The sequence below is a fragment of the Schistocerca piceifrons genome, chromosome X (genome assembly GCF_021461385.2).
Source record: "Schistocerca piceifrons isolate TAMUIC-IGC-003096 chromosome X, iqSchPice1.1, whole genome shotgun sequence".
In the NCBI taxonomy this organism is placed as follows: Eukaryota; Metazoa; Arthropoda; class Insecta; order Orthoptera; family Acrididae; genus Schistocerca; species Schistocerca piceifrons.
Window position 1 is genome coordinate 766,709,691 of NC_060149.1, and position 1,116,193 is coordinate 767,825,883.

The following is a 1,116,193-nucleotide window of genomic DNA, read 5'->3' on the forward strand; positions in this document are numbered from 1 at the left end:
AGCAAATATCAAGTGACAGTGGAGCAACTTTAAGGAAAAACAAATTATCGCCTAATGTTGCGAACGGAGGATATTGCGTCCGACCTGCCGCCACGAAGTTACCTCGAGGACGCTGGACTGCAGTTCACATCAAATCCTCCAGAAACGCTTCCTTCCTAGTAGCACCTCGAGACAGAGCAAGCATACCCCCGAGAACATAATTTGCATCCCGACCTAACGGCTCCGTTTTAACTTTCTAGCGGAAGTGCAACATACTGCGGATGTTACCCAGTGCCATAGACAACTGACCAATGACAGCTTGTTGCATTCTGAGCGTAAAATGTCTGGGAACTACTCTGCGCAGATAGGTAAAGAAATGGATACAGGTAGGGTCAACTCAAGAAACGATTAAGTTTCTCACGGTGAAAATCTTATTAACACACACTGAACCGCTCGAATTCAGAACGTTGAAACAACGCATAACACCGTCCACTAATTATCATACCCCAGAAAATTTTGTAGGCTACTGTATACCATCTACAGCCCAATTTTGTCTCATCTTGGAATTTTTCTACATTTCCGAGAAACTAATTTCGCATGAGGAACTGGACTCTCAAAAAATTTGCACTAAGGAAGACATCCCAAACGATATTCTTAAGATCTTCTGCTACAAGATTGGAAACATTTTAAATTCATGAAACCCTGCTGGCCATGACAGTTTTCACAGCAGCATTGAAGAGTAAGAATTACACTAACTACATCACATAGCGAAACTTTCGTTTCATCCACTCCATGTTATATTTACTTTAATGAAAGAAAAAGTATTATCGACAGAATTAACAGGCCAATGAGAGTAATCAGAAAAGGGGTAGATTAGAATTTAACACAAATTCGACAGTGAGGTCATAGACGGAGCGTAAGTTTTAATCACAGAACGATGAGTAAAGGAAATCAGCCGTGCACTTTTCAAAGAAACGATCCCTGCGATTGCTTGGAGTGATTCAGGGAACTCTCGAACTCTCAGAGAACCTAAACCTGGATGAGGAGGCGGGAATTTGAACCGTCGTCCTTCCGAATGCAAGTCCGGTGTGCTAACCACTGCGCCACCTCGCTCGGAGGCAGTAACCCGTCTTCCACTTTCCGTTCATACTAAGAAAGGTACAGTTTATTTGTAAAGTAGTACGTAATTTGCACGTTATCAATTGACACTACCTTAATTTGGAAAAATATCCTAAGTAATTTTTACCTTTTAGTGACTTCACATTTAGTATATTAAATGGCGGAGAATGGCAAGGCAGGAAGGAAAAAGACGCGAGCGAAAGGAAGGGATGAAGGAGAGGAGACCATAGTTACAAAGTGGCTCATTGGTTACGTGCCAGGCGTTAAATCTAAAAGAGTAGGCTTCTAGTCAGAGTCCGTTCCGGTATATTCGTTACTTTTGGCTTCTTTCAATGTTCCACTTTCGTGAGTGTGCAAATTGAGAATCATCTGGAAATCATTACAAACTTATTCGTGAGATCAGCACTTTTTCTACATACAATTGCTGTTGAAAGCACCACGAAGGTGGCTTACTTTGCATATGTAATTGCACAATAGATTAATTATTTGCTGCAGTAATTCCATAATTAGATATTCATTGCATGGCATTACACTCATTACTTGATGCAAAGCCAGACACTTTTACATACCTATTTTATACAAATGGCCGAAGAACATACACACTTAAAAATGTATCAAAGAACAAGTCAGTTTGACAACCGCCGTGAAATATAGCACTACGGTCAAAAATAGCTCCACTAGGGCACAGATGAGTGCGTTACGCAATTGTGTGTGCCTTCTCCCTTGTGAATTTAAGATGCTGGTAATAAAAAATAGCTGTTCCTAGAAAACTCAAATTTGTATATTTCGCTTGTGGGTGTGATAGGTGTCCATTCGAAGCATAACTGCACTTTAATTGGATTCATACCGAACGTAAGTGCTCTTCAGTTAGGCAGTATACACTAAAGAAGTTTTCGAAAAGAATTCTTTGAGAACTACGTTTTATTGTACCATACAGTGAGTGGTAATGTGGTGCTCTGCGCTTTCCCAGCTGCCTGTGGGTTAGTATTCCGGTCGGCCATAAACTATTTTATGATCACCCGGTTATTCGCAACATTTATGTCTTCCAATTTTTTCCACGTGCTGTTCCACAGAAGAACAGTCGATAAAATCTCTAAGTGATTCTATAAAGTCCCTGTCAAACAGGTGAAAGCTACAGAGTAATCGTGTACATGTAAGGAAAGCGCGGTAAATGTGGCAGAAAAGATGCGCACTCGGCTCAAAAAAATTAAGTGCTGTTACTACTGAGTCATTTCATTCAGTGTTGTACAAAAAAAAAGATGAATACAGCACTCAAGTATTTGAAATAAGTTTTACAGTGCACCCAATCACAATGATTAAGATGACAATTCTTGTAATGGTAAGAGTTCAAAACCATGCAAAAACTTTTTACCGGTTATGCCAGGTGCTCACGTCACGAACTGCAGTGACGAAGTGGAAATTTGGAGCATAGTGCGAAAACACCCCTTCCGTGCTTACATCTTTTGGTACCTAAAGCGGCAAAATTTTGTCCCGAGTTTCAATAGCAGATGGAACATTACTTTGCAGGAGGTAAAAGATACGACACACAGCGTGCAATATTTTAGAAATAAGTAGATAATCTGCTGCAAATCTGTTTTTAGCATCTACCAACTGACTTGTCAAACACGAATTGTTTGAACTACGACTGATCAGATTTCTCCATGTTTCCTCAGTGTTCTCAAACCTGTGCCAGGGAAATCGCTCCATGATATGGCAGGTACTTCGCAAACCTTCCAGAATCTGCAGATTAAGAAAGGAATCTTCCCAATGGAAAATGTGGGAGCGATCATTGAGCACGATACTTTTACGATACAGGGACAAAGCTAACACTAACAGCAACAAACATTAGAACTGGTAACATTACCAGTAACGCAAAAATGAAATACAAGTGGGTATTAAGTGCCAAATGGCATACCTGATGAGCCATGTATAACCGAAGGTACACTAAGATTTAATGAACTAAGTGACTTCAGCTCGTTTCTCAATGAGTAAATATCACAGCTACTGCATAATACTGTATTTACTGGATTTGCATTTGAACTTTAGATCTTGGGCTACTGTACAGCGATCATCCAAACGAGCATTCGAATAATACATAGGGAAAATTAAGTGTGTTCTGTCCATCCTCTTTCAAACACTCGACAAGGATGTCTCAGGCAGACTATTTGAACTATTTTAAATTCTCGAGAGAAGACGTTATCACTGTCTATGGAGTAGCTAACATCCATTCCTTTCAGATTAAGGTCAGTTGACTTAACAAGGAAAAAACCAAGTGCTCAACTTATACTGACAGTATCGGCCATGTTTCCTCAACATTTCAACAGCATCACAGACTTCCGACTGTATTATAGCTGGTGTAAGAAGATTTCAATTGCCACTACTGAGCACTGGAACAGAAATAACATGCTATCTTTGTACAATCCCATGGAAATTTGTTAGTCTGGAAACTTACAGCCGGTTAATTCGCCAAGCAGAGGAAAACAGCTTTCGTTCCTTCCAGACTAGAATTGTTTAAATTTAATCTCCATTCTACGAGGATGGAAAGTCGCGACTCGGTAAACAAGCGAATGACTTGTGGATAGATAGGCGACCCGAAGATCTAAATGCTGGATTTACCCCATATTTTAGAGGAAGAAGGTTCAAATTCAGCCAATACGCTTTCTCCATAGATTCCATAAATAAATGCGTTTCAATCATGTTCGGCACGGCTGATTAAGAACACTTCCCAGGATAGCGGAGTTCTTCCTTTCCTCAACAATAAGAGAAAAAGAGTATAACGGGCCCAAAGCTGTTCGTCTTTGAAAATAATTCAAGAGTCACTGAATACATGACAACGCAGTATGCCACATACGGACTCCGATACCTGCCTACCGCAGTCTATTACTACACAACATGCTAAATGCGCTGGAATCGTTTCTTTCCCCAAGTTTATAACCAGTGTACAGAGTGACAGCAAGAAGCGGAATGTACGATGCACTGATTTATAGTACAATATGCAATTTCCATAATTCAGAAGAGGCATTACCAAAAAGAAACGTGCAAACTCGCTCTCTTTCTAGTTGCAACAAGTGGGCAGTACATGATTAAGCAGCAACCTTCCCGCAGTGCCTGAAAAATATATTTCTAATACCTATTATAATTCTCAGCCATCAAGCTAAGATTGAAAATCCATCTTTAAATTTATTGCAATTAGTGATACACTCGCCTTCTTCTAAGTCCAAATTTAGTGTACCCACAGGCGACAGACTTTTACCCAGATAAGGTGAATTTAAGGTATTTAAGATTTTCCATAATAGTTTCCACCAAGCGATAGATACAGGGTTGTAAATGAACGTATTTAAAAGTTAAAAATAATTCGCTCCACCATAAAGAAAAATATCTGCGACTTATTGAAGCATGAAGTTGATCACTGAAAATGACGCATAACTCAGGAAACAACATTACCTACAGGCCCTCTTACATTACACAGTACTTGCCAAACGTTGGATGCAGTATCCAGCACTGTTTTTGCATTAAACAACATTACACTCAATTCATACCACAGGGCGAACGTAACTTACCGCAAACAAGCAGCTACTTTTCGCCAACTGTCAACTGCTCCTAACGCTCCCTTACAAGCAACAGACAGGTTGTTGACAGCAAGAACGTATTGTCAAAGATTACTATCACCAGACACTCTGGAGGCAAAGTTTATAACTTGTCTCTTAAAGAGGTCCATGTAGTAGATCTGTTTATCTCAGTAAGCATGATACGATTCGTAATTATAAACAGAGCGACTGCGGAAATTTTACTTAAATCACTTCTTTTGTTTATTTTTAATGTTACACAGCAGACAATATTACCAGAACCGCACTGAAGTTTCGATTTCCTATTGCAACACTGTCGAAAGTTAGTGCGATTTTCAGAAATGGATACATAGCTTTAAATGCAACCAGAAACCATTTTTCAGCTAATTCACAGGGTCGGGAGAGGCATTATTTTAAGGTCTGTATTACACTATCGAAGTTCTTGGCTAGATCTTTTTTTAATGCTAGAATGACGCTCTAGTATTTATAAAAGATACGATGAAAGTATGCAGACTCCGTCACAGATTTTATAAAACGTATTTTACAGAAGATATTTGACGAAGTTGTTTTGACGGTGTAATACGGGCCTAAAGAAAAATAGCAGCCTCAGTAGCCGTAATGGCGAAATCACGATGAGGTTGAGCCTTCCGGTCCAGCAGTAACCGATATCAAAGGTCAAAGGAAAGAAGGTTACGGTTCAATTCCCGTCGACGACGAGGTTATTATAGACGGAGCACAATCTTATTTAGTACCGTTGAAGCATGTCTTTCGGTGACGCATCTGGTTAGAGATCGGTGCTCGTGATGAAGATATCCATAAAAATGGGGTATCTATTAACATGGAAGGCAGGAAGACGATATCTGGACATAAATGAAAGACAAACCTTTGATGTTGAGATGAACTGAGTTTGCCGGATCTGCACGTTTATGACAGTTGAATAAATATTAAATAAATAACTTGGCCATATTTACCTGTTGCACAACGGATAGCAGTAGGACGTAAAGTGGAAGCTTGCAAGGGAATTCGATAGCATGACTCTGGCAAAATATCACATTTATTCAAGAACAGCTGAACAAACTAGTACGCTAAGCACTAATAAATAGGTGATGGGTGCTGTTCTTCATAACATTCTCGGCTGAGTTACAAAATTACATTTTCAGCAGCGTGTTGGAGACCCTAGCACGATTTATCATTAATTATTAATTATGCAAGGGGCAGAGGAATCTTTCATTGGCGATATTTACACACAGATATACGGAATATAGAGATTCAGCACAGATATCAGAATAAAGAAAAATTTCACGTGGTTGGCAGACGGTCGTTCTCTTGGCTTGAGTGCACGAAGCAAGTAAACAAGAATTCATCGATAACAATAAGCTTTTAATACACTACTGGCCATTAAAATTGCTACACCAAGACGAAATGCAGATGATAAACGGGTATTCATTGGACAAATATATTATACTAGATCTGATATTAGATTACATTTTCACGCAGTTTGGGTGCATAGATCCTGAGAAATCTGTACCCAGAACAACCACCTCTGGCCGTAATAACGGCCTTGATACGGCCTTGAGTCAAACTGAGCTTGGATGCCGTGTACAGGTACAGCTGCCCATGCACCTTCATCATGATACCACAGTTCATCAAAAGTAGTGACTGGCGTATTGTGACGAGCCAGTTGCTCACCCACCATTGACCAGACGATTTCAGTTGGTGAGAAATCTGGAAAATGTGTTGGCCAGGGCAGCAGTCGAACATTTTCTGTATCTAGAAAGGCCCGTACAGGACCTGCAACATGCGGTCGTGCATTATCCTGCTGAAATGTAGGGTTTCGCAGGGATCGAATGAAGGGTAGAGCCACGGGTCGTAACACATCTTAAATGTAACGTCCACTGTTCAAAGTGCCGTCAATACGAACAAGAGGTGACCGAGACGTGTAACCAGTAGCACCCCATACCATCATGCCGGGTGATACGCCAGTATGGCGATGACGAATACACGCTTCCAATATGCGTTCACCGCGAGGTCGCCAAACACGGACGCGAGTATCATGATGCTGTAAACAGAACCCGGATTCATCCGAAAAAATGACGTTTTGCCATTCGTGCACCCAAGTTCGTCGTTGAGTACACCATCGCAGGCGCTCCTGTCTGTGATGCAGCGTCAACGGTAACCGGATCCACGGTCTCCTAGCTGATAGTCCATGCTGCTGCAAATGTCGTCGAACTGTTCGTGCAGATGGTTGTCGTCTTGCAAACGTCCCCATCTGTTGAGTCAGGGATCGAGACGTGGCTGCACGATCCGTTACAGCCATACGGATAAGATGCCTGTCATCTCGACTGCTAGTGATACGAGGCCGTTGGGATCCAGCACGGCGTTCCGTATTACCCTCCTGCACCCACCGATTCCATATTTCGCTAACAGTCATTGGATCTCGACCAACGCGAGCAGCAATGTCGCGATACGATAAACCGCAATCGCGATAGGCTAGAATCCGACCTTTATCAAAGTCGGAAACGTGATGGTACGCATTTCTCCTCCTTACACGAGGCATCACAACAGCGTTTCACCAGGCAACGCCGGTCATCTGCTGTTTGTGTATGAGAATTCGGTTGGAAACTTTCCTCATGTCAGCACGCTGTAGGAGTCGCCATCGGCGCCAATCTTATGTGAACGCTCTGAAAAGCTAATCATTTGCATATCACAGCATCTTCTACTTGTTTGTTAAATTTCGCGTCTGTAGCACGTTATCTTCGTGGTGTAGCAATTTTAATGGCCAGTATTGTAGTTGCTGCATAGATGAAGTTCTGAAACTAGTTTGGAAATTTTACCCTGAGAATCAGTAACTGTGACTTGTAACGGGAGGCGCGAGACAGGAGACACCGACCAAGTGTTAGTGTGCCTATTCATAGTTAATTAATCATCTTACTTTTGTAGATTTCAGCTCCAGTCAAAATTAACGCCTTGCTCTCTTCGCTCATTGCTCATTGAGTGGTATATTGGTTTTTTTCTGGTTATTTTCGGAACTTTATAACCAGTTGCACTCGGCCACGCATGCAAGCCATTGTTATGCTCTACCTCTGTTCAAACATGTGGACTCGTGATGTATCTTCTCAGTACAGACTGATTTAGTTCGTTGATGATCTCACGAGTGTAGTATAATTGAACAGATTCCTGAAACGACGCTAATTTCCATTTCAGTTCGGAATCTAGTTTCCACATGTCTTTGTTGTCTCAGCACGTGTTAAATACGCAGACTATGACTCACAGTGCTGTATCCTGTCCAGTTTGGTCAGTTATTCTGAATTTTACCACTCATTTTATGCAGAAATTTTGTTTGTGACGACCATATGTTCGCGGATCGTGAGAATCGTTACATGTCACAGATACTGATTCTCGTGGTAAAACTTCCAGATTAGTTTCAGAATTTATTCTATGCTACAACTATTAACAGCTTATTCTTATCTGTGAATCCTTGTTCTCTTGCTTCGTGCACTCAAACCAAGGGAACGATCGTTTGCCAACCACATGCTGGTGAAGTTTTTCTTTATTCTTATATTTGTCCAGAATATCTATTATACTAGGGTGTTTCAAAAAGAATCATCCGATCTGGCACGTCTATATTTCTGAAACTAATAAACATATACAATGAATTTTGTATTTTGATGAACGGGAAACTCTAGAAGTTTCTTTTCATACCTTTTTCATAGGTGTTCAATATGCCTTCATTGAGATGCACGACATATGTCAATGTGGTATTCAAATTGTTCCCACACAGCAGCGAGCGTGTCTTGAGTTACAGCTTCCTCAGCTGTTGCTATGCGATATCTCGCTTCATTCATTCGTTGTTGTTGGTAAAGGAGGCACATAAACAGAGTCTTTTGTTAACCCCCACAAGAAATAATTACATATAGTCAGGAACGCTGACCTTGGAGACCAGTAATGTAAGGTCCAGTGCGACCGATCCATCATTCAGTAATCCTTTGCTTTAAAAATTCCCGCACTTCCATATTCCAGTGTGGCGGTGCCCCATCCTGTTCGTTAATGACGTCGTTCGAATCAGTCTCCAACAGTAGGAGAAGAAAGTTCTCGAGCATATCGAGATATGTGCTGACTGTAGCAGTATTCTCGGCAAAGACACCTTTTCTCTCGAAACTGCACAAAACACATTAAATTGTGCAGAGTCCCTCTTATGTTGTACAACTTCATGTGGTTGTTTCGTACCCCATATTCTCACATTATGACGGATCACCTTTCATTTTAAATGGAATGTTGCCTCTTCACTATACACTAAGCGTGGAAGAAAACTGGCATCCTCCACCGTGCCACGAACGAAATTACAGAGCTCCACAAGTTGTTGTTTGTCACCTTCACGAAGAGCTTGGTTTCATGTGTAAACGTCGAGGCAACACACGCCAGACGGACATCGGGGGCATGTTGAGCCTTAGAGCTGCACGGCGAACTTATTTCTGCGGACTCCTTGTGAAGCTATGGTGGATGCGTTCGACGTCTGTGTTAGACACTTGGGGATGGCTCGGCGATATGCCTTTACACAAACAATCCGTTTCCCGGAATTGTGCATCCCATCGTCTAATGCTCTGTGCTGTAGGAGGATCGACACCATACCTAGTACGAAAGCAACGCTGAACAGTTATTACAGATCCGCACTGTGCGAAACGTAGAACACAAAACACTTTGTTGTCCCGACATTTTAACTAGAACTGAAGTGGGCGCACACTACTGCTACCTAGCGGGAACCGTGTAAAACTCGAGAGTTTGCTCTTCCCAAAAGCACGTTGTTCACACAGATATCTCAAATAACATAACAGTTATGACTTTTTTTTTCCTTTTAATCGGATGATTCTTTTTGATACACCCTGTATGTGTATACGTGCGTGAATGTCGCCATTGAAAGATTCCTCTGGCCCTTCCATGATTAATAATTAATGATAAATCGTGCTGGGGTCTCCAAGACGCTGTTGTAAATCCAATTTTGTAACTCAGCCGAGAGTGTTATGAAGAACAGCAACCGTCACCCATTTATTAGAGTTTAGCTTACTAGTTTGTTCAGCTATTCTTGAATAAACGTGATATTTTTACCAGAGCACATGCTTACGTATTCCCCTGCAAACTTCCATTTTACGTCCTACTGCTATCCGTTGTACAGCAGATAAATATTGCCTAATTATTTATTTAATATTTATTCAACTATCATAAATGTGCAGATCCGGCAACTCAGTTCATTTAAACATCTAACGTTTTTCTGTCATGTATATCGAGATACCGTCTTCCCACCTTCCATGTTAGTAAATATCTCATTTTTATGGAAATCTTTATCACGAGTACCAATCCCCAGACCCTTCACCAACAGGTACCCTTCACCGTCGTAAGAAACACTTTTAAACTGAGACGTGGCGTCGTTAGCCTTAATCGATTTAGGAAACCCTACAATAGTGAGAAGACTATGGCCTTACGGAACCCACTTCTCACGAAAGGGTGAACAGTGCCTTACCCGCTCTCCCTTCTCGTTGTGGAGAAGCCATTCGATTATTGGTGTGGAAGACAAGTATGTTCCCATAGTTGAGGGAGGTGAGGCAGGTGGACAAATCCAAATTTACATCTGTACTCAGCAAGCCACTGTTCACTGTGTGGAAGAGAGTATTTTCGATAGTTATTTGCCAATCTTTGTCCTATTCCGTCCAAGTACTGGATGTTTTCGTATGTCCTTATTCCCTATTATCTTATCATGATCCTTTTCCGGAACATTCGTTTGAGCATAGTGTACCGTTATTACCGGTTCTCTGTTTACCTGTCAAGTGTAACAGGATCAAAATCGACATTTTACCACGTATTCTCATTAAACTTACCTGAGCAACAGCGCTACACTTTCGTATGGATGACACAAAACTTTTAGGATCCTAGCTGCGCGTCTCTGAAGTCTTTCGATATCTTGTTGTTTTGCAGTTTCTTACAATAATCAAGAAACGGCACTTCCCTGCAGACAGCGACATAGTCAGAGGACGGTATGCGAGAGCTGTTGACTCCATCTTGGTTCAAATGGTTCTGAGCACTATGGGACTTAACATCTCAGGTCATCAGTCCCCTAGAACTTAGAACTACTTAAACCTAACTAACCTAAGGGCATCACACACATCCATGCCCGAGGCAGGATTCGAGCCTGCGACCGTAGCGGTCGCGCGGTTCCAGACTAAAGCGCTTAGAACCGCTCGGCCACCGACGGCCGGCTGACTCCATCTCATAATGCGTTTGTGTACCGGTTGTTCCAGATACGGTGTTTTTCTGTAACTCAGAAATATTTAGTGAAAGCAGTACTTATTTCTATAGGTAAGTGTAAAAGATGTTAAGTTTTGTACAAAGATATAAACATATCTTATGTAGTTATTTTCCAAAGAGATGCAGCAACGAGGTATAATATTTTAAATAGAACAGTATTCTTTTATATCATTTTGTGCATGTAAATCAATTCAGACATCAGTTTTACTTAGGGAACTAGAAACTTCCTACATTTTTGCAGTGGATACAACTAGCTGTATATAATTTGCAGAGTTTAGATGGCTGTCCTGTTGGCACAGAGAGTCTCCATTCCTTCCAAGCTAATTATCTAAGTGTAGACCAGATATGGCTCAAATTCAGAGACACAGTATCGACAACAACAGATAGATTCATACTGCATAAGTTAATAACAGACAGGACTGATCCGCCATGGTACAAAAAACGCGTCAGAACACTGTCGCAGAAGCAACGAAACAAGCATGCCAAATTCAGAAGAACGCAAAATCTCCAAGACTGGCTAAGTTTCACGGAAGCTCGAAATTTAGTGCGGACGTCAATGCGAGATGCTTTTAATAGTTTCCACAATGAAACATTGTTTCAAAATATGGTAGAAAACCCAAAGAGATTCTGATTGTATGTAAAGTACACCAGTGTCAAAAAACAGTCAATGCCGTCACTGTGTGATTGCGATGGAAATGTTATCGATGATGGTGCCACTAAAGCGGAGTTACTAAATACAAAAAAAAAAGATGTTCAAATGTGTGTGAAATCTTATGGGACTTAACTGCTAAGGTCATCAGTCCCTAATCTTACACACTACTTAAGCTAAATTATCCTAAGGGCAAACACACACAGCCATGCCCGAGGGAGGACTCGAACCTCCGCCGGGACCAGCCGCACAGTCCATGACTGCAGCGCCTTAGACCGCTCGTACTAAATGCAGTTTTCCGTAATTCCTTCACGAAAGCAGACGAAGTAAATATTTCAGAATTCGAAACCAGAACACCTGTCAGATTGAGTGACATAAACGTAGATATCTTAGGTGTTACGAAACAACTCAAATCACTTAAGAAAGGCAAGTCTTCCGGTCCAGATGGTATACCAATCAAGTTCCTTTCAGAGAATGCAGACACTATAGCGCCTTTCTTAGCAATCATATAGAACCGCTCACTTGACGAAAGGTCTGTTCCTAAATATTGGAAAGTAGCACAGATCACACAAATATTCAAGAAAGGTAATAGGAGTAACCCATTGAATTACAGACCCATATCACTGACCTCAATTTGCAGTAGGATTTTGGAACATATACTGTACTCGAACATTATGAATCACCTTGAAGAAAATGACTTATTGATACATAACCAACACGGATTCAGAAAATATCGTTCTTGTGCAACGCATGAAGTAATGAGTGCTGTCAACAAGAGACCTCAGATCGATTCCATATTCCTTGATTTCCAGAAGGCTTTTGAAACCGTTCCTCATAAGCGACTATTAATCAAGTTGCGTGCATGTGGAGTATCGTCTCAGTTGTGTGACTGGTTTCGTGAATTCCTCTCAGAGAGGTCATAGTTCGTAGTGATAGACGGTAAATCATCGAGTAGAACAGAAGTGATATCTGGCGTTCCGCATGGTAGTGTCATAGGCCCTCTGCTGTTCCTGATTTGCATAAATGATCTAGGTGATAATCTGAGCAGTCCCCTTAGATTGTTTGCAGATGACGCTGTAATTTACCGTCTAATAAAATCACCAGAGGATCAATTCCAATTACAAAATGATCTAGAGAGAATTTCTGTATGGTGCGAAAAGTGGCAATTGGCACTAAACAAAGAATCGTGCGAGGTCATCCACATGGGTACTAAAAGAAATCCAAAAACAATTTTGGGTGTACGATAAATCGCACAAATCTAAGGGCTGTCAGTTCGTCTAAATACCTAGGAATTACAATTAAGAGCAACTTAAATTGGAAAGACCACATAGATAATATCGTGGGGAAGGCGAAACAAAGACTGTGCTTTGTTGGTAGAACACTTAGAAGATGCGATTAACCCACTAAAGAGACAGCCTACGTTACGCTTGTCCGTCCTCTTCTGGAATACTGCTGCTCGATGTGGGATCCTTACCAGGTAGGATTGATGGAGGATATCGAAAAAGTGCAAAGAAGGGCAGTTCGTTTCGTGTTATGGCACAATAGGAGTGAGAGTGTCACTGATATGACGCGAGTTGGGGTGGCAGTCGCTGAAACAAAAGCGGTTTTCTTTGCGGCGAGATCTATTTACGAAATTTCAATCACCAACTTTCTCTTCCGAATGCGAAAATATTTTGTTGATACCCACCTACGTAGGGAGAAATGATCATCATAATAAAATAAGAGAAATCATAACTCGAACGCAAGGATTAGGTGTTCCTTTTTCCCACGCGCCATTCGAGAGTGGAATGGTAGAGAAGTAGTATGAAAATGGTTCGATGAACACTCTGCCAGGCACATAAGTGTGAATTGCAGAGTAACCATGTAGATGTAGATGTAGATGTAGATCTAAATGAGGTGTAATGCGTGCCCATTACATTATGAAAATAGGAAGATCTCGGAACAGATTTAAAACAAAATTATCAGTCTTGAAAGAAGTACATGGCTGAAGGTGCATGTTCAATCATTTATTTTCAACAATACCTGACAAGATGAATCAAAGCTGTAGTTGTACCGGCAAACACGCTGAAGTTTTGTTGACAGAGTGAGTTACGAGGGCATGCTGGAGAGTAATGTCTCCCAATTTTTAATGTGAAAAATAACATTCTTCATCTTTATTCTTCATGTCTACATATTTATTTCTCATCGTAACCACCCTGACGACGAACACGTTTCTCCCAACGAGAGACCAGTTTTTTGATGTCGTCCTGTAGAATGTTTCACTTTTGACAGAGCCACAACTCAATTTGTACTTGCAGGACTCCATCACTATGTAAGTGAAGTCCTCGAACATTTCCTTTGGTTTTTGAAAAGAGATGAAAATCAGGGTCGAGGCAGGGACAAGTCGTGAGTGTACGGAGGATGATTGAGGGCAGTGAACTCAAGGCATTACATTGTTGCAGACGTTGTAGCGTTCGTGTGTATTGTAGCCTTGTCATGCTGTAGAAGAGGGTACTCCAAGTTTGGACGAACTCTTTGAATTCGTGCTTCTAGTTTCCTGAGGGTCTCGCAGTAACTTGCAGAGTTTATGGTGTCTTTAGGCACCACACCTTGAAAATTCCATAGCCGGTCGCGGTGGCCAAGCGGTTCTAGGCGCTTCGTTCCGGAACTGCGCGACTGCTATGGTCGCAGGTTCGAATCCTGCCTCGGGCATGGATGTGTGTGATGTCCTTAGGATAGTTAGGTTTACGTAGTTCTAAGTTCTAGGGGACTGATGACTTCAGATGTTTAAGTCCCATAGTGCTCAGAGCCATTTGAACCATTTAGAACATTCCATAAAACTGTGAGCATGGTGATGGCATGTTCTTGAACTTCTTTGGCGTCGGTGATCCTAAGTGGCAGACCTCTATTGCTGCTCATTTGTTTTCGGGATCAAAATGGTGAACCCAGTTTTCATCACCTGTCACAATGTTGTTAAGGAATCCATCATCTTCACGCTCAAAACGTAAAAGCAATTATTGAAAAATGTCCAATCTCTCCTTTTTCATATCAAGAGTAAGCATTCGAAGCACCCACCATGCACACAGCTTTCTGTACCACAGTCTTGCGATGATGGAATGCACACGCTCTCGGGACATGCCACACTTACCTGTGAACTGTGTCTGTGTTATTTCACGATTTTCTTTGACGACTTCATCAAACCGTACTCGATGAGACTCTTCAGTTGGCGTATGCGGTCGTCCACTCAGCGCTCTCTCACACATGATGAGGTTGGCACCATCCTTTCCTTCGTTACGAGCACGAACAATCCAACGTCACCCATTACTGATGTCGGTACAATCACCACCATACACAACTTTCGTTCTTCCATGGATCTGAACGGAGGCACGTATTCAGCGTTTATCATCTTGATCCTGCACACTACTTCTCGCGCACCAACATACACACATATATATATTAAAAAAAAACTTTTGCATCACCTCGGTTCCGAGAGTTTCGGAACCTGTACAGAAAATTGGAATGAACATCATTTCCGCAATTTTTATTATTCATGAAAACCACGCATTGCATGGTCTATCATCATACAGCGAGACCTTCAGAGGCGGTGGTCCAGATTTCTGTACACACCGGCACCTCTGATACCCAGTAGCACGTCCTCTCGCATTGATGCATGCCTGTATTCGTCGAGGCGTAATATCCACAAGCTCATCAAGGCACTGTTGGTCCAGATTGTCCCACTCCTTAATTTCGATTCGGCATAGATCCCTCAGAGTGGTTGATGAATCAATTCGTCCATAAACAGCCCTTTTCAATCTATCCCAGACATCTTCGATAGGGTTCATGTCTGGAGAACATGCTGGCCACTCTAGTCGAGCGATGCCGTTATCCTGAAGGAAGTCATTCACAAGATGTGCACGATGGAAGAGCGAATTGTCGTCATGAAGACGAATGCCTCGCCAATATGCTGCCGATATGGTTGTACTGTCGGTCGGAGGATGTCATTCACGTATCGTACAGCCATTACGGCGTATTCCATGACCACCAGCGGCGTACGTCGGCCCCACATAATGCCACCCCAAAACATCAGAGAACCTCCACCTTGCTGCACTCTCTGGATAGTGTGTCTACGGCGTTCAACCTGACCGGGTTGCCTCTAAACACGACTCCGACGATTGTCTGATTGAAGGCATATGCGACACTCACCAGTGAAGAGAACGTGATGCCAGTCCTGAGCGGTCCATTCTGCATGTTGTTGTGCCCACCTGTACCGCGCTGGATGGTGTCGTGGTTGCAAAGATCGACCTCGCCATGGACGTCGGGAGTGAAGTTACACATCACGCAGTCTACTGCGCACAGTTTGAAATGTCATGTGGCTGTACGAAAAGCATTAATCAACATAGTGGCGTTGCTGTCATAATCTGTAGATAGCGGTAGTAGCCCTTGCGCAGCCTGAGCGAGGTATCTCATCGACAGTTCCTGTCTCTCTGTATCTCCTCCATGTCCGAACAACATCGCTTTGGTTCAGTCCGAGACGCCTGGACACTTCCTTTGTTGAGAGCCCTTCCTGTCGCAGAGTAACAATGCGGACGCGATCGAACCGCGATACTGACCGTCTAGGCATGGTTGAACTACAGACAACACGAGCCGTGTACCTTCTTCCTGGAGGAATGAAACTGATCGATGTCGGACGCCCTCCGTCTAATAGGCGCTGCTCAAAAATGGTTGTCTACATCTTTGGGCGGGTTTAGTGACATCTCTGAACAGTCAAAGGGACTGTGTCTGTGATACAATATCCACAGTCAACGTCTGTCTTCAGTTCTGGGAACCGGCGTGATTTGAGTAGCTCTGTGGTGTAGTGGTTCTGATACTAAACTGTTGCATGGAAGGTCGTGAGTTCAAACCTCACCTGGACTGTACAATTCTGCCGGCACGGTAGCTCAGCGTGCTCGGTCAGAGGGTTAGCTACCCTTTGTAATAAAAGACTGAGTGAACGGTCAACATAGAACCTGAACGGGTGTCATCATCGGACGTCCGCCCCGCCCCGAACAAGATCAACGAACAATATAGAACAAAATGAGATCTAAAAAAAAAGAAGAAGAAGAAGAAGAAGAAGAAGAGAGAAGAAAAGTGGCTAGCGTTGCTGCCTCTGAATCACGGGGTCCCGGGTTCGATTCCCGTCCAGGTCGGGTATTTTCTTTGCCTGGAGACTGGGTGTTTGTGTTGTCCTCATCATTCCATCATCATCATCATCATCATCATTATTCGTGACAGTGCCTAAATTGGATTGAGTAAAAAAATTGGACTGTGTGAAAAATTTGGACTTTGTATGGACGCAGATGACAGCGCAGTTGAGGGCCCAACGAAACCAAACATCATCGTCATCATTCTGAGTAATATAATTACGTGAGGAAATAGTCCTGTTAGCGTTTGAAGATTTCTGTAACCGACAGATATGAGCATGCCTCATTGGAAACGGCAACTGAAGACATTATCGTGTTTATAAATAGTCAGAAATGCAGAATTATCGTCTCATGCCTCTGTCATCTGGTATAAACTAAAATCGCCAGCCCTGCATGCCCTTCCGGCAGCCGCACTGTTAGCGGCGATTTTGCACCCATGTCGCCTCGTAGGAATTTAATGTACTTCTGTACGCATTTCACTGAAGTTGTGGTTCAAGGTATGGGACGGCCTTCACACAAGGTGTGGTCTGACTTTCAAGGAACTACGGCTTCCGTTAAGGGGGTCACATGCAGGGAGTCAGAAGCTTAAGTGCAATTGTCGTTTATAAAGAGCATCACAGCCGTGTTCACCTTCATGTACAGAATTTTACTGGATGGTTTATAATTAAAGTGCAGCTATTCACGGAAGTCTAGTGTGAACTGTAGTTATCGTAAGACAGCGAATCTCGGTAGATATGTTAATGCGTTACTGTGGAACCGATTTAGGCTGGGAAAGAATAGTTCCAGTATTGGCCACCAGGTGTAAATCTAGCACTCTACACAGTTTGAATGACAGTATGACATCTACGATGTCATTTGGCGAGCCATAACGTGAGTGAACAGATGGCTATCAAGAAGACGGATGGTGCATTTTTAGTGAAACTGTTTTATGTGAATGGCAGTAATTACAGGATTGTATTGAAAGAGCATCGCCGATTGAAAGGTATGACGAGAGACCCAATATCGCAAACGGTTTAAAGAAGATGCTAATGAAATTCGTATACAGGGTGGTCCATTGATAGTGAACAGGCCAAATATCTCACGAAATAGGAATCAAACGAAAAAACTACAAGAAACGAAACTCGTCTAGCTTGAAGGGGGAAACCAGAAGGCACTATGGTTGGCCCGCTAAATGGCGCTGCCATAGGTCAAACGGATATCAACTGCGTTTTTTTAAATGGAACCCCGTTTTTTATGACATATTCGTGAAGTACGTAAAGAAATATGAATGTTTTAGATGGACCACTTTTTTCGCTTTGTGATAGATGGCGCTGTAATAGTCACAAACGTATAAGTACATGGTACCACATAACATTCAGCCAGTGCGGACGGTATTTGCTTGGTGGTACATTAACCGTGTTAATATGGACCGTTTAGCAATTGCGGAAAAGGTCGATATCGTGTTGATGTATGGCTATTGTGATCAAAATGCCCAACGGGCGTGTGCTATGTATGCTGCTCGATATCCTGGACGACATCATCCAAATGTCCGGACCGTTCGCCGGATAGTTACGTTATTTAAGGAAACAGGAAGCGTTCAGCGACATGTGAAACGTCAACCACAACCTGCAACAAATGATGATGCCCAAGTAGGTGTTTTAGCTGCTGTCGCGGCTAATCCGCACATCAGTAGCAGACAAATCACGCGAGAATCGCGAATCTCAAAAACGTTGGTGTTGAGAATGCTTCATCAACATCGATTGCACCCATACCATATTTCTATGCACCAGGAATTGCATGGCGACGACTTTGAACGTTGTGTACAGTTCTGCCACTGGGCGCAAGAGAAATTACAGGACGATGACAAATTTTTTGCACGCGTTCTATTTAGCGACGAAGCGTCATTCACCAACAGCGGAAACGTAAACCGGCATAATATGCACTACTGGGCAACGGAAAATCCACGATGGCTGCGACAAGTGGAACATCAGCGACCTTGGCGGGTTAATGTATGGTGCGGCATTATGGAAGGAAGGATAATTGGCCCCCATTTTTTCGATGGCAATCTAAATGGTGCATTGTATGCTGATTTCCTACGTAATGTTCTACCGATGTTACTACAAGATGTTTCACTGCATGACAAAATTGCGATGTACTTAGACATGATGGATGTCCAGCACATAGCTCGCGTGCGGTTGAAGCGGTATTGAATAGCATATTTCATGACAGGTGGATTGGTCGTCGAAGCACCATACCATGGCCCGCACGTTCACCGGATCTGACGTCCCCGGGTTTCTTTCTGTGGGGAAAGTTGAAGGATATTTGCTATTGTCAGCGCAATGAATGCATGTGCGAACATTACGGAAGGCGAACTACTCGCTGTTGAGAGGAATGTCGTTACACGTATTGCCAAATGGATTGAGGTTGACGGACATCATTTTGAACATTTATTGCATTAATGTGGTATTTACAGGTAATCACGCTGTAACAGCATGCGTTCTCAGAAATGATAAGTTCACAAAGGTACATGTATCACATTGGAACAACCGAAATATAATAATCAAACGTACCTACGCTCTCTATTTTAATTTAAAAAACCACCCTGTTACCAACTGTTCGTCTAAAATTGTGAGCCATATGTTTGTGACTATTACAGCACCATCCATCACAAAACGAAAAAAGTGGTCTAACTAAAACATACGTATTTCTTTTCGTACTACACGAATATTTAATAAAAAATGGGGGTTCCTATTTAAAAAAAAAAAGCAGTTGATATCCGTTTGACCTATGGCAGCGCCATCTAGCGGGCCAGCCATAGCGCCATTTGTTTTGCCCCTTCAAGCTAGACAAGTTTAGTTCTTTGTAGTTTTTTCGTTTGACGCTTATTTCGTGAGATATTTGGCCCGTTCACGATCAATGGACCACCCCGTATACGGGTGAGCTTGGTGTGGCACTTGGAAGACGAAGGCGTCCTATCCCAGTAGAAGTTATTGACAAGCTTACAGTTGCTGTAACTGGTCAGGCAGTGCGTGCCCTGGATAGTGCCAGTGCTCGTGCAGTGTCAAGAGAATTGTCCATCACATGGTCAACAGTGCGGAAAGGTCTGTGGTGTAAGTAACACTGGTACCCAACAAGACCCAAATGGTGCAGCACCTGGAACCTCATGACCCGCAGCAACGTTCTAAATTTGTTCTTCAGTTTCTGGCACGGATCGAAGTTGATAAAATGTGGCTGAGCAATATTCTGTGGAGTGAAGAGGCGTATTTTACACTGTAGGCTGCAGTGGATACACAGAACTGGCGAATTTCTGATACTATTAAACAGCGAGTTGAACACAAAGCGCCATTTCACTCGTCGTATGTGAATGTTTGGTATGAATTCACAAGCACATTTACTCTCTGGCACTTCTTCTCTGAAGAGACTAAGCCCAGAGGGTCTCCACGAACGTGTTATCTCCAGAGGTTTTCTCGATAAATGACCTGCAAGGTAACCTGATATGAATACAAGTGACGTATGGCTCTGGACATATCTAAAAGGCCCCGTTTACCAGGGACACGTTCGGTTTCTATCTGATCTGAAGGCCAGTACCAGTATAAAAGAACACATTGCTCCGATTCCACAGGAACTGCTACAAGCAACCGTTGATCACGTCGTTTTACTGACGCAGTACCTCGTCGACGTCTCCAGTGTTCATATTGAACAAATTGTGAAAGCGGCAGTTAATAATAAAACCAACTTTATATCTTCCTCACTTGTTTGGCTTTTTTTTGCCCACGTCTCGTTCCTAATCCATTATATATATGGAAACATTTTTATACGACTCTTTTGCATTCACAGCGCCATATTTGCACCTGGGGCCAAAATTCCAACTATTTTTTGCCAGCATAAATCGGTTCCGCATTAAAGCATTACCATATCTACCAAGTTTCGCTGCCATACCATAACTACAGCCCAAACTGGTGTTCCATAAGTAGCTGCACTTTAATTATAGCCGACAGCTACATGGGTGAGCTAAGTGAGGCGAGTTGGGCATCTAAATCAGCAAGGATCTTCGTGTAGTCGGTGCATCTAAATCTGAAATGGTTGTTAATGGGACTTCATGCCATTCCTCGGAGAGGAACTGTGGCAATTCTTTGAGAGATTCTAGAGATTGTAAACTAAGCCTATTAAAGACAAGATGAAAAATTTTGGGCCTACTGTAGAGGTGGTGTTGATATCAATGCTTATTTTGTTGTAATGGTACGAGCGGCGAAATACCAAAAATCCACTGACAATTTGCGGGATAGCTTCGTTTATGTGTTTTTCTGAAGCAGATTAATAATGTTTTGTGTGTTTCGACGAAAAGAACAAAGTAGGATATCACACCATCAAGGTAGCCTTAATTTTATGCGCATTTATCGCCAACGGAAATCCATTAAACGTTGGTAAGAGTCGGTAGAGAGTCTGTTACCGCATTTAAGCACTTGTGAAACGGGTTATTCTATTGAAATGCAATTTTTAAGAACGTTCCTCGTGGGGAAACAGTAGTCTGGCTACATGCACTTTAAAAATGGATTACAAAACAGTTTCGCCCTCAAAAACATTTATTTCGATGGTAACCGGTTTCGGTCGGTGTATGACCATCCTTAGACCTTCGTACCATGATGGGTCTGAGGATGGTCAAACACTGACCGAAGCCGGTTATTATCGAAATAAATATTTTGTGGTCGACACTGTTTTTTAATCCATATTTAAATTATTGAAACGTGCTCGTACGTATCGTGATGATGATCCAAGTTAAGTATCTACCTAAACTGTAACAGCTAATGAAAACAACGAGAAAGGTTTCGATATAGTACTGAACGGACTGACTATGGAGGCTGTTGTACGATTAGATGTTATTACTGGTAGCAGCTTCATTCTTTGTGTATCACTTTTACAAGGCTGTTGGACATGTCTTAATATCACAGTTTAAGAACAAAAACATAATTCATAGATACTGGCATTTACGCGGTTATAGGTCTAGTCTGTCGTTTCTGAAACAGCTATCACAATAGGAGTATCAGATGAAAGTGTACCATATATTTTACCTGTAGAATACACTATGAGAATGAATGTGAGTGAGCTACATTTCAACAATGCTGACCAAAAGCAAATGCAAAATGAAATTTTTGCGATTATATGGCAGTTTTGGAAAGTGCCGAAGCTATTGTGTACTTGTATGGTACTGTGGATTAGATATGCATACAGCACATGATGCCAGACATGAAACAATCATCGCAGCAGTAGATGAAAGGCAGTGGCCCGGCACCACAAATGGCCAATTAGAATTCATTTACCAGAAAGAAAGGCCGGTATTTTCCGGGATGCAGAAGGGATTATTTATACTGATCATATCGCAAAGAATACCATAATAACTGACAGACACTACTCAAGTATGTCCACTGCCTCAAAATGTTATGTGAGATCAATACGAAAACATGAAACTTAGTGGCAGGTTAAAACTGTGTGCCGAACCGAGACTCAAACTCGGGACCTTTGGCTTCCGCGGGCAAGTGCTCTACCATCTGAGCTACCCAAGCACGACTCAGGCACCGTGCTCACAGCTTTACTTCTGCCAGTACCTCATCTCCTACCTTCCAAACTTAACAGAAGCTCTCCTGCGAACCTTGCAGAACTAGCACTCCTGAAAGAAAGGATATTGCGGAGACATGGCTTAGCCACAGCCTGGGGGATGTTTCCTGAATGAGATTTTCACTCTGCAGCGGAGTGTGCGCTGTTATGAAACTTCCTGGCGGATTAAAGCTGTGTGCCGGACCGAGACTCGAACTCGGTTCGCAGGAGAGCTTCTGTAAAGTTTGGAAGGTAGGATATGAGGTAGTGGCAGAAGTAAAGCTGTGAGGACGGGACGTGAGTCGTGCTTGGGTAGCTCAGATGGTAGAGCACATGCCCGCGAAAGGCAAAGGTCCCGAGTTCGAGTCTCGGTTCGGCACACAGTTTTAAACTGTCAGGAAGTTTCATATCAGCGCACACTCCGCTGTAGAGTGAAAGTCTCATTCTGAATACGAAATCATGATCATGACAACACTTCTTGTTACCTAATGGCACTGATATATATGGATTGTCTTTATTGCAACTGCCCTGTTGGGCTATTTTAACAAATTAAACGTACTCTGGATCGAAACTATTGTGGACTGGGGGCGTCCACTTCGATGAAAATCTTGCTGCCGTTGAAGAAGTGTAATATAGGTGTCCAACAAAAGTAATACAGAATAGTGCATAGTAAAATACAGGGTGGCGCACGAAATGTGTTCCCATTTTTTTTAAATATAAACTTTATTGTCAATACAATCTGAAAGGAACATATACTACAATGAAGAGCCGTCCATGGAGATTTGTTCTGACTCAGTAGATGCTCAATATGTCCACCATTTCGTTTCCTAACATCCTTCAAACGAACACTGCACTTAGTGATTACCCTATGGCACATGTCTTCCGTAATTTCACTGCTAGCTTGAAGAATAAGTCTTCTGAGCTCCATTAAATCACGTGCAAGTTTCGGGAAAAATTTTTCCTTTAGGTACCCCAAAAGGAAAAGGTCACATCGATTGAGGTCTGGACTATTGGGGGGGGGGGGGGGGGAGGGCAATTTTGTCCGTCATTGAAGCGACCTGGAAACCTGAGTGAAATGATCCGCATGTCGAAATGCTCGTGTAAAAACTCCAATAGTCCAGATCTCAATCCATGTGACTTTTTTCTTTGGGGGTACCTAAAGGAAAAAAGTTTTCCCTAAACGACCACGTGATTTAATGGAGCTCAGAAGACTTATTCTTCAAGCTTGCAGTGAAATTACGGAAGACATGTGCCTTAGGGTAATCACTAACTTCAGTGTTCGTTTGAAGGAAGTTAGGAAACGAAATGGTGGACATATTGAGCATGTGCTGAGTTAGAACGAATCTCCATGTACGGCTCTTCATTGTAGTATATGTTCCTTTCAGATTGTATTGACAATAAAGTTTATATTCAAAAACAAGATGGTAACACATTTCGTGCGCCACCCTGTATATTACTCAACTTCGGTAACGCTGGTTACAGTAATTGTAGAATGCAGGTTGAGCTGATAAAGTTGGAAGAAACCTAATCTTCTGTCTTGATGTTCTGTTCGAAAACCAGTTTCAAACTAACAGTACTTAGCTAAATCTCTAGGCCGGTGGCATCTGTCTATACACGCTAATTCTATTCACTGTTGTGTTCTACTGAAGACTAGCCACTGTCTATCTATCGAACACTGTTTTTGTCACACTCGACGACTTAAAGATTTGTAGACATGACGAACGTTCTGCAGGAACCTCTAAGCAAGATTCGGACTAACTAACAACTTGAACTGACAACTTCTATTCGTGCACGGTTGCTTAAGCCGCGTCTCTCTTCCTGGGTGGGCTGCCGCTCCGGGAGACGTGATTCTCGCGGGCAACGTGGTTGGTTTGCGCTCAGCGACGTTCCCGCTGCGGACGGACGTCCACGGCACTTGCGGTACTAAAGCCGTCGGCACACGGACCGTGCTGTCGAACGTTAACGTTGAGCGTGCCAAGTTCAACGTGCTGCTGAACGCTCAGGAACGATGCGACTTGTGCATACGGTACGTGGGCCCCAACGTGGTATACGCGATCGCAACGCAGTCCAGCGGCAGCTGCGGAATGTTTCTAGTTCGTAAATCACACTGTTTACTCAACGGGCGTGCGTAAAATTCCCACGTTAGCTCTATTAAAATGCACATTTTCTCCATCGTCCACGAAAAGGAAAGTACAATGTCCAATCAGTAAGGACACAGGCTTATAAAAGTTCGATTACAAACAGTGCGGGGCGAGCGGTTCTAGGCGCTTCAGTCGGGAACCGCGCGACCGCTACGGTCGCGGTTCGAATCCTGCCTCGGGCATGGATGTGTGTGATGCCCTTAGGTTCGTTAGGTTTAAGTAGTTCTAAGTTCTAGGGGACTGATGTCCTCAGATGTTAAGTCCCATAGTGCTCAGAGCCATTTGAACCACAAACAGTGCGGTACAAATTTGGAATACTTCTCCGCATGAGATAAACATTATTTCATCATTGCCACATTTTAGTAAAACGCCAAAGTCAGTCTTGCTTGATCACTGTTTCTACCCAGTAGCACAATCTTTGCAACATGTGAATTACGAAGCGTAAAAGAAAAAGGAGCAAAATATACAAGTAGCGCAAGCTGTCCTGTAGATTAAGCCAACCGAAGAAAGTCACCCTTCAAAAAAAGGTGAAGCTATATTTACATAACATCAAATATTGTAGCATATACTTATATTAAACTAATAATAAAGTATAATAAAAACGCGAATGTTAGAAAAAAAAGAATTGGAAGGGTCAAGACGCGAACCACCACCCCAACCAACAATTCTATACTGGACATTGTCGTTACTCATTACGCTAAACCAACGTCACATCTTTCATAACTAATCACGCCACGCTGAAAAGCTTAATGGTAGATATGTTACTGATTGAAATTTAATTATAACAAATTGTACCAAGAACAATGCGTTTTGCGTGGATCTTCAGTGCGTCGCTGCCTTCTAATAGCCTACTCTCATAATACGCAAGTTACTGTAATTCTTCTGCCACGAATATACTGTTTTTCATTATTTTATTGGAACGAATCACACACGTAACAACCGGTTTTGCAGTGATTCTCAATTTGCTGGTGCTCAGAAACGGCATATGTGCATATAGGCTTGAAATGAATGTCAATATGGCGCCTCGCAACTCTGGGCTGAAGGGAGACGGCGTGCGTGTGAAGTAGGTGGCGTTGTGCCATCTCGTTGGTCAACGCTCAGGCGCACGCTCGGAATATCTGACATGCCAGATACTGCTCTGCACGTTCGGAAAGACTCCCGAGCGTGATATTCCACGCTATGACGCCAGAAACTCGGCACGCTCAACGCTCAACGTTCGGATACACGGTCCGTGTGCCGACGGCTTAACTGTCGTAAACTCTTTTTGAGTGGTCTCTCAGTGCACCACAGAAACCACATCCCACTAACTCCAGAGTTCTCGGAGCTTATGTGGTGTCAACAATCTGATAGCTTGCAGAGCAGTTGCTGTGCTGTGTTTAACACATGACCAGAATGCTGTGATCTAGAATCTTTAAAGTACATAAGGACCCTTGGTAGCTACATCTGATCATTATTTTGTGGTATCGTGAAGTATCAACATTGCTTCCTCCATAGTGCTCAAGATCCCGCAGTTATTAGGTAAGAAGATGAGAGCAACTGACAATAACACAATTGTGGTTATTTTTAGAGAAACTGGACAGTTTTATCATTAACATTGGTCACATATGTTACACCAAAAATGACATGCTCCTTAGGAAAAATGATGTAAATGTGCTTATGACCTCTACACAACCGTTTTGCGATAACTGTATGATGGGTGAAATCTGTGTATTGCCAAGACACCTAGAGAATGTGATATCACAACAAATATACTTGTGTAAATTAGAGAAGGAGTTGTCTGTAATTTTAAAGAAGCAAATGTGTCGTTCATTTGATTGTTATCTACGTGATAAATTTTCCAGGTCCATCTCTGCGAGAAACAGTGTTAGCATGCAACTGCACTACTGGCCATTAAAATTGCTACACCACGAAGATGACGTGCTACAGACGCGAAATTTAACCGACAAGAAGAAGATGCTGTGATATGCAAATGATTAGCTTTTCAGAGCATTCACACAAGGTTGGCGCCGGTGGCGACACCTACAACGTGCTGACATGAGGAAACTTTCCAACCGATTTCTCATACACAAACAGCAGTTGACCGGCGTTGCCTGGTGAAACGTTGTTGTGATGCCTCGTGTAAGGAGGAGAAATGCGTACCATCACGTTTCAGATTTTGATAAAGGTCGGATTGTACCCTATCGCGATTGTGGTTTATCGTATCGCGACATTGCTGCTCGCGTTGGTAGAGATCCAATGACTGTTAACGGAATATGGAATCGGTGTGTTCAGGAGGGTAATACGGATCGCCGCGATGGATCCCAACGGCCTCATATCACTAGCAGTCGAGATGACAGGCATCTTATCCGCATGGCTGTAACGGATCGTGCAGCCACGTCTCGATCCCTGAGTCAACAGGTGGGGACGTTTGCTAGACAACAATCATCTGAACGAACAGTTCGACGACATTTGCAGCAGCATGGACTATCAGCTCGGAGACCATGGCTGCGGTTACCCTTGACGCTGCATCACTGACAGGGGCGCCTGCGATGGTGTTCTCAACGACGAACCTGGGTGTACGAATGGCAAAAGGTCACTTTTTCGGATGAGTCCAGGTTCTGTTTACAGCATCATGATGGTCGCAGCCTTGTTTGGCGACATCGCGGTGAACGCACATTGGAAGCATGTATTCGTCATCGCCATACTGGCGTATCACCCGGCATGATGGTATGGGGTGCCATTGGTTACACGTCTCGGTCACCTCTTGTTCGCATTGACGACACTTTTAACAGTGGACGTTACATTTCAGATGTGTTACGACCCGTGGCTCTACCCTACATTTCAGCAGGATGATGCACGACCGCATGTTGCAGGTCCTGTAGGGGCCTTTCTGGATACAGAAAATGTTCCACTGCTGCCCTGGCCAGCACATTCTCCACATCTCTCACCAATTGAAAACGTCTTGTCAATGGTGGCCGAGCAACTGTCTCGTCACAATACGCCAGTCACTACTTTTGATGAACTGTGGTATCGTGTTGAAGCTGCATGGGCAGCTGTACCTGTACACGCCATCCAACCTCTGTTTGACTCAATGCCCAGGCATATCAAGGCCGTTATTACGGCCAGAGGTGGTTTTTCTGGGTACTGATTTCCCAGGCTCTATGCACCCCAATTGCGTGAAAATGTAATCGTATGTCAGTTCTAGTATATTTGTCCAATTAATACTCGTTTATCATCTGCTTTTCTTCTTGGTGTAGCAATTTTAATGGTCAGTAGTCTACTAATTTTCCTATACGGGATGGACAGTGTGACAGTAAGAGGAATATTGTAAAAAATCGTTAAGGAAGCACTGTAAACCATTCAGGAAATATAGCAATCTTGTGGCTATACCATAATGTAAAGTGGAATTGTCTGTCGTTAAAATGGCTCTACTGACAGATGAACTGCCTGGGATATTGCAATAGCTCCGTGTAGACGACTGTTACGTTATGGATCTGGATATAACGCCAGGTTTTGCTGGGATTTTTAACAAAATGAGATATGTGATTACCTGACATCAGACCACGACTTCCGTGTGCAAGAAGCCTACCAAGAAAACAGCATCGCGATTTTGAATAACAATAAGACTGACTGATTATACAATTGAACGCGGATGATTGGTTCAAATGGCTCTGAGCACTATGCGACTTAACTTCTGAGGTCATCAGCCGCCTAGAACTTACAACTAATTAAACCTAACTAACCTAAGGACATCACACACATCCATGCCCGAGGCAGGATTCGAACCTGCGACCGTAGCGGTCGCTCGGTTCCAGACTGTAGCGCCTAGAACCACACGGCCACTCTGGCCGGCCGAACGCGGATGAGCTGCAACTGTAGAATAAAGATATATTATAAATTTATACGTCAAATCACAAGCCCAGGAGTGAACTAGTGTATTGGTAACCATTTTATCTATTTTATTAAGTGCCCTGATATGAGTCCACGGGAAAGTTTTATGTCTTCCGTGGCTAAAGAACAGGGTATAACCAAATTTGAAGCTACAATCTATAACTTGAGAACAGAGGGTGTGTTTGATCCTGTGGAAGATTGTCTAAAGTATTAAATGCCGAAAGACACTATTTACAATATGTCCCATTGTAATCTGTGGCAACTGCTTCTATGTGGCGCAAATTAACTGATAGTTTACAGATGAATTGCTGTGTGTTGTTTTACAGTTTGTCTCCTGGGGCAATAAGAATGCACAAAAGTTGACTGGTGTATAAATAGACCTTCCAGACAATCAGGTCCGAGAAAAGATTGCAAACTACACTCCTCCGCAAAACTTAAGGACTAGCTAAATAAAGTATCGCAACATACTAGCAATTCGGGTGAAGCGAATGAAAGTGTGGGTGCATTTTTCCGGAAGTCTCCTAGTCATGGGCAGAGAGCTGGGCGTCACAAGGCATGAGGTCAGCATGACTACAGCGCCAAATTAGCGTGTGTCAGTCTGCGAGCAGTTACGATACACTGTGAAGGTGTTCTTCATCACAACATGGCATGGAGACAACACCTGGTTGACTTCACATGGGAAAGAATTATCGGGAAACAGGAAGAGGGACAAGGTGAGGCAAGTATAGCCCAGCCGTTATCTGTTGCTCACAGCTTTGTTTCGCGTGCAGAGGGAGTGTTCCGAACCGCAGCACAACTGCGTAATGGAGAGGAGGTGATCGACGACGGTCAGCTACAGCAGCAGATGACCTCTGAATTGTGCAACAAGCAAGAAGAGACCCTTTCCGAACAGCAGGTACAATTGCGACCACATTTAACAGTACTGCAAGGCATGCAATCTCACACTCCATGGTGGCTCGGCGACTCCGTGTGATTGGGCTCTTTGCCGATTAGTCGGTGTGTTCTCTTCCGTTGACACTGACCTTTGGCAGTACCCTTTGCAATGGTGCCAAGAGCATAGGGACTAAACCAACGGGTATTGTGGTCACGTCCACCTTTGGATTAGAGCAGATTCAGTCTGTGTAGTCATTCTGGACATATCCTGGTATGGTGAGATGGGGAGATATACACCGAAGAGCCAAAGAAACTAGTACACTTGGGTAATATCGCAGAGGTGCCGCAACACGACGTGGCATGGACTCGACTAACGTCTGAAGTAGTGCTGGAGGGGATTGACAAGATGAACACTGTAGGGCTGTCCATAAATCCATATGAGTACGAGAGATCGAGATCTCTTCTGAACAGCACGTTGCAAGGATGCCCAGATATGCTCAATAATGTTCATGTCTGCGGAGTTTGGTGGCCAGCGGAAGTGTTTAAACTCAGAAGAGTGTTGCTGGAGCAACTCTTAGCAATTCTGGTCGTGTGGGGTGTCGCGTTGACCTGCTGGAATTGCCCAAGTCCGTCGGAATACACAATGGACATGAATGAAAGCAGGTGATCAGGCAGGATGCTTACGTACGTGTCACCTAACAGAGTCGTATTGTCGTATCAGGGGTCCCATATCACTCCCGCAGCACACGCCTCACACCATTACAGAGCCTCCACCAGCTTGAACAGTCCGCTGCCGACATGCAGGGTCCATAGCTTCATGAGGTTGTCTCCATACCTGTACACGTCCATCCGCTCGATACAACTTGAAATGATACTCGTCTGGCCAGGCAACATGTTTGCAGTCATCAACAGTCCAATGCCGGTGTTGACAGGTCCAGGTGAGGTGTAAAGCGTTGTGTCGCTCAGTCATCAAGGGTACACGAGTGGGCCTTCAGCTCCGAAAGCCCATATCGATGATGTTTCGTTGAATGGTTCACACACTGACACTTGATGGCCCAGCATTGAAATCTGCAGCAATTTGTGGAAGGGTTGCATTTCTTTCATGTTGAACGATTCTCTTTAGCTGTCGTTGTTCTCGTTCTTACAGAAAATTTTTCATGCCGCAGCGGTGTCGGAGATTTGATGTTTTGCCGGATTCCTGACATTCACCGTACACTCGTGAAATGGTCGTCATCGCTGCATCGGAGATGCTGTGTCCCATCGCTCGTGCACCGACTATAAAACATCTTCCAGACTTGCTTAAATCTTGATAACCTGCCATTGTAGCAGCAATAACCGATCTAACAACTGCGCCAGACATTTGTTGCCTTATATAGGCGTTGCCGACCGCAGCGCCGCATTCTGCCTGTTTACATATCTCTGCATTTGAATACGCATCCCTATACCGGTTTCTTGGGCGCTTCAGTATATGACGCAATCAGCAATATAGTCAAACGTGACCGTTTTGGTGGTCCGAGTGTTATGGTCTGGGAGGCGCATGGGTGTACTGATCTCCAATCTTTGAACACAGAACACTCACTGGTCAACATTGTTGTGACCCTGTACTCCTTCTGCGATGTGCGTTTTTTCAAGGGTGCATTTTCCTCTGCCTTCATTTTTATGGCTGACACTGCGCGACCGTACCGAACAGCGCAGGTAGAGGAGCTCTTGGAATCAGGATATTCGACAAATGGACTGGCTGCCTGTTCCATGGACTTAAATCCCGTTGCGCGCATGTGGTATGCGTTGGGAAGACGAATTACAGCACGTCCACACACACCAGTGACGATACAGTAAAGTGCGCGTCATTTACGTTGGCGGCCGAGTTTAGGTTCGTTCTGCGCATCTGACGTCACAAAACACAGTCAGCCAATGAACAGAGAACGACGTTGCCACATCCCGACTGCAGTGCAGAGCATGGACGAGTGTCTTCAGTTTTAGAAACGTTCAGTCATAAATAAAGTAATAGAACAAAAGCAATGCCTTGATAGCAGACATTCTTTTATAGAAAGTTTGGAAAAAGCATTCTTTATACCAATTGCTTCATATTCTATTAATTAATTAAACCAAACAAGTAATAAGACTCCTAATTCAGGCGATAGCAAAGAAAGGTGTTTATATCACTCTAACGAACCGCTTTTTCGCAATAAAGAACAGCGGTAATTGTTTATTTCCTATTGTACTTCGACGAAGCGTGAGTAATTCATAGTCATACCAACAGTGTTTGTCAGTATTTTGCGTGACGTGTTATAGTCCTCATGGCGTTACGTAGCCACACGAGCTGCGTTAGCGTAATGGTTAAGGTGTTGGTCTGCTACGTGAAAGATTGTGAGTTCTAACCTTGTGTGGTGCTTAATATTTTCATTATTTAAAAACAATATCGAAGTGCCTTACTTCACAAATTATATTCGTTTGAATGCAATTTTTTGAAATTTCTAGTGCTTTGTCTCTTCATTAACCCTTTCGCTGCTGCAGACACATGCTCCCCGCATTCCGCGCTGTGCGCGATTGTCATCACTGCACTGCTCGCCTGTGCAGACACATGGTGTTCCCACTGCTTTGACACACTTATCATTCGATTTCGCAAAAACTATTTGGCCCAAAAATTTGATTTTTACACGTCTTCTTGACTGATACCTTCTCCCCATAAATGACTTAATTTTGTTTCGATGTTCAACGCAGTTATTATGCAGCATTAAATGTAGTAAACCATTGCACGAAATTTTGAAGAGTTTGCAGAGGTAGAAGTCCATAGCGTATACTTTCCGTATGGTCGATTTTAGTTGCCACAATGTTGAGAATGAAATGTGGACAAGATACCTAAATTTTATATAAAATTTACTGTATAACAATATCTCATTTAATTTAAGTACGACATAGGTGTCGTATGTAATGTTGAGAAATATTCCGTCTTTCGCGACTGTAATAAAAGTATTATTTACACCGGACGCGTTTGGCTTTATTTTAAAGCACTTCAATCAAGAAAAGGTATGGCACATACACAATGGTACTCATGTTCTCTTTCTTGTTTTTGTTCCACAGTCGCAGTTTTACCAATGGTACTGAAATATATTCCTCTTCTGCAACTGTAATAAGGGACTTATTTAGACCAGACGCGTTTCTCTCTTTTGAAGCATCTTCAGTGGACAGTATTTTGTCTCCTCCATTGCAAAGTCACCTTTCGTAGTTTTGTGCTGCGGTAACACGATATTCAACGTTTGTGTTGGCAGATCAGTGTTTTAGCAAATAAATGATGTTTGTGTGTGCCACACACAAAAATTATATTTGACATAGCTCAGAGCACTTCACTGATGGACGGTATATTCAAGACCTAATGTTTTTGTAACTCCACAGTTTTGTTTAATGTATTTTGTCTACTTCCTTTTGATTGATTGAAGTGCTTTAAAATAAAGCCAAATGTGCTCAGTGTAAATAAAACATTTGTTACAGTCGCGAAAGACGGAATATTTCTCAATATTACACACGACACCTATGTGGTACTTAAATGAGCTATTGTTATACAGTAAATTTTATATGAAATTTAGGTATCTTGTCCACATTTCATTCTCAACATTGTGGCAACTAAAATCGACCATACGGAAAGTATACTCTATGGACTTTTACCTCTGCAAACTCTTCAAAATTTCGTGCAATGGTTTACTATATTTAATGCTACATAATAAGTGCGTTGAACATCGAAACAAAATTAAGTCATTTATGGGGGGAAGGTATCAGTCAAGAAGATGTGTAAAAACCTAATTTTTGGGCCAAATAGTTTTTGTGGAATCGATTGATAAGAGTGTCAAAGCAGTCGGAACACGATGTGTCTGCACAGGCGAGCAGTTCAGTGACAAAATCGCGCACAGCGCGGAATGCAGGGAGCACGTCTTTGTAGCAGCGAAAGGGTTAATGCGGCCGTGGTGGCTTTACTTCATGAACTGCGCGTCCCCCCCTACACTTAAGCTTGCGAACTATGCTATACTATGGCGCTGTTTCTATTGGCGCGTGCGTCGTGTGCAACTGGCAACGCAGCAATCTCCCGCGTCTGGGCGGGCATGCGCGAGCCGCTAAAATAAAAGAATTGAACTATAGTTGTGAATCATGCTGGTGGGCGAATGGCACCCACTCCCACGAGAACTCCTTACGAACCATGTGATCTGCATGGGAGCTCATTTCAGCGTATGCATAGCCGCCGTGATGATCATACACTGTATTAAGAACCACGTCCCTCCTATTGTAATGTCCAGTGGACCATCACAAATAGCTGTGACTTCAGTCCAATTATCATCTTTGGGAAAAAAATGTCAGTTCTGTTTCTCTCGCTGCATATTTTTGCAACTACGTCCTCTAGTACACTGTAGTAGTTCTTTGTATGTAAGGTCCAAGTTTCATTGAGCTATGTTATTTGACAGTGACACATCATGCAAAGTTACTTCGTCCTTAAGTTTTACATATCTACAAATACACTGTATGCCTACAGGTTTGTTATTTGCCTGTAAACCATGTGAAAATCGCCAACACAGACTTCGACAAAGACAATATAAATATTACACATAAATGTTACATTAAGGTTTGAGAAACATGATTTTTCGAAATTCGGGACATTGTTCTCCACAATATCGTGAAATACAGGCACTGGTGATTGAGGATTGGTTCTCAGACCATAAGAAAAAGAACCAACGAATCACACAAAAAATGGTTCAAATGGCTCTGAGCACTATGGGACTCAACTGCTGAGGTCATTAGTCCCCTAGAACTTAGAACCAATTAAACCTAACTAACCTTAGGACATCACAGACATCCATGCCCCAGGCAGGATTCGAACCTGCGACCGTAGCGGTCTCGCGGTTCGAGACTGCAGCGTCTAGAACCGCACGGCCACTTCGGCCGGCCGAATCACACAGACATAAACCATTTCACATTAAAAGGTTATTACTTCAACTATAGTTAATGCGTTATTTGTGTGAAAAAGAAAATTGTAAATCGAAGCGACCAAAGGCAAAAAACGGAAACTGAAGTATCTGATGGAAAAAAAATTGCCATGGAGGAATAGTATATACAGCTGTTGAAAAAAGGAGATGCTGCTGCACATGTGCAAGCAACAATTACAGATTCCTTTAAATGCAGTATATGGAAAAGCAGTATATGACTGTGGAGTACAAAATATCAGCATTCACTGTGAATGCGAATCAAGTATATTAAAGGATAAATATTAAATGTGTGAACAAATGTAAAAATATTTAATTAAGAAAAAAATTGTACAATTTAAACGCTGAGTATCCCTTGTCATAGATAGAATGCACATAAATGTGCACAGTTAACTAAGTATGCATCTAACTATCTTTGGAATGTAATCTTTTTTTTATAATTAATATTGGATCTAGAGTACGTTTCTTTGAGTTTTTCCTGTCCCATTCTCTTTGTAATATATTTCAAAGACAGAGATGAAATTTGCTGCTGATTAGGTCGTACGATACTTGACATAAACAGTAAGAAAGAGAGAGAGAGAGAGAGAGAGAGAGATGAACTATACTGATAATGAGATAGTGTAGTATCTGAGAAACATTATCTGAATGTGAAAACAGAGAGAGAGAGAGAGAGAGAGAGAGAGAGAGAGAGAGAGAGAGAGAGAGAGATATGAAATTTACTGATGAAGCCGATGTGACATAAAATTTACTGCCAAGACAGTACAGTGTGTGTGCCCATGTATGCGTTAACTGTGTGTTTTCGAACATGAGTTTTGGCAATAAAAATATACTGTGCTGTCATTGACTGTCAAAATTTTTCCTGCCACCGACATCTTGCACCTTGTTTTAAAATTTCCTGCCAACATGACGTAATTAAGAAGAGGGTCATGACTTGTGACATCATCGTCATGACGTGGCTTGTAATTGTAAAAAAAACTTTTGACTTGCAACAAAGTGTACCAGAGTCCTCACTGATATACTATCGAAAACCACTTTAGAAAAAAAGGAGAAAAAGCAGATAACAGCAGATATTTTCTTTCACTTGACAAAATATTTGATGGCATTGACTAAGTGATACAACTGCACTAGGTATAGCATTACAGAATACATGTAGAAGTTCCCTAACAGTCACTTTTGTATTTAAGAAACTGGAGGCTGAAGTCTGTCCTTCAATGTAAAAAAGAAAAAAGAGACTTAGAACAAATGTGAATGTGAGAGGAGTGCTATAAACTGGCGCAGGGTTCAGCATTATCTCCAGTGCTCATATACATAGTGTAAACGATAACTGTTTACAATATACCACAATGGTATAGATGAAGTCGAGACGGAGAAATTAGTGTAAGACACTTTTGATATGTCAAGCCAAGGAACAACCTCAAATTAACTTACCTAAGCCACCTGGGCTGCAGCACATCAGCGCCTCGTGAGATTTCTAATATCGGGTAAATGGAGATATATTCGTGATAAATTGGTTATTTTGCCATTTACTTCTGATGTTTATGACAATCTTTTATGAACACTTGCCTGTTAGGAATCTAACGTAATAAAACGGTTTTAGACTGTATTTCTTATTTAAATAGTACTACTGAATATACATTGCTTTATCTTCCAAACGATAAAAATTATGTAATTTCGTGACGGAGGTAGGTAATTTTGTGATATTAGTAATCTAATTTCGTGATAAATCGTAAGAAGGATAATTTCACAACAAATTTATTGGATTACTTCTTTTTTTTACATACTAACAAAACAAATGGTCATGTAGGTGAGAATAGTCTTCATTATTTTTATAACATACTGCTAGGCATTGTTGCTTACAATGTCTGAATCCTCGAACAGTAGTCGCAAATATAAACGTCCTCCTCTGCGCCGGAATGCTGGCAGAGCACATTGTATGGTGTTAAGCAAAACGAGCATTCGTTCCATTTAGCCCCATTCCTTTTGCGAACATCACTGGAGTAAAGCCTACACGCTATGATCACTTGAGTATGATTTATGGTATGTACCACGAAGCCAATCATCTTCTGTCTTGTCTTTCTTGCGTGTGGTTTTTTTCGTCTCTGATTTCGATGTAGAGGCTCTTAGTTGCAGTTCTTCATTGAGACACTTCGCTCCTGAATCTTTTTTAATTCTTTTCTGATTCACAATAGGCCTATTGGATTCTATCGCTGCTGTTGGCAGTATCAGCAGATCGTTTTCCATGTCTTGTGCCATAGGCCTATTTTGTGTAGGTTGAACAGGCTTATTTGTTAGCTGTGAAGGAGCAACAGCCTCTCCAGAAATAGCATTTTTGTTGAAGGGATAATTTCCAGCTTTTCTGAAGGCGTTTTTGGTATTCATCGCGCAAAAACTCTGAATAAATGCTGGTTTTAAATTTGTATGAAAGTTGCTACTATTCAGCTTACCAGCCGGATTTTCTTTTATGTATTGGTCCAGTCTTTTGACACAGTGAGCCTTCAGTGCTTTAGCACGTCGCTCCACCGAACTCCTTTGAATATAATCATAGGTGGAATCCACGTTCCATTGGCACAGAAGCAACCTAAAAATGTATGCGATTCTCCACGATCTGCGTAAGTTCTCATGTAAACGTATCGCTTTCCTACTGACGTAACGACTTTATTTGCTTTCACGGCATAGGACGAAACAGTTTCGTCGCAATTCCGTAATCGATCAGACATGTTCTGAATTTTTAAATCTTTCACCAATTTCTTTAATTTGGAAAAGAGGTGACGAATCATCTCTTCATTTGCTATAGAAGCCCTGTAAGCGGCAAGGTTGTTAGGAGGTCGCAAAGTAAGATAGTACCTCGTCTTGTAGCTCAACCACCACCATTCCTTTCGGAGTTCCACGACCAGTTCGTTCCGCTAATTCGTATGCCACTTTTCTCACCATCATAACTCAATCCGAAACCCAGTTCTTGCCTCTTTATAATGTAGGTGTATAGTTATATCTCAAGATCTGGTGTTACAGCAAATGATCTTCCTAATTTGGGAGGGTCTTGGCTGTCTTTCACATTTCTGTTGAGGTAGTGCCCGCCGGAAAATCCATCTGCTTTGAAGCTTGGTATACAGATACATTATTAACTTTCGCTGATTCATCAGCGGCTAGAAGTTGCTGAATAGTAGGCCTATACATGTGGTATTTTGAATGCTCCTTGGCACTTTGTACGTGACCTGCAATAAAGTAGGTAATTTCGTGACATGTCAAAACATAAATTCATAAGTACAGACGTGTAGAACACACTATTAGTAATAACTTTGCTTTAGTACACTAAGCTGATATCTAACTTACAATTCATGCAAGTGAGCAAAATACGAGAGCATGCAAAGTCACCATTCTGTTGAGTGGAATTTGCTAATAAATTCACTGTTCCCCTTAAGCATTATCACGCGTAACTTACGCCGCACGAGTAATTACAATGGATTTTTATGTTCACTAAATCACTGACTATAACACACCATAAAATAAATCGTTTACACACAATAGTTTCCACTCAGTATCAAAAATACACAGACGATGCAATAACCACCACAGTATTTCACGAAACGGCAAGTAGAATGAGAAAAAGTCTTGTATAGTTGACTTTAAACTTGGTGGAACAGAAACAGACATATGGTGCCCTCTAGTGGGAAGCACGGAACTGCCGCAACACGAGACAACCTTCTCCTTGCATAAGGATGTCACGAAATTACTGATCTAGTACCACGAAAATATCTCACTTTAACCTCCTCTTGCCCATTGTACCAGCAGCTTAGTTATGCGATTAGAAATGGTAAAACTGATGTTTGTGTAAGTTTTACCTCACAATTTTGTAAATTTTAGCAACATGAAAGTAACAATTAAATCGCTTTATTTCGCTTGCCTCCTTACTACGATACTGTGTTTGTAAGCGTTAAGTTTAGATGGAACTGGAAATGTAATTACTTTTTGCGCAATGTGTTGAAAACCCTTTTCCTTTCATTATCCTCACAAGAATGGTTAACTTACTAATGTTAAGGAAAGCCTATGGCATAAGGTGGAGTGTACATTAAAAATCTCGTGTGGAGTGCATGTTCCTTTTTTTAGGCCAGATTTAAGGTTTTTCCCGGCTTGATAGACGATAAATGTCATCTGAAAGCATTGGTTTGTTTCCAGATACAATCAAAGTGACTTTTTAAAGGGGAATTTTACGAGCATGTTCGATAAGGGGGTACCAAATTACTACAGAACTAAATTAGTTTTATCGATATTCGTTAACAGAATAATCGGTAATCTAGACGCAGTACTTACGAGAGCTAACGGCTAACGTCATGCAGCAGTGCTACTCAACCACTGCTGGGATGGGGGTTGTAAGAGGAGTTGTGAGAAACCCTAAACATACCAAGTGGTCAAAATAGAACTGGCTCAGATAATATTTATAAGAATCCCGCGGAACTGACCGTTGTTAATGAACAGGAGAACTACCCGTAACCGGGACTGCTGCAAAACTTGATTTCAAAGCACCGCTCGGTTGCTGTCACGTATATCCCGCATACTCTGTCCCAAGTACTTCACTGTGTTTGAGTGACTGAATGAGATGAGGAGAAGTGTTAAGTGACTAGTTGAATGTAATACAAAATGTTACCTACCGTAAAACAGCACATGTTCATTGTCGGAGCGCAATACATGGAACACTTGTGCAGAACTGTTTGCGCAAGAGTTTAAGAAGTGGTTAGGCAAAACCTGCAGCAGAGTCTGGAATGCAAATCTTAGCAGCAAAGGCGCGCGGGATTAGCCGAGCGGTCTTAAGTGCTGCAGTCATAGGCTGTGCGGCTGGTCCCGGCGGAGGTTCGAGTCCTCCCTCGGGCTTGAGTGGGTGTGTTTGTCCTTAGGATGATTTAGGTTAAGTAGTGTGTAAGCTTAGGGGCTGATGACCTTAGCAGTTAAGTCCCATAAGATTTCACACACACATTAGCAGCAAAATGGCGGAAACGGGTCTCTGTAGTGAACGAAAAACGTAACTTTTCGAAAAAGTTCGAACACGAGGAAATGTTGCTACACTATGTGATCAAAAGTATCCGGACACCTGGCTGAAAATGACTTACAAGTTCGTGGCGCCCTCCATTGGTAATGCTGGATTTCAATATGGTGTTGGCCCACCCTTAGCCTTGATGACAGCTTCCACTCACGCAGGCATACGTTGGATCAGGTGCTGGAAGATTTCTTGGAGAATGACAGCCCATTCTCCACAGGTATCGATGTCGGTGGGTGAGGCCTGGCACGAAGTCAGCGTTCCAAACCATCTCAAAGTCGTGGGATTCACGTCAGGACTCTGTGCAGGCCAGTCCATTACAGGGATGTTATTGTCGTGTAACCACACCGCCAAAGGCCGTGCATTATAAACAGGTACTCGATCGTGTTGAAAGATGCAATCGCCATCTCCGAATTGCTCTTCAACAGTGGGAAGCAAGAAGGTGTTTAAAACATCAATGTAGGCCTTTGCTGTGATAGTGCCAACCAAAACGACAAGGGGTGCAAGTCCCCTACATGAAAAACACGGCCACATCATAACACCACCACCTCCGAACTTTACTGTTGGCACTACACACGCTGGCAGATGACGTTCACCGGGCATTTGCCATACCCACGCACTGCCATCGGATTTCCACATTGTGTACCGTGATTCGTCATTCCACACAACGTTCTTCCATTGTCCAATCATCCAATGTTTACGATTCTTACACAAAGTGAAGCGTCGTTTGTCATTTACCGCGTGATGTGTGGCTTATGAGCAGCTGCTCGACCATGAAATCCAAGATTTCTCATCTCCCGCCTAACTGTCATGGTACTTGCAGTGGATCCTATTGCGGTTTGGAATTCCTGAGTGATTGTCTGGGTAGATGTCTGCCTGTTACGTAGTGCGACCCTCTTCAACTGACGGCGGTCTCTTTCAGTCAACTGTCGAGGTCGGCCTGTACGCCATTGTGCTGTACGTGCCCTTAACGTTTCCACTTCACTATAAAATCGGAAACCGTGGACCTGGGAATGTTTAGGACTATAGAAATCTCGCGTACAGACGTATGATACAAGTGACACCCAATCACCTGACCACGTTCGGAGTCAAGTCCGTGAGCTCCGCGGAGGGCCCCATTCTGCTCTCTCACGATGTCTAATGATTACTGAGGTCGCTGATATGGAGTACCTGGCAGTAGGTGGCAGCCCAATGCACCAAATATGAAAAATGTATGTTTTTGAGGGTGTCCGGATGCTTTTGATCACATAGTGTAGAATAAAGGGAAGGTTGGAACAGATTGCGATGAAGTATCGGTGCCGCTTACGTCTGCAAGCTGTGCTGAAACATTATCACAATGTATCTGCATTTGTATTCTTAAACGTTTACTGTCGTGCGTGGCTTAAAGCGACCAACCACCTTTCGAGTGTTGAGTTCTGCAGGTGGTTTCTGAGTGAGGTGTAATCAGGACCTTTCGATACTAAAATTTTCATTTCTTCATATGAGTCCTGGCTTAACCTGTCAGGGTACGTGAGCTCACGGAACATGCGCCATTATGCGTAAGAAAATCCCCATCAGCGTTGTATAATCTCAAGATTGATGTTTGGCGTGTAATATCTCATGTTAGCATCGCAACACAATTCTCTCACGAGATTGTTAATCCCGTCTAGTATGTCTAGAAACTGTTATCCCATATGTGCATCAACCCACAGCAGGGCAAAGATTGTATTGACATTCCCAGCACACGGGGTAACAGCATACACCGCCTTGACAACTTTGTCGCGAGTGCATGGGGTTCGGCGAGGAGACGGCATTCAGCTGAGGCAGTGCATCTGCTAACCATCTCGATAGCTTCTACATCTACATCTACATCCATACTCGGCAAGCCACCTGACGGTGTATGGCGGAGTGCACCTTGAGTACCTCTATCAGTTCTCCCTTCTATTCCAGTCTCGTATTGTTCGTGAAAAGAAGGATTGTCGGTATGCCTCTGTGTGGGCTCTAATCTCTCTGATTTTATCCTCATGGTCTCTTTGCAAGATATAAGTAGGAGGGAGCAATATACTGCTTGACTCCTCGTTGAAGGTATGTTCTCGAAACTTCAACAAAAGCCCGTACCGAGCTACTGAGCGTCTCTCCTGCAGAGTCTTCCACTGGAATTCATCTGTTATCTCCGTAACGCTTTCGCGGTTACTAAATGATCCTGTAACGAAGCGCGCTGCTCTCCGTTGAATCTTCTCTATCTCTTCTATCAACCCTATCTGGTACGGATCGCACACTGCTGAGCGGTATTCAAGCAGTGGGCGAACAAGCGTACTGTAAACTACTTCCTTTGTTTTCGGATTGCATTTCCTTAGGATTCTTCCAATGAATCTCAGTCTTGCATCTGCTTTACCGACGATCAACTTTATATGATCATTCCATTTTAAATCACTCCTAATGCCTACTCCCAGATAATTTATGGAATTAACTGCTTCCAGTTGCTGACCTGCTATATTGTAGCTAAATGATAAGGGATCTTTCTTTCTATGTATTCACAGCACATTACACTTGTCTACATTGAGCTTCAATTGCCATTCCCTGCACCATGCGTCAATCCGCTGCAGATCCTCCTGCATTTCAGTACAATTTTCCATTGTTACAACCTCTCGATATACCACAGCATCATCCACAAAAAGCCTCAGTGAACTTCCGATGTCATCCACAAGGTCATTTATGAATAATGTGAATAGCAACGGTCCTACGACACTCCCCTGCGGCACACCTGAAATCACTCTTACTTCGGAAGACTTCTCTCCATTGAGAATGACATGCTGCGTTCTGTTATCTAGGAACTCTTCAATCCAATCACACAATTGGTCTGATAGTCCATATGCTCTTACTTTGTTCATTAAACGACTGTGGGGAACTGTATCGAACGCCTTGCGAAAGTCAAGAAACACGGCATCTACCTGGGAACCCGTGTCTATGGCCCACTGAGTCTCGTGGACGAATAGCGCGAGCTGGGTTTCACACGATCGTCTTTTTCGAAACCCATGCTGATTCCTACAGAGTAGATTTTTTAGTCTCCAGAAAAGTCATTATACTCGAACATAATACGTGTTCCAAAATTCGACAACTGATCGACGTTAGAGATATAGGTCTATAGTTCTGCACATCTGTCCGACGTCCCTTCTTGGAAACGGGGATGACCAGTGCCCTTTTCCAATCCTTTGGAACGCTACGCTCTTCTAGAGACCTACGGTACACCGCTGCAAGAAGGGGAGCAAGTTCCTTCACGTACTTTGTGTAAAATCGAGCTGGTATCCCATCAGGTTCAGCGGCCTTTCCTCTTTTAAGCGATTTTAATTGTTTCTCTATCCCTCTGTCGTCTATTTCGATATCTACCATTTTGTCATCTGTGCGACAATCTAGAGAAGGAACTACAGTGCAGTCTTCCTCTGTGAAACAGCTTTGGAAAAAGACATTTAGTATTTCGGCCTTTAGTCTGTCACCCTCTGTTTCAGTACCATTTTGGTCACAGAGTGTCTGGACATTTTGTTTTGATCCACCTACCGCTTTGACATAAGACCAAAATATCTTAGGATTTTCTGCCAAGTCAGTACATAGAACTTTACTTTCGAATTCATTGAACGCCTCTCGCATAGCCCTCCTGACATTACATTTCGCTTCGCGTAATTTTTGTTTGTCTGCAAGGCTTTGGCTATGTTTATGTTTGCTGTGAAGTTCCCTTTGCTTCCGCCGCAGTTTTCTAACTCGGTTGTTGTGCCACGGTGGCTCTTTTCCATCTCTTACGATCTTGCTTGGAACATACTCATCTCTCTTCCAGTGATTTTTACCTGTGGGACAAACTGGGGTTCAGGTATCCTCTAATAATCCTACAACAGTGACGGGGTTACAGCTGAACGCTGAAAATGCCATCGCTGCTATCCCTCAGGCAGAGTTGCTACGTGTGTGTCACAGTTTGCTAGATCGTGTACAGCGCTGCATCGACGTCAGTGGTGGCCATTTCCAGCATCTTCTGTGATGTTCATTAATCAGGGTCAGTCTTGAGTCAGCCTAATTGTAAATGTTTTTCGAACTAGATTTGTAGACTCTGCCCCTGAATATGACAGATGATTCAAAAGTTTACGATTGGCAGATGACGGGAGTGTGGTGATAAATGATGTGGAATGTAATGCAGGTGACTAAGCGTTTGGATTTTGGTCACTTGATTACATCTGGTCGTGCCTCGCGATGTCTTCATCGTCATTAAGTTGTAAAAAGATATCGCAAGTTTCTGATGCGGAACTCCTGTAAAAATGAAGCTTTACATTCACAAGTTGATCAAATAAACAGTGAAGTCATACGTACATTTTTAATTCCTAGCATCCACGCTCTCTATTCAAGTTCATTCAGTGGGAAATATATTCAGACATTCAGATTTTTCTGATTTGTATCTCGGTTAGGGGTAGGTTACTGTATTAACAAGAACATGCTCTGCTGATTGTAGATGCTGAAATTTTTCTTTTGCGTAGGCAAATAAAACATTGTGTCAAAATAAAATAAAAATTAAGGCAGCGATCATTTTCGCGAACAGAATTTCAATTATAGGCCTAATCATTTCAGGGAGCCTAACATCTGTTGAATTCTGCACTATACTTCAAATAACAGATACATTATCGAATCAGTTAACATAGAGGAAGGTATCAGTGATCATAAGGCTGTGACAGGATCTATGACGACGGGTCCTACAAGGAATGTTAAGAAAGGTAGGAAGATATATTTGCTGAGCAAGGGTTTCAGGATAAAAATTTCAGAATACCTTAGCAGTCAGTATCAAATATTCGGTAATGAGGACGAAGGTGTGGAGTACAAATGGAAAAAAAAACGAAGGCATCGCTCAATATGCCCTAGACAAGTATGTTCCGAGTAAGGTTTTAAGGAATGGGAAAGATCCATCATGGTTTAACAGCCATGTTAAAAAAGCACTACGTACACAAAGAGCACTTAATCTCAGATTCAAGAGAAGTAAAAACCTAGCTGATAAACAAAAGCTGAAATAAGTGAAAACGAGCGGAAGGAGAACAATGCGAGAAGCGTTCAACGATTTTGTAAGTAAAATGTTTTCAACCAACCTGAGTAAGAACCCTAAGAGATTTTGGTCGTATGTAAAATCAGTAAGTGGGTCGAAATCATCTATTCATTCTTTTAGTCGACCACACCGTCACCGAAACGGAAGATAACATAGATAAGGTCGAAATACTGAATTCAGTCTTCCGAAGTTGTTTCACGCGGTAGATCGCAACACTGTCCCGCCTTTCAATCGTCGTGCGAACGTCGAAATGGCAGATAATGAGACAACCGATCGCGGAAATGAAAAGCAGCTACAATCGCTTAGTAGTGGAGAGGCGTCAGGACCAGATGAGATACCTATAAGATTCTACAAAGATTATGCGAAAGAACTTGCTCCCCTTTTAGCTGTAATTTATCTCAGATCGCTTGACCAATGAAAGATATCTAGCGACTGGAAAAAAGCGCAGGTCATTACCGTTTTTAAGAAAGGCCGTAAGACAGATCCCAGAATTATAGACGTCAATCTGTTGTAGAATTATGGAACATGTTTTGTGCTCAAGAATTATGACGTTTTTGGAAAATGAACATCTCCTCTATAAAAATCAACATGGATTCCGCAAACAGAGATCCTGCGAAACTCAGCTCGCACTGTTCCTCCATGAGATCCACAGCGCAGTGGAAAACGGCGCCCCAGTTTGATACTGTGTTCCTTGATTTCAGTAAGGCGTTTGACACTGTCCGACATTCCCGTTTACTGAAAAAAATACGAGCTTACGGAGTATCGGAGCTGACTTGCGATTTGACTCAAGACTTACTTGCAGATAGAACTCAACACGTCGCTCCTAACGGTACTAAATCGACAGATGTGAAGGTAATCTCCGAGGTACCACAGGAAAGTGTGATAAGACCGTTGCTGTTAACAATATATATAAATGATATAGCAGAAGTCGTCGGATGCTCTTTAGGGCTATTCACAGATGATGCAGTTGTCTATACCAAAGTTGCACTGCCAGAAGATAGTAAGAATTTGAAGAACAACCTGCAGAGTTGATGATTGGTGCAGGCTCTGGCAGTTGACCCTGAAGGTAAATAAATGTAACATATTGCGCATACATAGGAAAAGAAATCCACTACTGTAGAGCTACACTATTGATGACAAACAGCGGGAGACAGCGTCTGCCGTAAAATATCTAGGCGTAACTATCCAGAGCGACCTTAAGTGGAGTGACCATATAAAACAGATAGTGGAAAAAGCAGACACCAGACTCAGATCCATCGGAAGAATCTTGAGGAAATGTAACTCATCCACGAAAGAAGTGGCTTATAAGGCGCTTGTTCGCCCGATTCTTGAGTATTGTTCATCTACCTGGGATTCCTATCATGTAGGACTGATAGAGGAGATAGAGAAGATCCAACGAAGAGCGGCGCGTTTCGTCACGGAATCGTTTAGCTGACGAGAGAGCGTTACGGAGATGCTAAACTAACCCCACTGGCAGACGTTACATGAGAGGCATCGTGCATCACAGAGAGAGTTACTTTTTAAACTTCGGGGCAGCACTTTTCAGGAGGAGTCGGACAACATATTACTTCCCCCCACTTACATCTCGCGTATTGACCACGAGGAGAAAATTCGAAAACTTAGATCCAATACAGAGCTTTACCGACAATCATATATTTCCCACGCACTATTCGCAAGTGGAACATGGTTGGAGGGATCAGATAGTGGTACCGAAAGTACCCTCCACCACACTCCATTAGGTGGCTTGCGGAGTATAATGTAGATGTATATTCCAATTTACAACATAGTACTTGTAAAGAACAGCCAGAACATGCTACCAAACCTTCAATTCCTCGACAATAGAAATCCGCTCCTTAGTCACGAAGTCACTTGAGAACCGACGTGTGAACGTTCTCGTTGTAGGAAAATCTGTGATTGCTGCGACTCAGTTCCTCTATGCCTCGACATTGTCGTCTGTGGATGATGTGGATGGCTCTCCTTCCTATTTGGCATTATCCAAGTCCGTCCGTCGTTATTCCAATAGTTGGCATCATTTCACTGTGGTTGCACGCGAAGCAGCATTTGGTCCATATACCATCAAAATTTCACGAAGAATCTGTGGGCAGTTTATATGTTTTGTTTTTGTGCCGTGTAATTTAACTTTGGACTACGTTTCCGAGAATCTGTCCTCTCTTCCAATAATGCGCCACTCCTGTTGCGCAGTTGTCTTAGAGTAAATCGACGTCTATAACTAACTTTGAGTATCCCCTCATAGAAGCGCAAAAAGTTTTATTGTTTGGTTCCTGTGGTCGAATTCTCGTGTCTGCATCGGTTGAAAGTATGTGGAAACTTGGGATAAGTTCTCTAGCACGAAGGAAAATTGACACTGATTGTTGCATAGAGATTAATTACTGCGACAGTATCAGCACACAGAAAAGACTTGCAAATCTGAAATGGCAATTTTTGTTAAAAAGACATGGAAGGTCTTCCTTATTGACCAAATGGTCAGTGCGTCCAAATCTCATGCTGAGGACCCCTGGTTGAGTTCCTGGTATGGCCTTGGTGCCTGCCCGGTTAGTCGTGCAGTCTTAACGCATCGCTTTCCGGACGTGAAGGCGTGCCGATCCGCGGCACGAATCCACCTGGCGGATTAGTGTCGAGGTCCGGTATGCCGGCCAGTCTGTGGATGGTCTTTAAGGCGGTTTTCCATCTGTCTCGGCGAATGCGGGCTGGTTCCCCTTATTCCGCCTCAGTTACGCAATGTCGGCGATTGCTGCGCAAACACTTTCTCCACTTACACGTACACCATAATTACTCTACCACGCAAACACTGGGGTTACACTCGTCTGGTGTGAGGCGTTCCCGGGTGGGTCCACTGGGGGCCGAACCGCACAATAACCTTCGGTTCGGTGTGGGGCGGCGGTGGGGTGAGTCGACTCCTGTAGCCTGTTGTGAGGTTGGGAACCACTGAGGGCCCAGCCGGGGACAAAGCCACTCTGTCGTTTCTAGGTCCCCTGTTCCATACAATACAATGCAATACAATACAACAGCCTTGGTTGTTAAGTGGACTGGAACTAGATACTCTCTGCCTCGCGATACCAAATGACGAGCTACTAGAAATAGAAGTATTGGCTCCAAGGTCTGAAAAGTCGACACGGTTGGGAGGGAGCTGTGCTGAACCCACCGCCTTCCATGTCGCATCCGCATGACGCAACATGGATGAGGATTAAACGGCCGCCGGCCGACACCGTATGGTCTTCAGGGTCTGACATCATGGAATTTTGGTTTTTAGACACAAGAGACTAATTAAAAGAAAAGACAGCGTACGTTACGTTGCAGTAACCGCTATCGAGAGCAGATGCCGCTTCTCTTCCGTGCATGTGCTCTTTGAGAGCACTTATTTATTGATTCTTTTAGTTAAAAGTCTCCACTGCCAACATTTTGCCCGAAGCGGCTACAAGTGGGTTCCTTATATCACTTTTGTTTGCAATACGACTGATTTTAGTGTTGGAACGTCAGATAATCCACAAATATTCAACACGTGATTCCTATCTTCAGCTTTTCTGGAGTGTTTACAGTAACCAGATATAATTTGTGGTACTGTTCTTAGTACCACAGTCCTTTAAAAAGATAAAATTGTTGTTGTTTACATATATACTCGGTAAGGTTCAAATGGCTCTGAGCACTATGGGACATAACATCTGAGGTCATCAGTCCCCTAGAACTTAAAACTACTTAAACTTAACTAACCTAAGGACATCACACACATCCATGCCCGAGACAGGATTCGAACCTGCGACCGTAGCGGTCGCGCGGTTCCAGACTGTAGCGCCTAGAGCCGCTCGGCCACGCCGGCCGGCCATACTTGGTAAGACACCTTTTGGTTACTCCACATACTATTGTTTCCATTCCCAATAGTTTTACCAGCTTTCGCGCACGTTTGCTTTCAGCATATTGATTCATCATGTTTCCCATTCTTCCTTCAGTGGAGTGTAAATCTCCAATACTATCCAACTCACTGCGCAGTCCATACAGGCAGTGACTTACCTTAGTGTCTTATGGTTTAAACTGTTGTTCGATTTTGGGCTGTAGCTTTGGATGTGCTAGGTGTTACGTTCCAACTATGAAGGAAGTCGGTGATATAAATAAAATCGTCGATATATGAAAAAATTTAATGTTTTCATTGGGAGCAGAATAAACTGTTACTGAATTATTTCGTTCTGAACAGCACGAAAAACTGTTCAGCATTGTGTTTTGTTTAACTTAACTTTGGATACAACGTTTAGAACAAATTCTTATTCGGAACGGGATAAAAAACACTATTTGATGGAAAACAAAATTCATTTGTTGCTGAATACCTCCGCAGCTGTGTTGTTTTTTCATTCCTCCTAGAAAAAGAAGATATTTTCACATTAACTTAGAGCAGATGTTCCTCGGATCAACCAAAAATATGTTTACGGACGTTTAAACTTCGTATGGAAACGCGCAGATGGCGCGAGTGACTGCGCTTAGCGTGCGTAATAACCGCGTCTGAAGATGCGACAACCGCGCCTATGCGACAAGTGGATTAATTAAAGAATTGATCAGAGCTTTAGAGGTAACAGGATGGCCGCACTCCTACTGAATACTTGTTACCCTAATAGCCCGTCGATTTGCTTGCTCTGTCGACAGAGAGCAGCACAGTTAAACATACTGGCGACCGAAATAAATTCCCATACGTATCTCTGATTTATCTAGTGCCGATTTAACGTCCATATCAAGATCAAGATTGGAAATTAGTATTGTATAATACGCGCGTCCTCTCGCTGACGTATCCGTGTACGGCGTAGCTCACTCAATCACACGATTCCGTTCCACATAAAGTAATTACGTAACTGTGAGAGTGCAAAAGCACTCAAAGAGAGGAAGGTGTACATGGTCAAGCGTACTACTGTGATGCAGCCTGCCAAGAATAAAATTTGACTAGGGCTTCATTTGATTTCCTTACAGAATGACATGTTACTAAACCATTAGTTCCCTGACCGCAGAATGGATCCCTCTACATTTTATGTATTTCTGGGTCTTCAGTATTGAACCTTATGCGTTTGTAAATTCTATTTGTCTGCGTGGTGGATGATGAATTGAAACTGCTTTGAAATAACTGAAGCCTAAGAAAATAAAACGACCATTATTATTAAATTACACGAGGGCGCTATACTTACAGTTGTCAAAAATTATTTTCATATTTGTTTATTGACATTACAATACTGCTTAGTACTCAGTTAGCAGGCAGATTACCACGTATCAGTAGAAACAACGGTTCACCAAAAGAAGCATGTGTTCTACACAAAACACCAAACGCCGTGTGTGAGCAGTACAGACTTCGAGTTTCTGGTGTCCTACTTGTAACAGATGCTCCGTTTTGTGAACCACTGAATGTGCTGATATGTGGTGTGCTTCCAGCCGTCTGCTGAGGGCTAATTGAAGTGCTCTGTTTCAATAAAATAAACTAAATATGTGTCTGAACAGCTGTAAAGTAAACGACCATGTTTAATAACTACATAAAAGCTACAGACACACGTCTCATTACACTACTTACTATTTAAGCTACTAAGATACTTTACCAAACCACGTCAAGAGACGCTTGCGTCATTTTATGTACCTTGTTTTTAGAAGCAGTGATTATTCTAAACTGAAGTATTAGGAACAAAGTGATCATTAAAAAAAAAGTTATGTTTCATGTTTGCTAGTCAGAATTGTAGTACCAGTAAGAACACAGGTCACTGACCTACGTTAATGTCAGTAACAGAACTTTCGAAGACTTATTAGTCCACTATTGCTGATTTTCGTACTACAGAGATTTTTTACACTATGGAAGTAAAGTTTCTAATAACCTTTATTGTGTTTCTGTACTGTATCGAGGACCGATGACCGTAGCAGTCTGGTCCCTTTAATCCCACAAACCAAGGTACTGTATTGAGACATACATCATGTGAACACCCATCCATGCACTATCCGATGGTAATCTACGCCTTCCTTTGGACCTTTTTTTACTAATGTTACTTATTGTGTAAGGATTTTTTCCAACTGGCTTTTGTTACACTATGCGCAAGGTGGTCAGAAACAGCCCGAAAATCTTGTAAGGGTAGGTTGTGCTGAGAAATAACTTAAAACAATTCGATACGTTGCGTCATTACTGAGTTAATTAGCACTGAAATTAGCCAATCAGGCCGTTGCACGCCCAAATTCGAGCGGCCCGCCAGACACAATTGACGCCAATTCTCACAGCGTAGATGATAGTGGACGAAACTGTTCAGCCTTTGGCTCGGGGTCGTTCCTTACCATCGCCCATGTCCAGTTTTTGTATTGCTCTCTTGTTCGGTTTTAGGTAACCAAAGGGAAGAACACATTTGGCGGCACCGTTTCTGGCGGGCCGCGTGAATTTGAGCGCTCAACGAGCTCACTGGCTTAATTCAATGCTAATTAACTCTGGAACGGAGCAACGTTAGAAATTTTTTTCTTGACAGTTCTTCAGAATAACCTTCCCTGCAGCACGCTTCGAAAGTTTTCATACTGCTTATGACATTCTTGTGTATGTAGCCGAGCACCATTGAATAGATACACATTAAAGATTCTAAGATAGCGGTGGTGTACACGTGAGCAATTTAGAGAGACCTGCTTTGTTTCAGATGGTGTCCCTTTAGCACCACGGTGAACAGAATTGTTTGGCATGTCACGTGACTCACCTGCCATGGACACTGACTGGACAGCAGGCACTGCCTGGGCTACACGTGACGGCATCAGTCTGACAGTTGCCAAAGGTGAGATACTCCATATTCGATATCGAGAAGACAGGGGAACGTCTTAGTTGCCACTGAGTCTATGACGTACACGGGGAAAGCCGCTGCCGTAAGAATCAAGAGATCTGGACAGTTTTGTTCCCAGAGGTCGTCGCCAACTGTAAGACTGCAATAGCAGGTGGGCGAACAACACAGCAACTCGCCTTTCGCTAGTTCATTGCTGTGCAACCGCCGTGCTGCCAAACCATCCAAATCCGTCTATGACAGGGGTGAGCCGATAGCGACCACCGGCCCACATGCGGCCCGCCAAGATAGTCAGAAAAATCCGCCTTAAACCACAATTTCCGTCCCGAATGTGACCAAAGTTTTCTACTAGAACGCCCACGCCATTACCAATGCACTATGTAGATACTGATCACGCAGAAAAAGTTGACATTTGGCGCGAGGTTGAGGGTAACAACCGGAACTACATTTCCCAGTTACCCTCTCTCCCATCAACTATGGTGCTGAATGTCAACTTGCCTTGCGCATATACTACGATGCGGACAGTTTTTCTGGTTGTTCTGGTTTATACTTGTGTAGTAGGTGAATGAGGTTTCCAGCTCAAAACACATTTCCAAGTCAATTTCCAGGATATCGTTCAAGAATCTAACTTCTCAGTTTCCCCCAAACAAAAAATCTCATATCACTGTATCGAAAAACTATATTTCTATTTTCTCATTTAAAAATTTACAAATCTAATAAATTTTAATCTCTATAAATAAGAACCATCAAAACTCGTTTGCCTGTACTGAAGAAAAACAAATAAAATTTTATCATTTACAAATTTCCATATCTAATAAATTTAATTCTTTCTAAATAAGAACCATAAATATAAAAGGTACATTATAACAGTAAACGATTTTTAAAAAAATTAAAAAAATCAAATTTCACAATCTACTAATACAATGAAGAAATATGACAAACAAAGCTGAGCTATTTGAGAGCTTGGTAAAGTTTCGTTACTCAAATATAACTAGAGAAGATTTGTGGGAATTTATTGATTATTTTAATGTGAAAGAAATGGATAAAGAAATAAAGAAGACAGAAGTAAAACATAAAACCTTAAAAGAATTTCGTTCAGTTGTTAAAACAGAATACTTGAAGAATTATTAAAGACTTAATATTCAAAAATTAATTGATCTTATTTTAAATCCTGTTGAAAATGTTAGTAACAATCATAACGAAAATAAATTGAATAAAAAATCTGTAATAGAACTTAAACAAATATGTAAAACCAAAAAAAAAACAATTATTCTAAATATAAAAAAGGTCAATTAATTGATGTTATCAAAGTTAAAATTAATAATGATAACGATTTGAGTAAAAAATCTTTAAGTGAACTTCGTAAAATCTCTATAACAAAAACTTTGAAAGGTTATTCTTACAATAAAAAATATCTATTATCGATCTTATAAATAGATCTGACAGTAAAATTATTAATATCGATAGTAAAAATTATTTTCAAAAACATCTAGTAGAATATAAAAAAATCAAACAAAAAAGTTATCAGATAAATTTAAGAGGTTTCCATTATCTAGATGATGAGGATTTTTTCAAACAACAATACAAATCGATAGAAAAGCTTTTGATTTCGAATCAAGAATAATAACTTATAGATTTAATAATACAGATAACATTAAAGAACCAACAATTTTTTAATCAAATTAAAGAAGATATAGTCACCCGATTATAGAATATTTTAATTCAGAGACGAACAATTTAAGTTAATATGAAATTTCATTGTAATTTTAAAACTCAAAATAAAAACCAAAAATTTAATTTTAAAACATCTAATCAAGGTTTATTAAGAACAGAAGAGTAAGTAGACTATTGTCCAAAGTCAATGAATAAACTATTAACTGAAATAGAAGAAATGTGAAGCAAGAAATTGTTGGTCTTTATTATATATGGATAATTTAGGATTATGTGTTAATAGACATAATCAAATTTTTGCTTCTTCTTATATCGATTTACCAAAAGTAATACAAGATAAAAAAGCTGTATTTAATGTGAAAAAACATAGGACAAATAAATTTTCTTTGGGGAATAAAATCCGCATTATACCCTCTTGATAAAAAATCGAAACATTTAATAATTATACAAGCATTGGATTGGAATCAGATAAAATTTTTTATAAACAAAATATTAATTTTCTTGTTCAGTTAGTAGATATTCCAAAATTTGAAAAGAAATAAAAATTTTTAATTAGTGTTTCAATCACAAACAACTAAACACAAAACGTTAATTTATCTTTGTATTAGATGTTTAAGATATTTTTATTCACATGAGAAATTAAATATGCATGAAAATGATTGTGAAGAACATAAAGAAGTAAAAATAAACATGCCTTTTAAAGGCAAAAAAATTTAATTTAAAAATTATAATCATTCTTTGAGGGTACCTTTTTTAATTTATGCAGATTTCGAATGTTTATTAAAAGATATTCAAACTTGTCTGGCATATCCTGAAAAATCTTATATTAACAAATATCAAACACATTTACCAATATCATTCAGGTACTATTCGTTGAAATGTTACAAGATGAATCAAGAGAAATTGCTAGAAAATATGAACAAAATGTTCGAATGAAACTGACTATCAAAATCTAATCAATTATAACAATTCTGAATTTCGCCATAATTGTGAAAAAGAATTTCAAATTGAATAAAATAAAGTAAGAGATTGTTGTCATTTAACCGGAAAATATCAAGGAGCTGCACGACAAGATTGCATTCTTTATTACAAAAATCCTAATTTTATACCAGTTCTTATCCATAATTTAACAAATTAAGGACTAGAAATAGATAATAAAGATATTGATACAATTCCAAATAAGGAACAATATTATCCTTTTTTTAGTAAACATGTTGAAAATGTAGTAACTTTACGATTTTTAGACACATATAAATTTATGGCTTCAAGTATTGATAAATTACCTTCTGACCTTACTAAAGAAAAATTTAGAGAAACAGTAAAATTTTTTGAAGGTGAAAAATTTAGATTTAATAACGACAAATGGAGTTTACCTATACAAATATATGAATTGTGAATAATAATTACAAGAAACTAAATTACCCAAAAGAGAACGTTTTTAATAAAGATAATATTTTTGATGAAACTTATAAAAGAGCAATTACAGCATGGAAAAAATTCGATATGAACAATTTAGATGAATATAAAAAATTATATTCTAAATCTGTACTCATAATGTTATCAGATACTTTCGAAAATATTTACTGTACCAAGTTTCTTGGGATTGTATGTTAACAATGACAAGACTTGAATTACAATTATTACATGATTATGATACGATTTTACTTATTTCTTCAGAAAGGAATTCGAGGTGGAATTTCACAAAGTATTAAAAAATATACAAAAGTAAATAATAAATTTCTGAAAAATTTTGAACAAAAAAACAGTCAAATTATGCTGCATATTAGATGAAAATAATTTAATGGCTGGGAAATGTCTCAAAATTTATGATTTAAAAAATTCAAATTGATGGATGGATAATATTTTAATGCTGAAAATATGCTTAAAATTCCAGATGATTGTAAATATGGTTATATTTTCGAAGTTGATTTATAATATCCAAGAAAACTATATGATAAACACAAAAGATTTACCTTTAGCACCAGAAGAAGGAAACAAACTATTAATACCTTTAAACAATCAAGAAACATGTTTTCTGTTATAGAAATCTTAAACAATGTTTACATCTTGGGTTAAAATTAAAGAAAATTCATAGAGTCTTATCATTTGAACAAATACAATGATTTTAATGCAGAAATGATACAGAAGGTAGCTAACAGGTTTGAAAAATATTTCTACAAATTGACGAATTTGCTCTTGGATAAAAATGGAAAATATAAGAAACAGACAAAATATTAAAATCGTAACAGATTCAGGAAAACATACTCATTATATTTCAAAACCAATTTAGGAACATATTACAATATTTTCAGAAACCTTAGCAGTAGTTTATATGAATAAAATAATAATAATGTTCACCAAACCAATTTATATTGGAGTGAGTATTCAGGATGTTTCGAAAATAAAAATGTGTGGATTTTATTATAATGTTATGAAACCAAAATATGGTGAAAATGTTGATTTATGTTTTATGGCTACTGATTCTTCAATTCACAATAAAAGAAATGAAGATTTCTATAAAGATATGAAATCAATGTTTGGTCTTTGATACAACCGAGTCTCCAAAAGATAATACTTATGAACTTCCACAAATAAATAAGAAAAATTTGGAAAAAAATGAAGATAGATGAAAATAGTGGAAAAATTATGTTAGAACATTAGTTTAAGATTGAAAATGTCTGCTTATAAAGTTGGAGAAAAGGAGAAATATCTAAAGCAGTTAAGTCATCAGTTGTGTAAATGAAATTGCTTTCGATGATTATAAAAAATTTTAGGTGACAAAATTAAACAATATTGAAAAAGAAACTGAATTAGATCATTTAAACGTGAATTATATACATGTGAATGTAAAAGTGATTAAGTTCTGATGATAAATGTGTTGTATTACAAAATGGAATTAATAAATGTTACTTTATAAATAATATCCAAATAAAGCAAAAGATTATGAAAATGATTTATTAAAGGAATTAAACAGTTGGACAGAATATTAAAAAAATATAAACATTATTTAGTTCTTAATATTTTTCCAGATATTCTAATTTTTTATGTGTTTCCAAATAATATTTACACACAAATTTTCCACAAAAGTATTCAAATTTTTAAAATCTCTATCTTTACATTTCTGATAAATTAATTTTATTTCTCATCTTTTCAATTATCACAGTTATGAATATATTTGGAAGCATTTTTCAATATCCTTTCACATTTTTCACAATTAAAAAGTTTTATTATGCCAGATAAGAACAAGTTCTCTTTGTTTCTTTCTTATACAAACTTTACAACCAGATTTTGAAGGCAAATTATGTCTTGTTTTTTTAATTTAATTATGATATTCCTTTACTTGATTTCAGAGTGAACAAATCAATTTATTTCCCCTTTCCATTTATAAGTAAAGATATATAATAAAATAAAAAATGTTAAATTTTTTCATATACAAATGATGTCCCTTGTTGATCTAAAAAATAATATACTTCTTTATAATAATAAAATATTTTAATAATTATTGATGCAGGAAATAATGTTTGGTTTAAAGCAAAAGATGTGGGTATAGTTTTAGAAAATAGTCACACACATAAAGCATTTAAATGTATTGATGAAAATGAAAAAATTTAAAAAAATTCAAACAAGTTGAATATGAAGACGTCAAAAGGCAAAGAAAAATCAACTATTTATAGGATGGAATTTAGAAAATGGGTTACTCATGAAGCTATACCATCAGTTTGAAAACATAGAGAGTATATAATCAGAAAAGAAATGGTATAGAAGAATCAAATAAAATATTTATGTAATATAAGTACATTGGATGAGAAATGAGTAGCAAATATAAAGATTCAGTTAACTTATCTTTAGATGTAATAAACACAAAAAGGAAAAAGTAATTACATCATTAACACATGTTGTTCCTCATTACATAATGACTACTTTCGTATTGTAAGATAAAATAATTTTAGTTGTTGTTATTATGTTATTAGGGCACAATGTAAAAAGCAGATAGATATTATAGGAAATATACATAAAAAAAGCGAAGAATTTTTAAGAATTAATTATGTAGTGCATTCGATAAATTTATGTCATTTTTCAAAATTGTTTGCTATTGAAATTATTTCAATATCTTAGTTAATTAGTCACAAGAGCAATTGCATGAAGATACAAATACACTAACAAACATTACTTAGAATATAAAACTATAATTCCAATTACCTTATTCATAATCAGACTGTCACTAGTATTTTTATATACATCTAATAAACAAAACTTACTAACTACTGCATTTGACCCTATCAAATCAATTTAAAATCTTCAAACGATTTTGACATTAAATTCTTTCTGTTAACCCTTATTTCAATATCAAAATAATTTCCATCTTATTTAATAAAACAATAAACATTATGAATGTTATATTCAATAACACACATTTTTAAAATTTCGTTAACTATCTCCATTTACATCTAAAATTATTTATCAATATATTTACAAATTACTTTTAATTTATTTACCCAAGTATTGTGTGAATAGTTAAAGCCTAGTCATCTAACATATGCTTTGTTTGCTTTCTCATTTAAAACCCTTTCAACAAAATAAACATCTGGAAAATTCGTTTTCAATAGTTCTTGTTCATAAAAATTGACTTTTATTTGTTTGCCATTTACATCTTTCAATTTATATGTGACTGGATTACAATGAACAACATCTTCATATTCGAAAATTTCAGTTGATCAATTTGCTGTATATCCTTTTCCAAAAATTCTTTTTTTTTAATATTCAATTTCTTTCTCTACTTCTTTTGGCACCATATTTACTATTGAATGGTTTCTGTTACTACACTCCTGGAAATTGAAATAAGAACACCGTGAATTCATTGTCCCAGGAAGGGGAAACTTTATTGACACATTCCAGGGGTCAGATACATCACATGATCACACTGACAGAACCACAGGCACATAGACACAGGCAACAGAGCATGCAAAATGTCGGCACTACTACAGTGTATATCCACCTTTCGCAGCAATGCAGGCTGCTATTCTCCCATCGACACGATCGTAGAGATGCTGGATGTAGTCCTGTGGAAAGGCTTGCCATGCCATTTCCACCTGACGCCTCAGTTGGACCAGCGTTCGTGCTGGACGTGCAGACCGTGTGAGACGACGCTTCATCCAGTCCCAAACATGCTCAATGGGGGACAGATCCGGAGATCTTGCTGGCCAGGGTAGTTGACTTACACCTTCTAGAGCACGTTGGGTGGCACGGGATACATGCGGACGTGCATTGTCCTGTTGGAACAGCAAGTTCCCTTGCCGGTCTAGGAATCGTAGAACGATCAGTTCGATGACGGTTTGGATGTACCGTGCACTATTTAGTGTCCCCTCGACGATCACCGGTGGTGTACGGCCAGTGTAGGAGATTGCTCCCCACACCATGATGCCGGGTGTTGGCCCTGTGTGCCTCGGTCGTATGCAGTCCTGATTGTGGCGCTCACCTGCACGGCGCCAAACACGCATACGACCATCATTGGCACCAAGGCAGAAGCGACTCTCATCGCTGAAGACGACACGTCTCCATTCGTCCCTCCATTCACGCCTGTCGCGACACCACTGGAGGCGGGCTGCACGATGTTGGGGCGTGAGCGGAAGACGGCCTAACGGTGTGCGGGACCGTAGCCCAGCTTCATGGAGAAGGTTGCGAATGGTCCTCGCCGATACCCCAGGAGCAACAGTGTCCCTAATTTGCTGGGAAGTGGTGGTGCGGTCCCCTACGGCACTGCGTAGGATCCTACGGTCTTGGCGTGGATCCGTGCATCGCTGCGGTCTGGTCCCAGGTTGACGGGCACGTGCACCTTCCGCCGACCACTGGCGACAACATCGATGTACTGTGGAGACCTCACGCCCCACGTGTTGAGCAATTCGGCGGTACGTCCACCCGGCCTCCCGCATGCCCACTATACGCCCTCGCTCAAAGTCCGTCAACTGCACATACGGTTCACGTCCACGCTGTCGCGGCATGCTACCAGTGTTAAAGACTGCGATGGAGCTCCGTATGCCACGGCAAACTGGCTGACACTGACGGCGGCGGTGCACAAATGCTGCGCAGCTAGCGCCATTCGATGGCCAACACCGCGGTTCCTGGTGTGTCCGCTGTGCCGTGCGTGTGATCATTGCTTGTACAGCCCTCTCGCAGTGTCCGGAGCAAGTATGGTGGGTCTGACACACCGGTGTCAATGTGTTCTTTTTTCCATTTCCAGGAGTGTATATTCATCAATTAATTCCGAAACTAATTCAACCCATTTGCAATTTCCTTGAAGAGTGTATTTCTGCAACATTTTTTCTTTGAGTGTTCTATTAAATCTTTCAACAACAGATGTTTTTAATTCGCTAGAAGTTGAATAGTGATTAATGTTAAACTTTTCATTAATTCTTTAAAATCTTTACTATGTTACTATTTTCCATTATCTGTTGCAATTTTTTTGTTTTCTAGCAATGAGTATTTTTTTGCAATCCTCAACTATATTCTTTCCTGTTTCATTTTTAAATGGAATATTCCAAGCAAATTTTGAAAAAAGTATCAATAATAGTTAGTAAATATTTATATCCTTTATTAATTTTCGAAACTACTTTCGACTTTGTAGAATCCAGCTTGTCATAAATCATGTGTTCCAAAAGAAACTATATTTCTTCTTTCAAAATTCATTTGTAATTTGTTCACGGATATTAAGACCTTCACCTACAAAACTTTTTTATCGAATTTTCTCTTATTAGTTTCACAAATTGAAAAAATTCCCTCAATTCTTTGTATACAACTTTAGTTGTATTTCAAAAAGTAAATGTAATTATGATTCTCCATTTATATAGAATAAAAAGTAATTAAATTATTCCACCTAAGATAATTAGCTTTACATCTACTGGAACAGTTTTAACGGAATCTTTTACCCTCAGAGCTAGAAAATTTGATATGTGAACTACTTTTATTGCTGCTCTTTTACAAGCTGTTTTATCAACCTTTTTCCACAACACTCATCGAAATATAAAAGGTATAAAATGTTAAATTCCTGGTTCAAATGGCTCTGAGCAGTATGGGATTTAACATTTTTTTTAAATGTTAAGAATAATAAGTTGCCATCTCTTCATCTAAGAATAGATGATGAATGCAGCTAGCGGCTAACTTTGTGTAAATTCTTGTCTGTATAGACATGTATCTGTTGCCTTTAAGTTCCCTTCACCTACACACATAAATCTATACAGTAAAGTAAGGGCCTCCCATTTGTTGGATGACTTGCTGTAAGAGATCTTTACATTTATTATTACTGTTAAACACTGTATTCAGTCGGGAGAATCAACCGTGTGGACAATTCGTTCCTTTTACGAAAGATTGCGAATTCCAGATGTGTACAAAGTCTTTTTGGACGATTTAACACAGACTCAGTGATTGCAGACTCTCTTCGACACAGCTGAAACTTCCCCACTAATTACAGGGCCAACGTGATCATCAAATGATTCAGAAAAAAACTCATTCGTTCATTCACTCCAGAACATTAAGTCACAAACCTTACTTACGAAGGAAGTTATGCATTCAATCCATCTCCATTACATGTCCAGATCTCCGGTGATTCGACGTCTTAATTATTTTCCGTTTACAGTCTCTTTCTCTTCAAACAACCGCTAGCGGCACAAATGTTAATTGGCTCGCTTTAGCGAGAAGAAAAGCAGAATATGTATCTCTCAGAAACTCGTCAGCCCCTCAACAGATACTCCAGAAGCTGTCCTAGTTACCACTCTACAACCATGGAGAATGCATATATGCATTTCTATTGTTTCAAAGAATAAACGCACCAGAAAATACTTTGGCGTCGTCGAGCTGTCGCCGCATATGTTACGAGAAAATCAGATCAGATAACTTTTCCAAAGTGAATGAATGTGGATGGTTTGATTGACAATGATTAATTGGTGCGTGGTAGAGGGTATTTTCTGTGGGGACATTACAATGCCCCTCGCAGCGAGCGAAGTTTGTGAGCCTAATTTTTATTTACTGAACACACTTATTCATTGAAAGTGTACTTTTTTTTTGCTCACCTCCAGTCATAAAAGTAAACTCAATAATTTCTATATCATTTACTTTATAATCAATTTTTTTAATTTAGGTATGGAGTTAAATTTATTTCTGAAACAACATTTTAGATCTCCTTTCTTGTATAGTAATTACTTAGTTCTTGTTTAATAAGATAGTTGTTTTACTATTTTAAAATATTTTTATATTCAGGTTACGCATCAAGGTTCTCTAATTCCTTTTCTAAGTATTATTTGTTCACTACATTCTTTTAGATCGCTTACATTTGCTAATCACATACCTTTAAAATCAATAACATGTTTAATACCTTCAAAAATGGCACGCAATTCTTTATTAAACTAAAGATTAAATTTTCTACTTTTGAATCAGTTATTGATTCTACACAAACGTACACAAATAAATTCATCAAAGTTTTGTATCCTTAACTATTTGTTTTGGAATATTCCTCCATATGAATCAAACATTAATTTTATGCCTTTATTTTTGTAATAAAAAATCGAATGATTTCGAACATGATCCGAAATATCCAAATTTACTATTCGACACTCAAAAGTTTTGGTTTATCAGGTTTTTCATCAGTCATAATAACACAATGAAAATAATTAATTTTTAACTGTATAACTAATTCTCTCATGTGAAATTTAGATAAAGAGTATTCAATTTTTTTACTCCTTTCCTTACTCTTTTTTACTCCTTTTTTTTACTCCTTTCCCTTTCTTTTCAGTTGCTAAATTATGTCTTTTTTGTTCAGCTAATATTTTAACCTCTTTTTCCTTATTTGTAAATGCATTTGCAATTGCTGCGGTTCCACCAGCAAGTGAATCAGTTGCTGCTAAATAGGGCAATGTAGCTAATAATAGTGGTATAAATTCACATTCATCTTGTGTTAGGCCTTTGCCTTCTTTCGTTTATGTGCGATATTCAACAATCTTTCCACCATTTTTTGTCTTTTTTCTTTTTCGAACATTTATTAAAAATGATTTAGTACTATTTAATTGTTCATTATTCAATTTAATTTAAATTGAATTTGTTTTATTTTTGCCCCTAGGTAACAAAGTGTAACAATTGAAATTATTCTCTTACACAGATTAAAAAATAACAATGAAATATTATATACCAAATCTATTATCATCTACATATATACCAATTCCTAACTTTCTTTTTCCATAAATTATTCCTGTAACTGCCGTTTCAGCAATTTTTTCTCCTAAAGAAGCATCACTAGCATGTATTCTTTCTTTTGCAAAGAACTGAAGTTGTTTGTGTGTTTCATGTCTTTTTTCTAAATGTTTACTATCTGTTTAAGCAATTTCATGTTCTACACATTTTTCATCTGAGGATTAATTCCTTGATTTCCTCTAGCTAATGTTTCATCTAGTTTTGTCCCCAGACTACAAAATCAATATACGTTTCTACTGCTACTACTACGTGATCAGGCCCAGTGGGCCGCACGTATCTACAAGTTTCTTCCTCCACTGTATTCTGTCCATTGCTGCTACCCACCATCGATTCACATCTATTGATACTTGGTTTAAATCTTCTCGGAGTCCATCCCTCCAACGCTTCCTGCGTCTCCCTGGAGGTCTCTTTCCTGTAGATGTGAAATCCAGGAGCTTTTGAGGCCATCTGTGATCCTCCATCTGGGCCACAGGGATCGCCCAATGCATTCGTTTGGCTTTAACAGGTCCTGCTATTTTGGGCTGCTGGTATAGTTCCTCAAGCTCTTGGTAGTATCTGATCCTCCATTCCCCTGTATCTGCATCCAGAACCAGACCGAAGATCTTCCGACGCACTTTTCTCTCAAAAACAAGGAGCTTATTGAAGTCTTGTTTCCGGATACTCCACGTCTCACTTTTCCAAAATGTACATGGTAAATTATTTAAAAATCTGATTAAATAAGTAATTCCTTTTGGAACATTAATAATAAAATCACTAACTTTATTAGTTAACATTTGTGTTATTTCATAATTTTCATTATGATAATTTTTATTTCCCGCTAATTCACTCCATGAATTACTGCTCATCTATCTATTACCTCTCAAACAACATTCATCCAAATATATTCCATATGTTTTTTCAATATTTTTAAATTAAACCTCCAAGAATTTTTTCAAATGTATCATTAAGATTTATTTCTGAAAAATCTTCAACAATTGTTTTAATCAAATTATTATATTTATTTCCCCTGCTTGATTTTATTTTATTTGGATTATTTTCATAATATACAGCATTTTACTCAAATAAAGTTCTAGCGTAATTTTGTAAATCAAGAGAATCAAATTTAACCAAAATCATCCATAGTTACTCGTATTCTAGTTACAAGTTTCATTAATCCATCAGTTCTTGCATATTGTTTTTGCCAATTTTTAATTCATCAACAATGAATTCTATTGGAAATTTACCAACAAATTTTAATGTGCGAATAGGACTAAACCCAAAAGCATTTGCTTTACTATTAGTAACAAATTCTAACATTCCTTCACGCAAATTTATTATTTAACATCTTTGACTCTTAATCTTTTCCTTTCTTCTTTATAATTCTGTAACAAATTGATGATTTCTGATTCTCTTCATGTATAATCTTTTTTATGACTATCGTATTTTCTAACTGATGGAACATCATTAAATTATTCTACATAGTTTCGATTATACGGAACAATTCTTTTCTACTTCTCTATTTTCTTCAATTGCTTTTCAAACCTTTTTCCCGTAATCCTTCAATTCCTTGTTTAACTTTTTCAGCTGTATCGATAACTGGTTGATCTTCTTTTTTTAAATTTTTCATTATCAGTCTCTGGATCGTATTTTGCAAACATTTATTAAGGACAGAAGAACAATAACCGTTTTTATTTTGCGTTCAATGTTTATGTTAACCATTTAATTACAATGTTTATGTTTACATTTGTGTTCAATGTTGTGTTTACATTTTTGTTCAATGTTTATGTTCATGTCTATTTTCAACATTTATGTCTATTTTCAACATGTATGTCCAATGTTTAAGAAAATTCTTAATATTTTCTCTATATTTACTGTCATTAATTTATCTTGCCATATCTATTTTAACAAAACCAAATTTACCTTTATTCCAATACTTACTACATATTTCCTTAAAATCATCAAAACTTCATTTCACCACCAGCAAATTCGTGATAAATATGATGTAACTATGTATCATGTGGTCCAAAGGTATTTAAAAAAAATTTAGGTTAACTCTGACTAATTGTTTTGGTATTTTTGAATATGTTAGACTTAAATAAAGACAATTTATTCCCTTATGTCTTCCTCTACTAAAATATTCTCTAACTACTTCCTGATTTTCAAGAATGAAACCATCAAAAACTACAACAGAATTATTTTCATATTCATCTAATGGAATAATTTAATCATCATTTCGAATAAAAGTAGCAATCTTTTCCTTATTTTCATCTTCAATTTTTTCACACCTTTGTATAAATTCTTAGTATTTTGACTGATCTAAATTTTTTGAATAAACATACAAATGATTGATTTTATTCCAGTCGAACCAGCCAGGTGCTAGAATATAACTGTCAATCATTAATGTTGTTTCTCCAGAAGCACTTGGTGCTATTATTGAACAATGAATAGAATTTGGTAAAAGTTTACCATGTTTACTTTTTAATTCCTTTTCTGGAATTCTTATTTTTTGTTTCCAATCTGCGATTTATTTACATAATTTTTACTAATATAATGAGTTGATTATTTCAATTGAGTGATAATTCACCTGTTCTGAAAAATGATTAACTGCTCCAACAAGAGATAACTTTAAAACTGTTTGACCAAGTGATTTTTGATCAACATTATTAACTACAAATATTACATCGAAAAATAATAAACTTTACTGTGATAGAGAAACTATAGCAATTCCTGTTGGTCAACATAGTCTGAAAACTTTAGAAAAATTTGTTCAATCGAAAATCCAAATATTCACAATAAAACAGATGAAATTTTAAATAGAATTGTAATCGAAAGTGATAAAAAATTATACATGCATATTAAAGAAAATAATGTTGCAAGTGTTTTAGGATTTAATAATCAAATTGTTGAACCTAATCAAAGTACTGTTGCTGAAGATATTCCTAAAATCATTCCATTTGAATTAATTAATATAAATTTTAATTTGTGGAATGTTTGTTAAACATAATGATCATTTCCATTGAGAAACTGGTATTATTCCTTCATTTTAACCTAATTTGGAATTCGGTGGCCCAATAATTTATGAACCAAGTCATGCAATAAAAATTCCAATTTTTGATACTACTCAAAATTTAGAAATAACTATAACTGAAGAAAATGATAATTTGATTGACTTTAATTGTGCGTATGTAACAGTAATTTTATATATGAATTAATAAATTTTTCACCTTATAAATCATGAACAAATTTGAGAATTTTCAGTTTTACTCATTTCCTGTTAATGAGGAAACAAAAAATAATTTAAATCTTTATAACAATGAAACAGAAATTAATATTAATGTTGGGATTTTTATATTCATCCTAATTTTTGGCAGCTTTATATGACTTTTGATGTTATTCATATAGGTGGAACTGATTTTTCTCTATATGATGGACTATCAAATATTAAAGTAATTGATAATTATGTCTTAAAGTTGTTTGATGTTATGACAAGAAAGGAAAACATATTTTATCTAGAATCAAACACCATTTTATTTCTTTCCAACACTTATTCGATTAACTTCTTCACTATCAAATGAAATAAATATGGAAGGACATATTCTTAGCAATGGTAAAATTCAAACCAAACAAAATGAAGTTCTTTATCCATTAGAATTATTTGGTGGTTTCTTTAAAGATTATAAGGAAATTATAAGGAATGAAACTTAAATGTAATTTTCACATGAAGAATAAGAAAAGATCAATAAAAATTTTATTCTTCGTTGGATTACTGAAAATAATAATTCTACACTTCCAAAAGACGATAAAATTGTTGTTTAAAATATGAAAATGTGTGTTCCTGTTGTTAATTTGAACCAGAATATTCTCCTGGAATTGAAAGACTTTAAAATCCTAAAATTCCAATTTCTTTCTTCAAACCCCAAGCAGTTGAATTTGCTGGTTTACAGAGAAAAATAAATGTTAAACTAGACATTAACAATCGCTATAATTCTTCTGAATCTGATATACCTTATTTTGTTAGCGTTGTTTTCCAAACTAATCGAAAAAAATGATCAGTTAAATGACTCTTCTTTATTCAATTATGTTAAATTACAATATATATATATATATATATATATATATAGAACTTAGAACTACTTAAACCTAACTAACCTAAGGACATCACACACACCCATGCCCGAGGCAGGATTCGAACCTACGACCGTAGCAGTCCCGCGATTCCGGACTGCAGCACCAGAACCGCTAGACCACCGCGGCCGGCTACATCATTATTTTATTGTGTTATTCTTTTGAAATCTTTAAAAGAATTGTAAGCTTTTACAAATTTATTTGGAAGTTCAACATTCCATAGAATTATGGAATGTTGAATTTTATATATATATATATATATATATATATATATATAAAATTGAAAAAACTCAGGTTTCCTCAAGAATTATGGAATGTTGAACTTCCAAATAAATTTGTAAAAGCTTACAATTCTTTTAAAGATTTTATATATATATATATATATATATATATATATATATATATATATATATATATATATCAGTTAAATGACTCTTCTTTATTCAATTATGTTAAATTACAATATATATATATATATATATATATATATATATATAAAATTGAAAAAACTCAGGTTTCCTCAAGAATTATGGAATGTTGAACTTCCAAATAAATTTGTAAAAGCTTAGAATTCTTTTAAAGATTTCAAAAGAATAACACAATAAAATAGTGATGTAGCCGGCCGCAGTGGTCTAGCGGTTCTGGTGCTGCAGTCCGGAACCGCGGGACTGCTACGGTCGCAGGTTCGAATCCTGCCTCGGGCATGGGTGTGTTTGATGTCCTTAGGTTAGTTAGGTTTAAGTAGTTCTAAGTTCTAGGGGACTTATGACCTAAAATGTTGAGTCCCATAGTGCTCAGAGCCATTTTTTAATGATGTAAATGTAATTCCATTAAATTTTATTCTAAATTATCCTACATATGCAATTAATATGACTAGAAGAAGAAATGTTATAACTACTCAAAAAACAACAATAAAATTATGTGCATTCTTCAGTGAAAATATTCCGAATGGTACAACTGCATGTGTTATTAACCATAGGAAAAAGAATTTAACTTATTATTCACAACATATAATGTTACCTGAAAATATTTAATTAAGTAAATGAATGAAAAATTAGAAAGAATTTAAAATCTTTTAACTTCTTGTTTTCAGTTCAAAGCAGAACAACTGTTTGTTTTTCTGGACTGAACTATAATATAGCCAAATGCCTAGGTTAGGATCAAAGGCAAGAGTTTCATTGTGAATTGGGAAAACCAATGAATTTGAATGCTCAAAAACTGATTATGTTGTCGGAATGACATTCAACATAGCTCGATGTTTAGGTTATGTTGTGCGGTAACAGTTTGATTGTGAGCTGGCGTAGTGTGGAATGTGAAAGCAGATAAACTGGTTGTGGTATCAGACTGACATGTAGCATAACCCAAGGCCAAGATTATGCTGGGAAGCAAGAGTTTGGTTGTAAGTTAGTGAAGCCAATGAATGTGAAAACACATTAATTGGTTGTGGTGACAGACTGATCCACAGTGTAGCCCAAATCCTAGGTTAGGTTGGAAAGCTGCAGTTTCATTCTGAGTTCTTGAAGCCATCAAATGTGAAAGCAAGGAAACTGGTTGTGGTGACACAGTGACCGGCAGCACAGCTCAAAGCCTGCGTTAGGTTGCAAGGTAACAGTTTGGTTGTAAGTTGGCGAAACCAGCGAAATTAAAGACTAAAATATGATTGTGTTGACAGTCTCACCTGTAGCATATCCTGAAGCATGAGTTACGTTAGAAAGCAAGAGTTTGCTTGTGAGTTGGTGAAGGCAACAAATCTGTATGCAGAAAAACTGGTTGTGGTGACAGTCGTAGCCACAGTACAGCCCAGTCTCTAGATTATGTTGTAACACAATAGTTTTGTTGTGGGTTAGGAAAGCAAACGAATGTAAAAGAAGAGGAACTGGTTGTGTCGATAGACTGACAAGTAGTGCAGCCTGCAGCTACCTGTTCAGGAACATGTTAAGCCCCATTGCTGATGACAAACCACTGGTAACTCTCTTTGGGCCACACTATTGGCTTACACAGCAGACGGCATGGTGGCTTCAGTGTTGGTCACTTTTCCTCAGCTGTTATCATTTTAACATTAAATACAAGCCCATGGCCCTACACACAAATGTTGATGCCTTCTCTCCTCTGCCTACGTGACGTGATCTGTCATCTGGTTCACAGGAAATCATATTGACATGGAATGGCAACAGATGTTTGATGTGTCTCCCATCACAGCTACTCACAGCACTGCAGACACGTGCTGTTACTCTGTCCTACAGAGCTTTCTAGCTTTCTGCACTCTGTTTTTCATAGGTGGCCCTCTTATTTTTTGAGATCTGCCAATCCAAACTCCGGGCCTGGGCTTGTCTTTCACAGCATCTGTCAATCATCTCCAGAGATCTCCTTCTGAACATGGAGGTAGATACTCATATTGTCATCCTGTCTACCATGCACCCTCAAGTTCTGCGGCATCTCCATTGTGGGAATTGGGATGTGTTGCAAATGAAAGCTCTTGCAAGGAGACATGCTTATTTACCAGAACTACACAAACACATGGAGGCCATGGTGTGCAGCTGCCCCACATTTGTGTGGAACCAGGCTGCTCCTCCACAACCGCTTCCCAGCCCTTACTGTAATTATCCATATGTGGGGCATGAACTGCCATCACTAACACCACCCTTCATTCACTTGTCCATATGTTAGTCATCTAAGGGCTTTTGCACACCATCATGTTGTACAATGGGCCCCAATTCACAGTGGCAGCATTTGAACAGTACTGCACCTTCAGCTGCATCACGTACCTGTTTAGTCCACTGTCCAATGTCCATTCCTCACAGCCCCAGGACCCCATCCCCAACACCACCAGCCCCAATCAGCATGACAGGTGTTCCCTGCCAGGCTCAGCGATATGGGCATGCTTGTATGGGGTGAAACCCTTGTAGCTACCAGCTACAGTTGTTGCTACCCACGTGCAGCACCCTATGACAGTTGACACTCTGAGGGGCTTGGAACACTGTCATACCAATAAACTCCATCCAGATCTACCAACAGCATTACTGTTAATGGCTGTCAGATCAGGAATGCCCACCCCTGCCAAATCCCAACATGCACGGGTACAACTTCCACCCTAGGGCACCAGTGGTATTTCTCATCAATGCAGGCAGGGAAGTGGACCCTCATTGCAGTTTCCATCCTATCGGAGATAATCACCCATGCTACCATGCCCCAGAGCATTACCTGATGCCCCAGGTTCTCGGGCTTCAGTACTGGGACTCCTAACATGCCAACAGTTTTCCTTCCCCATCACTGCCCTGGGCACTTCTGGCCCTGTGTGCCCATTTCAGAAGGGAGATATCTGATATCCCGGCCAAGCTGCTAGGGCTTGGTTGGTTGGTTGGTTTAAAGGAGGGGGGGGGGGGCAGGAAGGGACCAAACTGCGAGGTCATTGGTCCCTTGTTCCTGGTAAAATAATTACACAAGGGATAGAAGAAAAGAAAGGAGACATACAGCACAATAATAGGAGAATGGAAGAATCAGAAGAACGGCAGAAGGACAACCAACACTACTATGGACAAAACAGGAAAAGAAAACCACAGAGAGAAGCACGAAACAGGTAGAAAGGATAAAAACAAGAGAGCAGATGACTATGGCTGGCCTACCACGAGAATAAAAAGTTAAAGCCAGCCTCTCTGCAACACATTTAAACATCCAGCCTAAAAGCATTAGAGTGGAGAACACAAAGAGACAAAGGACCTGTGCGAAAACTTAGATCAAATGATAAAACCCACCCTCACGAATAAAACGTAAAACTAAAGCTGCTGTTGAGGCATTGTCACCCAACACTGAAAGAGGGTGCTGGGAAAGTTAAAAGTCCTCTGCAGAGTGGCTAAAAGTGGGCAGTCCAGCAAGAGATGGATGACCGTCACTATGTGTGCCACAGGGACACACCCTAGCAATGGAGGAGGTAACCATGTGTTATCCACATATGGCCAATGCAGAGCTGGCAGAGGACAACTGATTCTCTGCAAGAGGCCCACGTGGAAGACTTCCACACATTCATAGTCTCCTTAATGACACCAAGTTTGTTGTGCATACTGTTATGCCACTCTGTCTCCCAAAAAAGACAAAAAACCCTGCAGCATAAGACAGAAAGTATGGCAAGTTCAGAGAAACTGATCTCCATAAGCCAGAAAGCACAGCGCCACCCCACAAGTGGTTATGGGCGTTAAAATGTCCTAAAAGTAGGAAAGGTTTAGGGAGTTGATCTATCAGTGCAGCTAATACAGTCAGGGGTACTGCACCATCTGGAGGAAAATATGCATTACAGATAGTTACTTCCTGTGTCGTCCTTATTCTGACAGCCACAGCTTCAGGAGGGTTTGAAGTTGCACAGTTCCACTACAGACTGAGTTTAGGACATAAACACAAACTCCACCTGACACTCGATTATAGTCGCTACGGTTCCTGTAATATCCCTTATATCCCCGGAGGGCAGGGGTCCATATTGCTAGGAACCAGGTTTCCTAGAGGGCAGTACAGAAAGCAGGTGTAAAGCTTAACAGTTGCCATAGCTCAGCCAGGCAGTGGATAAAACCGCCTCAATTCCACTGGAGGATGACGTCAGCGTGAGACTGGGAAGGTATGGAATGTCCAATTAGGCAGTTTATGCCTAGGGGTCATCTGCTGCCACCAACATATTGCCTGAGCAGTCTATATCCATTGTGTCTGAGGGTCTGGCGAGATCTAGGTCCTCAGTGGATGCCAGAATCTCCACCTCATCCACAGACGCAGGGCTTGTAGGTAATGGTGGTGTTGGTACCACCACAATTCCCTTGGTCTTGGGGATCTTCTTTTTGGATTTCTCTCGCTGTTCCTTGGGTTTCCCTGGCTGGAAGGACTTCACTGATTCAGTCTCCAGGACTGAGTATCGGCATGAAGCCCTAAGACCAGCCGCTTTGGGACTGTTCGGCCATTGGCGGATGTCATCTTTCCCACTAGCAGAAACCTGGGAAGGGAGTGACCCAAGGGACTCCTTCCTAGCAAGAGGAGCCAAAGAAGACTTACGCTTCTCCAGCGCAGAAATGGGGACTGATATCCCTGATGGTTGGGGGGGGGGGGGGGTGTTGCTTCCGAAGCAGGAGGTGCAGGAGCAACAGGGATGGAAGTACCCCCCTCCCTACCATCAAGGGCAGGTGTAGTCTTCCAACTCTGAGAGGTGACTGCGGTTGACGGAGCTGGTGGGGCTAGAACTGTTGTAGCAGCTGTGTAGGACGATGTCATACGTACAGGATGTAGGCGTTAAAATTTCCTCTTAGCCTTAGTGTGGGTCAGTCAGTCCAGAGTCTTGTGATTTTTCTTTCTTTCTGGAGAATCCTACAGTCACGTGTGCAAAGCAAATGGTGCTCTCTGCAGTTGATATAGATGGTAGGCAGGGTACATGGAGTATTGGTATGTGATGGGCGTCCATAATCTTGACATGTGACGCTGGAAGTACATCGGGAAGACATATGGCTGAACTTATGGCATTTAAAGCATCACATTGGAGGAGTGATTTAGGGCTTTACATCACAATGGTAGACCATCACCTTGAGCTTCTCAGTTAATGTATCACACTTGAAGGCCAAGATTAAGGCACCAGTGGCAACCTGATTACCCCTCGGGCCCTGTTGGAGACACCGAACAAAATGAACACCTTGCCGCTCGAAATTGGCATGCAGCTCATCGTCAGACTGCAAAAGGAGGTCCATGTCAAACATTTATTTTTAAAATTTGACTTTGAGTGCTCTTGAAGTGCATTTTATGTAGCATTAACTTAGAAAACCAGATGATGGGAGCTTGACTCGTGAAACACATTGCATTGCTTATATTCCTAATACTAGCTGGGGCACTCGGCTTTGCTCAGATTATGTGGTAGTTGAAATAAAAGGATACACTTTAAAGCATAAGAGGTAAAAAATTTTCTTGAAAACATATTCTAACTATTTACAATTTTTTTTATTGAAAACATAGTCTTATTACAATTCTTGTATAAAAACATTTTTCATTTTGTTGTCTGGGGTACATATGTACAGTTTTTTTGAATTTTCTACCCAAGGGCAAGCTACATGTAGTTCACCATGAGAGAAGCAGGAGTCTTTGAGATTGATGCCATAATATTTTCAAGTTTGTCCTTGCACTTTTTTAATTGTAAAACTGTAGGCTAATTTGATTGGAAATTGCAGTCCTTTAAATTTGAATGGGTGTTCAGTAGACACCAGGGGTATTCTGGGGATAAATATTTTTTGGATTTGATGATATTATTCGATTGCTGTTTTATGACAGTTTTGGTGAGTTGAGATTTCTGAGTAACATGATCAGAGTTCCAATTTTAAGTCGAAGGCAGTGTAATGGCATTCCTGTTACTAGCAAAGAGCTTAGAAATCCCATAGGAAAGCTCACACTTTCTTCAATGTTTACCATTGTGTCGACTGATTTATATATTTTTCTTTTTAATAGTATTTTTAGTTCCCAAAATTGCCCTTTCAAATATCCACTGATGTTCGAATCCCTTGATGGGTCTTGCATTATATACCCTTACCAATGGGTAGTCCCCTCAGTGGTGAATTCCATAACATACCAAAAGTCTTCGAATGGTCCACAATATTCCAGAACATCTCTCAACATTCGAGAGTGTTCTGGAATGTTCCACAATGATTGGGTATGTTCAAGGATGTTCCTAAACATTCTGAAATGTTCCCAAATATTCCAGACTATTCCCAAATATTCCTGAACATCCCGGAAAATTGTGGAACATTCTGGAAAGTTGTGGAATGCTCTTGAATGTTCTTGAATACTCTCAAATGCTTTGGAATATTCTATAGATTTCTAGAGGGCAAAACTTCCCAGCCCTTATATCTTCAAAATCCTGACCTTCAGGTAAAAGTGGGAACTTTCTTCATGGATGTGAGACAGAAAGCTACCACACCGTACAACTCCTTTGATCATACTGGCACTCACATTTCCTTTACTTTATGTCTATGCTCACAAACTTTTTGTCAACAGATTACTGGTTTTTGTCTATAATGACCAACTTCAGATTTTTTTTTTATAAAACAGATCTGAAGATGATAATTGTAAATTGAAACCAGTAATCTGTTGACAAAAAGTTTGTGACCATACACGTAAAGAAAATTTATTCTATATTCGGGTCACTGTTTTATTCGGGACAATGTCATAGCTTGTGAATACTGGGAATCATTTCAGAGTTGGAGTGGCATGCACATTGTAAACTTACTTTTGTAATATATATTGATTAGTGGATGTGTGCTAAAATATTTATCATTACCTTAACAGCTACCTCTTCCAGTGCTTAAAATGGACAGTATTAGAAATCTTCACAACTGTATAACTTCTTATACCTCATTGCACAGTTTTTCAGTCTCTTCCTTGACAGAGCTAGAAGACATATGTATTTGCACTAATGTTGTGGATCATGATGTGTCTATTTTGATCATAACAATTTTTTCACTGCACTGTAGGAGTAGTTTATCTGCCTTCCTATCTTGTGTTCTATTACTAGGCCTACTCCCTCATTAACCCTGTTAGATTTTTCATTGAACACTTTGTAATCACCTGACCAGAAATGTTTTTCCTCTTGCCAGCACAAATCACTAGTTCTGACTATGTCTAATGTCAACCTATCCATTCCTCTTTCCAAGATTTCTAATCAACCTGCACAATTAAAGGATCTAAAATTTCACCCTCTGCTCTATAGAATGCAGATTTTTATATTAATTTCTTCTTAGAACAGTTTGCTGAATAATCCGTTCCCAGTCATCGAAATGGGTGACTATTTTACCTTTGGAATGTTTCACCAGAAGTATATCATAATCATTAAAGTATACAATGGGGCTGGATGCCATTAAGAAATATAATGGCAGTAGTTTCCACTTACTTTCAGCTTTTCTGGGGTTCTAATATAGCATAGCCACCTTGGCTGATGTTACAATGCCAGATCAGCTTATCACTCTCACTGTTGTGCCTGTAGTTACTGAAAAGGCTGCTGCCCCTGTTCCTCTTACCTCTTCAGAAATGTATGTTAGTCTTGCCTATCTGTAAATATGCTTCTGATGTGGCTGCATCTACAATACAACCCATCTGCATGTTGATACATTCAAGCCACCAAACCTTGGTGCAATCTATAATGCATTAGGGAAGAATAGGAGGGGGTGAGGGTGGCCTGCTATGGGAAGTAGGAGGGAGGGGAGAGATTACTGTCACTATAAAACTCATATTTCAGAAAATATTTTGATTCAGACCTAGTGACCTATGTGGAACAACGTGATGTCCTCCATGGATTATGAAAAACATCACTGATGCAAAATCAAATTAACACTCTTTCCACATGATGTACAAAGGACCATTTTAGAAGTAACCTGATGGATTTGATGTTTCTAGAATTTCAAAACCTTTCAGTTCAGTACTATACTGTACTGAGCATATTAAAAATATTATGTTTGTACATTCTGTCCAGCACGGTTTTCAAACTTTTTGACATGTAATATGCAGTGTGTTACATCAGATGAAAAAATCAATAATATTATCAGAAGTAAGTGTGATAATGATATTATTTGTAATATTGAAAAGTTGTGGGGTGTTAGTTGCAACCTCAAACTTTTTGTATGTACCAAGGATTATGTGATCATAATTTAGTAATACTGAGTAATTTTTGGAAAACATATTATTGTAATGCAAACAATGCCCACAAGCTTCGAATTTATAGAAATATTAAGGTATGTATCTTATGTCAGTAAAAACATACTAGCATTTGACAACAACTCGCCACAACTTAGTCAATCATGCAACACAAATACAGGGAGAAGCAATGTGTTGCAATATTGGTAATATACTAGGAAACTTAAGTTTGTCTATAAAAGGAAATGTTTACAAAACTAAAATATATCCTACACTGGAATTCTGTTCAAGTGTGTTGGGCTCATAGCCAATCACACTCATTGAGGACACTGAGCATACACAAGAAGGGCAGTGTGAATATTGACAGGGCTGTGTTTTGCATAAGAAACTGTAACAGATATATTTAAGAATCTCAACTTATAACCACTTGAAAAGAGAAACTATCAAACTTGGAAAATTCCAAGAACTACCGTTTCAGGGCAGATTTTGTGAATATTTTTCAGCCTTATACTACTACCTTAGAATCATTAAAATAAAATAACATATAAGTGTGCATGTGTGTATGAGGACTATTGTCCATACATTCCATCTGACGATGAAACAGGAAAAAACACTAACTTATGGTACAAAAGTGACCTATGACAGAATATTTACAGTGTTTCACAGAACATGGACATTATTTAGATTTCTAAATATATTATAGGTTGGTCAGGTTATAATGACTGTACTACATCTCTTTCATGTCTAGCTTCTGATATTGCTATACAGAAGTGGACACTTTGTCCATGAGCACAGTGGATAAATTTAGTTCACTAAAATGGACTAGGCGAGATTAGCTTGGCCATGAGTTAACATCATTAATAAGCATTTACACAGTCTCTTTTGTGCTCTGGTTTGCAATTTCTTCTGATAATGTCTCACACAGTCAGTGGTGCTATCAGGCTGATGAAGTCTGGCTTCTGACAGGATTATGTGTAGCTATCATTGTTAAATGAAAAACTGTAATGCCACCATGGTGCATTTATTGCAATTAAACATAATGACAATTACAATAATACACTTCTGATGTGAATAAATATAACTAACTTGAAAATGAATTATGTTAACACACCTTGCCAACATAGAGGACATGGCTAGATCATATCTGAACACTAACTAGTTTACTTGGTGTTATAGAAAATCAACTATATGAGTTTGTATCACTTTGTTACTTGCCATATATTCTTGAGGGGAGACTGTTCTCATAAGTTGTTTATCAAAATTTTAAGTTTACTGCATCCAAACGGTGCCAGAATTATGGCAAATAATGGAAAGACTTACCAACATTTTCCATATAAAAATAATATTTATAATGAAAGTTATGACTGTTTGTTGTCCATTTTCCAGGCTATGCTTGATGTATTTGTCTGTGTGCATGATACTGTGTCACGTAGTGAGCCACTCCTCCCACAATTGATCCATTATAAGCACCATGTGGCACACTGTATTTGCTGCTCTAAGTCTCCAGCCATGGAAACAGTTTCCACCTACAGTTTTCCAGCTCTATAAGCCTCAATAAAAAATCTTAATCTCCATAACACTTACGATAAAAGTAAAGATAATGCTCTCATAAACATAATAGTCTGTTTCAGAACCACTCTGCTTTACTATGCATTGTTCTAACTGAGGTGTTACGTCTTGTCTTGATCCAGATTATCCAGTCAGTTATATGGTGACTTACATCTCAAAATATGGGTTCTGAACTATGGTGCAACTTGGAATTTTTCACATTAACAGACACTGCCAGAATTAAAAGACATGATAAATGAAAGATACAAATACTAGCACTGACCAGGCATTGAACCCCACCCCCTTTGGGTTCATTTTTTGGCATTTACCCACTGAGGGCTTAATTATGAGAATGTGTATCATGACTGAATCACTTATTAATCAACCATTGATCAGTTACACGATATGGGTTCCATCATTGGTATGCACATTTTTGGGTACATATATAGGATTTTGTAGGTTCCTACATACACAGACTTTCACATATGAAACATAATACACATTGAGTCACCTAATATTACCACTGGAAACACCTCCCAAACCACAACAAACATTGAATAAACAAGGCTGAGGGGGGCTGTTGTAATTGGTTAATACAACCCATTGAGAAATACATGGAAGTCTGATTTTCAACACATAGCTATTTTTTTATGGTAACCCGTTATTATTTTTAGCACAAATGAAAATAGAAACAAAATATTTAATCAATGCCATTTGTTACATTGTAAAATGTTAAGTACATCCAGAGTAACTTGTAACATAAAGTTGATGCCTGAAACCTCATCTGTTGAGATATGTTTACGAATACTACAATGTTTCCATGTTTGGCTGTCTCCATGCCTGCATGTAGCACTTGCTGAATTAGTCCTTGTACTCAGAATAACTGTAGTACACTGTGTTACCGTATGCCGGTGATAGTGTACTGTACACATGTATGAAGAGAAGTACACACAGTAGGAACGTGAGAAGGTCGCAAGTTCAACAGCACGTACAAAGTTGTAAGAACTGTGAAATTGATTTATTCTAACTCTGAAAAGGCAGAGATGATACTCATGTATGGTGAGTGTAATAAAATGCAGCTGCAGCCTGCAGTTTGTATGCAGAAAGGTACCTGGACAGAGATCATCCAGTGCACTATACATTTGGGAACATCTACAAACAATTGTATACAACAGGTACTGTCGTAACACACAAACGGGTCCATAACAGACTCATCACAGGAGAAGCAACTGCAGTTGGTGTGTTAGCTGCTGTTGCCATGAATCATACTTCCATGCATTTCTCAATGGTTTGTGTTAACCAATTACACCAGCCCCTCTCCTCACTTTCAGTCTGCGGAATTGGTTATTCCTTGTTTGTTGTGGTTTGGGAGGTGTTTCCAGTGGCAATGTTTGGTGACTCACCCTGTATATAATGTACAAATAATCTGCTAAAAGTGAATGAACTCATATGTTGATGAAAGAGTTATACTGCAATTTACAAGATGAACACACACATCAAAACTACAAATTACAATGACTGAAAAATATGGTCATCTGATCATCACAAACGACCTTATTATTTATACATAAATTATGTATATATGAATTTCATATTCTTCAATGAGTAGAAGCAATTGTGTAATAATATTCTTTCATTTTGGCTTTCATTTCCATTACTGATTTGATTTCTTTGGGTTCTGGTGGAAGATGGCTACATATTATGGTCCCCACTGCACTGTTTTCATGCAATTTTGTATTGTGTGGTATAAACCAAAAGTGAGTTTTCTTTCTTGTATGATAGGAGTGGTGACTGAGGTTTTGTTCAGGAACTCAATGCTGATGAGTAACCTACTCTGATGAGCTCTCTGGATTAAATGTAGTTATTACTCAGCACAGCACCCAGACAGTACATTCTTTTAAACTAATGCTATACCTATTCCAACCTTCTCATCTTCCATAAAGCCACTAATATATGCTAGTTTCATAATGCTCAATGTACAAATAACAAGTTTGAATCATTGTGGTGAAAAAAATTGTCAAGTCTTCTCATGGTGTCTTACGGAGAGGGCATATGTGACAGAGTGCATGGTGATTTGTCCAGTGCATGGAGGTATTATGCCTGACAACTCTGTAGGTGCTATTAAAGAGATGCAGCATTAGGTTCAAAACTCTTGCTCCACTGCATTTACAAAATCATCTATAACAACACATTTATCCAGACACAGTGCTATGAAGTATGTGTTACAGTCTTCTAGACTGTTGGTTGCCTTGAGGTGAATGAAAGTGTCAACAACATAGTGAGTGCATTGGAAATGGAAATAGTATGAGCACCTCTCCTAAAGAAAATGGTTATTACCAGAGGAACAGGTGTGCATATGCAACATGGGACTACAAAAAGAGAGTACACAAAGTTGGTGAATGGATCAGTTTGTGAAAAGGAACAAGACTGCTATACTTTCATATATTACTTCAGACCTTGTTAGTGCATCATGTACTCATACTTTGGCAGAATCATTATATGGAAACTTCAAACTGTCAGGTCGTATACTCTAATGTCTATGTGGTACATTCCAGTAACACATACTCACTGTCAAACAAATTCACAGTGTTGTATTGAACATCATAATGGGAAGCAATACCAGTGGACCTGAGTAATACATTAAGATGAATTTTGGCTAAATGTAATGAGCAATTCTGTACACCATCTTGTATGGAAAGGACATGGAACACTTTATAATGTCCAACACACAAGTGACATGGCATCACAAGAGCAAAGCTATTTGCATATTTATTTTATTTTATTTATTTATTTTATTTATTGAGTTATAGATAATAAATACTGTATGGATGTTGACCAAATGTACATGTTAATTTATGGGAAACCATTTCATGGAAATGGTGCATACAAATATGTAAATAAAAAAATACAGACAAAACATGTATGTATTAAGACAGAACAACGCAAGATCACGCAATATATATTAACACAAAATACGAAGTGCATTCAAGTTCTAAGGCCTCCAATTTTATTTCTAATTAACTACTCATCCGAAATCGATGAAACTGGCGTTACTTCTCAACGTAATCGCCCTGCAGACGTACACATTGTTCACAATGCTGACGCCATGATTCCATGGCAGCGGTGAAGGCTTCTTTAGGAGTCTGTTTTGACCACTGGAAAATCGCTGAGGCAATAGCAGCACGGCTGGTGAATGTGCGGCCACGGAGAGTGTCTTTCATTGTTGGAAGAAGCCAAAAGTCACTAGGAGCCAGGTCAGGTGAGTAGGGAGCATGAGGAATCACTTCAAAGTTGTTATCACAAAGAAACTGTTGTGTAATGTTAGCGCGATGTGCGGGTGCGTTGTCTTGGTGAAACAGCACACGCGCAGCCCTTCCCGGACATTTCTGTTGCACTGCAGGAATGAATTTGTTCTTCAAAACATTTTTGTAGGATGCACCTGTTACCGTAGTGCCCTTTGGAATGCAATGGGTAAGGATTACGCCCTCGCTGTCCCAGAACATGGACACCATCATTTTTTCAGCACTGGCGGTTACCCAAAATGTTTTTGGTGGTGGTGAATCTGTGCGCTTCCATTGAGCTGACTGGCGCTTTGTTTCTGGATTGAAAATTGGCATCCACGTCTCATCCATTGTCACAACCGACGAAAAGAGTCCCATTCATGCTGTCATTGCGCGTCAACATTGCTTGGCAACATGCCACACGGGCAGCCATGTGGTCGTCTGTCAGCATTCGTGGCACCCACCTGGATGACACTTTTCGCATTTTCAGGTCGTCATGCAGGATTGTGTGCACAGAACCCACAGAAATGCCAACTCTGGAGGTGATCTGTTGAACAGTCATTCGGCGATCCCCCAAAACAATTCTCTCCACTTTCTCGATCATGTCGTCAGACTGGCTTGTGCGAGCCCGAGGTTGTTTTGGTTTGTTGTCACACGATTTTTTGCCTTCATTAAACTGTCACACCCACGAACGCACTTTCGACACATCCATAACTCCATCACCACATGTCTCCTTCAACTGTCGATGAATTTCAATTGGTTTCACACCACGCAAATTCAGAAAACAAATGATTGCACGCTCTTCAAGTAAGGAAAACGTAACCATTTTAAGTATTTAAAACAGTTCTCATTCTCGCCACTGGCGGTAAAATTCCATCTGCCGTACGGTGCTGCCATCTCTGAGACGCATTTTGAAACAATGCGCATGTTTCTATCTCTTTCCAGTCCGGAGAAAAAAAATCGGAGGCCTTAGAACTTGAATGCACCTCGTAATACATAATCATAAAATTAATAGTAAAGTAACTTTATATACATGTATGCTTGTGGTATTATAGCTGCATAACCTGTTTCCCATAGGGCTTTGCTTTGTCCTCTGTAGAAAGTAAGTCCTTTTATACACTGCATTAACTAAGTATTATCACATAGCCACACGGAGTGGCCACGGGGCTTAAGGCACCTTGTCACAGATTGCCCTGCCCCTCCCACCAGAGGTTCAAGCCCTCCCTCGAGCATGTGTGTGTGTATTGTTCTTAGGATAAGTTAGTGTAAGTTAGTTTAGGTAGTGAGTAACTCTAGGGACAGATGACCTCAGCAGTTTGGTCCCTTAGGAATTCACACACATTTAAACATTCTTTTCATCACACAACACCTGTCTGTTACATACGCATATGTTTTTTGTTTTACCTTAATATAAACATTCAGAAAATGTTTATTGGACTAAATAGCCATTTACCAAGTAGAAACATTGATCAAGTAGAATTTTTTTAAAATTCTGCTTTAACTTTGTTTTCATCTTCAAACTTTCTTATGTTGACTGGCAGTCTCTTGTAAATTTTTGTACCAAAGTGGCTCACATACCTCTTGTTTATTCTTTTTTTCTGAGTATGGATTGCCAAGCTATTTGAGGTATTGTAATTATGGAAGTCGGCATTTGTTTGGAAATCTGTAAGGTGGGTCCTGACATAAAACACATTGGTATGTACATAAGGAGGTACTGTTAGTATATTAAGCTTTTTGAATATGGGTTTGCAGTGACCCTGCAAGTGACTGTTAGTTATTATTCATATAGTCCTCTTCTGTAACAAAAAAATTTTTTTAGGCGGCAAGTGCTGGAACCCCAAAATATCATTTCATATGTTGCAATGAATTAAACTTCTCTGAAAGTTTCATTACATGACCATTAAAATTTAAGTTTTTCATCAACATGTGTCCCCAGCAGTTTTGTAAATGTCACTCTGTCTACGATTTTGTCACCCAACACCAGATCAAGATTTACATTTATGCTTACCCCGTCAAACAGCATATAATTTGTTTTATTTGCATTTAGTGCCAACCTGTTTACATTCAACCAAGAGAGGACAGTCTTTAGGACTTGATCAGCAACTGTTTGAAGCAACTGCTTTGGTACACTTATTACCACACTAGTATCATGTGCAAATAGTATAGCATTTTCTACACCATCTGATGTGTGGATGTCATTTATAAAGACAAGAAACAATATGGGAGCTCGAGTACTGCCTTGTGGTATTCCTATTTCCACTTTATTTACATATGAATTAAATTTATTTTGTGGCTGGAGCAAGCTGACGTCAGTTCTTCAATCTGTGTTCTGTTTTGTTGGTATGATTCAAGCCACTTTTTCCCTGTTCCTTGAATACGTAATGCATCCAACTTTTCTAAAAGAAATGTTTCAGGGAGATCTAAATTTACTCCTACTGAGCTATAGTCTTTTTCTAGATTTTTTTATTATTTGTTTGGTATAGCACAATACTTCTGTTTCTATATTTTTACCTCCCCAGAAGCCATGCTGATTACTGTTTATCAATTGATTGTGATTTAGATATTTGTTGATTCTGTGTTTCATCAACTTTTTTAATATTTTGGAAAATGCTGGAAGGAGTGATATTGGCCAACAGTTTTCTAACCTATTCACCATTTTTAAATAATGGCTTCATATTTGAGATTTTCAGACTTTCTGGAGACACTCCTTCACTATGGCTTGGCTATGTGCGTCAAGAACCTTGTAACCTGTGGGCTGTCCTTGTTATGATAGACACTGGCATCTCATCTATTCCTGCTGACACTTTAGGTTTCAAGCATTTTATCACTTTTAACACTTCATGTTCGTTTTTTGGCTCTATCCTCACGCTACAAGCAGGCATTCAAAATTTCTGGTTTTTCTTGGTTTGTAAATTTATATTTATGAAATAATTCTTTATGTAATTTGAAAAGTCTTGTTTTTTAATATAGACATTTTTGAGAATGATGTCCAGGTCTTCACATCTCTTCTCTGTTTCAGCTTTCACGATACCTCATAGAGCTTTTGATATGTTTTCAGATTGTCTTATTAAGTTATCATTACTTGTAAATTTAGCCTTGCAATTACTTTTCAATATACCTTGTTGTAATTCCTAACATATTCTACAAACTGTGAGTCTGTAGACGCTTTTATTTTAGGGCTAAGTATCTTTCAAGTTACACAGGATGTTTTGATGCCACCAGCTGTGATCTGATCCAAGAACTTGCCTCTGTGGAATCCTTTTAATATACATATCACTACATGCTGTGCTGCATGCAACATGGCGTATCAGTTAATTCCCCTTGCTGACATGCTGTGGGTCACCAGATCAGACACAACCATCAGCAATTACTTGCTATCCAGTAATTATAAATTCTGGAAAGTTTTGAAATTTCTCACGTTTGTAATTTGTATGTATTGTGGAATAATTGATGTGTGTATAAACTGCGTCATGCTCAGTCCAGGAGTTCAGTTCTGTGCTGGCTGTATACTGTTGTTCATAATGAATGTGCTTTCAGTGTTTAAGTGTTTATTTTATTGATGACCCTCCTAATGGATTTTAACTTGACTGTGATTATGACATGATATTATTTTGGTGGTGATGTAAGGTAGTTCAAACATATGTATCATCTTGGCTACAATTAGGCTATATAAAAGCTATCACCTACATGCACAAGAACAGCAATAAAAGCAGTACATCATTCACAAGATCTTTACATCCAGAAATTAAATGGATTCCAAAACCACAAGTCAGTTACAATTCAGGCATCATTCAGTGTTTTTTGCGCGTGCTTTTCAAAACCTAGTGAAATGGCTAAAAGGATCCAACTGAGTTACCAAATATTACAGGTGGATGTGAAATGATGTGTGTGTCAAATGTGTACTTTTACTTAGACAGCATAGCCCAACAGTAGATTAACAACAATGAAGAGAAGCTCAATAGCTAGGACAACATCCAGACAGAACTGAAGAAGACATTTGGTGATGATTAGCAACAACTCCACTTAGCAGAAGAACAGCTAAAGAAACAGGGCCTAATTTCACAGGGAAATGGCACAGTCATATATGCATAATGTCTGAATCCAATGTCACATTGTAATCCAAATATGATGGAAGTGACAAAACTTCACACTTGATGAAAGAGTCACAGGAGACATGTATCAGTCTCTTCTGATAAAGAAAGTTCCAACAAACAATGAATTTATCAGGTTTGACAGCACATCAAGAGGAAAATCAATTGAGACAGATGAAAAAAGTATGACTGACTCACAGAATGTTGTGGCAATGAGAACTGTTGGACAAGTAAGCTAGATACAGCATCCATGAATGTCAACCCAGTACATCCAGAGATAATAAGAATGCTGAAGAAGCACTAATCTCCCCCCCCCCCCCACCCCCCCCCCCCCCCCCCCCCCCCCCCCCCCTAGTTGAACATGCCGTGAAGACTGGACCTGGACAATTGGACTTATACCACAGCAGTTGAATGGCAACCAAGAACCTGACAGAAGCAGATATAACTAGTTCCTTTACCAAGTGTAGACCCCATAGATGAACACACATTTAGAAGAACAGAGGACAACATGCTGGTGTGTTTCCATTGTGGGGTGCCCTGGACACGTTTTATGCTACTGCAGAGAGGTGAGTTTTGGATTACTAACATGCTGCCAGATGTTAAAAAAAGGTTGGCAGCTCTTGTAGGTTTTTTTTTTGGGGGGGGGGGGGGAGGGGGGTAACAGTAAAGAGTCAGTAACAGAAATGTTGCAGTCAGCGGGCTGGATCATTTGTTGGGTGAGCAAGTGTCTGAGGCATTCCTGTTGCTTCTGAAGAAGCTGGCATTTGTGTAAGTGGCATTTGAGCAATGTAGTAAAGTGGATGCAAATGTGATCAAGTGGCCCTGACATGTAGTGTCCATGATAATTTTGTCATCAGATAGCTGGTAGAAGCAAGGATGGATCTGGTTAAATGTTCTAGGAGTCTCTGGAAGGTTGCTGGAGCAGAGGAGATCCAAAGGGCAAGCAAAAGGGAATGTTGACGACCATAATGCATTGAAATTCTTCATCCAGTGGAATCTGCAAACACACATAAGGACAGTCTATCTTAGAAAAATATTCACCTTGTACAAGCTTCATGAGGAGATCATCTTGACGTGAAATGAGAGCCACTGGGCTTCTTGACCACCTCTGGGGTGTTAATAAAGCAATGGTTTTAACAGGTCCAATCAGCCCAGCTTCATGGAGGCAACCCAAGTTTGTGCCTAACAGCCATACACAAGGAGACAGAAAAGGGACACATGCAGCAGAAATAGGGTAATGCATCTGAACATACGAAGATACGATATGAGCCCAAAAATCTGTGGTACACTCAAGGCCAGGCAGAATAGAGGTACAAATTTGGCACAGAGGTCATCGAGCTCTGGAAGGGATCCAAGTCGGAGATGAGCTGAACCTCATTAGTGAGGGAAACCCCCAAACAGCAAGAAGGCATCAAGACTGAAAATAATACCAAGTGAGTAACTATTGACAAAAAACAGTGTTATCATCCATGCAACTGTTTTATCTGCAGCAAGGATTGTGAACTGATCCTGGAGAGGAACTGAACTATCATCATATGTGACCAACATATGGAAGGATGGAGCCAAGATGAACCCAGATGAGCATATGTTTGGTGTTTAATCAAAAAATTGTAGCTTCTGTGTTCACCTGAAACTGTACACCCTGGTTAATGATTGTGAGAATGATATACTACTTAATGGTAGAAGGAAAGTCTTGAGGAACCAACTGCCTGAAGTTCATGCTCCATTCTGTGATGCATGTTGGGAGTGAGAGCCAACTGTCCTGACAGTTTGCCACCAGGCAGATCAGAGATGCCCATTTATCCCACAATGGATGCAGTGTGCCCAGTGACCCTGACAGTCCACACGCAAGTGTGCTGAGAAGCAGTCAGGACATGATGGGAGACACAGCTGCTCATGCCGATGAAATGTGACCTGACAATTCAGAGGCCACTAACACATCTGAAATTGACGAATTGTGATGCTTTTAAGAAAAGAATTAAGAGTAATTTGCAAGGTAAGGTGGTAGCTGGACCACTGCCACTTGTTTTTCAAGCCATGAGGAGTTCATTTTCTGCCTGTGTGAACTCAAAAGAACATGAAATTTTCAAATATCATCAAAGGAAGGGCTGTCTAGTTTGAGAGCTGTTGTGCATACTTCTAGATCAGAAGCCAGTTGGACCTATATATTGTTGATCAAATAATCTGCATAAGAATTTTGACAAGCCAGGTTTGTACAAGTGAAATCGTAAAGTTGCCCCAATCCTTGCATGTCCCATCACCACATGAGCAGTAAGACTAATCAGGTTGCTTGTGATATTGAAACTCTATATGCAATACTATCATATGGAACTGTTATAAATAACAACTTAATAACAATGAACACATCTCCTTGAACATGTGTTCAACAGGATTCAGGAGTGGAGGCAATTTCTTTAATAAGAAAATGTCTATGGGGAAGCTCAAGAAAGGAAGAGTGACCATTGGAGAGTGTTGTGAGAAATCCAAAAAGCAGTGAAACACTACTTCAGCTGCTGCAAATATGTGCCTCAGTCTTCCTTCGCATCGTTAAATGGTCGAAACGTGGGTGGAAGGTTCTCCACTGGAAAGTGACCCACAGCTTGGATGGGATGGTGGGGACTCTGAAACTGCAGTTGATCTGTCAAAAGTCGAATTTGTTTCTGCTGTTGTTGACATTTTTGTTGGAACTGCTGTTTGAAACTGCTGCTGCAACAGCTGCTGCAGGAGCAGCTGTTGCACTTGCTGTTCATAATTTGCACTGTCTTTGTATCCATGGGGTGCTGCTAACTTTTTATCTCATCACCAGTTATAATGACTACAATCTTACAAGAGTAGGAATGACTCAAGAATTTTCAGAGACTGGCTGATGGGCCAAGGGTGTCAGAACAGTGAGTCACTGAAAGGTAAATAGTTGGACAACTACAAGAGAAAGGCAAACAGTGGAGATGGCATGATGTAATAACAAGTCCAGTGAGTAATCCAATACCAGAAACCTAAATTGAAGTGATTTAGAATCAAAACAACTATGTGTAGTTCGGCAAAAAGTGCTTATCCATCCTCGAAAATAATAATTAGTGGCATTGTAAAATAGGAGGTTGGTAAGCGAAAAGTACATTTTCAAATAAACAGTGGTGTGAAGGGGCAGTGCAACAGACTTGGAGCAATATTCATCGATCCTAACAAATTTTTAAATGACAAACTGCCTATTGGCTTCTGTCTCGGGTTCTTCGGCCGACGTTCATATAATGATTTTTCTGACGTTTCGCCAGCACGAGTGGCTGGCATTGTCAAAGCTTCACCCTCCATTGCCGGTGGTGAACTGGAGCCGAGCTCGCGGACGCAGACTATATGTACCTGGCGCGCCATCGTCCGAGGGCTTCTCTGCGGTCATTTCCGGTGGCGGTTCTCCTCTTGCTACCTGCGACGGTCGTTCGCTGCAGTACGGGAAGCCAGGATCCCGTTTACCTTAAGGCTTTCCTCTTTCTTGTTCAAACTGTTCGCGTGTTTTTGTATTTCTACAGCTTCTCTGAACAAGCGCGTGTGATAGTGCTTCTCTACAGCCAGAACTTCGTCGTGTCGGCGAATTTTATTATGTGGTCGGTCTCATTCAGTGCGTCCTCTGCCACGGCCGATTTCTCCGCCTGCCCCAAACTGCAATGTCGCGTATGCTCTTTGATCCTGGTGTTGATGGATCGTCCAGTCATTCCGACATAAACTTTTCCGCATGTGCACGGTATACGGTATATTCCCGACATTGCAAGTGGGTCTCTTTTCTCCTTCGCCGATCTAAGACACTCTTTGATCTTCCTAGTCGGTTTGAAAATCGTCTCTACGCCATGTTTGCGCAATATACGGCCGATTCTGTCCGTCACTCTGGGAATGTATGGCAGAAAGGCCGTACCCGACATTTCTTTTTCTGGTTCCTTACTTTCGCCGAGTGTTTGGCTCTGTTACACTTCTCAGGACATTTTCCAGGTGTTGCATTTCTCGTTTGAGGTGTTGCGGCTCACATATTCGTCCTGCTCTCATTACGAGCGTACTATCATGCCTCTTTTCTGGCTCGGGTGGTGGTTTGACAGTTTGTGCAGGTATCGGTCCGTGTGTGTCGGGTTTTCGATACACGCTGTGTCCCAGCTTTTCGCCGTCCCTTGTGACTAGCACATCTAGAAATGGCAGTTTCTTGTCCTTTTCTACTTCCATGGTAAATGTTATGTCGGCATGGAGGCTGTTCAAGTGTCTCAGGAATTCACCGAGCTGTTCTTCACTCTGGCTTCACACCACGAAAGTATCATCGACGTACCTGTACCACACCTTAGAAGAGGCGTCACTGAGTGGCACTTTCGTAAATAACGAAACAACATCAACGTGCAGAAAATGTTGCAGATAAATGGAATAACTTTTATAACACTTTCTTTGCCCATTTCAATGTAACATGTCCAGTTACTTTCAAAAAGAAACATACTCAAAACCGCATAAGACTTCCTTCAGAAGTAAAACAGTTGAAGAAGGTTTGCAAGTCGCCGAGTCCAGTGCCTGTGCTTCGAATTGTTCCATGAAGAAGTTGGCCACCACTGGACTGACCAGGATGTCGTTTGGCGCAAGTTTCAGCGTATATCGAAAACCGACACACACGGACCGATACCTGCACAAACTGTCAAACCACCACGCGAGCCAGAAAAAAGAGGCATGATTAGTACGCTCGTAACGAGAGCAGGACGAATATGTGAGCCGCAACACCTCAAACGAGAAATGCAACACCTGGAAACTGTTCTGAGGAGAAATGGGTACTCCACAAATTACATTAGAAGTGTAACAGAGCCAAACACTCGGCGAAGTAAGGAACCAGAAAAAGAAATGTCGGGTACGGCCTTTCTGCCGTACATTCCCGGAGTGACGGACAGAATCGGCCGTATATTGTGCAAAGCAGACATTGTGTAGCTTGTGTCTGTGTATGTGCGGATGGATATGTGTGTGTGTGCGAGTGTATACCTGTCATTTACCCCCTAAGGTAAGTCTTTCCGCTCCCGGGATTGGAATGACTTCTTACCCTCTCCCTTAAAACCCACATCCTTTCGTCTTTCCCTCTCCTTCCCTCTTTCCTGATGAAGCAACCGTTGGTTGCGAAAGCTTGAATTTTGTGTGTATGTTTGTGTGTCTATCGACCTGCGAGGGCTTTTGTTTGGTAAGTCACATCATCTTTGTTTTTAAATATATTTTTCCCATGTGGAATGTATCCCTCTATATATTCCTTCCACTAAAGACCACCTTAGCAATCTCCAATTGTTTTCTGTTTTACAGTTTATGGACCTCAAGTGCAATCTTGCCAAATCTCAATTTTTTCAGTTGTCAATTGAGTACCTAGGTTTTGAGATTTCTTGCACCATGTTGATGCAATTATGACTTTATTATGACCAAGCTCCATTAAGGAACTGCAAGCGTTTCTAGGTAAAGCTGCATACTATCATAGGTTTTTATTAGATCCATCCACTGTTGCTCAGCCCCTGCATGCACTTTTGCATAAAAATATGCCTTTTTTTCTGGTCCACAGCTTATGATTGAGCATTCGCTTTGCTTAAATCTAAGCTTCAATCTGTCTCCTGTCTGGCCACTTTTCAGGTGGGTCAGTATCTTGTGTTGGCTACAAATGACTCTCAACATGGTCTTGGTGCAGTGTTGGCACACAAACACATAGACAGGTCTGAATAACCCATTGCTTAATCTTCTAAACTTTAACTCTTGCTCAGCATCAGTATTCTTGGATTGAAAAGGAGTCTTTAGTGATTGTGTTTGCCCTCAAGAAATTTCACGTCTTCTTGGATGGTTGTAAGTTATATTTAATAATGGATCATGAGCCATTGGTGGCTCTTGTTAACCCTTTGGCTTCCATGCCAGATGATGTAGCATATTGCAGAATGAGATTTTCACTTTGCAGCAGAGTGTGCACTGTTATGAAACTTCCTGGCAGATTAAAACTTTGCACCAGACCGAGACTCAAACTCAGGACCTTTTCCTTTCTCCTGTGAACCTGGCAGAACTAGCACTCCTGAAAGAAAGGATATTGCAGAGACATGGCTTAGCCACAGCCTGGGGAATGTTTCCAGAATGAGATTTTCACTCTGCAGTGGAGTGTGAGCTGATATGAAACTCCCTGGCAGATTAAAACTGTGTGCCGTGCCAAGACTCGAACCTGGGACCTTTGCCTTTTGTGGGCAAGTGCTCTATCATCTCAACTACCCAAGCACGACTCACAACCTGTCCTCACAGCTTTACTTCTGCCATTACTTCATCTCCTATCTTCCAAACTTTACAGAAGCTCTCCTGCAAACCTTGCAGAACTAGCACTTCTGAAAGAAAGGATATTGCAGAGACATGGCTAAGCCACAGCTTGGGGGATGTTTCCGGAATGAGATTTTCACTCTTCAGTGGAGTGTGCACTGATATGAAACTTCCTGGCAGGTTAAAACTATGTGCCAGACCAAGACTTGAACTTGTGACCAGTTCTAAATTTGAGTCTCAGTCCGGTACACAGTTTTAATCTGTCAGGAAGTTTCAGATTAATGCTTAACTGTAACAAAATGCAACAGTTTTGGACACAGACCTCTTGAAAAAGTGAAATTTTATTGTCTGTAGGTGGACAAACAGTGAGTGAAGTTGATTACTTTAAATTCTTAGGGCTCGGGGTAGATGGAAGGCTTTGGTGGAAGTACATTGTATCACGTTCAAAAACTTTTGCAGACACTGAATGCTGCTATCTTCACTATAAGAATTATCTCCACTATCTATGAGACTGAAACATGAAGACTTGTCTACTTTTCACACTTTCACATTATTATCTTGTATGGTGTTATGTTTTGGGGCAACTCTGTGCACTAACAGACAATATTCTTAGCCCAGAAAAGCTGAGGCACACTGATCTGTGATGTCAGTTGATGAACTTTGTGAAAGTCATTGTTCAGATGTCTCAGAATTCTAACTCTACTGTCCCTAAACATATATGCCATTATGAGATTAGTTTTTGAAAATGTTCAACACGTTAACCCTTTCGGTCATGGTGTCCTCATATAAGGACATACCAAATAAGTGCTTAGTATATTAAAATTTGTTAAATTTTACCATTTGTGATCATTTTCCTCATATTGTCACAAGCATGGAGCTTATTTGAGAACACTGTCAACATCTCCTGTCAATCTGTGGTACCACAAAACAAAACTGAATGTGCACAATCACACAGATTCTCCCCAGTAATCTTTGTACCTTCCATCAGCTGGTTAATATCTTGTGAGTTTAGGTAAAAAAATTCATCTGTGCATAGAAAGGTGCATTCTTGAAGGTGAAAATTAAAGGTGTCTTTCAGAACGAAAGGTAAGTGACATATTTATAACTTTATACATGTCTCCAAATGAGGACATTGCGATTGAAAGGTTGTAATAGCGTAGAAATTTAGGACATTATTTTGCTGTCTTTTTAGCCATCTTACAGTGATTTCACGCAAGTCTGAGATAGACAAAGGCCACTTACAGAAGAAGAAGTTACAGAGCTCCTTAATTCATCTGAAATTGACGGTCTGTCCGATGATCCTGGCGATAATTTTGAACAATAGGACAATGATGGAAGTAATGTTAGATGTTTTATACCATATGGTGTACTTTATGCTGAGTAGTCTAGATGCAAAGCCTGCTAACTGCACGATAAGTGACACTGAGATAATCACAAAACACTCTTCCCACCCAAACGACAATGCATTGGCAGTGAGAATGTTATTGTTGCGTACAAATTTGTTGCAACTCATTTGGAGACATGTTGTATCCCCCCTTGGGGGGCACCTCAGAATGTTTTATAAATCTGGAAAAAAACATAAATTAATTCGAAGAACTGGATAGCAAAGCCATGATTTTTTTTTTCCAGGAAAAAAATAATTCGTGACTGAAAGGGTTAAGAAGAAACTGCAACATTTATTCTGTGAACATTAGACAGAAAAAAATGATAAACACATGGATAATAATTCCTTAAGCATTGTAAGAAATGTGTACATTATTCAGTAGGTTGCATTTACAATAGGTCTCCAGCAGAAGTGAAAAAACTGAGTGATGTACCTTAAGTATTGAAATCTAGGCTGAAACACTGTACAAGAGTTTCTCACAGTCATTGAGAACTACCCTCTTCAATTTGTAATTTATTTCTGTACTCCCTTTTTCATGTTTTATTAATTATTTAATTCCTTGTTTATAAATTTTGTAATCAGCATTATGTAGACTATGCACTGACTTGTTCCATGACCAAGTTGCTTTGGATCACAGAATAAATGTCTATGTTACAGCAAGAATAAACACAATGTATGGAACATAGTACTTTATAGAACCACATAAGATACAATGAAGTACAGACTGCAAGTAGCACTGAACACACTGAATGGACCACAGAAATGCAGGGCCCAAATGTCTCAGCTCAAACCAGCTTACGAAACAATAATGTGTGTCTCAGTTGTCTCAGCTTATATGTGTTTTTTTTTTATTGTTTCCAGTTTGATTTTGTCTCCTTTCTTCTGGCAGGGGAAGAGGCAAGAGAGAGGAGCTGGTGACTGTGCTGTGCCGAATGGCACAGCTATTTTCCTTACACCACGTTACACTTGTTTAAACATGGCTGAAAACTGATACCATGAGTGTTCATCTTGAGAATACTGCTCAGTTTGGAATAAACATTGTTTGTTCCTGCCCTCTTGTACCCATCAAAATTGGTATTACAGTTATCTACACAAAATGTGGCAATCTTGTCAACTACATTTAATTTTCTTTAAAACATCCAAAATATAGTTAGGTAATAATTCTACCAGTTCTCCACCAGTGTTCTGAAGACAGATAGTGTTACCCTGAACACCTATGGTAGGAATGAAGTACCTAGTTGGAACTGACATTAGCTTTAAGATTTTGTGATTTGAGGCATCATCTGTCACTGACATATACTTACCATTCTTAAATTCTGACTGAACTTCATACATTACATATGGCAATAAAATTTTCACTAAAATTGACTTACTTTTTGTCCTTGAACATGCAAAGTTCTTCTCAAACAGGTCTCTGATGAGAAGAGCCATGCAGTCCATTGAATGGAAATAATGATTGTGTTTTGTTGTATGGAATGCAAACAACCCTTTTTCTGCAATGGTATGTTTATCTTCCTCTGTGTGCAGTTTATTAATACTTACAATGGAAGTTATGCTGCTAGAAGTTCTCACAGAAACTGCCAACAAGTGCTTCTTTTCCTTTATGCACTGTGTTATATCAGCACATCCTCCATGTTCAATGGAAAAAACTGATTGACAAATGTACATTCTACCTTTGTACTCATGGTTTCCTACAAGAAACAGAACGCTTCTTGCATGGTTTTCAAGAAAGAACACTTTCTCTTCCCCACATTAATGGGCACAAGTTAGTTTCACACACCCAAATTGGTTTTGAAACTGCTGCCTACTTCTCATTGTTGTCTGTAACAACCTGAAGACATTGTGTTAGTTGCATCTACTGCAAATTTATGTCATCTAACAGTGAGTAGCTAATTTGTAACTACAAATACAACTGAATATTGATAGCCCTATAACATTCTTTAATGAAAACTTGTTACATGCATGTGTCATTTATGCAGTAGAAAATAATTGATACGAATTGCGAAGCTTATGCGTAAGTCACTGTTACTGAGCATTATGATGCAAAATCTTCTGTTCACATCCCTCCTCATCCCATGACCATAATAATGCTTCTTTATTCTATCTTTGCCTTCAAGAAAAAGCAAGACTCAAGAAAATGTTAAAAAATTATATATATGTGACACTAAATTGACGTAAGAAGAAAATAAAAAAAACTAGATAAAGTTACTGCTGACTATGAAAAAATGGACCATTTCATGACCTGTTGAATGTTTTATGGGACAATGGAACACAGAATGAAAATATAGGACAGTCTTGTTAAAAACGGCGCATCTGGTCACCCTAGTTTAGGAGGAACCTAAGGGGTTTATTGGTGACAAACTTCTACTCCAATGATTAATTTCTAATTAGTACCAACTTCTGTGTAAATGTTACTAATAATATTAAATAATTTGGCCAATAGTACTTCTGCACAAATTCAGAACAATTATGTGATCACTGTAAATAAATATTTAAAATGACTATTTGATGATGCTCAGCTGTGTATAACTGAACATTTACATGTTTTGTGATAAGTTATTTATTACCTTTTAAATTAAAATGTGTTTAAGAGTTCTTGACTTCTTTCACATCCATGAGGACCATTTCACTTGTGATCTGTGGAAGATACCTCAGTGTATTTGTTTTTCATTGTAAATATTTACTGTGTATTCCTGTTTTTCTGACATGTGCTACATACTGGAAGATCTCTTCACTATGGATCTATTGGCACAAAAAGCACATCCAATCTAATCAGTAATTTTTAAAGTAGAGCAATTGTAATCTTCTTATTCATATTTTTTGTTGTAAAATTAAATTGGATGAGTGTTTTATATGTCTCAGTTATCATTAATTTCAACATTTTTGTGTAATATGTCAATGATTGTCAATGTTGCACTACTGTTCATTTTACATTGGATTATTGAGTCAGATATTTTTTGTACCTTTCTGTAGAATCCATGGCAGGTTGATAAAACCTACTAAAGTGGAAGTAGCTCAGTTTGCAACTATTCTACTACATTAGATAACTAATTTTACTTCTTTTAAATTGCTATCTTAGCAGCATTTTCTAAAAATTCATCATTCACTAGATTATTTGAGTGGTGCCAGTTCCAATGATAAATTTAGTTTTACACAAAACCCCTTCTTTTAAGAGTAATTGGTAATTTACTATGCTCCCATGCAACAAAATCACAAAAATGTAGTGATTTAATAACTGTTTGTTCATGAAAATGCTTAGCAAAAATTCATGTTGTTGTTGTTGTGGTCTTCAGTCCTGAGACTGGTTTGATGCAGTACGTGTTCCAGTGTTTCTACGGAATCCAAACTGATCTTCCCCGAGGTTGGCTTCTACTAGTTTTTCCATTCGTCTGTAAAGAATTCATTAAGTAAGAAATTATTCATAAGTAAAATTTTGACCCAATTGAAGTCACTTCAGTTATTTGAACTTCTACACTTATTTAATTCCCATGTGTTATACTTTTGTCACCTAATTTTTGTGACCCTAATAGTACATCTGATTGTCCAAATAAGTCACTAATTAAGAAATTGAATAAGTCAGGGAAATGACGAACTTGAAACTTTCACATGAAATTCAGTAAACCACTGAATAGGTATATCAGTCAATTAGTCCATCACATTTTGCTACTTTTGCATTTAAACAAAACAGTTAAACCAAATTACAGCGTCATTCAATAGGATTGTATCACTACAAAATTTGAACCTTACATTATTATAAAGTAAAGTGTAATTACTGATTTCTTTAATTATTCATGCATCTGTCTTTATACACAACCACCAGACAATAGTTAGGCAGCCAGTGTCTACATGTCACCTAGGTAACATCTCTATGTCAGTTTGTGTAGTCACCAAACATCAGTCATTTATTTGGTGTATCTGAGACAAATGTTTTGGCTGAAGTCACTTGATTAGCATATCAGTACCAAACTCAGTACCTTAATACAAAAGTTTGTCAGAGTAATAGTTTGCGTTTAGCTGCCAACTCCCAAACATCTATGAGTAAACATCTTTCGTGAAATACTTTTGAGTATGCCATCAGTATCCATGTGACTTAAAGATGGGATTATGTTTTGGACAAATTGACACTGTTTAAACCCACTATGACTGCTAACTAAATTAGGTTAGTAGCATTACTGTGACAGAAAGTGGACAGGTCAGAGCAGATTTAATAATTGCATTCTTACTGGTGAACTATCAACAGTATGATGAGATTGATTGTGAACTGGTAATCAACAAAATGTGTTAATATAATTGAAAGTGAAATGACCTCAAACTTAAATCAGTGTGGTTGTTAGTGAACTGAGAGACCGCCAATTAAAGCAATGTCAAGGTATGAAACTTCAGATCATAGTGTGCCCCCAAGGACTTGTAACAACACAACCAGGTTAGTACCATTCCTATACACAAAACCGAGATTATGTAAGAGTTCTTCATAGCACTCCATCTTCAGGCCATGAGTGGCCTACCAGGACCATCCGACTGCCGTGTCATCCTCAGAGGAGCATGCAGATGGGAGGGGCGTGGGGTCAGCACACCGCTCTCCCGGTCGTTATGGTGGTATTCTTGACCGAAGCCGCTACTATTCGGTCGAGTAGCTCCTCAATTGGCATCATGAGGTTGAGTGCACCCCGAAAAATGGCAACAGTGCATGGCGGTTGGATGGTCACCCATCCAAGTTCCGGCCACGCCCAATAGCGCTTAACTTCGGTGATCTCACGGGAACCTGTGTATCCACTGCGGCAAGGCCTTGCCTTAAGAGTTCTTCATAGACACAAGTTAATTAAACTGATTGTCATTTAACTGTGAACGTTTTGAAATAACAAAAGAACAATAAATTTTGTTAAAAATAATTTTATTTCAAAATTAGTAAAAGAAAGAAAATTGCAAATTTCTGGAGTTTCAAATAGCAATTTAAAACTAACTGAAATGACAAAAAAAATCATATTACAACACTAAAACGGTTATTACAAAAAATTTATATTTTTGATATAACTGATGCCTCAATTAGGAAATTAAAAAGGTGTAATTTTCTAAAATGTTCTTGCATATATAGGGAGGTTTCATTAAGGAATAAATATATTGGGAAGCAGTAGTTAGTATCCCCAGTTCCATAAACAGGCTTCTGCAGGATGTTCTTGAGTTTACACCACACATAACTCTTATTGAATGTTTTTGTGCCCAGAAAACTTTAGTGTGGCTTGATGAATTACCTCAAAAAATAATCCCATATGACATTATGGAATGAAAGTAAACATAGTATGCAAGCTTTTTCATTTTTATATTCCCTATGTCTGACACAATTCGCATTGCAAATAGAGATTTGTTAAGACACTTCGGCAGTTCTGTGGTGTGCTCCTCCCAGTTAAAAATGTAAATGCCATGTGAGTAGGGCCTCCCGTTGGGTAGACCATTCGCTGGGTGCAAGTCTTTTGATTTGACACCACTTCAGCAACTTGCGGGTTGGTGGGGGTGAAATGATGTTGATCAGGACAACACAAGACCCAGTCTCTGAGCAGAGAAAATCTCCTACCCAGCCAGAAATTGAGCCTGGGCTCTTAGGATTGACATTCTGTCATGCTGACCACTCAGACTTCTAAGACTACACTTGATTTGCTATTTATTGCAATGTTTGTATCACCAGCAAACAAAACGAACTTGGCATCTGGTAATGTTACTGATGAAAGGTCATTGATATACACAAGAAAAAGTAAGGGCCCTAAGATGCAACCTTGTGTAACCCCACATGTAATTAGTTCCCAGTTGGATGATGCCTGATAGCTTAATACATGTCTCTTTCCTAATAACACTCTTTGTTTCCTACCAGAGATATAAGATCTGAACCATTTCGCAGCATTTCCTTTTTGCATCACAATATTCTAATTTACTTAAAAGGATATTGTGATTTACACAGTCAAATGCCTTTGACAGATCACAAAATATACCAGTTGTCTGCAATTTTTTGTCTAATGAAATAAGTACACTTTCACTGTAAGTGTAGATAGCCTTCTCAATATCAGAACCCCTTATAAATCAAAACTGTGACTTTGACAGTATATTATTTGTATTAAGATTGTTATAAAGCCAGTTATACATTACTTTTTCTAAAATTTTTGAGAATGCCAGCTAAAGTGAAATTGGATGGAAATTTGATGCTATTTCTTTATCTCCCTTCTTAAACAGTGACTTAACTTCAGCATATTTCAACCATTCAGGAAATATTCCACTGATAAACAAATGGTTACACAGATAGCTTAATATGTTACATAACTCAGATTCACGTTCTTTAATTAACTTTGTTGATATTTCATCATACCCACTGGATGTTTTTGATTTTAAAGATTTTATGATGGACATTACTTCTGTTGGGGTAGTGAGGGTCAAATTCATATTATGGAAGTTACTTGAAATGTCTGGTCTGAGGTATTCCACAGCAGCATCTACGGAATCTGACAACCTCATCTTTTCAGTAACAGTTATAAAATATTTGCTAAAAAGTTCAGCAACACTATACACATCTGTCACCAATGTATCATTTGTCCCTCTTCCTGTTTGGTTCTACTGGTCTCCTCCTTCACTATATCCCATTTTGTCTTTATTTTGTTATCTTATATGACTATCTTTTCCTTATAATATATTTTCTTTGATGCCCATATTACAGTCTTTAATATTTTGCAGTACTTCTTGTAAGGTGCTATAGCATCAACATCACTACTGTTTCAGATTGACAGATAAAGTTTTCTTTTTGTTTTACAAGATAGCTCTATTCATTGAGTAATCCATGGCTTCTTTGTAGACTTTGCTCTATTCTTGGTTAGTTTTGGGGGAAAACAGTGTTCAAATAAGGTAAGCACTTTATTAGCGAAAGTGTTATATTTTTCTTTCATGCCATGAGCATTGTAAACATCACTCCAGGTCCTAAAATAATCAATTTTTGTCTTATTGACTACCCTCTTGAGCTTAGATTTAACAGATTTTATATCTTGTTCAGTATTAACATTTAACAGAAGGAACTGCATGTCATGGTCTGAGAGGCCATTGACTATTTGTTTTGTAATATAATGTTGTTCATTGGACTCTTCTATAAAGATGTTATCAATGGCTGTTTGTGAGCAATTGACTACCCTAGTGGGGAACTTTATAGTGGGAATTAAGTTGAATGATAGTGTTACTAACTCGAATAAGTTCTTATTGGGAGAGTCTTTAAGGAAATCTACATTGAAGTCACCAGCAACCACTATTTCTTTGTTTCTGGTTGTTAAATGGGCCAGTACAGCTTCGAGGTGGTTCAGGAACAGATTAAAGTTACCTGTAGATGCTCGATATACACTTAATATTATGAAGCATTTTTTGTGAAATTCTACTTCTGCTGCACATGCTTCCATATGCTGTTCTAGGCAAAATTTATGAATGTCTGTGTTCTTAAATTTATGACAGTACCTGATGAATGCGGCAACTCCTCCTTTCTCCATTTCTGCTCTACAAAAGGGAGATGCTAACCTAAATCATGTAACACTTAAAAGTTCAGTAACAGTGGTCACATGATGTGCAGAGAGGTAGATTATGTCAGCTGGGTTTGAGGACTAATTCATCTATGCAGATAATTAATTCATTAATTTTATTTCTCAGTCCTCGAATATTTTGATGCAATAAAGATAGTTGACATTTCACATTGACCGAGTTAAAATTGGGTAGAGTTGAAATTTCTGCTGATTGTTAAAAATTCTTAACCAACAGCTGTTTATGCTGATGTAATAAGCTAGAATTATGTTTTTTGGTTTCTTTCTCAAACTGAAAGTTTGTCTCAATCCTAAACTCTCTTAAAACTTGCTTTCTTTCTGTCCTCTCTACCCTAAAAAAGGCTCTTTTCTGAACCCTATAACCACTGGTATTTTATCAATCATAATAGTGCCTCCCCCCTTTAACTTTCCTGCTGCTTTCCCAGCCAGTTTATCCTTGCCTTTCCTGTTGAGGTGAAGGCCATTCCTAGTATAATCCCACCTACTGAGAGGATCAACAGGAACCACACCAATGTGTGACCATGCACCCGGCATAAGCAGTCATTCCAACTCCAAATTAACTCTCTTGACAGAAGAGTTCAAATGAGGTTGGTCGTGGCACCCAAGAACAGGTACAAACTCAACACTAGTATGCTTTGATGCTGATGCAGTCTTTCCAGGTCACACTCTATACTGTACCCAGGACCTCTGTCAATACTATTACCCGGCCCACCCACTATAACCACTTTTGTTAAAGTAAGATATGTTACAATTGTTTCTTGGGACAAGTATTTTCAAGAAGAAGACTTAAGAAGAGCTTCAAAGACAATTAATATCAAACAGTCAAAGAAGTAGTAAGTGTTCCAATCATAATTGAAGCAAACTTGCCTCACTAGACAACAACTCCTATAGTTATCTGCAGATTATCAACAAGACAACATGTTCAGATAAGTCCACATATGTATTATTTCCCACCATGCAAAGCTGGCTCTTAAATAAGTAAATAATTCACCTATAAGTCATGTTGGATTTAATGCTATTTGGCTACATGACAATATGTGGAGCCCTTTGCAGAATGAAACATTATGATTTAAGTAGCTAAGCTGGGAATAAGTATTACAACTCATATCTCTAAATCTTTTGTTGATTACTCTGGGACATGACTCTGTCTTGATTCCTTTCAGTTTTGTTATTGTGCATCATGATCTTATAGTCCATACTAATTTTTCTCTCTTTGTACCCATCAACTAAAGAATAATCTATGAAGATATTGTCTGTGATCATGCTGCTGTTTCCCTTAAATCTAGTTGGCAAGTATACTGTATGTACCAGGTTGTAACGTTTTAGTAAATCCTTGAAGATTCTTTTTTTCTGGAGAATCAGTCTGAAGGTTTACATTCAAATTCCCACGCAAAATCAACCACAGGCCTTTTTGTAAGAATTCAGCTGAGTGCAGTGTCAGGTCTGAAGATCAAAGCTCTGTAGTTTGAACTGGGGTATCTGTAGAGCCCTATAATGAAATGATTTTTCCCTGAAAACTTATAATCTTCTGCATAGTATTCAAATCTTTGACTTTTAAAATGCTTTGGTGTTAGTATTTCTTCACTGCATAAATAATGCTCTAAGATAAAAATAATGTCTTGGTCAAGATCTGATAGCAGTTCATCTACTTTACCTTTAGTTCCTCCAAGATTTTGATGAAATATGCCTACTGCACTGACTGATCTGCATTTCCCATTTACTGAACTATCTTCCAGCACCAAAGAAGCCTTCTTCAAGGTCTAGCCCTTTACATGTTTTCACTGGAATTTGGCCTCTAGTGAGGCGAGATCTACCTATTGTATTGTCACCAACCATCCCTTCCCAGTCCTGTTTTGATGTAAACCATGTCTAGTATACTTGGCCTATGTGTGCTCTCAACTGGCACTACCAAAATATGTGACTCATCAGCAGTCATCAACAGTCATCAGCATCCTCCCAAGTCCCGTATTAATTCACCTCACAGCACTGTGAAGATGAAGTTGATCATACAACTGGAGCAGCTACACAAAGAAAAATTTAGTGGTCTGAATTGGAAGCTACTGAAGCTACTGCTACACAGTGCCTCTGTCACCAAATTGAGCCCAGTACTCCGTTTAAGAAAGCTGGGGACTGGTTACCTAACATCTCCTGAAACGGTAGACCTACACCACACCCATGACTACTACCTAGCAGCAGAATCCTCCTCTTATTAGCATTTTCCGATTTAACTTTTTCATCCTAACAATGTTAGGTGTGTATTGTATATTACCTACTCCTACAACTACTGGAAGCTACTCTGCACATGACTGACAGCTAGCTAAACATTCAAAAAGAAACTATTGGAACATGTTTTCTTCTTAATGACCTTACTGCCAGTTCCCACTTTTCCATCCTCTCGACTGAAGCCTCTCCTATTCCTATCTAACCTTCTCTAACCGTGCCTGAAAGGTACTCTTTTTATAAATGTGTGTTGGTCTCTGACATTTGTCTACGTGCAAACACATCATATTCCATCATTTTCCTAGGGGAAACTAGGACAGATCAAATGTCAAGTACCATCCTTATGGTGTAGCAAGTATTCATGAATTAGAGAAAATCTGCTTTCATTTCGAAGTATCTCACTGCAGTATTACAGGACAGACAGTTCTGGGAAGCTGGTTGCTCAGATTCACAAGGCCAGTTGTAAAGATGCTTGAATAAGTACTGCTGTTATTAGTCACATACCATAAGTAATGTTATCACAGAACCAAACTAAGCCATTACTGAACTAAAAACCAGTTAGCCAAAATAGGTTACAGAAGTAATTCTTGTAATAAAAGTGATGATAATGGTCAGAAATGCTTTTTTAAAAGGCTAAATTTGTTATGTATATCATGTTCATCATCAGTATGTCAACTCCATACATGTGTACATATTCTGTGTACTAAGGAGAACAATTCATAGAATATAATGCTTAGCTTATGTAACAAAATTATGTAAAACAGGCTCATGAATTTAATTGGTCACATCTGCACTGTATTGGTAGGATTATCACATAGTGCTCTTTCAAATATTTAGATATTGTTCTATAATCGATCTTGATAACTGGAATGATATTGAGTGAATGAAAACAAACATTAGAAAACTCATTATCAAAAGAGTTTATTGATTATACACAGCACTTGGAACTAAAAAAATGCCTTTAGCAATTAGTACCAATTTTTACTATGGTAATAGCCATTGTGGGAGCACTATTGTTGCAGGACCAGTACTCTAGAAAATTAATACTGTCACCTAAGAATCCGTATGTATCACAACATTGCCTTTTGGTGTGATTATGAAACTTTCCAACAATGATCTGAAGCAGTTTTGAAACATCCAGGGACTTTGCATTTTAGTTGCAGTTTGGAATCAGAATTTTAGGGATACCTGTGGTAACTGGTACAATCAGCATTTTGCGACATAAGGTTGTGAACAATCTGTGTAGATTCGTATATATTGCCTCCACAGTATGCAGAGAACTCAGTATGTCCCTCCATCTGAGTTGATTTACACCTTTAGGCTGTATTATAATTTACAGAAAATTTTAGAATTAAGATAAAAGTTTTCAAATAAAGTTTTACAAGGAAGAAAAACCACCGGAAAGGATGACTCCCACCAAAGTGTGGTCAAGAACAAGGCTGACCACCTAGCAGTACAACATCCAGCTGAGTACAACAAACTTGACTCCAATGTCTACCTCACAACCTGTGCCATCTGGATCCTTCCCTCCACCACCACCTTTTCTGAACTAGTTTGTAAACTGTTTGTGTGCAGCTGTAGTTAAAGTACACTATGTATGGCAAAATGGCACTATCCAAAGCAGGTGCTGAGACAAGTGTGGTGTGCTATGGACAATAAATGACAGAGGCAACCGACAGCTGTGGAGATGTGTATGGGTGAATAAACATGCAACTATTGCACAACTGACCACCCAGATGAGCCATGGGGCTGACAATAGCGTATCCCCAATGGCCATTCAATGACTGTTGCTGCATATGGGCCTCCACAGCAGGCACCTGGTTCTTGCACACGTGCTGACTGCTATTAATTGGCGACAAAGGTTGGAATTTGCATGCCAGTACTGCATCTGGATGTCCACCAAGTGGCAACAGGTGCCTTTATAGATGAATCACATTTTACGTGGAATGAGACAGATGGCTGTTGGTATATACAGCTTGCAACAATCGCCCTAGGGTTCCCACGAGAGGACGGGGTGCTATGGTCTGGGCAATGTTTCCATGACATTCCCTGGGTGATCTTGTTATTGTGGGAGGCCCATACACAGCAGCAGTCATTGAATGGTCATTGAGGAGGCACTGTTGGCAGCCACATGGCTCATCTGGGTGGTCAGTTGTGCAGTAGTTGCATGTTTATTCACCCATACACTTTCTATGAAAGTACAAAGAGACAGGTTTCCTAATTACAGAACCGACATTGAAAGTTAAATTTTCTACCACCAGTGCATAATTTTTTCTGAGCACATCTTCTGCATTCAAATTTCTGATTTTTCACATATTTTTAATCGGAATTAGAATATAGTGTGGTAGCTACAAATTCAAAAAATATTTATAAATGTATCTACAATTTTCATAACACTTAATTACAATAATTTCATAGGAAGAAAACAGTTTAAAGCACACTTGCATGACATGTCATTGCTAAGATTGTGCTTTAAATTTCACACTCATTTTGCAGTGAAATCTTTCCTGCAATTTTATTGTAGTCTACATTTTCCTTCATACTGATACAAGTTCTAAACAACACGTTACTGGACATTGCTTTATTAAGAAAAATGTTTAATTTCATGTTCTCTATTATTTCAGAAAACTACAAATATTTATTACAATATACCTTGTATAATGTACTATTACAGACAAAACCATTTGGAATGGAGTGAAACAAAAAATAGTCATAATCTATGTCTGCAATTTCCCACTGTGGTTTTGAAAGAACACACCAATCAGATGAATCATGAATGAGTGTGCAAAGGTTAAATACAAGTATATCGAGAAATAATACCAGCACCATGATGCTTCCATGAAGTAAGAGACTCAAAGGATAGTAATAAATATTGGTTTCAAAAGTAGTGATGGAGACAGTTATCAGGAACACAAGACAACCAAAGCTATAGAACTAGATAATAGCTCTACTGAGACCTTCATGGCAAGAGAGAGAAAAAAATATGAATGATGAACTTGACAAGTTTGACTTCAGATGCTACTCAATAATGAATTATTTTAAAATGTAGGTATGCTCTATTTAATTTTTAAGTGGGTTTATTTTGCTTTAACTTCACTTTAAAACAAAAGGCTAAGCATTATACTGCTTTGAATATCAACAAATCGTCTGCTCCTAATGACGTTGCAATTGGAGTGTTCTGGCATGCCCACACATTTCTGTAAACAGACATCAGTGTACTTGCATGTAAACTGCAATGTGTAGCATACTATAATTTACTTGCCTGTTAACACTGTGAAGGGTGCTTTGTGAGTCTTTCATTCAGCAACTGTTTGAATCACAGCATAAACCCTAACTGTCATGTCAAAATATATTCAGTTGCCAAGATCCCAAAATCTGTGAGCCATTGATGCATAGTTGATCTGACACAGTTTTTGAAAAGAACCAGTGTTGAATGACCTTTCTGTTTCAGGCACAGCCACAGAAGTGTATAAAAGATATGCATAGCTAATTGTTTCAAAGTGGTGTATACATAGTTAGAAGCATGAATAGTTTTCAAATATTTAATTTCTTCTTCTAAATCCATCATGAACATTATGGTATTCATTGATAAATAGCTTGCCTGCCTCAGAGACCTGATCATCAGTCACCTTTGTGTATTTCCATAAAAACTAATGTGTTTCATCAGTGTTTCAGATCAGGTTTTCAAGTTGGACACTATATTGTCAGTTATGACATAAAAACATGTATTCTGAATAAGTCCTCTGAATTTATATCTGTCACTTCATATGTGGTTTCATCATGAAATGATTTCCTCTTCTTACTGCACACCTCTGGAAATTCAGGATTGGTGTTAATTTTACTGGAAACAACTTTAGATCCAGGGATAATGGTGTTCCACCTTTTGTGAATATATTTTAAGTTATTTAACAAGCTCTCACAAGATGTCTTACCTCAATATGAATGGCAGTATTTCAAGCTTGTAGTGATCTGATTCTGTAGTCTGTTGGTACAAACAACTTTAGCCAAATTAATGTCATGACTCTTACCTTTGTCCATGCATTCACTGATGTGATCTGAGTGTTTCACAATTATTGATGAATTAAATGTAGAACAGCAACTCATTTTCTGATAACAATATATGAATTATGAAGCCATTCATTTATTTCTTGTTTATACTCCTAAATTTCTTCATTGAAATAAATATAATGCCAGATGAGTGTTGCCTGTTCAACATCATTTGAATCAGGAGCTGCATTAACGATAATTGTGTAATACTTCTCATTTCCTGCTGTTATAAGGTGGTACTCCTGATGTAATGGACACAACTAGAAATAAATTCCTTCAGAGTATCACTTGACAGTTAATGCACTTTAAACATTTACCTGCTTTTTGTCAGTCTCTGACATGCTAATATGTTTTTCGATAACTGGATCATAGTGACTCAAGAGCTCTAATATTCTTAGGAAATTTGTGTTATTTGGATTCCCTGTTTTCTGATGTTAACATCTGAAATTCAAGCTTCTTTGACCAAGAAATAATGTCACATCAAGCAACATGAGGTTTCCCATGCGAGTTGGCTATTCTATGTACAAAAAAAGAATATTACCTCTTTATGTAAGTGAACAGGCTTTTTTGGCCATCGTCACTGAAGTTGAAATCTTCTGTATTGTTAGGCCACATAATATTTCTTCAAATTATTGACATTTTTACCCCTCAGCTGGGAACATCTTCAGGATCTTGTGGTGTCCACTGTAGATTGGACAATGTCCAAGGCCATTGTCATCTTCTCTTATAAAGAGGAGTTTTCCTATGCTTGAGCTGGAGAAGTGAGATTAATGGGTAAAAATCTTGTGGCTACCATCGTCATTGGATAGTAAGAGAAGTACTCCTGCACTAATGCTGAGGAAGGGGTTACTGCCAAAAACTCATGTGGCTACCAATAGTTGGCCAACATCATTAGTTAGAATGGGACTTTTCCTGCACTTATTCTGGAGATGAGTTATTGATTAAATTTCCTCCTGCTGATATCAGTCGACCAACAGAATTTGCTTGAAGCAAAATGGGCAGAGCAAGAGAGGGAGAATGCTTATCCAAAATATTATTCCCCACAGAGGTGGCTTCCAGAGTGTTGTTAATATTGCTTGCACACCATGTCTTGATGACAGACAGCCACAATGCTGGAAGCCAATTCCCCATCCTCTCCATTGAAGTTACATGCATTCTTAGACATTCTGATCTCTTCCTAGACTTTTCTCCTATAAATATTGATTTCCTTAGCCGACACTTGTACATTATTGAAATCAGTGTTAAGATCACAGCAGTCATGATTCTCTGCTACCACAGATTTTATACTTTGTTTAAGGTACATGTATTGGTGTTCCTTAATACTTTCTTTAATAGTTCTTCCTGTTTTGCCTATATACACTTTGCCGCAGCCACGGATTTTACAGATGCTCTCAGTGTGGAGGTAATCAGATGCATCCGTTTTCCATAGGAAAAAGTATTTTATTTGTTTTGACAGAAGAATGTCATCTGAATACCAGTTTTCTTCAGAATTCTGATTATGTAGTCAGTGAACCCAGAAGCAAATGGTAATTTAACAGAGTGAGAAGGCAATTACTCACCTTTCTTAGTAACAGAATTAATACAAAGGTCATCCACAAAGTAAGTTCTATTTCTATTTCTATCTGCGGCAGCATGACGATCACAGTTCCAAGCATGCGCAGCAGTTACTCTGACTCAACAAGAAGACATGTAAGCCATTTTCAGATCACTGCCACTGACTTGTGCTTTGTAGTGCTTCTTTACAATGTCAGCCATAATCGAAAATGCCACATGTGAAATCAGATCTGTGATTCGTTTTCTAAATGCAAAGAAAGTTAAACCAAAGGAAATTCATTGGCAAATCTGTGAGGTTTAAGGACAAAATGCTGTGAGTGATTCAATAGTTAGAAGATGGGTCAGATTGTTCAATGAAGGATGTGATCAAGTGCACAATGAACAACGAAGTGGACACCTGTCTGTGGTTACTGATGAACTGGTTCACACAATTGAAGAGAATATTAAGCACAAACGTAAGTTTACACGTAGTGCCCTTGCTATGGAAGTTCCACAAATGTATGGTCACTAATTCATGAAATTATTACTGAAAAACTGAAATTTCAATTCTTACTGAACAGCACAAAAAACAATGGATGGGCAGTGCACTTCAGTTTTTGCACACTACAATGAAGAAGGTGATGGTTTTCTTTCTCAGATAGTCACAGGGGATGGAACAAAATGGCAATCAATGGAATGAAGGCACACTTCGTCCCCAACAAAGGTTAAGCCTAAGCAAATCTTGACACTTCGAAAAGTCATGTGCACAGTTTTTTTGGACGGAAAAGGCATTTTGCTGATTGATTTCCTACCACAAGGCCAAATAATTAATGCACATAGTTATTGCGAGACCATTAAGAAATTGCACCATGCAATACAGAACAAGTGCCAAGGATTACTTTCAAAAGGGTTGTTTTTTTTTCTGGATAATGCCCGACCTCACACGGCAAATGTAACCAAAGAACTGTAGTTTAACAGTTGTAGATTTTTGTACAATAATTATTTTTTCTGTATCTGTACACTTTTGTTTTATATAACCAAATGGAACTTAGTTTGTTGACATGTCTCATATTTTGTTTAAAAGCCCTTTCTACGGACTTCTCTTACTATCCAATGTTGATGGTAGCCACAAGATTTTTACCCAATAATCCCACTTCTCCAGCATAAGTGCAGGAAAATTTCCTTTTATAAGAGAAGGCGACAATGGTCTCTGACACTTCCTAATCTACAGGGTGCACCGCAAGATCCTGAAGAAGTTCTGGGCACAGAAATGAAATGTTGATCATTTGAAGAAATACAATATGGCCTAACAACTTAGACAAGTTTAATTTCATTATCTTTCTACTTCTGAGCATTAGCATGGCCAATGCACCTCTCATGTCATTTCATTTCTTCACTTTTATGATTTTTCCAGGGAAACTACGTACATATAGATATAATTTATTTTGTATTTACTCGTGAGTGCAAAATATTTTCTGCAGATTTCATGTAAAATCACCATGTGATGAAATCAGAAGTACCTTAACATTGGAATTTACTGGAAATTCTACGAAATTATAACAAAATTTCACAGCACTTGCCAATGGCCTTGCCACAGTGGTAACACTGGTTTCCGGCAGATCAGCAAAGTTAAGCGTTGTTGGGTCGGGCTGGCAGTTGGATGGGTGACCCTCTGGTCTACTGAGTGTTTTGGCATGCGAGGTGCCCTCAGCCTTTGTGAGGCAAACTGAGGAGCTACTTGATTTAGAAGTAGCAGCTCCAGTCCCATAAACTGGCATCCGGCTGGGAGAGCGGTGTGCTGACCACATGCCCCTCCATATCCGCATCCAGTGATGCCTGTGGGATGAGAATGACACGGCAGTCGGTTGGTACTGTTGGACCTTCCAACGCCTGTTCAGATGGAGTTTAGTTTAGTTTCACAACTTTTGCTGAGTACATTATGTGTTGTGGGAATGTTTAACTAGGTTTTCCAACAAGGTTTAAAGAAAGCACAGTTTAGACGCCATCATAAGGTGGCTTTAATGCACAATGTCTAAAGAAAATGTTGTGCATTCAAGATTAAGCACCAAACAGAACTATATGCAACTGACCTACAAGAATCAAAGTGAAAAGCAGGGGCTAGGCTAGCTATGCTGGTGCTGGGGTAACGTTCTTTTATTTATTATATGATACAAAATTTATTTTACAATAGCAATCTGATATTTGCCAACTGAGCACCCTGTGTGATTAGAACCCTTGAGAGGCTTAGACCCAGGGGACTTAGCCACCCACCCCCCCCCACCTCTCTCATTTGGCCTGCATCTATCCTTGGCAATGATGTCCACTTCTACATGCGGTTTGTATTTCCTCAGCATGATGGCATCTACCAGCAGGACAGTGCAATGTGCAACACATCTCGCAGCATACATGTGCAGTTCAAAGAGTACCAGGATGTGCTTACCATACTCCACCAAACTCCCCAGATTTAAACCCAACAGAGAATCTGTAGGAATGTCTCAGTCTGGCTGTTCATGCTATAGATCCTCAACAGAGAAATTTGGTGTAGCTGGCCATAGCATTGGAGTTGGTATGGTTCCACATCCCTGTTGATACCTTCCGGAACCTCACTGACACTTTTCTTGCATATTGGCACTATGGAAGCTAGTTCTTCAAGGCTTTGGCTGGTGGTCATGTTAATGTGATTGGACGGTGTATATTTTCTGAGTACATGAATATGCTGCATGGGATGTTATTGTAAAGTGGGAAGTCTTGTTGTTTACATGAAAATCATGATATTTCCATTAATAATGAGTTAATAAATCTCTTGTACAGTAAATTGCAAAGTTATTTCTTCCTCATTCAGGGTAAATAAAAATACATAGTTCTAAGGCACTATTACCTCAGTGGTAGATTCTATACAGAACAGATACCTTTAATCCCATTTGCAGCATCTTCAAGTATGCTTCATTATGATATCAATTTCAGTCCTTTGTAACCCATGCACACATGGAGTAAAAGGGAAAATATCTATTTCAAAATATATAAACACAAATACATATTTATTTAAAAAAGTTAACTTCCATACAAAAATGGGAATTTATTAATAAAATCACACATGTCACAATAAAAGAAACAACATACATGGTATGAGGCCTTGCTAAGAAGTCCATAGTTGCTACTGATGTTACATTTGTGAATATGTTCAAGACGCATCATGTTTAAAGCTTTAGTCTTCCCAATTTACTCAAGCTAAGAAACACACTTATTTACATAACTGTTACATTTAAGTGAATTACAAGAGCAAAAGCTGACTCCATAAGAAAACTACAATTTAAATCCTCATTATATATTCACTATACATTATCTGAGACATAAATGCTATTCCATGGTATTATGAACTTGAAGTGTATAAAACATCAATGTGTCATCAGTTTGGAATTTGCTCAGCAGTACAAGATACAAGCAAATATTCCACAAAAAATTACTGGTTTTCAAATATATATTAAAGTAATGCTTCTGTAACATAGATGTCCATTGACAAATAACTTATTTTCTCCTTTTTCCTCATTTCAGAGCTTATACACAGAAAACGTCTTTTCCTTTGGTGAACAGAAGTTACTGGTGTCACAAGTTGACTCTGCTGAGAGTTTGTTCATCTCTCATGGCTTCTTGTGACATTATTTTTCACCCTGAAAGGCAGGCAATTCTGATTCACTTACAAGCATTACAAAGATAGAAAAGAAATTTACATTATTATGAAACTACTTGTTTGCTATTTATGTTAAAAGTGATTTGAACTTAATGAAAATTCTTTCATTTCACCATACATTACTGTGACTGATATTCGCAAAACCTTTTACTGCAATCACTTTCAGTATCCTCAGTAAATATAATGAGTAACAAAGTGTGTGCAGTTGCTCATAGCCATCTATTTTACCAGTAAGGTGATATGGTAATGAAGCATAAAGCGCAAATAAAAAATTTTTGATTTAATGACTGAGATCTGAAGCAAGTACCACTTTACATTCTTCTTTCTATCTGAATGAAGTAATTTTACAGATACCATATTTATCATACTGTTTGGATGACATACTACATAATAATGTGTATTATATTGTAGCTGCAATTATGCCAAAAGCTTTCTACTGCTAATAATTTATCACCTATGTACCCTGTTAATTTTCACAGAACAACAACTTCATTCTAATATTATTTTTAATTATCATTATTACTCGAGGAGCATTCCCTATATTAATGTAGCTTCCAAAAGAAAGACAAGAAAAATACAAGTATATGAAAAATTGTGTTTGTGAAAGGGAATTAAAAATCTAACAGCACAAGCATGGAATGATAGTAATTGTACAGGATGCAATGGCTGTTTAAGCCCTGTTCAACTATTAGGACAAAAATCTTAAAATCAGATACAGTTGAAGGCACACTTAGATCGCTATATAAGAGAAGGAAATGCTGGTGGACATACTGCAATTTTGTCCAGGAAACTGAAATATTCCAGTTATGAATATAGTGAAGTGTTTCCACATAATTTCTGTTTTAGTATCAACTTTAATTTTGTCCATTTAAGTATATTGCAACAGTATCTGTGTAATGAACATAGCTCATAGCTGGGGAGAACAAATATGAAGTTTCAAATTTGAACTTATTGTGTGGTTGTGTAAAAATAAAGATGAATTAGAAAGTTAACACTCTCCTATCAACAGATCTGTAAGTTATTGAAAGAGCTCATAATGAATCAATAATAATACTGATCTGCTGATAATAAATTAATGAGTAAGTAACCAATGTAAATAAAGAAATATTTAATGATGAATGAAGGAAGACTGCTTGAAATATTCAAGTTATCTAGTTATAGTCTATCACATGGCTGTTGTATGCCACTCAACCTCTTCTGGGCTAATTTTTCCATTCTGTGAATCAAGTTTGTCAGCATCAAGTATTGCTGGCATTGCCATTTTCTCAAGTTCCCTTTTGCTCAAGTGGTTCACAATTCCAGCTCCAAGTGAATCTCCCAAAACATTTATGGTTGTACGGAAGCGATCCCTGAAATAAGAGTTTGCATTTAGAAAAGGAAGCTTTCATAACATTTAAAGTAAGCATATACTTAGATATTTGAAGTACCTACATATTATTATTTAAATGTAATAGGTAATTCCTACCAGTAACAAATGTTTGTCATCATGTAGTTACCAAAAGTTGCATAAATAAACTATTTATTGCAATTTGATATTGCACATGAGGTAAAATATTTTTCACCCATCACTTTTACAGTGAAGCAACAATAAAGAAACAGTTGTAAAAATGTGCTCTGCATGATGGATAAATACATGATGCATGACCCAAAAATTTTTATAATGTTTAATAATAACCCATTACTTAGTTCAGTATGCGACCATCTGGTTCTCTCATTTGCTAGAATTCACTGGAACACTGACAGTTATATTTAGAAATCAACTGTTTTTGTGTCTCCATCATTCTGCCTGAAGGTTTGTGGGACTTCAGCTGTTCACTTATGTAATAAAATGAAACACTGGCAGCTATCCTTTGGATGTTATTTATTATGTTGCAACCAGTTTCGGTGACTCAATAAACCATCTTCAGGTCTAAACATATGCTGAGTGGGTGAACTCCATTATATACATGATTCCATCACTGGCCAATGCCTGTGAACTTGCTTCCGTAGAGTACTGTAACAGTGATGATAGGTCTGCTTGGTTGCAGACGCAACATCACTGTTACAGTTTTCTACGGGAGTCAGGAAAACATCAAAAGGATGGCTGCACATGTTTAATTGTATTACATAAAACCCACTGTTGTGCACTTCAGTTGATATATTGTATATGAACAGGAGGTGCCATAACAGTGATAAATATAATGCAGTTGGGGAAACATCTTCCCCACATCATTCACAAATCTATACCTCTTGTTTGTTCACAGGATAACTGTCTGCAGCTAGGAGCAAAGCAAAAATTCTGAAGATTTCATGGTCAATACATGAGACTAACAAGGATATGTCGGTTCAGCACAAAGTTTTCATCTGCCAGAAAGTTTCAAATCAGTGCCTACTCTATTTCAGAGTGAAAATTCATTCTGGAAGGGGATTCATTGTCTTCAGTTTTATTCAGTACAGTATTATAATTAACAAAATAACTGAAAATTTAAAAGGTATTAAAAGTGGCATAGGCTCTGCAACTGAAGAGAAAAAATTGGTGTTCTCACATATGCTGATAATATTACCCTATTAGATGACACTGGAAATGAACTACAAGCTCCTACAACACAAATATTAAATGTTATTAAAATCATAGGTTCTCAGTCAGAGAGAGATAAAACAGTATTTGGTACTTCATTTTTACTTCGCATAAAAACTAATGCACTGCAACTTAGGAATGAGAACATAGCTTTCAAGGATACCAATGAATTTAATTAGGAGGATGAGATTAGTGTCTAACGTCCCATTGACCATAAGATTATTATGAATTTAATTAATTTGGCACCCTAATAACCTCAAAAACATCTAAAAGCCAAATAAAACCAGGAATGCAAAAAAGTCAGACAGATATAACTATTATCACACAACTGTTTTCTGAAGCAGTTTAATTTATGGGAGATCTTAATTACACTCTCATAACTAATTAATTGCATCAGTTTCAATCTACAGATCTGACAGCGGTATTCTGCAAAAAAAGAATAAATAAAATTACGGATGTCTTAATCTTATGTCAAAATCTTATGAAAAATATTTGGACCACAAGTGATAGCAATACTAATGACTGTATAATACTATAAAATGTTGAACTCTGTAATTCATATGAAGAATCAAACATAGTTGCAGAGCTTAAAGCCAAAAGACTGCAATGTCATTAGAACACAACCAAACAGGACTATCAAGATCAGAACACTAGTGTTTCCCACTGAAAATCAACCTCTTTGACACACACATAAAAGAAACTGTAACGATATTAAAATTGGTATGGGAAAGTTAAGGCAGTGTAGAGACTGGGAAATAACTTACGAAGACAGAACTAAGAGGCTCAGTGTTGATCTTTATGGAGTGGAGAGCCATATGGCTTGCAAAACTTACCAACAACAATAAAAATAACAGCTCTACCCATGATCATGGATGAACTGTAAGATTTTTAACTTAAATTTTCCAAGGAAACAATAGATGAAAAATGGAAAAGAATGTTTTCACCATGGAATCAAATTGTACAATAAACTGCAAATCCACAATCAAGGGTTATTTATTTAACCCTTTAACTGCTCTGGATGTATTAACACACATGCCTTTGTACCTCTCCCTGTGTGCTCTGAACGTGTTTACACATGCCACCAGTCCTCCTAACTGGTACTCTGAACGTGTCTACATGGGAAAAAAATACAATTCAACAACAAAATCGATAATAAGGAACCAATGCATTTTCCCTGTTCTTACCAAGGCCTCTTTCCACATTAGGAAAACAAATTTCTTCCACATACCTATTTTAGAAAAATTTTCACTTGCTCTGTGCTGCTCATATAGAAGGCATGTGACTAGTTTAGTAATTATTACTTTCAGGGGAAAAGAGATTAAGAAATACAATAATAAACTTGCTGTCAGGCATATACTTACAGCAGCCAGTCGACAGCTATGATAAGTGTCACATCTTCTGGAGGTAAACCAACTGTGTCAAGAACCATTACCATAGTAACCAGACCAGCTTGTGGAATTCCTGCTGCACCAATACTAGCTGCTGTTGCTGTTATGCTACAATTGCAAAAAAGTATTCAAGCTTATTATATGTACACTTTATAAAAATAAACTATATTTACTTTGATGGACCCACATTAAACATCCTCATACAAAAAGACAATTTCAGTATAATTATAATGACTACTCAAGGGATATGTATGTGAAAATAACATTATCTGTATCACTAAAGAAGGAAATATAGAATTTTAACATGGTGTTAACCTGTTTTTATCAGTCTTCCTCATGCTTTCCTGTCATAACCCTCCTACTTTGTGTTCAACATTTTTATCCATATAGCCCACTCAGTAACAACATATCTAATTGCACAAACATTAGGATTACTTTGGTTTAATTTGCAATTCAGACTAAGATATTCACTCCTGTCCTCAACAGTAAGAGTTAGGAATGGTGCAGGCATTCTGCATCACTGTTCTCAGTAAGGTCCTAGTGGAAGGGATGTGCCTTCAGCTTCCTCTAACATCTTATGAAGTTGTAACTCTTCACGCTTTCCCGGCGATCTAATGACATCTTGGGTTGTCGGGTGTTCTGCCGGATATCAGCGTCGTACTTGCACGATATTTTGGTCACGTAGCTCGTGGCCTTCATCAGGTGCGACCTGAGACTGCTCCTCGAGTGCACCTGGTACAGTATTTATGCCTATGGCCTATGACCCCCCAGGAGCAGGTCTGGTGGGCGCGGACCGCAGAGGGAACACCTAGAACCACAGCGGACGGAAAACGGAGCAGCAACACTCCGGCAGGTCGCAGGGAATGGGCGCGGACCACAGAGGAAGCGCCTGCAGCCGTTGGTGGAGGGGGAGGCCATAGGCATAAATACTGGACCAGGTCCACTCAAGAAGCAGTCTCAGGTCGCACCTGATGGAGGCCACGAGCTACATGACCGAAATATCGTGCAAGTACGACACTGATATCCGGCAGAACACCCGACAACCCAAGATGTCTTATGAAGTTTCTAGTGTGTATCTGTGTTACATAGATGTTATATTTGTGTTGTATTGTTATGGACAGGTGTGGGGCACAAAAAAAGGAATAAGATGGACAATGACCAGCAGATAATCTACACAGTTTTAATAGAATTAAGAGGCAGCAGATTTTAACATCCCTCAATCATCCATCAAAATGCCATACACTCTCACATCATGATACACTGTGGAGAGGTTTGAGATACTATCAGGAACTTGGTATATAACACAGTAAAATTAAAAGTTTTGCCACTCCATTCCCCAGTGGACAAATACTGGGGAATAAAAATTCAAACAAGCTAACAGAATATTTACATTAGTTCAGGAATTTCTTCCATGATCTCTTATTGCTCTCTTAACTACCACATAAGTATCCTAGCTCCTACAATATTCTGCACAATTTGGTTTCCAGTTGAACGTCCTTACTGATGCATGTATGTGCTTGGGAACAAGGAAAGAAGGAAAACTACAGATTAACATCCCACTGATATCCAGGTCATTAGAGACTGAGCACAAGCTCTGTTTCAGGGATCGGGAAAGGAAAGTGTCCAAAGGAACCATCATGGCATTTACATGCAGGAATTTATGGAGATCACAGAAAAACTAAGGAAGCATAGCTGGACATGGATTTGAACTATTGTCCTTCTGAATGTGAGTCGAGTGTGCTAACCACTGTGCCACCTCATTCAGTTGCCAGTCTTGTAACAAGCTGCAATTAAAACTGACCAGAAGAATCTAGAATGGATGCTTCAGTAGTGCAATGGAATAATCTTTGTAGCTACTAGATTTTATAGCAACCAGGTGATTGTATTAAGTATAAAATTTGGGGACTTCATTCTGAGATATATTTTGTCCGGAAGGTGTATTCAGACTGAGAAGTGGTGATGGGAAGAAAATTCATATATGATTTTCCACTGCGTAGCATCTGTGAACACTGGTGACAATAGAGATATCAGTGGTGGGGAACATCCCTGTAAAATTGCACAGTGCTCATTGCTGAAAAAACTTATGTCTTGTTACAGTGTGACGCTCCCAACAGCTTGACATTTGCATCAGGTAGTAAAAGAGAGGCTTCATAGCCTATTGAGAGAAGGCTGTATGTTTTGTAACAGATGTGCTTTTTGCAGTTTACTTGACTACACTTATGATATTTTCCTGAGGCTGGAACATTTAATGGTGATTTCTTACACACAGAACAAAATAATGTCACTAACAACAAAAGATTTGTTTATGTGACACTATTGATCTAAAGAAATTAATAGTTAATATAATAGTTACATTTTCAGTGGGCACTGAAACATTGTGATTGGCATACAGACCAGTGGATATGAATTGCCTGGTAAAATGAATCGCATTTTATGACATATTTACAGCAGTGCAGTTCCACACATTCATCTGGGTATGCAGACACAGAATTTATGGTAGTATTATGCTATGGGAGATTTTTATTTGGCGCCATCTGGAATCTGTGGTTTGAAAGATGGCACAAAGAGACCTGTAATTATCTAAGTATTGCTGCAACATTAAGGATGTGGTCAAAACTTCAACCAGGAACTTAAAAATTGCATTAATTTATGTAATTTTATCAGTTAAATACAGGATTGGAGTTTTTATCCTCATACAGATTTAGAATGAATCACACTTAAGACCCGAACATAACCATTGTATTATAAATTTCGACCTTGATTTCTTATGCACTTAGTGCTTCCAAATAAAGAAATAAATTGTTGATACCTAGGTAATTAGAGACGTTGTATGTGAAATAGTGATAGGGAAATGTAGCAGCTCTGAGTAGTCAAGAACATGGCTGGGAATCAGTCATACCATTTTGAAGGAACTATACTCCCATATACTAAAAGGAATGTATGGAAAATATAAATCTGGAAGACCCCCAAAGGGACTTGAACCCTACTGTTCATGAGTACAAACTCAGTGTCTGAACCATTGTGCTATGTGCTTGGGTTGTGCTATATTTGGCATAATGTGTGCACTAAACTATTCTACAAGGAAAATTAAAAATGAACATCTTAAAAGATGTCAATGTCCACATACATAATCTGCACACTACTCTGAAATTTGTGACAAATGGTACCACATGTTAAGGTTTTTTTGTGTTCCTTGTATAGAGAATGCAGAAAAACTGATTGCTTAAATGCTTCTGTGCTTGCTGAAATTATTCTAACCTGGTCTTAACGGTCCCTATGGGTCCAATACTTTTGGGCATGACGAATATATTTAGTTCATTGATGTAATACAGTTTGTTGAAAGTAAGTAGGCTTTTGCAGAATAATTAGTATCTACATTCAAATGTGTGCCAGTTTGGGTTTTCCATCATTTCTGCAACACTTTCTTTTACTCAAACAAACCTATAGCCAATCATGCTACCATTCCTTGTGTACATTCATTATAGCCTTTTAGTCTAGTTAGGTGCTGGGACTCAGATACTTGAACAATATTTTAAGATGGGAAGCACAGATAATTTGTAAGCTGTCTCCTTTGTGGACTAACTCCATTTTTTCAGTATCCTACCAAAGAATCAAAATCTGCCACCAATCCTACCTACAACTGAGCTTATGTGACCATTGTTTCAAATGCCAACAAAATGTTACACTCAGTTATTGGCATGAGTTCACCAATTTCAACTTTGATGTTCAAGTCATAGGATACTAGTTTTCTGCATTTTGTGAAGTGCACAATTTTACATTTCTGAACATTTTTTAACAAGTTACTGATCTTCATACCACAATGGTATCTTAACAAGATTTGACTGAATATGAGGAACTCAGATTCAAAAGAGGCTTTGTCCACAAAATAAAAAAAAACAAAGAGTGAAGTACAGTTGTCAGCATATTAGATTCATCCTGTGGTCTCAGTACTTTGTTTGGCATCAAAAAATTTTTGTCACTGTCATATTGGTATCTGAAAGTTGACTGTTCATTAAGAAAGCAACTTTGACCACTGCTGTATTCATCAAAATGGTTCAAATGGTTCTGAGCACTATGGGACTTAACATCTGAGGTCATCAGTCCCCTAGAACTTAGAACTACTTAAACCTAACTAACCTAAGGACATCACACACAGCCATGCCCGAGGCAGGATTCGAAACTGCGACCGTAGCAGTCGCGCGGTTCTGGACTGAAGCGCCTAAAACCGCTCGGCCACCACGGCCGGCTGCTGTATTCATCAAAGAGTACTGTATCACCTACAGCCAATCTGACTACTACCATCATGCATTGCATCATCAGCTATAGTAGAATCAAGTAGAAGCAAATATTACAGGGTTATTATTCATGTGAACCTTATTAATATGGATTCTTGTGAACAGTAGTTATGTGGAGAATGCAGTAAAGGTACTAGAAAGACAATCAGTTTCATCAGCAAGATGAGCAGAAAAAAGAAAGAGGTAAGGAAAGGTTTTGGACAAACTGTTCATTCCTTTTACACAAAACAAAAAAAAATCACAAATGTTTTTGTGTAAACAGTTCAAACCTTCAGATTTTTCCTTTGTAAGGAAAAAGTATCATTCTCTGATAAAGTCTTTCAAGATAATTTTATTGCTTCCAAACTTATCATTGGATGAATTAATAGAAGATGACGTTGACAAACAGTAAATAAAGAACCACAAGCATACAATCTGAAATTTGTCTTATTAACAAAACTTGGAATGCCAGTGAATGCTTGCAAGAAATGTTTTATGTCTCTGCCTTTGGTATAACCAGAAGGACTAAGAAATATTGGACATAAGGTTAAATGTGGTGAACCTTTAACAGAGAAGTGAGGTGGTAACAGAATGTCTAGCAAGATTATACAGAAGAAGTAAAGTATGTATCATATGTGAAGAACCTTAAAGGCCATGAAAGTCATTACAGTATCCAAATGTTGAAGAGAATCGAGGATATACTTAGATTGTTCACTTAATACAAGCAAACTGTACAAAATGTGTATCAGAGATTCAGTTGTTGTACTTAAAGACAGCTTTGTAATATTTCACCAAATTTTTTTATTAGGATTCAACCTTGGTTTTAAAACACCAGCATCTAATATTTGTAACTATTGTGCAGAATTAACATTCTTTATCAAAACCACCGAAAATCCAGGAAAATCTAATTACATGATAGAAAAAAAGAACATTTTGAAATTACAAAAACAAGTCTTGCACACATAATATGTAAAAGAGGTCATAGGGAGCACTGTCGTCTTCTTTTTTCCAGACTCAGAATACTTACAACTATATATTAAGACATTTGTGTGTCTGCACCCTATATCAAAAATATTATTTCAGAATTTGCTGCCAGATGGGAGATACATGAACACAAAACCAGAGCTAAGGGTAATTTAGACATGCCACGCCACAGATTAGCAAGAACAGGAAATTTCCACGAAGTAAACCCACTCAAATGTTCAATGAACTGCCAATTCATTTCAGTATATGGATACTTTTTTTTAAAATTAAGTGGTACAGATGGCTGTCAGATCGTCCATTTTATGACATTAAAGAATTCTTTGAGATGCCTGAGGAGGATATTAGCATTTATAAGTTTTCTGTAGTTGAACATATTATTTTGTGGTTTGGTTAAGTCATGTGCAATTACATAGTGTGTACAATACAGAATACACTATATAAAGGGTATACTATACTATACTACACTTTACTATATTATAATATAGCTTACTGCATGAACTTTTAGAAACTATCCTGGTGTAATTTAGTACACTGTCATGCTTAAAATGTATACTATAATGTATTGACATTAGTTTATTTTATTATTGTGTACGTACTACTACATCCTGTATGATGAAGCCAATATAATTGTAAAATGATCTATGGTGAATAAAATTCTTGATTCAAGTAGTGACTTGGTGGATGTTGGTTTTCCATTTCTCCCTGTATGCAATATATATATATTCGACTTGGTGCGTCTTTAAACACGAAACACTTCATATCTCTTGCTTATGGAAGCATGCACTACACCAGTACCAACAACTTGCCCACTTTAGAATTCACCTAGCTGCGACAGTATGCACTCGCACCTACACATAACACTGTTCTGACCAGGACTGCCCACCAACTCTCCAAGCCAAGCAGAAATATATATATACACACACACATTTTTTTGATTATTTGAGATATTTGCCATTAATTTGAAGAAGCTCTACATCTTGGAAAGTATGGTAGCTGATATAGAACATTTTACCAGAATAAATTATAGGAAACTTAATGCAACGCATGTAAAGATCTAAGTCCATTTTGTCGTGGAATGCAAGGGCAACAGTAATAGACAGAACACTAAAATACTTGCAATTTATTTATTTTTTCACCTTAGTACAGGGTTCTAGATGTCGAAAACTTTGATTCTACACTACTGACCACGTGTATATAACATACAAAAGGTTCAGAAAATTCGGACTTTTGTGACCCTCTCCTCCACCTATCCCATCCCTTCCCCTTTTCGAATATCCGCCTACTGGACTATAAAGGCAGTAGGTATCAGCGCCGCGTTCCTTGACTTTCGGCATATTTTCGGTACAATTCCGCACTGCTACCTAATTAACGAAATTCGAGTATACAGGGCATTAGACCAGCTTTGTTATTAGGCTGTGGGGTTCCTAGGAAATAGAACACAAAATGCCATCCTCAACAGAGAGAAACCTTCAGACGTAAAAGTAGCTTCGGGCGTACCCCATGAGGGTGTTACAGGAACATTACCACTCTCAGTATATGTAAATGTCATATCTACATGTAAATGCATAACTCCACAACACATCACATGATGCTTGGCAGAAGATACCTTGAGCCACAGCTAGTCTTTTCCTTTCCTGTGCCAGTAGCAAATGGAGGGAGGGAAAAACGACTATTTACATGCCTCCATAAGTGCCCTATTTTCATACATTCTGCAGTCGTTTTCAAATACCGGTTCCACAAGTTTTCTCAATAGTGTTTCGCGAAAAGAACGTTGTCTTCACACCAATGATTTCCATTTGAGTTCACGAAGCATCTTCAGAATACAAGCGTGTTGTTCGAACAGACCGATAGCGTATCTAGCAGCCCGCCAGTGAACAGCTTCGATGTCTTCCTTTAATCCGACCTGGTGGGGATCCTAAACACTGGAACAATACTGAAGAATGGGTCGCACTAGTGTTCTATACGCAGTCTCCTTTACTTTCATAAAACTCACCCAAAAACCCGAAGTCGACCATTCGCCTTCCCTACTAATGTCCTTGTATGCTCAATACATTTCATATTTCTTTGCAACTTTACACCTAGACATTTAACCGACCCGACTGTGACAAGCGGCACATTACCGATGCTGTGTTGAAGCATTAAGAGATTGTTTACCTTGATTATCTGCATTAACTTACAAAAAAAATGGTTCAAATGGCTCTGAGCACTATGGGACTTAACATCTGAGGTCATCAGTCCCCTAGAACTTAGAACTACTTTAACCGAACTAACCTAAGGACATCACACACATCCATGCCCGAGGCAGGATTCGAACCTGCGACCGTAGCGGTCACGCGGTTCCAGACTGAAGCGCCTAGAACCGCACGGCCACACCGGCCGGCATTAACTTACATTTTTCTACATTTGGGGCAAGCTGCCGTTACAACTAGAAATTTTATTTTTACAGCTCGTATTCTCCTACAGTCACTCAACGACGACACCTTCCCATACACCATAGAACCATCACACAACCTCAGATTGCTGCTCACCCTGTCCGGAAGGTCATTTACATTTATGGGGAGCTTCCATGGGGCACTCCTGATGAAACGCTTGTCTCTGATGAACACTCGCAGTCGGGGACCACATACGGGGTTTTATTGGTAGCCTTCAAGCCAGTCACATATCTGGGAACCGTACATGTATACTCGTACCTTCGCCAACAGTCTGCGGTGGGGAACAGTGTCAAACACCTTCCGGAAATCTAGTAATGTGGAATCTGCCTGTTGTCGCTTGTCGCAGGCTAAGGTGTGAGACCCGGGAATAAGTGTATGGAGTGACTTAATGTGGAACGGCCATATTGTAGGAAAGACAGATGTTAGACTGACATTCGTTGAAAGAAATGAGGAAGTGTAGCCCATCCACGGAGGAGGTAGCGTACAAAACTCCTGTTCCACCGAAAGTTTGGTATTGCCATCAGTCTGGGAGACGCAAAACAAACAATTAATATAAGAAGTAGAGAAGATACAAAGAATAGTAGCTCGCTTCGCCACAGCGCTACAGGTTCGTTCAATAAGCGCGAAACAATCACGGAGATGCTCATTCAGCTGCCGTGTCAGACTTACAGGAAAGGCGTTGTGCATCAGTGTTAAAATTCCGCAATCGTACTTTCCCAGAATAATCAAACAACATATTTCTTCCTCTTACGTACTGGTGTATATCGCGAAACGATAATGAAGATAGAATTAGAGAGAATCGAGTTCACACGGATGCTTACCAACAATCGCTCTTCTGTCGCACCATTCGCGACTGGAAGAGGAAAGGGAAAAGTGCCAGTGCGACACAAAGCGTCCTGCACCACATACCGTAAGTAGGCTTGAGTAATATAGGCCTATGTATTGATGCAGAATCCGCATCATCGTTTGGGAAACCACAGCCTTTAACTGCCCTACAATTCTGTGTTTTTTTGGATCCCTGAACAATTTGTGATTCACTGATATCGTCATCATTGTTAGCCTTTCTTCGAAGTCAGGGGGTCATGATCTTCTAGCAGAAGGATGCCCACGCGCTCACTACTTGCGTTACTCAACGAATTTTTCAGGATGTTTATCAACTTCCCTCAGTTGCACGATCACCAGACCTGTCTGCCATTTAGGATGAGAGACGTCTCAGGAAGGCGATGTATTCCGGTGACATCTAGCCAATTACGACAACACGTGGAGGAAACGTTAAACACCATCACCTTAGAAGACATCAGGTACCTCTAATTGTGTCTGAGGACAAGGGAACCAAAACTTTGCAGCCAGAAGTGGTTTTACGGGATACGGAAATCATTGTCAAAGACAGTATGTCCACGAGTCTGTGACCATGGTATTACGAATATACTGCGTATAATCCGTACAATATGTAAACCAAAAGATATACAGGTGGGATCATCGGTACAGGGTATCATTTTACACAAGTGTGTTTGCTGCCACGTAATGTTAAATGTCAATGACAAACGTACCTCTGCCTGAATGAACATAGAGAGCAAGATACCATACTCATAAGGTTACAGTACTTTTTTCCTCACCAATCAACACCACCTTGATACCAGGCGTAAATTTGAGGATGGTTTCGCCGCGCGGGATTAGCCGAGCAGTCTAAAGCGCTGCAGTCATGGACTGTGCGGCTGGACCCGGCGGAGGTTCGAGTCCTCCCTCGGGCATGGGTGTGTGTGTTTGTCCTTAGGATAATTTGGGTTAAGTAGTGTGTAAGCTTAGGGACTGATGACCTTAGCAGTTAAGTCCCATAAGATTTCACACACATTTGAACATTTCTTTGAGGGTGGTTTCGTGCTTCTAAGTGGTACTGAGAATAATAGCGTAAATAGTACTGCTGTGTCCAAACTTGTTTCTATGGAGTCACGAAAAACCCATGAAAATAAATAATCAATTCAACCCTTACCGAGATAATCGTGGAAAATAGTCTCAAGTATTATTTCCTGCTAACATGTCAGACTTCAGAAAATTGCCCTGGCTGATCTCATATCATCAATCAAAGGATAACTCACATAATTAAAACTTTCAGCTACTCTAAGAAGTCATAATAATAACATCTACTCATCCACAGCTAAATTTAAATTGAAAGAAAAAGAAGCAACTTCCTCTCAAATTCGTTTCCGTCATTGCGGTGATGTACTTACCTCACTGCAATTAGCTGGCCAAGACTGAGTCCAACGTTTCGAACTTGTGAAATAAAAATGGCAGCAACTGCTTCATAAAGGGCCGTTCCGTCCATGTTTATTGTTGCTCCAATCGGCATAACGAAACGAGACACTCTAGTATCAACATCGTTCTTCGTCTCCAGTAATCGCATGGATACAGGAAGCGTTGCATTGCTGAAACGTTTTTTTGTGTAATTAATTATTATGGTTTACTTACTCACTTGGTACTAGATCAGAAAGTACTACAAACGCTATAGACTTCCAAACTAACATAAATGAATGTCATTTATCTCTGAAATTCCTCTGGTATTTCCTCTTACCTTGAAGCAGTACCAAATGCGGTGAACAATGCCTGGCTAAGGTTTGCAATAAATCGGAAAGGAAGCTTCCTAGTAGCAACAGTGTAGTAGATTGGCAAGATAATGAAACCATGGATAAACAGCCCAAGCATGACAGTCATGAAGTACATTCCCAGCTGCCCAACAATAACTTCAAAGCTTTCCATTTCCAATAGTTTTCCAGCAATCAAGAAAAATACACCAATCGGTGAGATCCTGGGAACATAAAAATTTTTCATTTGGCAATTTCACTAAGCAACATATAATTAGACCGTTAATAAAGGAAGATCTGTGAAACATACCAGATAACCCAGTTTGTTATGATCATCATGGCAGCTCCCAAGGAACAGAAGAAGTCAAGAAGGGGTTTTCCTGAGTCGCCCATCCTGCTAAGAGTTATTCCCATAACAACAGAGAACACAACGAGACCCATAAGATTTGGTTGTTCTTCAGACTTCTTTGTTATTTTCCAGTCGTACAACGTCAAGTTCCGACCTGTAAGTAACAAAATGTTTCTTTTATTAAGTTTTGAAAATCATTTTATAACCAGAGAATAATAAACAAGAAAAAACAATTTAACAGCAATTTTTGTAACAGTTGGGAATTTTGGCTCTGCATGTCACTGTGCTTACTACAACAGAAGTAATACTGAAAGAAGTAAAGGCCATGTAATTACATACGTGTATCATTAAATCTATTCATGTAAGATAAAATGAACTATAGGCAAACTGAAAAGTCAAGGGACTCAAAATGGTATAAAAATGTTCCATTTTTAATTATACACATCGCTAAGAAGTCGTCACAAAGGAGCAAGCAGGATTAGTAAGGAATTTGAATAAAATCCTATTTTGCCTTAGGCTGCGTTATTATGAAAACCTAATGACGCTGCCAAATACGATTTCATTCATATTGATAACGGACGTGGAAGCCTCCATACTTATAATAACGAACAGAGTTTTTGGATAAGGCGAGGAAATTCTCAGCGTAGTAAGCAGTAATGCGAAAGACGAAATTATGGAAGACCAAACGTTTAGTTACCCGGGAGAATAGAACTGGGTGTATCAGGAAAGTTGACACCGAAGACTTGGATCCGTAAGCTAGAGGAGGCGTACCAGTTGGCCAACAGCATCTGACCACTGACTTTGCTGACCAACAAAGTGAAACACTTCACAACAGACATCCGCCCAGAAGCTCTCCAACCCCTTGAACGTCTAACTTTGAACAGTAAAGGATTGGCAGAGTAAACTCCAGAAAGGGAAGATATTTAGGAATTTCCTGCAAGCAATCAGGAGCCAAGGGAGTATGGGAGACCACCCAACCACGGTTCTACACGTGCACCGAAAAATTAACGGACAGTACCAGGAAGAATCGTATAATAGTATTATTATTATTAGTAGTAGTAGTAGTAGTAGTAGTAGTAGTAGTAGTGGTGGTGTGGCTCAGTGGTTGAGTGCAAGTATTGCAACTGTGTGTCTATAACCTACTCCAGTTATCCAACCAGAAAACAAGGTGATCCAAACCACGTGACGTTCCTGGCGACTCCTTACATCGTTGATAGACGAAGGTTAGATGAAAATGAGACTGAAAATTCCAGTGGTCAGACCGGGATTCTATCCCGCGACATCTCTGTTTCCAGAGTCCGTTCCCTTAGCTGAGTGGTCAGGGTGTCTGCTTGTCTTGCAGGGGGCCGGGTTCGATTTCTGGCCAGATCGAAGATTATCCCCGCTCGGGGACTGGGTGTTGTGTTTTCTTCACTACCGTTTCATCATCATCATCATTATCAAATCATCATCATCATCATCATCATCATTATCATCATCATCATCGACGTGCAAGTGGCCGAATGTGGCGTCAACTGAAAAGACTTGCAACTCTGCGGCAGAACTTCGCCAGCTTGGGACTCCCGGCCCTCTACATCTATATAGTTACTCCGCAAGCCACCGTGTGGTGCGCGGCGGAGGATATCTTGTGCCACTACTTGTCACTTCCCCTCCTGTTCCACTCGCGAATAGAGCGAGGGAAAAACGACCGTCTGTACGCCTCCGTTTGAGCCCTAATTTCTCATATCGTATGTTCGTTGTCCTTACGCGCGATGTATGTTGGTGCCAAATGATGGTTCTCTAAATTTTCTCAATAGTGTTTCTCTTAAAGAAAGTCGCCTTCCCTCATGGGATTCCCATTAGAGTTCCAGAAGCGTCTCCGTAACACTTACGCGTTGTTCGAACCTACTGGTAACAAATCTAGCTGCCCGCCTCTGAATTGCTTCGATGTCTTCCTTCAGTCCGACCTGGTACGGGTACCAAATACTAGAGCAGTACTCAAGAATAGGTCGCACTAGTGTCCTATATGCGGTCCCCTTTACAAGTGAACCACTCTTTCGTAACATTCTCCCAATAAACCGAAGTTGACCATTTGCCTTCCCTACCAGTGTTTGCACACGCTCGTTCCATCTCATATCGCTTTGCAGATATTTAAACGACTTGACAGCGTCAAGCAGGACACCTGTAATACTGTATCCGAACATTACAGGTTTGTTCTTCCTACTCATCCGCATTAACTTACATTTTTCCACATTTGTGTGTGTGTGTGTGTGTGTGTGTGTGTGTGTGTGTGTGTGTGTGTGTGTGTGTGTGTGTGTGTGTGTGTGCCGACATTAGCGGAAGTTGGTTTAAGTTAGATTAAATAGTGTGTAAGCCTAGGGACCGATGACCTCAGCAGTTTGGTCCCATCAGACCTTACCACAAATTTCCAGTATCAATTACACCAACTGGAAATTTTGTCTAAGTCGTCTTGCATCTTCCTACAGTCACTCAACTTCGACACCTTACCGTACACCACGGCATCATCAGCAAACAATTGCAGATTTCCGCCCACTCCGTCCGCCAAATCATTTATGTGTATAGAAAACAACAGTGGTCCTATCACACTTCTCTGGGGAACTCCTGATAATACCGTTGTCTCTGATGAACACTCCCCGTCGAGGACAACAGAGTCGATTCTGTTATTTAAGAAGTATTCGAGTCACATATCTGTGAAATTATTTCATATGCTCGTACTTTCATTAACAGCCTGCAGTTGAGCACCGTGAAAGATGTTTTCCGGAAATTTAGAAATATGGGATCTGCATGTTGCCCTTCATCCGTAGTTTTCAGTATATCATACGAAAGAAAGGGCAGTGTCATACTATCATTTTTCTTTTTGTTTCCAGGCACGCGCTTTACGACTAGACTGCCAGGCCCGACAGAACAAGTTGAATGACGCTTTATGGACAGATCTGAAGGCTGAATCCCACCTACTAATCAAGGAGCTTCTCACTGACTGTAAGAATAAAAATATCAAAATACTACGATTAAGAAAACTGGCTAAAGGTACGTTCAAATTCTACATAACGGAAGGTTACATCAAAAACTGAATGCCACCATGAGAGTTCTCGGGAAGAGGAGGTTCCAGAACAAACTACACCGTAAGAAGACAGGCGCCCGCTGGACTCAGGAGAGAAATATACTACGTAGCTAGAGAATACGTGATTTCTGGGCACATATCGAAGCCCAGTGCTTGCAAAAACAGAGTGAAATGTCGCCATCGCTGAGACACTCTAGTTGAAAATAGGGGGAGCGAGGTTCAGATGTCCCTTTGTATATCCAAATTTTCTTATGCCGTTGTTTTTCATTAAATGGATTAAGGAAACTGACGACATAGTTTCCCCTTATCAAAACGAGGCCATTCTCCTTCCCCAAGCTTTTGAGTTTCATTTCACAAGGCCTCGTCGGAGAAGGAGCGTTATTTCCCTCCCTTCCTTATTTCCGAGCAAGAAACTTTAATATCATGAACCTTCGGATGATTACAAAATAATGAAATTAATAACTGGCTGACACAACGAGCTTCATAAAATGTCATGAAAGGAGTGCATTAAGGCTGGCTGCAACCAAAAATAAGGTTACCATCGTCGTTTTTCAGCTGGATTTAAAGCGAGCGATACACAAGAATCATAACCTGCGTGCTTTTAAATCGTCATAAATTTTCGTCACACCTGTTCCCAATAAAACTGGAGGAATCTTCAATATATGAGACCTTTCGTGAAGGAGACATTCATACTTTTATTACTTCCATGCAACAGGTACACAACGCAACAAAGTCTTTAATATAATTCTTACCTCTGTCATTCAACAACATAGCAATCTCATTAAATGCAACGTTTAAACACTTAAAGATACGCGATTTGACTATATAGACATGCTGAGTTGTAGATCCATTGATATTTTATATATCAGCGTTGTTCAATCCATTATCTCCTGAAGAGTCGCTATGATGATAAGATCGAGCACGAGCAACACAAAAAAATTGCCTACAAACAATTTTCAACTTAAGGAGCCCTTTTCAACAAAAGTACTTTTTATTGTCTTCCTCTTTGAAATTATGAATGCAACTGCGTTTTCGCTGGCTTCCAGCGCATTCCAAGCAATTTATCTAGAACATCTAAGACTCGACCCTCACCCCCTTCTCTTTTTTAAACGGGTGTTTGGTTGTTTGGTAACTTCTAGATCTCTGTGTGAGGTATAGAAACTTTGTTTTGTTTTAGCGATGTCGAAAGGGAATTACACACTTAGTTTTTAAATGGCGATTAATGAAACATGGATTGGAAAACGTATGAAAATTTACACTTTGTAGGTTTACTGGATCACAGTGCGGCAGAAACCAACGGCCAATATGAAAAGAAATATACGTACGGCTAGCTTCCTGTTAGTAACTTCGTCTCCATAGGTCACGGACGTTACGCTGCAGTAAGAGGAGGCACAACAACGACTTTCGTGTAGTGATATTCTTTTTAGCGACCGTCCCGGCTTCACACGAGTAGCACTAAATCCACTATGTGATCAAATGTATCCGGACATCTGGCGCCGGACATTTGGCGCCCTCCATTGGTAATGCTGGAATTCAATAAGGTGTTGGCCCCCCATAGCCTTGATGACAGCTTCCGCTCTCGCAGGCATACGTTCAGCCAGGAGCTGGAAGATTTCTTGAGGAATGGCAGCCCGTTCTTCACAGAATGCTGCACTGAGGAGAGGTATCTATGTTGGTCGGTGGGGGCTTGGCACAAAGTCGGCGTTCCGAAACATCCCAAAGGTGTTCTATAGGATTCAGGTCACGACTCTGTTCAGGCCAGTCCATTACAGGCATGTTACTGTTGTGTAACCACTCTGCCACAGGCCGTGCTTTATGAACAGGTGCTCGATTGTGCTGAAAGATGCAATCACCATCCCCGAATTGCTCTACATCAGTGGGAAGCAAGAAGGCGCTTAAAACATCATTGTAGGCCTGTGCTGTGATAGTCCTAAGTAAAACAATAAGGGGTGCAAGCCCCTTCCATGAAAAGCACGACCACAGCATTACACCACGGCCTCCGAATTTTACTGTTGGCACTACACACGCTGGCAGATGACTTTCACCGAGCATTCGCCGTACCCACACCCTGCCATCGGATCGACACATTGTGTACCGTGATTCGTCACTCCACACAACGTTTTTCCACTGTTCGGTCGTCCAATGTGTACGCTCCTTACAACAAGCGAGGCGACGTTTGGCATTTACCGGCGTAATGTGTGGCTTATGAATAGCCTCTCGACCATGAAATCCGTTTTCTCACCTCCCGCCTAAATGTCATAGTACATGCAGTCGATCCTGATGCAGTTTGGAACTCCTGTGTGATGGTGTGCATAGATGTCTGCCTATTACATATTACGACCCTCTTCAACTGTCGGCGGTTTCTGCCACTCAACAGACGAGGTAGGCCTGTACGCTTTTGTGCGGTACGTGTACATGTTTCTACTTGACTACCACATCTGAAACAGTGGACCAAGGGATGTTAAGGAGTGCGCAAATCTCGCGTACAGACGTATGACCCAAGGGACACCCAATCACTTGACTAAGTTCGAAGTCCGTGAATTCCGCGGAGCGCCCCATTCTGCTCTCTCACAGTGTCTCATGACTAATGAGGTCGCTGACATGGAGTACCTGGCAGTAGGAGGAAGCACAATGAACCTAATATTAAAAACTTATGTTTTTGGGGGTGTCTGGATACTTTTGATCATATAGTGTATCTCCCGGTCGTTATGATGGTATTATTGACCGAAGTCGCTACTATTCGGTCGAGTAGCTCCTCAGTTGGCATCACGAGGCGGAGTACACCCCGAAAAATGGCAACAGCGCATGGCGGCTGGTTGGTCACCCATCCGAGTGTCGGCCACGACCAACAGCGCTTAACTTCGGTGGTCTCACGGGAACCGGTGTATCCACTGCAGCAAGGCCGTGTCTATTAGTGACAGCCGTCTCAAAATCCCTACAGTAGTTCCTGAATAAGCCATCACACACAAGCAGAAATCGTGGCGGGGACTTTACACTGAGGTGACAACAACACTGAATACCTCCTAATATCACGTCGGACCTCCTTTCGCCCGGCGTGGCATTGACTCAACAAGCCGTTGCAAGTCCTCTGCGGAAATATGGACCCATGCTACCTCTACATATGTCCATAATTGCGAAAGTGTTGCCGGTGCAGGATTGTGCGCTCTAACAGACCTCCCGATAAGTCCCATAATGAGATTCCGGGCGATCTGGGTGGCAAATCCTTCGCCTGAATTGTCCAGAATATTCTTCAAACCAATTGCGAACAATTGTTGTTCGGCGCATGGTTATGCATGAAAATTCCATAGGTGCTTGGGAACATTAAGTCCATGAACGGCTGCAAATGGTCTCCAAGTAACCGAATATAATCAAGGACGCAATCCATTCCATGTGAACACAACCCACGCTATTACGGAGCCACCACCAGCGTACCTTGCTGACGACTTGGTCCATGGCTTCGTGGAGTCTGCTCCGCACTCAGACCGTACCGTCAGCTCTTACCAACTGAAATCGGGACGTCGTACGTCCTACGTTTATTTCTGGGGTTATTTCACGCATTGTTGCTTGCGTGTTACCATTGTCAACTCTACGCAAACGCCGCTGCTCACGGTCGTTAAGTGAAAGCCTGCGTTGCCCTTGGTAAGAGTTAATGCATGAAATATGGTACCCTGGCACACTCTTGACACTGTACACCTCGGAATAAGGAATTTCCTGACGATTTCCGAAATGAAATGCCCCATGCGTCTATATCTAACTACACTCATGGTCATAAATTAAGGATAATTGCAGAATGTGGTGCCACACAACGTGGCACTACACAAAACTGGCGCTAATAGTATAGGCACATAAGGAACACACACGACACAGATCTGTAAGTCCACAGTATTGGTGATACGTTGAGAAAACCGTCCCGAAACACATGTGCTACAAAACGCCACTGTTTCCTGCGCATGTATCCCGACATCAATATGGGATATGATCACCATGTACACGTACACAGGCCGCACAACGGGTTGGCATACACAGTATCCGGTGGTCGAGCAGCTGCTGGGGTATAGCCTCCCATTCTTGCACCAGTGCCTGTCGGAGCTCCTAAAGTGTTCTAGGGGTTTGAAGACGTGCAGCGATACGTCAACCGAGAGCATCCCAGACGTGCTCGATGGGGTTTACGTCTGGAGAACAGGCAGGCCGCTCCATTCGCCTGATATTTTCTGTTTCGAGGTACTCCTCCACGATGGCAGCTCGGTAGGGCCGTGCGTTATCATCCATCAGGAGGACGATGGGACCCACTGCACCCCTAAAAGGCGGACATACTGGTGCAAAATCACGACCCGATACACCTGACCTATTACAGTTCCTCTGTCAAAGACACGCAGGGGTGTACGTGCACCAATCAGAGTCCCACCCCACACCATGAAACCACAACCTCCATACAGGTCCCTTTCAAGGACATCAAGGGGTCAGTATCTGGTTCCCGGTTCACGCCAGATGAAAACCTGGCGAGAATCATTGTTCAGACTATACCTGGACTCGTCCGTGAGCATAACCTGCGACCACTGTTCCAATGACCATGTACTGTGTTCTTGACACCACGCTTTACTGGCTCTCCTGTGACCAGGGTTCAGTTGAATGCACCTTGCAGGTCTCTGGGCGAATGAAACATATCTGTTCAGTCATATGTAGACTGTGTACCTGGAGACAACTGCTCCAGTGGCTGCGGTAAGGTCCCGAGCAAGGCTACTTGCATTACTCCGTGGCCATCTGCGGGCACTGATGGTGAGATATCGTTGTTCTTGTGGTGTTGTACACTGTGGACATCGTGCACTGTAGCGCCTGGACACGTTTCCTGCCTGCTGGAATCGTTGCCATAATCTTGAAATCTGACTTTGTGGGACACGGAGGACCCGTGCTACGACCTGCTGTGTTTGACCAACCTCCAGTCGCTCCAGTATTGTACCCCTCATAACGTCACCAATAAGTGTTCTTTGAGCCATTTTCAACACACAGTCACCATTAGCACGTCTGAAAACATCTGCACACTTACTCGCTGCACCGTGCTCTGACATGCACCAACACACCTCTGCGTATGTGGACTGCTGGCAGCGTCAACGTGCGACGACCGCAGGTCAAATGCACCACATGGTCATACCCCGAGGTGATTTAAACCCGTAAACCGCCCACCAGAGCGTTGTTTCACCATGTATCAGCATTATCCTTAATTTATGGGCATGAGTGTACAATTCCGTGTTGAAAGTGTTTATTTCCATCTTGCGTGCATAATCGCGTCGGAAACCTTTTCACACGAATCACTGGAGTACAAATGACAGCTCCGTCAACGCACTGCCCTTTTATACTTCGTGCCCGCCATACCACCGCCATCTCTATATGTAAAAATCGCTATCCAATGACTTCCGTCACCTCATTGTAGTAATATGTACAGATGAACAGATATGTCGAAGTGTTCACTCACCCACATTACCTCTGCGTCACAGTCGCCGAGTCTGCGTCCAAGCAGAGCCAGTTCAGGCAAACTAGTCAGTCACCACAGCGTCAAAATTCGGCAGCCCAACACTTTTGATGCATATCCAGAAATTTTCACACAATGGGGTTTCTGGCCACTCATGCTGTCCGCAGTTTTGTACCCTGCCCGGAACGCTACTTAAAAAAACAGTATTACGGTTGGCATCTCTCAAACACCGAATGTATTTGACAATGAAGACACTGGCTCAACTTCAGTTCCGCTCTACTGTAAGAAGGCCTCAACTCTTACGGGGGACGAAAGATGATGACTTTAATTTGCGAATGGGCAGTTCCGGACATCCTGTATCCTTCCTTCCCTCCATTATATACGTATCCCGCCGTACATTGCTCTTCTGTATGACAAACATGAAGCATCTACAGTTCAGTCACGGAAATTTTGTTATTTTGTTTGCACGAAAGTGTGTTTGCAGTGTGGATGTGATAGGATTTCATTTTTGTGGTGAAAATTATGTAAGAATATCTCTCATTTTCTTAGTCATACATCTGTTAACTCATTATAGGTTGTGCGACAATACAATCATGTAGGTGGGCTTCTCTGCGAGAATTTTATGGAGAGGCAAGGAATCTTTTTATCAACTTGCATAATATTCCCATTTATTGGTCGACCAGCCAAAAACGCTTGAGTTTATGGGGGCGCCAGATCACGATATAAAATCCTCAAATGAGTGCCTGCGAGATTTCAAAATAAGAGTTTGGTACTGTGGTTGGATCACATATTACATAAAGAAATTAAACTTTCAAGATACAATGCAGTCTTTTCATTTATCTAACGTAGGTAAATCCTTTGTAAATACAAGGATTCCCAGCAAGAATGATCAACATTCAGGGATATGAGAAGAACGGTCATTCGAAACGAGGAAGTCTAGTACACACAGGCTCTGGAATGCATATCTTAGGAGCTCTGAGCACTACATCTTCAGTACTGTGAAACACATACCCTCTATGAACAAGTGCTCAAATCAATGTAGGTATGTATTTCAGAGCCCACGTTTACTAGCCTTTTGTGCCTCGAATGATCGTTTCTGTCAAATTCCTGAATATTGACCATTATTCCTGGGTCACCCAGTATATTTGTATGTATTTCAAATGAATAAATTTTAGGAAAAATCCTAAATTAGGAGACTCGTCGAACTGCAGTTATCAGACTTTTACAGCCATTAAATTTACAAAGAAACCAGGAATTCTGACGAGTTTGCAAACACATTCTTATGTCAGAGTTAAGTTGGAAACATGGGTATTTTATTAACTGACACTTTGTTAATTTGCTATTGTGCTGCTATTCCGTTTCCTTTTAAGAAAATCTTGTAGACTGCTACTAAAGTAACTTCTGAGTTTGAAGAAAAGACATTTTAACACAAAAGCTGCTGTTCATCTACTTTCCGACTAATTCCTCGTTTAGCCCATTTTCTCAAGCGACAGAGAACAAAATTTGTCGTGAGGGTACGTGTAGAATGTGGATAATAAAGGTACCAGTGACAAATTGGTTCATCTTGTTCTACGTAATAAGTGGCGTGTGAAAATGGGCTAAATGCGAAATTAGTCAGCAACTAAATAAACAGAAGCTTTGGTTCCAAAATGAATTTCCTTCTGTATTTCAGAGCTACAAGACGCGACGTTCTGGGAACGTTCTGACGTGTTACAAACGTTGTATTATCTATCTAAACAACAATGTAAGGTTTTGCTCTCGGTAAAGGTGAGGGAAAGCCGTAAGACGAGATAAACAAACGTTATTTACCATATCTGAAAAAAGAGGAAGCCAGAAATTTAAAAAAAGGAAAGTTGAAATTTAAAAAAAGGAAAGTTGAAATTTAAAAAAAGGAAAGTTGAAATTTAAAAAAAGGAAAGTTGAAATTTAAAAAAAGGAAAGTTGAAATTTAAAAAAAGGAAAGTTGAAATTTAAAAAAAGGAAAGTTGAAATTTAAAAAAAGGAAAGTTGAAATTTAAAGAAAAAGGAAAGTTGAAATTTAAAAAAAAAGGAAAGTTGAAATTTAAAAAAAAGGAAAGTTGAAATTTAAAAAAAAGGAAAGTTGAAATTTAAAAAAAAGGAAAGTTGAAATTTAAAAAAAAGGAAAGTTCAAATTTAAAAAAAAGGAAAGTTCAAATTTAAAAAAAGGAAAGTTGACATTTAAAAAAGGAAAGTTGAAATTTAAAAAAAGGAAAGTTGAAATTTAAAAAAAGGAAAGTTGAAATTTAAAAAAAGGAAAGTTGAAATTTAAAAAAAGGAAAGTTGAAATTTAAAAAAAGGAAAGTTGAAATTTAAAAAAAGGAAAGTTGAAATTTAAAAAAAGGAAAGTTGCAGCCTGTATGGTCTTAGAACAGGCCGTCCTGTCACATACTGCGATTGTGAATATGTATACATTTTATATTACAATAATTGCAATTGAAAAACAAAAAAGAAGTACACACAACGTCTCGTTGGTATCTTATAGTGTGAGGACAGCACAAACATTCAGTGTACTTCATTTTCTGTTTGTAGCAAAAACATGACACTTGTAGCAAATAATTAAACTACCGCACGAGGCTGCAGTTGGTTGATTTTTTTTTTGGGGGGGAGTGGACTAAACAGCGAGGTCATCAGTCCCATCGGATGAGGGAAGGATGGGGAAAGAAATCGGCCGTGCCCTGTCAAAGGAATCACCCCGGCACTTGCCTGAAACGATTTAGAGAAATCACGGAAAGCCTAGGTCAGGGTGGCCGGACGCGGGTATGAACCGTCGACCTCCTAAATGAGAGTCCAATGTGCTGACCACCGCACCACCTCACTCGGCGAAGCTGCATTATTTACAACAAAGTAATCGAACGGCATCAAATAAGACAATATCATCCGGCAATTTGTAACGTGTTTTCCCCCATGTTGCTTTGTTGCATGACAGAATTTTAGTGTTACGAATATTGCTGTTCTTACCTGAACTGGCTGCAATGGCAAGTTCCTCTTCAGTGGGAGGGATGAGAGCCGTTTGCGTCTGAAAAAAGAAATTTCAGTGATATTAGTACCATCAGAGATGGAAGCGCGAATGGCAAAAATTCTATAGTTGATACTAAAAACAACAAAAAATCTTGTTGACGGTACTATCGTGACACACGAAGGTGGCAATGTGGCATATCCAATGCTACGTGCACATGAATGAATAAGTCGAACCATGTGAAATAAACGCCAGCTTCCACATCTGCATGGGCTTAAACACCAGCAGAATACACATAAAATACACATATCAAAAAAAAGTTTTGCATCACCGCGGTTCCAAGAGTTCCGGAACCTGTACAGAAAACTGGAGTAGAGATCAATATAAACATCATTTCCACCCTCTTTATTGTTCATGAAAACCACACATTGCATGTTGTACTACCACAAAGCGAGACCTTCAGATTGCTCTTCACACCGGTACCTCTAAAACGCAGTAGCACGTCCTCTTTCATCGATGAACGCCTGTATTCGTCGTGGCATACTATCCACAAGTTCATCAAGGTACTGTTGGTCCAGATTGTCCCACCCCTCAACGGCGATTCGGCGTAGATCCCTCGGAGTGGTTGGGAGGGGGGGGGGGGCACGTCGTCCACAAACAGCCCTTTTCAATCTATCCCAGGCATGTTAAATTGGGTTCATGTCTGGAGAACATGCTGGCCTCCCTAGTCGAGCGATGTAATTATCCTGAAGGAAGCCATTCACAAGATGTGCATGATGGGGGCGCGAATTGTCGTCCATGAAGAAGAGTGCCTCGCCAATATGCTGCCGAAATGGTTGCACTATCGGTCGGAGGATGGCATTTACGTATCGTACAGCCAGTACGTCGGCCCCACATAATGCCACCCCAAAACAGCAGGAACCTCTGCCTTGTTGCACTCCCTGGACAGTGTGTCTAATGCGTTCAGCATATGCGACACTCATTGCCCACACTTTGAGTCGTAACACGAAGTCCTTTGGCTGCACAAAAAGCGTTATTCAACATGGTGGAGTTGCTGTCAGGGTTCCTCCGAGCCATAATCCGTAGGTAGCGGTCATCCACTGCAGTAGTAGACCTTGGGCGGCCTGAGCGAGGCATGCTATCGACAGTTCCTGTCTGTATCTCCTCCATGTCCGAACAACATCGCTTTGGTTCACTCCGAGACGCCTGGACACGTCCCTTGTTGAGAGCCCTTCCTAGCACAAAGTAACAATGCGGACGCGATCGAACCGCGGTATTGACCGTCTAAGCATGGTTGAACTACAGACAACACGAGCCGTGTACCTCCTTCCTGGTGGAATGACGAACTGATCGGCTGTCGGACCCCCTCAGTCTAATAGGCGTTGCTCATGCGTGGTTGTTTACATCCTTGGGCGGGTTTAGTGACGTATCTGAACAGCCAAAGGGACTGTGTCTCTGATACAATATCCACAGTCAACGTCTATCTTCAGGAGTTCTGGGAACCGGGGTGATGCAAAAGTTTTTTTGATGTGTGTATGTCTGTATATAGCAATGTATCCGTGTGAACGGAAAATTGCCAAGTGCTATAAATACGTTTCTTGTTATGATACTTACACAGCAGTAAGTGTGTGCACCGGTTGTAAATTACAATTTCAAATAAGTCAGATTGAACAGAGGAATATTGTAACCGTGTTATGTATTTTATTTATATATTTTCCACCTGTGAACAACTCTCTAAGCTTTAGATTACCTAGATATCTTATGAATGCAGGTCTTATGAAATCACAGTTTTCGTGTACGATACGTAAGCGCCATTCCTCCGTAACAGAATCTATGGTTTTCAACAACAATAAGCAACAATAAGCCAGGAGGTCAAGTCTGATTATTTGCACGCCTGCCTCCAGTACAGCCGGCCGGAGTGGCCGACCGGTTCTAGGCGCTACAGTCTGGAACTGCGTGACCGCGGTCGCAGGTTCGAATCCTGCCCCGGGCATGGATGTGTGTGATGTCCTTAGAACTACTTAAATCTAACTAACCTAAGTTCTAGGGGACTGATGACATCAGAAGTTAAGTCCCATAGTGCTCAGTGCCATTTGAACCGCCAGTACACTATCTGCTAAAAATTATCCAGACAACAGCATGTAATACGGAATTGACCACTAGATGACTAGAGGCCACGAGAAGCGGACATGCCATGTAAAAGGTGACAGCGAGTACTGTGTTGTCAGTCGAGAAGCAGTAATAGGAGAATGGGTCGGAGAGCTCAGTGACGTCAAATGTAGACTAGTCATTCGGTGTCATCTGAGTGTCCAAACTCATTAGGGACGTTTCAAGCGTATTAAAGCTAGACAAGTTAACTGTGATGGTGAAGTGCAAACGCGAAGAGGAAAACCGTAGCCAAGCCAAGACCAGGCAGACCGCACGTACTGACGGACAAGGACCGTAGACAATCGCTGTGGGTGTTTGAAAAAAATCGCACGAAACCAGCGAAAGGAATAATTCCTGTGTTCCGAAGTCCTACCAGTCGTCCAGCTAGCACAGTGACTTTGCGTAGGGAGTTAAAAGGAACGGGGAGCAATGGTCGAGCAATTTCTCATAAGCTACACATTTCTGAAGTCCATGTTAGGCGGTGCTTGAGGTGGTGTAAGAGTTTGGGACTAGCGAATTCCTGGATGATGTTACATGTGATCATGGGTACGGCCAATAGGGAAGTACAGAGAAGTTGATGTTACGGTATGGGGGTGCTTTTCGTGGTCGGAGTGTGGTTTCCTTATTGCGCTTAATAAAATGCTAAGCGCGGAAGGATAGGGACACATTTTATAGCACTGTGTACTGCCTAGAGCAGAGGAGTATCTCGGAGACGACGATTGACTGTATCAGAGTGAGACTGCACCCTGCCGTAAAGCAACACATGTGAGGCAATTGTGTGTGGACAGTTTCCTGAAGTGGACTGTCCTGCCCAAATTCCCAACTTGGATCCAATGGAACACCTTTAGGTTGAGTTAGAATGTCAACTTCGTTTCAGGCTCTAGGGTCCAACATGAATTCCTCCTCTGGTTACGGCTCTTGAGAAAGAATTGGCTGCCATTCCTCCGCAAATATTAAGACAACTCATTGAAAGTGTACTCAGCGGAGTTCAGGCCGTCGAAGGAGGAGGGTGGACACATCCAGTGTCTTGGTTTTCACCTTATCATACTTTCGATATGAAATGTGTGTTTTCTTTGATACATTATGTTACTTCTTAAATCTACTTTGAAATTTGCTTTTGTGCACGGTTATCGAGGACTGAAGTTTTCGACGTCGATGAATGGTTGGGACCATAAAATTGCGGGAAACTAGTGAATATGGTTCCAGTATGAGATCCTAAGAACATTCTAAGAATACAATTTCAGGTAGTAATATTCCTAAGACCCCTAAATATCGACTTCGTATCAGTCGTGAAGATGAAATTATACTATTGGTGCGTAAATTCGAAGCGTTTCTCCCTAAGTTTAATAGACACAACAGATACGCATAGCATAGACTCAGTATTTACAACAATCTGCCAACGCTGGGGTAACATTTCCATTCTTCGGCTGCAGAAATCACGTGGTTTTGAGGCCAAGAACTCGACGAGCCATAATCGCAGCGTATTTTCATCCGGAAAGGAAGCTCCTTGAAGGTTGTTGGACAGAGCGGAAGAGATGAAATTCTGAGGGTGCAAGATCAGGTGAACAAGGTGGCGTGGAATGACTTCCAAACCTAACTCCTGTATAGTGTTTTTTGTGAGTGTAGCAGAATGCGGGTGTCGTTTTCGTGGGGTAGCATCACTTCACTTAGTCTTCCTGGTCGTTGTTCTTGGGCTGCGTCTGCAAGACATCTCAGTTGTTGACAATAAATATTAGCAGTGATGGTTACACCTCGGTGAAGCAATTTGTGGTACACCACACTGTCACTCTTCCACCAGATGCATAATGTTATCTTTTGTGAATGCTAGCAGGTCTTCGTACGCAGGAATTGCTGCTTTGTTTGGGTTCAATCTACCCATACACCCGATTTCTGAACCTCCTCCATAGCATGCAAATGTCGCACGATGGTGGTTGATCACAGTTCATCACATGTGCCATTTTTCGAGTACATTTGCGTGGATCATTGTGGATTAATACGTTTAACAATCTTCCTGGACGTGGAGAGTCACTATTGTCAAAACGATCCACCTTAAAACAAGAAAATTTTCTTACCGTGCGCCGTCCAATGACATTATCCCCACACACGGCGAAAATGTTTAAGGTTGCCTCCGTTGCAGTCACCCCTTTATTGAACTCAAACAGAAGAATATGCCGGAAGCTTTCGATTTCTCCACTTGGCACTCAGTTTCCTAGCATCCATAGCTCCACTCACTATTTCCAAATAACAAAATGACAGTATTTACCTCTAAATGACAAAATGGCCGTATATAAACTCAAATAGCAATAGTGAACTACAGTTAAAAATGAAAATCGATAAATAAACCCATAGCAACCAGGTACCAACATCTAAAACAAAAAAGTTACGAATATTAGCTTCCAAAGAGGTGTACAAGCACTCATTCTGCCCACTTCCGTCCGTGAACTGGCCCTCAATATGTGGTACAAACAGAAGTAATCTATACTGCACACTTCACAGACCACAGGCGTAGAAAAGGATCTCATAAATTTATCGACAAAGCCATTTCAGTTTGCTTGCATAAATGTATTCTACTGATCATACAGAAAGTGCCAAGGTGTAATAAGAACGATACCTATATTTTGACATCCCATCGACGTCGTCAGTTACACAGCAGTAGCTTAGTTGATTAAAAACAGGAAGAAGAAATCGACACCGTGACCTTATTAAGAGTTCTATTACGGCAAATAACTGAACTGTTTGTGAGAAACTGAGGAAATGTTGCATATGAATATCCGGACGGAAGAGGAGTGGTTGTTTCATGTTCAACGTCCCACCGAAGACGATGTCGTTCAAGATGGACCACAAGCTCGGATTGGGGAAGGAAATGAAGTATGTCGTTTTTGAAGGAACTCTTCTGGGATGTGCCTTAGCGGTTTAGGGAAACCATAGTAAAATCTCAATCTTAACCGGCGTCTGTTTAAATGTGGGTCGAGTGTTTGACCACTGCGCCACCTCGATCAGTTGTCCTGAATGCGTTTCACCTCTGCTTTTGCGGACTACAGCTCCAGTCACTTAGCCAATGCATAATCTCACTTCAAATGCTCAAATTATAAAATAAATGGAAAAAAATCATGTAGATTATTATTTATCAATACATCTACATATAATGCTAAATTCAAGTTCGGCACCGTTCAAATGGTTCAAATGGCTCTGAGCACTATGGGACTTTACTTCTGAGGTCATCAGTGCCCTAGAACTTAGAACTACTTAAACCTAACTAACCCAAGGACAACACACACACATCCATACACACATCCATGCCCGAGGCAGGATTCGAACCTGCGACCGTAGCGGTCGCGCGGTTCGAGACTGAAGCGCCTAGAACCGCTCGACCACTCCGGCCGGCTTCGGCGCCATGTTTTTCTGTCTGTATGTAAACGCTAATATCATGAACTATTGTAGGGATTTTGATGTGGTTTTCGCTAATAGAGAGACTGAGGCACGGGAAAGATTGATGTGTATAATTTATTACCGCGACGTCAGACAAAACGTCCGGCAGTAGACACATTTATCTCATCAAAAGTATCTCGATACCCATTAGCGAACATTAATATGACGTCTGTCCATCCATTACCTTCATGACGGTTGAACTCTGTTGGGTACATTGTCAATGGGGTGTCAATGCCTTGGGAGGAATGACAGCCCTTTCCTACTCAAGAGCCGAAACCAGAGAAGGTAATGACTTCGGACGCTGGGATCTGGAGCGAAATCGACATTCTAACACATCCCAAAGGTGAACCATTGGTTTCAAGACGGGACTCTGGGCAGGCCAGTGCACTTTAGCAATGTTGTTGCTCGCAAACCATCGCGTCACAGATTCTACTTTACGACAGTTTGCACTGTCGTGGTGGTATAATCATCATCTCCGAACTATCGCTCTACCTTACGCATTACACAATGCTTTAAAATGTGTTCATATGCTTCCACGTTTGGCGTTTTCTTAAGCGCAATAAGTGGATCACACCCTAACCACAGTAAGCACCCCAGTACCGTAAGACTACCTCCTCCAAACTTCAATTTCAACAGTACCAATGATTGCATGTAGAGTTCTCTAGGCATTTGCTGAACCCAAATCCTTCAATAGGATTGCCAAAGATCATAGCGTGATTCATCACTCCAGATCACTCGTTCGAAGTCGTCCGTTGTCCAGTGCCGTCGCTCTTTACACCTTTAGCACTGACTTCAGAACGGTATAACTTATGAGGCGCTGTTCGACCATTTCCCCCCATTCTTTTTAACTCCCTACTCATAGTCATTGTGCTAGCTGGACTGCTGAAACCAATTTGGAGGTCACGGGGGATTTCTACCACTGATTTTATGCAACTTTTTACAAACACCCTACACAGTGCTCGAAGCTCCCTGTCCGTCAGTTTGATCACATAGTTGATAAACGTAAACGTGTTCCGTAGTAGGCCGTAATGTTATGTTTATTTACTCGTGCGATTAGCTAACTTCGACTAAGCGTCATTGTCAAGCACATTTGTAACATCAGTATTTCATGTCATTTTGAGATCACTCTTAATTTCAAGTGAAACGTAGCCATACTTAGAATTAAATTACATGTAACTGAGAGTGATTTGAAAATGATATGAAATACAAATGCTGAAAATGTCTTTGACAATGACGCTTGGTCGAAATTCGCTGCCACGCACGATTAACCGAGCGGTCTGAGGCGCTGCAGTCATGGACTGTGCGGCTGGTCCCGGCGGAGGTTCGAATCCTCCCTCGGGCATGGATGTGTGTGTTTGTCCTTCGGATAATTTAGGCTAAGTAGTGTGTAAGCTTAGGGACTGATGACCTTAGAAGTTATTCCCATAAGATTTCACACACATTTGAACATTTTTTGAAATTAGCTAATCGCAAGATTAAATAAACATCGCATTACAGCCTACTACGTACAATGTTTACGTTTATTAAGCATGTGCATCCATACGAATACAACATTTTGATCACATAGTGTACTTAGTGCTACCCTTGCGAAGACGGGGCGTGTCGCTAGTATGTAATAAAATGAAAGATGTCCCCGGCATACTGACCTAAGCCAAGAAATATTATAAAGAATTTTTGTTTTTACGTTGAACACCTTAGAGTTCGATATAAAACATCATACGGCCAAAATAATTATAGTGATCAGTCAACAAAACACTACAGCCCTCCCGAACAGGCTTCACCCCGTTAATAATAATTGTCTGAACTAACTCCGTGCCTTAGAATTATATTAATGCCTTCAACTGCTAACGGGCGTTAATATACAGGGTGAGTCACCTAACATTACCGCTGGATATATTTCGTAAACCACATCAAATACTGACGAATCGATTCCACAGACCGAACGTGAGGAGAGGGGCTAGTGTAATTGGTTAATACAAACCATAAAATAATGCACGGAAGTATGTTTTTTTAACACAAACCTACGTTTTTTAAAATGGTACCCTGTTAGTTTTGTTAGCACATCTGAATATATAAACAAATACGTAATCAGTACCGTTTATTGCATTGTAAAATGTTAATTACATCTGGAGATATTGTAACCTAAAGTTGACGCTTGAGTACCACTCCTCCGCTGTTCGATCGTGTGTATCGGAGAGCACCGAATTACGTAGGGAGCCAAAGAGAACGGTGATGGACCTTAGGTACAGAAGAGACTGGAACAGCACATTACGTCCACATGCCAACACCTTTTTATTGGTCTTTTTCACTGACGCACACGTACATTACCATGAGGGGTGAGGTACACGTACACACGTGGTTTCCGTTTTCAATTACGGAGTGGAATAGAGTGTGTCCCGACATGTTAGGTCAATAGATGTTCAATGTGGTGGCCATCATTTGCTGCACACAATTGCAATCTCTGACGTAATGAATGTCGTACACGCCGCAGTACATCTGGTGCAATGTCGCCGCAGGCTGCCACAATACGTTGTTTCATATCCTCTGGGGTTGTAGGCACATCACGGTACACACGGTACATGATGGCCACCACATTGAACATCTATTGGCCTGACATGTCGGGACACACACTATTCCACTCCGTAATTGAATACGGAAACCACGTGTGTACGTGTACCTCACCCCTCATGGTAATGTACATGTGCGTCAGTGAAAAAGACCAATAAAAAGGTGTTAGCATGTGGACGTAATGTGTTGTTCCAGTCTCTTCTGTACCTAAGGTCCATCACCGTTCCCTTTGGATCCCTACGTAATTCGGTGCTCTCCGATACACACGATCGAACAGCGGAGGAGTGGTACTCAAGCGTCAACTTTAGGTTACAATATCTCCGGATGTAATTAACATTTTGCAATGCAACAAACGACACTGATTACATATTTGTTTCTATGTTCAGATGTGCTAACAAAACTAACGTGGTTCCGTTTAAAAAAACGGAGGTTTGTGTTAAAAAGCATACTTCCGTGCATTTTTGGGTGGTTTGTATTAAACATTTACACTAGCCCCTCTCCTCACGTTCGGTCTGTGGAATCGGTTCGTCAGTATTTGATGTGGTTTACGAAATATATCCAGCGATAATGTTAGGTGACTCACCCTGTATATCAACGGGGACAGGTGAAAACGTGTGCCCCGACCGGGACCCGAATCCGGGATCTCCTGCTTACATGGCAGAAACTATCCTCCTGAGCCACCGAGGGCACAGAGGATAGCGCGACTGCATGGACTATCTCGCGCACGCCTCCCGCGAGACCCACATTCTCACCTTGTATGTCCACATACTACATTCGTAGTGTCCCATCCCAACACACTCATTACTCGTGGAAGACATTCTTTCCAAGTCCCGTAAGAGTTCGGGGAATATGTGTGCATCTGCACAGAAGGAAGAGGCACATGGTTGGTGTTGCCAGAAGTATATACTTAAATGGATATGGTGTCTGTTCTTTCGGACATGTCCGAAAGAACAGACATCATATCCGTATAAGTATAAACTCTGTACCTTCGTCCATTGTTATGAGAGACTATTTCGCAATCCGTGTAGCTTTCGCGGAGGGCTTTAATAAGAGCCAGACGCCTGGGTTGTCCATTCTTCGAGTCTGATGATGTTCTAAGGGCTAACGGTCTCTGGATGTACCGGTTTTGTACTTTTCTGAGACAGTAGTGGAGCTTCAGTACATCGGCAAAGTGTCATCGATGCTTACTAAGGTAGAAGTTTAAATTTTTTTTCAGAACCTGGACTAACTCGGGTACTGGGAAAGCCAATATTACCTTAGACGTTGCAGAATAAAATGGGTTGTCGTGTAAGTGATGTAAGCAGGGGTTGTCGTAGCGGAAAATTTACTAACCTACCACTCTTTTATTATCAAAGCCAATAATTATAGCCACTTTGTTACTAATAGTTGCTTACAGAACCTAATAGATGGGTAGACAGCGAATCAGCGAATGTTTTCGTGTCTGTTCCATCTACAGTGCGAAATTTAGTTCTCCCATATTAAGTTTGTAAACCTATTGTCCATTTCAAGTATCATCAGGCATACAGCTTTACACTATTGCAAGGGTCTACACGAATTTCTGTTGCGTGCTGATTCTTTTCCGCTTCGCTTACGCCTACGTCTCGTGTGTGACACATGCTCCTGACATAAATGTTTTCCAAAGCGACGTTACGTCAGGCTGAATCTCCTCCTCCTCCTAGCCCTCAAACATTGTAGTGATGACCTTGTATGACTAAGACTTTTTGTTGCGAGTAAACGTCGCGTGACGCTGCTAAGCGGAGTACTCGATGTGATGCATCTACAGTTCATCACGCGTCACAGTTGAGCCCAAGAAATAGTCATCTTTAATCTCGCCACGCTTACAGCTAGAAGCAGACGGTATTCATTGACTGTTTATTGTCCAAAACGTTCATTAGCAGCCCATATCACACACAAAGGACATTTACTACAGCGACGTGAAGTTCGACGGGTAACTGCTTATTTGCTCATCAGCACGGGTAGTAACAGCGGCGCTCGTCGTGGTTACGGTTTTCCGTACATTAGACGGCCACTCACAGCTTGCAAGATTAGAAGCAGCTCATTCACCGCCTTCTGATGATGTAAGCAGACCCGCTCAACGACGTGCAGTGTTTTTATATCTGGCCTTTATCCTGCAGTCGTTCTTCATACGTCGATGGACATCACAGATGTTGTCTTGTGACGGAAATGCAAGTGAATCCACTTTCTTTTACTGGAATTTCAATCCTCTTTTCTCCTAAGGGAGCTATAAAATGATAAATAAAAATGAGACATATGTAGGATGACTGAAAATGTACCGAAATCATTAATGTAAGCCGTTGGACATATAAGATGTATTTACGTCACATGTTGATTGTGAGCTAAAAATAATAAATGAAAAATGCAATCACATCAGAGTAAAAACCAAGAACTTCATGACACAGCATCGAGCTGTAGTAATAATTTCTCGAGTCTGATGTAAATCTACCAGGCTGTTTCAGTACCAGTCTGCATTTCACGGATAGTGACTCCTGGGGGCCAGTACCGGCTATTTGCCATGTATAAAGGCAACAAATAGGACGAGGAAGAACCGATATGCTGTGTTGCAAAGAAAAAATGGGTCAAATGGCTCTGAGCACTATAGGACTTAACATCTGAGGTCATCAGTCCCCTAGAACTTAGAACTACTTAAACCTAACTAATCTAAGGACATCACACACATCCATGCCCGAGGCAGGATTCGAACCTGCGACCGCAGGGGTCGTGCGGTTCCAGACTGTAGCGCCTAGAACCGCTCGGCCACCCCGGCCGGCATAACGGAAGTTAAATATTGAATAAAGTCATTCAGGATAACTATGAAAACTTAACATCACAATTCTAGAATGATTCTCGCCCCCTTCCGAATGAGAGTCCATTCCAGTAACTACTGTATCACATCCTCTCAGTAGTTCATAATGTTGATTTATAACAGTGGTTCCCAACCTTTCTTAGACCATTGTCCCTGAGTTTTTCACAGTTTTGCTCATAAGGGAAGGCCACGACATTGGGATCAAAGATTTACTTCAAATTTTGTAACCTTTAGTAGGCTATAACATGCAATTAGTAAGGAGCACTTCTATGGCAATTCCGAGAAAATCGCAAGAGAAGTTTTACGCGTCTATTATGTATCTGTGAATAGGTGCCGGACATTAGAGTTGATGGTGGTCCAGTGGAGCCGGCACGGTAGCCCAGTGTGTACGGCCAGAGCGTTAGATGCCCTCTTAAAAAAAAATTGAGTAAATGGATCTACGATGAATTTGAAGGGGTTTCATGGTACGTCTGCCCCGAACATATCCAACGAACAATAACGAACAGAAATGAGATTAAAAAAAAGTGGTTAGCGTTCGAGCTTCGTTAGATTAACGTGTATGACAAGAGGGTTCGACTCTTGCTCAAACTTAATTTTTAATCTATACTATCGGAACAAAGAGAAATTTTTCAAAATGCCAACGAGGTGTGTTTTCCCTTAGAAACTGTGAACACTCCCTTTAAATGCGGGACAACGGCATTCATTCGGTGTAGTAGATGCCGTTTCAATTTATGTTTTTCATGTCAGTGTGACAAATGCCACCCTGCAACGCGTGATGTCGTGAGCACATCCGACGAGTAATTGTACATTGCTCTTGTGGTCTGGCGCATTGTGACTTACTATATTACTGAATAACACCATTCGCATCGTTATTTACCGAAGTTTGACTTGGAATATACAAACCTGTCCCTCATCCTTGAAAATTTCTTTAAAAACAGTTATAAGATAAATAACGTATGAAATTCACTATAACTTAATGGAAATACAAGTGGGTTTTTTTCTTTCATTATATTACCTCTTCAATGTCGTATAAATTAAGTAATGTGACCAGTGATGAAAAAAAAAATATATTAAAGAATAACTTTAGCAGGATTCGAATCTTACCCTCATATACGACCCTCTTACTTTGTGGAATCGCTAACCACTTGACCACAAAGACTACTTACAGCCAGCACCTTCGCACAGATAGATCAGTTACATAATAGGCGCGTAAATTTCTTTTACGATTTTCTCGGAATTGCCATAGTAGTGCACCTTACTGCTAGCACATTATGATGTTTTAATGGCCTACTAAAGGTGTACAAAGTTTGAAGTAAATCCATGATCCCAACGTCGTGGTCTCGCCTTGTCAGTTGGTGTACATAATAAAGTATACTCCATACCCATACATTCATACATTTCTTGTTTTCGTTTCGATTGTGACCATAATCAAAAATCTTCTTTCACATCCCGAGGCAATTCCTGGAGCGTTGCGAGGGCTACCTGTAACGCCTCCTCAGATAAGGAAGCTAACTAACCACATTGAGGAAGAGACTTGTCACAAAAAATTCTTCCCCTACACCACACCTCTCTCTAGTGGCAGCCTACATCCCCATCTAACATCAACCAGACTGAAATGTGCCACTTTACTTACTGTTTGTAATTCACTTGATTGCTGCACACATTTTGTGTGCAGGACTACAGAAGCCCTTATGTAGTTACTGTCTTGTCGTGCAGTCAGTTTAGTTCATTTATTTGTTTCAAAGTAAACAAGCATTTATGGTCTACTGCAGGAACTATCCACGACTTGGAAAAGACATTTTCTTGAGATATTTAGCGTTTGTTGCGTATGCGTTTTACTTTTCTCAACATCACTGATGTGCGGCACAAAGTATGTGTGTAGTGGGTGGACTACGTGAGGAACCTGTAACGTCCACCACACAGTGTCACGTGTAATGTTGGTAATAGAGAAAAGTAATGGTTGATAATTTATATAATCAATATTAGAGTCTAAAAATGGTATACTACTAATGATCTTATAAAAATAATTTAGTTTCGTAGCACACGTGAAACATAATGAAACCTTTTCGGTTTTTACCCGACAGAAAATTTCCATGTACCCCTCAGGGGAGGGATTACCTCCAAGTTGGGAACCATTGCGTTAGATAATAGTGCAGATCTTAAGTCTTGAGCTAGATTCTGAGAAACTTCCGTTGCTGTTTTGTTTCTTCAATCTCAAAACCAGCTTCCTTGCTGTTGCATTTTATTTATTTTGAATGAAGACAATGAACACAACCTTAAATTGTTTAGTTAACGTGGTAAGGCACGGTGGAGAATTTACGTTTAGAGGGGACAATACGTAGAGCTCTCTTAGAGACTTGGAAATAGCCGTTGGCATTCTGAATCAGAATCTAAGATCTGTCAGTTCAGCTGAACTAGAGAATTTATTAGCATTAAATAATCCAGACAACATTATTTATAGATCGAATGATTTAAAAATTGTGTTGCAAATAACGCAACGAAGTGACCCTCCCAAGGCCCGCATTTTAGTCAGTTTCTTATGAAATACTGAAGTATAACCATCAGTCGTGTCTACTTTCAATAAATAGAGCCACGACGAAATTCTGAAAGGTATTTTTAGAGAATCTGCTCCACACCCTGTTTCCACACAACAAGGAGCTGAATTTAAAAGTGCACACGTGCTTCGAAACGCATGTAGTTGAATCGTATCCCAACAACGATGTCACTATTTGTTATGTACGATAACAGGTACAATAGGCAATACATGAACCGGGACGGAGTCTGGTTCTGTTGATATCAATCTGGACACAAAAAAATATCGATTGTCCCAGTCTTAACAAAAATCGTAAATGAGTTTTTAATACTAGGAAGAGTAACGTCCATGTGAAAGACAGTTGGCTGCCATAATCAAGAAAACTGCTAACAAATTCTATTGAGCCAAAGACTTCCTTAAAAATTGTCTGACAAAGGTCCAAGAGAACCTTTGGTACCGCCGTTTTCAAGCACACTGACAGCTCCTCGAACTTAGACAAACAAAAATTGGATTCGGAAAGGAATAGCTCTTTATAATGCCGACTCTCTCACAGGTGAAGTGGGTTATCGACGTTAACTGTAGCAGAGGCATTTGACAATTTGTGTTGCTCTTCTACTTTTCATATTGTTACATAGTCTTCGTTTCCTTTCTACCGCATATTATGGAGTTTCCGTTATTGCAGTGAACTTGTTGTTAAATGGAAAACATTTTCCAATGAAATGCTTCTCCTCAAGGTCCCATATCTGGACCTGTTTCATGGAACTTAGCCATTGGCAATTTGCTGGAAACCTTGGGGTTGGCAGGGCACTGTTGTTCAGGTAAATGACATTCGGCTGATTGTCTCTGGAGACTCCTAAGCAAAGATGGGAGTCGACGGGGGGGAGGGGGGGGGCAGGGGGGGGGGGGTCATTAGAAACGAAGCCAAATCTCTATTGGGACGAGGGTAAGTAACGAAATACACCGTGTCCATTACGAAGGAACCAGTACGGCACGCCTTTCGCCTTACTCGATTTACAAAAACCACGAGAAACGTAAATATTGATGACCGAGCGAGAATTTCAAGCCTTCTCCTCTTGAACGACAGTGCAATATGCTGACCTCTGTAACGGACACCTCGCTAGGTGTAAGCAGAAGATACAACTGCAGTGAAACTACAGAACCACGCAACAGTTTATAATACAGTTATTGTCAAAATATTTGCATAATATAGTACTATAAGTGATACAGAACATGTAAGACCACAGGACACACTTTGAAATACGAAGCGGAAGAACCGCATTGAAAGACAAAGAAATAAATGTTTCCAAATGTAGACGGAACGCTATATTTCACGAGGACAAGTTAGTTTTACAATCCTTGTACAATGCGCCTCCACAGATTCGCTGCAGAGGCAACAGCAGGCAATAAGCAGTGATCTTGGAACGCATAAACATTAGGCGTTGGCGTGGACTACAGCGGCTGAGATATTTTTTGTACGTAGTACTACTCATCGGTATAAACAGTCACATTAGGGAACACAGTGTTTCTGTATGCAGTACAGCAAGCTTCAGTATGTCGCTCTTATAGATGATGATTAGAATTGCACGACGAAAAATCCGTCAAGTAATTGTAATTTAATGACATATTGTCTGCAAGCCTACTTACCTAGGCAGGGCGAATGTTCAAAATGCACTTGCTTTTCAGCTTTAACTAGGCACATTTCATCTCTGTAGCGTGATTGTATGTGGTCTACAAAATATACATCTTCGACTGATAAAATCCTTTGGATGCTACGTGTTTCCCAGATTCATATTTCTTTAGTTGGGGTTAGAGATGTAAATCGGCAAATATCACATATGATGAAAAGATGGCTCTTCCGACAATTCGTAATTTAAATTCCTCACAATTTGAGTGCATTTTCGAGATGAAAAATGCTTTCTAGAGGTCTACACATCGTATTTTTTCACCCATTTGACAAAGAAGCTTGCGTGGTTCAAATGGCTCTGAGCACTATGGGACTTAACATCTGAGGCCGGCCGGAGTGGCCAAGCGGTTCTAGGCGCTACAGTCTGGAACCGCGCGACCGCTACGGTCGCAGGTTCGAATCCTGCCTCGGGCATGGATGTGTGTGATGTCTTTAGGTTAGTTAGGTTTAAGTAGTTCTAAGTTCTAGGGGACTGATGACCTTAGATTTTAAGTCCCATAGTACTCAGATCCATCTGAACCATTTTTGATCTTAACATCTGAGGTCATCAGTCCCCTAGAACTTACAAGGGAACCTCCCCATCGTACCCCCCTCAGATTTAGTTATAAGTTGGTACAGTGGATAGGCCTTGAAAAACTGAACACAGATCAATCGAGAAAACAGGAAGAAGTTGTGTGGAACTATGAAAAAATAAGCAAAATATACAAACCGAGTAGTCCATGTGGAAGATATGCAACGTCAAAGTGAGTATGAGCCAAAGAGCGCCGTGGCCCCGTGGTTAGCGTGTGCAGCTGCGGAACGAGAGGTCCTTGGTTCAAGTCTTCCCTCCGGTAAAAGTTAATTTTTTTATTTTCAGACAATTATCAAAGTTCACGCACTCACACATAATCAACTTTGCTCTCCAAAATTCCAGGACATGTTCAGATTTGCTTGGACATATGCAGGATTTGACGGTCTACACAAGGAAAAATTTGAAAAAGTTAAAAACTTTTGACAGAGCACAGGGAAAACTGTGCGACTGTGAAACTGTTGCATTCATTTGTTGCAGTTTATGTGACAAATTCTTATGTTTTCATCACTTTTTGGGAGTGATTATCACATCCACAAGAAAACCAAAATCGGGCAAGGTAGAAGAATCTCTTTACCCATTCGCCAAGGGTACAAGTTAGGTGGGTCGATAACATATTCCTGTCATGTGACGCATATGCCGTCACCAGTGTCGTATAGAATATATCAGACGTGTTTTCCTGTGGAGGAATCGGTTGACCTATGACCTTGCGATCAAATGTTTTCGGTTCCCATTGGAGAGGCACGTCCTTTCGGCTACTAATCGCACGGTTTTGCGGTGCGGTCGCAAAACACAGACATTAAACTTATTACAGTGAACAGAGACGTCAATGAACGAACGGACAGATCATAACTTTGCAAAAATAAAGAAAGTGAAATTTTCACTCGTGGGAAGACTTGAACCAAGGACCTCTCGTTCCGCAGTTGCTAACGCTAACCACGAGACCATGGCGCTCCTGAGCACGGATGATCCTAGATGTTGCCTATGTTGCACATGGACTACTCAATTTGTATATTTTGCTTATTTTTTTCATAGTTCCAGACAACTTCTTCTTGTTTTCTCGATTGATCTGTGTTCAGTTTTTCAAGGCCTATCCACTGTGCCAACTTATAACTAAATCTGAGGGGGGGAGGGCGATGGGGAGGTTCCCTTGTTAGAACTACTTAAACCTAACTAACCTAAGGACATCACACACATCCATGCCCGAGGCAGGATTTGAACCTGCGACCGTAGCAGTCGCGCGGTTCCAGATTGAAGCGCCTAGAACCGCTCGGCCACAGCGGCCGGCAACTTGCGTAGCGCTCGCCCGTTGTCGTTATGTCTTTTACAAGGTAATTGACAACATGAATCCTTTTGCAGCCCGGGAAACACTGACTATAAACACTCCAGCAGATAAAATAGACTAACCCGTTATTTGGTTCTGGGTACCGGGATTTAAGGTTTCCGATGATTGCTGTTTCGTTTGTAGCGTCAAGTAGTGGAGCCCTGACATACTAACACAAATCAGCACCGCAAAATCAATTGGATTCTTTTTAAAGAGCTCCAAATATTTCTGAAAATATGTTTTCACTTTTACTGTTGGTCAGTACTGAGCAACACGGCATAAATCTTGCACAAAGATTTCTCATACATATTTTTTTAAAAATTATAACTGACAGTACTCTTTCTTATGTACGTATGTTGTCATCTATTGTACACATCTTTAACCACGAATTGTCCAGTACCGCAACGCGCACTTTTTCGAGGTTTTCGTCTGTGGCTAAGGTTTTGGGATTGCCTTCTCATGGATCTTCCTCAAAATAAAGACATCCAAGTTTCAGTTCAGCAACCCATTTCTTAACTGTTGAAAATGAGTTTTTGTTAGCTCGGTACTGCTGTTTATACATTTGAATGAAACAACACAGATAGTTTAAAAAGCCACCTAAGTAAATCCATTACACAGACTACGTTAACGTTTAACTATTTTTTTTTGACAATATGTGGCAAGATATCAAAAAAAGTTCATGTATCCTAAACGTACTTGCAGTCAGGGCGGCTAGCAAACGTTACCAGCTGCACCTGTTACCGAACAGACTAACAGTGGGCGACGGAAAAGCGATGTACATCCACAACATGGCCAGTCATTGTCAGTGCCAACACCACCACCGAACAACAGAGGCGGCAACTGTCGCCGTGGAGACAAGTAATTATTATAATTATTACCTTTCTGGTAGTATACGGATCACCTCAACGTCAACCCATCCTGGGAGATGCAAGCAGCCTTATGCATCCGTCTACACATATTACTAAATTATAGCCCCAACACCGTGTTTTACTGTCTGTATGTAAAGGCTGATCTCAGAAATTAAACAAAACTAAGCTCCACCCGAACAGGCCATGAAGGCCCAACGGTACCGTTACCGACTGGCCGTCGTGTCATCCTCAGTCCACAGGCGTCAATGGATGCGGATATGGAGGGCATGTGGTCAGCACACCACTCTCCCTGCCGTATGTCAGTTTAGGAGACCGGAGCCGCTACTTCTCAGTCAAGTAGCTCCTCAGTTTGCCTCACAAGGGCTGAGTTCACCCCACTTGCCAACAGCGTTCGGCAGACCGGATTGTCACCCATGCAAGTGATAGCCCAGCCCGACAGCGCTTAATTTCGGTGATCTGACGGGAACCGGTGTTATCTCAGGAACTAGTGTAGGGATTTTGATACGGTTTTCCCTAATGGATAAACTGAGTCACAAAGAAGGATATAATTTACTAGCATTCCAGGCCATGCTTCATAGTTGGTAAATATGTATGGGAATAGGATATACATCCGGAACTCCTTCCCTCTTTCTCTCTGCCCTCCCTATCCCGTACTATCTCTCTCTTTGTCCATCTGCTGCTGCTGCTGCTCCTCCTCCTCCTCGACCTCCCCCCATCCCCCCGCCTTTCTATGTGCGTTCACCGCTCTGTCCATCTTCTCCCCCTCTCTATGTTTATTTCCTCCCCGCCTCCTCTCTCTGATCTTCAGCCTATTGGGGTACGAGAGAGACCGCTACAACCGCTGGATCTGTGAAGATAGTAGCTTGAATGACAGTATTTCTCATAGTTTTAATCTGCGGATAGATAGGATTACAAAGTTTCGGCCAATTCAGACTCTGTAGTACTATTTTTATCATAAGTCAATAACCCACAATTGCAACTTTGTTTTCTATAAAACCGACGACAAAGGGGAAAAAAATTGTTATTTGAAAATATACGTAAGTAGAACGAATAATTTGGGCGAAACAATTTGGCTAATGATTTCCGTGACGTTCTATCATAGCTGAAGCCGAGTGCGAGAGGGAAGTCGAAACCTCACATTCTCGTAACATAACGCATTTTCTCTCTCGCAGTTGGTTTTAACAGAAAACCCGTGCATCGTTGTTATGGCCTATGTCCGTCTGAATTTTCATTGGAGTTCTGTGTAAAAACTTAAAGTAAGTCGATCGAGTACTTTTTGAAATTTTTAATAACCACGTTAAACAACGATTTGTCTTTATACAGTAGTATAGATTCAATGTGTGTGAATTCCTAAAAGACCAAACTGCTGAGGTCATCGGTCTCTAGACTTACACACTACTTTAACTTAATGCTAAGGACAACACTCACACCCATGCCCGAGGGAGGACTCGAACCTCCGGCGGGAGGGGCCGGACGATTAGTGACATGGCGCCTCTAACCGCGCGGCCAGTATAGATTACTGCTGTGGCATCGGACCATATAATTAGTGCTACCCTTGCGAAGCCAGGACAGGTCACTAGTTAATTATGGTGGAAATTTGCCCTAGATGGTGACAGTGCGATCGCTATCAGTGGCCGTACTCTCCTTTGTGGAACTGAAAGATCACGCGGTCTCATTTGAGCACTAGACGAACCTACTGTGCATCCAACGAGAGGTGCGACATGGGCAAAATCAAAGACATCCCTGAATATCACTCAGCTGATGTTGTCCATGAAGTTTCATATGATCACACCCAAATAGTGCTCGCCTCGAATACACAACAAATTATCATTCCAGGACGCCTTCAGACTGGCTAGACTAACTGCGACGTATAAAACCAGGACTCATATGCGTCTAATTGTTCAGCTGCCAGCCGACATCAACACCAACGTCGATGAAGTCACCCATCACTTTATTCCTGCAAGTCAAGAAGCAGTGATAACTTCCATGTTATAGACATCACAGCAAAGAACCGAGAGACGTCATGCAGCATTACCTCTGAAGATCCTACAACTTATAAGAGAGAAAAACAGACTTAAAAAACAATGGCACCAAACAAGTAGAGGGCAACCAAAAATAAAGTAAGAATCATACGACTGCAGATCGAAGCAGCCTTTGTGTCGTACCGTAACACGAGATGGTCAGAAAAAAATCACCTCGTGGCGAGCATATGGACTGCCGTGGAACGCATGTGTTACTTCACTAAGAAGAAATCAAGACTGCCACCAGTTACTGGTCCTGGTTGCTTTTTATGCATTCCAGGTGAAGGAGATTATGCAGTAACATAGTTCTGAAAGCAATCTCCGAGTCACTGAAGACTCATCGATCCCCACTAAGTGCAACACGTGGGATATCGGTTCAGGGTGTAACCTCGCTGCTCAGGATTAAGATGACGAGGTGACAAGGATAACCGGAGAGGAACTGGAAAAATACATCATGAATGTAGCCATCAAGAAGGCTCCTCGGCATGACGAAGTCAGTACGAAGATGTTTAAATTGCTACCTGCGGATGCCGTCACATATACTACACGGGACTCAAAGCAGATACTCACCAGAGGACCTAACCTACGTTATTGCTGTACCGAAAGCAGTAAAAAACATAGTAGACCCTAAGAATTGCAACCCAGTCAGCTTTCTACGAATTATGAGCAAATTAATTGAACACTTCTTTTAAAGAGACTCAAACTGAAGACCGACACGGAACCAAAACTGCTCATCTGGTAAAATGACGTATTATCTGGTATATCTAAGACTGTACCAGCCAATAACAGTTTCTGAGGATGTAGCAATGAGTTCAGACATTAGACAACACCACGGCATGATCCTATTGTATGTTGCTCGGACCTTTGACAGCGTTTGGGACCACGAATTTCTTCACAACTCTTTCGTCAAGGAATACCAACTACTTAAGTGGGTGAACATTCGCAATGAGAATTGTAGAAAGTGAATTCTCTCACGGAGAGATTCGCGCAGGAATTCCCCATGGATTGGTGATACAGCTTAAAATTTTTTATTTTGGTTGGTTTCTCGGCAGTGTAAATTTATTCAGGGTTGGTAACGATTTATAAGCAGCCTATTCATCCATTTTCAACAGTTAATAAATGTACACCGGAGTGAGAATGTGATCACAGTTTCTCTCGAAGATTATAGGCGTGGTGGGTTCCCTTAATTGCAGCCACAGAGGAAAACATCGAGAACACAGGTATAATGTGGCATTGGACCATCAGCAGTTACTGACAGTTGAAATATGAGACCCCAGGAAAATCAGCAGAAAGAATACATGAATTAACTACGAGTAAGTTCAGTGCAAAACACACACACACACACACACACACACACACACACACACACACACACACACACACACACACACGCCAAATTCATCTATCTGAATGGCTATGCTCAATGTTTTGTGGCAAGAGAATGAGGTTATTCTGAACAACAGACGGGGGGGGGGGGGGGGAGGGTTATAGCTACAGTCTTGTGGATCAAGCAGATGAAAGTAGGAGGCCTTGCTGAAAAGTAAAGCCACCGAATTATTTTATTTGAAAGCTCTTATAGTTTTTTTAAATAAAACAAATGTTATTAACATTCTGCATCTTTATTATTCATGTCTACATATTTATTTCTCAACGTCTTTTGACGGAGCTGCAACCTCATCTCAGCTTGTATCACCTCATTACTATCAAAGTGAAGTCCTTGAAGGTCATCTTTAGGCTTAAAAACAGATGAAACTCGGATGGAACCAAGTCAGGACAGTATAGAGGATAATCGATGGCAATGAACCCAAGTCGTCGCATTGATGTAGATGTCGCTGCGCTAGTGTGCGGTCTGGCATTATCATGCTGAAGGAAAGGGTGCTTACAGCACGCTGCTTGTCACGCACCGACACAGTTACGTTACACACCGCCATGTTACACGCCGCAATTCGGAGCCCTCTAGCGGCAAAGAGCGGCAAATATGTAGACATAAAGAATAAAGGTGTAGAACGTTAATGAGGTTTTTTTTATTTAAAGGTTTTTAGAGTTTTCACATATAATATTCGGAGGTATTACTTTTTAGCACATCCTCGTACGTATGATCACAGGCCTGGTATAGAAAAGAAAAAGGTCAGTACAATAAACCTGTCCACAAAGGAGTTGGGGCAATCGGAAAGTTGAACTACTCTGAGTAGTATTTGTTAGACTATCGACCTATTTCATCTAGTTTAGCATCCTCAGACTTGCACATATTCCCACAGTTTATGAAATATATTGGATTGAAAGCGTTTCCGGTCCAGTGCAGAGGTTTTGTAGACCTGAAAGGTTTCCCCTCGATGGTTGGAACCTACTGTCTATGAAAACGATACACGAAGTATCTCATCCGAAAAATGGTTTACGCAAAAAAAGTGAATTTTTAGACTGAAATGCAGCCTTTCAAAGTCAGTATGATAGTGTTAACTTTTTCTTGCAGTACTTTATTTTACGTTGGATATAAAATTATTTACAATTTTATGCTGGAGACTATGTTAAGTCTCAGAAAGAAGTCTTTAGGTTGTCGGTTAGCCTTCAGTGTTACTATCAATGGGACAAAGACACGGCAATCATTTCAGGTGCGCGATATACTATGTCATGTGCCAGACAGTCAAAACTATAAATACAAATGCGTTTTACTGCGTTACTGAATCATCACCGGAAGCAGCGCTATACAATGAATCATCTTTCGCGGGCTGCTGTCACTTTGCGTAAGGGTATTGATTCGGTGCATCACAGTCACGTAAATTCATTAACTGAATCTTTTGCGGTGTTAATTTTATTAACATATCCCTGCCCTAGTCAGACACAGTCGAAATCGGAGGAGTAGATGTAGACTCTTTAAAACTGGGTATCACCATGTGTGCAAGAACATAGCCATCGAAAGTCATAACCATGACAAAAGACGAACTTGTGTACACACTGGTGCACGCCGAGGCTATGGTGCAACTGAGGAACCCGAACATCCATTAGTTCACACAGATATGAAGTATGTCCGACCTTCGCCTTTACGACGGACTGAATTCTGTTGGAGACAAAAATGCTTCCGAGCACTATGGGACTTAACTTCTGAGGTCATCAGTCCCCTAGAACTTAGAACTACTTAAACCTAACTAACCTAAGGACATCACACACATCCATGCCAGAGGCAGGATTCGAACCTGCGACCGTAGCGGTCACACGGTTCCAGACTGTAGCGCCTAGAACCGCTCGGCCAAACCAGCCGGCTGCTGGGGACACTTTCAATAATATTTCTGAATGTCTGTGAAGGAATGGCAGCTCATTCTTCCTCAAGAGCCGAAAAAGAGATGGTAGAGATGTTACATGGTGGGGTCTGGAGTGAAGTCGACGTTCTAACACGTCACATATGTATTTCATTAGATTCTGGTTGGGACTCTGCGCAGATTAGTTCATTTCTGGAATGTCACAGCCCACAAACAACTACCTCACAGGCGACGATTTATAACAGAGTGCATTCTTGTGCTGAAACCAACAATCGCCGTCTCCGAACTGTTCCACTATTGTACGCGGTACACAATGCTATAATGTATTCATATCCATCCGCTTCTGACTTTTTATTAAGCACAATAAGGCGACGATACCCAAACAACGAAAAACACCCCCTAACGTAACGCCACCTCCTCCATATTTCTTCGCTGTCACAGGGTATGACGTCATTCATCACTCCACATCACTCGTCTCCAGTCATCCACTACCCAGTGGCGTCCCTTTTTACACCATCTTAAGAGTCACTTAGAACTTACTTCAGAAATGTGAGGACCTGTTCGACCATTGTAACCCATTATTTTAACTCCCTACCTACAGTCATTGTTCTAGCTTCACGTCAAGCGTCGGCACGCCAGGCACGACGGTAGAGCAGAGAGGGCTGTGAAGAAGACGTCAGCCAATGGTACGCTGACCGACCCCTCATTACGACGACAACGAGGCGACAGCGGCATCTACACGAAGAGTACGTAAGCGCCGCGCCGCCTGGCAGCGGCCCAGTTGAAGACTGGTCGTTCTACGAGCTCTACAGCAGCGACTTAGGAACTGTATAATTTTACTTGTATTGTATTGTAGTGTATGTTAACTGGGGACCTAGAAACGACGGAGAGGCTCCGTCGCCGACGCAGCCGCAGTTGTCTACAACCCCACGACGACTACCGCAGTCCACTGCACCCCTTCGCCGCCCCACACCGAACCCAGGGTTATTGTGCGTTTCGCCCCCGGTGGACCCCCAGGGAACGTCTCACACCAGACGAGTGTAACCCTTATGTTTGCGTGGTAGAGTAACGGTGGTGTACGCGTACGTGGCGAACTTGTTTGCGCAACAATCGCCGACATAGTGTAGCTGAGGCGGAATAAGGGGAACCAGCCCGCATTCGCCGAGGCAGATGGAAAACCGCCTAAAAACCATCCACAGACTGGCCGGTTTACCGGACCTCGACACAAATCCACCGGGCGGATTCGTGCCGGGGACCAGGCGCTCCTTCCCGCCCGGAAAGCCGTGCGTAAGACCGCACGGCCAACCGGGCGGGCCTCACTTGTATTAGGCGTTGTCTATACTGATGAGATTTCTTATTTTGTCTGTCGCCCATTGCTTGCAACACAACACTGCAACTTCTCGAAGTACTGTCACTTATCTTACTGTAATAAAAGTTCATTAATACGATTTGCTTGAGCTGCTGTCTAGTGAACCGAGAAAGCACGTTTCCTAGGTACCCCATATTCGACGAGTAGGCAGGACACAACAGTCCTTGTGCTTGCATGACTACTGGTACCAATCTGGAACTCACCAGTGCTCCTTTCCGCTGATTTCATGTGATAGTACATAAGATCTGTCAGGTCGTGGTTTAGACGTGGTTGTTCCTTCGCGTTTCTACTTCACAATGACATCACCAACAATCGACCTGGACAGCTTCAGAAGTGTTGAAATGTCCCCGATTGATTTATTACTCATGTGACGTCAAATGACTAGTTCACATTCCAAGTCACTGTCCAATGCTGCTGTTACTGTTTCTCTGCTAACAACCCAATACACCCCGAATCCTTTTATCCTGGTGGGTCCGCCTCTAAGGGCACGCAGTTGTCAACTCCGCATTATATGTGAGCTTTCGGTAACTTTTGATCAGATAGCGTTAGTCGGAAACAGCCCGAGGCAGTGCTACCAATTCGGCAACGAGGCGCCGTTTGGGAAGATGTTGGACGTGTGGCGATATTCAAAAAATGGTTCAAATGGCTCTGAGCACTGTGGGAGGTCATCAGTCCCCTAGAACTTAGAACTACTTAAACCTAACTAACCTAAGGAAATCGCACACATCCATGCCCGAGGCAGGATTCGAACCTGCTACCGTAGCGGTCGCGAGGTTCCAGATTGAAACGCCTAGAACCGCTCGGCCACAACGGCAGGCTGTGGTGATATTCACAGGAGATGAAATGGGGTACGTGATAATTTGCCATTCTCTCTCATCAATCAGAGGTTAATGAAGAACCTGCTGTTCTGTCATGCACATCTATTTGTTCGATTATATATCCTCACAGGTGGCCTGTGCCATCAACAGGACAGTGCTCTCGAATGGTGTCGTAATGGGCTGAAGAATGTTCCACAAACAGGAATGTGTTTGTGTAATACCCCTCATCACCTTACTTCAGTCAGGTTGGGGGCATGTAAAATACCATCCAGATTGATTTGCGCGTGTTTGTCCTTGTTCCGATTAATCTGCGCGACTTGTTAGCAGCACTTGGGTGGTCATGGATATGCCACGCTTTCGGTGTCTTGCCGAGTTCATGGACACGACTCGTAGCCAGTATCATCACGTGTAAATGCATTGGGTTTCATAGGCGCTCAACAATGTGTTTATTAATTAAAATATCCACGGATGTGCTGCCGGTCTATAGTGTCCAACGGGCACAATATTTCGGCGATCATACATGTCGCCATCATCAGGTGAACTGACGGACTGAGCTCCTGTGAAAGTGCCGGCACGGAGATCCGTGCGCTATGGCTGCTCAGAGGGAACTGGGTTCGGTCGCGGCGGCGGCGGATTTAAATACCCTCCGCCCGCGGCGCGCTACCTCCGCCGTCCGCGCCCCGCGCCACGGTCGCGCGGTGGAACAGATTGCGACGGCGTCTGAGATGACGTCGGTGTGATGGCTCTGTCCGCCGTGGTCGTCACAACTATATGTTTGCTCCAGCGCGGAGGGAGAGCGCCGCGGGCGGAGGGTATTTAAATCTGCCGCCGCCGCGAGCGAACCCAGTTCCCCCTGAGCAGCCATAGCGTACGGATCTCTGTGCCGGCACGTTCACAGGAGCTCAGTCCGTCAGTTCACCTGATGATGGCGACATGTATGATCGCCGAAATATTGTGCCCGTTGGACACTATAGACCGGCAGCACACCCGTGGATATTTTGATTATCAAATACGCCGGGAGAAACTCAAGAATCACAATGTGTTTATTGGTTCGTTACTCCTTATAATCACCGAGTCAACAGGAGAATTTTACGAGTAATAGATGATGGTGGTGGTGGTGGTGGTGGTGGTGGCGGTATGTATAGGGCGCTCCACAGAGAGGTCATTAGCGCCCAGTGAGTAATAGACTTATGGAGAAGGGTGGACAGAGAAAATCAGTAAAAGGTGATGTATGCTCAGCACATCAGCACAGATGGAGGTACAGCACGAGTAAAAGGTTTGCCAGAACAAGAACTTGGGCAGAAGGTGTAACCCGCAACTCACTCTCACTCTCTCTCTCTGTATGATAAAGACAAATAGCACACAGAATTATCTGAAGTATAGGGAGATAAGATTTGGATTTTGTCTGCCCAGACGTTAATACCAATTTCTTACCTCCCTATACCTAAAATATATCTACGCGTTATTTGTCCTTAGCATCCATAACACATTGAATGACTTTTCCTTCTTGTGGTAACCTCTCCTGGTGTCAGTGCTGAGGGGAGAGACGAAGTCGTGGATTACATCTCCCATCACGGCAGTTCTGGGGGGGGATCTTTAGCAGCGCACTTGGCTGGGCAGAACAAGCGGCAGAGGGCATACCCTTCCCAACCCCAACCTATAAGTCGACTACCAAAATCAGTGCTTTAAATCATGTGGTAATATCCATTTCCCGTAGGAAGATGAACGAAGCTAAGGAGGATTCTACACATTATGTTATGTTATGTTACCCGGGGACCTAGAAACGACGGAGATGCTCCGTCCCCGCCGCAGCCGCAGTGGTCCACAACCCCACGACGACTACCGCAGTCCACTTTACCCCTCCGCCGCCCCACACCGAACCCAGGGTTACTGTGCAGTTCGGTCTCTGGTGGACCCCCCAGGAAAGTCTCAAACCAGACGAGTGTAACCCCTATGTTTGCGTGGTAGAGTAATGGAGGTGTACGCGTACGTGGAGAACTTGCTTGCGCAGCAATCGCCGACATAGTGTAGTTGAGGCGGAATAAGGGTAACCAGCCCGCATGCGCCGAGGCAGATGGAAAACCGCCTAGAAACCATCCACAGACTGGCCGGCTCACCGGACCTCGACACAAATCCACCGGGCGGATTCGTGCCGGGGACCAGGCGCTCCTTCCCGCCCGGAAAGACGTGCGTTAGACAGCACGGCCAACCGGGCGGGCATTCTGTGTAGATGTATGTCGCTGGCCTAGTCAAGTTCCAGCCACATCTAGAGAACGCACATGCAGAATGAAGCTGGGGAACAAATGCGTGTGTAACAGATCTACGATGGCCAGAGCCGAGAGGTTACTTAGTTTTGGTGTTCGTAAGGCATTAGTTATCCATCTCCTCATTCATATGTTTGTAAGTCGGTCTAATTGGGCTAAGAGCATACGAGGTACTCGTCGAAAATTCTGTTTTCATTCTTTCTCTCTCTTGCTCTAGAATCTGGAGTCGTGAACTGGAACTCTGGGGAATCGGGCATGTTTTCTGCACTGATTTTATGATTATGCACAATCCCGTTATGGTCATGTTGTCTGTCGAAGGACTGCGTGTCCAAATTGCGCGATTTTAGAAATTTCAGGAATTTTCCGTGGATTTCCTGGGCCTATTGTAATGTGTATCCTAGCTTTGAGCTCCTTTCAGGCTTACTTTCCGCTGGCTAGCCAGTTTGTAAGCCTAATGTCTGCAGGACACCTCTACTTCTGTCACCTGTCCTTTAACAAGGCTTTCTCAATAGTAGCTTCTCAATATGTTGTGGAAAAGCTCTACTAGAGATAGTAAACGAGACTGGTGTAGTTTCCATGTAACATTCTTTTGTGACATGAACAAAGTAAGAGCATATGGAGTATCAGACCAGTTGTGTGATTCTATTGAAGAGTTCCTAGATAACATAACGCAGCTTGTCATTCTCAATGGAGAGAAGTCTTCCGAAGTAAGAGTGATTTCAGGTGTGCCGCAGGGGAGTGTCGTAGGACCGTTGCTATTCACAATATACATAAATGACCTTGTGGATAACATCGGAAGTTCACGGAGGCTTTTTGTGGATGATGCTGTGGTATATCGAGAGGTTGTAACAGTGAATTGTACTGAAATGCAGGAGTATCTGCAACGAATTGACGCATGGTGCAGGGAATGGCAATTGAGTCTCAATGTAGACAAGTATAATGTGCTGCGAATACACAGAAAGAAAGATCCCTTATCATTTAGCTACAATAAAGCAGGTCAGCAACTGGAAACAGTTAATTCCATAAATTATCTGGGAGTAGGCATTAGGAGTGATTTAAAATGGAATGATCATATAAAGTTGATCGTCGGTAAAGCAGATGCCAGACTGAGATTAATTGGAAGAATCCTAAGGAAATGCAATCCGAAAGCAAAGGAAGTATGTTACAGTACACTTGCTCGCCCACTGCTTGAATATTGCTCACCAGTGTGGGATCCGTACCAGATAGAGTTGATAGAAGAGATATAAAAGATCCAACGGAGTGTAGCGCGCTTCGTTACAGGCTCATTTAGTAATCGCGAAACCGTTACGGAGATGATAGATAAACTCCAGTGGAAAACTCTGCGAGAGAGACGCTCAGTAGCTCGGTACGGGCTTTTGTTGAAGTTTCGAGAACATACCTTCACCGAGGAGTCAAGCAGTATATTGCTCCCTCCTACGTATATCTCGCGAAGAGACAATGAGGAAAAAAATCAGAGAGATTAGAGCCCACGCAGAGGCATACCGACAATCTTTCTTTCCACGACCAATGCGAGACTGGAATAGAAAGGAGAACCGATAGAGGTACTCAAAGTACCCTCCGCCATGTACCGTCAGTTGGCTTGCGGAGTATGGATGTAGATGTAGACATCAGTGGTACGCTAAACGGCCTTATTCATGTCATTCTTTGTGAAGAGTGGACGCACAGTGGAATGTTTTTCTGAGCCGTCAAGTTGAATCTGGTATGGTTTCTCTGTTTCGTCTACGTTTGTCGGTTGTCGTGGAGTCTTACTTCATCTACATCGACATCATTAGTCTTCAATTCACAATGAAGTACCTGGTAGAGGGTTCATCGAACCACATTTAAGCTACTTCTGTACCATTTCACTCTCTAACAGAGTGTGGGAATGATGAACACTTAAATATTTTCGTCCTACCTCTGATTTATTTTATTAGGGTGATCATTTCTCCTTATGTAGGTGGGCGCCAACAAAATGTTTTCACATTATGACGAGAAAGTTGGTAATTGAAACTTCATAAGAAGGTCCCGCCGCAGTGAAAAGAGCCTTTGTTATAATGACTGCCACACCAATACGTGTATCATATCCGTGGCACACTCTTCCCTATTTCGCGACAGTACAGAACGACCTGTGTCCTTCGTCAATCCTATCTGATACCCATCTCTCTCACTACATAAGAGGGCTGACAAGCGTGGCGTAAGCAGTCTGTTTAGTAAACCTGTCACATTTTTTAAGTGTTCTGCCAAAATATCGCAGTCTTTGGTTTGCTTTCCTCACAACATTATGCATCTGATCGTTCTATTTTAAGTTATTCGTAATTGCAATCCGTAAGAACTTAGTTGAGTTCTCAACCTTCAGATTTGTGTGATTTATTGCGTAACTTCAATTTAGCGGATTCTTTTTAGCGCCCGTGTGGATTACTTCACACTTTTCATGAGTTAGAGTCCATTTCTACTTTTGGTACTATGCAGATGTCTTGTCTAACTCATTCTGCTATTCGTTTTAATTTTCTGACGACATCACATGACGGCAGATGACAGCATCATCTGCAAACAATCTGAGAAAAATGCTCAGATTGTCTCCCAAATCGTTTACGTGGATCGAGAACAACAGAGTGCCTGTAACACTTCTTTGGCGAACACCAGATATTACTTCTGTTCTATTCAATGACTTTCCGTCAGCTATTACGAACTGTGACATTTCCGATAAGAAATCACGCATCTAGTCACAAAATTGACACGATCCACCATGGGCACACAATTCACTCAGAATTCGCTTGTAAGGAACTGTGTCAAAAGCCTTCGGGAATCTAAAAATACAGAATCAATTTGACGTCCCTTGTCGATAGCAATCATTACTTCGTGAGAATAAAGAGCTAGCTGTGTTTCACAAGAACGATATTTTCTGAATCCGTGTTGGCCGTTTGTAAATAAATCTTTTTCTTCGAGGTGATTTATAACCTTGGAGCACAATATATGTTTCAAAACCCTACTGCAAATCGACGTAAGTGATATGGGTCTGTAATTTAGCGGTTGACTCCTATTCTTGGGTATTGGTGTGACTTGTGCAACTTTTCAGTCTCTGAGTAGAGATCTTTCTACAAGCGAGCAGTTGTATATGATTGCTAAGTATGGAGCTATTGTATCAGCATATCCTGAAAGGTCCCTGACAGTTACACATTCCGCACTGGACTTTGTTTCATAGTCCTAGATTATTATTGTATTTCATTTGATCGAAGAGGTTTTTTTCGAACCTTTACAGAGTAAGAATATTTGAGAAAGGCATGCCCAAAATATTCGATCGACTCCTGGAGTTTAAAGGTAGTTTGTTGGCTGGAATTAAGATATAACTTGTGTCTAGATTTACATCTAGGAATGAGTGCAATACTTCCCCATTTGCATTTCTCGCTTTAATGTGACAAGGACGATATTTGGAATTGCAGTTTTACTGGTCATGTGAGTTTCAGTTATCGTTGCCTGTGCTGCGATGACTTGTTTAGAGCTAGTCTAAAAATGTTGGTTTGCTGCGGACAGTATTTTACATTCTATTTGGGATCCAGACACCGAACACATCCAATTTCATCGCTCGCAGTGTCAGAAGAAAATGAATTGCCAATCACCGAAACATTGTGCACAATCATTTTTAACCTGGCAGTAAATACTTAAATACATCTTTAAAACTGAGTAAGTATAGAAAGGAATAGTACGGCGTTTATAGGTGTCTGCACTAGACTATTTAACGGTGAAAGTAGCTAAAAATTTCGGCCAAATTTGGTTCCACTTCCCTTGACTGCTTTATCGTGTTATACCACACATACACTGCTTTATGTTCTGAGTGCTCACTAAGCATTGGCGTTTCGGTTGCTTCAGTTGCACATGAAAAAGGTTTGATGGAGATCGGCGTTGTGTGGGGAAACTCAAAGTCCTGTTACAAAATCCAGGCTTCCGCGTATTGAGAGGAAATCCTGCGCCGATAAAGAGCGTCTGAACTTAGTCACACGGCCCCAGTCGGCAGCAGCGCCCAGCATGAGGGGCTTCGTTCTCTTACTGGCTCTTCTCATACCAGGTAAAGCTCTTGATCAATTTATGCAAGTGAAAACATTAGTTTTAATCGCTGTCGACTTGCGAATACTCACTAAAATGTACCATTTCATGTGACTAATTTAAAAAACGGCAGGTCAGGGAACATCTGTGTTTTGTAAGAGCTTTGAAGTATTATTCAATATACAGTGACACACTGATTTGATGCTTCTACAAAGCAGGAAGTACTGATTAGCCACACGCAAACGAATGCACTAAGGGCACGGAAAACATTTCTCTGCGCACCAGTGACAGTGTTTATTAGGTCATAAGTGCATTTATTTTTAGGACGTAACTTCTTTTAAGTTGTTAACCTTTTCCAACCTTTTTCTGTGAGTGGATTTCAGCCCTGAAACACGATTGTGAGACATCTGTACAATATTCTTCTACGACTGCGATTTCCAGTCACAAATATCTTGAGACGTAAGAACGGATGGAAGTCAGAAGGTACCTTATCTGGCGGACAGGATAGATATTACTATAATTCGTATTTCAGATCACTGTTTCTCCACTGTCAAACCGCATTTGTGGGCATAAGCATTGTCGCGATGTCATCTTTTGTTCCTTTCTTTTTCAAGAACAGTATTTTCTCTCTTAATTTTTCGTCCAATTGGGCCAAAAAACGTACGTAGTATTCGTAATTTATTATTTTTTACAGTTTTTTCTGCCGTGCTATATCAAACCAACTGTTATACGACTTTCGCAAGACGGCATATTCACATTAAACGCTTACTGGGAAGAAACAATCGAATGCGTATGACACCAGTACAATTCAAAACGCAATCCATAAAATAATCTACATGGGATAAGTTGACACTGACTGACGGTTTGCTATTTGCGCATATATTTCCACAGTTGGTTTCCCTGCACAGTAGCACAATCACAAGGAAATTAATTTCCTAGCCGTTTCACAAACTGTATAATTAAAAAGTTGTTCTACTTGGATATCAAACCAACTGTGTACGTTTTAAATATGGTGTGTGTGTGTGTGTGTGTGTGTGTGTGTGTGTGTGTGTGTGTGTGTGTGTGTAATAGAAATGATCATGTATACGTGATGAATATAAATAAGACAAGGGTAATGCAACCTTAGAGCGTGAAGAATATATGTAAGTATGGTGTGACAAAGAAATACTGTATGGCCTCACTTATGAAACACGGTTAGAAAAATAATATAAAATAAAATGAAAAATAAATCATCAACCAGTAAGTTTCAGTTTACAATTTGTGGAGCAGGCCTGTATCAGACGACAGTTTCCCACGAGGCCAATTTTGGATGGCACTTCTCAGTTTGTGCCCACTCTGAGGAATAAGTGAGAGCACCAATTGTCAATCAGATCGGTCTGGATACTAGGGCTTCCCCTCCTTACTTCATCATGCACATTTATACGGACACATTTCAAGTCTCGACAACATTGTCTAGCTTTCCTTTCACTCTTTATTGTAGGCTCATAAATTAGGTATAACTTATAATGGATTTGAGCAGCTGTAGTTCCTCTGCCACAAAAAAATCTAATTACAGTAATCACTTGGCATCTGACTGGCGCAATATTTTCCGAAACCATTGTTGTCTGCTTTCACCCATATTGCAGTATCTACAGAATAAAAAAAATTAGTTGCATAGCTTCCTTAACAACCAACAGGTAATGATATATTTGTACAACTTTTTCTGAGCTTCCTACCTTTAAAGGTAAGAAATCTGCATTTAGTTTCCGAATGCGCTTCCTATATATATCTTCTTCGGATAACCAAGATTGCTCATTCCCTGAATATATGAATTCATTTTCTATCAGAGTATACCTTCGAATTCCGGGCGGGAAGGAGCGCCTCGTCCCCGGCACGAATCCGCCCGGTGGATTTGTGTCGAGGTCCGGTGAACCGGCCAGTCTGTGGATGGTTTTTAGGCGGTTTTCCATCTGTCTCGGCGAATGCAGGCTGGTGCCCCTTATTCCGCCTCAGCTACACTACGTCGGCGATTGCTGCGCAAACAAGTTCTCCACGTACGCGTGCACCACCATTACTCTACCACGCAAACATAGGGGTTACACTCGTCTGCTAAGAGACGTTCCCTAGGGGGTTCACCGGGGGCCGAACCGCACAATAACCCTGGGTTTGGTGCGGGGCGGCGGAGGGGTGAAGTGGACTGCGGTAGTCGTCGTGGGGTTGTGGACCACTGTGGCTGCGTCGGGGACGGAGCATCTCCGTCATTTCTAGGTCCCCAGTTAACAAAAAAAAAAATTGTTCAAGTGGCTCTGAGCACCATGGGACTTAACACCTGTGGTCATCAGTCCCCTAGAACTTAGAACTACTTAAACCTAACTAACCTAAGGACATCACACACATCCATGCCCGACGCAGGATTCGAACCTGCGACCGTAGCGGTCACGCGGTTCCAGACTGAAGCGCCTAGAACCGCACGGCCACAAAGACCGGCCCAGTTAACATACAATGCAATGCAATACAATACAATACAATACAATACAACACCTTCGAAATTGTCAAAGAAAATTCCGTGATTACATCCACCTTTCCATAACACAGCTGCCAAAAAACTTTTCTTTCTTTAATTGCTGCAGGGCATATTTTCTCATCTCTCATCAGAGGCAAACGTAATCGTCGACTCCCAGCTGGACAAGACATATGTGTCTCATAATTCACAGAGAAACATTCTGTTCTCTTCTACTTTTGATAACAACTGATTTAACCTGGAATCAATCCACATTGAGACAGAGGGAAACTGTTTAATTTGCGACACATGATAGCGCTGGAGGCCTGCACAGATGTTAGTAGAGTTATCACTAATGCCATTCCTTGCATCAAATTTTTTTCTGATATGAGGTGGGCTGTGGCAGAAACGCGTCAGTAGCGGCATGCATAACCCTTAAGAGCATTCTCAGTTACTAAAGGGACACGTTGCAGTTCACTGTTTGTCTATCATGACAAATTATGAGTCACAATTTCTGGTTTACCGTTATTACATTACATTTTAGGTGGCTACATTTAACAAATCTTCCCATTTGCCATTAACATTCTCTCCTCATTAATTATAACTAATTTTTTATTTTCACACCTGCGCATTCATAATGTAACTCCATTTTCAGTTTTTGCTACAAAACAAAAATGAACTTTACCGCCAAACTAAACTGTCTGACAAAACAAGTGAAGCCCTCAGAACAGAAGGAAGATTGGAAATGAAACTTCAGTAGTTTAGAGTGTATGTTGTTGTTGTTGTTGTTGTAGTCTTCAATCCTGCGACTGGTTTGATGCAGCTCTCTATGCTACCCTATCCTGTGCAAGCTTCTTCATCTCCCAGTACTTACTGCAACCTACATCCTTCTGAATCTGTTTAGTGTAATCATCTCTTGGTCCCCCTCAACGATTTTTACCCTCGACGCTGCCCTGCAATACTAAATTGGCGATCCCTTGATGCCTCAGAATATGCCCTACCAACCGATCCCTTCTTGTAGTCAAGTTGTGCCACAAACTCCTCTTCTCCCCAATTCCGTTCAATACCTCCTCATTTGTTATGTGATCTACCCATCTAATCTTCAGCATTCTTCTGTAGCACCACATTTCGAAAGCTTCTATTCTCTTCTTTTCCGAACTATTTATCGTCCATGTTTCACTTCCATACATGGCTACACTCCATACAAATACTTTCAGAAACGACTTCTTGACACTTAAATCTATACTCGATGTTAACAAATTTCTCTTCTTCAGAAATGCTTTCCTTGCCATTGCCAGTCTACATTTTATATCCTCTCTACTTCGACCATCATCAGTTATTTTGCTCCCCAAATAGCAAAACTCTTTTGCTACTTTAAGTGTCCCATTTCCTAATCTAATTCCCTTAGCATCACCCGACTTAATTCGACTACATTCCATTATCCTCGTTTTGCTTTTGTTGATGTTCATCTTATATCCTCCCTTCAAGACACTGTCCATTCCGTTCAACTGCTCTTCCAAGACCTTTGCTGTCTCTGACAGAATCACATTGTTATCGGCGAACCTTAAAGTTTTTATTTCTTCTCCATGGATTTTAATACCTACTTCAAATTTTTCTTTTGTTTCCTTTACTGCTTGCTCAGTATACCGATTGAATAACATCGGGGAGAGGATACAACCGTGTCTCACTCCCTTCCCAACCACTGCCTCCCTTTCATGCCCCTCGACTCTTACAACTGCCATCTGGTTTCTGTACAAATTGTAAATAGCCTTTCGCTCCCTGTATTTTACCGCTGCCACCTTCAGAATTTGAAAGAGTATTCCAGTCAACATTGTCAAAAGCTTTCTCTAAGTCTACAAATGCCAGAAACGTAGGTTTGCCTTTTCTTAATCTAGCTTCTAAGATAAGTCGTAGGGTCAGTATTGCCTCACGTGTTCCAATATTTCTGCGGAATCCAAACTGATCTTCCCCGAGGTCAGCGTCTACCAGTTTTTCCATTCATCTGTAAAGAATCTGCGCTAGTATTTTGCAGCCGTGACTTATCAAACTGATAGTTCGGTAATTTTCACATCTGTCAACACCTGCTTTCTTTGGGATAGGAGTTATTTTATTCTTCTTGAAGTCTGAGGGTATTTCGCCTGTCTCATACATTTTGCTCACCAGATGGTAGAGTTTTGTCAGGACTGGCTCTCCCAAGGGTGTCGGTAGTTCTAATGCAATGTTGTCTACTCCCGGGGCCTTGTTTCAACTTACGTCTTTCAGTGCTCTGTCAAACTCTTCACGCAGTATCATATCTCCCATTTCATCTTCATCTACATCCTCTTCCATTTCCATAATATTACCCTCAAGTACCTCGCCCTTTATATGATGTTATTTCGGGTATTACAAAATCTAGTCAAATGTACGAAGAACTGGACACTACGGATGCACTTATCAATACAATGTTGCACCGCGTCTGGCGTGAATGCATGCACTGTTTCGGTTGCGAAAGGTGTTAGAGAGCCATTATATGCTGCTAGGAGGAAAGCTGGACCTCAACTGCTGTAAACAGTCCTCGATATACTGGATACTGACACTGGTACGGATTTTACGTCCGTGCTGGTTCCACGTCTGTTCTATTGGGTAAGGATCTGGGCCTCATGTTGGCCAAAGGAGTACTTCAGTATCGTGCAGACAGCTCGGAGAGACAAGTTCCATATGAGAAAGTCTCCTGTCAAAAAATGACAACACGATACTGTCGCATCAGAGGTAAGATACGAGAACAAAAAAAATGGTTCAAATGGCTCTGAGCACTATGGGACTTAACAGCTATGGTCATCAGTCCCCTAGAACTTAGAACTACTTAAACGTAACTAACCTAAGGACATCACACAACACCCAGATACGAGAACGCAGAATATCCATTAGCTGCTGTGGTTCTATTCGATTTCCTTCAGTAATTACATGCTGTGACCTGAAATCATACCTGACATCTGTGCACACTGTGACACCAGGAGTGACATCGCTGTACCTTAGAAAAGCATTGGAATAATGAGATCTCTCCTAGGTCGCCGCCATACTCGCTGGCGATGGTCATCCGAGGTATAGTGCGCACACAATGCCATGGCCGCTAGATGCGCAGTTGGCTGGCGAAGTGTGGCAGTGGTGGGGGGTCGCTCAGAGCTCTGTTGGAGAAATGCTGAGCGCTTGAGGGGAAAGTGCCGATCCAAACTGAAGCCTACACTCACATTCTTCGTAAATATTAAGTGGGACCCCTACATGCCCACACTTGCTTGGTGACCATTCAAAAAGATCTACTGACACCTCTACTTTTGTTAGTATCTAAACAGAATTCCGCCTGGCTTGTTAGCCATTTGTAACTTTCAGAAAAGCACCATGAGTGGCGAATTTTGAATAAAACCTACTCATTTCTCTGGTTGCCATGTCAAAATTTGCTTCTTTTGCCAAAACACAGCGGAGATTACACTGTCTCACCTCACTAATATGTTGAGACACAACTACGAGAGAATTCTGCAACAGTGGTTTATTAAGTTTGTTTAAGTGAGGAACTGAGGAAAAGTGAAGTCAGCAGCTTCTGAAAAAGCACATCCTCGGTACAAAAAAACGTGTAATGACTGCACATACATTCCATAACCCACATCATTTCTCACTTAATCAGCTATCGACAGCCCTTAAAAAATTACATTCTTTGACCGAAAAAGCCTTTAGCTATTGGAATAATACGGTAGTTTTACACAATAACGATATGGTAAAATATTCTCCTCTTTGCGTGCAATCATTTGCCAAAATCTCATTTCGATGTACAAAACAGTTTATGACATATGAGGAATGTTGTGGATATTTCGCTCTGGCTTTATCGATGGCGCAGCGCGTTCGCCAATGAGTGTGTTACATCAGATCAATTTTCTCGAGATTGGTGTCTGGCAGACCTCTAACCAAGTCTAAAAAAAAATTTAATATGTTAGCTACATTTAGTATGCAACAACATATTATGTAATATTCACCAAATGCAAAAGCATAGCGATCTCTGCTTTTTATTGGACACTTTTCCGAATTTCGCGCAGTGTCTTACTTTCACGTGAACATTACAATAACTATGATCGTTAACGAAATGATGAGCAAATCATTATGAACGTGACATATAAAGCTGTATGTAAAGAGAAACGAAATTATTGTACTGAATAGTTTCTGTAAAATCGTTTGAGAAAGATTGCAGCGTGCGCGCCTCGATTTTGTCATCGCTGACCGGCCGAAAGGTGGGGAATACTTATCGGTCTCCCCTTCTGAACAAACGAATGAACTCTCCTAGCATTTTGGACGAAACCTGGTCACTGCACATCGACCACCGTATCCTCCGCGAGCTGTAGTGCAGAATTACGATTCTTCGCTGAACACAATGTGACGCCATTCGTCAGCAGTCCGTGCTTCCTGGTCGTGGCACCACTCCAAACGTAACCATATGGTTTGTGGTGTTAACGGCAGCCGATATTTGGGAAGTTAATTCTCTAGCCCGGTTACTGCAAATCTCTGAGCTATGGTGGGTGATGACAGAGAATGTTACAGGGGGTCCATTATTTGCACTTGGATAGCAGGTGCTGATGTGAAGGGGTTACGATGTGCTCTGTGCACCGTACGGCGATCCTCTCTGTGTTCGATCGGGACCTTGACGATGAGTCTGCCTGCCATGAACTCCAACATCGAACCACTGACTCACCCAAATGCTTCACAAATCTGCGTACTGCACGATTCGGTCAGCCACCCAAATGGAAACCCACAATGGGGTCCCTTTCAAGCTATCAGGTGGTGATAACGCTGACTCACACAAGCACGCAACATCTCAGTGTCCTTCACAGTAATCACTCATCATCTGATGCTATTCGCGCTCCTTATATGACCTACCAGGAGAATAATATTAATGCACTGTGTTGGCTGTTCTACGTCTCACAGAGAATTGCGTCTCCAATCCTTCACATACCTGCCGATGCTGTGTACGTGTACGGAATGCCATTGACCTATAATCTTTTTTTTTCTGGACGTTTCACTTTTTTTGATACGCAGTGTATATAGTGAGAAACCTCTCTTCTTGAAAGATCGGTTCTACACTGAAGATTCCTAGGAATACAAGTAATGAACTTATTTCATTGCACAATGGAAACACTATCAGCTCTGACATAGTAACGAATCTCATTTAATTACCAGGGCACAAACTGAGTAAAACAATCGCTTTACGAAAGACTGCTGTGTTGCACGAAAGAGACACTTGGCGCATGTTTGTTAAAAAATGCGCGAACTTCAAAGACGGAGAGCAAATGCAGCTGGCAAGCATTTCTGCAGGAAAGCTTCCTGGCACTCGCTTAACCAATTACTTGCCTGTCACTCAAAGCCCTTGGCACAGCTCCAACACGTGCTGCACGTTCATCTCTCTATGCTTCCGTTTACTTCGGCCACTACTGTCGACGAATGGCCATCCCTTTCTCCTTTCTGAAGCGTTTAGCGTAGATCCGTGTACAAAGACGCCGCCAGTAACGTTCTGAGAGATTCTAAGTACGTAATACCGACGGTGTTGATGAATGACGTCTTAAAACACAGGAATGGGCCCTTTGGACGGCCTGTCGAAGAAGAAGGTGTATCATTAAGATGAACAGTCTTGCCTTCTTGAAAGCTGGTCTAGTAAATCATGTACAAGGACAGCGTGGTTTTTTATGGTTACGGAGTCATACGAGGGCTTCCTGACAAGACGCAACCTGTAATCTTTGACAGTTTGTAAACATGAGACTTTTCTGTGATATGTAACATACAGGTGGAGAGGCTTCAGTGGCTGTCTAGCCCAGTCCGTTACGAAGGCTGAGTACTTAATTACTAAATACTCAATGTTTATAATCAGTTATTAATACAGAGAACTGAATTACATATCCAATGATACCACTCACGGGCGGACTGTATAATTAATTTACAAGCTACAAAACATAATTAGCAAGTCTGTATTATAAAGACCTAAGTCTAAACAAGGCCCCAGTAGTAGACAACATTCCATTAGAACTACTGACAGCCTTGGGAGAGCCAGGCCTAACAAAACTCTATCATCTAGTGAGCAAGATGTATGAGACAGATGAAATACCCTCAGACTTCAAGAAGAATATAATAATTCCAATCCCAAAGAAAGCAGGTGTTTACAGATGTGAAAATTACCGAACTATCAGTTTAATAAGCCATGGCTGCAAAATACTAACAAGAATTCTTTACAGGCGAATGGAAAAACTGATAGAAGCCGCCCTCGAGGAAGATCAGTTTGGATTCAGTAGAAATGTTGGAACACGTGAGGCAATACTGACCCTACGACTTACCTTAGAAGCCAGATTAAGGGAAGGCAAACCTACATTTCTAGCATTTGTAGACTTAGAGAAAGCTTTTGACAATGTTGACTGGAATACTCTCTTTCAAATGGCAGTGGTAAAACACAGGGAGGGAAAGGCTATTCACAATTTGTACAGAAACCAGATGGCAGTTTTAATAGTCATGGGGCATGAAAGGAAAGCAGTGGTTGGGAAGGGAGTGAGACAGGGTTGTAGCCTCTCCCTGATGTTATTCAATCTGTATATTGAGCAAGCAGTAAAGGAAACAAAAGAAAAATTTGGAGTTGGAATTAAAATCCATGGAGAAGAAATAAAAACTTTGAGGTTCGCCGATGACATTGTAATTCTGTCAGAGACAGCAAAGGAACTGGAAGAGCATCTGAACGGAATGGACAGTGTCTTGAAAAGAGGATATAAGATAAACATCAACACAGCAAAACGAGGGTAATGGAATGTAGTCGAATTAAATCGGGTGATGCTGCGGGAATTGGATTAGGAATTGAGACACTTAAAGTAGTAAATGAGTTTTGCTATTTGGGAAGCAAAATAACTGATGATGGTCGAAGTAGAGAGGATATAAAATGTAGACTGGCAATGGCAAGGAAAGCGTTTCTGAAGAAGAGAAATTTTTAACATCAAGTATAGATTTAAGTGTCAGGAAGTCGTTTCTGAAAGTATTTGTATGGAGTGTAGCCATGTATGGAAGTGAAATGTGGACGATAAATAGTTTGGACAAGAAGAGAATAGAAGCTTTCTAAATGTGGTGCTACAGAAGAATGCTGAAGATTAGATGGGTAGAACACATAACTAATGAGGAGGTATTGAACAGAATTGGGGAGAAGAGGAGCTTGTGGCACAACTTGACTAGAAGAAGGGACCGCTTGGTAGGACATGTTCTGAGGCATCAAGGGATCACAAATTTAGAATTGGAGGGCAGCGTGGAGGGTAAAAATCGTTGAGGGAGACCAAGAGATGAATACACTAAGCAGATTCAGAAGGATGTAGGTTGCAGTAGGTACTGGGAGATGAAGAACCTTGCACAGGATAGGGTAGCATAGAGAGCTGCATCAAACCAGTCTCTGGACTGAAGACCACAACAACATGTTATGAACTACCCTGAGCCTTCTTGACGTAACGATGCATTGCCTAGCACAGGAGCATCGGATCGCGAAGGTAGATTAATTTTAATGTAAAGTGTTCAATTTATTTAAGAAAGCTACAAGATACTGTAAATCCGTAGAAGACGGGATTATTGCATTTAAATCTTGGCCCAATGCACGCCAGTTCGGAAGACGACGTTTTTCGCGCTGGAATCGCTCTTCAGGAACAATCACAGTGCCCAACCTCGCACCGAGGTGTTGCCGAGAACCACCGCCCAGAAAGTCATAGAAACGGTCAACGCTGCACCTCGCCTGGAATAACAAGACTTCCATAATACTTCGCGGCTTCTTTACACGCTGATTCATATCAATGTTTCGTATATCGCATGTGCAAGCCGAACGAAAATCGTTTTTTAGTGTTTTATAGCGTGCCAAGGTTAGTCTTGCAAGAGACTATGACTTTCTGCAAGGAGAATTGATTGTACGCATTCTTTAGTTCATAATGGTCAATCATTCGACCACTATCACTCATGACAAAGTCATACAAGGACTCGAGCCTGGATCAAAGACTTTCGCGGGCTATGTTTTTCCAGCTGAGACAGATTTTTGTGAAAGATCAGTAGAGGTCCTCTTCACTCACAAATACCTATGATGTATAGGCACACTCCAATGAAAACTGCACATATCAATTCGAAGTACGACAGTGATTCATTAAGCTAAGAGACGGAAACATTAACATTCATATATGGAAAGCATTTTCGAATGTCTTTATGTAGGTACCCACGACATCGTTTTGAAACAGTGCGTTGGTCGTTGTTTCAGCATAAATACTATCCATCAACAACTTGTATTAAACACTAATAATTACATTGTTACGCAGTTCGAAGACGCAGCACACGAGAATCGGATCCAGTGCATCATATTATCTGCATTGTAATGTCTGTTCATGACACAGTGATTTATGACATAATTCAGACGTATATCCGAGAAGGTAGTGGAAACCGAGACCTCCATTTTAAGAAACAGTAATGCACTATCTATTACGTTATAGTTAAATATCACGGAGTTCAGTATATGGGGTAAATGCACACCCACAGTGTCAGCTGGCAACCTGTCTTCATCCAAGTGATGCGGAAGTGAGAGGGAAATGCGAAGAATCTTCTGAAGCTAAGTCTGGGGTAAACTTCTCACTCATAAATCTGTTAGCGTGCAGAGAAATTACAGCGAGAAAGTTTTCTGGGAGTACGGGAATAACTTTGAGGAACAGAATGAAGTAAGTAAATTTTTCGGCCCATGGCGGAGGTGACATGTGTCTCAACAAAGTTTCGACCATTTCAAATATAATCTGATTAGGGCGCCTTTCTGTAATTATGGACGTGTCTTTGGTCTACTGCTTCACGCATTAAACAAAACAGCAATGTAGTTAGTGGGTTTCAGCAGGTGGTTCATCAAGAAACTTGTTCGGAAACGTTATGGATAGCGTATGGTGCCATGAGAAAGGATTTATAGCTTTTTATTACCTTGGAAAAGATAACACATTATGCGGGCAGACGATGGTAGAATGTTTTTAGCTGGTTTAATATGTTCCTTAGAGTGTCCAGTTTTACGATTCATTCATATGAAGTGTTCATAAATGTTAAGATATGTTAAAACCGCAATTTATTGCGTAGGGGCCTGGCGCATCCGAGCGCTCGAATGGAACCGCTGTAATACTCGGATAGTATCACAGAGGGCGTAAGTATAAAGTAAAATACTATTCTCAACAAGATTTCTCTTCGTCACATGATTCGTTGGCGGTAAACAGTCTGAAAGGACGTGCTTGTCTCGCAACTTGTGGCTTACATGAAGTAAAACGTGAGTGCTTGCGAATGAGAAATAAAACGTGAGTGCTTGCGAATGAGAAATAAAACGTGAGTGCTTGAAAATGACAAACAAACGTATTTATAAGGACAGAAAAAATTCGTAAATTGATCTCAATCGTGCGAAACGCGCTTCGATTGGTAAGCAGAAGCCAGTTAATCGCTATAATTTCATCAAAATGAGAGAGTTACGTCATTGGCGAAAAAAAGACCAACTGTACCGGTTTGCTGTGCCGGTTTGAATATTAAAAAAACACAAGTTGAAACTTTAAATGGTTGTTTATTCAAAACATCGTTTTTCAAGTTGGCAGGAGCTATACTTCATGAAATATACGTGCAATTACATTATAACGTTTTGTAGTTTATGAGTCTGCGTTTCTTCTTTGTAGTACGGAGGATTGTTGCGATATATTTTAATTTCGATTTTTGGTGCACGGTTTTGTAACGACTTTGTTGTTAAAAACCATTTTTAAAATATCTCTACATATCACTTTAGACAATATCATCAGTTTCAAAGAAGTTTTTGTAATTTTGTTCGAAGTTGAAAATTGTGGTGTTGAGAGCTCCCACGTACCGCCCACGCACTCTGTGAAGGCCTTTCATCGCTGTCGTGTAATGTCCTCTGGGTATAAGATTTTTACTTAAAAAATACATAATACATTCTTAAGGGTGTACAATAAAGGTCTAAAGTCAGGAATATCGGTTCAAGAATCTAGCGTCATCCTGGTCTATTCCCCGCAGTGGCGAAAACCACGCATGCCTCCTTGACCAACTGGACGAACAAAATACTCGAAAAGAGGTCTGAACTTTAAACGAAAAATACTTTTCTATCGGGGCAATACACCTATTTACAAATTTCGTTTGCCGATGGAAAAACATGAAAAAATGGAGTTTAATTATTGGAATATCCAGCCTATTCACCAGATCTGGTCTCAACCTACTTCAGCACTGAAAGAAATTGGGGACTGGAAACAGTTCTGGGTCGTCTGAAGAGTTGACGAAAGCTGTGGATGGGCGTTTTGTGGCTCATGTATGGAAGAAAGGTAGATACAGCTCACTGACCTAAAAGGAGAAAACGTCCACAAACGTGTTCATGTTTAGCTAAAAAATGAATGTTTCGTAGATGGATAAAATCTACAAGTCGCACCTGTGAAGAATATTCGAAAATAGCACTGTGCACATGCTATTGTAACATGGTAGGTGTACGAGAGTTGATGGCATTACGTTGTGCAGGAGATGTGGCGCGAGCGACCGCCGAGCCGGAGGTGCTGACGTGCTTCCACTGCGGCGACGAGGCGCAGGACGGGGAGCCGCCTTGCAACACGCAGCCGCCTCAGGTGGCCACCTGCCCTGAGGCCAACTACTGCCTCAAGATACTCTTCCAAAACGGTAACTGTCAGTTCTACCTCATCTTCCTAAATTATTTCTGTCTTTAGTTTTATGTGGCATTAGGCCACCTAGCCAGATCATTACACTACTGGCCATTAAAGTTGTTACACCAAGACGAAACGCAGATAATAAACGGGTATCATTGGACAAATATACTAGAACTTACATGTGATTACATTTTCACGCAGTTTGGGTGCATAGATCCTGAGAAATCAGTACCCAGAACAACACCCTCTGGCCGTGGTAACGGCCTTGATACGTTTGGACAGTCAAACAGATATTGGATGGCGCGTACAGGTACAGCTGTCAATGCAGCTTCAAAACGATACCAACAGTTCATCAAGAGTAGTGACTGGCATGTTGTGACGAGCCAGCTGCTCGGCTACCATTGACCAGACGTTTTCAATTGGTGAGAGATCTGGAGAATGTGCTGGCCAGGGCAGCAGGCAAAGATTTTCTGTATCCAGAAAGGTTCGTGCAGGACCTGCAACATGCGGTCGTGCATTATCGTGCTGAAATGTAGGGTTTCGCAGGGATCGAATGAACGGTAGAGCCACGGGTCGTAAAACATCTGAAATGTTACGTCCACTGTTCAAAGTGCCGTCAATGCGAACAAGAGGTGACCGAGACGTGTAATCAATGGCACCCCATACCATCACGCCGGGTGACACCCCAGTGTGGCGGTGACGAATACACGGTTCCAATGTACGTTCACCGCGATGTCACCGAACACGGATGCGACCATCATGATGCTGTAAACAGAACCTGGATTCATCCGAAAAAATGACGTTTTGCCATTCGTGCACCCAGGTTCGTCGTTGAGTACACCATCGTAGGCGCTCCTGTCTGTGATGCAGCGTCACGGGTAATCACAGCCACGGTCTCCGAGCTGATAGTCCATGCTGCTGAAAACGTCGCCGAACTGTTCGTGCAGATGGTTGTAGTCTTGCAAACGTCCCCATCTGTTGACTCAGGGATCGAGACATGGCTGCACGATCCGTTACAGCCATGCGGATAAGATGCCTGTCATCTCGACTGCTAGTGATACGAGGCCGTAGGGATTCAGCACAACGTTCCGTATTACCCTCTTGAACCCACCGATTCCATATTCTGTTAACAGTCATTGGATCTCGACCAACGCGAGCAGAAGTGTCGTGATACGATAAACCGCAATCGCGATAGGCTACAATCCGTCCTTTATCAAAGTCGGAAGCGTGATGGAACGCATTTCTCCTCCTTACACGAGGCATCACAACAACGTTTCACCAGGCAACGCCGGTCAGCTGCTGTTTGTGTATGAGAAATCGGTTGGAAACTTTCCTCATGTCAGCACGTTGTAGGTGTCGCCACTGGTGGCAACCTTGTGTGAATGCTCTGAAAATCCATTCATTGGCGTATCACAACATCTTCTTTCTGTCGGTTAAATTTCGCGTCTGTAGCACATCATCTTCGTGGTGTAGCAATTTTAATAGCCAGTAGTGTAGTTTTTTAGGTCCGGGTCACCTCTTACCTACGCATCCGACATCAATAAGAACATAGGACAAACGTTACAAGCAGGAGAAGCCACTGTAATGCCGTGAAACACCGCCTCTAGCCATTATAATGGCCTTAATTAGATAGCATCGAGCTATCAAGTTGCTGGGGTGTTGACTAGTACGTTTCTCCAGCTGTTACAAATAGCCGCGCAGAGTGGCCGCACGGCCTAGGGCGACCAGTCACGGACTGCGTGGTCCTTCCGCCGGAGATCAGAGTCCTCCGTCGAGCATGAGTGTGTTTGTTGTTCTTAGCGCAGGCGCGAGAGACCGTACAGATGACAAACTTAGATGCAGCACCTACATGTACGCCATAGTGTGGAGGATGAAAACCGAGACAGAAGACAGACAGAAATGCATTAGTCTAAACATAACGTACAGGTAAAAAATGGTTCAAATGGCTCTGACCACTATGGGACTTAACATCTATGGTCATCAGTCCCCTAGAACTTAGAACTACTTAAACCTAACTAACCTAAGGACAGCGCACAACACCCAGTCATCACGAGGCAGAGAAAATCCCTGACCCCGCCGGGAATCGGACCCGGGAACCCGGGCGTGGGAAGCCAGAACGCTACCGCACGACCACGAGCTGCGGACAATGTACAGATATCACAATATATTACATATAACTAAAGCTCAACATGAATAGATGTAAACAGTGTCGGCGCATCGTCGCAATTACCACAAGTAAACACGGCACTTTAATCATGTCAATAGCGTAATTATCTTAGTAACAGCTTTAGTAGTTAGCATAGTAATTATAGATTAGCATAGATCTCCTTGATTAAAGGTAAGCAAAGGATTGAAGACTGAGGATCAATGACCTGGCGACTAATTCCAAGGTTTTCAACCTCAGTTCCCCAGGGTGGAGGGACTATAAACTTCTTCCTTTCCTATCTTCTTTCCTCTTCTTCATTCTAAACTATATTTTAGTATTTCTTTTCCAAAATTAAATTTCTTGTAAATTTTTGTTAAACGGTTTGGTAAAGCTGCCATAAAGAAAAGAAAAGAAAAAAGAAAGACAAATAGCAAACAAAGATAACCAAGTAAAAGAAAACAACCCACGATCAACTATGACCCGCCTCCACGTGGCGGGGCATGAGCAAATGTGCGATCGGATGCGGGAACTGGTGTGGAGGTTCAGTCACATCAGCGCCCATATACCGATCGCAGCGGCCAAGTGGTCAATAAAAACCCACCTTAAGCAATTAGGTGGTGGGTCATAAAATCAGGGCGACAAGTGAAAAAAAAGTGTTCTTAGCGAAAGTTATTTTAAGTTAGTTTAAGTAGCGTGTAAGTCCAGGGGCCGATGCCCTCAGAAGTTTGGTCCTTTAGGAATTCACACTCATTTTTACAAATAAGCCCAGACATTTTGTGCGGGATTAAGACTAAAAGATTCGGTAAGCAGCCGAGGTACGAAAGGGCGCTAGAGTTTTCGCCAAATAAGGAACGTATGCGTGTAGCTCTAGAACATGGCTGGTCTTATCTTGAAAGTCGAGAGAGTGTACAGCACAATCATCATCGCTATTGTTGAAATAACTATCCTGCTTCATATTCACAGTAACGTCAATGAGTGACAACAGTCACGGATTGATAAAGCCCCCGAAACATTACGCAACCACCTTCGGCGTGAACTAGGCCCACCACACCTTGAGGGTTGAACGCCTCATTCGGCTGTCGCCGCATTCGCCGCCTTGCATAATTTTTAAAACAGGCAAAATAGCGATTCGTCGGACCACATTACACAACTTCAGGCAGGTGAAGTCCAATCATTAAAACTTCTCGAGTGATCAGCATAGTGGTGGCGTCTTCTTGCCACAACGTTTCGGTAAGATCCGTGCCCATCATCTACGGCTGAAGATCACTTCGAAAGTGCACTAGCCATTGAATATCACCTGAGTAAAAAATCCGTCCGGGACATTTCAGGCCCTATGAAGCCGACCTAGTCGCCTGTCGATTGGTTGGTTCATTTGGGAAAAGGGACCAAACAGCGTGGTCACCGGTCCCATCGTATTAGGGAAGGATGGGGAAGGAAGTCGGCCGTGCCCTTGCAAAGGACCTATCCCGGCATTTGCCTGAAGCGATTTAGGGAAATCACGGAAAACCTAAATCTGAATCTCGGGACGCGGGTTTGAACCGTCGTCCTCCAGAATGCGAGCCCGGTATGCTAACCACTGCGCCACCTCGCTCGGTAGTCGATTCTTGGTCATATGATTGTGAAATGCGAAGTAACAACCGCAGCTAACAGAGACCAGGCACACCTCATGCACTGACGCACAGGGACCGCGGAGAATTGCGTAGGGTGGCTGCAAAACATCGCACGATATCAGCGAAAGTAATAATTCGTGAGTTCCAAAGAGATATCAGCTGTCCAGCTTATATAATAACTGTGCTAGGGAGTTAAAAATAACGGGGTGCAATGGTCGAGCAGCCACACATTTCTACAGGGTGGTTCACTGATCGTGGCTGGGCCAAATATATCACGAAATAAGTGTCAAACGAAAAAACTACGAAGAACGAAACTCGTCTAGCTTGAAGGGAGAAACCAGATGGCGCTTTGGTTACCCGCTAGATGGCGCTGACATAGGTCAAACGGATATCAACTGCGTTTTTTAAATAAGAACCTCCATTTTTTATTACATATTCATGTAGTACGTAAAGAAATATGAATGTTTTAGTTGGACCACTTTTTCGCTTTGTGATAGATGGAAACGTCAAATGGTTCAAATGGCTCTAAGCACTATGCGACTTAACTTCTGAGGTCATCAGTCGCCTAGAACTTAGAACTAATTAAATCTAACTAACCTAAGGACATCACACACGTCCATGCCCGAGGCAGGATTCGAACCTGCGACCGTAGCGGTCCCTCGGTTCCAGACTGTAGCGCCCAGAACCGCACGGCCACTCCGGCCGCCAATGGAAACGTCGAAGTACGTGGTATCACGTAACATTCCGTCAGTGCGGACGGTATTTGCTTCGTGATACATTACCCGTGTTAAAATGGACCGTTTACCAATTACCGGAAAGGTCGATATCGTGTTTATGTATGGCTATTGTGATCAAAATGCCCAACGGGCGTGTGCTATGTATGCTGCTCGGTATCCTGGACGACATCATCGAAGTGTCCGTCCGTTCGCCTGATAGTTACGTTATTTAAAGAAACAGGAAGTGTTGAGCCACATGTGAAACGTCACCCACGACCTGCAACAAATGATAATGCCCAAGTAGGTGTTTTAGCTGGTGTCGCGGCTAATCTGCACATCAGTAGCAGACAAATTGCTTGAGAATCGTAGATTGATACAACAACATCGATTGCACCCGTACCATATTTCTATGCACCAGGAATTGCATGGCGACGACTTTGAACGTCGTGTACAGTTCTGCCACTGGGCACAAGAGAAATTACGGAACGATGACATTTTTTGCACGCGTTCCATTTAGCGACAAAGCGTCATTCACCAACAGCGGTAACGTAAACCGGCATAATATGCACTACTGGGCAACGGAAAATCCACGATGGCTGCGACAAGTGGAACATGAGCGATCTTGGCGGGTTAATGTATGGTGCGGCATTATGGGAGGAAGGATAACTGGCCCCCATTTTACCGATGGCAATCTAAATGGTGCAATGTATGCTGATTTCCTACGTAATGTTCTACCGATGTTACTACAAGATGTTTTACTGTATGACAGAATGGCGATGTACTTCCAACATGATGGATGTCCGGCACATAGCTGCGGTTGAAGCGGTACTGAATAGCATATTTCATGACAGGTGGATTGGCCACCGAAGCACCATACCATGGCCCGCACGTTCACCGAATCTGACGTCCACGTATTTCTTTCTGTGGGGAAAGGCCTGACAACATGCGTCAGGGCATTGTCAATGCATTACGGAAGGCGAACTCTTCGCTGTTGAGAGGAATGTCGTTACACGTATTGCCAAATGCATTGAGGTTGACGGACATCATTTTGAGCATTTATTTCATTAATGTGGTATTTACAGGAAATCACGCTGTAACAGCATGCGTTCTCTGAAATGATAAGTTCACAACGGTACATGTATCACATTGGAACAACCGAAATAAAATGTTCAAACGTACCTACGTTCTGTATTTTAATTTAATTAAAAAAACCTACTTGTTACCAACTGTTCGTCTAAAATTGTGAGCCATATGTTTGTGAGTATTACAGCGCCATCTGTCACAAAGCGAAAAAAGTGGTCCAACTAAAACGTTCATATCTTTACGTACTACACGAGTATGTAATAACGCAGTTGATATTCGTTTGACCTATGGCATCGCCATCTAGAGGGCCAACCATAGCGCCATTTGGTTTCCCCCTTCAAGCTAGACAAGTTTCGTTCTTTGTAGTTTTTTCGTTTGTTGCGTATTTCGCGAGATATTTGGCCCGGTCACGATCAGTGGACCACCCTGTATAGACATAGCTAAGCGGCGCTGGACATGATGTGAAGAGCGGTGGCACTGGACAGTGGATGACTCGAAAGAGTGACGAATCACTCTGTACCCTGTGACAATCCGATGGAACGTTGGGTTTAACGAATGACTGTGAAAGGTTGCCTGCCATAATGCGTATTGCCAACACAGCGTGTGCAGCGCACGATAGCCGCGCGGTCTTAGGCGTCTTGTCACGGTCCGCGCGGCTCGCCCCGTCGGAGGTTCGAGTCCTCCCTCGGGCATGGGTGTGTGTGTCCTCCTTAGCGTAAGTTAAAGTTAGATTAAGTAGTGTGTAAGCTTAGAGACCGATGACCTCAGCAGTTTGGTCCCATAAGACCTTACCACGAATTTCCAACACACGATGTTTCCCCTTATTGCACTTAACAAAACGATAATTGCGGAAAGTAGTAAATATCTTCTACAACAATTTGTACTGCGTACAGGAGCACTATGGTGACGATGATTGAATCAGCATGACAACGCACCCTGTCATACATATACATCTACATGGATACTCTTCAAATCACATTTAAGTGCCTGGCAGAGGGTTCATCGAACCACCTTCACAATTCTCTATTATTCCCATCTCGTAAAGCGCGCGGAAAGAATGAACACTTATATCTTCCCATACGAGCTCTGATTTCCCTTATTTTATCTTGGTGATCGTTGCTCCCTATGTAAGTCGGTGTCAACAAAATATTTTCGCATTCGGAGGAGAAAGTTGGTGATTGGAATTTCGTGAGAAGATTCCGTCGCAACGAAAAACGCCTTTCTTTTAATGATGTCCATCCCAAGTCCTGTATCATTTCTGTGACACTCTCTCCCATATTTCGCGATAATACAAAACGTTTTGCCTTTCTTTGAACTTTTTCGATGTACTCCGTCAGTCCTATCTGGTAAGGATCCCACACCGCTCAGCAGTATTCTAAAAGAGGAGGGACAAGCGTAGTGTAGGCAGTCTCCTTAGCAGGTCTATTACATTTTCTAAGTGTCCGCCAATAAAACGCATTCTTTGGTTAGCCTTCCCCACAGCATTTTCTGTGTGTTGCTTCCAGTTTAAGTTGTTCGTAATTTTAATACCTAGGTATTATGTTGAATTTACGGCTTTTAGAATAGACTGATTTATCGTATAACCGAAGTTTAACGAGTTCCTTTTAGCACTCATGTGGATGACGTCACACTTTTCCTTATTGAGGGTCAACTGCCACTTTTCGCGCCATTCAGATATTTCTTCTAAATCGTTTTGAAGTTTGTTTTGATCTTCTGATGACTTTATTAGTCGACAAACGATAGCGTCATCTGCAAACAACCGAAGACAGCTACTCAGATTGTCTCCCAAATCGTTTATATAGATAAGGAACAGCAAAGGGCCTATAACACTATCTTGGGGAACGCGAGAAATCACTTCTGTTTTACTCGATGACTTTCCGTCAATTACTTCCAACTGTGACCTCTCTGACAGGAAATCACAGATCCAGTCGCATAACTGAGACGATATTCCATAAGCACGCAATTTCACTACGAGCCGGTTTTGTGGTACAGTGTCAAAAGCCTTCCAGAAATCCAGATTCACTACGAGCCGCTTGTGTGGTACAGTGTCAAAAGCCTTCCGGAAATCCAGAAATACGGATCCATCTGAAATCCATTCTCAATAGCAGTCAGGACTTCATGTGAATAAAGAGCTAGTTGTGTTTCACAGGAACTATGTTTTATAAACCCATGTTGACTATGCTTCAATATACCGATTTCTTCGAGGTAATTCATTATGTTCGAACACAATATATGTTCTAAAATCCTGCTGCACATCGACGTTAACGATATAGGCCTGTAATTTAGTGGATTACTCCCACTACCTTTCTTGAATATTGGTGTGACCTGCGCAACTTTCCAGTCTTTGGGTACGGATCTTTCGTCGAGCGAACGGTTGTATGTGATTGTTAAGTGTGGATCTAATGCATCAGCATACTCCGAAAGGAACCTAATTGGTATACAGTCTGGACCAGAAGACGTGCTTTTATTAAGTCACTGAAGTTGCTTCACTACTCCTAGGATATTTACTTCTAGGTTACTCATGTTGGCAGAATCTGTGAGGCAACGGCTGTGGACAACAACATTCCTGAAATGGACTGGCCCACCCATAGCCTGGACGTGAATCCAGTGGAAGACCACTGGCATGAGTTAGAGCATGACCTTCGCTCCAGACCCCAGCGTCCTGCATGACTACCTTTTCTGGTTTCGGCTTTTGAAGAAGAATGGGTTGCCACTCCTCCCCAGGCCTTTAGACACCTATCTGATTGTGTCCCCAGCGGAGTTCGAGCAGATAGTAAGGCGACGGTGGACACATCCTATATTAATCTCCACCAAAAGGTGTCCGAATAGTTTTGATCAAATGATGCATATGATGCTGTCATTGTCCGACAGCAATAGTATTGGAGAGAAGAATTGTGCAAGCAGGTTGTCGCTGGCTCAGGTGGACGTGCTATTTTCGGCAGGGTCCGTCCAGCGCGGCTGCGCGCCACGGGCGACGGCGTGGGGGCGTCGCGTGCGGGTCGGCTGCGTGGAGCCCGTGCGCGATGACACCAGCGTGCTGCGATACTGCGCCTGCGACACGCACCTCTGCAACGGAGCGCCGCCACAGCCGACCGACAACTTGCTGCTGCTGTTTTTGTTATTCTGCGCCTGTCTGCTGTTCTTCACGGGCGGACAATAACCAGCCGCGTGCAGTACCCTCCGTGTCTAATTACTGTGTAGCGGTTAACACCTCTGCTTGCAAACTTGACTCCAAGATTTCGAAGCCCATAAGGTAACTGAAAACCAGACTTTACCTACTGAAATGCTATCGGCGCCATCGTCTAATAACAACTTTCTACAAGTACTGGGTGTCTCAGTGCTTATGTCATCACCAGAAATTTTTCTACATAAATGACAACTTTCAGGGTAGGTGGTGTTAGGAGTATGAAAATTTTCCGCGCTAATACGCAATTGTTGCGTGAATTACCTTAGAAATCTGAACATTTGAGCCCGTCCACGGAAGGTCGACCGATGAGCATTTAGCTCGATACTGACTGAAATGGCTTTTCGCTGCAGCGTACGTCTACATGGAAACGTGACTTTGTGCCAAGCTCCTTAAGTTGTCAGCATCACAGCCCCGCTGGACTCTGCCGCAGGTTTACAGTGCGCCAGTATATTATCCCCCGCCTGGTACAACAGTGTTCATGTGGTTATGTTGGATTCCCACTGAGGGGATCGGATTTATATCAGGAGAACTTCGGACAACACAACACCACGGTCTTCTAACATATCGAAATTGCTCGTATTATAAACAACATTAGACACAACTAAGACGAACTCTGTTTTTTCTAAATACGAAAGCCTCACAAACGCCCTAATCGTTATAGATCAACATTCTCTCTCTTTTTCTCTTTTTTACACACACACACACACACACACACACACACACACAGATGAAACGCCAGAGAACTTTTATGCAAGACAGGAAATGAAGAGGATTTGATAAAAATCCTGACCCAGGTTTTATGATGACGAGGTCAGTGCCACTTAAAAACTATCGGTGGTGTTGAATGAACTAATGGAGGGAGAAAATGACAGCATGGGGTCTGCAATACGACCCTCTTTGTAACTATTGAAAGACGCACTGCATGGTACATTTATTGTGGCGCTATATATATCGAATAGAGAGTGTTTTCTCTAGTGCAGTGTTGTCAGAGATAATTTATGTGATAGTGCTGAAGTAAAGGATGTTACATAATGTTTCCTCAGGATAAGTATTTTTGTTATGTGAATTAAATGCATTCTTTTCTCATGTTGAACGAATAAATAAAAAATTTAATCTGTCATACTATCCTCTCATGGCTGTCGAAAATTTGTTTTCAGACAGATTTTTGTCTTTTCCTGGATGCAAAAGTGTTCCGCTACAGCAGATTTATCAAACTACTCCCGCTTTGCAGTTACCTTATGCTCCTGATTTTGTTAATGCAGCATTCTCGATGTTGTACCGACGCACATCTGACCAAAACTACAATGTAGTTGCTACTTTATCCACGTGACTGTTACAAACCGTAAACATCCCTCTGTCTCATTTCTATATTACAGGGATAAATCGTTTATCTAATGTGTTTTTTAGACAGTCAGTCATGTGGATTGTGCAGACGGCTAATATGTTACTACAGAGTCTTCGTGATCGTCGTAATGTACTTCTTACGTCAGAGGACCCCTACTCTTTCTTCATTAAGGCGTTCTTGAGACATTCCACTTCACTTCTCTTCCACTCTGGTTCATGCCTCTAAGCAGATGTACGGTGCAAGTCACTTCAGTCAGCGACTCTCAGTGTGCAACTATCCGGTATCAAGGGACTATTCCCTTGAAAATGTCCTCCACAGACGGAGATACAAAGCTGAAATATTCAAATGTGTTCATTTGCCTACGACATGATAGCTCGGAAAATTTAATCAAGTTCTGTCTCTATTTTTAATGTTAGCCTTTTGTCCGGACTGAAGAACGTCGTAGTAACAACCTTTCTTCTAATGAAGGTGTTATACAGACTCCTTTGCTACATTTTTCTGCTTAACACAGTATTGTATTGCATGTTAACCGGGGGCCTAGAAACGACAGAGAGGCTCCGTCCCCGTCGCAGCCGCAGTGGTCCACAACCCCACGACGACTACCGCACTCCACTTCACCCCTCCGCCGCCCCACACCGAACCACTCTTTCAGGGATATTGTGCGGTTCGGCCCCTGGTGGAATCCCCCCCCCCCCCTTCCAGGGAACGTCTCACACCATACGAGTGTAGCCCCTACGTGTGCGTGGTAGAGTAATGGTGGTGTACGCGTATTGGAGAACTTGTTTGCGCAGTAATCGCCGACATAGTGTAGCTGAGGCGGAATAAGGGGAACCAGCCCGCATGCGCCGAGGCAGATGGAAAACCGCCTAAAAACCATCCACAGACTGGCCGGCTCACCGGACCTCGACACAAATCCGCCGGGTGGATTCGTGAGGGGGGCGAGGCGCTCCTTCCCAATCCGAAAAGCCGTGTGTTAGACCGCACGGCTAACCGGGCGAGCTAGCACAGTATTACTATACACTCCTTCAGTGCCTCAGTATTTGATACTAACAGACCTACGTTTGTTGAAGAAAGCTCTGTGCGTTTGCAGCAGAGTGAATTTAATGTCTTCCGGATTCAAACATCGGCAATTTTTTCTTTTAAGATAGCAGTACGGTTTCACTTCTGGTATCGGGTCTCTTCGAATTTTGATTCTTAAAAAATCTGTATTTGATTTCCTACTCTCGTGCTTTTATTCATCTACTGGTATTTTCTTTTAATACCGTTACTAACGCTTGGACACACAAATTAAACTATATTCACTGCAAGCCTCACTGTTGCTTTACACACTTCAGAGCACATCTCTCCGAATTTTCCACTTTCGCTACTCCCACTTCATTTTAGTATAAATAAATTAGCGGTTCCCCTCCCCCCTTCTCTCTCTCTCTCTCTCTCTCTCTCTCTCTCTCTCTCTGGCCCCCTCTTTTACTTTCTTCTAAGTATTCGGAATATCTTACTACCCTAGAAGTTTATATTTATTAATATCATAAGAAAATATCTTAAAATGAAGGCTGCTGTGAAACTGAGGAGAAAATCACATGATTCCCTTGCAGCCATCGAACGCAAAAGTGCACAAAGAACAGAAAACAAACTGTAGACAATTGTATGTTCTCAAACTGTAAAATGATAATATAAGTACTCTAATACGTTTTGTGTGTCAAATCCTTTCAGGAAACACGTTCATTCTGTATTCTTCCTGAACAATGATTCACTCGTGTGTGTGTGTGTGTGTGTGTGTGTGTGTGTGTGTGTGTGTGTGTGTGTGTAGTAGATAGCAGTCACTTTCTCAATGCGTTAAAGTTTGACCTTTAATAATTACATATGTCACATTTTAAATGTGTGTCAGTGTATAGAATGTGAGCCACGGATGCCTCATTTTATCTAAAATGTGATCGATGTCTGTGTAAAATACTGTAATAAAACGTAAACTATAAATAAATTTTTTTTTGTGTAGGTCAGAGTATCATTTAGTGCAATACAGTTCGTAACCTATCTGTGCATTTTCAATATTCTGTCAACAAGCAAATTTCTGCTTCAACCCTATTCAATCTATGTAATCATTTTATTTCATATCCTATGTTCTTTCCCCAGATGATCTCTAGTCTAACTCCAGTGTTAACTCATGAACACCGTATTCAAACGCATATTTTAGTGAAGAAGAGAACTCTGCGTTACACATTCCGAGTGTGCTGCTGATAATAGTTTATGTCTGGAATATTAAAGCTTGACTGTATATTTCTTCGGTTTTCTCACAACACCACGTCGTTACTGATTATTTCCTTATCTGCGACAACTGTGGAAAATACTAATCTGAGGCTACTAAACCTCTTCAGTTGACTAGAAGCGAAACAATGCAGTATTACTGACACTTTACATTTTCAATGAATGTGGCGTGATAAAATTTCAAGAATGGCAACTTTACGCCTGCCTTCCGATTTGCTAATTACAGGACCGCAACGTAGGCAGCGGACTATCTAGATGCTTTGATGGCGGAGCCTGATTGATTGTAGGCCACATCTGGTTAAATGACCGCGAAGCCGTACATCTCGTCATGCCAATTATTGTTAACTATGTTTTTTCCTTAAAAAGCGATGGGTTTTCTGAAATGAAAACAGCTTATGCAAATATTAAACTTACTACCATCGAGCCCGCTCCTTCGCTCGCGTAGACTGTATGGTCTTCTTTAATCGAATTTATGTGGTGTTCACATATTGCACATCTAAACTATTCACGCTAATTAAGGTAACAGACACCTGGTCCACTATCGCACGTGTCCTTAGAAAAGTATTCCTTACCTTATCTTCGTCATAATTACTATCACGTATATCTGCAGTTCCGCGGGCAGTCATTTTAAAACATCACTGAATTGAGTACATCACAAGACATGCTGCCTACATCATTCCTCGCGTCTGCATACTTGACACATGAACGTTCACGACAGATGACAGCATGCGATTCACTGTTCTGCCCAAGCTCTACCGTACAATATTGAAAGCCGTCAAGAATGTTTTATTAAATTAAAAGATGACGCTTAGCCCATACAAGAACTTTCTAAAAACAACCACAAAAACGAAACAAACTAACCTAACCTGCAAAGAATCTAGTACCGCCATGTAATGTATTCTTACAAACTTTTGAAAGGGAAACAAATTTTTTTTTCGCTGTGATGACATATGCTAAAACACCTGCTGTAGCTCTCTTCCATTCGCAAGTGTTTCATACAAACTTCATGAAGAACTTGGAAGAAGTAAACACGTTGCATTTCAGCTGTAGCTCAATGGAATTTGCCCTCTCTCAGATTCCTGCTATTGTGGCCAGATATGGATTCTCAGTAAAACCTTGGCTATATGTTCGCTGAAACCATTTCCTGGTGGCAAAAAATGTGGAAATGCGGGACCTTGGAGCAGTTCGGCAAAGCTGAACGCGTTTTGGAGCTTTTAGAATGTATATGGAGAAAATTTGCCAAGTTATCTTTGACTCAAATAAGGCACAACGAATAAATACTAAAATAAGTTAAAGATAAAAATACATTAATTGATAACACAGAGAAGAAAACGTAAATTAACTGCGTATCTAATTTGACATAACAGTTACATTAAAAAAGTGTTAGAAGTGAACATCCTGGAAAAAAATCAAGAGACAGACCGAGAACACCTGTGTAAAAGTCTGTTTTTAGGAAAATAAATTTCAGCAACTATAAGCAAATAAAATTTTTTTTGAAAACTTTATCAGCAATCTTATATTAATAAGATAATTAAAAAACAGTCTTAGATCGAAAATTTCTTTTGATTGGAGTAATTAAAAAACCGTCTTGATCGCAAATTTCTCTTAATCGGAGTTACTCCGATTAAAAGAAATTTGCGATCAAGACTGTTTTTTAGTTACCATATAACCAAATAGTATAGACGCAGAGGGAGAGGGAGGGAGAGAGAGAGAGAGAGAGAGAGAGAGAGAGAGAGAGAGAGAGAGTTGTGCATCATCATCACTATCAAAATGAAATCCTCCAAAGTGTTTTAAGTTTTGGAAATATACGGGGCCAAATCGGGACTGTATGAAGGATAATCAGTGACAGTGACAGTTGCAGATGTCACAGCGCTGTTGTGTGATCTGGCATTGTTATTCTGAAGGAAAGGGTGTCCACGTGTGGACGAACTCTTTGAATTCGAAACTCTATTACAGCTCAATGTTTCTCACGCACCGACACAGTTACGTTACGCACCGCCATGTTACATGCTACAATTCGGAGCCCTCTAGCGGTAAAAGGCTGCTAATACATAGACGTGAAGAATAAAGATAAGGAACGCTAATAACGCTTGTTTTATTTAAAAAGCTTTAAGAGTTTTCACATGTAAAGTCTGAGTCATTACTTTCCAGAACGCCCTCTTACATCAATCGTGGAATCACTGGTAGAATAATGGACATGTGTTGCAAACTCATTTATTCTCTACATACTTAATTTCAAGAAAATCATACGATAAATTTTAATGGTCGTCACCGTCTACCTCTATTGTTAGACTCATTAATCCAGTATCGAATTCAAGATAAATTGCGTTTTGTTATGGAAGCACATACAAAAATATCCAAACATCCAAAAAACAGCACGTTATCATGCCTAATAAGCTGTAGGAAAACCGTTGGCAATCGTCTACAAATGGATAAATACAGGCCCTGTATGGTTTTCAACGGAATCTTACATCATTCTTCCTGCAAACTAGTGGCAACGATGATAGAGTTGGATAGCGGTAACATACCCTTCTCTCCAAAGACCGAAAAGGCTCAATAATGTTGAGAACGGCGACTATGGTGGCCAGGCCAGATGCGATATTTCTTTCTAGTGGTCACAAAACCAATTTTCGACGATTCCAGCTGTTCGAAAAGAGCTCCTCTCGTCTTGGAACACAGCGTCACCACTGAGGGATAGCCGGCCCGAGTGGCCGAGCGGTTCTAGGCGCTACAGTCTGGAACCGCGCGACCGCTACGGTCGCAGGTTCGAATCCTGCTTCGGGCATGGATGTGTGTGATGTCCTTAGGTTAGACAGGTTTAAGTAGTTCTAAGGTATAGAGGAATGATGACCTCAGAAGTTAAGTCCCATAGTGCTCAGAGCCATTTGAACCATTGAGGGATAAACAATATACCATGGAATGAACCTGATCAGCCAGAGCGGTCACATAATTCTTGACAGTAATGTTACTTTGCACATCAAGTATGGAGTCCATGCAATACCACGATATGGCTGTTCAAATCATCATCGAACGTGAACCACCACTAAGTTTCACTCTTGGGACGTCAACTTGGCCAGAAGTTGGAAACAGTGTGAAACAGGACACATCTGACCACACTATTTACTTGCTTTACTCCACAGTCTAGGTTTTATGGTTTCGAGATCGCGTTTCCCTGTTAGGGGCATTTGCATCACTGATGAGTGGTTTTGGAATCCCAGCTCATCCTACAGTTCCTAACTTGTGGAGCTCTCTTCATGTTGTTTTGGTGCTGACAGGGTTCGCGAATGCGACATTCAGTTCGGCACTGATGTCCTATTTTTCGTCACAATCCTCTTCAATGACCGTCAACACACACTTTCGTCCGCATTGTGACTTAGCGGATGATACTCCTCCATTTTTCCCGTATACTGTATAAATCTTCGACAGGGCGCTTTTTGAAACACCAAACTCTTCGGTACCTTGGTTACTGAAGCACCCACTATATGAGGACCAACAGTTTGTCTGCATTCGAATTAACTGATCTGCGACATAATGAACTACACAGAACACTGTTCTGACTACGGCAGACTCTTTTACCATATTGAAGAGGTTGCACAGGGGCCGTTTTTGCCTAAGCACAACACTGCAAGCTGCAGGATTGGCTAGTGTCTGCATTTATATTCAAGCATGCATTTCACGCGGTGTTCGCATATTTTTGTCCAACCCCTGTATTTATTCTAATTCAATAGTTAGTCTAGTGTAAGCTGTATTTGTAATGGTATCCTGTCTCTCTACATTTTATACTGAACATTTCGGATTCTGAGTTAAATCTCTGCATTATTTTCAACCCACTGCCATAAGCAGAAACGCGCCAGTCTAGGAGCAGCCGTATCAACGAGAACCCACGTTTTTCTTATAACAGTAAATCATTCTTTCTCCAGGAAGAGTGCAGCATATTCAGGCGTACTGTAATGCCTCCTGGAAAAATTTAGCGCAAAGTATAAGTGAACTGTGGTAAATAGGAATTTTATCGGAGTTTGCAAATGGATATACTAGTTGAATCTGTGATGCGACCAAATCAACAAATACTTAAAGATCATTGTTTATTTTGTAATGTAGAGACTATAGCCTTCTTTGTGATCATTCTGCTTTGTGTCTTATCACTGCACGGACTCCTATATCTGGATTCTCTCATTTTGCTCGGTTGATAAAAGCTCTGTACTGCTGGAAATTAACAAAAGTAAGTTATACTTCAACGATAACAAATACGTAAAGTGATATGGTAGTTTATCTATGTGAAAATTAACATCTTCTCCTGAGTATTTGCAGAATTAATTTCAGCCGTAAATTTCCATTATTGGCAGCCATTACTGCCTGGATTACTAATTTCTTTAAATATGGCAGCAGTGGCCAGCTTATTCAGAGAACAACTATGTCTTTACCCACGACCATTTATTACACAATTACTACTATTAAGATTTTCCAGAATTTCAGCAAATTTTAGGTGCACCAGATTACAGACTGCCGAGTATGTTCTGGCACTGAAGCAGCTAACACATTTATCTTCTGTTAAAAGTATTAAATGTTCTATTTAGGCTCAAGCAAATCTGCATTACATCAGAAACACGTATAAGGCACCATATTTTCTCTGTAAATAAAAGAACATCATGCTCTTGACTGAAAAATCTTCCGTTATGTGGTGAGGGCAACGTAGCACCTGGATAATCGCTAGTCATTTCTTAGGAAATCCTACTTACTGTGAGACGAGCAAGTTTACATTAGGAATTCATTTAACAGTGTTGCAATTCAATTTCTCTTATAACTACGCGGGCAGTAACTGTTGGCACTTCGTGCGTAGAAACCCGCAACTACAAATAACGTTAAACTATACTACGAATATCATTTCATATTATTATATTAGTAAAATCTTTTTTACAACTACAGTACCAAAGGGCAGACTCCTACGAACGTCAGCTAATCCGCAAATTTAACTGTCCAACTTACATTCGCCGGAAATTATGTGACCTCCAACTTCTCCTATAAGAGATAAAGATATCATACAAGATTTATTATGGTTCAAATGGCTCTGAGCACTATGCGACTTAACTTCTGAGGTCATCAGTCGCCTAGAACTTAGAACTAATTAAACCTAACTAGCCTAGGGACATCACACACATCCATGCCCGAGGCAGGATTCGAACCTGCGACCGGAGCGGTCGCTCGGCTCCAGAGTGTAGCGCCGAGAACCGCACGGCCACTCCGGCCGGCCAAGATTTATTAACCCTCCTACAAATAAGAGCTTCTCAGAACAAAATATCTATTAAACTGCCTATGTGGAAGTCTAACAGCTGTAATAAATTCACCAAAATACGTTAATATCAGAAAATTTTATCACTTCTACCAATAACTAATCCATAAATGGCGAACTTTGTAGCAGTAGGAAACCTTGAAGTCCTATCCAGGAACGCATCAGAAGTACAAGTTTCCACTATCGTATCCTCACCTGTCGTAATATTATTGAATGGAACTCACTTGCGACCTTCGGAAATTTTGAAAATCCTACGATTTAAATGCTACTTCGCTGATAGACAGCTCCGACGATACGGCAGCACTGCCATTCTCGTCCGGCAAAACCTACAGCAATGGGAAATATTTTTGCTAGAGGCAACGGCTTTTAAGATACGAACCTGTGTGGACCTAAAAAAGCAGTAACAGTAGCGGATGATCTGAATTCTATACATCCACTGTAGAGTTCAAACACAACAACCCAGACAGGACTATATTATTCGACCACTCTAATAACTCCAATTTAGCTGTTACTCCACCACATGAACTATTATCCTACTAATACAGCTTTCCTGGTGGACTTTCTGAACATCGTTCAGTATATAAATGTACTGATCCTTATCACTGTAAATACCCTTCGCATTCTAAATTTCCGTTGTTAGTATCAGTAGGAGTTACATCGCCATCTTACTCTTCCAACACACTAATTCGTTAGGAGAAATGGAAAACCACATTTATAACTTTTACGGACATTTATAACTGTTCATCCTGCACCTTAGCACATAATCGCGTCATGTATCTAAACTTAGGTGGTAAGGTCTAGTTACCACCTGTTTGAAGATATCTGTGTTGGTCCATGTCACGTTCTATGTGAGACGGGAACTATCCAAATCTGGCTACAAAAATGTAACGCATCTATTTAGGAGAGATGCGAGACAAATGTCGAATGTCTTCCACGAATTAATTCTGATGGTAAAGCGAAGAGTTTATCTCGCTCAAAATCTCACGCGTAGGCGCGGGCGAGGATCGGACTGATGTGACCCTGCTGGATGTAATACGGGCGGCCAACAATAGCACCATCTATTTTTGTTTGTCCAACACTTCGGTCGTCCAATCGGAACGTTTGCTCACGTGTCGCGGCGTGCCGAGGAAGAAATTGGACGACATTCTATACTTCACACGCATTATTCTGTATAAAAAGCAGTGTTCACAGCCGTTAACAAGAACGACAGTACTCCAGGGATGAGGTAAGTACCACCGGCTTCTCCCAACTCGGAACGCAGGTACGAGCATATCTTCGCGTGAAGCTGGCCAGACAGCAATGGTTAACTGCCAGACATGTTTGCCACATGACAATTATTAGCGTCGATTACATTTCGTTGGCCTAAAGAAATTTTACCTTTCGTTATAAATACGTACAAATGTAAGTAAATGGAAGGTGTACTTTAAAATTACATTAACGAATTTTCACTCTGCAGCTGAGTGTGCGCTGATCTGAAACTTCCTGGCAGATTAAAGCTGTATGCAGGACGAGAACACGGACTTTGAACCTTTGCCTTTCGCGGGCAAATGTTCTATCTATTGAGCTATCCAGGTACAACTTACGACGTGCCCGCACATCTTCAGTTTCTGCTCGGCACATAGTTTTCATTTTCCAGGAAGTTTCATACTGTAAAATCGTTCAGAAAACTTCTTATAGACCCTGACGGGATATCCACTAGCCGCCACTATATGATAAACACAGCGGTACACGTCTAGTGCGTACGTGCGTGTGTGTGTGTGTGTGTGGGGGGGGGGGGGGTGGAGGCACAAAAAGGGAAAGGATGGGAAGAGAAGACATTAACTTTTACTACAATTAGTATTATTAATAACTTTTAACACAATTAGTTGCGTTGAACGAGCGTAAGAAGTGATGTGAAACTAAATGAATGAATGAAACAGTTGTTAATGAGGTATAAGAAGCTACTGTTCTTCAGGGAGAGAGAGAGAGAGAGAGAGAGAGAGAGAGAAAGAGAGAGAGAGAGAGAGAACGAATGAATCGCCAGCAATCTTCTTAAAAAACGTTGCAATTGCAAAATAATGTCACACTGACCGAGAAGATTTACTTAATTGCTGCATAGAATAAGAGGCGCGCAAATTTCGTTAAGGCGTTTTCAAGTTTCAAATGCAAAATTGTTACGGCTTTCGTGGCCACTTGTTGACAAACTGCCTATTGGCTCCTGTCTCGGGTTCTTCGGCCGAAGTTCATCTAATGATTTTACTGACGTTTCGCCAGCACGAGTGGCTGGCATTGTCAATGCTTCACCCTCCATTGCTGTTGGTTCACCACCAGCAATGGAGGGTGAAGCTTTGACAATGCCAGGCACTCGAGCTGGCGAAACGTCAGTAAAATCATTAGATGAACGCCGGCCGAAGAACCCGAGACAGGAGGAGCCAATAGGCAGTTTTTCAAATGCAAACCGGTAGAAAATAGATAAACAGTGTCTTACGGACATACACATGTTCTTTAATGGGTCCGTGCCTGAATCAGTAGAAACGGAACTCTTATAGGATTAATTTGTTGCCTGTCTGTCCGACTGTTTGAAATCCTTTTGCTGAGGAACGGCTGGACGTATCAAGTTGAAATTTGTCTCGTACTACGGTCTATTGACAGTGTAATAAATTTAAGAATCTAAGCCAGTGCAATAAAAAGATACAGCCATTTAATGTAACATATTTTGATATTCGCAAACTCACTCATCAAAACCTGTAGGGTACTTCCCGTTGATCTAGAATCATGAAATTTGGCAAACAGTAAGCTTTCACTGTTAAGGTAAAGGAAAAATCTAGATAGTGTAAAATTGTAATTATAACACACAAAAACATTTCTTTTGTCATTTGTTAACCGAATTCCTACTTGAAATTAACATTCTAGAAAGTATTGGAATTCTTGGACTGATATCTTTCCAATACCAATGTCGATAATAGGTAAAATTCGTCGATATCCTCGATTTCCTGTATGGATGAACTGTCTATATACATTATTAAGTTTGTACGGAACCCTTCAAGAGCGAGTCCTACACTCATCTGGCCAATGTTTTTTGTTAAGGAAAAAATGCAGCTTATTTTTCACCATGATGGGTAGAATACTTGTATAAGTCTTCATCAGGTGCAGTACTTCCACGTTGTGTCTCTCAACGTTATGAAAATCGGTGGAAACAATTTGCAGGGAAACTGATGACAGTCAGTTTTTGCAATGGCGGTGTTAATTTTGGGTTATAATATCGAAAAAAGACCTCTTCAGATACTAGTTCGAGCCGTTTGATTTCACTGCAAGTCTAAAACTAGAACTGTTGGTGTCAGTATTCACAGTTTGTGTATATTCCTTTATGATAGCTCACTGTTCATCTAAAAACAGACGTCTACTTCGACATCTATGTATATACTCAATAAACCAACATATCGTGCGTAGCCACTGCTAATCGTTCTCTTTCCTGTTGCAGTCGCGAACGGAGCGATGGAGAAATGACTGCCTATGCGCCTCCGTACGACACGAGATTTCTCTTATCTTGTCTTTGCTGTCCTTAGTTGAGGTTTATTGAACGTTGGTGGCAGTGGAATCATTTTGCAGTCTGTCGCAAATGCCGGTTCTCTAAAATTTCTCAATATCATTTCTCAAAAACGCCGTCGTCTTTCTTCCAGGGATTCACTTCTGCGTTCACGGAGCATTTCTGCAATACTTGAGTACTGATGGAATCTACCGATAACAAACCTATCAGAACGCCTCTAAACTGCTTCCATGTCTTCCATTAATTCGACGTGAAGGCGATTCCAAATACTCAAGGAGTACTCGAGAATGAACCGCACATGTGTTCCTTTCGTTGTCTCCTTTATAGATGAGCTACAATTGCCTAGAACTCTTCAACTAAACCGACGTCGACCATTCAGCCACTCTAAAACCGATCTTGTGTGCTCGTTTCATTTTATCTCTCTTTGCAACGTAACGCCTAGATATTAAATCGACCTGATTGTGTCAAAAAGCTCTCCACTAATACCGTATTCGCAAATTACAGGTTTTTTTTCTGCTTATATTCATTAGCTTATACTTTTCTGCATTTAGAGCAAGCTGCCATTCATCACACAGAACTCTAATTTTATTCAAGTTATTCTGTATCCTCCTACAGTTACACAAAGACAACACCTTCCCACAGGCTACGGCGTCAACAGCAAACCGTCTCAGACTGCTTGCCGTAAGAACATTTGCTTTAGAGCGTTGATGTGTTCGAAACATCTTAGATCACTGTGACATTCTTTCATCATGCTGCATCTTTCCGGATCGTGAAACCATCCCAACTTTACGGTAAAAATAAATAAAGAATCGTAGTCATATCTTACAGAAGCAGTAAAGGGATCACGCCGAGTAATACTTAAATTAATCAAATAATACGTAGTAGAAACAAATTCCCTATATAATAAACGTGAATAAAGTTGAAAGTAGCTACAGTTTCATTTACATTTACTCGGCTGTTCCCCTCAAGTATTCGGTCAACTGCTGATGTGTTTTCTGGACTGACAACTTAATGCTAATTCTAACAAGTTTCTTCTTACAGTGAATTCACTTCGTTTGTTAAAAAGCAAAATCGCGTTAGAAGCTACCATTGGCTACGTTCCAGAACCCTTCCTCCTTTCGCCAACACTGGCATATTTCCTTCGTGAAGTGCGGCCTTTGTATGACCTACGTTATGTACGATTCTTTAACTGTGTATGCAACGCATCGTTGTCTTTGTATTGTTGATGACAACGCGTGAAGGTTCAAAATGGCTCTGAGCACTATGGGACTTAACTGCTGAGGTCATCAGTCCCCTACGACTTAGAACTACTTAAACCTAACTAACCTAAGGACATCACACACATCCATGCCAGAGGCAGGATTCGAGCCTGCGACCGTAGCGGTCGCGCGGTTCCAAATTGTAGCGCCTAGAAGCGCTCGGCCACTCCGGCCGGCCAACGCGTGAAGGGATGAAGATAAAAATCCGGTGGCAGGCTGTAGTCTAGTCTACTTGAACAGCTTCAAGGAGATAATCTTAACGTTACTCGATGGGAGGATGACCAGCGTCATGTGCTTCACTCCATGTGTACCGAGCGATATGGCGCAGGGGTTGAAACACTTCACTCGTTTTCGGAAGGGCAGCGTTCAAATACCAGTCCAGAGCTGCAACTTTCTACTGTCAATGGCTTAAAGGGAATGTCGTGAGAGTTCTTTTGGAAACTACGTCTCCGATTTTCTTCCGACTATCACATACACATGGGCTTGGGCTCTGTCTCTTGGTTGGTCGGTTGATTTGGGGGAGTGGACGAAACAGCGAGGTCATGGGTGCCATAAGAGTAGGGAAGGATGAGGAGGGAAGCCGGCCGTGCGCGTTCAAAGAAACCATCCCGGTGTTTGCCTGAAGCGATTTAGGGACATCACGGAAAACCTAAATCGGAATGGCTGGACGCGGGTTTGAACTGTCGTTCTCCCAAATGCGAGTCCATTGTGCTTATCACTGCGCTACCTTGTTCGGTGCTCTGTCTCCGACGACCTCTTCTTTTATTTTTTTATTTTTTTTCATTCCACGAGAGGCTAAGTAGGGTCTGTGGACGTCTGAAATACCCAATTAAAATCTAGTATTTAGTCGCACGATATGACATCACGTAACCGGGCATAACTCGGCGGGAAATTCTCTCATCACTGTGTTATCTCCAGATGGTTACTCAAGCCAAAGACCAATACGTGAACCAGGGCGGTAGTGTTCACCGTGTATTGATAGCACGGTAACTAATCAGGTAACTTTCCGTCAATTTACGTCATATTACTTGTCACTACAGGACTGTGATTGTGTCACAATCGACCTTACACGCCTTACAGTTTCACAGAACCTTAGGATTTTACCCACGATGTTGGTGTATAGCTTGGGGATCAAGTATTGTACCTTGTCATCTCTCATCCCCTTGTCGACAATATATTGGTGATTAGAATTTCCTCCGCCACAAAGATTCTAACGGCTGCTTTCGGTCTGGATGGGACACGAGTTTCTCTCACACACGTTAATTTATCGAACATCAGCAGAGTATGCGTGCATCACCGTCGGCCTATTTCCGGGACGCGTGACATGTCCAGTCTTGCATGTTGCACAGCTACCTGCAGCTATCTGGCACTCGCTCTAAACACGCGCTTACAGTTGTTACGTACTCGCAGTACGCTTCGCATAGAGAAACCAAAGTTATTCCACCTCCGAAGCCAAATTTCGTCCTATTCGCCATTCCTTCCCTCTCCCCCGACCCCTCCTGAAGTGCTGCGACCTTGCTAATTACTCTCATCGCTAATCTTACGTTATTGTGAAAGCTGTTCTTGCAATTTCTCTTGTAGAGAAACACAATGCAACTGTGAAATACCTCAAGTGTCAGAATGTGAGGGAAGTTCCGCATATATAAAGTTAGAGAAACCTTTTGACAGTATTGACTGGAAAGCACTGTTTGAAATTTTGAAGGTGGTAAGAGATAAAATGAAGGGAGTGAAAAGTTATTTAATTCTTGTAAAGATACTAGACTGCAGTTGTAAGACACGAAGGAATGAAAGAGAAGTAGGGATTGAGAAGGGAGCGAGATAGATTTGCAGATTATCCACCAAGTTATTAAATCGGTACATTTAGCAAGCAGTAAAGGAAATCGAAATTTAGAAAGACTATTAAAGTCAAGAGAGAAGAAAAAATACGTTGAGATAACCTGTCACGGACGACGAAGGAATTGGAAGCGCAATTTAACAGAATGAATAATGTCTTGAAAAGCGATAATAAGATGAACATCAAATTTAAAACACAAGTAATGGAATATAGTGGAATTAAATCAGAAGATGCTGAAGGAATTAGATCAAGAAGTGAGACACTAAAGGCAGTCGACGATTTTTGCAATTTGGTCCGGAAAATAAAAGGCGTTGGCCGATGCAAAGAGGGTAAATAAAATGTCGTGTGACTAGGGGCCTCCCGTCGGGCAGACCGTTCGCCGGGTGCAAGTCTTTCGATCTGACGCCACTTCGGCCACTTGCGCGTCGATGGGGATGAAATGATGATGATTAGGACAAAACAATATCCACTCCGTGAGCGGAGAAAATCTCCGACCCAGTCAGGAATCGAACCCGGGACCTTAGGATTGACACTTTGACGCGCTAATCACCTTTTTTTACCACTCAGCTACCGGAGACGGACGCAGAGAGGATATAAAATGCCGATTGTAAACAGGAAGAAAGTAATTAAAGGAGAGGAGGATTAACCGGATACGTCATTCTGACATCGAAATAGTGCGTAACGACGCGGCACCCTCTACGTGGTTAGATTACTTACATACTAGCATCGCGAGGAGCACTATGAGATTTCTTCCTCTGTATTCTTTCTTTATCAATGGCACGCGTCCATGCATTCCTAAGCACATAGCCGGTGTACCTCTAGTAGTTCTTATCACATAGTCAAATTTCCGTAACTTCTCAAATTATACAGTCCCAACAGTTCGAAGTATGGGCTAGAATTCTTGTATGTTTTAAACATAACCTTGTGCTCCTTTAATAGTCTGTGCTCAGCCACCGCTGATATTTCAAAATTCCTGCACTTCACGTGATGCTGATGTTCGATGCAATGATCCGCAATAGTCTGCATGGGCTTCCCCACACATCTGCAGCAACACTCGCAAGAAATATTATAAATCCTTGCCACTCTCACGCTGAGATTAACTATAACAGGTCGAACATTTCCTTAATTTTCCTGAATGAGCCAACACCGGTCTGACTCTTTGCGTAATTAGGACTGCATCTATCTTACTCGGTGTTACACCGTAGAATGGAAGCCGCGCCCGTGTTTCGTCCAACCAGGAAAATTAAAGAAATGTTGCGACCCGTTAAAGACAATCTCGGCCTGAGCGTGCCAAGGTTTGATAATACTCCTTGCGAGTGCTATAGCAGTAACGTAGTGCAGCGTGTAGGAGCTGTTGCGGGCCTCTGTGTTGAACATGAGCGTCCCTTAAAGTACAGGAATTCTGAAACATCACAGGTGGCTCAGCATAGCCTCGTAAACAAACACAAGATTGTGCTTGAACATACGAGAATCGTGGCCCACACTTCGAACTATTGAGACCCTATGATTAGAGAAGCAGTGGGAATTAGACAACATGATGCAAACTTCAAGAGAGACACAGAAATGCCACGAAGACGGGAAGCAACAAACTTAGATCTGTCAAGCTTCCATGTCAAAGTTATTAGGATTTCAGTTCAACCAGCGGCTCTCTCATTGAGCAATAATTTCTTAATGTTGTTTGTTTGAGCAGATGGAGTACGAAGGAGAAACATTCGCGAGCACATGTCATAATTCGTTAGCGGCTGGATTGTGGGCTATAGAAGCTAGTGTTCATCGTTTCGTGGCACTGCTGCAGTATGGTCGGGATCCGATAGCTGACATGTGAATATGGAATCGAGTTTAGAAGGGCCGTACTGAAAGTCGTACTGGACTCCCAACTGCCCAACGCAACTAGCGCACGAAAGGATAGGCATATTGTACGCTGGCCTGGGCAAGTTCGTGCAACTACCGTATGTACCTTGAGTTACGAAATGTGCTCAGCTGCAGCAAGATAAATATCCACAAGGGCAGTGCGACGAGGCATGTAGCTACACAAACTGTTAGAACGGCGATCGTTTTTGCGGCTTCCCTTGACGTTCCAGCAAAAAGAGGTGTGGCGTTAGTGGTGCGCACAACACCACCAGTGGAAATTGCACCCGTACCATATTTCTATGCGCCAGGAATTGCATGGCGACGACTTTGAACGTTGTGTACAGTTCTGCCACTGGGCACAAGAGAAATTACGGGACGATGACAGATTTTTTGCAAGCGTTCTATTTAACGAAGAAGCGTCATTCACCAAGGGCGGTAACGTAAACCAGCATAATATGCACTGTTGGGCAACGGAAAATCCACGATGGCTGCGACCAGTGGAACATCAGCGATCTTGGCGGGTTAATATATGGTGCGGCATTATGGGAGGAAGGATAATTGGCCCCAATTTTATCGATGGCAATCTAAATGGTGCAATGTATGCTGATTTCCTACGTAATGTTCTACAGATGTTACTACAAGATGCAACTACAAGATGTTTCACTGCATGACAGAATGGCGATGTACTTCCAACATAATGGATGTCCGCCACATAGCTCGCGTGCGGTTGAAGCGGTATTGAATAACGTATTTCATGACAAGTGGATTGGTGGTCGAAGCACCATACCATGGTCCGCACATTCACCGGATCTGACGTTCCCGGATTTCTTTCTGTGCGGAAAGTTGAAGGATATTTGCTATCGTTATCCATCGACAACGCCTGACAACATGCGTCAGCTGATTGTCAACGCATGTGCGAACATTACGGAAGGCGAACTACTCGCTGTTGAGAGGAATGTCTTCACACGTATTGCCAAATGCATTGAGGTTGACGGACATCATTTTGAGCATTTATTGCATTAATGTGGTATTTACAGGTAATCACGCTGCAACAGCATGCGTTCTCAGAAATGATAAGTTCACAACGGTACATGTATCACATTGGTACAACCGAAATAAAATGTTCAAACGTACCTACGTTCTGTATTTTAATTTAAAAAACCTACCTGTTACCATCTGTTCGTCTAAAATTGTGAGCCATATGTTTGTGACTATTACAGTGCCATCTATCACAAAGCGAAAAACGTGGTCCAACTAAAACATTCATATTTCTTTACGTGCTACACGAATATGTAATAAAAAATGGGGGTTCCTATTTTTAAAAAACGCAGTTGATATCCGTTTGACCTATGGCCGCGCCATCTAGCGGGCCAACCATAGCGCCATCTGGTTTCCCCCTTCAAGCTAGACAAGTTTCGTTCTCTGTAGTTTTTCCGTTTGACGCTTATTTCGTGAGATATTTGGCCTGGTCATGATCAATGGTCCACCCTGTATATTGTACGTGCGATCAGTGTGTTTCCACGAAGTTATTCCGAGTTGTCGACCGCATCGTAATGAAAAACAAATCGACGTCTCAGTCAAAACTGTTCGTGGCCAACATGTTAAATACTGATACATTCTAATGTCAACGTTAGTGCTGTTGCTCCTGTGCGTCAAGAGGTGTGATTTTAATTATGTACTGCGTTGAGGTTCGCCGTCAGTGTTTGTTATGTGCTACGCCATCCGTCGATACCTTTTATGCTCCAGTCATACTGTGCCTTGTGTTCTTTTAATTGTCGCAGTGTGTGGCTTTTTGTGTGTGCTACTTTTAAACAGTTTTAACGGTTTTTTATCTCCATTTTACGGTCACCCCGTTTTTTGTCTAGTGCCTTCCATGATGTTCCCCTTTTTTATATCTATGTTCACCATATTCTCTCCTTTGTTATTTTTAAATGTCTTCTATTGTTTGTTCTATGTCTTTCGGCTGAAGAGCAGCGCGTATGCTGCTGCCAGCCCGCCCCGATGGGGAATTGAAATACAATAAAAAAAAAAAAGTCAACGTGTACTTGTGGTCAAAACTTCGGCTCGTGTCCAAGGCAGAAACGTTTTAGGTCCACAGACAGTAACGACTATCACACTTCGTTGAGGATACCTCGGACGTTACTGTAGCCTCTGACATCTTCCGGTTAAAACCGACATACTGATTCCTGTTTGCCAGGAAATCTCTAACGCAGACGAATACTTGTTCCGGCAGATCATAAGCACGTGTTTTATGTGCGCGACTCCGTGGCTTACATGAAGTCAAGAAATATGGCACGAACCTGTGCACCGCTATCTTACAGTCTTCTGCATATCGCAAACGAAAACATGAAACAGTTGCAAACAGTCTATGCTTGCAGACTCCGCCTCTAGTAATACACAGCAATTGTTCAGTGTCCAAAAAAAAATCATCATAGGCGAGTATAAGTAAGCACGCGGGAAGAAAAAGTCAGTTGTCGCTAATATCATTTAACACCTCTCCTAGCGTTGGCAAAGACCTCAATTCGGCGAAGAGGAGTGTAGACAAGTTTCTTCAGGTATTCTACTGAAACCAGCCATTGATAATACGATCCCCCAGATTCACCGATGTCGGGGATGTTGATTTTTTACATTTCAACCACTGCTGCAAATAGTTCCAAGCAGTTTCTGTAGGATTAAGATCGGGTGATTCAGCGATCCAGTCGAGGTGCTAGAGGGTGCCTGGAAACCCTGTGAACGGAGCTGTTACCTCGGAAAATGGAAGTGTCCACAGATTACCAGTAAGAAAAATGTATGAGAAAGGCCATCCATTGATCACTGCGAATATTGAAATAACAACTGAGTCCAATTCAGTTGTTACTTCAATATCGACAGTGATCAAGGGATGGCTTTTCAAAACACACCAAAACATAATGTCACCTTCGGCCAGAACTACAGAGTCCACAGATCGCGAAAGGCCTCATTCGGTCGTCGGTGCTGTCGAGGTCTTGTATTGTTTGAAAAGATGCAAAATATCTTTTTCTCGGACCACCCTAATCGCCTCCAGTCAGCTACTATCGGTGATCTGTGTTGTTGACCCACTAAAGACGTGCAGCTGTATGTGTCGCTGGAAGCAATGACCTTTTAGGAAATACCCGACTGGAACTGTCTATTTTATGCAGTTCCCTCCGGCAATTTTCGCTCGGAAACTGATGAAAGGAGCCTGCATTTACTGACAGCAGCAATTCCTGACAGATCTGATATCTATCACCACTGACAAGACGTGACAGTCATATTCTGTCCACCGAGTGAGGTGGCGCATGGTTATCACACTGGACTCGCATTCGGGAGGACGACGGTTCAGTCCCGCGTCCGGCCATCATGATTTAGGTTTTCCGTGATTTCCATAAATCGCTCTAGGCAAATGCCGGGATGGTTCCTTTGAAAGGGCACGGCCGACTTCCTTCCCCAACCTTGCCTAATCCGATGAGACCGATGACCTCGCTGTTTGGTCTCTTATAAAAAAACATTCTGTCCGTAACAGTTAGGATCTTTCTACGACAACTGTTCTTATGCCGTTTTACATGACTGCTTGTGGTACTCCGTTCCTTGTAGGTACGCTGGACAGTCCACATTGACGCACGACCAAATCTGGCAGCTTCGTTCAGTCCGCGTCCACGGTCACGTCCGAACAGGATAGCTCCTCCATGATAATCTTTCACGTCTCCACGTCGAGCCATCTTACTATGCTGCTTCCACACAATCGACTGGCACGTACACTCCACTTTACAACGTGACTTATGTCAGCGGTGGATATTTACATGACAGCCTAGTACTACGAGTATCACAGCACCATTTACTGCGTCGACTGCGCTCTTTTAAAGGGGGGGGGGGGAGATTAATATTTTGTCCGGCGTGCTTATGTGTAATTGTACACAGCTCTCGATGACGGCGTGGAGAGCATGGGGGCTCGTACCGGGGCAGCAGGAAACATTCCATTCAGAGCGTTAGGGATATTTATTTCCTCTTTAGGGTATGGGATCTTGACCCAGTTGGGCGCACCTTAGCGGCTCCTGGCGGCCACAGCGCCGCGGCAACGAGCCACATCCGCACGGCTCCCATCCGCTCACAGGCCGAGCCGCCGCGCCACGCAGTCTTTCCCAACGCTGCGTGCAGCGTGCTCCTGCCTACTGCCTATTGCCTGCTGCCTACAGCCCGTGCTGCGACAGCCCGTCATCACTGAAGCCTGCCTTACACCGATATACCAGGTAGCGAAACTCGTTTCTTGAAACAAGCGTTGCGAAACTAAATGGATGGCTATTCAGCAACATAAATATACACGTCAGATTCGACATGCTGTGAGTGTCGGTGCTCCATTATCATATCTGAAATGAAAATCGGATAGTTAAATTAGCAGTGGTGGAATTGATTGTTGTCTTCTTGAAATCATTACAAAAGAAAAAGAGCAAATGTGTTCTGATTCGTGATTGGCCAATGACAAGACATCAGCTCTGGGGTTCAGCGAGCTTTTTGAAAGAAACTAAGCTCTCCGGACAAGAAATTAGCCACCTCAGTGCGTGTGCGCAGATGAATATTTAAGCCTTTCTAGATGGTGAAGCGAACGAGTCATGTGCTCAATCGCACGAGCACTGCCTCTATGCGAGCATAGGGAAAATTTGGAGGGAGGACTGGAACCTCCGATGTGGGGTGCCGCGCTAACCGTCTCAAGGTGCCTTAGACCTAGCGGCTACCCCACACGGCACGAGCGTAGGGAAGTACCGATCAGTGTGTCATTTACACTGAGGTGACAAAAGTCACGGGATACCTCCTAACATCCAGCATCTCGATGTGACATGGACTCAACAAGTAGCTGGAAGTCACCTGCAGAAATACACTACTGGTCATTAAAATTGCTACTCCACGAAGATGACGTTGCTACAGACGCGAAATTTAACCGACAGGAAGAAGATGCTGTGGTATGCAAATGATTAGCTTTTCAGAGCATTCACACAAGGTTGGCGCCGGAGGCGACACCTACAACGTGCTAACATGAGGAAAGTTTCCAACCGATTTCTCATACACAAACAGCAGTTGACCGGCGTTGCCTGGTGAAACGTCGTTGTGATGCCTCGTGTAAGGAGGAGAAATGCGTACCATCACGTTTCCGACTTTGATAATGGTCGGATTGTAGCCTATAGCGTTTGTGGTTTATCGTATCGCGACAATGCTGCTCGCGTTGGTAGAGATCCAATGACTGTTAGCAGAATATGGAATCGGTGGGTTCAGGACGGTAATACGGAAAGCCGTGCTGGATCCCAACGGCCTCTTGTCACTAGCAGTCGAGATGACAGGCATCTTATACGCATTGCTGTAACGGATCGTGCAGCCACGTCTCGATCTCTGAGTCAACAGATGGGGACGTTTGCAAGACTACAACCATCTGCACGAACAGTTCGGCGACGTTTTCAGCAGCATGGACTATCACTCGGAGACCGTGGCTGTGATTACCCGTGACGCTGCATCACAGACAGGAGCGCCTACGATGGTGTACTCAACGACGAACCTAGGTGCACGAATGGCAAAACGTCATTTTTTCGAATGAATCCAGGTTCTGTTTACAGCATCATGATGGTCGCATCCGTGTTTGGTGATATCGCGGTAAACGCACATTGGAAGCGTGTATTCGTCATTGCCATACTGGCGTATCACCCGGCGTGATGGTATGGGGTGCCATTGGTTACACGTCTCGGTCACCTCTTGTTCGCATTGACGGCACTTTGAACAGTGGACGTTACATTTCAGATATGTTACGACCCGTGGCTCTACCCTTCATTCGATCCCTGTGAAACTCTACATTTCAGCAGGATAATGCACGAACGCATGTTGCAGGTCCTGTACGGGCCTTTCTGGATACAGAAAATGTTCGACTGCTGCCCTGGTCAGCACATTCTCCAGATCTCTCACCAATTGAAAACGTCTGGTCAATGGTGGCCGAGCAACTGGCTCGTCACAATACGCCAGTCACTACTCTTGATGAACTGTGGTATCGTGTTGAAGTTGCACGGGCGGCTGTACCTGTACACGCCATCCAAGCTCTGTTTGACTCAATGGCCAGGCGTGTCAAGGCCGTTATTACGGCCAGAGGTGGTTGTTCTGGATACTGATTTCTCAGGATCTATGCACCCAAATTGCATGAAAATGTAATCTCATGTCAGTTCTAGTATAATATATTTGTCCAATGAATACCCGTTTATCATCTGCATTTCTTCTTGGTGTATCAATTTTAATGGCCAAGAGTGTATTTAGCAATGCTACCTATCCAGCCGTCCACAATTACGAAAATGTTGCTGGTGGAGGATTTGTGGACAAACTGACCCTTCGATTATATCTCATAAATGTTTTATGGGAGACATGTTGGGTGACCTGGGTGGCCAAATCATCCGCTAGAATTATCTGGAATGTTCCACAAACCAATCGTGAACAATAGTGGCCTGGCGACAAGGAGCATTGTCATCCACATAAATTCCATCGTTGTTTGCAAACATGAAGTCTATGCATGGCTCCAAATGGTCTCCAAGTTGCCCAATATAATCATTCCCACTCAACGATCGCTTCAGTTGGACCACAGAACTCAGTCCATTCCATGTAAACACAGCTCACTCCCTTAAGGAGCCACCATGAACTTGCAGAGTGGCTTGTTGCCAACTTTGGTTCATGGCTTCAAGAGGTCTGCACGACATTCGAACCCAACCTTTGACTCTTTTCAACTGAAATCGGGACTCATCTGACCAGGCCACTGTTTTCCAGCCGTCTAGGGGCTAGCCAATATGGTCACGAGCCCAGGAGTGTCGTTGCAGGCGCTGCCGTGCTGTTAGCAAAGCCACTCGTGTCGGCCGTCTGCTGCCATAGCCCGTTAACGCCAAATTTCGTCGCACTGTCCTAACGAATACGTTCGCCGTACGTCCCACATTGGATTCTGTGGCTATTTTACGCAGTGTCGCTTCTCTGTTAGCACTGACATCATTTCACAAACGCCGCTGCTCTCAATCGTTAAGTGCAGGCAGTCGTTCATTGCGTTGTTCGTGAAATTTGGTATTCTCTGCATACTCTTGACACTGTAAATCTCGGAATATTGAATTCTCTGACGATTTCCGAAATGGAATGTCTGTCCCATGCATCTTGTTCCAACTACCATCACGCGTTCAAAGTCCGTTACTTCCGGTCGTGCTGCCGTAATAACGTCAAAAACCTTTCAACCTAAATCACGTGACCACAAGCGACAGCGCGCTAATGTACTACCCTTTTATACCTTGCGTATGCGATACTACCGTCATCTGTATATGCGCATATTGTTATCCCATGAATTTCATCACCTCAGCTCGTGTTTCAAGCGGATATTGTTCGTAAACGCGGCTAAATGCAAGGACGAGAAAGAATGGCAGAAAGGAGCAATCAGGTCAGGCCATGCCCATGTCCGGTGTGTGAAGTTGCTGGATTTGTTGGCGTTTCGCGCCGGACTGTTCAATGTGCAGCGGTGTAACACACGTGGCTACCGAACACAACCTCAGCATTGTGTGGTCTGTAGAAGATCCTGACACAGAGACCGAAGACGCGTTTCATGGCTTGTAACTCAAAATCGCTTGCGAATCCGACAGGAATTTCTGCAGGCCGTGAGTGGAGGTCAATCTTTAGGATTGCACTGCAACGGTAACTGTGTGCAACGAACATTTGGAGTCGGTCTTCTAGCATCGGCCATTGCTCACTCAGTATCAGCGAAGTTCATTGGGCCCGAAGAATATGAGATTTTATTTCTGAACACTCCTCGACCCGATTACATCTTTACATGCCTGCAATATTAACTAACTCGAACCCCATAGAAAAACTGTGGGACATGGTAGAAGAGTGAGTAAAACGCGAACATCAGCTTCCCAGCAATTTGCGTAACTGGGCGATCAAATCGTTAGAGGGGGGCTTACCCTGGATGCGACGTAACTGCACAGCCTTGTGGTTTTACTTCCTAATCTAATCCAGGCACCTGTCAATTCCAGTCGTGGAGATAGAGGATAACCTCGTAAATGAAGCTTGTAATGATTTCTCTAGGGATGAGTAGCTTTTTTGTCCTGTGACGTTGTTGTTGTGGTCTTCAGTCCTGAGACTGGTTTTATGCAGCTCTCCATGCTACTCTATCCTGTGCAAGCTGCTTCATCTCCCAATACCTACTGCAACCTACACCCTTCTGAAACTGTGACCTTATTATGCAATAATCCTAAAGCTACTTCAACCACCTACGAATGACGTCAGAAGAATTCACATATCGTCTTCACAGAATTCAAGAAGAATTAAAAAATTAAGATACTGAATTCGAGAGGGATTGTCGTCGGAATGGAAGCTGCAAATCATATTGCGTTTATTTTGGTGAGCAGATTCTCATTCGTCTCTGAAGTATCCATATCACATTCTAAACTACGCAATCGACAAATTCGTTCTAGATGTTTGTGATGCCACCTGTTTAGTAAGTTTGTCTTCCTCTTTCGGACATCAAATTTTTCCGTTTCGTAGATATTATTGTATTTTCACCGCTAGTTCCACATTTTCTTCTTTTGGTAACTTCCCCATTTGTGCATCTGTGCCATTATCGAAGCCGTGTATTTCTTAAATATCTTCATGATCGCTTCATAGTGATATCAGAATTTTTTTCAACCGCATATAAGAATATTTTTTGATCTCTCATATATTACTTCTCCTAGAATGTATGTTGTACTGCATCTCCGACATCGTCAATTCTCAAATGTTTGTATCACGAAGATCCTGTCAATTGCAGTGGTATATCGCACTTTATCCTGGGAATGATTGTCATTAACGTCCCTCAAGCACCTACCTAGAGTTTAATGCCCATAAGCCAATAACTTTCTTACTTTCCCACTTTATGTAGCGTTTTTTGAAACGCAACATAACCTAAACACACACACAACTGAAATTGTCGTATCACAGAAGTTGAAAGTCCCCGAAATTGAATAGTTTCGCACAACTTTCGCGCCTGCGCGCCACGCTTGCGCAGTGGCTGGTATGGTGCCATGTTAGCACAAGAACGTCGCTTCGCTTAGCCCACTAGCCTACGGCGAATTATGAATTACCATCCGCGATTCAAAAACTCTGAATATGGTATCGGAATTAACGAACAAGGAATCTTGAAGTATGTTACTGGTCGAAACAAAGTTCATAATGGATGTTCTTGCCGGCCGGGGTGGCCAAGCGGTTAAAGGCGCTACAGTCTGGAACAGCGCGACCGCTACGGTCGCAGGTCGAATCCTGCCTCGGGCATGGATGTGTGTGTTGTCCTTAGGTTGGTTAGGTTTAAGTAGTTCTAGGTTCTAGGGGACTTATGACCTTAGAAGTTGAGTCCCATAGTGCTCAGATCCATTTGAACCATTTTTTGGATGTTCTTGACGTATGTACGGTAAAGAGATGAGAATCTGAAGAATAAGGAAAGTGTTGTCCAGACGTTTGAAATCGTCCACATTCATTTTCTAGAGAAAATACATGTAGAAATACATAAAACGGTCTGTCGGAGGCAATGAACAGAGCTTTTTATCTGATGCATTTTGTTTAGTTTTCTTTCGAAGCAAAAAATAACATCAAGATTGCTAGTTTTTTTCCTTTAATACAGCTGGCTTTTTATTGTTGTAAATGATTGTTTCAAGGAAAATTGTTTCATCGGTGTATGTTCTTATTTATGCTCAGTGTAGTAGTTCTCTTTGTACAAATGTTGTAAAATCTACATCGTTTTCACTGTAAGGTACGTGGCTCCTTTTGTGGAACAGCACTCGTTTGAAAAAACATCCAGGAGCTCATGGACCCATTGTAATGCGTCACGAAAACAAATCAGACACTAAAATAAAGATTAGTAAGACACACAAGCACAGCATTCGTTACTGTAACAAGAATAAGCGTGGAGAGAGTAGATTAACGTTCAGTGTTAGCAGACGACACACTCTCCCCTACCAACCTCAAAGTCAAAAACTTTCTTTCCGAGGACCTCTACGTTGACGTGCCGTCCCGTTGACGGTACGGAGCGAGGCAGCGCAGTGGTTAGCACAATAGACTCGCATTCGGGAGGTCGACGATGCAAATCCTGATTACCCTAAATCCTTCCTTCCGCTGACGATCTGTGTGAACCCTACCACTTGAAATGCATTTGTGGAATATTTTGACATTCCGTTAACTATGAATCGACTTAATGTGTCAGTCTCCGACAGTGCTATCCCAATAGATCAGTTGGTCGAGATGACTCACCGTTGCTGCCTGTAAGTCCTAGTCTTAAGAATTCAAAGTGGAAAGTTCTAGACTTAGCACAGAGGTGTGTTGACAGCAATGAAAATGTATTTTTGTAATTTTGGTAAACGTTGCAGAATAACGTATGCAGCCTGCCAATTTTATTTGCTGAACAGTTTTATTTAAAAGTAATTTTAAAGTAATTACTCGTATTTTCTGTGAGTTTCGTTCAAATAAATGAATTGGAATATTGTGGTATTATGAAATTTATTGCCAATCAAAACAGATTTAACGTAGGTGAAGGTTAAGGAGTCTGTTTCTAAATTTCCAGCAATTAAAATGGGTGGTTGAATTAAATTGTAGCCTGGGACAGATTTCAGGTGAAGGACGTTCCGAAACTACAGCCGCTGATGATAATATTGAGGAAGTGCGCTATAGGGTACTAGAGTATCGAGGTTCTAGTGTGGATACAGAGCTGACGCCATAGGTATACTACCCATTTGAACTATGTGAAAGCATTGTACGAGTTGGATGGTGACCAATAAGATAGCTAATTTGTCAGCAGTATTAGGTAGAAAATTTACTTCTCTCTTATTTTTATTCATTTCTTATTTTTTGCATATGGGGCATGGGTCTGCGTCTCCGCACTATAAGTGTAATAGGTGGTCCTGTACCAAGATAGGCGAAATCTCTAATTATCTTTACATCTAAAGGAATGGTATCACTTATCTTCTGCAGTGCAACAAGGATTCTTCTCATTGTGCTAATGGAAAAACAATACGTTACGAATATTGCACTGTCTTTTAGAGAACTGGATGAACCAATGCGTGAGCATAAGCTTAATTAGGAAAGAAGCAAAATTTTTCATCTAGCGGTGTACCTGCCCAGATAAATTTACTGCAGTTGGAAAGAGATCTGAACTACGAACTCTAGGAAGCTGCGCCATGCCCACTATCTTTCGCACCATCTGGATTCCGCACGAAGGGAGTGGACATTGATATAGTTTTCCTCGTTTTGTATTTATTGAAGGGATGGGGGGATGAATAAGTGTGTGTGTGTGTGTGTGTGTGTGTGTGTGTGTGTGAGAGAGAGAGAGAGAGAGAGAGAGAGAGAGAGAGAGAGAGAGGTAATTGCCAACAGGGTAGTATCCACCTTAGATACCTCTGTTCGGAAAAGCTGCAACGGAATTAGGTTGGCAACTGCATAGCAGTACGACGACTTGTGCCACGTGTAGGAATCGGCATCACAGTCGCCAATTAGATTTTCTGCCTCTGATTTTATCAATAATTAATTTTATATTTGCTCAAGTGTCACTGTGGTTACAGAAAGTGCCGAGAAACGAATACTGATCCAGCAGTACAATATCTGAGTTGTTGGAGCAAGGAAATTAATTCCTGTATTTTTATTCACGTCAGTAGGTGACACAAATTATGAAAAAAAGTATTTTTTACAAAACCTTTCATTGGGTGCTGACCACGAATATATTAATTAAATTTGAGACTGGAGGTGAGAATTAATACCGGAAGATATAGAGACGTGGAAGATTGGCCGTGATAAGAGTCTGAGGCCACATTGGTCAATTAGGCATGAAACTTCAGTCAGTCAGTCACTCAGTCACTTGGAAAGAGATTTCAGTTTTGAGGAGAAACTAATAAGAGACTGGGCTAACTGGTCGTCTGGTGAGGGAAACAAAAAACGGGCGTTGCGAGAAGTTTCATATGGCTGTAGAAGATCGCAGTAGTTAGTGTTTTATTAAAGTTAAAAGAACTAAAGCACACATTTACAAGCAATATCGGCAACTAAACAACTTTAACATGATAGAACATATTATTATAGTGACAAAAAAATGGTTCAAATGGCTCTGAGCACTATGGGACTTAACATCTATGGTCAGCAGTCCCCTAGAACTTAGAACTACTTAAACCTAACTAACCTAAGGACACCACACAACACCCAGTCATCACGAGGCAGGGAAAATCACTGACCCCGCCGGGAATCGAACCCGGGAACCCGGGCGTGGGAAGCGAGAACGCTACCGTACGACCACGAGCTGTGGACATATAGTGACAGTATGTGATCATCTAACGCTGTTTGTGCGAGACAAGCCATCTCGTACAAAAGAGACCTAGGCGAAGAGGTAGATTCACTCTCTTTAGATTTCCGAAACGCGTCGAATACTGAACCAAACTATTATATAAACGATGAAAGGAATTTAAGCTTTAACGTCCGGTTGACGATGTCGTTACTGGGGACAGCGCTCAAGCTCAGGTGCGTGTAGGACGAGGAAGGAAATCGTCTGTGTAGTTTCCAAAGAATTTTTCTTGGCATTCATGACACGCGATTATGAAAACCGTATAAAACCAACATCTGTAACACCATCCTGGGATATGAACCTCTTTCATCGAAATCAGAGACGGATGTGACTACTGCTCCATCCCTCTCGACCACACACTCTAGTGGTAACAAGATGCGTTCATACAGAGTATCTTCTGAAAATTCAGGCTGGTGGAACCCTGTAAGTGTGAACGTGTGTCACACGAGACTTCTCCGAATTGAGAATAAATACAAAATAATTCGCATGAAGCAAAAGAAGATTCCTATTCTGTAAGGTTATTACATTAGCAGTAAACGCTTGGAGTTTGTCATATCTTTTACACAAACAGAGCTATCTCTACGACGAGACGTGAATAGAAAGGAAAGCGTGTAACAGCAGCAGAGAAAGTCAATGGAAAACTTTTCGAATGATTCTGGGAAAGTACGGTGCATTTTTAAGGAAATGGCATTCAAGGGCGTAATGCAACTTTTTCCTAAGTCCTCATCCACCATTTAGGGACCTTATAAAATATACATCGGACGGTTTCGGAGACTCGAAGTTAGGAACTGTGAAAGTCATGCAAAAATGTAAGCGAAGCTATGGAGAATCTTTATCGGGGATCGTCTTAACAAAGCTGAGGTTGTCCAGGTGAAACCCAGTCGAATGAGTTTAAAGAACAGATTTTCGGAGTACACTGTGCATCAATTCTCCTGGCTCTTATCTGGGGATGGTATGAATGTGATGAAATGTAAGAAAGTATACTAAGATATACAAACGATACAATTTTGCTTCCTTCATGAGCGAACGGAGTATGAGTTCAGATGTAGATGACCAATATACTTTCTGGAAGCATTATCCTTTTTGTCATATTTCATCACTTGCAGATTTTTGGCCAGATAACTCTTGCCAATTAGCGCGAACCACTAAATGGAAGACACAAGGACAACTAAGTGCAGGAGTAAGAGTTTTAAATGCCGGTTCCGAGTTCTCAAATCGATATGGTCGGAGTTACGGTTGTAAAGGGACTGGTGCGATGATGAGCAGCATTTTTCATACGGAATGCAACTGATACCCTCTGACTAGTACCTCTTCATTTTCCGAAACACATACAAGATCACATTATTTTGAAAGATACTGCAACGCAAAACTGCACCACTGATTGAGGAGAAGCATAGGCCCAAGTGTAACGTGAAGCAGTAAGACGGGTACTAGTGCACATGCTGACTGTCCATATGACTCTGTAGAAAAACAGACAACAGTGGCTTTGAGCGTGTTATGTGCTTCACAGTCCGTAATTTAAGTGACGTAGAATATTTTCATTGCGTCTTATTTAACTGATTTTAACCCATTCTTTACGGTAAATGGTGAACTGCAAAGCGAGCACTACGATTAAAAGCGCAATGAGAAAGAGATTGACTTAGCATCTAGCGTCACAGCAACGTGTTCGATACCAGAGCATTCTATATATGATCATTTTGGTAAAACCATAATGTTTTTGTTCTAAGTTGCTTATCTAACGCTGAATGCATTTCTACTACTAAACACGAGACTTAGCCACCGGCGTTAACACGTCATAAATGTATCGGCTGCTGTACAAAAAAAAACAGCTACGTGAACTAGATATTTCTGTATTGTGTATCTAAACTACAGGGCCAAAGAAACTGGTACACCTGCCTAATATCGTGTAGGGCCCCCGCGAGCACGCACAAGTGCCGCAACACGAAATGGCATGGATTTGACGAATGTCCTGCAGGGCTGTCAATAAATCCGTAAGAGTACCACAGGTGGAGATCTCTTCTGAACAGCACGTTGCAAGGCGTCACAGATATGCTCAATAATATTCATGTATGGTGAGTTCGCTGGCCAGCGGAAGTGTTTAAACTCAGAAGAGTGTTCCTGGAGACATAAATTCTGGACGTGTGGGGTGTCGCATTGTCCTGCTGGAATTGCCCAAGTCCGTCGAAATGCACAATGGATGTGAATGGATGCAGGTGATCAGACAAGATGCTTACTTACGTATCACCTGTCACAGTCGTATCTAGACGTATTAGGGGTCCCACATCACTCCAACTGCACACGCCGCCTACCATTAGAGAGCTTCCACCAGCTTGAACAGTTCCTTGCTGACATGCAGGGTCAATGGACTCATGAGGTTGTCTCCATACTCGTACACGCCTATCCGCTCGATACAATTTTAACGACACTCGTCCGACCAGGCAACAAGTTTTCAATCATCAACAGTTCAATGTCGGTGTTGACGGGCCCAGGCGAGGCGTAAAGCTTTGTGACGTGCAGTCATCGAGGGTACACGAGTGGGCCTTCGGCTCCGAAAGCCCATATCGCTGCTGTTTCGTTGAATGGTTCACACGCTGACACTTACTGATAGCCCGGCATTGAAATCTGCAGCATTTTGCGGAAGTGTTACACTTCTGTCATGTACGATTCTCTTCAGTGGTCATTGATCCTGTTCTTGCCGGGTCTTTTTCCGGCCGCAGCGATGTGGGAGATTTGGTGTTTACCAGATTCCTGACATTCACGGTACACTCGTGAAATGGTCGTACGGGAAAACCCCCCTTCATCGCTACGTCGGAGATGCTGTGTCCCATCGCTCGTGCGCCGACTATAACACCACGTTAGAACTCACTTAAATCTTGATAACCTGCTATTGTAACAGCAGTAACCGATCTAGCAATTGCGCCAGACAGTTGTTGACCTATACAGGCAACGCCGTTTTCTGCTTGCTTCCATGTCTCTGTATTTGAATAAACATGCCTATAGCAGTTTATTTGGCGCTTTAGTGTAGTACTACCAGATACCTTAACGGCATGTGTTGTGCTCGTATCATGATAAATGTAATACCCTAACGTTTGTTCCTCTCAGACACTCCAAACATGGACAGGTCCATGTCGACGATGGAAGCAGAACAGGGACTCTTCCGATGAGACTACGTGATGAAACTCCAGTGTCCACTGGTGGTGTTGTGCGCACCACTAACGCCACACCTCTTTTTGCTGGAACGTCAAGGGAAGCCGCAAAAACGATCGCCGTGCTAACAGTTTGTGTAGCTACATGCCTCGTCGCACTGCCCTTGTGGATATTTATCTTGCTGCAGCTGAGCACATTTCGTAACTCAAGGTACATACGGTAGTTGCACGAACTTGCCCAGGCCAGCGTACAATATGCCTATCCTTTCGTGCGCTAGTTGCGTTGGGCAGTTGGGAGTCCAGTACGACTTTCAGTACGGCCCTTGTAAACTCGATTCCATATTCACATGTCAGCTATCGGATCCCGACCATACTGCAGCAGTGCCACGAAACGATGAATAGCAGCCCCTATAGCCCACAATCCAGCCGCTGACGAATTATGACATATGCTAGCGGATGTTTCTTCTTCTTACTCCATCTGCTCAAACAAACAACATTAGGATGTTATTACTGAATGAGAAAGCCGCTGGTTGAACTCAAATGCTAATAATTTGGACATGGAAGCTTGACAGATCTAAGTTTGTTGCTTCCCGTCTTCATGGCATTTCTACTGAAGTTTTTATCATGTTGTCTAATTCCCACTGCTTCTCTAATCACAGGATCCCAACAGTTCGAAGTGTGGGCCACGATTCTCGTATGTTCAAGCGCAATCTTGTGTTTATCTACCAGGCTATGCTCAGCCACCTCTGATGTTTCAAAATTCCTGTACTTCACGGGACGCTCATGTTCAACACAGAGGCCCGCAACAGCTTCTACACGATGCACTACGTTACTGCTATCGCACTGGCAAAGAGTATTATCAAACCTTGGCACGCTTAGGCCGAGTTGTCTTTACCGCGTCGCAAATTTCTTTAATTTTCCTGGTTGGACAAAACACCAGCGCGTCTTCCATTCTACGGTGTAACACCGAGTAAGATAGATGCAGTCCTAAATAGGCAAATAATCAGACCGGTGTTGGTTCATTCAAGAAAATTAAGGAAATGTTGAGACCTGTTATAGTTAATCTCGGCGTGAGAGTGGCAATGATTTATAATATTCCTTGCGAGTGCTGCTGCAGTTGCGTGGGGGAGCACATGCAGTCTATTGCGGATCATTGCATCGAGTATCAGCATCACGTGAAGTACAGGATTTTTGAAATATCAGCGGTGGCTGAGCACAGCCTATTAAAGGAACACAAGGTTATGTTTGAACATACAAGAATTCTTGCCCATACTTCGAACTATGGGGACTCCATAATTTGAGAAGTTACGGAAATTTGACTATGTGATAAGAACTACTAGAGGTATACCGGCTATGCACTTAGGAATGCATGGACACGTGCCCTTGATAAAGAAAGAATACAGAGGAAGAAATCTCGTAGTGCACCTCCCGATGCGAGTATGTACGAAATCTATGTACGTTACGCACCATTTCTATGTCAGAATGACATATCCGGTTAATCAGATGCGTCCTTTAGGCTTAGAAGTGGGAGCCTCGCCTGTTTCACTCAAGGCCTTTCCTACACCGACCATCCCGGGTACAGTCTAGTTCGCTTTTTGCTGCTATCCTTATCGCACAGACTGGCAGCAGCACTCCCCTACGCTTCGCGTCAGTATCTCTTCGTCTGTGTAGTTGCTTGTGTCATCTGGGTGTATGCGAGTGTGCTTATCATTTCGTATGTATCATCGTTATTGTCACCGTCTCCGTATTGCTGCACAACAACCGTCCCCGTCGCAGTTACAGCCGTCTCTCTGCTGCCACCGCCGGCGTCGTCGTCGTCGTCGTCGTCGTCGTCGTCGTCGTCGCCACTGCCACCGTCGCATTCTACTCGCCGCCTCTATTTTCGTCGCCGCCGACCCAATACTCATCTGCTTGTCATTACCACTTCACACTGGCCGCCGCTGCGACTTAACCCTTTGCCCATCCCCCACACTGCCAACTTTTCCCCACACTGACCACTTCCACTGCCCATTGCAACTCCAGTTAAAATAACTTGCCGAGCTATCGTGTCAATGCCTGAAACCAAAAAATGGCTCTGAATATTATGGGACTTACCTTCTAAGGTCATCAGTCCCCTAGAACTTAGAACTACTTAAACCTAACTAATCTAAGGACATCACACACATCCACGCCCGAGGCAGGATTCGAACCTGCGACCATAGCGGTCGCGCGGTTCCAGACTGTAGCGCCTAGAACCGCTCGGCCAACTCAGCCGGCTCCTGAAACCACACTGCAATCAAAACATAACTGAACCAACTCATGCCAACTGGAAGGACCTGCACATACCATATCCCACCTTCTTCAATTGCTCAACCGTCGCTACATTCCATTGTCTGCCCCCCCCCCCCCCCTCCAAAAAAAAAAAAAAAAAAAAAAAAAAAAAAAAAAAAAAAAAAAAAAAACCTCCAGAGCGCAGAGCGCCCTAATCCAGACCCCACTCCCAGCACTTAAACGAAATACCCCAAACAAATCCCGATCCTACTGAATACATGGACACTGCTCCCTCCCCTGCACCTTCTTCCCTGACTGTTCACATCTTCGTTCTATCCCACTCTGACTACAAATTCCTAAATGCGAAACACCTCACCATCGAATTCAGGAAATATGTCTATCGCATTCCCATCACCCAAATGATAACTTGCAAAGATTCTATCCTAATCAAGTCCGCAAATCCCATCTTCCATTCAGACCTCCTCCTAAAAACCCCATGCATTACCTTTGGCCCTCGTGCCTCCCTTAAACACTGCCCCTCCATATGAACAACCCAAACCACCTACTTCCGAAACAAATTCCACTTCATTTTCACCCATCTCAACACACTCATTTAAATTTCTCCATCGCCTCACCCACACAACCCACTCCCTAGACTCCCTAGGCTCTCATCACCACAACAATACAGCATCCTGAAACACAACATCTGCTGCCTACTCACCAAAAACCCGTTTTAATGCATACCCTGTCCCTCACTTCATCTGATCCTCCCCCCTTATCCTCCACTATACAGATAATCCCATTGCCCTAGCAAGAGGTGGGATTGCGATCGGCCACCACACAAGAAAATTCCTGTTTGGCCACAATCCCTACTTAATGGTCCTGCCTAACACCTTGTCCATAGCCTCTTCTTCAGAACAGTCACAGTTACTCATGTTACTATCAACATATGACTTACTAATCCCTTCCCCTATGACATCTTCAGCGACATCGACTGTTCATTTTCCACCTTTATTATTACCATTGACCTCAACATCCATCTTATACCTCTTGCAGGACTCTGGTGGTGTTATTAGTTTACAGTATTGCTCCAAGGTGACATTGTTCCTATCCTACTGCAAATCCACAGTGAAAGCAAAACCACTCCAATGTCGTCCTAACCTTACCCAATCTTCTCAGATATCTAACTGATGAAGCTCTCGAACCAGCTGGAAGTGATCCCTTAATTGATCTCCTCACCATCTCTTACACACTACTACACACCATGCACCCAATACCAATCTCTGTCGAAAAGCTTTCCTGGACTACTCCCGTGCCAACTGGAATCCCTACTGGGAATCCATAGATACCCAGACTGGAAGCCATCCCCTAACCTTCCAGCAACCTGATGATATCCCTCATGCTAAGACTTTCCTGCAACAGGCCTAATCGGTTGCTATATCTGCCCACAGCCCTATCAAGGCCATATATCCACATCGTCCCACTCTCTTCCAACAAGCCATCCTCCTCCTACGAGAACCTCATCACTTCTACTGTTCTTTCCTAGGAACTCATTACTGGGATACACTCAAACGCAAATACGGAGACACATCAGGAACTTACTCAATTCTAAAAAAAACTCTGGGACCGGCATAATACATGCAGCAGTCTCAATGCTACCCTCCCCATTAACTGTTTCAACTAGCGGAACACATTCCTCCACAACAACCATCTCCTGCCTGACAACCTGAGAAAAACGGGTCACTTTGTGCACTATCAACGTCATTTCCATTCCCGATGACTGTCATATCAATTACTCCCTGTTCCCTATTATTCATTACGCGCAAACACCGCTGTTCCACCCATGCCTCCCAACTTCCAGTACTTGCACAAACCAGCAGAATTAAATACACCAATCACAGCACAGATCATAAAACAAATGCTCCATAAAAAACGCAACACTTCCCCAGTCACAACTGCATTACCTGTCGATGCCTCAAAGTATGCCCTGTCTACTTTCTCGTCTCACTTGCAACCCTTTATATCACTATCCTCTTTACAGGGTACTATCCTGAACAGTGTTAAACTTCCAAAATCCCCCTCTTCCTCAGCACGCAAACCCCCTAAAGATACCTCATCCTGCCACACCATCTGCCTCACCTCAGTGTTTACCAAGGTCTTCGAATCCATCCCCTCCCAGTGCATTCATCGACACCTGACGGTTTTCTGTCCCTCCTCCTCCTCCTCCTCCTCCTCCTCTGATGATCAGCTCTTTCACCCCATCCATTTCCTGTCCCATCAGCTCAACTCCCTCACATCCCCTGTTTTTGTCTCCCTCAACCTGGAGATAGCTTAAGACTGTGTGTGGCGCTCTGGTCTGCTTTTCAAACTCGAAACTTACGAACTTCCTAATAACTATGTCCATTGTATTGCATCCTTCCTATCTAACTGTTCATTTTTTGTCACAATTAACAATACTAATTCCCATATCTTCCATCCCACTTCAGGTGTGACCAGATCTCTGTCCTTTCTCCTCTACTTTATCTCCTCTAAACCGCTGCCCAAATCACCTCCACCAGTCCACCTCTCGCAGTATGCTCATTACACCGCTTTCTTCACCCTCTACCCTGTACTCCAGAAATCCCAATGAACCTTCCAAATCCACCTCAATCAGTGTACCTCCTGGTGTAACTAATGGCTCATCAACATCAACCCTTACAAAACCCAGGCACAAATTATAGGAAGCACCACCCAAACATTCCAAAAATGGTTTAAATGGCTCTGAGCACTATGGGACTTAACTTCTGAGGTCATCAGTCCCCTAGAACGTAGAATTACTTAAACTAAGGACATCACACACATCCATGTCCGAGGCAGGACTCGAACCTGCGACTGTAGTCGTCACGTGGTTCCAGACTGAAGCACCTAGAACTGCTCGTCCACAACAGCCGGCCCAAAGCCTTCCACCTCCATTTATGGCTGTCCTGCCCAGTTAACTAATACAATGAAGTATCTTTGACTAGCCACTGACTGGCAAGTAACATGGAAACCTCACCTACTAACCATGCAACAGAAAGCTTCTGGAACGCCATGCACTAAGTATTGCTTTCTGCATCCATTTACATTCCCCCACAAGCATTCTTCACCAGCTTATCAATTTCCCGCCTCTTCTCACCTATATTAAACACCTTTGAACAACATTAACCATCCCCAAGCTCAACTCCAATAATTTTACCGTTTCCCTGTCCTTTCCAATGCTCGTGTACTGCCATATCTCTACCGACACATTCCACAAACCCCACACCTACACGTACTCCACGTACTCTCCCAAATATGTATCCACCAACTACCCCTCCCGGACAAAGAGATCCATCTCGATGTGTATCGCCCACTAACTTTAACTCCACATCAGGGCTTCTTGTCCCTCTTCATTCATCCCTACCCCTTTCCTCAAAAATACCACTACCCTACCCACACAATACACTCTTTCTCACCCTCTGTCTTTTCCACCTCTCTCTCTATCGACTACCCACCAGCACCTACGTTCATCCATATAGTTTCCTACCTAAAAGACCCCTACTCTTCTACCCAGCCTCCTCAGTCTCTATGGAATGTATTCTCCACTCCAGATATCCTCATCTCCCAGTGTAGGTCCTTCAATTTTGAAGTGAAAGTGCAGTGCATTTTTGAATCCAATGGTATCGTGACTACAGTCTGCGAAATGTGAATAAAATTAGTGGTAAAGAAATAATAAATTACAACATATGGCATGATTCGGCAGTCTCTCCCGTATCTCAAATGGTTCAAATGGCCCTGAGCATTATGGGACTTAACTTCTGAGGTCATCATTCCCCTAGAACTTAGAACTACTTAAACCTAACTAACCTAAGGACATCACACACACATCCATGCCCGAGGCAGGATTCGAACCTGTGACCGTAGCAGTCGCGCGGTTTCAGACTGAAGCGCCTAGAACCGCTCGGCCCGTATATCAGTATTTGGCATCATACCTCCTGAACTGTTTATCGTACAACGATTTATTTTTGTGGGTATTAGGTTGGTGCATAAGTTCTTACGGTTTTAGTTTTGCGTGATGGTATTCCAGTTACCATGGGTTTATTTATCGATTGTCATTTTATATTTGTGGATCACTGTTGCCATTTGAGGTTACATATTGCCATTTTGTCATTTGGAGATAGTGAGTGGAGCTGTGGACAGTAGAAAATGGAGTGCCAAGTAGAGAAATCTATACATTTCCGACATATTTTTCTGTTTGAGTTCAGTAGAGGGGCGACAACAGCGATGGAAATCAAAAACATTTGCACCGTGTATGTAGATAATGCCACTGGACAGATCACTGCAAGAAAATGTGATTTTCTCGTTTTAAGGAAGATCGTTTTGATATTAGTGACTCTCTACTTTCAGGAAGACCTTCAGGATTTCATGATGATCGTTTAAACTCATTAATCCACAATGATTCACGTCTGTGTACTCGATAACAGCCAAATGTGATGAACTGTGATGCTTCCACAATCGTGCGACGTTTGCATTCAGTGGATAAGGTTCCAAAATCGGGTGTATGGGTACTGCATGCCATAAGCTAAAAACGACAAATATCAGTGGGTGACTACATGTGCCTCTCTATTTCCTAGTCATCAACTGGCTCGTGAACAACACCGACCATTCCTATCCCGTATTCTTACTGGTGACGAGAAATGGTGTCTTTAGGCTGACATGAGGAAAAGAAAGGAGCGATTAAACCCAAACAAAACAGCAGTTCTGCTTACGGAGACCCGTGCGCATCCACAAAAGTTACGTTACGCATTTGGTGGAACAGTGACGGTGTGGTGTACCACAAATCGCTTTGACTGAGCCCAAACAAAGCAGCAACTCCCCGTACATAGACCTACTCGTGTCCACAAAAGATAATATTATACAACAGGTGGGACAGCGACTGTGTGGTGTACTACGAATTACTTCCCCGAGGTGTAATCATCACTGCTGACATTTATTGTGAGCAACTGAGACGCCGTGCAGACGAAAGTCAAGAACAACGACCAGGAAGAGTGCGTGAAGTGATGCTATTCCATGATAACGCCCTCCAGTTTTCTGTTAGACTGACAAAAACCGCTACACAGGAATTGGGTTGGGAAGTAATTCTGCACACATCTTATTTACGTGATCTTGTGCCATTATATTTTCACCCTTTCCGATCTGTTGATCAACCTGCAAGAAACTTGCTTTCCGGATGAAAATGCGCTCCGAACATGGCTCGACGAGTTCTTCGCCTCAAATCCACGTTGTTTATACAACCACTAACTGGTCTCGGGCTAATTTTGGTCAGATACATTACTGGCCATTAAAATTGCTACACTACGAAGATGACGTACTGTTGTTGTTGTTGTTGTTGTTGTTGTCTTCAGTCCTGAGACTGGTTTGATGCAGCTCTCCATGCTACTCTATCCTGTGCAAGCTGCTTCATCTCCCAGTACCTACTGCAACCTACATCCTTCTGAATCTGCTTAGTGTATTCATCTCTTGGTCTCCCTCAACGATTTTTACCCTCCAAGCTGCCCTCCAATACTAAACTGGTGATCCCTTGATGCCTCAGAATATGTCCTACCAACCGATCCCTTCTTCTAGTCAAGTTGTGCCAGAAACTTCTCTTCTCCCCAACCCTATTCAATACTTCATTAGTTATGTGATCTACCCATCTAATCTTCAGCATTCTTCTGTAGCACCACATTTCTAAAGCTTCTATTCTCTTCTTGTCCACACTATTTATCGCCCATGTTTCACTTCCATACACGGCTACACTCCAAACAAATACTTTCAGAAACGACTTCCTGACACTTAAACCTGTACTCGATGTTAACAAATTTCTCTTCTTCAGAAATGCTTTCTTTGCCATTGCCAGTCTCTACTGTGACCATCATCAGTTATTTTGCTCCCCAAATAGCAAAACTCCTTTACTACTTTAAGTGACTCATTTCCTAATCTAATTCCCTCAGCATCACCCGACTTAATTCGACTGCATTCCATTATCCTCGTTTTGCTTTTGTTGATGTTCATCTTATATCCTCCTTTCAAGACACTATCCATTCAACTGTTCTTCTAAGTCCATTGCTGTCTCTGACAGAATTACAATGTCATCGGCGAACCTCAAAGTTTTTATTTCTTCTCCATTGATTTTAATACCTACTCCGAATTTTTCTTTTGTTTCCTTCACTGCTTACTCAATATACAGATTGAATAACATCGGGGAGAGGCTACAACCCTGTCTCACTCCCTTCCCAACCACAGCTTCCCTTTCATGTCCCTCAACTCTTATAACTGCCATCTGGCTTCTGTACAAATTGTAAATAGCTTTTCGCTCCCTGTATTCTACCCCTGCCACCTTCAGAATTTGAAAGAGAGTATTCCAGTCAACATTGTCAAAAGCTTTCTCTAAGTCTACAAATGCTAGGAACGTAGGTTTGCCTTTCCTTAATCTGGCTTCTAAGATAAGTCGTAGGGTCAGTATTGCCTCACGTGTTCCGATATTTTTATGGAATCCAAACTGATCTTCCCCGAGGTCGGCTTCTACCAGTTTCTCCATTCGTCTGTAAAGAATTCGTGTTAGTATTTTGCCGCCATGAATTATTAAACTGATAGTTCGGTAATTTTCACTTCTGTCAACACCTGCTTTCTTTGGGATTGGAATTTTTATATTCTTCTTGAAGTCTGAGGGTATTTCGCCTGTCTCATACATCTTGCTCACCAGATGGTAGAGTTTTGTCAGGACTGGCTCTCCCAAGGCTGTCATTAGTTGTAATGGAATGTTGTCTACTCCCGGAGCTTTGTTGCGACTCAGGTCTTTCAGTGCTCTGTCAAACTCTTCACGCAGTATCATATCTTCCATTTCATCTTCATCTACATCCTCTTCCATTTCCATAATATTGTCCTCAAGTACATCGCCCTTGTATGGACTCTCTATATACTCCTTCCACCTTTCTGCTTTCCCTTCTTTGCTTAGAACTGGGTTTCCTTCTGAGCTCTTGATATTCATACAAGTGGTTCTCTTTTCTCCAAAGGTCTCTCTAATTTTCCTGTAGGCAGTATCTATCTTACCCCTAGTGAGATAAGCCTCTACATTCTTACATTTGTCCAGTAGCCATCCCTGCTCAGCCATTTTGCACTTCCTGTCGATCTCATTTTTGAGACGTTTGTATTCCTTTTTGCCTGCTTCATTTACTGCAATTTTATATTTTCTCGTTTCATCAATTAAATTCAATATTTCTTCTGTTACCCAAGGATTTGTACTAGCCATCGTCTTTTTACCCACTTGATCCTCTGCTGCCTTCACCACTTCATCCCTCAAAGCTACCCATTCTTCTTCTACTGTACTTCTTTCCCCCATTCTTGTCAATTGTTCCCTTATGCTCTCCCTGAAACTCTGTACAACCTCTGGTTTAGTCAGTTTATCCAGGTCCCATCTCCTTAAATTCCCACCGTTTTGCAATTTCTTCAGTTTTAATCTACAGTTCATAACCAATAGATTGTGGTCAGAGTCCACATGTGCCCCTGGACATGTCTTACAATTTAAAACCTGGTTCCTAAATCTCTGTCTTCCCATTATATAATCTATCTGAAACCTGTCAGTATCTCCAGGCTTCTTCCATGTATACAATCTTCTTTTATGATTCTTGAACCAAGTGTTAGCTATGATTAGGTTGTGCTCTGTGCAAAATCCCACCAGGCTGCTTCCTCTTTCGTTTCTTACCCCCAATCCATATTCACTTACTATGTTTCCTTCTCTCCCTTTTCCTACTGACGAATTCCAGTCACCCATGACTATTAAATTTTCATCTCCCTTCACTATCTGAATAATTTCTTTTATTTCATCATACATTTCTTCAATTTCTTCGTCATCTGCAGAGCTATTAGGCATATAAACTTGTACTATTGTGGTAGGCGTGGGCTTCGTATCTATCTTGGCCACAATAATGCGTTCACTATGGTGTTTGTAGTAGCTTACCCGCATTCCTATTTTCCTATTCATTATTAAACCTATTCCTGCATTACCCCTATTTGATTTTGTGTTTATAACCCTGTAGTCACCTGACCAGAAGTCTTGTTCCTCCTGCCACCGAACTTCACTAATTCCCACTATATCTAACTTTAACCTATCCATTTCCCTTTTTAAATTTTCTAACCTACCTGCCCGATTAAGGGATCTGACATTCCACGCTCCGATCCGTAGAACGCCAGTTTTCTTTCTCCTGATAACGACATCCTCTTGAGTAGTCCCCACCCGGAGATCCGAATGGGGGACTATTTTACCTCCGGAATGTTTTACCCAAGAGGACGCCATCATCATTTAACCATACTGTAAAGCTGCATGCCCTCGGGAAAAATTACGGCCGTAGTTTCCCCTTGCTTTCAGCCGTTCGCACTACCAGCACAACAAGGCTGTTTTGGTTATTGTTACAAGGCCAGATCTGTCAATCATCCAGACTGTTGCCCCTGCAACTACTGAAAAGGCTGCTGCCCCTCTTCAGGAACCACACGTTTGTCTGGCCTCTAAACAGATACCCCTCCGTTGTGGTTGCACCTACGGTACGGCTATCTGTACCGCTGAGGCACGCAAGCCTCCCCACCAACGGCAAGGTCCATGGTTCATGGGGGGGATGACGTACTACAGACGCGAAATTTAACCGACAGGAAGAAGATGCTGTGATATGCAAATGATTAGCTTTCCAGAGCATTCACACAAGGTTGGCCCCAGTGGTGACACCTACAACGTGCTGACATGAGGAAGGTTTCCAACCGATTTCTCATACACAAACAGCAGTTGACCGGCGTTGCCTGGTGAAACCTTGTTGTGATGCCTCCTGTAAGGACGAGAAATGCGTACCATCACGTGGCCTATCGCGATTGCGGTTTATCGTATCGCTACTTTGCTGCTCGCGTTGTTCGACATCCAACGACTGTTAGCAGAATATCGAATCGATGGGTTCAGGAGGGTAATACGGAACGCCGTGCTGGATCCAAACGGCCTCGTATCACTAGCATTCGACATGACAGGCATCTTATCCACATGGCTGTAACGGATCGTGCAGCCACGTCTCGATCCCTGAGTCAACAGATGAGGACGTTTGCATGACAACAATCATCTGCACGAACAGTTCCATGACGTTTGCAGCAGTATGAAGTATCAGCTCGTAGACCATGGCTGCGGTTACCCTTGACGCTGCATAACAGACAGGAGCGCCTGCGATGGTGTACTCAACGACGAACCTGGGTCCACGAATGGCAAAACGTCATTTTTTCGGATGAATCCGGGTTCTGTTTACAGCATCATGATGGTCGCATCCGGGTTTGGCGACATCGCGGTGAACGCACATTGGAAGCGTGTATTCGTCATCGCCATACTGGCGTATCACCCGGCGTGATGGTATGGGGTGAGATTGGTTACACGTCTCGGTCACCTCTTGTTCGCACTGACGGCACATTGAACAGTGGACGTTACATTTCAGAAGTGTTGCGACCCGTGGCTCTACCCTTCATTCGATTCCTGCGAAACCCTACATTTCAGCAGGATAATGCACGACCGCATATTGCAGGTCCTGTACGGACCTGTCTGGATACAGAAAACGTTCGACTGCTGCCCTCGCCAGCACATTCGCCAGATCTCTCACCAATTGAAAACGTCTGGTCAATGGTGGCCGAGCAACTGGCTCGTCACAATACGCCAGTCACTACTCTTGATGAACTGTGGTATCGTGTTGAAGCTGCATGGGCAGGTGTACCTGTACACGCCATCCAAGCTCTGTTTGACTCAATGCCCGTGCGTATCATGACCGTTATTTCGGCCAGAGGTGGTTGTTCTGCGTACTGATTTCTCAGGATCTATGCACCCAAATTGCGTGAAAATGTCAGTTCTATTATAGTATATTTGTCCAATTAATAACCGTTTATCATCTGCATTTCTTCTTGGTGTAGCAATTTTAATGGCCAGTAGTGTAGATCTCTGCACTTCGTTGGCAGGAAGCAACCAATTGCAATATCAGAATACGCATCAAGAACCGCTCCAAAGCTGTTGTTTATCTATTGTTCCTATCCATAAGATACGGATTACACAGCCCCTGCCATTCTGCCTTGGGGTTAGACAGGGATCGGACTTCGAACCCCGGTTCTGAACACAGTCTTAACGAGCTGCAAATATTCATTCTAGTGGGGAATGTTGGTAGCTCTGCGAGGCTATTCGCAAAAGTTGCAGTTGTCGATAGGGAGGTTGCAGACTCCAAATGGCTGCAGTAAAGAAGACCAGCAGAACATCTATGACTGGTGCAGAGCTTGGCATTGGGCTCTGAACGTAAATAAAAGTGTTATATTGCGTATAAACAGGCAAAGAGACCAATTACTGCTCGATTACGCTATTGGCGATACACCAATGGAGATGGTAGCAATTGAAAAATACCTGGGAATAACCTACAGTGAAATGACCACATAAAATTAGTTGTAGGAAAAATAAGTGCCTGACGGATTTATTAGAAGTTCCCCGGATTTATTAGAAGTTCCACTGACAGACGTCCCAACAGATGCGGTGTGCATCCTCCCTATTAAGTCTCGTGACGACAAATTCAGATAAATTAGACGCATTCTGACCATCCACCATCTGCGTGTGTAACAAGAAACCGAGAAAATGATAGTCTTACACTGCAAGGTGGCTTACACGTTGTAGATGAATCTGTTGCTGTTTTTGGTGGCTATTTGTCTGGGAAACCAAAAGTATGCGCTTCTCGTGGTATGTGTTTCATATCTGATGACTAATGGGGATAATGTACGCTAACGACCGTGGACACTATAGTTTCCAGAAATGAGTGCCGAATGGATACAAACTCGAACGACGTGGAGTACAGTATAATACCAGTAAGTAATTAAGTTCGCAGAAGAATGGAATATACGTATCCTTAGAAGCGCGCACATGTGTTTCATTGGAAAGGTCATTATAACCCCAAACTAACTTACTGAAGAGACATCGAATTGGAAACGTGTAATGAAGTGCCAGTATGTGTTGTCGACGTCAAAGAATGAAAAGCAGCATGTAAGCAAAAAGAGACAGATGGGTCTCCAGGAAATGGGTTTTGGCTTGAACTGAGCAGGCTGCTATAATAGAGATGTCTGTGTAAAACGAAAAAAAGATTATCGTTTAAATCCTTTTGAACGAGGAGGTAATTGGAAATGGAGCACGAACTCGAAATTGCGAAAGTTGGGAAAGGGAATCGGTCGTCTCCTGTTTAAAGCAACCCAATTTGTATTCCTTCGATTACACTGAGGAAACCTAAATCTTGAGAGCTGGACAGGGATTTGAACCAAGGTCCTCCTAAATATGAGGACAGTGTCTTACCACAGTGTCACTTCAGTGCGATACATGTCCTACGCAAATGACAGAGTAGGGTTATGAACAGTGATACTCGCTTCAGTAGCTGAGGTCGCTAACTCGCGTGTGTGCGGTGACGCTCGATTTGGACTAAGCCGGTTCGAATTCTGGTGGTCAGTATTTGGCAGGCAAGGAGAGAACAGGTGGCAGCGTAATGTTGCTGATCACCAGTGTCCTGGATTAAATACCAAACCGCTTGGCAGTGTCATGATTTAGGGGCATGTGACGCTGTTGATATTGATCCGTCAGTCGGATTTGGACGATAAAATCGGTGGTCTCCTTGCTGCTATTTCAGAGTAGACAATGTGCCGGCACTAGATTTCAACGTCTCCCTTCTCTCATTATCATCGTCGTCACCAACACCACCACCATCACCACAAATACGAGGGTCACTCCAAAAGAAATGCACACTATTTTTTTTTAAATCCATCTTTTATTCTACATGTTCGTAAGTTTTACACAGTGTGTAGATACATCGTTTAGGAACAATATTTTCATTTCTCCACTTAATTTCCATCCCTCTCAACTGCCTTACGTCATCTTGGAACCAGCGCCTGTATACCCACATGGTAAAATTCTGGACCAACCTGTTAGAGCCACTGTTTGGCAGCGTGCACAAGGGAGTCACAATTTCAAACATTGTTCCACGAAGAGAGTCTTTCAGTTTCCCAAAGAGACGATAGTCACATGGAGCCAGGTCAGGACCGTAAGGCGGGTGTTTCAGTGTTGTCCATCCGAGTTTTGTGATCGCTTCCATGGTTTTTTGACGGACATGTGGCCGTGCATTGTCGTGCAACAGCAACACATCCTGCTTTTGCCGATGTGGTCGAACACGACTCAGTCGAGCTTGAAGTTTCTTCAGTGTCGTCACATATGCATCAGAATTTATGGTGGTTCCACTTGGCATGATGTCCACAATTAAGAGTCCTTCGGAATCGAAAAAACACAGGAGCCATAACTTTTCGAGCAGAAGGTGTGGTTCTGAATTTTTTTTTCTTGGGTGAATTTGCATGACGCCACTCCATTAATTGCCTCTTCGTCTCTGGTGAAAAATGTTGGAGCCATGTTTCATCACCTGTCACAATTCTTTCAAGCAATTCATCTCCACCAAAAGTTCGCTGCATACCGTTTTTATTGTTTGTTTGTGAGCCACTGTCAACATCCCTCGAACCCACCTAGCACAAACCTTGTTTAACGCCAACACTTGCAATATTCTGCAAACATTTCCTTCCCCTATCCCAACGTAGCGAGACAATTCGTTTACAGTGGTGCGTCTGTCAGCAGTCACCAATTCGTTAACACACTGCACATTGTCTGGAGTGTGTGCAGTACGAGGCCTGCCGCTGCGAGGACAATCCTTAATATTGCCGTGCCCGCTTTCATCACGTAACCTGCTTGCCCACCGACTAACTCTACTGCGATCGACAGCAGCATCTCCATACACCTTTTTCAACCTCTTGTGGATGTTTCCCACTGTCTCGTTTTCACAGCACAGGAATTCTGTGACAGCACGTTGCTTCTGACGAACGACAAGTGTAGCAGCCATCTTGAAGACATGCTGTGACGGCGCCACTCACGGGAACAGCTTGAACTAAGTTTGAAAGCAAGCGGGAAGGAAGTATCTACACACTGTAAAACTTTCACACATCCAGAATGAAAACTGTATTTTTACAAAAAATAGTGTGCATTTCTTTTGGAGTGACCCTCGTATAACACTGCATTGTACATACATCCATTTCACTCACCTACAATCCACGAACACACATACAGCACAATTCTCACATACAAGGAAAGGGACCAATGTGCGCGGATAAAGAACACCCTGCACCAACCCCTTTGGAAATCCCAGCCGACAATGCAGTAAGACATTTTCATTAATCCCAGCTGGCATCTACTGGTACACTTCATGTGAACGCAGCCTAGAATAACAGCCGTTTATCCGAACGGTCATGGTGGGTCATACAGCCTCTACCACACTGTTAGCTCGACAATGGAGTAGTGCAACGTGTTTGGGCCTGTCTGTGTGGACGAATGATATCCTCTGCTGTGTGCTGGTCAGGTGAAAAGCACGCTATTGCGTCGAACGGCAAGGCCAGAAGACACAGATGTCTCCGACTTCTACGGGCAAGTCCAAGACGTCGGGGCGTGCTGAGTAACAGACTGTAGTTTTATCGCGCGAATCTTGTCTCACTCAGTCTGGCGCACAGCGATGGCCTCTCACGTTTTAGACGCTATCGTGGTGGCTGCAGTCTGGCAGCCTTCAGTTCTGAGCATCACGAAGGGCAAGCAGTAAGTGTGAAACACTGTAGAGTCATTCGGTACAATATGCGATTATGACGCCCACAAATTTAAAGTAATACAAAACATTCCTGGTATCATTGTAAAATGAAAACTTTCACGGCCGCAAATTTCACAGTTAATAAAATGTTCCGCACTATGTCGTGGCTGAATGGCTTTCACATTTAACCCAACGTTTCGTCCCATCTGTGGAGGTCATTATCAAGGGGGATCGTAGCTTCTTTTAGTGTCCAATTCACGCCCTGACTCGCTGACAGTGGCGAGACAGGGTGTGAACTAAAAGAAGCTACGATCCTTTTTGAAAATGTACTCCGCAGGTAAGGACGAAACATTAGGTTTAAATGTGAAATACATTCGACCGCCACATAATAGCCCGGAACATTTTATTAACTGTGACAGTTCTCATATAGCAATTGGTTTTCAGAGCCCAAAACGAGACAAGCATTTTACAAACCTTCTAAGGAGAGTGACAGGCACCAGAACTCCCCTAGTCTGAATGTTCGCCCAGGTATTTTTAGTTGACAACTTGATCGTCGTAGTCCTCGAACCGTCACTGCAATTAAGTGGACTTAATGTAATTCTGAATACTCGAAGTACGAGTTCATTTACAGTTCTGTAAGCTTAAGCAGTTTTGTACTGTCAGATATGTAATCTGTGAAACAGAAGTGCGTTTTAGTCTCCTGCATCGTTGTTGATGTTGACATTTTGACAAATCTGTACTACTATATAAAGAAAAGACGATCTTTAACGTTGGTACTACCATCTCAAGAATTTATCGACCGATTTACTTCAGGTTTTACATATATACATATAGGGTGGCCCATTGATCGTGACCAGGCCAAATATCTCACGAAATAAGCGTCAAACGAAAAAACTACAAACAACGAAACTCGTCTAACTTGAAGGGGGAAACCAGATGGCGTTGTGGTTGGCCCGCTAGATGGCGCTCCCATAGGTCAAACGGATATCAACTGCGTTTTTTTTAAACAGGAGCCCTCATTTTTTATTATATATTCGTGTTGTACGTAAAGAAATGTGAATGCTTTAGTTGGACCACTTTTTTCGCTTTGTGATAGATGGCGCTGTAATAGTCACAAACATATGGCTCACAGTTTTAGACGAACAGTTGGTAACAGGTAGGTTTTTTAAATTAAAATGCAGAACGTAGGTACGTATGAACATTTGATTTCGGTTGTTCCAATGTGATACATATACCCTTGTGAACTTATCATTTCTGACACCGCATGCTGTTACAGCATTACTGCAATAAATGCTCAAAATGATCTCCGTCAACCTCAATGCATTTGGCAATACGTGTAAAGACATTCCTCTCAACAGCGAGTAGTTCGCCTTCCGTAATGTTCGCACATGCATTGACAATGCGCTGACACATGTTGTCAGGCGTTGTCGGTGGATCACGGTAGCAAATATCCTTCAACTTTCCCCACAGAAAGAAATCCGGGGACGTCAGATCCGGTGAACGTGCGGGCCATGGTGTGGTGCTTCGACGACCAATCCACTTGTCATGAAATATGCTATTCAATACCGCTTCAACCGCACGTGAGCTATGTGCCGGACATCCATCATGTTCGAAGTACATCGCCATTCTGTCATGCAGTGAAACATCTTTCAGTAACGTCGGTAGAACCTTATGTAGGAAATCAGCATACATTGCAACATTTAGATTGCCATCGATAAAATGGGGGTTAATTATCCTTCCTCCCATAATGCCGCACCATACATTAACCCGCCAAGGTCGCTCATGTTCCACTTGTCGCAGCCATCGTGCATTTTCCGTTGCCCAGTAGTGCATATTATGGCGGTTTACGTTACCGCTGTTGGTGAATGACGCTTCGTCGCTAAATAGAACGCGTACAAAAAATCTGTCATCGTTCCGTAATTTCTCTTGTGCCCAGTGGCAGACATGTACACGACGTTCAAAGTCGTCGCCATGCAATTCCTGGAGCTTAGAAATATGGTACGGGTGCAATCGATGTTGATGTAGCATTCTCAACACCGACGTTTTTGAGATTCCCTATTCTCGCGCATTTTGTCTGCTACTGATGTGCGGATTAGCCGCGATAGCAGCTAAAACACCTACTTGGTCATCATCATTTGTTGTAGGTCGTGGTTGACGTTTCACATGTGGCTGAACACTTCCTGTTTCCATAAATAACGTAACTATCCGGCGAACGGTCCGCACACTTGGATGGTGTCGTCCAGGATACCGAGCAGCATACATAGCACACGCCCGTTGGGCATTTTGATCACAATAGCCATACATAAACACGCAATTGGTAAACGGTCCATTTTAACACGGGTAATTTATCACGAAGCAAATACCGTCCGTACTGGCGGAATTTTACGTGTGACTATTACAGCGCCATCTATCACAAAGCGAAGAAAGTGGTCCGACTAATCGTATTTCCTTACGTGCTACACGAATATGTAATAAAAAATAGGGGTTTCTATTTAAAAAAACGCAATTGATATCCGTTTGACCTATGGTAGCGCCATCTAGCGGGCCAACCATAGCGCCATCTGGTTTCCCCCTTCAAGCTAGACAAGTTTCGTTCTTTGTAGTTTTTTCGCTTGACGCTTATTTCGTGAGGTATTTGGCCTGGTCACGATCAATGGACCACCCTGTGTATATCAATCAAGAAGTTTCCCTTTGAGTGCGTTACTGCAGCCTATACGCAACGAAGCGTGCCTCCGACGCGGGTACATAAGCACCGACATGTAGACAAGGGTTTGTTGTGGCATTCGTGTCTTTTCGAATTGCGTGTGATGATGCAGAAACGTGAACTATGGCGACGCTGTTACCGAATACGTCCAAACAGGACCGATGTGTTGATATTCGCCGGCCGCGGTGGTCTAGCGGTTCAGACGCTCAGTCCGGAACCGCGTGACTGCTACGGTCGCAGGTTCGAATCCTGCCTCGGGCATGGATGTGTGTGACGTCCTTAGTTTAGTTAGGTTTAAGTAGTTCTAAGTTCTAGGGGACTGATGACCACAGCAGTTAAGTCCCATAGTGCTCAGAGCCGTTTGAACCATTTTGTTGCTATTCTTTCGTTGGCTGCCGAAGAACAAACACCGGTAGATATCCACTGGAGAATGAAGACCGTGTATGGGGCAGCATGTCTGTCGGAAACCACCGTTGTGAAATTATGTGCGAGAAGGGATGCTGCTGTTCCACGGTAACGCACGCCCCCATATCGCCAACGCTGTAACGCGGAAGTTCAGCCAGCTGAAGTGGGAGACATTCGAACACCCGCCCTATAGTCCTGGTCTTTCCCCAGGCGATTATCACGCCTCCAGTCTCTTGAAAAAAACACCTTGAAGGGTCAACAGTTCCTGTTGGACGAGTATGTGCAGCAGGCAGTTACGAACTTCTTCACGCAGCAGTCTTTAATCTGGTGCGTACCTGAGATGATTGCCACAATGCTCACGGCGATTTTGCCTGATCGTCATACCGACTGTGGACTGCACGACCTTCCATCGGAACTTTCTGATCTCCCCTGGTACAAAAAGTATATAATGGATAATAAATAGTCCCATACGCATCTCCCCTGGTACAAAAAGTATATAATGGATAATAAATAGTCCCATACTCATGATATGAGCAAAGCCTTAGTCGAAGTGTTAAATATCTCTGTCGTGTGGGCGACTGTGATGGTGTTTCTACACTATAGTGTTGGGTTTTTGTTGTGATGGTATGAAACTCAGAGCCGGCGCGTAGCCTACTACTCGCGGATAGTACCAGGGAGGCCGTCGAGCTTAATGTCACCATCTGGCGGATGGATGACCATCAGCAGCCTCACATGCCCTTACTTCATTGGACACTGCGGAGAGGTTTGGAATTTAATCCAGAACATAGACGGAAAGGCTGGTGATCACGAATTTTACGCCGCCACCTCTCCTCTCCTTGCCGGCCAAAATACTGGCTATGAAAATTTGAACCACCATCGACTCTAGCGCCACACAGGCATGCGTCAGCAACGACGGCTGCAGTGGCGGGTATATATTATAGAGGCTGAAGCGAAATTCGCGCACTCGGGCTTCGCAGCGCGACTCCTCACATGCCAGCGATAAAAAAAGCCTCTCACAAAATTTCGTCCCGCGAGTACATCCGGCAGAAAAGGGCCGTTAAAGAGTAGCATTCTGACAACACTGTAACCACATGTATGGTAACTACCTCTGACAGCACATTTTAGTTGTGCACTACAGTTGGTGCGGTGTATAGGGTTTTGGGTTAGCATGCAGGATATCGATGGTTCTATCCTGGGTCGCGGCATATGTTTTTTATTTGCTAAATGTAGCCCAAGTGGTATAGCATCTGGCATCTTAATCGTCAACAGCGATTGCAGCGGGTCCTCTAGAAAACAGTTGTACTTGCATACTACAATCGTGTAAATGGAAGACTGCTCAGCTTTGAAAAGAGCTCTTTCCACTTCATCTACTACATGCGAAACCTATTTTCTTTGTACCCTCCTCCAGTGTTCCCATAGATTAGTACCAACTACTATTCTTGCCTCGTTCGGATACATTGCATGTCGTTAGGGCCTTACGTTACCAATAGGACTAGTAACGTGCTTTGCGAGTAATGTCCAAACTCCATTACTATGTGTATGTGTTATCACCATGGTCCCACTAATTATGCTTTTCAACATTCAGTCTGGTGAACGCGTGCTGTTTAGTACGTTTCTCAATGCATTGTTGTTATTATTATTATTATTATTATTATTATTATTATTCTATCGATGGAATTGTGAAAACATCACGTCTATTACCATTAGGGAAACAGTGTAATTTGAAACTGAACATTTCACAATTAGCGGTGTCTGGATGAATCATACAGGACAATATCTGTCAGAGGGGTTATGCCGTTACCGCGCAGGACTGACGGCGTGTTTATACTATATGCGCCGTACACCAGACAGGGACTAGTTGCGAGCGAAGTAATGCGCCCATGACAGATTGCAACGTACATGCGTACACGTATCGAATTTTCTCATTGTAAACCTCTAAACCAGTTTGGCAGACGTATGGCATACACAAACGATGAATATGTGGATATGCTTCTGATAACCGGGATGGTGTTTCCATTCGTGAATATGCTGCTAGATATCCTTGTCGACGCCAACCAGATAAAAATGTGGCCAGCCGCTGTGGCTGAGCGGTTCTAGGCCCTTCAGTCTGGAACCACGCGGCTGCTACGGTCGTAGGTTCGAATCCTGCCTCGGACATGAATGTGTGTGATGTCTTTACGTTCGTTAGGTTTAAGTAGTTATAAGTCTAGGGGACTGATGACCTCATATGTTAAGTCCCATAGTGCTTAGAGCCATTTGAGCCATAAAAATGTGTTTCGTCGTCTGGAGCTGCGCCTTCGGGTGTCAGGTTGTTTCCTTCCACCATCGCGACACAGGTCGTCCACGGACTCGCCGTACTCCAGCCACCGAGGAGGCTCTTCTGGAGGTCATAGCCCAAGAACCTCAGCGAAGTACTCGTAGCATAGCAAGGCAGCTGCGTGTCTCGCAATGTACGGTCGTTAACGTGCTGCACGAGCATGGGCTGCACCACTATCATTACTCTTTCACGCAACTCCTTCCTCCTACAGATCGCCATCAGCGGGTTCAATTCTGTGAATGGTTCCAACAACAACAGGAAGCCAACGATGGCTTCGTGAACACCGTAATATGGTCGGATGAAGCTGCATTCGCTCGCGAGGGTGTCTTCGACATGCGCAATGCCCACCATTGGTGTGAGGTTAACCAGCATGCTACCCGGGACCATGGATGTCAAGTTCGATTTAGTATCAACATCTAGGCCGGAATATTGGGCGGTAGGTGTTTGGGCCCCTACATGTTGCCCGACTGGTTGACTGCACGAACGTATCATGCATTCATCTCAAACTATCTATCTGATGCTCTGGAAGATGTTACAGTTCATGTTCGGCAGAGGATATGGTTACAACATGATGGTGCAACTCTACACTCTGAAATTAATGTGCAACAGTATTTGGACAGAACATTTCCGGGGAAATGGCTCAGGCGTGAAGGTCCAGTTGTATGACCACCACGTTCACGTTACCTAAATTCCATGGGTTTCTTCCTGTGGGAACACCTGATCGAGCACGTGTACTCTACTCCCCCTATGAATGTGGAAGAATTGGTACGGCGTGTTCATGCTGCTATTGTTACTGTGGATGCACCTTTGGTGTTAATGGGCCAGAGCTGTATGATACGGCGTGTTGCGCAATGTTTGGACGTGGAGGGAGGTCGCTTTGAGCACTGATGTTCTGACGACAACGCATTCTGTTGTGAAGGTAATGCGGTCATTATATGGACGTTATTATTGTCACTGGTTTCTAATGTACATCTGAGCGTTCATATTACGTGTAGTGTAAATGACAAGTAGATATTGTGTTATTGTATTGTGCTATCACCTTTAACATCTCGAAACTGATATTGATTTTGTAGTTATTCTGACAGGTTATTTGTTTCAATTGTCTTTTTCTTATTTGTCTAACCACGTATTTGTTATTTTCAGCGGCTCAAAATGTCGTAAATTTAGGATACATGTGACCTAAGAAACGGTGCATATAACAGCAGGAAATGTCAGTATGAAATAAGCAAATAAAAAAAAATGCGCCCCAACGCAGGATTGCATCCTCACACAAAAAACTGTCCATTGTACCAACTGTACAACACAATTCAGATATGACGATAAAGATAGTTACCATGCATAAGGTTACAGTGTTGCCAGATTCTCACTCTTTAACGTCCTTTTTCTGCTGAATATACTCGCCGGACGGAATTTTGTGACAGACATTTTCTTATCGTTGGCCTGTGAGGAGCCGCGCTCCGAAGCCCGTGTGCACGAATTTCGCTTCACTCTGTATAGCATGGTGAAAAATGTTGTTACCGGAAATCTAGAAAATTTCTTGATAGATTTACTTCATATTTTTGCACAGTGCTTAAATGAACACACTGAACGAAATAACTATATATTTTTAAACATATATTATATACATTTATAATATTATGGGGAAACGTTGTTATCAAAAATCTCTTGACCGATTTACTTCAAACTTTTACGCGACACACTAATAAACATTCACACGAACACAGACTATATATTTTTTAAACAACTATGTACAGTTTTTGTTAAAATCAACTACGGGAAAGAAAATGGTTTGCTGCTCTGAGAAAATGTGCCATTTAATTCAAATGGCTCTGAGCACTATGGGACTTAACAGCTGAGGTCATTAGTCCCCTAGAACTTAGAACTACTTAAACCTAACTAACTTAAGGACATCACACACATCAATGACCGAGACAGGATTCGAACCTGCGACCGTAGCGGTCGCGCGGTTCCAGACTGAAGCGCCTAGAACCGCTCGGCCACACCGGCCGGCCCATTTAATTCTTTCTCGTAATCACTTAACTACGATAGCAGGGCGTATATTACACAAATCGTTTCCCCCATATATTTTCTTTCTTCTTATTTATAACTTTAAACAAAAAATTGTATACATAACATTATGTTATTTTGTTTTCTTCCTCGCAGTCGGTTTTAACGGGAATTTGAGAAGTTTTATTGGTGGCTTATCGATTTATGATTTGAATACCACTAAGGAACCTAAATCGTCCCAAACTTTGCAATCTTGCACATTTGCGAATTAAAACTATGGGAAATACTTGCACTGAAGCTACTATCCTCACAGATCCAGTAGCTGGAGAGGTCTCCCTCATATCCCGTTATACCTATAATACTCATTTCAATTCCCAATCTAGGTTTCGTTTTCTTACGTAAGGCTTAAGGTCAGAAAGAGGTGGAAGGAGGACATGGACAGAAAGGAGGGTGGAAGGAGATGGACAAAGAGAGGGAGGAGGAGGAGGAGGAGGAGGAGGAGGAGGGGGAGGAGGAGGAGGAGGAGGAGGAGATGACGGCACCTATCTAGTTTCAATACATATTTAGTTATCGCAAAGCATCGTCGGGATCGATAGCGTTAGCATAATTTGAATCTGTACTACTTCTTCTTCTTCTTCTTCTTCTTCATGTTGTTGTTCATGCCTTTCCATCTGTATGTAACTATTGCAGCTTATTTCCACTGAACCAGCATACTGCAGTCAAGTCTGTCTCTCTACAATTTTCTCCCCCACACTTCTCTCCCACCGATGAAGGTGGCGCGGTGGTAATACACTCCTGGAAATTGAAATAAGAACACCGTGAATTCATTGTCCCAGGAAAGGGAAACTTCATTGACACATTCCTGGGGTCAGATACATCACATGATCACACTGACAGAACCACAGGCACATAGACGCAGGCAACAGAGCATGCACAATGTCGGCACTAGTACAGTGTATATCCACCTTTCGCAGCAATGCAGGCTGCTATTCTCCCATGGAGACGATCGTAGAGATGCTGGATGTAGTCCTGTGGAACGGCTTGCCATGCCATTTCCACCTGGCGCCTCAGTTGGACCAGCGTTCGTGCTGGACGTGCAGACCGCGTGAGACGACGCTTCATCCAGTCCCAAACATGCTCAATGGGGGACAGATCCGGAGATCTTGCTGGCCAGGGTAGTTGACTTACACCTTCTAGAGCACGTTGGGTGGCACGGGATACATGCGGACGTGCATTGTCCTGTTGGAACAGCAAGTTCCCTTGCCGGTCTAGGAATGGTAGAACGATGGGTTCGATGACGGTTTGGATGTACCGTGCACTATTCAGTGTCCCCTCGACGATCACCAGTGGTGTACGGCCAGTGTAGGAGATCGCTCCCCACACCATGATGCCGGGTGTTGGCCCTGTGTGCCTCGGTCGTATGCAGTCCTGATTGTGGCGCTCACCTGCACGGCGCCAAACACGCATACGACCATCATTGACACCAAGGCAGAAGCGACTCTCATCGCTGAAGACGACACGTCTCCATTCGTCCCTTCATTCACGCCTGTCGCGACACCACTGGAGGCGGGCTGCACGATGTTGGGGCGTGAGCGGAAGACGGCCTAACGGTGTGTGGGACCGTAGCCCAGCTTCATGGAGACGGTTGCGAATGGTCCTCGCCGATACCCCAGGAGCAACAGTGTCCCTAATTTGCTGGGAAGTGGCGGTGCGGTCCCCTACGGCACTGCGTAGGATCCTACGGTCTTGGCGTGCATCCGTGCGTCGCTGCGGTCCGGTCCCAGGTCGACGGGCACGTGCACCTTCCGCCGACCACTGGCGACAACATCGATGTACTGTGGAGACCTCACGCCCCACGTGTTGAGCAATTCGGCGGTACTTCCACCCGGCCTCCCGCATGCCCACTATACGCCCTCGCTCGAAGTCCGTCAACTGCACATACGGTTCACGTCCACGCTGTCGCGGCATGCTACCAGTGTTAAAGACTGCGATGGAGCTCCGTATGCCACGGCAAACTGGCTGACACTGACGGCGGCGGTGCACAAATGCTGCGCAGCTAGCGCCATTCGACGGCCAACACCGCGGTTCCTGGTGTGTCCGCTGTGCCGTGCGTGCGATCATTGCTTGTACAGCCCTCTCGCAGTGTCCGGAGCAAGTATGGTGGGTCTGACACACCGGTGTCAATGTGTTCTTTTTTCCATTTCCAGGAGTGTAGATAAATCTTACATCGGTTCGATTGCCCCTTCGGCCATCCAGTATTAGGTTATCCATGGCCTACACAAATATTTTAAAGCAAATGTCGGAAAGTTCCTTTCCGTAGGTCGTGGCCGATTTCGTCCCCCAATCAGAGCTTGTGGTCCGCTTTTAATGACCTCGTTAGCATGGGACATTAAACCGTAACCTTTTTGGCTTCCTTTTTCACTTCCATCCATCACCAGACAACGATTCCTTGATGCTTTGAACGCATCCTATCAACCTGGCTTTCCTTTAGTCAAGTAACGCCATAAAGCTCTTTCCTCTCCAATTCGACTTTGTGTGACTTTATCAGCTACTGGATCTAATCTTCAGCATTTTTCTGTAGCACCACATTACAACAGCTTCTAGCCTCTTCTCGTCAATACTGCTTATCTTCCGCGTTTAATCTCCGTACACAGCTACACAACAGGCAAATATCTTCAAAATGGCTCTGAGCACTTTGGGACTTAACATCTGAGGTCATCAGTCCCCTAGAACTTAGAACCACTTAAACCTAACTAACCTAAGGACATCACACACATCCATGCCCGAGGCAGGATTCGAACCTGCGACCGTAGCGGTCACGCAGTTCCAGACTGAAGCGCCTAGAACCGCACGGCCACTCCGGCCGGCTGCAAATATCATCACAAAATGCTTGCCGATTGCGGGGGATATTCGATTAATAAGGTCCGATTGGTGGTGAAATCGAAACCATAGTGAGAATCAAAATTTTTTTTAGGACAGAAAGGAATTACATGACATTGGGTGCGAGTGGCCATAAATTTAACCAGTGAGGAAGTTGAAAATTTGTGCCGGACAGGGAGTAGACTGGGGGCTTACTAGGCAGATGCTCTGACTATTGAGCCATGCGGACACAATGGTCAGCGCAGCTGTACGGACAACCCAAGCACGCCTCCCATCAGACCAAATTTTCAACTTATCCACACAGCCTCGAATGTAGTGCCTCTTGCCCATTATCTTCGTTACTCGCGGCATTTTGCCGATTCCCGCAAGAGTTCGAGCCTAGTGTGCATCTGCACTGAAAATATCATCGGCCTTAGCTATACACCGGGTGATCAAAAAGTCAGTTTAAATTTGAAAACTGAATAAAGCACGGAATTATGTAGATAGAGAAGTACAAATTGACGCACATGCTTGGAATGACATGGGGTTTTATTAGAACAAAAAAAATACAAAAGTTCAAAAAATGTGCGACAGATGGCGTTTCATCTGATCAGAATAGCAATAATTAGCATAACAAAGTAAGACAAAGCAAAGATGATGTTCTTCACAGGAAATGCTCAATATGTCCACCATCATTCCTCAAAAATAGCTGTAGTCGAGGAATAATGTTCTGAACAGCACTGTAAAGAATGTCCGGAGTTATGGTGAGGCATTGGCGTCGGATGTTGTCTTTCAGCATCCCTAGAGATGTCGGTCGATCACGATACACTTGCGAATTCAGGTAACCCCAAAGCCAATACTCGCACGGACTGAGGTCTGGGGACCTGGGAGGCCAAGCATGACGAAAGTGACGGCTGAGCACACGATCACCACCAAACGACGCTCGCAAGAAATCTGTCGGACATTTTGTGAACTTTTTTTTTGTTCTAATAAAACCCCATGTCATTCCAAGCATGTGTGTCCATTTTTAACTCTCTATCTACATTATTCCGTGGTTTATTAAGTTTTCAAATTTATACTGACTTTTTGATCACCCTGTATATGTGGCGTCTCTTCTTTCGGGCATGGGCACGGGTCACTACATTCGTAGCGTGTGGATAACTTGGGAATTTAAGTCTGACGGGAGGCGTGCTAAAGTTGTACGTGCAATTGCGATGACCATTCTGTCCGGATGGACAGCATGGTTAGCGTATCTGCCTAGTAAGCAGCAGACCTGAGCTCGAGTCCTGGTCCACTACAAATTTTTGCTTTTCCCTTTGATTTAAATCAATATCTTCGCAGCAGATGTCTGTAATCCTTTTGTAACTTAGTTCATAGAGGCTGTTGGATCACAATGGTCTCTGTTCTTTCCATCATGTTCGAAAGAACAGGCATCACATAAAAAAGCTTTACTTGCAACAATTAGCTACAAAATTTGACAGTCAATGTGTAATTTTGATTTATAGAGGCTTGTAAATCTTTTTAATCAATTCCTTGCGGAATTTTAATGATTAATTATAAATTAAAACAGGCATTTGAAAAAAAATGAAACAAAAGTAGCACAGATGGGTCTCGAACCAGGGTCACTGGGCGGGAGTCTCACTCGCTTGCCACTCGGTTACTCGCTCACTTGCCACAACAGTGAAACTTTTCTGTATATAAAGAGCTGCCCAAACTTTAACAGGCAGTATTTCAAAAACGAGGCCGCATTGGCACCTACAATTTTAGGGTGTGATAGGTGCCTAACCACACTATAAGCAGGCGAAGTGGGAGCTCATAATTCGATGCACCTCCCAGGAAGTCCCCTCGTAAGTAGTCGCCACTCCAGCTTAGACGATTATCGTAGTGTGATGCCATCTTTCCAACACTGTCATCATAGAACTCAGCTTCCTGCGCTTTCCACCAATTCTCTACTCTGGTCTGCAGCTCGTTGGCTGTGCTAAGACGTTGTCTTCATAGCCAGGGGTTTATGTGAGCAGAGATCAAACTCAGAGGGAATTAGGTCCGGGCTGTGAGGTGGATGATCAAACACTTCCAACCGAAAACGCTGGAAGAGCGTTTTCACTGCCTATGCAGTATGAAGAAGGAAACCAATGACACTTATTGTGGGCTGCATGATATCATGCGAAATCTCTCGGAAGGCACTCATACCTGGCGAGGGGCAATATTTTCTAGTCATCTTCGCCTGCTCACTGTGCTCTCAGAACTGAAAGAACGACGCGACGAGATCGATGGGTATACTAGAGACCTATCAAACGCACCTGTGCAGAGCTTCATCGGATTTTCACTGTGGTTTCCATTTCGCAACCGATCGGATGTTAAGCAACGAATGACCCTCGTATTTACACTGTATTAGACATTATCAACTTAATGTTGCCAGAAAAGCTTTATTTACTCTTGCCAGTCAGCCTCTCATACACTGAAGCGCCAAAGAAACTGGTACAGGAAAGCGTATTCAAATACAAAGGTATGAAAACAGGCAGAATACGGCGCTGCGGTCGGCAACGCCTATACATGACAACCACTGTCTGGCGCAGTTGTTAGATCGGTTACTGCTGCTACAATGGAAGGTTATCAAGATTTAAATGAGTTTGAATGTGGTGTTATAGGGAGCGCAAGAGTGATGGGACACAGCATCGCCAAGGTAGCGATGAAGTGGGGATTCTTCCGTACAACCATTTAACTAGTGTGCTGTGAAGCCGGCCGGGATGGCCAAGCGGTTCTAGGCGCTACGGTCGCACGTTCGAATCCTGCCTCGGGCATGGATGTGTGTGATGTCCTTAGGTTAGTTAGGTTTAAGTAGTTTTAAGTTCTAGGGGACTGATGACTTCAGAAGTTAAGTCCCATAGTGCTCAGAGCCATTTGAACCATTTTTGTACTGTAAATAAGGAATCCGGTAAAACATTAAATCTCCGACATCGCTGCGTCCGGATAAAGATCCTGCAAGAACAGGACTGAGGACGATTGAAGAGATTCGTTCAAAGTGACAGAAGGGCCACCTTTCCGCAAATTGTTGCAGATTTAAATTCTGGGCCCATAAGAAGTGTCGGCATGCGAACCTTTCAACGAAACATCATCGATATGAGCTTTAGGAGCCGAAAGCCCACTCTTGTACCCTTGTTTGAGTATCCGATACAAAGCTTCAAGCCTCGCCTGGGGCCGTCAACACCGACATTGGACTGTTGATCACTGGAAACATGTTGCCTAGTCGGACGAGTCCCGTTTCAAATTCTATGGAGTGGATGGACATGTGGACATGTAATGGTATGGTGACAACCTCATGAATCCATAGAACCTGCATGCCAGCAGGGAACTGTTCAAGCTGGCGGAGGCTCTGTAATGGTGTGGGACGTGTGCAGTGGGATCCCTGATACATCTAGATACGACTCTGACTGCTGACACGTGCGTAAGTATCCTGTCTGATCACCTGCATTCATTCATGTCCATTGTGCATTCTGACGGACTTGGGCAATTCCAGCAGGACAATGCGACACCCCACACGTCCAGAATTGCTATATATTGGCTCCAGGGACATTCTTATGGGTTAAACACATTGACTGCAACGTGAGTTAAATATAACTCACAGGAAGTGATCTCCTCGGGCCACGTGAAGTAAATACTGCTCACGGACATTTTTCCATTTAAAGCTCCGTGGTGCAGTTGTAACTCACAGGAGTGTGCTGTGACTCAGTATTACAGTAGGTTATGGCCCCAGTAACAAATCATGTTCGTGGCCTACGGTTTTCAAGAGCTCAAGAGTAGTTATATGTCACTCACGAATTCAAATGTCAATAACTCACATGGCTCAGTCGTATTGGACTTTTATTCTTTTTACTATTAATTTATTATTTAGTTTGACATATTACTTACACAGTAGATTGCAAATCACATAAAGTTTTATTTACAGTCTTCATCTCTAATTGCAACAACAATGAAACTGAAAAATTTGGGTCATTCCACTTTGTTTCTCTAACACCTGTATGCCCTGTGCTTTATGAAAAAAAAACACTCTACGCAAAAATATGAGTCACAATTCTTACATTTCCACGCAGTTTGTTTGTATTTCTTGACAGCTTGCTCTCGTCCAAATTCATTCTTCATTTTTTCGTAGCACATTTTACACCTACATCTGGTTGCTCCCATGTTCACAAGTGCACAATCTGCAGGTAACGCGATGGCTTTGGTGAGAGATTTCTCAGGCTCATAGGCATCTTTTGTAGTCTCAAAGTCACTTCCTCTTTGGATTCTGTTATTGAGATCTTCTTGTTGATGTATCGGTAAATCACATGAGCAATTCACTTGCAAGCTTCCTGTAGCATTTCACACCCCGCCTTAGACAGCGCGAGTACGACTTCATTTGGTCAGGAAGATCTATAAAAGACTGACTGATTACAGTCAATTATCATTGCTGGTTTTTTCTTTGTGCCCTTCGTGGTTTGAACATCTTCTTCTTCTTCTCCATGAACGGTGCTCAGCATCAGAACATCCCTCTAATCTTTCCATTTCAGTACTATTACACCTGTGGTACTTTCCTTTGCTTTGTGTTCCCCCTTCTTCAGTTTTGCCTATACAACATCTTGAGGATTCAGTTTTCTGTTTGATCTTAGAGTACCTACTAAATGTGTTGATTGTTCAAGAAGCTGGTGTGCTAGATGAACACTTGTGTAACAGTTGTCTGTATATAAGATTCAACAACAGAAGTGGCAAGAGGAACACCAGGATTCGCATTCTTCCCACAGTAAACTTTCATATTCCAGGTGTATCCACCCTTTAGACGAAATTTGAATAATTTAACCCCGAATTTATGGCGCTTATTCCTTTTATACTGAATGAAACTTAGTCTTCCTCGAAGTGGCACTAGTGCTTCGTCAGTGCAAACTTCTTTCTCCGGCACAACTTCACTTTGAAATCTCTGCAGTAATTTATCAATAAGAGGCTTAATTCCGATTAAGTGGTTTCCGGGTGGGCACTGGTTGTTATCGAGAAAATACCACATAAGTAAAAGCAGTTCAAAACGATTGCGTGACAACATTCTTTACATTGTTGTGATAGAGCATTAGTGACATCCATAACAAAAATCCTAAAAATTGATCAATTTTAGTTTTTCTGACATAAGTCCACTTTTTCAGTCGTGAAGCTACAGTTACTGAATGACTTTCTAAGACTTGTTTTGCGTACAAATTAGTTTGTTGAGTCACATATTCTAAAATTTCATCAGTTACAAAATTTTGAAGAAATCGTATGGTGTCTTGCCTTTGAGAGTTAGTGCAACAGAAGCATTTACGCCGCGCGGTATTAGCCTTGCGGTCTAAGGCACTGCAGTCATGGACTATGCGGCTGGTCCCGGCGGAGGTTCGAGTCCTCCCTCGGGCATGGATCTGTGTGTTTGTCCTTAGGATAATTTGGGTTAAGTAGTGTGTAAGCTTAGGGACTGATGACCTTAGCAGTTAAGTCCCATAAGATTTTACACACATTTGAACATTTTTGAAGCATTTACACCAGAACTGGAATGAATAAATGTAAAGTTTTTCATATTTTTACCCGTAACGGATCCCCAGACAATCTCATTAGAATTTGTTCTAAGTGTGTCATATTCATCTTCAGAACTTTCTGATATTACACTTACTTCAGTTGAACCTGAATCAACTGCAGTAGTTATGGCACTAACACGGTTAGAGGTGCTTTGTTGCTTGGTTCCTACAGCTGTGAAGTCTGGTTCTTTGACTGAATATGGACGTAAAACTCTTCTTCCTACCTTCACTGACGTGATTCCATCATCAGAACTTTTGGTTTCGCTCCCGGTCTCCTCTGGTAAAAATTCATCTGAGCTATCACCAAATAAAGACACAAAATCTTTAACACATATATCCATAACTTCATCTAAAACCTTTGTTCATCTTCATAACTTCTACGAGACATTTTCTTCTGCCACAATATCACTTTGTTATGGAGCAAACACTGAATAAAGGCTGTAGTAACAATGCAGGAAAGCAATAATTGAACTGTGCACAAATTCATCGAAGAATCTCTCTTACTTATGAAGAAAAGTGTACCTATAGCAACAAATGCTGCCATTAGTAAGTGAAAAAAATTATGAAATTTCACATGTAAAAAACATTTATTTTGGTATGTTTTCGAACTTCCACTGCTGTGAGTGTAAATTCTGAATCCTTCCTGGTCCTGCTGACAAAGTTTTATGAATATATTTGTAAAAGTATAGACAGTGGAAATTAAAATGTCCTGTGATGCCTCTCCTGCTCCAAGTCGGCCCGTTTGACGTCCTACACCCCTTAAACAATTCCGCTGGCCACCAGACTCCCCAGACATGAACGTTATTGGGCATATCTGGGATGCCTTGCAACGTGCTGTTTTGAAGAGATCTCCACCCCGTCGTACTCTTGCGGAATTATAGACAGCCCTGCAGGATTCATGGTGTTATTTCCACCCAGCACTACTTCAGACATTATTGGAGACCACGCCACGTCGTGTTTCGGCACTTCTGCGTGCTCGCGGGAGCCCTACACGATATTAGGCAGATGTACCAGCTTCTTTGGCTCTTCAGTGTATATTAGTTACTTATTCAATCGCCGGCCGGAGTGGCCGAGCGGTTCTAGGCGCTTCAGTCTGGAACCGCACGACCGTTACGGTCGCAGGTTCGAATCCTGCCCCGGGCATGGATGTGTGTGATGTCCTTAGGTTGGTTAGGTTTACGTAGTTCTACGTTCTAGGGGACTGATGACCTCAGAAGTTAAGTCCCACAGTGCTCAGAGCCATTTGAACTTATTCAATCGTGTTTCTTTCTTTTTTTTTTTTTGCCTGTATAGTAAGTTTGGTCGACTACTTTTGATGTCTCATTTCTTAATGCAGTTTCCATACACTTCACAACCTTGAATGAGATTTTCACTCTGCAGCGGAGTGTGCGCTGATATGAACCTTCCTGGCAGATTACAACTGTGTCCCGGACCGAGACTCAAAATCGGAACCTTGGCCTTTCGCGGGCAGGTGGTCTACCAACTGAGCTACCCAAGCACGACTCACGCTCCGTCCTCACAGCTTTACTTCTGCCAGTACCTCGTCTCCTGCCTTCCAAACTTTACAGAAGCTCTCCTGCGAACCTTTAATCTGCCAGGAAGTTTCATATCAGCGCAAACTCCGCTGCAGAGTGAAAATCTCATTCTGGAAACATCCCCCAGGCTGTGGCTAAGCCATGTCCCGCAATATCCTTTCTTTCAGGAGTGCTAGTTCTGCAAGGTTCGCAAGAGAGCTTGTGTTAAGTTTGGAAGGTAGGAGACAAGGTACTGGCAGAAGTAAAGCTGTGAGGACGGGGTGTGAGTCGTGCTTGGGTAGCTCAGTTGGCAGAGCACTTGCCCGCGAAAAGCAAAGGTCCCGAGTTCGAGTCTCGGTCCGGCACACAGTTTTAATCTGCCAGGAAGTTTCACTTCACAATCCTGTTTTACTTGTGTTGATATTTATGTTGCAACGTCTTTTCAGGACACTATCCGTTCCGTTCCACTGATTTTTCACGTTCTTTGCCGTCTCAGCCAAAATTGCAATGTAACAGACGAAACCTGAAGTTTTTAGTTCCTTTCCCTGGACTTTAATTCCCTTTAAATGACTCCGTTCCGCTTACTGCTGGCTCTGTGTAACAGCACAGAATAGCATTAGGGGGATATGTTTCAATCCTACTCCACTTCCTTCTCGAGGACTGCCTGCCTTCCGTGTAATGGAGTGCAGTCTGGTTTCTGTTCGAGTTAAGATAACCTTCCTTCCACAGTATTTGTTTTGTGACAGCTGCATCCCGGAGAGCGCATTCCAGTCGACACTGGAATTTCAAGTGGCCGCCTCGCTAGGCCGAGGGACGCGCGGCGAGCAGCGGGTGGCTGTGAGCAGATTCCTTGGTTCGGGAGCGCGGCGGCCCCAGCGCGGCTGCTGGTGGGGCGTGCAATGAGGCTCTTCCCGTGCCGCCGCGCTTCCTGCCTGCTGCTTGCGCACCCTATACCAGTACCCACGCTGGCGCTCCAGCTGCCCGTGCCACGCATCTCCCTTCCTCCACTCCACGCTCTTCTCGTTTGGGGGTGATTTTCTGCTACGCTACTTCCGTGACGTTAAGCTGCTCGAGCACCTGATCCGTACCCATTCGTAATTTCATTGTCCTGTCTCCCATCGTCAACGAAGACGGCTGTTTGCTACACTTCCGCATTCTCCTCAGTTCAGAAACACGTTACCCAATATATCGGGTGATCCAAAAGTCAATATAAATTTGAAAACTTGATAAACCACAGAATAATGTAGATAGAGAGGTAAAAATTGACACACATGCTTGGAATGACATGGGGTTTTATTAAAACAAAAAAAAAAAACAAAGTTCACAAAATATCCGACAGATGGCGTCGTTTGGTGATGATCGTGTGCTCAGCCGCCACTTTCGTCATGCTTGGCCTCCCAGGTCCGTGCGATTATTGGCTTTGGGGTTACCTGAATTCGCAAGTGTATCGTGATCGACCGACATCTCTAGGGATGCTGAAAGACAACATCCGACGCCAATGCCTCACCATAACTCCGGACATGCTTTACAGTGCTGTTCACAACATTATTCCTCAACGACAGCTATTGTTGAGGAATGATGGTGGACATATTGGGCATTTCCTGTAAAGAACACCATCTTTGCTTTGTCTTACTTTGTTATGATGATTATTGCTATTCTGATCAGATGAAGCGCCATCTGTCGGATATTTTTTGAACTTTTGTATTTTTTCGTTCTAATAAAACCCCATGTCATTCCAAGCATGTGTGTCAATTTGTACCTCTCTATCTACATTATTCCGTGATTTATTCAGTTTTCAAATTTATACTGACTTTTTGATCACCCAGTATTTCTTGAAACAATTTGCACTTGTAGGGTATTGATATTAAGAAATAACACACCAAAGGTAGTAGACGAGTCTCGCTGTTTGGGCAGGAGAAAGATATCAAACGCGAACGGAAAATAGCAAGAACTACATTTCTAAATAAGGGCAGTCTTTCCTGGAGGTATTTATCTGAAGGAAGTCTGCATCTACATTTATACTCCGCAAGCCACCCAACGGCGTATGGCGGAGGGCACTTTACGAGCCACTCTCATTACCTCCCTTTCCTATTCCAGTCGCGTATGGTTCGCGGGAAGAACGACTGCCGGAAAGCCTCCGTGCGCGCTCGAATCTCTCTAATTTAACATTCTTGATCTCCTCAGGAGGTATAATTGAGGGGAAGCAATATATTCGATACCTCATCCAGAAACGCACCCTCTCAATGAGTCAAGCAGTATATTGCTCCCTCCTACACGTATCTCGCAAAGAGACCATGAGGATAAAATCAGAGAGATTAGAGCCCACACGGAGGCATACCGACAATCTTTCTTTCCACGAACAATACGAGACTGGAATAGAAGGGAGAACTGATAGAGGTACTCAAGGTACCCTCCGTCACACACCGTCAGGTGGCTTGCGGAGTATGGATGTAGATGTAGAAGGGTTTCCTTGTGCAGAAGTGAAACGTGGAAGATGAATCGTTCAGATAAGTAGAGAATACAAGCGTTTGAAATGTGGTGCTACAGAAGAATGTTGTAGATTAAGTGGCTATATTAGATAACTAATGACGACGAACTAAACCGATTTTCTTGGAAAAGCATTTTATGGTACAACTTGTCTGAAAGAAGAGATCGGGTGACAGACATATCATGAGAAATGAAGGAATCTTCAGTTTAGTAATAGAGGGAAGCATGGGGGTAAATATTGCAGAGGGCGACGTAGGGTTGACTACAGAAAGAACGTTTCAACGGATGTATGTTGCAATAGCTATCAAGAGATAAAGAGGCTTACACCGTGGAGAGCAGCACCAAACCTGTTTTCGGGCTGAAGGCGACAATGGAAACAGGAACAGCAACAACAGTATATTTCAGGCGGAACATTAACAAAAAAAAATGGCTCTGCGCACTATGGGACTTAACATCTGAGGTCATCAGTCCCCTAGAACTTACAACTACTTAATCCTAACTAACCTCAGGACAACACACACATCCATGCCAGAGGCAGGATTCGAACCTGCGACCGTAGTGGTCGCGCGGTTCCAGACTAGCGCCTAGAACCGCTTGGCCAAAGGGGCCGGCCGGAACATTAACAGATCGAGGAGCTGTGGTGGAGGAAATAACAAATGATTGGAATTCCATGGTACGAAAACTGTAACATCTAGTGATCTACACTGCGGTGATAATAGTACGGGAACCGCCTAATATCGTGTCGGATCTCCTTTTATCCAGTGTAATGCAGCAACTAGACGTCTCATGGACTCAACAAGTCGTTCGAAGTCGTCTGCAGAAATATTGAGCCATTCTGCCTCTACAGTCGTCCGAAACTGCGATAGTGTTACCGGTGTAGGATTCTGTTCACGAACTGGCCTCTCGATTATGTTCCATAAGTGTTCGAAGCGATTACTGTCGGGCGATCTGGGTGGCCAAATCATTCGCTCGAATTGTCCAGAATATTCTTCAAACCAGTTGTGAACAATTTTGGCCTGGCGACACGACGCATTGTCATCCATAAAAATTCCATGGTTGTTTGGGAATGTGACGTACACGAATGGCTGCAAATGGTCTCCAAGTAGCTGAACATAACCATTTCCAGTCAATGACCGGTTCAGTTGGACCAGAGGACCCAGTCAGTTTTACATAAAGTCAGCCCACGCCATTATGAAGCCACCAACAACTTGCACAGTGTTTTATTACATCCTACATCTACATGTAAGTGATTACTCTGCTATTCACAATAAAGTGCCTGGCAGAGGGTTCAATGAATCACCTTTATGCTGTCTGTACTGTTTCACTATCGAACGGCACGCGGGAAAAACGAGCACTTACATTTTTCCGTGCAAGCCCTGATTTCTCTTATTTTATCGTGATGATCATTTCTCCCTATGCAGGTGGGTGCCAACAGAATGTTTTCGCAATCGGAGGAGAAAACTGGTGATTGAAATTTCATGAGAAGATCCCGTCACAACGAAAAACGCCTTTGTTTTAATGATAGCCACTCCAATTCACGTATAATGTCTGTGACAGTATCTCCCCTATTTCGCGATAATACAAAACGAGCTGCCCTTCTTTGTACTTTTTCGATGTCATCCGTCAGTCCCACCTGATGCGGATCCCACACCGCACAGCAGTACTCCAGAATAGAGCGGACAAGCGTAGTGTAAGCAGACTCTTTGGTAGACCTGTTGCACCTTCTAAGTGTTCTGCCAATGAACCGCAGTCTTTGGTTTGCTCTATCCACAATATTATCTATGTGATCGTTCCAATTTAGGTTATTTGTGATTGTAATCCCTAAGTATTTAGTTGAATTTACAGCCCTCAGATTTGTGTGACTTATCGCGTAATCGAAATTTAGCTGATTCCCTTTAGTACCCATGTGAATAACTTCGCACTTTTCTTTATTCAGGGTCAATTGCCACTTTTCGCACCATACAGATATCTAAATCATTTTGCAAGTCCTGGGCCTTTGTATGACACTCTAACCCTACCATCAGCTCTTACCAGCTGAAATCTGGATTCATCTGATCAGGCCACGGTTTTCGAGTCGTCTAGGGTCCAACCGATACGGTTACGAGTCCAGCAGAGGCTCAGCAGGCGATTTCGTTCTGTTAGCAAAGACGCTCTTGTCGGTCACCTGCTGCCATACCCCATTAACGGCAAATTTCGCCGCAGTCTCCTAACGGATACGTTCGCCATACGTCCCACATTGATTTCTGCAGTTATTTCACGCAGTGTTGCTTATCTGTTAGCGCTAACAACTCTACGCAAACGCAGCTGTGTTGTCCGTGGTGAGAGGTAATGCCTGAAATTAGGTATTATCGGCAGAGTCTTCACAATGTGGATCTCGGAATATTGAGTTCCCTAACGATTTCCGAAATGGAATGCCCCATACGTCTAGCTCCAACTACCAGTCCGCGTTCAAAGTCTGTTAATTCCTGTATTTTGGCCATAATCACGTAGGAACCCTTTTCACATGAATCACCTCAGTACAAATGACAGTTCCGCTAATGCACTACTCTTGCACTCCTCGTGTACTCGATACTACCGCCATGTGTATATGTGCATATCGCTATCCCACTAGTTTTGTCAGTGTATATAATATTCATGTAGATTCTTAATAACACCGCAGCAGTTTGGACCTCTCTCAAGACATCCCCTCACGGGTCATGAAATCGTTGGTGGACGAAGAGCTGGTCGTGAACACAGCGTGAAATATCACGTTCCACTATACCGTGAAGCATGAAAGCAAGAATCTGCCAAGTCAGATTTATGCCTTGTGGAGACTAACGCGGTCAGTGGGATGCAACATCGTTTTTAAGTCACAAGCAGAACTTGGGAACCACCATATTGGATTCAGTCAAACTGCGCTTAACTCCACATTTGGTGACTTTTATTTTACAAAGAATGTGCCATGAATATAAGCTATTTCAAAGCACCAAGCGTCTTTAGTTGGTAATGATTGTTGTAATAAAATAACGGGAAACTACAGATTAGTAGTTTCAGGCTTCTCGTATTATACCTTGCGCGCTGTGAAAGTATGATGTCTCAGTGCTTCGGCACGTTGAGGATTTACCAGAAGCGCGTCGTTTTAGGTACAGTTTGTTATAGTTAAATATCAAATAACACATCTGTAGCTATCGACCTCAGACGTACGGCAGCATATGCCTCAGAACTTACTATCGCCTTAAAATCGTAGCGTAGTAATTGGAGTCTTCAGATGACGAGGGGAAGGTAACACGTTCGCATCTCACTGCTTGCATGTATATATAGTCATTTTTTACGTAATATTTTCGAAATGATTATCGGGCTTTCTAATTATTTTAACAGAAGTATCACCTGCAGTAGTATATACATGAGCTCTCTTCGTCCAGGAAACCGTTTATTCGATTTTGAGAAGGCTGTGCTGTGAAATTTCCAGATGAAAATTATATGGAGCATATGGGTAATGAAGAATGTGGCTGGGTGACACACTATGAGCAATATAGTTTACAGAGCTCTTTGCGTTCAGAATATGGTGTTACTGCAAGGGGCTCAACAAGAAAACTGAAGAAAAATAATGAGTTACTTTAATGCAGTGCAAGTAACAGCACCTAATTTAAAGCAACGTAATAATGAAATCGACAGCTTCGCGGTCTTTATCGCACTGATCCAATTATTTTAAATATACAAACTACCTGGTGGTGCTCAAATAAAATTTGTTGCCATTAAATAGTGTTTATTTTTATTTTAAAATACGAATTGTTTCTCACAAAAGCGATTAAATCAAAATGCCAGCCCCTCAATTCTTATACTAACATGACCAACATAAAAAATTTAATTACTATGCTGTCCGATTATGTTCAATAATGTGATCAATATGAGTGTACTATTCTGTAAGCAGTCGAATTACGTAGCTGTGCTCTGTCACTGAATCACTTTTTACATAGTCAATCTAAAGAACGGTGTACTAGGGTGTGAAGTGATTTCTATGACCGCATTAGCATAATTATTACAGTTGAATCAGTTCTGGTATTAATTCGTCCTCTGCTTGTACTGCATTGCAGCAGTTGATGAAATGCTATATTTTAAACCAATATTCGGGAATGCTTTATCTTTTGTGTCATGCCATCGACGAGTCCACAGCCTTCTTCGCGATTTCTCTACTAATGATTCGGAAGCATGGCGGTACGCTAATCGATATTTAGCATTTTAGTGATTTCTTCCAACCGTTTACGGCAAATACTGAAATGCATCCTTTGAAATAACACAGAAAATGTCCTGCCTCATTCTTCCCCCAATTCAGCCTGTGTTTTGTCTTTAATTTACTCGTCGTCGACGGGATGTTAAGCCCTACTCTCCCTCCCTTGAGGCAAGCAAATATTACCATTTTCATAGAACGTCTCCGCTGATAAAGTCATATCTCGAGATTTACCAAGTAAAACTACCAGCCTGTTTCCACTACTCATTTATTGTAGGCGAAAAACGATGGGTATACACAGAAACACTAAAATGGAAAGCAGTATTATATACATCGTGACATTTGAGCATGAAAAATTAGGCCTCCAGATTATTTACGTGAAAACTCTTAAAGCTTTTTTAATGAAACAAATGTTATTAACGTTCTACGTCTGCATGTCTGCATAGTTATTTCTCAACATAGTCACCTTGGCGACGAACACATTTCTACCAACGAGAAAGTAGTTCGTTGGTACCGTCACTGTAGAATTTTTGACTTTGTTGACAGAGCCACAGCCTCATCTCTGCTTGCACCGCCTCATAATTATCAAATTCAAGTCGTCGAAGGTGTTCTTTAAGTTTGGAAACATACGGAAGTCGGAAAGAGGTCGACCAGGACAGAATGGAGAATGATGATCGATGACAATGAACCCACGACTGCGTGAACTAACTTTTAGAATTCGAAATTAGATTACAGCACGGTGTTTCTCACGAAACGACATACACTGTCATCAAAAGTATCCGGACACCTGGCTGAAAATGACTTACAAGTTCTTGGCGCCCTCCATCGGTAATGCTGGAATTCAGTATGGTGTTGGCCCACCCTTAGCCCTGATGACAACTTCCACTATCGCAAGCAGACGTTCAGTCAGGTGCTGGAAGGTTTCTTGGGGAACGGCAGCCCATTCTTCAACGAGTGCTGCACTGAGGGGGGATTCGATGTCAGTCGGAGAGGCCTGGCAAGAAGTCGGCGTTCCAAAACATCCCAAAGGTGTTCGATAGGATTCAGGTCAGGGCTCTGTGCATGCCTGTCCATTATAGGGACATTATTGTCGTGTAACCACTCCGCCACGGGCTGTGCATTATGATCAGGTGCTCAATCGCGTTGAAAGATGCAATCGCCATCCCAGAATTGCTCTTCAACAGTAGGAAGCAAGAAGGTGCTTAAAACATCAATGTAGGCCTGTGCTGTGATAGTACCATGCAAAATAGCAACGGGTGCAAGCCCCGTCCATGAAAAACACGATCACACCAAAAGACCATCGCCTCCGAATTTTACTACACACGCTGGCAGGTGACGTCCACCGGGCATTCGCCATACGCACACCCTGCCATCGGATCGCCACATTGTCTACCGTGATTCGTCATTCCACATAACTTTTTTCCACTGTTCAATCGTAAATTGTTTAGCTCCTTACACCAAGCGAGGCGTCGTTTGGCGTTTACGGGCGTGATATGCGGTTTATGACCAGCCACTCGACCATGAAATCCAAGTTTTCTCACCTCCGCCTAACTGTCACAGTACATGCAGTGGATCCTGATGCAGTTTGGAATTCCTGCGTGATGGTCCGTATAGATGTCTGCCTATTTCACATTACGCCTCAACTGTCGGCGGTCTCTGTCAGTCAACAGACGAGGTCGGCCTGTACGCTTTTGTGCTGTACGTGTCCCTCCATGTTTCCACTCCATTATCACATCGGAAACAGTGGACCTAAGACTGTTTAGGAGTGTGGAAATCTCGCATACAGACATACGCCTATGACGCAAGTGACACCCAATCACCTGACCACATTCGAAGTCCGTTAGTTCCGCGGAGCACCCGATTCTGCTCTCTCACGATGTCTATTGACTACTGAGGTCGCTGATATGCAGTACTTGGCAGTAGGTGGCAGCACAACGTACCTAATATGAAAAACTTATGTTTCTGGGGTGTCCGTATACTTTTGATCAGATAGTGTAGTTGATTACACACCGCCACGTTACACGCTAGTTTTCGGAGACTTCTAGTTCCGGGGGGTTGCAACTTACGTCAGCGAAGCGGGAAAGTCGACCGACTATTATGCATGGCACGTAACACCTCAACCGACTTTTAGAATAGAATAAAAAAATCCGAGGCATTACTTTTCAGCACACCCTCGTGTAACACTAACAGCGGATAGAACTTTCTTCTTCATCCCTATGATTCACAACCTATCAGTTGACTGTGCGATTGGAGGCGGACGCGTACTCATACCTTGCGGGAACTTGGCACAGCGGCCGCGTTGCAACTCATGTTAGTGGCATTAATACACCAGCTGTTTAATCTCCGTGCCAACGAGCCTCCTGCTACTGTCTGCCAATGTACGAGCGCGCCAAACACGCCTCTGCCTCGTGCTCTGCGAATCTAGTCCATACTAGAAGACGACCATGGAGGCAGGTCCCTGAACGGACGACAGTTTTAGTTAACTTTTGTGAAAACTAACACAGCTAAGGATCAGTTATCGTCGAAGAAATTGATTTCCTTCCTAACGGGTGTCGGTAAAGCACCTATTTCTTAATTTAGCTCACGACGCACAAGTATCAGTGACGAGAAGCTAATTTACTCTATACGTCCTCGATACATAAATCATCATCTTGGAACGAATATATACTCAGCGATTTCTGTTAAGAACAGTAATTTAAGTGCTTCAGAAAAAAAATCTAAGGTATAACTACAAAACACTTTGAAGCTTAGTTTAAGTTTGTCCATAATTGAAACAGAACGTAGAAAATAACTCCCCCGAATACAAAATAATATAACTATGACTATTATCAAAATTTTTAATTATATATTAAACAAATTCTGATCATGAGTAGAATTTTTTGTCGCTCATAACGAATGTCTCTTTTATAGAGCAGTAGCAATCTGAATTTGGGGAAGCCAAACAATTATTGTAGAATATTACACCAGTGTTGAGTGTGTTTTCATTCATAATGTATAAAATATTCTACAAGGAACCGACGGAACATTTAATCAATGCAGTTATTGTTTCTACAACTTGCTCATGTTGCTCTGGTTTTTACCTAGATTACTCCTTTCCACTTTTCGAAACAGTGAGAAAAGTGACTTATGTGAAGAAGCAGGATCGCCTATTTAAAACTTATTTCTGCTGGAAAAATAATATTTAAGAGCATACATGCTGTTCGTTTGTTAGAGACTCAACCGCTGAAGGGGAAGCTGCTTTGTGGAAATGAGTAGTCTCTCCACCATTATTTTACGGAACGACTGAGGTTCAAATGAAATGTTCTTGTTTAAGTGTCTTACCTGTGCAATAGCTGCCTGCACCAGATTTGGAGGGAACATGTTTCTGGAACAAGAAGATCATTCTGTGAAGCTGGCGCATTACGAAAACCTTGTCCTTAAAAATAAGAAATAAATGCTTATGCTATTGTGTACGATAGCTGCTTTAAATATTTCTTACGGGAATAATATCAAAGCCTTCATATTCAAACGAAGATTGGCACTGTGATGCTAGAACCAATGATCTAAGAAAGAACAATACACACGTGATTACGTACTGTATTCCATGGCAAGTTGTCAAAACTGGAATACGATAAATTTTTACATTTTCGGTTTAGTGCGAAATGGAAATCCAGCGCTCATACAGCATTACCGAGAATAAAAAATGTGCTTTTATTTTACGGAGGCAAGAATTCAAAGTAACTTCCTTCGATTAAATTATGAAAGGTATATATATTTGTTTATTGCGTGCACTGATTATGCTTTAATGTATCAGACTGATGTCTAACTGGTGATGTTATTTTTAAAGCCTGTAATTAGGCTATGAGTCTGGGTTGTTAAAGCATGAAATGGTTGACAAATCTGCCCCGTTACACTGTCATAAGGACTATCTAATCGCAAACGTTTAAGTGCATAAGGCGGAACACCAGTTCTGAGACATAATAAGGAAGTTGGCCTACTTTATGTTTCTGTATGTTATGTTGTTTCTTCTTAGCACAATGGTTCTGTCACTACAGTTTCAAGACATCTTCGGACATAAACGACTGTGATATTTTCCCCGCTAGTATAGTTTTTTTATCAGTGTCAGATTCGGAAAAAAGTCACCAATTTCACAAGTGTAACTTAAAATTTTGAAAATCCAGAGTGGGGAGTCACGGGTTGTCTTCTTTACTTTCTTGGAAGACATAGAAGCAGTATTTACTGTTTGTAGTCCCAGAAATAGCCGGAGGATCGAAGGTTAGCTGGTCTTTCTTTGTCTTCAAGTATGAAGTTAGTGAGAGCCCACATATTTCCCATCAGAAACTGTCAACCCTGTATGTTAAAAGAAACTGGCAGGCGCGTGTCCCCGCAGTGCCTGCTTCCCGCAACACTTGCCGTAGCAGTCGGTAAGCGCCAGGGGTCCTGCAGATGGTTGCTCTCATAAACTTTTCTTGTTCTGCTACGGAGTTTACGTAATTCGAAATTACAGTAAAAAATATTTAGTGAATTAAATTGGTTTAAAACTAAAAATGAGCCGTTTATCCTAGATTACTCAGCGGAAAACATAAGGGTCATATTGTGTTACTTAAACATTCAAAACTGAGAAGAAGACAGATATTAAAGGACATAATTTTTCTCGTAGGTATAGCCAGCACACTTTGAAACCGCTCATTTTTCCAACGTTGAACCAATTGGCAATATTCTTTTATTGCCCTTTACCCTTTACGTGTTTACAGGACCTATGGAACCCATGAAACAATACTCAGGAAGTGACTGAGACCATTTCAGTTTCGTGGACGTGTGAACACGTGACCGAAACTGTTGAGCCATTTTCCCAATAAATTTCCCCGTATAATCTGACTCACTAAGATCACTGATAGATGAATACACTTAACAAAAAAATCTGCGTTCCGAGATAATGAGTGAACGCCTTCTCTTTTTCGCTGTTGGTGAGGCAGAGGTAATTGAGCAGAGGACATGGCGGTTACTGTGTCATTAGCTTGATGACAGAAGTTGCACTTTTCCACTGCAGAGACCAGCAAATGCGTAGTAAAGGGTAGAAGAAATATGTGATTCTATAGAGGATACCGAACGTCGAGGCGCAGTGCCAAGATTCACTTGCGGGAGTTGGTTGGTAGGTTGACTGATTGGTTGATTGATTCGGGGAAACGGTACAAACAGCGAGGTCATTGGTTCCATCTGATTATGGAAGAATGCGGAAGGAAGTCGGCAGTGCCCTTTCAAAGGAACCATCCCGCCGGCATTTCCCTGAAGCGGGAAATCACGGAAAACCTAAATCAGGATGACTGGACGCGGGTTTGAACCGTCGTCCTCTCGATTGCGAGTCCAGTGTGTTAACCACTGTGCCACCTCGCTCGGTGGTCGCGGGAGTAACGAGGTTCGTATTTCCCTAAGACAATTAGATCTACATTATGCGAGGGTTCTTCAAATTGCTTAAGAAAAATCCCTGTCAGGGACTATTTAATTTCATGATATAAATTCAATATTATTCATGAGCCTCTCCTCTTGCTTTAATGGGAGTAAATGAGAAAAACTGTGATTTTACTGCCTGTCTTAAGAAAAGCATTAGAAAACAACAAGCTTGTAGTTAAGAATGTTGCATTTCTAGTCATTATTAGTCGAAGTCCAAAAGCTGTTTCATTTGTCTTTAATTACTGTTGTCCACATTTACACGAAATGCATGCTTGTTGACTGAAATTCAATAGCAATCAGACGCACTAACCTTTGCCAAACAACTCCAGTTATTTCTGTTTCTCCGAAACCGAAATCCGTTCTACTGTCAGAATACTAACTCGTATGTTTACTCAGGAATTTCACACTTTATCACGAATAAGTAGATTTACTCGGGATATCTGACAATTTGACACACAAAAGTAAGAAATCAAACCTACTTCAAATAATCTGTAGTTTCGTCCACTTTCTGTTCAAGCGGAAGAAGTCTGAGGCTTTGCCACTGCCAAAGAGGAAATAATTGCATGAATATTTGCTGCTTGTGAAAAGAAAGGTCGATGCAAGCCTCAAACGTTGAGAAGTTCTCCATTAATATTACTGTTGTAGCTCACGATGAGAGCAGAAGTTTAAACATATCCTGTGAACTGTCCGAAAGGCCAACTGAAGGCTGAAGAAATTTGTTGTTTCTAAATTTCCGTTGCAACCCCACTGGTCGTGAAGAGAGCATCGGAGAATAAACTGTTTGAGTAAGAGCCCATATCTCCTGGAGACCTACCGTTCAGTGCTATAGGAACAAACACGTAAAACGATGTGATCAACACTTCCATGTCGGCTGAGAGAAACAGCGACAGAAGTTTTGTGTGAGTATTGGAAGCTTTACATTTGCAATGAACAGAATATCAGCATTATACGTAATACTGTCGAAATAGCAATAGTTCCCAAAAGTGAAAATTGAGTCTTTTGCTTAATGATATGGAAAAATTCCTGATGGATAGCTATAACATGTACATAATCAAAAATGAAACTGCGATTATGAAGTGCGGGGAAGGTGGACGTGTTGAATGGCTAAATCTTAAGCTAGCACCACAGACTCCCGAAAACTGAATATATAAAGAAAGGAGATCCAAGACAAACATAGTGGCAATAATCAGTCAAGGTAAAATTGGTTTCTATAAAATGAAGCAGCAGCGGCCAACATCCTAAAATACTGATCTTGAGATTAGAGAAAGATTAACAAGAAGCTGTTGTTGGGGAACATCTTTGTACGTGAGCTACAAATGAGCAATGAGGAAGGTAGAAATAAAATAATTTTAAACCTTTGAAATCCGGACTCTCAGAAGAGAGTGTTGAAGATCAGATAAATTGATCAAGGTTGAAATAAAGACAATGTGCCACTAATCAATGAGAAAAATGCCTAAAGCAGATCATATCCACTGAAAGACACATACCTGTTGGGAACGTACATTACCTGCCAAAAACGGAAAGCACCCAGGAGGAGAGGAAGAAACTAAATGCAGCTGCACAGGCTGAGAGGGTATCTGATGTTATTTCAGTGATTACAAAATCTAATCAAATTTACGAATAACAAGATAGTTCTAGCTAATTTATCGTTATGACGTAGCAACACATCTGGCTTGGATGCTTGCGCTGATTTGGTTGGGAAGAGTGTCGTAAAAACCGGTGCTCATTTCCTGGGTCAAGATGGCCCACAAATATTTTAACTGATCCTTGATATCTTGGATACTGGCACTGGATCGAAGATTATGTCCAACCTGGTCTCTCATATGTTTTACGGGGACACATCTGAGGATCTATCCGCCCACAGGAGTGCCTCAGTAGCATGCTCACAGTTCATACATCCCCGTCACACGAGTTGACGAGCAGTGTCATGTTGAAAAATGACAAGAGGATACTGTCGCACGAAAGGTAACACACGAGGACTCAGAATGTTCGCGACGTACAACTATGTTGTCAGAGTTCCGCCTATCTCAACCATCCGTAAGATGAAGTCATACCATCTCTGTTGATCCATTGTGGGCGCGGGACAACGGCTGCTCAAATATTTAACAAGGAAAATCGCCAGCAGCCGTATATTTGAGAAGTTATTTTATTTTCTCAACCAGTTTCGGTAATTCAATGTGCCATCTTCAGGCCCCATATGCACCTTACATATAGACATTCAAACGTGTCTTGTTATGTATGAAATCACACCGTGACCCGAGAAGTAACACCGCTGTGCCTCTCAAGACATTGGAAGAATGGCACCTCGCCGAAGATGGTCATTTGCAGTAATGCAGAACCGCGATTCATCACTGAAAACAATGCAATGCCATTCATCTGCAGTTCATGCTTGTTTGTCACGCCACCGCTCCAAAGGCAGCCGTTTGTGTTGTGTTGATTCTACCAGCCGGTCAAATGGAGACATACACTGAAGTCCCTTTCAAACTCCGTCAGGTGTTGATAACACAGAACCTTCGTGTCCTTCACATTTCATTTGCCCTTCACAGTAATTCATCAATATGTGATACTATTCATCCCCTACCAGACCTGGTAACAAGATTAAACGTGAACAACATTAAGGTATTACCACGGCTATACTGCACGTCACAGAAACTTGCGACTCTCAGTCATTCACATTACCGTATTTGGCGTGCATCATGTCACACTGACATCGGACCACGTCTTCTAGGTGCCTCACTTTTGTCAAACTGTGTGAGTCGTTCCTCCAAACTGTAGTTGAAGGACTAGCAGCAGGAAAGAATCACAGGGGCAGATCTAATGGCAGTACTTAGGCTGGAAAGAGAGAGGACCGCTGGTAAACGTTAGCGATGGATACCGCAGCAGATGATGAACTCAGCAGCAGCCTGCTAACTAGTGGAGCAAAAACATTCAATAATCATTGCTAAACTGTGTAATAGTAACGAAAGAGGATGCGGACCATCGATAGAGGACGAGTCGCCTGTGTGTAATGTGACTTTTGAGACTATACTTTTCGTATGTAGCTTACCGGTGGACACTTGCTACATTATCATTGATTACAAGTGTCATAATTATTAGGGCCACAGCAGTCTACTCTCGCTATGTGGTTTAGGTTGTCTGGAATACATTTCTTCGAAACTACTAGTGTACCGATGTTCCTATTTTAACCGTTATTTACCTGTCACCTTCTACATGGCATAATTTTGTCTAAGGAAAATTTAGAACCAGATTACATATTGTCATCAAGATATGTGTGCTCCCCAACATTACGTCGCCTGATCCGAGGTTCGTAACTCGTAATAGTGTGTCGTAAAATCCGGGTTGCTTCACAATAGATCTAAGATTCGTCTGAGCTCATGGTGGAGACCCTAGCTCAACCTGCTGTAGCACTTAAGGGACAAACTTTCTTTTTCCGTGACTGTTTAAAATGAAAATAGAAACCCCAAAGTAATCAACAGCAAACTTCAAGATTTTTACTTAATACGTGTTTCGCAGTCTTTGCTCCATTAGGTGGAGGATCAGGTTTTTAGCTGAGAGGCACCGGTCCCGGGAAACCAAGAGTGTCAAATAATCTAGAATATTTCGTCACTTTGATTGCAAATGATTTTGGTAGATTAATAAGAAACAAGGAACTGATGTGACATACTAGCAATTCTGTACGCCCTTGTTCCGTACTTTTCTTGATAGTACTGCATTTGGGCCTTGTACTGCACTGTTTACATACTTTACGAGAGCTGTTACAAGTATTTATCGTCTCCTGGCTTAGAGAGATGATATACGTTTTTTTTCGTGTTGTGATGAACAAAGATTATATGAGAACGTAATCTTTCGCGACGGCGCTGTTGTATAAAACAGACTCAGACTTCTTGCCGCATACATTCAGGGTAAAACATCGAGTTTTCGATGATTAGCTCCATCGTTTACGTTACGAACAACTGACTGTCGAGCCTGCTGCCGTGTGGTGGCCTTATATAGTCCTGGGAAGACGAGGTATCAGATCTGTTTTCCTATCGCCTAAGAAGACAAAGGACAGTCTCGGTCCCAAGATCCCTGGGGTTGACAACATTTCTTGTGAGTGCGGAAGCAATTACATCGGCCAGTCCATCCGTATCGTTTCCGACCGTTGTGGAGAACATCATTACGTATTAAAAATTGAGGACTTACGAAATTTATAGTTGCTGTACACAGCCTCACAAACAAACATAAATTACTATTTGACGAAACAAAAGTTTTGCCCAAGGCTCCTACATACTGGGTTCTGTAACTAAAGAGGCTGTATAAATAAGAATTTTTGAGAAAAGTTTCAACCGTGGCAGCGGGTATAATCTTACGCTGCACGGAAGCGAGCTCTTAATGCAAAGAAGAGCCAGAGATATTAGTCGCAATGTGTAAGCTACTGCAGGAGCGGTGACGCCACCAGGGCAGACGTTGACACCATCTGCGACAGCATGACGTAACTACCGACCAATCAGAAGCCGTCATTGGGCTGTATAAGGCCACCACAGCAGCAGTGTTGACGGCCAGTTGCTCCTGATGAAGGCGATAGAGGTAATCGTCGAAAGCCCTAGATTTTACCCTGAATTAATACGGCAAGAAGTCCGAAAATGTTTTATACAACAGAGATTACTATAAAATTTTCATCATAGGATAGTGTTCTCTATATACAGGGCTATTCGAAACAAAAAAAATAGCAACAAATTTCTAACATTTATTGCTTCCAAACTACAAAACATAGAAACACAATTCCAACGTTCCTGGAAAGAGAACAGTTAAAATGTTTATGCATTCAATGTGAGCACCATGTGTTACACGAAAAATATCGAAACGGTGGATCATTTCCTGCCATACAAGAAGCAGCTGGCCTCTCGTTGTCGAATTCACAGCATTAACAATGCCGCGTCGACATTACTTGAGAGACACCATTCAGGGACGTTGGATTGGAAGAGGAGCCGAAGATGATCTTCATCACCGGTGGCCTCCCATGTCTCCAGACCTCACACCTTCCGACTTTTATCTGTGGGATTACGTAAAAATACTGCATTTTTAATCCTCTTTGTCTGACACTCTTGAAAGTCTGCGACATCACGTTGTTGAAGCTGTGAATTCGATAACGAGAGACCGGCTACTTCTTGTGTGGCAGGAAATGTGTCACCCTTTTGATATTTGACGTATAACACATGGTGCTCACATTGAATACATAAAAATTTGAATTTTCCACTTTCCAGTAACGTTGGAATTGTGTTACTATATTTTGTAGTTTGGAAACAATAAATGTTTGAAATCTGTTCCTTATTTTTGAATAGCCGTGCAATTTCCACATATTAGTTCATAAATGAAATCTGTGCCTGATTTATTTTACAAATGAGTTACATGGGTGACATATCTGCAGAATACACTAAGCACAGACCTCATGTACAAATACCGGGTGATCAAAAAGTCAGTATAAATATGAAAACTTAATAAACCACGGAATAATGTAGATAGAGAGGGAACAATTGACACACATGCTCGGAATGACGTGGGGTTTTATTAGAACCACCCCATATTGCTAGACGCGTGAAAGATCTCTTGCGCGCGTCGTTTGCTGATGATAGTGTGCTCAGCAGCCACTTTCGTCATGGTTGGCCTCCCAGGTCCCCAGACCTCAGTCCGTGCGGTTATTGGCTTTGGGGTTACCTTAAGTCGCAAGTGTATCGTGATCGATCGACATCTCTAGAGATGCTGAAAGACAACATCTGACGCCAATGCCTCACCATAACTCCGGACATGCTTTACAGTGCTGTTGAGAACATTATTCCTCGACTACAACTATTTTTGAGGAATGATGGTGGACATATTGAGCATTTCCTGTAAAGATCATCATCTTTGCTTTGTATTACTTTGTTATGCTAATTATTGCTATTCTGATCAGGTGAACACAATATACATAAATGAACTTGTGGATGACATCGGAAGTTCACTGAGGCTTTTTGCGGATGATGCTGTGGTATATCGAGAGGTTGTAACAATGGAAAATTGTACTGAAATGCAGGTCTGCAGCGAATTGACGAATGGTGCAGGGAATGGCAATTGAATCTCAATGTAGTCAAGTGTAATGTGCTGCGAATACATAGAAAGATAGATCCCTTATCATTTACCTACAAAATAGCAGGTCAGCAACTGGAAGCAGTTAATTCCATAAACTATCTGGGAGTACGCATTAGGAGTGATTTAAAATGGAATGATCACATAAAGTTAATCTTCGGTAAAACAGATTCTAGACTGAGATTCATTGGAAGAATCCTCCTTGAATACTGCTCAGCAGTGTGGGATCCGTACCAGATAGGGTTGATAGAAGACATAGAGAAGATCCAACGGAGAGCAGCGCGCTTCGTTACAGGATCATTTAGTAATCGCGAAAGCTTTACGGAGATGATGGATAAACTCCAGTGGAAGACTTTGCAGGAGAAACGCTCAATAGCTCGGTACGAGCTTTTGTTGAAGTTTCGAGCACATACCTTCACCGAGGAGTCAAGCAGTATATTGCTCCCTCCTACGTATATCTCGCAGAGAGACCATGAGGATAAAATCAGAGAGGTTAGAGCCCACACAAAAGCATACCGACAATCCTTCTTTCCACGAACAATACGAGACTGGAATAGAAGGAAGAACCGATAGAGGTACTCAAGGTACCCTCCGCCACACACGGTCAGGTGGCTTGAGGAGTATGGATGTAGATGTAGATGTGGATGAAGCGCAATCTGTAGCACATTTTTTGAACTTTTGTAGTTTTTTGGTTCTAATAAAACCCCATGTCATTCCAAGCATGTATGTCAATTTGTACCTCTCTATCTACATTATTCCGTGATTTATTCAGTTTTCAAATTTATACTGACTTTTTGATCACCCGGTATATAGGTATTATTTAGAAATGAGTAGAAAACAGTATACACTTATGTGCAACTTATAATCTTCGTACACCGTGAGACGAAAAAGAATATTAGAATTCGGAAAGCCAGGGACGCTAAGTTTCACGTAATGTTTGTAAACATTGAATACATAAAGCTCCAATGCAGTGCTGTCGTGGAAAGCATACACTGAAGACACAGATGACCGCAGGTACGCCACATCAGTTTCAAGCATTTCTTTAGTAACCTCCCAAAAGCATACTGCAATTAAAGTGACAAATCGTTCTAGATATGTAGACATCGGTAAGTTCCAGGGCTCAGTGGACCAGAGCTAAAAACCTGATCTGCTACCTAATGGAGCAAACTCTCCTAAACGCTTCATAAATAAGAAACTAAGTTCAGTCACTTGTTATGTTGTTTTTATTTATACGATTAATGCTTATTTTGGAAACAGTTAAGCACGGTGCTAGACAGAAAATGCACCTTTGTTGGTGAGACAATTGAAAGAAAACAGCCTTTGGTCACTGTTTTTAACGAATTAACCGGGTTTCAACACTGCTAGGAGTGTCTTCCTCAGATTTTAAATAAAAAAATGGTTTATAACATGGTCACAGAATTATGACTAAAAACGTATGCTACAGAGTCTAAGTACAGAATCATCGTGAAAGACTGGCAGTACTTATGTGTCACTTATAAAATAATAAATATGTCAAAAGGGCATTAGTCACAAAGATATTTAAGATAAAAATTGTGATGGCGAGCCACTAAGGGCTGCTCATTACTTACGTGGTTACAGGTTGCAAACGGACTTATACGGTTTCAGTCATAATTCTGTGACAATGTTATAAACCATTTTTTGATTGAAATTCTGTGGAAGACACTCCTAGCAGTGTTGAAACCCGGTTAATTCGTTAAAAATAGTGACTGAGGGCTGTTTTCTTTCAGTTTTAACTATTCGCGGTATCTGAACGTGCAGCCATGTACAAAATTTTGATGGTGAGATTTTTCCGAACGAGAGGACTGATAAGAGTGAGTGAGGCGTGCTTACCTTATGAGATCCATGAGGGTGTCGACGGTGGTGACGTTGCGGGAGCTGCCAGAGCGCGCGATCTCAGACGTGTCGCCCCTGCCCGGGTGGATGGCGGACGACAGGATCATGCCGAGGATCACAGCCGATACGGTCGTCGTGAAGTAGTAGAGGATGGCACGCGCGCCTATCTTGCCCGACAGGCTGAGATCCAGCGTTCCGATGGCGGTGATGATGGACGACATGATGAGCGGCAGGATGAGCGACTTGAGCATCTGCAGGAAGATGTCTCCCACGAAGGAGACGTACATGATCTCCCTGGGAGTCCATTTCTCGGAGCGGGAATGCCTGAGGATGACGCCGAAGGCGACGCCCGAGAAGACACCGATGACGGTGAAGATGGTGAGCAGGTTACTCTTGAGAAAGGCGATGATGTGGCTGCGGAGCGCCCGGGGCGGCATGGCGAACTGGCTAGACGGCCGAGGGCGCGGTTGCTTGTCGGCGGACAGGGGGCTCCTGCAACACACGCCGCACACCGCTTTCTGCAGCTTAACGTCTCCTCCACATACAGATAATGCATCGCTTGTTATTGCATAGCAATGGAAAGGAAACACACTGCTGGTCAGCACCGTGGAGGCGGCGTGCAACAAATGTCATATCAGCATCGAGTGTACCACAGGTCTGCTGTGGCCAAGCGGTTGTAGGCGCTTCAGTCTGGAACCACGCGACCCCTACGGTCGCAGGTTCGAATCCTGCCTCGGGCATGGATGTGTGTGATGTCCTTATGTTAGTTAGGCTTCAGTAGTTCTAAGTTCTAGGGGACTGATGACCTCAGATGTTAAGTCTCATAGTGCTCAGAGCCATTTGTACACAGCCATAGTCTAACATTTTTCCTCCAGACGGACTGCCACAACACAATGGTGAACTGGCGACACCGGTGCTTCTTTCTCAGTTAATATCAACCACCAACCGAACTCTTAAACCAACGCAGGCAGAACATACGTTGCTACCGCTAAATATATGATTCTGACTGACCTATTACATATTAATTACTTTGATATCACGAAAAAGGTTTTCCGTTTTTGTTATTGTTTTATGGTTGTATTTTCGGCTTCAGGGATTCCCTTGTTACAAGTTTCGAGTACTGCATACTTGGCGCCAAATATCTTTCGATTAAGTTTTGCTTTATTCTGCAAATCTCGCGCTATTCTCGGGATAAGCTATCTAATCTCTTGCTTACTGCTAACTTTGGGCATTCGCAGCACTTTGGAGTTAACAGTAGATATCGTTAATGCAGCTGAAGGCCAAGAACGATCAAGTAAAAGTCATAATAATATACTTATCTGCAGCTTCTAACTGGGTTTAGGACCTGCAACAGAACCTAAAATTTCCGTGTAGTTTTTGAGACAATAGAATCGTCTTCAAAATTCCCCATTTTTAATTAGATTTTCCACACTTCTCTATATCACTCCAGTTGAATTGCAATACTTCTTCAAATAGTAGAATAATTTGCCACCCTCGCTAATAACCAACGATGAACATTTTATTTCACACAGTTTCCCGTGTTGTCATAGGCAGGTGTATATTCTCTCCAATCGCGCCTTTCTCATAACTGACAGAATAGTACCTATAAAAAAGGAATGACTATGGTGTTCCTGAAATTGCATCGAATTTTCCCATAATTACTCAGAGTAGAATAGGAATGCAGGACCTCCCGTTTGGTCATCTCTTATGACGTTACTTTAGATGAGGCGGTAAATGTTTAGCACTTTTCTGATTAGCAGTGCAGAGATTCATCTTTACGTCACGGCCTTCAGCCTACGCCTAGTCCCACGAAACATTGAAATGTACCTTTTTAATGAAGAGAGATTCACCTAAATGTTGCTGACTGAGAGACCGGGTGGCGGCAGGGGCGGGAGTGGGAGTGTTGGAGAAAACTTTGAATACCAAGAGAACCTGCCACAAGAAGAAATCCCTGTTCTTTGGCACGCCTTCTATGAAAGACAGGGAGACTCCAGAATGTTTCATAACAGCAACAGAAACATTAGGCACAGAGATCTGGCACTTTCACTACCGCATAACCCGCAAGATGCCACCCGGCATATCTCTCTGCTACAATACGATACATAGAACAGAGAGCCACACAGTACATAGTTAAACGCAGAAATTTTACGTAAATATCATTCCAGTACATCTCGGTTAATTAAGGCTTCAGTGTGGGTTTAGTGTCAGCATGAGCGTTTCTTTGTGGTTGATTAGATCGAAGAGGCGCAGAATTCCTGTGTAATTATTACTGCTTTCATACTATAAAATCGTTAGTAAATTATACGACCTAGGGTAGAATACACCTGGAGGTATTCGTGTAGCGTAGCAATAACGCAGCGTTTTGTTATATGACCCAAGAGTCACAGTCACCCACGTGATATTATTACCTGAGAATGATAATGTGTAGACCCATGGCGTGAAACATCGTATAGTCTCATTTGAATGTAAAATAAATGACAGTATTATATTAATTAATTGCATAGTGGCAAAACTGTAGCTTGGAAAAAAAAGTTTCTTACAGATCAGTTGTTCGACCCATAATGAAATATACCTCATGTTTGCAAGATCCACGTCAGATCGGACTACCAGGATACACTGAGTGTATACCAAGAAGAATGGTGCGAACGGTTACAGGTCTGTTTTACTGCCGAGGGAAAGAGAAATATAAATGCTAAAATATATTAATTGGTGAACACTTACAAGGATTGCTGTGTATCTAGTGAAACCAAATGGTTCAAATGGCTCTGAGCACTATGGGACTTAACTTCTGAGGTCATCAGTCCCCTAGAACTTACAACTACTTAAACCTAACTAACCTAAGGACATCACACACATCCATGCCGTAGCGGTCGCGCGGTTCCAGACTGAAGCGCCTAGAACCGCCCGGCCACTCCGGCCGGCCTAGCGAAACCCTTCTTAGATAATATCAAGAAACGGATTTCGTAACGCAAACTACAAAATTTATCTGTCCACTATACGTCGACCCCGCAGTAATTGCAAAGATAAAATTAGAATTAGAGTAACAGGTGCTCACAAAGAGAGTACAGTCAATCATTTGTCAAATGCATCATTATCGAATCAAACAGAAAGAAACCGTAAAACACTGTACAGCTCTCTGCCTCATGCTTTAAAGCACTGTCCAGTTTGTAGATGTGGACCAATACATTCTAGGCGCTAGAGGAGATCGATACCCTGCCTGAGCATCTGCGTAGTAATCGTGTCGCCTCATATCATTATACGTAGGAGGCCGCCCCCGGTAGCTGAATGGTCAACGTGACGTGCCACAGGGGAGTGTTACGGGACCATTGCTTTTCACAATATATATAAATGACCTAGTAGATAGTGTCAGAAGTTCCATGCGGCTTTTCGCGGATGATGCTGTGGTATACAGAGAATTTGCAGCATTAGAAAATTGCAGCGAAATGCAGGAAGATCTACAGCGGATAGGCACTTGGTACAGGGAGTGGCAACTGACCCTTAACATAGACTAATGCAATGTATTGGGAATACATAGAAAGAAGGATCCTTTATTGCATGATTATATGATAGCGGAACAAACACTGGTAGCAGTTACTTCTGTAAAAGATCTGGGAGTATGCGTACGGAACCATTTGAAGTGGAATGATCATATAAAATTGATTGTTGGTAAGTAGGGTGCCAGGTTTAGATTTATTCGGAGAGTCCTTAGAAAATGTAGTCAAACAACAAAGGAAGTGGCTTACAAAACACTCGTTCGACCTATACTTGAGTATTGTTCATCAGTGTGGGATCCGTATCAGGTCAGGTTGACAGAGAAGATAGAGAAGATCCAAAGAAGAGCAGCGCGTTTCGTCACAGGGTTATTTGGTAAACGTGATAACGTTACGGAGATGTTTAGCAAACTCAAGTGGCAGACTCTGCAAGAGAGGCGCTCTGCATCGCTGTGTAGCTTGCTGTCCAGGTTTCGAGAGGGTGCGTTTCTGGATGAGGTATCGAATATATTGCTTCCCCTACTTATAGCTCCCGAGGAGATCACGAATGTAAAATTAAAGAGATTCGAGCGCGCACGGAGGCTTTCCCGCAAGTGTTCTCCCCGCAAATCATACACGACTGGAACAGGAAAGGGAGGTAATGACAGTGGCACGTAAAATGCCCTCCACCACACACCATTGGGTGGCTTGCGGAGTATAAATGTAAATGTAGATGCAGACGTATTGTGAATCCTCTGGGCCCGGGTTCGATTCCCGGCTGGGTCGGGGAATTTTCTCCACCTAGGGACTGGGTGTTGTGCTGGCATCATCATCATCATCATCATCATCATCATCATCATCATCATCCAATCACCCTCATCGACTGCAGGTCGACGAAGTGGCGTCAAATTGAAAGACCAGCACCCGGCGAATGATCTGCCCGACGGGGGGCCCCTAACCATACGATTAAATAAATAAATAAATAAATAAATAAAACATACGTAGGACTACTTTGTTTCATTCTCTGTACGTCAAAATGGTTCTCATTTTATGTAGTGCAATGAGGACCCAGTGATTTATGAGTCATTTCATTTCGACAAGCCATCCCATTGAGAATAGATGGGGCCGGCCGTGATGGCCGAGCGGTTCTAGGCGCTTCAGTCCGGAACCGCGCGACTGCTATGGTCGCAGGTTCGAATCCTGCCTCGGGCATGGATGTGTGTGATGTCCTTAGGTTAGTTAGCTTTAAGTAGTTCTAAGTTATAGGGGACTGATGACCTCAGATGTTAAGTCCCATAGTGCTCAGAACCATTTGACCATTTTTTTGAGAATAGATGGAAATCGGTGCCAAAACGCTGGCTATACATCGTTTCAGTCGAGAGACATGTTCGCCTTGGCTGTTTACCGCTGCGTTACAAGTTCAGTGGGATTAAAGCCGCCGCTGATGAGAGACAATTGTCGACTGTGCTGCCAACTTGCTGTCTAACTGTGGATCTAGCAAGTTCTGCCAGACTTTTGACTCAGTGGTTTGCTGCTGTGCTACTTAGTCTGTGGGGGGGAGGGGGGGGGGAGCAGGGTTTAAGCTTAAGCTACTACTGACGGTGAAGCGTCTTTTGTATGGGGACTCAAGGCCTACAGACTCTTTGGTTGTTTTCCGGAGAAAAACACACACTGCCTTTTCTCTATTAAAAAAGTTACCGAGTAATTACATCTGAGAATACATCTTATGAGGAACTGTTGTACTTTGCGAAGGAAATGAGGTAATGGTGCACGTTTACTGTCTAATTTGATGGTCTAACTACCTGTACGCCGGCCAGTGTGGCCGAGTGGTTCTAGGCGCTTCAGTCTGGAACCGCGGGACCGCTACGGTCGCGGGTTCGAATCCTGCCTCGGGCATGGATGTGTGTAATGTCCTTAAGTTAGTTAGGTTTAAGTTGTTCTAAGTTCTAGGGGACTGATGACCTCAGATGTTAAGTCCCATAGTGTTCAAAGCCATTTGAACCATTAACTACCTGTACGACTCTCCCAGACAAAAATGTCACAGAACATTTCTACCTGCTTGGTAACGTACAAACGAATCTGGAAGAAAAATGAAAGACTGGAGCAGTTTAAAAGGATACGTTACGTTATCGCGGCAGCCTGCTCAATTAAACAGTTGTTAGTGAAATATTGAAATGAATTTTAGGAAAGTTTGGTTCACCTGCAAAGGAGACCGCATAGCCACCAGTGCGATTCCTTCTTGAATACTGCTCGAGTGTTTGGGATCCGCACCAGATCGGGATAAAGGAAGACATCGAAGTAATCCAGAGGCGGGCTGCTAGATTTGTTACCGGTACAACACGAAAGATTGAACAACACAAAATTATTTCGGATATGCTTCGGGAATTCAAAACGAGGATCTCTGGAGGGAAAGCGGCGTTCTTTCCGAGGAAAACTATTGATAAAATTTAGAGAACCGGCATTTTAACCCGAATGCAGTACGATTCTACCTCCGCCAACATACATTTCGTCTAAAGACGACGATGAGAAGATATGAGAATTTTAGGGCTCATACAGAAACACATGGACAGTCGTTTTCCCTTCGCTCTATTTGCGAGTGGTACAGGGTATCCTCCGTCACTTACGGTGCTTGCCGAGTATGTATGTAGATGTAGACGCAGATGAATTTTATTGGACACGTTATTGATGCCACACGGAGATTTCATTGTATCGTGGCAATGGCAGAATCACGTAGGCCACTGTGCGTGTATCTTTGGGGAACAGCGCCGATTGCACTTTTTGGGAAAAATATTCATAAATGATGTGTGTGTCTTTTTGTAATGCATACTGACTCACTCTGTGTAACAGCTCATTTAAGGCTGTGAAATTCCGCGGTCCTGCTATGTTTCGCTGTGTAACTATTGTGTGTTAGAACTTTTTGCTCATTGTAAGTCACGAAAGTTCTGAATATTAGAATATGTGCGTAGTGGCATTTTCGTTAGCACTGAAGCGTGGATGGAAGGGTCGCGTGTTTTTGGGCTACTTAGGATCACCGTGTCCAACAATGCGCACGAACCTAAAATCTGCGAACATGACAGCATTACAAATGTAGTAGTTTGGATCAAGTTACTGATAAATCACATGAAACGTAAAATAATGGCATTAGTTCGGAAGCAGATAGATTGTTTCTTATGGAAGACTATTAACACTATATATATTTTAGGACTGTCTTGACAGAATCATATTCATAATTTCGATTACGTCTTCTTGAAATGTTGTATGGTGTTAAGTAAAATGTAATGAATTAATGTCACGCGCCCATTATCCTTATCTGAAAGGTCAGTAGTATTTTGAAAAATGATGGGATATCGAATAATTTCTAGTTGATGTAACTAGCTTTAATTGTAAGATTTCGCCGCTATAAGAACCAACATACAGTTCGATGGAAATTCCAATAAAATTTTTGTATCTTGTACTGTGGCCTTCGTATCACGTGCTGATCTTGACTACTTTTAGCTATAATACATAACAAAAAAATCCTTTTTCTGAATTTTCAAACTGCCTTTGTAAGAGGCAAGCAACATACCGTGGTCATAAATGTAGATGTTTGTTTCTCGGTAACATAATCTCATTATGAACTTCTTGTCTGCTACTCAGGAAAACAGTCACATTTATATATCTACACTAAAACAACGATGGAGTAAAATCCCTTACTGTATTATCTACGTAACTTTTTAACCCGGTGCTGTATTCTCTGTTGAATTGAAAATTCTGTTTAACCGCATTTTTATTACACGGACTACATGAATTCAGTGGTGTCTACTGCTGGACCTAAGACTGTTTCGTGAGCCAGTAACGACTATCGTACTGTCGTGGTGTGAAGATCGAGCAAATGATCACCGGTGTACTCTATAGATTTTACCAGAAAGTGCTGGATCCATTTATGTTCCGACAACTACAGTTTTTCCCCCTGGTTTCTGTGAATTACTGATGACGCATGGCGAGAGACTGTTTCACAATACTTATGCTAACTTTATCTTGACTAACTTAAGTCAGTGCAACATCTTCTAGGAATTCAGCGAGAAAATTACGCACTGCACTGTACGTAATGAATGGAATTTTTACAGTGCGGCACAGCTAAATACATTGAAGTTCACGTGATACGAGATTTTCGAGATGAAAGGAAGTGTGTTTTCTGATGGCAGTGGGAATAAATTATAGCAGGATAACTTGGAAACACACGACGTACATTCAACAGTAGCATGGCTGCAACAGTCCATATGGCCAAAATGATTTAATACCGTGGTTCTGGCTGCCTGTTAAGTGCAATTGATTTACCGAGTCTGCGTCGAAAGGAAGCGGGACAGAATAGCGAACACATCTGAATGGCAGTGCGTCTATCCAATGCAGCACATGCTCTGGCTAGAGACTTCAAGGTAGGTTCTGGACCGCACATCCCTGGTCATCATTTGTTTCGAGAGATTTTACTGTATGATCGGCGCTCGGGCTGACTTATTCACCTCATACAAAGGCAGACCGTCACTCTGTGAAGGTACCTGGAATAAATAAATTTATTACATGAAATGTATTCGCAGCTGTGTACTGGAATAATGACAATGAAAATTTGTGCTTGACCGAGACTCGAGCCGGCCTAGGTGACGGAGCGGTTCTAGGCGCTACAGTCTGCAGCCGCGCGACCGCTACGGTCGCAGGTTCGAATCATGCCTCGGGCATGGATGTGTGTGACGTCCTTAGGTTAGTTAGGTTTAAGTAGTTCTAAGTTCTAGGGGACTGATGACCTCAGAAGTTAAGTCCCATAGTGCTCAGAGCCATTTGAACCATTTTTTTGAACCGGGACTCGAAACCCAATTTGCCGCTTTACAAGAGCGGTCACCTTAACCGCTTCTGCTACGAGTGCACGAATCGCCTCCAGACCCAATCTCCGATATATCGTCTTCTGTCACAATCTGCTTCGTACGTTACGTATATTTCAGTCTGGGAAGAACAGATTTATTGAGAGTCGAGGGCCTGATATTGGCTAATAAACGCAAAATAACAGTGCATGTCCGAAGGGACATTGCATCGTACTTCTTAATAACGCAGGTACTGCTATTTCGTACCCGTATATCAACTTTTTGTTTGGAGATACATGTCTGCAACTCTTGTACACATTGCAATGCCGTATCACACACAACAGCTCGTCGATAGATTACCAAATGAAAATGGCACAGCCCTATGATAATGTGGTATATTGTGCGGTAATTTGTTTTCTGCATTTGAAATGGAACAAAGCTGCAACAAGATGGTGAAACTGTACAGTAGCGATACATCATCGCGTGACACAGTGGTTACTTGGCGCACACGTCTCCTGTGTGGTGACACAAATGTGAATCAGACAGACAACGTCTATGAAGAGAAGTGGAGACGCTGGTGCTCGAAGACTGATGTATCAAAATCGTAGCGGATGTGTAAATATTGAAAAACAAGCCATGAATCAGTTTTCAACCTCTTGCGCGTCATTTTCAACACGATAAAGGTCACTGCTCTCTGAGTTCCGTAGCTACTCAAAACCATTCAATGAGCCCGACGAACCTAGGTAGTAGCAGAAAAATGCCAATCCAGATGACCTCTTTAGAGGCCTAATCACGCTGGATGTATCACTATGACCTCGCGACAAAGGAGAAAAGCAACGCGTAGAAACATGTTGATCCACCGCCACTGAAAGTGGCGAAATCCACTCATGATCGGATAGAGCGATCTTTACTGTTGTTTTGCGACTGTCAGGATGTGACACCAACAGATTACGCTTGTTACGGGCAAGCCGTCACAGGAGTATACTACCGAAACCTCTTTGAGAGGTATCGGAAAGCTGACACGGTAAAGCGTCGTAGAAAGCTGCCCAAGAGCGTGTTTTACTCCACCTTACCCCAGCTCAATGCGCACGTGACACAGTCACACATGTAGCTTCTTTGGACAATAAGTCATTCACCGTTGTGAAAAATGTGTCGCACTAAAGGGTGAGTATGTAAAGAAAAGCTAACATCACCATAAATTTCATTGTCACTACTTTTTCTTCCAGGTGATAGTAAAAACTTCACTCTCCCACTTTCCTCGCTACCACGACTGCTCCCAGGAACACTGAGTTAGGCCTGGAGAATAATTCGCATAGTCTCTTTACGTCGTGCCCCCTCCCACCATTCCTTGGGACACGTTACAACCTTGCCAAGTTTGTGGACAAGGATTGACAGGGCAGCGACACTGTTCTCTTCTGGGGCAGCATAATGTCAGTGACATATACGCCGTGTGTTTCGTAAGGCAATGCGCCCATCGGACTGCAGTTTTAAGTAACGTGGCGCGTGTCATTGCACTAGGCATGACTGGAGCTTGCTACTACATTTACGTCTACATCTGCATCAGTACTCTGCAAGCCACCTGACGGTATGTGGTGGACGGTACTTCTGGTGCCATTATCTGATCCCGCCCTTCCCTGTTCCATTCACGAATGGTCTTGGGAAAAATGATTGTTGGGAAACCTCTGTATTAGCTCTAATTTCTCGAATATTCTCGTCATGGTCATTTCGCGAGACTTACGTGGGTTAAATTAATTTGTTGTCCGACTGTTCCCGGAACGTGCTCTATCCGAATTTCAATAGTAAACAACCTCGTGGTGCACAACGCGTCTGCCACTAGTTTATTGAACATATCTGCAACGCTCTCGCGCCCACTAAACAACACTGTGACGAAGCGGACTGCTCTTCGTTTGATATCCTTTCTCTTCTGTTAGTCCTACGTGAAGTGGCTTCCAGAGTGACGTGCCATGCTCAAGTATCGGCCGACCAAGTGTTTTGTAAGCCTTTTCTTTCATACATTTGCTTAAGAATCTTCCTATGAATCTCATTCTAGTGTCTGCTTTTCCTAATATTCGTTTTATGTGGTCATTCCACTTAAGACCTTACTCATAGCTATTTTACGGTAGCTACTGTATCCAGCAATTTGTCATCAATGTTGTAGTTGTACAGCAGTGGATTTCTTCTTCTACACTACTGGCCATTAAAATTGCTACACCACGAAGATGACGTGCTACAGACGCGAAATTTAACCGACAGGAAGAAGATGCTGTGATATGCAAATGATTAGCTTTTCAGACCATTCACACAGGGTTGGCGCCTGTGGCGACACCTACAACGTGCTGAGACGAGGAAAGTTCACAACCGATTTCTCATATTCAAACAGCAGTTGACCGGCGTTGCCTGGTGAAACCTTGTTGTGATGCCTCGTGTAAGGAGGAGAAATGCGTACCATCACGTTTCCGGCTTTGGTAAAGGTCGGATTGTAGCCTATCGCGGTTGCGGTTTATCGCATCGCGACATTGCTGCTCGCGTTGGTCGAGATCCAGTGACTGTTATCAGAATATCGAATCGGTGGGTTCAGGAGGGTAATACGGAACTCCGCGCTGGATCCCAACGGCCTCGTATCACTAGCAGTCAAGATGACAGGCATCTTATCCGCATGGCTGTAACGGATCGTGCAGCCACGTCTCGATCCCTTAGTCAACAGGTGGGGCCGTTTGCAAGACAATAACCATCTGCACGAACAGGTTGGCGTCGTTTGCAGCAGCATGGACTATGAGCTCGGAGACCATGGCTGCGGTTACCCTTGAGGTTGCATCACAGACAGGAGCGCCTGCGATGGTGTACTCTACGACGAACCTGGGTGCACGAAAGGCAAAACGTCATTTTTCCAGATGAATCCAGGTTCTGTTTACAGCATCATGATGGTCGCATCCGTGTTTGGCGACATCGCGGTGAACGCACATTGGAAGCGTGTATTCGTCATCGCCATACTGACGTATCACCCGGCGTGATGGTATGGGGTGCCATTTGTTACACGTCTCGGTCACCTCTTGTTCGCACTGGCGGCACTTTGAACAGTGGACGTTATATTTCAGATGTCTTACGACCCGTGGCTCTATCCTTCATTCGATCCCTGCGAAACCCTACGTTTCAGCAGGATAATGCATGACCGCATGTTGCAGGTCCTGTACGGGCCTTTCTGGATACAGTAAATGTTCGACTGCTGCCCTGGACAGCACATTCTCCAGATCTCTCACCAATTGAAAACGTCTGGTCAATGGTGGCCGAGCAACTGGCTCGTCACAATACGCCAGTCACTACTCTTGAAGAACTGTGGTATCGTGTTGAAGCTGTATGGGCAACTGTACCTGTACACGCCATCCAAGCTCCGTTTGACTCAATGCCCAGGCATATCAAGCCTGTTATTACCGCCAGAGGAGGTTGTTCTGGGTACTGATTTCTCAGGATCTATGCACCCAAACTGCGTGAAAATTTAATCACATATCATTTCTAGTATAATATATTTGTCCAATGACTACCCGTTTATCATTTGCATTTGTTCTTTGTGTAGAAATTTTAATGGCCAGTAGTGTATCTATGCGCAACTTTTTACATTCATTTACGTTCAGAGCCAAGTGCCAGTTCTGTGCAGGTCCTTTTGCAAACTGTTACAGTCTTCTAGCGTTACTGTTTTCTTCTAGACAACCACATAACCTGCAATCAGCCTTATGGAGCTGTCGATGTTTCCACTAGATCATTTATAAGTATTATATACCGTAATGCACTTATCACAATACCCTGTGGTATACCTGAAATTACCTTTACATCTGTCGATTTTGTTCCATCAAGAGTGACGTGTTGAGTCCTCTCAGCATGATGTGGTCCGATACTCGGTAATAATATTTTTTTCGCTAAAGAGCAGTGTGGGAGTGTCACATGCCTTCCTTCAGTCTAGGAACAGGGCATTAATCTTTAAGCGCTGATGTCTACAAGACTACTGCAGATAGGACATAACACAGTCTAATTGAGCAGCCCCTACCGTACTGACCAGACGTATTCGTATACTTATATGGATATGGTGTCTGTTCTTTCGGACATGTCCAAAAGAACAGACACCACTAATGACCTGCAGCCGTCGAGAACGAAATTAGAATTATATATTAATACCTTCAGCTGCTGACGGGCATTGATATATATCAACGGGGACAGGTGAAAATGTGTGCCCCGACCGGCAATCGAACCTGGGATCTCCTACTTACATGGCAGACGCTCTACCCATCTGAGCCACCGAGGGCACAGAGGATAGTGCGACTGCAGGGACTATCTCGCGCACGCCTCCCGCGAGACCCACATTCTCACCTTATACGTCCACACACTACATTCTTAGTGCCCTACCCAACATGTCCGAAAGAACAGACACTATATCCATATAAGTATGTAGTTCTGGAAATACCGGCCATGACCTTCCTCTTCTGTGCGGATGCACACATATTACGCGAACTCTTATGGAACTTGGTAAGAATGTCTTCCACGAGTAATGAGCGTGTTGGGTAGGAACACTACGATGTAGTGTGTTGACAGATAGCGTGAGAATGTGGGTCTCGCGGGAGACAGTCCCTGCAGTCGCACTATCCTCTGTGCCCTCAGTGGCTCAGATGTCTTCTACATCGATGTCTTGTACCTCGAACTCAGTTACGTTCGACTTGCCTTACCAGCGACTCAACTGGCGACGGCAAAGACGGTTTATCGGATCCTGCAAGGCGGACGACTCGATAACGTCGTGGAGAGGAGTGTGGAGGACAATTCACCACGTAACACTGGACACTGACGTCACGGCGATGTGGTATATCACTGTCAACGGTAAACAGGTGACCAGATCAAGGCTACATGCGATCCATATGGTAGACTCATCCACGTGCACGAGCTGTGGCGTTCGAGAGAACGATGAACACCGTCTTAGCTGTGGCGAGTCTACGGCAGTGTGGCACTTAGTGAGGCAAATATCAGCATATTTCCTTCGAGTAACGCCGAATCATATCGACCCCAATACTATCTTATTCCCGGATGAGACGTATTACCCACGCACGAAAACTAATGCCATAACGAGGCTTCGTGGACATGCCGTGCATTATTTGTTTCAAGACGGCATTAAGGGCACTTTAGACTTTTCGAACTATTTGCAGGAACGACATTGCAAGATCCTCCGTAACCCAAAGAATCGAAAATATTTTTCCAATTATATGTGGAGTGCGTTCCTCGACCCTCCACGTAGCTGGAACGTCACAGGTAAGAGAAACTAAAATTACAAGACGATGATAGAACACTACACGGTACAACGTGGGATCTACCTTGGTCATTACGGGAAGTCATACCTGGATAATACAGCAGATGGAGAGTTTCGTCGTGAACCCTCGCACTCTATAGAAGTATTTGCCCCATTTTCTCTTTTTGTCCCCGGTGCGAAAAGGTCTTTGCAGTTTTTGTTTCCCATCCGGTGCAGGATGTAGCACCGGTTAATGGTGGTATGAATTCCACCCTTAGGTTTTGTTTCATGGCTTCCTTAGCCCCGCACTTTGCTCTTTTTCTTTATGCCTTTTGCTACAACTATAAGCATATTTTAGCTATGTGTGTCCCCAACTCCACGCAACGAGTGTACTTACTGGTTTTAAGTTACTTACTGGTTTTAAGTTACTTATTGGTTTTAAGTTACTTACTGGTTTTAAGTTACTTACTGTTAAAAAAATTAAAAAAATAAAAATTAAAATAAATAAAATAACAAAACATTCACTATAATACACCAACTGCATCCTTTGTACCACATCCCCAGGATAGGAGGGAAGAGACATCGTGGCCAGGCCTCGGGTTGCGATAAAATAAAGAAAAAATGGATAGAGCGTCTGCCATGTAAGCAGGAGATCCCGAGTTCGAGTTCCGATCGGGGCACACATTTTCACTTGTCCCCGTTGATATATATCAACGCCCGTCAGCAGCTGAAGGTATTAATATATAATTCTAAAGACGTAATTGAGTCGTGTGGCAGGCCACAGTCAGTGCCACACGAATGCGTCAACACGTTACGTCGGTGCTAGTGATAGTTTACGAAGGTTCCTGCTTTGATAGACGATCGTGAGTTCGGTATTCATTTTGTTGGTCATGTGTACAAATATTTATGTATTTAGAATCACAGCAGTACTGAATACACCAACACGAACGCCCAAGATAAAAAGTGGAAAAAATATCAAGTGTAATAACAGAGACAGGTAAAGTAATTGAAATTCATATAATTTGTGTGTAGAAGAGAGAGAGAATAGAAGTAAACAGAATTACGTAATGGGGGACAGGTCCCCTTAAAACATGCCTGCAAATATTTTTACAGATTTGCAGGGTGTCATGTTAACGTGGCTCTCTCTAAAAATATGTCTACAAATTTTTCACTGAATTCATGGGGCGTAACATGACATCACATCGTCTCGGTATCTAGCTTCACAGTCTTTGTTCTGCCAAGATAATGGATCACTTGGGCTATGAATGAATTTACTGAGCCGATTTCTCAGCTTCAAGCATTGTTTGTGCGTCTTTGTTGGTTTACTGGGTTTTGATGTGAGTTATCCACGGAGTGGTCTACAATGTGCTGCACAAATGACTTTGCGTGCACTGAGACTCTCAGGATGGTAAACGGTTCCGATAATAATGGTTCAATGTTTCCAAACAATAAATCTGAAGTCTCCTTGCTCATGTTGTAAAATAACTGAAATCTTGCTCTTTAAGCAATTTAGAAGTACCACGTTCGCTCACGTTTCCGTGCTAGTATGAATATATCCATAAAGTCTTTTAGACTCCTGTTGATTACGGTTAATTAAGTTGACTAAAGCCTTAAAACCATCTTCCCAATACGCAAGTGTGCCACGTTATTAACGCCGAATCACTTCTGGCGTCGAGTAACACGCATGGCACGGTACGTTTCACGACAGTTGCCATGCCACGTCGGTTGGCCTGCGGCACATCGCTGTCTACGGAAGGCAAGTTCAAGAAAAACACTGTTGCAATAGGTGATGTCGTATGTCTGTTACTTGGAGAGTTGGATCGAAACATAATTTCCTGGGAATTAACAGTCGATCCAACGGCCAATCCCAGCGAAAAACTGGTACTCTCGTATACCAGTCGGGAGTCATTCAGCTGACAGGGAACTGGAGAATCTGGCTGCAAATAGACACGTCAAGTGTGAATACCACATTGAATTACAGCTCGTGTGGAATATCAAGAATAACAAGCACACTCTAACCCGCAGGTCTGTATACGCACAATAACCTGAACCGTTAAAATAACTGAGGATTGCCAGTAAAAACTTAGAAAACAGAAGGCAAATAAATGGTGACCGCTGTGTTAGAAATTACAAACAAAACGTCCAGTACTATTATGTGTAACTCGTATTATAGGAGTATACGCTAGTCAAATCTATTTGTATTCTGAAATTGACTCTGAATCGTGCCATTTTCATCACACTATGCGACTATTCTGGCAGGTTATTGATCTGACGACAGCGTAACAAATGCTCAAAATTGTACTAATTTTGTTCTAGCTTCCTAGGGTAAGCGGCTATTTTGTGTAAGACTACAACGCTGTCGTCAGTAGCACAGTTTTCTGTCTGATATACACACATCAAAAAGGCTTTCCTTCACCTCGGCTTCTAGAGTTTTGGAACCTGCACAGAAAATTGGAATAGAGATCAACATAAACATCATTTCCGCCCTTTTTACTGCTCATGAAAACCACACATTACGTGTCGTACCACCATAGAAAAAGACCTTCAGAGGTTGTGGTTCAGATTGCTGTACACACCGGTAACTCCAATACCAAATAGCACGTCCTCTTGCATTGATGCATGCCTGTATTCGTCGTGGCATACTATTCACAAGTTCATCAAGGCACTTTGGTCCAGATTGTCCCACTCCTCAACGGCGATTGAGCGTAGATCCCTCAGAGTGGATGGTGGGTCACGTCGTCCATTAACAGCCCTTTTCAATCTATCCCAGGCATGTTTGATAGGGTTCATGTCTGGAGAACATGCTGGCCGCTGTAGTCGAACGATGTTGTTATCCTGAAGGAAGTCATTCACAAGATGTGCACGATTGGGGCGGGAATTGTCGTCCATGAAGACGAATGCCACGCCGATATGGTCGCACTATCGGTCGGAGGATGGCATTCATGTATCGAACAGCCGTTAAGGCGCCTTCCATGACCACCAGCAGCCTATGTTGGCCCCACATAATGCCACCCCAAAATAGCAGGGAACCTCCACCTTGGTAAACTCCGTGGACGTTGTGTCTAAGGCGTTGAGCCTGACCGGGTTGCCTCCAAACACGTCTCCGACGATTGTCTGGTCGAAAGCATATGCGACACTCATCATGCCAGTCCTGAGCGGTTCATTCGGCATGTTGTTGGCCCCATCTGAACCGTGCTGCTTGTTGCCGTGGTTGCAAAAATGGACCTAGCCGTGGACGTCAGGAGCGAAGTTGCCAATTATGCAGCCTATTGCGCACAGTTTGAGTGGTAACACGACGTCTTGTGGCTGCATGAAAAGCATCATTCAACATGGTGGCGTTGCTGTCAGGGTTCCTCCGAGCCATAACCTGTAGGTAGCGCTCATCCACTGCAGTAGTAGCCCTTGGGCGGTCAGAGCGAGGCATGTCATTGACAGTTCCTGTCTCATTGTATCTCCTTCATGTCCGAACATCGCTTTGGTTCACTCCGAGACGTCGAGACACTTCCCTTGTTGAGAGTCCTTCCTGGCACAATGTAAAAATTCGGACGCGATCGAACCGCGATATTGAACGTCTAGGCATGGTTGAGCGACAGACAACACGAGCCGTGTACCTCCTTCCTGGTGGAATGACTGGAACTCATCGGCTGTCGGACCCCCTCCGCCTAATAGGCGCTGCTCATGCATGGTTGTTTAGATCTTCAGGCGGGTTTAGTGACATCTCTGAATAGTCGAAGGGGCTGTGTATGTGATACAACATCCACAGTGAACGTCCATCTTCGGGATTTCTGGGAACCGGGGTGGTGTAAAACATTTTTGACGTGTGTATTAGACTAGGATTTGGCACAAAGAGTAATGTTTTGAAAGCCGGTACAAAAACACGCGTTTACGGTCAATCTAGTAGCAGGGTATCCGAAAATATAAGCTGCCGAAGATGTCTATTTCCGTATTACATTCGTAACATTCAGCCGGTCCTACGTGACAAGAGTATATCTGTGTGATATCTTTGTATATAGGGTTTTCCACGCCGTCTGTTACTCACTACTCACTACTTATGCAATCACGCTGCAAGTATCTTAAGGCGGAAGCTGCCAAGCGCTTTGGACGCATTTCAACTAAATGCGCGCCAAGTAAAACTAATTTATAGTCACTGTGGTTTTCATCTCTGAAACTATAAATCGTTCGTCATCCGTAGCGCCGTTCGTGGCGCACGGGCGTATCACAACTCAAGTCTATTTGAAGTCCTGGCAACGGCAAGACTACCACTGCGTCGCGTTCTGCTTGTCCTTCAACGGTATCCTACTGCTTCATCTACATGTGGAGGTCAATGTCAAAATCTGATAAAAAATGCAAAAATGCACATTTTAACGTTAGGACCAACGTGAATGTCTAAAAAAAGATTATGAATACATATTTAAAGTCAAATTAGTCACAACTGATTTTATCATCATTGTACGAAACAGTTCAACACTTAATCGCTGATCTGTGGTACGCTAGGTCTACGCAGTCTGTGTTGGTGTCCGTATGGATGACGTTGTGTTGTATTCAATTTAAATATAAAGAATCGTGATAGCAGTAAGGATGTAAAACCTGCACAGTTGCTTTACAGAACCGTAATGTGGTGCTCTTCAATTGACTTCTTACGTTCCCTAGATCCACAGAGCCAGTTCACAGGGGACTTTAGCTTAAAGAGCAATACAGGTCTCTGTAGGTTCAAACGTAGGTCGAAATCTGTATGCGAGCGTCACCAGAATTGAATAGCAGACAAGGTTTTCACTTCTTCTCTCCCTACCTAGGTTCATAGTAAATGTGTTTCCAGACTAGTCGAGCACATAGTTATTAGGTAACACGTCACGCGGGAAACAGCATGGAAATTTTCAGAAAGAAAATTTTCTACAGTAATTTAGTGCTCTTCTTTCGAGATCTTCAGCACGGGTGTGGGGTACACATAATTCTGATGAACTGAAGTTGTAAAATCTTCCCAAGGTACGATGTATTCAGTATATACCATTCTTTGTGGTAACAGTTTATTATGTAAATAATATATCGCTAGAATATTACTGAACAACGTTCCGTAATTTCTAGACATCTGGTAAGCATGTGGTAGATTATTACCCTATCATAATATGGTTGCGTACTCTCAGTGAACATCTTACATGACCTACGAAGTAAGTGCTGTTGACATTCACTATTTTATGAAATAAATATTCACATTCAGTGTGGAGTCTCTGTCTTAACGGAATGACAATGCGAAGATGTATTCCGTTTTTTTTTTTTTTGTATCGTGCATTTTCAACGCCCCGACGACGAAGATGTCATAGGGGATGGAGAGAGAGGGAGAGAGAGAGAGAGAGAGAGAGAGAGAGAGAGAGAGAGAGAGAGAGAGAGACCATTTCTCATTCATTTCCGTCCAGTTGAATTAAGGCCATTGGAATCTTAGTCGGAAGTATTACGGTGCAAGGATGGAAAGACTGAGTTTAGCATCCATTAAAAACGACGGACTCAGCTTGAAGCAGATCTGACAAGAAACCTGCTGCAGAGGGACCACGCTGAGATTTACCTGAGACGACTTAGGCAAACCACGTAAAACCCAAATCAGGATGATCTGACTGGCAATCGATCCCACTCCTCTCGAATGGGATTCGAGTGCTTAACGTGTTGTTGGGTTTCAAATCCCCATACGGTGACACAAGTATATGTTTTAAATACATCACTGTAAGCATTTGTTAAGAGGATCCGTTAGATAAAGCAGAAACCTATTCCCCTTCCTTCAGCGCCCTCCTAATATATTCGGTGCTGTATCGCTAATAGTCTAGATTATCCGTTTTGTCCTGCTACTAGTCACATTATTTATATATTTTACTACGCCTTCCTAGCATTCTTCTCTGATCAAGTTTTTTGTTGCATGTATATGAAAACAAAAATTACTGAAATGATATAAAAATAACTATTTGATAGTTTACTAACAATATCTGGTTTTCAAAGAACATACTGCAGGGAGAGCTAAATAAAAATACACTTTTGGTAACAACCTCATTCAGAATAAGAATACGATACGAGACATTGGGAATACTCTTGAAGGTTTGCCTATTACGCCTAAGGCTCCGCTGATGAATATGTTAGAAGAGGCAGAAATCTGCAGTCACGTGAAAAGAATAGCGGGTAATTTACTCAGTGATTAAACAGAGCTTAGGAAAGGCAATTCCTTTAACTGTTTATGAAATTGATATAAGGTGCTTCATCGTGCCTATTACTGGATCCACTATTGATGCATAATTTATTAATCTTGTTGACAATCTCCCCATCCCTATCACCAACGTTTCATCTTTGACTTTTCCTGCCAAATTTTATCTGTTTCTCTTTCCCCTACACCTCTCACACTGCACATTCCTTACGTCCTCTCCCGTTCACCCCTTACCTCCTTCATGACATAACCTATACAATATTACGATAACCAAATTTATGGTATTTAGTCCAATATGCCCCCTGTTTACCATGTTCGAAGTGATTGACTTCAAAAATAGTTCAAATGGCTCTGAGCACTATGAGACTTAACATCTACGGTCATCAGTCCCCTAGAACTTAGAACTACTTAAACCTAACTAACCTAAGGGCATTACACACATCCATGCCCGAGGCAGGATTCGAACCTGCGACCGTAGCGCTCGCGCGGTTCCAGACTGTAGCGCCTAGAACCGCTCGGCCACCCCGGCCAGCATATTGAGCTTAATCTTGTTGATGCTGGAACTGACAAAATATCTTTAAGCGCCAACACAGGCAATAAACAGCAAAATGCAGCCCAACGGAACAACACCAAGAACAAAACTCCTCAAACAAACAATTTCCTCATAATTGGCGACTGTATCAAGATTACGGTAGACATACGAGCATTCCGTAAATAATGAATTAGTTAATTTTACATTGTAGCAACAACTTTCTAGTTTCGTAAGCACTTAACAGAAACCTCTGATGGCTACGAAAACATGCTGAAAAAACGCATATCGCTGTATTAAACTACAATCATACATATTATAAAAATGGCTATACGTAAGTTTTATTTTATTTTATTTTTTATACTCGTCTCCTAAACAACTGGACCGATTTCAACGAAACTTTGAACACAAGTCACTAATTGCCTGGAAAGAACAGCTGTGGGTAGGAACCACCGACCTATCAAAGTGGAGAGGGTGAGAAGACAATGTAGCCCACGAGGCGCGAATACTCCGACACCCTTTGCAGACAGTATTCGCACGTACCACTGAATATACCAGCAAAATGGCATCATTGTACGACTCAGTTCAGGAGATACGACGTCATTAAGAATGGGCTTCGTGACATTGAATTTACAGAACGAAATTCGTAGAGATACTTGTGAAATGCGTGTATACGTACATGTGGAATATGTTAAATGTATGTGCAATAAGCGGGGAAAGCCTAGGGATAAAAACGCTCCTCCGGAACCCCTGAAATGATTTCAGCCAAATTGGGTACGAACGTTTGTTGTGATCTGGGACCCGCCACGGTAGCCGAGCGCGCTAACGCGCTGCTTCCTGGACTCGGGTAGGCGCGCCGGCCCCGGATCGAATCCGTATGGCGGATTAACGACGAGGGCCGGTGTGCCGCCCAGCCTGGATGTGGTTTTTAGGCGGTTTTCCACATCCCGCTAGGTGAATACCGGGCTGGTCCCCACGTTCCGCCTCAGTTCCCCGCATCGCAAGACATTTGAAACACGTCCGCACTATTTCACGATTTACTCTAGACGCAGACAGTTGGGGTACACTGATTCCGTTCTGGGGGGTACAGGGTGGCGGCAGGAAGGGCATCCGCCCATCCCTAACACTAACACTGCCAAATCCGTTGTAACCACGCCGACCCTGAGATCGCTGTGGGACTACGGCGTAAGCGAAAGAAAGATAGAAAGTTAGTTGTGATCTGGAAAGAAATACTGTGGGGGTAACAACCACTAGCCTCATATTGGAGTGGGGTGATAACGGGGAAAAGAAGTCGAGAGGAGGAAGAAGAGACAGAGAGAGGGATGGAAGAGATGGATACAAATTGTGGGGAGGAGATGGACAGAAAGGGAGTGGAGGAGGATACGAAGAGAAAAAGGGAAGAGGGGGAGATGGACAGAGAGAGGAGAGAGATGGTGGTGAACAGCGAGATGGGGAGAAGGTGATGAACAGAGAAAGGGGAGAAGAGGAGACAGACGGAGAGGGGGGGGGGGTTGCAATAGGTGGACAGGGAGAGAGGATGGAGGAGATGGACAGAGAGATAGAGGGGAGGAGGAGATGGACTAATAGAAGATGGAAAGAAATACATACCCTGCAACACCGGGGGCCGGTCGGCGTGGCCGAGCGGTTCTAGGCGCTACAGTCTGGAACCGCGCGACCGCTACGGTCGCAGGTTCGAATCCTGCCTCGGGCATGGATGTGTGTGATGTCCTTAGGTTGGTTAGTTTTAAGTAGTTCTAAGTTCTAGCGGACTGATGACCTCAGAAGTTAAGTCCCATATGCTCAGAGCCAACACCGGGTGTTCAGCTAATAACAAATGAACATGGTAACTGATAGCAGAACAAAAGATGGCTTATTCATATCATTGTACAGACAGTTAGCTGCTGCGGCCACAGTCGATTGTAATACTCTGGCTGTAGCTTAAGCGTTTGTTACAGGAACCATCCTCTCGCTGTTAGCAGCGACTTAAGACGACGAGAAACTGGAACCCGAATATGTAGGTGGGTTGAAGCCTGGCGTTTCCAGTGTGTAGAAGCCCCTCACCCTACCTACCCATACCAGTCGCAGCCTGGAATCTGCACGCCGCAAGGTATCGGCCGACAAATTTGTTGAGCTCGCAGCAGTCGCTATGGAGCGAATTGGAAAACAACGGAAAACGTCAGTCACTATTACAGGAGGCAGAGAGGACCTGCGGTAGCGCGAGGTGCCGCCCGGCTGCGGACGGACAGGGCGCCGCTGCAAGGAAGCACGCTGCCAGGCTACGAGGACCACCGATCTATGCAGCACGGCGCTACTACAAATATAAGGAAGAGTGAAGAGAGAGCACTGGAAATTTACGATGCACATATAAAAGTCATATTGTTGTCATGGTCTTCAGTCCATAGGCTTGTTACCTCTCTCCACGCTCGTCTATTCTGTGCAAGAGTTGTCTTCTCTGCATACCTAATGCAGCCTACATCCATTTCAGCCTGCTGTCTGTAGTCAAGCCTTTCTCTCCTCTTAAATTTTTACCACCTCCCCCAAACTTCCCACCATAACCAAAGATTTGACCAATGAAACATTCCCTTCATTTAGTCATCATGGCTATAAGATTCTTTTTCCACAATTCGATTCAGTACTCTGTCCACCCATCAAATCTTCTGCACTCTTCTGTACCACCACATTTCAGAATCTCCTATTCTCTTCTAATCTCAACTGCATACCGTCCACGTTTGCCTTCCGTGCAAGGCTAACTCCAGACAAATACCTTCAGGAGTTCCTAGATAACAGATCGCAGCACGTCATTCTCAATGGAGAGAAGTCTTCCGAAGTAAGAGTGGTTTCAGGTGTGCCGCAGGGGAGTGTCGTAGGACCGTTGCTATTCGAATTATATATAAATGACCTTGTGGATAACACCGGAAATTCACTGAGGCTGTCGGCCGCGGTGGTCTAGCGGTTCTAGGCGCTCAGTCCGGAACCGCGCGACTGCTACGGTCGCAGTTTCGAATCCTGCCTCGGGCATGGATGTGTGTGATGTCCTTAGGTTAGTTAGGTTTAAGTAGTTCTAAGTTCTAGGGCACTGATGACCTCAGAAGTTAAGTCCCATAGTGCTCAGAGCCATTTTTTCACTGAGGCTTTTTGCGGATGATGCTGTGGTATATCGAGAGGTTGTAACAATGTAAAATTGTACTGAAATTCAGGATGAACTGCAACGAATTGACGCATGGTGCAGGGAATGGCAACTGAATCTCAATGTAGACAAGTGTAATGTGCTGCGAGTACACAGAAAGAAAGATCCTTTATCATTTAGCTACAATATAGCAGGTCAGCAACTGGAAGCAATTAATTCCATAAATTATCTGGGAGTAGGCATTAGGAGTGATTTCAAATGGAATGATCATATAAAGTTCATCGTCGGTAAAGCAGATGCCAGAGTGAGATTCATTGGAAGAATCCTAAGGAAATGCAATCCGAAAGCAAAGGAAGTATGTTACAGTACACTTGCTCGCCCACTGCTTGAATATTGCTCATCAGTGTGGGATCCGAGAAGATCCAACGGAGAGCAGCGCGCTTCGTTACAGGATCATTTAGTAATCGCGAAAGCTTTACGGAGATGATGGATAAACTCCAGTGGAAGGCTTTGCAGGAGAGACGCTCAGTAGCTCGGTACGAGCTTTTGCTGAAGTTTCGAGAACATACCTTCACCGAGGAGTCAAGCAGTATATTGCTCCCTCCTAAGTATATCTCGCGAAGAGACCATGAGGATAAAATCAGAGAGATTAGAGCCCACACAGAGGCATACCAACAATCTTTCATTCCACGAACAATACGAGACTGGAATAGAAGGGAAAACCGATAGAGGTACTCAAATTACCCTCCGCCACACACCGCCAGGTCGCTTGCGGAGTATGGATGTAGATGTAGATGTAGAAAGTCATCCTAACACATTCATACACTCTTTAAAAAAAGAGAGAAAAGCGATGACGCACTACGAAGGAATTACCCGAACTGGATGGAAATCAGTAGATATGATGTACATGTATAGACAAAGCAGTGATCACAATTCCAGAAAAATTTAATGGTATATTCAAGAGAAAGAGCTTCACAAACTGAGCAGTTATTCAGCTTGGCATTGTTTTATGGAGTTGTTGGGTGTGCTCCCGAGGGATATCGTGCCAAACTCTGTCCAACTGGAGCGTTACATCGACAAAATCCCGAGCAGGTTTGGAGGACCCTGCCCACAATCCTCCAAACGTACGGCCTACGTGGGATTTGGCCAGCGCGAAGACAAGCAGTAGAAACTCACTCCGTGTGCGGGCGGGCATTATCTTGCTGAACTTTAAACCCAGGATGGCTTGCCATCAATTGCAACAAAACGGGGCATAGTATCGTCGACTTACCGCTGTTCCGTAATGGTGCCGCTGATGACTACCAAAGGGCTCCCACTTTGAAAGAAATTGCACCCGAGACCATCACCCCTGGTTCTCTGGCCACATAAAACAATAACCGAGTATCGACTGTTTGTGCAAATCTCATTTCGATACTGAACAGTTGTTAACACTCCCATTCTGAGTCTCAAACTGTGCTTTTCTCAAAGCACTTTTGGGGTGCAAAGTCACTTCTTTGATTTGATTCAGTACGTGATTAACAATCACGCTGCCAATAAGGATGGACTTACAAATCAGTTTTAAATCTTCACGAAGGACAGAAATGTAGTAAAATTTCCTGAAATATTAAAACTGTCTGCCGGACCAGAACTTGAACCTGCGCTCATGCCATTCTGATAGCGATGTGGGCTATTCAAGCACGGATCCCATCTATCCTTCACAGCTGCAATTCTGCAAGAATCTCCTGCGAACTGATTGTGAGAGAAAAGAGATTCAGCAAAGTTCAGAACGTAGTGCAGAGGTACTGAGAGGACTCAAGTTACGAGACGGATAGTTAGTATTGCCTGGATAGTTCGGCCAATAACAGCGTTTCTCGCCAATAACAAGAGTCCCGGTTCGGGACCCGATCCCGCACGCTGTTTCAGTTTACCAGGAGGTTTCACAGAAACGCACATTCCGCTGTTGAATGAAACATTAATTCTCTATTAACGAAGTACTTATTATATCCAGAGTACATTTGTCTCATGGCAGGGCTACGGCACACGTTTATTTACAATCAAGTTACTGCTGACAGCGAACCAAGGATCTCGAGATCAAGCTCAACACTGACATTCGACTGGAAACTTGATCATACCATCAACTCACTAGATGGATACAAGTCTCCATTTTAATCGAAGCACAGAGAGGATATGGTCGGATATCGATGTAAATTCGTGCACGTGCACACCAATGCAGGACATGTAAATGATTAGAGTTGCAATTCTCTAAAACATCTAGAACGGCCAACGGAGTGCATTAGAACATTGGAAGTTATAACGTTTAGTGTTCTTACTAGACCCGGTACAGCATATAAGGGGGCGCGAACAGCGCCAGATTATTGTGAAGGACACCCAGAAGCCGTGTACTCTTGTGAGGCAGCGTTACCAGCACGTAACAAGGTTGGAAGAGGCCTCATTTTAGGTCTCCATTTCACCGGCTGCTCAAATCGCGTGATTTTATGATTTTTGAAGAATTCAGATGTGACGATGGTCAGATGTTGGCAAAAAATGGCTCTGAGCACTATGGGACTTAACATCTGAGGTCATCAGTCCCCTAGAACTTAGAACTACCTAAAGCTAACTAAATTAAGGACATCACATACATCCATGCCCGAGGCAGGATTCGAACCTGCGACCGCAGCAGCCGCGCGGTTCCAGACTGAAGCGCCTAAAACCGGATGTTAGGTTGCATGAGAACGTGGTATCAGGTACACTCTTCGTCCAGTCTCCGCTCGACCACGTCTAACCACAACAAGCGGGGGAGGGGGGGGGGGGGATCGCCGTATTGTGCACCGAGCACATCTTAACTCCTTCAAAATCTGCGCTTTTCATCCGAGAACAAGTAATGGACTGCCTGAAACATTACGCGTCGTCCTGCAGCCAGATTATGGAATTACCGTCTCATGCGTGAGCTGCGTTTGGAGTGGTGCCGTGGCCGGGAAGCGTGCACTGCTGATGAATGGCGTCACATTGTGTTCATGGTGAGTTGTGGTTCTGCATTACCTCGGATGACCATGGTAGAAGAATGGCGGCGATCTGGAGTGCGGCGCGTTTTATCAATCTTTCAGAAATGTGTGTGTCGCACATTTAAACCCGGTTTGGTTCGCCGGCCGCGGTGGCCGAGCGATTCTAGGCGCTCAGTCCGGAACCGCGCGACTGCTACGGTCGCAGGTTCGAATCCTGCCTCGGGCATGGATTTGTGTGATGTCCTCAGGTTAGTTAGGTTTAAGTAGTTCTAAGTTCTAGGGGACTGATGACCACAGATGTTAAGTCCCATAGTGCTTAGAGCCATTTGAACCATTTTTGGTGCCCGAGGCGGAACTCGACACTGAGATCTCTGCTTCAGCAGGTAGCGGCCAGCGACATTACACCGAATCCACAGAATTTGACAAGTGAAATGATTTTTCCCTCTGCCTTCCGTCGCAGCGTATTTCCGCGTATTGTGTCTAGATAGCAGAGACGGAATACTCTATGTTTTTGATTTTTGTTTCACGGACAAGTTACGAGTACACACAGCGAATTATTTCCATAACATATTTAACTGCAGACATTCAGACAACTCACTGAAGGGATTGAGGAAATGCTGCTGATCTTTACTGTTAATCCCCACGATATCTTACGTGATCGAATGTGTCCCTGAAAAGTGCAAGTCACAGGCGACGGAAAACCACAGCGGCGCACACGACTCAGGTTACAGGAAAATGCATCGCGAATCTGGCAGCACAGAGCAGTCACAATATAGTAGTACAGTTGGACGGGTGTTCTGCACATTCTACAAATTACGAGAAAAAAATCATAGTAACTTTAAACAGAAAATGAAGACTGAAATTAAATGAGTTGTTGAGCTTAGCGTCACATGACACAAACAGCAATAACTCATCCGCCACTCGTGATCCAGCGCTCTCTTCGACGCGACTCGGTCATCATCGACAATGTTCGGATGATGACACGATACCCCACGACACTTTGACCGTAGTGCGGTTATGAATAAACGGTTGTGCTATTTACACTATCTATACCTGTAAAGAGCTCCAAGTTTTCGTATTTTGAAGCAGTAAACATCGCAGAATCTATTCATTCGTCTCCAAAAAAGCTCATTGTCCCTCACTGTAGAAGGCTCGTTAGGCACAAGATGATCAACTAAACCACGGCTAAACGGCCAAAAGATTGCAAAAGAAAGAAGAACCAGCCGTTATAACCTGAACTGTGTGAATAAATGCAATGTGAGTGTCGGCGACTGATGAATGCCACGAGAGTGTAATGTAAAGAATGCGCCGGCCGGTGTGGCCGAGCGGTTCTAGGCGCTACAGTCTGGAACCGCGCGACCGCTACGGTCACAGGTTGGAATCCTGCCTCGGGCATGGATTTGTGTGATGTCCTTATGTTAGTTAGGTTTAATTAGTTCTAATTTCTAGGGGAATGATGACCTCAGAAGTTAAGTCCCATAGGGCTCAGAGCCATTTGAACCATTTGTAAAGAATGAGATGGTGATGAGGTGAGATAAAGCGATCTTGAAGCCCGATGGTAGCTCACTGACGGTCACTTGTACTGCAGAGCATCGAAGGAGCCTCTTTGAGATTTTTGATGACACAGTGGCGAAAGTGTTACATGCTCCCATTTTGAGACGAAAATTTTTGAATTGTAAACCATGTGATCAGAAAGTACCTCTCCTTCTTCTTGAATTGAGAATTCCTTACACGATAAGTACTCCCTCTGCATCCAGACGTAACGAAGTAGGGCACATTAGCGAACTCGACTACGGGAGGCAGGTTATACTATAACGCTTTTATTCTGTGGAAGCATTTGAAATGTATTATGTAGTTTAAGACACTGGGAAGAAGATGTACAAATTATGCGACTATTCGCCTCTTTTGGGCAATCTTACCATAAACAACTGCTGTGGTGGTGTAATGGATTTAACCAGATTCAGGAAAGAAGCTATAAAAATATTTTGTAAACAGATAGCAAAGGTAATTTAACGTAAATAAACGAATTCTAAAATTATTGATTGTGCCTGCATACTGCATACTGCAAACAGGGGAAGCGACATCGTGGTTAAGACAATCGTCTTCTATTCGGTTTAATATCAAATTTGATTTAAGGAAAGTATCTCTATAAAGTTATATGATTTGCAGTGTTTGTGCTCCTTTGCCCCCGTTCCTCTTACCTGTTACTTTTCCTACGAAGAGCTCACAAAAGTAGGGTTATTGTCTCGTCATCCAACGGCACAAGCTGCAGTGGTGGTTGTTGTTGTTGTTGTTGTGGTGGTGGTGGTGGTGATGGTGGTGGTGGTGGTGGTAGGGGGGATGTTGCTGGAAGTAGTGTTCCGAAAAGTGTGATCCGGAAATCCTGGGAAATGTAATCCAAACGACAGACACGTCATCAAAAACTGTCCTGAATGAACAAGAACGTCGAAATACATTCCAGGAAATTTCGACAAAATCGTTCTGCCGATTTACTGTACAAGTGGGAAATGAAAAATCTTTGGGTCAGAATATCGCAAAAAAGGACCTGCATCTTTTGCCGTACAATTTTCTGTTGATGCTTTCTAAATGAAATTCTGAGAGAACATTTGGCTCCCTGGCTTTTAATTTACGCAGACGGAATACGCCACCATTATGCATCTGACAACAGCAGAAGATTAAACAGTAATTGATAACGTTAAAATATGATTTTGGGGCGCAACTCCCGAGCTAGTTTTATTTGACTCATTATTATTATTATTATTATTAGTAGTAGTAGTAGTAGTAGTAGTAGTGGTAGTAATAAAAGTAATTTTTGTTTTTGTGGTTGTTTAGAGCGTCATTCAGAGTTAGAATACGGACATTAGCTCAAACCGATTGGTTAACGGTATCTGTTTACCTACTACAACCATTCTTACTTCCCTCATCATTTGTACACGAGAACACTATCTCACCAAAAGTATCCAGGCATTCCTTTGTAATGCGGAATTGATGACTAAATGTCAGGAGCGGCGGATCCGCCAGAGGTGGCGAGAAGTCTCTTGTTCTGAGTAGAGAAGTTGATCTAGTACTCTCCTTTTTCCCTTGAATAGGGCTGTTTATCATAATGAAGTATGAATGAGTGACGTTTCTGTTTCGGGGACAAGTAAAAAGTGACGGGAGGGCTTAAATCGGAAACTGTCTAATGAAACAAGTTTTTCCTAAAAGAAACCTGGAAACGTACCCACATTTGAATCTGTTTTCCTGAGCTCCATAAGCTACCACATGCCGTAGCTCCATATACAGAAATCGTAGCTGACCCCGTATCTATGTCGTATGGGAAATGTAGTTTTATCTTAGTAGTGTACGCCTAACTTGCTGCGTATAACGTCGTTTATGAACGACGGTTATGTAAATTTACGTAACATGCATACTGGGCAGCTGAAAATGCACGCTTGTCTGGGTTTATAGCGCAATAGCTGTCTCTGGCCACACTGCTTCCCAAATTTGGAACACTTCTGGGATTCTTTTACGAAGAGTTTCAACTAACATTAACAAGCATTATATCACTACATTCTTCTTTTCAAGAGCTTTCAGATGCCGTTAAAAAGTACATCATTCTATTTCAAAAATCTCATTTGCTTCAAAATCTATAACGATAAAAGAGTTACGACACTTTATCACATAACGAAGTACGTGCCCCTTAACATATTATCATTTGTAGAAAACCTCGTTTCATTACCTCGAAGAGTTCAAGAAATGAAAGGGGTTTTACGTCGTACGTGACTCACCTTGTGTACAGTAGAATGACCATGAATTGAAAATTAAATGTATACACATGAGTATCAACAACGCTACGTTGGGCGTAGTACTCCATTATTTCCAGTGTAGCTAGGTACCGATGCGTCAAGAAATAAGGTAAATAAAACGAGGGAAATTAAACAGATACAGAGGGTAATTAAAAAGATACAATGTCTGGAAATATTAATTGAAAAAACGCTTACTTTTTTTTGTTTTTTTGCACCAAGTACCCGAAGGCAAGAATACTTAACTACTCTGCCTGGGGCTTTTGCGAAAACAAACCCGAATCATGTTGTAGTGTGCCCATAAAAGAAGAAAAAAGCAGTCAATTGGCTTAGTCCAAAAGGCAATGAAATTCATCCGTTCCACTTTTTCTCCCCCTTTACTAAGTCGCTAATGAGCACAGTGAGATAAAGTGCGTAGCCTCATTCACGCTAAATTAAAATGAATATTCGCCGGTTAAGCAACGTTAGCTGCGTAACTCTAGCCTGAATATCACCACTCGAGCAATTCCATATGTAAGAGGAGACGCGGCTGATTAACGATGACATCCTGACACTGTTGTTTGGAGCAGAGACGGCATGATGTAAGAGCGAGCCGCCCTGCAGTTGTCAAAACGTGATGCAGGTCAGCTCAAACGAACGCCGCCGCTCTGGTCCACAAAGAAGACACAATCAGATTGTATTGAATTGAACAGTCTATATCACTGTATATATATCAATTTTCTGTTCGAGGAAGGCTGTCTGGAGTTCACATGAGGCTTAACGCGATCTCGCATACACACAGCATTCGCAGAATTGGAGGGAAAAAAAAGTTGAACATCTCATTCGTATAGTTCCTATATTTGCGATCCGTGTAAGGTTTTCTATGAGAACTCGAGCTTAACTACAGTCTAGTGCATACCGTTTCTGGCTACTGACGTGGTCCCATGTACGATTGTACATGTCTCTCTTGGGTTTTCCCGAAATTGGAAGCTCTGAATCGATGTCCACTACGTCTTTCGAGGCCAATGTAGAAGTTTCCTGAGTAAACAAACGATGCATCTGATACGCAAAACGACTGTCCCAAATGGGCGAAGAAAGCTTTCTGAAATGTAATTGTAGACTGGTTCTCTAGCACATTAATGAGCTATTGGGTGCGCTAATATGAAACTTACAATCAGATTAAAACTGTGTTCCGGACCGTGACTCGAACCCAGGTTTAGCACTTGCCCGCAAAAGACAAAGTTTCTGAGTTCGAGTCCCGTTCTGGTATACAGTTTTAATCTGTAACGAAGTTTCAATGAACCCGGGTTCGAGACCGAGTCGGGGCACACATTTTAAGTCCGCAGCTCGTGGTCGTGCGGTAGCGTTCTCGCTTCCCACGCCCGGGTTCCCGGGTTCGATTCCCGGCGGGGTCAGGGATTTTCTCTGCCTCGTGATGACTGGGTGTTGTGTGGTGTCCTTAAGTTAGTTAGGTTTAAGTAGTTCTAAGTTCTAGGGGGCTGATGACCAAAGATGTTAAGTCCCATAGTGCTCAGAGGCATTTGAACCATTTTTTTGAAGTTTCAATACAACAGCTTATTTCTTAAAATAAGGCGTTTATCCAAGTCAAAATTTAATAGTAGTATGTACCTATTTGGTTTTACTTCATTTTCATGGTTTCTTCAATCCAGTTTAAATGTTTATGTGAGTAAATAGTTCACAATTACCAATAAACCGGTTTCGGGAAGTCTCATCATCATAGCCATCCATGTAATAGGTATTGCACTACCTAAAATCCATTTATTCGCTCCGTATATTGTAAACATCAATTATGTGGATCGCAATGACACATCATATCACAGTTAAATGCGAACTCACGTTATATGCTTCACACACTGCTCATTTGATTACGATTTTATGACATTTCGGCCAAATTGTGTTTTTTCTGTAATCTCAAATAGGAGGATTGCCCAGAAAGTAATGCACTGCATTTTTTTCCTTCAAAAATTCATTATTAGACATAATGAGAATTACACACACGAAAGAATGGTGTTTCATCTACACACCCTATTTTTCCACGTAATCTCCATCCCGTTCTCTGGCCTTCCTCCAGAGTGAAACAAGGGTGTTTATGCCCTGACAGTACCAATCCTTGGCCTGGTGGCGGAGCCAGAGCTTCACTGTGTGAATCATGTCATCATCCTCAAAATTTCCTCCACGAATGACTTCCTTTAATGGCCCAAACATATGGAAATCCGACGGAGCTAGGTCAGGGCGGATGGTCTCCCCGATCCCTGTAAATCACGGAGCTCCGCCGAACCACCTTCTGATGATGACCTCACCCTCCGTGCCCAGCGACTAACTGTACTTCTGTCGACAGCAGATGCTCCACAGACTTTGCACAAGCGTCTGTGAATGTTCGCCAGTTCCTTTCTCTGCAGTGACAAATTCAATGACGGCACGTTGCTTGTAACGTATACCACCTACAGACGCCATTTTGAGACTGCTCCGCAGCTACCCTATCTGTCGGAAGTGATGGAAACTTGGCGCGCTCACTTCAAATAATACATATATGTCGTTTCGCAGTCATAGCAGTATTTTCGACTGAGAAAAAAGATGTTGTCCATTACTTTCCAGGTAACCCTCGTACTTAAGAGAAAACAGTGTTCAGGTCACCATAGAAACTAACTACACTTCTTCAGACACATTTGTGACCTGTACACCATTTTCTGTCTTTTCCTTGGTACTACGCATCAAATATATGCAATTTCGCAGATTTAAAAATTTTAGTCCCATAACATCGAAATATGGGGTTGGGATTGGTGTAATAGTTCCTGTGAACTATGATGAAATTTTAATGGGTAGTTTTATGTGATTGCAGGCTTCTTCGGCGTGTTCCAATGACAAAATCTTCTCTTGTCGCAAGTTTCAATAAATAGTAATAAATGTCGTGTGACTAAGCCCTCCCATCGGGTAGACCGTTCGCCAGGTGCAAGTCTTTCGATTTGACGTCACCTCGGGGACTTGCTCGTCGATGGGGATGAAATGATGATGATTAGGACAACACAACACCCAGTCCGTGAGCGGAGAAAATCTCCGACCCAGCCGGGAATCGAACCCGGGCCCCCTAGGACTGACATTCTGTCGCACTGACCACTCAGCTTCCAGGGGCGGACAACGTTTCAATGAGTTTAGTACACGAAGATGTCGCCTTCAGATAATGGGTACGAAACTCATTGAAACGTTACACAAGATGACGTCACCACTCGGCTGATCATCCTAGAAGATTTTATCCTTAATAGGTGGTTTGCTGCAATAATTTCTGACATTCAGTCCTTGCAGCGCAGTTATCAGGTCATCTGAAATGAAAGGTATCTTATTTATTTCTAGAGTTTAATTTCTCCAAGACTAACTTCATCTATAGAAATGTTTCAGTTTAAACCACAACCGAGAGACAGAGGACTTCAGGCTCTCGTCAAAACAGACGTCACAGAAACGAAGCACTATGCATGGAGAGGTGTCTAACTCTTTCATCTCAAATGACTATGAGTCGTTAAAGATATTTGTAATCTATTTTGAGCTAGGCCAAGAGTAACCAGGGACTTATGAAACAAATATCAACATTTCAGTTATTTCACTACCATACAAAACGTTACGCAGCCGAAGGGTCATTCGCCAGAATATCAGTGCACCATCCCGTCCTGAGGGAATTCTGCAGAAGTGGTATAGATCTCTGTTTCGTTCAGGAATCCAATAAATGTGACAGTGTTTAATGTAAATGAAAGAAAACTAATACAACCACGTAGTATGCTCTTCAGCTCGTTCTGCCTCGAAGATATTGCAAATTTTAGTAGCCTGTACTTCGGATTTGATTGTTTTGCCACTATCGTTCATATGATATACAGGGTGCGCCAAAATCCGTACACTCTGACGCCACAGCATGATAACAGGATAAAAATATGTCTACGAAAATTACGTACCGTTCGTATCTTCAGTAAAAAATGGAAGACAAAGAAAGGCAATTTGGCCACTCTTTAATAACATGTACAATTGTCTTCATTCAGTTCTGTGTTGTGCAGTGCGTAAAGTTTTGTGTTAGAACACTAGAGTTGCAGAGTTTTATTTCAGGTGTAGGTGTATTTTTTCATTTTTATTTTAATCTGTGAATAATGTTGTAGAATACTATGCATATCCTACAAAACTACAGTTTTTTAACCTTAATATAACAATAATTGATGAGACACGTCATAAATATTTTTGAAGAGTAATAGTCATTTGAAAAATAAATTGTGCCTCGTAGGACAGAAATAGCTACAAAACTTATCAATGTGGAGATGTTAAAAATACTTACTGCATTCAGTAAGTGGGTTCAGTTGTAATAGTTTATTTAAACTTCTAGTGAAAGCATGTAAATGGCCCAGAAAAGCATGGGGGGGGGGAGGGGGTTATTGTGTGAAACAGAACAGAGTGAACGCTTGAAGTCAAAACATGTCTTTAAAAGTGGGATAATAAGAACGACTGAACTCTAATTTCTGTGTTAGTATTAAATTATTGCATGTGTTTTGTGTAAGACCTGGTTTAATTTCTGTACAACGATTAATAACTCAGGTAACATATCACGCCGTTTAAAATTAGAAAGTAAAAAAATGCATTTAGATCCAGGCTCAAACTCTAAAATTCTAACGCAACACTTTACGCATTGCACTAACTATGCAGTGCAGCTAAGGTGTACTAAATGGCGACACTCGTCGCACATAATATTACAGCGTTGCCATATTGCCTTCCTTTGGCGTCCATTTTGCACTGAAAATGTGCATGGAACAAAATTTTGGTAGATCTATATCTGCAATACTATCATGCAAGGAATCGCATTGTGGTGTCCCTTGCTCGAATTTTGATTCGTCATGTTTAACACAATCGTTTCACCTAATTAACATTCAACAATGAGAATATCTACGAAGCATCTGTCGTATTCTTACAGACGTGATATTGTTTAAAAGACCCCGAGATGTAAACAGGCTTTTGACGTTCTCCATAGAGCTTACAGTGAAAAGCGATGCACCAAGAAGACTTCGTTGTTGAATTCTACATTTCGACTTTTCCACGTGTGTCATTTAAAATTATTTTAATTAAAAATCTTGTATTGGAATGGTGACCCACTTCTCACGTGACCTCCTAAAGAATCAAGAACAAGCTACCTACAAAATGCTAACAAGCTCTCATGTATGTAAACAATGTCCTTATCTTCGTCAATCAGGTCAGCTTCAGGATAGGAGTAGCAGGAGGAGGAGTGAAGCATAGTATGTTCACTGCAGTTTCTAGTCGACGAAGATTTCCAAAGACTTACTTCTCTCTCTCTCTCTCTCTGTCTCTCTCTGTCTGTGTGTGAGTGTGTGTGTGTGTGTGTGTTGTGTGTGTGTGTGTGTGTGTGTGTGTGTGTGTGTGTGTGTGTGGGGGGGGGGGGGGGGCGGCGCAGCAAAACGTATCGTTTGCATTAGTGAAAAAGTCAGCTGTAACAGTGTTTACTCGGCCCATTTAGCAACAGGACTCTTCGAAGAGGATTTCAGTATAACACTAAGTTAAGCTGATTTCGACGCATTGCCAACCGAACCCCTGTGGTGAAACTTTTAGCGCTAGAGGACTTTCAAGCTTTATCTTCAGGTTGAAAATAACTACATCAACATAATTTTTTATGAACCTTTAGGTTTTAGTGTTTCAAATTAAGAGTGTAGCAGAAATAATTACAGGTATGGGACGATACTGATTAGCAAAACTCAATGTCTTCTCAAATTTCTTCATGCAAACAAATTTCAGCATGTAAAGAGAAAACTTATACGTATGTGTCAATTCGGATAAAATCCTTGTGTGTTTTAGTTTAGTGACCTTGACGAGAGCAGCTGCAAAGAGGGTCCAAACGTCGGACCCATGCTTGTTTTTCAGTGTTTCACAGTGTCGTAGCTTAACACGCAAAATTTCTTCATAAAGCGTAAGCGTGTGTGTTCTACTACCACTTACTCCATGTCTGCAATTTTGAGATATATTTGAATGATAACAGCGATGACGTGAAGTCTGGCCCTACTACCTTTATCTTTGCTACAGTTACTAACTCATCATTTATATCTGTTGTTTTTTTGTTGTTGTTTGTACATTTACTATTTATCCTTTGGAAACTAAACTGGAGTAAAATCTCCTAAGATGCATTCATTGCGTATTAACTCATACCTAAACGTCTGTACTATTTCTAGAAACGTATTTCTACTGTTAAAGGGGTTGTCTGTAATTCAGCATGTTTGTTTATATATTGAAAGATTAACTGATGAGAAGCTCTGTAGTTTCAAATGGAACTTAAACATAAAGAAATATTTGGTGCCGAAAACTTGCACGATAACAGGACACAGAATTCTTGGAGTGGTTTGATAAAGAAAATTTTTTAAGGGGCAATGCTCGTGTTTCAAAACTAAGAAGAATATAACTGGGAAGTAATATGTAACCAAATTAGTGCCCAGAAAATAATAGTTAAAGATCAAAACTGAAATTAGTGGAAGAAGTAGTATATTCGAATTTTATATACATGAAAAACGTGATGATCAATCGAAAAAACGACCGCATCTTATCTATAATTATAGCTCTCTCTCACAGTATGGAGCAAAAATACAAAAGTTTGTTACTGGGAGATATTGGTTATCAACTGAAATTAGAACAATAAGAAATTGCATCAGGAAGGGAACTTTTCAATGATAAAACTGGGAACCCAGAATAGAAGACGTTATAAGCAATAAATGGACTAAGGTTACATGTTTTCAGGGAATCTATTTGATTCTTTTTCGAAGACTATAATAAGCAAGTAGATTAATCTTTCATTGCGTCGTCTAGACTCAAGCTTGTTAGCAGACCAAAAGAAAGATAAATGCTGCACAGCTCTGACGGTAAATATACCACAAAACTTGGCTTCTTTTCATATTGCTTTAATTTTTCACTGGTAATCTCCTGATACGTGTATTAGTGTCTGTAGACCTATCAGAGCGACAGTATACAAACTTTAAATCGTACTAAGTTTAATTTTTTCGTGCAGAGGCAATAGCTACGTACAAGTCTGACGAGAATCTCAAACTACTAGGAATCTAACGAATTTTCTGTTATTCATCTCAACTACGGACCACATACAACCAAAAGATTTCCCAGAGCATCAGGATGGAAACAGAATTACCATTCTTCGTTGAGGAGACAATACAGGAATATTCAGTGCAGGAAAGGTACTCCATCACCTAGTATATTCGAACTTCAGTATCATAAACATTTCCTAGAACCAATTAAGCATGAAATGAAACGGCATTGTATTGACAGTCGAGGGTAACATTTACCTTGCCGCATGGACAAAAATAGTAATTATCAAGAAGAATGTTACAGTTAATTATTAGAACAACTCATCCTGTCCAACCTCCCACTACGACAGTGGTGTCTCATACAGGAATTACGATCTTCCATTCAAACAGAAGCTTTACTATTCAATGGGTTATAAAAAGACACCACAGATCGCTTACAAAGTAGTTAATAAATTCTTCTCCGAGAAGTAGCTTTATTACCATTGTCTGTGTGCATGCAAGTGTAGCAGACAGTTGTACGTCCTTAAAGTAAATCTGTTGTCTGTCTGTCCACAACACTGTACACTCCTACAAATATCAGAAGAAATGTACAGTATAGGTATGTTAGAATAAATAGATATACAAAAGTAGCGTCTGCAATCATGTTGTAAGACGCACATCCATCCGTGCATGCACGTATTTCTGTGACTTGATGAGTCAGCAGCATTTGTGACTGTGCTCAGATAGTGACAACTCTTACAGCCACGGCCAGGGACAGTACCATACACATTTTACTGTCTCCGTACGATGCAAGTCGCTGCAAAACTTCCTCTAGTCTTCAGAGTAATGTAGTCATTCCACGGCCAGTTACCTTACAGATAGTTACGAATACTTTTTTAAGTTCTTTGTACTTTATTTAATATATTGCTAAATTTGGGGTACCCCTCTAAGAGTCTACCTGTGGAGTTAGTCTCCAGGTAAACGCTTTTGGAAACCACGTACACAGATACATATAAATATAAATTAATACTAGATAATGTCCTTACATAAGGGTAAGGGGAGGGGGCGGGGGGGAGGAGAGAGAGAGAGAGATTGGTTTCAGGCTCTACTTTCCTCTCCAGTAAACCAAGAAACTTTGTATGCTACTGTGACAGAGTTTCCAACAGAAGTTCAACGACATGACACAACAAAGCTTGAAGGACCATCAAATTTCTTCCCTTGAAATTTATAGTGATAATACGTTATATTACCATGTTTCCCTATTTCTGTTGATTCGAATAAGTTTGCATAATACAGTGAACATAAAGTGTATTTTAATTTAGCACACACACATATATATCAGCTACGAATCATTTATAGAGTATCTTTCTAAGCTGCTTGTGATGCAATATTTTTAGCGAAGATGGTCCTTTGTCTCCAGATTGGTTACCTTTGAGAGTTGTAGCATATACAATGGATCGTGATATGAAACACACTAGAGCAAAAATGAATCACCCCAGAACATAGGTTCTAACAAGCCTGAGAGGACGTAAGAGGTTAAATGTCTTGCGTTAATAAATGAGAGCTGATCCTTTTATTGCAATATGTCTATTAAATTAAGTAAGTGGCCATTTTTCCTCGGGTCATAGTTAAACTTTATTAGCCTAATTTGATGCAAAAGGAGAACAGTTAATCTTTCATATAACTCAATGTTTTCCACATCTCAACCTATTTTTCTTCAGTTCTATAGGAATCTCAGTGGTCTACAACATATATGACTAATATAATTGCTTTATTGGTATAATTACTTAACATAAATGAAAAGTGAAGCCAAGTTCCTTCTAAGAAATAGTATATTTATCAGGTTGCCCTCCATTCAGAGGCTGTTGCATGCAGCGACCGTCATTGACTTGTAAATAATAGATTTCAGCTATCAGTCGTACTTTTGAAATTTTATTGGCAGATCTAGATTTCAGCTAGAAACTAGCCATTCTCAATGCACTAACATTTTTGATCAATGCAAGTAATGCCTGTTGGTCGAGCTTCATTCAATGAACTGTGAATGAAGCCCGACCAACAGGCATTACATGTATTGACCAAAAATGATAGTGCATTGAGAATGGCTAGTTTCTAGCTGAAATCTAGATCTACCAATAAAATTTCAAAAGAACGACTGACAGCTGAAATCTATTATTTACAAAAATAGTATATTTTCAAACTAAAATACTCAAAACAATAAATTTGTACTAAGGAGATAATTATAACCATCATCGCAACTGGAGACTACCGAAATATGCCGGTCAGAGCTGCTACAAGTTTTGTTAAGAAACAAAATTCTGTTGTGAAAGGCAGTAACGTCTACAAGATCAACAATATCATCAGCGTCCGGTATCTGTGTATCTCGGCACTGAAACTACGATACTTTTTTGCTTCCAAACTTTTTCTTTTTTTTTCAGTTCTCTATATTATGCCACTGTAGCAACGCATGGGCGACAGTGTATGCAACAGATTTAAAAGTGTTAGAAATTGTTGCTATTATTGAGGTATTATACTGCGTTGAGCAACGCATGGAGCATTTTGCATTCATTTATTATGGATAACTAATATATTATGGAAACTTAAGAGAAAGAATATTTTGTTACTTTGTATATCATACACTCTAAGGCAAGAAAAACGCACCACAAACGAATTATCCGAGTGGGACGGAAATCTGTTGATATGATGTACAAGCACAGACAATTAAATGATCATAATTTCAGAAAGAATTATAATTTATTAAAGAGAAAGAGCTTCACAAACTGAACAAGTCAATAACGCGATGGCCCACCTCTGGCCCTTATCCAAGCATTTATTCGGCTTGTAATTGGTTTATAAAGTTGTTGAACGTCCTCCTCAGGGATATCGTGCAAGATTCCGTCCAATTGGCACATTACATCGTCGAAAGCCCGAGCTAGTTGAGGGAGGAACCCCGCCCGCAATGCTCCAAACAGTCTTAGTTTGGGAGAGATCCGGCGACCTTGCTGGCCAAGGTAGGGTTTGGTAAGCACGAAGACAAGCCGTAGAAACTCTCTCGATGTGCGGGTGGGGATTATCTTGCTGAAATGTAAGCACAGGATGGCTAGCAATGAAGACCAACAAAATGGGGTGTAGAAAATTGTCACGTGCCACTGTGTAAGGGTGCAGCGGATGGCAACCAAAGGGGTCCTGCTAGGAAAAGAAATAGCACCCCAGGCTATCAAGTCAGGTTATCGGGCCTTATAGGGGTCGCCAGTCACATTGGTACGATACCGCAGTCCAGGGCGTTTCTAGACACGTCTTTGGCCTGAAATGTTGTTTAATAGGGTAGAATTGTCTTCAGTGATATTTCCTCTTCGAAGTGAGCCCCGATGAACAATGGAGACTTTTATGGAGACGACTCTGACAGTCGTGGGATGCCATCCTGACTGTCGCTCGCCATATGGCGGTCTGGGGTGCCATTTCTTTTCGTAGCAGGACCTCTTTGGATGTCATCCGCGACACACAGCTGTACTCCACCATATTTTGCGCCCCGTTGTGTTTCCCTTCATTGCAATCCATCCTGGGTTTAGATTTCAGCAAGATAATTCCGCCCGCACACAGAGTTTCTATTTCTTGCCGCTGTGCTTGCCAAACCATGCCTTTGCCAACAAGGTCACCGGATCTTTCCCCAACTGAGAATCTCTAGAGCAATCTGGGCAAGGCCCTCCAACCAGTTCGAGATTTTGACGCTCTAGCTCATCAGTTGGACAGAATTCGACGTTATATACATCAGGAGGGCATCAAATAACTCTATCAATCAATGTCAAGCCCAATAACTGCTTGGATAAGGGCCAGACGTGGACCAAGGTGTTATTGACTTGCTCAATTTATGAAGCTCTTTCTCGTGAATAAATCATCGGATATTTCTGAAATTGTTATCATTTGTTTGTCTGTACACGTACGTCAAATTTGAAGATTTACGTCCCATTCGGGTAATTCATTTATAATGCACAATTTTTTCTGACTTAGAGTTTATTTCGGACGTGGCAATAGATGGACTGAAACTACTTTCCACGTTGGCTTGCTGGCACATTGCTGCCAACTCAGTAGCTAAAAACAAAACAATGGCTTGATCTGTGCCAACGGCTAGTTACTACTACTACTACTACTACTACTATTACTACCACCACCAACACCACCACCACCACAACTAGGTAGCGCTTAAGTTAATGTTACTCCCACAACCAACAAGACACGCGAGGATAGCATCGTGTACGTTAATAACGAGAGGAGTTAACAAGAAATCCTTTGAACGATGCTGAACAGAAATGTTCATTTCTAGGAAAAGAGCGTTAACAGTTCATTCGCTGATAAATGATTTAAAAATTTTATTTAATTTGAAAACGATGACGCATGGTAGGGCACAGAGCGCGCGCACGCACACGCGCGCACACACACACACACACACACACACACACACACACACACACACACACACACACACACACACACACAGAAGTGTGTGAATTGCCGCTAAGAGCTTGGCAGTACAACTGAATACAGAGATGAAGCAGCGCCTGTCATTTTGCGCTTCTTTGTGGAAGCACTCGCCTGTGATCCAGCGGACGGCTAGCAGTGACCTCGGTGCTGACCTCAGCAAATTGGAGCCGTCAAGTGAATCACTCCAGCAGGCGCCCACGGGTAGAGTCCGCAAAATTCACGATCTTGGGTGAACTCTGGAGGCATGTGTTATGTATGTTTGAGATGCTATTTGATATCTCAGTTTCAGCCAGTGCGTCTGCTAAAGATCAGCTGTCGCCAACTTAACACATCTCACCACGTCCGTAGGCATTTAAAAATGCTAGCTCGATCAAATGAAACATACGTTAAGTACTTATTTCCACATACAACTAATGTGGCCACAAAATACGATTTCACAAATTAGGTTTCCGTTAAGTGGTTAAATGCAATAAACAATGATTTTTCTTTAACCATTATACAAAGATTGCAGTAATGCTGTGCGTGTGTGAATCTGAGGTTATTTTTTATAGAAAATGAGTAAGTAGCATTATTAATCATATCCTAATTATTGCATCATTTGGTTAAATACGTGTTTCTGGGATTCATTCTAATTTTTAAATACTTCATGCTTACACTTTTAATTTGGTCAGCGACGTGTGCTTTTCGTCCAAAGTGAGGTAAGAACTTCATGCTTTGGTTTGTTTTTGCTGCTCTGCAAGGTGGCAGATTACCTAAATGCATTTGCCAACTGAATTTCTTTGTGCTCTATCAGAAAAAAATAAACATTGCTTACTAATATCGCAAGAACCTACTTCTGATAATTTTTTATGGACTAAGGTACTGTATTTAGTGACATTAGAGTGTTATTGGCATGAGAAGAATGGCAACAATATGTTTGTTAATTTCGGTAGAGGAAAAAAAGAGACACGCTACGGCGATAGTAGCAAATGTGAGAACCACTGCTGCTGAGACGGCACAGTTTCAGCACCTCCACTGGCACGTAAACATATACTATTTTTAACTGGCTCTCCCAAAAACCTGATTTCGTAAAACAATTTCCCAATACCGCTCCTGGTTGATCACGTAAACATTTCAATACCGACTCTGGAAATGCGGTTCTAGCTCCGGATTTCCATTTTCACAAACTATTTTCGCTTCATCGTACATCAACATCTACATTTATACTCCGCAAGCCACCCAACGGTGTGTGGCGGAGGGCACTTTACGTGCCACTGTCATTACCTCCCTTTCCTGTTCCAGTCGCGTATGGTTCGCGGGAAGAACGACTGCCGGAAAGCCTCCGTGCGCGCTCGAATCTCTCTTATTTTACATTTGTGATCTCCCCGGGAGGTATAAGTAGGGGGAAGGAACATATTCAATACCTCATCCAGAAACGCACCCTCTGGAAACCTGGACAGCAAGCTACACCGCGATGCAGACCGCTTCTCTTGCAGTCTGCCACTTGAGTTTGCTAAACATCTCCGTAACGCTATCACGGTTACCTAATAACCCTGTGACGAAACGCGCCGCTCTTCTTTGGATCTTCTCTATCTCCTCTGTCAACCCGACCTGATACGGATCCCACACTGATGAGCAATACTCAAGTATAGGTCGAACGAGTGTTTTGTAAGCCACTTCCTTTGTTGTTGGACTACATTTTCTAAGGACTCTCCGAATGAATCTCAACCTGGCACCCTACTTACCAACAATTAATTTTATATGATCATTCCACTTCAAATCGTTCGGTACGCATACTCCCAGATATTTTACAGAAGTAACTGCTACCAGTGTTTGTTCCGCTATCATATAATCATACAATAAAGGATCCTTCTTTCTATGTATTGGCAGTACATTACATTTGTCTATGTTAAGGGTCAGTTGCCACTCCCTGCACCAAGTGCCTATCCGCTGCAGATCTTCCTGCATTTCGCTGCAATTTTCTAATGCTGCAACTTCTCTCTATACTACAGCATCATACACGAAAAGGCGCATGGAACTTCCGACACTATCTACTAAGTCATTTATATATATATATATATATATATATATATATATATATATATATATATATATATATATATATTGTGAAAAGCAATGGTCCCATAACACTCGCCTGTGGTACGCCAGAGGTTACTTTAACGTCTCTCCATTGAGAACAACATGCTGTGTTCTGTTTGCTAAAAAACGGACACAAAACACTTTTTGAAACGTGCTTGGGTTACCAGGATATGTCTCGTTCCTAAAAAAATTCAGCTAATCTCGACGGAGTGACTTTTTGTACAATGAAGAAGACGTGAGCATGTATTTGTCTGGCTCTAATATTTAACTGAAAAGAAACTGCCATTGTACTGGCTGAATCAGAAACCGGGAAATCAATCTCAGACGCTATATTTGACCTGTCCAGGAAAGCAGCTTCAGGCGTCGTTATATAAACATGACAGCGAAAATCTGTTTCCGATAGTCGGTTTTTGTCTCCGTATGTTGTATCGCATGTGAACCTACTGGCAGTGGCTGCTGTCTGCTGTCCGTCTACCCATTTGCTGTATGTTTCATTGCGAATATTAATTTGAAGTGATATGTCAATGCTCTTGTGTTTTAAGAGTTCTCGATGCTGTTAGAAAAAGTATATTGTTCTAGTGTAAAAAAATTGTTGCTTTATTGTCTAGGTGGTTAAAAATTATGGTTTTAACTATACTCAACTTTGTGTTCTGCCTCTTGTGGAAAAACTTATTTTGCTACCTTGAACGGTTTATGAAATCACACTCTGTTTCAACGTTCTGATTACAGAATGATCAAGATGTTACACTTGACAGGTATGAGGATAGGAATTCGGTTGTACCTTCTCAAAGTAAACGTCCCCGTCGATTTAGGTAAATCACAAAAAACTTTCATCGGAATAGCCAGACAGGGATTTGAGCTATGTTTAGAAAATAACTGTTGTGTCATCGGTATGTGTAACACACTGCCTAAATTTTGCTGCAAAATCGCTAAGTATTCTGACTTACGGAACTAAGGATTTCTAGTAAATTTCCAATAGTTTATTCTCAGAAGGCACTAAGAAAGGCCTGCAACGGTAATCACGTCGCAGAGTATGCTGTCAGGAGAATCGAGGAAGAATTGTGTGGAGCATCCCGCCAACGATGTGAAATAAAGGAGGGGCAGTCACGGTATTAGAATGAAGTGACTTACGGAAATAGAGGAATACAAAAATCATGGAATTAGTATCCAACTCCTATTGGCTGGGAGTCTAGTGCCTTTACCATCACAAAATAACGCTGTTTTTCGAAACAAGCCGTACATCAGCTTCTGTAACCCTGACGAGCCGCTGACAGACGATAACACTCGCGACTAAGATTAAAAGAAATAATAAAAAACGAATAGCTTGTTTCCTCCGAAAAGGAACAAATTTATGTATCTATTACATTCTGTTCATACTTAACTTTCTTATTTATCTTACTTATCCGTTTCTGCAAGTGCCATACAGATTTTCTTCACGCAGTATGTCGTCGGTAACTTTATTTTATACATCGGATATGAATTGAATCAGATAACAGGCACATAGGCAGTTGTCTGGTGCTTTCATATTTGCCCCAGTATTTACTATCTGAAAGGCGGCTACAGTGAAGTGTCTAACCACTACCGCTCGTATATATGGCTATGTAAGAGACAAAGAGACATATTTCTGAAGAATCCGAAAAGTTAAACTCTTATATAGAATTTTATTCAGTTCCAGTTAGACGTAGAGTACCGTGCCAATCAATATGTGAGTTTGCATTTCAGCTTTCCGTCAGTGAGTAACTACAAGATACATTCTGGTCAAAAGTGACGGCTTGACCGCTCCTGAGGACACTTTTGGTGTCTGAATGTCTGTGAAGGAATGGCAGGCCATTCTTCCTCAAGAGCCGAAACCGGAAGGTCCTGTCTAATCCCGGAAGTGTTCCATTGGGTTCAGGTCAGGACTCTGGGCAGGCCAAACCATTTCAGGTCTTTTATCGTCTACAATCATTGCCTCACAGACGCTTTATTATGATACGGTGCATTGTTATGGTGATACAATAATCGTCTCCGAACTGTTCCCCTACCGTATGCAGTACAAACTGCTGTAAAAAGTGTTCGTAGCCTTCCGTATTTAGCGTTCTGTTAAGTGCAATAACGAGATCGTGCCGTAACCACAAAAACCAATCCCACGCAGTAACACCTTTTCAGTACACTGCTGGCGCTACACAGAATGGGACGTACCTTCCTCAAGGTATTCGCCGAATGCAAATCCTTTCATTGGAATGACAGAGGGTGTATCTTAACTCATCCCTTGCTTTCAGCTTACCACGCTCCAGTGGCGTCGATCTTTACACCAGATTCGAGCGTCGCTTAACACTGACTGCAGAAGTGGGTGGCCTATGAGGGCAGATCGACCAGTCTACCCCATTCTTCTCAACTTACTATGCACAATCATTGTACTATCTGCACTGCTAGTAACACTTTAGAACTTCCCAGCGATTCCGTCCGCTGATTTCGTGCGAATTTTCTGTCACAAGTTATATTCCAACAATATATATAATATGGACAACCCGTGTACCGAAATTTCGCGTCGGAGAAAAAGGTCATTATTCGCCTTAATTATGTCGGATCTTTAACTTTAGGATAAGAATGAAACGTCGTTCTGTAACCTGTATTAATAGATACCCATGCGAACAATATGTTAAACGACTAATATTTACACAAATAACAAATGGTATTAAACTGAGTGCTGGAAATGCCCGTTCTATGGATAACGTTTACCAGATTAATTCTATACACTGTAGAACAAAATTCTTTGTGGGGTGACTGCTAAAACTATCACATTGTGGCAATGAAAAACTTTGGCAATGACTTATTTTTCCACTTGGGAAAGGCCTGTTATTAAAATGTAATGGAAAACAGTATTGTATCAGTCAGATTTACACTTTTGTTGTGAAAGTTCTGCAGTTTCCGAGAGAAGTTTGCGATGTAATTCCACAAAGATATAACCTGGAGCCTTCTTTTTTGGGTAGAATCCTCGTACGTCGTTAAGCAGCTAAGAGAGAGTGCGCGCTGAGCTATGTTAATGTGTCACAAAGCGTCAGTTTTTGTTGAAGAGAATTTGCTCCACAATAGATCTTAGCAGCACTACGAAATCTAACAGTATTTGCAGTATTTCCAGTTGCCTCGGCGTCTGTATTTTCCCAAACAATCAGTGCGTGTACGTTAATGTTTGCCAGTTGTGTTCCCTGTACCTGGTAGTGCAGAGTCAGGTGCTTTTGTGTGTGTGTGTGTGTGTGTGTGTGTGTGTGTGTGTGTGTGTGTTCCTAAGGGACCAAAATGCTGAGGTCATCGGTCCCTAGACTTACACACTACGTAAACTACCTTACTCCAAGAAAACACACACACACACACACACACACACACACACACACACACACACACACACACGAGGGAGGACTCGAACCTCCGGCGGAAGGGGCTGCGCAATCCGTGACATGGCGCCTCTAACCACGCGGCCACTCCGCGCGGTGCTTTTATTGTTTGTTTTGTTTGTGGGGCGCTCAACTGCTCGGTTATCAGCGCGCGCTTTTATTGTGTGTGGGACCTACACCACAGAGTTTGAAGCGTGAATGAATGGGAAACTTTTCGTAGCTGACTACCGCTTCATTCTGAGAAATTATTTCAGGCAGGAATTGTTTTAGGGGAAAATGGTCCCCAGCTCTACTGCAAGAACACCAAGGAAAGATACTGGTTATGTCGAGTGTTCCTTTTGTCGAGTGTTCCTTTTGTCGAGAGGCGGCATGGAGATTCACATGCCAGTAGGCGATCGGAGAAATATTGTAAAAGCAAAGAGACACAGAGACGAAGCACTGCAGCCACAAATGCGCCCATCTAGAATTTTAGTTGGTCCTTATTTCCTCATCGAATTGCGCTGGTGGAAAATTTCTTGTCGATTAAGGCATATACTGCACAGAATGGACATCGTGAAGTACGTTATGAGAGGGCTTCCAAGCACGTGTGCCGAAGTAGAGGTGACCGCACCTGCGATCAACAATTTTGTTGTAGTAAACGAGATTTGTTAGGTATTTTTAGATGTGTGCCTTCGATTACAAACCTTTGCTGTTAACACACTTTAGACACCGTTACGTGTTAAATATCTTATAATTGATCTTTATCTTGTTCTCTAACTATAACGATATCCTGCTCCGGATATACACTACTGTTGTGGTCTTCAGTCCAGAGACTGGTTTGATGCAGCTCTCCATGCTACTTTATCCTGTGCAAGCTTCTTCATCTTCCAGTACCTACTGCAACTTACATCCTTCTGAATCTGCTTAGTGTATTCATCTCTTGGTCTCCCTCCACGATTTTTACCCTCCACGCTGCCCTCCAATACTAAATTGGTGATCCCTTGATGCCTCAGAATATGTCCTACCAACCGATCCCTTCTTCTAGTCAAGTTGTGCCACAAATTTCTCTTCTCTCTAGTTCTATTCAATAGCTACTCATTAGTTATGTGATATACCCTTCTAATCTTCTACATTCTTCTGTAGCACCATATTTCGAAAGCTTCTATTCTCTTCTTGTCCAAACTATTTATCGTCCATGTTTCACTTCCATACATGGCTACACTCCATACAAATACCTTCAGAAACGACTTCCTGACACTTAAATCTATGCTCGATGTTAACAAATTTCTCTTCTTCAGAAACGCTTTCCTTGCCATTGCCAGTCTACATTTCATATCCTCTCTTCTTCGACCATCATCAGTTATTTTGCTCCCCAAATAGAAAAACTCCTTTACTACTTTAAGTGTCTCATTTCCTAATCTAAATCCCTCAGTATCACCCGACTCAATTGGACTACATTCCATAATCCTCGTTTTGTTTTTGATGATGTTCATCTTATATCCTCCTTTCAAGACCCTGTCCATTCCGTTCAACTGCTCTTCCAAGTCCTTTGCTGTCTCTGACAGAATTACAATGTCATCGGCGAACCTCAAAGTTTTTATTTCCTCTCCATGGATTTTAATTCCTACTCCAAATTTTTCTTTTGTTTCCTTTACTGCTTGCTCAATATACATATTGAATAACATCGGGGATATACACTATGTAATCAAATGTATCCGGACACCCCTTTGTAATGCGGATTTTACCGCCACCTGTCAGGAGAGGCGGACCCGCTAGTATAACAGGATGTGAGGAGGATCGTATTGTCAGTACAGAAGCAGTAATCACACAATGGGTCGGTCAGGAGGCCGTAGTGGCTATGAACAATGAGTAGATATAGAGGAGTCCGTCAGGGAAATTCCAGCCATTCTAAAGTTGCCCAAGTCGATAGTTGGTGATGTGATCGTGAATAGAAAACGTAAAGGTACAACCGCAGCTGATCCAAGACCAGGTGGACCTGATGTACTGATGGACAGGAGCTGTTGAAAATTGCGGAGGGGATAAATTGAATGAGATTAGCGGATGGAATCACTCAGGAATTTCAAAATGGTACCAGCAGGTCAGCTAGCACAACGACTGTGCGTACGTAATTACGAAGAATGGAGTGCAATGGTCGAGATGCTACTCGTAAGCCACACATGTGGGTGGTCAGAGCTAAGCGGCGCTTGTGGCGGTACAAAGAGCGACGCCATCGGACTATGGTGGAATGGAAACGGGTGATTTGGAGTGATGAGTCACACTATACCCTGTGGCAATCCGATGGAAGTGTTTGGGTTTGGCTGACGCATGGGGAACGTTACCTGTCATTGTATGTAGTGCCGACAGTGAAGTACAGAGATTGTATGTTCTCTGCTTGATAACAATGGAGATACTATCGAAGACAGTCTCGTTAAGCAGAGTTACTAAACATAGCCTTTCGAAATGCCTTCACAAAAGAAGACGAAGTAAATATTCCAGAATTCGAATCGAGAACAGCTGCCAACATGAGTAACGTAGAAGTGACTATCCTCGGAGTAGTGAAGCAACTCAAATCCCTTAATAAAAGCAAGTCTTCTGGTCCAGACTCTATACCAATTAGGTTCCTTTCCGAGTATGCTGATGCATTAGCTCCATACTTAACAATCGCATACAACAGTTCGCTAGACGAAAGACCCGTACCCAAAGACTGGAAAGTTGCACAGGTCACACCAATATTCAAGAAAGGTAGTAGGAGTAATCCACTAAATTACAGGCCCATATCGTTAACATCGATATGCAGCAGGATTTTAGAACATATATTGTATTCAAACATAATGAATTACCTCGAAGGAAACGGTCTATTGACACACTGTCAACATGGGTTTAGAAAACATCGTTCCTGTGAAACACAACTAGCTTTTTATTCACGTGAAGTGCTGCGTGCTATTGACAAGGGTTTTCAGATCGATTCCGTATTCCTGGATTTCCGGAAGGCTTTTGACACTGTACCACACAAGCGGCTCGTAGTGAAATTGCGTGCTTTTGGAATATCGTCTCAGTTATGTCACTGGATTTGCGATTTCCTGTCAGAGAGGTCACATTTCGTAGTAATTGATGGAAAGTCATCGAGTAAAACAGAAGTGATTTCAGGCGTTCCTCAAGGTACTGTCATAGGCCCTTTGCTGTTCCTTATCTATATAAACGATTTGAGAGACAGTCTGAGCAGCCGTCTTCGGCTGTTTGCAGATGACGCTGTCATTTACCGACTAATAAAGTCATCAGAAGATCAAAACAAAATGCAAAACGATTTAGAAGAAATATCTGAATGGTGTGAAAAGTGGCAGTTGACTCTAAATAACAAAAACTGAGAGGTCATCCACATGAGTGCTAAAAGGAACTCAAACTTCGGTTACACGATAAATCAGTCTAATCTAAAAGCCGTAAATTCAACTAAATACCTAAGGTATTACAATTACGAACAACTTAAATTGGAAGGAAAATACAGAAAATGTTGTGGGGAAGGCTAACCAAAGGCTGCGTTTTATTGGCAGGACACTTAGAAAATGTAACAGACCTACTAAGGAGACTACCTACACTACGCTTGTCTGTCCTCTTTTAGAATACTGCTGCATGGTGTGGGATCCTTACCTGATAGGACTGACGGAGTAAATCGAAAAAGTTCAAAGAAAGGCAGCACGTTTTGTATTATCGCGAAATAAGGGAGAGAGTGTCACAGAAATGATACAGGATTTAGGCTGGAAATCTTTAAAAGAAAGGCGTTTTTCGTTGCGACGGAATCTTCTCACGAAATTCCAATCACCAACTTTCTCCTCCGAATGCGAAAATATTTTGTTGACACCGACCTACATAGGGAGAAACGATCACCACGATAATGTAAGAGAAATCAAAGCTCGTACGGAAAGATATAGGTGTTCATTATTTCTGCGCGCTATAAGAGATTGGAATAATAGAGAATTGTGAAGGTGGTTCGATGAACCCTCTGCCAGGCACTTACATGTGATTTGCAGAGATTCCATGTAGATGTAGATGTTAAGGCGTGATCCCCTTATTACGCATAAGAAAACGCTAACTGCGTAAGGATGTAACACATTTTGTAGCACTGAGCACTATGTACAGTACAGGAATAGTTCATAGGCGATGACTGATTGTATCAGCATGACGTGCACCTCGGCATAAAGCAGCTATCTGTGACACAATGGATTGTGAGCAGTAACATTCCTGAAATGGACTAGCCTGCGCAGAGTCCCCCCCTGAAGTCAGTGGAACACCTGTGGAATGAGAACGTCGAGTTCGCTCCAGGCCCCGGTGTACATCACTACCTTCTCTGGTTTCGCGTCTAGAGGAAGCCTAACCGCCATTCCTCCAGTGACGTTGAGACAGCGTCCACAGCAGAGTTAAGGCGTCATAAAAGCGATGAGTGGATACACCCATATTAATTTTCATTAATAAGTGTCTAGCTGCTTTTTATCAATTATTAGACTATGTACTATTTCATCATTAGCCTTAACGTCCGATAAAAATGTAAATAAGACAGCAATCTGTGATTTCGCGCTGTGCTGTAGTTTTCTCAGTAGCTGCAAAGAAATCATTTTTTACCTCACGTTTCATCCTCCTCGAGTCCTCAAAAATAACTCAGATGAGCATCCACGAATGACGCCGAAAATAGTCAGCGGGTGGCTTCGAAGCCTTAACGCTTGCGACTCCTATCAACTCTAACGCTTAGATGATGTGGGACTCATCACGTCCATCTTTACTACTCAGATGATGGGAATACGTAACGCGTGCTAAGTTTAGCTGTGAGCCATAACGACTGTTGTGTTGGGGTGGTTGGGAGATATAACTGGCCGCGGGAACATGTGGCGAACAGAACAGGGTCTGTCATGTTTATGGGTCACTGGGCTGCTCTTGTTGCGCACTTCAGCCTAATTGCTGCCCTGTTCTCCCCCAAAAGCTGTTTATGGCTCAGTTTTCACGTCACAACCTTTCCGAGTACTCACTGTATTGTTAATGAAAACGTTACTATTGTATACACATATGCGTGATACAGTATCTGTCTTTAGAAAGCAGTCTTATTCTATCATTCACTCCACTGCTCTAAAGTCATCAGTAGGATAAAGTAACTACATACTAAGCCGGCCGTTATGGCCGAGCGATTCTAGGCGCTTCAGTCTGGAACCGCGTGACCGCTACGGTCGCAGGTTCGAATCCCGCCTCGGGCATGGATGTGTGTGATGTCCTTAGGTTAGTTAGGTTTAATTAGTTCTAAGTTCTAGGCGACTGATGACCTCAGAAGTTAAGTCGCATAGTACTCAGAGCCAGAGAAATCCACAGCTGTTAATAACGTATTGGTGCCCTTTGCGGAGCGCAGTATTATGGTTCCCAATACGTCGTAGAAGATTGCCCATACTTCTCAATACTCTCTCAGTGTGTATGAGCTACAGGCCTCATGGAACATGTTGTCCGCGCCATATCGCAAGCTTTTCGCCTGACACTGCAGCATGTCACGTGAAAGAACTTGAAAATAGAGGAAGTGGCCCAAGACACCCTTACGAATAAAGCTATAGTTTATGCAGACACAAATCACTATTATCCAATCGTCAGTTATAAATCATCAAGGATCTCGCGTAATTCACAATGTACGTTGAACAACTTTATATATCGTGGAATCGAACTCCTGCGACAAAATTTCGGTGGTTGTTCAGGATATTTTCTGAGTATTTTGGCCAAGGCACCCGTATTTTCCAGTAGTTCGTTAGAGATTAATTATGTAATCACACTGTATTCAACAACAAAAAATACAGAGTAATGCAATAACACTCACATGCAGAAGTGCTATGCTGTTGCTGCGTTACCGCCAAGTATACTGTCATCGTGCCGCCCCTTCTACTGCATTCAATGAACCCATTACACGAGACACATGTTGGCCAACACTTCGTTAGTTTATCTATCCATTGCGCTGTCTATCGCTGTTAACGTATAACTAAGACCTAAGTCTGCCGTAAAAAAAGAAAAGAGAAAGAGAGAGAGAGAGAGAGAGAGAGAGAGAGAGAGAGAGAGAGAGAACGAAACAGTATTGAATAGGAGTTTGAGGCCGAGGAGTAAATTGGACATTATTGTTGCCAACAGCAAATATTTCTAATGAATGAAATCGGATACCGCCCCCATCTGCACTGGTATGCAGATATTTTCAGTGCAATACAGATACAAAAGCAAATCGAATAATAAACAATAAAATGAAATTTCAGTTTAGCATGTCACGGGAGACCAAATGTCCCATATACCAAAATATTCAGCAAACATCCCAGAACAACCTGCACAGCGTTGTAGGTGGACATCGGAATCGCTCTATAGGTAGCAATACTTCCCAATCGTGGGGTAATTACTCCTTGAGGGGTAAAATGAAAGTTTATGAGGGATAGAAACGTAAGGGTTCGATTGTGCTTCGATCATGAAACTAAACTGTTTTTAAAAGATCATTACTATTATCGCCATTTCATAAGATTGATATTGGTTGTATAAATTACCAATAACTACATTTTTCTTCAAATACTAGCATTAAAATGTAGCACAATATGGTGGAGGCTACAACTTCTGAAACTAATGTATTGACATCATCTCCCTCACGTTGTTTACTCACGACACACATACTATGTACTTTGCAGCATGCATCTATGTCAGTAATATTGAGACATATACGTCACGTATTTTCGAATATCTGATAAAAATGCCTCCTCTAAGTTGTAGTTAATTCCTGCAATAGATTAGAAATTTGCTGCATTATTTACTTTGGTAAATTAACAGCACACTACAACAGTAACTGTGTAATGGCTCCTACAACTGCTGCAAGTTCTACGCAATGTCGTCACCGTCATCCATTATTATTATTATTATTATTATTATTATTATTACTATTATTACTATTATTACTATTATTACTATTATTACTATTATTACTATTACTATTACTATTACTATTACTATTACTATTATTATTATTACTAGCAGTGGTTAGACTATTAGCACTGTAAAGTCTTTCAGTTTCTGCTATTATAGAAGTGAGGAGTCCAACATTCAAGTGATTTACAAACGGTAAATATAGTGCATAGATTTTAACTTGGTTGATTTTAAATGGGGATGGAGGGTGTGGGCGAAGTAAGTGCTAGTAGAGAGATAAGTGGTGAAAAGGAATCATGTTTTGTAGCAAATGTCCATCCTCAATGTGGATAGCTAGCTTTCTTTTCTGAGAAGTGTTTTAGGTAGCACTCGCGATACACTGGCAATTGCTTCGTAATCCTATAAAAACAAATTGTTAGAAAAAAGCAGTAACAATTGTCTCATTGAACTCATTAGTTCGCCATTTGATAAAACACCTACAAAAACTAAGTATCATTTGTTCTTTTAAAAATGAATGTTCTAAAACATTCTCTCTCATTCTGAAATTTAGATGGATGCTAACACTGATGGTGGGAGGAGTGATTGGGGGGGGGGGGGGCGGGGAAGAGGTTCGTAACTAGTATTTGATTACTCTCAGGAATAATTGTTTCAGAGAAGGTATGGAATCACTAGTATGAGCTATACGCTCATCAACGTGCGGACGTGGGTGCCTCATACTGACAGGTTAAAAAGGTTCATGCTCCTCAGTGTAGACTGCGTGGATGAGATCCCTGATGCTGCGGCGACGTGTGAAATTTGGGGACGGTGTAGTCGTCTTTACACCATTTACTTGTGTGGATTTCCGCCGTCTCTGTTGCAGCCAGTTGCTTTACTGATGAAGACAAATATATTGTTTAAAACGTGGAATGATACGCTATACTGATGCCAACATTTCCACATTGATTTTTTTCTACAATAAATTCGCCGCGAACGAGTTCCTGGTCGCAAGCACAAAAGAGCCTTAGGCATTTCTTAAATACGAATATACTTATGAGGGAGTTTGACTATGATCAGACCTGCTGGCCTATTAGCCTAATTGCTTTTCTCTACTGTGATGCCGGCCGGGGTGGCCGAGCGGTTCTAGGCGCTACAGTCTGGAACTGTGCGACCGCTACGCTCGCAGGTTCGAATCCTGCCTCGAGCATGGGTGTGTGTGTGATGTCCTTAGGTTAGTTAGATTTAAGTAGTTCTAAGTTCTAGGGGACTGATGACCTCAGAAGTTAAGACCCATAGTGCTCAGAGCCATTTGAACGCTCTACTGTGACTCATGGCGAACAGCCGGGTCTTAATCATCGTTCTGCCCTGGCGGCTAGAGCTTCAAACATTGTGCTGTACAAATTCAAATGGCTCGGAGCACTATGGGACTTAACGGCTGTGGTCATCAGTCCCCTAGAACTTAGAACTACTTAAACCTAACTAACCTAAGGATATCACACACATCCATGCCCGAGGCAGGATTCGAACCTGCGACCGTAGCGATCGCGCGGTTCCAGACTGTAGCGCCTAGAACCGCTCGGCCACTCCGGCCAGCTGTGCTGTACAGCCAGATACGAATTCACCCACATAAATGTGGAAATCGCGCAGAACTCTTGCGCAACAGCAGCTTTTCTGTTAAGCCACAGGTCTAAGGCCACCCACGACATACTTCCCTGAAAGCAGGAAATGTTAACCACTTATTACGCGCAGGCAAATGTTCAGATTCGTCGCACATGCGGCGTTAGAGAAGAAGGAATTAGTTGAAGTTACGGTAACTGGAAGTGAATCGCAAAGATGTGTAGAGTTGTTGTTTCAAGTAGCCTTATTTCAGGATAGTGTTGTAAATCAGAATCAACGGAACATCGAAAAGTAATAAGACAACTGATACATGGCAGAGGAGTAATCACTGAGAACTCTCAGAAAAGGAAATTGCGCTCTTTAAGTAAACAGCTTCACGCTGCACTGTCGATACACTCATTTGTTTGGCTTGTGTTGTAGCCGGACCTACCTAGATTAATGCGTCAGACGACGACCAGTTCTTTTTCGGTTTTGGACCTCTCAACAATAAAGAAACGTACCGAAGGTTTAGTGATAAAAACGCAAAGCTTTATAGAAGGCGAAGAATGTTTTCGTACGTTTCACACACTACATCATCCACACATTTCTTTTGTGGGGCTGAATGCACGAAGCAATTTGCCTGTTTGCTTAACATGGCAACATAACATTTTGACAACGAGTCACCATCGTCAATGCCAGAACATGCCATTTAATAAGAGAGAAGGTTTTGGTTACTATTCGGACATTCTGGTGTGGTAATTACTAAGTGAATTCTGTTTGGGCCAGTGTTTATCAGTCTTCTGATTGGTTCAATGCAGCCCTCCATTAATTCCTGTCCTGTGCCAGTCATCATCATCATCATCATCATCATCTCAGAGTAGCACTTGCACCCTACATCCTCAATTATTTGTTGGATGCATTCCAATTTCTGTCATACCGTACTGTTTTTCCCTCTACAGCTCCATGGAAGTTACTCACTAACGTCTTAAAAACGTATTATTCTGCCCTTTTTATTATCAATGCTTTCCACAATTTTTTCTCTTCCGATTCCGTGAAGAGCCTCCCTATTTCTGATCTTCTCAGTCCCCCTACTTTTCAAGATCCTTCGGTAGCGACACATTTCACACGCTTCAATTCTATTATTTTCTGGTTTTATTGCAGTCAGTGATTCACTGCAATACAGTACTGTGCTCCAAACGTACATTGTTAGAAATTTCTTCCTCAAATTAAGGCTTATGTTTGTTGTTAGTTGATTTCTTTTGGCAGGAATGTCCTCTTTGCCTGTGCTAGTCTACTTTTTATGACCTCCTGCTTCGTCGGCCAAGCATTATTTTGCTTCCGAGGTAGCAGAATTCCTTAACGTCGTCTACTTCGTGGTCATCAATTCTCACGTTAAGCTGATAGATTTTTTTCTGTAACTCTTCATTGCTTTCGTCTTTCTCTGGTTTACACCTCAGTTCATATTCTGTACTCATTGGATTGTTTATTCTATGCAACAGTTTCTGTAATTCTTCGCTTTTAGTGAGGACAGGAATGTCACTAACGAATCTTGTCATTGATTTCCTATCACCACGAATTCTTATCCCACTTCTGAACCTGTCCTTTATGTCCGTCATTACGTCTTAGGTGAACAGATTTAACAGTAGGGGCGAAAGACAGCATCCGTGTCTTACACCCATTTTAAACAGAGCACTTCTTTCCTTGTCTTCCGGACTTACCGTTACATCTTTGTTCTTGTTCATATTGTACATTATCCGTCTTTCTCAATAGCTTACTCCGATTTTTCTAAGAACTTCGAATATCTTGCAACGATTTACGTTGCCGAACATTTTTTCTACTTCGACAAATCCTATGAATGTGTCACGATTTTTCTTCATTCTTGTTGCCACATCAAGTGCAATATCAGAACTGTCTCCCTGGTGCTTTTCCCATTTCGAAAGCCAAATTGATCATCACGTAACAGATTCTCACTTTTCTTTACCATTCGTCCTTTTGTTGTTCTTATCAGCTAGAATGCATGAGCCGTTACGCTGACTGTGTGATAGTTCTCGTACCTATCTACCTTGCTATCTTCTGAATTTTGTGGATCATATTTTTCCCGAAAGTTTGATATTATATCCTCCAGTCTCATAGACTCTACCTATCAGCATGAATAGTAATTTATTGACACTTCCTCGAATGAGTTCAAAAATTTGAGAGAAATGTTACCTATACATTTTCCTTTATTTCCTCGTAAGTCTTCCATAACTGTGTAAAATTTTGACTCTAATACGGGACCTCCTATGTCTTTCATATCAGTTCCCATTTCTTCTTCTACCACGTTATCACGCAGCTGCTTCCCTCGTAGAGGCCCTCAATATACTTTTTCCAGCAATCTGTTCTCTCCTCTGCGTTTAACAGTTGAATTCCCATTGCAGTCTTAATGTTGCCGCCATTGCTTTTATTTCATCGAATGCTGCATTGGCGTTTCTACAGTATATGCTAACTCATCCGTTCCGATTTCCGTTTCTTTTTCGATGTTTTCGCATTTTTCCTCCAGGCATTTCGTTTTGACTGCTCTGGACTTCCCATTTATTTCATTCCTAAGCGACTTGCATTGTTGTATTCCTGCCTTTTCCTAATATTATAATATTTTCTTTTTCGTCGATGAGTTGAAGTTTTTTTCTATCACCCAAGGTTTACTTGAAATTATCTTCGTCCTACTTATGTATGTCTGTCCAGCTTGTGTGATTGCCCTTCTTAGAATTGCCTATTCCTTTACAGCCGAACTGCCTGCTGTGATGTTCATTATCGCAGTATCTACAGCCTTTGACAACTTCCAACCCGTAGCAAAATTGGTCAGTATTTTAACATCCCACTTCTTTCCACATTTATTCCTCTCCGCGATTTTCTTGAATTTCAGTCTACTCTTCATCATCACTGAACTGTGATATGAGTATGCAATTGCTCCTGGGTGCGCCTTCCAATCCTGGATCCCATTTCCTAATTCTGCCTGGCCATGATGAATTCCAACTGGAATACTACGTTACGTTGATAATTTTCACTTTTCGACAGTCTAATTACAGCTGAATTAAACACAATTTTTGTGCCATACGCGTTTCGTCTTTATTCTTTCCAAGGCATCTTCAGTGGCCTGGAATATGTACATATTCTTGTTTACACTGTCTAGAATACATTTTGGGACAATGCACGTCGGTGATAGAATCTTCCCCTGTCCCAGACCCTTTTCGAGTATGCTTTTTCTCTAGTAAGTCTTGATCAGTGCTTTCGCTATTACTAGCTGAAATTTATCGCAGAACTCAATCTCTCTTCTCTCATTCCTTCTACCAAACCTGCTGCAGGTGGAAAAAGTATATGAGAACCAAAAATGCATAACATTACCATGCCCAGTACGGCGTACAAAACCTGTTGGCATTCGAATCAGCTTCCAGGCATCTCGAAATGGATAAATACAGGTCCTTTATGGTTTCCCAGGGAATCTGAGACCATCCTTCCTGCAAAATACTGGGCAGTTCTAGTAACGATAATGGAGGTGAATAGCTACTAGGCACCATTCTCTCCAAAGTAGACCATAAAGGCTCCATAATATTGAGACCTGATGATTACGGTGGCCATGGGTGACGCAAAGATTCACCCTTGTCCTCACAAAACCAGTCCTGGACGATTTTCCGTTCGCTCTCCAGTTATGCCTTCATTGGAGAGATTCTCTACTGTGTTTTCCTAAAAAGAAAAATTCCGTTGTGCACTGTCAGTACTTCTCCTTCCAATTTTTTGTGTTGCTTCAGGAACGGAAGTAACAAAGAAATGATGTATATCTTCGTGAAGTAAATTAAATTCAACGTATCCTAAGAAAATTATAATCCTCCTCCTTGTTAGATTTACAAGTTAGTCCTTCATACCGAATAAAGCGATGTGTGTCTCTTCTATTAAGACAAGTAACACCTTCGTAAGAAGAAAAAAATTTAAAAAAAATGAAATTGTAAAATTAACGTCCTCTCGACAGTTTGAGTTTTGTATCTTAACTTTTTCGAGCATATATATATTATATATACCGTTACTCGACAAAGCAAACTGTATACTTGGAGAAATGCATGGTAAGCACTGTGCTGTCTTACTATATACGAGGGTTGAGTTGTTACTAGCCGCAACTATTTATTTACAGCTCGTACAAATGGTTCAAATGGCTCTGAGCACTATGGGACTCAACATCTGTGGTCATCAGTCCCCTAGAACTTAGAACTACTGAAACATAACCAACCTAAGGACATCACACACATCCATGCCCGAGGCAGGATTCGAACCTGCGACCGTAGCAGTTGCGCGGTTCCGGACTGAGCGCCTAGAACCGCAAGACCACAGCGGCCGGCACAGCTCGTACAAAGTACATACGTGTCTCAAAGTCTTACTGACTTTCAAAGTAGTCCCGAGCATTGTGTATAATCCGTTGCCAGCGATGTGGTAGTCGTAGGATACTCTTAGCAGTGCCAGTTGTGTTGACAGTTCGAGTGGCGCTGTCTACTGCCCGACGAATTTGTAGCAGTTCTGATGCGAATGCCGTGAAGTGTTCCTTTCAGTTTAGAAATCAAGTTGAACTCACGAGGGCTTATGTCAGGAAAGTGCAGTAGGTGGGCCGGCCGTAGTGGCCGTGCGGTTCTAGGCGCTACAGTCTGGAACCGCGGGACCGCTACGGTCGCAGGTTCGAATCCTGCCTCGGGCATGGTTGTGTGTGATGTCCTTAGGTTAGTTAGGTTTAAGTAGTTCTAAGTTCTGGGGGACTGATGACCTCAGAAGTTGAGTCCCATAGTGCTCAGAGCCGTTTTTTGCAGTAGGTAGTGTAGCACTTAGCAGCCCCATCAGTCAAACGCTACAAATTCGTCGGGCAATAGACCGCGCCGCTCGAACTGTCAACACAACTGGTACTGCCAGGAGTATCCTACGACTTCCACATCGCTGGCAACGGGTTATACACAATGCTAGTGACTACTTTGAAGGTCAGTAAAACTTTGAAACACGCATCTATTTTGTACGAGCTCTAAATAGTTGCCACTATCAAAGTTCCAACCCTTGCATTTCTTCACAAACGGTTTCGATCACTGATCATCTTCACAGCGGAAAAATATTGTGACAACCTCACATGTCATACATACTATTTAACCAGATAAGATACCATAGCTGACTTGTAAACATCAGAAAGAGTTACTTCACGCCATAATACCGGCTTAAGCAAACATAAAACATTGCCTGGGTAATAGTGCTCTGCACTTATTGCTGTCAAATGGTTTCATTTTTCAATGTTTTGGGTTTTTTAGCCGGTATTATGGCATGAAGTATCGTTTTCTGGTGTTTGTAAGCCAGCTATGGCATCTCTTCTGGTTAAATAGCACGTATGACGTGTGAAGTTGTCACAATGCTTTTCTACAGTGAGGATGACCAATGATCGAAACCGGTTGTGAATAAATGTACTGTAAGACAGCACAGTGTTTATCTTGCATTTCTCCAATTATATTGGTGCTGTTGACAGTCGCCTGAAAAAAAAAATTGAAAATTGTATGTCCAACATTAGGATGAACTTAGATGATCACGTGGCAAAATACAATCGCGTTCCTGATTAAGTACCACGCCTTTTTACCTATCGCAACAAATAGGTAAGTGGTTGTGGAATACGTCTTCCCGAGCAGACGCAACCGCTCTCTATTTGAGACACTAAATTTAGTGGAGGAAAGAGCGGCCTTGGATAAGGAGACTGATGGAATGTGTTTTGTATATGGAATCAGAAATTTTTGCCGGCGAAAGTGAAATCTGAATTCGTTTCCGGTGCTTTTCTGGCCGCAATCGTTGGTTCTGGACAAATTTTCGACAAAACCATGGATCTCGGCAAAATACGCGCAAAAATTTCATATAGATCAATTACTAAATACCAAAAAAAGTGCGAGAACATGATAATGTAACTCGTCCGGATAGCCGTGAGTGTTGATGCGCCGGTTACGGGACGGGGAGGTGTGCCGGCCCACGATGAACAAAGAACATTGGCGTGCCGACCAACCTGGATGAAGGTTTTAAGTGGTTTCCCACATCCCACTAGGTGAATACATCGCTGATACTCAATTCCCGCCTCAGGTATACGATTCGCAAACATTTGCAGAACTTTCGCCCACTTTTACAGGAATAACACCGTACACAGATAGTTGGGGCATACGTATATCATACATATTCCGTCGGAGGGAGACCGGGGGGGGGGGGGCGGAAATCTGTTAATAACCATGCCGATGCAGAACAAAAGCACAAGAAAAGGAAGTGCTTAGATAATAAACAACAAATGACGGATTACGGAAGCGCCATCAAAATGTTATGCACAAATGTACTATTAGCTAGTAATTTCAGTGAATATTTCTGGTGTAAAGAAAGGATAACTCTGCGAGAAACGTACAGTGCTCTTTCTGCACAGAACTAGACTCTTTATTTACGAACAAACTCTGAAAAATTATTTCAAGGGAATTCAGTTTTTAAACTGTCAGATTAAATGAAAGATCATGTGTGAACGACTTGACATCAGTGTGGACATTTGTTTCTCAGGAAAAAATTTAGTTCGCGAGGAATATTGTCGAAGAAAAGTGACTTCAGTGATTAATTGCCAATTGAAATTAAGCAGGTGACAAGGTTACACTTAAAGAACATCCGAGGGTACGTTGTTGCCACCTCTCTCTTTCTTTCCAGTGGGTACAAGTAAACGCAACAATGCTGACTTGTTTGACCAGAACGCCAGTTTTTCTTATAAAAGTATACTGTAGTTCGTGTTCTTGTCAACGTGACATTTAAACAGGAGTTTTGTCTTCAACGAGCAGCTGTATCTAATACGTGTATGGCTGCAAGAACAGTGCATTAAGTTAATATAGAAACATAAATATTAAATTCTTTGAGAATTGCTTGTGCTTTAAATAAAAATTGAATTTTTTTCTTGAGTCTATGCATCGATTTATAAACCATACAAGCAGGGAATATTGGTAGGTAGGTAGGTAGATTAGAGGTTCTACGTCTATGTACATACTACGCAAGTCACGTCACGCTGCGTGGCGGAAGTTGTAGTGGTACAAGGCACCACTACTAGTCATTTTCTTTCCTGTGTCACTCGCCAATAGAGCGAGGGAAGGACGACTATCTATATGCCTCCGTACATGCCCTCATTTCTCACATCTTATCGTGATCCTTCCACGAAATGTATGCTGGCGGCGGTAGAATCGTTCTGCAGTCAGCGTCTTAAATTTTGTTAATAGTGTTCCTCGAAAAGAATGTCGCCTTCCCTCCAGGGACACCCATATGAGTTCCCGAATCATCTTCGTAACAGTTGCGTATTGATCGAACCTTCTGCTAACAAATCTAGCAACCGGACCTCGATTTGCTTCGATGTATTCCTTTTATCTGACCGAGTACTGGTCCCAAACACTCGAGCAGTAATCAAGAATAGGTCGCTCTAGCGTCCCATATGCGATCTCATTTTCAAATGAAACACACTTTCCCAAAATCCCCCCAAAAAGCCGAAGTCGACCATTCACCTTCCCTACCACAATCCTCATATGCTCCATTTCATATCGCCTTGCAGCGTTACAGACAGATGTTACACGACGTGGCTGTGTCAAGCAGATCACTACTAATGCCATACCCAAACATTAGGGGTTTGTTTTTTCCACTTACACGCATTAAATTACTTGGAGCTAGCTGCCATTTATGACCCCCGACTAAAAATTTTGTCTAAGTTATCTTGTATGCTTCTACAGACACTCAACGACATCTTCCAATACACCACAGCATCTTCAGTAAAATACTGCAGACTGCTGCTCACCGTGCCTGCCAGATCATTTATGTATATAGTAAATAATAGTGGTCCTGTCATACTTCCATAGAGCACTCGTGACGATACCTTGTCTGTGATTAACACTCGCCATCGAGGACGACATACTTCGTCGTATTACTTAAGAAGTCTTGGTGCCACTGCTTGTATCTGGGACCAGTTCAGTATGCTCGGACCTCTGAACAGTCTGTAGTGTCACACCGTGTCAAATATTTTCCGCAAGTCAAGGAATATGGACTCCGCCTGTTGCCGTTCATCCATAGTTCGCAGGATACCATGTGAGAAAATGGAAAGCTGAGTATAGCACAAGTGATTTTTTCTAAACCTGAACTGGTTCTCAGTGTCAAGAAAATTTATCACATTCGAACTGAGAACATGATCAAGGATTCTGCAGCAAACCGATGTTAGGGATATTAGTCTACAATTTGCGGGACCGTCCTTTCACCCTTCTTATACACAGGAGTCACCTGCATTTTTTTCCAGTCGGCTGGGGGCTAAACAACGATATCATTAGTCCCTCGGTCAAGATATATTTCATCTGCTCTTAGGAAAACCCGCCATAAATTTGATCAAATTATGGAAGTACGTAGGAGCGGTAAAATCGAAACACAAACCAGTGTTGATGCCAGACCAGAGAAATAATTTCGGGGAAGTAAAAGTATAAGATTCTGACTGGTGCGAATTCAGAGCAGACTAGGGGTCTCCCAGAGCTCGTCGGTCGCGAGGGAAAACCACCATCATCCGAGTTCCAGCCAACCTGAATAAAGGTGAACGCACTTACAGAGTAAGGAATGCCTTCTGGTCGGGAGATTCGTTATAGTAAAAGTGATAAGGCTAGAAGTAATGGACGTCAGTTGTGTGGGCAATAATGGAATAAGGCCAGAGACATAATCAAGTCAGTAGGTGGATGTAGTCAGGCGAGTGTCCCCGCGGATCCGCATGCAGCGGAGGTCGTTCACAGTCGTTTCACCCCCGATCCGTTATAATCAAAATTCAGTTCATCGGAGTGCTACCCCTAGAACGGAAAATAGAGTGCGGCAGAAAAAGAGCGGCTAACAGCATCTAAAAACAAAACAGAGAAACAAGGTGTCAAAGGCAGCTGGAAGAGAAGGTCAAAGGGTGGACTTGGGAGGAGGGCCGACCGAGGGGGGCGGGGGGGGGGGGGAGCTCAACGGTGCAACGGTGAGCACTAAGCAGTATTTTAGTGGGAAGCGCCTCTGTGATGTAATTTAGAGTTAATCCTGTCAACCAGAAACGTTTATTAGCATAAGAGGAAAGCCATTTCCTCCAGTCAGTCTATTACCTTGCTATGACTATCTCTGAAAAGTACTCCGTCTTCAGGCCGCAAGTGGCCCATCGGGACCATCCGATCGCCGTGTCATCCTCTGCTGAGGATGCGGATAGGAGGGGCGTGTGGTCAGCACACCGCTCTCCCAGTCGTTATGATGGCTTTCTTTGACCGGACCCGCTACTATTCGGTCAAGTAGCTCCTCAGTTGGCATCACGAGGCTGAGTGCACCCCGAAAAATGGCAGCCCGGATGGTCACCCATCTAAGTGCCCGCCACGCCCGAAAGCGCTTAACTTCGATGATCTGACGGGAACCGGCGTATCCACAGCGGCAAGGCCGTTGCCTTGACTATCTCTGAGCACTCCATTAATTATAGCACGCGACTTGGCGTGGAAAGCTGAGTATTTAGAAGAATAATGACTACTCTCTCTGTAATTAGTGAAGTGAATGGGACTTATGAGACTCGTTAAAAAGACGAGCAATAGCTTTCTGATGAATGGATACATTATTTCTGTAGGGCAGTTCCTCGTTAGTCAGTGAAAATCTGCACAGTAGGAGCCTCGAAGCCCACAGTCAAAATGAGAGGTTACCATGCGTGTACTGTGAACAGCAGTTATGAAGAACCTGTTGCATATAAGTTCAAGACGGTGAGTACAGACCATACCATGAAGAATGTGCTGGGGCATAAAAGAATTCTGTTTCAGATTTTTCTTTAAACTGCCTTGCGGGTATTCAAATGTCAAGATAACGAACAGAATACAAATAATTTATATGGGAAATTCCCCCTTATGAAAGGCACTATTAATTTATCTTCACTTTACTCACAGAAGTCTCTGTGCTCTATTCGGTGGTTATGCTACATTTCATTTAGCTACCTGAAAATATTTGCAAAAAAAAAAGAAAAAGAAAAAAGTAGCAACTGATCACACACTTCGACTCTCAGTAATTTCTACATAATAGGTATAATATTTGTTGCTACAGTGTTACACGCCTTTGCTGTCGGCCGTCATTGAATCGCAATAACCGGGAGGCGTTTGGCTAGCAAGTGACCTTCAACATCCGCGACGGTTACCAACAGTGTGTAGAACCAGAGTGACCACTGTTCCCAAGTTGAGCAAACGACGCCTGGAGAACATTGCTCCAGTTACCTCCCGAAGGAAAATCCTAGGGTGTACTGGAAAAGTTCCTTGAATCGAACAAAGTTTGGACAATGAGAACAAAACTTTTTTAGCTATTCACATTTCGTCTATTTAGGCCAATACACACCTGCCATGAAATACTGTCTGCTAGCTAATGCCTAAAGATGACATTGCAGCTACGTTAAGAAAGGATAGATGAACATAATGACGCATTCAACGACTGGCACAGGTCTTCACGAGAAAAGAAACGAACAATGGCTTTCCATTACCTTTCCATCGCTTCTGCAGATGGCGTGACGTTTTAGTAACTGCTGGTGTCTGCCTTCCAACTGTGTCGATGCTTCGAGCATAGTTCCGTACAACTCACTGACCTCACTGGCGGTGGATCAACATTTCCTTAAACTACGCTAAAATATGTATACGTCTTCTGACAAAATAAACGTGACTGATGCTGCAAGTTTTGAGTAGTTACCAAATATGTTTAATAATGGTTCTCGCCTTCAACTTAGGAACGTCATGAGTTCACACACTCCCGTATGAGATAGATTTACTGTTCAGAACAACTATTCATGTTCTGCGTCAGATATGCACGAACTCTGCGGTTTTTTCTTCCAGCGGAGAGCAGAAATCCGTCTGCAGTAAACTGCTCGTCCACTCCTACATGGTTGATCGACGTTTATGAAAATAATTGTGCCTGCAAGACGCAGTTCAATGTCCATAAATAGTCTGCCATCAATACATTATGGCAAGTAGATCCTTAGTAAAGCGAGAAGTCTCTTTCTCATTTTGTCGGATACTGTTTATAAATGGTAATGACCAATAATGTGAACAGGTTGAACTGCACGTTGTCTTGCGGAATATGTACACTCTCTGGTCAAAAGTAATCGGGTGCCTCTCTGTTATGCAGAATTGACCGTTAGGTGTCACGAGAGGCAGACCCAACAGTATAAAAGGAGGAGGGGAAATTAGCATTGTACGTAGGGAAGTACTAACAGCAGAATGGCTCGGACAGGAGAGTTCAGTGACTCTGAACGTGAACTAGTCATTGGATGTAATAAATCCATTACCATCATTTATATCCTTCTAAAGCTGCCCAAATCGACTGTTGGTTATGTGATTGTGAAGTGGAAACGGGAAGGAACAACTACGTCTATACCAAGACCAGACAGACCTCACGTACTGACGGTTGGGGAATATAGAGCATTGCAGAGGGTGGCTGCAAAAAAATCGCATGGAACCAGCAGAAGAGACCACTTGTGAGTTCCAAAGTGTCCGCCCCCGGTAGCTGAGTGGTCAGCGCGACAGACTGTCAATCCTAAGGGCATGGGTTCGATTCCCGGCTGGGTCCCCTAGACTTAGAACTACTTAAACCTAACCAACCTAAGGACACCACACACATCCATGCCCGAGGCAGGATTCGAACCTGCGACCGTAGCAGTAGCGCGGTTCCGGACTGAAGCGCCTAGAACCGCTCGGCCACAGTTTTTATGGTCCAGACGCTGTTTGATTTAAGGAACATTTCTATAGATCCTAGGAGTTTCCTTCACTGGATGATTCAAGCAATTTCCTCTTGGCCTTGCGTGCCCAATTCAGGAACAGTGGTCGTTCTGGTTTCTGCTCACTGTCATTAACCAACGCGGATGCTGAAGGTTATGTGCTAGCCAAATGCCTCTCCGGTATTGCGAATCAATGACGCTCCAGGCAGAGTATGATGAAGCAGACAGCGTTCGAGGAAAAGGGGGGGGGGAGGGAAGAGGAGATGTCCTGTGGGACAGGTTTATCAGTCACCCATCAGAAGACTTTTTCCGTCTATCTTCAATATTCGTAACAAATTCTTCCATGATGCTTTATCCGTGCTGTGCACTGACAGAACTGAACAAATGTTTTGGAAGTGCCAGGAAACTACTGTAGCTACAAATCTCTGGAGAAGTAGCAGGTGCACCGTGTTGACATACAGAAAACTAAATATATCATCCTTCCACAGAAATATGGAAAAACATCTGTCAAAAAACTTGTTATTACACGACTGTTCGGCCAGGAATCTCATTGACTGGAATAAGATTGTCTTCAGTGATGAGTTGCGCTTCGAATTGAGTCTCGATGACCAATGAAGACGCCTCTGGAGACACACAGGACAGCGGTGCAATACCAGCCTGACTGTCGCTCGCTATACACCACGACAACCAGGAGTTACGGTCTGGAGTTCCATTTCATTTTATATCAGGACTCCGTTGGGTGTCATCCGCGGAACCCATACAGCACAGCGTAATGTCGACGACATTTTGCACATCGTCTTGTAGCCCCTCCATGGCAAGCCATTTCAGAAAGGTAATGCCTGCTCATTTACGGTGAGAGTTTCTTTCTACTGCTCCTCTTACTGCTTCCCAAACCCTACCTTGGCCAGCAAGGTAGCCGAATCTCCCCCCAGCTGAAAATGTTCGGAGCGTTATGGGTAGGACACTCCTACCCACTCGGGATGTTGATGATCTAACGCGCCAGTTGGCCAGAACTTTGTACGATATCCCTAAGGATGACGTGCAAGAACTCTGTAAATCAATTGCAAGCCGAATAACAGCTTGCATAACGACCAGAGGTGACCATCGTGTTACTGACTTGCTCAATTTATGAAGCTCTTTCTCGTGAATAAATCATCTGATTTTCCTGAAGTTATCATTTGCTTGTCTGTACAAGAACGTCAGCTCTACATATTTCCATCCCATTTACGTAATTCTTTCGTGGTGCGTCCTTTTTTTGTCTTAGAGGTTATTTCTTGTGGGATTAAATTTTGTACGCGATAAGAATAGACCAAGGATTATTTGTGAAAGAACATAGGTTTTCAACTTTTCATTTCTTTTTCGTAGAGAATTACTCACGAAATACAAGGATTCGGACTCGTGTCCAGATCCTGTACGCAATTTTAAGGTGCCAGAAAGTTTGAAAAGCTGGCCGGAGTGGCCGAGCGGTTCTAGGCGCTACAGTCTGGAACCGCGCGACCACTACGGTCGCAGGTTCGAATCCTGCCTCGGGCATGGATATGTGATATGTCCTTAGGTTAGTTAGGTTAAAGTAGTTCTAGGTTCTAGGGGACTGATGACCTCAGATGTTAAATCCCATAGTGCTCAGAGCCAAAGTTTGAAAAATAACGAAGAATCGAAGTAAAAGTATGGTTAGGTCAACGTGAGTTTAAATATACAGGGGTGATTATAATTAAAGCCACAATTTCAAAATGTTGTAGAAGACGTACTACTGCTCACTGGAAACATTATGGAAAGACAAAAAAATAAAATAAAGAAATTAAAAAATACAAATTTTACCACTAGATGGCGTTGTATGCGGCAGAACATGTAAAATGAAAGACTTAGGGTGCACGTGTGTTTCTCAGTTTATGTTCTGAGACGCTTGCCGTAACTGTCTCAAGTAGGATCGCGCGCTGCTAAGGTGTTTTTGCAAGAACAGTGGCTGCGCGCCTGTAGCTCTGCAGAAGTACGGACACTCATTGGCAGGAAAAGAGATCATTGGTCCGATCTCTGCCAAAGGTCTGGAGAAAATAAGTACGAAATTCGAAAAGACAGGTCTTTTTCAAGTGCAGTGTGGCAGACGCAGGAAAACAATTGGAAATGGAAATGAGCGTTTGGCGTCATTGGCCGGGAGGCCCCTTACGGCACAGATCCGGCCGCCTTGGTGCAGGTCTTATTACATTCGACGCCACATTTGGCGACCTGCGCGCCGGATGGGGATGAAATGATGATGAAGACAACACAACACCCAGTCCCTGAGCGGAGAAATTCCCAACCCAGCCGGGAATCGAACCCGGGCCCTTAGGACGGCAGTCCATCACGCAGTCTTTTTTTTTAAATCTCATTTTGTTCGCTCTTGTTCGTTGCATCTGCTCGGTGCGGACGTCGTAAGACATCCGTTTAAGTTCGTTGTTGACCGATTAACTCAGTTTTTTTTTTCTTTTAATTACAGCGGGCAGCTAACACAGTGACCGAACACACTGAGCTACCGTGCCGGCTACCATTCAGCTATCGGGCCGGACAGGAAAACAATTGATCCGACGTCAGTAGAAGATATGGCGACAGTGCTGCAGGACGGGTCTAGCGGTGGAATGCATGCATGCATGATATCTGTGAGTACGGTGCACTCTACGAAACATCCTGCATTTCTATCCACACAAAATTACCCACATTTAGGAGTTCTTCCGTGCTGACCTGTGTACAGACAAAGTCCTTTCCCCGGACGTGTCAATATATAAAATTAAAGAATATGGGCAATGAAAAATCCATTGGTAAAGGTAACTGTGTGGTGCGGTTTCATGGCATCGTTTACGTCGGGCCATGTCTTTTCGAAGAGATGGGTCCTCCAGGACCTATTACCTGTACCATCACTGGTGAACGCTATGAAATTCTTTTGCGCACCAACGTCATTCCGACCTTTCAACAGCAGGGATCATTTTTATGCACGATGGCGCTCCTCCGCATATTGCACAACCAGCGAAGCAGCTGCCGCATACACATCTTGGAAATTCTGGAATTATCAGTCGTCATTTCAGTACAGCCTGGCCGTCCCAGTCACCCGTCACTAATCAGTGTGACGTCTGGCTGTGGGGTCATCTGAAAGATGCTGTGTGTACTTGTCCGATTACAAAGGTAGCTGAACTGAAAGCACGCATTGCGCAGTGCTTTCTGATCGTGACCCCCGATGCACTCCGATGTGTTGTAGGAAATGACGTTTCTCGACTTCAACTTGTGACGAAAACCGGACCACAGGATATTGAAAATGTCATGAGCAAGCCTCAAGACAATTAAAAATCGATGTCATTGTTAGTTATCGTGCGGTTTTTCTGAATCAGGAAAATTAAAAACCGATTTTTCCAAAAAAATGGTTAAATGGCTCTGAGGACTGTGGGACTCAACTGCTGAGGTCATTAGTCGCCTAGAACTTAGAACTAGTTAAACCTAACTAACCTAAGGACATCACACACATCCATGCCCGAGGCAGGATTCGAACCTGCGACCGTAACGGTCTCGCGGTTCCAGACTGCAGCGCCAGAACCGCGCGGCCACTTCGGCCGGCCCGATTTTTCCACTACTGATGTACGACCTGGCCGTGATGGATGGGCATACAGAATTAATAGTGCCAAAACTTCAATGCGGAACTTGTGAGGTCATGCACATCGCACAGTACCGTTGGTTTATTGTGCAACTCTCACAATAGAGATCGTATTGTGATCATACGTCATTTGCAGTCGAGCCCATTTACTTTGCGACGTTTAAATCGACATCTACTGTGAAAAATTTTCGTTAGTGTTTTGTGTTTCCATAACATTTACCTCTTCTTCGATAATGTTCTGTTCAAATTTGACGTCATTGTGAGCAGTGGCTCTTTTCCTACAACGTTTAGAATCTGGAAATTTAATCATAATCACATTATATAAGTGATTCAGAGTGGGCCAAGCGACAGAGTATGGAGTATTGCCAAACAACTGTACCAACTGGTCAACCACGAGGTCTGCGACATCGGTTTATTGCTGATACCCCTACACGATTCTGAAATGGGAACTTCAGAGAGTCACTAGGAATCGGGCATATAGAACAAATAACATAAAATAATCCACAGAAGCCCAGCTTCTTTCGGCTTCCTGTTTAAACTCAGAATTGGGTAACACCATCTCGGGAACAGTAAACTGCACTCTGGTTACGTACGTGATTAACATGTGTATACATGCCTTTGCGTCGCAAAAATCTTGTTGTACTACTGTTATTTAATGGAACAAGAACCTTTGGTGATGTTCTGTGAATGTATTATATAGCGTTTTGCAACGAAAAAGCTGTAGCATGCCAGCCATGGTACAGTGTTCTCTGAGATCACCGACTAATCAGTCAAAATCATTACGGAACGCAAGCTCAGATTGGACATAGATGGAACTATCCACACATTCGCCTTAAGCGATTTGCAGAAATTATGCGACACACAAATCTGGGCAGCCAGCCGGAGATTTCAACCCGCTCGTCTCGAATGCTAGTTTAGCGCTTTTATCACTGTGCCGCCTCCCTCGGGTTACTGCAGCAATCCGCCCGTTACATCTGTGAGCATTTATTTGTCTAGCGGCGCGTGTTAGTGGTCTTACGGCCATCGGACCGTACGCGGGCTATATTGCGCTCTCTCTCTCTCTCTCTCTCTCTCTCTCTCTCTCTCTCTCTCTCACACACACACACACACACACACACACACACACACACACACACACACACACAGTTATAAACACGCGTTACTGCCGTTGTGAATGGGGCCACTGTGGGCTTTGTCGTTGGACACACAACACAGCTGGCTTACTGGAGCATCATTTCCGAATCTTTCGACTCAGCACTACACCTACTCTTAATATCGAAAATAAATCGTAAGGGGTATCAAGCGAAATTTAAGAATGGATTGAAGATTTCTTGCCAGGGACAGTTTAGTATGTTATGTTGGACTCGACGACAGATGCAGAAGAAACTTCAGGTGTGACCTAGGGAAGTGTATTGGGACTGATACGGTTCATGTTGCATATTAATGATCTAGCAGACATACTTTCTGCTGATGATGCAGTTATCCGTAATGAAGTACTGTTTGAAAAAAAATTGCACAAACATTCAGTCAGATCTTAATATTTCAATGTGATGCAAATATTAGTTACTTACTTTACTGTGCTCATCAAAAAAAAAAAAATGAAAAATACCTAGTATCCTGTGACAAAGATGTCAGTGAGTCACAGCTGGAACCAGTCAACTCATACAAATATCTTGGTGAACCATTTTGTAGGGATATAAAATGTAACGATCACGTAGGCTCAGTCGAACGTAAAGAAGGTGGTAGACATCGGTGAGAAACTAGGAAACTACGAAGGACATTGATTACAAAACACTCGCTCGACTCGTCCTAGTACGCTGCTCAAGTGTGAGAGGCCCGTGTCAGATAGGACCAAGAATGGATATAGAACTTTTACGAAGAAGGGCAGCATGAAGTGTCACCGTTTGAATCGCCTTATGGGAGTGCACCAAGCAGATTCTGAACGAACTAACCTGGCAGCTGCTTGAAGATAGGTGCCGAAACTATGCCGTGAACACCTACTTACAAAGTTTCAAGACTGAGTGTCAAGTGAGTAACCACGGCATATACCTCAACACACTACGTGTTGTTGCTGTAGGGACCGTGAAGAAAATATTAGATTAATTACAGCGTGCAAAAAGGCGTTTAAATAATCAGTCTTTCCACACTCCATATGTGACTGGAACTTGAGACGCCCTAATAAGAGGTGGTTGTTGTGGTCTTCAGTCCAGAGACTGGTTTGCTGCAGCTCTCCATGCTACTCTATCCTGTGCAAGCTTCTTCATCTCCCAGTACCTACTACAACCTGCATCCTTCTGAATCTGCTTAGTGTATTCGTCTCTTGGTCTCCCTCCATGATTTTTATCCTCCATGCTCCCCTCCAATACTAAATTTGTGATCCCTTGATGCCTCAGAACATGTCCTACCAACCGATCCCTTCTTCTAGTCAAGTTGTGCCACAAATTTCTCTTCTCTCCAATTCTATTCAATACCTCCTCATTAGTTATGTGATCTACCCATCTAATCTTCTACATTCTTCTGTAGCACCACATTTCGAAAGCTTCTATTCTCTTCTTGTCTAAATTATTTATCGTCCATGTGTCACTTCCATACATGGCTACACTCCATACATATACTTTCAGGAACGACTTCCTGACACTTAAATCTATACTCGATGTTAACAAATTTCTCTTCTACAGAAACGCTTTCCTTGCCATTGCCAGTCTACATTTTATATCCTCTCTACTTCGACCATCATAAGTTACTTTGCCCCCCAAATAGCAAAACTCATCTACTACTTTAAGTATCTCATTTCCTAATCTAATTCCCTCAGCATCGCCCGACTTATTTAGACTACATTCCATTATCCACGTTTTGCTTTTGTTGATATTCATCTTATATCCTCCTTTCAAGACACTGTTCATTTCGTTCAACTGCTCTTCCAAGTCCTTTGCTGTCTCTGACAGAATTACAAAGTTTTTATTTCTTCTCCATGGATTTTAATACCTACTCCGAATTATTCTTATGTTTCCTTTACTGCTTGGTCAATATACAGATTGAATAATATCGGGGATAGGCTACAACCCTGTCCCACTCCCTTCCCAACCACTGTTTCCCTTTCATGCCCCTCGACTCGTACAACTGCCATCTGGTTTCTGTACAAATTGTAAATAGCCTTTCCCTCCCTGTGTTTTCCCCTGCCATTTGAAAGAGAGTATTCCAATCAACGTTGTCAAAGGCTTTCTCTACGTCTACAAATGCTAGAAACGTAGGTTTGCCTTTCCTTAATCTATCTTCTAAGATAAGTCGTAGGGTCAGTATTGCCTCACGTGTTCCAATATTTCTATGGAATCCAAATTGATCTTCCACGAGGTCAGCTTCTGCCAGTTTTTCCATTCGTCTGTAAAGAATTCGCGTTAGTATTTTGCAGCTGTGACTTATTAAACTGATAGTTCGGTAATTTTCACACACTTGTCAACACCTGCTTTCTTTGGGATTGGTATATATAAAGGGAAATAACCTCTTCCATCCAGTTCACAGTGGTTTGCTGACTATAAACGTAGATATTTCTCATAAAAATATCACGCTAACACCAGGCAGTATCGAGCCAGGCTAAGTACTCGCACAGCAGAAGCACGTGTAGCCACTTACGGCGTCACGCCTGCTGCTCCCGGCTGTTACGCCACACCAACGCTATCGCGTCACGCTTCACAACACAGATGGCGTATTTCTGCGACTTTTAGTACCCAACTTCAGGCAGAGAGACTGACATGTTACATACAACATATTTCAATCAGTGAAGTCTCCAAGTTAGTCTCCTTTGAGCAGGCAACTCCTATTTCCTTCGTGGATTTAGCCCGTTTATGGGGCGCCACAACTGCTGAGGTGACCGAAAAAAGTAATTTTTTCTCTGCTTTAGTTAGTATCTTCACTTTTGTGGCCATAAGGAGGGAACGAATGGTGGAGACCGTAAATAAAATGCAGTTATGTATTTATGCCTCGCCATAAGGTATTTGGGAAATACAGAATTGAACCAGAACTCCATCAACAAAATTTCGGAACCTGTTCACGGTTATTTTCTGAATGTTTTGGCATCAACTGGCTCGTTAGAGAGCAACTGAATTTCGTTTGATGTCCTACCCCATTCACCATATCTGTATTTTGCTTAAAATATCATCCCAATAGTACAGATGTCTACGGTATTCGCTGTATATCTTGTATGGAAACCAAACTGTTCCATTCGCTCACTCGCGGTACTTGCTCTTGACAACCATAACGCGGGCATCACCAGGCGCGCATTCTGCATTGCTCGTATCTGTCTCTGGTTTGTTTACATGGTAGTGTTAGTTGTACCTTAACAGTGATACACAGCAGTATGGGTAATTAAAGCCGGCCGGAGTGGCCGTGCGGTTCTAGGCGCTACAGTCTGCAGCCGAGCGACCGCTCCGGTCGCAGGTTCGAATCCTGCCTCGGGTATGGATGTGTGTGATGTCCTTAGGTTAGTTAGGTTTAATTAGTTCTAAGTTCTAGGCGACTGATGACCTCAGAAGTTAAGTCGCATAGTACTCAGAGCCATTTGGTAATTAAAGTGACGATGAGTTGTCCGATATGACCCTCGTATATGAATTCACTCAATGCAATGGAAGAGGGACACAATGACGCTATGCTGAGCTGTTCCCGTGGCGACGGCAGCCACGTCATAGTACTTTTGCAAATGAAGTCTGTTGCATTACTACATTTACTGTTGTACGTTTTGGTGACACTATATTGCAGGCTCTATGACAGTTTCGAAGGTATTTCCGCAGAATGGAAGGGAATTGGTGTAATAAACCGAACAAATATAATTAAATTATTACTCTGTATCGAGCCAACGGACACCACGGGTCGCTTGTACAAAAATACTCGGAAAATAACCGTGAACCACCTTCCAAATTTTGTCGGTGTAGTTCAGATTCAACTTGAAGATATTCAAAAGGCCAAGCCACCCTTCGTAAAATTAGTTGTGCCTGGTTTATCCGAACATTCTGTTTAATCAGCGGAAGTGGGACGAAAGAAAATTATCATAAGGCCTAACATCCAGTTTTTGCCTCGCGGTAGATGAACATAAATTAGTTTCTTCGCTGAATCAGCAATGGCGAGCCTGCTGTCTTAATAGTCTGCGCTAAACGGTTTGCGTATTAGTCACTTGCTCTGCAACTCAAAGGCTTGCTGAGTATGTACGCCACGTATGTATACAGTGTACACATTTGTCAAAAAAATTACGACATCATTCAAGGTATCCTATATTATCAGGAAGAAAGCACGTGTATCTGAATGCTTGGAATATAATCGTTCAGTTATTCCACTTGGGGAAAAAAGTAACTGTTCCGTTCGCCCAGATACTTCGACTAGACACCCAAACAGAAACTGCAGCATTCCTGAAGTTTTGTAAATCCAAGTGTCGTCGGTTTTGCTGCTTGCTCAGTAGTCGTAAAGGCGGAACAATGGTGCAGATTTAATAGAAACTGTGACATTCCAAGCCGTTGGTGGGATTCAAGCTAGTTTTACAGAGCACGAGATAACAAATTCCACTGGAGTTTACTTAATGATGTTATCACTAAGGTGCACTCTCTTTCAGAAAAGGAGAGTTATTTCATGAAAACTACATAAGGAAAAAAGTCGAAAGCAGACTATTTACTTCCTTTTCTGTGCCAGTCGGAAAACATGCCAATAACCCCAGATATTTAATGGACGTGCTTGCTTCGAATGATTGCCGAACAATTGTGTAATCATACAATAACCAATCTTTACATTTATTTATGCGCAGTGTTTTACATTTTTATATGCTGAGGACAAGTGCCAATTCTGCACAAATCATAGACTTGCTTACGGTCTTCCTCAACTTCAAGACAATTTTCTACTGTTGCGACTTATGTACATAAAATGCGACAGCCGGTATCAGCTTCATGGAGCTTCTACGTTATCCAACATGTCATTTATATACACACTATCTTATCACAAGTATCCAGACACTCATATGCAATGTCCGCAGCTCGTGTTCTAGTGGCTAGAGTTGCTGACTCTGGATCACGAGGACACGGGTTCGATTTTCGGCCGGGTTGGAGATTTTCTCTGCCCGGAGACTGGATCATCATTCGCGACAGTTGCTAGATTGGATTGAGTTAAACATTGGACTGTGTAAAATTGGAACTTTGTACGGATGCTGACGACCGCGCAGTTGAGTGCTCCACAAACCAAACATCAAACTCCTATATAATGCGGGACTGACCACTAGACGTCAGGAGAGGAGGTGTATAAAAGGAGGCTGGGAGTAATGTGTTGCTAGTAGACAATCAGTTAACAGTAGAATGGGTCAGCCAGAAGAACTCAAAGACCTCGAACATGCACTAGGCACTGGATGTCACCCGAGTAACAAATCCATTAGGAACATTACAGTCCTCCTAAAGCTGCTCAAGCCGACTGCTGGTGATGTGTCTGCAAAGTGGAAACGCGAAGGAACAGCCACAGATAAACCAAGACCAGGAAGATCTCAGATACTAACGGGAACCGCATTAACTCAGCAGCAAGAATCACTCGTGAGTTCCTGACAGTTACCAGAAGCCCACCTAGCACATGACAGTGCGCAGGTAGTTAAGAAGAATTGGTTACAATGGTGTAGTAGCCCCTCACTAACTACACCTTGCTAAACTCAAAGCTAAGTGACACTCCAAGTGGTATAAAAGGCGACGACACTTGATAGTGGGTAACTGTAAACGATTGAGGAATCACTCTATACTATGTGTCAATCCGATGGACTTCGGTTTGGAGAATGACTGGAACGTTACCTGACATCGTGGATAGTGTCAACAATGAATTACAGAGGAGGTTGCACAGTGTAACGGTATGGGAGTGTTTTTCCACGGTTACAGTTTGTTTCCTTTGTTGCGCTTAAGAAAACGCTAAAGGTTATAAACACATTTCACACCTTTCTGTAATGCTTACAGTAGAGGAACATTTCTGGGACGACGACTGTATCAGCACGACAATGCAACCTGTCACAATGCAGCATTTGTGAAGCGGTAGTTTGTTGATAATAACATTCCTGAAATGGACTGATCTGTCCAGAGGGGTGTCTTCGCGCCAGGCCCCAGTATTACCATCACTACCTTCTGTGGTTTCGGCTCTTGAGGAAGAATAGGCTGCCATCCCTCCACAGACACTCAGACACCTTACTGATATTGTCCCCAGCAGGGTTCAAACCGTCATGGAGACGAAAGGTGGATGTACACCATACTAACGTCACTTAATTGGTTTCCAGGTACTTAGATAATGTATTGCGAACATTAACAGACCCTTCGCCAATCTACAATGCTATCACAGGAGACGAAGCGTGAACGGGTAAGACGGTCACTTGACCTTTTCGCAGTAGACTGACACTGATTGTTCCAGAATACAGAGCAGTTACAATTAAACTTTCAGTACTTGAGAGGACCCACAAACAAAACGAATGCTATAATGTTACTTAAAATCCGTCTTGATTGCAAATTTTTTTATTATTCATATGACCGGTTTCGGTTCATTCAGAACCATTTCCAGATCTGATATTTCAGTTACAGGAGTAACCCGTCCAAATCCAGCAACTTTCACATTGATGTGACGTAGCATGTGAAAGTTGCTGGATTTGGACGGGTTACTCCTGTAACTGAAATATCAGATCTGAAGATGGTTCTGAATGAACCGAAGCCGGTCACATGAATAATAAAAAAAAATTTGCAATCAAGACGGATTTTAAGTAACATTATAAAATCACTGATTGCTGTTATCCCATAAGACATTATGTCTGTTTTTGCAAAAACGAATGCTCGTAGGGCAAAGAAACTTCGCGTAAATATTTGAAAGGACATGTGGAAGAGAAATAACGATAAAACATTGAAACAAAGACTTTTTTAATTACACATGAGAGAGTAAGATTTGTTAATTGCGTGCCAGGCTACAAATGTTGCTCAGTGTGACTACCATCTGCATCCACGACAGCCTGGAACAGCACGATTGTTCAAATCACTTTTCGAACGGTGCACCGTGGAATGTTCAGCTGTCGTGACACACCACGTGCGCTGCTTGAAGATCGCACATTGCGCCCAGCATTCTAAGCCATGGCACCAGTAACTTCAACAATTTGTGCCGCAACTGGTCCTCGGCCTCTGATAGGAGCAATCCCCAAACCGCCAGTTAATTCGAATTTCCGAATCATGTTCTTCAGCCCCGGTGCGGAAAGAGGAGCTCTCCGTATTCCTTTAATGCGGCGATACTCGCGAAGAGCAGCACACCATTGCTGAAGTCGCCATCCCAGTACGGCCGCCTAACGCAAATCACTAACATTACTAAAAATGAAAATCTTCTTCAGATAACTTACGGGTCTGCTGCCGGGTGACGTCGTCGACCACCGCCGATATTTCGACGTGAGCACATCCTGGCATTCTCAAGGCACAAATGCAAGGAGGAAGCAATGTGCAAGGCAATTTAATACCTCGGTTCACAGAGGAGAAAAACAAGGAAGATACCACACACAGAACAAGTAACCGCAGAGTCAACACACAACCAAAGATAACCAACATCAGAAATATCGAGAGTGACTATTCATCAACAGGTGAGGTAGCACTAATTCTGTCCCTCTGTTTTTTGATGAGAGACAGAGCCGGATTCCAAGCAGCATTTAAACAAAATCCACCATCTCTGTTTATCAGATTGCTTGATAGTTTGATTTCAACAGCTTCCTTAATAACACTATCCCAATAGCTGGATGTGAAAGGCAGAATCTCCGTATTGTTGTATTCCATAGGATGACCGGTGTTCAAAAATGGTTCAAATGGCTCTGAGCACTATGCGACTTAACTTCTGAGGTCATCAGTCGCCTATAACTTAGAACTAATTAAACCTAACTAACCCAAGGGCATCACACACATCCATGCCCGTGGCAGGTTTCGAACTTGCGACCGTAGCGGTCACTCGGCTCCAGACTGTAGCGGCTAGAACCGCACGACCACTCCGGCCGGCGATGACTGGTGTCAAGGCAATGTTCTGCATTAGCGGATTTGCTCGGCTGTTGTAAGCGTGTGTGACGCTTATGTCCAATACACCGGTCTTCCACAGTCCTGACTGTCTGACTAATATATGACATGCCACAACTGCAAGGGATACGGTAGACACCAGCCTTACGCAAACCAAGATCATCTTTTACGGACGCCAACAGGGCCTTAATGTTAGAAAGTGGTCGAAAAACACATTACACATCATATTTCATCAAAACACGGCCAGTCCTGTTGGAAATGCTTCCTGCGTAAGGTAAAAAGGTCGTAGACCCCGAAAGTTTGGCAGTTGAGCTGTCACACCTCGATGTCACCTTTTGTCAGAATGGTTACAGTGAGAGGCAGATCAAACGTGCGTTGCGCTATCAGCCTTCTGTGCAACGTGTGAGTGACGATAGGAACGAAGTGGCACCTAAGTCTACGGCTTTTTTTCCTTACGCAGGAAGCATTTCCAACAGGACTGGCCGTACTTTGATGAAATATGATGTGAAATTTTTTTTCGACTACCTTCTAAGATTAAGGACCTGTTGGCGTCCGTAAAAGATGATCTTTGTTTGCGTAAGGCTGGTGTCTACCGTATCCCTTGCAGTTGGTCAGACAGTCAGGACTATGGAAGACCGGTGTATTGAACATAAGCGTCACACACGCTTACAACAGCTGAGCAATTCCGCTATTGCAGAACATTGCCTTGACCCCGGTCATCCTATGGAATACAACAATGTGGAGATTCTGGCTTGCACATCCAGCTATTGGGATAGTGTTATTAAGGAAGCTGTTGAAATCAAACTATCAAGCAACCTGATAAACAGAGATGGTGGATTTTGTTTAAATGCTGCTTGGAATCTGGCTCTGTCTCTCATAAAGAAACAGAGGGACAGAATTAGTGCTACCTCACCTGTTGACGAATAGTCACTCTCGATATTTCTGATGTTGGTTATCTTTGGTTGTGTGTTGACTCTGCGGATACTTGTTCTGTGTGTGGTATCTTTCTTGTTTTTCTCCTCTGTGAACCGAGGAATTAAATTGCCTTGCACATTGCTTCCTCCTTGCATTTGTGCCTTGAGAATGGCAGGGTGTTCTCCTGTCGAAATATCGGCGGTGGTCTACGACGCCACCCGGCAGCAAACCCGTAAGTTATTTGAACATTCAGTTCGCCGGGAAAAGTTAAGGTCTCACAATGGAAATCTTCCTCGCACAATCTGAACATCATTCCTCTAAAGCTGGGTACCCGTACAGACAACAGTTTTCTACTTACACTGGCTCAAATAGCCAAAGTTTAATTATAACCATCCTGTACTTCTCACACGTGGGCTTTATCTGTCCCAAATGGTCGCTGCAGAATCACGTAAAATTAACGAAACTCTGCGCAGGAGACGAGACAATGCCGACTGGTCGTCGTGTTATCCTATGTCATATGACGTCGTTTGGATGCGGCGTAAAGGGTCATGGGCTTTGCACACCCCTCTTCCAGCCATTGTCGGGTTTCCAGCTCCAGGAGCCGCTACTTCTCATTCAAGTAGCTCCTCAACTGGCATGTCGAAGCTGAGGAGGTCCCGTTCTAATCTTCCGGGAACTGAACCCAGTTCCTTCCCATGGCAGTAAGTCATGACGATCATTCACCTGCAGAGACTGGCAGTCCACAAGGACATTCTTCGACGATCTGATTTCTTGTTGAGAGAAGTGGGCGGCTCGTCATTCAACCTCCGACATAGACAGGAGAGAAACGTAATTTTAAATACATTTTCACTCTATAATTTCTTCCCAGTTCAATACATTTCTGTTTTTATGTATTTAGTTTAGCGATACAACTACTCCCAATGCCCAGGAGGAAATTACGGTTTAAAAATGTATTAAAATGGGTTTTTCTGATGTTTTTGTCGTGGACTGAAGGATGTACCATCAGGAATTTCATGCTTGTCTCTACAGTTAACGCTTAGCAGACATTTATGATACTTTGTTAACTGTGTGTTGTCATTTTGATGATTTGAATGAAACACAGTGTTAACAAAATGTGTGTGAGCCAAATTACTGGGAAATTTGCCGAAATTATTTTAATATACTGTGTGTTGCTCGCAAAATATTCATAGTGTAAATACGTTAACAATATAACCCGCCTGGATAGCCGAGAGCGCTAACGCGCTGCGTCCTGGACTCGGGTAGGCGCGCCGGCCCCCCATCGAATCCGCCCGGCGGATTAACGACGACGGCCGGTGTGCCAGCCAGCCTGGATGTGGTTTTTAGGCGGTTTTCCACATCCTGTTAGGTGAATACCGGGCTGGTCCCCACGCCCTGCCTCAGTTACACGACTCGCAGACATTTGAAACACATTCACACTATTTCACGATTTATACTCGACGCAGTCAGCTGGGGTACACTAATTCCGTCCCCAGGGGGGTATGGTGTGGCGGCAGGAAGGGCATCCGGTACCCCTTAAAATTCACCATGCCAAATCCGTACTTAACCCTACCGACCCTGCGTGCAGTGCGGGATAAAGGCAGTAGCAATGCTAAGAAACTTCGGGTGTGCACCCGGATCCCGTCGACATTCTGTCACAATATTTCGGCCCAGAGACGTCCGGCCATCTTCTGGTGGGTAGAGAACTACTGAAGAGACCAGGTGCATTCGCGACATTTATGCCGAATCTCGCTGGTGCGAAATGTGCCGGCGTCTTTTGTCGCATGCGTCAGATGACATGAGAGGGGCAGCCGAGTTGTTTGTGCTGCCCTCGGTGTTGTAAGTGAGAAATGATCTATCGAATGTCCCCGCCGATTCAGTTGTGACTGGATAGTCTTAGTTAAAAGATTCCAATTTTTAGCCAGTTATCAAGGGGCTGATATCGCACAGTGCAGTATTACCAATGCCATATGGTCTTTCCAAGATTCACAAGGATGATGTCCCACTACGATTAATAGTGAGTAATAATGGTGCCTCTACTGTGAAACATCTGGCCTCTCTACACAAGCCGTATGTGGGTAAATGTTATCACCATGTACGTAATTCTGTGGATCTTGTCAGTCGTTTGAAGACAGTTAACGCTTAGCAGTTCGGATTTACTAGTTAGCTTTGATGTGGTCTCAATTTTTAATACACTCGTTAAATCTTATTGATAACTAATCCAGTGTTCTTAGTACTTTGATACATCGGGTGCACGTAATATCGGACGATGAAAACCTCCACGCAGAATTAGAACACTTGGAGAAGAATTTTAAAGAGAATGGCTTAACGCCAAATAAGGAATGCCATGCACAGCTATAATGATAAGAAGCAACGCACTGAGGATACGGATGATAATTAGAAATCAATTCCATTTGTCCCATATACCGGGAATGTGTCTTCTAAAATAGGCAGACTGCTTAGGGAAAATAAAACCAAGATTATCTTACGTCTATCAGCTCTGGTTGGATCCGTTAAAGGCGATTTACAACTGAAAAAAGTGCGCGTTTACTAAATTCCCTGTTGAGTGTGGGGCTGCATATATAGACCAGACGACACGAAATGTCGAGGAGCATTCTACAGAACCGAAAGAAACACCCGTCTTTGGCGACCGCTAAAATCAGCAGTAGCAGAACACTGTTTCCATGAGACACCCAATGGTATACAACAGAACAAAAATTTTAGCTCCAGTTTCCGGTTTTTGGGATTCAGTAATCAAAATAATCTTATAAATCGTGACATCGGCTTTCAACTGGATAAAAATTGGAATCCTACAACTAAAATTACCCAGTCACAACGGAATCGACGGGAATATCGGACACTCGATGATTAGATCATTTCTCTCTTCTGCCACAGAGGGCAGCACACAAAACTCTTCTGTCTGGCGCAAGTCATTACTTGACGCATTCGCCGAAAGACGCCAGCACATTTCGCATGCGTGAGATTCGCCATAAATACCGTGAATGCATCTGGGCTCTTCATCATACGACCACCAGTATCAGTACCTATATTGCTGTGATACCTATTGCCTGCTACCCCGCCACGCCTTCAACGTACACTCCAATGTCATTGGAATGACATCGTTGTAGGATAGAACAAACTTAACCTTACACCAAGACAATACGACCGAGATCCACCGGTGAAGCTGTATATCAACTTAAAAAAAATGGGCTCTTCAGTGATTGTCTACTCACCTAAGGATGGTCTGACGTCTCTGGGCCGAAATATCGTGGCTGAAAGTGAACGGAAACCGGGTGCACACCTGAAAATTATTAGAAGGAGAAACACGCCGGGAAAATTTCAGACGTTACAATATTGAAATGTTGTTACACCCACAGTGAGTATTGCTAATGAAAACTGACTGACATGTTACTAGCCGGTGAATAATTTCATTATTCGACAACTGCTATTACGGGACTGAAATAATAAATAAGAAAATGATAAGATAATGTTACGAAAATCCATTTATTGAAATTTTATAAGCCGATAGTTCTATTCGGCCAACGGCCTTGCCGCAATGGTAACACCGGTTCCCGTCAGATCACCGAAATTAAGCGCTGTTGAGCTGGGCTAGCACTTAGATGGGTGACCATCCGGTCCGCCGAGCGCAGTTGGCAGGCGGGCTGCACTCAGCCGTTGTGAGGCAAACTGAGGAGCTACTTGATTGAGAAGTAGCGCCTCCGGTCTCGGAAACTGACATACGGCCGGGAGAGCGGTGTGCTGACCACATGCCCCTCCATATCCGCATCCAGAGACGCCTGTGGGCTGCGGATGACACGGCGGCCGGTCGGTACCGTTGGGCCTTCGTGGCCTGCTCGGAAGGAGTTTAGTTTTTTATTGTGCTATTCGAGAAAGTGAGAATACATTATCAATATCTCTAGCATGTCAGAAAGTACCTGAAATGAAAGAGACGTCTCATTCTATATACGGTATTCCAAATAGTGAAGCAACCCCGTGACCACAGAGGCAGGTTGTCCCAGCCTCCGGAGAAATCGGTCCGTGAACAGCGCTACAGATAGGTATTTTTATCGTGTCGCTTACAAATAAATATAATTGTAATATAATGATATAATGGATTATATTGCACTCCAAGTTAAGTGTCATTTTCCGCTTCATGGCGTCACGAGGATACGGTATGGAGGGGCATGTGGTCGGTACACCGCTTCCCCTGGCCGTTTTGCTTACTTCCCAGACCGTGGAGCTGCTAGTACTCAGTGAAGCAGGTCCTCACTTGGCATCATGAGGTTGAGTGCACCCCGTACCAGTCGTCCCATCAAGGTAAGTTCCTTGGCAGTGCTCGTATTCCAGAACGGATCCTCCGCATGGCAGGCACCTATACTGACCACTCAGCTACGGTGGCGGAATATATATATCTGCTTGTGGTTGAATGGCCTTGTGCACGTCTTTCAATTAGATGCCACTTAATGTAATGTCCCTAAACTACCCAGAAATCCTACCTAGGAAAGGTAAATCACAGTTCGACTTAGAATTCCATCCATGTGTCGCTCCTACCCAATCTTTACAGCTGTGTGAAGTGAAGGTTAGGTTGAAGGCAGACTGTCCGGCTTTCATTTCCGCGGCCTTTCGGTTTGCCAAGTCCGGTAGTATACACTGATGAGCCAAAATGTTATACCCATCAACTTAACAGCGGGTTGGTCCACCTTTCGAGCGCAACATAAGAGCACTTCTGAGGGACATTGATCCGACAAGTCCTTGGTAGATTTCCGGAGTCGTGTGGCACCAGATTAAAGCGCTCAGGTCATGCAACTACCGCAAATTACAGGTCGCTGGTTTGTGAGCGCTGAGCTGGAGACCAATGGCGTACCAGACGTGTTCCATAGGTGTTAGATCAGAGTAATTTCGTGGTTTAGACATCAACGTTAGTTCATTATCGAGCTTTTCGAAACACTGCAGCACGATAACAGGCTTTTGACACAGGCAATTACCCCGCACGAAGGTGCCATAGCAGCTGGAAAAAGACATCAAGCATGAAGGGATGCAATGATGTTCACGTGATCCACAGCTCTCATGGTGTTGTCGACTACCACTACAGGCCCCGTGGATATCCAGATGAATGGCATAATACTGTCCCCATCACCCTGCGTATGTGGTACGGCTCATGCTTCCAGCAGCCGTCAGCCTGGGTGTCAGCATAACCGGACACGACGACCGACCTGGTGTAGCAAGAAATATGATTCATCCGGCAGGCAACATGTTTGCATTGATCCACGATCCTATCTCGATGATCCCGTACCCAGCGCAATAGTAACTGACTATGTCGTTGTGTCAACGTAGGATCGTACGCTACGGAACCAGATGTCCAACAACCTGCACTGAAGAGAGTGGTCCGAATTACTGGTGCCTACGTCAGCGTTCTATTCTGTAGTCAGATTTTCCACAGATTTTTTACGGGATGACTCTCTCAGAAAAAAATTATTTCACCTTTCAAAAGTAGGAAGATCTCTCTCAAAAACGTCAGTTTGTGGAGCAGCTATAGGGCGAGGAACACCTTCAGAACTGCGGAAAGACAGTGACAGTCTCACAACGTGAAATCGTGCATGAAATGCAACGGCCATCGCTCTGACACGAAAACAGAGAGTAGAGACGCTGTGCCTTGTGAGTGAGAGGGATAGCAGCGTCTTCCAAAAACAGTGCGCCGCTGTATATGTCAAGGTATGTGAAGAAACCGAACACCGTTCCCTTTCGAAACGACTGCAGTCTCCTAATGTATTCGACAAAGCTTTCAGTGGGATAAACGATGTCTCCTTACTCATATTTGGTAAACTGATTTGCAGAGTACATCACCTAATAAGCAGAAAAGTAGAAGAGATCTAACTGTTGAAGACTGGTACCTGGAGCCGAATATTAATCTAGCACATGGTTTAACTTTTCACAAATATTAGAGTTCAACTGCTCTTTCGCAATGGTGGCTCACTTGGTAGGCATTATACTACAAATGCAAAAATTCGTCTTTCATCTCCTTGGTTCAGGTTGACCCGAATTATTTCTGATTAGTTTCATATCCGAAAGTGATTTAGTACGTCGGAAATACCAAGTTTCTCTATGATACAGATCGCATGCTTAACTATAGCTCTCCCTGTTTAGACATACATTGCGTATGTGAGGCAAAGGCATGCCATTTCAAATAAGACGACAACCACAAAATCATGTACGTCTACATGGATACTCTGCAAATAACATTTAAGTGCCTGGCAGAGGGTTCATCGAACCACCTTCACAATTCTCTATTATTCCAATCTCGTATAGCGCGCGGAAAGAATGAATACCTATATCTTTCCGTACGAGCTCTGAAAAAAAAGTGTGTGAAATCTTATGGGACTTAACTGCTAAGATCATCAGTCGCTAAGCTTACACACTACTTAACCTAAATTATCCTAAGGACAAACACAAACACCCATGCCCGAGGGAGGAGGACTGGAACCTCCGCCGGGATCAGCCGCACAGTCCATGACTGCAGCGCCTCAAACCGCTCGGCTAATATCGCGCGGCACGAGCTCCGATTTCCCTTATTTTATCGTGGTGATAGTTCCTCCCTCTGTAGGTCGGTGTCAAAAAAATATTTTCGCATTTGGAGGAGAAATTTGGTGATTGGAATTTCGTGAGAAGATTCTGTCGCAACGAAAACCGCCTTTCATTATGGTATCCAAACACTCAGTGCAGGTAAATTTGTTACATTTAGATAACCAACACCGGGAACGAACAGATTCTGTGAAATACTGTTCGGTCATACGATTACTGAGTAAAAGGAGGATCCACATATCTATCTCGTCAAAAATGACAAACACGTAGTGCGCTGTGGAGCAACAGGCGAGAAGCTTGGCGAGGCGAGCAGCTAGCGTAGTTCGTAACTAGCAAAGCGTGCTTGCCAAGGTCCCTCGTCCAGTTTTGTTCTATTTGCTGTGTACCGTGTGGCAAGGCCGGTGCTATACTAACGCTCTTTCCGCGTCGATTACCTTTTGTGCTGCAGCTTAGATTTTGTAGGTACACTGTCGTACAGTCTCACAGTGGGAAAAACGTAAGTCAGGCAAAACGTTACAAACAACCGGCCCATCCCTGTTCCAACAAACTTCTCAGTAGACGCACCTAGTTGTTCTAGACGGCACTGCTCGTATCCACTGGCAATCAGCTGTCGAAAAATCGAATAAATTTTTCGTTGGTTTTTTGGAGATCAAAGTCTTGTCTTAACATTCAGTGTGGGGTTTCGCAGGCTAGTATGTGTAAAACTCAGCTTCCTATCTCAAATCCAGAAGACAGCAGATAGCGGCGTCCGGGTTTATTGTGCGTCTTTAACTTCTCGGAGGTATTCGATGCAGTTTGTGATGATGTCTAATGAAAAAATTTCGACATCAGCAAATGCGACTGTGTGGAAGACTCCCTACCAAACAGAACTCAGTACTTCATTGAGACCGGGAAGAAAGTTTCAGATATTGAAGTAGCTTCGACTACACCCCAGAAATGAGTTACACGGTTGATCCTATATATTACATACAAAGAAGATGGTAGGTAGCACCAGGTTTTCCATTTGCCTGTTCTCGAAGAATGATGTTCTGTACTGCAAGGTCGCGGCGCCAGAACATTGTACTGAATCGTAGGTAGATCTAATAACGATCGACTGTTGATTCACGGGATAGTAGATGACTATCACGAATCAAGACTTTAGCGCATTTAAGCAGAAGGACTGTGATATATATCTTGTGTGATAACAGATGGTTCAGATGGTTCTAAGAACTATGGGACGTAACATCTGAGGTCATCAGTCCCCTAGACTTAGAACTACTTAAACCTAATTGCCCTAAGGACATCACACACATCCATTCCTGAGGCAGGATTCGAACCTGCGACCGTAGCAGCAGCGCGGTTCCGAACTGAAGCGCCTAGAACAGCTCGGCCACAGCTGTGTGATAACATTATTGGTCCATTAACTGGAGCCGGCCGGGTGGCCGAGCGGTTCTAGGCGCTTCAGCCTGGAACCGCGCGACCGCTACGGTCGCAGGTTCGAATCCTGCCTCGGGCATGGATGTCTGTGATGTCCTTAGGTTAGTTAGGTTTAGGTAATTCTAAGTTCTAGGGGACTGATGACCTCAGAAGTTAAGTCCCATAGTGCTCAGAGCCATTTGAGCCATTTGAACCATTAACTGGAAGCCAACACAAATGGGAAAAAATTCTAGAATTATGCGACTGGAGTGATTTTAGGTAGCTCGTCTACATAGAACTATTCATAGGAAATAGTAACACCAGAATCATAGGAAGAATTATTACATCATCCGCGTAGAATACATCTTAGACCGATTCTTGACAGTCGAAAGTCTGGAGTCTTCACCAGAGCGTATAAATGGCCAATGTAGAGAAGATTCAAAGGTACTTCATCCTGCTTCGCGTGTTCGTTTATTAGAGTCTAGTGTCTAACGGAGACACTTATCGTGAAAATACGAAGAATCAGATTACGATGAAATTTAAGACTTAATATTACTTTCTGTGATATCCACTTCATAAAATAACAGTGACTTAACTAGAGAGGTTATAGAAATGTTTCGCAAATATCGTTATTTCGACGTGCCATTCATGAATGGATCAGGACTGGGTACACGATGTACCTCCAGCCACACACAATGTGTTTCGCGGAGCTGATATAGGGGGTGAACTATTACAGCACAGACGAACTTTCAGAGACGGTAGTATGGACCAGAACTAGAAAAAAATGTCCAGTAAACACGGGCTCTACTGTGTCTACCTTAGGAGCTGCGAGTACTTTTATGGTGGGCATTTCAGAGCACATGTTTGCTGGACAATTTTTTTCTTGTTTTGGTCCACACTACCGTACAGAAAGTTTGATGATGGAGTTCTGGTTCACCTTGTATGTACGTGGTGCTTAACGGTAAGAATGTAACAGCATCTAGTACTATGCATTTAGTGAAACCCTTATGCGGAAAATGCGAAAGTTGCTAATTTAAATTTGTTTCCTATGCAGAAAAAACGCAATTCCAGTATCTTACGAGAATATGGTTTGTGAGCTCTCAGTTCTACCTTTATATACAGTGTGGTGACAAAATTCATGAGATAATTCTTAATATCGTGTCGGATCTCCTTTTGCCCGGAGTAGTGCAACAACGCGACATGACATGTACTCCACAAGTCACTGGAAGACCCCACAGAAATACTAAGCCATGCTGCCCCTATAGCCGGCCCTAATTGTGGAAGTGTAGCCGGTGCAGGATTTTGTGCACGAACTGCCCCTTCGATTATGTCCCATAAATGTTCGATGGCAAGTTTCGCAGCACTGCCCTAAATGATTCGTTCGTCGTACGTCCACATTGATTTCTGTGGTTATTTCAAGCAGAGTTGCTTGTCTGTTAGCACTGACAACTCCACGCAAAAGCCGCTGTTCTCGGTCATCAAGTGAAGGCCGCCGGCCACTGCGTTGTCCCTGGTAATGCCTGAAATGTGGTATTCTCGGCACACACTCGACACTGTGAATTTCGAAACATTTAATTCCCTCACGATTTCCAAAATTGAATGTCCCATGCGTCCAGCTCCAACATCCATTCCGCGTTCAAAGTCTGTTACTTCCCGTCGTGCAACCACAATCACGTCTGACACCTTTCCACATGCATCACCTGAGTAAAAATGACAGCTCCGTCAGTGCTCTGCCATTCTATATCTTGTGGACGCAATTATAACGCCATCTGTGTACGTGCATTCGCTATCCCATGACTTTTGTCATCTCAGTGTAATATATATTTTTCGAAGGGTTGATACCTGTAAAAAATGCGACTCACGACAACATAACAAATCACCAACCTGCAAATCATAATGCCGTAGACATACACCTATATCTCGACATGGAGAATCTTGCCTTTGGAAAATGCCACGCCCAGTACGATACATCAACCACGAAAAGCAATAATACTAATTTAACTCACAATACCTTCCGTAACGACCTCATGTTCCATGAAGACACAAATCAACGTAGCCCATAGCGTAATACTTCCATCATCAGGTTTGTTGGATCTGCTCCTTTTCGACGCACTCCTATTCCCCGTGCGATTCTGGATAGACACCGGTGCTAGCATGCGATATCCACGAGAAATTACAGCTCTTGAAAGGAAATGGGTGATTTAGTTACAAAACAGAAAGAATGAATCAGTGGCCTTGGACTCAGTGGCGTAAACGTCAAAAGTATACATAAAATAACGGGAAAAAATCGTAACACCAAAAATAATAAATGTAGAGTAATAATATTTCGGGAATACATTTGTCTAGGTAAAATACTGACAAGCACTCTGTCTTCAAGCCACGAGTGGCCTACCGGGACCATCCGACCGCCGTGTCATCCTCCGTGGAGGATGCGGATAGGAGGGGCGTGTGGTCAGCACACCGCTCTCCCGGTCGTTATGATGGTATTCCTGACCGAAGCCGCTACTATTCGGTCGAGCAGCTCCTCAATTGGCATCACGAGGCTGAGCGCACCCAGAAAAATGGCAACAGCACATGGCAGCCCGAATGGTCACCCATCCAACTGCCGGCCACGCCCGACAGCGCTTAACTTCGGTGATCTCACGGGAACCGGTGTAGTCACCGCGGCAAGGCCGTTGCCCAACAGATTGACAAGGGTGAGAGTTATTGAACGATTTGAAATAAAATCGTTGCAACCTCTGAACCGTTTGTGTTAGGACGTTCGAGCTGCACAGTTGGCCGCGGGCATGATGGGAATTAGTTTGAGCATGGTATGGTTTGGTAAACGACGATGCCCATTTTCATTGGGATGGGTTCGTCAACAAGCAAAATTGACGCATTTGGGGGACTGAGAATTCGCGTTTCGCGAACGAAAAGTCGCTTCACCCTCAACGGGTGAATGTGTGGTGCGCAGTGTCCGGTCACGGAATAATCGGTGCGATATTCCTTGATGTCACGGTGAATACCGAACGGTAAGTGAAGGTTTTGGAAGATGATTTCATCCCCATTATCCAAAGTAACCCTGATTCCGACAAGATGTAGGTCACGCAAGACGGAGCTCGACCCCATCAAAGCAGGAAATGAACAATGCGACTCCTTTTTGTGGGACTATAATAGAGAAAAGGTGTACAGCAATAGCCTCAAAACCACTGCTGAGCTGAAAACAGCCATTCAGGACGTCATCGACAGCATCGATGTCCCGACACTTTAGCAGAATTCCGCTGTTCGTCTGCGCCACATCATCGCCAATGGTGGCAAGCATATAAAACATGTCATAACCTAAATCCGAATATCTATGGTGACGTTTACATGTTGAATAAAGTGTGTGCACTCTGTAATTTGCAACTAATTTAAGATTTTTTTTTCATGTAGCTCAATAATTGTCACCGTGTAAATGATTAACATTGCAAGATTACAGGTTAATGTAAGTGTGAGATAAGCCCTTGGAAATCTGAAATGCCAGTATATTAGTAACTGGTGTAACAGCCAGACTGTTGAATGCGTATATACAAACGGGCATGCGTTGTATTGTACTGGTGCCGGATGTCAGTTAGTGGGATGAAATTTCATGCCTGTTGCACTTGGTCGGTCGATAAAAGGGACGGTTAATGCTGTCTGTGGAGGTCGCTAGAGTTGTCGTCCGATGATTTCACATATGTGCTCGATTGGAGACAGATGACCGAGCAGGACAAGACAACATGTCGATACTCTGTATAGTACACTACTGGCCATTAAAATTGCTGCACCAAGAAGAAATGCAGATGATGAACGGGTATTCATTGGACAAATATATTATACTAGAACTGACATGTGATTACATTTTCACGCAATTTGGGTGATCCTGAGAAATCAGTACCCAGAACAACCACCTCTGGCCGTAATAACGGCCTTGATACGCCTGGGCATTGAGTCAAACAAAACTTGGATGGCGTGTACAGGTACAGCTGCCCATGCAGCTTCAACACGATACCACGTATGATCAAGGGTAGCGACTGGAGTATTGTGACGAGCCAGTTGCTCGGCCACCATTGACCTAACGTTTTCAATTGGTGAGATATCTGGAGAATGTGCTGGCCAGGGCAGCAATAGAACATTTTCTGTTTCCAGAAAGGCCCGTACAGGTCCTGCAACCCGCGGTCGTACATTATCCCGCTGAAATGTAGGGTTTCGCAAGGATCGAATGAAGGGTAGGGCACGGGTGAAATGTAACATCCACTGTTCAACGTGCCGTCAGTGCGAACAAGAGGTGACCGAGACATGTAACCAATGGCACCCCATACCATCACGCCGGGTGATACGCCAGTATGGCGATGACGAATACACGCTTCCAATGTGCGTTCACTGCGATGTCGCCAAACACGGATGCGACCATCATGATGCTGTAAACAGAACCTGGATTCATCCGAGAAAATGACGTTTTGCCATTCCTGCACCCAGGTTCGTCGTTGAGTACACCATCGCAGGCGCTCCTGTCTGTGATGCAGCGTAAAGGGTAACCGCAGCCATTGTCTCCGAGCTGATAGTCCATGCTGCGGCAAACGTCGTCGAACTGTTCGTGCAGATGGTTGTTGTCTTGCAAATTTCCCCATCTGTTGACTCAGGGATCGAGACGTGGCTGCACGATCCTTTACAGCCATACGGATAAGATGCCTGTCATCTCGACTGCTAGTGATACGAGACCGTTGGGATCCAGCACGGCGTTTCGTATTACCCTCCTGAACCCACCGATTCCATATTCTGCTAACAGTCACTGGATCTCGACCAACGCGAGCAGGAATGTCGCAATACGATAAACCGCAATCGCGATAGGCTACAATCCGACCTTTATCAAAGTCGGAAACGTGATGGCGCGCTTTTCTCCTCGTTACACGAGGCATCACAACAACGTTTCACCAGACAACGCCGGTTAACTGCTGTTTGTGTATGAGAAGTCGGTTGGGAACTTTCCCCATGTCAGCACGTTTTAGGTGTCGCCACCGGCGCCAGCCTAGTATGAATGCTCTGAAAAGCTAATCATTTGCGTATCACAGCATCTTCTTCCTGTCGGTCAAATTTCGCGTGTGTAGCACGTCATCTTCATGGTGTAGCAATTTTAATGGCCAGTAATGTATTTTGAGTTACAACGGCGGTATGTGACGGAGCGTTATCCTATTGAAAAATACCCCCTGGAATGCTGCTCATGAATGGCAGCACAACAGGTGGAATAACCAGATTGACGTACAGATTTGCAGTCAGTCTGCGTAGTACAGCTACGGAAGTGCTCCTGCTGTCATACGAAATCGCATCCCAGACCCTGATTCCATGTCCAGTGTGTCTAGCACGCAGACAAGTTTGTTGCAGGCCCTCAAATGATATTCTTCTAACCAACACACGGCCATCACTTGCACAGAGGCAGAACCAGCACTCATCGCAATATACAACAGACATCCGCCATGCCCTCCAATGAGCTTTCGCTTGACACCACTGTAGTCGCAAATGGCGGTGGTTTGGGGTCAGTGGAATGCACGCTTCAGGGCGTCTGACTCGGAGGTGTCCTTGAAGGAACCGATTTGTAGCAGGTGCCATTGTGGTGCCAACTGTCGAGCAGATCGCTGCTGCAGATGCAGTACGATGCGCCAGAGGCATACACCGGAAACGACGGTCTTCCCTCCCGGCTGTGCAACGTGGCCGTCCGGAGGCCGGTCTTCTGGCGACAGTACATTCTCGTGACTAACGCTGCCAGCAGTCATGTACAGTGGCTATTTTCATGCCAAGTCTTTCTGAAGTATCACAGAAGGAGCATCCAGCTTCTCTTAACCCTATTACACGACCCCGCTCAAACTCACTGAGGTGTTGATAATGGCGTTTTTGTCGGCTTAAAGGCATTCTTCACTAACAACAACTCACCACTTCCAATCTCAAAGATAACTATCGCTCACGACCGTTACAGCGTGTATTAAAGCAAACCTGATTTGCATCGTCGTTATGGGGCTACTAGCGCCGCTCTTATGCAAAATCTGAATAGACATCTTTTAGACGTAGAAACACGCCTACCAACTTTCTTTTATGTCGCAGAATTCCTTCTTGGTGTTGTGATTTTTTTCTGTCAGTGTGTTTATGTTATTTGAAGAAGGAAGGAAGGAAGAAGACTAAACTTTTAAGTCCTGTCATTGATGAGGACATTAGAGATGGAGCACGAGCTCAGACTGTGAATAATGGGGAAAGAAATCGGTCGTACCCTTTCAAATAAAGAGGTGCGGTATTTTTCTTAAGCGGTTTAGGAAAATCACGGAAAAACCTATATGTGGCTAGCCGGACGGGGACTTGAACCGATTAATGGGTTAGGGGGAAGGGGAAGTAAGCAATTTCTTTGCTGTTTCAGGTAAACCCACCGAGTGGGACAAGGCTGCCATCAGTTTTTGATAAATTAGTCGCTTTTAGCGTCTCTTGATTAAAGAGAAATATAACTGATTATGCTGGATTTCGTACACAGATCTGTAATTATTAACTACAAGAAATAAGCTTGATGTTCAAGTTTATATTTCCGATGAAGGTATTGTCTTCTAGCAGGATGTTCTTGTTATAGAGTAGCCAGATTGTAGCAGTTATCTCCTTTGGCAGGAAGCTAAGTTAGTTTCTCAAAAATTAATTGAGATGGCTCTGAGCACTAGGGCACTGTTCAGTCGGCCAATGTTTACGCTCCTTACACCAAGCGAGGCGTCGTTTGGCATTTACAGGCGTGATGTGTGGCTTGTGAGCAGCCGCTCGACCATGAAATCCAAGTTTTCTCACCTCCCGCCTAACTGTCATAGTACTTGCTATGGATCCTGATGCAGTTTGGAATTCCTGTGTGATGGTCTGGATAGATGTCTGCCTATTACATATTACGACCCTCTTCAACTGTCGACCGTCTCTGTCAGTCAACAGACGAGGTCGGCCTGTACGCTTTTGTGCTGTACGTGTCTCTTCACGTTTCCACTTCACTATCACATCGGAAACCGTGGACCTAGGGGTGTTAGGAGTGTGGAAATCTCGCGTACAAACGTATGACCAAGTGACACCCAATCAACTGACCACGTTCGAAGTCCGTTAGTTCCTCGGAGCGCCCCATTCTGCTCTCTCACGATGTCTAATGACTACTTAGGTCGCTGATATGGAGTACCTAGCAGTAAGTGGCAGCACTATGCACCTAATATGAAAAACGTATGTTTTTAGGGTGTCCGGATACTTTTGATCACATAGTGTATCGTAATACCGTGGCGGACAAAGCAGTGGCTCAAAGATTGGCACGGACACAAGGCAGGACGCGTGTAGTCTCTTCTTTATTGTGAAAGACGTGGGGCTTTTATAAGGCGCTAATTTATGAGTTTCGAGATATGACCGGAGAACTTGGCACTGGTTTGTTTTTCCTTTGAAGATACCGGCGGTTGAAAGCGTAGAACTGCGATGCAAATAATGCTCTCGTTATTTAGACAAACGTATCTCTAACTTCATATCATTACTAAATCTTAGTGCTGAGCAAGTACTGGCGTTGTAAGGAGAGTTAATGACATCATCTGTCCATTGAATCTATGTAAAGCCTCTAATTTACTTTTAATACCCTTTTGTTTGTTGGAACACTGAATTTTTGGGAAAATTCCATTACGCAAGCTGTCAGCGAGTCACATTTCGGCACTCTTAGTTAGTTTATTGTTGTTTAGCTTTATTATTTTTGTTACAAGAAACAAGAGAACAGCGTCAAAGTTAACGGCCACTGCTACGTAGAAAAAATAGTGTTTTATATCGTGTATTATGGGTGTGAAACTACATCTCAAGCGGTAACGTAGACGAATCCTAGCAGCTGGCTACGTCTTCTCCTCTGCAGTGCTTCTTGTATTTCGTTTGTTTTTAATTGCCTCGTTCGTCGACGTACGTTCGGAGGGAAGTGTTGTGTGCCATCTGTTGGTGTGGTATGTTACGTATTTTTTAATTTAGTTTGCATGTTATGTATTTGATACAGAAATTGGGAAATGTCGTATCGATCGTCTAAGAGGGTATGGGAAATCTCCGGAAAGCAACATTCTTTTTCGGTAATGCATAGGAGCAACAATCGTAAATCCGGTACGAGGCTAAGTTATGTGTTTACTTCCATAAACTGTGAGCAGATGGTTCCCGCACTTGCTTATTTGCGTATGTGTTTGTGGCAAGCGAGCTAATAGCTACGTGTTATAGAAAGTGCACACGGGGAGTGATCAGGACACTCCTTAGTCTGCAGACGAAGAACTTTGCTAAATTTGCATCCTTGAGAATTCCGAGATATATGGTACGCATTGTAGCTTCATACAACTCTGTGTATCTGGTGTTATTTCTCCGGAATATTAGTCGCGACTCGGAAACTAATGGCCAAGCGGTTATAGGCGCTTCAGTCTGGAACCGCGAGACCGCTACGGTCGCTGGTTCGAATCCCGCCTCGGGCATGGCTATGTGTGATGTCCTTAGGTTAGTTAGGTTTCAGTAGTTCTAAGGGACTGAAAACCTCAGATGTTAAGTCCCATAGTGCTCAGAGCCATTTGAACCATCCTGCTAAGTGAGATACATAATTCTGACTGCTGCTGAGAGAAGTAACATCTCAGTCAGAGGATGGATTAACGGTGTTTTGCTTATTTAGCACCAATAACCACAACTTGTCCCCTCTGAGGAATGAGGAATCCACGTTTCTTCTTGGACTTTTTTTCCCAACTGAAGTAATTACCAGGTCACCTCTTCGTGGACATGTTATCGACGCTCCTCGTGTTGTTTTGTGGATCTTGAAAATCTCTTGTCTTACGGACACCAGTATACGTAACCTCGGTGACAGCAATGCAACCCAGTTTTATAAACCTGACCTCCTTCTTTCCTTTGTATTGCACTTTTTACCTTTGGCACAGAGCATTAAGACATTCGGATCGCTGTGTTGATGCCTTGAATGCATCAACATGACCTGGGTCAGTGCCTCAGGTTATCGAGTGGAGCGTCCGAATGACAGACGCAAGACGAGCGCCCCGACACTCTTGCAGAGAGAAGTGACAGCAGCCTTCTTCTGTGGCAGAGTTCCGTACCTAACTCCAAAGGATACGTATCTACGTGTCAATTATGAGGGTATATAAAACAGCAAGGATAATGTGTGTTTGCTCGTAACTCCTTATGGGAAAAGCGTCTCAGACGGGAAAGTAGCAAATGATAGTTTTGGAATGAAAGTAACGTTCCTAAATATAATTTGTATATGTGTGAATAAAAATTTAAGTTTTTAACCATGGAAATGTCGAAATAACGGTGGGAAAAGGGATTTATTTTTCAGGCACTACGAATATTTTTCAGCTATAAATTTATGTTACACTTCTTCGGTATGTGCATCTGTCAAGGAAAAAGTCTTGCTAACGATTAGATCATAGCTTACTGCTGTTGTGGAGGGAAATACTCTGAGGTGTAGATTTGCAGGTAATTTCGTGCTGGTGTTCAGACAGCAACCGGCCTCCGAATTTACTGTATAGTTTCAAAAACTCATTGGAGCCGTTATTGTTGCGGAAGGTAAGGAAAATGTCATTTCGAAAAGGAACTCGACTCACAGAATTTAATTTGGCGGTGACTTCAATCTACCTTTGATATGTTTGAGAAAATATACGTTTAACATCGGTGATAGGAGTAAAACATCGTCCGAAATAGTGCTAAAGGCTTTCGCCGAAACATGTTTTGAGCAGTTATTTAAGAAGACCTACACGAAGTGCAAATGGGTGCGATAGTACAGTAGACATCTTAGCAACAAACAATCCTGTTCAAACAGAGAGCGTCATGGCGGATAAAGGGTTCGGTGACCGTAGGTCCGCTGTGCCGAGACAATTCCGTATCGATCACACTCACCAAAAACAATTGCAAAATGAATCTATTTAAAGAGGCAGTTAAATATTTGCTTGACAGTTTGCTAAGGGACACTCTATATTCCTACAAAACTGTAAGCATAGACCGAATGTGGCGTAAATTCACAGAAATAGCATTGACAGCAGTTGTGAGATTCATGTCAAATAAATGAATAAGAATGGACAAATTCTCCGTGGTACACAAAACAGGTCAGGCCACAATCGCAGGAGCAAAGATTTAAAAGTAATCAAAATCTCCAGGAGTGGCGATGTTTTACAGAAGCTCGAAATATAGTGTCGAGTTCACTGCGACATACTTTTAATAGTTTCCGCAATTAAACACTGTCTCGGAATCTTGCAGAAACCTAGAGTTTCTCGTCGTATGTAACGTACAGCAGCTTCAACGCACAATCCATACCTTCACTGCGTGACAGCAATGTCAATGTTGCTCATGGCAGCGCCACTAAAGTGCAGTTACTAACCATAGTTTTTAGGAAATTCCTTCACAAAAGAAGGTGAAGTAAATATTCCAGAATTCGAATCAAGAACAGGTGTCAACATGAGTAACAAAGAAGTAGATACCCTCAGGGTAGCAAATCTGCTTCAATTACACAGTATGTCGGGAATATGTTAAATCACTTGATAAACTCAAGTCTTCCTGCCCCGACTGTACACCAGTTAGGTTTCTTTCGGAGTACAGAGGCACATGTAATAATTCCATATTTAACAATCATATACAACGCTTCCCCTATGAAAGATCCGAACGTAAGGACTGGAATGTTGCACACGTCAGACCAATACACGGGGAAGGAAATAGGAGAAATCCGCTGAATTACACACCCGTATCACTGTTATCAATTTTAAGTAAGATTTTGGAGCATATTCTAGTTTTGTGTATCTCGAAGAAAACAATCACTTTACATATAGCAAGGACAAAGAAAATATTGTTCCTGTAAAACCTATATGAACGATTTGGTAGAAAATGTGAAGCAGTTTTCTCAGATTATTTCCAAAATGATTCTGTCGTTTGCTGTCCAGTAGAGTCACCACAAGATCAGTGAAAGTTTAGATAAAATGTTACTGTGACAGTTGACCCTAAACGATGAAAAGAGACGTCCTCCACATGAGTTGTAAAAAGAATCCGTTGAATTACGGCTACACGATAATTAAGACGTTGTAGATTCAAGTATTTACCTACGGTTTATAATTACTAAGAACTTGAACTGGAACGATCACATAGATAGTAATGTGGTGAAGGCTAATCAGAGAATGCGTTTTATTCGGAGAATACTCAGAAAATGCAACAACTGTACTAAAGGGACAGCCTACACTATGCTTGTCCGTCCTCTGCTAGAGTATTGCTGAGCGGTATGGAATCCTTATCAGACAGAATTGACGGAGGACATTGAAAGAGTGGAAATAAAAGCAAAATATACAAGAGTGTCACGGATATGATGGGCGAGCTGGGGTAGCATCATTAAAAAATAAATAAATAAAAATAAAAGGCCTTTTTCGTTGCGGCTACATCTTTTACAAAATTTCGGTCACTACCTTTCTTCTCCAAATACGGATGTTTTATTCACTCCCATCTACATAGGATATGTGTAAGGACGTTGATAAATCTAGCCCTTCAGTGCCTGTAAGCTCCAAACACACACACACACACACACACACACACACACACAAACACACACACACACACAAACACACACACACACACACACACACCACCTACATAAGCAGAAAGCAGCCAGCTAATAAAATAAGAGAAATAATAACTCACGAGGAAAAATTTAGCTGTTCATTTGTAAATCGCGCTGTTCGAGAGTGGGAAGGCTGAGAAATAGTCAAAGTGGTTTTGTCAACCCTCTGCCAAGCATTTAATTGTGAACTTCAAAGTTCTGATATAGATATATTGGTTTCGAATATCAGACATTCCATCGTCTGTCGCAACCCATGTCGGTGCTTGCTGTCTTCTTTTTCCGGAAACAAAGTACCTGTACGAAAGGCTGTAACTGAAGATCAAGTACACCGAGCTTCGGAAGAACTGTCCCATATTCGCATTGCTTCGTATTACATGTCACTCAACATTAATAAAACTTTGGCGTCCGTTAAAGGAAGCCTGCTTCTGAGAACCGTACGAAGGTAGGGTGGCAGTAGGACACATGAAGTGTTCATATATTAATGGTTGCGAGTACTTTAAAAAATCGTTTAGAACTTGTTTGTGTGTGTGTGTTTTACAGTATTTTATCTGACAGATGCTACTGAACAGATTTATCTTGTTAATATTGCGGAAGGGGGACTGGCGTTGCGTAAGCGCTGCCTGTACTTTCCAGGTTCCAAATTGTTCACTTTAGAAGCGATGCCGTCAGTCACCACACCGAATGTGCAGCGAAGTCAATATTTGTACCGAGCAGTCTACAGCCCATTATAGCAGACTGTGATTTATAACAGTGTACGGGAAAAAGATGATTCTGTAGAATAGTTTTGTTGATACTAATGAAGGAGTGGTGCATAAATCCGGCAGGTAATGATTATCTGAGTTTCATGAAGCAGTTTGTGGTGTCACCGCCAGACACCACACTTGCTAGGTGGTAGCCTTTAAATCGGCCGCGGTCCGTTAGTATACGTCGGACCCGCGTGTCGCCACTATCAGTGATTGCAGACCGAGCGCCGCCACACGGCAGGTCTAGAGAGACTTCCTAGCACTCGCCCCAGTTGTACAGCCGACTTTACTAGCGATGGTTCACTGACAAATTACGTTCTCATTTGCCGAGACGATAGTTAGCATAGCCTTCAGCTACGTCATTAGCTACGACCTAGCAAGGCGCCATTATCATTTGCTATTTATCTTGTGATGCATGTACCGTCAGACCGATGTTCACCAATTATGGATTAAAGTTAAGTATTCCACAGCTACGTCCTGTTTTTGCTAGTTCATTTCCGTGTCCTGTTCCAGACCTCACGCCATCCTGCGTGAGCTTAAACGCGTGCCTTTCGGCTACCTGTCATAGTGGATTGGCTGTCTTGCCAGTCCACAACACAGTTAATTGTAAACTTCACAGTATTGATGTAGATATATTGGATTAGAGTGTGAGACATTCGTCGTCTGTGGCAACACATGTCGGTTCATACAAAGAGTACTAACCTTCCATCCGGAAAAAAAAGAAATGTTTCTTTTGAGTGTGCAGCCGCCTCCGTAGAGCGCAATAAATGGCCTCAATTGAAACAAAACACTCTTTGCCGTGTCGTTCATTTGGCCAAGTGCAACCGGATGCAGCGGTGTATACAAACAATGCGACGTGCCAGAGAAAAGAGATGGCGTGCCGACACTCAGTGGTGTAGCCGGCCACGGTGGCCGTGCGGTTCTAGGCGCTACAGTCCGGAACCGCGAGACTGCTACGGTTGCAGGTTCGAATCCTGCCTCTGGCATGGATGTGTGTGATGTCCTTAGGTTAGTTAGGTTTAAGTAGTTCTAAGTTCTAGGGGACTGATGACCTCAGATGTTAAGTCCCATAGTGCTCAGAGCCATTTGAACCAACTCAGTGGTGTGTTTCTTTCTCCTATCCTACTGACATCACGCTGTAACCACAACAGAGAAGAAAAACACATCTAGAATGAGCGTTTCAGTTCAAGTTTATCTGAACTACGCTAATGTAAAAATTATGATAAACGGAAGGACAGAACTCGACAGTTGGGCCTGTTTGTACAAAGGGCCGTTCGAAGGCCGTACAGTACAGAATCGGTATGCCAATGAGACAAAATCGCCGTGAGCATTGAGGCAATCGTCCTACCGACGCACCAGCTTGAATGTACCCGTTTGGTGAAACATGTCCTGCTGCACATCCTCATCCGACATGAGTCGTTGACCCTTCAAGGCCCTTTTTAAGGGATCAAAGGCGTGATAATCGCATGGGGAGGCATCATTACTATAGGTCGAGTGCTCGAGTAACTCCCAGCTGAGATGGCGTAACCTCTGCATTACATTTGTGGTATGGGGACGCACGTAACCACGAAGCAGCAGCACCGAACTTGGCACACCATTCCACAATGCTGTTTTCGACAGACATGTTGCCCCACACATTTTATTCATTCTTCCATGGATGTCTACCGGTGTTTGCCCTTCAGCAACCACGGAAAGCGTAACAGCACGACGGTCCCATTTGAACGTGTTTGACAATACAGTCGCCGCAGTTCACGTTTCCGCACGTACCGCACGCACATCGGGAAGACACGAATACCACACTAATCCTATGCCTACGGCCGCACGGGGTAGCCTCGCGGTCTCGGCGGCTTGCCACAGTTTACGCGGCTCCCCAATTGGAGGTTCGAGTCCGTTCTCGGGCATGGGTGTATGTGTTGCCCCTCGTGTAAGTTAGTTTAAGTTAGATTAAGTAGTGTGTAAGCCTAGGGACCGATTACCACAGCAGTTTGGACCCATAGGAACTCAACTACAACGACAACCCTTGCCTACATGTCGGTGCTTATATACCAGCAACAGAATCGCGCTACTTTTCATATACGCCGCAGCATAGCCCTCAAACGGAAACATTTTGAACGCCCCTTACATTTTGGATAATTTCTATCTTCACATACTATATTTGTTTTGTGTAGAAAGGCAATAGAGCTCAGAAATAGGGGTCTCAAACACATTCTTGTTTACAGCTTAAGGGTAGCCTGCTCGAAGATGATAGAAGATTCGTTTTGACGAATTTTGAAATGGGACAATATATATAGTATTGGGGCTCATCATTTACTTCTTTATCAGTATCGTGAATCATGCTGTTGTGGTGATACATTTAATTCACCACTTGCTGTTCAGTTTGGAACGAAGGGAGTTTACGCGAAACTTATTACTGACGATCTGTAACATAACAAATGATTCAAATGGCTCTGAGCACTGTGGGACTTAACATCTGAGGTCATCAGTCCCCTAGAACGTAGAATTACTTAAACTTAACGAACCTAAGGACATCACGCACATCCATGTCCGAGGCTGGATTCGAACCTGCAACCGTAGCGGTCACGCGGTTCCAGACTGAAGCGCCTAGAACCGCTAGGCCACACCGACCGGCAGACTAATAGTGTCTACAATCATTTGTAATCTTTCTGATTCGCTGATAATTTATTTTACATTCTGAAGCAATCTTCCTGCATTGCGTTTATCTAGCTCTTGATATCGGAATAATTATTTACATTATTTTATTTGATTGTATTTCTGTTTTCGCGCGACAGCTAAAGCGAAAGATTAATTTAAAACCTCCGTTATCCTGTCATCCTCAGTTGCGAGTAATTTTATACTGATAATTTCTAAGGTAAGTACGTCTATGTGAAACTGAAAAAACCAATTTTATGACGCCATACGTTTTTCGCCTTTATTTATTGAAAGACATCTTCAGTGGTATGGTTTGTAGCTGCTGCTCTACATGTGTACTTGATTTCTTGTTTCTAAAACTGCTGTTCTGTTTCCAGTTTTGCTTGTGAAATTCGAAAGACTGGAAACAAAAGAATAGCTAAAAAAATTGACAATATTCAGTTGTAGGGGAAGGCGGGGCAAAATGGGGAGGTGGGGTAAGACGGGGAAGGGCTATAAGCTACAGTTAGAGTGCTGCCATTTGTGGATAGCTACGTCAACATCATCAATACACAGGTCCCAGTGTGTTGACACTGCTGAACCTTAGTTTCGCGCGGCGGTTTCTGTGAGCTTTGCAAGGTACGTACAATTGTTATACTGATTTGCAATGGTTTACACCTTTCTAGGTCCTAAAACATGTGTTTCGTGAACATTTGTCCAGACTGTATATATAGCACTGAATAGTACGTCTTATTAACAGTAAACTGCTGTGTCAGTAGTCAATGTTCACTAAATAGTGTTCATGTAGGCGTAACATAACCTGACAGCATATTAGGGGGCATGATGGGTAGCTTCCCCGTCTTACCCCTACTATTTGTCCAACCATTACGTTCTTATCGTCTCATGTGTTTACCTCGCTGCGGGTTCTGAACACGTACATTATACGTTGAATTCAATTGTAAAGAGAATGGTATTCGTTATTCCAACGTTTCCTAATTAATTACAAAATATGCCTTAGGCTATATGGTGAATAAAAATACACAAAACGTGCTAAGTCAGTATTCTTGCTATGCTTTAACGACTGACTATTGGAAATATGGTATTTACTATATAATATAGATTACCAGGAATGATCTGACTCAATAGTACGTTCCACGTGTTTTATTTCAGATGGTTCGCAAGTACCGGCGACAAACGTCTAGGCAAGATTGGTCACTGAAGTCAATGGAAGGCGCTGTAAATGCTGTTATTGAATGTCATATGGGTTCTTTCAAGTCTGCTCGACAGTTCAACGTGCCACAGACAACAATTGAACGACATGTGGCAAAGAAACATGATAATCCTGGCTATACAGTTGTGAAAAGGTTAGGACCAATCACTAGTGTGTTTACCCCAGAATAAGAGGCAGAACTTATAGACTACTTAACACAGATGGAAGGACAGTATTTTGGCCTAACATAATACTGCAGCCAAATCTGCTAGAAGAGATTGATTAAATGGGTTTCTTGCACGAAAACCTACCTTAACAATACGAAAACCAGAGACCACATCAATCGCACGAGCAATGGTTTTTAATCGAGTTGCTGTAGATCGGTTTTTCGATCTGTTGGAAAGTTAATTAGACACATTCAAGTTTACGGGAGAGAGAATTTTCAATTGCGATGAGACTGGTTTAACAGTCATTCCAAAATGTCACACAAAGGTGGTTGCTTTGAAAGGGCGCAGACAGGTGGGAGTAGTTACTTCAGCAGAAAGAGGTCAGACTGTGACTGCAGAAATCTGTGTTTCAGCGTCGGGGTGCTACGTACCACCTATGTTAATTTATCCTCGAAAACGAATGCAACAAGCGTTTGAAACTGGCCTGCCCCCTGGTGCCTGGGCAGAAGTCCAAGAAACTGGTTGGATGCCGAAAGAACTATTTTTGACTTGGTTTAAGAAGTTTATTGTATGTAATGGAGCGTCAAAGGAAAGACCAATACTTCTCATATTGGACGGCCACAAAACGCACACCAAGAATTCAGAACTTATAGATGTGGGCCGCGAAAATCGGGTAGTCTTGCTGTATTTGCCACCTCACTGCTCACACCGTCTTCAACTATTGGACGTGGCAAAGCCTTCATTCATTCAGCTAGAATGTCCACACCAGTGAACGGGTTTCGAAAAACAGGCATTTGGCCTGTAAACAGAAATGTGATTCAAGAAAGTGATTACCTTCCCTGTTCAACTACAGACATTCATCAAGCTCACACATCTGAAGTTACAGAAACGGAAGACCAAATACCAAAGATGTTGTCAAGACGTAAAACACCTGAACAATTAACAACTGACGATCAAGCCTCTGTTTCGTCTAACTTTCAGGTTACCAGCCCTGAAATGGTGTTAGCTATTCCAAAGGTGAATAAAGAAAACAAAAGGAAACAATCTAACGGTCGTGTAAAACACGTTGTTTTAACCGAGTCTCCTTATAGGAGTGAACTATCTGAAGAAATTAAGCGAAAAGGAGTCCCCAAACGCGCTGCATGTAAACGAAAACTCTTCTCGAAGACGTTTAATAAACCTGGGATACCACCAAAAGGACATAATGACAACGAAAAAGTGACGAACGTTACTGACGTCTTAACCACCCCTTCATGCTCAAGGGATAATAAACTGAGGTCGAATGACAACGAGGAAGAGAGTGAAGAATGTTTATACTGCTGTGACTTCTCTGAAGGAGGCTGGATACGGTGAATTAGCTGCGGACGCTGGGCCCACGACACTTGTGCCGGGATAGAAAGTGATGATGACGAGGCTGTCCACACTTGTGTACTATGTGAAAGTAAGAGGCCTAAATAAAACGTAATACCTGATCATACAATTCGCAGAACCATGTTTCGAAACCTTATCGTCACATGATTTCGTTATTCGAGTTCTTATTTAAGCTTTAGAGATGAATACATGCTTGTTCCCCATCTTACCCCGCATATGGGGCAAGACGGGGAATTAGTAGTTTTTGTTTCAAATCGAGATATTTCTAACTAAATGTAACAAGTTTGCAGGTTTCTTTGCATGCTATTGTAATTCAATGGTTAAGTAAACAAATGATAATCAAACCTACTTGAATTTATTCTTGTATCTTTTGTAAGGGTTTAAAGTTAGCTTCCCCATCTTGCCCCGCCTTCCCCTACATAGACAGACCTAACCTGTTAATTAGAAACATAATAGAAGATTCATCACTAGCAAAATACACAGTATACAAATGCCCTATAATTTATTTCATGAATTCCGTCCATACACCAACAAAATTGCAGCTGAAGATACAATCACGCTACATAGTTTTACACTGAGTGCTATATGAACTGAAAGATAAATTTAACTGTTTTTACTTGACGGCAAAACTTTTCTGTGGATAGAATGTAATGGACTATGTTGATCTGAAATAGTTTTGGAGGAAGAAAAGTGACACCTCCCCTGATTGAATGAGAACAGCAAATTAAATCGGCCGTGTCCGTTTCAAAAGACCTATCCCGACGTTTACTTAATTGAATTAAGTGAAGCTTTTCCTTATCTATATAAACTATTTGGGAGACAATCTGAGCACCCTCTTAGGTTGTTTGCAGATGACGCTGCCGTTTATGGACTAGTAAAGTCATCAGAAGATCAAAACAAATTGGAAAACAATTTAGAAAATGTGTGTGTAGGGAATGAAAAGTGGCAATTGACCATAAATAACGAAAAGTGTAAGATCATCCACGTGAGAGCTAGAAAATATAACAGGTCTACTAAAGAGACTGCCTACACTAAGCTCATCCGTCCTCTTTTAGAATACTGGTGCACAGTGTGGGATCCTTACAGATAGGATTGACGGAGTACATCGAAAAAATCCAAATAAGGGCAGCGCGTTTTGTATTGTCCCGCAATAGGAGAGAGTGTGTCACTGAAATGATATAGGATTTGGGATGGACACCATTAAGCAAAGGCGTTTTCCGTTGCGGAGGAATCTTCTCACGAAATTCCAATCACCAACTTTCTCCTTCGAATGCGAAAATATTTTGTTCACGCCGACCTACATAGGAAGGAACGATCACCATAACAAAATTAGCGAAGTCAGAGTTCGCAACGAAAGATATAGGTGTTAGTTTTTCCCGAGCGCTATACGAAATTGGTATAATAGAGAATTGTGAAGGTGATTCGATGAACCCTCTGACAGGCACTTAAATTTGATTTGCGGAGTATCCACGTAGATTTATATGGGAAACAGAAATCTGAATGTGAATGGGCAAACGTGGATTTAAACCTCGCTCGTTCAACTTTGTCAACTGTGTCACCTCTCACTATTTTTGCATGTTGTACATGGACTGTCAAAGAATATTTCCGATTGGTCGTCTGTCTCTCATTTTTACATTTATGCGAAAGCTGTCAAAAAAGTGAAGCTCCAAGAAGATATGGTCTGATGTCAATGAAGCTTCGTAGACGAACGCACCATCGACAGGTACATAAATGACTGGAGTTCCAATTGAAACTGTGTGTCGGACCGAGACTCGAAATCGGGACCTTTGCCTTTCGCGGGCTTGTGCTCTACCAACTGAGCTACCCAAGCACCACTCACGCCCCGTCCTCACAGCTTTACTTCCGCCAGTACCTCGTCTCCTAACTTCCAAACTTTACAGAAGCTGTCCTGCGAACCATGCAGGACTAGCACTCCTGAAAGAAAGGATATTGCGGAGACATGGCTTAGCCACAGCCTAGTAAAGCTGTGAGGACGGGGCGTGAGTCGTGGTTGGGTAGCTCAGTTGGTAGAGCACTTGCCCGTGAAAGGCAAAGGTCCCGAGTTCGAGTCTCGGTCCGGCATACAGTTTTAATCTGCCAGGAAGTTTCGTATCAGCGCACACTCCGCTGCAGAGTGAAAATCTCATTCTGTAGTTCCAATTCTCTGTGACATATGTAATGGCCACCATAGTTTATTAATGTTATTCGTGTTTAGTCTTGTTACCAGGCCTGCTAAAGTATCTAAGGGACATGAGAAGTATCAGATAATGAGTAATCACAGAAGGAAACGGTAGGTGCAGCGTACTCGTGGGATACAGCATTATCACCACCTGACAAACTTTGAAAGGGGCCTCATTGTAGATCTCCATTTGGCCGGCCGGTCGAATCCTGCAGTACCCAAATTTGTGGGGCATTCGCATGTGACAGTGGCCCTATGGTGGTTTGTATGTCCATTATCCGCTCGACCACGTCTGACCACAACAGGGGAGGGGGATCGCCGTATTGTGCACCAAGTACATCGTGTCCCCTACAAAATCTGTACCTCTCGCCCGAGAGCATGTAATGGACTGCCTTCAACAGTCTGTGTCATCCTTAATCATTTGCAAGAGACTATCAACAGCCGTTCTAGGTACTTAGTGTCCTTCACGTAGGCTGCCATTAACACAACACAAACGGCTACGTTTTGGATTGGTATCGTGGCTGGGAAGTGCAGACTGCTGATCAACGAGTCACATCATGTCCAGCGATAAAATTGTGGTTGTGCACTACTTCAGATGATCGTCGTCGCCTAGTTTGGTGAAGACATGGAGAGATGTCTCATTCTTCCTATGTTTTGAAGAGGCCCCGCGATGTTACTCCTGCTGTCATGGTGTGCGGAGCCATCACGTACGTTCAGATCAGTGCTGGTTGTGACTGAGTTAACTGCGACGGCACAACGGTACGTCACAGACACCCTGCATCCTGATGTGTTATCTACATCTACATCTACATGATTACTCTGCAATTCACATTTAAGTGCTTGGCAGAGGGTTCATCGAACCACAATCTTACTATCTCTCTACCATTCCACTCCCGAACAGCGCGAGGGGAAAACGAACACCTAAACCTTTCTGTTCGAGCTCTGATTTCTCTTATTTTATTTTGATGATCAATCCTACCTATGTAGGTTGGACTCAACAAAATATTTTCGCATTCGGAAGAGAAAGTTGGTGACTGAAATTTCGTAAATAGATCTCGTCGCGACGAAAAAGTCTTTGCTTTAATGACTTCCATCCCAACTCGCGTATCATATCTGCCACACACCCTCCCATATTACGTGATAATACAAAACGAGCTGCTGTTTTTTGCACCCTTTCGATGTCCTCCGTCAATCCCACCTGGTAAGGACCCCACACCGCGCAGCAATATTCTAACAGAGGACGAACGAGTGTAGTGTAAGATGTCTCTTTAGTGGACTTGTTGCCTCTTCTAAGTGTCCTGCCAATGAAACGCAGCCTATGGCTCGCCTTCCCCACAATATTATCTATGTGGTCTTTCCAGCTAAAGTTGTTCGTAATTTTAACACCCAGGTACTTAGTTGAATTGACAGCCTTGAGAATTGTACTGTTTATCGAGTAATCGAATTCCAACGGATTTCTTTTGGAACTCATGTGGGTCATCTCATACTTTTCGTTATTTAGCGTCAACTGCCACCTGCCACACCATACAGCAATCTTTTCTAAATCGCTTTGCAACTGATACTGGTCTTCGGATGACCTTACTAGACGGTAAATTACAGCATCATCTGCGAACAACCTAAGAGAACTGCTCAGATTGTCACCCAGGTCATTCATACAGATCAGGAACAGCAGAGGTCCCAGGACGCTTCCCTGGGGAACACCTGATATCACTTCAATTTTACTCAATGATTTGCCGTCTATTACTACGAACTGCGACCTTCCTGACAGGAAATCACGAATCCAGTCGCACAACTGAGACGATACCCCACAGGTCCGCAGCTTGATTAGAAGTCGCTTGTGAGGAACGGTGTCACATGCGACAATATCGTGGTGCCATTTTTCAACAGGACAAGGATCGTCCACACGTGGCACGTGTCTCTATGAACTGCCTGCGTGATGCTGAGGTACTCCTGTGGCCCGCAAGATCCCCCAGATCTGTACCCGACCGAACATTCGTGTAAACACCTCGGGCGTTACCTCAATCCCGGTGCCTGTATCCAAGATATCAGGGACCAGTTATGGACCACCTTGCTTCAAAAGATGATACTATGGCGTTATATCACCCTTCTCAAACGAATCAGTGCATACATGCAAACCAGAGGGGTTAATCGTCATACTGACGATGGACTCACAACGCCAATTTCTTTTTTTTTTTCGTAAATTTGACTTAATTTTGCCATCGCTGAAATAACATTCCATACCCTCTCAAACCGTGAAATTTCATTTCATTTAGTTTCTCACTCCCCTTCTGCGCGCTGCACTAATTTTAGTCAAGGAGTGTTTTTTCAATATTACGGAAAGCAGATAGTGGAGGGTAATGCAGTTCTATCTGTGTTGTAACAATAACAATTTCTCGTTCTTCCTTCTGTCTTATCCCTAATGGCCGAGTTCTACAAGTATTTATGAACAAATTCATATTACTGAAACCAGCCTTATGGAAGAATATGTATGTTGAAATGTCAGTTACTAAATTTCAATCTTGGAGCTGAAACTTACTTTCGTGTTTTTCACCGCATTGCTATGATGGTTCATGTTTAGCTTAAAAGGATTGTACATGGAATGGATTCGCAGATACGAGTATGGACAACGCCAGCTGTTTAATGGAATGACGGCTGTGTAAATTTGTGCCGGACCGGGACCCGAACTCCCGCTTATCGCGAGCGGGCGCCTTACCATTAGGCTATACAAGCACGACTCGCGACCACACCCAAACTTCCATATCTCGTCAACCATGTGTCTACAAGGCTGTAGACACATGGTAGGTATGTATACCCCGCACAGGGGAGACATTTTACTTTAAAGTCGCTTGCCCGCTGTTGGCGGATAAATGCGATATTGCAGTGTGTGTGTGTTACTCCGAATTACGAAGGAACTTTGAATCGTAATGCGGGATAAAACAGGCACTGCAACATCGTGAAAGGATCGTTGTTTACTTGGACTAAGTCACTCCAACGTGTAGCAATATGACACTGGTTAATGCGGAGCGTTAATGTCGCGAACTGTTGATCTCCTAAAAGACGTACCAGTCCTCACTTTCAATGAACTGGAACTGCCAGGCATTGAACACTCCCTTCGCTGTGCATAAGTTTCAATAGCCTGCACGTCGGCCCAGAAAAAAATCCTTAACATTTATTTCACCTTATGGTCCTTTTACGTTTACAGCAAGGGACCTGGAAGAGCAGTTGAATGGAATGGACAATGTCTTGAAAGGAGGATATAAGATGAACATCAACAAAAGCAAAACGAGGATAATGGAATGTAGTCGAGTTAACTCGGGTGATGCTGAGTGAATTAGATTAGGAGATGAGACGCTTAACGCAGTAAATGAGTTTTGCTATTTGGGGAGAAAAGTAACTAATGATGGTCGAAGTAGAGAGGACATAAAATGTAGACTGGCAATAAAGAGGAGAAATTTGTTAACATCGAGTATAGATTTAAGTGTCATTAAGTCATTTCTGAAAGTGTTTGTATGGAATGTAGCCATGTATGGAAGTGAAACATGCACGATAAATAGTTTCGACAAGAAGAAAAAAAAGTTCAAATGTGTGTGAAATCTTATGGGACTTTACTGCTATGGTTATCAGTCCCTAAGCTTACACACTACTTAAGCTAAATAAGCCTAAGGACAAACACACACCCCCATGCCCGAGGGAGGACTCGAACCTCCGCCGGGATCAGGTGCACAGTCTTTGACTGCAGCGCCTTAGACCGCACAAGAAGAGAATACAAGCTTTTGAAATGTGGTAGATCACGTAACTAATGAGAAGGTATCGAATAGAACTGAGGAGAAGAGAAATTTGTGGCACAACTTGACTACAAGAAGGAATCGGTTGGTAGGACATGTTCTGAGGTATCAAGGGATCATCAGTTTAGTATTGGAGGGCAGTGTGGAGGGTAAAAATTGTAGAGAGAGACCAAGAAATGGATACAGTAAGCAGATTTAGGATGTAGGTTGCAGTAGGTACTGGGGGATGAAGAAGCATAGAGAGCTGCATCAAACCAGTCTCCGGACTGAAGACCACAACAACAACGTTTACTGGGAGATAAATAGGAAACGCAAACGCTGTGAGTTTTGATTACATAATGTTTTAAACCATCAGGTTTAGTTTAATTAAACTAAGAATACTATCGTTTACATGTGAAAAACAAACAACGACGCTTGTGCTAAATATCTGAGGATAAGTTGCTCAGGCGATATTCGCTTATTCCACTGTCGATTGTGACCCAGACTTAAACAGGGAAGGAGGCAACTGCCAAACGATCTCGAGGCTCACAAATTTGTGTTACAAGGAATCTAAGTTTGAGCCCGTTATGAAACCAGAGTGCTACTAACGTTATCAGAAGAACGAGGTGACCGTTAATTAGAGTTAAAATCTTTGGACTAATCGCAATGACCAGAGAAATGAAGACTGCCCGATCGTGAGCTGTAACGGTGATGATAAGTCAGGATGGCACTTCCTGGAACCGTAGACCTTAACATGGGACATCTATTTCAACCTGAGGCCTCTACCCTTTCATGGCAAAAGAGAGAACGTAACAGACGGACAGACGAACGGAGAACAAAGCGAACTATATAAGGGTTTCGTTTGTACCGATTGAGCTACGGGAAATAAGATAGTTCCATTTTTTTTTTTTTTTTTTTTTTTTTTTTTTTTTTTTTTTTTTACCTTTAACTACTCCTCGCAAAATTTATAAGCTTTACATTCTAAAGTTTGCTGCCGAGTTAAAGTTCACAGTTTTCCCAAGATTCATCTTTTGAATAGAGTCCAGAATGCTATTAACAGCGGCATACCTCAAGAAGATAGCTGTAGAAAAACCGTTAAGGAGAAGAAAAAAAAATGTTCAAATGTGCGTGAAATCTTATGGGACTTAACTGCTATGGTCATCAGTCCCTAAGATACTTAACCTAAATTATCCTAAGGATAAACACACGCACACCCTTGCCCAAGGGAGGACTCTAACCTCCGCCGGGATCAGCCATACAGTCCACGATTGCAGCGCCTTAGACCGCTCGGCTAATCCCGCGCGGCGGAGAACAACATTTACTCGGCTAGAAATGCAGGTTAGTAATGAGTCGATATAAACTTCAGATTTCGAAATTTTTAGTACTATCTTCCAGTTGTTTCGTTAAAAGGGTCTTAAAACTAGTGTAGTTATGTAACAATCGAAACCATGTAGTTCACTACATACTACATTTGGATCGGAAGTCAAGTTTTCATGCCACGCAACACACCCACGGAAAAAATATGCTGTCAACAGCTTCGACTCAAACATCTAGTTTCTGAATTAACGGAAAAATAAAGGGAGATTGTAGCTGAATATGTACCAGCAGCGATTTACTTCCGCCAAATTACCCGTGATCCACTGAACGAAGAAACTACGTAGTATACTGACAAACTGCCAGACAACGCGAAGAAAATGGGCTTCGGCGCAACGGCTAGACTCACATAATAGCAATATGTGAGGCTGTGTAGCGAAACACTATAAATATTCCAAAAGGCCCCGGCGACCGCCTTTCTATATTTACTTGCCACCTGCTAGCGCTTCGTTAAGATAGCTCGGGGGAGTCGATGATGACGCCGTCTTCTTCGTGCCTCAGACAGTGTTCTTCAGTGGGAATTCCTGGCTGAGATAGACTTTGTCGTGATTATGCACACGCAGTTTCATGCCAACAACTGACATCGGTAGAATCTATTGTCGCCACTGTTGAGAGTGATGTGAAATGGAACAAAAAGTGTATCTTGTATTGACGAAGATAAACTCACATGATACTTATTCCAGACACTTTTTTTTAATTACTGCTATGCGTGTGTCATATTAAATAAGTCCGAGAGACAGGAGGAGGTCGAAAAGAAACGCTAAAAATTTTAACTGATCAGTTTGGCCTACCTAAGTCTGTTACAGATAGCTTTAGAAGAATTGCATACAACACATCATCAAGCGTCGTTAATTGTCTGAAGAGCTATACTTTAAATATAGAAACCTTGTAAGGCTCTCAGTGTTGCAGTAAGAGAAACTAGTGAACATATATGAAGGTAGAGGGTTTCGGTTTTCCATTCCGTATTCGTAAATAGGAGGGCCTGCTGAAGAGTAATGCCTCAATTTTCTGTCTGGAATCCCAAAGCTTTTCACGTAACACAAACATTTTATTTTTCATGTGTACGTATTTATTTCTCAATATAGTTCTCCTGCCGACGAATACATTTCACCCAACCAGGAACCAGTTTGTTGTTACAGTCACTGCAGAATGCTTGTTGACAGGGACTCAGCCTCACTTCTGCTTGCACCGCATCATCAGTATCAAAGAGAAATCCTAGAACGTGTTCTTTAAGTTTTGGAAACAGACGAAAATCTAATGGGACCAAGTCGGGACTGTGTGGAGGATGATCGATGATAGTGCACCCAAGGTATCGGACCGTTGTAGATGTCGCAGCGCTCGGGTATAGTTTGTCATGCTAAAGGAGAGGATGTAGACGAACTCTTCGAATTCGGAGCTCTATTACAGCACGCTGTTTCTCGCACACCTATTCGCACTGGTGTCAGGGCGATTCGTCCGAGTTTGATTCACTGTGATGATACGTTGGCAATGAAGAGGGTTCAACAACGTTACTGAAGCTGAGACAGGAGAGCGGTCAAATAAAAAAAAAAAAATACATCCGAGAGAGAAACTTGCTGGCCGGTGTGGCTGAGCGGTTCTAGGCGCTTCAGTTTGGAATCGCGCGACTTCTAAGGTCGCAGGTTCCGATCCTGCCTCGGGCATGGATGTGTGTGATGTCCATAGGTTAGTTAGGTTTAAGTAGTTCAAAGTTCTAGGGGACTGATGATCCCAGATGTTTAAGTCGCAAAGTGCTCAGAGCAAGAGAAACTTGAGTTTAGTTCCGCATCCGTCCATATTTCTTTAGATTTCCCACTATTAACTCACACTTGTATCTTGAAAGACCTGGCTTCAACTAGCATCCTGTCCTGCTTATTTATATATTCCACGTTTTATTGACAGTCGCTTGATTTAACTCCGTAATAATTGATTCTGTTCATCTCACTTGTGTGGCAGTAAAGTTGGTTTCGTTGTTGACTAAGAAAAAGGACAAACGGAGATTAGCATTTAAAGTCCCGTCGACAAAGAGGTTGTTAGGGACAGGGACGGAAATCGATCGTGTCATTTCAAAGTAACCATGGCGGAATTCGCCTCAGGCGGTTCAGGGGAATCACGGATAACCAAAATCTGAGCCTCAGGACGGGAATTTGAACAGCCGTACTCCAGACTACAAGTCACGTTTATTAGACCGAGCGAGGTGGCGCAGTGGTTAGACACTGGACTCGTATTCGGGAGGACGACGGTTCAATCCCGCGTCCGGCCATCCTGATTTAGGTTTTCCGTGATTTCCCTAAATCGCTCCAGGCAAATGCCGGGATGGTTCCTTTCAAAGGGCACGGCCGACTTCCTTCCCCGTCCTTCTCTAATCCGATGAGACCGATGACCTCGCTGTCTGGTCTCCTTCCCCAGAACAACCAACCACGTTTATTAGTGCTGCGTCACATCACGCGGTGGGGGCTAAGTGGTGGACCATTCAGCAGTCAACATCTTAGTGACAAACTGTGAGGAGGAAACTGTGGACATTCTCGTACCAGAAGCTCCAAGTTTGTTACGAAAGACTGTGGTGCTATCTCGGAGAAACAATGGCAAATGTGAGGGCAAAGTGAAAATTTCTCGGCGTGGGACAGAGAACACGTTAATATCAACAACATTTTATAGGGTTATGCTGATATATTTTGCCCAATAACTAAAGTCAAGTACCAACTACATTTGCAGAATAGTTTTGTTTATATGTCTATAAGTAGTCGTGTAGTGTATGCTTCCTCCAAATGGATGAACTGAAATATAATCATGAATGCCGTCATAAATTTCTTTGTGTGGGTGGTTTGTCGTCCGTGACATTTCATTTCATCAAATGTTGGGTCTATTCCTCTATTCTGAATCTGTTAATGAAAAGGTGGCTGATCTTAAATATGGCTATACATCTCCCGAAGATGATCCACACAAACGATGTCCCAAAACATCGAGAATGTGCTCATTATGTTACTGTACAATCTTGGACCAAAGTTTTACGAAAATCTGTCGTGATAGTCATATCGTATGAATGGGATGAGCGAGTACGGCACAGTTTATATGAACTAAGAGAAAACCTTGCGCAAGATTGATATTGGGTTTGTGGAAATACAAATAAATTGCAAATGCAGAAATTAATTTCTCAGCGGTGGTTAGAACCTTTTATAAAGTACACAACTCATGCTTTTAAGGTGGCTTCTCCACTTCACACGAGAAACGAAATAGTCATAAAAGCAAGGAAGTCAGTAGCACTGCACCAAAATAAGTGAAGTTGATTTACAGTTGATTTACTCAGCATCAGCAAAAGAGGTGAACCAGATTTAATCAGGTGGACAGATTTCAGCCAGTGTGTCCTGAATGCAAAAAGGAACACACTTACTAATGTCCTTGCAAAGGATAAAATAGAAATTTCTGAGTACTAAGCAAGTCTTCCGAAGCAACCAAACAAAACAATAAAATATAAAATGAAAACCGGAGACTATTCCGGGAATACAAAAGAAAAATCCAGCTTTGTGGCTGCAAAATGCTTTGAATCAAATGAGGAGCGTTATGGCAGCTACAGATCAGTATTTTGCAGAGCTCTCAAAACCTAACTTAATTCATGGAATCTACTCATTGGAAAATCGTTGGATGTTATGCCTGGACTCGAACGGAGGCACCTCGAAGACTGAGTACAGTTTCAGAATTATAAAATCGAATCTTTCGTCGCCCGGTCTAAGGTTTCACCGTACTCTGGCGTCACTCTCATTTCTTGGCTTTTTCTGATGGGTTTTCAGGACTAATTGTATCATCTGTTCAACTAGTGCTACGCCAGTACTGAGCTTCTGCAGTGAGATAGCGGATTTGTTTCATTCACGTTACAAAGACAAATATATTATCTGGAGACGTGGCAGAAGGTGTTGCTGAGGATTTAGTAAGATCGAAGTAATCTCTACGACTTCGAATATCGAAGGTAACAAAATAAGCGCTCCAACACTCTTTTCTTTGTGTCCCTGCTAGTGCGGATCTCACAGCCAATTGTCCCTATGGAAAACATCCACCATAGCCTTTCTTAATATTATGTCTCATCCCTATGGAAAGAACTCTCCAACATAATTTTTGGTACTTTCCTATTTACGTCCGATTGCCCCTCATAATTTCTAACATTAAAATAATAATCTGGAATTGCATTTCTCTGAAAAAACTTTAACATCGAGTTCAGGTCGACAGAATGAAGCGTACATTCGTCTACTTAACAGTTTGACATTAATGGACTTACAGGCCAAGGGATAAACCTATTATATTTCGCTTATACATATTCAAAGTATGTATTACAACTTTAATCAGCTGCTAAGATAATCGATGTAGACAGAAGGCATTTTGAATTCGCTGTACTGTATTAATATCCATTGCACCAGTTGTCACAATGCTAACCACCATCCACATCCACATTCAGTGCCTCCAGTTTTCCTCTAGCTTAAACCATCTTCTTTCCTCAGTTGAGCCACTAATTTCCCAGCAGAATTATTTATTTAATTTTGTAGTTTTATTACCCACAGCAAAGGATAGGGTGCGTAACTCTTCATTTACTCATTAATATGTAATGCACTGCTCACTACAGTGTCTCCATAGATTGAGTGCGAATTCTTAAAACGTTATCTCGGGGCTAAAGTTGATGGCTTCCAAGAGAAATCTGAAAAAGGCGGTGCGCAGATTACTTAGTGAAAAGATTAGTAAGTTTGTTCACAGCATTAGTTCCAGCGCTGTTTGACAGATTATTTCGATGCAAACTGGAAACCTAGAGCCAACAGATTGGATTGTAATGGTTCCGATTACCTTCGTTAATTTTCCTGTAGTTTTTCTGAAGCATTTGAGGAGGATTTCTGGGTAGTTTTTACGATAACATCAGGGCCAGTATCCTCGATTTCTAATTAAGTTATTGTCTCGTCAGTAACTAAACCCAAATCAAACGTAAACTCCTACCTTCCTTTTTTACTTTCAAGCACAATCTTAGCCGAGCAGATCTTCGACAGGCATATATGATCCCTTAATGCCCTACCCTGAGACGAAAATTCAAAAAAAAGTTATCAGAGTAAACGATCTCACGAGTAGCGTGGTCAAATATCTGAATTCACGACTGCGTCGTGAGTAAAAAATATTACTTCTGTAGGCAATCATTATGTAACTATTTAGTTCCTTCTGACACGTTTTTTAGTTGTTATCCTGTCCACTTAACGGAAATAAATGTTTTGAAGAACACAGCCGCGGAACATATCTTATGTACTCCATACAGTAGGGTACACAGAGTATAGAAATATCATCTCTCTCGCTTCCCTATTCTATTCGTGGATGCTTAGTGAGAGAAAGCGTCTCGCTGCTTCTCTGTATTTGCCTACATTACAGCGCCTAGATCCTTGTGGCAATTAATCTAGATGGGTGTTGGCGGAAGCAAGATGTTTGTTGACGAGGGCTCTCGGATTTTGAAAGGAAGACTCCCCGTGACGCACAGTGCCTTTCTTATAGTGTCTACTAGTCGAGTTTACCATTTCAGTGACAGTCGTAATACCTAAAAAAATAAAAATGACTAACTCAGTTTTCATTTGAATTTTTGTGTATCTTCTGGTAATCCAACTTGGTGAGGGTCCCAGGCCGTCAAAAATTGTCGCCAATTGTTCCTCTGCTTGTAGTGTAAGTAGTCTCCGATTGAGATTTACACTTTCCTTAACATCCTACCGACACTTTTCAGTCCACTATCAGCCTTTTACACTACTAGATTTGCTTGATACTTGCATCTTAAATAGCTCCAGATACACACTACTAGGCGTTCATTATCTGTAAATTTTCCTGCATTTCGTAATAACTTTCTCAATACGAGGGTTCCCAGCATACAACTGCTTCGTTTGTTAACATTCTTAGGGGATGCGAATGTCACTGAAGCGTTTTATACAGATACATATCGTGAACAGAAATCGGTCTTGATGCACGACGGTGGTTGCTTCCGTATTAAGTCCTGTTTTTATGAAGTCGCAAACCTGTTCCGTTATTCCATAAACACGTATTTTCTTTAAAAGGTGACTATGTTGAGCTATATTAAGGGCTTTGAAAGTCACGAAACACTCCGAAGGCGTCTATCGCCCCAGTAAGGAAAATCGTCTGCGGCGAAGGTGAGTTGCGGAAGCAACAGGTTTCACCAAGCGACGCCGCAGCGTCCCCTCGGTCACGCGTGTACTGTCCGACTGACAGCACTTTAAGAGCATTCCACGTTCTGGTTCGTTTTTTAAAAGTGAGTCGAGAGAGGATATTCTCTAGAACCGTTCGTCGGTATAAAATAGAAAACATTGGAAATAAACGTAGATAAACACGTCTTTAGGGGTGCCATGATTATGCAGCACTATTTCATGACAAACTGCTGTGGACATTAAGTGAAACGTGAAGACAACGTGCTGTATTACCGTGCTGTTACACCGAACTTTAAGCTGCTAGTAAAATTAGGAATTTAAATGGGAAACATGATAAGAATAAATTCGTAGACGTCGATGTACAGTTTTAGTCAGTACACATCCCGTACACCGAAAGGGAAAAATCTCATCACGACGTGTAAGATATGTTTGCCTCTCCGTTGCAATCTCAAATAATATTGACGATTGTGAGGCCTCTGCAGTGATTTGTCTTTCGTAAAAATCAGTGTGAATTTAGTGGAAAGACTATTATTGTTAGTAACAGCGCTATGTTTTGGGATAGGCGAAGTGGCGTAGCCGATTGTCTCTAGTAACCGATGGCTTTATATAATTAAAATGAAAAAAAAAAACACTAAGAAAAACCAAATATTTTCAATTACGGAATAATAATACCGCTTTTCTCTCGTAAGACGACATTGTTTCAGCCGAATCTAGCTATCTGTGAGTATTTAAACCCACTACTATCTAATTTCTGCTGTACAATCATTTTCAAGGAGTTAAGTCCAACAATATGCCATAGGACTTCCGAAAGTCGCCAATAGTAGTTCAAGTGTACAGTGGTGGCGAAAATAACTTACTCTTGCATGAAATTTCAAAAGACCGTGGAACCAAACTTGAGAAAAGTAATGTAATCCTCTTGTTTTACTAACAGTTCTGTATGATGCGATAACTGAGAGATCATGCCCCGGAAAAAATTTGTGCTCGATGGGTGGCCAAACCTCTGTTTGGCGACCGTTACACCCACAGTAACTGCTGGTCTCTCTCGTACCTGCCAGAGGCCGCAGACGAATGTGATGGCTTTCTCGATGATATAGCTACAGCAAATCAGACACGATTTTCGTACGTGAATGTCGAGGCAAAATGGTAAGGTATCGAGAGGGCTTGCCACAGATACCTACGGAATACCGCCAGATGTTACAGTCACTGTCTTGGGACATGTGAAGCTTAATACCGGCTCAATTCGTAGAATGGGACACAAGCGTTATTGCGACAGCGTGCAGACGAACTTTAAGAAAGTAGCGAAGGGCGGTTTAAAACAAACGTCAAGAGAGGGTTAGTCTCACCGAGGTTCCTGAGTACGACGACGCACGTCTTCATATCGCCACGGAAACTGGAAAATCTTTGACAAATTTTGAATATAGCCATCGCAAATATTTTATGATGAAAGAGATAATGTATCCAAATACTGAAACTGGCCTAAGGCTGTGTATATAACAGCACAACAATAATAATGATTTACTGTAGCAGGCATCAAGGAGCCGTAACAAAATCATCCGTACAGTATTTATCTTATTTTCTGTTTTCACCTCTCGCTTAACACGAAAATACTGGCCACATCGCAAACGATGAAGACGCCGTCGAAGCACGGTTAACGTCGATAGCAGCAGAGGATATACACAACACTATGTTAAGTGAGTCGACATCACAGGAAATTACAACAAGTAGCTTACGGCTGTAGCTTGAACATGCATAGCGTAAAATGTCGTTAGATGCGTCAACATTTGCTCAATAAGCGTACGGAAGTTATTGGCGCGGTAGAGCTGCAGAGAGTGGGAAGCGCGGTTGGTGACAAACCTCGTCCGTAGCGGCTGAGCTGTCGGCGCTGGCGCGGCGAAGCGACTGACTGACTGCCAGCGGCAGAGCAGCTGGCAGACTCGGTCGGCGCCCCTCCCTCCCCCACCGCCGCCATACGGGAAGCCGCCGCCTCGGGGGGGCCTTCCGCCGTTTGCGGCACACCCCCGCTTCGCGAACGGCACCCACCGCGCGCTGCGGGTCACATACCCACAGCCTACAGTAGGGGCGGCGCGCGCCGGACAGGGCTGGATCTGCGAGCTGTTGACAGCTCAGTAGGTTCGTTTCGTCACTTAGCGATAGCAGGAAGCCGGCCAATGACGGACGGCTCTCGAGCCACGCTGCCGCGCCCCAAACAGACGCGACAGTTTATCAAACATAATAGTCGGTTTCCTGCTCGTCCAGTGTGAGGAGCGATGAACGTACTACACGTGAATCATACGGCGGAATGAAAGTGTGTTACACAGCCTGGACAACTAATGCGTGTTCGGTACGGCTTTACTTTGAGAACGAAAGGACGAATGGAAAGAGTTTAATTCTCGTTTCTCAGGACGTAAAGAGAACTGTAACATCTTTGAAAATCAGTAATTTCACTGTCATAACCGGTAGGAACAGAACATCTCAGTGTACAACGTAACGTGACTGGAACAACTAAGTTGCAGACACCGGGTAAAAAAACTGAGGCTGAAGAGGAGCACGTGACAGCTTTGAACGATAACGATCCCCAGAAAGACGCCATCTGCTGTCGTATACGTAGCTATTAGAAGCAATAGGAACCTCCTACGATTTCAGAATTTTTCGTAGCGCTCCAGAAAGGGGATCTACCGGGTGATCAAAAAGTCAGTATAAATTTGAAAACTGAATAAATCACGGAATAATGTAGATAGAGAGGTACAAATTGACACACATGCTTGGAATGACATGGGGTTTTATTAGAACCAAAAAAATACAAAAGTTCAAAAAATGTCAGACAGATGGCGCTTCATCTGATCAGAATAGCAATAGTTAGCATAACAAAGTAAAAAAAAAAGCAGAGACGATGTTCTTTACAGTAAATGCTCAATATGTCCACCATCATTACTCAACAATAGCTGTAGTCGAGGAATAATGTTGTGAACAGCACTGTAAAGCATGTCCGGGGTTACGGTGAGGCATTGGCGTCGGATGTTGTCTTTCAGCATCCACAGAGCTGTCGATCGATCACAATACACTTGCGACTTCAGGTAACCCCAGAGCCAATAATCGCACGGACTGAGGTCTGGGGACCTGGGAGGCCAAGCATGACTAAAGTGGCGGCTGAGCACACGATCACCACCAAACGACGAGCGCAAGAGATCTTTCACGCGTCTAGCAATATGGGGTGGTTCTAATGAAACCCGATGTCATTCCAAGCATGTGTCAATTTTTACCCCTCTATCTACATTATTCCGTGGTTTATTAAGTTTTCAAATTTATACTGACTTTTTGGTCACCCGGTATTTAAAGATCGAGAAGCAGCAGTAATATTTCGGAGTGTGTCGAAGAAAACGGTTCGCTATCAGATGTTGACAGCGATGTGAGTACAGTTCTTCCATCATCATAATACAACGCAGTCAAATTTATGAGCAGAGGGTGCCATCGAAATATTATGAATTAGAAGTACTTTTTGTCAGAGTGTACAACGTAACGTGACTGGCACAACTAAGTTGCCGACACCGGGTAAAAAAACTGAGGCCGAAGTGGAGCACATGACAGCTTTGAACGATAACGATTCCCAGAAAGATGCCCTCTGTTGTCATTTTCGTAGCTATTACAAGGAAAAGGAACATCCTACGATTTCTGAACTTTTCGTATCGCTCCAGAAAGGCGATCTATTTAAGGGGGGTAGGACGTCAAACGGGCTGACTTGGAGCAGGAGAGGCACCACAGGACATTTTAATTTCTACTGTCTATACTTTTACAAATAAATTCATAAAACTTTGTCAGCATGACCAGGAAGGATTGAGGATTCACAGTCATAGCAGTGGAAGTTCAAAAACGTAGCAAACTACCTTTTTTTACATGTGAAATTTCATCATTTTTTCACTTACTACATCCACATCTACATGATTACTCTGCAATTCACATTTAAGTGCTTGGCAGAGGGTTCATCGAACCACAATCATACTATCTCTCTACCATTCCACTCCCGAACAGCGCGAGGGAAAAACGAACACCTAAACCTTTCTGTTAGAGCTCTGATTTCTCTTATTTTATTTTGGTGATCATTCCTACCTATGTAGGTTGGGCTCAACAAAATATTTTCGCATTCGGAAGAGAAAGTTGGTGACTGAAATTTCGTAAATAGATCTCGCCGCGACGAAAAAGTCTTTGCTTTAATGACTTCCATCCCAACTCGCGTATCATATCTGCCACACTCTCTCCCCTATTACGTGATAATACAAAACGAGCTGCCCTTTATTGCACCCTTTCGATGTCCTCCGTCAATCCCACCTGGTAAGGATCCCACGCCGCGCAGCAATATTCTAACAGAGGACGGACGAGTGTATTGTAAGCTGTCTCTTTAGTGGACTTGTTGCCTCTTCTAAGTGTCCTGCCAATGAAACGCAACGTTTGGCTTGCCTTCCCACAATATTATCTATGTGGTCTTTCCACTACTGGCTGCATTTGTTTCTGTAGGTGCACTTTTCTTCCTAAGTAAGAGAGATTCTTCGATGAATTTTGCACAGCATACAAGCAGTACTTACAGATGTAAGAAACTCTAGAAGTTTCCAAATCTAGTAAAAACTGTGGTAAAAATTGAGATAATTAACTATAAAATTTGAGTTTTTCTCTAAACATGAAGTTTAAAATATAACAGTTCACTCATTTTTTCATAAACTAAATAAACTCTAGAGTTTCATACACATGTAACTATAGTTTATATGCTGTGCAAAATTCATGGAAGGATCTCTCTTACTTAGGAAGAAAAGTGTACCTATAGCAGTAAATGCAGCCAGTAGTAAGTGAAAAAATGATGAAATTTCACATGTAAAAAAATGTGTTTTGTAACGTTCTCGAGCTTCCACTGCTATGAGTATGAATCCTGAATCCTTCCTGATCATGCTTTCAAAGTTTTATGAATTTGTTTGTAAAAGTATAGACAGTGGAAATTAAAACGTCCTGTGGTGCCTCTCCTGCACCGAGTCGGCCCGTTTGACGTCCTACTCCCCTTAAAGACCGAGAAGGAGCAGTAATATTTCGGAGAGTGTCGAAGAAAACGATTCGCTATCAAATTCAAATGGTTCAAATGGCTCTGAGCACTATGGGACTTAACATCTGTGGTCATCAGTCCCCTAGAACTTAGAACTACTTAAACCTAACTAACCTAAGGACATCACACACATCCATGCCCGAGGCAGGATTCGAACCTGCGACCGTAGCAGTCGCGCGGTTCCAGACTGAGCGCCTAGAACGGCTCGGCCACCACGGCCGGCGATTCGTTATCAGATATTGACAGCGAAGTGAGTGCATTTCTTCCATCATCATAATACAACACAGTCAGAAATTTATGAGCAGAGGGTGCCATCGAAAGATTATGAATTACAAGTACTTTTTGTCAGATTGTAATTGTAAATATGCTCATACATTCTCTCATTGATTATGAATATTGGAAATATTTAAAATACCTAATAATTAAAACAAAATCTGCAGAAACCTGAAAAATTACGAAAATATTACGCTTTGCTTTCCCGCTCTGAAGTGTTAAAAAGTAATTTCAGGATAATGTGTGACCTGAGTTGCTCCGGGCGTATACGATGTTCAAATAGTGCTGCCGGATGACGTCGTCGACAAGCGTCGATACATCGACAAGAACGCATCTTGCCAGTTTCAAGACAGTTCTGCCTTGAAAATGGCATGGTGTGCTCCTTTCGGAATATCGGCAGTTGTTGACGTCATCAAGCTGCTTCCTGTAAATTATTTGAACTTCATGATAAAATGGTTCAAATGGCTCTGAGCACTATGGGACTTAACATCTTAGGTCATCAGTCCCCTAGAACTTAGAACTACTTAAACCTAACTAGCCTAAGGACATCACACGCATCCATGCCCGAGGTAGGATTCGAACCTGCGGCCGTAGCGGTAGCGCGGTTCCAGACCGTAGCGCCTAGAACCGCTCGACCAAAACGGTCGGCGAACCTCATGATACCTTAACGTACTACACAATGAAAGGTTCTTTGCAGTTTTTTGAGCCCATATGTTAAAACTAGTAACTGTAAATAAACTAAGGCATATATATACAACCTGCTTCTTGTCGTGTTTATCTCTTTTCCCGCTGTATTACACGAAACTTAGTGACCGGCGTGCCCTACCCCACCTGTGTCAACATAGAACTTCGGTCGCCTAAATTGTCAATACTAGTCATTCATCTCACGGGCTATAGTCGAACTTTTGAATATCCACGTACAACAACCGTGACAGCATACGAATTCCACCTACTGACAGATCTAAAGTGATACTGGTCCAGAAAACACTTTCAGAGCAATGAAGAAATTGTTCTGCGGCGTTCGTCAAGAAGGCATTGCGGAGGTGCTATAAATCTAATCATGTAAACTGTATCACGATCTGTGTAGGAACAGGAATTCTAAACCATCACTTCTCCTGCTCATTCAGTTTAGGAAACTGATATAGTCCAATAGTCCAACTTCGTTTCTAACACAGTTTTGAATTCCTTTAATTCGTCTTTAATGGTATTATACCAAAGAGTACCTCTCTTAAGAAAAACACGTGGCCAGGGGGGACAGATTTAAGAGACTGTATTGTTATTGGCAAACATTTTTAAAAAACAAAATTAACCGCGGCAATGCACTCTTGATTTTCGTGTATCACTTGTAACGAGTTCCAACGTCATGCTCCATACTTTGTGAAATGAGCTAGCACCGAATCTCTTGTCACCCTGACTACGAATGTGCGTAGAACCACAGTCAAATTCGTGGGTACCGCTTCTCTTGTAATAGCTCCACTTTAATTTTCTGACAACATATAAACTGAGTTATCCCGCGTATTAGGAGGCGTTCAGAGAACGAGTGTTATCTGGCTTACGCTATCGGCGTCGTTTCCTAGAGTGAATGGCGCTTCTCGTAATACAGAGCGTCTGACTACTGATTTGAGCAATAAAAGTTTCCTCCCATCAGTATACCCGCTAGCCGTATCTCTACCCGAAACAAAAAGTCTCTGAAGACATCCCTTGACCTGACCTCACTCCTACGTCATAGTAGCGACGGAGGCGATACCGCTCATAGACGCTAACGAATTACGGAATGGAACTTCCTACTGCCGATAACGAAGGATATCTACGAGAATAGTTGGCGTAACGATTTCTTGAGCTGGGTGCTCAGGCTTCAAAGCCACCACTAAAGCCACCACTAAAGCCACTGACAATATTTTACATTTTTCAGTCCGTGGGAACGTCAGGCAAAAATTCGGAATATAAAACCGAAATATTTCTTTGCTTCAGTATACAACAGCACCTTTATTTTACAAAATGTTTGCCCATTTTAGTACTAAGTATCGTCATAAGGCATCCTATGTTCAGAAAATGCTCATTACGCGGTACAATGACATAAATTAATGCCAAAAGTGACGAGGCAGTCTTTTAAAAACCTAAATGTGCGACTGTAGACTAAAGGAAATAAATACTTTCTCCTTGTGTTGGTTGCTGCTCCAGTTCCAGACTTTTCGGGAATATGTAGCATACAAAGAAGTTCGAAAGACTTGTATCTGGTATCTTATGAATTATACCAGCTTTCTCAACAAATTATCTGATAGTCCCTCCTGTGATTCCTCGGTGTGGTTATTCTACACTCTTGTATTTCTTTCTTTCTTGACGAACTACGAAATGAATTATGAAAGACGAGAATGACGAACGTAAATGAACTCCGGACTTAAAGCTGGAAAACCGCTCCCCTCCACGTCCTCCTGCAACCTACAATTAAATTTACACACAGTTTTTCAGCCTCAGCGATCACTCTACTTTCTCCAGTTGTATTCAATTCCTTCGATGTCCTACATAATCTAACCGATATAATGACCTTGGTGGACCTCCTACACTTTTCTCCCTCCCAAACTTTCCAGAACCATGTGTGGTAGTCTTTTCTGCCACTAGCGCAGAGCACATCGTACACTACTGGACATTTAAATTGCTACACCACGAAGATGACGTGCTACAGACGCGAAATTTAACCGATAGCAAGAAGATGTTGTGATATGCAAATGATTAGCTGTTCGGAGCATTCACACAAGCTTGGCGCCGGTGGCGACACATACAACGTGCTGACACGAGGAAAGTTTCCAACCGATTTCTCATACACAGACAGCTGTTGACTGGCGTTGCCTGGTGAAACGTTGTTGAGATGCCTCGTGTGAGGAGGAGAAATGCGTACCATCACGTTTCCGACTTTGATAAAGGTCGGATTATGGCCTATCGCGATTGCGGTTTATCGTATCGCGACATTGCTGCTCGCGTTGGTCGAGATCCGATGACTGTCAGCAGAATATGGAATCGGTGGGTTCAGGAGGGTAATACGGAACGCCGTGCTAGATCCCAACGGCTTAGCATCACTAGCAGTCGAGATGACAGGCATCTTATCCGCATGGCTGTAACGTATCTTACAGCCACGTCTCGATCCCCGAGTCAACAGATGGGGACGTTTGCAAGACAACAACCATCACCACGAACAGTTCGACGTCGTTTGCAGTCATGTAGTACTGTAGTGTCATCATATTAAATGGTTCTAAATTCATCAGTCTATCGAAACAAATTCAGAAATTACGCCTTTCATAATTCACAGAGTCTGCTGAACTGCGAGTGTGCTGTTACCAACGTTACAAATGTCACTCGGAGACCGTGGCTGCGGTTCCCCTTGACGCTGCATCACAGACAGGAGCGCCTGCGATGGTGTATTCAACGACGAACCTGGGTGCACGAATGGCAAAACGTCATTTCTTTGGATGAATCCAGGTTCTGTTTACAGCATCATGATGGTCGCATCCGTGTTTGGCGAAATCGCGGTGAACGCACATTGGAAGCGTGTATTCGTCATCGCCATACTGGCGTATCACCCGGCGTGATGTTACGTCTCTGTCACCTCTTGTTCGCATTGACGGCAATTTGAACAGTGGACGTTAAATTTCAGATGTGTTACGACCCGTGGCTCTACCCTTCATTCAATCCCTGCGAAACCCTACATTTGAGCAGGATAATGAAAGACCGCATGTTGCAGGTCCTGTACGGGCCTTTTTGGGTACAGAAAATGTTGACTGCTGCCCTGGCCAGCACATTCTCCAGATCTCTCACCAATTGAAAACGTCTGGTCAATGGTGGCCGAGCAACTGGCTCGTCACCATACGCCAGCCATTACTCTTAATAAACTGTGGTATCGTGTTGAAGCTGCATGGACGGCTGTACCTGTACACGCCATCCAAGCTCTGTTTGACTCAATACCCAGGCGTATCAAGGCCGTTATTACGGCCAGAGATGGTTGTTGTGGGTACTGGTTTCTCAGGATCTATCCACCCAAATTGCGTGAAAATGTATTAACATGTCAGTTCAGGAATAATATATTTGTGCAATGAATACCCGTTATTATCTGCATTTCTTCTTGGTGTAGCAATTTTAATGGCCAATAGTGTAGATTTTAACATCAAGTAGGGAACTAGACCATTAGAGCTCTTGTTCGAGAGGTTGTATACCAGACGTGAAATGTGATTACCTATAATTTACACAATTATTAGTCGCGGTTCAACCACTGAAAGTAGTATCAATGAAGAGGCGTCGGCGTTATTATAAACGCTGGTACAATACTGCTGCAGGAAATCAAGTGCTTTTCGTGGTAACCTACCTGTTCTTCATATTAAGTGATTTAGTAGAACCTGAAATGGGACACCCGGAAGTGTATCTCAACCCTGCTCGTGCCGAACGAGACACTAGAGTGTTCACCACTGTGCCGTTTTGGTTGACGATTAACAATAACAACCACGCGTTTCGGCAAATACGCTCGTGTGATCAGGGTTACCACCAAAGAACTTGTTTCTTTCTGAAACATAGGTTTTCCGTTATTTCAGTAATCATTTGTGAATCTCTGATTAGAGTCACTGTATTAATACAGTTATATGTGATAGAAAAATAAGCAAACGTTTTTATCGTAGAGCTATAACTGTCGAACAATGGGTGAGACGTTGTGGGCACAGTAAATTACTGCCAGATTGGCAGACAAAATTCCAAAAATACACCAAATTTACTTCGATTCGATGTGATGTATGAGAGAAGCTTGGGGTAACTTCTAGAAAAGCACATTTTGTGCCATGACTGAAGAAGTGACCAAGTGTAAACTCTTTCAAAGCTTCGTATCACTTAATTTCGTGTGACGCCAGTTGCCAGACTTTCTCATGGTCCGTTGATGATTTGGCAGTTTCTGTGCCAGGCTGTGTAATGGGATGATTCAGCTAGAGTTGCTGACTAAATGGTGGAAGTTGCCTTAAATGTAGCTCATCCATTTGTAGCAACAGACATGTGGACCAGAGAAGGTATTAGAATTTGCTGGCTATCCTTATACGTCAACACCAGCAGCACTTGTTAGACGAGGTGAATCCTTGCCGAGAAGCAGAATTCTGGTCTCTGAAGAACGAAACAGTTCTAGAACGTCATCGAATTAATTATAATTAAAAGTATCAACGATGGTGCTAATTAAACAAAAACAGCTTTCTGAGCCCGAAATGCAGATACATAATAATGTCTGCATTGTTTTAAGTACGGCCATTCGCAAAGAAACACTGCTCTGCTGTCAATCAAGCTGTATTGTACAACTAACAAGTTAAGTGAGTCCACTGTTACACAAATGGAGTAATGCCGCACGGGATTAGCCGAGCGGTCTGAGGCGTTGCAGGGATGGACTGTGCGGCTGGTCCCCGCGGAGGTTCGAGTCCTCCCTCGGGCATGTGTGTGTGTGTGTGTGTGTGTGTGTGTGTGTGTGTGTGTGTTTGTGTGTTTGTTTGTTTGTTTGTCCTTAGGATAATTTAGGTTAAGTGGTGTGTAAGCTTAGGGACTGATGACCTTAGCAGTTAAGTCCCATAAGATTAAAAACAAGAAAAGAAAATTGAGTTACAACTCCATTGAAAACGCCGCAGCTATTTACGAATTCTTAAAAGTTTCGTAGCACGATGTGGGTTACGCATAGTACACCCAAATAGGCCGTGATATTAAAAAGGATGTTTTTAGTTTGTCTTATATTGTGATTTGGTTTTAAATTGGACTAAACAAATGGCATTCTAAGTGTCTACTAAACGTGGTTCTCCATTCCGTTTCTGAAGCATCTTCGGTGGATTGCAACAAATAATTTGACTCTATACGGTTTTTGGAGACGTGGAAACATTTCGAATATTTACATTAGACATTTTACGTTGTCCTCTTTTTGGGTTATTAACAATTTTTGGCACGCATTCTTCTGCCATTTGTATGTCTTGTTAGCTGTATATACGACTTTTGCGTACATTTTCGTACACACGTGATGCTGTGTAGCTATCAGAGCTTGGCTTTTTCAGTCCAGCAGGCTCTTCTTTGAGTATTTGCACGCATATTTAAAGTGTCTGTTCATGTTACTCTTTCTCTGTTGTAATGTGGTGTCAGTGTACTGTTCTTTTTCTGTCTGATTCTGGTGTGCGGTGCGGAAGGGGGAAGGATTCTGAATTCTGTACTTTGTTTAATAAATCTTCTATACTGAAGATTTTCCTTCAAGTCATCAACAACTCATGTAGCTGCTTGTAAGTAGTCTGCCTTTATGAATTTATTTCGTATTTGTACTAACTGATGATAACATAAAATAAGGAAGGACAGAACGTAATTATCTCAAGATATGAGATGAAACGTCAGAAAGAATTCTTGAAGGTTTCAAGCTTTACATCAAAGAACTTTTTTGTTATTACGTCCAGATTAACACATTTAGTACCGAATTTCAGTGTGGAAGATCTTCGGTGATGTAACGTAACGTAGATGCAGCTTAAATGCAAAAGCTATAAGCGTTATCAAGGAGCACACTCAGTAACGTGTAAGTAGCCGATCGTCTGTGCAGCTGACTACCGAATCATTCTGGTTACAGCAAGCCAGAACCTACAAGAAGCGGAGTCGAGAAACCTAGTTTTTACTGGACTAGGCGGCGTACGCGATGCTTACGAAATGTTATTCATAGCAACTGATAAATAATACAATATTGCCGCTGGTATGAACGTCTCGCCACTCAAATCAGCGTTGAGCACAGAGGTATGAACAGGAGGGAGCTGAAACTGGTACCTCTTGGGTCTTCGCACAATAGCAAAACTTCGGTCTTCTGTTCGCTCCACACGCATCCACGCTAAACGATATAGCACAGCTATAACAGTCGCCATTTATTCAACAGGAGAGTTGGAACCCAGGTCCGGCAACCCTGATTCTGATTTTGCGTCCTTTCTCTAAATAGTTTAAAGCGAATTCCGAGATGATTCCTTTGAAAAAGTCTCTTCCTATTTTACTCCCCATTCTTGTCGAACAAGAGCTCATGTTTCGTATGTCATTAACTCCTCTTAGGCGAGCAATTATTTCATAATCTTCCTCCTTTCACATGCAGTCCGGTTGATCTCAACAATGTTTTGTTCACTGGTGTTCAGAGATACACTGATGTTAAATTTAAACACCGCCAGTAGCTGTGAGTACGACCTAGAAGATCTTGTTGCTTCCATAGTACTGGAAGCAATAGGGATGCCAGATCTTATTACGGAAAATACAAACTATCCATTCCTTTACAATACTTTTTTTATCTCCAACCAGCTGTTTTTATTGTTTTTCGCCACATCCCTGTAATAACAGAGTATGTCATCTTCAAAATTTGTATATTTTCTGGTTACGATTCAAATTTACTGAATTTAAGGCGTTTAGAAACGACTCACAATTTGACAAAAGATCAAGACGCATTCGTGCTTTCTTGTTTCTATCTTTAAGTACAGAATCAGAAAACTGTACTCTCTCCTTCGCCCCATCCCAAAGCTTGCGTAAATAATTATGCTACTGATTAAGAAGGCGCTTAAGATACCAGCATATAAGGCGGCTAGTAGGACAAAATTGACGGCGATGAGATGTTGCCTGTTGGAAGATTTTATTTATTTGTTGATTCGGAATACAAGCAAACAACGCTGGCTGCGTGATCCACAGTCTGTTTTGCTACGCTTTCGAAGGTCATCACTACCCTCTGCTATCGACTCTCACAAATTGCAGTCTGACAGATGATAGTTAAGTAGGCTCACTAATCAGAATTATTCAAAATATTGTCTGTTACTGTCATTATTTAGCACTGGCACCTCCAGATACGAGATCAAAAATCTACAAGAAGTTTGCTGCACTTTCGCTCAAGTTCTTGACGCTTCTGTTATATTCTTTCTTCTTTCTTCTTCCTTTTTCATCATGTTAATTAGTATAGGGGAGAAGCTGCGTCAATATTGGTCACAATTTGTTACTTCAGTTCGTGCCACTATTCCAAATATTGTAAAATACCAACACAGATTAGTATTTTATTTCACTTCATTTCAATAGGTGAATTTCTAATTTATTCTACATACCTAAAAACAGCGTATGATGGTTCCCGAAGTCACTCCGTATAATGTAAAATTGACAGTATTTTCAAAACCTTTTATTTCAATACTTGTGCAGTGAAGCGTGTAGTTAGACTTCGTAAGTTATGCATCCTGTCATTTCTCCCAGTGACTGGGCGGGTGCTATCCTCCCTTATGTACTACGGCCGACGCTTCTTTCGCAAAAGAGGGGGGTGGGCGGGGGGGAGGGGGGAGAGGAAGGTTGAGGAACGATTTTTGCCTATGTGATGAGCGTTATTTTGCTGTGTAGCTTTCGGGCTTTAGGCCAGTTGAAGTAATTCAGGAGTTGGCTGAATCGATTTACAATAATTCAGGAGAATATCAAGATTATATGAGCTGTTGTCGATGTCACCGATAAGGTCACTGGGTTTCCTCGTGTATAAACTGGGGAGTTCTTTGGATAATAGTGTTTTGTACATAACGGGTAAAGGGTAGCAATGCGCAAGATTTTGTTTTGTATTATTTGTACATTTCGCAGCCATATTTGATTAGCGCATTAAATATTTTTGAATTGTTACTGACGCTGAGCCATTCTCTCTTATCAGTGGACAAAAACGATGTACCAGATCAAACTCGTTTGTTCCAGATGTATTCAGAACGCTTTTCGTAGCTACGTCTTATATCAGTATTGATCCTAAATATTTCATACTCGTTTGCCATGGTACTGCACTTTTAGTTATATCCAGACGGGATCATATATTCTTTCATCTGCGAAGAGGATGGCTTTTGTTTTGGTAACACTGATAGTCATTTTACAAATCGAAACCCATTTCTGAATGTCCTCAAAATTCTGTTCTAATTCACTGAAGATATATTTTAAAATGGATCTGCTCCTGTAGAAACGGCGACGTCAACAGCTTCCGGGTACATTAAGAATATCAAAAATGGTTCAAATGGCTCTGAGCACTATGGGACTTAACATCTGAGATCATAAGTCCCCTAGAACTTAGAACTACTTAAACCTAACTAACCTAAGGACGTCACACACATCCATGCCCGAGGCAGGATTCCAAGCTGCGATCGTAGCGGTTGCGCGGTTCCAGACTGAAGCGCCTAGAACCGCTCGGCCACACCGGCTGGCCATTATTGTGGTCTCTTGAGTGGTTATCAAGTGACTTCATAAAATATATCGAGTCTCCCTGAATAACTTCACTATTTTACAAACTAAAAAACCCGAAGATCTTATTCCGATTGATATTAATGTGGAAGGCGACAGCTTTTTACGGCTGAATGGAGGATTGACAAGACCGGATTCCTGTTACGGACAGTAAAGTGTCAAATACCGGTCCGAACTTCCTGGCGTATGGTCCATATAGTTTTCAACAAGAACTCAGTCTTCAGCTAACTTATCTTTATCGTTGTCATTGTCGAGATCCTACATTTTCATCTTTATTTTGCTCCCGAGGAAAGCGACCTTGGCTGAGAGCAGTGGTATATGATCCCTGCGCTGAGCCAGATGGTACCAGTTATCGTTTGTACACAGCACACTACTCCCGTCCATTAAGCAGCGCTTGACATTTACAGCCCCTCTTAACGTATGTAGTGGGTGTGGCCTGGAGCATCGACCTCATTGTTATCGACTAGGTACTCTAGTTAGCGTGCCTAGTTCACAGTAATCCCATCATTATAGGCTGAAGTTTATTTTTCGGTTCTACATTTACATACATACTCTACTTACTAATGAACAATGCATGGCAGAAGGTACTCCGTACTCTTAGGGCATATGGGAAGAAGGAGAAATGAGTTATTCCTTTGCACCCAACACAATTTTATCTTCACAGTACCCACTGCAGATATAAGACAGATACATTGCAATTAGCGCTCTATCTCCGTCGCATATTAGTTCTCTGAATTTAACCAATGGGAATTGACGTTATTTCCAAAAGTCTCCACCTAACTTCTCCACTCAACTCGTACATTTTTATGAAGATTGTGCCGATTTGTTACGAACCTCGCGGGGCATATCTGAATTTCTTCGATTTCCTTTAGAGACGAAATGGATTGTCACCGTCTATGTTATTATACTCTAAAGTATTACGCTAGACATTTAAGCAAAGAGAAAAGATCTAGAAATTACTCGAAACTTGTAATCGCATGTTATCGAGTTCTCTTTATTATGTGCCTTAGGTTGCATTTCTCCAAACTATTTAGTGTATGAACTAGAAAAATAGTGTCGTTCGGTATTTCCTGGAAATTTGCACTGGCGATACTTTACTGCGAACATCAGCATCTACAGCGAATAACCCGAGATTGCTAGTATCCAATAAATTGCGTATTTATACTGAGAGTATTAGCGGCCATTTTAAGCTTTTTTCGGGTTTAAAAGATACTGTTTTCAGTTCTGTCACAAATTAGCCACCAAATACAACGTACATTGTTCAGTTAGTCGAAATACATCATTTACACATTTGTACGATACAGAGAGGTTGGACAAAATTATGGACCAGCCACAAGAAATGCATGGCTGAACATACACTACTGACCATTAAAATTGCTACACCAAGACACAATGCAGATCATAAACAGGTATTCATTGGACAAATATATTATACTAGAATTGACATGTCATTACATTTTCACGCAATTTGAGTGCACAGATCCTGAGAAATCAGTACCCAGAACAACTACCTCTGGCCGTAATAACGGCCTTCATACGCCTGGGCATTGAGTCAAACAAAACTTGGATGGCGTGTACAGGTACAGCTGCCCATGCAGCTTCAACACGATACCACGTATGATCAAGAGTAGCGACTGGCGTATTGTGACGAGCCAGTTGCTCGGCCACCATTGACCTAACGTTTTCAATTGGTGAGATATCTGGAGAACGTGCTGGCCAGGGCAGCAGTCGTAAATTTTCTGTGTCCAGAAAGGCCCGTACAGGACCTGCAACATGCGATCGTGCATTATCCTGCTGAAATGTAGGGTTTCGCAGGGATCGAATGAAGGGTAGAGCCACGGGTCGTAACACATCTGAAATGTAACGTCCACTGTTCAACGTGCCGTGTATGTGAACAAGAGGTGACCAAGACGTGTAACCAATGGCACCCCATACCATCACGCCGGGTGATACGGCAGTATGGCGATGACGAATACACACTTCCGATGTGTGTTCACCGCGATGTCGCCAAACACGGATGCGACCATCATGATGCTGTAAACAGAACCGCGATTCATCCGGAAAAATGACGTGTTCCCATTCGAGCATCCAGGTTCGTCGTTGAGTACACCATCGCAGGCGCTCCTGTCTGTGATGCAGCGTCAAGGGTAACCGCAGTCATCGTCTCCGAGCTGATAGTCCATGCTGCTGCAAACGTCGACTGTTCGTGAAGTTGGTTGTTGTCTTGCAAACGTCCCCATCTGTTGACTCAGGGATCGAGATGTGGTTGCACGATCCGTTACAGCCGTGCGGATAATATACCTATCATCTCGACTGATAGTGATACGAAGCGGTTGCCATCCAGTACGGCGTTCCGTATTACCCTCCTGAACCCACCGATTCCATATTCTGCTGACAGTCATTGGATCTCGACCAACGCGAGCAGCAATGTCGCGATACGACAAAACCGCAATCGCGATAGGCTACAATCCGACCTTTATCAAAGTCGGAAACGTGATGGTACGCATTTATCCTCCTTACACGAGGCATCACAACAACGTTTCACCAGGCAACGCCGGTCAACTGCTGTTTGTGTATGAGAAACCGGTTGGAAAGTTTCCTCATGTCAGCACGTTGTAGGTGTCGCCACCGGCGCCAAGCTTGTGTGAATGCTCTGAAAAGCTAATCATTTGCATATCAAAGCATCTTCTTCCTGTCGGTTAAATTTCGCTTCTGTAGCACGTCACCTTCGTGGTGTAGCAATTGTAATGGCTAGTAGTGTATATCATTTACATGTTTGTACGATACAGCGGTTGGACAAAATTATGGAATACCCACAAGAAATGCATGGCTGAACATAAATGCAGATGCTAACCAAGGCTGCAGATTGCGCCACTATTTTTGACCACGAACGGCACCTGTGCAATTGTCTCAATACGTTGAAAGCGTCAGTGATGGTCAGAACAATGCTCCGTGTAGTTGTGAGAGCTCTACGTTACAGCTAAGTGAATTCAAACGTGGGAAAAGTGTTGGTGCTCGTATGGTGGGTGCATCCGTTATCGAAGTAGCCACAGCGTTTGGTGTTCTAAGAGGCAATGTATCGTAGATTTATACTGCATATGGGCAATGCGGGAGACATAATCCGGTACGTCACAACGCGGACGAAAGTGTACGTATGTTGACTGATCGTGACGGACGGTCATTGAAGATGATTGTGACTAAAAATAATGGGACGACAGCTGCAAAAGTCACTGCAGAACTGAACATCGCACTCGTGAGTACTGTCAGCACCGTAATCTGGGAACTTCGGGGCGAGTTGGAATTCCAAAATTATACTCCTGGAAATGGAAAAAAGAACACATTGACACCGGTGTGTCAGACCCACCATACTTGCTCCGGACACTGCGAGAGGGCTGTACAAGCAATGATCACACGCACGGCACAGCGGACACACCAGGAACCGCGGTGTTGGCCGTCGAATGGCGCTAGCTGCGCAGCATTTGTGCACCGCCGCCATCAGTGCCAGCCAGTTTGCCGTGGCATACGGAGCTCCATCGCAGTCTTTAACACTGGTAGCATGCCGCGACAGCGTGGATGTGAACCGTATGTGCAGTTGACGGACTTTGAGCGAGGGCGTATAGTGGGCATGCGGGAGGCCGGGTGGACGTACCGCCGAATTGCTCAACACGTGGGGCGTGAGGTCTCCACAGTACATCGATGTTGTCGCCAGTGGTCGGCGGAAGGTGCACGTGCCCGTCGACCTGAGACCGGACCGCTGCGACGCACGGATGCACGCCAAGACCGTAGGATCCTACGCAGTGCCGTAGGGGACCGCACCGCCACTTCCCAGCAAATTAGGGACACTGTTGCTCCTGGGGTATCGGCGAGGACCATTCGCAACCGTCTCCATGAAGCTGGGCTACGGTCCCGCACACCGTTAAGCCGTCATCCGCTCACGCCCCAACATCGTGCAGCCCGCCTCCAGTGGTGTCGCGACAGGCGTGAATGGAGGGACGAATGGAGACGTGTCGTCTTCAGCGATGAGAGTCGCTTCTGACTTGGTGCCAATGATGGTCGTATGCGTGTTTGGCGCCGTGCAGGTGAGCGCCACAATCAGGACTGCATACGACCGAGGCACACAGGGCCAACACCCGGCATCATGGTGTGGGGAGCGATCTCCTACACTGGCCGTACACCACTGGTGATCGTCGAGGGGACACTGAATAGTGCACGGTACATCCAAACCGTCATCGAACCCATCGTTCTACCATTCCTAGACCGGCAAGGGAACTTGCTGTTCCAACAGGACAATGCACGTCCGCATGTATCCCGTGCCACCCAACGTGCTCTAGAAGGTGTAAGTCAACTACCCTGGCCAGCAAGATCTCCGGATCTGTCCCCCATTGAGCATGTTTGGGACTGGATGAAGCGTCGTCTCACGCGGTCTGCACGTCCAGCACGAACGCTGGTCCAACTGAGGCGCCAGGTGGAAATGGCATGGCAAGCCGTTCCACAGGACTACATCCAGCATCTCTACGATCGTCTCCATGGGAGAATAGCAGCCTGCATTGCTGCGAAAGGTGGATATACACTGTACTAGTGCCGACATTGTGCATGCTCTGTTGCCTGTGTCTATGTGCCTGTGGTTCTGTCAGTGTGATCATGTGATGTATCTGACCCCAGGAATGTGTCAATAAAGTTTCCCCTTCCTGGGACAATGAATTCACGGTGTTCTTATTTCAATTTCCAGGAGTGTACTTATCAGTGATACAAATGCCCGCAATAGGAAAACGTAGAACCAAGGCCATAAAAATTTGGTCGGATGGATATTGCTTCACACTGTTTCCAACTTCTGTCCGAGTTTACTTCCGAAGGGTGAAACATGGCGGGGGTTCGGTGACGATTTGGGCAGCTATATCGTGGCATTCCATGGGCTCCATGGTTTCCCTGCAAGGTGGCTTTACTGCAAAGTACTGTATGACCATTTTGGCTGATCAGGTCCAGCCCAGGGTACGGTGTTTTTTCCCCAATGTAGGAGCAGTGTTCCAAGGTGACAGGTCCCCTGTTCACACAGCTCGCATAGCACAGGACTAGTTTTTGAGCATCAGGATGAGTTGTCGCATCACCCATGGCCATTACAGTTACCAGATCTCAATTATTGAGCCCTTGTGGTCTGCCTTGGAGAGAAATGTACGCGACCGCTATCCATCTTCTTCATCGTTGCCTGAACGAGCCACCATTTTGTAGAAAGAATGATAAGACCCCTTGAAAACCATTCCGAGACGACTGGAAACTGTATTGAAAGCCAACAGGATTCCCATACCGTATTAGGCGTAACGTGTTTTTTCCGTATTTTTGTCCAGTCCCTGCATACGATCGTATCTTGGTTATCAGTAAACGACGTATTCGAGTAATCTGAGCAGAAGGAATCTGCTTGCTAATCTTCATCTACTCTTTACAAAATATCTTGAATTACAAGGCGAACTGTGTACGATACGAGTGGTGTCTCACGAACCAGCGCTGTCTGTGAGAAGTGTCTTTATCGCCGAAAATATGATAGCTTATATTATATACAATCCTCCAGAAGGCAAACACTGAGGATATCCTACGCAGCCATTCCCTAGGCTTTTCACGATCAGGGCTTTGTTACGCTCATTTTAAGACACTGGAGTAGTTGAAAGTTAACTGATGCCTGTTTGTGCAGTGCACAGTTATTTTCTCCAGTACTCTGCTATAGTTGACTGTGGGCACAAAAGTAAGTAAATTAAAAAATGTTAGCCAATTCGCATCCATTTACACCAGTGAATATCGCTAGCTCACTGTTCGATGAACCGATCATCACATACTGTGTCACGCTCTCGTTCCGTAAGACATTGCGGAGCGACTTTTGATTCAATCAAGGACACTGGTAGCGTATCATGTTCAACCATCCTACAAATTTTCTTGGTGGCACTGTTTTACACCACAAGAGCTGCATGGTGTTCCGGATGTAAAGAACGTCTCTCGGAAGTTTCGCAGTACCTTTTGTTTCACACGTTTTGTGCACATTCTGTCTCGCGAATTAGATTTCATTTAAGTAATACCATTGTCTAAGGCTTCTCATTTTTCATTTTCGACCAGTGTACGTCTGAAACTTTTGCAGCGTTGAACATCAGTTCCTGCAGTTTAGTCTTTACGTTGATGACTAGCTTCATAGTCATAAAGAAAGAGCTCTCAGACGTTTGGAAGGCAGCCAAAAACCGTCGTCCTGACTGTCTTCTGTACAGTATTGGTTAAAAACAGTCTTGGTTGCAATTTTAGTTTTTTTTATTTTCTCACCGACGCGTTTCGCCTTATTTAGGCATCTTCAGGTTATCTTAATTTGGTATTTATGAAGAATTCTTTAGTCAGTGTAGCCAAAGGGCATCGTCGAATATATCAGGCCAACATCGCCTTCGTTAAACTCTGTACTTAACCAATACTGGTAAGTACTGGTTTGCTGTTATGCCACATATGGACTGGAAGAATGTCTTCTGTACTGTTCTACGGTACGTCAATGTTTCTTGTTCAGGTGCTACACGTCGTTGTTGCCTTAAGTCTGTAAATTAATTTATGCAGCTCGTAACACTGGTGTACCCTGAGCAAGTTCCTTCATATCTGCGTGACTCCTGCAGCCTACACACATCACAACCTCCTAGCTGTAGTCAACCGTTGGTCTAATTCTACAAATTTTACCACCTACATTTCCCTCCACTTTCAACTTCACGGTTTCTTGATGCCTCAGATTGTGTCCTGTGAAGTAATCCCTTCTTATAGTCGAGTTGCTCCATAAACTTCTGTTCTCCCTAATTCGATTCACTACAGGTACCTTGTCAGTAATAATACAATCCAGTCATCTAATATTCAGTATTCTTCTACAGAACCGCATTTCAAAAAATCCCTGTATCTTTTTGATTGAATTGTTCGTAGTCCTCCATTTCACTGACCTAAGTATTCACGCCACACAAAAGCCTTCAGAAAAGACTTGCTAACACTTAAATTTGTATTAGATGTTAGCAAATTACGCTTTTTCAGAAATGTTTTTCTTACTGTTGACAGTCGGCTTACTTCCTCTCTACTTCAGCCACTGTCAATTACAGTATTTTTCTGCTCAAATAGCAAAACACATCGACTTATTTTAGTGTCTCATTTCCTACCGAAATTCTCTCACCACTGCTTGACTTAATTCGACTATATTCTATTACGCTTGTTGATATTCATTTTGTAACCAATTTTGAAGACACTGTCCATTCCATTGAACTACTTCTCCAAGATCTTTGCCGTCTGACGGTACTACTATGTCTTCGGCAAATCTGTGTTTTCTATTTCTTCTCTCTGAACTTTTATTCCTCTTCCAAATTTCTCTTCGGCTTTCTTTTCTGATTTCTCGGTTAATAGAGTAATTAAGCCAAAATAAATCAACAGGATCAGAGCGGGACTTGAGATAGATACCTTCCATCTCAAATCCTGGCCTTTCACCGATGCAACTGTTTGCCCTGATTATGTAACAGTTAACATACATTCTCAGTGCGGGAGGAACACACGAGAAGAATCCAGAATCAGGCTATTGTCCTTATAGGGTTTAATTTTCTATACTTACTGGAAGTAGCGAAGAAAGGTACTTAGGCAGCGAATACTCACCTGAAACAATAAAAAATACTTAGAGTGATATAGTCAGTAGACACTAAAACTATATTGATTAATCTGTTGCTTAGTGGCTATGCTACGGAGATTGCCAGCTCACACACACACCAAGCCTGGCTGACGACGAAGTAGTTGCAGCATTAGAAAATGGCAGCGAATTGCAGGAAGATCTGCAGCGGATAGGCACTTGGTGCAGGGAGTAGCAACTGACACTTAACATAGACAAATGTAATGTATTGCGAATACATAGAAAGAAGGATCCTTTACTGTATGATTATATGAGAGCGGAACAAACACTGGTAGCAGTTACTTCTGTAAAGTATCTGGGAGTATGCGTACGGAACGATTTGAAGTGGAATGATAATTTAAAATTAGTTGTTGGTAAGGCGGGTGCCAGGTTCAGATTCATTGGGAGAGTCCTTAGAAAATGTAGTCCATCAACAAAGGAGGTGGCTTACAAAACACTCGTTCGAACTATACCTGAGTATTGCTCATCAGTGTGGGATCCGTACCAGGTCGGGTTGACAGAGAAGATCCAAAGAAGGGAGGCGCGTTTCGTCACAGGGTTATTTGGTAAGCGTTACGGAGATGTTTAGCAAATTCAAGTGGCAGAGTCTGCAAGAGAGGCGCTCTGCATCGCAGTGTAGCTTGCTGTCCAGATTTCGAGAGGGTGCGTTTCTGGATGAGGTATCGAATATATTGCTTCCCCCTACTTATACCTCCCGAGGAGATCACGAATGTAAAATTAGAGAGATTCGAGCGCGCACGGAGGCTTTCCGGCAGTCGTTCTTCCCGCGAATCATACGCGACTGGAACAGGAAAGGTAGATAATGACAGTGGCACGTAAAGTGCCCTCCGCCACACACCGTTGGGTGGCTTGCGGAGTATAAATGTAGATGTAAAATTTCATTGTGAATATTTGCGAGGAACAGTTCCCTTACTTGACATGAAATAAGAAATGGAGAGTGGAGAGAAAGTATGCCACACTGTAGGAAAACTGCATATTTTTCTTTGCTTGATGGATTCCAGGACGTAATTATTGTACGGGAATATTAGAATGTAACATATATTTTACACAGTAATGACAAATGTGGCCCAGCTACTTCGTATACAGAACAACACTAACTGTGAACTTAAATATAACATTTTTCTTTCAGTATTCCTAGGTCCTGCTTATGGAGATAGAGGATACAATAATCCTGTATAAGTCATTTAGAGAGAATTTATCCATGTTTTTTGTTCTTTCTTTCATCGTCCATTGATTATTTTCCAGCTCTGGCATTCATCTCACGACTGAAGACTTGCTATAATGTTATTGAGATAGTGGCTATTGAATATTTTCTTCTTTCTCTAAAATATCATCTTTGGTTTCTTCTTTAACTGGCCGTCTGTTGGCGCCCCTGTTTATTTCACAGAAGAGTACTTTGACGTAATATATGCTCACCGAACAAACTACTAGTCATGCTCTTAAAAGAGCACGTTTTAGTTCTAGTGATTTTGCAGAACTGGTACGAAGTGCATATGCTGTCCTCCAGCGCTGACTCAAATCATGGCAGTGAAAATACCGGTCGGCTGTAAAATGTAGGAAGGAAGGGCCAGTCGACGGCGCGGTCATATTAGAGCCGGAGAACAAGCTCGGATTATGAAAGAATGGGGAAGGACATCGGCCAAGCCTTTTTCAGAGGAACCATCCCAACATTTGCCTGTAGCGATGTAGGGGAATCACGCCAGCCGCTTGTATGTAATCAGAGCAATGAGATGGGCCGATATGAAGGTGTGATAGAATGGAGAGGGAGGGGGGGGAGGAGGAGCAGTAGGAGGAAGAGATGAGTGTTTAACGTCCCGTCGACAATGAAGCCATTAGAGACGGAGCACAAGCTCGAATTAGGGAAGGACGGAGAAGGAAAGCGGCCGTACTCTTTCGAAGAAATAATCCCAGCATTTGCCTTGACCGATGTAGGGAAGTCACGCATAACCTAAATCAGGATGGCGGGACGCGGGTTTGAATCGTCGTCCTCCCGAATGCGAGGCCAGCGTGCTGAACATCGTGCTACCCCTCTCCGTGAGAGAGAATGGAGCTATCGTGTTGGGACGAAACCCACGACCACGTCGTAATGTTGCAATTGCTGTTGTCTTCAGTCCGAAGTCTGGTTTGGTGCACATCTCAGCGTTAGTCTATTCTGTGCAAACCTGCATCTCTACGTAACTACTGCAACCTACATCCATTTGAATCTGCTTACTGTACTCATGTAAAGGTCTCCCTCTGCAGTTTTAGCCGTACAGTTCCCTTCATTACCAAACTGACTATTTCTTGATGTCTCAGGCAGTATTCTGCCAACTGATACCTTCTTTTAGTCAAGTTGTGCCTTAAGTTTCTTTTCCCCCCAATTCAGTTCAGTGCCTCCTCCTCTGTTATTCGATCTGCCCATCTAATCCTCAGCATTCTTCTACAACACCACGTTTCAAAATATTCTGCACTTTTCTTATCTGAACTGATTATCGTCCACGTTATATTTGACTGCAAGGATACACTCGGGACGAGTACCTTGAGGAAAGGCTCCCTAGCGTATAAATTTTCATTACTTGTTAACAAATTCCTCTTCTTGAAAAAATGTGCTTCTTGCTGTCGCCAGTCTGCATTTTATATCCTCTCTACTTCGACCATTATCAGCTATTCTGATGCCCAACTGGCGAAACTCGTCTACTACTTTCAGTATCTCATTTTCTCATTTTATTCTGTCAGCATCACCTGATGTAATTCGACTAATTCAACAATCCTTGTTTTGCTTTTCTTGTTGTTCATCAAATAACCTCTTTTCAATAAACTATCCATTCCACTGAACTGCTTAATGACAGAATTGAGTCACTGGGAAACCGCAAAGTTTTTATTTCTTCTCCATAAACTTTAATTCCCTTTCCAGATTTCTGCTTGCTTTCCTTCACAGCTCACTCGATGTACAGCTTGAATAACACTGGGCAGAGGCTACAACTCTGTCTCACTCCCTTCTCAAGCAGTGCTTTCCTTTCATACCCTACGACACCCATAATTGCAGTCTGCTTTCTGTACAAGTTGTAAATCCTGTCGTCTAAGACAAGTCTTAGGGCCACTATTGCTTTACCTGTTTCTGCACATCTCCGGATCGCAAACTTACCTTCCTCAAGATCGACTTCTCCCAGATTTTCCATTCTTGTGTAAATAGCTCACGTCAGCATTTTGAAACCATGACTTATCAAACAAGCAGTGGCCTCATTTGGAATGGGAATGACTGCGTTCTTCTTGAGTCTGAGGGTATTTCAATATCTCGTGTATTTTGCATCGCAGGTGGTATTGCTCCCTCAATGATCTCAACAGTCCTGAGGTGCTCCATAATTTGGAAAGCTAGGTTTAGCACGTAGATACTCGTCAGCCACGAGTCAACAGTTTATTAAGCTTGTGACAACTTCGTTAAATAACAACCTTTAGTCCATTTCTGCAAGGGCAAGTTATAGTGAACATACAGGGTGTTACAAAAAGGTACGGCCAAACTTTCAGGAAACATTCCTCACACACAAAGAAAGAAAATATGTCATGTGGACATGTGTCCGGAAACGCTTACTTTCCATGTTAGAGCTCATTTTATTACTTCTCTTCAAATCACATTAATCATGGAATGGAAACACACAGCAACAGAACGTGCCAGCGTGACTTCAAACACTATGTCACAGGAAACGTTCAAAATGTCCTGCGTTAGCGAGAATACATGCATCCACCCTCCGTCGCATGGAATCCCTGATCCGCTGATGCAGCCCTGGAGAATGGCGTATTGTATCACAGCCGTCCACAATACGAGCACGAAGAGTCTCTACATTTGGTACCGGGGTTGCGTAGACAAGAGCTTTCAAATGCCCCTATAAATGAAAGTCAAGAGGGTTGCGGTCAGGAGAGCGTGGAGGCCGTGGAATTGGTCCGCCTCTACCAATCCATCGGTCACCGAATCTGTTGTTGAGAAGCGTACGAACACTTCGACTGAAATGTGCAGGAGCTCCATCGTGCATGAACCACATGTTGTGTCGTACTTGTAAAGGCACTTGTTCTAGCAGCACAGGTAGAGTATCCCGTATGAAATTATGATAACGTGCTCCATTGAGCGTAGGTGGAAGAACATGGGGCCCAATCAAGACATCACCAACAATGCCTGCCCAAAGGTTCACAGAAAATCTGTGTTGATGACGTGATTGCACAATTGCTGCGGATTCTCGTCAGTCCACACATGTTGATTGTGAAAATTTACAATTTGATCACGTTGGAATGAAGCCTCGTCCGCAAAGACAACACTTGCACTGAAATGAGGATTGACACATTGTTGGATGAACCATTCGCAGAAGTGTACCCGTGGAGGGCAATCAGCTGCTGGTAGTGCCTGCACACGCTGTACATGGGACGGAAACAACTGGTTCTCCCGTAGCACTCTCCATACAGTGACGTGGTCAACGTTACCTTGTACAGCAGCAACGTTGACATCAGGGTTATCGTCAACTGCACGAAGAATTGCCTCGTCCATTGCAGGTGTCCTCGTCGTTCTAGGTCTTCCCCAGTCGCGAGTCATAGGCTGGAATGTTCCGTGCTCCCTAAGACGCCGATCAATTGCTTCGAACGTCTTCCTGTCGGGACACCTTCGTTCTGGGAATCTGTCTCGATACAAACGTACCGCGCCACGGCTATTGCCCCGTGCTGATCCATACATCAAATGAGCATCTGCCAACTCCGCATTTGTAAACATTGCACTGACTGCAAAACCACGTTCGTGATGAACACTAACCTGTTGATGCTACGTACTGATGTGCTTGATGCTATTACTGTATAGCAATGAGTCGCATATCAACACAAGCACCGAAGTCAACATCACCTTCCTTCAATTGGGCCAACTGGCGGTGAATCGAGGAAGTACAGTACATACTGACGAAAGTAAAATGATCTCTAACACGGAAATTAAGCGTTTCCGGACACATGTCCACATAACATCTTTTCTTTATTTGTGTGTGAGGAATGTTTCCTGAAAGTTTGGCCGTACCTTTTTGTAACACCCTGTACAATTGTTCTAAAGAAGCAGTTAAGGAACCACCGCATTGTTTCAATTCAACTGCGAGAAAAATCGCTGCAGCTCTATTGAACCACTTTGATAGAAGAAATGTGGTACTGAACTTACTGTTATCCGAAAAACCTGAACATTTATGAAGGTTCACAAGCTTTCATATCGAGCTGAAAAAAAAAATCACTACCTAGTGTGTCTATATAAAAACCTACTAGTCGTCCAAGTCATGGATCCTGACATAGCGAACGAGGGACGAGGTTCATCCGTTAGAATACTGGGCAGTTCTTTGAGATAAAGGATATGAAGTTATCAATCAACCATACGAACTTCAGTTGTTTCGCCAATTAGCTTTTGGCGAATGCCAGGTTTCTTTCTTCGACATGAACACTGATAACTGCTTCCTTTCCATTTGGACACATGAGTCGTTACCTACAAATATAGAGTAACCGACCAAGCACGCTAACCACCACCATTGTCACATTCTTGTTGCCTTCAGATTTATTGACAATGTTCCTACCTCTGGTTACAGGAAGAGTGGCGGGTTGCCTATATCTATACCCGATAGTTACCCCAGATCTGACTTTGCAGCGAAACATTACTAGTAATTCTTCATGATGATGTCCGTATCGAATGAGGAAACGTTATAAATTACAATACTTGATTAACCGAGATGTATTGACCCAGAACATGGATCAAAGCAGCCTGCTATAATTATAGTAACAATAATTCATCTGTCAGGTTGTCATCACAGCTACAAAGTTTTTAAAATACTTACTGAAACAGTGTCAGCTGAAATTTGTCACTTATGGTAACTAATTTCTATCTTCAAATCTGATTCATCACAAGTGGGGAAAAATCAAATTTTTATAAAAGAAGAAAGTCATTAGCCGTAAAATAAAAGGAATTGCACGCTTGCGATGGCATTCAGCGAAGTACTACACTTTTTCCATGAAGTAATATAAAAATTAAGAATAGCAAAAATGATAAATTCTTTTTACTTCGGTTCAGTCAAAAATTTCACTGATAACATAAAACAAAAAAAATTAAGGAATTCAGAAAACAAACATTTATTCGTTAACTTTAGCCGAAATACCTGTTAACATCAAACAGAGTAAAATAAGCGTAATTACATTACGTAATCCATCTCCAGAGGTCAATAAGTATTTTCAAACTTAGTGAAACCATTGGCAAACAGCTAAACCGCTCTTCGAGAGCTGTACACCTGTCACTTTGCTTACGTACCACACTTGTAATCTCTTCTCCTCCTCCTCCTCCTCCTCCTCCTCCTACAGCTAATCAAGGATAGCAAATTCAACTGAAATGATGGAAACAGTCATTATTCGTAACAAAATGAGGTTATGAGGTTTTAGGTTGATAAGTTTCTGGAAGATTTTCTTAGGATAAATTGTGATCAACACTGAATATAAAGACATGTCCTTATAACCATCTGAAGGAGTAAGTTTAAGATTTCTAAGATGACATTGGATGCAATCTGGCGGGTAAGGGGTTGGAGGAAGTAGGTCGGGGAAGGGGGGGGGATGTCACGTGGGGAGGGGTCGGTATCTTTGGGAGGGGGAAGAGGAACAGATTGCATCTGATGGGTGACATGGCGTCACTGACCGAAACTGGTTTGCGCCTGAATATGGCGAGGGAACATCGTTGTTGCTGTTTAGTGACTATTTACACTTGGCGCTTCTCATGTAACGTCAGTCCAGAACTCTTGCAAGCAACGCCTTGACAAGTTTGCATCTGTGAAAGAAACGCATGCGCTGGAAGGTCAAGCGCACGTGCAGACATAATCCTCAAATTACGATGGGCGTTAAAGATACGGGCGGTTTCGAGAGAATTTTACGGCAATTATCGGAAAGCTTGAAAGTTTACCAGAAACAAGCTTTGTCACTAAATGACATTTCAGTTACCTGACAAAATAGTGTTGCATGATGTACGGATATGCCGGTCCGAGAAAACGCACGCTGTCACTATAGGAGAAAGTTAAAAGCCTGCGAAAATGCATTTAGAATCTTTCCCAAACGACATGTTTTGCCCATTTTTCTACGCCGAAAGGGGTATTACTAGCCACATAAATCTGAATCTAGAGCCATACTTCACACTACAAGCAAAACTTGTTGCGTAGTAGCCTGTGTTTAGTACTGAAAAAATAAAAAATAAAAAATACTAGTCGCATCGAGATCTTAAGAGACAACGTAAGAATAAGCGTAAGGCAGTACCTAAGTCGACACCTATACCCTATTTCAGATTGATTACTCAGTTCAGCATCAGTAATCCAATTTGTCGTTCCCGTCTTTAAATTTAAAATTGTGCTTATAAACAGTGTTTGTAAATTGCGTTAAACACACAAAGACTTCACCAAGGATTTTGCAGTGATTGTATTATTATTTTCACTGCAAGTTTCGCTGAATATTTACAAGAAAGCAACGAAATCCATTTGGTTCCGAACCGTAATTTTTGGTATCTATTGTACACCTTTTATAGCTTGATTCTATAAGTATATCGTACTGTTGAGACGAAACACAATGACTAATGAGTGAGAATATCAGTAAAACGTGTTTAATAGGGTATCTGGTTCATCTTTGGAACACAGTACAGCAGCACTTCTGGGTTGCATACATTCGTCAAGTCCTTGATGGATTTCCGGAGGCATATGGCAAGAGATGTCTACTCACAGGTCACCCAATTCCCGGAAATTACCGGTCGGTGGTTTGTGGGTGCGGAGCTGGCGCTCGATCGATCGATCTGGTTCACATCAGGCATCAGCGTGAGGCCAATGTCGTGCTCCTTAAAGCACTGTAGCACGATTCCGACTTACAAGGGGAGGCCACGACGTTTGGAACGCGGATTTACTGCAAACTTCTTACACTAGTAGTACTCCATTAGGACAACAAAATGTGTAAGCAGTAGCGCGTACTTCTCAAACGTTATTGAGAAAATCGCAAGATAATTTCGGTCGTCAAATATATATCTGTGCGTGGCCATTTTTACCATGAAGCGCCTACAGCCGAGTGGTGATGCCGCACAAGTACGTGGTTGCCATCATGGTGGGTATCAGTGGCGCCTCCGACAACCTGTAGTGACCTTCGCTCTTCTCCTGCTTGCGAGAGGAGGAGTGTCCAGGGCCGCTATACGGTTGCCTGAGGAGCTATTGTAAGGATCGGGAGGTCTGGCTATCATCCCCTAGCGAGAGAGTTGTAAAAGCAATCACTAAAAGATGCCCCCAAGGATCCGTTTTAGGTCCCCTCTTCTGGGACAGCCACATGGAGCCACTACTGGACACCTTACAACAAAGCGAAGAAGTGCTAGATGTGATAGCCTACGCAGATGACCTCCTCCTGTTGGTCGGCGGCCGCAGCCGGGAAGACATAGAACCGAAAATTGAGAGAGCCATAGACAAACTCCAACAATGGTGCCATATGACTAAAATGACAATCTCACCCAGAAAATCCACATACCTGCTGTTAAAAGGACATATAATTAGAAATCCCACTGTCAGAATTAACGGCTCACCAGCTCTCCGGCGACGTGAGACACGCTACCTAGGAGTCATCATTCATGAGAGGTGGAACTTCGGGAAACACATTGACACCGTAACCTAGAAAGCTCTCCAGATATTAAACAATCTCATCTCGATATGACACAAAAGATTCCATCTCCCCCACATCTCATTAAACTTTACCATAACAGCATCCTAACCACAATAGTGGGTTACGGCTAGGGAGTCCGGGCCCACAGGCTCACGAAGGTTGTGCCCGCCATGACAGTGAAAAGGGTCCAGAGAAGTGTGATACTGAGACCTGTGGGTGCCTACAAAACATCTCCAGGGGAGCGGGGGGGGGGGGGGGGGGCTATTAGTCATAATGGGGCTCTGCCCTCTGGACATTAAAATAAGGGAACAAGCGGCTTGGTACTGGGCAAAAAAGGGGAATTATGAGAAAATTGTAGACATCATGGGTGTAAGGGTGGAGGACAAAAGGGAAATAATGAAAAGAGGGGAGGAACTATGGGAGTGGTCTTGGGAGGTAGAAGAAACTGGACGTAGAACTTTCCAGTTCATACCAGATGTGAGGGAGCGCTTGGACATGAAATATTTTGAGCCAACACGAGGACTGATCCATTTTCTCACTGGCCATGGACCCTACCCGACATACTTATGTCGATCTGGGAAGAGGGCTACACCCGCGTGTGACTGTGGCGTGTCAGAGGGTACTCCCGACCATGTAGTTTACGAGAGTCCCCTCTTGAATGATGTTGCGACTACATTTCGAGACAGACTTCCAAACCACGACACATATCAACTGCTTAGACGGGAGGACACTTTCCGACTGCTAAATACATTGGCCAACGAGGTATCACGGAAAGTTTTAACAGAATACTTGAGGGACATGAACTGAATAACTGAGACAACCAACACTGATTGCGTCCAGAGCCCTATTCCCATACCGCCTGTGCGTGGACTGGCCTACTTTCCATCATAGTTGGAATCCGCCACGTGCAGGATTAGAGGGAGTGGGGGTCAATGCTACCGATAAGGACATGCACCGGAAATGACGTAGGATAAGTTAGTTTGTAGAACTTAGTTTAGGAAAACTATGCTAGGGAACTGCAGCGAATCAACATCGTGGCCTGCCCAGTCCCATGGGCACTCTCTTCGGGTTTAGCTCGATGAGCAAGGCTATCAAAGTAGGTTTATATCTCTCACTGGCACACATGTGACGCTGCAGGCGATAGGAATTAGTTATAAGAAACAGATGTAAGTCCTAGGTACTAGACATTAAATGCCCATTGTATGTAATACTAACTGTAGCTCACCTGAAAATTCTAACTAGCTGCAATATAAGTACCAGTTGTATAATTATTATGACCCACTTATCAGGTAAGGAAGTGCGTTAATATTGTATAATTATGATGGTTTGTAATAAAGAATTTAAAAAGAAATAGAGCCAGAAGTCAAGTAAATTCTTGTGGCCGTCACGATAGAGGTAATGGGCAGCATCCAAGTGACGGAGTTGGTCCGAGTCTTGGGGTAAAATGTCTCATCCGGAAACAACGTGCGTGCAGATATATGCTACGGCCTAACTAGCAAGAGATAAGCCAGCATCTGCCGCACTAGGTGCCAAACCGGTTCCGCCTCTCCACAGCTGAGGCGGTGCACGTCAGAATCTACTGTATTACAATCCACAATCCACAATTGGGAGATTCTGCCATGTGGATATTTTAGAGACGTTCTTGTGTTACCAGCTTCCCATTAACGACTACGTACGATTGGGAAACAACATCGGAATCAAGCATGGCATCGTGTACAGCCTTCCCTGCCGGGAATCGAACCCGGGTCCCCTGTGGTTGGCAAAGCACAGGTATATATTTTATATATTTGACGACCGAAATTATCTTGCGATTTTCTCAAATAACACTTGAGAAGTACGCGCTACTGCTTACACATTTTGTTGTCCTAATGGAGTACTACGAGTGTACTAAGCTTGCAGTAAACCCGCATCTCAAACGCCGTGGCCTCCCCTTGTTAGTGACATGAATAGTAATTCCGCTGGAAGTTGCCATCGCCTTCTGGGAAGACATCAGGCTTGAAGGAAAACAGGAGCTCCGCAAATAATGTTCGCATAGTTCACAACTGTCACGATGCCTCCGATTCTCCGATTACTGGTACAGATCCTATGGAAGCCCATACGAACGCCGCCCATAACGTAACACGGCCCCATCTGCCTGCATCAGCCGCGCGATGCATGTTTAGAGTAGTCGTTCGCCTATACAACGGCGAACATGGAAACTACGATCCGTCTGGCGTGTTAAGAAACGTGATTCATCCGAACAGGCGACACGTTTCCACTGATCTACAGCTCTGTCTCAATGATGACGTGTAAACTGAAATCTTAAATGACGGTGTCGTGGGTTCAACATGGGAACATGTAGGGACCACTTGCTGCGCAGCCGCAAGTTTAGCAACACGCGGTGAACCCCGTGCCCCAAAACTCTTGTGCGTGCACTAGCAGTGTATTCTGTCGTCAGATTTGGCACAGATCGCCGCCTAGCCTGGTTTACAGAACTGGCAAGCTTCCGACCACCACGTTCTGTGATGGGCGCGGACACCCAACGAATTGTTGTCGCCGACTCGCGCTTTCGCCGTCCTTCAACCTCTTTTCATAGATGCTCACGATAGCAGCACGCGAACAACGCACTAGCCTCTCCATTTCCGAGATGCTCTTGCCTGTGCCATAATAATCTGTTCTGTGTCAAAGTCACTTTTGTCCCTGAATTTTCTCATTAGCGACCCGTATCGTCACTACAATGATTCTCCATTCATCTCTCCACCGCTTGTTTATCATCCATACCGCGTGACGCTCCCAAAACGCCTCCAGACAGATTTTGTTTAGCCGGCCGGAGTGGCCGTGCGATTCTAGGCGCTACAGTCTAGAACCACGCGACCGCTACGTCGCAGGTTCGAATCCTGCCTCGGGCATGGATGTGCGTGATGTCCTTAGGTTAGTTAGGTTTAAGTAGTTTTAAGTTCTAGGGGACTGATAACCACAGCAGTTAAGTCCCATAGTGCTCAGAGCCATTTGAACAACAACCTCTGGCCGTAATAACGGCCTTGATACGCCTGGGCTTGTATGGCGTGTACAGGTACAGCTGCCCATGCAGCTTCAACATGATACCACAGTTCATCAAGAGTAGTGACTGGCGTATTGTGATGAGCCAGTTGCTCGGCCACCATTGTCCAGACGTTTTCAATTGGTGAGAGATCTGGATAATGTGCTGGCCTGGGCAGCAGTCGAACATTTTCTGTGTCCAGAACTGCCCGTACAGGACCTGCAACAAGCGGTCGTGCATTATCCTGCTGAAATGTAGGGTTTCCCTGGGATCGAATGAAGGGTAGAGCCACGGGGCGTAACACATCTGAGATGTAACGTCCACTGTTCAAAGTGCCGTCAATGCGAACAAGAGGTGACCGAGACGTGTACCCAATGGCACCCCGTACCATCACGCCGGGTGATAACGCCAGCATGGCGATGACGAATACACGCTTCCAATGTGCGTTCAGCGCGATGTCGTCAAACACGGATGCGACCTTCATGATGCTGTAAACAGAACCTGGATGCATCCAAAAAAATGACGTTTTGGCATTCGTGCACCCAGGTTCGTCGTTGAGTACACAATCGCAGGCGCTCCTGTCTGTGATGCAGCGTCAAAGGTACCCGCAGCCATGGTCTCCGAGCTGATAGCCCATGCTGCTGCAAACGTCGTCGAACTGTTCGTGTAGATGGTTGTCGCCTTGCAAACGTCCCCATCTGTTGACTCAGGGATCGAGACGTGGCTGCACGAACCGTTACAGCCATGCGGATAAGATGCCTGTGAAAATGGTTCAAATGGCACTGAGCACTATGGAACTTCTGAGGTCATCAGTCCCCTAGAACTTAAAACTACTTAAACCTAACTAACCTAAGGACATCATCACACGCATCCATGCCCGAGGCAGGATTCGAACCTACGACCGTAGCGGTTGCACGGTTCCAGACTGTAGCGCCTAGAACTACTCGACCACTCCGGCCGGCAGATGCCTGTCATCTCGACTGCTAGTGATACGAGGCCGTGGGGATCCAGCACGGCGTTCCGTATTACCCTCCTGAATCCACCGATTCGATATTCTGCTAACAGTTATTGGATCTGGACCAACGCGAGCAGCAATGTCGCGATACGATAAACCGCAATCGCGATAGACTACAATCCGACCTTTATCAAAGTCGTAAACGTGATGGTACGCATTTCTCCTCCTTACGCTAGGCATCACAACAACGTTTCACCAAGAAACGCCGGTCAACTGCTGTTTGTGTATGAGAAATCGGTTGGAAACGTCCCTCATGTCAGCACGTTGTAGGTGTCGCCACCGGCGCTAACGTTGTGTGAATGCTCTGAAAAGCTATTCATTTGTATATCACAGCGTCTTCTTCCTGTCGGTTAAATTTCGCGTCTGTAGCACGTTATCTTCGTGGTGTAACAATTTTAATGGTCAGTAGTGTTTATGTCCGCAGGTTCCTCATCGCCTATTCAGCCCGAATCTCGCACCTTCATACTACCATCTGTTTGGCCCAATGAAGGATGCATCTGCGGGAAGCGTACGTGAATAATGGGGAGGTTATTGATGCAGCAAGACGTTGGCTCCGACGTCGGTCAGTAGAGTGGTACCCTGTGGGCATACAGCCCCCCCTAGTAAGGTAGCGTAAGGTCGTCGCACTGAAGAGACATTATGTTGATTGGCTACCAATCCAAAAGAGTGGGGAATAATATTGGAATCCTGAATACAACCAACCTGCGTTCGTAAAAAATGATTGCTGCATTACTTACTGAACGCCCCTCGTATATACGAAAATATGGAGAAATCAATTGCAGCTTGGTTGGAGTCATTATGCATTTCATGCACCCTGTGATTTCTTTCTGTGGTATTACATCATGTTTAAATCAACCCAACTCCAACGACGTTGTAATGGTGGAGTACTACTTCTATTTAGAGACTTTTGTAACACGGACATCAGAGAGCTTGAAGAAAATTCCGACCTCGATGATGTCTGTAGTAGTGCCCATGCGACCTCTCACAGAATGCACAGAAACTCAGTGTAAAAAACACTTTAATTTTATCGTTTGACACGGTGGTAAGATCATGTATTTATCTTCATTGCTGGTCAATGTATAGTCTTCTTCCTGCCTCCATGATTTCGAGTTAAAGTCGCTTGCCTCGTAAAGCAGAAGTAGTGGGTTCTAGTCCAGCTTTTGTCATGGGTGTGGATTCATGTTGTCGTTTTTGCGTTTTTGTTGTTTGGTGCAGCTCACCACACTAGCCTATTCCGTGAAGACCTATTTCTGCGTCACTGCTGAAACCTACGTCCTTTTTAAATGTACCTTTTAATATTAAACGTCCCCCCCCCAAAAAAAAGCGCGCACACACACACACACACACACACACACACACACACACACACACACACACACACACACACACACACACACCATTTATCGAGGCAACGCAACCTCGAGGCCCAAAAAACCGGCAAACTTGAGATATGCGACCGCGCATCTTTTTCCGCGTCCAGCTATATGCTTCCCCTGGGATGCTATTTGCTGGTCTGCAAAGTACGTCATTTGTTACTGTCAGTGATGGATAGCCGTCACCTACATCCTGGCGTAGTTTGTGTCGTTTTCATATTCGGCTATCTGTTATGACGTAAGGTGCCAAACGGGGTCAGCTGACTAAATGTGCTGTCTGTCGTACAGAGTCATTGTAAATTATTGGATAATTTCGTAAGATTATACTTTTTGAATATGTTGACTTTTCCCAGCACAAGCCCAAAAGCAATCAATTGACTTAGTACACACGATACATACTTGCATATTAAAACTGATTTTCCATAGTTTCATTTAACTGGGTATGTCAATGATGGATTCAACATAAAGTCAGTTTGGTAATGGAGGGAAGTGTATTTTCTGGAAATGAGAGTGCAATGGGCGATTTATTTCACCAAACGTTTTTAGATAATAGAAAGATACTTTGCTCTCATTCGGAATGTAAAATTCATTCAGGTACTGGCGAACTTACTGCATGGGAAAGCATTGATTTCCGATACTAATTTAATGAAATGCACAAAGCACTGAAAATAATAATCTGAAAATCAATCAAAACTACAAAAAAGGTGAAGCCTTGTCCATACTCTGCTCAGAATTTATAATCTTAGAGTATCGCATCAGTCGGAATCACACTTGAGGTGAAGAAGTGAAAATTAATGCCGCAGGGAACACTAACTCAGAGTATCTGTATCAGTTACTAAACTTCCCAGGCACTGATGGCTAGGTGACTTATCACGAATTATCTGTGTGTGTTTACTGTGAAGAATATGCAGTGTTTCTGAGAAAGAGTATACTGTCAGAAACAGCTATTACGTTGTTTTTTCTTATTTTCCAACCCTATTTCTCATAAATGTTACACGGTCAGCAAAACTTAGGGAGCGGCTTTCACAGTATTTGACAGTCAGTCAGTGGTTTGATTTCAATAGAAGGTACCGTCAGCAGTGGCTCGTGTAAGAAGTATTCGGGTTTATCGTTTCGTAGAAAAACGAAATGTAGCGTTACAATTAAACAAATCTTATTTCTAACCTCACGCAATGAGTAACTGACTGATGCATATACGATGGTCACTCGAAAAGAAATGCACACTACTTTTTTTTAAAATCAATCTTTTATTCTACATGTTTGAAAGTTTTACAGTGTGTAGATACATCCTTTAGGAACAATATTTTCATTTCTCCACATAATTTCCATCCCTCTCAACTGCCTTACGGCATCTTGGAACCAGCGCCTGTATAACCGCACGGTAAAATTCTGGACCAACCTGTTGGAGCCACTGTTTGGCACCGTGCAAAAGGGCGTCATCATCTTCAAACCTTGTTCCACGAAGAGAGTCTTTCAGTTTCCCAAAGAGATGATAGTCACATGGAGCCAGGTCAGGACTGTAAGACTGGTGTTTCAGTGTTGTCCATCCGAGTTTTGTGGCCGCTTCCACGGTTTTTTGACTGACATGTGGCCGTGCATTGTCGTGCAACAGCAAAACATCCCGCTTTTGCCGATGTGACCGAACACGACTCAATCGAGCTCGAAGTTTCTTCAGTGTCGTCACTTGTGCATTAGAATTTGTGGTGGTTCCACTTGGCATGATGTCCACAAGCAAGAGTCCTTCTGAATCGAAAAACACCGTAGCCATAACTTTTCCAGCAGAAGGTGTGGTGTTGAATTTTTTTTTCCTTGGGTGACTTTGCATGATGCCACTACATTGATTGCCTCTTCGTCTCTGGTGAAAAATTATGGCGCCGTGTTTCATCACCTGTCACAATCCTTCCAAGAAATTCATCTCCACCATTCTCGTACTGTTGCTAAAGTTCGCTGCATACCGTTCTTCTTGTTTCTTTGTGAGCCGCTGTCAGCATCCTGGAAACCCACCTGGCACAAACCTTTTTCAACGCTAACACTTTCAGTATTCTGCAAACACTTCCTTCCCCTATCCCAACGTAGCGAGACAATTCGTTTACAGTGGTGCGTCTATCAGCAGTCACCAATTCGTTAACACTCTGCACATTGTCGGGAGTGTGTGCAGTACGAGGCCTGCCGCTGCGAGGACAATCCTCAATATTATCGTGCCCGCTTTCATCACGTAACCTGCTTGCCCATCGACTAACTCTACTGCGATCGACAGCAGCATCTCCACACACCTTTTTCAACCTCTTGTGGATGTTTTCCACTGTCTCGTTTTCAGAGCACAGGAATTCTATGACAGCACGTTGCTTCTGACGAACGTCAAGTGTTGCAGCCATCTTGGAGACATACTGTGACGGCGCCATTTACGGTAACAGGTTGAACTAAGTTTGAAAACAAGCAGGTATGATGTATCTACACACTGTAAAACTTTCACACATGCAGAATGAAAACTGTATTTTTACAAAAATAGTGTCCATTTCTTTTGGAGTGACCCTCGTAATTAAATGCAAAATCCTAACAGTGCCCAAATTCACGACCGAATTCCCATTACACACTATTCCTGTCAGAGCGGGTATCGTTTTATATACGGAGGTGTTGTTAAGAAGCCCTTAATTTGTGTAATGGGTATTTATAAACGTGATATGTACGTATATGAGAGAGATTCAAAACTCTGTGTCTTCTAAATGAATGAATGAATGAATGAATTAATGAATGAATGAATGAATGAATGAATGAATGTAGAACCTTGTAAATTTTAAGTTACGCTACAACTATAGAGTTATTTTCAGAAGAACTATCCAGTTTTACTACGGTACACCTTTTACATGCTTGCACATACAATCTTGAGGAACTCCACGGTCAGAATCAATTCAAAAAATTCTACATGTCGTTTATCACAAGCATGACTAATTTGTAAAAATTTAATGTTATTTACTTTCTTAAGTACCAGAAACGGCCTCGTCACCGCTGTAAAAGAACAGTATCACTCAGTAGGAAATGATGTGGTGAGCGATGGAACAAGTTACAGTCCCGAGTAGTCGTTAATGACTGAAGGTGCATTTGCATGGGCCATATTTTATGGCGTGTTTGCTTGCGGTGGTGGTACCATCAATACTGCTGCAATGTGGCTTCAGCACACGGCAGCATTATAGTGTGGCCCGGCATTACTGCTGATGGAGCAGTTTCTTGTAGATAGTTACCGAAATGTTGCCGTTGTTTTCCACCCCAAGCGGAGAATATTTCGTGTGGCCGGGGAGCATCAGCGTCTGCTCTTGTCTATAAATGCTTCCTGTCACTCGCTCTCTTGCTGCTTCTTTGTCTCCTCGAAAGCGCTCCTGTGTCATGTCACGTAATATGAAGAGTGAAACAAAATTATTTGTCTTCAGTTTGAAAGCTGGCACTCTTACGTAGAGGCAATCTATTTGTTTATTGTCTGAAGAGATGTAGAAGAGGCCAAACGAGAGACCCATGAATTTCATAAATATGATAAATCTACGACTAGGACTATGGAACATAAACGTAGTATACAGAAAAAACCACAATCTGGATACAGATATTCTCTCTGCTACCGTCGTATTAGAAGATCTGCAGCAGTGAACCATGTAGATTCTTAAGATTTCAAAAATCTGTAAGATTCAAGACGTGTATTTCCGTGCTCATGGACAGAAATTTGTGAACTGCCCTATTTTTGATTACTGTCTTTTTATACATTAATTTCCACATTTCGTAGCTCTCATCTTAGTAATGCATTTACGAAATCAAAAGTTCTTTCACTATACTGGTGAATGACAATAAAATGTTAACAAAGACTTGTTATCGCACATTTATCCTAATGAACTCTTGGAGTGCTTCTGCTGAAGCATTTAAAGCTTCTGGAAACAAGAGGAATATTGGTGAGAAGTGCTCTTTAGATGCTGGCCTGCTGGTAAATCAAATTTTAGTGTGACGCCAAAAACCCAAGGGAGACCGGCAATCTGGTTGTATCTGTTAATACAATATTTCATACATTTATTGATCTCACCAATTAGCAGATCAGTTATTATACAGAATTTTGCCAATCACAGACCGCTTAGTACTTCCTGATGCGTTGATTGATGGCCTTCCTCTTTTCATTTGACATCACCCACATACGTCGTGGTTTTTGTTGTTCGACAGAAATTTCGCAGTGTTGATCAGTCTGATAAGTAGCCTGAAATTTTCCGTGTCCTATATAGCGTCTTTTGTGACGTTAAGTTTCCTCAAACTCATTGCCTCTTTCAGACCTCACGTGGTGTTCTATAATCTGGAAATGCAATTAAAAAGTTTAGGACTAAGCCTTGACGTGGAGGGGAGCTCACTACTCAATGATCCAGACGACCAATACAGGACGCTCTGGTGTTACTGTGGAAAAGGTGGTTATCTAGCAACAGTTCACTCGATAAACTTTCAGAAATAGTTTACTCACTTAAAAAAAAAGAAAAATTCAGATACCCGGTTTCTTTTTTTTTCCTCCACTAAAGTTTTGCCTAGTGGAGTGCAAAACCAGGAGTGCCGCATTCTCTTTCACTAGTTCGCTTTCGCTCATGCCCCATGTAAACACTTCAGACCCAGAAATGTACTGCCGCAAGCACTGCCGGGAAATAGCGGCTGCCAATGTTGCAGAACATGTGGCTGCAATTTATGTAGTCGGAAATGTTGCAGGAGAACGTTTCCCAGTCATATTGTTGGCAACAGGCAATGTCTATTTTCCGTGTAAACGTACCTTTTGTTTACGCAATGAATTTCTGGATAGAAACAGAGTCCGAACCACCGTTAGGTCTTTGTAAGCTTGCAACATAAATCCAGAGTGAATGCTGAAAGACAGAAACGTATAACAAGCCTCTATCAAAGGGCGCAGTCCGCATGCTTCGAGAGATAAGAGGCAAGTGTCTGTAAGCGAACTGAAGCGCAGGACTCGCGCCCTCTGCTTGCACCGTCTGCGGGGTTGCGAGTCGCCTATATTACCGAGCAACTTACCAGGAACCCGTTGCAAATTGCCTGTCTAAGCAAAGCCTTCTAGACACAAGGCCTACGCACAGCGGCCATACAGGCACGTGACGTCACAAATAGTTGGCCATCTTATCTTTAGTCAGCAGTCCTGTTGGCGTGTATGTTGTGTTGAAAGTGTGTGCCACGTGAAACTGACATAGATTTCATACAGTATTCGCCTACAGTTCTTCGAAATATGGGACAAGTGTTGCGTTCCCTTTTTGCCAGGGAAATTATAAATCCCAAAAAGGCATGAAAGTGCACATGTTTCGATTTCCCAAATGTGTGAAGTTGAGAAATCGCTAGATTGCAGCTATTCCCAGACAGGAATTTGTGTCTACGCATCATTCAAGGGTAAGTAAATGACAAAAAATTTATAGCGTGTTATTTGTTTCCATTGCACCAAATTTGCCAATTGTTTTTAAAAGCAGTTACGTATCATGTACCAGTATAATTTGTTTCTTAATTCTGGACCATTGCTGCGAGATTAATACGAAGCTGGCTGTGAAATGTCTCTCATACAGGGTGTTTCAAAAATGACCGGTATATTTGAAATGGCAATAAAAACTGAACGAGCAACGATAGAAATACACCGTTTGTTGCAATATGCTTGGGACAACAGTACATTTCCAGGCAGACAAACTTTCGAAATTACAGTAGTTACAATTTTCAACAACAGATGGCACTGCGGTCTGGGAAACTCTATAGTACGATATTTTCCACATATCCACCATGCGTAGCAATAATATGGCGTGGTCTCTGAATGAAATTACCCGAAACCTCTGACAACGTGTCTGGCGGAATGGCTTCACATGCAGATGAGATGTACTGCTTCAGCTGTTCAATTGTTTCTGGATTCTGGCGGTACACCTGGTCTTTCAAGTGTCCCCACAGAAAGAAGTCACAGGGGTTCATGTCTGGCGAATAGGGATGCCAATCCAAGCCGCCTCCTGTATGTTTCGGATAGCCCAAAGCAATCACACGATCATCGAAATATTCATTCAGGAAATTAAAGACGTCGGCCGTGCGATGTGGCCGGGCACCGTCTTGCATAAACCACGAGGTGTTCGCAGTGTCGTCTAAGGCAGTTTGTACCGCCACAAATTCACGAAGAATGTCCAGATAGCGTGATGCAGTAATCGTTTCGGATCTGAAAAATGGGCCAATGATTCCTTTGGAAGAAATGGCGGCCCAGACCAGTACTTTTTGAGGATGCAGGGACGATGGGACTGCAACATGGGGCTTTTCGGTTCCCCATATGCGCCAGTTCTGTTTATTGACGAAGCCGTCCAGGTAAAAATAAGCTTCGTCAGTAAACCAAATGCTGCCCACATGCATATCGCCGTCATCAATCCTGTGCACTATATCGTTAGCGAATGTCTCTCGTGCAGCAATGGTAGCGGCGCTGAGGGGTTGCCGCGTTTGAATTTTGTATGGATAGAGGTGTAAACTCTGGCGCATGAGACGATACGTGGACGTTGGCGCCATTTGGACCGCAGCTGCAACACGGCGAACGGAAACCCGAGGCCGCTGTTGGATCACCTGCTGCACTAGCTGCACGTTGCCCTCTGTGGCTGCCGTACGCGGTCGCCCTACCTTTCCAGCACGTTCATCCGTCACGTTCCCAGTCTGTTGAAATTTTTCAAACAGATCCTTTATTGTATCGCTTTTCGGTCCTTTGGTTACATTAAACCTCCGTTGAAAACTTCGTCTTGTTGCAACAACACTGTGTTCTAGGCGGTGGAATTCCAACACCAGAAAAATCCTCTGTTCTACGGAATAAACCATGTTGTCTACAGCACACTTGCACGTTGTGAACAGCACACGCATACAGCAGAAAGACGACGTACAGAATGGCGCACCCACAGACTGCGTTGTCTTCTATATCTTTCACATCACTTGCAGCGCCATCTGTTGTTGAAAATTGTAACTACTGTAATTTCGAAAGATTGTCTGCCTGAAAATGTACTGTTGTCCCAAGCATATTGCAACAAACGGTGTATTTCTATCGCTGCTCGTTTAGTTTTTATTGCCGTTTCAAATATACCGGTCATTTTTGAAACACCCTGTATTTGCAACTATTGTCACACAGAATAGTTATATTAATTAGTGTGGCTCGAAAATGTTTAGTATTCATTATCATTCCTACCAGATTATTGAGTTTCCAGTACTTTTATTTGGAAGAGCTACAGAATGATTTTGTTCAGTTTTACATATACAACTATTCGGAAATAATTTCAATTTGAGTAAGCCAACTTAGAAAACTGTTTTAATGAATTCAGTGTTCGACAGATTAAGCAGTATATAAAGCAGAATTTCGAGGTAAGTGCATTGTGATTAAATTAACAGCACTCTGTGACACGAATTTCACTCAAGGATATAGGAGAAACAATTTTTTCATGTTTAAGGTTCTAAAGTTCTGGAGAAACAGGGAAATAAAATATTTTTTCGGTTTTTTTTTATTTATTGAGCACTACGTCAGGAGGTGCTCCATTTCGTCGAATGATCTGAGTTTCGTGTGAGGTCAGCAAATTTTGAAGTGCAGAGGAAAATTTACGAAAATAACCGGAGAAACATAATCTTAAATTCTGTAGGAACTCCAGCTGCTTTATTTAAAACCGAAAACGTCTGCTTGTTGTTGCATATTGCCGAGTTTTTACTGCAAGAAAACGTAGCTCCCGAGGTAAAAGAATTTAAAATTACACTTTGTATTCAAGCCTATAAACGCGTATTTAATGCAAATAGTCAAAATAATTTTACATCTTGAAATAACATGGGGCAGTTTTGTTCAGTTACTTTACGCAATGATACAAATTTCCATACTTTCAATACAAGGCCATGTAGAAGAGGAAAGCACGAGATTCCCTATGCGTTCTCAGCTCTAAAATTCGTAAAGTTCATATAGCTGTAGAGTGCTTAACAGGAGCGTTCCGATACAGACCCGGCCATCAGTATGTGACGTCACAAGTGTGCGCGAAGGCCTGTAGTCTAGGTGGTGTTGGTCTAAGGCCCGTTTCACACTGAGACACTGGTGACGTGTCACCAGCGACGGTCACCGACAGAGATACCGTACATTCGTTTGAACTGGAGCATTCACACCGGGACACTACACTGCCTCACCAAGCCACTGTGACGCAGCAGTGATTCACCCTCGCCACATGTGACGGACAAGGTCACTGTGTTCACAGCAGTCACCGCCGGACATGCATTAGTATGAATCGGAGTGTTCGCACTCGGACACAGATCACAGACACTGTGCTGCAGATTTGCCAACAGCCGGCTGTCATTTTTGAGACAATGGCGCGAAACATTCATTGTACATTATTCTGTACACAATGTAGTCATGAGTTGAGATTTGATTAACACGGAAGATTTTATAAGTGAAGTAGAAAGTCGTCCTGCTACTTGGGATGTCAAAAGCGATGACTATAGCAACAAAGTGGTCCAAACGAATGCTTGGCAAGAAATTATAACGAAGTTTGTGCCTGATTTCAATGAGAAGAGCGTAGATGAAAAAAAACAAAATTGGTATGTTGTATGTTCTTTTTTCAAATTCAATACGTTATTTTTCGGACCATAAAAGACTACCGAAATTTAGTTGCTACGCCTGTAAAGGCTAGGAGGGTAGTAACCTTCAAGCACATTTGCATCCCTCACCCCTTTTCTTTTGCATTTACCGGTATCAAGTGTACCTTTATGCAGTCTTAATGCGATAAGAAGGGACAAAATGGATGAGCGTGGAAGCCACGAACTCACCCCTATAGGGAGACTGAAGATGAAATGTAAAAAAAAATACTTATATCTCTAACTTTTTTTAACAAAATTAAGGGTGCGTCTTATCTTTGTCATAAGGTCAGAAAAATACAATGAAAATACTATTGTCCATTCCTCTTTCCTTCTTTCACTTCTCTTAGCAGTTCATCAAATGAAGTTTTCGACATTCGAAAATACCGAAAAAATACTACTTATCTTGTCTCAGATCGACATAAAGAGTATAAAACAATCCTTTCTCCATCCGATCACGTAGCAGTGGATGTAAGTGTAATGAACGTCTTGTCTTCAATCTCTTCTTGGTCCTCCTCCTCCTCCTCCTCTTGCTTAGGAATACTAACATAAGTTCCTCCTCGCTCGAGTCCATTTCACCAACTAATCAGTTCGCAATAACTGCGGAGTCGGACACCAGTGACATAGGAGTATTCATCACAATTACCGGTGACCGTCACTGGTTACCATCACCAGTATCCCAGTGTGAAACGGGCCTAAGAGCTTCCACGGGCAACAAAAGTTAAATTTTTAATACTTCTCGTAATTGTTGACCGAATTTAAAAACCAGTTCACTCTTTAACAGATATACCCTGAGATGACAAAAGCCATGGGATAGGGATATGCACTTATATAGGTATAAAAGGGCAGTCCATTGACGGAGCTGTCATTCGAACTAAAGTGATTCATTCCGACGTCATTATGGGCGCATTATGGGCGTAATAACATGAGACTTGGGGGTGCGCTGATGACAGAAGGCATGAGTCACATTTCAGTGGTGTCGGTGGAGTCTATCAGTAGGACGGGTTTCACTAGACATGGCCTGCACCTCAACAGGTATGGGAAGGGGAGGTTGGCAAAACTTATAGGTGACAGCATAGGTGGGGGTGGTGGGATCACTCATGGGAAAATTCCGGTAGTTGTGGGTGTTAGAGCTGTACCTTTTTTAGATTGAAGTCAGCTGATAGGTATTCCTGCTTAAGGGAAGTCTCTCTAACAAAGAAACCACTTTCTACAAAGCTTGGGTATCCGATTAATGAGGGAATTAGTATATTTCATCAAAATATACAATGTATTAGAGATAAAGTTAGTGAACTGCTTATAGATGTTGACTCTGAAATTATTGGTATATCTGAACACTTCTTAAATAAGGAGATAATTCAGAGGCTTCCTTTACCAGGATACAGGTTGGCTGGCAGCTTTTCTAGGAGCTCTTTGCGGTGTGGGGGAGTAGCCATGTATGTGAAAAACGGTATCCCATTTGAGTCAACTGATGTTTCAAAGTACTGGACTGAAAAGGTGTTTGAATGTTGTGCAGGTGTGGTTAAATTTAGTGGAGCTAAACTTCTTACTGTTGTTATTTATAGATCCCCAGACTCCGATTTCACAACATTTTTGCTAAAGCTAGAGGAGGTTCTTGGTTCACTTTATAGGAAATACAAAAAGTTAGTTACATGTGGTGACTTCAATATTAATTGTATAAGTGACTGTGCAAGGAAAAGGATGCTGGTAGACCTCCTTAATTCATATAATCTTATGCAAACTGTATTCTTTCCAACGAGAGTGCAAGGGAACAGTAGAACAACCATAAACAATATTTTTGTTCATTCGTCATTATTAGAAGGGCATTCTGTTAGCTAAAAGGTGAATGGCCTTTCAGATCATGATGCACAAATTTTAAGTCTAAAAGATTTTTGTGCTGCAACATGTTAAATATAGTTACCAACTTTTTAGGAAAGCTGATCCAGTTGCTGTACAGACTTTTGTAAACCTTATCAAGGAACAAGAGTGGCAAGATGTTTATAGTGCTGATACAGTAGACGATAAATATAATGCTTTCCTAAGACTTTTCTCGTGCTCTTTGAAAGTTGCTTTCGGTTGAACGTTCAAAACAGGGTACTAGCACAAACAGGCAGCCTGGGTGGCTGACTAAAGGGATAAGAATATCTTGTAGAACAAAGTGGCAATTATATCAAAACGTTAGAAACAGTCAACATCTAAATGCAGCAGCCCATTACAAACAGTATTGTAAGGTGCTTAAAAAAGTTATTAGGAAGGCAAAAAGTATGTGGTATGCAGATAGAATAGCTAAGTCTCAGGATAAAATTAAAACCATATGGTCAGTCGTAAAGGAAGTGGCTGGTCTGCAGAGACAGGTCGAGAATATAGAATCAGTGCGTAGTGGGGATGTCCGTGTTACTGATAAGTCGCATATATGTACAATACTTAATAATCACTTTCTGAATATAGCAGGTGAACTAAATAGAAACCTAGTCCCAACAGGGAATCATATAGCGCTCTTAGAGAAAAGTGTTCCGAGACTGTTACCTGAAATGCTCCTCCATGATACTGACAAGAGGGAGATTGAGTTAATAATTAAATCACTAAAGACCAAGAACTCTCATGGATATGACGGGGTATCTAGCAGAATACTGAAGTATTGTTCCACGTATGTTAGCTCAGTACTTAGCCATATCTGTAACTTCTCCTTTAGGAGTGGTCGGTTTCCTGACCGATTAAAGTACTCGGTAGTGAAGCCACTTTATAAAAAGGGAGACAGGGATAATGTTGACAATTATAGACCTATTTCTATGCCATCGGTGTTTGCTAAAGTTATCGAGAGGGTTGTATATACAAGGTTACTGCAGCATTTAAATTCACATAATTTGCTGTCAAATGTACAGTTTGGTTTTAGAAATGGCTTAACAACTGAAAATGCTATAGTCTCTTTTCTCTGTGAGGTTTTGGATGGATTAAATAAAAGGTTGCGAACGTTAGGTGTTTTCTTCGATTTAACGAAGGCTTTTGACTGTGTTGACCACAAAATATTACTGCAGAAGTTGGAACATTATGGAGTAAGGGGAGTAGCTTACAATTGGTTCGCCTCCTACTTTAAGAACAGAAAGCAAAAGGTAATCCTCCGCAATATTGAGAGTGGTAATGATGTTCAGTCCCAATGGGGCACAGTTAAATGGGGCGTTCCCCAAGGGTCGGTGCTGGGGCCACTGCTGTTTCTTATTTATGTAAATGATATGCCTTCTAGTATTACAGGTGATTCAAAAATATTTCTGTTTGCTGATGACACCACCTTGGTAGTGAAGGATCTTGTGTATAATATTGAAACATTATCAAATAATGTAGTTCATGATATAAGTTCGTGGCTTGTGGAAAATAATTTGATGCTAAATCACAGTAAGACTCAGTTTTTACAGTTTCTAACCCACAATTCAACAAGAACTGACATTTTAATCAGACAGAATGGGCATGTTATAAGCGAGACGGAACAGTTCAAGTTCCTAGGCGTACGGATAGATAGTAAGATGTGGTGGAAAGCCCATGTTCAGGATCTTGTTCAGAAACTAAATGCCACTTTATTTACCATTAGAACAGTATCTGAAATAAGTGACATTTCAACACGAAAAGTAGTATACTTCGCATATTTTCATACGCTTATGTCATATGGTATTATTTTTTGGGCTAATTCTTCTGATTCAAAAAGGGTATTTTTGGCTCAAAAACGGGCTGTTCGAGCTATGTATGGTGTAAGTTCGAAAACCTCTTGTCGACTCCTATTCAATAGTCTGGGAATTTTGACATTGCCCTCACAGTATGTATTTTCTTTAATGTCGTTTGTTGTTAGCAATATTAGCTTATTCCTAAGAGTTAGCAGCTTTCACTCAGTTAATACTAGGCAGAAATCAAATCTGCATGTGGAATGCACTTCCTTGACTCTTGTGCAGAAAGGAGTGCAGTATTCTGCTGCATCCATTTTCAATAAGCTACCACAAGAACTCAAAAATCTTAGCAGTAGCCCAAACACTTTTAAGCCTAAACTGAAGAGTTTCCTCATGGCTCACTCCTTCTATTCTGTCCAGGAGCTCCTGGAAGAGCTAAAAAATTAAGCAAATTCCGGTGTTACATTATTGATTTTCTTTATTTAAACTAACGACTTGTCGCCTGAATATGTTTCTTATATTTCATTTTATCTGTTTCTACAATCGTGTTATAATTTCATGTATTGACTCGTTCCATGACCATGGAGACTTCTCCTAAATGTGGTCCCACGGAACAATAAATAAATAAATAAAAATAAATAAATAAATGAATGCGGAATGGTAGTTGAAGCCAGATGCATGGGACATTCCATTTCCGACATCGTTAGGGAATTCAATATTCGAAGAGCCACAGAGTACCGAAATTACCAACAGCCGATGCAGTGGTCGACGGCCTACACTTTACGACCGAGAGCAGCGGCGTTTGCGTGGAGCTGTCAGTACTAACAGACTAGCAACACCGCGCGAAATAACCGCAGAAATCAAAGTGGGACATATGACGAGGCCGGCCGAAGTGGCCGTGCGGTTAAAGGCGCTGCAGTCTGGAACCGCAGGACCGCTACGGTCGCGGGTTCGAATCCTGCCTCGGGCATGGATGTTTGTGATGTCCTTAGGTTAGTTAGGTTTAACTAGTTCTAAGTTCTAGGGGACTAATGACCTCAGCAGTTGAGTCCCATAGTGCTCAGAGCCATTTTGAACATATGACGAAAGTATTCGTTATGACAATGCGGCTAAATATAACTTTAATGGGCTATGGCAGCGGACGACCGACTAGAGTGCCTTTGCTAACAGCACAACATCGCTTGCAGCGCCTCTCCTGCTTTCGTGACGCTATCGGTTGGACCCTAGACGACTGGAAAACGGTTGCCCCGTCAGATGAGTCCCAATTTCAGATGGTGCGAGGTGATGGTAGGTTCGAGTGTGGCGCAGAACCCACGAACCTATGGAGCCAAGTTGTCAACAAGGCACTGTGCAAGCTGGTGGTGGCTCTATGATGGTGTTTACATGGAATGGACTCTGTCCTCTGGTCCAACTGAACCGATCATCGATTGAAAATGGTTATATTCAGCTACTTGGAGTCCATTTGCAGCCATACGTGGACTCCATGTTTCCAAACAATGATGGAATTTTTATGTATGACAATACGCTGTGTCACTGGGTCACAGTTGTTCGTGATTGGTTTGAAGAACATTCTGAACAATTTCAAATCGCCTTACATTAATCCCATCGAACATCTATGGGATATAATAGAGGGGTCCCCTCGTGCACAAAATCCTGCAAAAGCAAAACATTCGAAATTATGGGTGGCTAAACAGACAGCATGGCTCATTATTTCTGCAGTGGACTTCCAATGACTTGTCAAGTCCATGCCACGTTCAGCTACTGCAGTACGCCGGGTGAAAGGAGGTCAGACATGATGTTAGCATGTATCTTATGAGTTTTGTTACTTCAGTGTATGTGTAACACGTGACGGATGGTCTATAAATTATTATTATTTCTTTCCTTTCTCAGACGTTATGTCTGGTTAAAAATGGAAAGTGACGCGGACCTTGATCAAGCGTGACTTCCTTTTAACTGTACGGTATATGTTACATTGCATTTAGGAACTTTCGGGTAATTGAACATGTATCAATAATTACAGATTTCTGTAGTTGTATATATACGTTTGGATATAGCTGTATTGCGTTGATGTACTAGTGGATATTGTGTGGTATGACTCCTGTATTTGATAGTATAATTGGTATAATGTCAACTTTATCCTGATGCCACATGCCCTTGACTTCCTCAGCCAGTTGGATGTATTTTTCAATTTTTTCTCCTGTTTTCTTCTGTATATTTGTTGTATTGGGTATGGATATTTCAATTAGTTGTGCTAATTTCTTCTTTTTATTGGTGAGTATGATGTCAGGTTTGTTATGTGGTGGTGTTTTATCTGTTATAATGGTTCTGTTCCAGTATAATTTGTATTCATCATTCTCCAGTACATTTTGTGGTGCATACTTGTATGTAGGAACGTGTTGTTTTATTAGTTTATGTTGTATGGCAAGTTGTTGATGTATTATTTTTGCTACATTGTCATGCCTTCTGGGGTATTCTGTATTTGCTAGTATTGTACATCCGCTTGTGATGTGATCTACTGTTTCTATTTGTTGTTTGCAAAGTCTGCATTTATCTGTTGTGGAATTGGGATCTTTAATAATATGCTTGCTGTAATATCTGGTGTTTATTGTTTGGTCCTGTATTGCAATCATGAATCCTTCCGTCTCACTGTATATATTGCCTTTTCTTAGCCATGTGTTGGATGCGTCTTGATCGATGTGTGGCTGTGTTAGATGATACAGGTGCTTGCCATGTAGTGTTTTCTTTTTCCAATTTACTTTCTTCGTATCTGTTGATGTTATGTGATCTAAAGGGTTGTAGAAGTGGTTATGAAATTGCAGTGGTGTAGCCGATGTATTTATATGAGTGATTGCTTTGTGTATTTTGCTAGTTTCTGCTCGTTCTATAAAGAATTTTCTTAAATTGTCTACCTGTCCATAAGTAGGTTTTTTATGTCGATAAATTCCCTTCCTCCTTCCTTTCTGCTTAATGTGAATCTTTCTGTTGCTGAATGTATGTGATGTATTCTATATTTGTGGCATTGTGATCGTGTAAGTGTATTGAGTGCTTCTAGGTCTGTGTTACTCCATTTCACTACTCCAAATGAGTAGGTCAATATTGGTATAGCATAAGTATTTATAGCTTTTGTCTTGTTTCTTGCTGTCAATTCTGTTTTCAGTATTTTTGTTAGCCTTTGTCTATATTTTTCTTTTAGTTCTTCTTTAATATTTGTATTATCTATTCCTATTTCTTGTCTGTATCCTAGATATTTATAGGCATCTGTTTTTTCCATCGCTTCTATGCAGTCACTGTGGTTATCCAATATGTAGTCTTCTTGTTTAGTGTGTTTTCCCTTGACTATGCTATTTTTCTTACATTTGTCTGTTCCAAAAGCCATATTTATATCATTGCTGAATACTTCTGTTACCTTTAGTAATGGGTTGAGTTGTTGATTTGTTGCTGCCAGTAGTTTTAGAGCATCCATGTATTGCAAATGTGTGATTTTGTGTGGGTATGTTCCAGTAATATTGTATCCATAGCTTGTATTATTTAGCATGTTGGATAGTGGGTTCAGAGCAAGGCAGAACCAGAAAGGACTTAATGAGTCTCCTTGGTATATTCCACGCTTAATCTGTATTGGCGGTGATGTGATATTATTTGAATTTGTTTGGATATTAAGTGTGGTTTTCCAGTTTTTCATTACTATGTTTAGGAACTGTATTAATTTAGGATCTACTTTGTATATTTCTAATATTTGTAGTAACCATGAGTGGGGTACACTATCAAAAGCTTTTCGGTAATCAATGTATGCGTAGTGTAGCGACCTTTGTTTCGTTTTAGCTTGATATGTCACCTCTGCATCTATTATCAGTTGCTCTTTACATCCTCGTGCTCCTTTGCAACAGCCTTTTTGTTCTTAATTTATAATTTTGTTCTGTGTTGTATGTGTAATTAATTTCTGTGTAACGACTGAAGTTAATATTTTGTATATTGTTGGTAGGAATGTTATGGGGCGATATTTAGCTGGGTTTGCTGTGTCTGCTTGATCTTTAGGTTTCAGATAAGTTATTCCATGTGTAAGTGTATCAGGGAATGTGTATGGGTCTGCAAGGTAACTGTTAAATAATTTAACTAAATGTGAATGTGTTGAGGTGAACTTCTTTAGCCAGAAATTTGCTATTTTATCTTTTCAGGGGCTTTCCAATTGTGAGTAGAATTAATTGCTTGGGTGACTTCATGTTGCAAAATTATCACTTCAGGCATTTGTGGTATCATCTTGTATGAGTCTGTTTCTGCTTCTATCCACCGTGCATGCCTGTTATGCTGTACCAGGTTTGACCATATGTTGCTCTAGAAGTGTTCCATGTCTTATGTTTGGTGGATTGTCTATTTTAATCTGTGTGTTATCTATTGTCTGGTAAAATTTCTTTTGGTTTGTGTTGAATGTTTTGTTTTGTTTCCTTCTATTTTCACTTTTTTTGTATCTTCTAAGACGTTTGGCCAATGCTTGTAATTTCTGCTTCTTTTCATCTAATTGCTCTATCGCTTCTTGTTGTGCGATTTTACCTAACCTTTTTCGTTTTTTTTTCTGACATTTCATTTCTTATAAATTGTGTTAGCTGTCCGATGTCTTTTCTCAGTTTTTCTATTCTGGTCTATAGCCTGTGTTGCCATGCTGGTTTTGTGGGTTTCTTCTGTGTGTTTGGTTGGTTCTGATCTCTGCCTAGTGTGTATATTTAGTGTAGTCAGTGCTCCTACATAAATCAGTAGTTGTAACTCTTCCATAGTTGTATTTTCATTTATTTTGTTGTGTATGATTGTGTTGATAGTTGTTGTTGTTGTTTCGACTTGTGGGTTATTTGGTGGTCTATGCAAGAATGGTCTAATGTCTGTATTTGTGTCTTTGTATTCTATATATGTCAGCTGAAATTTTTCTTCTATATCTAACAGGTGTGTCACTTCGTGTTCTATTTGTGTTTGTTCTGGTAGCTGTCTTAAGATTTCGTTTTGCTCTGATTGTTTAATTGATGCGTGTTCTTTGTTTGTTTGCTCTGGGATGTTTGAGTCCATTACTGTATTTTCTTCTTCTGATTGCACATTATTTTGTCCAGTATTTGTTGTACTTGTTGTTTGATGTTTTCTAATTCTGACTGGGGTATCCTGTTATTTTTGATTATTGCACGGATCTGATCAGCTAGTCGTTGTTCTGTTAAAAATTTTAATTCTGGGTATCTGGTGATAAATGTTGTGTATACTTGTGATCTGTATCCAGTTGTGTTGGTTACTAAGTTTGTTGCTTGGTAATAACAGAACATGAGGTGTCTGTTAACTTCATCTGACCATCTCATCCTCTGTCTTTGCTTTCCTTCTAGAGTGGTTGCAGGAAATATATCCTGCAAAACACCTCTATTTGGATTTAAATCATTTTCCGTGTGGCTAGCAGTGTTGTTACCATTGGGGACGGGCATAGGGTTCAAGCGTCGTCCCCGACCATGACAGCGCTTGTCCGAGGCTTCATTAGTTCTGTCCTAAACCAACTAATCACACTAAAAGGGGGGTTAGCCCTATTAGTGGTTTGTTCTTTTCGTCGCCTTTTACGACTGGCAGAACATACCGGAGGCCTATTCTTTTCCCGGGCCTCCACGGGTATTATTATTATTATTATTATTATTATTATTATTATTATTATTATCATTATTTAAACATGAATGACTATGTAATTTGATACAAAATTAACAACAGAAACATCAATACATTTACAGCAGTCAACGAATTATTGTTCGATTATCTTCCTGAAACGCCATCGATTCTCATACGTGAATCTACTAAACAATTAACTACCTGCTTGGTGTATATTGTTATTAATGTATCTTGTTAATTACTTCATTGCCGGTAAAAAAATTATACTCATTAAAAATGCATCATCAAATAACTGTTTTAGTGTTTATCTAGAAGCTGATAATATTGCGTTTATAAACGTATGAAATTTTATGATTCAATGACATTACTGGCAAACGGCGCAAGTTACCACGATTACGAGCGTACCTGATGAAAGAGAACGGTAGCAGTAACTTACCATAATTTTATCCCATATTAATTTTAAAATGTTTTCGTATGTTGCAAAGATATGTTAGAGGCCATGAAAATTGTATTTATTTCCACATGATCAAGTTTGACACATTTCATGGTTTATATCGTTAGGTGATTCAAATGGCTCTGAGCACTATGGGAGTTAACATCTGAGGCCATCAGTCCCCTAGAACTTACAACTACTTAAACCTAACTAACCTAAGGACATCACACACATCCATGCCCGAGGCTGGATTCGAACCTGCGACCGTAGCAGTCGCGCGGTTCCGGACTGAAGGGCCTAGAACCGTTCCGCCATCGCGGCCGGCTTATATCGTTAGAATCTGCATCTGTAGGTGCATATTTTAGTGGTTTTAGTTTTTCTGCAGGAGGTAAGAAATAAATATTGTAATAAAAAATGCTATTGTGGTACGAATAGGACTGTGATGCCTGATTGGAAGAAACGACCAGTGAGAGCACCATTATAGGAGTTTATCAACTATCAATTCTGAGATGTTTTGATTGCCATGATAAAATGGAGCAGTCTACACCATTGTGACCAGATATGACATATGAATAAGAGGAATCCTATACAGTGAGTACAAGGTGAGCAAGACCGCCGCAATTGAGAGGTCAGTTAGACGCAGAGTGTAGGTGGGCAAGACAGACGTCGGTAGGTTAAACAGTCTGAGGACTCCGGCACTCAGCGGGTACGAGGGCACTACGACTGTCAGAAGGGTGTACGGCGGGAAGACTGCGGCGTGTAGTAGCCCCAGTGGCAGAATGGATCGTTGGAGGAGTGAACTGGCAGAGGGAAAACACGCACAACGTAAACGGGGCCGGAAGACGTCTGATGACAGTACGGCCAGATGGGAGCGAGACGCAGTTACTACGTGTACAGCACGTCTGTCTGAAGAGTGCACGACAAGTAAACATTGAGTCTATCCACGTATGAGAGCAGCGGAAGCGTGAGAATAATGAGCGAGTGGCAGTAAGTACAAGGGCAAGACGGACGCCAGAACGGAGAGGATGACGACACGCACGTAGTACGAGGGGAAGGTGCACCTCTGAACCGAGTGCGGACTGAAGACAGCGAATCGCTGTAAGTACAAGGGCAGGACAGCCTTCATAATTGTACGTGACCATACACAGCGAGTACTATTGCAGAACGCCAGCTGACTGGGAGTATTACAAGAGCACTGATGGATCCATCTAGTGCGAGGGATCGGGAATCGGTCAGAGGACACAGATGTAGGGCGCAGGTACTCAAGGCCGAAGTCAAAGGGAGGGCAGCTGGAAGACACTGTGACCTAACGACGGCTGTCACAAAGGAGTGCGGCTAGAAGGACGCGAAGTTCAGTGACTACGAGAACAGCACGTCCGTGTATTGTACGACTTATATGGCAGTTTCTTAAGTTTTTGTTTGGTTTCCCCCAGTGTGATTCTATTCCATGTAAAAATGAGCATCGTGAAAGCTGGGTTTAATAGTACAAGGAGAAAGGGTGCCCCACGGCCTTCAAAACCAGAACACCCATAAAAACGAGGAAACCAGTTTCGAAAAATTTTATTTCTGTATAATTGGATCATTCTGTGCCAAATGTAACTAGGCTATTTGCATCAGTTTCCTTAAGTGAATGCGTTAGTACACTGCTCACTCAAACCAGAGTCTTTCCATCCTCATTTAGGTTTTCCGTGATTTCCCTAAATCGAGTCGGGAAAACGCCGGGATGATTGCTTTGAAAGGGCACGGTCGACTGCCTTCCCCATCCTTCCCTAATCCGATGGGGCCAATGACCTCGCTGTTTGTTCCCGTCCCCCAAGGCAACCAACACAGCTCACACTGGTCGGATGACCAACGACCCCAACATAGGGACAGGGCGGGACGAAATGTGCCGTTCTTATTTACAACCAGCATGGACCACCTCTGCAGCCTATGAGGTCAGAGGGACAGCACATGTAGTAGCAAGTATAATGTTCGTTTGCGGAAGATAACTAGAAATAAACCGAAACCTGTCAAGCAATTTGGTGGTGTAAGTTAACTGTACATCAGCATACCAGACTAGCTAGAAGGTAAGTTATGATTTGAGGGGAAGTGCATGAATTCCCAGACAAGAGCTGAATAATTACGTATCAATATTGGAAGATTTTATCAACTATAAGTCCAGCTAAAAATTAATAAATAAATAAATTCCGGTGGTCGTAGGAGGTTCAAAAGCGATATTATACAGATATTTTTTTCAAAAATTTAAGGACACAGCACATGTTAATCCTTAGATGATCATTACTATTGAAGAAACTAGACAGTTTATCATCAACCAGTGGTTGAAAGGAGAATCAGAGTTTCATTGATTACCAGTTACGTGAGAAGGGGAGCTTCTGAGCGAGCAGAGGCTGCCGTGAAGAAGCGAGAGTTAAGTAACAATGAAATCAACAACTCAGTAAATTATGTATTAATTAATTATAATATGCATTTTCCACGTAAAAGTGTTTAAAAATCAAATAAAAGAAAAATCCACAACTCAATTCTGATAATTATATGTACATTTCTATCATTTAACTTAGAAAGGAATTGCAATCTTTTTTCCGACGTTCCATCTCGTGGAGTATCTTTCCGTTCTCCAGGGACTACCCACCACTTAGTGTGGAAAGAGGAAGCAATTTGTGGCTTAAAAATATTTGTGTTCATCATAAATTTGATTTATTTCTTTACTGCTTATTATGATCTTAAGGCCCTCGCACACATCTGACCATAACCAACACATACAAAAGATATTACAAAAGTTCCCGATTGAGAAGAATGATATAGATTTTATTAGCGCATTTGAAGCCATGCTTATTATTGAATGAAGCCGAATGGGTGAAGGAAGAGGATAAGACTGAAGTGACAGTGGCAGTGGGTGTTACAAAAGAATAGGATATAACATAGACAACTTTGCCGACAAACGGTAGGGACAAGTTCTGAGGGAGGGGGACTGACGAGAATGAGTTGCACAGAATGTAGAAGAGATGGCTATTGTAATAGAAGATGGACCATTAGCTCCCTTTTGAAGTTTGGAAGGAATTTAGTTTCTCTGATATTTTGAGGAAGACTGTTCCAAAAATGTGTTCCCTATACAGAAAATGATTTGAGAACCATGACAGTGCTATGTGATGGTACAGACAGAATTTTACTTTGTCGGGAACGAGTATTTCTGCGGTACTCTTTAGACAGTAGAGTAAAGGTTAAAGACATACAAGGAGAAGCGCAATGATTAAGAGAATTTCGTACTTAATTCCTTGGAGAATAGTACCATCTTAGTCGGGCAATATTATTGCCCCTAAGAGCTTCTTTTTAAGCTCGAAAGAAAATCCTTTTTTTATTTTTCTGTAGTGAGTGAAGTGACTGATACCAGCCTACAAACTGCAGTTGTGTTTTGAGCCCAATCTAAAAGTTGGTCCCGAATTCTCCCCAAGTTATTTGCAGAAGAAGAAGAAGAGGTTATGTCTGTGCCGTTTACGATTAATGGTGGACGAGATTCTCGGAAATGATGAAATGAGAGGTAATAAGGCTCTTGTTAGCGACTAAGATTGTTTGCATTTTAGATGGGTTAAATTTTAGATGGGTTAAATTTTAAACCTACGCTCTGCGCACACGCTCACAGACACGTAAATCGGCGTTTATTTGCTTGACTTACACTTAGATATAACTTAATGTAGTCAGCGTATGTGTGATATCTGCAGCGGGGAAGAATAGTTGACACACCAATAACATGTCATGAGAAGAGTAACCATCAGAAGAGAGTACCATAATATATTTGTATTTTTCTGATCACTGTGTATGACGAAGCCGCTGCTGAAGCCCCTGTGTTTCCTCTGAAGCCAGATAATTTTAACAACATTTCTGTATTTTTCAAAACATTTGTAATTGGTTGGTTCTGATGGCTCTGAGCACCATGGGACTTAACATCTGAGGTCATAAGTTCCCTAGAACTTAGAACTACTTAAACCTAACTAACCTAAGGACATCACACACATCCGTGCCCGAGGCAGGATCCGAACCTGCGATCGTAGCGGTCGCGCAGTTCCAGACTGAAGCGCCTAGAACCGCTCGGCCACATCGGCCGGCTTGTAATTGGTTTTCGATCGTAATCTCTCATGTGGCTTTATAAAAACTGAAAAATCTTTTACGATACCTACATCCTTTTGTTCTACCTTGGCCGTCTTCGATACTAACTAGTTTCCTGAACCAAAAATTAAAATGGTCAATGCGCTTAACCGTGTGGCAGAACCACCAGATCCAAGGAGGTATCCGTCCGGTCTCAGAAATTACTCATCAACGGTTTGACCAGTTTATTTCTAATTTTATTGAGAAGCTCCCCAAGACAGTGGAATGAATATGAAGAGTTCATTAATGATCTACGTCTACTTATTAAACATAAAATAGTAAATAGTCCGGCTGAGGGGGCACAAACCTTGTGGATGACTACAATTAATGAATTGCAGAGAGAGAGAGAGAGAGAGAGAGAGAGAGAGAGAGAGAGAGAGAGACTCCTGTGGGCTCTGTGAAGGCTCTGTGAAGGATGGCTTGATTCTACGGAAGGTAGGCACGTGTAAGACTCCCTGCCAGTGTGACTTCGCATACATTGGACGAATTTTACGAACACTTTAAGAATATGTCGTGGAATTTTGATGCTATGCCTACCTGCTATGGCCTGATAAATCTGCCGTGGCCAAGCAGAGTATTCTTTCACGTCTCGTTATGGACTATGAAATCTTCCGGAATTATCTCCATCGTTCTTCTCAGATTCGGTTTTCAGGGAATCCATCGAAATATGTCTGACGAGTGACGTAATTAATCGTTATGATGATTTCAACCTTACAAAATGTGTAATCGGCAGTGGCAGTGGTCAGCTCTCACATAGAACGGTATTGTTCTCCGTGGACAAAAATTTTTGACATTCTTTACAGAGGGCGTCACGGCAACATTTACCTGTGCCGCCTGTGTGTGGTATTTCTTCCACTATAATCTTTTGTGTATACATGCGCAACACGTTCGACGATATAAGAAGGTGTGTTTGTAGCAGAAAATTACTTCCGCAAGTAACTTCTACAAGTACTTGCTGAAGCATTCATATCCAAAAAATAAACTTTTTCAAGTTTACTTCCGCAGATCGCTTGGGCAAATCAATTTCAGAGACTTACTGCAGGAGTCAGAAGTGTTTAAACTTCAGTCGTGTTGTGAAATAGGCAAGTGGAAATCTACAATTTCGTGCTTTAAAATTTAAAGAGCTGCCATCGTTGTTGCATTATTATTATTATTATTATTATTATTATTATTATTATTATTATTATTATTATTATATTGCTAAACAAAAGCTGTGCAGTAAAACAAAAAGATAAGAAAGAACGAGTATTTCTGCAGATGAAACGGATACATAGGCGCAAATATTTAAGTTTTCAAGAAACTGGGAATCTTTTTGGTATTTGGCTTATGATGTTGCCGAAACTCATAGTATTTTCTAGTGTATCCTGTCTTTTAAATTTTAGCGACTAGCAAGTTCGGCAAGTAACAGCAACAAGATGCAAGAAACTGTTTCCACTAACTTATCGAAGCTGCTTCTGGACGTTACGAGCTTTGAGGAAGTCGACTTGCCAGGGGTGCTTTCATGTCAAAGGACTTGCAGAAGTTTATTTGCTCTGTCGTTCCGACGCTTGCTTAACGGTTTACACCCGAAATATTAGCAGAAGTCCTAGTTCGGTTGCGTCTGAGTTAAAAAAAAAATGGCTCTGAGCACTATGAGACTTAACATCTGAGGTCATAAGTCCCCTAGAACTTAGAACTACTTAAACCTAACTAACCTAAGGACATCACACACATCCATGCCCGAGGCAGGATTCGAACCTGCGACCGTAGCGGTCGCGTGGTTCCAGACTGAAGCGCCTAGAACCGATCGGCCACCAGGGGCCGGCGTCTGAGTTCCTGCTGTTTTACGGATCAAGTACTACGCCGTGGGAAAATGAAGATTCAGAACAAGTATCATGTTTCCAACTTTTACTTGAACGTGAGCTATCTGGATTCTGAGAGTAAAGCTCTCTCTCCGAGGCACAATAATTTTCTTGCTGCGTCTCTGTGATGAGCATTTCCACGCTCTCGCACAGAGTAAATAAATCAGTGACAGTTCTTGCACCCTTTCTTCGAATCGTCTGTAACTTTTCAGTTGCTTCATCTTGAAAAAGATCCCAGACTGATTAATGATATCAAGAATTGGTTGACAAGCGTTTTATGATAGGCATATTACTTCATACGCGAATTACAAATCCCTAAGATTAACTGCTTGTATGGTCGTAATCCATGAAGCTATCTACTTTCTAACATTTCGCCCTGAAGTGCGCTGGTTATCTTCAGATGTGCTCGTGGTTCCATGGATCTTGCTGACTGGCAGGTCGAACGTCAGAGAGCAACATAAATTCTGTGAAAAAGAGGCAAGGTAGAAGCTTACTCTTGATCAGCAGAAATAATTCTTGTCAAGGATGAAACTTATCCAATTAAGTTCGTCCGTCAAAAATAAAACTTGTCTATCGAGTCCGTAGGGTTACTTTCCGTATATCACTTTGTTCCTTGGCTGCTGCTCTTGTGTTAAAAGCTCCGCCGTGTTTATATATTTCAATAGCTTCTCTACACAGAGTGTAACAAAAAAAAGTGCACCCAAACTTGCAGGAAAATGCCTCACACAGAGTAATAGAATGTGTTATATGGATATGGATCCGGAAATACTTTGTTTCCATGTTAGAATTCATTTTCTGCCTCTCTTCATGATCACAATTATAGAAACACACACAAACAGAACGTATCAACAGTACATGAAACTTTTTTTTTTTAAATGGAATGGTCAAAATAACATCTTTGTTACATTTAGTTCAGTGTACAGTAATTTTTAGTCCTCAGGTTTACACCAGCGTCGAAATGAACGAAGGTAATGTTGACATGTGACTCACTTCGCTGTTCTACAAACATCAAGCACATCATCAAGCACGTAGCATCAACTGCTTAGTGTTCATCACGGACTTTGTTTCCGGTACAGCACAGTGAAAGTGTACTCGAATACGGACTTGGCAGATGCCCATTTACTGTACGGTGCTGATTTCCTCTCCCTTCCCACAGTCGTTAAATTCTACTCCTCGCTTAGTAAGTATCTCAAACCTTCGTATGTCATAATGACATGCGCTCATCGCTAGACGCTGTGTCAAGAACGACCGGGTCTTAAGCCGTAAAAGACTTATCGGCTAGTGTGTCGCCGTGGCCTACACGGTAACGTGTAATAACTGTCGTGTTTCCGTAGTGGCTGTCAGTCTCTTGTTGATCTACAACCCAAGGATAACCAGTAAATTCCTCGACCTGGCAGTGAAGTACTGCGTAGAGCTACAGAGGTAGAGACAAATTAAAACCTATCGACGTAGTCCTCTTTCCATTCACTACTTTGGTTCCAACGTTTATCCAACTGGTAGATTCCATCCCCGAGATGATATTCTGCTTTTCCATCTATGGTTGTCATAAGTCCGTCGGGTACTAAACGTTTTCCATCAAAAAACTTTTTAGTTCAAGTCGAAGGAACAAGTTGCAAAATGTAGTGAATTTGGGTCGTGTTCTAAAGAATGGTATTTTGTTTTTAGATTAGTACGTTGTCCTGATGATGGGTTATTTATTTCCGTTGCGTTCCAGATATTTTATTTATTTATTTTTTCATTCTTTGAGTCTAAAATGTCTGTATAGAACCCATCGATTATGGTTTTCCCATTTGCATGATAACCGAAATGGATAATTCGTTTAGCATTCCATAGAACTGCTTTCCCAGTTTCACGATACTTTTTTGTTGGAAGTGCCATTGTTTTGGCATGTGGTCTGAACATTGCTGAAAAATTAAAGTGAAATGTGAAATACGAAAATTAGTCAGCAATGAATATATGAGGCACTCCTCTTGCTCAAAGCCTTCTTATAGGTAATATGTCACATAAAATGTGCGTTACTGTTTCTTCTGAGTGGCCAATGGCGTCAGCTAATTCACCCATCCTTAATACAGAGCATAGACTTTCAGGATATGCTCTTTTCTAAGATTTCATCTATGGTTACACTTTTGGGATGTCCACCACAGGCATGAACTTGATCAAAATCATAGCCATGCTCGAATTCAGTCACACATTCCTGAAATGCTAAAAATGATGTCCCAAACTCATTACAAAGCTTCACCAACCTCTCCAGTTTTATATTACAGACTGTCCTATTCGTTTCTACCTCTCGTACAATCGATGTATCAAATTTCTCTCACTATATCTGCGGGATTTTAAAGAAAAGTCACACTGCACTTTTATCCTCATGCTTCGGATTAACATTGTTTCTGTGTGTCCAAGAAATTTGACTAATGGTGACTTTATTTATTTGACCCAGGGCTTTCATTGGCGGATAATATATTCGTAGCCTGGATTATTATTATTATTATTATTATTATTATTATTATTAACAAGCGAGGTATGTGTACGCAAGCCGCCCTTGCTCCTTCGAAACATTTGTTAACTTACCTATCTTCTACAATTTTGCTATACTCATAACGAAGTATTACATAATAATATATTCTGTAATTGTGCTACATTACACATTAATTTTGATGAGATGCAGTTAACCTATTAATGCCAAACAAATGTTCAGAAACAATCAAAATTCCCAGTTGTACGTAACTTCTTAGTCAGTACAAATCCGACCTGAACAACCTAAGTGAACTGAAACGAAGACTCAAGAGTATATACAGGATGTTTAAAAATAGTTTGAGAGGAGGTAGTACGAACCAAAACAAGAATAAAAGTGGGCCCTAAAATGTGTATCTGAAGAACTATGAGCACTTGTTCATATGCGCTACTGCGAAATTCAGCTCGTCTAATGCAAGTAGGGCTACGTAACTATCAATCCTAGAAAAATACAAAAACGTTATATTAAATAATACGACGTATGAGGAAATAAAGAGCGGTGATATGTAATAGGTACATTCTAGAGACTGTAGAACGTCTGCGTGTGGCTCCCCTGAGGCTGTTATTACTACTGCACGCTCTAACCAGTTTTACAACGTTTTGTTATATTATTCACGAAGTGCTACATAATGATATATTCAGTATTCGCGCTACACTGCATATTAATTGTGATGAGATGCAATTAACTTCTAAAGCCTGAAATATTTTTACTTAACATTAACGTCGAAATACGTTTTGAAGTCGGAACAAGAGGCATATCTAGTCTACGTACCTATCAGTTATTCTACAGTATATCTTCCTTTCTCTTCGTCATTACCACGGATAGTATGAGTATTTCTAATATCGTTTGAATTAAGTAAACTATTGGTTTGATCGGAAACGATAAGCGGCGTATAATAAAAATACTGCGTTCTGCAAGGAATCTGCGATTCTTTCAACCGTTACACAATCGTCACTTCCGTCATTATCAGTAAAAATGTACTTCATCTTCTAGGTAGAACATATGCTGGCACCTGTCCAGTTTTTTTCTAATCAGTATGACGGTGCTAACGTTGATTTCATGACTGTGGCACTAAAAACGGTTTGGAAAACAAAAGTGTATTTGATTAGGTTATTTCATACTGCAATAGTCAAGGTTTTCTCACCATTTTCATGAGTTCCAACGTGTTTAGGACGCGGCTCCACACGTTCCGACATCAAAAATGAAGTCACAAATCAGTGACGAGATGCTACGAACAGCAATTATTGCCCCACATTGTAAATTACTGAAGCAGGGTTTGCTCTGTAAACGAGTGCCTATCACACACCAGACAAGTCTTTTTCCTCGAGCACATTACATCATCACTAATTCATATGATAACTGCATATTAACGTACTGTTGGCAGTCTAAGTAATGCCTACCATCTTCTTTTGTAAACAGCTGCCTCAGTTTCTGCAATCCTTGCGTCCGAAGAAAGTAAGAGCTCTTTTAGGTCCTCGCTGTGTGTACCATGGGCTCCAAGATTTTTCTTATGAAAAAAGAAAGGCTTCTCTTTTTGCTACTAGCCGATGTAGAGATTATTTAATATACAGAACTATTTCAATTGGCCAAGGACTGTGTCTCTAACCTTTATAAAGTAAACATCCCAGAATTCGCCAGAAGTGAACTGAGAACGCCGAAGGCAATCTAAATTTGGATGGTTGAACGAGGATTTGAATCAATCTCACCCATAATACGAGTGTAATACACAATACCGCTCGCTACATGCCGTCGAAAACTGTTTACAATACTTACGATCTTCGATAAGTGTTTACTGTTACTATGGAGAAATTCTCTGTCAACAATGTTGGGCGGAATTGTGACTACATCACTTTATTGTAGGATCCTTAACCATTTTCTTAACTCATACAGGTGACCAGAGGAACCGTAAATTTAATTTTCGTACGGGTGATCTACATGTTTAATATTTTACTACCGGTGGAAGCAAGGTCAAAGGCTTTGTAGGAACTTGTGAACCCTCTGCATTCAAAGTTACAGCCATCTCCATCGACCTTAGAACCCTGCCAGCGTTATTTCCATACCCCGTCGCATTCTTCAAAATTGTAAAGGTGAAGATAATGGTTGACGATTGCATTTGCTTGTTCAGAAATTGTGCTGGAGGTAGCAGAATGTTCTTAGGTCAGTTAGATTTAAGTAGTTCTAAGTTCTAGGGGACTGATGACCTCAGAAGTTAAGTCCCATAGTACTCAGAGCCATTTGAACAAACGTCATTCAAGTTATTCGCTCTCTTTCCTCAGACCGACTTCGGAGAAATTCGAAACAATGAAATATCATTTGAAATATGGGAGTGATTTAAGGAGTTTCTCTTTTATGTTTTCTATAAATCCCGGATTGACTCTCCGGCAGTTTCACTTAACATATTCATGTCATGAATTTGGTTATCCATAGACAGGGCTTTAATCTGTGTGCAGAGCTGTATTTGGAAACTATCAAATTCTTAAACGACAGAACTTGGAGGATGCCTACAAGAGACTTGCGTTGAGTGAACAGCTACGGGCTGCACAGGAAGAGGTTTAATTAAAAAAGGAAACGTTGGTAATTAGTTGAGTGTACATGCTTTTGATGAGGAAGCAGCTTAATACAGAGATACAGAAATTCCTGAACTACTTACAAGCGGAATGGAAGGAGTGACGATCAAGATAAGGCTGTACATGATATGACGACGGAACAGGCAGAAGCATAATCCCTGTATGTAAGAAGGGGAAGGAAAGGAGGTGGTGGAAGAGGAAGAAGAAGAAGAAGAAGACTACTTCGGCATGCATTTACTCACACATCTAACACAACTGATGTGTTCATCTGAAAACTAAGATTTTTAGTTTTTTTCATTATTAAACGTCATTGAGGACCACTTCACTGAATAAGTGTAGAATGAAGATAATCAAATTAATTCTTGCATGAAATATATTATGTTTTTATGACATTTCCTACCTAAGAAAATCTCCTTACCATACATCTATGGAATGAACAACGCATCCCACCTAATATGCTATAAAAGGCTGAAACTTGCGCTTTTTGGCAGTCAGAAAACACGTTATAATTCCATCTTTTTTCCGTTGTCAGTGGTGGCGAGCAACTTAGAACAGACGAAAAAGGAAAACTCTACAAAACAAGTCCACTCCCTACATGCACCGTTAATGTGCCATTATCCTTACTCTTTTCGTTAGCATAAATTGTATCCTCATGCACGCGATAGAACAGCGCAAAACCACACCCCATCTTCTGTTCAGCTTCTTAGCGCTGGTTGTCGCTAATTACAAGCTGTCAGCACTTGTAAAGAACGGCACGCCTTCATTCCAGAAGGGAGCATGTTTGTTTTGCGAGAAGCGAGGAAAATTAGCGGTCTGGGAAGCTCTCGGGAGGTCAGCAGGCAGCAATGTATCAGTTGTCGGCTCTGTGGAACATTGCGTAGTTGAGCGCCGCTTCCTCTGCTCTTCGCAACGTCCTCGTAACCGAATCTCCCATTACGACGGCATATCCAACAACAGCATACATTCCTACACGCGTTTCGCATATCTAACTTTCCACAACTATAAAAGTTTAATTTACACATGTTGTACGACTACTGTTTGAGTAATGTATAAATTTGCAGTGCAAAACACGGCCTAGAGATTAAAAACAAAACAAAAAACTATATATTGTAATTATTGGGATTTCATCGCAGCAAATCTACGACTGATTTATAGATTCTGTGAAATTGATTGCCTAATCTAAATATCTCTGGCAGTCCATAACGAATATTTTAATTTGCAGGGGAGTGTACTGAAACTTCCTGTCAAATTATAACCGTGTGCCAGACCGCAAGCATTGCCCGCAAAAGCCAAAGGTCCGGATTCGATTCCCGGTACGCCACACGGTTTTTTCTGCCTAAAAGTTTCAGTTCAGCTCACTCTTCACTGAAAACTGAAATATTGATGTCCGAAACAATCCCCTAGTATGCGGCTAACTCATTTGTCTGCAAAACCCTTAATTCCGGGAGTGCTAGTTCTACTACATACGTAAGAGAACTTCCATGAAATTAGGAAGGTACGAGAGAAGTACTGGCGGAAATACAGCTGTGACGGCTGGTAGTGAGTTGTGCCAGTATAGTGCAGCCAGCAAAAGCACTGCTCGCACAAGCAAGGATCGTCAGAGAATATTAATCTGCTAACAACTTTCATCATTAGCAGCCATTGCGCGAAAGAAGAATACGGCCACAAACTGATAAATACGCAAAGGAATAAAGAAGATCCTAAAGCATTGTAACTAAAGACTTTTTTCGTACATTATGCACAGTGTAGCAAAAAGGAACTTCGAAACTATCAGAACCGCTCGGCCACACCGGCCGGCTGTAAACAACAGTCTACGACAGAAATCTGCTCCTTGATCACAGAGCCACTTGAGAACCATTGTGTCAACGTCCTCATCATTGGGAAATCTCTTTCCCCTAGGTAGCCTTTTACATTACAGAAAAGATGAAAATACCATGGCGCAAGTTCTGGACTTCACAATCATTATCACCCACGGCTTTGGTCAAATTGTTGTCACCATTTAATTACGTCTGGACGCGTCATTGTATTTAGTCCACATACTGCCAGAATTTCACGATGAATCTGTGTGCCGCTCAGACATTTTATCCTCAATAATCGTACTGTCGCGCCCACTAAAACTTTTTAGTACGTTTCCAGCTGTCGCATTGTTTCAATCGCACATTCTGGCACATCAGTCATTCGCACCGCAGGAAAACTGTGTGTGCAGGAAATGCTGAGGACCAACTCTCTTTCGACAATGCGCTAATACTGTTGCAGAATGGCCTTAGTGTGGGAGGACATGTATACCTGACTTTCAAAGTCTCTACGTACTTGTGCTTACCTAATAGCATCAAATGCCACAATAAATAAATAAAACTTCAAGGAGTACACTTTCAAGTTCGTTTACTGATATACAGTAAAATTAACCCTAACTAAAATACTGCCTGAAACACTAAAAACCAAGATGATTAGATATACTCACGTGTATTATTTTGTTATAAAATACGAGCACCCGTCAGTAGGTTCTCAAATCCCCAAGTCTCAAGATATACACTACTGGCCATTAAAATTGCTACACCAAGAATAAATGCAGGTGATAAACGGGTATTCATTGGACAAATATATTATACTAGAACTGACATGTGATTACATTTTCACGCAATTTGGGTGCATAGATCAAGAGAAATGAGTACCCCGAACAACCACCTCTGGCCGTAATAACGGCCTTGATACGCCTGGGCATGGAGTCAAACAGAGCTTGGATGGCGTGTACAGGTACAGCTGCCCATGCAGCTTCAACACGATACCACAGTTCATCAAGAGTAGTGACTGGCGTATTGTGACGAGCCAGTTGATCGGCCACCATTGACCAGACGTTTTCAATTGGTGACAGATCTGGAGAATGTGCTGGCCAGGGCAGCAGTCTAACGTTTTCTGTATCCAGAAAGGCCCGTACAGGACTTGCAACATGCGGTCGTGCATTATCCTGCTGAAATGTATGGTTTCGCAGGGATCGAATGAAGGGTAGTGCCACGGGGCGTAACACATCTGAAATGTAACGTCCACTGTTCAAAGTGCCGTCAATGTGAACAAGAGGTGACGGAGATTTGTAACCAATGGCACCCCACGCCATCATGCCAGGTGATACGCCAGTATGGCGATGACGAATACACGCTTCCAATGTGTGTTCGCCGCGATGTCGCCAAACACGGGTGAGACCATCATGATGCTGTAGACAGAACCTGGATTAATCCGAAAAAATGACCTTTTGCCATTCTTGCACCCAGGTTCGTCGTTGAGTACACCATCGCAGGCGCTCCTGTCTGTGACGCAGCGTCAAGGGTAACCGCAGCTATGGTCTCCGAGCTGATAGTGCATGCTGCTGCAAACGTCGTCGAACTGTTCGTGCAGATGGTTGTTGTCTTGCAGACGTCCGCATCTGTTGACTCAGGGAGCGAGACGTGGCTGCACGATCCTTACAGCCATGCAGATAAGATGCCTGTCATCTCGACTACTAGTGATACGAAGCCGTTGGGATCCAGCACGCCGTTCCGTATTACCCTCTTGAACCCACCGATTCGATATTCTGCTAACAGTCATTGGATCTACACCAACGCGAGCAACAATGTCGCGATACGATAAACCGCAATCGCGATATAGTACAATCCGACCTTTATCAAAGTCGGAAACGTGATGGTACGCATGTCTCCTCCTTACACGAGACATCACAAAAACGTTTCACCAGGCAACGCCGGTCAACTGCTGTTTGTGTATGAGAAATCGGTTTGAAACTTTCCTCATGTCAGCACGTTGTAGGTGTCGCCACCGCCACCAACCTTGTGTGAATGCACTGAAAAGCTAATCATTTGCATATCACAGCATCTTCTTCCTTTTGGTTAAATTTCGCGTCTGTAGCACGTCATCTTCGTGGTGTAGCAATTTTAATGGCCAGTAGTGTACTCATCTTGGGGTCGTTCATTTGTCCAAAGCTGCGCTTGCACGTCTCCATAAAGAGTTTGATGCAATTTTAAAACTATAAATAAGGAACCATAAACTTTTTGTGGTTTTCAATAACTATTACTCCTCTTCAATACGGCGTCGTAAGCATTTCCACACATTACTTATTAGAATCAAATAATCATATGATACTGTTACTCCCCTCACTCTGTTGCTATACTTCCAATAAAATGAGTATGTGGTTGACAGATGGTAGTGGTGGGGGCAGAGGCTGGGATTGGGAGTGGTGTACAATGTTGCCGGCATGCAGCTTGCGAAGCTTGCCAAGACTGTGCATCTACCTGTAAAACAGCGGGAACACTGCTTCCTTTATTGTGATGAGTAATGATGACATCTCATGGCGAAAATCATACCCTACGTCAGAATTACGAAGAGTCTTAGGAATGAAATCATCATTCATAAAATTTCAAATGACACTGAAGGCCAATTTTCAGTGTAATTCAGTGGACCAAAATAGATTGCCGATTCTGTCAGCATGTTAATCAGGTCTGTAACATGTTGATGAAAAGGGATTGACAGAGAAGGAACGGTTAGGAACACAAAAACTAACACCTGAAAAAAAAGGTCAAAATGAAAAGAGCAGAATTTGGTTGAGATTATATAATCAAAAGATTTGATTGATTCATGGATTACAAATGTGAAGTCAGATTTTGCTATGTATTTCGTAAGTAAATGATGCATCTGTATCACCGCCTTAATATTAACAAACCTTTTAGTAAAATAGTATTATCTACATCGGGATATTTAGAACACGTACATCGACTGTAGTATCTCCATTGGTTCAGAATGCTTTTCAGAGAAAGTATCTAATAGTACGTTGAGTAGGGCTGTCGTTTCAGGCTTGGGGATTAGTTCACAGAATTCACACGCACCAAGCCTGTTATACTACTGCGAGTACGAGGTGATTCTGACTTCCAAAAAAATGTTAGGAATTCTGGACATAATTTCTGTATGGAAAAACAAATCAAATGAAGAAACAATCACAATACTGAACCTGGTTGATGTAAGCACATAGTTTAGGATGAAAAAATGCGGATAATTTTAAGCAAATTTATGAAGTAGGCGAAAACATCTGCTATACTGCATCAACACAAACTGTTATTCAACGAAAACTGAGGTTCCGTAGAACAAAGGGCAGTTCTTTTACAACATTTAAGAACAGCTGGAGTGATGCCAATCGAACTTTGGTTTACAAAAAGCACTGAAGGTTTGAAAAAATTTTATTAGAAAGATATTTTCAACATTTGATACAAGAAAGAATTTCATGTGGTATGTTCTATTCCTACACGTTTGCCACGATTTATGTACAAGGGCATGCTGAAAAGTAATGCCTCCGAATATTGTGAAAATTGAAAAGTATCAGTACAAAGTTGACATTGAACAACTAGTATAGTTTTAAGCAATTTTATGGCGTAGCCGAAAACATCTGCTGTATTACATCAAAACCAACTTTTATTAAACGAATATGTTGGTTCCGTTGAACAAAGGGCATTCCTTCTGAAATAATCATTTACGAACAGCTGGAGTGATGCTTAAATAATGTGACGATTAAATAAAGCAAACGTTATTAGCGATCTACATATACGTCTACATATTTGCTGCCCTTTGCCGCTACAGGGCTCCGAACTGTAACGTGTAAGACGTGACTATGTCCCTGGGTGAGAAACAGCGTGTTGCAATCGAGTTTCGACTTCGAATTGTTCAAATGGCTCTGAGCACTATGGGACTCAACTGCTGAGGTCATTAGTCCCCTAGAACTTAGAACTAGTTAAACCTACCTAACCTAAGGACATCACAAACATCCATGCCCGAGGCAGGATTCGAACCTGCGACCGTAGCGGTCTTGCGGTTCCAGACTGCAGCGCCTTTAACCGCACGGCTCGAATTGTTCCTCCACACATGGAGCACCCTCTCTTTCAGCATAACAATGCCAGATCGCACACGAGCGCTGCGACATCTACAACAATCTGACGCCTTGGGTTCACTGTCATCCATTATCCTCTATACAGCCCTGACTTGGCTTCATTCGATTTTCATCGGTTTTTAAAGCTTAAAAACCACATTCGAGGACTACACTTTCATAGTGATGATGCGATGCAAACAGAGGTGAGGTTGTAGCTCCGTCAACAAAGTAAAACATTCTACTGCGACAGTATCAACAAACTGGTCTCTCGTTGGGAAAAATGTGATCGTCGCCAGGGTGACTATGTTGTCAAACATGTAGACATGAAGAATAAAGATGCAGAATGTTAATGGAGTCAATATTATTTGAAAAGCCTTAAGGATTTTTATACGAGGGTGAGTCAAATGAAAACATTAAATTTTTTTTAAATGTTATTTATTGTGCCAAAGTGGTACAAAGCTGTATCACGTTTCAACATAATCTCTCCCACGCTCAATGCAAGTCCTCCAGCACTTACAAAGTGCATAAATTCCCTTAGAAAAAAATTCTTTTGGTAGTCCGCGCAACCACTCGTGCACTGCGTGGCGTGCCACTTCATCAGAACGGAACTTCTTTCCTCCCATTGCATCTTTGTGTGGTCCAAACATATGGAAATCACTTGGGGCAAGGTCTGGTGAGTATGGTGGATGAGGAAGACACTCAAAATGTAGGTCTGTGATCGTTGCAACTGTTGTACGGGCAGTGTGGGGCCTTGCATTCTCATGTTGCTAAAGGACACCTGCTGACAGCAATCCACGTCCCTTTGATTTGATTGCAGGCAGCAGATGATTTTTTAGGATATCTGTGTATGATGCACTGGTGACAGTGGTCCCTCTAGGCATATAATGCTCCAAAAGACGCCTTCTTCGTCCTAAAAGAGAGTCAGCATAACCCTCCCTGCTGATCGTCCTGTTCGAAACTCCTTTGGTTTTGGTGATGAGGAATGGCGCGATTCCTTGCTCGCTCTCTTCGTTTCCGGTTGGTGGAAGTGAACCCAGGTTTCGTCCCCAGTAACGATTCTTGAAAGAAAGCCAGCACCTTCTCGTTCAAAGCGCCGAAGAAGTTCTTCACAAGCATCAACACGTCGTTCTCTCATTTCAGTAGTCAGCTGCCGTGGCACCCATCTTGCAGACACTTTGTGAAACTGGAGCACATCATGGACAATGTGGTGTGCTGACCCATGACTAATCTGTAAACATGCTGAATTATCATTCAGTGTCACTCGGCGGTTTTCCTTCACAATGGCTTCAACTGCTGCAATGTTCTGTGGAGTCACAACTCGTTGTGCCTGACCTGGACGAGGAGCATCTTCCACTGAAGTCACATCATTTGCGAACCTCCTACTCCAGTCGTTGACTTGCTGCTGTGACAAACATGCATCACCGTACTGAACCTTCATTCGTCGATTAATTTCAAAAGGTTCCACACATTCACTACGCAAAAACCGAATAACAGAACGCTGTTCTTCCCTGGTGCAAGTCGCAAGTGGGGCGGCCATCTTTATACTGATACTGCGACGGCATGTATGCATCTGCACTATGCTGCCACCTACAGGCCATTCTGCACGCTGTTTGGAGCACGCTTACCAATTTACAGGATAACGGTGCGAAATTTCGATTTCTTATTACAAATTTAAGATTTTCATTTAACTCGCCCTCGTATAAACAGTTCGGAGGCATTACTTTTCAGCACGCCCTCGTACAAGCACGTAACACGTATGTCCAATGGATAATAGAGATGGTGATCGAGTTGGCAAAGTGAGAAGTGTGAACAAGGTCATTTTGCTGTTGGAAGAACGTTTCCCGGCCATCATCATCATCATCATATAATCACCCATTTGACCTCCGCTCCCAGATACAAACCTCCCATAGACTTCTCCATGCATTACTGTCTTCATCAGTACGGTACGAAGAATTCACTAATTTTTTAAAATTTTATCTACCCACCATCATCCGTATGTCTTCATCGTTTCGTTTTTAACTTATTTCTTGGAATGCATCACGATATATACACTGTATACCACCTAATTCCAACACCTACAAAAACTCTCTTTCATTTGGTGTCAGAATGAAACTGTTCGTAGTCCTATCAGCCTACACTACCGAAAATCACACTTTAAACAAACAAAAGAGACAGTAACATTTCGTGAACGGAATTTTAGTACGTTATGTGCCATAATAGTAGATCTTTATCAGCAAAAGTGGGTAAAATAACTTGTTGAGCCGACAATCGATTACTGAGTAAAAATATGCGCATATCGACACTTGTCAAACACACACACACACACACACACACACACACACACACACACACACAGAGAGAGAGAGAGAGAGAGAGAGAGAGAGAGAGAATTTTGAGAGTGTAGGGAAGATCGTTATCTTTAGTTACGCATAACACCGTAAGCGATCGTTACTGAATATTTCATGCATTACTCCGCTCCACAACGTTTTGCACTACCTTAATGGGTTATACAGATTGTAAATTTTTTCTCGGAAGTTTCATCCAAAGTAACTGTTTGAACATAGGAAGGACGTCGCTACGTACAGCCAGCTCCATAATCAACATAACATTAACCTTGCTTTCTCAGCGCAATTCAGCAGTTCCACTTGTGAACGGGACAATGACACTCGTGTATAGTGTCCTGTCTGCCAAAACGCTTCGAAAGCTCATTTCATGCTTGGGTCGTGCGTTCATTATCACTGTACAGTGAGGACTGCTAGCAGAGAAATTTCCCGCTGGAATCGCGTACACCACAACGCCATCAACCGCCATCGTTAGGCACGATACACAGGATCTGCCTGCGGGTTTCATCCGCAGCAATTAATACCACCTGATGACGGCTCCCTGTAAATCACGACTCGCAGGTAGCCAAAGGCTAATGCAACAAAACTTCGTGCTGCGTTTTGCGAAGATACTAGGAGGATTGTGTCGATCCCAACAGCACCCAGCCCTATCCTCACTATCAGATAGGCCTCTAGGTGTCCAGTAAGAATAACATTAACCCAGCTGCAAGGCGAAGGAGGACAAGGGAACATCTGGAATTAAGCCTAGACCAATGACTCAGGTATCTCTTTACCGAGGAGTGTGGTATTGGTGTGATGCCTGATGATCAACGAAGAGGAGGTTGGAGAAGGCAAGATACGAATGCACTAGGATTGGGGAAATGACCGGATCTTTCTGGGACGCGTTCAGTTCTACTGACTCACTGTTCCTTTTTTATCTTATTTTGCAGTACTCTAGGTCTGTGTAAAATTGTACCTTTTTCAATCAAAAATAAAAATACATTATTTTTATTAAAAACTATAAATCAATATTTGTCAATTGTCATTGTCATTATTTAATATCCAGCTGTGTGCAAAACGTAAGGGCTAAAGTGGATTTTTTGTTATTTGTCACCTTCAAGTAACACAGCTCGATGAAACTTTTAACTTACATACGAATAACTGCTACGATGTAGTACAGGAGGCAACTAAAAGGAATGACACTTTTATTCGAAGACAATAACCACGATTCGTGATGGTCCCCTGTACATTAAAAAAGCGGAATATTATTCTTTATAGGGTGTGTTACCATCACGGACAGCAACGCATGTTCTGCAATGCGCATCCATTCTGTCCACAACGTTGGTAAGAAGTTCTGGTGGTAGAGCGTTCCATTCCCATACCAGCCCGGTTGACAGCTGCGTGCTGCAAAACGTCTCCCCAATGCATAGCACCCGTGCTCTATGGGATCTAAACTGGTGAAACGTCGGGCCCAGTCCATACGTGAAATATACTCTCCTTCCAAGAGCTACTCTACCTGCGCAGTTCGGCGCGTGGAGTGGCCTTGCGGTTTGGGGCGCCATGTCACGGATTGCGTGACCCTTCCCGCTGGAGGTTCGAGTCCTCCTTTGGGCATGGGCGTGTGTGTTGTTCTTAGCGTAAGTTAGTTTAAGTAGTGTGTATGTATAGGGACCGATGACCTCAGCAGTTTGGTCCCTTAAGAATTCACAAACATTTGAACATTTTTGAACCTGCGCAGTTCGATGCAATCACACACGGTCTTCCAAAAAAATGAAGCCACGGCCCAATGCACTCCTGGAAAGGGAAGGAGTACAGTCTCATAATGACGTTGACTGATGACCCAAACACCCAAAGGCTTCCCTAGAGCACACAGGTCACAGCTCATTTTCTCTGCTGTGTGCGTGCCATTAAGCGAGAGATTTTAAGTGATCCGATCTTCAAACCAATTTTACATTTCTTGGCACGCGTTGCTTATCCCCTCTACAAACTTGGGACGAGTATTGTGAAACACCCTGTATAACTATATCAAAGGTTAAAATTGCCGGTGGTGCGAGAATCACCAAAGAAGATTGTATACGTGGAGGAGGCCTGGAGACACTGGAATGTTTCAGATAGATTATATAATGGTTCAAATGGCTCTGAGCACTATGGGACTTAACAGCTGTGGTCAGCAGTCCCCTAGAACTTAGAACTACTTAAACCTAACTAACCTAAGGACATCACACACATCCATGCCCGAGGCAGGATTCGAACCTGCGACCGTAGCAGTCGCGCGGTTCCGATAGATTATATAATGGTAAGACATATTTAGGAACCAGTTTTTAAATTGTAAGACATTTCCAGGGGCAGATGTGGACTCTGACCACAATCTATTGGTTATGAACTGTAGATTAAAACTGAAGAAACTGCAAAAAGGTGGGAGAAACTGAAAGAACCACAACGAAACTGCTCAGTGTTTGGCTCGGGTTCGATCCTTACTGCCGCCTCATGTCGAATTTTTGTATCGCTCTCTTGCTCAGTTCTAGGGAGTCTGCGGGCCGCTTGAATCCGCGCGCTCAATGGCGTGATTATCTAACGTCAACGCTAACTAACTCGGAAACATCGCAGCGTGACAAATTTTTTCTCAACAATTATTTCTCAGCACAACCTACCCTACAACCCCCTTAGAAGCTTTGCAGACTTTCTCTGACCACCCTGTATATGACGATTTCAGGAGGCCCATCATGGGGAGTGGTACAGGGTTGAGAAGTAATGTCACTTTTGGACAGCATTCCAAATAGGATCCACTATGTTACATGGCACAGGGAAGAGCAATACAGTGTTGAATGGTACACAGGAGCAGATTTAGACTTCATAGACGAGCGAAGACACACACACACACACACACACACACACACACACACACACACACACACACACACACACAAACAAAAAAGGTTTTGTATCACCCCAGTGCCCACAGCTCCTGAAGATAGACGTTGACTGTGGCTGTGGATAATGCATCACAGACACAGTACCTTTGGCTGTTCAGAGGTGTCACTAAACCCGACCGAAGCTGTAAAGGACCATGCATGAGCAGCTCCTATTCCAAGCATTCCAAGTCGGATCCAAGGCACAGGGAGGATCAATACACTGTTGAATGTTACACAGCAGCAGATTTAGACTTCATAGACGGGCGAAGATACACACATACACCAAAAAACGTTTTGCATCACCCCAGTTCCCAGAACTCCTGAAGATAGACGTTGACTGTGGATATTGCATCACAGACACACTGCCCAGCAAGTGCACCAACGTGGAGGTTCCCTGATGTTTTGGGGTGGCAGTATGTGGGGCCGACGTACGCCGCTGGTGGTCATGGAAGGCGCCGTAACGGCTGTACGATACGTGAATGCGATCCTCCGACAGATAGTGCAACCATATTGGCATTCGTCTTCATGGATGAGAATTCGCGCTCCCATCGTGCACTTCTTGAATGACTTCCTTCAACATAACGACATCGCTCGACTAGAGTGGCCAGCATGTTCTCCAGACATGAACCCTATCGAACATGCCTTGGGTGGATTGAAAAGGGCTACTTATGGACGACGTAACCCACCAACCACTCTGAGGGATCTACCCCAAATCGCCGTTGAGGAGTGGGACAATCTGGACCAACAGTGCCTTGATGAGCTTGTGGGTTGGGTTGTTTGGGGGAGGAGACCAGTCAGCGAGGTCATCGGTCTCAAGGATTAGGGAAGGATGGGGAGGAAGTCGGCCGTGCCCTTTCAAAGGAACCATCCCGGCATTTACCTGGAGCGATTTAGGGAAATCACAGAAAACCTAAATCAGGATAGTCAGACGCGGGATTGAACCGTCGTCCTCCCGAATGCGAGTCTAGTGTCCTTGCCACTGCGCCACCTCGCTCGGTGATGATGAACTTGTGGACAGTATGCTACGACGAATACAGGCATGCAGCAACGCAAGAGGACGTGCTACTGGGTATTAGAGGTACCGGTGTGTACAGCAATCTGAACCACCACCTCTGAAGGTCTTACTGTATGGTGGTATAGCATGCTATGTGTGGTTGTCATGAGCAATAAAGAGGACGGAAATGGTTATGTTGATGGTACAAATAGCTCTGAGCACTGTGGGACTTAACTGCTGTGGTCATCAGTCCCCTAGAACTAAGAACTACTTAAACCTAACCAACCTAAGGAAATCACCCGCATCCATGCCCGACGCAGGATTCGAACCTGGGACCGTAGCGGTCGTGCGGTTCAAGATTGAAGCGCCTAGAACCGCTCGGCCACAACGGCCGGCGTTTATGTTGATCTCTACTCCAGTATTCTGTACAGGTTCCGGAACTCTCGGAACCGAGGTAATGCAAAACGTTTTTTGATGAGTGTACTTTCGGACAGACTACCGTTATTTCGGTGTTATTTTAATTTTACTTTACAGTACAGGTAACTGTCAGTTTCATGAGGCTTATTCTTTCGTTTCATGCCCCCATTGCTTGATGTCCACTCATGTTCATAGATATGTTGGTGGCTCCACAGTTTGTTTTTAGCAGTTAATATGCTGAATGCCGTAATGTGGGTATGATACTCGACTACCTGACCGCAGCGTAATACCGACATTCGGGTACGCTCGAAATAACTATTACAAATTGGGCATGTGGAGCGCGAGTTGGCAGCGCCACGTGGCGCGCCATTAACGCCGACTGGCCCTCCGCCAGCCCCGCGCCCTCCAGCTGACGAAGGACAAAGCCGCGCTCGCTGTCCATCCCCATCCAGGCTGAATGCGGCGCCGGCCTTGGCACACTAAGCCACGCCGAGGGCCCTCGCGCTCGCCCGGGCTTACAGCCGCCTCGCAGACTTAGCAGCGTCTGCGGGCCCACACCAGCCCGCGGTCTTCCGGCGAAGGAAGACAGCGCGCTGTGCGGACTTACCAGATGCCAGCTAGACGTCCAGAGGTAGCTGTCTGTTACCACGATAACATAAATCAGTGCTGCTACAGAAAACGTGACACACCTCTTGTGATAGAATCAGCACCGAGAAACTGATATATCGACAAGGGGACCATTTAAAAGAGTGAGACGCAATCTGACAAAGAAATGTGTAGTAACAGGCTATGTACTTGCTAGACCCACGATTTCTATACACAATACAGGGTGGTTCATTGATCGTGACCGGGCCCAATAGCTCACGAAATAAGCGTCAAACGAAAAAACTACAAAGAACGGAACTTGTCTAGCTTGAAGGGCGAAACCAGATGGCGCTATGGTTGGCCCGCTAGATGGCGCTGCCATAGGTCAAACGGGTATCAACTGCGTTTTATTTAAATAGGAACCCCCATTTTTATTATATATTCGTGTAGTACGTAAAGAAATATGAACGTTTTAGATGGACCACTTTTTTCGCTTTGTGATAGATGGCGCTTTAATAGTCACAAACATATGGCTCACAATTTTTGACGAACAGTTGGTAACAGGTAGGTTTTTTAATTAAAGTACAGAACGTAGGTACGTTTGAACATTCTATTTCGGTTGTTACAATGTGATACATGTACCTTTGTGAACTTATCATTTGTGAGAACGCATGCTGTTACAGCGTGATTACCTGTGAATACCACATTAATGCAGTAAATGCTCAAAATGATGTCCGTCAACCTCAATGCATTTGGCAGTACGTGTAATGACATTCCTCTCAACAGCGAGTAGTTCGCCTTCCATAATGTTCGCACATGCATTGACAATGCGCTGAAGCATGGTGTCAGGCGTTGTCGGTGGATCACGATAGCAAATATCCTTCAACTTTCCCCACAGGAAGAAATCCGGGGACGTCAAATCCGGTGAACGTGCGGGCCATGCTATGGTGCTTCGACGACCAATCCACCTGTCATGAAATATGCCATTCAATACCGCTTCAACCGCACGTGAGCTATGTGCCGGTCATCCATCATGTTGGAAGTACATCGCCATTCTGTCATTCAGTGAAACATCTTGTCGTAACAACGGTAGAACATTACGTAGGATTCAGCATACATTGCACCATTTAGATTGCCATCGGTAAAATGGGGGCCAGTTATCCTTCCTCCCATAATGCCGCACCATACATTAACCCGCAAAGGTCGCTGATGTTCCACCTGCCGCAGCCATCGTGGATTTTCCGTTGCCCAGTAGTGCATATTATGCCGGTTTACGTTACCGCTGTTGGTGAATGTCGCTTCGTCACTAACTAGAACGCGTGCAAAAACACTCATCGTCCCGTAATTTCTCTTGTGTCCAGTGGCAGAACTGTACACGATGTTCAAAGTCGTCGCTATCCAATTCCTGGTGCCTAGAAATATAGTACGGGTGCAATCGATGTTGATGTAGCGTTCTCAACACCGAGAATTTTGAGATTACCGATTCTCGCGCAATTTGTCTGCTACTGATGTGCGGATTAGCCGCAACAGCAGCTAAAATCCCTACTTGGGCATCATTTGTTGCAGGTCGTGGTTGACGTTTCACACGTGGATCAATACTTGCCGTTTCCTTAGATGACATAACTATCCGCCGAACGGTCCGGATACTTAGATGATGTCCTTCAGGATACCGAGCAGCATACATAGCACACACCCGTTGGGTATTTTGATCACAATAGCCATACATCAATACGATATCGACCTTTTCAGCAATTGGCAAACGGTCCATTTTAACACGGGTAACGCATCACGAAGCAAATACCGTTGCAGTGGCGGAATGTTACGTGATACCACGTTTCTGACTATTACACCGCCATCTATCACAAAGCGAAAAAAGTGGTCCAACTAAAACATTCATATTTCTTTACGTACTACACGAATATGTAATGAAAAATGTGGGTTCCTATTTAAAAAAACACAGTTGATATCCGTTTGACCTATGGCAGCGCCATCTAGCGGGCCAACCACAGCGCCATCTGGTTTCCCCCTTCAAGCTAGACAAGTTTCGTTCTTTGTGGTTTTCTCGTTTGACGCTTATTTCGTGAGATATTTGGCCCGGTCACGATCAATGGACCACCCTGCATAACACAGCTATACGTCTGACATGCAGTACATCTGACGTCAGACTGTTGTACAATTTCAGACGATGTTTTATTTCTTTTCTGGAGATCGGATCTCTCTGAAGAAATCAACATGAATTTCACACACAATGATCGAGTGAAACCCAACTGGCACTATTCGTCCAAGAGATCCCAAACGCACTAGATATTGGTGCCCATGCTGACGCTGTCTTCCTCGAGTTCCCGTAGGTGTTCGATTCAGTTCTGCTCTTTCGCCTAGTGAACGAAATAAGAGCGTGAGGATTATTCTGTCAGCTCTGCGGTTTTATTGAAGAGTTCCTAGGAAATAAAACACAGGTCGTCATTCTTAACGGAGATAAATCATCATACTTGGAAGTAGCTTTGGGCGTATCTCAGGGGTATGTTACAGGTCCATTACTTATCACAGCATGTACAAATGATCTGGTAGATAAAGTCGACAGCCCCATGAGGCAGTTCACGGATAATTCTGTTATATACAGGTAAATCCTAGTGGTACAGAACTGTAGCGAAGTAATTGGAAATTTGTGATAAGATCCTATGGGACCAAACTGCTGAGGTCATCGGTCCCTAAGCCTACACACTACGTAATCTAACTTAAACTAACTTACGTTAAAGACAACAGACACACACCCATACCTGACGGAGGACTCGAACCTCCGACGGGGGGGGGAGACGCGCGAACCGTGACAAGGTGCCTACGACCTCGTGGTGTAGCAAAGTGCAGGAAGACCTACAGATGATCGATGTTTGGTGCAGTGACCGGTAGCGTAAACAAACGTATTATATCGTGAACAGCGGAAAACCCGCTATATCCAAACAAATGGTTCAAATGGCTCTGAGCACTATGGGACTTAACATCTGAGATCATCAGTCCCCTGGAACTTACCACTACTTAAACCTAACTAACCTAAGGACATCACACACATCCATGCCCGAGGCAGGATTCGAACCTGCGACCGTAGCAGTCACGTGCTTCCGGACTGAGCGCCTAGAACCGCTCGGCCGCCGCGGCCGGCCATATCCGAACAATCACAGGAACCAGCTACATGCATTAAATACACCATCTGATCAGAAGAGTCCGCACACCCTGTGTAATATGGAATCGACCATCAGGTGGCAGGAAAGGTGAGCCCACCAGGTATAATGAGGCGAGGAATATCTTGGTGTCAGTTGAGAAGCAATAAGAGAGAACGGGTCGGGCAGTAGAGCTCACTGACTTCGAACGTGAACGAGTGATTTAATGTCACCTGAGTAACAAATTATCAGAAATGTTTCAGTCCCCAAACATTGTCCAATCCGACTGTTGCTGATGTAATTGTGAAGTGGAGCGCGAAGGAACAACCTCAGCTAAACAGAACTAGGCACATCCTTTGTACTGATGGGCAGGTATCGCCTAAATTTGCAACAGGGACAGAAAAAAAATTAGTAAAATATACCGAACGAATCCGTCTTGAGTTCCACAGTGCTACCAGCAGTCCAGTTATCACAATGACTGTCCTTTGGGAGTTAAATGAATGGGGTAGAATGGTCGAGCAGCTCCTCGTAAGCTACATATACATATGGTCAATGCTAAGTGACTCTTGAGTTCGGGGTGTGTGGATGACTGGAAACGTGTGGTTTTGGGCAATGATTCACGTTACGGCAATGGCAACCCGATGGAAGGGGATAATTTGGGAATGTGGGTCTCACGGGGAGCGTGCAAAGGATAAATCCCTGCGGTCGCACTATCCTCTGTGCCCGCGGTGGCTCAGATGGATAGAGCGTCTGCCATGTAAGCCGGTTTCGAGCCCCGGTCGGGACACACATTTTCAACTGTCCCCGTTGATGTATATCAATGCCTGTAGACACCTTAGGGTCTTGATTTAATTATCATTTCATAGGTGCCTACTAGTCACTGTCTACTCAGACAATGCTACAACATTCTATGCGGCTAACTCAGAACTGTCAGAGCTTTTCAAAACCATGCAGCATACTGACGTACAGCTCTACTGTGTCCACCATGGAATCACTTGGAAATTCAGACCAGCACGTGCGGCTTGGTGGGGAGGCTGGCGGGAACACGTGATACGCTCTGTCAAGCGCTGTTGGAGACAAGTTCTTTGTTGCTCCCTGGTTGATGAAGAAAGGTTGGACACCACCTCGATCAGCATAGAAGCAGCACTAAACTCACGACCCATCACTCAAGGAGAGAGCAATACTGCTTTGACGCTAGCCCACTTTCTAAATGGTGGGAAATTAGTAACAATTCCATGTGGGCCAGAGTCAGCAACTAAAAGGGACCTTGCCAAGGAGTTCCGACTTAGACAAGAGGTCAAAGAGGGCATTTGGCGTAAGTGGAAGACCGAATACCTCCTGCTGCTAAGACAGTATCATGAGGTGAAGGGATACCCTTCGCAAATGAAACCGAGATTTGGGGAGGTTGTTCTGCTCCAAGAAGACAGCAAGCCATGGCACTTGTGGAAGAGGGCTGTGGTGGAAGAAGTGTCTCACGACAGAGACTATCAAATGCGGTGTATCGTCCTCCACCAGCCAGTTGGTATGAAGATCTGTCGACCGATCCAGCTGGTCCAGTTGGCCATTCCCCTCGAGATTGATCAGCGTGCGGAGGATGTCGGGGAATGAAGACTCTTAAGCCATCTGTTGGTGTTAAGACTAGATTGTGCTGCCCTCTGCAACTGATATATAACTTCTTTACTGTAAAAAATCGACGCTTTGAAAATAAATGTGTGGGAGAAGAAGTTTTACTGTGCCGATTCCTTGATTTCACGGGTGTGTAGTAACAATTACAGCACGAACAAGGCATTTAAACAATCGTTCTTCCCACGCTCCATACGAGAAAGGAACGGGGAAAGAACCCTGATAATTGGTACTATTCGACGTAACCTCTGCCATGTGTTTCACAGTGGTTTGCAGCAAATAAATGTAGATGTAGAGATTTGTTGCAATAGGCCATGAAGATGCTGGGGTTTCTGTCATTCATCCTAATCACAGAAGAGGCTACCTTTCACAAAGGATGGTGTTGTCAACTTTCAAAATATCCACCTTCGACCAGCAGAGAATCCCTGTTGTATGGTGACAGCGAACCATCAGCACTGGTTCAGCCTCTGTGTATGGGTAGAGATTATTGGCAACCGCCTCGTGGGACCAGCCTATCTTCCACTGCACCTCACAGGCAAGGCATATCTGCAGTTTCTGCAGGTGACTGCCTCCCCTGCTGGAATATGTGCCTTTCGTGGTAGGACTGTTAGTGTAGCTACTATATTATGGCCCTCCAACTCACTGCCTTCTTTCGTGTGGAGCTAAACCTATAGTATAGACAAAACATTCCCAACTGCTTGGTGAATTCCTATGTGTGGTTTCACTAACTGAAACCTGCCCTATCAATGTACTACTGTCTCCACCTATGGGTGTACTTTCCTTGGAATACATTGAGTGGATCAGACTCATTCATTTGGAATAAAGCAAGTAATCTCTCGTGATTTTGTTTTCCCTCAGTACCTACATCTCTCTCCATCCTACGACGAGTGACATACACAGCCGCTAAGCTCGGTATTCTGCTTCGTGCAAATTTTCCTGCTGCCATCAGGCCACGCCTGTGCAAAGTGGAAAGGTTGGTAAAATCTGCATGTTGCAATGATACTAGACATAATACAATTATTTCATCATCAAAGAAATTACATGAACAGCACTATATGAAGATTTGTGCAACCCAATCATATCCCTGAGAATTGCAGTCCCAGCTCAGCGAACACTTCGAACAAGAAACAACGCTTTGTGGTGACCTATGGCAGTCCGATGGAAGGGTGTGGGTTCAGCGAATGCTTGGAGAACATTACCTACCATCATCTGTAGAGCCAACAGTGAAGTATAGAGGAGGTGCTGTTACGCTATTGGGGTGTTTTTCGTGGTTAGGATGGAGCCCCTTATTGCTCTTAATAAAAGAATAATTGCAGGAAGATACGAATACGTTTCACAGCACAATGCACCGTGTGCAATAGAGAAACAGTTTGGAGAAAACGATTGACTGTTTCGGCAAGACAGTGCACCCTGTCATACAGTATCATAACTTTCCTGAAACCGACTGGTCTGGCCACAGTCTTGACATGAAACCAGTGGAACACCTTTTGAATGAATTAAAATGTCGACTTAGATCCGGACACCTGTGTCGAACATCACTATTTTCTCTGATTTCGACTGTTGAGGAAGAATGGGCTGCCATTCCTCTACATACAGTCAGGCACTTCACTGAAAGTATCCTCAGCAGAGTTCAAGCTGTCTGAGGTGAAGGGTGAACACACTTCATCTTAATGTCCGTAAATAGGTCTTCTGATACTTTGAATCAGATAGTGTATAAAAAATACATTGTGGTCAAAAGAGAAATTTTTTTGTTACTAACAGCATTATTTACTACGTGCCATTGACACTACCACCATTTCAAATGTCCTTGTTATTTTCACTCAGACAGAAAAGCGAGGCATCTGGGAGCCCTCCGTATTCTGAATGTTGGTCCTGACCGCTACAGTGTGTCCTGTTTTAATGCATGCAGTGATCTCGACAAGTGAATGAAGAGAGGGGGGTCGGGTAGTACGAGAAAACGGACGGTATCGGGAAAGAGCTGTTTCCTAACTGTAGCGCCAATGAAAGCACCTGTCGCACCATTTCCAGCGTGAACTGTGAAGGACCGAGACCATTCCAACGGTTTTGAATCGTAACAACAATACGTTTCGGCGAGGGAACAAGTTATCTGTTTCTGGTGAGTTTTTTGGTGAACGAACTGAACTTTGAAATACTGTGTTTAGTTAGCAAGTAAATAATATAACATTTTCATTGCGTCTCTAGATAGAACTAATATTATTCTGTATATGTTAGTAAGTGACAACGAATAGCCCAAACAAGGACAATGGGAATGCTGACCTACCACAGCAGTATATTCGTGTTGTACTGGAGAAAGCGATTTCTGGTTGTACTGAACAACACACATAGCATAAAAACTTACATTTTTACAGTTTTTCCTTCTTTTAAGAGTCTGCCTGCTTAGCTGAGTGCTAACGTCCCATTAAAGCGAGCCCCGGTTAGATTCTCGGCAGGGTTGGAGATTTTATCCGCTCGGGGATTGGGTGTTGTGTTGTCATCATTTCATCCTCATCACCAGCGCGCCTCCCGGACACCGATGCCACACGCTAATTTAAAAAAAGAAAATAGGAGAGAAACGTGGAGAAATCAGGACATAAATGGGATGGCAATAGCATCTACATCTACATAGATACTCCGCAAACCACCGAACGCTGCGTGGTGGAGGATATCCTGTTCCACTACTTGTCATTTTCCCTCCTGTTCCACTCGCAAATATAGCAAGGAAAAACGACTGTCTGTACGCCTCCGTATGAGCCTTCATTGCTCGTACCTTATCTTCGTGGTCCTTACGGGCAATGTATGTTGTCTCTAAATTTTCTCAATAGTGTTTCTAGCAAAGAACGTCGCCTTCCCTCCAGGGATTCCCATTAGAGTTCCCGAAGCGTCTGGAACACTTTCGTGTTGTTCGAACCTACCGGTAACAAATCTAGCAGCCCGCCTCTGAATTTCTTCGATGTCTTCCTTCAATTAGACCTGGTGTGGATCCCAAACACTCGAGCAGCACTCAAGAATAGGTTCCACCAGCGTCCTATATGCGATCTCATTTACAGGTGAACCACTCTTTCCTAAAATTCTGCCAATAAACAGAAGTCGACCACTTGCCTTCCCTACCCCGGACGCCATAGATAAAAGTTTCACTTATTGCAATACCAACTAGTTTAACAAGAGAAGTATTCTGTTCCAAGAAATGCAATAAGTGATAGACTTAAAGCTTTCTGGCAAAACAAAGGGGCAGTCATGCAACCTATTTCGGGAAGTAAAATTTAGAGAAACGTACTTCAGCGAAACTGACAAGTATGTAATACCAGTTAAATATGATACGTGTTATGTGAATGTGTGTCGACGCATTCCTTTTTTTTCCTTTGCCAGATGCGCATGCCGTTAAGAGCGAGCGACCGCTAATAAGGATGACATCACACGTACTGTAATAAATTATGCAAGCCGGTGACCTAAGATACCAGACAGGAAAAAAGGCCGCGCTGATACCGAATAGCACAGCTGCAAAGATACAGAACAGCTGGTGATTTTGTTTCGTGGCCACCATTCGACAACGAGAACGCAACGAAATACTGTCGTGTTCAATGGGTGTAAAGAGCGTTGAATAGACTTGCATAGGAAAGGTAAGCGCTGTTCTCTTTCAGACGGGTGTTATGAGGGTAGCCATAGTTTCATATTCTGTGGTTACTGCATTCCTATTCATGCAAGAACTTTCTTTTTTCTCTTGTACTGCTACGATTGAAATGCAGGGTAATATCATCAGCGGATGGCTTTATCTTTTTTTACTTCAGGAAATTTTATTCAATCATTCGTTAGTTTATTTCAAAAAAATAAATTGCTCGGATGTGGACATTCTATCACTTTTAACAATACTCTGTCTACAAAATCATCCGAAATTCACAACTAAAAGCCTACGCCGAAGGAGATGACCCACAAACTTAAATCATAGATATTTAGCCGTAGCCGACCGCGGTGGCCACGCGGTTCTAGGCGCTGCAGTCCAGAACCGCGCGACTGCTACGGTAGCAGGTTCGAATCCTGCCTCGGGCATCGATGTGTGTCATGTCCTTAGGTTAGTTAGGTTTAAGTAGTTCTAAGTTCTAGGGGACTGATGACCTCAGATGTTAAGACCCATAGTGCTCAGAGCCATTTAGCCATAAATACACGGACGTTTTAATGGATAAAAGTACTTTTTGGGTAAAACACACATTTTAATGACGAATAATTCTAATAGAAAACAATAAAATTTAATATAATATCGATGTTCAAGTACTGTATTCAGTATGTGACAGATAACGGAGAAAAGCCAAATACTTTAACCTATAAACAGGCACTGTGTTCATTGTTAATCAAAAACGTTTGGAAAGTTGATAAGACAAAAGCAAGGAAAAACTCTTTCATATAAAGGTTTTCCAGCACCCATTTATATTAAGGGCCAATTGCAGGACAAAGTTAGTAAGACAATACTAAAGACCAAGGATTCTGACAAAGATGATGAAACTTCCTGGCAGATTAAAACTGTGTGCCCGACCGAGACTCGAACTCGGGACCCTTGCCTTTCGCGGGCAAGTGCTCTACCAGCTGAGCTACCGAAGCACGACTCACGCCCGGTACTCACAGCTTTACTTCTGCCAGTACCTCGTCTCCTACCTTCCAAACTTTACAGAAGCTCTCCTGCGAACCTTGCAGAACTAGCACTCCTGAAAGAAAGGATATTGCGGAGACATGGCTTAGCCACAGCCTGGGGGATGTTTCCAGAATGAGATTTTCAATCTGCAGTGTGCGCTGATATGAAACTTCCTGGCAGATTAAAACTGTGTGCCCGACCGAGACTCGAACTCGGGACCCTTGCCTTTCGCGGGCAAGTGCTCTACCTGGCGTGAGTCGTGCTTCGGTAGCTCAGTTGGTAGAGCACTTGCCCGCGAAAGGCAAGGGTCCCGAGTTCGAGTCTCGGTCGGGCACACAGTTTTAATCTGCCAGGAAGTTTCATATCAGCGCACACTCCGCTGCAGAGTGAAAATCTCATTCTGGAAAGATGATGAAGTTCGACACTGTCCTTTTCAGAAAACCAGCCCAGCAATTCTCATCAGCGACTTGAGGAAACCCACGAGCAGACTAAATGGTGCTGTTTAAGACTTTCCAGACGTAGTAACTGCTTCCTTGGGTCACGGGAGTCGCGTTGTTGTCTGATCGGATACGTGGACCTTGTTCCGAAGTGCGTTCTGTGTCTTATCAGGGAGCAATTTCGCTTGGCACTAAAGGAAACATTCCGTTCGTCTGATACATAAAATTTCTAAAGGCAAACAGGGCTAAAATATTGACGGCAAAATTGGGGTCAAGGAAGTCTGAAGGGAAGTCTTCATTAAATCGTAAATCTGTTTACAGACTTTAAAAATATTATCCATGTTGTTAACCACTAACAACCGAGACGTTCAAGTCAAAGTAACTGTTTTCTCATAAACCTGTGTCACAAACAGAAGACATGAGAATGCACAGCAGGATAAAAAATGACACTTAAATTAAACGAATGTAAAACTGTGCTTCAGCACTTGTATGGTAGTAAAACACGGGTTCTAAAACGCTGAGCTGCGTCCCAGAACCACGCAGCAGAAGTGAGATACCCAAATTGATGCTTAAGAAGACATCAAATAACAAATATTTCTATTGTCAAAGCACTAAATATATAACTGGTTAAACTAATTAATCTATTGATGCATACCTCCACTATTTGTTTAATGGGTCTATAAGTAAGTTGTCTGTATAACGTTACAAATCGAAAATTTTAGTGTAACATCTGCTTCTCCGAAAGTTTGTATTCTGATCAATATCACTTTCTTTCAGTGATTATACGCGAATATGTGGTAAGCTGAAGGCATGCTAGTGTAGTAAGACTGATAAGCTTTTGCATAGAACAATGTAATTAGTGAATCAGTGTTTGTATTTTGAATGTGTGTTTATTTTCTTAAATGTATTGGCCACGCTTCAATGGAAAGAAAAAGTAATTTACAATGTCACTTCCTTGTTCTCGTTCCTTTACCCACATCCGCTTAAACTTTCGTTCTCAGCGCAACGATCTGCCGTGGAACTACCACCAGCCTTCATTTTCATACCAAAAGGAAGCTGCCTGTGTAAATGTTTTATAATGTCATTTGCAACTTTCCTTAACGTTACCCCAGTCCCAAATAGAAACATATTACGTAACCATAATGATCCCAATGAGTATTCGAGAGGGACCACTCACTGCCTCCTTCCCCTTGCGCTAAAAGCGACTTTACTGTGACTCTAAAATTTGTGCAGAAATCTATGTGACTGACAGTGGTGTCGAGATTTTATATATATATATATATATATATATATATATATATATATATATATAATTCCAATTACGAAATTCTGTTCTAAATCGAATGTGCATTTTGTGGCACATCGGATCTACATCTACATGTATACTCCGGTAGTCACCAAGTGGTGTGTGGCGGAGGGCACAATTCAGGCCAAGGTGTATTTCCCCCTTCTGTTCCACTCGCGGACCGCGCGAGGGAAAAGGGAAAAACGACTGTCCGAACGCCTCAGTACGAGCTCTAATTTCCCTTATTTTTGAATGGTGATCATTGCGCGATTTGCAAGTTGGTGGTAATAATATATGCTCTATATCCTTGGTGAAGATCGGATTTCGGAATTTAGTGAGCAGCCCCTTCTTTTTAGTGCGCCGTCTATCTGCAAGTGTGTCCCGCTTCAAACTTTCTATGAGATTTCTAACGCTCTCGCGATGGCTTAATGTACTAGTCACGAATCTTGCCGCTCTTCTCCGGACCTTCTCAATCTCTTGAATCAGACCCAACTGGTAAGGGTCTCATACAGACGAACAATACTCCAAGAGTGGACGAACTAACGTATTGTAAGCTATTTCCTTTGGTGAAGGACTGCATCGCTTCAGGATTCTACCAATAAACCGCAATCTAGAGTTCGCCTTATCCGTTACTTGTTTAATATGATCATTCCATTTCAGATCATTTCTAATAGTCACACCCAGATACTTGACGGACGTCACCGCTTCCAAAGGCTGGGCATTTATTTTGTACTCTTAAATTAATGGGGATTTTCACCTTGTTATACGCAGTAGGTTACACTTATTAATACTGAGAGATAACCGTCAGTCATTACACCACGCATTTATTTTCTGCAGATCCTCATTGACTTGTGCACAACTTTCGTGTGATACTACTTTCCTGTAGACTACAGAATCATCGACAAACAGTCTAAGGCCGCTGTCAGTACCATCAACCAGATCGTTTATGTAAATCGTAAAAAGCAGAGGACCTATTACGCTGCCCTGGGGCACACCTGAACTAACGCTTTAGTTACGACACGGAATTTATTTAATTATGTATGCACTAAGAAGTTTTAGAATAGTAAGTGTGTAGACGTTTAAACAGGGTGCTCCATTGATTTCGGATTACCTTAAGAAGTTGGTTTGGGAAAAGAAGTATTTACACAAATAATGGTTATCAACTGAATAACCTCAAGATAGATAAAATTACTATACAATAAATTAGGAGATAAGTAACGGAATTAAATTAGGAAATAGCAAGATGTGGGAACAGTAATGGATACAGACAGAGATTAATAGGTGGATCGCAAACGATAGAATTCTGGAAGAAGGTAACACCAGTAAACAAAGCAGTACACAACGTAATTCCTTTAAGGCAATGGGAAAAGCAGTATACAGATGTTGTAATTGAAAACAGACCCCAGGACACGAAACAGGAAGAAGCTAGGACTGAAGAGACTTCGAAATATGAACGTTACGGCAGAGGAAGTGAACAGCTCATTAGCTGAAATGAAGAATGGCAAATCACCTAGTCATGGAAATACTCCTGTGGTATTACTGTAAGTTGGAGAGTCCATTTGAAGAAAAGAATAATGCACTTTATAAACAACTGTTATCAATGGACTGAAATTCCATCAGAGTGGATAAGATCATAGGCTCTATATGCTTTCCAATTTCAGGAAGGGGAATGTCAGAGACACTAGTTGCGACAGGAACTGCACGATGCGGAGCTTATTTGGCAAAATTGTGGATGAGAAAGTAAGGCAGAATTTTGGACACCATACTAGAGAAGAACAGATAGGGTTCAGACAAAACAGTTCCTTCTATATTTTACGACAGGTAATGGATTATTGCACTTTGGAAGAAGTTACATATTGTCTTTATAAATTTACCGAACGCTAGTGACACGTTTGAAGTGCACAGCAATGACGGAGCAGTTATGAGAAAAACAAATATCTAGAGACATATATTGACAGAAGTAGATTGGGCAATATGGAAGTAAGACACAGAACAAAACAAAGCGGAAAAGTAGAAGGGCATATGAATTCTTTTTGGTGGGACAAGAACATTTCTAAGAACTATAAGGAAAGAGTGCATAGGAAATTGTTGTATCTGCCCCATGCTACGGTACTACGGATCAGAATTGTGGATTTTAAATGCTGACCTCAAAAGAAGACTAATAGCTGTGGAAATCGATTATTTGCGAAGCAGCACTGGAATATCAATCATAGAAAAAAATTAATAATGGAAAAGAGCTAGAATGAGGGTAAATGAAAAAGTGCTTGATAGAATAGAAAGAAATCATTAAAGAATGTCAAATCGTCAGTAGCCAAAGAAAATTTTTGAATGGATAAAAACCTGGCAAACGACGACATCATTGGAGAGACCACATCAGTTAAATAATGAAGGACTGCGATGTAAGCGAGGATGATGTCCTGAATAGAGAAGGTTGGTAGAAGATAAAAGAACTACGTGAAATGGTGAGCATTATGGATAAATATCTAAATTAAGCAAAATTTAACTTGAAGTGAAGAAATACCTAAGTAAAAGTACTCCATACGTATCGAAGACACAAACGCTAAAATTAATAACTTCATGTGGTATATCGTACTAAGAGAATATTGTCCGATTCACAGTTAGCAAAGTAAGTATCGTCAATACTCAAAGTAAGACAGACATCACCACCAACCAAAAAATATTCGTTTTTCGTTGTACTTCATACATACTTAGAGCCGTGTGGGTTTAGCATTTCTTTTTAAATGATTTACCTTGCTCCTTAGTAAGTTGAATTAGTACAAATGTGCGCTCCGAAAAAGTTGCAACACTTTACCGGCGACTGCGGTACTACTCCATAGCTCATAACTTTCGTTCAAGCGTGCATTGCAGTACACACAATAAAACTGTAAGACTGAATACGGTGTTTATTATGCTTCCTGCGTCTAAAACATCCTTCCTTGCCGTTCCAGGGGTACATTTACACAAAGTTTGGTCTTAGACTAGAAGTTACTAGTTAACAGCCAGTTTGCTAGGATGCAATAGCCGGCTACTTCGACTTATTCCAACTTTACCATGACCATGTCTGACAAGATGATACTAAAATAGTTTTTCTTTCTTCCAGTGTCATTGCAGTAGCCAATACTGTAACGCTCTGAAAATCATACCTACACTTTCTGTATAACATCACAAAAGCAGGCAATTTCCTACCTCGTCCCTTTGGACGATTACCTCAAGATTTTACTGTATTTGACCCATTCAGTCGGGGATGGTCAAGATAGTAGAATGAAAATCTTAATCACTGCGGCCGGAGGATGATGTGATGCCTGCTCCCGCTCAAGAAGAAGATGAAGAAGAAGAAGAAGAAGAAAAATGAACTACAGTAATGGCCATTAAAATTGCTACACCACGAAGATGACGTGCTACAGACGCGAAATTTAGCCGACAGGAAGAATATGCTGTGATATGCAAATGATTAGCTTTCCAGAGCATTCACACAACGTTGGCGCCGGTGGCGACACCTACAACGTGCTGACATGAGGAAAGTTTCCAACCGATTTCTCATACACAAACAGCAGTTGACCGGCGTTGCCTGGTGAAACGTTGTTGTGATGTCTCGTGTATGGAGGAGAAATGCGTACCATCATCACGTTTCTGACTTTGATAAAGGTCGGATTGTTGCCTATCGCGATTGCGGTTTATCGTATCGCGACATTGCTGCTCGCGTTGGTCGAGATCCAATGACTGTTAGCAGAATATCGAATCGGTGGGTTCAGGAGGATAATACGGATCGCCGTGCTGAATCCCAACGGCCTCGTATCACTAGCAGTCGAGATGACAGGCATCTTATCCGCATGGCTGTAACGGATCGTGCAGCCACGCCTCGATCCCTGAGTCAACAGATGCGGACGTTTGCAAGACAACACCCATCTGCACGAATAGGTTGGCGTCGTTTGCAGCAGCATGGACTATGAGCTCGGAGACCATGGCTGCGGTTACCCTTGAGGTTGCATCACAGACAGGAGCGCCTGCGATGGTGTACTCGACGGCGAACCTGGGTGCACGAATTACAAAACGTCATTTTTTTCGGATGAATCCAGGTTCTGTTTACAGCATCATGATGGTCGCATCCGTGTTTGGCGACATCGCGTTGAACGCACATTGGAAGCGTGTATTCGTCATCGCCATAATGGCGTATCACCCGGCGTGATGGTATGGGATGCCATTGGTTACCTCTTGTTCGCATTGACGGCACTTTGAACAGTGTTCGACTGCTGCCCTGGCCAGCACATTCTCTGGATCTCTCACCAATTGAAAACGTCTGGTCAATGGTGGCCAGGCAACTGTCTCGTCACAATACGCCAGTCACTACTCTTGATGAACTGCGGTATCGTGTTGAAGCTGCATGGGCAGTTGTACCTGTACACGCCATCCAAGCTCTGTTTGACTCAATGCCCAGGCGTATTAAGGCCGTTATTACGGCCAGAGGTGATTGTTCTGGGTACTGATTTCTCGGGATCTATGCACCCAAATTGCGTGAAAATGTAATCACATGTCAGTTCTAGTATAATATATTTGTCCAATGAATACCCGTTTATCCTCTGCATTTCTTGTTGGTGCAGCAATTTTAATGGCCAATAGTGTACATGACCCCCCCCCCCCCCCATGAACCATGGACCTTGCCGTTGGTGGGGAGGCTTGCGTGCCTCAGCGATACAGATAGCCGTACCGTAGGTGCAACCACAACGGAGGGGTATCTGTTGAGAGGCCAGACAAACGTGTGGTTCCTGAAGAGGGGCAGCAGCCTTTTCAGTAGTTGCAGGGGCAACAGTCTGGATGATTGATAGATCTGGCCTTGTAACAATAACCAAAACAGCCTTGCTGTGCTGGTAGTGCGAACGGCTGAAAGCAAGGGGAAACTACGGCCGTAATTTTTCCCGAGGTCATGCAGCTTTACAGTATCGTTAAATGATGATGGCGTCCTCTTGGGTAAAACATTCCGGAGGTAAATAGTCCCCCATTCGGATCTCCGGGTGGGGACTACTCAAGAGGATGTCGTTATCAGGAGAAAGAAAACTGGCGTTCTACGGATCGGAGCGTGGAATGTCAGATCCCTTAATCGGGCAGGTAGGTTAGAAAATTTAAAAAGGGAAATGGATAGGTTGAAGTTAGATATAGTGGGAATTAGTGAAGTTCGGTGGCAGGAGGAACAAGACTTCTGGTCAGGTGACTACAGGGTTATAAACACAAAATCAAATAGGGGTAATGCAGGAGTAGGTTTAATAATGAATAGGAAAATAGGAATGCGGGTAAGCTACTACAAACAGCACAGTGAACGCATTATTGTGGCCAAGATAGATACGAAGCCCACACCTACTACAGCAGTACAAGTTTATATGCCAACTGGCTCTGCAGATGACGAATAAATTGATGAAATGTATGATGAAATAAAAGAAATTATTCAGATTGTGAAGGGAGACGAAAATTTAATAGTCATGGGTGACTGGAATTCGAGTGTAGGAAAAGGGAGAGAAGGAAACATAGTAGGTGAATATGGATTGGGGGACAGAAATGAAAGAGGAAGCCGCCTGGTAGAATTTTGCACAGAGCACAACATAATCATAACTAACACTTGGTTTAAGAATCATGAAAGAAGGTTGTATACATGGAAGAACCCTGGAGATACTAAAAGGTATCAGATAGATTATATAATGGTAAGACAGAGATTTAGGAACCAGGTTTTAAATTGTAAGACATTTCCAGGGGCAGATGTGGACTCTGACCACAATCTATTGGTTATGACCTGTAGATTAAAACTGAAGAAACTGCAAAAAGGTGGGAATTTAAGGAGATGGGGCCTGGATAAACTAAAAGAACCAGAGGTTGTACAGAGATTCAGGGAGAGCATAAGGGAGCAATTGACAGGAATGGGGGAAATAAATACAGTAGAAGAAGAATGGGTAGCTTTGAGGGATGAAGTAGTGAAGGCAGCAGAGGATCAAGTAGGTAAAAAGACGAGGGCTAGTAGAAATCCTTGGGTAACAGAAGAAATATTGAATTTAATTGATGAAAGGATAACATATAAAAATGCAGTAAATGAAACAGGTAAAAAGGAATACAAACGTCTCAAAAATGAGATCGACAGGAAGTGCAAAATGGCTAAGCAGGGATGGCTAGAGGACAAATGTAAGGATGCAGAGGCTTATCTCACTAGGGGTAAGATAGATACTGCCTACAGGAAAATTAAAGAGACCTTTGGAGAAAAGAGAACCACTTGTATGAACATCAAGAGCTCAGATGGGAACCCAGTTCTAAGCAAAGACGGGAAAGCAGAAAGGTGGAAGGAGTATGTAGAGGGTCTATACAAGGGCGATGTACTTGAGGACAATGTTTTGGAAATGGAAGAGGATGTAGATGAAGACGAAATGGGAGATATGATACTGCGTGAAGAGTTTGACAGAGCACTGAAAGACCTGAGTCGGAACAAGGCCCCCGGAGTAGACAACATTCCATTGGAACTGCTGACGGTCTTGGGAGAGCCAGTCATGACAAAACTCTACCATCTGGTGAGCAAGATGTATGAAACAGGCGAAATACTCTCAGACTTCAAGAAGAATATAATAATTCCAATCCCAAAGAAAGCAGGTGTTGACAGATGTGAAAATTACCGAACAATCAGTTTAATAAGCCACAGCTGCAAAATACTAACACGAATGGAAAAACTAGTAGAAGCCGACCTCGGGGAAGATCAATTTGGATTCCGTAGAAACACTGGAACACGTGAGGCAATACTGACCTTACGACTTATCTTAGAAGAAAGATTAAGGAAAGGCAAACCTACGTTTCTAGCATTTGTAGACTTAGAGAAAGCTTTTGACAATGTTGACTGGAATACTCTCTTTCAAATTCTGAAGGTGGCAGGGGTAAAATACAGGGAGCGAAAGGCTATTTACAATTTGTACAGAAACCAGATGGCAGTTAGAGACGAGGGACATGAAAGGGCAGCAGTGGTTGGGAAGAGAGTAAGACAGGGTTGTAGCCTCTCCCCGATGTTGTTCAATCTGTATATTGAGCAAGCAGTAAAGGAAAAAAAAGAAAAATTCGGAGTAGGTATTAAAATTCATGGAGAAGAAATAAAAACTCTGAGGTTCGCCGATGACATTGTAATTCTGTCAGAGACAGCAAAGGACTTGGAAGAGCAGTTGAATGGAATGGACAGTGTCTTGAAAGCAGGATATAAGATGAACATCAACAAAAGCAAAACAAGGATAATGGAATGTAGTCTAATTAAGTCGGGTGATACTGAGGGAATTAGATTAGGAAATGAGGCACTTAAAGTAGTAAAGGAGTTTTGCTATTTGTGGAGCAAAATAACTGATGATGGTCGAAGTAGAGAGGATATAAAATGTAGGCTGGCAATGGCAAGGAAAGCGTTTCTGAAGAAGAGAAATTTGTTAACATCCAGTATTGATTTAAGTGTCAGGAAGTCATTTCTGAAAGTATTCGTATGGAGTGTAGCCATGTATGGAAGTGAAACATGGACGATAAATAGTTTGGACAAGAAGAGAATAGAAGCTTTCGAAATGTGGTGCTACAGAAGAATGCTGAAGATTAGATGGGTAGATCACATAACTAATGAGGAAGTATTGAATAGGGTTGGGGAGAAGAGAAGTTTGTGGCACAACTTGACCAGAAGAAGGGATCGGTTGGTAGGACATGTTCTGAGGCATCAATGGATCACCAATTTAGTATTGGAGGGCAGCGTGGAGGGTAAAAATCGTAGAGGGAGACCAAGAGATGAATACACTAAGCAGATTCAGAAGGATGTAGGTTGCAGTAGGTACTGGGAGATGAAAAAGCTTGCACAGGATAGAGTAGCATGGAGAGCTGCATCAGACCAGTCTCAGGACTGAAGACCACCACAACAACAACAACAACAACAACAACAACAACAACAGTGTACATGAAATATATTAACAGTTGTAAATACGAAGAACGATCAGCTGTATAAGGAACAACGACAGTGAAAATTTGTGCTGGACCTAGCCCCAACTTGGATTTCCCGCTTTAAGCGAGCGGTCGCCTTACCCGCTTTGACTACCCGTGCTCAACTCACTTTCATGTGTGGTGGTTATGTGTGTACTCGTACACAAATTATGTAATTCCCGTACAGCTGAGGATATTTTAATTGAAAGTCACTGCTGGTATCGGCGGATAAATACAACACTGCAATGCCTGTGTTGTTAAGAAGAAGGATGCTATGTTATTTCAGACATGTATGCAGAAACCATCCTGAAATTTGTTTTAAGAGATTTAGGGAAACGGTGGACAACCTAAATCTGAAAGACGGGACGGGGATCTGAATAGCCGCGCTCCCAAATGCGAAGTCAGTGTCAAACACTGCGGAGGAGGAGGAGGAGGAGGAGATTAGCGTTTAACGTCCCATTAACAACGAGGTTATTAGAGACGGGGCACAAATTCAGGTTAGGGAATGTTTGAGAAGGAAATCAGCCGTGCCCTTTCAAAGAAATCATCACGGCATTTGCCTCAAACGATTCAGGGAAGTCACGTGAAACCTGAATCAGGAAGGCCGGATCCGGGTTTGAACAATCATCCTCTAGAATGCGAGGTTAGTGTGCTAATCACTACGCTACCTTGCTCAGTCAAACATTGCGCTCGGTCGCGCAATATTTCAGAGTCTTTAACGTTACGCCGCCTCAGTAGAAGCAGGCAACAGTCTTGAGACATAACTTAAGGGTTACTATTTTTTGAGCAACACGCATAACGATCTGAATGTTTGAATGTGTATGGGAAAGTGGTTCGCTGAGAGTTGAGTGACGCGCAGTGACGAGGGGAGAATAATTTCCCACGGCGTCACGGCGAGTGTTGCCGGTCGGGAGGGGATTTCACGCAGGCCAATGACCTGTTTGCATGGCACCTGCATCCATTGTTACTGCACATTTAAAGAACTTAAATTCGCGAATAACTAATCTGTGCAACACGGTCTTGTTGATTTTACTGACTTCTGCATTTCATAAGAAGTCTACCTGAAACAGCCACGTCTCGTGTAAACGACTTCATGCATCGCTCGTTTGTCAGGAAGAGGTCACACTTTATTTAAATTTTTGTTTCTGCAGACCCCAAGTATTCATTTTCTTCGAGTCTGATGCTACGGTCTACCTTCAACAACTTGTTTCACCTTTATCGCAAAAAAGCTTAAAATTTAATATCTCGTGAACCTTATACTCAGTCGAATTAAACTGCTCTAACACACATTTGCAAATCAGGTTAAGAATATAAATAAATTAACAAATTTAAGTATTACTTCCGACACACTTCCTATTCGGCGAGACTGAGCGAACTATATGAATCCCCCAAAAATCTATATATAACTTCGCAATATAAAATACTGACGTAACAACTAAGCATACCAACCGGACAACGTAACTTTGTTATGGTTTATTTCATTTACATCCATGAAATAACAATATTCAGTCTTATTCATCCATTAAAGTCTTGCTGAAACGAATGAATTGTAATCCAGTTAAAGAAACATTGTCGTTGATTTTATCCATGCTGGACTTAAGGTCGTGTTTGATAAACAATGTTAAAATGTAGGCTCAGTCACCGTTCACAGTGGAAAAGTACTAGAATTGACATTTCGATGGAGCAAGCCTCCGACATCAGAATTACTGCACAATAATCTTGCAAAAGCAATAAAAGCATTTTTTAATTTTCTTATTGAACAACGAGGATCACGTAACAATTTCAGTTGCTCTATTTTCCCAGCACTCCGTCATCTCCCCATGTTGTCTTTTCCTTTCTTCTCTTCATGTTGTTCCCGAATTCTTATTTCTTCTGCATTGAAAGCCTTCTCAATTTAGTACTTTATTCTTAAAGAGATTACTGTCTGTTATTTCCGAGTTTTTGATGTTTCTTCCTAGATCTTTCCTTATTTCTGTAATCGATGCTACTGTCGATTTCTTCCAGAAATACATCAATGTTTGTCTCGCGAGGCTATTCTCGGTCATTCGGTAGAGGTGTCCAAAAAATATTAATCTTCTTTTAGACATTACCTCTGATATTTTCTCTATATTTTGGTAGATCTCCAACCATCTATATTTGTATTGCACTCATTACTTTACTAACTATCCATCTTTCAAGTACCACTATTCTATCCAGCGTATAATTAATTTTAGGCATTCACATCCATACAAATATTCTGGTCGTACCACAGTGGTACAGTGTTGTAGTTTTGTTTTTCTAGATATGCATTTCCTGTTGCAAATATTCTTTGTCAAGCCAAATGCTCTCTACATTTTATTAACTCTTACATCAACTGCAATTTTTTTTTAGTCCATTCTGTTGTATAGTTTCTCCAATATATTTGGATTTACTTACTCTCTCAGTTTTATCTATTTGTGTTTCTGTGACTTTTGATGCTTTTTTTAAATATTTCTCATGAATTTTATTTTCAGCTGAAAATTTAATACCAGTTCTATTTGGGATTTGTTCCACAAGATTTATTCAAATTACTGCGTCTGTCAGTTTTTCTGAAAGTATTGTATCATCCTCAAAAGCCAGGCAGTTTACCCTAATTCCATTCGTTTTCCTTCCTAGAATTATTGGTTAACCTGGTTCGTAAAAGTTCCAAGATTGTCTGTCACAAGCCAGGATAAATGAGTGATAGAGGAGGAACACCTCTTTAAAAAACTTGGTTCACCTGGCCCCGCTGACAGTACCATGCAAGGGCTCCTTGCCTGGGTTACGGTGAAGACCTCAACGGCAGCGAAGACGGGGACGATGGACTTAGGAGCGGCGGAGCAGGTGAAAAAAGCAGCCTCTTGTCCAACGCTAAAGTGGACAGAGGGCACGACGGTTCCACAAGTTACTGACTGTACCCCGGCGGTGCCTGTTCCAAATGTAAGTGGTGGGTGAATCAGTAATATTCCAGGAGAACAACGTGGTCTTACTTTGGGATTCAAGGACGACTCTAGATTTCCCACTCTCTACAACTTACAGCTTCAAAACAAAACTATTTTATTTTTATTTTTATCACTTTTATATGATTCTTTTAGGGTAATTATGATGAAAGCTTTTACCTACGAAACTCATCAATACTAGTGCTTTTGCATTGTGAATGGTGGCTGTGCCTACACTTTAACAGCAGTCGGAATCGTCTTGGCCCAAGAGTCTCACCAGCTCTTATGTAAAACAAAACTGTTACTTATTTTACTGCGAAAAATTAGCCAGGTGCTGACAGCACGAAGTTTACTCTCGTGTGTGATAGAAATGTTGTCCGATGTTTCATTGCATATATCCATGGCGGGGTGCCTAATTATAACATGGCTTCTGGTTGTGTTGCATTCTTTGCTAAATTAATAAACTATATTACTGTGTGCCTTTTAGCATTGGCTTAAATGTGAAATAAATTCTGATTTGTAACTGGATTTTTTCTACGAGCAGCACTTTAAGTTTCAGGGTAATTCAACAGACGTCGGCAAGAGAACAAAAACCATCATATTTTTTTTAAAAAGCCCTCACCCGATTAATCATATACTTTTCGGATTTCTCTAATGTAGAACAAATACGAGATATTGTCAAAATTTTAACCATCATCTACAAAACAGAGTTACGTAATTACTTTTGTTGTTTGAAGGTACCTGCTGCAGTCCTGTACTGTAGCACGCCCCTAGAGGAGCCAAAACAAAGCGGCTTGTAGAGCGGCGTTTTGACCCCGTGCCCCTTCATATCACATCCAAATGAAGCCCCTTTTGCAGAGGACGACACGGAGGCCGGTCGCCATCGCCTTATTCTCCCTGCTGGCTGTTACTTTACCTTCTTCTCTTCTAGAACTCACCAGCTCACGACCACTACCAGCCCGATCTCCATTGTTTTGTTTCTCGTGATAGCGGATGAGTATTCTCGGACGTAGTAGCTATGGTGTACGCCAATTCTACGAGAAACTCCCCGTGTCGACAACCCTTTCTACCGTGAAGTGACAACGAGTCCAAGCTCAAAATTTTAAGGCGTGTTAACGGATTGAATACTATAGATACACCACATTGTCCCGTACACAAAAGGACACAGCGGACACTCCACTGAAAACGAAGGTTTTCTTTTATCTCTAGTACGTGGATGACTGTGCGTTGCGATTTTCCAGAATCAAAACAATATTGAGGAACAGATTTCTGATCGTAAAATCGGAGACTATATAAGTCACCAGGATTACTTGAGTAGTTTAACGAAAAATATTAACTTCCTTGAATTACCGAGAACGACGAATACATGGGATGATCGACATCCCGTCTATCATTCTGGAACGTAACCCATTTGAAAATGACTTCTAGCTACTACTATTACGATATGTGAGTTGCTGCTATTAACAACCTACATTCTAAATGTCGTTAGAACTTTACATTTGCAACATATCAAGCAAAGGCGGATCACACAGGCGAGCAAGATCAAGACAGTACAACAGAAAATTTCATGTATTTGCTAAAAATGTGTTAGATATTGTCACCAATCCAACTACGACACTGCACCACAAAATTTAGAGTCGGCTTATTTATTTCCGAGCAGGGCAGTAAATGAGTGATCAACGTTTAACAAGTTAAGTAGCATAATGATAACGATCTGCAACTTTTGTGATTATGCAAATGAAAAATTGGTTTCACTTCTCAGATGTCTGAATTCGTATTTACTAAGCTGCAGGTACTTTTCGTTAACGAGAAATAGATAAAACATTTGCTGCATTACACCGAAGAACAGTGCTTCGCCGCAGTACTAGACCACTTCGATGTATTACTATCCAAATTACATATCAGTCCTCAATAAATGAAATTGTCTTTTAGATTCATACTTCATACGAAATGCGAGTCTAGATCCAACTAAATTTATTACAATTATTTCAATATTATCACACATATAATCAGAAATAACTTACAATTAACTGTTGTCAAAACCACGTATGTCAAAGGTCACATGCCAATTACCTTTCAATAGATACACACATCTTGCTAAACAAAAAACGTAACTGTAATAATACTAATTTATACTCTGTTCTTGTCTTTCAATTACAGACTTACATTGTTATTTAAACCGTAGCTTTCCAAATAAGTTCAACGTCACTTTCTATCTCACTTCTTGATCATTTCATCAGAGTGTCGTTATAAGTTTTATCACAAGCACTTCAGCACTTTATGGAGCTGAAGTTACTATGTTCCCCGAAGGACTTGATCTCTAATGGTAAGCTATCTTTTCGGTATCTGTGTCTAATACGATACGCTAAATTCTTTTTAGGGGTAGTCTGCTGACAGCGATCGGCTCTATAGGCAGTGCCGACTGGCCAGGGAAGTTCACCGCGCGAATATCTAAATTTCGAATCAGACAAACATTTGAAGCTTGTGTCATGCAGTGAACCTATAAAAAAAGAAAGGCCTGTAACTGTTCATCCCATAACGGAGGACACTTGAGTCATAGTCAACACCGCGACAGATTTGAGAGCGCCTCTGCCTGAATTAGATCTTCTACCTGCTGGCCACCTACAAACTAGAGTTGGGCAACACGATTCTTTTTCCCGATTAGATTCCTAGGAATCAATCTCACATTGCGAATCGATTCCTACGATTCGTTCACGATTCATTCTAGTCTGCGATGGCACGATTCTTACGGAATGCAAAAAGTTGTACATCTTATTCACAGTTGGCAGGACATGTCTGAAATCGTCAATGGAGTTAGAATCGAACTGTGTCATGATAAGATATGCCAGAAATAGTTTATTGATGAGTAAACATGTCTATGACGTTACAAGTTTGACTCTAGATTTATACGTGTAATGCCTTAATTGGTGAAAGGTCACGTTTGATTTGATTGCATCTATTGTTTGATTGCAGTATGCCAGGAAAGAGGAGTCGATTTGGGCGGAAGTTGGTGCAAAATTACGTGGTATGCCAGTTTGGTTGCGTGGCTTGAACGTATCTAACTAGAGACGTCTGTTTTATAGTAACAAAATCTAGCAGTGAGGCAGACGTGGTTTGGCTCATATCATCCTATGTTTTTCTGTGCTAAGATGTCTTTCCAACTCCACATCGCCCTTGTAATTCATAACGCAACTGACAGCCATCCCACACAGCAAATTAAGCTTAACTTTCACGATACAAAGCATAGGTATTTTGCTTTTAATTTGTCTGAGAACTTGCCTCTGTCACTACTATTTACGTGAGACGACGACATACTTCGAAACAGTAGGATTCAATCGTATACAGCGATATTACTTCACTAAAATTTACTCGCACAAACTAAGCTGACGTCGGCGCGGTGGCTGATGGCAGCGATAGTAAATGGGAAATGCCTTTACGCTCGTTCCCGTCATCCACCGCCAAGTGTCAGCTTGGTTTGCACGAGTAATAATACGGCCCACGAACTTCGTTTGTTCGTCCCGAGCTTCCTTTGTTCACACGCATCCTCCACTCGACTGCCATCTGGCGGTCGTAATCATTCGGCACGACTCGGCATGATTCGGAAGTTGCCTTCGAAGCATAGCGTACTAAGAATCGATGAAACGTTTGAACTTAAATCGTCACGACTCGGAAACACGCAATCGTTCTTACGATTCTTTTGAACGACGATTCGTCCGTATCACGATTCGATTCTTACGATTCTTTATTTAGAGTCGTTCAAATGAACGACTCATTCACGAATCGCCACAACTCTGTTACAAACTATCTAATATGCTGTAACTCAGTACAAGCCCATCTGTCTTCATCGCGTACTTAAGCTGCCTACTGGGCATGGCGGTAATTGCCAACATGTGCCACGATTTGCAGCTTCCGTTCATCCGACTTAGCTCGTAGCAGCAAAGGCACTGCAGAATCTCTGACATGCCGACTCCATACACACAAACGCTACAGTAGGGTATACAGATTCTCTCTGCACTCATAACTGTTAGCTCCATTAACTTCCGACAACTGGACCTCTCACTAACTGTAATAAACAGTAACTTTAAAGATGTTTTCCCACACATAAGTTTGGAAACCGACCGAGAAAAGTGAGGCTGTGGTAAAATACTAGATCCGTCGCGGCAAGTAGTGGGGTTCAAACCCGTCCCATCATCCAAATTTATGTTTTTTGTGATTCTGTCCGACCACTGAAGATAAGTACTGGGATGGTTCGTTTGGAAAGGACATGGGTGATTTCCTTCCCCATGGCTTAATCAGAATAATTCCTCGCGCATCTAACAAGGCGAACTCCCCAACGCACCAAAATGTCTCTGAGCACTATGGGACTTAACTTCTGAGGTCATCAGTCCCCTAGAAGTTAGAAGTACTTAAACGTAACTAACTGAAGGACATCACACACATGCATGCCCGAGGCAGGATTCGAACCTGGGACCGTAGCGGTCGCGCGGTTCCAGACTGTAGTGCCTAGGACCGCTCGGCCACACCGGCTGGCTCCAACGCACCTCCCTCAGATTTAGTGGAAATATGGCCCAGTGGATAGCCCATCAAAAACTGAACACAGATCAAAAATGAAAACAGGAATAAGGCATACTGAACTGTGAGAAAGAAGGAAAATAAAAACAGTGAACGTCCCAATCTCAACAAGTGCATTATTGAGAGATGTTAAACAAGTGTGGCGTGGCGCACGCCGGCACGGTAGCTCAGCGTGTTCGGTCAGAGGGTTAGCTACCTTCTGTAATAAAAAACTCAGTGAACGGATCAACGAACAACCTGAACGGGTGTCATCGGTCGTCCGCCCTAAACAAATTCAACAATATAGAACATGAGTTCACAAAAAAGTGGTAACGGTGTTGGACTGTAAAACGGACGAGCCGTGTTCGAAACTCCCTCGTGCCTTTTATGTTTTTAATTTTTTTCACTTTGTGAGCTCTGAACAGATGTGAACTATGTTATAACAAAGGAATTCAAGAGCCAAAACTTCCTAAACGGAACACAACTTCAAAAACGTTAAAAACATACGTTTTGATAGAGCACAGAGAAACTGTGTGATTGTGAAACAGTTGCGTTCAATTCTAGCAGCTTATCTGACAAACTATTATGTTTTCATCATTTCCTTGGGAGTGATCACATTCTCGTTCATACGAACACCCAAATCGGGAAAGGAGGCATATCTCACTCACCAGGCGTACGAATTAGTTGCGTCGATAAGAGTTTCCTATAATATGACACACGTACTGTCCCTAATGCCGAGTATGACACACCAGACGTTTTCCGGTGGAGGATTCGGTTGACTTGCCTTGTCATCAAACGTTTGCTGCCCTCATTCGAAAGCCACTTCCTTTCGGCTGCTAATAGAGTAGTTGTGCAAACGGACGTTACGCCACGACACAGACACAAATCTGAATACAGTGAACAGGGACAAAATTGTGACGAAGGAGGTTTCAACATGGCTCGCCAGCTTGGCTGTGATCACTTAGCCACGGCACCACAGCCTGTTCTATATTGCACTTCTTGTCCTTGGACCTTTCACTATATCTATTTTGCTCTTTGTTCACAGTTTAGTAGACCGTATTCGTGTTTTCATGCTAGATCCGTGTTCAGGTTTTCGACATGTTATCCAATGGGCCCTCTTACTGAGGGTAGTAAGATGGGGAACTTCCCTTGTAGGGACCTCTTTGAGGGACATTGAAAGCATCCCCCCCCCCTCCTCCCCTCAACTGCTAATGTAAGTTCCTGCTGAATCAGTGAACAACGTCGGAGGTCAGTTGTTTCCATGACACATTGATGAATACTCTGTTACGAGTGGGCCGCTTAGATTACTCGCCATTCAACAAGCGATTTCAGTTAGAGTGCGTGCGTGAATTAGTCACACTAGGAATGTCTCATGAGGCTTCCTGGTTCTTCTTTGCCGCCTACACACAAAGCTGATTCATTGTGAAAGACGCTGATTCCTATTATTTGCGAGCTGCACCCATTTTTGATTGTATAGTCACACAACATCACACACAGTCCCTAACCAATCCATTTTAGTTTCCGGCCTACAGTATCATACAATCACCCTCTGTGAGGTTTTCTGGCTTTTTTTTATCGAAATAGTGAGAACTACAACCAGAAAAAAACCATAGAATAAATGACAGTCAAATATGTTTACTAATATTTCAGTTTCATAGTGTTTTTTGCGTCGTTATTCCAACTGGTTTGATGAGGCCTGCCACTAATTCCTGTCCTGTGTCTGCTTCTTCATCCCAGAGTAGCACTTGCAGCCTATGTCCCCAGTTACTTGTTGGATGCGTTCCAGTTCTTGTCTTACACTACAGTTTTTACCCCCTACAGCTCCCTCAAGTACCATGCAAATTATTCCCTAATGTCTTAACAAAGGTCATACCATCGTGCCCTTAATCTTATCAATGTTTTCCACACGTTACTTCCCACGCCTATTCTGCGAAGAACTTGCTAATTCCTTTTGTTATCAATCCACATAATTTTCATCATTATTTTTAGCATCGCATCTCAAACGCTTCAATCTTCTTCCGCTTTTGTTACTGCCCATGTTTCCACTTTCATACATGCTATACTCAGAGCATACAACCTCAGAAATTTCTTTCTCAGATGAGGGTACATATTTGATAACAGTAGACCCTTTACCATAGCTGAGGTCGCTAAAGCACGCCTTTCCGGTGGCGCTCGACTCGGAGGTAAACCGGTTCGAATCCTGGTGCCGGATGAAGTTATCACTGCCAGTATTTGACCGGCAAGCGTGGTGGTGTAATGTCTCTGATAACCAGTCTTTGCTCCAATGTCCTGGATTAAATTCCAAACCTCTCCACAAAGTCTCTTGAAGTGAGGGCATGTCGCACTGTTGAAGATGAACCGTCTGTCGGTTAGAGACGTTAAACTCGTGGCCCCTTTGGTGCTTTTCGAGAGGAGTAGTCACAGCATTTCACCTTCTCCCGTCCCTTCATTCAGAACGCAAACCCAACACTTCACTTCACTGTACAAGCATCCATAACTGCCATCCATACGACACGGACACACATAACAGGTCAGAGGAAGACAATGGCAAACCACCTATACTAGGACCTCGTCATGAACTGCGGTGTAGGGTTTCTACATCTTCTCCCTCTCAGCTCACACCGTAAGGGAATATTTATAATAATTGTTGTTACCGTTATTGATACCAGTAGACTTCTCTACGCCAGGAAAGACTCGTTTTCTTGTGCTAGTCTCCTTTTTATGTCGTCCTTGGCTCGTCCGTCCTATTTTGCTTCCAAGATCGCAGAATTCCTGAACTTCGTCTACTTCGTGATCCTCAGTTGTGATTTACGTTTCCTGTTAGCCTCATTTCTGATGCTCTTTATTAATTCCGACTTTCTTCGGTTTATTCTCAATTTATACTGTGTGTTCAAACTGTTCATTCCATTCGAGAGTTACTGCAATTCTTTCTCACTTTCAATGAGGATAAAAGTGTCATCAGCTAATCTTACCCATTGTTACCCTTTCGTCATGAATTTTAATCCTATTCTTGTATCCTCCCCGCGCGGGATTAGCCGAGCGGTATAAAGGCGCTGCAGTCATGGACTGTGCGGCTGGGGATGATGACCTTAGCAGTTAAGTTCCATAAGATTTCACCCACATTTGAACTTTTTTTTTCTTGTATCCTCCTCCTATTTCCTTCATTGTTTCTTCAGTGGCCGGCCGGGGTGGCCGAGCGTTTCTAGGCGCTACAATATGGAACTGCGCGACCGCTACGGTCGCAGGTTCGAATCCTGCCTCGGGCATGGATGTGTGTGATGTCCTTAGGTTAGTTAGGTTTAAGTAGTTCTAAGTTCTAGGGGACTGATGACCTCAGATGTTAAGTCCCATAGTGCTCAGAGCCATTTGAACCATTTCTTCAGTGTGTTAGTTGAGTGAAAGATGACATTGCTGTCTCATATCCTATCTAATCTGAATATCCGAGCAGTTCCCTCTTTGTTCTGCATTCTTATTATTTTCCCCGTTTGGCTTTTGTGTAGGTTGTATGTTTTTCCCCTATAGCTTAAACCTGTACTCCTGAGAATTTCGAACGTCTTGTACCAATTCAAATTGCCGAACGTCTTTCCCAGCTCGACAAGTCCTAATGATGTGATCTATACAAACAAAACAAAATAAAAGTAATAAAATAAATTTAATTTTCTCGCAAGAACTGACGAAACAGAGATACCGTAGCTCCGGGAGCGCCAAACCAACAAAAAGACTGTCTGATAAATGAAAATACGTTGTGTCACCGGATTCCCGTTAGCTATAGGAAGAAAACAGTGTCCAACGCCCCGTCGACACGGACGATACTGCACATGAAACACTATCTATCGACAGTAACGTATACAGAATAATTGGCGCCAGTGTTACTTTGAATGGACTGGACTTGTTCTTACTGCTTTGGCAACGAGGACATCAGCCACAGTTCTCACCCTTACCATTAACGTAATGTTCTTCAGTTTTTAAAATTCGGCGTCAATACATGCCATCCATGATTAACTTAGAGAGCGGTACGAGAGATACGATCCATGACTGGTATTAGCTATTACAGAATAAGTGGAAGCAACAAACTGACAAACATGAAAGGAAGGTTCGACTTGACATTGTCATTGGGGCCGGAGCACAAACTTGGATTGCAGGATAGCGACAGTGTTCTTTTAGAAGGAATCATCATGAGCTTTGTCTTATGTGATCTCGACAAACCATGGAAAAATCTCACACCGGACGGGTGTTTGAACTGCAGTACACCAGAATGCAAGTCCATTGTCTTCCAAGTGTACCACCTCTTCTAACATTCTGCGTGGTGTCTGTCTGTTCTATATCGTGTCTCCCTACCACTTTCGCGCAACGACGCTCTGAGCGTGTTTTTTAGGGAATTGACTAGTTTGAACCTGGGACCTGTTGCTGGTAAGGAGACGCCAGATCACACATGACATGTAGTGTTCAGAAGAGTTCAGTGAGACTAGCGATGATATAACCAAATACTTAATGATTTCAGCGTCAGCTCCACTGCACTCACTGTAAAAGAATCTTAATACTAACTAAATTTATGGAAGGGGTTCAAGGCTTTCCTATTTTTAGTTAGCTGGTAAAATAACGTCGAAAAAGTAGTTAAGTTTACCACTGGAAATTTTATTCTACTCACAAAACATTGTTTATAAATTGCACTATTGATAAAAGGAAATGTTTTAATACAGGATGATAAAAACCAACTGCGTTCAACAAAAATGTGAACGAATATTCCCTGAGTGGGTTTCCAAGTTCTACAATGGATCGAAGGATGACCTATGCCATATCACACCTATAATCTAGATTTAAGTTAAGTTTCACAAAAGAGAAAACTATCAAAATGGTCTACAGTGACCCTCAATTATCTTTAATTACTTATCTAACTTGTCGTAAATTACAGTGGCTGATGTGGCTTCTCAATAACTATATAACAGAAAAATCATCGCGTTTCAGATTTTTACTTCAAGTGGCAAATGTGAACTCCATGAGCTTTACTTGACGATCGACACTAGTATTACGCAAAAAGGGGGTGTAACAGATGAGACTTCTGCAGTTCTGAGTGAAGCTTTATGCGCTGTTATGCGGCATCGCGTGCGTTCATTGCCTTGTCGGTGTTCGTCAGGGGGCGGCGGCCAGCACAGCTCCACTCACCTCGCCGTCTCGGAAGCAATTGTCCCCTAACTTCTCCTTACTACAATTTACCGAAGTTGGTTTAAAAAAACTATTTGGCTGTGTTTTCATCTGACCAATCAGGGTCTCAATGTTAACCTTAAGCTCCGCCTACAAAAATTCTGTCTATCCAATGAGAAACGTCATACTTTCCGTGGTGGGGCAATGTTTTTAAAGTTTGCAACGTAACAGAGACGCGAAAAAGTCTCACGCTAGAAGTTGCAGCTGGTGTGGTCCTTTTAGTGTTATCGTAAGATCTATACTGTTCTTCTGGAGGGCTCTAGCTTTTAACATGGGCTAGGGGGTGGTGCTAGCGGTTAACTGGAAACGTGGGTGTCCGTCCCTTATCGTAGGGCCCTCCAGCTTAACACGGTTCTACTCTCGGCTTCTGTTCTCGTTTCTCCCCTCGGAACTGCGTCTGTCTCACGGTGGGAAGGTATGACATGCATTTAGGCATTCTTGTGTTAGTCTGTGGTATTCCATTGCCGGCCGGAGTGGCCGTGCGGTTCTAGGCGCTACAGTCTGGAGCCGAGCGACCGCTACGGTTGCAGGTTCGAATCCTGCCTCGGGCATGAATGTGTGTGATGTCCTTAGGTTTAGTTAGGTTTAATTAGTTCTAAGTTCTAGGCGACTGATGACCTCAGAAGTTAAGTCGCATAGTGCTCAGAGCCATTTGAACCATCTGGTATTCCATTTGCTCACTCGTTACTCGTATTACTTTGGTTAATTTAATGTCACGATTTATTCGGAGCTATGTGACATACTACTGGATTTGCTTAACATGTCAGGGTTTTCATGGAAGGTGTTGGATTTGCCTGACAGCTTACACTCTCTTAGCAACAAGACAGAAGTGTGCAAATAAAAGGTTATCACAGACAACTGGGCAAAATTGGACAATCGACTGGATCCGACTTAAGCTGTCGTGAATTTTTCTGGTTAAATCTAGTTATACTTAAATTTCGGTCCAGTTGTGCAAATGTCTTCGTAAAAATAGAGCATCACACTCCGTTTTGTCCTTTCCTTGAACTCTGCGAGGAGAAAGCCATAAATAATGCACGTGTGCACATGAGGTCACTAGCCTAAGTTATTTTAGATAGGCATCGCAGTGCTTACTAAGTTGCCAGGCAAAACCGTTTACAGTGCGCCCACTTACAGCTGTGCGTCGACGGACAGCATTACATTTTGCTTGAACCTTTTTTTCGTTCCGCCAAGAACTTCCTCCAGAAACGTCATGAGTTGGCCGTTCAGAGTCTGCAGGGACTCTCCAGAAGGCAGAAAAAGAAGGATCTGTGTTGCTTTTTAATAATCCGTTGGCTTAATTCGACAGTAATGAGAGGGCTCTGCAGGATTACTCAAGAGTGTTTACACTGGGCCAGCTGCTGCGCTACTACTCGTGCACTGCTACTATTACTACTAGCAACAGCAGCATTAACAACATCGTACTACACGCAAAATATCCTTTAGTTTAAAATGTGTTTCTGGAAAATGTATGGCTGAAAATAACAAATCTGTGATTATTTTTTGCCTACCGCGCACCATTTTCCCAAAAATGCCCGTTTGAATGTTTTACTTATTTCCTCTATAAATTTGTATGCTTTCTTAATTTAATTTAAATTCTTAACAACCCGCTTGTTCTATTCAAATTTTCCACTGCAGGTATAGACGTACACAGATTTAGCAATAGAGATCACTATCATACATTCACTGCCAGCTTGATCTTTCACCTATTCACAAAAGAAGACAGCAAATATTCCAGGATTCGAATCGAGAACAGCTGCCAACATGACTAACGTAGAAGTAAATATCCTCGGAGTAGTGAAGCAACTTAAATCACTTAAGAAATGCAAGTCTTCTGGTCCAGACTGTATACCAATTAGGTTCCTGATGCATTAGCGCCATATTTAATCATATACAACCGTTCGCTCGACGAAAGATCCGTACCCAAAGACTGGAAAGTTGCACAGTAGCATCAAGATTCAAGAAAGGTAGTAGGAGTAATTCACTAAATTACAGGCCCGTATCGTTAACGTCGATATGCAGCAGGACTTTAGAACATATATTGTGTTCAAACATAATGAATTACCTCGAAGAAAACGGTCTATTGACACACAGTCAACATGGGTTTAGAAAACATCGTTCCTGTGAAACACAACTAGCTTTTTATTCACATGAAGTGCTGAGTGCTATTAACAAGGGAGTTCAGATCGATTCCGTATTTCTGGATTTCCTGAAGGCTTTTGACATTGTACCACACAAGCGGCTCGTAGTGAAATTGCGTGCTTATGGAATATCGTCTCAGTTATGTGACTGGATCTGTGATTTCCTGTCAGAGAGGTCACAGTTCGTAGTAACTGACGGAAAGTCATCGAGTAAAACAGAAGTGATTTCTGGCGTTCCCCAAAGTAGTATTATAGGTCCTTTGCTATTCCTTTTCTATATAAACGATTTGGGAGACAATCTGAGCAGCCGTCTTGTTTGCAGATGATGCTGTCGTTTATCGACTAACAAAGTCATCAGAGGACCAAAACAAACTGCAAAACGTTTTAGAAGAAATATCGGAATGGTGCGAAAAGTGGCAGTTGACCTTAAATAACGAAAAATGTGAGGTCATCCACATGAATTCTAAAAAGAACTCCAACTTCGGTTACACGATAAGTCAGTCTAATCTAAAAGCCGTAAATTCAACTAAGTACCTAGGTATTACTATCACGAACAACTTAAATTGGAAGGAACACATAGAAAATGTTGTGGGGAAGGCTAACCAAAGACTGCGTTTTATTGGCAGGACACTTAGAAAATGTAACAGATCTACTAAGGAGACTGCCTACACTACGCTTGTCTGTCCTCTTTTAGAATATTGCTGCGCGGTGTGACATCCTTACCAGCTAGGACTGACAGAGGACATCAAAGAAGTTGAAAGAAAGACAACACGTTTTGTATTATCGCGAAATATGGGAGAGAGTATCACAGAAATGATACAGGATTTGGGCTGGAAATCATTAAAAGATAGGCGTTTTTTGTTGCGACGGAATCTTCTCACGAAATTCCAATCACCAACTTTCTCAACCGAATGCGAAAATATTTTGTTGACACCGACTTACATAGGGAGGAACGATCACCAAGATAAAATAAGGGAAATCAGAGCACGTACGGGTAGATATAGATGTTCAGTCTTTCCGCGCGCTATACGATATTGGAATAATAGAGAATTGTGAAGGTGGTTCGATGAACCCTCTGCCAGGCACTTAAATGTGATTTGCGGAGTATCCATGTAGATGTAGATATGCCAGCATTTTACCGGTAAAACTGTTTATTTTCGCATGTTTCCTCTGATGCTGACTGAAATGTTGCTGGATGGAAAATCCCAATGACGAAGTGTGACGCGTATATGTGTTTTAAGGACAAGCCTATATTATGTTTGCCGGCCGGTGTGGCCGAGAGGTCCTAGGCGCTTCAGTCTGGAACCGCGCGACCGCTCCGGTCGCAGGTTCGAATCCTGCCTCGGGCATGGATGTGTGTGATGTCCTTTAAGTAGTTCTGAGTTCTAGGGGACTCATGACATCAGTTGTTAAGTCCCATAGTGCTCAGAGCCATTTGAATCATTTTATATTACGCTCAGTGTATTATAATGCCCCTTCGTGTAAAAATAAGCCTGACTTATTTTGCCATGTGTTGGCGAACTTACCCACGTTGAAGACTCAGAAATGCAGTTTGTCAGCATTAGTTAGAAAGGTTTATGAACAGTGTTTTGGATGTCGACTTACGGAGCTGGATAAGTCCTGGGCTCCACATAAATGCTGCATTTCATGTTCCAACAATCTGAGACTCTGACTAGAAGGAGAAGGTAGTGGAATGAAATTTGCTGTACTTATGGTTTGGTGTGAACCGACCAATCACGTACCGGATTGTTACTTTTGTTTGAGATATGTCATGAGGTTCTCTTCAAAATCTATACAATGTACTCAGTATCCAAACTTACGCTGCGATATGCGACATATTCCTCATTCTCAAGATCTTTCGTTCTCTGTTGTTACAGGTAAACATACTGTTGATACACAGGAAGACGCCTCCGATGCCCCAAACCATCTAGATGGTTGCATCTACGTCTATGACATGTTCACATCAAGAAATCACATAGGTAGAGCTTAACGGTCTAGTATGTAACTTAACACTCTCTCAGACAGACTAAGAATTACGGGATTCTAGCCTTCAAGGTTGTAATCTATTACATAACGATGTAAAAATACACTACTGGCCATTAAAATTGCTAAACCACGAAGATGACATGCTACAGACGCGAAATTTAACTGACGGGAAGAAGATACTGTGATATGCAAATGATTAGCTTTTCAGAGCATTCACACAACGTTGGCGCCGTTGGCGACACCTACAACGTGCTGACATGAGGAAAGTTTCCAACCGATTTCTCATACACAAACAGCAGTTGACCGGCGTTGTCTGGTGAAACGTTGTTGTGATGCCTCGTGTAAGGAGGAGAAATACGTACCATCACGTTTCCGACTTTGACAAAGATCTATCGCGATTGCGGTTTATCGTATCGCGACATTACTGCTCGCGTTGGTCGAGATCCAATGACTGTTAGCAGAATATGGAATCGGTAGGTTCAGGAGGGTAATACGGAACGCCGTGCTGGATCCCAACGGCCTCGTATCACGAGCACTCGAGATGACAGGTAACATATCCGCATGGCTGTAACGGATCGGGCAGCCACGTCTCGATTCCTGAGTCAACAGATGGGGACGTTTGCAAGACAACAACCATCTGCACGAACAGTTCGACGACGTTTGCAGCAGCATGGACTATCAGCTCGGAGACCATGGCTGCGGTTACCCTTGACGCTGCATCACAGACAAGAGCGCCTGCGATCGTGTACTCACTGACGAACCTGGGTGCACGAATGGCAAAACGTAATTTTTTCGGATGAATCCAGGTTCTGTTTACATCATCATACTGGTCGCATCCGTGTTTGGCGACATCGCGGTGAACGCCCATTGGAGGCGTGTATTCGTCATCGCCATACTGGCGTATCACCCGGCGTGATGGTATGGGGTGCCATTTGTTACACGTCACGGTCACCTCTTGTTCGCACTGACGGCACTTTTAACAGTGGACGTTACATTTCAGACGTGTTACGACTCGTGGTTCTACCCTTCATTCGAACCCCTGCATAACTCTACATTTCAGCATTATAATGCACGACCGCATGTTGCAGGTCCTGTACGGGCCTTTCTGGATACAGAAAATGTCCGACTGCTGCCCTGGCCAGCACATTCTCCAGATCTCTCACCAATTGAAAATGTCTGTTCGATGGTAGCCGATCAACTGGCTCTTCACAATACGCCAATCACTACTCTTGATGAACTGTGGTATCGTGTTGAAGCTGCATGGGCAGCTGTACCTTTACACGCCATCCAAGCTCTGTTTGACTCAATGCTCAGGCGTATCAAGGCCGTTATTACGGCCAGAGGTGGTTGTTCTGGGTACTGATTTCTCAGGATCTATGCACCCATATTTCGTGAAAATGTAATCGCATGTCAGTTCTAGTATAATATATTTGTCCAAAGAATACCCGTTTATCATCTGCATTTCTTCTTGGTGTAGCAATTTTAACGGCCAGTAGTGTATAAATTCACTCCACGTCGTCCTGTATTCTCCTGCAGTCAATCAGTGGCAACACTCTCCAATACACTAGAGCGTCCTCCGATAACACTCGCAGATTGCTGCTCACCGTATCAGTCGCACCGTTTAGGTGTAGTGTGTTACTGTCACACTCTCCTTGTCCCTGAAGAAGACTGCGTCCAGAAAAACGTAGTGGGTTCTATTAAATAATGAGTCTTCGAGCTACTAATATATCTCAAACCTGTTCTGTATGCTCAGCTCTTCGTTAACGATCTGTAATGGGACGCTGTGTCGGCAGATACCCCATGTCATTCCATACAGTTGATTCCTATCCGCTGGAGAAAGGAATTATCAAGGTGGGCGCGGTGCGTTGGTGCGTTATCGTTTAGAAAGACGAGCCCATCGCCAAAATGCTGGCTACAGAGCTGGACAGTGGTCTCGATGGTCCTATCCCGAGACTGCACAGCCCTCAAATTACCTTAGATAGCGGCAAGAGACATCAGACATCTGAGCTCGACATGGGCCCAAAACGTGAGTGTCCGAACTAACTGTATGCCTGAGACGTGCATTTGTATCTGGTCGCCTCCACATTCTTCTACGACGATCATCAGGCGTCAGGCAAATCCTACGCTCTTCTCCCTAGGGAAACAGAGGCCACTGATCCAGGTTTCATTCCAGGTGTTCCACATCCAGCTTACTGCGCACCACGGTGCTCGCGGGTTTGCACTGTTGCTCGTAATGGATGCCTAGAGCTGCAATTGATCGCGTGGAAACGTTTGTGTGCTGTCTGGGTCGACGTAAACCTCTTAGTTACTTCCAAAAAGACAACACGTAATTCTGTTGCAATCATCGTGGATTCTCCACGAGCCATAATTTGTAGATAGCCGTCATCAGCTGGTTTTGTTGGCTTGATGCGACCACTTCGAAGCTGACCTTGAACGGTTTGTATTTCACGATAGTGGCTGAATATTCACACTATGTCACTGTAGTGCACTCAGATTCAACCACAAAGTCAGAGTGCCAACACCACTTCTTGCGGAAAACTGACAACACTCGTAGGATCGAAACCTGAAATGACCCTTCGAAGCGTCTTGACAGATTAAATAATGTACACAAGTCGCACTTCCCGCTTCACGACTGGACGTACAGCGAGTTCTTAGGGAATGCACTGAGAACGCACCTTAATTTTTCCTCCAGTACGCATGTGGCTATACGTAACAATTTGCTGTGGTCCAAGGAGTATTCGGAAGTAAGTTCCCCCTTCCTTCCGATACTCCCCCCCCCCCTCCCCCCCTCAATAAAATAAGTTTTAGGAGCCGGTAGTTTGGAGCATTTTCCTATCCCGTCAGGAAAAATGGGCAGGTAACTATTAACCTATATATCCTTCAAGAAATATAATGTTAACTAAGGCTGTTAAAACTGTCCCGACAAATACAACTTTTACCATATGCTACTAGTACAACGGTAACGTAAATACGATCCACAGACAGTACTCTAGCACAAAGATTGCGGCAGCAGTTAGGCTGTGTGGACCGAATGGAGACACAAGAGGCAGCTATTAAGCCAAGGCGTCCGCGCGCTGAAAGGAGTTCCGTTACGGCCATGGCCTCTTAAGGACGAGGTACGCATCGCGACGTGTTACAGCACTACACAGCTCCATTCGTTGTTTAAAAATTAAAGCCCTCTGCATCTTCAGATCCATATATGAAGACGAGAACGTAATCTTAAGAATTAAGCATAGACCCAGAATGTGCATTTTCAGATTTTTATGCCGTAATTAACAATCCATAAAATTTCGTATATCCAGTCATGAGGTTTATCTTGGCTCCCTCCAAGAAAGGCCGGAAGATACGGGGCCGAAATGTTAATGGGAGAGTTACAATTCACAGAGCTGCGAGGCCCAAATGCAATGGATGGTCACACATTGTCGCACTGACTTTTAGGGAAAAAAAATCAAAGAATAATTGTGTGCCTCTTAGACGTTTCACTTTCCAATCTGTTGCCCACAAGAAAGCTTTCTTGTGGTGCAATTGTAGGGAAATTATGAGCGTCGCAAACAGAACTGCCACTGGGTGGAGTAAATTACAACTCTTCTCATATGTATATATACGCAAATTAATGCGCACAAAAAATAAACACTGTCGTATAAATGCCTGTGGGCAACATTAGGAAGAAATGTGAAATTATATGAAGGAAGATCTGTAGTAGACTGGAATACAAATTTATTGGGAAAAAAGCAATACACATATAAAGGAGACCACATATAAAATTCTGTTGCGACCTATTCTAGAGCACTGTTCCTGTATTCGAAGATCTTATCAAGTAGAACTAACAGCAGATTTTGAGGGGATTGAGGGACAATTCTGCGATAGTAATTTAATAACGATATCTGAAGCAAATGTGGCGTCGTTTTCGCAAAATCCTGTTTGTTAAATTTATGGAACTTGTATCCAAAGTATACAGTTTTGTCAAATAAGAAAAGCAGTTCTTTTTATCTCCTCTGGATATTTTTATAATGTTTGATGTGCACTGGCTTGGAAACAGTCATGTTCGAAAATTTTCCTGGATGCATTACGTGGCGAGACGTGGGAACAAGTAATGCACCCAGAAGCATTGGCTAACATGATTCACTTGGCAGTCCAAGTGTCATAGTGTGGGGAGGCATAATGTTGCACCAGCATACTGAACTCCGCATCTCTGAACACGCTACTCTCCACGGTCAACGTTATTGTGACACTGTTTTCCCTCTCCATGTGCGTATCTTCAGGCGTGCATTCGGCCGTGACTTCATTTTTACACATGACAACGCGCGACCGCATGGAATGGCGCAGGTGGAGAAGCTCGTGGAACGAGAGGCTATTCGGACTGGTCTGCCCGTTCCCCCCAACTTAAACGCCATCAAACAGAAGTGACGTGCGTTGGGGAGACGTCCACATGCACCAGTGCCTATCCTGCAGTTGTCAACTGGTGGAGGAAAGGAACGCCTTACCACAACTACTCCTCACCCACTTTGTGGTTAGCATGGGAGCATGTTGCAGAGCACGCATTGCTATCCGTAATGATCACACATCCTGTTAAGAACCATATGCTGCCTTTTGTGGCGCGCCGGGTAGCCGATCGGTCTTGAGCGCCTTTTCACGGGCCGTGCGGCTCCACCGTCGAAGGTTCGAGTCCTTCCTCAAAAATGGTTCAAAGGACTCTGAGGACTATGGGACTTAACATCTGACGTCATCAGTCCCCTAGAACTTAGAACTAATTAAAGCTAACCAACCTAAGGACATCACACACATTCATGCCCAAGGCAGGATTCGAACCTGCGACCGTAGCGGTCGCGCGGTTCCAGACTGAAGCGCCTAGAACCGCTCGGCCACACCGGCCGGCCTCTCAGAGTCTGCCCCCCCCCCCCCCCACACACACACACACACACACACACACACACACACACACATACACATACACATACACACACACACACACACATACACACACACACACATACACACACACACACATACACACACACACACATACACACACACACATACACACACACACATACACACACACACACACACACACACACACACACACACAAACATTGTCCAAATGCAGTGGGAACGTCATGCGGAGCGGTGAGCTGAGGTACCTGCTTGGTATTTTAAGTGAAAACAATCCACTCCATCCCATATTTGGAATATAACGACGGAAATTCTAAATTGACGTCTAAGAATGCTGACTGTTACATAATTCAGTATCTCGCTGTTCGCTTCTTTCTTTTGTGGACTCGCCAAGTTGACAAAATGTTATCAAGAGGGCAGCATTATTACTAACAGATGAAAGACGTTAATCAAAATGAGTCTCCACGACAGAAGTTGTTTTTTGTTGTTGTTGTTCTCCTTCCGATCAATTTTTCCCCTCATCTTTTGGTCTTCTTACTTTAGTTACTAGCTGTTTTGTACGTTGCATACTACTTGCTTTCGACAAACTATCAAAAATTTGCAACATACTTTTACAATTGTACGCTATATTTTGAGGTGAAGCGTAGTGGAAGGTTATTAGTCGCTTGTGCTGGTTTCTGTAAATAATTTGTTCTACTTAAGTTCCTCATGATCCTCACTTGGTACATTGAGAATACTGAGAGTTTTGGCTAAAATCTAATTAGGTCCTGCATGATACTAACTCTAGTTACTACGCGGAACAGGATTCAAAAGAACCTATTTGCTGTTGACAATGTTCCGTCCTCTGATTCCGTTAGCTGTCAACCCGATGAACGTATTTGAATAAGGCTTACTAGCAAGAAGTTTCTGAAACGTATCTTTCGATCTCGAGTCATTCGCTGACTGTTCAAGGTTATGTTGAAATACTTTCACGATGTTGAAAATTCAAGATCATCTTTTGTGTGCTTCATGTGAGGTCTTACAAGGTCACAAACTCAAGTTATGGACCACCTCCTGTACAGACATGCTGTTTACTGTGAAAAGGTTAGAGAACAAAATGTGCCATCACCCGTCGGAAATATCTGACGCCATCCCAAGAGACATGTCAATAGATCATGATGATTGAACTGCTTTTATTCTGAGGGTACGATAGGGATCCAGAGCAAAGACCCAATGAGTCTATAACTACAATTCTACTCGTTAATCCATGACCACTAGACAGCTTTAAAGTAAACTTGAATGAATCATACCGTCAGTAGTCTTAAGTGAGGAAGAAACGAGAACCTACATATGGTTAACTGCAGCCAGATTTGAGGGCATCTCATCCTGAGTACGAGTGTATTTTCTCAAATACTTGGATGGTATGTTTCAGATCATCTAAAATTTATTTTACAGCACTGTACCAGAAGGTTCTGTAGTTACATAAGTTTTCGGTTGGATGGCACAAGTCCGCTTCTCAGGGCAAAACAAGTACTTTCCATTTAGCAGCTAGAAATTCGTTTCACATCCCGCTGTCTACTTATTTGCCCATCATCTTTAAGTAGAAGGAGCTTAATTAGGCCGAATCGGAAATACAAAAAAATATAAAGCCACAAGAATATTTTTAGATCTTCAACAATTACTACGTGATCGTTCTTACAACAAACACTTCCACACTAGATTCAGAACTGAAATGTAGTAAGTACATTACACTCGTAAATCGAAAGTGATTCCGAAGTCTGCCCCTAGATTAAAAATGTTTATTCTGAAACTGTGCTTAATTAGCGTGTTCAGAAGTCTTCCCTTTCATTAATTGAAGGCTACACATTAAATTTTAGAAAACCATTTAAAAGTTCTCGTATTTCAAGGGAAACAAAATTAGAGGTTCTCGGCACTACGTATAGCATGAAAAACCCAAATTCATCTCGTATGATATTCTGTTATCTTGTAACTACGATCTATGTGAAAAAAATAATCGGTGTATCTATCGTTGAAAAGTCAGTGCACTAAATTGTCTGCTGTCCTCTGTTGCAAATTACGGTGATGAAATTGATCGCCGGAATGATGAAAAAATGTTCTGCATTTGGCGCTTTACTTGTAAATCAGATTTTTTTTTATTTTACGGTTTGGAAATAGTGCAATGTTTGTTACACAAATATATATTGAAGTTAGCCGACAACTGCGAATTTAATGTTTGCAGTATTGTCATGGTTTAATTACTACTCGCCGTACGAATAGATTATAAGGATTACACTCATGTAAAATGACTTATGTAAATATCAGTTGTTGATGCAGTGGTTAAAGCTCCGCTGCAAAAAGAAGCCTACTTTGTGCTTGTGTTAACGTCCGAATACACCTTCAATATGAAGCCTGTGTGACGCAACCCGCTCACCACACCTGCCGTGTAGGTGCTCTAAGGTGGCAGGCGGAATCTGAACTGTCGAATCTAAAACCACACACAAAAACGATACCTGAACGACCCAACTCGGAACAGTTGACTGCGAGTACGTATTCAACACCCCTACAGGAAGTGTGCCGCAGCTTTCAGCAGAGAGTATGTGTATCAAATATTCTGCTATACTAGCCTCATGCGTTATGTAAATTATCTTTCATTCCTGGTCTGCTGTACATTTATACCTAAAGGTATTCAGAAACAGTCCGAAAAGCTTGTAACGGGGTTTCAGGGTAGGTTGCTCCGAGAAATAAATGTTAAGAAAAAAATTTGTTACCTTCCACCGCTACCGAGTTAATTAGAATTTAACCAATCGGGCCATTGCGCGCGCAGATTCAAGCGGCCCGCCAGATAAAATTAGTGTCCGTTATTGTCATAGCATGGATGATTAAGCACGAGACTGCTAAGCCTTTGGCTCGGCTCTGATCTGATCTACGATGCCATGTCCAATTTTTGTATCACTCTTGTTCGGTTTTAGGAAATGAAACGAAGAACACGTTTGGTGACAGCGTCTCTGGTGGACCGCTTGAACTAAACTAAAGCAAAACGCCTAACTAAAGCAAAACGCCTAACTAAAGCAAAACGCCTAACTAAAGCAAAACGCCTAACTAAAGCAAAACGCCTAACTAAAGCAAAACGCCTAACTAAAGCAAAATGCATAAAACTGACGTAAAGAAAAAAAATAAGGATTTAGAAATGAATGGGAGATTGAGTAGCAACGAACTAAAAACAAGGGAAAAACAAATGCCTGTTTTTCAAAGATCCGTCGTCGATTAATGATTAAAGCTATCACCTTTAACGGAAAACTAAAAGCCTATTATCAACGCTTCAAAGTAATTCAAGACGCACTGTGCCCATGTCATGGAGGAGTCCAAAATATTGACCGACGGCTATTAGTCTCCAGTAATTTAAAGAAAGATAGAAAGAAAGGCACACTCTCGGAAGCATACGATTACAAAAGCAGAAGATGGCATATCAATAAATAAGGTATAATTTATATATTTACAAAAACTTACAACTTTTGCAAGTCAACAAGGCACCCAAACATATGACGGATCCACTGCCGTTATCTTCATACCTATATTGAAAAACTTAGGTATATGCTGTAAGGGTAACACATTGCGCTATAAGGATGGCAGATTGCTACTCACAGCTCATACAGTCAATAATACTTATTATATTATATCGCAGAAGAGAAATTCACATATTCATACTCCAATGTTCATTTGAATTGTAAATATCTTATGTATTACTTCCCTGAAGACAAAGAATGTGTGTGTAAGCTGGTGAGAATTTATGCATTCTAATTTTGTATTAGAAAAGTAAGGAGAGTTAAATCAGGTGCTTTTCTTAAATAAAAATTAATAATAATAATAATAAATATAATATGTACGTCTTCTAATTTTACTTAAGTTAATAGGGTTTGTGCCGTAGCTGTTGCGAAATGAAGCATGCATGCGAGAGTAGGACTTAGCCGCATGTTCTGTCAAATTTTCTGGATTTTTTTTTCCTTCAGAATAAGCCTTTGATGTTGTTCGGCGCCTTTCTGTTAGTGTTTCCCACTACAGTTCCAAGAGTGTTTCCGTAATGGCACATGTTGACTACACAACCTGTGAAAAATTTTCCAATACTAGATCAGTTTTATTTGGAAGCAATTCAAAACACACAAAAGGAAGCTAATCTGACATTTGTCTTCTCCCTGTCATATTTATGTAAACAGTCCCGAATCCGCTTAAATTATTTTTTCTCTGTGACTGGATATTATTGTGTCATCAATACTCTCCAAAATATAATAGTAATATTTACTGAGATATACACTCGCATAAGCAATATGAATAGCCATGCTATTGTCACTCGCTGCTGAGCCGAGGGTAATGTCTCGTTCGTTTTTGACGTCACCCTAGTGATGACCTGCTGCACTTAAGCTCAACTGTTTGTGGACGAAGGACTCTGGGTAGCTTGCTGAATGGGCTGTGAGTCATCAGACAGCCCATCAGAGGGTTATTTGAGTGACGCACGATGCGCCAACATCGAAGACGCTTGTGTAATGAGAATTAGTCAAAGAGAGTAATTGTCAGAGTCCGAACGAGGCATAATTGTAGGAAGTAACAAACAATAAAATATTTGAAGAGTTATATGTACCAAGGCCCACAGTTCGAGACGTTATTGGGCGGTGGAAGCTACTTAAGTCAGTTATTGCACTGGTATGTTCAACACATGAATCTATCAGTATGCATTGGCCCAGTCCAGGAGCGGACACTCCACTCTGAGTGCTGACCTGAATCCGTGAAGACTTCCTGAGAGACAGTAGTTCTCGTTGTAGTCTGCGCCCTCCTCCAATCACGCAAAACTATTCGCTATACGAAACGTTCGAGAGAAACATGAACTAGGAAAGGGGCAAAATCCGCAGCGAGCTCACTGTAAAATTTAATTGGAATAAGGAGCCGGCCGAAGTGGCCGTGCGGTTCTAGGCGCTGCAGTCTGGAGCCGAGCGACCGCTACGGTCGCAGGTTCGAATCCTGCCTCGGGCATGGATGTGTGTGATGTCCTTAGGTTATTTAGGTTTAAGTAGTTCTAAGTTCTAAGGGACTTATGACCTTAGAAGTTAAGTCGCATAGTGCTCAGAGCCATTTGAACCAGCCATTTTTGCAATAAGGAGCTTGTTTCTTACTCGCTTTTAGATATTTGGATTGTTTTTCGAAACTAGGATGTATTAATTTCATTATTATTTCAAGTGTGCATGGTGATCGAAAATAGTTTGGTAGTATCCTCATACAAATGTAATATTTCAGCTCTCTTCAATCTCAGTATCTATTGATTGCAAGATTTTGATCCGTTCATTGGCTTTACCTATGGCCAGAATTTCCTAGGATTTTTTGATAGAGCTTTTGCGAGGATCTGACTGTCAAAAGAATTACACCCTTTAAGCAGAGCCCTTCTTTCAGACGCAAAAGACGCCTTTTAAGTTTTCACTACGATTTTCCCTGCAGTCTCTCTTGTGGCAAGTGTGCAGTGGACCCTGATCTCAAAACGTCCTCCGAATAGTGACAATGTGGTTCAAATAGCTCTGAGCACTATGGGACTCAACGTCTGAGGTCATCCGTCCCCTAGAACTTAGAACTACTTAAACCTAACTAACCTAAGGACATCACACACATCCATGCCCGAGGCAGGATTCGAACCTGCGACCGTAGCGGCCTCGTGGTTCCAGACTGTAGCGCCTAGAACCGCACGGCCACTCCGGCCGGCAATAGTGACAATATTTTAATAAAGCTTTCTTCAAGGGTTATCTACAGCCGACAAATATTTGTTGTTGGCACAAAAAAGACTTTTCCGTAATAATTTAAGTTGGGCTCACCCATTTTTCGTTATTTTACTTGGTGCGTATTTACCTAGACTGCAGTTCGTAAGATTTTTTTAATTTTAGCCACAATTATTGAGTGATTTTCGGATTTAAAGTAAAGATTCTCATTAACAATTTTCCACTAGTGCTTGATGATATTAAAAAGGAAAACATTTACTAACTTCCTGCACAATTATATTTCTTCGGTCACGAACCGGCTTTCGTCTTCCTAGGCGACCTTCAGATGACACAGAAGATACAAAAATGACCGAGTGTTTAGAGCGTTTCTGGTAACAAAGATTTAATTACATTAACTGTTGTAGCAGACTAAAATACACTCGTCAATAAAAAAATTAAAAAAACAGCGGGTTCTTTGGTTTACTCTGGGAGGAGACTAGTGGATGCTATAGCACATACAATATTAGTTCACTTTATTACAACATAGATAAGTTGAATTACTTGACTTTGTACGATCCTTTTCCACTGAGTCATGTCATGAGTATCTACAAATGTATCTGGACATTAACATATCACTCGATACAGTTAAAGTACAAGTCTCCGATGCACAGTACATTTAACAGTAACTTTCACGTTGATTTCTGGCAGATACATTGATCTTGCAGGTACTGGCCTTTTAGAAGACGATGTTGGCGTCTCTCTAGATTATCGCGCGCTGGGGTCGGCCTGAAGTAGCAGATCCGTTGCAGCGTCGTAGCGAAACATTTCTGGGCGTGACTGAACCATTGTAGCTCATTCGTCGATGCGTCTTGCGGCGATTATCTTTTCTTGTGTGGCATTGCTTTGATACCTCGCTCTTCGGACGACACGACATTAACTAAGAAAGAGTGCCGGGGGACATTTTTATGTCGAGATACATTAAACAATTGCTGAGAAATACGATGTGTTGACAGCTTGACTCTAGTACTTGTAATGAAAACTTAATTTAACGAAGGGGAGAAAGGAAATTAAATCTCAGCAAATAATACTACGCTGGCACGCAGCGGCATATGCTTGTTGATTCCTATTAGGGTGATCTTTCCCCTTTTCTTAATAGACTGCAAAACTTCACGTTCTACATCATATGAATGGTTTTCTGTTAAGAGATGATAAGCAATGGTTGAATCTTTTTTCCTTAATCTCTAGTTTCTCTCATGTTCAGATATTTTTATCACCTCAGCTCTGCCTGACGGATCAATACACACATTTTCACACTGCTTCCGTGTGATTTTAGACATAGTACTCTGTGCCAAGGGTTGCAATTTGTGGGTAGAATTACCCGACTCACTCAGTGCTACTCAAATGCGTGTAAAACAGAACCACTTTCAGTTTCAAAACAAGTATTACTGTCAGTCTGATGGTGTAGCTATGGGTTCACCTCTTACTTCGTTCTACGCTGTTTGAAATTTTCATGGGCGATTTCGAACAAATTTTCTTATACCAAGAACCACTGAGTTCCAAAATAAAGTACTGTTTCAGATATGTGGATGATATGCTGGGCCGGCCGGAGTGGCCTAGCGGTTCTAGGCGCTACACTCTGGAACCGCGAGACCGCTGCGGTCGCAGGTTCGAATCCTGCCTCGGGCATGGATGTGTGTGATGTCCTTAGGTTAGTTAGGTTTAAGTAGTTCTAAGTTCTAGGGGACTGATGACCACAGAAGTTAAGTCCCATAGTGCTCAGAGCCATTTGATTTTTTGATGATATGCTGCGTTTATAGACCGGTGCCACAAAGATACATTACTACAACATTTAAACTAGAACATAAGAAAATTCAGTTTACAGTGCAACTGCGAGGCTCTTCGATACATTTCTTGGATCTTAAAATAGATATTTGTAAAAGAGTGCATTTAATATTTACAGTAAAAAACATCGGCACAGAAAGCTCCCAGCATCCACACAGCCACAAACATGCACCTTTCTATTCGATGGTGCATCGCTGCATATCTGTCCCATTATCAAAATCAACCTTTCAAACAGAACTGCAGATCAACAAATATATTGCTTCCAGCAGTGACTATAGCACTATCCTGATTGATAATATACCACAAAAATTACATAAAATTATACCACTTATGTATGTTGGCCAACAGCAATCAGTCAGTAGTTACAACGCATAGTGCAAAATCCCATATATAGGCAACATTTCAGACAACCTCATAAAAAATTTTAAGTCTCGCAACTACGTACATGCATATTACAATACCAACATCATATCAAAAATTTTATTCATTAGTAAGGACAAATTGAAACCCTTAGCACAGACTTGTGTGCTTAAATCACATGTAGGCAGAGTGAAACAGTGTATATTGATCCGTCAGCCAGAGTTGAGGCAATTAGACTCTCTGAACATGAGAGAAGCTGTAGATTAATGGAGAAAGATTTAATCTTTTAACAGAAAACCATTCATGTGATGTAGAATGCAAAGTTTTACATTCTATTAAGAAAAGCAGAAAGATCCCCTTTGTTAAGCTTTCATTACAAATACTAGATTAAGAGTGTTATTTCATCGTATTTCTCGTCAGTTGTTTAATGTGTCTCGACATATAAACTTTGTTTCTAACCCCCTCCTTTTTTTTTAGTTAATGTAATTATTTCTGTGTGACGAGAAACGTCATGTTTTCAATATAATCGGTTTCATTTTTATACCTTCTGTACAAATAATATCTGTGGAAGCAGAAAGCCAGTTAGTGACCAAATACAATTTTGCATAACGTTATGAATTTTTTTTCCATTTTAATACTGGATGTTCAGTTTATGTTTGAAGTTATTAATGATAATCCCTTCAACGAAAGAGAAATATTCTTCTAGCTTTCTATATTACAGTTTTGCCTTTGGTGACCATCTTCCTTGTAACAGCTCTATCGTAGAGATTCCCATTCTCTCTGGTGACACCTTTCGAGTGATTATAGCTATAAAAAATAAGATCTAAAATACTTCCTTGCCATATGAGCTGTCGGACTAAGTGTTCGATGTAGTTGTTAGAGACAATGTGTTCAGTATTATTTCACAGTTACGCTTGTCGTGATAATAGGCAACTTAAGTGACATCTTTTTCAATCGCCTCTGAATAAATTAAAATCGCTACCTACTTCTACTGTGCGCTATAGAGTTTAGGCATTGTTTAAGTGATTCTCGATCGATGTGTTTGAATGAGGGGGGCGATGGAGACATCCAATAATTAATCTAAATCAAACGATTCAGATTAGTTCCATTACTTCACATGACTTCACAGTGAAATAATGTCTGGACTCCGCTAAAACTTGCGTTCCTGTTCGTTGCTGTAAACAGTCCTAGTGAGAAACCCAGTCTAGTTTTCTGATTGTGTTCCACGTGTTACGAAAAATTTCTCCATGTTTCAACAAAGACTCAATTCCTAATATGACGCGGGAGAAATTAGGTGAGACGCGAGTTCTGATACGTTACTGCTATTAACACGACAGTTAACTATTAATATTTTACAGGGTGTCCAGAAAAGGGCTCCCTGATTTCAAAATTAAATATCTCGAAAACGAAGATCGATAGAGGAATGCAGTAAACGGTATGTTTATTGTGAAAGCTGTAAGAAGTTTATACAGCAGTTTGAAATAATAGTTACAAAAGCTGCTAACAGATGGCGCTGTACGCTGTGCAGCTCATATCAGCAAACATAAGCGAAATAATCGTATGAAAACAATCTTTGCAAACCATCTCATCACAATGTTTTCAAAATGTTCACCATTGGCATTACAGAGGTGGCGCAAACGAAGAATGATATTCGCCATCACATTTCGTAGTGTCTCAACCGAAATGGATTCATATGCCACAGAGATCGCCGATTCAAGCTCGTCCAGCGTGGCTGGATGCTTCGGGTAGACCATGTCTTTCACTGTGCCCCACAAAAAATAGTCACAGGGAGTCAAATCCGGCGAATATGGAGGCTAATCCATGCCTGCACCAGTAAATTTGGGATATTCCAAAGCAATGACTCGATTCCCGAAGTATTCCTCAAGAAAGCGAAACACTTGTTCGGTTCGATGTGGTCGGGCTCCATCTTGCATAAACCATTCAGTACATGGTCGATCCTCTAACGCTTGCTGTGTGGCGATAAATTGTTCCAAAATTGCAACGTAACGTGCACCAGTGACCGTTTCTCGAATGAAAAAATGGCCAATAATGCCTCTGCTGCATTCAGGTGGAAGTGTGCTTCATCTGTAAACCAGATGCAGCCAACATCAAATCCTTCACTATTAATCATTGTGAGCATCTGATTAGCAAAGGCGACCCTTTGTTGCACAGCCTGGTGCGTTTGAATTTTGATTGGAAACATGTGTAGGCTCTTTCTCAGTATTTTCTGCGTGCTGGAACGCTTCAAACCAGTCTCAGATGCAATTCTACGGACGGATGACATTGGATTTCGTTGAATAATTCCAGAAACTGTGGCGATATTTTCAGGCGTAACTGCGGTTTGCTTGCGGTCAACATGCCCCACTAGATCATCAGTTACGCTGCCTGTTCGTTGAAATTTTGCGAAGAGCGTACGAATGGTTTTCGTATCGGGTCCTTTTGGAACATTAAATCGTGCTTGAAAACTTCGCCTTGTTGCCGTAGGACTCTCTTCTAACCTGTGGTACTCTAGCACCAGAAAAACGCGTTGTTCAATGGAGTACATGGTTTTAATCTCTTCCTTCAGTACGCTAACCTCCTTTCACGTTTCAATAGTGGAACTGATCGCTCTGGTCTTCGGATCACTATTTATACTAGGCATTACGTATGGTGATTACAGCGCCATCTGTTAGCAGCTTTTGTAACTATTATTTCAAACTGCTGTATAAACTTCTTACAGCTTTCACAATACACATACCGTTTACTGCATTCCTCTATCGATCTTTGTTTTCGAGATATTTAATTTTTAAATCAGGGAGTCCTTTTCTGGACACCCTGTAAGACTCTCATTCTCCGAATTTTCAATCGAGTCTCTTCTAGTAACTGTTTTACCTGATAATAGTCTCTCATCTGTGGCTCACGGAGTTTCCCTCTAACCTGATACCCCGAATGCTTATTATACGTACAGTACCACCCCACGTGTTTGTGTCTAACATATAATGATCCGCTGACCAATCCAAGGGGACTCTACTGCATTGCACACCAGATCGAGGAATCTACAGAAGAGTTATTCAAGCAACCGACACGGTTTCAGACCAAAAGACGCCGATCAGCCCTCGAATTGACAGATTTTGAACGTGAAGTGCCCTCGAATTGACAGATTTTGAACGTGAAGTGGTAGTTGGAGCTAGATGCATGGAACAGTGCATTTCGGAAATTGTTGTAGAATTCAATATTCCAAGGTCTACACCGACCAGTGGGGGCCGAGAATATGAAATTTCAGGCATTACCTCTCACCGTGGATAACGCAGCGGGGTTTGTGTAGAGTTGTCAGTGCTAACAGACAGGCGACACCACGTGAAATATCTGCAAAAATCGATGTTGGACGTATGACGAATGTATCTGTTTGGAGAGTGGAGCAAAATTTGGTGTTAAATGGGGTTTGGCAGCTGACGACCAATGCAAGTGCCTTTACTAACAGTACGGCATAGCCTGCAGCGCCTCTCCTTGGCTCGTGACCATATCTGTTAGACCCTAGACAACTGGAAAACCGTAGCCTGGTCAGATGAGCCCCAATTTCACTTGGTAAGGGCTGATGGTAGAGTCCGAGTGTGGCGGAGACCCTACGAAGGCATGGACCTACATTGTCAACAAAGCACTGTGCAAGCTAGTTGTGGCTTCATAATGGTGTGAGCTGTGTTTCCGTGGAATAGATTGGGTACTCTGGTCGAACTGTACCATGGACACCATTTTCAGCAATTCGTGGACTTCATGTTATGGATGACAATGCGCCATGTCGCCGGGCCACAATTCTTACCGATTGCTTTCAGATACATTCTGGACAATTCGAGTGAACGATTTGGGCATCGAGACCGCACGACATGAATCCCACCGAATATTTATGGGGACGTAATTGAGAAGTCAGTTCGTGTACAACATTCTGCACGGGCAGCACTTCCGCAGTTACGAACGGCTATAGAGGCATAATGGGTCATTATTTCTGCAGGATCTTGCAACAACTTGTTGAGTCTATGGAACATCGAGCTGCTACACTACGCCGGGCAAGAGGAAGTTCGACACGATTTTAGGAAGTATCCCATACGTGTCACTTAAGTGTAAATCGACAGCTGTGCTGAGGATACACGAGGAAAGGTGGTTGAGATCACCACATTGGGGATGCCACAGTCTGCAGGGGTGGTGAACTACAGGGTGGTCCATTGATAGTGACCAGGACAAATATCTCACGAAATAAGCGACAAACGAAAAAACTATAAACAACGAAACTCGTCTAGCTTCAAGGGGGAAATCAGATAGAGCTATGGTTGGCCCGCTAGATGGCGCTGCTATAGGTCAAACGGATATCAACTGCGTTTTCTTAAATAGGAACCCCATTTTTATTACATATTCGTGTAGTACGTAAAGATATATGAATGTTTTAGTTGGACCACTTTTTTCGCTTTGTGATAGATGGCGCTCTAATAGTCACAAACGTCTAAGTACGTGGTATCACGTAACATTCCACCAGTTCGGACGGTATTTGCTTCGTGATACATTACCCGTGATAAAATGGACCGTTTGTGGAAAAGGTCGACATCGTGATGATGTATGGCTATTGTGATCAAAATCCCCAACGGACGTGTGCTATGGATGCTGCTCAGTATCCTGGACGACATCATCCAAGTGTCCGGATCGTTCGTCGGAAAGTTACGTTATTTAAGGAAACAGGAAGTGTTCAGCCACATGTGAAACGTCAACCACGATCTGCAACAAATGATGATGCCCAAGTAGGTGTTTTAGCTGCTGTCGCGGCTAATCCGCACATCAGTAGCAGACAAATTGCGCGAGAATCGGGAATCTCAAAAACGTCGGTGTTGAGAATGCTACATCAACATAGATTGTACCCGTAACATATTTCTATGCACCAGGAATTGCATGGTGACGACTTTGAACGTCGTGTACAGTTCTGCCACTGGGCATAAGACAAATTAGGGGACGATGACAGATTTTTTGAACGCGTTCTACATAGAAACGAAGCGTCATTCATCAACAGCTGTAACGTAAACTGGCATACTATGCACTATTGGGCAACGGAAAATCCACGATGGCATTGGTGGGTTAATGTATGGTGCAGCATTATGGGAGGAAGGATAAGTGGCCTCCATTTTATCGATGGCAATCTGAATGGTGCAATGTATGCTGGTTTCCTACGAAATGTTCTACCGATGTTACTACAAGATGTTTCACTGCATGACAAAAGGGCGATGTACTTCCAACATGTTGGATGTCCGGCACATAGCTCGCGTGCGGTTGAAGCGGTATTGAGTAGCATATTTCATGACAGGTGGATTGGTCGTCGAAACACCATACCACGGCCCGCACTTTCACTGGATTTGACGTCCCCGGATTTCTTTCTGTGGGGAAAGTTGAAGGATATTTGCTATTGTGATCCACCGACAACGCCTGACAACATGCGTCAGCGCATTGTCAATACATGTGCGAACATTAGGGAAGGCGAACTACTCGCTGTTGAGAGGAATGTAGTTACACGTAATGCCAAATGCATTGAGATTGACTGACATCATTTTGAGCATTTATTGCATTAATGTGGTATTTACAGGTAATCTCGCTGTAACAGCATGCGTTCTCAGAAATGATAAGTTCAGAAAGGTACATGTATCACATTGGAACAACCGAAATAAAATGTTCAAACGTATCTACGTTTTGTATTTTAATTTAAAAAACCTACCTGTTGCCAACAGTTCGTCCAAAATTGTGAGCCATATGTTTGTGACTATTACAGCGCCATCTATCACAAAGCGAAAAAAGTGGTCCAATTAAAACATCCATATTTCTTTCCGTACTACACGAATATGTAATAAAAAATGGGGTTCCTATTTTAAAAAAACGCAGTTGATATCCGTTTGACCTATGGCAGAGCCATCTAGCGGGCCAACCATAGCGCCATCTGGTATCCCCCTTCAAGCTAGACGAGTTTCGTTCTTTAAGTTATTTCGATTGACGCTTATTTCGTGAGATATTTGGCTCGGCCACGATCAGTGGACCACCCTGTATTTTCTCAACATCACGATTAATAACAAGCCTCTGAAGCTAGCAATGATACTGCTACATGAATAAGTTTTTACTGTAATTTGACTCTAGATTTTATGCATTTAGCGAGGGATGAACGGAGGTATCAAATAGACAGTAATGAACCCGGTAGAGCTGTATTGCTGATCATTTTTTCTGCTTGTAATTTCATTAAAACAAGAATCTGGTAATTTTCGCCAAGACAGCGTTCTCCACTGTAAAAGAGCCATTTCGGCCTACTAGGAAACAGTGTTTAGCGCCTGACAATTCAGTGTCTGGCAGCTTATCGGAACTAAGCAGCCTGCCAAAAGCTGTGCAGATGAGTACAGATAGATGGACTATGAAAAGCAAAGCCCTTCGCACAGTTGGCCGTTTTCTACGACTGATTAAATTTTATGTAACGCTCTCCGCTAGAGCTGTGCCTCACCAGGACCGGAGCTGTATTGCCGTAAAGACGCATTTACGGCGGCTGGCACAGTTACAGATCGTCCTACCGTTTAGACGTAGTGTTGACACAATTTAATTGACTGAGTGCTACAGGCACCAGAAGATCGATAAAATATTTCCGGTTAGACTTGGAAACAGTCAGTGCTCTTATTTCCTGCTAGTTGCGACGGTCAGGTCATCTGGAATTCCGATGGCAACTCGTAATTACAATCGCATCCGGACCACTACCGCCCTGAAGTACTCTGCCACTTTCTGACATGAGGCGTTTCCTCCCCCCCCCCCCCCCCTCCTCTCTCTCTCTCTCTCTCTCTCTCTCTCTCTCTCTCTCTCTCTCTCTCTCTCTCTCTCTCTCTCTCTCCAGCCATGAGATTAATTTTTTTTTCTTTTTGTACATGTCCTCTGATTATCTGTGTGTGTTATTTTTCGTGACTGGCCGATCTTGGTCTCCAGGTCAAGTAGATGAGTACTTCAATGACGACTGTGACCTAGAGTAAAACTAGAGGAACCTGAGTTGATTATAACCAACTTTGTCTTCTTTAAAACGCTCACAGGATCTGAGAAAGCAACAGGGTCTTCGATCTGACACTGCAGTCCTAGCTCCTGCTTTCGCCAGGCTTGCATCTACCAGTGGTGACAGGACGGCTGCTATTTCTGGACTGTGTACTCTGCGGTTTCTGGTGTATATCAGCAAATTAAAGAGCCATACAGCACGTGCCCCTCTCGGCAACTCGAACAGAATGAATGACCACGAGAGTCCGTTCGCCGAACTCCTGTCATAACGACTCAAGAGAATTATCTCCCGTGCGCCCTCTAAATGTGCGCGGCGGCTATTCTTGCTGCAACAGTTCACAGATCTGAAGAGAAGAGTCAGTGACATTTTTGGATTTGGATAACGGGGTAAAACATTCACAAATGGTGAGAGTTGTTGCACATCTTACGTAATGACAGCACTCTTTGCGGATGATTCAACAACGACATGGTGTTAATGATAAAAAAAATTAGAAACTATTGGTAGCTACAAACTGTCCTTCACTTATGCGCAACAGTTTATATACAGGGTGTCCCATTTATCTTGACCACCCTAAATAACTTTGTCCAAATACAAACTACAAGAAGTTTCAAGCAAATGTTCTTCAGCCGTCAGGGGGACATCAATCAGCATGATTGCCTTTGTTGTAGCTTCGTTTTTTTTTACAAAGATATGAACAGCGGTATAATTTTTTAAATTGCACCCTGTAGTTTTTATTCGGTAAGTCATTTCTGCTACTAAAGACCTATTCAAAAATGCATCACAGTGTACCATTCACTGAAACACAACGTTATTAATTACATAACACACCACTAACGTTGACGCTTCCAGCGCTTAGTGCAGGTACTCGGGGTAATGGAACACATCCATGGGCTGACGTTGACAGAGGACAAATGTGAACATAAATAGAATGCACACCCGTCATTCCGTCGACCATCGTCAGTTGAAGAGTTGTGTGAGTAGAATGTACACCAACAAAGGAAGAAATGCTACTCATCTATGGGCAATTTAAGTTAGCAAAACAGTAATTGCAATACTGTTTTCTTATGTAAGGGTGCATTTAGTACAGTAGTTTCGTCCTTTTAAATATTTTTGTGTAGAGTAGGCATACAGTAAAGGCTGTCCTTCCTACGAACTGCATCGACATTACGTTTCCTTTATTATTGTTATTAAAGGTAGGACAAGAACCCACCTTCCCGACGAATGTTTTGTCGTCTTTTTGCGACGCTTCACGAAACGGTAACTTTTAACCCACGACAATGCAATCGTCGTAGCAGTCGCACAGGCGAAGCTGCCGAAGTTACTGTTCTCGCTTCCGTTGCTGTGAATCCACATGTGAGCACACGACAGCTTGAACTCGAGATTGGCATTCCCAACACCAGTGTACATCATATTATTATACGTCACCGGTTCCATCCTTACAATGTACACCTACATCAAGAATTGCATGGGAATGATTTCCAGAATCGTGTGCAGTTCTGTCAGTGGGCACAGCAGCAAATCCTCGCCAACCCGCACTTCTCCAATGTTCTATTTACCGATGAATGTTCCTTCTCAAACAAAGGACAGGTAAATACAAGGAACATGCATTATTGGTCCAGCGACAACCCACGGTGGCTTAGACAGGTGGAACATCAGCGTCAATGGAGAGTTAACGTCTGATATGGATGCTTGGCACTACAATTATTGGCCCTTATTTCATCAATGGTAGTCTAAACGGCACAGCGTATGCCAACTTCCTCAGACGAATTCTTCATCCTCTTCTGGATGAAGTGCCGCTAAGAAACAGAATGCTTATGTGGTATCAACACGATGGATGTCTAGCACATAATGCCTTGCGTGCACGTTGTCTTCTGAACCGAAGGTATCCTGCCAGATGGATTGGTCGAGGAGGAACAGTTACTTGACCTGCTAGGTCTCCTGATTTAAATCCTAGGGACTTTTTTCTTTGGGGATGCATTAAAGACGTTGTCTATCGCGATATGCCAACAACTCCAGAGGACATGCGGGAACGTATCGTGCTTGCTTGTAATTCTCCTCGGCAGGCAACATTGGAAGCAGTAAATAATTCTTTCATTCAACGAGTGCACCAGTGTGTCGGTGTCCAAGGTCACCACTTTGAGCACCTTTGAATGGTCTACTCCTGGGCCATGGTACAGGAGAGTCAAAGTCAATTTTGTGTTATGATTTTACTTTGTTTTCATTTTTTTTCTGACTACTCCAGTAAGTGGACGAGTTTCTGATCCGGGGCTCAAAGTCAATGTTGTGTTATGTAAATAATAATGTTATGTTTCTGTGAATGGTACACTGTGATACTTTTTGAATAGGTCTTTAGGAGAGGAAATGAATTACCAAATAAAAAATACAGGGTACCATTTCAAAAAGTTATACCGCTGTTCATATCTTTGTAAAAAACAAAGCTACAACGAAGCCAATCATGCTGACTGATGTCCTCCTGCCGGCTAAAGAACATTTGCTTGAAACATTTGGCAATTTTCATCTGGACAGTTATTTAGGGCTGTCAAGATAAACGGGACACCCTGTATATATATATACACACAATACTAAAAATTACCTGTGTTAAACACGGGAGAGTTTTTAATTATTTTTTAATATTGTCGGTTTCCTATCACCTCAAATATTTACAGTGTACACACGCTTAATGTATGTAACAAAAATTATGGCTAAAATTCCTTCCAAACAACAAGCTACTAAGCGTATAAATTTTAATTTTCTGCAGACGTTATTGATGTAATCATGAAACCGGAGGCGAAATTTACGCGAAAAAATAAATACTCTAGTACACTGATAAAAATTGTGCCTCGCCAAATTTGATTTTAGATGACTGTCATAATCTTAATTTTTTTATAAAAGGGTGTTTGTTGTTTTGTTCTGGAGTGTGGAACAACTTTGTCATCGGCTTCCTCACATGGAAGTCAGAGGCGAATGAAGAATTGTCTGGAACACATTGCACGAAAAGTGTATTAAGTATGGAAGAGTTTCAGTAAAAAAATCATTCTTGAAGGATGGAACAAGTTCTGATATAACAACATCTTAAAAACCTAAACAAACGTATGTGGCTATCTGATCGCTATCGAAAGTAAAGAATGGGTTAGCTAGCCAGTGTTTAACACACTAAAATCTCCTCCTCCTCCACTTAGGATAGTTTCCTCGCGCTACACGGAACTTTTTTTATTAAAGGGCCACACAAGCTTCATCGTCAACGAAAACGGAGGCGATGTCCACCGTCAGCGTAAAAGCGGTCGTGACAGCTTTATTATAGCTGGATGAAAACAAGTGAACCAATGAGATGGCTGTAGACATTTCTTGCCATCTGCTGGCGAATGTTGTATTCGAAAATTTGGAAGTAACTTAACATGTGACATTCTACTGTCTGGTATTAACTAGAGGACATGGATTTTGACAATCATAAGACAGAACGACGAATTTTATAATATCAACTTTATTTCATTGTGAGATTAGTGACGGAAGGTTGGAATTTACTGTCTCATCGAGAACGAGGTGAAGTACCAGTTCAGATTGGGAAGGCATATTCTGCGACCTATATGAAGAAACTGACCCCCTATTCACAAAAGTAAAAAAAGCTACAGAAAAGCTAAAAAAATGAAGGGCTCTTATTCCTAGTTTTCCACAATATGAGTTTAGTGCTTTCGACAGTGCAGCACCTCGCACGTTAAACACACACAGTATTCGCACAGAGACGAGTGTCAGCAACTGGCCAGAGAGCAATGTTCCGGGTTTTGCAGAGAGGTGAGCTCCCACGGCAGTTAGCAGCAGGATGGGGCTATCAGCTTACATCTGACGTCACGTACTCTTGCAATGATAAATGTGTCACTTCTGCATTGCCGCATTAACAATGAGCCCAAGTAAAACCAAATATGGTGGAAATTCCAAACGTATGGACTCCTGATACTTCAGAATACGTCGGAGAATACAGCAACGATAAGAGAAGCATCATCACACGAATGAAACAAGCATTCATTCTGAAACAATAACACTTTCACGATTATACTACTTTCTCATCGCTCAAAACCTGTTCAGATGTCGTGCATGACAGCCAAATATTTATATCATCGTAGTAATTAGGCTGTGTGTATATTATAACAACACATTGAGGGGTTATAATGGAGCCTGAGTAGGCATCAATGTGAACAGAAACACTTCTCGGGAGATGTATAATTGTTGTATTCCACTCTTTCGCAACTAATGGATGTACGAGTCTTTGTAATTACTGTGACTCCGGGAATTATAAATAATTTGGTAGCAATTCCCAATTATAAGGGACTAACAACGAAACTGTAAGCACGCACATCTCTGAATGTACGCTCAGTGTGTCTTCTTCCACTGATAATACACATCCTATTTCACCACACCAGCAGTAGCAGCAATTACTACTGAATATTGTCAATATAATAGGTAATTACCCCGTTATGATGATGATCATCATCATCATTCAAGAGTCAGAGTGAAATACTACCGCTTTTTTTTTATCTCGGCACAAGCATGACATTTTCCTGTTCTGTAGCATGAAAACGATGTGTTTCCGGAAATTAGTTCCTACTCGAAGGAGGTCTATTCGGATCACATTTCTATCCAACAAAGCGTGCAGTGAGAATTGCGGGCATTGGTGCAACAACCATATCAGTCACGTTTACACACTTTCGAGTAAAACGCAAAAAACTTTCCAGAAATTGCAAAACTTTATTAATCGGTCTTGTCTTCTCCTAGCCTTGATTTAGGGTACCAACACACCGTAAGAAGCATATTACATAACCAAAGACTTATTATGATACTTATTGAATTTTTAAAAACTGGACTTGTCTCGCTCTTGCACAAGAGAACTGTGTGTTTTGAAGGTTAGTAAGTGTTGCACTGTGCTGCTTCTGATGAACTGTACGTATCATCCCTAACATTTCTGGCACATAATTCTTAGTAAACTTCATGACTTCTTTATATTTCTCACATTCTTCCTCAGGAAAAGTCAATTTACTTGATGCTTTCTGAAAGACGAGCTGAGGACAGCTAAGTCGTGATAGTGATGCAGTATAGCGAAATACATGTTTGTGTTAAGTGTACTCAAAGAATCTGGATTTTGAAACAGTATACTTCTCATTATCAGCACTCTTAATGTTAGACCGAAACAGCTTTTTCTGGGTGCAACAAGATGTCTAAAAGTAGATGTCGTGTAACAACTACAGCTAATTTCTTGGACGTATTTCACACGCCTCAATCCGACTACTGTTTGGTGAAATGACAAAGCAAGCCCTGGACAAGTTTGGTTCTTGCTCCAAAAATCCGTAGTCGACAAGTGCATTGCCTATTTTATTCTGAATTATTTCCATGGCCAGTGCACATTCATCACACAATAGAGCAGTTTTCAAACCACGCAATGGTAGTAAAATCTCATTTCCTGCCAAAAGTAGACACATCTGGTTAGTGCAGCAACGCCTTCCGTTCAGTAATCTATATATAGAAAAAAAAAAACATTGTCCTGACTGACTCATAATCGCCCAGCCCAAACCGCTACCAATAGAAACTTTAAATCTGGAGAGTGTATTGATCTTATGCTGTTGGCGTCTTTTAAGAAGGTATTTTTCGAAACTCTACCCCTAAAGGCGTGAAATAGGGGATGAAGGGTTTTGTGAAAATATGTCGCTATTAGGACAATGTTGAAGCTAGACCTACGAATATTAGTATTTGGTTTCTCTGACAGAAATAAAGATACATCGCTGTTCAGCATTTTTGGGAGTTCAACCACTACGGGGATATAATAGAACGTTAAAGTTATTTTGAAAATATGTCCTTATTAAAGAAATATTAAAGCGTTATTAAAGCTACATCTGTGAAAATTGGTATTTGGTATTGGTTTCTTCATTAGAAACAAAAAATACCTGTTTCACTTTTTTGGAAATTCAACCCCTAAGAGGGTGAAATAGGAGATGAGAATTTTTAAGAAACTATTTCGTTGTATTAAAAATTTTTTAAAGCTGCGTCTATGAAAACTGATATTTACTTCGTAGTTTGAAATAAAGAAATGTGTTAGGGGATGGAAGTTTCTACGGAAATTTCTCCACAAGAACGCAAAAGGTATGATTAATAAAAATCTTTAACTCCAGCTACCAGAATCGCTTTTTGGTCAAAAGTACATTCTGAAAAGATCATGCATCTATGGTTTAACTAGCGTGAAAGGTTTAGAAGGTGCTGCAATTAGTGAACAACATAAAAGTTCGATTAAAGAAAACAAAGAAAATAATCTGTGCAGATCATACAGTCTACGCGAGCGAAGCAGCGGGCTCTATATACACGTAAAATATTCTTCTGGTCAAACTTATGTTCTTCCAAATTAAATCTAATTTCGTTGTTTCCTTATACATAGTCCATTTTGCTTCTTTATATTGTGAAACTTAGACTCAGTGTACCTTCAACATCCATACCCCACAAACCACCTTTGGACGAGAATATCTATGCTAACACTATCACTTCCCATTTTCCCTTCCTGTTCGTTAATTATGTGTGGAGATCGTTAAGCCACAATGGAGTTACAATTTCTCTGTTTTTCCCATTGTAGTAATTTTGCTAGATTTGTTCTCGAGGAAGTCATATATTGTCTGAATCTTCCCGGAATGTACGAATTTCGAAAGTTATCTTCTCATTGATGGGCAACAACACACCTCCATATGCCGCTGAAGCTTCATGAGTACCTTTGCAATGAGCTCACGTTTACTGAATGAATTCGTGAAGAAACTTGCTGCTGCTGTTAGGAGTTTCTATCCCTTCTATATTAATAGTAACGGGTAAACGTCGTACAATAACAATCAGTACTCGAGAACCTGCAAAACACATGTATAATAAACCATTGTTATTACGACTGATTGATATTTCTTTAGGATCCACACAATGAATCTCATCCTGACATCTGCTTTCTTTTTATGTAGTGAATTCACTTTCGGTCGCATCAGGTAGTTACTCTTAGATATACACTACTGGCCATTAAAATTGCTACACCACGAAGATGACGTGCTACAGACGCGAAATTTAACCGACAGGAAGCAGATGCTGTGATACGCAAACGATTTGCTTTTCAGAGCATTCACACTAGGTTAGCGCTGGTGGCTACACCTACAAGGTGCTGACATGAGGAAAGTTTCCAACGGATTTCTCATACACTAACAGCAGCTGACCGGCGTTGCCTGGTGATACGTTGTTGTGATGCCTCGTGTAAGGAGGAGAAATGCGTACAGTCACGTTTCCGACTTTGATAAAGGTCGGATTGTAGCCTATCGCGATTGCGGTTTATCGTATCGCGACATTCCTGCTCGCGTTGGTCGAGATCCAATGACTGTTAGCAGAATACGGAATCGGTAGGTTCAGGAGGGTAATACGGAACGCCGTGCTGGATCCCAACGGCCTCGTATCACTAGCAGTCGAGATGACAGGCGTGTTATCCGCATGGCTGTAACGGATCGTGCAGCTACGTCTCGATTCCTGAGTCAACAGATGGGGACGTTTGCAAGACAACAACCATCTGCACGAACAGTTCGACGACGATGGCAGCAGCATGGACTATCAGATCGGAGACCATGGCTGCGGTTACCCTTGACGCTGCATCACAGACAGGAGCGCCTGCGATGGAGTACTCAACGACGAACCTGGGTGCACGAATGGCGAAACGTCATTTTTTCGGATGAATCCACGTTCTGTTTACAGCATCATCATAGTCGCATCCATGTTTGGCGACATCGCGGTGAACGCACATTGGAAGCGTGTAATCGTCATCGCCATGCTGGCTTATCACCCGGCCTGATGGTATGGGGTGCCATTGGTTACACGTCTCGGTCACCTCTTGTTCGCATTGACGGCGCTTTGAACAGTGGACGTTACATTTCAGATGTGTTACGAACCGTGGCTCTAACCTTCATTCTATCCGTACATTTTAGTAGGATAATGTTGCAGGTCCTGTACGGGCCTTTCTGGATACTGAAAACGTTCGACTGCTGACCTGGCCAGCACGTTCTCCAGATCTCTCACCAACTGAAAACGTCTCGTCAATGGTGGCCGAGCAACTTGCTCGTCACAATACGCCAGTTACTACTCTTGATGAACTGTAGTAGTGTGTTGAAGCTGCATGGGCAGAAATACCTGTACACGCCATCAAGTCGTTATTACGGCCAGAAGTGGTTGTTCTGGGTACTGATTTCTCAGGATCTATGCACCCAAATTGCGTGAAAATGTAATCACATGTCAGGTCTAGTGTAATATATTTTTCCAAATAATTCCCGTTTAGCATCTGCATTTCTTCTTGGTGTAGCAATTTTAATGGCCAGTAGTGTACTTTGTTCTGGTTCGTTTCCTGCCAAAAGAATTTCAACTAAAGTTGTTCGAAATTTGCTAGGAAATCATTTTCAACTGTTCAGAATTATCCGCCAGGATTCAACTGAGCTTAGTTACGAACGTCTCAAAATCAAACAGAAGGGAACGTAGAGTAAGCGCTGAAGAAGTTACTGGACAATCGGTGATTAATAATGTATCAGATACTGACACCATAGGTACATCAGAAGAAGAGGTATGGCACATTTTCCATGAGGGCAGTAACAATGAGAGAGCTTTCTGCAACACGACTGCCACGTTTGTCGAAATAAGAGTAGGTGTAAATATGTACACAAATTCCATAGCAGTTCTTGGAAATTTTTTTTTCTATATATAGATTACTGAACGGAAGGCGTTGCTGCACTAACCAGATGTGTGTGCTTTTGGCAGGAAATGAGATATTACTACCATTGCGTGGTTTGAAAACTGCTCTATTGTGTGATGAATGTGCACTGGCCATGGAAATAATTCAGAATAAAATAGGCAATGCACTTGTCGACTACGGATTTTTGGAGCAAGAACCAAACTTGTCCAGGGCTTGCTTTGTCATTTCACCAAACAGTAGTCGGATTGAGGCGTGTGAAATACGTCCAAGTATCGTAGTGTGGTCTAGATGTGAGTCCACCATTTCAGTTTCATCTAACGGGATAATTATTGCAAGTGTTTTGTCTTACTGGTTGTTGGTATTAAAGGAATCAAACTGCGAGGTGATTAGTCCCTTCATCCTGTATGTATCGGACCACAGATAATTCTCGGAAGAAGAATACAAATGGCAAATTTTGGGAAGCCCGACTGTAAGCAAGACACAATACGACAAAAATCAAATCAAAGTGAAGTAGGATGGGAGTGACAGGGGGATATGGTGGGCGAGTCCCTCTGCCAGTGTTTTCACGGATGTAAAACTAATTACTGCTTACGATTGCATTGGAAATGACAAAAGAATAGCAGGGGAATAGTATTGAAGGCCTTCCGCACCAATCGGATGACAAACTGGATTTCATACATTATGTGATCAAAAGTATCTGGACAACTATCTGAAGATGACTTCCAAGTCTGTGGCGCCCTCCATCAGTAATGATGGAATTCAATATGGTCTTGGCCCAACCTTTGCCTTGATGACAGCTTCCACTCTCCAGGCGTACGTTTAGTCAGGTGCCGAAAGGTTTCTTGGGGAATGGCAGCCCATTCTTCACGGAAAGCTGCATTGAGGAGAGCTATTGATGTCGGTCGGTGAAGCATCGCACGAAGTCAGCGTTCCAAAACATCCCAAAGGTGTTCTATATGATTCAGGTCAGGACTCTGTGCAGGCCAATCTATTACAGGAATGTTACTGTCGTGCAACCACTCCACCACAGGTCGTGCACTATGAACAGGTGCTCGATCGTGTTGAAAAATGCAAACGACATCCCCGAATTGCTCTTCAATAGTGGGAAGCAAAAAGGTGCTTAAAACATCAGTGTAGGCCTGTGCTGTGATAGTGCCGCGCAAAACATCAAGGGGTGCAAGCCCCCTCCATGAGGACCAAGACCACACCATAACATGACCGCCTTCGAATTTTACTGTTGGCACTACACACGCTGGCAGATGACGTTCACCGTGCAATCGCCATACTCACACCCTGCCATCGGTTCGCCATATTGTGTACCTTGATTCGTCACTCCATACAAAGTTTTTTCACTATTCAATCGTCCAATGTGTACGCTCCTTACACCAAGCGAGGCGTCGTTTGGCATTTACCGGCGTGATGTGTGGCGTATGAGCAGCCTCTCGACCATGAAATCCAAGCCTTCTCACCACCCGCCTAAATGCCATAGTACTTTCAGTAGATCCTGATGCAGTATGGAATTCCTGTGTGATAGTCTGGGTAGATGTTTGCCTATTACACATTACGACCCTCTTCAACTGTTGGCAGTTTCTGTCAGGGCCGGCCGCTGTGGGAGAGCGGTTCTAGGCGCTTGAGTCTGGAACCGCGCTGCTGCTACGGACGCAGGTTGGAATCCTGTCTTGCGCATGGTGGATGTGTGTGAAGTCCTTAGGTTTGTTAGATTTAAGTAGATCTAAGTCTAGGGGACTTACTGCTCAGAGTCATATTTGTTTCTATCGGCCTGTACGCATTTGTGCTGTACGTGTCCCTTCACTGTCACATCGGAAACAGTGGACCTAAGGATATTTAGAAATGTGGACATCTGGCATACATACGTATGACACGAGTGACACCCAATCACCTGACCACGTTCGAAGTCCGTGAGTTCCACGGAGCGCTCCATTCTGCTCCCTAACGATGTCTAATAACTACTGAGGTCGCTGATATGGAGTACCTGGCAGTAGGTGGCAACACAGTGTACCTAATATGAAAAATGTCTGTTTTTTGGGGTGTCCGGATACTTTTGACCACATAGTGTACCTACATAAAAAGTAAGTATTCAGAGAATGCATGTGCCCACGAGTGTGCTTTGGCAGTGTGAAAACTCGCTGATATTAGTTACGGATTGTTAGAACATCCGTCCCATTCGCCAGCTTGGCAACCTCTCATTTACAACTATACCCTGTATTTTTTACGTACCACATGACGGCAGGTTTACGAAGTGTTTACAAAAGGAAGATTAAGCAACTACGGCGCTCCTGTGATCTGCGCTTGGCACGGTCGATGTTTACACAACACCAGACGGTTGCCACTGAGAAGGCGTTTCTGCTGGGGGAAGGTCAGGGTACACCACCGTTGAAAATGGTTCTTCATTGACCTGTAAACATCTCCCACTGGCACACGCCTACAATTGTTTCCACACTGCCCTCCAGCTCCCTGCAAGGGGAATGACGTGACTCCTTGGTATCTTCAGCTTCTGCAGTCCTATCTTCCTCAGTTGCGTGTAATATTACGGTATATTGATCATTTTTACTTTTTGGGAAACGTGACAGTACTCATGGACAAAGAGCAATACATCACAAAAACCAAGGAAAACGTAAATACCATCACCATACAAAAACTGAAGTCAGAACTAACTACTCGAGTCCAGGCAATCCTGAAACGGACATTGAACACGCACTCACAGATAAACAGAAATACTACATAACACAGAAAAACCCACAGGTACCAACACTTAGCAGCCAACCAAAGAAACAAAGATGGTACGCCAATGCCAGCCGTTATTAACTTCAGGAAAGCCCCAATATATCACATAGCTAAACATCTCCAAAAGTTAATTACAAAACACTATAAAATAAAAAACTTCAGGACAGTGAAACACAGGAAACCTAATAGAAACATCGAAAACATACAAGTACCACACACAGCATCACTGATTTCATTCGACATAGAAAATGTCTATATCTCAATCCCTATCATAGCAACAATAGAAATCATAGAACAAAATCTCAGATCCTACAGCAACCTCACGATAGAAGCAATAAAAGAAATAATAGATATGCTCAGACTGACAACGGAACAAAACTACTTTCAGTTCGAGAATGAATATTACCTACAAAGCGATGGACTGTACATGGTATCCCCAATATCATTAGCAAACGTTTTCATCAGTCATCTAGAACATCATATATTTGAAAAGATAACCACTAATGAAAGTTTTAAAATCATATATTGGTATAGATATGGGAATGACATTGTTTGTCTGGTAGATGAACCAAATGAAAAAAAGTAGTTGAGCTCCACTCGGAAATCAACAAAGCACATCATAACATAAAATTCACACTTGTAAAAGAATAATAAAATCAAATTTTCTTGACATAACAATAGAAAAGAAAATGACAAACATACATTTAACATCTTCAGAAAACCAACAGCCACAGAGACAATTATACATTCCACATCTAATCATCCCCACAACCAGAAGCTTGCAGCACTAAGACGTATGTTAGATAGATTAAACAGGATACCACTCAACAAGAGAAACTATGAAAAAGAAATGAATACAATCATACAAATAACTAGGAACAATTGGTATGACACATGTAGTACACAGGCTCAATCAAAAAATAAAAACACAAGTACAAAACAAACACAACACTTCCAAAATACAAGATAACTCGAAAGCTGCAAACTTACACACACACACACACACACACACACACACACACACACACACACACACACACACACACATATATATATATATATATAGAGAGAGAGAGAGAGAGAGAGAGAGAGAGAGAGAGAGAGAGAGAGAGAGACAGAGAGAGAGAGAGAGAGAGTGAGAGAGAGAGAGAGATCACGATCACAGATACTTCGAAAGTTGGCAGTAACATTCGATCTTTGACAAGAACATCCGACAGTCGGCAAGACAAACCAAAACACAGCATCGAAACAAGTGTTCAGTTCCCAATGCTGTGAAATGTGGAAAAAGCCCCAAGTGGCAATTACAATAAGAGGAACGGTACCAAAAGTAGAACAGAAATGTAATATGTAGAAAATCATCCACACAACCTGTAAGTAGAATTTAAAATATTACTACATCATGGCAAAATACCAGCCACCAGAACTGTTTATAACAGGGCCGGCCAAATGCTGCACAGTGTGCAGACGTGCGGAAGTGCTGCACATGTGCGCACGTGTGCGACAGCGAGCGACAGCGACATCTGTTATTAGACATGTGTCCTAAATGAACGGCGGCGGCTCGACTTCCCTGTATATGTGGTGCAAGCAAGAGCGCAACATACCCAGTCTCGCTTACCCCTGGTAACCGTAACCTTAACAGAGAAGTACTGAGAAATGCCAGGTACTGTGAAAAAGCAAATGACGGGAGATCTATGTTCTCAGTCGTTTAAAAATGACTGGGAACTGCAATTCTTTTTTGTATCCGTTGGTGAAAACTCACAATGTTTGCTGTGCCGCCGAATAATAGGCGGCCAGCGTAAGTTTTCAACTGAAATACACTACAATAAATATTACAAAGACAAATGTAGTGTACTCAACAGTGAAGAACGGCAAGCAAAATTAAATGTCCTTAAGAAAATGAATGAGACACCAACTCGATTATCAATTTTCGTGGCCAGTGATAAACGTGTTTGGATTTATTCCTTTCATAATTAAAAATTATTGTTTACTAACTGTGCATTATTGCCTCATTCTGCTCCACGTTACATTATTATTTGGAAAGTTAGTCATTAAATCGATTGTTCCAATGTATACTTAACATTTAGGGATTTTTTTTAATGTGTGAAGGGCTACGCTCAGCTGAAGTCTATAAAACATAACATTCATCTAATTGTCGGTTATTATGCAGATTTCAGACGTAACTGATGAAAGATATAGCAATAATGGTATTGAAATAACAGGTGATCAGCGAGAGGTCTGCGGTTATTCTGTTCAGAGGTCAGTGAGACATAAATTACGTGGGTGTAACTGAGGGCACCGAGAATTAGTTATAGGAAACCTTGCATTAGTTTAATGTTATTTGAAATCATGAATAAGGTTCGTTGGAAGTCGGTAAGTGCTCTCTTTCTTAAATACTAGATCAAAAACATTACGCGTATTTACGTGCCGTCAGTCAAGCTGCCTTTAAAAAAAAACACGGTTGTTAACTGGGGGTTAAACTGTTAACATAAAAGTAGACGTCTCAATGAGTAGACTGTGACAGTATTTTAAATGTTTAATACGCGAAATACCTTCCCATGGTTGGCTTGCAAGCTGTGGAACGAGCACTAGAATGCGCCGGTACAGAGTATCCCAGCAAGTGGATAAAGCGGCATCTGTGCGTAGAAACATGCACTACATGAACGTTGACGGCTGCGGCGTGCACGCTGTGACCCGGAAGTTGCACATGTGCAGGAGCACCGCACGCGTGCAGAATTTCTGGCCGGCCCTGGTTTATATACCCTATAGGTACATTGCCCCAAAATGTAAACTAAATAGTAAAAATATATACATATTCCAGACCACTGAAGATGCCTTGCAGAGAATAAAGGCGAAATGCATATGGTACGAAAATTGTGTTTCGTTCAGTTGAAGTCAGACGGTCCAAAGAATAAAAATTGTCAATATACCGTGACTCCTTGATAGTCTCTTACAACTTTTTTCTCTTGAAGACGGAGGCGAAAGACATGCTCTACTCCAGGAAGGCGCTAACGAAAGAGATCACGTAGTTTCAGCCTTCTTTCGGTTAACTCCTGTCACCTGTAGCAGATATCTAACTACTAAAAGAGCAGGGGGTGGGGATGAGGAGGCTAGGATATTTGGTGTATTAAGTGTCTACAACGGCTGCTTGTAAAAAGACAGGCTTAATAACAAAACCCAAAGACAGGTCTCGCAGTGGTCAAGACACAGTAGTCATATTCGGCGGGAATGGGATTCAAGACCCTGTCCAGCCATCCAGATCTTTTTTCTATGGAGTCCCTAATTCTTTTCTGATTAATTCAGCGATACAGACAGACAACACCATGGCCAATTTCCTGCCATATCGAGATATAATCCAAGCTTCTGTTCCATCCATAATTTCCTCTTCTCTACGGGAACTTCAACTGAAACGTTCCCCCTTACGTCATTTGAAAATATAATAATTATTAAGTATTTCCAGGCTACTAGCCGGATGACAGCATCTTGTTGATGCAACACTTCAGCATGTTTCCTAATGGGCATCTTACGGCGAAGACAAGTAGTAAGCGTGTCTCGATGTTGCTACTTGGCTGATAATGCGAGACTTCATGAGTGAAATTCTATGAGACTGCCTGCATTCACATATTAAAGAAATAGGTCTTAAAATTATATCCGTTTCATAGATGACCTGGTATTTGACGTTTGTCTCGCTATAGTCTTAATAATTTTTTGTCTTTAAAAAAGGGACGTCATTCGATACGAAGCACTAGCTCAGATCTGGAGGACTGTCAGAGGCGTTGGCAGTGATTACTTAAAAGAAACCATCGAAGTGTTCACTTACTATGAAATAGATAAATCGCATAAAATCTTCAATCAATGTCTTCATAAAGAGCTGCTACCCTAATATACAAGGTCAGTTTTATTACTGTCCCAAATTACTTGGTAATTTTAAAAAATGTGTACTGTGGCTGTCACTTACTTTCTTATTTCCAATCGTCTCTTACAAAGCTGGATGTATGGTAGTTTACAAAATGTTTTATGCTGCCTTGCTTAGCTGAGCCCGATCCTACAACACGTGTAAATGCACTGAAGAGCCAAAGGAACTGGTAGACCTGCTTAATATCTTGTAGAGCCCACGGGAGCACGCAGAAGTGCTGCAAGCACGACGCGGCATGGATTCGAGTAATGTTTGAAGAAGTTCTGGAGGAAATTTACACCATGAATTCTGCAGGGCTGTCCATACATCCGTAAGAAGAACAGGGAGTGGAAACCCTTCCGAATAGCACATTGCAAGGCATGCCAGATATGCTCAATAATGTTCATGTCTGGGGAGTTTGGTGGTCAGCGGGAGTGTTTAAACTCAGAAGAGTTTTTTTGGAGACACACTGTAGCAACTCTGGACGCGTGGGGTGTCGCACTGTCCCGCTGGAATTGCCTAAGTCCGTCGGAATGCACAATGGACATGAATGGATGCAGATGATCAGACAGGATGCTTACGTACGTGTCACCTGTCAGAGTTTTATCTAGTCTTATCAGGGGTCTCATATCACGCCAACTGCACACACCCCACGCCATCAGACACCGTATACTAGCTAGAGGATTCCCCTGCTGACATACAGAATCCATGGATTCATGAGGTTGTCTCCAATCCGGTACACGTCCATTCACTCGATACAATTTGAAACGAGACTCGTCCAACCAGGCAACATGTTTCCAGGCACCAACAGTCCACTGTCTGTGTTGACAGGACCAGGCGAGGGATAAAGCTTTGTGTCGTGCAGTCATCAAGGGTACACGAATGGGCCTTCGGCTCCGAAAGCCCATATCGATGAGGTTTCGTTGAATAGTTCGCACGCTGACACTTGGTGGTCCAGCACTGAAATCTGCAGCAATTTGCGGAAGGGTTTCAGTTATGCCACATTGAACGATTCTCTTCAATCGTCGTTGGTCCCGTTCTTGGAGAATCTTTTTCCAGCGCAGCGATGTCGGAGATATGATGTTTACCGCATTCCTGATATTCACGGTACACTCGTGAAATAGTCGTACGGGAAAATCCCCACTTCATCGTTACCTCGGAGATGCTACGTCGGAACCACTCGTGTGTGACTATAACACTATGTTCAAACTCACTCAAATCTTGATAACCTGCCATTATGGCAGCAGTAATCGATCTAACAACTGCGCCAGACACTTGTTCTCTTACGTAGGCGTTGCTGACCGCAGCGCCTTATTCTGCCTGTTTACGTATCTCTGTATTAGAATACACATACCTGTACCAGTTTCTTTCGCGCTTCAGTGCATATCTTATTTGAGAACAATGATCAGTTCCTTATAATCACTTCGGCAGTCACAGATGTTAACGAGTTATGCCGTACTGCTTAATAGGAGACCCCCAACACAAGTGATTGTTCGTAGCCCACACCTTTGCAGAGTTGGTTCAAATGGCTCTGAGCAGTATGGGACTTAACTTCTAAGGTTGTCAGTCCTCTAGAACTTAGAACTACTTCAACCTAACTAACCTAAGGACATCACAGACATCCATGCCCGAGGCAGGATTCGAACCTGCGACCGAAGCGGTCGCGCGGTTCCAGACTGTAGCGCCTAGAACCGCTCGGCTGAATTCTGGTCTATGTGGTGTCACCGCCAGGCACCACACTTGCTAGGTGGTAGCCTTTAAATCGGCCGTGGTCCGTTAGTATACGTCGGACCCGCGTGTCGCCACTATCAGTGATTGCAGACCGAGCGCCGCCACACGGCAGGTCTAGAGAGACTTCCTAGCACCCGCCCCAGTTGTACAACCGACTTTGCTAGCGATGGTTCACTGACAAAATACGCTCTAATTTGCCGAGACGATAGTTTAGCATAGCCTTCAGCTATGTCATTTGCTACGACCTAGCAAGGCGTCATTATCAGTTACTATTGATATTGTGAATCATGGTACCGTCAAGACCGACGTTCTTCATTAACGGAGTAAAGCTAAGTATTCCACCAGCTACGTCCGTTTTTCTAAATTCTAATTTCCTTGTCCTGTTCCAGACCTCACGCCAGCCTGCGTGAGCTAAAACGCATGCCTTTCGGCCTCCTCTAGTAACCCGGTGTTGGCTCTCCTGCCAACCAAAACAGTCTAGTGCCTTACCACTATTCCAACTCATTGAGTAGTTCCTTGCAGAAAGTAGTGATTTCTTGAAAGTAATAAAGGTGTTCGTCTATTGGGATTTCTCACTCTAGAACGTACGACTACGATGCCCATTTTTACTGATGATGCTGACCCCTAACGTTCTTGTCAAATGTCATTACTTCTCACAAAGAAATGTTCAAAATGTTGTATGCACAACTGAAATAATTTGCTTTCGAACTCCATTACTTGCGCCAAACACAACAGCACTGAGTTGCACGAAATACATTTGATAGCCGCTACCCTTAGTGAACACATTCAAACGAACCTATGTAGACCTTACTCCAGCTTGCAGCGTGCAATTAGAGGAGTATCTTAACGTAGTCGCACACACAAATTTCCCTTATACACAAAGCAATATGTATTCAATGGATAGTTGGGGTAACGTGCAATCGAGAGCTACTTTTTTAGAACGTGGCCGGAAAGGTACAGGGGATGGATCTCTACACAGCTTTGGTTTAAGGACCAAACCCAGATTCGTGTTATACACCTTAAGAAAACCACAAAGGGTACGATGGGATTTGAGCACATTATATTAATAGTCAAGTGTCAGTTGCTTGACGAAGGGGACAAGAAAGTAAACTTAAACCCGTTAAATAAATACGTGTTCTTATAAAGAGCCAAATTTGCTCAGTACCTAAGAGAAAAGTAAAATCTTCGTCTGTCGTAATTCACTTTTGTTCCCCACAGAGTCTGTGTATCATCTCACACAAATTCTGTACCTTTCTTCAATATGTATCATTCATTTCGTAATTTCTGTCGAGTTGGACTGATATTCTACCTCTAATGATTTTATCATTACTACCTTGTACACGCCAGACATCATGGTAAATAAATACGAGTGATACAGATAGACGAAATCAGTGGAATCAATATTCTTCAAAACAAGTACCTTTGTCAACGTAAGGTATTGTTAAAGGGCTCTGAAGTCAGTCAGAGAAAAATAATGTACCTTTTCCGAACAGAAACAGAAAGATATGTACTCTTTCCTTTGAAACTACTGAATGTTGAGAAATGTGCTTAAAAATTACTGGTAGCCAGTGAGGTCAACTTTTAATGTTGGGCCGGCCGCGGTCGTCTAGCGGTTCTAGGCGCTCAGTCCGGAACCGTGCGACTGCTGCGGTCGCAGGTTCGAATCCTGCCTCGGGCATGGATGTGTGTGATGTCCTTAGGTTAGTTAGGTTTAAGTAGTTCTAAGTTATAGGGGACTGATGACCACAGATGTTAAGTCCCATAGTGCTCAGAGCCATTTCTTTAAATGTTGACAGCATTTTAAAACTACGATGGTTCAGGGGTATTCAAAATAAAGATTACTTTTTATGCTGGTGATTAGTTTCGATAGTGTTAGGTACGTGAGCTTCATGACAAGTATAAATTTATGTTTCCATAAATGTTTTGCAGTATTCTTGTCTACAAGGATTAAGCTCTATGGAACACTAGGATTTTAGGCACGATAAGAGTTCGAATGAATGTGATCTTTAAATCTCTACAATATTACGCTTTCACATGATAGTCAATCAAGTTGTTGTAGTAACTAAATGCACACCCAGACTATGACCGATGTTACCGATTCGACGACCCCCCGTTCCTTTTCCAGTGTGAATTATGAGTAAGTAAAATGTAAAAAAAAATACCCGTTTTGAAAAGGTTTTGAATCAGTAAACTTCGTATCTTTTCAGTTCCTGTACTGCAACCACCAAACGTAAAATTATGTTACAGGACAGTTTCATTATACAGAGCTACCAACACCACCAAAACAGGTAACAACCAACTCTTTTCAAGCGTGTTCAGTGGTGAATATATTTCACCAGTGTTACATCCAGACACAGCAGGTGATACATAAAAAAATTTCTTAGCCTGAATAATAACAAAAATAGCTCTAAAATTTTTCTCGGCGATGTTTCGAAGTGATATACTACACTCCTGGAAATTGAAATAAGAACACCGTGAATTCATTGTCCCAGGAAGGGGAAACTATATTGACACATTCCTGGGGTCAGATACATCACATGATCACACTGACAGAACCACAGGCACATAGACACAGGCAACAGAGCATGCACAATGTCGGCACTAGTACAGTGTATATCCACCTTTCGCAGCAATGCAGGCTGCTATTCTCCCATGGAGATGATCGTAGAGATGCTGGATGTAGTCCTGCGGAACGGCTTGCCATGCCATTTCCACCTGGCGCCTCAGTTGGACCAGCGTTCGTGCTGGACGTGCAGACCGCGTGAGACGACGCTTCATCCAGTCCCAAACATGCTCAATGGGGGACAGATCCAGAGATCTTGCTGGCCAGGGTAGTTGACTTACACCTTCTAGAGCACGTTGGGTGGCACGGGATACATGCGGACGTGCATTGTCCTGTTGGAACAGCAAGTTCCCTTGCCGGTCTAGGAATGGTAGAACGATGGGTTCGATGACGGTTTGGATGTACCATGCACTATTCAGTGTCCCCTCGACGATCACCAGTGGTGTACGGCCAGTGTAGGAGATCGCTCCCCACACCATGATGCCGGGTGTTGGCCCTGTGTGCCTCGGTCGTATGCAGTCCTGATTGTGGCGCTCACCTGCACGGCGCCAAACACGCATACGACCATCATTGGCACCAAGGCAGAAGCGACTCTCATCGCTGAAGACGACACGTCTCCATTCGTCCCTCCATTCACGCCTGTCGCGACACCACTGGAAGCGGGCTGCACGATGTTGGGGCGTGAGCGGAAGACGGCCTAACGGTGTGCGGGACCGTAGCCCAGCTTCATGGAGATGGTTGCGAATGGTCCTCGCCGATACCCCAGGAGCAACAGTGTCCCTAATTTGCTGGGAATTGGCGGTGCGGTCCCCTACGGCACTGCGTAGGATCCTACGGTCTTGGCGTGCATCCGTGCGTCGCTGCGGTCAGGTCCCAGGTCGACGGGCACGTGCACCTTCTGCCGACCACTGGCGACAACATCGATGTACTGTGGAGACCTCACGCCCCACGTGTTGAGCAATTCGGCGGTACGTCCACCCGGCCTCCCGCATGCCCACTATACGCCCTCGCTCAAAGTCCGTCAACTGCACATACGGTTCACGTCCACGCTGTCGCGGCATGCTACCAGTGTTAAAGACTGCGATGGAGCTCCGTATGCCACGGCAAACTGGCTGACACTGACGGCGGCGGTGCACAAATGCTGCGCAGCTAGCGCCATTCGACGGCCAACACCGCGGTTCCTGGTGTGTCCGCTGTGCCGTGCGTGTGATCATTGCTTGTACAGCCCTCTCGCAGTGTCCGGAGCAAGTATGGTGGGTCTGACACACCGGTGTCAATGTGTTCTTTTTTCCATTTCCAGGAGTGTATGTGATCAGAAGTATCAGGACACTCCGAAAAACATACATTTTTCATATTAGGTTCACTGTGCTGTCATCTACTGCCCGCTACTCCATATCAGCGACCTTAGTAATCATTAGACATCGTGAGAGAGCAGAATGGGGAGCTCCGCGGAACTCACGAACTTCGAACGTGGTCAGGTGATTGGGTGTCACTTGTGTCATACGTCTGTACGCGAGATTTCCACACTCCTAAACATCCCTAGGTCCACTGTTTCCGATGTGATAGTGAAGTGGAAACGTGAAGGATCACGTACAGCATAAAAGTGTACAGGTCGACCTCGTCTGTTGACTGACAGAGACAGCCGACAGTTGAAGAGGGACGTAATGTGTAATAGGCAGACATCTGTTCAGACCATCACACAGAAATTCCAAACTACATCAGGATCCACTGCAAGTACTATGACAGGCGGGAGGTGAGAAAATTTGGATTTCATGGTCGAGCGGCTGCTCATAAGCCACACATCACGCAGGTAAATTCCAAACGACACCTCGCTTCGTGTAAAAAGCGTAAACATTGGACGGTTGAACAGTGGAAAAGCGTTGTGTGGAGTAACGAATCACGGTATATAATGTGGCGAACAGATGGCAGGGTGTGGGTATGGCGAATGCCCAGTGAACGTCATCTGCCAGCGTGTGTAGTGCCAACAGTAAAATTCGGAGGCGGTGGTGTTATGGTGTGGTCGTGTTTTTCATGGAGGGGGCTTGCACCCCTTGTTGTTTTGCGTGGCACTATCACAGCATAGGCCTACATTGATGTTTTAAGCACCTTCATGGTTCCCACTGTTGAAGAGCAATTCTGGGATGGCGACTGCATCTTTCAACACGATCGAGCACCTGTTCATAATTCACGGCCTGTAGCGAAGTGGTTACATGACAATAACATCCCTGTAATGGACTGGCCTGCACAGAGTCCTGACCTGAATCCTATCGAACACCTTTGGCACGTTTTGGACCGCCGACTTCGTGCCAGGCCTCACCGGGCAACATCGATACCTTTCATCAGTACAGCACATGACTGAACGGATGGCTGAGAGAGTGGATGCTGTCATGATGGCTAAGGGTGGGTTAACACCATATTGATTCCCAGCATTACCGATGGAGGGCGCCACGAACTTGTAAGTCATATTCTGCCAGGTGTCCGGATACTTTTGATCACATGGTGTATCTGTAGTTCTACGATTCACACCTGGATGAGAACACAATGTAACAGCCTCAAGGTCATCTATAATTGAGTAATGTTCCTCTTGTTTTCAGACTATTCCGCCAGATTATGAATGCCATAAATCGACTAAATTTAGACCCTGTAGAGAGACGTCAATGAAGCTTAGGTTCAGAAGGTAAATAGTTGCTCGAATTAGGAGGAAATGGTTGTTATGACCTTTGCGTCCACACCTATGAGATACTACCGTAGGTGAAAGCCCAAATTAGCTCGTTGTCTCTAAAATGTTTCCCGACAGCATAGCCATGGACTCTAAAGTAAGGGAAAAAATTATATTTCTTATTTTAATAGTGCAAATTGAAACTCCGGCGTGTTATCATACACCACCAGGTATTCTGGATGAAGTTTTGCCTAGTTCTCTGCTTCCCGTGGTATGCAGAAAGGGCTATTCTTGCCTTTTGTTTCTTTTTTTGCAAAACAGAAGGAGCGCGACACATACGTAGTTGTGGAAGAAACGCTATCTCCTGAAAAATGAGGGGGACTGGTCGTACAAATTGGGGGAGTCGATTAGTCGCTTGGCTGTGAGATAACCCCTGAACTGGCACACTTTGGTTTATCGAGAGGGACAACACGGACGCGACGAGTGGTCAGCGTGCGCTCGACACAGTCGCTCGCTGCCCGAATACGCGTAACTGGATTAGTCGCCTCCTTTTTATGCCTGTTGCTGGTGCCGACTGCCACACGGAAATATCCCGATTAAACCGGTTTGCCCGTGTGATGCAATATTCGTGATGTAATCGCTGGTGTCAGTTCTCGCATTACTTGAGGCCGAGGGCACAGACTTCTCGTGGCTACTCCTGCGTGGGAACCGTTACCCAGTGACCACGGCGTGTCATATATTCCCGCCTCTTGTGGGAAAGCCACCAGCTATTCTGTAGCTTCGTCCCGAATATTACGAACCGCTTATTCGCTCTGCAAACTTCAGCGGGGTTACGCATAGTGCGTCATTTTTATGTCTGAGCACTCTACCGTTTCAGTGCAAATTTTTAATCTTCTTCTTAAAAGGAAGTAACAAGACAAAATGAACACTCACGCAGAGAAAATTATTACAAATATATAGCCCATTATTATAAAATTGTTGACTTCCAGATTGAAGGAACTATTTCCATACTGCGGACCTCACTTATATTTTACCAAGGAAAGTGGGGGTAGGGAAGGAGGGGGGTCACGAAAGTCTTTTCCCCTAACTGCAGTGGCAATTAGACGTGCAATGTGACGAAACATTTCATCGTCCAGTCAAGGTCCTCCAGGCACTGACCGACAATGTTCAATTTTTCACGCAATCACGGCCTCCATCCCTTAAATGAGTTGCTTTAAAGACCCCACTCACCCACAAAATCTTTTAAATGTGGAAATAGATGGTAATGCTAGGATATAGGGTGAACCCTAACTCCATGGATAAACTTTAGGAGGTGGTAGTACGGACCAAAGTAAGAAAAAATCTACGAGGGGTGTTCAATAAGTAATGCAACACTTTTTTCTGAAACCGGGATCGTTTTGTTCAGGATTACAATACAGCATACTATTCCCTACTCTTTTCGTTACAAAAAACTATTTTCAACATAAACTCAGTTCAATGCGGCGGTCTTGCGCTACCTTACTGGATGGGCCTGTATACTCGCATGGTACTACTCTACTGGGCGATGTCTGAGCCAATGTCTTGCTACATCAATAACCTTCCCATCATCCACGTACTGACTGCCACGGAGTTCATCCTTTATTAGGTCAGACAGATCAAAGTCGGAAGATGCGAGATACGGGCTGTAGGGTGTATGAGGAAGAACAGTCCGATGAAGTTTTGTGAGCTCCTCCCCAGTGCGCACACTTGTGCGAGGCCTTGCGTTGTCACGGTGAAGGAAAATTTCTTTTGCATTTCCATGGCGATGAACACGCTGAAGTCTTTTCTTCAATGTCCTTAGGACTGGACAATACACTTCGAAGAGTTGCACCATGAAGGAGGACATCAAACAGACCCCTTCATAGTCGGAGAAGACCGTCGGCCAGGACTTAACCGGTTGAGGGTGCGACTTTGAACTTTTCCTTCGCAAGAGAGGTAGTATGGCGCCACTCCGTGGACTGAAATTTTGTTTCCAGTTCGGTGGCGAGGAAACCAGTGGACACACTCAGTTTAGTACCCCAAGTGGTGGACGAATGTGTCAGTACTACCAACAGAGACATCCAGTAATGTAGCGAGTTGGTTGTTTGCGATCCGTCAATCACCTCAAATGAGAGTGTCCGCACGTTCAAACATTGCAGGAGTCGTAGCTGTGTGCGGCCGGCCGGCACGCGGGAGATCGGACAGCTCTGCACAACTGTTGCGATGATGACAGAGGCCTCTAGCAACGACTCAAAATGCTTTTGTTCACTGCCAGGTCACAGTAGACGTTCCGCAAGCGACTATGAATATCTGCGATGCTCTAGTTTTTCGCCAGAAGAAACTCCGCGATAGCTCTTGACTTAGAACGCACCTCCGTTACAGACATTTTGAAGGCTCCGCATAGCGCCGTCACTTATCAGAACTTCATGAAAGCGTAGGGCCTGAAGCAGTAATATTCCACGATGTCCCACACAAAATTCCGCCTTTCTTCAGTCGACATTGGCTGGGGAAAAAAATGTGTTGCATTACTTATTGAACGCCTCTCGTAAAAAACAAGTTATAAAATGCAGATCGTAAGGGCTATGAGCACTTTTTCCATCTTCGATACGGTGAAACACATCTCTTCTACTGCAATCTCTTTGATTTCCATATGTTAAGAAGAGGTAGTATATATCAAAACAAGAAAAAATGTAAAGTAAATATAGTTTCTAAAACGCATACCTTAAGAGCTATGAGCAATTTTTCAGTGCATGAGATCTGTTACACAGAAGCGAAGATGAACAGATGCTCATAGACATTATGGTATGCACTTTAGAGCCTATGTTTGCTATACATTTTTGACTTGTTTTCGTCCGTACTATTACCGATAAAAGTTTTTCTATGCAGTTCTGGTGCTCCCTGTATAATGAATATGGTGAATTCGTACATCAAATTCCACAGTTTTCCCAATAGCAATGCACCTTTCATAATCGTCCAGAAACGTTTCGCATCTTTCATTTATTGCTAAACCCCTTGCGAGGTTATCACTAACGCCAATTCCACTTGCCTCGCAGGAAATTGTAGTCACAGCCTTTCCGACAGATATAATCAACTTTTCCATACTTTTTGTGCACGTCACCCACTTTTATCTCCACTACTAGCCATTAAAATTGCTACACCAAGAAGAAATGCAGATGATAAACGGGTATTCATTGGACAAATATTTTATACTAGAACTGAAATGTAACGTCCACTGTTCAAAGTGCCGTCAATGCGAACAAGAGGTGACCGAGACGTGTAACTAATGGCACCCCATACCATCACGCCAGGTGATCCGCCAGTATGGCGATGACGATTACACACTTCCAATGTGCATTCACCGCGATGTCGCCAAACATGGATGCGACTATGATGACGCTGTAAACAGAACGTGGATTCATCCGAAAAAATGACGTTTCGCCATTCGTGCACCCAGGTTCGTCGTTGAGTACACCATCGCAGGCGCTCCTGTCTGTGATGCAGCGTCAAGGGTAACCGCAGCCATGGTCTCCGATCTGATAGTCCATGCTGCTGCCAACGTCGTCGAACTGTTCGTGCAGATGGTCGTTGTCTTGCAAACGTCCCCATCTGTTGACTCAGGAATCGAGACGTAGCTGCACGATCCGTTACAGCCATGCGGATAAGATGCCTCTCATCTCGACTGCTAGTGATACGAGGCCGTTGGGATCCAGCACGGCGTTCTGTATTACCCTCCTGAACCCACCGATTCCATATTCTGCTTACAGTCATTGGATCTCGACCAACGCGAGCAGCAATGTCCCGCAACCAGGATAGGCTACAATCCGACCTTTATCAAAGTCGGAAACGTGATGGTACGTATTTCTCCTCCTTACACGAGGCATCAAAACAACGTTTCACCAGACAACGCCGGTCAACTGCTGTTTGCGTATGAGAAATCGGTTGAAAACTTTCCTCATATCAGCACGTAGGTGTCGCCACCGGCGCCAACCTTGTGTGAATGCTCTGAAAAGCTAATCATTTGCCTATCATAGCATCATCTTCCTATCGGTTAAATTTCGCTCCTGTAGCACGTCATCTTCGTGGTGTAGCAATTTTAATGGCCAGTAGTGTACTTCTGTTTTTCCGTCGTTCTTAATATGATTAGGCGGACTCAAGACCTTCACAATAACAAACAGGTACACAATAAAAGTTGTATTCTTTTTACAATACAGTGAAAACCCAAAGAAATTGGTACACCTGCCTTAAGATCGTGTAGGGCCCCCACGAGCACGCAGAAGTACCGCAACACGACTTGGACCCGAATATTGTCTGATGTAGTGCTAAAGGGAACTGGCACCATGAATTCTACAAGGCTGGCCATGAATTCGGATGCTTAAGTACTTGTCTCCTGTCTGAATCGGATCTAGACGTATCAAGGGTCCCATATCACTCCAACTGCACACGCCCCACACCGTTACAGAGACTCCACCAGCTTTAACAGTCCCCTGCTGACATAAAGGGTCCATGGATTCATAAGGTTGTCTCCACACGTCTCTGTAGACATCCATCCGCTCGATACAATTTGAAACGAGACTCATCCGACCAGGCAACATGTCTCAAGTCATCAACAGTCCTATGTCGGTGTTGATGGGCCCAGGACAGGCGTATAACTTTGTCGTGCAGTCATCAAGGGTACACGAGTTGGCCTTCGGCTCCGAAACCCCATATCGATGATATTTCGTTGAATGGTTCGCACGCTGGCACTTTTTGATGGCTCAGCACTGAAATCTGCAGCAATTTGAGGAAGGGCGGTACTTCTACATGTTGAAGATTCTCTTCTGTCTTCTTTGGTCCCGTTCTTGGTTGGTTGGTTGGTTGGTTGTTTGAGGTTAAAGGGACCAAACAGCAAGGTCATCAGTCCCTTGTTTCAAATAGACTCCATTCTGCTAACGGGACATCTCAGTATAGTCAGAAAAATAAAACGGATAAAGGGGAAACGTAAAAGGGCAGTCACGTTGTCATTAGTAAAAACAAATGAGGGAAGTTGGCAAGAGAACGAACCCAACACTATGCTGAAACAGCATAGGCAAGACCACCTGTGACTTAAAAGGTACAACTGCTATAAGGCAGAAAGTACGTATGGGAATAGAAAAACTAACCAAGCCTTAAAAAGAAGGGGTAAAAACAGAGTAAAAGGGAAAGAAAAGAGGATTCCGGTCAGGGAGGTGAATCGGGAATCTCTGAACACTGCCTACAGTGGGAGACACCCAAACACTCACCGCCCTGCCCCAACACCAGAGGGAGATTAAAAACTTTAAAACTGAGAATAAAAACCACTCTCCCGGAGGTCCCGTTCTTGCAGGATCTTTTTCCGGCCACAGCGATGTCGGAGATTTGATGTGTTACAGGATTCCTGATATTCACGGTACACTCGGGAAATGGTGGAACGGGAAAACCCCAACTTCATCGCTACCTTGAAGATGCTGTGTCCCATTGTACACCGACTGTAACCTCACGTTCAGACTCGCTTAAATCTTGATAACCTGCCATTATAGCAGGAGTAACCTATCCAACAACTGCATCCGACAGTTGTTTGTACAGGCGTTGCCGACTGAAGTGCCGTATTCTGTCTGTTTACGTATCTCTGTATTTGAATACGCAAGCCAATACAAGTTTCTTCGCTACTTCGGTGTAGTTCAAAGATTTGCTAAAAAGTTCGATTTCCTATTTGCTTTCTATCAGCATTCGACAAATACGGCACACGTTTTGCCCTGATATATCACATAAAATGTCATACGTTTCCTTACGGTATACTGCTGGCGCAATCTGTTAGGAAAAACTTTAATCAGCGGTCATCCAACACCGTGTTGACCGTTTCTCGATGTTTTCATCTGTGCTGCAGTTTTTGGACTTCCATCGCAAGGAGTGTACTCAAGCCGCCCAGTTGTGTAATACCCTAACTAGGACACATACTTTTACAAACGTCAATGAAGTTATGTAGATTTTTCGTTGGTGATAAACTATCCAAAAAAATTATGACGACAGTTTATTTCAGTTTACCTATTTGAATCAAAGAGACACACAACGCCCTTGCTTTAAAAATACGTGGAAACCAAATTGTTCTTCAGATTGTGTTGACACACGACTTACGTTAATGAGCAGCATGTATCAAGATAAGAGGAACAGATATCCATTGTAATCAAGTCTGTCTGTCTGTCTGTCTCTCTCTCTCTCTCTCTCTCTCTCTCTCTCTCTCTCTCTCTCTCTCTGACATAATCCATAAACATTTCACCTTGCCCTTGTAGCTTGACGCTTGGCGGGACGAGAAAGTGGTCCAGCGAGAACCTGAAGGAATTCCCGCAACGTTTAATCCTAGGTTAGTAAATCCTCGTGAAATTTACGATTGCAGTCGGTGCCAATTCACGGTTTCCGCGTATCTCATACTGTCAGTATAGGGCGTAGAACAGGCATTTTGTACTTATTTTGTATGTGACAAACCATTGCTGACCTTACAATTCTAATTAGAGCGTGAACTGTAAATTATGATTTCCCTTAAATAAAATATGGAGTAGCAAAATCGACGATGGTTTAGCAGCAACGGAACATTTTCCCCCTGTGATGTTCTAGGGCTAAACAACCATTGGGGTGATACAGCGGGTAGGCTGTGATTCTTATTCAGTTTGATGCACATTCATCTGGGTAAATACCAAGTTTGTGGCCCATCTCGATACCAGCAACGAAACATTCAACAGTAAAAGCGCATTAATCACTCCGCAAGCCACCTTTTAGTGTATGGCAGAAGCCAAGCTTTCCAGTTTAGCAGACAGGTTGCGCATACGATACGCCCTCCCATGGTTTTGAGACAGAAATGGTATCCAACTACAAAAATAAACATAACAGCAAAATGAAGGATGAAATATTGCCAAACATCTATGGACCCCGAAGAGATATGATTAACGCTCAGGTAGAGTGTGATCTCTGACGGTAGGTACTTAGTAGTTTGCGAGTGGCATTTCATGTGAATCATAGCGGCTTCCTTACAGTATCTATTACTGCACTTTCAAAGTTATCCGAATGGCTAGTAAGGAAATTTTCGTTCCCTCCTCGATTATATAAGCCACCCCCCCCCCCCCCAATCAACAGTAATAATCAGTGGCTGATGACTATTACTTATGATGTATCCCTAAAAGTTTGTCGAAACACTACCGTGACTTTGTTTCATTATGCGCATTACTTTTTATCTGGAACACTTAACACCAGTTGACAATAACGAAATGAAGGATCGGCATTTGAAAGAAGAAAGCATTACTGAATTTCATAACCTTTTCTCTTTCTGCGGCACAATGAGGCGGTCTCAATATTCCACGCCATTGTGTGTTAATTCGTTCATATAAACAAACACTAATAACTGGGAATAACTGATCTCCAGAACAGACAGTCTGTGAGACACACCGTGAAGGAAGTCCGAGGATTTCAGGAAAAGCTCCGAAGAAAAGGTACCCTATGGACAGAAGAAAGGAAGGAGTTACACCGACAGATGAAGCGACAGTAATAAGCAAAGATCAAAGCCCAACAGCTTAACAAGAGTGGTCCAAAGTAGACCCATTCAAAACAAGAAGAAACAGCTAATACTACTGCAGAAATTAACAATTTTTCTCCTGTTTTTAAGAATGGAGGGAAAACCCGATTTACGTAGGCCCCTGCACAGTCTACGAAACTCAGAAATTTCAAGTGGTGTCGGCTGCAGTACGATATGAATGCTGCCCTAACATTTCCCTGCTGCCTTCCATCGCTCGGTGCCTGGTGATCAAATTCCAGTTGTGTCTAGCACTGCTGGAGTGTAGCTCTGAGTATTATTCGATTATTTTGTTAATTCACCTGATAGTCGGTCGACTGATTCTGTTACAAGCATCGATTCACTTTTACGGCCGCTCTCAAGCAAATAGTTACTCCGATTCTGTTCTAGCTCCACCGTAACTGATTGTACTGTTTCCAGTGGCATATACGCATAGCGAATTACCATCTACAAGCTGTCTTTCCGACTAGCTTCAGACTGAGTAATTTTATCTTTTGTACGCATCCATTTTTCAGTGATATGTGGACTTGCACAGATGATTCTAAGCAGAAAATAAAAACCAAGTTGCAAAAGTAATTATAAATTTTTCTGTTATAATGTTTTCTGTTGTTGATTAATATTACTTTGATACAATTTTAAAGTAGTTTCTTATTGGAAACGTCTGCCTTACATTTAAAATAATGGGACTTGAGCACAGAACTATATCCCCAATTAGGAAATATCCAATCTTCATGTCCAACAGTTCTGGAATACCGCGTCAAAAAAATCATGAAGGTAGGAATATGAATTTATTCATCACTCTTGAACGTAAGGGAAGCATTTTACTCTTAAAAGACACAGCTAATCACAAATATTTGCAATTCACGAACTTTCTTTTATGTAAGCTACTACACAGATTTCGGCGACTAAAGGTAGACATTTTTGGGCGGCGTTAAAGTAAAAGAATTGTATTTACTACAAAAAAAACGATCATATAAATCAACAGGAACGATTATACACTGACGGAAAAATCGCAACACCAAAAAATAAATAATATAGAGCAATAAAATTTCGGGAATACGTTAAATGATTAACATGGCAAGATCACAGGTTAAGTGCGAGATAATCCATTTTAAATGGAAATGCTGGTACATTAGTAACTGGTGTAACCGCTAGAATGTTGAATGCAAGCAAGCAAACGTGCATGTACTGAGTTGTACAGGTGCCGGATGTCAGTTTGTGGTATGGAGTTCCATGCGTATTGCACTTGTTCGGTCAATATAGGGTCGGTTAATTCTGTTTGTTATGACGCTGGAGTTGACGTCCGCTGATGTCCTATATATGCTCGATTGGAGTCAGATCTGGTGATCGAGCAGGCCAAGGGATGTGTCGAACCTCTCTAGAACACTTATTAAAATTCTTCTTTATCCTGCAACTGTTTAGCTGTTATTATTTACCGTGAAGAATTACAACAGTTGCTGTTTCTGCCATGTTTAAAATCGTGAAGTATGTACCTGCCCAGGTTTCAAAGGCGGTTTCGAAATACATGGACATCTTATTTAAAATCTTGAAAACAGGTGTATTTTACTTCTGATGAAGGTATATTTAGATATACCGAAACCGTGGTCAAGAATTTTAATAAATCTTTATCCTGCAACTGCTTGGCTGATATTTACCATGATGAGCGAAATAATATTTTTAACACATGGCCTAATAATATCATTATTATAATCGACTAGTGAGTGATGTTAGCAGTTATCAAAATGTAAAATATGTTTTCGAATCTATTTCCTGAACTCACTGATTTTTAGCTGTCTGAGCATGTCGCGGCTTTCCTCTTCCTTATGGTACTAGTGGAACTGTAATAGTAACCCCAAACACACATTTTAAGCTATTGGAGCATCTTAACTTTTAGATAAATGCCTGCGAATTGCTTTTAACGTAGTCTTAGCGTGGCAAAACGTGGCGCTGGTATCAATGACATTTTGCTTTTTTTGAGTTGAGCGACGATGCATGTCAGTTGTCTACTTAATCTATGGAAAAGTTTTGTTTATACTGATTTTTAAAGTGGCCGTGCTGCGTGTGCTTTGTCCGATATGATAAACTTGACACTATTTTTTTGTTTTGGGACTTATCGCTTATGGTGCTCCTCAAAAAAGAAATAGTATTTATGCATCGGTGGTAGTTCTTTAACTTAGCGCTCATAACGACAAATGCCACGTTAGTGATATGGAAATCTTTTGTGTAGCACACTACGTACGTCAAGCAATCGTTACGTTCGTACAGTATTTCTTAACAAATGATGCTCTACATCAAGTCTCTTGTAGCACTGCGACCGCTGCAGCTTTTATAACACATCAGACACATTTTAGGTAGTATGCGCAGTGGGCAAAAATTATCTTTTACATTCCAAGGAAGAAAATGTCATGCAAGCTAAATTTACGTGGATAAACAAACATGTAACAACAGTTAACGAGAGACGTGGAAAAAGTATTACCGACTTAAAATTCTGTTGTTACATTATACACTGAAGAGCCAAAGGAACTCTTACACATGCCTATCATCGGGTACGACCCCCGCGAGCACGCAGAAGTGCCCCAACACGACGTGGCATGAACTCTACTAATGTCTGATGTAGTGCTGGAGGGAACTTACACCATGAATCCTGCCGGCTGTCCATAAACCCATAAGAGTAGGAGGGGGTGGGTATCTCTTCTGAACAGCACGTTACAAGGCATCCCAGATATGCTCAATAACGTTCATGTCTGGGGAGTCTGGTGGCCAGCGGAAGTGTTTAAACTAAGAAGAGCGTTGCTACAGCCACACTGTAGCAATTCTAGACGGGCAGGGTGTCGCATTGTCCTGCTGGAGTTGCCCAAGTCCGTAGGAATGCACAATGGACATGAATGTATGCAGATGATCATACAGGATGCATACGTACGTTTCACCTGTCATATTCGTACCTACACGTATCACGGGTCCCATATCACTCCAATTGCACATGCCACACACCGTTACAGAGCCTCCACCAGCTTGAACAATCCCCTGCTGACATGCAAAGTCCATGGATTCATGAAGTTGTCTCCATACCCGTACACGCCCATCCGCCCGATACAATTTGAAACAGGACTCGTCCGACAAGGCAACATGTTCCCAGTCATCAACAGTCTAATATCGGTGTCGACGGGCCCAGGCGAGGCAAAAGCTTTGTGCAGCGCAGTCATCAAGGGTACACGAGTTCGCAGGCTGACCCTTCTTGATGGCCCTTCATTGAAATCTGCAGCAATTTGCGGAAGAGTTGCACTTCTGTCACGCTGAACGATTCTCTTCAGTTGTCGTTGGTCCCGTTCTTCCAGGATTTTTTTCCGGCCCCAGCGATGTCGGAGATTTGATGTTTTATCGGATTCCTGATGTTCACAGTTGTTTGTTGTAGTGGTCTTCAGTCCTGAGACTGGTTTGATGCAGCTCTCCGTGCTACCGTATCCTGTGCAAGTTTCTTTATCTCCCAGTACCTACTGCAACCTACATCCTTCTGAATCTGCTTAGTGTATTCACCTCTTGGTCTCCCTCTACGATGTTCACAGTACACTCGTGAAATGGTCTTGCGGAAAAATACCCACTTAATATCTACCTCGGAGATTCCGTGTAAGAACCGCTCGTGCGCCGACTATAACACCACCAATTAAATCTTGATAACCTGCCATTGTAGCAGCACTAACCGATCTAACAACTGCACAAGACACTTGTTCTCTTATATAGGTGTTGCCGACCGCAGCACAGTGTTCTGCCTGTTTACATATCTCTGTATTTGATTACGCATTCCTATATCAGTGTTTGGCGCAGTGTAAGTGAATAGAGTATGCAAACATTACCAAATTTAGCGAATTTTATTTTTCTATACGTGACTTCCTTGTTCACTCAACAGCACATAAGGATTTTTTTGTGCCGTATTATATACTACTGGATATAACGCTATGTTTAGTTCAGACAAGAAGAAGATAGATGCTTTCCAAAAGTGATGTTGCAGAAGTATTCTGAAGTACATGGATGAATCTGATAAGCAATGAAAAGGTACTGAATGAAACTGAGGAAAACCGAAATTTATGGCACAACTTGAGCAACTGGTGGTTGATGGGACACAAATGATTAGTTTGCTAATAGAGGGAAGTATCGGAAGTAAAAAAAGTATAAGACGATCTAGGCTCGAATCGATGTAGGTTGCAGCAGTTTTATGAAGATGCTTGCACAGGACTGACTAGATTTGCTAGTCTTCAGACTGAAGACAGCAGCAACAGCACGATATTCAGCTGCCACTCACAGGCAACCTTTCTGCGCCACGTGCATTGTACTTGATAGTAACCACATTCAAAGGAAGAAAACTCTGAGCCCATAACAACTTGTTTGACTTTCTCAATGGGTCATCTATTGATTCGAACATCGCAGTGCTTTAATAAAGGTGTAGATGTGCCATAACAACATCGACAAATAAAATTCAAGCAATTAACTGAAGTTTATCAAGGTGATATGGGCATGCAGGAGGTCGCACGGTGCTTCCAATTAACAGCTCAACAAATTCCGTGCGCGGTGTGAGCTGCGTATCAATGTTCGTGTCGGTTTTGTTTCGTGTGGCTGCGGCGTTCAGATTCACTTAATTATTTTATTACCTAACAACAAATTTCATCTTTTCGCGCCTGACCGGTTTCTTCAAAACTTCGCAAATATTGTAACATATTCTTTCTGCACAAGTTATGCGTAGTCACAGTTTGTGTTGATTCTGTGACACCCATAAGAGACCGTATTGTTATCCACTTTCAGTAATGTAGCATAAATAAAAATATTCTGCTTAGAACCTGCAGTGACTGCACACACACCCACATATGGAGGCGGCTAAGTACTTCTTATGTCTGTCACTAGATGCCAGCGCTGTTCCAGATTTGAAACAGTTTGGACATTAACCTACTATTCGGTACTCTTCGCTAAGGAAGCCATGGCAGGTATTCCAGCAATACCTGTGAATCATATCGTATTGTAAACTTTGTGTAGCCATCCAACCCTGCGCTTTATCTATGAGCCTAGTGCAATAAAAACCAAAGGCACACCGGTTTGAGGCCCAAGCGACACATGCCGCCGCTTGGGGGGTGCCATAGGCACCACAAGTGTACGATTTCTATGCATATGCAGGACGTATCACAATTGGTTGCGGCTACTTGGGGCACCAGTGTGCCCGAGTGCAAGATTTATATATAGTTCCCTTCATAATTAGCAACGAAAACTAACTCGAGGAAAATGCGAGGGGGTTGATGGGTGCAAATAAGTAGCTTGTGGGAATTTGTTTTCGAACTGGCGCTGACTCCAGACGCAATTTCTGTCCCAGATATCAGTAATACAAAAGGACTTCTTGAAACGAAGAAATACAACAAGGAAAAAACTAACTTTGTCGCTATACATTGTGCTGTATTACAAGATTCGTGCGAAAGAAAACTGAGGCGTGTGTGTGTGTGTGTGTGTGTGTGTGTGTGTGTGTGTGTGTGTGTGTGTGTGTGTGAAATTAGGATTTAAGTTCCCATCGCCAGGTTTGATTTACCGGGTGATCAAAAAGTCGGTATAAATTTGAAAACTTAATAAACCACGGAATGATGTAGATAGTGGGGTAAAAATTGACACACATGCTTGGAATGACATGGGGTTTTATTAGCACAAAAAAAAGTTCACAAAATGTCCGACAGATGGTGCTGGACAGCAAAACATCAGTGACTGCGCATGACAATAGTGTATAAAAGGAGCTGTAATGAGAGAGAGAATCAGATGCGCCAGCAGTCGCAGCATGTTCACGTTACCTGGAAAGGCGCTTTTAGTGAAGCTGTATTATCAGAATGGGGAATGTGCTAGTTGAGCGTTACGATCCTATCGCCATATGAAGGGGATTCGAACGGGTAAAGGTCCCTTGACAAATGCAGCTGTGGCGAGAATGGTTTCGAAGTTCGAAGCCACAGGTTGTTCAGACGATAGACCCCATAGTGGCCGACAGAGCACAAGCCGTAATGCTGCTGAGACAGTTCAGGAAGAAATGGAGACTGTAGCGGGTTCGTCTATGCACGGGGAAGTCAGCGTTCGTGCAGTCGCATGTCGCACCGGCATTCCATACACTACTGTTTGGTTGGCACTGAGACGTACCCTCCGATGCTATCCGTACTAAATCCATCGACATCATGAACTGTTACCTAGCGATTTAGTGAAGCGGAGGGCATTTGCGGTGTGTGCGTTTCAAAAGGCGGAAGATGACGATTGGTTGATTAATTTGTTGTGGACCGACGAAACTCGTTTCAGGCCCCGAGTGTCTGTCAATGTCTACAACTGCAGAAATTAGAGTACCGAAAATTCTAGAACTGTCGTGGAAACTCCATTGCACGACGAGAAAGTCACGGCATGGGTTGGATTTACCACATCTACCGTTATCGGGCCTTTTTTCTTCGAGGGAATGCGTGATTATAGTTTTGTAACTGCTACCGTGACAGGTGAGAGGTACGCCGATATGTTACAGAATCGCATCATCCCCAACCTGGCTGATGAACACCTACTGGAACGTACGATGTTTATGCAGGATGGCGCTCCACCCCATATTGCTAGACGCGTGAAAGACCTCTTGCGCGCGTCGTTTGGTGATGATCCTGTGCTCAGCCGCCACTTTCGTCATGCTTGGCCTCCCAGGTCCGCAGACCTCAGTCCGTGCGATTATTAGCTTTGGGGTTACCTGAAGTCGCAAGTGTATCGTGATCGACTGACATCTCTAGGGATGATGAAAAACAACATCCGACGCCAATGCCTCACCATAACTCCGGACATGCTTTACAGTGCTGTTCACAACATTATTCCTCGACTACAGCTATTGTTGAGGAATGATGGTGGACATATTGAGGAATAATTTACTATAAAGAACAGTAGAAAATCAGTATTAACATAGAAACAATGTGCTTCCCTACCAATGTCTAAACTGAACTACTACTATTACTACTAATCTGAGGAATGTATCTCTGAAGATTATCCTCAAGCTTTTGTTGCAAACTGTACAAAATAATATCGTCTTGTAACAGACTCACGAACCTTCCGCACGATTACTTGTGTACTGTGTTAATGTTAATGGTCATGGCCATGTATCAGCTGCTTGGGGTAAACCTGAAGAAGCTCTAGCCCGTGACCATTTCTTATCGTTGAGAATAACACAATAGGTTTCCTCCAACAGGACGTGTTGGAATAAAGTTTAAAAAAGTATATTAGCGTTGTCCTTTCGTTTCACAATCAGTGACAATTCTGTTGATTGCATAGACAAGGAAAGGGACTTGTCAATGTAGAACAGTTAGCAATTAAAGAACGTCATTCGCATTCACCAATTGGACGACAGTACTTCAAACCTGTCGTGGAAACCTAAGTTAACAACAAAACAATAGAAGGTTAGAAAACCTGACAACTACATATAAGGGGCGATCAAAAAGGTACCGTTAGAAAGCCGTACAGTCCAGAATAGGTATGCCAGTCGGGCAAAATGGCCCTGAGGACTGACGCAATCATCCCTCTGAAAATGGCTCTGAGCACTATGCGACTTAACTTCGGAGGTCATCAGTCGCCTAGAACTTAGAACTAATTATACCTAACGAACCTAAGGACATCACACACATCCATGACCGAGGCACATCCCTCTGAAGCATCAGATTGAAGATACCCGTTTGATAAAACATTGTGTCCTGCTGCGTAAGGAAATCCACAAGTGCCTGCTGCACATCCTCGTCCGGAATCTCCGACCCTTCAAGGCCTTTTTTAAGAGACCGAATACGTGATAATCTCATGGGGAGAGATCAGGGCTATAGGATGGAACCTCGAGTGTCTCCCACTTGAGTTGGCTTGAGATCCGCGTTACGACATTTGGGACATGTGGACGTGCGTTATCATTAAGCACCACCACCTCTTGTCTCACCTTTACACAAATGTAGTTTTCGGAAGACATACTGCCCCATACACATTATTCATTCCCTGATGGATGTCTGTCGGTGTTTGTCCTTTGAGAGCTACGAAAAGAATTACAGTACGTTGGACCTGTTCGGACGCATTTGGTAATAACGTCGCCATAGTTCTCGTTTCCGCTTTTACCGCACGTGCGTCAGAAAGATACAAATGTCACATTGATCCCTTGCCTACATCTTTCTTTCAGTTGTGCCTTTATCCCGCGGTGTCGCAGGGTCGGCACGTTTAGGCCCGGATTTGGCAAGGTTAATGTTAAAGGGCGCTGGATGCTCTTCCTGCCACCATCCCATACCCCCTGAGATGGAATTAGTGTACCCCAACTGTCTGCATCTAGTGTAATCCATGGAATAGTGTGAACGTGTTCAGATGTCAGGTAACTGAGGCGGGACGTGGGGACCAGCCTGGTATTCACCTAGTGAGATGTGGAAAACAGCCTAAAAGCCACATCCAGGCTGGTCGGCACACCGGCCCTCGTCGCTAATCAGCCGGGCGGACTCGGGCGCACCTACCCCAGTCCAGGAAGCAGTGCATTAGCGCTCTCAACTAACCTGGCGGGCATTGATACCTTGCCTACATGTCAGTGTTTATATACCTGCAGCGGAGTTGCTCTACGTTGTACAGTATATAAGCTGCAGCAACGCCCTTAGACGGAAGCATTTCTATTGCCGCATATATTTAGCAACAAAATTGCAGTCACATGAAAAGGAAAGGGTGGCAATATACTCAGTAGGTGTAGGGTAGGCGGCACCCCATGCTGTTCACTTAATGATGGCTTAGGGAAAGTATTTTACGACTGATAAGTCGGGTGGATGCAAAATGAAGCCGGATAAAGATGACAAAGGACGCATTATTTGTGAAACTATTACAAGACGGGTTGTCAATTTTTATTCGCGGAATAAACATTGAACGCAATTTTATATTCACGTCGCGTATATATTCAAGTGAGAAGATTCTAAATTGTTATCTACAGTAACTATATGTAAGCAGTCTTGTCCCAAGGAAAAGCTTCTCTGTCCGCAGCTCGTGGTCGTGCGGTAGCGTTCTCGCTTCCCGCGCCCGGGTTCCCGGGTTCGATTTCCGGCGGGGTCAGGGATTTTCTCTGCCTCGTGATGACTGGGTGTTGTGTAATGTCCTTAGGTTAGTTAGGTTTAAGTAGTTCTAAGTTCTAGGGGACTGATGACCGTAGATGTTAAGTCCCATAGTGCTCAGAGCCAAAAGCTTCTCTGATATGAAACATTCAGAGAACTGTGACCACACCAGAGTCAAATGTTATCAGTAGCGTTCTTGACAGACAACCAACGAAGAAAATTAGAAGTGCTCGCCTCGAAAGTATTGTGGTAGGAAGGCACGATAAGCTATCGATTGTAATAGAAGGCCTTACGCGAAATCAGGAAAACTGCTATATGTAGGAAGCTATTGCACAGAACACACATCTGAACACACACATTCGATAGTCAACAGCTGACAACGACATCCAAAACATAAGGTGAAGTAAATCAGTGTTCATTTCCTAGTGCTGTGCAAACGAAATTTCGTGTAGCAGTAAGCAGAAGAATGACAGATATAAAACATGAAAAGGGACACGTGTAGTGCACCATCAACAAAATTTGTAAGTAGACATTTTAAGGAGTATTACATCATACAAAAGCAGAAAGTGTTCAGAACTGTTTATAACCGCACTGTATTATGTGCAGTATGTAGAACAAAATACCTTAAAAACATTCAAGTCACTGAAGAAGCCATGAAAATAAGAAAGGCTAAACATGTACGACACGAAAAATTCGTTCTACTCCGATGAGATTAGTCGGATCCAAAGCAATAGTTGTAACAATTTTTTTTTTTTTTACCGCAAAGTTTGGTTAACTGACTTTATTGGGAATAAGAGATCAAAATATGAGGCCATCATTTCGCAAAAGAAATCAATGGAGAGCGACGATGCTAGTTAAAATCAGAAGCCGCCTTCATGTAGTGTATTTACTCTGGCATACTGAAAGCAGTTGGACAGAGAAGTCCGGAACTTGATAACGTTTAGAACTAAAAGCACTTCTCCCTCCTTTTGCTTGTGCCTTTGTCCTGGAGTTTCCACAGGGTCGGCATGGTTATAATCGGATGTGGCATGGTTAATTTGAAGGGATGGCCGGATGCCGATCCTGCTGCCACCCTGAACCCCCCCAAGATAGAATCAATGTAGCCCAGCTGTCTGCATCTAATGGAAATCATGAAATAGTGCGAATGTGTTTCAAATGTCTGCGAGTCGTGTAACTGAGGCGGGACGTGGGGCCAGCCTGGTATTCACCTATTGAGATGTGGAAAACCGCCTAAAAACCACATCCAGGCTGGCCGGCACAGTGGCTCTCGTCGTTAATCCGCAGGGCGGATCCGATGCGAGGCTGGAGCGTCTACCCGAGTCCAGGAAGCAGCGCATTAGCGCTCTCGGCTAACCTGGCGGGTAGTTAAAAGCACTATCAGGAAACATTTAAGAAGGCGCAAAAAACGAACCGGTGTTTAGGCCCTCTGTGTTCATCTGCGGCAAGTAGCATCTCCCCCACCCCGAATGGTTCAAGGCCGACACGAGACATACTTGAAATAATAATATAATGATATAAGAAATTACACCCTTCTAAACGGTCGCATTTTAATCGCCACTTGAGGTGTCTTAGCTACTCACAAGGAGTAGCTTGAAAAATAGAAATTGACATTTGCGATGTCATTTCTTCCATCAGTCATCATTCATTCATAGCCTACGATGTATTCTTCGTAGGGTAACAGTATCTGCGTTGTGCGTGTCGGGCCATGTCGTGGTCGTATTGACAAACGAACGGAGCACTGTGAACAGCGTTCATTCCCTCACCCAGATGCTGCGAGAAGATTTGGATTGTATTCCAGTATATTGGTGAAAGCCTTGTGGTTAAGAAACTTACTCCTATACTCTCCTTGCGACAGCGTCGAGCTAATTCTGTCGACGAATTTGCACTTTCTTACAGTTTTAACGAACAAGCGGAACTAAATACCCACCACTGTCATAAGAACATTTCTCTTACTAGCCCAAACGTGACAGTATGAAACAGCCATTTTCTAAGAATCGATCAGTCTGCCCCGCCAGATAACTCTCTCACATGCTGGTTTGGCGCTAGTGAAGCACACTGACAATTGCAGTCAGGTTATCGCTTCGTTGGACGGCTCTTCGCTGTCTATGCATGTGAAATGCTGACATTCCGGTCGCTGTTGACATCACATGTAAGCATTCGCTCAGCAGGCATAATCTCTTATTGCCGACGAGCTGTTCCACACGTTTGCCAAGTCTCAATCAATTAAGAACGTTCTTTCTAAGTGCTGATGATTTCAAAAGAGTTTCTGTAGTTATGGAATAATGATAAATGTAATCCCCCATTATACTCTGAACTTCTGATTAAACTCAGGAACACGTGCCACATTTTATTTTCAGATCTTAGATTCTGAGACACATACATAGGCGCCAGAATATAAGGTCACTGGACAAAATATTAGTCATTCCACACAAGATCACAGTGGTACGTTTGGAACGCTATAGGACTGATACCAGGTGGTCATGTCACCATACGACGCTGACTAAAGTCATGGCACTGAAAGAAAGAAAGAGAAAGAGAGAGAGAGAGAGAGAGAGAGAGAGAGTGTGTGTATACAGGGTGTTACAAAAAGGTACGGCCAAACTTCTAGGAAACATTCCTCACACACAAAGAAAGAAAATATGTTATGTGGACATGTGTCCGGAAACGCTTACTTTCCATGTTAGAGCTCATTTTATTACTTCTCTTCAAATCACATTAATCATGGAATGGAAACACACAGCAACAGAAAGTACCAGCATGACTTCAAACACTTTGTTAGGAAGTGTTCAAAATGTCCTCCGTTAGCGAGGATACATGCATCCACCCTCCGTCGCATGGAATCCCTGATGCGCTGATGCAGCCCTGGAGAATGGCGTATTGTATCACAGCCGTCCACAATATGAGCACGAAGTCTCTACATTTGGTACCGGGGTTGCGTAGACAAGAGCTTACAAATGCCCCCATAAATGAAAGTCAAGAGGGTTGAGGTCAGGAGAGCGTGGAGGCCATGGAATTGGTCCGCCTCTACCAATCCATCGGTCACCTAATCTGTTGTTGAGAAGCGTACGAACACTTCGACTGAAATGTGCAGGAGCTCCATCGTGCATGAACCGCATGTCAACACAAGCACCGAAGTCAACATTACCTTCCTTCAATTGGGCCAACTGGCGCTGAATCAAGGAAGTACAGTACATACTGACGAAACTAAAATGAGCTCTAACATGGAAATTAAGCGTTTCCGGACACGTGTCCGCATAACATCTTTTCTTTGTGTGTGAGGAATGTTTCCTGAAAGTTTGGCCGTACCTTTTTGTAACACCCTGTATAAGAGTATAGAATGGTAATTCGAGGGCGGTGGGGTTGAGTCCCTATGTCGAAACATTTTTATTTTCAATTTTTACGTTACTTGTACTGCCAATAAACCGAAATACAGTTCAGTATACTACATCTGTTAATATTTTCATAAAATGCATCAAAAGGAAAGGCAAAAAAAATTTGGGGTTGCAAATAAATTTCCAGGAAGGGATCGTAAGGCGTACACGAGAACTTCGCATACAAAATTAGATACTTTTAATATTTTATACCCTATGGTTTACGCGTGCTGAGGCAATACTCATCATAAAAAAGGGGAAGCAGTAATTTGCTCGCCAGCTTTAACACTTTATAAACGCCACATTTTTAGAAATACAAGGTTGTTTCAAAGTTTCCACACAAAAACTAACTTTGTTTACATTTATAAAACGTTGTATCTCACCGCACAGTTTGGCAACAAACCACGCGTAATATACCATTTCGCCAAAAGCTGACGAAGGTAGCCGATGAGGTACTAGAAAGTATTTTGATGCAATCATCTCGGGATGTGATTTCTTTTGCTCTCTTGACGAAATCAGAGCAGTTTTGAAACTTTTTGAGCAAATTCTTTAGCTGTAACTAAGAACAGACATAGCAGAGTTGCACTAGCTGAGAAGATTTGAGGGGAATCATTCTAATACAGCACAATGGCAATCTCTTTCATCTTGAAAATATCCCATCGTATAATTACGGTTTGTTTGTCCTCCCCAACAATCAATTAAGAGAAGAATTTTCTTTTCCTCCGCATCGGGTTTCATCACATCCAATGCAGTGTAATGAACATTATCTCGGTTTATCTGCAGTGTAAATATTGAAAGTAAAAAAATAAATTCCAGAATACAATCACAGGAACACGTCATTACCGTTCTCTACTCTTCCCATTACCTCGAAACAATGCTAAGTAAGTTGTTCATGCCTCGACCGGCCTGCGACGAAAACACTACTTTTTCTAAACGATTGACCATCTGGAGCTACCATTTTGCCACTTTCATTTCCAAGTCCTGCGCTTACAATAAATTTGGATGAAGTAGGTCACGACGTTTAGGAGCGGTCCCATTGTGAGTTAACGTGGATACGTGAAAGCAATGCAGGAAAGAGCTATCCACGCACCCCGTCGCATGCTTTCTATCGCCCAGGAGAGAGTTAGGAAATGAGTACTGTGTGTAGATTTCGATCTGCTAGGGGCACGAAGAAACAGGCACGATTTCGTGCGAGGCTGTGCAGACCAGATCGCGCAGGAAGCGAATGCAAATGTGAGCTAGCAAGCCCAAGGCCAGCCGGCGCCAGCGTAGGAGCAATAGCACGGCACGCCCCGCCTCCCGCCTATCCCAGTTCGGGACACTCGCTGACTCACCCACTGTGGGATATATATATATATATATATATATATATAGAGAGAGAGAGAGAGAGAGAGAGAGAGAGAGAGCACTTTCACCGGCGCAACCTGTCCTTTGGCAAGAGCAGGATTCGAATTCAGTCTTCCAGTCCCATTTGCTTTCTTCCCATGTTTCCCCGACCTGCTTCGGAGATGAAAATCCGCAACAGATTAAAACTGTGTGCCGGAACGGGACTCGATCCCAGAACGCAGACGTTCACCGGCTTGAGACACAGATACACACTATGTGATCAAAAGTATCCGGACACCTGACTGAAAATGACTTACAAGTTCGTGGCGCCCTCCATCGGCAATGCTGGAATTCAGTATGGTGTTGGCCCACCCTTAGCCTTGATGACAGATTCCACTCTCGTAGAAATACGTTCAGTCAGGTGCTGGAAGATTTCTCGGGGAATGGCAACCCGTTCTTCACGGATTGACGCACGGAGGAGAGGTATCGATGTCTGTCGGTGAGGCCCGGCACCAAGACAGCGTTCCAAAACATCCGAAAGGTGTTCTATTGGATTCAGGTCAGGATTCTGTGGAGGCCAGCCTATTATAGAGATGATATTGTCGTGTAACCGCTCCACCACAGACCGTGCATTATGTACAGCTGCTCGATAGTGTTGAAAGATGCAATCGCCATCCCCGAATTGCTCTTCAACAGTGGGAAGCAAGAAGGTGCTTAAAACATCAATGTAGGCCTGTGCTGTGATAGTGCCACGCAAAACAACAAGGGGTGCAAGCCCCGTCCATGAAAACCACGACCACACCATTACACCACAGCCTCAAAATTTTACTGTTGGCACTACACACGGTGCCGATGACTTTCACCGGGCGTTCGCCATACCCACACCCTGCCATCGGATCGCCACATTGTCTACCGTTATTAGTCACTCCACACAACGTTTTTCCACTGTTCAATCGCCCACTGTTTACGCTCCTTACACCAAGCGAAACGTCGTTTGACATTTACTGGCGTGATGTGTGGCTTATGAGCAGCCGCTCGATCATGAAATCCAAGTTTTCTCACCTCCAGCATAACTGTCATAATACTTGCAGTGGGGTCCTGATGCAGTTTGGAATTCCTGTGTGATGGTCTGGATAGACGTCTGCCTATTACACATTACGAGCCTCTTCAACTGTCGGTGGTCTCTGTCAGTCAACAGATGAGGTCGGCCTGTACGCTTTCGTGCTGTACGTGTCCCTTCACGTTTCCACTTCACTATCACATCGGAAACAGTGGACCTAGGGATGTTTAGGAGTGTGGAAATCTCGCGTACAGACGTATGACACAAGTGACACCCAATCACCTGACCACACTCGAAGTTCGTGAGTTCCGCTTATCTCCCCGTTTTGCTCTCTCACGGTGTCTAGAGGCTACTGAGGTCGCTGATATGGAGTACCTGGCAGTAGGTGGCAGCACAATGCACCTAATATGAAAAACTTATGTTTTTAGAGGTGTCCAGATACATTTGATCACATAATTTACATACGTACTCTGCATGCCACCATACGGTGCACGATGGAGTGTATACTGCACCACACAGTCACTTCCTTTCCTGTTGCATTCGCGAATACAGCGAGGCAAAAAACTGTATCCTTATCTCCATACAAGCCCTAATATCTCTTATATTTTTTCACGGTCGTTGCCGAGATGTACACTGGTAGTAGAATCTTTCCATAGCAACCGCAAATACTAGTTCTCTACATTTTCTCAGTAGTGAAGAAATGTATTCGCAGACTGTAAATACGACCATACTTAAGTCGTCCAAGTGATTGATAACTTTCAGTAATTTGTGTCGGACCGGTACTCTAACACACATTTCCCGCTTATGGTAAGCGGTCACCTTAACGGATTTGGCTATCCGTGCACGTCTCCCAGACCGACCAAAACTTACATGTCACAGTGTCCATGTCCTATGATCGCAGACCTTGTCACGCAATCCCAGAAGAGGGAAAGATACAGTATAATTAACGTCGTTTTTGCCTTCCTGGTCATGCCACATAGGTTTGAAATGTCTGTACTTACAGGTTCTGCGCAATAGTACACATTGTCCTTCGGACCCGCATAATGCTATCCAGACACTGTAAATACAAACACTGAAAACCTGATCTCAACAGTGTCTTGCGAAAAAGAACGTCGTCTTCCCTACAGGAATTACCATTTGAGTTCACAAAGCATCTCCGTAATACACGCGTGTTGATCGAACCTACGGTAACAAATGTAGCAGCACGCTTCTGAATTGGTTCGATGTCTTCCTTTAATCCGACTTCGCCGGTATACCAAATACTCTAGTAATACTGAAGAACGGGTCGCAGAAGTGTTCTATGCGCGGTCTCCTTCATACATGAGAAACACTTTTATAGAATTCTTCCAATAACGAGAAGTCAACCATTCACTTTCCCTACTACCGACCATACGTGCTCGTTCCATTTCAGCCTGCTTTGCTTCGTTGTGACTAGATATTTAATTGACGTGACTGTGGCGAGCTGCACACAATTTTCAAATATTACAGGATTGTTTTTCCTGTTCATCTGCATTAACTTCAATTTTTCTATATTTAGAAAAAGCTGGCGTACAACAGAAATTCTGTGCAACATGGGGACCACGCCTACTCATCATTATCGATTTCGTACACATTTATGGTATATCCAGGGCTTGGCCAGAAATGAATATGACAAGAGTGGAGAGACAGACAGCGAAACATTAAATAAAAAGCATTTTTGCCTCAGTTTCCTCGAGGCATAAGTCTTTTATATTTGGGAAGCTTCCAGGCTGCTGCTGACGCTTCAAGAGAGAACAAAGCGATAATCCGTGGGTGGTTGGATCGAGTCACCAGGAGGTAACATTTTTATATTTTTAATTTTTGCGTTCCTTACACTGCAAATAAACTGAGATAATACTTTATATATACTGTGCTGGATGTGATGAAACCCAATCTGCAGGAGAAAAAAATTGTTAACTGATTCACGAGGAGGATAAATAAATTCACAATATTATTCGACGAAATTTTTCCAGATCAAGAAGGATTGCCGTCGTGCTGTGTTAAAGTGACTTTTCCAAATGCACCCAGCTAGTCCAACCATACAGTACCCAGTTTTATCGCCAGCTAAAAAATTTGATCAAAAAACTTCAAAACTCCTCGTATCTCGTCTAGACAGAAAAAGAAATGACATATGGAGAAGACTGCATGAAAATACATGCCATAGTGTATCACCAGTTATCCTCGCTAATATTTGGCGGAATGGCTCGTTACGTCTGATTTGCTGTCGAACTAGGTGATGAGGGGAAACCTTTTATGAATTGAAACGAAGTTTCTTTGCAAAAAGACGGCGTTGTAGTGTTCAGGATGCCGAGAAAATAAATGCTTCCACTGTTTTTACGATGACTATTACACCAATATGTGTAAATTATCACCTGTATAACAATGAAAGTATATATGAAAACGTGTTTAAAATAATGCCAACAAATTTTTATGTGAAAACTCTTAAAGCTTTTTAAATAAAACGGACGTTATTAACATTCTACACCTTTATTCTTCATGTCTACATATTTGCAGCCATCTGCCACTAGAGAGCTCCGAGTTGTGGAGTGTAAAATGGAGGTGTGTAACGTAACTATGTCGGTGCGTGAGAAATGGAGTGTTGTAACCGAGTTTCGAATTCCAAGAATCACACATAGCATAACAAGGCCAGACCACACACACGAGCGCTGAGGCATCTGCAACAACTCCACGCCTTGAGCTCACTGTCGTCGATCACCCTACATACAGTCCCGACTTGGCCTCATCCGATTTTCATCTCTTTCCAAACTTAACGAACACTTTCGAGGACTTCTCTTAAATAGTCATGAAGTGGTGCAAGCAGAGATGAGGTTGTGGCTCCGACAACAAAATCAAACATTCTTCTGTGACGGTACCAACAAACTGGTGTCTCGTTGGGATAAATGTGTTCATTGCCAGGGTAACTATGTTGAGAAGCAAATGTGTAGATATGGACAATAAAGATGTAGAACGTTAATAACGTTTGTTTTATTTAAAAATTAAAAGTTTTAACATAAATTCGGAGGCCTTACTTTTCAGCACGCTCTCGTATTTTTAGTAACTAAATTCTCGTATATGCCTTATAATTCCTTCCTGGAAATTTATATGCAATTCCAAGCCATCCTTTTCCTTTCCTTTTACTGAAATATTAATCAATAAAATATATTGAGCATTATTTCGGTCTTTTTCCAGTACAAATAACATAAAAACTAAGAATGATAAATTTAGAAAGTTTCCACACAGTGACATTGCTCCACGACCCTCACATTGCCGTTCTGCACTCTTTCCGCTACGCCAGCCGGTGTCTGGTACCTGCGCTAACATGAACGGCTCATGCCTCGCCCGTTCCGAGCCGAGCCAAAAATGCTACTGTTTTCTAAGCGTTTGGCCATCGAGAGTTGCCACTTCGGTCACTTTCATTTATGAGCACTGCTTTAATCCAGCTCTCCGCGACACACACACACACACACACACACACACACACACACACACACACACACACACCTCTTCCCTTCATTACTAAGCTAACGATTCCCTAAGGCGTCATGATGTGTACTGTCAGTCCACCCCTCCTTTCAGTCAAGTTGTGCCATACATTATTTTTCTCAAACTCCATCAGTTTTCCGATCTCACCATCTAATATCTAGCTTTATTCTGTACCACCTGATTTAAAAAACAACTGCGACTTATCCCTAGGATAACGCGGGGAAACTGTGCTGAACCGGCAGTCTGCAGTTCGCATTTCGTGCGCTTTCCGCCTCTTTAAGCGGAAAGGTTCACTGACTGCATTACCAAGCCATTCATCACTATACTTCTCTTTACAAAATGTCATTCTATAAAAAACGCTCGTTGCTTTAATGTACACACAGATAAAAAGTTAAAAATTTTAACAACAGAGTAAGGAACTCCCCGCCCTTTCCATACTCTCTTGCTGCCATCTTCTAGTGATTTCTCGAACTATTTGCAAAATACTGGCTTTATCCACAATATCCTCACATTGTGCATCATTCTTGTCGCCAGTGTTGCGCCTTTTAATTCTGTTTGCTAGTTAATAACTGCTTCTCCATATTAGCGGATGGACTACAACAGAACGCTAGAATAACGCTGTCTCAAGAGAGAAAAATCATCGATCTCAGGAAAGCATACACTTTTCATTTGAATTTTTCAGCTAGAGGGCAATATGTACAGTTCTGCGTAGCGCCGTTTTGGTGTATGTGTAGAAACGATGCACAGTCACTGTATTGTTATCCCGTATCATTGTCTTACACTGGGTAAATGTCAGCAGCAGTTATACACGAGGTTTACGTACTGCTTGGTTGGTTTGTGGGATTGAAGGGACCAGACTGCTAGGGCCATCGGTCCTTTTTTCCACGAACTTTAAACAGCCACAAAGAATAAGAACAAACAATGGAGATTACAAGAGACGACACAGGACAAGAAAGACACAGGCAGACACCAGAAAAAAGGAATTGAAATCACATCGAGTAGCAGCGGTTCGTCGACCATAGAAACAAACAAGGAAAAGCCAACCACCGAGAAACGTACTTAAACCCCAGTCTAAAATCATAGGCCAAAGGCCAGACGCAACACAAAAAAGGACAAACACTTAGATCAAGAAAATAAAAAACCCCTGCACGAATAAAACTCAGAAATAAATCTGCCATTGCAATGACGTATGATAAAAGTGCAGGACGCGTATCAGGCAGCGCAAACGTGTGCCTGAGCGGAGTTAAAAGCGGGCAGTCCAACAAGATGTGGACCACAGTCAAAGCTGACCCACAGCGACATAAAGGTGGGTCCTCGCGGCGCAATAAAAAGCTGTGCGTCATCCAGGTGTGGCCAATGCGCAGCCGGCAGAGGACAACAGAGTCCTTGCGAGAGACCTGCGAGGAGGAGCGACACGCACTGGTAGCCTCCTTGATGGCCCGAAGTTTGTTGGATGAAGGAAGAGTGGGCCGTTCTTCACCACAGGTGCGAAGTACCTTCTGTCGCAAAACTGACCTGATGTCACTCTCCGAAAGGCCAACCTCCAAGGCTGGTGCACCGACAGCCTGTTTGGCCAGCGTGTCAACACGTTCATTCCCCGGGATGCTGACATGACTTGGGATTCACACAAAGACCACTGAGCGGCCGCAATGGGCAAGAGTATGGAGGGACTCCTGGATAGCCATCACCAGAAGAGAGCGAGGGAAACACTGGTCGATAGCTCGGAAACCGCTCAGGGAGTAACTACAGATAACTAAGGACTTATCTGAGCAGGAGCGGATATACTTTAGGGCGCCAGAGATGGCGACCAGCTCGGCAGTGAAAACACTGCAGCCAGCCGGCAATGAGTGTTGTTCATAATGATCCCCTAGAGTAAGAGAATAACCGACACGACCAGCAACCATCGAGCCGTCAGTATAGACAACGTCAGAGCCTTGAAACGCGGCAAGGATTGAAAGAAAGCGGCGGCGCAGGGCCTCAGGAGGGACTGAGTCCTTTGGGCCCTGTGCCAAATCGAGCCGAAGGTATGGGCAGGGCACACACCACGGGGGTATTTGCAGAGGGGCCCGTAAAAGAGGTGGAAGAGGGAAAACCTCAAGCCCAGAGAGAAGAGCTCTGACGCGAACCGTGATCATACACCCTGACCAGGGCCACCGTTCCGGAAGATGAACGACCGACTTCGGGAACAGGAGACGATAATTGGGACGCCCAGGCAAGCTACAAACGGCCCACTCTTCCTTCATCCAACAAACTTTGGGCCATCAAGGAGGCTACTGGTGCGTGTCGCTCCTCCTTGCAGGTCTCTCGCAAGGACTCTGTTGTCCTCTGCCGGCTGCGCATTGGCCACACCTGGATGACGCACAGCTTTTTATTGCGCCGCGAGGACCCACCTGTATGTCGCTGTGGGTCAGCTTTGACTGTGGTCCACATCTTGTTGGACTGCCCGCTTTTAACTCCGCTCAGGCACACGTTTACGCTGCCTGATACGCGTCCTGCACTTTTATCATACGTCATTGCAATGGCAGATTTAGTTCTGAGTTTTATTCGTGCAGGGGTTTTTTATCGCTTGAACTAGTCTAAGTGGCCAGTAATCGGTGGCGCCGGAACCGCAATGGAGGGACACCTGCCTACACAAGTATGCTGTTGACAGGGCTTGTCCAGAAAGCTCCAGTGGAGAGTCGGATCCCGCTGTGAAGGATGGTGTCAAGCAACTGCAATGCGGAAGGTGATGCTGAACCGTAATCCAGGCTCCCATAATCTAGACGGGACTGCATTAACGCCTGGTACAGCCGTAGAAGGGTAGACCGATCGGCATCCCAGCTGTTGCGATCTTTAATTGCCTCAGCAATCTCGGGCGACCACCAAGGCACAGTCCTCCGCCGAGGGGACCCGGAATAACATGGAATGGCAGATTCTGCGGCAGTAACGATGCCGGTGGTGACCGAGTGTACCACCACATCAATGGCGTCATTGGTAAGAGGCTCAATATTGGCAATGGAGGTGAACAAGTCCCAGTCAGCCTTATTCATAGCCCATCTGCAGAGGCGCCCAGAGGAGTGACGCTATGGCAGTGACAGAAAGATCGGAAAGTGGTCACTACCGCACAAGTCATCATGCACACTCCATTGGACAGATGGCAATAGACTAGGGCTGCAGATCGAAAGGTCGATGGCTGAGTACGTGCCATGCGCCACACTGAAATGTGTGAAGGCACCAGTATAAGATCGAGCTGTGCCAATACTTGCTCAATGATGCTGCCTTAGCCTGTTGCCACTGATCCACCCCACAGAAGGTTGAAGTCGCCCAGTAACAGAAAAGATGGCGGCAATTGGGCTATCAGCGCAGCCAGGACATGCTGCGGGATATCACCATCCAGTGGAAGATATATACTACAGACCTAACAGCCTGAGGCGTCCACATCCGAACTGTGACAGCCTCTAAAGGTGTTTGTAGAGGGACAGACTCACTGTAAATGAAGTGAAGGACGTAGATACAGACACCACCAGATACCCTCTCATAAGCTTCCTGGTTCATATAATAACCCCAATAGCCATGGAGGGCGGGGGTTCCCATCGCCGGGAGCCAGGTTTCCTGAAGAGCAATGCAGATGAAAGGGTGAAGGCTGAGAAGTTGTCGGAGCTCAGCAAGATGGTGGAAAAAACTGCTGCAGTTCTACTGGAGGATGACATTGTCCATGCTGAAAAAGGCGTGAAGGGACCGAGGAGGCAGATTACGCCGTTGGGTCACCTGCTGCCACCGATTGAGTACCAATGGGAGCAACATCCATCATGTCTGAGGGACTGGCGAGATCTAGGTCCTCAGCAGGCGCCAGAATCTCCTCCGCATCCTCAGCTGCAGAGCTTGTAGGTAGCGGTGGAGTGGTTGCCACCGCAATTTCCTTGGTCTTAGGGGTCTTCGATTTCGATTTCTAACGCTGTTCCTTTGGTTGCCCTTGCTGGGAGGGCTTCTTTGAATCAGTCACCAGGACTGAAGAGGACCACGAAGCCCTACGACCAGCTACCTGGGGCTTCTTCAGCTCTGGTGGGTGTCTGGTTTGACACTGGTAGGAACCTGGGAAGGGAGTGACCCAAGGGATCCCTTCCTAGCGAGAGAAACCGAAGAAGACTTATGCTTATCTGGCTTAGAAGTGAGGACTGGTGTCCCCAATGGTTGGGGGGGGGGGGGTGGGGGGGTTGCTACTCCAGAGGTAGGTGGTGCGGGAGCAACAGGGACGGAAGTGCCCCCCCCCCACACCATCAAGGGGGCAGGTGTCGTCCTTCGGCTCCGAGTGCTGACTGTATGTGGTGCAACTGGTGAAGCTGTAACAGGAGAGACAGTGGCGGCATAAGATGACGTCATGTGCACGGGATGAAGCCCCTCAAATTTCCGTTTAGCCTCAGTGTAGGTCAGTCGGTCCAGGGTGTTGTATTCCATTATTTTCCGTTCCTTCTGTAGAATCTTACAGTCCGGAGAGCAAGGGGGATGGTGCTCTCCACAGTTGACACAGATGGGAGGCAGGGCACACAGAGTATCGGGATGGGACGGACGACCACAATCGCGACATATGAGGCTGGAAGCACAGCGGGAAGACATATGGCCGAACTTCCAACACTTGAAGCAGCGCATCGAGGGAGGATTATATGGCTTGACATCACAGCGGTAGACCATCACTTTCACCTTCTCAGATAATGTGTCAACCTCGAAGGCCAAGATATAGGTACCGGTGGCAACCTGATTATCTCTCGCACCCCGGTGGACGCGCCGGACGAAATGGACACCTTGTCGCTCTAAGTTGACGCGCAACTCGTTATCGGACTGTAAAAGAAGGTCCATGTGGAAGATAATGTCCTGGACCATATTTAAGCTTTAATGGGGCGTGATAGTAACAGAAACATCCCCCAGCTTCTTACAAGCGAGTAATGCCCGTGACTGGGCAGAGGATGCTGTTTTTATGAAGACTGACCCGGACCGCATTTTTGACAAGCCCTCCACCTCCCCAAACTTGTCCTCTAAAATGCTCTACGAAGAACTGAGGCTTCATGCACACAAAGGATTCCCCATCATCTCTCGTACAGAATAGATACCGGGGCGAAACGTCTCGCTGTCATTCATAGCCTTTAGTTCCTCCCATGGTGTGGCCAGGGAGGGGAACGATTTGGGATCATACATTTTTGCATTAAAGTGAGCCCTCGAACGCTTAGAGACTGCTGGTGGTTGGCCACCAGCAAGAGAAGATGTGCCACGCTTCATTGTGTGTCATCCACCCTGATGCCACCTACTCCGACCAAGGGCCCTGCCCTCAGGCGTCACCCAGCCACAGCAAGGGCCACCTGGCATAATGGCCATTGCCGGGAGCCCCGATGCCCCAGGGAGATAGGCATCAGGACTGCAATGCAACAACAAATAAGCTGGGTAAAGGTCTCAATGCACGATGGAAACAATGCACCAAGTAAGGCGCCCTTCTCCAATTGGCTCGCTCTTCGGAATAATTTTGAAATATGGTGGTCAAACCCAAGAGGGAGCCGAAACGTTTGAGACTCCTTTTAGTCGCCTCTTACGACAGGCAGGAATACGGCGGGCCTATTCTAACCCCCGAACCCGCAGTGGGAGGTTTCCGTACTGCTCTACTGGTTGTCAATGAAGAACGATACATGCCAGCGGCTGGGCTACATCTAAGTTTTATATACTTTATTTTTTACGCAAGCCCATCATGTACAGCGACAATGGACAGCAGAAATGGCTTACAGTGGAAACGATTCGGAAGTTCTCTCCTAGCCCCTCGAGGAGTCTAAATGTGAACGAGGTTACCTTTCACGTCGCTGGCTACGAAAAGTAGTGGCTAGAGTGTCTGCCCTTATCCCATGTTCTTTCATAATATATTGCCAACGGCCTTGCCGCAGTGGTAACACCTGTTCCCGTCAGATCACCAGCTTGGCTAGCACTTGGATGGGTCACCGTCGGGGTCTGCCGAGTGCTGTTGGAAGCCGGCTACACTCAGGCGAGACCAACTGAGGAGCTACTTGATTGAGAAGTAGCGTCACCGGTCACGAAAACTGACAACGTCTGGGAGTACGTGTGCTGACTATGTGACCCCTGTACCGGCATCCGATGACACCTAAGGACTGACGATGACACGGCGACAGGGCGGTGCCGTTGGGCCTTCATGGACTGTTCGGACGGTGTTGGTTTGTTTTTCATAATGTTTTGCTTTATGTTAATTATTTTTGTTTTGATTAAGTCTACAATTGGTTCAAATGGCTCTGAGCACTATGGGACTTAACTGCTGAGGCCATCAGTCCCCTAAAACTTAGAACTACTTAAACCTAAATGAACTAAGGGCATCACACACATCCACGCCCGAGGCAGGATTCGAACCTGCGTCCGTATCTGTCGCGCGGTTCCAGACTGTAGCGCTTAGAACCGCTCGGCCACTCCGGCCGGCACTCTGACAGTTTAGATTCCACTGACTAGTGAGTCTCAGAGACTAGGCATTCTTTTCATGTGATGCTACTGAACATTCACGATTCAATTTAGTTTTATTTTAAACGCTACGACTGCTCTGCCTTTTTTACGATAGTGAAAGTTTACATTCTATTCAAATTCAATAACATTTACACTGTACACCATGTGATGAAATCATCATCTGTTTTATACGAAACAATACCGAATAGTGTAATCATTTACATCACGTGATATTGGAACAAAAATAAAGCAAAATACGAGCAACATATTTAAAATGCAATTTAAACAGCGCAATAAACACACACGAGGCAGCAAACAGAAACAAATTTGCATAAATCTGTAGAATACCAGCTGCTGTTTTGTACGAAAAAAAAAAACTCAATTGACACCAAGCAATAATAAAACAATGATAACTTGGATCTCTCCAGACTGCCTGGCAACGATCCAAGTTCATGTTATCCGAAGTTCCTGCAAGTGTTACGCCTCTTGGGAGAAGACACGACGAGAACTGGAAGACTGCCATCGTAGCTTCATCGAGATAGCGAGTCCATATATGCACCCCACTCGTCAGTGTGTAAGAAGCTACGAATCAGTGAACCAAGGAACTGAATTAGATGAACAATTGTCAATTCAATTGAGAAAACCCATGTAACTTCAAACAAAATATTGTGAAAGAACATGTAGCGTTTCCCAGATTGGATATTTGTACGTCTATTCTATCTTTATAGAAATTGTATCTCGAAAAACAATCGTTATTAAAAGTTTTATCTGAAATCGTCTATTCAACATTGGTGTTCGATTGGTTTATCATCACGGCGTAGAATCAATGGATGGAGCTGATTTTAATTTTTTTTTACTCCGTTACACATCATTTTTCGGAAATTTATGTCAATAACACAATTAAGCTCTACAATCTTATCCTGATGAATAAAAACTACCAATTAATTTGTTTGGGTAGGATATATAGATTTAGTAATTTCACTTTGTGTACAGAATCTTAACGACATTGCTTTGCTTCTTTCTATAGATTTTATTTACATTCTTTGCTATGAGAAACTAATTTATTAAGTTCACTTTGTGATTTGGATACCTGCACATTACATTGTCATTTAGTTTTCTTTAGAAATAAAATTACCTAGAAAACGGTTGAGTCTTTCTGAGTACACCAGAACGGCTAAAAGACAGTGTAGTATTCAGGCTCAAGAATCCCATAAAGATAATGAGGTGCAACTTGCTGCAGCTAGAGAACATCAAGCTTCAATTCGAGCTTTGGTAATTCCTTCCAAAAGTGAAGCACGACGTAACTCTGACGACGTCATGCATTATCTCGCTACTCAGAACTCGTCACCCACACAAGCTTAAAGTTACTTCTTTCCTACTTAACACCATAGAAGCAAAAATTTTCACGGGAATTGGCACAGTACAGCTACCTATTTCATTCCAAAGCTTTCTTATTTCTAATATTTACCATTTCAGTTTGAACGTGTACAGTTCAAAAAAAATGTTTCAAATGGCTCTGAGCACTATGGGACTCAACTGCTGAGGTCATAAGTCCCCTAGAACTTAGAACTACTTAAACCTAACTAACCTAAGGACAACACACACATCCATGCCCGAGGCAGGATTCGAACCTGCGACCGTAGCGGTCGCGCGGTTCCAGACTGTAGCGCCAGAACCGCTCGGCCACCAGCGGCCGGCGAACGTGTACAGTTCTTGGTGAACTCATGTCATGACCACAAAGAAAGCACTAGGCCAGAAGCTACTTGTTGTGGAACTAGACCTTAGTATCAGTAGCTTTTTCACATGGCCAGCTCTATGTGGATCTGTCCCGTTTAGTGAAGCAAACAAGCTCTTCGTTCATGTCCCAAATCTTACTACTTCAAACGTCGTATATAAAGAAGCTTTGTAAGCTGAAAATAAATAGCGCATCTATTAAGTCTCAAGTATTTCTATACCTAAATACCCAGTCAATTTCGGGTTTTTCTGCTAGTTGTAAAGGAAAGTTTGTAAATTTTACCCATGTTTGTAGTTTGAAAGGTCTAACTTGTATCAACCACTTACAAATGCAGACACAACGTCTTTTGATCTTCTTCAGCAAATTACATCTATGTTTGTACTTGTCGCTCAATGATGGCATTATCACTGACTTGACTGACTCCTAGTCACACAACTGCGTTATATCTAGTAGCACAGGTTAGACAGTAGGTCACATCGTAACAAAATCTGCCACCTAGAGGATCCACCGCAAACAGCGATCAGCATCAACAGCTGGAAAATACCATGGGCTAATTAGAATGAAGGTCAGAATTTAATGCTCAATTTATAACAAGGTTATTGGAGACGGACCCTTAGATCAACGAGACAAGGTTGAGAAATGATATTGTTCGTGATATTGTAGGTGAAAATTTAAAGTGACAGCACGGGAAGCGGTGAGTATTTTGCAGTATAGCAAATCCTCTTAACATTATCAGCACATTCGAGGAACTTATTTGAAATTTTATGGCCAATTTTTCTTAATGGTCTTTCATGACCAACTGCCAAATGTTCCGTATCATAGTACTCATCTTTGAAAACGACCTTTCATTATATCACTGGAGATCCAGATAGCGAGAAAGCGTGCTATACAGTACCTATAGACATACGTAGTATGCCGAGGTTTCCTCATTCGATGTTAGCCATTTTCTACTCGACTAATACGCCGTCCTCATGTGCCAAGCAAATTTACGTCGGCGACTAGAAATGTGCGCCCTAAACACAAAACTCAAATGAAATGCATCCATAGTTAGTCCACAGTAAAAATGGTAATAAATCTATCTCCTAACTTTAAAGGAAGACTCCCTGTGTTCTGGAGCCCATTTTAGTAGTTAAGAAGCCAGTCGAATTGCTTCCCTAATTTTTTCATACTGTAGGTGAGATACGGACCCTGTAGCTGTAACACAGGACGGTGTTACTTGAAACTATCGATGCATTGAGTCTGGAAGATCCACTTCCCATTGAACGTAATCGGGTGCAGCAGACAATAAAATAGGGCGAATTTCAGTGGAATCTAAGTAACTGTCAGAGTGTATCAAAATAATACCAAGATTTAGTTCTTCTTCGCATAAAGACCCCCCTACCTGTGTTCCCCCACTGTTCTTTCCCCTTCTACCGTCTCTATTAATTTAGTGACACAATGGCTCCAATTCACCAAAGTAAAAGAACTAATAAATTTTCTTGCTCTTCTGATGAGACAAAAGCCAAACACACAACTTCATCGAGGCTGCAACCATAATCTGATCGCCTTTGCAACTGGGTTACGTTTATCACAAATTATTATGTAAGTCAATAGACAAAACAACTCCATTTATTGCGTAAGAAAGCAACACTTCCTTCCAAAGATTGTTGAAAGTGACTGAAGGTAATTTTAAACAAGGCAGATGAATAAATAAGACTATTCTCTGTGGGAGCCTGCTTCGACAAATGATAGAAAAATAGTCCAATGGACGAAGTTACATTCTTCGATGAGAAACAAGATAATATCACGCAGAAAAGGAATTTTACCGTAACAAAAATTGGACACTATGCGTGACATACGTAAAATAAAAATTTATTACAAAGACTGCATACTGCACTTAATCACTTACGCTAAATATTATTTTAATCACCAGAAGGGAACTACAGAGTACGGACTTGTTTCGCGTCATCAGTTCCTGTAACGTAACCGATGAGGGCTTTATTGATTGCCAATAGTGCTAAAATACTGTTCTAATTCGCTCTTAGGTAACACGAGAGCTGTTTCCCTGTCAACTTATTCCTCGACTATTTTTTTCCAATGTTGTTCACATCATTCGTCCCCTTGGAACTGACTCAGACACTCCGTTTACCTAAGACCCTTTTAAATGATGTCGCTAACTGTTACAAAACACACAGCAGTCGCTCTTATGATTTAGTAGCGTAAAAAAAAAAATTGCTTCCAAAGAAAACTTGCGTTTCTTCAGATGATACATAAGTCAGTGAATGCTGAAACACTTTATTATAACGATGCACTTTGTTTTGATGAAGGTATCTAACGTACTAAATAAAATTGTAAATAACATTTCAAGAAGTTCAGGAGTTCGACCTCAAATACGATCCGATAACCCGAAATATTCATTTTTTATTTGTTTTAGTGTGCTTACAAATATCGCGAGGCTATTTTGCAAGCACCGATTCGGTTATAATTTTGTCTCTGAGTTTTATGTAGCCTATAAAAAATCATACATACGGTTCAATCATAGACTACTTCCACTATTGGCTATTTTTAAAACAATTTTGTCTACAAAAGCAATCATTTGCTAAGTGCGTTCAGAGTGTTCTCAAGCGATTCTGATTATTAATTTGCTCTTTCACCAGTAGCGCCCATTTGTGGGATATTTTCTAAGTATAATATTGCTGAACGTAAAACCGGAATAAGATATTTAACAACAAACATTTACTGTAATACCACTGAATTTGCTTTGGGATTACATTCCCGGTGAATTTTGTAAACTACGACACATTCGCTATCGACTTATTCCGTAATACAGTGTTATTAATGTCTACAACTGCTGTGTTTTCAGCACCTTACCTGTTGACAATAACCTAACGTCGAAGTTTGCAGTCGTGAAAATTGTTATAAAGAATACAGTCTATGACGAACATGACGTCATTTAAAATAATAGAAAAGCTAAAGTACCACTGGTGTCAGGAAGTATTGGGAAGTAGACCTACAGTTACGCTGTATCCATATAGCTTTATCTTAACAAAAAGATAATGTGAACCAGGGCATTTGTCCGCAGAGGGATGTAGGGTGCACTAGTGGAATTATAGCTACGAAGGCGGGTGGAGGGGTGTGTCTGGTTATCTCAGTCTGTCTGATAACTGTATCGAAAACATTCTGACCACTAAACAGCTTGACTCAAAAATATCTATCAACCAAACACGGTATATTCATATTGACAGATATTACTATATTACTAAACTAGGAATTTTTACCAATAGGAATATTTTTTTCATTATTTTAAGTCATCTGATTGCGTGAACCACGGTGTCATGGTGCTGAAGTTAAAATGTTATTGAATAGTAGCTTATCTGCATGATAGAAAGCAGAGCGTATTAGTTCCATTTCGATCTCCACATTTTTCATTTATTATTAGTAGTTCCATGCAATTCTGTCAGGAGAGACACTTCATTAGTTTACGACATGATACCGCCGCCGGTTACGAGTGACGTCACCAGAGGAAAATGCCGGCCGGAGTGACAGAGCGGTTCTAGGCGCTACAGTCTGGAACCGCGCTACCGCTACGGTCGCAGGTTCGAATCCTGCCTCGGGCATGAATGTGTGTGATGTCCTTAGGTTAGTTAGGTTTAATTAGTTCTAAGTTCTAGGGGACTGATGACCTCAGATGTTAAGTCCCATAGTGCTCATAGCCATTTGAACCAGAGCAAAATGCAACACTGAGCAGATTGGACAGGCTAAAATGCTTGCTCGCGAGGTTTTTTCACGAACGAGCTAACCTTATTTTGCTTCCCTCAGTGAAATTATTTTGCCCATTTTATCTGTAAGGCTCCAAGTTCATTGCTGAAGGGCTAAGCTTCTGTCAGCTGTCGCCGGTCGCCATCCTTCGCAACAAAGTGTCGAACTTAGGACGTTTCCCTACAGAGTACGAGCCATATCGGATTCAGACAGCTTATCCGGTGAACTACGTCGCCTCTGTACTGTATTCCTGCAAAACGGATATTTCGGACGGGAGATTTGCCGTGCCATGCACTCTGTGCATGTTAAGGCAATGCGAGGAACAAGAAGAATGTGAAACACAATGAGGAATGGTCGTCTTCCCATACGTCGCCGATGTTTCTTCGGAAGTAGTAAACACTGCAGAAGAATTCCAGTCCCTGTGTCTTAACCTCTGCGCCACCTACGCCCACGAACGCCGATGACACGAGGAACGATTCCGTTTACTGCTGAAACTATTCGTCTCAGCCACCTGTGCTGCCCCTCCCCCCCCCCCCCCCAACACACACACACACACACACACACACACACACACACACACACACACACACACACCTCTTCAACAGAAATCTTCTTTTTGTTCTGCTGTCTGGATATTTAAAGAGTTTGGATGACGCAACGGCAAGACAGAGGAAAACATATAAACCTGTCACCTGATGGATGGCCTTCCAGATCGCAGCGCAACAAACGGGAAAGATTTTGGCACGCCGCCTATTGTCTGCTAGGGTTCTAGCCCACCGGAGGTTACCTTCATGTTATTCACCCACGTTCATTTCAGCTTCGGTAGACAACCAGAGCCAAATTTTCACAACTGTTGCTGACAATTTCTCGCTTGCAACAGGTAAAGGAAAATTGTAATCTGCCTAGATAACCGCGTGTTAGCAATTCGCTTCCAATATTCGGAGAGGCGCGCCGGTCTCATATGGAACCAGGCCAGTGGGTTAACGGCAAGGGCCAGCATGGATGTGGTTTTTAGGTGGTCTCCCACATCCGACTAGTTTAATACTGGGCTGATACCCACATCTCGCCTAAGTTACACGCTTCGCAAACATTTAGAAAAGATCTAACAAATTCACATAGATAACACTAGACGCAAATAGGTGCACAGTATCCGTCACGGAGGGGGCTGGAGGGGGGGGGGAGGCATGAGAAATGGGTGAATGGGTGATTGGAAGGACATCCGGTCAATCTGTACTACTAACACTGGCAAAATCTGATTAACATGCCGTCTCTTCGAAGACACGAGATAAAGGCCAAGGAAAAGAAGAGGTCAAGGATGATTGTAATTAACCGCTGTGCTGCTATAAGTTCTAATTTCAGAACGATTTCCCGTCAGGAGTGTGCGCATTACAGTGAATTTAATTTGAATGGGATGCAAATATGTCCACAGTTGGTCTAATTTAACTCTTACGTAGTGAGACAAGGAAGAAGTGAAGTTTCTTTAAAAATGGTGTACTTTAATAACAGTATATGAACGCTCTTGAAAATAGCCTGTTGATAAGAGGTTTAACTTTGTGAAACAATCTGGTATCTCAAAAATATAAAAGCAAAGATTGCCGACTTTTTAGTTACACCTCTGTTTCCGTGCCATCATTAGACAAAGGGCTTGGAAACTGCACGTTGGAAACAGACTTGGCCTTCACATTTGCCAAAGGGATTGAAAAAAATCTCAAAACAAATGTTAACAAGCATCATATCTGTGTATCATCATCGTCATCATCATTTACTATCATGAGGTATTTAATACCGTTAAAAAAGGAGCGTAGCTCCATTACAAAACATATTTCCTTCATTACCTCTGCAGACAGTACCGATAATTAACCACACAGGAAATTATTTGCCCTCTTTTTCCCGCTGTTCTTTGTCGTACTGTATGCCAACAGTTTGTGTCCGTCTGCTTAGCTGAGTGGTAACGCGTTTGTCTAACATGCAACGGCCCAGGGTTCGATTCCCGTCCAGGTTGGGGATTTTCTCCACTCGTGGACTCAGTGTTGTGCTGTCATCGTCATTTCATCATCACTGACACGCAAGTCGCCCTATGTGGCGCCACCTGAAATGATACCTGCAACCCAGCGGCCGAACTTCCCCGGGCGGGGCCTCCCGGCCATGATCATTTCATTTTTTACCAACAATTGGTGTATCGACTTTTCGCAGGTCACTCTGTGCGTTTAGCATAGAAATTCAAGTGTTAAGAATTACCTTTGGAAACCAACAAGAGCGAAGGCAAGGGCTGAAACAATGATATAGATGCAGATTGTCTGCGACGTCCTCAACACAAGGATTACGACATCGCAGTTTACAGCGTGGTCAGAACAACAATGGAAAGCTTGCAAGGGCGTTGCAGGGTAGGTCGGGCTGAAAAACATTAAGGAAAAAAATCAATACGTTGCGCCGTTTCCGAGTTAATTAGCATTTGAGTTACCAATTAGGCCGTTGCGCGTGTAAATTTAAGGGAGCTGCGAATGACTGGTGTCGCCAAATGTGTTCTTCGTTTGGTTTCCTAAAACCGGACAAGAGAGTGACACAAAAATTGGACATGAAACGGTAGCATACATCGAACCCGAGCCAAAGGCTCCTGCTTTATTACTTACACTGTAAGAACAAGTGGTACTAAATCTGGCGGGCCTCTTGAATTTTTGCTAATATTAAATCGGAATTGAATTTATGAGAGAGAGGGCGGGGGGGTAGTGGGATATTTGTTGAATTACAGTATATGTACAACCGTATGCGTATCTGCTACCCGAATTAAAGCAGAGGAGCGATTTTTTTAAAAAAAACGAACTTATCTTTCACTGCCACGGTAGAAAATTTTTACTCTTGGCTTACTAGAGAGACGGCAAATGTAAGATCAACGCATTCCGACTATCAAGGAAGTTCACATATATCCACAAACTGAATGGTCAATGCAATAATATAACTGTATTAAAACCATTCTTAGTCATATCTACTACGTCATTACCGCTACGTGACACAAAAGTAGCTTGTCCGATACGAGTATATGTGATATAAGTGCAGATCATAATTAGTTGGTAAGTTGATCCTTTTTAGAAGAATTCTAGAGAAAGTTTTGAAAAATATTTCGAAGGAACTTGGTATCCAGGACAGGTAGCTAAAGAGAAGACAAGAATCATGACCTACGTCTTCACTAACAGGCTCGTCAAACACAGAAGTTACTACCCAGGACTTAAAAAAATCACCATTGGGAATATTAGACAACTACCACACCCACTCATCACTTGGAGTGTGCTATGCAATGAAATTTTACATAATGAAATGGTATCTCAGTTCAGCCACTGCAAATAAGTATTTGTCTATTACACCATCGATCTAATGTACCTTCTACGGACTAATCACCAAGCGTACGGCTAAGTAAATCTATACTATCATGGTGATATGGCTCACTAAACCAGCAAAAACAGTACATAGTATCGTAGCGGTAAAAGCAGAAACTATAAATGAGACAGGTATAAAAAAAATAATACTTAGATAAGATCACTTCGGTGTCCGCCTGATAAGACCCCTTTTTCTCAAGAACGGGAATACGCATCATGTTGAAATTTATGTCAAATACTACGGCCTTCGGCGGTGTAAAAACTGTAAGCTTCTAAGTCAATGTAATCAAAAAATATGGCCATTTATGTCACATATATTGATACTCGCAAACCCACTCATCAAAGCCTATTGATGAACTATCTATATATAAAGTTCGAGCGGAACCCACAGAGCGCGGGTCTTACTCGCACTTTTTTTTTTTTTTTTTTTTAATTTCATAACCGGGCACTATCGTTATGGCAGTGTCTCATCTATATGGAGGAGGCTTCATCTCACTTTTTGCAAAATTTGTACACTATATTAAAAACTTTTATCTTGGGGGAGGCATATTCGTTTCAGGTGTATTCAGTCATTCGAGAAATATGCTCCCTAAGACGATAACGGTGTGACAACGGAAACATTGGAGTAAAGATGGTATGAATAATAATACTAATTACAGCGCAGATTATTTTTGGTGTAATAATTATTCGCTGCTGGTAAATCGAAATATCTCGCTACTGACTGCACATCAGCTTCGCAATACTAGAGTAACGGAATTTTAGGAGACAACTAGGTTTATCAGTTGGAGTCCATACTGCATACGGTTAACTTGTTTAGAACAATGTGTGATGCGAAACAGTTACGAAAAAGAAGATAGCAATTTAAATATATTTGAAAGGATATAATATTCTATGAGATAACATCTTAAATTACATTACCGTCTCCGCATATTGTCTACCTAGGTCCATAATCGCTACTGAAGTGTACACAAGTTAACGCGATTATTCTATATACCACCAGAGAGATAAGTTGAAAATTTCAAAACCTAATTATAATTCAGGAGACTTTAGCTACTGTTTAACCGAATTCAGCGACGTGCAGCACTTGATTAGAATTTGTTGTACCTCACGCGAATAGCAAATGGACACACAGTTTAGAAATAGTCATTGATGAAGCGAATACTGCGTAAAGACCCGTATCTCTAACGTGACTTATTACTTGGATCCTCTGATAATCCAGGAAGGTACTTTTCCCATGTTTTAATTAAAAACCGCATTGCCTTCATAAATACACTAAACTTGGAATACTTACGTGATCCAATGCCTAATTCTCTGCCTAAAGCAGTCAGCTGCTGTAGCAAACACCATATTTGTAGCATACAGTACCCAAATTTAAATGCTTCTTGGTGAATTGATTCGCTAACGTTGAGGCCCTTAAGTAACTACCGGACTATACGTGTTATTGTCTCGGGCAGACACCGTGAATCAGACGATTGCATCCAAAATGTAAACAAACCGTATACACCACGCTGGCTGAAGGGAAACTTCCTGCTAAAGTCGATCAATCCCTTAATTTCGTGCCGATTAATTTGTATCATGGTTTACGTCTAAGAATGGTTACACAGTTCTCGATTGCATTCAGTACATGGAAGAAAAGGTATTTTGATTTGTCAAAATTTTCCATTATAGCCAGGAACACTTTAGAAATAATTGATACTCATTTGAAAGAAACATTATGACACTCAGTACACAATATCTTTGCTCGAACCGAAACAAGTGAGATCTTCATTCAGACATCGGGTTGTGCATCATACCTTCTGCTACTTTAAAACATGCACACGTTCGTAATTTCTTTACCGAATAACAAGAGTGATTACAACTATTTTCTGGAATCTTGGAATCAGCGTACCACTAAATTCTGTACAATATGATTTTGCTTGCTCTTCGTTCTTTATTTCAGGGAGTGGATGCTATAAATCTATACATATTACTAAATTACAGCCCTCCGCCTCGGATAATTACGAAATTTGTTGTAAGTCGTATGGGACCAAACGACTGAGGTCATCGGACCCTAGGCTTTCACTCTACTTAATATAACTTACACTTAGGACAACACACACACGCATGCCCGAGGGAGGACTCGAATCTCCGACGCGGGGAGCCGCGCGAACCGTGACGAGGCGCCTCAGACCGCGTGGCTAACCAGCGCGGCCTCTCCGCCTCGTTTTTATGTTTGTATGTGAAGGCTAAACTCGAACACTACTGTTGAGATTTCGATATGGCTTTTAATAATACACAGACTGATTTACAAGTAAGGTTTGTGTATATAATCTATTACCGCTACGCCAGACAAGTCGCCTGGCCTTAGATACTTAATGCTAGTTAAAAAATAAACGAATAGGAACACTTTTCCTCAGATCGATTTAAGCGCGACCAGAAAAGTTGTGAACGTCACCTTCGTCTTCGCTCACCCTAATTTTTCAGCAGACGATCAATTCCCACACCTCGTCGACCTCCCTACATCAACAACATTCCAACGGCGTTGTCACGGTTTCCGTTCTCACCGAAGTTAAGCTACGTTGGCCGTAGCTAGTACTTGGATGGGTGACCGTCCTAGGGAAACAGGGTGCCATTGGTTTCAAGGACGCGTAACGCACCGAAATGTCGTCCAATTGAAAGATTTACACCAGGCCGTGGTGCCACACGAAATTATTATTACCAGAAACATAGTGAGCATCGTACCTCATTCTTGCTAGAGTGCTGGGTGGAGTAGTGACGAGACACTCGACTCGTACTGGGGAACAAAAGCTGGTACTTTTTGCTGATGACCCAAGTATAGCTATCACACCCGACAGACAAGAATTAACTGGTGAAATTGTAAACGATGTTTTTCAGAAAATCATTAAGTGGTTCTCTGCAAATGGGCTCTCATTAAACTTCGACAAAACACAGTATATACAGTTCCACACAGTAAATAGAAAGACCCCATTAATAAATATAGACTTCGATCAGAAATTGGTAGCTAAGGTAGAATATTCAAAATTTCTAGGTGTATGCATTGATGAGGGGTTGAACTGGAAAAAACACATTGAGGATCTGCTGAAACGTTTGAGCTCAGCTACTTATGCTATTAGGGTCATTGCAAATTTTGGCGATATACATCTGAGTATATTAGCTTACCACACCTATTTTCATTCTCTGTTTTCGTATGGCATCATATTCTGGGGTAACTCATCATTGAGTAAAAGAGTGTTCATTGCACAAAAGCGTGTAATCAGAATAATTGCTGGAGCTCATCCAAGATCATCTTGCAGACACTTATTTAAAGAGCTAGAAATCTTCACTGTAGCCTCACAATACACATATTCACTTACGAAATTTGTTATTAACAATCCGAACGATTTCAAAAGTAACAGCAGTGTACATGGCTACAACACTAGGAGAAAGGACGATCTTCACTACTCAAGGTTAAATCTAGCTTTGGCTCAGAAGGGGGTAAATTATGCTGCCACGAAAGTCTTTCGTAACTTACCTAATAGCATCAAAAGTCTGACAGATAGCCATATAGCATTTAAAAGGAAATTAAAAGAATTTCTTAATGGCAACTCCTTCTACTCATTAGATGAATTTTTGGATATAGTAAGTGGGTAATTTCCCAACCCCCAGAAAAAAAATTGAGTGTCATGTAATATTTTGTCTAATGTAATATCTTGTGTAGACACCTTTTATTAACCTGACACGTTCCACATCATTACGAAGTGTCGTATTCATGATCTATGGAACAAGTACTAATCTAATCTAATCTAATATAACAAGGTGGTTCAATTCTCCATCCGACTATCCCTGATTTGGGTTGATCTAAATGAGTGAAACTGAATTTCTTTGAAAGGACGCTGCTGATTTCCTACCCTATCCTTCCCCATATTCGTCGTCAAGGTTCCGGTCGACCACGTCTGACCACAACAAGAGCGGATCGTGCCTGCCTTACGAGAACTAGTAATGGTCTCCCTGAATCATTCTGTATTGTCCCGCGCCATTGCTCGGTGACTAGCAACAACCGAATTACGGAATTACTGTGCCATGCGTAGGTTGCCGTTAAAACCACGACACAAACGGCTGCGTTTGGAGTGACCGGGAAGCAAGGACTGAAGACGAATGGTGTCACACTGTCTTCAACGACAGGTCGCTGTCCTAAACTACCCCAGATGACCATCTTTAGCAAGTATGGCGGCGACCTGAGCAGAGGTCCTAGTCTTCCAATGTTTTGGAGGGACACAGCTGTGTATTTAACGTTACGATGTGGTGATCCATAGGGCACGACTTCAGGTCACAACTGTTAGCGTGCGAGAGATCTCTGACGGCACAGTGGTACTTCATTGACATCCTTTATCCTCACGTGTTACTTCTCATGCGACAGTTCGGCGGTGCAATACTTCGAGAAGACAATGCTCACGTGACATGCATGATGTTGAGGCAGCATCTCGGCCAGCGAGACTTCTAGCTCTGTCCTCGATAGAACATGTGTCGGTCCATCTCGGACATCAACTATGCCTCAGGGCTATTATCCAGAATATCGAGGTCCAGTTACAACAGTTGTATTTCAGCTTCCCTCAGGTGACGAAACAACGGCTTTATGACACCCTTTCAAATCGATTTAGTGCATGCAATCAGTGCCAGGAAGGGTGTACTGTTACACTGATAAGTGGGCTCCTCTTCTCAAGTTCTTCGTTAATATGACTCGATTTTGTCATTACTAAATGTAAATGTGTGACTAGGGCCTCCCGTCGGGTAGACCGTTCGCCGGTGGCAAGTCTTTCGATTTGACCCCACTTCGGCGACTTGCGCTTCGATGGGGATGAAATGATGATGATTAGGACTACACAACGCCCAGTCCCTGAGCGAAAAAAATCTCCGACCCAGCTGGGAACCGAACCCGGGCCCTTAGCATTGACATTCTGTCGCGCTGACCACTCAGCTACAGGGGGCGTACTTGTAATTACTGAAATAGCATTGTTTATCATTTCAACCAGTGAATTTTCACTTCGTTTCCTCCCGCCCTGCCGGCCGCGGTGGTCTAGCGGTTCTAGGCGCGCAGTCCGGAACCGCGCGACTGCTACGGTCGCAGGTTCAAATCCTGCCTCGGGCATGGATGTGTGTGATGTCCTTAGGTTAGTTAAGTTTAAGTAGTTCTAAGTTCTAGGGGACTGATGACCACAGATGTCAAGTCCCATAGTGCTCAGAGCCATTTGGACCATTTGAACCTCCCGCCCTCATGGGTGCTTTTCTTTCTTTGTCAGGAAGTATATTAACTTCTGTACAGGGTGTTTGCGTAAAAGCGTTCAGAAATGTAACGGGACATAGAAAATGCTCCACTGAACAATTTGATGTAGGGAAGAAGCCAGCTTAAGGAACTTGTCTCCCGCTTTGTCTAGCATTACTGTTTTCCAGCTTATTTACAACTAACATGTGTAGAAGTTTACACGTACTGTGCTATCTATTTACATGCACATTCTTGGCCGGCATCTTCTACCTGGCCGGCTGAATAGCCACCTGTACTTAAGGTTCGTGCAAAGATTTCTACCTCAGCTGTTGGAGAACACGGTTAAAGGCGCTGCAGTCTGGAACCGCAAGACCGCTACGGTCGCAGGTTCGAATCCTGCCTGCCTCGGGCATGGATGTTTGTGATGTCCTTAGGTTAGTTAGGTTTAACTAGTTCTAAGTTATAGGGGACTAATGACCTCAGCTGTTGAGTCCCATAGTGCTCAGAGCCGTTTTTTTGTTGGAGAACATGCTCTTGGATGTTCGTGAGAAGATGCGAATACGACATGACGGTGCACCGTCTCACTTCAGTGAGGATATCCGCAACCATCCCAGTACTGTCCAGAATGAGATTTTCACTCTACAGGGGAGTGTGCGCCGTTATGAAACTTCCCGGCAGATTAAAACTGTGTGCCAGACCGAGACTCGAACTCGGGACCTTTGCCTTTCGCAGGCAAGTGCTCTACCAACTGAGCTACCCAAGCACGACTCATGCCCCCTCCTCACAGCTATACTTCTGCCAGTACCTCGTCTCTTACCTTCCAAACTTAACAGAAGCTCTCCTGCAAACCTTGCAGAACTAGCACTCCTGAAAGAAAGGATATCGCGGAGGCATGGCTTAGCCACATCCTGAGGGATGTTTCCAGAATGAGATTTTCACTGTGCAGCGGAGTATGCGCTGATATGAAACTTCCTGGCAGATTAAAACTGTGTGCCGGACCGAGACTCGAACTCGGGACCTTTGCCTTTCGCGGGCAAGTGGTCCCGAGTTCGAGTCTCGGTCCGGCACACAGTTTTAATCTGCCAGGAAGTTTCATCCCAGTACTGTATTTCCTGGTCGCTAGACTGGAAAGGGAGGTCCTATTCCATGGCCTGCGAGGTCACCTGGCTTCAATCCCCTTGATTATTTCCTATGGGGTTATCTAAAGTCACTTTTGTATGAGACCCCAGCGGATACGGAGATGGAATTAGTGGAATTAGTTACCAGAACTGTAGCTGCCTGTGATGTGATTCGAAATACACCAGCGATATTTGTCAGTGTGCGTCAGAACCTTGTTCGCCGGTGTCATGCTTTCATTGAGGTTGATGCCCGTCAGTTTTAACACATTTTGTAAGATACAGTACAAATGGTACTTTCATTGTATCATTGATGGTATTTGCAGTTAATTGTAACTAATGTAAATAAAAAGAAGCAACGAAAAAAGCATACCAAATTTAAAAGAACGCAAAATCCACAAGGCTGGCAAAGTTTTACAGAAGTTCGAAATATAGCGCGTACTTCAATGCGAGATGCTTTTAATAAATTCCAAAACAAAATTCTGTCTCGAAATCTGGCAGAAAACCCAAAGAAATTCTAGTCATACATAAAGCACACCAGTGGCAAGACGCAATCAATACCTTCACTGCGCGATAACAATGGTGAAGTCACTGATGACAGTGCCACTAAAGCAGAATTATTAAACACGGTTTTCCGAAACTCCTTCACCAAAGAAGACGAAATAAATATTTCTGAATTCCAATCAAGAACAACTGCCAAGATGAGGAACATAGAAGTAGATATACTCGGTATAATAAAGCAGCTTAAATCACTTAATAAAGGCAATGCCTCCGGTCCAGATTGTATACCAGTCAGGTTCCTCTCACAGTATGCTGATAAAATAGCTCCATATTTAGCAATTATATAACCACTCGCTCACAGAAAGATCCGTCCCTAAAGACTGGAAAATTGCTCAAGTCACGCCAATACCCAAAAAGTAAAGTAGGGGTAATCCGCTGAATTACAGGTCTATATCACTAACGTCGATTTGTAGTAGGGTTTTAGAACATATACTGTATTCGAACATCATGAAGAGCCTCGAAGAAAACGGTTTATTGACATATAGTCAGCACGGATTCAGAAAATATCCTTCTTGTGGAACGCAACTAGCTCTTTATACTCATGAAGTAATAAGTGCTATCGACAGGGGATGTCAAACTGATTACATATTTTTATACTCGTATTTCCAGAAGGCTTTCGACACCGTTCCTCACAAGCGTCTTCTAACCAAACTACGTGCCTACGGAGTATCGCCTCAGTTGTGCGACTGGATTCGTGATTTCCTGTCAGAAAGGTCACAGTTCGTAGCAATAGACGGAAAGTCATCGAGTAAAACAAAAGTAATATCTGGCGTTTCTCAAGGAAGTGTTATAGGTCCTCTATTGTTCCTGATCTATATTAACGACATAAGAGACAGTCTGAGTAGCCGTCTTAGATTGTTTGCAAATGATGCTGTCATTTACCGTCTTGTAAAGTCATCAGATGATCAAAACGACTTGCAAAATGATTTAGATAAGACATCGGTATGTTGCGACAAGTGGCAATTGACCCTGAATAAAGAAAAGTGTGAAGTTATTCACATGAGTACTAAAAGAAATCAGCTAAATTTCGATTACGCGATAAGTCACACAAATCTGAGGGCTGTAAATTCAACTAAATATTTAGGGATTACAATTACAAATAACCTAAATTGGGATCACATAGATAATATTGTGGGTAGAGCAAACCAAAGATTGCGATTCATTGGCAGAACACTTAGAAGGTGCAACAGGTCTACCAAAGAGACTGCTTACACTACGCTTGTCCGCCCTATTCTGGAATATTGCTGTGCGGTGTGGGATACGCATCAGGTGGGACTCACGGATGACATCGAAAAAGTACAAAGAAGGGTAGCTCGTTTCGTATTATCGCGAAATAGGGGAGATAGTGTCACAGACATAATACGTGAATTGGAGTTGAAATCATTAAAACAAAGGCGTTTTTCGTTGCGACGAGACCTTCTCATGAAATTTTAACCACCAGTTTTCTCCTCCGATTGCGAAAACATTCTGTTTGCATCCACCTACATAAGGAGAAATGATCATCACGATAAAATAAGAGAAATCAGGGCTCGCACAGAATAATTTAAGAGCTCGTTTTTCCCGCGTGCCGTTCGAGAGTGGGACGGTAGAGAGAGAAGGTGGTTCATTGAACCCTCTGCCAGGCACTTCATTGTGATAGCAGAGTAATCACGTAGATATAGATGTAGATGTAGGTGAAAGGCACGCAGTAATGTGATCTTATTCCTGTTATCTCCCTAGTCTAGCTTTCCGACCCCAGGATCCCTACCTCAAATCGTTCAGTGGAGCATCCTCTATGTCCTGTTATACTTTTGCACTCTCTGACGGAAACACCCGGTAGAATGCAAGTGTTATGCACATATCAGGAAGAAAGAAGGAAGATTATTGTTTAACTTCCTGTATGCGATGTGGTTATTAGCAGTAGAGCACAACCTCGAATACGACAAGAATTGGGGTAGAAAATAGACAGCATCTGAATAAAAAGAATCGTACGGGCTACCCGTTAATCGAATTATATCTTGATGACAGGACAGCGATTTGAGTCCGTTCCTCCAGAAAGAGAGTGCAGTACCTTAACCAATGCCTGAACACTTTGAAGGTACCACATATTTAAGGGACTATCAATAACATATTCATGCAGCTGTCAGTGGAGGTCACCTGACGCAATAAAATTTTTAGTGACAGATATTAAGGCCTAACCTAGGCAATTAGAATAAGCGAGACATTATTGACACCTTTGTCGGAAACTGAAGGAAACGAGAGAAGATGACTTCTCCTACGTACTTCTGCTGATCATCCAAGTCTGCGCACTTGAAATGGAGAATCTTGCGTCCAGACGTGTGCTCCGGACTTACATGTCAAGCTACTGCACTGTTGCACAGCAAAGCTTGTTATCTGGAGACCATCGGCGCTTTTTGCACGTTAATCGACCCTGTAGATGCTATTTATGTTCAGCAAATGTGTTTCGCCACCGCGCACAATTCTCATATCTATGCGAAGCGACCCTGTGAAGTTTAACTAAGAGTGAAAGTTTAACTAAAACTCGATTCATTTCAAATTAAATTTCTTGTTCCTTGTCTTTAAATGTTTTGAAATGGCTATCAAACAGGAATTAAATCTGGTAGCCGAAAAAAATGTGTATTTAATCGTGGTTTAATAACCATATCAGAGTCAGCTATACAAATTGTTCCTACATCTACATCTACATACATACTCCGCAATCCACCATACGGTGCGTCGCGGAGGGTACCTCTTACCACAACTAGCATCTTCTCTCCCTGTTCCACTCCCAAACAGAACGAGGGAAAAATGACTGCCTGTATGCCTCTGTATGAGCCCTAATCTCTCTTATCTTATCTTTGTGGTCTTTCCGGGAATTATAAGTTGGCGGCAGTAAAATTGTACTGCAGTCAGCCTCAAATGCTGGTTCTCTAAATTTCCTCAGTAGCGATTCACGAAAAGAACGCCTCCTTTCCTCCAGAGACTCCCACCCGAGTTCCTGAAGCATTTCCGCAACACTCGCGTGATGATCAAACCTACCAGTAACAAATCTAGCAGCCCGCCTCTGAATTGCTTCTATGTCCTCCCTCAATCCGACCTGGTAGGGATCCCAAACGCTCGAGCAGTACTCAAGAATAGGTCGTGTTAGTGTTTTATAAGCGGTCTCCTTTACAGATGAACCACATCTTCCCAAAATTCTACCAATGAACCGAAGACGACTATCCGCCTTCCCACAACTGCCATTACATGCTTGTCCTACTTCATATCGCTCTGCAGTGTTACGCCCAAATATTTAATTGACGTGACTATGTCAAGCGCTACACTAGTAATGGAGTATTCAAACATTACGGGATTCTTTTTGCTATTCATCTGCATTAATTTACATTTATCTATATTTAAGGTTAGCTGCCATTCTTTACACCAATCACAAATCCTGTCCAAGTCATCTTGTATCCTCCTACAGTCACTCAACGACGACACCTTCCCGTACACCACAGCATCATTAGCAAACAGCCGCACATTGCTATCCACCCTATCCAAAAGATCATTTATGTAGATAGAAAACAACAGCGGACCTACCACACTTCCCTGGGGCACTCCAGATGATACCCTCACCTCCGATGAACGCTCACCATCGAGGACAACGTACTGGGTTCTATTACTTAAGAAGTTCCTGATGCATGTGTCTTCCCGTACGAAGCAGCTGGTGTAATTTATTCGTTGCCGCTACGGTCAGTGCACTTTTTAACTATATCGCTATATAATAAACGGAGCTCAAGCCATATCAAGTCTGTTGTGATTGACTGAGTAATTACAGGACTCTACTGTCTATGTCGACTGAATACTTAACCAGTGTTCGAGAAGTGCCGTGTTGCATTTGTGTTGGAATGGTTCAAAGTGTGCAAGGAGGGCAAAATTTAATACCAACCTTAAAGGGCAAACTGCGAGAGTAGTAGCAGTGATTAAAACATTGGATTTGTAGTCGGGAGGATTAGGATTCAAATCTGCATTCGGCTACCCTTATCTGGGGGAATACTGAGGTGGTTGATCAAAAGTTCCACGTCTGAATCCTTTCCCTATCCTTCTATAACCGAGATAATGCAGCATCTGTAATGACTGCATCGCAGAAACATTCCTCATCCTCTGTAAAACCTGAGCGCAGATCCAGGTAAGCATCAACTGAACGATTCCAGTCCTCCCATTGTCGGATAAATTCTCTAATAAAATGACTCTGCGAGAAGAAGCTGGTTTGGCAACGTCACCATCTCAGCGCAGTTTAACGCCCTCGGCTACAGAGGCTTGTCGACAAATTAAATTCCAGCGAAAGAGACTTGCTGGACCCCTTAATCACTGTGAAACAAGCCCAACCGGTTATGGCCTGTTACACTTTTCATATACGCTCGATGTACAGAAATACAATTACGTACTGAAATGGCAGTAACCTGTTAAAACTGGATCATTACATCGTTCTCTCTTATACAGCTGATTGCGTAATAAAGATAATCACCATCCCAGGCGCACATTTACCCTGAGTAGACATAATCGTTTACCTTCTATAGAAACTGGGGGACTAAAATTGGTGGAAACGCTGTTTATATCTTGGGCTTTCTTTGTAACTTCAACTTTTCGTTCGTATCCTTGAATTTACTGACTGGACCAGTTCTGGAAAGGCGTTCGGTGACACAATCCTAAGGGATTCCTTAATTCAAAACCACGAGAATATTTCATGAAGTCTTCGAAGAAACTCTCTTATGCTGTTCGGGTGTACCTAGAAAAAGGAGAGAAATCGACGACTTGCTATCAGAAACGGGGCTCAAGTTAGGACTAGGAGTGAACTGGATAGTAAATCGCCCACGTCATTCTCAAAGGAACCATCCCGGATACTGCCTTAATAGATTGAAAGAAACCACAAAAGCTGGTACTGTGTGATGGAACGAGGAAATGAGCCTAGGTCTTACCGAATAGGAGAGCAGTGTCTTAAATGATACGCCACCTCACTCGGTGCAAATATTAACCAATCAAGAAAAACATTAATATACTCCACTGATGGGTTATTTCTATTTAAAGTGCACAAAAACATGAAATAATTTCATGCAAAACTGAGGCTGTGCTGCTCCTATTAAGGTCTGAGCTGCCCGCCCGGTTGGCTGTGCGGTCTAACGCACGAGTGTCCGGGCGGGAAGGAGCGCCTCGTCCCCGGCACGAATTCGCCCGGCGGATTTGTGTCGAGGTCCGGTGAACCGGCCAGTCTGTGGATGGTTTTTAGGCGGTTTTCCATCTACCTCGGCGAATGCGGGCTGGTTCCCGTTATTACGCCTCAGTTACACTATGTCGGCGATTGCTGCGCAAACAAGTTCTCCACGTACGCGTACACCACCATTACTCTACAACGCAAACATAGGGGTTACACTCGTCTGGTGTGAGACGTTCCCTGGGGGTGCCCACCGGGGGCCGAACCGCACAATAGCCCTTGGTTCGGTGTGGGGCGGCGGCGGTAGTCGTCGTGGGGTTGTGGACCACTGCGGCTGCGGCGGGGACGGAGTCTCTCCGACGTTTCTAGGTCCCCGGTTAACATACAATGCAATACAATACAAGATCTGAGTTACATGACTTTCGATTACGTATCAAAAAATTTCGATCTGGTGCGACTGGTAAGTCAAGAATAAACAGTGAAAGGGTTCAGAAGTAATCAAAAACTTCCGAAACATTATCGTAAACTGGGAAAATGAAATACGACTATAACAAAGAGAGTTTCGTGTGCTGAATGTTACCCGTAAAGAGGTAACGGATGAGTTCCAAATTACCATCACCCGCCTAATATTGGATGGATCCTCAGGTGTTCCCACACAGTCCGTGCTGCCTTCTTTTTCCGATGAAAATGGTGAACTTATTTTGCTTGCCTTCCCGTAATATCGTTTGTTCAGTATCACTGAGATCTAGTGGATCTACTCGTAAAATTTGCCCATTGTGATGTAAGTAACCATTCCTGCACAGGATCTGTGTTCTCATCTTCGAAGTCGCCAACATCATTTGGGGAAAAGTGCAATATTGACAAAGTGCCTGTTGGCTTCTGTCTCGGGTTCTTCAGTCGACGGCCGTCTGATGATTTTTCTGACGTTTCGCCAGCACGAGTGGCTGGCATTGTCAACGTTTCACCCTCCACTGCTGATGGTGGACTGGAGCCGAGCTCGCGGCCGCAGACTATATGTACCTAGCACGCCAACGTCCGATGGCTTCTCCGCGGTAATTTCCGGTGCGGTTCTCCTCTTGCTACCTGAGACGGTCGTTCGCTGCAGCACGGGAAGCCAGGATCCGTTTACCTTGAGGCTTTCCTCTTTCTTGTTGAAGCTGTTCTCGTGTATGTGTATTTTTACAGCTTCTCTGAACAAGCAGATGTGACAGTTCTTCTCTTCAGCCAGAAATTCTGTGTCGGCGAATTTTACTACGTGGTCGGTCTCACACAGCGCGTGCTCTGCCACTGCCGATTTCTCGACCTGCCCCAACCTGCGATGTCGTTTATGTTCTGTAATCCAGGTGTTTGATCGATCGTCCAATCATTCCAACATAAACTTTTCCGCATGTGCCTGGTATGCGGTATATTCCTGGCATTGCAAGTGGGTCCCTTTTCTCCTTTCCCGATTTGAGACATTTTTGATTTTCTTTGTCGATTTGTAAATAGTCTTTACGCCGTGTTTGCGCAATATACGGCAGATTCTGTCCGTTACCTTGGGCATGTATGGCAGAAATGCCGTACCCGACATTTCTTTTTCTGATTTCCCACTTCACCTAGTGTTTGGCTCTGTTATGCGTCTAATATCACTCGTGGAGTACCCGTTGCTCTTCATAACACTCTCCAAGTGTTGTATTTCGCGTCTGAGGTGCTGTGTCTCACTTATTCGTCTTGTCCGCGTTACGTCGGGGATCTCCTCATTTTCGGAGGCACAATGGATCAATACAAGTATGCATCTATACTTGGGGACTATGTCCACACCTAAATGCAATTTTTTTTCGTCGAGACGATGCCATCTACCAGATGGACAACGCAACACGTCACACAGCTCGCACTGTACATGCATGGTTCGAAGACCACCAGGACGGGTTTACCGTACTACCCTGGCCACCATACTCCCCAGTCCAGAATCAGTGCGAGAACATCGATCGGAGTGTTCGCGCGATGGATTCTGAACCGAGAAACCTTGCGCAGCTGGCAACGGGACTAGAGTTGACATGGCTTCACATTCCAGTCGGTCTCTTCTAGAACCTCACTGACTGTCTTCCAGTACATTTAGCACCGGTCCCCGCTGTAGAAGTGATAATTCCGGCTTTTGACATGTGGTCACATTAGCGTGACTGAATAGTATATTTGCATACTGGTTCAAAAATGGTTCAAATGGCTCTGAGCACTATGGGACTTAACATTTGTGGTCATCAGTCCCCTAGAACTTAGAACTACTTAAACCTAACTAACCTAAGGACATCACACACAGCCATGCCCGAGGCAGGATTCGAACCTGCGACCGTAGCGGTCACGCGGTTCCAGACTGAAGCGGCTAGAACCGCACGGCCACACCGGCCGGCCTGCATACTGGTGAGGAATCAAAAGTGTTATTGATACGTATCATTGTTGGAATAGTAAGAGAGCATGGAGCCATGGAAGACGGGGTACGTGTACAACTGGCGATCTGAAGAGAATAATTAAAGGTTGTAGTACGACTAAGTGATGAATAAGTAACACTCCAATAAGAAAGTGACGATGTGAAGAATTTTAATTGTTATATGGACAAAATCTAAACAAGGCCCCGGGAGTAGACAACATACCATTAGAACTACTGACAGCCTTAAGAGAGCCAGTCCTGACAAAACTCTACCATCTGGTGAGCAAGATGTATGAGACAGGCGAAATTCCCTCAGACTTCAAGAAGAATATAATAATTCCCATCCCAAAGAAAGAAGGTGTTGACAGATGTGAAAATTACCGAACTATCAGTTTAATAAGTCACGGCTGCAAAATAGTAACGCCAATTCTTTACAGACGAATGGAAAAGCTGGTAGAAGCCGACCTCGGGGAAGGTCAGTCTGAATTCCATAAAAATATTAGAACACGTGAGGCAATACTGATCCTACGACTTATCTTAGAAGATAGATTAAGGAAAGACAAAAACCTACGTTTCTAGCATTTGTAGACTTAGAGAAAGCTTTCGACAATGTCGACTGGAATACTCTCTTTCGAATTCCGAAGGAGGAAGGGATAAAATACAGGGCGCGAAAGGCTATTTACAATTTGTACAGAAACAAGAAGGCAGTTACAAGATTCTAGGGACATGAAAGGGAAGCAGTGGTTGGGAAGGGAGTGAGACAGGGTTGTAGCCTATCTCCGATGTTATTCAATCTGTATATTGAACAAGCAGTAAAGGAAACAAAAGAAAATTTCGGAGTAGGTATTAAAATCCATGGAGAAGAAATAAAGACTTTGAGGTTCGCCGATGACATTGTAATTCTGTCAGAGACAGCAAAGGACCTGGAAGAGCAGTTGAATGGAATGGACAGTGTCCTGAAAGGAGGATATAAGATGAACCATCAACAAAAGCAAAATGTAGTCAAATTAAGTCGGGCGATGTTGAGGGAATTAGATTAGGAAATGAGGCACTTAAAGTAGGAAAGGAATTTTGCTATTTGGGGAGCAAAGCAACTGATGATGGTCGAAGTAGAGAGGATATAAAATGTAGACTGGCAATGGCAAGGAAAGCGTTTCTGAAGAAGAGAAATTTGTTAACATCGAGTATGGACTTTAGTGTTAGGAAGTCGTTTCTGAAAGTATTTCTATGGAGTATAGCCACGTATGGAAGTGAAACGTGGACGATAAGTAGTTTGGACAAGAAGAGAATAGAAGCTTTCGAAATGTGGTGCTACAGAAGAATGCTGAAGATTAGATGGGTAGATCACATAACTAATGAAGTATTGAATAGGGTTGGGGAGAAGAGGAGTTTGTGGCACAACTTGACAAGAAGAAGGGACCGGTTGGTAGGACATGTTCTGAGTCATCAAGGGATCACAAATTTAGCATTGGAGGGCAGCGTGGAGGGTAAAATCGTATAGGGAGACCAAGAGATGAATACACTAAGCAGATTCAGAAGGATGTAGGTTGCAGTAAGTACAGGGAGATGAAGAAGCTTGCACAGGATAGAGTAGCATGGAGAGCTGCATCAAACCAGTCTCTGGAGTGAAGACCACAACTACAACATGGACAAAAATGAATGAGGTATTTACGCATATAAGACTACGAACTGCTAGTTTTGCCTGCTGTTATTACGCTGCTCTCACAATTTCTAAAAAGTGTCATGGACTGTGATGGCAATGAATGACAGCACGAATAATGAAGAGTAATTTCAGTGGGTCAGTTGGTTTCAATGTATATAAGACTCAAGCTATTTAAGAAAAAACTTTCAAAACCTTGATATCGATTAGACACTTAGTAGCTGTTTGTTTGAAGTTCTGTGTGAAAGACTATCGGCAGTGGTGATTCATTTGCCTGGACGAGCGGTTCTAGGCGCTTCAGTCCGGAACCGCGCTGCTGCTACGGTCACAGTAGTTCTAAGTCTAGGGAACTGATCGCCTCAGATGTTAAGTCTCATAGTGCTTAGGGTCATTCGTTTGCCAATTCAAATTAAACAATTATAGTGCTGGAATTTCTTTGACTATTTGTGTATATTTGCTTTCTTTTGCTCAGATATGGCGCATTCCATTCACTATATGAGAGCAATCGATCTGCTGGAAACCAACTCAAAAGTGATGTGTAACCATATTTATATTGTGCATAAATGATGTTTTCTAGAAAACAAGGTAATGAAGGATCATCCTTTTATTTTGTAGCGAGTGAACCAATGAAAATTACAAGCAATTTTATAGACACAACAGGGTGGGCAAAGTTAAACTGGCCTGGAAAATACACTCCTGGAAATGGAAAAAAGAACACATTGACACCGGTGTGTCAGACCCACCATACTTTCTCCGGACACTGCGAGAGGGCTGTACAAGCAATGATCACACGCACGGCACAGCGGACACACCAGGAACCGCGGTGTTGGCCGTCGAATGGCGCTAGCTGCGCAGCATTTGTGCACCGCCGCCGTCAGTGTCAGCCAGTTTGCCGTGGCATACGGAGCTCCATCGCAGTCTTTAACACTGGTAGCATGCCGCGACAGCGTGGACGTGAACCGTATGTGCAGTTGACGGACTTTGAGCGAGGGCGTATAGTGGGCATGCGGGAGGCCGGGTGGACGTACCGCCGAATTGCTCAACACGTGGGGCGTGAGGTCTCCACAGTACATCGATGTTGTCGCCAGTGGTCGGCGGAAGGTGCACGTGCCCGTCGACCTGGGACCGGACCGCAGCGACGCACGGATGCACGCCAAGACCGTAGGATCCTACGCAGTGCCGTAGGGGACCGCACCGCCACTTCCCAGCAAATTAGGGACACTGTTGCTCCTGGGGTATCGGCGAGGACCATTCGCAACCGTCTCCATGAAGCTGGGCTACGGTCCCGCACACCGTTAGGCCGTCTTCCGCTCACGCCCCAACATCGTGCAGCCCGCCTCCAGTGGTGTCGCGACAGGCGTGAATGGAGGGACGAATGGAGACGTGTCGTCTTCAGCGATGAGAGTCGCTTCTGCCTTGGTGCCAATGATGGTCGTATGCGTGTTTGGCGCCGTGCAGGTGAGCGCCACAATCAGGACTGCATACGACCGAGGCACACAGGGCCAACACCCGGCATCATGGTGTGGGGAGCGATCTCCTACACTGGCCGTACACCACTGGTGATCGTCGAGGGGACACTGAATAGTGCACGGTACATCCAAACCGTCATCGAACCCATCGTTCTACCATTCCTAGACCGGCAAGGGAACTTGCTGTTCCAACAGGACAATGCACGTCCGCATGTATCCCGTGCCACCCAACGTGCTCTAGAAGGTGTAAATCAACTACCCTGGCCAGCAAGATCTCCGGATCTGTCCCCCATTGAGCATGTTTGGGACTGGATGAAGCGTCGTCTCACGCGGTCTGCACGTCCAGCACGAACGCTGGTCCAACTGAGGCGCCAGGTGGAAATGGCATGGCAAGCCGTTCCACAGGACTACATCCAGCATCTCTACGATCGTCTCCATGGGAGAATAGCAGCCTGCATTGCTGCGAAAGGTGGATATACACTGTACTAGTGCCGACATTGTGCATGCTCTGTTGCCTGTGTCTATGTGCCTGTGGTTCTGTCAGTGTGATCATGTGATGTATCTGACCCCAGGAATGTGTCAATAAAGTTTCCCCTTCCTGGGACAATGAATTCACGGTGTTCTTATTTCAATTTCCAGGGGTGTATTTATAAGGCTGATGCAGAATTGGCCCTAGTTAAGGGACAGTAGCACTGCCCATCACAGAAAATACTGAACAGTGGTTTCGATGCACTAGTCGGTTATACCTCCTGCGCGCGCATGTGAATCGCCCGCATGCTCTGCCCCGAGGACTTCGCTGTGTCATTACGTTTGAGTGGGTGAGAATACTAGATGTATTTAGTGACCAGTTGAATGCAGCACAAAGTGATTCTCACGATAAAATAGCGCGTGCTCATTGTCGAGTTTTATGAGGAATACAATTTCTGGAAAACGTGTTTAGAATTATTTGAACGAATGGTTCAAATGGCTCTGAGCACTATAAGACTTAACTTCTGAGGTCATCAGTCGCCTAGAACTTAGAACTAATTAAACCTAACTAATCTAAGGACATCACACACATCCATGCCAGAGGCAGGATTCGAACCTGCGACCGTAGCGGTCCCTCGGCTCCAGACTGTAGCGCCTAGAACCGCACGGCCACTCCAACCGGCTTTTGGACGAAGGTTTAAGACTGGAAGTGTTTTGGCAAAAAAACCGCAGAAACGTCTTAAATGCAAAACTTGAAGGCAAAATTGCGTCATATTGGGTCTGTAGCAATTAAAAGCTGCACCTGTCCGCAATGGCTTCGAATACCAGAAATACTACTCTAGTGAATGAAAGACGTGCTCATTTCCAGCATCGTCTGTAATGTTCATTAATGAGAGTTATTCCTGCGTCAGTCTTACTGTAAGTATTTTTCGTACCAGGTTTGTTGTGTACGACCTATATCCCGGTTTCACATTTGACATTATTATGAGAACATTTTATACCTTTACCGGTATATTGATTTTTTTATGCAGTGGTTCTCACCATGATGACAGTTGTGACACAGTACTGATATTCACAAGGACACATGTTTATCATTTGAGTGTTATTTGCTGTTGATGTATTTCACTGCACTGATTTTGCAGGATGAAGTGATTTTAATTTTCATTTTCGCAACATGAATTGGCTTATTGTTACAAGTCGTATAGGTATTCTTTAACGTATGATAACCAAAACAGTACGTTAGTCTAGTAACTAAATAGTTCACGATAGTCATCACTGTTTATTAGAGTCCGCAGCTCGTGGTCGTGCGGTAACGTTCTCGCTTCCCACGACCGGGTTCCCGGGTTCGATTCCCGGCGGGGACAGGGATTTGCACTGCCTCGTGATGACTGGGTGTTGTGTGATGTCCGTAGGTTAGTTAGGTTTAAGTAGTTCTAAGTTCTGGGGTACTGATGACCATAGATGTTAAGTCCCATAGTGCTCAGAGCCATTTCGTTTTTGTTTATTAGAAGTACACGTACCACATCTGTTTCCGGGTGGGTGATAATTTGTCAGCCCATTCAGGATTAGTGTTTACATGAAACCCACAGAAGGATAGGTTGAAAAAGTGTCATATGACGTGATGTTAGGTGGTCGCTTTGAATTTGTTCAAGAGGATCTGGATATCTTCGGGCACCAGGAGTCACTCAGTATTCTTCTTTCATCATGGGGCAACACAGAAATGGTACCTACACGTACACTCAACTGACAAACTTAATACAGCACTCACACACCGCGAGGGAAGGGGTCACAGCGCTCAGAGGGTTAGTTGGCTGAAACCACTCATCAGAGTCTCCTGTCGACATGATTCATTCATTATAGAGGGTGATTTTTTCCACCATGTACAAACTTTAGGGACTGATCGATGAGACAAAACGGAACAAAAAAGGTCTAATGAAATTATCTCTGGAAATGCATGGTTTCCATGCTAGAGACCATTTATTAAATCATACACTGTTGCAGAGACTGACCCACCAGGGTAGCCGAGAGCACTAACGTGCTGCTTCCTGGACTCGGGTAGGCGCGCCGGCCCCAGATCGAATCCGCCCAGCAGCCTGCTGGCCAGTTTGGATGTGGTTTTTAGTCGGTTTTCCACATCCCGCCAGGTGAATACCGGGCTGGTTCCCACGTTCTGCCTCAGTTACACGACTCGCAAACATTTAAAAATGTTCGCACTGTTCCATGGCTTCCACTAGCCGCAGACAGCTGGTGTACACTAATTCCGTCCCGGGGGATTCGGAGTGGCGGCAGGAAGGTCATCCGGCCGCCCTCTGCAACTAACACTGCACAATCAACAGTAACACGGCCGAAACCGCGTGACGTGGGACAAAGGCCCCAAGAAAGAAAGAAAGACAAAACACTGTTGCACAGACTGCGATCTACACTGCAGACCATTAAAATTGCTACACCAAGAAGAAATGCAGATGATAAATGGGTATTCATTGGACAAATATATTATACTAGAACTGACATGTGATTACATTTTCACGCAATTTGGGTGCATAGATCCTGAGAAATCGGTACCCAGAACAACCACCTCTGGCCGTTATAACGGCCTTGATACACCTGGGCATTGAGTCAAAGAGAGCTTAGATGGCGTGCACAGGTACAGCTGCCCATGCAGCTTCAACACGACACCACAGTTCATCAAGAGTAGTGACTGGCGTATTGCGACGAGCCAGTTGCTCGGCCACCATTGACCAGACGTTTTCAATTGGTAAGAGATCTGGAGAATGTGCTGGCCAGGGCAGCAGTCGAACATTTTCTGTGCCCAGAAAGGCCCGTACAGGACCTGCAACATGCGGTCGTGCATTATCCTGCTGAAATGTAGGGTTTCACAGGAATCGAATGAAGGTTGGAGCCACGGGTCGTAACACATCTGAAATGTAACGTTTTGCCATTCGTGCACTCAGGTTCGTCGATGAGTACACCATCGCAGGCGCACCTGTCTGTGATGCATCGTCAAGGGTACCCGCAGCTATGGTCTCCGAGCTGATAGTCCATGCTGCTGCATACGTCGTCGAACTGTTCGTGCAGATGGTTGTTGTCTTGCAAACGTCCCCATCTGTTGACTCAGGGATCGAGACGTGGCGGCACGATCCGTTACAGCCATGCGGATAAGATGCCTGTCATCTCGACTGCTAGTGATACGAGGCCGTTGGGATCCAGCACGGCGTTCCATATTACCCTCCTGAGCCCACAGATTCCATATTCTGCTAACAGTCATTGGATCTCGACCAACGCGAGCAGCAATGTCGCGATACGATAAACCGCAATCGCGATAGGTTACAATCCGGCCTTTATCAAAGTCGAAAACGTGATGGTACGCATTTCTCACTCCTTACACGAGACATCACAAGAACGTTTCACCAGGCAACGGGCCGGCCGAAGTGGCCGCGCGGTTCTGGCGCTGCAGTCTGGAACCGCGAGACCGCTATGGTCGCAGGTTGGAATCCCGCCTCGGGCATGGATGTGTGTGATGTCCTTAGGTTAGTTAGGTTCTAGGGGACTAATGACCTCAGCAGTTGAGTCCCATAGTGCTCAGAGCCATTTGAACCATTTTGAGCCAGGCAACGCCAGTCAACTGCTGTTTGTGTATGAGAAATCGGTTGGAAACTTTCCTCATGTCAGCACGTTTTAGGTGTCGCCACCGGCGCCAACCTTGTGTGAATGCTTTGAAAAGCTAATAATTTGCATATCACAGCATCTTCTTCTTCTCAGTTAAATTTCGCGTCTGTAGCACGTCATCTTCGTGGTGTAGCAATTTTAATGGCCAGTAGTGTACTACACGCTGTAAATGCAGCTACAATTACAGTACATACTGGAAATGGTTTCCATGTGCCTCAATGAATGCGTATACGCTCCGTAGCATGTTCTATCTCACACGTTCACATCGTCCGGGCTGCATCCGAACAGTGTCGAAGACAGCATGAATACACTGCTCCAGGCACCGTAACCTGAAATCGCAGGGGGTTGAGATCCGGAGAACGAACTGGCTATGCAACTGGACCCCCTCGTCCGATCCATCGACTAGGAAAGGCACGTTTTAGATGCGTCCGGACGTTAATGCGCGAAGTGGGATGTGGGATGGAGCTCCATCATGTAGCAGCCACACAAACCTTCGAACCATCAATGGCCCTTTTTCCAGCTGGGGAGGCAAAGTGCACCCGCAAGAGACGCGCATAGCCTGTTAGCGGACTTGGAAGGAAGACTGGTCCGAAAATTCAGTCGCCAGTTATCCCGGCCCACATTCTGGCTCCACGGATGCTGATGATTCTCTGTCACCATACCATGGGGCTTCTGCGTACTATCCCGCAGATGACTGTTATGAAAGTTGAGGATACCACTCAGAGTAAAGGTAATCTCATCTGGGAATAGGATGTGTGACACAAATCCCGGAATCGTGGTTGCCTGATGACGAAACCAGTGACAAAACTGCTCCCGATGTGGAAAGTCTGTCGCTAGTGAACCCTGCACACGCTGTAAGGGATAAGAGTAGTAACAATTGTCATGGAGAATGTTCCACACGGTCGTATGGCTTAACCTGTGCTGGTGGGCCAACTGCCTGGAACTGACACGGCGGTCGCCTTGCACATTGTTAATCACATTTTCTTCCAAGTCTAGTGTCCAAACACTTCGGGTACGACCTTCATGATTTCCTGCTTCCTGAAACGACCCTGTTTCAGACAAACGGCGAAACACTGTTGCGAATATTGAATGCTGTGGTTGTTGTCAGCGGGGATAGGTCTCCTGTTACAACCTTGCTGCCCGCCGCCAGCTGCCATTTGCCTTTCTGTAAGTAAACACATTGTCGGCAAGCTCTCGATTCGAACACTAAGCGATTGTGTGAAACGCTGTATCACATCCACTACAAGGTGAGTCAGAAAAAGAAGGATCGGACATAACATTACCGATTACTTTGGCAGGAGAGGGCGCTTTGGCATGACATATGAGGAACAGTACCACCCTCTCGGAGGAAACTATGCATACTGTAGCTGTGGCTGTATGGCATTGCGCGTATTAGACAGCAGTTTCTGTAACATAGTATGATTGAATAAATGGTCTCTAGCATGGACATCATGCATTTCTGGACATAAATTCATTAGACGTTTTTTGTTCCGTATTCTCTCATCAATCAATTCCTAGAGTTTGAACACGGTGGAAAAAATTACCCTCTATGGTTCAAGTGGCTCTAAGCAGTATGGGACTTAACATCTGAGGTCATCAGTCGCCTAGACTTAGAACTACTTAAACCTAGCCGAGCGGTTCTAGGCGCTACAGTCTGGAGCCGCGAGACCGCTACGGTCGCAGGTTCGAATCCTGCCTCGAGCATGGATGTGTGTGATGTCCTTAGGTTAGTTAGGTTTAAGTAGTTCTAAGTTCTAGGGGTCTGATGACCTCAGATGTTAAGTCCCATAGTGCTCACAGCCATTTGAACCAATTGAACTTAAACCTAACTAACCTAAGGACATCACACATATCCATGCCCGAGGCAGGATTCGAACCTGCGACCGCAGCGGTCACGCGGTTCCAGACTGAAGCGTCTAGAACGGCACGGCCACACCGGACGGCCGCTGTATTAGAAAGTGACCACATCTCTACTCGACATGATCCCGATGTAGGACTTCTGAAAACAACGACTGCAATTAAAAACATTGAAAAAGTGAATATATGGTACTGATTAGTCGGCGATGAAAAGTTTATGAACTATCTGACAACATTTTAATTAATTTTATGCACCAGAATGCTGCCGTGGATGACAGATGGGTCAAGTATTTCTCTAAACAACAGTGATAGTAGTTTTCTCCCTGGGATGCAAATCAGTTTCTCCTTAATTATTACCTTGGTGAAAGTAAAACAGTAACTAGTGATAATTACGTTAATATTCAGTACAAAAACGCTAAAATGTGTGAAGGGGCCTCTTATTAATAAATCATTTTCTGGGCAATGAACGTACCCCGAGAGGTGCTTGGGTCACGGAAAACTGAGGGATTTGAAGTACGAATTGTTTGAACATAAACACTACTCCCAGTTTTAGCAGCCATTGTCTACTCATACATGTAAGAAACTCGTTCCCGGAAAACATTTTTGTCAAATGTAAGTGTTTACGGCAGCCACAGATAAGTATTTTGCAGTTCAACGGGAATTACGCTTTTGGTACCGAACAAATTGCGTAAAGAAACGGTCGACAAAGTATATTGATATAAAAAAGAGACTACGTTGGAATTTAAATGTATTTTAACGAAAAAAGTATGATGACGGAAACGTTTTACTTTTTCCTGAAGATAGTCTTCGTCATTACCGTTGTCGTAGTGGATGTGCAAGACGTTGGAAGAAAATATACTTAACTGTGTTAAAATACAGTTGACCCACCATCGGCGCAGGAAGCGTGTCGATCGACTAATCGAAACAGAACTCGTCCTCTTTTCACTTTTTCAAAAGTGTGCTTGCCGTGATTTACGACAAACGGCTCCCGTATGTCTGTAGGCGCTCTGCTTGTAAACACTGCAAACTGGTCTCTAACGTGCCTCGGCTTCTCCACCGTCGGAACCAAGCCGTTCTGTATATTCAACAGCTCGTAATGGGACCAGCTGTTATTCAAAGATTGCGAGTGTGACTCGTCACTATTCGCCATCAAAGAAAGAATGTAGGAACATTCTGGTTTAACGCCCCAACGCCGACGAGAACGTTCGAGATGGAGCAAAAGCTTGAATTGAGGAAGGATGGGGAAGGAAGTCGACACTACCATTTCAAAGCAACCATCCTTGTATTCACTGCAGTAAAACACACGGAGGGGACTTGAAAAGCACACGTCCAGTGTGCAACTAGTGGTATATAGCTTGACACTCGCCATCGCGAGTTGCAAACCGAGAGGGATTGCATTACTGTACTATGCAGATGCAAGTGTAAATGGTTCGCCGTAGCCTTCCTTCTTTTCTAAGTTGTGTCCAGTTTGTGTCTATCATGAGTTCACCCGCACATTAGAGCAGTAAACTTGTTTTTAGGAATAAATACAGAATAAAATGGCTCTGAGCACTATGGGACTTAACATCTGTGGTCATCAGTCCCCTAGAACTTAGAACTACTTAAACATAACTAACCTAAGGACATGACACACATCCATGCCCGAGGCAGGATTCGAACCTGCGACCGTAGCAGTCGCGCGGTTCCGGACTGCGCGCCTAGAACCGCTAGACCACCGCGGCCGGCATAGAATAAAAGCAACAGAGAGAGTGAAAGTAGAATTAAGGGAGCGGCTGAGGTCCCTATTAGATGAGTAGATTGACTGATTGATTCATTCGTAGAGCAATATACATTTTATGGATTTCGTCAAATGTTTGTACAACAATTCTTATTGAAATAAACACTCCTCTTACAGTATTTATAGCTCTTATGCTTTTCTAAACATTTATAAATTTTTACATATGACAATGTTCATGAACATTAAGTTACTGTCTATAGTTGTGTTAAATATTCATTTACAGTATAATAGCTATTACTTAGTAAATATTGTTCCAGGCTTTCACTAAAGGCGATTGGATCATTTGGCTCTTTTATTTCTTGTGGCCGTCTATTGTACAATTTTATTCCATGGTACTTTGAGTTTTTGACTTATTTCTTTTGTTTATACGTAAACACTATCCCGATTCGGTTCCACTATCATGTACTCTGCAGCTTGTGGTGTACAGATTACGTTTCTTGATGTATTATGCTGTGATAGATGTTTTCATGCGGAGCAGTCAGAATTTCTACCTTTTTGAACAATTCTTTACAGTGTGCACTCTTACTACTATCTGCTATTATTAGTACAGCTCTTTTCTATATCTTGAAAACAGTCTCTATGTTCCCAGCACTTATTCCTTAAAACATTATCCCATAACTGAGTATTGAAAGCATATAAAGTATGCTACTTTGCGGCATGAAAAATTGCAAACTGGTGCAAGGATTCACGGGCATAACAAGCTGAGGACAGACTCTTTGCAAAAATTCTCCCATGTTCTGTCCATTTCTCCTGACAGTCTACTTTCACCCCCAAGAATTTGGCATCAGTTACACAATCTAATACATCATTGTTTGCTTTCAATGTAATATCTTTGGGCTTTCTCTATTTTCAAATGTGTGTGAAATCTTATGGGACTTAACTGCTAAGGTCATCAGTCCCTAAGCTTACACACTACTTAACCTAAATTATCCTAAGGACAAGCACACGCACACCCATGTCCAAGGGAGGACTCGAACCTCCGCCGGGACCAGTCGTTTCTTTATTTCTTAGGAAGTTTATACAGTTTGTGTTTTTCACATTTAAAGTTATTCTATTCTTTAATGACCAGCTTTAGACGCCTATGAGACCTTCATTGGATTTTTCTGTTAACTGAGTTGAATTTTTGTCCGTAATCACTACAGTGCTCTCATCATCAAACCGTATGTTTTCTTCATATCTGACATTCTACGGGAAATCATTTATATATACTCATGTTCGGAAAAAAAAACAGAACACTTTCAACGACTAGAGATAGTCCGTTCATATTCACAGAACACGTGCAGTATGTTCTGCAGAAATGATTAGCATTTCAGTCACATCTGTCAGCATGTGTCCTGTTGCCTAGTAGGCACAGGGTCCGTCATAGGCCTTGACAACTTGTTTCATGCGTGATGTCATCGACGCATATAAGGCGCCAATGTCGTCCTGTGATATAGCCATCCATACTGCATTCACTTGGTTCCCAAGTTCATCTGTGGTGGTTGGCACTGTGTCACAGCGCTGCGCTCGTCTTTTCACCATATCCCACATATTTTCGACTAGCGACAAGACTGGTGCTCTAGTGCACCAGGGCAAAAGGCGCCAAGAAGGTACGTGTTCGTGCAGCAAATGTGGTCATGCATTGTCTTGCTGAAAAATGGCGCTTGGGGTGTAGTGCAGAAAGGGTATGGCTACGGGTCGCACGATGTCATTCACGTAGGTCACACTGGTCACAGTGCTCTGGACACCCACCAGCTGTGATTCGTGGTTATACCTAATAGCACCCCACACTATAAGCCCTCGAGTCGGCGCTGTATGTCTTGTGCGAATGCAATCACTGTGATGCCGCTCCTCCTACTACGCCGAACCAAAATGCAGCAATCATTTTCAAACAAGTAGAACCCAGATTCGTCCCTAAACTCTATCTGATGCCATTCCTGTCCCCAGTGACGTCGTGCAATACACCATTGCCGTCTAACATTTTTATGCACATTCGTCAAAGGTAGGCGAATTAGTGGAAGACGCTCGTAACCCATTCCGTAATGGTTCAAACGGCTCTGAGCACTATGGGACTTAAACATCTGAGGTCATCAGTCCCCTAGACGTAGAACTACTTAAACCTAACCAACCTAAAGACATCACACACATCCATGCTCGAGGCAGGATTCGCACCCGCGACCGTAGCGGTCGCGCGGTTCCAGACTGAAGGGCCTAGAACCGCTCGGCCACACAGGCTGGCTGATCCATACTACCACCTCTCAAAATATACTAATTTTGTACAGACACTATGAACCACACGACCATGGCGTTTTGCTGTGTGCATATTATTGTTGACACTCGCAAATAACGCGATAGGACAACCATCTGAAAGCCGGTAAAGAAATTAAATTTCCTTTATGCAACTGGTTATTAGTTCGTCCTCATAGTTATTAAGGTATGCATTTTATAGTTCATGTTTACTGGATATTTTTGTGTTGTTTTGGTCCATACTCAAATTCAAATGGGTCTGAGCACTGTGGGACTTAACATCTGAGGTCATCAGTCTTCTAGAACTTAGAACTACTTAAACCTAACTAACCTAAGGACATCACACACATCCATGCCCGAGGCAGGATTCGAACCTGTGACCGTAGCAGCAGCGCGGTTCCGCACTGAAGCGCCCAGAACCGCACGGCCACAACAGCCGGCCATTCTGTAATAAAAGGCGATGGACTGTCGCCCCTGATAGTGTACTATGTATTACGGTGTTTCACTGTTACGCCAGAGCCGAGGAGGACTTCGATCTCTCCTCCCAGCAATGCCATTCGGATGAGGTATCAATCTTCTCGGGGGGTGGTCTGGGTGGTGTGACCTGACCCATCTCGTCGCGTTCTACGGCCTTCCCTGAACCATTCTGCACACACTCGTTTCACTGGCGAAAAACTTCGTCCACACAAGCCGCAATTTCCCGGATGGATGCATCACGTCCCCTCATGCCAATAATGTGCCCTCTTTGAAAGCCACTTATTTTACAGTACGGTTTGCGCATATTTCCGCAACGCATCCTATACGTCTGCTCAAGTCGCACTAATTCATTAACTTCGGTTTATAGCGACATCGAGAGTCGCAGGCACGTTTTACCAGCAGGTGATTTTGCGCCGCGATATCGATGATGATCCTGAACCCGCGGGCCAACATGGTTCAAATGCTAAAATTTCTGCAGAACATACTAACGTACATGTCCTGTGAATATGGAGGTCCTATCTCTAGTCGTTCGAGGTGTGCTGTCTTTTTCTGAACACGAGTGGAGGGTTGGACCTAATACATTTCCCTGAGGGACGCCGATATCTGGATAAGTGTTTTACTACTAGTCTTTTAGAAATAGGTGTGATTTCAACTCTTTGCACCCGGTTTTCCAAGTACAAGTTAAACCATTTCTATGCCATACCCTTTATTACTAATAGTTCTAATTTGTGGAGTAGAATTCTGTGGTCAACTGTGTCGAATGCCTTTGACAAAACCAAAAAAATGCCTGTTGCATTCTCGCCCTTGTCTAGCGCTTCGAGTACGACTTTAGTAAACTGTGCTATAGTTGATTGTGTACGTCTTGTGAGCCTGAAACCGAACTGTTCATTGCAGAGACGGTTGTATTTATTTAAGTACTTCATTAGTCTATTTTCATTATGGTTTCTATTGTTTTGGAAATGCAAAATAATAAGGAAATGTATACTTATATTGATATGGTGTCTGTTCTTTCGGACATGTAGCTTAGCATGTGACCGAGCAGGAAGTTTGTACGGGCCAAGCTGAAGTCCAGATGAGAGGTAATTGCGTGTTTTTCTCTTGAATATCACCACTGTAGATTTTTCGGGCAAGAAGGCGGCTGATTAAGATCACCTGTGTTATTTACATTACGTTTATGTAATGTATAATTACACTTGTCTCATTAGTTTATTTTAAATTATTTATTTGCATGTTTCTCGGATTGTCTTTGTGACGTGGAGTTTTCGGTAGGGTAACAAGTATTTCCTTAGTGAAAAGACGGCTTATTGCTAACGATTTACAGAACTGAATTTTTACTTCAGTCTTAATCTACAATAAAACCTAAGAAATGCGACACAATCACATACAAATAGTTTCGGAAGTTCTATGTGCAGAAAAGTTTTCAAGCAGAGATGATATCAATTACTTTTTTTTAACTTTCATTATATGTCAGCACCTTTATTTTACAAGTTAAGAGGGTCAATTTTTTCTGTGGCTGCATAATTTGATCCTTTCTGCGCGAGAGTAATGTTAAGTTGTGGATAGTGGAGCGCAGTTTTATAAATAGTGTTACATTTACTAATTTTCAAAGTTTTGCTGGTTCTTCACAACGAACGTCATAAGAGATAAATTTATTGTAAGGTTTTATTTAGTATACCTAGTGCTTTTAAACCATATGAATTTCGAGGATGGACACCGGATAGTAGTACCCTTACGGCGTGTTACTTTTTCATGTGTGGAATTGTCTCAGAAAGTTATTCCTCATTCCACCAATGAACGGAAGTGTGCAAAGAAAGCTGATTTCCTCATAATTTCAACACCAAAACAGGCTCACACATCAATAGCAGAAACTTTGAATGTAAGCGCTGGAGAGAAGGTTTACTCCATTATCAAATGGTTCAAATGGCTCTGAGCACTATGGGACTTAACATCTGTGGTCATCAGTCCCACTCCATTATCAAACAGTATTTTCGAATCATTTTTAGTGATCAGTCAACGGCCGCTTCTGCGTTAGCAGAAGAGGCGGGCCATGGATAGACCCTTGAGTCTGTCCACAGTTTACAGTGTCCCACGCAGGGGCTGCAGTCTTACTGACTGTTTTGTGGCAGATGCAATTAATCACCCTACACAAATGCCGCCATGGAAGGGGAGTAATGGTTCGGACAATATCTGGGAACTTGTTGAACTGGAGTGCTGTAGAACATTTACAGTTTGCACTATAAATATATTTGACTCGATCGCAATATAAAGAAGCAAGTGGACAACCTCTTTCGGTTATTGAACAACCATCTTCAGATCTGCAAAAAGTAACGAGAAATGGTTATCAATAAGGGAAATCACATTAGTGAAAGTTCGATGTATAAAAATTAATATTTTTAAAATCACTTGAAAATTGCAGTGGATAACGTACTACAGCTCACAATGAGCGTTCAGTCTTATGGCGCCTGCTGGTAGGGACTGGGCCCATTTTCAGAGGCATGACAATTTTTGGTTTGTAATGCAGGCTCATAGGTTACGCCTCACAATGTGCTTTGTGATACCAGTTGTATTAAAAGCTATGGTACGTTATCCTGTCGTGCTTATTAAATGTCTTTAAAAATTTTAATTTTCTGTGTATTTAACTTTCAACAATGTACCTTCTTACTGATAACTGTTTCCTTTTACTTTTTGTACATCTGGAGATGGTTATTCAACAACTGAAATCTCTTATCTAACTGCTTCTTTATATTGCGATCAAGACAAATAAACCTAGGCCTTATGAATCACTACGAGGTTTACATATGTTGCTTACTCCATATAGATCTTGTGGAATGACCACAACGAGCAAATGAGAGACATTAGAGCGAATGACTGGAGATCGCATGTCGCCTTAACTGACTATGAGAGATCTAAGAAATTTACAATATAATCTAAAAGAACATTTTAATCGTTTTTGTCAGTCAGTTTCAGGCCATTTAAGCATTAGAAAATGGAGCGGATCATTTATAGAGCCTCGAGGCAGACCACAGCTTGGAGCGGAGTTTTATTGGTTGTTTTCTGGCAGCGGAGAGTAATGACCCCGTTTAAATGCCGCCCTGGAAGTGAAGTAGCGGCTCAGCTCGGACGGGATTCCGGAAGAGGGGGCTCTGCCGAAGTGGCGGTGGTGGTGGTCGATGCGAGGCGGTTGTGTGAACTGAGCGCCGACACACACTAGCTTAAATCTTGGCCGGACCGGGTCGCTCCAGCACCCACCGGCTACAACTGCCCAGCACCCGCCGGTCTCATCTCACAACCATGACCTCCGCACTCCACACTCATATTACACCACCAACAATGTACCGAGGGAGGTGGCGCAGCCGTTAGCACAATGAGTTCGCATTTGAGAGGGCGACGGTTCAAATCCCCGTCCAGCCATTCAGACTTAGGATTTCGGTGATTTCCTTAGATCGCTCCTGGGAAATGCTGAGGTGACTCCTCTGAGGCCGGCCGAAGTGGCCGTGCGGTTAAAGGCGCTGCAGTCTGGAACCGCAAGACCGCTACGGTCGCAGGTTCGAATCCTGCCTCGGGCATGGATGTTTGTGATGTCCTTAGGTTAGTTAGGTTTAACTAGTTCTAAGTTCTAGGGGACTAATGACCTCCGCAGTTGAGTCCCATAGTGCTCAGAGCCATTTGAACCATTTTTTTTTGACTCTTCTGAAACGGCGAGGCCGTAATCAGCGCTTGTGTTCCACGTCTAATGATCACGCTGTCGACCGGACATTAAACTCTGACCCTTCTTCTTCCTGGCCACGAAGAAAAGATATTTCAGGTATTCTATACAGTCCCTCATTATCTCTTACTGAGCAAAATGTAAGCTTATCGAGAATAGGACCCGATGTGTGGCTGGATTCAGGACTTCCTTGCTATTAGACCTCAATAGGTTTTTCTTAGCGGGCCAGAATTGACAGGCGAAAATGTAATTTCAGGAGCATGCCAAGCCAATTTTACAAATTCGTTATTGCTTACAGTTTATATTAATGATCTACTGGATGACAATGGAAGTTGCGTGAGACTATTAGCGGGTAACACTGATGTCTGTAGGAAAGTAACAACGCCACAAGACTGTAGAGAATTGCAGGAAGACCTGCTGAGGATCTATGATTGTTGTAGGGACTGGCAGTTGACTCTGAATGGAAATAAATGTGAGGTATTGCGCGCAAGTAGGCGAAGAAATACACAGTTGTTCTATTACACTATTGGCGACAAATCAATGAAAACAATAACTATTGTAAAATACCTAGAATTACTACCATCCAGAGCGACCTAAGTTGTAACGACCACATAGAACAATGAGGAAGAAAAGGAGACGGAAGGCTGAGATTCAGTGGGAGAATTACTGGGAAATGTATTCATCCACGAGAGAAGTGGATTACATAACAACCACCTCTGGCCGTAATAACGGCCTTGATACGCCTTGGCATTGAGTCAAACAGAGCTTGGATGGCGTGTACAGGTACAGCTGCCCATGCAGCTTCAACACCATACCACAGTTTATCAAGAGTAATGACTGGCGTATTGTGACGAGCCAGTTGCTCGGCCACCATTGACAAGACGTTTTCAGTTGGTGAGAGATCTGGAGAATGTGCTGATCAGGGCAGTAGTCGAACATTTTCTGTATCCAGAAAGTCCCGTACAGGACCTGCAACACGCGGTCGTGCATTATCCTACTGAAATGTAGGGTTTCGCAGGGATAGAATGAAGGGTAGCGCCACGGGTCGTGACACATCTGAAACGTAACGTCCATTGTTCAAAGTGCGGTCAATGCGAACAAGAGGTGACCGAGACATGTAACCAATGGCAGCCCATACCATCACGCCGGGTGATACGCCAATATGGCGATGACTGTAGCCATAAAGGAGTTTTTCCAAACACTGAACTGGGATGAGGAAGGTGTGCTACAGGCGAATGATATTGGAATTATCCTTAATTTCCAGATGACACTCTTTTTTCGTTTTCTTGAATGCAGTAGAACACAGAAGAAGTTAATACAGTAATTGAAGGGCTTATTTCAGTAGTGGTGTAAGTCCATTACCTCCAGTTTTCTGCTTATAATGCTTCTGAACTTAATGATCCAAACAAACAGAAAGAAAGGTTCATCTCTAGCAAGAAGCCATATGCTTGACTATTTATGGTATCTCAAATGTAGATTTTTCAGCGCTCATTTAACTTTAGGACTCTGTATCTCAAAATGAACAAAAATGAACTTGTACCACTATTGAAATAAGCCCTTCAATTATGAGAACTGTTTCGAAAAATAACTACTGTCAGTGGAATCAGTGGTCATAGTCAAGTACCCAAGAGCATTTGTTTTCATTCTGGAGACGCGATGAGTCAATGATTCGACACCGCATGCAGTAAGTGACTAAAATAATGGAAGATCAGAGTCTAACGTGTTTAGAGACGGGGGCATTACAAGTCCAAATGGCTCTGAGCGCTATGGGACTTAAACAGCTGAGGTCATCAGTCCCCTAGAACTTAGAACTAATTAGACCTAACTAACCTAAGGACAGCACACACATCCATGCCTGAGGCAGGATTCGAACCTGCGACCGTAGCGGTCGCGCGGTTGCAGACTGTAGCGCCTAGAACCGCTCGGCCACCCCGGCCGGCGCCATTACAAGATTTAAAACAAAGCTTGTTGAGTCAATGCGAGAGTGCAGGAGAAATTTTCTAAGGATGTAACTTGGGCACTCGAAATTTTGAGAGTAAGGCTTTCCGCGATGCAAAACACCTTTATACGAGGGTTGGAACTTAAGTAGTGGAAACTATTTGTTCACAACCGATACGAAAGAGTTACATGTTTTTACCTGTTACTGTCCTTCAAAGTAGTCACCAGCGTTGTGTAGAACTCGTTTCCAACAATGTGGAAGGCGTAGTATACCGTTAGCAGAACCTGCTCTTTTGATGGTGCGATTGGAGCGGTCTACTGCCTGTCGAAAATCTGAAATAGTTCTGAGGCGAACGCCACGAAGTGGTTCCTTCATCTTCGGAGTCAAATCAAAGTCACAAGGACTTAAGTCCGGGGAGAATGGTGGATGGCACCCATCGACCGAATAGACAATAGAGCAACCACAGCTTGCGATGTATGTGCCCGCGCATTGTCATGCAAAATGATGGGTGGGTTGGACAGAAAGTGTCGCCGCTTCTTTCACAAAGCTGGTCGCAAGTGATGCTCCAAGAACGAACAGTAATACTGTGCATTGACGGTCTGCCGTGGAGGAACGTAATGCGTTAGGATAACACCATCATACACGTACACGAGAATCACCATAACTGTCACCATACTGGAGCTTTGATGCACTTTCGACTTTGGCGGCGACCCATAATGACGCCATTCGTTGGATTGGAGTTTCAGTTTTGGCTTCGTGGCATTCGCTTTAGAACTGTTCCAGAGATTCGACAGGCAGTAGTCGGCTCCATTCGCACCATCAACAGAACAGGCTGTGCTAACGGTGTACTAGGCCTTCCACATCACTGGCAGTGGGTTCTACGCAACGCTGGTGACTACTTTGAAGGACAGTAAAGGGTGCAAACATGTAACTCTTTTGTATCGGTTGTGAATAAACAGTTGCCACTATTTAAGTTCCCAACCTCGAATAATTTCTGCCACTAGCGTTGTGTAATTTTGTGCCGCTCTCGGCCTGACAGAGCTCGTATTCCACTGCCACGTATAGAAACAACTTGAACCGGCAGCCTAATTTGATTCGGACATCATAGTAACGAATCCGAGTCATTTTTATCAGGCTAATGCGCACATCGGAACTGTATGCATCAACTTAAAACGGTTATTTTCTCCACATCCACTGAAAACTGAATTCATGTTCAAATGAACTTATTAAAGCAACATTGTCCATTCCTTCGCATCTTTAAATTTTAACCGTTTGAATGTATCGAATATGATAGATTCTTCGCCGTTTGCATTTGCTACAATCGAACGCCACAATTTTATCTCGATACAAATAAGGTTAGATATTCTTTATTTTTATACAAGTCAAGCATCTCAGCCAATGAATGATTTTGGTTTGTAGCATGTCATACACCTCCCACAACTTTTACGTCGGAATGGTTTCCCTTTGTGCCATCATCATCCAGCATAAACAGGAGGAGGGAGGTGGAGTTCATTCAAATGATTCTAAAGTATTGTTCTTTGGTATAGGATGCTTACCAAATGAGGTCAATGAGAGACCTACAAGAGACTGAAAGAAGAGTTTCATGATTCGTAGCGACTTTGTTCAACAGAACAAACTTGGAATGTCCTTAGCCACGTTAAGCATCATACTTGTTTACTGATTCAAGCACCTTTCGTATCTCCACAGCCAATGGAAATGGATACATGTGTGTATAACCATTATAGCCTGCAATTTTCCGTGTTGTTCCACTTTTAAAACGAGCTACTTGTAGAAGTTGCTGATACCTACGTAGTAACTGTGGTCTTGATGATATAGTGCACCGCAGCCGAGAAGCATTGAAATAGAAGAGTCACTGGTTTGTCGCTGAAGACCTTGTCAAAATTGCAGGTTTCTTCAGTCGACGTGAGAGTGTCAGAGAAATACCTTCGTTTGACCAATTATTAAATGCTGTTTGGCGATGTGGGATCCCTAACAACTTGGACTAATGGAAGTGGTAGAGAGCATCACAGAATTACTCAACGTCAATGGCAGACATTATATAAAAGCGTTATGGAACGCGGCAAGCTTTACAACTCAAAATTTCGAGTGGCCAAGTTCAAATTTGACGTCTTCAACGACAAACCAGTGATATTCTATGTCAGTGCTTCTCGGCTGCGGTGCACTATATCGTAGGTATCAGCAAAGGCTACCAGTGGCTCGTTTTAAAACTATAGCACCATGGAAAGCTGTGACCTATGAAGCTCACACACATGTATCTATTTTTAGTGGCTGTAAGGATGCGACAAATGCTTGAATCAGTAAACAAGTGCCATGTGCAACGTGGATAGAGATATTCTGCGTTGTTTTAAATACTTGCACTGGCACAGTCAATCAACTTGAAGCTACAGCCCAATGTGATTCGACATTAGACAAAAATGGCTCTGAGCACTACGGGACTCAACTGCTGAGGTCATTAGTCCCCTAGAACTTAGAACTAGTTAAACCTAACTAACCTAAGGACATCACAAACATCCATGCCCGAGGCAGGATTCGAACCTGCGACCGTAGCGGTCTTGCGGTTCCAGACTGCAGCGCCTTTAACCGCACGGCCACTTCGGCCGGCGATTGGACATTAGAGTAATGAGTTCAAAAAAATGTTCAAATGTGTGTAAAATCTTATGGGACTTAACTGCTAAGGTCATCAGTCCCTAAACTTACACACTACGTAACCAAAATTATCCTAAGGACAAAAACACACACCCATGCCCGAGGGAGGACTCGAACCTCCGCCGGGACCAGCCGCACAGGTAACGAGTTTGAGTCATTTGTTTCAGACTAATGGGCGTTCGGAAATGCACGCGTGAACCTCAAACATTTGTTTTCTCTATATCCGCTAAAAACTGAATTCTTGTTCAAGTGAACTTATTAAAGTAACATTGTCTATTCCTCCGCCACCTCAAATATTGACCATTTAACTGAATCGAATGTGAAACATCCTTCACCGTTCTCAATCACTACAATCCGATGGCATGTAGATACGCGCTACTGGGGTCTTGGCGAGGTCGTAAAAGAAGTTGTCATCATTTAATAAATTTACCATTTATCATCCGGATTTTGTGATTCATTATGATATAGAGATGACTGTGATGAATAAATGTTAACAGCATTGCGATGCAAGTACAGTTTTCTACGAAAAAAGAAAATATTGTTACAGAGAAGCTGAAATCTGCTTCTCTTTTGTAAAAGGTATTTATAATTCTAATTTCTTCGTTTGATGAACTGATATACTCTGCTGCCTAGTACGCTAGCACACCACGTGAGGAACTTTGAGTTCTACAGTTTCAGCCAAAATACATATTGGCATTCACAAAATGTAGGCCACAATTTTACCTCGTTGTACGTAAGATGATATATTCTTGATTTTTATACAAGATTCGGCTTTGGTATATGAGGACACGATGAAAATATAGTGACGTAGTCTGCTATATTTTTGAATATGATCCAAGCGAACGACGTTCTAAAAATATTATCATACAACATTAAAACTAGTTTAAACCCTGTTCTATAATACTGAATAATTAGCGATTAAAACTACACCCTTGCGTACGGCTATAGCTGGCTCTGAGCACTATGGCTCTAAGCACTATGGGACTTAACATCTGAAGTCATCAGTCCCCTAGAACTTAGAACTACTTAAACCTAACTAACCTAAGGACATCACACACATCCATGCCCGAGGCAGGATTCGAACCTGCGACCGTAGCGGTCGCGCGGTTCCAGACTGAAGCGTCTAGAACCAGTCGGCCACATCGGCCGGCATTAGAGCAGGGAGAGAAACTAAAAGAAGAGAATAAAACCGAATTTGTGCGCCGACATAGTACTACGGTTGAGATGCCTGTCCAGCAAGTAATGACAGAAACCAGTGAGGCAGAACAGAGTTCCTGCCCCAAAAATGGCGGAGTCGACATTACCTGCCGGGTGGAAAAAATATGTGAAAAGAGGCCCGATTTGCTAAATAAAGAAATGATCATCATTTATGAGAATAATAAAACTGTGCAAAAAAAGTACTTTCCAAAGGCAAAAAGTACGAATTTTTGGAGCACCCACCCTGGGATTTGGCTCTCTCGAACTACCATTTATACCACATCTAAAGAAAAATAAAGCTGTAAGATGTTTTAAGTACGATGGAGGGTTTATGACAACAGTGAATGGAATCAAACAGTAAAATTAATTGTAGAAATTAGCGTTTATTGAAAGTTAGAATCACTAGTTTACGTGATCCAGTTCACAGTAAACGCATATTTAAAACACACACTCGTGCCTGAAACTGAAGTAGGAGCCGCAGTCTGCGCTTTAGGAGGTAACAACACTAGAGCGAGAACACAGAGTGCCAGGATTCGTGGCTTCAGTGGTGCGAGTGAGTAACCAACAGGCGCTGCGCATCATAAACGTGCATAACGCGCCGGTGCACAGACAGTGCGGTGTCGTGCCGTCATGTCCTTGACACAGATGATGCTGCAAACGATAGCGCCTTCACATACAGGAAACAGCCAGCCACCTCTAGCTGAACAAGTACAAACCACTTCAGTGATAAAATATTCCATACGAGACCACACCGCAATCTATATTCATTTTCATCAAGCTAAATCCCCTTCTACTTCGAATCGAAAGTACTGGCAGAAGAAAGTGCCTAGGTATCTTAGTACATGTACTCCTATGTTGTCCCCGTGAACCTTACGAAAATCTGGGATGGACGCAGTAGAACTGCGCCAGATTATGTCTCAAGCACTGATCTTGATATCTCTGGATGCTGATCAGTAGGAAGAACAAACCTATAATTTTCGATTACACTATTACTAGTGTCCAGTAGTTTAAATACCTGGGCGTAACGTTGCAAAGCGATATGAAATGGAACGAGCATGTGTGAACTGTGGTAGAGAAGGTGAATGGTCGACTTCGGTTCATTGGGAGAATTTTAGGAAAGAATGGTTCACGTGTAAAGGAGACCGCATATAGGACGTTGGTGCGACCTGTTCTTGAATGCTGCTCGAGTGTTTCGGATCCGTAGCAGATGGGACTGAAGGAAGACATCGAAGCAATTAAGTGGCGGGCTACTAGATTTGTTATCGGTAGTTTCGAACAACACGTAAGTGTTCGGAGATGCTTCGGGAACTCAAATGGAAATCATTGGAGGGAAGGTGACGTTCTTTTCAATTAACGCTATTGAGAAAATTTAGAGAGCCGATATTGAAGCTGACTGCCAAATGATCCTACTCCCGCCAACACGCATTACGCGTAAGGACCACGATTCTAGTATTAGAACCCGTACGGATGCATATAGACAGTCGTTTTCCCTCGGCCTATTTAGGAGTGGAACAGGAGGGGAAATGAGTAGTAGTGGTAGAGGATATCCTCCGCCACGCACTGTACGGTGGCTTACGTAGCACCTATGTAGATGTAGATAATTCTGCAGGTATACTTCACTCGTACGATCGCTGAGCAATTTTATGATGTCCTCTTACCGACTAAAACGGTCCGTCAAAAATGTAGCACCGCTCTTTGAAAGGTTTCAGTACCATCTTTCAGCTCGTATCGGCAGATATTTACAACATTTGACGCTTTTTCATGAATGCTTCGAACGACAGGTATGTTTCCATAATGTTTTTCAGATAAAGATGTCTTCCTTCAGATTTCGACGCAGTTCATTTTGTGTGTTCATTTCATTTCATACAGCTGTGGACCGTCATCCCCATACATTAGATATATGTGAATACTCTCGAGTCCTACTAACTAATGCTTCAGAAATAAACTTATTGAGTAACTTCGAGTACTGAAATTATTTCCTCATAATGTGTTGCATCCAGTCTGATTATTCTTCATAGTTCTGACACATTACTGCATTTCATATTATAGTCGAAGACAGACCCATATAACAGCTCCAATAGTGATAGTTTCGAACACGTATTACATTATTACGAGAAGAGAGTATGTGGGAAGGAATTTGTTAAACATCATTATCAAATGAACATTTGTAAACTGGTTTTGCCTGTGTTCGATAACGCACAGAATTGTCTGTAAGTAGCTCACCCATTATCAGCACATGCTGAAGCATCCACCCTGCTGGACTATGATTTCCCTGCCTTTCTACACTAGGACTCCGTGTAGAAATAACGAATGTTATTCAGCTTTCAGATTTGCCTCGAAAACTGAGAGCAGTTACACAGTGTTTAAAATACTGAAATTTCATTTCGAACGTGTGGAGTGTTTTGACATAGAATCCCTAAGCTGTTTGAGACGCTGACCATGGTCGACAGGCTTCACGCTACTACTAGAAGCTGCAAAAATACACTATGTGATCAAAGGTATCCGGTCACCCACAAAAACATACGTTTTTCATATTAGGTGCATTGTGCTCCCACCTACTGCCAGGTACTCCATATCAGCGACCTCAGTAGTCATTAGACATCATCAGAGAGCAGAATGGGGCGCTCCGTGGAACTCACGGACTTAGAACGTGGTCAGGTGATTGGATGTCACTTGTGTCATCCGACTGTAGCCTACGCCAGATTTCCACACTCCCTAAACATCCCTAGGTCCACTGATTCTGATTTGATAGCGAAGTGGAAACGTGAAAGGACACGTACAGCACAAAAGCGTAAGGCCGACCTCGTCTGTTGACTGACAGAGACCGCCGACAGTTGAAGAGGGTCGTAATGTGTAATAGACAGACATCTATCCAGATCATCACGCAGGAATATCAAACTGCATCAGGATCCACTGCAAGCACTATGACAGTTAGGCCCGAAGTGAGAAAAGTTGGATTTCATGGTCGAGCAGCTGCTCATAAGCCACACATCACGCCGGTAAATGCCAAACGACGCCTCGCTTGGTGTAAGGAGCGTAAACATTGGACGATTGAACAGTGGAAAAACGTTGTGTGGAGTGGCGAATCACGGTACGCAATGTGGCGCTCCGATGGCAGGGCGTGGGTATGGCGAATGCCCGGTGAACGTCATCTTCCAGTGTGTGTAGTGCCAACAGTAAAATTCGGAGTCGGTGGTGTTATGGTGCGGTCGTGTTTTCGATGGGGGGGGGGGGGGGGGGGGCTTGCATCCTTGTTGTTTTGCCTGGCACTATCACAACAATGGCCTACACTGATGGTTTAAGCACCTTCTTGCTTCCCACTGTTGAAGAACAATTCGGAGACGTCGATTGCATCTTTCATCACGATCGAGCACCTGTTCATAATGCACGGCCTGTTGCGGAGTGGTTACACGACAATAACATTCCTGTAATGGACTGTCCTGCACAGAGTCCTGACCTGAATCCTACAGAACACCTTTGGGATGTTTCGGAATGCCGACTTCACACAAGGCGTCACCGACAGACATCGATGCCTCTCCTCAGTGCAGCACTCCGTGAAGAATGGGCTGCCATTCCCCAAGTAACCTTCCAGCACCTTATTGAATGTATGCATGCGAGAGTGCAGCTGTCATTAAGGCTAACGGTGGGTCAACACCATACTCAATTCCAGCATTATCGATGGAGCGCGCCACGAACTTGTAAGTCATTTTCAGCCAGGTGTTCGGATACTTTTGATCACGTAGTGTATTGGAATACCAGTAGCGAAAGCTGCGGCATCGAGTATATTTAGCACCAAATTCGCGATTTTGAAGTCGAGGAGTACCATAAAAGGAACCAGAAACGCTGTCCGTATTGCCGTGACAGTGTGCATGACAGAAATGAAGAAGTGATATGTGTTATATGGTACTGCATGTTTACGTTTGAATGTTGTTCACATGGCAATTACGACTTTCCTACACCCTTGTCGTGTTCGTTGTATTTGATAAAACAGTCCCAGAATATTCACTTGCCATAAAAAAAACCTGATGCACCGCCGCCAGTAAGCTGAAATCGAACACTTATCTAAACAGAAACCAGCTCCTACATCCGCTAAACGTTAAAAGTTTGCAAAATGTGCCATAAATTTATTTGATGGTATATTTGTCTTCTGTAGAAGCCCGAATTTTAAATAAGGGAATTAAATATGCTCCGAAATTCAGTATTTCCGAGGAACAGCTAGATATACTGAAAATGCATCTGGAATATTCTTTGCAAGACGTCTTGGCAAAACACTTGGTAGCACACGAACTAAAAGCTGTAAATACAGACATGTCGAATGCCAGTTTTAGGGAACAAAGAGTGTTGAACATATTAAACTAATACTGTCTACTGCCGGCCGCGGTGGTCTAGCGGTTCTAGGCGCTCAGTCCGGACCCGCACGACTGCTACGGTCGCAGGTTCGAATCCTGCCTCGGGCTTGGATGTGTGTGATGTCCTTAGGTTAGTTAGGTTTAAGTAGTTCTAAGTTCTAGGGGACTGATGACCACAGATGTTAAGTCCCATAGTACTCAGAGCCATTTGAACCATTTGAAATACAATTCAGTGTTTCGGCAAGACCAGTAGTGTCTTTAGTTTCAGCATCTTGCCGTAAATTAGGCAAAGAGTTAGATTCACATATTAAAACGAAAACTAAATTTAAAACCAACAGTTAGAAAATTAATTCGCTTCCATTAGGGAAAAAACTAAAAGACATACCTATTTAACCCAGTGCTAAGCTAGTCTGGTATGATGTGAGCAGCCTATTTTCCAGTATTCATGTTGGAGAGGTTTCGGTCATTTTAACGGAATCGTTTATATAAAACCACAACAAATCCAGTGGATACCGAGGATAGAAAATTGGCAACTGAGACACGCTTAAAGTAAAATAATATCCAATTTCAACACACTTTGTTCAGTCAGTTAGATGGGTTATCAACGGAATCGCCTCTATCGGGAAAACCTCAAGCCACTCACCCTATACATATACAGGAAGGAGTTTATGACTGAGTCCCAAAACCCTCATACAGCATAGATAAGAAATGAAAGATTATCCAGCTTACAATGTCGTTCTTTGACAGACGCAATTGCGAGTACTAAATTTCAATTCATCTGTTGCTGCGTAACCAACTTTCCATGCTTTTTATGGTTCAAACGGCTGTGAGCACTATGGGACTTAACTTCTAAGGTCATCAGTCCCCTAGAACTTAGATCTACTTAAACCTAACTAACCTAAGGACATCACACATCCATGCCCAAGGCAGGATTCGAACCTGCGACCGTAGCAGCCGCGCGGTTCCAGACTGTAGCGACTAGAACCGCTCGTCCACCGCGGCCGGCATACTTTATAGCTATGATATAAGTGCTTTATATGTCTGCATTACAAGTGAGGCATAATTAGGGCTCCGGAAACTATTTTATGATGACAGTAAATAATTGAAAGTTGCATATCTATACTACGAGCACAACTGAAGTGCACTACTGGCCATTAAAATTGCTACACCATGAAGATGACGTGCTACAGACGCGAAATTTAACCGACAGGAACAAGATGCTGTGATACGCAAATGATTAGCTTTACAGAGCATTCACACAAGGTTGGCGCCGGTGGCGACGCCTACAACGTGCTGACATGAGGAAAGTTTCCAACCGATTTCTCATACACAAACAGCAGTTCACCGGCGTTGCCTGGTGAAACGTTGTTGTGATGCCTCTTGTAAGGAGGAGAAATGCGTACCATCACGTTTCCGACTTTGATAAAGGTCGGATTGTAGCCTATCGCGATTGCGGTTTATCGTATCGGGACATTGCTGCTCGCCTTGGTCGAGATCCAATGACTGTTAGCAGAATATGGAATCGGTGGGTTCAGGAGGGTAATACGGAACGCCGTGCTGGATCCCTACGGCCTCGTATCACTAGCAGTCGAGATGACAGCCATCTTATCCGCATGGCTGTAACGGATATTGCAGCCACGTCTCGATCCCTGAGTAAACAGATGGGGACGTTTGCAAGACAACAATCATCTGCACGAACAGTTCGACGACGTCTGCAGCAGCATGGACTATCAGCTCGGAGACCATGGCTGCGGTTACCCTTGCCGCTGCATCACAGACAGGAGCCTCTGCGATGGTGTACTCAACTACGAACCTGGGTACACGAATGGCAAAACGTCATTTTTTCGGATGAATCCACGTTCTGTTTACAGCATCATGATGGTCGCATCCGTGTTTGACGACATCGCTGTGAACGCACATTGGAAGCGTGTATTCGTCATCGCCATACTGGCGTATCACCCGGAGTGATGGTATGGGGTGCCATTGGTTACACGTCTCTGTCACCTCTCGTTCGCATTGACGGCACTTTGAACAGTGGACGTTACATTTCAGATGTGTTACGACCCGCGGCTCTACCCTTCATTCGATCCCTGCGAAACCCTACATTTCAGCAGGATAATGCACGACCGCATGTTGCAGGTCCTGTACGGGCCTTTATGGATAGAGAAAATGTTCGACTGCTGCACTAGCCAACACATTCTCCAGATCTCTCACCAATTGAAAGCGTCTGGTCAATGATGGCCGAGCAACTGGCTCGTCACAATACGCCAGTCACTACTCTTTATGAACTGAGGTATCGTGTTGAAGCTGCATGGACAGCTGTACCTGTACACGCCATCCAAGCTTTGTTTGACTCAATGCCCAGGCGTATCAAGGCCGTTATTACGGCCAGATGTGTTGTTCTGGGTACTAGTTTATCAGGATCTACGCACCCAAATTTTGTGAAAATGTAATCATATGTCAGTTATAGTATAATATATTTGTCCAATGAATACCCGTTTATCATCTGCATTTCTTCTTGGTGTAGTAATTTTAATGTCCAGTAGTGTACAAGATTCCCTTGAAAACCATAGGTGTATTTATCCATTTCGAGGCTGCTGAGAGCTGTTTTGAATGGCAACAGTTTTCCTACACCGTATTAGGTATAGAAATGTGTAGAAAAGCTGTAGTAAACTGCCTTGTTTAATGGGCCCTGAGATGTGAACGAAGTGTCATATAAGAGTAGCTGAATACATGAAAAAAATCACAATACTTAGAGTCACGTTTCCAATATTTTCCAAGTAACAGCAGTTGTTCAGAGCTTTAATACACTAATACAAAGGTTTGTTTTATTCATGTTTAATGAGCCCTCATAACGCCTATTTAATTTAAAAACGTTTGCTGGGTTGGCGGGTTCCACGCTATTAAAAGAGATGATTAATGAAAATCCTGCTGCACTGGTGACTTTTCATTGTGTCTAGTTGACTAGGCCGAAACGTGGATACTGCCCGATATGGGCTGGTGGATAAAATACTGTACTCCTAGTCCAGAAGAGCCTAAATCAGGTTCTGTTATCACCTTAGGACGAGTAGGATTAAGTGAGAAAGGTCAACATGTGAGAGGTGAATAACACTTTGTGACAATACTCGCAGATAAACATAAAAGTGAACTGGTAACTCTGCTAAACGAGGATCAAAATCTGATGACACAGTGTGGTTGAAGCGACACGTCCTTCTAAACAAGGATTAATAAGACAAACTCAACTGCGCCCATAGATTTCGACCTCACATTTAGCAGAGTTTGCAGCTTCTATTTTTATGAAAGTTCTAGTACTGTTACGAATTTGTAATTTTTCACTGAACCATATTTTTCACGAAATATCAAATGCTTTTAAAGAGCACCTAGTTTTATTAAAGTGTGTCTTCAGTCTTTTGGCACATAAAAAATTTATGAGCTAGCCATACAGCTGAACACTCGGCCTTTTCCGTCCCATCACTAGTCGGAAACCTGTCATATGCTGAGCCGCTTATGACATATTATGAATGCTATGAGATGAGAAGATTCAGAAGGATGTAGGTTGCAGTAAGTACTGGGAGATGAAGAAGCTTTCACAGGATAGATTAGCATGGAGAGTTGCATCAAACCAGTCTCACGACTGAAGACCACAACAACAACAACATGAGATGGAAAACTCAGAATTATACACACTTGTTGTTTTAAGACAACTGAAACACGTAGAGAACATACGTTAAGGATCATCCATTGCATCAAATAATTACCGTCTTTTCTGTAAAAATACGTATCTGATACCGCCGCAAGATTACGAAACACTCCCGTACGCAAGTGAGGGACAACAAAACCATCTATGCACAATACGTCGCTAAGTTGCTGATTTTCTAAAATAAAATATTAACATAACCTCTGAATGACTCCGAGATAGCAAACAAAAAGGAGAAAGAAACGTTTACTTTTTAGCGGCGAGGGACTTGTCTGCAACGTCCTTGAATGGAACCAGCTGCAGCCGGCCGATGCTGAAGGAAATGCGCCCACTGGCTGTGATTGCGCCGCCTGCAACTAGATTTGGATGGAGGAGCGACATAAGATCGGCCTGCTTAGCGAACCGCCCGCTACCAGCGAAAGCCACCGCCCACTGACGTAGACAACCCGTATCTCACTGAAGAACCGAGCTTAGAGGTTAGTGTCCCTTCGACATCTAGGTCTTTAAAAAGACGGAGAACAGGCTCACTTGGATAATGATGGGAAAGGAAACCTGTCCTGGCCTTACCTAAGTAACCATCCTAATTTTCGCCCAATGTGATTTAGGGAATCCATAGAAAACCAGAATTGTGAATAGCGGACGATGTCACACAAGAATGGCTCCGTGACATGATTCCTTATGATACCTTCTCTTGCTCTAGATTTTGAGAGCTTTTCACGCAAATCATTTGTCACTCCTAATAAATTTGTTTCTTGTCATCGGATCAACTTTTACACCTCAGAGGAAGTAACTGCTATAATTTTTGATATATTCATTACAAATAATAAATTCTTATGGTGCTAGCCTCCAGATTTTCAAGCTCTCAGCCAGTTTGAGCTTTTCATTTCGACAACTTCCCTGTCTGTTTGTCAATAGTCTCTATGCTGACTGTGACTGGAAACGTCTATGACTGCTTTTCATACCAGCGATTGTTTTCTAGTTCCAAGATTGCTGTTTCGTTTCTACACTTCGCCCACGAGGCGTTTTCCACTGTTCCGGTTTCCGCGACAGTAAAGCAAATTAAAAGCTGACTCCCGCGCTTTACTTAAGTTAAAGCCTTTGCCTTTGTTGATAGAATCACGCAGCAGTCCAACAGCCGCCTCTTCCACTATTGCACTGTCCCAGAGGATCGGCGCTTTGAACACGAAACTGGAGTCTTAGTAGATCGTCTCAAGTTCACTGTTGAAGCAGCCCTCAGCTGTATCCCTAGAAAACAACGAAGCTAGTGCGCTGCTCTTGTGCCACTGCCGTGAGCGTCTATGGCATGTGGCTGAAGGGCGGTGAAACCACGAGTAGGCGACAAGATTTTGGGCGTCCAGTCCTAATGACAGAACGTGAAGGTCGGAGGCTTCTGTAAAGCGGCATTGTCGGTGAGTGGTGATAGCGACTGACTGCCATGCGGAGGACCCGGCTTCGATTCTCTGTACCACCGGGGATTTTTCTTTGGTGAGAGGATTGGTATGGGGTGCACTCAGCCTCGTGCGGCCAACAGAGGAGGTACTGGACCGATTAGTAGCGGTTCAGAGATGACGAGACACGAGAACGACCGGGAGAGCGGTGTGTTGACCACATGCCACTCCATACTGCATCCAATGACGCCATTGGCAGAGGATGGCACTGCGGTAGGTCTGGGCACGAGTGGCCCGTCTAGGGCCAGAGCGAGGAACTTCTCTAAAGCAGGACAGGCAGCGGTCTGTGGCAGATCTACAACAGAGTACAATCCTGGTGCAAGCACAAATGTTTCGGAGAACATCAGCGCACATTGTTGACGTGGGATGTACGTTTCTTGTTACACCAAGCTACTGATAGTCGTCTTCCAAATGAACGGCTGCTTGAAACATGCTCCGCAGCCGGCCGGTGTGACCGAGCGGTTCTAAGGGCTTCAACCTGGAACCGCGCGACTGCTACGGTCGCAGGTTCGAATCCTGCTCGGACATGGATGTGTGTAATGTCCTTAGGTTAGTTCGGTTTAAGTAGTTATAAGTTCTAGGGGACTGATGACCTCAGATGTTAAGTCCCATAGTGCTCAGAGCAATTTGCACCATGCTCCGAGCCGGCCAGGGTGGCCGAGCGGTTCTAGGCGCTACAGTCTGGAACCGCGCGACCGCTACGGCCGCAGGTTCGAATCCTGCCTCGGGCATGGGTGTGTGTGATGTCCTTAGGTTAGTTAGGTTTAAGTAGTTCTAAGTTCTAGGGGACTGATGACCTCAGAAGTCCCATAGTGCTCAGAGCCATTTGAACCATGCTCCGCACCACGGACACAGGTCGATGGGAGCAGTGTAATACAATGGGAGATATTCACCAGGACTTCCACCGGACTTGTGGTCGTAATCGAAGGCGCCACGATAGCTGTGGACAATGGAACGTTATTACGGACCACCTGCGTCCCTTCATGGTTGACGTCTTCCGCGGCGGAGATGGTATATTCTAGCACGATAACTGTTCGTGTCAAAAGACCAGAATCGTGCTCCAGTGTCTTGAGGAGCAAGACTGTGAACTGACGTTCATATCTTAGCCACCAAATTCGCCTGATGTGAACCCGATGCAATACACCAAGGGCACTAGTTCCGCTTCCAGAAGCCACCACAATTTACGAGAATTGCGTGATTTTTGCGGTGACATCTGGTGCCACTCTCTTCTGGAAACCTACCATGGACTTGTTGAATCCACGCGACACACAAGCAGATCGTTGCTGTTTTGCGTTCCGAAGGTCAACCATCAAGCTATTAAGCTGGTGGTCATAATGTTTTGACACATCAGTGTATATCTCAAAAATGATCATAACTGTAAACTTGGAGGTATTCGATCCCATATTGAGGCTTGCCACAATCGCTCCTGTCGGTTAGCACACTGGACTCGCATTCCGGAGGACGACGGTTCAATCCCGCGTCCGGCCATCCTGATTCAGGTTTTCCGTGATTTCCCTAAATCGCTCCAGGTAAATGCCGGGATGGTTCCTTTCAAAGGGCACGGCCGACTTCCATTCCCGTCCTTACCTAATCCGATGAGACCGATGACCTCGCTGTTTGGTCTCTTCCCCCAAACAACCCAACCCAACCCATTCCTATCGGACAGCACTCGCGAATGAAACATGAGAAGCAAATAGAAAATCACAGGAAGTTAAGATGAGCAGAAAACACAGGGATCTCATTACTGAAGCCATCTCCTTATTAGATCAGAAATGAAAAGTTTTCTGTCTGATACAAATCAGTGTATATCTCAAAAATCATGATGACTGTAAAACTGAAGGTATTCGATCTCATATTGAGGCTTGCCACACTCATTCCTCTCGCACAGCACTCCTGAACAGAACATGAGAAGAAAATTGAAGATCACAATAAGTTAACTGAAAATCACAGTAAGTTAAGATGAGCAGAAAACACAAGGATGTCAATACTGAAGCTATCTCTTTATTAGGTCAGGACTGAAAAGTTTTCGGTCTGATACAAATTAGGCGTTGACATCACTTCAATATTGTTTCTGTTACTCTGATACATTTTCCCACCTATGCAAGTCAAGTGAAAATTAGTTTTGTTTATGTGGCTTTTCAAAGTAGTCATGTGCTATTGGTTTTGTTCTGTTGAATAAATTAGAAAACGTTACCGTCATAATATTTATTGGTTTGGCCTTTGTAACGTTGGTGAACGTTTATAAGGGCTCTGCTTCTTCGTTTTCAGAACTTAAAAACATATTTCGCGGTGCAATAAAGTGCATTAGCTCTAACAGTTCAAAGAAGACAGTATGCTAACAAAACCTTAAATTACCTCTATTATTCATATACGGAACGAAGAGCTCTGACAGCAGGCAGTCCTATTTGCTAGCTTCAATTACGAAGCTCAAACAGCTCCTGGCGAAAACACAAAATCACGTGTTGTGACGGTTTACGGTAGACGCGAGAAGCAGCCGTGCCAAGCCCACGCTAAATTTCAGAGTTCTTCTTTCACGGTACAGGCTATAGGTGTGTCTTTACAGTCAGAATAGACTCTTTCGTCTGTGCAGTTTCTTCAAATAGCTCAGTGTACACTCGGGGATCTAGTGTTCCAATAGCTGCCTAGTGGAAACTTTAACCAGAAGTACAGAACTACACTGTTTCTACTTTTAAGCAGCCGTGTGGTGCTAATGGTACGATTTGGCTATTTTCCATAACAGAATAATTGTTGCTGGGACAGTGCACTAAACGCCGTAACGATTATTGGAAAATGTCGACATTCTTTTTCATCTTCTGGTTTTGCACGTTCAGGCTAAGATAGACCAGTTCCGGGTTCAACGTCTTGACCTCGGTCTGCCAACTGTCTTGTTCCCCAAAGATTTCTAACGTGAAATACCCAGAAATTCTCCTTCCATTAATTTCTGTTTTGCCCAGCTTCCTCCGCTACAACAGACTTCACACCTAACCCTGCCCTTGTGAGTGTGTGTGTGTGTGTGTGTGTGTGTGTGTGTGTGTTCTTCATTTGATTTTCTCTTTTACAGATTTAAAGCACTACATTTCTGATGTTTCCAATTACCTACGATGTTCTTTCCTTGGAGTCTAACACTCTGATCCGTACAGCAAGGTGGGGACGTATTTTATAAAATGTCTTTTTCTTTATCCGTATCCTCTTTATAGTTTATGTTACAGCCGAGATTTCGGGAACGAAACACATGCTCCAGAGTTTTAACATAGATGTTATTCTTTTATATCACTTGTTCCTCTCTTAGAAAAGCCATTAACTTGTTGAACCTGCTAAATTATAAGCAAATTGGAAGAGCTTTAGCTTATACACCGTCCTTTGCAATTCGTCTCCCCTTAAATAAGTACTTCATCATCAGCAAAAAGTCAGGTGTTCGACTCCCAGTGCAGTACTGTCGCCATTCCTGGTTCTTGTAACGTCATCTGTGTAGAATTTAAACAGCTATTATCAATCTTAAATTCATTTAGATTACTCACTCTACTAAGGATATCGGGAAAGATAGGCAAATACATTAAAACTTTTATTCCTCTAATAACAAAGATTTGCATGATTTAAAACACCTTTGAATATTGCATGGTGCTCGGTGATGACGTAAATAATTGATCCGCATTGGTGAGGCGGGTTCGGTCAGTTGTAAAACCTCAGAAGTCAAGAACAAATTGTACAGTGTCCGCTATAATAAATAGCCTACTATATCAAATCGGCTGGTTGTTATAATAACCAAACACAGTGAAGACTTCTAAACATCGATTTCAGACTGTTTTTGCCACAATAGAGATGCGATTCCTATAACTTCAGAGGAGGCGTCATCAGAAAGTAGTAACACAGGTGAGGTGTCTGCCTGCAGACTGATTAGTGCTCACTTCCAGAGCGTGTCCTCCTGCAACGGACGAGAACTGACTCCCTCTACAAAATATGCGATGCTGTGGCGATCCATCCAAGTAGAAAGCGACCACATGAAATAGGTCACCGGCCTAATCCTTGAACTGAGAACAACGAATATTAATAACAATTTCGCTCGTAACTCCACCATGTATATTACGTCTTAGAAATTCCACGTAATCATTTATGACACATAAATGAAATGGAAAATAACCTCATTACGTCAGGCAGGGGCGTGTGTGCAACGGCCTTGGCTGGAACCAGTTATAACTTGCCAAGTTCTGTAGCAAATTGCGCCACCCGTAACTATTTTTCACGCTAAAAATGGACGAGGGATACTGTGTTAACGAAGTAACCACTGTTGCTTTCCGCCACTGACTTCTCACGCTACGAATTCGACTCTCACATCAGACATATATAATTTAGCCCTTACCAAACAGCCTCTCCCTGTCTACTTATCGGTCCTATCCTAGCCTAAATATTTTCTTCTTAATGACTCTGCGTCCAGTTAGCGAAATACAGTAAGATATGACATTTCCTGAGATTAATACAGTGTGCTCGACCGGGACAGCTCAGTCGGTAAAAAGCATATTCAGCGAAAGGTAAGGTTCCGGGTTCGTATCTCTGTCAGGTACTCAGTTTTAATTTGCCATGAAGTTTCAAAACACAGCACACTGCGCTGCAGACTGAAAGAGTCACCCTTTAAATTGTGACATGTCTTTTCCGTACCTAAAAGAGCGTAGTCAGCTTTTTAAACATTTGAGCATACAGCCAACATTAATCTATGGCATTTCGAAAACAACAATAACATTGATAAATATGACATTAAAACAATAAATAACATATGAAATCCGTAGTCCATCCTTAGTCTAGCAGAGGAAGGAGTCACGTATTCTACCGTTAAAATCTTTTACCGCTTACCCAGTGACGTCAAGAATCTTATAGATAATGAAATTAACCGCTAACACAAAGTGAAATCATATCTGTTTGGCTACTCTATCTATTAAATAGGAGAATTTTTAAGTGTGTAATAACATAATGTGTGTGTGTATGTGTGTGTGTGTGTGTGTGTGTGTGTGTATGAACATAAATACTTATAAATAACTGTACTTAAAAAGTTAAAGGTAGCTTAATAATAATGTAAAAGGTTTCGTTTTTGGATTTCTGTTTTTTTTCTCTATTTTATGGCTAGCTTCTCGCGCTATTCCTCTACTCCCCTTCAAAGTAATATAACAATCATGGCTCCTCTTCTATACAAAAATTAAAAAATATCTTTTTCAAAACTCTTCCATAATAAACACAACTCCTCTTGGGATGCAAATAAAACTTCTCCTCCAAAGTAAACAAGATTCCTCTTTTACAATAAGCAAAATTCCTCTTCCAACAGCAAACAAGTCTCCTCTTCTGAAATGAACCTTTCTCCTCTTCTGGAATAAATCGGGCTCCTCTTCTTTGTCTAGAACTAACGAGTCTCCTCTTTCAGATAAGAGCTTCTTTTTTAACGCAAGCAAGGCACCTCTTCTAACACAAACAAGGTTCGTCTTATAGCACAACCAAGACTTCTTTTTTAAGACTATGACTTTCCTCTTGTAAAAGAACAAATCTCCTCTTCAAGAACAAACAAACAAATTACTATTATAAAATGAACCTTTCTACTTCATTTAAAACAAAGGCATCCCTTCTAAAACAAGTAAACTTCCTCGATTAATACCAACGAAACTATTCTTCTAAATCAGACAAGCATGTCGTCTATAACATACAATATTACACTTCTAAAACAACCAATATCTCTTATCTTAAAACAAGGGTCAGTATTGTAGTGAGCGGTCAAAAATCGGGCAAAGTTATCCTTATATTTCGTGTACTGTAGTAATTTGTTGTGCTCCACTGGAAGGTAACACCAGCAATCTTCGAGTCTGATCTTGGTTATCTTGCTAACTGAGTAGGAGGTGGGAGCTGGAGAAATGTGTTTATCATTTTTTGATAAAAGGACTTGTCCTGCAATAGAATGTCTTCTGAACAGTACGTTGATGGTGGGGTTATAATTGCAAATTTTTGTGTCGTTCACTGCCATATTTCAGGCTTTTTACAGCGATGATATTGCAGAGAGTACACGTTGGCGAGGGACTAAGATCTGTATTATGATCCTTGCTGTTTGTGGTAATCTTTTGGTAGATAATCCCGCGCCACAGAGATCGTGCATCTGAACTGATCAGAGAGTTGTGGACATTTGCATTTGAACCATAATTCGATGAGACCGATGACCTCGCTGTCTGGTATCCTTCCCCAAACAACCCAACCCCCCAACCCCTCTTTTCCGTATCTTCGTTCTGTGTTGTTATTAGACTGATATCATCCTCGTAAGCGCACGCTATATCCCTCCTTGATTTGGCAGCTTATTAGTTTATCGGTGAATAGCTTCAAGTATTTCCTCCAATGCGCAAGTGAACAATATAATGGACTATGGAAAGCCCTGTGTGACCGAACGGTTGATCTTGATCAGTTTGCTTATGATTCTGAATTACTGACAGGTGCTTCATATATTACCACGCGGATTACATTGTAGAATTCTTCACATAAACTCATTTATTTCACAGTCTTATTTAGATAATGATGGTTCACACGATCTAGTTCTTGTGAAAAATCGAGCGGCAGAACTGCTGTTTCAGCGTTAGCAACATATAAAGCTGCTACCACATCCCTCACATTCGCGAGGATATGTACAATGGATCTTCCGTTTCCGGCACAGACCTGATATTTGCCGACAAGTTTTTGCTAGGCATTTCATTCTTCCCTCAGTTACTAGGGTAAATATATTAAAATCAGAATTAAGTGAAGATAGTGGCATATTATTTTCAGCGTTTTCTTTCCCAGCCCGTTTAGAGATCATGACTACCAATCCTTCTCGAATTTCAGCAGGAAGATGAGCCGTTTGCAACATCTTATTACACATTTCTGTAAGAGGATCTTTCAGCAGTTACCAACATCCCGCATAAATTTCTATGGGCAGGCCAACAGGGCCTGGTGCCTTGTTCTTGGGGCTCCTCTTAATGACATCAAACACCTTTTGCTCAATAATTTGCTCCGTCAAAGATGCATTTTCGTCTTTGCTGACATCAACTTGAAGGAAGTTAATCAATTTTCGTCATAATTTTCGTCTGTTGGTACTTATGCGTGTAATCTGAACAGATGCTCTAACATCGTCACCAGTATTTCTTGCTGGATCCGGACACTTCTTCAATCGGTTGTTTTTACTTCAGATATTAAATTTCTGTTTGCGTTACACCTTCTTGGACTAGCTGGTAAGTAGAAGACGTTTCGGCTTGCATCATGGAATGTTCTCGGGCTTTCACCTGGTATCGTACTGTTTGCTACCCTAGAAGTCTCATTATTTTCGCCTTTATGTTCTTAACATCTTTAGAGTATTCTGTTACATCGTTTTTCTTGTGTTAACTCTCTCACGACATACACTCCTGGAAATTGAAATAAGAACACCGTGAATTCATTGTCCCAGGAAGGGGAAACTTTATTGACACATTCCTGGGGTCAGATACATCACATGATCACACTGACAGAACCACAGGCACATAGACACAGGCAACAGAGCATGCACAATGTCGGCACTAGTACAGTGTATATCCACCTTTCGCAGCAATGCAGGCTGCTATTCTCTCATGGAGACGATCGTAGAGATGCTGGATGTAGTCCTGTGGAACGGCTTGCCATGCCATTTCCACCTGGCGCCTCAGTTGGACCAGCGTTCGTGCTGGACGTGCAGACCGCGTGAGACGACGCTTCATCCAGTCCCAAACATGCTCAATGGGGGACAGATCCGGAGATCTTGCTGGCCAGGGTGGTTGACTTACACCTTCTAGAGCACGTTGGGTGGCACGGGATACATGCGGACGTGCATTGTCCTGTTGGAACAGCAAGTTCCCTTGCCGGTCTAGGAATGGTAGAACGATGGGTTCGATGACGGTTTGGATGTACCGTGCACTATTCAGTGTCCCCTCGACGATCACCAGTGGTGTACGGCCAGTGTAGGAGATCGCTCCCCACACCATGATGCCGGGTGTTGGCCCTGTGTGCCTCGGTCGTATGCAGTCCTGATTGTGGCGCTCACCTGCACGGCGCCAAACACGCATACGACCATCATTGGCACCAAGGCAGAAGCGACTCTCATCGCTGAAGACGACACGTCTCCATTCGTCCCTCCATTCACGCCTGTCGCGACACCACTGGAGGCGGGCTGCACGATGTTGGGGCGTGAGCGGAAGACGGCCTAACGGTGTGCGGGTCCGTAGCCCAGCTTCATGGAGACGGTTGCGAATGGTCCTCGCCGATACCCCAGGAGCAACAGTGTCCCTAATTTGCTGGGAAGTGGCGGTGCGGTCCCCTACGGCACTGCGTAGGATCCTACGGTCTTGGCGTGCATCCGTGCGTCGCTGCGGTCCGGTCCCAGGTCGACGGGCACGTGCACCTTCCGCCGACCACTGGCGACAACATCGATGTACTGTGGAGACCTCACGCCCCACGTGTTGAGCAATTCGGCGGTACGTCCACCCGGCCTCCCGCATGCCCACTATACGCCCTCGCTCAAAGTCCGTCAGCTGCACATACGGCTCACGTCCACGCTGTCGCGGCATGCTACCAGTGTTAAAGACTGCGATGGAGCTCCGTATGCCACGGCAAACTGGCTGACACTGACGGTGGCGGTGCACAAATGCTGCGCAGCTAGCGCCATTCGACGGCCAACACCGCGGTTCCTGGTGTGTCCGCTGTGCCGTGCGTGTGATCATTGCTTGTACAGTCCTCTCGCAGTGTCCGGAGCAAGTATGGTGGGTCTGACACACCGGTGTCAATGTGTTCTTTTTGCCATTTCCAGGAGTGTAGAACGTAAAGTCGTTTGTGCTGTTTCCCCATTCGCGTGTGGCTCTAGCTGAATGCATTAACGTTCTTCTGAGCTTTGGCTTCTCGCATTTTATCCTCCAGTGCCATATGCTTGTATAGCTACTCATTTGCCTTCTGCGTTGTTACCGGTTACTGTCGTGCGGTAGCGTTCTCGCTTCCCACGCCCGGGTTCCCGGGTTCGATACCCGGCGGGGACAGGGATTTTCTCTGCCTCGTGATGACTGGGTGTTGTGTGATGTCCTTAGGTTAGTTGGGTTTAAGTAGTTCTAAGTTCTAGGGGACTGATGACCATAGATGTTAAGTCCCATAGTGCTCAGAGGCATTCGAACCATTTTTGAACCAGTTACTACGTATCTCATCGTTCACGTGCTTGCTTTTTAAGACTGATATGTTTAGTTTCTACAAACTCCGACATCTACAAATAATCTGACGGTATAGATTTGTTTAATAGCAGTATAGTTTTAACATAGTGAGCAAATTTCTATTGAAGTCAGTTTGGGCATAATATCGTGGGTTGTGCAAATGCTGTCTAATCTACTTGCTGATTGGTCTGTTACGAATGAGCACCCGGGGGTGGCGTCGTGACATACTTCCCAGGTACCAGGCCTAACTAGATTTTTAATGAGATAGCAAAGTTCTTCGTTACTCTTGCAGTTCGGTGACTGATCTTTCGGTAACAAAAAACAGTTAAAATCTGCTATAATAAGGTCGTCACCAGTGGATCGTAGTAAACTGAGTATTTCAGTTTTAGAGAAATGTTTCAGAGACACCCTATTTAGATTTCTGAATGGAGCGTATGTTTTAACGAAGCGTGTTCCTGCTATTAGAGAAGATAAACCACGACACCTGTCAGGCATTTTAATTTGCTTCACTTCGATACCTTCTTTTGTCATTATAGCAGTTTCAGTAGTGCGGCCATTCCTGAAGTTATGTATTGCCTCATATCCATTTATTTTATCTATCGGTCCTGGAAGCACTTCTTGCACCAGCGGGATATCGCCTGTAAGGATTTTATTTCATATGCGCTTTCCGTTTTCCACATGTTTAGCGTTGCTATGCAGTGCATCATTTGTTACTGTCTGGTGACATAACAGTAGCACTATGCGCGATTTAAAGTGGGTTTATGCACTTTTTCGGTTATTATGGTGCAAAATATCCGATTTGGTAATAGCGACACCGCTACTGAACCGATATTCAGCTTGTCTGTCTTTGAAAGTTGGATAAAAAGCGACACTGTTCTTATTCCTTGGTTTAATGCTTTCTGTGGAGTGGATGCTAATGATGTTGTCTCTCCACATCACCTGCCCAACCGAACGACAGCTGACTGATCTAGACGGGGAGGGGGGAGTCCCTTTTACTATCTGCAATTTCTAGTATGACTTTTATCCTGTTACTGTCTTCCCTGAAACGCTTCTCCCTTGTGGATATGCTTCCACGATCCAGAACTTTTACTTTCGTTTAGCGAGGATTTTCTACGGAAAGTTCATCACTTCGTTTCGGATTTCGTTCTTTTCGGAATTTTTTCTGTAATCTTGTCTTTGGCTCTGGCAGTTGTATGTGGATCTACATCTATATCTGTTGCTCTTGCTTGTTTATCGGTATTTGGAGAACCATTGTCATCTCTGTTAGTTGTCTCTACTCATTTAGGATTTTAGAGTTCACCGTTGTTACTGTCGGGTGCTGCGCTAACAGTGCTTGCAACAGTTGTATTCGAAATGGACTCCTTCACGGTCATAGGGTCGGTACTACTTATTCATTTTGCATTATTTTGCGAACAGTTTCTTCCTCAGTTGCCTTAGGTGCAAACGTAGAGGCACTAGCAGATGCAGTGGTTTCTGACCCTCCGGCTACTAAACCGGCGTAGGTATTGGCATTTCCAGGCGGGAGCTGCACAGGCTGTTCACGGGGGCCGTTAGGCTCGATGCACACGAGCGATTTACACTACTGGCCATTAAAATTGCTAAACCACGAAGATAACGTGATACAGACGCTAAATTTAACCGACAGGAACAAGATGCTGTGATATGCAAATGATTAGCTTTTCAGAGCATTTACACAAGGTTGGCGCCGGTGGCGACACCTACAACGTGCTGACATGAGGAAAGTTTCCAACCCATTTCTCATACACAAACAGCAGCTAACCGGCGTTGCCTGGTGAAACGTTGTTGTGATGCCTCGTTTAAGGAGAAGAAATGCCTACCATCACGTTTCCGACTTTGATAAAGGTCGGATTGTAGTCTACCGCGATTGTGGTTTATCGTATCGCGACATTGCTACTCGCGTTGGTCGAGAACCAATGTTATGGAATCGGTGGGTTCGTGCAACCCCGTCTCGATCCCTGAGTCAACAGATGGGGACGTTTGCAAAACAACAACCATCTGTACGAACAGTTCGATGACGTTTGCAGCAGGATGGACTATCAGCTCGGAGACCATGGCTGCGGTTACTCTTGACGGTGCATCACAGACAGGAGCGCCTGCGATGGTGTACTCAACGACGAACCTGGGTGGACAAATGGCAAAACGTAACTTTTTCGGATGAATCCACGTTCTGTTTACAGCATCATGATGGTCGCTTCCGTGTTAGACGACATCGCAGTGAACGCACATTGGAAGCGTGTATTCGTCATCGCCATACTGGCGTATCACCCGGCGTGATAGTATGGGGTGCCATTGGTTACACGTCTCGGTCACCTCTTGTTCGCATTGACGGCACTTTGAACAGTGAATGTTATATTTCAGATGTGTTACAACCCGTGGCTCTACCCTCCATTCGATCCCTGCGAAACCCTACATTTCAGCAGGATAATGCACGACCGCATGTTGCAGGGCCTGTACGAGCCTTTATAGATACAGAAAATGTTCGACTGCTGCCCTGGCCAGCACATTCTCCAGATATCTCACCAACTGAAAACGTCTGGTCAATGGTGGTCGAGCAACTGGCTCGTCACAATACGCCAGTCACCACTATTGATGAACTGTGGTATCAAAAAAATGGCTCTGAGCACTATGGGACTTAACATCTATGGTCATCAGTCCCCTAGAACTACTTAAACCTAACTAACCTAAGGACAGCACACAACACCCAGTCATCACGAGGCAGAGAAAATCCCTGACCCCGCCGGAAATCGAAGCCGGGAACTTGGGCGTGGGAAGCGAGAACGCTACCGCACGACCACGAGCTGCGGACCGAACTGTGGTATCGTGTTGAAGCTGCATGGGCAGCTGTACTTGTACACGCCATCCAAGCTCTGTTTGACTCAATGCCCAGGCGTGTCAAGGCTGTTATTACGGCCAGAGGTGGTTGTCTCGGTACTGATTTCTCAGGATCTATGCACCCAAATTGGGTGAAAATGTAATCACATGTCAGTTCTAGTATAATATATTTCTCCAATGAATACCCGTTTATCATCTGCATTTCTTCTTGGTGTAGCAATTTTAATGGCCAGTAGTGTATCATCGGAAGCTCGAAGAAACAGTTTTTCGCACATTTGAGCAGTGCACGTGAAAACAAGGAGCCGCGCACACTAAGGCAGTCACGCTGCAGAGGACGCAGCCATAGAATGGGGCTCGCCACCCACTGCAGCATCGCAGCGATTTCGCCGACTGCCAGGAAGCTGCGGTCGTTGTAAGTAAATGGGGCAGTACACACGTGTTCCCAACTCTAGCAGCAGCTGCCGTCAGCCGCGACGTATGCAGTCGGTTTGGACGTGAAATTTGTTTATTGAACTGGTGAAGAAATACATACTGACAATTACTGAACTACATGAAATAAAATCGTCATCCCTTCTGGGTGGTTAGCGTTAACGTTCAAACTACACGGTTGGCCGTGGGGAATTTTGGGAATTCATATGCGCATGTGCATGCGCCTTGTTTCTCTTGGCCATTTGCACTTGATAATGTTATGGTACAGCGTCCCTGAGCGATAGTGCTTCTAAATGCCTACTATGCTAGCAATAACAGCCCAATTGCGGCTCAAAGGAAGCTTGCGCCTCGTGATGACTGGGTGTTGTGTGCTGTCCTTAGGTTAGTTAGGTTTAAGTAGTTCTACGTTCTAGGGGACTGATGACCATAGATGTTAAGTCCCATAGTTCTCAGAGCCATTTGAACCATTTGAAGCTTGCGACCGGTCCGAATGAGCTAACAATCAAAAATTTGATTCGCAAGTTCGAGAGAACCGGTAGTGTTCGTGATGACAGTGTTGGCAATTTCGGTCGTCCAAAAAGGGTAAAAAACGCCTGAAAACATCGAGAAGACACGCGCTGTGTTTCAAACCAGCCTCAGGAAATTGGTCAGACGAGCTGCACAACATGTGGGAATCAACCGGTAGACACTGCGACAAATTGTTGTTGATCACCTGCTTCTCTTCCTATACAAAATTCAAACCCACCAGCCATTAAGCCGAAGGGCCATGGAACAGTGGTTGTGTTTCGCCAACAGTGCTGTGCACAGAATTGACCAACAGGACTCTGGTATGAATATAGTTTGGTTTAGTGACGAAGCCCACTTTCATTTGAATGCGTTCGTCTATAGGCAAAATTGGTGCATTTGGGGGACTGAGAATCCGCATTTCGCGATCGAGAATTCTCTTTACCCTTAAAGGGTGACTTTGTGGAGTGAAATTTTCAGTCATATTCTTGACGGCACGGTTACTACCGAGCGATACGTGAATGTTTTGGATGATGATTTCATCCCCATATCCAAAGTGACCCTGATTTCGACAAGACGTGGTTTGTGCAAGAGCTCGACCACATCGAAACAGGAATGTGTTTGATGTCCTGGAGGAGCACTTTGGGTACCACACTCTGGCCCTGGGGTCGCCAGAGGTCACTGGCATGGGTCTCGATCGGTCGCCATATTCTCCGGATCTGAACGCATGCTACTCCTTTTTGTGAGGCTATATTAAAGACAAGGTGTACGGCAACAAGCCCGAAACCATTGCTGAGCTGAGAACAGCCTTCAGGATGTCATCGACAGCATCGATGTTCCGACAGGTCAGCGGGTCTTGCAGAATTTCGCTATTCGTCTGCGCCACATCATCGCCAATGATGGCAGGCATATCGAACATGTCATAACCTAAATCCGAACATCTGTAGTGACGTTTACATGCCGTATAAAGTGTGTGCACGCCGTAGTTTGTAACTAATTTACATTTTTTTCATGAAGTTCAATAACTGGCAAGCTGTACCTTGAAATACGGAACACATATTGCAAAGAGTACGGGTGATCAAAAAGTCAGTATAAATTTGAAAACTTAATAAACCACGGAATAATGTAGATAGAGAGGTAAAAATTGACATACATGCTTGGAATGACATGGGGTTTTACTAGAACAAAAAAAAACCAATTTCACAAAATGTCCGACAGATGGAGTTGGACAGCAAAACGTCGGTGACTGCGCATGACAATCGTGTATAAAAGGAGCTGCAATGAGAGAGAGAATCAGATGCGCCAGCAGTCGCAGCATGTTGACGTTACCTGAAAAGGCGCTTTTAGTGAAGCTGTATTATCAGACGCGTGAAAGAACTCTTGCGCGCGTCGTATGGTGATGATCATGTGCTCAGCCGCCACTTTAGTCATGCTTGGCCTCCCAGGTCCCAGACCTCAGTCCGTGCGATTATTGGCTTTGGGGTTACCTGAAGTAGGAAGTGTATCGTGATCGACCGACATCTCTAGGGATGCTGAAAGACAACATTCGACGTCAATGCCTCACCATAACTTCGGACATGCTTTACAGTGCTGTTCGCAACATTATTCCTCGCCTACAGCTATTGTTGAGGAATGATGGTGGACACATTGAGCATTTCCTGTAAAGAACATTATCATTGCTTTGTCTTACTGTGTTATGCTAATTATTGCTATTCTGATAAGATGAAGCGCCATCTGTCGGACATTTTTTGAACTTTTGTATTCTTTTGGTTCTAATAAAACCCCATGTCCTTCCAAGCATGTGTGTCAATTTGTACCTCTCTATCTACATTATTCCGTGATTTATTCAGTTTTCAAATTTCTGCCCTAATGTAGCCATTCAAAGCCTGAAATAGCGTTAAGCAGCAAATACTTTTCTTTCTGGCAAGAGTCCTTTCAGCTAAATGAAACAAACTTCAGTTTATAATAACAGTTTAAAGTAAATTCTGTTCAAAACTTCAATGAAATCAATGGTTTATTGTATTGCAGCCACAAAATACGTAATTACGCCTATTGCAATACCGACACAAATTAAATAGCCTTCCACATTCCGGAATAAATTTAGTCACTGTTCACTACTATTGTTATTAACGACCAGATTTAGATACATTTGCCTTGCCATGATACTTTGCCAGCATTGCCTTTAATCAGCGAAAATATTACTTCTAATGATAACTGAACTTCTTTCTTCGGTTGAGGGGATTTCACTGCGCAGATTACACAGCCTCTGTATACTTAAAGTGTCTTCAATGTTAAAACTGTCTCTGGAATGGCAGTAGTGAAGGGCACCGCAACATTTGATACTGCCAACAGTAAAGTTTAGCTTAACATTGACAGATCTGTCAAAAGCGAACTCCTCGTATTCCGTACATATCGTAGTCAAGGATCAGTTTCTTAAAGAAAAGGAAAGTTCCAGTGTACGGACTCATGGTAACGAGATTAGACAAGGCGGTACTGAAAGCCTCATCGCATAGATTTTGCTTTTGATGGATGATTACAGTTGTACTGTTAACTCACGAAACTACTGTAAGCCAGTTGAAAATAATTAAAGAATTTGCCTTCCTCTTCTCTCAACTCTATAAATAGTGACACGAACGCTGCTTTCAGCAGCAGTAATATAACAAGGGCGTGGGGGGGAGGGGGGTGGGGTGGAGTCCAAAACCTACTAGTGCGTTTCCTAATATACTCATAAATGAAATAAGCAAAAAATGCCTGTTTTCTTCTGCCGACGTTCATACTGGTTGTCTTATAATCTTGTACTACTGCGCGATTATCGCTGCGATGCCGCCGTGTATGCACGGAAACGATTTCTGACTCCGCGATCTCGGTGCGAGCAGCAAATACTTTTCTTCCTGGCGAGAGCCCTTTCAGTTGCATGGACAAATCTTCAGATAATAATAACAGTTTAAAGTAAATTCTGTTCAAAACTTCAGCCGGCCGGAGTGGCCGTGCGGTTCTGGGCGCTGCAGTCTGGAGCCGAGCGTCCGCTACGGTCGCAGGTTTGAATCCTGCCTCGGGCATGGATGTGTGTGATGTCCTTAGTTTAGTTAGGTTTAATTAGATCTAAGTTCTAGGCGACTGATGACCTCAGAAGTTAAGTCGCATAGTGCTCAGAGCCATTTTGTTCAAAACTTCAATGTAATCACTCGTGTATCCTTATTACGCAGGTGATCGCGCAGTCCACAGATACAAAATGTGCACGACTGGCCGATATACGATACGAAATCCCTATGTACTCTTGTGATCACAAAGAATGGCATGTGCATTCTCACAACGATTATAAAGTTTCTTACACCTGAAACGATGCAGAAGGATCAATTGTCGTTTGTCACACCCGGTGCACTCTTATAGTCACGCAATATCCAGTTAATTTCATCATTTGGACAGTCAAAAGGCAGATTATGCATCTTAATGTTCTTGACACGATATGAAGTGTGGTGTGTAACTAAATCACTGATGATTCCATTATCGTGTCTAAACTTACTAATGCCTCCAATTCATTCGCTTATAGCACTACTAATCGGTCTCAAAAAAGGACACTAAGTACAAAGCCCAGCTGATTAACAAATATCTCCGTTTTTAACAAGTTAAATTCACTACTGAGCCATTCATGGATCCCCAAAACGGATGGACTCCAACGATTTCTGTCAAAGCTATACTGCAGTCTATCGACACGAGTGATAATTATTTTTACAGCTGTCAAACCTTAAGGTCAAGTGGCTAGGAGTAGCTGCGACGGCTCCGCCAGCGTTAACAAAGCGCGCTGACCGCACTGGTTGCCCGTTGCCTGACTGGTGCGCGCCGCACCGCTGCCACAGGCAGACTCTCTGAGCTATCCCGCCACGACTCACGGCCTGCCCTCAGAGCTTTACTTTCGCCAGTTCTTCCTCACCGGATTTCCAAACTTCACAGAAGTTCTCCTACATACCTTCCTGGTCTAGACCTCCTGGAAGAAAGGCAATTGCGGAGACGTGGCTCAGCCATAGCTTACAGGTAGTAAGCCGTGAGAATGGGTCGTGAGTCGTCCTTGAATTCTGAGTCGGTAGATCACTTGCCCGCTAAACGCGAAGCTCCTAGATTCTAGTCCCGGTCCGGCACGCAGTTTCATTCTGCTAGGTTCAAAAATGGTTCAAATGGCTCCGAGCACTATGGGACTTAACATCTATGGTCATCAGTCCTCTAGAACTTAGAACTACTTAAACCTAACTAACCTAAGGACTTCACACAACACCCAGTCATCACGAGGCAGAGAAAATCCCTGACCCCGCCGGGAATCGAACCCAGGAACCTGGGCGCGGGAAGCGAAAACTTTACCGCACGACCACAAGCTGCGACCATTCTGCTAGGAATTTGCACATTAGTGGAGAGAGAAAATTCATTCACGAAATACGATGCAACGTGGCACTTACCGCCATAACAGAATGGAATTAGGTGGGTAGTGCCATCCAAAGGAATGAACTGCACTGTGTGCAGCATGTTACTAATAAAACGTGCTCTAAGATGAGAACCGTACATTTCCGTAAATCCGTTAATTAGGCTCAATTTGATCCAGAAACCCTCAGAGACTGACTCCATCATGTTGTTCACTTTGTTCAAGAGCCCTCTGCACGTACATCAGAACATCAGATTACAATGTGTAATGTACTGTATTTTGGCAGTTATGTACCGACATCATACGCAGATAGCGGACATAAGAATTTTTTGGTAGAGAAATTCACACGTTAAGCATTAAAATTAACAGGCGACTATTCGCCGCAACAGCAAACCCTCAGCCGCGCGGGATTAGCCGAGCGGTCTCTGGCGCTGTAGTCATGGACTGTGCAGCTGGTCCCGGCGGAGGTTCGAGTCCTCCCTCGGGCATGGGTGTGTGTGTGTTTGTCCGTAGGATAATTTAGGTTAAGTAGTGTGTAAGCTTAGGGACTGATGACCTTAGCAGTTAAGTCCCATAAGATTTCACACACATTTTTGAAGCAAAACCTCAGCTACAGACCATTTATTTAGTTTAGGTCCCCTACCTCACGAGCAGAACACGGCAAGGGCCATAACCCAATTTCCCAGAATCTTTGCTGAATGGAAGAGGGATCATAATAAGCGAACAAGTGTCTCGACTCATCCGTAAATACTCGACCGCTTCTGAGAAAATAATGATCTGAGTTTTCGACGTACTTTATCTGGCTTTTAATGAGTAAACAATTCAGCCGAAGCGATGGCACAATGGCGCATTTTTGCGACCCGTGTTCGAAAAGAATGTCTGTAGAAGATGACTACACGAAAGTTTTATAATGTGTACTTTATCCTTATTTTTCTACTAGTTGTATGTTTGGTGAACGAATTTAAGAAAAAAAATAGATGAATGATAAAATTATATGAATTCGCCTTCGGTGAACTTTCTGTAGTGTATCTTGATTCATAATCAATTTGCAAGCTCCAGTTTTCGCTTGTGATCCGTTATACGTGGTGTGTGGCGAAATTATTTCCAACGCCTGAAATCTTCAAAAGTGTTAACGACGTTTCTTTCCCGAATGTGATTTGTGGCAAACCTGCCTTCGCGCGATGCTAGTGGTGTTCGGAATTTTTGTTTCTAATGTTTCTGCGGTCAGTATCCAAGGGAACGCACCACATCTTTCTGAAGAATAAGCATAAGAATAAAATATAAGAATTAATGTAAACATTGATATAAGAATGAAATATAAGAATATGCCAATTTAAAAAGTTCGTAAACCCTAAACGTATATTATATGTGTAAAGTTCCTTCAAATGAAACCTCGTCAGTGCGTCTACCTCTGCCTTACACGTAAGGTGGCACCACGTAACTGCGGGTATGGTGGCGCTATCTGTTGGTAGAGAGACTGACGCGTGCGCACCGTTTGATGTTGCATAGCGCCAGTGTGGTTTCACGCCGAAGAGAAGGTGGTCACACAAGTTATCGTCCACTACCGAATATGCAGGCGAGTAAGCAGGAACAAAGCCCGCCCGGTTGGCCGTGCGGTCTAATACACGGCTTTCTGGGCGGGAAGGAGCGCCTGGTCCCCAGCACGAATCCGCCCGGCAGATTTGTGTCGAGGTCCGGTGAACCGGCCAGTCTGTGGATGGTTTTTAGGCGGTTTTCCATCTGCCTCGGCGAATGCAGGATGGTTCCCCTTATTCCGCCTCAGCTACATTATGTCGGCGATTGCTGCGCAAACAAGTTCTCCACGTACGCGTATACCACCATTACTCTACCACGCAAACATAGGGGTTACTCTCGTCTAGTGTGAGACATTCCCTGGGGGGTTCACCGGGGGCCGAACCGCATAATAACCCTGGGTTCGGTGTGGGGCGGCGGAGGGGTGAAGTGAACTGCGGTAGTCGTCGTGGGGTTGTGGACCACTGCGGCTGCGGCGGGGACGGAGCCTCTCCGTCGTTTCTAGGTCCCCGGTTAACATACAATACAATACATACAAGCAGGAACAACGAGGAGTGATCCGATTTTTGGCGGCGGAGGGAGATGGAGGCTGTGAAATGTACCGACGGATGAAGGCTGTGAACGGTGAGTACAGTCTGAATCGTTCAAGTGCTGTGGAATGACGCAAACGATTCCTTGAGGGGCGCGAGTCACTGGAAGACGATGCTCGTCCTGGACAGGCCCATCGTGTCATCACACTGGAAATGGTTGCGGAAGTGAATGCTTTAGTCTTGGACAGCCGCAGAATCACCGTGGACAAGATCCATTGGTTACTGGGCATTGGCGTGGGCACCGCCTACACCATAATGCATCAACACTTGAACTTTCGAAAAATCTGTGTGCTGTGCGTTCCCCACCACTTACTGCCGAACAGCACAATACTCGAATGGTGCTGTCTTTGAGTTATCTGCAACTTTATCACGAGGAGGAATACAGCTTTTTGTCGCGTATTGTCGCAGGTGACGAAACATGGTGTTACCATTTTGAAATCAAGCGTCAGAGTAAGCAGTGGAAACATGCGACTTCACCACTTCCAAAGAAATCAAAGGCCATGCACACCAGTTCTGGTCAGGTCATGATGTCCTTCTTTTTTGACCACAAGGGCTCACTGTTTGTCGAGTTCCTGGAACGGGGAACCACCATCAATGCCCAGCGCTATCAAGCCACTTTAGAGAACCTTAGACGAGCCATCATGTCGAAACGCCGAGGCCTGTTGTGCAATGGTGTTATCCTCCTGCATGACAATGCCCGCCCACACACGGTCAAAAATGGTTCAAATGGCTCTGAGCACTATGGGACTCAACTGCTGAGGTCATTAATCCCCTAGAACTTAGAACTAGTTAAACCTAACTAACCTAAGGACATCACAAACATCCATGCCCGAGGCAGGATTCGAACCTGCGACCGTAGCGGTCTTGCGGTTCCAGACTGCAGCGCCTTTAACCGCACGGCCGTAATTTTACAGTTCATATAAAATCCTTGTATCCCCTAATTTGATAAGAAACATTAGTGTAGTAAACTTTTCCAGATATAGGTAGATAAATGAAAAAATAAATAAATAAAAACAATAATCGGGTTTCGGGCAAAAGGCGCAAAGCTGAGACCGCGACGCTAGCCGAAGTGACAGCGCTTCGGCTGAAATTCTCGCCCGTTAAAAGGCTTCTAAGATGCGGTGAAAAGTTTGATCGTTGTTGGTTGGTTGGTTTGTGGGATTAAAGGGACCGGACTGCTACGGTCATCGGTCCCTTTGATCGTTGTTATCTACGGATAAGCCGCGACACGTTTTCGCTTATTTTGACTCCTCTTCCACAGTGGAACTCTCTCGACAGCTAGGTTATGGCACTTGCCGTGTTCGCCTCGTCAGTTGTGGAGAAATGGAGTATAAAAACCGACACAGACTGATGCATGCATGAGGTGAAGAGGAAAGTGGACGTTGTACTGACTAGTTGACGTATGTTCACAAACATATAAAAAAGTGTAAATCTACATATATACTCCACTAGCCACCAAGCGGTGTGTGGCGGAGGGCACAGTTCGCGCCAAAGTCATATTTCCCCCCTCTTTTCCACTCGCGGATCGCGCGAGGGAAAAACGACTATCTGAACGCCTCAATACAGGCTGTAGTCATCCCTCGTCTTGTCCTATCAACATGCTCAATGAGTTACGTTCAAGACAGACCAGAGCGTGTGCGTGTTTTATGTATGGGCTGCGTGCTCTTGCCCAAGGACATCAGGTTGCTACGTTTTATCTCCGCGTTTAGCAAGGTCAGCAGTTCAACGAGTAGAGAGGGGCGACTGGAGCGTTAACCTCTCCTAAGTACCAAGCCCATTGTTTTAAGCGTCTACGTGAGTTCTGCGTCCAATTTCATAACGCCATTACACGATAAGCAGGGCCAGACTTCGGACTACCATCTACAGCCGAACTAAAACAGCGGTCACTCGTCTTTTTCTCTGACGTGAACAAGTCTACACTCATGTCAATAATTAAAGAGACCTTCGAGAACCATGGAAAAGCAGCTGGGTTGAAATGAGATGGTGCGGACTAAACTACGATGTGACTAATTGTAACTATAAAGATAGTGCTTCATAGCAACTTACGATATTCTCAGAATGACAGTCTTTGAATTTTCTTAGAGCACCGAAGACATGCGCTGACGGTTGTCGTATTGTTTCATTGTGACAGATCACTGAGCCTTGTCGACACAAAAGGCCTCCATGACATGGAGTTCAAACTAGGGGCGAACAATCAACTTCATTAAATGCAATCAGTCGTACAGTTAAATACCAGGGTAATGAACCGTGGCGCCATTAGAACAGTGCAAATGTGGCTGTCTGGGAAGGAACACTGGAAGGATGTGAAACATAGCAAGGACACGAAATGTGACGGCGTTGTAAAACACTCTACACGACAAGAGTACAGGAGCAACAGGACTTAACCCTTAAATGCATGATATTTTATTTCAAGCTGTAAAAATTACCACGTTTGGTTTATAGTGCCTACATTACGAAAAAAAATATTGAAAAAAAATTTTAATTAAATTAACAAAGCATTGTTTTTGACAATCGCTACAAACACAAAAACAGACCTAATTTGTCATTGAGCTCTCTGCCAGAATTCATCAACCGTAGAGGGTGACGACTGGTGACGTGCCGGCCTCTCGGTAACCCATGACCAGATGTTTTAATTGGATGAGAGACCAGGACAACAGTCCAATACCCTGTACATCCAAGTCATCAGGACTGCATGGACAACCTGCGAGAGCACAACCACAGCCAATAACACGTCAGAAAAGTAACAGCTGCTGGCCTTATTTCTGGGTACGCTAACAAAAGGGAATCTTGTTGTGTACCCATTGGCAACCCATACCGTCGTGCTACATGTACGAGGGGGTACCCAAAAGACCCAGAATTATTTTTTAAAAGCTGTATTTTTCAAACTGTTTACAAAACAACCTTTGTTGTTGTGGTCTTCAGTCCAGAGACTGGTTTGATGCAGCTCTCTATGCTACCCTATCCTGTGCAAGGTTCTTCATGTCCCAGTACCTACTGCAACCTACATCCTTCTGAATCTGCTTAGTGTATTCATCTTTTGGTCTCCCTCTACGATTTTTACCCTCCACGTTGCCCTCCAACTCTAAATTGGTGATCCATTGACGTCTCAGAACATGTCCTACCAACCGATCCCTTCTTCTAGTCAAGTTGTGCCACAAACTCCTCTTCTCCCCAATTCGATTCAATACCTCCTCATTAGTTATGTGATCTACCCATCTAACCTTCAGCATTCTTCTGTAGCACCATATTTCGAAAGCTTCTATTCTCTTCTTGTCCAAACTATTTATCGTCCATGTTTCACTTCCACACATGGCTACACTCCATACAAATACTTTCAGAAACGACTTCCTGACACTTAAATCTATACTCGATGTTAACAAATTTCTCTTCTTCAGAAACGCTTTCCTTGCAATTGCCAGTCTACATTTTATATCCTCTCTACTTCGACCATCATCAGTTATTTTGCTCCCCAAATAGCAAAACTCTTTTACTACTTTAAGTGTCTCATTTCCTAATCTAATTCCCTCAGCATCACCCGATTTAATTCGACTACATTCCATTATCCTCGTTTTGCTTTTGTTGATGTTTATGTTATATCTTCCTTTCAAGACACTGTCCATTCCGTTCAACTGCTCTTGCAAGTCCTTTGCTGTCTCTGACAGAATTACAATGTCATCGGCGAACCTCAAAGTTTTTATTTCTTCTCCATGGATTTTAGTACCTATTCCGAATTTTTCTTTTGTTTCCTTTACTGCTTGCTCAACATAGAGATTAAATAACATCGGGGATGGGCTACAACCCTGTCTCTCTCCCTTCCCAACCACTGCTTCCCTCGATTCTTATAACTGCCATCTGGTTTCTGTACAAACTGTAAATAGCCTCTCGCTCCCTGTATTTTACCCCTGCCACCTTCAGAATTTGAAAGAGAGTATTCCAGTCAACATTGTCAAAGGCTTTCTCTAAGTCTACAAATGCTAGAAACGTAGGTTTGCCTTTCCTTAATCTTTCTTCTAAGATAAGTCGTGAGGTCAGTATTGCCTCACGTGTTCCAACATTTTTACGGAATCCAAACTGATCTTCCCCGAGGTCGGACTCTACCAGTTTTTCCATTCGTCTGTAAAGAATTCGCGTTAGTATTTTGCAGCTGTGGCAACCCTTCAAATTACTCTCCATCACAACTAATAAATTTGTCCCACCGGTGCTTCCACTGTTCGAAACATGTTTCGTAGTCACCTTTAGAAATGGCTGACAGCTCCTCCCTCGTTTTTTTCTTGACTTCTTCAATGTTGTCAAATCGGTGTCCTTCCATGCCCCTTTTCATACATGGAAATAAGAAAAAGTCGCATGGAGCCAGGTCAGGCAAGTACGTTGCGTGGGACAGCGGAACCATGCCATTTTTAGCCAAAAACTGGATAACACAGATGGTTGTGTACGTGCAGGTGCGTTGTTGTGGTGGAAGAACCAGTCTCCTGTCTGCCACAAATCGGGTCTTCTTTGATGAACACTTTTGAGCAATCTTCTTAATACTTTCAGATAAATGGTTTCATTGACGGTCGGACAGTTTTTCAACATTTTCATTGAATCGGGCAGTTGATGGACGACCAGAACGAGGTTTATCATCAATCGATATGTCACCATTTTTAAATAGAGCAAACCACTTGTGCGCTTGTATTTTTCCCATAGCGTCACCTTGGTAAACTGTTTTCAACATTAAAACAGTTTCAGCAGCGTTTTTGCCGAGTAGAATAAAACAATCTGCACGTAATTCGCTTAAGCTTGACATAATAGAAAACGAATAAAAAGAACAAATAGCGCTAGTAAAAACAATCACTGCAGATGAACACAAGACGCCAGGTCGACAACGCAGGTGGTACAGAATTGGCAATGCGTTGCGCTATAGTCACCTAGCGGCAGAAATGCGTGCTACACAAGCTCCGCCCACGGCAATGTTAGTCCGGTTTGTTGTTTTTTTTGGGGGGGGGGGGGCGCCCTCGCATGGCAATGACACATGCAGTCTGCCAACGTTCGGTTTCTTCACAGCCACGGTGGACGGATACGTAGTGATGCTCTACGCGGAACCAGCAGTCGTCTGAAAACATGACATGCTGCCACTCGTGTGACGGCTGTTATCCCTAGGCGTCTCATTGTCGGCGTACCTCACTGACGGGTCAAGGGGAATACGGAATGATGGTTATTTACCAAGATATACTTAAGTGGACAGATATGCTGTTAAATGGCATTTTATAGCTTCTAAAAATGAAACTAGAGCGAAATCGTACTTAATAATGTTTCCGTTGAAAATTATCACAGAATCAGCCGTGAATTTGCGTAAATAAAACGATGAAGTCTGCTGACAAGCGAAGTTTGTCACGCGAAATAATCACGGCTACTTAAATGATAATACGCACTGTCCAGTCAAGCATTTGGCACATTTCCAAGCTCTAACACGAAACATTGTTGTTGTTGTTCTTCGAAGACTGATTTTATGCAGCTCTCCGTGCTACTCTGCCCTGTGCATCTCCGAATTTGTGCTTGATTACTGTATTCGTCTCTACCTCTTCCTCTAGAATTTTCATCTTTCCCCCCTCCCTCCCACACACACACACACACACACACACACACACACACACACACACACACACTTTCCTCCAATGCTAAACTGATGATTCGATGATGTCTCAGAACTTGTCCAACCAATCGAGCCCTTCTTTCTGTCAAGTTAAACTATAATTTTTTTTCCTCCCCAGTTCTATTCATTATTTCTATATCGTTACGAGATGTACCCATTTAATCTTCAGAATTATTCTGTAGCACTACACTTCAAAAGTTTCTGTTCTCATCTTTTCTGAAATAATTATCACCCACTTTTCACTTACGTACAAGGCCACACTCCAGACAAATATCTTCAGATAAGATTTCCTAACACTTAAATTTATATCGCATTTTAACAAATTTCCCTCCTCCACAACCACTTTTGTCGTAAATCTCATCTGCTGCTTCTAGTGTCTCATTTCCTAATCTAATTCCCTCCGCATTACCTGACTTAATTCGACTATATTCCATTACCCTTGTTTTGCTTTTGTTGATATTCATATTTTACCATCCTTTTAAGACACTGTCCACTCCGTCCAGCTGATCTTCCGTGTCTGCTGACAACTATCATCGGCAAACCTGGTAGCTTTTATTTTTTCTCCCTGAACTTTAATTGCTGTTCAAAATTTATCTTTGGTTTCCTTTACTGCTTGTTCATTGCTCAGATAGAATGAAGTCTCACTCCGTTCTCAACCACTATGTCCTTATCATGCCCTTCGACTCTTATTCAACATTTTTATATTACTACACAACCCGCCTCCTTAGCCGAGGTCGCTAACACACGCTACTGAGCAGGCGACTGACTCGGAGGGACGCCGGTTCAAACCCTGGGGGTGGATGAAATGTTTACTGCCTGTGCTTGGCCGGCAAGGGTAGACGAGGTGGTGGTGTAAGATTCCCGATCACCAGTCTTTATGCCAATGCTCTGGATCAAATTCCAAACCTCTCTACAGTGCGCCTCGAAGTGAGGGCACGTGACACTGTTAATGGTGGCCCGTTCGTCGGCCTCCTTGGTGCTCTTCGAGAGGAGCAGCCTATGTGCCGGTACCGGGTTTCACCTTTTCCCTTCTCTTATCGTCATCATACAGCACAAACATAACACTACACTATACACACATCCATCACGCTCACCTTGTAATATTTCTGGCTTATTAAGCCATCATATTAGGCTCCAGGAAGCTATTCCCAGGGCAGTGGAGATGCAAGAAGCATAGAGATGACGCAATGTGGGATAAGGTACCGGTGACAGATGTTAGATTCGGTACCATTCCCGTGAGAAAGACCGCCTGCATGATGCTGCTGCTCTGTGATTGGCTGCTGTGTTCGGCAGCAGGGCGCCAAAACGTTAAACTTTAGTTGCTATTATTAATTAATTAAACCTGTCATCCAAATTACTTCATTTTTTTTAAATAAACATCTCTCAACAGCCAGCTATTCAATTTCAAAATTATTAAAATCAAAGTATTACTAAAACAAAAGACTGACGATATTGCTGCCGATGCACTTCGGTCGCGTTCGGGTCACGCCTTGCTGGCTTGGCGCGCGAAGTGTCTCAGGCAGTCCGGCTCTCCAGTTCTGACCGTTCCAGTAGACAGACATGTCTGTTATAGCGCTATTTGGCCGGCCGGTGTGGCCGTGCGGTTCTAAGCGCTTCAGTTTGGAACCGCGTGACCGCTACGGTCGCAGGTTCGAATCCTGCCTCGGGCATGGATGTGTGTGATGTCCTTAGGTTAGTTAGGTTTAAGTAGTTCTGAGTTCTAGGGGACTGATGACCTCAGTAGTTAAGTCCCATAGTGCTCGGAGGCATTTGAACCATTTATAGCGCTATTTGTTTCATGCAATTTTATTTACTACAGTTCCGACCGTCGCTAGGTACAGACATGTTGTCTGTAATAGTAGTATTTGATTCATGTAATTTTATTCTCCAGTTCTGACAGTTCCAGTAGACAGACATGTTGTCTGTGGCAGGATGAATTTCATGTTATTTTGGCCAGAGATAATAACTGTGGAAAGATATGTTCAATACGTTTTGATCAAGAATAGTTTCTCGTGTCTATATCAATAAAAACGCGAGTGGCATCCCAAATGAGTTATAGTTTATTCGTAGCAGCAGTCCCTTGCGAAGTTAATTTCAGCCTCAAGGAAGAGAATCCACGACCTGCGTGCTGTTTTCTGCGCTGGGGACATCATCATCAGGAAGACAGCAGGTTAGTGAAGTGTACAAGAACTTATGTATTCGACACAGGGCAGTGGAAACAACTAGACACCTCACGTGTACTGCATGCACAGTACAAATGTGCTCAGTGACACGTCATTTGCAGTAATGCCGAGGAGGTAAAGAAGGATGAAAGTATTAACACTATCTCACTTTTATTCCTTTTTCTTGCCGTAACCTACACTTCACTAACACACACGACACATCTCTCGCATGTCCGCAGCTCGTGATCTGGTGGCTAGCGTTGCTGCCTCTGGATCACGGGGTCCCGGGTTCCATTCCCGTCCATTCCCTGCCCGAAGACTGGGTGCTTGTGTTGTCTTAATCATTTCATCATCACCATCATCATTCGTGACGGTGGCTAGATTGGACTGTGTAAAAATTGGGACTTTGTACAGGCGCTGATGACCGCGCACTTGAGCGCCCCACGAACCAAACATCATCATCATCTTCAGTCACATAACCGCAAGGGAATGGGCAGAAACTATAGCTCAAAAGTTTTCAAACGCCCTGAAACTAAGATAAATAAAAGCTAGTTGTCAGATTAAAATACGAATTAGCTATATTGTTACCCCAGTGTTGTGCTCAATATAACGTTTAAGAGTAGTGTTCCACGTTTTTAAAAACGGAATCGTTCAAAACATAACTTTCCGTTATTATGCTGTTCAGGTTGGAGGCATTGCATGCCACAAATTTTATGCTGTTGTGGCATAATGTAATATTTCCGCACTAGATGGCGTTTATAGGACCTCAACAGCCGGCCGGTGTGGCCGAGCGGTTCTAGGTGCTACAGTCTGGAACCACGCGACCGCTACGGTCGCAGGTTCGAATCCTGCCTCGGGCATGGATGTGTGTGATGTCCTTAGGTTGGTTAGGTTTAAGTGGTTCTAAGTTCTATGGGACTGATGACCTCAGATGTAAAGTCCCATAGTGCTCAGAGCCATTTGAATCATTTTTAGGACCTCAACAAATCTGTAAACACGGTTACAGGTGAGGAAGGGGCATGTAGTTATGCACGAGACGTCAAAGAGTGGACTTCAGTGACTGCTCAGTGCAAACATCGATAATGGGGCGAAGAAAGGAGCTTTCGCCGGCCGCGGTGGTCTCGCGGTTCTAGGCGCGCAGTCCGGAACCGTGCGACTGCTGCGGTCGCAGGTTCGAATCCTGCCTCGGGCATGGATGTGTGTGATGTCCTTAGGTTAGTTAGGTTTAAGTAGTTCTAAGTTCTAGGGGACTGCTGACCACAGCAGTTGAGTCCCATAGTGCTCAGAACCATTTGAAACCATTTGAAAGGAGCTTTCAGTACAAAAATGTTCTGCATTTGTGTCTTTATGTGCAGTTGGTCTTACTATGCGACGAATAGCACGTCAAGAACATATTTCCATCGGATGTGTCCACTATACCTCGCAGAAGCATGCGGCTAGTGACCAGAATATGAACCGACCTTGAAACGGTTACGTCAAAAAGTGATGACAAATATACTGTATAGTAGTCACAAGTAAACGTGATCGCTTCAAAACAGCGCCAGTTTTACCAGCAGAACTCAACCGCAACAGAGAAAATACGGTGAGTGTAACTACTGTGAAAAGACCTCTTCAGGTAGTGAACCTTAACGGGCGTGTGGCGGCTTAGAAACTGTTACTGACGGCTATAAATAGGCAGAAAATGCTACACTGGGCAAGACAACACGAAAGTTGGGCAGTAAATTTGTGGAAAAAGGTACTTTTCACTGACGAATCCAAATCTGAGGTCTTTCGCACAAGCGTCGCAAGTTTGTTCGCCGGTTGCCAGGTGAACGAATGTTACACCAATGTGTATCTCCAACATTAGAGCATAGAAGGGGTCCCCTTATGGTCTGGGCATGTTTTGGAGACGGTAAGACTGGTGATCCTGTACAAACAAACGGAACAATGAAGAAAGAGGATTGCCATTGCATTCTACAGTATCATGCAAAGCCATGTGGAAGACGTTGGATTGGCAACGGATTCGTCCTACAGCAACTGTGTAAAGCGTATTTGACAAATTTAGAAGAAAAGAAGGAGCTGTAGAACATCATCCGGCCGCCCCAATCCCCCTATTGTAATGTTACTGAGCTGCTTTGAGATCACTTGGGTAGAGCAGCTAAATCAAGGCCTGTTACCAACGTTCATCACCTCTGGACCAGACTACAAGAGAAATGGCGGCATATCACAGAGGAAACCCTGATGAAGCTGACAGCAAGAATGCCTCCCACATGCAGAGGAGTGATTAAAGCCAAAGGAGGTTACTTTGAGGTGAGTGAAATTAGACTGCATGTATTTAGTTTCAATAAAAGATTATTCCAAATGTGACTTATGAGTATTTCTAACATTTCTGGATCCAGTTTGCAACTTTTTCCTCAAAACCGCTCATGTTCAAAAACTTTTGAGCGATAGCGAATGTGCGTGCAGGAAGAACGCCATTTACGCTAGGCGGCTGAACCCGCCTCGTGGGTGTTCCCATCCATCAATGCCATACGAAGTTTACATTTTCTTATCCCTATACACTTGTTTTCACGCGTAATTAAGTGAGGTTCAAGGAAGTACGTCATTATATCGAGGAAAACGTAGTTGCCTCACTATCTAGGCGGATAAAAAAATTAAAGTGTTAAATTTACCAAAAAAAAACTCAAATTTGCGTATTATTACTGGTTAGAACGTTTGTTTTCTGTAATCTGTACTTTTTCTCATAATTTACCGTAAATATCAACACTCACCCTACAGATGCTTCATTATCTACAGTTTCAGGAACAAATAAATATGTTATCGATTTATAACAGTCGCAACATGTTTAGTGTGTAAAAAAATAACTCATCAATCTGCAGAATCAATCTAATAATGATCGACAATTATGCGATATGAGTCCCATATCTTTACCTCAAAAAAGTATTAATTTTTTGGTGTAGCTTGCCCTTACCCGTTTGGATGTTTCTACTTTAGCTGAATCTAATTGCATAATTGCGTAAATAAGCCAGCAGATACAAAAAAAATCCCGTCTGTTTTTCTTCGAATCTTGTGATGTTCGGTGTCATTATCGGCACGTTTACGAGTCTTCACGTCATTGATAAGTATGCAAATCTTGTATTTTTTATTATTTAAAAGTTATTTACGTATACCCTCCGTGAAGAGGCAGGCGCCACAGCGGTCATGTTGCCCCCCTTCAGCCACAGCTTTACAAAAGAAATCAAATTAAAGTATAACATTTTACCAATTTAAAATACAGATGATTCTTTGCGAATTCATACTGGACAGCATACTCCTCTCCAACAGGTGGCCCAACAGCATATCTCCAGAAGATATGTCGCGGCCTTTGGTGAGGGGACCTCCGATTGAATGGAGGAGGGTCCGGGCATCGAGTTCAGCGGTGGCCTATGTATTCCGCTCGCTGCCTCCAGCGTTTTCAGACTGGTAAGTACAAAATAAAAACCATTTTCCGTTCAACGGTGAAATTCAAGAATATACTTGCTCATTCAAAGACTAACTGGCACTACAGGCGCCTGGCGCCTGCAACATTAGTTGCGAGTGTGGCTGATACTACATTGGTCAGACATAGCGACGTACAGGGGATAGGCAAAATAATGTGAACAGTGGTAGTGATGGGGTGGTTTTGCTTGACGGTCAACAACGCAGGTAAGACACGTGTCGCGCTCGGTTGTGCGTGTTCAGTACGGATAGGCATCAGTGCAGGTTGTTAACGAGTAGTGCACACTTTGTATTTGCATTCAGAGGCCGAGGTCGACTTGCAAATCTCCAAAGAGGGCAGATTGCGGGAGCCCGATCAGCTGGAGCTTCAGTAACCAAGACAGTCAACTTACTGAATGCTTCAAGAGAAACTGTTTCAACAGTCATGAGCCGCGCGGTGTAGCCGTGCGGTTTGAGGCGCCCTGTCGCGGTTCGCGTGGCTTCCCCCGTCGGAGGTTCGACTCCTCCCTTCGGCATGGGTGTGTGTGTTGTCCTTAGTGTAAGTTAGTTTAATTTGTGTGTAAGCGTAGGGACCGATGACCTCATCAGTTTGGTCGCATAGAACCTTACCATAAATTTCAAAAAATTTACACAGTCATGACAGCCTACACAAAACGTGGAAAGACATCATCGTGTAAACGTAGTAGTGGGTGCAAATCAAAACTAAATGACAGAGATCGTCGTACGCGAACACGAATTGTGTAAAAACAACACAAAACTACGGCGGTTAAAGTGACTGTAGAGTTCAACAGCCATCTTCGACACCCCGTATCTATCGACACCGTCCGCCTAGAACTCCATAAAGGGAATATTCACGGATGAGCTGCTATACAGAAACCATTAGTGACGACAACCAAAGTAAAGAAGCGTAAAACATGTTGTCAGGAGCAAACATCCTGGACGGCTGATCAGTGGAAACACGTCATATGGTCCGACGAGTCAACGTTTTCGCTACTTCCAACATCGGGCCGGGTTTACTTCTGGAGAACGCCAAAAGAATCCTACAATCCTGATTGCTTGATTCCAACGGTTAAGCATGGAGGTGGAAGCGTGATGGTGTGGGTAGCCATATCACGGTATTCTGCTGGTCCCATCATTACTCTCAAAGGCCGTGTTACAGCCAACGATAATGTGAACGTTTTAGGTGATGAGGTGCATCCCCTGATTCAAATGTTGTTCGTCAACAATGATGCATTATTTCAGGACGATAATGCACCCATTCACAAGGCCAGGACAGTACAATCGTGGTATGAGGAGCATGCAACTGAACTGCAGCGTCTTCCCTTGCCAGCACAGTCCCCGGACTTGTACATTACCGAAATCTTGTGGGCGGTATTGGAGCGCAGACTCCGGAGAACATTTCCGCCTCCCTCGTCACTACAGGAGTTCGAAGAGGTGCTTATCGAAGAGCCTCATAACATTCGACTGGAGACTATACAATCATTATACGTCAGTATTCCAAGAGGAATCGCAAAAAAAATGGTTCAAATGACTCTGAGCACTATGGGACATAACTACTGAGGTCATGAGTCCCCTAGAACTTAGAACTACTTAAACCTAACTAACCTAAGGACATCACACACATACATGCCCGAGGCAGGATTCGAACCTGCGACCGTAGCGGTCGCGCGGTTCCAGACTGTAGCGCCTAGAACCGCTCGGCCACCCCTGCCGGCCCGTCTCTGACAAACCGACAAGTCTCTAGTTGCAGAGTACAGCATCAACAAGGGATACATGTTTGTATTTGAACAGAGGTGATGTGCCACGCCAATTGGTTCTGGGATTCGATCGTCAAACAGGCAGTGGAAATTATTGTCAGGGTTGTGGCGCTAGCAAAAATACTTCTGGAAAGCTGTGATACGAAAGCGGCTGAGACAGCGAGCAGAATACAGAGGACTCGCCCGGACCTTCCTTCACTCTGCAGGGAACAGGGGTTCCCTCACCGTGGACTGCGACGTCTCTTCCAGAGGCACTCTACTGCCCCACACGTTGAGAGCTTGCCAGATGAGCTTGTGCCCCAGAAACGAACAGAACACAAAGACGACCCTTCGCCTGGAGTTAACGCTTAGGAACCTTGTCAAAACGTTACGACAACACGATGCAATGACTCCGCTGATAGCCGAGAAGATTTCATCAAGAGATGTTATCTTTATGAAAAGACGATGATAATTTCACGTACATTCAAAATTACAGTAATGAGGATGTGAGGTGGACTCCTGATAACTGTGAGTGAGGATTGGGAAGTGGTAGGTATTGGGATGGTTGGGATGAATGGTGGATAGAAAAGAGTCTGTATTTTTGGGAAAAAACAGAGTTGAGGTGCCGATGTTAGAATCGAAGTGTAGTGCCAGCTGGACGAGAAAAGGGTGTGTTTGAGCCTTTACTGGAATGGTATTTGTATGGTAGGTTACGGTTCAAAGCAGGATTTGTCTCAGGGATGAATTCATGGTTTGGGAGAGGAAGGCGACTGAAACACATTTGGGAAAGGAAATGGAGAGCATGGAAATCTACATCTACATCTACACCCATACTCCGCAAGCCACCTGACCATGCGTGACGGAGGGTACTTCGAGTACCTCTATCGGTTCTCCCTTCTATTCGAGTCTCATATTTTTCGTGGAAAGAAAGATTGTCGGTATGCCTTTTGTGGGCTTTAATCTCTCTGATTTTATCCTCATGGTCTCTTCGCGAGATATACGTAGGAGGGAGCAATATACTGCTTGACTCCTCGGTGAAGGTATGTTCTCGAAACTGCAACAAAAGGCCGTACCGAGCTACTGAGCGTCTCTCCTGCAAAGTCTTCCACTGGAGTTTATCTATCATCTCCGTAACGCTTTCGCCATTACTAAATGATCCTGTAACGAAGCGCGCTGCTCTCCGTTGGATTTTCTCTATCTCCTCTATCAACCCCACCTGGTACGAAGCAGTGGGCGAACAAGTGTACTGTAACCTACTTCCATTGTTTTCGGATTGCATTTCCTTAGGATACTTCCAATGAATCTCAGTCTGGCATCTGCTTTACCGACGATCAACTTTATATGATCGTTCCATTTTAAATCACTCCTAATGCCTACTCCCAGTTAATTTATGGAATTAACTGCTTCCAGTTGCTGACCTGAAATTGAAGGAAGGTAGGACGTGTTGACAGAGGCGCAGTGCAGTCGAGGGTTCTGAAGGACAGGGAAGAATATGAGGTATCGGTACAAAAGTTCACGGAAGATTTGGGTGAGACATTGTTGTTCTAAGTGTTGAAGGATCGGAGAAATTTGACCTAGTGTAGAAGATGGGAGGGTAGAGGTAAACGGGTACGCAGAGCAAGTCGGAGTGCATACCAACTCCAGGATTTGGAGGGAGAGCTAAAATTTTGGTCGGGAGGATGCATGTTGTAAAGTTTTAAATGTTTACAGAGACATTCTCAGCACGTTCTGGGACAAGGGCATCTAGACAGCATCCTGGACCTGTTGCAGTATTCATGGAAGCTTCTAATTCCTGTTTTGTGCAATTTGTCACAAGTACACTCCTGGAAATTGAAATAAGAACACCGTGAATTCATTGTCCCAGGAAGAGGAAACTTTATTGACACATTCCTGGGGTCAGATACATCACATGATCACACTGACAGAACCACAGGCACATAGACACAGGCAACAGAGCATGCACAATGTCGGCACTAGTACAGTGTATATCCACCTTTCGCAGCAATGCAGGCTGCTATTCTCCCAAGGAGACGATCGTAGAGATGCTGGATGTAGTCCTGTGGAACGGCTTGCCATGCCATTTCCACCTGGCGCCTCAGTTGGACCAGCGTTCGTGCTGGACGTGCAGACCGCGTGGGACGACGCTTCATCCAGTCCCAAACATGCTCAATGGGGGACAGATCCGGAGATCTTGCTGGCCAGGGTAGTTGACTTACACCTTCTAGAGCACGTTGGGTGGCACGGGATACATGCGGACGTGCATTGTCCTGTTGGAACAGCAAATTCCCTTGCCGGTCTAGGAATGGTAGAACGATGGGTTCGATGACGGTTTGGATGTACCGTGCACTATTCAGTGTCCCCTCGACGATCACCAGTGGTGTACGGCCAGTGTAGGAGATCGCTCCCCACACCATGATGCCGGGTGTTGGCCCTGTGTGCCTCGGTCGTATGCAGTCCTGATTGTGGCGCTCACCTGCACGGCGCCAAACACGCATACGACCATCAATGGCACCAAGGCAGAAGCGACTCTCATCGCTGAAGACGACACGTCTCCATTCGTCCCTCCATTCACGCCTGTTGCGACACCACTGGAGGCGGGCTGCACGATGTTGGGGCGTGAGCGGAAGACGGCCTAACGGTGTGCGGGACCGTAGCCCGGCTTCATGGAGACGGTTGCGAATGGTCCTCGCCGATACCCCAGGAGCAACAGTGTCCCTAATTTGCTGGGAAGTGGCGGTGCGGTCCCCTACGGCACTGCGTAGGATCCTACAGTCTTGGCGTGCATCCGTGCGTCGCTGCGGTCCGGTCCCAGGTCGACGGGCACGTGCACCTTCCGCCGACCACTGGCGACAACATCGATGTACTGTGGAGACCTCACGCCCCACGTGTTGAGCAATTCGGCGGTACGTCCACCCGGCCTCCCGCATGCCCACTATACGCCCTCGCTCAAAGTCCGTCAACTGCACATACGGTTCACGTCCACACTGTCGCGGCATGCTACCAGTGTTAAAGACTGCGATGGAGCTCCGTATGCCACGGCAAACTGGCTGACACTGACGGCGGCGGTGCACAAATGCTGCGCAGCTAGCGCCATTCGACGGCCAACACCGCGGTTCCTGGTGTGTCCGCTGTGCCGTGCGTGTGATCATTGCTTGTACAGTCCTCTCGCAGTGTCCGGAGCAAGTATGGTGGGTCTGACACACCGGTGTCAATGTGTTCTTTTTTCCATTTCCAGGAGTGTAGTTTCCCACATACAATATAGTCTGTGAATATTCGCAGCACCCGGAAGAAATGTGTCAAATGAATTAAACTTGTGACGGGCAGTGTTACGAGCAATAAGTGAATGAGACTGCACAGAGGTGGCGCGAATTGCACATAATCCTAGCAGCGGCTTCGCTTGTGAGCCCAGAAAGCTGAGTATGACGCCACACTCGCCACCACCGAGTCACCGCTCGTAGTGGAAAAGTGAAAACAAGCTCCAGTACACCTCATCAACGACAGATGATGCGATATCAGCAACTGAGTCAGTTCTAGTGGGTAAGATATAGGTTTCTGAAAAATGCGTTTGTCATGCCGTGATATTTGAGCTTGAACATGCCATCTTCTATGACAGTGAAACTCGTGTGGAACCAACAGGGTCGTACCCACTGATTACCGGGTAATGGACCACGAAATGGTATGGCTGCCACATTGTCCCCAATGTTGCAACAGGACATTCATTTGTGTTCAGAGTGTTACCTTGATGGTAGAGCACTGGAACGGGTGTGGATCTGTACGCGTGTACGGTTCTGTTTCATCTGCTGTGGTCTGTACTGGCGGCACCTATGCAATTGTGTCAGCGTACATTCTCACTGGCGACTTAAGTAGTTAAGGTAGTAATGAACAGTACAAACAAGAATTCAGCTGATTTTGCACTTCGATTTGTTACTGTGGCTAAGATGGTGAATCCCCACTTCACGCCAGAAACGTATCTACAATCAAAGCCGATAGGCCTGCACTAATAAATACACAATGAATTTCATCTGTTGGTGAGGCTGCGTCTAGTGTTTTCTAAGATGTAAAACGAATTCTCCTCACTGATTACCTTAAAGTATAAGATATAACTGGGGTCGTTGTTGTTGTGGTCTTCAGTCCTGAGACTGGTTTGATGCAGCTCTCCATGCTGCTCTATCCTGTGCAAGCATATTCATCTCCCAGTACCTACTGCAACCTACGTTCTTCAGAATGAGTTTAGTGTATTCATCTCTTGGTCTCCCTCTACGATTTTTACCCTCCACGCTGCCCTCCAATACTAAATTGATGATCCCTTGATGCCTCAGAATATGTCCTACCAACCGATCCCTTCTTCTAGTCAAGTTGTGCCACAAATTTCTCTTCTCCCCAATCCTATTCAACACCTCCTCATTAGTTATGTGATCTACCCATCTAATGGGTTCTGACCACTATGGCACTCAACTTATGAGGTCATCAGTCCCCTAGAACTTAGAACTACTTAAACCTAACTAACCTATGGACATCACACACATCTATGCCCGAGGCAGGATTCGAACCTGCGACCGTAGCGGTCGCTCGGCTCCAGACTGTAGCGCCTAGAATCGCACGGCCACTCCGGCCGGCATACCCATCTAATTTTCAGCATTCTTCTGTAACACCACATTTCGAAAGCTTCTGTTCTCTTCTTGTCCAAACTATTTATCATCCACGTTTCACTTCCATATATGGCTACACTCCATACAAATACTTTCAGCAAAGACTTCCTGACACTTAAATCTATACTCGATGTTAACAAATTTCTCTTCTTCAGAAACGCTTTCCCTGCCATTGCCAGTCTACATTTTATATCCTCTCTTCTTCGAACATCATCAGTTATTTTGCTCCCCAAATACCAAAACTCATTTGCTACCATAAGCATCTCATTTCCTAATCTAATTCCCGCAGCATCACTCGATTTAATTCACCTCAAAGATTTTATTTCTTCTCCAATGGATTTTAATTCCTACTCCGAATTTTTCTTTTGTTTCCTTTACTGTTTGCTCAATATACAGATTGAATAACATCGGGGAGAGGCTACAACCCTGTCTCAATCCCTTCCCAACCACCGCTTCCCTTCCATGCCCACTCGATTCTTACAACTGTCATCTGGTTTCTGTGCAAATTGTAAATAGCCTTTCGCTCCCTGTATTTTACCCCTGCCACCTTCAGAATATGGAAGAGTATTCCAATCAACATTGTCACAAGCTTTCTCTAAGTCTACAAATGCTAGAACGTAGGCTCAGTATTGCCTCACGTGTTCCAACGTTTCTACGGAATCCAAACTGATCTTCCCCGAGGTCGGCTTCTACTAGTTTTTCCATTCGTCCCTAAGGAACTCGTATTGGTATTTTGTAGCAGTGGTTTACTAAACTGATAGCTCGGTAATTTTCACATTTGTCAGCACCTGCTTTCTTTGGGATTGGAATTATTATATTCTTCTTGAAGTCTGAGGGTATTTCCCTGTCGCATACATCTCGCTCACCAGATGGTAGAGTTTTGTCAGGACTGGCTCTCCCAAGGCTATAAGTAGTTCTAATGGAATGTTGTCTACTCCCGGGGCCTTGTTTCGATTTAGGTATTGCAGTGCTCTGTCAAACTCTTCACGCAGTATCATATCTCCCATTTCCTCTTCTTGTACCTCACCTTCCATTTCCATAATATTGTCCTCAAGAACATCGCCCTTGTATAGACCCTATATATATATATATATATATATATATATATATATATATATATATATATATATATATATATATATATATAAAGCAATTCCTATGGTCCAACGAAAATAAAAAAGTTATGAAGAGACTGAATTGAAAAACACATCATCTTTCATCAGTACAGTGCACACCTAATGAAATTTGTCTCTGGAAAACGATTTTAGTTCAATGAACATGTTACGACAGCCACACTGAGGTACTTTGCCGACGCTGCAAAATCCCTCTGGTAGGATGGAACCTATTCATTGGAAAAACTTGGGAGATAACGATTGACCTGAGAGGAACTACTACGAACAGCAGGCAGAGAGATGCATTTTCCACTTATTTCCGTAAATATCACTTTCTAAAATGTTCCTAACGTTAACAAACCCTATATGAAGCATAGTCTATATCAACGAAAAAGGCTCCTATGAATCTTGCAATTTTTAGTTTTAATTTTGTTTTATTAGTGATGTTAAGGATTAGGGTCTATGAATAAATGCTTACGGATGTCTAGTTACATTACCTTCGTGTTGATTTGGACTTGAATCTATTTGCTACACTACTGGCCATTAAAATTGCTACACCAAGAAGAAATGCAGATGATAAACGGGTATTCCTTGAACAAATATATTATACTAGAACTGACATGTGATTACATTTTCACGCAATTTGGTTGCATAAATCCTGAGGTATCAGTACCCAGAACAACCACCTCTGGCCGTAATAACGGCCTTGATACGCCTGGGCATTGAGTCAAATACAGCTTGGATGGTGTGTACAAGTACAGCTGCCCGTGCAACTTCAGCACGATACCACAGTTCATCAAGACTAGTGACTGGCGTATTGTGACGAGCCAGTTGCCCGTCCACCACCGACCAGACGTTTTCAATTGGTGAGAGATCTGGAGAAGGTGCTAGCCAGAGCAGCAGCCGAACATTTTCTGTATCCAGAAAGGCCCGTACAGGACCTCCAACATGCGGTCGTGCATTATCCTGCTGAAATGTAGGGTTTCGCGGGGATCAAATGAAGGGTAGAGCCACAGGTCGTAACACATCTGAAATATAGCGTCCATTACTCAAAGTACCGTCAATGCGAACAAGAGGTGACAGAGACGTCTAACCAATGGCACCCCATACCATCACGCCGGCTGATACGCCAGTATGGCGATGACGAATACACGCTTCCAATGTGCGTTCACCGCGATGTCGCCAAACACCGATGCGACCATCATAATGCTGTAAGCAGAACCTGGATTCATCCGAAACAATGACGTTTTGACATTCGTACACCCAGATTCGTCGTTGAGTACACCATCGCAGGCGCTCCTGTCTGTGATGCAGCGTCAAGGGTAACCGCAGCCATGGTCTCCGAGCTGATAGTCCATGCTGCTGCAAGCGTCGTCGAACTGTTCGTGCAATGGTTGTTGTCTTGCAAACGTCCCCATCTGTTGACTCAGGGATCGAGACGTGGCTGCACGATCCTTTACAGCCATACGGATAAGATGCCTGTCATCTCGACTGCTAGTGATACGAGGCCGTTGGGATCCAGCACGGCATTGCGTATTACCCTCCTGAACCCACCGATTCCATATTCTGCTAACAGTCATTGGATCTCGAACAACGCGAGTAGCAATGTCGCGATACGATAAACTACAATCGCGATAGGCTACAATCCGACCTTTATCAAAGTCGGAAACGTGATGGTACGCATTTCTCCTCCTTACATGAGGCATCACAACAATGTTTCACCAGGCAACGCCGGTCAACTGGTGTTTGTGTATGAGATATCGGTTGGAAACTTTGCTCATGTCAGCACGTTGTAGGTGTCGCCACAGGCGCCAATGTTGTGTGAATGCTCTGAAAAGCTAATCATTTGCATATCACAGCATCTTCTTCCTGTCGGTTAAATTTCGCGTCTGTAGCACGTCCTCTTCGTGGTGTAGCAATTTTAATGGCCAGTAGTGTATAATATAACATACTGTATCATGAAGAAGTCGTATGTTAGTGACGTATGCAGCCTTGCTCTGAAACCATGTGCAGCGTACGTAGGCGTAGTAGTGGTGTGACAGGCTGAGATAATGAGATTAAGCTTGACGCTGCAGTTTCATACAATTCTCCGCACACAACAGCTGACGTGCATTCTAGCAAGATGTGGCACATTAAAACAAAGAAGCAGCATTTAGAACAGTTGCACAACTCGGCAGAGTTCAGCCACGTAGACAGTGTAAACAAGCTGATGAAGATTGCATCATGTGGAATGCATACTACACCTTTACATTCTTCAACCATTTATTGTAGCTACCGATGCAGTCTAAACTCGTCTCCCGACAAGTACCAAAATGAGGCCTTCCTGCAGAGATTACAATGGCGTGACGTAAATACCCAAGTTGTTGATGTTAAATCTGATCAGTTAGTGTGATAGTTCGGTATGGCAGACCTCGAAACAGTCTAAATATAGAGCAGCGCTACACGTTTTACACTGCAGTCCACTTTCCCTTATTTTCCCTCTTGAGTAGCACACAACACACTTTTTGTGACATTTTTTTTCTTTTCAGTTGGGGGCTATTGCATGGAGAAATGAACCCATGTTTTCGTCTCAATCCTCATTTTGGTGGTACTCGTTGATGGTAGCCCAGGAGCGGAGTACTCTAGTGGCTGTGCACTCTCTACGGTTGTTGTGCAACGCTGGTGCTGAAGTCTTTATGGCAGGTTTTTTTCTTTCCACTGATCATGTGATACACAACGAAGGAGTTGAAAATACACATATCAAGAAGATTAAAAAATATCTTTCTACACCATTTCACTTTGCTGTACACAATTTGAAAGAGAGCTGTCATCTGGTCTTCAGAGTGTATTTCACCCATTCCCATCCGAAATTCAAGGGTACATTTAGATGTTATTACTTACTTTCTTGGTGTTTAATGTTTCTTTCTTCTTAATTTGGCAATTCACTTTATATCCACAGATTCATGCTTCTTAGGCAAGCATCATTTTATCATGCCACTTCATATACGAAATACTGTTAGAAGACCATTCTTGTGACTCACATGGCCTATACTTCGTTTTAGAATACATCTCCGATCCCTCTATTAGCTAGCAACTGAACTCCATGTGCACAGTGAAGCGCACTTTCGCGACCCGAGCTCGTCATACGATTTAAATGCCATGGTAATTTCATGTGACTACAGCTCGTCATTTGATGCGATTAGGTTAATCAACTGCTCTTCCAAGTCCTTTGCTGTCTTTGACAGAGTTACAATGTCATCGGCGAACCTCAAAGTTTTTATTTCTTCTCCATGGATTTTAATACCTACTCAGATTTTTTCTTTTGTTTCCTTTACTGCTTGCTCAATATACAGATTGAATAACATCGGGGAGAGACTACAACCTTGTCTCACTCTCTTCCCAACCACTGCTTCTCTTTCATGCCCCTCTACTCTTATAACTGCCATCTGGTTTCTGTACAAATTGTAAATAGGCTCTCGCTCCCTGTATTTTACCCCTGCCACCTTTAGAATTTGAAAGAGAGTATTCCAGTTAACATTGTCAAAAGCTTTCTCTAAGTCTACAAATGCTAGAAACGTAGGTAACAAAACGAAATTGATAAGTTTATCAGATTTCGAGCTTCCTGGTACTGAATTATACAGGCGGTTTGACTATTATGGGTGCCACTGAATGCGAAGGGTATAGGACAAAAGAAATGCTAATAAACGTAAGTTCAGAAACCAATGGGTTCAACGATACGACGTTTGTAGAAGTGTTACAACACTGTTAATGTCTAAGCCTACATTTCGGATTATGTCCCTTAGGCCGGTGTTACACTATCATTTTTCTTTGTCAAAGTTGATATGTCAAATATTTATGTCAAATAAATTTGACAGTGTAGTAGGGAACTTTATCAAATCTCGCTATTCGCCAAACAAATATGATCAAATCTAGAGCCTCGCCATAGATTCCACCATAAAAGGAGTTCGTTTTTTGTTCACTGCCGGCTTAGGTGGCCGAGCGGTTCTAGGCGCTTCAGTCCGGAACCGCGCGACTGCTACTGTCGCAGGTTCGAATTCTGCCTCGGGCATGGATGTGTGTGATGTCCTTAGGTTAGTTAGGTTTAAGTAGTTCTAAGTTCTAGGGGACTGATGACCTAAGATTTTAAGTCCCATAGTACTCAGAGCCATTTGAACCATATTTTTTGTTCACTGCAATGTGAGACTTACCGCTTGGAGCGCTGGCAGCGCTACAGCTATTTGATGTCTCTATAGTGTGTTTGTACACATGGCTTCAAAGTTGGGACCAGTGATGGTTATGACTCTCTTTTTAACAACCTTGCTTCGACTGGGGTGGGGGTTGAACAAGGGGTTAATTTACGCTATTAATCGTGGCCCGATGGGCAGGTAGAACATGCTGTCGGTGACTTCATATCCACAACCACAGCTACAAGCATCCACCTCTACATCTGGAAACATCCAGGCAGCTTTTCAGCAAGCCTGAACAGAGGAGGTGGTCACACCCTAAAATAAAAAATAAATAAATAAATTCTTAGCTCTCCATTTTACTTGTCTATGTTGGAACTCTGGATACCACAAGTTAAAAAGCGCTTCATCTGTTTCGTAATTTTTATTAATTTCGTAGTTGTTGGAACACTAATTCTATTAATTAAATTACTCAAAAGTTAAAATAGTTCTTATTGCACCTATAGTGAACAAAATATTTATTTACCTTCAGATATTCCCCCTTCAGTGCTTTATAAATCGAGTCATACATTCCTGGAATTATTTTTGATTAATGTGCATTGTGGTATTCGATTGCTACTACAGCAGATCTCTCCTGTATCAAGAAATTGTAGTATCACGATGAGGCTGTCTTCTGCACATATAGTGTAGTGAGTATTCTTTTTTGTAATATGAGAAGCCACTTTAATGAGAAAATTGTGACATGCACTCTCATCCATTCGTAAGAAATTTATATAAGACTTGACGTCCTCCACTTGCAGCTTTCGTAACAAATTTTGCTGAATGCTTTCACTATCTCGACGTAATACCCATGGCTTCACCCAAGTATGTTTCCTTTTTTTCCGCCACTTTTCTTCCAAACGCACACACAAAGCAATTGTGGTACAACCAACAGCAGCGCATAATAACAAGTAGTTGCTGTGCGCCATCTTAAAATTTGACGAAAAATGTATGACAACGGTGTAATCCCATTTTTAGCGCCACGTCAAAAATCTTTGTCAAATAAATTGACAAATATTTGATCACATTTCTTTGTCAAAAAATATGATAGTGTAATACCGACCTTATGGTGAAAAGATGCGTATCTGGTTCATGCATGTTGATGCACCGGCACAATTTCATGTGGCTGTTGGGGAATATGTAGCACAAATTTTCGATAAGTGTTTCGGCCGTGGCTCGCTAACACCATGGCCTCTCAGATCTCCCGACTCTAACCCACTTTCGATGAACTCCTAGAACGCATTTTGGATGGTTTTCAATACATTCGGAACAAGCCCGGGATTTTTGAACGTGTATGGGCATCGATGACGACACTATCTGAAGCTTGTCTTCACATGAACAGTGGCCATATGGGACACTTGTTGTAACGTGTTTGTCCTCAAGAGCATATTTGCAGTTTGGATCCTCAAATGTTCAAATGTGTGTGAAGTCCTAAGGGACCAAACTGCTAATGTCATCGGTCCCTAGACTTACACACTACTTTAACTGATTTAAACTAACTTATGTTAAGAACAACACACGCACACACACACCCATGTCCGAGGGAGTACTCGAACCTCCGGCGGGAGGGGCAGCGCAATCCGTGACATGGCGCCTCAAACCGCGCGGCCACTCCGCGCGGCTTGGATCCTCAGGAACTCTGTTATAAGGTGTCCTTGTACTCAGTCGTAAGATGTATTATTGGGAAAATCATAGGTTCCCGGATATACGTTAATGAGAATTACTTGTTTGTTTCATTGTCGTCTACTCACCCATTTCGTTTGTGCCTATAATAGTCAAACACTGTATATATTATGTGGGTTGCGTTTTCTGCAAAACTTTCTCTTCTTTAAAAAAAAATTACCTCCCTCAAATGCTAGCCGCCCAGGATACATGTCCGCCTTGCTCGCGCGATTATACGAGCTTGATAAAAGGCCATGTCAACTCACAGGTATTCACAATGTGAGTTTCCAAATGCCAGAACGCTTGCACAAGGCGAAATACACACATGCGCAGTTGAATTAGACATATCTGCTTGTCAGAAATTACACCAGCAGAATCTTTTATTAAGAAAAACATTTCGGGGGGGGGGGGGGGGGGGCATACCGTTCCGTATGAACTCGAATATGGCGAATTTTATCGCTTATTGCGCAAGATACGTCTTGGAGGAAGTAATATGTTTTTAGCTCATTTTGGAACGTGGGTTCTTGGAATATTGAGGATAAGGTTCTCCGTGATGAGCAACAGCTTGCCTAGAAAGTCTCTCACTGCAGTTTATTGAGCATTTCTGTAACATTCTTACATTAATCAAGAGATTAGGAAAAAAACGTGAAGAAACTTGCAATTCATCTTTGGATCTTTTCTACTTATTCCAGTTATTTAATATTTTAAATTCTCCCAACAAATCTGCGTTTGGCATCTGCCTTCCCAACGACTGGATTTATGTTGTCATTCTACCTTGAAGGTCTACAGGGAAGTCGCAATGCCAAAAAATTATAGAGAAATCTTGGGTTGTCGCATGGATTGGCAGTAAATTCTCAAAACGAAGTAATTAACTTATTGCGCCTAAATGGGTGGGCTGACCCGTCATTATTTGATCACACCTTTGGAGAAAAAGCAGTTGAAGTAGTCACATCTGCTAAATATCTGAGAGTATGCGTAACTACGAAAGACAGATGCCAGACTGAAGTTCACTGGGAGAATCCTCAGAACTGCGATCTATCCACGATGGCTGCTTCCATGTACATACTTCCATGTTGTGAAATTTGTTGGTGTGTGAGTGGCACTTCAGATTTTGTGTATAAATTTACTTAAAAAAGTGCATTATACAATTTTCACTGCTGCATGATCACAGGCAGTCAGTTCTGGAACGGAATGGCGCGGTTTTTTCAACGACACCACCACCCCAAGGAAATTCTATAATTTGGGAAAAAGCTAATGTAAAATGTATCGTCACGTGACCTAGCCGTCTGAAGATGAACCGGTAACGGCGATACTTAAATAAATAAACAGCATGTCAAAAAGTGGCCAGTTGCTGTTGTCTTCGATGTAAGAGTCAACCTGCATCTTCAGTAACCTGGAATATGTACATTTTTTGTTTATAATACTTAATTCACAGTTTTTTAAAATTTTGGAACGTGCCCATAGAGCCATCAAAATAGTGCAATGTCAGTGATGACGATACGAACGTCAGGATAACACAACACCCATCCACGAGGCAGAAAATCTGAGAGCCAGTTAGGAATCGAACCCGGGCCCCTTCTGATAGGAACCGACTGTGCTGACTGCACAACTACCGAGGCAGACAAAGTTTGCATGTAGGACGTTGTATATACAGGTTATAAACAGTTCTGGCACTTTTTGCTTTTCTGTGATGTAGCAATAATTTAACGTTGCACTTACAGATTTCGTAGACGCTCATCTATATGTTTTCTTGTTCCTTTGTTACGGTTATTCTCTGTCCGTTTACAGTCAATTGAAATTTCTTTTTCACACTTCACAGCACTAAGAATTGAACACTCGTTTTCATGATTCGTTTTGGACAGTGTTGCCAACTGTCGAATGTCGTTCCCAACTGTTGAATGTGTTTTGTGAGTGGTAATCTCGCCATGGGGGCAGCACCGTCGTGTTTACGGTCGAGGAAATAGGAGGAGGAAGTGGAGTACAGCAGTTCTGAGAAGTGCACCGCCGCCACACGCTTCACGTCCATCACCACGTCTACACAAGACACAGTTTTCGAAAGACGAAAATATAATTTCGTAATCCGAATGCGTTGTTAACTACCCTATTTTCAACACTAACCTGAACAAACAGCGGCTTCCGACTGTCACTTGTCTAACTCGAATAGATAATGTAAATATCCTGTCCCGATTTCATTAACTGTATGATTTGATACTATCAGCGCCTTCGTATTTTCTTTTTATTTAATAGAGCGAGGAGTTTCTCCAGGAAGAGATGTTTAAAAATCTTATCCATGTGCGACTGATTTGTTACATCCGCGAGATCACGCACATTATGGAAAGTAATTGCAAAGTAATCATTGTTTGAATATTACTCTAATGAAACATTTTGAACATTTACAATACCTAGAAATATCCCGATAGGATACAGAAATTGCGAGTAATCAACAAAATGTATTTCGTATGATGCTCTGGAGCATTAAAATTAGTAACGGAGTAGCACAGAAGTTAACACGTTGTCGTCTCAATCGAGAGGCTGTGAGTTCAAGCCCCTACAGTAATTTTGAAATTTTTATTTCTGATCATTTATCGAAATGATTTTATTCATTGGTTTTTTTCAGTTAATTGCATGTATTGTATTTCTTATCTTTTGCCGCATCAGGTTAATCATCGTACTAACTAAAACATTTCAGCATTTGCGTATCTTGATTCGCCAAAGAAACATAAAATATGTTTCTCTTCAATAAAATAAAAATAAAGAAAGAAAACACTTCATGTTTCATTTCTGAGTGATAGTCCAATGTCTTGGTTTTTGAGTCGTACGTGAGAAATGAACCCTTCATGAAACCCATGTCACCACCTGCATGCTACATCTACATCCACATGAGTACTCTGCAATTCACATTTAAGTGCCTGGCAGAGGGTTCATCGAACCACCTTCACAATTCACTATTATTCCAATCTCGTATAGAGCGCGGAGAGAATGAACATCTATATCTTTCGTAGGAGCTCTGATTTCCCTTATTTTATCGTGGTAATCGTTCCTCCACATGCAGGTCGGTGTCAACAAAATATATTCGCATTCGGAGGAGAAAGTTGGTGATTGGAATTTCGTGAGAAGATTCCGTCGCAACGAAAAACGCCTTTCTTTTAACGATTTCCAGCCCAAATCCTGTATCATTTCTGTGACACTCTTTCCCATATTAAGCGATAATACAAAACGTGCTGCCTTTCTTTGAACTTTTTCGATGTACTCTGTCAGTCCTATCTGCTAAGGATCCCACACCGCGCAGCGGTATTCTAAAAGAGGACGGACAAGCGTAGTGTAGGCAGTCTCCTTAGTAGGTCTGTTACATTTTCTAAGTGTCCTGCCAATAAAACGCAGTCTTTGGTTAGCCTTCCCCACAACATTTTCTATGTGTTCCTTCTAATTTAAGTTATTCGTAATTGTAATGCCTGGGTATTTAGTTGAATTTATGGCTTTTAGATTAGACTGATTTATCGTGTAGCCGAAGTTTAACGAGTTCCTTTTAGCGCTCATGTGGATGACCTCACACTTTTCGTTATTCAGGGTCAACTGCCACTTTTCGCACCATTCAGATACTTTTTCTAAATCTTTTTTCAGTTTGTTTTGATCTTCTGATGTCAATTAAATGCTGACAGACACTTCCATTCTACAAAACTTTTCTCACACTGTCACCTTGGCAACGTTTATTTACGGTGTAATGTGCGGGAATCAATGTTTCATCTCACCGCTTTGATTCTGATGCCTCATTCTTCCGTAAAAGCCCTTTTTGCAATTATGTCCTCTTAGTCTCCCATATTTTGGCACGTTTGAAACTATATCCCATAGACAGAACAACTTTTCTAAGATTTTCCTTCCTAGCCTTGAAGTTCAGTTGCGCGACAAAGCTGTGCGGTGTTAACAAGGTTGGTACTTTATTATATTGCTCGTAATATACGTTTATCCATATCGCCAATGGAACGTTTAGTGAGCACCTCCTTCTTTGGCGTACGAGTAGAACCCTGAATTCCACACTGCTGGGCTTTGTGTCCCTCCTTCCACATTTCGCAAATTATCCTGTCGCTCAACTTAAACATTTTGGCCCCATGCTCCGTCGTCTTCTCCGCCGGAACAATAAATCCCTTTTCTTTCTCATCGCCAAAAAATCTAATTATGTGTAAAGAAATTTGTGGTTTTGAAACGTTTTGAGTAAAATGTAGATAATTTGTATGCCTCTGTAACTTAATAAATGGTATGTGGCTGGGATATTTATTCATATTGGTCGATATAAGAAACGTTACACATTCTGCGGTGTTGTGAACATAGTTTATTGAGTTATTTTCCAGAGAGTTGTAGCAATGAGACACAATTCTTTAAGTAGAACATTGGACTTTCTATCATATAGCTGATTCTGGTTAAACATAAAGGACACCAGTGGCAAGACGCAATCAATACCTTCACTGCGCGATAACAACTGTGAAGTCACTGATGGCAGTGCCATTAAAGCAGACTTATTAACCACGGTTTTCCGAAACTCCTTCACCAATGAGGAAGAAGTAAATATTCCTGAATTTCAATCAAGAACAACTGCCAAGATGAGAAACATAGAAGTAGATATCTTCGGTGTAACAAAGCAGCTTAAATCACTCAATGAAGCGAAGGCATTCGGTCCAGATTGTATACCAGTCAGGCTAATGTATGTTGATACAATAGCTCCATATTTAGCAATTATATACAACGCTCGCTTACAGTAAGATCCGTACCTAAAGACTGGAAAATTGCTCAAGTCACACTAATACCCAAAAAGGGAAGTAGGAGTAGTCCGCTGAATTACAGACCAATATTACTAACGTCGATTTGCAGTAGGGGTTTGGAACAAATACTGTTTTCGAACATTATGAAGTACCTCGAAGAAAACGAGTTATCGACACATAGTCAGCATGGATTCAGAAAATACCGTTCTCGCGAAACACAACTAGCTCTTTATACTCATGAAGTAATTAGTGCTATCGACAGAGCATGTCAAATTGATTCCATATTTTTAGATTTCCAGAAGGCTTTCGACACCGTTCCCCACAAGCGTCTTCAAATCAAACCGCGTGACTATGGAATATCGTCTCAGTTGTGCGACTGGATTCGTGATTTCCTGTCAGAAAGGTTACAGTTCGTAGTAATAGACGGAAAGTCATCGAGTAAAACATAAGTAACAACCGGCGTTCCTCAAATAGGTGTTACACGCCCCCTATTGTTCCTGATCTATATTAACGACATAGGAGACAATCTAAGTAGCCGTCTTAGATAGTTTGCAGATGATGCTGTCATTTATCGTCTTATAAAGTCATCAGATGACCAAAACGAATTTGCAAAATGATTTAGATAACATATCTGTATGGTACGAAAAGTGGCTATTGACCCTTAATAAAGAAAATTGTGAAGTTATTCACATGAGTACTAAAAGAGATTTGCTAAATTTCGATTAAGCGATAGGTCACACAATTCTGAAAGCTGTAAATTCAACTAAATACTTACGGATTATAACTACAAATAACCTAAATTGGAACGATCACATAGACAATGTTGTGGGTAGAGCAAACCAAAGACTGTGATTCATTGGCAGAACACTTAGAAGGTGTAACATGTCTACTAAAGAGACTACTTACGCCACGCTTGTCCGCCCTATTCTGGAGTATTGCTGTGCGGTGTGGGATCCGCATCAGGTGGGACTGACGGATGTCATTGAAAAAGTACGAAGAAGGGCAGCTCGTTTTGTATTATCTCGAAATAGGGGAGATAGTGTCACAGACATGATACGGGAATTGGAGTGGCAATCATTAAAACAAAGGCGTTTTTCATTGCGACGGAATCTTCTCACGAAATTTCAATCACTAGTTTTCTCCTCCGATTGTGAAAACACTCTGTGGCACCCACCTACATAGGGAGAAATGATCATCATGATAAAATAAGAGAAATCAGGGCTCGGACAGAAAAATTTAAGTGTTCGTTTTTCCTGCGCGCCGTTCGAGAGTGGAACAGTAGACGGAAAGTTTGAGGGTGGTTCATTGAACCCTTTGTCAGGCACTTTATTGTGAATAGAGTAATCACGTAGATGTAGATGTGTTTAAGGGGAGGTACCGGTGAAATTTCAGCTAGGTCGTAAAAAATTGCAGAGAGCTTAACATATCTTGGCATGCTGAATTCGGTGGGTAAATCCAATTTGCTAAACATTTTTTTCATCATTTTCGAAATTTTGAGTTTTGAAAAATCATTATGTTTTCAAACTCATACTTAGAGTGTTAGGTTATCACGGAATGTATTCACAAAAAACGTTTGAGTCAAAAATGTTTAAAATGTCGGAAGAGTAGCGTTTTTTTATTGTGGCCATTTTGATTTTTTGCAAAAAAAGTCGAAGTATAGTTAGTTTTCTATCACCAGATACATATATACAGTGCAGAAACTTTATTGAAACACTAATTTTATATAAATATTCTTGTAAATGTGCATAAATAGTACGTACATCCGTAATCGTGTATGTGTATGTGCCTAATCTGTATGCACATCCGAAATCGACGTAAATAAATAAGTGCAACTACAATTTCCCTTTTTATATAATTTAGAGACTTGCGGATTTATGTTCGCGGTGGACTCAGTTTTGAAATGGAAAGTAAATGTTTATAAAGGCATCTAGTCCAGAGTCAGTGGCGGCAGTGTGTGAAGTTCTTAGGTCGAGCAGTTCCTTTACATAACTTTATTCACACAACGATACATACATACGTTCTAGCGGTAACAATTCGGGATGAAATTATAGTTCCACAGTACTTCTTAGGTGCACTGATAGGTGAGGTATGTCGACCTTTCATTGTCGACAGTTCAGGTGCTCCCGAACAGTCTAAGGCGCTGCAGTCATGGACTGTGCGGCTGATCCCGGCGGAGGTTCGAGTCCTCCCTCGGGCATGGGTGTGTGTGTTTGTCCTTAGGATAATTTAGGTTAAGCAGTGTGTAAGCTTAGGGATTGATGACCAGTTAAGTCCCATAAGATTTCACACACATTTAATAAAAAAAAAGAAAGTTTAGGTGCCCTCCTTGAAAACATTAGCCTAGACATTAGAGGCTGCATGCAAATGCAGCACAATGGTCACCCAGCCCATTCTGCATATGATGTTGTGCAAGAACTGAACAACAGATTCGCTGAAAGACGGTTTGGGCCCCGTGGTCCTCATAAATGGCCATCACGGTCGCCTGACTTAACACTAGTAGGTTTCTTTTTGTGGGGATAATTAGACAATCGCGTGTATGTCACTGAACCCACAAAGCTAGATGAGTCCAAACGGCACATCGAGGACTCTTGTCGCTCCGAGACACTCGTAATTTTATGTTGCATTGTGCGTTCACGAACATAGGCACACAGATTGGAACACTTCACTTAAATTAACATTCCGCCACCAGAACATCCACCTGCACACAGCCAAGTATTATGTACAGCATGTTGCATCCACCACTAACATTTTGAAGGTTTCTACCTCAAAAAATATACGTGACAGAAATGTGGTTTAGACTGATTAGTACACAGCTTGCTTAAATACATCAGCTACATGATAGAAACGAACTAAGTTCTATTTAAAAAGTTACACTATGTGATCAAAAGCCAGGCAGAAAATAACTTACAAGTTCGTGGCACCCTACATCGGTAATGCTGGAATTCAATATGATGTTGCCCCATCCTCAACCTTGATGACAGCATCAACTCTCGCAGGAATACGTTCAATCAGGTAGTGGAAGGTTTCTTGGGGGAAGGGCAGCGCATTCTTCACAGAGTGCTGCACTGAGGAGAGGTATCGATGTCGAAGGTGAGGCCTGGCACGAAGTCGGCGTTCAAAACATCCTAAAGGTCAGGTCAGGACTCCCTGTAAGACAGTCCATTACAGGGATGTTACTGTCGTGTAACCACTCCGCCACAGGCCGTGCATTATGAACTGGTGCTCGATCGTGTTGAAAGATGAATTGCTCTTCAACAGTGGGGAGCAAGAAGGTGCTTAAAACAGCAATGTAGACCTGTGCTGCAAAACAACAAAGGGTGCAAGTCCCCTCCATGAAAAAATAACACCGACGACTCCGAATTTTACTGTTTGCACTACACACGCTGACAGATGACGTTCACCGGGCATTCGCCATACCCACACCCTGCCATCGGATCGCCACATTGTGTGCCGTGATTCGTCACCCCACACAACGTTTTCCCACTGTTCAGTCATCCAATGTTTAAGCTCCTTACACCAAGCGAGGCGTCGTTTGACATTTACCGACTTGATGTGTGGCTTATGAGCAGCCGCTCGATCATGAAATCCAAGTTTTCTCACCTCCCGTCTAACTGTCATGGTACTTGCAGTGGATCCTGATGCAGTTTGGAATTCCTGTGTGATGGTCTTGATAGATCTCTGCCTATTACACATTACGACTGTCTTCAACTGTCGGCGGTCTATGTCAGTCAACAGACGAGGTCGGCCTGTACGCTTTTGTGCTCTACGTGTCCCTTCACGTTTCCACTTCACTATCACAGACCGAGCGAGGTGGCGCAGTGGTTAGCACACTGGACTCGCATTCGGGAGGACGACGGTTCAATCCCGTCTCCGGCCATCCTGATTTAGGTTTTCCGTGATTTCCCTAAATCGTTTCAGGCAAATTCCGGGATGGTTCCTTTGAAAGGGCACGGCCGATTTCCTTCCCAATCCTTCCCTAACCCGAGCTTGCGCTCCGTCTCTAATGACCTCGTTGTCGACGGGACGTTAAACACTAACCACCACCACCACCACTATCATAGCAGAATCAGCGGACCTATGGATTTTTAGGAGTATGGAAATCTCGCGTATGACCCAAAATGGTTCAAATGGCTCTGAGCACTATGGGACTCAACTGCTGAGGTCATTAGTCCCCTAGAACTTAGAACTAGTTAAACCTAACTAACCTAAGGACATCACAAACATCCATGCCCGAGGCAGGATTCGAACCTGCGACCGTAGCGGTCTTGCGGTTCCAGACTGCAGCGCCTTTAACCGCACGGCCACTTCGGCCGGCCGCGTATGACCCAAGTGACACCCAATCACGTGACCACGTTCGAAGTCCGTGAGTTCCGCGGAGCGCCCCATTCTGCTCTCTCACGATGTCTAATAACTAATGAGGTCGCTGATATGGAGTACCTGGCAGTAGGTGGGAGCACAATGCACCTAATATGAAAAACGTATGTTTTTGTTGTTGTCCGGATACTTTTGATCACATAGTGTATATCTCATTGCTCTCTGGAAAATAACTTAGTAAACTATGTTCGTAGCCCCACAGAAAATGTAAATTTTCTTATGTGGACTTATCTCAATAAATTTTCTTGTCACCTATTATTTTGTAAGTTATAGAGGCTTATACCTTATCTGTAACACTCTGTAGATGATATTATGTCAGACGCAGATGGCTGTTCTGCAGTCATTCCATCAATCTTCAGCGATACAATCAATGCACTGGGAAAGCATTGGGGAATGGTTCAAATGGCTTTCAGCACTATGGGACTTAACATGTGAGGTCATCAGTTCCCTAGAACTTAGAACTACTTAAACCTAACTAACCTAAGGACATCACACACATCCATGCCCGAGGCAGGATTCGAACCTGCGACCGTAGCGGTCGCGCGGTTCCAGACTGTAGCGCCTAGAAACGCTCGGGCACACCCGCCGACTATTGGGGAATGGCCATTGCCAAAAAATTGTACTACGTAACGTGCAAGTGCATTTTTTCTGTCCGAAACATACAGTCTTTCACTGCTGTGAAGTGAACATTTCTCGTTAGCTCCGTACAGCGTTTAAGGATGCAAAGGCCAGCCGGTAGGTCGGCGGCAAACTGGCGAGTCCTTGGCCGCCGCCACCTTATGCAAGCTAGGCGCCGCTTTTTTGCTCCAGTACTCGAACCTGTCCGCAACCTGCTAGCTAGCTGTTGAATGGAGCCTTAGCCAGTCGGCGGTCAATGGCGGCGACTCGTCTGTCGCAGTGGCTACGCAAGAACTAGTTCTTACGTAAGTGCGTGATACATCTTTGCTCGGCCATATATCTCCAGGAATGAATGATCGCGCTCGAGGCAGAGATACTGTCCCTGCGCTAGCTTTATGCGCTCCGAAACACACACGTTTCTGTGCCAAGGTCTATTCTGATATTCGTGCATGACGCAACGTCTGATTACAAAGCCTTTCTCCGCTTTCGGGAACTCCCGCTTTGTTTATTGCCGCAAATGGAGACAGCAGTAACACACTGACGGTATCGTTCAGCTAGGAAGGCCGTATTGTCTGTAACTGCTCTCAGTGTCTTTTAATAACCATGTAATGAAGTAATTCAAAGAACAAATCAGAGAACAGCACGAAATTTCTCTGAATATGAGTGAAGGAGTGAGTTTTCTAGATCAAAATGCTCCTATTTCAGGACATAGGCGCTTTTAGGTCAGTGAACTTTGTCGAACGTTTTTACCTTTGATCCCTGTAGAGTGAACATCACAGGTCTAGAAAACCGCCACCTACAGCTGCTGTAACTTTTATATTGTTCTCAGAAGGTTCCCCACTCATCAATTTCTTTCTATGTGGGAATAAGAGGATATCAGATGATGTCATATCTAGTGAAAAGAGTGGATATTTCAACAACTCGTGAGTCAAATGCTTCGGTTTCACCGCTATCTAACGACATTTTGCGGTAGGTGCATTGCCCTGACAAAAAGTTTTTTTTTCACGATCTCGTTAATTTTTCCATCACATTGTTCCAGAAGACTTTCGTCGTATTCGTGAGCTATTATTTTACCCTTTCAATGGCAACCGATCACAAAACATTCGTTTTTCATCCTTTAAAACACTAGCCATTGTAATTCCGGCAAAAAAATCATCTATGCCCCTTTTTTTATTTCTGGGCACTGCTTTTAAGTGCTTCATCGTTTCTGGCAGTGGACCCACGTCTCAACAATAGTAGCACATCGGTGCACTAAATCACTTCGATTATTTTTCAGACGATCCAAAAGTTGCTGACAAAATTCATTTATACGTTTAATTTTGGTGAGCATCTAACAAAATCCTGCTTGCACTAAGATGTTTTATTGGTAACATTTCATGTATTGTAGCGCAGTCTTTACTCTGAAATGCCAATGGAGTCAAGCATGCGATACACCTTTAATCGCAGGTCGTCTGAAAATCATACTGTGTTGTGCATTTCCTCTATGTTTTCATTGGACAATGTAAATTTGATACATTCTTGAGCTGCGTTATTTCACAACATATATTAATATACCAAAAAACCCGGACAAGTTCGAGTAGGACTCCAGCTCTGAATGTGTCGTATAAACTTAATCATATATCTAGATAGCTCATCCATCCCAAGAATCGAGAGTGTAGACGATTTTTGTCTGTTATCGATATCAATACTGACAAGGCATCAGTGCCGAAAATTCCAAAACTTACGACAATGTTTTAAATTTAAGTTTAAATTTTTTGTATAACTTTGCATTCGCTGCTGTAATTTTTCATTTACTTTATTAATTTTGGAGTTATGTTAACATACTATGCGAATTGGCAACTACAGATGCGTTGACTTCGTCTACACCCGCCCCTGTTGCAATTACTGGTATTATTTGACAGAAGTCTCCAGAGAAGTAAACGGTACAGCCGGCCAAAAAGCTATTGCTGTTACGCGAATGTCGAATTGTTCTTTGGAATGCTTCAAAGGACATCTTCTTGGATATCGGAACCTCATCCCAAACAACTAAAAAGCAATACTGCATCAGTTACCAGTATTACTTTGCTTTGAAACATTGCATGTGGTAGAGTGTCAGGGTATGTTTATGCCAGCGTGGTGCGACAATCTTTTTTCTTCATTTTGTTCGTTTACGTTCGTTGTATCTGACGGGGCGGACGTCGCAAGACACCCGTTTCAGTTCGTCGTTGATCCATTAATTCAGTTTTTCTTATTATTGTTACACAGGGCAGCTAACCCTCTCACCGAACACGCTGAGTTAACGTGCCGGCTGGTCGGGTAGACCGAGGGAGGTGGTGTTGTCATTAGTACACTAGACTCGCATTCGGCGGGACGACGGTTCAAACCCGTGTCCGGCCATATACATTAGGTTTTACATAGTATCCTTAAATCGCTCCCGGCAAATGCCCGAAAGGTTCCCTGAAAGGGCACGGCCGATTTTCTTCCCTCTCCTTGACACCATCAGACTTGTGCACCGTCTCCAATAAACTCGACGCCGACGGTACGTTAAACCCAACCTTCCTTCCTTCCACAGTCAGGCAGCCTTACATCTATCACGGCTAGATGGCAAAGGCATGGTTTTCACAGTGACAGGGGATTTCACTTCATTTCATCGTATATCAGCCGATTAGCACGAAAATTTGGGGTAAGTTATATACACAACTCTTCCTCGTGAATCACTCTACCCATTACGGAAAATCAGATCAAAATCCCTACAGTAGTTACTGAGATTTTTTGTGGATTGCGAATAAATGTAAGCTTGTCACCTAAAAAATAATTACACTACTGCCCATTAAAATTGCTACACCAAGAAGAAATGCAGATGATAAACGGGTATTCATTGGACAAATATATTATACTATAAATGACATGTGATTACATTTTCACGCAATTTGGGTGCATAGATCCTGAGAAATCAGTACCCAGAACAACCACTTCTGGCCGTAATAACGGGCTTGATACGCCTTGACATTGAGTCAAACACAGCTTGGATGGCGTGTACAGTTACAGCTGCCCATGCAGCTTCAACACGATACCACAGTTCATCAAGAGTAGTCACTGGCGTATTGTGACGAGCCAGTTGCTCGGCCACCATTAACAAGACGTTTCCAATTGGTGAGAGATCTGGAGAATGTGCTGGCCAGGGCAGCAGTCAAACGTTTTCTGTATCCAGAAAGGCCCGCACAGGACCTCCAACATGCAGTCGTGCAGTATCCTGTTGAAATGTAGGGTTTCTCAGAGATCGAATCAAGGGAAGAGCCACGGGGCGTAACACATCTGAAATGTAACGTCCACTATTCAAAGTGCCGTCAATGCGAACAAGAGGTGACCGAGACGTGTAACCAATGGCACCCCATACCATCAAGTCGTTTGATATGCCAGTATGGCGATGACGAATACACGCTTCCAATGTGCGTTCACCGCGATGTCGCCAAACACGTATGCGACCATCGTGATGCTGTGAACAGAACCTGGATTCATCCGAAAAAATGACGTTTTGCCATTCGTGCACCCACGTTCGTCGTTGAGTACACCATCGCAGGCGCTCCTTTCTGTGACGCAGCGTCAAGGGTAAAGGCAGCCATGGTCTCCGAGCTGATAGTCCATGCTGCTGCAAACGTCGTCGAACTGTTCGTGCAGATGGTTCTTATCTTGCAAACGTCCCAATCTGTTGACTCAGGGATCGAGACGTGGCTGCACGATCAGTTACAGCCATGCGGATAAGATGCCTGTCATCTCGACTGCTAATGATACGAGGCCGTTGGTATCCAGCACGGCGTTCCGTATTATCCTCCTGAACCCACCGATTCCGTATTCTGCTAACAGTCATTGGATCTCGACCAATGCGAGCAGCAATGTCGCGATACGATAAACCGCAATCGCGATAGGCTACAATCCGACCTATATCAAAGTCGAAAACGTGATGGTACGCATTTCTCCTCTTTACACGAGGCATCACAACAACGTGTCGCCAGGCAACGCCGGTCAACTGCTGTTTGTGTATGAGAAATGGGTTGGACACTTTCCTCATGTCAGCACGTTGTAGGTGTCGCCACCGGCACCAACCTTGTGTGAATGCTCTGAAAAGCTAATCATTTGCATATCACAGCATCTTCTTCGTGTCGGTTAAATTTCGCGTCTGTAGCACGTCATCTTCGTGGTGTAGCAATTTTAATGGCCAGTAGTGTGTGTCATATAATTACGAATCAACAGTTTTGGGATTCTTCTCCTTTACATGTACTGCTGAACCTCGCTTCTTCCCAGATTTCATAATTCTATGTCCATGGGAGGTCGCGAGTATCAGAAACTAGCCGAATCTTTTGATTGCATTGACGAAATGGTTTAGGCCGCCAACGTACCCTAGACCTTAGTAAGGGATATAAATCTCAACTTGTTACCTCCACCCGTTCCTAAGAAAAATTTGTCTTCACAGTTGGTCAGGCAAGCAGATGAATTACAAAGTGATCCCATAAGGGTTTCAATTTTATCGACCGAGGTGCGGAATCCCGAAAATGACATTCATTGATAACAACACTGCCTCTGTACCGTACAATTTTTGACCTTGCAATCGTAAAATATGTCCATTTTATAGGCAAAGATTTCTCCACTAATTTATTTCTTTGTAACTACGTATAACAACCAAACTTTGCGTTGAGGACCAGAGGACCACGTGACACTTAGCCACTCCTGCCATGTGAACGTCATTGCGAATGGGCGTGTGATCAATATGTCGCTCTACCGGCAGTGAAAACATTGTACACGTTACTTTTTTACCATAACACAGGAGTGACTTGAAGATCTGCAGCTCTTGTGCATTGTTACATGTCAGAAAGAACAGACTCCAAACATTCACATAATTGAGTCGTCACGGTGGGCAATTAATCCTCAAATTCATTGCGGATGCACAGTATCATTCGACCTCCTCCGGGAATCTAAACTCAGCGAGCATGACGTACATGGACGGGGACTGGGGATATGTGGCCTAGGGGGAATGTGGAAGCGTGTCGAAGTAGTCCGTGCATTTACACTGAACACCGTGTGTGGATGGCGCAGCGGTTGGAGCAAGATCCTAGTACGTGCCGGCACGGTATCTCAGCGTGTTCGGTCAGAGAGCTCGTTGGCTTCTGTAATAAAAAAACTGAGTGGAAGGATCAACAAACGAACTTGAACGGATATCATGTGACGTCCGCAACGACAAAACACAACGATAAACAACGAACAATGTGCAAAAAAAAAAAAAAAAAAAAAAGTACGTAGGAGATCCCGGGTTCAAGTCCCAGTCGGACACGAACATTTTCACTCGTCGCTGCCGATTGCCGATTCCTGATACACTTGAATCATAAGTTCCTTCCCTTTCCTTTCCTTTCTAATAACTCCATCTTAAATGTAAATAATAACTTTTATGTTGCGACATGCTTAGGGCCAAATTGATAACAGTCTAGACACCTGTTCTGTCAGTCAAGTTGTTCATACACATCTACAACATCTGGATGAGGAGCAACCTCATTTTTGGCAACAATCTCGTGAAATACACAACCAGACATGAAACATATAGACAACAGACTTAGCAGGGCCCTCTATCGTTGCATACCACTGCGGATAGCATATGCCGATTCAATGAAAAGTAAACGAGCTCAGTGCATATAATGCTACATAATTGGCGTGCATATAAATTGCCATCTACCAGCAGAAATTATACTGTACCACCAAATACAAACCCCTTTAAATTAGGACACTACTGCCGAAGTTTTGTATACTATAAGTGAAATTGGAGTGTTTACTATGGCGTAACAAAACCGTCAAAATTTTCATTGAAGCGTTAGTTGCTAAATAGTCTTCTGGTATCCATCGTTTCCTTGGTTCTGCCGGACTTCTCCAGCCGGTAGTTCGGCATCTGCATGTTTTCACACGAACCAGCTTGGCAACAGATGAGTTATACGATCGCTCCCATCTATTACACTGTTTACGTATTTCACTATTTTCGAGTGTCTTCCCACAAGTCAACCCTTAATAGCCCCAAGAAGCTGCATTTCAATGGACACTGAGAGCGCAGTCCACTGATATGTTACTGGGTTGTTACAACTTTGAGAAATAGGGCCATGATTCCTCGATAGCTCCACCAGCAAATCCTACCCCCACGTCCACGAAGGGAAAAACTATATACAGGGCTATTACAAATGATTGAAGCGATTTCATAAATTCACTGTAGCTCCATTCATTGACATATGGTCACGACACACTACAGATACGTAGAAAAACTCATAAAGTTTTGTTCGGCTGTAGCCGAACTTCAGGTTTCTGCCGCCAGACCGCTCGAGAGCACAGTGAGACAAAATGGCGACAGGAGCCGAGAAAGCGTATGTCGTGCTTGAAATGCACTCACATCAGTCAGTCATAACAGTGCAACGACACTTCAGGACGAAGTTCACCAAAGATCCACCAATTGCTAACTCCATTCGGCGATGGTGTGCGCAGTTTAAAGCTTCTGGATGCCTCTGTAAGGGGAAATCAACGGGTCGGCCTGCAGTGAGCGAAGAGACGGTTTAACGCGAGCGGGCAAGTTTCACGCGTAGCCCGTGGAAGTCGACGAATAAAGCAAGCAGGGAGCTAAACGTACCACAGCCGACGGTTTGGAAAATCTAACGGAAAAGGCTAAAGCAGAAGCCTTACCGTTTACAATTGCTACAAGCCCTGACACCCTATGACAAAGTCAAACGCTTTGAATTTTCGGCGCGGCTGCAACAGCTCATGGAAGAGGATGCGTTCAGTGCGAAACTTGTTTTCAGTGATGAAGCAACATTTTTTCTTAATGGTGAAGTGAACAGACACAATGTGCGAATCTGGGCGGTAGAGAATCCTCACGCATTCGTGCAGCAAATTCGCAATTCACCAAAGGTTAACGTGTTTTGTGCAATCTCACGGTTTAAAGTTTACGGCCCCTTTTTCTTCTGCGAAAAAAACGTTACAGGACACGTGTATCTGGACATGCTGGAAAATTGGCTCATGCCACAACTGGAGACCGACAGCGCCGACTTCATCTTTCAACAGGATGGTGCTCCACCACACTTCCATAATGATATTCGGCATTTCTTAAACAGGAGATTGGAAAACCGATGGATCGGTCGTGGTGGAGATCATGATCAGCAATTCATGTCATGGCCTCCACGCTCTCCCGACTTAACCCCATGCGATTTCTTTCTGTGGGGTTATGTGAAAGATTCAGTGTTTAAACCTCCTCTACTAAGAAACGTGCCAGAACTGCGAGCTCGCATCAACGATGCTTTCGAACTCATTGATGGGGACATGCTGCGCCGAGTGTGGGAGGAACTTGATGTCTGCCGAATCACTAAAGGGGCCCATATCGAACATTTGTGAATGCCTAAAAAAACTTTTTGAGTTTTTGTATGTGTGTGTGCAAAGCATTGTGAAAATATCTCAAATAATAAAGTTATTGTAGAGCTGTGAAATCGCTTCAATCATTTGTAATAACCCTGTATACGGTAATAACACTTTGGAAATGCATTTTCTGTGCTAACATACATTTTTATATGCAAAAATGCCTTTTGACATTAACAAACTAATAGCGCTGTTCATTAGAATATCAGTGGTGGTAGTGAGAGTCCTTTACGAGATATCGTATTTTGAAAAGTTTCCACACCAAAACATATTTGTGACATGCAACCTACATAGTTGCTAGGTACGGTACTGTTACGCTTGCTTATAATAATAAAGCACTCCGTCTTCAGACCACAAGTGGCCCATCGGAACCATCCGACCGCCGTGTCATCCTCAGCTGAGGATGCGGATAGGACGGGCGTGTGGTCAGCACACCGCACTCCCGGTCGTTATGATGGTTTTCCTTAACCGGAGCCGCTACTATTCGGCCGGGTAGCTCCTCAGTTGGCATCACGAGGCTGAGTGCACCCGAAAAATGGCAACAGCACATGGCGGCCCGGATGGTCACCCATCCAAGTGTCGGCCACGCCCGACAGCACTTAACTCCGGTGATCTGACGGGAACTGGTGTATCCATACGATGCTTGCTTATAGTGTGTTTGTTTGTTCATTGAGTGCACTATGACTTGCTAGTCAGCTAGTGTGCGGCAGCACAAGCAGTGGTCGTGAGTAGACGATGGGATTTACCAATGTAGAAAAAGGCGACGTGTTCATGGTGTACGGAAAGTGTTGGAAGAATGCAGTTCATTCTTCTACAGTGTATGCGGCAATATATCCCAATACACGTCAACCATCTCGGCAATTATTTATCAACCTCTTCAATCAATTACGTGAAAGTGGTAGTGCAACACTTAGACAACATAACAGAAGGAAACAAGTGATGACAGAAGAGGAAGAAATTAATGTTCTTGCTAATGTTGCAGCTGATCCACACTTTAGCTCCCTCGCAATCGCACAAGGAAGTGGCATGAATCAGGCAAGTGTCCTACACATTCCCCATCGACGTAGGTTCCATCTCTACCACATCTCTCGCCATTAACAGCTGCATGGAAACGATTATCAGAAACGTGTTAGCTTCTGTACATTGGCGTTAAGGCAGGATACTCCAGATGCATCATGTACCTTATATAGTGACGAAGCCACATTTACCAACCATGCCCAGATAAAACACCGAAAGATGCGCTACTGATCTGTTGACAGTCCCAGTGGCCTTCGTCAGGTGCAACGTCAACGTCCATGGAGTGTAAACGGGTGGTGTGGAATAGAAAACCATCAACTCATAGGCTTGTTTTTCACAGACGGAACACTGAACGCCCACAAGTATCGCAGCCTCCTAAAATACCATCTTCAAAGGAAGGCATGAAATGTATTCGCAACTGCGAATATGGATTACCACCAGCTGAATAATGGAATGACGACAATGCAAATTTGACCCAGACCGGTACTTGAACGTGGATTTTCGGCTTATAACGAGCGATCCCTTTACCATGTGGCTATCCGAGAACGACCAATGTCCAGATGCAAACTTTCATATGTCGTCAACCATGTGTACACAATCTGTTTTTGTACATCCATTATGTATGAGGGTCACTCCAAAAGAAATGCAAGCTATTTTTGTAAAAATACAGTTTTCATTCTGCATGTGTGAAAGTTTTACAGTGTGTAGATACATCCTACCCACTTGTTTTCGAACTTAGTTCGACCTGTTCCCGTGAGTGGCGCCGTCACAGCATGTCTTCAAGATAGATGCTACACTTGACGTTTGTCAGAAGCAACGTGCTGTCATAGGATTCCTGTGTTGTGAAAACGATACAGTGGGAAATATCCAAAAGAGGTTGAAAAAGGTGTACGGAGATACTGCTGTCGATCGCAGTAGAGTTAGTCGATGGACAAGCAGGTTACGTGATGAAAGCGGGCACGGCAATATTGTGGATTGTCCTCGCAGCGGCAAGCCTCGTACTGCACACACACCAGACAACGTGCAGACCGTTAACAAATTGGTGACTGCTGACAGACGCATCACAGTGAACGAATTGTCACGCTATATTGGGATAGGGGAAGGAAGTGTTTGCAGAATACTGCAAGTGTTGGCGTTAAAAAAGGCTTGTGCCAGATAGGTTCCCAGGATGTTGACAGTGGCTCACATAGAAACAAGAAAAACGGTATGCACCAAACTTTTGGAACAGTACGAGAATGGTGGAGATCAATTTCTTGGAAGAATTGTGACAGGTGATGAAACATGGCTCCATCGTTTTTCACCAGAGACGAAGAGGCAATCAATGGAGTGGCATCATGCAAATTTACCCAAGAAAAAAAATTCAGAACCACGCCTTCTGCCGGAAAAGTTATGGCTACCGTGTTTTTCGATTCCGAAGCACTCTTGCTTGTGGACATAGTGCCAAGTGGAACCACCATAAATTCTTATCCATATTTGACGACACTGAAGAAACTTCAAGCTCGACTGAGTCGTGTTCGACAGCATCGGCAAAAGCAGGATGTTTTGCTGTTGCACGACAATGCAGGGCCACATGTCAGTCACAAAACCATGGAAGCGATCACAAAACTCGGATGGACAACACTGAAACACCCGCCTTACGGTCCTGACCTGGCTCCATGTGACTATCATCTCTTTGGGGAACTGAAAGGCTCTTTTCTTGGAACAAGGTTTGAAGATGATGACTCCCTTGTGCACGCTGCTAAACAGTGGCTCCAACAGGTTGGTCCAGAATTTTACCGTGCGGGTATACAGGCGCTGGTTCCAAGATGGCGTAAGGCAGTTGAGAGGGATGGAAATTATGTGGAGAAATGAAAATATTGTTCCTAAAGGATGTATCTACACACTGTAAAACTTTCATACATGTAGAATAAAAGATGAATTTAAAAAAAAATCGTGTGCATTTCTTTTGGAGTGACCTTCGTATATTTCCGGCAGTGGAGACATTTTACTTGAAAGTCGCTTGCCCGGAGTCGACGTATAAACACATTATTGTTGTGGCTGTGTCATTCCGAATTTCGATGAAAAGCTCCTTCTGACATGCATAAGACGTTCTTCTGCATAGTAGGAGGAACCTGTGGTACCAACATGATGGCTTTCCAGCCCATTGTGCACGAATCACTACAGAATGCCGTCACGAATAGTTTAGAAGTCGTTGATTTGGACGCAGAGGACCTGTGCCTTGGCCGGCTCGTTGCCTGGATTAGACACCTGCTTACTTTTTTCTGTGAAGAAGCCTCAAAGAGCTGTCTGTAAGCAAATACCCACTACATCCGACGGTATCCAACGACGTATTACTGCAGCCCGCTCAGACATCTCCGCTGAATGCAAGCATGTGTGCAGCAGTCGTTCCATATCAGACAGGAAGCGCGTATTGCCGCTGCCGGTAGTCATTTTGAACGCACTCTGTTATAGTCAACTGTCCCGTTACTGGTCAGAATCCACATACCTACTGTATGCGCTTGTGTTGTTCTCTAGTGCGTACTATCACAGGTATTGTACAAGTGTTGTTGTGACTACTTTTCAAAATACGATGTCTCGTAAACGATTCGCATTAGAATCCAGCAACAAACATCACTGACATTCTATTTTTTTATAGTGGCCATATTCAAGAGATCATTCACAGTGAAAGTAGGTACATCTAAGTTATTGTACGTAATCTTGAGTTTGTACTTCTGCTTTTACAAGTTGTTTCGAAATGAAACCACTGGAGCTGTATGTAGTTTTGATACTAAATTTATTAAATTTTATTGCCATTTTTGCTTGTTATTAGGGACTATAGTTTGCTTTAGGCATTATGAGATAACAAACGTTCCGAGATGTGGGGTTTTGCCCTAGAAAAAGGCGAATATGTTTTCAAATATATCACATGAAATGATGGGTGGTTGAAAACTGTGAGACCCCGTGGTTCCAAAGAAAACCACTTTGTTAACTGATTGTTTACTTTATATATATATTTGGCACATTATAACTCATTTTATTTGCAGGAAGTTGTGACCTTAACGTATCTGAATAAGTAGTTCAGTTAGGACATCGTCAAGTAGATCAGATGTACTTTGTTTTGCACACGTCTCGTTATGCAGACAAGTGGCTGGGTATTGCATCATGGCCGCGCGAGGACGTATGCAAATCATCCCAGCAATGAATACTGCATAGACTCGCAGCAGACGCATGTACTGCACGTCGCACACACCTAACTTTATTCTCTACTGACTTACCCTTTTCGTATAAATGTTGGACATATCTGCTAACTATATACCATCAGCAAACTGAATTTTATAAAAACATACCGCGGAAAGTCTTGAAAACTCGTGACGAAGTATCTCCATCGGAAGGCTGTTTTGACAACGCACGCTTGTGCGGTGGGGCTCACGAGGGGACCTCCTGGGAGGTGCAGTGAGCTATGAACTCCCACTTTGGCAGCTTATAGTGTGGGTAGGCACCTCTCACACACTAAAATTGTAGGTGCCAATGCGGCCTCGTTTTTGAAATATTGCCTGTTAAAGTTTCGGTAGCTCTTTATACACTCCTGGAAATTGAAATAAGAACACCGTGAATTCATTGTCCCAGGAAAGGGAAACTTTATTGACACATTCCTGGGGTCAGATACATCACATGATCACACTGACAGAACCACAGGCACATAGACACAGGCAACAGAGCATGCACAATGTCGGCACTAGTACAGTGTATATCCACCTTTCGCAGCAATGCAGGCTGCTATTCTCCCATGGAGACGATCGTAGAGATGCTGGATGTAGTCCTGTGGAACGGCTTGCCATGCCATTTCCACCTGGCGCCTCAGTTGGACCAGCGTTCGTGCTGGACGTGCAGACCGCGTGAGACGACGCTTCATCCAGTCCCAAACATGCTCAATGGGGGACAGATCCGGAGATCTTGCTGGCCAGGGTAGTTGACTTACACCTTCTAGAGCACGTTGGGTGGCACGGGATACATGCGGACGTGCATTGTCCTGTTGGAACAGCAAGTTCCCTTGCCGGTCTAGGAATGGTAGAACGATGGGTTCGATGACGGTTTGGATATATCGTGCACTATTCAGTGTCCCCTCGACGATCACCAGTGGTGTACGGCCAGTGTAGGAGATCGCTCCCCACACCATGATGCCGGGTGTTGGCCCTGTGTGCCTCGGTCGTATGCAGTCCTGATTGTGGCGCTCACCTGCACGGCGCCAAACACGCATATGACCATCATTGGCACCAAGGCAGAAGCGACTCTCATCGCTGAAGACGACACGTCTCCATTCGTCCCTCCATTCACGCCTGTCGCGACACCACTGGAGGCGGGCTGCACGATGTTGGGGCGTGAGCGGAAGACGGCCTAACGGTGTGCGGGACCGTAGCCCAGCTTCATGGAGACGGTTGCGAATGGTCCTCGCCGATACCCCAGGAGCAACAGTGTCCCTAATTTGCTGGGAAGTGGCGGTGCGGTCCCCTACGGCACTGCGTAGGATCCTACGGTCTTGGCGTGCATCCGTGCGTCGCTGCGGTCCGGTCCCAGGTCGACGGGCACGTGCACCTTCCGCCGACCACTGGCGACAACATCGATGTACTGTGGAGACCTCACGCCCCACGTGTTGAGCACTTCGGCGGTACGTCCACCCGGCCTCCCGCATGCCCACTATACGCCCTCGCTCAAAGTCCGTCAGCTGCACATACGGTTCACGTCCACGCTGTCGCGGCATGCTACCAGTGTTAAAGACTGCGATGGAGCTCCGTATGCCACGGCAAACTGGCTGACACTGACGGCGGCGGTGTACAAATGCTGCGCAGCTAGCGCCATTCGACGGCCAACACCGCGGTTCCTGGTGTGTCCGCTGTGCCGTGCGTGCGATCATTGCTTGTACAGCCCTCTCGCAGTGTCCGGAGCAAGTATGGTGGGTCTGACACACCGGTGTCAATGTGTTCTTTTTTCCATTTCCAGGAGTGTATACAGAAAAGTTTCACTATTGGGGCAAGTGAACGAGTAGCTGAGTGCCAAGCGAGCGAGACCCGGCTATGCTACTTTTGTTTTTTTTTTTTAATTCTTGTTTTAATTTATAATTACTCACGAAAATTTTGCAAAGAATTGATTAAAAAGAATTACAACCTTCTATAAATCAAAATTACAAATTGAATGTCAAATTTTGTTTCAATCTTTTGCGTCTGTTTTTATTTTAACAGGAAATTAACTGTAATTAAACCGTTAGCATACATCAATTTGCCAATTTAACTGAAAATTGAGAGAAGTTAAAATATTTCTTCGAAAATAGTCATAAGCCCGTCATACAAATGTTGGGACAGGGTCCTAGAAAATTTTATACCTGTCAGATAGTTGACACGTCGTCGCGCCTAATCCTGTTTATGGTCTGCAACCGTTGGCGTTCCCCTATTTGTACCTGCCCTTCCACAAATAAAGGAGCTCTACTGTCTGTATACGTGAGAAGCGACGGTTGTAACTTCCGAATTAACGTTTCTCGTCAGTTGAAAGCTTGGCTTTGAAGTGTGCAGACGTTTATCGTTTAAAGTGGAGCAAAAAGTGCAAGTTGTTCACGAGTTGTCAGTCACTGCAATTTTGACTATATTGAACATTTGGTGGAAGACCAAGGAGATCTTTTGTGGGCTCCACCTAACAATGAAGAACGGCAGGAGTTAACAAATTCTGGCAAAATTTGACATTCAATGTGTAATTTTGATTTGTAGAGGCTTGTAATTTTTAATCAATTCCTTGCAGAATTTTGATGATTAATTATAAATTAAAAAAGGCATTTGAAAAAAAAAGGAAACAAAAGTAGCATAGACGGGCCGATAAGCAGGGTCGCCTGGACGGGAGTCTCGCTTCCTTGTCACTCGGCTACTCGCTCACTTGTCACAATGGTGAAACTTTTCTGTACATAAAGAGCTGCCCAAACTCTAACAGGCAATATTTCAAAAACGAAGCTGCATTGCCACCTACAGTTTTAGGGTGTGATAGGTGCCTACCCACACTATAAGCAGCCGAAGTGGGAGCTCATAACGCGATGCATCTCCCAGAAGGTCCCCTCGTCAGCTTCGAATCCAGATGGTCCAAGAAATTTTCATCACCAGTATGTGGGTGGCTAGGGGAGGAGATGTTATGACTTAAAGTTTCTGACTACGAGACAGAATCAGTGTCTCATGGAGTGAGGGCATATGACACTCTCGATGTTGCGGACGTTAATCTGGGCAGCCACCTTGATACTACTCGAGAGTAGCTAACCGTGTACCAGCATCCGTTTTCACCCTCACCCTTGTCTTTCATCAACAATACAAACACTATACTAAAATCGCCACGGACTCGTCTCAGACACCTACAATCTCTTACTACGCAACAGCCATTTTGCCAAAGAAAAGTGCCAACATGGGTGCAGAAAGATAATCTTTCCAATTTAGCGACTGAACGTGAACCTCGAGGCCTCCCAACAATATCAACAAACAACACTCACATTTACACATTGTGTCGAAATCTGTGGTAATCATGTTTATAGCACTCTTCAGATGCTCTATTAATATGGAAACTAATGACAATAAGCCACCTAGCATTTTTCTCGCTGTTTAAAGTTACGAGTTTTACGGCATATTCAACTTTGTCACCGCTGCGATGACAACAGCCTTCAGTAGACATTTTGAGCCATATCGCTCTCATTCCACCCTATGACATTTCGAAATAAATCTTTCGCAATGGAATCCATCTGCGAAGTGACACAGTTGTAAGACGCTGAATTTGGGGGACGGAGGTTTGAATTCCCGTCCGGCCATCCAGATTTAGGCCTTCCCTAAATCGCTTAAGGCTGTGCTAAGATGGTTCCTTTGCTCGGGTACGATTTCCTTGCTCCTTCCGTCTAACGGACAACACTTCCCTGAGAAGAAAAAAAAAGAAAAAAACCACATACGGGATGAGCCAGAACTTCACCGACAAACTTTCAGAGGTTGGTCACTAAAAGGAATCCACGTTCTCAATCGCCCGTTACAGAATAATAATACAATTACTGTTTATTCGGTTTGTTACTACGATCACCCCTGTAGGTGCGGAAATAGCTTCACACTGTGAAGAAGTCTGTAAAACGCAACAATCGAAGCGCACAACACAAAACACAACGCTCATGCATAAAAGTTCTGTGAAGTGGCTGCCGTTGGTGCGGGAACAGCTCAGCATACTGTCGTTGTGCCACTCTCCACTGCATTCTGTGAACTCAAACACGAGGTACATATGGCTCAACTCTTCATCAGTAATCGTATCCATAGTACTGCTGTGTACCACTATTAATGCACAACTGACATTGCTGGAAAACAAAACCCTAGACAGAATCGAGCACCGCTGAAAACAATCTTGAGGGCAATGAAGTAGAGAGGGCATTGCTGTTGTCGACAGCGGATACCGTCAGCGAATGGAAACGAGACCAACAGTGGATATTGTCTACATTTGCACTATTGTGCACTGTTTTCAATTCAATGCAATGCAATGCAATACAAATACAAAGCTAACTGGGGCAAGAAACTAAACTGTTTATAGTAGCCGGCCGCGGTGGCCGAGCGGTTCTAGGCGCTTCAGTCCCAGGTTCGAATATTGCCTCGGGCATGGATGTGTGTGGTGTCCTTAGGTTAGTTAGGTTTAAGTAGTTCTAAGTTCTAGGGGACTGATGACCTCAGATGTTAAGTCCCGTCCGCAGCTCGTGGTCGTGCGGTAGCGTTCTCGCTTCCCACGCCCGGGTTCCCGGGTTCGATTCCCGGCGGGGTCAGGAATTTTCTCTGCCTCGTGATGACTGGGTGTTGTGTGATGTCTTTAGGTTAGTTAGGTTTAAGTAGTTCTAAGTTCTAGGGGACTGATGACCATAGATGTTAAGTCCCATAGTGCTCAGAGCCATTTGAACCATTTTGTTTATAGTGTAACGAGGCACCACAGACCCCAAGTCTTTGATAACAAAATACTCGGAAGGTATCTAAACAACCTGTAAAAGTTCGACGGTGGAGTTCTAGTTCACCCTTGCCCTGCACCCACAGGTCGTCCTTCTTCCTGAATCCCGCCGCCTCTACCGCTCTTTTCTCCGCACTCGTGACCGAATCACACTAACCCGCCACCGGCAATTACAACGACACGTCCGCAACATGCTTACTGCGGAGATACGCCGCGCTTGGCGACAGACATGTATACAACCCAACACCACGCTCCCACTAAACTCTTCCAAGTCTTGGACTGCTTTCCACCGCCTTACTGGGAACCACCCTACCTCCCAGTACCCTCTCCTCCTTGACAACCGTCCCTTTCCTGACAACCTCAGTAAGGCCAACCACTTTGCCTCCCACCTGTCCCATGTTTTTTCCATCCCAGATGATCCCCAGTTTGATTATTCGCTCTTCCCTGATGTCGTAGACTGTACGGATACCTCTGTTTCCTCCCCTTGTTCCTAGCTTCCAGTACTTGGGCCACACACCACCATCTGAACTTAACACTCCCATCACTACACAGGACATCAGCCTCACACTCCGCACTAAACGCAACACTGCTCCCGGCCACGACCGCGTTACCTACCGCCCCCTCAAACACTGCCCTCCCTCCTTCCTTGCCGTCCTTGCCACCCTCTACAACGTAATCGTTGCCACCAGCTTCTACCCCGACGTGTGGAAAACCTCCCGTATGCTGATGTTCTCCAAACCCAACAAGCCTCTATCTGATGCCTCTTCCTATGGCCCTTACGTCTCACCTCGTTGTTCAGCAAGCTCTTGGAATCCATCCTTACCCGGCACGTCCATAACTACCTCCACCGACACCACCTCCTCCCCACCACCCAATGTGGCTTTCGACCTTCCTTCTCTGCCGATGACCAACTCCTATGCCTCACTCATCTCCTCTCCCTCCAGCTTAACTCCCTTCGCTCCGCCATTTTTGTCTCCCTCGACCTCGAAAAGGCCTACGACCGTGTCTGGCATCCTGGTCTCCTGTTTAAACTCCAGACCTACGCCCTTCCTATCAACAATGTCCGTCTGATTGCCTCCTTCCTCTCACGCCGCTCCTCCTATGTTACCATCTATAAGGCCGATTCCCGCACCTTCTACCCCTACGTGGGTGCGCCCTGGGTCTCTGCCCTCTCCCCTCTCCTCTACCTCCTGTACACAGCAGATATGGCCCAACCACCCCCTCCAGTACACCTCCTGCAGTACGCCGATGACACCGCATTCCTTGCCCTTGCTCCTACCCTCCGACAGTCCCAATGCCTTCTCCAGAATCACCGTGACCTTTTTGCTGCATGTTGTAACCAGTGGCTCCTGAAAATCAATCCTTCCAAAACCCAGACAATCATCGTTGGTCATACCACTCACTCCTTCTGGCTCCTTGATTTCACCCTTACCATCTGCGCCCGTCCTCTCCACCTCTCCTCCAACCTCACCTATCTTGGCCTCACCATTGACCATCACCTCACCTGGATCCCTCATCTCCGCTCTAGCCAATCCAAAGCTCACAACCGCCTCCGACTCCTCAAACTTCTCTCTGGCCAAACATGGGGATTGAACCCTCTACCATCCTCCACACCTACAAATCCTTTATCTGTCCCATCCTCTGCTATGCCAGTCCTGCCTGGATACCATCCCTCCCCCATCCCAAATTGTAGAAGACTCTCCAGATCCTTGAGCGCCATGCACTCCGCCTCACCTCCCATATACGCGTACCGTCCCTCACGCGGATCCTCTATGACCTGATTCCTTTCCCCCATCTCCTCATTTTCTTCAAACATATCTGCGTGCTCTACACCTCCTGCTGCCTTGATTCCCCTCATCCCTTGGTTGCTCCTCCCCTCTCCAACCCCCGCCCTCTGTCGCGCCTTCACCATTGTGTCCCCCCAACCCTTCACCTCTACACCCTTCATCTCCTTTCCTTCAACTCCCACTCTCGGATGATGCCCTCTCTCCCTCCATTTATCGCTCCTATCAACTCTGATCCTCACCTCCCCCTCCCTTCCTCTGTCCTTTTCCCGGGCTCTCTCTTCCCTCCCTCCCATCCTGTTTTTTCCCCACCTACACTCTCTGCCTCCCTTCTCTCCCCTGAGACCTTTTTGCTCTCCCATCCACTGCCTTTCCCCCTCCTTCTCGCGACCGTCCTGCTCCCCCTTTTATATGTCTTCTCCTTCCATCGGCTCCCCCTTTTATCTTTTCCTCTCCTGCCCCCTTCATTTCCCTCATCGGTCCAGGTCCTTCCCCCACCCCCTCCTCTCATCTGCCGCCGTGTCACCTGTATAGTGCTGTTTTAAGTGAGTATTTAGTGTTGTGCATCCCCTGTCAGTGTTGCCAACAGCCACGATACTGTCGCTAGTTATGTTTCTTATCTCGTGGGAACAGAAACCAGACTGTCGCCTTGTTTTTTTAATTGTGCCTGTCTACTTATTGTGTGTCTTCTTCGAAATGCAATAAAGGAAAGAAAAAGTTCACCCTGTATACTCTGGGAAAAAATAAAAACTTATATTTGTTAGTAGTTACAAGAAGTCTCTCTACAACAGCAAATAAACGTATTGTGCTTCGTTTAATGGTAAACATCAATTCAGAGTAGCATAAGAATAAAGATAAAACACCAAAATAAGAATTATACACTTAACTCTGGAATCATTATCTAAAAGTCCACTGCGACTACTTCGGGATATTTCGTCTATTCTTTTCTCAATTATTCTTTCATTTGGAGTCCTACACTAGTCTCCCTGATTATGTCTTTTAATGATATCCTTGAGCTATGTCAAATTTTATAGGAATCTGCGTTTCGTTTCTCAGGCTGATGTAGCGATCTAAGGCGGGTCTAGAATGACGGTTTCGTGATCATAAATTCTAACTCAGAAAAACAAAATTTTATATGGGAGTGATTCAAACAGTACTTTTTAGAAATCCGTATACGTTATCAATCATTGAGACATCATTAGATTTCTGTAGAATTTGATCACACCCCACCTTTGATTCAACTGAGAAATAATTAAGGCCACAGAAATTAAATACAAAGAAATTCATGAAATTTTCTGGCTTTTTGAAGATATTATCCATCAGTTACCGAGATTTTACTGTGACTTAATTAGTTGTAATGAAACAGTTGATCAGTGTATTATACGAATGAAACCTTAGTCTCTCTTCTGTTGGATTAGCGTCTGATAATTCGCCAATAGTGACCTAATCATACAAGGGGGGGGGGGGGGGCAGTTAGCCAACATATGCCACAGGTGAAATTTATTACGCATCCATAGCTTGCAGCAGATGTGAGAAAAGAAAAGAAGGCGTAGGTTAGAGTTACCACCCAGTTGCCATAGTGGGTAAAGGCAGAACACTATCTCACATGAAGTATGGATCAGCAATGGCACACAGTGATTTAGTGAAACCTGGAAACCTGCAAAACATAAATCCCTATCGATTAATATTAATTTGAACCTCGCTACTTTCGAATACGAATGTAGTGCTACCACTTCGTTTAAACTGTGCTGTACTGTTATCAGTTCACACATTTCCTAGTTTGGATTCTACTCACGAACACTTTGAAGAATTGCACTCGAGAACATATCAAGCTGAGTGCGCCTTGCTTGTCGGTCTCTCGCCCGACTACTGTATGCTCAATCGTATTTTGAAACTGCACCAAAAGAAGTATTCGTCTTTTTTAAAAAAATGACATCATAATTGCTTTTAGCTGTTACTTTTTTTTATATTGCCGTTCCAGTTTCGGCATTTTTGCCATTTTCAAGCCTACGATTTTTGACATGCTTTGATGACACAGCCCCTGTAACAATGATCAACGCTTCACAAGTGGAACTTCTTGTGCCTGTTCCCTTGGACATGGTAATAGAAAGGCAAAAGCTTCGAGATACATTCAGGTAGAACAAAAGTGAGAGCTTAATATCACCTGAACAGTTTGATGAATGCATTGTGATGATTTTGATCTGAATAAACTCACATTTATCCCGGCCGTAGCACAAGCTATGCGTCAACAAATTGATGGATTCTCGACTGACAGTATCACTTAAGAGAATAATGACAAAGAGGTATTACAAAGCTGAACATGTATATTGGCAATACATTATTATTGGATAAAGTCGAACGGCCTCTTTTTCTAGAAACACTGGGGACTGCAGAGAGGGAGAAGAAGCTAAGACATCAAGACAGAAATATGCGTCATATGCAAAGGTTTGCAAATGTAACTCCAGACTAGTGACCGAGCAACTTTGCAGAATTCATTGGAATTGCCAACGAAAATTTCAAACGAAATATCAATGTATCCTTCTGAGTCATAAAAATGTTTCATTACAAACTGCAAGAAAATTGTGAAATATATTTCCACATGTGACGTACTGAACGTTTTTATCTGGTATGCCACCGGCATTTTGATGTTTACTTCAAAATTACAGCAAGTAGTTTTTAGATAAAGAACGATCTGTGGGATATGCAGTGTAATCTTTCTACACGTTTTATACTTGCGTTTCACTGAATCTGTAACGCTGTTCTCTACCTAGTACAGTGCCCCATATTACGGTAGTTTTGTATAAACAATTTTATTGCATAAATTAAGCAAAACATTACCTTGATGTAACTGGTACGTTACATACAATTCTTTTGTATATTATTTGAGGTTAAAATCGAAAATCGCTTTCTAATTCTTCCCACACATCCAGCATCTCAAAAATCTTATGCTAGAAATTGGCACAAACGCCAAAATTGCAGTAGTAAAATAAAAACAGTAACGACTAAAAGCAAACATAACGTCATTTCAGACAATTATAGAAGCGGTGGATCCATATTACAAGACAATAAATATTCGTCTGCCTAAGAGTCTGACTCAAACAACCGCATGGCTAAGTTATTCACCTATGTCCGTGAAGAAAGTCGCTAAACCAGTGTGAGTCGATTGTATGTGGCTCCCAGGTTAGTGAAGTAGAACCCGTTCGTGGCATAAATATTTATTACTGTAAAGTGGTCGACACATGAAGGCAGGATGGTCACGTTATTCGAGTACACGTCCGTGTGCTGGACTTAAATCCAAACTGCTCGGCACTATCCCGGCTGATCGCCGTACAGGATGGATGCAATACATTCGGCGTCCATGGCGCTCTTCACACGATAGTGTTCTGAGTCGACATCGGGCTTTTCGCTCTTAATTTTGGACTGATGGTCATCCAGTAGAACATCTCACGTCACAAGCACTGAGCACTTAGATTCATGGATGAAGTATCAGTTCTGAAACACTACAAAGGCAAGAATGAAAAGCGTTGCACCATGAAGCACCAGTATGATGTTTATCAAACTCTTTGGAGATGTTCAGCACATAATAGGTATCAAATGACTAAAATTTAATTCAATTCACGACTCATGTCCATCATCAACATCAGTATGACGTATGGCACCAGGGACACGAATACACTCTTCTATTCGTTGTGGCGTGAAATCAAACAGTCTTCCAATGTTGTCTTGGTGAATTTCTTGTCATTTCTGAAACACATGCCGTGTCATTTCATAAAGATTGCTGGTTTTAGGCTATTATGAAGGTATACGTCTTCTCGTCGCATCCACTCACATGCTTTATGGGTGAGAAGTCAAGGGCTCGCACATTGCTCAAGTCATTCATGGTGTGACCTGCAATGTGGGGGAATGCACTAACTTATTACAATATACCGTTTCATACCCTGATCGTTAATGGTATGGCAACACGATTTACAGCTCTTGCCACATACTAGCCAGCATCGACTCTCCCTTCAACAATTACCAAATCAGACATGTTGTCATATCCAATAGCTCCCCAAATTACGATTCGAGGTGCTGGAGAGGTATAGATCTCCGGGAACTACACTTCCAGTGACCTTTCATCAGGTCGTCTATGAACAAGTTGGTGGCGATCTGACCGCCACAAACAGAAGCGAGACCTATCGCTAAACACCGCAGAAGGCCACGCAATATCCCAGTTAACTCTGTCTCTGCACTAAGCCACTATGCTAATCTTTATTGACCGTGGTATGGTCCCAGCGTTAAACTACACAAACGACCTCCGTCTCTCAACACAGATTTGGTTAATCTGTTCCGCACGGTCCGTAGTGACACCCTGGCCGTAACATCCCCCTAGATTTCAGCTCTTTTCATCCGTCCATACGCCAGAGCCAGTCAAATGATCCTACTATCTTCTCGTCGTGTAGTCCTTCTGGAGGTAGCCGTGCTTACTCTTCCGGCCACACTGTTGTTCTCAGTACATCTCCTCATCGTTCGTTCTCCATTATATTAGGCATGCTAATGTGTTGTGTCTTTGGTGTTTCCATATTTTGTCTACTACTTTACTTTATAGGTTGTGAGGCGTGCAAAGAATAGAAAAAGGATTTCTGCTGACAGCAGTTTTGCCTGGCACTGACGAACGTTTCTGTTGAAGGCTGCATCCTGATTAAAATTTGTTCTTGAAATTAAGAACAAATAGGAAAATAAATAGAAAGGCACGTAGACAATCACATTCTTGTGCATGAGTTTCATAAGTGACAGGGGAATGTAAAACTCGTACAAGCCTTAGTCAAATAATTTATGACAATTAAGACTCAATTCATAACCATTAATATCTGAAATATTACAACTATCTGGACGTACACCACACGCCAGTCACGGCTACCACACAGGAAATAACTGGCCAAAGAAAAATTCTAGATGCGTCAGAAAATCCTGAACACTTTCAAATAAAGGAGAGTATGATGTAGTCAATACGCCTTCCTATAGATGAACTGATGAAAAATGGACACTGTGTCGGTGCAGAACAGCTGACTGTCCCACCGAACATCTGAAGTTAAGTTTGAACACAAATGAAGGAACATTTAAGAACATGAAAATACTGCGGACAAATATTACGCGAAGCTACAAAATGCAAGCTGCAACCTCACCGTACTTGTTGTCGCTGATTTGATGAGAATGGTCATGAGAAAGTAACCTTAAAGCAAGCTGCCACACCAGTCTTCCGCAGCAAAAACGCGGAAGCAAAAACAAGAACACGATCAGAAGCACAGCAGCTCGCGGAAAACCGGCCGTAAACCGAGCCAGGAACAGAAAGCTTTGTTCCTCCTTCAACGGGACTCACCAGCATAGCACAAATCAGACGCAGGCCCCTGATTCGCTCGTACCTACTGCTTCCAAAGCATTTCCTAGCACACATGCTTTTACTCGACCAGTTAAAAACTGTGGTCCCTTACGTAACCAATCACATGGTACAGAACATCTTTGCAACATGTTAGCGATACAGAATTCGTGGCAGAATGAATAATTTGAAAGACAGCATTTTAACGATCAACTTTCAAATTTCTGTGGAGTTCAGATAGTAGGAGAGAGGCGCAGACAGAAGTAAAGCTGTGAGAGCAGGCTGTCTTGCCTGGATAGCTCAGTTGGCAACAGCATTTCCTGCAAAAGGCATGGGTTCGGTCTCGAGTTCCCGTGCGGGACACGGTTTTAATCTGTCAGAAACTTTTAAAACAAACCTCTCGTTCAGCAGTCACGTACAGTTCTTATGGCCCCTGTGTTTTCATATCAAATACGTAGTCCCCACATCGTCCACAACACGGGGTTTTGGGCTTTGAGCCATTGCCCTCCGTCAGTGCCTCATGGTGTTCCTAAACCATTCCTTTAAAAGTGTTCATTTCTCATTTTCCAGCACTGATCAGACATTTAACATAACAACAGACTATACAGAGATTCACAGAAGTGCTGTTTATTTATTTATTTATTTATTCAAGGGTAGTTGAAGGTCGTTTATGTTTTTAACGTTCAGCGCAATCAATCTCGAGGTCCCTAGAGACGAAGCCTAAGTTTGAAGGATGTGACTCCAAATCGGCTATGGATTTTTTAAAAATTAATCGTCGCAATATTCACGTGAAATTATTTAGGTCGACTAAGTAAAACCTAAATCAAATTCGTCGAATCTGCATCAGATCGCGTCCTATGTTCAGTCATGATTCGTATAAGCGAGTGAAGTGGCGCTGTACTCTGGCGACTGGACTCACATTCGGGAGGAGTGGAATCCAAATTAGGATTACGTATATTTCCTACATCAATTGGGGCGGATGATGGAATGATTCCTTTGAAACAGATACGTCAGGTTTCCAACCCTGCCCTTGTACTTTAGTATGAGCTTGTGCTCTCTCTTTAATGACCTCCTCGTCGTTAGGATGTTAAATCCTAATCCTCCTTCGACACATATATTTAACAGATTTCAAATTTTCTTCTGCAGTGTGACATTATTGAAATAATTCGCAAGAGCAAGCAGAGGTCCCCTAATGTGTTCGCCTGATAACAACCTAAGACGATCATATAGTCCTGTATAAACTTATTTGAGACTAATAAAACCTGTTTTATGAAGTTAACTAACATGTAAAACCCTTTCGTGGTAATTTTTTTGAAAATATTGCATAAACTCCTCATATTTTTGCCAAATTAAAGCGATGAACGTGATAATTGCATAGCCCATGTAATTTTTTTTTCAAATCATCCATTGAAAACATTCGACCGCAAACCTAATCTCCAGATGCTAATATTCAGGTAAATGTAAGATGCTTGTATCGAAGTGTATAGCGCGTGCTCCTAACTTCAAGAGTCACAGTCAAGGCGTTACAGATCATCAACACTAGTCCTTTATAGGACGACCAGTGCGTTTATTCTTTCGAAAAGTTAAGTATTGGTATTCCAAATCCTTTAACCGCACGAAGGGATGGGACAGTCTGACACTAGACTGTTATTAGAGAGGAGAAGTAGTCAGATCTCCGTCTGGCTAGAGCAATTTAGGTTTTGTGTTCCTTAAATCACTGAAGATCAATGCTGGATTGTGTCCTTGTACATGACCACTACGTATTTCCTCCGCTACCCTTGTACACCTGTTCTCCTCTGCTGTCTCGCCTGATTCCTACAGGACGGTACGTTAGACTCATTTACTTCTTGCTTCATATGCTGTAGCTGTGTCGCGACTGGTACACTTAAGGCAAGGTGAGCAACAGTGTGTGATTGCTACATATTGCACGACGGCCTAAATTCTCATTTCCACTGAAAGCTATGAACAGCTCCCGTAGAAATGGCCCTACAATTCCACTTAAAGGCTTACTAATTTCTACGAGAATGTATATTCACTCAAGCACGCGAAGTCAGAAGCAAATCTGACAGAATACACGATCTTTTGATTCAAAATCAGAAACGTTTGCTTCTCAACAAACGACGAGTGCAAAATGTCAAACGTTCTAGGGGACCCTTTTTCACAAAACACATTTTCAGTGCTATTCTGTTCTCTAGATCTGGTTCATATCCCTAGACTTGTGTCAAAGTGCCAGATTGTGGAGAAAATTTTTCAGATATTCATTATTAGATTATGCTTGGTCTTTTTGCCAAGCAGTGATTCCTTCCGGAGTTCCAAGTGCCACGCGTCAAGATTTCTTCCATTTAGTCTGGGGTGGTTTGGAGGGATTATACACAAGTTTTTGGTGCGTGGGTGTAGTCTTTTTGAGCTGCAATAGAGATGTCGCATTTATAGAGAAATGAAGAAAGCTAAGCAAGCCCTTTGTACCGCAAGATTTACGTAAGATTGTTGAGTCAGCTAAACCCCATTTATGACCCCATTCCATGTAATTCCAATGAATACAACTCATTTCTTTGATTTTAAGGGTATGCTGAAACACTGTTGCTAATAAGGCACGTAAAATCTCCAAATTCAGTATGATCAAAGTGTTTCATATTCTTTCAGTTCAAAAAAGCTGGTAGGAATTTTTACTCTGGAACAGAAAAATGAAAAAAATGTCGATGTATCTAAAGATCACAGCTGAGTCCGCGGCTCGTGGTCTTGCGGTAGAGTTCTCGCTTCCTGCGCACGGGGTGCCGGGTTCGATTCCCAGTGGTGTCAGGGATTTTCTCTGCCTCGAAATGACTGGGTGTGTGCCTTTCATTATCATTTCATCCTCATTCACTCGCAAGTCGCCGTAGTGGCGTTGAAGAAGCGCCCCGCGAGGGGTCTCCCGGCCACCAATGCCATACGCTCATAATTATTATTACCATAGCTGACGTATGCCACGGTGTACTTCACCTCAAAGACCAGCCAAGTGTATCAGTTGCAAAACGGAACGACCTGTCGACTATGTTACCATTTCTCCCTCGACAGCACAGGTAGCTCCACAGTAAACATTGCAACATTTGATCCCAAGAATGGAGCTGTGGAAGAAACATAAATCAATACCGAGAGATTTTTTTATTCAGTCTATTTTTGTAACTCTCTTGTAAAGTATTTAAAACTACATGGCGGATACTGGGCTGTGTTTATGCAAAATAGAAGTAAACAATTGTTTGTGCCACACCCATAAACGCCTTCCCTAGATTGTCGCACAGATGACAAAATGGTAGATATCGAAATAGACGACAGAGGGACAGAGAAACAATTAAAATCGCTCAAAATAGGGAAGGCCGCTGGACCTGATGGGATACCAGTTCGATTTTACACAGAGTACGCGAAGGAACTTGCTCCCCTTCTTGCAGCGGTGTACCGTAGGTCTCTAGAAGAGCGTAGCGTTCCAAAGAATTGGAAAAGGGCACAGGTCATCCACGTTTTCAAGAAGGGACGTCGAACAGATGTGTAGAACTATAGACCTGTATCTCTAACGTCGATCAGTTGTAGAATTTTGGAACACGTATTATGTTCGAGTATAATGACTTTTCTGGAGACAAGAAATCTACTCTGTAGGAATCAGCATGGGTTTCAAATATACGATCATGTGAAACCCAGCTCGCGCTATTCGTCCACGAGACTCAGAGGGCCATAGACACGGGTTCCCAGGTAGATGCCGTGTTTCTAGACTTCCGCAAGGCGATTGATGCAGTTCCCCACAGTCGTTTAATGAACAAAGTAAGAGCATATGGACTATCAGACCAATTGTGTGATTGGATTGAAGAGTTCCTAGATAACAGAACGCAGCATGTCATTCTCAATGGAGAGAAGTCTTCCGAAGTAAGAGTGATTTCAGGTGTGCCGCAGGGGAGTGTCGTAGGACCGTTGCTAGTCACAATATACATAAATGACCTTGTGGATGACATCGGAAGTTCACTGAGGCTTTTTGCGGATGATGCTGTGGTATATCGAGAGGTTGTAACAATGGAAAATTGTACTGAAATGCATGAGGATCTGCAGCGAATTGACGCATGGTGCAGGGAATGGCAATTGAATCTCAATGTTGACAAGTGTAATGTGCTACGAATACACAGAAAGAAAGATCCCTTATCATTTAGCTACAATATAGCAGGTCAGCAACTGGAAGCAGTTAATTCCATAAATTATCTGGGAGTACGCATTAGGAGTGATTTAAAATGGAATGATCATGTAAAGTTGATCGTCAATAAAGCAGATGCCAGACTGAGATTCATTGGAAGAATCCTAAGGAAATGCAATCCGAAAACAAAGGAAGTAGGTTATAGGACGCTTGTTCGCCCACTGCTTCAATACTTCTCAGCAGTGTGGGATCCGTACCAGATAGGGTTGATAGAAGAGATAGAGAAGATTCAACGGAGAGCAGCGCGCTCCGTTACAGGATCATTTAGTAACCGCGAAAGCGTTACGGAGATGACAGATAAATTCCAGTGGAAGACTCTGCAGGAGAGACGCTCAGTAGCTCGGTACGGGCTTTTGTTGAAGTTTCGAGAACATACCTTCATCGAGGAGTCAAGCAGTATATTGCTCCCTCCTACGTATATCTCGCGAAGAGACCATGAGGATAAAATCAGAGAGATTATAGCCCACACAGAGGCATACCAACAATCCTTTCCACGAACAATACGAGTCTGGAATAGAAGGGAGAACCGATAGAGGTACTCAAGGTACCCTCCGCCACACACCGTCTTGTGGCTTGCGGAGTATGGATGTAGATGTAGATGTAGAAAATCGAAACAATAAGCAGACTAGAAAGGTAGCTGCAGCATCCAATTTGCTATCTATGTTGTAACTACGCACTTACTGAAGAGCCACGTACGTTTTGCACTAATTGAAGATGGGTGAAAGCCCGAAACGCGTATTAGCTTAAACAAAAATACATAACAAAGTGGCTAGATGCTGTATTTATTAAAATAATGCAGCCCACAGCTGTGGAGCTCAGCAGTCAATACCATGGGTAAATTATTATTTAAAAGATATTAGAAATGGTTTTTGTTGACTACGGCTCTGCTAGTTAAAACATTACTTTTGTATTTCTGTACTTATACGGTCACAAATATAATTATTACCCCAGTATTAATGGCACTTGAAACAAAAACCTCCTGGTTGGCACTCCCTGTATGGGAGTTCCCTGGTACAGCACCTAGAACGTCCTTAGTAAATTATTTCTAATTTCTCTCATTATTTTTTACAGTGATGAAGTGAGCAGCGTATTTCTGCGGTATCAGAACACCTTCTCAAGTTTTTTGGATAGAAATGAGTTACGAACAAGAAGAGATATACAGGGTGAGTCACCTAACATTACCGCTGGATATATTTCGTAAACCACATCAAATACTGACGAATCGATTCCACAGACCGAACGTGAGGAGAGGGGCTAGTGTAATTGGTTAATACAAACCACAAAAAAATGCACGGAAGTATGTTTTTTAACACAAACCTACGTTTTTTTAAATGGAACCCCGTTAGTTTTGTTAGCACATCTGATCATATAAACAAATACGTAATCAGTGCCGTTTGTTGCATTGTAAAATGTTAATTACATCCGGAGATATTGTAACCTAAAGTTGACGCTTGAGTACCACTCCTCCGCTGTTCGATCGTGTGTATCGGAGAGCACCGAATTACGTAGGGATCCAAAGGGAACGGTGATGGACCTTAGGTACAGAAGAGACTGGAACAGCACATTACGTCCACATGCTAACACCTTTTTATTGGTCTTTTTCACTGACGCACATGTACATTACCATGAGGGGTGAGGTACACGTTCGACATGTGTTTCATAGGACGTGGAGGACACATAAATTGGCCAGCTTGTTCTCCTGATCTTACACCTCTCGACTTCTTTCTGTGGGGTACGTTAAAGGAGAATGTGTACCGTGATGTGCCTACAACCCCAGAGGATATGAAACAACGTATTGTGGCAGCCTGCGGCGACATTACACCAGATGTACTGCGGCGTGTATGACATTCATTACGCCAGAGATTGCAATTGTGTGCAGCAAATGATGGCCACAACATTGAACGTCTATTGGCCTGACATGTCGGGACACACTCTATACCACTCCGTAATTGAAAACGGTAACCACGTGTGTACGTGTACCTCACCCCTCATGGTAATGTACATGTGCGTCAGTGAAAAAGACCAATAAAAATGTGTTAGCGTGTGGACGTAATGTGCTGTTCTAGTCTCTTCTGTACCTAAGGTCCATCACCGTTCCCTTTGGATCCCTACGTAATTCGGTGCTCTCCGATACACACGATCGAACAGCGGAGGAGTGGTACTCAAGCGTCAACTTTAGGTTACAATATCTCCCGATGTAATTAACATTTTACAATGCAACAAACAGCACTGATTACGTATTTGTTTATATGTTCAGATGTGCTAACAAAACTAACGGGGTTCCATTTAAAAAAACGTAGGTTTGTGTTAAAAAACATACTTCTGTGCATTTTTTTATGGTTTGTATTAACCAATTACACTAGCCCCTCTCCTCACGTTCGGTCTGTGGAATCGATTCGTCAGTATTTGATGTGGTTTACGAAATATATCTAGCGGTAACGTTAGGTGACTCACCCTGTATAGTTTTTTCTGTGTGTTCTCTCTGTGCAGTCCTAAAGCATAGACTGCACACCGAACAGCGGAGCGTAGCGAAACGACTTCATGCAGGCGCTGGGTGATCCGCGCGCCAATGGAAAAAACACCTCCAGGAAGACAGAGTTCAACGGCCGCTGTTAACGCTGGTTTAACCATCCGCCCATCGCTGGCCAGCTCAGTTCGGTCGCAGACTTCCAGAGGCAGATCATTTTGGGTTCTCGCCACTGGCTATCGCAACTTCTCTTCTTACTTGTTTGTGTCTGTGCTGACTTCCACTGTAGCCGACACAACACTCCCATAGTCAAGTCAGAAACTAAAAATCCATATCACTTATGACAGACTGAACCTCTGAATCTTACGAAACCTTTCACGACACAAACGATGTCGCATTTTAATTTCCCTAAATGGTCATAAGTTACTGTCTTCATCTCTCGTACACTAAATCTAGTCGGAAACGTCGGAAGAGCAGCACTTTTTCTGTAGCTACGAACCGTCGAAGGTGGACAGGTTCATTGGCTCCTGTAGATACATTATTTACTTCCGCTGACTTCACAAGAAAAAATCCCATTAATGTAAGGGCGGGCTATCTAGTGGAACAGTGAACAGATCCTCGCCTTGCTATTTTCTTACCAGTATATGGTTTATCGGTGTATATGAGTCTAGATGACCACAGCAGAGTGTAGTGGAGCGCTGTCAGTACGAAACCGAATTCTGAAGCAAGTCATCAGCGCCACATTTTCTGGGAAACTGCCTCGGAGAAGCTACAAGTTCTCGCACGCTCAACGACAGCATGTTCTTCTTGCTCGTCCAGTTAAGTGACCACCGAACTCATCACTTGAGGAAACGATGTTATGAATGGAGAACCATGAACCATTTTCTTACCCACATATCTTCAGTATTTCTGAAGTAGTGATAATACAAATAGAGATAATACAAATAAATGCATCAGAATTTTGGAAGATATAACGTGTACACCTCATTATCAGTCATTTGCGTCGTACACTACAGTTTGTGGTTTTCAGAAAATATTTATGTATTCAATTTATGAAGGAGTGATATAGTCCTACCAAAGCAAATTAATCCGTCTTCAATCACATAGGAGCTCACAGTTACATTAGCCAGTTGTGTGTCATGTAATCATTTCATATTCTCTCAGGATGCGACACACAAAGATCCATAACTGATCGACAGAGAACGCCAGAGAGGGTAAGGTACCATTACCATGTAAGGTAAGGTACCATTACCATGTATCTGCGCGCTAGATACCAGAATTCGCATTATCTCATCTGGCAGAGGCGAGCTCCAGATTAACGTGGTCGCAAGTCACGTAGATATTTTTCTGTTCATGTCATTCCTGCCTAGTAGCTCGGATGGTATGGTCACGTACCTACACTACTGGCCATTAAAATTGCTACACCACGAAGATGAAGTGCTACAGACGCGAAATTTAACCGACAGGAAGATGATGCTGTGATATGCAAATGATTAGCTTTACAGAGCATTCACACAAGGTTGGAGCCGGTGGCGACACCTACAACGTGCTGACATGAGGAAAGTTTCCAACCGATTTCTCATACACAGACAGCAGTTGACTGTCGTTGGATGGTGAAACGTTGTTGTCATGCCCCGTGTAAGGAGGAGAAATGCGGACCATCACGTTTCCGACCTTGATAAAGGTCGGATTGTAGCCTATCACGATTACGGTTTATCGTATCGCGACATTGTTGCTCGCGTTGGCCGAGATCCAATGATTGTTAGCATAATATGGAATTGGTGGGTTCAGGAGGGTAATACGGAACGCCGTGCTGGATCCCAACGGCCTCGTATCACTAGCAGTCGAGATGACGGGCATCTTATCCGCATGGCTGTAACGGATCGTGCAGCCACGTCTCGATCCCTGAGTTTGCAAGACAACAACCATCTGCACGAACAATTCGACGACGTTTGTAGCAGCATGGACTATCAGCTCGGAGACCATGGCTGCGGTTACCCTTGACGCTGCATCACAGACAGGAACGCCTGCGATGGTGTACTCGACGACGAACCTGGGTGCACGAATGGCAAAACGTCATTTTTTCGGATGAATCTAGGTTCTGTTTACAGCATCATGATGGTCGCATCCGTGTTTGGCAACATCGCGGTGAACGCACATTGGAGGCGTGTATTTGTCATCGCCATACTGGCATATCACCCGGCGTGATGGTATGGGCTGCCGTTGGTTACACGTCTCGGTTACCTCTTGTTCGCATTGACGGCACTTTGAATAGTGGACGCTACATTTCAGACGTGTTACGACCCGTGGCTCTACCCTTCATTCGACCCCCGCGAAACCCTACATTTCAGCAGGATAATGCACGACCGCATGTTGTAGGTCCTGTACGGGCCTTTCTGGATACAGGAAATGTTAGACTGCTGCCCTGGCCAGCACATTCTCCAGATCTCTCACCAATTGAAAACGTCTGGTCAATGGTAGCCGAGCAACTGGCTCGTCACAATATGCCAGTCACTACTCTTGATGAACTGTGGCATCGTGTTGAAGCTGCATGGGCAGCTGTACCTGTACACGCCATCCAAGCTCTGTTTGACTCAATGCCCAGGCGTATCCAGGCCGTTATTACGGCCAAAGGTGGTTGTTCTGGGTACAGATTTCTCAGGATCAGTGCACCCAAACTGTGTGAAAATGTAATCACATGTCAGTGCTAATATAATATATTTGTCCAATGATTACCCGTTTATCATCCGCATTTCTTCTTGGGGTAGCAATTTTAATGGCCAGTAGTGTATTTCGAAAGACTTTTATTTACTTGGCACTGAAAGGAGCCTTCTACGACCTGTCATAGGTCATGGAGCTGGACTCGAACAGGATGAAAATGTTATGCCTTCTGACAAAGAAACACAGTAAACGACGTTGCATTTGTTACGCAGTTTAATGCAGCACTCGCTCGAATTGTGCCTTACGTGGTTCATGTAAAGATGCGTACGACGTAGTAAGGACAGCTTGTCACGTTGCCACTTGCCTACGAGCCGTCGAAGGTGGACAGGGTTCACTGGCTCCTGTAGGTACATTATTTACTTCCGCTGCCTTCACAAGAAAAAATCCTATTAATGTAAGGGCGGGCTATCTAGTGGAACAGTGAACAGATCCTCGCCTTGCTATTTACTTACCAGTACATGGTTCATCGTTGTCTATGAGTCTAGATGACCACAGCAGAGTGTGGTGGAGCGCTGTCAGTATGAAACCGAATTCTGAAGCAAGTCATCAGCACCACATTTTCTGGGAGACTACCTCAGAGAAACTACATTTCTCACACGCTCAACGAGAGCATGTTCTTCTTGCTCGTCCAGTTAAGTGACCACCGAACTCATCACTTGAGGAAACGATGTAATGAATGAAGAACCCTGAACCATATTCTTACCCACAGATCTTACCAATAGGTATAACCTTTGTCACTATGCAAAAGAAACTGAGAAGGTGCTGTAATAAATAAAGCTATTTTGGAAACGACTTTGGGGCCGTCTCACAAGATAATGGGCTATACAAACAAAAGAAACATTGCCTTTGTGGAGCAAAAATCGGTTTAGACTTGACTTCTGTCGATTACAGTGTCCTGGAGTGCACACCTAACAAATGGTCTATTGCCAAGCCTGGTTTCCAGAGGGCAAGTCCTTGGAAATACAGTCCCTCTTCCTAGTCTTTGTGTCCGCTTCCTTGTTTAATGTACGTGTTATCCGAAATTTTCTTTGTTCCATGAGCTCGAGAATGCACAAAAACGAACTAATGACTGACCTAGTGGGTCAGAAATAGAATCAGAGAATGAGCAACTTCGGTACGTTGAACCGAATATAGTAATTTTTAACCAAACGGGACAGTTTCCAACAGAAATAATGTGCACGGAAGCCAGCGAAACGCCACCTGAAAGACACGAACAGCAAAATTTACATCAAATAGTGACTGGTGAAGATGGCGAAGAGTTCGCATTATTGAAGCAACTCTCTATGGTCGTAAATCAGACAAATGCACGGTTAGCAGACTTAAAAACAGAAACGACGGATTTAAAAACAGAAACAGCAAATTTAAAAATAGAAACAAACGCAGGGTTAACGAATTTAAATGATGCAACAGATACAGTGTTAACGAATTTAAAAACGAAAACAAATGCAAGGTTAGAAGATTTAAATACCGAAACGGCGAAGTTGAAAACAGAGACAAATGCTGCCCTAAGTAGTCTGCAAGCTACGCAGAGGATCCGGTTTCGATTTCCGGCACTGCCAGGGATTTTTCCTTGCTATAATGAAAGGAACGGTGTGCACTCAGCATCGTGATGCAGTTGAGGAGCTACTTGAGGGACAAGTAGCGCCTCCGAGGTCTTGTGAACTGACAACGGCAGAGAGAGTGGTGTGCTGACCACATACCCTTCCATACCACATCTGAATGATGTTTTTGGCAGAGGGAGACACGGCGGTCGGTCGGTTCTGTATGGGCCATTCACGATCAGTACGTGTCGCTGGTAGTAGATCCTTTCCATGCTGGATTGTCCCTCGCGCTAAAGCTATATGCCAGTCTCCTGGTTTTCGATCATGATACGTCACTGTACTAACTGTCGTCATTATGCAGGTCGATATTTCCAGCAGGGCCTGTGCAGAAACGGTTCTGATCTGTTATGCACTGCACAATACGGCAAGATTGTTTTTAAAGTTTTCTGTTGATGTACATATATATAGTACTACTGTCGGCGTTCAGGGCGTGGTGGTTGAAGAGACAAGAAAGCACAAATAACCACGTTGAAAACTGCAGGTGTACCATGATTCAGTCCTCTCCAGATTCACAGTGTAGTACAGTGATAAAGGTAATAAGGGTAACGAACCGAACGAATAATCACATAAAGAATCACTCGAGACAAAGGGGAATTCTTGAACCAAAATTCTTTGCGAACAGCCTTAATCAGTTTTAAAGTTTGTCGGTATTTTTCTTAATTACGCTGTACATTTGTTTTCCCGTGTGTTTTTATTGTTTCACTATATCCATATCGATAACAACTTTTACGTACTTAAAAGCTTTTACTCGTGTCATTTCATCGAGAGGAAAATGAACAACTCACGTAACATTATCAAAACTGCTTAGTACTCGAAGGAACAGACGTGATCCGGTCCGGTACATCACACGCTAATATTGGTAACTTCGTTTCAGTTCAAGCTTATGACTCATGTTGCAGATTTTATCCTGTAGCGTGCCATAGCTGATTATGTTATACTTCTAAAAAAGAATTAGCGTATAACATATTAAAATTGCACTATATATATATATATATATATATATATATGCATTTTCTTTCACAGTAGACGGAATCCCACCAGAAAAAGCTGTCCAAATTTGCTCATGGCCCCATCTCTTAGCTGCATGTGATAGATATGTGCTCATCCTTTCACTTTCTCTAGTCCTCAAATACTAGCTGATTTCCAAGTAAACAGGATCGCTTTCGCTAACGAAAACTGCAGAGATGACAGTCATCGTCGTAGTGGTCTGATGCACAAGCATTCTGTAGCATCCACATATTTCATTTCACGCTTTATATTAAGATTCTGATAGGACTAATACATAAACGCAATACTTTTGAGGGCTAGGGGTGGTAGGACACCATCCTCCTTCAAACCACGGAGTATGAACAAGATCTCTAACATGTTTATATGTTGAATTGTCATACTAGAACTTATGATCAACAGTTGGCAGCAAGAAAGCTGTCAGCCTACCCTCATGGCTCATGCATAGCTCATCAAGACGTAAAGCAACAAGTAGCGGGATCGCATAGCCACATCCCTCACTGCCAAATTTTACTGAATAGTATCCGCCAAATATTCTCCAAATATTGACACTTTCATCAGAAAATCATAAGGTGCGCCACGATTAATCGCTACACCAAAGTCTCTCCTGTATCGGATGGAACTGTGACGTCACTTCACACGCCATGCAAGGCAGCGTCTACAATTTCGGGAGCTCCCGAGCAGAAAATGAGCAATGTCAAACACGTTTACGTCTTCCACGCCAGTAATTGTGGAATTAATATCTGTCTCTCAGTCTGGTATTTTTAGTGCAGATGGTAGTACAATATAGATTATGTATCAGAACCAAAATTCGTTGACAGTTTGTGATGCCTGAAGGTCAAATTCCATTTCCGTCTTGGTCCTATTTTGCCTGCGGATATTCATGTTGCAGTCCTAATACGAATTTGGTAAAAGCTGATTTCATTGCTTTGAAACCTTCCACACTGACTTACACCGGTGGAACGCAATCTCTCAACCATTCTAAAAGTCCTTGAACTCCCCAGAGTGGTCTATTCTGGTACGTACTGCAGCCTGTTTTAATGTAATATACGTGTCTTTCTTTTTTGCTGCGGATGACTGCAACCGTTCTAAGGTCTAAAGTACCAATCTCCGCTTATGCCTAGATATTTCCTTTGTGTTATTCCGTGATTAAATCTAAAAATACAGACTCCACTTTAAGACTTGGTGACAATATTCTGAAGTATACCAAGACAACCTAGATATCGGATAGATCCAATATCGTTTGCGATGCTTGACTATATCATCGTTGACGAATAACTTTTTTGTCGTTTAACATCACCACGGAGATGTTATGCATATTTTAGCTATGTGTGACTCCAAGGACAGCAGATGAGGCTCATAGTGGTTGGCGTGTGCAGTGACTTTCACCTGGTCTCGCCTACACGGCCGCTGGAGTGTCAAGGCCGACCGCTTGGCTGTACACCGCTGCTCTTCTAAGCAAATTTCGGTGTGGTAGGGGCCTCGTGTCGGACAACAGCTTTGTTCTACCGCTATGTCTTCGTTATCTCGATACGTCTGAGAAATCGTCGAGCAGATGTGCAAAACTATAGGCCTATATCTCTGACATCAATCTGTTGTAGAATTTTAGAACATGCTTTTTGCTCGCGTATCATGTCGTCTCTGGAAACACAGAATCTACTCTATAGGAATGAACATGGATTCCGGGAACAGCGATCGTATGAGACCCAACTCGCTTTATTTGTTCATGAGACTCAGAAAATATTAGATACAGGCTCCCAGGTATATGCCATTTTCCTTGACTTCCGGAAGGCGTTCGATACTGTTCCGCACTGTCGCCTGATAAACAAAGTACGAGCCTACGGAATATCAGACCAGCTCTGTGGCTGGATTGAAAAGTTTTTAGCAGACAGAACACAGCATGTTGTTCTCAATGGAGAGACGTCTACAGACGTTGAAGTAACCTCTGGCGAGCCACAGGGGAGTGTTATGGGACCATTGCTTTTCACAATATATATAAATGACCTAGTAGATAGTGTCGGAAGTTCCATGCGGCTTTTCGCGGATGATGCTGTAGTAGCCGGCCGCGGTGGTCTAGCGGTTCTAGGTGCTCAGTCCGGAACCGCGCGACTGCTACGGTCGCAGGTTCCAATCCTGCCTCGGGCATGGATGTGTGTGATGTCCTTAGGTTAGTTAGGTTTAAGTAGTTCTAAGTTCTAGGGGACTGATGACCACTGATGTTAAGTCCCATAGTGCTCAGAGCCATTTGAACCATTTGATGCTGTAGTATACAGAGAAGTTGCAGCATTAGAAAAGTGCAACGAAATGCAGGAAGATCTGCAGTGGATAGGCACTTGATGCAGGGACTGGCAACTGACCCTTAACATAGACAAATGTAATGTATTGCGAATACATAGAAAGAGGGATCCTTTATTGTATGATTATATGATAGCGGAACAAACACTGGTAGCAGTTACTTCTGTAAAATATCTGTGAATATGCGTACGGAACGATTTGAAGTGGAATGATCATTTAAAATTAATTGTTGGTAAGGCGGGTGCCAGGTTGAAATTCATTGGGAGAATCTTTGGAAATGCAGTCCATCATAAAAGAGGTGGCTTACAAAACACTCGTTCGACCTATACTTGAGTATTGCTCATCAGTGTGGGATCCGTACCAGGTCGGATTGACAGAGGAGATAGAGAAGATCCAAAGAAGAGCGGCGCGTTTGTTCACATGGTTATTTGGTAAGCGTGATAGCGTTACGGAGATGTTTAACAAACTCAAGTGGCAGACTCTGCAAGAGATGCACTCTGCATCGCGGTGTAGCTTGCTGTCCAGGTTTAGAGAGGGTGCGTTTCTGGATGAGGTATCGAATATATTGCTTCCCCCTACTTATACCTCCCGAGGAGATCACGAATGTAAAATTAGAGAGATTCGAGCACGCACGGAGGCTTTCCGGCAGTCGTTCTTCCCGCGAACCGTACGCGAATAAAACAGGAAAGGGAGGCAATGACAATGGCGCGTAAAGTGCCCTCCGCCACACACCGTTGGGTGGCTTGCGGAGTATAAATGTAGACGTAGATATAGATGTAGATCTCTTCAGGTTTTATTAACAATCAAGGTACGTGCAAGTCGGCTGTTTGTAAGTAGTTCACACCGACAGTCGACACCTTAATAACAACTGGTAACGTTAAACAGTATATCTATTACATAGCTAGTTTCCGACAGTCATTTATATTTTTTGATCGTTCTGGTTAGCACAGTGCCAGAAACTCTAGAACCTTACCAACCATATTTTCTTTTTAAAGTTCATATGATAAAGTTTGGTAGCATTCAGTTAAAGCTAATGTTCAGTACATGTGTGCAGCAAAATAACTTTGTAAAAATCGAGGTCTTATTCATTCTAGTTCTGCAATTTGGAAGGGTCTATTTTGAAACCCCAGGAGTGCAGTAACAGAGTGAGGGTGTATTTTTTCCACGTAAATGTTTCTTTGTTGAAATATTGTCAGGAGTCTGACAGAAGACAACGTTGTTCTCTATAGACGGCGTGCAGAGACTGTTCAACGATGAAAACACTAATGGAGATGCAACAGAAAATTATATGTCTCTGAATGATAAGCATGAGCTACGGTCTATAAATGTTTACGATGTTTACGATGCAAATTTAAAATTTCTAACACAAACTCACTCCTCCGAAGTTTCAGATTAACCGTCAAATCGCTCTATCGGATTACCAATATCTCTAATTTTTTCCAGTTACAGGAGTGTGTAATACCAAGGTTTTGCTGTCTGAATTCTAGAAGATGCTGTAGAAACTACACTGTCTGATGAATATGTGAAGCACATGGAAGGGGATGGGGAAACGAAACGAAACTTCACGGGTTGAGAGGGCTTGTGGTGTTGCTACAAACCCGAATTAAATTTGGACAGGACCCTGCCATATGGGCCCACTTATCAGTATGACGTTCCATTTATTCTGATATAGATTCATGCGCTGATTCGGTTGGAAAGGGTATCATAAAACCGTTGCATCCTCTCCCGAGGCAAGATAGGCCACAACTATTCCACTAGTTCTTGATATGCTGGCACTGCGACGTAGTGGTTCCACTGTTGTTCTGTGGGAGACAGATACGGGGACCTTCTTGGCCACAGAAATACGTCGACATCAAGAGTACAACACGATCAATGTCCTGTTGGAAAATGGCACCACGATAATGACGAATGTGTGTTAACACATATAACACAAGCCGGCCGGAGTGGCCGAGCGATTAAAGGCGCTATAGTCTGGAACCGCACGACCGCTACGGTCGCAGGTTCGAATCCTGCCCCGGGCATGGATGTGTGTGATGTCCTTAGGTTAGTTAGGTTTAAGTAGTTCTAAGTTCTAGGGGACTTATGACCACAGCAGTTGAGTCCCATGGTGCTCAGAGCCAAGCCATATAACACATGAGGAACCACTGTACCGTCAGAGTTCCCTCAATCAATACCAGCCGTGACCTGAAGTCGTAACCGATGGTTCACCACACCGTGGCTGCAGAAGTCATACCTCTTCGCCTCTCCAAAACATTGGCCGAATGGAACATCTCCCCTTCTCGCCGCCACACTCGCCGAGAATGGTCATCCGGGCTCGTACGAAACCGCGGTTCATTCTGAACGCAATGTGACGCCATTCATCAGCCCAGCTACAAATACAGCAGGTAATGTTGTGGTGTTAACGCCCAGGTTTCCGACCAATAGTGTGGGATGACACAGTGTTCCAGGGAGTTCATTACTTGTTCTCCGATGTCAGGTGCAGATGTGAGGGCATTATGATGTGCTTGGTGTACGATACGGCGAGCGTCCCTAGTGATGCCCAGACGAGGTCGACCAGAACCTTGACGGCGAGTATGCCTGCCCCGACGTTCCCATAAACTCTAACGTTAGATCAGCATAACATCCGAAGAGCCCAAAAATATAGATATTGCACAATTCTACCAGTCGACCAAGTAGAGACCCACAATGAGCTCCTTTTAAAATTACGTCAGATGCTGATAACGCTGTCTCGCACGATTACGTACCGTGCCCTTGTCCTTCACAGTGATCTCTCAAAATACGACGCTGTTCACGCCTCATTTATATCCTAACACGTCTGGTAAGAAAACTAAACACGAAAATCATTAATGTACATCTTAGGTTGCCGGGTGTTCCGCCGGGTATTAGCGTCGTACTTGCACGGTATTCGCTAACGTATCTTGTAACCTTGACCAGGTGCGCACTGAGACTGCTCCTGCAGTATTTAAATACTGGACCAGGTCTACTCGAGGAGCAGTCTTGGGTCGCACGCGATGAAGGTTACGATCTACGTTACCGAAATATCGTGCAAGTACGACGCTGGTATCCGGCAGAATACTCGACAACCCAAGATGTCATTAGATCGCCGGGAAAGCCTGAAGAGCAATATTAATGTGCTCTCGTGGCCGTTTTACCTGTTCACAGAGAAATCGAATGAAACTTCATGCTTATGCACAAAAAGTTTCCTAGGTAGGCCATACCTTGTAAGCACATGATGACTTCCTCATATCATGACCAATGAATACTTCATAAACGTTAAGACAGTCGATCTAAGTACGTTCTGTACAGGTTAACGTATATGCCCTTTTCCTCAGCTATACCTTTTATTTCACTTTACTAGTAAATTCAAGGTCAGGAGTTAAGTTCACGTCTTGTCCCAACAGGTAAGTATCATAACGTTTATGCGCACGCGCAAGGTATTGTGTCCGCCTAAGCAGGCCTCATGACGCTACGGTCAATTCCAGTACAGCACTCGTGGCTGCCGCATCGCGGTCGCGAAGTGGGGCCGAGGCAGTGCCAGATAAGTTTTACAGTCTGACGATAATTTATGGATTTGTAGTTTTAGCTTGACGATGTCCACTATGGACAAAATGGCTCTAAGCACTATGGGACTTAACATCTGAGGTCATCAGTCCCCTAGACTTAGAACTACTTAAATCTACCTAACCTAAGGACATCACACACGCCCATGCCCGAGGCAGGATTCGAACCTGCGACCGTAGCGGTCGCGCGGTTCAGACTGTAGCGCCTAGAACCGCTCGGCCACACCGGCCGGCCACTATGGACGAACGATAGATATTGTTATTCTGAAGAAGGTTGGGTTACCCTGACTGAAATCTAGGTAAATTGTAGGTAAACGGTGCAACTGAGGCTGTTCATTATTAAAATTAATATTTATATAGTTGATGACAGTGCTGAGAAATGTTGAAGATATTTAAATCCAACTCTAATCATTTACATACCCGCCTATAGTAGGTACGTCTAGAAGTTAAACTGACATCAGATCATGTCTTCTAAGTGCTTCATTTTTTTATGCCAGGCAATGCATTTTGACATCGTACCTGCTAATACAATGTCAGAAACACTAGAGCTTCCCTAACCATAAACTATTTCTGTGTTCGTGTGATAAGGTTTGGCAGCATTCAGCTACAGCTAACGCTGACACCGTGTGACATTTTGCGGGATAGGTGTAGGCAACATAACAAATTAGTGAAAAACGTGGTCATCTTCTTCTCATTCTGCGGTTTAGAAGTGTCTATTTTGAAATACCAGGAACCCAATTTCGGAATTGGAGTGTATTTTGTTTTCGTTGTAAACGTTCCTCTGCTGAAATATTCTCAGAAATGTGACGAAAACAATGTCGACAAGTACCGACGACGTGTAGAAATTGTTACTCGATTAAGATAGTCTACAGCTCGTGGTCTCGCGGTCGCGTTCTCGCATCCCGAGCCCGGGGTCCCGGGTTCGATTCCCGGCGGGGTCAGTGATTTTCGCCTCCCTCGAGATGACTGGGTGTTTCGTGTTGTCCTCATTATTTCATCATCATGCCTGAGAGTGGCGAGATTGAACTGAGCAAAGGTTGGGAATTTGTACGGTCGCTGATAACCATGTAGTTGAGCGACCCACAAACCAAACATCATCATCACCAATTAAGACAGAAATGGAGATGCAGCCGCAAATTGTACGTTTCTGAGCGACAAGTATGTGAGAAACATAAGCTGCTCTCTAAGCACGTTCGACGTTACTACAAAGACACCATTCCAGGGGCTAGGATTCGAAGAGGAGGTATAGAAGGTGAACTTCATCGCCGGTGGCTTCCCAGGTCTCCAGCCCTTACACCTCGTGACTTTTATCCGTGGGGTTACGTAAAAGACAGCGTTTTTATTCCCCCAATGCCTCACGCTCTTGAAAGTCTGCGACATCGGATTGTTGAAACTGTGAATTCGATAACGAGAGACCAGCTGCTTCGTACGTGGCAGGAAATGAGTCATCGTTTTGATATTTGTCGTGTAACACATGATGCTCACATTGAATGCAAAAAGATTTGAACTTTCTCTCTCCAGGAACATTGGAATTGTGTTTTTACCTTTTGTGGTTTGCAAGCAATAAATGTTGGAAATCTGTTCCTTCTTTCTGAAAAGACCTCTACATCGAAAAAATTTATTGAAGAAGAGAACGGTCATGGAATCCAACGATCTCACATACCGTAGCACATCCTAGAGAACCACTTTAATAATTATTGGTGGAATGAGTGAACAATAAAATCGTACTAATTCCTGTGGAAAATAAATAGTTCGATGTGTCCCACATCCACTAGGCTCTTCTCACTGTGGGTCTGAGTAATGAACACTTAATCTATTCTGACCTCTAGAAATTGTACTACGACGGCTTGCAGACGGGATATGCAATTGGCCGTGTCATCAATTAGAAGTGTCTGGCCGGGAGAGTGAGTGGAGAGGAGCTAAGTGGCTGTGCGCGCTCCCCTAGTACGTCCGCACGTGGGTACTGCTCCCGGCCCTGCTAATGGTGCGCAGTTAAGCTGCCTGGCCTTGGGACCCCGCCTGCCTCAACTCTGCGAGTGCGCTGTTTAATTTGAACACCTCCCTGGGCCGCTGAAGGAGGCTGTCATCACTCTGTTCCGCTAGAACAGTTCAGTAGACGAAAGTGACGAACAGTCAGTACCATAAATTCGCTGGATACCCACTCCACTTTTGAAACTGCTCAGAGTGAATTCTTTTACGAATGGAGCGCTCTGTACGGTAGATCGCGTGTTTCTTTTTCACACAAAGTAGAGAATACAACAGATTTCTGTTTGCCGTGTTGTGCTAACAGTGTACCATCCATTTACTCGTTCTCATTACTTTTCACAGACTTTATAGTAACATTTTCGTTACGGTTGCTACGCTAAATATTTTCTGAGATTTCTAATATACAGCGTGAGCCGCCTCACTCTTTCAGTTCAAATTACTTTTCAACCGTTAAAGGCATTTGTATTCTGTTTTAACCTGGACAAACAGTGACCAAAGGTTCACGAAGCAAACTGCAGTACGTTCTCGAAACTTCCTTCGCAACCGAGAAACCTATATCAACTTTGTTTTTTTATGGGATTCAGTAATTTTTTGTCGTCAGAGTAGCACATCTCGATGACAGATAATTACTAACTTAACAAGAAACCATGGAGTAAAAATAAATTGACGAAAAACAATCGCAACACCAAAAAATAGCTGATGTAGAGTAATGAAACTCGGGAATACATTTGTCTAGGTAACATACACTACTGGCCATTAAAATTGCTACACCAAGAAGAAATGCAGGTGATAAACGGGTATTCATTGGACAAATTTATTATGCTATAACTGACATGTGATTACATTACCACGCAGTTTGGGTGCATAGATCCTGAGAAATCAGTACCCAGAACAACCACCTCTGGCCGTAATAACGACCTTGATACGCCTTGGCATTGAGTCAAACAGAGCTTGGATGGCGTGTACAGGTATGCAACCTCAACACGATACCACAGTTCATCAAGAGTAGTGACTGGCGTATTGTGACGAACCACTTGCTCGGCCACCATTGACCAGACGTTTTCAGTTGGTGAGAGATCTGGAGAATGTGCTGGCCAGGGCAGCAGTCGAACATTTTCTATATCCAGAAAGGTTCGTACAGGACCTGCAGCATGCGTTCTTGCATTATCCTGCTGAAATGTAGGGTTTCGCAGGGATGGAATGAAGGGTAGAGCCACGGGTCGTAACACATCTGAAATGTAACGTCCACTGTTCAAAGTGCCGTCAATGCGAACAAGAGGTGACCGAGACGTGTAACAAATTGGCACCCCATACCATCACGCCGAGTGATACGCCAGTATGGCGATGACGAATACACGCTTCCAATGTGCGTTCACCGCGATGTCGCTAAACACGGATGCGACCTCATGATGCTGTAAACAGAACCTGGATTCATCCGAAAAAATGACGTTTTGCCATTCGTGCACCCATGTTCGTCATTGAGTACACCATCGCAGGTGCTCCTGTCTGTGATACAGCGTCAAGGGTAACCGCAGCCATACGATAAAGCACAGTCGCGATAGGCTACAATCCGACCTTTATCAAAGTCGGAAATGTGATGGTACGCATTTCTCCTCCTTACACGAGGCATCACAACAACGTTTCTCCAGACAACGCCGGTCAACTGCTGTTTGTGTATGAGAAATTGGTTGGAAACTTTCCTCATGTCAGCACGTTGTAGATGCCGCCACCGGCGCCAACCTTGTGTGAATGCTCTGGAAAGCTAATCATTTGCATATCACAGCAGCTTCTTCCTGTCGGTCAAATTTCGCGTCTGTAGCACGTCATCTTCGTGGTGTAGCAATTTTAATGGCCAGTAGTGTATTTAAGTGAGGAACATTGCAAGATCACATGTTAACGTAAACGCGAGATAAGCCATTGCAAATGTGGAATGCTGGTACATTAATAACCAGTGTAACAGACAAAATGTTGAATGCATGCACGCACACATGCCTGCTTTGTTTTCTACAGTTACTGGACGTAAGTTTGTGAGATGGAGTTCCATGCCTGTTGCACTTGGACTGTCAATACAGGGACGGTTAATGCTGTTTGCGGATGACGCTGGAGTTGTCCGATGACATCCCATATGTGCTCCATTGGAGACAGACCAGATGATAGAGCAGGCCAAGGCAACATGTCGACAATCTGTAGAGCATGTTGAATTACAACAGCGGTATGTGAGCGACCGTTATCCTGTTGGAAAACTCTCCTTGGAATACTGTTCATGAATGGCAGTACAACAGATCGAGTCACCAGACTGACGTATGAACTTGCATTCAGGTTGCACGGGATAACAACGAGAGTGCTCTTGCTGTCACACGAAGTCGCTCTCTAGACCATAACTCCAGGTGTAGGTCCAGTGTGTCTAGCACGCAGACAGGGTGCTTGCACGCTCTCAACCGGTCTCCTTCTCTCCGTCACAGAATCATTACTGACACCGAGGCAGAACCAGCTTTCACTAGACCTCCACGCTGCCCTCAAATGAGCTCTCGCCTGACCCTACTGAAGCGGCAAATGACGGTGGTTTTGGGTCAATGGAATGCGCGCGAAATAACAGATTTGTAACAGTTCGTTGTGTCACTTTGATGTCAACTGCTTCTCATATTCCTGGTGCAGATGCCGTACGATGCGCCAGAACTCCAAGCCGAACACGATGGTCGCGTCTCTCTGTACTGCCACGTGGCCATCTTCTTGCAACCGAACATTTTTGTGACCACGGCTGACAGCAATCATGTACATTGTATTGTTTCACTGCTGGCTGATGTTATAACTTAATTATATTTGTTACTACTGACAGTTCTGACCGTTAAGTTATTACAAAACACAAAAACTAGGAAGTTTTGCGATTGTAGCCGGATGACGTCGACATCTTGCCACGATATTTCGTCAGACAACCATTCAGCAAGTAGTAAAGGAGTTTTGCTATTTGGGGAGCAAAATAACTGATGATGGTCGAAGTAGAGAGGATATAAAATGTAGGCTGGCAATGGCAAGGAAAGCGTTTCTGAAGAAGAGAAATTTGTTAACATCCAGTATTGATTTAAGTGTCAGGAAGTCATTTCTGAAAGTATTCGTATGGAGTGTAGCCATGTATGGAAGTGAAACATGGACGATAAATAGTTTGGACAAGAAGAGAATAGAAGCTTTCGAAATGTGGTGCTACAGAAGAATGCTGAAGATTAGATGGGTAGATCACATAACTAATGAGGAAGTATTGAATAGGATTGGGGAGAAGAGAAGTTTGTGGCACAACTTGACCAGAAGAAGGGATCGGTTGGTAGGACATGTTCTGAGGCATCAAGGGATCACCAATTTAGTATTGGAGGGCAGCGTGGAGGGTAAAAATCGTAGGGAGAGACCAAGAGATGAATACACTAAGCAGATTCAGAAGGATGTAGGTTGCAGTAGGTACTGGGAGATGAAAAAGCTTACACAGGATAGAGTAGCATGGAGAGCTGCATCAAACCAGTCTCAGGACTGAAGACCACAACAACAACAACACCATTCAGCCATCTGCAGTTGAGTGTCTTACACTGTAGATTGTTGATGCATGTCACTAAGTTTATACAAAAACTTGGACCAGATGCGTTTGCGCATCTGTTACCGCTGCATGACCCCCTCTGTCGAGTTTAGCGCCCCCTGCGAATACTGCTCCATTTATGGCACGCAGGTGCTTGCGTAATGGTAAATTCCATGCATGCTCTTTGTCGTATTACGGCCCGACGTATTTAAAATTGAGATATCAAATAAATAAAATTAACTGCCGGCAGACGAGTCATTAGGGGCAAAATGTTTTTTTGTTTTTTTTTTGTTTTTTTTTTCCCGAAGGCATTAAAGAAATCAGCGGACCCTACGCCTTCTGTTTCTGAAAGCAGCCATCACGATTATTAAGATTTTCCGCCAAACGTATTTCCATAGATTTGTTAATAAATGAATCGCAGAAGGATCCCGTCGGGGCCAAGATTTGCATGTCAGGATAATCCATAGACTGTCATGTGGAGATGCAACGCTCTGCAATGTCTGACGTAATGGGCTGCGAAAGCGAGTGTGACGAACATTTTCAATGCACCATTCACATACCGCGCGTGTGGTCTGGTCAATTAATGTAGGCTTTGCCACACTGGCTAGGTATTATGTAGATTCCAAACTTCCGCAATCCCAGATCAGCTTTTACCGAAGCGAAAAGGGCACATGTCTTTCTAGATGTTTCCTTAGGGTTTCGCCTAATTTCGGCAAAATATTGCACTCACACTGCAGGAACGCCCTGGACTTGAATAGCCCTCTTGGCTCTCTATCTTTTTTGTGTGCGCACGTTTCTATATCCTTAAAGTTTGCTGATCTGATGTGGGGAATACCCATTATCTTTGAACACGGATTGTAGATGTTCTAGCTCCTTTGCAAGGCTGTCTCTGTCAGATACATCATGCGCCAGGTGAACCAACATTCGAAGGACGCCCATAGTTTTTGAAGGGTTGTGGCAGAAAGATGCCTGCAAATACAGCTCTGAATGTATGATCTTACGGCAAACTGAGTGCTTGAACGACCCATCTACTTTCCGACTGACCAAAATGTCCAGAAACAGCAGGCACGTCCTTCTCCACTCCCATCGTGGATTGAATTAAGTTGCTGCAAATATCGCGACGGCTCTTCTCCAACGTGTGAACACACTGCAGCTGCCCTTACTGATGCCATTTCATACAACCCGGAATGTTATATCTGGACCTCAAAAACAGTGCGCGAGATTTTCATATTCTCTCGCTCGCTGCGCACAACCTTTTAGTCGTTTAGTAAAAATGAACAGGAGCATTTCGTAGGAAATTTAATATACAGGGTGGTCCATTGATAATGACCGAGCCAAATATCTCACGAAATAAGCATCAAACGAAAAAACTACAAAGAACGAAACTCGTCTAGCTTGAAGGGGGAAACCAGATGGTGCTATGGTTGGCCCGCTAGATGGTGCTGCCATAGGTCAAACGTATATCAACTTCGTTTTTTTTTAAATACGAACCCCCATTTTTATTACATATTCGTGTAGTACGTAAAGAAATATGATTGTTTTCGTTGGACCACTTTTTTCGCTTTGTGATAAATGGCGCTGTAACAGTCACAAACGTATAAGTACGTGGTATCACGTAACATTCCGCCAGTGCGGACGGTATTTGCTTCGTGATACATTACCCGTGTTAAAATGGACCGTTTACCAATTGCGGAAAAAGTCGATATCGTGTTGATGTACTGCTATTGTGATCAAAATGCCCAACGGCCGTGTGCTATGTATGCTGCTCGGTATCCTGGGCGACATCATCCAAGTGTCCGGACCGTTCGCCGGGTAGTTACGTTATTTAGGAAACAGGAAGTGTTCAGCCACATATGAAACGTCAACCACGACCTGTAACAAATGAAGATGCCCAAGTAGGTGCTTTAGCTGCTGTCACGCCTAATCCGCACATCAGTAGCAGACAAATTGCACGAGATTCGGGAGTCTCAAAAACGTCGGTGTTGAGAATCGATTGCACCATATTTCTATGCACCAGGAATTACATGGCGACGACTTTGAACGTCGTGTACATTTCTCCCACTGGGCACAAGAGAAATGACGGGACAATGACAGATTTTTGGCACGCGTCCTATTTAGCGACGAAGCGTCATTCACCAACAGCGGTAACGTAAACCGGCATAATATGCACTACACGGCAACGGAAAATCCACGATGGCTGCGACAAGTGGAACATCAGCGACCTTGGCGGGTTAATGTATGGTGCGGCATTATGGGAGGAAGGATAATTGGCCCCCCTTTAATCGATGGCAATCTAAATGGTGCAATGTATGCTGATTTCCTACGTAATGTTGTACCGATGGTACTACAAGATGTTTCACTGCATGACAGAATGGCGATGTACTTCCAACATGATGGATGTTCGGCACATATCTCGCGTGCGATTTAAGCGGTATTGAATAGCATATTTCATGGCAGGTGGATTGGTCGTCGAAGCGCCATACAACTGCCCGCACGTTCACCGGATCTGACGTCCTCGGATTTCTTTCTGTGGGGGAAGTTGAAGGATATTTGCTATCGTGATCCATCGATAACGCCTGACAACATGCGTCAGAGCATTGTCAATGCATGTGCGAACATTATGGAAGGCGAGCTACTCGCTGTTGAGAGGAATGTCGTTACACGTATTGCCAAATGCATTGAGGTTGACGGACATCATTTTGAGCATTTATTGCATTAATGGGGTAGTTACAGGTAATCACGCTGTAACAGCATGCGTTCTCAGAAATGATAAGTTCAAAAAGGTACATGTATCACATTTGAACAACCGAAATAAATTGTTCAAACGTACCTACGTTCTGTATTTTAATTTAAAAAAACCTACCTGTTACCAACTGTTCGTCTAAAATTGTGATCCATATGTTTGTGACTATTACAGCGCCGTCTATCACAAAGCGAAAAAAGTGGTCCAATTAAAACATTCATATTTCTGTACGTACTACACGAATATGTAATAAAAATGGGGGGTTCCTATTTTAAAAAACGCAGGTGATATCCGTTTGACATATGGCAGCGCCGTCTAGCGGGCCAACCATAGCGCCATCTGGTTTCCCCTTTCAAGCTAGACGAGTCTCGTTCTTTGTAGTTTTTTCGTTTGACGCTTATTTCTTGAGATATTTGGCCCGGTCACGATCAATGGACCCCCTGTAGTTAAATTTTGTACTAGCACGCGTTTCCACTAGACGCCGTTTTCTTCTGGTTATCAAATAAAAACTTCCGAAAGTGACCTTCAAATGCACCCCCACTCCCACACTTAGCTCCCACCGGTCAGAATTTATGGTATGATGTTCAATAGCTCTCTCTCCTACCACCGTATAAAATTCCTGACTGCACGAATTATTTCCCATGTTCGACCTTTTTTGGTCTTCATTGACTGGCGTTATTACGCCACTGACTTATCCGATCACTTACGAATTGTACAAATGACGGTTGCGTAAATTTTACCTAACAGTTTCGTGAATTTCAACAGCATAAAATACATCCCTGCTTTCGTCAGGCCTTCTGACTACGACCACCAGAAGGTTAACGAAGTAGCCAACTATGCTGGTGATGTAATGGATTAATCAACAGAGATCAAATAAGGTCGAATATCGGGAATAGTTCGTGTAGTTGGAAATTTTCATAGAGCGGGAGGTGTGTCACAAACAAAAAGCAAAAATTCTGACTGGTGGAGGATGATTGTGGGGGTGGGGTGCATTTGAAGGTAATTTTTGTGCTTTCTTATTGAATAACTCCAAAACCGTGGCCTCCAGCGGAAATTTATCTCAGTGCAAAATTTAACTACATTAAATTTCCCACAAAAAAGCACTGTTCATTTTTTTCTATAGGACTAATAGTTTGTGCGTAGCAAGCGAGAGAATTTTAATCTCGCGTCTGGTTTTTGAAGACCACATGTAACACTGCGCCTTGCATAAAACGACATCGGTAGGGATTGCTGAATCAGCCAAAGGACTCTTGGTTTACGTTTTTTGGTATCGAATGCCGTCTCTTCAAACTCATTCCTTCCAGTAGAAAATTATTTTATGGAACACTTCGAGGTGTGGGTACTGGATTTCGCCGAACTTAAAAGTCTTCTGGTGATTCGTAGATGACACTTATTTTTATGTGGCCACACGTTGAAGAAGAGCTGTCACGATAGTTGCAGCCTCTGAAAGCCCTACACGAGAATATCTAATTTACGATGGAAGTAGAGAAGGGCGGTTGTCTGTCGTTTCCGGACGTCTTCAAAACGGTTCAAATGCCTCTGAGCACTATGGGACTTAACTGCTGAGGTCATCAGTCCCCTAGAACTTAGAACTACTTAAACCTAACTAACCTAACGACATTACACACATCCATGCCCGAGGCAGGATTCTACAAAATGGTTCAAATGGCTCTGAGCACTATGCGACTTAACTTCGGAGGTCATCAGTCGCCTAGAACTTAGAACTAATTAAACCTAACTAACCTAAGGACATCACACACATCCATGCCCGAGGCAGGATTCGAACCTGCGACCGTAGCGGTCGCTCGGCTCCAGACTGTAGCGCCTAGAACCGCACGGCCACTCCGGCCGGCGCAGGATTCTACATCTACATCTACATTTATACTCCGCAACCCACCCAACGGTGTGTGGCGGAGGGCACCTTACCTGCGACTGTCATTACCTCCCTTTCGTGTTCCAGTCGCGTATGGTTCGCGGGAAGAACGACTGCCGGAAAGCCTCCGTGAGCGCTCGAATCTCTCTAATTTTACATTCGTGATCTCATCGGGAGGTATAAGTAGGGGAAAGCAATATATTCGATACCTCATCCAGAAACGCACCCTCTCGAAACCTGGACAGCAAGCTACACCCCGATGCAGAGCGCCTCTCTTGCAGAGTCTGCCACTTGAGTTTGCTGAACATCTCCTTAACGCTATCACGCTTACCAAATAACCCTGTGACGAAAAGAGCCGCTCTTCTTTGGATCTTCTCTATCTCCTCTGTCAACCCGACCTGGTACGGATCCCACACTGACTCTTCCAGTGATCTCAACCTGGCACCCGCCTTACCAACAATTAATTTAATATGATCATTCCACTTCAAATCGTTCTGTACTCATACTCCCAGATATTTTACAGAAGTAACTGCTACCAGTGTTTGTTCCGCTATCATATAATCTAAAAATAAAGGATCCTTCTTTCTATGTATTCGCAATACATTACATTTGTCTATGTTAATGGTCAGTTGCCACTCCCTGCACCAAGTGCCTATCCGCTGCAGATCTTCCTGCATTTCGCTGCAATTTTTAATGCTGCAACTTCTCTGTATACTACAGCATCATCCGCGAAAAGCCGCATGGAACTTCCGACACTATTTACTAGGTCATTTATATATATTGTGAAAAGCAATGGTCTCATAACACTCCCCCGTGGCACGCCAGAGGTTGCTTTAACGTCTATAGACGTTTTTCCATTGAGAACAACATGCTGTGTTCTGTTTGTTAAAAACTCTTCAATCCAGCCACAGGGCTGGTTTGATATTCCGTAGGCTCTTACTTTGTTTATCAGGTGACAGTGCGTAACTGTATCGAACGCCTTCCGGAAGTCAAGGAAAATGGCATCTGCCTGGGAGCCTGTATCTAATATTTTCTGGGTCTCATGAAAAAATAAAGCGAGTTGGGTCTCACACGATCGCTGTTTCCGGAATCCATGTTGACTCCTACAGAGTAGATTCTGGGTTTCCAGAAATGATACGATACGCGAGCAAAAAACATGTTCTAAAATTCTACAACAGATCGATGTCAGAGATATAGGCCTATAGTTTTGCGCATCTGCTCGACGACCCTTCTTGAAAACTGGAACTACCTGTCCTCTTTTCCAATCATTTAGAACCAAATTTGTGAAATCATATGGGACTTAACTGCTAAGGTCATCAGTCCCTACATTTGGAACCTTCCGTTCCTCTAGAGACTTGCGGTACACTGCTGTTAGAAGGGGGGGCAAGTTCGAACCTGTTACCGCAGCGGTCGCGCGATTCCAGACTGTAGTGCCTAGAACCTCTCGGCCACTCCGGCCGGCCCGGACGTCTTGGTCACCCGAAAAGTATATAGGTCACTGAGGCATCGCGTCAGCCAACAGTTTCCTATTTGTATGCATCTTGACTCCTAGTTAAAGCTGTATCACTCGTAAATTGAAAGAAGTTTACAAAAGGCCTACGAGTGAGGCATTTACGCTTCACATAAAGTAGCATCTCGTTACCCACATACAAGTTACTGAGGCTTTACGCTAGCATACACTAATTCATCTATGAATAGTCTGAGGAACCGAACCGAAAATACACTACTGTGGCCCCGTATAGTACACACCAAAATGCCGTACAGAATAATCCCAAGCCTACGGTCACAGCCGCAGGACGTGCGAGAAATTGTGCGTATCATGTTGAATGCTCTCTCACAGCTCTTAGCTGTCTATCGGATATGTGGCGAGCACGTGGGCTTCTGGTTCAATAGCCATCGCCTAAAATTTGCACCTACGTCTCACTCTTTGACACTGACGTCTCGTTATTTCATCGTTTTACCTTCCACGACTGTTGTAATGATAAAGCGCGAATTTCGGACGAAGAGTTAAATAGTGAATCTTCACACATCGTGTGCAACGTAACTTCTGAAAATACTCATAACTGAAATACGGTATTACAATATGAAATTACAATTAGTTATCTGTCTTTCACGTGTTGATCAGTGCCACAAGACGTCATTTTACTGCCAACACGTATGAAAAAGTATAATTCTAGTATGTATCATGTAGTGACAGCCATACAAACTTTCATTGATTACTTCTCGCTCTGGCTGGCCCCGTTCTGTTACTTGAATTTGTCAACCAGTTTCTTGACTTGGGGTAAGGGCTAGACTTTTCTTCTATGTCCATTATAACATATCTTCCAGAAACAAACGGAAATTAGTTCAAAAATAATTCTTTCATGAATTAGTTATTTACGTGTTCTACACACATCTTCAATGAATAATGTAAAAATGTATCAACTAATCAAATGTTTCACAAGCTTATTAACAATTACTGGCTAGTTATAGGTCTATAAGTGATGGCTTACTTTCATCGAATACGTACTCAATGATACAGAAGGTGTTGTTAAGAAGAAAAATCTATACTCTGTATTTGAAAAAAAATATAAAGAAAAGAACTTCTGCCGAGAGTTAAACGATGTATGTATATTCATGGGTAGACCGCCAAACGCTCTGTAATTTCATATTTAAGTCATTCATGTAGCAAAGCTAAGTTCACTGCCAGGGTATTTTTCCTCCAGGTACTGTATTTGTGAACTCTCAAACAAATGTGGATTGTTGACAACAAATCACATCTACGAATAAGTGTACTGTACAACTGCGGTGTTTTTTTTATTCTTTTCTAGCGGAAGCCTACGATATGTACATTTGTGAAACCCACGCATTCCAATTATTTACCTCTGTGCCATGAATATTTTCTGTTTAAGTTAGGGGTTATGCCAATAAATTATCGCATAGGAGATCATTGAATGAAAATATCCAAAGTACATTAACTTGTGATTCTAATATAGTGGCACAGCAGCTCAAGATAAACTTTTAGTATGAGCATTATCTGTTTCTCCTACCTTACACTTCCATCCAAGACACTAGAAAATTTTTATCTGGTTATTTGTGTCTGTTACACTGCGTTAATGGGAAGTCGGATATTTACTGCCGTACAAACATGAGTGACCTGGGTTTTCTTTATTAGGAAATAAGCTTACGGCCGGCGGATTTGTAAAAAACTAGTTAATGACTGTCAAAAAGTGTAACGTACTACTGTTTCTGTTGATATTTGTTACTCGGCTTGATAGCAGTAGGCCTACTTGTATCACCAATAATTTATCCATTTCTCTTGCATCACCTCAGAAAAGGACTGCTTATTCATTCCTATTCAAATAAAATTGTAGATCATTATCACAGAGCAAGAAGAATAATGGGCCCATTACAAGACCTTGCGAAACGCTTGTTATCAATTCTCTCCAGTCAGCTGATGTAGAGTCCATCTGTAAGCTGTTTGAACAGCATCTGTACTTTTGTGCAGCCGACAAAAGTGTAGATGTAAACAGCTCCATCCAAAGCTACCAGTAATACATTTTATGCAATATTAAAGTGTTCCTTCCAATTCTCTATTAAAATCTTTGTCTTTAAAATGAAATATTTAGAAGAGTAATACATTAACTTTCATCTGGCAGGTGCCACGTGATGCCAGAAACAAATTACAAGGTATCGAAACACTATTTTTTTAAAAACACTACGTTCAAAATGGCCAAGTGGCAAGAGTGTGGATTAACTTTCTATATATCGAGATACTGCTGCTACTCTATTTTAAACTGAACAATTTAATTTTAAAGACTCTTGAGAACATTTGAAAAGATGACAGTGACACAAAAAAAATGGTTCAAATGGCTCTGAGCACTATGGGACTTAACATCTATGGTCATCAGTCCCCTAGAACTTAGAACTACTTAAACCTAACTAACCTAAGGACATCACACAACACCCAGCCATCACGAGGCAGAGAAAATCCCTGACCCCGCCGGGAATCGAACCCGGGAAGCCGGGCGTGGAAAGCGAGAACGCTACCGCACGACCACGAGATGCGGGCAACAGTGACACAACGTTTGATAATGTATACAATGGAATCTTAACGAAATAACTCTGGATATATCAGTTTCACACAATTATGCATTCTGTCGCCCTCTTCTTATCAGGAACTTACATGTTTCCTGCTTCATGGTCATTGTGCGCAGACATCTCATCCGTGTGTGGTGACAGACGATGGGTACTTTTCATTTAAAATAAACACACTACTGTGGACCACATTAATCCACACTGTAAGTTGTTGACTCAACTAATATATCACCTGTTGGTGTGTAACAACGACTAGCCAGACGATAAATTATTTCATTACCTTCAGAAACCATAATAATGAATACTTCTATTATTTTGTAGTAGAAAAATTTCATATATAAAGAACGAAAGCATACAAACCGTGTTTCGCTCCACTTACATTTAGTTATTTGACCATTGTCAGGTGTCAACTGAGGAGCATCCAGAAAGACGCTAGAGTGAATAAGCTAAAGGTATTACATAGTGCAAAGGTAGCCATTAAAGTGTTAGAGCTTGAAGTATAAACAAACAGAGACGAGGAAAATAGTGTTGTTTACACCGTAAACTTAGTTCAGTATTTACATCTGCATCTGCACCTACATGGCTACTCTGCAAATCACACTTAAGTGCCTGACAGAGGGTTCGTCGAATCACCTTCACAATAATTCTATATTACTCCACTCTCGAACCGCATGCAGAAAAAACGGACACCTATATTTTTCCGTGCGAGCTCTGATTTCCACAATTTTATTATGATGATCGTTTGTTCCTATATAGTTTGGCGTCAACAAAATATTTTCGCATTCGCAGGGAAAGTTGATGACTGAAATTTCGTGACGAGATTCCGCCACAAAGAGAAACGCCTTTGTATTAGTGCTGTCCACCTAGAATCCTGTATCATAACCATTACACTCTGTTCCCTATTTCTCGATAACACAAAACGTGCTGCCCTTCTTTGAATTTTCTCAATGTACTCTGTTAAATCTACCTGGTAAGGATCCCACACCACGCAGCTGAAACACCTTTTCAACATCAGACAAGAAATTAAGTGTGAATCGCAGAGTAATAATGAAGATACAGATGTAGATGGGAAATCACGTAGACCTAAAACTGCCGACCTTGTACGTCGACGTTTTGTATGGCGTAAGTAAAGTAAGTAAAAGACCTCTGGTTGTTTATTGCTTTAAGTCTGGAACCGCGCGACCGCTACGGTCGCAGGTTCGAATCCTGCCTCGGGCATGGATGTCTGTGATGTCCTTAGGTTAGTTAGGTTTAGGTAGTTCTAAGTTCTAGGGGACTGATGACCTTAGATGTTAAGTCCCATAGTGCTCAGAGCCATTTGAACCATTTTTTTGTTTATTGCTAAATGTCTCCGTTCTGTACGCAACCGTAACTTTCGTTTCGAACGATCATGTTGTACAACTTCGTCAGTTATTCACTACCGCAAATAACCCTCATATTCTAGGGCTTAGTCGTGTTGCAAAAGGCATTCAATTATTAAGTAACACGTCAATTAAAAACTTCCAACACAAAATACGTACTTTACCCCTGAAGAGTTAATAATTACCCTTATCGCTACGTATTCCTTGTATGGCCCTGGTCAAAAATCTTGATTCAAAGACTATCTTTGAAGAACAACTACGTGGACTTAGAAAACATACAGAAGTGTTTTTCATTTACTTGCGTACAGAATCCTACAATATTTTAGAAATGACAAACAGTTTCCCTTGAAACATTATTATTATTATTATTACCATTATTATTATTATTACCATTATTATTATTATTATTACTATTGACTGTTCTTATAACAGTTCAGGCAGAGAATGTTGACATTCCTAAAATATTTACAGCACAATGGTGTTGTGTACATAGTTCCATGTAGTCAGCGCGTACACAGCTTTCCCACTAGAGCGCACCCCGCTAAGTACAACAGCGCAGGCGCAGCGCTCATCCCTCTCCGCACTACGAGATGGCGCTGCCTTAGATGCGGACCAAATTCTGCTTCTGCCGATCCGCGTATTAATATGTAACGCAGCCAATGAGATTGCTGCTAACGTAGGACCTTTTCTCCTCACGGATCACACTCGCGCAGTGATACATGAATGCATGAGGTATTATAACGAATGTACAGACCTCTGATCGGTCAGTCTGCATTAGTCTGTACGAGTCTGCATTTATCTGCATTTGTCTGTACCAGTCTGCATTAGTCTGTACTAGTCTATAGTCAAGTTTCAGTCTGCACCTAAGAAGATTATCATATTCCTGTACATAGCCATGAAGAGAAATGTATAGACACTTTGTCAAGTATCAGAGATATGTGAGAATAAGATTAACGTACCAAGACCAAAGAAACTTCAGATTGTCAATTGTTAACAGCATCCAGAATCAAGTTATGTAATGTCTATGCTTTTTATTATTTTAATAAATGTGTGTGAAAATTAATCAAGTTCTGTTTAAAGTTGGTCACCGTCAATCTGCTACGATATGCGTGCAAGTGGCATTTCTATCGTCTGACCTAACGGCAGAAGATAAACATGCCACGATAAGACCACGAGACATATTGCTGACACTTGCCTACTTCGTTAGAGCGACAAGTCAAATAATCTGATGGTGTGTGTACCGAAGGTCTTACAATATGCACACCACAAATGGTATCATTGGTATAAAGTAGTTGCTGAGAATTAAACTAAAATCTGATTATTTCCGTATATCTGTCAAGTATTGATTCATGGAACTAATGGTGAATGATTCAGACACGCTTGCTTTTCTGTGGGGCTCCCGCCGTTCCGCTTGTAAGTGAGAGCGTTTTGTGCCAACAAAGCTCACTCTCATTCGCCTTGTACTCGCTGACGTACCGCGCCTGGAAAGACTGTTTATGTGCTTCCGTACGTGCCCTATTTCTCTTATCTTGTCTTTACGGTCCTTACGTGAAAGATACGAGACGGGGTAGAAAGTGTTTCCAGGATCCTTAGCAAATATTAGCTCCCGAAATTTTGCGGGCCGTCCCTTCCAGAGCCACATAATCACGCGTTTAGCTTCCGCATATATCACCCGCGACACCATTTCTGTCAGGTGTTAATCGTACATTAAATTATGCATTTCGTCCCCTCCTTGAGTTCCACACATACACTACTGGCTATTAAAATTGCTACACCAAGAAGAAATGCAGATGATAAACTGGTATTCATTGGACAAATATGTTATACTAGAACTGACATGTGGCTACTTTTTCACGCAGTTTGGGTGCATAGATCCTGAGAAATCAGTACCCAGAACAACCACCTCTGGCCGTAATAACTGCCTCGATACGCCTGGGCATTGAGTCAAACAGAGCTTGGATGGCATGTACAGGTACAGCTGCCTATTGCAGCTTCAACACGATACCACACCACAATTCATCAAGAGTAGTGACTGGGGTATTGTGACGAGCCAGTTGCTCGGCCACCATTGACCAGACGTTTTCTATTGGTGAGAGATCTGGAGGATGTGCTGGCCAGGTCAGCAGTCGAACATTTTCTGTACCCAGAAAGGCCCGTACAGGACCTGCAACATACGGTCGTGCATTATCCTGTTAAATGTAGGGTTATCTAGGGATCGAATGGATGGTAGAGCCACGGGTCGTAACACATCTGAAATGTAACGTCCACTGTTCAAAGTGGCGTCAGTGCGAACAAGAGGTGACCGAGACGTGTAACCAATGGCACCCCATACCATTACGCCGGGTGATACGCCAGTATGGCGATGACGAATACACGCTTCCAATGTGCGTTCACCGCGATGTCGCCAAACACGGATGCGACCATCATGATGCTGTAAACAGAACCTGGATTCATCCGAAAAAAATACGTTTTGCCATTCGTGCACCCAGGCTCGTCGTCGAGTACACCATCGCAGGCGCTCCTGTCTGTGTCGCAGCGTCAAGGGTAACTGCAGCCATGGTCTCCGAGCTGATAGTCCATGCTTCTGCAAAAGTCGTCGAACTGTTCGTGCAGATCGTTGTTGTCTTGCAAACGGCCCCATCTGTTGACTCAGGGATCGAGACGTGGCTGCACGATCCGTTACAGCCATTCGGATAAGATGACTGTCATCTCGACTGCTAGTGATACGAGGCCGTTGGGATCCAGCCCGGCGTTCCGTATTACCCTCCTGAACCCACCGATTCCATATTCTGCTAACAGTCATTGGATCTCGACCAACACGAGCAGCAATGTCGCGATACGATAAACCGCAATCGCGATAGGCTACAATCCGACCTTTATCAAAGTCGGAAACGTGATGGTACGCATTTCTCCTCCTTACACGAGGCACCAGAAAAACGTTTCACCAGGCAACGCCGTTCAACTGCTGTTTGTGTATGAGAAATCGGTTGGAAACTTTCCTCATGGCAGCACGTTGTAGGTGTCGCCACCGGCGCCAACGTTGTGTGAATGCTCTGAATAGCTAATCATTTGCATATCACAGCATCTTCTTTCTGTCGGTTAAATTTCGCGTCTGTAGCACGTCATCTTCGTGGTGTAGCAATTTTAATGGCCAGTAGTGTACGTAGCGTTGGGCGTAATTTATCCTGGACTGTACTTAACACTGGCCTTTTTAAAACTACTACCCACTATACTCTCTAGAAACTGACTTAAATTTGTAGTACAGTTTCCAATTGGCTACCGATTTCGTAGTACTGAATTCTTTTTTACCACTTTTCTGGCGTTATTAGTTTCCTCCCTGCTCACTAGTTCAATCGTTTCAACAAGTTCTGTTAATTTCATTTTCATCACTGAAGTTTATAATCATTTATTGAAACTTACAAGGGGAGGCCACGACGTTTGGAACGCGGATTTACTGCAAACTTCGTACACTCGTAGTACTCCATGAGGACAACAAAATGTGTAAGCAGTAGCGCGTACTTCTCAAGTGTTATTGAGAGAGTCGCAAGATAATTTCGATCGTCAAATATATACCTGCGCGTGGCCGTTTTTACCATGAAGCGGTGGCAGCCAAGTGGTCAGGAGCGCCGTGGTCCCGTGGTTAGCGTGAGCAGCTGCAGAACGCGAGGTCCTTGGTTCCAGGCTTCCTTCGAGTGAAAAGTTTAATTTTTGCCGGCACGATAGCTCAGCATGTTCGGTCAGAGGGTTAGCTGCCCTCTGTAATAAAAAAACTGAGTTCATCGATCAACAACGAACTAAAACGGGTGTCTTACGACGTCCGTCCCGAGCAGATGCAACGAACGAAAGCGAAAAAAAAAGAGGTGGTTAGCGTTCAAGCACCGTAAACGCTGGATCGATGGATCGAGTCCCGTTCGTCAGTTTCTTTTTTGTATGTTCAACACAGTCAAAAAATGGCTCTGAGCACTATGGGACTTAACATCTGAGGTCATCAGTCCTCTAGATCTTAGAACTACTTAAACCTAACTAATCTAAGGACATCACACACATCCATGCCCGTGGCAGGATTCGAACCTGCGACCGTAGCGAACGTGCGGTTCCAGACTGAAGCGCCTAGAACCGCTGGGCCACACCGGCCGGCAACACAGTCATTTTCTTTACTATTTATATTACATTTGATAGAATGGGAAAAATACGTGTAATCGGATGAACTTTTATTAAATTTACAATGTTATTTGACTGCCTACAAATTTTTATTATCACAAATAATATAATATTCATAACTATCGACCAAACGCATAAAGTGATACTGAAAATGTATACATCTACATCTACATCTATACTCCGCAAGCCACCCAACGGTGTGTGGCGGAGGGCACTTTACGTGCCACTATCATTACCTCCCTTTCCTGTTCCAGTCGCGTATGGTTCGCGGGAAGAACGACTGTCTGAAAGCCTCCGTGCGCGCTCTAATCTCTCTAATTTTACATTCGTGATCTCCTCGGGAGGTGTCCGTGATTTGAGAAATTCCTTATACCTGGAAGGAGCCCGAAACTACCTGTTACCCTCAAGTTTTGACCGGCACGCACGGCTTTCGAAAGATGTACAATTAATCGTCGCTTTCGACATTACGAGTACAAGTTGCAGGATGGTATTTTTCGTCAAAACATGGAAAACATAAAGTTATGAATATTATGTTATTTGTGATAATAAAGATTTTATAGACTGCCAAATAACATTGTAAATTTAATAAAATTTCATCCGATTACACGTATTTTTCCCATTCTATCAATTGTAATATAAATAGTAAAGAAAATGACTGTGTTGAAAATTAAAAAAAAACTGATGATCGGGACTCGATCCAGCGATTACGGTGCTTGAACGCTAACCACTCGGCTGTCGCAGCTTCGTGGCAAAAATGGCTACGCGCAGGTATATATTTGACGACCGAAATTATCTTGCGATTTTCTCAATAACACTTGAGAAGTACGCGCTACTGCCTGCACATTTTGTTGTCCTCATGGAGTACTACGAGTGTACGAAGTTTGCAATAAATCCGCGTTCCAAACGTCGTGGCCTCTCCTTGTTAGGCTTTAGATTATAGGTAGGATGGATCTCAACAGCTTCCAGTCTGTAGATATCAAGCAATTTCTGTATTCTGTTTGCCAAATATTTCTAGAACATTGCAATGAAGAGTTATTCTAGACGACATTCAATTTCTTACAAGACGTTCTTCTAAATTGACGTCCGTTAGACGTCAGATTCTTCACACAGCAATTCTTGTTGTGGTGTCACCGCCAGACACCACACTTGCTAGGTGGTAGTTTAAATCGGCCGCGGTCCATTTAGTACATGTCGGACCCGCGTGTCGCCACTGTGTGATCGCAGACCTAGCGCCACCACAAGGCAGGTCTCGTGATACGAACAAGCTCTCGCCCCAGTTGTACGGACGACCTAGCTAGCGACTAGATGTACGAAGCCTTTCTCTCTCATTAGCCGAGAGACAGAATAGCCTTCAGCTAAGTTAATGGCTACCAACTAGCAAGGCGCCATTAGCCTTACAGTGATTGTAATTAAAGTCTCCTGTGTATCGTCAAGAGCGATGTACCACAATGATTGATTAAAGATAAGTATTAATCCAGCTACGTACTTTTCTTCATAGCATTAATTACGTAGCCTGTTCCAGTACTTCACGCCCGTCTGCGTTAGTCTAGCGTGCATTTTCAGCCATCTCGATCTACAAGGTGTTGGCCCAGCTGCCGACACATCACTTGTCACGGATTCTGTTGCTCACAACGTGAGCCCTGGCGGTTAACAACATGGTTTAATGGCATGGACAAGCGCGAAATTAAGACCGCTTAGAATACTTTGTTAATGTCTTCAGATCTGGCACCTGATGATTAAGACACTGTGTGACTTTTGGGAAGTATACGTGTGAAAGAGCTTCCTGAGATTTCGAGAACTCACAGAGTGAACTGGGAAGTCGATGCCAATTTGAGGTCATCTGTGCGAAGCGTTCATCCTCCACGGAATTGCCAATCCACGCAGGCAATAAGTAATCTGGGCCGTATCGACAGAGTAACGCACCAACCTCTGGCGCGAAGCGAGTACGGGTTCAAGGTCCTACAGGGAGGCATTAGCAGAGACAACCGGTTGAACATGGAAGACAATGTTTTGGTCCATCTAAAGGCGTCGCATTAAATACTTATAACCGGCGATAAAACGTTCAGTAATAAAGCCGTGCCTAACTGTAAACGCAATTTGTACTGAAAACTTCCTGACCCTTTGTAAAACGCTTCTAGTAACCCCTGTACCTGCAACATATTGCTTTTTAAAAAAGATCATGCATTCTTATCTCGTTCAATTTCTGTTCCAGCTTGTACTTAAACAAACAGGAAACCGACGTCACGTACATATCAGTCATCCGTAAGATGCAAGTGCATAACATCCCCACTTAGAACTCGTAAACTCAAAATTAGGATACACAATTTTTTCTATTATTTTTACTGCTGCGTTTCTATCCGTTACTGTATCGAAAAATTTGGATTTACATCAAACATTAGCCGGCCGGAGTGGCCGAGCGGTTCTAGGCGCTTCAGTCTGGAACCGCGCGACCGCTACGGTCGCAGGTTCGAATCCTGCCTCGGGCATGGATGTGTGTGATGTCCTTAGGTTAGTTAGGTTTAAGTAGTTCTAAGTTCTAGGGGACTGATGACCACAGCAGTTGAGTCCCATGGTGCTCAGAGCCATTTGAACCATTTTTTTGTTAAGTCCCATAGTGCTCCGACCCATTTTTGAACATCAAAAATTCTGCTATTAGGTCCATGGTGACAACATGTTTATTGTTTACTATTGGTTTCAGATATCCATCCGTCGCTGGTAGAGTCACATACAGGAAATAGTACTTGAGGCTAGTGAAATAATTAAGACCCGTGACAGACGCTGAAATGTTTCATAAGAAAAGAATTACGTACTGCAATGATGCTAAATTTTTGCACTAATACACAGACGTTTTAGTTTCGCTGTAATGTAAAATTGCAAGCTAAGTGTGTCTGTTTATCAAAAAATTCGTTATTTGTTACTAGCTTCAAGAGTTTTAGAAGCCTTAAAGAATAATTTCGTGTACGTAAGTGTACATGATGCAAAACGAAGGGCTGGAACTAGAAGCATAGCCTTAAACTACAACCATGAACAATTTTTAGAGACAGATGGCCTGCTGAAGAGACAGTGTCGCTTTTGTCAAGGCAAACGGAATGGACTTGTCTTGTGACTGCGGCGTCGCCGGATCTCGACTGCATTTCTCGCGGCGAAGAGGCACTACTTTTCTTAAATTCACAAGCGGGCTGGACGGATACTAAATGAGACAGTGTTATTGTTTAGACAATGGAGTCGTATTTAGCAATAATGGGACCTAAAAATCTATCTATCAATTCTGACGCAAGCCTTAACGTTTTTTTTCCGCTAAATCATTTCAGGTGATTACGGTGATGGTACGTCAAAGAAGGCACAAACTTCGCGTCCAGGTGAGCTTTTTTTCAGTGTCCAAAGTACCCGTCGTCGATCGTTACTGAACTGTTATCTTTCCTTTCCATACATTTAATCGTGGAAGTTTCTCTGTTATGTTGTTCCTCGTAGGTTCACATTAGTCTGGTGTCATTCATCTTCACGGATGGAAAATAAGGAGCGTACAGCAGTATTTCGTTCATGTACAGTTACTGGTTAATCCATTCAGTCATTTTATTAGTGGTATTTAAATATCGTCACTAACGCAGCTAATTGGACTGTTCATTAATAGCATATTAATTCGTGGTATTCCATTGGTTCCATGAATAGCTTTCAAAGAATAATTATGACCGAAGATCTTGATGGTCTTTTTACTCCATCACTGGCAGAAACGCTGATTCCTAGTCTGCCATGACGCCATAGTTATCTTCAAGTGCTGTTTGTCGAACATGAGGATGAAACTTAACGGTTGATTCGCACACATCCAACTGAGAAAATTTTACTCTCTTCGTGTTTTAACGTTGTCATACAGTTCGTGTTTAATCTTTCTCCTTTATCTTACGGGCATGGTTTACTTCGCTTGTCCAGAAAAAATTAGTTGACACTTGACTATTACCATAACGCTCTGTATGTCCATCTTTTCACAGACTGTTGCGGGAATTCGGCTGTTCATTATAGAATGTCAAATCTAATACATTTCAGCATTTATTGGGCTGCCAGTTTCGGCGATGTATTACGCCATCTACACACTCCCCGACCGGCGTGTAGGAGGATTCCCACCTTTGGTCCAGTCGGAATAGGAGCCAGCATTCAACGCCTAGTATCTATAATTTTTGAAACAGCGATTACTTCAAACATCACCTGCCGACCAACCCGGGTAAGCCTAGTAAGCAGGAGATCCTGGGTTCAAACCCTTGTCCGGTACAAATTTTCGTTCGTCGCCGCTGATTTTGCTTAATGTCCCGCTACAGCTGATAGCAGTGATCCCCCTTCAATTTACATACAGTGTTTCATAGCTGCTGGATTTGCATGGTGTCTGTTCCTTCGAAGGAACAAGACACTGTGCATTCAAATAAACAATTTAGACAGCTGAAAGATGTTTGATTTGAAATTCTGTTCTCTTAATAGCTCGCTTCAGTGAACTGTGATAGGTGATAACAGTAAGTAAAATACACTACTGGCCATTAAAATTGCTACACCACGAAGATGACGTGCTACAGACGCGAAATTTAACCGACAGGAAGAAGATGCTGCGATATGCAGATGATTAGCTTTTCAGAGCATTCACACAAGGTTGGCGCCGGTGGCCACACCTACAACGTGCTCACATGAGGAAAGTTTCCAAACGATTTCTCATACACAAACAGCGTTGACCGGCGTTACCTGGTGAAAAGTTGTTATGATGCCTCGTGTAAGGAGAAGAAGGGTACCATCAAGTTTCCGACTTTGATAAAGACCGAGCGAGGTGGCGCAGTGGTTAGACACTGGACTCGTATTCGGAAGGACGACGGTTCAATCCCGCGTCCGGCCATCCTGATTTAGGTTTTCCGTGATTTCCCTAAATCACTCCAGGCAAATGCCGGGATGGTTCCTCTAAAAGGGCACGGCCGACTTCCTTCCCCATCCTTCCCTATTCCGATGAGACCGATGACCACGCTGTCTGGTCTCCTTCCCCAAACCAACCAACCAACCCACCAACTTTGATAAAGGTCGGATTGCAGCCTATTGCGATTGCGGTTTATCGTATCGCGACATTGCTGCTCGCCTTGGTCGAGATCCAATGACTGTTAGCAGAATATGGAATCGGTGGGTTCAGGAGGGTAATACGGAACGCCGTGCTGGATCCCAACGGCCTCGTATCGCTAGCAGTCGAGATGACAGGCATCTTATCCGCATGGCTGTAACGGATCGTGCAGACACGTCTCGATCCATGAGTCAACAGATGGAGACGTTTGCAAGACAACAACCATCTGCACGAACAGTTCGACGACGTTTGCAGAAGCATGGACTATCAGATCGGAGACCATGGCTGCGGTTACCCTTAACGCTGCATCACAGACAGGAGCGCCTGCGTTGGTGTACTCAACGACGAACCTGGGTGCACGAATGGCAAAACGTCATTTTTTTGGATGAATCCAGGTTCTGTTTACAGCATTATGATGGTAGCATCCGTGTTTGGCGACATCGCGGTGAACGCACATTGGAAGCGTGTATTCGTCATCGCCATACTGGCGTATCACCCGGCGTGATGGTATGGGGTGCCATCGGTTACACGTCTCGGTTACCTCTTGTTCGCACTGACGCCACTTTGAACAGTGGACGTTACACTTCAGATGTGTTACGACCCGTGGCTCTACCATTCATTCGATCCCTAGATAACCCTACATTTAACAGGATAATGCACGACCGTATGTTGCAGGTCCTGTACGGGCCTTTCTGGGTACAGAAAATGTTCGACTGCTGACCTGGCCAGCACATCCTCCAGATCTCTCACCAATTGAAAACGTCTGGTCAATGGTGGCCGAGCAACTGGCTCGTCACAATACGCCAGTCGCTACTCTTGATGAACTGTGGTATCGTGTTGCTGCATGGGCAGCTGTACCTGTACACGCCATCCAAGCTCTGTCTGACTCAATGCCCAGGCGTATAAAGGCCGTTATTACGGCCAGAGGTGGTTGTTCTGCGTACTGATTTCTCAGGATCTATGCCCCCGAATTGCGTGAAAATGTAATCACATGTCAGTTCTAGTATAATATATTTGCCCAATGAATACCCGTTTATCATCTGCATTTCTTCTTGGTGTAGCAATTTTAATGGCCAGTAGTGTAGTATCCGGACACCTAATGGTAGACATTAACATGGGGAATGTCCAAGCTTCTCCTTTTTGATGGCTTGATCTCGGCTGGGGACAATTTAATTGAGGTGTCTGGCTGTCTGTGAAGAAATGGCCGTCCATTATTCCTCAAGAGCCGAAACAAGGGAAGATAGTGAGTGATTTTTGACGCTGGGGTCTGGTGTGAAGACGACGTTCTAACTCGTCCCAAAAGTGTTTCACTGGGTTCAGGTCGGGCCAGCCCATGTCGTGAATGTTATTTTCCACAAACCATTGCCTCACAGATGCTGCTTTCTGAGAGGGTGAATTGTTATGCTGACACAATCAACCATTGTTTCCCAACTGTACCTCTACTGTACGCCGTACTTAGTGCTGTCAGATCTGTCCATATCCTTCCGCATTTAGCTTTTTCTTAAGCGCTATAAGTGGAACACACCGTAACTACGGAAAACACCCTCAAGCCGCAACACAGCCTCCTCTGTGCTTCACTGTTGGCCCTAAACATGAGGGCCGCTAATGTTCTCATGCCATTCGCCAAACCCAGACTCTTCCAACGGATTTCCACTGGATATAGCGTGATTCATCACTCAAAATCATTCGTTTTCAGTCACCCACTCGCCTGTGGTGTCTATTTATACCAGCCGAAGCGCTGTTTAGCGTTGGATACAGATATTTGTGTGTTCGGAAGAACTGCTCGACCATTGTACCACATTCTTTAGAGGATCCTACGCACAGTCACGAGTGATTTCTTCTGCTGGAATGGAAAGATGGCCCTGTCGGGAGTAATTCACCAGGCTTGATATTAGACGCCACTTCGGGGACTTGCTCGTCGATTATGATGAACTGATGGTGAGGACTACACAACACGAAACTTCCTGGCAGATTAAAACTGTGTGCTAGACGGAGACTCGAACTCGGGACCATTGCCTTTCGCGAGCAAGTGCTCTACCGTCTGAGCTACCCAAGCACGACTCACAACCCGTCCTCACAGCTTCAATTCTGCCAGTACCTCATCTCCTACCTTCCAAACTTCACAGAAGCTCTTCTGCGAACCTTGCAGAACTAGCACCCCTGGAAGAAAGGATATTGCGGAGACATGGCTTAGCCACAGCCTGCGGGATGTTTCCAGAGTGAGATTTTCACTCTGCAGCGGAGTGTGCGCTGATATGAAACTTCCTGGGAGATTAAAACTGTGTGCCGGACCGAAAACTCGGGACACGGTTTTAATCTTCCAGGAAGTGTCATATCAGCGGACACCCCACTGCAGAGTTAATCTCATTCAGATTAAAACTGTGTGCCTGACCGAGACTCGAACTCGGAACACAATTTTAATCTTCCAGGAAGTTTCTTATCAGTGCACACTCCGCTGCAGAGTGAAAATCTCATTCTGAACAGAATACGGGATCCCCGAACGGAGAAAACTTTCGACCTGGCCGAGATTCGAACCCAGAGCCCAGTGTTTAGAGGCAGCAACACTGACCACTAGACCCTGAGCTACGGACATTCCTTCCGCTGATTTCATGCGATTTTTTACAGTCACTCTCCGCAATGTGCTTCCGATCTTGTCCGTCAGTACATTAGGTCTGCCCGTATCTGGTTTCGCCGCGGTCGTTCCTCCGCGTTTCTACTTCACTATCACATCATCAGCAGCCGACTTGGGCAACTTCAGAAGTGTTGAAGTATCACTGATTGGGTGTTTTATTTATGTGACTTCCTATGACTAGCGCACATTCCCAGTCGTTGATTTCTTCTGACCGACCCAGTCTGCTGTTCAAATGGTTCAAATGGCTCTAAGCACTGTGGGACTTAACATCTGAGGTCATCAGTAACCTAGAATTAGAACTACTTAAACCTAACTAACCTAAGAACATCACACACATCCATGCCCGAGGCAGGATTCCAACCTGCGACCGTAGCAGCAGCGCGCTTCCGGACCGAAGCGCCTAGAACCGCTCTACCACAGCGGCCGGCCCAGTCTGCTGTTACTGCTTCAACTGACAATGAAATGTCCTCCGCCTCGTTTTGTACTGGCAGAGCCGCCTCTCGAAACATCTAATGCTGACTTCCGCATTACATAGGTGTATTGCGATACTTCTGATCTCACAATGTAACTAGTGCGTCAAACAAGCGAGTCCAATCCAACTGGTGGTCGGCTGTAAAGAGATGCATCTGGAGTCAGATGGCAGTGTATAATAAAATTACTTCTTGCGCTAAAAATTTTAGAAAGTAATCGCGTGGTTTCGCTAAGACTCCTGCGTAGTTCGGACCCGTGTCTGTTTTAGGTTTGCCTCAATTCCGGCGCCGAAAGTGTGCCACGGTGGTGTTTTTACGACTCGGAGAGGCGTGCAGAAGGGCGGGCACGGGCAGCGTGCAGTTTGCACGTGCCGCGTTGAGAGCCCGTGACTGACATCTGGTCTCAAGTGAGCTTTCCAGACGACAGCAGCGTACACACTGAACCCACTGTCTCTCCCGGAATAAGCAATACTATGCAAACTTGCCCTGCTGACAGCAGATTTGCGAGTAAAAGTCGCGGAATGCTCTCAAATAACCGCAAACCTTAAAATATCTCTACAATTTAGTAATGTGAGAACATTCACTAGCAACTGACCCAAATAGCAAAGTAGAGCTCTTTGTCATTATGGACTATTTATCTTGTAGGCTCCGTAAATCATTGTTGTAAAGGTACGATCCTTCGGTGGAAGTATTAAAATAAAACAAAGAAGCTGGGCAGCTGGATTCTATTTTTCCTGTGCTGGGCAGGGTGGGAGCCACGAGTGACACGTAGTGCCAGTACAGATCAGAGGCACCGTAGATTCTCGAAAACGAGTACATATAAAGTCAGAAAATTGTTGCAGGTGGGCTCCTGCGATCAACAAGGTCACAAAAGGCCGTCCCGGGGGTTAATAGCAAAGTTAATTTTAATTTTAATAATCAACATCCTCAGTTGCACCGTTTACCTAGACTTTACCTAGGTTTCAGTCGGGATAACCCAGACTTTTTCAGAATAACAGTAACTGCCGTTTGTCCATAGTGGACATCGTCAAGCTAAAACTAAAATGGTTCAAATGGCTCTGACCACTATGGGACTTAACAGCTGAGGTCATCAGTCCCCTAGAACTTAGAACTACTTAAACCTAACTAACCTAAGGACATCACACACATCTATGTCCGAGGCAGGATTCGAACCTGCGACCGTAGCGGTCGCGCGGTTCCAGACTGAAGCGCCTAGAACCGCTCGGCCACACCGGCCGGCAAGCTAAAACAACAAATCCATAAATTATCGTCAGACTGTCAACTTATCTGAAACTGCCTCGGCTCCACTTATTTTAAGTGTGTTGACCGGAACGATGTTCGCCAAGTCACACTTTAGCTTTGAGCATAATTGACCTCTGTTGTTCAATAGTTTTAAGTGTGTTGACTGGAGCGATGTTCGCCAAGTCACACTTTAGCGTTAAACATAATTCCGCTGTCATTCCCTAAGTTCAATGGCAGTGGTCACCAGGCCCGAATTATGATGACAGTGGTCCACACACAGTTTTTACAAACGCCAGTACAGCCATCGTGACTGTTCATTAGTATCTAAAAGTAAAGTCTGTCGCGCAGGCTCATGACCGGGCCGTTGACCTGAGTGTAGGTTGAATACAGCTTCGTTAGCCAGGGCACTGAGAGCGGGGTTGTGGCTGCCCATCACCTTGGCCACCTTTTATTCCGAGGAAACATCTCCAGTACTCATTTGAGAGCAGGCTAAGTGAACCTGGATCCGTCCTGAAAGAACTGAAACGAGGAAAAATCCCCACTCCTATATGGGACTGAACGAGAAACGTCTATGACAGGAGCATAGAGCTCAACCAAGTAGATCACCACCGCCACTCATAACTGTATAGAACAGAAAAATCTTTTCAAGAAAGGGAAAAACTTACACGGCGCACTCACGAGAGCGACTATACCCACAACTTACTAGCTTAGAAAAAAGTACTTCCGTGTAATTGCTACATTAGTAATCACGTTCAGCGTGGTAAAATGGTATGATTAGAAGCACTTTCCAAATCCAAAAGGAAAAGTTGATACTTTTAAAAAATACAAAAATCAAAATTACTTGAGTTTATAGGTCATCTTTTTAACTTTAATTATAAGTTTAAATTTGGGACCTAGCCCATGCTTTTATAACATAAAAAATAAAAGCTTGGTGTTTCCATTCACTCCGCAGAGAGAGGTGAATAGAAAGAGCAGTGTTAATCTTATAATTTTTTTCTATTTACTGGTCTTTGTAGCAAACATGCACATGCCAGAATTTGCTCTGGACCTAGGAGAATACGAAATAAAATTTATCTCGTTCGACACAAAACTGCAAATATGGCATGAATTGTACTTTTTATTCTGTTTCCCATATACACATTGTTATCTTTATAATCACTTGACTGTAACATTAAAATGCTGAACTTGGTTTGTTAGTTAATACATTAAGTGACTGACATCATATCTTACATTTACCCCCAGAACTAACGAAGAGCTTTGGAACACCCCTTTGACTAAAAAAACGACGTTCGCTTAAATAAACGTGTTTTATCGGCCCTGTTTTTTTTTAAAAAAACGTCAAAATAATCTTTGTGTCTTCTAAACAAAAAATTTTAGATACATACTGTCGAAATGACTGCTTACTTTTCCCATAGACTTTATTCACAGCATAATCTCCTGGCTTGAGAATACCGACATGAAGGTCTTCATTTCCATCGAATTTTTGGTCTTCTTCTGAAGAAATACCGATGATTACTGGTTCTGCTAACCCCGCAAATTTGAAAACACCGACCTATATTTTCAATTAGCCGAAACACAAGTCAGGTTAAAGTGTACATTAAAATTGAACTTTTGGTCAATGAAAAGGGATTGTGAATTTGCTTATCATATGCTTAAATAAAAACAACGCAATTTAGATTAGTACTTACAAATAAAGTTAGAAGTAAGCAAATTCACTATCTCATCCGATATTTATCATAGACTGACAGAAACATCAACTGATAGTGTCACCAACTTTGAAATTCATAATTTCCCAGTTATATTGGTTCACTACCAAACTAGAGAAATAAATTTTTGAATTATATACTCATGAGTCTTCCGACACGATAGCATAACTGTGAATCGTGCTCATGGGCAACAAGGCAAAGAGCTTCACAACAATATGAAAGAAAGGGAGGGTAATGTTAGACGTTTTTGTCGCAGAGCGGTCACTAGCAGTCTCTGTGGTAACGCAGTAACGGAATACCGGGTAGGCAGGAAAGTTCCCGCTGAAAGGTTAATACCATCCTCTGTAAGCAGAGTCATGACGATTGGTAACGTGTAGTCGCGCAGTCATATATCGAGGTATGGTGGTCGGAGATGCGTTCGAAGAGTTCTGACCACTACGGGACTTAACTTCTGAGGTCATCAGTCCCCTAGAACTTAGAGGTACCTAAATATAACTAACCTAAGGACATCACACACACCCATTCCCGAGGCGGGATTCGAACCTGCGACCGTAGCGGTCGCGCGGTTCGAGACTGTAGCGCCTAGAACCGCTCGGCCACCCCGGCTGGCTTTGGGTGGGTTTAGTGACATCTCTGTACAAAGGGACTTTGTCTGTGACACAATATCCACAGTCAACATCTGTCTTCAGGAGTTCTAGGAATGGGGATAATGCAAACCTTTTTTTGATGTGTGTATATTACAGCACAAAGGAGTGTTTCGTTGATATATGACGTAAAGAAGCACAAGATAGACTAAAGACAAGATGTTGGACACTTGTGTTTACGTCTGACGTCATGCCAGCTAATTATTTGGTTGGCTGCATCAAAGAAGTGGTACAGTAATGGAATACCTGTACAGCTAGGAAGTGTATTATTGCAAATATTTTTGATCTTAGCCCATATGAGGAGGAAAGCTATTTATTTGATTTTTTCAAAGAGTGGCCCTATCAGCGACGTTTCTTTCCAGGACGATGGTTTTCCTTTTTGATTAACGTATTAAGCTATCTATAGCAGTATACATGTTCCCTATATCAGTACAAAATTATAGAGGGTCAACGAAATTTTGTCCTCGATATATATGAGTAAATCTGCTATGGAGATCGGGGCGTCTCAACGAAGCATCACATGCGCTCTCCTCCCTGCAGGAAATCTGGCACCAGGAAACTCTCACAGTGGCACAAAAGCGCAAAATCCAGAAGCTGTAAAAGTTGCACGTGTCTCTGTGAACAGTAGCTCACTCTTATCGTGCCACAGGCATTCCCAGCTGATAACGCAAATGTGCAGCACGTAGCGTATTCCGAAATACGAGAGTCTTCTTGTTATCACCCTAAAGTAAACAAGCGCGCGCCACTACTGTCCGGAAAGCTCACAGTCGGCTGAGACGTACTCAAGTACCCCACTCCGCTATCGGCCGACTTTCACGCCTTGAACCTGCCTCCGTCCGTTCATACACTTGGCCACCACCGAAAATTAGCCTCACTATGGAAATAACATACAGCCTTAAATATCGCAGCATATGCTTCAAAAACTAAGGTGATAGATTAGTACTCTAGTCGTAATAATGGTTGTACATTCAATGATTAGGATACTTCATAAAACAATTTAATATTTATGGGTAAGGAAGATAGAAAAAGGAAATGATTTGCTTTCCGTTTTGTTCTAGAGTCACTAAGAATTTGTTCAAAGTCGACTATAATTCCAGCGGGGCCATAAACTTTTGCTCAGAATTAAAAATTTATAATCATTGCCGACCTTTTTCGGCTTTTAAGCTGTTCGCAACGAGCATTATATGTACTCACACTTGCGCAACATTTCTGTTCTGACCAAGTTTTCGTTTTGGCATACACATGCATCAACATCTACATCAGCACAAGTACATTGGTAGGTGCCGGCCGCGGTGGTCTAGCGGTTCTAGGCGCGCAGTCCGGAACCGCGCGGCTGCTACGGTCGCAGGTTCGAATCCTGCCTCGGGCATGGATATGTGTGATGTCCTTAGGTTAGTTACGTTTAAGTAGTTCTAAGATCTAGGGGACTGATGACCACAGATGTTAAGTCCCATAGTGCTCAGAGCCATTTGAACCATTTTGAACATTGGTAGGTACACTATACGATCAAAAGTATCTGGACATAAAGGAGTGGGTATTCTACGTTTTCATCCACATAGATAGTCTGCAGTCCACCGTACAGCGCGTGGCGGAGGGTACGCCAACCACCACTAGTTATCTCCTTTCCTGTCCGCCCCCGGTAGCTGAGTGGTTAATTCAGTTTCATAACCCATTAAAAACAACAACAACAACAAAAAGTGGGGCATTGAAGCTCGCCGAAGAAGGCACATGAAGGAGAGCGAATGGAAGGGCTAGAAGGGGAGATGGGAGGCCCTAAAATTAAAAAAAATTAAAAAAGGAAACAAAAAACTAAAAAAAATTTTAAAAAGTGGTCAGCGCGACAGAATGTCAATCTAAGGGCCCGGGTTCGATTCCCGGCTGGGTCGGAGATTTTCTCCGCTCAGGGACTGGGTGTTGTGTTGTCCTAATCATCATCACCATTTCATCCCCATCGACACGCAAGTCGCCGAAGAGGCGTCAATCCGAAAGACTTGCACCAGGCGAACGGTCTACCCGACGGGAGGCCCTTAGTCACACGATATTTTTTTTTTATCTCTTTTCCTTTTCCACTCACAAACAGAGCGAGGGAAAAACGACTGTCTATATGCCTCCCTATTAGCCCTAATTTCTCGTGTCTTACATTCAACGTACTTACGCGCAATGTATGTTGGAGGCAGTAGAATCGTTCTGCAGTTAGCTTCAAACGCCGGTTCCCTAAATTTTTTCAATAGTGCTCCTCGAAAAGAATGCCGCCTTCCATCCAGGTATTCTCACGTGAGTTCCCGAAGCATATCCATAACACTTACGTGTTATTCGAACCTACCAGGAACAAATCTAGCATCTCGCTTATGAATTGCTTTGATGTCTTCCTTCAATCTGACCTAGTATGGATCCCAAACACTCTATCAGTACTCAAGAATAGGTCGCATCAGCACCTTATTTGCGGTCTCCTTTACAGATAAACCACACTTTCCTACAATTCTACCAATAAACCGAAGTCGACCCTTCGCCTTTCCTACCACAGTTTTCACATGTTCGTCCCACCTCATATCGTTTTGCAATGCTACACCCAAATATTTTAACGACGTGACTGTGTCAAGCTGGACGCTACTAATGCTGTTTCGAACATTACGGGTTTGTTTTTCCTACTCATCACACCACTAGAAACTTCGTCTACGTCATCTAGCATCCTACTACAATCACTCAATTTTGACACCCCTGATACCGCACACCACAGCATCATCAGCGAACATCCGCAGACTGCTGCTCACTATCCCGCCAAATCATTTATGTACACTACTGGCCATTACAATTGCTACACCACGAAGATGACGTGCTACAGACGCGAAATTTAACCGAAAGGAAGAAGATGCTGTGATATGCAAATGATTAGCTTTTCAGAGCATTCACACAAGGTTGGCGCCGGTGGCGACACCTACAACGTGCTGACATGATGAAAGTTGCCAACCGATTTCTCATACACAAACAGCAGTTGACCGGCGTTGCCTGGTGAAACGTTGTTGTGATGACTCGTGTAAGAAGGCCAAATGCGTACCATCGCGTTTCCGACTTTGATGAAGGTCGGATTGTAGCCTATCGCGATTACGGTTTATCGTATCGCGACATTGCTCCTAGCGTTGGTCGAGATACAATGACTGTTAGCAGAATATGGAATCGGTGCGTTCAGAAGAGTAATACGGAACGCCGGGCTGGATCCCAACGGCCTCATATCGCTAGCAGTCGAGATGACAGGCATCTTATCGGCATGGCTGTAACGGATCGGGCAGCCACGTCTCGATCCCTGAGTCAACAGAAGGGGACGTTTGCAAGACAACAACCATCTACACGAACAGTTCGACGACGTTTGCAGCAGCATGGACTATCAGCTCGGAGACTATGGCTGCGGTTACCCTTGACGCTGCATCACAGACAGGAGCGCCTGCGATGGTGTACTCAACGACGAACCTGGGTGCAGGAATGGCAATACGTCTTTTTTTCGGATGAATCCAGGTTCTGTTTACAGCATCATGATGGTCGCATCCGTGTTTGGCGACATCGCGGTGAACGCATATTGGAAGCGTATATCCGTCATCGCCATACTGGCGTATCATCCGGCGTGATGGTATGGGGTCCCATTGGTTACAAGTTTCGGTCGCCTCTTGACGGCACTTTGAACAGTGGACGTTACATTCCAGATGTGTTAAGACCCGTGGCACTACCCTTCATTCGATCCCCGCGAAACCCTACATTTCAGCAGGATAATGCACGAAGGCATGTTGCAGGGCCTGTACGGGCCTTTCTGGATACAAAAAATGTTCGACTACTGCCCTAGCCAGCACATTCTCCAGATCTCTCACCAACTGAAAACGTCTGGTCAATGGTGGCCGGGCAACTGGCTCGTCACAATACGCCAGTCACTACTCATGATGAACTGTGTTGAAGCTGCATGGGCAGTTGTACCTGTACACGCCATCCAAGCTCTGTTTGACTCAATGCCCAAACGTATCAAGGCCGTTATTACGGCCAGAGTTGGTTGTTCTTGATACTGATTTCTCAGGATGTATGCACCCAAATTGCGTGAAAATGTAATCACATGTCAGTTCTAGTATAATATATTTGTCCAATGAATACCCGTTTATCATCTGCATTTCTTCTTGGTGTAGCAATTTTAATGGCCAGTAGTGTATGTAGGGAATAATAGTGGTCCTATCCGACTTCCCTGGAGCCCTCCTTACGATACCCCTGTCTCTGACGAACACTCGCTGTAGAGGACAACATACTGGGTTCGGTAACTTAAGTAGTCTTCGAGTAACTCACATATCTGTGAACTTATTCCATATGCCCGAACCGTCTTTAACAGCTGGCAGTGGGGCGCCGTGTCCAACGCTTTCCAGAAATTTAGACATATGGAATCTGCCTGTTGACCTTCAGTCACAGTTTGCGGCGTATCATGTGAAAAAAGGGCGTGCTGAGTTTCACATGAGGGAAGCTTTCTAACACCATGCTCATTCATGGACATAAGATTCTCGGTCTCAAGAACATTTGCTATATTCAAACTGAGATGTGTTCAAGGATTGTGTAGCAAACCGACGTTAGGGAGACTGGTATGTAATTTTTCAGGGCCCTTCTTTTGTCTTTCTTATATCCGGGATTCACCTGCGCATTTTTCCAGTCGCTGGGGATTTTGTGCTGGGCGAGAGGTTCGCGATAAATGCAAGCTAGGTAAATGGCCAATGATGTAGACTACTCTTTGAAAAACCGATCTGGAATTCCATCCGGACCTAGTGACTTATTTGTTTCCAACTCTTTCAGTTGTTTCTCTATGTTAAGGATGCTTATTACTACGTCGTCCATACGGGAGTCTGTTCGATGGTCAAACGATGGTATATGGTTCAAATGGTTCAAATGGCTCTGAGCACTATGGGACTTGACTGTTGAGGTCATCAGTCCCCTAGAACTTAGAACTACTTAAACCTAACTAACCTAAGGACATAACACACATCCATGCCCGAGGCAGGATTCGAACCTGCGACCGTAGCGGTCGCGCGGCTCCAGACTGTAGCGCCTAGAACCGCTCGGCCACTTCGGCCGGCAAACGACGGTATATTTCTACGATTTTATGAGTGAACGATTTCTTAAACGTGAAATTTACAACTTCGGCTTTCATTTTGTTATCTTCAGCTGCACAACAGACAGGTCAACAAGTGACTGGATGGAAGCCTTAGACCCACTTAGCAATTTTACGTAAGACCAGAATTTTCTCCTGTTCTCTGCCAGATCTTTTGCTAAGGTATTACGTTGGTAGTTGTGTAAGCTTCGCGCATAGATATTTACACAGACGCACGAGTCTCTACTGACCTTTCCTTGTCGTCATTTGCGCGTTCTCTTTTGAACTGAGAGTGCAACAGCCTCTGCTTCATCGGCGTTTTCGGAATCTCGTTATTAAACCATGATGGATATTTTCCATCCTTAAACCAGTTACTAGGCACATAATCTTCCAGACCACGATTTACACTCTGCTTAAACTTTGCCCATAATTCATCTACGTCCATCTCACTGGAACCAAGTGATGTCAATTCACGGTGTAAGTAAGATGCTAACAACTGCTTATCTGCTCTTTCCAGAGGAAACACTCTCCTAGCCTTCTTAATTGATTTATTAACTTTCGTAACGGAAGTTGCTGTTAATATACGGTGCGACCACCCTCCACCTTTATAACGGCTTGAACTCTGCTGTGGACACTGTCAATGAGGTGCTCAACGGCTGTCGAGGAATGGCAGTCCATTCTTCCTCAAGAGCCGAAACCAGAGGCGATAGTGATGTTGGTCGCTGGTGTCTGGAGTGAATTCGACGTTCTAGTCTAGCTCATCCCTCAGATGTTCCATTGGATTCAGGTGGGGACTCTGGGCAGGCCAGTTCACTTCAGGAATATTATGGTCCACAGTCCATTGTCCCACAAATGCTGCTTTATGGTAGGGTGGTTGTATGTTAACCGGGGACCTAGAAACGACGGAGACGCTCCGTCCCCGCCGCAGCCGCAGTGGTCCACAACCCCACGACGACTACCGCAGTCCACTTCACCCCTCCGCCGCCCCACATCGAACCCAGGGTTATTGTGCGGTTCGGCCCCCGGTGGAACCCCCAGGGAACGTCTCACACCAGACGAGTGTAACCCCTATGTTTGCGTGGTAGAGTAATGGTGGTGTATGCGTACGTGGAGAACTTGTTTGCGCAGCAATCGCCGTCATAGTGTAGCTGAGGCGGAATAAGGGGAACCAGCCCGCATTCGCTGAGGCAGATGGAAAACCGCCTAAAAACCATCCACGGACTGGCCGGCTGATCGGATCTCGACACAAGTCCGCCGTGCGGATTCGTGCCGGGTACTAGGCGCTCCTTCCCGCTCCGGAAAGCTGTGCGTTAGACCGCTCGGCCAACCGGGCGGACTTATGTCATGCTGACAGAAACAAACATCCTATCCGAACTGTTACTCTACTACACAGTAGACAATGCGAATGCTTGGTTGGTTAATTTGTTGATTTGCGGGAGGCGACCACACAGAGAGGTCATTTGTCCCATTGGATTAGGGAAGGAGGGAAAGAAGTCGGCTGTGCCCTTGTAAGGGCATTTGCCTAAAGCAGTTTAGGGAAATCATGGAAAACTAAATCAGGATGGCCGGATGCAGGTCTGAACCGTTGTCCTCCCGAATGCGAATCCAGTGTGCCAACATCTGCGCCACCTCGCTCGGTAGTGTGGATGTATAAGTACGTGTGACCTCCTGCGGGAATCTCAGAGTTGCGAGCATGGAGGAAATGGGCAGGGACGGTGCTGGGTGGGAGTGTGGGCCAGTAGTCAGGCGTGAAGAGATTCGCGTAGCTGCGGTAACACTGTCTCCTGGATGGCGCACTGGTTAACACACCTGCCTTGTAAGCAGGAGATCCTGGATTCGAATCCCGGTGCGGCACACTTTTTCACTCGCCACCGCCGATTCAACGTATTGTCCCGATGCAGCTGACAGTAATCCCGATCCTTCCCTTTCTCCCCTCCTCCACCTTCGATTTACATATAATACAGTGAGTTAATTACAGGTCGATCATAGATGTATACGACTACATTCACCTACTCATTTATCTATGTGGTGTTTCCAAACGTTGTAATAAGCGTTGTTAGAAAGAGGGTGAGGTATGATTCCCGTGGTCAGAACAAAACGAAATTTTATTGCATACCGAAAAATCAAGGATAAATAATTAGTAATGTCAGCTCACAGTCTAAATATCACATCAAAATGTTTCTTCTACCTCTTCTCGTGTAGTTTAAACCTTCTAATGACAGTTTTGCACATATCTGTAATTACAATCAACGCTCTTCCGATGCTTCATTAGAATGGGGAGGAATGTATCCTCTGCCACGCACTTAACACTAATTTACAAAGTATGGATTTCGATGTAGATGTAAAGAATTTTTCTAAAGCTCGTTTCATTTGAAGAGAAACTATGTACAGAATTATAGTTCAACATCCTCGCGAATGCTTTTACAATGTCTAGATACACTGCATCTAAGAGTGCCTTGCGGCGTTTCTCAGGGAATATGAGGTTGTTTCACAGATTTATAATAGTGGCAGATGGGGGACTTTCGTACGGGACAATATGCTTGAAAAATTTTCTTAATATAGTAAAAAAAAAGTCCTATAGTTGCAAAGATTCTTTAGTAATCAAAAAGCCGACCGGAGTAGCCGTGCGGTTCTAGGCGCTACAGTCTGGAGCCGAGCGACCGCTACGGTCGCAGGTTCGAATCTTGCCTCGGGCATGGATGTGTTTGATGTCTTTAAGTTAGTTAGGTTTATTTAATTCTAAGTTCTAGGTGACTGATGACCTCAGAAGTTAAGTCGCATAGTGCTCAGAGCCATTTGAACCATTTGAGCCAGTAATAAAAAAAAAACAAGGAAATGCAAACAAACAGAATGCAGAGAACAAAGTAACATTTTCGGTTCCTAGTGTATCTACGCATTTATTAGTTCAAAACAGTTTGTTGATCAGTGTTTTAGTGTAAACTAGCCTTCTGAAGATGGCTTTACCTGCGTACACGCTCTAAACATATATTGTATACATGTCCTCCTACCCTGTTTCTCTGTCCACTTCACCTCCCTCCTCTCTCACTATCTATCTTCCGACTCCCTCTCTCTGCTCAGCCGTGTTTATCCACCCATGTAGCTCCTGAAAGGCACGCCAATACTATCTCTACAGCCCTCTGCCTTGTAGCGCAGTCTTATAAGGGGTAGCAAACCCTGTTTTTGCTCCTATGAGAGTGAGGAAACTCTAATCTCCATCTGGCTGATGCTCATATAACTAGCAGTATGTGCACCAAATTTTGTTGAAATCTATCCAGTGGTTTAGAAGGAGATGCTGCACAGGCATACAAGCGATAATATATCATCTCCGCCACTCTTCCACCAAAGGTCCTAGAAATCTGGAGAAATGTTAACGTCATGTATCTCATAGCATATCTCTAGCCTTAGACGTAGAGGACAGGCACATTGTGGCCAATAATCAGTCGCACAGGGCCAAGGCTACAACTTTGTAAAAATTTGTGTTTCTTAAAGAAGGAAAGGTTACCCACGATTTTCAACAACACTCGTCTGAATACTGAAAAATCAAGAAATGTAATTAGTTCTGTCAGCTCATAGTCTAGATATTACACCATGATGTTCCTTCTACCTCTTCCTGTGTAGCGCTAAGCTTCTAAGCTGTTTCTAAGTTTACTTTTAATTGGCCTTGTAAATACTTAATAATGATTCGTGCAATTAATTTATATTTTATGCTGTAATTAAATTTTTATTATTTTCTTATTTTGCAGCAAGCACATATAAAGCAGGCTACCAATAGTGTATACTTCGCCACTGCACATCAAGTAGCTAGTAGTCTTTGGCAACAGCAATCATGTAGCATGTAGCTTAAAAAAGTACTAGGTATTTACAACAGTTCATCCTCAGTGATTTTTTAAGGAAGTAAAATCGTTGCGAGCCTGATTGAAGATTGCTTACAGTTTCCGTTGTTCTCAAAGCTGTTGTTGTATCTAACAGCAGTTCATGCTCTTAAGTGATCCAGAAGTTACATAATGACTGAAAAATTACCATTTTTAATTGCATGACACACAACTGTATTAAAAATCTTTTATTACAACTCGTTTCGGTATTGTACCGTCTTCTCGGTATGAAAAAGGTTAATATTAATGACATGTCATATCAGTAACTGATATGGAAAACCATGTAATACATTTCATATCCCCACAGCCACAAAGGTACATTAAGTAATAATTGTCTTAACACAGAAGATGGTTTGACCCACTAGAACAGGATACAACTGGTACACTATATGACGGCCAGTTGTGTCCGCTATTCAAATGGGTCAAATTATCTTCTGTGTTAAAAAATGGTTCAAATGGCTCTGAGCACTATGGGACTTAACTTCTGAGGACATCAGTCCCCAAGAACTTAGAACTACTTAAACCTAACTAACCTAAGGACATCACACACATCCATGCCCGAGGCAGGATTCGAACCTGCGACCGTAGCGGTCGCGCGGTTCCAGACTGTAGCGCCTAGAACTGCTAGGCCACCCCGGCCGGCTCTTCTGTGTTAAAACACCTTTTGCCGTTCTGTATATGTGTCACTGTTGAACTCTGATATGTATCATACGGTTTTCCATACCGGTAAATGATATGACATATGAGTAATATTATTCTTTTTCGTAACGAGAAGACGGCACAATACCAAAAACGGCTGTACTAAAAGAATATTAATACAGTTGCGTGACACGCAATTCAAAAATGCATTGCCGCTGTTGGAAATCACCTGCAAAAATGCAAAATTAGTAATACAAAAATTGCTGGCAACAGAAATCACGGCTCTTACTGAATGCTTTCTAAAATTGGAAAACTCTTTCTCAGAACAATTACATCTGTCGCCAGCATATGGCTCATAGCACAGTACAACAACATAAAAAAGCTGTGTAATCATGATTATTCAGCCAGATTCCGTTGACAGTAAATTTACGTTAGGGACGTGTAAATAGAGTCCGGAAATATTTAGCCAGTGCAGAAGATGATCATTTCGTAGTGAATCAGTTGTAAAACCCAAAAACGTGAAATGGAGCTGTAGCACAGAAACGCCTTGGAATTAAAAAGAAAAAGAAAATCCTGAGAGAGAGTAATACTTGCAAAAATATTTCTAATGTGTAAGCTACAATTCTGGACAGCCTGTGGCGAAATATCTGCAAATAACGTGATTTATGTTATTAAGCAGCACAAACTAACAAAACACAAACAAAACTTCATTGACGTCAACGACATCCATGGACCAGCCTAAGGCCTTTTCATCTCGCCTTCATCTTTATCGATTTTCTAGTAGTTATCGTGTGACGATCACGAGATCGGAGGTACCGAATTTTGCCGCGTAACATAGGTCCAGTCACTGATTAGCCCTTCCGCCCGCTAACAGAAGAAGACAGAGGGCAAGTACGAATGTGGCGAGTAATTTCGCAGCACAGCAGGGCGGGACGCCCTGGGGCGCGAAAGAGCGGACGACTTACTTGTGCGCGTGCTCGAAGCCATCAGGGTCAAGTGGCATGTAAATGGATTCACTCATCATCCGAAAACCGCCAGCGAAGCCAAGCCTCAAGCACCAATCCTAATGAAGGGCACGAGCCGGGAACGAGCACAGCTCGCGTGATCAAGGGACTCACGCTGCGATACGGTACAAACACCATAGTCAGTACCCTATTCATTGCCTTGTAGCACTTCCTGTTCCACTCGGATGTGGAGCGAAGGAAAAACAACTGTCTGCATACCTCCGTACGCGCCCTAATTTCCTTTATCTTGTCTTCGCAGTCCTTAGGCGTGATGCGTGTTAGAGGCAGTAGAACCGCTCTGCAGTCAGTTTGAAATGTTGGTTCTTTAAGTTTCTTCAATAGCGTTCTGCGTGAAGAATGTCGTCTTTCCTCCAGGCATTCCTATTTGAGATCACTTAGCATACTTGCGTGTTGATGGAACCTACCTGTAACCAATCTAGCAGCACACCTCTGAATTTCTTCGATATCTTCCTTTAATCCGATCTAGTGGGGACCCAAACACTCGAGCAGTACTCAAGAATGTGTCGCGAAAATATTTTGTACGCGGTCCCCTTTACAAATGAGCTACACCTTCCTAGAAATCTCCCAATAAACCAAAATCACCCTTTCGCCTTCCGTACTACCGGTCTTACGTGCTCGTTCCACTTCATATCGCTTTGCAACGTCAGAACCAGATATTTAACCACAGTGAATGGATCAAGCAACAGACGACTCATACTGTATTCAGATACACTACGGCCTTTAAAATTGCTACACCACGAAGATGACGTACTACAGAGTCGAAATTTAACCGACAGGAAGAAGATGCTGTGATATGCAAATGATTAGCTTTTCAGAGCATTCACATAAGGTCGGCGCCGGTGGCCACACCTACAACGTGCTGAGATGAGGAAAGTTTCCAACCGATTTCTCATACACAAACAGCAGTTGACCGGCGTTGCCTGGTGAAACGATGTTGTGATGTCTCGTGTAAGGAGGAGAAATGCGTACCATCACGTTTCCGACTTTGATAAAGGTCGGATTGTAGCCTATCGCGATTGCGGTTTTTCGTATCGCGACATCGGTGCTCGCATTCGTCGAGATCCAATGACTGTTAGCAGAATACGGAATGGTTCAAATTGCTCTGAGCACTATGGGACTTAACATCTATGGTCATCAATCCCCTAGAACTTAGAACTACTTAAACCTAACTAACCTAAGGACATCACACAACACCCAGTCATCACGAGGCAGAGAATATGGAATCTGTGGGTCGAGGAGGGTAACACGGAATGCCTTGCTGGACCCCAACGGCCTCGTATCACTAGCAGTCGAGATGACAGGCATCTTATCTGCATGGCTGTAATGGATCGTGCAGCCATGTCTCGATCCCTCAGTCAACAGATGGGCACGTTTGCAAGACAACAACCATCTGCACGAACAGTTCGACGACGTTTGCAGCAGCATGGACTATCAGCTCGGAGACCATGGCTGCGGTTACCCTTGACGCTGCATCACAGACCGGAGCGCCTGCGATGGTGTACTCAACAACGAACCTGGATGCACGAATGGCAAAACGTCATTTTTTTCGGATGGATCCAGGTTCTGTTTACAGCATCATGATGGTAGCATCCGTGTTTGGCGACATTGCGGTGAACGCATATTGGAAGCGTGTATTCATCATCGCCATACTGGCGTATCACCCGGCGTGATGGTATGGGGTGCCATAGGTTACACGTCTCGGTCACCTCTTGTTCACATTGAGGCACTTTGAACGGTGGACGTTACATTTCAGATGTGTTACGACCCGTGGCTCTACCCTTCATTCGATCCCTGCGAAACCATACATTCCAGCAGGATAATGCACGACCGCATGTTGGAGGTCCTGTACGGGCCTTTCTGGATACAGAAAATGTTCGACTGCTGCCCTGGCCAGCACATTCTGCAGGTCTCTCACCAACTGAAAACGTCTGGTCAATGGTGGCCGAGCAACTGGCTCGTCACAATACGTCAGTCACTACTCTTGATGAACTGGTATCGTGTTGAAGCTGCATGGGCAGCTGTATCTGTTCACGCCATCCAAACTCTGTTTGAGTCAATGCCCAGTTATACCAAGGCCGTTATTACGGCCAGAGGTGGTTGTTCTGGATACTGATTTCTCAGGATGTATGCACCCAAATTGCGTCAAAATGCAATCACATGTCAGTTCTAGTATAATATATTTGTCCAATGAATATCCGTTTATCATCTGCATTTCTTCTTGGTGTAGCAATTTTAATGGCCACTAGTGTATTACAGGATTGTTTTTCCTTCTCAGCTGCATTAACTGAAATTTTTCTACATTTAGAGCAAGCTGTCATTCATTACAACAAACAGAAATTCAGTACAAGATATTCTGTATCCTGCTACAGTCACACAACGACGGCTCTACCACAGTACCCTGGGGCACTCCTAACGATACCCGTGTCTCGGATGAACGCTTGCTGTCCAGGACAACGTGCTGCAGTCTGTTACTTGACAAGCCTTCGAGCCACTCACAGAACTGAGAACCTATTCTGCATGTTCGGGCCCTCATTAACAGCCGGCAGTGGGGCACTGTTTCAAACGCTTTCCAGGACTCTAGGAATATGGAATCTCTATGTTGTCCCTCATTCAAGGTTCGCAGGATACTGCACGTCAAGAGGGCAAGCTGAGATTCATATGAGCGATGATTTCTCAACCCGTGCTGGTATGTGGACAGAATCTTTTCTGTCTCAAGGAAATTTCCAATATGCCCAAGAATCCTGTAGGGAATTGATGTTCAGGTTAGGTCTACTGGTCTTTTGTATGAGTAAAATATTTTAATAAATTAAAGTCAAACACTAACCGAAAATTAAAAATCAGCACGGTGAAGCAATCCCTCTACATAAATTACAAGGGTAGTAGTCATCAAGCTTTATTTATCAAATGGAAAATAGTGTTGCAGCCGTTAAATTCGGTCATGATGTTAGTCCTTCTCCGGATACTCATCCTTCAATCCGACACGTTCTTCCCAAAAATGGGAGACTTGACGGAAACGTTGGTTGTAAAAGACTGCATTTTGGCTATTTGGGAAACGTTCCGCCTCGAAAATCTCTCCGTTGTCTTTCTGGAAATGCTTGTCTCGCAGTGATTTCTTCACCCGAGATATGCGCAAGGAAAACTGCGTCTCATGACAGGAGAATACAGAGGGTGACACAAAGTTTGTTAGCCCATTGAGGCGGCAAGCATACCTGTATCCCGTACAGAAAGACCTAGGGCTTTCTGGTGGAGCAGAAACATCGCTCTTAGACAGCTTTCCTCAACTTGTTTCTTTATAGTATCCAGTAACCTCGTTTGGACATTTCAATAGCACGCTTCGGTGATGGTTTGCCCCTTACGAACATAATCTGTTAGCACCACACCATGGCAGTCCCGTTCAGTAAGCATCGCCTTTATCAGCGGTGGTGTATCATCATGTTTCCATTGCATGGCTTCTTCCCTTGTCTTGAGGTCTCAGTGTTACACCCAGCAATCGTTCTTTACCATTAGGCAACTAAGGAAGCCATATGGATTGGCCTGACAGAGCTAAAGCATTTCTGTTGCTGCCTCGCCTCTCCGGACTTCTTCAGTGGTTGTCAAGAGTCGCGGAACAGAGTAGGTGGTAGCCCATGTCCTGTTCAAAACGTCTTCCAAAATTTTCAGAACTAATCCCTTCTTTTCAACTTCCTACAGTATCACCTCGACTCTCAAGCTCCGATTTACACTTAACAGGGTGTCCAATTCTCTTGCGATTCCCGCCGGCCGCTGTGGCCGAGCGGTTCTAGGCACTTCAGTCTGGAACCGCGCGACCGCCACGGTCGCAGGTTCGAATCCTGCCTCGGGCATGGATGTGTGTGCTGTAATTAGGTTAGTTAGGTTTAAGTAGTTCTGAGTTCTAGGGGACTGATAACCTCAGATGTCAAGACACATAGTGCTCAGAGCCATTTCATTTCTTGTGATTCCCAGTTCCTCGCAGAGAGATGGTAGGTCACTTCTTTCCACGTCATTTGGACTTGTTTGCCAATACTGAAAGTGTCTGCGCCACCTAATTAGTATGTCGTACGACGGAACATTGCTGCAATACATTTCCACTATCTTAGCATGGGTTGCTGCGTTGTTCTTCCCGTTCAAATGTGTACAACAAATTAGAAAACGATACTCGTGGGCGTGTTCGATAAGCTCATCCGTAGGATGATGATAATCATCAAATGGAGTTTTACTTCATAACACTGGTGATTCTTATATACAATGAAGAGCTAAAGAAACTGGTACACCTGCCTAATATTATGTAGGACACCTGCGACCACACAGAAGTGCCGCAACATGACGTGGCATGGACTCGACTAATGTCTGAAGTAGTGCTGGAGGGAATTGACACCATGAATCCTGCAGGTATATCCATAAATCCGTAAGAGTGCGAGGGGATAGAAAGCTCTTCTGAACAGCACGTTACAAGGCATCCCAGATATGCTCAATAATACTCATGTCTAGGGAGGTTAGTGGCCGGCGGAAGTGTTATTGGAGACACTCTGTAGCAATTCTTTACGTGTGGGCTGTCGCATTGTCCTGCTAGAATTGCCCAAGTCCGTCGGAATGCACAGTGGAATGAATGCAGGTGATCAAACAGGATGCTTACGTACGTGTCACCTGTCAGAGTCGTATCTAGACGTATCATGGGTCCCACATGACTCCACCTGCACACGTCCAACACCATTATAGAGCCTCCACCAGCTTGAACAGTCCCCTGCTGACAAGCAGGGTCCATAGATTGATATTTTCTCCATACCCATACATGTCCATCCGCTCGGTAAAATTTGAAACGAGACTCGTCCGACCGGGCAATATTTTCCAGTCATCAACAGTCCCATGTCGGTGTTGACGGGACCAGGAGCGACGTAAAACCCTGTGTCGTGCAATCATTTGATGTCTTACCGGATTGCTGATATTCACGGTGCACTATTGAAATGGTTGTAGGGGTCAATCCCCACTTCATCGCTACCTCGGAGTTGCTGTGTCCCATCAGTCGCGCGCCGACTGTAGCGCCACGTTCAGACTCACTTAAATCTTTATAACCTGCCATTGTAGCAACATGAACCTATCTAACAGCTGCGCCAGACAATTGTCTTTTATAGCCATTGCCGACTGCAGCACTGTATTCTGCCTGTTTATATATCTCGGTATTTGAATACGCATGCCTATACCACTTTCGTTGGCGCTTCAGTGTATATCTCGACTGAAAGCGTTTCCATGATACGGTATATCCGGATGAAAAAGGCTTCGTCAAAATTCCTTGTCACTACGTTGGTTATCTCTAAGCTTTCCAGTCTCTCCATCATTTTAGGCTCTGAAATACAGATTTCCTGAACTACGATTAAACCCCGCAAATACAGAAACACAATTTGCCATCTTCGTTAATTTTGTGATCATCAGGTCTTGCGAGGTGCGGCTAGAAAAAAACCGGACTGATGCTGGAAAAGACATTTATTTACAATTATTTACAATTTCATGTTATCTCCTTCAATGTACTCTCCTCCTCGGTCTCTACACCGCTCCATACGAATTTTCCACTGTTCATAGCAATGCTGCAGATCATTTTCGGTAATTCCATACATTACTTCCGTCGCTTTTTCTTTTACTGCTTCAACAGTCTCAAATCTAGTTCCTTTCAAAGCTGACTTGACTTTAGGGAAAAGAAAAAAGTCACAGGGGGCCAAATCAGGTGAGTAGGGTGGATGATCTAAGATGGGAATGTTGTGTTTTGCCAAAAACGTCTTCACTGACAACGCACTGTGAGCTGGGGCATTGTCTTGGTGAAGGATCCATGACTTTTTTCTCCACAAATCGTTCCGTTTTCTCCGTACTCGCTCACGTAGGGTAGCCAGGACGCTAATGTAGTAATGCTGATTCACTGTTTGTCCCTCTGGTACCCAATCAATGTGCACAATCCCTTTGATGTCAAAAAAAAAAAATCATCATTGCCTTGAATTTCGATTTTGACATTCGTGCTTTTTTTTGTCGTGGAGAACCAGGAGTTTTCCAATGCATCGATTGGCGTTTAGTTTCGGGATCGTAAGTAAAAAACCACGATTCATCGCAAGTAATAACATTTTGTAAGAAGGTGGGATCACTTTCAATGTTTTCCAGGATTTCAGAACAAATCATTCTTCGGCGTTCCTTCTGTTCAATTGTGAGACACTTTGGAACCATTTATGAACACACTTTGTTCATGTTGAAACTTTCATGAAGAATCTGCCTAACACTTTCCTTGTCAACTCCTGTTTACTCAGACACTGCTCTGATTGTTAAACGGCGATCTTGTCGAACAAGTTTACCGATTTTTTTCAATGTTTGCATCAGTTTTTGCTGACAATGGTCTGCCAGTGCGAGTGTCATCACTGGTGTCTTCGCGGCCACCTTTAAATCGTTTAAACCACCCAAACACTTGTGTTCGCGATAAACAATCATCGCCGTACACTTGTTGTAACATTACAAACGTTTCACTTGCAGATTTTCCTAGTTTGAAACAAAATTTGATGTTAACACGCTGTTCTTTCTGTACACTCAACATTTTCCGACGCACAGAGAAAACGTCAACTACTTAAAACAGACGCCACGGGCAGACTGAGTGCAGGAGGCAGATGAAACTCGAGCAGTAGGCGGAGCGAGAGTCACGCGACAGGCCACGCGACTTTCTGCCTTATTGCATTCGTTTTATTGTTTCACCAGTACTAGTCCGGTTTTTTTTCTAGCCACACCTCGTATGTTATCGTCTCGTCACCAAAGATGTTGTTTGACATGGAGCACTGTCACGAACAGGGGAAAAGTGGTGGCAGAGATAGTGTGCGGAGGAGACGGAGGAATCGGACTGGTGTTTTCGAATGAACCGCCTCACTTTTAACCAGCAGCGATTTACGTGAAGCACAGAAAACGTAAAATCTGTTTGCTTGAACAGGGATCTGAGGCGCGCTCCTCAAGAAATTGTCATTCACTCTTCTGCCTCTTGATTTTCTGATCAAAACTCTTTTGGCAGTGTGGGACAGGTGAGAGTGCATGTATATACTTCGCAAACACTTTCTAACCGCAAGATTTGGTGCAAATGACGTGAACAAAGATCCAGAAGCTTCCAAGAACAATAAAGCGCCAAGTAGCGTAATATTTGGTTGTGCTTACCCATCGCATATGACCGGAAGATTCTTCAGTACTGTTTTAATCAGCGAACGTGGCGGCAGCAAATTTATTTTTTTTTTCACTCCAAAAATTTACACGTTCATGCATAACGGGACAAACGCAGCTTAAAACTTTCCAGGCTCTAGCATATCATTACACAGCCAGGAAACCGCAACGGCAAGTTATATGCACTGATCGATGAGCGCATTGACTGATCCAATCAATGAGTTTAGGTCGCCATTTGAACATAGCGTGGCTGCGTTGGCGGAAGGCTCTGCAAGCGGCGCTAGTTGCGTAGCTGTGCAAGCGTGTGTGACATCGTGCTTGATTTTCCGTCACGCAAAGAGCCATTTCATTGATCGCTTGTTTTATATCTGTTTTATATCGTCTGACCTGTCGCACACCATTACGCTGCCATGGCAGCATCGAATACTTTTTGATTTTTCAAATATATATTTTCCCTTGCGACTACATTCACGAGTGCAGAACCTCTAGGTCCGTCTCTCATCACTGTTAGTATTTTTTCAGTAGGATATTGGTGGTACCTTCTGAACGTTCGTAATTTCGACGTCGAGTCACTGTTGAAGATTGGACGACTATGAAGCTCTTCCCCGCCCAGATTCATGTCCTCTATCAATACCGAGGGAGGTGGCGCAGTGGTTAGCACACCGGACTCGCATTCGGGAGGACGACGGTTCAATCCCGTCTCCGGCCATCCTGATTTAGGTTTTCCGTGATTTCCCTACATCGCTTCAGGCAAATGCCGGGATGGTTCCTTTGAAAGGGCACGGCCGATTTCCTTCCCCATCCTTCCCTCACCCGAGCTTGCGCTCCGTCTCTAATGACCTCGTTGTCGACGGGACGTTAAACACTAATATCTTCCTCCTCCTCTATCAATCTTTTGTGGTACGACTCCCATACTAACGAACTGTGTTCAAGTGTCAGTCAATAAGTTTTATATCTGTTTTATGTCGTCTGACTTGTCGCATACCATTACGCTGCCATGGCAGCATCGAACTCTTTTTGATTTTTCAAATACATATTTTCCCTTGCGACTACATTCACGAGTGCAGAACCTCTAGGTCCGTCTCTCATCACTGTTAATATTTTTCAGTAGGATATTGGTACTACCTTTGAACGTTCGTAATTTCGACGTCGAGTCACTGTCGAAGATTGGACGACTATGAAGCTCTTCCCCGCCCAGGTTCATGTCCTCTATCAATCTTTTGTGGTACGACTCCCATACTAACGAAATGTGTTCAAGTGTCAGTCAATAACGGTTTAGTGAGCCACCTCTTTCACAGGTTGACTGCACCTGACGAGGACACATCCAGTGACTCTGTCTGCCATCTGCCTCTCCTGCGATTAGTTTTATGTGGTCAGTCCACGTTAAAGCACTCCGTAGGCACACTGCAAGATATTTAATGGCAGTAGCTGCTTCGAAAGCTTAATCGACAATAACGGGTTTTCCGCCTATATATGAGCAATATGTTACATTTGTTTATGTTGGGGGCCAACTGTCAATCTCTGTACCAAGCGTCGATCTTTCGCATATCTTCCTGCATGTTTTCAAGCGTTGCGACTACTCTGTATAAAATAGCATCATCCATCAACAGCGTCACGGAGCTATCCACTACGTCATTTGTTTATACGAGGCGTGTTTTTTAAGTAAGTACCGTTTCGAAATTTAAAAAAAAAACGTGCTAAGATATCTCAATAATTTTATTTTTACATGAAAGCCTGTACCTTAATCTACTTTTATATGTAATTTCCGTCAATATTGAGGCACTTCTCATGATGTTGAACCAGTTTTTGAATACCCTCCTCATAGATGTCTGCCACCTGACTTGTTAACCACTGCATCACCACTGTTTTGACTTCGTCATCGTCTTGAAGACGCTGACCGCCCAGGTGTTTCTTGAAGTGCAGCAACATATGGTAGTCACTGGGCGCAAGATCGGGGCTGTACGGAGGATGATCTAGAGTTTCCCATCGAAAAGTTGTGATGAGATCTTTGGTCTGATTCGCCACATGCGGACGGGCATTGTCTTGCAGCAAACGATGCTCTTACTTAACTTCCATGGACTGTTGCTTTGATTCTGGTGTGACGTAGGCCACCCATGTTTCATCACCCGTAGCAGTTTGGCTTAAGAAATTATCACCGTCGTTGTGGCACCGCTCAAGGAAAGTCAATGCACTGTCTAAACGTTTGGTTTTGTGCACATCCGTCAACATTTTCGGTACCCAATGTGCGCACAATTTTCGGTAATTCAAGTGCTCGGTCACAATGCCATACAAAACACTACGAGAAACATTAGCAAAGTCATCCTGCAAGGAGGAAATCGTAAAGCGTCTGTTTTCTCTCACGTTATTGTCCACTTGCTGCACCAAACTTTCATTAACGACAGAAGGACTCCCACTCCGTTGTTCATCACGCACATTTGTGCGGCCATCTTTAAATGCTCTCACCCAGTTTCTTACCATTCCATCACTCATAATGTTTTCTTCGTAAACTGCACAGATTTCACGATGAATATCGATCGCTTTTAGGCCTTTAGCACTAAGAAATCTTATAACAGCCCGTACTTCACAGTCGGCGGGACTCACGATTATCGGAGACATCTTAAACACTCAGTACGCAACGTAAACATGGAAGAATCAGACGGTAATGGCGTCAGTGCGTAGATTAAGGTACACGCTTTCATGTAAAAATAAAATTATTGAGATATCTTAGACGTCTTTTTTTAGTTTCAAAACGGTACTTACTTAAACAACACGCCTCGTATTATCAATAGTAACTGTACTATAGGACTCCCTTGGGGTACGCCGCAAGTTCCTTTTCTGTATATTTGTCCCCGTTAAGAATGAACGCTGTGTTCCGTTTTCTAAGAACTCATCAGTCCGTGCGCTCATATCCTTTTTCCCACTTTGCGACAGTGCGGAATTGTATGCAACGCCTTCCGGCATCAACGTCGGCGACGGTAACTGCTGTCTTTTAGGTCACGTGGACGAACAGAGCGAGCTGTCGTATGCAAGGTTCTATAACTCTCCTAGCATTCTGTACTTTCGTGTGGACGCTTAACTGTTTGAACACAATTAACGCCAACCTTATCAAACTTATTCTTGTTCATTAGTAAAAGACATATTAAAGTGTATTATAATAATCGTAAGCAGTAGCATTAACGTACGAAGAGCTGAGGGAAAGTGCAGAGATTCGGCTGTAAAGGAAAGTACGTATACACCGGTTCATCGGAGAGTGCCAGGTTGCTTAAATGGACAGGGTGTGAACGTCTACGTCTGTTCAGCCAATGACGTAACGTCCAGGTAGCACAGTTAGAGGTGCGCTGCGAGCTCCAAACCAGCTGGCAATAACAGCACTTGCTAACCTCAAAATATTGCGCCGTGAACCACAACACGCCGTCAACTAATGTGACGCTACAGTACCAACATTTATTCCCCGAAGAGTCGAGTTCTAACTGAAGAGAGGAATTTTCTTAATGTTTATAACTCACTAAACGTTCTGTTTTAATTGCGCCGTAAATATTCCATGACAAAAGTAACATTAATCTCAGTCAAGACCCGATCGTTTACTTTTTTATTCTCTCTTTCTTTCTGTGTGATTTTGTTATACATACTTTCGTTTATTTACAAATTTTAACGTTAAACTGACTTGATTTGCTGTTTCATTAACAAGTTGACATACAAATAAGGAAAGTAGCGAATCCATTACAATAAGCCATCAATTGCTTTTCAACAATAACGATGAAATCGTTTATCTGGGATGATCACACGAATATGGCATGTAAAAGGAAATTATTTTCATAGCTATTTAATGAGATGTAGCTTTAAGTTACACGCAGATATATGTGTGGTCAAGAGCGAGCAATGCATAATATTTCATTTCTAAACGGTTTTCAAAACAGAAAGCTCATGAAGACGCTAGCCGACGAACCACTGTAGCCATTGACATGAAACTTTTACAGGACATTAAACTGTATGTTCTGAGTCTACTGAACTACAATAACTGTATTTCAGACACTGCTTTCGGAAATACAATTTTTTAATCAAGCGGTTAAAATTTTGTGTACTTTTTTGTACGTTATCCTAAATTATTTTAATTATACATAACATTATGTTCTTCTTTCAGTTCAGTAAACTCAGGATATGTATTTTATTACTCACTTAAAATTTGAATACCCTACTCGAAGTGGTTTCTAAGATATATGGAAAAATGCATCAGAAAATGAAAATTTTCAGGAACGGCTTCTAAAGTTTCAGAAGACTGTAACTCACTTAAAATATGCTTAATTTTTCATTTTTAGTCACTCAGAAGCACCGTGCACCATACTGCACATCATCCTCTTAATCTTTTTCCAAGTTTTTTCTTCTTTTCTTCTTTCTGGATTCCTTAGTGGCCAACTGTGCTGCATACTCTGCTTAATCAATGCGAACCTTCTCCATCCATTCAAGTTCTCTAATGCAGTTTGCTCCACGTTCCCATATGCTGTAGCACTTTCTCCCTACCAATGCTGCCATCATTAAAATCAATAACCGCATCACTGCCCCCCCCCCCTCACTTTACTGTCTTCATTCCAACAAAAATATTTTTTGGTAAGCGAGTCCATATAAGATTATTGAACGACTCATTGGGATTTTGAGTCTGACCATGCAGACACTTCTTCAGTAATTGAAGATTTGCTAGGTGTCTGTAAATAGGTTTTATGATGTCCATGACTGCTGCTGGGATGGAATGTTTATGGCTGTATGAACTGTTTGAGTACTGGACATTGCGGTAATTGTACCATGAATCAGGCGCAGGAGGGCAAAGGTGGTGTACTGGTTTTTCATCAGTTGACAGTCTGTGGAAGAAGGTAGCACATACTGTCTGCTTCATTCTCAAGGAATCCTCATATTATTTCTAATGGCGATCCCATAATACTGCTGTAATTCATCAATCACTTTGTCTGTCAGCCTGCCTCTTATTGTTTTACCATCAGAAAGTTTCTTGTCTCTCAAACTTAGTTTCAACTTACTCAACCTGGTGCCCATCCTCTTCTGGACATGACCAATACAAACACGTAATTTAACCTTTATAATACAGCAATCCACAGCTTTCTATATAATAAATTACCGATTTTATTAGCTCTTGAAGTAATGCATGTAAAAATTTTAACATTTTCAACCAGTGTAGATTGTATTTAAAAAAAAAAAACTTCGCGTGTGAGTTTATAAGTGATACATACTTTTATTCGGAAAATTGAAAATTTTATAATGAGATAAAATCCGAAAATGTGAAAACACGTTTTTCCGTTGTAACGCGTCTTAAGATCGCCGTCCGACGGACGGATCACCATCACAGTGTCACATGCCCCCACCTGATGAGACATTGCAGAGACATTTGGAATTTAGTCCAGGACATTGGCGCAAACACTGGCGATGACGAATTGACGCCACCATTTCTCCTCCGCTTGCCGGACAACGAAACGGCTTATCTCCGACTCGAGAGCCACCTTACAGGTGTGGCCGAGCGGTTCTAGGCGCTACAGTCTGGAACTGCGAAACCGCTACGGTCGCAGGTTCGAATCCTGCCTCGGGCATGGATGTGTGTGATGTCCTTAGGTTAGTTAGGTTTAAGTAGTTCTAAGTTCTAGGGGACTGATGACCTCAGAAGTTAAGTCCCATAGTGCTCAGAGTCATTTGAACCTTACAGGTGGCAACGGCAGTTCTAATTACTCGCAGCTGCAGCCAGTAATTTTCTAATTTATTTCTTACATTATTCATTATTATTTATTTAATACCCTATTATTACTGAAGTATGAAGTGCTGTACTTATTGGTAAATATTTCCTGACGAGTTTCGTCTATACGAAAACCAAAGATCATCCAGCTATGTAGTTTTACAAGACTTTTCAATATTCTGCTAACAATCTTGCGTTGGTGTATGGTTCCTCATACGTTACTTGTATAGGCCAAATCGTCATTGTACCACGGCGTAAAACTCATCTTGGAAGAAATACAGGGTGATTCAAAAAGAATACCACAACTTTAGGAATTTAAAACTCTACAACGACAAAAGGCAGAGCTAAGCACTATCTGTCGGCGAATTAAGGGAGCTATAAAGTTTCATTTAGTTGTACATTTGTTCGCCATTTCAGCCAATAAAGTTTTTGGTCCCTTTTTCTTCGAAGGTGCTACTGTAACTGGACTACAGTATCTGGAAATGTTAGAGAATTGGCTGTTCCCTCAGCTCGAACAAGAAGCACAACAATTCATATTTCAGCAGGATGGAGCGCCACCACATTGGCACTTATCTGTCCGTAACTACCTGAACGTCAACTACCCGAGGCGATGGATCGGCCGCCAGGCAGCCCGTGACAGAGCACTTCATTACTGGCCTCCAAGAATCCCTGATCTTACCCCCTGCGATTTTTTCTTATGGGGATATGTTAAGGATATGGTGTTTCGGCCTCCTCTCCCAGCCACCATTGATGATTTGAAACGAGAAATAACAGCAGCTATCCAAACTGTTACGCCTGATATGCTACAGTGAGTGTGGAACGAGTTGAGTATCGGGTTGATATTGCTCGTGTGTCTGGAGGGGGCCATATTGAACATCTCTGAACTTGTTTTTGAGTGAAAAAAAAACTTTTTAAATACTCTTTGTAATGATGTATAACAGAAGGTTATATTATGTTTCTTTCATTAAATACACATTTTTAAAGTTGTGGTATTCTTTTTGAATCACCCTGTATAACCGTCAAAAGTATAGGGTGAACCAGAATCCAGCGACAAACTTCCAGAAGTTGTTCAGAGATCCTTCTCAGTAGAAAATGGTTCAAATGGTTCTGAGCACTATGGGACTTAACATCTGTGGTCATCAGTCCCCTAGAACTTAGAACTACTTAAACCTAACTAACCTAAGGACATCACACACATCCATGCCCGAGGCAGGATTCGAACCTGCGACCGTAGCAGTCGCGCGGTTCCGGACTGAGCGCCTAGAACCGCTAGACCACCGCGGCCGGCCTCCTTCTCAGAATTTGGATATTAAGGGATCTCCTGTCTCCCGCGGCTCGTTACAGAGTAATAATGTAATTACGATTTATTCGAGTCTTACCTCAATCACGTTTGTCTCCGTGAAAACACAATAATATCGATGAAAATCACTGTAATATGCAATAGCGGGAGGATCCGGTTTCTGACAGGTGCTTACATACAGATGCAAAACTACAGTCATGGAGTTGCCGCCTCTGCAGGAACAGCTCAGCATAGCGTCTTTGTGGTGCTCTTCCATTGCATTCAGTGAACCCATACACGACTCCTACCCTTCGTCACTAAATCTATCCCTATTGCTGTGTATCACTGTTAACGTAAAACTCACATTGCCGGAAAAACAAACCCGAGACATAACCGAGCAGTGCTGAGTGCAAGTTTGAGGCCGCAGACTGAAGTGGGCGTCAGTGTTGTCACTCCAAGCAGCGTGATTGATTGGAACAACTTCCTCCCGAACGAGACAGGGAGCACGTACCGTCGACATTTGCGATGTTGTGCATTATTTTCAGTTCAATACAGATAGGAAGCTAACCGGGGCAAGAAATCAAACGAAATGCAGTAACTCTGTGGCAAGCCTCCAGACATCCTGTGCACCTTTCGTCAAAATACTAAGCAGGTATACCTGAATAATCCCTGAAAGTTCGTCAGTGGAGTCGTCGTCCACCCTACAGGCGTACGTTTAGTAAATAGCTTTGTATTACTTCACGTTCTTTTGTGATGTATGTATGAATGTATTTATTGAACTGGGGACGTAGAAACGATGGAGACGCTTCATCCCCGACGTAGCCCTCAATAGTACACAACCCCACAACAGGCTACAGCAGTTGACTCACCCCACCGACGCCTCACACCGAACCTAGGGTTATTGTGCGGTTCGGCCCTCAGTGGACCCGTCCGGAAACGTCTCATTCCAGGCGAGTGTAAACCCAATGTTAGCGTGGTAGAGTAATTATGGTGTACGCGTATGTGGAGGCAGTGGTTGCGCAGCAATCGACGACACAGTGTAACTGAGGCGGAATAAAGGGAACCAGCACGCATTCGCCGAGGCAGATGGAAACCGCCTTAAAAACCATCCACAGGCTGGGCGGCACGCCGGACCTCGACACTAATCCGCCGGGCGGATTCGTGCCGGGGACCGGCACGACTTCCCGCCCGGAAAGCAGTGCGTTAGATTGTACAGCTAACCGGTCGGGCTTTGTGATGTAACTCCGAACGGTATCAATAGTGTTCAGATTTGATCGGCTTTGCACAGCTGTTCCCTATCATTTTCTTTTGCTAACCTGCACGATGGGTGAACAAGACGTTCGCATTTATGCTACCCAAGGCGTTATTATATAACTTTTACGACTCGAATATGTCAAGCCAGCAAACATTTTGCAAGAATAACGCGTATACTTTGGCAGTGGGACACTTTCAGCGTAACAAGTGCGCAGATGATGGTTTAAATGGTTTAAATGCCTCTGAGCACTATGGGACTTAACTTCTGAGGTCATCAGTCCCCTAGAATTTAGAAATACTTAAACCTAACTAACCTATGGACATCACACACATCAATGCCCGAAGCAGGATTCGAACCTGCGATCGTAGCGGTCGCGCGGTTCCAGACTCTAGCGCCTAGAACCGCTCGGCCACCCCGGCCGGTGCAGATGATGGAATTACGCTCAAAAAATTATACACTGGAATTGATGGTAAAATCCAGACTGGCTGCTGAAAGGTGCTAACAAAAGATTCTCAAGGATTGGACGATTGCCATCAGTATAATTCACCACCATGTACCTCTTGGGAAGGTGAAAGAAGCGTATGAATCCAAAAGATGCACGATTCCAAACCGCACCGCCCTGCTGATTGAGGACATAGGAAGACTACAAGTTTCTACGGCTGCATTCTGAATGTGCTATGCAACGCGTCACTGGCAATTCATAAATAGTTAGATTTATCGTAACAAAGATTACAAAATGTGTAATACTTTGATGTATAGTTAATACTAGAAATTTTTCTTTTTACTGGGGTAATGGACTTACGCTGGGTCTTTTAAACTGACAATGCACTTCTTTTATTGTATGAATACGTAGTGTCCGTTCTTTCGCCCATGTTTGAAAGAACAGACACCATGCGCATTTCGCAGCTGTGATACATGTTGCCTAAGTTGTAGGTGGAGGGGGAAGATAGGAAAGGAAAGGAAAGGAAAGGAATCAATAATATCAGCTGTATCGGGAGTTCATGCAGAATCAGTGGCGACTAGTGGAAATAAGTGCCGGACTGGGACTCGAACCCGGGACCACCCGCTTACTAGGCAGCTGCGTTGAACACTGTGCCACAGAGTTTATGGCAAACGAACAGACTGTCTAGACATGCTCCCTGGCTGACCCACACTCCCACCTAGCCCCACCTATCGGCACTTAGTAAGGGCATTACAGACTCTTGAAAAGAATAGTGGAACGATCCAGTGATCGCTCAGCAAAATGTTTCATAAAAATAACCAAGATGTGCTGTAAATAACCTCTATAACGATCTAAACATGGCGTAACGGTGAGAGAATCTACGTGTTGTTCCTCACGTTTACAATATTTTTCGGTTACTTTCGTTAACTGGTTGACTGCAGATTACCACTGCGACTCTCATTCCAGCAGCTCACGTAAGCCTTTTAGAAGTGCGTTGTTGCATTTAAAAACTAATAGTTCCTTCGGTCTGTAACTGGATATTAGTAAAATACTTGCCTTTTTGCATACTGCGCTTCGTTTAGTACCTCGTAACGTGTATGAGTTATTAGGAGTGCCCACACTATGTCGTAACCAACACGTACACAAAACTGCCAAGTGAAATAAAGCTATACATGAAATCAAAAGGAAATAAATCCGTAACAACTGAATTATTATTCTAATATTTTTATTCCAGTCTATTTTCGCAGTGCAACAGATTGCAAATAAAAATATTAGTAACTGAAAATAATCTGCAGAATTGAGTTAACTTGTCACAAATCGGATTCGTCGTATGGTGAGTACGACATATTTAGTCAGTTAGGGATGTGGTTTTTATTCGGAATGGATTCGTATTCTCAAGGGACAGGGTTGAAAGCTTTGTATAGCCATCCCGATTTAAGCCTACAGTGTCTTATCTAAGCTGCTTCAGGTGAATGCTAGGTCGTTGCTTCAGTAAGGTGACAGCCGTTTTCCTTCATCGTGCCTACATAACTAAGAGACTGATGACTAAACTATCAACGAAACGTTCAATCTGAAGCTGCTTTCTTCGTTCATACTTGCACGTAGAGAAGCGAAGGAGGAATAGCTAACTTCGTTGCTTCAGTTTAAGTAGTAGTCCATAGACTTTTCATGGTGATAATGCCGAAACTACATACGAGAGTGTTTTCTCTCCAGTTTTCATTTACACTGAGGACCACTGAACTACAAGAGAGATGTTGCTGTGGTTAAAGCATTTAGTCACATAATATGAAGGAGTGTGGCTAGAATTCCCATCCGACCATCTACATTTGGGTTTTTCATGATTTTCTAAAACAAATTCGAGGATGACGGAAAATGGTTCCTTTTAGGAGATTACAGCCGATTTCCCGTTGTCATACTTCGTCTCTAAAGACGTCATGATCGACCCGACATTAAATCCCAATCATTCTCGATTTCATCCGTCTGTTCATTCATAAATATAAGCTCACCGGACAAAATATTAGTATTAATGTCAAAAGGCCCCAGTTGTCGCTTTGGAGCATTGTAGATGATGTATAACTGGTACCTAGCGGTCACAGTAGTCCCACGGCTGAGGTAAGTAATGGCAGTGAAGTGGTGTATCCGTACTAGTCAGAATGGTTCAAAATGGCTCTGAACACTAAGGGGCTTAACTTCTGAGGTCATCAGTCCCATAGAACATAGAACTACTTAACTAACCTAATGACATCACACGTACCCATGCCCGAGGCAGGATTCGAACCTGCGACCGTAGCGGTCGCGTGGTTCCATACTGTAGCTCCTAGAACCGCTCGGCCACAGAGGCCGGCCTATCAGTCCGATTGATGGGTAATGAGCGGGAAGGTGGATCGAGGTGGAGACGTGACAGAGTAGCACAAAGGAACTATCGTGTTTGGACGTGCCTCTGATTACAAAGAGCATGAAATTGCCTGATGTTTGGTGTCCTACTTATCTCCAAGGAATTATGCGCGTCACTTGCAGCCGAGTAACACGGATTGTGAACAGTGATAGTAAAAGATCTTACCCAACAGAGACCAGAGACTAGACTCACGGCTTGTCAATGACAGACAGTTCCACTCCGGACAAGAATTGCTGCTGTCAGCAAATACACATCCAGCTCAACCAATCTCCAAGCGAACGTTGCAAAAGGCATTGTATGCAATACACATTTGGAGACGAGTACCTCTCAAAAGGCCGTTTCTCACAGCAGCACATAAAGCCTTCAGCGAATCACGCGACACAGAAACTGGACACTAGCCAACTGGAGAAGGTTAGCTGCGTCCTTCGAAGTGCGATTTTGCCTCTTTTCAATTTATAAAAGGCGTCCAGTGTACCGGCGGCCCCATGACGTCTTTAATCCAAAGTGTGTGGAAGATGTACACTGTGTGATCAAAAGTATCCAGATACCCACAAAAACATACGATTTTCATATTAGGTGCATTGTGCTGCCACCTACTGCCAGGTACTCCATAACAGTGACCTCAGTAGTCATTAGACATCGTGAGAGAGCAGAATGGGGCGCACGCGGAACTCACGGACTTCGAACGCGGTCAGGTGATTGGGTGTCACTTGTGTCATACGTCTGTACGCGAGATTTCCACACTTCTAAACATCCCTAGGTCCACTGTTTCCGATGTGATAGTGAAGTGGAAACGTGAAGGGGCACTTACAGCACAAAAGCGTACAGGCTGACCTCATCTGTTGGCTGACAAAGATTGCCGACAGTTGAAGAAGACAGTAATGTGTAATAGGCAGACATCTATCCAGACCATCACACAGGAATTCCAAACTGCATCAGGATCCACAGCAAGTACTATGACAGCTAGGCGGGAAGTGAGTAAACTTGGATTTCATGGTCGAGTGGCTGCTCATAAGGCACACATCACGCCAGTAAATGCCAAGCGACGCCTTGCTTGGTGTGGGGAGGGTAAACATTGAACGATTGAACTGCGGAAAAACTTTTGTGGAGTGACGAATCACGGTACACAATGAGGCGATCTGATGGCAGGGAGTGGGTATGGCGAATGCCCGATGAACGCCATTTGCCATAGTGTGTAGTGCCAACAGCAAATTCGGAGGCCGTGGTGGTATGGTGTGCTCGTGTTTTTCATTAGGGGGGGGGGGGGGCAGCTTGCACCCCTTGTTGTTTTGCGTGGCACTATCACAGCACAAGCCTACATTGATGTTTTAAGCATCTTTAAGAGCAATTCAGGGATGGCGATTGCATCTTTCAACATGACTGAGCACCTGTTCATAACGTACGGCCTATGGCGAAGTAGTTACACGACAATAACATCCCTGTAATGGGCTGGCCAGCACAAAGTCCTGACCTGAATCCTATAGAACACCTTCGGGATGTTTTGGAACGTCTACTTCGTGTCAGCCCTCACCGACCGACATCGACACCTCTCCTCAGTGCAGCACTCCGTCAAGAATGGGCTGCCATTCCCCAGCACCTTATTGAACGTATGCCTGCGAGAGTGGAAGTTGTCGTCAAGGCTAAGGGTGGCCCAATACCATACTGAATTCCAGCATTACCAACAGAGGGCTCCATGAACTTGTAAGTCATTTTCAGCCAGGTGTCCGGATATTTTTGATCACAATGTAGTTTATGCCAGAGGTGATTATGTGATTTTTGGGGGTGTTTCAGTATCATGAATTGGGCCCAATCACTCAGGTTACCGAGAACATGAACCAGGATATTTATTTCAACGTTCTCAGCGACCAAGTGTCACCCTGTCTTTTACATCTTCATGAAGAATATGCTGCTGAACTCTAGATTTCCAAGAGGAGAATAACAGTATTCACAGGTCTGCACGCATACGTTCCTGGTTTGATGAATTCTCAAGGATCCTAATTACTTCTGCTGGTCCTCTAAATCACCCTTTCTTAATCCTACAGAAAATGGCTGGGACTACACGGCACAGCGGGTGAATCTTAGGATTCAATATCCACGCAGCCTGGTAACTGCACGGAATCTAATCATCAATTAACTACTGCAGCTGGATATGGCGCACCTGAGGAGACTTGTGAACTCTCTTTCCCGCCGAAATGAAACCATTATCAAGACTATAAGCGGCGTTTCACGACGTTAGCGTGATGTCTGGAGCGGGTAATTAATTTACTATCTGTTGTGCTCATTCAAAAGACTACGCCAAAATTTTATTTGTGGCAAGCGGTATTCGTAGCGTATCACTACACAGCTCTATATACCGTAGTGAAGGGATCAATTAGTCAGTAACAGTGAATGTTCCAGTGTGATGGGGAAAAACAATTAATTTGTTCTCTGTACATCGCCAGGAGGAAGATACATGTCACCTACAGGAAAATGGAAGAGAACTTTGGAGAAAAGAGAACCACCTATATCAATATCAAGAGCTCAGATTGAAAACCAGTCCTGAGCAAAGAATGGAAAGCAGAAATGTGTAAGAAGCATATAGAGGGTCTATACAAGGGAGATGTATTTGAGGGCAATATTATGGAAATGATAGAGGACGTAGATCAGACGGGAGATATACACTGAAAGACCTAAGTCGAATCAAGGCACTAGGAGTAGACAACACTCCGTTAGAAGTACCAATAGCCGTATGAGAGCCAGCCATGATAAAACTCTTCCATCTGGTGACCAAGATGTGTGAGACAGGCGAAATACCCTCACACTTCAAGAACAATATAATAATTCCTTCCAAAGAAAGAAGGACCTGGCAGGTGTAAAAATTACCGAACTGTCAGTTTAATAAGTCACGGTTACAAAATGCTAACACGAATGTTTTTACAGCAGAATGGCTGCGCTGAGTGGCCGCACGGTTACAGGCGCCATGTCACAGATTGCGCGGCCCCTCCTGCCGGAGGTTCGAGTCCTCCCTTTAGCATGGGTGTGTGTGTTGTTATCAGGATAAGTTAGTTTAAATAGTGTGTAAGTCTAGGGACCGATGACCTCAGCAGTTTGGTCCCTTAGGAATTCAAACACATTTGAACAGTAGAATTTGAACTGGTAGAAGCCAACCTCGGGGAAGATCAGTTTGGATCCCGGAGAAATGTAAGAACACGCAAGGCAGTACTGACCCTAAGGCTTCCCCTAGAAGGTACATTAACGAAAGGCAAACCTACTTTTATAGAATCTGCAGACTCAGAGGAAGCTTTTGACAATGTTGACTGGAATACTCTCTTTCAAATTTTAAAGGTGGGATGGGTAAATGGCTCTGAGCACTATCGGACTTAACATCTGTGGTCATCAGTCCCCTAGAACTTAGAACTACTTAAACCTAACTAACCTAAGGACATCACACTCATCCATGCCCGAGGCAGGATTCTAACCTGCGACCTTAGCAGTCGCGCGGTTCCGGCCTGAGGCGCCTAGAACCGCTCGGCCACCGCGGCCGGCTGAGGGGTAAAATACGGGGAGCGAAAGGCTATTTACAATTTGAACAGAAACCAGATAGCAGTTGTAAGAGTCGATGGCCATGAAAGGGTAGCAGTGGTTGAGAAGAGAGTTAGACAGGGTTGTAGCCTATCCCCGATGTTGTTCAATCTGTATATTCAGCCAGCAGTGAAGAAAACCAAAGAGAACTTTGGAGTAGGAATCAAAGTCCAGGGAGAAGAAATAAAAACTTTCAGGTTTGCCGATGACTTTGTAACTCTGTCAGGGAAATTAAAGGACTTGGTAACTTGGTAAAGCAGTTGAATGGTATGGACAGTGTCTTGAAAGGAGGATATAAGATGAATATCAACATAAGCAAAACGAGGATAATTGAATGTAATCGAATTAAATCAGGTGATGCTAACGGAATTAGATTAGGAAATGATACATTTAAAGTAGTGGATGAGTTTTGCTATTTGTGTAAGAAAAGCTTTTCTGAAGAACAGGAATTTGTTAACATCGATTATAGATTTAAGGGTCAGGAAGTCTTCTCTGAAAGTATTTGTATGGAAGTGGAAAGGGATGATAAACAGTTTAAACAAGAAGAGAATAGAAGCTTTTGAAATGAGGTGCTATAGAAGAATACTGAAGATCAGATGAGTAGATCATCTAACTAATGAGGGGGTACTGAACAGAACTGGGGAGAAAAGAAATTTGTGGGACAACCTGACTAGATGAAGGGATCTGTTGGTAGGACACATTCTGAGACATCAATGGATCACCAGTTTAGTACTGGACGAAAGAGGGGTGGGGGTAGAAATTTTAGAGGGAGACCAAGAGGTAAATACATTAAGCATATTCAGAAGAATGCAGGTTGCAGTAGTTACTTGCAGATGAAGAGGCTTCACCGGATAGAGTAACGTGGAGAGCTGTATCAAACCAGTCTCCGGACTGAAGGCCACAACAACCACAACAACAACAACAACAACGGCCTCCATCTTCCGATAGATCATGGGACGACAGTTGAATTTTGTACATTTATGACAAAATATGCGAGCAAATTTCCTATATTCAGTTGCCTGAAGATGGTGTATCCTAGCAACGAAATCGATTGCAAATAACGGAAGACTTATAACTTGAGCTGAAGGTGTCATCTCTTATACACGTAGAAATAATTTGAAACAGCTACAAAGAGATAGGGCGTGAGAGCTATAGAAGGATCTCGCCTCGATTTCGCAAATCGGTCAACGTGTGAAGTGTTTGAGGGTACCGTAGTTAACCTGTATCGAGGATCGTGTAAACACAATAAACCAACCCGTCGTTATCACGTCTCTGGAAGATAGCAGGAGGTTAGCAACTGAGGTGTGCGCCATTATTGGTGAGTAGTATACCTAGCCCTGCAAGGCAGCTGAAAAAACAGTGGTCAGCCCATAAAACCTATATTGATGACCATTCACCGCACACAAGCTCATAAGGAGTCCAAGTACACTGATGGGCCAAAATATTGTGACCACCTGCTTAACAGCGGGTTATTCTCACTTTTGGAACGCAATGCAGGAGCGATCCTGCTTGGCATGTATTCTACACGCTCTTGGTATATTTCCAGAGGTACGTCTACGTACAATTACCGTGGATTAGGGACCAGTGGTTTGCAGGCGCGGAGTCGTCGGCCGATAGTATCGAGATGTTTTCCATCGGGTTCAGATCAGGTGAATAATTTGGTGGCCAAGACCTCAAGTTGAGTTCATCAAATTGCTCAAACCACTGTAGTGACATGAACAGTAATCCTGCTAGGGGATACCATCGCCATCGGGGAAAACACCAAGTACAAGGAAAGCAGGTGGTCTGCAATAAGGTTCACGTAGCCCTCGATTCCTACTACTGGTAACATGGAAGCTCAGGTGTATGCCCCCCCTCATAGCATAATAGTGGCCCCAACGGCCTGCGTCCCATGCAGCATATTTAGAGCAGTTGCTAGACTGGATGACAGCGTACCAGGTTAGTCCCATCGACCTGGTGTAACAAGAAACGCGATTAATCCGACCAGGTGACATGTTTACATTGATCCGCGTTCGATTTTGTTGATCCCGTGCCCAGTGGAAGCGTAAATGTGATGTCGCTGGGTGAACGTGGCAACACCTGCTGCAGAGCAAAATGTTCAAATGTGTGTGAATTCCTAAGGGACCAAACTGCTAAGGTCATCTGTCCCTAGACTTACACAAACTAACTTAAGCTAAGAACAGCACACACACCCATGCCCGAGGGAGCACTCGAAACTCCGGCGGGAGGGGCCACTCGATCCCTGACATGGCGCCTCAAGCCAGGCGGCCACACCGCTCGGCTGCTGCAGAGCCCCATGTTGAAAAACGTCCGCTGAGCAGTGTGATTTGAAGTATTTCAGCATTGTACTCCGTCGCCATATGTGCCACAGTTTACCGTCTCTCCTCCTTCACAGCCTCCGACTTCCATGTTCTGTAATGAGGCGTGGACGGCCAACATCATGTCTCCTATTCGTGGTTTCACATTTCTTCAACCACATTCTCATTCCCAGACGCTGGGCCACAACTACCCGCCCTTTGTCAAAATCTCTTACGTAAAATCTCTCGTCAAAATCCCCATCCGCGGCCCCTGTCGTCATTAGAACGATTCTTCATCCTCGTCCACACCACTTGTATACACTCTAAGACAAAAATAAAGCCGCACACCACGAAGGAATTCTCGGAATGGTACGGCAATCAGTAGATGTGATGTGCGTGTATAGACAAACAAATGATTACAGTTTCATAAAAAATTGAAAGATTTATTCGAGAGAAAGAGCTGCACAAACTGAGAAAGTCATTAACATGCTGATCCAGATCTGGCCCTTACGCAAGCAGTTTTTCGGCTTGGCACTGATTGACACAGTTGTTGGATGCGCTCCTGAGGGATATCGTGCTAAATTCTGTTAAGTGGGGTAGGACGTCAAACGGGACGACTTGGAACAGGAGGGACACCCCAGGAATGTTTAATTTCCACTGTCTATACTTTTAAAAATAAATTCATAAAACTTTGTCAGAATGACAAGAAAGGATTCAGGATTTACACTTATAGTGGTGTAAGTTCAAAAATATAAGAAAATAATTTATTTTTTTTACATTTGTATTTCACCTTTTTTCACTTACCATTGGCTGCATTTGTTGCTATAGGTACGCTTTTCTTCATAAGTAAGGGAGATACTTCGATGAATTTTGCACAGCATACAAACCATACTTACAGGTGTATGAAACTCTAGAATTTTCTAAATCTATTAAAAACTGTGGTAAAAATTGAGATAATTAACTATAAAATTTGAGTTTTTTCTACACATGAAGTTTAAAATGTAACAGCACATTCATTTTTTCAAAAATTAAATAATTTCTAAAGTTTCATACACCTGTAGGTATGGTTTGTACGCTGTGCAAAATTCATCGAAGAATCTCTCTTACTTATGAAGAAACGTGTACCTATAGCAACAAACGCAGCCAATAGAAGTGAAAAAATGATGAAACTTCACGTGTAAAAACAATTTATTTGTTATTTTTTTGAACTTCCACTGCTATTATTGTGAATCCTTAATCCTTCCTGGTCATGCTGACAAAGTTTTGTGAATTCATTGGTAAAATTATAGACAGTGGAAATTAAAATGTCCTGTGGTGTCTCTCCTGCTCCAAGACGACCCGTTTGACGTCCTACCCCCCTTAAACTGACGCGTTATATCGTAAAAATCCTAAGCTGGTTTGAAAGACTCTGTCCATAATACTCTAAACGTCGTGAATTACGGAGATATCGAGCGACCTTGCTGCCAAGGACAAAGACAAGCAATGGAAAGTCTCGGCGTGTGCTGGAGGGCATTATCCAATTGAAACGTAAGCCCAAGACGGCTTGCTGTGAATGGGAAAAAACGAGGCATAGAATATCGTCGATGTACCGCTGTGCTGTAAGGGAGTCGCGGATGGCAACCATAAGGTTCCTGCTATGAAGAGAAATGGCACCCCGGACAATCATTTCTGGTTGTCGGGCCGTATAGCGGACGGCAGTGGATTGGTATCCCGCCGCTGTCCAGGCGTCTGCAGGCATGTCTTCGCTGGTGATCAGGGCTCTGTTTGAAGCGGAACTCATCACTAAAGCCAATTCTCCTCCCATTAACGAGATACCGGGCCGAAAGGGTGTCTGGAGATGCCCCAGGCAGCATGGAGACACCACCCTTACTGTCGCCCGACATATGCCCGGCAAACAGTAGTATGGTCTTTAATGACATTTCTTTTCATAGCAGGACCTCTTTGGTTGTCATCCGCGACACCCTTACGGCACAGCGGTACGTGGACGATATTCTACACTCAATTTTGTTGCATTTCATGGCAAGCTATTTTCGACCTACATTTCAACGACGTTATGCCCATTCGCACACAGCGAGAGTTTCTGTTGCTTGCCACACCCTACACTGGCCGGTAAGGTCAACAGATCTCTCCCCGATTGAGAACGGTTGGAACATGAAGGTGGTATGATATCCCTCTGGAGGACATCCAAAAACCCTATCAATCAAGACCAAGTCGAAAAACTGCTCGCATAAGGGCCAGGGGTGGACCACGGCGTTACTGACTTTCTCAATTTGTGAAAGTCTTTGTCTCGAATTAATGATCATTTTTTCTGATATTGTGACCATTTATTTGTATGTAAAGTACTTGCGTCCCATTCAGATAATTCCCTCGTGGTGCGTCGTCTTTTTTTGTTTAGAGCTTAATGTATTGACTCGTCAGTGTGTATTTGCGTGGTATACCAATTACACCGTTACCTGCAGGAAATATGGGCAGTTTACCTGACTCGCCACAACTTTACTAGTCTCCTACATGAACGGGTGAGTTCGCATTTGGTGTTATCCCTGGAGGCTATGGATCCATCATACATGTTATTTACATGCAGACAGGGAGCGGAATGGTGTTTCCCACATTTAAAAGTAGAGAACTTGCACTTCTGCTTGCCACAGAGAAAGGCACTACTCGCTGCGAATTAGATTCATAGAGTAATGTGGCACATTTCGCGTCTTGCAAAACAGCACTGTTCCCAGTCATCACACTGAACGAGGTGGCTCACTGCTGAAAGCAGTTGGCTCGCATTCACGAGGCGGGGGCTTTCAGTCCCCGTCAAGCCATTCTGATTTATGATTTCCACGATTTTCTCCCTTCAAAAGGTTTCTACGGGCTCCTCTGCCCTCGTTCATTTGGATCAGTTTATCCCAATCTTATGTCCTCCTTTCTGGCAACTTAGGCAGCAACCTTCCTGTTCAATCATCCATCCTACCTTTTCACCAAAGATACCACATACTTTGTATTTTAATACAAGGCAAGTACTCCTCTTCACACTCCTATCCTGCAGACATAGCTTACAACACCTTCCAGTATGCTGACGATACTCTGCGTTTCAGAAATCGCACCCATTTCTTCAGCGCCAACTTCTAGAGAGCACTCCAGTTCAAATTTTCACTGTCGAAACGAACCATCGGCCTTTTTCGTCTCCGTAACTTCTATCTTTCAGTTTTCATTCGTTCTATCCAATGCTCTAAAATACTTAAGATACACTCTCGATTGTAAGCTGACATCGAGCTGTAAGCCCACGTAGATTACAACTACTAACCGGCCAAATATGGGGTTTCCATTTCTCCACCTTCCTCCATACCCATAGAGCCTGGAAAGGACCCATTCTCGTCTGATCAAATGTCGTCCGATCGCCCTCTCCGCTAAAATTACATCACGTCGTTCAAATCCTTAAACATCACACACCTTGTGTAACACTCCGCATCCCTTCCCCCTCCCCAATACTTGTTCATGAATTGCCTAACCTGCTGAACCACATTAAGTATTTGCTGCAGTTCTACAGGTTTCGCTGGATCACTGCCAACAACCCCATCATTCTATCCCCAATTTCTAATGCTTACACGATACTGTACCTATACCAGTCATACCCCTCCCCTTCCTGTACAACACCCACATACACTTCTTTTCTTCTCCCAACGCACTTTTAGGCAATCCACACTTGAAGACCAGAAATCCACCTTAGCACCTCCTTTTCCATAACATGTAACCCACTTATGACCTACCTACCTACCTGCTCTTCCTGCCGTTTTCCTTCCTCCCCATTAACAACGCCTTGCTTCCGACCAGTTACACTTGTTCCCAGCTCTCACTTCTGCCTAATGATGAACCCTTCACATCACATCCCAGTCCGCGAATTCCAATGACACTCCACACCACACACGTTCTTGATCTTCCCTCCCACTGATCATCCATTGCAAGTACAAGTTCTTCTGACAACTTCAGCGTTTTGTCTACCACTTTCGCCTCAATTGTTCATCAGTATCGCTTTAAAAACTACAACAGTGACATAATTCAGATTTTCTTAATTTGTAGTTTTTATACCAATTAAATATCTGTATTTTTAACTACAGTTTATTTATTTTCTTTTTAATTTTTTTTGGACAAAGAGCGGAAACTTCTAGTAGCGACTAAAGTCCCTCACTCGTGAGTTGTGAGGCAATAACATAACAAGGTAATGCAAACGAATAGCAAGCAAGGCATTAGTGAGAAAACGCTTTGTGCGTGAAAGAGCCTGTTGCATTGTTCAGGTTTTCGGGTCAGATGTTTAAATAAGCAAATTCTTGTTACTTGGTAAGAGCAAAATAGTATTTATCGTCCTTTATACGCAGAATGAAATGTTCCAAAGAAGTTCGCCTTTTATTCGTATATTTGAGTGTCCATGCTGTAGTTGAGAACTACGCCTGGTATAAACATTCTGGTGTTCTGTAATCGTGACAAAAGTGATCTATCGCAATGCTGATTCCGATTTTATTTTCCTTCACATAACTAGCCTCTTATATCCAGTTTTCATCTAAACAATTTCATATACAGAAGGTTTCAGTGGAATCTCTACGTAGTAATTAGATATTGATAGCTCTCTTCTTACCGATTAAGGTCGCCACAACCCTCCAAGTTATAGCCATGAGAAACATGTGACCATCGAGTTGTTGAGATTTGCACTACGTTTTAAATTTCTCTATTCCACATTCCACTTACTTCAATTATTTATAAATATTTTGGGTACTTAATCTGGACATACTAAATCTTTTGCACCAGATCAGATACCAAAGAGTTATACAAGATTGCTAGTAAGTTGGAGGAAAAGAAAACAAGAATGGAACTGCGACTCGAGAAACATGCTTTAGAATTTAGGTAATTAATAACGAGATATTGCAGCAATATACATTCAGAAGCTTTATGGGAAATCGAGCTACGTCATTTTCAAATATAAGGCATTGGTTTATTTCCGATGGATGAGAAATGTGTATGTTCTCTCATGCTACGGAGCGTATCATTCCGTAGCCGAGTCGAGAACGTCTGATGTAGATGCTTATTTTGCGAAAGGAACTGGGAATAATTCAGAATGTCTCCTGAATGTTGCAGTAGAAATCCTACGTTTCACTGTATGACCACGACAGAGCTCCAAGACCATAACCAGTAGAACTCTAAAGATGCTATTCTTGCTCGGAAACGTGCAGATGGCTAGTACAGGTAGATATCTAGTTAAAAGTCTAACATCATCACCTTCCTCGCTTTTCTAACTGGCAATCATGCACGCCTGGAACGAGAGGGTGTTTATCATTTTGGAGGAAAGATGTCGTGGTCGCGTTGTGGCTGTGAGCTCGAAGATAGCTGCGGCACACCACATCATTATAAGTACATCTCTCTTTTCCAACCAATGAACCTAAAAGACGCCATTTCCCTAAATCCCACATTCATTTTCCTTCTAATAATTTCATTTTATTCACCTATTCTACTCGTAGTTGTTTGTTACCCTTAAAGGAGTTGCCACCATTCGACACACTATGATACAAGGGCCACTCCAAAAGAAATGCACACTATTTTTGTAAAAATGCAGTTTTCATTCAGCATGTGTGAATGTTTTACAGTGTGTAGATAAATCCTTCCCGCTTGTTTTCAAACTTAGTTCAACCTGTTCCCGTGAGTGGTATCGTCACAGCATGTCTTCAAGATGGCTGGTACACTTGACGTTCGTCAGAAGCAACGGGAAAACGAGACAGTGGGAAACATCCACAAGAGGTTGAAAATGGTGTATGGAGATGCTGCTGTCGATCGCAGTACAGTTAGTCGGTGGGCAAGCAGGTTACATATGAAAGCGGGCACGAAAATATTGAGGATTGTCCTCGCAGCGGCAGGCCTCGTACTGCACACACTCCGGACAATGTGAAGAGAGTTAACGAAATGGTGACTGCTGACAGACGCATCACAGTGAACGAATTGTCACGCTACGTTTGGATAGGGGAAGGAAGTGTTTGCAGAATACTGAAGGTGTTGGCGTTAAAAAATGTTTGTGCCATGTGGGTTCCCAGGATGTTGACAGTGGCTCACAAAGAAACAAGAAAAACAGTATGCAGCGAACTTTTGAAACAGTACGAGAATGGTGGAGATGAATTACTTGGAAGAATTGTGACAGGTCATGAAACATGGCTCTATCATTTTTCACCAAAGACGAAGCGGCAATCAATAGAGTGGCATCATGGAGATATGCAGATTCATCAAAAAAAAAAAAAAATTCAAAACCGCACCTTCTGCTGGAAAAGTTATGGCTACGCTGTTTTTCGATGCCGAAGGACTCTTGCTTATGGACATCATGCCAAGTGGAACCACCATAAATTGTGATGCATTTGTGACGACACTGAGCCGGCCGCGGTGGCCGAGCGGTTCTTGGCGCTACAGTCTGGAACCGCGCGACTGTTACGGTCGCAGGTTCGAATCCTGCCTCGGTCATGGATATGTGTGATGTCCTTAGGTTAGTTAGTTTTAAGTAGTTCTAAGGTCTAGGGGACTGATGACCTCAGAAGTTAATTCCTATAGTGCTCAGAGCCATTTGAACCATTTTTTTGACATCACTGAAAAAACTTCAAGCTCGACTGAGTCGAGGATGTTTTGCTGTTGCACGAAAATGCACGGCCACATGTCAGTCAAAAAGCCACGGAAGCGATCACAAAACTAGGATGGACAACACTGAAACACCCGCTTTACAGTCCAGACCTGGCTCCATGTGACTATCATCTCTTTGGGAAACTGAAAGTCTCTCTTCGTGGAACAAGGTTTGAAGATGATGACTCCCTTGTGCACGCTGCCAAACAGTGGCTCCTACAGGTTGGTCCAGAATTTTACCGTGCGGGTATACAGGCGCTGGTTCCAAGATGGCGTAAGGCAGTTGAGAGGGATGGAAATTATGTGGAGAAATGAAAATATTGTTCCTAAAGGACGTATCTACACACTGTAAAACTTTCAAACATGTAGAATAAAAGATGGATTAAAAAAAATAGCGCGCATTTCTTTTGGAGTGACCATCGTATTAACATTATTAGCAATACAGCATCAACACGACGACGGCCACTACTGATGCAATCACATCGAAGTGTTCTATTTTTCAATAAAGGCATCAACTTTTGTCGTTTTTAAACAATTCCTTACGCTATGTGGTCGGATAGCAGCGACAATGCTGTTTGTTGCCAGTGTGGCGTACGCTGTCATCCAATTAAGGGGGAAGCGCCGTAGCTAGCGACTTGTTGCGAGGGAAGCGGAGTGGCAGGCGCTCTGCGGTAGCGGCGGCGGCAGCAGCAACAGGTGAGACTTACGCCTCTGTGAGCGCGTCGGCGTTGTCCATGGCTGCAGGCTGAGCTTGCGGTGGCGCGGCCGCGACTGAGCCACCTCTGCGCAGCCCGCCGGTACATGCTGCCCCCCCCCCCCCTTCCTCCCGCGCACCTGCCCACCAGCCGCAGCAGCCAGATTGAGCCAATTGCGGCGCTTCCTGCCGCTGCTGCCCACGCCGCCGCTGTCTCCGCAGACTGGACTAGCCTCTCGCGAAGTAATTACCCCACCGCTGCCGCTACTGCTGCGCAGCCGATTTGCACTCGGCTACAGCCTGTTCGTGCCAGACCCGACAGCTTTACCATCTCGCTACTCGTTACCGAAGCAGAACAGGAATGCTCAATGCGAATTGGGATCGCGTTGCCCTATGAACGAACAACTGAACGATCGTATAGGCCGCATTTGGTTAGCACAACTTCTCTATAAACTGCACATAATACGCGCAGACTCTTCTAACAGAGCCGAACCGAGGGGATCGTATGCCCCTGGCCAAAATCCCCCCGCTCAAAAGTGCAGCTATCTACATAGATTTAGCAAATTTAGTAATTTTGTACAGGGCGTCCCCCATAAAACAAATAAACCTTACGCCCGAGATTGAAGTAACAATTAATTAACTAAAAAGAACTGCGAACAGTAATGTTGTTCAAATAACTTACGGGTTTGCTGCCGGGTGACGTCGTCGAACACCGCCGATATTTCGACAGGAACACACCCTGCCATTCTCAAGGCACAAATGCAAGGAAGAAAAAATGCGCAAGCAAATTTAATACCTCGGTTCACAGAGGAGAAACAAGGAAGACACCACACACAGAACAAGTGGCAACACAACCAAAGATAACCAACATCAGAAATACCGATAGTTACTATTAATCAACAGGTGAGGTAGCACTAATCCTGTCCCTCTGCGTTTTGATGAGAGACAGAGCCGGATTCCAAGCAGCATTTAAACAAAATCCACCATCTCTGTTAATAAGGTTGCTTGATAGTCTGATTTCAACAGCTTCCTCAATAACACTATCCCAATAGCTGGACGTGCAAGCCAGAATCTGCGTGTTGTTGTATTCCATAGGATGACCGGTGTCAAGGCAGTGTTCTGCAATAGCGGATTTGCTCGGCTGTTGTAAGCGTGTGTGACGCTTATGTTCAATACACCGGTCTTCCACAGTCCTGATTGTCGGACCAATATATGACATTCCACAACTACAAGGAATACGATAGACCCCAGCCTTACGCAAACCAAGATCATCTTTTACGGACGCCAACAGGGCCTTAATCTTAGAAGGTGGTCGAAATACACATTTCACGTCATATTTCCGCAAAATCTGGCCAATCCTGTTGGAAATGCTTCCTGCGTACGGACTGGCCGGATTTTGCGGAAATATGACGTGAAAAGTGTCTCATTTCCTAATCTAATGCCCTCAGCATCACCCGACTTAATTAGACTACATTCCATTATCCTCGTTCTGCTTTTCTTGATGTTCATCTTATATCCTCCTTTCAAGACACTGTCCATTCCGTTCAACTGCTCTTCCAGGTCCTTTGCTGTCTCTGAAAGAATTACAATGTCGTCGGCAAATCTCAAAGTTTTTATTTCTTCTCCAAATTTTTCTTTTGTTTCCTTTACTGATTGGTCAATATACAGCCTGAATATCGAAGATAGGCTACAACCCTGTCTCCCTCCCTTCTCAACCACTGCTTCCCCTTCGTGCTCCTCGACTCTTAAAACTGCCATTTGGTTTCTGTACAAATTGTAAATAGCCTTTGACCCCTGCCACCTTCAGAATTTGAAAGAGAATATTCCAGTCAACATCGTCAAAAGCTTTCTCTAAGTCTACAAATGCTAGAAACGCGGGTTTGCCTTTCCTTGATCTATCTTCTAAGATAATTCTTAGAGTCAGTATTGCCTCACGTGTTCCAACATTTCTACGGAATCCATACTGATCTTCCCCAAGGTCAGCTTCTACATGTTCATAAGAGATGCTGGAAGTCGTGGCATGGGCATCTTGGCAAGGCGACTTCCTCTCATGACGTTACCAGCAACACGCTGTAATTCTGCAGGCGTGATGTTAATTTCTCTAGTAATGTTCGAGGAGTGTGAACATTTACTTTGCGTTTTAATGTATCACATAAATAAAAATCACACTATGTTAAGCCTGGAGACTTAGGAGCCAGAGACAACTATGTCTTCAAGGGTCACATTGGTGATGTGGGCCATAAAATTTGATTACATACGTGAGCGATTGCTCCACCTTCTTGAAGCACTGCATACATCTTCTCTGCATCTGTTAATTGTGCATAGAAAGAGTCAAATATCTCTAGATATCTGGCACTGTTTAAGGTTTAACTGAAAATTATGGGGCCAATAACACGCATGCCAGACAATACACACCAAATTCCTGTCTCCTCTGAGTGGAGAGGTTCTTCACGCAGAATATGTGGGTTGTCCTGCACCCAGTGTCTGCAATTCTGGCAGTTTACATAACCTGACAGGAAGTAAAGCAAGGGGTCCAAGATACAGTTAGCAATTGATGTTAACAGCCGTATAGAATAATGAACTCTTTATTCCTGATCCTCAAATTTCAACTCTTTCACCACATTCGTACGATGGGCTTAGATTTAGCACACGATGACACGATGTACGAGATACACCAACCTGCTGCGATAACCTTACCAGTTTGTGAGGACTTCTCATTATGTCCATGCGAGTTCTGTCTATAGTTCCAGGCGTTCTCACTGGTATTCTGCTATTCCCCTGCACATTCTGAACGGATCGTACAGCCCTCCATTTCTTGTGCAGATCTTGAATAGTACAGGGCAGTTTCCTACCGGGATACTTCGCTTTAAACATTTCTTTACATTCCTTGAGGGAACCTGTCTTTATGTAACACTCCACAATATCAATTCACTGTTCTAATGCAACCTGCCCCTGTATGTAATAACTTAACAATACGAGCTTCTCACAACAACTGACGCACTAAGACACAGCTGCACTCAACTTTCCGATAATATGCAGTGTAGCCAACTTTCGAGACAGTGTTGCCACTTCACAAGCAATGCGACTAAAAACATAATTAACGGGTACGCGAGTCGTGCCGGTTTTTTGCGGGACTTCCTCTGTAATAAAAAGAAGGAAGCAAGTACCACCTTTCTGGCCACAGAAGGACCAATTGGGGCCGATGAACGCCGTGTCATCCTCAACCAACGGCGTTATCAAGATGCGTGGTCTCATCACACTGCTCTTCTGGCCGTCCCAGGGTTAGCAGACCTGATACCGCTACTACTCGTTCTAGTAGCTCCACAACTGTCATCATGAGGATGTGTTCAGCCGGTTCCATTTCTCCCACAAGGGAAAAATCCCTGCCAGTGCCGGGGATCGAACTCGGATCCGCTAGATAGCAGTCAGCAGCGCTGACTACTCAGCTAAGGAGGCGAACATAATTACAGTGAACCATTATTGACAAAATAACAAAAATGAGCTATATTGATGAAAATTTTTGCACTCAACAAATTAAAAATATCACTGTTGTAAATTAACTGCAAATTGTATAAAATATCGTGAAAAATTGAAAGTAAAACAAAATGCATGTTTTATTGTTTGTGGCGGCTAGTATATCTTATTTAGAACGTGTATAATGGTGCCAGAATGCGGGTGAGAAGCGGTATAGGGCTAACAGGCAAGCTCCTTGGCGTATGATGTAGTGTCACGTAGCTCCAACAAGGATGAGCTGTAAATGAGATTGGAAAGCTGGAGAAAAGCTTTGAAAGACAGAAAGATGAGAATCAATAGCACGAAAACAGATTAAATGTACCTTGGGGGTCAAGGGAAAGAAAATAGGACAAAACTTATAGAAAACCTAGAGCTTTAGCTAGTTTATTTAGTGTTTAGTGATGACATATCAGGTATGGCAATAGCTCGTAGAGCGCAGATATGATGGACAAACAGGAAAAGTTCGTCTGGTGTACCGTAAGATAGAAAAATAAAACTAAATCCCAAAGGAATGGTGTCTAAGTCAGTAGTGACATCTGCAATGCTCTGCAGAGCAGATGCATGAGCGTCAACTGACGTACTTAGTAAGGCAATGGATGTGCCGGGAATAAGAATGTTTTAAGAATAATTTCTGGCGTCACCATAGTCTACAGGATCAGAAACGAGAAAATAAGAGGCAACGTGAGAGTAACGAAAATATGAAAGAAGGTTCAAGAGAGAAGGCTGCAATAGTATGGACGCGTCATGAAATGGGACGACGCCTATGTTGGCAGGAGAATGGTAGAGATAGTAGCGGAAAGTGGCATTGGAAGAGGAGGACCAAGAAATAGATGGATGAAATGCGTACGCGAGGACTTGAGGGAGTAACACATAACGGAAAGTGAAGTTTGGGAGCGAGGAAAATCGAGAGCACTTGCCAAGAACGTAGACTCCGCATGAGTGGGAAACGACGAAGGAAAAGAAGATGGCATCTGTCTAACATTGGTTTAAGTATGACAAATTATTAATTGTGTATATTATTATTATTAAAAATCAAAAAAGTGACTATGATTAAGAGTTGAGATAATGTTCCTTGGCAGGAATTACGTTTTATTATAATCTACATTGCATATGCTTGGAATGCAAATTCGCTGGTTATTTCATTAACGTCAAGTTTAGAAACTGTGTCGTATAGTATAGGCAAGTTAGCTAAAGTTATCAATGTGATTTCACCCATAACCGGCCTTAAGTAGTTTTTTTATCACATTTAATTTGCTGGAAATGCGTTTACAAGATGATATAGTGACTGGCACTGTTGTAAGTATCCTAAGAGTTATATCCCCTCCACCTTGTTTGCTTGTTTCCGCCACCGTCACGTCTTGCTCCAGTCCGCAGTCGGCAGAAACCAGCTAAAATCGGTAGCCTTTAGTTTGTTTCAGCATACGTACACCGACCTTTGAGAAACAATGCCGCAGGGCAGTAGCAGCAAGAACTACTTTTTTGAACACGGCCAATCTGTGTAGGAGGAAGTTGTGTGAATCAAATTCAAATGGCTCCAAGCACTATGGGACTTAATGTCTGAGGTCATCAGTCCCCTAGAGACTTAGAAGCGCTTAAACCTAACTAACCTAAGGACATCACACACATCCATGCCCGAGGTAGAATTCCTATCTGCGACCGTAGCAGCAGCGCGGTTCCAACTGAAGCGCCTAGAACCGCTCGGCCACAGAGGCCGGCTTGTATGAATCGAGCGCACTGTTACCGTGTAAACCATGTTAGCGATAAAGGTCTGTGCGATACTAGTCGTTTCTTTATGAAATGACGCAGTGACAACAGCTTGCGTGTACAGTAGCGGACCGAGTGTAGGCTAGTTCCTGTAGGCAGAACATAGGAACACTACAGTATGGGCTACATACTTAACTTTGCCGACTGATTCTTGTCTTTTTCCTCGTTCAATCCTATCTAGTGACCCCTGTGTATCTGCGTTCTTGATTGGAGCCTATCCAGCTACCCCTTCGGTCGGGCCTTGTTCTAACATACTGTGCGTCTATTCACTATCTTTCACGCCAGGTTCAATCGAGAGAAGCGGTCAAGACAATCTTCATTAGCTTGTTCGCTTTGCAAAACTCACACTCTACGACAACGGAAAGGAAGAACTGTTAACTATATCGACCACCTGGAACCTAAGCTGTATAATAGCCTCGAAGAGATTTGGAAGGAGCAAAAAGTAATATGTTGGCCAGGTATACTGCCCAAATTCTGGCTAAAATATCATTGACTCTTTCGTTTGCCGTGTAACGTTGGTTTGATGCAGGCTTTACAGGGTGGTCCATTGGTCGTTACCGGGCCAAATATCTCACGAAATAAACATCAAACGAAAAAACTACAAAGAACGAAACTTCTCTAGCTTGAAGGGGGAAACCAGATAGCGCTATGTTTGGCCCGCTAGATGGCGCTGCCATAGGCCAAACGGATATCAACTGCGTTTTCTTAAATAGGAAACCTCATTTTTTATTACATATTCGTGTAGTACGTAAAGAAATATGAATGTTTTAGTTGGACTATTTTTTTCGCTTTGTGACAGATGGCGCTGTAATAGTCACAAACATATGGGTCACAATTTTAGACGAACAGTTGGTAACAGATAGGTTTTTTAAATTAAAAAACAGAACGTAGGTACGTTTGAACATTTTATTTCGGTTGTTCCAATGTGATACATGTACCTTTGCGAACTTATTTCTGAAAACGCACGCTGTTACAGCGCGATTACCTGTAAATACCGCATTAATGCAATAAATGCTCAAAATGATGTCCGTCAATCTCAGTGCATTTCGCAATACGTGTAATGACATTCCTCTCAACACCGAGTAGTTCGCCTTCCGTAATGTTCGCACATGCACTGACAATGCGCTGACGCATGTTGTCAGGCGTTGTCGGTCGATCACAATAGCAAATATCCTTCAAATTTCCCCACAGAAAGAAATCCGGGGACGTCAGATCCGGTGAACGTGCGGGCCATAGTATGGTGCTTCGATGACCAATCCACCTGTCATGAAATATGCTATTCAACACCGATTAAACCGCACGCGAGCTATGTGCCGGACATCCATCATGTTGGAAGTACATCGCCATTCTGTCATGCAGTCAAACACCTTGTGGTAACATCGGTAGAACATTACGTAGGAAATCAGCATACATTGCACCATTTAGATTGCCATCGATAAAATGGGGGCCAATTATCCTACCTCCATAATGCCGCACCATACATTAACCCGCCAAGGTTGCTGATGTTCCACTTGTCGCAGCCATCGTGGATTTTCCGTTGCCCAATAGTGCATATTATGCCGGTTTATGTTACCGCTGTCGGTGAATGACGATTCGTCGCTAAATAGAACGAGTGCAAAAAATCTGTCATCGTAACGTAATTTCTTTTTTGCCCAGTGGTAGAACTGTACACGACGTTTAAAGTCGTCGCCATGCAATTCCTGGTGCATAGAAATATGGTACGGGTGCAATCGATGTTGATGTTGCATCCGCAACACCGACGTTTTTGAGATTCCCGATTCTCGAGCAATTTGTCTGCTACTGATGTGCGGATTAGCCACGACAGCAGCTAAAACACCTACTTTGGTATCATCATTTGCTGCAGGTTGTGGTTGACGTTTCACATGTAGCTGAACACTTCCTGTTTCTTTAAATAGCGTAACTATCTGGCGAACGGTCCGGACACTTGGATGATGTCGTCCAGGATACCGAGCAACATAAATAGCACACGCCCGTTGGGCATTTTGATCACAATAGCCATACATGAACACGATATCGACCTCTTCCGCAATTGATAAACTGTCCATTTTAACACGGATAATGTATCACGAAGCAAATACTGTCCACACTGGCGGAATGCTACGGGATACCACGTACTTATACGTTTGTGACTTTGTGACTATTACAGCGCCATCTATCACAAAGGGAAAACAGTGGTCCAACTAAAACATACATATTTCTTTACATACTACACGAATATGTAATAAAAAATGGCGATTCACATTTTAATAACGCAGTTGATATCCGTTTGACCTATGGCAGCGCCATCTAGTGGGCCAACCATAGCGCCATCTGGTTTCCCACTCAAGCTAGACAAGTTTCGTTCTTTGTAGTTTTTTCGTTTGTTGCTTATTTCGTGAGATATTTGTCGCGGTCATTATCAATGGACCACCCTGTATACGAGCGACGTTCAGTAAGTATTGCAACACATTTTCTCGGCTAAATGCTGTTGAAAAAAAATACGAAATGAGTTCTCGGACATCGTGGAATATTCCTGCTTCAGCCCCTAAAGTTTCATGAAGTTCCGATGGATGGCGCCTTCAAAATGGCAGAGAGATGTTACTGAATGTCTTTTGGCGGAAAAGCAGAGCATTGCAGATATCCATAGGCGCTTACAGCATGTATACGGAGACATAGCAGTGAACGAAAGCACGGTGAGTCGTTGGGCGAGGCGTCTGTCATCATCGCAACAAGGTCAAGCAAACCTGTCTGATCTCACTGTCCGGCCAGCCGTCCATAGTTATGACTCCTGCAATCTTGGAACGTGCGGACACTCTCATTCGAAGTGATCGACGGACCACAATCAAATGCCTCGCTGAAAAATTGGACGTCTCTGTTGGTAGTGCCGACAAGCTCGTCTACCAATTGGTGTACTCGAAGGTGTGTGCCCGCTGGTTTCCTCACCGCCTAACAGAGGACCGTAAAAAGCAATCGTCTGGAATTGTTTGCGCGTTACGAGGCTGACTGTGACGATTTTTGTTCATCATCGTGACTGGTGATGAAATATGGGGTTCATCACTGCGAATCGGAAACAAAACGGCGACCCGTTCTCCTACGAAGAATAAGTTCAAAGCCGCACCCTCAGCTGGCAAAGTCATAGCGACAGCCTTCTTGGGCTCTCAAGGGGTTATTCTGTTTCATTTCCTCCCTCATGGTGCAACGATCAACTCGAAAGTGTACTGTGCTACCCTCAGAATATTGAAGAGAAGACTTCAGAGTGTTCGTCCCCACAAAAACGCAAACGAACTTCCCCTTCTCCGTGACAATGCAAGGGCTCCCTCAAGTCTGCGTACCAGAGAGGAGCTCACAAAACTTCACTGGGATGTTTTTCATCATCCACCCCAGAGCCCGGATCTCGCACCTCCCGACTTCCTTATTTGTGGCACAATGAAGGATACATTCAGCGGGAGTAACTACGTGTATGATAGCAAGGCTATTGACGCACTAGAGTGGTACCCTGAGGGCAGGCAGGCCCTCCCGGTAATGTGGCATAAGGCTGTCACACTGAACGGAGGTTACGTTAAAAAATATAGTTTCGTAGTCAAAAGAGTAGCGAGTAACGGGATAACATGGTGTATTGGAATCTCAAATAAAACTACTATAACTGACATGTGATTACATTTTCACACAATTTGGGTGCATAGATCCTGAGAAATCAGTACCCAGAACAACCACCTCTGGCCGTAATAACGGCCTTGATACGCCTGGGCATTGCGTCAAACAGACCTTGGATGGCATGCACAGGTACAGCTGCCCGTGCAGCTTCAACACGATACCACAGTTCATCAAGAGTAGTGACTGGTGAATTGTGACGAGCCAGTTGCTCGGCCACCATTGACAAGACGTTTTCAATTGGTGAGAGATCTGGAGAATGTGCTGGCCAGGGCAGCAGTCGAACGTTTTCTGTATCCAGAAAGGCCCGTACAGGACCTGCGGCATGCGGTGTAGGGTTTCGCAGGGATCGAATGATGGGTCGAGCCACGGGTCGTAACACATCTGAAACGTAACGTCCACTGTTCAAAGTGCCGTCAATGAGAACAAGAGGTTACCGAGACGTGTAACCAATGGCACCCCATACCATCACGCAGGGTGATACTCCAGTATGGCGATGACGAAGACACGCCTACAATGTGCGTTCACCCCGATGTCGCCAAACACGGATGCGACCACCATGATGTTGTAAACGAAACATGGATTCATCCGCAAAGTGACGTTTTGCCATTCGTGCAACCAGGTTCGTCGTTGAGTACACCATCGCAGGCGCTCCTGTTTCTGATGCAGCGTCAAGGGTAACCACAGCCATGGTCTGCGAGCTGATAGTCCATGCTGGTGCAAACGTCGTTGAACTGTTGTGCAGAAGGTTGTTTTCTTGCAAACGGCCCCATCTGTTGACTCAGAGATCGAGACGTGGCTGCACGATCCGTTACAGCCATGAGGATAAGATGCCTGTCAACTCGACTGTTAGTGATACGGGGCCTTGGGATCTAGCACGGCGTTCCGTATTACCCTCCTGAACCCACCGATTACATATTCTGCTAACAGTCATTGGACCTCGACCAACGCGAGCAGCAATGTCGCGATACGATAAACCGCAATCGCGATAGGCTACAATCCGACCTTCATCAAAGTCGGAAACGTGATTGTACGCATTTCTCCTTGTAACCTCCTCCTCACTTATCGACCTTAATGACAGTGAAAAATTAAACCTCGTGTACCTAATGGAAATTTGGGAAAAGCAATCGTCACCGAAGTTAATCTGTCGGTAAAGAGGGAGGAAAGGGTTACATCTAAATGAAAGGAAAAATGCAAATGAAACTGGTGGAAATTAATTTTGAAAAGGGGTAAAGATAATAAAGAAAGTAAATGTGTGGCCGTTACGTTAATAATTAACTAGCGGTAATTAGATATTTGAGATTAGGGGGAAATTACGATCGCCAGTCCTATGGACAATTACTATAGTAACTGAAAAAGAAAGGTTATTTCACATATTATTAGCACTAGAAGCGTGGCAACTGAAGGTTGACACGTGTAGTGTGAAAACTCAAAGTTTGTCAGAAGTAATAAATTTCGCTACACTCTGACTTAATTTAGCAAAATAATTAATAAAACCGGAAAATTGAAAGTTAATTTAGTGACTGAAATTAATAGTGAGCTTTGTTTCTGAAGCACATCGAAATTCAGTAAAATACGGTTAGTCTTGGGCTACCTCAACAATGATTTCAAAAGCTACTTGAATCTACGCAATTTAGAAATAAGAGATTTAACTTTGAACTTGAATTTAATGATTCTGAACAATTAACAATAGTAAAATTTAGTACGTACCAAGCTGAGCTGTAGTCACAGGTAAGCTAAAATATGGTATGCTTGTGTAATCTAAATATTGTAGCCAGCTATGAATACTTTAACTGAACTTTGAAATTAAAGCAGTGAAATGGAATAATATTACTTTAATGCTGGCGCTTGAATTTCAACGACACTCGGGTTCATTCCGGAAAAGGAAGGGACCCAGCTTGGTAAAGCAATTGGGGCAATGAGCAACAAATGTTCATGCTAAGGTGCTGTAATTATAGTTACGAAAATGGAACAGTTTGAAAAGCTGAGGTCTGCCATACAGTTCTAAAACTTTACGTGCTTCCAGTCTTCCTTGTTGGTTGATTGAAGGTTTGAAGCCGTCGATCGAGGAGGTGCCGACAGTCACTCATTGTCGGCCGTCGCTGTTGCAGAAGCTGGATGTTGGCGCGCCTTCTTCTCGACACGGTCACCAGGCGAAACGGGCTCTTGATGTGTGCCAGCTAACGCTTCCCGACCGCGACACCGTGTCAGAAACTATCATAGCAATTCGAGCGCAATTACATGCTGCCAAACCCTGAAAGCGCGGCAACTCGCGGGAGCGTCACACAACACACCTGCTCCACTCCACTACTCCAGCCAGACTCCCTTCTGCCCGCGCTCCAAGCGACAGAGTTAACACTACCAAAGATCCTAAACACTTTGGTTCTCCAGACGACCTATCGATGTATTCGTTCGATAACATAGTTTTCCCTAGGCCAGACCCAGCGTATAAATACAAATAATATTCACAAAACATAAATGCATATATATATAGATACAAATAGTAAAACAATTACAATATACAAAGACACAGAAATGTTATATCTTCAGGTAATAAAATAAGGAAAAAAATTTGCAGTGCAATAGATGAAAATAGGAGGATATGCATATCCGGCGTTACACGTGCCCCACATTGTCTGAGGATGTTCGTGTAACCTAAACAGACTCAGAAAATGTCCCAAAAAGGAAAAAAAAACAGCGGAAATGCATATGCTCAAAACATCAATAAAATTTAGCATCAGGCTAATTAACCATAAACCAATTTTTAGACCATAATAATTGAGTGGAGACACTCCTAATCTTATTCCACTCTGTCATCTTACACAAAAGAAAACAGGTTGACAACTTATTAAAATTCATAGAAAACATAGAAAATGGTTTAGCTATCCAAAAAATCAAAATTCCTAACAGTATCAAGAAATGGAATACTATTTACAAAATTAATCAGAGTACATGGTCATAAAAAATAGGTATATCAAAATACGCAAATTAATAATTAATTACATAGAATACACATTTTATATAACCTTTTCATAATTAATACTCTCGCCATGAGAGTCCACTTAACGCTAAACAAGAAAATAATATACAGCAGATCGACAAAAACATAAATATTGACAGCAGAATTCTTTCACATCAGCTGTCCGGGAAGAAAAACAACTCCGCCTTCCGTACCCGCAAGTACAAAGAATGCCGACAGCAGCACAAGAGCCGACAGCGACTACGCCTCGCCAGCATTGTTGCGCCCGCCTGTGCGGCACGCTTGATCTCACTCGCCCTTGTAACGGCACTTCCAGAACGTTCGTTCCACTGAATTCTTTCGGAAAAACTCACTCCCGAGTAATCTCAAGGAGTCCATTAACACTATCACAGTGGATAACTCAACACTGTCCATCATCATACGCATGTACTAGCCTGAAACTTAAAACAGCGTCTAAGTAGATCGGCAATGACTAGTAAATCACATATTTATGAAATCTTACTGCTAGTTACAAAATCATATTTACATTCCTTAATCTACTGTGACTCAGCTGAAAACTTAAAATAGCAGCTTGGATATTTCAATTGATTAAGAATCAGTTACTCTTAAATCATTTAATCAAAATTAATTACATATTAATTACAACTTCTTTAATGTCCTCTTGGTCAGGCAAAAGCATGGCAATCTAGCAAAACGTTAAATATTACACTCTATATTTACATACTGTACAAATTACCCATTCTGTGGTATTAATCAATCCTTGGTTGGTACAATTTCAAGTCTACAATGTTCCGTATACCTAATAGTTTTCCAGAGCTTGGATACTCTAAGCAATAAGCATTTGTGTGAGGTATACCAATGACTTTATATGGTCCATTATAAACAAACTTAAATTTAGAGATTTCATTGTCTATATCGCTCGATTTCTCATGAGCTTTTACAAGTACTAAGTCTCCGATTGCAAACTTAGCAAAACGCGCTTTAGCGTCATGACGACGTATGCGAGCATCGGCTTTTAGCTTCATTACTTCACGCAAACGATCTTTTTTCACACCAATGCTAATGTCAATCCGTGGAGGGAATTTGATTATCTCTTCCACTAAACTTTTACTTCTGTCATCCAACAGGATTTCCTCTGGAGAAAATCCCGTAGATTCATGTCTCAAGGTGTTCATAATTCTCTCAAATACTGCTACATGCCCTATGGTTGTGATGGCAATAGGTACGGCAAAGTCGGCCTAGCTTGCGCATATACCTCTCAGCGGGATTCCCAGCCGGACTATAAGCTGGAATATGGATCACTTTGACCCCATTACTTTCCATGCCTTCATTCCACAACTTAGAAGTAAATTGTGCCCCATTGTCTGATAGAATCGCCTTGGGCTTACCGATATGAACAAAATAATCGTTCACAAGCTTGCTATAGACCGCTTCGGCTGTAGCTTTCCTAATCGGGTATAGTTTGATGAACTTGGAAAAAGCTTCTAGCACTACTAAAATGTAGGCAAAGTTTCCTGACGACTTGGGCAAAGGTCGGTACAAGTTCACGCACAGTAATTCAAAGGTGTCGTTAGGCCTTATAATTTGCATGGGACCACGACTCGTACAGTTGGTAACCTTCACCTTCTGACATAAATCGCAAGTTTTTACTCTGTCAGTAACGCGTTTTAAAATGTTGTTAAAATGCACTACTTCACTCAGCTTTTCCGTACATTTCTTTGGTCCACAGTGACCATACGCCAAATGGTAGTAGTCTATTATTTCCGTGACGTATTTGGTGGGTCAGCATACCCGCCAAATATTACTATCTTCACCCTTACGTATATACAAGATATGATCGTATATCTTGTAATACTTCCTTAATTTCTCTCCTTCTGGACTCCTTTCGTCATATCGGGTTTTCACCATATTTAAACAACCATCCTCGTTCTGATGACGACGTAGATTCTTACAGATGTTCACTATTAATTTACGTCCCTCAGCTCCTTTAAAATAGTGTAATTTGACCACTGCATCTCACTCATCTTTCAATACATCTTGATTAGACTCGGGCAACCGCGACATCGCATCAGCTACGCAATTGTCGGTCCCTTTTACGTAACAGATGTCATAGTTAAATTGCTGTAAATACAGCGACCACCTAGTCAGTCTTTCGTGAAGTAGTTTACAGTCCTTCAGATAAGTGAGCGCCTTTGGTCCGTATGAATAATCACCTTACGGTTCCATAGGTAACCCTTGAACTTCTTGAATCCCCACATGATAGCGAGACACTCTTTCTCAGAAATCGTGTAGTTTCGCTCACTTTTTGATAAAGTTCGACTCGCGAACGTTATCGTCCGGTGTTCCTTATCCTCTCCTTTACCAACTTCTTGGAACAGTTCTACCCCCACCCCGTAATTCGACGAATCCGTCCCAGATGGAAGGGTAGCGATAAATCAGGATGAAATAGTATGTTAGATCTTAACAACTCGTTTTGTAATCTCTCGAAAGCGGCCTGACACCCGTCAGTCCACACAAACGGAACATTTTTGCGTAAGAGGTTATTCAAATTTTCTTCATTAAACACTTGTCCTTTTACAAATTTACGGTAAAATCCTGTGAGCCCTAGAAAACATTTGAACTGTTTCCTAGACTTGGGTGGAGGACAATTCCTTATTGCCTCTAGTTTCTCTGGGTCCTTCGTAATACCAGCAGTGGTAATTACATGCCCTAAAAATTTCAGTTCCTGTTTCACAAATTCGCATTTCTTTAGCTTTAGAGTCATTCCGCCACGGCGCAATGCTCTAAAAACTTCATCTAACAGGTCACAATGGTTATGCCAAGTGGCATTGGCCAACAATAGGTCGTCAACATATACAGTTAATCTTGAACTCAAAGCCGGTCCTAGCACTTTATCTAGGGCCCTGATGAATACGGACACAGATATATTAAGTCCAAACGACAGTACTCTATACTGATAACACCTGCCCGCAAACAGGAAGGTGGTGTATGGCCTAGATTCTTCTTCGAGCTCTATTTGCCAGTAACTAGCCGTCAGATCGAAGCTAGTCATAAACTTAACGTCATGAAAACGTTGCAAAATCTCCTCCATACTCTCTGGTCTGTCTGTTTCGCGTTGAACGACCCTATTCAACGTGCGTGCGTCAATCACAATAGGCACACTACCATCCAGTTTTGCTACAATGACCTAACCGTTATTGTATGGACTCGTACTTCTTTCAATCACTCCCCATTCGATCATCTTATCTATCTCCCGTTGCACTGCTTCCTTTTTGGACAGCAGTATAGCATACGGTCTCACGAAGAATGGTTCGTGCGGAATTACATGCAACTTGCATTTATATCCTTCCACAAGTCCCGGTTTGTCTGAAAACACACTCTTATTCCTCATTATCACTTCATACAGGCCTCGTCTTTGTTCGTGTGTTACGTTTGACACACCGTCTACAATACTTTCCAATTCACTTTCTACACTATTGTCAATGCCGAGATTCCTCACATTACAGTAGTTCAAATTCATACCTACGTCAATACCATCCGCCCAGTTAACAATGTGTATAGGCTGGTATTGCCTATGCACACCGCCTCCTGCCTCGTCAAAACTAACTACTATTGTTTTATCTTGTGACGTACATGTCAAAGTTTTGCTTTCGCAATTAATCACTGCACAGTACTTTAATAGCCAATCTAACCCGGTAATTACATCCGTAGTTAAGTCTGGCACGACGACAAACTCTTGTTCAAATCGTGTCCCACATATCTCGAAGTTGACAAAAATCTGTTTTGTGACCGGTTTACTGGCCTTCCCAGTAGCACCGATAATTTTCACTCCTGTTACTGGCATAACTACGATGCCAGGTCTGTCTTTCAGTAACTCAAATACACTCCTGGAAATTGAAATAAGTACACCGTGATTTCATTGTCCCAGGAAGGGGAAACTTTATTGACACATTCCTGGGGTCAGATACATCACATGATCACACTGACAGAACCACAGGCACATAGACACAGGCAACAGAGCATGCACAATGTCGGCACTAGTACAGTGTATATCCACCTTTCGCAGCAATGCAGGCTGCTATTCTCCCATGGAGACGATCGTAGAGATGCTGGATGTAGTCCTGTGGAACGGCTTGCCATGCCATTTCCACCTGGCGCCTCAGTTGGACCAGCGTTCGTGCTGGACGTGCAGACCGCGTGAGACGACGCTTCATCCAGTCCCAAACATGCTCAATGGGGGACAGATCCGGAGATCTTGCTGGCCAGGGTAGTTGACTTACACCTTCTAGAGCACGTTGGGTGGCACGGGATACATGCGGACGTGCATTGTCCTGTTGGAACAGCAAGTTCCCTTGCCGGTCTAGGAATGGTAGAACGATGGGTTCGATGACGGTTTGGATGTACCGTGCACTATTCAGTGTCCCCTCGACGATCACCAGTGGTGTACGGCCAGTGTAGGAGATCGCTCCCCACACCATGATGCCGGGTGTTGGCCCTGTGTGCCTCGGTCGTATGCAGTCCTGATTGTGGCGCTCACCTGCACGGCGCCAAACACGCATACGACCATCATTGGCACCAAGGCAGAAGCGACTCTCATCGCTGAAGACGACACGTCTCCATTCGTCCCTCCATTCACGCCTGTCGCGACACCACTGGAGGCGGGCTGCACGATGCTGGGGCGTGAGCGGAAGACGGCCTAACGGTGTGCGGGACCGTAGTCCAGCTTCATGGAGACGGTTGCGAATGGTCCTCGCCGATACCCCAGGAGCAACAGTGTCCCTAATTTGCTGGGAAGTGGCGGTGCGGTCCCCTACGGCACTGCGTAGGATCCTACGGTCTTGGCGTGCATCCGTGCGTCGCTGCGGTCCGGTCCCAGGTCGACGGGCACGTGCACCTTCCGCCGACCACTGGCGACAACATCGATGTACTGTGGAGACCTCACGCCCCACGTGTTGAGCAATTCGGCGGTACGTCCACCCGGCCTCCCACATGTCCACTATACGCCCTCGCTCAAAGTCCGTCAACTGCACATACGGTTCACGTCCACGCTGTCGCGGCATGCTACCAGTGTTAAAGACTGCGATGGAGCTCCGTATGCCACGGCAAACTGGCTGACACTGACGGCGGCGGTGCACAAATGCTGCGCAGCTAGCGCCATTCGACGGCCAACACCGCGGTTCCTGGTGTGTCCGCTGTGCCGTGCGTGTGATCATTGCTTGTACAGCCCTCTCGCAGTGTCCGGAGCAAGTATGGTGGGTCTGACACACAGGTGTCAATGTGTTCTTTTTTCCATTTCCAGGAGTGTATTTTCCCAGACACAGCACTCAATTCTGCACCGGTGTCAATCAACACGTTTAGTTGTAGGTCGTGCATATTAACAGACACTACTATCTGTCTACACTTGTCCTCGACTGTTTCTTTATTTTCCCACAGTAAATCCTCGTCTATATCCAGGTCATTCCAGAAAAAACCATCCGGCTTTGATCCTAAATCCGGCTTATCTGGCGGCTTTTTCAGCCTCTGTTCACATACAGTGTTAATTTCAACACGTTTGTCTGTAGCTTCGCCTCCAATATCGAAACCTTTTCCTGTAACTCGCCAACTAGTGAGTGTTTCTTTGCTATCAATTCACTAATTGTCACCTTCGTTGATTCCTCTTTGGCCAGATTGATCTCATCTGCCAATCTACCTGGAGGAATGTGCCCAGTAGTATCTGAAATTACTTCCTCTGGATCTGCGCAATCCGCACTGCTACCGTCTGACCGTATAACGTCAGCTCTAACCTCATACACGCTGTAATCTACGTGCTTTTCTACCAATCATGTCCGGTTATCACTAAAATTTTCGTAGTCTTTCTCCTTAATACTCTCGCAATGTTTAAACTGGAGGTTTGCGTCGGATGGGTCGGCTACTTCTACCACTATAACTTTCGGTAAGGTCTGCCGGTTAGCGCCAGAACTTTCCGTTACTACTTCTACATCCAACTCCTGCGGGACGAAACACGACGAATCTTGCTCGTGCTCCCCATTAACATCAACTATTTCTGGTAAAGTCTGCCGGTTAGGGCCAGAACTTTCTATCACTTCACAAACACTATCTTCCCGCGGGACGAGACACGGCAAATCCAGCCCGCGCTCCCCATAAACACTTCTCCCGTACAGGCCCCTATAATCTCTTAGTTCGCCGTATAAGCGACCGAACTGCCTTAACCAGACCTCATCCCTCTCTGCATCCCATCGCTCGATGACGGACGTGTTATCCGACATCTGATCTTCTCTCAACACTTGCGAATCATCCTTAAACTCAATCTGCAGTTCCGCTGTGGGTGTTACAGCTGCCACTTTATAATCGATTTCCGGAACACTGCTTAAATTGTTCTCACTGACAGTGAATGTGTTTTCTGCTGCCGTGTCTACAGCTGATCTACTACTTGTGGGCGCACTCCTTCCTCCTAACACTGGCACACTCTCCCGCCGTTGATTATTCCATACGGAGTTTTCATAACGACGACACCTCGGTTTTATACTGTTATTGGGCCGCCAAAATTTCTCCACGCTCGGTCGGCCCCTCACCGGCGCGGCTAATGGTTTCCCTGTCTCGTCCCAGCAGATCCGCTCCCCGGATGCTGCTGAGGCGGCTGATCACACCCTCCGGCGTTATTAATATTCTGCGAAGCCCTTATCACGTTAGTATGATAATGGTTTCCGTCATTCCTGTTATTATTTGCATTGTAGCGATTGTTATTACGGTCCGAACCATTACTGTTATTGCTGCCATGGTTGCGGTATGCATTATTCCCATGGTTATCGTTGTTGTGGTTGTTGTGGTACCCGTTGTTGTTACCACGGCCTCTACCACTGTCGCGATTATTGCGCCAATTGTCCTCGTCCTCAACTCTTTCCAGGAAATCATTGATTGTCTTGTAATTGCTTCCTACGTATCGTTTTGTATCATCTGGAAGCTTCTTGTAGAGTTCCCAGACTATTTCGGATTCCGTGCGGCGATCACGCAAATATCCCAACCTGCGGACCCAGCCCTCACAAAACTCCTTCATTGAGCCACGCGAATTCGCATCGAAAGGCCTCGATACGACAAATTCGCCCCAGACATTTTGTTATTTTTGATCTGACCAGTATTCAGCCAGAAACAAATTTTTAAACTCGTCAAAAGTCAGGTGCGTGATGTTGAGGTTTAAGCCCCAACGCTTGGCATCACCAGCCAACACGTCAATAACAGCATTAATTTTTCTGTCATTAGTCCATGATCTGGGTAAAACTCTTTCACAATTTTTAATGAAATCCGTCGCGTGTATACCGCCTTTTTTCTAGGGGTCCAACCGCTTCTCTTTCGTCAACAATTCCGAATTATGTGCACAGATTGGCACATAGCTCTGTTTTTCGTCAAGTTTTCTAGTAATTACTTGGCAAGTGGTTGTCGCAAGCGTTTCCACTTCCCTCTTTTTCTCTTCGCAGGTATTAGCCTGCTTCCTCACTTTGGTATCTACTTCGGATACTAAAGCCTTTAAAGTTTCCACCTTCTGTTGATGCTCGTTTTTCACTAATTGAATTTGTTCCGTCACCTTATTCTTGATGATCGGAGCAACTGCTTCTCCTACACTTTTCTCGATTCTGCTAATTTCGGAATAAAAACGAGTATTTATGCTCACAATTTCCGCCAGAACGCCTATCATTTCCTGTTTAAGATTACCGATTTCCGTATTAATTACAACAATATCTTCTTTGATTTTATCAACTTTTTCGTTAACAACTCCAACATTGTTGTTAACAACATTAATAGCTTTGTTCTGATTGTCTAGCTTCCTGTCAATTTTTTCAGACTGAGCTTCTTGCCTGGCAGACTGGACTTCTTGCTTGGCAGCCTGAACTTTAATTTCTGCCGATTGACTCTTGATTTCATTAATCAAAACATTCAATAAATCAGTTAAATTCCCGGAAACTACCGGTTTTACTTCCGTAGCGGCTTCCTCTTTAATTGTCCCCCCGTATTCGTCATCAAGGGGTTCAGATTTGATTTTCACTTCCGATTCCGAAACATTTTCTAAAGTTTGGAATTCCATTTCTGCTTTTTGTTGCGTTTCGGCGGTCGCGTCTTCCATGCGAGCCACCTGCCGCTGAACAATGGGTATCGCGGCGCGCGTTTCCCACTGTTCGATCGATTGTTCCGTATCCAAGTCTACCAAATTTTGGTAATTGCTGCCTTCACTCATTTTAATAATTTTCAATATAAATGGCAAATCTCAAATCTAATTAGGATTCCTCCCACTACTTAATCTCGCTGACGTAACGACCTGTTCGTAACCAGTACTTTGTTACGAGATTTGCACAATACAAAATTCGTGTCCAGAACCACCTCAAATCTTAAGATTGTCCTGTCACCAGGTCGCCACGTGTAACCTCCTCCTCACTTATCGACCTTAATGACAGTGAAAAATTAAACCTCGTGTACCTAATGGAAATTTGGGAAAAGCAATCGTCACCGAAGTTAATCTGTCGGTAAAGAGGGAGGAAAGGGTTACATCTAAATGAAAGGAAAAATGCAAATGAAACTGGTGGAAATTAATTTTGAAAAGGGGTAAAGATAATAAAGAAAGTAAATGTGTGGCCGTTACGTTAATAATTAACTAGCGGTAATTAGATATTTGAGATTAGGGGGAAATTACGATCGCCAGTCCTATGGACAATTACTATAGTAACTGAAAAAGAAAGGTTATTTCACATATTATTAGCACTAGAAGCGTGGCAACTGAAGGTTGACACGTGTAGTGTGAAAACTCAAAGTTTGTCAGAAGTAATAAATTTCGCTACACTCTGACTTAATTTAGCAAAATAATTAATAAAACCGGAAAATTGAAAGTTAATTTAGTGACTGAAATTAATAGTGAGCTTTGTTTCTGAAGCACATCGAAATTCAGTAAAATACGGTTAGTCTTGGGCTACCTCAACAATGATTTCAAAAGCTACTTGAATCTACGCAATTTAGAAATAAGAGATTTAACTTTGAACTTGAATTTAATGATTCTGAACAATTAACAATAGTAAAATTTAGTACGTACCAAGCTGAGCTGTAGTCACAGGTAAGCTAAAATATGGTATGCTTGTGTAATCTAAATATTGTAGCCAGCTATGAATACTTTAACTGAACTTTGAAATTAAAGCAGTGAAATGGAATAATATTACTTTAATGCTGGCGCTTGAATTTCAACGACACTCGGGTTCATTCCGGAAAAGGAAGGGACCCAGCTTGGTAAAGCAATTGGGGCAATGAGCAACAAATGTTCATGCTAAGGTGCTGTAATTATAGTTACGAAAATGGAACAGTTTGAAAAGCTGAGGTCTGCCATACAGTTCTAAAACTTTACGTGCTTCCAGTCTTCCTTGTTGGTTGATTGAAGGTTTGAAGCCGTCGATCGAGGAGGTGCCGACAGTCACTCATTGTCGGCCGTCGCTGTTGCAGAAGCTGGATGTTGGCGCGCCTTCTTCTCGACACGGTCACCAGGCGAAACGGGCTCTTGATGTGTGCCAGCTAACGCTTCCCGACCGCGACACCGTGTCAGAAACTATCATAGCAATTCGAGCGCAATTACATGCTGCCAAACCCTGAAAGCGCGGCAACTCGCGGGAGCGTCACACAACACACCTGCTCCACTCCACTACTCCAGCCAGACTCCCTTCTGCCCGCGCTCCAAGCGACAGAGTTAACACTACCAAAGATCCTAAACACTTTGGTTCTCCAGACGACCTATCGATGTATTCGTTCGATAACATAGTTTTCCCTAGGCCAGACCCAGCGTATAAATACAAATAATATTCACAAAACATAAATGCATATATATATAGATACAAATAGTAAAACAATTACAATATACAAAGACACAGAAATGTTATATCTTCAGGTAATAAAATAAGGAAAAAAATTTGCAGTGCAATAGATGGAAATAGGAGGATATGCATTTGCGGCGTTACATCCTCCTTACACGAGGCATCACAACAACGTTTCACCAGGCAACGCCGGTCAACTGCTATTTGTATATGAGAAATCGGTTGGAAACATTCCTCATGTCAGCACGTTGTAGGCGTCGCCACCGGCGCCAACGTTGTGTGAATGCTCTGAAATGCTAATCATTTGCATATCATAGCATCTTCTTCCTGTCGGTTAAATTTCGCGTCTGTAGCACATCATCTTCGTGGTGTAGCAATTTTAATGGCCAGTAGTGTAAATATACGTTTCACTTATTATTTTGAGTTACAGAGGAAATTTCCATACCGGAAACACCCTGCGATAACGACCAGCCAGACAACGTCTGTAGCTATGTGAAAAAGTTCGCCTATCGCTCAACCAGAAAACGTTTAGGACATATAAGTAGTCTCGAGTATGAGACGATCGTTTCGTGTAGACCTGTCAGCTGACCCTCAAAATAAATAAATATGGTGTAATGCTAGTAAATCGTCTCAACGAAAGTGTTTTCTATTACTGCATAATAGACACCAGTCATTGGTATAACCTTCTACTTCCTAGGAGTAAATGTAAGGAACAGTGTAAGAGGAGACGATCACACAAATCTAGTTGTAGGAAAGGCAGGTGGCAACGTGAGAAAAAACTGTAGTTTACTCCCGAAGGTGGTCACTTACAAAACCGTCTTCCGCACAGTTCATGAATTAGTATCAACACTGCCGCATAAGGGAAACTTGTGATTCACTGAATCTGCATAAACATAATCATATGTAATGGAAAAGAACAAGTATCCCAGTGCCTTTTGCACTGCCAAGAAGCCAGCTGGAAGTTCACACTGTTGTTGTTAATAGGAAGGTGGTTCAAAGGTAGATCCAGTAGAGAAGTCGGAGTGATAGGAAGAAATCGTTACTAATGGTGCGCAACAGGAAATGTAGCGTCATGAATACAGGAACGGATTGCAGGTGGATAGCTGCTGCTGGTGTTACAAGAGCTTCCGATGGTTTGGTGAATTGTCCTGTGGTGAGGTGCTTGATCCCCACCTACCTTCACCGCCACCATCGCCATCACAGCTCTGGCTGTGGCAGCTCGCTCCACTAGTAAAGCACCGCCGGCTGCTGAGTTTATCATATATATGCTGGTCAGTACCTCATCGCTGGCTACAGATGACACATCATTTACCAACCTGGGGCTACGTAAGAAATAAGGAGGGTTTGAATACCACTGCCGTCGTCAAGCATGATCGCCATAAATTGGTGTAGGTGGTCTGCAACCAGTGTACAATACTCCTTGGCCGTCACGGTGCCATGCATGAGCTCAACTGGACCTAGGGATGCCCACATGCATAATGGAACCGCCGCCAGCTTCTCTGCGTCCTGCACTACGTGTGTAAAGGAGCTGTTCCCCTGGAAGACGATGGATTCGCGCCCTCCCATCGGCATGATGAAGAAGGTATCGGAATTGATCATGCAACGCTCTGCCACTGCGCCAACGTACAGTGCCGATAGTTACGTGCCCATTTCAGTCATAGTTGCCGATGTCGTGGTATTAACGTTGGAACACGCATGGATCGTCGGCTGCGGAGGCCTGTCGTTAAGAGTGTTCCGGGCACTGTGTGTTCAGACACACTTGTGCTGTGCCCAACATTAAAGTCTGATGTTAGATCAGTCGCAGTTCGCCGCCTGTCCTGTTTTACCAGCCTGCCTAGACTACGACGTCCGACATCCCCAAGACATCTGAAGGTGAGTTCAAGTCGTGCTGTTTCCAAAAACATCAGGTCATCACAACAGGCCCTCGGTCAAACTCAGATAGATCGCTCGCCTTCCCCATTCTACACACGGAGAGCACGCTCATTGATACTACGAAGAGCGTTCAAAAAGTTTTGCACAGTCGTCTGTATTTTTTTTTATTTTTTGCAGGAGGAGAATGAAATTTTTTGTGAACATGCTTGGAACATTTAGCCATAAGTTGGTATATAAAATTATTTTCTTTTATTTACAAGTGAGTCATAATCGACCGTGAAGTAGATATCAAGTTGCGACAACAGTCGGTGATGGAGTTCCTCTTCAAGACCGGCGATGACCCTGCCACATCGATTCACAGGAAGTTGCTCCTTGGGGAGGACACAGTGGATCGCAGCAGTATGCAGCGGTGGTTGCAGAGGTTTAAAGAAGGTGGTTTCTCTCTACTGAACAATCCGCGATGCGGTAGACCATCGACGACAGTGAGTGACGTGAATAAGGAGACCATTGATCAAATAATCCAAAATGACAGATGTGTGACGACGCGACAGCTTCCTGAAATGGCTCGTTTGTCATTGGGTAGCGTGGAATCACTGGTACAGTCACTAGGGTACAGAAAAATCGGTGCACGTTGGGTGCCTAGATTATTGACAAGAGAAATGAAAACGATGAGGAAGAATGTGTGCGAGAGTCTCATGAAGAGCCTTACTGAAGAGTAGAAACAGTGTTTTGACGCCGTCATTACCCAGGATGAAACATAGTTTTTTTGTCCGAACCTGAGAGAAAAACCCTATCCATGGAATGGCGTCATCCGGGTTCTTCTCGGAAGAAGAAACCAAGACTTTCACGAGCCGCGCGGGGTAGCCGCGCGATCTAGGGCGTATTGTCACGGTCCGCGCGGCTCCCCCCGACGGAGGTTCGAGTCCTCGCTCAGGCATGGGTGTGTGTGTGTGTGTGTGTTGTCCATAGCGTTAGTTTAAGTTAGACTAAGTAGTGTGTAAGCTTAGAGACCGATGACCTAAGCAGGTTGGTTCCATAAGGTCTTACCACAAATTTACAAGACTTTCACGAACAGCAGACCGAAAGGTGATGGCCTTCTTCTGGGATATGTGTGGTGTCATTTTCATTGACTTTTTGGAACCTGGCTCGACAATTAACCGAGACCGTTACTGTTTGTCATTGGACAAACTGCGACGTGCCATCAAGACACACAGACCACAGCTTCAGGGTCAGCTCATCAGACTACACCATGACAATGCCAAACCCCATACAGCCCTTATGACGCAGGAGAAATTCAAGAAAATGCGTTGGAAAATTGTTCTTCATCCTCCCTACAGTCCGGACTTGGCTCCGTCTGATTTTTACCTCTTTGGTCGTCTCAAGGCTCACCTGCGCGGTAAAACATTTGATAGTGAGAAAGACCTTATTTCCTGTGTCACGCGATGGTGCAAAAGCCAATACCCAGAACTTTACCAAAGTGCATTTACATCATGGAAAGAGCGTTGGGCCAGATGCGTCACAGCTGATGGAGGCTACATTGAGTAGGCTCGTTGTATAGCTAAGTGTTCCAAATATGTTCACAAAAAAATTCATTCTCCTCCTGTAAAAAATAAAAAAATTAGAGACGACTGTGCATAACTTTTTGAACGCCCTTTGTACATGCACCATGCGTGTGTCTGACTAGCAGTCATTCCTCGCCAGGTGACGCTGCTATCGCCTGGACGGCATTATATAGATAGTAGGTTGGTGGTCTTAATGTTCTGACTGATCAGTGTAGATCGTAAATACTACAATGAGGTTTACTAGGAACAGGGAATTTAGAATTACCGTAACTTAACGTAGAGGCTGCTTGTGCAAAAATTGTTACTAGGTTGTATTGTGAACAGCTCCAAAATTATTCTCTTCAATGAAGATAGCAAATTAAATGTAAAATATGTTAAAATTCAACACTCAATCAAATATCCATCCATTTTTACTTTGTTGATACCACTCTTCCAAACCCCCCCCCCCCCCTCGCGCCTCTCCACCTCTACATATCCCGCATGTGCCTACTTCTGACACTACATTTTCTGCTTTTCATCACCAACTGTCCTCTATAGTTGGGCGCCCTCACCTTCCGACCGCCAACCCCCGTCCCCTCTCACCCTCCCAACAATACTCATCACCTTTTTCTTTTTCTTAATCTTAATTTTAAATGCCCTTCGCATAACAATATCTCCCCCTCCCCCCTTAACCCCAACTTCACTCTCCCCCAAATTCTTTCACTCCTACTGTCATATGTATTATTTCTTTTGTGTTATTACTGGCGCTTACTATATCTTTATGTGTGATTCATTATCTTCTGTATTTTATTTCGTCTCTTTCTTACAGACTTAGGTTTCTTCATACTACATAACGTGTGTTCACTTCATATTATTAACGATTTGATGTTTACATGTAAATGCAAATGTGGTACGTCACAACGCCGCGTTCAAAGCTAAGCATGTACGGTCCGATGACACCTAACACGAGTAAGCTCATATCTGTGACACTTCTTCATTTTAATGTGCCACGTCTTCTACAGTCTATATTCTATGACTTTCATCGATAAGTCTTAAGAGTATGTTCTAGTCTTGGTGTTTACTTGGTTTGGACTGATTTTCCCAGATGTGAGATGCATGTACAATAATGTGCTGCATTACTACAAGACGTTAATTTTGTACCATATAAATCATGTTAAAAAATGTGTTGAATTGTGTATACGTCGTCCTGCGGCAAAATGATGTAAATGATCTCAGAAAAACGTGCTTTTCTCCTAACTGTGTATCAGCTAATAGTTCTTACTTTATGGCCTATTATTTTCATTTTTTTTACTTTTCGGACTGTACTCGGTAATGGCGTGAAATAAAGTCATCATGCACAGTACACAGGAAAATACGTTAATGGTCGAAGATGTAAGTGCATATCTCGTAATTTTATACCAGCTTTTACTTCATATTTTTTCAGTTTTTCAAATTTTTACTTTATGTCTTACTATATGCGTATTCTTTTAGCAATGTCCTCCATAATCTGGATTTTACACATGAAATATACAGAAATATATAGTCAAATGTCTATGTATTACTCCAAAAAATTCTGTATGGCTGTGGCTAAGCACCCTCGAAAACTTTTTGTCTGGTACTTTGTATTTACTCGCTGGGTTTCCAGTTTTAGATGCCTCACGCTGGATGGTGTAGGCTCATGTTAACGTTTGAAGAAGTGAATAGCATTAAGGTTGTAAAGCATGCGGCCCTGAAGACACCATACCTCAAACTGTTCTTGTTGTACTTTCTAAGCCAGCGGTTTCTGTACGTGGTGTGGATGTATCGTTTGTCCACGGATAATATGCGTCACGTTTCCGTGACATACCACACAGTATGTACTGTCCGTGCAACATGAATATGACAAGCAAAGGAAAATACTTTTACTGTGCGTTCACTTTACAATAAGGAGAAAACTGCAAGCGGAAAATACTTGCATTAAGTTTCTAGAGTCTTTTCTCAGTAGTTACGAAAGTCGACCGGTCTGAAGTATGTCTGTTAGGCAATGTTTTCACGTTCAATCGTGGAGCAGCTTTGTCGCTTCCACTCGGTTTACCACATACAGAATTCCTCATAAAGAGTTTTATAAACTTTGGAGATCGGTTTCTCTCATATAAAAAAAGGAATGTACCCCAATAATCGTAACCCCGAAATTGCCATCTTTTTTAGTTATTAATAAAAGAAAAACATACTCAAGTCAGAAAGTCGTAACAAATGTTTAAAATGAGATCTGCATGCACTCATCGAATCATTAATTGTTATAGTCTTTCAAATCCAGATAGTTTAGAGTGGTTTCTCAGACTTCCAGGACACGATGATTCAGCGTCGGTGGATTAGGAACGTCTGCTACCTAAGTCAGTTTTTTTTGGGCAGTCCCATAAATAATTATGCAAAGGATTCTGGTTGGGGGAATGTGCAATACATGGAACTGGATCTCCCTACCTATACATCGGTCGTGGTAGATATCATCCACTGCAACTCGAACAACATAAATGAAATCTGCTGGAGTCCCATCTTGGGGAACGTCCTGCAGATTTCTTGAAGTGTCGTCGATTAAGTTCTTGTTGACAACACCTGGGAGACTATATGGACCTACCGGAGAGTCACGTGAAATTCCACCCATACATTAATTTTAAATTGCTTATATTATCACGATAAAATGCTTCCATAACAATCTTCATGCACTTACAAATTCTGGCTGTGAAAATTTGCTATCGTGTCTGTTCCAAATTTAATTTTGTTCTATTGCTCAATAAGGTTAAATCTGTAAACAACGAATCGACATATTGCATGACAAATCATCGATGTTACTTGTCCCATGTTCAGTGATCAACAATCTTAATGCTGTGCACATGTTGAAGCTGATACAAATGTATGAACGGCCCGCAAAGTATCATTCCTGCGGTATTATGAGATCTATTACAGGCTATTTATGTACCGTGTACTGCTGTCTGGCCGTACAGTATCCTTAATTCTAAGTTATGAGCGCCATCACATGCTACTCTGACGTGTTGCGTATTTTGCGACAATCAGTAAAATTCGTTTTTCGTGATTAGACGCAGGAGTAAATCTTGGCTTTCTTCAATCCGCACCGTTTGTGGTACTATGGATCGTGCTGAGGCAGCAAACATAGGATGCTTCGGTTATCATCTGTTTTGACGCTGCCGTACTGTCTCGCGTCCATTACCGTGCATGAAAATCTTATCTGATCGCTCACGAAACGAATATGCTGTCCTTTCTGGTGGCTAACTACAATGACACACCTTAAATGTCCAGGACAAACTAATCTCAAATATACACAAATGTTAAATGCGAACATGTCTCCATAGCAATTCATCGCTTAAGAAGAAACAGTGAGTGTATAAGCAGACTGACTTGTATAGATAATATCACTTCACTATCCAAAAAATGAATTTTAATTATTGGCTACAAACTTCATTTCTTGGTTTTTACTTCAAAAGCAATGAACCTTGACATTCAGTAATAACTGAAAAAGGAAATATCTTCGGTTATATGTTGTCGCGTCTTCCTTAAAAGCGTTACTACTCTTTTAAAGTAGAATGACAAGGCAGTTCTGAGATGTCTTATAAGATTTATTTTAGTTAGCAATTTTCAGTCTTGAGCGACAGACTTATAGAGAAGGTGTAATCACCATTTTTAGTTGTTAACTTAATTTTTTTGTATCTCAAAGAGGAGTTCTGTACAAACGTACTTGCACACATTTTTGTAAATAAAAATGTAATTTATAATCCTGTGTTTTTAAATTAATTTTTACTAATACTGGTGCAATATCGTTTAATTATATTCAAGTAATATATTAATTTATACGTTTTAAAAGTCAGTTTTTTGTAATCGTTGATGACTAAATAGTGTAATCGTTGAAGGCTAACTTGTGTAAGTGTTAATGGCTAAATAGTGTACTTATGCTGAAGGTCAAATGAAAAAAAAATAAAAAGCTCCTATGTTGGTCAGATGGTTCGCTCCAGGTAGACGCCGCTAAGAGCGTCTACTTAAAAAAGATTAATAATGGAGAAAAATTTGATTTAAAACATAGTAATCACTTTTGGCTAAATGAGGTTGGACAGACACAGTAACGCAAATGACGTGGCATCTAAGGATGATTCACGAGTTAACTACCGTAACAGTTCTGCTATCGTTTCTTCCAGAGCCTTGAAAGAAAGTTGCACGTCAAAATTGAATGGATTTGTAAAACAGGGAACTGGCGTATAAAAATTTAAGTAATAACCTTACGTCATAAGTTTAATGTCAGGATACAGCCCTACATTCTAAAATTACGTCATCAACAGCAACAAAAAGAGAATCACAAAACAAAATGGTCATAAGCACTTCCTTAAAATTCCATTCATGCCATCAAGTGTTCTAAATGCCAACCGTCTACTGCAATTCTCGTTCGTAGCCGCTGATACAAGAAACACTGGACTGACTGAAGAGATTCCTTCAAAATCATTGCACATACTGGAATAATGTTATGTTTTGAATATTCTTTGGTAGTGTGAACTTGTGCATACACCTCGTCTTTGAGTTTACATCAGAGAAAAATTTCCAGTGGCATCAAATCAAGAGAACGTGCTGGCCAATTGGTAACGCCATCATATCCTATGCAGCTACCAGGAAAGGAACAAGTGAGTGCTTTCTTAGTCACAAGTCAGTAGCGAGCCAGGCACCCAACGTCCTTGTATCACATACATCCACGTATTACAAGTGGTATTTCCTCTAGGAGAGCCAGCACCACTTCAGTAAGTGTGCTTATCTTTTAGCCTTTCACATTTCTTCAGTGAGTAAGGACCAGTCACTTAGTTTCCAATACTCCGAGACCAAACGTGTACACTCCACTGTCTCTAATGTTCATACTGCCTCAGGCAGAGTGGATTCTCAGCAGCCCAGTAACACATCTTTCCTCCATTCAGTTTTCCACGATTTGTAGAGGTAGCTTCATGGGTAAAGAGAATTCTTTGAAGAAAGAACCTGTTGTCGTGATATCGCAACAGAATCGAGCGACATAATTCCATGTGTCTTCAGCAATCGCAGTGGTTAATCTGCTGGCGAAGTGACACAGGATACGGATGAAAGCTGTTTTCATGCAGAATGTGAACAACGCAGGGCTGACTTATTTCAGAGGAACTAGCAGTTTACCTGGACCTAACATGTTGAGTATCAACAACAGCTGCCAGAACATCTATTTAGTTCGCTTCGCTCATTACAGGCTTGCATTTTACCCTCTGTATAGGACTCCAGGGCATTCCAATGAAAATGTTTTAGACATTCACTGAATTGCCATTCTTATCGGAGACTGTCTGTCAAGATACCTTTGAGTGTGCCATTCAGCTGTTCTCTCTGCGTTCTTCTCCGTGAAGAAGTAGCATACCTAGTTTCTCTTGGTTTTTGATAGCCATTTATTTTTTCATGCTAACTGGCACTCGATATATGTGAATGACACATACGGAGAGAAAGCTATATATTATCCTCTGTGCTCTTTCTACACCGATTTTGTGGTAGTGAAACACTTCGTTTCCTCCGTATTTGATGTGACGTATTTCCTTATTCTGGTATGAAATTACGAACTTCCCAAAAAGACTGCACATGGTTTCATGTTCAAAACAGATAATCCTAATTTTTAAGTGTTGTAATTAAATGGTCCAAATGGCTCTGAGCACTATGGGACTTAACTTCTGCGGTCATCAGTCCCCTAGAACTTAGAACTACTTAAACCTAACTAACCTAAGGACATCACACACATCCTTGCCTGAGGCAGGATTCGAACCTGCGACCGTAGCGGTCGCGCGGTTCCAGACTGAAGCCCCTAGAACCACTCGGCCACTCCGGCCGGCTAGGGACTGATGACCTTAGCAGTTAAGTCCCATAAGATTTTACACACATTTGAACATTTGAATACTGCGGTACTGGGTTTTTCGAATTATGTAGGTCAAGTGAAATTTACGATTCTTATGGGTTTCGTTTTTGTAGCGTTCGGGATGTTGAGCATTCTTTGTGCTAGCTTTTGTGGTTAATATTTGTTTTGTGATTATTAGTATCATCGTTTATTTATTTTTCTCCACCCTAAAAAGTCTACTTCCTGTGGTTGTCCCGTTAGTTTCATTTTATGTCACAAGTTAAACATTTTGCGTTTTTTTTGTCTTTTTTTGCAGGTGTATTTTTTGACGTTATGGTCGCCATACTGTATACTCTTGAAATAGATCTGTTCACCATCTTGATGGCATCACAGATCAAAACAAATGCGTGTAATCTGAGCTTTTGGTACAGCTATGTTTATTTTATATGATTTGTTCGTAGTCGGTTACATTATTCTGTGTGTCGTACTTTTATTTCCAGTGGCAAATTTATGGATTTTATTATCTGACACCATTGATATTATTTCACATAATATTATGCAAATGTTTTTATGTGAGTGTGTGAATTTTGTTATGCGTGGATTTTCGTTAACGTTTACACCAATTTACAGGATTGTGACAGTTTAACACAGTAATGCTATTTATATGTTCTTTCAGTAGGTACACAGGAACCTAATGATGGTCCATGGACTAAAACTGGGTGTTACATAAAGATATCGTATTAGCAGTTATTGGTAGTAATCAAGAAATTATTCAGAAGTTGAATAAGATAGGAAACATTTTGCTACCAGTGGTGGAGATTTTATGATGCTTAGGCACAGCCTATTTTGTTCTGCAGCAGTTGCCGGCCGGTGTGGCCGTGCGGTTCTAAGCGCGTCAGTTTGGAACCGCGTGACCGCTACGGTCGCAGGTTCGAATCCTGCCTCGGGCATGGATGTGTGTGATGTCCTTAGGTTAGTTAGGTTTAAGTAGTTCTAAGCTCTAGGGGACTGATGACCTCAGTAGTTAAGTCCCATAGTGCTCAGAGCCATTTGAACCATTTTTCTGCAGCAGTCCAGCACAAATTCATAATCCCAGGTTCAAATTCTGTGAAGGTTGCATACTGCCTTGTGTCTGATAAAAATTTCCCGATTACATTCCCGCTCACGTCGCTACGAATGGACTCCAACTACCTTCGAATTGGCCATGATTTCAGTGGGCTATCCTTAAACTAAACAACCCATGTTTTAATATGCAGGTTTCCACCTGTAGTGTAAGTGAAGATCTTCTTCAGTGAAAAGAAGCGCTTGTCATCGAAGTCCTGGCCATTGACGGACGCATACTCGGATGCCGCACATGATTCTCTCGCAATAGCCCTGCTTTGCATCGACGAAGGTGCGCCGCTAGGCTGCACACTCTCACGAATGTTGCAGTCATTATTACCTCTCAGAATGCTCTCTGCTCCATACGTTAAAGGTCCTGCGACTCGCGGTCGTTCAGTAACTCTCCGTAACTTTCTTTAGATACCATCTGAGGAAGGCAAACACCTCAATTTCTGAGAACTGAGCCGGTTCTGTATTCAAACACACAGTTCGCTCCTCCTCAACCTGGACTCTTTGATATTGAAGTGGTAGTTTCCTCTACAGGCTGCATTCTTTGAGAAAGCGAGGTGTTTGTTGCCTCTACTTTCTTCACATTTGACACAGCCTGAAGCAGCCTGGTTACACTGCTTTCTACCATTTTTGTAGTCTTGCCCAGCGTTTCGTAAGTTGATCTCAATCAGGAATCGAATTTTCTGTGTGGTTCTGCGAACTCTTTCTTAAGTTGCTTTCTGTTCTCCTGTGCTTCGTTCCTATCTGCTTCAGCTTCTTTCTGTCTGCTTCGGCCTATAATAGCGTCTGTATAACCCAGAATGGCATGTCCCCCAAGATTATACACCATGCACCACGGTCGACTCCATTTCGACAGTCATTTTACTTTCGTTTGTCGGTGCAGTTTCCTGGGTTAGAGGCAGCGAAGTTGCTACTGACGCCTCCCACTCAGAAAATTCCGACATGACTTCGTCCTATTCCATTGAATTCTCCTAGTTAAAAACTTTCCTTGTCTCTCTAGATCGTGCTCGACTAGCGCTATTCGCGTTTTAAGGTTTTAAGAATAGAATCGGAGATGTACCACACATCGAACTATCGGCGTCACAAATTTAAAATATATAAAATACACTTATCACGAAAAAAATCTTCACACGTAGGAAAAAATCTCCACACGCAATATAAAGTTACCACAGTTAAATCTCCCAAAACTCGGACACACAAAAAGACACAAATTATAAATAACGCACACTTCACATGCACCATGACAGCATATGCTGCAGCTGCAGATTAGTGCAGAAGCAAATACAAAAAATAAGACAGCAAAATGGTGGCCTCAACGTTTTGCACGTCGTGATGTGTCCCTTGTGCCGTCCTAATAGCAAGATATTAGAATAAATAAAAGGTAAGATCCTTGATAAGGGTCACCATTAAACTCGACAGGACTCTCTTTAACTTCAAACAGCAGTTGTACACAACGGAAACACCATCACAGTGCGAACAACAAGTTCGGTATACGAGGGTCACTCCAAAAGAAATGCACACTATTTTTGTAAAAATACAGTTTTCATTCTACATGTGTGAAGGTTTTACAGTGTGTAGATACATCCTTCCCGCTTGTTTTCAAACTTAGCTCAACCTGTTCCCGTAAGTAGCGCCGTCACAGCATGTCTTCAAGATGGCTGCTACACTTGACGTTCGTCAGAAGCAACGTGCTGTCATAGAATTCCTGTGCTGTGAAAACGAGACAGTGGGAAACATCCAAAAGTGGTTGAAAAAGGTGTATGGAGATGCTGCTGTCGATCGCAGTACAGTTAGTCGGTGGGCAAGCAGGTTACGTGATGAAAGCGGTGCGCGGCAATATTGAGGATTGTCCTCGCAGCGGCAGGTCTCGTACTGCACACACTCCATTGTGCAGAGAGTTAACGAATTGGTGACTGCTGATTGACGCATCACAGTGAACGAATTGTCACGCTACGTTGGGATAGGGGAAGGAAGTGTTTGCTGAATACTGAAAATGTTGGCGTTAAAAAAGGTTTGTGCCAGGTGGGTTCCCAGGATGCTGACAGTGGCTCACAAAGAAACAAGAGAAACGGTGTGCTGCGAACTTTTGGAACAGTACGAGAATGGTGTAGATGAATTTCTTGGAAGAATTGTGACAGGTGATGAAACATGGCTCCATCATTTTTCACCAGAGACCAAGAGGCAATCAATGGAGTGGCATCATGCAAATTCACCCAGGAAGAAAAAATTCAAAACCACACCTTCTGCTGGAAACGTTATGGCTATGGTGTTTTTCGATTCCGAAGGACTCTTGCTTGTGGACATCATGCCAAGTGGAACAACTATAAATTGTGATGCATATGTGACGACACTGAAGAAACTTCAAGCTCAACTGAGTCGTGTTCGACCACATCGGTAAAAGCAGAATGTTTTGCTGTTGCACGACAATGCATGGCCACATGCCAGTCAAAAAACCATGGAAGCGATCACAAAACTCGGATGGACAACACTGAAACACCCGCATTTCAGTCCTGACCTGGCTCCATCTCTTTGGGAAACTAAAAGACTCTCTTCGTGGAACAAGGTTTGAAGATGATGACTCCCTTGTGCATGATGCCAAACAGTGGCTCCAAAGGGTTGGTCCAGAATTTCACCGTGTGGGTATACAGGCGCTGGTTCCAAGATGACGTAAGGAAGTTGAGAGGGATGGAAATTATGTCGAGAAATTAAAATATTGTTGCTAAAGGATGTATATACACACTGTAAAACTTTCAAACATATAGAATAAAAATATGGATTTTAAAAAAAAAGTAGTGTGCATTTCTTTTGGAGTGATCTTCGTACAAGAGGTTATAGTTGCTATTTGCACGTACCCTAATCATGGGAAAATATAAAACAATTGAAGTATCTTCAAATCTAAGTTAAGTCTGAAAATAACCGATTTTTATTCGCTATTCATGATGAACATAGTTCATATAAAAATGACACATAGAAAAGTTCTCTAAAATCTGAATAGAAATTACACAAAATGACATTAATATTGTAGGAAGTACCAAATTATACGGAAGACTGTACGGAGAAAAAGCAGCAAGATTTTCTCATCTGGGCAGCTCATGATTTGAAAACCAACGAGACAAGATAGACCTAAAATTATAATCAGACTGGCAACACACGTTACATGGCAGAACAAGTAAATTGTAACCCGCTCAGAATATGATGATGCTACCGCAGGTGTGACACATTCCCCAAAACTCATCCACAGTGTGCCAATCAGTACCAAACCGCGGCCAAGGGACGACTAGCTCAGAAAAAAACTTCCTTCTCTGTCCTCAACTGTCAGCTTTAAAAAAACTCTCAACTTGGAGAGGACGACTTAACGCTACTGCCAACGTGAGAAACCAGAATATCGCTTATTTCGCGAAAAAACAGGGAAAGGCAGCAGAAAATTCTCACTCTTGGCGCACAAAGCGCCCATCCCCAAACAAGAGGTTGATACTGGCCTGGAGAAGTATCTCACAGATTCAAAATTGTTAAGGCTTTCGTGGCCACTTGTTGGCAAACTGCCTATTGGCTTCTGTCTCGGGTTCTTCGGCCGACGTTCATCTAATGATTTTACTGACCTTTCGCCAGCACGAGTGACTGGCATTGTCAAAGATTCACCCTCCACACAGTTTACCACCAGCAATGGAGGGTGAAGCTTTGACAATGCCAGCCACTCGTGCTGGCGAAACATCAGTAAAGTCATTAGATGAACGTCGGCCGAAGAACCCGAGACAGAAGTCAATAGGCAGTTTCTCACAGATTGCTCAAGGTCTTTTCTAAAAGTACGATGGCTGGGGTGACTCAAATGTAGTGAAAGCAATCGACTTTCTAACACTACCCGGATGGTCCTAAGACGTCCTGTCCTTTGAAGTCTGTACAGAAAAGGTAAAATTACCAAGCTCAATTGATCTTTGGGGACAGCAGAGCTGATATGGTGGCCTCTGCCTCAGCGAGGACAGGCGACAACTCAAGCCAACAAAAGCACAGACTGGAAGACGGCCCCATTTCTGCGAAACTGCTCAACTACCAGGGACTGCCCGCCTCTCCTACTGAGACCCACTGATTGCCTTTGGCCGACAAACAGGAACTAGGGACCACACCAGGCGTGCACCTTACCAGGGAGAAAAACGCAGAATTTTATACCGAAGCAAAGATAATCAGTACACTAGATAAAATAACAATGAAATCGCTGTAGAAAAATGAATCAATATCGCCTAGCTGTCTGTGAAAGTCATGTCATACAACGTTATTACCACAGACATCAACATAATTTCTGGTAGTATAAGGGAGTTCTGTTAATTAGTGACATAGGTCTCCATGACATACATGGACCAACTAAATAACGTACCTAAACGCCTACTGCAGTCTCCTAACGGTAACGATGGAGGAAGTCGTCAGTAGTAGAGGGTTGGGGTTACGAGGACACTTTTGATATCAAATTGAAATTCAAATTAATTAAACTGATCAATTAATCACTCCCACCCCTGCCCTACCCCACTCACCCCCGTCTCCGAGCACGCCCACCCGGCGGAAAGCCCAAGAGTAACCCCCCCCTCCCCCAACACAATTAAACCACCAGAGGCGCTTGGAATTGACGGGAAATTAAAAATGGCAGTGCCCCTTCCGGGACTCGAATCCTGGTTCTCTTGGATGGAAAGCCCAAGTGCTCTCCCCCCCCCCCTTCCCCAACACATGGAAACAGTCCAGATGCTGGAGAGGAAGGTTAGGTTAGTGTACTTTATTTATTTGGGTAGCGAAATTGACGCAAAGATCGACCCTAATTATCTAATTCGTCATAAAGACTGGGCATAATTACACTACTATATGCATAGCGCTACACAAGGGCGGCATAAAAGCGCAATACAGCTCAAAAACTGATGATACCATACAACTTGAAACTAGCGACAGGCACACTCAAACTCGCCACACCTACAAGTTGGCGGGAAAAAGGCAGGATGTAAGACACTATCTTTATTCTTTTTGGCAGGAGCAATGTTCAACTGACGAGATTCTGGTGTTGGACTGAGAGGAGTTTAAAAAGTGCATTAACCTGTAAGCATACAGTTCCTCTCGTTGTTTAACCTCAGAGTTCGCTACAGACGCCTGCTAAAACTACCTACAGCCTAGGTAACCGATGTCAATACACGACACCACAACTGATGGGAAAAACAATGAGTCACAGTTTTAACTACATTTCGAAATCGTTGTGAAAAAATCAGCACTCATAATGAACAGGTCATGATGCAGCACATTTACTGGGGAAAATCGTCGTCCTAATAGACTCCAAACGGGGCGGTAGTTGAATGTGCGTTCTCGACAGGCGTCCGCGTACTGCCGAAAATCGAGGCTCTCTTCCTCCCTCCCTCCACCCCTCCTCCCTCAATCCACCTATTGGGGGGAGGGGGTGTCACGCTTCTTGAAACGGCCAGATGCTCTGCTGAGCGTCTTGTGCCTCTGCTACCACCACTCTAAGGCCGCTGCGCGCACTTGGTTTTCCACCATCTGGCCGCCACCTTGGGGCAACGCTCCTACGCCAATACAATCGTGTGTATAGTCAACTAAACAATAGGAGATAAAAGGATGACCGCCTCAAGTGTAACTTCTTCGTCTAAAGTATAGTGACAATGCTGCCCCTAATGGTTAGAGAGCGCACCCTGCAGTGGCGACTTGGCACAGAATATGATTCAAATGGCTCTGAGCACTATGGGACTTAACATCTGGGGTCATCAGTCCCCTAGAACTTAGAACTACTTAAACCCAACTAACCTAAGGATATCACACACATCCATACACGAGGCAGGATTCGAACCTGCGACCGTAGCGGTCACGTGGTTCCAGACTGAAGCGCCTAGAACTGCTCGTCCACACCGGTTGGCCTGAGACAGAATAAGCAGGCCCTCAACGTCTCCCACAAGCCTCTCGTTCTGCAATGGAAAACACTTTAACTTTGACTAATTTGCTGCAAAAATTACCGATCAACGCAGACTGTTTTCGTTATCTCGAAACCGTCATTGGAGTAAAGAAAAAGCATGAATATAAACTCTAAGGGAAAAAAAATCTACACTCATGCTCATAAATTAAGGATAATGCTGATACATGGTGAAAAACGCTCTGTTGGGCGGTTTGCGCGTTTAAATCACCTCGGGGTATGACCATGTGCTGCATCTGACCTGCGGTCGTCGCACGGTGAAGATGGCAGCAGTCCACATACGCAGAGGTATGTTGGTACATGTCAGAGTACGGTGCAGCGAGTAAGTGTGCAGACGTTTTCAGACGTGCTAATGGTGACTGTGTGTTGAAAATGGCTCAAAGAACACATATTGATGACGATATGAGGGGTAGAATACCAGGGCGACTGGAGGCTGGTCAAACACAGCGGGTCGTAGAACGGGCCCTCCGTATGCTACAGAGTGTGATCTCAAGATTATGGCAACGATTCCAGCAGACAGCAAACGTGTCCAGGCGCAACAGTACTGGATATCCACAGTGTACAACAACACAAGAAGACCGATATCTCACCATCAGTGCCCGCAGACAGCCACGGTGTACTGCAGATAGCATTTCTCGGGACCTTACTACAGCCACTGGAACAGTTATCTCCAGACACACAGCCTACAGACGACCGAACAGACATGGTTTATTTGCCCGGAGACCTGCAAGGTTCATTCCACTGACCCCTGGTCACAGGAGAGCCCGTAAAGCCTGGTGTCAAGAACACAGTACATGGTCATTGGAACAGTGGTCCCAGGTTATGTTCACGGACGAGTCCAGGTATAGTCTGAACAGTGATTCTTGCCGGGTTTTCATCTGCGTGAACCAGGAACCAGATACCAACCCCTTAATGTACTTGAAAGGGACCTGTATGGAGCTCGTGGTTTGATGGTGTGGGGTGGGATTATGATTGGTACACGTACACCCCTGATTGTCTGTGACAGGAACTCTAACAAGTCAGGTGTATCAGGACGTCATTTTGCACAAGTATGTTTCCCTTTTCAGGGGTGCAGTGGGTCCCACCTTCCTCCTGATGGATGATAACGCACGGCCCCACCGAGCTGTCATCGTGGAGGAGTACCTTGAAACAGAAGATATCAGACGAATGGAGTGGCCTGCCTGTTATCCAGACCTAAATCCCATCGAGCATGTCTGGGATGCTCTCGGTCGACGTATCGCTGCACGTCTTCAAACCCCTAGGACACTTCAGGAGCTTCGACAGGCACTGGTGCAAGAATGGGAGGCTATATCCCAGCAGCTGCTCGACCACCTGATCCAGAGGATGCCAACCTGTTTTGCGGCCTGTGTACGTGTGCATGGTAATCATATCCCATATTGATGTTGGGGTACATGCGCAAGAAACAATGGCGTTTTGTAGCACATGTGTTTCGGCACGGTTGTCTCAACTTACCACCAATACCATGGACTTACAGATCTGTGTCGTGTATGTTCCCTATGTGCCTATGCTATTAGCGCCAGTTTTGTGTAGTGCCACGTTGTGTGGCACCACATTCTGCAATTATCCTTAATTTATGAGCATAAGTGTACATTAAGCAATTTCTTTCAGCTTGTTTAACGAATTACATGACCTGTCAGCGTCTCTTGCGTTCAGTATCTGTAAATAAACTGTCATGCACGTGAAATAATATTAGACAACACAATTTTTAACGTCATTGGCTCACATGTCGGGAAAAAACCACATTCCTTTTACGTTTGATAACAACAAGCTATAATTCAAGAGAACATAGCTATTTTGTACACTATGACAGGTCCTCTTTTGCCAGTGCAGTGCTATATCATACTAGCGTTTACGAAACAGACCGTGACAGCTTGTCTCACCCTGTGTAAGTGGGAGATTGAAATTTCGTTAAAAGATATCGTCGCAACGAAAAAAAAGAAAAAAGAAACGCTTGTCAACAGTCATTCCGTGGCGCACTAGCTACCTCTAACACCCGGCAGGCGGCACATCATCGATATCAGTTCGATAGGCTCGTTAATTAAATTGATCATGAGAGTCACTTCGCATGGCGGTAATTTCTTTTTTTTTTTTCAGCAGTCGGATTACACTTCCCAAGTAGAACAACTGGGAATCCATGGAGGGAACATGATGTTCTTTTCGAGGAATACTATTGAGAAATGACATCTGAAGCAGACCACAGAGGCATTCTACAGCCCACAAAATAAATTTCGCGTAAGGGCCGCGCTATTAAAAACACGATCCTAACGCCTGTGTTACCACCACCCTGAATAAAAAGCGGTCTTGAGTCTACAGGCACGCACGGGTCGCTGACACTGCTACGCTTTTAGCAAGAAATGCTGTCCGAAATGCGGTCCGCAATTTAGAATCAAGACTATCCATTCAACCACATATTTGCGTTGGATCCTGTAGAGATGTCTTTTAATGATTACAGCCACTGGTGAATTATATTGGTGCCACTCTCGTATCTTGAAACGAGTCACCTTTTTTCTAACCTATCTGCTAAGGTTCCATACACCAAGAACTCTAGCCCTGTTTTTAGACAGTCCCTCTGCATCTTGTAACTGCTCCTAAGTCTCTGCCCTACCCTCCCTGCAGCTTAGTCCATGCGATAGTCCCAATTTAAGTCGGACCTACATGGAAGTCAGAGAGCACTATATTAAGACCTTCTGCATCCTGTGGGGAAACAGGACGAGCCGAATTAATACGACAGGAGCGCGTTTTGACCACTCGGTGAAAATGGGAACATGGTGTCAAAGCTCTGCCAACTGTGTAGAGTGTGTAAGTCCAGAGCCAAACGAAGGTTTCCCCTGAAACACGAGGTAGTGGAGGAGATAGTACGAGCAGTTACGGTGTTGTTTCTTGTCGGGAAAGTTAGGAAGACTACACATCATACATGGCATGGAGGAAGGACGAAGATTTTGCTATTACATTGCGACACATCTCCAAACTACATACAGGTACTGCAGTCCGAAGGAGATCTGCGTCTCTCGGGATGCATTCACATCTATCACCCAAACAAATGTGGCGATCCTATTAAATATACAATTATTTGTTCACTGGAGCTGGTGGTTCGTGATCGAAGTCGCTTCCACAGACCAGTGTAAGGTTTCATCACCTGTACAGTAGGTTGACCATATCCAACAGACTATCAATCACACGAGATGGTTCCTGTATAGCTCCTTCATAAGCAGTTTAATACATTGCGTTGTTTTTTTTTTGTTTTTTTTTTGTAACACACGCAATCAGTGTACACCAGTATACGCTTTGTTTTTCCTACCATAACTTTTATGTCGGTGTCAGCTGCTCGTAAATCGACATTAACACGTTTCGGTTCTCTGGCTCTCACAGTGAACCGAACATAGCATGGCATAAACTATACAGCCACCACAACTGTTCCAGTGTTGACCATCGCCGGAAGGTGCTGTGAGGCAGCACAATTAAAAAGAGGTACTGTTGTCTTATTGGTGAAAAAAAATTTAAAAAAATAAAAACATGTGTAGGGCATTGCAGTATATGGAAATAGGACGAGTCTGTATCAATGGGGAACGCTTCCAAATAACCGTATTAAAGTGATTACCTCTACATTTAATCCCATGTTCCACAGCAACAAGTAGCCAATAGCCAGCGTTCCGCCAAGGCTCCCTCTATCTCAACGAAGTGGTGTCAGTCAATCATTGTGCGGCAATCAACAGGGTACCCAGTGGAGGTTGGGATGGGAAAGATACCATTGATAAGGAGCGATGTGCTGTAATACACACTGCAAGTGATATCGAAAACGAATACCGTCTATGTGCTGGCATCGAACATATGCGGCCGTCCTATTAAATTTACAGGTGTTTATCCATTGGAGCAGGTGGTCGGTGATCGATGTCGCTTGCACAGACTGGTGTAAAGCTTCATCGCCCGTACTGTATTAGAACCTTCTCCCACAGGTTATCAGTCGCAGGAGAGGGTCCCTGTTTCGTTGTTTGATACACCGCTTTTTCTGCAGTAACCTGCTTTGTACACTGCCATACATTTTGTTTTTTTTTCCGCCACTACTTCGACGTCTGTGTCAGATTCTAAACTGATATTAACAAGTTTTGGTCCATTGGTTCCCCCCAGAAAACTAGACATCGCATGGTGTAAATCATGCTGGTGCTGCTGAACCCACAACATACCCACACACTGGGTGATCGAAATAAAAAGAGTCACAACATAAGGAAAATGGAAGAGTTTTGAGGCGTCATGGAGCGTTTACAAACTGCTGTCTGAAGGTCATTGACGACCTCTACATTTAAACTCATCACTCACAGTGATGGGATAGCTGGTGGCGCTGTGTTCCGTTTGACTGATTCCTCATTTGGCTGCCACGCACGCGATCACTGTTTTGGTGTTAGCAATCCCCAGAAGGGGTTGCTTCCTCCACTAAGACTCTTTCTCCAGCTCAAACAATCGATGTCAGTCAATCATTATGTAGTAATCAATAGCGTATCAGTAGACTGTTGCAATGGAAAAGACACCGTCCACGTACTGTAATAATAAGCATCGTAGTTGATAGTGCGATCAATTTTAGCAATTTTATCGTAATTTCAACACTGACCAGTGCCGCGGTAGCAAGCTTACCAGTTTCTGTATCATCGCTAAATAGCCCCTCCACTACTTTGCAAGCACCATCGCGAATGTAAGGAGATAACTGTGCAGTACGTTCATTCTCGAACTTATACACCAACGTGTACCAGACAGTGGCCTACTTATTTCTAGCACTTCGATCATAGTGCATAACTTACGATCTTTCTCTATGTGGATCATCTGTTGTGCTGATATAACAGACCGTTAAGAACAAGAAACGGGTGGCTTTTTATGGGTGACGAAGCTCCAAACGGACAGAGTTTGCTGCGTTCCCGTGCACCTCGGTTGAAAAAAAGGAAAAGAAAGAAAAAAAAAAGCTTTATAGTGTATGAGCAGAGTCAGGCTTGAAAGGACACACAACGTATTTTTTTAAAAAAATATTCGTTGCCTGTTTACATACATTGTCACCGTCACTACCGCCGTCCTCCTCCTCGTCGTCGTCGTCATCACCACTTTCTAAATTAATAACTATGGCGTCTATTATTTCTTCCATAACCCCATCCTTAACCCACTACTCTCTTTCAAGTTCTCCACGTGGAAGCAGTATGCACTCCAGTCATCTTGAGCTATCGTTTCAAAATCTATAGCAATTGGGACAAGTGTTTGTATACGCTCTCTTTCGGTTATGGCAAAATTTAGTTCCGAATAAAAAATGGAAGCTCAGAAAATGGCTACAAACCTTCTTTTACCAACTGCAGCAATTTCGTCATGCAAACATCTCCAAGAATATTTCTTCCTCTGACGAAATTCTTGAGCTTTGCCCACGCCATTTCAATTGGATTTAAGTCACAGTTGAATGGTGGAAGTCGCAGCACAGTGTGTCCATGAGCTTCAAGTATTTTATTAATTTCAAATACTTTGTCTTCCGGCTTATGTTGTTTAATTAAATCAAATAATTTTGTTTTTCTCATTGTCAAATCAGCTTCCACCTTATTTTTTAATAACCATTCAATCATTTCGCTTTTATTCGAGGATCTAGTTGGAGCTTTGTTGTGCTCCTTGTTGTTATATGAAGCGTTGTCCATAACAATAACACAGTTCGGTGGCAGATTCGGAATTACTTTATTCGATATCCAATTAGAAAAATTTTCGTAGTTCATTTGCCCATGGTAGTCTCCTGTTGCAAATTCCGCTTTATAAATCAACTGTACGTTGGGCAAGAACCCATCTTTGGACCATTATTGACCACTATAATCCTATTGCTTCCTCTAACATTGTCCATAATGCCATCAACGCCAGGGCCCTGCCAACATTTTCTGTAAGTAATGTTGTTGTCCACCCAAGTTTCATCAATATAAAAGAATTTTCTGCCTAGCTCCCTTAATTTCCTCACTTGGATCAGGTACTTACATCGCCAGTCAATTATATCCGTTCTTTCTACGAGAATCTTTCGTTTACTTACAGATCTTTTCCAGGTAACTCCCATTTCACGCAATGTCTTGTGTAAAATATCTTTCTGCCAAGGAAAATGTATTTTTTGTTTCACGGCAGTAAGTAATTTCCGTAATGTCGGCACTATTTTCTGGTTTATGTAAAAGTCCTTCATCGTTTGTCGAATGACCGATTTTGTGAAACTGTCTATAACGATGGGTTTCCTCCCTAAATTATTAGTTTTCCTTCGCGGCGATTCCAGTAAACCATGCGGCTTGTTTTCGCGATCCTTCCTTATGCGTCCTATTGTGGCGAGGCTGACGTTTGCATAAACTGCAGCCCTTTGATTGGGACAGGTAATATTAGCCGACATTTCTTTTTGTGTCGCCTCCTTAACACACACTGTAATAACGTTAGAGACGATCGAACGCTCGTTACTCCGCAAATACCTCCTCTTCTTCGTATTCTCCACATTTTCTTGCAATGCAGGGCGATTATCCATCACTTCCGGATACTGAAGCGTATCAGTGAGTACACAAAGTCAACTGACTGACACTGGTAACTAAGATCCCACGCCCAGGCCCGGGTTCCCGGGTTCGATTCCCGGCGGGGTCAGGGATTTTCTCTGCCTCGTGATGACTGGGTGTTGTGTGCTGTCCTTAGGTTAGTTAGGTTTAAGTAGTTCTAAGTTCTAGGGGACTGATGACCATAGCTGTTAAGTCCCATAGTGCTCAGAGCCATTTGAACCATTTTTAAGATCCCACCAACAGAAACGACGTATATCAGTATATCACTGCGTGCCGAACGACACCGCAAGCAGGTAACGGGAAACTGATTTTGGGTGGCCCTGTAGGCCAGTGGCAGGGTTCTTCCGGGAAAGGCCACTTCCTCCACCAAAAGCGCTGCTCGCTCTTGAGTTTACAGACAGACTATAAATATGCTGTCTAAGGCGAGGCGATATGTCCAGAGACGTACGCAAGATTAGACTGGCTGGCTGCTGCTGCTCTCATCTGTTACTTTCCCCTCTTTGGGGAAGTGTGAGGGGGAGTTTGTATCCTTTCGGCTTTTACTCTCCTGTGTAAGTGTGTGTATGATTTTTTCTGTACTTTTTTGGTGTCTGTGATATGTGATGACTGTTCTGTATGTGTCTGGTATTTGCCTGGGGTTGGCGAGATGTTTGGTGTTATATGGGCTAGGAGCAGGATTTGGGATTTGGTATTGGGATTTTCTCTTCGACTTAATCGTCGAAGATCGTCATAGGGCGCTTGTGCTTGTCGCGGGACATGTCATACCGACCTAGGGAGTGGATGAGGGCGTTTCCTGATCTGGAAGAGCCCTCATAGAATGCCCTTGCCAGATCTTGGAAACGCTCTCTCAGGAGTGGGATTTCGGCTGCGGCGTGCAGATCGTCTGTGGGGAATCCAAGAGGTAAATGCAGTGCCCTCCTGAGGGCGCGGTTCTGCAGCCTCTGGAGTTTGTCCAGGTGCTGCTTTGCCACGTACCCCCAGACAGGGCACGCACATTCCATTACTGGCCGGATCAGGGCCTGGTACACATTTACTCATACTGGGCAGGGAAGGGAGCTGGTTGAGTTCAGGATAGGGTATAGGATGGACATTCTGGCGCAGGCCTTCCTGTGGACCTCGTCTATGTGGGGTTTCCACGTAAGACGAGAGTCCAAGGTTACGCCAAGGTACTTGGCGGTTCTACGCCAGTGGAGTTGGGTTCCGTTTAGGTGAAGGTGGAGGGGGAGACGTTGAGAAGGTTCACGCCTTCCTAGCCTGCGGATAATCAGGATTGCCTGCGTCTTTTCAGAGTTGATGGTGATGCGCCAGCGTCGGGCCCAGGTTTCTGTGTCGTCTAAAACCCTTCTTAGCCTACGGGTGACCAGGGTCTCGTTCGCAATTTCTCGTGTAGAAGGCTGTGAAGTCTGCGTACTGCGCAGTGTGCACCAGGGGGGGCCGTTGGAGTGTCCGCAGTGTACAAACTGTACAAAACGGGCCACAGGACCGATCCCTGTGGCACCCCAGCACGAATACGCCTTTTGGTGGAGGTGGCAGTTTCTGCTTTGACGGAGAAAATCCTATTCGTGAGATAGCTTTTGATCAGCTGAACTATGCTCCCGGGAAACCCTTGTGTGTACAACTTGTAGAGTAGCCCTCTATGCCATACTGAATCATAGGCTTTGGCTACGTCTAGTAGCACTACCCCGCAGTAGCCTCTGTGGTTGAAGCCCTCTGTGGCTGCTTCAACCATTCTCATGACCTGTTGTGGGGCAGAGTGGTTCTGCCGGAACCCGAATTGGAAATCGAATTTGCTCTCTGGTAATATGTTCTTGTATGGGTCTTAGCAGGAGGCGCTCATAGATCTTGCTGAGAGTTGGCAAGAGGCTAATCTTCCTGTAGTGCTGCGGGAATAGAGGGTCTTTCCCTGGTTTGTGTATCGCGACCACTTCCGCATGTTTCCAGCAAGCTGGGAACTCACGGGAACGAGTAATCTCGTTGAGGACGTTCGCGAGGTGTGTGATCGCTGTGGGTGGCAGTTTTTTGACTAACTGGTTTGTGACACTTTCGTGCCCTGGCTCCTTTTTTGTAGGGAGGGACCTGATTACTCTTGTCACGTCCTCGGGGGCAAAAAGTATGGGTTCGTCCTCTGGGTCCTCCTCAGCATTGAGGAAGACAGCCAGTTGACGACTGACTACCTCTTCATGCTCTTCATCCTGGGGTTCTGCCGCTTGGAACTGCTTCTCGAAGGAGTTGGCGAGGGCGTTGGCCTTCCCAGCATGGCTGTAGACCAGTCCCCGCTCGCCGTGCAGTGGCGGCATCCTAGCGCGTCTTTTTGTGAACTGTTTGGTTGCTTGCTATAGTGTATGATCGTCTACTTTGAGAGCTGTGAGGCGGTTTGGCCATTGCTGGTTTCTGTGCTCATTGAGCGCTACCTTCAGTTCTCTCTGTAGACGATTGAGCAGCCTCCTGGTGGCCTGATTTCTGGTGAGCGAGAGGCAGGCTCTTAAATCCATGATCGGGAGCGCCGCTATTGGCCGCTGGGACCACGTGTTTCACTGTGGCGCCCTCACACTAAATGCGTGCCGGGAGGAACCCGCTGCCACGGCTTATGGCGCAATGGTGCAGAGACCTCTGGGGGTCTTCGACGTCCATGACTCTGGTGCGGATTCAAATTCCGCGGCGCGCGGTACCAGAGTATTATATTTTGGAATAACTCTTCCCTTTCTCAAGGGGTATTTTTGGCTCAGAAACGGGAGGTTTGGGCAGTAAGTGTTGCAAGTTCGTGAACCTCTCGTCGACCCCTGTTCATTAGTCTGTGTATTCTGAGAATGGCCTCTTAATATACGACGTATATTCTTTAATGTCGTTTCTTGTTAACACTACCAGCTTATTCCCAACAAATATGAGCTTTCACTCAGTTAATACTAGACAGAAGGGCAAACTGCATTTGGATCGCACCTCCTTGACTCTTGTGCAGAGAGGAGTACAGTATTATGCTATATTTATTTTCAGTAAGCTACCACAAGAATTTAAAAATCTTAGCAATAATCCATGCGCATTCAAATCTAAGCTGAAGAGTTTTCTAATGAGTCACTTCTCCTGTTCTGTCGAGGAGCTCCTTGAAAAATTAAGCTGATTTCTGTGTTAACTTGTTGACTGTGTTCATTTAAACTTATTCCTGGTCGTTATTTCAGGATTAATAAACATTTTATTTCTTTTCCATTGTAATTTTGAGTACTCACACGTTCCAAGACCATGGGGATTTGCTCCTCAATTTGGTCCTACGGAACAACACTATAAAATAAAAAAAGAACTAGCATCCGCACTCAAGTAAGAAGAACTATGTGTCCTAGGCGGCATTTCCTTTATTTTTCGAATAACATATGGCACAGTTTCGACAACCTATCGTTCTCCGACTGCTTTTTAGCGTACGTTCTGGTCTCTTGCCCATTACACCTAGAAATCTGCAGCTACTGGCTTACACAGTCTGTGGCCCACTCAGGCTGTTCGTAGACGATGCAGCTCGATAGAGGGACGTGGCATCGTTGGAATCTTCTAAACACAAGCAAAGTGACTTTAACACAACCAGCGCTAGCCCAAAGATTAACAATTGACCCTATATGTAAATAAAATTAACTAAATACTCGTAAATGGACCAAAACATCCGATACCGTTTGATTGCTTCATCAGCATTCAGTCAACAGAATGACTGATAACAAGTGTCTAGGAGCATCTAGTCACAGTGATTTAAGATGGAAAGAGCACATAAATCTAGCCATATAAGTTATCTGTCTCATAATTGTTAGTAAGATGCTAAAGTAGGCCGGGCGCTGTGGCCGAGTGGTTCTAGGCGCTTCAGTCCGGAACCGCGCTGCTGCTATGGTCGCAGGTCTGAATCCTGCCTTGGGCATGGATGTGTATGTTGTTCTTAACTTAGTTAGGTTTAAATAGTTCTAGGTCCAGGGGACTGATGACCTCAGATGTTAAGTCCCATAGAGCTTAGAGCCATTGGAACCATTTTGCTAAGGTAGAGTAATTCACCCACGAAAATGGTAGTCACAGTACCGTCATTCGATCGATTCTTGAGTATTGGGACCCTTACCAAGTTGGCCTAACAAATTAAATAGAAAATATTCAAAGCACATCTCTACGAGTCGTGGAAAGCTTCACAGAAATGTACTGGGGGAGCGATGAAAGAAAGATGCTGTGCATGGCAGAGAGCCTTATTTACAAAATTTCGGACCTCGTGCGACAGACTGAGTCAAGAAACATACTAAACTGCGAAACACAATGAAAGGATCACTTTTTTGAAACCCCATGATTGTTTCCTTCGCGACACATAAATTTGAAATTTGGCTCAAAGGTGCCTACAACATTTCTTTGTAATGGTACAAAAGCGTGGCGCCCCCCAACGTCACCCTCGGGCTGGGTGACACTTCATCAGCAAGGAGTCGACACATGCGAACAAAAGGCCACAACTCAGAAACTCATGTGAGGTGTAAGGTGGGTTAATGATGTCTCATTGCCTCTCCATTACCCACATTTCTGCCCATCATTTCACCCCCTCTTTTGACTCCTCTGCGATGTAAATCACAACTGCGTAACCAGTGTTGAAATCACGCTGTGTTTTTACGGGTGGCCAAGGAAAACATTTCAGACACATCTCCGCTCATAATGGACAAGAAAAGGCCTCAGGAGGTAACATAAACTCTGTCCAAACAGGCCTTGGAAGGCCCAAGGGAACCGAGTGGCCACCATGTCATTCTCAACCCACAGGCGTCACTGGATGTGGATATGGAGGGGCATGTGGTCAGCACACCACTCTCCCAGCCATATGTCAGTTTATGATACCAGAGCCGCTACTTGTCAGTCATGTAGCTCGTCAGTTTGCCTCACAAGGGCTGAGTGCACCTCGCTTGCCAACAGCATTCAGCAGACCGGATCACCCATCCAACTGCTAGCCCAGCCTGACAGCACTTAACTTCGGTGATCTGATGGGAACTTCTTTTTGTAACCCTATTTATTTATTAAAATTATTAACAACTATATATTTTTAAATATTTCTTTCTATTAAGCTATTACATTCCTGCAGTTGGTTAACATTGCTGTCGATTTTATAGTTTTTCATTTGTACATTCTTTTCTTTTTGATTTTACCCTTATTGTTGTTCCTCAAACCAGTTTCCATGGCTATTTGTCGTCTTCTTTGTAGATAAACCATTGCAGGATGGGTATAGTAATATTTGTCTAGCGTCAACACATCATTGAGTATGGGTTCAGATTTGTGTATGTGATGCACTTTATGGTGCCACGGGCACATTATGCATGCTGGTTTGATATCTGTCTTTAGTCAGCACTGTTAGGTGGCACAGAATGAGAGAAAACATCAGCATAACAGATGGAGCAGAAGTGGAAGAAAATTTTTTTACATATACTACAAACTAAAAATTAAATTGAAGATGAAAAAAATATATCATATTATTTGAGGCATGTTTTTTAAGTAAGGTCAGTTTGAACAAAAGTACACAACAAAAGGTTATTTCAAACAAGTAAATTTATTTTCAGAAAGTACATACTCTATTTTTCGACATAGTTGCCAAGTTTGTTCAAACACTTATCATGCCTCTCAACCAATTTTAAAATACCCTCCTCATAAAAACTTGCCACCTGCTCCGATAACCAAGAGTTCACTGCCATTTTCACGTCGTCGTCATCATTGTAACGGTTGCCACTGAGGTGTTGTCAGAGGTGGAGGAACGTATAGTAATCGCTCGGCGCAAGATCAGGACTGTAGGGTGGGTGGTATAAAACTTCCCAGCCAAAACTGTCCAATAAATCTCGGGTCGGACCTGCAGTGTGAGGTCTTGCATTGTCATGGAGAAGGACAATTCCCTTTGTCAGCATGCCGCGTCTTTTATTTTGAATCGCTCTGCATAGCTTTCTCAGGGTGTGGCAGTATGCTTCTGCATTGATAGTGGTTCCTCATTGCATGAGGTCGACCAACAAAACATCATGCCTATCCCAAAACACCGATGCCGTGCCATGATTTTGCGCTTTGACAGAGTCTGTTTGGCCTTCACCTTTACAGGCGAGTGTGTGTGTCTCCATGCCATGCACTGTTGCTTCGATTTGGGCATGATATGAGAAACCAATGTTTCGCCTCCAGTTATGATCCGACTCAAGAAGCCTTCACCTTCTTCGTGATAACTAGTCAGGAACTTCATCACACACTCAAATCTTTGGTTTTTGTGGTCCTCTGTTAGGACTTTCAGGACCCGACAGGAGCACAGTTTCCTAAACTTTAGGTGTTCAGAAACAATGTTGTAAAGCACTGATCTCGACACGTCAGGAAATTAGTTTGAGAGACCTGTTATTGCGAAGCGCCTGTTCTCACAAATCCTCGTTTCAACTGAAGCCACTAAATCGTCTGTAATCAAAGAAGGGCGACCGGAGCGGTTCTCATCGTGGATGTTGCCACGGTCATCTTTGAATTCTCGTACCCACTTACGCACTTTGCTTTCACTCATAACAGTATCACAGCACACTTCGCGAATCTGTCGATGAATTTCTGCAGCAGACAGGTTCCTGGCTGACAAAAACCGTATCACTGAGCGAACCTCACACGCGGCGGGAGAGTTGACTGTCTTAAACATTTTTAAAGCACAGAACAGAATCGTACAGGTTAGCCACAGAGCTGAAACTGAGCACAGTTGTTCGCGAGGCATGCCGATACACGATGCACGCGCTCATTGCGGTATGCGCGCGAACTACTAGTGTACAACAAAACGGACCTTACTTAAAGAACACGCCTCGTGTAAGAGAAGCAGAGAGGAGAGTGTGAGTAAACAATACAATTATTGTACAGCACTTAATAAAGGAAACCATTCAATTTTTATGAGTAATAGGCACTTTTCACTAAGTGGGGGAAGGCGGGGCAAAATGGGGAGGTGGGGTAAGACGGGGAAGGGCTATAAGCTACAGTTAGAGTGCTGCCATCTGTGGATAGCTACATCAACATCATCAATACACAGGTCCCAGTGTGTTGACATTGTTGAACCTTGGTTTCACGATGGTTTCTGTGAGTTTTGCAAGGTACGTACAATTTTTATACTGATTTGCAATGTTTTACACCTTTCGAGGTCCTAAAACATGTGTTTCGTGAACATTGGTCCAGACTGTATATATAGCACTGAATAGTACGTCTTATTAACAGTAAACTGCTGTGTCAGTAGTCAATGTTCAGTAAATAGTGTTCATGTAGGCGTAACATAACCTGACAGCATGGTACGGGGCAAGACGGGGTGGGGCGAGAAGGGGAGCTTCCCCGATTGCCCCTACTATTTGTCCAACCATTACGTTCTCATCGTCTCATGTGTTTACCTCGCTGCGGGTTTTGAACACGTACATTATACGTTGAATACAACTGTAAATAGAATGGTATTCGTTATTCCAACGTTTCCTATATAATTACAAAGTATGCCTTAGGCTATATGGTGAATAAAAATACACAAAACGTGCAAAGTCGGTATTCTTGCTATGCTTTAAAGACTGACTATTGGAAATATAGTATTTACGATATAATATAGATTACCAGCAATGATGTGACTCAATAGTACGTTCTACGTGTTTTATTTCAGATGGTTTGCAAGTATCGGCGACAAACGTCTAGGCAAGATTGGTCATTGGAGTCAATGGAAGGCGCTGTAAATGCTGTTATAGAAGGTCATATGGGTTCTTTCAGGGCTGCTCGACAGTTCAACGTGCCACACTCTACGACTGAACGACATGTGGCAAAGAAACGTGCTAATCCTGGCTATACAGTTGTGAAAAGGTTAGGACCAATTACTAGTGTGTTTACCCCAGTACAAGAGGCAGAACTTATAGACTACTTAACACATATGGATGGACAGTATTTTGGCCTAACACTTAAAGAACTTTGTGAACTTGCTTTTCAGCAAGCTGAACGAAACAAAATCCTACCTTAACAATACGAAAACCAGAGGCCACATCAATCGCACGAGCAATGGGGTTTAATCGAGTTGCTATTGATCGGTTTTTCGACCTGTTAGAAAGTCAATTAGACACATTCAAGTTTACGGGAAACAGAATTTTCAATTGCGATGAGACTGGTTTAACAGTCATTCCAAAAGGTCACACAAAGATGGTTGCCTTGAACGGGTGCAGACAGGTGGGAGCAGTTACTTCAGCAGAAAGAGGCCAGACTGTGACTGCAGAAATCTGTGTTTCAACGTCGGGGTGCTACGTACCACCTATGTTAATTTACCCTCGAAAACGAATGCAACAAGCGTTTGAGACTGGCCTGCCCCCTGGGGCCTGGGCAGAAGTCCAAGAAACTGGTTGGATGCCGAAAGAACTATTTTTGACTTGGTTTAAGAAGTTTATTGCATTTACTGGAGCGTCAAAGGAAAGACCAATACTTCTCATATTGGATCGCTACAAAACGCACACCAAGAATTTAGACCTAATAGATGTGGCCCGCGAAAATGGGGTTGTCTTGCTATGTTTGCCACCGCACTGCTCACACCATCTTCAACCATTGGACGTGGCATTTATGAAACCACTCAGTAAATTTTACGAAGATGAAGTAAGATCGTGGCTTCGCACCCATCCTGGAAAAGTTGTTACGCTGCATCAGATCGCAAGTTTATTCGGCAAAGCCTTCATTCATTGAGCTACAATGTCCACAGCAGTGAACGGGTTTCGGAAAACCGGCATTTGGCCTGTAAACAGAAATGTGTTTCAAGTAAGTGATTACCTTCCATCTTCAACTACAGACATTCATCAAGCTCACGCATCTGAAATTACAGAAAAATGGTTCAAATGTCTCTGAGCACTATGGGACTTAACATCTGTGGTCATCAGTCCCCTAGAACTTAGAACTACTTAAACCTAACTAACCTAAGGACATCACACACATCCATGCCCGAGGCAGGATTCGAACCTGCGACTGTAGCAGTCGCGCGGTTCCGGACTGAGCGCCTTAACCGCGAGACTACCGCGGCCGGCTGAAATTACAGAAACGGAAGACCAAATACCAGAGATGTTGTCAAGACGTAAAACACCTGAACAATTAAAAACTGACGATCAAGCCTCTGTTTCGTCTAACTTTCAGGTTACCAGCCCTGAAATGGTGTTAGCTATTACAAAGGTGGATAAAAAAGCCAAAAGGAAACAATCTAACAGGCGTGTAAAACACGTTGTTTTAACCGAATCTCCTTATAGGAGTGAACTATCTGAAGAAATTAAACGAAAAGGAGTCCCCAAACGTGCTGCATGTAAACGAAAACTCTTCTCGAAGACGTTTAATAAACCTGGGATACCACCAAAAGGACATAATGACAACGAAAAAGTGACGAACGTTACTGACGTCTTAACCACCCCTTCATGCTCAAGGGATAATAAACTGAGGTCGAATGACAACGAGGAAGAGAGTGAAGAATGTTTATACTGCTATGACTTCTCTGAAGGAGGCTGGGTACGGTGTATTAGCTGCGGACGCTGGGCCAACGACACTTGTGCCGGGATAGAAAGTGATGATGACGAGGCTGTCCACACTTGTGTACTATGTGAATGCAAGAGGCCTAAATAAAACGTAATACCTGATTATACAATTCGCAGAACCATGTTTCGAAACCTTATCGTCACATGATTTCGTTATTCCAGTTCTTATTTAAGCTTTAGAGATGAACTCATGCTAGTTCCCCATCTTACCCCGCATATGGGGCAGGACGGGGAATTGGTAGTTTTTGTTTCAAATCGAGATATTTCTAACTAAATGTAACAAGTTTGCAGGTTTCTTTGCATGCTATTGTAATTCAATGGTTAATTAAACAAACGATAATCAAACCTACTTGAATTTGTTCATTTTTGTCCCTTTTGTAAGGGTTTAATGTTAGCTACCCCATCTTGCCCCGCCGTCCCCCAATGCTGGTAACCTAAACAATATACCGAGCGAGGTGGCGCAGTGGTTAGCACACTGGACTCGCATTCGGGAGGACGACGGTTCAATCCCGCGTCTGGCCATCCTGATTTAGGTTTTCCGTGATTTCCCTAAATCGCTTCGGGCAAATGGCGGGATGGTTCCTTAGAAAGGGCACGGCCGATTTCCTTCCCCATCCTTCCCTAATCCGAGCTTGTGCTCCGTCTCTAATGACCTCGTTGTCGACGGGACGTTAAACAGTAATTTCCTCCTCCTCCTAAACAATATAGTACAAATACTGAAGTATACCTGGATGCTATGCAACACCACATGACAGGAAGTGACTTTTACCTTTTTTAACAAACGCACGTTTAGAAAACACTGGTAGTACTATTGGACGTATTTTTGACTCTGATTTGAATGTGAGCATGACAGATGTTTAGTGGGGAGCACTTTGTAACACTGATTTCACTGAGAAGGAACACTTTAGAATACTCTACATGACTATTTGAGGCGATAAGAGAAACATTTTATCTTTTCTGTTGCGCTTATTCACCTTCACTGTACAATTTCTTCTTGTGGTGAGATGGCTGGTGGCGGTGCTGAGGGTCACAAGCTGGGGAGGACTCTGCCGATTGCTGTCTGCAGTGGAATCTGCAGGAAGTTTTTAAAGTTCTCGCGGTAGCGCCTGTGCTGCTGGGCCGTCTTGGTCTCCTCCCAGAGGTCTATCAGGAAGGCCAGATGTTCCTCTGCCTTCTCGCAACGATGGCGTGTGCAGTCACGGCGACGATCCAGAGAGTCGCCCGTCGCTTGGGTCGCGAAAATGTATTGGAGTCTGGGGCGGTGATTGCTTCCACTGTGATGCTTCCCGGCGCCGTTCTGTTGATGTGGGCCATCATCTGCTGGCATGCTTCCCATAAGCTGGTGGCATTCCCGCAGGTGGAACATTGCTCGAGGGTGTCCGTCATGACACGTCACATTTGTCACTTGCGACGTATTTTATCTCAATTTCCTCGTAGCACCGACGGCAAGTAGCCATGAAGTCGGTAGTTCAGAGGAGCCGTCGCAATTAAATTTGTTCTGGTGTTAAGTAATGTTGACTATGTCTCTGACTTTTGGTTTAGAGTGATACGGTGCTTTTGCTAACCGAAAAAAGTAGAAAACCTGTATCATGACCCTATTTTTCACTATCTTCAGCTACGGCTGACTTGTTAGGTTGTTGCAGGCGCCAACTACGTTAAATATCTTTCACGCACTCTTCAACTGCGCGAGCTGTCTCCCCCAATGTACACTTTATTACAGTTACACCTACTTTTGTACACTACAGCAATCTGTAGCGATTGTGATTATTCTTTCGTCTATCTTAAAATACATTTTATTCCACATTTCTGAAAAAAGTTATTGCGTTCGAGGATCTTTACGATTCGATCTGTCACGCTCTTTATTCACTATCTGATCAAAAGTATCCAGGCACCAATAAGTGGACATTAATATAACGTGTCTCCACCCTTCGCTTGAACTACGCAGGGGACAATTTCAGTTAAGTGTCTGATTATCTGAGGAGAAATGGCAGCCCTTTCTTCTTCAAGAGGCGAAACCAGAGAAGGTGTGAAGTTGGAGCCAAGTCGACGTTCTAACTCATTCCAGAGGTGTTTTATCTACATTGGGTTCAGGATGGGGTCAGGGTAGGCCAGTCCATTCCAGGCATGTTATTGTCCACAGTCCACTTCCTTACAGAAGCCGGTTTTTTACAGAGTAAACTGTTGTGCTGATACAAACAATCAACGTCTCCTAGCTGACCCCTACTGTACACAGTACAGAATACTGTAAAACCAGTCTGTATCCCTTCGAATTTAGCGTTTTCCTAAGACCAGTAAGAAAATCACACCCTAAACGTGTAAAACATACCCATATAGTAAAACCACCTTCTCTGTACTTCGCAGTTGGCACTTCATATGATGGCAGGTAACGTTCTCCAGGCATTCGTCAAACACAAACCCTTCCATCGCTTCGCCACAGGTATAGCGTGATGAAGATGATGATTGGTTTGTTGGGCGCTCAACTGAGCGGACATCAGCGCCCGTACAAAGTCCCAGTTGTCACACAATCCAATTTTTTCACATTCCAATCCAACCAATGTCACGAATGATGATAATGATGATGAAATTATGACAACACCAACATCCAGTCCCCGGGCACACAAAATCCCCAACCCGGTCGTGAATGGAACCCGGGACCCCGTGATCCAGGGGCAGCAACGCTAGCCACTAGACACAGGTATAGCGTGATTCATCAGTACAAATCAACCATTTCGAGTTACCCACTGTTCAATAGAGTCACTCTTAGCCTTGACTATAGAAAGATGTGGCTAATGATGAACTGCGCGACCATTATACGTCATTCTTTCTATCTCCCTGGACTCAGTAATTGTTCTAGCTGGAATGCTGGTAGCACTTTGGAACTCACGAGTGATTCTTTCCGCTGCTTTCTTGCAATGTTTTACAACTACCCTCCGCCGTGCTCGACGCTCCTGTCCGTCAGTACATGAGGTCTTCTTGTTCTTGATTTAGCTGTAGTTCTTCCTTCGCGTTTCCATTTCTCAATCACATCACCAACAGTCTACTTGGTAGCTTTATAAGGCTTGAAATGTCCGTGATGGATTCGTTACTCAGATGACATCCAACCGACCGACACACACTGTTGTTACTGCTTCTATATTTACAACACAGTCATCTCCGCCTCCTTTTGTACTGGTCAGTCCGTCTCCTGTGATATCTGGTGGTTAATTCCGCATTACATAGGGATGTCCGAGTACTTTTGATACCATAGTATATAGGGTGGTCCATTGATCGTGACCGCGCCAAATATCTCACGAAATAAGCGTCAAACGAAAAAACTACGACGAACGAAACTTGTCTAGCTTGAAGGGGGAAACCAGATGGCGCTATGGCTGGCCCGCTAGATGGCGCTGCCATAGGTCAACCGGATATCAACTGCGCTTTTTTTAAATAGGAACCCCCATTTTTTATTACGTATTCGTGTAGTACGTAAAGAAATATTAATGTTTTAGTTGGACCACTTTTTCGCTTTGTGATAGATGGCGCTGTAATACTCACAAACATATGGATCACAATTTTAGACGAACAGTTGGTAACAGGTAGGATTTTTTAAATTAAAATACAGTACGTAGGTACGTTTGAACATTTTATTTCGGTTGTTCCAATGTGATACATGTACCTTTGTGAACTTATAATTTCAGAGAACGCATGCTGTTACAGCGTGATTACCTGTAAATACTACATTAATGCAATAAATGCTCAAAATTATGTCCGTCAATCTCAATGCATTTGGCAATACGTGTAACGACATTCCTCTCAACAGCGAGTAGTTCGCCTTCCGTAACGTTAGCACATGCATTGACAATGTGCTGACGCATGTTGTCAGGCGTTGTCGGTGGATCACGATAGCAAATACCCTTCAACTTTCCACACAGAAAGAAATCCGGGGACGTCAGATCCGGTGAACGTGCGGGCCATGGTATGGTGCTTAGACGACCAATCCACCTGTCATGAAATATGCTATTCAATACTGCTTCAACCTCACGCAAGCTATGTGCCGGACATTCATCATGTAATTACATCGCCATTCTGTCATGCAGTGAAACATCTTTTAGTACCATCGGTAGAACATTACGTAGGAAATCAGCATACACTGTACCATTTAGATTGGCACAGATAAAATGGGGGCCAATTATCCTTCCTCCCATAATGCTGCACCATACATTAACCCGCCAAGGTCACTGATGTTCCACTTGTCGCAGCCATCGTGGATTTCCCGTTGCGCAATAGTGCATATTATGCCGGTTTACGTTACCGCTGTTGGTGAATGACGCTTCGTCGCTAAATAGAACGCGTGCAAAAAATTTGCCATCGTCCCGCAATTTCTCTTGTGCCCACTGGCAGAACTGTACGTCGTCGCCATGCAATTCCTGGTGTATAGAAATATAGTACGGGTGCAATCGATGTTGATGTAGCATTCTCAACACCGACGTTTTTGAGAGTCCCGATTCTCGCGCAATTTGTCTGTTACTGATGAGCGGATTAGCCGCGACAGCAGCTAAAACACCTACTTTGGCATCATCATTTGTTGCAGGTCGTGGTTAACGTTTCACATGTGGCTGAACACTTCCTGTTTCCTTAAATAATGTAACTATCCGGGGGACGGTCCGGACACTTGGATGATGTCGTCCAGGATACCGAGCAGCATACATAGGACACGCCCGTTGGGCATTTTCATCACAATAGCCGTCCGCCCCAGTAGCTGAGTGGTCAGCGTGACGGATTGCCGTCCTCTGGGCCCGGGTTCGATTCCCGGCTGGGTCGGAGATTTTCTCCGCTCAGGGACTGGGTGTTGTGTTGTGTTCATCATCATTTCATCCCCATCTGGCGTGCAGGTCGCCCAATGTGGCGCCGACTGTAATAAGACCTGCGATATGGCGGCCGGACCTGCCCCGCGAGGGGCCTCCCGGCCAAAGACGCCAAACGCTCATTTCCATTTCCATCACAATAGCCATACATCAACACGATATCGACCTTTTCCGCAATTGGTAAAGGGTCCATTTTAACACGGGTAATGTATCACGAAGCAAATACCGCCCGCACTGGCGGAACGTTACGTAATACCAGGTACTTATACGTTTGTGACTATTACAGCGCCATCTATCACAAAGCGAAAAAAGTGGTCCAACTAAAATATTCATATTACTTTACGTACTACACGAGTATGTAATAAAAAAAATGGGGGTTCCTATTTAGAAAACGCAGTCGATATCCGGTTGACCTATGGCAGCGCCATTTAGCGGGCCAACCATAGCGCCATCTGGTTTCCCCCTTCAAGCTAGACGAGTTTCGTTCTTTGAAGTTTTTTCGTTTGATGCTTATTTCGTGAGATATTTGGCCCAGTCACTGTGGACCACCCTGTATATGACAGAAACACGACATATGTACTGTTGTGAACTTTTCCTTTCTGGCCTGATAATTTTTTCCGCTTCGAAGCTCTTTCTACGACTTTGCGTCATTTGTTATCAGTCCTTAGATAACGTAATAAACTGCGGTTGTCAGGGTTTCTCTATGTCCGCCTCCGTAGCTGAGCAGTCAGCTTGTCTAACTGCCGTCCACAGGACCCAGATTCTCTATTCTCGGTACTGCCAGTGATTTTTCCATAGCAGGAGGGCAGGAATGGGCTACACCCAGTCTCGTGAGGCCCACCGAGGAGCTTCAAGGACTGGAAAGCCGACAACGGCTGGGAGAGCAATGATCAGACCCCATGCCCCTCCACACCGCACCCAAACCATGCCATATGGCAGAGGACAACACGGCGCCCGATCGGCATCGCACGTCCCTCCGGGCTTGATGACAGAGATACTTCTTTTTATTTACTGATTCATTATGTCTTTGTTGCCAGAGTGCTGAGAATTGCGTGCACAAACAAAGCACTACCTATAACAAGTACATCATTGCACAGTAACACCAATCACAACAATGTTATGCAGTAGCCAATAATAAAAATGTGTCGGTAAAGCTGAGCAATACTATCCTCAAATTATCGCAAGTTTGCTAGTGCACTGCAGTGTGCATCTATTTTCTGGAAGAAGGCTTCAGCAAAAGACCGAAACGTCGGATCAAAATATTCTTGCTGAAGCGCCAAAGAAACTGGAATAGGCATGCGTATTCAAATACAGAGATCTGTAAACAGGAAGATTACGGCAATGCCTATGTCAGACAACAAGTGTCTGGCGCAGTTGTTGGATCCGTTATTGCTGCTACAATGGCAAGTTATCATGATTTAAGTGAGTTTGAACGTGGTGTTATAGTCGGCGCACGAGCGATGGGACACAGCACTTCCGAGGTAGCGACGAAGTGGGCATTTTCCCATACGACCAATTCATGAATGTACCGTGAATATCAGGAATCCGGTAAAACAACAAATTTCCGACATCGCTGCAGCCGGAAGAAGATCCTTCAAGAATGGGACCAATGACTACTGAACAGAATTGTTCAACGTGACAGAAGTGCAACCCTTCCGCAAATTGCTGCAGATTAGAATGCTAGGCCATCAATAAGTGTCAGCGTGCAAATCATTCATCGAAACATCATCGGTATGGGCTTTCGGAGCCGAATGTCCACTCGTGTACCCTTGATAACTGCACGACACAAAGTTTTACGCAGCCCGTCAACGCCGACATTGGACTGTTGATGACTGGAAACGTGTTGCCTGGTGGGACGAGTCTCGTTTCAAATTGCATCGAGCATATGGACGTGTACGGTTATGGAGACAACCTCATGAAGCCAAGGACCCTGCATGTCAGCAGTGGGTTGTTCATCCTTGTGGAGGCTCTGTAATGGTGTGGTGCGTGTACAGTCGGAGTGATATGGGATCCCTGATACGACTCCGAGGGTGACACGTATCCTGTCTGATCACTTGCATCCATTAAAATCCATCGTGCATTCCGACGGACTTGGGCAATTCCAGGAGGACAATACGATACCCCACACATCCATTATTGCTACAGGAACACTCTTCTGAGTTTAAACACTTTCGCTGACCACCAAACTCCGCAGACACGAACATTATAGAGCATATCTGGGATGCCTTGCAACGTGCTGTTCAGAAGAGATCTCCACCTCCTCGTTCTCATAGGGATTTATGGACAGCCCTGCAGAATTCATGGTGTCAGTTCGCGCTGCTTCCCCCGTCTTAGGTTCTAGTCCTCCCTCGGGAATGGGTGTGTGTGTTGTCCTTAGCGTAAGTTAGTTTAAGTTAGATTAAGTAGCGCGTAAGCTTAGGGACCAATGACCTCCGCAGTTTGGTCCCATAAGACCTTACCACAAATTTTCCATGGTGTCAGTTCCGTGCAGTACTACTTCAGACATTAGTCGAGTCCATGCCACGTTGTGTTGCGGCACTTCTGATTGCTCGCGGGTGCCCTACACGATATAGGCAGGTGTACCAGTTTCTTAGGCTCTTCAGTGTATGAGGCGTTAGCAATATACAAAAATTTTTAACACCGTCGACAACGGCAGCGTAAGTCTACGTTCTTACATAACCACGAAATCTGACTAGATCTGGCAAGGTTCCGACGGAGATTTTCCTTTGGCAGCAGACTATAATCTTGTTCAGGCCGCTGTCTCCGCAGGAACAACATCAGCGGTCGCAAAGTGCTCCACGTTTTATCACTGTACGCCCTGTGATGCCTAAGACGTAGCGGAGACGTCCAGGGTGTAACGGCAAGCATGGTTAGTGGCTTTATGCATGCCGTTCCACCAAGGAGGGAAAACGCGAGCGTCAAACCAACTAACAAGGGGAGAGTGCCTACCCGCCATCACCGATTTCTTGTTCGCCCCCGCGACAGAATGTCAATCCTAAGGGCCCGGGTTCGATTCCCGGCTCAGGGAGTGGGTGTTGTGTCATCCTAATCATCATCATCTGCATCGACACGCAAGTCGCCGAAGTGGCGTAAAATCGAAAGACTTGCACCCGGCGAACGGTCTACCCGCCGGGAGGCCCTAATCACACGACATTCATTCACCGATTTCTTGCAAATTTATTGTATATTCAGGGTTTGGGCAGAAATGAAAGTGATAGAAGTCGGAGCTTCAGATGCCCAAGGGTTCAGAAAGCATTAATATTTTTGTCGCTGGTCGAGAGAGGCATGAGTCATTTGTGCTAGAGTAGTTTCCAGGTAGCGTTTGGCGCAGCGGAAAGGGTACAGAACTGTAATTCAAGGGTCATAAGTCGCGGAAATGAAATGCAAAGGGGAATTTGAGACTGCAAATAAATTTCCAGGAACGGGTTGCAAAGCGTACACGAGAACTTTCTATATAAAGTCAGATACTTTTATTATTTTATGGTTTATGATTTACTGGTTCTGGCGTAATATTCATCGTAAAAACAGGGGCAGCAGAAACTTTATCGGCATCTTGCACGCGTTATGAACGCCGAATTTTTACAATTACATTGTTGTTTTAAAGTTTCTGTAGAAAGACAACTTCGTTTCCATATAAATGGTTCTCTCTCATCGCACACCCTGGCAACAAATGATGCGCATAGCGCCATTTCGCCACATATTGGCAAGGATAACTGGTGATGTAAAATGGAACGTATTGTCTCGGGATATGATTTCCTTCTCTCTCACACAGACAAGAGCAAATCTGAAGCCTTTCGATGAAATTCTTTACCTAACGAAAAAAAGGAAACAGGAGCGAGGGGAGGGTGGGTGGGAGGGGAAGGAAGGTGTCACTTAAATACTGCACGATGACAGTCCTTCTCCATCTTGAAAAATCTCGTCGTATAACGGTGAATTTCTATGACCTTCCCTCGAGTCAATTAACAGAATAAATTTGTTCTTCTGTACGTAGTCGTTCATCAAATCAGTCAAAAGATTTTTGTACAAAACAGTTGTAAGCTTCCCATATTTTAATGGAGTAATGACGGCATTCCTATATTTTTCCGCGTACTCATCGACAGTTTTTTTAATCTTCGGTCCATAATTTTCCTTTGGCTTTTATGAAAATATTAATAAAAACAATATATTGAGAATTATTTTGATTTATTTTCATTACAAGTAACGTAAAAATTGAAAATAAAAAAGCTTCCGCAGAGAGACTCGACCTGACGAACCACGGATAGCCGTTCTGTACTCTTTCCATTATGCCAAGTGCTCCCATGAAGGTGCGCTAACATAAATGGCTCATGCATAGCCCGATGCACGCAAAAAAAGAGTTAATTTTTCTGAAAGCTCGGCAATCTGGAGAACTCAGTTCTGTCCCTTTCATTTCTGGCCAAGTCCTGCATAGACCACAAAAAATGTCTGCAGCTCGTGGTCTCGCGGTCGCGTTCTCGCTTCCCGAGCACGGGGTACCGGGTTCGATTCCCGGCGGGGTCAGGGATTTTCACCTGCCTCGAGATGACTGGGTGTTTGGTCCTCATCATTTCATCATAATTGATGGAAGTGGCGAGATTGGGCTGAGAAAGGTTTGAGCGCCCCACAAACCAAACATCATCATCATAGACCACAAATTTGCAGGAGATCGGTGATGACGAGTAGGCGATGTCTCCTTGTAAGTCCACGTTGGCCGAAGTAATGACCATCACCGCCGCCACTGCCGTCGCCTCCACCAAGCTTCGAGACCGTACCACATCGTCCACAAATAATCGAGATACAATAGTACGGAATATCTTCACAGACATGTGAGTAGCTCGATCATTACTTGACTGGCAGAACCCATTACGACCTACTGGATGGTAAACGTTCTACAGAAATGAAAATAATATCGGTTTAGTCTCAACGAAGCATTTCTTAGTACACATAAACAATTTATGCATACTTATCAGCAACAGTGTAAGAACGTCCGCTGTCTATGCAGTTCTATGCATGGAAGTATCATCGTCGTACCATCATAAGGAAGAAATGCAGAAAGCGACAGCTCTATTTAAACGTGGGAAAACGTAAGAAAATTGCTATTACAAAGAGACTCGACCCGATACTATCCGACTGCAAGATCAGTGGTTAGCATTCAGAACTCTTCACACCGTATAAGAATTTAGGAGTGATATCAAAGACCAATATGAAATGGGGCGATCACGCAAACTTAGTATTAGGGGAGGCCAATGAGAGACTTAGATTGGTTGGAAAGGTTATGGGAAAGTGCTGTGAATCTTTAGAGGAAATCGCATACAAGACGCCAGTGAGACTAATTCTAAACTATTGTTACAGCTTTCGAAGCTCTGGTCAAGTAGGCGTGACACCAGACATAGAGGTAATTCAGTGACACGCTGCTAGGATCGTAACAAGTCTGTGTAACTCATACGAATATGTCACAGTAATGTTTGGGGAACTTATATGAGAATCTTTGGAAGAGAGACGACATACTTCACCCAAAACCCTTATAATGCATCCACTACCACATCTGAGAATCAACCAGGCAGTAGTAAGTCCCGCCGCGCGGGATTAGCCGAGCGGTCTCAGGCGCTGCGGTCATGGACTGTGCGGCTGGTCCCGGCGGAGGTTCGAATCCTCCCTCGGGCATGGGTGTGTGTGTTTGTCCTTAGGATAATTTAGGTTAAGTAGTGTGTAAGCTTAGGGACTGATGACCTTAGCAGTTAAGTTACATAAGATTTCACACACATTAAGAAATTAAGAAATAGTAAGTTCCTGTTAAGGATGAACCGTCAGGGTCGTTCTTGTGAAGTCCCTACACCAAATGCTGTTATCTGCATGGAACTTACTGTTCGGCGTCTGCTCCAACGCTCCGGAACCTATCTGTATAAACAATACAAGAACAAATATCTTTAATTGTAATTCGTGAAAACAAATAGCGTATACTGTCTTTAGAACACTGTATACATTTGGCACCACATTCTTTGATATTTCTGTGTAACGATCAAGCCATTCGCTATTACCTTCCACAACATCGGATAAAATGACGGTCCCATACCATCTTATAACTTTTCCAACACTTTAGGACCTGATACTAACTATGATTCAGTTACATGACCAAATACTTTGCTTCACGTATTCTGGTGTCTGTACGAGCCGACGGGCAGTATGGGCCATCTGGTATATATCGTCTTTGCCGAGAGACAGCGGACGCATCCTGCGGTAGGAATAAGTGCAGATATCACTCTGCCATTTGCTGATACTTGAGTGATCATAAAAGTGAAATCCCGCTCGCTCAAGCCGGTTTCTGTTTCTCCCGTGTTTTAATGTGCAATGTCAGTCGGATAGTAGGGGTCGTATCAAATTCGAGTGGTATTGGCTACATAAGTAATTCTTCTTTGGTTTTTAGGGCAGAATTGCAAGGTTCAAGAATAAGCCTAGCAGTGAGGGTCGGGGGGAGTGGTCTGAGACTCCAGTGAAGCAAGCGGTTTCACGTGAGTTGGAAGGTGAAATGGCCGGAAAGGCTGCTGTTGATCATTTTAAAGTTCCTAAAACTACACTGACTGCAAAGGAAATTAAAATCATTTGTATCGGAACAGCAGTCTTCTATGACACTTAAGATGCGGTTTTGAAGTCATTATTTGTGGGGAACTTTTCGAAGAAAACGGGATGTGAAAGATGTGAGTACTGGGCACATGAAAATTCTACAGACGTTGAGGATTCATTGTACTACAATGAAAACTTTTTTTTTACTTTCGACTTTGAAAATTAGACACGTATTTAATAAAATTTTCTTGGGCTTCCAGCCGAGTCAGGTGGTTAAAATCCCACGAGCTTTCGACCGAGCTCTCCCCGGTCATTGTCAAATGGTAAGACTGACTGCTGTGTCACCAAGGCCGCGTCGTTATATAGCCGCACTGCTGGCTGTGACGTCACTGGTGCTCTCTTCCTCGCCATATGTGATAATGTTTTCATTCCGCGTCCGTCGCACCCGTTTTAACATCGCGATAGCCGGGTCCCAGGCTGTTCTGAGCTGCAAACCTCCGTCCTTGTTGATGGTGTTTTCAGAGGTTTTTATTACGATAGCTTCTATTATGACGCTATCCCAAAATCCGTTCGTCTTCATGATGACAAATGTTTCGTCGAATAGAATTCGGTGTCCATTTTCTAAGGCGTGTTCTGCCACGGCTGATTTTTCTGGATAGCGAAGACGTAAGCCGGACGGAACACGAGAGGTGCTTACACCTACGCTATCCAGAAAAATCAGCCGTGGCAGAACACGCCTTAGAAAATAGACACCGAATTCTATTCGACGAAACATCTGTCGTTATAAAGACGAAGAGATTTTGGGATAGCGTCATAAAAGAAGTTATCGTAATAAAAACCTCTGAAAACACCATCAACAAGGACGGAGGTTTGCAACTCAGCACAGCCTGGGACCCGGCTATCGCGATGTTAAAACAGGTGCGACGGACGCGGAATGAAAACATTACCATATCTGGCGAGGAAGAGAGCACCAGTGACGTCACAGCCAGCAGTGTGGCTATATAACGACGCGGCCACGGCAACACAGCAGTCAGTCTTACCACTTGACAATGACCGGGGAGAGCTCGGTCGAAAGCTCTTGGGATTCTAACCACCTGACGCGGCTGGAAGCCCGAGAAAATTTTATTAATTCATATCGCCGCGAAACCATGCATTCATACATAGACGTGTATTGCTTGGCTAAATTGCGTCGTATGAAGGAACGAAAATATTATTTTCCAGAGTAAAATTTACGTTTCTGTTGTAATTTTTTGCTTTGATTTTCTTATTATATTGTACTTTTGATATATAAACATATTACATTTTGTTTGTGAATCACAAAAAACGTTCTTTATTTAAAAACCTATTGCATGGCCCATATTACCCGACACATTCCTTAACATCTCGGATTGTAAGGTCTAGAAATCTTTTTTTCAACGTTTACGCCTAAATAAAGTTCCAAATATAGGTTTGAAGCAGCTATACCTCATTTCGAAACAACAACAAATGTTTTATATCAATTTTGACTTAAGTGGTACATACTAACCGCTGCTCCCCTAATTACCCAGAGCCAATGCGAATGTTCAAAAGCTTTCCATTTAAACTCTCCAATAAGTCCTTCATTAATGGAGCAGAAAGCGGACGAGAGTTATCGTGGAGAAGCACAATGTCCCGAGGCGTTGTCAGTGAAGGGGCTAATGGTTGGCCGCTGCATTTGTGGTCTCTCCTCTAGGCATAAGGTCGATGAGCACGACATCGTTTGGATCCCAAAACACTGTGGCCATAACCATTTTGGCGCTCAGAATTTGTTTGGCGCATTTATGTTTTACGCAACGGCCTTGCCGCAGTGGATACACCGGTTCCCGTGAGATCACCGAAACTAAGCGCTGTCGGGCGTGGTCGGCACTTGGATGGGTGACCATCCAGGCCGCCATGCGCTGTTGCCATTTTTCGGGGTGCACTCAGCCTCGTGATGCCAATTGAGGAGCTACTCGACCGAATAGTAGCGGCTTCGGTCAAGTATACCATCATAACGACCGGGAGAGCGGTGTGCTGACCCCACGCCCCTCCTATCCGCTTCCTCCTCTGAGGATGACACGGCGGTCGGATGGTCCCGATGGGCCACTTGTGGCCTGTAGACGGAGTGGTTTTTCTTTCTATTTATGTTTTGGTGGGGACTGTGAACGATACCATTCCATTAACCAGAATTGTGTTTCTCGACGGTTATTGGAAACCTAGTCCTCATCGCAATGTGTTTCAAAATCTCCACGGCATTTTGTTGTAAGTCATAACTGAAGGTCGGCCTGATCGTCCTGCTCGTCCGAGATTGAACATGATGCACGACTTTCAGAATGAAGCTTCATTCATCACATTTCCATAAACTTTGGTTATCTGTCTGTAAATTTCCTCTGGACGACCTTTTTCTGCATCCGGAAACGGTACTACACTACGAACTTCGCACTTGGCGAGATCATTAATTTTTTCACACACTGTAAAATAGCACAAATAAACAGTAAACGACCATTCGTGAGCGTTGTTCACGTCACACTGGTGCGTACGATTAGGAATGTCTATGGCACGGTGTAGGGGGTGGGGACACAGTTGCGCCACTCCTCAGATCAGGACGTTCTTCATTTTGAGAGTGGTCGTCCTAAATGTCCGTGACCACACCCATTTCATCCACAGCTGGGGTGTGACTGGGGCGTAGTGCAGCTATCTGCAACGCATAGTCGGCACATTGTCGACCGCAGCAGCCGTCGCCCAAGCTCTCTGAAATATTCGTTAGTTTCCCTTTTGCTCCGGCCGCCTTTTGGCAAACTGCCACCGGCCGGAGAGATGCAACCGGCACTGGTACCATACGGTTTGGTCACAGCGTCCTCAACGTCGTTGCACCAAAGTAGACGAAGAGCGTCTCCCACGCACCTCTACGATCTGCCTCTTGTGGACCTCACATAAGGGTTTTTTAGGCTAGGCGGTAGTTTGAGGTGCTCTGATGAACACTCGCCAGTCGATTCACAGCGGGGGAAGTCAAACGCAGAATAAAGACACTTCGACTGTCACAATGATATCAGTAAACTGTGGAAGTATTCGTAATAAAGTTGCCGAATTTACTGAACTCCAGGAAAGTTCAACTGTAGGTCCTCCAGTAACTGGCTGGGTACGTCAGCTCAACAGTTGGAGGAAGGCAACGGCATACCATCTCCAGCCGGGCCATGCCTAGTAAAGTGTTCAAAACAATCTTCGCATTGATGACTACTTTACTATGACTACTGGATGAAGATACGAGGTTCATAGCCCACCTCCTACTAAACTGCGATGTGAATGTTTTAAAAAGAAGAACGAATAAAAAATAAATAGTTTTAAATACGTCTTTTAATTTTTTTCATAGAATACGAACAACTGATTTGGCACAACCAGTTGGTAATGGAGGGGAAGGGCACTCCCATTCTTCTATTTGCAAGTACCATACTGGCTGTGATAAACCAGCAGCAAGTCTATAAGCACTTTGAAGAAGATGCAGATCATGCTATAGAGCCACTTGTTTGTGAGTGTCAGTGTCGGCATGTAGAAGATAGATAAGAAAGTGCACAGTTGACCTATTCTATTGTTAGTTACTAAAATGAAAGTGTAACAAGAGCGCATTTCTTGGTACAGTGTGACGTTTGTTAAATATTTCTTATGAATAACTGCGGTTTATGCAATGTGATGGAAGTTAATAGGCGCAGGAACATTATTTAACACTAACATCAAAAAAAGTTTTGCATCACCCCTGTTCCCATAACTCCTGAACATAGACGTTGACTGTGGATACTGTATCACAGACACGGTCCCTTTGACTGTTCAGAGATGTCACTAAACCCGCCCAAAGATGTAAACAACCATGCATGAGCAGCGCCTCTTAGACGGAGGGGTCCGACAGCCGATCACTTCCAGTCATTGCACCAGGAAGGAGGTACACGGCTCGTGTTGTCTAAAGGTCAATCATGCCTAGATGGTCAATACCGCGGTTCGATCGCGTCCGCATTGTTCCTTTGTGCCATGAAGGGCTCTCAACAAGGGAAATGTCCAGACGTCTCGGACTGAACCAAAGCGATGTTGTTCGAACACGGAGGAGATACAAACAGGAACTGTCGATAGCATGAATCGCTCAGGCCGCCCAAGGGCAACTAGTGCAGTGGATGACCGCTACATATGAATTATGGCTCGGAGGAACCCTGACAGCAACGCCACCAAGTTGAATAATGCTTTTCGTGCAGCCACACGACGTCGTGTTGTGACTCAAACTGTGCGCAATAGGCTGCATGATGCGCAACTTCGCTTAGGAAGCCCATGACGAGGTCAACCCTTTCAGCCACGATACCATGGAGTATGGTACAGATGGGCCCAACTGCAAGCCGAATAGACCGCTCAGGATTGGCATCACGTCCTCTTCACCGATGAGTGTAGTATATGCCTTCAAACAGACAGTTCTCCGAGACGTGTTTGGAGGCAATCCGGTCAGGCTGAACGCCTTAGGCACAATATCCAACGGGTGCAGGAACGTGGAGGTTTTGATGTTTTGGGGTAGCATTATGTGGGGCCGACGTACGCCGCTGGAGGTCATGGATGGGGCCGTAACGGCTGTAAGATACGCGAATGCCATCCTCCGACTGATAGAGCAACCGTATCGGCAGCATATTGGCGACGGATTCGTCTTCATGGACGACAAATTCCGGCCCCATCGTGCACATCTTGTGAATGACTTCCTTCAGAACAACGACATCGCTCGACTAGAGTGACCAACATGTTCTTCGGACATGAACCCTATCGAACATGTCTGGGATAGATTGAAAAGGGCTGTTTATGGACGACGTGACCCACCAACCACGCTGAGGGATCTACGCCGGATCGCCGTTGAGGAGTGGGACAATCTGGACCAACAGTGCCTTGATGAACTTGTGAATAGTATGCCACGACGAATACAGGCATGCATCAATGCAAGAGAAAGTGCTACTTGGTACTGGTCTGTACAGAAATCTGGACCACCACCTCTGAAAGTCTCGCTGTGTGGTGGTACAACATGCAATGTGCGGTTTTCATGAGCAATAAAAAGGGCGGAAATGTTGTTTATGTTGATCTGTATTCCAATTTTGTGTACAGGTTCCGGAACTCTCGGAAACGAGGTGATGCAAAACACTTTTTGATATGTATACAATATTAGAACTGCTAGAGCGTATTTCTTGGTACAGATTTACATTAGTTAAACATTTATCTGCATGACTGTGGGTTAGTTGAGTGATTTGTGTGATGCTAGTTGCTAGGTGGAGGAAAGTTAACTGGATTACTGTGTAAAGACAAGTCGGTGTTTAACATTGTTAACAGAAATCTCGAAAAGTTCTTGACTGGTTTACTTAAAATATTTACAAAATGCTGAAAGAAATGTTGGTATAAACATAAACTACATATACTTTTAATAATAATCATTATTAACGTAAGTTTCCCATTGAGGATAGCGCTAAAACACAATTAGTTGCCGCGCCGTGTGGCCGCCCGGTTTAGGCGCCATGTCACGGATTCACGGATTGCGCGGCTCCCCCCGTCGGAAGTTCGAGTCCTCCCTCGGGCACGGGTGTCTGTGTTGCTCTTAGCATAAGTTAGTTTAAGTTAGATTAAGTGGAGTCCAGGGACCGATGACCTCAGAAGTTTGATCCCTGAGGAATTCACACACACACACACACAATCAGTTTTCATGGCATTTTTTCTACCTCTTTCTTTTATGCCAAAAACATCTCATTTATTCACTGTGTTTCTTGTTCCTACTCTCTTCTGTTCACTTCTTTCCTGTTTTCTTCGCTTTGAGCGTTTGGTAAACTTTCTGTATCCAGATTTTTCTCCGCATTTTTCCCTTCTGTTGCCTTCTGTGGAGAAGTTCAGTTTTTTGAAGTCTTCCATGGCTACCTCTACACAGTTTCGTTTCAATGTATTAGTTGTCATTATGTTAAATTGGTAAACCTATTTTCGTTCATCCTATGAATGTGTCTGTAGAACTTTTCCCTTCTTTTCCTGGTGTTGTTTGTAATCGTTTCTGTATGTTCGTACAGTTCTTTTGTCGGTTTCTTTATCCAGATCAGCTCTTTCTGAACTGGACCCTAGATCTTTCTCAATATTTTCCTCTCTTGTTGCCGGCCGCGGTGGCCATGCGGTTCTAAGCGCTTCAGACTGGAACCGCGTGACTGCTACGGTCGCAGGTTCGAATCCTGCTTCGGGCATGGATGGGTGTGATGTTCTTAGGTTAGTTAGATTTAAGTAGTTCTAAGTTCTAGGGGACTGATGACCTGAGATGTTAAGTCCCATAGTGCTCAGAGCCATTTGAACCATTTGAACCTCTCTTGTTTTTCCATCTCCTTAATTTTCGTTCTTCCCTTGATTACTGTTTTTCTGAGGCATACAATGCCTCAGGTAAGACTATTGTACTGTAGAGTCTTAATTTAGCGTTGATGGAATTATTAATTTGTTTTAATGGTTCCATCTAAGTTGTATGCTTTTATCTAGTTTTGTGATCCTTTCTTCATTGGACGTTGTGTTCAGTCCTGCTTTCCCAGTTTTTTAAAACTGTGTACTTGTGTTATTCTTCCATGCTTTGTTACCAGTGGGTGTCTGTCTGCGGCTTTTGTGTCCATGTATTACGTTTTTCATATGACATTTGTAGTCCTGTGTCGGCCGGAGTGGCCGAGCGGTTCTAGGCACTACAGTTTGGAGCCGTGCGACCGCTACGGTCGCAGGTTCGAATCCTGCCTCGGGCATGGATGTGTGTGATGTCCTTAGGTTAGTTAGATTTAAGTAGTTCTAAGTTCTAGGGGACTGATGACCTCAGCAGTTAAATCCCATAGTGCTCAAAGCCATTTGAACCATATCTTTGTAGTCCTGTTTTGGCTGAGATTTCGTGTAGTGTCTTTAGAACTTCTTTGGGTTTTTTTCCGTTATTTGTTATGGTGGCTACATCATCGGTATAAACCAGACACTTTATGTTGACTGTTCCATCTTTACTCCATTGACTCATTTGTCCTATGTCCTGATTATTTTCTCTAAAACCAAGATAAATACAATGGGTAACAGGACATCTCCCTGCCTCATTCCTATCTTGATTTCTACATCTACATCCACATCTAGGTGACTACTCTGCAATTCACATTCAAGTGCTTGGCAGAGGGTTCATCGAACCACAATCATACTCTCTCTCTACCATTCCACTCCCGAACATCGCGCGGGAAAAACGAACACCTAAACCTTTCTGTTAGAGCTCTGATTTCTCTTATTTTATTTTGGTGATCATTCCTACCTATGTAGGTTGGGCTCAACAAAATATTTTCGCATTCGGAAGAGAAAGTTGGTGACTGAAATTTCGTAAATAGATCTCGCCGCGACGAAAAACGTCTTTGCTTTAATGACTTCCATCCCAATTAGCGTATCATATCTGCCACACTCTCTCCCCTATTACGTGATAATACAAAACGAGCTGCCCTTTTTTGCACCATTTCGATGTCCTCCGTCAATCCCACCTGGTAAGGATCCCACACCGCGCAGCAATATTCTAACAGAGGACGAACGAGCGTAGTGTAAGCTGTCTCTTTAGTGGACTTGTTGCATCTTCTAAGTGTCCTGCCAATGAAACGCAACCTTTCGCTCGCCTTCCCCACAATATTATCTATGTGGTCTTTCCAACTGAAGTTGTTCGTAATTTTTACACCCAGGTACATAGTTGAAGTGACAGCCTTGAGAATTGTACTATTTATCGAGTAATCGAATTCCAACGGATTTCTTTTGGAACTCATGTGGATCACCTCACACTTTTCGTTATTTAGCGTCAACTCCCACCTGCCACACCATACAGCAATCTTTTCTAAATCGCTTTGCAACTGATACTGGTCTTCGGATGACCTTACTAGACGGTAAATTACAGCATCATCTGCGAACAACCTAAGAGAGCTGCTCAGATTGTCACCCAGGTCATTTATACAGATCAGGAACAGCAGAGGTCCCAGGACGCTTCCCTGGGGAACACTTGATATTACTCCACTTTTACTCGATGATTTGCCGTCTATTACTACGAACTGCGACCTTCCTGACAGGAAATCACGAATCCAGTCGCACAACTGAGACGATACCCCATAGGCCCGCAGCTTGATTAGAAGTCGCTTGTGTGGAACGGTGTCAAAAGCTTTCCGGAAATCTAGAAATACGGAATCAACTTGAGATCCCCTGTCGATAGCGGCCATTACTTCGTGCGAATAAAGAGCTAGCTGCGTTGCACAAGAACAATGTTTTCTGAAACCATGCTGATTACGTATCAATAGATCGTTCCCTTCGAGGTGATTCATAATGTTTGAATACAGTATATGCTCCAAAACCCTACTGCAAACCGACGTCAATGATATAGGTCTGTAGTTCGATGGATTACTCCTACTACCCTTCTTAAACACTGGTGTGACCAGCGCAATTTTCCAATCTGTAGGTACAGATCTATCGGTGAGCGAGCGGTTGTATATGATTGCTAAGTAGGGAGCTATTGTATCAGCGTAATCTGAAAGGAACCTAATCGGTATACAACCTGGACCTGAAGACTTGCCCGTATCAAGCGATTTGAGTTGCTTCGCAACCCCTAAAATATCTACTTCTAAGAAACTCATGCTAGCAGCTTCCCTGGTGAAGGAATTTCGGAAAACTGCGTTCAATAACTCCGCTTTAGCGGCACAGTCGTCGGTAACAGTACCATCGGCACTGCGCAGCGAAGGTATTGACTGCGTCTTTCCGCTTGTGTACTTTACATACGACCAGAATTTCTTTGGATTTTCTACCAAATTTCGAGACAATGTTTCGTTGTGGAACCTATTAAAGGCATCTCGCATTGAAGTCTGTGCCAAATTTCGCGCGTCTGTAAATTTTAGCCAATCTTCGGGATTTCGCGTTCTTCTGAACTTCGCATGCTTTCTCCGTTGCCTCTGCATCAGCGTTCGGACCTGTTTTCTGTACCACGGGGGATCAGTTCCATCTCTTACCAATTTATGAGGTATGAATCTCTCAATTGCTGTTGCTACTATATCTTTGAATTTGAGCCACATCTCGTCTACATTTGCATAGTCAGTTCGGAAGGAATGGAGATTGTCTCTTAGGAAGGCTTCTAGTGACACTTTATCCGCTTTTTTAAATAAAATTATTTTGCGTTTGTTTCTGGTGGATTTGGAGGAAACGGTATTGAGCCTTGCTACAACGACCTTGTGATCACTAATCCCTGTATCAGTCATGATGCTCTCTATCAGCTCTGGATTGTTTGTGGCTAAGAGGTCAAGCGTGTTTTCGCAACCATTTACAATTCGCGTGGGTTCGTGGACTAACTGCTCGAAATAATTTTCGGAGAAAGCATTTAGGACAATCTCGGAAGATGTTTTCTGCCTACCACCGGTTTTGAAGAAGTATTTTTGCCAACAGATCGAGGGAAGGTTGAAGTCCCCATCAACTATAACCGTATGAGTGGGGTATTTATTTGTTACGAAACTCAAATTTTCTCTGAACTGTTCAGCAATTATATCATCGGAGCCTGGGGGTCGGTAGAAGGAGCCAATTATTAACTTAGTTCGGCTGTTAAGTATAACCTCCACCCATACCAATTCGCACAGAGTATCTACTTCGATTTCACTACAAGATAAACCACTACTGACAGACACAAACACTCCACCACCAATTCTGCCTAATCTATCTTTCCTGAACACCGTCTGAGACTTCGTAAAAATTTCTGCAGAACTTATTTCAGGCTTTAGCCAGCTTTCTGTACCTATAACGATTTCAGCTTCTGTGCTTTCTATTAGCGCTTGAAGCTCAGGGACTTTCCCAGCACAACTACAACGATTTACAACTACAATTCCGACTGTTCCTTGATCCAAGCACGTCCTGTATTTGCCATGCACCCTTTGAGATTGCAGCCCACCTCGTACTTTCCCGAGGCCTTCTAACCCAAAAAAAACCGCCCAGTCCACGCCACACAGCCTCCGCTACCCGTGTAGCCGCCAGCTGAGTGTAGTGAACTCCTGACCTATTCAGCGGAACCCGAAACCCCACCACCCTATGGCGCAAGTCAAGGAATCTGCAGCCAAAACGGTCGCAAAACCGTCTGAGCCTCTGATCCAGACCCTCCACCCGGCTCTGCACCAAAGGTCCGCAGTCGGTTCTGTCAACGACGCTGCAGATCGTGAGCTCTGCCTTCACCTCGTAAGCAAGACCGGCACCCTTGACCAAATCAGATAGCCGCTGGAATCCAGAGAGAATTTCCTTAGATCCAAAGCATCACACGTCATTAGTGCCGACATGTGCCACCACCTGCAGCTGGCTGCACCCTGTGCTCTTCATGGCATCCGGAAGGACCCTTTCCACATCAGGAATGACTCCACCCGGAATGCACACGGAATGCACACTGGATTTCTTCCCCTCCTTAGCCGCCATATCCCTAAGGGGGCCCATTACGCGCCTAACATTGGAGCTCCCAACTACCAATAAGCCCACCCTCTGTGATTGCCCGGACCTTGAAGGCTGAGAATCATCCTCTGAAACAGGGCAGGCAGCTGCATCTGGGTCAGCCAGAGACAGTGCCTGAAACCTGTTTGTCAGACGCACCGGGGAGGCTTTCTGATCAGCCTCCGGGGACGTCTTTCGCTGCCTGCCACGCCTTGGAACTACCTCCCAATCAACCACAGGCGAGGGCTCAGCCCCACGGCGGGCAGCAACCGGGGCAACCACAGCGGCAGACCGATCTGGGGACAGACGGGACGAGGTTGACATCCCCGTGATACCCAAGTCCGGCTCCCCACAGTGGTGCCCATTGGCAACAGCCTCAAGCTGCGCGACCGAAGTCAGCGCCGCTTGCAGCTGTGAGCGAAGGGATGCCAACTCAGCCCTCATCCGAACACAACAATCACAGTCCAGTGAGACCATGATCTCTCCTATACACTTGACTTTTAATGTTGTGTTTGATAATGTTTCCTGGATTAGGTTTCTGGTTTTGTTGCCCACCTCCCGTTCATAAAGTGTGTTGAAGAGTGTTTCTCTGTCTGTTGAGTCGTAGGCCGTCTTGAAGTGGACACATGTTATTGTGGTATTCATGGACTTTCATGTTGTCAATATTGTCCTCAGGCGCCAGATCTGTTTACTTCATGATCTTCCCTTTCTGAACCATCGTTGTTATTCTCCTATCCGCGGATCAATTTGAGACTCTGGACGATTTAATATGGCTTTTGATAGAATTTTGTATCTCACAGGCAGTAGTGAAATTCCTATGTAGTTATTAGTGTCTGTTTTGTCTCCTTTCTTGTGTTTCCCAAATGTTTATGATTCTGCGTATTTTGGGTGTGAGGTGTTACTGGTCTAATTTCCAGATTCCCGCAATCGGTTCATCTCCTCAAGGTGCTTTGAAATTTTTCAGAGGTTTTATCATTTTCACGATCTTCTCGAGTGTTGGCGGTTTGGAATCGAGATTGGGTGCTGACTTCTCGAACTGTAGGATTTGCATCGGTTTATCACAGTTTGGTGGTGTGTGAAAGTATTGCGCTAATGTTTCACAGTTCTTTTTCAGGTCTGTCTCCAGTGTTCCGTCTTGTCTTTTGAAGCATCCGCTCGGTGGTTGTTATCCTGTCATATTGTCTCTGAATGTTCTGTAAAAATTTCGTGTGTTGTTTTTGTTGAACTCCTCTTCTATGTCTTTCAATCTGTGGTTTTCATAACCTCTTTTTTTCTCTACGGATTATTTTCGAAGTGGTCTTCTCAATTCTCTTTAATTCTTCCCATTTCTCGGATGTTGTATGGCTATTAAATTTTTTTCCAGGCTTGTATTCTGTCTTCTATGGCTCTGTTAAATGTATTGTTCCAAATTTCGGTTTCCTTTTTCTCGACGGTTGCCCCAGTTTTATCAGTTACTTAAGTTTTTCTGATAGTTCTGTCCAGTCGTTACCGTCGATTTTCTTAATTTTTTCTATTATTTCTTTCTCGTTTAACTGTAGGTACTCTGGGTCTGTTCCGAATTTTTTTTTTTTTTTTTGCCTCTCTTGATTTCTCTTCTGGGTGTAAATTTCGCTTTAATTTGTGGTACGTGGTGACCGGATTTGAAAAATCCTTTTCTTATTCTTACGTTTATGATTTCTCAGGTGTTTTTCATGAATATCGCAATGTGGTCTGTCTGAAATTCTCCTAGGGCGTTGTTGGGGGCTTTCAAAGTTCGTGGTTTCTTGTGTGGTTTCTGGAATTGCGTAGACATGATTTTGAGGTCGAAACTCCTGCAAAAGTTTATCAGGTTCTCTCCATTATTGCTTGTCCGCTTGTGGGCTGTGTGTGTTCCTGTTGTGTCTTTGATTTTTTTCCCTGCCTAATTGAGCATTAAAATCTAGTAAAACTTTCACGTACTTCGTGGGGATTTTGTTGGTGGTTTCTCCCAGATCTTCCCAGAAATCTTCTGTCATCTGTGGGTTTTTCTTGTTGAAGTTGTTTGTGGGCCATGTGCATTGATTAGTGTATAGGCTTTGTTTCCAGATCGTATCGCGAGTGTTGATATTTTTTTCTGATTTTGCAGTGACATCTATTACACAGTCTACTATCGATTTGTGTACTACAAATCTAGTTCCGAAAACTTTAAGATTTCGTCCTGGAATAGTTATTGCTGGTTTACCCTTGTATATTCCGTAGTTTCGCATGTCAAAGTGGTTCGCATCTGAAAATCGTGTTTCCTGTATTGCCCGAATTTTGATATTGAATTTATCCATGGTGTTTGCATTTTTTCAGTTTACTGGTTTTAGTAGTGTGTTCGTAAGGTGTTCCCATGTAAAATGTTCTTGGATTTGAAGGTTTTTGAGGAGCTCCGATTCTTCTTAACGTGACATGCCTGATCCGCTGGAATCCGATGATCAGGACTATTACCCAGACGTACTGACTGGGGCCTAGGTAGTGGATTCTTTCCCATTGTTCTGTGATGATTATTGGCTTGTGTTGAGGTTTTTGTGGTGAAATCCCAAAGGATCTCACGTAATTTCGAGTAGAGTTCTGAGTTCCAGAAGATTCAGTCACAGCCGGGCTCACAGAGCCAACGGACGCTGACTGGAGTGCCGGTGGCTACCACACAAACGTGTCTGGATTTTGGGATTCACCTGCAACCTTAGGCATGGGCCCTCACAGGGTGCTATCATCCGGAAGCAGATGGACCCAGGTTCTTTTAATGAGGTTGTTACTCCTGCCCCTCCTCCTTCCTCATCACTTGTAAGATGAGGCTCCAGGAGTGGTACCAGCAAATGCGGAGTTATATACTTTCAATATACATAATTTTAATATATGTGGTATATAAATATATGTGTAGTATATGAAGGGGAAACGTTGTTAGCAGAACTCTTGAAAAATTCTTGACTGATTTAAAATTATTATGCAGTACCCCAATAAACGTTCGGACGAACACAGGATAAATATTTTTTTTTAAATATACAAGATACATTAAAGTATATGTACTAGATGAAGGGGAAATGTCGCTAGGAAACATCTTGGAAAGTTCTTGATTGGCTTACAGCAAATTTTTAATCAACACTCGAATAAACTTTCAGACGGACAGTGGCTACATATTTTTTTAAGCAACAATGAGCAGGTTTTCTATTACAGCCAAAGAAAATGCTGTGCAATGTGTGTTGTGAGGATGTATTGTTTCGTTTTCTTTCTTTCAATCAGTTTTAACTACTATTGCAGGGCAGGTTAAAGCTATCCAAAATAATGTCACTGAAGCTACTACCCTCACAGATTTGGCAGCAGGAGAGATCTCTCATGTCCCATATACCAATAATCTCAACGAGTTTAACCATTCATTTTAAACAACTTGGCATCAAGATTTCGTTGGAATTAAAGATAAACAAGGCTCCAGGTCAGAGAGAAAGGGGCAATAGGTGGACATAGGGTGGAGGAGGAAATGCATGTAGAGAGAGGGTGAAGGAGGAAATAGATAAAGAGAGGAAGAGAAGGAGGTAGAGAGAGATAGTGGAAGAGGAGAAGGTTAAAGAGAGGGAGAAGAGGAGGTAGAAAGAGATAAGAGGAGGAAGAGATGGGCAGAGAGAGAGAGAGAGAGAGAGCAGGGAAGGTGATGCACAGAGATAGGGGGAGGAGGAGGACATGAACAAAGAGGGGGCGGAGGAAATGGACTGAGAGGGGTGGCGGAAGAGGATTAGGATGTATATCCAATTCCCATACATATTTAGCAATTGTAAAGCATTGATGGGTTTGCTAATTTACTATAATATTAGAGTAGCAAGAGTGTGTGCTTGTGCACTGTGGCGGTATGTTCCATATTACAACTGTATTATTTAATACGTCCGTAACTAGCATAAGAGTGCATTACCAGACGTTTCATGTTGTCATCGTTCAAGGTACAGACTAGGAATGACAGTTTCAGAATGCTGGAGACACTAAGGGGGTAGGGACGGTTCTGGGGAAAGAACTAATAGGAGCACACTGCGAGTGAGATGGTGGGAAGACGCCGTTTTCGGGTCATAAACTACCACCTTTATGATGACAGGTGTCACTAAGGATTTGACACGAACGCAATTGCCCTCCTTAGTCACTAACTTACCCATAAATTACAGTAATTAATATGACAGTATTATTTCTTAATATTTATAATTATAATGTCAGTTATTGCCCATTAATTGTAATTAGCATGTCACTTATTGCCCACTATTTTACGTCCTAAATAAACAAAGCATTGGCTAGGGCAACTGACTTGTTTGTTTACACATGGAGAAAAATGTCGCCTTTGTTCCAGGAACGGCGTATATACATTATTTTTGTGGCACCAAGTTTCTTCAAATAGGCCTTGCAATTCCAGTAAATTACGGGCTAGTGGTTTCTGGGCGTGTAGCTGGCACCTGATAGTGTCCCAGGTTTGTGTTTCAGGAGATTCAGAGATCAGGCGAACTTGGTGGCTATGACATAAACTAAGGTACACTATTATGCTCCTAAAACCACAGTAGCACGTTCCACACCTAGTGAATATGAACAATTATCCTGCTGGAAGATGGCACCAACATTGCAGAAGATATCAAGCATGAAGGGACGCAGACGGTCAACAATAAAGATCACATAATCTACAGATTTATGGTGCCTTCAATTACTACCACGTGCCCAGTGGAGGCCCAGGTGGATTTCCATCAAAGCATTATACTGCCGCCAGCCGGAGTGGCCGAGCGGTTCTAGGCGCTTCCGTCTGCAACCGCGCGACCGCTACGGTCGCAGGTTCGAATCCCGCCTCGGGCATGGATATGTGTGATGTCCTTAGGTTAGTTAGGTGTAAGTAGTTCTAAGTTCTAGAGGACTGATGACCTCAGAAGTTGTCCCATAGTGCTCAGAGCCATTTGAACCATAACACTACCCCTACTGGACTACGCCCGTGGTGTACGTATGCTGTGGAGTCCCACGTTCAACGATGTTCGCTGAATGCTGTGCTCCGGAACACTTGTGCCTGTAGCAGCATTGACCCTGTAATCAGATATGCCACAGATCATAACCTATGCTGCTTCACAGAGCGAGTAAGCATCTGAGCTCCAGCCTTCGAGCTGTCAAGGGGCGTTGATGTTTTCCACCATGTCACCTACTTGTAATTTCACAGTCTTTCAACCACTTTCCATAATGCTCGCAAGAGTATTATGTGAACAATCGACCAGCTTCGCCGTTTTCATGACTCCAGCGCTTAAGTGCCGGGCCATAACAATCTGTCCTTTGTCAAAGTCGCTTGTGACTGTGGAATTTCTCCATTTTTGGCCTGTATCGTCTCTAGATTGGTGCCCCATTTGTCTCTGAACCGCTTGTATACTTTTCTTACCACGTCGCGTGGCCCACTCGCAGCGGACAGTGGTCATGTTTTCGCTCATCAGTGAGCATACTCATAGGTAACAATAAGAATGTAACCGTCACCTCCTATCTCTCAGTTTCATTTTTCTACTACCTATATGATCATCCGCAGTTCTCGAGGGATCCATGTCACTTTATGAAGGGATGCAGGCGGTCCACAATAAATTTCACATAATCTACAGATTTACGGTGCCTTCAATTACTACCACATGCCCAATGGAAATCCAAGCCTCACTTGTGCGACTTAGAGCTTTTAGCACACACTTCTCATGGGGTTCAGTTTCAATAACATTGAGAATTACTTGCGAAGGTAGCATTCTATTCCTCCAAGACATTTTTAGCCTTCTGCATGTTCATTACACTGTAAATTTTGTCGTTGTTTCAAGCTGACAAAAGTAGACGAATCACTCAACTGATTCAGTAGCTAACATTGTGTTACAGCCTTACTCTCTTCTTTTCATCATAATTAACATAATTTTGCTATTACTGAATTAAATTTTCCAGACTCATTACCCTGCAAGGCAAACGGAAGTCCCACCAGAGTGACGGCGCAGGCATCATTTCACGGAAGAAACATAAATGAAGATATTCTTAAAAGTGAAGCGCTACTATGTGGTACGAGTCTAATTTTAATTAGATAATGTTGTCTTTTCACGCCGATGACGAAGTGATTGGAGATGCAATACAAACTGAAACAGGGGAAGAAGGGGCTGGGAAATCGGTCTTTTCATGTCCAAAGGAACCATCGTCGCAATTGTTTTAAGCTATTTAGGGAAAGAATGGGAAGCCTCAATCTCGATGACCGGCTGGAGATCTGAAGCACCTTCGTCCCTCACGTGAGGCAAGTTTCTTACCACTGCACAACGCCGCTGCACCAAAAAGTAAAGACTGCCTGCGACTTTTATTCGGTGATACTCATTGCAGACTGTAGCGTTGGTAGCCTATATTCAACCTTAATGTATGTCAATCCACGCCTCTTCTAAATAAACAAATGGCCATTTGATTTCCCAACTTAATTTTCATAAAGTCTAATGTAGTATCTATTCTTCACAGCTACGTTTTGTCGTGTACACATAATAAGTAGTTTAGTCTAGCACTTCTAAAAACTGAATCCACTAGAAAAAACAATTTTTGTCGAGTTTATTTTGCTATCTTTGGAATCTGCTTAGGGCGACAAAAGCTGTGAAGCTTTCATGGAGTAAGTATCTTTTTATACTCTATGTAGATGATGGGTCAAATACACTGAGTTGACAAAAGTCATGGATACCTCCTGACATCGTGTCGGATCTCCTTCTGCCCGGCGTAGTGCAGCAACTCGACGTGGCATGGACTCAACAAGTCGTTGGAAGCCCCCTACAGAAATACTGAGCCATGCTGTCTCTTTAGCCGTCCATAACTGCGAAAGTGTTTCCGGAGAAAGACTCCTTAGCGAACTGACCACTCGAGTAAATCCCATAAATGTTCGATGGGATTCATGTTGGGCGGTCTGGGTGGCCAAATCATTCGGTCGAATTATCCAGAATATTCTTCAAAACAATCGCGAACAACTGTGGCCTGGCGACATGGCACGTTGTCATCCACAAAAAATCCATCGTTGGTTGGGAACACGAAGTCCATGAATAACCATTTCCAGTCAATGATGTGTTCAGTTGGACCACAGAGTCCATTCCATTCCATGTAAATACAGCCCATGCCATTATGGAGACACCACAGCTTGCACAGTTCCTTATTGACAAAATGGTTCAAATGGCTCTGAGCACTATGGGACTTAACATCTGTGGTCATCAGTCCCCTAGAACTTAGAACTACTTAAACCTAACTAACCTAAGGACATTACACACATCCACGCCTGAGGCAGAATTCGAACCTGCGACCGTAGCGGTCACGCGGTTCCAGACTGAAGCTCCTAGAACCGCACGGCCACACCGGCCGGCTGACAACTTGGGTCCATGCCTTCATGGGGTGTGCACCACACTCGAACCATACCATCAACTCTTACCAACTGAAATCGTGATGCATCTGACCAGGGTGCTTATTCTGTATTTTTCCGCCATTGTGCCGATAGTTTCGGTACTCAAGAGCACCGAACGGTCTGGTACTCGAATTAGAGCCCTTGCATTATTCAGTATGTATTTCGGTAGCGATACCGTTCGGGTCCACAGAACCGAAGCGTTGTTGTTGGTTCGCGTCGCGCAAGCCGATCAAAAGCAAGCGGCCGCAGATCCGAGCATGCGTACTGCAGCGCGCACAGCGCCACAAACACAAAGCGCTTAGCATATGACACAGGCGCGCTATTCTTCTAAGTACCGAAAAGTGCGTTTACGTTGCCATAACGCATGACGCCACATTCCATCAAGCTGACATGCCCGCCTTCATCGCTCTTGCCTCCTCCGTAACAGTATAATGCGCAGTGTATCCATTTCCATGATTATCAGCTGAAATGCATAGCAATTTTTACAGTTTCCCTGTCCGCATGTTTCCATGCATGCATAATAACGATAGCGTATTTGACTGTATTCTGCAGATTGTCGTAAATGCCGCATTATGTCATCTTATTCTCATTCACACTGACATCGTGTTTTGGAGTTTACGTTTCGGAAAATGAGTTACGAATAGTGGGTAGTACCACATTGTACTAATACATCTATAAAACACACCCGAAAAATTGATTCTGAGAGTTTCAAAGAATAAGATAATAAACAGAATGTGGTTATAACTCGCTCCTAGAGATCCAAATGACTAAGTAGCCCACTTCCCTATATGATATGTCAATGATTTGGGTCTTACAAACAAAATTAAAAAAACGGATTTTCGAGAGCTCCTGCAGTTCGTCGAAGTTTATAACATGCATCTCATGAATGAAAATGTTTCGTGTATGGTACTACAGTCTGCAAATATTACGGCGGAGATCTATCATCTCTGTCTACTCTTGTTGAGGATTCGATCGCAGATGAACAGTTGTGACAAGCAATATTATGAAGATGACTGCTGCTAGTTACATTCCCAGTAATTTAAGTTGTGCTCTTAGATTCCTGTCTAACTGCAACTAGGAAATCGCTACTTATTCGGAAAAAATCTAGAATTATTTCTGACAAGAAAAAATATAAAGGTCACTGTCGGTTATTTCATCTCTAGCAATTTCATACTTCGTTTTTTAAACACACAGAAATCACGAAATCATTACTGAGGAAGAGCGCTCATACATGTAAGAAATAACGAATATTGCAGAAAAATCATAACTTACACGAATAACAATGTCTCAGAACGTGTTGCATATATGAAGAGGAAAAAATTTCTTTCACCCATCCGTGTGCAAACCCGTGTCCTTTTGCACGGCATTCCCGCGTGTTAACCCTTGGCCACCCCAACCGAAAATGACGTCACTACCGAGACTAAACTACTACACCGATCGGTATGAACGATACAGAATAGGGCTCCAGGCCACGGTTTTCCAGTTGTTTTCAGTCCAGCCGTTATGGTCACGAGCGGAAGAGTGGCGCTGCAGGCGATGTAGTCCCGCATCGGTCGTCTGCAGAAATAGCCCATTAACGCCTAATTTCGACGCAATGTTCTAACGGATACGTTCGTCGTACGTCCAACATCGATTTACGCTGCTTTACCACTCAGTGTTGCTTGTCCGTTAGCACTGACAATTCTGCGCAAACGCCATTGGTGTCGGTCGTTAAGGGAAGGCCGTTGGCCGCTGCGTTGTCCGTGGTGAGAGGTGATGCCTGAAATTTGGTATTCGCGGCACACTTTTGACGCTGTGCATCCCTGAATGTTGAATTCCCTAACAATTTCTGAAATGGAATATCCCACGCGTCTAGCTCCAACTACCGTTCTGCTTGCAAAGTCTGTTAATTCTCTCCGTGCGGCCCTAATCACATGGCAGCTCTTTTCACACGAATCACTTGAGTATAAATGGCAGCTCCGCTGCGCGATACTACCGGCACCTGTATATGAGCGTATCGCTATCCCACGACTTGTCACTTCAGTGTAGACCTGGCTTGAAAAATAATCCATGCACCTTAAGACAGCCAACCAAACATACATCGTTCGCGCAGGGGGCAAATGATAAAAGCTGGGTTGCTTATCTAAAGGTTCAGTAAATATTTTCTGGCCTTCATTTACGTATTTTGATCACCCTGTAGTTCACAGGCACTGCTGACAGCGCATTTATAGGTGTGGAAGGTTGAATACTAATTAGCTACAGTTTGATTCGTACTATTCTAGTAGACAATTGAATCCACCATGGGGCATACTAACCGAATGAAGTGTCGCAATGGCAAGACGCGGGCTATTAAATCGGAAAGACGATGTGCTGCGGGGTGGGTTGGTCGCTCATTCACTATCCTTTAAACAGTGAGTCCGCCTACCTGGATAGGCTTCAGGTTGTCCGTCCCTTCAGTCCGTGATGGCAGATGCTGGCTTAGCCGAAAAAAGCAGCGTTGACGAAAATTCGACTAAATACCAGCCACGCAAAGGCCACATAACTCCAGTCCACTAGTAATAGCGGAAAGGTAATTAAGCTATCGAGCGTTCGGGATTCTTGCATTAGCCGTTTGAAAAAATGTCAAAAATTTCTTTTTAGTTTTTTATTGCCATTAAAACACGAGAAACAGCTATCAAGACGGTGTTAATACCCCGACATCAATTATGCAATGTTACTGATTGTCTGGGTTAGCCGACCGTAGTGGCCGAGCGGTTCTAAGCTCTACAGGCTGGAACAGCGCGACCTCTACGGTCGCAGGTTCGAATCCTGCCTCGGGCATGGATGTGTGTGATGTCCTTAGGTTAGTTAGGTTTAAGTAGTTCTAAGTTCTAGGGGACTGATGACCACAGCAGTTAAGTCCCATAGTGCTCAGAGCCATTTGAACCATTTGATTTGTCTGGGTTACAATTTCACACCTAAAAGGAGCCAGGAGATATTTAGTCCGACCCGATATTTTTTTCGTCCTAAAAATTTACTGACCCACGACTACTTGCGAGTTAACACTTTCAGTCATTCACTAGGCTTGCTGTAAAGAAGTGCTCGCTATAATGTCTCGGAATCTCGAAACACGCCACCCAGAATTTATATACGATTTGAAATGTTCACACGTGAGTATCTCCTAAATTAAACCACTCACAAAGCTTGAATTTTCACAAAATACTGAGCACTGAGTCACTTTTCGTTAGCGATACGAGAACCGATGACACGCGCGAATTTCTTCATTTTGGCACAATCTGGTCAGTGCGATTTAACATAGGTGTTTACCAAACGACGCCTCCTTAGTGACTGTTATTGACACGTAGCTCTCAGGCACAAAGCCCTACTCAGACCCGCGGGAAATGCTGAATTCCTATTGGCTAGAACGTTAAGCAGCTATTCAGATCACCTCGGTATTTCTAATGTCAGCCAATCAGATTACCACAATTAATGTAGACTAAAAACCTTGTAATTCCGAAACCAAACAAAATTTAACGAAAACAAAATACGATTCCTTTCCGCAATATAAATTATTAATAAGTTTAATACTCAACGCCCACTCCGGGTGCCGTTTACAAAATCAAGCTCACTCGGACATACGTCACAAATTCCCCTATTGCACAACAACTTTCTCACGCATACATTAACATAGTTTTAATACAATACCACATTCTCACTTTATAAACACACATCAAATAAATTTTGCATCTGCTCCGTTCCGAGTGTTCCGGAACCTGTACAGAAAATTGAATAGAGATCAAGATAAACATCGTTTCCACCCATTTTAATGCTCATGAAAACCACACATTGCATGTTGTACCACCATACATCGAGATCTTCAGAGGTGGTGGTCCGGATTGCTGTACATACCGGTACCTCCAATAACCAGTAGCACGTCCTCTTCCATTGATGCATGCCTGTTGTGGGTTGGCAGGAGGGCCAACACCCTATTAGAGGAAGCCGAAAGGCACGCGTTTTAGCTCACGCAGGCTGGCGTGAGATCTGGAACAGGACAAGGAAATTAGACTTAAAAAAAACGGACGTAGCTGGTGGAATACTTAACTTTAATCCATTAATGGTGAACATCGCTCTTGACGATAAATGAATTACAAGATCAATAGCAACTGATAATGGCGCCTTGCTAGGTCGTAGCAAATGACGTAGCTGAAGGCTATGCTAACTATCGCCTCGGCAAATGAGAGCGTATTTTGTCAGTGAACCATCGCTAGCAAAGTCGGCTGTACAACTGGCGCGAGTGCTAGGAAGTCTCTCTGGACCTGCCGTGTGGCGGCGCTCGGTCTGCAATCACTGATAGTGGCGACACGCGGGTCCGACGTATACTAACGAACCGCGGCCGATTTAAAGGCTACCACCTAGCAAGTGTGGTGTCTGGCCTGTATTCATCGTAGCATATTAGTTCATCAAGGCACTGTTGATCCAGATTGCACCTCTCTTCAACGGCGATTCGGTGCAGATCCCTCAGAGTGGTTAGTGGGTCATGTCGTCCATAAACAGCCCTTTTCAATCCATCTCAGGCATGTCGGTAGGGTTCATGTCTGGAGAAAAGGCTGGCCATTCTACTCGAGCGATGTCGTTATCCTGAACGAAGTCATTCACAAGATGTGCACCATGGGGCGAGGGCGAACTGTCGTCCATGAAGACGAATGCCTAACCAATACGCTGCCTATATGGTTGCAGTATCGGTCGGAGGATGGCGTTAACATATCGTACAGCCGTTACGGCGCCTTCCATTACCACCAGCGGCGTATGTCGGTCCCACATAATGCCACCCCAAAACAGCGGGGAACCTGCACCTTGCTGCAGTCGCTGGACAGTGTGCCTAAGGCGTTCAGCCTGACCGGGTCTCCTCCAAACACGTCTCCGACGATTGTCCGGTTGAAGGCATATGCGACACTAATCGGTGAAGAGAACGTGATGCCAGTCATGAGTGGTCCATTTGGTATGTTGTTGGGCCCATCTGTACAGCGCTGCATGGTGTCGTGGTTGCAAAGATGGACCTCGCCATGGACGTCGGGAGTGAAGTTGTGCATCATGCAGTCTAATGCGCACAGTTTGAGTCGTAGTGCGACGTCCTGTGGCTGCACGAAAATCATTATTCAACATGGTGGCGTTGCTGTCAGGGTTCATCTGAGCCATAATCCACTGGCAGCAGTCATCCATTGCAGTAGTAGCCATTGGGCAGTCTGAACGAGGCATGTCATCGACAGTTCCTGTCTGTCTGTATCTCCTCCAAGTCAGACCAACATCGCTTTTGCCCACTCCGAGACCCCTAGCTACTTCCCTTGTTGAGAGCCCTTCCTGGCACAAAGTAACAATGCGGCAGCAATCGAACCGCGTTATTGACCGCCTAGGTACGGTTCAACTTCAATCAACACGATCCGTGTACCTCTTTCCTGGTTGAACGACTAGAACTGATCGGCTGTCGGATCCCCTACGTCCCATAGACGCTACTCATGCATGGTTGTTTACATTTTTGGGCGGGTTTAGCGACATCTCTGAACAATCAAAGGGACTGTGCCTGTGATACAATATCCACAGTCAAAGTCTATCTTCAGGAGTTTTGGGAACTGGGGTGATGGAAAACTTTTTTTGATGTGTATATCCTCCATTCATTGTATGAGTCTCTCCAAAACAACCGCACGATGAAATAATAACATTCACACTGCTCTTTATTACGTCACAAATCTGTGGTAAGGGAAGTAACGCAAAGTCCAGAAAATTAGTTTATATGAATATATCACTTGGTTTTAGTTTCAATAGATACTATAGATGAATACATTACAGTCCATAACTCGGTTTCACAGTGCCAGGACACTTATTACGTGTTTTAGGTAAAAATTTATATCTCCGAAAGTACTGCAGTTATTGATTTGTAATTTTAACAGTATGGTTGTATTATCCATAGTATTTGGTATACTATGTATGAAAAAGATCGACTGATTCTAAATAGTACTACTTCAGATTCATAGAGAGTATCCGCAACGTACTGGACGCAGCATTTATCAAGTACATAGCTCGCTAGGCCTAGAGCCAGCGTCAGCTGTGGCAGCGTGAGAACTAACATCACTGTACTCCTCCGTGCTCCACGGCAAACTATGCTTTCAATGCAAGGTGGCAACTCGTAATAATTTCCTACGTTACAGACAGTGCGAATTCCCTTCCGCCAGTCCAGATTTAGGGGTTACGTGATTCTCTAAACTGCTTAAGGCCACTGCCATCATCATTCTTCCACAACCAGAGCTTGTGTTCCGTTTCTAATGATCTCATCATCGACGGGATGTTAGTCGTTAATGTTCCTTCCCTTTTCTTGTATACAGCACCAGTATGTGACATGTTGTCGTTCCCAGTCAGAGAGCGGTGGTGTTCCCACGACAGCACTGTTCATTTGGTAGTTATTACCTCGAGGAATGTCTTCCTTGCACATCACCTCACAGACAAAGGATACCTGCGGTCCCCACAGGTAACACTGCCACCTCTGATGAAAAAGGTGCCTCTCATGGTGCGATGGTTCATATAGCTCCCACACCATGACGCTCAAATCTTATTTCGCACTATGGCAGGGTCGACAGCGGGTCGCCCACTGAAATGCATTGTTTAAGGCGCCCCGTGCTGCGATAGAAATGGGTCCTGCAATATACAGTCTTCAGACCTTATATTTCGGGCATATATATCCTATGTAATTTACTTGTATGTCTTCCTTGTACAACACCTCAAAGACAAAGGATACCTGCGGTTCCCACAGGTAACACTGCCACCTCTGATGGAAGAGGTGCCTCTGATGATGCGAAGGTTCATATGGCTCCCACACCATGACGCTCAAATCTTATTTCGCACTCTGGCAGGGTCGACAGCGGGTCGCCCACTGAAATGCATTGTTTAAGGCGCCCCGTGCTGCGAAAGTAATGAGTCCTGCAATATACAGTCTTCAGATCTTATATTTCGGGCATATATATCCTATGTAATTTACTTGTATGTCTTCCTTGTACAACACCTCAAAGACAAAGGATACCTGCGGTTCCCACAGGTAACACTGCCACCTCTGATGGAAGAGGTGCCTCTGATGATGCGAAGGTTTATATGGCTCCCACACCATCACGCTCAAATCTTATTTCGCACTCTGGCAGGGTCGACAGCGGGTCGCCCACAAAAATGCATTGTTTAAGGCGCTCTGTGCTGCGAAAGTAATGGGTCCTGCAATATACAGTCTTCAGACCTTATATTTCGGGCGTATATCCTATGTACTTTACTTGTACCTTATGCTGCCAGGGGTGACTCCTACAGCTGGTTGTCACCGTTAAAAATCACCATGTTTCTAATCGATACAATGGATACGGTGAATACCACTCTCAGGTGCTTGCTGATATCGAAGTTGTGTGTCAGGAATTTCCATTTTCGAATAACATGGAAAATTTAGACTTGACTGGCTTAGATAAAGGTAGAGATGAAACTTAAGATTGAGTGGCACCTTGACAACGATGTAATTAGAGAAAGGAGCATAAGCTCGGTTTGGACGATTATGGAGAAGGAAATCGACCGAGCCCATTTCAAAGACACCTTCACAGTATTGGATTTAAGTAGTTTAGAGAACCCAAGGAAAACCTAGAACCAGATGGTTCAAAATGGTTCAAATTGCTCTGAGCACTATGGGACATAACTTCTGAGGTCATCAGTCCCCTAGAACTTAGAACTACTTAAACCTAACTAACGTAAGGACATCACACACATCCATGCTCGAAGCAGGATTCGAACCTGCGACCGTAGCGGTCGCGCGGTTCCAGACTGTATTACCTAGAACCTCTCGGCCACTCTGGCCGGCTAGAACTAGATGGCTGTTACGGAGTTTGAGTCTCATCGCTCAGGGATGCGAGCTCAGAGTCTGAAGCAGTGGGTGAAAAAATAGAATATCTTCGCGTGAAGAAACGAGTGGTTGCTTCCCTTAAATGTGGCCAAATGTAATATAATGCTTATGAATTCGACGAAGGGATACTCATGAGCGGATGTAACTAGATCGTATATTGAATATCAGAGAGTTACATACAGAAATTCTCAGGAGTCATGCGGTCAACATCTAAGAACAATTACAAAATGTAATGGAAGGAAGATTGGGGTGTAATTTCCCGTCGACGATGAGATAGTAACAGAGAACAGAAAAGGGCGGGGTGGGGGAATTTGCTGTACCTATTCCAAAGGAACCATCCCGCCACATTCATTAATCGATTTAGGAAAACAACAGAAAATATGAATATGGATGGCCAGGTAACGTTATAGACCGTAAAAATTGGTGCTCCGTGTTCTAGTTGGTAGTGGAATGCAAAACTCATATATGAACAGCCGTACTATGTTCCCTCAGCTATACGCTATAAATACCTTCTGTAATATTTTTGTGTTTATAAGATGAGCCCTTGCCACTGACATTTGAGGGTAAGATGGTGTCGATGATAGAACGTTATTGTATGACGTCTTCTTGAGATCGAGATAATTTAGAGATGAATTATTAACAGGTACAGACAGTTACGAGGGAGACATTGGTTTTGGCGCTGCCTAAAGATCCCGGCATTCGATTGAAATGAATTGGACAACTCTCTGAAAACCTAAATGTGAATGGCTGGAGTGCGATTTGATATTATGCGTTCCGAATTCGCACTGCTGTCGGATTTCCTTATTAAGTGAGAGCAGTTATCCTGCAGTACATGGAGATATTTATTACCTTTTAATGTGTGATGCACTATCTCTCCCTTGGTTTATGTAATACAAAGCAAAATATTGTGACTGTGACGCACTGTGTATGTACTGTTCAAATCTTGATGACGCAAAGACAGGGAAATTTACTACCTCTTTGTTCGCCACCAGCTGTAGGGCTATATTTTCTATTGTGTCGTTATCGTGGACGTGTTCTTCGGGATTTTCACATGAGTTGACAGAGGCTCAGAGGAGGGCATGTCGATACTGCAGCAGTCAAAACGATCTTAGAATATAAGACATAATTTAAGGTGTTTATTGATACTGAGGGGTGTTCTTAGCGTCATCAGTCGCTACATACTCGCAGCTGAAGTGAAAAGTGCATAAATACAAAGTCCAAGCCGAACAAAATTGTCACGATCTTAGATGATAGATTCAGTAGAACTAAGGTTAGGGTTCAATATCCAGTCGACGGAAACGTCATTAAAGACGGATCACAAGGCACGGTTGGGGAAGAATGGGGAGGGAGGCGGCCGCACCATTTCGAAGAAACCGTCCAGGCATTGGACTTAAATGATTTGGGGAAAATTTGAATTTGGATGTAAATAAGGAGATTTGAACACCTGTCCTCCCAGTGTCTTACCACGGAGCCACCTCCTTTGCTGCGCCTTTACTCGGACCTGAAGCAACTCCACCTACGAATTGATACACCGGAAGCAGCCAGAGAAACAAACGCCATTTGAGCTCCACAGACTAGTAATAGAAAATCACGAGCAGAAATTTGATGAACTAGAGATGTGTCACAACCAGAAAGTGGGCGACAAGTACTCTGCAGCGCTATATGCTTCCGGCGCTTGTTATTTACCTGTCGATGTAACTCACGGGTTTTATTTACGTGACCTTTTTACCTTCCCTGCTGGGAGTGAGACGGGCTATGGTCGCGCTGAGCCGCACCTCGTTGCTGACACGCATCTATGAACTCCGACGGACTCTCGACTTCGTCCTTGGAGTAACGCTGGTAAGTAATAATTTAAGGTACGAGTTGCATTCGGTTAATAAAACAGTCATGTGAGAATGATTGACCTCGGAGGGAAAAATTTCAGAGTGCTGAGATTACAACAGAATAAAAGTAATATTTATAAGGTAAAACACAGGCAGGAGTGTTTTAAGGATATCAGACGAAACTAAGTACTATGTAAAAGTTCTAGACATGACCATAAAAGAGGAAACAATTAACATTACTTGTGCTTATAGAGGTAACTCACCGAGAATGGTAAGCATATCAGACAATGCCACGTCTAGGCTTGTAGTAGCCAGATTCGGCAATGAAGAGAGTCGTAAACTATTTCAGTTACGCCAAATTTAACTGGAACCAATAGCTGATGGTTAAAACCCATGATCTGCGAAACTAAGGCTTTGTTGATTGATATGTTTCATTCGCTGTTCCAAACAGTGCTAACAATTTTTTATCAGGACAAAGTATTTGTTTAAGACTATAGTCACAAATTATTTATTTCCTGTGATCAAAATATCACAGTACATAGTTAAAATAATATAAGAAACATTTTCAAAATATTTTCTCTCTGTGATAGCAACCTTAAACTGTATAGGGCGCCCCTCACCCCTGGCACGCAGTTTATACGTATGTCAAGTACTAAATGTAAAGCTCACTGGAATACTTTAAATAAATGAAAATTAGGGCCAGCTGTGATAAGCGTGCTACCTACGTACAGAATTTCTTTTATCTCCTTAAAAAAATCACACTATAAATATCTAAAGAATGAAAAAAGCATATAATATAAAATTGACGAATTCACATAATACAAACAAAATCACTCATCTCACCTTTGGTCATCACGCCACTTTCCTTTCTTTTTTATTGAACCTGTCGAATCCTATTTCACACTCAGGGAATATTGATATACCATCACTACCACACAGCTGAACCAGCTCGAGTCTTACCACTACCAAAAGTGTATTTTCTACACCAATCACTTCACCCAGATCGCAAAACCCAACTGACCACTATGAAAACCTCTCACTTATTCAAACAGTATCCAAACCTCATCTTTCCTACAAATTGCAATACCTGTAATCATTATCATCCCACCTACTCTGCAAAGTGCAACGCCCCGTACATACCACTACTGAAGTTATAATCCTTTTCCTAACCATTGTTTCACAAAATATCGACCACTCAAAGGACCACACACCCTCCAACAAACCTCTTTTGGAGCCTGTTCCATATTTCACCTAAATACTGAAGCCAAACACCAAAGTCACCATATACCACACAGAAATACATTTCGTCGTCAACAAACTCGACACTTTATTCTGAACACTGTAACTAGTTTTTGCCCAGTTCATTGCTTTCAGCGTAGTTCGACAGCAATGAAACATCCTGTTCCGCAATAATCACTCCTTCCTTGCAAGCAGAACCTCCTCTGCACACACTCTCTCCCAACACCAACTACAAACTTCACTGTTAACGGAACATCCCTTGAATCCTACCATCCCACCCTCACGTATCCTTATATGCTACACTGGACTGACTGCTGTACACAGCTCGGATGATGGCTGCGAAAGGTGAGACGGGGTGAAAGATAGTGACCCTTCCCCTCGACAGCCTCATTACCAAAGGGGCTGCCAATGGTCAGTGTTATTGATCATCGGACTGATGTTGCCCTACAGGTAGACTTTATTGTTTGCTTTGTGGTGGCTTCTTTCGTTGTTCTCCAGTTGTCTTCATTAGTGCATTATATTTTCTAATATTATCACACACATCAAAAAAAGTTTTGCATCATGATGGTTCCCAGAACTCCTGAAGATAGATGTTGACTGTGGATATTGTATCACTGTTCAGAGATGTCACTAAACCCACCCAAAGATATAAACAACCATGCATGAACAGATTCTATTGGACGGAGGGGTCCGACAGCCGATCAGTTCCAGTCATTCCACTAGGAAGGAGGCACACGTCTCGCGTTGTCTGTAATCCAACCATGCCTAGACGGTCAATACCGCGGTTCGCTCACGTCCACATTGTTCCTTTGTGCCAGGAAGAGCTCTCAACAAGCGAAGTGTCCAGGCGTGTCGAAGTGAATCAAATGATGTTGTTCGGACATGGAGGAAATACAGACAGACAGGAACTGTCGATGACATGCCTCGCTCAGGCTGCTCAAAGGCTACAACTGCAGTGGATGACTGCTACCTGCTGATTATGGCTCAGAGGAACCTCGACAGCAACGCCACCGTGTCGAATAATGCTTTTCGTGCAACCACAGGGCGTCGTGTTACGACTCAAACTGTGCGCAATAGGCTGCATGATGCCTAACTTTACCGCCGACGTCCATGGCGAGGTCCATCTTTGCAACCACGACACCATACAGATGGGCCCAACAACATGCCGAATGGACCACTCAGGATTGGCATCACGTTCTCTTCACCGATGAGTGTCGCATATGCCTTCAACCAGACAATCGTCGGAAATGTGTTTGAAGGCAACCCAGTCAGGCTGAACATCTAAGACACTCTGTCCAGCGAGTGCACCAAGGTGGATATTTCCTGCTGTTTTGGGGTGACATTATGTGGGACCGACATACGCCGCTGGTGGTCATGGAAAGCGGTGTAATTGCTGTACGATTTGTGAACGCCTTCCTCCGATCAATAGTGCAACCATATGGGCAGCATATTGGTTAGGCATTCGGCTTCATGGACAACTATTCGCGCCCCGCCCCATCGTGCACATCTTGTGAATGACTTCCTTCAGGATAACGACATCGCTTGACGAGAGAGGCCAGCATGTTCTCCGGACATGAACCCTATCGAACATGCCTGGGATATATCGAAAAGGGCTGTTTATGGACGACGTGACGCACCAACCACTCTGAGGCGTCTATGGCGAATCGTCGTTGAGGAGTGGGACATTCTGGACCAACAGTGCCTTGATGAACTTGTGGATAGTGTGCCACGACGGATACAGGCATGCATCAATGCAAGAGGACGTGCTACTGGGTATTAGAGGTACTGGTGTGTACAGCAATCTGGACCACCACCTCTGAAGATCTCACTGTATGGTGGTACAACATGCAATGTGTTGTTTTCATGAAAAATCAAAAGGGGGGAAATGATGTTTATGTTGATCTCTATTCCAGTTTTAGGTACGGGTTCCGGAAAACAGCAGTTTGACATTGTGCACTGAAATTAGGTGCTGTTTGCGTGTCTACTGACTGTGTAACATGACCCCAGGTCCATCAGTGCGAGTGTGTTTTGTAGAGAGTGATAGATATACTCGATGCCTAAATAAAATGAACATTAAGTATTTGTGGATGATATAGAATATGAGAGAGTTCAAGTTGGTTCTTATTTTTCTACTTGGAGGTTTTGTTAGATCGAATTGCGGAGGCAAGTAGCTACGAGCGCGCGAGGGATGGGATTGCAGCATATCTCCGTCTCTCAGCGTTAACTACAGTTGGGGCGAGCGATGTTCTCGGCTTAGGTGCTGGGGGTGTGCTCTGGCCATGTCTTAGACCGTGTGGACTGAACAACAGTATTTGGGTCATAGTTTAGTTAGAATATTTACAGAGGAGTATGTCCGACGTGAGTATAAACGTCCAGGCTCTGACGTGGGCCGTCTCGCGCTCGTGGTGCATGAGAGAGGCAAAGCCGACGATTTTGAGTCATCACAGGTGACTTAGGTTAGTGGCTTTTTTGCCACAATTTTCTAATGTTGGTAGCGAAACACGAACTGACCATCAGAATTCAAACTTGGCTTATTTGTATAAACAAAATGTGATATAGGTTAATGTAGGTTAGTACACATTAGTGCATGTTAGTAAACGGCAGTACACATTAGTACATGTTAGCCAACGGACATGGGTCGGTAAGGTGACATGGTGGTCGGCAGGGACTTTAACTATTTCATTCCAAGTCCACGTGGGCGTGGCACTGGCGAAAATTGATTCCAAGTCTATGTGGACGTGGCACTTTTCCACATCAGAGAGGTTAATTAATTGATCAATTTAATTAAGTAGTAACGCGAACTTTGTTACATTCACTTGTGGAGGTACTAAGCTAGACGCGCGCACACATGTACAGGCATGTGTTTTTGCGACGATCTTGGATTAGGAAGTGCAGGATGTGGATTGAATAATGAGACTCAGGTGATCAATTAACTTAGCGAGGGACGTCGTGGCGAGCACATGTGCTGGACCACCTGTTGTGACGTCATTGCAGATTCCACTCTCGAGCAAACTTTGGCGCCAAACGTGCGGCAGAGCGTTCTTTGTCACGCGCGTACTGGATCAACCGACCGACCGTTGTGAAATTGGCAGGTTCCAGCCTGTGCAGTGAACAGCTTTGGCGCCAACTGGTCAGTGGCGGCAGACTCCACTGTCAACGAAAACATGTTTACATCGCTAGACCAGCGCAGGCCTGCGAAGCGAGTCCGCGCCAGTGAGATGTGACGTGAGCGGCCGCTGAGCCGGCAGCGTGCGCGGATCGCAACTGATGGCAGTCAAGTGAGGTGACCGTTCGCTTGCCGCCATCTTCAATAAATTTGGCAACAATGGAATGTGGGGTGACATGAAGGTTGTCCTACTACTTGAGACGTCTGCCCGATGTAAGAAAGGACGCACTCACAGTGGTTGAACCTGGACAGATGTGGAGTCCTACACTTTCTTTACTAAACTTGCAAAGACGTCCCTACAGTGCAGCTAATAATGATACACCGATATTCAAGCGAGGATCCACCGCATAGCCATCAATTCACTTTGCATATACTCCTTCCAGCCGATCAACGTCTATGGCCTTTGCGTATCTGTGGGCTAAAATGACGGAACGAATACAGTAGTTTCAGTCTGTCGGCCCACTTTGAAGATGATATAAGGTCGAAATATTAGAAAAAGAAGGTGAAGAAACTGAGTTTATTTGGCTGCTTTCCCAAAAATTTTGTGTATCAGTTATTGCGCCACACAAACATTAAGATGCCCATAAAGCTGTTATCAGGTTCTTTGTAAGAAAGCAGATGCCTGGCTGGGATTCACTGGAAGATTCTAAGGAAAAAGTAATTAATCAACAAAAGAAGTGACTCAAAATTCTCGTGTGATTACTATCGAATATTGCTCATCTGTCTGCGATGCACAGAAGATCCAAACAAGAGCAGCTAGTTTCGTCACGGATTCGTACAGTATCTGGGAGACCGCTATGGGTATTTTCATCAAATTCCAGCAACAGACGGTTCACGAGAGGAATTGTGTATCATGAAGAAATTAACTGTTAAAATTTCTAGAGCGGACGTTCCAGGAAGAGTCACCCAAAACTATACTTCCTCCTACAAACGTATCATTAAATGACCTTGACGAGAACAAGCGGGAAAGGCGCGCCCTGTAAGGGAGAGAGTATCATACAAGATAGAATGATGAGATCAGATGTTCTGGATGAAACGAAAATATAAAAACAAACTTCGACGGAGTTTGGAAAGTGTCTTGAGGAACAAACTGAGGACGGAAACTCATGCTCAGAAACGTTACCTAACGAAGCTACAGACTATCGTAGTTGTATGGGACGGCGCCTGCCACTGGGCTAAATCGTCAGCAGTAAATTTGAGTTTGTACACTAATGGACGACAAGCACAGCTTCTCTCAACGGGTCTGACACCACTCATGGCAAAGCGTCGAACGCGCCAACTCTATCACAGCGACATTGTAATTAGAAACTTCTAAGGGCGGTGGCGGCAACTGTGGCAGCGTACAAACTCACATTTGCTGCTAAAGGGGTGGCCTGCCGACAGGCGTTCACCTCTATATCTTCGACACCCTTATAGCGTCGGTGAATGACGTTTCTGGACATAGGTTCCTATCTTCAAGTTATTTCTCAAGGAACCCTCTGCAACACCTGAAAATTTGTCACTGTAGCTGTCCTACGCCTAGTATATAGTGGCACAGGAAATGGTAAAAGTCTTTAAGACTTAAGGGTTAAGATGAAGTGCCTTGGAGGAAGTACTGTACTGGGGCTACGGCTGAAGAGGGATGTTCTGGCCGTTGCGAATATGCACTGGCTTTTCCAGCTCTAAAAATGATTTCTGCTCTAATGATACACTCTTCATCAACTGGTATAAGTCTGTTTGATGAGATCATGTTTGTATTTACACCCATAACACTATCGCTTTGCCAGGAATTACTAAATGTAAGATTTATATGCTTCTAAGTTTCACCGAAATAAGCAACGACTTTTGCATCCTGGAAACGAAAAGTTCCGGGCCTGTTGGTCCCGGCCGGCCGGAGTGGCCGTGCGGTTCTAGGCGCTACAGTCTGGAGCCGAGCGACCGCTACGGTCGCAGGTTCGAATCCTGCCTCGGGCATGGATGTGTGTGATGTTCTTAGGTTAGTTAGGTTTAATTAGTTCTAAGCTCTAGGCGACTCATGACCTCAGAAATTAAGTCGCATAGTGCTCAGAGCCATTTGAACCATTTTGTTGGTCGCGTTGGTAGCATATCTTTTCATTTGAATCCCACCGTATGCAACAGTCTCCTTAATGTGTCGACAGACCATGGAAATTCTACTTTTTTCCTGACTGCTGTAAGGAGTTTCTCCCATAACTAGAAATAGCTTAGAGAGTCTTGCATCACGTAACTATCGGAACTATCAAAATGAAACCTGTACTGTTCAGATGTTGGATGCTTTTCACTAGGAGCACTAGAAAAGATTTGGTGACAGAAATGCCCTTTTTTCGAATTTTTGTAACAGTTCTGTCAGATATGCCCGCATAGTTGGCAGCTCGCACAATACTACGTTTCACAATGCAGGATGTTAGGATTATAAATTAAGATCTTTTAATTAGTGACTGAGGACGGTGTACTGAACAACACTGCATCAGTATTTACTTCATTTGCAGACTAATAATTATGGCAATTAGGAGTAGTATACTTTCAGGTTGGTTAGTATCTCCAAGTACATGTGCCAAGAGCATGCCATTGATACTTATTTTCCCCTGGGCAGCATGCCAGATGTGGACATGTGTTACGCAAAACGGTCAGTCTATACTGATAGGCCACTAAGTTTCGCAGTTATAACATTGCAGAAAACATCAGGTAGTATATTGTGTGAAGTGTTTGCAGGAAGACTGTTAGATTCAGGAAAAAATCAATTTACACATTGAAGTGGGTAGATATTAAGGCATTAGTTATCTCAATATCTACACTTACACACCTAACACCCCACACATTTAAAAGTTTTTGCAATAGCTTTCTCATCACATGATTTTTATAATATTCCCTATTATTTCCTTACCCTCACTATGAACCGTTTAAGCATTCTTCCGCTGTGAGGGCGCTGTAGAGAAGTGGAAGTAACCGCGATGACTACCTATCCAACAGTTACCGATTTAAATACTCTTCTATGCACATGACAAATAACCACGAAAAAAACATTGGAACAATACAGATATACACACAGCAAAAAGTTTTGCATCACTTCGTTTCCGAGAGGTCAAAACTGGAATAGAGATCAAGATAAACATCATTTCCGCCCTTTTTATTGCTCATGAGAACCGCACATTGCTTGTTGTACCACCATACGGCGAAACCTTCAGAGGTGGTCGTAGAGATTGCTGTAAACACCAGTACCTCTAATACCCAGTAGCTCATCCTCTTCCATTGATGCATGCCTGTATTCGTCATGGCATACTATCCACAAGATCATCAAGGCACTGTTGTTCCAGATTGTACCACTCCTCAACGGCGATTCAGTGTAGATCCCTCAGAGTGGTTGGTGGGTCAGGTCGTACATAAACAGCCCTTTTCAGTCTATCCCAGGCATGTTCGATTGGGTTCATGTGCGGAGAACATGATGGCCACTCTAATCGGGCGATGTCGTTATCCTGAAGGAAGTCATTCACAAGATGTGCACGATAGGGCGGGGCGCGATTTGTCGTCCATGCCTCGCCAATATGCTGCCCACATGGTTGCACTATCTGTCGGAGGATGGCATTAATGTATCGTGCAGCCGTTACGGCGCCTTCCATGACCACCAGCAGCGCACGTCGGCACCACATAATGTTGTTGTTGTTGTGGTCTTCAGTCCTGAGACTGGTTTGATGCAGCTCTCCATGCTACTCTATCCTGTGCAAGCTTTTTCATCTCCCAGTACCTACTGCAACCTACATCCTTCTGAATCTGCTTGGTGTATTCATCTCTTGGTCTCCCTCTACGATTTTTACCCTCCACGCTGCCCTCCAATACTAAATTGGTGATCCCTTGATGCCTCAGAACATGTCCTACCAACCGATCCCTTCTTCTGGTCAAGTTGTGCCACAAACTTCTCTTCTCCCCAATCCTATTCAATACTTCCTCATTAGTTATGTGATCTACCCATCTAATCTTCAGCATTATTCTGTAGCACCACATTTCGAAAGCTTCTATTCTCTTCTTGTCCAAACTATTTATCATCCATGTTTCACTTCCATACATGGCTACACTCCATACGAATACTTTCAGAAATGACTTCCTGACACTTAAATCAATACTGGATGTTAACAAATTTCTCTTCTTCAGGAACGCTTTCCTTGCCATTGCCAGCCTACATTTTATATCCTCTCTACTTCGACCATCATCAGTTATTTTGCTCCCCAAATAGCAAAACTCCTTAACTACTTTAAGTGCCTCATTTCCTAATCTAATTCCCTCAGCATCACCCGACTTAATTAGACTACATTCCATTATCCTTGTTTTGCTTTTGTTGACGTTCATCTTATATCCTCCTTTCAAGACACTGTCCATTCCATTCAACTGCTCTTCCAAGTCCTTTGCTGTCTCTGACAGAATTACAATGTCATCGGCGAACCTCAAAGTTTTTATTTCTTCTCCATGAATTTTAATACCTACTCCGAATTTTTCTTTTGTTTCCTTTACTGCTTGCTCAATATACAGATTGAACAACATCGGGGAGAGGCTACAACCCTGTCTTACTCCCTTCCCAACCACTGCTTCCCTTTCATGTCCCTCGACTCTTATAACTGCCATCTGGTTTCTGTACAAATTGTAAATAGCCTTTCGCTCCCTGTATTTTACCCCTGCCACCTTTAGAATTTGAAAGAGAGTATTCCAGTCAACATTGTCAAAAGCTTTCTCTAAGTCTACAAATGCTAGAAACGTAGGTTTGCCTTTCCTTAATCTTTCTTCTAAGATAAGTCGTAAGGTCAGTATTGCCTCACGTGTTCCAGTGTTTCTACGGAATCCAAACTGATCTTCCCCGAGGTTGGTTTCTACTAGTTTTTCCATTCGTCTGTAGAGAATTCGTGTTAGTATTTTGCAGCTGTGACTTATTAAGCTGATAGTTCGGTAATTTTCACATCTGTCAACACCTGCTTTCTTTGGGATTGGAATTATTATATTCTTCTTGAAGTCTGAGGGTATTTCGCCTGTTTCATACATCTTGCTCACCAGCTGGTAGAGTTTTGTCAGGACTGGCTCTCCCACGGCCGTCAGTAGTTCCAATGGAATATTGTCTACTCCGGGGGCCTTGTTTCGACTCAGGTCTTTCAGTGCTCTGTCAAACTCTTCACGCAGTATCGTATCTCCCATTTCATCTTCATCTACATCCTCTTCCATTTCCATAATATTGTCCTCAAGTACATCGCCCTTGTATAGACCCTCTATATACTCCTTCCACCTTTCTGCTTTCCCTTCTTTGCTTAGAACTGGGTTTCCATCCGAGCTCTTGATATTCATACAAGTGGTTCTCTTTTCTCCAAAGGTCTCTTTAATTTTCCTGTAGGCAGTATCTATCTTACTCCTAGTGAGACAAGACTCTACATCCTTACATTTGTCCTCTAGCCATCCCTGCTTAGCCATTTTGCACTCCCTGTCGATCTCATTTTTGAGACGTTTGTATTCCTTTTTGCCTGTTTCACTTACTGCATTTTTATATTTTCTCCTTTCATCAATTAAATTCCATATTTCTTCTGTTACCCAAGGATTTCTACTAGCCCTCGTCTTTTTACCTACTTGATCCTCTGCTGCCTTCACTACTTCATCCCTCAAAGCTACCCATTCTTCTTCTACTGTATTTATTTCCCCCATTCCTGTCAATTGCTCCCCTTTGCTCTCCCTGAATCTCTGTACAACCTCTGGTTCTTTTAGTTTATACAGGTCCCATCTCCTTAAATTCCCACCTTTTTGCAGTTTCTTCAGTTTTAATCTACAGGTCATAACAAATAGATTGTGGTCAGAGTCTACATCTGCCCCTGGAAATGTCTTACAAGTTAAAACCTGGTTCCTAAATCTCTGTCTTACCATTATATAATCTATCTGATACCTTTTAGTATCTCCAGGGTTCTTCCATGTATACAACCTTCTTTCATGATTCTTAAACCAAGTGTTAGTTATGATTATGTTGTGCTCTGTGCAAAATTCCACCAGCCGGCTTCCTCTTTCATTTCTGTCCCCCAATCCATATTCACCTACTATGTTTCCTTCTCTCCCTTTTCCTACACTCGAATTCCAGTCACCCATGACTATTAAATTTTCGTCTCCCTTCACAATCTGAATAATTTCTTTTATTTCATCAATACCACCCCAAAATAGAAGGGAAATCTCCATCTTGCTGCACTCGTTGGACAGTGTGTCTAAGGCGTTCAGCCTCACCGGGTTGCCTCCAAACACGTCTCCGACGATTGTCTGGTTGACACTCATCGGTGAAGAGAACGTGATGCCAAACCTGAGTGGTCCATTCGCATGTTGCTGTGCCCATCTGTACCACGCTGTATGGTATCGTGGTTGCAAAGATGGACCTCGCCATGGACGTCGGGAGTGAAGTTGAGCATCATGCAGTCTATTGCACACAGTTTGAGTCGTAACACGACGTCCTGTGGCTGCACGAAAAGCATTATTCGACATGGTGGCGTTGCTGTCGGGGTTCCTCTGGGCCATAATCAGTAGGTAGCGGTCATCCACTGCAGTAATAGCCATTGGGCGCCCTGAGCGAGGCATGTCACCGACAGTTCCTGTTTCTCCGTATCTCCTCCATATCCGAACAACAGTGTTCAGAATAAAGTGTCGAGCTTGTTGACGATGATATGTATTTCGTTGTGGGAATTGGTGACTGTGGTGTTTGGCTTCAGCAATTAGGTGAAATATGGGACAGGCTCCAAAACAGGTTTGTTGGAGGGTGTGTGGTCCTTTGAGTGGTGGATATTTTGTGAAACGATGGTTAGGAAAAGGGTTATGACTTCACTAGTGGTATGTAGGCGGCTTTGCACTTTGCAGAGTAGGTGGGGTAGTAATGATTACAGGTATTGCAATTTGTAGGAAAGATGAGGTTCGGATACTGTTTGAATAAGTGACAGGTTTTCATGGTGGTCAGGTAGGTTTTGCAATATGTGTGAAGTGATTGGTGTAGAAAATACACTGTGTGGTAGTGATGGTATATCAATATTCCCTGAGTGATAAAGTGCGCTGTTGTGAAATAGAATTCGACAGGTTCAATAAAAAAGGAAGGAAAGTGGCGTGATGACCAAAGATGAGATGAGTGATTTTGTTTGTATTATGTGAATTCGTCAATTTTATATTATACGCTATTTTCATTCTTTAGATATTTCTAGTGTGATTTTTTAAGGAGATAAAGGAAATGCTGCACGTAGGTTGCACTCTTATCACAGTTGGCCCTAATTTTCATTTATTTAAAGTATTCCAGTGAGCTTTAAATATAATACTTGACACACGTATAAGCTGCGTGCCAGGGGTGAGGGGCTACCTAAACAGTTTAAGGTTGCTATCATCGAGAGAAAATATTTTGAAAATGTTTCTCATATTATTTTAACTATGTACTCTGATCTTTTGATCACAGGAAATAAATAAAAAAATGGCTCTGAGCACTATGGGACTTAACATCTATGGTCATCAGTCCCCTAGAACTTAAAACTACTTAAACCTAACTAACCTAAGGACAGCACACAACACCCAGTCATCACGAGGCAGAGAAAATCCCTGACCCCGCCGGGAATTGAACCCGGGAACCCGGGCGTGGGAAGGGAGAACCCTACCGCACAACCACGAGCTGCGGACGGAAATAAATAATCTGTGACTATAGTCTTAAACAAATACTTATTTCTAATAAAAAATTGTTAGCACTTTTTGGAACAGCCAATGAAACGTATCAATAAACAAACCTTCAGTTTCGCAGCTCTCCGGGTTTTACCCATCAGCTATTGGATCCAGCTAAATATGGCATAACCTAAATAGCTTACGGACTCTCTTCATCGCCGAATCTGGCTACTACAAGCCTAGAGATGACATTACATGGAACTAGTGTGATGTCGCCCTGAGGTGACTAACTTTTTGTCTCATATGAGTTACCTCTATAAGCTCAAGTAATGTTAATTGTTTCGTCTTTTATGGTCATGTCTAGAACTTTTATGTTGTACTTAGTTTCGTCTGATATCCTTAAAACATTCCAGCCTGTGGTTTACCTTATAAATATTGCTTTTATTCTGCGCTGTGCTGATTTTGAAATTTCTGTTGTAATCTCATCACTCTGAAATTTTTCCCTCCTAGGTCAATCATTCTCAGAAGATTGTTTTGTTAACCGAATGCAGCACGTACCTTAAATTATTACTTACCAGTGTTACTCCAAAGACGAAGTCAAGAGTCCGTCGGAGTTTATAGATGGGTGTCAGCAACGGGGTGCGGCTCAGCGCGACCATAGCGCGTCTCACTCCCAGCAGGGAAGGTAAAAAGGTCACGTAAATAAAACCCGTGAGTTACATCGACAGGTAAATAACAGGCGCCGGAAGCATATAGCGCTGCAGAGTACTTGTCGCCCACTTTCTGGTTGTGCCACATATATAGTCCATCAAATTGCTGCTTGTGATTTTCTATTACTAGTCTGTGAGAGCTCATATGGCGCTTGTTTCTCTGGCTGCTTCCGGTGTATCAATTCGTACGTGGACTTGCTTCAGGCACTCGAATGAAGGCGCAGGAAGGGAGGTGGCTCCGTGGTAAGACACTGGGGTGACAGGTGTTCAGTTCTCCTTATTTACATCCAAATTCAGGTCTTCCCCAAATCACTTAAGTCCAATGCCTGGACGGTTTCTTCGAAATGGTGCGGCCGCCTCCCTGCCCATTCTTCCCCAATCGTGCCTTGTGATCCGCCTTTAATGACGCTTCCGTCGACTGGACATTAAACCCTAACCTTAGCTGCACTGAATCTTTCACTTAAGTTCATGACAATTTTGTTCGGCTTGGACTTTGTATTTATGCAAAATTACTTTGCGACTGATAACGCTATATCAATAAACACCTAAAGTTGTGTCTTTTATTCTAATATCTATATCTACATCTACATTTATACACCGCAAGCCACCCAACGGTGTGTGGCGGAGGGCAGTTTACGTGCCACTGTCATTGCCTCCTTTTCCTGTTCCAGTCGCGTATGCTTCGCGTGAAGAACGACTGCCGGAAAGCCTCCGTGCGAGCTCGAATCTCTCTCATTTACATTCGTGATCTCCTCGGGAGGTATAAGTAGGGGGAAGCAATATATTCGATACCTCATCCAGAAACGCACCCTCTCAAAACCTGGACAGCAAGCTACACCGCGATGCAGAGCGCCTCTCTTGCAGAGTCTGCCACTTGAGTTTGCTAATCATCTCCGTAACGCGCCACTCTTCTTTAGATCTTCTCTGTCTCCTCTGTGAACCAGACCTGGTACGGATCCCACACTGATGAGCAATACTCAAGTATAGGTCGAACGAGTGTTTTGTAAGCCACCTCCTTTGTTGATGGACTACATTTTCTAAGGACTCTCCCAATGAATGTCAACCTGGCACCCGCCTTACCAACAATTAATTTTATATGATCATTCCACTTCAAATCGTTCCGTACGCATACTCCTAGATATTTTACAGAAGTAACTCCTACCAGTGTTTGTTACGCCATCATATAATCATACAATAAAGAATCCTTCTTTCTATGTATTCGCAATACATTACATTTGTCTATGTTAAGGGCCAGTTGCCACTTTCTGCACCAAGTGCCTATCCGCTGCAGATCTTCCTGCATTTCGCTGCAATTTTCTAATGCTGCAACTTCTCTGTATACTACAGCATCATCCGCGAAAAGCCGCACGGAACTTCCGACACTATCTACTAGGTCAGTATCAATAAACACCTTGAATTATGTCTTATATTCTAAGATCATTTTGACTGCTGCAGTATCGACATGCCCTCTTCTGAGCCTCTGTCAACTCATGTGAAAATCCCGAAGAACACGTCCACGATAAGGACGCAATAAAAAATATAGCCCTACATCAGGTAGCGAACAAAGAGGTAGTAAATTTCCCTGTCTCTGCGTCATCAAGATTTGAACAGTACATACACAGTGCGTCACAGTCACAATATTTTGCTTTGTATTACATAAACCAAGGGAGAGATAGTGCATCACACATTAAAAGGTAATAAATAACTCAATGTACTACAGGATAACTGCTCTCACTTAATAAGGAAATCCGACAGCAGTGCGAATTCGGAACGCATAATATCAAATCGCACTCCAGCCATTCACATTTAGGTTTTCAGAGAGTTGCCCAATTCACTTCAATCGAATGCCGGGATCTTTCGACAGCGCCAAAACCAATGTCTCCCTCGTAACTGTCTGTACCTGTTAATAATTCATCTCTAAATTATCTCGATCTCAAGGAGACGTCATACAATAACGTTCTATCATCGACACCATCTTACCCTCAAATGTCGGTGGCAAGGGCTCATCTTATAAACACAAAAACATTACAGAAGTCTCTTTATAGTGTATAGCTGAGGGAACATGGTATGGCTGTTCATATATGCGTTTTGCATTCTACTAGCAACTGGAGCACAGAGCACCATTTTTTACGGTCTATAACATTACCTGGCCGCCCATAGTCATATTTTCTGTTGTTTTCCTAAATCGATAAAGGAATGTGGCGGGATGGTTCCTTTGGAATAGGCACAGCAGATTACCCCCATACCTCCCCCCCCCCTTTTCGGTCCTCTGTTACTATCTCATCGTCGACGGGAAATTACACGTCAATCTTCCTTCCATTACATTTTTTCATTGTTCTTAGACGTTGACTGCATGACTCCTGAGCATTTCTGGGTGTAACACTCTGATATTCAATATACGATATAGTTACACACCTCATGAGTATTCCTTCGTCGTATTCATAAGCATTATATTACATTTGGCCACATTTAAGGAAAGCAACCATTCGTTTCTTCAGGCCAAGATATTCTACTTTTTTCCGGCTCTGAGCTCGCATCCCTGAGCTGTGAGACTCAAACTCCGTATCAGCCATCTAGTACCAGGTTTTCCTTGGTTTCTCTAAACTACTTAAATCCAATACTGTGAAGGTGTCTTTGAAATGGGCACGGTCGATTTCCTTCTCCATAATCGTCCAATCCGAGTTTGTGCTCCTTTCTCTAATTACATCGTTGTCAAGGTGCCATTCAATCCTAAGTTTCACTTCTCCCTTTATCTAAGCCAGTACAGTCAAAATTTTCCACATTACTCGAAAATGGAAATGCCTGACACACAAATTTGATATCAGCAAGCACCTGAGAGTGGCATTCACAGTATCCAGTGCATCGATTAGAACAAGGTGATTTTTAACGGTGACGACCAGCTGTAGGAGTCACCCCTGGCAGCATAAGGTACAAGTAAAGTACATAGGATATATGCCCGAAATATAAAGTCTGAAGACTGTATATTGCAGGACCCATTTCTTTCGCAGCACGGGGCGCCTTAAACTATGCATTTCAGTGGGTGACTGTCGACACTGCCAGAGTGCGGAATAAGATTGGAGCGTCATGGTGTGGGAGCCATATGAACCTTCGCATCATCAGAGGCACCTCTTCCATCAGAGGTGGCAGTGTTACCTGTGGGAACCGCAGGTATACTTTGTCTGTGAGGTGTTGTGCAAGGAAGACATTCCTCGAGCTAATAAGGACCAAATGGACAGTGCTGTCGTGGGAACACCACAGCTCTCTGACTGGGAACGACAGCATGTCGGATATTGGTGCTGTATACAAGAAAATGGAAGGAACATTAACGAGTAACATCCCGTTGATGATGATGGTTCAAATAGCTCTGAGCACTATGGGACTTAACTGCTGTGGTCATCAGTCCCCTAGAACTTAGAACTACTTAAACCTAACTAACCTAAGGACATCACACACATCCATGCCCGAGACAGGATTCGAACCTGCGACCGTAGCGGTCACGCGGCTCCAGACTGTAGCGCCTAGAACTGCTCGGCCACTCCGGCCGGCTATTGATGATGAGATCATTAGAAACGGAACACAAGCTCGGGTTGTGGAAGGATGATGATGGCAGTGGCCTTAAGCAGTCTGTAACGTAGCAAATTATTACGAGTTGTCACCTTGCAGTGAAAGCATAGTTTGCCGTGGAGCACGGAGGAGAACAGTGATGTTAGTTCTCACGCTGGCACAGCTGACGCTGGCTTTAGGCCGAGCGAGCTATGTACTTGATAAATACTGCGTCCAGTACGTTACGGATACTCTCTATGCCTTTGAAGTGGTACGATTAAATATCAGTCGATCTTTTTCATACTTAATATGTTGTGGACTGGCAAGACAGCCAATCCACAGTGACGGGTAACCGAAAGGCACGCGCTTAAACTCACGCAGGCTGGCGTGAGGTCTGAAACAGGATACGTAATGAATGCTATAAAGAAAAGTACGTATCTGCTGGAATACTTAACTTTAATCCACAATTGCTGAACATTGGTCTTGTTACTGTACATGCTTCATTAGATACATAGCAAAGGATAAATGGCGCCTTGCTAGCTGAAGGCTATGCTAACTATCGTCTCGGCAAATGAGAGCATGATTGTCAGTGAACCATGGCTAGCAAAGTCGGCTGTACAACTGGGGCGAGTGCCAGTAAGTCTCTCTAGACCTGCCGTGTGGTGGCGCTCGGTCTGCTATCACTGACAGTGGCGACACGCGGGTTCGACGTATACTACCGGACCGCGGCCGATTTAAAGGCTACCACCTAGCAAGTGTGGTGTCTGGCGGTGACACCACATAATATACCAAATTCTATGGATAATACAACCATAATGTTAAAATAACAAATCAATAACGCCAGTACTTTCGGAGATATAAATTTTTACCTAAAAACGTAATAAGTGTTCTGTCATAGTAAAACCGAGTTGTGGACTGTAATGTATTCATCTATAGTATCTATTGAAACTACAACCAAGAGGATAGGTTCATATAACCTAATTTTCTGCGCTTTCCGTTAGTTTACTTACTACAGACTTGAGATCTTATAAAAAGCAGTGTGGAAGTTATTATTTCATCGTGTTTTGGAGAGACTCAATGGAGGATATACACACATTTAAAAAAAGTTTTGCATCACCCCGGTTCCCAAACTCCTGAAGATAGACATTGACTGTGGGTACTGTATCACAGACACAGTCCCTTTGACTGTTCAGAGATGTCATAAACCAGCCCAAAGATGTAAACAACCATGCATGAGCAGCGTCTATTAGACAGAGGGGTCCGACAGCCGACCAGTTCCAGTCGTTCCACCAGGTAGGAGGTACACGGCTCGTGTTGTCTGTAGTTCAACCATGACTAGACGGTCAATACCGCGGTTTCTATCGCTGCCGCATTGTTACTTTGTGCCAGGTAGGGCTCTCAACAAGGAAAGTGTGCAGGCGTCTCGGAGTGGACCAAAGCGATGTTGGTCGGACATGGAGGAGATACAGAGAGACAGGAACTGTCTATGACATACCTCGTTCAGGCCGCCCAAGGGCTACTACTGCAGTGGATGACCGCTGCCTATGGATTATGGCTCGGAGGAACCATGACAGCAGGGCCACCATGTTGAATAATCCTTTTCGTGCAGCGACAAGACGTCGTGTTATGACTCAAACTGTGCGCAATAGACTTCATGATGCACAACTTCACTCTCGACGTCCATGGCGGGGCCCATCTTTGCAACCACGACACCATGCAGCGCAGTACAGATGGGCCCAACAACATACCGAATGGACCAGTCATGATTGGCCTCACGTTCTTTTCACCGATTAGTGTCGCATATGCCTTCAACCGGACAATCGTCGGAGACGTGTTTGGAGGAGACCCGCCCAGGCTGAACGCCTTAGACTCACTGTCCAGCGAGTGCGGCAAGGCTGAGATTCCATGCTGTTTTGGGGTGGCATTATGCGGGGCCGACATACGACGCTGGTGGTCATGGAAAGAGGCGTAACGGCTGTACGATTTGTGAACGCCTTCCTCCGATTAATAGTGCAACCATATGGGCAGCATATTGGTTAGGCGTTCGTCTTCATGGACGACTATTCGCACCCCGCCCCATCGTGCACATCTTGTGAATGGCTTCCTTCAGGATAACGACATCCCTGGACGTGAGTGGCCAGCATGTGTTCCGGGCATGAACCCGATCGAACGTGCCTGGCATGGGTTGAAAAGGGCTGTTTATGGGCGACATGACCCACCAACCACTCTGAGGGATCTACAGCGAATCACCGTTGAGGAGTGGTACAATCTGGATCAACAGTGCCTTGATGAACTTGTGGATAGTATGCCACGACGAATACAGACATGCATCAGTGGAAGAGACGAGCTACTGGGTATTAGAAGTACCGGTGTATACAGTAATCTGGACTACCACCTCTGAAGATCTCGCTGTATGGTGGTACAACATGCAGTGTGTGGTTTTCATGAGCATTAAAAAGGGTGGATAAGATGTTTATGTTGATCTCTATTCCAATTTTCTGTACAGATTCCTGTACAAATGCTGCAAACGGCTCTGAGCACTATGGGACTGAACATCTTAGGTCATAAGTCCCCTAGAACTTACAACTACTTAAACCTAACTAACCTAAGGACATCACACACACCCATGCCCGAGGCAGGATTCGAACCTGCGACCGTAGCAGTCCCGCGGTTCCGGACTGCCGGCTACAGATTCCGGAACACCCGGAACGGAGGTGATGCAAAACTTATTTGATGTGTGTTATAAAGTGAGAATGTGATATTTTATTAAAAGTATGTTAATGTATGCATTAAAAGGTGTTGTGCAATAGGGGAATTTGTGCCGTTTGTCCGAGTGAGCTTGATTTTGTAAACGGTAGCCGGAGGGGGCGTTAAGTATTAAACTTTTTAATAATTTATGTTGTGGAAAGTAATCGTATTTTGTTTTCATTAAATTTTAGTTCGGAATTGCGAAGTTTTTATTCTAAATTAATTGGCTGACATTAGAAATACCGAGAAGATCTGATTAGCTGCTTAACGTTCTAGCCAATAGGAATTCAGCATTTCCCGCGGGTCTGAGTAGGGCTTTGTGCCTGAGAGCTACGTGTCGATAACAGTCGCTAAGGAGCCGTTGTCTGGTGAACATATATGTTAAATCGCGCTGATCATATTGTGCCAAAATGAAGAAATTCGCACGTGTCATCGGTTCTCGTATCGCTAACAAAAAGTGACTCAGTGCTCAGTATTTTGGGAAAATTCAAGCTTTGTGAGTGGTTTAATTTAGGAGACATCCGCGTGTGAACATTTCAAGTCGTATATAAATTCCGCGTGGGGTGTGTCGAGCAGATTACGAGACATTATAGCGAGCAATTCTTTACAGCAGCCTAGTGAATGACTGAAAGTCTTAACTCGCAAGTAGTTGTTGGCCAGTAAATGTTTAGGACTAAATATCTTCTGGCTGCTTTCAGGTGTGAAATTGTAACACATACAATGAGTAACATTGCATAATTGATGTCGAGGTATTAAACATCGACTTGATAGCTATTTCTCGTGTTTTAATGACTATAAACAAACTAAAATGAAATTTTTCACATTTTTTTCAAACGACTCATGCAAGAATCCCGAACGCTCGATAGCTCAATTAACTTTCCGCTATTACGTGGCCTCTGCTTGGCAGGTATTTAGTCGAATTTTCGTCAACGCTGCTTTAGTCGGCTAAACCAGCATCTACCATCACGAACTGAAGGGACGGACAACCTGAAGCCTATCCAGGTAGGAGGACTCACTGTTTAAAGGATAGTGAATGAGCGACCAACCCGCCCCGTCGAACGTCGTTCTCCCGATTTAACGGCCCACGTCTTGCCATTGCGACACTTCACTCGATGAGTGGTGGAATTCATTTGTCCTACAATAGTACGAATCAGACTGTACATAATTAGTATTCGATTTTCCATACCCACAAATGTACTTTCAGCAGTGCCTGTGTACTACAGGTTGAGCAAAATACGTAAAACTAGGCCGGAAAATATTTCCTGGACCTTTAGATAAGCAACCCAGCTTAAATCATTTGCCCCCTGTGCGAACGGTGTATGTTTGGTTGGCTGTCTTAGGTACATGGATTATTTCTCAGGCCAGTTCTACACTGAAGTGACAAGTCATGGGATAGCGATACGCTCATACAGGGTGGTCCATTGTTCGTGACCAGGCCAAATATCTCACGAAATAAGCGTCAAACGAAAAAACTACAAGGAACGAAACTTATCTAGCTTGAAGGGAAACCAGATGGCGCTATGGTTTGCCCGCTAGATGGCGTTGCCATAGGTCAAACGGATATCAACTGCGTTTTTTTAAATAGGAAGACCCATTTATATTACATATTAGTGTAGTACGTAAAGAAGTATGAATGTTTTAGTTAGACCACTTTCTTCACTTTATGATAGATGGCGCTGTAATACTCACAAACACATAGCTCACAATTTTAGACGAACAGCTAGTAACAGGTAGGCTTTTGAAATTAAAACACAGAACGTAGGTACGTTTGAACGTATCATTTCGGTTGTTCCAATGTGAGACATGTAGCTTTGTGAACTTTCTGAGAACGCAAGCTGTTACAGCGTTATTACCAGTAATTACCACATTAATGCAATAAATGTTCAAAATGATGTCCGTCAACCTCAATGCATTTGGCAATACTTGTAATAACATTCCTCTCAACAGCGAGTAGTTTGCCTTCCGTAACGTCCGCACATGCATTGACAATGTCCTGACGCATTTTGTCAGGCGTTGTCGGTGGATCACGATAGCAAATATCCTTCAGCTTTCCCCACTGAAAGAAATTCGGGGACGTCAGATCCGGTGAACGTGCGGGCCGTGCTATGGTGCTTCGACGACCAATCCACCTGTCATGAAATATGCTATTCAATACCGCTTCAACTGCACGCGAGCTATGTGCCGGACGTCCATCATGTTGGAAGTACATCGCCATTCTGTCATACAGTGAAACATCTTGTAGTAACATCGGTAGAACATTCTACATCTACATCTACATTTATACTCCGCAAGTCACCCAACGGTGCGTGGCGGAGGGCACTTTATGTGCCACTGTCATTACCTCCCTTTCCTGTTCCAGTCGCGTATGGTTCGCGGGAAGAACGACTGTCTGAAAGCCTCCGTGCGCGCTCTAATCTCTCTAATTTTACATTCGTGATCTCCTCGGCAGGTATAAGTAGGGGGAAGCAATATATTCGATACCTCATCCAGAAACGCACCCTGTCGAAACCTGGACAGCAAGCTACACCGCGATGCAGAGCGCCTCTCTTGCAGAGTCTGCCACTTGAGTTTGTTAAACACCTTCGTAACGCTATCACGCTTACCAAATAACCCTGTGACGAAACGCGCCGCTCTTCTTTGGATCTTCTCTATCTCCTCCGTCAACCCGTTCTGGTACGGATCCCACACTGATGAGCAATACTCAAGTATAGGTCGAACGAGTGTTTTGTAAGCCACCTCCCTTGTTGATGGACTACATTTTCTAAGGACTCTCCCAATGAATCTCAACCTGGTACCCGCCTTACCAACAATTAATTTTATATGATCATTCCACTTCAAATCGTTCCGCATGCATACTCCCAGATATTTTACAGAAGTAACTGCTACCAGTGTTTGTTCCGCTATCATATAATCATACAATAAAGGATCCTTCTTTCTATGTATTCGCAATACATTACATTTGTCTATGTTAAGGGTCAGTTGCCACTCTCTGCACCAAGTGCCTATCCGCTGCAGATCTTCCTGCATTTCGCTACAATTTTCTAATGCTGCAACTTCTCTGTATACTACAGCATCATCCACGAAAAGCCGCATGGAACTTCCGACACTACCTACTAGGTAATTTATATATATTGTGAAAAGCAATGGTCCCATAACACTCCCCTGTGGCACGCCAGAGGTTACTTTAACGTCTGTAGACGTCTCTCCATTGATAACAACATGCTGTGTTCTGTTTGCTAAAAACTCTTCAATCCAGCCACACAGCTGGTCTGATATTCCGTAGGCTCTTACTTTGTTTATCAGGCGACAGTGCGGAACTGTATCGAACGCCTTCCGGAAGTCAAGAAAAATAGCATCTACCTGGGAGCCTGTATCTAATATTTTCTGGGTCTCATGAACAAATAAAGCGAGTTCGGTCTCACACGATCGCTGTTTCCGGAATCCATGTTGATTCCTACATAGTAGATTCTGGGTTTCCAAAAACGACATGGTACTCGAACAAAAAACATGTTCTAAAATTCTACAACAGATCGACGTCAGAGATATAGGTCTATAGTTTTGCGCATCTGCTCGACGACCCTTCTTGAAGACTGGGACTACCTGTGCTCTTTTCCAATCATTTGGAACCTTCCGTTCCTCTAGAGACTTGCGGTACATGGCTGTTAGAAGGAGGGCAAGTTCTTTCACGTACTCTGTGTAGAATCGAATTGGTATCCCGTCAGGTCCAGTGGAATTTCCTCTGTTGAGTGATTCCAGTTGCTTTTCTATTCCTTGGACACTTATTTCGATGTCAGCCATTTTTTCGTTTGTGCGAGGATTTAGAGAAGGAACTGCAGTGCGGTCTTCCTCTGTGAAACAGCTTTGGAAAAAGGTGTTTAGTATTTCAGCTTTACGCGTGTCATCCTCTGTTTCAATGCCATCATCATCCCGGAGTGTCTGGATATGCTGTTTCGAGCCACTTACTGATTTAACATAAGACCAGAACTTCCGAGGATTTTCTGTCAAGTCGGTACCTAGAATTTTACTTTCGAATTCACTGAACGCTTCACGCATATCCCTCCTTACGCTAAGTTTGACATCGTTTAGCTTCTGTTTCTCTGAGAGGTTTTGGCTGCGTTTAAACTTGGAATGAAGCTCTCTTTGCTTTCGCAGTAGTTTCCTAACTTTGTTGTTGTACCACGGTGGGTTTTTCCCGTCCCTTCACAGTTTTACTCAGCACGTACCTGCCTAAAACACATTTTACGATTGCCTTGAACTTTTTCCATAAACTCAACATTGTCAGTGTCGGAACAGAAATTTTTGTTTTGATCTGTTAGGTAGTCTGAAATCTGCCTTCTATTACTCTTGCTAAACAGATAAACCTTCCTCCCTTTTTTTATATTCCGATTAACTTCCATATTCAGGGATGCTGCAACGGCCTTATGATCACTGATTCCCTGTTCTGCACATACAGAGTCGAAAAGTTCGGGTCTGTTTGTTATCAGTAGGTCCAAAATGTTATCTCCACGAGTCGGTTCTCTGTTTAATTGCTCGAGGTAATTTTCGGATAGTGCACTCAGTATAATGTCACTCGATGCTCTGTCCCTATCACCCGTCCTAAACATCTGAGTGTCCCAGTCTATATCTGGTAAATTGAAATCTCCACCTAAGACTATAACATGCTGAGAAAATTTATATGAAATGTATTCCAAATTTTCTCTCAGTTGTTCTGCCACTAATGCTGCTGAGTCGGGAGGTCGGTAAAAGGAGCCAATTATTAACCTAGCTCGGTTGTTGAGTGTAACCTCCACCCATAATAATTCACAGGAACTATCCACTTTAATTCACTACAGGATAAACTACTACTAACAGCGACGAACACTCCACCACCGGTTGCATGCAATCTATCCTTTCTAAACACCTTCTGTACCTTTGTAAAAATTTCGGCAGAATTTATCTCTGGCTTAAGCCAACTTTCTGTACCTATAACGATTTCAGCTTCGATGCTTTCTATCAGCGCTTGAAGTTCCGGTACTTTACCAACGCAGCTTCGACAGTTTACAATTACAATACCGATTGCTGCTTGGTCCCCGCATGTCCTGACTTTGCCCCGCACCCGTTGAGGCTGTTGCCCTTTCTGTACTTGCCCAAGGCCATCTAACCTAAAAAACCGCCCAGCCCACGCCACACAACCCCTGCTACCCGTGTAGCCGTTTGTTGCGTGTAGTGGACTCCTGACCTATCCAGCGGAACCCGAAACCCCACCACCCTATGGCGCAAGTCGAGGAATCTGCAGCCCACACGGTCGCAGAACCGTCTCAGCCTCTGATTCAGACCCTCAACTCGGCTCTGTACCAAAGGTCCGCAGTCAGTCCTGTCGTCGATGCTGCATATGGTGAGCTCTGCTTTCATCCCGCTAGCGAGACTGGCAGTCTTCACCAAATCAGATAGCCGCCGGAAGCCAGAGAGGATTTCCTCCGATCCATAGCGACACACATCATTGGTGCCGACATAAGCGACCACCTGCAGATGGGTGCACCCTGTACCCTTCATGGCATCCGGAAGGACCCTTTCCACATCTGGAATGACTTCCCCCGGTATGCACACGGAGTGCACATTGGTTTTCTTCCCCTCTCTTGCTGCCATATCCCTAAGGGGCCCCATTACGCGCCAACTACCAGTAAGCCCACCCTCTGCGACCGCCAGGATCTTGTAGACTGAGGGGCAACCTCTGGAACAGGGCAAGCAGCCATGTCAGGCCGAAGATCAGTATCAGCCTGAGACAGAGCCTGAAACCGGTTCGTCAGACAAACTGGAGAGGCCTTCCGTTCAGCCCTGCGGAATGTCTTTCGCCCCCTGCCACACCTTGAGACGATCTCCCACTCTACCACAAATGAGGGATCAGCCTCAATGTGGGCAGTATCCCGGGCAACCACAGTCGTATTCCGATCGGGGGATGCGTGGGACGAGCTGGCCGTCCCCGACAAACCCCCATCCGGACCCCCACAGTGATACCCATTGGCAACAGCCTCAAGCTGTGTGACCGAAGCCAACAAAATGGTTCAAATGGCTCTGAGCACTATGGGACTTAACATTTGTGGTCATCAGTCCCCTAGAACTTAGAACTACTTAAACCTAACTAACCTAAGGACATCACACACATCCATGCCCGAGGCAGGATTCGAACCTGCGACCGTAGCAGTCGCGCGATTCCGGGCTGAGCGCCTAGAACCGCTAGACCACCGCGGCCGGCACCGAAGCCAACACTGCCTGAAGCTGGGCGCGAAAGGAAGCCAACTCAGCCTGCATCCGAACACAGCAGTTGCAGTCCCTATCCATGCTAAAAACTGTTGTGCAAAAAACGTCTGAACTAATCTACAGAGAGCGCAAACAAATCGACACAAAATTTAAACGGTTATTAAAATACAAGATTGCCTAGTAAATGCAGTAATGCTGCTACTTGTGCACTGCTGACACACTGCTCGGCGGCGGAAGGAGACTACGCGATTTTACACTATTCAGGTACTAAAACGCGATGCTACAACTCTCAAATACTATAATACGCCCGAAATTTATGAATTAAACAATGCAAGTACCAAAACCACGCAAAGAAATTAAGAATTAAACTATGTAACAAATGAGTGAGCTAGGAGTATACGACTTGCTGCTGCAGCTGCTTATCCAACGGCGGCAGGGAGCACACTGACTGTGACCAACCGACACTGGCCGTTCAAAACAAAAACAGGAGACAGACGACTACGCGAATTTACACTATTCAGGTACGAAAACGCGATGCTACAACTCTCAAATACTATAATACGCCCGAAATTTATGAATTATACAATGCAAGTACCAAAAACACGCAAAGAAATTAAGAATTAAACTATGTAACAAATGAGTGAGCTAGGAGTATACGACTTGCTGCTGCAGCTGCTTATCCAACGGCGGCAGGGAGCACATTACGTAGGAAATCAGCATACATTGCACCATTTAGATTGCCATCGATAAAATGGGGGCCAATTATCCTTCCTCCCATAATGCCGCACCATGCATTAACCCGCCAAGGTCGCTGATGTTCCACTTTTCGCAGCCATCGTGGATTTTCCGTTGCCCAATAGTGCATATTATGCCGGTTTACGTTACCGCTGTTGGTGAATGACGCTTCGTCGCTAAACAGAACGCTTGAAAAAAAATCTGTCTTCGTCCCGTAATTTCTCTTGTGCCCAGTGGCAGAACTGTACACGACGTTCAAAGTCATCGTCATGCAATTCCTGGAGCATGGAAATATGGTACGGGTGCAATCGATGTTGATGTAGCATTCTCAGCACCGACGTTTTTGAGATTCCCTATTCTCGCGCAATTGGTCTGCTACTCATGTGCGGATTAGCCGCGACAGCAGCTAAAGCACCTACTTAGGCATCATTATTTGTTGCATGTCATGGATGACGTTTCACACGTGGCTGAACACTTCCTGTTTCCTTTAATAACGTAACTATCCGGCGAACGGTCCGGACACTTGGATGATGTCGTCCAGGGTACCGGGCAGCATACATAGCACACGCCCGTTGGGCATTTTCATCACAATAGCCATACATCAACACGATATCGACCTTTTCCACAATTGGTAAACGGCCATTTTAACACGGGTAATGTATTACGAAGCAAATACGGTCCGCACTGACGGAATGTTACGTGATACCGCGTACTTATACGTTTGTGACTATTACAGTGCCATCTATCACAAAGCGAAAAAAGTGGTCCATCTAAAACATTCCTATTTCTTTACGCCGGCCGCGGTGGTCTAGCGGTTCTAGGCGCTCAGTCCGGAACTGCGCGACTGCTACGGTCGCAGGTTCGAATCCTGCCTCGGGCATGGATGTGTGTGATGGATGTCCTTAGGTTAGTTAGGTTTAAGTAGTTCTAAGTTCTAGGGGACTGATGACCACAGATGTTAAGTCCCATAGTGTTCAGAGCCATTTGAACCATTTCTTTACGTACTACACGAATATGTAATAACAATGGGGGTTCCTATTTAAAAAAAACGCAGTTGATATTCGTTTGACCTATGGCAGCGCCATCTAGTGGGCCAACCGTAGCACCAACTGGTTTCCCACTTCAAGCTAGACGAGTTTCGTTCTCTGTAGTTTTTTTGTTTTATGCTTATTTCGTGAGATATTTGGCCTGTTGACTATCAATTGACCCCCCTTTATACAGATGCCGTTAGTATCGCACACACAAGGTATTACAGTGCAGTGCATTGGCGGAACTGTCGTTTATACCCAGGTGATTCGTGTGAAAAGAGCTCCCATGTGATTATTGCCATACGGCGGGAATTAACAGACTTTGCAAGTAGTATGGTAGTTGGAGCTAGACGCACGGGATATTCCATTTCAGAAATCGTTATCGAAGTCAACAATCTGGGATCCACAGTGTCAAAAGTGTGCCGCGAATACCAAATTTCAGGCATCACCTCTCACCACGGACAACGTAGCGGCCAACGGCCTTCCCTTAACGACCGACACCAATGGCGTTTGCCCAGAATTGTCAGTGTAACGGACAAGCAAAAATGAATGGTAAAGCAGCGGAAATCGACGTTGGACGTACGACGAACGTATCCGTTAGAACATTGCGTCGAAATTAGGCGTTAATGGGCTATTTCTGCAGACGACCGATGCGGGACTACATCGCCTGCAGCGCCACTCTGCTGCTCGTGACCATAACGGCTGGACTGTAAACAACTGGAAAACCGTGGACTAGGGCCCTATTCTGTATCGTTCATACCGATCGGTGTAGTAGTTTAGTCTCGGTAGTGACGTCATTTTCGGTTGGGGTGGCCAAGGGTTAACACGCGGGAATGCCGTGCAAAAGGACACGGGTTTGCACACGGATGGGTGAAAAAAATTTTTTCCTTTTCATATATGCAACACGTTCTGAGACATTGTTATTCGTGTAAGTTAAGATTTTTCTGCAATATTCGTTATTACTTACATGTAAGAGCGCACTTCCTCAGTAATGATTCTATTTATCTTGGTTTTAGAGAAAATAAGCATGACATAGGACAAAGGAGTCAATGAGTAAAGATAGAACAGTCATCATAAAGTGTCTGGCTTTTTCCGATGATGTAGCCACCATAACAAATAACAGAAAAAAGCCAAAGAAGTTATAAAGACACCACACGAAATCTCAGCCAGCACAGGACTACAAATGTCATATGAAAAACTTAATACTTGGACACAAAAGCCGCAGACAGACACCCACTGGTAACAAAGCATGCAAAGATAACACAAGTACATGGTTTCAAAAAACTGGGAAAGATTATACAGAAAACAGGAGTGAACGCTACATCCAATGAAGAAAGGATCACTAAACTACAAAAAGCATACAACTTAGATGGAACCATTACAACAAAATAAACAATTCCATCAATGCTAAATTAAGACTCTACAGTACAGTAGTCTTACCTGAGACATTGTATGCCTCAGAAAAACAGTAATCAAGGGAAGAATGAAAATTAAGGAGATGGAAAAACAATAGAGGAAAATATTGAGAAAGATCTAGGGCCCAGTTCAGAAAGGGGGGATCTGGATAAAGAAACCGACAAAAGAACGCTACGAACAGACAGAGACGATTACAAACAGCATCAGGAAAAGAAGAGAAAAGTTCTTCAGACACATACATAGGATGAACGAGAGCCGGCCGGGATGGCCGAGCGGTTCTAGGCGCTACAGTCTGGAACCGCGCGACCGCTACGGTCGCAGGTTCGAATCCTCCCTCGGGCATGGATGTGTGTGATGTCCTTAGGTTAGTTAGGTTTAAATAGTTCTAAGTTCTAGGGGACTGATGACCTCAGAAGTTAAGTCCCATAGTGCTCAGAGCCATTTGAGGAAGGAAAATAGATTTACCAAATAAATATTTAACATAGTGACAACTAATACAGTGAAACCCAACTGTGTAGAGGCAGCTATGGAAGATTTAAAAAACTGGACATCTCCACAGAAGACAACAGAAGGGAAGACTACGGAGAAAAATCTGACAACAGAAATTTCACCAAACGGCCAAAGGGAAGAAAACAGGAAAGAAGTGAACAGAAGAGAGTAGGAAGAAGAAACAAGGTGAATATATGAGATATTTTTGGGCATAAAAGAAAGAGACAGAAAAAATGCCATGGAAACTGATTGTGTGTGTGTGTGTGTGTGTGTGTGTGTGTGTGTGTGTGTGTGACTCGAACTTCCGACGGGGGGAGCCGCGCAATCCGTGAATCCGTGACATGGCGCCTAAACCGCGCGGCCACACGGCGCGGCAACTAATTGTGTTTTAGCGCTATCCTCAAAGGGGAAACTGACATTAATAATGATTATTATTAAAAGTATATATAGTTTATGTTTATCCCAACATTTCTTTCAGCATTTTGTAAATATTTTAAGTAAACCAGTCAAGAACTTTTCGAGATTTCTACTAACAATGTTAAACACCGACCTGTTAACTTTCCTCCACCTAGCATCTAACAACACACAAATGACACAACTAACCCACAGTCATGCAGATAAATGTTTAACTAACGTAACTCTGTACCAACAAATACGCTCTAGCAGCTCTAATACTGTGCGCACATCAAAAAAAGTTTTGCCTCACCTCGTTTGCAAAAGTTCCGGAACCTGTACAGAAAACTGGAATAGAGATCAACATAAACAACATTTCCGCCCTTTTTATTGCTCATGAAAACCGCACATTGCATGTTGTACCGCCACACAGCGAGACTTTCAGAGGTGGTGGTCCAGATTTCTGTACAGACCAGTACCCAGTAGCACTTCCTCTTGAATTGATGCGTGCCTGTATTCGTCGTGGCATACTATCCACAAGATCGTCAAGGCACTGTTGGTCCAGATTGTCCCACTCCTCAACGGCGATCCGGCGTAGATCCCTCAGCGTGGTTGGTGGGTCACGTCGTCCATAAACAGCCCTTTTCAATCTATCCCAGACATGTTCGATAGGGTTCATGTCCGGAGAACATGTTGGTCACTCTTGTCGAGCGATGTCGTTGTTCTGAAGAAAGTCATTCACAAGATGTGCACCATGGGGGCGCGATTTGTCGTCCATGAAGACGAATGCCTCCCGAGTATGCTGCCGATACGGTTGCACTATCAGTCGGAGGATGGCATTCTCGTATCGTACAGCCGTTACGGCGACTATCATGACCACGAGCGGCGCACGTCGGCCCCACATAATGCCACCTCAAAACAGCAATACCTCTACCTTGCTGCACCCACTGGACATTGTGTCTAAGGCGTTCAGCCTGACCGGTTCAAATGGTTCAAATGGCTCTGAGCACTGTGGGACTCAACTGCTGAGGTCATAAGTCCCCTAGAACTTAGAACTACTTGAACCTACCTAACCTAAGGACATCATACACATCCATGCCCGAGGCAGGATTCGAACTTGCGACCATAGCGGTCGCGCGGTTCCAGACTGCAGCGCCTAGAACCGCACGGCCACACCGGCCGGCTGAGTACAACAACTGGGTGACTGCTAAAGACGTGGTATATAATAATTCGTGAAAACCCTGCAAGCATACATTATTGCAGCGTGTGTTGTAGGATGTGTACCACATATTGTAAAGGTAGTATTCTGACTATTACGGCAATTAAATTATACATACTGGGGAATAATTATTGTGGACCTCGAACAAAGCGGCTGAAGTGTCTGGCGCATGTTTATAAGGGATTTAATCTGCTAAACGATGCATGTAAGAAACATGATTTAGCGTACTGTACAAATAAAGGTTTAGCAGACCGAATTTTAGCCGATAAAGCCAAAAAAAATGTGGTTCTGTGGAAGAAGAGATAAGGTCATAGATTGACGTATTGTCGCATTTACAGTTGATAAAGCAGTGTATGCCAGATTTAAATTTGGTGTTGGGATAAATTTCAAACAAGTAATGAAAGGTCCTTGTCGACTGCTTAAGAAGGAACTTGTGAGGCATTTAAAAAATTAAATCCAGTCGTTGTTTTTGGCGGCCAAAAGTGTTCTGAAGTGGAAAGAAGAAAAAGAAGGAGGATTCTACCAATACCTATGACATCAGGAGGACTTATCCCATTTTTAATCCCAGCCTTGATCAGGTTATCAGCACTTTGGTCAGAGGAGCTGTGGCCATAGCGCAGATGGTAAAGAACGCACAGAGCATGGAACAGCAACTTTTTGAAGCGAAAGACATAACAAGCTTATGGAATCTGTCGCTATCAGGACAGGACTCTATTTAAAAGTATACAGGGAAGGGCTCTTCATCAGGAAAAAAGCTCATGGTCATGCTACCTGACAGATCATATCTGCTTAATTCCTCAAAAAATTCCTCATCTCAAGATTCCATAGAGTGTTTATGAGGCAGACACTCCCAACGACGTTGCGGAAATGCAGAGAATGTGACACTGAAAACCTAAATGTCGCAGGATGATCTGGGACTCACTGGGCTGCATATGTTAAGCAGAATGGTAATAATGTCTACTACTTCGACTCGTATTATGATTTACGTCCGCCAGAAGAACTGCGACTTTACTTTATTGACAATAACCATGTATTCTACCATTTCCGACGCAACCAAGACTCAGATTCATATCTCTGTGGACATTTCTGTCTAAGGATTCTCCTGACGACCACATAAAAACAAAATGCATATACCTCAATGTGTCACTTGATATGCAGATGTGATGTCATACACTTTAACTTTGAAAGAATGACACTCAGTAATGCAAATTACTTCCCATCAATTGATCTAACAAGGGAAACTCCCCATCGCACCCCCCCCCCCCTCCCCAGATTTAGTTATACGTTGGCACTGTGGATAGGCCTCGAAAAACTGAACGCAGATCAACCGAGAAAACATGAAGAAGTTGTGTGGAACTATGAAAAAAATAAGCAAAATATACAAACTGAGTAGTCCATGCGCAAGATACGCAACAACAAGGACAGTATTACCTCAGGAGCGCCGTGGTCCCTTGGTTAGCGTGAGTAGCTGCGGAACGAGAGGTCCTTGGTTCAGGTCTTCGCTCGAGTGACAAGTTTACATTATTTATTTTCGCAAAGTTATGATCTATCCGTTCGGTCATTGACGTCTCTGTTCACTGTAATAAGTTTCGTGTCTGTGTTTTGCGACCGCACCGCAAAAACGTGCGATTAGTAGACGAAAGGACGTGCCTCTCCAATGGGAACCGAAAACATTTGATCGCAAGGTCATAGGTCAACCGATTCCTCCACAGGAAAAAACGTCTGATATATTCTATACGACACTGGTGACGGCATGTGCATCACATGACAGGAATATGTTGTCGAGCCACCTAACTTGTACACTTGGCGAATTGGTAAAAAGATTCTTCTACCTTGCCCGATTTAGGTTTTCTTGTGAATGTAGTAATCACTCCCAAAAATTGTGATGAAAACATAAGAGTTTGTCACATAAACTGCAACTAATGAATGCAACAGTTTCACAGTCGCACAGTTTTCCCTGTGCTCTGTCAAAACATATGTTTTTAACGTTTTCAAATTTTTCCGTGTGTAGACCGTCAAATCCTGCATATGTCCAAGCAAATCTGAACATGTCCTGGAATTTTGGAGAGCGAAGTTGATTATGTGTGAGTGCCTGAACTTTGATAATTGTCTGAAAATAAAAAATTAAACTTCTCACTCGAGGGAATACTTGAACCAATGACCTCTTGTTCCGCAGCTGCTCACGCTAACCACGTGACCACGGCGCTCCTGACGTCGCACTGTCCATGATGTTGCCTATCTTGTTCATGGACTACTCAGTTTGTATATTTTGCTTATTTTTTTCATAGTTCCACACAACGTCTTCCTGTTTTCTCGATTGATCTGTGTTCAGTTTTTCAAGGCCTATCCATTGTGCCAACTTGTAGCTAAATTTGAGGGGGGTGCGATGGGGAGGTTCCCTTGTAAGCAAGGGGGAATGGAGTATTGCAAAACGTTCAATAGCAATTCAAACATCACCAAGGTGAACAATAAGCTACATCTAGCTACCAGTGAAGTTTCGTAAATAGCGCCCTCACCCCTGATCATACGTTGTTGACGATCTGCAAAAGGGTTTCAGTTATGTGCAAATGTCAGCGCGTTGAAAACGGAGACAAAAACTAAGGAACAGGCAGTGGACTTCACCCAGAAAGATTCAATAGGACCACTACTTGGTTTCTCAAGAAGTCAAGTTTTACAGAATAAATCCGATAAATTTTACGAGCCAGCAGAAGTTGTAACTACACTAAGTCCTAAAAGTCGTGAGATATCTCCTAACATAGTATCGGACCTCCTTTTGCCTGGCATAGTAGAGCAACTCGACATAGCATGGACTCAACAAGTTGTTGAAAGTCCTCTGCGGAAATACTGAGTTAACTTTCCTCTACAGCCGTCCATAATAGCGAAAGTCTTCTCGGTGTAGGTTTTTGTGCATGAACTGACCTCTCAGTTATCTCCAATAACTATTCGATGGCATTCATGTCAGGCAATGTGGATGGCCAAATCATTCACTCGAATTGTCGAGAATGTTCCTCAAACCAATCGCAAACAACTGTGACCAAGTGACATCTTTGGGAACATGAAGTCCATGAATGACTGCAAATGGTCGACAAGTAGCCGAACATAACGTTTCCAGTCGATGATCGGTTGAGTTGGACTGGAAGATCCAGTCCATTCCAAGTAAACACATCCTGCACAATTATGGAGCCACCACCAGCCTGCACGGTGCTTTGTTGACAACTTTGGTCCATAGCTTCATGGAGTCTGCACCACACTCAAAACCTACCTTCAGCTCTTACCAACTGAAATCAGAACTCATGTCTCCAGGTCACGGTTTTTGAGTCGTCTAGGGTCAAACCGATATGGTCATGAGCCCAGGAGAGGCACTACAGGCGATGTCGTGATGTTGGCAACAGCGTTCACGTCGGTCACCTGCTGCCATAGCCCACTGACGCCAAATTTCGCCACACTGATTTCACGCAGTGTTGCTTGTCTGTTAGCACTGACAACTCTACATTACGTGGAGGCCGTCAGCCACTACTGTGGTAAGAGGTAATGTCTGAAATTTGGTATTCCCAGCACACTCTTAACACTTTGCATCTCAGAATATTGAATTTACAGCACTGTCCTAACGGCTACGTTCGTCCTACCTACGTCCTGTATTGATTTCTGCGGTTATTTCACGTCGTGTTGCTTGTCTGTTAGCACTGGCAACTCTACGCAAACGCCGCTGCTCTCGGTCGATAAGTGAAGGCCGTCTGCCACTACGTTGTCCGTGTTGAGAGGTAATGCCTGAAATGTGGTATTCTCGGCGCACTCTTGACACTGTGGATCTCGAAACACTGAATTCCCTAACGATTTCCTAAATGAAACGCCTATGCGTCTACCATTCCACTGATTTTTTATACTTTGTGCACATGATACTACCGCCATCTATATACGTGAATATCGTTATCCTATGGCTTTTGTCATCGCAGTGTATATTGCCGGTAAGCGCAATCTGTGTCGAGTGTAATACTGTGATGAATTCATGCATGAAAGACCGACTAATGCATAGCATTGACGGGTTCTAATCTACAGTAGGCCCAGGATACAAGACTGTTCAGGTTCAGCACAACCACACATGCCTTCCAGTGACATTCCGGACATTAGACCATCTCGATATTAATATTCTAAATCATGTAGTTGATTTTCGTGACGAGGTGGTAGTTAGACATCTCCACCTGAAACAATGTGGGCATTACGTACAGAGCTGAGTCACGCAGTCGTCAGTATATCATATTGCAGCGGAAGCACAATGTAATAACGCTGAAGACTTCCAAGTTTCTCAAAGCTATAGGTTTGAAACTACACAATGATGTCGCTCGGTACAACAGGTCCAGTTCAATACGACAAACGAATCATCCGTCAGAAATATATTTCCCAGAAACGACTTACTTTGGTGATATTTAACAGTGACTAGGCACCAGGATACGTTGAAATCTACAAGCAACAACTTTCGTTCCCTATAAGGGTGGTTACTGAAGATGGATGGAGACCCTACATTGACTTTCCGACTCACCTGTAACACGTTCACTTTCCTGTTTCCAGGAATAAGATATGAACTGAATGGCATCGACATCTATCGCACCAATAATGTGTGAATCACATCAGTTCATAAAACATATGTTCCACGTCTACGTCTGACATGAATTGTCTGCGGAATACAGGATCGATAAATTAATACGATCGCTTTAGTTTATGCTTATCATTTAAGATGCTTATGAGATTCTTTAAAGATATGCGACGAGTGGTTATGAACAAGAACTGATTTTAGTGAGGTTGCAGATAATAAATGTTATATTCAGAAAGAAACTAATCCCAAAGGGAATAAAATAGTGTTAGAGAAGGTCATCTAGAAAATACAGCATGTTTCAATATCGGACGAATAGCACCTGCGATTCCTGAAGATACTGAATTCCTCTGCTATGCTAACATTATCTTTCTTTTCAAAGGAACTGAATATCCAGCTCTTCCAACCACTGCACGTCATTGTTGCGTAGCTGAAGCAGCTATTAAAATAAAAACACGTCCATTTATTACATTGGTGCTGCAAGTCAAGAGGAAAGGAAACTTGAAGAAATATTCGAGTGTATTCAGCAACTGCAAATCAATAAATACTAAAATTTTTCTTAAATTGAGAATTCTAGCCAGATGATTACATATAGCTGTACTGAAATAATACAGTGTAAAGCGTATTAAACAACGCGTATCCGAAGTTTCGTTTCTCCTGTTAAGGATCGAACGGTAGATCTGGATGCGTGTTGGGCCCACAGAGGTTTAAAGATTAGCATCTATTGTCGTTATAGACATCTCAAAGCATAACGGGCCTGTTGATATTCGTATAGAATTCAGTCATCAGACGGCTTCCCTAATGCCACAATCGCATCGTTGTTTCGTTGTTGGATGATAGGATCGTGAATTATTGTCCGCTGACTGGAATAATGCGACAAGCAGCATGATTTATCGAACGATGTCTCACATTCGTGCCATTTCACGATGGAGTCTCAGACTGCGAACATTATTGTTGGTACAGATGTCCGTTTGGACGAATTCGGACAGTTTGTTTATAAAGACCTGGCATTTACTGTCTTCATAGACATTCCACTTTTAATAGCAACATTCTCTGCGGGTACTGAGGTTCCTAAGCCATTCAGAAGCATTAAACGTGTTAAAACGTGGATGACAATATTATGGCTGACGCGAAACCACCATTCAGAGGACTTCGATAAATCTGGCTTGTCTCTGGAAAATATGCTGATCCAGTTTCGGAATTTCGATCACATCGACAGTGCACCTTACATCAAAGGCAGTGACAAGGTGTATTGGATGAAGAAAATATTCGAGAAAACTTCAATATACAATCTCAATACATACGGCTGTCCAGCGACCCGTCAACTAACAAGATGTGTGGAGAAGAAGAGGAAGGAAGTAAGAATGCTTTTATTTCTTATTCAAATAATGTGAAATTACTTTTAAATTTGAATGGATTTTTAAAACTAAATTATGTGTTTGACTGATTCCATTCTCCCTCGTGCACCAATAGATTTTTGGTGATGAGTGTGCAATTTCCGCCACATCGACCCTTGTGATTATGTTCTAGAACTGGAGACAGAATTTCTGACAGTTCCCGGATTGTTTTATGAAGCAGTGTCGGGCAGTTGCATTTGTCTCCCACTTCACGACTAGAGTAGCCCCGTAGGCATATAACCACGCAATCGTTAGGTGAACCGCATTTAGTTCTCCATCAATCTGCACCCACTTCTCCACGATCACGACAGCGGGTTCCCGCTCCGTCAACTCACATCCCCCCGCCGAGGTCCATGTGCAGAATTCGTACTGGGGAGCCCTTCTCCAGCTACTTCAGTGCTAGAAAAAAATGCAACGAAGGACTGTGTGCTACAGATTTAATATATATAATACATATACCACAACACTGTGACTGTGGTGTAGAGCAGCATCTGCTTCAGCAGACGGTGTTTTTGTATGTACAGAAAGTTATTGGAGAACTCTGACGGTATCACTGTGCTCTGGTGGACTTTACAACATTTATTATATATACAGCACAGGGCTCTGCCTTGAAGTAGTGTCCGCTCTGGCAGAATCGTATGGTGCCAGTGTTTATCATATAGTGAAAAGTACTAACTGTGCCATGTACTATAAAAATTTATTATATAGCGCACAGGACTTTACTCTAAAGTGTCTGCTATGAAATTTATTATGTACCACACACCGTATTGGAGCCAGATGCATCTGCTATTCCAGATAGCATTTCTGCGGTATAGAAATTTACTCTGGCTGTATCAAAACCTGCATGTGCGGTAGAAGAAGCAGTAGGTCTACACAGGCATCCAGTGTTCGTTTATATATTGCATCATGTCCATACAGGAGTGGGTTCTTTGAAACAACAGGTCTAGACACACATACGGCTTGTGTGTCTGGTTTATATTACGTCGTCTCTGTACCTGCTTGCAGCGGCGTCGACGTCTTCCCGTCCTGATTAGTGGATCAATAAGACGTGAGCAGTACCTGTTCTGATTAGCTGAAGAAAAATACAGCGGCAGCATTCTCTGCTCTGACGGGCTGAAAATATTGTGGTGAGTGGGCTCTATTGCCCAGATCTGACGCTAACTAGAGCCCACCAGGAGACTATTAATAGGCCATACTGTGTGCCCAAATAATCGTTCATTGCTGTATACGGTAGTCGTGTTCTAATTTTGACTTTCTGTTGTTGCAGGTGGTAGTAATATAATAATGTCGACATTAATGGCAAGCGACATGCTTAATGTATGCGGATTGTCCTCAGCGTGAAGTGAGCTGTTTCGGACCTGTGGCTCCAGAAATGTTAATGGGTTTTTTGTGAAGGTGAGTGCCCAACCTTATATAAGCTGGTCCATTGATCGTGACCGGGCCAAATATGTCACGAAATAAGCGTCACACGAAAAAACTACAAAGAACGAAACTTGTCTAGCTTGAACGGGGAAACCAGATGGCGCTATGGTTGGCCCGCTAGATGGCACTGCCATAGATCAAACGGCTATCAACTGCGTTTTTTTTTTTAAATAGGAAGCCATATTTTTAATACATATTCGTGTAGTATGTAAAGAAATACGAATGTTTTAGATGGACCACTTTTTTCGCTTTGTGATAGATGTCGCTGTAATACTCACAAACATATGGCTCACAATTTTAGACGAACAGATGGTAACAGGTAGGTTTTTTAAATTAAAATACAGTACGTAGGTACGTTTGAACATTTTATTGCGGTTGTTCCAATGTGATACATTTACCTTTGTGAACTTATCATTTCTGAGAACGCATGCTGTTACAACGTGATTACCTGTAAATACCACATTAGTGCAATAAATGGTCAAAATGATGTCCGTCAACCTCAATGCATTTGGCATACGTGTAACGACATTCCTCTCAACAGCGAGTAGTTCGCCTTCCGTAATGTTCGCACATGCATTGACAATGCGCTGACGCATGTTGTCAGGCGTTCTCGGTGGATCACGATATCAAATATCCTTCAACTTTCCCCACAGAAAGAAATCCGGGGACGTCAGATGCGGTGAACGTGCGGGCCATAGTATGGTGCTTCGACGACCAGTCCACCTGTCACGAAATATGCTATTCAATACCGCTTCAACCTCACGCAAGCTATGTGCCGGACATCCGTCATGTCGGAAGTACATCGCCATTCTGTCATGCAGTGAAACATCTTGCAGTAACATCGGTAGAACATTACGTAGGAAATCAGCATACACTGCACCATTTAGATTGCCATCGATAAAATGGGGGCCAATTATCCTTCCTCCCATAATGACGCACCATGCATTAACCCGCCAAGGTCGATGATCTTCCACTTTTCGCGGCCATCGTGGATTTTCCGTTGCCCAATAGTGCATATTATGCCGGTTTACGTTACCGCTGTTGGTGAATGACGCTTCGTCGCTAAACAGAGCGCTTGCAAAAAATCTGTCTTCATCCCGTAATTTCTCTTGTGCCCAGTAGCAGAACTGTACACGACGTTCAAAGTCGTCGCCATGTAATTGCTGGTGCATAGAAATATGTTACGGGTGCAATCGATGTTGATGTAGCATTCTCAGCACCGACGTTTTTCAGATTCCCGATTCTCACGTAATTTGTATGCTACTGATGTGCGGATTAGCCGCGACGGCAGCTGAAACACCTACTTGGGCATCATCATTTGTTGCAGGTCGTGGCTGACGTTTCACATGTGGCTGAACACTTCCTGCTTCCTTAAATAACGTAACTATCCGGCGAACGGTCCGGACACTTGGATGGTATCGTCCAGGATACCGAGCAGCATACGTAGCACACGCCCGTTGGGCATTTTGATCACAAGAACCCTACAACAACACGATATCAAACTTTCCCGCAGTTGGTAAACGGTCCATTTTAACACGGGTAATGTATCACGAAGCAAATACCGTCCGTACTGGCGGAATGTTACATGATACCACGTACTTTAACGTTTGTGACAATTACAGCGCCATCTATCGCAAAGCAAAAAAAGTAGTCCAACTAAAACATTCATATTTCTTTACGTACTACACGAATATGTAATAAAAATGTGGGTTCCTATTTTAAAAAACCCAGTTGACATCCGTTTGACCTATGGCAGCGCCATCTAGCGGGCCAACCATAGCGCCATCTGGTTTCCCCCTTCAAGCTAAACGAGTTTCGTTCTTTGTAGTTTTTTCGTTTGATGCTTATTTCATTAGATATTTCGCCCGGTCACTATCAATGGACCACCCTGTATATGTCATTGCATGTGTAAATACTACTACGATTATCTACCGTTTCCCACTTACTTGTAGATTTTTTCAGGATATTTCAGGACCACATGCGGCCCAGAGTGAATACAGCCCTCCTATAGCTGTATACTCCCAGGGCATGTTTGCCACACAAGCTGACGCCTGGGCCGTAGTCAGTCCACTGGCCCCACAACATGGTGAGTGCTAATGCGATCTTTTTTCTGCGTGATTGAGTTTTATTCTTACACAAGGTACTTACACAGTATTGTCTGTCTTCCGGAGTGCGTGTGAATACTACTACGGATATCTAACGTATTTCCTCTCCTTGGTAGAAATTTTCGGACATTTTTCGAGGTGAAATGTGGCCCAGTTTGAACCCAGCACTTTTATGGCAGTGTGCTCCTCGCAAACTAACACCTAGGCTATAGTCGGTCCACTGGCTCCAAAACATGTTGAGTGCTAACGTGATATTTCTTCTGTGGGTGCTTGAGCTTTTTTCTTGCACACGGTACTTACAAGATACCGTCTGTTTTTTTATAGAAATATCTCATGTAGATTATGTTGTGGACGCCATGACGTTATTTTCGAGTCTGAGTGCCCAGGGATTGACTCAGCTTGTCAACAGGTCCATGCATATGTAGTAATACATATTTCTTCTACAATTAGACTACTGTCCATTAAAATTGTTACACCCAGAAGAAATGCAAATGATACACGGGCATTCACTGAACAAATATATTATACTAGAACTGACATATGATTACATTTTCACGCAATTTGGGTGCATAGATCCTGAGAAATCAGTATCCAGAACAACCACATCCGGCCGTAATAACGGCCTTGATAGACCTGGCCATTGAGTCAAACAGAGCTTGGATGGCGTGTACAGGAACAGCTGCCCATGCAGCTTCAACACAATAGCACAGTTCATCAAGAGTAGTGACTTGCGAATTGTGACGAACCAGTTGCTCGGCCACCATTGACCAGACGTTTTCAATTGGTGAGAGATCTGCGTAATGTGCTGGCCAGCGCAGCAGTCGAACATTTTCTGTATCCAGAAAGGCCCGTACAGGACCTGCAACGTGCGGTCGTGCAGTATCCTGCTGAAATGTAGGATTTCGCAGGGATTGAATGAAGGCTAGAGCCACGAGTCGTAACACATCTGGAATGTAACGCCCACTGTTCAAAGTGCCATCAATGCGAACAAGGGGTGACCGAGACGTGTAACCAATGGCACCCCATACTATCACGCCGGGTGATACGCCAGTATGGTGATGACGAATACACGCTTCCAATGTGCGTTCACCGCGATGTCGCCAAACACGGATGTGACCATCATGATGCTGTAAACAGAACCCGGATTCACCCAAAAAAACGACGTTTTGCCATTTGTGCACCCAGGTTCGTCGTTGAGTACATCGTCGCAGGATCTCCTGTCTGTGATGCAGCGTCAAGGGTAACCGCAGCCATGGTCTCCGAGCTACTGCTGCTGCAAACGTCGTCGAACTGTTCGTGCAGATGATTGTTGTCTTGCAAACGTTCCTATCTGTTGACTCAGGGATCGAGACGTGGCTGCACGATGCGTTACAGCCATGCGGATAAGATGCCTGTCATCTCGACTGCTGCGCGTCGGAAACGGGCGCGCTGGTGTGAGACTGCCAGGGAGTGCACCCTGATGCCATCTATTGGCGAAACTGGGAATTAGCGCTACCTGTCAGACAATGCACTAAGCTCTCGGAGTCAAATGTATTCTTTTCCTTGGTAATTATAAGTTATTACTGTATGATTTAATGTTATAAAGCGCTAGTAGTAAATTATTATGACTGGTATGAACTCCAGGGTAATAAATATAAATATACTTAAATACTAAATGATTTCGGTGAAAAGGTGGTAGGGGAACGCCCCCACTCTTGGTGATACGAGCGTAGCTAGAGGTAGCTGGAGACACAGGGACTGAACAATGAAATGGCCTGGGGAGTGGTGACGTGACCGGACGTGCGTAACTGTGCTCACGCAAAAGTGATTGTGCAACAGCGAAGAGGCGAATATCGTCGCCGTTTGTGGAGTAGAACGCGACGAATGGTTGTCGAAGCCGTCTCTATGCCACTGGGGCTGATTGTAAGAGTTCCTGCGCCCAGATTTTATGGCGGACGTGCAGTAGCTTATACGAGTGCTACAGCTCGTAGTTCCGGCCGCCATTGAGGGCATGAGGCGTGAAGAGCTGCGTTAGCCACATGCATCTCACCACCAGCACCGACACGTCTACCCAAGGCAAGACTGCTTGCAATTTTTAAGTCGAACTTTGTATACATGTAAAAGGAGAATACCAGTTTTCTTTTATGCAAGTGCAGAGGACAGAATATAGTAATGAGTAAAATTACGACGCATGTTGTTCATTGTAAAGTGTAGTAACCTGAAACCTAGTATAGTGAAATCAGACTGAGGCCACCATCGCCTCTTTCATTTACAATTCTTTTGGTTGTAGAACACTTTAGCGTATAAGAATGTTGAAAAGAGCAATGCTCACACCAGAATGAGTCGCCTATTTATACACTCCTGGAAATGGAAAAAAGAACACATTGACACCGGTGTGTCAGACCCACCATACTTGCTCCGGACACTGCGAGAGGGCTGTACAAGCAATGATCACACGCACGGCACAGCGGACACACCAGGAACCGCGGTGTTGGCCGTCGAATGGCGCTAGCTGCGCAGCATTTGTGCACCGCCGCCGTCAGTGTCAGCCAGTTTGCCGTGGCATACGGAGCTCCATCGCAGTCTTTAGCACTGGTAGCATGCCGCGACAGCGTGGACGTGAACCGTATGTGCAGTTGACGGACTTTGAGCGAGGGCGTATAGTGGGCATGCGGGAGGCCGGGTGGACGTACCGCCGAATTGCTCAACACGTGGGGCGTGAGGTCTCCACAGTACATCGATGTTGTCGCCAGTGGTCGGCGGAAGGTGCACGTGCCCGTCGACCTGGGACCGGACCGCAGCGACGCATGGATGCACGCCAAGACCGTAGGATCCTACGCAGTGCCGTAGGGGACCGCACCGCCACTTCCCAGCAAATTAGGGACACTGTTGCTCCTGGGGTATCGGCGAGGACCATTCGCAACCGTCTCCATGAAGCTGGGCTACGGTCCCGCACACCGTTAGGCCGTCTTCCGCTCACGCCCCAACATCGTGCAGCCCGCCTCCAGTGGCGTCGCGACAGGCGTGAATGGAGGGACGAATGGAGACGTGTCGTCTTCAGCGATGAGAGTCGCTTCTGCCTTGGTGCCAATGATGGTCGTATGCGTGTTTGGCGCAGTGCAGGTGAACGCCACAATCAGGACTGCATACGACCGAGGCACACAGGGCCAACACCCGGCATCATGGTGTGGGGAGCGATCTCCTTCACTGGCCGTACACCACTGGTGATCGTCGAGGGGACACTGAATAGTGCACGGTACATCCAAACCGTCATCGAACCCATCGTTCTACCATTCCTAGACCGGCAAGGGAACTTGCTGTTCCAACAGGACAATGCACGTCCGCATGTATCCCGTGCCACCCAACGTGCTCTAGAAGGTGTAAGCCAACTACCCTGGCCAGCAATATCTCCGGATCTGTCCCCCATTGAGCATGTTTGGGACAGGATGAAGCGTCGTCTCACGCGGTCTGCACGTCCAGCACGAACGCTGGTCCAACTGAGGCGCCAGGTGGAAATGGCATGGCAAGCCGTTCCACAGGACTACATCCAGCATCTCTACGATCGTCTCCATGTGAGAATAGCAGCCTGCATTGCTGCGAAAGGTGGATATACACTGTACTAGTGCCGACATTGTGCATGCTCTGTTGCCTGTGTCTATGTGCCTGTGGTTCTGTCAGTGTGATCATGTGATGTATCTGACCCCAGGAATGTGTCAATAAAGTTTCCCCTTCCTGGGACAATGAATTCACGGTGTTCTTATTTCAATTTCCAGGAGTGTAGTTACTTAAATTTTTCTGAGTAACCTTTCAAGTAAAGTCACTTAACTAATTCTGTATCAATTGTCCAAAGAGTAATATCCAAAATCATTAAATAAGTTGAAGGATAGAATTTTATTAACCTAAGTTGCATGAATTGTCTTGGTGGTAATTACCAAGCCAACTCACAGAAATTGAGAGAGTATTTGCTTTGTAGAATCACCTAGAATGATCAGAAATAGTAATATTCAGAATTAAGTTTAAATTAAACTCAAGCCGTTTCACTTTGAAACGAGCCAAAAAATTGATTTATTCTTTTGCTCCTTCAGAGCTGGCGACCGTAGTTATAAGTATTTTCAGGAGGATTCGACGGTAAGTCTGCTGCTCTCGTCGTGCTGATAGGATTATCCACTGCTGCTAGCAGTGGTGATTGGATACATAAGCTCACTACCAAGTTAAGTGGGTCAGGTAGGCAGTGTTACCGTGTGAACTGTAGGGCACTGTAGGCCGTGGATCGAACCCGTTCAATCATCACAGCTCTTTGGGAAATAGTCCGGTTAGGAGTGTACTAATCATTAGGTAAATACTGGCGAGTAACGGTCAAAATGTATACGCAAGTGAATTTAGCAAGGTCCATGTAGCACCTAGTTAATGTGGTGCAATGGCGAGGGTAGGAGTGGAGTAAAAGTGATCTGAGCTTGTGGCAGCTGTGCTGTATTCAAAGATTAATAACGTGAATCCACTACTACCTCTTACCATTAGGACTGAGCTATTTACGGTTTAAATACGTAGCAGTAAGCGCAAAGGCGTGACAGCTACAAGTCCGTATTGGTTTTATACATACGGAATTAGGAAGCGGGTCATTCCGTCAGTGGAGGGGGTTAAAACAACCGAGTCAGTTGAGAACATACCCCATTTACTGATGGAAAGACTCGGCGGTTCGGTCGCAAGCAATGTCGCGATACTATAAACTGCAATCGCGATATGCTGCAATCCGACCTTTATCAAAGTCGGAAACGTGATGGCACCTATTGCTTCTCGTTACACGAAGCATCACATCAACGTTTCACCAGGCAACGCTGGTCAACTGCTGTTTGTGTATGAGAAATGGTTGCAAACTTTCTTCATGTTAGCACGTTGTAGGTGTCGCCACCGGCACCTTGTGTGAATGCTCTGAAAAGCTAATGATTTTCATATCACAGCATCTTCTTCCTGTCGGTTAAATTTCGCGTCTGTAGCACGTCATCTTCGTGGTGTAGCAATTTTAATGGCCTGTAGTGCATTATTACTACTAGGTCTGCATGCATTGGTTATGAGTTTTTTCTTCTTACTGGATGCTGTTGATACTCAGAATCATCGATCCCAGGCCATGATGCCATAATCGTCCATTGCCTCACGATGGATACCGATAACAGACGAAGAGATTCGTGTGTAGTAGTAGTAATTCATTCTTATTCTACTATAGTTCACACTTAAGTGCGTTGCTTATGAGATGTTCTTCTTGTTTCTAGGTCCTATCGATAACAGTGAGGCCATGGGGGAATGCTTCAAGGATGCTACAAAGATGGCGATCGAGGGGTCATAGCCCATGGCCGCACTCTCCTCTATCAGGTCCCTGGGGTGGATTCGTCCCAGCATAGGCAAGCAGATGAGTGAGTACTGTGTCTTCTGCAATAACTTTTTGTAATACTTACGTGCAATGCTTATGACATGTCTCCTTGTTTCTAGGTGTGCTTGATAACGATAACAGTGATGTTGGTGATCTGGAGATGCTGCTGAGGGGTCACCCACAAGCAGACGATAATGACATGAGGGCTATATTCGACGTAAATGAATGTATGAGTAAGTACCACAAATTAATATTATTGTTGACATACAGTAAACTATCGGTTTAATAAGCCACGGCTGCAAAATACTAACACGAATTCCTTACAGATGAATGGAAAAACTGGTAGAAGCCGGTCTCGGGGAAGATCAGTTTGGATTCCGTAGAAATGTTGGAACACGTGAGGCAATACTGACCCTACGAGTTATCTTAGAAAATAGATTAAGGAAAGGTAAACCTACGTTTCTAGCATTTGTAAACTTAGAGAAAGCTTTTGACAATGTTGACTGGAATACTCTCTTTCAAATTCTCAAGGTGGCAGGAGTAAAATACAGGGAGCGAAAGACTAGTTACAATTTGTACAGAAACCAGATGGCAGTTATAAGAGTCGAGGGGCACGAAAAGGAAGCAGTGGTTGGGAAGGGAGTGAGACAGGGTTGTAGCCTATCCCCAATGTTATTCAGTCTGTATAATTAGGAAGCAGTAAAGGAAACAAAAGAAAAATTCGGAGTAGGAATTAAAATCCATGGAGAAGAAATAATAACTTTGAGGTTCGGCAATGACATTGTAATTCTGTCAGAGACAGCAAAGGACCTGGAAGAGCAGCTGAACGGAATGGACAGTGTCTTGAAAGGAGGATACAAGATGAACATCAACAAAAGGAAAACAAGGATAATGGAATGTAGTCAAATTAAATCGGGTGATGCTGAGGGAATTAGATTAGGAGATGAGACGCTTAAAATAGTAGATGAGTTTTGCTATTTGGGGAGCAAAATAACTGATGATGGTCGAAGTAGAGAGGATATAAAATGTATACTGGTTATGGCAAGGAAAGCGTTTCTGACGAAGAGAAATTTGTTAACATCGAGTTTAGATTTAAGTGTCAGAAAGTCTTTTCTGAAAGTATTTGTATGGAGTGTAGCCATGTATGGAAGTGAAACGTGGACGATAAATAGTTTAGACAAACAGACAATAGAAGTTTTCGAAAGGTGGTGATACAGGAGAATGCTGAAAATTAGATGGGTAGATCACGTAACTAAAGAGGAGGTATTGAATAGAATTGGGGAGAAGAGAAATTTGTGGCACAACTTGACAAGAAGAAGGGGTCGGTTGGTAGGACATATTCTGAGGCATCAATGGATCACCAATTTAGTATTGGAGGACAGCGTGGAGGGTAAAAATCGTAGAGGGAGACAAAGAGATGAATACACTAAACAGATTCAGAAGGATGTAGGTTGCAGTAGGTACTGGGAGATGAAGAAGCTTGCAAAGGATAGAGTGGTATGGAGAGCTGCATCAAACCAGTATCTGGACTGAAGACCACAACAACAACATCGATTTTAGTTTTTGTTCCTGAAATGGTTACAGGCACAAGATACTAACCACTATTGTTCCTTTTTTCTTGCAGGACCCTTGAGGGAGCTGTCCACATTCTGACTTAAGGCAACAACACCACCACCTCCTAACGGACACTGATGTGTCTGCTGCCGCCACCACCACCACTCCACGTCCCTCATGGTGCAGGCCTTACGTATACAGCGCCTTCACATAACTAGGGACCGTCGTGGCTTTGTTCCCCGCATGTGGGGCGTTCATGGATTGACTCCCTGAAGGTGGAGTCATCCAGCTGTCACCTCAACCGGGACCATCATGGATACAATCCCCACCTACGACACAGTCTAGAGGGTCGTCATGGGATCACGCCCATCTGCAGCGTCGTCTGACTGAGTCGATTAGCAGCACTTCTTTCGCCCATCCAATAGGACTGGGACTGGACCAGGTCAGTCGCACGCCACCAATATGCTACTCATTGATTGGTTGGTTGGTTGCTTTGGGGGGGGGGGGGGGGGGGAGGGGACCAAACAGCGAGGTCATCAGTCCCATGGGATTAGAGGATGGGGAAGATAGACGGCCGTGCCATTTCAAAGGAATCACCCCAACAATTGCCTGAAGCGATTTTAGGAAAACCTAAATCAGGATGGCTGGACGCGGGTTTGAACCTTCGTCCTCCCGAATGTGAGTCCAGTGCGCTAACCGCTGCACCACCTCGTTCGGTACAAACTGTCAAATCAGTGATTCCATGGAAATTTAGGGAGAGCATCCTTGTAGGTCCGCATAGACAATTCTACAGCAAGATACATAGATCCTAATTTTTTTCTTAATGTGTGCATACCCATTCTAGAAAGGGAGCTCCCTACAATCTTAAAAGATTCACATTATCCCGTCACTCAGAAGCTGATTGTAACAAGTTTTGCACTGGTTATTCAAGCAGAGACATAGCAACTAGTCTGGCTGAACATGAACGAAGCTGATGATTGCAGAATTCTGACTCCATATTTGCTGAGCACGTGCTGAGTGAGGGACATCCAACTACCTGTCAGAGAGCCACGTCCTTCACTTAGCAAACAAAGGCCATAAAACTCAATCTGCTGGAAGCCTTGAAAATCAACAAACAGCTAACTCACAGTCCACATTTAATCTTAAATGATCAGGCACAGCTTAATACTTCCCCTCTTCTAAACTTCACATAATCCTTTCAGTTTTCCATTACTTCCTACATTGTCTGTCCTCTCATATTCCCCATTTTCTTTTATTCATTGAGTTATTTAACTTTACGAAAACTGCCTATGTAACCCACATAGTCTCTAGTTACAACTGTTAAGCCTTTCTGTTAATTCGTTCTTGCATTACTTTTCATGCTTACTACCTCTTGAAGTTGTCTCAACAATTACTGTTTAATTTAACTTAGTTCATTTATTTAATGCAAGCTGTTATATAGGAGCAGTTTGAGTATAGTGCTAATGTTTTTTCCTGAATGTCCCTTTATATTTGTTGTTGTGGTTGGCAGGAGAGCCAACACCGTGTTACTAGAGGAAGCCGAAAGGCACGCGTTTTAGCTCACGCAGGCTGGCGTGAGGTCTGGAACAGGACAAGGAATTTAGAATTTAGAAAAAACGGACGTAGCTGGTGGAATACTTAACTTTAATCCATTAATGGTGAACGTCGCTCTTGACGGCACATGATTCACAGTATCAATAGTAACTGGTAATGGCGCCTTGCTAGGTCGTAGCAAAGGACGTAGCTGAAGGCTATGCTAACTATCGTCTCGGCAAATGAGAGCGTAATTTGTCAGTGAACCATCGCTACCAAAGTCGGTTGTACAACTGGGGCGAGTGCTAGGAAGTCTCTCTAGACCTGCCGTGTGACGGCGCTCGGTCTGCAATCACTGATAGTGGTGACACGCGGGTCCGACGTATACTAACGGACCGCGGCCGATTTAAAGGCTACCACCTAGCAAGTGTGGTGTCTGGCGGTGACACCACATTCCTCCCCCGCAAATCGGCGTACGGTTGTGGTATAAGGCTTCCGCCCGGCGTGGGGAGCACCCCACGTCGACGTATGCGACGAGGTGGGGAGCCTAACAACAGGCGAGGCTGTGCCACCCGCACCCTGCCATTCGGACTGCGGGGAGCTAGGAAACGCCTGAAAACCTGCTCCAACATGCGGTGTATGCGCCCGCAGAGAGACAGGAGCGGCCGAAGGGTCGACCTCCATCGGGCCGGGGCACCCGACGGGCGAAGACGACATATGGTCCGGAGCGGGCAAGAGTCCCATGTCGGAGGACAACTGGTCACGGGAAGCGATCGGCGGCGCGTGACCCAGGTAGGCGCCCGGCGGTTGCAGCGACGCGTCCACTGCGGGCGTCGCCAGCGGGAGAACAGGCGGCGGCGGCGGCGGCGGCGGCGCGTCGCCATGGGGCAAAATGGAAGGCAGTGTCGGTAACACCTGGGGCCGAGGCGAGCCAGTAGATGGGTCCCCAGGGCGCTGACCGGACGGCACCGTCGCTGAAAGCAGACGGGGAGCGGCAGATCCCGTGCGACGACAGAGGCGCAGCTGATTGAGATGCTGACGCACCTCACCAGAGGCCCCCAAAACCAGATACATAGCGCGGCCGAGGCAGCGAAGAATGCGCCCTTCGAGCCACACCGTGAACCTCGATAGTGGCGGTAGTAGACAACGTCGCCTAGGCCAAAAGCAGGTGTCTGCCGCTGCACAGGAACCTGATGCGGCGGATGTAGCAAAGACATCATGGTTCGATGAGGGCGACCGTGGAGCAACTCAGCCGGCGAGCGACCATCTCGGGGCTGAGAGCGATACGAGGACAAAAAGAGCAATAACGCGTCCTCCCGAGAATGCGACTCTTTCAACTTCAACATCTGTGACTTGAAAGTCCTGACCAATCGTTCAGCGCCACCGTTTGACTGTGGCGAAAACGGCGCGGACGTCAGATGTTGAATACCATTGGCCTTGCAGAATGACTGAAATTCTGCGGACATGAATTGTGGGCCATTGTCGGAAAAAATAGTCTGTGGAAGACCTTCGATGGAAAAGATAGCAGATAACGCTTGGATGGTGGCAGATGACGTCGTGGAAGACATCCGGACAACAAAAGGAAAATTAATGAATGAATCTACCACAACCAACCATCGAGCATTCCAGAATGGACCAGCAAGATCGATGTATAACCGTTGCCAAGGGGAAGTGGCTTTTGGCCATGCAAAGAATTTCCGCAGTGGTGCTGATTGTTGTTCGGCACACACCATGCAAGAAGAACACATATTCGTAATCGCAGCATCGATTCCGAACCAAGTACAGTGCTGACGAGCAAGTTCTTTTGTTCTCACTATACCCCAATGTCCTTGGTGGAGAATCTGTAAGACAGAGGGCTGTAACGAACGTGGGACCACGACCCTGGACTGATCATTATCAGAACGCAACAGCAAAACACCACCTCGTACAAAAAGTCTCTCCTGGTGAGTAAAAAATCGGCGAACCAACGGATCCCCGATCCGTGACTTTGACAAGGGCCATTGCGTAGCAACAAAACGCAGAACGGTAGCAAGGACAGGGTCGGCAGCTGTGGCTGTAGCTACACGACGAAAATCAATCGGAAACGATTCGACCACGTCATCGGTTTCCGAATCAATGAACATGCAAGCAAGTTCGGAGGAATCGAATGCTCTATCCTCAGCAACAGGCAAACGGGACAACGCATCGGCATTTCCATGCTTAGCAGTGGACCGATAGAAGATATCGTAGCGGTACTGCGAGAGGAAAATAGACCAGCAAATGAATTTCTGCGCTGTGTGTGGAGGAACAGGCTTGGTCGGATGAAAAAGCGATGTCAAAGGTTTGTGGTCTGTGATGATGGTAAAGCGACGACCATACAAGAAATCATGAAACTTTGTAACACCAAATACGAGAGCCAATGCTTCTTTCTCGATCTGTGAATAATTTCTTTGCGCAGACGAGAGAAATTTGGACGCAAAGGCAATAGGGCGATCGTGCGATCCATCTTTGTGCGCAAGTACAGCACCGATCCCGAAATCCGATGCATCCACCATCAACAAAAGGGGCTTCTGGGGTCGAATGGCGTAAGGCAAGTATTGGAAAGCAACGCCGATTTCAACTGGCGAAAGGCGCGTTCGCATTCCGTCGTCCAGGCGAACGGATCACCTTTACGGCGTAAGCGATGAAGTGGAGCTGAAATGGAAGAGGCATGTGGAACATATCGGTGATAATAGTAGATTTTTCCCAGCACACTCTGTAGCTGCTTCAAATTCTGCGGCGAAGGCAAGTCTTGTATGGCACGGAGGTGCTCGGGACTGGAATGTATGCCTTGGGCATTGAGTACATGTCCCAGGTAGGGCAAGTGACGAGCAAAAAACACACATTTGTCCTTCCGCAAGCGAAGACCATTTTGTCGCAAGACCTGAAATAATGTTCTGAGATTGACTAAATGTTCTTCTTCCGTCTTTCTGGAGATCACAATATCGTCCAGATAGTTTGCTGCGGTAGGGACCGACGCACAAACAGTTTGTAGATATTGCTGAAACAATGCAGGGGCGGATGCACACCCGAATGGCAGTCGTTTGAATCGATACAAACCAAGATGCGTGTTAACCACCAAAACGCGCTGGGATTCTTCGTCCACCGGTATTTGCAAGTACGCATCTGCTAGGTCCAACTTCGAAAAGTATTTACCCAGGCACAGTTTGTCAAAAAGATCTTCCGGGCAGGGTAAAGGAAAAGTTGCAGTCACTAGTTGTGGATTCACTGTTGCCTTGAAGTCCACACAAAGTCTCAATTTTCCAGAAGGTTTTGCCAAAATTACTAAGGGTGATGCCCAGAGAGAAGCCTGCACACGTTCAATTACATCTTGTGATTCCAAATCGTGTAATGTTTTTGCGACCTCATCACGCAATGCGTGGGGAACATTGCGCGCTCTGAAAATTTTCGGTTGCGCGTTTACTTTCAGTTCCAAATGTGCTTTATAGTTCTTAGTGCAACCGAGGCCCGGTGCAAAAATGTCTGCAAATTCTTCACATAGACGAGAAACACTGTCGGAAGGCACAGTCTGGTTCACTGATAGGACCTGATTTACTGTAGACAAGTTAAACAACTGAAATAAATCGAAACCAAACAAGTTCACTGCAGAAGAAGAACGAAGGACGTAAAATGTCACAAGTTTTGTTTGTCCCTTGTATGTTGCAAGAAGGCTGCACTGTCCTAACACAGGGATCTGTTGACCTGAATAGCTAGTTAACTTAACAGTTGCGGCACGCAACAGAGGTGTGCCCAGCAGTTTGTAAGTGTCTTGACTGATCAGTAAAACTGCAGCCCCGGTATCGAGCTGGAATGGTATCACTTTGCCGTTAATGTCCAAGTCCACAAATAGTTTATTGCCCTGCTGACGACAAGAGCGACTGTCTCGTGCAACATGAACTGACACTGGTACAAAATCACTTGCGACTTGACGGGAGTTCCGGCGATGTCGACGCACACTGTTTGTGGGACGAACACAGTCACTGTTAGAGAGAGTGGCACTGGGCGGAGTGGAATGGACTATATGAATTTCCATGGGCAAAGTTTCGCGAGCCTGAGTATCCTTGGTTCGATTCCGATTCCGGCGCGAAGCAAAGGGCCTGGAATGATTTTGAATTTCCGATCTGAGCTTTTTCTGGCAAACACTTTGAACATGTCCTTTTTTATTACAGTAAAAGCAAATAGCTTGGCATGACGGACAATTCTCACGTAAATGTCTAGTAGCACACCGCGGGCATGATTTTTAGCACTGCATTTGCTTGCCGGCGCGGTACACGTGGCTGAGAGCCTGGCGGCAGCAGCGCGGCCGGAAGCGAGGGCTGTTTACTATTCCGTGCAGCTCGCCCAGTGGGCCGGTTAACCTGACACACGGGTGGCGAAGTTGCAAATGATTTCTGAGCAAAGTCAAGTGTGTCCTGCCGATCCAATATGTCCATCACTTGTTGAAGGGAGGGATTGACTAGCTTCAAAATCTGTTCCCTTATACGAACATCAGAAACGTTCTGTGCAATTGCATCACGTACCATAGTATCTGAATAAGGAAGTCCACGTTGACACTCAAAAGCACAATCCCTAGTAAGGCTTTGCAAGGTTGCATCCCACTCCCGATTAGTCTGACCTGCCGTACGTTTTGTACAAAAGAAGGTATACCGTTTGGCAACTACACTGACTGATTCTTTGAAATATGCATCTAATGCAGACAAAATTTCGTCGTAGGACAGAGTTGCTACATCGCGCCGGGGAAATAATTTGACTATCACACGGTACGTTTGTACGTCGACCAAAGACAACAAAAATGGTTGCTGCTCATTACCTTGAATTCTGTAGGCGGCGAGATGGAATCCAAATTGGCGTGATCACTCCGTCCAGCTTTCCAGTGCAGCATCAAAAGGTCGAAAAGTTGGTGCAACAGCGTGTTGTGACTGCGTTAGCGGTGGAGCGGCGGCTGCCACATTGTTTTGCATTGCACGTTGACCCTGGACGAGCTGTCCAAGGGCGTCCAGTAAGGCCTGCGTCTGCTGATTCTGTAAGCGATAAATTCGGATAGTACATCTGGAGATGGTGGCGAAGCCATTACACAAGTAAATCAGGGCAGTATAGCTAAGAACGCGGTTTTGCCTCGTCGCCAATGTTGTGGTTGGCAGGAGAGCCAACACCGTGTTACTAGAGGAAGCCGAAAGGCACGCGTTTTAGCTCACGCAGGCTGGCGTGAGGTCTGGAACAGGACAAGGAAATTAGAATTTAGAAAAAACGGACGTAGCTGGTGGAATACTTAACTTTAATCCATTAATGGTGAACGTCGCTCTTGACGGCACATGATTCACAGTATCAATAGTAACTGGTAATGGCGCCTTGCTAGGTCGTAGCAAAGGATGTAGCTGAAGGCTATGCTAACTATCGTCTCGGCAAATGAGAGCGTATTTTGTCAGTGAACCATCGCTACCAAAGTCGGTTGTACAACTGGGGCGAGTGCTAGGAAATCTCTCTAGACCTGCCGTGTGGCGGCGCTCGGTCTGCAATCACTGATAGTGGCGACACGCGGGTCCGACGTATACTAACGGACCGCGGCCGATTTAAAGGCTACCACCTAGCAAGTGTGGTGTCTGGCGATGACACCACATTTGTATATTGTTCAACTTTTTATTTTTTTCAATGCTGACCACCACGCTCTCAGAGATGGAGTTTACTGTATGTTCCCTCACATTTCTCGATTTTCCTTCATTTATCCATTTCTGGTTATTTTACTGATATTGCTTAGGTTCTTCATATATTCTGTAGTTGCAATTGGTAATTCTTTTTTTAATTGGTTTGTGTATCACTCTCCGTGATTTATACGTCTTGAAGTAGCTTTCTCAAGTACTGCTGAGTAAGGTGGCACAATGGTTAGCACGCTGGACTCGCATTCGGGAGGACGATGATTCAAACTTTCGTCCTGCCAACCAGATTTAGGTTTCCCACGATTTCCCTATTTCGCTCTAGGCAAATGCCAGGATTGTTCCTTTGAAAGGGCACGGCTGATTTCCTTCCCCATCCTTGACACAATTCGAGCTTGTGCTCCGCCTCTAATGACCTCGATGTCGACGAGCCGTTATATCTAATTTCCTTCTCTCCTTTTTGTCTAGTACTTATTTTATTTTATTGATTTTGTTTATTAACGTAAACTGTAACGTAGCCATGCATTTCCAGTTTTGTGTTAAAGTATTTTCCTGTTTACTCCCTTTATATTTATTTGGTGTTCATTTTCTTACTTCTTACATTGCATTACCACTACACTGTCAAAGTGTGCCTTTGTGCTTCGGTCTAGATGTGTAACTTCTTTTCCAATGTCGTTTGCAAACACTGTAACTTCTTTGGCGACCATAGCCCGTAAATGTCTTGTTATGGCCTTGTAAGCCGAAAACCAGTCAATGCAATAAATTAATACTGTAGAACAAAAGCAGACTAGCGCTTTTTTTGATCCACTGCAAGTAAGGTTCGATGTGGCGACCACTAAGTTCGGTGCACACATTGTACACACGAATGATGTTCTGGTATACACACTCTATCACCTGGAAGCATCTCCTCTTGCGATTTCCGTGTTTTCACAGGGAGACGGTCTGTTACTTTGAACTATGTCTTTCAGATTTACTTGACCACATTGGAAGCATCCCTTGCTTTGTACTATGTCATTCAGATTTGCTTGACCACATTGGAAGCATCTGTGCCAAATAACCGCTGTTTCATATAATGGTGCATCGTTGCTATACACTTCCGCCAAATCTGCATGGCCTGTTGAAACGCTCTGCCCCTTATAAAGGAAAAAAACTGGAGATATGTTCCTGTGAACAAGCGAAAAATCATTTATCGAACTTTATTTTTTCGAGGTAATAAATAAAACTTCGTGTTTACACTGCTGTTTGCTAGAAAAATATTCCTTCTAGTCAAAACACTGGTCTGGTCTGATCTGCCGTAATTTCCTTTTTTGTTCCCTAGGCGAAAGTGGAAGAGATAACTGACAATGTATTATAAAGAGAGGCAGTTCTGACAGTAGTTACAAATATAGGAAAACTCTGGTAATGTACACCATGCTCAAGAACCAAGTTATAAAAATAACAAAAGGAAAACGTAAGACAATGATGCAGTCTTTCTGCTCTTCTGTTCAACCTGTACATCGAAGAGGCAATAACAGAATTAAAGGAAGGGTTCAGGAGTGGAATTAATATTCAGGGTGGAAGGTTATCAGTGATAAGATTCGCTACTGACATTTCAATCCTGAGTGAAAGTGGGGAAGAATTACAGTACTAGCTGAGTGGAATGAAGTCTAGCAAGCAGAGAACGTGGGCTGTGGGTAAACCAATAAAAGACGAATGTATTGAGGATTAGCAAAAATGATATTAGCAACAAACTTAAAATAAAAACTGAGGACGACATCGGTAGACGAAGGGAGGGAATTCTGATACTTTGGAAGCAAATTAATACACGGTGAACCAAGCAAGGAGGATATAAGAATCGTAGTAGATAGACAAAGAGAGCACGCCTAGAGAAGTCTAGTAATATCAAACGTAACGTTTATTTTGAGGAAGAAATGTCTGGGAAAGTACGTTTGTGGCACAACGTTGCATGGTAGCGAATCGCGGACTGTAGGAAAACAGAAAATGAGAACTATAGCATTTGACGAGTGGAGTTACGGAAGGCTAACTACTTTCATGCAACCTGATAACATAAAAGGGCCCAGGAAATGATCTGGGGGGGGGGGGGGGCGGTCTCTGCAGACACCATGAGACTCTGGCATAAAATGGGGGGTGATACGCGATTACAAGAACTCAGCAAGAGAGTTCTCACAGCCTCTGTCACCTCAATTCTCCAACTTCCTACCTACACGTGGTGCCCCTGTTAAGCCGAGCAACGCAGCGGAAGGTTGGGTAACCAACCCCAGCGGGAAACTGAGTCGGTGAGCAGATAGGAGTTGGAGGACAGTGGAAGGCAACGGGAAACCACCACTGAACTATCTCAAGAAAACCCCATGGCTTCGCTCAGCTCAAAATATTCCGGAGTTTAAAGTTCCCCGATCGGATCTCCGGGGGGGAACCAGGTTGAGAGGAGCTTCACGAAGAGTAAGATGGTGCAAAGAGAAGCACTGTATAGGAACATGGAATGTAATATCCATGTATCAAGGAAAACTAGACATAGTGAAAAGAGAAATAGAGAAAATTAACATCGACATATTGGGAATAAGTGAAATGAGGTGGACTGGCATGGGAGAATTTGCTTCGGATGGCCATATGGTGTATTATTCTGGGCACGATAACAACAGAAGTAATGGAGTAGCCTTCATAGTTAGTGATAAAGTGAGAAAAGCTGTAATGGGATGCAAATATAAAAATGGTAGAATGATGTCCATCAGACTTCAAGGTCAGCCCCTCAACATCACAGTAATTCAAGTTTATGCACCAACAACCGATGCTGAAAAGGAAATTATTGACCAGTTCTATGGAGATTTACAAGAATTACTACTGTCAGTACCAAAAAAGGATATCGTCTTCATAGTTGGAGATTGGAATGCGAAAGTGGGAAATCAAGCTGTAGAAGGTATAACAGGGAAATATGGTCTTGGTACAACAAATGAAGCTGGACAGAGACTCCTAGAATTCTGCCAAGAAAATTCATTGATAATTACTAATACACTGTTTCAACTACCAAAACGACGCCTATATACCTGGACTTCGCCAGATGGCCAACACCGGAACCAAATTGATTACATACTCTGTAATCAGAGGTGGAAGAGCGCGGTTCAGTCAGCTACAACAAGACCTGGGGCTGACTGCGGATCAGATCATGAGCTCCTGATTGCAAAATTTCGGCTGAAACTTCAGAATGTAGCAAAAAGTATCCCAAATTGCAGATACGACCTTAACCCTATACCCTCCGACTACACTGTAGAGGTGCAAAACAGATTTAATGTATTAGAGCTGGAGGACAAAAGCTCGCAAGAGATGTGGACAGAAGTAGCTAATACTGTCAAGGAGGCCGCAGAGAAACACATTCCCAAGAAAAGGAACAGCAAGAAGGCTAGATGGCTATCAGTTGAGGCACTGCAAGTTGCAGAAGAACGAAGGAAAGCAAAAATCAAGGGAGATAGATCAGCTATGTTTGAATTAAATAAATATTTTCAGAAATTAGCTAGAAGAGATAAAAATATATTCTTTAATCAACAGTGCAAGGAAGTCGAAGATAGTAACGGAATGGGGAAGACAAGAGATCTTTATAAGAAAATTAGAGAAATTAAAGGAAAATTCCAGGCAAAAATTGGAATGATAAAAGACAGAAACGGGAAAGATCTGAGTGAGGCAGAGGATGTTAAGGAAAGATGGGCAGAATATGTAGAAGACCTATACAAGAAAGAACTGCATAATGACAGGGCTCCTACTGCTGATGTTAATGTTAATTTAGAACTAGAGCCAGATTTTTGGAGAGCGAAATCCAGTGGGCCCTTGAAAATATGGTTGATAACAAAGCTGCACTCAATATGTCAAAAAATATGGATCACGCAGCAGTGGCCAGAAGACTGGAAAAGATCAGTATTCATCCCCATTCCAAAGAAGATAAGTTCTAATGAATGCTCAGATTACCGAACAATCGCACTTATTTCACATGCTAGCAAAGTTATGTTGAAAATCTTACAAAATAGACTTCGCCAATATCTAGATCGAGAGCTACCAGAAGAACAAGCTGGATTTAAGAAAGGAAGAGGAACTAGAGATCAAATTGCTAACATTCGGTGAATTATGGAAAAAGCTAGAGAGTTCCAGAAAGATGTATACCTCTGCTTTATTGACTACGCCAAAGCCTTTGACTGCGTCGATCACAACAAATTATGGAACGTACTGAAAAACACGAGTGTACCAGATCACCTCATTCATCTGATACGGAGTTTATACCTTGACCAAGAAGCCACGGTGAGAACTATGTATGGAACAACGAAATGGATAAAGATTCAGAAAGGAGTCCGGCAAGGCTGCATACTGTCACCGTACTTATTCAATCTGTATGCAGAACATGTTATGAGGAATGCGAGGCTAGATGAAGGAGAAGCAGGAATTAAAATAGCTGGAATAAATGTAAATAACCTCAGGTACGCGGATGATACGATCCTGTTGGCAGAAAGTGAAGAAGAATTGAGAACACTCTTGCTGAAGGTGAAAGACGAAAGTGAAAAGGCCGGTCTTATGCTGAATGTGAAGAAAACGAAAATTATGGCAACTACACCTACCAATTCGTGGGATATAGCAGGAGAAACCATGGAGGTAGTGACCGCATTCAGTTATCTCGGTTCCCAGATCTCTGCTGATGGCGACTGCAGCCATGAAATCCGGAGACGCCTGTTGCTCGGTAGGCAGGCGATGTCAAACCTTGACAAGGTTATAAGGTCCAGAGATATAACACTAGCAACAAAGTTCCGTATTGTGAGGGCTATGGTCTTTCCAGTTGTGATGTATGGATGTGAGACCTGGACCATTAGAAAGGCTGAACGGCGAAGAATTGACTCCTTCAAATTGTGGTGTTGGAGGAAACTTCTTAGAGTTCCATGGACTGCAAAGAGAACCAACAGATCAATATTGGATCAAATAAAACCAGATTTCTCCCTGGAAGGTCTAATGTTAAAACAAAAGCTGACCTACTTTGGACACACAATACGAAGGCATGCCTCGCTGGAAAAAACATTAATGCTGGGGAAGATTGAAGGAACTAGAAGAAGAGGACGTCAGAGGATGAGATGGATCGATGGCATCACAGAAGCAATGTGTTCCAACCTGGAAGGTCTACGGGAGAAAGTGCAAGACAGGAAAAAGTGGCGTGATTTGGTTCATGGGGTCACGAAGAGTCGGAAGCGACTAAACGAATAGGGAGAGAGAGAGAAAGAGGTTCCCTGCAAAGTCGGAATATGTAGAAACCACTGACTAGAAGAAGGAATGGATGATAGGATATGTGTTAAGGCATCTGTGAATACCTTCCATGGTACTGGAGGGAGCTGTAGAGAGTAAAAGCTGTAGTGGAAGACAGATACTTGAGTTTATTGTAGTCTTTGTTGTCGTTGGTGTTGCTGTCCTCTTCATTCCTAAGACTGATTTGATGCAGATCTTCACGCTAGTCTATCCTGGCAAGCCCCTTCATCAGCAACCTACACCCATTTCAACACGCTTATTGTGGTGAAGCCTTGGTCTCCCTCTACAATCATTATTACCTACCCCACTATTTTCCCTCCATCACCAAATGGACGATTTCTAAATGGCTAAGGGAGTGTCCTGCCAATCTGTCCCTTCTTTTAGTCAAGTTGTACCATAAATTTCTTTTCTCCCTGATTTGATTCAGCACCTCTTCATCAATTATAAGATCTACCCACCAAATCTGTTAAACAATATTCAAGCGGGATGAGGTAGGACGTTACAGCTTCAATCGTGGGACTGGTGATAGCAATAAAACTACAAGTTAAGTAAATATTACAGTACAGACGGAGATAAAGTGTTTGTTAGGTGTTTTCTCGGCAAGGGCTGCTTTTAAAAACCTGAGCCTTTCCTTCACTTTATCCTTGGAGCTATATTCCACTGCAGCAGTTTTCATCAGCATGTGCCCATAAACGTGCAAGAGTTCTTGGCTGCACGACGAAGGCCGCGTATTCCTCTGGATGCTAAATCTGTGACACTACTGTCGTTGGGCATGTCAGAAACTTTGTTGGTCAGCGACTCAACGGAAGCCACTACAAGTGAACTTTGGACTGAGATAGGATATCTGGAGTACCATTTCTCAAGGACGCACTCAAGGCCTGAGTGATTCGCACCTTGGCGTGTTGTTCTTATCGCAGGCCGTGGCGGCATCATCAAATATTGATTTCGGGCATGTAAGTTTGTTTTATTGCCCAGTGACCACAATCGTTTACTTTATCACTGAAAGACGAACGTGCAGTTCTTGAAGGTCTGCCAAATACCTTTGCCGTGTTCTATTCCTGGGATGCGAAATATTTCACAATAACAAATTATTTTCGTATTTTTGGAAGTCCTTTGAGATTGTACTGAAAGCTTCCTACATAACGAAACACGAAACGCAGTATATCATTCTTAATGGAGAGACTTAATCATAAGCAAAAGGAGCCTCCTGTGTGCCTCAAGAAAGTGTGAGTGGAGCATTGTCACTCACAACAGACACCGAGTGAGTCCCTAAAGTTGTCCCCAGGCGAAGCAGTTATACACAGCGTAAATTATCTAAAACTTGCACCGCAAATATTCCGGAAATTGAAAGTCTTTTTGATGCACGCTTTTCACAGAATGGATTGGTAGTCAGGGGCTAGAACTGCTAGCCAATAAACAGACTGTAATAACAATTACGAAGTGCATTTTATGTGCAAACATACACTTTTTTTAAGTATAACAATGCCTATTGACTCTAACCAAGTAGAACTATGGTAAATTAGAATGTCAGTGGTGTAAGTTGCAGAATTCTAGTGAGACTCATTTACAAGATATCGTATTTTGAAAAGTTCCCACACCGACTCTTGTTCAATACCTAAATACACTAAAGAACAACACAAGAGCATGTACTAGTTATGTGAATTCCGACCAGTAACGAGACAACTGACCATCACAGGCTGTGTTCAAAATGACCACCGTCTACCTAGGTGGGAAACAGTTTTGCAGCAGTTGTTGTGCTGCGATATCGTGTGATCCACTTTTTATATGTCAATTGTTCACTTAAGATTTAGGCTTCCCAAACATCATTTGCTTTTATTGGTACTCTGGAGGAGCTGCGTCGTAACATTACACTGTTCCACTGCTTAATTGGCCATTGATTTGGACGTTATTATTCCACAGAATCCTGGTTCATAAACTTAACAAACTTGAACATGGAAATTGCCGTCAGTCTTGTCTTTTACGTTGCGAGCTTCTGTGTCCTAGCCCAACTCGAGGAATTAGGGAGAGCACAACTAGGATCAACTAGCTCTGAGCTCTATGGGACTTAACTTCTAAGGTCATCAGTCCCCTAGAACTTAGAACTACTTAAACCTAACTAACCTAAGCACATTACACACACATCCATGCCCGAGGCAGGATTCGAACCTGCGACCGTAGCGGTCGCGCGGTTCCAGACTGAAGCCCTAGAACCGCTCGGTCACTCCGGCCGGCAAGGGAGAGCACGACCCTGATGAATTCCGTTAGATGTGAGGTAATATCGTCGTCTGTAAAGAGGGGGCTCATTTAGCTACCTGTTCCCGTCCCGTTGGGGGATATATTTTTAGTCATTTCGTGACAGAGCAACAAGCAGCCAAATCGAAAATCAATGAGAAAATTTTATTTATGAAATGTCACATTTACATACTACTTCTCTGTAACACAGGACAGCAACCAAATACAGGCAGTTTCAAAGTCCAGAATGAGTAATATCTTACTAATTCGTACTCATGTGGGCACGGTCTTGTTACAGATACTTCATGTTTCATCAACATAGACTGTCGTCATAAGGATATCGTGGCAATCTGCATTTCATTTGAATTAGTACAGTGTATATTTTAATGAAGCTGTCCATTATTTCATTGAACACATCGGTAAACATCAGAGAGAAATTAGTCATCAACAAGATACACTCTCGCGTATCTAAAACAGTATAAGGACGCTGAAGTAGATTACCAGTTTCATGCCTACCTACTAGATCTGTGTTAAAGATCTCGTTGAACCAGGTTTGAAGTGCATTGTCATCCAGAGAGGGATTTTCTTGACTTTTTTCGATGAAGAGCTTCAAAGATAAACATTAGAAGGCATAATACCAGAAAAATAAGTGCGTGATGGATCACTTTTCAGACTTCTGGATAGTTTTGTAAGTGAAATCGGCAGACTGCGTTGTCGTTTTGTATCAACACTTGATGAAGTTTTGTAGGTCGCTCTTCTTATACTGCGAGAGTTACCTGTCTTAGTTTTTGGCAAAAAATACTAGCTGCGGCATTCTCTCCCCTGGGGTGGTTTTCGTAATTCACAACATCCTGTTTGAGCCACCAGAGGCAAAGTATTTTGTTCACACTGCCTTTTGCTCGATTATATGTCTTTTGTTATGGCTGGGCCATTAATTCATCTCAAGAAGTTAATATAAAGACATCATAACTAGTCACCGGTAGCAATACTGCACTGGAATTCTCAATCAGCCAGCTGATGACAATGAAGCAAAAATGCGTTAATAGTCACCCCTTTGATTTTTGTTGTTTTAAATTAGAGCATGCAGTACTACTGCTCCCGACATCTGGACCTTGCCTTTTGAATGCAAATGTCGCACGATACTTAAATGGTCGCACTCCACCACATATGTCTGTTATCGAGGCTTCCTGAATGTGCAAAATCATTCGTGCCAGAACGATGTTTCCTGAAGCAAAAAAGTCCTTTTCTGACGTGTTTTGCCCAAAAGCACTCGCTCCACACACAATACAAACGTTCAGATCTGCCTCTGTTGCCTTTACCCCTCTAGTAAACCCAAATAATATGTCACAAATGTTAGAATTTTCCACTTACTACTATATTTTATCACACTTGAACAGCCGGCCGTGTGGCCGAGCGGTTCTAGGCGCTTCAGTCTGGAACCGCGCGAAAGCTATGGTCGCAGGTTCGAATTCTACTTCGGGCATGGATGTGTGTGATGTCCTTACGTTAGTTAGGTTTAAGTAGTTTTCAGTTCTAGGGGACTGATGACCCCAGGTGTTAAGTCCCATAGTGCTCAGAGCCATTTGAACCATTTGAACACTTGAACAGCGTTCATATGTTTCAGGCACGTAAAATCCAAATCGCAGCTGTGAGATAAATACGAGAACCTCAAAAAACAAAATGACCATCAATTAAATAACTCACAGCGCCGCGCCGCGCCATGTTCACCTAGTCGGAGGCGTCTGACGTTGACAACGGGCGACCTGTGACGGGTAACTGCCGTGGGTCGAGGAAACTCTAGAGCTATTGTGATCTTGATGCACCCACGAGCTGTTCAGTGGAAATTTTTCTGAAACTTTTTGCTATTGCAGGTGGATTAAAAACTGAAACGAATTACATTACTGGCCATTAAAATTGCTACACCACGAAGATGACGTGCTACAGACGCGAATTTTAACCGACAGGAAGAAGATGCTGTGATATGCAAATGATTAGCTTTTCAGAGCATTCACACAAGGTTGGCGCCGGTGGCGACACTTACAACGTGCTGACATGAGGAAAGTTTCCAACCAATTTCTCGTACACAAACAGCAGTTGACCGGCGTTGTCTGGTGAAACGTTGTTGTGATGCCTCGTGTAAGGAGGAGAAATACGTACCATCACGTTGCCGACTTTGATTAAGATAGCCTATCGCGACTGCGGTTTATCGTATCGCAACATTGCTGCTCGCGTTGCTCGAGATCCAATGACAGTTAGCAGAATATGAAATCAGTGGGTTCGGGAGGGTAATACGGAACGCCGTGCTAGATCCCAACGGCCTCGTATCACTATCAGTCGAGATGACAGGCATCTTATCCGCATGGCTGTAACGGATCATGCGGCCACGTCTCGATTCCTGAGTCAATAGGTGGGGACGTTTGCAAGACAACAATCATCTGCACGAACAGTTCGATGGCGTTTGCAGCAGCATGGACTATCGGCTCGGAGACCATGGCTGCGGTTATCCTTGACGTTGCATCACAGACAGCAGCGCCTACGATGGTGTACTCAAAGACGAACTTGTGTGCACGAATGGCAAAACGTCATTTTTTCGGATGAATCCAGGTTCTGTTTACAGCATCATGATGGTCGCATCCATGTTTGGCGACATTGCGGTGAACGCACATTGGAAGCATGTATTCGTCATCGCCATAGTGACGTATCACCCGGCGTGATGGTATGGGGTGCCATTGGTTACACGTCTCGGTCACCTCTTGCTCGCATTGACGGCACTTGAACAGCGGACGTTACATTTCAGATGTGTTACGACCCGTGGCTCTACCCTTCATTCTATCTCTGCGAAACCCTACATTTCATGAGGATAATGCACGACCGCATGTTGCAGGTCCTCTACGGGCCTCTCTGGATACAGAAAATGTTCGACTGCTGTCCAGCACATTCCGCAGATCTCTCAACAATTGAAAACGTCTGGTCAATGGTGGCCGAGCAACTGGCTCGTCACAGTACGCCAGTCACTACTCTTCATGAACTGTGGTATCGTGTTGAAGCTGCATGGGCAGCTGTACCTGTACACGCCATCGAAGCTCTGTTTGACTGAATGCCCAGGCGTATCAAGGCCGTTATTACGGCCAGAGGTGGTTGTTCTGGGTACTGATTTCTCAGGATCTATGCACCCAAACTGCTTGAAAATGTAATCACATGTTCTAGTATAATATATTTGTCCAATGAATACCCGTTTATCATCTGCATTTCTTCTTGGTGTAGCAGTTTTAATCGCCAGTAGTATATGTTTGAGTTTTCATTGGACTAATAACTTTACCAGATATCTGACATGCGATATAAAGAAATATGGGTATGAAGTGGACTCGAACACGCGACTTTACGTTTACAGACCACGAAGCTCAGCCCTACACCACTAGTAGATACGTTCCCGGAAAACCTCGAGAAATCGTGCAGCCCCTCCCGCCGGAGGTTAAAGACCTCCCTCGGGCATGGGTGTTTGTGTTGTCCCTAGCGTAAGTTAGGTTAAGTTAGTTTAAGTATTGTGTAAGTCTAGGGACCAATGACCTCAAGCCCGCATCTCGTGGTCGTGCGGTAGCGTTATCGCTTCCCACGCCCGGGTTCCCGGGTTCGATTCCCGGCGGGGTCAGGGATTTTCTCTGCCTCGTGATGGCTGGGTGTTGTGTGCTGTCCTTAGGTTAGTTAGGTTTAAGTAGTTCTAAGTTCTAGGGGACTGATGACCGTAGCAGTTAAGTCCCATAGTGCTCAGAGCCAGCCAGCCAATGACCTCAGCAGTTTGGTCCTTTAGGAACTCACACACATCTGAACATTTTTTGAAACCTCGAGAAGACTGACACAACCTCCTCCTTACACTTCTACAGTCTACAATGGTTCCAGATCGTGAATGTATCCTGACTTAGAATTCTGAGGAGCGGCCGCAAATTTTGGCTGCCTTAAGTGAACGACTCAGATTTCCCTGCCAGGTTACTCGAGAGCGCTAACGCCCTGCTTCCTGGACTCAGATAGGCGCGCCAGCCCTGAATCGAATCCGCTCAGCGGACGACTGACGAGGGCTGGTGTGCTGGCCAGCCTGGATGTGATTTTTAGGCTGTATTCTACATCCCACTAGGTGAATACTGGGCTGGTCCCCACGTCCCACCTCAGTTACACGATTCACAGACACAAACAGCTGGGTTACACTAACTCTGTCTCGAGGGGTATGGGGTGGCGGCAGGAAGGGCATCCGGCCACCCCTTAATATTAACCATACCAAATATGTACTTAACCCTACCGACCCTGCACATGATGCGAGACAAAGGTAGTAGCAAACGAACAAACGAAGTGAACGACTCAGATTTCACCTCTGAGGTGGTCAGCTGACAGCCAGCTTTTATATCTAATACTGTAATTTACTATCATCTCGATGAAATATTGTAAATAGTTCAATCATTTCGTTTTTTTCACCAAGAAGACAAACTTCAAATGGTTCAAATGGCTGTAAGCACTATGGGACTTAACATCTGAGGTTATCAGTCCCCTAGACTTAGAACTACTTAAACGTAACTAACCTAAGGACATCACACTCATCCAGGCCTGAGGCAGGATTCGAACCTGCGACCATAGCAGCAGCGCAGTTCCAGACTGAAGCGCCTAGAACCGCTCGGCCACAGCAGCTGGCGATGACAAACTCCTCTAGGTGTCCGCGAAAGGCACATATATAGGTTCAAATTCAGGTCCAGCACAAAAATATCCCTGATTTCATTTCAAGCTCTACCACTTGCACACCAAACTACTAGTGACAAATAATTTTCATTTTTAATGTCTCTTAATGTGTTGTGAACAATAACGACAGGTGCCGTTATTTTTAGTTAAACATGCACACATCTCGCTATTGGTAAACAACGGCGGTAGGTGACAGGTTGGATTCCCGATCAGCCAGAGAAATTGTTTCCTCATTTCAAATTGAAACATTTCGCTGCTGGTGAAAAAATTCGATGTCCAACATCTGATATTACGTAGTTAGCACTCTGATTACATTCTGGATTCGATCGCCCCGCCACAAAACCTTACATGAAGGCACTTCGTTTTAAATACATGCAGACTTTGTCACATGAAGTTATATTAAACGTGGGTAGTCAAAAGGGAGACTAGAGTCTTGACACTATTCCAGGAAGAGTACAAAAATTTTCAAGTTGAGATTAGTTAACTGATACAGGTGAAAATTTCTATATTTTCGACTCTTTATGCCTACTCACCAATGACGAACGTTGCTATGATCCAGTCTCGGTCAGGCACGAAAGATTTGGATAGTTACAGTGGCTACAGGTGTTTGGTTTCAATACATATCCAGAACAAAGAATTTCGTGGTACGGTTTAAAATTAAAATATGTGCACAAGTAATTGCTCAATTATGAGTACACATAATACGATGTTAATTTTGAGAGTTCATAGAGAGTTTTCAGCTGTTAATCGCATTACTTTCAACTGGCTGGTACAACATCCAGTTTATGACAAACCACTCATATCAGATATTGTCTCAAAATCTCTTGTTCATAAAAATATTTAATTTCTCCTAAAGATTGCTAGAATGACTTACGTTACGGAGTTATTTAACTCAGATTGTAATGAGTGATTTTGAAACGTCACGTATAGTAATAAAATTTTGTTTACAAGCGTTAAGGACTGTCTCATCTCTAATGATGCATTTCCTAATGTTTACAACATCGTGGTGTTGATTTACATATGGACCCTTTACCCTAAAGAACAGTGTTTGCCGGCCGGTGTGGCCGAGCGGTTCTGGGCGCTTCAGTCTGGAACCGCGCGACAGCTACGGTCGCCGGTTCGAATCCTGCTTCGGGCATGGATGTGTGTGAAGTCCTTAGGTTAGTTAGGTTTAAGTAGTTCTAAGTTCTAGGGGACTGATTGTTGTGGATTGGCAAGACAGCCAACCCACTATGAGAGGAAGCCGAAAGGCACGCCTTTTAGCTCACGCAGGCTGGCGTGAAGTCTGGAACAGATAAAGTAATTATACTAGCAAAAGAAGGTACGTAGCTTCTGAAATACGTAACTTTAGTCCATAATTGGTGAACATCGGTCTGACGGTACATGCATCACAAGATAAATAGCAAATGATAATGGCGCCTTGCTAGGACGTAGCAAATGACGTAGCTGAAGGCTATGCTAACTATCGTCTCGGCAGTTGAGAGCGTAATTTGTCAGTGAACCATCGCTAGCAAAGTCGGCTGTACAACTGGGGCGAGTGCTAGGAAGTCTCTCTAGACCTGCCGTGTGGCGGCGCTCGGTCTGCAATCACTGATAGTGGCGACACGCGGGTCCGACGTATACTAACGGACCGCGGCCGATTTAAAGGCTACCACCTAGCAAGTGTGGTGTCTGGCGGTGACACCACACTGATGACCTCAGATGTTAAGTCCCATAGTGCTCAGACCCATTTTTGAACAGTGTTTTTTAGTGATCTCCTGCGGTATTCATTTTGTATAGTCAAACGTCTGAGGAGATGCAAGCCAGCTACGTTATGTGGACTGCATGCAGATCAGGCGAAACGCAATTCGGGTCGTTCGGATACTTTTGGGTATGATAGTACCTATCATCCTGACGTAGAGTTTCAGCGAGTTTTTGAAGCGATGTCTGCAGATACCTTAAAGGATCCAGGAAGCGCAGCTTTATATGTTTGGTAAGCGTCATGTAAAACGAAATATACAGGGTGATTATAATTAAACTTTCAAAACGCTGTAGAAATAACTCCACTAGTCAGAATGACGTCAAATTGCAACGGAATATTATTGGAGAAGGGGAAAACGTATGGCAGAAGAAAAAAATAGTGTGAAAATTGATCAACAGATGGCGCTGTATGTGTCAGATTACGTAACTGAAAACACCTGAAATGCGCCCGACCCATTCAAGTTGGTGTAACCACTCCGGGTACACAGCTTTTCCTCCTTTCGCGTCTGCGACGTTCGCCATGACTGTCTCAATGCAGGATCGCGCTCTGCTTGTAAATCTGTATTACAAGAATGATGACTGTGCACACGTCGCTCTGCAGAAGTTCCGCACACTGAAGGGTTTGAAAACAGGCGTTCGTCCGGTGACTGCCGTGGGTCTGAAGAAAATGATTCGGAAATTCGAAAAGACGGGTTCTTTTCGTGTTCAACTTGGTAGAGGGAGGAAACGAATTGATTCGACGTCAGTGGAAGAAGTGGCCACAGCAATGCAGGAAGAGACGAGTGGTGGTGTGCAAACGTGTAGTGCACGGAGAATTGCCCGAACATCGGACATAACTGTGAGCACGGTGCGTAAAATCCTACGAAACATCCTTCTTTGATATCCATTCAAAATAATTACCCATATGCATGAGTTACTTCCTGTTGACCTGCCAGCAAGATAAACCTTTGCTTTAGAATTTCTTGCTCGCATGGAAGTGGACAGTGATTGGCCGTGCCTTTGTGGCCGAGCGGTTCTAGGCGCTTCAGTCTGGAACCGCGAGACCGCTACGGTCGCAGGTTCGAATCCTGCCTCGGGCATGGATGTGCGTGATGTCCTTAGGTTAGTTAGGTTTAAGTAGTTCTAAGTTCTAGGCGACTGATGACCTCAGAAGTTAAGTCCCATAGTGCTCAGAGCCATTTGAACCATTTTTGTAATTACGGGATGGAGTGTCTGCAGTATTTTGCAGATACGGTCCATATATATTCCAGTTCATTGTTTCTGGGTGTGTTTGACGCCCAAACCACCAGCAGGATGGGTTAGTACTATGGTTGGCATGGTGACTTAAAGGTATTTCCGCTCCAGGTGGACCAATACGCTGCACCTAAAATCTTGTGCGCTAAATCCTTGATTACTGATAACACTGCTGCGATGTGATATATTTTGCTTAGGGCATAGCTGTTAGTCAATAGAGCTCTCTGCATCTGATTTAGTGTTCTAGTTTTATGCTCACGGAAAGTGGACCTGAATATATTGAGTTTATGGTCCCAGTTGGCAACTGTCATCTCTCGTGGATTGGGCATTAAAATCATACCTAAGTGGTTCGTCTTCTCTGATGTTTGTAACCGATGTTATTTGAATGTTCTCCATACGGGGCCTGACAGGTCGAATTTTTGATTTGTGTTCATTGAGTATGGCTCCAGAAGAAGTAACGTAAGCATGGATTGTTTGTTGAACGATTTCAATTTCTAATTTCGTGGCGACACACGGTTTTTGTGCCCAACAACTATAGACCTTGTAACCTGCGATGTAGGATTAACACTAATGGTTCTACGGCGATTGCGTACGGTGTTATAGATAGGGGGCAGCCTTGTCTCACAGATTGCTTAATCTGGTCTGGTGAACTTAGTTGACAATTAACTTTGAATCGAGAGGAAGTTCCGACTATACATTTTTGTATGATCTGAAAAAAATGAGCACTGAACCCCATCATTGCATTAAGGTTAGTAGAAAGTGGTGGTTGATGCTTTCAAACGCCTTTTCAAAGTCTAAAGCCGTGACACCAACGTTGCATTTACACAGCCACGACAAATTTATAACATCCTTAAATTCACATAATGCATTTGACATAGATCTCCCTGCCACAGCCTCCAGCAATGAAACAACACGGCACTGAATGTAGTCACCAGCAGATGCTGATTTCACAGATGTGCAAAGATGTGTACTTTCGAACAGACTGTCATTGTTTTGTTTATTGCTTTGTTTTTATTTCACGTAACAATAAGTACTTTGGTTCCATAAGATTTATTTTTGAAACGAATCACACGCATGTCTGCAGAAGGCAAGTTGTGCAATACTTTTTCAGAAATGTGTACCCCATGACATGGCTATGAGTTAAATAGTCTTCAAACAGGGCTGCATTGTACCCAACTAAATAGCTGCGTGAGTTAAAGTGACGCTTCCGGGCCTGTAGCGTGCGTCGGCGCCACATCGAATCTTCCCTGCGGGTTGAGGACGAGTGTCGGGGTGGTGACCGGCCTCTCTGTGATTTTTAGGCGATTTGTCACACCCCACTATGGCAGTGGTTCCCAACCTTTCTGAGGGCATTATATCTAAGTGCAAAGAGATATCAGCTAGTACCCTCCTCTCTCGCCACCATAATCAACTTTAGCGCCCAACAAAATTTTAGAATGAAGAAGAATTTTTCTTTGAACAATTTTATTTTTACAGTAACAAAGATGAATGATATATACTTTTTGTAGGTATTTAATTAAAAACCAGCTAATGAGTCAACGACGCAGCTAGTAACGCTTACTTCTATCAAGGTTCATTTACAGACTGACGAAACAATTCTCAGTGCATAACGAGTGTTACCCGCAACTCCTTCTCCGAAAGGAAAGCTACACTACTGGCCATTAAAATTGCTACACCACGAAGATGACGTGCTACAGACGCGAAATTTAACCGAAAGGAAGAAGATGCTGTGATATGCAAATGAGTAGCTTTCAGAGCATTCACACAAGGTTGGCGCCGGTGGCGACACCTATAACGTGCTGACATGAGAAAAGTTTCCAACCGATTTCTCATACACAAACAGCAGTTGACCGGCGTTGCCTGGTGAAACGTTGTTGTGATGCCTCGTGTAAGGAGGAGAAATGCCAACCATCGCGTTTCCGACTTTGATAAAAGTCGGATTGTAACCTATGGCGATTGTGGTTTATCGTATCGCGACATGGCTGCTCGCGTTGGTCAAGATCCAATCACTTTTAGCAGAATATGGAATCGGTGGGTTCAGTAGGGTAATACGGAACACCGTTCTGGATCCCAACGGCCTCGTATCACTAGCAGTCGACATGACAGGCATCTTATCTGCATGGCTGTAACGGATCGTGCAGCCATGTCTCGATCCCTGAGTCAACAGATGGGGACGTTTGCAAGACAACAACCATCTGCACGAAAAGTTCGACGACATTTGCAGCAGCATGGACTATCAGCTCGGAGACCATGGCTGCGGTTACCCTTGACGCTGCATCACAGACAAGAGCGCCTGCGATGGTGTGCTCAACGACGAACTTGGGTGCACGACTGGCAAAACGTCATTTTTCGGATGAATCCAGGTTCTGTTTACAGCATCATGATGGTCGCATCCGTGTTTGGCGACATCGCGGTGAACGCACATTGGAAGCGTGTATTCGTCATCTCCATACTGGCGTATCACCCGACCTGATGGTATGGGGTGCCATTGGTTACACGCCTCGGTCACCTCTTGTTCGCATTGACGGCACTTGGAACAGTGGACATTACATTTCCGATGTGTTACGACCCGTGGCTCTACCCTTCATTCGATCCCTGCGAAACCCTGCATTTCAGCAAGATAATGCACGATAGCATGTTCCAGGTCTTGTACGGGCCTTTCTGGATACAGAAAATGTTCGACTGCTGTCCTGGCCAGCACATTCTCCAGATCTCTCACCAATTGAAAACGTCTGGTCAATGTTGGCCGAGCAACTGGCTCGTCACAGTACGCCAGTCTTGATGAACTGTGGTATCGTGTTGACGCTGCATGGGCAGCTGTACCTGTACACGCCATCCAAGCTCTGTTTGACTCAATACCCAGGCGTATCAAGCTCGTTATTACGGCCAGTGGTGCTTGTTCTGGGTACTGATTTCTCAGGATCTATGCACCCAAATTGCGTGAAAATGTAATCACATGTCAGTTCTAGTATAATATATTTGTCCAATGAATACCCGTTTATCATCTGCATTTCTTCTTGGTGTAGCAATTTTAATGGCCAGTAGTGTACCTATGCACATTGATGGCATACACATGCTATGTCTCCACCACTCCTCTCCATAGCGACACTTGCTTCACCCAGACCCTGCATCCACATTTAAAAACAATCAAGTCAAAATGTGTGTACTATACCTACTGTTTGTAAATCACTTGATAGCTCGCCCGCTTGCTACTGAAAGAAATTGGATGCCAATGCTTTGTGTTCTGACCACTGTCACAAGCAACAACAACAATAACAATAATAATAATAATAATTACACTGTACGGGCCCTGCAGCATTTTAGTAGCAATTATATAGTTTCTGTAGTGTTGCGCTGTTGCTTAGTTCATTCATCTGTTGCGAAGTGAATAATGAAGCAAAATGTGGTCCGTTGAAGGAACTACCTACAACTCTAAGAAGACATTTTCTTGGGGTATTTAAGCATGTGTGACATATATGTCTCAATTTTACTGTCAAAGATGCAAGGTACAAAGTGTAAAGAGTGTGAGTTGTGAGTGGACTATGTGAGGAAGGTACTTTTCGTACATTCGTTTCACAAGCTGTAACCTGCACACACTGTCAAGCGTTAATGCTCGTATTTTTGTTAAAAAAATGAATTATAGGTAACGTACGAAATTAATCTTACAGTGTTACGCAATACTGTAAATATTAACGACCCTTTTGTTTTTACCACTCAGAAAATTTCATTTGGCCCCTCAGAGGGTAATTCCCCACAGGTTGAGAACCACTGCATTACGGGAATACGGAGTCCCACCTCAGTTACATGGAAATCTTCGATCACTTCCACGTGAAGAACACTACACGCGGACAGTTTAGGTTACACATAACCCATCATTGGGGTTAACGGTGTGGCAACAGGAAGGGCACTCGGCCATCCCTTAAACTAAACGTGACAAATCCGTCAACAGCCACGCCGACCCTGCGCTGATACGGGACGATGGAAGGAGAAGAAAAAGAAGAAATATTTCGGTGATTTGCGACGTTTGGGGTTCAGGCTGTAAAACCGCAGAGAGTGAATTTTCGTTTCTGTCTGGTTGAGACTTTCTGGGAAGCTAGACTTGCGATAATGTATTGCGTAATTTAGACTGGCGACTGCACTTTCGTGAATGTGTTGACAGAAGGGTTTTGCGTGAATCAAATCACACTATATTTACACTTGTCGAGTGCATGAGATAACAGCACTTAAGCTTGTTACGCGCAGATGATAACTGCATCTCAAGCGCACTGCAGAATCTGCTGATCTGATGAATCACTTAGGTAGCTCGTCGAAAACAGCATTTCTGCTGTTTTCGAGCTCCTAATCGAACTTGAGTATTTGTAGATTCTATTTGCACGGCACATATCTTTTCAGGTGAAACTTTCCCTCGTGCGAGTTTCAGTCTTTGGGCAAACTTATTTATGTGTACTGATTCACTTCTTCAATTAAAGGCTATAGATTTCAGGGAAGTTGTCTACCGATCACATGTCCGTTAGAAGCGCGTAATAAAAGTTAGATACCGATAAGGACAAGTTCACGTTGAGAAACACATAAACCAATTTTGTAGCTTATCACCACTGTTTTCCAATGTGTCCAAGAATAGCGAAGGTATTAAAAATTCGTTCTCTTACATAAATTTTCCAACCTCTAATGTCTATAGTCTGGAATCTTCCTAAAGCTAACGGGTTAAGCAGTGCTTAAGGAAAGAAACATAGCTTTTGTAGGAAATTGTGTGTAAGCTGTTCTATTTATCTCAACGACCTCAAATAATATTTTGTCCAGAAGCAAAATAAAAAAATGTATCAAACCAATATCGTTCCGCTACCAGGGGGACGTTAGCTAGTGTCACTCCCATTCCTGTAACTTCGTTCGATGCCAAGGTTAAGCACTGGGTCTTTTTTAAATAGCAGCCTACATTTTTTTATTTCGTATTCCACTTCCTCTCCTAAAGACCTGTTCACAAACTATCACAGTTCACCATTCACTTAAACATGACTTTATTAAAAGCGCAACGCAGAACTGCCTTCGACGCTCCTGCAGTAGCACACAATGCACATACCAGGGGTAACATAAATCGTCTACTCGCTTGAAGCGACAGTAAACAAAGGAAAATGCACACCAGTCATTAAGTCAACCGTCTTCAGGTCAAGGCCTGTGTGAGTACAATATACACTCCTGGAAATTGAAATAAGAACACCGTGAATTCATTGTCCCAGGAAGGGGAAACTTTATTGACACATTCCTGGGGTCAGATACATCACATGATCACACTGACAGAACCACAGGCACATAGACACAGGCAACAGAGCATGCACAATGTCGGCACTAGTACAGTGTATATCCACCTTTCGCAGCAATGCAGGCTGCTATTCTCCCATGGAGACGATCGTAGAGATGCTGGATGTAGTCCTGTGGAACGGCTTGCCATGCCATTTCCACCTGGCGCCTCAGTTGGACCAGCGTTCGTGCTGGACGTGCAGACCGCGTGAGACGACGCTTCATCCAGTCCCAAAAATGCTCAATGGGGGACAGATCCGGAGATCTTGCTGGCCAGGTTAGTTGACTTACACCTTCTAGAGCACGTTGGGTGGCACGGGATACATGCGGACGTGCATTGTCCTGTTGGAACAGCAAGTTCCCTTGCCGGTCTAGGAATGGTAGAACGATGGGTTCGATGACGGTTTGGATGTACCGTGCACTATTCAGTGTCCCCTCGACGATCACCAGTGGTGTACGGCCAGTGTAGGAGATCGCTCCCCACACCATGATGCCGGGTGTTGGCCCTGTGTGCCTCGGTCGTATGCAGTCCTGATTGTGGCGCTCACCTGCACGGCGCCAAACACGCATACGACCATCATTGGCACCAAGGCAGAAGCGACTCTCATCGCTGAAGACGACACGTCTCCATTCGTCCCTCCATTCACGCCTGTCGCGACACCACTGGAGGCGGGCTGCACGATGTTGGGGCGTGAGCGGAAGACGGCCTAACGGTGTGCGGCACCGTAGCCCAGCTTCATGGAGACGGTTGCGAATGGTCCTCGCCGATACCCCAGGAGCAACAGTGTCCCTAATTTGCTGGGAAGTGGCGGTGCGGTCCCCTACGGCACTGCGTAGGATCCTACGGTCTTGGCGTGCATCCGTGCGTCGCTGCGGTCCGGTCCCAGGTCGACGGGCACGTGCACCTTCCGCCGACCACTGGCGACAACATCGATGTACTGTGGAGACCTCACGCCCCACGTGTTGAGCAATTCGGCGGTACGTCCACCCGGCCTCCCGCATGCCCACTATACGCCCTCGCTCAAAGTCCGTCAACTGCACATACGGTTCACGTCCACGGTGTCGCGGCATGCTACCAGTGTTAAAGACTGCGATGGAGCTCCGTATGCCACGGCAAACTGGCTGACACTGACGGCGGCGGTGCACAAATGCTGCGCAGCTAGCGCCATTCGACGGCCAACACCGCGGTTCCTGGTGTGTCCGCTGTGCCGTGCGTGTGATCATTGCTTGTACAGCCCTCTCGCAGTGTCCGGAGCAAGTATGGTGGGTCTGACACACCGGTGTCAATGTGTTCTTTTTTCCATTTCCAGAAGTGTATACCAATGAAGACAAAGTATGACTCGGTAAGACGAAGTACTGGGTGGTTATAATTAAAATGCAGCAATCCATAGAATTCCAGTGTGGGCTGTAACCACCGTATGGCAGCGAAGCTTGGCAGATGTTCTAATGCATTAATGCGGAACTAATTTATGCTTGTAAAAAATTAGTTCCAATTTTGGCCACAATGTGCAAATCTGGCGCTGTACAGCATCTCGTCGACCTATCCGGTGCACATATTGAACAAACTGTGTAAGCGACGGTTAACAATAACATCAACGTTGTCCCATTCTCCCTTGTTTTACCGTTTCTAATCCATTATATATGGTAATATTTCTGTACGTCTTTCTTGCATTCACAGGGCCTGATATGCGCCTGATGGCCAAAACTGGAACTAATCTTTTTCCAGCGTAAATCCTTTCCGCATTAACGCATTAGAATATCTACAAAGTTTCGTTGCCATACGATAATCACAGCTCGCACTAGATCTCTGCTTGTAGCTGCACTTTGATTATAACCACCCGGTAGATACCTGGCCGTTGCGGAAACTGACTTGGTTGTGTGACGAGGTACTTTTTACCCTTTGGAGTGGGCTGTTCGAGATCCGGTCCTTTAAGAGTCGCGGTTCTATTCATCCAATTATCAAACAAGCTAATAGCAGGCATAATGGGGGATCCTAATTGGGAATATATGGAAGGGGGTTACCAGTTCCGGCAGATACCTTAAAACCAAGGGAAACCCCCCGAAAATCTTGGCCGGAAACAGGGGCTGGAATCATATTACTTTATTTCTCGGACATCAGCCTTTGTAGAGGATGTTGTCCCAGGGAAAAATTAAAATGTTGTGTATGTATGAGGAGTGCCCTTGTGAGGCAAACTGAGGAGCTACATCATTAAGAAGTAGCATCTCCAGTCTCGTAAACTGACATAAGGCCGGGAAAGCGGTGTGCTGACCACATGCCCTCCCATATCCGTATCCAGCTGACGGATGTGGGCTCAGGATGACACGGCGGCCGGTCGGTACCGTTGGACCTTCCAAGACCTGTTCGGGCGGAGTCTTTTTTTATAAATGAGGAGTGAAAGCGTTGCATCTGTCTGTATGTCTTAGTGAACAGAGTGACGTGTCTACGACGAGGTACATTACCGTTCTGGTTCAAAGTAGCACGGATTGTTATCTAGCAACTCGAGGGCGAAAGTGATCACGTGTAATACCTTCGCAGCAAGCTGCAAAACCTGCTTTCAACGCCAGTAATTCCAATGACACTGAGTACGAGAAAGGTGAGATAGTACCGACAGAAAAGGCGACAGTAGATGCAAGCAAATGCTGACCACCAAAAGTAATACAATGCTGTGCAAAGTTCTAGGCGCGCAGTCCGGAACCGCACAACTGCTACGGTCGCGGGTTCGAATCCTGCCTCGGGCATGGATGTGTGTGATGTCCTTAGGTTAGTTAGGTTTAAGTAGTTCTAAGTTCTAGGGGACTGATGACCACAGATGTTAAGTCCCATAGTGCTCAGAGCCATTTGCACCATTTTTTTTTTTTTTTTTTTTTGCTGTGCAAATTACAGAACGAGGCACGATGCCGAGTTGAGCTGGAATCAAGTGTCTGTCCCAAAGCAGAATATGTAAAATACACACAATAAATATTTCATGCTTATCAGCAGCGATTTTTGCGATATTGCGAACAATATAAGGAAACACCATCACTGGAAAAACTTAGAAGCTTTTGCGCATATAACTGGAATTTCAGGTTGGTGAAGAATATCTGACAAAGACCCGTCAGCATAGGCGTCCGTGTTAAAGCTCCGCTTCCAGACGAACAAGCGCGCTGGCCCAGGATCGAATCCAGCCGAAAAATTGACGATGAGGCGCGGTGTGTCGGCCAGTATCCATGGGTCTATAGGCGGTTTCCCACGTCCGAGTATATGGATAGCTCCCTATAACTCAAACCCACCACAGCCACACGATTCGCAAACACTTCGAAAACTTTCGCACGCTTTCACATGACTCATACTACACGGAAGATGCCGTTGTGGTGAGAGGAAGGGCATCCAGCCACCCGTTAAATTAACCAAGCGTAGAGGTGGGAGAAAAGCGCAAGAAAAGACAGCAGAAAGGACCTCTGAGAGATAACTAACTGTTGCATCGATGGGATTTGATTTTAACACGTGCCAGAATGAACAACTCCTAATGTGAGGATGAAATAAAATACTTGTAAAAAGAGTATACGACATTAGATATTTTTATGAAAAAATGAAGCACCAGAACGAGAGTGGCTAGAAGTTCATTTAGATGAGCAATAGATTTATACACACTACACTGTGCGCAAACGTTACACACTGACAGAGTACGGGAAGTATTATCAAACAACAGTGCCAGTCAATGCTTCATTGTTGTGAATGCGAAGTTACGTTTCGTGTTCACTTCTCTTCTATGCTTGAAACAAGAATAAGTCGGACTATTATGTAGAAATAGAGAGAAATGGCGAGTAAAATTGCTACACCACGAAGATGACGTGCTACAGACGCGAAATTTAACCGACAGGGAGAAGATTCTGTGATATGCAAATGATTAGCTTTTCAGAGCATTCACACAACGTTGGCGCCGGTGGCGACACCTACAACGTGCTGACATGAGGAAAGTTTCCAACCGATTTCTCATACCCAAACAGCAGTTCACCGGCGTTGCCTGGTGAAACGTTGTTGTGATGCCTCGTGTAAGGAGGAGAAATGCGTACCGTCACGTTTCCGACTTTGATAAAGGTCGGATTGAAGCCTATCGCGATTCCGGTTTATCGTATCGCGACATTGCTGCTCGCGTTGGTCGAGATCCAATCACTGTTAGCAGAATATGGAATCGGTGGGTTCAGGAGGGTAATACGGAACGCCATGCTGGATCCCAACGGCCTCGTATCACTAGCAGTCGAGATGACAGGCATCTTATCTGCATGGCTGTAACGGATCGTGCAGCCACGTCTCGATTCCTGAGTCAACAGATGGGGGCGTTTCCAAGACAACTACCACCTGCACGAACAATTCGACGACGTTTGCAGTAGCATGGAGTATCAGCTCTGAGACCATGGCTGCGTTTACCCTTGACGCTGCATCACAGACAGGAGCCCCTACGATGGTGTACTCAACGACGAACCTGGGTGCACGAATGGCAAAACGTCATTTTTTCGGATGAATCCAGGTTCTGTTTACAGCATCATGATGGTCGCATCCGTGTTTTGCGACATCGCGGTGAACGCACATTGGAAGCGTGTATTCGTCATCACCATTCTGGGGTATCACCCGGGGTGTTGGTATGGGGTGCCATTGGTTACACGTCTCGGTCACCTCTTGTTCGCACTGACGGCACTTTGAACAGTTGACGTTACATTTCAGATGTGTTACGACCCGTGGCTCTACCCTTCATTCGATCCCTGCGAAACCCCACATTTCAGCAGGATAACGCATGTTGCAGGTCCTGTACGGGCCTTTCTGGATACAGAAGATGTTCGACTGCTGCCCTAGCCAGCACATTCTCCAGATCTCTCACCAACTGAAAACGTCTGGTCAATGTTGGCCGAGCAACTGGCTCGTCACAATACGTCAGTCAGTACTCTTCATGAACTGTGGTATCGTGTTGAAGCTGCATGGGAAGCTGTACCTGTACACGCCATCCAAGCTCTGTTTGACTCAATACCCAGGCGTACCAAGGCGATTATTACGGCCAGAGGTGGTTGTCCTGGGTACTTATATCTCAGAATCTATACCCAAATTGCGTGAAAATGTAATCACATGTCAGTTCTAGTATAATATATTTGTCCAATGAATACCCGTTTATCATCTGCATTTCTTCTTGGTGTAGCAATTTTAATGGCCAGTAGTGTAGAAATATACCGACGAGAAAAATATTGCTACACCAAGAAGGGGTTGTGCGACGTAAACGAAAGTTGGTGGGAGTGTTGCAACACTCAAAGATGATGTCTATTCAAATTTCGCGGCACTCGCGTAGAATGCCGCTAATAGCGCCACTACGAGATCACATTTGCTTTAAATAAACGCTGCAACGGTCGTGAGCGTTAGTTACCTTAGAGACTGGACGTGGTGAGTTGAAGAATGCCTTTAAGGCGACAAAGAGGCCCTTATCAACTCCTCACTGAGTTTGAACGAGGTCATGTAGAATCTGGATGTTCCTTCTGAGATACTGGAGGAAGACACCCCAGGAATGTAGCCACTGTACACTATTGCTGGCACGGGTGCTCACGAGAATATACAGTCGCGAGAAGACCGGGCTCCGGACGGCGACGTAGCACTATCGAGAGGGACTATCGTGTTCGGTGTATGGCTCTGACGCATCATACTGCATCCTCAGCAGCAATTTGGGTTGTAGTAGGCACCACAGTGACATAACAATCTGTTACGATCGATTACTTCAAGGATAGCTCCAAGGAAGACGCTGTGTAGCATGCATTCCACTGACCCAAAACCGCCACCATTTGCGACTTCAGTGGTGTCAAGCGAGAACTCATTAGAGGGCATGGTGGAGGTATGTTGCGATTTTGAGAAAAGCTGGTTCTGCTTCGGCGCCAGTAATGGTCGTGTGTTCGTTAAAAGGAGTCCAGTTGGAGACCTGCAACCAACCTGTCTGTGTGCTAGACACACTGGACCTACGCTTGGACTTAAGGTCCGGGGTGCGATTTAATACGGCAGCAGTAGCACTCTCGTGGTTATCCTATGCACCCCGACTGCAAAATCACCTGTTGTGCTACCATTCATTAACAGCGTTCCAGGGCGTGTTTTCCAACAGGGTGACGCTCGCCCACATACTGCTATTGTAACCCAAAAATGCTCTGCAGAGTATCGTTATGCTGCCTTGGCATGCTCAATCACCAGACTGTCTCCAGTCGAGCACATGTAAGACATCATCGGACGACAACTCTAACGTCATCCACAAACAGTATTAACCGTCCCTGTATTGACCGACCAAGTCCAACAGGCATGGAACTCCATCCCACAAACTGACGCCTGGCTCCTATACAACACAATGCATGACGGTTTGAGTGCTTGCATTCAATATTCTGGCGGTTACATAGGCTATTAATGTACCAGAATTTCACATTGGCGATGGCGCATTTCACGCTTACATTAACCTATGATCTTGCCATGTTAATCACTTAAATACGAGACCTTGACAAATGTATTCCCTAAATTTCATTACCCTAAATTAATAATTTTTTGGCTTCGCGATTTTTTTCCGCAGTGTACTTGTTGTTGTTGTGCTCTTCAGTCCTGAGACTGATTTGATGCAGCTCTCCATGCTACTCTATCCTGTGCAAGCTTCTTCATCACCCAGTACCTACTGCAACCGACATTCTTCTGAAGCTGCTTAGTGTATTCATCTGTTTTACGCTCCACCCTTCCCTCCAATACTAAATTGGTGATCCCTTGATGCCTCAGAACATGTCCTACCAACCGATCCCTTCCTCTAGTCAAGTTGTGCCACAATCTCCTCTTATCTTTAATTCTATTCAAAACCTCCTTATTAGTTATGTGATCTACCCATCTAATCTTCAGCATTCTTCTGTAGCACCACATTTCGAAAGCTTCTATTCTCTTCTTGTCCAAACTATTTATCATCCATGTCTCACTTTCATACATGGCTACACTCCATACAAATATTTTCAGAAACGACTTCCTTACACTTAAATCTATACTCGATGCTAACAAATTTCTCTTCTTCAGAAACGCTTTCCTTGCCATTGCCAGCCTACATTTTATATCCTCTCTACTTCGACCATCATCAGTTATTTTGCGCCCTAAATAGCAAAACTCCTTTACTACTTTAAGTGTCTCATTTCCTAATCTAATTCCCTCAGCATCACCCAAATTTATTCGACTACATTCCATTATCCTCGTTTTGCTTTTGTTGATGTTCATCTTATATCCTTCTTTCAAGACACTGTCCATTCCGTTCAACTGCTCTTCCAAGTCCTTTGCTGTCTCTGACAGAATTACAATGTCATCGGCGAACCTCCAAGTTTTTATTTCTTCTCCATGAATTTTAATACCTACTCCGAATTTTTCTTTTGTTTCCTTTACTGCTTCCTCATTATACAGACTGAATAACATTGGGGATAGGCTACAACCCTGTCTCACTCCCTTCCCAACAACTGCTTCCCTTTCGTGCCCCTCGACTCTTATAACTGCCATCTGGTTTCTGTACAAATTGTAAATAGCCTTTCGCTCCCTGTATTTTACCCCTACCACCTTCACAATTTGAAAGAGAGTATTCAAGTCAACATTGTCAAAAGCTTTCTCTAAGTCTACAAATGCAAGAAACGTAGGTTTGCCTTTCCTTAATCTATCTTCTAAGATAAGTCGTAGGGTCAGTATTGCCTCACGTGTTCCAATATTTCTACGGAATCCAAACTGATCTTCCCCGAGCTCGGCTTCTACCAGTTTTTCCATTCGTCTCTAAAGAAGTCAGTGCACTTAGTGACAAGGAAATCTGAAATTCTAGAGCACCAACCCTAGCCTGTTTATTTTACTGACGAAATTTTGCAAAAAAAAAAAAAAAAAATCCTTTTTACTTCTGGCATATCATCTATTCCTAAATCCTATAGAATGGATCTGGAAGTTTGCAAAGAACCACATGTTCAGTTTGCTACTAGTGTTATGTCATTGGAAAACTAGAAATGCCACGTATCATGTCAGAAAAGTGTGTGATGACGACGGGACGAGGGATACATTGAAACTGAAAGTATAACAGCACCAGTCGACATAGATTTGAACAAACAATCGGCATTATCATCCACGACAGATACAGCAAGACGACGAGTCAACATAGACTGCTGTGGAAAACAACATCACTGGGGAAAGTAGCTTTTACGGACATCGCCTACGAAGTGTAGTAAGCAGATAGGGTGAGACATGCTGTACGTCGCGTATCTGTTTTTGTTCTAAAAGGGCGCTTTATTTAGTGCCGCGTACAGACGTGTAGCAGCACTCAACTTGTGGGAGCACTGGCCTATAGGCTACACTGTTGCTACATCCTCCACCTACTTCTCGGACATAAACACAACGATGTTGCCGTCCTGGGCGGGCTAACCAGTTCGCCTTGATCGGCAATAATAATGTTACTCATCTACGAGTTTACTGTCATTTCCATCACGTGCAAGAGTTATGTTACCCCCGGTACCCGCACTGTGTGCTAGTACAAGAGAGCTGAAATCAAAAATGGTTCAAATGGCTCTGAGCAATATGCGACTTAACTTCTGAGGTCATCAGTCGCCTAGAACTTAGAACTAATTAAACCTAACTAACCTAAGGACATCACACACATCCATGCCCGAGGCAGGATTCGAAACTGCGACCGTAGCGGTCGCTCGGCTCCAGATTGTGGCGTCTAGAACCGCACGGCCACTCCGGCCGGCAGAGCTGAAATCAGTTTTGCGTCACGTTTTTAATAACATCATGTTATACGCTTCTGAATAGGTCTTGAGGGGCCGCGGTGGTCTAGCGGTTCTAGGCGCTCAGTCCGGAACCTCGCGACTGCTACGGTCGCAGGTTCGAATCCTGCCTCGGGCATGGATGTGTGTGATGTCCCTAGGTTAGTTAGGTTTAAGTAGTTCTAAGTTCTAGGGGACTGATGACCACAGATGTTAAGTCCCATAGTGCTCAGAGCCATAGGTCTTGAGGAGAGGAAGTGGGTTAATTAATAAACATATAGGATGTTATTTAGTAAAGACGTATCGATATTCATATCTACTCTACGAACAAAATTACAAGAGAGGCAGCCATGCTGATTAATGCCTCTCTGATAGCTAAACAATATTTGCTTGATACATTTTTATTTTTTTTTTTCTGGAAAAAAGTTATATGGTGTAGTCAGGATAAAGGAACACCCTGTATGCTTACAAACCTCCCTGTTTTCGCACTACTGTAATAGATAGTTTGGAAATTTGTGGTAAGATCCTGTGGGACCAAGCTGCTGAGGTCGTCGGTCCCTAAGCTTCTCTCTCTTTTCGTTTAGTCGGTTCCGACTCTTCGTGACCCCATGAACCAAATCACGCCACTTTTTCCTGTCTTGCACTTTCTCCCGTAGACCTTCCAGGTTGGAACACATTGCTTTTGTGATGCCATCGATCCATCTCATCCTCTGACGTCCTCTTCTTCTAGTTCCTTCAATCTTCCCCAGCATTAATGTTTTTTCCAGCGAGGCATGCCTTCGCATTGTGTTCCAAAGTAGGTCAGCTTTTGTTTTAACATTAGACCTTCCAGGGAGAAATCTGGTTTTATTTGATCCAATATTGATCTGTTGGTTCTCTTTGCAGTCCATGGAACTCTAAGAAGTTTCCTCCAACAGCACAATTCGAAGGAGTCAATTCTTCACCGTTCAGCCTTTCTAATGGTCCAGGTCTCACATCCATACATCACAACTGGAATTCTCTTGCTTTTTCCATAATCCACCGAATGTTAGCAATTTGATCTCTAGTTCCTCTTCCTTTCCTAAATCCAGCTTGTTCTTCTGATAGCTCTCGATTTAGATATTGTCAAAGTCTATTTTGTAAGATTTTCAACATGACTTTGCTAGCATGTGAGATAAGTGCGATTGTTCGGTAATCTGAGCATTCTTTAGAACTTCTCTTCTTTGGAATGGGGATGAATACTAATCTTTTCCAGTCTTCTGGCCACTGCTGCGTGATCCATATTTTTTGACATATTGAGTGCAGCACTTTCACTGCATCCTTTCAAGTGACTTTAAACAATTCTGCTTACACACTACTTAATCTAACTTAAACTACCTTACGCTAAGGACAACACACAAACCCATGCCCGAGGGAGAATTCGAACCTCCGCGCGTAATATATAATGAGAATGCTAACTTCCATTTCTTAAACAAAGTAGTGGTCTTTAAAAATGGCAGCGAATGGTATGCTTTCTGAAACGGTTCATTCACTCTGTTTCTTGTTGTCGGGCTCTGTTTTCACTTTGTATTGTTGTTTCGTTCCAAAAATCTTAATCAGGGCGAGTGGAGTTCGTTCTCCTTCTTCCGATCCAGCGAACAGTAGATCTTTTACTTGAAGCAATTGCGGCAACCTACGAAAAGAGAGAAGAGCGCGCCATGGCGGAAATAAGAAAACGCAGATTTTTGTAATCAATTCATAATGAAAAGTTTATATCCCACTTTTTACTACTAAAGTGGCAAAAAGTGTAAGACTTTTTTTCGTCTGTTGAAAATAAGAAAGATCTTTCAGCGGAGTGTGCGTTGTTTCGAACCTTTCTGGCAGATTAAAACTAGCCAGCCGCCGTGGCCGAGCGGTTCTAGGCGCTTCAGTCCGGAACCGTGCTGCTGCTACGGTGCAGGTTCGAATCCTGCCTCGGGCATGGATGTTTGCGATGTCCGTAGGGTAGTTAGGTTTAAGTAGTTCTAAGTTCTAGGGGATTGATAACCTCAGATGTTAAGTCCCATAGTGCTTAGAGCCATTTGAACCAATTTTTAGATTAAAACTGTAGACGAGACTGGAACACGAAATTCGAACCTGGAACTATGTCTTTCGCAGACAATGCTCTTACCGATTCGGTTTTATTTTAAAAGGCTCCAGCGACGCCTTATAGCCCTTCCACCCACTCTCCATAATATGCTTTCTATGGCGGGCTTCGTTTCTATGTCCAAAAGAGATGAACTTCCGTAGGAAAATATACTCAAAACAGACTGAAGAGACGAATTAAAATTTGTACCAACGCCATGATTCGAACGTTGATTTTCTGCTCAGTAGGCAAATTGGCTAAGCACTACGCAAGCGTGCCACAGTGGCCTTGTACAACAGCATCGACTACCTTAGCACGACAGCCTCCTCAATCTATATTTTCTTTTGCGCCTCAACTCACTTCCTACTTCCCCTAAATTCGAATACATACATCATAGATGTTTGAGACTTGAAAAGGCCTCTGGAATGATATAGTTTCATCTCATTAAATTCAAAACAATTATCTTCAATTGGACATTCTTCACACTCAAATTGAAGGAAAACTTAATAAGAATTAAAAATAAATAAATTAATTAAAGCAATAAATGTATGAGAATATTTACATTCTTTTATAACTTTGTACTATGGATAGTGTGTGCCACATCTATGAAACATTTAACTGGAGAGTATATTTATACACATTGTACATGCATGTAAAAGGCACGTTTATCTACTGCAATGATTCCACGTCATCTTATACCTTCCTTGACAAATACTATTTGTAACATGTTACCAAATTCTTTAGTGTTGCTCTTTTTGTTGAATAGTTCTTAAAATTCTATCGCAATGTAGCGTTTGTAGTTTTCAACGCTGTCCGAATTTCTTTTATGAACGACGAAATTAACGAAGTTTCCATATGGCCACATAAATGTTTTATTTGTATTTGTTTGTTTCGGAAAGTACCGGGTGATCAAAAAGTCAGTATAAATTTGAAAACTGAATAAATCACGAAAAAATGTAGACAGAGAGGTACAAATTGACACACATTCTTGGAATGACATATGGTTTTATTAGAACCAAAAAAAAATACAAACGTTCAAAAAATGTCCGACAGATGGCGCTTCATCTGATCAGAATAGCAATAATTAGCATAACTAAGTAAGACAAAGCAAAGATGATGTTCTTTACAGGAAATGCTCAATATGTCCACCATCATTCCTCAACAATAGCTGTAGTCGAGGAATAATGTTATGAACAGCACCGTAAAGCATGTCCGGAGTTATGGTGAGGCATCGGCGTCGGATGTTGTCTTTCAGCATCCCTAGAGATGTCGGTCGATTTGCGACTTCAGGTAACCCCAAAGCCAATAATCTCACGGAATGACGTCTGGGGACCTGGGAGGCCAAGCATGACGAAAGTGGTGGCTGAGCACACGATCATCACCAAACGACGCGCGCAAGCCATGCGTCTAGCAGTAAGGGGTGGTTTTTTTTGTTTTAATAAAACCCCATGACGTTCCAAGCATGTGTGTCAATTTTTACCTCTCTATCTCTATTATTCCGTGGTTTATTGAGTTTTCAAATTTACACTGACTTTTTGATTACCCGGTATGTCACATCTGGAGCTATTAGTTCATCCGTTGTGATGAATCTATCGTCATTTCTTCTGAGAAATGCTGCCTGCTCCTTTATCCTTGGCCAAGTGTCTTTATGACTTGTGCAAGGAAGCCTATGGATTTTCGTGTCAACAAATTCGCATCTGAGGCAAAAGTGTGAGTCAGACAGACCTATAGCGTTCAGCCTCTCGTTTCTTGCTACACTGTTACTGACAGCTTGATACTGTGTCGACTGTACGTTTACGGTTAGGATCTCGTTACTAGTGTTCTTCCACACATTACCCCAATATTTGGGCAGATTTTTCTTCTCTATTCTGTTCCTGCCTTTACTCCTTCGTATTGTATTAGTAACAGATGATTGCTTTTTACTGTTTATATTGCTGTGTATACTCCTCTTATAACTTTCTCAGTGAAGTAATTTCTGACATGATTCAGCTTGAAATTTATGGGGACAATATTTAAAGGGGCATCTAATTTCTTCGGGTCTGTCATTTGAAAAAGAAGCACCGCATTACTATCTGGGTGACGGCAAAGAGTTTCTTGAGTCATCTTTGTAAACAAAGCTTAGCCCATCTGTTAGTCCCAGGCCGCCTTCTTCATATCATAAGGTCGCTTTATTTACTGCTGCTTCAAAGACACATCTTTGACAGATCAGCTGCCAAATGGCTCTTTATCTTTTGTAATGCCCGAGGGGATAGGCAGGCATGCCCTAGGTAGAGTGCTTTACCGACTGAGCTATCCTGTTTCCACTCCGGCTCGTCATAATCGCCATTTTCAGCAGTAGTAGAAACTAAAGGAAATTCATCTCCAAAGGTTTTTGCTCATTGATCGATAAATCTGATAACGTTCTCTTACACAAAGAACCTTCTTGATGAGTAAATATTCTTTATTGGTGATGTAAATAACAGATTGAGCAATACATATAACAGACTTCAATACTACAGCCCTTCGGTTTTACGCAACGTCGAAATAAAATAATAAAAGAAATTAGATAAGGATAGAAGCTGAAGCAATGAACTTTATCGAAAATGAAGTTAATATCCATATGTCTCTGGAATAAACTAATTCCATCAGCTCAAACGAAAGAAAGCAGTTATTTATTTGCCTTCGTTAATTTTGGTAGCACCGTTTTCGATTACTCCTGGGAATATCCTTTACGATGGCGTCGTTTCACACTCTCCAAAGCTACAGTATTTTTTCTAGAATCCTTAAGTGATTGTGATACCTAGGATTTCCGAATTCCTTGCCCTGTGTTCTAGCACGAAGTCTTCGTCAAGAACTACATTTCAATTATAACGAATCGGTTGTTCGTAGCTGCTGCCTGCTTGCTTCCTGAGGTTACAATGCTGGCCACAAGATGATAGTGTGGTGCACATTCCGCATGAAGAGATCGTACTTTTTTTGTTCATTTCCAAACAGTGATGGTTTGCTTGCATAAAAATATATAGGATACTGTTCCCCCACAACCTTACTTCTGTCAGACCTGTCTCCTACCTTCCAAACTTCATACGAGCTTTGCTGCACTAGCACTCCCAGAAGAAAGTATACTATGGAGAAATGGTTTCACCACAGCCCATGGTATTATTTCCAGAATGAATCTTTCTCTCAACAGATGATTCTGCTCTGGTTTCAAGCTACTCGAAGAAGACCATTGTGCCCGAATAAAATCTCATATTGTATGACTTGTGTCTAGCTGTACACACGATAAAGGAACAATGATGTAACTTCATACACCATGTACAGTTTTGAAAACTCTAATCAGTTATATTAATTTTGTACTATTTCTCCATTTTAAATGCTAAAGCTGACTGCGTCTCCTCCAGTGTCCAGCAGTTTACAGCCAATATCAGATTCACCCTTCAGCACGCCCTTAAAGAATTTCCCAAAATGCATTTCAGCGTATAAAAGCTCGGACGAGCCGTTTTTGGGGAAACAGACTGGGACATCAGGTGTAATATGTATCTCCAAGAAGCAATGAAGGGAGTGAAAGAAAACATGAGGGGAATAAAAAAGCAAGGGAAACAGTTACAAATGCTGAGCTCGCAGATGGCATTGTTGTTTTGGTTGAAAGTTAACAAGACTTAGTACCACGAAGGTTTACTGTTTGGTTCAGTTTACAAAAGGCGAGCCCCCATCAGCAGATTGTCAAGTCCACAGTTTCTGTGGATATACTTCCCTTATGGTCTTTGGTTGTCAACGGTACCACTATACATGAAAAAAAAAAACGAAAAAAAAGCTAAATTCCGCGATCAGGCCCTGAAGACTACGCGATGTCGACCGGACACCGTGTCATTCTCTACCATGTGGCGTCATGCGGATGCGGTATGGAGGTTCTGCGGTCCAGTCCTCCCATCAAGGAAGAAACCTTGGCATTCCGGGAATCGAACCCGGGTCTTCAGCATGGGAGCCACCTCCAATGACCACTCAGCGCCGGAGGCAGACTCCGTTATACAGGATGAATCAAAATTTGATGTCAAAGCGCGATTCCACTGTATACGCTATAGGCCAGTTGCGTAATCGCTTTGCTCCGTGTCTTCGATTCCCTTTCGACGCTGCCGTAGCTCTCGCATTCGCTCAACACTGGACTTTTTAGGCTTCTGGGATTTCTTTCAAGACGAGCTTTCCTCTGACTTGTATTTTCTATAACCAAGCACATCTGCAAATTATATTAGACGGCATCGTTCATTATCTTGAAATTTTCAATTTAATACTGATTTTCGATTATATTTCCATGCTAAATCAGTTTATAACATCACACGAAGCTAATTCCTTACAATCACGCGCTTAGTACCATAACGTCACAGGCAATATAAATACTGCGTAACGAACACGTACAGACATAATCTATCCGTTGTGAGGTCAAACATTGTTTACGCATTATTAGCCCCGTAGTTATTAGCCATTAAAATCTGATGATATTTTGTCACACAAAAAAGTTCGACCGACGAGCGAGTGGACGTTTTCAAGTTAATTAAAGAGCTGTATACCTTTCTTTGGAAACGGCACAAAATAATGAAGCTTTGGAGAGTCTCTCTCGTGCCCGACTGCGGTATGTGGCTTCTGTAGGACCCACATTCTTACGTTGTGGTGGTTCAATTTCTCATTTAAATGAAACGTAGCCTCTACGTTGTTATGCACCATCGTGAAGCGCTAGTCGCAGCTGAATTCTGTATGGTTTGAAACACAAGTGTCGTCGCTAACTCCGGCAAGCAGGCACATGATGGATGGCTAACCCTCGACTCTCGCCTGAAACGACGAGCAGACATCCGTGGCTGCGTGCAAAACTCTGTTGTTGCTGTCTAGGTTCCGAACGAGCACACGGGGACAACCTGTGGCTTTCCCCTTGAACACAACCAGTAACTTGAAATCATTGCTGGCGTCGTCAAATGCTTTGAGCTGTACCAAGTGAAGTACCATAGTTTCGACGAAAACCACGACACCCAACTGTAACTGAAATGACCCTGTTCACATGAAGTAATCAATACTGCCTTTGTTACTGTAATTTCGTTATCTCGCCTCGACGTACATCGAATAACTAACGAACGAATGATCGAAACAACTGGTCCAGGGAGACCCCTGCCGGCGACCACATGGATCGGATCTTAATAGGGCCAGTCACTAAATTCACTACTGGCCATTAAAATTGCTACACCAAAAAGAAATGCAGATGATAAACGGGTGTTCATTGGACAAATATATTATACCAGAACTGACATGTGATTATATTTTCACGCAATTTGGGTGCATAGATCCTGAGAAATCAGTACTCAAAACAAACACCTCTGGCCGTAATAACGGCCTTGATTCGCCTGGCCATTGAGTCAAAAAGAGCGTGTACAGGTACAGCTGCCCATGCAGCTTCAACACGATACCACAGTTCATCAAGGGTAGTGACTGGCGTATTGTAACGAGCCAGTTGCTAGGCCAGACGTTTTCAGTTGGTGAGACATCTGGAGAATGTGCTGGCCAGGGCAGCAGTCGAACATTTTCTGTATCCAGAAAGGCCCGTACAGGACCTGCAACATACGGTCGTGCATTACCCCGCTGAAATGTAGGGTTTCGCAGGGGTCGAATGAAGGGAAGAGCCAAGGGTCGTAACACATCTGAAATGTAACGTCCACTGTTCAAAGTGCAGTCAATGCGAACAAGAGGTGACCGAGACGTGTAACCAATGGCACCCCATACCATCACACCGGGTGATACGCCAGTATGGCGATGACTAATATACGCTTCCAATGTGCGTTCACCGTGATGTCGCCAAACGCGGATGTGACTATCATGATGCTGTAAACAGAACCTGGATTCATCCGAAAGTTCGTCGTTGAGTACACCATCGCAGGCGTTCCTGTCTGTGATGGAGCGTCAAGGGTAACTGCAACCATGGCCTCCGAGCTCATAGTCCACGCTGCTGCAAAAGTCGTCGAACTGCTCGTGCAGATGGTTGTTGTCTTGTAAACGTCCCCATCTGTTGACTCAGAGATCAAGACGTGGTTGCACGATCCGTTACAGCCATGCAGATAAGATGCCTGTCATCTCGACTGCTAGTGATACGAGGCCGCTGAGATCCAGCACTGCGTTCCGTATTACCCTCCTGAAACCACCGATTCCATATTCTGCTAACAGTCATTGGCTCTCGACCAACGCGAGCAGCAATGTTGCGATACGATAAGCTGCAGTCTCGATAGGCTACAATCCGACCTTTATCAAAGTCGGAAACGTGATGGTACGCAGTTCTCCTCCTTAGACGAGGCATCTCAACAACGTTTCACCAGGCAAACTGCTGTTTGTGTGTGAGAAATCAGTTGGAAACTTTCCTCATGTCAGCACGTTGTAGGTGTCACCACCGGCGCCAACGTTGTGTGAATGCTCTGAAAAGCTAATCATTTGCATATCACAGCATCTTCTTCCTGTCGGTTAAATTTCGCGTCTGTAGCACGTCATCTTCGTGGTGTAGCAATTTTAATGGCCAATAGTGTAAGTCGCTAACTCGGACAAGGGTATGAGGGACGCGTGTACGAACCTACAATTTATTTTCCTTTTCAACAAATTCCATTGTAAACTTAAACACTTATGCTATCCCTTGAAAAGCACAGAATTCTTGTGGAGCGTTCCCATCCAACGAGTGACCTCTCAAGATATTAAGGGTGACAATTATTGGACTATATGAAATAAAATCGTCATAACTTCTGAACGGTTTCGGTTTAGAGACGAAGCCCGCTTTAATTCGGATGGGTTCGTCTATAAGCAAAATTGGCGTATTTGGGGGACTGAAAATCCGCATTTCGTGATCGACAAGTTTCTCTTTACCCTCAACGGGTGACTGTGTAGCGTGCAATGTCCAGTCACGGAATAATCGGTGCGATGTTCCTTGACAGCACGGTGACTACCAAACGGTACGTTTTTGGAAGATGCCTTCATTCCCATTATCCGAAGTGACCTTGACTTCGACAAGAAGTGCTTCATGCAAGACGAAGCTTGACCCCATCGAAGCAGGAGACTGTTTGATGTCCTGGAGGAGTAGTCTGCGGACCGCATTCTGGATCTGGGGTATCCAGAGGCCATTGGCATTGGGCCTCGATCGGCCGCCATATTCTCCGGATCTGATCGCATGCTACTCCTTTCTTTAGGACTATATTAAAGACAATTTGTGAAGCAATAACCCCAAAACCATTGCTGAGTTGAAAACAGCCATTCAGGAGGTCATAGATAGCATCGATGTTCCGACACTTCAGCGGGTCATGCAGAATTTCGCTATTCGGCTGCGTCATATCATTGCCACCGATGACAGGCATATCGCACATGTCACAACATAAATCCGAATATCTGAAGTGACGTTTACATGTTGAATAAAGTGTGTGCACGCCGTAGTTTGTAACTAATTTACGTTTTTTTCATGTAGTTCAATAATTGTCACCCTCTAACAAGTTTATTTGGTTCCTTAAATATCTGAAACCCAAAAGATTGATGTGTCCTGGGTGTAGCGAAATATCCCTAAGGAGGTAAATAATGTGCCATCCATGGGTAACCGGAGCGGCCAGGACGCTCCTTGTTTGTGTTTTTCTTTTGTGTGTGAGTGTGTGTGTGTGTGTGTGTGTATGTGTGTGTGTGTGTGTGTGTGTGTGTGTGTGTGTGGTTTATTTGTTCTTTACTGAATTCCTGTATCTAACTGAATAAAAAATTTCTTTAAAAACAGTACTAACCATATACGGGACGAATTTTGCTATGAACGTGTTCTACAGACAGTCCCTCGTCTGCCGGCCGCGGTGGTCTCGCGGTTCTAGGCGCGCAGTCCGGAACCGTGCGACTGCTACGGTCGCAGGTTCGAATCCTGCCTCGGGCATGGATGTGTGTGATGTCCTTAGGTTAGTTAGGTTTAGGTAGTTCTAAGTTCTAGGGGACTGATGACCAAAGCAGTTGAGTCCCATAGTGCTCAGAGCCATTTGAACCAGTCCCTCGTCTCACAAAAGTCGAATTTATCCATTCGGGTACACACTCGTAGCACTCTTGCCATCTTGGTCTGACTGCAGGTCAATAATCACTGGCTGTGAAATGCTGTGTATCGCCTACCTTCAAAAAAATGGCTCTGAGCACTATGCGACTTAACTTCTGAGATCATCAATCGCCTAGAACTTAGAACTAATTAAACCTAACTAACCTAAGGACATCACACACATCCATGCCCGAGGCAGAATTCGAACCTGCGACCGTAGCGGTCCCCCGGCTCCAGACTGTAGCGCCTAGAACCGCACGGCCACTCCGGCCGGCTCGGCTACCTTCCACGCGACATGTGCTGCCATCTTCTAGATACGTATAGGCGTGAAATTTAAAACAATATACCCTATTCAGACGTCTGCGTGACACCAAAGTAAACTTGCGGTTTTGATGCGAAGTTACAATGTAGCCCAAGTTAAATCCTCATTCACGTAGAAAATATAGTTGTGGGAAATTGGATAAATCTTTTTGAAACACGCTGTATTATAATTGGAAGTCTTAATCTTGTAGGTTTCAGTGGTACGAATCTCCATTTTATTGTTTACTTGTAGAGCTACTGAGAATGCTATCCCCTCGTTGTTGTTAGGCTGGGTTCTGAGCACTATGGGACTTAACTGCTGTGGTCATCAGTCCCCTAGAACTTAGAACTACTTAAACCTAACTAACCTAAGGACATCACACACATCCATGCCCGAGGCAGGATTCGAACCTGCGACCGTAGCGGTCACGCGGTTCCAGACTGAAGCGCCTTTAACCGCACGACCACACCGGCCGGCTCGTTGTTGTTGTTGTTGTTGTTGTGGTCTTCAGTCCTGAGACTGGTTTGATGCAGCTCTCCATGCTACTCTATCCTGTGCAAGCTTCTTCATCTCTCCGTACTTACTGCAACCTACATCCTTCTGAATCTACTTAGTGTATTCGTCTCTTGGTCTCCCTCTACGGTTTTTACCCTCCACGCTGCCCTCCAATGCTAAATTTGTGATCCCTTGATACCTCAGAACATGTCCTACCAACCGGTCCCTTCTTCTTGTCAAGTTGTGCCACAAACTCCTCTTCTCCCCAATTCTATTCAATTAACTCCTCATTAGTTATGTGATCTACCCATCTAATCTTCAGCATTCTTCTGTAGCACCACATTTCGAAAGCTTCTATTCTCTTCTTGTCTAAACTATTTATCGTCCATGTTTCACTTCCATACATGGCTACACTCCATACAAATACTTTCAGAAACGACTTCCTTACACTTAAATTTATACTCGATGTCAACAAATTTCTCTTCTTCAGAAACGCTTTCCTTGCCATTGCCAGTCTACATTTTATATCCTCTCTACTTCGACCATCATCAGTTACTTTGCTCCCCAAATAGCAAAACTCCTTTACTACTTTAAGTGTCTCATTTCCTAATCTAATTCCCTCAGCATCACCCGACTTAATTCGACTACATTCCACTATCCTCGTTTTGCTTTTGTTGATGTTCATCTTATATCCTTCTTTCAAGACACTGTCCATTCCGTTCAACTGCTCTTCCAAGTCCTTTGCTGTCTCTGACAGAATTACAATGTCATCGGCGAACCTCCAAGTTTTTATTTCTTCTCCATGGATTTTAATACCTACTCCGAATTTTTCTTTTGTTTCCTTTACTGCTTGCTCAATATACAGATTGAATAACATCAGGGAGAGGCTACAACCCTGTCTCACTCCCTTCCCAACCACTGCTTCCCTTTCGTGCCCCTCGACTCTTATAACTGCAGGCACCTCAAAATTGCTAGTGTTGTAATAAATCGATTCTCCCACACAACTGCGCTGTAACTTTAGTAGCCTCTCCACTAAATCGAAAATTATAAAAGTTGAGCTCTGTAATAACAACAAACGAGTAGTTTCGAAAAGTTTGTATTCTGTTTCCTCTCAATTTACATTTGTCCTTTCAGTCCAATACGAAAATAGAATAATACGATAACTTGAGAATGAGCTGATCTGGCAGCCAGATGTATTTAAGGGCGTAGAAGATCAACTGTAGGCTCCTGCCTTCTGACAGCGGTTTTGAAGAGTGAGCAAAACTGAGGAGATGGTTCCTGACAGGATAGGGAAGAAATTACGTCTGATGAACTATGTCATGCTCTGCTTCGTTTTATGTACACGGGACATTACCGTGGGCGGCCCACTGCCGTTCTCTGATGGAGGGCGACACTGTTTTTCCAATTTACCAGTACTACTGCCCTTGTCCTCTCCACGATGTCTGGTAACCGAAGCGTACCCTGTCGGACACAATAGCCCCCTGCAGGGAGAATATTGACTTTAGGTGTACGAAGGATCAAGTGGCGGAAACTTGATGAAACTGCAGCCCACTTCCGGCCCCTGGCAGGGAACGACAGTATGTCGTACAATAGAAAGTATTGTAAAGGTCGCTGCGTGGTATAAATAAGATCTCCTCTTGTATGAAAACCATGTACTTTATCTTATCCTTTCAGGGACTGTCACTCAGAGTTCGTCATCATGGTTCAAAACCACATCGTAAATTACCGAATATGGATTGTTTCTACATTTGGCAAAAGTAATTAAATTCGAATCAAAGGAACCCAGTTAATATACATCCATACATACTGGCGATCGCGGACCATGAGGTCCATGAGCCGCCCTTCCATCGTTCCTCCGTAGACGGTGATCTTGTGCACTTTGGATCCAGTTCTCATGGACACTCGGCTGCTGAAAGTCCTTCTGCAGTTCATCCATCGCTCCATCGCTTCCTTCATCTTCCAATTGGACGCGAAACATCAGGTTTTCCCGCAAGCACAGCTTTGGCTCGGCAACTGCCCGGTCTTCTAGCAATGTGCTCTGCCAGACTTATTCTCCACGCTTTCATTTCCCGCCCGAAGTTCGGTTATTTCATCAGGTCGTACAGTTCATGATTCTTTCTACGTCTTTAGGTTTTCTCTTCGTGGATTGGTCCAAAAAATCTTTCTCACGATTTTATGTTCAAAGATCAACAATTTCTCTTTACCGTTTTGTAATGCATAACTTCTCCGGCCCAGATAACAACACTGGTACTATCACTGCATTATAGACTTGAAGTCTGATCTTAAATAACAGACTTTTTTGATGACATCATCTGCTTCAGACTGAAATAAATGTTAGACGCATTGACAATACGTTGATTGATCTGTTGTTTGAAGTTATTGTGCCAGTTAAACACCGTGCAAGGTGTTTAAAATTTTCCATGATGGCTATGTTCCGCATTCCTTCCCATAACGGGTCGTTATTAGGTGCTTCTCTGGATACTTCTGTCATTTCAGTCTCCGCAGGATGAATCCACAGGCCAATCTTAATGGCATCCTTTGCTACGTCCTCTACAGATCCTGCCATCTCTTCCTCTGACTCCGCTGTTGCTTCACTGTCGTCTGCATATCCTAATAAATGTGTTCTTCCATTTAACTATACCCCTTTGCCTCCTCGTTTCACGTCTCGAATTACTTATACTTTCTTCAGCACCAAACTGAAAAGCAATGGTGAAATGACATCCCCTTGTCTCACACCTGTTCTGATGCTGAATTTCTTGGACAGCTCCACCTGGTATATCATCTTGACTTATTTTTCCGCTGTACACACCTTCACCATGTTAATCAACTTTCTTGGTACGTCAAGCTCCCACAAGATGCAGCATATACTTAATCTGTGTATATTATCATAATTCTGTGAGATATCCACAAATGTTAACAAAACCAATGGCTGAATTCCAAGAACTTCTCCCAGATTTGTCTCCTGATGACACTTTCAACAATTCCTGTTCTGCCTGGTAGTCTCCAGCAATATCTTCAGCTAATGACCGGGTCTTTCCAAGGTGTACTGACGATACCACTTTGTATGGTAGACTTACCAGAGATACACCAGTATAGTTGCGTCAGTTCTGTTACTGTTCTTTTATTAGAGTAGCATAATGGTAGCTTCTCTCTTTTGGGATCTCCCCCTTTCTCCTTACTACACTTATGAGACTGTAAATCTCTCTCTGGGCTTTTACCTCCTGCCTTGAATATAACTGCAGTTATCTTTTCTTCTTCTGGTATCTTATGGTTTTTTCAGTTTCTTTGTTGCTCTTTCTACGTCCTGTCGAGTCACTTCAGTTTCTCCTTTCTGCATACCCTTTGAAATTCTCGCTTCTGGGAAGGCTTTCGTGGGATCTTCAGCGTTCAGTAACTTTTCAGAATAGTCCTTCCATCTGTCCAGAATTCTCTCCTTGCCTGCTAGCCGATACAAGTGCACTTTCAGATCTGAGTTATTCGAGTAGCCCCCTCCCACTATATCAATTTGACTGACTAATTAATTAAATCGGCTGGCCGTGGTGGCCGTGCGGTTCTAGGCTCTTCAGTCCGGAACCGCGTGACTGCTACGGTCGCAGGTTCGAATCCTGCCTCGGGCATGAATGTGTGTGATGTCTTTAGGTTACTTAGGTTTAAGTAGTTCTAAGTTCTAGGGGACTGATGACCTCAGAAGTTAAGTCCCATAGTGCTCAGAGCCATTTGAGCCAATTAAATCGATAAATTAATTAACCCCTGCCCCCTTGGGAAATCTCCCAGCCCTCCCCTCACACCCCCCCGCCAGGAAATTGGCGGGTCTGTGCTGGAGAGGAAGGATCTCACGACAGGAAATCCAATTACACAGCAAAGGATAGACTTTATTTACAAAAAAAAAAAAAAAAAAAAAATTGCAGGGGTAGGATCTCTCTTGCGTATCATTCTCTGCTGTTTGGGAAGATGCTGGTCTTGTAAAATACATCTGTTGTGTACATAGTTCCGCGTAGTCAGCGCGTACATAACTTTCCCACTAGAGCGCGTCCCGCTAAGCACAACAGCGCAGGCGCAGCGCTCGTCCGTCTCCGGTCTACGAGATGACGCTGCCATAAAGACGGACCAAATTCTGCTTCCGTCGATCCGCGTATTAATATGTAACGCTGCCAATGAGATTGCTGCTAACGTAGAACCTTTTCTCCTCGCGGATCACACTCGCGCAGTGATACCTGAACGCGCGAGGTATTATAACGAGTGTACAGACCTCCGATTAGTCAGTCTGCATTTGTCTGCACCAGTCTGCGTTTGTCTGTACCAGTCTATAGTCAAGTTTCAGTTTGCGCCTAATAAGATTATCATATTCCTGTACATAGCCATGAAGAGAAATGTATAGACACTTTGTCAAGTATCAGAGATATGTGAGAATAAGATTAACGTACCAAGACCAAAGGAACTTCAGATTGTCAATTGTAAACAGCATCCAGAATCAAGTTACGTAATGTCTACGCTTTTTATTATTTTGATAAATGTGTGTGAAAATTAATCAAGTTCTGTTTAAAGTTGGTCACCGTCAATCTGCTACTCTAAGCGTGCAAGTGGCATTTCTATCGTCTGGCCTAACGGCAGAAGATAAACACGCCACGATAAGACCACGAGACATATTGCTGACAGTCGCCTACTTCGTTAGAGCGACAAGTCAAATAATCTAATGGTGTGTGTACCGAAGGTCTTACAGTACGCACACCACAACATCGAAAAGAAGTAATTAAATCGATGCCTTTTTATTTTTATTCTGATCGCGCAAGGAATACCGTTAACATAACTCATCGCAGGACCGCAAGACATTGTGCGCCCATACCCCAACCGCTTCGACGGGCTCGCCGCTTCGAGTATTCCCACAGTACACCTGCCGACTGCCGCACAGCCAGCCGTCCCATTTGCACGCATAAACAACTTAGGTAAAGTATTTGACGTCTCAATATATTTGTAAATGTTGCTTTAAACAATTTGTTTCAAATACATAAAACACTTCACTGTAGCTGGAAAGTGTTATACAGGGTGTTACAAAAAGGTACGGCCAAACTTTCAAGAAACATTCCTCACACACAAATAAAGAAAAGATGTTATGTGGACATGTGTCCGGAAACGCTTAATTTCCATGTTAGAGCTCATTTTAGTTTCGTCAGTATGTAGTGTACTTCTTCGATTCACCGCCAGTTGGCCCAATTGAAGGATGGTAATGTGCAATCACGTCATCAAGACAGATTTTCTGTGAACGTTTGGGCAAGCATTGTTGGTGATGTCTTGATTGGGCCCCATGTTCTTCCACCTACGCTCAATGGAGCACGTTATCATGATTTCATACGGGATACTCTACCTGTGCTGCTAGAACATGTGCCTTTACAAGTACGACACAACATGTGGTTCATGCACGATGGAGTTCCTGCACATTTCAGTCGAAGTGTTCGTACGCTTCTCAACAACAGGTTCGGTGACCGATGGATTGGTAGAGGCGGACCAATTCCATGGCCTCCACGCTCTCCTGACCTCAACCCTCTTGACTTTCATTTATGGGGGCATTTGAAAGCTCTTGTCTACGCAACGCCGGTACCAAATGTAGAGACTCTTCGTGCTCGTATTGTGGACGGCTGTAATACAATACGCCATTCTGCAGGGCAGCATCAGCGCATCGGGGATACCATGGGACGGAGGGTGGATGCACGTATCCTCGCTAACGGAGGACATTTTGAACATTTCCTGTAACAAAGTGTTTGAAGTCACGCAGGTACGTTCTGTTGCCGTGGGTTTCCATTCCATGATTAATGTGATTTGAAGAGAAGTAACCAAATGAGCTCTAACATGGAAAGTAAGCGTTTCTGGACACATGTCCACATAAGATATTTTCTTTCTTTGTGTTTGAGGAATGTTTCCTGAAAGTTTGGCCGTACCTTTTTGTAACACCCTGTATACCTGTGCTGGAAATCGCGGCGCACCGAGCAGGCTTGGAACACTTGCAGGAAGTGACAATTTCACGGAGCCCTGGGCTTTTGCCGGGCTAACCGGCTTGTCGCTTGTACAGGCACACCAACAAGGGAAACACCCAATCGCACCCCTCAGATTTAGTGAGTCCAGTGGCAGCCCGTCAGAAACAGAATACAGATCAAGCATGAAAAGAGGAAGAAGGTGTAATGGACTGTGCAAAAAAAAAGCAAAATAGGAACACTGAACGGTCCAGGAACAAGAAGTGCAATATAGAGGAGCCCGGAAGAGAAAAGGTGTTGTGGGTAAATGGTTCCAGTGTCGGATTACAATGCGGGCAATATTTCTTCCGCTGTTCGCTTAATACAAATTTGTGTCTGTGTCGTGGTGTAACATTCGTTTGCAACAGCGAGGTGTAAGGTAGGGACCTATAATGACAGTTGATTGTGTACAACTACTCTATTAGCAGCAGAAAGGAAGTGGCTTTCGAATGGAAACCACAAACGTTTGATGACAAAGTGACAAATCAACCGAATCCTCCACCGGAAAACACTTGTGGCGTGTCATACACGACATTAGTGACAGTACGAGTGTCGTATGATAGGAATTCCCTATCGGCGCACGTAATTTGTACGACTGGTGAGTGAGTGAGATATGCCTCCTTGCCCGATATGGGTGTTCGTATGAATGTGAATGTGATCATTCCCAAGGAAATGATGGAAACATAATAGTTTGTCGCATCAGCTGCAACAAATGAATGCAACAGTTTCACAATCACACAGCTTCTCTGTGCTCTGTCAAAACACATGTTTTTAAAGTTTTTGAAGTTGCTTTCCGTTTTGGAAGTCTTTACTCTTGAATTCCTTTGTTTTAACATAGTTCACACCCATTTATTTGCTGTTTTCATTTCCGTGCGACGTCTATGTGGTATCTCGCCTGCTCTCACGATTTATCACGTTTACTTCTGACGGTAACGTATTCTTACCACATGACTCATATTCTACAGGGTGAAAAGTATTTAAACCGACAAACTCTGGGAGGTTGTAGGGGACATCAAAACAAATATTTTTCCCTAATGTCATTTTTTCCTATGAGGATTATTTAAACCGGTGGAGGCCGTATTACGGTCTTCAGTTGTTAGAGGCCGTATTACGATCTTCTGTTGTTAGAGGGCGTATTACGCTCTGCAGTTGTAGGCAACTGCTGTCCACCATTGTAGTAGTGCATTGTCTCTGTTTATTAATGGAGCGATACACCTGGAGTGAGTACACTGATATGGTTGGTGCGTACTACGTAGCCCACCACAACTGACGAGCTGCACAGCGGGTTATTCAACAACAATATTCTAATCGCCGTATCCCGCATCATACGACCTTTGCTGCTGTGTAGCAAGGTCTGCGTGAGACCGGGTCATTTAGCAGATTACCTGGACAGGGACGCCGTCGCACGGTAAGAACGCTGCAATCTGGGGAAGGACCACCTCTGACAATCCACATTTCTGGGAACCGTGGAGCGGGATCCTTCAATCAGCACTCGTGCAATATCACGTAACATAGGAACGAATCAGACGAATGTAAGAACAGTCCTTCGAGAGCAATTGTTACGTCTATTTCACTTACAGCGTGTCCACAACCTGGAAGCAGTTGATTATACACCCAGAGCACAGTTTTCGCAGTGGTACCTGGAACAGTATGAAATGCATCCTACATTTCCATCCTCTGTGTTGTTTACCGATGAAGCAACGTTCGGGCGTGATGGAGTCAAAAAAAAAATGGTTCAAATGGCTCTGAGCACTATGGGACTTAACATCTATGGTCATCAGTCCCCTAGAACTTAGAACTACTTAAACCTATCTAACCTAAGGACATCACACAACACCCAGTCATCGCGAGGCAGCGTGGTGGAGTCTTTAGCATGCACGATTCGTATGTTTGGAGTGAGGATAACCCAAATGCCACAGTTACTAGCGCTCATCAAGTGCGGTTCTTCGTTAATATGTGGGTCGGTGTTGTTGGGGACTGTTTAATTGGGCCGTATCTGCTACCTAGGCCATTAAATGGCAGGCACTATTAGAATTTTCTCGCCAGAGCATTGCCAGAATTACTGGAAGATGTCCCTCTCCCTACAAGACAACGCATGTGGTTCCAACATGACGGGTCGCCGGCACATTTCAGTCGTCGTGTGCGTCGATTCCTGGACCGACGGTTCCCAGAAATGTGGATTGTCAGAGGTGGTCCTGTACCATGGCCTGCTCGATAACCAGATATGTCCCCTCTGGACTTTTTGTGTGGGGAGAGATGCGCAACCTTGTTTATGCAACTCCTGTTGCATCAGAAGAGGATCTGGTTTGCCCGGATAGTAGCAGCAGCAGAAACAATTCAGGATACTCCTGGGGTTTTTGCCCGTGTCAGACAGAACATAATCCGACGGTGTAACCTTGGTTTACGTGTCAATGGAGGCATTTTTGAAAATCTACTGTAATGAAAATTGGGTTGTGTTAATGTGTTGTCTCTTGGTCATAAAAAAATGGAAAAGTGTTTGTTGGTTTAATTAATTTGCCGCCAGAGAAATCTTCCTCTACCCGTTTAAATACTCCTCATAGGAAAAAATGACATTAGGGAAAAATATTTGTTTTGATGTCCCCTACAACCTCCCAGACTTTGTCGGTTTAAATACTTTTCACCCTGTATAACCAATGTATAGTATGACAACTGTCAAAACTACAGAAAGAGAACAAACATTTCAATGACCGAATGGGCAGTTCATAATGTTGTGGGGGAAAAAAGGCACGAGAGAGTTTTGACCACAGCTGGTCCGCTTGGTAGAAACACAATGACCTCTTACCACGACGCCCTTGCTATTTCAGGCTCTTCTTTATTGGACTTCATGTTTTTGGACCGTTCACTGTTTTTATTTTGCTGTTTTTCACAGTTCAGTATGCCTTCTTCCTGTTTTCATGCTTGATCTGTGTTCAGCTTTTGACGGGCTATCCACTGGGCCATGTTACCACTAAATCTGAGGAGGGTGCGATGAGCGTTTCGTTTATAAGAAGTCTAGCAGGTCAGCAGACCTGCTTCTGCGAGCTGGTTCGCACTCACACCACAGCAGTGAGCGACCATGTATCGCTTCAGAGTGGCTCATTGACGCGTTTCATGGCAAACTTATTTTTAAGACTGTTGTATTAATTAGAAATGACAATGAAATTCAACATAATGAGAACTGACAATGAAATTCTCTCTTTTAATATTTTGATTATGCAAAGAATGGGGGGGGGGGGGGCAGCTAAGTAAGAAATATGGTATTTGTTACAACTGTTGTAGCCTTACTATGTCTACCGTTTTAGGACGAAATGTAAATTGACAGATTTATATTTCGTTACCGTTTTATTTAAACGTTAAAAGTAAATAACGCTAATTCGAATACACGCTCTTAAGATGAAGTCTGCCAGTGAGATTCTATGGGTGGATTTAGTTCTCATCACTGAAAAAAAAGAGAGAGAGAGCGAGAGCATATATTTGTAAGTCTAAACATCGACATAATCGTAGCTGCAGATCTGTAAAGTCGTGAAAATTTACATTGAGGAGTCTACGAGACTAATTTTGCTGTGAAACTTGTCATGCAAACGTCACACTACAGGGTGAGTCACCTAACGTTACCGCTGGATGTACTTCGTAAACCACATCAAATACTGACGAACCGATTCCACAGACCGAACGTGAGGAGAGGGGCTAGTGTAATTGTTTAATACAAACCATAAAAAAATGCACGGAAGTATGCTTTTTAACATAAACCTACGTTTTTTACATGGAAACACGTTAGTTTCGTTAGCACATCTGAACATATAAACAAATACGTAATCAGTGCCGTTTGTTGCATTGCAAAATGTTAATTACATCCGGAGATATTGTAACCTAAAATTGGCGCTTGAGTACCACTCCTCCGCTGTTCGATCGTGTGTATCGGAGAGCACCGAATTACGTAGGGATCCAAAGGTCACCGCTTTCACCCATTTCATGTGTCGCTACATCAGCAATTACATGGTGATAACTTTAATCATCGAGTGCAATTCTGTCAATGGGCATTAACAGAGAATACGTTGCAGTTCTACCTCTTTACCGATGAAACGGGTTTCACAAACCACGGGGCAGTGAATCCACGGAACATGCATAACTGGTCCGTGGACAATCCTCGCTGGTTCAGACAGGTAGAGCGACAGCGACCGTGGACTGTAAATGTATGGTGCGGAATCATTGGCGACCACCTCATTGGTCCTCACTTCATTGCAGGGGCCCAAACAGCTGCAACATACATCGCGTTTCTACAGAATGATCTGCCAACGTTGCTCGAAAATGTTAAAGGAGAATGTGTACCGTGATGTGCCTACAACCCCAGAGGATATGAAACAACGTATTGTGGCAGCCTGCGGCGACATTACACCAGATGTACTGCGGCGTGTACGACATTCATTACGCCAGAGATTGCAATTGTTTGCAGCAAATGATGACCACCACATTGAACATCTATTGGCCTGACATGTCGGGACACAGTCTATTCCACTCCGTAATAGAAAACGGAAACCACGTGTGTAGACCGAGCGAGGTGGCGCAGTGGTTAGACACTGGACTCGCATTCGGGAGGACGACGGTTCAATCCCGCGTCCGGCCATCCTGATTTAGGTTTTCCGTGATTTCCCTAAAATCACTCCAGGCAAATGCCGGGATGGTTCCTCTGAAAGGGCACGGCCGACTTCCTTCCCCATCCTTCCCTAATTCGATGAGACCGATGACCACGCTGTCTGGTCTCCTTCCCCAAAACAACCAACAACCAACCAACCACGTGTGTACGTGTACCTCACCCCTCGTGGTAATGTACATGTGCGTCAGTGAAAAAGACCAATAAAAAGGTGTTAGCATGTGGACGTAATGTGCTGTTCCAGTCTCTTCTGTACCTAAGGTCCATCACCGTTCCCTTTGGATCCCTACGTAATTCGGTGCTCTCCGATACACACGATCGAACAGCGGAGGAGTGGTACTCAAGCGTCAACTTTAGGTTACAATATCTCCGGATGTAATTAACATTTTACAATGCAACAAACGGCACTGATTACGTATTTGTTTATATGTTCAGATGTGCTAACAAAACTAACAGGGTACCATTTTAAAAAACGTAGGTTTGTGTTAAAAAACAGACTTCTGTGCATTTTTTTATGGTTTGTATTAACCAATTACACTAGCCCCTCTCCTCACGTTCGGTCTGTGGAATCGATTCGTCAGTATTTGATGTGGTTTACGAAATATATCCAGCGGTAATGTTAGGTGACTCACCCTGTATAGCTGTATAATTTGTAGCTGAAGAACGTCGAGGAGATGTTTGAAATACGGACTGTGTAAGGTGCTGTGGCACACCGAAAGATGCCAAAAATAATTTTTGATTTCTGTTACCGTCAAACAGAATCATCTCTACTCTGAACTTGGCATAAAATCAATATGCGAAAAACAAGTTGCAAGATTTCAGGGAAACTGAAGCGAAACAATTAGCAGCCAGTCTTTGGAAATCAAGTACTTTGCCTGTCGACTGTTCAAACATGAATTTAGGCAATACACTGCAGCGATACACTAGCTCCAGGGAAACGGGCATTGGTTCAAATGTTCAAATGTGAGTGAATTCCTAAGAGACCAAACTGTTAAGGTCATCGGTCCCTAGACTTACATACTACTTAAACTAACTTATGGTAAGAGCAACACACACACCCATGCCCGAGGGAGGACTCGAATCTCCGGCGAGAGGGGCCGCACAATCCGTGACATGGCGCCTCTAACTGCACGGCCACTCCGCGCGGAAAATAGGCATTGGCTTACAATCAGATATCCCTACCATTGCACCTCCTCACGAAGGCTGTGAGTAGGTTTTTATTCGGGAAACTGAAGAAAAAGGCTACCCTGGTCTTGAAATTAGAAGAAGACTCCTCATAGAAGCAGGAAGGGATAACGTCCTGGTGCAGGCGAATTATAGTGGATATGTGTCTTGTAGTATTTTTTGATAAAATGTTAAAATCCATTTCACCACAAGTTTGTTTTTCTAAACTCAGTGCCAACCTTATTACAAATATTATCCAGTCCGAATGAAATTTTTGCAGGAAGTGGCCTTGATGTGTTTGCATACTTTTAAGCATTAATATTATCGAAAACGCCATTTGTTTGTTTTATTATCACGTTCATGTACCGATAATTACAGAAAATTTAAGGTTGAAATTTGAAATAAACACTAAAAACAAATTATTACGATTTCTCATAAAATGAACGCACAAAACCGTTGAACTACCTCTTGTGAATGTACGTGCAAAATTTCAAGAATACCATTAATAACATATTAAAAATTCAAAACTCGAAAACCAGTGAAGTTATGGACTTCAAAAGTTGAGTATCGCTGCATCTGTACAAAAAGCCAGGCGGCGAGCGAGCGTGAGCGCAGTTGCCTGCCTAGCCCCATCCTCAACAGGCCTGCTGTAGTCTACGACGTGTTACTAGAAATCAGTTTCTAGATACGTTGAAACGTTGTAAAACTGCTACCAGTCACTTTTATATGATAATTTCTTTTGACTTTACCAGCTTCATTCTGGTTTGATCATTTTCTAACGGAGAGAGAAAAAATGGTTCAAATGGCTCTGAGCACTATGGGACTTAACACCTGAGGTCATCAGTCCCCTAGAACTTAGAACTACTTAAACCTAACTAACCTAAGGACATCACACACATCCATGCCCGAGGCAGGATATACAGATTTCGATTCTATGAACCTCTCAACGTCAATGCTGCAATTATACAGACAATAAGAAATTCAGCCTTCAGTTGCAACTGAAGGCTGAATTTCTTATTGTCTGAAAAATTAACGGTTGCTGAAGCGCTGCATTATGTTAAAGAGCTGCAATTATTCCCTAGAAAAGACTTAGCCTTTGAAATAATCTTGTTAGTCTTCGTTAGGGAATATTTTACAAATTTCAAGAGACATTTAGCCGACTTTGTATCGTTTCCAGGTGGCACAGAGGGGAGGTAGATTGCCAATAATTACGTTAAACTACTTTTCAATTTTTACAATTTTTACAATGATTATGACGCTTTTCCGTCATTGTAACTTCTACTGTGTGCCACACAAGTCGGAAATGATTGTAAGTTCCCATCAGTTTGGAGTTTTCTTAAAGCCTTTGCAATTGTTTCGTTAGTGTTCATGGCTGATTTTTTTTTTACCACTAAAGTTTAAAATCAGCCGGCCAAACTGATGGTCATGGTAGTCTGCATCTTCTCGAAGATTTTTCAGTAATGAGTAAACATTTGGATAAACTTTTGATAGTAACGTATTTATTCTTCGCTTACATCTTTCTGAGACTTTATTAGTGCGATGGCGCCTTCCACTGCTATTCCACATCTCTCTTGGAATATGTTCGTTATTGAGCCACTGGTCCCCAAAGTAGTCATTAAAGTCCTGAAGCTTCTGGTTGTCAGACATGCTCTCCTGAATACACAGCCAACCACCATCCAATGTTTTCACGGGAAGATGTGCCAAATTAGAACACATTCTTATGTGACAGCGTATTTCCTCGTTTTCATTATAGGCTGGAACGAGGCCGCAACACTGAACTTGTTTCCACAAACTTTGATTAAAATGATAATTGCAACCAGTAATACCTGTTCCAGGAAAGGAACTGTTAGCTGCTTGGACGATGGCAATTTCGAAGTCCATCACCAGGGTTCCAGCCAGGCACGTTAGTTCTAATGGCTTCAAAGAAAATTTTCATATGTTTCTCGCTTTTTATTTGGCAGCAAATCGTAAACAACTGGAATGGTGTTCGTTTCCTCCCAAGAACTATTAAGTTCGACGTGGGGTATAAACAACTTTCCAGACTGCTTACACGACGTATAAACAACTTTCCAAACTGCTAGCCGGAACTGTTGAACGTCTTTTCGCTGGCAAGCACCAGTATTCTGTTATTCCGCCCTCTGTTGTCATCTACAAGTAAAAAATTGCTACCATCATTCATCAGTCAATTATTTTCTTGGAAGAATATTTCTCAAGAATCAGTGGGATCTTGTATAGTTCCCATACATTTTCGCCTAATGCGATGTAACGATTGTTTCGCACTTCTGTGTGATGGTAACGACGTTAATTAGTCGTAGCCTCGGTTGAAGAGCTGTCCTACGTCTTCAACGTAAACTGACGAAACTGTAGCGTCTGTTTCTTTTGCGGCGTTTCTTTGCGCTGACAAAATGTTTTCGCGCTTCATTTGCTTCTTCATCTGGAATACAAACATGGCTACCTTCCCCTAAAACTGTGTCATTTTTTGTGGATAGTCTTCCATTGCATTTATTCTTTTTAAAGTTTACAAAACACCAGTAATTCATTTTTGGTTTGTTTGTGTAGTCCACTTAACTGGGTGGTCCATTGATCGTGAGCGGGACAAATATCTCACGAAATAAATATCAAATGAAAAAACTACAAAGAACGAAACTTGTCTAGCTTGAAGGGGGAAACCAGATGGCGCTATGGTTGGCCCACTAGATGGCGCTGTCATAGGTAAAACGGATATCAACTGCTTTTTTAAAAAATAGGAACCCCCATTTTTATTACATATTCGTGTAGTACGTAAATAAATATGAATGTTTTAGTTGGACCACTTTTTTCGCATTGTGATAGATGGCGCTGTAACAGTCACAAACATGTGGCTGACAATTTTAGACGAACAGTTGGTAACAGGTAGGTTCTTTAAATTAAAATACAGAACGTAGGTACGTTTGAACATTTTATTTCGGTCGTTCCAATGTGATACATGCACCTTTGTGAACTGATCATTTCTGAGAACGCATGCTGTTACAGCGTGATTACCTGTAAATACCTCATTCATGCAATAAATGCTCAAAATTATGTCCGCCAACCTCAATGCATTTGGCAATACGTCTAACGACATTCCTCTCAACAGCGAGTAGTTCGCCTTCCGCAATGTTCGCACATGCATTGACAATGTCCTGACGCTTTTTGTCAGGCGTTGTCGGTGGATCATGAAAGCAAATATCCTTCAACTTTCCACAGAGAAAGAAATCCGGGGACGTCAGATCCGGTGAAGGTGCGGGCCACGGTATGGTGCTTCGACGACCAATCTACCTGTCATGAAATATGCTATTCAGTACCGCTTCAACCGCACGCGTGCTATGTGCCGGACATTCATCATGTTGTACGTACATCGCCATTCTGTCATGCAGTGAAACATCTTGTAGTAACATCGGTAGAACATTACGTAGGAAATCAGCATACATTGCACCATTTAGATTGCCATCGATAAAATGGGGACCAATTATCCTTCCTCCCATAACGCTGCACCATACATTAACCCCCAAGGTCGCTGATGTTACACTTGTCTCAACCATCGTTGATTTTCCGTTGCCCAATAGTGCATATTATGCCGGTTTACGTTACCGCTGTTGGTGAATGACGCTTCATCGCTAAATAGAACGCGTGCAAAAAATCTGTCATCGTCCAGTAATTTCTGATGTGCCCAGTGGCTGAACTGTACACGACGTTCAAAGTCGTCGCCATGCAATTCCTGGTGCAAAGAAACATGGTACGGGTGCAATCGATGTTGATGTAGCATTCTCAACACCGACGTTTTTGAGATTCCGGATTCTCGAGCAATTAGTCTGCTACTGATGTGCGGATTAGCCGCACAGCAGCTAAAACACCTACTTGGGCATCATCATTTGTTGCAGGCCGTGGTAGACGTTTCACATGTGGCTGAACAGTTCCTGTTTACGTAAATAACCTAACTATCCGGCGAACGGTCGGGACGCTTGGATGATGTCGTCCAAGATTCCGAGCAGCATACATAGCACACGCTCGTTGGGCATTTTGATCACAATAGCCATACATCAACACGATATCGACCTTTTCCGCAATTGGTAAACAGTCCATTTTAACACGGGTAATGTATCACGAAGTAAATACTGTCCGCACTGGCAGAATATTACCACGTACTTATACGTCTGTGACTATTACAGCGCCATCTATCACAAAGCGAAAAAAGTGGTCGAACTTAAACATTCATATTTCTTTACGTACTATACGAATATGTAATAAAACTGGGGATTCCTATTTTAAAAAACGCAGTTGATATCAGTTTGACCTACTGCAGCGCCATCTAGCGGGCCAACCATAGTGCCATCTGGTTTCCCCCTTCAAGCTAGACGAGTTTCGTTATTTGTAGTTTTCTATTTTGATGATTATTTCGTGAGATATTTTGCCCGGTCACTATCAATGGACCACCCTGTATACTAATGCCCGTCGTAAATCAGTAAAGGGTCCCCTTTGGTAGTCTCAGTGAACTCCATTATCTCAGTACTAACACACGGAACATTAGTTGTCAGTCAGAGGTCAACTGCAGTATTGAACCCTGGAAGAAAGTCACGCTCACTAGGAATTGGTGCGGAACAAGGAATTTTGCGCAGGAAATGAGCTTTGGCCTTCCACAGAATATGTAGCAGGTAGTGGGGGACAGGCTGGTGTATTCTAATTCTGAAACACGTTGTCCACTACCTACAGTGTCCTAGGTCCGATGCCAATGCCAAACTCCACCGAGAGAAGGCCGGGCGGCTTGGAATACGTGGCTGCCCTCTCCAGTGTGTAGTTCCGGTACCCATTTCCTCTCACGGCTGGCGAGCATAGCAGTCCTCCCAGATGCACGTGGTACGGAAATACACTACTAGCCATTAAATTTGCTACACCAAGAAGAAATGCAGATGATAAACGGGTTTTCATTGGACAAATATATTATACTAGAACTAACATGTGATTACATTTTCACGCAATTTGGGTGCATAGATCCTGTGAAATCAGTACTCAGAACAACCACCTCTTGCCGTAATAACGGCCTTGATACGCCTGGGCATTCAGCCAAACAGAGCTTGGATGGCGTGTACAGGTACAGCTGCCCATGTAGCTTCAACACGATACCACAGTTCATCAAGAGTAGTGATTGGCGTATTGTGACGAGCCAGTTGCTCGGCCACCATTCACCAGACATTTTCAGTTGGTGAGTGATCTGGAGAACGTGCTGGCCAGGGCAGCAGTCGAACATTTTCTGTATCCAGAAAGGCCCGTACAGGACCTGCAGCATGCGGTCGTGAATTATCCTGCTGAAACGTAGGGTTTCGCAGGGATGGAATGAAGGGTAGAGCCACGGGTCGGAACACATCTGAAATGTAACGTCCACTGTTCCAAGTGCCGTCAATGCGAACAAGAGGTGACCGAGACGTGTAACCAATGGCACCCCATACCATCACGCCGGGTGATACGACAGAATGGCGATGACGAATACACGCTTCCAATGTGCGTTCACCGCGATGTCGCCAAATACGGATGCGACCATCATGATGCTGTAAACGGAACCTGGATTCATCCGAAAAAATGACGCTTTGCCATTCGCGCACCCAGGTTCATCGTTGAATACACCATCACAGGCGCTCCTGCCTGTGATGTAGCGTCAAAGGTAGCCGCAGCCATGGTCTGATAGTCCATGCTGCTCCAAACGTCGTCGAACTGTTCGTGCAGATGGATGTTGTCTAGAAAACGTCCCCATCTGTTGACTCAGGGATCGAGACGTGGCTGCACGATCTGTTACAGTCATGCGGATAAGAAGTCTGTCATCTCGACTGCTAGTGATACGAGGCCGTTGGGATCCAGCACGGCGTTCCGTAGTACCCTCCTGAACCCACCGATTCCATATTCTGCTAACAGTCGTTGGATCTCGACCAACGCGAGCAGCAATGTCGCAATACGATAAACGGCAATCGCGATAGGCTACAATCCGACCTTTATCAAAGTCGGAAACGTGACGGTACGCATTTCTCCTCCTTACACGAGGCATCTCAACAACGTTTCACCAGACAACGCCGGTCAACTGCTGTTTGTGTATGAGAAATGGGTTGGAAACTTTCCTCATGTCAGCACGTTGTAGGTGTCGCCACCGGCGCCAACCTTGTGTGAATACTCTGAAAAGCTAATAATTTGCATATCACAGCATCTTGTTCCTGTCGGTTAAATTTCGCGTCTGTAGCTCGTCACCTTCGTCGTGTAGCAATTTTAATGCCCAGTAGTGTACATTGCGTAAAAATAAATGAACGCAAATACTTGTACACTCAAAAATACATTGCACGGGAATATTGTTTATAAACTGAAACTAAAATAAATGAGCCCAATACATCGCGTTCAAACTTTAAAGACGATCCTACACCACATAAAAATATTTTTAAGTAAACTAACACAGTAGTTCGCTACACGGGGCACTGTTGTAACCCGGGATCCACGAAGCGACGCGTCCGTCAGCGGCCGCAGCTCGCCACAGAGCGAACCAGCGACTGATGTGGGCTCTCTGGCCGGATCGACGACCGCGTCCAGCACTAAGAACGGATCAGTGGAACAAGTGGGTATTCCCAGAGTGCGCCAGAACCTACATACAAAGGCGCGAGAAATCCGTGGCCGGCAGACCAGCCCCAACTTGTCCAGCGTGCTCAGACCAGCATTCATCAGCAGGTGGGGAGGAATGCCATACTCCTACTGGCTCCCTGGGTGAAATAGTGGGTGGAGGGGGTAGAGGTTACATAAACCCTCGTCGTGAGGCAGTCGCTCTCATTCTGCCATTGTCAGTTCGCATGTGTGTTTGCTTCTGTGTTGTTTCGTCAGTTTTTCCGGAAAAATGGAGCCCTTAGATTCCAAAGACAGCACCCGCAGATGTAGCAGCAGCAAACGCCTTCGCCAAGACAGCCTGCCATGTAAGTTAACTGTTCTTTTCATTCAATGTGCCCTGTAATTTTAGTACCCCTTTCAGTAACTGAATAGATCGTAGTTACTAGAGGCATATATCTGTACTACCAAGTTTTAGAATGGTTTGCTGCTGTAATTTTAGTATGTGACAAATTTTGTTTCTTGTCGTTGCAGCACTCATCCTCGAGATGCTGGCTGAGTTAGACCACCAACTGGAGGCAGAGAGAGCACGGCAGCAACCTTCAGCAATAACTGAGTCGGTACAGCAAGAACATAAGTGTATTTTTTTGTAATATGTAGCTGTTAGGGAAAATATTTTTGTTCACGTAATGTACTGTGGGTCTGATGATGACGTCTGGGGAACGTATACACATTTATTTTTCGTAACATGTTGCATTCAGTTCTCTGAGACATATTCTTTGCCTTTCTATGTGTTTCTATGGACGAAGAAGAAGAAGGGGTATGTGTCGAGCCCATTGATTCAGTCTTGTAAGTACCACAATACGATTTTCAAATTCCTTGTGTGTGTTTCATACGTAAATAATTTCAGTGAACTAAAGAATCGGTTTTCTCTTTATATTTCAGTGAGCTAAATATTACGATATTATGTTTTTATTTCAGTGAGCCAAAGAATACGATTTTCAGTGTCTATATCTGTAGCATTTTCAAGAAATAATTACATTCATTATCATGGATGTTGTTGTAGGTAGCGTCAGTGAGCTGGATAGTTGGCTTCAAGGCGACGGTGAAATACTGTGGAGGGCGCATGAGTTGCCGGCTGCTGAGGAAGCTGAAAGGCAGCATCAACTCACACTTTTGGATGGGAAGCAGGAAATACTGGACTGGGCGGGGGAACTATCAGAAAATCCGAATGAACTACTCAATCCTCGGACCCAGAGTGTAAAAGGTGATAGTAATGCAAACGTCGTCATTACAGCATATACACTACTGGCCATTAAAATTGCTACACCACGAAGATGACGCACTACAGACGCGATATTTAACCGACAGGAAGAACATGCTGTGATATGCAAATTATTAGCTTTTCAGAGCATTCACACAACGTTGGCCCCGGTGGCGACTCCTACAACGTGCTGACATGAGGAAAGTTTCCAACCGATTTCTCATACACAAACAGCAGTTGACCGGCGTTTGTTGTGATGTCTCGTGTAAGGAGGAGAAATGCGTACCATCACGTTTCCGAGTTTGATAAAGGTAGGATTGTAGCCTATCGAGATTGTGGTTTATCGTATCGCGACATTGCTGCTCGCGTTGGTCGAGATCGAATGATTGTTAGCAGAATATGGAATCGGTGGCTTCAGGAGAGTAATACGGAACGCCGTGCTGGATCCCAACGCCCTCGTATCACTAGCAGTCGAGATGACAGACATCTTATCCGCATGGCTGTAACGGATCGTGCAGCCACGTCTCGATCCATGAGTCAACAGATGGGGACGTTTGCAAGACTACAACCATCTGCACGAACAGTTCGACGAGGTTTGCAGCAGCATGGACTATCAGCTCGGAGACCATGACTACGGTTACCCTTGAAGCTGCATCACAGACAGGAACGCCTGTGCTGGTGTACTCAACGACGAACCTGGGTGCACGAATGGCAAAACGTCATTTTTTCGGATGAATCCAGGTTCTGTTTACAGCATCATGATGGTCGCATCCGTGTTTGGCGACATCGCGGTGAACGCAGATTGGAAGTGTGTATTCGTCATCGCCATACTGGCGTATCACCCGGCCTGATGGTATGGGGTGCCATTGGTTACACGTCTCGGTCAACTCTCGTTCGCATTGACTGCACTTTGAACAGTGGACGTTACATTTCAGATGTGTTACGACCCGTGGCTCTACCCTTCATTCGATCCCTGCGAAACCCTACATTTCAGCAGGATAATGCACGACCGCAAATTGCAGGTTGTGTACGGGTGTTTCTGGATACAGAAAATGCTTGACTGCTGCCCTGGCCAGAACATTCTCCAGATCTCTCACAAATTGAAAACGTCTGGTCAATGGTGGCCGAGCAACTGGCTCGTCACAATACGCCAGTCACTAGTCTTGATGAGCTGTGGAATCATGTTGAAGCTGCATGGACAGCTGTACCTGTACACGCCATTCAACCTCTGTTTGACTCAATGCCCAGGCATATCGAGGCCATTGTTCCGGCCAGAGGGCCCGCCGGTGTGGCCGTGCGGTTCTAGGCGCTTCAGTCTGGAACCACGTGACCGCTACGGTCGCAGGTTCGAATCCTTCCTCGGGCATGGATGTGTGTGATGTCCTTAGGTTAGTTAGGTTTAAGTAGTTCTAAGCTCTAGGGGACTGATGACCACAGATGTTAGGTCCCATAGTGCTCAGAGCCATTTTTGAACGGCCAGAGGTGGTTGTTCTGGGTACTGATTTCTCAGGATCTGTGCACCCAAATTGCGTGAAAATGTAATCACATGTTAGTTCTAGTATAATATATTTGTCCAATGAATACCCGTTTGCATCTGCGTTTCTTCTTGGTGTAGCAATTTTAATGGCCAGTAGTGTAATTATTGTTCTGGAATGTTTGTGTACTTAATTGTTGTTATTTGTTTACAATACAGGGTGATTCAAAAAGAATACCACAACTTTAGGAATTTAAAACTCTGCAACGACAAAGGGCAGAGCTAAGCACTATCTGTCGGCGAATTAAGGGAGCTATAAAGTTTCATTTAGTTGTACATTTGTTCGCCATTTCAGCCAATAAAGTTTTTGGTCCCTTTTTCTTCGAAGGTGCTACTCTAACTGGACTACAGTATCTGGAGATGTTAGAGAATTGGCTGTTCCCTCAGCTCGAACAAGAAGCACAACAATTCATATTTCAGCAGGATAGAGCGCCACCACATTGGCACTTATCTGTCCGTAACTACCTGAACGTCAACTACCCGAGGCGATGGATCGGCCGCCAGGCAGCCCGTGACAGAGCACTTCATCACTGGCCTCCAAGAAGCCCTCATCTTACCCCCTGCGATTTTTTCTTATGGGGGTATGTTAAGGATATGGTGTTTCGGCCACCTCTCCCAGCCACCATTGATGATTTGAAACGAGAAATAACAGCAGCTATCCAAACTGTCACGCCTGATATGCTACAGAGAGTGTGGAACGAGTTGGAGTATCGGGTTAATATTGCTCGTGTGTCTAGAGGGGGCCATATTGAACATCTCTGAACTTGTTTTTGAGTGAAAAAAAACCTTTTTAAATACTCTTTGTAATTATGTATAACAGAAGGTTATATTATGTTTCTTTCATTAAATACACATTTTTAAAGTTGTGGTATTCTTTTTGACTCACCCTGTATATACTTTTTGTTAAATTTTAAACGTCGAACTAAATTTTTATTCGTTATTCGTATGTTTCAGAGGCACCACAGTCACCACCGGCACCACAACAGCTAGCTGTGGCACAGGTGTCTAGAGCGGCGGTTGTGCGGGCCGGAAATAAAACACACGCCGCCGTGCAATGCACCGCTCGTGGCTGCGCGAGAGGCGGCGGAATCAGCTGCGGACGCTGCAGCGCCGGCACCCGCACCATCGCATACACTCTGCCGTCCGTGGACAGTTCAGTCGGAGGGAGAAGAAGAGCAACGGTCTCCCACCCCCCACCCCCGTGTTGGAGGTGGTGAAGGCTCCAGCATGCAGCACCAGCAGCATCACCGGATACCGTCACGGCAACCTGGGTGCTTGCACTGAGTCTCACCGCCGCCATCTCCCCCTACTCCAACACAGACTGTTCGCCCTCGCTGGCAACGAAAGATACGTGTACCTCAGTGCGTACTCCTCACCCCAGCAGGCGCCTCCTCGCCAATGCCGTCATTCATCGGGTGGACGCAGCAGTCGTCGGCTTCATCTCCTAGGCGTAGTATTAATGATATTGTTAGTGATAATGAACCTGTGGCTAGCGGCAGTTCCCTCTGCTGTGCTTTTAGCGAAGGACATCGGGTCAGTGACACCATACTGCAGTTAGATTACTCATTGATTGCAGACGTCTTTGAGGAGCGAATTTCGTTCACAGTGATCTAGAATCCTGCTGCAGGGTACCGTGACCCTGTTGGGCTCCTAAGAGCATACCTTCCTGTTGTGGAAAGGGTTGGGCTGGGTTGTTTTTGGTGAAGAGACCAAACATCGAGGTCATCGGTCTCAGCGGATTAGGGAAGGACTGGGAAGGAAGGCGGCCGTGCCCTTTGAAAGGAACCGTCCCGGCATTAGCCTGGAACGATTTAGGGAAATCACGGAAAACCTAAATCAGAGTGGCCGGAGCGGGATTGAACCGTCGTCCTTCCGAATGCGATGTCATGGAGACGGACCTTCTCAATCAAGGTTGTTAATGATCCGCTGTACCCCACTCCATTAAATGTGGCGCGGTACTGTGCAGCGAACTGTCGCCCCCCCCCCCCGCACCCCCCCCCCCCCCGCCACCGAAAGTAGCCTGTGGCGTAGAAGAGACAAGTCTTCATTATCTTTGGGGGGATAATGGCGCGTTAGCGCGGAGCACACAGTCACCGAGCGGTTTTGTGAATCCACCTTGAGAGCTACATTGGCCTGGTTTTCCGAGATGGAAGTTAGGGGTTCAGCTAAAGCACTCAGCTGAATACTACGCCTGACATCCATACGCATGTCTAAGTTCCAGTAAATGGGGGAGTGGGTGTGGAGGGTCCGGCTGCATCAAGCCCCCTAAGGATATAGCGGACAAGAAGGCATGTATTAATGTCCAAAATAAAACCGATCAGGCTTATTTTGCGTGGTCAACCCTTGCTTGTGAAAGAGATGTTAAACAGAATCCAGAGTACACGTCTCGATAGGGTAGATACCCTGACATTCATATGTGTTATACCTTTGACGATATGGAATTACTCGTCAAGATCCAGGACATACCTAAATTTGAGGCGCAGAATACCGGAATATCGGTTTATGTTTATGCCCTGGAGAAATGCAACTCAGATGAGACGGACGAGCATATAGTCGTTGGCCTCCTCCATTTCTCAAAATTGGCCGGTGAGTGTAAGATACATGTAAACATGCACTTATTCTCCGATGAGAAAAATAAGGATAAAGGCAATTACATTATGTTTGGATCAAAGACATGTCCCGAGTCTTTTCCTCCCAACTGCCAACCGATAGTTATGTAAAGCCTTTTAAAGTCTTTGCTTAATGTGTCTGAATTATTTCTCCTCAAACAATTTATTAGTAGTGCATCTAGTAGACTGCACTTCCAAGCACCCTGTATGTGTTATTATGCCTGCTGACGAAACCAAATTCATAAAGTTTAAAAATGCTCTCCATCAGGAGCGATGCCCATTTGTAGTGTATGCCGACACTGAATGCCTCCTCACTCCGATGACCCGCTGTGAAGGTGACCCTACCGCCTAACATACTACTTTTACAGAAAAAACATGGTTTTAGTCAGTCATTGCACTAGTTGTCTTTATTTCAGAGTTAAGTATACTGATGTTTGTAAGTAGCGCAACCCCATTTCCAGACCGTTTTATAACTTCGTTTAAATCGTCAATATCGTGAGCACCAGGTTCTGCTTCCACAATTTCTTTTTCACCAGTAATTTCCAGATGAAGTTTTTTTTTAACCTCTGTGATATTCGGAGTGCTGTTGTAAGTCTCCAGTCCAGTGAGTGCAATATTCCACTCCCCGTTGCTTAAATCAATCTGTGGGAAGTAATTGACGTGTAATAGTGACGATCGTTCTTTTAAAGTCAGAGTATATGGTATCGTATCCTAACCTCGACTGACGGGTCCTTAGGTATATGATTCTTCGTAAACGTTAGGAGGAACATGATGCACAGATGCATGCATAAGTAGGTATTAAACTCTTGGTAGCGATGAAAACTGTAGAACACACATCTTCTATTCTGACGGTTGCAAGTCTCCAAATGAGACAAAATAGTAGACGTTATTTGTATTTTTCTTAACATACGCCCCCCAGTGGGTTCCTGGCACCCAGCAACATCTAAATTCACAATTCCAAATTCTCTGGATTTCCACATAGTCTTTGGTAATGAATCCCGCACAAATACACCACATAATCTTGGAATGCTGATTTATTCCTAAAAAACTTGAGCAGATCTGTATTTGTAAGCGGTCTCTCCAGTAGGATGGCTAATAGACCTTTTTTATTTATGAAAAGGCATAGTCTTTTCTTGTACGGTTTCAGCTATAGTATTTTTCCGATGGCTGCTGATTCCATAATGCGTTTATGTCTTCTTGTTTCCTCTATCTGCCCCAGGAAGTTCTGTCTATTCTTCACTGTTCTGGCAATAGCCACAGCACCACCAGCTAGTGAACCCTCCGCTGAGAGATTTGTGAGGCCAGGAATGAAGGAGAGGATAGTTTCACCTCACGTCTTGGGTATCGGCACAACTCTGGGTGCTTTAATTGATGCTATATACTCGCTCTTCAGCGCCCCTTTAACTGCTGTCAGGATACAGTTTTTTAGACACCTCTGCCCTGGCTTCTTCTTCTTCTTTATCGTTGTCTTCTTATTCTTCTTCTACTTCTACTTCTTCAGTGACGACGTGCAGCATTCATAACTTGCTTGAAATTCATTATCCCTAAGCCCAACTTAATTTTACCTCGCATACTTTTATCAACTACAAATGCTGCAGTGCGCTGTCTTATGCCAATATCATTTCTCGAATGTATTTCCTTGGCTTTATCAGCTAAAATTCGATCTGCAACGTGACGTCCTCCCCCTCATTAATGCAATTACACTTTCAGGCCTAAGTTATTCGAATAACCCCTCCCAATCTATCAATCTGATTGATAAATTAATCAGATCGATAAATTAATTAACCTCTCTGTCTCTGGGAAATCCCACAGCTCTACCCACCCAATCCCCAACTGGAAATTGGTGGGTCTGTGCTGGAGAGGAAGGATGTCACGACAAGAAATTCAATTTTATTATTTACTTTTTGTTACATATTTATTATTATATATTTACTGTTTATTTATACAAAATTCAATTTTCAGGGGTTGGATCTCTCTTGCTCATCACGCTCTGCTGTTTGGGAAGATGCAAGTCTTGTAAAATACATTGAAAAAGTAATTAAATCGATCACTTTTTGTCTTCCAATTATGCAAGGAATACCGTCAACATAGCTCACCTCACATAATTACACTGTTAAAAATCACCACAGGGCATCGCGCGCCCATGCTCCGACTACTTTGACTAGCTGGCCTCTTCGTGTATTTCTGCACTGTGCCTGCTCGGGCCCCACAACCACTGTCAGCTGCACCACTACCAACCGCCTCATGAGACATGCAGACCAGATGTCGTGCTAATCTCCAAACAAAAGCTTCAAGTGGTAGAATACCTTTGATATTTGATACCTGAGAAATATCTGTTGAAACACATGCTCCCTTTCTCTCTCATGTGGTCACATCCTGACACGTGCCACTGCTCGGTCTGCACGCGCTGTCGACCATGGCAAGACCGAACCACAAACAAAGCAGTGTTTACCTGCAAAACCCACAAGCCTTCCCCTGCTGGATACCAAGGCAAATGCCTGACTGGGAATTGATCCAGAAATACTACTGAAGTCAACAAATTGATTGACTAATTAATTTCTGGTCATGTGATTATGTTCTAGGGGGTATAAAGCGAACGTGGTAGCTCACTGGTCTCAGTCCCAGTCAGTCTCTTGAAGAAAAAGAACCATGGACCGTCAACAACAGGAGTTCAGATCCTCATCTGGCTCTCCATTGCAGAAGAAGCGTAAAAGTAAGTACTCATTACATGTCGTTGCCACTATTTCCGCATGTAGCACTTTCTCCTCCTTTTCTTTGCCAAGTTCCCTTTCTTTGTTCAACTCTATGTCATTGTCTGTGGATGCTTATTGTTTCTCATTATTTGTTCAGCTAGGATAGACAAAATATTCGCTGTCAGTGGTGTAAAACCATGCATGTTGGGCACGTAGGCTATAACTATAAATGAAACAACAATACAGACAGGGGATAGGGAATTTCAAAGATCACCAGGTCTGCTAAACCTCATTTTCCTAAAACGCTCAAGAACAGTAAAATTTTCACCCAAAGCTCTGGAGATATATGGTATAATACTACAACTGACTAGTGTGTGCAGGGAAGCAGGAAACTAAAGCAGTGTAAAATATAGAAGCATTACAAAACTATTATTACTAGATGGTCAGTATAGCAGTGATGATGGTATTGACATTCAGCATAAAAGAGTCAGCAATCAGCCCCCTCTGTATACACTCATGCTCATAAATTAAGGATTCAGTCTAGAACCGCGCGACTGCTACGGTCGCAGGTTGGAATACTGCCTCGGGCATGGATGTGTGTGATGTCCTTAGGTTAGTTAGGTTTAAGTAGTTCTAAGTTCTAGGGGACTGATGACCTCAGATGTTAAGTCCCATAGTGCTCAGAGCCTTTTGAACCTTTTTTTTTCTTTTAATATTTTGGCAGGAGGTAGTATGAACTAAAACAAAAAAAGCCAGTAAACATCGGCTCTAACCCGTATACCTTAAGAGTTATAAGCACTTATTCAGTAGTGGAGATACGTTTCAAGGCAGCGAAAAGGAACAAGTGCTTATATCTATTAAGGCATTCACTTTGGGCCGATGTTTATTGGACTTCTTTTGTACATAGTGCCGTCTCACAAAATATGGAAAGCAAAGAGCTTGCAGTAGAAGAGATTTGTTTCACTGTATCGATGCTGAAAAAGTGCACATAGCTCTTAATGTCTCCATTTTAGACTCCATTTTGCTTCAAATAACCGTTCCTCCCACATCCTTGAATATTGGCCGTTCCCTCGGGACACGCTGTATATAGGTCAAATAGTGGTGCCAGGACGAATTCTCATGATAGTCTGTTTCCAGTTACTCTGAAAGTCACATGACGATACGGTAACCAATACTAAAAAATAAAGTACATAATTTTTAATTATGTATATTCCGTCCCGCACATCACCTTATAGTATACGGGGGAAGGTAGTTCGTTACATTTAGTCGCTTAATTTTCTGTTCATTTGCATATAGGACGAGGAAGAAATGGCAGTACACCTCTGAATGTGCCATAACCTGACTTATCTTGCATAAGATGTGACCTGTTTGCGTCAGTGGCCGGTGGCTGCTGCTGGTAACGGGCGGTTTGGTGAGCGGCCCAGCTTTATGACGTTTCTCTACCCAAATCTGGTTGCAGGCGGCGCAATCACGGCCAGAGGGCGAATTTCCTTCAGCATCCGCCGGTTCCAGCTGGTTTGCGCCAGGGACATTACAGCTAAGTCCCTCGCTACGAAAAAAAAACATCAAAGTGAATTGTCTTTTCATTTTGACGTGAAAACGTCTAAAATTGTACTAGCACAGGTCTCAGCGAAGTGATTTTACAAAATTATTTCACCTTTGATTACGCTATAACTTACTAGGGTTCATACGGCCACGTGTTGTTCATATTCTGGTAGTAGACGATTGGTCACTTCTCTCCAGGAGGATTCCAGTTCCATCTCCTTACAGGTGTACTTCATTCAGCCGGGGCAGTGGGGTCCTCATTCCCTCTATTACCGATCAAAGAATCTTTAGAAGCTCAGTAACAGAAAGGAGGAAATATTACACGTACCTTTAGAATATTCTCAGCGTAAAACAAGTCTGTACGCAAAATTTATAAGTAAAAAACAGATGAAAAATTTTTAAACAGAGAAACATACAAATCCAGCAATGGAGCCCAATTCAAAAGAAGGAGTGCTAAAACTTCGTGACGTGCACAAAATCCAAAAATAATGTAACTAGCCTAAGAGTACGTCTGCGGAACGATTGAGAGCGTGTGCCGCAAAGCTGAAACCTTAAGTAAGTCTCGTAAACCGCGAGTTGCATGTGCTTTAAAGACTTACAATCTCAAACCCCCACAGTCAAACATTTAAAAATGGTATTCTGAGACGAGGAACCAATGATCGGAAATTACTATTTCAGAGCTTCCAGATCTCGAATCAGCAATGGCGTATGAGATATGTCTTGGTATCTAATAACACAAAAGTGCCTGCAGCACCAACGACGATATTAGTCGGCAAAGTAAACTGAAGACCAGACCGTGGTGGGAGCACTATCGTGTTTACGTCTGAGAAAACGGGGAGGGAAGGTAGCAACAGAGTACATTTACGAGTGGAGCGCTTTCACACACTACATCCACACTGAAGAGTCAGAGAAACTGGTACACCTGCCTAACATCGTGCAGGGCCCCAGGGAGCATGCAGAAGTGCCGCGACACGACGTAGCATGGGCTCGACTAATGTCTGACGTAGTGCTGGAGGGAACTGATACCATGAATCATGCAGGACTGTCCATCAATCCGTAATAGTACGAGGGGACGGAGATCTCTTTTGAACAGCACGTTGCAAGGCATCCCAGATTTTCTCAATAATCTTCATATCTGGTGAGTTTGGTGGCCAGCGCAAGTCTTTAACATCAGAAAGGGTTCCTGGAGTCACTCTATAGCAATTCTGGACGTTTGGGGTGTCGCATTATCCTGGTGGAATTGCCCAAGTCCGTCGGAATGCACAATGGACATGAATGGATGCAGCTGATCAGAGCCGCGCGGGGTAGCCGCGCGGTCCGAGGCGCCTTGTCACGGTCCGCGCGGTTCCCTCCGTTGGAGGTTCGAGTCCTCCCTCGGGCATGGGTGTGTGTGTTGTCCTTATCGTAAGTTAGTTTAAGTTAGATTAAATAGTGTGTAAGCTTAAGCACCGATGTCCTCAGCAGTTTGGTCCCATAAGATCTTACCACCAATTTTGAATTTCCAAGCTGATCAGACAGGGTGCTTACGTACATGTCACCTGTCAAAGTCGTATCTAGACGTATCAGGGGTCCCATATCACTCCAACTGCACACCCTCCACACCATTACAGGGCCTCCACCAGTTTGAACAATCCCCTGCTGACAAGCAGGCTCCATGAATTCAAGAGGTTGTCTCTATACCCTTAGACGTCCATTCGCTCGATACAATTTGAAACGTATCAGCAGTCCAGCTTCGGTGTTGACGGGCCCAGGCGAGGCGTAAAGCTTTGTGTCGTGCAGTCATCAATGGTATCCGAATGGGCCTTCGGCTCCGAAAGCCCATATCGATAATGTTTCGTTGAATGGTTCGCAGGCTGACATTTGCTGATGGTCCAGCATTGAAATCTTGAGCAGTTTTCGGAAGGGTTGCACTTTTGTCACGTCGTCGTTGGTCCCGTTCTTGCAGGATCTTTTTCCGGTAGCAGCGATGTCGGAGATTTGATGTTTTACCGGATTCATGATATTCACGGTACAGTCGTGGAATGGTCGTAAGGGAAAAACCCCATTTAATCGCTACCTCGTAAAAGCTGTGTCCCATCGTTCGTGCGCCGACTATAACACCATGTTCGAACTTACTTAGATCTTGATAACCTGCCATTGTAGCAGCAGTAACCGATCTAACAACTGCGCCAAACACTTGTCTTATACGTATAGGACTTGCTGACCGCAGCGCCATATTCTGCCTGTTTACTTCTCTCTGTATTTGAATCCGCATGCCTATGCCAGTTTCTTTGGCGCTTCAGTGTATATCCATACTCTGCAAACCACTGTGAAGTGCATGGCAGAGAGTGTGTTCCATTGCACCAGTTCCTATGGTTTTTCCCGTTCCATTTACGTATAGAGCGCGTAAGGAATGAATGTTTAAATGCCTCTGTGCTTACTGTAATTAATCTAATTTAGTCTTCACGATCCCAATCGGAGCGATACGTATGGTGTAATAGTATATTCCTAGAGACATCATTTAAAGCCGATTCTTTCGAAACTTTGTAAGGAAACACGGCAGATTGGTGCTCAGTCTATCCGTCCAGTCGTTTATGTAAATACACAACAAGAGCGCTCCTACCACGCTGTTACAGGCGTAAGTGAAGTTGTAAGGGCAGTCCGTATGTCGTGCAGGGATAGATCAGTTGTTAAAATTTTTCACTCGAAAAGTCCGGGGTTAGAGTCACGGTGCGATATACCGTTTCAAAACAAACCGCTCGTTTAACAAGTCAAAGTTCTTATGGATCCAGTGGTTACACGATCAGTACGTAGTTCCTACATCGTCCACATCACTTCAGCTTTGAGCTATTGTCGTCTATGAGTGCTCCACGCTATTTCTATACCATACCATACACGCTGTCATTCATCACACCAAACAGAAATTCTGTATAAGCCATCCAGCATTCTCCTACATTCACTACACGATGACGCTTTCCCATTCACCACACCGTCGGAAATAAACAAACCCACATTGCTAGGCCATAGATAAGCGTTTTAAATGTGACATTAATCCTTGTGTTCACGCAAAATGTTATGAAACAATAATTATAATAAGGCTCATACATGTGTGTGTGGTGTGTGCTTGAGTGAGTATGTGTGTGTGTGTGTGTGTGTGTGTGTGTGTGTGTGTGTGTGTGTGTGTGTGTGTGTGTGTGTGTGTGTTCCCGGATTATTAATAGAATAATAGAGTCGTCACGGAACAACCTTTCGATAAGTTTACTTGTCTTCATCTAGAGGTGAAGGGAGCTGCTGGGTAATGGATTGTCTCACAGTAGGTACAGGTCGGCAGCCAGTCGATGTACACAAACAACCTAATGTACATGATGATATGACAATTGCAGCATGAGAACATGTATACCACCTACCTCAACAATGTCCTGTTGGTGTGCGGGATGGAACATGTCATGTGATTTTCGAAGTACTCGTTCCATGCCATGGACGAGTATCAAAACGTTCTGCGACTCAGCCCGTCCATCCAACCATTGCCATGATTCAGGTGAGTGACAACGGTTTTCTATTGTCCATGTCAATATCTGTGCGATGTGACGAGCAGCGAGCGAAGGTAAACCTTGTAGTGGGGTGGTCGGAGTGGTGGGGCATGTGTATCCCACAGTGAGGAGTTGGTTTCAGATGACTTGGTTATTTACTGAGAGACTTTGTTATTTTTGTTGTAGAGCAGTGAAATGGCGAATATCTTGTTGCATTGTGGTGCGTATATCTCCTGTTACAATCCATGGTGCCGGCCGAAGTGGCCGTGCGGTTAAAGGCGCTGCAGTCTGGAACCGCAAGACCGCTACGGTCGCAGGTTCGAATCCTGCCTCGGGCATGGATGTTTGTGATGTCTTTAGGTTAGTTAGGTTTAAGAAGTTCTAAGTTCTAGGGGACTGATGACCTCAGCAGTTGAGTCCCATAGTGCTCAGAGCCATTTGAACCATTTGAACAATCCATGGTAGTGGGCGACAACCCAAGTCGTCCATTCGTTGTTGCCCACCGGAGTTGATTCTGGCAACAGTTTTTTCCCTGAGGTAAACAGGTTACATCCTTGAGACAGAGGTAGGTGAAAAGCCCAGTACCTGTACGACCTTGGAGATGGAATGCCCCACGCTCTGGGCGCCCAGAATTTTGTAGTATTCAATTGTGCTTATACCGCGGTGCAGATGGGCCCAACAACATGCCGAATGGACCGCTTAGGATTGGCATCAGGTTCTCTTTACCGATGAGTGTCGCATTTGCCTTCAATCTGACAATCGTCGGAGACGTGTTTGGAGGCAACCCGGTCAGGCTTAACGCCTTAGACACGCTGTCCAGCAAGTGCAGCAAGGTGGAGGTTTCCTGCTGTTTTGGGGTGGCATTACGAGGGGCCGACGTACGGCGCTGGTGGTAATGGATGGCGCCGTAAAGGCTGTACGATACGCGAATGCCATCCTCCGACCGATAGTGCAGCATATTGGCGAGGCATTCGTCTTCATGGATGACAATTCGCGCCTCCATCGTGTACATCTTGTGAATGACTTCCTTCAGGATAACGACATCGCTCGACTAGAGTGGCCAGCATGTGCTCCAGACATGCCGGCCGCGGTGGCCGTGCGGTTCTAGGTGCTTCAGTCCGGAACCGCGTGACTGCTACGGAAGCAGGTTCGAATCCTGCCTCGGTCATGAATGTGTGTGATGTGCTTAGGTTAGTTAGGTTTAAGAAGTTCTAAGTTCTAGGGGACTGATGACCTCAGATATTAAATCCCATAGTGCTCAGCGCCATTTGAACCTTTTTTTTCTCCAGACATGAACCCTATAGAACATGCCTGGGATAGATTGAAAAGGGCTGTTTATGGACGACGTGACCCACCAACCACTCTGAGGGATCTGCGCCGAATCGCCGTTGAGGAGTGGGACAATTTGGACCAACAGCGCCTTGATGAACTTGTGGACAGTATGCCACGACGAATACAGGCATGCATCAATGCAAGAGGACGTGCTACTGGCTATTAGAGGTACCGGTGTGTACAGCAATCGGGACCACCACCTCTGAAGGTCTCGCTGTATTGTGATACAACATGCCACGTGTGGTTTTCATGAGCAATAAAAAGGGCGGCAATGGTGTTTATTTTGATTTCTATTCCAATATTCTGTACAGGTTCTGGAACTCTCTCAGCCGAGGTGATGCAAAATTTTTTTTGGTGTATGCATGATCATCCTTGGAGATACTTTAGTGAAAACTTACTCAGTGCATGTCCATTAGCTTTCATATTCGAGTCCGATTGCGAGACGTTAACTGATGTGATTTTTCAAAACAATTGTCTGTTGCCATCGCAGTCGCGACGTCTTTACGTTGCCCGTCCGCTTGACATCCTCATTAATGAACAATTAATACTATTTTACAACAACTGTCAGTTTCTACCCCGTGGCTAGTTACACACTGTAGCTGCCTCCAGCAGGCTCTCGACCAGTACTGAGAATACGGTACAGCAGTACCTGTGTTATTCTGAGTACGATGCAAAGTCCTTTTTGGACATGCATGCATGTCCAAAGGAACAGACACTGCGGCGACTACAGCCGTTACGAAACACATCAAATGAATTCGCAATTGCGAATAAGGACTACCATCAGCTGTTGAATGGAATGACGACTGTGAAAATTTGTGCCGAACCGGGGCTAGATCCCGGATTTCCCGCTTATCGCGAGCGCTGCCTTACCATTTGGCTATCCGTGCACGGGTCAGAGCCGTCGTAGACGCATTGTTGACGACATATCGAAGTTTGGGTCTGGCCGTGAGTCGTGCATGGATACCCAAATGGTAAGGCGACCGCTCGCGATAAGCTGGAAATCGAGTCCCGGTAGGGCTCAAATTTTCATCGTCATTCCATTCTACAGCCTATAGTGGTCCTCATTCGCAATTGCGGATTCATTTGATGAGTACTGACAATGGAGTTCTTGCCGTCAGAAGGGAGCTTTTGGCTGAAGCGTTTCCACCAATCACAGCAAATGAAATTTTCGTGTTACTGCATGTACTGGAGCCTTACTTAGCCAATAGCAAGCGAGACGCTGTTCGCAGTGATGACGTCGTGCCATCTCAGCAGTTCTCCACGCTGGAACCGCCACGGCATCCTTCTGCCCAGACTGTAGCCTTGTGAAATGATGCACCATGTTACTAATATTCGATCCCAATTTTACCATAAGTGTTACAACGTGGAACATCAAACTGTTACATTGGGCTTGGTGACAGGAGCGCTGTATCTGCAACATAGCAGCCATCTCTAATTCTACATCTAATTCTTGTTACAGCGTCTTCAGTAGTTAAAGTTCAATCATCTGTCTTCGAAACAGACGTTCATCATTTATTTTAAGTGAGTTGCCTCGAAACACTCATCCACATCTATAATTATAATATATTACTTATCTTATTATTTCGTTTATGGCCTCGTTATCTCCTGTGGAATATTATGCTGATGTAGGATCCTGTTTCTGATAGGAAGAAAAATTACGTGGTAAAAGGATTGTGTTATTCAGGTGGTTGACAATCATTATTCAATGAAATAAAGTTACTGAACTTTGAAACAGCTGGTATTCGCACACACTGAACTGTCACCTAACGTTACATTTTCCTTCAGCTGTATTGCAAAAGCACATTAGCTCTATTTACAATAACTCTTCCACCAAGGCCTTGCAGTTTTCCCGCCAAAACTGTTAAGAATGAAGAAGAACTTAGATATAAAATCTAATAATTTACAAATAAAGGCTGGTTCCTCTCTGAAACAAATAATAAAAATGTATTTACGGAAATTTAAATAAAATACTTCAGCCTTAATATGAATTTCTGAATATGAAACAACTGATATTTTATGAACATATGTAAATACAAGGTTATTTACAGGGTGACAATTATTCAACTACATAAAAAAACGTAAATAAGCTACAAACTATGGCGTGCACACATTATTCAATATGTAAACGTCACTACAAATATTCATATTTAGGTTATGACATGTTCGATATGCCTGCCATCGTTGGTGGTGATGTGGCGCACAAGAATAGCGAAATTCTGCATGACCCGCGCCTAGAACCGCTCGGTCACTCCGGCCGGCACCATGTTCGGAAAATGGGTTGAACACAATGTACTGTCATAGTATTATCAACATACCTAAATAAAATATCTAAGCATTCATGATTAGTCTACTCATTTATCTTATTTAAATTGGTTTTACGTTTTAAATTGTTATTTTACGTTTTGCATTCATTTTTTTGTTTACTGTTCACAGACATGTATTTTGTTAACTGAAAATGATAAGCAGTTCATTATTATGTTTAAAGGTAACTTGTTTGGATTATTTAATTGATTGAGAATGTTGGCAAAATTTAGTGTACTAACAACATTTATTTTAACATACAAGACATAAATTATACTAAACAAGTTATAGATTGAATTCTCTAAACGACTAACAGATGATTAAACACTCCACTGGGTGGCGCCTGGTTGGCAAAGATAGTTTAACTAGGTGATGAGTGAGTCAAGTACTCTGGCCCTAAAAATGTGGATAACGCAAGCTGAATTGATCTGATGCTGAGCACACTTTGATTGATCAAATCTACTGAAGTTTCTCTACGTAGGTGCAGCTGAGAGCAAGTGGCGATTGAGATCTGTACGCCCTGACAGTGCTGGAGCGGCAGTACGTTACCCCGTTTACTTCGTGCGGCGACGTGACTTGCAGCTGACAAGATGTGTGTGGCGGAGGAGGTGAGACGTGGAGGCGGCACCTGTGAATCGATCGCGGCCACGAAAGAAATGCAAAAATCTCACGGTCTAGCGATCAAGCAGACGGATCGCAATTTACTCTCTACCAGTATCCTGATATCATGGTAGATTTCAGTGTGCGACACTCCCGTTCGCTGGTCGTGCCGAGGACCAATTTGGCTCACTTATACAACAAAGTGCACAAGGATATCAAACGTCAAGACTGGTAAACCAAAAACGAATAAGTGTGCCGTCGGCAAACGAGTAGTCAGAGACGTTTGAAGTCACACTGTCGGTAAAGTAAGAACTTCACCACAGGCTTCCCAGTCTAAACTATTCGCAAGTGAAGTCACTCTCAGGATAGGTCCCAAGTACCAATCACACTCCCACCTACCCAGAAAAAAAATTCAGTTTTCCCGCAAAGTGCACGAACGACACCGCCTTCACACCGTCTTGAGCCAATCACAAGGCTCTAGAGGCGTTAAATCTCCCCTCCTATACGACAGCACAAGCGCATGTCGAACCAGGGCAGGAGTGAAGAAACTTGTGTCTCTGAAAAAATAGAAAATGCCAATTACTGACTTTTTTAAGTTTTCGCAGAGGGGGGAAAGATGACTTTCTCCGAAGTCGTGTCCCTCCCACAGCAATAAGTGAACAGATACACTCTCAAAGATCTTAATCTAAATCGCCTGTGCCTTGGAGATTGTTAGTCCTAGCTATGAGGTCTAATAAACATTCCATCTCTGAACGTTTCTCAGATGCCGGAGTTTTCTTATACAACAGGGGCGGTTGAGGAAAATGACTCACTGGCCTTCTTGCAATATCGACGAACACGAAGACATGTGAATTTTTATTACGCGTGGCTCTGCACACAATGCCCAGTTTATGACTCCACTATGTAGATGCGTTCAATTGCACTGTCACCCTACCCAGGCTTCTGCTGTCACTATGGCAGGTATTGCAGCATTGTTCTGCTGGAATCCTGTCCCGACGAGGGGCTGCCCTGTCTGACCTGTACGGCTGTGGACCTGTCCAGCAAGATATACTAAGGGATGGGCTCGCCGCCATTTGCTTTCAACTTTCTGCAAGCTAAGAATCATAAAGAAAACCTCATGCCTTTAACGCCCTACCAGGCTCCATCAGCGTCTGCTCAGGCCGTTAACATTCTGGAGTCTTGCTCAAGGTGCATCAGGTTTTTTTTTTCCTTTATTGAATTTCGATTCCCCCCCCAAGGGGGCGGGCTGGCAGCAGCTTATTACGCTGCTCTGCAGCCTACAGACTTTTTAAAACGTAAGAGGTAGATAAGAAACAAGAAAAGCAGGTGATAAAACGGGGACTTAAATTGTAAAACGGCGGAAAATTGGGGAAAGTTAAAACATAAAGCAAAGGGTTGGCAAAGCTAATAAAATACACAGGAAGCAGACAGGTAACATAGGAGACAGACAATTAAAATAACATGTCGACAGTCTGGTTTCTGTTCGCAAGAGATATAAAAATCACACCCAGCGACAGTATGATGTCCGTTTGCAACACTTTGGACAAGACACACAACACTGAACACTCACTGTAAACACTGCACTAAAATGTCGGCACAAAGATGACACACCAGAGCCAAGGGCAGATGGGGGGGGGGGGGGGGGAGCGGGGGGGACCTGGACAAATGGGGGGGGACAAGGAGGGAGGAGAGGAAAACGAAAGGGGGGGAACCAAAGGAGGGAGAGGTCTCATAAAGGAGGAGGGAAGGGCAGGGCAGACGCGAGAGGGAATGGGAAAAGGCAGAGGAGGGAAATGCAAAAGGACTCGAGGGAGAGAAGGGGCGCAAGAGAGGGTAGGTGGGGAAAAAAGAGGATGGAAGGTGGGGAGAGGGAGCCCAGGAAAAGGACGGGGGCGTGAGGAACAGAGTTGATAGGCGGGATAAATGGAGGAAGAGAGGGCATCATCCGGGAGGGAGAGTTGATGGAAGCCACCCTGGGAAAGGAGATGAAGGGTGTAGAAATGGAGGGTAGGGGGGACACAACAGTGAAGACGTGACAGGGGACGGGGATGGGAGAGGAGAGGAGCAATCAGGGGGTGACGGGGATCAAGGCAGTGGGAGGTGTAGATGATGCAGATATGTCTGAGGAATAGGAGCAGATGGGGGAAAGGAATGAGGTCATAGAGGATCTGCGTGGGGGACGGGAGGCGTATACGGAAGGCGAGGCAGAGTGCATGACGCTCAAGGATCTGGAGCGACTTACAGAATTTGGTGGGGGGGGGGGGAGGGGGAGATATCCAGGCGGGACTGGCATTGTGCATTAGGTTGTAATAAAATCTTTAATAATTTTCCATATGCAAAAAATAGGTGAGAGAGTAACTTGTCCTCTCTCAATGTTTCAATAAAATAATGATAACCTATAAGTACACTACTGGCTATTAAAATTGCTACAACCCGAAGATGACGTGCTACAGACACGAAATTTAACCGACAGGAAGAAGATGCTGTGATATGCAAATGATTAGCTTTTCAGAGCATTCACACAAGGTTGGCGCCGGTGGTGACACCTACAACGTGCTGACATGAGGAAAGTTTCCAATCGATTTCTCATACATAAACAGCAGTTGACCGGCGTTGCCTGGTGAAACGTTGTTGTGATGCCTCGTTAAGGAGGAGAAATGCCTACCATCACGTTTCCAATTTGATAAATATCAGATTGTAGCCTATCGTGTTTGCGGTTTATCGCATCGCGACATTGCTGCTCGCGTTGGTCGAGATCCAATGACTGTTAGCAGAATACGGAAGCGGTGGGTTCAGGAGGGTAATACGGAACGCCGTGCTGGATCCCAACGGCCTCGTATCACTAGCAGTCGAGATGACAGTCATCTTATCCGCATGGCTGTAACGGATCGTGCACCCGCGTCTCGATCCCTGAGTCAACAAATGGGGACGTTTGCAAGACAACAACCATCTGCACGAACAGTTCGACGACGTTTGCAGCAGCATGAACTATCAACTCGGAGACCATGGCTGCGGTTACTCTTGACGCTGCATCACAGACAAGAGCGCGTGCGATGGTGTACTCAACGACGAACCTGGGTGCACGAACGGCAAAACGTCATTTTTTTGGATGAACCCAGGTTCTGTTTACAGCATGATGATAGTCGCATCCGTGTTTGGCGACATCGCGGTGAACGCACATTGGAAGCGTGTATTCGTCATCGCCATACTAGCGTATCACCCGACGTGATGGTATGGGATGCCATTGGTTACACGTCTCGGTCACCTCTTGTTCGCACTGATGGCACTTTGAACAGTGGACGTTACATTTCAGATGTGTTCCGACCCGTGGCTCTACCCTTCATTCGATCCCTGCCAAACCCTATATTTCAGCAGAATAATGCACAACCGCATGTTGTAGGTCCTGTACGGGCCTTTGTGGATACAGAAAATGTTCGACTGCTCCCCTGGCCAGCACATTCTCCAGCTCTCTCACCAATTGAAAACGTCTGGTCAATGGTGGCCGAGCAACTGGCTCGTCACAATACGCCAATCACTACTCTTGATGAACTGTGGTATCGTGTTGAAGCTGCATGGGCAACTGTACCTGTACACGCCATCTAAGCTCTGTTTGACTCAATTGCCAGGCGTATCAAGGCCGTTATTACGGCCAGAGGTGGTTGTTCTGGGTACTGATTTCTCAGGATCTATGCACCCAAAATGTAATCACATGTCAGTTCTAGTATAATATATCTGTCCAATGAATATCCGTTTTTCATCTGCATTTCTTCTTGGTGTAGCAGTTTTAATGCCCAGTAGCGTAGAAAACTGGAGGGCTAGCCAAAGATGGTTAGAATGTAGTAGACTTTGTCGAAGTATAGCCTGTGGGAAAGCTAAGCAAAGAGAGCGCCTGTAGGCTTCGCAAAAGATCGACAGAGGGAGAGTAGAGGTATTAGGTGGCTGCCCCCAACAAGAGTGGTTCCCCACGGAGCAGTTCGAACAAGGAGACGTTGTCTGCGGAAGTCTGCCATTCTTGGGCAGTGTTAAACGAGCTGACTTGAGTGGCGAACGCTGTTGTGGAGCGCGGTATTAGCCGAGCGGTCTAGCCGCTGCAGTCATGGACTGTGCGGCTGAATCCCTCGGAGGTTCGAGTCCTCCCTCGGGCATGGGTGTGTGTGTTTCTCCTTAGGATAATTTAGGTTAAGTAGTGTGTAAGCTTAGGGACTGATGACCTTAGCAGTTAAGTCCCATGAGATTTCACACATTTGAACGCTGTTGTGGAGCTCTTGCTGGTATGATCAGAACAAGGTATATAAATTAGTTATATCATCGTGGATAGCGTTCACAATGTGTTGTTTAGAATCAATATAGTCAGGGAAGTGTTAGCAAACGATTTAACTAACATAATTTATACCATAAAAATTAACTGGTAAATTGTGGTCGTGACCGTTGAGTATGAGTGTTTGCCATCAGCTCTGCAAACTGGTGAATAATTGCGGGTAAAATATGTTCATCTGAGATAACGTGTCGAGCTGTTGCATAATTAGCAAACTTTAGTGTGATAAGGCCGTATTTTACGTAAGTTTATTTGTAACGTGGTCGTGAGCACATCTTCGCGCCAATTCTGTGAGTGCACATTAACAACTAGAAAATCAAAGTTTTGCGGGTGAGTAATGATTTTAAATGTTTTCTGAAGAAATTATAAGCCGGGCCAGAGTATTTTCATTCAGTTATTTTATAAATTTTGGGCAGTTTCTTTATGGCTTGTACTGGAACTACAGTGCTCGCCTCTTGGGTGCGTGGAACCTGTTCAGAGTTCACGTGAGATACCAGAGTGAGTTAAAGTGTCTTAATGTTTTCTAAAAGTCATTCTAAGAAATGTGATACCCTGTTTGCTAGAATTTTCGTTCGAGTTTAACTGTTTTCTTTGTAAGTGAGCTCTGGCCATGTGTGTAGCAGCAGTTGACGTGATACCTAAATCGAGTGTGATTCAGATGTAATTTAATTTCTTGCAGTATGATACAATTATTTTGATGGCCCTCAGCCATGTCTTACGTAATAATCTGGAAATTTTCGGTGAGTTGCCTTTGTGAGTATTAACGGATTCCGTGTATTATCCGCCATTGTGTGTACGCTACTTCCCTGCCCGTCTAAACCGTTTGTTTCAATTCGTTGGTGTGGAATAATAGCCCATCAGTTTATCTGATCCAACCCGCCACAGCTTGTTTTGCTAAAACGATATCACCTACGGTGTATAATAATTTGTGTATTCGTCAATGTGCAGTTATACAAAGTCCCTCAGCAATATCGGTTTTGCTTCGCTTTCCGACAGTGGAATTAGTCGGACTACCAACGACCCGAACCCCCCCCCCCCCCCCCCTTTTCCAATACTTTTTACGAGTTAATTTGTGAATGTTACGTCAGATGCTGTTACGTTGGACGACACTGAAATTAATCCTGACCCTATCCTTTAGCGTGACTGATGTTTCTTTTGTACATAGGAGACCAAATACGGTAAAATTCGTAACTGGTATCATTAAGTAAAACGTAATCACCGTACCAAGAATCATGTATGTACACTGTATAACCTCATACTGAAAACACTGTTATAATAAATGTAGATAATTATAAAGAAGCACATTTCTGAGAGAGATATAACTAGATCCCCACTCTCTTTCTTTACTAAATGTAAAGTGCGTTGTACCCCATTGCAAAGAATAACCTGAAATACGGGGTAAGAGACTGCAGGAAGAATGATTAAATCTTTAATGGAACAGAAGTCAATAGTAGCTTAATTATAGTCATGCAAACGATTACCGCCCTCCGTACTGAATGTGTTGATTCAAGGTACAGTTCGCGTTATCTGTTCCGTTGTTAAACTGATTCAAGTTTTAAGACCTCCGATTTTTTTTCTCCGGACTGGAAAGAGATAGAAACATGCGCATTGTTTTAAAATGAGGCCGCGTTCATTGTTAATACGTCCCAGAGACGGCAGCACCGTACGGCAGATGGAATTTTACCGCCAGCGGCGAGAATGAAAACTGCTTTAAATACTTAAAATGGCGACGTTTTCCTTACTTGAACAGCGTGCAATCATTCGTTTTCTGAATTTGCGTGGTGTGAAACCAATTGAAATTCATCGACAGTTGAAGGAGACATGTGGTGATGGAGTTATGGATGTGTCGAAAGTGCGTTCGTGGATGCGACAGTTTAATGAAGGCAGAGCATCGTGTGACAACAAACCGAAACAACCTCGGGCTCGCACAAGCCGGTCTGACGACATGATCGAGAAAGTGGAGAGAATTGTTTTGGGGGATCGCCGAATGACTGTTGAACAGATCGCCTCCAGAGTTGGCATTTCTGTGGGTTCTGTGCACACAATCCTGCATGACGACCTGAAAATGCGAAAAGTGTCATCCAGGTGGGTGCCACGAATACTGACGGACGACCACATGGCTGCCCGTGTGGCATGTTGCCAAGCAATGTTGACTCGCAATGACAGCATGAATGGGACTTTCTTTTCGTCGGTTGTGACAATGGATGGGACATGGATGCCATTTTTCAATCCAGAAACAAAGCGCCAGTCAGTTCAATAGAAGCACACAGATTCACCGCCACCAAAAAAATTTCGGGTAACCGCCAGTGCTGAAAAAATGATGGTGTCCATGTCCCGGGACAGTGAGGGCGTAATCCTTACCCATTGCGTTCCAAAGGGCACTACGGTAACAGGTGCATCCTACGAAAATGTTTTGAAGAACAAATTCCTTCCTGCACTGCAACAAAACCGTCTGGGAAGGGCTGTGCGTGTGCTGTTCCACCAAGACAACGCACCCGCACATCGAGCTAACGTTACGCAACAGTTTCTTCGTGATAACAACTCTGAAGTGATTCCTCATGCTCCCTACTCACCTGACCTGGCTCCTAGTGACTTTTGGATTTTTCAAACAATGAAAAACACTCTCCGTGGCCGCACATTCACCAGCCGTGCTGCTATTGCCTCAGCGATTTTCCAGTGGTCAAAACAGACTCCTAAAGAAGCCTTCGCCGCTGCCATGGAATCATGGCGTCAGCGTTGTGAAAAATGTGTACGTCTGCAGGGCGATTACGTCGAGAAGTAACGCCAGTTTCATCGATTTCGGGTGAGTAGTTAATTAGGAAAAAAATCGGAGGCCTTAGAACTTGAATGCACCTCGTATTGCAGAACCAGTAAATATAATTAAAACTCGGGCCGTCATTGTAAACTAAAGTTACTGTACCGAAAACCCCAACACACAAGAAGAGATTACGATGTGCATAGGAATTACCAGAAAGCAGATAAAGGCATAAGCCCAGGACACGTAGACACGAATACACAGCAATATATAAAAAAAAATAAGAGAATATTTGTAATTCATGTAACATTGCTACATTCTACCCCACCAACGATAACCGTACAGATACACGGATTTTCTAAATTTTATGGTTCTCAAAAGCTGCGGAGTATTCTAGCCTACACTGATGAAATAAGGAGAGGATTAATATTAATGTTTAGCCGCATAGAAATCTTATGAGTGCCGTAGCCACTGAACGTCACGCCACTTAATGTACGCCCAACTGAATCATCCTCTTCAGCTTGTGAAAATCGGCTCAGCTACCTAGTTTCTTTACTTGGTGTGACATTTTATTAGTCGCAGTAATTAACCAAATTTGCGTAATCAACGAGAAACATATGCAGTGTTACAGCACATTTACGCGATCACCTCCAATACTGCCAGACCAACATCTATATCTACATCATCTACATTTATAATCCGCAAGCCACTCAATGGTGTGTGGCGGACGGCACTTTACGTGCCACTGTCTTTACCTCCCTTTCCTGTTCCAGTCGCGTATGGTTCGCGGGAAGAACGACTGCCAGAAAGCCTCCGTGCGCGTTCGAATCTCTCTAATTTTACATTCGTGAGAGGGGAAGCAATATATTCGATACCTCATCCAGAAACGCACCCTCTCGAAACCTGGACAACAAGCTAGACCGCGGTGCAGAGCACCTCGACTGCAGAGTCTGCCACTTGAGTTTGCTAAACATCTCCGTAACGCTATCACGCTTACCAAATAACCCTGTGACGAAACGCGCCTCTCTTCTTTGGATCTTCTCTATCTCCTCTGTCAACCCGACCTGGTACGGATCCCACACTGATGAGCAATACTCAAGTATAGGTCGAACTAGTGTTTTGTAAGCCACCTCCTTTGTTGATGGACTACATTTTCTAAGGACTCTCCCAATAAATCTCAACCTGGCACCCGCCTCACCAACAATTAATTTTATATGATCATTCCACTTCAAATCGTTCCGCACGCATACTCCCAGATATTTTACAGAAGTAACTGCTACCAGTGTTTGTTCCGCTATCATATAATCATACAATAAAGGATCCTTCTTTCTATGTATTCGCGATACATTACATTTGTCTATGTTAAGGGTCAGTTGCCACTCCCTGCACCAAGTGCCCATCCGCTGCAGATCTTCCTGCATTTCGCTGCAATTTTCTAATGCTGCAATTTTCTAATGCTGCAACTTCTCTGTATACTACAGCATCATCCGCGAAAAGCCGCATGGAACTTCCGACATTATCTCCTAGGTCATTTATATATATTGTGAAAAGCAATGGTCCCATAGCACTCCCCTGTGGCACGCCAGGGGTTACTTTAACGTCTGTAGACGTCTCTCCATTGAGAACAACATAGTGTGTTCTGTTTGCTAAAACTCTTCAATCCAGCCACACAGCTGGTCTGATATTCCGTAGGCTCTTACTTTGTTTATCAGACGACAGTGCAGAACTGTATCGAACGCCTTCCGCAAGTCAGGGAAAATGGAATCTACCTGGGAGCCTGTATCTAATATTTTCTGGGTCTCATGAACAAATAAAGCGAGTTGGGTCTCACACGATCGCTGTTTCCGGAATCCATGTTCTAAAATTCTACAACAGATCGATGTCAGAGATATAGGTCTACAGTTTTGCGCATCTGCTCAACGACCCTTCTTGAAGACTGGGACTACCTGTGCTATTTCCCAATCATTTGGAACCTTCCGTTCCTCTAGAGACTTGCGGTACACTGTTGTAAGAAGGGGGGCAGGTTCTTTCGTGTACCCTGTGTAGAATCGAACTGGTATCCCGTCACGTCGAGTGGACTTTCCTCTGTTGAGTGATTTCAGTTACTTTTCTATTCCTTGGACACTTATTTCGATGTCAGCCATTTTTTCGTTTGTGCGAGGATTTAGAGAAGGAACTGCAGTGCGGTCTTCCTCTGTGAAACAGCTTTGGAAAAAGGTGTTTAGTATTTCAGCTTTACGCGTGTCATCCTCTGTTTCAATGCCATCATCATCCCAGAGTGTCTCGATATGCTGTTTCGAGCCACTTACTGATTTAATGTAAGACCAGAACTTCCTAGGTTTTTCTATCAAGTCGGTACATAAAATTTTACTTCCGATTCACTCAACGCTTCACGCATAGCACTCCTTACGCTAACTTTGACATCGTTTAGCTTCCGTTTGAGAGGTTTTGGCTGCGTTTAAACTTGCAGTGAAGCTCTATTTGCTTTTGCAGTAGTTTCATAGATTTGTTGTTGAACCACGGTGGGTTTTTCCCGTCCCTCACAGTTTTACTCGGCACGTACCTGTCTAAAACGCATTTTACGATTGCCTTGAACTTTTCCCATGAACACTCAACATTGTCAGTGTCGGAACAGAAATTTTCGTTTTGATCCGTTAGGTAGTCTGAAATCTGCCTCCTATTACTCTTGATAAACAGGTAAACCCTCCTCCCTTTTTTTATAATCCTATTTATTTCCATATTCAGGGATGCTGCAACGGCCTTATGATCACTGATTCCCTGTTCTGCGCTTACAGAGTCGAAAAGTTCAGCTCTGTTTGTTATCAGTAGGTCCAAGATGTTATCTCCACGAGTCGGTTCTCTGTTTAATTGCTCGAGGTAATTTTCGGATAGTGCACTCAGTATAATGTCACTCGATGCTCTGTCCCTACCACCCGTCCTAAACATCTGAGTGTCCCAGTCTATATCTGGTAAATTGAAATCTCCACCTAATAACATGATGAGAAAATTTATGTGAAATGTATTCCAGATTTTCTCTCAGTTGTTCTGCCACTAATGCTGCTGAGTCGGGAGGTCGGTAAAAGGAGCCAATTATTAACCTAGCTCGGTTGTTGAGTGTAACCTCCACCCATAATAATTCACAGGAACTATCCACTTCTACTTCACTACAGGATAAACTGCTGCTAACAGCGACAAACACGCCACCACCGGTTGCATGCAATCTATCCTTTCTAAACACCGTCTGTGCCTTTGTAAAAATTTCAGCAGAATTTATCTCTGGCTTCAGCCAGCTTTCCGTACCTATAACGATTTCAGCTTCGGTGCTTTCTATCAGCGCTTGAAGTTCGAGTACTTTATCAAGGCAGCTTCGACAGTTTACAATTACAATACCGATTGCTGCTTGGTCCCCGCATGTCCTGACTTTGCCCCGCACCCGTTGAGGCTGTTGCCCTTTCTGTACTTGCCCGAGGCCATCTAACCTAAAAAAAACGCCCAGTCCACGCCAAACAACCCCTGCTACCCGTGTAGCCGCCTGCTATGTGTAGTGGACTCTTGACCTATCCAGCGGAACCCGAAACCCCACCACCCTATGGCGCAAGTCGAGGAATCTGCAGTCCACACGGTCGCAGAACCGTCTCAGCCTCTGATTCAGACCCTCCACTCGGCTCTGTACCAAAGGTTCGCAATCAGTCCTGTTGACGATGCTGCAGATGGTGAGCTCTGCTTTCATTCCGCTAGCGAGACTGGCAGTCTTCACCAAACAGATAGCCGCCGGAAGCCAGAGAGGACTTCCTCCGATCCATAGCGACACACATCATTCGTGCCGACATGAGCGACCACCTGCAGATGGGTGCACCCTGTACCCTTCATGGCATCCGGAAGGACCTTTTCCACATCTCGAATGACTCCCCCGGGTATGCACACGGAGTGCACATTGGTTTTCTTCCCCTCTCTTGCTGCCTTATCCCTAAGGGGCCCCATTACGCGCCTGACGTTGGAGCTCCCAACTACCAGTAAGCCCACCCTCTGCGACCACTCGGATGTTGCAGACTGAGGGGCAACCTCTGGAACAGGACAAGCAGCCATGTCCGGCCGAAGATCAGTAACAGCCAGAGACAGAGCCTGAAACCGGTTCGTCAGACAAACTGGAGAGGCCTTCCGTTCAGCCCTCTGGAATGTCTTTCACCCCCTGCCACACCTCAAGACGACCTCCCACTCTACCATTGGTGAGGGGTCAACCTCAATGTGGGCAGTATCCCTGGCAGCCACAGCCGTGGTCATATTGGGGGATGTGTGGGACGAGCTGGCAGTCCCCAACAAATCCCCATCCGGACAACCACAGTGATGCCCCATTGGCAACAGTCTCAAGCTGTGTGACCGAAGCCAACACTGCCTGAAGCTGGGAGCGAAGGGATGCCAACTCAGCCCGCATCCGAACACAGCAGTCGCAGTCCCTATCCATGCTAAATACTGTTGTGCAAAGAACGTCTGAGCTAATCTACAGAGAGCCCAAACAATTCGACACAAAATTTAAACGGTTATTAAAATACAAGATTGCCTAGTAAATGCAGTAATGCTGCTACTTGCGCACTGCTAACACACTGCTCGGCAGCAGAAGGAGACTACGCGATTTTACACTATTCAGGTACTAAAACGCGATGCTACAACTCTCAAATACTATAATATGCCCGAAATTTATGAATTAAACAATGCAAGTACCCAAAAACACGCAAAGAAATTAAGAATTAAACTATGTAACAAGTAAGTGAGCTAAGAGTATACGACTTGCTGCTGGCAGCTGCTTATCCAACGGCGGCAGGGAGCACACTGGCTGTGACCAACCGACACTGGTCGTTCAAAACAAAAACAGAAGACAGACGACTACGCGAATTTACACTATTCAGGTACTAAAGCGCGATGCTACAACTCTCAAATACTATAATACGCGCGAAATTTATGAATTAAACAATGCAAGTACCCAAAAACACGCAAAGAAATTAAGAATTAAACTATGTAACAAATAAGTGAGCTAAGAGTATACGATTTGCTGCTGGCAGCTGCTTATCCAACGGCGGCAGGGAGCATAGCTTTCCTTTTGCTGTCTTGTATTGCCACAGCAGAGTGGTTGAGGAGTGACTCGATAGAAACCTTGGACCCGCTTATAGTGATTTTACGTAAGACCAGAATTTTCTCTGGTTCTCGGAAAGGTCATTCGCTAACGTATAACACTGGAAGTTGTACGCTTCTCCCATCTATGTTTTTACAAACGCTCGAATTTCTACTAACGTTTGGGTGTCTACATTTCAGAATCCTTTTTTGAACTGAGATGCAACATTCTCTGCTTCTTAGAATTTTCCGAATCTTATTATTAAACCGCGGGGGTCTTTTCTGTCTTTAAGACACTTACTCGGCACTTACTTGTCCAGGACGCGAATTAGCTGTCAGCTTAAACTTTGCCCATAACTCACCTATGACTATCATTTTTAACTATTCATTGTCTAACCAGGATGCTAACAACTGCTTATCTGCTCTTTCCAGCACAAAAACTCTCCTAGCCTCATCGATGGATTTATTAATTTTCGAAACCATCTTCGATATGATGACATGATTATCACTAATCATTTCTCTATACCGGCGCTGTGGATAAACTCAGAGCTATTTGTAAGTACAGGATCTAAAATCTTTCCATTGCGTGTGGGTTTTCCAACTAGATGCTCAAGAAACATTTCGGAAAATGTGTTCAGAACTACTTCAGAAGACCAGCTACAGTGACTAAATTCTGTATGATCGATGTAATTTCGTGGTACTGAAAGTAGATTTTGTTGAAACGATTCTGTAACTCTTATGGCGGAAGCCGGAGGCCAGTATAAAGATCCGATGATTAACCTGAGTTCACCTATGCCGTTACTTCGTCTCCAGATAATTTCGCAGTCAAACTCAATTTCGACGTCGATAGACACAATATTTTTGTCGACTGCAATGAACACTGCTCCTCCTATGGCTTCTCACCTTACTTTTCGATATGAAAGGTGTTTCAAAAACACTTTTACAAACTTTGAGGACAGGTTCCTCACACCAAAATGAAAAAAATGTTCGCATAAACCTACGACCGAAAATCCTTCTTTTTCGAGTTATTAGGATCTAACGTCTACCCTTCTGCCTAATGATGGCAGGAACTAGCCATAGATACATACAAGTGATTTATTTAACGCAACGTATTTTATAATGCAATATGACGGGTGCTCTGACGCTTATATGTACCCCCAGTAAGAGCTCGTTAATCTTATTTATATTAATCTAGCAAATTGCCTATGGTCTACCTCCCCGTTTTCTAGAACTATCCTGCAGATAATTAGTTATTCAGGATATGCTTCAAGCTGTCTGTCCCCTTCAAACTGACTCAGAAGTTATACTACATCAGATAAATCAAACACAAGTAAATTATATGATCAGGATAAATTAATACCCACGAAAGAACAAATACAGTTATCTCCATCACATTTATTTAAGACTGAAACTATAGATAATGAAATCATTGAGAAAATTTATATTCTCAGTACTAATATAGAATACAGATTTTCTCTGTATTGGTATAGGCCCTTCACTGATTAGCTCTTCCCTGTTAAACGCACGCGATCTGCTAATACTCACGGACTCACTGACATCGCCGTTGTATGAAGTGTCAGAAGAAACTTCTATTCCAATAAGCAATGTGAAATCTCAGAGCAGAAACAACAGTACTTGTGATCTCATCAATTTATCAATACGTCCCTACATTGCCAGAGCGTATGCTTTATCACCGTAATCGTTGAGAAATGCGGCAATACAGAGCGCTGTTTCTCGAAGTGGTCGGCACCCACAGAACTGCTGGAGAGTGACTCGAAAACATTGGACGGCTGACTACGGGCCGAATACCACTAAACGAATGCTGCCTTATAATTTCAGTGTGTACGGATCTATCACTGTTTGCTGAAACAGACGCGAACTCCCAGCCGTAGGGCGCAATTCAGACGACGTTTAAGTAAAGCAGCAAGTACAGTGTCATAACAGCTAACTACTACAAAAGAGCACAAGGCAACAACGTCGTCTGCACAGAGCAAGTCCGACCTGAACGAGGTCTAAGACGAAACACGGCAGACTGACCACGTTTCTCTGCTGCGCTTCCTACAGCAAGTCTCGGTTCCCCTCCCCTTTCAACGTGCGTGGCGAATCATATGTCTGGAAGTCACTTTCTTCCGCGCACCGACCACTCTATGACTTGCAGTTTGGTTTTGGTGTCGAAGCTTCTGGAATATCTCCCTACTCCATCGACGAAATGTGCACCTACGAACCCGCGTCAAGTCAGTTACACTTTCCGCAGGACATGAATCTACATCTACATCTACATCCATACTCCATAAGCCACCTTGCGGTGTGTGGCGGAGGTTACCTTGAGTACCTCTATCGGTTCTCCCTTCTATTCCAGTCTCGTATTGTTCGTGGAAAGAAGGATTGTCGGTATGCCTCTGTGTGGGCTCTAATCTCTCTGATTTTATCCTCATGGTCTTTTCGCGAGATATACGTAGGAGGGAGCAATATACTGCTTGACTCCTCGGTGAAGGTATGTTCTCGAAACTTCAACAAAAGCCCGTACCGAGCTACTGAGCATCTCTATTGCAGAGTCTTCCACTGGAGTTTATCTATCATCTCCGGAACGCTTTCGCGATTACTAAATGACCCTGAAATGAAGCGCGCTGCTCTCCGTTGGAACTTCTCTATCTCTTCTATCAACCTTATCTGGTACGGATCCCACACCAGTGAGCAGTAATCAAGCTGTGGGCGAACAAGTGTACTGTAACCTACTTCCTTTGTTTTCGGACTGCATTTCCTTAGGATTCTTCCAATGAGTCTCAGTCTGGCATCTGCTTTACCGACGATTAATTTTATATGGTCATTCCATTTTAAATCACTCCTAATGCCTACTCCCGGTCAATTTATGGAATTAACTGCTTCCAGTTGCTGACCTGCTATATTGTAGCTAAATGATAAAGGATCTTTCTTTCTACGTATTCGCAGCACATTACACTTGTCTACATTGAGATTCAGTTGCCATTCCCTGCACCATGCGTCAATTCGTTGCAGATCCTCCTACATTTCAGTACAATCTTCCATTGTTACAACCTCTCGATATACTACAGCATCATCCGCAAAAAGCCTCAGCGAACTTCTGATGTTATCCACAAGGTCATTTATATATATTGTGAATTTCAACAGTCCTACGACGCTCCTCTGCGGCACACCTGAAATCACTCTTACTTCGGAAGACTTCTCTCCATTGAGAATGACATGCTGCGTTCTGTTATCTAGGAACTCTTCGATTCAATCACACATTTGGTCTGATAGTTCATAGCTCTTATCTTGCTCATTAAATGACTGTGGGGAAGTGTATCGAACGCCTTGCGGAAATCAAGAAACACGGCATCTACCTGGGAACCCGTGTCTATGGCCCTCTGAGTCTCGTGGCGAATAGCTCGAGCTGGGTTTCACACGATCGTCTTTTTCGAAACCCATGCTGATTCCTGCAGAGTAGATTTCTAGTCTCCAGAAAAGTCATTATACTCGAACATAATACGTGTTCCAAAATTCTACAACTGATCCACCATTTCAAGCCAAAAAGGCATGAGTAATCACAGCAATGGATTGAAGACAGTGGCCATTCGGTACAGCAGCAAATTCGATTTCATTTACAGACAGCTTATAGCCAATATTTATGTATTGCAAAAAGAATTCTTCGTATTAATTACCTTGAAAACGAAACTAAACTCCGTCCCATCAGGCATTGGAAAAACCCAACGGTACCGACCGTCCTCAGCAGATAGGCGTCATTGGATGCGGATGTGGAGAGACATGTGGTCAGCACACCACTCTCCCGGCCGCTGGCAGTTTTCATAACTGGCGCTACTTCTCGGTCAAGTAGATCCTCAATTGGCCTCACAAAGGCTGAGGGAGTGCACCCCGCATGCCAGCAGCGCTCGCAGGCCTGGACGGTCACCCATCCAAGTGCAAGGCAAGTCGACAGCGCATAATTTCACTGATCTGAAGGGAACAAGTATTACCGCCGCAACAAGACCGTTGGCGATTACCTTAAAAAGGGGGAAAATCTGACTGGAGATACTGCTTAAGTTCTTTGGGTCAAGTGGTTAAGAAAATGCGATAAGACTCTAGGATTTTAAAAGGAAAAGGATTATACAGGGTGACACACAGGAGAAGGACGGTTTTGAACTGCGTAGTACTGAGGGCGCGGTGGTGGAAGGTGGTCGTGGTGGGGATAGTTCTGATCCACACAAGACGCCATTTCATTTACTCGGTCACTATGGAGCAGTGGGACTTGCAACGTCTAGTGTTTGTCTATGACAGTTTCGTGAAAAGTGGTGAGTCTATTATTGCTACACAGCGATTGTTTTGTGCGCGGTTTAATGTCGGTCGACATGGAGCTGTTCCGAGCGGTAACACAATCCTCGGATGGGTGGAAAACTTCAGATCAACTGGAAACTTACTGGATAAGAAGCATCCTGGCCCGAGACGCAGAGTAACGACACCAGAAAATGTTGAAAGGGTAAGGCAAGCGGCAGTCAGAAGCCCAGGACGGTCAGCCAGACGTCATGCTAGTGAGTTACGAATCAATCATGAATCAGTTAGACGAATTTTGCATAAAGAATTAAAATTCCATTCCTACAAAATGCTCATTGTCCAACAACTTAAGGAAACTGCTTTTCCTGTATGAGAAGACTTCGCTTACAGAATGCAAGTGATTTTGGGATCGAATGAAAATGAAATTTTATTGATGAGCAATGAAGCTCATTTTCATTTAAACGGGACTGTGAATAAGCAAAATCTAAGTTACTGGGCTCCAGAGCATCCACTTCTTATCCACCAGTGTCCTCTAAACTCAGAAAAAATAACAGTCTGGTGTGCTCTTGGCTCTGTTGGCATTATTGGACCTTATTTCTTTTTTTAAGAGAACGGAGCCACGGTTACTGTTAATTCTGTTCGTTACATTTGTATGCTTGAAACATTCTTGAAACAAGAACTAAGAAGATGACGAATCCCTTTAAAACGAGTTTGGTTCCAGCAGGATGGGGCAACATTGCACACCACAAACACTTCAATGACATTTCTTAGAAGCATGTTTCCTGGCCGGATTATCTCACGTTTTGGAAATGTTCCTTGGCCTCCCAGGTCTCCCGACTTACCAGTATGTGACATTTTTCTGTGGGGGTACCTTAAGAACTGTGTCTATAACTACAAACCACGAAATTTGGACGAGTTGAAGAATACAATCATTCAAGAAATTGCTGCCATCCCTGCAGAGATTTTAGTCCGTGTGATGGAGGATTTCGAGAAGAGACTTGAGTCCTGCATTCGAAATGATGGACATCAGCGTGATGACATTATTTTTCACAAATAACTAGTTAACTAAAATGGCAAATAATGAGTTTTAATTTTGTGTAAATAAACATGCATTAATTTTAAAGTTGGCTGAGTATTATTTCATTAAAAACCGTCCGTCTCCCGGGTGTCACCCTGTATTTCACCAGGACAATGCACCATCGACAAAAGGTATGTTTCCAATGGCAAAACTGAGGTACTTGAATCATGAAGTTCTGGGACAAGCGCCTTGTTCGGTATATGTGGTCCCCTCAGTTATCCGCTTATTCCCACATCGGAAGATGTTAGTCGATGAAAAACTTTTTAAGTGCAATAAAGTCATTATGGCGGGCATTGATGGGTATTTTGTAGATTTTGCGAGAAACGCATATGAGGGATGGGAACGACTACAAAGAAACCAGTGGAAATAGTGCACTGGCCCAAGAGGTAACTACGTCCAAAATTATAAGGGGCATTCAAACGAAAACGAGACAAATGGAAAAAAGTATGTAATGTGTTTATTATTTTAAAAGTAATCGTCTTAGCTCTTGATACATGTATCCCACTGTAAGACAAGACGGTCAGTGCCTTCATGGAAAAATGTTTACAGTTGCCTACGGAACCATAATTGTACCCAGGCGTGCACTTCTTCGTCCGTAGCAAATCGACGGCTACGAATGTCTTTCTTCAGGGCTCCAAAAATATAGAAATCGCGTAGGGAGACATCAGAACTTAATGGATTATGTGAAACGGTTTTCTAACGAAAGTTCTGCAGTGTAGTCGAAACAACCTTGGCAACATGTGGGCCCGCTCACAATGGCAAGCTTCTCCATCCATTTAACATTAATAAGCACTCCGTCTTCAGGCCACGAGTGGCCTACCGGGACGATCCGACCGCCGTGTCAACCTCTGGGGAGGATGCGGATAGCAGGGGGGTGGGGTCAGCACACCGCTCTTCCGGTCATTATGATGGTATTCTTGACCAAAGCCGCTACTATTCGGTCGAGTAGCTCCTCAATTGGCATCACGAGGCTGAGTGCACCCCGAAAAATGGCAACAGTGCATGGCAGCCTGGATGGTCACCCATCCAAGTGCCGACCACGCCCGACAGCGCTTAACTACGGTGATCTCACGGGGACCGGTGTTGCCACTGCGGCAAGGCCGTTGCCATCCATTTAACATTGCAAACTGAAAATCTAAAATCTCAACAGTACTGGTATACTGGAATATGGAACAGAATGGATGTTAATTGGAAACACTGACACATACCAATTCTGTTTAAGAGCAGGTTATTCCTACAATATAAACACTCTAAGACAGAAAAAATTACGCACCACGAAGAAATTATCTGAATGGGACTGAAATCGGTAGATGTGAGTTACATGTAAGGACAAACACATGATTCAAATTTCAGAAAAACTGGATGATTTATTCAAGAGAAAGAGCTTTACAAATTGAGCAAGTCAATAACGCATTGGTCCACTCATGACCCTATGCAAGCAGTTATTCGGTTTGGCATTGACTGATAGAGTTGTTGCATGTCCTCCTGAGGTATATCGTGCCAAATTCTGTCCAATTGGCGCGTTACAGAGTCAAAATCCTGAGCTGGCTGGAAGGCCTTGTCCATAATTCTCTAAATGTTCTCAATAACTGGAGAGAGATCCAGCGACGTTGCTGGCCAAGGTAGGGTTTGGCAAGCACGAAGACAAGCAATGCCTCTCGCCGCGTGCAAACGGGCATTATCTTGCTGAAATGTGAGCCCAGGGTGGCTTGCCACGCAAGGCAACAAAACGGGCCCTAAAATATCGTCGACGTAACGCTGTGCTGTACATTGCTGCTGATAACAACCAAAGGGGTCCTGCTACGAAAAGAAATGGCACCCCAGACCATCACTCCTGTTTATTGGGCCGTATGGTGGACGACATTCAGGTTCGTATCCCACCACCTGGAATCTCATTGACTGGAGTAGAATTGTCTTCAGTTTTTTTTGTGGTTTTAGGGCGCACAACTCCAATGGTCATTAGCGCACTGACTACGTTAAGAATGCACTGCGAGGCACAAGTTTAAAACAACAACTAAAAGGGAAAACACGATAAAAGACAGACTGACAGGCATAGGATTAAAAAACAGCATCATCAAATGTCCTTAGAGAGGTCTGTCAAATTGATAAAACGAAGAACGCGAGCAGCTGCTCGTGGGTCATCCGCTAAAATGGCATCTAGAGTACATGGCAGGCCAAGATCAAGACGCAGTGTGTTAAAATCCGGACAGGACATTAACATGTGGCGGACCGTCAGCAATTGCCCACATGGGCAGAACGGCGCCGGCGCAGCCGTCAGCAGATGGCGATGGCTGAACCGGCAGTGTCCAATGCGTAACCGGGCCAAAACGACCTCCTCCCGCCGAGAAGGGCGGGAGGAGGACGTCCAAGCCGCGGGAAGAGGTTTCAAGGCCCGAAGCTTGTTGTCTGTAAGTGCAGCCCAATCGGCATGCCATAGCGATAAAATGCGCCGACAAATTACCCTGCTACAATCCGACGAAGGGACACAACAAGAAGCTGTCCGAGGCTGGAGGACCGCAGCCTTGGCCGCGGCATCTGCAGCTTCGTTCCCAGCTATACCGACATGGCCAGGAACCCACATAAAGCTAACCGGAGAACCGACGTCCACCAGCTGCTGAAGAGAGCGTTGGATCCGGTGCACGAAAGGGTGAACCGGATACGGATCACTGAGGCTCTGGATGGCGCTCAGGAAATCGGAGCAGATGACATAAGCAGAATGTCGGTGGCAGCAGATGTAAAGAACAGCCTGGTAGAGGGCAAAGAGCTCAGCTGTGAAGACCGAACAATGGCCATGGAGCCGGTATTTGAAACTTTGTGCCCCGACAATAAAGGAACACTCGACCCCGTCATTGGTCTTTGAGCCATCTGTATAAATGAAGGTCATATTAATGAACTTCGAACAAAGTTCAACAAAACGTGAGTGGTAGACCGAACCGGGGGTAACCTCTTTTGGGAGCAAGCTGAGGTCAAGGTGAACGCGGACCTGAGCCTGGAGCCAAGGTGGGGTGTGGCTCTCGCCCACTCGAAAGGTTGCAGGGAGTGAAAAATTAAGGTGTTGAAGGAGGCGACGAAAGCGAACACCAGGGGGTAGCAGGGCAGAGACATACAACCCGTATTGACGGTCGAGAGAGTCGTCAAAAAAGGAACGATAAGACGGGTGGTCGGGCATTGACAGTAGCCGACAGGCATACCGACAAAGCAGTATATCGCGCTGGTAGGTGAGTGGCAATTCGCCAGCGTCAGCATGAAGACTCTCTACGGGACTAGTATAAAACGCTCCGATCGCAAGTCGTAAACCCCAATGTTGTATGGAGTTGAGGCGGCGTAAGATGGATGGCCATGCAGAGGAGTATACGAAGCTCCCATAATCCAGCTTGGAGCGGACGATCGACTGATATAGACGAAGTAGGACAGTTCGATCCGCTCCCCACGACATACCACTGAGAACACGGAGGACATTTAAAGAACGGGTACAACGGGCAGCCAAATATGACACATGTGGAGACCAGCTAAGTTTCCTGTCAAATGTAAGACCTAAAAATTTTGTTGTCTCCACGATTGGGAGAGCAACGGGATCGAGTCGTAAGGACGGTGGGAGAAACTCTTTGTAGCGCCAGGAGTTAATACAGACCGTCTTCTCGGCAGAAAAACGGAAGCCATTGGCGACACTCCAGGAGTAAAGACGGTCAAGAGAATGCTGAAGACAGCACTCCAGGACACGTGTACACTGCGTGCTGCAATAGATGGTAAAATCGTCCACGAAAAGGGAGCCTGATACATCAGCTGGGAGGCAATCCATTATTGGATTGATCGCGATGGCGAAGAGAGCGACGCTCAAAACTGAGCCCTGTGGCACCCCATTCTCCTGGTGAAAGGTGTCTGACAGGACAGAACCCACACGTACCCTGAACTGTCGATCCATTAAAAAGGAACGAATAAAAAGAGGGAGGCGACCGCGAAGACCCCATGTATGCATGGTGCGGAGAATGCCCGCCCTCCAACAGGTGTCGTAAGCCTTCTCCAAATCAAAGAACACAGCCGCGGTCGGGCGCTTCCGCAAGAAGTTATTCATAATGAAGGTCGACAAGATAACCAGATGGTCAACAGCAGAGCGGCGCCTACGAAATCCACATTGTACATTGGTAAGTAGGCGTCGAGACTCGAGCAGCCAAACCAAACGAGAGTTAACCATTCGCTCCATCACTTTACAGACACAGCTGGTAAGCGAGATGGGTCGATAACTGGAAGGCAAGTGCTTGTCCTTCCCCGGTTTAGGAATCGGGACAACAATAGACTCGCGCCAGCATGCGGGAACATGTCCCTCAGTCCAGATGCGATTGTAAGTACGAAGAAGAAAACCTTTACCCGCAGGAGAAAGGTTCTTCAGCATCTGAATATGAATAGAATCAGGCCCTGGAGCGGAGGACCATGACCGGGCAAGTGCGTTTTCGAGTTCCCGCATGGTGAAAGGGGCATTATAACTTTCACGATTCGAGGAGCGGAAGTTAGCTGGCCTAGCCTCCTCTGCCTGTTTGTGGGGGAGGAAGGCAGGGTGGTAATGAGCGGAGCTCGAAACCTCTGCGAAAAAGCGGCCGAAGGCATTGGAGACATCCTCCGGGGCCACAAGGACGTCATTCGAGACCATCAAGCCAGAAACTGGTGAGTGGACCTTAGTGCCAGATAGCCGGCGCAGGCTACCCCAGACAACAGAAGAAGGAGTAAAACTGTTGAAGGTGCTTGTGAAAGCAGCCCAGCTGGCTTTCTTGCTTTCTTTAATAATACGACGACACTGTGCACGTAATCGTTTATAAGTGATACAATTCGCCACTGTAGGGTGGCGTTTAAAGGTGCGTAAAGCACGTCGACGAGCACGTAAAGCATCTCTACATGCTGTGGTCCACCAGGGGACCGGTACGCGACGTGGAGAAGAAGTAGGGTGATGGATGGAATATTCAGCAGCAGTGAGAATGACTTCCGTGAGGTAGGCGACCTGACGATTGCAGCTTGTGAAGGTTTGATCCTGAAAGGTCGCCCTGGAAGAGAAGAGCCCCCAGTCTGCTTTGGAGATGTTCCAACTAGATGAGCACGGGGAGGGGGTATGCTGCAGGAGATGGATAACACACGGGAAGTGGTCGCTCGAATATGTATCAGAAAGTGCATACCACTCAAACCGGCGTGCAAGTTGGGTAGTACATATAGAGAGGTCTAAATGGGAATAGGTGTGAGATGTGTCCGAAAGAAAAGTAGGGGCGCCAGTATTGAGGCAGACAAGATTGAGCTGGTTGAAAAGGTCTGCTAACAGGGAGCCCCTCGGGCAGGATACCGGAGAGCCCCAAAGGGGATGGTGGGCATTGAAGTCTCTAGTTAACAAAAATGGGGCAGGTAGCTGAGCAATAAGCTGCAACATGTCTGCCCTGGTAACGGCAGATGATGGAGTGTAAACGGTACAAATGGAAAATGTAAAAGTGGGGAGAGTGATGCGGATGGCAACTGCCTGCAGGCCGGTGTGCAATGTGATGGGATCGTAGTAAATATCATCCTGGACCAGCAACATAACCCCTCCATGAGCCGGAATACCTACCACACGGGGTAGGTCAAAACGCACAGAGGTGTAGTGTGCCAAGGCAATGTGATCGCATGGGCGTAGCTTCGTTTCCTGGAGGGCTACGACGAGCGGACGGTGCAAGCGGAGCAGCAACTTCAAATCCTCTAGGTTGGAGCGAATGCTGCGAATATTCCAGTGAATAAGTGCCATCGTAAGAAGAAAAGGAAGATGAAAGAAGGGGTCACCTCGAAGGCCGCTGATGGCCTGGCTTCGAGCGAGCACTGCCGCCGCTATCAGTAGGCGGACAGTCATCGTCCATTTCGTCTATAGGTTCATCGGCCATCTTGGTAAGATGGCCGGGAGGGGGAGCTTCCTCCGCCGGTGAACAGCCAGATGTTCGACTACCAGCGGTGCGGCCAGGCGAAACGGATGACGGCCTGGGGCAGCAACCGCTGGGTGGCGCAGGAGAAGAAATGCGCCGTGGCGGAGAAGGAGAACTGTGCTTCCTATGAGCCTTCTTGGAAGGTCGTCTGGTGGAAGTACCAGTCGAAGGCTGGGAGGTCGAGGTACGTAGGAAGTCTGCACGGGACGGTTCCTTCTTGAAGGCCCGTGCATCTGACTTCTGGGTCTTCGTCTTAGCAGAAGCTGATGAAGGGGCTGGTGTCTGTGGGGTGATGGGAGGAAGAGGAGACGTCGACCGCGCGATCTTAGCACTGGCCGAACGGACGACCGTGGTGCTGAAGGTCAGATCGCATGTCTGGGTTGCCACCTCCCTGGTAGTCCGAGGAGAGGCGAGGACAGTACTGTATTTCCCCGCTGGGAGCAGCGTGGGCTTCCTACTAGCCAATAGCTTGCGAGCAGCCGAGGTGGACACTTTCTCTTTGACCCGAATTTCTTGGATACAGCGTTCGTCCTTATAGACAGGACAGTCACGGGAGTATGCGGCATGGTCACCCTGACAGTTCACACAACGAGGAGACGGAGGTGGACAGTCACCCTCATGGGCATCCCTGCCACAAGTGACACATTTAGCCGCATTGGAACAAGACTGTCGTGTGTGATTGAAACGCTGACACTGGTAGCAGCGCGTAGGTGTCGGGACATAGGGGCGAACAGAAATAACCTCGTAGCCCGCCTTGATGCGCGATGGCAGCTTAACACTATCAAAGGTCAAGAAAAGTGTCCGGGTCGGTACAAGGTCATTGTTGACCTTTTTCATGACCCTATGGACAGCCGTCACGCCCTGCTCAGCGAGGAAAGATTGAATCTCCTCGTCAGTCAATCCGTCGAGGGATCTAGTATAGACTACACCACGAGATGAATTCAAAGTTCGGTGAGCCTCCACCCGGACAGGGAACGTGTACAGGAGTGTGGCCCGAAGTAGTTTTTGTGCCTGAAAGACGCTCTCAGTTTCTAGTAATAAGGTACCATTACGCAACCTGGTACAAGATTTGACAGATCCGGCTATGGCATCTACGCCCTTCTGGATAACGAAAGGGTTGACAGAGGAAAAATCCTTTCCGTCCTCAGATCGAGATACGACGAGGAACTGTGGGGCAGGCGGTAGTACTTTTGTCACTGGTGGCTGGTCAAGTTTCCGTTTTTGGGCAGAAGTCGAGAGAGATGGAGTGAAATCCATTGCGAAGGAATCCCCCATGATTGCCAGCGTCTCCGATGGCGCGCTCCTTCCTTGTGGGGACCCTCTCAGAGGGCACTCCCGCCTTAGGTGAATGTTTACACCTCAGGTCACACCTCCCGTGAAACAGACGGAGGGACCAATCGGCATGGTGAGAAGGTATCAGCTCAGGCAATCACCCCTTCCTGGGCCTGGCCTTTACCGGGGGTACGTGCGTGCCTTACATGTCTACCCAGGGCGGGGAATTACGCGTTACCCCGTCACCGGCTACGCGTGCGAACGCGTGGGTCGGCCTTCAGGCGCGCACAGGGAGGAAGGAAGAAGAGGAAAATGAAGAGAGAGAGGGAGAGAGAGGACAGACTGTCTCAAACGCCGAGGTGGAGACCAGAGAAGGCAGGGAGAAGAAGGCAATGAGAAGGCAAGGAGAAGAAGGCAACGAGAAGGCAAGGAGAAGAAGGCAATGAGAAGGCAAGGAGAAGAAGGCAATGAGAAGGCAAGGACAAGAAGACAAGGGAAAGAGTAAGGAAGACAGTGAGGTGGTAAAGAGCAAAGAAAGGAACCAACCAAAGGAAGGAAGAAACGAGAAGTGAAAAAGCAAATTGACCGCAAATAGAGGTCGTGGAACCGTCCGTCTCCGGACGCAGGCGCTAACTACCCCCTTGAGGGGGAGGGACTCCTTTTAGTCGCCTCTTACGACAGGCAGGAATACCTCGGGCCTATTCTAATCCCCGGACCCGCAGGGGGGGAATTGTCTTCAGTGATGAGGCCCGCTTCAAACTGAACCCCAATGACCAGTGAAAACGTCTTGCCCTGAAGCGACATATGATGTTTCTCGGGCAAGAAAAACTGCAACAAAATTACACTACTAGTCATTGAAATTGCTACACCAAGAAGAAATGCAGATGATAAATGGGTATTCATTGGACAAATATATTATACTAGAACTGACGTGATTACACTTTCACGCTTTTTCGGTGCATAGATCATGAGAAATCAGTACCCATAACAACCACCTCTGGCCGTAATAACGGCCTTGATACGCTTGGGCATTAAGTCAAACAGAGCTTGGATGGCGTGTGCTGTTACAGCTGCAACTCCAACATAATACTACAGTTCATCAAGAATAGTGACTGGCGTATTGTGACGAGCCAGTTGCTCGGCCACCATTGAACAGACGTTTTCAGTTGGTGAGAGATCTGAGAATGTTCTGGCCAGGACAGCAGTCGAACATTTTCTGTATCCAGAAAGGCCCGTACAGGACCTGCAACATGCGGTCGTGCATTATCCTGCTGAAATGGAGGGTTTCCCAGGGATCAAATGAAGCGTAGAGCCACGGGTCGTAACACATCTGAAATGTAACGTCCACTGTTCAAAGTGCCGTCAGTGCGAACAAGAGGTGACCGAGACGTGTAACCAATGGCACCCCATACAATCACGCCAGGTGATACACCAGTATGACGATGACGAATACACGCTTCCAATGTGCGTTTGGACTGCGTATGAAACTGAATAAGGCCGCTGGAACTGATGACCTTAGAACGTAGCAGATAAAACAGTTTGGGCCCAAAGCTCGAAACTGGTTACTACAAACGATGAACACCTGTATTAAAGAGCTGAATATTCCAAAACTATGGCGGCAGGCGAGAGTGGTTGCTTTACTAAAACCTGGCAAGGAGATAAAGGACCCCAAAAGTTACAGACCAGTGTCACTTCTATGCCATTTCTATAAGATACTGGAGCGGATGATTCTCATCTGGGTGGCAGAAACTATAGATGGAAAGCTCATAAAGGAACAAGCCAGTTTCAGACCAGGAAGATCTTTTTGTGGGCAAATACTTAATCTGACGCAACATATTATTAACTGGAGCAGCTTTCATAGATCTTACTGCTGCATACGACACAGTAAACCACAGAAAGCTACTGCGCAAATTATATCACCTCACAGGGGACTGTAGGTTGACGATGGTTATTGGTAGTCTTCTGCAGAATCGAAGGTTTTATGTCTCCCTAAATGGTAAGAACAGTAGATGGCGACTGCAGAAGAATGGCTTACCACAAGGAAGTGTACTTTCTCCCATCCTTTATAATGTGTACACTAACGACCAGCCTATACCTCAAGATGCAAGACTGTTCGTATATGCTGATGACACAGCTGTGGTGGTCCAGGGGTCCAGTTTTGATGCAACATCTGGAAATCTCTCTAGAGCGCTTGAAGAACTGGCTCGATACTACGATGCCAATCACCTCAAGCCAAACCCTGAGAAAACCCAAGTATGTGTTTTCAAAAAAATGGTTCAAATGGCTCTGAGCACTATGGGACTCAACTGCTGAGGTCATTAGTCCCCTAGAACTTAGAACTAGTTAAACCTAACTAACCTAAGGACATCACAAACATCCATGCCCGAGGCAGGATTCGAACCTGCGACCGTAGCGGTCTTGCGGTTCCAGACTGCAGCGCCTTTAACGGCACGGCCACTTCGGCCGGCATGTGTTTTCCATCTGCGCAATAGAGATGCTGGAGTTGAGCTCGACGTTACGTGGTAAGGTAAGAAGCTAAAGCACTGTCCAACACCTAAATACCTTGGGGTTGTACTTGACAGAACGCTTTCCTTCAAGCAGCATTGCCAAAACACCAAGGCTAAAGTCTGCTCCAGGAATAACATCATCTGCAGGCTGACAAACTATGAATGGGGAGCTCAACCATTAGTACTGAGAACAGCAGCACTTGTTCTGTGTGTTTCTGCAGCAGACTATGCAGCACTACTATGGGAAGCATCTGCACATGCTAAACAGTTTGATGTAAGTGTAAATGACACAATGCCAATTGTTACAGGCTGTCTCAGACCCACACCAACGGGTAATTTGTACCTACTTGCTGGAATTGCCCCCTCCAAGATCAGAAGGCAGGTGGCAGCAGACGCTGAGAGAACAAAGAAAGAAACAGATTCTCGACACCCACTGAATGGGCACGTCACTCAGGCTCGGAGGCTTAAGTCTAGAAATAGCTTTATTGCAAGAACCAAGATCCTTGACGGTTCACAGGAAGATAATAGTCTGTAAATGGGAGAATGAACAAACCGCACTGCAGATAATACCAAAAGAGCAAATGGCACCTGGAAACAAACTTCCTTATGCAGTGTGGAGAACACTAAATAGGCTGAGGGCTGGTATACCCAGATGCAAAACTAATCTGTGCAAGTGGAGACTGCTGACTAACGATGACGATGTTCTTTGTGGATGCGGAGAGGTACAAGACGAGGCACATCTGCTCATGTGCCGACTACTGCCGGAGCCCTGCAGTTTTAGTGACCTGCTACAAGCCAACGACAAAGCCGTAGTGGTGGCTAACTATTGGTAAAATTAAATTTGATATGGACACGGAAAAGTAAAGTAAAGTAACGTGCGTTCACCGCGATGTCACCAAACATGGATGCGACCATCATGATGCTGTAAACAGAACCTAGATTCATCCGAAAAAATGACGTTTTGCCATTCGTGCACCCAGGTTCGTCTTTGAGTACACCATCGCAGGCGCTCCTGTCTGTGATGCAGCGTCAAGGGTAACCGCAGCCATGGTCTCCGAGCTGATAGTCCATGTTGCTGCAAACGTCGTCGAACTGTTCGTGCAGATGGTTGTTGTCTTGCAAACGTCTCCATCTGTTGACACAGGGATCGAGACGTGGCTGCACGATCCGTTACATCCATGCGGATAAGATGCCTGTCATCTCGACTGCTAGTAATACGAGGCCGTTGGGATCCAGCAGGGCGTTCCGTATTGCCCTCCTGGACCCACCGATTCCATATTCTGCTAACAGTCATTGGATCTCGACCAACGCGAGCAGCAATGTCGCGATACGATAAACCGCAATCGCGATAGGCTACAATCCGACCTTTATCAAAGTCTGAAACGTGATTGTACGCATTTCTCCTCCTTACACGAGGCATCACAACAACGTTTCACCAGGCAACGCCGGTCAACTGCTGTTTGTGTATGAGAAATCAGTTGGAAACTTTCCTCATGTCAGCACGTTGTAGGTGTCGCCACCGGCGCCAACCTTGTGTGAATGCTCTGAAAAGCTAATAATTTTCATATCACTGCATCTTCTTCCTGTTGGTTGAATTTCGCGTCTCTAGCACGTTATCTTCGTGGTGTTGCAATTTTAATGGCCAGTAGTGTAGAAACACTGTAAAAAAAAAAATACGCAGCGTAAACAACAGCAATATGCATAACGGTGGACAAAAATGTTCTTCGTTTTTTCCAACTTAATGGATTTGCACACATATTCCGACAACTGTTTAATTTGCTCAGAATGGGATGTGACCACCTCTGGCAGCAGTACGTGCCTGACAACGACGGGGCATGCTGTGAATGATAACATGACTCTCATACTGAGGCAATAACGCCCATTCTTCCTGGAGAGCTGCTCGCAAGTCTTGGAGAGCGGTTGGTGGATGCTGTAGTGATACAACCCGTCTTCCTAGTGCACTCCGGACACGCTCTATGGGATTCAAATCGGGAGAGCGAGCAGGCCATGCCATGCGTGAAATATCACCCGTTGCTCTATGAGTTCGATCATTATCGGCCATCGGCCCGCACCACCTCGCAACAATCGCACATGAGGTCCAAAGATCTCGTCACAACACCTGACAGCAGTTAAACGTTACCAACTCACCTATACAGTTTCATGACGAGGCGTTCATGTGGTCAACATCCACCTCGATCTCTTTTCTTTCTTTCACTTGCGCCTGTGTCCCGCAATGTTCGCAGGTTCCGCGTGGTTACAACGGATTTGGCAAGGTTAATTTAAAGGGGTGGCCGGATACCCTTCCTGCCGCCACCCCATACCCCCCAGGACGGAATCAGTGCACCCCAGCTGTCTGCGTCTAGTGTGAACCATGAAATAGTTCGGAAGTGTCGCAAATGTTGCGTGTCGTGTAACTGAGGCGGTCTCTTTCCATAATTTTAGGGTCCCGAAATCGCGTTCCACGTTTGCTCCAGATGGGAAAGCGTCGACAGTCACTCTCCAGACCAAATCGGAACTCATCTGTGAAAAGAACATTGGTCCACTGTTCGACTGTCCAGGTGGCATGTTGACGACTCCAATCTAGAAATCCTCTTCTGTGAAGATGCAACAGAGGTACACATGCAGTAGGTCTTCAACAATAAAGGCCACTCTGCAGAAGCCTTCTGGAAAACGTTTGTCTCGATACAACACGTGCAGTGGATGCTGCGAGGTCAGATACCAGTTGCCATGCAGTGCTAAGGCGGTACCATCGTGTCCTTACATCCAAATAAGGTTCTCTCTTTCTGATATCACTCGTGGTACTGTTTCAGTCTCTACAAATTGTTGCCACATACAAGAAACAACACACGATTCGCATTAATCCATCGGGCCTCATCAGATTGCGACTGTCCTGCTTCCATTCTTCTTATGGCCCTCTGCCGCAGAGAGTCTGGTAGGCGTCTTCTTTGTGCCATACTGCACCGTCGGTGACTGTATACCCACTACCCCGTTTGATAGGTGCCCTGACATCATCGTTGACGTGGTTGTCCGTAGACCAGAATGGCATTTTCCGTGCAGAAGACGATTGTACGGACATCTGTTGACAGTTTGTATGATTATACGGTGAATTAGACACAAGACGGGGAAATCGCGGTTCGTTCCTCTAATTTTGGACATCAGTGTAGATGTAATCAAATCGAGGAACCACGCCAGTCTTGGGGACTATTCGTACTAACAGCATTGTGGGTATTAGACAACGAAATTTTGATTTTTCATGTAGCGAAACGTTTGACAGAACGCTAGTGTCCCGTCTTCACACGGGCACATTACAGCAATTGCAGAAAATATTGTTCCACTCTATCTTCCGTTGGGAATGAGCCATTTGTAAACAGTACAGTAGTGTCAGAACATTTTAGTCTTTTAGTGAACATATTAGGCCTGCAGTTGTTGACTTAGTGAGCTATTGCGTCTTTTATGTGCCAGAAAATGCCCATATACTCCATATGTTAGTTATCCCAAATGGCTCTGAGCACTATGGGACTTAAATACTGAGGTCATCAGTCCCCAGAACTTAGAACTACTTAAACCTAACCAACCTAAGGACAGCACACACATCCATGCCCGAGGCAGGATTCGAACCTGCGACCGTAGCGGTCGCGCGGTTCCAGACTGTAGCGCCTAGAACCGCTCGGCCACCCCAGCCGGCCTTAATTATCCCAAAGGACGATTAATGCTTCAGAGCAACACAATTGTCTCCCACTAAGCATTGTTCCCATAAACATGTAAACTATTTGTGCATACATAAACTAAGTTTCTCTTTTATTTATAGAAAAGTAAAAAAGATACGGCATACACAATGTGATTCACGAAGATATGCAGATATTTTCATATGTTATTTTACAAGTAAAAGTAAAGAAAAAAGTTCATATAAACATAGGGCCGCAAATGTATAGTTACTGATTTACGGCTAATAAAACATTTTGCCTGAAATTTAGCAACTTCGCTAATAGGAAGCCATCGCAAAACTGAACGAGGTTAAAGTAAAGCACGATTTCCATTTGGTTTGTTGTTATTGGTCTGGTGACTCTAATAAAACATGTCCCAGACGTGTATTTGCAGTAGTTTTCCACAACAACCACAAAAGCAAAGATGCAAGCCTTTGAAACTGAGACGAGCAACAAAATCTGTTCATACACGTGCAGCTAAATGCATTGAACTCGGTGAACACATTTTTGACAATTTATTGTGAATGTATAGTGAAACTGAGCTTTGTTTTTTCCGGTTTAACACGAATTCACGTGTGCTATGGTATTAATAAAAGCAGATTATCTGACACATTCATACAGTTTAAGTTAACGTTATAATCATCATTCTTCCAAAATTAAATTCTCTACAACATCCGTCGAAAAAATTGTGCAATTGTCTGGAATTTTAAAAAACAAATTGGGCCAAGTACTTAATAAAATAAAAATGTTACGAAATTACGTCTTTGCTTCTCTGGATGTTCTGGAAAACTACTGTAGATACACGCCTGGGACACGTTTTATTAGAGTCAGCAGATCAATAACAACAAAATAAATGGAAATCGTGCTTCACTTTAACCTCGTATAGTTTTGCGATGGCTTCATATTAGCGAAGTTGCTAAATTTCAGGCAAATTCTTTTATTAGCCGTAACTTCGTAATTAAACATTTGCGGACCTATGTTTATGAGAACTTTTTTCTTTAGTTTTACTTCTAGAATAACATATTAAAATACTTACATATCTTCGTGAATCACCCTGTATACAGGGTGGTCCATTGATAGTGACCGGGCCAAATATCTCACGAAATAAGCATCAAACGAAAAAACTACAAAGAACGAAACTCGTCTAGATTGAATGGGGAAACCAGATGGCGCTACGGTTGGCCCACTAGATGGCGCTGCCATAGGTCAAACGGATATCAACTGCGTTTTTATAAATAGGAACCCCCATTTTTTAGTACTTAATCGTGTAGTACGTAAAGAAATATGAATGTTTTAGATGGACCACTTTTTTCGCTTTGTGATAGATGGCACTGTAATAGTCACAAACGTATAAGTACGCGGTATCACGTAACATTCCGCCAGTGCGGACGGTATTTGCTTCGTGATGCATTACCCGTGTTAAAATCGACCGTTTACCAATTGCGGAAAAGGTTGATATCGTGTTGACGCATGGCTATTGTGATCAAAACGCCCAACGAGCGTGTGCTATGTATGCTGCTCGGTATCCTGGACGACATCATCCAAGTGTCCAGACCGTTCGCCGGATAGTTACGTTATTTAAGGAAACAGGAACTGTTCAGCCACATGTGAAACGTCAACCACGACCTGCAACAAATGATGATGCCCAAGTAGGTGTTTTAGCTGCTGTCACGGCTAATCCGCACATCAGTAGCAGACAAATTGCGCGAGAATCTGGAATCTTATAAAGGTGGTGTTGAGAATGCTACATCAACATCAAATTGTTCAAATGGCTCTGAGCACTATGGGACTTAACATCTCAGGTCATCAGTCCCCTAGAACTTAGGACTGCTTAAACCTAACTAACCTAAGGACGTCACACACATCCATGCCCGAGGCAGGATTCGAACCTGCGACCGTAGCGTCGTGCGGTTCCAGACTGAAGCGCCTAGAACCGCTCGGCCACCAGCTGCCGGCTGCATCAACATCGATTGCACCCGTACCATATTTCTATGCACCAGGAATTGCATGGCGACGACTTTGAACGTCGTGTACAGTTCTGCCACTGGGCACAAGAGAAATTACGGGACGACGACAGACTTTCTGCACGCGTTCTATTTAGCGACGAAGCGTCATTCACCAACAGCGGTAACGTAAACCGGCATAATATGCACTATTGGGCAACGGTAAATCCACGATGGCTGCGACAAGTGGAACATCAGCGACCTTGGCGGGTTAATGTATGGTGCGACATCGATGGCAATCTAAATGGTGCAATGTATGCTGATTTCCTACCGATAGTACTACAAGATGTTTCACTGCATGACAGAATGGCGATGTACTTCCAACATGATGGATGTCCGGCACATAGTTCGCGTGAGGTTGAAGCGGTATTGATTAGCATATTTCATGACAGGTGGATTGGTCGTCGAAGCACCGTACCATGGCCCGCACGTTCACCGGATCTGACGTCCCCGGATTTATTCCTGTGGAGAAAGTTGAATATTTGCTATCGTGATCCACCGACAACGCCTGATAACATGCGTCAGCGCATTGTCAATGCATGTGCGAACATTACGGAAGACGAACTACTCGCTGTTGAGAAAAATGTCGTTACACGTATTTCCAAATGCATTGAGGTTGACGGACATTATTCTGAGCATTTATTGCATTAATGTGGTATTTACAGGTAATCACGCTGTAACAGCATACGTTCTCAGAAATGGTAAGTTCATAAAGGTAGATGTATCACATTGGATCAACCGAAATAAAATGTTCAAACATATCTACGTTCTGTATTTTAATTTAAAAAAACTACCTGTTACCAACTGTTCGTCTAAACTTGTGAGCCATGTGTTTGTGACTATTACAACGCCACCTATCACAAAGCGAAAAAAGTGGTCCATCTAGAACATTCATATTTCCTTACGCACGACACGAATATGTAATAAAAAATGGGGGTTCCTATTTTTAAAAAAACGCAGTTGATATCCGTTTGACCTATGGCAGCGCCATCTAGCGGACCAACCATAGCGCCATCTGGTTTCCCCCTTCAAGCTAGACAAGTTTCGTTCTTTGTAGTTTTTTCGTTTGACGCTTATTTCGTGAGATATTTGGCCCGGTCACGATCAATGGACCACCCTGTATATTGTGTTTCTTGTTTATCAGTATTATCCACATCAGAACATCCACATTTGTCGTAAAATAAGTTCTTTGCTGTAAGAGCACTGATACTTGTCATTCAGCTAACAGGAATCTTTAGTTTTTGAATATGCATAATCGTAACATATAGGGGGGCTGACTGGCAGGTAGTGCTTTTAAATCTCCCTTGAACTGTCACACAAATTCTGAACGTCAGAAGTAAACTATTTTAACTGCAAAAATGATGGTTTTGTGGTTTTAATCGCGTGTGGTTTGTTTAAGTCGTACCTTATTAGTGGTAAACTATAGTATGTATACTGTTCACAGAAAAGAAATTCAGCAACGTGATTGTATCGTATGTGCAAGCAAAACACGGCAGTAATCAGTGATAATTGATCATAATAAAGACGAAGTGCACATAGAGACTAGTGGGAAAGGATGTAAAAGATACATCTGTTATGACTAGTGGAAAAGGATGTAACAGATACAGCTGTTAGTAATTGTGTATTTGATTTACTTTACAGGTAGCAAAGTCCGAACTTCTTTGTGATCTTCTGTAAAGTTAGTGAAATGTCACTTAGCGGTAGTTTAATTCTTTCCTTACTGTCAGAAGTAACTCTGTGCCACCAGTTAATCAGCTGCTATTGACGCTAAAATACTTTGCCTCTGGTGATTTCTTTCTTTCCACTGGACAATTCATTGACATTGATAACTAGACAGCCAGCAGGATTAGTGAAAGGATGTGTATAGCAATGTACAACATGCACAAAAGACAGTTTTGTTAACTATTTCAGTTCTCTGTTGTAATTAAATGAAAAAAATAAGCAAACGTATATGGATTAATTTATTTTTTGCTGAAATCTTTTGTTTTAATTTCGCTTTCATAAATCTTATTTTGAATACAATGTCATTTTTAACTGAAACTATTTTTCCTTCAGTCTCTGGTTCTCATCGTCTTACTTTTGAAGCAGCACCAGCTGCAACACAGCTAGTTCTTCCACACCTGAAAATAGGTACTTTTATTCTGAAAATAAAATTAACTGTTTTACGGAGAGCATTTTACAAAAATAGCAAGAACACAATGAAAGTTTCATGTCTCCAGTTACTTCCCGCTCCCTCCCACATTACATGTAACAGCTAGAGATGACTGCACAAGCCAAAATTATCAGTGTGATTGTTACTGTTCCGCAAAGTATAACAATGGCATCCAGTTTGGATATGTGCATAGGTGCACTTCTACCCCGGTAATATAAAAAGAATTACGATCGTTCATTGAAACTGTTGGTAACTTATTCTGTATATATGTCACTAATATAATAATTAATAACCATCACATAATAGAAATTGGTTTTGCATATGCTCAGAACTGTTAAGTGGATGCACAAATAGTGATCAACAATTCAGCAAATACGCTGTCCGTAGAAAACCAATAACTGCTGTAATGAATTAATCAGTCTAACTGTAAGACACAAACACAACTCGTTGTGCCTGACCTGGACGAGGAGCATCTTCCACGGAAGTCACACCAGTGAGTAAAAGTCGTAGAACTGTCAGTCAAATCAATCCCAATGATGTCTGTGTTCTCACAGTTTCATTAAGACTCTGAAAAGGACCACTTTTCCATGAAGCAGATTGCACTTCAAAGTTACTAATATATTAGGTGCCTACTTAAGTTCGTCATCTACCCTACAGCTATGTTTTATGGAATATTATCTTACTTACAAATGTTGCATCCGAATCGATCATACTGCGGCGCCCTTATGTTGATAACTTCATCAAATCGTGTATTTTGGTATATACACACCTTAGAACTTACATCCAACGTATGGGCCACTTTCAGTTTGTATCCTTTTTCTGGGTATAAAACTCAAGTATTGCTCTCTTTAAAGGATTGAAGGCCTATTTGTAGCTGCTTTATCAATCTATGTGGATTACAGTAATACCGGTACCGGTATCTGATGAAATAATCGTGCCTCACAGACAAAACATTATTAACGAAGCATTCCAGAAAGCTTACAAACATTTTGAGCAGTACGACACTAGTGCATAAGTAATAACAATTGTACAGAACATTGATTAATATTTTTGTACACCTAGCTCTTCAAACTAATAAAAAATATTAAAAACAAATTATCAAACATGTTGCACGTTACCTTTATTTCATCTTTCAGAACGTTGTTAATAGCTGTGCAGACTTCAGGTAAAAGTTTTGATATTGCCTGGGTGGATACTTTAAACAAATAGTGTAGACTTTTGTTACTGTCTCCAGATGCTAAATATCTTAGTGTTATTGCCAGACGATATTTAGCTGGTATAGCTTCTCTGAAGTCTGTATTTTTCTTCGAAATCGCAGGTGAAATTTCATTCAGCAAATATTCAAAATCATCGTAGCTCTTCCTGCAGAAGTTATCAAACTGTCCAGATGGTTCATGAAGAAGCTCATTACATTTTTCTTCCATAAATTCTCTGCAATCACAAATTGTAAATCAACAAATTTTCATAGGCCTAATTATATTAAATGAAATACACATAAGAAACTATATAATGATCATAGATACATGAATGAAGCTATAATGTAATAATTTAACAATTACCTGGAACGGTTTCTATGAATTTTTAACATCCACCATCTTCTTTGCCGTATTTTTCGTTTTCTTTCCTCATTTTTTTACTTTTATAATAAGGATAGGTTAAGCCAAAGGTTATGGCCGACGCAACCTCTACGTCCGTCATGCCTGCTTCTCCAGAACACGCAAGCGCACTCGCGAACGTGTGGATAGTTCCCCAAACGTAGCCAAGCGTTGGTAGAGGTTTTGAGTTTGCGGCAAGCGCCAAGTGTGGACGCGGCGTTACAGTCCTTGTAGGAAGTAGGGAGGGCTGTGGTGGGCGCCGTTGCTGCTGCTGTAACGAGGCTGGTGCAGTAATATGCCGTAATAAGCAAATCGCAGTAACAAGATGGACGATCGTTCAATCACACGTATATCGCAAGGTAACAAATAAACCAAAAAGGCAGAGAAAATTGTAAATGGGAACACAGCACTCTAACACTAACGGATGCACGCCACTTACATCCGAATCACTCTCACTTTCTTCAGTGTCACTCGAACTGCGGTCAGAGTCTGACGGAATGATAAGTTCTTCAGTATCATTTTCAACTACACATTCATCGTCCCATGCTTTCACTGTTATTTCTTTCGTGCGTCTTACATTGCTCCAGTCTAACGACGAAGTTTGGTTCACAGCATCCCATGTCAGTTTTTCCATTTCCGCTAAATTACGTTTTTTGCTATCCCTTGTCACATAACCTTTAACTTGAGCCCATATGAGTTCGATAGAATTGAAATGGCAGTGGTATGGTGGCAGTCTGAGGACTCTATCGCTACATTTTTTGCCAGTTCATCTTGTTTATTCCGAGCCACGAGATCCAACAATTCATCTTTTCTGCAGTCGTCCGGTATGGAAATGTTTCTTGATTGTAGCCTGGCGATAACGTCTTGCTTCTTGGAAGAAACTGTAGGCGCTTTATCATGGATAGTTAAATGATATGAGGCATTGTCCGTAACTATTACTTAGGACTTGTTCAAGTTTTTCAGGAGCCAGTCCTTAAACCACCGCTGAAATTTGCCTCTGTTCATTTCTTCGTGGTAATCGACGGAATTTTTTCGATGTAGGTAGCAACATACAGTTTCCTATAAATTATGCAGATGTACCTGCAATGTGAAGAATCAGTCTCCTACCTTTTCCAATGGGTTGTGGCACGGTGCCAAACACTGAATCATCTGTCTAGCCTGCATTCATTGAACGGCTTGTATTTACTCATGTTTTATCTTGCCAAACAATTTCATCATTTCCTTTGATATTGCCCTCAAAAGTCGGCATCGCTATGCTAGAATGTCACCTCTCTCCATTATGAATTTCTTCCGTTAATTTTTTAATATTTGAAGCCCAAGCAGTTCACCACAATTTGTAGTGACGATTTGCTGCCTCTGAAAAGCTCCGCGTCTTCTAACGAAGCCGTCAGTTTATCGAAGGTCGGATGTTCCTTTCTGGAATAGTAGCTGGAAATATAACGACGAATAGCATCTCCATGAAAATCGTCGATATTCGTCACACGCATCTTGAATTGCCTTTTTTTTTCCCTGGAGTGCTAAGGTGAGACGCTCCAGATTCACTTTCTTCTGCCCCATACTTTTCCTTCCCCATTCTCAGCAACCACGTTTTTGTGAATTTTTAATGCCTCTGCATTTCTGTCAATGACTTCAGTGAGAGGTAGCAAGAATCTACCATTGTCTTTCTCTCGTTCGAAGTATTTCCTGGCCTTACTGCAATATTCACGATCCTGGCCTCTCAGTGCAGTGCCCTGACCGCGGATAGTCTTCTCTCACTTCTTGCTTCTCATATTGAAACATGTGAACAGAAAGAAATAATCACACGAATGTCACACAACTGAGGTCACAGCACCGCACAGTAGATCTGCTATCGACCACTGTAGGTTTCGTGTGTAGAGCCCAGTTCGTAGCCACAAGAGGTTTTCTTCTTGCTTTTCACTTTTATCCCCATGTTTCAGGGTTTCTAAGGTGAACACATTACGGAAAGCGCAGTTTCCATGAGAATATCCATGTCCTTTCCTTGGACATCCGTAGATAAGGGTTGTAAAACCAGCAGGTATCTGTGGTCGTGCTGGCGAACCTGTGGATGCAGGGGCGTGTGACGTCAGCGAGACGAGGCAGTGGAGCAACCCTCTTGCTTTCCTCGAGGTACGTTACTGTACTAGAAAACGCACTCATCCCTGCAGGCTCTTACTGCGAGAAGCATTCGTTTAACCATAGCCGTATTATTTCTGTGGCCGTTATTATGGCTTTATAAGAAATCATTCATTCCCCTTCTTGTTTCGTACGTTATTCCGTCTAGTGCACGTGCAAGGATTCACGCCGTGAATATGCCGCGTGTGTATTGTAATCTGCAGTTCCAGACATGTACACTAGGTGCGCTGTTGCAGATTTGTATTCCATAGGTATACCTTGTTTAGGGACTTTAAATACGAATGACATATACAAAATCACGCAGCATGCTCTGCTGTTGTTGTCAACCTAACTGGACGAGTACGCTATTCCAGAGATAACTAACCGGAGAATATAATGACCTTGTACAATGTGTGTCCCGAGCTGCCTATTCCACCAACTGCTCTCCCTGGATTTATCACAAGATTGTATAACAGGCCCTAAATAGGCTAAAATGAAAATTGCATGTTTGATATCAATATAAAAGACACATATTATATATACAAACTCACAAACATGATCATGATTTTGTATGTAAGAACGATATGTCAGTGTTAAAATATATTTATATTTTCAGGGGGTAAAGAGCAAATCATGAGTGCACCTAGAAAGAAGCTTTCTGGAGCTCAAAACAGCTCGTCTTTTAAGATGAGAAAATGGCTTCACGAAGCAGTCGCATCATTAAGCTCCACTGATACTTCTGACAGTATGATTTCAGGCAGGAACGTACCTACATCTTTTGCATGGGAGGGGGGGTTCCAACACTATCATTTAGGAAGGTAAACCTGTCTTCGTCCACCACATAAAAAGGTTTTGCTGTTAACGCCAATAGAGTCAATCAAGCAGAAATTAAAAAACCCACAAATACGTTAGCATCCATATTACATGCGGGTAAAATTGTAGAGAAACACTAATTGATCCAAGCGTCTTTAAATAAAACATATGTATTGCAGATTTTAAGGTATTTATTTATGAAAAAGCAACTAATTGTAAACTAACATTGGAGGTAATTATATATTTTTGAATATCATTATTAATCATTTATATTAAGCAATAATATTATTATATTAGTCTTTGTATTTAAATTGTGACACTTTGGCATTTTTCTGTAACCTCAGGTCGTAAGTTAATTTAAAAAAAACATTAATTACTTTAATTTAAAGTATTATATTTAGCCTTTTACGTCTTGCTGCTAACTTACTAATAATTTCTTCACAATCTAGTTGCACCACCAAGGGTTCAACATTTTTTTATCCGCGACTGTTTGTCACATTTACTTTTCGCCCAATGAACAGTCACCATTTTTGCTGGCAAAAAAAAGCTGCTTCACCATGAACAAAGTTGCAACCATTATTCAATATTAAACTGGCCATGGAAAACTTATTTTAGAAAAATTATAAGAAACTTTCAATAAGTGATTGAATAATTCTGTAAGTTGAGATTTACTCTGCCAGTACATGTGCCTGTAACCACATGAAATTTCATTAACATCAGACTAACACGTTTCAAGAGTTTTGTAGTGAGTAGCTTCTAGGGAAAACGCCCATAATTCAGGCAATTATTACTATAAATATAAATAGAAAATAGTTATTAAACATTATAGCCAAATTCTCTCATATAATAGCCTAACGCAGAATTAAACTAGAAAAAATTGGTATAACGTATTTTGCGATAGGCCCATTTGTTCACTTGTAATTAAATGTTAAACTAGAAGGTTCTTCTTTATTTATTTTTTTTCAAAACTGTGGCTGAAAATCATATAACCCTTTTTATAATGGTAAATAGGAGACACCCTTCTTTGTTTCATCCTCAGTTTTCCTGGATGGTCCCGCTTCTTCATGCTGGAATTCCGCATCACGTGGTGACATGCCACTCTCTTTCGAAACAAGTGCATCAGAATCCTGTGTCTCTTTTTTAGAAAAAAACAGAAAGGATTTATGGCTTGTCCGTTTCATATTTTTTTTTCAAACACGACTCTTTTAACAACTAAACACACGCACGCACAATTTAACACACGACGCCCGAAACTTCGTCACTCTAATTGTGACTGCCCAAGGGGAAGCGACAGAACACACTGGATTGGTTCCGTTCAGTGTTGCCAGCCAAAAATAAGTTAATTCCGCTACGAGCACATCCAAATTCCACTACAGTTTCAAATGTAGTTTATGATATAGTCTTCGTAATTCCTGACGATATACAGGCTAAATAAATAATTTAAGCTATAAACAAATATATTCCATATCTTTCCAGCTGGGGCACTTAACGATCAGCGACAGCTAGGACGACAGCGTCCAGTGATGGACCTGAATATCGTGCTTCATTCAAATAGTTGCTGTTAATATATTAATTGTAGTTTGATGCGACAGGTAATTTTCCTCTTTATATGGAATCTGAACTAGCTAAGGCGTAAGGAGTTAATTTACAAGGTTTTTTTTAGCATTGTGTGTGTGAAACGTTTCAATGTTTATTAAAATCACAGTGAAATGTATGAGTTTGTTGATGGAGCAATATTTTGATCATCTTCAGTTCTCAGATAATAATTGATACGTTTTTCAAACTTACGGAAGTGTTCCTCCGTAATTGTGTACGGAATATAATAATGATCAATAACGATTCTTGTTTTGGATGACTAGTCATACTTTCAACAAGTCACATAACGTTTCTGTGAGAAGCTTAATAAGTCTTTTAGTTTTAATGTCTGTCATCGTGGAGAAGGACTGTTCGGTATCTGCATTACCGTGCATATATAACATGTTTTGTACTTAGCAGTGAAAATTTACGAGCGTTTTACATTTCGCCAAAGAAAGTTGAATTCCGCTACATTTTTAACAATTTCAGAATTTCGCCGCTACGCCACGAAGGTCAAAAAACTCCAATACGCGTAACGGAATTCCGCAACGGTTGGCAAGATTGCACTCAATTCCGTTGCAGACATAGCGAGGGTGGGTGTAAACACCCCGCCGCAGGGCACAGCTATTTTTTGCAGCCTCATTCTTCCATGGCTTGTCACTACGTCAACCAAGCGCAATGCGCGACTATTTTGTGGCACGGGGTTTCAAAAGCGGGTATTCTTCTAATATTGGTTTTTTTTTGTGTAAACTAAGGAAGGGGGGGGGGGGTCCGAACCCCCTGGATCCCCCCCCCCCCCTCCTCCTTATATACGTCCGTGATTTCAGGTATTTAGAACAGTTCTTGTAATTTGGACATTTCGAGATCATTCGGCTGAACAGTCGGAGGTTCAAGCATCAGATGATGGTAAACAGTCTTCATCGCCGGTATTATTCCAGCAGGAAGATGACGTTGAGCTAGCATCCGCTGACCTATTGCAGCCTGATCCATCTAGATCTAATGGGTTCATAGCCGGACCACAAAAAATTGCAGATCGGCAAAGGTCATTCTTCAGCAAACAAACTGTATTACTAAATGATAAACATCCATGTAACATAGACTTTAGATCCACTGAAAGCAAAGGGAGGCGTTTGAAATATCACGTGTGGTTCGGAACAATGGGAAATCCGGCTTGTTTACTCGAAAACAAAAAATGCAATTTACTTTACTGCCTGCGAGCTATACGGTAGCCTTGTGTGAGTAGGGTCTTATTAATTGGATAAAAACTCCAGAAAGATTATCTGAGCATGAAGCATCACAGACTCATAAAGAAAGTTTTATTAAATGTAAAACCCGTCTACAGCAAATGAAATCGTGTCAGAGCATTGATCGCGAGACTGAGAGATTAATTCACTCAGAGAAAGAAAACTGGAGACATATTCTGCGAGTAGGAATGAACACTGTCATGTACTTTGTCACAAACTGCCTTGTTTGTAGAGATTCTAAAGAAACACCGAGCGATCTCACTGAAAATTTTCCTCAACCTAGTCAGGGAAATATTCTTAAATTGATAATTCTGCTCGACAAATACAATCCTAATCTCAATAGCCAGTTAGATTACGTAAAAAGGGACAGTTATCCTATTTGTCGAAGACAATGCAAAATGAAATCATCGATACATCGGCAAACAAAGTTCGAAATAACATTATCAGTCAGCACAAGAAGGCTAACTATTTCAACCATCTTGTTTGACTGCATTCCAGATGTATCTCACACAGAACAAACGAGTCACGTGATTCGTTATATAAAAATAGCAGAAACTGCATGTGAAATAAGGGAAAGCTTTATTGGTTTTATAGAAGTTGACGGAAAGGCCGGAGAATATATCACACAGCGAATACTAGGAAAACTAGAAGCTGGCGGTTTGGATGTGCAAAAATGTCGTGGACAATCTTACGATAACGGATCCAATATGGTCGGCATATGTAAAGCAGTCCAATCCAGAATTATGGACATGTACTCTGAGCTAACACAAACTGTTAAAATACGGTACTTTAATTTACACTGAAAATTGTTCTGTGTGAATAAAGATATCTTGATTAATGATTATATTACGTTAATTTTTTCTTATTTAACAGAAATAATTTTATTGAGTTCACTGTCTCAGTATATTCTGAAGAATTTATTTTTTATATTATAGTTTATTAGTAATGTAAATTGATTATGAAACATTCATTTAAATTTATTAAAATCAGTTCCTTTGTGGTGCTTTTTAAATCAGGTAGCAAGCAACGTGTGAAGCATTCAATGACTACAATAACTGGTTATTGTCATATGATCTTTCACAAAACCCGAAGAAATTCTGGTCATATGTAAAGGCTGATAGTGGCACCAATCTTACTGACTAGTGACTCATAGATGAGACAGGAACTGAAGCTGAGGGTGTTTTAGGTTTTTATTAAGAAGTTCAATTTAATTTTTTAGTAAAAATTATGAAAATAGTATTTTTTAATCTTTTGTTATTGTTAGCTTATTTTAAGGAAATAGGGAAATTTGATTTCCACCCTTTTAACAAAAACATGTCCTCTTCATAAGCCGGCTGGTGTGGCCGAGCAGTTCTAGGTGCTTCAGTCTGGAACCGCGCGACCGCTACGGTCGCAGGTTCGAATCCTGCCTCGGGCATGGATGTGTGTGATGTCCTTAGGTTAGTTAGGTTTAAGTAGTTCCAAGTTCTAGGGGACTGATGACCGCAGATGTTTAGTCCCATAGTGCTCAGAGCCATCCTCTTGATAATATTTTTAGGTATGACCTGCTTCCTGACGATTTTGAGGAGCCAGGGTGTTTTCGCCATACAAAGATGGCATAATCAGTGGTCTCTTAATTGGTGACAGGAATGAGTGGCTTGACGAGAAATCAACTGTTTGTTAATAATTTTTAGAATTTAACTTATGAATCAAAAGGCTTCAATTTTCCTTTAGGACAAGAAGACGCTATAGACCTCAACATTTTGTTTCTATACAGGGTGTTACAAAAAGGCACGGCCAAACTTTCAGGTAACATTCCTCACACACGTAGAAAGAAAATATGTTATGTGGACATGTGTCCGGAAACGCTTACTTTCCATGTTAGAGCTCATTTTATTACTTCTCTTCAAATCACATTAATCATGGAATGGAAACACACAGCAACAGAACGTACCAGGGTGACTTCAAACACTTTGTTACAGGAAATGTTCAAAATGTCCTCCGTTAGCGAGGATACAGGCATCCACCCTCCGTCGCATGGAATCCCTGATGCGCTGATGCAGCCCTGGAGAATGGCGTATTGTATACAGCCGTACACAATACGAGCACGAAGAGTCTCTACCTTTGGTACCGGGGTTGTGTAGACAAGAGCTTTTAAATGCCCCCATAAATGAAAGTCAAGAGGGTTGAGGTCAGGAGAGCGTGGAGGCCATGGAATTGGTCCGCCTCTACCAATCCATCGGTCACCGAATCTGTTGTTGAGAAGCGTACGAACACTTCGACTGAAATGTGCAGGAGCTCCATCGTGCATGAACCACATGTTGTGTCGTACTTGTAAATGCACAATTAGCGATTGGGCCAACTGGCGGTGAATCGAGGAAGTACAGTACATACTGACGAAACTAAAATGAGCTCTAACATGGAAATTAAGCGTTTCCGGACAGATGTCCACATAACATCTTTTCTTTATTTGTGTGTGAGGAATGTTTCCTGAAAGTTTGGTCGTACCTTTTTGTAACACCCTGCGTAATTTTTGACACACTATATTTCCTGCTACTTGTGGGATGGTAGATCTAATGTGTGAGCGATCACAGTGTTGTATTAGTTAATAGAATAGTAATGACTCAAACTGTCTGCCCTGGTTTGTAGTAATTGTTCGGGGAATCCAGCCTTTAGCCGAAGTGCAGGGCACAGTTATTGCTGCAATATCCATAGGTGGAAAAGCCTCTAGCCATCATCTAAAGCAGTCCACCACAGCAATAATTATCAGAGTAATGCAGCAGATCCACAGGCACATCTGAGAAACATGGCATAGGTGTAGTAGCTATGGTGCTGATGGGCACTGAAACATGCCTGCCAATCTTGCATAGTGGACATCTAGTACAAGCTTGGGCCCATTTGCAGCAGTCTTCCTTCATTCCATGCCAGACTGCCTTTTTTCCTAACAACATGACCATGGCCCATACCTCAGGATGAGATTAATTATGGAATGCTTCAAAAACTGGCCACCGAAGTTGTGATACGAAAATTCGGAGCAGGTTGTGAGACATGTTGTATCACAACAAAACATTCAACTATGGCACATGTATTTGTGACAATACAAGGCAGCTCTCCACTGCCCCAGCACTGAACATAGTTCTGGATCTTAGTTATGAAAAAAGGAAAATAAACACTGAAATGGAACAAGACATCTATCAATGACAAGGTGAGTGTTCCACGCAAATGATCATATGTACATGATAGAATATGCTGAATAAGTAAAATTATTTGTAAATTTCTTCAAAAGTACAGAGTGTATATTTAGTAAGAGAAACAACTGGAAATAAGGGCTTGAAGGACAGTTATGTTGGGTAGATACCATATTTTGTTAGTTTAGATGACAGACAGCTTAATAACTATCAACACAGAGAAAATAATACAAGCATTCCAAGACCTCTTGAAATGTGCCTTTAGCTTAAGAGACAAATCATAAGGTCAAATACTTAATGAAAATAATGACATTCTGCTAATAATTCATGATGAGGTGTCTATAACATTAGAGTTTCAAGATAAATAATGAAACTGAAGGAGTAGTTACTCAAATTGAAGTTAAGTGAAAGAAGAAAATTCCCCAAAACTGGAACAATGGCGTAATTGTTCTGCCTCATAATAAGAGAGAGAGAGAGAGAGAAGATATAAAAAGCTATAGATGTAGAGCTTTTTGTCTGCAATAAAGAAAATATCTATTAAATTTTTAATACTCACATAATATTTTAAAAGTTGTTCTTCCATCAAGCAAAGAAACAATCTAACTTCAGAAGGGAATATCAGAAAATGATCAATTTTCCAGGTCTGAATGAAATAATAGAATGGAGCAATAACTATGCATTAACATTAGCCTAGGATTGAAAGAAAAGACAAGCAAGGAGATTCCATATGACCAATATTATGCTCAGCAGCCTTGAAGGCAGATTAAAGATCTCTAAACTGGGAAAAAGAAGAAGGAATTATTAATAGAAATTTGGTCATGGATTGACAGTGACTGTACCTTCTAGGATAGAGATACTTGTAATGGGACATCCTCCTCTAGCATTAATTTTCCTCAACAGTAGTTGTTGCCACCAGTATTATTTTTCAAATTTTGGACAGGTCAGTATTATCTCAGCTGCTTTTCTGAAAACTTTTATATAATTTTATACACAGTGTGTTATATTTCAAGCTAAAATTTATGAAAAGGAATTACTTTATTTTTGATATTATAATCAATAAGTGCTAGTTCTGAATGTACAGTTAAAAATATATATTTTTAGAAACATTTGAAATTACGAACTACTGGTACACTTAAAATTTCTATTATTCATCACGCAGTACTGTACTGGTTACTCTGCTTATTTCTGGGTTCATTTATGAAATAATAATCAAAAGTAATGATGTAACAGAAACTAATAGAAATTCATTTGTCAAGAAAAATTGTAAACATTGAAATTTTGTTATTTCTGCTGAATGGGGGAGTAGTAAGCATGCCTCTGATGTGATTGGACGTATTTTTATATTTTGTGCAAACAATGTAATTTTGGCTTTGTTAATGTGAAAAATCAAAAGACTGTATGATATACTAAAATGTGACAAAATATATTAACGTAGCAACAAAAATTCAGCAACAACAATCTTCAGCTTTAGTTAGATCAGTCCAACCATGAGGACCTAAAATGTGACTTTTCAGCTTCAAGAATCAGACACCTAGAGAAGAAGAACTGGAGCCAACTGTACATGAAAAGCTAAGTAAACTAGAAAGTTTATTGTAATCTTCACTACTCTCAATTTTTTTATAAAAGACATTGCTCATTGTGGACAATAGCTGCAAGCAGGAAGGAGAGGGTGGTCTACATTCTTTTATTGACAACTATGCTGCCCTCTGTCACAATGCTGGTATTTTAATTTTCTGTTTAAGCCCAACATATTTCAGAGCTACAACTCCTTTTTCAGGAATTACATTGACATTTGAGTTCTTCAGTTGATTAGCTGGTAGTAAATGACGGGTACAATTGTTAGCTTTATGAGAAAAGCATCTTAGATGAGAGTGGTGTGATCTGAGGATCAACTGACTGGTAACAAACAAAGTGACTATGTGTGTGTGAAATATTTTTGTGTTATTTTTATTCAGCTGAGAAGTGGACATTTTTGCTGTGTACCTAGCTATTACAAGGCATAAAAATAAAGCAAATTAAAAGTGTATATCCACAACTGTCTGTGCCTATTTAATTAGTGTTTTGTTTGCATGGCTATGCCAGCAAAAATCCTACAGTGATGGTTCTGAACAAGATAACAAAGTATGAATGATTTAAATGAGAGCAATGGCATCAAGCAAGAGGCTGAAAATGTGATATGGTAGCATTTACCACTTTCAGGATTAGGTACTTCTACAGTACAGCTTCCCATGCAACCAGCATCTCCAATGCAAATTAGGACAGTGCATCATATTGAATTGCCAGAATTCTGAATTAAGAGACTTGACCTGTGGTTTGCTGAAGCCAAAAGCATTTTCAGCCAACATGGCATCATTAGTGATACAGATTGGTTTTACTGTGTTATTGTTCATCTGAATGAAATTCAGACTGCTCAGGTAGAGAAAATCTCACACAAGCACAGTTGCACTACTTCAAAAATGTGCCTTATCAAACATTTCATGTCAAAGCCTGAAGCAAGGCTGTAGTGGTTACTAACAGACAATCAATTGGAAAACAGGTCCCCCAAGCAACCGTTACAAGAGCTTCAGTCATTTGCAACTTCTGATCTGTAACCAGAAAAATTGTAAAGCATTCTGTCACTAAAAGGGCTTCAAACAAATATCCAGATTGTTCTGGCCATGGATACAGACTTGGCTTTTGCAATATTAGCAGATAAGATAGAAACCATTGCAGGCTTCATGCAGCTTAATGTTGACAATGCCATAGCTAGGGCTGACGTGGTGGATGGCTCCGAACTGCACATGCTAGGGGTGAAGCCTAATGGTGGTCCCAGGCCAAGCATTCCAAGTGGCATACCAGCAACAGCTACAGCTACAGACCAGTTGGCAGAGTAAGTCAAAGAGCTTAGCGTGCAGATTGTGACACTACACAAAACACGACATTCTGAAGACAAAAAGAAAAGCAGATGGCACCACACACTTAACAATCCACAGGACGACGGGACAAGTACTGATAAATACTACTGGTGCTAGTGTTACCAAAGCTGCAGAGTTAGGGGGCAAAAGTGTGTGACTCCTTACAGCCACAAAAATGCCTTTGACAGCTGCTAAGGTGCACCAGTGGCCATCATCCTGCTCATAAATGTTGCCCATTCTCTCATCCCCCTGCCATGTCTACCACACCAGTTTTTCACTCATTGCCCAAAAATGTAAATGCCCACAGTACGTACTTGAATGCACGATGCATGAAGATTTCCATGAATGGCTCATCACTCAAACTCCCTTCCTTCAGAATGACTGCAAACAACCAGCTTAAGTCACAGATGTCTCCAACTTCAACAGCTACTGGCAAAGTCTCAAACTTAACTGCGGTACAAGCAAGGGAATCAGGTTTATTCTCTGGGCAAGACAGTTGACCAAGTTTACTCCTGAGCAGGATGCTGATATGACAAAAACAAGAAGCCATGGCATAAACTTCATGTCAGGTTGTGAGGATCTGAGCTTTGAGGAGATGTGCCTGGAATTCTAGATGAATTCAGGCACCCCACCATATGGTGCTAACAGTTACAGATAATAGGTTTTATAACATCATTCAAAAATTCACAAAATCTTTTTGTGGTGGAAAAAGTATCAGGAACCCAGTTTTTGGTCGACACTGTCTCTAAGCTCAGTGCGCTACTGGAACACTTTTTCAAAGCAAACAGTGCCATGGGATTGCAAATATTAACAGGTGCTCAAAAATGGTTCAGATGGCCCTGAGCGCTATGGGACTTAACATCTGTGGTCATCAGTCCCCTAGAACTTAGAACTACTTAAATCTAACTAACCTAAGGACATCACACACATCCATGCACGAGTAGGATATGAACCTGAGACCATAGCGGTCGCATGGTTCCAGACTGAAGTGCCTAGAACTGCTCGGCCACACCAGCCCACATTAACAGGTGCCAATGATTTGGTTAACAAGTCATATGGAACAAAGGAAATGCTATGAGACATCAGTTTCAAGAGACAGTTTCTGTGGACATTCATTGAGGTGAATGTAAGTGAAACAATTCTAGGGGCACATTTCTAGCATCCCTTCCAACTGGAGGTTGAAATACACAACAGCGCACTTCTGCCCATAGAAAACTTAGTGTCAATGCAGTAATATGGTAACAAGGACAATGTTATAGACATTTTTCCTGATATTACATTGCTGAAACAGGCAAAAATCCAAGAGAGTCCAATTATGCTGCATTTCATTCACACACTGCCTGGACTTCTGGTGGTGACTAAACCACAACACTTAATTCTGGAAAAGGTCATTGGGGCTAGAGAGGGTATCAACAGACAAATTGAAGGAGGAGTATTGGCACCTTTGGAGGGTCAGTGGGTAAATCGTACTGTATGTGAGAATAATAATGGACAGGTACCCTATACATCCTGTGATGGATTTTAGCAATGGAATAGCAGCAGCAAAGGTTCGCAGCATCATTGACTGCACCAAAGTGTATTCACAAATACTGGTCACAGCAGCATATAGAAAGAAGACTGCCACCACTACTAACACCTTTTGCTGTTCGCATAAACACTTTTGTTAAACAACTGGTTCTTTTGTCCAAGACTGTACAACGTTCATTTTCTAAGATACTGGACTTGTTTGTCAATATAGTCTGGCATACCTCCCTAATCTCAGATAATTCCTCAGGAACTGCATTTCTGACTTCCAACCAGCTAGGTCTGTTCCTGAATAGATTTGTTTATATTTTTGTCCTGCATTTTGCCAGTACATAATCACCATCATTTCAAAGGTGGTCTGTGACCATTACACATGGAAATTTCTTTTTATAATTTTATAAAGTTATTTAGAAGCCAGTAATGATATTTTAAGTTTTTGTTTTCAAAAAATCCTAATATTAATATCCTCCCTGCCCTGTTGTTATTGTGGTCTTCAGTCTTGAGACTGGTTTGATGCAGCTCTCCATGCTAATCTATCTTGTGCAAGCTTCTTCATCTGCCAGTACCTACTGCACACTACATCCTTCTGAATCTGCTTAGTGTATTCATCTCTTGGCCTCCCTCTACGATTTTTACCCTCCACGCAGCCCTCCAATACTAAATTGGTGATCCATCGATGTCTCAGAACATGTCCTACCAACCAATCCCTTCTTCTAGTCAAGTTGTGCCACAAGCTCCTCTTCTCCCCAATTCTATTCAATACCTCCTCATTAGTTATGTGATCTACCCATATAATCTTCAGCATTCTTCTGTAGCACCACATTTCGAAAGCTTCTATTCTCTTCTTGTCCAAACTATTTATCGTCCACGTTTCACACTCCAGACAAATACTTTCAGAAACGACTTCCTGACACTTAAATCTATACTCGATGTTAACGAATTTCTCTTCTTCAGAAACGCTTTTGATGCCATTGCCAGTCTACATTGTATATTCTCCCTATTTCGACCATCATCAGTTATTTTGCTTCCCAAACAGCAAAACTCATCTACTACTTTAAGTGTCTCATTTCCTAATCTAATTCCCTCAGCATCACCTGATTTAGTTAGACTACATTACATTATCCTCGTTTTGCTTTTGTAGATGTTCATCTTATATGTTCCTTTCAAGACACTGTCCATTCCGTTCAACTGCTCTTCCAAGTCCTTTGCTGTCTCTGACTGAATTACAATGTCATCGGCGAACCTCAAAGTTTTTATTTCTTCTCCATGGAATTGAATACCTACTCCGAACGTTTCTTTTGTTTCCTTTATTGCTTGCTCAATATACAGATTGAATAACATCAGGGATAGGCTACAACCCTGTCTCACTCCCTTCCCAACCACTGCTTCCCTTTCATACCCCTCGACTCTTATAACTGCCATCTGCTTTCTGTACAAATTGTAAATAGCCTTTCACTCCCTGTATTTTACCCCTGCCACCTTCAGAATTTGAAAGAGAGTATTCCAATCAACATTGTCAAAAGCTTTCTCTAAGTCTACAAATGCTAGAAATGTAGGTTTGCCTTTCCTTAATCTTTCTTCTAAGATAAGGCATAAGGTCAGTATTGCCTCACATTTCTACAGAATCCAAACTGATCTTCCCCGAGGTCGGCTTCTATCAGTTTTTCCATTCACCTGTAAAGAATTCGTGTTAGTATTTTGCAGCTGTGACTTATAAAACTGATAGTTCGGTAATTTTCACATCTGTCAACACCTGCTTTCTTTGGTATTGGAATTAATATATTTTTCTTGAAGTCTGAGGGTATTTCGCCTGTCATACATCTTGCTCACCAGATGGTAGAGTTTTGTCAGGGCTGGCTCTCCCAAGGCTGTCAGTAGTTCTAATGGAATGTTGTCTACTCCGGGGGCCTTGTTTCGACTCAGGTCTTTCAGTGCTCTGTCAAACTCTTCACGCAGTATCATATCTCCCATTTCATCTTCATCTACATCCTCTTCTATTTCCATAATACTGTCCTCAAGTACATCGCCCTTGTATAGACCCTCTATATACGCCTTCCACCTTTCTGCTGCCCCTTCTTTGCTTAGAACTGTTTTTCCATCAAAGCTCTTGATATTCATGCAAGTGGTTCTCCTTTCTCCAAAGGTCTCTTTAATTTTCCTGTAGGCAGTATCTATCTAGTGAGATAAGCCTCTACATCCTTACATTTGTCCTCTAGCCATCCCTGCTTAGCCATTTTGCACTTTCTGTCGATATCATTTTTGAGATGTTTGTATTCCTTGTTGCATGCTTCATTTACTGCATTTTTATACTTTCTCTTTTCATCAATTAAATTCAATATTTCTTTTGTTACCCAAGGGCTTCTACTAGCCCTTGCCTTTTTACCTATTTGATCCTCTGCTGCCTTCACTATTTCATCCCTCAAAGCTACCCATTCTTCTTCTACTGTATTTCTTTCCCCCATTCCTGTCAATTGTTCCCTTATGCTCTCCCTGAAACTCTGTACAACCTCTGGTTCTTTCAGTGTATCCAGGTCCCATCTCCTTAAATTCCCACCTTTTTACAGTTTCTTCAGTTTTAATCTACAATTCATAACCAATAGATTGTGGTCAGAGTCCACATCTGCCCCTGGAAATGTCTAACAATTTAAAACCTGGTTCCTAAATCTCTGTCTTCCCATTATATAATCTATCTGATACCTTTTAGTATCTCCAGGGTTCTTCCAAGTATACAGCCTTCTTTCATGATTCTTAAAGCAAGTGTTAGCTATGATTAAGTTGCGCTCTGCGCAAAATTCTACCAGGCGGCTTCCTCTTTCATTTCTTAGCCCCAATCCATATTCACCTACTATGTTTCCTTCTCTCCCTTTTCCTACTCTTGAATTCCAGTCTCCCATGACTATTAAATTTTCGTCTCCCTTCACTACCTGAATAATTTCTTTTATCTCATCATACATTTCATCAATTTCTTCGTCATCTGCAGAGCTAGTTGGCATATAAACTTGTACTATTGTAGTAGGCGTGGGCTTCGTGTCTATCTTGGCTACAATAATGCGTTCACTGTGCTGTTTGTAGTAGCTTACCCGCACCCCTATTTTTTTTATTCATTATTAAACCTACTCCTGCATTACCCCTATTTGATTTTGTATTTATAACCCTGTATTGACCTGACCAAAAGTCTTGTTCCTCCTGTCACTGAACTTCACTAATTCCCACTATATCTAACTTTAACCTATCCATTTCCCTTTTTAAATTTTCTAACCTACCTGCCCGATTAAGGGATCTGACATTCCATGCTCCGATCTGTAGAATGCCAGTTTTCTTTCTCCTGATAACAACGTCTTCTTGAGTAGTCCCCACCCGGAGATCCGAATGGGGGACTATTTTACCTCCGGAATATTTTACCCAAGAGGACGCCATCATCATTTAATCATTTACGAATTGTAATTCTATTTGGTATTCCATTTCCCTCCCAACTTCCAGGACCTCCAACAGTCCTACAAATAGAACACTAGTCTCTCAGGGTCCAAATAATTTAGCCAGCCCTTTGAATATGAGGGTGGTTTGAAAAGTTCTCGGAATCACTACGAGAGGTCAGCACTAGTGCAACGAGTTGTTCACATGATATTCATTGCACTGTTGCCTGTAAACACGTGCCATGTCAGTGCTCTTGGAAAAGAGCAGTGGTGGTGACATGGCTCTGTTGTTCTTGTGCAGTGATTTGCAAAGATGGGAAAAAATCGAGATTCAATAAGTGATTAAGTACTTCGTAAAGAAAAGTATGAAAGCAAAGGACACTCGTGCCAATTTCCATAATACACTGGGGGACTCTGCTCCTTCATATTCAACTGTTGCTGAGTGGACAAATGAATTTAAATTTGGTTGGGAGAGCTTAGATTATGATCTGTGCAGTGGTCGGCCAAGATGTGTCACTACTACAGAAATCATTTCAAAAGTGCACAAAATGGTCAGGGAGGATCACCGATTGAAAGTGCATGGAATTGCTCATGCTTGCCAGATGTCATCTGATCGGATATATCACATTTTAACCAAAGAATTAGAAATGAAAAAATTATCTGCAAGATGGACTCTTGACGCTGGATCAAAAATGCATGAGAATGGGCATATCGGAACAACGTTTGGCCCATTTTAGGAGAAACAAACCAGATTTCTTGCACCGGTTTGTGACCACAGTTGAAATTTGGATGCACTACTATACCCCAGAGACAAAACAACAGTCAAAGCAGTGGAAATATGCTGATTCTCCGCAACCAAAGAAAACAAGGACAATTCCTTCAGTGGGAAAGATCATGGCGTCGGTATTCTGGGATGCGAAGGAGATTCTGTTTGTAGATTATCTCCCCACTGGACAAACAATTACTGGAGAATACTATGCTAACCTCCTGGACAAATTGCAACAAAAGATATGCGAAAAAAGACCAGGTTTAGCAAGGAAGAAAGTCACCTTCCATCAAGACAATGTGCACCCGCACACATGTGCCATCACCATGGTAAAATTACATGAACTAAGGTATGAATTGTTGCCACAGCCGCCTTATTCACCTGATATGGCTGTGTCAGACTTCCATCTCTTCCCCAAAGCTGAAATTTTTTCTCGTGAATGAAGATTCACTTCAAACGAGGAATTGATAGCCTGAGTTGACAACTATTTTTCAGGCCTGGAGGAAACTCATTTTCGAGATGGGATCAAGCCACTGGAACATTATTGGACCAAGTGCATTAATCAACAAAGAGATTACATTGAAAAATTAAAAAAATCAGTGATGTAAATACTTTTTTTCTATTCCGTTCAGAGATCTTTCCAAAACACTCTTGTAGTACAGAAACTCAGCAGAGATATGCTCAGAACTTTCTCAACTCAAGGGATACTACTTTTAAGTCTCAGAGCCTGGGAGCAATGGGTTTAGTTCATTTACTGCTCACTTTCCAGTGGAACCCTCATTGTACCATTTTTCCACTATGTAGATAGTCTGTCAAAACAAATACTGCACATCACATGTTTCATGTGACATGATTTTCTTCTTGTTATGAAGAAAATTATTAAAAGACATCTTTTCTACACCATGAGCTGCACTAGAAATGTTTTATTTTCCAAAACTGGTTTTCAGGTTTATAACTCATCATCAGTGGCATGTTATGCACTTGTAAACCAATGATGGCAAGCTTTTCAGTTAATTGACAGGATCTAAAATATGTCCTGTAACATAGTACACTATTTGTTATGTATGTTATTGCAGTCAAATTTTAGGCAGTGACGATGAGTTACGTCAAACATTATCAAGAATTGTCACTATCTAAAATTTCACAGCACTAACATACATGACAAACTGTGTGCTATGATATAGGACATATCTTTGATCCTGTCATATTAACTGACAAGCGTGCCATAGCTATAACTATAGCCTTATAAATATGCCATTTATGATGGGTTTTAAACAGTTTCAGCTTATAAAATATTTCTAGTGCACCTCATGGTGTATAGAAGATTTCTTTTAATGAATATCTGAAGGCTGTGGAGCACCAAGCACTCAAGATTTATACAAATAAAATTGTTCTTTCAAGTGAAATTTGCATGACCATCAAATAGAGTGCATCCAAATTAGTCTAGTGCAATGTTCAGTTTAATGAAATGTTCTCCAGCACTTATAGTGTCTGTAAACACTTCTTTCCCATGTCTTCCTTATACTGCTTGCCCCATCTTGTATGGTGGTCCACAACTTTCTGTTTTCTGCTAACATGGTGCAGCAGCACAAACCAGTGACTGGTGGAGCACTGGTTCTTTTCTGCCCCTGTTAACACATATCCACAGACTCAATATCAGTATAGACTATCTCTTGAGTGTTTGATCATATAAATACATAAAATCCCAATTTAAAAAACATTGCATATGTAATGATATACAAGCTGGTGTTTTCTGTTGATGCCAGGTGCACCAGATAGATTGTATTCCTGTTCATTGTTCACTTACCTCTGTAAGCTCCACACATCCACTGCCTAATCTATGGTAACACACAATGTGCTTCAGCCAAGAAAATCTGCTAAAAACTGACTGCATTGTTTGTATCCCTAGACTGCATTCAATTAAATATTAATTTGGTGACCCTTCATTCTACACAAAAGGTCCAGGTTCACTAACTAAATGACGTAAATGCTTTCAGAGCTAACTGAGCTTTATTTTCAAAGAGAAAAGTTGCAGGACTACCACACAGTCCATTTTAAAACAAGTACATGCCTCTCATGCACAGTTTATGGGGTAAAAGTTAACATTCATCTAGTTATTCATTCTTCAGTTCATTCATATGTGAGTCAGTATCAGATATCATTCAACGACTGATTATTCTTGCCAAAATATTACACACTTACTTACTCATTAGTGAGCTAGTGTCCATAAATGAAGTTTGTATAAAATGAAACATCTTATTACAATGTACAGTCACAAATGGAATTTTCACTTCAGCAAATAAACCTATAAGATAAGTTATTCAGTCTGGATATTAAAGCTCATGTCCACTTTATACTGTTCAATATTACATGCTTCCCCAGCAAAAAGCTTTACTGAAATATGTTACCAACATTTTCACGGCCACTGTACACACAGCCTTATTGTGTGAAAACTAGATCACTTTCCCCACTACTTTAGTCTTCACAGTCAGTCTCACAGTTCCAAAACATGGAGATGCACATTCCTCTGATAAACTGATATTAACTGTGGCCAATCAGTATTGTATATCTGTTCTCATGTAACTAGATGTTTCACATATAATGATTTTATGTATCCAGCCGAACAATAATCTGTAAAAATGCCAAACAAACTTTGAGTAACCCTGTCTTTAGGTGTCTAAAGGACAGAAGTAAAAATAATACCTTCTCAATGTAAATAACCGCTGTTTTACATTATGCCTTTCATACAGTGGAAGTGATCCAGTAAATGACTGCACAATATTCGGTACACGCTCATACATACTTCATCACTTACAAATTGAAGATTCATTCTTCATGTTCTCTTTTTATTCATTCCACTACAGATTCTGATAGCATGTAAAATGTACTGGGTGCTTATAATTAAAGTTCAGCTACTCACAGACATCAGTGTGGGCTGTAATTATCGTATGGCAGTGAAACTTGATAAATATTCTAATGTGTTAATGAGGAACTGATTTAGTCTGGAAAAATTAGTTCCAGTTTGGCCACAAGGTGCAAATCTAGTGCTGTGGATGCAAGAAAAACATATAGAAACATTTCTAGGTATAAAAGATTCGGGACAGGACATAGACAGAAAAGATCAAACAAGTGAGAAAGATATAAATTTTATCATTATTAAGTGCTGCCTACACAGTGTGTTCAATATGAGCATCAGAGAGGTCAACAAGATGCTGCATCCATAACATGATGTGATCAACAGTTGCTCACAGTGGTTTTGGTGGGATCTGAGTGATGTATTCCTATATACTGCCTTTCCGATCAGGTAGAGATCAAACATGACTCTCTTATATCTCCCCATAGCCAAAGGTCACATGGATTCAGATCAAATGATCCTACATGCCATGCATCTGTAAAACCTCTGGAGATAATACATCCATGGAAGGTATCATTAAGCAGATTTTCCACTGTGTGAGGGACATGAGATGTTGCCCCATGTTGCATCAAAACAGTTGCTTCCATACAGTTGCACTCCTCCAATACAGGAATCACATGTTGTCTTGATAGTGTGCAGACACCATGGTACACCTAATAGGCCCTCAGGATGTACTTTCTTCAAATAAAAACAGACCAAGAATAAAGGTGCTTGTGAATCCAAACCACACAGTCACATCCGGGAAGTGCAATGGACCTTCATGCAAAACATACAGTTTAACACTACCTGAAATTCAGCAGTTTTGTGCATCCACTGCACTCTGTAGTGTAAATTGTGCCTTGTTATGCCATAGAATATTGCCTGGTCACATGTCATCAACTTCAGTCTGTGTCGGAAACCAAAGGGCAAATTCAGAAAATTGTTGCGAATCATGAAGTTTCACTTGTTGCACCATATAGATCTTTTATGATTGTTAATGTAAAATAGACTGCAAAACTTTCCATGCTGTTGACCATCGTATGGCAATTCTTGTGACACTGCATGAGTACTAGCACTACACAGAGTGTGTGCTGCATGGTCAGTTACAGCAACAACAATCTCTCCAATAACTTCCACCTGGAATATGACACCTTCGCATTCCAAGTGCCACACCAAGCATACCAAAATTTTATTATCATCTTCATTAAACAATTTAATGACACTGGGTTTCTCCTCAGACCCTTCAGTCAGCAACACTCTCTCATTGTACCCCTGTAATTACTGCTATTCCCATAAACCAGTTTCACTGACAGTGCACGTCTCTCTTCTCAATAGCCACACATTTCATTCACGTTATGGCTTGTCAGATGACAGAGTGGATGTCATACTGCCATAAAAACAGTGCACAGTGCCAGATTTGCAGCTGGTGGCCAAAATTGGAATGATTTTTTCCAACATAAATCAGTTCTGCATTAACACATTAGCATATCTACCAAGTTTCACTGTCATATGATAATTACAGCTCACACTTGACATCAGTGAGTAACTGTATTTTACTTACAACCACCCACTAAATTGTTATGTAATATGCAAAGTTTCAAAATTTTTGTCTTCTTTCTTCTGTAGTGTATCTGTCTTATGACAGATTTCAACTCAAGGCTCTCCATAGTATCCTGTTCTGAGCATCTTCCTTCAGTCTGTTTTTATATTCATCTGCTTCTAATATCATCCATCATTCCATTTTTCTTCCAACCTCTTCCTCTAATTCCTTCCACCTTTCCTCATATAATTCACTGTTGCAGACAATTCCTATGCAATAGATGCCTCAGCCAAAATTTTTTCCCTTTTTTTATCGCTTCCACAGCCCATTTCACCTTAAGCATTCTTCTTCTTAGCCACATTTCAAAACTGTCTAAATATGATATTTTTCTTCTTTCTTTGTAACTGTCCATGCCTCACTGCTTTATAACATTGTACGCCAGATATGACATTTAGCAAATCTTTCCCTCAGCTCCATTCAGATTCTTATAGACATTAGTAATGTTGAGCTACTATTGTTATTTGATAGTGTTGCATAAATTTCCTTTACAGTCACTCTAATGGAGCAGACTGAAGTAGAATAACAGCTTGTACAATTTAGTGATTTGACGCACACATGTGGTATAGCACACCAGCTGATGAATGCTTAGTAATTGCCTCCCATTGCTATATATAAGTTCATAGTTCAGCTAAAATTTGCCTACAACCTTCATCTGTAATGCTGCAAAAGTGTGATACTCTGTGAAGTCGCCCTTAGGCTCAGGGAATGCTGAAACGACAAGGTATCGACACATGCGAAAAAAAAAGGACAGAGGTCAGAAGTTCATGTGACATGTTAAGTGGGTCAATGCTGTCACATTGGCACCAAATTTCACCACATTTCTGCCCTTACAAGGTCCCCTAGTTCAGTTATAACCTTGGTGGTACCCACTCACATTCACTGGGAACTGGAAAAATGTGCCTTTTCAGAGAAAAACTTTGAAGTAGTGGTAGGTGCCTGCAGGATGGCATCTGGCATCAGAGGTATGTCAGGTGGTAGCCTACCTGCACATGCCTGGCATTAGTTTCAAGATTTTCTCTGTAAAGGCACATTTTTAAAATTTGAAATAAATGTGGGCTGGTACAGCTGAGGTTATTGTCCAACTGGGCAGATTTAGGGGGACCCTTCGGCATTTTATTCATGCATGTGTCAAAGTTGCACCCCTCTGTGATCACACCACAGGAGGACATGAAACAGGAGTACTGAAAAATCATAAGAACCCTTTGCTGCTTCAGATCACATTCAAATTTTGTCAAATGGGTTATAAAGGCCACTGGTTCAACCCTGTACACAAGAGCAAAAATTACAGACATACTGCACTCCAAAAGAATGAGATCACATTCAATGGGGTCGCTAGCTCACAAGTCCTTAGAGAAGTGTTAAAGCATCAGGGAGATGTCAACAGTATCAAGGACAGTCAAGAACATCTTCCTGCTGTTCATCGCACTGCAAACTGTCATTTTCGACTGAAAAATGTATGGGAATCAACATCCAAAGAAATGATGTGGTCACACTAACACCCTTTGTCACCCCCTGAGGCCTTTTCATGTCGATTCTGAGTTGCAGTGTGTCTGAAATGCTTTCCTCAGCCACTCATAAGAAAACAGCACGATTTCAAGGCTATGCTGCACATTTATGACGTGAGTAAGAGAGGCTGTGGTAACTTTCCCATGTGACATGTTCACGGTGGTGCTGGAGAGAATTGTGGTGGAATTTGGTGTCACTGGGACATCATTAACCCACTTTACATGCCACATGAACTTCTGAGCTCTGGCCTTTTTTCCACATGTGTCAACACTTTGTTGTTTGAAGCAGTGTCAAGCCTGAGGGTAATGTCACCAGGAGCAACACTTCTGCACCATCACAGAGGAAGGTTGTAGGCACGCACTTTTGAGACAAATTTCAAACTTATGTGCCACAATGGGAGACAATTATGGGGTTTTGAAAAATTGATCCTTTACAATTCTGTTGCACAATGTGTTTACTTTCTTGATGTTGAGAAGCCATGGAGCTCGAAACCTATAGCTGTCTTTTCTATTGAAGTTACAGTTGTTTATGGAAATCTCAACTGCTTCTCAGACTTTCCTTCTATAAATGCAATATGCAGCCATGGCACATGAGGAATACAAAGCAAGGGTGCCCTTACAATAGTTTGTAAAGGGGAGGGAAATCTAGACCTGGGGGTATGGTTTATTTTTAATATGTTTTTGTTCTCAGTACTGAAGAGATTTGCTGAACTGTATCCCATTTATCCACTGATACAGTTTATAACTCTTTTATGCCATTATCAAGTATGTACCCAGAACAAGGTGCCTTATACCCTTAATGAGTATATACCTAGAATGAGGTGCTGTATGTATGAAAATGTCAGCACACTCACATGGTGAACATACCGGGAGCAGAACAATTTGTAAACCAAAACGAACAAAAGCACTTTATGTGAATAAGATGTCATTTTCATATGTTTTGTGCTTAGCTCTACTTAAACACTTGATAATCTTAAAAATCCAAAACTGTTCTGCAGTCAAGAAGAATTCTAAAAAATTGCTGCCTTAGTTTAGTAAATTTATGTCTGTGGTGTCCATATGAACATAATATCCATTTAGTTCTATTTACAAGTAAAATGTTTTGTAAAGTATAAGGAGCATTCAAAAAGAAATGAGCCAGAGGCATAATTACAGAAACCAGTACCTATATGTTAGAAATATTGACCCTGGCTGCTGAGACACTTGTCCCACTGTGCCACAAGGTGGTGAATGGCTGTCTCATAAAATTCCCAGGGCTGCGATGTTAACCAGTTCTGCATGCACAGCTGGTCATTGTCGTCCGAGGTGAATCGTTTGTCACTGGCCATGGCAGCTGTGGCTTTCACTGTCACTCAGTGGTCCCGGGTAATGAGTGCATCCACCAGCTGGACAATGTCATCGGTAATGCAGTGTGGTTCTCCAGACCGTGTATCATTGGCTGACACCCGTCCTTCCCAGAAGCACTTGTGCCACGCCTTGACCCTTGCAAGGGACATGCAGTGTTGGTCATACACTTCCGACATTCATCGATGAACGTCCATTCCTCTTACTCCTTACACTGTCAGAAAATGAACAACACCTCTTTGCTCTTCTTTTGATGCCTCCATGTCACTGTTTTCAATGCGACTGACAGCACTGGATGACTGATGCATGCTGCTGCTATGTCTGTATGGTCACATGACGTGTACGCGTGCCCTCTAGTGACGGGTTGTGAACTTCCACGCTCTGGTCAGAACCACACCTCATTACACATGCCACAATATTACCCTCCTGTCACTGGTTTGTGCATTCCAGACTCTGGCCCGTTTCTTTTTGAATTCCCCTCATATAATTTTATTCCCCCATTCAACACAGCAGTCCCAAATTAGTCTAATAAAATATTTGGTTTAATATGTGTTAACAGAGATGGTAAAATATAAAGAATAACTTGTCTCAAGCAGTGCTGTTGGATGGCAGCAGCAGACAGCATGGTGTGAGCCAGCGTATGAGACAATATGTTAGTACTGTAGCTACAGATTAGACTATATTAGATTCACTTGCTCTTGATCTGTCTAATGTAGTAAATAACAACAACAGTTACAAAAAAGATTGGTAAAACATTTGTTTGCCACAACTTCCTTGTCCAACTTGCCCTGTCCCATTTGGTTGGTTGATTTGGATGAAGGGGACAAAACAGTGAGGTCATTGGCCCCTTCGGATTAGGGAAGGATGGAAAAGGAAGTTATCTGTGCCCTTTCAAAGGAACAGTCCTCACATTTGCCTGAAGTGATTTAGGAAAATCACAGAAAACCTAAATCAGGATGGCCGGATGCAGGTTTGAACTGTGGTCCTTCTGAATGTGAGTCCAGTGTCTTCTCTCATTTGCTGACCTGTGCTGCACTGTGTATATGTTATCCCCATGCAGCAATGCTGCTGCAGTACTGGTTGCCCCAGACCTCACACTAGACAGTTCTATTCAAGGGCACAGACAGATTTTTGGATGTATTTTGCATGTATTGACAGAAAGATCAGTTAGTGTTCAATTACTCTATTAGTGATTGATCATTGGTTCCATCCTGCAGTATGCATGTTGAGTGACTGAATGTGAAATAACCATATAAAACTAGTTGGAGAAAAGGCAGTTGCTGCTCAGATGCACCGTAAAAGTGCTATGGAAATGTAATTCATCCACAAAAATTACAGCTTACAAATTCCTTGTTAATACAATTGTATGTCTCTCTGAGCTTCTTATCAGATGAGATTATCAAATGAAATACAGAAATAACAAAAAAGAGACATAATGTTCTTACAGATTTGTTTACCAAGCACAAGAATGTTATGGAGAAGTTTACCCAGGTGCTGTGCACACACTATTAGAGGGTCATTACTCTTAAAATTATGAAAGCGGATACTCCAAGAAGAGTCAAGTAGCATATTATTTCCTCTCACATACATGTCATTAAATGACCATGACAAGACAATCAAAGAAATTTCACCTAATATGGAGGGCTACTGTCAATCAATATTACCACACACCATGTTCAAATGGAACTGGAAAGGTGGAAATGATAATGGTTGTCCCTGCTACAAACCAGGTGGCGGCTTATGGAGTACCAGTATAGATCTATGCATAACACAGTGATCAGAATCAGAAGATGGTGGCATGTTTTAACTCATTGGATGGCTACGTGACAACTGATCATAATGTTCTGGATGGAACAATCTGGTGACAAATCTTGAGCATATCATTGCTTGCCCATAATCAAAGCAGACCTCTGCAGGGTGGGAACATCCCTCTTCTTGATCACAAAAGTAGATAAATATTTTGTAAATAAGGCTCTTATTAATGTGTTGTAGTTTGTGGATGATGTTCTGTTAGAATATTTTTGTCCAAATGGGCAGACTGTCAATACCAAATAAGGTGCTGTTACTATCCATTTATCTGCATGAAGCTTCTCATGCCAGGACTGAGAATGTCTCACCATCCTATGACTATGTGCAGCCTTATACTGCGTAATGTACCAGATTAAGATTCCTTTAGTTCACCATTCAATGCACTCCAACAGTGATCCATTCAATACCACATCACGACTATGGTAATGTTTTACAACTATAGTTAAAAAAAAATTTCTGCTGTTGTTTAACATTGTATGCATCTGTAAATGTCATTGAACTTTTAAGTATAATTATTTTCATGTTACAGCACAGCTAATGCCATGCAAAGTTAACATTTAAAAAAAGACATAATGTTAATTTTGTTTTGTAGAATATTTCATAATGTAATAAGAAACTAGCCAAACTAAAATTTACAATTCCTACACAAGATTTTGTGTAAATGATAGCAGTTGAAAATGTTTTGTAATTAATATTAAATTTAATATCATGTCAAATTAATTGTTTAAAAGCCACAGTTGTTATAAATTTATACAGAAAACTAATGTTCTCAAAAATGTTCCTTATGCCTAACATTTTTCATCCTTGTGCAAAACATAATGTTTTACTCAAGGTTTCATTACATGATAACTTCCAATTATATGTATAATAAGCAATGAATTGGAACAGTGTTAGGAAATATCTTTATTGTTATAAATATATGTGTAGTACAACAGCACTGTTCACCCCAGTTCAAGTTCAGGTTTTGAGTTCCTTACAGTTCTACTCTGTATGTGTTTGAGTCCAGTCTGTAATAAAGAAACATTGCTTAGTTGAAATGAGACATCATTATTAATAAAAAAACTTTGTTCACTTTTTGGTAGAGTACTTGGATGAGATCTTATTTGCTAAAACTTTCAAGCTTATCTTTCTTTAAATCTAGTTAAAAGACCACAATCAGCTCAACAATCAAAAGATAAGAATCAGCGATGTGACTTTCCATGCAAATTCTACTAGAGTCCATAACAATATTCAAAAGTTATCCGAATAAAATTATAAGGTCATTAATTTTAATTACATTCTTAGTACTACTTGTAGCAGACTGTTACCACTGATGCTACTGTCCATGCCAAAAAAGCACAATTGGGCTTAGAGGTAGAGGCATGATACCACATGCACAATCAGATTTCAGTTTGTTTGGCTCATTGAAAAAAAAAATGCTCAATACATGTTGTCCACTGAATGGGGAATTTTTAGATTTTTGATCCATTGGGAGCTGTGGGGACAAGCATTTAGGTGCTTATACTGAAAAACAACTAAGCAGACTCACGATCATTGTACATATTTTTGTTTGGGCTGCAAAATAATTTCAGTGTATTCCTTTCCACTTCCTCGTTACATGTCACCACAAACATCAGATCAATATTGGCACAGTGAGTGCTATTGTATGGCGGTTGGGCTACCCCACCATGATATTACTGCACTTGGTCTCTCGTGGCCATTATCAGAAACACATCATGACTTTACAGTAAACAAGTACAATGGTGACTAAGGAAGATGGATGGCACTGTGAATGATTTCAAGAGAGTTGTGCATATACAATTAAATGTTTCAGTGTGCCTGCATGAAATATCATGATCAAAACTCACGATAAGCTGACTGAAGCTCCCTCACTCCTAGGTGCAGTAATATTGTGGTTGACTAATAATAGCTGTTGTTGTTGTTGATGATGAAGATGATTATGATAATGATTATGATCATCATCATAATCATCATGGTTAAATAATGTGATACTAAGAAACTGATTGTTGGGTTGTTGGGGAGGAGGCCAGACAGCAAGGTCATCGGTCTCATCGGATTAGGGAAGAATGGGGAAGTAAGTCAGCCATGCCCTTTCAAAGGAACCATCCTGGCATTTGCCTGGAGCGATTTAGGGGAAATCATGGAAACCCTAAATCAGGATGGCCAGATGCGGGATGGAACCATCCTCCTCCCAAATGTGAGTCCAGTGTGCTAACCACTGCGCCACCTCGCTCAGTAAGAAACTGATTCTGAATGCCTATACACCCGTCTGATATGCTTGGTAGGCCTTGCATCACACTCTGTCTTCAACCCAGTGCAGTCTTCTGCAAAAAAAGGTGGACCATAAATCCTTCCCTGGAAATCGGCACAAAACATATGAAGCTTCAGAGATGTCTGTTGTGCTTGGCTACAGAATGTGGCTGCCACTTTCCATGTATTCTTATGTTGTGTTGGTTCACTTTTGAACTTAAACAAAGCCTATTCTGGTCACTTAAACACTCAGTGTGAACAGATATTATTATTTTCTATCTCCAAGTCCCAGAATGAATTCACAAAACCCTACATATTGTTGATCATCATGAATGGCTTGCAGCAACTGAATTCTGTATGGTCTGACACAAACATCACCACAAAACATACCAGAAAGGCACAGGAAGAATGGCTAACACTTGGGTGGTCTGCTGTGGACTACATGCCAAACTCTGCTAAATGCAATGTATATCTTGACTGAGCACATGGGGTGACCTGTGGATCTCCCCTGGAATAAACAACATCTAACTGCTGTTGTCTTTGCCAGATCCTATGAGCTGGATGAGGTGCAGTGCCATACTCTTGACGAAAATACCACCACAGAGTTCTAACTGAATTACACCTGTTGAAATTGAGAATGCAAAATACCTTCATTGCCATGTTAATGCCACCTTGAAATAAAGCACATTGGGTAATGAATGAAATGCCAAGTGGCTGCACCAGTGAGTCCCTTACTACCAACCACATGAACTGTCAACTTACAATTGGCATCAAGGTAACCTTTTAGTTTTGTTGCATAATTTAAAATGAACCCCATGTTCTCATCTTAATTCGTGTAGAAGATATAGTCTTGTGAAATCAGTTTACTCTTTTTGAAACATCCAGTGCTGTACAGAGGCTGAAAATAACACAATTTACCAGTAAATGTAAGTTGTTAGGGGAACTTTTGTGACAAAACCATGCTAGCGCTTCAGAATCAAAACTGCTCTTAATATGTGTGTTCTTGACTCTCCAGTGTGAGTAAATTATAGTGTGTACCATCAATGCCTCAGGCATAAGCTTCACATCAGCAACAGTATGGTATTTGATAACAGCTTGCTGATAATACATTCCAAACTTTTTTTTACAAATGTTATATAAATGAAGCGTCATACATATTTCAAAATATGTTAAGATCTACAGAATCCATTTTCGAACAAATGTAACACATTTCAAATATTAACAAGCTACCAGATGCCTTAATCCTACTCTCACTGAACTGAACTGCAAGTGTTTGTTATCCTTTCCTCTGAGTAACCCATTTGATAATAAATGAATTGCAGTGACTTGGAAATGTATCCAAATTAACATTGTAATGTAAATTCCTATGTCTGCAGATATGAAAGTCTCAGATACAAGCATCCAGCCAGTTCTAGGGAATTGCTACTGACATTAAACGTAAAGTTCACTTTTAGCAGTGGACAAGTCACAGTACATTGTGGTTCAAATTCCACATTAAACTATAGATCCTTTTATAAGTTGTTCAATGAGATGTGTTGCAGGTGGGATTTCTGATAGAGCCATACTTATTAAAATGTAGCTGTCCAGAAATCAAACCTTAGAGTCATGACCATTTTGCTGTAAAGGGATTTCGAAGTCAAGAGCAAATACTTAGATTTAATAATTTGGCATTCTGGATGCAGTTTTTAGATACATGTTTTTTATTACTGTAACTATATCTTTGCAACTAGATACAAGAAATATTGTAAACTTGATTGAGGAGCTTAATGTTTTCTAGGAACTGTCCGTTTTATTATGGAAAAGAAGATTCAATGAATTTAATTTTGTTTGGCTAATACCATATCATATCCTCATCAAAGTGTCAACAGGACTCACCTACTGATGCTTATAATGTGTCGCAGTGTAGTTGAAAGATCTGCGACAGCATAAGATGGTCATTGAAAATAATCCACAACTAAGTGTTATATGAAGTGTTAAAATGGAAGGTGTTAAACAAAGACATGCAACCAATGGTTAACTCTGAGCAGGCCAGTCCAATACATTCATTATATTCTCATCTAACAGTGATTCAGTGGTCTTTATCTTCTGAATAGCTGCGTCATTATTCTGATACAGAATGGATCAGTTTCCCGACTGCTGCCTTAGTATGGACATTTAATGTGTTACCAACCAAGGCTGATGGTGTAAGCCCAAACCAGCTAAAATGCCACTATCTCATTAACCCATCAAATTTTACTGTCACATCTACATATTCAAGTTGAGACCACTCACCAGGTATCCCATAAGTCAAATGCCAGTCTGAACTTGTGTCCCAGAAAAAATACTACTACTCTCCTTGTGAGCACTACTACTCACTTGCACCTGGATCTCATGTGGATACCAAAGTGAACTAAATACTAGCTTGAAGGCATTCACATCATTTATCATAATACCCTTCAGTGTGTATGCATGATTATAAGGCGCTGTCTGTACTTGGCTAAGAGGACACACACCAAAGTGTGAATAAGTTGTAGTGGGTGCTTGCAGTTTGAGATGTGGACACTATTTATCCCACGTGACCCTATCGACAAGGCACTAGGCAATCTATGACTTACGAACATGCTTGTGGTGGGCTATGTAACTTAGACAAATATGTCAGCACATAGTTACAAACAGACTCTGCACACACAGTGCTATGGTGACAACAAAATAGTATCAGACACTTGTAATACAAGAGAAGGTGGATGAAGTGACCATAGATGAATTTAAGCTAAGCTTAATCATGTGTGACAGAAGCAATACAATTAAATACTCTCACTACAGTGCTGCAGGAAATGGCACACTTTTCATGAGGGTACACTTACACACTATACCGTAATGTACATGAGACACGAAGGAAACAGGCACATAAAATAACAAGTCACACATAAATTTACTCTATAATAATTAAAATGCAAACAAGGCAATATGATTAAATCCTCTTACTACCATGGAGAAGCAAATGACTGGTTATTGCTGAAAGAACAAGCCCATGTTGTTGAACACATGCACTCTTTTTATAAAATACACAGCAAGAGTGATACAGTCCACCAGGCCATAGACATCAATACAAGGGATTCTATGACATGGAAATAGTAAGCTGAGAAAATGATGCTGCTTGGCGGTGCATAAGGATCAACTGCAAAACTCGGATGGTATCGAGAGTAAATGAAGCACTCTACCACTAGCCCTCGATAAGGTTTGCAGATGCAAGCAATTACAGTTTGGCCAAAGTGCGTGATACTGACTCACTAGTGTTGCCTTTGCTTCACTTGTACCTATCTGGTGCACTGTTATGGCAAGCCATCAAATGTTCATTCTTCTTACACAAAATCCTCCAGAATCAACACTCAGAAAAACATTGTTGTTTAAACAGAGATATGAGTAGCTCAGCATCAACACGTGAAATGTTGGGCAGGAAGCACTTTCCACCACGTGCATTTCTGGGAAAAACAGCAAACTGTAGCAAAGAAGTGCATTGCAGAGAGAGAGAGAGAGAGAGAGAGAGATTCCAACTCTTGGGTCCAATGTCCGTGGTGTTAAAATTCGGCACTGTGTGACATGTCATGTGCTGTTGAAGATGGGTGGAAAGTGCGTATGCAGTGCAGTGCATCACTACACTGTTTTAGATATATTTATTTTCCTTTGGTTCTCATCTTAACTACTTTCGTTAGGTTCATATAAAAGTCCTGTAGATTGTATTCCATTACAGCAAAGAAAGGACTGTTTTTCAACATAAGGAGCCATAGTATTCTAGAGCCAGTAGAATCCATCAATAGTTAAGATACATAGAATCTATCTAATCATCTTAAAAAAACAAAACTGAAACATATGTGACTAATTTTCCTATGATCACTGTCTGCAAAATTCATAAATTATTCACATATTCTCTGTAAGAAAAAACTCCCTGTGGTATTTTCCCAGTGCATAGACAAGTTTAATTACAGTGTGACATTTGCCTGCTTTATTCTTTCACTGACAGTCCTTGGTGTTGACATACTGCATTGCTATACTGACCGAAAAATGGGGGGTGGGGCTGGAAGTACAACACTGACTACTTTAAATGATGTAGCGGACAGGTGCACATTTGCGTTTCACAGTTCTTTACTTTCTCTGTTCACAAACACCCCCCCCCCCCCCCCCCAATAATAGAGTTATTTGGCCAGTCCACTATTGGTCAACTCTGATAAGCCTCAATAATAGGTTGCAAGCAAACATCAACATACTGCTACAATAGTTTACTGTTGAATATCTACGAGCAGTAAAAACCTAACCACAAAGTTCACAGTTCTTGCAGAATAATACGGTACGTATTGAACACACAATGTCATTGTTTTAGCACACGGGCTTTTTGTCATACTTATTTCACAGTTAAGTTGCTGCATTGTTGTTGACCTAACCAGCATGGGTTTCTTGTCTGAAAATTGGACATGGTCTGATTGTCTCAAGACCAAAGATTGGGTCTTTATATATCATCACAATAATAGGAACTGAAACTATTCATTGTTTGATGTTTAATTTAGAGAAATTACAGTTAAAACATCACTCATCAAATTAACTGAATACTTCGAAAAATTGGTTCTTTTTACCGTTTCTCCTTCCAAGAGGGTTAAGCCTAATTATTTGTTTAAATCATGAAATTAACAGATATATTTACGCAAACAATACTTTTAGGCAACTGATAATTACTTTGGAATTAATTAAGGGCTAGCTTTGCTAATGTGTTCGAATAGAGCCATATAAATGCTTAAAGAATGTCAGTGTTTTGTCTTCCAAATGTTTATAATTAGTACAGAATTTATATTTGTTTATAAGTGAACAATAGAACTTAAGTTTCGAAACTATTACTGATTTCACACTATAACAAAAGATATTAACTAGGCATAGTCAAAATAAATTAGGAAATTAATCACATACACAAAACTAAGCACAAAACTATATTATATTCTTTAAAACTGAGGGCCGACCTTTCTCTTTTATGAAAATGCAGATTATACTCACATATGTGAATGATAATTAGTTAAAAATGAAAAAAATGAATTTAAGGAGACACATGGCAAAACAAGAGCGAAAGTAAAAACATCCCAGCTTACTTTGTCACAACAGTATGTCTTAAAGCGGCAGGATGCACATTTATGACAAGCACATAAAATTCTTAACAATATCACAAATTATATTAGACAAACTTAAACCATTACAAAGTATTATCTTTAAAAAAAGTCAATATTTTGTTGATAAATTGTGGTACAAATGATGTGTGCAGCATTGCATTTTCAAAAAGTAAAATGAAAATGTACACACATGTGGAAAGGATGCCACAGTTTCAGGAAAAACTACCGGAAACAACTAAGTTAATTACCCCTCTCACTCACAGGCACCACTTTTCCTTTATTTCACTTACTATAATTTCAATTGTCCTGTTACAAAAAATTTACTTTGTATAATCGCTGCTGCTTCACTTACCTGCTTAATCTCACTAGTATATCTCATCTGTTTGTAATACAGGACCTGTTAAAGGCAAGATTATTTTGTTCAGCTACCCCCTTGGAATACGTCACCAAAGTTTATCATTCAACTTATTTTTTACCCAGAACACTTGCAATTTGTTATATAGTTCATTAGTTAATGTGTCACATATTTTTTCTATATTAAATAATCTTACATTGCATTTTCACTGAAATAATTCATCTTGCTTTAGTGCTAAATCAAGCGTTAACAGTTGTCATCCTTGGATGCTGAGATACTCTGTAGCTGCACTAGTTTAAAATCTCTGATTCTACAAAAATTTCACCACAACATGTATTTTTCTTTGTACCTAATGATGGCATAATCACTGAAGACTGGTTTGTAAAATAAATAATATATGTTGTAGAAAATTACACTGGTGTTGTGTGCATATTCATTCACAACTTTCAGGTGACATATATATGCTGAAACAATTAATGTGGCATGTGCAGAAAAGTACATTACAAAATGAATCAGCTTTATGAACAAAAATGCATTAGAGGTATTAGAAGGAAGGCCAGGAGGAAAATAATGACAGAAGCAGGTAGCAATAGGATTGAGAAAATATCTGGCACTACTGTTAGATGAACACTTCACATGGCAAAACTCTTGTGGAACTATCAGACAAAGATTCAGTACACTTTATGTTTCAGCACTGCTAAATTGCCACAATACTGAACTAATATTGTTTATTTACTATTTAAACATGTATAGTTCAATACTATACACTGTGTCAGTCTGGAGAAAGATAGGTTTAGCACTTAACCGACTAATATACAATTATTAAATGAAAACACGAGTGATTTTTCATAAACAAGTGCATAGAAATGGCTAGAATCAGTAGAGTGCACAGTATGAATCTAAAATAATCTTCGGTTTATCATCTTACAGACAGAAAATTTAATTTTATTTCAGAAAGAACTGAAAAAAAAAAATGTTAATATGTAATAGCATCTAAAATATCAAGTAGTATGTATAGAATATGGACAGACACAGATCTGCTACTTTGTTAACAGTGTGCATTCTGTAGTTTAATGTAGAAATGTTTCTGCTGCTGTTTTTCTGTTTAGACTGTTCAAAAACTATTTAGTACCCATCAGTCTATGGAAGGGAGGCTGGTGAAAGAAGAACAGCAAAGTAATGTCAATATAGATGGTTTGACTCTGTATATACTAATGTACCATGTGTTTATTGTAACTTGACACTAATAATGTGGACAGCTGGGAATGAAGGAATTCCTAGACGGTTAGTGCTTATTTTCATTGTTTCCAACAAGAAGTGTCTAGTAACCACAGTTTAGTCAGCTATCAGCTGCCTTTAGTGAATTAGCAGTCTAGTTAAAGGTTGAGTGACTCTGTGCAGTAAATTGCTGATTTCTTAGGATGGGTAGGATGTGTGACTGCTGTGTACAGACGCAGAAGGAGCTGACCACTGTTCACGAACAGCTGACTGTGCTGATGGCCATGGTCAGCCGTCTTCAGGCTGCTGCCTCTGAGTGTAGCGGCAGTGGGGAGTCTGGTGCGTCGCATGGTACACCCCAGGTGTTACATGCTTCACCCATGGTCCCTGCTGTCAAGACATCTACGCGGGTACCGGGCACAGTTGGGCCACCCTCTCCTCAAGGGGAGTGGCAGGTTCAGTGGCATTCGTTTCGCATGAGGCGGAGGGTCAATGTGGAGGGTGGCCGTGTGACATCGCCTGCTCTGCCTGTGAGTGGACATGTGGCCGCTCCTTCGGCAAGGTCCGAGCAGGCACACGGGGGGGAGGGGTTTATTAGTGATTGGTAGCTCCAATATTAGGTGGGTGATGGAGCCCCATAGAGAAATAGCGGAAAGGTCGGGAAAGAAGGCCAGTTTTCACTCTGTCTGCTTGCCGGGGGGTCTCTTCCGAGATGTGGAAGAGGCCCTGCCGGCAGCGATAGAGAGCACTGGGTGCACCCAACTGCAAACTGTTGCTCATGTCAGCACCAATGACTCCTGCTGTCTGGGTTCAGAGGTCATCGTCAGTTCATACAGGTGGTTGGCGGAGTTGGTGAAGGTGGAAAGCCTTGCTCGCGGGGTGGAATCTGAGATAACTATTTGTAGTGTCGTTCCCAGAACCAATCGCTGTCCTCTGGTTTGTAGCCAAGGCTCGGACGATTCTGTGGAGATCTGGGGTGCAAATTTCTCGGCATCTGCTATCAGGTGGAGAAATGTAGGGTCCCCTGAATAAGTCAGGCGTGCACTACATGCAGGAAGTGGCTAAAAGGGTAGCGGAGTACATGTGGAGTGCACATGTGAGTTTTTTTAGGTTAGAGAGTTCCCTCCCTAGGCCCGACAAGACCCCTCCTGAGACGCAACAAGATAGCAGTAGGCAAAATGCAACAGGGAATGACAATATTAATGTGGTAATAGTGGTCTAAGGCACTGCAGTCATGGACTGTGCGGCTGATCCCGGCGGAGGTTCGAGTCCTCCCTCGGGTATGGACGTGTGTGTTTGTCCTTAGGATGTACTGACTTGGCAGAAAATCCTAAGAAATTTCGGTCTTATGTCAAAGCAGTAGGTGGATCAAAACAAAATGTCCAAACACTCTGACCAAAATGGTACTGAAACAGAGGATGACAGACTAAAGGCTGAAATACTAAATGTCTTTTTCCAAAGCTGTTTCACAGAGGAAGACTGCGCTGTAGTTCCTTCTCTAGATTCTTGCACAAATGACAAAATGGTAGATATCAAAATAGATGACAGAGGGATAGAAAACCAATAAAATTGTTCAAAAGAGGAAAGGCCGCTGGAGCTGATGGGATATCAGTTCAATTTTACACGGAGTATGCGAAGGAACTTGCCCCCCTTGTTGCAGTAGTGTGCCGTAGGTCTCTAGAAGAGTGTAGTGTTCCAAAAGATTGGAAAAGGGCACAGGTCATCCCCGTCTTCAAGAAGGGACGTCGAACAGATGTGCAGAACTATAGACCTATATCTCTAACGTCGATCAGTTGTAGAATTTTGGAACACGTATTATGTTTGAGTATAATGACTTTACTGGAGACTAGAAATCTACTCTGTATGAATCAGCATGGGTTTTGAAAAAGACGATCATGTGAAACCCAGCTCACGTTATTCATCCATGAGACTCAGAGGGCCATAGACACGGGTTCCCAGGTAGATGCTGTCTTTCTTGACTTCCGCAAGGCATTTTATACAGTTCCCCACATTCATTTAATGAACAAAGTAAGAGCATATGGACTATCAGACCAATTGTGTGATTGGATTGAAGAGTTTCTAGATAACACAATGCAGCATGTCATTCTCAATGGAGATAAGTCTTCCGAAGTAAGAGTAATTTCAGGTGTGCCGCAGGGGAGTGTCGTAGGACCATTGCTATTCACAGTATATATAAATGACCTTGTGGATAACATCGGAAGTTCACTGAGGCTTTTTGCGGGTGATGCTGTAGTATATCGAGAGGTTGTAACAATGGAAAATTGTACTGAAATGCAGAAGAACCTGCAACGAGTTGACGCATGGTGCATAGAATGGCAATTGAATCTCAATGTAGACAAGTGTAATGTGCTGCGAATATATAGGAAGAAAGATCCTTTATCATTTACCTACAATATAGCAGGTCAGCAACTGGAAGCAGTTAATTCCATAAATTATCTGGGAGTAGGCATTAGGAGTGATTTAAAATGGAATGACCATATAAAATTAATCGTCGGTAAAGCAGATGCCAGACAGATTCATTGGAAGAATCCTAAGGAAATGCAGTCTGAAAACAAAGGAAGTAGGTTACAGCACACTTGTTCATCCACTGTTCGAATACTGCTCACCAGTGTGGGATCCGTACCAGATAGGGTTGATAGAAGAGATACAGAAGATCCAATGGAGAGCAAAGCGCTTCATTACAGGATCATTTAGTAATTGCGAAAGAGTTACGGAGATGACAGATAAACTCCAGTGGAAGACTCTGCAATAGAGACGCTCAGTAGCTCGGTACGGGCTTTTGTTGAAGTTTCAAGAACATACATTCACTGAGGAGTCAAGCAGTATATTGCTCCCTCCTACGTATATCTCATGAAGAGACCATGAGGATAAAATCAGAGAGATTAGAGTCCACACAGAGGCATACCGACAATCTTTCTTTCCACGAACAATACGAGACTGGAATGGAAGGGAGAACAGATAGAGGTACTCAAGGTACCCTCCGCCACATACCATCAGGGGGCTTGTGGAGTATGGATGTAAATGAAGATGTAGATCTGTTAATTTTAGGATTATACTGAATAGTTTCTGATAAATGCCAACCACAGCTAACAAAAAATATTATGTGAAGAGCATTATAAAATCCAATGTCATATATTCTTCCATTTCACAAATGCACAATTGGTCAGCACACCGCTCTCCCGGTCGTTATGATGGTATTCTTGACCGAAGCTACTAATCGGTCGAGTAGCTCCTCAATTGGCATCATGAAGGTAAGTGCACCCTGAAAAATGGCAACAGCGCTTAACTTCGGTGATCTCACGGGAACCAGTGTATCCACTGCGGCAAGGCCATTGCCTGCACAATTTATAGCAAGGAGAAATACTACTGATGAGTATGATATTTAACATGTAAGTAAATAATGAGATTTGTTTCAATTCTGTTAACAGAAAACATTTACTTAAAACATTATCTTCCATGTGCTGCTTCTGCTTTTGTTGAATTATATGCCACCAACACAGCAAGAGAGGTGGGATAGGTCCCACTTCCTTCTGAATCGAGCAGCCTCCACCATAAGATCCACATTACAGTGGACACAATAAACATATTTAATACAACTAGGTTATTTGTTACACACTACAACTGTGTTGGGATGCCAATTACATATGCATCTAAGCTCTCACAGCCAAGTGTTACTGGATTGTGCTGGCATAACATTTTATAATATGACACATCCCACACTCCTTTATGTAATGGTCAAAGTTAAAATATTACCACCAACATTTTCAGAAAAAAATCAATGCAACATTAACACAAATTTAATCTGAGACTTCCACAAGATGAGTTGACACAGTGAATTTATTTCTTATGAATGTGCCTTAAACTTGAATTCAGTAGGCTTGAGAACTTCCAACATAATCAGTTGTACTATAGTTCATGGGATATCTTAATAACAACTTACGTTATCAAATTAGTCTTCCCTGAAATATCGTGAAAGCATTATTAATTTCCATACCGATCTCTCTATGTGGCCTTCATACTTCTGTTCATTTTAGTCTGACAACCACACTGCATAACTTTCACTCAATTACATTCTCCTCTCCTAGAGCATATGATTCATCAGTAATTGTTCAGTAGACTATCTCATTAACTACACAACCGATTTTGGTGCATTTTTGCTGTAATTACCTTAATGAGTCTCCTTGCAGATCTCTCAAGTTCAATTCAACTTGAGGCTGTCAGTGACAGTTTACCTATATATGAGAACAACATTCCTGTCCTGGTGTAGTACTAACTAGGAACAGAATCTGTACATTAACTTATGGCCATGGTTATGATTTGCTCAGTACACACACTGAGGCGAAATGTCTGTTCCCAAACTATTTTACAATTTTTCCAATACTGCCTTCAGCGTCTGTGATATATTTGTCACTCTTCACAGCAATCCCTCCATCATAACTTGAGCCCAAATTATTGATCCTGTTAAAACTTTGAGGTGTCCACTAAATTTCACACATTCCAAGACTGCCAATGGTATAAGACATGCCAATTACAAATTTTGTAGAATTTCATACAACTATGAATTCACTGACATTGAAAGTAAGTATATGACCTCATTATCCTCTCAAAGAAAAGAAACTTCAAAATTTCAGCACTAGCATCTGACTATACACAGTATTACAAAATTGTTAAGGCTTTTGTGGCCACATGTTGACAAACTGCTTGTTGGCTTCCGTCTCGGGTTCTTTGGCCAACATTTGTTTGATGATTTTTCTGATTTTTCAGCAGCCCAAGTGGTTGGCATTGTTAAAACTTCACCCTCCATTGCTTTGGTGGACTGGAGTTGAGCACGCAATCACTGATTATATGTACCTGGCATGTCTATGTCCAAGGGCTTCCCCGTCCTCATTTCCGGTGCGGTTTTCCTCTTGCTACCTGCAAGGGTTGTTCATTGCAGCATAGGAATTCAGGATACATTCACCTTGAGGCATTCTTCTTTCTTGTTGAAGCTATTCTCATATTTGTGTATTTGTATATCTTCTCTGAACAAGCAAGTGTGACACCTCTTTCCTACAGCTGGGACTTCTGTGTCGGCGAATTTTACTATGTGGTCGGCATCACACAATTCTCTGCCACAACCTGCAATGCTGCTTATGTTCTGTGATCCTGGTGTTGATTGATCGTCCAGTCATTCCAACATAAATTTTTCCACATGTGCATGGTGCGCGGTATATTCCCGACATTGCAAGTTGGTCCCTTTTCTTCTTTGCTGATCTGAGACACTCTTTGATCTTCTACGTCAGTTTATAAACAGTCTTTATACTGTGTCCACACAATATATGGCCGATTCTGTCCACAACTCTGGGAACATATGGCAGAAGGGCCATACCCGACATTTCTTTTCCCGATGTGTCAATTTGCCAAGTGTTTGACACTTCTCATATAATTGGTGGAGTACCCATTACTCCTCAGAATGCTTTCCAGGTGCTGCATCGCATGTCTGATGTGCTGTGGCGCTCATATTTGTCTTGCTTGCATTATGAGCATATTAATCACTCTTATTTTCTGGCATGGGTGGTGATTTGACAGTTATCACAGGCATTGGTCCGTGTTTGTCAGCTTTCAATACACGTTGTATCCCACAGTTTCACCATCCCTTGCAACCAGCACATCTAGAAAGGGTAGCTGTTTGTCCTTTTCTACTTCCATGGTAAATTTTATATTGGCATGGAGGCTGCTCAAGTGTCTTACAAAGTCACCGAGCTGTTTCTCACTATGGTTCCACACATCAAACGTATCATCGACATATCTGTACCACACCTTAGGTTTATAAGCTACCTGTGCTTCAAAATGTTCAATGAAGAAGTTGGCCACCACTGGACTAAGAGTACTACCCATGGCGATGCCTTCCAGCTGTTCATAGAAGTTGCCATTCCACATGAAATGGCTTGTGGTGAGATATGCAGGAAAGAGCTTGGTGATGTATTGGGGGGGGGAAAATGGAGCCAATGTGCTCCAGAGTGGCACTGAGTGGCACTTTGGTAAACAAAGAAACATCATCAGAGCTGATCAGGATATCTTTTAGCCCAAGTTTTAGTTTCTTCAGCTTCTCAGAGAAATGTCCTGAGTCCTCTATTTGTGTGTCAGTCTTCTCCAAGAGCAGCTAGAGCAGAGGGGCCAAGTGTTTTGCCAGTTTATATGTTGGTGAGCCAGGAGTGCTAACAGTCGGTCTTAATGGGGCATTATTCTTATAGATCCTTGGTAGTTGCTACAACCAAGGTGGTAGGGCTTCTGTGTTGCGCAGGTTTCTCTGTATGTCTGCTGCCAGCTTTCATGTTTACTAAAGTGCCACTCAATGACTCTCTGGAGTGTATCGGTTCCATTTCCCCATAAGACATTGCCAAGCTCTCTTGTACATGTCTCACCATGTGCTATTTCACGTACAATGGCAACTTCTACAAACAGCTAGTGGTGGCCAGCTTCTTCATGGAAACTTTCAAAGAACAGGCATTGAACTGGCACCTTGTAAACCTAAGGTGTGGTACAGATATGTCGATGATACCTTTGTTGTGTGGAGGCACGGTGAGTAACAGCTAGGTGACTTCCTAGGACACTTCAACAGCCCCCACGCCAACATAAAAAATTTACCACAGAAGTAGAAAAGGACAAACAGCTATCCTTTCTAGATGTGCTGGCCACAAGGGATGGTGAAACCCTGGGACACAGCATGCATCGAAAACAGATGCGCACACACTGATACCTGTGAAAACTGTCAGGTCACCCCCTGAACCATAAAATAGGCACGATTAAAATGCTCGTAATGCAAGCAAGATGAATACGTGAGCCACAGCACCTCAGACAAGAGATGCAGCACCCAGAAAGCATTCTGAGGAACAATGGGCACTCCACCAATCATATAAGAAGTGTAATAGCGTCAGACACTTGACAAATTGACACACTGGAAAAAGAAATGTGGGGTACGGCCTGTCTGCCGTACATTCCCAGAGTGGTGGACAGAACTGGACATATATTGTGCAGACACAGTTTAAAGACTATTTATAAACCAACATAGAGGATCAAAGAGCATCTCAGGTCGGCAAGGAAGAAAAGGGACCCACTTGCAATGTCAGGAACATACCGCATACCATACACATGCGGAAATGTTTGTGTTGGAATCACTGGACGATCAATCAACACCAGGACCACAAAACATATGCGGCATTGCAGGTTAGAGTTGGTGGAGAAATCGGCTGTGGCAGAGCATGCCCTGTGTCATGCCGACCATATAGTAAAATTCACTGAGTTCTCGCTGTATAGAAGAGCTATCTCACCCACTTGCTCACGGGAACTATAGAAATACACATACCCGAGAATACCTTCAACAAGAGTGAACGGATCCTGGCTTCCCGTGCTGCAGCGAACAATTGCTGCAGGTAGCAAGAGGAGAACCGCACCAGAAATGACGACAAAAGCCCTTGGACGCTGGACCACCAGGTACTTATAATCTGCAGCCGCGAGCTCGACTCCAGTTCACCACCAGCAATGTGGGGTGAAACTTTGACAATGCCAACCACTCATGCTGGCAAAACGTCAGAAAAATTATTGAACAAATATTTGCCGAATAACCTGAGAGGGAAGCCAACAGACATTTTGCATACACAGTATACAGGGTAAGACATAAATTATCATTCATGGTATCTTTCTGTTGTATGAAAAAATTGCAGTGTTACTAACAAATCACAGCTGGTAAGTTCAATATGCTTAGCAGTGTTGTTTCCGTGTGACTGGCATTTGGATGTCAGTCTTTTCCGGCAACATCAGTCTGAACAGTTTGCAGAGAATGTGTCATCATGATAATTATCCTGTAAATAAATAGTTGATTCATGAGAATCTTAGAGCTATTTCTGAATGGGGTAAGGGTTAACAAGAAGAAATCATCATGAATGAAGAAGGAACATTTCAATAGGCACAATCAATGAAACTCACAGTAACATACAAATGTAGCGACCAATTTTTTAAGGAAATGTTTGCTCTATTTTTTTCCCCAAGGGAAGTACCATGAGGCACACCTACCTGGACATGTTGGAACATTGGTTATATCATAACTCACAATGAATGAGGTATGAATTTCATTTTTCAATGAGACTGATACCCGCTATACTGACACAAACATGTTGATGAGTACCTAAACTGACACCTGCCCATCTGTGGCTACCACTTGCACAGGTAACAGACAATGTCTTCTGCTACATAGCTGTGTCACTCACTAGATCTCTTGCCATGCTGTTCCTCCCTGTGGAGATGTCTTCAGTGACAGCTACAATCACTTTCAGTGATCCTTGTGGACACTGAATGGAGCTGTAGTGTGTAATGGAAGGCACAGCCCTCAGTCGATGACTGTTCGTTCAATATAGACTACAGCTCTGCTCAGCACCTACATGGGTCACTGGTCGTGATTCCCCAAGCCCTGAAGATGGTCTTCGAAGACTAGAACCGTTTATCGTAAGTAAAACTTTTTTTCTTCTTTTTTTTTTAAATGATCAAGAGTGACTACTTTCTTGAAATTTCCAGTATGTGTTCACTTTATATTAGGAGACTTCAAACAGAAAGCTGCACTTTGTTATGGTGGCGAAGAAACATCTGCTGACAGTTGCACAACGCTTGAAAGTCATGTGGATACATGACACTGTGTGTCAACATAGTCATAGAATCTTTGTAATTAACAGTCAGATCCACTCGTTCAATTCCTCGATTATAATAATCCACTCCTCAGTCAAGGAGCCATTTGAGAACTGTTCTCTCACACACACACACACACACACACACACACACACACACACACTGCTGAAAATTTGAAAACTGCTAGATCTGGAACTCCCAGTCAACCTTACATGTGTGCAGCCTGAATCATATTGTTGCCACTATTTCACTGTGGTTGGATGTAAGATTGCACTTGGTCCATGTAAAGCCAGAATTTCACATGAATCGGTATGCAATTTAGACATTTTGTGAGCGGGAATAGTACTGTCCCTCCTACTTCTGCTTTGAAGTATGTTTCCAGTTGCTATCTCACTTCCGTTGCACTCTATAATGCACCTTTTATCAATTCCACAGCAGAACTGTCTCTCCAGGAAACTCAGAACAAGTGCTCTCTTCTGAAAAAGAGCTACTATTGTGGCACAATTGTCTCATGGTGGGACGACAAGTGTAACTAACATTCTGAAGTCCCTACATATATGTACACAGTAGACATGCACTCTGCAAGGATTCACACAAGTTAACTGACATAAATCCCATACCCTAGGCCAATGTTTTTTTTGTTAAAATAAATAAATAAAAATTAAAAATTAAAAAAGGGTCTGTTACTGTAACGTTCCAATTAGTGGTTTCTAAATTTTGACTTTTTAAAATAATATTTTTAATAATTTTCTGAGCATTTTAAAAGGATTAATAGAACACTTTTTTTTTTTTTTTTTTTTTTTTACATTGCTTCAATTGAAGCAAAAGTTCAATCGTACCACATCTCGAAATCTGTGGTACTGATTTTTTCTCTCTGAGGTATAGGTACAGCATACCAGTGCATACCGTCACAAATCAAACACTACCCTATATCATATTCCATATGGAAATAAGCACCATTAATTTCTTAATGTTAATGAATGCTCGTATAGTTTACATTGGAAAATACCTGCATACTTAACTAAACAATAATTTTTGAACATTCACACGTAAAGGAGACAACTCACTGGACAGTAGTAGTGAGTCATTGACAGGCACACAAAGAATGTAAACATCACTATTTTTTGAAGAGTCTTTTAACAAGCTACCCAAAATACACAGACTGAGGACAGTAGGATTATGGGTCGAACAGTGTTAACGACTCAATGCTTCTACTATCTGGTGAGTTGTCTTCTTTTTGCTTCCAATTTATTTGCGTTCTGCCATAACTTTCCTTATCGAAATACGATTTGTGTTCATTACAGCAGTCTGGCAATTCACAACCTCCATCATCCCCCCCCCCCCCCCACCCACTCTCCGGAACCAAATATTTCTTAATGTTGAAGATTTTGCTTCTTAATTTTGCAGGGATGTAAATATGTGAACTGATACACTGGACTCTCGATTATCTCATACATGTTAGACTTCTCATTTCTTCCCATCTCAACTGACATTATTCCTTATACTTTCCACTGGCTGTATCACACAACCCAATTTTCTTACTGTTTCTTATCTTACCTTTCAAGTACAGAGGTAAAC

The 1,116,193-nt window shown here is 43.1% G+C and overlaps 2 protein-coding genes and 1 pseudogene across 3 annotated transcripts; 1 reads left to right on the top strand and 2 right to left on the bottom strand.

Moving 5' to 3' along the window:
• Window positions 1–109,659: 109,659 nt before the first annotated feature.
• LOC124721299 (excitatory amino acid transporter 1) lies at window positions 109,660–810,481 on the bottom strand. Of its 2 annotated transcripts, XM_047246208.1 has the most exons (10): window positions 810,429–810,481; window positions 276,255–276,749; window positions 266,193–266,235; window positions 136,399–136,456; window positions 124,853–125,045; window positions 124,533–124,766; window positions 124,192–124,386; window positions 114,247–114,381; window positions 111,521–111,677; window positions 109,660–110,308 (listed from the first exon to the last, which is right to left on the bottom strand). In XM_047246208.1, exons 1-10 carry the CDS (start codon window positions 810,455–810,457, stop codon window positions 110,297–110,299), a joined length of 1,551 nt encoding a protein of 516 aa, XP_047102164.1. In that variant the 5' UTR covers window positions 810,458–810,481; the 3' UTR covers window positions 109,660–110,296. The 2 variants fall into 2 exon arrangements, with proteins under 2 accessions (XP_047102164.1, XP_047102163.1); XM_047246207.1 differs by having other exon boundaries at window positions 109,660–111,677.
• Window positions 168,085–191,999, top strand: LOC124721300. The gene is made up of 3 exons (XM_047246209.1): window positions 168,085–168,132; window positions 181,135–181,290; window positions 189,775–191,999. Exons 1-3 carry the CDS (start codon window positions 168,093–168,095, stop codon window positions 189,990–189,992), a joined length of 414 nt encoding a protein of 137 aa, XP_047102165.1. The 5' UTR covers window positions 168,085–168,092; the 3' UTR covers window positions 189,993–191,999.
• Window positions 367,715–367,832, bottom strand: LOC124723650 (annotated as a pseudogene).
• Window positions 810,482–1,116,193: the final 305,712 nt, after the last annotated feature.

Coding starts and splice junctions, on each gene's coding strand:
- LOC124721300 (XM_047246209.1), top strand. CDS start 168,093: ATGAGGGGCTTCGTTCTCTTACTGGCTCTTCTCATACCAG. Junction 168,133..181,134: donor ACTGGCTCTTCTCATACCAG/GTAAAGCTCTTG, acceptor TACGTTGTGCAG/GAGATGTGGCGCGAGCGACC. Junction 181,291..189,774: donor CAAGATACTCTTCCAAAACG/GTAACTGTCAGT, acceptor TATTTTCGGCAG/GGTCCGTCCAGCGCGGCTGC.
- LOC124721299 (XM_047246207.1), bottom strand. CDS start 810,457: ATGGACAACGCCGACGCGCTCACAGAGGC. Junction 266,236..276,254: donor ACCCTCATGGATCTCATAAG/GTAAGCACGCCT, acceptor TTCTTGTTCCAG/AAACATGTTCCCTCCAAATC. Junction 114,382..124,191: donor GGCCAGCTAATTGCAGTGAG/GTAAGTACATCA, acceptor TTGCAATTGTAG/CATAACAGCAACAGCAGCTA.